Genomic DNA, 1122299 nt, shown 5'->3' with positions numbered 1-1122299 from the left:
GTTTCATTATGTATATCTGTTATATTCATTTGGTATAAAATTTACTGTTTGCAATAGCATTAATTGTTCTTAATAACTAGGATGTTCTTATCCCAAGCATACAAACTTAGCCGTATTTGACACAACCTTTTTCAACTTTTGATCTTCAGTGCTGTACAGCTTTGTACTTTTTTTCGCTTTCGATCTTTTATATCTGGGCGTCACTTGTGAGTCTTGTGTGAACGAGGCGCGTTTTTGACGCATTAAATTTTAAACCTGATGCTTTTTGTTATTCATTAATCAAGTGTTTCTTTGTCTAATACGTTTTCCTATTTATTTGTATTGTAGTCCTGTAATATTATGTTGTCATTTCTATGTTATATTTAACATTGCCATTAAAGTGCGAGGTTTGGCATGCCACAAAACCAGGTTCAACCCACCATTTTTTCCTTTAAAAATGTCCTGTACCAAGTCAGGAATATGGCCATTGTTATATTATAGTTCGTTTCTGTGTGTGTTACAATTTAACGTTGCGTCGTTTGTTTTCTCTTATTTTTGAGTGTAAATTGACATTGCGATAAGACGTGTCACGGTACTTGTCTATCCCAAATTCATGTATTTGGTTTTGATGTTATATTTGTTATTCTCGTGGGATTTTGTCTGATGCTTGGTCCGTTTCTGTGTGTGTTAGTTACATTGTAGTGTTGTGTCGTTGTTCTCCTCTTATATTTATGCGTTTCCGTCAGTTTTAGTTTGTTGCCCCGATTTTGTTTTTTGTCCATGGATTTATGAGTTTGAACAGCGGTATACTACTGTTGCCTTTATTGATGGTATATGTTTTTCTAGGCTGGCAATTAGGTGTTTCTTAAATGTCAATCATTCTTCGTTGACATTTTGGTTGTTTTGGATGTTAATCCTCATTTGTGGTGACAGTGAATCTATATCTTTATTCACTTTATCGCAGCTAAATTGGCTCTTGCCCTGGTGTAAACTTTCCGATAGCTAGATTTGGAAAGAAAGGATTGATGTCTGTATCAGTTATGATGATGGCATGGTCAGAAATACCTGGTATGTTCGTTGACGTTTTCATTAGTTAGAAAGTTTTAATTGATGTTTATACTAATGTTTCATGTTCTGTCCGACTCGGCTTCTGTAAAAATAATTATTTTAGGTGGACGATACACATTTTATTACTAAATTTATGATGCCTGTGGTAGAGACGACAATGTTTTCTTAACCGTCTCATGAACTTGGTGCACGTGTTAATTTTTCAATCTTTCAAGTTGTCAGGTTTATTGAGTCAGTTGTATTATTTGGTAGTAGCAGTATATAGCAGTGCAAAAATTCAAATCACAACTTTTCACAACTTCCTTAAAATGCCGCCAGTTCGTAAAACGCGTGTTTCCAGTAAAAAAAGTAAGAAAAGTGACACACCAGTTGTACAGAATTCCAGTAATACGGAATTGACATTTGACGAAGTTAAAGAAAAACTAAGGAAGCAATTTAAGGCATCAGGGCTCCATCCACTTTCACCAAAGAGCAGTTATTGGAACTATTAAATGAGAATTCCGGACAGGATAATACAGTTATGCCCGAATTTCCAGCATTAACTCAACTTACCACCAAGTAAAACAAAGGAAGCAGATGGATTCATGACAAAAATGTGTTTTGGTGATGGTGATGTGTTTGTACATCTTACTTTACTGAACCTTCTTGCTGCTTACAATTATCTCTATCTATAATGAACTTGGCCTAATAGTTTCAGTGGAAAATGTTAGTAAAAATTTACAAATTTTATGAAAATGGTTAAAAATTGACTATTAAGGACAATAACTCCTTAGGGGGTCGATTGACCATTTCGTTCATGTTGACTTATTTGTAAATCTTACTAAGCTGAACATTATTGCTGTTTACCATGTTTACAGTTTATCTTTATCTATAATAATATTCAAGATAACCAAAAACAGCAAAATTTCCTTAAAATTACCAATTCAGGGGCAGCAACCCAACAACGGGTTGTCCGATTCATCTGCAAATTTCAGGGCAGATAGATCTTGACCTGATAAACAATTTTATCCTGTCAGATTTGCTCTAAATGCTTTAGTTTTTGAGTTATAAGCCAAACACTGCATTTTACCCCTATGTTTCTATTTTTAGCCGTGGCGGCCATCTTTGTTAGATGGCTGGGTCTCCGGACACATTTTTTAAACTAGATACCCCAAAGATGATTGTGGCCAAGTTTGGATGAATTTGGCCCAGTAGTTTCAGAGGAGAAGATTTTTGTAAAAGATTACTAAGATTTACGAAAAATGGTTAAACATTGACTATAAAGGGCAATAACTGCTAAAGGGGTCAATTGACCATTTCGGTCATGTTGATTTATTTAATAATATAATAAGATAATAACCAAAAACAGTAAAATTTCCTTAAAATTACCAATTTAGGGTCAGCAACCCAACAACGGGTTGTCCGATTCATCTGAAAATTTCAGGGCAGATAGATCTTCACCTGATAAACAAATTTACTCATTTCAGATTTGCTCTAAATGCTTTGGTTTTTGAGTTATAAGCCATAAACTGCATTCGCCCCTATGTTCTATTTTTAGCCATGGTGGCCATCTTGGTTGGTTGGCCGGGTCACCGGACATATTTTTTAAACTAGATACCTAAATGATGATTGTGGCCAAGTTTGGTTTAATTTGGCCCAGTAGTTTTAGAGGAGAAGATTTTGTAAAAGTTAACGACGACGAACGATGGACGACAGACGACGGACGCAAAGTGATGGGAAAAGCTCACTTGGCCCTTTGGGCCAGGTGAGCTAAAAACATGAAAATAAGGTCAAGGTCAGATGTACCTCATCAGACAAACACGTTAACCTTTCAATCATTCTGTATACCAAATACAGTTAACCTATTTTTGAATATCTTTTATAACTCTTTTTTACTTCTAAGAAATAATCCTAATAAAAACAAGAGTGCACATGCTGAAATGTCTCTCCTTCTTTACCAATCATTGATAGTATGTTGATAGTCCTAAATATAAAGCTTTATTACAACTGTCATATAAACTTAACATAAACCAAAAAAAATAAACATTGACCATTGAACCATGAAAATGAGGTCAAGGTCAGATGAACCATGCCAGGCAGACATGTACAGCTAACAATTCTTTCATACAACAAATATAGTTGACCTATTGCTTATAATTTAAAGTCATAAGAAACGAGTGACCGGTGAAAAATAATGTTCTTCCAATTCTTGAACTAATGCATACAAACATCCTAAACTTAATCTTCTGTGCTCGAATTTATCATTTTTTTCGTGTAAATTTCGTATAATTGTCAATTTTTTTTCTCAATCGGTCAGTGTTGTTGTGAAAATATGGCAGGTAATTAAAGTTCGTGTTTTGAAGCCGAAGTTTAACGATTGTCACCTGTTTGTCAACAATTGACGAAAAATAAACAAAAAAGCATGGAAATTGAGCACGTGTTTAACATGTAAATTCAGATAATAGTTTATTTTAAGGACATCCATGCGTATTGTGGTCATCGGATTTTTACGAGATGGGTCACACTGAGGTCACCTTGCATACGGAAAATATGTCGGGGGAATAGCTTGCTGGAAGGAAGCTATTCAAATAAAGTAAACTTCTTCTAAATATGAATAAATTAAAGAATTTTCTTCAGAAAAAAGTATATGTACATAAGTTTTATAATGAAAACTATCCATTGAGTTATAAAAATCATATGCATTATTTTTTTTTGATTTGAGGTTTCTTATGACTTTAAGAAAAACACACCAAAACACAAAAAACTAAACACTGAGCAATGAACTGTGAAAATTAGGTCAAGGTCAAATAAAACCTATGTGACTGACATACAGATCATAAAATATTTCCAAACACCAAATATAGTTGACCTATTGCATATAGTATTAGAAAAAAAGACCAAAACACAACAAGAGTGCACACGCTGAAATGTCTCGCCTTCTATACTAATCATTGATATTATGTTGATAGTCCTAGGTGTAAAGCTAAGCTTTATTACAACTGTCACATAAACTTAACATTAACCAAGATAACTAAACAAAGACCAATGAACTTTGAAAATGAGGTCAAGGTCAGATGAAACATGCCAGGCAGACATGTTCAGCTAACAATGCTTCTATACAACATATATAGTTGACCCATTACTTATAGTTTAAGAAAAATAGACCAAAACACAAAAACTTAACACTGCAATGAACCGTGAAAATGAGGTCAGGGTCAAATAAAACCTGCGTAACTGACATAAAGATCATAAAATATTTCCATACACCAAATATAGTTGACCTATGGCATATAGTATTAGATAAAAAGACCAAAACTCAAAAACTTAACTTTGACCACTGAACCATGAAAATGAGGTCAGGGTCACATGACATCTGCCCGCTAGATATGTACACCTTACAATCATGCCATACAACAAATATAGTAGACCTATTGCATATAGTATGAGAAAAACAGACCAAAACACAAAAATTTAACTATAACCACTGAACCATGAAAATGAGGTCAAGATGACACCTGCCAGTTGGGCATGTACACCTTACAGTCCTTCCATACACCGAATATACTAGCCCTATTGCTTATAGTATCTGAGATATGGACTTGACCACCAAAACTTAACCTTGTTCACTGATCCATGAAATGAGGTCGAGGTCAAGTGAAAACTGTCTGACAGACATGAGGACCTTGCAAGGTACGCACATATTAAATATAGTTATCTTATTACTTATAATAAGAGAGAATTCAACATTACAAAAAAATTGAACTTTTTTTTCAAGTGGTCACTGAACCATGAAAATGAGGTCAAGGACATTGGAAATGTGACTGACGGAAACTTCGTAACATGAAGCATCTATATACGAAGTATGAAGTATCCTGGTCTTCTACCTTCTAAAATATAAAGCTTTTAAGAAGTGAGCTAACACCGCCGCCGCCGTCTCACTATCCCTATGTCGAGCTTTCTACAACAAAAGTTGCAGGCTCGACAAAAACTTAACTTTTGACCACTTAACCATGAAAATGAGGTCAAGGTCAGATGACACCTGTACGCTAGACATGAACACCTTACAATCATTCCATACAACAAATATAGTAGACCTTTTGCATACAATATAAGTAAAACAGACCAAAACACAAAAACTTAACTATAACCACTGAACCATGAAAATGAGGTCAAGGTCAGATGACATCTGCCAGTTGGACATGTACACCTTATAGTCCTTCCATATACCGAATATACAAGACCTATTGATTATAGTATCTAAGATATGGACTTGACCACCAAAACTTGACCTTGTTCACTGATCCATGAAATGAGGTGGAGGTCAAGTGAAAACTGTCTGACGGGCATGAGGACCTTGCAAGGTACGCACATACTAAATATAGTTATCCTATTACTAGTAATAAGAGAGAATTTAACATTACAAAAAATCTTAACTTTTTTCAAGTAGTCACTGAACCATGAAAATGAGATCAAAGACATTGGACATGTGACTGACGGTAACTTCGTAACATGAGACATCTATATACAAAGTATGAAGCATCCAGGTCTTCAACCTTCTCAAATATAAAGCTTTGAAGAAGTTAGCTAACACCGCTGCCACCACCAGATCACTATCCTTATGTCGAGCTTTTTGTGACAAAAGTCGCAGGCTCGACAAAAAAAAAATATGGACTAAAATATCCATGAAAATAAGGTCAAGGTCAGATGAACCTTGTTAGACAGACGTGTGAACCTTACAATTATTTTATTCATTGAATAAACATAATGAATTACTTAATTTCAGAGAAACAAACACCTAATCCCAAAACTGAACATTAATCACTGAACCATGACTTTGTTAGGCTAGGCGATCTCTCATGATGGTAATGATGGACAGCTGTTAAAAGTCCTGTGGCAATTAAATGCATATTCAGGACAGGTACATGAAAATTAACCCTGCTTTGTGCAATCCACAAGAAGAGCAGCAGCAAATACCAATTTTTGAGTCGTTTAGGTTTTAACATGCCAGAGTTCCAACTTGAGGCGAACACACTAATACAAGACCACTGATGTTATTGTATAAAAGACTCCTTAGTTGTAAATGTCTGTCATTTGGTCTCTTGTGAAGAGTTGTCTCATTAGGACACTTCTTTTTTATATGTATACCTAGCAATGAATCCATATACATTTGTACCAAATATAGTTGTCCATATAACACATAAAAATGGGGTAACTAGTCAAATAAAAAGACCATTTGGCATCTTCATACAAATATGAAGCTATCCAGCACCTTTAAAGTTTGGACAATAAAGTTTTAAAAAAGACAACCCTGTTTAGTATCCCTAAGTTCTGCTGATGATACACTGCCAAGCCAATGATGATGATAGACGCCAAGTGATGGAAATATAATCAAATATAAATAAATATAATTAAATATAAATAAATATAATTAAAGCATCTGCATGTGTCATACCCTCGACCACAGAAACCTCTTCCCCCTTTACTTGTCATCCAGATACAATTAAGATAAGATGATTTTCCAAATAAATTTTAATTACCAATTATTATGATCCTACATGATACAAAATAACCAAATGAAACCAAACACAATCTGCTTCTTTTAAGATGTGTGTAAATATCTCAAACAAACAGTTACTTGTGATATGCTTTTGATCACGGTTGTAAATTATCTTTAAATAAAAAGGAGGAAAAGGATCTGCATCATGGGTTTGGTATCAGTGGCAAAATATTACAAAAATGCAAAATGAATGACAGTACTGAGGATACTATCTATTTTCCTGGTTGTTTTTATTATAGGGGGAAATAATCCTAATGTAATTTCTTAGTCTATATAATTACGTATAAAAGTTTATGAATTAAAATAAAATCATGTTAAAATTTTGATACATGTGATAAATTTTGTAATCATTTAGTGACTATTTTTTGTTTAATATATAAACTTAAGGCTTTCTAGTCCTTACTTAACTTATAAATAAATAATAGAATTCCATATAAAAAAAGAATACTCAGTTTGTCTCAACTTTTAAAAATGACATCCAAAAACAATACAATTCTTATACAAAGTGAAACTGTGGTAAAAGCTATAATATAAAAATATCAAAACATGCATGTACAAATTATTTTTTGAGAATTACTCAACTTATTTACTGGGAAATTAAAACAAACTAAATATTTGATCGGTGCAAAAATGATTAGATTACCAATGAAATAGCAGAGGTGGGAAAAATTTGGTTGATTATTTAGGAAATCACTGCAGTACTACTGGAGGAGGCCCCTCTAACAATCAGTGAGCACCCCCCTTTTTTTCCCTTTATGAAAATTTCTGGATCCTCCAGTGAACAGATTACATTTCATTCATTCACATTTTTAACCTCAAACTATATAGTTTCTTTACGCCTTCCAAATTTCTAAGCTATTTGTTTTTAAAATTAAGTAGTATATTTTTATATTTATTTATAAAATCCAGGAAGGCAGATAACTAGTGTTCAGTTATTATTTTATAGTCTGATTTATGCATTAGGCCGGAATGTGGTATAGTGATTCAGTGTATGATATGTTTGCTCATCTATCTACAACTTTAACCCACAATTATCAAGATTAAATGGGATTTTTCCGATACTTTCAAATAATCTTCAGTCTCTGCCGACATTGTGTACTATTTTTTATAACTTCTAAAGGTTCTCTAATCAAAGAATGGATTTTTTTCTTTTCTTATATCTCATTACTCATATTGAGGGATAGGTTTGTTCAGCTGATATCAACATAGATTTAGTTAGAGCAGATTCTCAACTTGCATCCACAAATCTAACAGTTTGATCAATCTTCCAAGGACTGCATCAATAGTTGAAGGGCGAGATAGAATGTTTATGAATTTAATAGAGAGTTAAAAGCATAAAAATGTCAGATCTCATTATGGAAATAAATATCTGCATGTAAAAGTTTTTTTTTTAGTTTCCGAACAAACCAAATCATATTAAGGCTTGGTATAACAAGATTTTACAATAAAAACAAATAAAATCAGATAAAAACCACTAAAACCAGATAAAATCATATAAAACACAAATGTTGTTATAGCAAACCTTATATATACTTCAAAGCTACAGTGGTAATATACTATTGTCTTGAAGTAGAATATATTGAAAATTTGTATTAATGTCATGACAATTTTGTCATAATGAGATCCAACTTTTTAAGACAAGATTAAAAGCAGGATAAAAACATAATAAAAAAAAATTCAAACTAACCTATCCTTCATATGATGAACTCATTTTAGGAGATGCTTCCAAAAGTTAAAACAAAGTATTTAAAAGGTCCATTCTTTCAATTGGGAACCCCAAAATTTCATTATAATAAAACAAAATACACACTGCCATTAGTTATAGAAGATAATCTGAAAGTTTCAATGAAAATCTACCAATAGTTTATAAGCCGTGGATGAGAGACAATGATGGACAAACAGACAGAAAACACAAATCTTCCCATTGCAGAGGCGGTTTAGAGGGTTCCCCCCCCCCCCATTTGTGGGTAAAAAAATTGTTGATTATAAAGGGAATCACTTGGGCTGGCCTGGTCCCCTCTTAGGCAGTCAGTGGAGTAAAACCCAACCCAAAACCCAAACATTTTTATTTGGGGTCAAAAACTTAGTAGTTAAAATATTTAACAGGGGACTAGTTTCATATTCCCTTTTCATAGTGTTTGGCCATCAAAATCCTACTATTTTGGATTGTAACCGACAAAATTCATTTCACAAAGCACTTGTAAGGCTTACATGTACATAACTTAAAAATATATGTAAACCTATGTACGTCTTGTGGGTATTTTGAGAAACCATATGGCATACCTTTGGGACCCCTCAAATAACAATAATTTCAGTTTAATTTTTCATCAATCACAAAACAATATTTGAATGCAAGTAATATAAATAAAAAAAAATCTATAATTTGAAATTCAATACAGCAATAAAAATACAATTTGTTAAAAACTCATTCTGCTTACAAGACTACTGTCTACAGATTGTTCCAATAGAGATAGTAACAGTTCATCCGATAGTTTGCAGGATTATTGTCTGAGGATTTTACCATACAAGGCAGCAACTGTTACACTTTAAACTGAAAAGAAATAAAGTTAAGTTTCAATTATTTTATCAAAATAATCTTAAGGGTATATAATAAAATTCAATTTAAAAAAAAAACATATCAATGAATGTGAAAACTACTCTTATTTTTGCTACTTCGTTTTACTGAAATCTGTCAATACACAAAAATAAATTTCCAAACTTTACGATTTGACATCAAATACCTGAGCAATTATTGGAAATATTTAACACAGTGAATGCAGAAGCTGCTGGTAAGTTCACTTAATAAAAAGTAAAATTTAATGAATATTTTGTTATTTGTTGTTTTATTTACCATTACTGAGATCCAAACAAAATTTTCTCCATGATGAAAAAGTAGAATAAATTCTTTTGAAATTTGTAGTGAAAATATGAATGACTGAATGTAAAGCAGTTATCATACATGATCATCTTTTTTATGATAGCTAGGTTTTACTTGATATCAGATTATCTCCCCTTCACGTCTGGCCCATGGCCACAATTATGACCCCCCCTTTTCGTTGTCCACGAGTATAGTTCCCTTTAATTATAGTGTATTTTTTCTTATTTTTTTTTCTTTCCCTTTCTCATACATTTCTTTGTTTTTCTGGGGTGGAAATGAAAGAAGAGAGCTGAAATAAACTTTTGGATGTTTTATTTTAACAGATTTTGATAAGGAAAGAGTGATTCGGCCAGGTGGTCCGAGATCACAATTAATTCGTAGTGCATTTCTTTTAGAACATAAATGAAAATTAATGTTTCCAAAAAAAATCCCACCTGCGCTTTCTCAATGATTTTTTTACAGTGTGTTGAACTACTTTTGGGACAAATTATATCAAAATTATAGAAAACTTCATCGGCTCTAACTCAAATAATGGACAATTTTATGTTTAGGACGTCTTGAAATCTTTTGACATCTTCCGAAGTGCTCATTTTTAACCTTTTTCAGCTAGACCAAATCACTACTTTCCTTTAAAATTCTGGACCCAAATTTTTTTACAGTGTAATTTCACCCCCTGCTTCCAATTTGAGGTATAAAACATGGAGAAATAAATTTCGAAGGGGTATGAAAAATATTGGCAAGTAACCCACTGTCAACACTAGGGATTTATATATTTGTGAACAACGAAAATCAAGGGATGACAATTGTGGCCTTGGACCTAATAGGTGCAAAAAGGTAGTATTTACACTTTTCGGCACATCTCTTGACTTGCCTATAGGGGTATGGATGTGTATTGGCCAAATTTGTATGATGTAAACATGCAATTTTTCTGAAAATTGCATATATTTTTGGACTTGAACTGTACATTGCACACACCAAAAATTAAGACAAAAAGAATAAGCAAATTTTTTTAATGCGACAAAACGTTATAAAGAACTGATCGAGGAATTAATTGTAGTCTCGGGCCTAATCTTGTTTAGGGCAAGGGAGACAAATCAGTAAATATAGATACACTTATAAAGTAAAGGTACAGCATTTTACATTGACATATATTTAGGATAGATATATAAATATCTAGGGGCATTTAAAATTAGATACATGTATAATAAATAAATTTAAATTGTTTGTTGATTAAATAATTCTCACCTTAAAACAGCTCTAATAACTCCCCAAGCAAGTAACCCCAAGGAAACTTGTGATGCTAACCTGTAAAACAAAGTTCAAGGTCAGTTATTCTCAACTTTCAAAAAATATGTACATCATAATAATTGTTTAAAAGTTCTCAGATAACAAACAAAATTCTGCAAGAAAATAATTGGTATTCAAAATCAAACTAATGGTTATGTTTTTTGCCCTTTGTAACACATTCCCGATTTACATTTTCAATTTTATTAAGTTAGTAAAAAATAAACTTGTATGTCATCATATTGTATAGTATTTCAAACCTTCAAAAAATTTATTGATGTCAAATACTATTAAAATTATTAAAAATAAAAGCTTTAATACCTACCAACATGTTAACAATATCAGATATCCATGTCTTACTCCCAACACCAGGAAAACATTGTAATTTCAATAACCTGAAATAAAAAAAAATGTTTAAAAGATAAAATTAAGAAGAGAAACATAATTATGCCTTGTATCATTTCTTATGAATTTCTTATATAATATCTTCAAAATATTGACTTGATACATAAGGTAGAAAACATTTTCATTAAATACAAGTTATAAAAAAATGTTATGAAATGATGCAGATATCTTCAATATCACACAAAAACCCTTAATAAATAAAAAGTTTTAAAAGTCTAATAATATTTTTGTAAATTTTGTGGAACATTTCAACTCACCACAGATTTTTCCTGGTAAAGCCTCAGACTTGGTTGAAGATATAATTGACCATCTTCCTTAGAGCTGCTATCATAACTGCCAAGGAGGTCCATGTCCTCATTATCTTATTGTCCATTTACTTTCAGAAATAACATTATACATGTATAAAAAAAAATATCAGATGCACTTTACAGTTTTAACAAAATCAGTTTTGAAAATTTCCCCTCATCAATTGTAGTTACCCACTATTTCTCAAACCCTTCAAATCTATTATCTGTATATAGAGCTCTGCTTACATATTTTTTTTTTATTTACAGAGCTCTAAATAATAGTCATTTTAGCTAGTATACATCTGATATTTAAAGAAAATGTGTAAAAAAAGTGAATATTTAAATAAAAAAAGTTATATTCCCTATAAACACTTAGGAAATTTAAAGTATGAGGAGTATAACAAGGGAATTACCTCCCCTTGCCTTGAAAATATGACCCTGTCGAGACTCCACATCCTTCCTATATTTAACAATACAAAATATAGTATAATTAAATTGAAAAAATTATACGGTATGTAAAAACTACAACACATTTCTGTATTTTCAATAACTAATTTAGTACTTTAACTTTTACCTAAGGGCCTTGGTGGCAGTGGTCTAAGAAGTATTATTGTATCTCTAGCATGTCAAAATGAGGTTGAGAATTCAAACTGTGGTAGGTGTGTTTGACTCGAAGCTTAATTGACTAGAATTGACAGTTCCCTGGGGGAAAAGTTGGTGGGTATCTACTGTTACTTTTAACTTTTTCAACCCATAAAAAATGGCCATCAAGATATTACAAATTGGGCTGAAAGTGGCATTATACACCAAAATTCTATTAATCAATCAATCTTTTTTCACCAATATGTTCTACTCTGCTTCTAGTGAAATAATTTTAATTTTTTAGCTAAAAGCACTGCAAAAAAATAACAAAAAGTTGGAAAAATATATAACAATTCAGGCAACACAAAAACACAATATATTCTTTTTCAATTTTTTTTTTTTTTTTTTTTTTTTTTTAAATTCTCCATTCTTAACCGACTGAAAGCCTTTGGACTAGACAGACCATTATTAAGTTTACCAGTAAATTTTTTGTGTTTCATTTCATTTTCAAAGTAAAAATGAAACAGAGTTACAGGGGGTTGGGGGAATAACGAATAAGATCTAAATTATGAAACATATAAAGTTCAGTTTCTATAAGCACGACAAGAAAAGTAAGAGTAATTTTGAAATTTTAAATACAAGCTTCCAATCTAGTTGAAAGTGGAGAATCTTTACAATTTTTTTGTTGTTGTAAAAAATTACATTTTCTGAAACATATACAAAAGTTTTCTGACTAACTTTCTTCACTGTTATATCATATAATCATTTTATGTGGCAGCCGCAGTCAAAGTTTCCTGAAAAAGAAATAAATATTCTTAAACATATCTGTCAAAACATATGATCAAGCCTATATCAAAATTTAAACTAATACAATTATTAGCAAATAAGGATGAAAAACTAACCAATGGTTGGTGTGTGTCATGTTTATTTTTTTCGATTATTCTTTTTCATGAATCATCATGTTGGTTTTCTTGTTTGAAATTGTTTCACATTTTGTCCTATTCAGTAGCTCTTATAGCTTACTTTAAAACTGGTACTGTAAATTCAGAAATTATTGCATGCATCTATTCTTGATATTTTAATAAATGGATAAATATGATTAATAATCCCGATTTCAGAAAAATCCGCCTTCAAAGTTATGCATCAATTTAAAATATTGTGATATTCAACCAGTTGCATTATTTACATTCATATAGATATTTGCTCATTGCTGAACGTCCTACGGTGACTGTAATTTGCTTCCTTTATTGATAGTTGTGTAGTTGGCAATCTTATAACATCTCTTTATTCTTATATACATACCCCTATCCAGATTACCGGTACTGTATAAATAAACTTTTAATTTGGATTTTTTTTTTTTAAATGTTTGATCTACATGTGTACATAAAAAAGTCCATGGTGCATTTACATACTCTTAGATGAATAGTTCAATCTTTTTTTTAAATCTTACCATAAAATTCAGCTCCAATGGCCCTTTCCCAGCTTCAATCCCTACAGACAAGCTGTGGTGCTAACCTGAAATATAAAATGCTTAGTCAATCAAAATTATTTTAAAGGATCACTTCTGGAATATCGTATCTACTTTATATAAAATTGGTTATATACATGTGACAGGTTTTGAGAACATTGATAAGACATCAATTTAACAACCCAATTCAATCCTTAAAAGCGGTAGGTTTAAAAGGGCTAAAGTTGGCTACAAGATTTTAATCTTTTTTAATTCAGGTCCAAATGCTACATATAAATTGTTGTGGTATCATTTTTGATACAAAATAACCACTTCTTTTTTTTACATGTAACAATATAAACTATAAAGTTATGACCTCTTGATTATGCAATTTTGGTGTTTTTCGCAAAACTGCCAATTAAGGTCCAATTTTTCACAATTTAGAACTGTTTTCAGCATAATTCACTTTCCCTGATCCAGTTATAGTGTATGTCTTGTAATTTAAATATTACCCTTGGCACCTATAGGTTACTTAACATTTTGGATCAAAAGTATTCTTTAAGCTTTTAGGTAAGAACATTGCATTTTGATAATTTCTCCCAATTTAGCTAATTATGGAGTCTACAGTGTATTATAAAGAAGCTTTTTCTTTTATGTCGCCATAAGTCTCTTGATATATCCATTTAAGAACCAGATTGGGGCCTTTTTAGAATTCTATGATGAAAGTTGAAATTTAAAATCTATAATAAGGCCATATTTTGCCAAGTGAACATTGTCATATGGTACTGATAAAATAAAGAGTATACTGTTGACCAAACTTTTATAAACCTTTAACCTTAGTCAGTATTCATTTCCAAATAATATTATTTATAGAATTATTTTTTTTAAACAGGATTAACATACTGGTACCTACCTTCATATTAGCTGTATTTGACCACCAAGTCTTATTCCAACACCATGAAAACATGCCACAGAAAGTACCTAAAAAGAAATTAACACATTTATTAATTTTACAAACCAATTTCTATGTCAACCTAAAGATTACTTTACAAATTGTTCTGATTTCTTACTTCATGTACCAATAGTATAACATCCACATATTCTGTAAAATTTATAAAGATTGAAAAACAAAAAAAAATTGTCAAAGTTTTATGATTTGAATTTCAACTGAACTCAACTAATTTGAATAATGAAAATGAGTTGTCTCCCATTGAACGGACAAATCTTGCTGTTAATAAAACTAGTCTCCCCTTGAGATATAATTCCTATCTCAGGATTTACTCCAGTAATTGGGATAGAAATTCTTGTTTTTGTAACTGGAATCTCAAAATATTAAACTGGTAAATACATTCTTCAAAGATGTTTTTCACGCAGAAAAGAAAGATGAATATGCACTTTTTATCAAATATTTATAGAAAATGTATAAAAATTGTTTGACTTCAATAAACTTGCCTTCTTAATTTCATGGTAAAGCCTCAGACTTGGTTGAAAATTTTATTGACCATCTTCCTTAGAGCTGCTCTCCTGGCTGTCATCATTATCTGATTGTCAATCTGTCATTTTTTGGTCCATTATTTATAGAAATGAATAAAGATATCAGATGCACTTTCAATTAATCTCCTATCTTGAAAATTTCACCAAATCAATTCTACAAGAAGTAACCCATGATTTCTCCCACCCTCAAATCTATTATCTAGAGCTCTGTTTACATTTTTTTATTTACAGAACTCTGAATAATAGTCCTTATTAGCTAGTATACATCTGATATTAAACCCAAAACTTGTACAAATGTGAAATTAAAGTAAATAGTTATATATTCCCTACCATGAGGAAATTTCAAGAATAAGGAGTTAAACAGGGGAATAATAAATTACCTCCCTTTGCCAAAAATTTCACCTGTTTGGACTCCACATCATTGCTATATCGAACAACAAAAAAATGGTATAGCTATAATCAAAAATAAATAATTTGATATAAAATATTCAAACATTTAAAAAAAATATTTAGTACATCAATTTTCAAATTGGTGGTTCTCTCCCATCACATCTCAACCAATAAAAAAATGGCCACCAAGATATAATCAATATTGCTGAAAGTGATGTTTAACACTTAAAATCAATCAATTTTTTATCACCAGGTTTATTTACTATGCTTCTTTCGAAATAATTTGTTTGAGCTAAAACATTGTTAAAAACAAGTATAACAAAACATTGGAAAAATATTTATATAATACAAATCAGAAAACTAAAAAAAATACATTTCTTTTTCTTTTTTTTTTTTTTTTTTTTTTTTTTAGATTCTCCATTCTAAAACTACTAGAACTGTTTTGGATACACAAAGACCATCATTAAGATAACTTAAGTAGGTCTATAAGTAATAAAGTAAAATTATGAAGTATCAATTTAGCATACAACTTCCAGCTTTGTTGAAAATGGATAATCTTTACATTTTTTTTTTAAACATACACAAAAATAGTCTGAATTACATTCTTTTTTTGTTTCAGTTGAATTGCACAATAATTTCCTGCAGCTACAGTTGAAGTCACCTGAAAAAGAAATATACATTCTAATATCTGAACAATATTCAATGCAAAGAAACAAGTACATGTAACTGGCAATTGCACTTATGATGCATAGAACTTTGATTTTACCATTATTTTGAAGTGATGTGTAGACATGAATTTACAATCAACCAGTCTTCCTTTGCAAACAAGTTTTTTTTTATTATTTCATTGTTTCATCATAAATCACAATCTATTGGTTTTCTTGTTTGAATTGTTTCACATTTTGTCATAATACAGACTTTCATAGTTATATATAAGGTATAGGTTTTGCTCATTGTTGAAGGTCATACAGTGACTATTAGAAGAATGCATCCATGTCATTTGGTCTCTGGGAAATCTTTATTTCATTAGCAATTAAGCCACATCTCATTTACTTAATTTACAGGGACAATTTTAGATATCGTAAAACAGATTTGAAAGATTTTTTTTAAGTTACAGCATAATTTTTGATTACGTTTATTTATCTTGTTACCACCTTCCAGATTGTATATACAGATATAGTTTTAGAAAAATTAAAATATAACACTTCTCTACACAGTTTAAATATCATACTTCTATGCATAATCAAAATATAAAACTTCTTTGCATAATAATATTCTATGGTATTTACTTGCTCTTGGCTGAATAATTCATTAATTTTTGTATTGGTTCTTACCATAAAAGTCAGCTCCATTGCCCACTCCCAGCTTCAATCCTTACAGACAAGCAGTGATGCTAAGCTGAAATTTAAAAGAACATAAAATGCTTAGTTAAACAAAATATTTTGAAAGGATCACTGTTAATGTATGAAAATTATAAAGAATGGGTCATAGTCATGTAATAGATGTTGAGAACAGACGAGAGAGCAACTAAATAATCAGGTTAGAGCCTTTCATTTACACATATACATTGTATTTGTACTCATATAAAAAGTGAGAGTAGAAATTTTAAATTACAGAAATTAAATGTTTGAATATTTCAAGGCCAAGAGAGTAAAAAACATGTATCTTTATGTATTTTTATAAAACATTGATAATTTATTTCTTTTCAAAACAGTACTGGTACATACCTATATATAAGCTTTATCAGACCACCAAGTCTTATTCCCACACCAGAAAACATCTCACAGAAAGAACCTAAAATATAAAAATTGACAATTTATATACTTATACTTTACATTTCAATTTCCCTGACATTAACAAAATATTGTTCCGATTTCTTACTATAACCTAAATAACTGAAAAATCAATATAAAAGATTACAAAAAAAATAAAAAATAAGTCTTATAAGTTTATTATTTGAATTTCCAACTCCACAAAAATAATGTTTAAATATATTCCATTGTTCATAAAGGTAGTTATGAGTTATCTCCCATTTAATTGCAAAAATATCATTTTACATTAGCAACATCATTATCTCCACTGTTACTCTATCATATGCCCTAAATATACATTTTAATCAAATTACCAATAGCATGTATAGAAATTTTTGGCTTATTTAAACTTGCCTTCTATTTTAATCAAATTACCGATAGCATGTATAGAAATTTATGGCTTATTTAAACTTGCCTTCTTATTTTCTTGGTAAAGCCTCAGACTTGGTTGAAGATTTATTTAACCATCTTCCTTGGAGCTGCTATCCTGGCTACTTTTATATGCTTTTCAACATAGGTTTTTGTACTGATCAGTTCACTGAATCCATTTTATCCAATTAATGAAATGTCCTTTCTGTTGTATTTCACCAAATATACAATTGTCCCAAGAATGTGCCAAAGCATCTCAGAAATTTTCTTTTTCATGGCAGCTGAAGTAATTCTCGATATAAAACACAAATAATTGTTTGAATTCATACATAAAACAGTGAAAATATCAGATGTGCTTTTAAAAATGTAACTTGTATTTTCAAAATTGACCAAATGTTTTTTGAAGTACCAACAATTTCTCTTTCCCATTATTATTTAAAATGTTTACATTTTGTTTATTTACAGAACTAAAACAATAACTTTTATATAAATTAGCAGACATCTGATATGTAAAAACTTGAACAGAGGCAACACAAAAAGAACAAAATAGTAATTGGCTAAAACCAATAAATCACACAACATTTTTTAATATTTTGGAGCATAGTTTAATAAAATATCCCTTTTTTAAAGTTTTGCATCATCATAAGCATGAAAATTATACTCCAAAAAATGATCATAGCCTGAGGTAGCTCAGTTGTGCAATTTGGTGATGACAATCAACCTTAATCAATATGCATGCTCATTATAAGAGTTCCAAAGATATGAGTTCAAAACAAAAATTGTTACCTCCTTCAAAAGTTTTATACAAAGAGCTCCAAATTCAAGAAAAATTAGAAAAAATTATAAACATTTCAAACTGCAGATTGAAAAAATGGGGGAAAACTCCAAGCAATTTCATACTAGGAAATACACAACTGCAACATGTGTGCAATCTTTCTGCAAAGTTTCGATGGTGCAGAACACTAAAAATAGAAAATACAAATATTATGCAAAATGGTGCTATATAGTGAAATATTTACACAAAGGACCAAATTTAGTAATGTGAAAGTGAACTCAAAGATGATAAAAACACTGATTCTTTAAAATAAAAGATAATTGTCCATATTCAAATTGCATGTAATACTTCATTAATTTAGTTTAAACTTAAGTACGTTAAGAAAAATAGTTCTGAAATCAACAAACCAAAAAGTGATGTTTTTTGTTCCCAAATTTAGTTTCAAATAGCATTTAGATTGGTGATATCAATTTTTTTTTTTTTTTTATAAGATTGGCTTCCTATGACTTCTGTTGGAAAAGAAGTGAAAACACAGATATCCTGACATTAATAGAGATGGACTGACACAAGGTAACCTTTTGGAATGACTGGTTCCTTAAATGGAGGATAACAGTCAATACTGAACCAGCTCCATTTAATACACAGACTTACAGGAAACAGCTGATTTTGTCCATTTGGAGAGGAAACAAATCTCATGTAATAACTTACATAGATTTTTTTCCATCTTCAAATGATAAAAATGCAATTATTGAACACACCCTGACCCACTACAGGGATGGATTCAGCTATTTTTAAAGAGAGGGGGTTCCCAACCCAGGATAAAAGGCTAGGTTCAAACTAGTTTATGTTCTCATTCAATTGCATTGATCATCAAAAAAAAATTGTAAGGGTGCCGCAGAACCCAGTGTCTTGCCTACTTTTGCTGTCAATTGCAGGCTCAACAAAAATGAGGGGGGGAAATCAATAAAAATATTCCTCTTGGTAGTATCTTTTGAATGTAAAAAGCTTCTGTCAAAGTTTGGTAAAAATCCAGGATAGTTTATGAATCTCATAAATATTTTAAAAACTTTTACTGCAGACTGTATTTAATATTACTGGAAGGAAAACTAAGTCCATTAATAAGTAAAATACTGATAAATAGATACAACATTTTAACAAAACAAGCTTCAGTCCAAGATCCAGGATAGCATAAACCTATTAAAAATTTAAAAACTTTATCCACAGAGTGAATGTATTGTATGCTGGCGTTAATAAGTAAAATATGGAAAAATTAGTTTGTTTTATTTACAAAATTTACTTCTGAATATAATCTTATGATCATTAACAAGCTTCTGTCCAAGTTTGGTAGAAATCCAGAATAGTTTTAGAAAGATATTAAAATTTCAAAACTCTAACCAAAGAGTGAATATTTGTGATCATCAACGCCGCGGATGCCGCCACCAACGACAATATGAAGGATGACTATGTCTCATTTCAACTAAAGTCGAAGGCTGGACAAAAAAAATATAAATGGTATTTTACATTTTAAGTTACATTAAGAGAAATTCCAAGTAAAATAAGTAATCATCAAAATGCATAGTATTTTTTATTTGTTTATTTGAATGGTCTATAAAAGATTCACTTATGATAATACTTATAACAATACTTCAGGGATTGTTGGAGTAATTTAACTATATTGGCATGTTTTATTTTCTATGGCACCTTCATCAGAATAAAAACTATAAAGAGTACAAAATGAAGGAGTGATAATTTGCACTTCACAATGTCAACAGGAGGGAAAATAATAAATAAAAAATAAAAGAAGGTATGAAGGTAAACTTTAAAAAGAATGTTAAATAAAATTTGTTGAATAGTGTTTAATCAAATTTTGCAGAGGTACATGCTTCCAATTGGCTTCGCTCAGAGTTACTGCCTCTAATTGGGACCACTCTGCCGGGGGTACTGCTTCTAATTAGCTTCAGCAGACAGAGGTATATATGTACTGCTTCCAATTGGCTTCGCAACAAGACAGAGCGTATGTGCTCCCAATTAGCTTCACTAAGAGGTACGTGCTTCCAATTGGCTTCGCTCAGACAAACTTACTATTTCAGTGTTGAAATGGTACCGTAAGCAAGTCTGTACTACATCCAGCATAGTAAATGGTACATAATTGCAAGTCAAATGTCGTCCAAATTTACAAAAACATGTTTTATTTTTACATTCTTGATCCAGTTAAAGATAATTCACATCTACCTTCACACCCTATTTATAATTTATCCTGATGGTGTCATTGTGAAAAGCAAATTATTATTACAAAATTCTGTACTATCCTGTAGTTGCAATCAAAGGAACCAAAATATGTCTATCTTATTAAATCACTGTAGCAATCTCAAGTCTTTTTTTATCTTTAAATTGAAAGAAGCATTTGTCCAAGTTCTGTCCAAATTTGGTAAAAATCCAGAATAGTTTATGAATCTAATAAATGTTTTAACAGCAGACTGTATGTAATGTTAACTTGAAGAAAAACTAAGTCCATATATAAGTGTTAAACAGAAAAAATGGAATTTTATTTTTAAAAAATTTACTTCTGGATACTATCTTATGATCATAAACAAGCTTTTGTCCAAGCTTGGTATAAATCCAGGAGAGTTTAAGAAAGTTATTAAAATTTCAAACTTTAACCACAGAGTGGATATTTGTTGACGCTGCCAAGGACAACGCCAACAACGGAATGTAGGACCGCTATGTCTCACTTTTTCAACTAAAGTCAAATGCTCAAAATGACATGGAGAAGAACTGTACAGGCAGAGGCTAATAAATAACAACAGACATGGGGCACACTATAGAAAACCGCCAACAACCGACAAAAGTGGAAAATCTTCGTTACTGCCCTACACGCCAATGGCGTACAAGGGTAGTAAGTAAGTAAGTAAACACCAAAACTCCCACCCTCTGAATCTGCCACTGACCTCAAAGTATGGTACATGATCCAATTGGAACCTGCTTGGTTAATATAACTGATTGTGTGCAATTTTTAAAAGAAATTTAAGGGGAATTTCGAAAAGAAATGTCAAAATCTTATCTACAAATCATGATGAGCAATTGTTACATGTGACGAAAAGGTTTAAATTAAAAATAGTTGTCAATTATGTACTGATAATTATCAACCAAATAGTTACTAAATATTTCTATACCGAATAAAAATTACACTGATTTTAGAAAAATATGATGTTGAATGGACAAAGAAGACATAAACAAATAGCCTGTAACACCCAGAAATTGTTTTAAGAATTTTCATCAAAAATTTAAATTTGAAACAAGTTATCTCCCTTGCTTAAAAGTAATGGATTTCAATGGGTAAAGACAAAGAAAGAAACAAAAATTGTTGCCTATATACAACATTTGAGGCTTAATAATAAAACTTGATTACAAATTTTTTCAAGCAAAAAGTGAATACTGTGGATTCACTATTATTGACAGGATTTTTTTTATTATTATTCATGAGAACCACATATTTTAGTTTTTTACAAGATTATTTTTTGGGGATTTGTATGGAAAATTTGTAAAATGTCTGAATGAAAGCATTTTATTGGGGATTAGAGTTGAAAAATTAACCCAAGAATGAGATATCTGAAGCAAAATAGATCTTACTACCATTTAACGCGAGGAATGATTATTTAAATTTCTCTGGGAAATGATGATAGTTTTAGATAACTCAGAATGAAATTTTTTTTTTGGGGGGGGTGTGAAATTATTTAATTAATTGCTTTCCCATTTGGTTAAAGATTTAAGTGATTTTTATAGATAAGAGATACATCCAATTAGATTATAATTTTGAAATGTTACTTTTACTTCACCATTACCTTGTTAGCAATAAGTGCTTTAAAGAAACAGATACCCTGAAATAATTTTGTTGACGCTCAAGTAAATAACATTTTGGGTAATTTTTCACAATACTGTATTTGAATTCAATTTAAGATACAAATATACATTTAATTTTTTCGTTTCCAATACATCATAATATGTCAAAATACAATTTAGAATTTGATTTAAGACATTTGCTTTTGACATTGTTTCAAAAATTATAAAAAGTTCAAAGTAGCTTTAAGCTCCAAATTGTTTTTTTTTTTAAATATTTAAATGACCGTACAAATATCAAATACTTTCATTTCAGAATTACATATGAAGATTCCTTTGAAAGCAGAACACTTGAAAACCATAACACCAACCATCCAAAGAACAAATGAAAAAAACAGATGTAATAACCAGACCCTAGCTACTACAAGCTACACCAAAAAGAAACTATGTTATATGTTAGTAAGAGACGCAGCGCTCAAAGCTCAATGTATTTCTGAAATGATAATTTGATATTTGTTTAAACTTCAAAAACAACTTTCAAGATGAACAATAATGTTCAGCTATGAAACTTTAAATGCAGATGACTATGACCTAAATTTAATTTCAAGTACAAATGTACTATGTTATTTTCAAATTTGACAATCAAGATGTATTGAAAACAGTATAAATATTGGGGAAATTGTTTAATTACAAATCTGAAATTTCGGTTTTTATCCTTTTAAACTGGTCTACATTTGTACTATAAAAAATTGCATGAATTGCTATGAAAACCCAATTTCAACCACCCAAAAGCACTGGCAATGCAAACAAGACAATGTTTAAAAATGTTTTATTAATATCAGTTGATCATTGGACCCAACGACCTAAAATGTTTTACAACTTAATAAACCTCATCTAAAGTTATTTCAACTATCACCATTTCTACATTAATCAATTTAACAAAATATTATAAACAAAATCAAATAAGTGGGCTTTCCACTCTGGGTTAATCTCCAACCTCTTTTTTTAGCTTCGACTGTTGTTGCATATTAAAGTATGCCAAATTCATGGGCAAATCATTTTACTGCATTCCAGAAGAAAATTTTGTTCAATGGTTTAATAATTGGGGACGCTTCTTGTGTATGTTGTAATCAAATCAAATCAATCTTCTTTCTGAGGTTTTTATTTAATTTCCAGTTTTTATAGTACTTTCTAAATTGTATCTATACATCAATATTGAATGCCCAAATTTTTTTAATTTATTTTTCCGGTCAAAATTCTAACTATGTTGTTCTCATGAAATGCTTACTAAAAATACTGTCATCTATGTATTCAAACTGAATATGTTCTAAAGGAAAATACTTTTTGGTAAGTTTTAAATATTAAATGAAACTTATTCAAGAATCCACCGACAAGAATGTAATGAGTACCACTTGGGTTTATATTGGCATATTTATTTCGATATTTTTTTAATTATGAGAATAAAGAAGAAGGTGTTATGCTATTATTAATCAAATGATCATTTGGCTTCTGTAATAAATAACATGAGGAAAACTTTTATAATTAAAAATGGCTCATCATAATCCAGAAACATTGTTAAAAATTTTGATGGTGAATATTTGTGATAATCATAAATGATTTTGTTTTATATATAAATATTAACTAATTTCAGAAATTCAGAATCAAATTCAATCACATTTTCCCAATTGCTAAATGCTTCTACCATAAAATAGTGGAGGAGGCTTTTTCACCTGGGCAAACTGATTTTAATTCAGATAGCATCACATTTAAGCAGTATATATTAATAATAAAATACCCTAGATTTTAAAATGTACCCCCTCAACTTTCCCAAGAGTAAAATATACATGAATTTTGATCTTGGCATTGTGTACCTGAGTTTTACTTCACAAATTTAGAGCAAAATTGCATCACTTAATTGAAATACTATATCGTATCGAAACCCTCATTTCATACGAGTTACCTCCCCTTCTAATTTAGTGAATTTTTATTTCACTACTCAGCGGCGAATCCAGAACTTTTCATGAGGGGGCCTGCTCCAGTCATGCTACAGTGGTTCCTTATATAATCTTCCCACAAAAGGTGGGGGGGGGGGGGGGCAAGGCTCCCTGGATCCACCTTTGCTACTGTCATTCAAGATATCAGTGTTTTCATGTAAACCCGAGTCATTATTTGTTATTTTACCTTATATTTTCGGTAAAAAAAGATACATTATTAAATTTTGGAACAGTTCAAATGTAAAAATTCATAGAAGCATATCTCAATTTACTCCAAAAAATATAGAAATTTGTTATTTATAATCTTTTATTTAACACATTTAATAATTTGGTTATGCATGAAAAGGTTCGAACATTTATTTTTTCATTCGTTGATTAAAGTAAATTAACATTTCCAATTTGTTTTTCTAGTCATGAAATTATTTACTTATTATGTTAAGTAAAACATTTTGAAGAAAGAGATGAAAAAACACATAAAAAATTCATGTTGCATTTTGACAGTTTTTGATAGAAAAAATGGAGCAAAGAATGAAAAAAACCCATTTAACTTAAACAATTAGTAAATAAGTTAACATATCAAATACTTGCTACCATTCTGTGGTGCCTGAGATCACCCTTATTTTTTTTGGTTGGTGCTTGGTGTCTGAGATCATTCCTGGTCTTTGGTACCGTTGGTGTGTTGTGTCTGAAATCATCCCTGGTCTTTGGAAAGGTTGGTGCTTGGAGCCTGAGATCATTCCTGGTCTTTGGTACCGTTGGTGTGTTGTGTCTGAAATCATCCCTGGTCTTTGGAAAGGTTGGTGCTTGGTGCCTGAGATCATCCCTGGCTCTTTAGTTTGGTTGGTGCATGGTGCCTAAAAACCTCTTAGGTCTTTGGTTGGGTTGGTGCTCTTTGTCCTAGTGCATGCCTGTTCTTTGTTTTGGTTTGTGCTGGAGATCATCCCTGGTCTTTGGTACCGTTGGTGTGTTGTGTCTGAAATCATCCCTGGTCTTTGGAAAGGTTGGTGCTTGGTGCCTGAGATCATCCCTGGCTCTTTAGTTTGGTTGGTGCATGGTGCCTGAAAACCTCTTAGGTCTTTGGTTGGGTTGGTGCTCTTTGCCCTAGTTCGTGCCTGTTCTTTGCTTTGGTTGGTGCTCTGTGCTGGAGATCATCCCTGGTCTTGGTGCTTGGTGCCTGAGAACCTCTCAGGTCTTTGGTTGGGTTGTTGCTGTACAATATTTTGTTATCAGTGTAGACAATTTTCCGTCACTTCTTTTGTTTGTGTGTCTTTTTTCACCACATGGTTTAAGATTGGCCCTTTGGTATCTTCCTTTTTTTATGTATGATATTGTTAATCATTATACCTCACTGTTTGAATTTTGAGGATTATATTATGGAAATACCATTAGAGATATGCTATTCCCAGATGTTCCAGGACATGGATACCTTCTTGATTACACTGTGTGTGCTGCTTCATTGAAAAAAGGTGAAAATTAAGATGTCTGGTGTGTTAAATTTTGTGAGATAGGATATTTCTTGTGTTCCTTCTCAAATTTGTACACCAGTTAATACTTCTGATTGTTTTTTTCTGTGTGTTTTATCTCATTGACAAAAACACACAAAAAGACAGAAACAATAAATACCGTATTACTATGTTGGTGAACTCTGAAATGAAATATAAATACATATACAACATTACACATATATAAGAATAAAATCAATTAAACTTTATTTTATTTTCTTTGAGGTAAATTTCAAAAATTAAATAATTTTTTTTTAAATTAAGTTTTTTTACTTTATTTTTAGTGTAGCTCTTGTTGATCATTATACCAGACTGTTTACTATTAGAGATATTCTATTTCTAGATGTTCAAGGACATGCATACATTCTTGATTACACTGTGTGTGCTGCTTCAATGAAAAAAGGTGAAAATAAGATGTGTTGAATTTTGTGAGGTAGGATATTTTTTGTGTTCCAGGGTGTTCTGTCTCAAATTACACCAGTTTTTAAATACTTCTGATTGATTTGTTCTGTATGTTTTCTCTCATTGACAAAAACACACAAAAAGACAAAAATAATAAATATTGTATACCTATACATCTTTGTAAGAACTCTGAAATGGATATGATTAAGAGCGATTAGTAATTTGTCACTTTTATACAAAGAAATGGACATACAGAAATCTATATGCCACTTTTCTTCATCTGTTACAACCCAGCCATACTCTGGGGTCTATGACTGAGGTTGCATCTAAAACAAAAACAAATTTGTAAATTATTAGTGTTGGAGAATTGGTGTCACTTCCATCAAATGGGTTCATGACTGAAAAATCCTCTCGGCTGCATCTGTAAAAAAAATCTGTAGTGTTTTGGAGAACGTTGGTGTCACTTTCATCAAACGGGCCCTTTAACAAGCTCATGGTAGAGTGATCTTGTTACTATTGTATAGTGCTGCGGAAACTATGCGCTACCCTCCCTGGCCTAGTACAACGGAGTCTATTCAAGGTCTATGACTGTAACATCCCCCTCCTGCAGTCTGCAAAAATCAAAATTATAGAATTAAACATCTGTTGGTGAACTCTGAAATAAAACATAAATAAATATACAAAATTACATACGGGCATATAAGAATAAAATCAATTAAACTTTATTTTATTTTCTTTAAAGTAAAATTCTAAATTTAAATTCAAAATTGAAATATTTTTACTTTATTTTTCCATGAAAGTTAGCATTGTAACTGCTGTAAAAATACCAAAACTATTGCCATTTGGCTTAGTTAGTCTGTTTCTTATGTTACCTTTTCTGACGTGGGACACAGACTTCTTTTTTAAATGAGTTTTACTGTGCGAATTGCTGTGTGTTTGTTTTTTCTACATTGGCTCCTAGAGGTATAGGTGTGGGTTGAGATCTCTCAAACCTCTTTAACCCACTGTATGTATGCACCTGTCTCTAGTTAGAAGCCTCTGGCCTTTGTTAGTCTTGTATGTTTTTTAATTTTAGTTCATTTAATTATATGTTTTTGAGTTTAGTATGACATCCACTTTTACCGAACTAGTACACATTTTTGTTTAGGGCCTGCTGAAGCTTGCCTCCTGATGCTGAATTTTCTGGTTGAGTTGAAGAGCCATTAGTGGCCTTCGGTTGTTTTCTGCTCTTTGGTTGGGTTGTTGTCTCTGACATTATTTTCAATTTTGTATAAGATTCATATTTTTTGTTGGAAAAACCAGTCACCAAACCTGTTGTGTGCAGTGGCTTCCTTGTTTCATTTTTTTATTTTGTCATTCTGTTTTTATTATCTGACCAAGCTGAGCAACCTTCTACTACAATGGTACCTATTAAATGTTGCATGCATACAGACCAAAATGATGTTAAATTATAGTTTTGGAAAAAAATAATAAATATGCAAAGTTTTTAGCTCATTTTTACAAAATTTAACTAAACAGACTGCTACCCGTTGGTTTTCACGTTTGAATGGTTTTACACTAGTAATTTTGGGGCCCTTTATAGCTTGTTGTTCGGTGTGAACCAAAGCTCCGTGTGGAAGGACGTTCATTGACCAATAATGGTTTACTTTCATAAATTGTTATTTGGATGGAGAGTTGTCTCATTGGCACTCACACCACATCTTCCTATATCTACTTGCTAATTGCAGGTCATTACTTCATTATTCCACTTTAGTTTATGTTTATCAAAAATGAAGTGCTTTAATTATTGTCTTCTTTTTTTTTTTTATAGCGAATGCCTCTTTAGGTGATAAATTATCTTAATATATTTTTTTAAACTTTTAAAAAGTGAATGGAAGCTGACTTTAAGTATTCAGTAATTTTTTTTTTAACAATTTCAAGCTCCTATTATATCAAACCTTAAGCTTAGCTTTACAAATTTGATGGATTCTTTAATGTTTTTTGAGTGAAAGAGACAAGCTCCTTGTGAAAAAAGCATATTCTAGTATTGCACAAACCATAAGCCTTGCTATCAACAGTAAATTTGGTGAAAATTTTAAAATCAAATCTTATCATGTAGAAAAAGTTATGCTGCATTTTGTTCAAACTCGTTTATACTCTTCAGAAACTAAAAAAAATCAGTCAAAGTCAATCAAATGTTTAGCATTGACAATGCATTGAACATTTCAATGGAACTAACATACATAAGGTCTTTATGACTCAAGAGGTCAAAGCCCATAAAACAACCACCAATGACAAAATGCTTTCCATGTCCTCAACCAAGTCATCACTAAGGCCATTCAACTTCAATAAACATTTGTCTTAGTCAAAGTCAAAGTGCAGTGAAATAATCTCAACAGAGTAGAAATGAGTAAAAAAAAAATGTTTTTGAAGATATTTGAACATTTATAAAATTATATTTATTTCAAGATGTAGGACACACATTGGACATTTTAGTGTGCTGATTTGGGTCTCCATGCTGTGGTATTTTGTTAGAAGAATGGCATCCTACATCTTAGCCTTGGAATTTATTTTTGAAAATGAAAAAAAAAATCTTTTGTTGATGAAAGCATGGCAAAAGGCAATTTAATGTAAACAATTTCTGTATTTCTTTTATCTTAGTTATCAATTATAGATATGAGGGTAGATAGGATCTTTATCAGGACTCCAGGATTGGGTGTTTTTAATCTCGGGATTTCGGGATTTCTGGATTTCCCCTTTCAAGATCCGGGAATTCTTTTTTCGATGTTGGGATTTAAATTTATTTAAATTCGGGACCTCAGGATTTCGAGTTTTTAAGCCCAGGATTTCAGGATAAGTTTTCAGAATTATGATCCATGTGGTCACAGTTATCTCCCATTGATTAAATGTAAGCTTCATCAAAACAACTCCATTCACTTGTTAAATTTTGAAAAATGACCAGAGCAACTGAATTAATTTTTAAGATCATTGAGGTTAGTGGCCATTTTCCTCAATAATAAGAGTGACATTTTTCTCTTGCGGGGGAGTTAAGATTTCCAAATATTTTGTTGTTTGTTAATTGCATCTGGCATTTTTTTTTTTTAAAGAACAAATTAGCTAATTCAAAATTTGAAACCTTTCAATTTGAAAAGTTTTCTGAATGAAATTTTGTAGTTTGGTTAGGCATTTCACAAAAAGGGTGGGCTTTATATAAAAAAGTTTCACCCTGCAACATGCTCATGTGCTTAGGTCAGATATTGGTGTGTATGTAAGTTATTTGTTAGTCTGTTCATTTTATTCACAAATCTTTTAGAATTTGGATGATTTACAAGTTCATGTATTGTATAAACATAAGTCTATAGTTGAAGACATGTAGATGTCTTTGGTTATTTATTTTCATTGGGTAGCTGCCTTGTTGATTTATACCCTACATCCCCCTTTTTTCATAATGATGCATAATATCTAAACAACAAAAAGAATACTCACCAAGTTTGATTATAGATGAGGTTCTTACCATAATATTTGGTAACCCCAGATATACTTAACAGCTGTGTTACTGTTCACATTGTTTACTCTTCAAGGTCATCAATCTCTCTTCTGCTCTCTGCTCAGTTGTTGGCTCCTCTAAAACATCATTTTTTTTTAATAAATATGAAAGAATGGAACTTAAAACTCTATATTATCTATCATTCTTTATAATTCTTGGTTGGTTGGACGGGTCATCGGAAACATTTTTAAAACTAGATACCCCAATGATGATTGTGGTCAAGTTTGGTTTAATTTGGCCCAGTATTTTCAGAGGAGAAGATTTTTTGTAAGAGTTAAGGATGACAGACTACAGACGACAAAACGGACGCCAAGTGATGAGAAACGTATGTCTGTATAAATGACTTGTATATCAATAGCAACAAAAAGTATATTTTCATACATTTAATTTTTTTTTAAAACTTATTCAAACTTTTGAGTGAAAATGATAAATTTTGTGCAAATTGATTATGTATGAGATGAAGAACAGCAATAAAAGCACTTTTCCTTTCTTTTGTTCGTTTATTTATGCTGTTTATGTACTGATTTTATGTTCTGGATGGATATTCCTGTGTGCATATTCTTTGTTTACCTATTAAACTGTAGCACTAGGTCTATCAAAGATGAATACTGCTGTATACTTTAATGTCCAAATCATAATAGTAGTCAAATCTGAGAAAAGTTTATCAAAAAGAATTTTTGGAGAAATTCATCATCAAAAAACAAATCCAGAAGCTTTCAGTCTCAAACATTTATGAAAACAAAATTTAGGTATATTTAGTTTAGATCACCACAGAAACTTACAATCTAATTGTTAATATACATATAGTACAATATATTATCAGATAAACCTGCTAGTAATCCGGATGGTAAAAAAAACTAGAGGCTCTTAAGAGCCTGTGTTGCTCACCTGTTACTGTATTTACTGATGTCGGCCATCTTGGTTGGTAGTCGGCGTCATTTGACACTTTTTTGAATAGATACCATAGTAATGATTGTGGCCAAGTTTGGTTAAATTTGGCCCAGTTTTAGAAAAGAAGATTTTTGTACAAGTTACAAAAATGACGAAAAGTTGTTTAATATTGACTATAAAGGGCAATAACTCCTTAAGGGGTCCTCTGACAATTTTGGTCATGTTGACTTATTTGTAGATCTGACTTTGCTGAACAGTATTGCTGTTTACAGTTTATCTCTATCTATAATAGTATTCAAGATAATAACCAAAAACTGCAAAATTTCCTAAAAATTACCAATTTTAGGGCAGCAACCCAACAACGGGTTGTCAGATTCATCTGAAAATTTGAGAGGGGATAGATCTTATTCTGATGGACATTTAAATCTTAAAAGATTTGCTCTAAATGTCTTAGTTTCAAAGATATAAAGCAAAAACTGCATTTTACCACTATGTTCTAATTTTAGCCATGTCGGCCATTTTGTTTGGTATGCTGGGTCATCGGACACATTTTTTAAACTATATACCACAATGATTATTGTGGCCAAGTTTGGTTAAATTGGCCCAGTAGTTTCAGAGGAGAAGATTTTTGTAGAAGTTACAAAAAATGACGAAAAGTTGTTAAAAATTTACTATAAAGGGCAATAACTCCTTAAGGGGTTGACTGACTATTTTGGTCATGTTGACTTATTTGTAGGTCTTATTTTGTTGAACTTTATTGCCGTTTACAGTTTATCTCTATCTATAATAGTATTCAAGATAATAACCAAAAACTGCAAAATTTCCTTAAAATTACCAATTCAGGGGCAGCAACCCAACAACAGGTTGTCTGATTTGTCTGAAAATTTCAGGGCAGATAAATCTTGACCTGATCCACAATTTTACCCCATGTTAGATTTGCTCTAAATGCTTTGGTTTCAAAGATATAAGCCAAAATATACATTTTACCCCTGTGTTCTATTTTTAGCCATGGCTGCCATCTTGGTTGGATGGCCAGGTCATTGGACACAAAGTTTTAAACTAGATACCCCAAGGATGATTGTGGCCAAGTTTGGTTAAATTTGGCCCAGTAGTTTCAGGAGAAGATTTTTGTAAAAGTTTACGGATGCCAGAAGCCGGACGCCAAGTGATGAGAAAAGCTCACTTGACCTTTCAGGACAGGTGAGCTAAAAATTGATTAAGTTTTGTAATAAACTATTTGACTATACCTGTATTCACTTGGTCTACTGTATCAAGGGGAAATCAGCATGTTCGTGAAATGAAGTTGATATACTGTCTTGCTTTCCTAAATGCATCTGATTACCAATTTAGATTTTAGATGACTAAGTTTGTAGTGTCAAAGTACTGAAAAGAAACATTTAAATTAAATTATTCCAGAAAATATGTTGCAAACAAAAAGTATGAGTGTTTACTGTACCCATACCTTCCCTAAAGTTTTGTTGAGAAATTTTTTGATTTAGCGCTGAATGTTGCTCCCATAGACTCAATATTTTTGAGTCTATTGACCCTACAATACAAGGTTTTCAACATAGACCTTTTCAGTAAGTTTTGCCAACCAGTTCAAAAACTTTACCCAAATTTGATTGGTTAAACTGTTAATTGTTCCCTACACAGATACATGAATGTGAGCTCTATTCTTCTTGTTATATTTGCCACTGGACATTATGCAACCAACAATCAATCAATTCATGAATCTTAATTGGTTAAAGTAAAAGCTCTATGCTGTAACTCGAGTAAATGTAAATATATTAAATTTTCTTTGGACTTTCATGCGCAACACACAGTAGCAGAATAATCAGACAGTTGATTGCGGCCGCTTAACTGGAAGAAGAAGAGTAAAGCTTGTATATATAGACATGCCAACATTTAGAAGATGTTTTACATCTCTAGTAGTAAACCAAACAAAACAGATCACATTAAAGAAATTTATGATAAATAAATGATACCTTAAATCTTCTTTAACTTTGAACTCATTTGATGTACCCAAAAATTTTAAGGAAAAACACAGGGGTTTGTCCAAGTAAAGATCAATTTAAACTAAAATGAAGCCCAATTCAAACCTGTTGATCACATGATAATTTATACCCTCAAATCAAATCGTAACTACTCGGCCTTTCTAGTTGCACGAAGAAATTGTACTGCATAGCGAGAATGGCCGAGTAGTTACGATTGACTCAAATCTACTCACTTCACACTTGAGTAACCAGCCGTGACGGTGTAGCCAAATATTATCACCTGACAAAAGTATTGCAAAAAAATATGTAACTGAATTTTGCTCAGATAACAAAGAATTGCCCTCAAGGGAATTCTTTTTTTTTGTGGGGAATTCTTTTTAACTGGTTAAAGAACAGTAAAATCTGAAGCACGAGGCTGAAAGAACCTGCATTCAAATTTTTAAGTTTGACCACGAAAACTGATAAACTAAAAACTTGGACCAAAGACAGATATGAAGAATCAAGTTCTTCTTCCTTTTGAAATATAGCTTAATCATATATACACTTTAACCCCAGGCTGCATCTCCATGTTAACTGTAACAAAAATATAAGTCCATTTATCAGTAAAATACGAAAAAAATAAAATAAGAATTTTCAAAACTTGGCTACCGATAGTTGATTAAAACATATGCTATCTATATTAATGAATATTCCTTTTCAGTTGGTGTGACTTTTACAAACATCAATATATTTGCTATTGCAAAGTTGACAAATCATGACTGCATCAACCCAGTCTAGATTATTGTTGGTTGCTTAACGTCCAGTGGCAAATATTTCATGCATATTTAGAACGATAAATGAACACGAGCCAGCTTCTAAAATTTCTTCAGATGGTCGGTCTTCTGTTTTCATATTCAAAATTTTTGAGAAAAGATTTTAAAAGCGGTGTTCTAAATGATCCATATAATGAAAATAATCTGGAAGCATATCAAGGGGTGAATATTTACCTTGGGTTTTTGTGGCTTCACGAACAGTTTCAAAGTTTACATCGTAAATCTTTTGCTTCTGTAAATTGTGTCCATCTTGTTCGTTTGAAGACAAAGTGCTATTTGAAACACTTTGGCGGGAAGTTTTCCAATGGCCAAAAATGAAGGGTCTTTAAACTTCAAACCAATGAGAAATAACAAAACAAGACACACCCTCGGTATTAAAACTACTCATAAAAGTTGTTTGGCCATGCACAGCCTTGTTGAACAATAAGCATAAAAAGGTCTGATAATACATTTGATATGAAAAATGACATGTAAAGATCTTTGTAATATATGCTTCAGCAATGGAAAACTAACGGAGTTTCCCTTTATTCATGGATACTGGTTTTCCAGTAGATGTTTAATAAGTGAAGAGTTTACGAACGTCGGACCGACGCCTAATGTTATACATGTATAATCATGCAATATTGGTATGCAATATATTTTGTTTACCCCCTTACCAAATCATAAAGTACGTGGCTGTTATTCTATTCAATAAATTATGATATTCTTGTCATTTGATAGACTAAACGGTAAACATAGACATGAAGAGTTAAGACTGACAAGCACAAAGAGAGCATGACATCGTGCTGCATTTACATGTACAATGAAAACCCAATATACATGGGTCAATGTCTGATTTCCAATACAGTGTGAATCAATATGATTTTTGAAATACTACACACGAATGAGTAAAATGTGGCTTGTTATAAAAGTGTTGTGCAAATTTTAATTTACATGATTAGCATATTCATCTCACATACTAGTATTAATGTCCCGTTATTGTAGCGATAAATTTGCCAATCTTCATATTATCTGTTTCGAAAATCAAAATATGTGCGTCAACGACGATTTTTGTCGAGCATGCGAGTTTTGTCGCAAAAGCGAGACATAGCGATCCTACATTCTGTCGTTGGCGGTGGCGTCTACAAATATTCACTCTGTGGTTAACTGAACGGAATTTTAATAACTTTCCAAACTATCCTGGATTTCTACCAAACTTGGACAGAAGCTTGTTTATTCTCATAAAATAGTATCCAGAAGTATATTTTGTTAAACAAAGAAATCCTGATTATCCGTATTTTACTAAATTTGTAATAATAAATTATAAATAATCATAATATCCTTGAAATAAAAGTATTTGATAGCCTACTCAGAATCTAAAGATAGTATCGAGTGGAATATCCCCCCCCCCCCTCATTTTTGTTGAGCCTGCGATTAACAGCAAAAGTAGGCGAGACACTGGGTTCCGCGGACGATTTCGAGGAACGTTTCATAAGGTCAACGTCAAAAAGGCAACAGGTCCTGACGGTACACCAGTAACAATTGTCATACTAAACACGAATATGGTCGGACTAGCGCCAGATGTGCCTGAGTTTTGATATTCTTGTATGATGTTTTTAATTTTCTTTTTTAAGAAGCCCAATGTTTTGTTTCCATTAGCTATGAGTTATGCTTTGTATGGATTACTAGCTTCTGTCCAAGTTTGGTAAAAATCTTGGATAGCTTAGGAATCTAATAAATGTTTTAAAAACTTTAACTGCAGACTATGTAATGTTAACTGGAAGAAAAACTAAGTCCATTTATAAGTAAAATACTGATAAACGGGTACAACATTTAAATTTTTTGATACATCGTACTAGCTTTTGATCATAAACAAGGTTCTGTCCAAGTTTGGTACAAATCCAGACTAGTTTAAGAAAGTTATAAATTTTGTAAAAACTTTAACAATTAACAGAGCGGATGTAATGTTTCCTGGCAAAAAAACTAAGTCCATTTATAAGTAAAATACAGAAGAACAGGTGTTTTTTTTACCAAATTAACTGCTGTCTGGCCTGATACTATCTTATGATCATAAACAAGCTTCTGTCCAAGTTTGGTACAAATCGAGGCTAGTTTAAGAAAGTTATTACAATTTAAAAAAAAGCTTTAACCACAGAGTGAATGTAATAAGTCTATTCATAAGTAAAATACGGAAAAACAGGATTTTTTTGTTTACCAAATTTACTTCTGGGTACTATCTTATGACCATAAACAAGCTTTTATCCAAGATTGGTAGAAATCCAAGCTAGTTTAAGAAAGTGATTTAAATTTCAAAAACTTTAACCACAGAGTGAATATTTGTGGACGCCGCCGCCGCCGCCGACGCCGACGGAATGTAGGATCGCTATGTCTCGCTTTTTCGACAAAACTGACAGTACTCTCAGTTCTGTATTAAGTGTCTTTCTGTTATGTGGATGTAAGTAACTAAATATCATTTAAAGTCGGCATATATTTACATAGTAATTTTCAGATAAAACATGAGATCTGGTGAGCACTTGAACCGGCCACAAAAATCCTATAAAAATCATGCAGCTTCATGCAAATTACTAATAAATAAGAATAAAAGATCATGCAAATATAATGAAAGCAAATTATCTTTTATTTCTGAACCTCCGTCAATGCACATGCGGCAAACACCTCTATGTGCATTGAATGAGGAAACCATGCAGCTACTACTGAAATATCATAATGAATGGAAACGGCACGCCGAAATACAGTTGCACTTTTTACCTCCACACCAGGAATTTATATAAGTCTTAAATTGGTCAAAAGAGGCCATAGTTCTAGTCTCATTGAAAGGGAATTTTCGTATTTGTCACGCGGCTGTCTCAAATCATTTAACTTGAAATATTTTACCATAACTTGAGGTTTTTGGTCGGGGTACCTCAGCAGTGTTCATATAAAGGAAAGCATATGAATTGCTTTTATAACAACTAGATCTTGAATAAATAAAGGATATTCAATTATTTAAAGTTTCTCTAAGGCGATTGAGCACAGTCACGGCGTGTGGTTTTTAGTGATGGCCTTGAAGGTTTTAAAAGATGTATAAGTACCCGTCCACGTCCACTCTGTGTTTTTGTAATGTATTTCTATTTGTTCAGTCTGATGAGTTATGCCTTTTTCAACTGATTTTTTTAGTTTGTTCTTATGTTGTACTGTTACACCATTATCCCAGGTTGTGAGAGGGTGTCTGTGTGCCACATGTGGAGCAGGATCTGCTTACCCTTCCGGAGCACCTGAGATTACCCCCAGTTTTGGGGTGGGGTTCGTGTTGCTTAGTCTTTAGTTTTCTATGTTGTGTCTTCTGGACTTCTACTTGTCCGTTTGTCTCAGTTTATATTTTTAGTCATGGCGTTGTCAGTTTATTTTCAATCTATGAGTTGGACTGTCCCTCTGGTATCTTTCGTCCGTCTTTGGGCACCTTCAAACGATGTTGACCGTTCTGTCATATTCTGTACAGAATAATGACATACTTGATATTTTATTCTCAGTTATTATCATTATTATTATTACCGTGGCGGATACAGAAAGGGGGGTTCCGGGGGATTAGAACCCCCTTTATTTTGGACGATTACTTGCATTTAAATGGGGACATATGGTTGGAACACCCCCTTTTTATCCTGGGTTGGGAAGCCCCCTGTTGAAAAGTGACAGGATCCGCGCCTGTTCTTAGTATAAACTGTACATATCTGGGATTAACTTTATATTAGTCCGGCCATTCTTTTCATACTCCGTAGGGATCAGGGACTATATAAAGTACCGTTAGTATAGACTCAGTGTTCCAACTTAGCTGTCTCAGTAACTTTTATTATATTTTGTAGTAAAGTCCAAACCAAAATAAGAACTGGTCTTTAGTACAATATTATCATATGTTTCTCAATTTTGTTTCTTTGATAGTGAATGAAAAATTTACGAAAAATGTATACCTGGAAAACCGGATTTGTTTTTTTCTCAATCGATTTATGAATTTCACACAGCGGTATACTACTGTTGCCTTTATTTATTTCCGAATAAAAGTCGTTACCGATTCCATTTTTGTTCTTTTTCTTAGTTTAATGCGTAGCGATATGCTCCCAACTTGATTTGATTATTTCCTGCTTTATATTTTGTAATCTGCAATTGTTAATGAAAAAATACAAAAGTATCCCAAATTGATTTTACAGATTAAAAACTAACTAAAATTCAGTTTTATCATCGAAACATTTTGTGATTTTTTTTATGTCGTACGTAACCGGAAAAGGAGCTGTTAGGCACATTATCATTTGACATTTTTACGGAAAATCAACGACAACATATATCGAACCTATATTGGTTTATTCAGTGTATTTCTTCAAATGTAGAGGTGACCATAGTTTGTATTTAGTAAATCATACCTGTTAGTATTATTCTATACAGAAAATTGTGTAACTGATTTAAAATAAGAAGTATTTTAGATAATCTAACATCTGTTTCTGTGACAGGCACTTGCAAAATCACGATTTGTTTCTGTATATACAGAAAAACTTATGCCTTGTTACAACATAAACAAGTTTTACTTCTCGTTCTGCACACTACGGAAATAATGACATTTTCTCCTCCAGCACACTAAGCCTTAGACTAAGGATATTTATAAAATATATACATTTGAGAGCTTCAAGGCTGCTCTCCAACATTGCCAAGAGGTGTATCTCTCTCCCATTGGGTTCAAGCCAGATTTGGTATATTCAACATTATCCTATAGATACACAGACACAGATTTTGACCTTTTACCATATATATACATGTTTATATGACTCTAAAGTGCATGGTACTCTAAAGTGCATGGTACTCTAAAGTATGATGGTCACGCTAAAGTGTGATGGTCTACGCTAATGTACGATGGTGTATCACGCTAAAGTGCGATGGTTGTTTGTTCGCTAAAGTACGATGGACCAATATAGGCTTGGCGGCTTAAAACATTAAAATACATGGATTTAAAAAAAATAGTCTTTTTATAAAGCTACATTTAGTATAAGGTATAACATATGTGATTGGCTTTATTATTTATCAGTAAGCTTAAGTGATAGTTTCTAAATTTAGAAGACCTACCACATTGTCGGAATAAGTAATATTTATTTGTACAAGGTGTTTAGCTTTAATTTTAAACACGAGTAAATGGTGATGCTCATTGAGCTTTCTCTTTTCCGTAAAAAATATATGTTATATTTTCCTGCATTGTACAAACTATGTTTTAGCCAACAATTTATAAATTTACGCTTAGAAACACGAACCTATACAATGTACATGCTATATTTTACTGACGTTACTTTTCAATAAAATCGAGAGTATTTTAACGGGGACTGCAATGTAAATTGCAACGTGAACAATGATTTCAGTGCATCCGTTTGCTACCAATAGAAGCAGGATATACGATTCCTATGCATATATTATTTTGTATCTATAAAGTAAAATGGCCAACTGCAGGACACCAGTCCTTCCAGCATCCAAATTAAATCAGCACGGTTAGGTCTGAAATTAAGTTGTGGACATTTGGTTTAAAAGTTGTCAATCAAATATTCTTAATTTATCTGCCGGCATATTCGTTTTTGGTTTGTATAAACGACTGTTAACGTCATAATCCATGTACAATTCTTACGTCTATACTTTTGCGGACCATCAGACTTTAGCATATGGAGTCATTGCACTTTAGCGTATGCCATCACTCTTTAGCGTGACCATCATATTTTAGCATCCTCATCACACTTTAGAGTTCTACATATATATAAAAAGGGGCCTTTTATAGCTGACTATGGGGTACAGGCTTAGTTCATTGTTGAAGGCTGTACAGTGACCTATAGTTGATAATTTCTTTGTCATTTGGTCTCCTAGGCAATCATACCACATCTTCTTTTTTATAATACAGTTATACACACTACAAATCTTTCTATATCTCAAAATTATCAGATGACTCCTTATTGGAGAAGTTTCAAATAAAGAATTTTCCTTGATGCATGTTTGCCTTTTTATGTCTGGAAAACTGTGATAGGTTCAACCTGTAATTTATAATCAGTGAAAACAAGGATGTGTATAATACGTCTTACTATACAAATCCTTGGTAAAAATAAAAGATTGTTTTTGATTTACTTAATTTGAGCAAGACTTACTTCCCTTTTGTACCCATGTTGGAGGTCTACATGTATGTCCACAAGTTCCAACACATTTTGGCAGAAAAAGAACATTTAGATAATTGGTTTTATTGTGTTGTTACATCAAGCCATATATATTGGTTGCTGTTTTATCAACATTAATGCTACACTACTATGCCTCTTGCACATACATGTACATATACATGTATTCTTGATTTTTATACAGGTTTACATTTGCCTTTATCTTTTATTGCAGATAGAATTTAAAATGTCTACAGGTGGAAATCTTGTTGTGCCGATGGTATTATGGGGAGATAACTGTCCTACTCACTGTATATCAGCTGTGTTGATGACACCCGACCAGAGAACTATTATCACTGGATGTAATGATGGACAGCTTGGTATATGGGATGTCACAGAAAATTGGCAGGTAAATGCACCACTGTTTTTATTTTTTCATTTTATATAGTTGATAAAGACTAATACACATATTCAGGTAAACATATAGCATTGTTATAAAATCATTGTTATTCTTTCCAATAAGTCTTTAAATATGATATAATCAACAAAAGAGAGAAGTAATAATTTTTTTATACAAAAACAAAAATGGGACGAAATTAGTATATTGATCTGACACGAATTGATTAGGAACAAAAATTTATAAGAAAATAATTTCTGACAGCATCACATTCAAGCAATATTATAATATACTGTATGGTTAAAATGCCCGACAGAGAACACTGAGAACCAGTTTATTACATGTATAAGTGGGAAAATATTGCTAGCTAAAACACACATATTATAAGATATAAAATCTGTATCCAATGTATATGAAAAAAGTAAAATCACAAAAATACTGAACTCAGGAAAATTCAAAATGGAAAGTCCCTAATCAAATGGCAAAATCAATAATAAAACACATCAAATGAGTGGACAACTGTCATATTCCTGACTTGGTACAGGATTATTGCATTTAAGCTTTTTGAGAGAAATTGTACCAGATTACCCTTATCATGGACATTTTTATGTTTGATATTCAGAAAGAGAATTCAAAATTGTTCTTAGATCTAACCTATATGCTATCAAAATCAACAAAAAAGGAAACAAACAGCTTATAACCAATAAATAAGGTGAACAAATACTAAAGCTCCGCCCTTATAATAGTGATTAAGATTATAACAAAATGTTGACTGCTGTACCCCTTATTTTGATATTTATGTCTGTTTGTTTTTGTTCACAAATTGTTTTCATTATATTTAAATGGATTTTTTATGTGACTGTCATACAAGTGAGAAGTTTAGCTACATGAAGCTATAAAACCAGGTTAAATCCACCATTTTCTACATAGTAAATGTCTAGATACCAAGTCAGGAGTATGACAGTTGTTATCCATTCTTATGGTTGGTTTGAGCTTTTGATTTTACCATTTGAATACAGACTTTTTGTTTTGAATTTTCCTTGGAGTTCGAATTTTTTTGTTATTTAACTTTTTTCTTATACATTCAATTAATTCATTGTTATGTATTTACTTTTCTACATTGGCTAGAGGTATAGGGTTGAGATCTCATAAAAATATTTAACCCTACCACATTTGCGCCTGTCCCAAGTTAGGAGCCTCTGGCCTTTGTTAGTCTTGTATTATTTTTATTTTAGTTTCTTGTGTATAATTTGGAGTTTAGTATGGCGTTCATTTTCACTGAACTAGTATAGATATTTGTTTAGGGGCTAGCTGAAGGACGCCTTTGGGTGAAGGAATTTCTTGCTGCATTGAAGACCTATTGGTGACCTTTTGCTGTTGTTTGTTCTATTGTAGGGTTGTTGTCTCTTTGACACATTCCCCATTTCCATTCCCAATTTTGATTAATATAAAAAGAGCAAAATATCCTGTTCCTTCAATGATAAAAAGAATGAATATCAAATACCTCTAAATTCCTCAATAAAAATCCCGCCAGAATTTATGCAAGTATGTTGTTGATTTATTTTTAGATATTTCCAAGAAGTTTACTATTTGGACATACTACTGCCATCACTTGTTTAGCCTTGGGCAGTAGCAAATCAGAAACTCCATATGTTGTCAGTGCTTCAGAGAATGGGTAAGTTTATATTTATCATGTTTATGTTGTTCTACTACTGGGGATTCATTTATCTTCGTGGGTACAAATTTTCGTGGATTGAGGAAAACAAGCACTTTTGTGGATATTTAATTTCATGGTTTTGCTAATGTCTGCTTTCAAGTCTACAGAAAATTTGTAATTCATTTACAGTGACTTGACTGTTAGTGTTGCTATCCACCAATTGCAACTCATTCAAAATTTTGACCAAATTGCAATTTGTTTTATAAAATCAAATTGTTCAACTGGTCAGAATATTGAACAAATTGTTCAGTCAAAATGTGAAAGTGCAAGGTGTTAAATAAAATATACTTACAATCCTATAAGACTTTAACTCCACTTTAATGATGTTATTACTAAATTTGTCTATCAATCTGTATAGTTATATTATAGCCATTACCATACTAAAGGAAAAATGTTTTATTTTGAATTGCTATAAAAATGTCTAAACTAAGCTATTATATAGTTTTTCTTTCGAAAAGGATTTTATATTTATAAGAATCATATATCATTTAAAATAATACATCATATATTCAGTAAAATACGTGTGAAATAACAATATGCTATTGATAAGTTTCCTTGGGGAGATAACCTAAAATACTATTCTTTTGAATAAAGATTTTTTGAAACCAAAAAAGATTATCTCCCCTTCCTACAAACATATTGCAATTTCACAAATATTTTACTGAATATGAAATGTTTTTATTCACATAATGTGTGATTCTTATGAATATAGAATACTTTTCGAAAGAAAAACTATATAAAAGCTTAGTTTGGATATTTTTATAGCAATTAAAAGTAAAACAGTTCACCTTTAGTATGGTAATGGCTATAATATAACTATACAGATTGATAGACTCATTTAGTAATACCATCAATAAAGTGGAGTTAAAGTCTTATAGGATTGTAAGTATGTTTTATTTTATCACCTTCCACTTTCACGACTTGACTGTGGTTTTCTACAGCAGTTGGTTCAAATTTCTGACCAGTTGAACAATTTGGTTTGATAAAACAAATTGCAATTTGGTCAAAATTTTGAAAGAATTGCAATTGGTGGATAGCAACACTTACAGTCAAGTCACTGTAACATTTAAATTCATGGTTCACCTGTACCCACGAAATCCACGAAAATTGGTATCCAACGAATAATAATGAATCCACAGTATTACTTACAGTACATTCATATTATATTGTATTATATTGTATTATATTGTATTATATTGCTATAAATGTTAGATGGAGAAGACTTCATAAGTCTGTTTGACTTGTGTCTTATCCAATTTGTACTTGAACAAATAAGATATGTTTAAACTAAACTTACAGTACATATGTTTTCCATGACTGAAGCATTTTATATCATATATTGGGTAAAGAAGTAAGGGATTTTTATTCAATTAAAAAAACTATTTAAGGTTCATGTTTCTAAAATTCAAGATTATGAAGAAACATGAAGTTTGCTGTTTGATGCTACAACAAAGGATGTAATTTTAACCTTATTTTTGTAAAAGGGAACTGGGTGTATATATCATGACAATAGCAGATTTTCTGTAGGAGGAATATTATAAAGATGTGGTTTGAGAACATGTAGTACAATTATCCTCTAGAGAAGGCGTATATACATTTAGGATGCAGTTCTTGAAAATAAAAGGAATAAACACCATTGTAAATTTTGTATTTTTTTGTTAAACAAAGTTAGATTTAGAACCCATTTTGAAATGAAAACCTGTTGTAAATCAGTGTAATGTATAATTTCAGAGAGATGTGTCTTTGGGATATAAGTGATGGTAGATGTGTAGAATGTAGCAAGTTAACGGTCACACATACAAACATGCAGGTAACTAAGCTAATAGCAAAGTATTGACAGAACTACTGGCCTGGAAATACAAGTTTCTTCATAATATAGTATGGACAGTACTACAAGTTCCTTCATAATATTATTAGTTCCAAAAGGAAAAAAAGTATTCTCTAACATTATTTCTATTGAAATATATATAACAGTATATGTTCCCAACAGAATAAAGGGTATATTTGTTCCAACAGAAACAGATACTATGACACTAGTTATAACAAAGTTTCTTGTGGAACTTCTGTTAGGTGGAACAAATATAAATGGACCAATATTGTCAACGTCAATTACAAAAAGAATTACAATCAATAAAAGGAGATCTTTGAGATAGCAACCCAAAACCACAATAAAATGAAAATCATGTACTGGTTAACAGAAGGACTTATAAATACACAAGCCTGAAATGGGGATATAAAATAACTATGTGGCAATCAAAAACCTATTAGTCAAATAAAATCACCGCTATTAGACAGAAAAAGACAAAAAACAGTCCAAGAAACAATAAATTATTGCGTTTACAACTCTGTCGCATTTTTCGCAATAATAAAAACCTCAAATTAATTTCTGAATTTACAGTATACACTTACGGCACAGGATATGTTGCTCAAGGCAAGTAAGAATCCTGAGTGAAAGGTTGCTTTAAGTGATGATGCAATCAGGAAAATGAGCAATGAATCCTATTTTATTTGATAATGATCAAATGGGAAGCAGAAGTATGAAATTTACATTAATGTTTCCTATCATTCTAGTATTGTGTGCATGATATAGAAACATAAGACATCTATAATTTCTAAAAGAGTTTTTTCAATTTGAATAACTGTTAATACAGATATTGTTTGTTCTATTTCAGTCGTACTATTTTAAGAACTCAAAAGACCTACGTTTAGTATGTAATGGTTATTATCCAGAAATTCTTATTATTGACCCATTGACCTTTGACACCTTGTACACATTGTGTTCCAAAGTATTACCTGATTGGATAAGTGCCTGCTGTGTTCTAAGACCAGTAAAAAGAGAAGGTAATGCGTTATATTGATATTTAAAAGTACTGTAAACCAACTTATTTTTGGGGATACTTTATTTCTTGTTTATCTCTTTCTAGCCCATTTTGTGGCAATTTAATTTCGCGATTCTCAAGTTTACTTGATGTAGATGTAAAAAGATAAATATTAGTTTTACATATTCGCAATGATTTATATTCGCGTTATTTATCTACTCATGAAAGTTGCGAAAATTAAATGGCTTTCAAAAATTAGTTATTTACAATATGCAGATATTTGCTTAAAATAGAGATTTAAAAAAAATGTAACACTGAACTTCCTTCATGCAGTCAAATATGTAAATGACAAATTGTTTAAGTGGTTAAAATTGAAGAATTATCTTTCTTGTGAGCAGTAAATTAAAAACTGTTGGATTCTAGGGTTGTAAATTTAAAGAAAAGTTTTGAAATACGCAAATAAACAGATAGAAATAAGTCATTGTTATGGTTTTAAAAGATTTCTCTAGTAGCCTCCTATCGCCATGATCTTGGTTGCAAAGGTTCTAATTTTCATGTTGACTTCAGGTACTTTTACTGTTGATTAAATGATTGTTTAAAATGATTTTCATTAAAAAAAAGTCAATTTTGTAAGAAATTTGGTGACCACTGGAAAGAGTAAGATTATCTAGGGAAAAAATTTGGGCATTTCTGAAAGCAACCATTTTAGAAAGCCTTTCTAAAATAACCATTTTAGAAAGTCTTTCTAAAATGGTTGCTTTCCAAATCGCCCAAATTTTTCTGAAAGGTGTCACAGTGACTGCTGAAATGAGGTGACTGTTTAGGCAGGTTTGACTGTATATCACTTTAAAGAGAATTTTGTTTAGTAAATTCAATTGCTTAACTAACAATGTGTCAGATAGAGTTGAAACAGTGTTCAATGAAAGAAAAATATTCGAAACTGATTGAACATTTTTTTTTTTAAATGTATATACATGTATTTTCCCTTCTAGAAACTATTTCTGTGAGATGAAATTTGGCCTATCTATCAGTTTTTATACGACCGCAAAATTTGAAAAAATTTTCGTCGTATATTGCTATCACGTTGGCGTCGTCGTCGTCGTCGTCGTCCGGCGTCCGAATACTTTTAGTTTTCGCACTCTAACTTTAGTAAAAGTGAATGGAAATCTATGAAATTTTAACACAAGGTTTATGACCACAAAAGGAAGGTTGGTATTGATTTTGGGAGTTTTGGTCCTAACATTTTAGGAATTAGGGGCCAAAAAGGGCCCAAATAAGCATTTTCTTGGTTTTCGCACTATAACTTTAGTTTAAGTTAATAGAAATCTATGAAATTTTGACACAAGGTTTATGACCACAAAAGAACGGATGGGATTGATTTTGGGAGTTTAGGTTTCAACAGTTTAGGAATTAGGGGCCAAAAAAGGGCCCAAATAAGCATTATTCTTGGTTTTCGCACAATAACTTTAGTTTAAGTAAATAGAAATCAATGAAATTTAAACACAATGTTAATGACTACAAAAGGAAGGTTGGTATTAATTTTGGGAGTTTAGGTCCCAACAGTTTAGGAATTAGGGGCCAAAAAGGGACCCAAATAAGCATTTTTCTTGGTTTTCGCACCATAACGTTAGTATAAGTAAATAGAAATCTATGAAATTTAAACACAAGGTTTATGACCATAAAAGGAAGGTTGGTATTGATTTTGGGAGTTTTGGTCCCAACAGAATAAGGGGCCCAAAGGGTCCAAAATTAAACTTTGTTTGATTTCATCAAAATTGAATAATTGGGGTTCTTTGATATGCCGAATCTAACTGTCATGACTGTGTATGTAGATTTATTAACTTTTGGTCCCGTTTTCAAATTGGTCTACATTAAGGTCCAAAGGGTCCAAAATTAAACTTAGTTTGATTTTGACAAAAAATGAATCAGTTAGGTTCTTTGATATGCTGAATCTAAAAATGTACTTAGATTCTTGATTATTGGCCCAGTTTTCAAGTTGGTCCAAATCGGGGTCCAAAATTAAACTTTGTTTGATTTCATCAAAAATTGAATAAATGGGGTTCTTTGATATACCAAATCTAACTGTGTATGTAGATTCTTCATTTTTGGTCCTGTTTTCAAATTGGTCTACACTAAAGTCCAAAGGGTCCAAAATTAAACTTAGTCTGATTTCAACAAAAATTGAAATCTTGGGGTTCTTTGATATGCTGAATCCAAAAATGTACTTAGATTTTTTATTATGGGCCCAGTTTTCAAGTTGGTCCAAATCAGGATCTAAAATTATTATATTAAGTATTGTGCAATAGCAAGTCTTTTCAATTGCACAGTATTGCGCAATGGCAAGAAATATCTAATTGCACAATATTGTGAAATAGCAATTTTTTTTAATTAGAGTTATCTTTCTTTGTCCAGAATAGTAAGCAAGAAATATCTAATTGCAAAATATTGTGCAATAGCAAGATTTTTTTTTAATTGGAGTTATCTTTCTTTGTCCAGAATCAACTTTAATCTTTGTTATATACAATATACAATGTATATTCACTTTTTACTACCAACTGATAAATTATAATAAATAACATTCAGTGATAACAAGCAGTTTTTTTTACATCTTAATATTTTATGATGTATTTAAATGAGTAGTTATTGTTGCAAACTCCATTAGAAATTTTAATTGAGATTAGTTTTGGAATAAGGGAAAGGGGGATGTGATTAAAAAAATTGGGTTCAATTTTTCTCATTTAAAATTTCAGAAATAAAAAAGAAAATTTCTTCAAACATTTTTATGCCCCACCTACCATAGTAGAGGGGCATTATGTTTTCTGGTCTGTGCGTCCGTCCGTCCGTCCGTCCGTCTGTCCGTTCGTTCGTCCGTCCATTCGTCCGTCCGTCTGTCCCGCTTCAGGTTAAAGTTTTTGGTCAAGGTAGTTTTTGATGAAGTTTAAGTCCAATCGACTTCAAACTTAGTACACATGTCCCCTATGATATGATCTTTCTAATTTTAATGCCAAATTAGAGTTTTTACCCCAATTTCACGGTCCACTGAACATGGAAAATGATAGTGTGAGTGGGGCATTCCTGTACTGAGGACACATTCTTGTTTTGAGAGGATTAATATTCAACAGCATAGTGAATTGCTCTAAGAGAAAACAAAAATTTTAAGTTCATTAGAACACATTCATTCTGTGTCAGAAACCTATGCTGTGTCAACTATTTAATCACAATCCAAATTTAGAGCTGAATCCAGCTTGAATGTTGTGTCCATACTTGCCCCAACCGTTCAGGGTTCAACCTCTGCGGTCGTATAAAGCTACGCCCTGCGGAGCATCTGGTTTTTGTATGTGTTTTATTCTTCTTTCTGTATTTGTAAATATATTTGAATGAAATTATTTTCAGATGAACGGAGTAAGTACTTGAGTGGCTGAAATAAAAAAAAATTTTTTTTAAATGAATGATTTTTATGTTCATTAACCTATTTTTCTTTTAATTGGAACTTTTAGCCATGGCAAAGGATTTTACAGTGTTTACATGCTTTTGAATTATTTGATGCTGTTACACATTTTTCTGACTACTATGGATTCATTTATTTTTGTGTGGATCAATTTTTCTTTGATTGAGGAAAACTTTTATTTTGATGGATATTTGATTTCATGGTTTGGCCAATCTCTGTATACAAAGCATATTAAAAATTTGTAAACTTCATGGTTCACTCAAATCCACAAGACCCACGAAATTACTATCTGATAATGAATCCACAGTATCAACTAACAATTAAGATAGATTATTGCTTTGCTGAAATGACTTGTGATATAAAAAAATATTACAAATCTAGTCACTGCTAGGAACTGTACTCTGTAAGACCTTTCCTAAATGCAGTAATGAATATGTTATAATATTTCTAATAACCTATAAGAAATCACTGCTATTGTTGAAAAAATAATTGTAGTATCTAAAAAACCTTTATCCATTTTCTGTTGAACTTTCAGCATATAACTGCCTTTTCTTTTTAAATGATCAAATGGAATATTTTTGCCAGCTTGAAAGTCCTGTACAAATAATGATGTATTACATACTATGTAGTTTATCTTATGTGGATTATTCTGTACAAAATTTAACCAAGTTTGTGGATCTGATTTTTATTCTATGAGCATTTGTCATAAATCTAACCATGTTTGGGGATCCGATTGTTATTCCATGAACATTTGTCATAAATTTAACCATGTTTGGGGATCTGATTCTTATTCCATGAACATTTGTCATAAATTTAACTATGTTTGGGGATCTGATTGTTATTCCAGGAACATTTGTCATAAATCTAACCATGTTTGGGGATCTGTTTGTTATTCTATCAACATTTGTCATAGATTTAACCATGTTTGGGGATCAGATTGTTAATCCATGAACATTTGTCATAAATCTAACCATGTTTGGGGATCTGATAGTTATTCTATCAACATTTGTCATAAATTTAACCATGTTTGGGGATCTGATTGTTATTCCATGAACATTTGTCATAAATTTAACCATGTTTGGGGATCTGATTGTTATTCCATGAACATTTTCATAAATTTAACCATGTTTGGGGATCAGATTGTTATTCCATGAACATTTGTCATAAATTTAACCATGTTTGGGGATCTGATTGTGTTATTCCATGAACATTTGTCATAAATTTAACCATGTTTGGGGATCTGTTTGTTATTCTATCAACATTTGTCATAGATTTAACCATGTTTGGGAATCTGATTGTTATTCCATGAACATTTGTCATAAATTTAACCATGTTTGGGGATCTGATTGTTATTCCATGAACATTTGTCATAAATTTAACCATGTTTGGGGATCTGATTGTTATTCCATGAACATTTGTCATAAATTTAACCATGTTTGGGGATCTGATTACTTTGAAAACTTTACAGTGTTACTTGCTATAGCCAAATAGCTGTTTGCTTGTTGTCTCAATCCATTTGCTCTGTATTTATAGCTAGTATAAGGTTTTTTATGCAAATAGTTAATTTATAGCATTTCGTTTACTTTTTAACTGTGAACAATAAAAAAGTATTTGTATATACATGTACAAGTTTTAAAAATTAGGATTTGTAACTAGATAATACATGTATCTTTATAGGATAGACAGACACATTGAATAAGATGTAATATTCACTTACTTAATCTATATGTATTGTTAAAGCATTGTATGATTTGTTCAGTAATATTTTTATCAGACTTTTGTACATGTAGATATTTTGATTCTGTAGAGGATGTTTTGTTGGCAATAACCAACTCTGGTGCGGTGAAGATATGGATGTTGACTGGTTATGAAAATAGGGTAGATATTTATTGTAATGTTTATGTATATAATAACTAGATATAAGAATATGTGGTATGAGTCAACTCTCCATCTAAGTCACAATTTGTAAAAGTAAACCATTATAGGTCAAAGTACAGTCTACAACACAGATCTTTGGCTCACACAGAACAGCAAACTATAAAGGGCACCCCAAAAAATACTACTACCTGGTATTTGAAAAAGAAACATTATGGTAATCAAGCAATGATAAGAAATGAAATTCTTGTTTTATCTGATTAAATCAACTATATGTCATTATTTTTGTTTAGAATTGACACATCTGGAGTTGTTATGAAATTCCATACAAAAATTAAATACCTTAATTTCCATTTTATACCTCAATCAGGGGCAGGTCCAGGTGAGGGCATAATGGGCGTACTCCCTTTTAAAATAAAACAAAACAAAAAATGTGATGTACTAATATTGTATTGAATATGGCAATTTATCATATTAATTAATTAAACACACTCTGTAACTATAAAATATACATGCTCCAAGTCAGTAACTGTTACATTAGTGTATTTCACAATTATTTTATTTTTTTTGCCCCAAAAAAGGTTTGAAAGATTGTTAGCCTTGCTACTCTCTGCGAAACATTGGATTAAACACCCACTCTTTCAAATATTCTAGAAAGGCACCTGTCAATGAGTTTTCTGTCAAGATATTAGATTGACAACTAAAATTTGAATTGCAACCTTGTGATTGTGAAACAGATGCCAGTATGAATTTCATGCAATATATCATTTCTCCACTCTCAACTTGTTTAATGGGGAATTATGGTTTCACACTGAATTAAGGGATAGGAATATATAAATACAACAGATCATACAAATCAACATGAATTGTGAAAATCAAGAGTGTTATGTAAACCTTTTTAGAAATTTGTCTTTTGCTTCTATTTCTCTTGACTTTCTAAGTATCTTTTGTACTGCAAATAGTAATCAATGTACAATGTAAATCAATATACATTTTTGTACAAGGTATATTGACAAAATAAAGCATTGTATAAATTCTATTTTTGATAGGCTCAGCCAGTGTTTGAGGAAGAATCTAAGCAGATAAGATGTCTGAATGCAGAAACTTTAACATGTTGTACTTTTAACCAGAGGACTGTTCTTATAGTCTGTTCCAAGTATTGGCAGGTAAGATCTTCTGAATTCTGATTGGTTAATTTGTTTTAAGGCGAGTTATGATTGGACAAAATTGAAATAACAGTTTGTTCAAGGTAATGTGTTTGCTTGTATTTTTATATTTTATACCTTTTTATCTTTAAATTCTATTCACTGCTTGTTTAATGATATTAGATGTTTGAAATTTTTTTAACTTAGGCAGAAAATAGAGTTAACATGATTGATGAGCATGCTTTAATTTATACACATCAGGATTTTAAATAGAATCTTAATATATTTAAAATACTTCCTTTCATACATGTATTCTATATTCATTTATTTTTGTGGGTACCAATTTTTGTGGATAGAGGAAAACTTGCAACTTCATGAATATTCATTGTTTTGAAAAAGTATGCAAACATTCCTCCAGAAAAGTTGTAATTTGTTAAATATTTAAACAAAAATCCACAATAATTGGTATCCAACAATTAATAATGAATCCACAGATAAGACAACCTGTTTGAATCATTATCAGATTTTTATCTATTACATATCTTCAGTAATTATCTGCTCATTTTTTCATGTAAATTAAGTCAAACATTGCAGTTTTCTACTTATATTATGATATACTCTCAGAAAAATTTATTTTACTTTTAAATATGTTTGCTAAATCATATTTTTATTACTCTTATATTTTATGATTAAAATAGAAATTAAAAATTAAACTTCATATTTGAAAAAAAAAATTAGTTTATTTGTATGTAAGAAGTTATTTCATGTTCAATGCTGCTTATTAAAAAAAATAAACTAATATAAGCATGTATCAGATTGTATGTGTTTTGTAAAATGATTTAAAACACTTATTGTATTATGAAACACTTTTAGGTAGTGTTTGATTTATTAGAAATTTGCATATTTTGATTTAAAGGTGTATGATTTTGATGTGAAATCATGCTATGACAGAATTAAAGATAAACGTTTATTGGTAAGGCCTGCATGTTAGAACATGAAAATGAAACTTCTGTATTGTTTAGTTGAGACTGTAAAATATATTGTATGTTCAAAATATTGAACAATCAATGAAAAAATTAGTATGGATTTCTTTACTTGACATGTAATAACCTCTTGCATTGCTAATCATTTATTAGTCATGCTTTTTGAAAAAGTGATTTTTTGTCCTAAATGTTTTTTTACTGTCTGAAAGCTTTTTCCTGTTACTACTGTTGTTTAGAATGCCAGTAGCTTTAAAAGTATTTGTTGACCATTAATAAAGATTTGAAAACCCATTTCAATCCTGACTGCATTCCAAAAATTTATTAAACCACCATCTTTTATATTTTAAGAAAACAGCCATTCATAATTTGTCAAATTTGATATGTGTCATTCCCACAGACCTGAAGATAGAAAGGTGTACTCATAATAGCCAAATTTATCTCATTTTATTGGACCAATAAGTTCCTTGAACTAATGAAGATATATTTTGATATGTAGGTACCTATAGGACACAAAGTTTGTGTACAATTTTTGTGGATACCATTGAACCACAAATTTTCAACTATCCAAGAAATACAAGTTTTACTCAATTCATTTAAAATGGTATCCTCAAAAATAAATGAATTCACAGTACATGAAAATTAAGATAAACGTCATTTAGTAGAATTATAATTGATGCAGAAGTTTCAAATTAATAATGCCCTGAATATTATAATCACTGTACTCATTATCAATCGTTGTTAGCTTTTTCAGCACAATATTTCAAAGTCAGAACAAAGTAGATTTGCTATTATGGATGTCTGTCACAGGATCACTTTTGTTAAGCTGTTCTGTTTTCCAGTAGATTTTATGTTCATTTCATATTTGATTGTTTGCATATATGATTTGGTAGTAGAAATGTAGCTTTATATGCATAAATTATATATGATGGAAAAGTGTTTTAGAAATAAATGTTATTACAAATATATAATGTTAGTAGAAACACACACACAGAAAACCAGTATATTCCTTATAAAACTCTTTATCAATTAAGTATTTTAAAAATATTGCACCAAACTTCAACAAAAAAAGAGGACAAAACTTAGCATATTGGTAGAAAGAACAATGTAGTATTGTTGTTGTCTTATAACTGATATACTCAATGTACAGGCATTTAGAGTATCATGACAATTTTTGGTGGGAATTGTTCAACCACAAATAAATTTTTAACAAAGTGCAATTATCCCTAGGTTTGTATGCAGACTATGGCAAAACCATGAAATCAAATATCCATGAACAACAATTTTACCTCAATCAATGAAAATTGGTATTGACAAACATAAATTAATCATTGAAAATGAACAATACTTTATGGAAGCAAATCTCTCTGAGAAAAAAACCCAAAAAAAACACACTTAAAACACAATGAGTAATTAGTAAGGAGGATTCAATGTGACATATAGAGTTACACTAATCAATCAAAATTCCTTTAAGGTGGTACCTAACAGTACAGGGAGATAACTCTGTAAAGTCAGCTAAACAATTTAATTATGTTGTGTTGTAAAAGGAATATTAAGCTTCTCAATGATCAAAATTGGTGTTTGTCAAATTGCTATATAACCAGTGTAATTTTTCTGGCAAAACAGTTGGTTAAAAAAAATTTTGTTTCTTTCTATTTTTGTTAAAGTGTCAAATTTAATACTTTGACAAAATTTTATGAAAATCAAACGAGCCAAATTAATTTTAGTAAAAGTGTTGGGTACCACCTTAAATTCATGTTCTGATAATGTGTAGTATATATGATTGGATAAAATGGTGTGTGGGGGAATATGTCAATGAGACAGCAACCCAATGACAAAAATAGCATTGAATCATGTGATGATATCAGGCCTTCAGTTTTCTTTGTTGAAATCCTAAACATTGTCTTCACAGTGCAGGCACTAGAGCTAGCCATATAGTGTAAACATTGTCTTCACAGTGCGGTCACTAGAGCTAGCCATATAGTGTAAACTCTTTGATTGAACATTACTAATTAGTTACTTCTACTTTGTATTGTTGGATAGTTTTTCTCACTTAAAGTTTCATAAATAACTAATGCCTTTGAATAAAAGTATATTCATTGAATATACATTGAATTTAATACTTTATATGAGTCAGTTTTATCAACAACAAAAACTAATATGTACAACAAACCTGACATTTATTTATTAATGATTACATTTCCCGCCATTTTTTACCTTTACAGATATATGATGCAGGAGACTTTACATTGTTGTGTTCCGAGTCTAATCGTTGTGGTGAGCGCTGGTCTGGCGGAGATTTCATTAGCGTAGATAAAGTGTTGGTCTGGAGTAGTGACGGCAAAGGCTACCTGTATAAATTACCTACAAAGTAAGTTCAGAAACATTGATCAAGAAATTTGATCTAAGATTTTTTATTAGTTATCAGTTTGTCAGAGTTACCTCCTCTTCCACAAATTTCACATCATGCATATTCATATTTGAAGCAATCTAGATAAGTTTTCATGTTTGAATTAGCTTATTATTGTAACATTACATATTTTGTATATCTGAAAAACATAAAATTTTGTTATGTAAAGAATATCTGTTTAGCCTGATAAAAATCGTTCACAGATTACATGGTTTAATCATCTTTATAGAATGAGTTCATAATTCAATTGTCTTTATTCTTACTTATTGTATTTTACATTGCAAAGACTGGATTTAGCTGATTTTTTCCAATTTGCATATTTGAAAACTGTTTATGAGTACTTTTCAGGCTTGACAGATATTTTACTGGGGATTAATTATTATTTGTGGGATTCTAATTCTAGAAGATTTCGTGGTTAACAGCAAACTTTGAATTTAAATGACAAATTTAAAATTTCTTCAGGTTTGCATGCACACTTCCGCAAAACCAAGAAATCAAATATCAACCAATATGTTATTTTTTCCATAATCCACGAAAATTTGTTTTCCACGAAAAATAAATTAAAACCACAGTATCATGATTTCAACTTAAGAGCAATGACTGTTATTTAAGTTATTCATTTTGCTCATAAGTTTTTCATTGAACATCAAATATATTCATAGAAATTTGTACTTTAAGTCAAATTTTTCAATATTTATGTAGTATCATATTACATTCTAGTTTACTGAAAGGAAAAGTTTTCACCAGGTAATATGTCAAGTCTGAAAATATACTGTTTGTAGCAAGCTTGTTCATGGCAAATATTTCATAATAATAAAGTTTGGTTTTATTGTTTGTTTTTGCTGTGTAATGAATATTAAAAGTTATTAGTTATGTTATTGTTTGCTCTTAGAATGGTAGTTAACTAATGCAAATTTGGCTAAAACAATACTTTGACCAATAATGGTTTACTTTTACAAATTGTGACTTGGATGAAGAGTTGTCTCATTGGCACTCATACCACATCTTCTTATATCTGAGTTTATCTTTCCAAGATAAATTTCAAATTGATTTGGCCACTTCAAGAAAATACACATGTATGATTTCAGTTTGATGTTGCCAGTAAATTTTGTTTATGACCAGAAATAAATACTTGTATTTGATTGTTTGCTGTGAATGAGATTGTTAACAGAGAAAATCTCTAGTAGAGCATTGTTTTCAGGCTTGATGTTTCAACATGGCTTTTAAATGTCTGTCACATTTATTTCAGTGAACTTTTCTTTTTTACGCCACTCCTATTATAGAAGTAGGGCCTTATTATTTTGGTCTATGTATCTTTATGTTACTCAGTCTCTTTGTTCATCCTGTAACAAGGGTCAAGTTTTATTTTATGGAAGATTAAGGTTTGGTTCATTGTAGCTTAGGATGAACTTTTGATCACATTCACTGGTAACTTAGTTTAAATGTTCATTCGGATGAAAACTTTTTAAAATATTTCCAGATTTTGTTCTTCAGTCCACACAAAATTGTTATGTGTGAGGGGGCATGATGTCTGTTTGAAACTTATTCTTTTTAAGCCCCATTTATCAATGTACTATGGACACATTCTTGTTACTCCCTCTTTTGAGATTTAAATATTATAATAAAGCAATTGTAAATGAAACTGTTAGGATTGATTTTCCCATGTAGTCTATAAATGAAAGTCCCTATATGTGTTTTGATTTACTAAGATTATTTGAGAATTTCTTTGCCAAGCGCCTGAGATCTGCTCCTTTAATGATTTTGAATTCATTAAAAAAAAGAAATATTTTTGATGATGTTGCTTATATAAAAGCTAGGCAACAATTTTGATTAATAACTGCTGTGTATGTGGTGAAATAATTTTGTACACTATATTTAGTTTTGCACTGACATGACTACATAGATGTAATTCACATAGTTAACCTTTGTTTGAACTTTCTTTATTCCTTGTTTTTGGTTCATTCTCATTTTTATTAACTGTAATTTTGATTCCGATTTTGTTTTTCATATATTTTTGTAACATATATATATATGCTTGTGGTAGAATATTCCAGAATTCAGGATTTTTTCATGTCAGAGAGTATTTCAGTATGAAATAACAAGCACATCCCATCTTTTGGTTTTCCTAAAAATTGTGTATAGAAATATCACAGTATACTGATTGTTGTCATAGCTTTTTTGTCTTTGCGACAAAAATTTCAAAATTATTCATGAAGTTTTGCTGATTTTTTTTGTATGTCAAATTTTATATACATTTTTTCAAGCTCTAACGTATTATTTCTTTTCTTATAAATGCATTAGAATCGGAATAACAGTACTATAATTGAAGAGTTGCTACTGTCAATTGTCTATATGACGGTCGCAAATTAACATTTTACTGTGTCCGCGTCGCCAGTAAAACTGCATTTGCGACCGTCAAATTGACAATTGGCGGTGGCAACTCTTCAACTACAGTACTGTTATTCCTTAAGTATGACATTTATTGGGCATCACCATTCAATCACTGCAACATATTGACAAATCACAAAATTCATGATAAAAATTCTGTCCACATTTTTTTACCCTACTTGCCTTATGGTCATTTGAAGAAAAACATAACCTGATATGGAAAACATAGTCAGTTCATTTGCTGCTACTGTTTTCTTCAAAGCTCCTGGCTATTTGGAAATTTATAACTTTGAGCAGGAGATATTTTTGTAAGCCATTTATGTATTGTTATTACAACCTTTTTTCTAGGTCAGTAGAGTGAGTAGCCTTCCCTTTATTCTGAATCTTAGCTTTTGCCTCATTTTTGTCACTTGGAAATCTTACTTCATTGCAATGCATAATATATTGTTTTTCTTGTAAATTGATGAAAATAACACTTCATTAATTTGGTGCATGCAACACGCTTTCTAGAGTAACCTTCATCAGAAACTCTCAAATCCAAAAATTTGAAATACAAGAGTGTATAATTATTATAAAACTAGCATGATCTTGATGAAAGACATTTTCTGTTGAACATATACAATAGGGTAACTTGTCTTATAAGGATTTTGGTTGAGTAAGTGCAGCATGTCTCTACCTTATAATTACAGTAATGTTCATTCATAACACTATCAGCAATGCAGCATTTACCTTGTGGAAGGACTTGATGAGTAAAGTTTCAAAATTACCTTAAAAAGGCCAATACTCAAGCAATGAAATAAGATTTTTTAATATCATTTATTTCATCAATAGATCACATGACTCACAGCTTTATTACTCATCAGACATTTCAATCAGCAAATTACAGCATCTTCAATTCTTCTACATAACTTTGCTAGTTATAACGTGAACTTCCGAGATATTCTGTGTCTATATCTTATTAATGAAGCATACAAAACATCTGGTGTATTCAATCTTTAAAAATGTTTTCCATCAATATACATGTATATATATATACATTGAAAACAACATAAGGTTTACAAAACATATGCAAATCAATAAAAGTTTATTTTACTGCTTGAAATTAACAAATCATAATCCATCAACCATTTGTCATCTTTTGCCCTGTTTATTCATCAACCATGTGTCATCTTTTGCCCTGTTTATTCATAACATAATAATGTTTGTTTTTCAGATTGTTTTACTTTTTGGTTATATAAAGGGATTTTTAAATCAATTTTATTTCATTATCCAAATTGTATATTGCCCATCATGATCTATATGAAAATGATATGGACTTATTATAGGGATTTCTGAAATATACTCAATATATCATATGTTACTCAATATTCAGTTGTTCTGTTACAGTTTTCCCAGATTCTTTTTTAACAGCCACTAGTTGACATCTTCTTGTCTTTTTTTGTTGTTGTTGTTGTTTAGTTGCTGCCTAATTGAAGTATGCCTTGCATCAGCTGTTATTGATATTAATTTTGGACTTCTTAGGTATCCGAATATATATTAATCTTCTAAATGTTTTCTTTAAGCAACACGATTTTGTTAGCCGTAACAATATATATTGCTAGGTCAGCTTTGACACTGCCTCAAACATTTGTATTGTAGGCATTAGGCTTATCTTTGCTTTGTATATGCAAGATATTATTATGAATTTTAATGGTCATTTTAGCATTATATTTTTCACCTCTTTGAGCCAAAATATGACAGTAATTCAGTGAAGTCAATGCTTATAGTTCAACATTAGTATTCAGTAATGCATTTAGTAACACATTATTAAATACATTTGTGATGGCTTATTTTTGTGTGCATAAAATAAAAAGTCTTCATGTGCTAAATTTGAAGTTGTTTTAAAATAACCCATTAAACTTATTCTTATGTGTAGGTGTTATGTTGAATATGAAAACTAATACATGTGTTAATTGTAATGTTATCTTTAATTAAGAAAGGAATTTTTTGCAATTAATAATGTATAACCCCCTACAGTACACAAGTGAAGAAATTCAATTGTTTTTGCTACAAGTTAAACAATGACATTTATTTCAGTGCTGATTCTGAGAGCCAGGAATACCATAAACACAGCTACCAGCCATCATCACCACATGCTTACTACATCCTAGATATTTACTCTGATAATGTAAGTTTGAATAAGTCAAAATCTTGAAATATAACTGTTAAAAGTATAATAATCTTCAAGGTGAGTCCTGCACTTTTCCTAAAGATATGTTCAACAGCTAGAATAGACAGACAGATTTAGTTTGAGTTTTGGTGGAGTCACTTTTACCGTTCTAGAGTTATGCCCCTTTACAAATGAAAAAAAATGCTGAAATATTTGTTTCTGTTCTTTAACTTTAGTTTGATTCTTCCAAATGTTATGAAACCTATGCACAATTCTTATTACCACAAAACACAGATAACGTTTCAATTTTTCTGGCAACAGTCATTTTTACTGTTCTAGAGAAATGCCCCTTTGCAAATAAGAAAATTACTGAATTTTTAGTTTAAGTTCTCTTACTTAAGTTTGTCTCAACTAAATGTTATTAAACCTGTAAACAATGTACAATGTTTATTACCACAAAACACAGATCAAAAACAAATTTGGGTAGTGTCACTTTTACATTTCTTGAGTTATGTCCCTCTATAATGTTATATGCAAGTAGGGGCTATATATATATGTATATATATATATACAAATCTTCTAAACATCAACCCAACAATGTTAGATCTGTAAAAAGCAAATTTTTGGTTCTTCCCTCAAAGGGATTCGAACCCATGCTACTGTGATATCGTGACACCAAATCGCCTGCACTGCAGCCGTCCCGCTAGACCACACAACCACCTGCTTTCGCTGGCCATGTGTTACCTTTCCTTGTCAGTTTTAATCTAGCGGCGTACTACAGTACATGATATTAAGGCATGAAGATGTTATTGTTACAGATCAGCTAAATTATCTATAGTAAAGGATCCTACAAATTAATGTAATATACAGTCACAGAAAATAATTATATTTATAAGTATGTCTGAGTCAGTGACAACTCTACAACAGATGTATCCATCGGATCGCCATCAATGATGGTGATACATGACTGTGTACATAATGCTTATACAAATCGTCTAAACATCAACCCAACAATGTTAGATCTGTAAATTTGCTTTCGCAAATTTTTGGTTCTTCCCTCACCGGGATTCAAACCCATGCTACTGTGATATCGTGACACCAAATCGCCTGCACTGCACTGTCCCTCTAGACCACACGACCACATATACATATATATATGTGTATAAATACATATCATTTACTTTTAGTCACCTGCTTGTTCACCTGCCATGACCTTCAACAAAGGTAAAGGAGATAAGGCTTCACCTCCATTACTGATCAGAGGTGACTCTGAAGGTCAGGTTACAATGTGGACTCTTCCCACCGTATCAGAGAGGCAGATGACCCTGGTCAGACAGGAGAGTTTTGATAGATTACCAGGTAATAATCATTACTGATTAGAAAATAGATATTATTAAGTAGAATTCTTGTGTTTGAATCTGAAAGAAATAACAGTTTTTCTGCAGACATAATTGTATTGTCAAGACAGCATTTTAAAAAATAAGTCAATTTCAGTTACTTTAAAAAAAAATAGCTATACTCACTCTTGATTCAAAATATGTTTTAAGCCTTTTCTTCATCTGTATTGTTTTGCCCATGTAATGTATACCGTAATTATTTCTTCAATTTACTCTATATTTTTAGCTTTACCACCTAAGTGTAGTAAGAGTTTAAAAGATGTATGGAAAAGTTTATATGAAACACCTCCTGGAATTATTGATGGCTTTGTAAGTAGTTAATTTAAGGATACTGGATATAAGAAGATGTGATATGAGTGCCAATGAGACAACTCCCCATCCAAGTCACAATTTGCAAAAGTGAATCATTATAGGTCAAAGTAGGGTCTTCAACAGGGAGTCTTGGCTCACACCTAACAGCAAGCTATAAAGGATCCCAAAAATGACTAGTGTAAAACGATTCAAACAGGAGAGCCAATGGTCTAATCTATATAAAAACAAGACATGAGAAAAAATTATGAACTACATCATATAATATATGTATGTATAAAATGACTTAACAGTACTGCTCAATGTCTAAAAATGAATTGTTGATTGTATTAAAATAATGTGACATAAACTTGATGGAATAACTTCCACTTTCTTTGTTGTGAATTGTTAATTTCTGTGTCATTTGGTCTCTTGTGGAGAGTTGTCTCATTGGCAATCATACCACATCTTCTTTTTTATAATTACACACAATTGTTACTTCAAATAAGTGAGTGAAAATTCAAAATTTTAAATATGGAACTGGGAAAAAATGAAGAAATTTCAAAACTAATTATTGCTTAAAAGCCACAGGAAGAAAATATAATAATCTAAAACTTATTAAAAAAATCAATAGTTTATTTGTATTCAGAAAAAAAACCATTTCTAATATCAAGTTTAACTTTGTAATCAGGGATTTTATAAAATAACTAGAAATATTTTCATTGATTTTATATAACATATATCGATATGCCATCATTAGAATGAATAAATTTGATAGCTTGTATTAGTTGTTAATATAACTTGCAATACTGTTTGCAGCATGACCATAAAGACAAGCCATTAAAGATAACTGCCACAATCTATGTTCCTTCCCAAGGTAAAGTGGCATGTGGCAGAAGTAATGGTTCTATAGTGATAGCTGTAGCCACACAAAGTATTATACTACAACTGTTGGAGGATAAGACATTGGAACATAAAGGTAGATAAGTCTGTCTGAACAATTTTAAAACCGATTTCATTCTTAAGTATTTTTTATGAAAATATGACCAAGCTATATTGCTAACTTACATATGAGCATACACATTATATGACATGTTCACAAAGGTGTGAAACACACATATATAATATGAAGGCATTCAAAATCCTCTGAAAGTGCTTTTATTTGTGGCTTTATCAATGAATCTAAATGTCCAAAGAAATCAAGACATGGAAAGATGCCTATTATCATTAGTTTAATTACATTGACAAATGACCTAGAGAATACATGGAATATTAGAAAATGCACAATGAACTTCTTCAAGGGTTCTACATAAATTGGAAATGACTATATAAATAATGATTAGAAATAGATTCAGGTTTATCTGGTACAATACTTGGAAATAACCATACCAAAGAAATTTCCCTTTTGAAATAACGTGTACCGGTAATGATTAGATTATTGTGTCTGTTATAGATATTTTATACAATTTTGTTATCAATTCATGTATGACAGCAGTAAAAGTGTATTGATAATTTGTTTTTATCAGATGTTCCACTTAAAGTACTAGACGGCCATGATGGTACAGTAACAACTCTGTTATACCCTTTCAATGAAAACACTCGGTATGAACCCCAGCACCTGTTATCTGGTGGATCTGACTTCTCTGTTATACTCTGGGACATGTTTGTGGGAACCAGACTTCATACATTTACTGTTCATGGAGGGGAGATTACTCAGCTACTTGTTCCACCAATGAACTGCAATGTAAGTAATAAAGTAAACTAGAAAACAATAAAATCTTGACATTTGATAGGAGAATCATAACTACTCTAATGCTCTGTGGCTTTCGTGGCTACAGAAATCAAATATATCCTTGAAAACGCTAAATGATACCCACGAAAATAAATAATCTGCAGTAAAATAGTTGTGGCTTTGTTTTATGATTTTTATAATGTTTAAAGAATCTGCATCATAATAGAAATAGCAATATTAATCCTTAGACTGCTGCATTCATTTCTATACCCCTTATTGCTATTTGTCCGCCATTACTGGATATCACACAGGTTCCGGTAAAATTTTGACGTCATAAAACAAAATATCTGACGCCACAATGCAAAAGTGATTGTTGTATGCATCAAAAGTTCAAGCTGCCAGGTCAGCCGGGATTAGCGATTAGGTGTATTGCTGAATAAAATTTTAATCACTGATGAAATAAACATGTTCACTTACAATTTCTTTGTAAATATTGAATATTCATCAATAAAAGTTATATAAAAAAGTATTGTTAGATTCTGCATTTTTATTTATTTTATTTTTGTGTGAGTCTCTGGTCATTTTTTACCTGTACAGGTGCAAATAGAGGTAAACAAAGGTAAATTTTGTTTTCATGTTTTATTAACAAATCCATCAATGTAAAAACTAACTTTACGAAAGTAAACATGACTTCAGAATTGAACCAATATAGTTCAAAATCTCTTTTAAGAACTAGTTTCATTGTGATTATCAAAAGAAAAAAGTTTCTTCTCGGACCAACGGCCTTTTTTATGCAACTATTTTCCAATATTTTCCTCTGACTTTCACTGCGCCAACGTTTACTTCCATGTACAAATATATTTATACGACAAGTTCATTGTTATAGCTTTCATCAATAAAAAATCTTGACAATCTTAAAGTTTGGATCTATCGATGTCAGTGATCATTTGAATGGGGCAATGATAAACATCGCAGATCCTGTTTCATGTCATCCATTTCGAACAAGGTCTGGGGAATCCCTATGGTTCTCGCTTTCTTCTGTTTGCAGTTTTGCTAGAATGTTTCTATTTCCATCTATTATATCTTCTGTTCTCATCCAAATCCTTTAAATTGGCCACTGTTGTTAAATCGTTATCATTGAAATACATTTGTACTTCTGAACGTGATGGCCTTTACTCCAAATGATATCCGCCATTTTGTCACTTTTTTCATCAAAAATTTTCACTTTTGGTTTTATTGCTCAAACCTGATCAACCTGATCAAACCTGTCAAGAGACACTCGAAAGAACGCAGATTTTTAACCAATCAGAATCCATACAAGTTGAAACTGCCGCAATCTCATGAATATTGACTCCACCCATTCCATGGTAACTGTGTAAACAAACGAGTTACAAAAATAACTATAGTCGCGTGTAGCAGTAGCGGACTGCTTTATCGGAACGACAATAGTTGTGTGTAGCAGTCTAAGGGTTAAAAAGACCAGACTACTAAAACATGGCAGCAGTATAATTTGGGTTTCATAATTTTACAATCTTTTTAAAAAAGTTTAAATTAAGTATCAACAATTCTAATAACATAAACATTGGATATGAAGAGTCATTTCTATTAGTGATTTGTGAAACACTTACTCATTACAATCGGTTAAGAGCTCTATAGAGCCCACGTTTACTGTGTTAATTTGTACGTATCATTGACAGAGTACCTTGAGAAAATATACATATGAAATGGTATTCCTCTGGTGGTGTCTGTCATGTAAGTCATTGTATCATGTTATTTCAAAATTATCTTTGATGGGAATTATTTTTTTAAATGTTAAGAAGGGCTAGTTTGTAATTCTGATTTACCTTAAATATTTACCTGATTTCCTTTCAGCAAAGAATTTTAACATCAATCTGTTCAGTTGGAAGTGACCACACAGTAGCTTTGTTAAGTTTGAAAGAGAGGAAGTGCATTATGTTAGCAGGGCGCCATCTATTTCCTGTTCAGACAATAAAATGGAGACCTCTTGATGATTTCATGGTTGTCAGCTGTTCAGATGGAACTGTTTACGTTTGGCAGATGGAAACTGGTATATTTTTTTTCATTTTTACACTACGAGAAGGTTTTTTTTCAGGTTATTAAGAAAAATTGTCTCCTGTTGAACGTAATTTTCTTTTGCATTAGTATTTTCTTTATATTGAAATTACATACCTGCCAACTGAACTATTTGTCGGAGATTTCCCCCATGGAGGTTCTCTATTAGAAATTTTGAAAGAGCAATTTTGTCAACAATTTAAAACAAAACAATCAATTTTATAGGATTGTAAAAGTATGAAGAAGCAAATAAACAACATTAAACAAATAAAGAGGCCTCTTTACAGCTGATTCCATTTAGTGTGTAGCAAAAGGTAGTATCTTTGGGTTGCTTGTTAGCTGAACTGTGAAGTCATTCTTAGGTCAGGTATACTACCTTCCTTTCAAACTACCATAGTCCATTAGACATATCGATTGGTTTTCTGTTGGACTAGTCTATTCTTAAAGTAGGGTAGTTTACGTAACCTAACAATGACTCCACGGTTCAGCTAACAAGCAAGCTAACCAAAGATATTACCTGTGGGTCCACACTCAATGGAATCCGCTGTAAAGGTTTTGTAAATCTATGCTAGCCATCTTTCAAGTAAAAACAAAAAAACAAGAAGATTTTGAAATTATGATTGGTATTGAATCAAAACAAGATTGGGCTGATTCATACACTGTACCAGGTTAGGGGAGTATATTCAAAACACAAAAATCTTGAAATCAAAGTGTAATATGTTTATCATATCCTATGTAAACATAGAGCTACTGCAGATGCATTATTTTTCGTTGGATATCAATTTTCATGGAATTCAAATTTTCTTAATATCCTCGAAAATTTGTACCAACGAAAATAAATGAAAATGAAATAAAAGATCATGTCAATCAGGAAAAGATTGATACAAAATAATAACTTGAAAAACTTGTATTTTCAAGGCCATTTAGACAGAGTAGTCCATGGTATAACTGCTGAGGATATACTGAGTAACTGTGATGAGAATGCAATGCCTGTTGATGGACTTGTTAATCCTAACATAACATTATCACAAGCCTTGAAACGTAGAAATCTGGCCACGTTTAAAAATCTGGCTCAGCAAAAACTACAGACTCCTGGAAGTATTATACAGAACCAACGACCTGACCAGGTTGTCAAACCTCAGAATTATGCCATGTATATACAAGGTGTTAGAACTAACACTAGAGACCCTGATGCTCACATTATCTACTTTGATACAGAAGCATTGATTGGTAGGTAGTTAGTTTAGTTCTTATTATTGCAAAAGTACTTTCACTGTTTGAATCTGATTTTAATGGGTTGCAGGCAAACATTGATTTGTGGATTTCAAAATTGTGATTTTAGAAAGGTAGAACTGTCTATCAAGAGTTATGGGACTTGAACCATAAATTTAAAGCAATTTTTATATGACTATGGATATCTCCTTGAAGTTTTTCTCCATGTGCATTTTTTTTAATTAAATGCCTTTCACAACATTTCATTTATGATTGCAATTTTCGTATGCATACAACAGGGTGTATCTTGTGTCCCAGGCTTTATGTGCCTTAATGCTCATTCTACTTTCCTGATACAAACTAAATTAAGGTAATTACGGTATTTATAGCTATGGAGTTAAAAAAAAGACGTTACATTCATATTTTGTTTTGAATTTTAGTACAACTATTAACTGATGAGTATGCTATGATGTCACCTGGAGAGTTAGAAGCCAAGGGATTTATTTTACCTTCCTATGAAATACCTGGATCAGAATTCTCAGATGCACAAGCTAAAATATTAGGTAACAATGTTTATTATATGGCAAAATTATAAATTGATAAACAAAGTTAGTTCTGCTTCTAGCAGATTTTCATTACTTTTGCCTTGGTTTTTTATTAACTGCCTAAAGCGCTAATACAGTATTTTGATTATTTAATTTTAGTACAAGCTAAAATATTAGGTAACAATATTAATTATAATGCACAATTTAATAATCACAAGTAATGTCTTAAAAATGCTGTTCCTTTGTATTAAATAAGTTACATTAATATTTTATAAAGTCTAGGATTAATGAATGATTGTACATGGTGGACAATCTGCCAATGATAATTGTAATCTACAATATTTGGGCCAGGTTTTAATTTCCCTGATTTCAATGCGTAACGTTTTCATGAGGTGTTAAATTTGTCAATCAAGCAATTTATATGCCCAACATATCAATTAATTTCATCACAGCAGATACTTTATTGATAGCAAAATAAATGAAAATAACTCCTGTGATTTAATTTTACTCTGTTTACAGTATTAAAGACAAGTCCATCAATTATAGACTAGACTGACAAAGTAAAGCTGCATTTATATGTGTTAACTCTATTATTATGGTTTGAGTGAGGATGGAATTACAACCTAAAATACTGTCTTGAATTAAAATGCAATAAATCTGTTGCAGAACCTGATAAGTGCAGAAAAGCTGAATAAAACCTGATAAGTCTGTTACCATTCTACACTGTGAAATATCTTTAGTTATTTAGTTTGGCTTCTAGTAGCTTTTGAAAACTTAGTTGATTGTAAATTTTATAGGTATTATTCATTTGGATTATTCATATTGATTATAAAATATGATGTTTAGTTCAAAGATTGTTTGCTTATCAGATGATTGAAGTCTTTGATAATAAATGTGTTAATTTTACCCATATAGGTATGCTAACAAAGATTAAAGATAAAGCTGATTCTTTGGGTCAGAAGATCCAGTCCAAGGCTGAGGGAGCTGGTTTCTCACCTGTACATAGTGATGTCCAAGCCTCACCTGTCAAAGGTAGAAAGAAGGAGAAACGTGTGGTGGTCACTGATGTCAATAACCTAACATTAGAGATAGCTAGACTGTTTATGTCCAGTCTTCATGCTTGGGGACTAGACCCAGATCTTGATAAGCTTTGTATGAACAAATTAGGGCTGATTAAGCCAAAAGTCCCATTATCTTTTGGTCTTATATCTAGAAATGGACATATGTGTTTAATGCTTCCTGCATGGCATAGACGTCTTCTACAGGAAGTGAAATCAAGTGATTCAGAAGTTAAGTTACCGCAGGCCACCTCAGACAAACCTACATTATTGTCACAGATTGAAACTACGTCAGGAATGTATTCTGATAGTGATCAGGAAGGTGAAGGTTCACCAGGTTCAAAATCTAAAATAAAAAGATCCACAGCTGAAGCCCTTCAAGAAGAGTTACGGGCCTTTTCTACAAAGTCAAGATGGCAGATATCTAGTGGTGTTACTACACAACATTTGCTGAGTGTAATATCTACTGCTAATACATTAATGAGTATGACAAACTCTGCCTTTATCAATAGGAGATTGAAATCATCAAGACCCAGGTAGGCCATAAATGTAACGGAAACTGGTCACTGGTTGTTTGAAAATGACTATTCTTCATGTGCAATATTGGTCTTTGTTTACAACAAATTTCTCTTTTTCGAAATTTATGAATCTAAGTTGAAATAACATAAATAAAGGTGTTTTTAAATGGTTCATTTTTATTAAAAAAAATTTATAGCTTTTAAACATTTGAAGAGTTCTGGCAATTCACCTTATACAATGTATCAAGATATTGCCCATCTTTTTTATTGTTATTTATTTTTTTGGTTATCTATGATTTTTTAATAAATCAATTTGACTGCCAATATTTCAAAGAATAACATTGGTTTTAAATCATTTATGATTTCTTTGGCTGCTTGCAACTGGCTGTAATCTTATATTTCTTTTTCAGACGCAGGTCTAGTAAGAGTTTTGCTGCCCCTCAACCACCACATTTAGTAGAGGGTGGGGACAGTTCTGAAGGGGGGAGTGAGGATGAGACTGATGGACAGATGTTACACCAGGCACAGATAAAACAAGGGTGGAGTCTGCTGGCTGCTTTACATTGTGTTCTCCTACCAGAAATGGTTGGCTCTGAAAATATAAAATCACCTCAGCTGGAGATGTTGGCTCGCAGATGGCAGGACAGATGTCTTGAGGTAAGTTTAGATTGATGACAAGAAGAAATAAACTACATGTATTAAATAAATAGGTACTGTTAACCAACTTAAATTTGTAATTATTTTATTTCCACTAGTTTCACAGTCAGAAAAATTACAAGAAAATAAATCTTTGTGAACTTCGTTGATTCATCTTTATTCTTCGGACTTTAATAGGTGAACCAAGAATTTGGATGATGAACAAAGCACTATATAGCTTGACATATTATTATTTAACACAGATAAGAGAAGCAGCTCAAGCCCTGCTGTTAGCAGAGTTAAGAAGAATTGGTCCAGCAGGTCGTAAGGCAATAGTAGATGAGTGGTCACCATACCTTCCAACCTATGTAGATCCTAACCTTAGTCTGATGAATGCTGAGACTCAGAAAGGAGGGGAGGAGGATGATGAAGATGACAACATGGATCCCATGGTTTCAGGTGTGTAGAGTTATCCCCCATGGTTTAAGGTGTGTAGAGTTATCTCCCATGGTTTCAGGTGTGTAGAGTTATCTCCCATGTCTTTTTGTTTCTTAAAATATATTTCCATGATTTCAAAACATATTAGACATTAGCTCTGACATTGCTAGTTAAATCAAGAGTCAAAGGTCAGATCAAATTCATTGAAAGCGCGAACAAAATGTTTATATTTTGGTACTGATACATTGATTGATTTAACATACTACTAAATAATCAAAATTACTTTTGTTTGCGATCAGTCAAACCTAGAAACCTTTGGAGTGAGGCATATTATTGAAAAAAGGAAAGAAGACTATTCCTGTTTCAAAATTCCAATAGGGAACATATTTTACATTACTGCAGTAACAATAAACTGTTACAGATATGAAAATGGTTTTCCCATTGAAAGGTTGGTGTTTTTTCCGGGGACTCCGAATTCCTCCACCAATAAAAACTGGCCGCCACAAAATAGCCCAAAAGTGGTGCTTAAAAGTGGCGTTAAAAATACATAAAATAAATTAATAAATAAATGAAAGTAGTTTATTTACTACAATCATAAAAAAAGAATAGATGTTACTTTGATATCTCTGTTAAAGGATACAAATTTACCAAGACAGACTATCCATACCAGTGTTGTCTGTTATTGTTTGTATATATATTTCTTTGAGGAGTCGAGTCTTGATGGCTGGTGTTTTATGTTTTGTTGTTCAATGTATTTGCTGATTCCTGAAGGAAGCCAGCTACAGCTATAGTTATCTTAGGAGTTATTGGTGCCTCTTTATTCCTCACTTAACTATTCCTCTAAATCCATTACAGATATTCCTTTACATAAAGGGTCATCGTATTCCTTTGAGAGTAGAAGGAAGCAAGCTACAGCTATAATCATGTTAGGAGTTATTGGTGCCTCTTTATTCCTCACTTAACTATTCCTCTAATTCCATTACAGATTCTCCTTTACATAGAGGGTCATCTTATTCTTTTGAGAGTAGAAGGAAGCAAGCTACAGCTATAGTGATGCTAGGAGTGATCGGTGCTGAGTTTGGACATGAAATAGAACCTAACAGAAGGAAGGTCGAGGTCACCAAGAAATCCAAGAAAGAACAGGAAGGCTTCACTCTGTCTAATTACTCTCTGTCAAGACATACTAGTAAGTAATGGTTCAATGTATCAATGGCTTCACTCTGTCTAATTACTCTCTGTCAAGACATACTAGTAAGTAATGGTTCAATGTATCAATGGCTTCACTCTGTCTAATTACTCTCTGTCAAGACATACTAGTAAGTTATGGTTCAATGTATCAATGGCTTCACTCTGTCTAATTACTCTCTGTCAAGACATACTAGTAAGTAATGGTTCAATGTATCAATGGCTTCACTCTGTCTAATTACTCTCTGTCAAGACATACTAGTAAGTAATGATTCAATGTCTAATTACTCTCTGTCAAGACATACTAGTAAGTAATGATTCAATGTCTAATTACTCTCTGTCAAGACATACTAGTAAGTAATGATTCAATGTCTAATTACTCTCTGTCAAGACATACAAGTAAGTTATGGTTCAATGTCTAATTACTCTCTGTCAAGACATACTAGTAAGTAATGGTTCAATGTCTAATTACTCTCTGTCAAGACATACTAGTAAGTAATGGTTCAATGTATCAATGGCTTCACTCTGTCTAATTACTCTCTGTCAAGACATACTAGTAAGTTATGGTTCAATGTATCAATGGCTTCACTCTGTCTAATTACTCTCTGTCAAGACATACTAGTAAGTAAGTGTGCAATGTAGTGAAGCAATAATATATATTACCATCTTATTGTCTTAAAAAGTTTTTTAAAATGACAAAAATAAATACTGTAAATTCAGATATTATTGCGATGTTTTTATTATTGTGAAAAAAGTCACAGGGTTTTAAACTTGCATTTTGAAACTTTTCATATGAATTGAAACAGGATTTTTCTCAATATCTGATTTTAGTCTAAAAAGACGGAAACGCAAAAATAAATGCATGCAATAGTTTTTGAATTTATGGTAGTGTACTGATATAACATGCTGGTGTCTTTTGTTGTTTGTTTCTTGTTCAATTTCAATTTATATGTTTTGCTATGCATCCATTAATATGATAATATCCAATTTTCAGGTTTTTATCTAATGATTGATAACTTGACTGACAGTGACAATAAATATAATGCTAGTACATGTATGTAAAATAATCCCAAACCTTAGATTTTGTAGATATTATTGTTATATGCATTCCCATATAATCCAGTGGTGCAGATAGCTGAATGTTTAAAGATCTATGATATTCACATTATATGGCAGGGTACAAATACATTTGTAAATATGGAACACCTACTTTTCTCCTGATTTAATTTTAAGATCAAGCCTCTTTAGTTTTTTAGCCGAGTTGCAACAAAGCCAAACTCAGCTTATAATATGATGAATGTCATCGTGGATTTCTTGATGTCAATATTTCAGTTTTAGAACAAAAATATTTTAGCAATAAACAATATCTTTACCAGACTTGGTTTGATAATGGCCCATTGGGTGATGACGAACCCTATTAATAAAAGATTAAGGGGTTATAGATTACAGCTACAGCAGTTATCGATAAACTGGGATATATCATTTGAAACGTATGACCTATATTCACAAAGCTTAGCTTAGGAAAACACCTTTGAAAGAAGAAAACCACTGTATATTTCAGGTCAGTAGATCGAAGGTCATGGTTGCAATACTATTTGCCCTTTGTGAACATAAATTGTTAGCAAACTTTACAGTCTTTTTCACGCAACTCGGCTTATGCACCAATGGTGCTTCTGGAATTCTTATACTTTCTAAATAATTCAAATTGGTTCAAGTTTGTATCATTCTTAATCCTTGTTGAATAAAGAATATAAAAAGACACTATATAACTTTTTTTTTCAATTCAATGTAAATTGTGGTGAAAAATAATTTGATGAAATTGAACTAATAATGGATTCCATTTTTTTTCATATAACTTTGATAATATACAAATTTATCTCCCCTTATGAATGAATGCTTCTTACAATAAGTAATACTGACTAAATGTTATGTCTTATATTGAATTAATATTAGAACCAAACTTTTTTTTAATTTTTCATGGTGTGTATTTTCAGGTAAAGCATTAACATTTTTACTACAACAGCCACCAAGTCGTAAGTTACCTGCCCACACACCTATCAGAAGAGCTGCCATAGATTTGATTGGTCGAGGATTCACAGTGTGGGAGCCATATTTAGATGTGTCTGCAGTACTGTTGGGTCTACTTGAGCTTTGTGTGGATTCGGATAGGCTTGTTCCAAGGTATTTTGTATACACATTTTTAAAGACAATAATAATTTATGATTTTTTGGTTTTTATAATTTTATTTTAACTCTGTTTGAAGGTCCTTGATTTAGAGTAAATTACCTTTTATTCACTTCTATGCACATTTCAGGGCTGTATATATTTTTTAAGCAATGTAGTTACACTTTACCAAAACCTGAATGAATATATTTTTTTTTCTGAGATCATAATTTGATATGAAGAATACTTCCTATTATGTTTACCTAAATTAAAATAAATTGTAACATATATTTTAGAAAGCTTTAGAATGAAATTCTGTAAACAATATGATAAATTATACAAAGCAGTAATATGGAAGACTCATGTACTAAGAAATATTAAAATTTCTTTATTGTATGTAATATTGAAAAAATACTCTCACTCAATGATGCCAAATTTAAATGTTCATAATTCAGTCATCTGTCTCTTGAATTTATTATATCTTTATTTTATACTAATCAAACCTATCCCATACCTATAGATTGTTTTTTATACACAAAATAGTACTTCACAAACAACAAAACTTTTTAAATGTAAGACCTTTTATTTCAAAATCAAGAGCATTTTCAAAAATTTAAGTTAAACGTTCATTTTTATACGACCGCAAAATTTGAAAAAATTTTCGTCGTATATTGCTATCACGTTGGCGTCGTCGTCTGCGTCGTCGTCGTCCGAATACTTTTAGTTTTCGCACTCTAACTTTAGTAAAAGTGAATAGAAATCTATGAAATTTTAACACAAGGTTTATGACCACAAAAGGAAGGTTGGGATTGATTTTGGGAGTTTTAGTCCCAACATTTTAGGAATTAGGGGCCAAAAAGGGCCCAAATAAGCATTTTCTTGGTTTTTCGCACTATAACTTTAGTTTAAGTAAATAGAAATCTATGAAATTTTGACATAAGGTTTATGACCACAAAAGAAAGGTTGGGATTGATTTTGGGAGTTTTGGTCCCAACAGTTTAGGAATAAAGGGCCCAAAGGGTCCAGATTTAAACTTTGTTTGATTTTATCAAAAATTGAATAATTGGGGTTCTTTGATATGCCGAATCTAACTGTGTATGTAGATTCTTAATTTTTGGTCCCGTTTTCAAATTGGTCTACATTAAGGTCCAAAGGGTCCAAAATTAAACTTAGTTTGATTTTAACAAAAATTGAATCCTTGGGGTTCTTTGATATGCTGAATCTAAAAATGTACTTAGATTTTTTATTATTGGCCCAGTTTTCAAGTTGGTCCAAATCAGGGTCCAAAATTAAACTTTGTTTGCTTTCATCAAAAATTGAATAATTGGGGTTCTTTGATATGCCAAATCTAACTGTGTATGTAGATTCTTAATTTTTGGTCCCGTTTTAAAATTGGTTTACATTAACGTCCAAAGGGTCCAAAATTAAACTAAGTTTTGTGCAATAGCAAATATTTTCAATTGCACAGTATTCCACAATAGCAAGAAATATCTAATTGCACAATATTGTGCAATAGCAAGAAATTCCAATTGGATTTCAATTGGAGTTATCTTTCTTTGTCCAGAATAGTAGTTGAATCAACTTAAATCATTGTTTTATACAATATACAATGTATATTCACTTTTACTACCAACTGATAGATTAAAACAATCTTTACCATTCAGTGATAACAAGCACTTTTTTTACATTTTAATATTTTATGATGTATTTAAATGAGAAGTTATTGTTGCAAACTTCATTAGAAATTTGAATTGAGATCAGTTTTGAAATAAGGGAAAGGGGGATGTGAAAAAAAATGGAGGGTCAATTTTTTTCATTTCAGATTTCATAAATAAAAAGAAAATTTCTTCAAACATTTTTTTGAGAGGATTAATATTCAACAGCATAGTGAATTGCTCAAAGGCAAACATTTTTTTTTAAGTTCATTAGACCACATTCATTCTGTGTCAGAAACCTATGCTGTGTCAACTATTTAATCACAATCCAAATTTAGAGCTGAATCCAGCTTGAATGTTGTGTCCATACTTGCCCCAACCGTTCAGGGTTCAACCTCTGCGGTCGTATAAAGCTGCGCCCTGCGGAGCATCTGGTTCTCTCATAATTTATTATACCCATGCCAAATATTTTTTATCCATATTAAAATTGATTATAACCAAACAAGAGGGTTTTTAGTTGTAGTTTTTTTTATGACCCTGCTGTAGCGGGGCATTAAGTTTTACCCTTGTCAGTCTGTACCTACGTCCATACTTCCCAAAGTTGGTTTCCATTCTCTAACTATTTTTTGCCTCAACAAAATTTAATGAAACTTATACACAATGGTTATTACCATGGCACACAGATCAGGTTTGATATTTGGTGGCATCACTTTAACCATTCTAGAGTTATGTTGGATTATCCGACATAAGTAGTCTCTAAACACATTAGCTCCATGGAGCTTTCGTTAGTAGAAGCCATATTAACTATGTGTATCAGTGAGAAAAATGTAAAAGCATAAAAATATAGTATACACCAATACACATAATTAACAGCGCCTGGTGATGTTTGATAGCCTGACCGGTTTCGGTCCATAAAGGACCTTCATCAGAGGCAGAATGGTGGATTAATGTTTGCACCCTATTTATATAGATATGGTAACCGGCGGTTGAGTTAACCGGCGGTTGGGTTAACCGGCGGTTGCGTTAACCGGCGGTTGAGTTAACCGGCGGTTGAATTTACCGGCGGTTGAGTTAACCGGTGAAAAATCTCAGTGGGATTTTCCATGGTTACAATTATCTATAGCTAATGTTCATGTTACAGTAAACTTTTTGACATGTTACGGTAAACATTTTTACACTATACGGTAAACATGTGACCTGATGATATAACCATATTTGGGCTTTAGCATTGGATATAGGGTGTTTTAATAATTTAAGAAGTACATAGTAATCATTTAGTCTTGATCTTTGGCTAATGATCCACCTAAATATCAAGTCTTGGAATAGTATTTCATGGTAGTTATGTGATCTTAATATTTGGCTTATGATACACCTAAATATCAAGTCTTGAAATAGTACTTCCTAGTAGTCATGCAGTCTTGACCTCAGGCTTATGATACACCTGTATATCAAGTCTTGAAATAGTAATTCATGGTAGTCATGCAGTCTTGATCTTTGGCTTATGATACACCTAAATATCAAGTCTAATAATAGTATTTCATGGTAGTCATGCAGTCTTGACGTTTTAGCTTGTGATACACCAAAACATCAAGTCAAAACTATTACCCCCCCCCCTAACCAAATAAAATTTGGTTTAGGGGGGGGGGGGTTCTTATTGAGAATGCTTCATTTAAGCCTTTAGTACTCCTTTCAAGATCAAAGGTAGATGAATATTAATCCTCAGTGTTAGAAAGTTTTCAACACCTTAAGTTTGTAATGTAGGTATTACATATATACATCAATTTCAGGTAATCGCTAGGCTTACGCTTAGAGGTCCTATGCCAGTGAAAAATCAATAGGCAATATAGGAAAGGTGTACTGACATAAGTAGTCTCTAAACACATTAGCTCCATGGAGCTTTCGTTAGTAGAAGCCATATTAACTATGTGTATCAGTGAGAAAAATGTAAAAGCATAAAAATATAGTATATACCAATACACATAATTAACAGCGCCTGGTGATGTTTGATAGCCTGACCGGTTTCGGTCCATAAAGGACCTTCATCAGAGGCAGAATGGTGGATTAATGTTTGCACCCTATTTATATAGATATGGTAACCGGCGGTTGAGTTAACCGGCGGTTGGGTTAACCGGCGGTTGCGTTAACCGGCGGTTGAGTTAACCGGCGGTTGAATTTACCGGCGGTTGAGTTAACCGGTGAAAAATCTCAGTGGGATTTTCCATGGTTACAATTATCTATATTTAGCTAATGTTCATGTTACAGTAAACTTTTTGACATGTTACGGTAAACATTTTTACACTATACGGTAAACATGTGACCTGATGATATAACCATATTTGGGCTTTAGCATTGGATATAGGGTGTTTTAATAATTTAAGAAGTACATAGTAATCATTTAGTCTTGATCTTTGGCTAATGATCCACCTAAATATCAAGTCTTGGAATAGTAATGGTAAATTATTAAAACACCCTATATCCAATGCTAAAGCCCAAATATGGTTATATCATCAGGTCACATGTTTACCGTATAGTGTAAAAATGTTTACCGTAACATGTCAAAAAGTTTACTGTAACATGAACATTAGCTAAATATAGATAATTGTAACCATGGAAAATCCCACTGAGATTTTTCACCGGTTAACTCAACCGCCGGTAAATTCAACCGCCGGTTAACTCAACCGCCGGTTAACTCAACCGCCGGTTAACGCAACCGCCGGTTAACCCAACCGCCGGTTAACTCAACCGCCGGTTACCATATCTATATAAATAGGGTGCAAACATTAATCCACCATTCTGCCTCTGATGAAGGTCCTTTATGGACCGAAACCGGTCAGGCTATCAAACATCACCAGGCGCTGTTAATTATGTGTATTGGTATATACTATATTTTTATGCTTTTACATTTTTCTCACTGATACACATAGTTAATATGGCTTCTACTAACGAAAGCTCCATGGAGCTAATGTGTTTAGAGACTACTTATGTCAGTACACCTTTCCTATATTGCCTATTGATTTTTCACTGGCATAGGACCTCTAAGCGTAAGCCTAGCGATTACCTGAAATTGATGTATATATGTAATACCTACATTACAAACTTAAGGTGTTGAAAACTTTCTAACACTGAGGATTAATATTCATCTACCTTTGATCTTGAAAGGAGTACTAAAGGCTTAAATGAAGCATTCTCAATAAGACCCCCCCCCCCCTAAACCAAATTTTATTTGGTTAGGGGGGGGTAATAGTTTTGACTTGATGTTTTGGTGTATCACAAGCTAAAACGTCAAGACTGCATGACTACCATGAAATACTATTATTAGACTTGATATTTAGGTGTATCATAAGCCAAAGATCAAGACTGCATGACTACCATGAATTACTATTTCAAGACTTGATATACAGGTGTATCATAAGCCTGAGGTCAAGACTGCATGACTACTAGGAAGTACTATTTCAAGACTTGATATTTAGGTGTATCATAAGCCAAATATTAAGATCACATAACTACCATGAAATACTATTCCAAGACTTGATATTTAGGTGGATCATTAGCCAAAGATCAAGACTAAATGATTACTATGTACTTCTTAAATTATTAAAACACCCTATATCCAATGCTAAAGCCCAAATATGGTTATATCATCAGGTCACATGTTTACCGTATAGTGTAAAAATGTTTACCGTAACATGTCAAAAAGTTTACTGTAACATGAACATTAGCTAAATATAGATAATTGTAACCATGGAAAATCCCACGGAGATTTTTCACCAGTTAACTCAACCGCCGGTAAATTCAACCGCCGGTTAACTCAACCGCCGGTTAACGCAACCGCCGGTTAACGCAACCGCCGGTTAACTCAACCGCCGGTTACCATATCTATATAAATAGGGTGCAAACATTAATCCACCATTCTGCCTCTGATAAAGGTCCTTTATGGACCGAAACCGGTCAGGCTATCAAACATCACCAGGCGCTGTTAATTATGTGTATTGGTATATACTATATTTTTATGTTGGATTATCCCTTTAAGAATGGAAAAATTGCAGAATTTTTAGTTTCCGTTCTCCAACTTTAGTTTACCTCTACCCAATGTTATGAAACATATATACAATGCTTATTACCAAAAAAAACAGATCAAGTTTGAATTTTGGTGACATCACTATAACTGTTCTAGAGTCCCTTTATAAATTCAAAAATTGCTGAATTTTTAGTTTCTGTTCTCCAATTTTAGTTTGTCTCAACCAAACGTTATGAAAATTATTTACAATACACAAAACTCAGACTAAGTACAAATTTGGGTTGCGTCACTTTTACTGTCCTTTAGTTGCATCCTTTTATAACTTTATATGATATGCAAGTGGGGACATCATCTGTGTCCCATGGACACATTCCCCATTTATTGTATGTTTCTTTTGTAAATCTAAAAGTTTCATTTTTTAGATTATTATTTAGAATTCATTATTATAATATTTGTAGATTTATTAGGGATATGTAAGTCGTTTTACCTTTAATAATAGGGCATTTATTATTTTGTTTTATTACTAACTTTTAAATACTAATTTCCCCCTTATTACACTATACCCATCCATTGTTATAGTCACTTACATGTATCAACTTTTTTTCAACATGCTTTTCTTAAAGGTGGTGGTATTATATTTTTTACATTAATTTATGGAATAGAGGGCAGCGAAGCCTGAGTCTCTTTGTATCTGACAAAGATTTTTATTTATTAAATTTCATTAAACTTTAGAATTGGTGTTATATTGGTTTTCAAATACTTCCGGCAAACATTTTTAGTATATCTCTACTTGAATTAGTGAATCAGTTATTATACGATTAGGTATTGCAAATGTAGTTATAAATTATCAATCAAAGGCACTTTTACTGTTTATGTAATAATCCTCACATACTTTGAAGTATACTGTGATTGTAAATATGTATGTGGAATGGTTTTATTCCCCATTTAAATGTGCATTATGTTTTCTGGCGTGTGCGTACGTTCTTCTGTCCCTCTCTAGTTTTAAGTTTTTGGTCAAGGTAGCTTTTGAAGAAGTTGAAGTCCAGTCAACTTGAAAATTGTACACAACAAATGGAAGTTTTTAACGACCTTGACTGGCTATACAGCCCTCGCACAGGGGTACAAATGTTCCCTATGATATGATCTTTCTAATTTTAACGTCAAATTAGAGTTTTAACCCCAATTTCCACAGAACATACAAAATGATAGTGAGTGGAGTCCGTGTACTATGGACACATTCTTGTTAAACTTTTTTAATAGTTTATACAGGTGTATTTTTTCATGAAAAAAATGTGTAATTATATCTCTTAGCATTAAACCATTTCTTTTTGAAGTAGAAGTTTGCAAATGATAACATAGTTTATATCTTTAAGTTTTTAGTATACATGTATATTTTTTTAATAAAATGTTTAGTTATCTCTTAGCATCAAACGGTTTCTTTCTGAAAAGTAGTTTTCTAATGATAATCATATTATATATTTTGTAAGTATGACCTTTGGACTGCCATTGTCTCCAGCTGCTGATGCCTGTAGGACAGCTAGGCATGCTCTATCACTAATAGCAACAGCTCGTCCACCTGCATTCATCATCACCATGGCAAAGGAAGTTGCCAGATTTAATGCCATGCTACAAACAACACAGTCACAACACTCTCAGATACAAAACTCTGTACTTATCAGAGCTAAAGTAGAAATCTTGAGAATCATAGAATTATTGGTAGAGAAAATGCCAAATGATGTTGCTGACCATCTAGTAGAGGTACAAGACATACTTCTTATCTATATTTTTATCATACATTTTTGTTTCTAAATTGTTCATTCTACATGCTTCATAAGAAATTATCAGTTTATGATTCCCCCTTCCAAGGCAGTATCTCTCTGCTGTGTATCTGTCTGCCACATAGAATTTTAGTAGTAGTTTATTCTGTAACTAAGAATCAGAGCTTTTTGAATATGGTATCAACCCACAACCACATAAATAAATGTCAGTCCATTTTGATCTTTTGCCTTTTCTTATTATTTTAATTGTGACTAATTTTCTTTAGTAATCTTGTTTTATCTATTTAATAGGCCATGGATGTTACTATTCATTGTTTAGATGTACCACAATTGAAGTCAAAGGGTCTTCAAGAACTCTTTCCTGCCATATGTCGGTAAGTATTTGTGTATTATTGCATGCAATATATCTTTCTTAATTTCTGCTTTGGATTGTTTCTCATATCAGTGCCTTTTATAGCTTACTTTTCATTCTTGGTTATGCTGATAATTGAAGGTCACATTGTGACCTATTGTAACAAACATGTACATTATTTGCTCTCTCTCTGGTTGATATTTATCTCATTAGCATACAATATCCTTCAAATTTTTAATTGACTGTATATAAAAACATTTACAGTATTTTGCAGTAACCATGACAAGAACATTTTCTGTTTGTATAGTTTCAGTATGGTTAGTATGTGTCCCATCTCAAAGAGGATTTGGGTTGGAGCTAAGAACGGAGGTTTAGCATTTTATGATTTGAAACAACATTCCAAGTGTCAAGTAAGTTATATAATAGATTAAACACAAGTGAACCAGCGCCTGGTAAATCATCTGTCAGTAGATTCCATATAGTGGATACCTTGGGTATGCAGGGTTGTTATGATAAAAACATAAAATGTAGAAAGTCCTATAACAACAACAATTTAAGGAATGCTAATTTATTGAGATGGACATGTTTTGGTGACTAGGCCACCTTCATCAGGATAGAAAACAAGACTAAAATCATGCTGATGTACAAAATATATTAAATGTGTAAAATTTAAAGCTAGATTTATTTGGATCTGAATATTAAATGAAGATTGTCTCAGATGGATCTATTTATAAAATAGTGAAGAAAATAATGGAGGAGATTTCTGTTAGCATCCTTAGACATTCATTTAAGATTTAGGTCTGATTTGTGACAAGTATTTGTGACAAGAGATTATACATGTATCATGATCAATATGATTAACATGTAATGGTTTATTTTTCCAACATGTCTTAACCAGTTTGATTGGAAGGGTTATTTGGATTTGTAATTAAAATTGTATTTGTTCAAGGGATACTATGATCATTTCCCGTTTGTATGGGTCACTACAGGTACATGGGGTTAACATTGGGGATCAAGAACTTTTTATGAGAAAAGGGGGTGGGTACACTTACTACACTGACTGACACTTAAAGGGGAGCTCCAGTCATGCTTCAGTGATTCCCTATATAATCAACCAAATTTTTCCCACAAAAAGGGGGGGCCTGGATCCACCAATTGGTATGGAAGACTGCTCACATTAGATTCTTATATTTTCCAGGTGATAACTGCACATTCTGGTCACATTGTAGCTACTGCTATAGCTGCTGATGGTAAACATTTGGCAACTTATAGTCATACAGATAATAAGCTTAAATTCTGGCAGGTAGGTTTTACAATGAATTATAGTCATACAGATAATAAACTTAAATTCTGGCAGGTAGGTTTTACAATAAATTAGTCATACAGATAATAAACTTAAATTCTGGCAGGTAGGTTTTACAATAAATTATAGTCATACAGATAATAAACTTAAATTCTGGCAGGTAGGTTTTACAATAAATTATAGTCATACAGATAATAAACTTAAATTCTGGCAGGTAGGTTTTACAATAAATTATAGTCATACAGATAATAAACTTAAATTCTGGCAGGTAGGTTTTACAATAAATTATAGTCATACAGATAATAAGCTTAAATTCTGGCAGGTAGGTTTTACAATAAATTATAGTCATACAGATAATAAACTTAAATTCTGGCAGGTAGGTTTTACAATAAATTATAGTCATACAGATAATAAACTTAAATTCTGGCAGGTAGGTTTTACAATAAATTAGTCATACAGATAATAAACTTAAATTCTGGCAGGTAGGTTTTACAATAAATTAGTCATACAGATAATAAACTTAAATTCTGGCAGGTAGGTTTTACAATAAATTATAGTCATACAGATAATAAACTTAAATTCTGGCAGGTAGGTTTTACAATAAATTAGTCATACAGATAATAAACTTAAATTCTGGCAGGTAGGTTTTAAAATAAATTATAGTCATACAGATAATAAACTTAAATCCTGGCAGGTAGGTTTTACAATAAATTAGTCATACAGATAATAAACTTAAATTCTGGCAGGTAGGTTTTACAATAAATTATAGTCATACAGATAATAAACTTAAATTCTGGCAGGTAGGTTTTACAATAAATTAGTCATACAGATAATAAACTTAAATTCTGGCAGGTAGGTTTTACAATAAATTATAGTCATACAGATTATAAACTTAAATTCTGGCAGATAATAAACTTAAATTCTGGCAGGTAGGTTTTACAATAAATTAGTCATACAGATAATAAACTTAAATTCTGGCAGGTAGGTTTTACAATAAATTATAGTCATACAGATAATAAACTTAAATCCTGGCAGGTAGGTTTTACAATAAATTAGTCATACAGATAATAAACTTAAATTCTGGCAGGTAGGTTTTACAATAAATTATAGTCATACAGATAATAAACTTAAATTCTGGCAGGTAGGTTTTACAATAAATTAGTCATACAGATAATAAACTTAAATTCTGGCAGGTAGGTTTTACAATAAATTATAGTCATACAGATTATAAACTTAAATTCTGGCAGGTAGGTTTTACAATAAATTAGTCATACAGATAATAAACTTAAATTCTGGCAGGTAGGTTTTACAATAAATAATAGTCATACAGATTATAAACTTAAATTCTGGCAGGCAGGTTTTACAATAAATTATAGTCATACAGATTATAAACTTAAATTCTGGCAGGTAGGTTTTACAATAAATTAGTCGTTGGAAAACTTATTATAGCACTTAGTATGCAATACATCCAGCTGTTAAGAACCTTCTATGCATCTTTGTTCAATTTTAAAGAACTAAATCTCACTGATTTTCACAAAGCTTGCACAATAAAAACTGACCACCATAAAAATCGCTTAATAGTGTTGAAAGAGGTGTTTAACACCAATCAATCAATTCTTTACCGTTGGCAAATATGTGAAATCCTATTACTTGGTAATACAAATTCATTACTGTTAACCAACTTATTTAGCAAACGATTTATTAACCGGATTTTTGTGACAAAAATGTCGGTTATTGATTTGGGGATGTACGGTCGGGCGGCCGGGCGGTCGGGCGGCAATCAAATGTTGTCCGTGCATTAACTCATGAACCGTTCAACCAAAGCTTTTAAAATTTTAATATGTTATTACTGACAACTATACGGAGGTCAAGTTCAATTATGGCGATTTTGACTTTTACCGTTCAGGAGTTATGGTTCTTGAAAGATTGAAAAATGGAGTTTTCAGTCGTGTCCGTGCATTTACTCATGAACTGTTCTACCAAAGCTTCCCAAATTTTAATATGTTGTTACTGATGACAGAATGGAGGTCAAGTTCAATAATGACGATTTTGACTTTTACCGTTCAGGAGTTATGGTTCTTGAAAGATTGAAAAATGGAGTTTCCAGTTGTGTCCGTGCATTTATGCATGAACTGTTCTACCAAAGCTTCCCAAATTTTAATATGTTGTTACTGATGACAAAATGGAGGTCAAGTTCAATAATGACGATTTTGACTTTTACCGTTCAGGAGTTATGGTTCTTGAAAGATTGAAAAATGGTGTTTCCCGTCGTGTCCGTGCATTTTCTCATGAACCATTCAACCAAAGCTTTTGAAATTTTAATATGTTGTTACTGATGACAAAATAGAGGTCAAGTTCCATAATGATGATTTTGACTTTTACTGTTCAGGAGTTATGGTTCTTGAAAGATCGTAAAATGGCGTTTCCATTCACGTTGTTGCATTTACTCATGAACCATTCAATCTAAGCTTTTCAAATATTATTATTTCAAAATGTTGATACTGATGACAAAATGGAGGTCAAATTTGATATTGATGATTTTCACTTTCACCATTCATCAGTAATGGTTCTTGAGATATTGCCAGGACACAAATAAATGTAAATAAATCCGGTTTGCTGTCGTTGTGACAGCCTCTTGTTTAGTGTCTTTTCACCTTTACTCATTTAACTACATCAAGCAAATTTGAAAATTGGAAATTAATTTGCAGCAAAATGGGCTAGTTAAAGCTAAACGTGAAATTAAGAAATCACGAAAATAAGTTATTTTACAGTATTGTGATCCTGATGCTGTTGCATCTTTTGGCATTGCTAAAAACATTGCAATAATTTATGAGTTTAATGTAATACTCTACCATCTTGATAATTTGTATTTTTTAGACGGCCTCATCCTCACTGTTTGGTATTGGATCTCAACAGACAAAGTTACTGAAACAATTCGCTACCCAACCACTGCCTATTACAAACTTAACAAACTTGCTCAAATTAGTACGATTAGTGTGGATCGATAATAGAATGCTGATTTTACTAACACTAGACGGTAGTGAATATAAATATAGTATTTAGTGGAAGTAAGCAGTGATAAATTGTAATCAGACGTTTGTACAACTCGAAGAGGACAGACAATTATGATAAAGAATATCATGCTAGTCAGACTATTGGACCAGGGTAGAGTTATTGATAACAATCTATGATTGTAAACTTAAATGAGAAAAATGATATGAATTTGTTATATATTAAAGTTGATCAAAATGGCTGATGAGAAGTGTTACAAATCATGCGGAAATGAAGCATTATGTCCACTGAATGATCGTAATATGTCATTTAATTTTCAACAGCTCCAGTATAAAGAATAGTATTGGTCAGATAATGACGATCAAGTCACTTTGATGCAGCAGAAAAATCTTCACAGTACATCCAGTTACAAAAGTGAATACATTGTATGAAGATAATGATTTATAATTTGAATTAAGTGTTTTGTGTTTTCATATCGAGTCTATATTGTTCTAATTATTAAACGATTATTATACTTTAAACAGTTTAAATATATTAATAAACAGATGTAGCATGGTAATAAAATGTTTTACTTAAAGGGACAATGTTCCCTCATCACCCATTACAAGTGCATTTAACATATGACTGGTAAGTCTGAAACTTAAGTAAGCCACAGGGGCAGGTTTTAGAAAAGGGGGCAGAGGTCATCCAAAGTAGGCAGCATTAGGAGTTGGACAAGTAAGTGGTCTATGGATAAACCATACTTAGCCAAGGCTCTGAGTTGAAGGCGTACCTTGACCTATAATGGAATACTTTTAGAAACTGTTATTTGGATGAAGTGTTGTCTTATTGGCACTCATACCACATCTTCCTAAACCTAATTAAAGCTACATACCACCCCCACCCCTTACTTTTAAATCTGCCTCTTTGTTGATTTTTGGTACTTCTAATAACTCACTAATATCTAAAAGTTTGACAAGTAAGTGGTCTATGAATTAACCATATTTGAAACTCCATTTGATGTGTGATGTTGCAAAGTCAGTCATTAAGTTTCTTTTGTGATGTTAAATATTTTCTGGAGATTTAATAGTCTCTTTAAATTATAAAGAATGTTTAAAATTATTTATTAATATGACCTAATTGTGTAGGCAATTAATCACAGGTTACCAATAGAAAAATTGTGAGACAATAAATATTCACTGGACTTATTAAACATTGGCTTCAGAACTATTTTACTTTCTGATAAACTTGTATAAAACATATGTCAATTTAGTAGGTGATTTTGAAAGGGACATTTTAACTCTCTTATTTACAGTGCCATTGTGATAAGTATAAATATATTTTGATTTGATTTATATATTTAATGTGCAATAAGTTGGTTCGATTATAATATAAGATTTGATAAAAAAAAATGTGTCGTTAGAATTGTTTTGTTTTTGTGTATTTACTCGCATTGCTAAAAGGCATTAATAAACCTTCATTCAAATAGATACAATTAGGTATATGCATTGACTAATTCAGTTAATTGTGTTTATATATGAAATCATAATGAATACCCCATATTTCATTAAGCATGATCTCTTTAGAATATATGCATCATTTATGCTAGTTGTATCTGGGAGCAGTATATATATTCCTGGTTGTATATTAGGACAAGAAGACATGTTAATTTTAAATGATTCCCTGAGTAAATGTCTTTGACCAAGACTTTAGAAATGTTTTTTTTTTCTGGGGCCAAAAGCATGCAGTCAGATGTTGCATTTGTTTTATATTTGAAAAGTAATATTATATATAAAATGAATCTTTTGAAAAAATGTTGAAATCCTTTGTTGATTGTATGTGTGTCTCAGAAAAAGGATTTATTTTACAAAATTCCTGTAGAAATTTGAGAAATGCTATGTTTTTACTAAAATAAATACATTGCTATTGAATACAACCTATTTTGGTTAATTTCGTTTGATTTATTTTATATTAAATATTTTGTTATTTATAACTGTTATTTAAATTTGTTATTTTAAATAAATTGTCATTATTAATACAAAATTATGTTGTTATTTGTTTTTTGTGAAGTTTATTTAACTTCCAGTGGCAAATATTTCATGCATTTTACAAGCAATGTTGAAGTAGTGTAATTTATATTTTCTTCAAGGTTGATCAACCAGGATAAAACAGAAATTTGGAATGCCAAAATTATATCTGGTTCATCATATTATTATACATAGTATTGTGTTGTAGTGAAACAATACATTTATAAGTTGTGATTGGCTTTGGTGTAGCTTTCAGTAATTGTGAGGACTCTTAGATCGGTACTTTGAGTCTTGAGACTTTTTGTAACTCATTTTTTTGTCTGCTTTGTGTCAATCTGATATATCAATACAAAACATAGGACATAGGGTATCCATTCATGATTCAAAATCTGTACATGTACCACAAAAAACACACAAAAAGCAAAGGTCCAGAACTTTTTTACTGTTCTTCATCTCCAAATAAAATTGAGAATTGAAATGGGGAATTTGCCAAAGAGACAACAACCCGACCATAGAGCAGACAACAGCAGAAGGTCACCAACAGGTCTTCAAGGCATCGAGAAATTCTCGCACCTGGAGGCGTCCTTCAGCTGGCCCCTAAACAAATATATACTGGTTCAGTGATAATGAACACCATACTAAACTCCAAATTGTACACAAGACTTACAAAGGCCAGAGGCTCCTGACTTGGGACAGGCGCAAAAATGCGGCGGGGTTAAACATGTTTGTGAGATTTCAACCCTCCCCCTATACCTCTAGCCAATGCAGAAAAGTAAACGCATAGCAATACGCACATTAAAATTCAGTTCAAGAGAAGTCCGAGTCTGATTTCAGAAGATGTAACCAAAGAAAATAAACAAAATGACAATAATACATAAATAACATCAGACTGCTAGCAGTTAACTGACATGCAAGCTCCGGACTTCAATTAAACTGATTGAAAAATTATGTCTTCATCATATGAATATCAGGCACAATCCTCCCCGTGAGGGCTTTAGTATCATACCATCATAACATATATGAGAAGAACATAACCCGTGTCATGCCAACAACTGGTTTATTAATAATAAATGTGTTTAGTTCCGATGCAAAGACCCTATAAGTGAATCAATATTAACGCCAAAATATGCAAAAGCCCTTTTTCAACTGATTTTTACAGTTTGTTATTTTTGTATGCTGTTACACCACTTTCCCAATTAAGGGAAGGTAACACTGCTACATTCCATGTGCCTGTTCCAAGGCTTGTAATTCAGTAGTTATCTCTGTTTGCTTGTCTGTTTTTAGTTGTTTTTTTACACAAGTCTGGCCATTTGTTTTCTTGTTAATGCATTTTGTCAATTTGGAAATTATGGTCCAGTTCTTTCCTAAGAGGCTATTACTGGTCTCATCAAACAGGATGTAGCCAGGTTGGCTTCTAATTAAAGAGATCTATACACTTTGAAATATAGTTCCATACAAATATTATGTCTGTGCAGGGCTGTAACTACATTGAGGCAAATGAGGCAAATGCCTCATGTTAGAAATTAAAAAAAAAAAAAAAGAAACAAAAGATTGTCTTAATATCAAATTGTTTTCACGGAAAGTGTCTAACAAGAAGCAAGTTCACTTCACTCTCTGGTGTCGCCCCTGCATGTTTTTCGTGATCTATGTTTCTTTTTTACTTTTAGTTTTCAGAGTTGATGGTCTATTGTTTGTACTTCTGTGTCCCGGGTTTGTCTTTTGCTCATTTATTGTCTCTCTCTATGACAATAGTCTGAGTGTTGATTTTCATTTGTAAACGTGTGGTTTTGCAATGTTGCATGCCCACCGATGTCCAGATATTGTGCGAGAAAATATTTTAAGAATATACAAGACACAGAAAAAAATGGTCGTTTCTGCATGGAGAATTGAATTTGATACCAAAGAATTTACAACTGGCTTCTTTTGGTTGATAAAACTAGATAGCTGACATGGTTTAAACAAAAGAAAGGTCACCAATTTTCCGGTATCAAATAATTTGAAAAAAAAACAATAATGTATTGCCATATGACCATTTCCATTGATGGGTTAAACTTGCATTAAGTCATGTTCAGACCCTTTTACAGAAAATAAAGGAATATGGAGTAAATGTGCACGAAACTTAATCGCACACAAAGTCAATGCATAAAAAATACTAATGATCAATCATTTGGTCAAAGTTGCTGGAGGGTCTTCAACAATAAAAGAATCATTAATACCGTAAAACAGGGTCAAGATGGTCCCTAGTGTCGACTTAAGCAGTACTAGGATTTTAAAGCATAATACTGCACTGTCACTATATTTCAATCTAGTCATAAAATATCACCAAAGTTTAACACAATACAAGACTAAAACAGACAGACAGATGATTATGAGAATTACGAATTTTGCTTTGTCCTACATATCGGTATTTTAATGTTGTCCATAAAACCTTAAAGTCTTAAATTATAATGAATCTATGTTTTTGCTTTCAGACCAGAATATTGTCGAAAAAAATCTAAAAATTAATTGCGTTTCAATGTCGGAGAGTGTCCGGGAAACGCCCAGAATGCCCGATTTTGCGTTATTTTCCCCCAGAGCTTCTGGGAGCCTTGAGCGGCCCCCAGTCCCCTCGCCAAATTATTTTCTCCTCGCTCCGCTCGGCAATATTTTGCCTCACTATTTGAAGAGGCTAGTTACGGCCCTGCTGTGTTCAAATACTGAAATTGGGTCAACATACATCTTTAGAGCAATTCATTCAAGTATATAACATGTCTTTATTTTTATGCAACATTTAGACTTCAGAATGACGTGTTTGCTCAAGGTAGTGTTTTTTTACATTCAGCAGGAAAACTCACAATCCTTGTCGATTAAGATTGAAGTTTAGCTACGTACCTTTAACAAGTGCCTGTAGAAAATAACGCCTATTTTCATACCCGTAGTAGCAACTTTGAAGGATTTTTTTAATAACATTAAAGCCACGATGTGTATTGAAATTCGTCCATTATAAAAAGATGAATGGGGTTCGATATTTTCTAGAGTGTGTATAAATGGTCAAGGATGGATAAAGCCGGCGTCGTTAAAGTCAGAAACTTACTGATGATAAGACTAAAATAAATCTACCGCAAGTTGAATAGGAATTGTAAAGGGACATACGTGCTCAATATCTTCATGGTAATTGATTCTGATATAAAATCACCGAAAGTGTTGATGTACACAAAGTTGTAGGGTCTAACAGCAGTATGGCTTTAGATATATGTTTTGATACAAAATTAACAAAGGGTGTTCATTTTACGTTAGCACAAATGATCTATCTATGAATCATTGATCGAAGCAAATGTATATACTAGTAGATAAAATCTTTCTTGATAGTTTTGGGCATATTTTGAAAATTAAACCCACAAAAATCAAATGAAGACTCAGCTAGCCGTTTAACCGAGAACCATTGGAACATGCTCTCTCTTAAACATATAGATTGCTATTTAAGTACGCCTGTGGAAAATAACCCCTATTTTCATACCTTAGAAGCAAATTTAACGGATTTTTTAATTACATTTAAGCCAAGAGTATGCATTGAAACTCGTACATTTTGAAAAGATGAATGGGTTGGGTATTTTCTAAAGTTTGCATAAATGGTCAAAGATATATAACTATAAGTAGATGAGAGATGCACGATTTCAAAAGGTAAGTGAACTTTCTGTTAAGATAAAAGCATCTTGATTAAAAAGGAGCTATGTAACAACATGGTTGGTTACAAAAACTTGAACAAGTTCCCAAGTCTGGTAAATCTGCAGGGAAAATCACTATGTTTGCGAAGTTTCTAGGACTTGGATCCTGTAAATCTTGCTTATCACACACAAAAAAGACGGTACCAAGCTTGCCTGAAAACACACCCACTCGCACTATCAATTCAATTCTTTATTAACCAAATGTTTTACAACATATAGGTACATGTATAATCAATATATACTAAATATATATTACAAAAATATACGATCATGACAAAACAGACAGAAGTTTTAAATACACAAAAATAAATACATATAAATATAATTCCAAATAGCAAATATTTGTAACAAATGAATTACATTTTCCCAAGTTGCACAAGTCTTTTTACATTAGTAGTGCTTAATAATTGTAACAGTTTCATGATAAACAGATGGCTTACGCCAATAATATGGTTTAATCAAACATTCACGCAGATTAGAATATAATGGACATGATAAAATAAAATGCATTTCATCCTCAATATCATCAATACACAATGTACAGGTTCTAAGGTTTCTATTCACATTAATACCTTCCCTTCTCTATAGCTAGATTATGTGATGACAATCTAAATTTAACAATACACTTTTTATAAATATCGGGTATGGGTTTACACAAATATGACTGCAAAGAAAAATTGGATATCATATATCTATACAAAAAACATTTTGATGAACTTCCTAAAGTAGCATCAAACTCTTTTTTGACAATATCACAAAGTCTCTGTTTAATAACAATAATATGATCTTTACATAAAGAATTTTGTGAATACCACAAATCATTTAAACCAAGATGAAACAATTCCTTTCGTATATTACAAACCCAGTTATTTTTGTCATTTGGATTCTTTAAACACATATCATATAAATAATTGTAGCAACCATGTAATATACAATTGTTATTATTCAGTACTTTTATCCAATATTTAAATATACGTAATTTCCTGGTTACTAACAGTGGAAATCTTCCAAGTTCACAATAGACCATGACATTCGGTGTACTTGTTTTAACATTCAAAATTCTTTTACAAAAATCAATATGTATCTTTTCTACGTCTTACGCTTTATGAAAACCCCATATTTCAGAACCATAACATAGAATACTAGTCACATATGTATCAAATAATGACAATAACGTGGCATAATTAAATGAAAATTGTCTAATATTACTAAATAAACAAAACATAGCTTTTCTACCTTGTTCTGCAACTTTTTTTTGTGCAACAGCAAATTTTCCATTAAAATTAAGAACAATACCTAGATAAGTAAATTTGTTAACAATATCTATTTGTACATCATCATAAAACCATTTATCTTCATCCTTTACTACGCCACCATTTCTAAAAATTACAATTTTGGTTTTATCAATATTTACAGTTAATTTCCATTTCTTGGTATAAATATACAATGCATTTAACATCTCTTGCAAACCATCTTTGGTTTCCGAAAAAATGACCATGTCATCTGCATACATTAATAAAAATAACTTAATTCTTTCAACTCTACAGCTTTACAATTATTGTTTTTAAACTCCATCTCACAATCATTAACATACAAAGCAAACAAAATGGGCGATAATACCTCCCCTTGCATTAAACCAACATTATTTTTGAAAAAAATTGTATAAAACCCATTTATTGTAACACATGATTTGACATTTAAATACATAGACTTAATAACAGACAGTGATTTTCCTTGTATACCAATTTTAGACAATTTAAACCATAAATTCATTCGATCAATAGTGTCAAAAGATTTTGTATAGTCAACAAAACAGCAATACAGTTTCTTCTTTTCCGACATTGTTTTTGAAATAATACTTTGGAGAGCAAAAATTGCATCAACAGTGGAAAGTCCGTTTCTAAATCCAAATTGAGCATCAGTTATTGTATCATACGTGTTTGCCCATTTAATTAGTCTATTGTTTATAATGTGTGTAAAAAGTTTGGCTAAGCAACTGACTAGGCTTATGCCTCGAAAGTTATTCGGGTCACTTGGGTCACCGCGTTTAAAGACTGGTACCATAACTGCAATAGACCATGATTCTGGAAAAAGTCCTGAAACCAATATACCATTAAATAATTTACTAAACACTGGCATCAACATATCCTGGAATTCGATGAAATATTCATTTAACAATCCATCAATACCATGACTCTTACTTCTCTTTAAACTAGATATAGCACATAGTATTTCTTTATTGGTAATAACACAATCTAATTCCTCATATACCGGTATTTCATCATTATTTGAATTTCCATTTCTTGAATTTTCCTCTGAATTAATTTCGGACGCTATTCGTTTAAAATGATCAAAAAGTTCTTTCCCCGTAGCTTTAGGTTTAACTTTACGCTTAGATGAAAATTTTCTATAGAATAATTTAGGATTGTGTCTCTTTAAGCCTTTTAACATATTTCCTTGTTGCTTTTTATAATTCCGTTTCAGTTTTGCTTCAAGTAATTTATAATTTCGTTTTGCTGTTAATAAGTTCAGATGATGTGTACTACACTTGCTATGGTTAAACACATGATATCGCTGTCTAACCATCTAACCATCTAATTGACATCAGTAACCAATGATAAGCCGGTTTCCAATTTCTGCAATATAAGAACATTCTTAACCAAATAGAGAGTTGTTCCATAAATTGTCTTTTTATTCCCCATTTATGAGCATATATGTTTTCTGGTCTCTGCGTCCGTTCGTCCGTCTGTCCCGCAAGTTTTTGGTCGAGGTAGTTTTGGATGAAGTTGAAGTCCAATCAACTTGAAACTTAATACACATGTTCCCTATGATATGATCTTTCTAATTTTAATGTCAAATAAGAGATTTTCCCCCATTTTCACGGTCCATTGAACATAGAAAATGATAGTGCGGATGGTGAATCCGTGTACTATGGACACATTCTTGTTCTAATTATTTTGATGACACAGATGACCTTCGAGGGAAAACGACGAAACGGCATGAGAAATTGTAACATTGTGCTCATGTAAACTACTTATGTATCTAATGAAAATATTGAAATAAAATTGTAATATATGTCTCTGTCAATATAGGTAAATATGAATGTTATTCCCGGCGGTTACGTTAACAAGGATCAGATGATGTTACAATACCATCGAGTACATAAAATTAAATATGTTAGCTTAAATTATGAGCCAGTGAATAGGCGAAAGTTAAGGTTTATGATTTTCTTTTGTCCCATTTATTTATCTTTTTTAAATACAGCTCGATAACCTAACTGTATTTGAAAGTCGTTTGCTTTGAATTCTGTCTCATATATAAATCTGTAACTTTAATTTTGTAAAGAAAAAAATCTTAAAAAATGATTTTGAGTTTGTGAGAAAAATCGACTCTAATTTCTGTGATTCATCCTTGTTTTAACCTTATTTTGAATACATAAAGATCACGAAATATACACACGACTTGTAATCCGGTTATATGTTGTAATATTCTTTAATAAAATATATCTGTAATAAGTCAATTAATCATCAAAATATTTGATCACGATTTTGATTGTGTCTGAGACTACAATTACACTTGTGTTATACATGTGTTATTGAGTAGTCTCAGATTGGGTTCGATATATTTTTGCCCGATAATTATCACTCTAGCGAAATTTTGTTAATACAGATACATATATATTCAGTCAGTTTAGAGGATATACATACATGTTGAAGGTAAATTGAGGGGGGATATAGGACCTTTATCGGGACTCCGGGATCGGGTGTTTTTTAGCTCGGAATTTCGGGATTGACCCTTTCGGGATCCGGGAATTATTTTCTTCGGATTTCGGGACGTCGGGATTTACTTTATTTAAATTCGGGATTTCGGGATTTCGTGTTTTTAAGCCAGATATCGGGATCAAGACCACTCCTATCCCCCCTCTAAATTGTCCAAACAAATCTGTTAATATTGAAAATGATACATTTTTATTGTAAGGTTTCATGCAACAGCATTAAAAGCCTAAGGGGTCTACCAATTGACTTTGTAGGGGTGGCAGCGGCGGATTTAGAGGGGGCGCACCTTTTTTCTGGGGAAAATTTTGTTGATGTTATAGGGAATTACTGAAGCATAACTCTTATGCAGTCAGTGGGCCCCTCTTTTGATTTCTGGATCCGCCACTGGGTGTGGAGGAGGAATTTAAAAATCAATAGCGTGTCCTAGTAAGAGCTGAAAATGAATATTCTGTAACACAAAACGCAGGAAAGAATTATACACAAAAGTGAAAATAAATGAATAAGTATAGAGACATATTCTACGATTGTAAAACATGTATATATATGTCTCTGTTGTAATTTATCATCTCTGATTCATCATGATTCTCGAGACCATTTGCTCTCTATTTTTTAATGGTTTTAATGCATAAAAAGATATAAGCATATTAAAACACTATAGTTTATAAAGCTTTTCAGTCTCATGATGCAAACTAAAATATTTCGCTCAGTAGCTCTGTGTGTATGATAACTCTAGTTGTGGTGAAAGAAAATCGTATTTAAAAAAGGCAATGCTGCGACAGATTATCTTTTTTCGTCCCTTTGGAATCGGAATGTTTTAAAAAATAACACATCATTATTATTATTGCATAACTACTCAGTATATATGGTCTATAACTGTGTATTATGTACCACCAGAAGTCCATTGCTAGTCTAGTAAAGGACTTCTGGTACCGCTGATAAGTTGTAACTTGATTTGTAAAACATTAAGAAACACGACGGGTGCCACGTGTGGAGCAGGATCTGCTTGCCCTTCCGAAGCATATCACCCCTAGAATTTTGCGGGGTTCGTGCTGCTTAGTATTAGTTTTCTATATTGTGTCTTGTGAGCTATTATTTGTCTGTTTGTCTTTGTCTTTTTTAGCCATGGCGTTGTCAGTTTATGAGTTTGACGGCCCTTTGGTATCTTTCCCCCCTGCTTGAATTGTCATGTCTATTTTTGTTTTATCATGAAAAAGAATGGCCAACGTGGATACTAGAGGCAGATTTTATCAGTCTTAAGTTTTCTATGTAGTATTTTGTGTAATAATGTTTGTTTGTTAATTTGTGTTTCCTTTTTAGCCATGATGATTTTCCTTGGAGGGGGTGGGGGGGGGGGGGGTAGGACCTTTATCGGGACTCCGGGATCGCCGGGTGTTTTTAAGCTCGGGATTTCGGGATTGCCCCTTTCGGGATCCGGGAATTATTTTCTTCGGATTTCGGGACGTCGGGATTTACTTTATTTAAATTCGGGATTTCGGGATTTCGTGTTTTTAAGCTCGGGATTTCGGGATCAAGACCCCTCCTATCCCCCCTCTCCTTTGTCAACTTATATTTATTCCGTCTAATAGATGTTCCACCAGAAACTTTGTTATAAACAATTTCATTATGTTTGTTCCTGTTGGAACAAATATTCTATACCTATTCCGTTAGGAACATTTACTGTAATATTTGTTCCAGTAGAAATAATCAGTGATTCTAGAACAAATTTGTCTTTTGCAACTTATATTATGAAGGAACTTATATTTCGTGACAACTTTGGTATCTTTCGCTTCTTTTTTACTTAAAAAATCCATAGATAATCATCATCACTCACAGGCACTACTGTACATATGGATAGTCGATCTTCCCATAGAGAAACCAGAGACACATATTTTAATCATATGGCTCTGGCGAAAAAAATAACTATAATTATATATATAGATGTCATGGGTCATGTCATCACCCTTCATCTTTTTCAGTATTTTATTTCGTCATATTTTTTTCTCATTTTTATTTGTTTGTTCATTTAATATATAAAATAATTTCCTATATATAGCAATGATTATAAAAAAAAAAGAACCGACAGACAAGTTCATGTGTCTTGAATAATTTTACATTCCGGAAAATACTGTTGCTGAACCGATACGGTCCTTTTTAAACACATGGTAACCGGAAGTTGATTTTTGAAACAAAAACAAAGAAGCATCCAAAAGATATAATTTCTTTTTCTGGAGAACCATGTAAAGTCATTTGATTCTAGTAAGTTAGGTATAATCTCAATTAATCTATCTCTTTGATAAGCTAAGCTACATATCTTATTTCAAGCTTCAGAATTCCAAAAGTGATATCGATTATTGACTGTTGTCTGTTGACGTATTGTATAACTGGAGTCTAGACCAAGGATTTGTCTAGTAAATACTTGTAAATAAATATGTATATATATTAAAGATAAAAGTCATACATTTGACAAACACAATAAGTTGAATGACACACAGATATAGCACTACAAATGTAAAAGTTGAAGGTTTTTCAGGGACATAATATGTAACGTGACGGTACCCAAATTGCACCTATTTTGACAGTTTTTTCAACTAAGTTTTTTTATGATCAAGACAAAAATTTCCATTTTGTGTTTATTTTGTAGCCGTATCCTTCTTTATTATAAAGGTACACCAATTTGATTTTTAATCCATAAGGAATCATAGAAAAATTGGTCTGAACTTTAACAGGGATCTCCATGGCCTGTTTAACGATGGCGCTCCGCCATCGTTCAAATGTCTTGCGCCACCGTCAAATGACTCGCGCCATCGTTAAATTATCTTGCGCCATCGTTAAATTGTCTTCCGCCATCGTTCAAAACTTCATCGTTTTTTGTAGCCCAACGCCATTTTTTTTTATCAATTATAATCAAATGCATGTAATTGCATAACACTTAGGCTTTTTATAATCCAATACAGTTCTAACGCCTGAGGGATATCCGGATTAAGATCGCTAATCACTTGTACCTGAGCTTGTACAGGTAGATCAACAAACCAGACTATAGGGGAATACTATCTGAGGATAGACGATCCATTTGTCGAATTAATCAACTAAGTTTCAGCAAATGATTATGATAATTTAGATTAAATAAATAAATTAATAATCCAGTTACAAATTAAAGAAAACAGTTTAACAAGTCGAACACGTGCTTTATTTTGACTTACGCAATCAACATCCCTCTTTTTTAAGCAGTACAAAATAAGACGCAAAACAGTAAATATTATTTCATCGCAAATAACTCGAGTACTGTTGTAACGATAATTTAGAATTATTTAAAAAACTTAAATATTTCCTGTAAACATGGTAAAGAAATATCGTATCGTAATTCCGAATTCATTTCGTATATTACAATCAAATTGATACATCCGCGTTTCCGGTTTCTGTTCAGACTCGAAAGATGCATGTTGCACAGCATCAATTTGCCAGATAAAGTCATTAAAAACCTTTTCATTTGTCAATGTTTGCTTTACAAATCTCTTTAACCTTTTACATAACCCGTACGAATCGTTTTGTTGTTGCTGCAAATCAGCCATACCGTTAATGGGTTCTGAATTTGACAGTGTCATGGATGAAAAATAAGCCCCACATCATATGATTTTTAACCCCCATAACAATTACCAAAAATACAAGAAATCTACATGGGGACCTTCATGACAGCTTTTGGTCATTCTCGACTAAGGGGGGACAATGAAGACTTGGCATTTGAATGGTTAAAAACGGCAATCAATGAAAATATTGATACTTTTAATTTTATAATGAAAATTCAAATAAATATAATTTAAATAAGCCATGAATTAGCATGTTCACCATTCCTTGTATGGAGGGATAAAATACTTCCGATCGCGCTACACTGTACAGCGTAGACACGGTTTGTAATGGTGAAAGTTCCTCCATGGTTCAATTTTCATCCATGGAGATCCCTGTAACTTACCTCCAAACCATCCCAGATTCTGTAATGAGGAGTACCCAAATTGCATCCATGCTTAAATTCGCATCGTCAAAAGTCGAATAACAGAGCTTTTGTTTATTTTTTTCAAATATTTTGAACAATTGGATATTTGTCCATGCTTACTCTTCATTTTTTAAGAAATGGATACTTGAAACGTATTGTATTTGTTAATTTTAAAAAGATGACGTTTTGATGACGTCGCATGGCGACGTTTCAGTACATTTTGCTTTTTCAGTAAACACTTCATCTGTTGATAAATATTGTGAACGTTTTGTGTATATCTAAATATTTTTACCTTTGTTGAAAGACGTGCATAGTATCAAATCATAAAAATACCATTTGTTTAGTCTCTAGGAAATCTTGTTAGATTTTCGCTGCTATTTTTGATAAATAGGTGCAATTTGGGTACTCGGTGCAATTTGGGTACCGTTACGTTAGATACAAGTTGCCTTCTGCAATATTAAATCTCTTTTTGGTTATTTTTGCAATGCTTAGTAGTTTTGTATATGGTTCCAATTATTTTGTACTCAAATTGTTTAAACATTTGAAATGAACAAAAACAGAAGATTTTGACATTATTTAAAACAGCAAAAAATTAAATCACTATGAAGATACAGCATTGATTTAATTTGTCTAGCAATTGATACATATGTATTTAAGACAAAAAAAAATGACTGATGAAATTTACTGCAAAAACCTAACTTTATACCTCCCGCATCTGTTTGTATGTCCCAAAATTGGTTTCTGTTCTCTAACTTCTAGAGTTATGCCCATTTTACAAATGGAAAAATTTCAGAATTTTTCGTGTCCATTCTCTTAATTTATATTGCCACAACCAAATGCTATGAAACTTATACACAATGCTTATTACTACAAAGCACAGATCAAATTTAAATTTGGTGGTGTAGCTTTACCATTCTAGTGTTATGCCCCTTTTAAAATGGAAAAATTGCTGAAATTTAAGTTCCCCCCCCCCACCCTATGTTATGACATGTATGCACAATGCTTTTTACCACAGAACACATATCATGTACCAATTTTTGTTGTGTCACTTTTGCAGTACTAAAATGCTATCTAGAGTTTAATTAATATGTCCCTTAATAAATTGAAAAAATGCTGAAGTATTTTTTTTCGTTCTCTATTAAACTTAAGTTTGCCTCAACTAAATATTATGAAACTTTTAAACACTGCTTATCACCACAAAACTCAAATCAAGTTCAAATTTGGGTAGTGACACTTTTACAGTTCTTGAGTTACAAATGTATGTCTCATTATATAACACTACATTTGTAGATATGCATGTTGGGAAAAAAATCCCACTTTTGCTAAAAGTATAAAATTAATTTATTTATATAAAAGACACAAACTTGATTGGAAATGATGACCAAATTTAAGCATGAAGTGAAAAAAAAGCAAATAACATTACAGAATGAAATTAGACTCAGTTGATGACCCATATGCAAAGCTTTTAAACTTTGATAAATTATTGTGTCTACTTCTACAAGAACAAGCTATTAAGTTCTTTTTATGGAAAGCAACACAAATGAACCCCAATATAAAAATCTTAAAATTGGGCCTAAATTAATATATTGTTTGTTTCCCCAATCCGACAGGGTAAGTAAAATAATTTATTTTTTCCATAAAGCTTGAAAAATATTGGTCGATCCTGTAAACCTGAAAATCGTAAATGAATAAAATAATATTTGACTTAGTTTTGACAATAAAGTATTATGAGTCTGGTTTTTGGAGGGTCGGTCGGGATTGGGGAAACAAAAAGTATTTTATTTTAGGCCTTGAGTGAAATTAAAATAATCTTTCAATTGATTATTGATTATTAGAAACACACTTATATTTTTTTTAAGTTAATTGAGATACATACATCATTTAGATCTTCAATACCAAAGTTTATGAATGAGACATTTTTTTAAATTCTTGAACATTTTAGACAAAAAATCTTAATGTTGGCATATATACATTTAGATGTGAAGTTTTAAAAAACCTCAAATATTAGATTTATTGATACTACATGTAATATACTGTACAACTCTTGCAGTACATGTACATGTATGCAGTAGTTTAAAAAAGTATATATTTCAAGTCATTTTATAATAAACTAAATCTAGGTAATGAAGGGTCAGGATACTTCTTTTTAACACTCAAGATTATACTATGATCATTAAAAATCCTGTAAAATATTTTGATTGATTTTCAGTCATCAAATTACCTTAAATTACATATTGATGTGTGTATATTATCACAATATGATCCATCATCTATCTATCTACCTGGCAGGTGATATTGACAACCAGACCTTACAGGTATATATCACATACCTGTAAACTACCTGCTAATTTATTACAGGTCTTTATCAGTAATTGTATCTATTCAATAGCTTTTAGGCATATAAACTTCCAATGTCCATATGATTTATATAAATTTCTCATATGCTAAATTTGAATAGTGTAGCCAAAGGTAGATAGCAAAATTCTAAAAAAAAATTGAGTGGCAATTGATTTTTCCATTCTACAGCTAAATCGAGGTAAGACAATAGAAAAATGTATTTTAATGCAAGGTTGTATATCACTATAAGATTATAGGAAACACACATGTTTGAAAGTGTTTGCATATAATATTTTGTACCTACAATGTATGTTAGTGGTCAAATTTTTTATATAAGATAGAGACATATGTCTCTGAATAAGAGTAAACTTTCAAAGGAAACAATTGCCAATTACCATGACCAGTTATGGAGAATTTAAATACCAAAATACAATAAATTTTTTTAGTTTAAATTGATAATGTGACAAGTTTATTGGTTTCCTTTTAGATTTATACTTTAGATAAGATGGCTATCTAAGCAGATTATGTACATGTACCATAGATAAATTCTTATCTGAGGAAAAGGTGTCAAAAGCTACTAAAATGGATCAGCTTATTTAAAAATGTTTCATAAGATTAAGACTAAAGTAGTCTTGTCCAATTGACTTAAAAAGTTTTGAAAAAATCCATGTTATTGATGTGAATGTGTTTGATACCAAGAGTTTTCCATTTCATGATTTGTTATATGGTAACTTGTGATTTTGTTTTTTATCAATGGAACACTACTTATTTTATTAAGGTACATTTTTGTTTTGCTTTCCTGAGAAAAAGTTTTTTTTCTAGTAAAGTCTAAAGGTGTGTTTGTAAATTTTGCAACTCATTTGTGTTAACTCCTCTCCTCTAATTAATTATAATTTTCTATTGATATCTTAAAAGATATTGTACAATCATTTGATATTTTGTTCATGGAATAATAGTGAATTGCCAACAACAACATTTTCCTACTTCTAGTCAGGGATTTAGGTGATAATCTCCTGAGAAGAAAAAAATAGAATATGTTTATTTTCTATAATTCCACCTCATGTAATAATGCTGTATTTTAATTGGATGAGAGACATTGTATTTTTCACCAATTTCTATGTATTGAGACTTTCTTTTCTCTGCCAGGGTATTTGTCATTAGGGAATTCCATGTGCCGGGGTATTTGCTAGCTAATTACACCTTATTTAAGAATCCTGGGTTTTGATTGGTTGATAGCCAGTGTATTTTTCACCAATTTGCTGTTATCAAATGAATAGCATTCATTTTTTAACTCCGCCGGGGTATATGCAAAATGGATATGCCTTTTTTACCCTCTCTGCCATGGTATTTGCCAAAAATACTTTATCTGACTGGACGCTTGTAACATCACGATCATCAATGCATTTTTGAACGTTAACATTCAGTGTAATTAAACAGATATAGCATGTTCTTGAGGGGTATTTGCGATAAATACCAGTCTTGAGAATGAATTTCCCTTGCCTTACGGCTTGTGAAATTTAACATTCTCTCGACTGGTATTTTTCGCAAATACCCCTCCTTAACATGATATATCTGTGCAAAATACCATGGCAGATGGGGAATACCATGTCTAAAAATAATTCAATGAATTATTTCTAATCTAATATGACAAATTCATGGTCATTGCCAAAAATACTGGTTTCCAGGTAATCAAATTTCCCTCGCCTAACGCTCTGGAAAATTGTACCTCTCAACCGGTATTTTTGGCAAATACCACTTGTAAGCATCATATATTTGTATAATATGCTATTTTTGATAGGCAGCATTTGGACAGAAAGATTTTTGATGGTTTAAGAGGAAGAGGGAATTAGACTGCAATTTCACATTTTCATTTTTGCCTATAATTAAAGGCATTTGAGATGAATGTTTACACAATTTATTATTCAAAATTGTCATCTTTTTCAGACGACTGAAGTAGACCAGCTACAATGGTTATCCAGTCATCTTCCCAGTTACGAAGAGAGGGTGAAACTAAGGTGACTTATATTGCTACAGATCATGGGAACCAGATACTGACAGGGCTACAGTCTTTGAGGAAGAAAAGACAACTGTTTGATGTAACCTTAGTGGCTGAAGGTCAAAAGTTTAAAGCTCACAGAGTTGTATTGGCCTCTTGTTGTGATTATTTCAGGTACATTAGTCTTGATATATATTCCTCAATTTACATACCAGAGACATGCGACGAATAAAAGTTACATACAGTCGGAATCTATTCAAAATGTTTAATATGTAAAGCTTTATTTCATCTTATACATATATGAATTATATATAATCACATTAAATTGCAAAAAGGAAAATAACAAAAAATACTAAATTGGAAAATTCAAAACAGAAAGTACCTAATAAAATGGCAAAATTTGTAACAGACATTATCTTATGAGAAAATGGTGGATTAAACCTGATTTTATTGCTAGTTAAACCTCTCACTTGTATGACAGATGCATACAATTTAATTATATTAACAACAAGCAGACATAAAAAATGTTAAAATGTAAAAAAAAAAAGGATACAACAGTGAACATTGTGTTACAATCTTAGACCACTATATATACCAGCAAGTATGTCAACTAAGTAAACAATCTTAAACCACTATATATACCAACAAGTATGTCAACTAAGTAAACAATCTTAAACCACTATATAAACCAACAAGTATGTCAACTAAGTCAAACAAAGAAGCATATAGACAAAGAACATACATGACATAAGCTAAAAAGAAAGACAAGAATGCATCAATGTTATAATAACGTAAAACATAGGAGGCTTACTGATCAACATTTTGGTGAACTCTCACACTTAAATCAACACCAAAATGAATAAACTGTTATATAAGTCAATGAGCAAAGAGGTCGACCGTGTGATACCTCATGGGTAGTCAATAAAACATCCACAAAGTATTACAGCAAATTAAAGAGGAGCCATTGCTATGCATTATTTGAAATATTAATATATAAACATTGAGACTGATATTTTCAGAGCCATGTTTACTGATGGATTGAAAGAAACAACACAGGATATAATAAGTATGAATGGTGTTACAGCTAAAGGAATCAAAAGTATAATAGAATTTGCCTACTCATCAAACATGGAACTAGATAGAGGTGAGATTTTATAAAAACTGTTCTCTGATATCTTGTAAAGATACAGAATAGATGATGTGCTGTTGTCAATGGGGCAGCTACTCATCCAATGCTAAGGGTTGGGGGGTGAACAACAACTACTGAAATAGTGAAAGCCCTATTGTGATATTGCAGCATAAAGCAAAAACATCATTCTATCTAAATGGTTTGTAAAAACTGTGTGAAAAACAAATATATTTTTCATGTAATAAGAAATGAAAATGAAGTTGTGGTATGATTGCCAATAAACTAATGAAAGATCAATGGTAGATGTTAGTAACTACAGGTTCTCATAGCAGCCCTTCAACAATAAACAAATTCTATACTGTAAGTATAAAAAAGGACCAATGACAAAATGCATTTCAAGAAAAATAAATGCTTTAGCTATGAACAAAACAAGATTTAGAATAAATATGATTTAAGACAGCAACCATAAAAACCCATTGAATTTCAAACATTTTGTAAGTTTGATATAAACAAATACAATAATATTCAATTTTGCATAAATAAAAGCATTGCATTGATAAATTAAAAGAAATATACTCTTTTATTGAGTAAATATATTAAATTGACAACAAATAGTTATATTAGATAAGTAATTATATTAAGAATAGAACCAACAGGCTATATAGAAGAAGATGCTTTATTTCCATAAAATGGGCTCATAAGGAGCATAATATAATATCATTATAATAATATTATTTTACAAATATAATAAACAATACAGTATACATAGTTACAAACACAAATAAGAAACAACAGTTTTCATGTATTATTATTATATATATATATATGCGAAATATTTATTTATGACTCTTAATTCTGTTATTATAGATAATGTTGAAGACATATTGCTAGCAGCCAATCATATCCAGTTATCACCTGTTATAGCAGCCTGTACACAGTACTTGGAATCTCACCTGTCTTTTGACAACTGTTTTGAAATGTTTAACCTTGCCGACCTTTTATCTTTAAAAGAATTGAAAAATATTGTTGCCAGATTTATGTGTTCACATCTCGATCACTTCCTGTTTGACCAAATACCTCAACTTACATGTCATACACTCTGTCATATACTAGACTGTGATTTTCCTGTCAATTGTTCAGAATTAGACATTTTGTCAGGAATATTGGATTGGATATATTTCAAGTTTGACGAGAGAAAGAGTTCAGCCTGTGAACTATTTTCTCGGTTAAGATTCAGTGAACTGACTTTATTAGACATAGATGCAATTAGTCATAAAAAGCAATTACTACAACTATTTGAGAAACAACCAGAAGTCGAAAAATTGTTGAAATCCACTGTTATGACCTCTGTCTATAACCAATCTGGTCTTTTGAATAACAGAGGATTCAAAGAAGTATTAGTTTGTGTAGGTGGGTTCAGCCATGACAGAGGTATGACAAACGATCTACGTTATCTGAACACAGAATCAAACTCCTGGGACATATTGACAAAGATACCTCATGTAGAACAGTGTGACTTTGGCTTGACAGTCCTAAATAATGACCTTTACCTAGTGGGAGGATGCTACAATGACCTTATGCAGGAGATAATTCACCAGTATTGCTTTAAATATAGTCCCCATGACAATTGTTGGCAGAGTATTGCCCCCTTACCCAGTGAGCGCTGTCGCTTGTTCGTAGGTGCTGTCGAAGAGAAGCTGTATGCAATTGGCGGCAGGTTTGGCTCTGATGACTTCGCACAAGACTCTGAAACTCCATGTGAGTGCTACGATCCAGAAGAAGATCGATGGGATCCTATATCACCGATCCCAAATAACAGATCGGAGCATGCAGGGGTATCTCATAGAGGTCATCTGTACATATCAGGGGGCATTCATGATGACCATGCTCTATCAGATTTCTATGTTTACTATCCAGAATTTGATTATTGGTCAGAACATACACCAATGCAATCAAGAAGAGCTGACCATTCAATGTTTGTTTATAACAATCAGATACATGTGATTGGAGGATGGCATGAGACCAACGCTGATGATAAAGTCTTGGTCAATAGCATTGACTGTTACAACCTCAGCACCAGTCAATGGGAGACACTAGGGACTGTTCCCAATCCTCGACTTTATGCTTCCTACACATGCTTCAACAACAAAGTTTATATGATTGGTGGCTGGATAGATGGAGATTATCAGAGAAAGGCAGAAACTGTCCTAGTTCTTGACCTCAAAACCATGACATGGTCAGAAAATCTGACCCCTAATATTGAAGCATGGGAACATAATAGTTGTACTGTTTACATTCCTAAATCAACTCAAACAGAAAGAGAGTTCTGTAACTGTTTACAATCCTAAATCATATTGTTTAGAGAGAGAGTTCTAACTGAAATTATCAATCATCATTTTCACTCTGATTAAAATTATGAAAATTAAAATAACAAGACCACATTTTACTGGTTTTAGAGACATATAATGGTTTGGTGATAACAAAGAAAGTAGATATTCCAAATTTCAGTACAAGTGGTGTAGGTTTGTTTGTTTACAATACTTATTTTGCATTGATCCTTTGAGGACCGGACACACTTTGAAACATTTTTTTGTGATTTTCTATCGTAGCAATATTTGAAATTTGTGTTCTTTTCCATGGCATTTAAATACATTTCATTTCATGCATTCAAGCATTTTATTACGTGTACATCAGTCTAAAATGAAACTATTTGATTTTCAAAAATCCTTGTAAAATTTGTAAATGTTCAATGTGCACAAGGAGGCATTCCATATTTTACAGATGCATTTAGTGTTATTTGTTTGTGAGTCTGTTTAACATTTTTGGTTTTAACTAATTGTTTGTTTATTATTTATTTAATTGTTATTTATTATTTAGGTGTTTTTTTTACCTCAGTCCTGTTTGGCACAATATGCCATTTGTTTTACAGGCATTATATTTGAATTTATAGTGCACCACCATTGTATATGTTCCTAATGTTATTGTAGATTCAGTTATCTTCCTTATTAAGCACTGTAAAATGGCATGAAATATTCACAAATATATATTTAGAAATTATACATCAAGCTCTTTCAACTGTATACTTTTTCAATTGAACTGTCTCTAAAAGTTCTGTGCCATGACTGTCATCTGTTATCTGTGACTGGATATAAATTATGTTTTGATTCTTAGTTTTAAACTAGTAATGCTCATGAAATAAAATTTCAGTGTTCGTTAAAATGGAGGAAAGCTTGGATTAGTTTTTAGGGATATGCATCACTCATTCTTTCAGGTGAAAAAAACAACAACTGTAAAGGTTTGATTTTGATGTTGTTTTATTTTCACTAAATTTAGTTTTAAGAGCCATTGCCATGTTTTATAATAAGATTAAATGTAGGTTAGATTTTATGGGTACATAGCAGTAAAGGTTTATGATTTTACTTTTATTTTACATTAACCCATATTTGGTTTTCATGTGTTCAATTTTATTATTTTTATTGATTAATTTAACTAGGAAACCCACCCATCCTAAAGAAAAAAGGAGACTCCTTAAAATAAATAAATACAAAAATATGTAAAATTGACTTTATTTTATGACTCCAGGGACTTAGAGATATAACCGAACGACTGAAAACCACAACTTAACAGAAGTAACCATGACATTGACGAACGACGGATACAGCAAGTGATGACTTATTCATTGTTAAGTCTGTTATCTATTTTCTGTGGTTCATTGATAATGATTCATGTACCTTGTTTAGCTGGTTGCCTTTTGTTTAGGTGTTCCTCATGATTCAGTAAACGGTGACCTTTTGAGAACTCCTCTGTTCTGAATTTGGCCCTTGGGAGTCAAGTACTCAGCTAAGGGAAATTTAGCTCCAGGCCCTGTCGACGACACTTGGTGTAGATGGACCAAGCCCCATGGACATGGACACTCCGTCAACCAACCGGAACCAGATGAGTTCCTATAAGGGTATGAAGCGTTGCTCCATCTCATAGCAGGTGGCTACGATAAAGGGGGTTAGATTGACGGTGGAGAGAGAAATAAATGTAGATGTATTACATTTAATGACTTGGGGGAAATGAGAAATTAGACCAGTGGTCAATTTCGAAAGGGAGTTTTGAAATTGAAGAAAACCACTGGTTTGCTGAGACTGCTCCCATATACAGTGAGTAGTTGAAGTTGATTAAAGGGAGGTGGGTGGGTATTTTGTAACTTTATGACAACTTATGTTTGACTTTCCCTGTCAGCAGCAAAACTCAAAATGACCAACTACCTAGCATCCTTGTGAAAATTGAGAATGGAATGTATCACTCCTTGCCTTATAACCAAATAAGGAGTGATCATGTAGACTGTAGTCCAGGGGATTATCAGTACCAAAAGCTGTGCTACACCCATGCAGATTATGATGTCATTAAATAAACAGCGCTTATATTTACATAATATAAGCTTCTATTTATTTTATGACTCCAGGGACTTAGAGATATAACCGAACGACTGAAAACCACAACTTAACAGAAGTAACCATGACATTGACGAACGACGGATACAGCAAGTGATGACTTATTCATTGTTAAGTCTGTTATCTATTTTCTGTGGTTCATTGATAATGATTCATGTACCTTGTTTAGCTGGTTGCCTTTTGTTTAGGTGTTCCTCATGATTCAGTAAACGGTGACCTTTTGAGAACTCCTCTGTTCTGGGTGATTATTTTATACCCTGTATTTGTAGCTCTCTTGTTTAGGTGTTCTCTGGTGTTCTTTTATACCCTGTACTGTAACTTATTTCTTAACATACTCCTGAAGTGTTGACAAACTGACATTTAATGTGACCTTCAGACATAGACATCCCTATAAGATTAAAACCGAGAATCTAGTAAGACCAAACATTATATCAGTGAGTTTGCTGCTGACAACAAGATTATTTAATTTCTATTTTTTATTAATAAAACATATAAATAATTTGGCCCTTGGGAGTCAAGTACTCAGCTAAGGGAAATTTAGCTCCAGGCCCTGTCGACGACACTTGGTGTAGATGGACCAAGCCCCATGGACATGGACACTCCGTCAACCAACCGGAACCAGATGAGTTCCTATAAGGGTATGAAGCGTTGCTCCATCTCATAGCAGGTGGCTACGATAAAGGGGGTTAGATTGACGGTGGAGAGAGAAATAAATGTAGATGTATTACATTTAATGACTTGGGGGAAATGAGAAATTAGACCAGTGGTCAATTTCGAAAGGGTCCAAAAAGTCAGGTGTGAAGCAGCTGAGTGACCCCACCCATCCTAAAGAAAAAAGGAGACTCCTTAAAATAAATAAATACAAAAATATGTAAAATTGACTAGCCTATCAAAAGGCTCAGAGAACAATTATTAGGATGATGTGACACTTAAGTGTTTGCAAGATTCAACCAATATGATCGTTATATCTATTTAGAAAAATTCTGACAAGGTTATTTCCCTGTATTTGAAAATTCCTTTGACAAAATTTTGATCTTTCTAAAAACAAATAGACAATTGAACTAAAGTAAGTTGACTGAACTGAATTGATATTTATTATATAATCTTTTAGCCAAATATTCCCAAAATTTATGGTTTGAGTTAAAGGTTATCTTCAGACCCCAGAGATTTGATAACGCACATTTAATTTGGTTAATGCTTATATGTAGTATGGGTAACAGTATTAATGGTTGAAGTTTTGCTTTCAACAAATTTTGACAGTTTCTTTTATGTTGTTGCTATTTTAATTTATACTAGTGCTTTGTTGTAGTTTTATGTAACATGTTTTGTTAATTACAATTGTTTAAGTGGATATATATGGAAGTTGTGATCATACATGTAGATGGATAACTTTCCATTTTAATGTAAAACCTAAATTATTGTGCTTTTGCTCCCAGAATAAAATATGAACATTTTTAAAAACACATTTTGATCAAGAGATGAAGGTTGATAAAGTAAAAAAGATATAAAATACATTTGCAGGTTAGCATGTAGACATCTGTATCTACACCATACATGTATTTGTCAAATTACTGTGAAAATCCCAACAAATTGTAGAGGTATTAATAGACCACCAAAACGCCTATTGCTGAGGATCATATAATAACCTCCAGATGTTTTTTTGTTCCATAGGTTACCGTGGTTTCATTTATGTTCATGGGTACCAAATTTCTTGGACGACGGACACCTTGCATGTTCCTTGAATTTAATTTGGTTGTATTGCCGAAGACTTCATACAAGTTAATAGGAAATTTGTCATTCATTGAGCATAAATGTCATGGTTAAACTGTACCCACGAAATCCAAGAAAATTGGTATCCTACGATTAATAAAGAATCCACAGTATAACCTTTTTGCACTGATAATGCATAAATCAAACATCGCTCAACCAAAGTTTTAAGTCGCTATTCTGTGATGTCTATACCAAATAATTTCTGTGTACTATCAGTTATACATTTATTCTGTCATATATAAATGAACACACTTTTTAATTTAATTTTATACGTTTTTAGCTCACCTAAGTGAGCTTTTCTCATCACTTGGCGTCCGTTGTCCGTCGTCTATCGTCGTCCATAGTCGTTAACTTTTACAAAAATCTTCTCCTCTGAAACTACTGGGCCAAATTTAACAATACTAAGCCAGAATCATCATTGGGATATTAAGTTTAAAAAATGTCAAGATCTATCTGCCTTGAAATTTTCAGATGAATCGGACAACCGGTTGTTGGGTTGCTGTCCCTGAATTAGTAGTTTTAAGGAAATTTTGCTGTTTTAGGTTATTATCTTGAATATTATTATAGATAGAGATAAATTGTAAACAGCAATAATGTTCAGCAAAGTAAGATCTACAAATAAGTCGACATGACCAAAATGGTCAGTGGACCCCTTAAGGAGTTATTGTCCTTTATAGTCATTTTTTACCAATTTTTCATAAATTTTTGTTATCTTTTACAAAAAATTTTCTCCTCCAAAACTACTTGGCCAAATTTAACCAAACTTAGCCACAATCATTATAAGGGTATTTAGATTTAAAAATGTGTGCAGTGACCCAGCCAACCAACCAAGATGGCCGCCATGGCTAAAAATAGAACATAGGGGTAAAATGTAGATTTTGGCTTATAACTCTGAAACCAAAGCATTTAGAGCAAATCTTACAGGGGTTAAATTGTTTATCAAGCCAATATCTATCTGATAGAGATAAACTGTAAACAGCTATACTGTTCAGCAAAGTAAGATCTAAAAACAAGTCAAGATGACCAAAATGGTCAGTCGCCCCTTTAGGAGTTATTGCCCTTTATAGTCAATTTTTAACAATTTTCATTAATTTGGTAAATTTGGTAAAGTTTTTACAAAATATTTTCCTCTGTAACTAAAGGGCCAAGTTCATTACAGATAGAGAAAATTGTAAGTAGCAAGAATGTTCAGTAAAGATCTACAAACACATTACCATCACCAAAACACAATTTTGTCATGAATCCATCTGTGTCCTTTGTTTAATATGCACATAGACCAAGGTGAGCGACACAGGCTTTTTTAAGAGCCTCTAGTTTTAAATTGTTTCAGATTTTCTTGTCAAACAGAAAATCATTACAGTTTTGAATTTAAAAAAAAACATTTCAATTTTCAACATTATAATTTAGCTGTTATTTTAAATAACCTTTGACTGCTGCTTAAAGCAGCAATGAAGTTTTATTGCTCAAACATATTTTTTATGTATTACATTGTGTTTGTGCAATTTCCCAATCAAAAATAAAGACCTCAAAATATACTTTGTCATTTTTCTATGTTTATATAAAGAGAAGCAGAATATTCAAACTCAAAACTCAATAATTACATTAGATGTATGTTTCATTATAATATGTTATTCTGATTGGCTTACTGCAATTCCTTTATCAACTTCATTACACAATAAATATATCATTATTGATGACACGAGGTCCCACAATAAAGTGCACAGGTAAATTAAATAAAAACATGATAAAAATCGTGTTTTCATGATCCTTGCTAAAAATGTAATTATAAGTATTGAATGCTTCTTTTTGTAACTTCATAGGTTTGTAAAAGTGTTAACCGTGCACACATTTTAAGAATGAAGCACTTCCCCGCTTCATACAAAATGTACTCTGGTCAACGCTTTTACACCCCAATGAAATTACAAAAAGAAGCATTCAATTCTTATATAACAAACTGAAAACACCATGTCAAAAATCATGTCAAGTCAAAAAGACAAAACAACAGTAAACAAATAAATTGTATTGTCCTGTGGTAATTTTATTTTCAGCAGATTTTTATAAATAGTCGTGTTTCTTGTTTCATGTTTTTAAATAGATTAGACCGTTGGTTTTTCGGTTTGAATGGTTTTACATTAGTAATTTTTGGGACCCTTTATAGCATGCTGTGGGGTAGGAGCCAAGCCTCCATGTTGAAGACCATACTTGATATATAATGGTTTCTTTTATAAATTGTGACTTGGATGGAAAGTTGTCTCATTGGCACTCATACCAAATTTTCTTATACATGTATCTAAATTAAGTTCCTTAACACTGGTGTAAATATTCTGGTCTTTCATTAAGAGGAAGTATTAGATACCTGAAGATTAGGAAATGTACATTCTAGTATGATAGAGAATCAAATACTGACTGATAATTTTCCCGTGAACTTCTGAACTTAATTTTCATTGAATGAATGGAATGATCCATTCCTGGTTTCTAACCAGGTTTTTAATTTGTTTCTGGTTCTTCAACAGTAGTAACTATAAGTTTTCACTGAATTCAAATTTTTGAAGCAATATTTGAGTGGTGACTGGAGAACATTCATGTATTTTCTTTCATTACCATGTCACCATGAGGGTATCTAAAGTTGACACTGAATGAAGGTTGACCATGATTGTTGATGATCTATAGAAGTTTTTATGTCATTGAAAAGTTTGGCATTAGTGAAAATCACATGGTTCATAGTTGTATACCTTTATCTTGTTTATTGTGGTAATTTATCCAACACTATTATTTCCAATAAAATAATAAGTACACTAAATAAATCCATGTTATTTTGTGAATATTTCTTCAATTAAACTCAAGGGGTCTCCAAGTGAAAGGGTACCACTCTATCATTTATAGTTTATAGTGGTTTTGATATTTTTGAATTTAGCTTTGGCTTTTTTAAAACAACAAAAAGGGTATTGGTAGTTTTATTTAGAGAGCATACAAAGTACAAAGCATCCTGCCATGGTCCACATCCAGGTGAGGTGGTGGTTCCTGGAAATAAAAAAAAACATAAAACATTAGAACTCATTTTGTTTATCATTGAAAAGTTTTATTAACATACAAAAGGTAATCAATTGTTAAGATAAAGTGGTGGACAATCACATATACAAAATGTTTATACATATAAAAAGTGCAATGCAAAAACTGATAAATTTTATATGCAAATGAATATATTGGGGTTATGACCTGAGAACAGTTTGTTGGGTTGGAAGGACTTGGAACCAAATTTGGAAGATATCTCATGATTTTCATTAAATTTTGACAAAGTATTTACTTTGACCCTTTGACAAAAATATGAAAATTTCAAAAAATTTGAACCAACCGTTTTATCAGAAAAATTACACTGGTTATATAGCAATTTGACAAACACATATTTTGATCATTGAGAAGCTTAATATTACCTTAAAACACAATGTAATTAAAACGTTTAGCTGATTTTACAGAGTTATCTCCCTGAAGTGTTAGGTACCACCTTAAATGGATCAATGTGACAAAGGTCAAGGTCAAAGCTACTAGACAAGATTTAAATGGATCAATGTGACAAAGGTCAAGGTCAAAGCTACTAGACAAGATTTAAATGAATCAACGTGACAAAGTTCAAGGTCAAATTTACTAGACAAGATTTAAATGGATCAATGTGACAAAGTTCAAGATCAAATTTACTAGACAAGAATTAAATGGATCAATGTGACAAAGGTCAAGCTCAAAGTTACTAGACAAGACTTATATGGATCAATGTGACAAAGGTCAAGGTCAAAGCTACTAGACAAGATTTAAATGGATCAATGTGACAAAGGTCAAGGTCAAAGCTACTAGACAAGATTTAAATGGATCAACGTGACAAAGTTCAAGGTCAAATTTACTAGACAAGACTTAAATGGATCAATGTGACAAAGTTCAAGGTCAAAGTTACAAGACAAGACTTGAATGGATCAACGTGACAAAGTTCAAGGTCAAAGTTACTAGACAAGACTTAAATTGATCAATGTGACAAAGGTCAAGGTCAAAGTTACTAGAAATAAGAACAGAAAAGCAGTTTCGAAAACTCAGAGATTTCATTCAACATAACTTCATCAAATTGTCAGACATGATGAGAGAAGTGTACCTATTGATTTTGATGTGACATACATCAAAGGTCAAGGTCAACATTATTAAAAAATACCAAAATAAGTACTTGAAAGGAGTTTTGACTATAATTCAACAACCTTCTTCACTTGGGATTGGAACTAAACTTGAAATATATATGTTCACATGTATTGAGTAGATGTTAAACCATCTCAAGGATACAAAAACAGAACAAAATTAATAATAAAAATCATCAACATCAACATACCATATTCAAAATTAGATAAATGGCATACGACAAGACCTTAATCTAACAAGTGTTTCAATAAAATCGGAGGTTTGCGATCACACCAAATTAGTTAAAATACAAACACATGATAATATGACAAACGACAACCTGTATGATGAGGCATTAGACTTTAGACACATGAACATGGCAGTCACGAGGGTAAAATAGTTTATGGAGATCTCAGCCCAACCACTTTGAATCTTGATCAAGGCATTTGAAAGAATATACTTAAAAAGAAAGGAAAAGAGAGAGAGTAAAGAAAGACACTTATCTCCATAATAACAGTAACAGTATAATATATAACTCCTCCACACACACACACACACACACACAACCCTCCCCCCCCCAAAAAAAAACAAACAAAAAAACCCACACACACATAAAAGCAAAACAATATAGTAAACAATAAATCGCAATTTCCAATTAAAAAAAAACCAAACAAAAAACCTTTTAAATGTAGGTCTTCGCTTAGTTTTATCTGGTGGAGACTTGTCTCAATTCCATTCTCAATTTTATTTTATTGTTAACAAGCATACCAAATCTTCTTATCTTATATTAACCTGATGGACTGAAATTTGCCGTCCAACAAAAATCAACGAGAAACTGTTTCTTCAACACAACGTCATTAAGACATCAACAGTGGACTCTCGTTAGCTCGAACACATTTAAACCCTCAACAATATCTACTCCTTATCTATCGAATTTTTGCTTGATTCGATTTAATTTATATAGATCCAAGGGATTCGACATACGAGATTCGAGACTGTAACTTGAAAGATGTTCAGTCATTTGAAATATGCTTTAGGGAGCTACCATTTCATATTTAGGGGGGCGGGTGTGGGGGTGGGGGCTAGGGTGAAATTTGAAAAAAGCAGGTCAGGAATTTTGATTTAAAAAAAAGGAAATTTACGCAAATTAAGTCAGGATAAACAACTAAAAAACAAGAATATGTCCCCAGTACACGGATGCCTCATCCGCACTATCATTTTTTATGTTCAGTGAACCGTTAAAATAGGATAAAATCTCTAATTTGGCATCAAAATTAGAAAGATGATATCATAGGGAACATGTTTACTAATTAGTAAGTTGATTGGACTTCAAGACTTCATCAAAAACTACCTCGACCATAAACTTTAAACTGAAGCTGGACGAACGGGCGGACGGACGAACGAACGGTACCACGGACCAGAAAACATAATGCCCATAAATTGGACATAAAACGTCAGGACCAGACAAAGTGAAAAATAAAAAGGCAGGACAGAGATTACAACTTTTTTCATCCTAGCCCCCATCAAAAATAAAATGGTACCTCTCTTAAATGAAAGTATAACTTACCTAGATAATTACATTACCCAACCAGGTACGTGTTAGGTTGTGATGGGTTGAAGGTCCCGTCTCCTCTAAGTGCCCCAACTCCACTGTTTCCTGTATTAAATACTGGAGCACCACCAGAATAAATTGGTGCCGAACCTCCGGTGTTGAAGTTTGGTGATCCTAATCCACTTGGAAACAAGGGGGCGCTAGAGTAAACGGGTGCAGAGGATCCAGAGTAAACTGGTGCAGGGGGTCCAGAGTAAACGGGTGCGGCGGGTCCAGAGTAAACAGGTGCGGCGGGTCCACTACCCATCCATGATGATGGACCGACGTATGATGGATTACTGGGATAACTTGGGTTTGAATTAGCATAGATTGGAACCTGTCTCGCCACAGTTTGCGTTTGGAACTGTACTTGTGGAACATTTTGATATTCAATTGTTGGGACATTTCGAACCACATTCTGATATTCAAGCACTGGCGTTTGAACAACTGCAAAGTAAAATAAAGGTTGTTATGAATATTATTAGAAGATCTTTAATTTTTAAAGTATTACCCATAACACCATTCTGATATTCAAGCACTGGCGTTTGAACAACTGCAATGTTAAAGAAAGAAAATACAAATTTGTTATGAATATTGTTAGAATATGTTTAGAATAAGTATTTCCCATAACATCATTATGAACGATTGTGAATGTCAAAAAGTCAGGAACTAAACGAACCCTTTTGCTATTTTTTTTTTTAAAAGAATCATTCCGATAGGCTTTTTAAAAGTCTTTCAACCTTGACTAAATCAACTTTTTTCTTTATCTATTTCCTTTTTAAATTAATTATGAATATCCTTAGTAGAACGATGTTATGTTTTTAAGATGGTTATTTTTCATTTATTGGTGCATATTTTGTGGTAGCTGCAATGAAACATAAATTTAATGATGGTCAAAGTTACTAACTTTAAATTTACTTCATCAGAGTTATGAAATAAGAACAACTTCTTTAAACATTCTTATTAGAATCTGAGTAAAATTATAAAATTTTGTACATGTTATTTTTATAATCAATATATTCGCTGAACAAGTCGACAACCTTGTCGTAAACCTCCCTTTGATAATGCATATTTTGAAAGAAATGATGATTATATTACTTATACATAGGATTAATTATCGAAATTTGTTATTTTCTGCTTTGAAACGCGATGTGTGGTCTAGATGCATCTATAAGTATATATTCTATATGACTGAGCATAGCTATTTTTAAAACCCAGAATATTCCTCGTCGCTTTTTTTAATTATTACGTAAACATCGTAAAAACAGAATTCTAACTTGTTAGATACGTATGGAAATATCAGTAGGGATTTTGGCTAATGTTCTTGCATCTATATTACTGTATGTTCACGTTTATCTGATCTATATAAATAATAATAGTTAGTACATACATTGGTAGGATCTGAGACTACTGTGTTATAGTAGTCTCAGGTAGGACGAATTGTATAATAATATTTACCAGCTAGGTTTCGTCCGCGACTTCCACCTGAAAATGTAATAAAAGATCAGACCAAGAAAAAAGCCTGGTATACATTTATTAATAATATTTATAATTTTATTTTTTTTAAATAATCTTTTCAACCGACTTCACTCAAGTTTTCGACTTTAAAACCTTACTGAATATAATATTTGGTAAATGGCATTGACATGAAACATGTGAAAAAGATCTTGTATAACTTTCCTTTAAGATATTTTTTGAACACATATCCTTTGGCATTTGATTACGTACCGATTCAATCCAATACACGGATGGTTACAGTATTGATTGATCACTATCGTAATGTTAACATTTTATTTACCCTAGATTATTCGAACACCCTTCTCTCTAAGTTTGAAATGGAAATGCGAAATTTTTTTAAAATAATCAATCAATGATTCACAGCGAAACAAGGCACACCTCTGTAAAAAATCATTTATTGTCCAGATTCATATTTTCATTTCTGTGCAGTTTAGGTTTGACCATTTGATAAAAATAAATGATTATAAAGTGCAATGTACAGACGACTATTAAGTTTTCTTCTTGTAAATCAACACTTAAAATCTTCCACCCTACCTCCAAAACCGCCGCCTCTGTATCCCACTCCGCCGCCATAACCACCACCACCGCCACCGCCATAGCCACCACCTCCTCGATAGCCTCCTAATAAATCAGCCATTAAAGAGGACGATCCGTAACCGCCGTCACCATATCCTCTGTATTCCATTCCATATGAGGATCCTCCGTAGCCCCGACCCGATCCATGGCCGTAACCACTACCTTTTCCGTAACCACCAGCCTTTACATTGGATGTGAAAAGGACCAATCCAAGAAGCAGCAAGTACTTAATCATATCTGCAATCATAAAAACTATATTACACTAAAATTATATTCATTTACAACGAATTCTAATTTGGTTAAAAAATATTGCAGATTAAAGTCTAGAAATTCGCAAATTAATATTATATACTATATTTGCGAAACTAACAATTTTGGTTATACCAAATACATGTAGGTAAAACAAACATTCCCCATTTCGATTCTTAATTTTATAAGAAAAACTCGACAATAATAATATACATTGAACTATACGTTTCACTTACCATATATAGTAACACAAATTACAAAACAAAATATAAAATAAAATAAAAAATGATCTTGTACAACTTACCTCTAAACTCTTATAAATGAAAATTATTACAACTTTTTCCTTAAGACTCTGTTGTAATTCTAGTCACGTGATGTGGCTTTTGCATGAACTCGACTGAACTCTGACGAATCTTGATGGATTATTCCTCAGGTCATGACAACTTTCCGCATTTCCAAAATTACGAAGAATTAGACGTTTGCAACTGTGGTTATGCTGAGTGCGATGCATTAGGTACAGTTTAGGTACATTGATGACGTGGGACTAGTTGTACTGTTGTTATTTCTTACTGATATTTCTGATTTTCAGGCGCCAATATTACATGATTATGGTAGTAAGCCTCCAAACATTTCATCTAAATAATTTTTACAGGTGAAGTGATTAAACTCGTTGATTCGTAAAATGGATATCACTATATGCCTGAACATTTTTATTCTCGATTTTAACTTTACATTTCGTCTCAAGTAAAATTTGATTGCTCAATACAATAAACCTGCAGTATGTATACCATCTTTTCTTAGTGTTCTTTATGGTACATATTGATTTTAGATAATACATTTATATTGTTGTAAGGCAAAATTTCTGTCCCTATCCAATATACCCTCATTTTCAAGTGGCAGTCCAAATTTCCCCGACCATCATTCTAGATGGCCTCTATTACAACAACCTACCTATTGTATTTATTGTGAATTTGTTCTCGTCCTGAATATGCATGAAATATTTGCCACTGGACGTTAAGCAACCAACAATCAATCAATATATTGGTTGCAGGCGATGTAAATTAGACATCATGCTAAAATCGTCGAATGAAATAGTATACCGCTATTTTGTGTAACATTAAAATGTATTCAGGAATGGAACGATTATATTCGTAGTACATGTAATCCTATTTTTATAAAATAAAAAATCTTTTTCATATAAACCAGTTTTGTATGTTCGACTGATTATGTTACAACTTGAGTGGAAGAGTTCAAGTCCAAACTATGATAAGCCGTTTTGCTATTTATTCTAACTTCAAGATATCTCATAAACTTTATAAGATATCTTATTAACTTTATAAAATATCTTATATAGTTTATGAGATATCTTATATAGTTCATGAGATATCTTATATAGTTTATGAGATATCTTATATAGTTTATAGGATATCTTATAAATTATATAATATATCTTATATAAAAAATATTTATATGATATCTCATATTCTTTATAAGATATCTTATATATAATATATAAGATATCTTATAAAAATGAAATTATATAAGATATCTGATATATCATATGAGATATCTTATATTAGATATCTTATTTATTATATGAGATATCTTTAATTTCGAATAAATAGTAAAACGGCTTGCCAAACCAAACTAACGACAAAAGGCAAATTTAGAAATTCGTTTTAAAACGAACGAAAAATTTAAATCAGTATAACTCAGCCAATTATAACCTCATTAATTTCAGATTCAAAATAAGAACACTACAATTAACGGAAGTACAATATGAGCGACTACGAGGTTTTTTTTAATGACATTGACTATCTTCTCAACAACACAATGCACAACAAAAACCAAATTTGAAAAAGAAATCTATGAGACATACCAAAGAAGAAGGGTGTAAACAACAACAGGTAACCGAAAACATCTATGTTGAGTCATTGTGGTGAACTGTTTATATATAAACTAGAGAGTAATCCGCGACAAGCGCGGGTACGAATGACACTTTACAGATATGTTTAAAAGAATACAGCTGAGTCATCCTATTTTCCCAGAATTTCACCTCAAATGAATTTACACAGTATATATAATATAATCATGGTTTAAACATCTTTGATTGTATTTAAAGATAATAATATGAAAATTGAATTTTCCCACAAGAAAGTGTACATTTTGCCGTTAACGTGATTAGGCTAGAATTTCAAGTTTACCGTTATTCGTCATGAAGGTACCCCAGTTATGACTCTCATCAACGGGATCCGCCATCAGACCCACTCTATATTATATTGACGCAAAAGGTGATATAGCAAGCAAGCTAACCAAAGATATTACCTTTGCCTACACACTCAATACAATCGGCTGTAAAGGTTTCACGGATCTGGATATATTAAAGAAATATCAACATTGTTCGTCGTTAAAAAAATGAAGATTAGTCATCGTTTTTGTCGAGCCTTCGACTTTAGTCGAAAAAGCGAGACTAAGCAATCCTACATTCCGTCGTCGTCGGCGTCGGCGTCGTCGTCGGCGGCGTCCACAAATATTCACTCTGTGGTTAAAGTTTTTGAAATTTTAATAACTTTCTTAAACTATACTGAATTTCTACCAAATTTGGACAGAAGCTTGTTTATGATCATAAGAAAGTATCCAGAAGTAAAATTTGTTAAAATAAAATTCCATTTTTTCCGTATTTTACTTATAAATGGACTTAGTTTTTCTGCGAGGAAACATTACATTCACTCTGTGGTTAAAGTTTTTAAAATTCTAATAACTTTCATAAACTATCCTTGATTTGTACCAAACTTGGACAGAAGCTTGTTTATGATCCTAAGATAGTATCAAGAAGAACATTTTGTAAAAATAAATTTCCACTTTTCCGTATTTTACTTATAAATCGACTTAGTTTTTTTGCCAGAAACAAAACATTCACTCTGTGGTTTAAGTTTTTAATTTTTTTATAATGATGTTAAACTATCCTGGATTTCTACCAAACTTAGACAAAAGCTTGTTTCTGATCATAAGATATTATTCAGAAGTAAATTTTGTAAAAAACAATTCACTTTTTCCGTATTTTACTTATAAATGGACTTAGTTTCTTCCAGTTAACATTACATACAGTCTGCAGTTAAAGTGTATAAAACATTTATTAGATTCATAAACAAGTATGGACACAGACGCAAATTGTCAGTGGGGTTAAAGGTCGTTACATATGTATTGAAAGCTAGACTGGAAATGTGTATTAACAAATTGAGTTGATGTGTACATGTCTTCATTCAAATGCATTGACTGATAAAAAAAGGAGGCTTCAACTTCCACCCCTCTCTATGAATTAGTTGTTTGAGTGTTTGAATATGGAGTTTGTTAATAAATAGCTGCACTGTAAGCGCATGATATGTCTTGATTCCTTTTAAGCTTGCTTAAAGGTTGAACTATTTTGTTTTGTACAATTATTAGTCTATTTGTTTTCTCATTTCATTTGTTTTATATTTGTCATTTTAAGGTCTTTTATAGCTGACTGTGCTGTATGAGCTTTTGTCATTGTTGAAGGCTATTTGGGGACCTGTAGTTGTTAATCTTGTTTTAAATTTTGGAATGCAGCTGAAGTCAACAAACAGACATAGACAATTCACCCAAGTTTTATAAAATGATGTGGAAGTGTTTATGTGAATAATTGAGATGGGAAATGAGGAAAGTGTCAAAGTGACAACAACCCAACCATAGAGTAGACAACAGCTGAAGGCCTCCAATGGGTTTTCAATGTAGCCAGAAACTCCTGCAATTATAGGTGTCCAAAAACTATAAAATCCCTTCTTTTTTTTAGCATATATAAAAATTCATAACACAGAAATGTATAATCTGAAATTTATTACAATCAAAAGGGACCTTAGGTCAATAGTGTAAACAATTCACCAAAGTTTAATTAAAGGTGATGGATGCATTTTTGTGTTATTGTTCAAAATTGGAAAATTCTCTCTTTTTTAAGGATAAAATCTCTCTTCATAACATGGAAATGAAAATTCTAAAATTTATAAAATCGATGTGTAGCTAATGTCAATAGATATAAACATTTCAACAAAGTTTCTTGAAAGTAAGGGGAAGTGTTTTCTAGTTATTGTCTGAAGTGTGGATGATGGACTGATAGACAACAGTATACTATAATATGTTGTGTGTGAGACATTGGTATACTAAAATGGTTTTGAATGAATAATGATTAGAAACTGTTTAATGCAGTTATTGAGGGAACGACAGTGAAGAAATTGCTGAGATCAATGCGTTTGAATCCTAAGAATTCAATTTTTGTTGAAATGAAACAAAGTTCAATTTTTGACCCTTTGGATCTTAATGTAGACCAATTTGAAAACGGGACAATCCTGTGCAATTGAATATTTCTGGCTATTGGCAATACTGTGCAATTGAAAATTTCTTGCTATTGCGCAATATTGTGCAATTAGATATTTCTTGCTATTGTGCAATACTGTGCAATTAAATATCTTGCTATTGCACAATACTGTGCAATTGGAGATTTCTTGCTAGTGTGCAATACTGTGCAATTGAACATTTCTTGCTATTGAACAATACTGCGCAATTGAAAATTTCTTGCTATTGCACAATACTTAGTATAATAATTTTTGACCCCGATTTGGACCAACTTGAAAACTGGGCCCATAATCAAAAATCTAAGTACATGTTCAGACTCACCATATCAAAGAACCCCAAGAATTCAATTTTTATTAAAATCAAGCTTATTTTAATTTTGGACCCTTTGGACTTTAATGTAGACCAATTAGAAAACAGGACCTAAAATTAAGAATTTGGACATGGTTAGATTTGGCACATCAAAGAAGCACAATACCGTAATTCATTTTTTTGATGAAATCAAACAAAGTTTAATTTTGGCCCCTTATTCCTTGGGACCAAAACTCCAAAATTAATCCAAACCTTCCTTTTGTGGTCATAAACCTTTATAGATTTCTATTAACTTATACTAAAGTTATTGTTCAAAAACCAAGAAAAATGCTTATTTGGGGCCTGTTTTTGACCCCTAAATCCTACACTGTTGGAACTAAAATTACCAAAATCTATCCCAACCCTCCTTATGTGGCCATAGACCTTATGTTAAAATATCGTAGATTTCTGTTTACTAATACTTAAGTTATCTTGTGTCTAAATTTCATATATTTCTATTTTACTTTTACTGAAGTTAGAGTGCGAAAACCGAATGTCTTTGGATGAAGACGATGATGCCAACGTGATACCAATGTACAACCAAAAAGTTTTCAATTTTTGCGGTTGTATAAAAATGATCTCAAATCAAATTTTTAATGGAGTTTGCAACAGTAATTATTCAACTACTCATTTCAATACATCATAAAGTATTAAAGTGTAAATGTCATACAGTCATGGTGATGATGCCTCCGCTAGCATATAACATTATAAAGGTACATAAATCAAGAACTGTAAAAGTGAAGCTGCTAAAAATTGAACTTAAACCGAGTTTAGAGGTACCGGTAATACATGTAAGCATTGTATACACATTTCACTAAATTTAGTTGAGACAAACTTGAGAAATTTTTCCATTTGTGAAAGGGGACAACCCTAGAATGATAATCAAAGTGCTTGTAATCACTGAATGGCTATTAAAGACTGCTTAAATTTATCAGTTGGTAGTAAAGTGAATTTTGCATTGTATATTGTATATATAGCATTATTTTAAGTCGATTCAACTACTATTCTGGACAGAGAAAGATAACTCCAATTTTCAAAGAAGATTTCATAAAGCAATGGTTTTAGGTAATATTAATTCAACAACCATTCTGGACAAAGAAAGATAACTCCAATTTATTGTCTTGAATCTACAAAAATGTTTGTTTTTGGCCCTAAATTCCTCGACTGTTTGCCCAATAACCCACAAAATTATATAAAAATTTCAAATATGTACAATGAAATATAGTTTTAGAAATTGATAAGCCTAGATAGGCCTTATATTTTTTTCCCCACATAGTTGAAGGACCATATACACTCAGGACAGAGTCATAAGTAGGCAGTAGTCTACAGATGTATTAAAACAACCTAGCATCATATTGCTAGTACAAATATAGTGGGAGTAGCATTCTCGGGTAAATTTGTTCTTTTTTTTAATATAAATATGTTTGGTTCAAATCAAAATAGAATGCTTTTATCTCCCTAATACTTACATTGTAAATAGAGGTGGTACTACTTTGACAAATCCTTGTACATGAGAGTTTTCTGTCAAATCTTTATTTCACAAAGAATGAATTGCATAACAATGAACTGAGCTCAAAGCAAAGTACTTTAATAATACACTTAGACAAAGAGCTAAATCCAGTGATATACTTTGTACTACAGGTCCTTCATTAACATCCATTGACCAAAACCATATCTCAACAACATTCCATACTACATGGTTGGATTCGGAAGTCCTGAAAAAGACATGATTTTTTTTAACATATTTTAAGTATATATACACAGGTTAAAACTTTCTTGTTGTATAATCATTTCGTATCTAGCAACTATCAATTTACTTAATGCACATATTGATATATGTTGAGTGTACCTCTGTTGGAAATAAGAACACACAAACCTCCACCTAGTTTTAGTCAATGGACAAAACATTCAAAACTATAAAATATTATAGATCTAAGACTTGTCAGTGTCTATTTACCATTGCCACTGAATCAGTGATATATGTATTGTACACATAATTATATACATGCAAGACTAAAATTATAAAGTACATACATGTTTGTATATAAGACTAAAACTGACATTCAGTCTTTACAACATCTTCATTCCCAGAGTCATTTTCAAATCTGACTTCATGGTAAAATAAGATTCCATATCTACAACCAATTAAAAGGAAAAATCCTTCTGATAGACTAGCATTTAAATCCAATTTCTGAAATGGAAGCTAGGTCACCTTGGAACTTAGAACTAAAAAAAATCGAACAATATATCTGATATATTTCAAATGCATGTACATGAAATAATATAAATCTCTAAAATTCACCATATTGTTCCCTTTTTCATCTTCTGTTAGATACTGTATATCCAGTGGCGGATCCAGAAATTTTCTTAAGTGGGGGCCCACTGACTGACCTAAGAGGGGGCTCGTCATGATTCAGTAATTCCCTATATAAGCAACCGAATTTTTTCTCAAAAAGCAGGACCCCCCCCCCCCCCTAAATCTGCCTCTGATATCAACCTCTAGATGTCTTTCAATTACATTCAGTTTAGTGTGGGTTGATCTTTGATTGTTGTACATGTTACAACCAGATTCCCGGCAGGGGGCAACTTTGTAAGACCGCAGAGGTTCAAGCTTAGATTTTGAAATAAGGGGAAAATGTAACCTTTTCAATTTATAAAACAGGCTCAACATCATTTCTATACATATATAAACATATTCTAAATTGTGGACACACCTTCATTAAATATTCTACTTCAATTAGTGGAGGAGATCAAATTAAAAAGTTGCAATGGTTAAATACTCCAATCACAGTCTTTCCTGCTAAAATCTCATGTGTAGAATGTGATAGACGGTTTTTGGGTCTATATATAGTCCTTGATATTGAGGTTATTTTGACACAGCAAAATATAAAGAAAATGTAAACTATGATCTGGAAATTGACTTCGTTTTCACAAAATAAGCCCACTTAAACTGAACTTTAAATGCAAAAGACCTCTAAATGGCTAACAGGTATTGCTATATAAAAGAATAGTCCATGATTATACATGTACATGATATTAAAGAATTCATGAAATTTACACTGATTCTGTCAGTTGAATGGACTAGAATGAGATAAGTTATAAACATGTACATGATAGACATAAAGGTTTTTTCCAACAGTTGTGGTGTAAATCAAATTAGTTGTATTTTATGGTTGTTATATTTATGTACATGTATGTAAATCATTGGCTCTTCAACCAATGATATTTTACAATATCGATTATTTGTTTATTTTTCTATTGTTGGTATTTTTCAGCATACTAAAAATGTTTTAACACAACACGAGCGCAAGCTTGATAGGGTGTCCTCACACAGGGTTTCCGCTGGCGGTCGCCATTTTCCCAATTTGCGAAAAAATAATACTTGTGGCGGTAAAAATTCGTCATTTGCTGAAGAATTTGGCGAAAGAAATATATAGAAAGATTTATTTTCCTCCTTGTTTATTTACTTTTTTCGAGTTTCTCGGACTTTAACTTATCAGACAATACTCGGAATTCACCTTGACCTCATTAAGATTTTGACAGAAAATCAATTATCAGCTATTGAATGGGGGGGGGGGGGGGGGGAATGCTTTCTGGCGTCACAATTTCAAATGACATAGGATAACATATGATCTGTCCATATACATGTATGAGGGTAGAAATGGGGGTATCTTATTGAAGTCTTCTTGCCAAATGAAGATTAAACAGTAATTCTTAGACATGACCATAAAAGAGGGGGGATAGGACCTTTATCGGGACTCCGGGATCGGGTGTTTTTAAGCTCGGGATTATCCCCCCTCATAAAATGTACACTTTTTTCCAGACGATTAAAAAATCAGCTGAATTTGACAAATCACACTATTTGTTTTCCAAAAATAACCGTAATTGGATGGGGGTTCTGTGTATTCACATTATATATAATAGACTACTGACATATAGATACGTAGTTGACTACGTATTGACGACAAACAATATTCCTACGACTTTTGCAATTTGGGAAATCTCAACTACTTGTCTTTAGAGATTTTCGGCGATAAAATATTTCATACATTTGTTCTTTGACATCTTAGTAATGTAAATGGACTATAAGTATGACTTTTGAGCAAATTTAAAGGGAAATGACAAATTAGCGTTCAAGGGGAGCAAATGCTTTTTAAATTGGTAAGCGGGTTTTAATATATAGAGGGAAAGTGGAGTCATCTTTTTAGACTTTAGTTACATGTAAATATAACTTATGTAGACTTACCTTCTAATTCTATAGGCTATCAAAAAAAAACAAAAAAAAAAACTCGGAACTATTTCTACAATTCACTTGGACTACTGATATGCAAACCTAAAAACAAAAACAAAAATATCATAAAATAGTGATTGAAAGAGTCATAACACTTTGAAAGGATAATTCAGACACGTGTTACACGGGGAGCATGTTTGTTTACAAATAATAATGTCACGTGATCGCGCACTGACCTCGCATGCTGCATCGCCCTCACAATTCACTAATACATGTACATAACCATTTTCATGCAAACATGCAACGTGAATGTGATTGGTTATCAAATTATACAAAAATAATGCATGAACCGTTGAAGAAGAAATTATTTCATCAAACAGATTGGATTTTTCATTTCGACACGAATAGGTCGAGTTGACATTCCTGTCATCGGACATAGTATTGAGATAAATGGGATTTATAAAAAAACCTTTTTTAACCAACAAAGGTAGTTATTTTGAGAACAACATTATTTTATGTGACAATGATAACATTATAAATGATCAGTCAAAGGTTGCTAATATGTTTAATGATTTTTTTGTTAATGTAGCAAAAGATATTGGATCAGACTGTACTGTAGATCAGAACCACCCTAGTATAAAAGCTATATATAATAATTGTAGAACTGAAGGTAATTTAATTTTTGAATGTATAGAAGAGAAATTTGTAGAAAAACAAATAAACAAACTTGGTATTAATAAGGCTACAGGTAAAGACGGGTTATCCGTTAAAATACTGAAATTGGCAAAACCAGCAGTTGTGACACCAATAACAAAATTAATAAACAAATCTATTGAGCACTCTGTATTTCCAGACAAACTTAAAGAGGCTCAAGTGGTGCCACTTCACAAGAAGAATAGTCAACTGGAAGTTGGCAACTATAGGCCAGTCAGTATTTTACCTGTTGTATCAAAGTTTTTCGAGAGAGCCATCTTCAAGCAGCTAGTTGATTTTTTTCAAAATATATTTCACCCATATTTGTCTGCCTTTAGAGCAGGATACGGCTGCCAGACAGCACTTTTGAAAATCATTGAGGATTGGAAGAAGGCTATTGATGATAATCAATATATTGCTGCTGTGTTGATGGACCTCTCGAAAGCCTTTGATTGCCTTCCCCATGATTTGCTAATTTTAAAACTAAAGGCATATGGGTTATCGGAAACAGCTTTAAGCTTAATAGACAGCTATTTAAGTAAAAGAAAACAATGTGTAAAAGTTGGTATAGATATTAGTACCTGGAAAGATATATATAAAGGTGTGCCGCAAGGCTCTATATTAGGACCTGTACTTTTTAACATTTTCTTGAATGACATTTTTCATTTTGTTTCAAACAGTTCATTGTATAATTATGCAGATGACAATACTTTATCATATTCACACTCTGATATAGACACTGTGGTAAATATTTTAGAAAAAGAAAGCTTAGAGCTAATAAATTGGTTCAGTCTAAATCATATGAAGGCCAACCCTGACAAATTTCAGGCAATAGCCATAGGCAAGAAAACTGAAAATAAAAACATTTCATTTAATTTAGATGGTAATATTATACATTGTGAAAAAGAAGTAAAATTATTGGGTGTAACAATTGATTATCAACTTAAGTTTGATGCCCATATTTCCAATATTTGTAAAAAGGCATCAAGACAATTACATGTACTTAAACGTATTGGTAAAAATTTAACAAAATTAGGTAGACTTACTATATATTATTCATTTATAATGTCAAATTTTAATTATTGTCCTGTAATATGGCACTTCTGTGGTGAGTGTAACACCAGAAAAATAGAGAAAATACAGGAGCGTGCCCTTAGATTTATATATGAAGACTATTGTAGTACCTATGAACAACTATTAATTAAATCAAAATTACCAAGCTTAGAAATTAGAAGAATTAGAATGATAGCAATAGAGGTATATAAAATTATTAATAAACAATGTCCATTATATCTACATGAACTTATTGAAATTAAAAAATGTAATTACTCTTTTAGAAATAACAACGTAGCAGATGTTCCCAGGGTAAGGACAACTACCCATGGGCTACACTCATTTAGATATGCAGGAGCCAAACTCTGGAACGAACTGCCAAATAAAATGAGGGACGAAATGCCATTGGGTCAGTTCAAAGGTTTGGTTGGTAATTGGGAGGGCAGTTCGTGTCAGTGTTCCTCCTGCAGATCTCAATGAGCTGTAGATCAGTTTATTTATTTATCATGTATACTCTGGCTTTTAAATTATTTGGCATAATTTTTTTATTTTTTTTTATTTGTGTTCTTAATGCTTGGATTACTTTTAGTGCTTTATAATTGCTATTGCATGAATGTTAGTTTATCTGCATTTTATGTTTGCTTATATGCTTTAATTGTGCTAATTAATTGTTGTGCTTGATAACATTATTTATTTTGCATGTTTTATGTGTTTTATGTATTGTGCTTGTCTTATATGTATGTCGGATAAAAGCTCTACAGAGCTTATGTTTGTATTGTTATATGTATAACCGACTTTAAATAAATCTTTTATGCTTTTTATGCTTATGGATAAAACGGACCGTCAAACAGGTCTAGAGAAGCACATCAGTAGAACCTTAACATAAATAAGTAATACTTACCAAAATTTCTCTAACTGATAACCTATCGAACGGAAATTTCACAAAAATACCGGTAAATAATTTTGTTCATTGTGATGCTGGTTAAATAAATATTCTTACTCCTATTGCTTCATGTAAAAAAAATGTATAGAATTGAATTCGACTACAGTTCAGCATAAAAAAACGTGAATATGTAAAAGCCAGGTAATATGTTAATTATAAAGTGTGTATAAATTTCCGTAAACGAAGTTACCCGTATACTTCACCAAGAATTACATTTGAGCGCAAAGTTCTGTATATGTGTGATTTGGTTGGTTTATGTAACATTAATTTAGACTGGGATCCTGGCTAATCTTGACCTTACGACGCGCAGCTAGATTGGGCCGGATCCCAGGCTAATGTAACATCGTAGAACTCAGGATAACGGAATTTTTTGCGTTGCTATTAGATCATTGAGGCCATCTATTTTTATTGCGGGTTCCACATATTTAAATCGGAATTATAGAAAAAAATGGAATGTTGTGAGCAGAATCAAAACAGAAATGATGAAAACTGCAACATTTCCAGCAAAATATAAATAGGATGGAGGATCTGTGTATTCACATTATTTGTAAAACTCTCCTTATTCATGTGAAGCGTGTGCTTTACATCGAGGCTCATTCTTTACATCGAGGCTTATTATGCTAATCATCGACGCCACAGTACTTCAACCAATCAGACAATGTTTATTTGGGGCATTCGATCGATTTTAACTCAGATTTTGGAATATTTCAATCGAAATTATAGAAAAATGGAATGTTGTTAGTACATATAAAATAGAAAATGGTGAATACTTTTAGCTAAAGATAATTTGGATGGGAGTTCTGTGTATTCTCATTATTTGCACAACTCTCCTTACTGATGCCATATTTTGGAATTTCCGTGACCTAAATGGTTCGCGAAAATTAATATTTTTATATATAGTATAGTAACTATCCTGGATTTTTTTCCAAACTTGGAAGCTTCTTTCAATCAAAAGACAGTATTGAGAGGGAAATTTTTATTGATGTTTTTCCTCATTTTTGTTGAGTCTGCGATTAACAGCAAAAGTAGGCGAGACACTGGGTTCCGTGGAACCCTTACAAATTTTTAGAAGAATACCTTCTATATAAACTGTTGCTAAGTCTATAATTTATTAATTTATCTTTTTTGTTTAACAAATATACTGCGAATTGAAGTGGGTATTGAAATCAGTCAGTTTTCAAGTCTACGAAAAGCCTTTAAATCGTTTGAATTAAATATTAAAGTACTGTAGGACGTGCAAAGTTCTATAGACCTCAAAGACTTTGATTATTTCTTTGAAATCCACCACTGAATGTCCCGAATTGTAATAAAAAAAAAATTCAGATTGAATCTTTCCTTCCAAAGTATTTTTTTTTCTTTTTTGTTTTTAAGCTGATTTTTTGTTTTCCCCACACATATTTGGTCTATGCATGCAGCTGAGCGAGTCTAGGATTTACAAGAAACATTTGTAATGTTCATGTTTAGATACATATGAGAAATATGCATAGGAGTAAATTGTATATAACTCGTTTATATAATTATTTATGTCTGGTACATCTATGATTTCTATGTCGATTTTTTGGAAATAGATTACTAGGTCAAATTCGTCCTGTAAGTAAATCAGATCATTTTGCTGAAGGTGACACTTTTAAAAGAACAAATTACACACCTCAATTTGTCTTACTTTAAGATAGCTAGGTGTTGAAATCCCGCCAATCTGTCTACAAAATATTTCGGAAGTTATCGCGTTTTCTGATGACTTAATTTGCACTATTCTACTGCCTATATTTGTAGCATAATGTCAAATAAAGGTATATTGCGATGCATATCTCATGCAAGGAAAAGAAACATCTTGTATAACAGTGTTGATTTATGACCATGATCGAATGAATCACCCTTAGCAGAATATTTCGATATATTAGATTCTTGAATATATCCTTTAGAATTGATATGTTCAGTAAAACATGGAGACGATACCAAAGGCGCAATAAGTATCTTGTCGAATAAAGACAGATTAAACCACATCCAAAAGGGAAAGGACGAACGGACAAATATCGAATCAATACTCTACACAGATAAGGTATATATCTTATAAAGCAACCCCCCACCCCCCCAAAAAAAACAACTTAAAAACTCACATTAGAAAATATAGGGCCTGTTGTGATTTTTTTCATTTCTGTCCTTGTTTTTATTAGGCGGATCCAGTCCCCCTCCCCTCTTAAGAGGGAAATTTGTTGTTGATTATATCACTGAGGGTGCTATAAACAGTTTCGTACTAAAAACTAGGGGTATTTCCCCAGTGAGATTTACATACTGATGGAATTCCCTGCTATTTATATACCACTAAATGAAAAAGTTGATTGTTTTTTATGTTCAATGTGAAAAACATATATTGAAGTTCAATTAAAATGCCACTTTTGTCAAGATTTAAAAAAAAAAAATGTTTTTGTGACTTCCTACTATATGGGAGGCAACTCCATAAACAGCTGATTTTCACCTGTTGCAAAAAGCACTTTGATTTGTCAGGTAAGATAGCTCCTTTCGGAGCAGTCGAACGTAGGCTGAAACTACATTTTCTTAAATCAGCCGGATAAGCTCTTCGAAATGCATATTATAAGAAATCTCAAATATATGCACAGGTTACTGATCCGTGTGTCCAAAGGTGGTCTGTTTTTAAGGTTTTTTAGGGGGAAAATGCCTAATTTCCAGCTGATAACTTGTACCAATTTGCATGTTTAAACAAGAGTTGTTGGATTTTTTTTTATTTATTCAGAAAGTTCATAGAATTATCTTTCCATTGATGTATAGATATCTATATAACTATGAATATCTGACTTCTGCATGATGGGTCCACTATTACATGCCCTGTTACAGAATGACGTCACGTAAAAAACTGTTGATTGCACCCTGAAGCATGACTGGAGCGGCCCCTATTGAACCAATCTGTTACCCCCCCCCCCCCTTTCGTATAAAATTTCTGGATCTGCCACTGAATCTTAGCTCAATAACACATATACTTATATGTTAACACATTTATGAAGTGTTTAATTGGGTTTTATGGTTTTATAGGTCACAGATGTACTCTTTCATACAGCAATAAATAAACTTTGTTTTCAGATTAAGAGAAGAGTCCACAAACTCATAATCATACAGACAGTATCCTCAAGTGAATTTAAATGTATAGTTTTCTAACCGCTGCCACCAGGCCTCGTATTTGCCAATGTCAAAGAAATTGCAATTAGCTTAGCGAAATTACTTATAGGTAGGCCATATTTGAAATACATTGGAAAGGATAAAAATATGTTTCATCTCTTCACATTATTACCTGGTTAAATATCTTCAGATTAAACCATACAACTGCCAGAAGCATGGGTTCCGGTTTGTCTCTATTCTACACATTTGGACAAGGTATAGAGGTAGGGCCTATTCAATGTCCAAATTAAAGCCATGTTTTTCTTTTCTTCATATAATAAAAAAGGAGCGTTTGCTGTAAACAAAAAATATATATCATTTAAATAGCTAGCAATGTACTAGCAACAAAAAAGTGAAACGTACATTGCTGAACTTCAACAGCTTTAATCATCTCGTCACAGTTCCCGTAAGCATACTTAGCTGATTTACATATAATATTACAGACTGCGAAATCTACTGTTAGTTGCATAAGAGGGGCGAAAGATACCAGAGGGACATTCAAATTCATATAGATCGAAAATAAACTAACAACGTCATGGCTAAAAAATAAAAAAGACAAACAGACACATAATAGTACACACGATACAACATACAAAACTAAAGACCAAGCAACACGAACCGGCCACCAACAACTGGAGTGATCTCAGGTGCTACGGAAGGGTAATCAGATCATGCTCCACACGTGGCACCCGTTGTGTTGCTCATGTTATAGACTGCTTCCCGATCGAAATATTCAGTATGTTGCACATATATACCAATATAACATGACAGCGTATGGCTATCAGCTAATACCTGGAACGTTGTACTCGTTATTACACACCCGGTAAGTAGTCTAATTCGGTAGGTCACATTCGTGAAAAGGGAATGGGATTGTAGTTTCGACATAAGGAACATATCCAATATTATCTGTGAAACGGATATTTCATAACGGTCAACCAACTCGTGATGGCGTCCGAAAAAATTACAAAGGGATGATTTCAAGTTCACCGTTTGGAACTCTTGGGTTAATAGCTTCCTTGTGAGCAGAAACCCTCTATCAAGGAAATCGTCCACCGTATGCTGGAATGTTACTACATAGAAATGGAAAGTTCACACTTGGGAAGCTAAAATCATCTCTTTTGTCTTAAAGTTTTGTTTCAACCGACCCTCATTGTCAATTTCTAGTCAAGATATGAGGCAGACTTAAGGTGGCTCATGGGTACAAAAATTTTAGCAAAAAATTAAACCTTTATTTTTTCATTACAAATTTTATTTATTACACTATTAGTTGTAACTTTATGATATGGTACAAAAAACAACCCAAAAAATTGATTTGGTTTGGCCCCAAATGACTTTAAAAATTGAAAAAGCTTCAAATTATCTCCCTTTGGTGCAAACATGCCATTTTTTGGCCTTAAATTTGAAATATCTTTTTTAACTCATCGGTGACCTATATTTTTTATTATTATTTTCAAATAAGCTGTACATAAACTAAATAATTGTAAAATTTAAGTGATTTCTTATATTAGGTTATTTTTTTATTTCGATATTTCCTCTTTTTCTCCTATTAGTTCAACAGAAAAAAAGGACATTAACAAAAATGTATGCTTCTTCCAGAGGCAGATTTTAGCTTAAATGAACGGTGACCCCATTTTTTTATTTCATTTTTCTTTTAAGTATATCATAAAGTTCATTTATGAAAAAATATAGCGAAATCCTATATTAGAAAAAAAAATTCATTTATACCCAGGAGCCCCCTTAACTGTATCTGATGTATCCTTTATCTCAAGTTCAATGGGATAATTGCATTCAACATAGTCACCAAATTTCTAATTAAGTTAGTGAGAGAACATCATCTATATAGCAGCAAATGAATTTACGGCAATAAGATTTTTCAGAGGACCATTTCATTAAGAAAAATTCTGCCTGATGAGTTTATGTGCGATAGAGTTGAGGAGAAAGTCTATTTATTCAAAGGACCATCAAAATCACGTTATTTATTTAAAACATCCACACAAAAAATTAATTCAATTGCAAGAAGGGAACTTTTTAAAATGACAGAAACATACGTTGTATTCGATTATTCGAGATGACTAGATATTTGACTTATTTAGAGTAACTTAAGAAGCCAATATACTGCCACCAAAATCGAAAATATATCTGTTTTGTGGTAAAAAGCATTTTATACAAGATTAATAACATTTGGTCGAAGCAAACGTTTGTTTAGAGAACGGAGAAGAGAAATTCAACAACTTTTCAATTTTCAGAGGCATAACTCCGGGATTATTATACTAAAAGTACCAGCATTAAATTGGTATAAGTGACCCCACCACCATGAAAATAAAACTGGACTTGTAATAAGCAGTTTTAGTTTCATAAAATTTGGTTAGATTGGAGAAGAAATTGAATAATTCAGCAATTTTTACATTTCTGAAGGGACATAACTCTAAACGGTAAAAAAGCTGCAACTAAATTTCAACTTGATCTGTGTTATGTGGTAATAATCATTGTGTACTAGTAATATTTTTATAAAATTTGGTCGAAACACACTAAATTTAAGAGAACTGAATACCATTTTGAGAAGGACAGACAGACAAGGGTACAACTAAATGCCCCGACTGCTACAACAGGGACATAAAAAGACCAACAACAGCCTCTAAAATCATGATCTAACCCGATGTAAAATCCTGATTCTTTAAATAATTTTAAATTACCACCTAAAACGTCAGGTTATTGTCGTCATCCTCAAGAAACAGATTTGTGAAGGACTTGAGGCATTTAAAAAAAAAGCAAAACTGATTTCCTTTGGTTCTACTCTTTAGTACATGTGACCTCAACCTTCAACAAGTTGACTTCAGTATTGTAAATGAAAATACCTGGTATACACAATCCAAAGCCAAGTTCTCAAATTATGACCACGAAACCATAGAGGTAGGCATGGTAGGACCTCCTTTTGGTCCCTAAATTTATCCTTTTACAAGTAGACTTCACTGAGATCAAAATATTGTCCTTTCAATTCTTGTAAATGAGACTACCATTGTAAACAAAATCTATAACAAAGTTATGACCATGAAACCAAATTTGCTAGAGGGACTGATGGACTAACAAACAGGTTAAATTACTAGACTTCCTCTACTTTTTATCACTGGATATGAATACCAACTTGTACTATATGTTGTCCTCTAATTTCAAAGTTAAAACTAACAATTAAAAAGAATGTCCCAATTTACAAACATGTGTTGTGTGTGCAGGTTTATACTGGACAGTTCAATACAGGACTTCTGGGTCAATGCTGATGTCCTGTCAGTACCACACTCCACAATTTGAAAGAACCATACTTGGTTAATTTTCTTCAAACTAGGATTGCAACACCCCCGAGCTGTGTTTTGGTGCTTTTAAATATATGGTGTTGAATAATCGTCATTCTAAACACATGCTGTGCACACATACCTCTAAATTGCACGGTGTGTAATGTCGTTATATTGAGAAGTGTAAAGTACAGTTAGTGACAAAGCTCAAATTTTAGCAATGTTCTTTTTTAGAGAAAAAAAAATTGATTTGTTTCAAAAATAACTTTGCACTTTAAATTTTAAGAGCATTACTTGTATGCAGCATATCCTGAAATTTATTCTCACATTTTTATACGACCGCAAAAATAAAAAAATTTAATCGAATATTGGTATCACATCGTCGTCGTCTGAAGATGGATGGTTTCCCGATAATAACTTTAGTATAAGTTGATAGAAATGAATAAATTTTAACACAATGTGTATAACCACAAAAGGAAGCTTGGGATTGATTTTTGGGGTTATGGTCCCAAAGGTGCCAAAACAGCATTTATCTAGTTTCAGGACAAGAAGTTGTGCATTAGTATTTCAATTGTTCTGAAATTATACCACAATGTTTAATACCATAAGTAGAAGCTTGGGATTTATTTTAAGGGGTTATTGGGCAAACAGTTTAGGAATTAAGGGCCAAAGCATTTTTCTAGTTTCAAGACGTTAACTTGTGTTCAACTGTAGGGATCTCTCGGACATTGTACCACAATTTTCCATACGACACGGGGAAGGCTGGGATTCAGTCTGGGGTTAATTTCCCCAAATATGGAGGAATAAAGGGTGAAAAAAGGGCCAAAAGGAAGCATTTTTCTAGTTTACAGACAATAACTTGTGTTTAAGTGTATGGATCTCTATACATTTTTACAAGAAGGTTCAATACCACTAAAGGAAGGTTGGGATTGATTTTGAGGGTTATGGTCCCAATAATTTAGGAATAAGGGGCCAAAAAGGGGACCCAAAATAATATTTTTTGTAGTTTTCAAACAATAACTTGTTTAAGTGTGTGAATACTTCTGACACTATATCACAAGTGTCCATACCATGAAGGGATGGTTAGTATTGACTTTGGGGGGTTATGGCTCAAAATGTTTCAGAATTAGGGGCAAAAAAGGGGAAACAGTAGGTATTTCTGGTCAATGAACAATTAAGACAATTTAAGAGCAGTGTAAGGGAGCCAATTTTAAAACATTGTTGGGTATGTTCAGATTTACCTCCCTTATACTACTTGAATTTTATGTATAAAGAAATGTCAGGTTTTGGACCAATTCAAAAACAAGAGGCTCTCAAGAGCCTGAATCGCTCACCTGTATTTCAGAGGAGAAGATTTTAAATGTTAGCAAACTTGAAGAAAAAATTGTGTAAAATTGTCTTTCAAGGGCAATAACTCCTTAAGGGATCAATTGACAATTTTGGTCCCTGAACTTTTTTGTGTATCTTACTTTGCTGAACATTATTGCTGTACACAGTTTATATCTATCTACAACTAGAGGCTCTCAAGAGCCTGTGTCGCTCACCTGTTACTGTATTTACTGATGTCGGCCATCTTGGTTGGTAGGCGAAGTCATTAGACACTTTTTTAAAATAGATACCCTAGTAATGATTGTGGCCAAGTTTGGTTAAATTTGGCCCATAGTTTTAGAAAAGAAGATTTTTTTACAAGTTACAAAAATGACGAAAAGTTGTTCAAATTGACTATATAGGGCAATAACTCCTTAAGGGGTCCTCTAACAATTTTGAACATGTTGACTTATTTGTAGATCTTACTTTGCTGAACATAATTGCTGTTTACAGTTTATCTCTATAATAGTATTCAAGATAACCAAAAACTGCAAAATTTCCTTAAAATTACCAATTTTAGGGCAACAACCCAACAACGGGTTTTCGGATTCATCTGAAAATTTGTGAGGGGATAGATCTTATTCTGATGGACATTAAAATTTTACATGATTTGCCCTAAATGTCTTAGTTTCAAAGATGTAAAGCAAAAACTGCATTTTACCACTATGTTCTAATTTTAGCCATGTCGGCCATTTTGTTTGGTAGGCCGGGTCATCGGACACATTAAACTATATACTATTGGTTAAATTTAGCCAAGTAATTTCAGAGAAGAAGATTTTTGTACAAATTACAAAAAATGACGAAAAGTTGTTAAAAATTGACTATAAAGGGCAATAACTCCTTAAGGGGTTGACTGACAATTTTGGTCATGTTGACTTATTTGTAGGTCTTACTTTGCTGAACATTATTGCTGTTTACAGTTTATCTCTATCTATAATAGTATTCAAGATAATAACCGATAAACTGCAAAATTTCCTTAAAATAACCAATTCAGGGCAGCAACCCAACAACAGGTTGTCAGATTCGTCTGAAAATTTCAGGGCAGATAGATCTTAACCTGATCAACAATTTTACCCTGTCAGATTTGCTCTAAATGCTTTGGTTTCAAAGATATAAGTCAAAATATACGTTTTACCCCTGTGTTCTATTTTTAGCCATGGCGGCCATCTTGGTTGGATGACCAGGTCATCGGACACATTTTTTAAACTAGATACTCCAAGGATGATTGTGGACAAGTTTGGTTAAATTTGGCCCAGTAGTTTCAGAGGAGAAGATATTGTAAAAGTTTACAGACCACGAACAAGTGATGAGAAAAGCTCACTTGACCTTTCAGGTCAGGTGAGCCTAAAAAAGGGGGGTGGTAGTTTTCAATATTTTTTTCTTCAAATTTCTCAAATTCCAAATTTTTGAAAAGTTCAAAGAAGAAATCTTTAATTGCATAATAATGCGCAATAGATTTGTAAGATCTTGACATTTGTTTTGTGTCAGAAAATCATATTATGTCAAACCAGATGCTCTGCAGGGCGCAGCTTTATACGACCGCAGTGGTTGAACCCTGAACAGTTGGGGCAAGTATGGACACAACATTCAAGTTAGATTCAGCTCTAAATTTGGATTGTGATTAAATAGTTGACACAGCATAGGTTTGGGACACAGAATGAATGTGGTCTAATGAACTTAAAATATTGTTTTTTGCCTCGGAGCAATTCACTATGCTGTTGAATATTAATCCTCTCAAAAATATTCTTTTTAAACCCCCCCCCCCCCATTTTTTTTCACATCCCCCTTTCCCTTTTTCCAAAACTGATCTCAATTCAAATTTCTAATGGAGTTTGCAACAATAACTACTCATTTAAATACATCATAAAATATTAAAATGTAACAAAAGGTGCTTGTTATCCCTGAATGGTAAAGATTGTTTTAATTTATCAGTTGGTAGTAAAAGTGAATATACATTGTATATTATATAAAACAATGATTTAAGGTGATTCAACTACTATTCTGGACAAAGAAAGAGAATTCCAATCAATTGAAAATTTCTTGCTATTGCACAATATTGTGCAATTAGATATTTCTTACTATTGCGCAATACTGTGCAATTGAAAATATTTGCTATTGCACAATACTGTGCAATTGGAAGATTTCTTGCTTTTGCCCAATACTGTGCAATTGAAAATTTCTTGCTATTGCACAATACTTAATATAATAATTTCGGATCCTGATTTGAACCAACTTGAAAACTGGGCCCATAATCAAAAATCTAAGTACATGTTTAGATTCAGCATATCAAAAAAACCCAAAAATTCAATTTTTGTTAAAATCAAACTTAGTTTAATTTTGGACCCTTTGGACTTTAATGTATACCAATTTGAAAACGGGACTAATAAAGGGCTGCGCTTTAGCGCATGATACGCCCGTTGCTCTTTTAACTTGTCTTTTATGCTTTAAATGAATTTATATGATCAACTAGAAATATATATACAAATCAAAAGGGATGTTACATTAATATATTCACCAAAGTTTCATAAAATCCCCGTTTTTTTAAGTATAAAAATTCATTACTTAAGAAAACGTAAAATCTAAAATTTATAAAAATGGAAAGGGAGCTTTTGTCAATAGATATAAACAATTTATCAAAGTTGTATAAAATTTTGTGAAAGTGTTCGTTATTGTCCCAAAATTGGAAAATCCCCCCTTTTTTAAGCATAAAAATTCATAACACGGAAATGTAAAATCTGAAATTTATAAAAATTGAAAGGGAGCTTACATCAATAGATACAAACAATTCACTAAAGTTTCATGGACATTGGTGAAAGCCTTTTTGAGTTATTGTCTGAAGTGTTGAAAATCCCCCTTTTTTTATGAATAAAGCCCCACAAATCCAAAACTTAAAATCTGAAATTTATAAAAATTGAAAGGGAGCTTACATCAATAGATATAAACGTTACAATTCACCAAAGTTTCATGGACATTGGTGAAAGCCTTTTTGAGTTATTGTCCGAAGTGTTGAAAATCCCCCTTTTTTTATGAATAAAGCCCCATAAATCCAAAACTTAAAATCTGAAATTAAAAAAAAAACAAAAAGGAGCTTACGCCAATAGATATAAACAATTCACTTCAGTTTCATGGAAATTGGTGAAAGTGTTTTTGAGTTATTGTCCAAAGTGTGGACGACGGACGGACGGACGGACAGACGGATGGAGGGACAGACAACGGTATACCATAATACGTCCCGTCTAAAATTTAAGAATCTACAGTTTGATTTGGCATATCAAAGAACCCCAATTAATTAATTTTGATGAAATCAAACAAAGTCTAATTATTTTGGACTCCAATTTGGACCAACTTGAAAACTGGGCCAATAATCAAAAATCTAAGTACATTTTTAGATTCAGCATATCAAAGAACCCCAAGGATTCAATTTTTGTTAAAATCAAACTAATTTTAATTTTGGACCCTTTGGACCTTAATGTAGACCAATTTGATTACAGGACCAAAAATTAAGAATCTACATACACAGTTAGATTCGGCATATCAAAGAACCCCAATTATTCAATTTTTGATGAAATCAAACAAAGTTCAATTTTGGACCCTTTGGGCCCCTTATTCCTAAACTGTTGGGACCAAAACTCCCAAAATCAAACCCAACCTTCCTTTTATGGTCATAAACCTTGTGTTAAAATTTTATAGATTTCTATTTACTTCTACTAAAGTTATGGTGCGAAAACCAAGAATAATGCTTACTTGGGGCCCCTATTTCCTAAACTGTTCAGACCTCAACTCCCAAAATCAATCCCAACCTTCCTATTGTGGTCATAAACCTTGTGTTTAAATTTCATTGATTTCTATTTACTTAATCTAAAGTTATTGTGCAAAAACCAAGAATAATGCTTATTTGGGCTCTTTTTTGGCCCCTTATTCCTAAACTGTTTGAACTAAAACTCCCAAAATCAATCCAAACCTTCCTTATGTGGTCATAAACCTTGTGTCAAAATTTCATAGATTTCTATTTACTTAAACTAAAGTTATTGTGCGAAAACCAAGAATAATGCTTATTTGGGCCCTTTTTTTGCCCCTAATTCCTAAACTGTTTGAACTAAAACTCCCAAAATCAATCCAAACCTTCCTTATGTGGTCATAAACCTTGTGTCAAAATTTCATAGATTTCTATTTACTTAAACTAAAGTTATAGTGGGAAAACCAAGAAAATGCTTATCTGGACCCTTTTTGGCCCCTAATTCCTAAAATGTTGGGACCAAAACTCCCAAAATCAATCCCAACCTTCCTTTTGTGGTCATAAACCTTGTATTAAAATTTCATAGATTTCTTTTTACTTTTACTATAGTTAGAGTGCGAAAACAAAGTATACGGACGCCGCCGCAGACGACGCCAACTTGATACCAATATAGGACCAAAATTTTTTTCAATTTTTGCGGTCGTATAAAAATTGATTGCAATCAAAATTCAGAGCTGTATCAAGCTTGAATGTTGTGTCCATACTTGACCTAACTGTTCAGGGTCCGACTTCTGGGGTCGTATAAAGCTGCACCCTGCAGAGCACCTGATTGTCCTTTGTTCAGAAATCTCATTGATCAATGTACACATTTACAGTACTTGGCACTAATTGAGAAAATAACTAAAAATTCATACATTTTTTTTTAATCTCTAACAGCTGAAAACAGCAATATTCTATAGGAATGAATACAGCTTTTGGTAAATACATGTTTGACCATAATCAACATCATTTAAATCAAATATCAATAAAGTTTGTAGCTTGATTGACCTTCATAAAATAATGACCTTGAGCAATAAATATGAAATGTAATAATTGATATCTAACAATGCATAACATAATGGTCAAATAAATTAACAATTAGAGACAAAAGCATTTGTCTGCTGATGTAAGTTCCACCATTTTTGATGGTTGTATTATTCCTATATAAATCTCAACTGTTCATCACTATTGTCCCCATCTAATGATTGATACAACAATAAAAAATCCCATGTAAAAAAATGTCCCCCATGGTAGCTGGATTTCTCAATATCTGTAAATGTCTGGTTTGAATGGTCCATCTTTAGGTAAACCTAGATAACTGGCTTGTTCGTCTGTAAGTTTGGTCAATTTGACACCAAGATGGTCTAAATGAGCGGCAGCAACAGCCTCGTCCAACTGAAAAAAATAAATGGAGTTACTTGATGAATTGAAATAATTTAGCAGAAGATGCAATAAATAAATAAAATGGGGAATTTGAAACTGATGATGTCCCAGCTTGCATACAATGTTATGAAGGGACATAACTCAAGAATGGTAAAAGTGATGGTACCCAAATTCTTACTTGATCTGAGTAATGTGGTAATAAGCATGATGTATAATTTTGTAACATTTGGTTGAGGCAAACTAAAGTTAGAGAACTGTAACAAAAAGTCAGCAGTAACTAGCACTCTAGAAAACATGAATTAAAATTATGGAAGAGAAAATAACAAACTTGTATACCAACAATTTCCCTCAAACTTTCATGTTTTTCCATGAACAATTAGAAAAAAACAGGAGCTGAACATTGAATTTGCTCATCATATATCTTTATCCTTCAAATATTCTGCTTGAAACAATGTATATTTCATGGCTAACCATTTTGTAATCATCTAAAAACCACCAGATTTTGGATCAAACTGATAAACAAAGCAGTAATTACACCTATTTTAATTTTATTTTTGAAGCATAAACATATATAAAATACATACCTTCTTAGGTAATACTTCAACTCCAATCTTGTGTTGTCCTTTTTTGGTCCACAGTTCAATTTGTGCAAGAACTTGATTTGTAAATGAATTACTCATGACAAAACTTGGATGTCCATGAGCACACCCAAGGTTAACCAAACGACCTTCAGCTAACAGAATTACATGTCTACCATTCTTCATTGTGTATCTGTCAACCTGAAAATTAAAACATGCAATAAGTATGTGTCTACCAATTATTTAAATGTCCTATGAAATTGGATGTGAAAAAACACAAAATTTCAATGGGCTTTCAGACTTTTTAAAATGAGTTTAACAGTGCATTTTATTGTGTGTTTGATAATTCAACATTGACCAGAGGTTACTGTAGGAGGATATGTTGTTTGAGATATCACAAAACATGTTCAAACCCACAGCATTTTTGCACCTGGCCCAAGTCAGGAACCTCTAGCCTTTGTTAGATTTTTTTTTTACTCATTTTAATTTATTTGCATGTTTTTGAGTTTAGTGTGGCATCCACTTTATTGAACTAGAATACATTATTATTTAGGGACTAGTCACTTGAGCTCGGGGTCCTTTGTAGACTTTTAAGTGGCCATGAGCTGTTTATCTGTTTTTTCAACAGTTGTTGCCTTTTTGCCACATTCCTCATTTCCATTATCTATTCTAAGATTGAAAAAATACCCTTGGTGTTGTTTGCAGTTTCAAGGCAGATGTTCAAAAACTTATAAAATTCTGATTAACAATATAAACATGTTTCCTTACAGATATTTATCAATGAGTTGAATATCATGCTAGAAAAGTAACTAATCAAGATTTTATTGACACAGGTAAAAATAAAACGTACCTGTGGTTTGATTTGTTCTTTCTTTGCGCAGTTCTCATTAATCCATTTGACCTCTAATTCACAATCAAAATGTCCAATATTGCACACTATAGAATCTTCTAACATCTGTTCAAACATGTTACCATGGATAATAGATGCACATCCTGTTGCTGTTACAAATATTCTACATTTTGGAATACATTCCTCAACTGTTGTTACTTCAAAACCTGAAAGATGTGTGAATGGTTAAAAGATGTGTGAATGGTTAAAATATTATATCAACTAATAATTACTACAAGACCGTAAAGATAATAGAAACTAATTTCAATTACAAAACCTACAAGTCTAGATGTGTGGAGGTTAAAATATTGTCAACTATTTCTATTGCAATATAAAATATATTTTCTTCTGTTGAATTCTTGTGAAATTTAACGTGAAAATGTAGTGTTTGATTGATTGATTGTTGGTTAGGGACAGCAATTTTGCCTTGCAGCAGGCCACCTACTGACTGAAGGACAGCCAACTAAGGACATTGATTGTGATAATCAAAACACCTTATTTAGACTTAAAATATTAATCATATGAAGACAATTTTTTTAGCTTTTAAAAATGTCTATGATGCAGCTTTATATACATTTTTGTTGTAGAAGCAAAGTTTATAATCTTAGGCATATTTCTTCAACAGAAATGAGATTTATAGATCCCCCTCAAAATGTCCATGAATATTTGTTCAATTTATGATATATACCTTCCATAGCTGCTTGTAGAGCAGTGATTGGATCAATTTCTACGATCATGACACGACAACCAAAGGCTCGGAGAGCATGGGCACAACCTTTTCCTACATCTCCGTATCCAGCTACCATGGCAACTTTACCAGCCAACATGACATCTGTTGCTCTTTTGATTCCGTCAACTAATGACTCTCTACATCCATATAAATTATCAAATTTACTCTGGAAAAAGAATTTATTTCAAGGTTTTAATTAAAAATAAGAATTTGGTTATCTATGAATACATCTTCTTCCTCAGTCAAGTATTTTATAATTTAATTACAATTCCATTTTCTTTGTTTAACTATTGCAAAAAGATGGGATGAAGAAAGTAGCCAAACATCAGACTGTTCTCTCTATTTCACAGGATCTGGTTTTGTCTCTGCTCCAGAAGTTGATACTTAATGAAACAAAAATCTAAACAATTATCACAAGTAATTTAAAGAGGAAAAACAAAATCTGAATTTTCAACAGTAACTGATATAGACCTGGCCTTGATTTGAATATCTTTATTCAAACTCGGAAATCAACCAATTAAAGTACTGGATTTGGTGTTTCTAGCACAAATTGTCAAAGTTTAATGATTGAAAGGCCAGTACAGATTGTTGTTATCCAATTATTCATTTATGTAGTAGTTACTCCGAATACTCTGCTTTAAGTCATTGTTTAATACCTTTGTGACTGAGTCATTGACATTAATGGCTGGCATTTTCAGTTTTCCGTCTTTCAACATTTTGTGTAAGTTATGTACTCCTGTTGTAGTTTCTTCTGATAAACCAGCAATTCCTGAAAAATAAAAAAACTTCTGATAAACCAGCAATTCCTGTCAAATTAATAAACTGACCAAAAAACTGCATGATTCAAATATATAGTAAATTCAGAAAACTACAACATAAAGACAGTGGCATAATAAATATTCAGTCTTTCAGTCAAAGGGAAATAACTGGAGTAACTATAAAGGTGGAAGTAGAGAAATGACTTATTTACTTTCATAGAGGTAGATACAAGAAATTATTTTCAATCAGACCAAAAGTGCAATTTTCTTTTTAAATTAAATTACCCAATGGAAATGAATTGCCCTTTAAATAGTTAAAATACATGAATTCCACTGGTCATTTCAAATATACATTTTTTTTACACCTGTAATTCAGACAGAGAATGGTTATGTAGTCCATAGAGAATGTTTCATTCATCTACATATGTATTTACCTGGCAAGTATTGTGGGAAACGTTCATGGACCAAGTTGGTTAGATCTCCACCATCATCTAAGATCAAGTTTAATGGCTGTCCATCTGGGAAGACTAATGTCTGCAAAAAACAAATAATGAGTTATTATTGCATAAAGCATAAAAGACATACCACAATTATTATATATTTTACTATCTTAAAGGGGCACTAGCTACGAGATATATGAAAAACCTAATATATTATTTTTTGGCTCAATCAGTAACGAATTTAAATAGTGAAATAATAATTCGCTTTTAGTAGCCAATAAGGTTCAATTTTGTCAAAATAAGCAAAAAAACATTGAATAAGAATTATTCACTTGCAAGTGAATAATTCGACCTCATTGAATCCGTATTCATGTGAACTTTAGCTTGAGATGGATAACACCTGAATTGTATGTGTAAAGTTATTTCAAGAAAGTGAATGTCAACATTGAAAGTGAAACAAAGGTAAATCATTTGATTGACTGATTTAATCCACAAATAAACATTCTAATACAGGTAAAAAACGATGATAAACATTTATTTTTTATCTGTAATATGAAATTAAATAGACCTAGAATAATTCAACAGCATGTGTTTGCTTAATTTATTTATATCTATATTTATGTTTACATCGCTTATATGGACATCGGATGACTATATAGGTCAACTCGATAAATAATTAGATGGCGTCTAGAATCAAATACACACGAAACGAAGCTATGTATTTTCATTGCCTGTGCCTTGTTTGTTTTATTTTGACTTTCAATAGTTTGGATAAATGTTTTACATTGTTATAAATCAAATATGAGAGTTTGATTAGAATTGGTGAACATAAATTTGACAGTTAGTGCCTCTTCAAATACTTTCCTAATTTTACAGGACAAAAAAAACAAGCTTTCATGCTATTCAACATGTAAATAGTGCTGGGCATTGTCAGACCTACAGGTATTGTTATTTGCATGTTCATTCAAGTTTAGTATCAATATTCAGTCAAGGTTGTGAAACCTATTCTGAAACTTAGCCCATTAGAATGAGATAAAGATTGGAATAACGAACTTCTATACCAGCAGGCAGTATACTGTATCCATTCACAGACTTTCGACTTTCATCAGTATTTTCATTAACTGCTTTCTATAAACAGAATGTGATCTTACACAATTCCCATACTCTGTGCCCTTCATTTCTCGAAAAATGAAGTTTGTATGCACGAAGGAACTGCTTTACCCTTGTTTAACTGTTCTAACCATAGAAATGATTAGATTGACTATTTACATGCACTTATTTTTATTTCTCATATAGATTAGACTGTTGGTTTTTCCTTTGAATTGTTTTTTTTTGGGGGGGGAGAGCTTTATAGCTTGCTGTTCAGTGTGAACCAAGGCTCCATGTTGAAGACTGTACTTTGATCTACAATGGATTACTCTTACAAATTGTGACTTGGATGGAGGGTTGTCTCATTGGCACGCATACAACATCTTCTTAAATAAGTCTAACAAATCAAAACGACAGATACCTGTTCAATACACCAGATGTATTCTTCATCAGTTTCTCCTTTCCATGCATAAACAGGGACACCTGTCTTGGCAATGGCTGCTGCTGCAAAATCTTGGGTGGAGAAAATGTTACAACTGCTCCACTGGACCTGAGCCCCTAGTGCTGTGAGGGTCTCGATCAGAACAGCTGTTTGTGTGGTCATGTGTAAACATCCTGTAATACGTGCCCCCTTCAATGGTTTGGATTCTCCATACATTTTTCTCATCTGCATGAGACCGGGCATTTCATTTTCAGCAATTTCAATGCATTTTCTGCCCCAATCAGCCAAACCGATGTCAGCTACAAAATAATTGGTAACCATAATGTTTCAATGAATATTGAATTAAATTGTTAGTGCAAATTTCCACTGTCACTTGAATTATAGTAATTAAAATATTGATTTTTTTTTTAAATAGAGATATATACATTAGTACATATACTTTGTATATTCAATCGACTGAATTTACCAACAACCTCACAGCTTTTCAACCATTCAATTTATTCAAAACATCTTTTATTCAAGTTAAGTTGAATTACCAGGAAAAATCCAGTAAATTTTTTATCATTTGCAGTGCCAGAGGGCAGTGGCTTGAGTTGGAAGTAAATTGTTTTTACATTGGGCTTTTTTTCTGATCAATTCTAGCAAAATACAACAGCCTAAAATTAAATTGTTACTTTCAACTTTTTGCACTGATATTAATATAGTCTCATCCCTTCCATTACTTAATTGAAATATTTGCAACTGGCCATTTAGCAGGCAAGAATCAATAATTAAATGGGAATTTCTGACTTGGGAAAATTCCATATTTTTACAATTGGTATAAATATTCATTTACAATTTTACAAGTACAAGATAATACAGTATGTGCATGAAAAAAAAGTGTATCAGAAAAAATCTGCATCAGTCATCACATAAATGTAAGATTTAACAGGTGCTCTTACAACCTGCTGACATGCAATGGCCATCATGCATATAATGGACACTTGTGTAACAAACTATGTCATTATAATTCTACTTTAAGCTAGAGATAACACTTTAATTGACAGATCCCTAAGCTTGAGATAATTTTATATCTCCAGTCCCAAATAACCACCTCATTTCACTGCAGTTGTAAAATATTAACTTAATGGTTATAAGGGGAGTAATAATGTTTGCTTGTTTATCAGCCTTCTTATTCATAAAGATTCAGATGATCAGCATCATTTACAAATATTTTAAAAACTGGGGTCATAATCTAGGACCAGCCGGCATCACTTTGTTTTAATGCTTGATCTTATTATATAGTCACCATATATCAGCGGAAATTAAAAATAAAACAGCTTGCAAATATCTTTCATACAGTGTTTCTTTAAATCTATAAGCCTTAGGTTTGTACTTACCAACTTTGTATGTAGGTTTAGCTGTCATGTTGATTTTGTTTGTTAGACACACGTTCGTTTACAACGACCACGTTTTAAAAAAGAGACCGATTATCGACATCACTTTCTATTTATGTGAAATTTAAACCAATCATATAACTATTTAAAACAGAGCTTTCCATTTGTCATCAGTGCTGAAACTAAACCAATCAAATTTATAGTAACATTTTCAACTGAAAGAAAGTATGACAGCCCAATCGGATTATTAATCTGATTACCTATCCTCTCTGGTTGATTGTATAATACCACACCATTGTCAATTATCTATAAGACTCTTTTTTCTTTTTTTTATCCAGGAAGGATTAAACAGACACACATGTACTGTGAGACGACAATCAAAAATTTAAAGCTATGTTTTAATTATGAAAAAGGGGAAAAAAAGGGGGGGGGGTTACACTGATACTGCGTTGTACGAACTGAGACTACTGTAATATATACTATTGTAGTCTCGGTGTGTAGATTGAGTACACAATTCGATGACTTCGCGTCTATCCAAATTATGAAAAACAAAATTAAACTTTTATCGTAAAAGTACATTCAAAGTATTACATTATGAAAACTTTTGGAAGTCTTTAGACCACACTGCATTCAGGGGGACCCCATTCACAAAAAAGACAAGGTACATGCATAATTTGATAAACATATAACATCATATTTTACCAGCTATACACAGACGACAATTTACTGTTTGTAGAAGGTAAAATCGAATCTATAACTATATATGGTATGAAATACTAATTTTAAACTGACATGACAAGGCTCCATGATGAAGGCCATACTTTGACCTATAATGGTTAACTTTTTATACAATGTGACTTGGAAAGAGACTAAGCCGTCTCATTGGCACTCATACCACACTTTCGTATTTAGATTGCATAGATGAATTCGGGGCACATAAATCTTTCAATAGAACTGGCATGTTCTAGAGATGTGGAATAAACCGTATTTAGAAGTTTTGCATACAAATGGAAACTCATTGACATGGGTCCACTAAATCATAGTATTTTCATTTAGTTTTAATCTTGGAAATTTGTTTAACTAGACTTTCTTAAAGCTAGTCTACTCTTAATTTTATTGATTGTTATAACACGATTGGTTTTAATCATAAAGTTCATAAAGAGGTATGTATACACTACAGCATTAATCTTTGAAACATCTGATTATATTTTTGCCTTGAAATCAATAGTTATTATTCTTAGTTATAAAGATGAAAACAACCTTGAAGGTTTAAACAGCATTCCATATGACCTTCTGATACTCAGACACAATTGGAAGCAAATTTTACTCCACCTAATTAATTTCAATGCTCTCTCACGTAAGCTTTATTAGTGGAAAAATAGTATAAAACTACACACATGCAGTAAAAGGTAGTAAGATCATTATCTATTGAATTCATTTTCCTCTCACATAAAGTAGTCATCGAAACACTTTTGATACGTGTTAAACTGCTTTACTTGCGCCCCAATTTTATGAATTACGTTTAAAAATATCCGGTTACAGCAAGAGTCAAAACTTGCTGTTTGAATTTTGGGATAAAACTTTTCCTCCAAAAAGGCTAAGCAAAGTGGAATTAAACACAGTAGCAGTAACAAAATCATTGTAAGAACTATGCATATCGTTCACCTTTTATTCTTCTTCATTAAAATAAATCTGTTTCATACAGTTGACGGTTTGGATGGGGAAAACAATATATTTAATGGAGAAAAAGTGGCTGAAAACTAAGGAATACAGAAATAAATATCCCCCTCCCCCAAAAAAACTTTCACAAATAATGAGTGTGTTGTAAAGATATTTTGTATTTCAAATAATGCATCATTCTTTGTGCTGAATTGTATAGGAGAGTCTACGTATGAATAAAATATGAATGGGTATATTGACGAGAAAGCAACCAAACGACATATCACATATTATCGAGGGCAACAAACAATCATAAAACAAGACCCTTGTCAATCACACCACAAGTCTAAATATAATTGTGAATTAATCAAAATCAAAAAAGTTAAAATTGACTATTAAAACAAAATTTTACCAATATAACATGAAACGTTGTAAAGAGATGAAGTAAGATAATGATAGATATCTTAATTATTGGAAAGAAAATATATTTTGTGATAATAAATCAGTACATGGTAATAAGCTGAGAACATATAGACAGCTTAAAGAAAAAATTATAAATTGGAAAACTATTTATTGTTAAATATAGACAGAAAAGTAATAGGGCATTTTGCTAAAATTCGTATTAGTAACAGTGTTCTTAGAATTGAACAAGGGCGTCACACTTAAACCCCTGTAGAAGAAAGAATTTGTCCTTTGTGCTTCTTAGAAGTTGAAGATGAATTTCATTTCACTTTAAAATGTACAAAACTAAATATAATTAGAGACCAACTGTTTTCCAAAATTAGTGAAATAGTTCCCTCTTTTTTAAATATGACTAATGAAGCAAGATTTAAATTTTTATATACGTGTGTTGAGACTGATATAATTAGAATTATTGTTAAATTTATAAGCGACATGTACATTTCTAGAAATGCTTTATTAAGCACTAAATAACTTTGTGGTACCACCTCCTCATATAATGTTTATGAAATTGCTATGATATATATATGTTTGTATTATTGTGTATAACAAATTTGTATTGCCTTGGTATCAATCCTGTAATTTTGGATTTTAAACCAATAAAAATTACTTACTTACTTACTTACTGACGAAGTTCACGACATTGAACATGTCAGTATATTTTTAATTTTTTTTATAGATTATTATTTAGACCGTTGGTTTTCCAGTTTGAATGGTTTTAAACTAGGGCCCTTTATAGGGGGCTGTTGGGTGTGAGTTAAGGCTCCGTGTTGACAACCGTACTTTGACCTATAATGGTTTACTTTTACAAATTGTGACTTGGATGGAGAGTTGTCTCATTGGCCACATCATCTTATATCTACATACATACAATGTATGTTGCAGTGTCAATATAGTTAAAATATAAATCTATGATTTGTCATCCTCGTACGAGCACGCGAGTTTATATAGATATGAATTTTAATTCGAAATATCATTTTGGTAGGGATAAACTAGTTTTTAAAGATCAAAATCCGGCACCTTTTTAATCTCAAAATGTTTTTATCCTTAATTATTGCGGTGTGTGTGTGTGCTTGCAGGACAATAGAAATGTCAAAACAATAACATTTATCCTATTTAATATATCCTTCTAAATTCAATTTACAACCCGGTTGTTGTCTCGCATTATTCTTTTTAATCTCAAGTTTCCAAACAACTGTACAACACTGTTTTCCGGATATCGTATACTAACACTGATAATATCTGAGCCGGATTAAAAACCTCAAATAATGAAAACGTTACGACAAGGAATAACACAACCTAATGAATAATAATAAACATGAATAAATTTATCAATTAAATGTATCATGAATATCATATAAAAACATGCATTTTTACACCACTGTCCCAGTTTGGGGGGAGGAGCCCACTAACATGTTTAACCCCGCCACATTATGATTGTATGTGTCTGTCCCTAGTCAGGAGCCTATAATTCAAAGGATGTCGTTTGTTGATGTGTTACATATTTGTTTTTCGTTCATTTTTTGTACATAAATTATGCCTTCATTTTTCTCGTTTGAATTGTTTTACATTTGTCATTTCGTGGCCTTTTATAGCTGACTATGTGGTATGGGCTTTGCTCATTGTTGAAGGCCGTACGGAGACCTATGGTTGTTAATTTTTGTGTCATTTTGGTCTCTTGTGGAGAGTTGTTTCATTGGCAATCATAGGGCCCTAGTTTAAAACCATTCAAACTGGAAAACCAACGGTCTAAATAATAATCTATAAACAAAAATTAAAAAAAATATACTGACATGTTCTATGTCGTGAACTTCGTCAGTACAACACCTTCTATTTTACATATATACATATTCATATTCATATTCATAAGTATAGGTATAATGGAATTTATGAGTAATATATATCATTCAGTGTGTCTGTTTTCAGGCGGAAGTTTGGATACACATACAATATTGTATGAGGCTGATAAGGTGGGGAAGGTCGAGGTTTCACTGCTTTATCAGGCGTGAGTCACAATTGAACGTCCAGTAATAACTTGGAGACAATATATCTAATAATCGCTCCAGTCGATTCCTATTTTTTTTCTTATGAAAAGGGATACCCAGTGCATGTGCATGTTTTTCATTTCTTAATGAACAGAGCGTGCGTATGTCTATTATATAAAAGAACTTGAAAAATTGGACATCAAAATTATTATGAATATATGTAATTTAATGAAGATATTATATTCCAATGTTTTAATGGATGGAGAGTTGTCTCATTGGCACTTATACCACATCTTCTTATATCTATGAATACATATATAGAAACGAAAAAGTCGGATACAAATGATCACAAATCATGACACAAAATCATATAATATTGATATGACAATTGCACACCATATAATGACATTTGCACATCATACAATGACAATTGCTCAAATAATATCATTTCAACCTAATTTCAAGATATAATCACACCAAACAATTGAAAAATCATACCATATAAAGAAAATGAATATTATATGACAGTTTTGGCGTCCCATACTTATTGGCGTTACGTATATATATGAATATGTGGTATACAAATAGAAATTGACGATAGCAAACAATACTGAATTATTTTGAGAATAAAAAAACCCACTATCTGAAATGAAACCCCAAGGAAAATACATCAGATTCGCTGTGTATACTGAAATACATCAAATTTAAAGAAATCTAGATTATAAAAAGTTAAACGCCAATGAGTGGGTCGATTTCTGTATAAACTCCTGTGATAAATTTATAAATGAATATGATGATATCGTTTTATTGATATAATATATCAATATATCCAAGATCCAGGACCTGAGTCAAGGACACCGTCAAAATGAACTTATGTAAATCGTATTATATAATCTATTGCTCATATCTACAGTAATTAAGATACCAGGAGAAATGATTTAAAGTACTTTTGCTGGTAACTTCCTCCGTTTATGTCCTAAACATATGATTATTAATAAAAAAAATATATTAGTAATAGTTCATTTCCCATCATACCGTGCATGTATTTTGTTCATGTATTTGGTTCGTGTACTTGGTTCATGTATTTGGTTCATGTACATTTGGCTCAATCATTGACTTTTACATATTTAACCCCATCCGCGATGATGATACCAATGAGACAACTGTCAACCAAAGTCAAATGAAGTGGACTTGATGATGTATTTTTAAACCAATGAATAAAGGCAATCGTGCGGCCTTCAACAATGAAAAAACCCATTGCGCATACGGTGGTCTATAAAAAAAAACCCGACATGAAACAAGGAAAAAATTTAAATGATTACCAGGTGCTACGCAGGGCGCACCATTACACGACCGCAGAGGTCGAACCCTGAACAGTTGGGGCAAGTATGGACAAAAAACATTCAAGCTTGATACAGAGCTGAATTTGGATTGTGATCAAATTTTTGACATTATATATATTTATGGATTTCTTACAAAAAACAAATGTCAAGATCTTACAAATCTATTGAGAAATTTGAAAAAAAACAACATTGATTACTACTACCACCCCCTTTTTTTCAATTAGTCCATAACCTGACATTTCTTTATACATACTAGTAATTAACAAGTAGTATAAGGGAGGTAAATCTGAACATACCGAACATTGTATGTTTAATGTTTATGAGTTACCTCCCTAAGGCCTTACACTGCTTTTAAATTGTCTTAATTGTCCATTGACCAGAAAAAGTTAGTTTTCCTCCTTTTTTGCCCCTAGTTCCAAAATATTTTGAGCCATAACCCCCCAAAGTCAATACTAACTATCCCTTCATGGTATGGAAACTCGTTGTATAATTTCAGAGAGATTCATACACTTAAACACAAGTTATTGTTTGAAAACTACAAAAATGCTTATTTTGGGCCCCCTTTCTGGCCCCCTATTCCTAAACTATTGAGACCATAACCCCTAAAACCAATACTAACTTTCCCTCTATGATATGGAAACATAAGGTATAATTTCAGAGAGATTCCTACACTTACACACAAGTTGTTGTTTGAAAACTAAAAAAAATGCTTATTTGGGCCCCCTTTTTTGGCCCCTAATTCCAAAACTATTGGGACCATAGCCACCACAATCAATCCAAACCTTCCTTTAGTGGTATTGAAACTTCTGGTAAAAATTTGTAAAGATCCATTCACTAAAACTAAAGTTATGATATTGTCCGAAAACTAAATCCGTCTTCGGACGACGACGCAGACGACGATTATAAAAACTAACGGGCCGGCATCATTAATAAGATCTAATAACAAAACATGCAATGTACGAAAAACAAATATAGCAGACATGAACTTACGACAACCACTGATCGAAACTAAAGGCTATACTGTCTTAATTGGGGAATGAATCAATGTGGCAGGGTTAAGCAATATTTGTTAGCGCTCAACCCTCCAGTTGTAAGTCAGAGTTGTAATGGTGATGTTAAATCATTACAAGTGCCACGTACGTTCTCTGTACGCCAAATAATTACATATAGCTTGCAACAACTCTCTGGGTGGTTTGTATGTGACAAGGCAATGTACAAAACTTCCAGCATTCATCATATTCCAATAGCCGATTCCAAGTGTCAATACCTTCCGTCCTTCCGACCTACCTAATTCCTTGCGCTAACTAATTATTTGATTCGTTGTTATTTAAAAAATAATTCGCGTCATGGGTATTTATATATAAAAAAAAAACCTCATAAGGCTGCAATCAACAATCAATTAATAATCGAAAATGCATGATGTGTTTTTGCCACTGACGATAAATACCAATTAATCCACCATAGCCTATAACGTTACAGGTATCCTCCGATATAAGTCATCATCTCAGTATTTAGTTAAAACATATACAGGTGCGAGACGAGCGTATAAACTCAAACACCAACTATTACTCAGAGGTGGATTAAGGGGGCAGGGTGCCCCCCTTTTAGCCGAAAAAGTTGGTTGATTACATAGGGAATCACTGAGGTATGACTGGAACGGGCCCCCTTTTCAGTTGTCAATGGACCCCTCTAACGAAAATTTCTGGGGACGACACTGTTACTGACCTATAGTGGCAATGTTATTTTTTGATACTGTGCTACAGGCGTTTGACTTCTGTAACTAACATAAAGAATAAACAGCTGCGCCATGAGCGCATGATACGACCGACGTCTTGTGTGGAAGTTTTATGCAATAATCATAAATAGTTTCTGAGAAAGTTTTAAGCAATTACCATTTATTGCTTTTGAGACACGGTGGGACATGTGATCCCCCCCCCCCCCCCCCCACCCTGTTTTTTTTTACAAATATCACTAAAATAAAATTTTGAATCAAACCAAAAAGTATACAGATCTTTAGATTAATATAACAAAGAAGTGTGTACAGTTTCAAGCAATAATCATAAATTGTTTTTGAGATACGGCGCGACATGTAAAAAAAACCCTCCCCTTTTAAAAAAAATACTCAATAACTCAAAAATAAAATGTTGAGTCATCACCAAAAAGTACACAGATCTTTAGATTAATATAACAAAGAAGTGTGTAAAGTTTTAAGCAAATAATCATAAATCATTTTTGAGATATGGCACGACATGTAAAAACCCCCTCCCCCTTTTTTACAAAATACTCAATAACTCAAAAATGAAATTTTGAATCATCACCAAAAAGTATACAGATCTTTAGATTAATATAACAAAGAAGTGTGTAAAGTTTTTAGCAATTATCATAAATTGTTTTTGAGATACGGCGCGACATGTAAAAAACCCTCCCCCTATTTTACAAAATACTCAATAACTCAAAAATGAAATTTTGAATCATCACCAAAAAGTATACAGATATTAAGATTAATATAACTAAGAAATGTGCAAAGTTTTAAGCAATAATCAAGAATCGTTTTTGAGATACGGTGCGACATGTGAAAAAAAACACACCCCTGTTTTAGTTACAAAGTGCGGTAACTCAAAAAGTTTAAATCTTATTTTCACCAAAAAGTATACAGATCATTTGACCATCATAAAAAACAACTATATTAAGTTTCATGAAAGTTAGATAAGTCGTTCTCAAGTTACGGTGCGACATGTTTACGCCGGACAGACAGACGGACGGACGGACGGACAGACACCGGACATTTGTATACCATAATACGGCCCGTCAAAATTTTGACGGGCGTATAAAAAGGAAAAAAAATGTTGACAAAAATTTATGTTTACGCGGATATATTTAGTGAATACAAAAAAAATGTTGTTAAATTTGAAGGTTTAGCTTTCTATGCACCATCGTTGTGACTTTTACCTTTCGTACTTTTCCCGTTTAAGGTTTTGATTGAAATGAGCAAATTTGAGCAAAATTATTATTATCGGTTGTATAGTTGGTTTAATGGTGGACTTTTTTTTTAATTCGATGAATATATGCTGACTTGTGTAAAACGCTGTTGTTTGTAAATTCTACATATACACGGCCGACACTCGGCTAACCGAGAGATTGGTCGGTTAATCTATATTGAGTATGCGGCTATATGGGCGATTGGTCTGTTAATCAGGTTGGTTATACGTCTGTTAAGAGTAAAACGCTTAATTTAATGTTAAACTCTATTAGATATACAGATTTTTGGCATGTTATAAGAACCAAATAAAAAAAGAAAAGTGTCTGGCAAAACGATATCTATCATAGAACATTTTGCACTTGTAAAAACATTTCTTAGTCTGCGCAGTTTTCAGTAAAACTAAAAGGCGTCGCGCAAGTATGTAGTATTTATGCTTATACGCATAGCAATTTTTTTAATAAAAGGCGAAACAAACAAATTTAGATATCATTTAAAGGACAAAAAATAGTACTGTGGTTCTAAAAAATTAATTGACATTAGTAAATATTTCATAATTGTAAAATAACGTGAATAATACCACGTTTTAGTGAAAATTATGGGAATAAAGTCTGTTAATGGGTTGGACAATTGAAATTGTGTCAATTAAGAGTTATGTCGCCACGACAATAATTTTGCTACCTTTATATTTTCCCCTTGAAAAATTTAAGAATGAGATGTTCCAGAGTAAACAAAAATGACAATACGGTGCCACAGTATCCTAGAAAGAGCATTTTTATTTTGACTTGCTTTGCCTTTTATTGAAGGGTGTGTCACTTCAATATAGCGTGATATGGATTGGCCTCTGGAATATGCATGAATTTTTTATTGACGTTTTCAATCAGCCTTAATTTTTGTGTCTGTTCGAAGTAGCACGTTCTCAATTCCGACTGAAAGTGTCTTTCTAATACAACACAGGGTACACATAACGGGTTCTCGTTCACATATGAACATGATATTTGTCACTGGACGTTAAACCCTAATTCGTCAGCATCATCTTATTTGTTCTTTTCTTCTATTACTTAATCATATGTTGTTAACAAATCACTCTAAAGAAGTAAACTGAAAGGAGCGAATGCAGCTACATTTGGTTATTTTAAGTTTCAATTCATTTTATGCCGTTTAGTTTCTTTCTACATAAGTGCAGAGGAGAACTACAGTTGCAGAGGAGATCTACAGTTGTCTATGGTGGCCGGTGAAGTCCAGTTCGCGTTTTTTGCGATTTCGCCTTTCGTATTCTATAGGGCGAAAACGCGAAATCGCGAAAAGGCGAAATCGCGAAGTCGAAAACGAGAAATCGCGAAGTAGAAAACGCGAAAACGCGAAGTCGAAAACGAGAAATCGGTTTCGCGTTTACGCCATATATAATATTTAAGGCGAAAACGCTAAAGCGCTAAAACGCAAAATGGCATTAACTTGCCACCATAGTTGTCCGCATGTAAACTTCTAGAATTTGTCACCAAATAAGTACATCGCAATCCGTTACTGTTTCAAGAGCCATCGGTGTTTCATGTGTGTATTCTTAAACAAGTATTATTTTTCTCTCGTTTTTAGCAATGCATCACTCTCTGCTGTCCTTATCTATTATTCTATATTCTGCGTTTCCATCCAGATTCTTGTGTATACCATGAGGGTCCGGCTTGCGGGTATTGTTTATTTCTGTATTCTTTAAATTGTTATGTCATTTTTTTAAACATTTTATTTATCTTACTCATTATTCTTTCTTTATTTTTCATATTTTGTCATCCTAATATATTTTACTTACTGATGTTTAGTTACATTACGACGTTTATCTCTGATTCATATACTGGTTACCAATATAGATGACAAATTTGTGTCATTCATCACAATTAAACAGAATCAACATGATATATGCGATCATTCTTGGATGAAATTAATATTACTTTAATATTACACTTTTTGAAACCATTTTATCAATTTTCAATTAAATGTGTTGTTTCCGTATAATTTATGTTACGTTTCATTGCTCATGTGTTGTTTTCGTTTATTTTAGCCGCTCGTCTTGAGCCTACTCATTTGATCCGATAACACCCCATATAGCAATAAAATTATACTTTTATTGCCATTCATAACTCTTAACAGACCAATTAACAGACCGGGTTTTATACATCCGACCCATTAACAGACCAGGTTTTAAATAAAGATTGATTTATGTCACCAAAATACAGATTTTCGTGTAGATTTTTCACACGATGATATCAATATGGTTAACAAATATAGTGCCTTTCTTTTTTCGATGTTCAAAATTTTGAATGCAAGTAAATTTAACCAATGTGTCATTTTGTGTACATTTTATGTGTGTAAAATGTGTAAAAATTTATTGATGAGTAACCCGCCTTTTCATTTTATAGATCGTACATCGAAGCTAGAAAAATAATAATTACACCACTGAATTCAGTACATTGAATTGTTTTGTTAGACATGAATACTTTTTATGATGAAAATATATTTAGAAAGTTATACAATGAAACATGCTGAACTTTCAATGATTTTCTCGATAACACCTGATTAACAGACTTTAGCCAACCCGATTAACAGACCAACCGCCGATATAGCCGCATACTCAATATAGATTAACCGACCAATCTCTCGGTTAGCCGAGTGTCGGCTGTGATATAACCAAATCAATAAAACTCAAACATGTTTGACAAGGTTCGTTGTTTTAATAAACAGTCAAATGTTAAACCAAAAAACTTAAACCAAAAACTGAAAAAATGTATTTATTTTGATAACAGATGCTTTTAAATTTCTAGCAATCGGGAGCTACGGTGATCTAAATTGTCTCGTCTACTGTTTAGGGTGTAACGTTTGCGAATTTGAATGTTTCGATGAAAAGAAAGGAAGTCTTTCTTTGACACATTCCCCATTTCCTTTCTCAATTTTATTTCTGTATATATGTTACAGGCATTTTCTAAATTTAGGCATTTTGTAAAATTAATAAATTTTCAGGCAATTTATAAAATGCCTATCCTTGGTATTTTTAGTCATTTTGTATAATGCCTCCCAAGGATAGGCATTTTATAAATTGCTTGAAAATTTAGTCACGTTTTTGCAAAATGACTGAAATTTTGAAGCAAAATTCAACAAATTGCCTGTTCAGTTTCAGGTAATTTGTAGAAAGAAGGTTATTATTGACAAAAGTGGACAAAAGAAAATATCTATTGGTTTGGTAAAGTTAATTTATTTATAAAAAACCTGCTGGGAAGTTTTATATGTCATACGATTATGTGTACTTTTTAGTGAAACTACATAAAGTATGTACTCACTAGATGTATTTCAGATACCAGTAGTGAATTTGTGATTATTTTGTCAAAATTGCAGAAGGACCAATTGTTCTGTCAATGACACAAAATTTACAATAGAATTTTTAGAAATTCTGGATTCAAAACAGAAAATTAAAATTAGCATATGAAGCAGAGAAAGAGATTTTTTTTAATTGACTGATTGTTTTTTGTTATCTTTTAGTTGCAAATTTGTCATGCATTTTTTAGACGTGAACAATTTGTTTATAATTCATATGTGTTATTTCTGTTGGGGATTGACCAGGATAAATGACATAAATTTCAACTGCTGTTTGAAATTTAAATGAAGGTATTTTGGATAAGGACAGAAAATTCCACCTGCAGATCATCCATAAATAAAAATTTAAAAATGAAGAAGTATTGCATTTTACTAACATATTGCAATATTTAATATTCCCATTCAGAAATAATGAGAATTTTAATTTTATATACCCATATCGACACAAATTCCCCTCTACAATATAGGTTTTGCCATAAAAGGCTGTGTTTTGATATGATACAAAGATGTGGTTGGTAGTGTCATCAGATACATTTTCCCATCATGACAGCCTATTGCAAATTGTGGCTAGATTTAAATTTATTTGTGCAAAAGACTACCAAATTATAAAAAAAAATGTTCACAATTGACTATAATGGGCAATAACTCCATAAGGGGTCAATTAACAATTGCTTATTGCGAAACATAATGCTGTCGAACGTTTTTTCAATAATTGTAACGAAAGAGCTAAATGTGATGTTTCAGGTTTCTCCAAATATGGGTTAAAGTGCTAAAACCAGATTTTACGCCAAACAATTATGTATTTACAAAAGTTCAGGACAAATATTGTGTAACAGCTCTGCCATCCAAACATTGCCTGAGAAATGATAAATAATAAGTTAATTGAAATAATTTAGTAAAATTATTCTTGATTATTTAAACTCTTCTTGTTTAATTCAGTTATAATTATCATAAATAAAACTGTTCTGATGTTCAAAGCGTTCAATTGTTTTTATTTCATTATTTAAAATAATTTCAGGCATTTTGTAAAATGCCTTGAAACATTAGTTATATGTATTATGACTGAATCTTGCAGGCATTTTAGAGAATGCCTAAAATTAAAAAAAAATATACCACAGGACTAACAATCCTTATTTCGCAACATATCTCCGTAGACACTATAATTGGCAAAGGAATTTGAAACAACAACGACAAAAATGATAAAAATGGTATAGGTATTTGTTTTCTAGTTCTTCCTTTAATTCAGCGAATAAAAATAATATTTTCAAATCTGCTCTTCGACGTAGACGTAGTCATGGTGATAGTCATCATACATTACCGTATACTCCATGTTTTTTATTCATGATATTCTGTCATTTATAAAAAAGAAAGTCGTTTAGGATCGTTTAGTATTCATCACATTTGTACGAATCTTAATATCCTTACCCTTTCAAAACTTTATTGTCTGTACAACATTTGATTAAAAACAATGCCACAAACACTCATTGAAACCAATGCAAACTTGCAGCTACTGTATACATCTCGAATACTAGTTATGCAAGTCACAACTTTTCAGACCTGTTCGCATTGAAAAAGACGAAAAGGAGAAAATATTCTTTCTTAACTTAAGAATTAGCAATGACATCATTTTTGGCAATATCCTGCGTCATAAATCAGTTCACTTGAAGATACCTCCCTACTTTAAAGATTAGTCTGTACCTAGCATCTCTTATACCTATATCAAACCAATTGCAACGTAACATTTCAATTACAAACTCATTGCAGGATCTCAATGTTGACGATGTTAAGTCTCAACCTCCTATTCAAATATGTCTCAATGATGTTAAGTCTGAACCTCCTATTAAAATATGTCTCAATGATGTTAAGTCTCAACCTCCTATTCAAATATGTCTCAATGATGTTAAGTCTGAACCTCTTATTCAAATATGTCTCAATGATGTTAAGTTTCATCCTCCTATTCAAATATGACCCAGTTGTCCACGTTATATCTGATGACATGAATATAGCAAATAACACTTCTCTGTGTTATCATAAAGCCCCGAACTATAGCGTTCCTAAATCCATAAGTTGGAAACCCAATTTAAAAATACTGAGGTATCAGTTGAGGATTGTGTCAGACAATGGTTTCAAAGCCAGAAAGAAGACGTATATACTCATTCCAAATGAGTTAAGGCTGTGAAGTGGTATATTCAAATTTGATATAAAAAACAACATAATGAGTCTATGCATACACCTGCTTCGAGCTATGTTGATAGGCTCCTATCCTATACCTCCAAGACAAAAATGATATTGTCCCCAAATACGAAGTCCAAAACAACATTGTTTTTGTGTTAATCAAATTACACAAGCTGCTTGAAAATGAAATAAGTTATTGACAATTTACTTGGAAAAAAGTAAAATTGATAATTAACAAAACGGAAAGTCCCTAATCAAATGGCAAAATCATAGGCTCAAACACATCAAACGAATGGATAACAACTGTCATATTCCTGACTCGGAAACTCAGCATATGCCCCAATGACACTAACCAAGGGAGAAACAATGTATAATCATAGATTGGTATATGTTTCTTTTTAAATGTCAACCAAAGAGAAAGAACTAGATCTGCCTTTACTGTATTAGATATCTGAATTACATAAATGTCATAAAAATTTGTAAGGGTTCCGCGGAACCCAGTGTCTCGCCTATTTTTGCTGTAAATTGCAGACTCAACAACAATGAGGGAAAAAATCAATAAAAATATTCCTCTTGTTACATGTACTATTTTATGATTGCAAGAAAATCTAAGTCCATTTAAAAGTAAATTACAGAAAAAACTGAGTAATCTTTTTACAAACTTTACTTCTGGATACAATATTATGATCATAAATAAGCTTCTGTGCAAGTTTAGTACAAACCCAGGATAGTTTGAGAAAGTTATTAAAATTCTAAAAACTTTAACTACAGAGTGAATGTTTTGTTTCCTCGCAGAAAAAACTAAGTCCATTTATAGTAAAATACGGAAAAAATGGAATTTTATTTTTACAAAATTTACTTTTGGATACTACCTTATGATCATAAACAAGCTTCTGTCAAAGTTTGGTAGAAATCCAGTATAGTTTAAGAAAGTTATTAAAATTTCAAAAACTTTAACCACAGAGTGAATATTTGTTGACGCCGCCGACGACGCCGACGACGACGGAATGTAGGATCGCTTAGTCTCGCTTTTTCGACTAAAGTCGAAGGCTCGACAAAAAGCAACGTGATACTTGCTTGGTCTTTCAAATGCTCCAGAAAACTCATTCAAAATAATTGACATTCATTTTTATCAACAATCAAAGCGTACCTACAATCTGAGTCTCTCGCCACTTGCAACATTATTGAAACGTTTGATTTATTCTTACCCGTTGCCCAAATATTCCCCACTCTTAATTTCATATAAAAAATGGCCTACGTAGAAACTAATATCTTGTCTTATGGAGAGATAACTAAAAATACTCTGAAACGAACACTTTTAATTTTATATTAATTTTGAACTGGCATGGTCGGCCATCACTGTATTGGATACCGGAATTACATAAATGTTCTAGCAAATAATGTTAAATCCACCTCGCGATGGATCATGCTAGGCAATGGGCTAAACCAAATTCTGTTTCAAATTGAGGAATTATAAGACTCGCTATATTTCGAGTTTTTAATTTGTTATTAAATGCACATGCATGATTTCTTGATTGACAAAATATTTGTTATATTTTGGAGGACATGCTGTCTAACATACTGTCAATATTCCCATGGGAACAAACTGTGCCTCTCCGTTGTCGGTTTGTTCCTTTATTCATATTAGGCGGATTTAATACACGTCCTGTTATACTATATAGTTGTAAACATATAGATGATGTCATCGCACTTTATATTGCAAAGTTTGGTGACTATGCTGAACGCATCTATCCCATCGAACTTGAAATAAAGGATTCGACATATACAGTTAAGTCTGCCTCATAATTGTTTTTGTATGTAAAACTCATTACATACACTGCTTGATAAATGAATTAGGTATTGACAATTCACTTGGGAACTCAACATATACACTCAACTGCCTATTCCAGAGATGGCGTGAATCAGATGTGGATATTAAAAAATTCAAAAGATCTTTTAGAGTACATACAATCTAAGACTCATTCATCTTGTAATAGTATTAAAACATTTGACTTTTCTATACTTTACACAAGAATTCCCGATTCCAAACTAAAAGACAACTTGAAAGAGTTGGTTTTGCTTTGTTTCGTGAAAAAGAATAGCCAACGAAGATACAAGTATCTTGTCTTAGGGAGGAATAAATCCTACTTTGTAAAGGATCACACAGATTCAAACAAAAAATTCTCTGAAACTGACATTATCAAGATGCTAGATTTCTTGATTGACAACATATTTGTTATGTTTGGAGGACGTGTTTTTCAGCAGACTGTCGGCATTCCAATGGGAACCAATTGTGCCCCTCTTCTTGCCGACTTGTTTCTTTATTATTATGAGGCCGATTTCATACAGGAACTTCTTAGGATGAAATATAAGAAGTTACCTATATCCTTTAACTTTACTTTCCGCTATATAGATGATGTTCTCTCACTAAATAATTCAAAATTTGGTGACTATGTTGAACGCATATACACGTATCCCATCGAACTATAGATAAATAATACCACAGATAAAGTTAAGTCTATCTCATATCTGGTCTTACATCTAGAAATTGACAATAAGGGTCGGTTGAAAACAAAACTTTACGACAAACGAAGTGATTTCAGCTTCTCAATTGTGAACTTCCATTTCTATGTAGCAACATTCCAGCAGTGCCTGCATACGGAGTATATATCTCCCAATTGATACGATATTCCCCACGCTTGTATTTCATATCATGATTTCCTTGATAGAGGGTTGCTGCTTACAAGAACGCTATAAAACAAAGAGTTCTAAGTGGTGAAGTTGAAATCATCCCTATAACAGTAAATTTTACGGACGCCATCACGAGTTGGCTGACCGTTTCACAGATGATATCGAATGTGTTTCTTACGTCGTCACTACAACCCCCTTCCCTTTTCATGATTGTGACCTACCGAATTAGACTGTTTTCCGGGTTTGTAATAATATTAGCAACGTGACGACGGGTATCACATGTGGAGGAGGATCATCTTACCCTTCCGGAGCACCTGAGATCACCCCCAGTTTTTGGTGGGGTTCGTGTTGTTCAGTCTTTAGTTTATGTTGTTTCTTCTGTACTATTATTTGTCTGTATGTCTTTTTCATTTTTAGCTATGGCGTTGTCAGTTTGTTTTCTTTCGATTTAAGAGTTTGCCCAATATCGATATATGTAAAATCGATTTTGAATAAACAAAACTTGCAGCAATGTCTATCACAAACCCTCCCCCCAAACTATTTGAATTTTTTTTTTTATCCTTCATTGTTTTTTTGATGTCGTCCCTTAGGAGCATCTTATTGAGTTGGCTGTTTTGAATGCCCCTTTTTCCCAATTTTTTATTTGGCCCATTTTTCTCCAACCAGTAAACCCTATCCCGACCCTCTTTTATTAGTAAAGCTTTGTTATATTTATATATTTGCTGTGTCCCTGCATAAATAAACTATGGTCTACCTAAAAGTACTACTCTTCATACGACACTAGATTATGTATCCCATATAACCTTATGGATCAACCAGGCATTTTCCTATTCATAATGTATACGTGTAATGTCGATTTCTTTACGTATGATACTTGTTCGCTGCGCTACACTGCAAATGACAACGGTGCAATGAGCATTTGATGCGACAGTCTTTGACAATGTGATATCCTTGGGTGGAACAGTTGCGAAGTTATCGTCACCATCACCTGACATGAAGAATATTTATTTCGTGGTGGAAATACAATTGTTGATAACAGACAACAACCAAAATCGAATACTAGTATTTATTATCTTGTTAATTTACATGTATATCATTTGCTCATGCAGTATTTCGAGAAATCTGGTATGTGCGTAACCCTAGCATATTATACTGGAGCGAGATCCCGAAATTTGATTGGTAACATTGACAGAGGATACGAACCCATATACCCTGTGAACACCAGAATGGTAATTAATTCTAAAACCAGTGCACTCCAGTATTATACGATTGTTATTCGAGCTACACATTGCATTTATAGCTTCATATTTCCTGGTTGTGTCCTATATCCATCTAGTTTTTTACACTCATAGAGAATATGCAGAAATTTGCAATATATACGTGATAAAGTAACTTGAGGGATCTATTGATGAAGCGTGGCCTCGAAACAAAATTGAATATAAATAAACAATAATGATAAATGATAATTTTTCCAAATGCTATAGCCAGATTATATTTTTTAATGATTATGAAAAACCCTTACATGCAAACACTTCTGAGGTGATATGGGTTTCTTATTTCCGGTTTTTTTTTTTAAAACATCCCCTGAGTATATACTAAAAAGTAGCAAATTTAATGTTTTCGGATTTATTCTTAAGAAGTAACCGGCTTAGGTTGTTTATAATTTGCGACAGGGGTAAAGTTAACAGGATATCCAAAAGCCTGTGGTCCGACTACTTCCAAGGCTCTTGGCGTCTTCATTATATCTGCTACAGGCAACACCAAGATAGAGCACCTAAGCCCATAACGAACCATTTCAGTAGTAATGGGTTCGGCAGTATCGTTGTCTACAATTGTTATCAAATCAGGGGTACAAGCAACGACATCTGGTGGGCTATTTTTCTCTTCGGTACTTTTACGTGCAATCAGATTCTCATTTTGAAATTCAATGAAGAGAAATTGTCCAGAAAAACTTTCAGTTCCAGTTACATCAACAAAACCTTTGCTGAAACCTCCTGTTGTCTCGCGTCTAACGTCTGTTATTTTCCCCGATATCAACTTTTTACCGTTCTCATGGTTTATTATTGCTTCTATCGGATCTTTTTTCTCCTTCCGCGACGTCATTATTATGTTTCCAAGATTCCATGCTCTGCTGTATGATAACAAGATTGTTTTATTTAAAACTTCACTTTTTGTGAGGGTTGAAAAAATGATTCCCGCCATGCAACCCATTTCGATAGTCTCCTGTCTGAAAAAAGTTTCTAGGTCTTTAGCAGTATCCATATGTAATGCTACAGCTCTTCTACCTTTATCGTCTGCTAGTGTGGCAGGATACGGTTTGGCACCATAAATAAAAGGACAAAACATCTGTAGTTCTGGGAAAGCCCTGCCCATCCCATCGCAATCAAGAACAGGCAATCCCAACTCTGCTCCAACCAATAAAGGTTCAATGGCATTCAGTCCTCCTATTTCAGCACCCATAAGGCCGACGATGTTCTTTTTTCCTTCTAAGTTAGTGATCGTTCCACCGTCTCCTTTCGGGTTCTTCGCGTAGTCCTTAATGTATGTACAACCATTGCCTGTTTCAATATCAACGCCATCTTTGCTATGAAGATCGCCATCCTGGTATTGTCCTACTTGAAATATATCCTTCATACATTGAAGGGCAGTTAATATTTCACCACTCACTAATTTTTCTGAAACAACATAAGGAGCACCCATGAAGGCAGGCAAAGCAATCAAATCGTTATTTTCACTTCTGTACCTAAAAAAAGTATCTGGATTAACGATTTTTATTTGCTTGCCATCGATTATTGCACGTTTTGCTAAGACTTTACCAAGGTTTGGAGATCCACCACCACCACAACCTAATATCCCCGCTCCTATTCCTATACATTCAATATCGTATACTGAAAGAATCCATTCATCATTTTCATTAATGAAAGGAGCACTTTGTTCTATAATTCCATCCTGCTTTTCGGTATTTATTATGTGTTCAGTCTGTTCTTTCTCGAACTTACTAGAATTTGCAAACGTCTGTTCGGAGGGAAGGATAAAATCTTCGTCAATGATAACAGTAGTACCCTCATTAACCGATTGCATGTCACCTACTACCTTACAGTTGATTCTGGTAGCATCTCCAGGTAAGTAAGTTATCGGATTGTCGGATTTTTCTAATATGATAATGGTTTCTTTGTCGACACCACCTTGCACTGCCACGTCTGTTGCAAATTTAATTCCGTCTTCTTTTGCTTTACGTATCGCCTCCTCCATGATGGCTTTTCTAATTCTTTTCTTGACATCGTCATAATTTTCTCCAGGATTAATTTCCATTTCATTTGTAGTTTTGGCATTAATATCTTCTTCGCTAATCTCCTCACCTAAATGAACAACATATTCTACTGATCCAGACATCTGACTCAAGGCTGCTCCGACGGCATTTGCAACTTCAAAATGACTCGGGAAAAGGAGTTCTGATGCTCCTACTAATCCCTTCTGTATATCTAAAATTATTCCACCACCGCCGACTAATATAACTGGAAGTGGTTCTGCTGACAGTTTGACGCTGTCAATAGCAATTTCTACCATAGATTTTATTTTTTGGATCCCTTGCTCGACCAGGTCACGTGACAAATGAGAAACATTAGCCGAGTTACCCAAGGTGGAATGTCCAGCAGCAACCGCTAAATCTGTGGCGGTCAAACAATCCATTTTGCACGATGATGTATCGTTTTGAAATATAAATGCCTCGTTCATTATGTTATATCCAGCACTCCTAGGTCCAACTGTGACTACACATCTGTCATCTTCCTTTTGTTGTCCTACATACGAACCACCTCCTAGACCTATACTGTGCACATCAGGCATTCGGAAGTTTGTTCTTACACCGCCGATCTTTATTTCTGTAGATGCTTCTCTTGGAAACCCTTTCCTTAGAATTCCAACATCTGTTGTTGTTCCACCTATATCAACAACAACACCATCTTTGATTCCTGACAGGAATGCGGCTCCTCTCATGCTGTTTGTCGGTCCAGATGCAAAAGTACAAACCGGATGTTCCAAAGCGTATTCTTCTCCGACTACTGTACCATCATTCTGCGTAAGGTATAATGGACATGTAAGTTTTAAACTGAACAAAGCGTCTTTAAACCCTTTGATAGTTTTTTTGCACAATGGTTTCAAGCTTTCATTCAGAATAGCGGCATTTTCTCTTTCTATCAGACTTGTTTGACCTATCTCGTGCGATAATGTTATGCTTGTATCTGGAAATTTAGATAGGATTATAGTTTTTACTACCTCTTCCTGATCTTTCCGTAACGGAGAAAATATCCCACAAATCACAAAATTTGCAATGCCTTCTTTGTATGACTCTGAAACTATCTTTAAAACTTCAAGTCTATCAATGGGTGAAATTTCACTTCCATCAACCTGATAGCCTCCACCGACGAAGTGCGTCCCACCATTTAAGTATGAAGCTAAATCAGGAGGAAAATCAGAAAATGGCGGCACTTGTCGTGATGCTGTTCCGCATAATCGTATAACCGTAACTTTTGTCAGTTCTTTTCGCTGGACTACTGCGTTTACGAAATGTGTTGTTCCAATATTGACGCGTTGTATTGCCAGTTCCTGCTGCTTATTTCTCTGACTGATCGCGAGAAGGATAGCATGTGAAATACCGGTAGTGACATCTTTGGTTGTAATTGATTTAGCAGACGACAAGACTTGGGATTGTTTACAATCAATTTGTAAAATGACAGCATCGGTATTGGTACCTCCTACATCTACACCAATGACACATTGTAACATTTTATCCATTTTCAGCCTGTAATAAAATTTGTAATTATCATATACTGTTGATTAGACACCAAAGTCAGTCTTTAAATTGTCCTTTACAAGAAAGAAGTTTAATCTGACTTATGATATCACCAATTTTGTAAAAGGGTCAGAAAGTGGGCAAAAACTTGTTTTTCACTAAATTTGAGAAATATAAAAGATTAATTCTCCATAAAATCTTTGCTTTTTTGGAGGTTTTTGGAAGTGCATTTAGGTTATCTTTATAGAGAATTCCTACATAATTGTCTTGACCATGTCAACAGATTAGACATATCATGTACTTTTATCGAGATAAAAAAGTCCTAAATACGAACAACCGTTTATTCCCCTTATAAGATTTGGTCTAATTTTATTAAGAGGACTGAAAATAGTGTTTTGTCTGACAACTTTTCTATTACCAAATACTGACATAGTGTGTTTTTTTCCTGCTAGGGTAAGAATATTAAAAAGGACCAAATCTGAAAGTCTCAGTTTTCATTTATAGTCATGCTGATAATGTGTTTAATTTCTTCATAACATTCCCTCAATTTCCTTGTCCAAGTTTATAATTCATATTTGACCTGTTCATGCTGTACGAAACAGCGCCCTGTAATTATTTATATATTGAAAAATCGCAATAACGAACGTATAATATTTCTTTCATCTTAAATCTGCAATGACGTTTTTTGCAATGCTTACAATCATAGGCACTTGTCTCAGAAAAAAAAATTCCTGTATACCTTAATGTAATGTTATCTTAAGGTATATAAGAAAAAAAATCTGAGACAAGTGCCTGTGCTTACAATGTAGACTATGATGTTACCAAGGATTTGTGAAGTCCCACTATACAAATCCTAATGTTATTACACTTTGAGTGATAGCATGTGCGTCGTCAACTCAATTCACTATAACTTTATATGTAGTCTTAAACGGATTGATTGGCGATAAATGAATTCAAACTTATTGATGGAAATACATCCACATGAATTTTGTAGACTTTAGGTTTGACCTAGCAGTCTCATCTGCCTTTGAACAACATATCCATATGTCTGCCGATAGCCGGTGAAAACGCGTCAATTATTCACTGTGACTTGCCATGCATGGACGATCAAATTCCATAATGCTTTAGTATTTAATGTAGTGAAATCACAAACCTAGCTTTTCTCTAGTAACAGTGGTCGACACGCAGCTGTCGGCTAGGACGTCCACAATTTTCACAATGCAATGTTTGATTGGACCCTGAAAAGATGACGAACTTTTGAACTTTATCTTTTGTCGCTATAAATAAATAAATAAATGTCGTTCCTACATGGTCATAGCTAGAACTACATAGAGTTATCTCGCATACCTCAGTTTTGTTACCTGTTACCTGTTACCTACAGTAAATTCCTCCTCTATCAGGAGAACCTGCAGTTCATCAAGTAAAATTTTGATACTTTATATGTACATCTGTTTCCAGTCACTATACATGATCTTTAAACAATTTTTATCTATTTACAGCCTATGAGTTTGGTAAACCTTACAACTTTTAAATGTTTATTTACTTTCAAGGAGCGCACTACGCTTTTCATGGAGCGAGTAACGCAGGCTTCTGGTGATTCATTCCACCAAATTTATGTCATTTTTCTCTAACACATAGTACCAATCAAAAAGACTACAGTCCAAGATTATTTTTTTCCTTTTCGAGTTGCTAACGCATATGTCAGTCCATGCAGCAGTCCCAATATTTGGTACAACAACTGTATAAAGCTTTGAGATAAAAATGTCTCTAATACTTGTTAAGGCAGAGCAAACGACAAGAAAATGATCTAAATTTTCAGTTCCTTCCTCACACAGCGGACAAATTGAAGTTTTTTGACCATTTGAAAATTTTGAACGGTGGTACTGTAGAATATATGTATCCAAAAGCATTTTGATGTATCTATTAATGACTTGCTGCCATGTATACAAAAGCCGTTAGGTATCAGTCATCACATTCGCACGAAACTTTATTCATTACCCCTTTCAAAACTTCATTCTCTGTTCAATTTATGTTTGGAATCCACTGTTACAAAGCCTCATTCAAACCAATACAAAATTACAGCTATAATTTCGGATATTGCAAGTCACAGACTTTTCAAGCCACTCCGCATTGGCAAAGATGAAAAAGAGAAAAGATCTTTCCTTAATCTTTCCTTTGCCAACAAAGGTATCGATGGCGTCACCTTAGGCAATATCCTTCATCATAAATTAGTTCAATCGAAAATACCTCCTTATTCCAAAGACCAGTCTGTACCAATCATTTCTTATACCTATACCAAACCTATTGCAACTAAAATTTTCAATTACAAACACGTTTTGCAGGATCTCGATATTGACGACTTCAAGTCTAAACCTCCTGATTGCACTTGTGCTAGTTCCCAATTCACATATAATCCTGCTGGCCACGTTATTACCGGTGACCCCAACATTGTTAATAACACTTCTCTACGAAATGTGTTATCGAAAGGTCCGAAATATCGTGAGCCTAAATCCATCAATTGGAAATACAACTTTAAAATTTTGATTGATTCAGTTGAGGATTATGCCAGGCAATGGGCTAAGCGCGAGAAGGAAGACGTAAGACACTATTTCCGAATGGATTAAGGCAGTGAGGTCGTTGATACAAATCAGAATTAAAAAACTGAATGGGTCTATCAATGCCCATGCTACGTCAATCTTTAAAGACCCAAATGTTGCAAAACACCTATCCTACCTCCATGACAAATATGTTGTTGTCCCCGCAGATAAAGCCCCAAACAACATCATGTTTGTATGTAAAACTCATTACATTAACTGCTTGATAAACGAATTAGGTATTGAAAATTCACTTGGAAACTCAACATATACTAGTACCCTCACGACACTTACCAAAGTGGAAATCCTAGATAATCATAGGTCTGTTCTGTGTTCCTTTGGAATTTCAACCAAAGATGAAGAACTGGATCTGCCATCACTGTATTGGATACCTAAACTACATAAGTGTCCTTACAAACAACGGTATATTGCTGGGTATTCCAAGTGCTCCACGAAACCTCTTTCTAAATTATTAACATCTATTTTATCAGCAATCAAAGACGGGCTTCAAAGTTATTGTGAAACTGCCTATTCTAGAGGGGGCGTGAATCAGATGTGGATACTTAAAAATTCCAAAGATCTTTTAGAGTACATACAATCTAACTCTCTTTCATCTTGTAACAGTATTAAAACATTTGACTTTTCTACTCTGTACACTAGTATTCCACATTCCAAACTAAAAGACAAATTGAAAGAGTTGGTTTTGCTTTGCTTCGTAAAAAAGAATGGCCAACGTAGATACAAGTATCTTGTCTTAGGGGGGGATAAATCCTACTTTGTAAAGGATCACTCTGATTCGAACAAAAAATTCTCTGAAACTGATATTATCAAGATGCTTGATTTCTTGATTGACAACATATTTGTTACGTTCGGAGGACGAGTTTTTCAACAGACTGTCGCCATTCCAATGGGAACAAACTGTGTCCCTCTACTTGCCGACTTGTTTCTTTATTATTATGAGGGTGACTTCATGCAGGAACTTCTTAGGAAGAAAGATAAGAAGTTAGCAATATCCTTCAACTCTACTTTTCGCTATATAGATGATGTTCTTTCACTAAATAATTCAAAATTTGGTGACTATGTGGAACGCATCTATCCAATCGAGCTAGAGATAAAGGATACTACAGATACAGTAAAGTCGGCCTCATATCTTGACTTACATCTAGAAATTGACAATGAGGGTCGGTTGAAAACAAAACTTTACGACAAAAGAGATGATTTCAGCTTTCCAATTGTGAACTTTCCATTTCTAAGTAGCAACATTCCAGCAGCACCTGCATACGGGGTATAAATCTCCCAATTGATACGGTATTCCCGTGCTTGCATTTCCTATCATGATTTTCTTGATAGAGGATTGCTGCTCACAAGGAAGCTATTAAACCAAGAGTTCCAAATGGTGAAGTTGAAATCATCTCTTCGTAAATTTTACGGACGCCATCACGAGTTGGTTGACTGTTATGGAATAACCGTTTCACAAATGATATCGGATATGTTCCTTACGTCGTAACTACAATCCCCTTCCCTTTCATGAATGTGACGTACCGAATTAGACTATTTACCGGATTTGTTATCACATAAGCAACACGACTGGTGCCGCATGTGGAGCAGGATCTGCTTACCCTTCCGGAGCACCTGAGATCACCCCTAGTTTTTTGGTGGGGTTCGTGTTGTTTATTCTTTAGTTTTCTATGTTGTGTCGTGTGTGCTGTTGTTTGTTTGTCTTTTTCATTTTTAGCCATGGCGTTGTCAGTTTGTTTTAGATTTATGAGTTTGACTGTCCCTTTGATATCTTTCGTCCCTCGTTTTAGATCTTATAACAGGCTTTACGTATACACATTTGTTCTGAACCAGCACTCTTCCATATAGAATTAACAACACCAATTTTACAGTTTTTGATATTTAAGTACCGTAATGACGGTTTTGATTTGGCTTCAGTAAACAGTTTTTCGGACCAAAAGCCATCAACACACTTTTTTACTTTCATTTTCCACTTGTATTTTGTCTCTGGTTTAAGTAAAACCTCTAAGGCACACGGTAAGTTATATTGTAACAATGTTTCAAAATCTTGTCAACCCTAATAAACCAGCTTTTTGAGTTTTTTTCCTTTTGTAGAAGTTGACGTTTAGCAAGATCATTTTCGACAGAGTCACTTCTAGCTATGGTACCAAACGTTATCAGAATCTTTTATGTAGAAGTGCAATTATAGGTAATTGACCTAAAAGTAGATAAGCTCCAGCGTTGGAACTCTAGCGGGTAGATTTTGAATTTGTTTCAGAAAGTTATTAAAAAAGATATCTAAGTGGGAAATATCTTTAGCACTAAGATTTACAATTTCAAGTCCAAATAACAAACGTGGAACCACATACATTGTACGTTAACCAGAGTTTACATGACACCTCTGGGTTAAGTCCATTTAAACTATGCAGTTTTGAGCCCATAAGTGCGTAAGATGTTTGTCTTGCGGTTTTTAGACGATTTCCAATAATTGTTCTTGTTGCCTCTACTTCACGAGAGTCTTTGTCAATTTACAATTGTATATGTTTATAATTTTCTACAGTTTCTAATGCTTCTGGGACAATGTGGAACTTTTCCATTTGATTCCAAAGGTTGCAATTTAAAGGCGAGTTCCATATCATAACGTTAGTTTTTTCCTTACTTATATTATATTCTTCTGTCTCTGCAAAATGGGCAATATAGCTAATCATAGTCTGGAGTTCATCAGGTTTTAAAGAGATAAGTAGCAGATCGTCTGCACACATTGGAGTACCCACAAACACATTTCCAATTTTAAACAGATACAGTAGCCTAAAATATAATTCATGACTATTTCACTTTTTGGTTCATTTTGTATTGCTGACAAAATGTATTGTCTGTAGTTTCTGTCAAATATGCCAAAAATAGGTCAATAAAGGCAACAGTAGTATATTGCTGTTCATTAGTAATGAATTGAGTAAGCGATGAAAAATTCTAATTACAATTATAACCCAAGGAAACACATCAACATGATAAGATACTATAGTATTTTGAACTAATTTGTTAGCACTATTTTGAAAGACACGATCTTTAAAGGCATACACTTGAGGACAGATGAAGTGAATACAAGTCGATGATACATTCTATAAATAAACAATGGAAGAGTATAAAACATATGCAAGATGGAAGACAAAATCAAAGCAACAAAACAACAGAGAGAATAATCCTAAACCAACTTGTAGCCTTTATAGAAGGAATGCAGATTATTGGTGTAAACCAGGAAGGCTTCAGGAAAAACCATGCTGCCTCCAACTGCCTACTGAGATTTATTCAAATACATTAAGGGAGAAATAATCTGGGAAGGCTTAATCTATTTGAAAAAAACAACAACACATGAATCAATCTGGAGAGAGGGACTAATGGTTCAATTGCATAATAGTTATCAAAGGTACCAGGCTTATAATTTAATACGCCAGACGCATGTTACATCTACATAACGTTGCACAAGTTTAGGTCTCAAGATCATTTGAGATTTTCTTTTCAATATGTGTGAAAATATATCAAAGTTAGGTTGCAGTCCAATACTTTAATATAAAGTATTTGAGTTAACTTCCAGAAATGAAAGTTGACTGATAAACGGACTTCGTAGTTAGAGGTATAAATATTAGAAAAAAGCTCATATCAGAAAATAAAATTTGGGTCAGAACTCACAAGACTTGTTTGCTTGCTGCAAAACAAATATGTAAATTTACTACACATATATTTCATAGTTATCTAAGTTACCTCCCCTTGTATGGATAAGTTAAAATTTAACATTATTTGTTGGTAACACATAATTTTTCTTCATTTAGACAGAACTCTTCTTGCATATTTCGAGACTGACTGCTTACTGCTATTTCACAATCTGAGAAGGCAAAACAACCCATTGATATCAAGGCACCTGCATACAAGATATGAAATTATGAAGCTTTTTACAAAGAGCTATATTAGTATTCATGTCTCAAAGTTGCAGGCCAGACAAAAAGTCAACATATCCTCAATAAGGAAGGGACAATCCAGACAATCTGGAAATCTCATTATCATTTTAAAGTTCAAGATCAAATATCAAGTCATTCCTTAAAACCCAAGAAAAGTAATAATTGTAACAGAAATATAGGGCAGATGAATGTACAAAATAAGAGGGATGGACAGACAGACAATAGTATTGTGGTATACCAACTCTAAACAAGTGAGGTATAATAATAACAAGTTTAGTTTTATAATGTATAGCTTTTTTATATTCAGCACTTTTTCTCAAATACAACACAAGTGAAACAGATGAGAATAAGCATTATCTTTTATACTTTTCATAAACAGTTGATAAGACTGTTAAAAACAAACATACAAGACTGCAATTGACAATGAAATGTTGACAGTTTTCATGCACATTTTCACAAACATAAATCTCTTTTTATTCATATTGTAAAGGAAAAAATCATTTCATTTCATTTAATACAGCTCTGACTGATACTATTTTTTGTAATGTTAATAACTCCTACTGTGGAGAACCTTCCAAGTAGGTGCATTACTCTGACCATCAATCGTCTGTTAAATATATAAACTTTTATAACAAAAAGAGTCTTCTGAATAAGATATATTATAATAATTACTAAAAAATGCTTACGATAACAAAACACTTCAATACTTTTTCAAATATTTTTTTCAAAGTCAAAACCTGAAACCGATTTCTATGATTGGCTTAAGATGGTGGATATCTTACATATTGCTAAAGTGATCTGTAATTGAAAAATCAAAATACACAAAAATAAGTTCAGTTAGTTTTATTGAGAAAAAAAAAACCAAAAATAAAACAAAACTTTGCAGGTTTTATGGCCTATTTTGTGTTGCTATCTCATTAATGCCAAATTATTCAGAAAAGTAAAATACTTATTGAAAAAAATTATAATTAAATCCAAACCAACCTTTTTACAGCCTTGTTTTATCCATGAACAAATTGTATATATTTTTAAAACAGTTTGAAGATTGTATTTTTGATAAGCCCTTTAAATCTGAAAAATGAATTTACTTAAAATTTTGCATTAGGACATATTTTTCTTCTTGAATTGGTTGGAAGTTTATATATCCAATAAATATCTGAAGCACTAACAACTAATGTTACAGTAAAGAAAATAAATATAAGTTGTAACTTATTTCAGTGTTTTTGAAATGAGTTCCATTGAAAACCATAAACAAAATGCCAACTGAATTAATATATAACAGTTAAAATCTTGTTTAAACAACTTGTGGAGAACATTAATAAGCAGACTTACTAATTGCATTGACTATTGTAAACCAAATCTTTATCATGCTGAAAGACGGACAAAGCATGAATTAGGGAGCTACCATTTGATTTTTATGGGGGGGGGGGGCTAGGATGAAAAATTGTGTCTTGCATTCTTTTTTAGCTGTAATCTCTGTCCTGTCTTTTTATTTTTCACTCTGTTCTGTCCTGCCTTTTTTTTTTTAGTTTATCCTGACTTTTTTTTACCTGAATTGTCGTCCTGATTTTTTTTTTTTTGCAAGTGTCTCATCCTGCCTTTTTTTTTTTACTCAAAACTCCTGTCCTGCCTATTTTTTTCAAATTTCATCCTAGCCCCCCCCCCCCCCCCCCCCCCCCATAAAAATCAAATGGTAGCTCCCTTAGGGAACAAAAGTATATGTCAAATGAAATACAAGTATACAATACACACTACACCCATCAAAATATCCACACACATACTCTCTCTTGTTTACAATGCTCACATATAAATAAATAAATTTTGTTTTTGGCAAAAAAGTAGTAATAATTAATTTATTAGATTCCAACTAATAAACAAGATTAGGTTAAGTGAAAGCGCCCAAAACCCCACAAGTAAAATGACATAGTTTTAAATTATATGTGTAGGTTAATTATTTTATTTAAGGTTGAAGGTTGCTTGTTTAACCTCCAGTGGCAGATATTTGTATGCATATTCCTGATGCAGGTTACGATGAAAGCTAAATTATTACAAATTGTATTGTCACACAATTCTGATGTGTGTTAAATGTTTTTATTATATATACTATGTATATTATAAATTAATTATGCCTTATTTAAATTAATAAAAATATTTACCACTGAATCAAAATTATACTAATGTCAAGGAAAAGAGGCCAGTTGCTACTATTTTGATAGTTGCCCTGGTTGAATGACATTTGTACTAGGAGAGGTCAATATGTAGGACATACCCTCATGTACTCTGTACTCCACTATACATATAACACACGACCAGAGAGTGATGAGAGAAATCACACATAGACTATACACATAAACCAAATAACATCTATATCAGCACACCTCTACTATTTAACTGACCAATGGTCAACTTTGTTTGGAAATTAAATTAAACATTTATCAACATCTTCATTCTATCTTTGACTTAACATTACATGTAAATAAACATATATATATCTTTCATACAAACTAACATAAAAATATATTTTTCCTTTTAAAAAACACAAAAACACATAATAATAACATATAAACTACACATATGAGAATAAACATTGTCCTTGCATTGTTTGCTCTGCTAGATCTATGTGACTGCATTGTTTGATATCAGTAAAAGTAAAGTGCTGTATGGGAGGGGTAAAATTATAAATTACTTGAAGGATCTTTTACAAACATATCAGTATACCTTCCAATTGTGTACTTCAAAATTGATAAGTAGATAGTACATAAATTTTACAATTTGATATTTTAAAATGTCAAATTATTATTGAAAACTACTCATAATAACATGATCTTTTTACCTAACTATAAAATATGTAGATTTCTCACAAAAATTAGGTCACATTACATTTTTTCCTATTAAAATGAACTGGTCGTCACTCATGATATTCTGTGAAAAATAATGTAGTTAATCAATGTATCTTTATTTCACTGCAACATTGCATGTGTAGAATACTGTGCATGAAAACTACCAACAATCAAGTAAAAATATAAACCTATTCTGGTAATGTGTAACAAAAAGAAAACAAAAATGAAGATCTTTATACAAAGCACCTTAGGTACTTACAAAGGAGATACATACATATAACAGACATACTTAGAGTATGCCTGTTTCACGTTCCGCCTGATCAGTTATATCAGGCAACCATTTATAACGGACATTTATTCTCAACAAAATCTGCACTCTGGAATCACAGTTAAATGTACTGGGATAATAAAGGCAAATAGTGTCGTTACTATGGCAATATCATTTGTTTCAAAAAATGGGAAGCATTTTGAATTGAAAAATTATGGAGTAGGGTACTTATCAGGCAGTATATATTACAGGTATGAATAACAATGTTACAGTGGCTAATTATTAGTCCTGTAAAGAATTGATTTGCTCATTAGATCAACAGAGTGTAATATATATTCAAGTCATTTGCGTATTTTTCATAGAAACCAACATTAAAAAAAAAAACAAAGTTAAGGTACATGCTTTGGGAAGTTAAGTTCAGAAATGTCATTTAAAAACAATTGAAAAGGCATCCAGGCAAATTTCCTTACAAAACTTAGATATATTCAATCTTGATGAGTTCTTGGTTTAAATGGTAGCATCATAGTTGGCACAGATTTTTGTATAATTTAACCCAATATTCTTATAATAAACTGGTAGTGTCTGAATCCTTATTAAAATATGTATTTTTTTTCTCCCAATGATTTTTAGTTCAAGGCAACAATGTTTTTGTTTTTAAGGACCCTAGTTTTTTACATTAAATTTTTTTTAATCCCAAGAATTTCAAAATAAATAGAGTTACTCCTCTTTGAACAAAATACGCTGAGCATTTTAAAATCTGAACAGTTCATCCATATTGGTTTTTGAAGTTTTAGTGTCCTAAATATAATCCATCTTCATGCTACTTTGAAGCAAAAATTTATACAAAAAATATAAAAATACCAATTAGTCCTGATAAAGGCCTTTTTTTTTCTAAACTGGTTTTGTTTTTTAAATTATTACTTATCTTTAAAAAAATTTAGAATCAAATACTGATGTAGGGTTGGTCACACAGTAGGGAAAATTTTTATATTTCTCGTTTTAGTAAAAGAAGGAAAGGGCATGGAAAATGTCAGGACCAGACATAAAGTTCATTTCTATCTAATAAGATATGCTACTATTTGAATAATTCAACACAAGGGAAAGTCACAATTATCTTTTGAACATTGAATAAAAAATGCTGAAATTATGTTTATCCAGTATTTCAAAACAAGTGACAAACAAATTATGTTACAAAAAAATCACATGATATTTTGTATGCAAAGTAATTCTATCACTTAAAATTGTCACAAAAACAATGAAATTTCTACATGCACATAGGTCATTTCTCTTTAAAACAGAAAAGGTGTATATAATTGAGAAACAAGATGGAGAGAGATATAGAGAGAGAGAGAAAGAGAGTTACATATAGACAAAAATTGTTTGCTCCAATGAGATCATAGGAATCATCATAATATTGAAATATGTCTGATACATAGCAGACAATTATTGATAGAAACATACTGGTAGTCGCCTAGATATGTCAGACTCAGCAGACAGTTATTATGCAATTGACTACACACACATAGTGTGTAAAAATATGTAGTTTTTTTTTTACATGTGTATGATACAACAGACAATTAGTGTTTATTTAACTTGAAATGGTATAGTCTTGTTTATGTGTCTTACACTAGAGTTAACAGCTATGATTTTAATACAAAGGACAAAAAATAAACCACCCCCCAACCCCTCCTCCCTTACTGTAGTTACTGTTTAATCCCAAATTACAAGGAAAATTCATCTAAATAAATTAAAGAAATTCAATGAAATAAGACATAAAGTTAGCAAGGCCCTTCTTACCAATAAACATTCACATCCATGCAGGAAGATTTCCTACTGGAAAATATAACCTCTCTATTTCTTATTATCTCAAGTATCTCGAAATATTCCAGATATAAAATGTAGATTTAAGAAAAATAATTGAAGAACTTGAAACTAAAGCTGGTTCACAATAAAATCTGGTATCACAGTGCAGTGAAATAGTGATTATTTTTCCCATCCTCTGTCTTAAGCAGTTTTATTCCATATGAAAATATTTAATGCCTTATTTTATATTTTCTTTATCATCACAACTGAAACCATGTGTGTCCAGAATATTTGATAAAAATTCATTTTAAACAAGGATATGTGTCCGTAGGACAACATGCCTCATTCTTCCATTTCCATGTTCATTGAACTGTAGAATCTGGGTCAAATAGGACATCATGCCTCATTGTTCCATTTCCATGTTCATTGAACCGTAGAAGTTGGGTCAAAACCCTATTTTGTCATATTTTTTGTTAAATTGTCGTCATAATAAGAATGTTTAATCAGTTTAAAGTTGATGTGACCTTCATGGTAAATTATTTTGAACTTGAACCAGATTTAGGACAAAAGGACACAAAGATTATACTTTTGTAGGCTGAGAGATCAAAATGTGTTGAAACCTGAATTGCTTGAATGTAACTTCATCTGAACAATATTGACTTCATAATTTTTTTAAAGCTCCAGATTAAATTAAAATGAGTTGACCATATTAAAATGGAAATGGTTTCGGTTGTGAAAAAATACTAAGTGCTTACATGACATTATCCCCTATCCAAAATCCATTCACCAGGCACACAAAAATGGTCCCATTAACATTAATAAAGTCATCAAAGTAGGTAAGATTGTAATCAAATGCCTGTTGTTAGAAACAATCTTTTAGAACCAGTAATTCATAATATTTATAAAACACAGAATTTGCCACTTCAGAATCAAAACTAAAGGTAAAAGACATTCTTTACACATCCTAACAATTTTTTCTATATTTTGAAAATTTTAGCAAGAAATGGATTAGATTTTAAAATAGTGATTGGCTCCTGGCATTTTAAATATTTAATATGAATATAGGTGTATTATCATTCTCAGATACAGTTAATGCATTTTTACATAATACTGAAAAAATTATTCAATTTATTAATTTCACAAGACAAAGTCTTGCATGACCAGAAAGGACTAATAATAGTTTTAATAATATGGAATCTTTGAGAATGAATTCATCTTAAATGAACTCTGGTATCTTTAGAACAAGACAATTCAATATAACAATTCCATCTTCTTAAGAAAAATAATTTCTTTAAAAAAAAAAATGTCATTATTTTCCTTTCCTTTAAAATTATTGCATTTTTCCTTAATTGAAAACCTATAAATTATTAATGACAAAACTGAATGTTGAAGTTTTCAATTCTGCAAATGTCATTTCCCTTGGAACAGAAATTTTCTCTTTTGAGTTGAAGTTTTAATTTCCTGTCATTTTGTATATTTCTGTATAAATGTCATAATTTGGTTTAGTTCAAAGTGTCACTACAATATTAACAATTATGCCATATTGGGTTTTATTCCTTTACCAGCCTAGTTTCAAATACTTTTTAATAATAAAAACATTATTACAATCAACTTGTTTCTAAAATATTTTTTTTTTAAAATTATTAATTTGACAGCCTTTGAATGAACTCCCCTAACATACTGATCAGAAATATAATGCGATATCAACCAATGTTATCCTTTTTGGTTAAAAATAGAAAAAAATCATATTGTATAATAGATTTTTTTTATCAAATTCAAGGTTCAAATAATTTTTTAAAAATAAATATGTATAAATATATATAATAATGAAACTTAGTTTAGAGAAGGAAGGTATTTAGGAAAATTAACATGGACAAATATTTCTTTTCCTCAACACTTTTTACAGAATTAATTTTGTTTTGCATGGAACATCAGTAAAAATAAATCACAAATACCTCGTTTCCTTAATTTCTATTTAATATTCTTACTCTAAGCAACCATAATCTACATGGGGATTACATTTATTAACTGACGTTTCTCATTTTAATGTAAATTCAGAAATTATTGCAATGTTTTTATTATTGCGAAAAATGTGACAAGGTAATAATTGCATTAATGTAAATTCGCATTTTGAAGTTTTTTATATGAATTAAACAGGACTTTTCTCAATATCGCAAAAATTAAAATCATATTTTTTTTCTACATTGACAAAATCGCAATAATAAACGCATGCAATAATTTCTGAATTTCCAGTAGTAATGTATTACAGATTCCAGTTCTAAAAAACAACCTGACTTAATATTTTGGCACAACCAGATAGCTACAGATTTAGATAAAATAAATATCAACTTTCCAGGTTCAAGAAAAAAAAAGGTGTTTCCATCTGAAATGAAGTTAAGACTACCAATGTACTGGCCTACATCAACATCAATATTGAAATTAGAACAAAATAACTAAAAACTATTCAGTAAAGCCACAAAGAATAACAATGATAATAAGTGCTGCTTTGCATTTCAACATAAAATGCTTAATTAGGAGCAGGGACAATCAAGTTCTATAACTCTCTCATAAAGATATGTATCACAAAAATGGCATGCCCTTTGTCAAATGATAGACCTAACCAAAAGAATATCACAATAGCTTCATCTCCCTTTCAAATAATTTAATAAGCACATGGAAGGAGATAAAATGGCTGCCAACCGACAATCATACAGAATTTTTTGCTGGCGCTGCACTGTTATGATAAACGTTTGTTCCTAAGACTCCTCCTGGATAATCGGGAGGTCGGTCCATATTAACTCCAGTATTACGTGTAGTTTGCCTAAGTTGTCTTGAGGACACAGAAGTTCTATTAAACTGCTGCGGTTGTTGAAAGCACGAATGATTGTTATTTTCTGACATACTGTAACAACGCAACACAGGGCATCCACTATTATTGTCTGTTACTAAATTACTATTTTTGGCTTGGCCAATGCTATCTATGGAGGACGTAGACCGAGAACTATAAGGAGGGGGACTGTCCTTATCGTATACAGTTTTATTTGGTGGTGGTCGAAAGCATATTTGATAATCACTCCTTCGATGACGTTCCAATTTGTTCTGACTTTCTATATAACCCTCCTCCCCATCCTTGGATATAGGGATATGGGGCGGTAATTGAACAGAAGTTTGTGCTGATTGCATTATGATATTGCGTTCACGTAATAAAGCGGTCTGATGCTCGATATTATCCTGATTGGTTGATCCAGTTGATGATGTGGATGGCACATAGACAACCTGGAATGAACAAAACAAAGTAGCTTTTAATATATACACAATAGTATTACAAACTAAATACTCTGCAGACACAAATGTTCATTGCTATAAAAGTAGTCTAAAAAAAAATGGAAACTAAAATGATTATATTCATTGCTGGAAATCTAGTCTCTAAAAAAATGGAAAACAAAAAAAATGTATATTCATTGCTGTAAAAATACTGGCCATTGGATGCAAATAAATAGATCTACAATCTGTGATTTTTTTATAATTTTCCTCGCTTTTGGAAACAGATTTGCATTAGTTAATTTAAAATAGTTCAAAAGAATATCTTTTATTTCCCTTTTATTTCAGCATACAATCAAGTTCTGACCATCAAGATACATCAGTGTATCCCAAACTCTGTCCGACCGACAAAATGTCAGACAAAAAGTCATTCTGTCAGACAGAACCTTTAGGATTTTTTGGTTGAATATATAGAAGAAAAGTTGAAATTTCTTTTTCCGTCAGACAAACCCTAAAACAGTTTGGCACAGACTGATATATTTTGAATAAACCATTTGTTGCATGAGATATCCCATCAAAACTAATTCAGAATATCCTACCTAATACTGTAAATTCAGAAATGATAGCATGCATTTATTATTGCCATTTTGCATTTTAGACTAAATTGCAAGTTTAAATAATTGCGATTATAACCCTGTTTTTGCAATATATATATAATAAAAAGCATTTCAATATTTTTTTTTTATTTACAGTCCTCTGTTTTTTTTTTTTCATCATATCATTAGAAACAGATTCAATTGCATATTCCTATAAATTGTACAGTTATCTAAACTAGAAAATCCTAATTTTCAAATTTTATATTTATTTTCATACACCTGTGTAAAATAATAAAATTATAACTGTGTATTTTTATACACCTGTGTAAAATAATAAAATTATAACTGTGTATTTTTATACAATCTATATTCATCATGTTCATATATTTTATATATATTCTACATTTATTTATTTTAATTTAATTGTAAAATCCAAAATTCCAAATATTCTCTGATATCATATTTAACTGTAGAACAGATATCTTAAGAGAAACCAACAAGAACAGTGCAATGCATTCTGCAAATTAAAAACAAAATCATGAATTTTGAACAAACCTATAGAAGATGTCCGTTGGTCTGTAAGAAACTCAGAAAATTTTAATTTTACATTCGTTCATCAAAAATAAAAATAATTTTGTATAATTGCTAAAGGTATTTTAAACCAATGAGATAATTAGAAAATATTACCCATAAAGCCCTATTTTAGAAGAGCCAATCATATTATACAAACACTGCACCCTTGTTTTGTTTAGATACTATTTATGAGGTATTTTGTCTATTGTACTATTAACACCTATCCAGACATCTAAGTCCTGGCAGGTGAATTATTATAATTTTTACATCACTGTCTGGGGGAGGTTATAAATGCACATCAAAAGTCAAAAGTAGCCCACACAAATTGAGAACTCTTGTCTCTTATTTTCTACAAGTATGACTATGATGACGTAGGAAAACTGCTAAAAGATGCTATAATGTATTACTTTACATACTATAAATATTTCCTATTGCATTTTTGATTTTCAGCACTTATCACTTTTGGACCATAGATCACACATTCTTCCTGGACACACAATGCTTTTACAATTATTTTTGTGATCAATTTTGTTAATTGTTCTTTATGTCTACGACCCTTTACACTGATGTTCTGTATATGGAATAAGTCTCGTCATAGAAAGAAAGAAAGTACAAGGAACAATAGTATATTTATCACAGAACTTAGATATAACAGAGAGGAACTAGAGGCTCTCAAGAGCCTGTGTCGCTCACCTGTTACTGTATTTACTGATGTCGGCCATCTTGGTTGGCAGGCAGGGTCATTAGACACTTTTTTAAAATAGATACACTTGAAATGATTTTGGCCAAGTTTGGTTAAATTTGGCCCATAGTTTTAGAAAAGAAGATTTTTGTACAAGTTACAAAAATGACGAAAAGTTGTTCAATATTGACTATAAAGGACAATAACTCTTTAAGGAGTTCTCTGACAATTTTGGTCATGTTGACTTATTTGTAGACCTTACTTTGCTGAACATTATTGCTGTGTACAGTTTATCTCTATCTATAATAAAATTCAAGATAATAACCAAAAACTGCAAAATTTCCTTAAAATTACCAATTCAGGGGCAGCAACCCAACAACCAGTTGTCCGATCCATCTGAAAATTTCAGGGCAGATAGATCTTGACCTAATAAACAATTAAACTCTGTCAGATTTGCTCTAAATGGTTTTGAGTTATAAGTCAAAAACTGCATTTTACCCTTATGTTCTATTTTTAGCCGTGGCGGCCATCTTGGTTGGATGGCCAGGTCACCGGACACATTTTTTAAACTAGATACCCCAAAGATGATTGTTGACAAGTTTGGTTAAATTTAGCCCAGTAGTTTCAGAGGAGATTTTTGTAAAAGATTACTAAGATTTACGAAAAATGGTTAAAAATTTACTATAAAGGGCAATAACTCCTAAAGGGGTCAACTGACCATTTCAGTCATGTTGACTTATTTGTAAATCTTACTTTGCTGAACATTATTGCTGTTTACAGTTTATCTCTATCTATAATAATATTCAAGATAATAACCAAAAACAGCAAAATTTCCTTAAAATTACCAATTCAGGGGCAGCAACCAAACAACGGGTTGTCCGATTCATTTGAAAATTTCAGGGCAGATAGATCTTGACCTGATAATCAATTTTACACGGTCAGATTTGCTCTAATTGCTTTGGTTTTTGAGTAATAAGCCAAAAACTGCATTTTACCCCTGTGTTCTATTTTTAGCCATGGCGGCCATCTTGGTTTGATGACCAGGTCATCGGATACATGTTTTAAACTAGATACCCCAAGGATGATTGTGGCCAAGTTTGGTTAAATTTGGTCCAGTAGTTTCAGAGGAGAAGATTTTTGTAAAAGTTTACGGACGACAGACGCAGGACGACGGACGACAAGTGATGAGAAAAGCTCACTTGACCTTTCAGGTCAGGTGAGCTAAAAAGAAATTGCACATGATCTCCAGCTAGACACACTAACTTGTAATTCATAGACAAATGTAAAAGTATTGGAAAACAAGAAAAGGTGTCAGACTGGTTTACAAAATGCTAACATATTACCAGTACAACTCTTCAAATCACAAATATGCAGTCGTTCTGTTCTGCAGTACTTTAAAAAAGTGTAAAATAAAACATGTTAATTTCATTCAAAATATTTAAAAATTAAGAAGTATTTATATGCTAGTTCCAGGATACAATAGTTAGTTAAATGTGTCATGTGTGACTTTCATAACCACCTGACCAAAATGTAGGCATTGTCACTGCCAACACATGTTGAGAGAACAGATGAAAGTTTGATTTAATTCTGCATGAAATAATTTTGAAATTAAAATCTAACCAGATGCAGGGCACAGCTTTATACGACTGCAGACGATGACGACAGCATATTGAAGAACCCCGTATATTCAATTTTGGTTGAAATCAAACAAAGTTTAATTTTTGACCCTTTGGACCTAAATGTAGACCAATTTGAAAACGGGACAATACTGTGCAATTGAAAATTTCTTGCTATTGTGTAAAACTGTGCAATTGAAAATTTCTTGCTATTGCGCAATATTGTGTAATTAGATATTTCTTGCTATTGCACAATACTGTGCAATTGAAGATTTCTTGCTATTGCACAATACTGTGCAATTGAAAATTTCTTGCTATTGCACAATACTGTGTAATTGAAGATTTCTTGCTATGCGGAATACTGTGCAATTGAAAATTTCTTGCTATTTCACATTACTTAATATAATAATTTTGGACCAACTTGAAAACTGGGCCCATAATCAAAAATCTAAGTACATGTTTAGATTCAGCATATCAAAGAACCCAAAGAATTCAATTTTTGTTAAAATCAAGCTAAGTTTAATTTTGGACCCTTTTGGCCCCTAATTCGTTGGGACCAAAACTCCCAAAATCAATCCAAACTTTCCTTTTGTGGTCATAAACCTTGTGTTAAAATTTCATAGATTTCTATTAACTTAAACTAAAGTTATTGTGCAAAAACCAAGAAAAATGCTTATTTGGGACCTGTTTTTGACCCCTAATTCCTACACTGTTGGGACTAAAACTCCCAAAATCAATCTTAACATCTTAACCAGCATTTCTGTTTAAACTTAATACTATGCTTAATGTTTTATATAACTTCACACTATATTCAACATATCAATGGTAAGAATGCTCTAGGTGGACACAAGTTATTGATGAAGGGACAAACTTTGTGTAAAATTTAAAATGTCAGACTTGTCACACAACTGATATGTAGTCTAGACAACCAAGCAGTGCTCAGACAATAACAAGTCTATACAAAAATAAATGTAAATTCTTCCTAATTTTTTTTTTTTTGAAATTTCTGTCTGGTAATTATCAAAATGACCTTTGAGGTGGAACATTCTTTAGAAAATCAATCTGACCATCATTTCATAAAATAACAGAACCAAATTGTATTGAAAAAAATCTACAATGAACAATTTTTGTATGAAACCTTATGGTGTTGGGTGAAATCTGTAATGTTGATACTGCATGTTCAGCAACTAACACCTTTAATTTAATTCTGATTTAAAATTTTCAAGTATAAAAAAAAGGCGTGGTTTGAATGCCAACGAGACAACTCTTTTTAAGAGAGACCAAATGACATAAAATTAACAACTATAGGTCACCCACCATACAGTCTTATACTAAACATTAAGCAACTAACACCTTCTAGATTATTAAGTAAGTTGGCCTATTTCTCAGACAGAAGACATTAAAAAATTTAAATTAAAAAAAAAAAAAATGTTTTATATATATTTATGTAATTTGTATTTTGTTTGCCACAAGCTGTTTGTATGCTTTACAACAAGAAAGATTATTATAATTAAAATACATGTATTTTACAACATATTTTAAGATCTTGTATTGAACCAGCAAAAGTAAATCAAGTAAATAACCAAATGTGTACATATCTTTCGTTTGATATTTTTATTTTTAGTCTGTAACATACTGCATCAAACCAGCTGTCACTGTGATTATACGTCACATACAGTTTTAATGGATAAACAGAATAATATAATTCCACAAAACAGGAAACAAAACCAAAAACCAAAAATATCTTATAAAGCAGAAAATCTCAATTTTCAGAAGATCAGTTTTCAAGTACGTAATAGAACAAAGAAAAATATGGCAATACCCTGACATTGCTTTCCTACTTATTTCAACTCAAATTGTCAGAAATTTTAGAAGAAATTTTCATTTCTTACTGAGGCAATCTAACAAAATATAGTTAATTGTAAGATTTTAACCTAAACTGATTTATTTCCACAGTGTTCCACAATTACTCAATAGTCACTGTAGAAAAGGGCCTGAATGCAAGACTTTATAAGCAGGGGTATAATAAGCTAAAACAGATCTACTTAGCCAGTCAACATATAGAACACCAGTTTGGTTTTTCAGGTTCAACAAAAATACTTGTTTCCATGTACTAGCCCACAAATATATTTCATCATCTAGTATAGTGTAAGCAGGGCTGTGTTCAATATCGTAGCTGCTTAATATATCTATATAGATTTTGTCTATTGAACTTGTAGCTAGTCTTTAGTTTTTACATAGATATTGATAGCAGCTACGTAGATGCTACGATATTGAACACAACCCAGGTATTTATTTGCCAGCAGTGTAACCAGGTATTTGGATGTCTACAGTGTCACCAGGTTTTTGAATGTCTACAGTGTAACCAGGTATTTGGATGTCTAAAGTGTCACCAGTTGGATGGCTACAGTGTCACCAGGTATTTGGATGTCTAGTGTAACCAGGTATTTGGATGTCTACAGTGTCACCAGTTGGATGGCTACAGTGTCACCAGGTATTTGGATGTCTACAGTGTAACCAGGTATTTGGATGTCTACAGTGTCACCAGGTATTTCGATGGCTACAGTGTAACCAGGTATTTGGATGTCTACAGTGCCTACAGTGTAATCAGGTTTTTGCATGTCTACAGTGTCACCAGGTTTTTGGATATCTAGTGTAACCAGGTATTTGGATGTCTACAGTGTCACCAGGTATTTGGATGTCTACAGTGTCACCAGGTATTTGGATGTCTACAGTGTGCATATTTACTGATTTGGACAGACTCTTTTCAAACTTCTCTAGAAAATGGAAATACAATAACACAAAAAGGAGGTTCAAAGCCAAGTCTGGTGGGATGACCTGGTTTTTTTCTGATCTAGTTTAAATCCATTGCATCAATTATTTTTGAGACAGATGTCCATTTTTTATCTATAAATGAACCGTTGAAAGGCAATTTATTACATCATTTATTTTTTGAGACAAAATGTTGAAAAAAATTATTCAAGTGAAAAACATAAATAACAAATGAGAATAATCTATACCTGCTGATTTAAACATATTCCTTTATAAATATATTTCAGTGTAATTTGAAGGAAAAGCTGTTGCCTATTAAGACTAACAGCTATACTTAATGTAGACCAAGGAACGTTTCATTTTAAAAAAGGATTTCATTTATTTAATGTTCAAATAATGCTACTTTATTTGTAAAAATTACAATGAAAAAAAATCTTGTCATAGAAATCTTTCACCTATACACATGTGTACCATGGGGCAAGAGAAACATGGTTCATTGAAACTTGAAGAACAAAAAATAATTGTGAACCACATGTAAAAGTGTGATGAAAATGCGACATCAACTTTCATTACTGGAATTCAATGACTCTAAGGTTGAACTTCTGAAAAATTCTTTTACCTCTTCTTATAAAGTTGGGATATGTCTAAAGGTTTTTTTTCTAAGCTAAGACATTTTAAAATATTGTGGTTCAGGGTGTCATAATAAATAAATGTTCACCAGTTAATAAAAGCTTATTTAGACTTGTCCTTTATCATATGAATCACAAACTAAATTGGGTTCCTTGCATTGAGACACAGTTAAAAGGATTGTTGACCCATTTGCAAATAGATTTTTTTTTTAGCATGTTGATGATGGGGCTAATCATTTAAATTTTTGTCCAGTTCTATTTTAGAAATGGTTGTAGCCATTGTAAATGATTGCAGCTGATCAACAATAACCTGAATTCTTATCACAATATAAGAATCAATAATGTTATATAAGCTAAATGTCTGCATTTTCAATATTTCTTAAAATAAATATGTAATTTAACAGAATTTATAACTTTTAATATAAAAAAAGCCATATTGGTAGATCAGTGGTAATATAAATATAAAATTAAAACTATAATTAAACTAGGAATGTATTTATTAGTTGTTGTCTGACACTCTAGTTGATACTAGACACGTACACCTTGCAAACATTCCACACACCTAATATAGTTGACCTTTTGAATATACAGAACTTGAAAAAACAGACCAAAACACAAATGACCAATGAACCATGAAAATGAGGTCAAGGTCAGATTTCATTTAGGGTTTTGTGTTCCATCTACATGTTTAGGACTTTCCTACTATAATAGAAAAAAAAACAAGTCTCCTAAAGGGTTATTTGTGCCGAAAACTTTTAATTAACACCAAAAGTGAGCATCAAATGTGATATTCATTTAGGGAAAAACTAAATACTGCCCATAACAGCAACATAGCGGGTTCATAGTACATCTTATAATTAATAAAATATCATCTATTTAAAATATAAATCCCAATGTAGAGGTGAACTTCAAATAATATTTTTTGCTACTGTTTTTGTAGATAATTACAGAGAAAACTTACAAAGATTAAACACATACCCTAAACATTATAGGTACACATCAAAACCATCTATTCTCCTTTGAGGTTTGACAAATTGCTTTCCTCCTTTAGTGTACAAATAACATTTGATCCACTGATTTAAATTTTCAATTCTTCCATAAGGAAGTTCCGCAACTGAAGTTAACGTAATTTACATATTAAACAGACTTTTATTTAATGACCGCAGAAAAATGGGAAATTGCGTAATAATTTATCATTTGATAGTATTACAACCTACAACTCAAGTGACTATATACTTATGCATAATCTGGTCCAATTACATTAAATTAGACGAAAAAGATTGTCATATAAAAAACGCTTTGTATTTCAGATTAATTTCCCATATTTTCAAGGAGTAAGAATCTAAAACAACTGAAATTAATAGACATTTTAGATGAATGGTATATAATGGTTATAAAGATTAACACACATATTTTCATAAGTTCATGGCTAATACAGGATTAAGTGAAAGCCATATTTATGTTTTTAATCGGGTTTTAATAGTTTTGTGATAATCAAACCACACATTAACCTCTTATGCTGGAAAATATACAAGACATATAGTCTACAATGGCAAATTTTCAAAAAAAAAATCGTTAATCTTTATTATGATAAATTATAATCTAGAGTCTGAAAATTCTTTAATAAAAATTTAATTTTTCAAAACTATTTTAAACTTTTTGTTATAACATAAGATAAATAAAACTTTCTCAATGTTGAGCAAAATTTTAATCAATGTTTATCATTTTGTTCCCAAAATAAATTGAACAGAATTGATGGTTACTTTGCCCCTTCAAAATACTTATTGGCCAAAACACCTTTTTAAGTAACATAATGAAATCATTTCTTCAAACTGTGAAAAAAAGTCCTTTGCTAGAGAATTTTTTTTGTTAGTACAAACTAGTGTTATGTAACAAAAATGTTTGTACAATCCATCATCAATGACCGAATTTCCGTTTCATAAAAAGATCGGTTAAATCTAACACCTAGTTATCAAGTTCTACCGTATAAAAAGTTTGACGTGCTGCTATAGCTTTGTATACAACAGCGTGATCAAATTCTCGATAGATCTACATTTAGCACAGACTCACTGTTGTACGTATTTATTGTAGTTGCAGTTTACCTTAAAAGAAAATCTGTATGCATCGTAACCTACGTGCAAACACTATGTCGATTTGACAAAATTTCAAAATGATTCATGATTGTGTTCTATTCTAATGCATAGCAAATTCAATTAATTCATTAGAGCTTGGAAGAAGGTATAAAATTAAAAGAAAAGAAAAGATGAAACTCTATAAATGATTTTCATGTATTATAACATCATGACATACAAAAGTTTGGCATTATAACATCATGTCATAGCATGACGTCATACAAAAGTTTGGCATTTAGATCTAAGGTTATCAATATTAACTTTAAGAAGATATTTTTTTTTCCTTTTTCAGCATATTGTAAAAATAAATTATTTTGTGAAAAGCATACTATTCATTATGTAAATCTATCTAATAAATACTTTATTTAAAGAGGGTAAAATCAGTTAGTACAATACTAATCTCCCCTGATGCCCTCTGAATAATTCAAAATATACAATAATATAATATATACATTTACATATATACTTTTTATGCAAAACAAAAGGTGAAAAACATACAGAATAGGTTCATGAACATAGTTTGTAAATGTCAGATGTACAAGATAAATATATGGACTTTTATTTAATAGACCCTGTAAGTTTCATCTGATAATTACATTTTTATAGTTTAGAAACAAGAAATTATAAAAACTTTGTTTGAACTGTTCTATCGTTTCTATCTTTTTTATTTGAACAGGAATACTGTTCCAAAGAACTGTTCCGGAGTATTGAAATGTTTTTTTTCATAAAATTTGTTCTCGGACGTGGTACGAAAAGACAATTATTGTCCGATGAACGCAAAGAATATCTTGCATTCACATTTTGGTTATTATTAAACAATTGACAAAGATAATCAGGTGCAAGACTATTTACACACTTATACATTAATACTCCTTTGTGATATGTGATTCTTGTTTGAAAAGTTAACCATCCTAATTGTTTAAATAAAGTTTTTGATGGTGTGTCATATGATTTGTTAAGAATTATTCTGACTGCCCTTTTTAGCAATTTTAACATTTTTTCCATATTTAGATTACATATTTCAGTCCATATTGTACAACAATAATCAAAAAGAGGAAGTACATATCCATTATAAAATAAACATAAACCTTTTCGTGGAATATAATGCTTTAATTGATTTAGTAAACCTAGTCTAGTACTAATCACAGTACATACTTTGTTTATTTGTTGATTACACGAAAGACAATCATAGATTATGATGCCAAGTAATTTTTCACAGTTTACATTTTCTAAAAGAATTCCACTATATTCTATCTTTAAAGTATCTTGTATGAAGCTTTCTATGTGAACCAACTAACATCGATTTGTATTTTTTAATATTTAGAATCATATCATTATTTTCACACCATATTTTAAAAGTTGCTATTTCATCATTAAGTTTATCACATATATCATCAATGGAATTTGAAGAGTATTTAAAAGTTGTGTCATCTGCATACAAATCAGGCTTTGTATGATTTAGCTGAAGTGGGAGATCATCAATATATAAAAGAAATAATAAAGGGTCTAGAATACTACCCTGTGGTACACCAAATGTTACTTTTTTTTTTCTGAAGATATGTTGTTTATTTTTTACTTTTTGAGACCTGTTTGATAAATATGATTTGAACCATTCAAAAGAAAGAGAATCAAACTTATACATTTTTAATTTTGATAATAAAATTGAGTGATTTACGATATCTATATAGAAGACTATGTGGTATGGCCTTTGCTCATTGTGGAGGGCAGTACAGTGACCTATAGACAGGCTATAGTTGTTAATTACTGTGTCATTTGCTCTGTGATAAAGACCGTACTTTGACTTATAATGGTTTACTTTTAGAAATTGTTACTTGCATAAAGAGTTGTCTCATTGACACTCATACCACATCTTCTTAAAACTTTATACACAACAAAACCCACCTCTGATCCTTGAGACTGAGGTCTTAATTGTCGATGTTCCACTCCTCGATCACGACTGCGCCACCTACGTAACATACGAGCTGTAGATCGACAGGGACACACAACACAGATAAACACAGCCAGTACGGGCATCAAAACAACAATCACTATAATCACAACTATCTTTGATATAGCTGAAATAACAAAATATTATCATCTTAGACATCTGGAATAATTATAAATCCATCACATACAGACGACAAACATTATTGTCTTCAAAGCAAAACATATATATATATCCCCCCCCCCCCCTTTATGAAGTACAAATTTTCTGTAGGCTTGTATGCCGACTACAATAAAGCCACGAAAATACCAAATTTTCTCAATCCATGAAAATTGGTACCCACGAAAATGAATGAATCCACAGTAATGATAGACATGATATTGTAGATCTATTCTAAACTATTCATCAATATAAAATAGCATGGCATAAAAGGATCAGAGCAAGATGTCACAGAACAGCTGATGAAACATCTTGGATGAGTTGTGTCTAGTAAAAGAGCATACTGAATATCATGAAAAATTCATCTTGCTAACTCAATGGAATAGAGAGATACATGTAGAGTTGTAGATTCACCTGAGGATTGCCAATTGACTGCAATTGATTTTTAAAAGGAGCAGGATGCCTTGTTATCTTAGGATAGGATCAAGATGACCTACCATAGGTATGTTAGGATTTTAAAATGTACAGTTTCATGAACATTTGATACATCAAATTTTTCAGTTCAGGGGGATTAAATGCAGGAAATACTCAATAGAGTGAAAATCCTTCTGTTGCAAAGTTGACACATCATAGTTTGTAATTGTACTAGGTTTGGTTTACATTATACAAACTGAGGCAGTCAGTGGGCCCCACTTATGAAAATTTTTTGGATTCGCCACCATTGTAGATCATTGAGCAAATATGCTGCATGTTTTTTCCCTTTCCGGTTCTCAAGAACAAAATGGGTTTTGTCAGATGTACATACCATATATGTATAAACTATCAGTTGATTATCTTTTCTTAAGAGTTATTGAGATTGTTATTTTTCAAGTGGCAACATGTTATACCAGTTGGAGTGCTGGTTTTATTCCACATGCTTCTCTAATAATGTTTTTACTAGTCACTTTAATTATTACAATATGACAGATATCAATGTTTATTTATGAAAACATGAGGTCATGTGTGCACTCATAAATTATCAAATTTGAGTACATATGCACTGCCTTGAGAGTGAATAGAAGCCATTCAAATCCATTGGTTTTATGAGCCACGTGTCTAGCATTTGTGAATAAGATATTTCATCTCTCTTCTCTGTGTCAAGAAACATTTAGCACCTTAGTCTAAGTTATATCTCCTTTGGAAAGAATGTCACCCAACAATTACCACTCTCAAGTTTGAGCTATATATTTTACTTGGGAAATGATCATCACTTAGATCTCAACATTATACTACGTTTTTCAATGGATTCATTTTGAATGTAATTTCTAAAATCATATTTTTCAAAAATACAGCTTGATGTGTTCTGTTTTATACAAAATTTAAAATGATTACAAACGACGGTGTCCAATATTCCTAGGCAGGTGTCAAAAGTTATATGCTTGAAATGCCAGCTCCTTGTTTTGTTATAGAAAATTTATGGGGACTTTTGTAGTTGTATTTGTTCTTTGTTCCTGATTATTGTGATATTAAGGTTTATGACCCCTTCTGTAGCCATTTTTGTACGAAGTTTTCAAACTTTAATTGTATCAAAACTACAGATATAATGAATTTTGTACATATACCAAGGGGAAACTTGATGCAATGCATAATTATTTACTGTTTCATTGCATTTAATAGAAAAAGAGTACTTTGTGGCAAATAAACCAAGATTTTTATAGAACATCCACAGCCTTTATTACAGAGATTTTTGTTATAAAATTTGAAACATAGATTACTCACTTGCTTTTCTATGATGTGCTAGTGTTTATTTTTTACAAAAAGTTCTAACCAACCTGTAAATTCCAAAATACCTCGTGCTGAGTCACTAAAGTCGAGCGCACTCTAAAAGGTGTACTTGATTTGGTCTATATTTTAATTTGTTTTAACCAATAACTACAATAATAAACTTGTTTTAAGGAAATCAATGCTAGCACTGCATGCAATAATCTTATTTCTATCAGCCATCAAATTGCCAAATATGAGAGTACAAGGAGAAAATTTCCATATGTTTAGCATTGAATCAACACAAGGGTACATAATCCTTAAAAGAAGAAAATTTAAATTTGTTATTTTTACATGTTATCTGAGTTAAATGTTCTATAATAATCAGGTGTTAAAAGAAATCTTTAAAAAAAAAATAATTAAAAAATGTCACATTATTCATAAGTTATGGTGATCATTACAAAAATTTGCAAGCTTTCATTTTTTTTTTTTTACCTGAATCATCAAAATTCACCCAGGGACAACAGATGTTAAGGGTATTTAAATAATTAATGGTCATTTCCATATAAAAAAACAAATCTTTCATTGGACATTGCTTACAGTTCAAAGAACTGCATAAATTATTGTATGCTAAGTCAAGTTAATGAAATTAACAAGTTTTGCTTTTGTTTGACATATCTGATATGTATTAGCTTACTATGTGGCTTATCCCTAAATGACCTTGTGACACACTTTTAAAGGTCAAGATATTCTGGCTAGACAGACAATGCTATGCAAATGAGACAAATATAAATACATGTTCATAGTTTATGGAGGGTAGACATTTCTTTTTTTTTTTTGTATTAACTGTCCTTCCTTAATGACATGGAAGAAGCATTTATAGTATTTTTCCTTTAGTTGAGAACATTTAAAATCAATCAGTAAGATGAAAGGCAACCCACCTGTCCTACCTGTATCAAATTATGTGGTCTAGTCAAATTTACCTGTGTCCGAAAATCAGATCAATAAAAGATCATGGTCAAACCACAGAACCTTAATATAAATATAATCCATGAGGACGCCTACACAATGTGCAGTTACATAACCCAGGAGGAAACACAAAGTACTATTTTCCTGTTGGTGTAGAATGTGTGTCTCATTTTACTTCTATTATCCATAATATTCATCATACACACATAAATGATTAACTACTTTTAAATATATAAATATGATTTTATCATGAATGATTAATGTCTGACTGACAGATGTCTTCTCTTTACTAGATGTAATCTGTAATGGAAACCAGGTACAACTGGCAGACAGGGAGGAAAGGGAACCTGTTCCAGATGGAAATTGTTCCATGTTCAACTGAGACCAATTTTAAGGTCAATAAACTGTTTTCATCATGTGAGTTGGGGATCCTCATAATAAGCTGACAACATAGAAAACTAAAAGCTGAGCAACATGAACCCCACAACAAACTGGTGTTGATGTCAGGTGCCTTGGAAGGGTAAGCAGATCCTAATCCACATGTGGCACCCATTATGTTGCTCATATTAGTACAAACTGGGTAATAAATCTAAATCGAGAGGTAACATTTGGGGAACAGGGGACAGGATTGTAGTTAAGACATGTTGAAAATATATCCACTATCATCTGTGAACAGTCAAATTTGTAAAATTTACGAAGGGATGATTTCAACTTCACAACTTGGAAGCTACCCCTTTGCTTGTAGCTGTAAATCTCATTTATTGCTGATAAACTACTAATTTGGTCAAGCTGAAGAATCTGATTACTGGTATATAATTTCTTCTTAAAGTACAGAAACAATTCATTTTGTTACTTTGTAGATGGAAACTCTGTACAAAAGTGGTATAATCATTCCTGGACCTATCATATCTATGACTACTCTTATGTCCCCCCAACCTTAGGCCTTATCAAGTTATCATTGTAACTTTACAACTGCTATATATGATTTGAAAGCTTAGGATTCAATAAAGTAGGAACTACTTTCATCATTTCATCAAGCTACATTTTTGCTTTTGTTTTAGATTAAGGTTGGTTTTAAGTTTCATCGTCATTACGACATGTTATATTTTATTTTTATCTACCATTTAGTGTCAAAATTAGAAAATATCTATTCTTAAAGTTATTCCAACAAACAAATATGGGATAACCCATTCCCAGCCTCTTCGAATAGCTATACTAACATACTGACAAAGCATTTACACAAACAATGGGTGCAGTTATTGACCAGAAATTCTGTTTTAGACTGACATTATGTAATGAACAGCCCGAAACAACACATTATTACATAACAGCAAATTATGTATGATTTCCGTGGTAATTTGAGGTAAATTAAAGAAGACTGTCATTGGTTAACTTATCCTTAGATCTGTTCAAGTCTAAACCAGATAAAAGACATGAAAACTGGTCTAGTATAGTCCAAACCATCGAAACCTAATATTCAAAACCTCATTTTATTTTTATCAGATTCTGTTCAGATATTGTTGGGACTCCAATGTATTCTAGGAGTTTTAGATTGGAAATGTGGCTTCCCCTTGTAAAGTCAAACATAAACATTGTTTTGCTATTTATCTCTCACTCTCAAATTCCCAACTTTGTTTGTTCAGAATCAAGTAATTTAGTCAAATGGGAAAGAGGGGCAAAAGATACCCGAGGGACATTCCTCATAGATCTAAAAGAAACTGACAACGCCATGGCTAAAAATGAAAAGACAAACAGACAAATAATAGTACAGAAGACACACCATAGAAAACTAAGACTAAGCAACCCAGTTGCTGCAGCAAGGTAAGCAGATCCTGCTCCACATGGAAGTCGTCAAAGACTCGTATGTTAGTTATAATTTGATAATAAGATACCAAGTCAGACTCAAGCAAATTGAACTGTGTGTACCATCTAAATGATTTCTAGGTATTGAAATGACTTACTGTCAGTATGGATTCATTTATTTTCAAAGTCATAATTTTTGTTGATATTTGATTCCATGGACTGGTCTTAACAATTTCTGTAAACAAAACTTATGAAAAATTTGTAATGTGTTGAATGTTTGAATATGTGGTTCACTTGTATCCACAGTAATTGGTTTCAAACAAATGATAATGAAATCACAGTACATAGATAGCAAACCAAGTCCAAATACCAGTCTGTGCTGACAACACCAGTTCAAAAGCTTGTTTGAAAAATTGAACAAACGACTATTATATCTGATATTCTACATGTTTAAATTTTTTTTAAAAGCTACAATACAAATGTCCCATTATTAAACAGCTAATAAATTAAAAAGAAAATTGTGCCCTTGGGCTACACAGTTAGCACGTCATCAGATATGTTTTGATGGATTGTGTGTTATTCAAGAATTATATGTTAACAAGTCTCACCTTTATAAAAAAGCATAAGATAGGTGCATATCAGTGTATAACTATGGCATATATATATGTATATACAGTCCAACCTGCTTTAAAGTTAACTCTATTAAGTTTTTTTGCAGGTTATAATTCAAGTCCTGTTGTAGTATTTTGCACCTCAATTTCAAAGTTAGCACACTTGTCATAATCCAGACAGTTTTCATAATTTTTCTTTGGTCCCAAGGCTGATCTCTATGTAGAGAAATGACTGTACAAAAGAAGAATGATTGCAATTATCCAATAAAGGAAAACCAGTATTTACACAATAAAAGGTCACCATATGGTCATAACCAACAATCGCCAGTAATAAGAACTGCTATTCATGGTCAGCATACTCAGGACTGTGGTAAGTAGGACTGATATTCATTGTCAGCAAACTCAGGACTGTGGTAAATAGGATTGATATTCATTGTTAGCATACTCAGGACTGTGGTAGATAGGACTGATATTCATTGTCAGCATACTCAGGACTGTGGTAAATAGGATTGATATTCATTGTCAGCATACTCAGGACTGTGGTAGATAGGACTGATATTCATTGTCAGCATACTCAGGACTGTGGTAGATAGGACTGATATTCATTGTCAGCATACTCAGGACTGTGGTAAATAGGACTGATATTCATTGTCAGCATACTCAGGACTGTGGTAAATAGGATTGATATTCATTGTCAGCATACTCAGGACTGTGGTAGATAGGACTGATATTCATTGTCAGCATACTCAGGACTGTGGTAAGTAGGGCTGATATTCATTGTCAGCATACTCAGGACTGTGGTAAATAGGATTGATATTCATTGTCAGCATACTCAGGACTGTGGTAAGTAGGGCTGATATTCATTGTCAGCATACTCAGGACTGTGGTAGATAGGACTGATATTCATTGTCAGCATACTCAGGACTGTGGTAAGTAGGGCTGATATTCATTGTCAGCATACTCAGAACTGTGGTAAGTAGGACTGATATTCATTGTCAGCATACTCAGGATTGTGGTAGATAGGTCTGATATTCATTGTCAGCATACTCAGGACTGTGGTAAGTAGGGCTGATATTCATTGTCAGCATACTCAGAACTGTGGTAGATAGGACTGATATTCATTGTCAGCATACTCAGGACTGTGGTAAATAGGCAAATTCTAAAGAGACATGTTAGGGTCTAACTTTAGTCAAAACAAATATAAAGATAAATGTAAATGGCGACCATCTGACAACACAATAACCTACAGTATGTTACCAATGTCTGAAGATTCATGTAAATGGCAACCATCTGACAACACAATAACCTACAGTATGTAACTAATGTCCAATATCTGGGGTAACAGCAAAAGACAGGAACCAGTTGTATAAATCAACAGATTGGACCTTAAGAAATGGATTGATTGATTGTTGGTTGTTTCACATCATGATTAAATGGAGAAGACATATGCAATCTGTATTGTTGATAAAATAGCAAGAAATGACAGAAAACATGAAACATGCACTAACTGAAATCTAGTTCAGCTGATAAATAGATCACTTTTTTCTCAACTAGGATATACATTTGTGTAAATTAAATGTCTGAATGAAAAATCATCACTGTAACATTTAAAAAATTTAAAACATGTCCTTTTTGCACTGCTCATATATAACTTTTGGTGGGCAGATGAACCACACAAGTGGAAAATGAAATGTACTTTTCTGTTTGTTAACTTTTCAATAAGTAATCAGACTTATTCATTTATATATGTTTTATTTTCATAAAATTAAACCAAATTTACTGGTCTGATTCTTTAATCTATTACGTTCTTCCCATATTTAGATTGTATAAATGTCTCCAATGATAAGGGATGGATATAGCAGTTCAATGAACTATAATGCAAATAAATGATGCATGTCTGCTAAGGTGTTAAATTTTCAAACCTTTCCTAAATGAGATCTCCATGGGAGTTTTACCACAACCTTTTTATACTTGTTTCTGTATAAGAGTTTGTGTACGTGTAATGATATAGACTGAGAGACTTAATTCCTATTTAGACCACAAAAACCTCAAGGTCAAAGTCAAATTTCACGAACAGACATTTAATGACTAATATGTCTGAAAAATTTCTTCATTTCTCAAAACAACTGTTTCACATGAATTTAAGAAACCACAATTGAAAGGAAGTTAGCTACATCCATGATGGCCGGTACACTAGGCAGAGAAAGTAGGATTCTCTCTAGGGGGTGCCACAGAACTTTGGCAATAAGACTGGCAATCCAGTCAGTCAAGCAGGGTATGAACTAATTGATACACTAGTTAGTCACTGTGGTCTCTTATGGACTTTACTTCATAATTCCTTTTCAAATTCTGACAAGTTAGAAGGTCCTGTGATTTGGGGATAATATTTAACAAATGAGCTGTGCTGGATAGAAATTGACCTTATGCAAGTGAATAAGAATTTGAAAGTCCTTTCATTTGGGGTTAATATTCAACAAATATTGATCAATATTTCAGTGAGATTTTTTTTTTAATATAACAACCTCGAGACACACTACAAACTGAATGGGCCACTAAACGCCGTAAGAACATAGATTTAGAGAGAGTACACACACTATGAACTGAATGGGACACTAAACTCCGTAAGAACCTGTATTTAGAGAGAGTACGGTAATGACCTACATAACTGGTTCTATATTTATACTATTCTTTACAATTGGAGATTTTTATCTACAAAATCTTATAAACTACTTTGACAAGAAGACAATCTTTATTTAAATACACTGTAGACTGCTCAAGGTCATATTGGTTGAATAAATCGTCTCATGAATAAAAATTCAAAGACAATTTCCTACTGTGTAGATTGATTAAAATAAATATCTTGTCATTCAGCATCAAATTAATCTTCGATTACATCAAGAAAAGTCTTTTTTAGACAGCTTAAAACAGTAGCAAATTATACTGATAATTACTAGAAGAAGGACCCCAGCAAAGGTAATTTTGGAGTATTGCATACAATGCTAAAACAGAAGTAGCTATTATCTGGAATCTAGTTCAAACACATGTGAGCAACATTCTTGTTTAATGGAAGGTGATAAAACAATTTGCATCATTATGTTTTTTTTATGGCACATCAAAAATCCAAATGTAAAAAACAGAATTCAATAGCGAATTACATGAGGTCGGTGACCTTACACATTGATATTTTTATTCAGTATAACAATTGTGATCAACATGTAGGCCTCACACAAAGATATGCATCCATTATTGCTTCAGGTGACATTAATGTAAATGTGTAGTTTTGTTTGAAAGGTGAATTAAATAAGGTGACTGTAATACAGGAGTAAAAAAAATCTTTCTAATGGCAATGTTGATATCAGTCTTTTCCTCAACTTGTGGTTTTGTGGGAAAAAAGTATATGCTTTTGATTTAATGATGTACATCCTTCAAAGTTAAGCTGGTATTTACTTATCTCCTATTGATGTGTTTGAGCCTTGACTTTCCATTAGAATATTCCTTGTAGTTCCGTATTTTTGTTGTTTGACTTTTTCCTTATGAACAATTTTATGAAGTCCTGAATCCTTTCATCCAAGCATTAATAAAGTGACTGAAACTACAAGATGAGGCTTATAGAAGAAATGGTACCCATGTTACACTGCAGCAGATGTGTATCGCGACAAGTAATGTCTCTTTAGTGATGCTTTAAGGATCAATCATTCCAAAAAAACTAAACCTAATACAAACGTTGATAAAGCCATGAACCAACATTAAAGCCAAACTCAGACAAAGAATCCAGCCATAAATAAAGGATCTTCTTCACTCATCCTCAACTCATCAAAAAAATATTGATCAGCTCTGTAATGTATATTTGGATTATAATTAACATGTAACAGACTTGCATCTTGCAACTTCACCAGATATTTTCAATAAAAAGCATTTTTTGGATTTCTTTTGGATGCCTAAGTTAGTATGACTCACAAACAATCCGAAGTGATATTTTCCTAAAGTCTACAATAGGAGCCATTAATGGTATATACAACACATGTCTTTTTGAAGTGATACGAATCAAAAAACCAAAATTGATATAATTACAGGAAAAATTCATCAGACATGGGACATTTTTGTTAGCACTTATCTACGCTTTGGTAACAGTAGAAGAATCAATAGTTGGTATAAGCATGACTGGTTGTCTTTTTAGCGATCTCTGATACAAGCATACATAGCCAGACTGGAGGATGATTACCATCAGACAATTGCCATTATTATTTTCCACAAAAAGACATTACCAGTATGACTGATGAAGATCAAAAGAAGCACTTGGCCAAGCCTAAAAGAGGATTACTAAACCATTCCCAAGGCTTATTGTATTTGTCTGCAGTCCACAAATTAACTTCAAGTCTCTATAGCTCCATATTAAATTTGTCTGCTTTTTGTGATGACACAGATAAAAAAATTAACTATGTTGGCATCATGCAAACAAAGATTTCTGGATAGCAAATTAATTCTGTATTTGCCTACTAATGGAATTAAACATCCCCGCAAAAAATACAGGTTTTTCCAAGTAAATGCATCAACAATAAATAAAAATCTATGTTCCAAGAGAACAGTTAAAACAACTGTAAGATAATCAACTAGTCATTATAACTCAAGTACAAGTTATTGATGTTTTAATTTTATTTCTAAACACTTTCATTAAACTGAAATCAACCATGCTCAAAACATCAATTAAAGGTCTCATTTAATTGTTGCAGAGAAGTTTTGTTACATCAGCATTTATTTCTATTCATCATCATTGACAAAAGTTATTTGAAGGCGGTTAGGTTTGAAGCAGTAATGTTGTACTAAATGAACAAAAACAACTGAAAACAGTAACGCTAGGGTTCTTTCAAATTGTTGCTTGAAATTATCTTGTTTTAATAATTATGATTTGTCATAGATCCAACCTTTGTAAGAGATCAAAGAATTGGGATCTGCTTTAATTTTTTCATAGAATAAAGTATTCCCATTATACAATGAATGCATGGAAAACTAAACAGAAACAGATGCAGATCCATAATTTTGGAAATAAGGGGGGAGAGCTGATTGCCACAAACTAGGCAACATTAGATATAGGAATTGTTAAAGGTCTATGCATTGTACAAATATTTAGCTGGAAAAGGGGTCCACTCTAAATCCGCCTTTAAGAAATAATGTTTCTTGACAAATCTTATTCTTCCTCTTTTATACTTTGTGTGTGCTACTTGATGTTAGGCCAACTAACAAACAATCTATCTAGTATAGTATTGAACTAACACGAATCTGCATTGAAGATTGTAAGTCCAATTGTGCTGTCTGAAACTTTTATATCGAAAAGTTTTTCAAGTTGTAGATCAAATATGTGTCACTGGGTGTCCTGTTTCGTTAAGGATTTCATAATTCAGTCTTGTTGCTCATTGTTGAAGCACGATTTTGTCAAAACTTTTTTATCTGTTTGTTTCAATATCTATGACTTTTCATAAGAAATCTCATTAGAAGATGAAAAAGTCTCAGTTTTATACATCTCCACATTTTTTCTTAGTTCCTAGATTACACCTATTTCTAACATTTATCAATCTATATATTCCCAACACAAACATTAGGTTCAGATAGTTTTAAATCAATATATGCAGGGTGTATATCAAACAATCCACATTCCAGCAGACAGGAATTTCATCCTTTGACTTTTAATGATCACAGACATCTTTACATCAATACAACACTGAAGAAAACACAAGCTTTGATTTTTTTTAATGCAATTTAGTGAATGCAGCTGACATGATATTCATAGACCAATAATATTTCTGACTAAGCAGTTTCAAAATGATTTGTAACTTCTATACTGAAAAGATTTAAAAAAAAAATCATGTTTATGAAAATACGTGTACAAAGCAATGATATAGAGATAAATATATTAACATGGAGAAATAATACCATGCCTTTTCTATAATGATGTTAATATACTTAAACTTTATTGAACATCAGTATTGATAATGGAAATACAAAAAAATTGTTCTGTAAAGAAAGTTTTAGGTTTTCCCCACCGGATCAACTGTTACACATAAAGCACTTTTATTTTTAAGTTTTCTTTGTTTTTTACATGAAGTTCATTGTAATAGGGCCTAAAACTGCATCCTTGATGGAGCTACATATACGATAACAAGACCCTTTATTACACGTATCACTCAAAATGTTGGCTTGCAGGTGCCCCCTTTTTCTCAAAACTCCTGAATGATTAGACTGCACCTGTTAGGTATCGGAGACTTGTTTAAATGCACATCTTGTGGAAACGGTCATGATATTGGTCTTGTTTTAGCAGACATTCTCTAGACCATAGGGGATGATTTGATCAAGGTTAATTTTGTAATATTCCAGGTTAAGTAAGTGAAACAGACAGTAGTACAGCAAGTAAATCTATATTTATAAATATCTAAGCAGTGGGCATATGGCAGAGGTAATTAATTCACAGGTGCACATCTATACTGCCAGATTACACATGTTGCTATGCCAATCAACATTTTTTATAAATTTTGTAAATTTTCATTTTTTTGTTGATCAGTTTCAAATTAGTGTGTAAAACTTCCTTTTATAGAATTTCATGCATTTGATCTATCAAGTATTGAACCAATGATCTTCTGTACTTGAGGCTAAGCACCCTTCCACAAGACAACATAGTAGGTTTTATAACATGGAACATGTACTTGTACAGCTTTAGAAAGGTTAAACTACTAGTGTTCTCCCTAGGCCTTTACAGGACCACAGGCCTGCATTGTATAATTTTTAGCCTGGTGCTATCAGTCTTACAGTGATGTTTACTTTTTGCCAGTTGTGCTAAAATTTTCAGTAAAAAAACATTAATCGGTACTGTTTTATAGGACTTGATAAAATTTTCCGTGTCGAGTTACTCCCACTCTGGAGCAGATAACTATGCAATACTAAAACATTGTAATTTGGTTGATGGCAATTTATCACCCATCTAATTGTCCGTCTCTTAAATCCATAGAAGGATCAAAGACTTCTTAATATCTTCTTACAGAATATCAAAATATTGTTTAATGTGGGATGCAATAAATTAGCAAATAGGAAATTTTAAAGATACACAGGTTGTCATGATTTGGTGCCAATATTTGAAATTGAATTATTTTCAAGATCTGGGTAAAAAGGTACCATTTTTTTAAATTTGATGAAAATATCCTAAGTGTGGAAAAAATAAGAAAAATTCTCCAAATATTTCCATTAAAGAAGTTGCACATCTTCTATTGTGTGTGCAATCTTTCTGCACAGTTTCAGGTATAAGGTTTATGAAAACTACAATAGATTATCACACAAAGTAGGTACATATAAATTTCACCACCCGCCCACCATACTTTTAATTATATCCTGGTTTTGGTCTCTATTCAACCAGTGCCAAAACTATGTAACAGGATTTAGATATTGCTTTATAGTCAAGTAGCCTTTCTGTACTTGAGAGTCATTTAAGATAATACTAAATCAAATAAAATGACGTTGCAAATTTTTCTCTGATCAAACAGAATACATAAAGGTATTCATACTGCGCAAAATACTGGAGATGCTTTAATTCTATACAGTATTCTTCTTTTTTGCTGGTTCTCAATGCTCTATAATAAGACATGAATATTAAAATGCACTTAAAATTGTAAATTATAACATAGGGGATTAATCTTTTATGACCCTTTGATTTATTGATGCATCACTTACTAAAAGTTGGCTGAATGATTCTAGTTCCTTTATGATTAACTGTCTTCAATAGAGTTAAAGTACACATTCTTTCAATTAAAACATGAGAAAATAGATTTCTATCAGATGCAAATTGGGGGAAAAAAAGGGGGGGTACATTTCAATTGTTTTTTTGAAAAATCCTGCCAAATAGATCTTCGAATTTGCCATTGCATTGGTTAACCTCAAGATAATTTTTAAAATCAAAGACAGTCAATAGTTGAAACACAGAGAAAATACATTTGTTTTTATCTATGGATTTTATCATACAATTTTCACTATTTTGTGAACAATTAGCAGCATATTATGTTTGTTGAAGATAAGCTATCTCCACATAAATACTACCTGTAGATAAACAAAATTTGACATATTATGTTACAGATGACAGAAGTGTCCTTGAGAAATTATAATCCAATAACCAGATTTATATGATAATAATGTGTTCTCACATTGCCTATTAAATAATTTGACACAAGGTGGCAGCAATCAAAAAGTAAACAGTCAGATAACAACAGATTGGAACAAAATGGTTGGGGCAGGGAAGTTATTACCATAAAAAAAAAACAATCCTTCTGAATACCCTTTTTCAATGGAACTTTGCTTGGCTTGCCTTTTTTTCTACATTAGGCTCAGTGGAGTCCAGATTAAACAGGATAACAGGTAAACCACTATCTCCCCCCTCTCCCTCCCCAAGCCCCAAACACACATAACTTTTGTACATAGGGATGAGATTTATTGTAACTTGATAAAAAGATTTCAATGTAACCTACAGACCCCCCTTTTAGTACATGTAGTCCGATTTATCAAAACATGATAAGGTTTGCAGATAACCCACAGAAGATGCAGATCCAGGATTTTTGAAAAGAGGGGGTGGGTGGATAACGTCTAGTTAATTTAAATTAAGTTCACAAATGTTTAAAATTGGACAAATTATCAAATCAATGTTCTATATGACAATGATCAAAATTTAACTACAGTTTTACTTTGTTGTTTTCCTTGATTCAATTTGTCAGCAAATTGTGTTTCTTATATTTATTAGTTCTTTTGACATTCTAAATGCACATATTTCACTCAGACAAAAACTTTAACAATGCTTTTAAAAATAAACAATGATTAAATTATACAAACCAATTTATTGTAGCTAAATGATTATCTTCCCCTATTAAATATAAAACTCAATATTTTGAATCAAAGTAACTTTTTGTTCAGGTTTGTGACTAAAAAATTAATGACTTACTTATTTGTCTGTCACTAACTAGTAATAATTTCACAATACTCAGGTTATCTTTACATAGGGTTCATGCCTTTACCACCGAGAATAGAATTTCCATGTCCACTTAGAATATGCAGTCATTCTCTATAAATTTTTAATCACCCCTATTGTTTGATTGGAACCTTTTTGCACTGTCTATCAATAGTTTAAAGTCTGTAATCCAACTTGAAAAACAAGTGTAACAAAATACTATCAATTTTAAGAGTTTTTGAGTGACTCTTCACACATAGATACACACATTCAAATATCAATTTTTAATTGTTCCATGTAAAAATAAAATTCAACTATCCATTTGTTTTATAATTCTAGTACCCCAAAATAAGCTCCAACTATCCATTTGTTTTATAATTCTAGTACACCAAAATAAACTCCAACTATCCATTTGTTTTATAATTCTAGTACACCAAGACAAACTTTAACTATCCATTTGTTTTACCATTCTTGTACACCAAGACAAACTTGAACTATTCATTTGTTTTATAATTCTAATACACCAAGATGAAAATCAAATATAATTCTAGTACACCTAGATAAACTTCAACTATCCATTTGTTTTATAATTCTCGTACACCAAGATAAACTTCGACTATCCATTTGTTTTATAATTCTAGTACACCAAGACAAACTAACTATTCATTTGTTTTATAATTCTAGTACACCAAGATGAAAATCAAATATAATTCTAGTACACCTAGATAAACTTCAACTATCCATTTGTTTTATAATTCTAGTACACCAAGATAAACTTCGACTATCCATTTGTTTTATAATTCTAGTAAACCAAGATAAACTTCAACTATCCATTTGTTTTATAATTCTAGTACACCTAGATAAACTTCAACTATCCATTTGTTTTATAATTCTAGTACACCAAGATAAACTTCGACTATCCATTTGTTTTATAATTCTAGTAAACCAAGATAAACTTCAACTATCCATTTGTTTTATAATTCTAGTACACCTAGATAAACTTCAACTATTTATCAACTATCCATTTGTTTAATAATTTTAATACACCAAGACAACATTTAACTATAATTCTGGTACACAGGTTCTAAGCTACCCCATCAAAGGGAAAATTAATCACATGTTTCAACTTCCTTAAACTATATTGCTCTCCTTAAAAAAAATTGATTAAAGTATCCATATCCCTTCTTATAGATATAGTATTACAGATATTTCCACATGTAAATTTTTCCTGAAATAATTCCTCACAGTTACCCACATTTATTTTTGATTTAAAAAAATAATATTTCCAAGGCCTTGCGTATTCTTGGTTGCTTCAAGTTTAACTTCCTTTAAATTCCAAACACTGTTAATTTATTTCCCAAAATAAACCTTCCCGTCAATTCTGTAGTCTAGAGGGTGCAACTATCATTTAATACAATGTAAAGGTTGTCTGTGACACTTACAGACAGTCATATCATTTCTAATCAACAGAAAACAAACAATTTCTAGTATCTTACCTATGACCTTCTGGTGATTAAATTGTGGACTAAAAACCTTTTGTCAAAATTTATCAATTTAGAACAGACTGAATGTGTGTATAATTATGTAAGATGTCTGTGTTAGCCTTCATGTCTTTTCTGTGCTAGATCTGACAGCTGTTTCTCTTAGATAAACCAATCATATCCATACAACAATTATCAACTTTTAATTTTCATGTTATTGGTATTTTTTGACAATCATCAGGACTTGTCCACCTAAATGATACATTTAACATGTCTAGACGGAGTAATTTTATACCAGTATTTTTTTTAGACTTCCTGGCTAATTTTTTATTGGACCTATATTATTACCTCATATGGAATTAATTCAGAATTTCATACTAGTTTCCATGATAGTTTGGAATAAATCTGTTTTTCTACACTGCTGATGAAAATGACTTGACACAATTATGCTGTAGGATGCTGAATGGGTAAAACCCAGCTTTGGTACACCTAACACATCAGACATTATAAAGTGTTGTCAAACAGATGTATGTCTAGATACACACCTGTGCTATTTTACCTGACAAGTTATATTTTGTTTAAATCACCTGTAGGTAATGATATAAGTTAAACAGTCATTATTTTAACAAAAACATATCATGTCTTTACACAAACACATCATTTTTTTAAATTACAAATTTCTCAGACAACACACCTTTATGACTGACTTTTTTTATATGGCTAATTATCTAGACTGGTGAAATGGTTTTGACTACACAATCGATTATGCACTTTTAGACCAGAAAAATAAGTCTGATTAGTTAGTCAAATAAATTTTAGTATGTCTGACAATATTGTAAAGATGTGTTATTTCTAACAGTTATAATAACTGGGTGTTTACCCAACGCCAAGCTGAGCCAGATAAAGATTAAATGAAATTGAACTAATTTTTTTTAAAGAAGTAGAAGCAAAGAAAGTATGATTTATTGTAAATGTCTGTTAATGATTGTGGACTGTGTACATTTGTGTGTCAGTCAGTTTAACATTTATGATAGCATGCAGACAGGATCAATATATGGTTTTCCATTGATTAGGAAGTACAGGCTAGGTCAGACAACCTACTGATTTATAGAAAAATCAGTCTATAACAAGGCAGGCCAAACTTACAAGTAAGAAAACTTAAATTAGGCAGGTAAATCTAAAATGTAAGGAAACTAATTAGGCAGGTAAATCTGACATGTAAGGGAACTAATTAGGCAGGTAAATCAGACATGTAAGGGAACTTAATAGGCAGGTTAATCTTGCATGTAAGGGAACTAATTAGGCAGGTAAATCTAAAATGTAAGGGAACTAATTAGGCAGGTAAATCTAAAATATAAGGGAACTTATTAGGCAGGTAAATCTTGCATGTATAGGAACTAATTAGGCAGGTAAATCTTGCATGTAAGAGAACTAATTAGGCAGGCCATACTTACAAATAGGGAAACTTATATAAGGCAGGTAAATCTGACATGTAAGGAAACTAATTAGGCTAGTAAATCTGACATGTAAAGGAAACTAATTAGGTAGGTAAATCTGACATGTAAGTAACTTAAATTAGGCAGGTAAATTAAAATCATATATGTAAGTAAACTTATTAGGCAGGTAAATCTGATGTAAGGGAACTAATTAGGCAGTTAAATCTGACAGGTAAAGAGAACTAATAAGGCAGGTAAATCATTCGTGTAAGAGAACAAATTAGGCAGGCCAAACTTACATGTAAGGAAACTAATTAGGCAGGTAAAACTTACATGTAAGTCAACAAATTAACAGGTAAATCATGCATGAAAGGCAACTACTTAGGCAGGTAAAACATGCATGAAAGGAAACTACTTAGGCAGGTAAAACACAGATTGCAGATCCATTTAACATGTTTAATAGGAACTGATTTGGTAGACACGTCCTTAAACAGATTGCAGATCTATGTAATGGGAAATGATAAGTTGGCAAGTACTAAAAAACAGATCTATGTAATGGGAAATGATAAGTTGGCAAGTACTAAAAAACATAAGTATGAAACTGATTAGACAGAAAAAGCTTTAAAACTAAGCTTAACAGACAAGATTTAAATCAAATTTAAAGAATACAAAATAATGCAAAACAAAATATAATAAAACCTGTCATAAGAATTTAAAGAGGAAGCAGTATGCTTATATGAGATTTGTACGATTTTCTTGTACTTTTGTTTAGAAGCTATAGACTTCCAGACATATTACTGATTGAAAGGATTAGGAAATAAATTGTAAAACTTTTTCCATAATTGGCAAGGATTATCAACTAAACACCTCAAGTGCTGAAATATGGCACACCAGTTAATGGGAAGCTACAATCATACAACCAGAGACAAACATTTTGTTAAATAAGTATTACAGAAGCATATCAGGTCATTGATTTCGTCTGAGAATGGTCGCATTTTTGACTTGGCTGGATTAAATATAAAACATAAAGGCTTAGGAGCATTGACATGTGAAATTATAGTGGATGTATTAAAAATGACAAGAGATCTAGCTGCAGTGTCTGACTGTCCTATAATAGTTCTTATATGAATCATTGGATAATGAGAATAAAGTTATTACGGGAAGACTGATGAAACTATGTTACGTAATAATATATCTCAACAATTGTGTTAGTACTTTATCAGTTTGTCAGAAATGCTCTAACACATTAACAGCATTTTATAACAATTTTCCCTAAGGTTTCTAACACAAAAAAGGCAATGCACTTGGCTTTGAAATGACACCAACATTTATAAAAAGTAGAGAATCCCTTAAGACAGCTGTCAAAATATAGGTTAACACCATATCAGACAGTTTTGTATTGGCTTTGAAGAACACATTATCCTTATCTTCAGCATCAGATAAGGTTAATCCAGTAAATAAACTCATCATAGATACCAGGACTGAATTTAGAATATACACCAGACACACGTTTCATCATCAGTGACGCTCGAATCCAAAAATGTTTTGAAGGCAATAAAAAATGTTTACATCAATTATACCTCAACTTTTAAAAGTGGGGCTATACTGCAATCACCTGGTCTTTCAAAAATATTTTATTCAGACTTCTCACTGGAACTAGGGAGCAGATTTACTTCAAATGACAATGACAAACAGTAGAAAAATTAATAATACGAAAAATATAGAAAAACAGAAACTTCCTATATGGTATAGTGGAAGCATGCTTGATTCTTGTCTCAGTCTAACATTAGCATACATTAGGATACCATTCTGAAGCTAATCAATTTTAAACATGACAGACTCACTTTTGCAGATAAAAATTCCAAATGTGACAACAGCAATTCAATGTTGATTAAATGGTGAGGAAGGACTAGCTGACATTTCCATCCTAACCTTGTTATTTGACTACAATTCAATGTTTTATTACAAGATCTGTCGACTATCCAACATATTTGGAAAATTGATAATATCATTTCCATTTTGCCTATTCCACAGTAGTCAGACCCAGACAACAAATGAATAGTTTAATAACTTCTCCTATGTAATCAGACATCTTGAAGATGTATTACCTTTCAGACAAGACTGAATGATCCTTGAAATATTCATTCAATATTTATGTTCTACATTCTGACAATATGAAAAAAGCTATTGACCGCTAAGTGAACTCAGCCTTGCTTGTTATCCTTGTCCTTAAATATGCCAGCCATTACATGGGGATTAATCATAGATCTGTGTATACCTCTATAAGACATTGATACAATACAATGTGGTCATTTTATCTTTTTCACTAACCTATGTCTCTTGAGCTTAAAACACATTGAAGCAAAGGTTTTTTATTTGATTATTACTTAACATTGAAAACATCTTGTTATCATTTAGTTAAGTAAACAGAAAATTAGAATTTACATAAAATTTCCATTCAAATTGGATTACTGTGGGTTTTGAGAACTTGGTAATGGCATTTTACAGAAAAGTGAAGAAGCTTTCTTTCAACAAATGCTTGTGTAAAACCTATACTAAAACACCAAAATACCTTTTTCTTACACTGTTAGAAATCTGTCTGCAAAATGAGATCAATTATTATTTTATTTGAATAATTTTATTCTCTATTTCAAGGTGTAAGCTACATTATTTATGCAAAATTCCTGTTCTACACATGTACAAGTTTGTAAAAGAATTATTATTTGACTCCCTTGGTATAATACATGCAAGGTAATATTAACATGACATGTGTTCAGAACATGATGTTGATTTCAATGGGGATGCCTTCACTCAGACTTGCAATAAATTTGTCTAAATTAAATTGAATGATAAAAAGTACGAAAGTTCATCTCCACAAGTAAAATGATATAGATCAAATGAAAGATGCATTATACAACCAAGACAATGTCAGATAGAAATCTCATGTGCTGGCTGTAACCAGGTAAAGGGTTCTACTATTTAAATTCTTTATCAACCTAGTTATGTAATGTTTGAAATGTTGGCACTGTAATTTATTGGACTTATCAATAAACAAATTATGCAACTCAGGTAGATTCAGTTCAAATATGTAATGAGTATTCATCATTCTTTTATAATGTCTTTTTTTAGAAACTTAAAAGAGAATCTTCAATGGAAACGAAGTGATGCCACCTGCAAGAGGTATTCAGGAAATGCCACACTTGAATAAATGTTATCCAATATTAATGGAACTGAAAAATCCCAAGGTGAAGCTGTAGAAATTGATGATCAATTTAAATTAGTATATTCTATGCAAGTCTTATATAGTTACTGTCAAGGGAGAAACACAGTGCATACTGGGTATATATATATTATTCTGCAAATCACATGCTTCCTGAATCTATTCCCTAAGTAAAAATATTCACCAAAGTTCATACAAACTAATACAAGTTATGTCTTTTTCTATATACAGTTTCTCTCTTCTCTATTTATTAAAGTTTTTATAATACGCCAAAAAAAAGTAAAAATCATTTTTTAAGGGAAATGCTTCTATAATTCTAGTCAAGGGATACTTGACATTCTAAACATTTCTCTATCATTATTGGTTTTAACTCCTTCCTTTTTTTATCTTTAAGTTTGTGGCTACGTTGGTTGGCGTGCCTGATCATGACAGGGGGCACATTTTCAAAATATGGATACCCTAAGCATCATGGGGGCAAAAAGTTTATTTCAATTGGAGGAGTAGTTCCAGAAAAGAAGATTTTTGTAAAAGTATACAGAAAACAATGACAAACTCCGAATGATGGTTATAGCTCCCGTGGCCTGTTAAACAAAGCAAGCTGAAATGAGCCTTTCAACTATGTACATCTAACCCTTCCAATGTAGTAAAATGTACATTTTGCCTGGGAAATTTTCATTCATCTGAACATATGGCATAGACTATATCAGTTTTACCTTAATGTCTGGAAGGATCTTCAAATATCTAAGTTGCAATTGTTTACCAACAGAATTTTCTGACGCAAGTTAACAAGTGCATAAGAATTTGGCATTCCATATGTTGTCTGAAGTTATAAGCGGATCTTTGTTTTCGTTTTACCTGTTTATTCAGATAGAATTACACAAGCCTTTCCTTGCTAAATGTTCTCATTAAATGTTTTTTAAACTTAAACAGAAGGCTAATGCTAATAAATCGAATATTGTAAATTTTTGACGCTGGCATTCCTTTATAAAGTTTGGGGGTACTGCAAAAGGTACAATGGTTTCAAGAAACAATAGTTCTACAAACAGCGACTCTTTTTACTATAAACATGAACTTAAACCATTATATGATCTTTTAAGAAAGAGCATAAATTCACAAAATTAATTTTGTTTTATTTAAATTTCATTTTTTTACACTGATGTTGGACACTTAAAACAGCCCTTCAAGAATGCAGTTTTCAAACTGTCTAGTCAATATAGATGAGAAACATTTGTCAATTTCTGATACAATATCAATGACACAGCAAAATCGCAAGCACGCTGGGAAAAAGTCAAATTGAAAGTCATATATTTCCGCCAGAGTGTCGTGAACATGTATTTTGTACATTTTTTACACAAGTGCACTTGTCACTAACACAAACAGTGCAAACTATAACACGCATCTACATTAAATGCATTTGTTTCTAGCAATAAACTGTCAACTTTGTCTAAGTTTACAGGGTCATTAAGGGATGTTTGTATCAGACACTTCAGTGTTGAACAAACTATATGAAGTGCAGATAAAGTTGTGGTTAGACGATAGAACCTTTGATATGGATATTGTCCCTGTTACATGTATGTACAGTGGTATCGCTAACTTTAGATCACTTTAAGTAGGTGCATCCTATGCACATGTTAGTTGTGCCAATGATTTTGTATGTCTACAATAATAGGGAAATGGTAGTATGATATCCAGGGCGTTTATATCTTCAAAGAGATTAAAATTTCCAAGGTTCCTCAAGGACTCTAGCCTAAGAAGTATTATTCATGCTCAGATACTGAAATTCAGAAGATTCAGATCTTTTTGTAATGCAAAGAAACATTCAAACAGAAAAAGACATAACATTTAACATAGACTAGAATTTTACAACAAACTGATGTTCAAAACGAAAGAAATAATTACAAACATCACATTCTATCAAAATCATGGCTAACATGTATTTGTTCCTTTGAAATGAATAAAAGGAAAAGTAGTTTATATTTGAATGAGACAGTAACTCATGACAATGTCTTTAAACAACCCCATTTTACTTTGGACTAGTTTAGTACTCCATAAGACTAAAAGTTTTTACACAACACTGTTTCACTTATGCCTAGGTAATCATGTGACTAAGAGTCTTTTGACAACCCCACTTTACTTTTGACTTGTCTAATACAGACCTGAATTCATAGAGTATGGCTAGGTTACTACAGTATATACTTACGAGTAGAAGGAGAAGCACCTAGACTTTGTACATCATTTAATGACGGGGCACTTGTTGTTTTACAGACTAGGGAGTCTAAACACTTGGACTCATCACAGTAGATCTCACACTCATCTGAAGAAAAGAATAACAAATGAACGCATGTAGACAACAAAAGGAACATATTCTTAGAACAAATTCAGTTTACATATCATCATACCAGTATTATTCCAATATGTACAGGAACCTGTTGTTCAATGCTTGTAGTTTGTTGATATGGTTCATTGTTCAGTGGTTGTCGTTTGTTGATGTGGTTCATAAGTGTTCTTGTTTCTCGTTTTTTATATAGATTTATAATATTGATTTTCCTGTTTGAATGGTTTTACACTAGTCATTTTAGGGCCTGGGCCCCTTCATAGCTTGCTGTTGGGCATAAGCCAAGGCTCCTTGTTGAAGGCCTTACCTTGACTTTTAATGGTTTACTTTTTACAAATTGTGACTTGGATGGTTACTTGTCTCATTGGCATACCACATCTTATGTTCATTTTTTTACCTAAGATGTGGGTAGCTGTGTGAATAGACTAATACTGCATGATTTAATATGCCAAATTTGAAAGTTATATCAATAGTAAAAAAAAAATGTCAATCTGCTGAATTTTTAGGAGGGCATATAATGCATTGTATTTGTAGATTCTATTTGTCTCACTTTTAGACAAAACTTTCAGTCATTGTCAATCATTGGAAGAGAGCAATCCCAAATATGGAACCATATCATGTCATAATTCCGTCATACAATATCAGGTCAAACATTCATCATGTCTGGCAATGTAATATCAAAAGTCCATTGATGATTAGAAGCAAATATGGGGATGTCGTGTATGTCTAGAAGCTATTTAAGGAATAGTAGTATTAGTACTCAAAGTATGCTAGCTGTTTATTAATGGGAATATTTTGACTTGTTGCAGAGTACCCCAATAATTAGAACTCGCTTTACATCTGATCACATTTTTGTTGATTCTTACAAAGTCACAATAATAAATGCATGCACTAATTTCTGAATCACTTAAAAGTCAACAATGTGATCAAATCTTTATGCAGCAACTGGCTGGTGGGTAAATTGATTCCTGGCATTAACAAAATTTGCATCAAATCAGCCAGTACCTTTCCTAATACATATATAAGTTTTTTCATGGACACTATATTCTTTTAATTTTTTTTTCTAAATTAATTTAAACATATTTATTTATAGTGGATTGGGAAACAAGTTATGCAACTTATATTTATCCCTTTCCACTTTATGTCTCTAAATAATTAATGAAACATGGTAATTAAAAAAGCTTTCTTCATCTGACATTAAATTGACTCTTATAAAACAAATTCAGCCAGTATCAGAACATCCTAACCTGGTGAGTGTACCTAACTTAATATATAAATGTACTTTTAATTTTATTCTTTTAATTTGTTCTTAATTGCCCAACTTGTGATCTTGTTTGATATGTAAAATAATCTAATTAATCATGATCAACAATCAATGAATATGCATGGGTATGGGAATTAGAAAGATTATGTACCAAGTGACCCAACTTATTCTGATAAAAGTTTACACAGTGCAGCCAAAATATTCATCTTACATCATTGATGGCTACAAATGAAAAGTCTATGGATGAGTTACTGAAATTATTTTCTCTTCAAAGTAACAATCCAAAGTCTGGGTTTAAGTCTCCCCACCAACAGATCACTTTAATATAAGTTATAACACTGAGTATTTCAACTGTTATCTTATAGGGATAAACTCTTCAGTTTAAGGTCTGACAGCAAAATTTGAGCCAAAAATGTATAAAGACAGTTGTGGTCTATTTTATTTCATTGATATTTACCTCTTCTTTAATCTATTTAAGTTCTGATGGAACAAAGAAGTCAGAAAATACAAGCAAAAACCAAGAAAAGCTGTATCTGATCAGTCCATATTTCATTGGTGTTCTACCTCTTAAAATGAAAGTTGCCAAGTCTACAATTTGGTGTTTTACAGCCTCTTAGTGATGGCTCGTTCAAAGTCTAAAACTTGGTATTTACTTCTTTTTAATGAAATGCTCCAAGCTTATAGTTTGGGTTAAAACTGATCATGAAGAAAGGCTCAGAGTCCATAATTTGGTGTACTGCTGCTTAACTGCGACTTAGTGAAAGGCTCAAAGTCCATAATTTGGTGTACTACACTACTGCCTCTTAATGAAAAGCTAACAACCCCTGTCAGTGTGCAGTTTGAACCATGGTTAGAACCATGGTTAACCATGGTCAACCATGGTTGTATGACCATGGTTGACCATGGTTTGACAAAATTGTTAATTGGCCGACCATGGTTAACCATGGTTTAAATGACCATGGTTGACCATTGTTAGAACCATGGTCAACCATGGTAGGAACCATGGTCAACCGTGGTTCCAACCATGGTCAACCGTGGTCCCAACCATGGTCAACCGTGGTCCCAACCATGGTCAACCGTGGTTCCAACCATGGTCAACCATCTCCATTAAACCATGGTTGGCCATTTTACATTGTCAAATCAATCTTCAATTATCTTGAAACAGTTAGTCTACTTGTTATGGAGCCTGTATACTTCTCTTCCTTTTCGTGTCAGGACTACCAACAAATGCTAAATTGCATGAAACTCTTTAAAGCTACCCTTGCAGAAATGTTCATCCATAAAATGCAAAGCAGTTTCCACCTGCAAGAACATAAAATTTTCCACAAAGAATCAATTGTTCTTGATAATTTGTATACAATAACAGATTTTCAGGATCAAAAATGTTTTATCTTCTTTTGCAAATTTTCAATAATAAAAACACCCAACAAAATAAACATTATGAACATGTTTTTGTTTAAACAAATAATTGTACCCCCCCTTTTTTTTTGGTTTACCTTTCAAACAAAAGAATGATTGTGTAAATTATTTTACCATTGACAAAATTTTCATATTGTACAGTTTTATCAGTTACACCTGGAATTAAAAACAATTAAATATAAAATTTATGTTGATATGGATAACTGACACTGACAAAAAAAATTTAAAGACCCATTTCAGGTGGCATGTGTTCAATTAATGAAAGCCAAATCAAATACTGTAACAATTTTTACATCTTTTAAACAAAATATCAAACAGATTTCCTGTAAAAGTACTTATCTGATAACAAATCTTCTTTACGTGACAACACTGGACATCAAATCCTTCACTTGATTTTTAAAGCGCGAAATAACTTTACTGAGATCACGTGACGTTTGTTCCAAGTCATTTAAATGTTTCGCACTGAGTGAATCATTGTTAACGGTTGGTGATAATAATTGATCATGACGTCGCATGTGTTTCCGTTTGGGGAATAAACATAAACAATAAAGACTAAAGATATCACTCTGAAATGTTTTCAAGTTCTTAAAATATGCCGTATAATGATAAAGAAAGGCAGATTTATGAACTTGGAGAGAAAGTCAGAAATTACGTCTTTGGAAGAAAGAAATACATCGTTAAATGACAGCGTACAACTGTTAAAAAACAAGGAATACTGATCGAAAGTAAGTTCCAACTTCCAGTTTGTAAAAGTTTGTAAGTCCCAAATTTGACCCGACTGTAAATAGCATTCTCTGCCACTATAGCTTTACTGCTCAGTTTATGTGTGTTTTAAAATGTATAGAGAATATATTGTTATTGAAATAATCATGAAAGGTCACAATTTACCTCTTGGGAAGAAAGAAATTAAAAATTGTCAATAACATTGTACCACTGAAAAAACGAGCACGATTTTTTAATATTGAAAGTCTCAAAGTAATTAACAATTTGTTATAAATTCCCATGGGTATAATCCAGATCAATATTTATTCACCATGGTCCAGGAAATGACAAGTTGACCATGGTCAGGTGCAAGACCATGGTTGTCAAATTGACCATGGTTGATTAGACCATGGTTGTCAAATTGACCATGGTCAACCATGGTCAGATGTTAACCATGGTCACAAACGTGGAAAACCATGGTTAACCATGGTTAAATAGAGCATGGTCAACCATGGTCAGATGTTGACCATGGTCACAATCATGGTTAACCATGGTTAACCATGGTTTTCAGCACAGTCAACCATGGTTTGACCATGGTTATCAATGGTTAGCTATGGTAACCATGGTCAACCATGGTTGCATTTTGACAGGGGAAAACAGTAGATAATAGTAGGGGCAACATACATTTGCATCTTTAACATGCATAAACATAAATCCCCCCCTTTTTTCCCAAATTTAAAAAAAACCCAATTAAACAAGAGTGCACACGCTGAAATGTCTCGCCTTCTATACTAATCATTGATATTATGTTGATAGTCCTAAGTATAAAGCTAAGCTTTAATACAACTGTCACATAAACTTAACATTAACCAAGATAACTAAACAAGTACCAATGAACCTTGAAAATGAGGTCAAGGTCAGATGAACCATGCCAGGCAGACATGTACAGCTAACAATGCTTCTATACAACATATATAGTTGACCTATTACTTATAGTTTATAATTAAGAAAAATAGACCAAAACACAAAAAATTAACACTGTGCAATGAACCGTGAAAATGAGGTCACGGTCAAATAAAATCTGCGCAACTGACATAAAGATCATAAAATATTTCCATACACCAAATAAAGATGACCTATGGCATATAGTATTAGATAAAAAGACCAAAACTCAAAAACTTAACTTTGACCACTGAACCATGAAAATGAGGTCAAGGTCACATGAAATCTGCCCGCTAGATAGGTACACCTTACAATCATTCCTTACAACAAATATAGTAGACCTATTGCATATAGTATGAGAAAAACAGACCAAAACACAAAAATTTAACTATAACCACTGAACCATGAAAATGAGGTCAAGGTCAGATGACACCTGCCAGTTGGACATGTACACCTTACAGTCCTTTCATACACCGAATATACTAGCCCTATTGCTTATAGTATCTGAGATATGGACTTGACCACCAAAACTTAACCTTGTTCACTGATCCATGAAATGAGGTCGAGGTCAAGTGAAAACTGTCTGACAGACATGAGGACCTTTCAAGGTACGCACATATCAAATATAGTTATCCTATTACTTATAATAAGAGAGAATTCAACATTACAAAAAATCTCAACTTTTTTTTCAAGTGGTCACTGAACCATGAAAATGAGGTCAAGAACATTGGACATGTGACTGACGGAAACTTCGTAACATGAGGCATCTATATACAAAGTATGAAGCATCCAGGTCTTCCACCTTCTAAAATATAAAGCTTTTAAAAAGTTAGCAAACACCGCCGCCGGATCACTATCCCTATGTCGAGCTTTCTGCAACAAAAGTTGCAGGCTCGACAAAAATTACAACTCTGAAAGGTATATGGGAAAAAATATTTGGTCTTGCCCTTCCACAAAATATTCAAATAACATTTTATGTTTTTTTTTATCTTTTGAAAATTCAGACAATATTTTGAAGTTGACAAAACGTCTAAAAGTACATTAAATGATGCTTTATTTTAAACTAGTTGATAGTTTGTATTTTAAAACACAACTACAAATGTAACATGAAATGATTTCATGTGGATATACATTTCTTGGTCTTTAAGAGCTAAATTGACAGTCCATCATTCTGACAATGGCTTCCATTTTCATGACAAAACAATAGGTTGTGTAATAGGGAGATAATTTTGAGGAAATAGAATCCTGACTGTTATGTCATGTGTGTCAGATCTAACTGAAAAAAAATGGTGGTAAAATTTTTAATTTTGTAGTGAAGAAACTTTCTATACAATGCTTTGTGTCTGTTACTGGCTTAGTTTTGATAAAACCCCAACTAATTCAACATATGTAACATTGTGTGCCAGGCATAGCCAGGTGTACAGGCAATAACTCATTGGAAATTGAAACTTAAAAAAGAAAATTATTTTATCACTCATGATATTTGAACAAGATTTCCGTACCAAAGTCAAAGTTAACACAAAAAATAACCAATATCTTGTCAGAAAATTGAAAACCTTTAACAACATAAACTTATCAGTGAAAAACATATCAAATCTTTTCTGTATAATTTTCTCTGCATAGAAAGATAATCTGAAAACTCATAAATCTGTGCAGAGAATGATCTTATAAAATCTTGATTATGACAAGAAACACATATAATGATCATCTATTTCCTTTTAGGAAATATTGGGGAGAAAATAATTATGTTGTTAATGGGACTGCACTGTTATTATGGACACAGATGAAAATATAATTGCTGAAAAAATCTCCTTCTTGACAGTGATATATTATAAAAAAAAAAATGCATTCAATTATGTAATGTGATTATCGGTGCTCTTAGACTCGATCATGTGACAGAGGGTGTGTGTGAACAAATAGTCAGAGCCAATCTTACAACATGGTTATCAAGAAATAATGAGAACCCTATGATATAGTCATGACAACTTTACCCTTAAGGATTCCGGTTTCCTAGTTATTTCAATCACAACTTTTCTTGGTGAAATAAAATGAACTATGGTAGCCTTTGAATACTACAGCCAACATGACAGAAAATAGAAGATGACTTTTGTTTGATATTCATTTGGGACTCTTTTTAGTAAAAACTTTCGGAATATGCCTGTAAATTGCCCAATGCACCATGAAAATGAGGTCAAGGTCCAATGACACATGCCAGACAGACACGAACACCTTCAAATCAATCCATACATCAAATTTAGTTGACCTACTGACCTACTTACTAAGAAACTGGCCATTGACAAATGAACCATGAAAGACAGACATACAAACTTTACTTTCTCATTCCATACACCAAATATAGTTGACTTACTGAGCTACAACACAAACTTTAACCTTGATTGATTACTGATCCATTAATATACTAGTATATGAGACAAGGTCAGGTGAACCCTTTTTTATGGACATATAGACCTTGCAATGCAATGATCCCATACTAACATTAGTAACATAACATTTCTGTCATGTCTGTATACAATGTATGATGCATCAAGGTCTTCTACATCCTGAAAAAAAAGCTTTATACAAATAGTTTACACCTTCATTGGGGAATTATAATCCCTTTGTCTCCCTGTATGTGATTTTCATTGCAGGAAAGACAAAAATCATCTACATACAAACAGTCATATAAAAGGTCATCTTTTTTACAGCAAAAACATTTCTACTTTAACAAAATCTATTTTTCATGATGAAAAAAATAATGCATTAGAGGGATACCCAAATATACAGAAACAAGTACAAGTACTGAATATATACTGCATATATGTACTGTATTACGACGCTAGATTAAAACTGAAGAAGAAAGGTAACAGCCGGCCACCAAAAGCTTTATTATATGTGAAGCCACGGTGGTCGGTCGTGTGGTCTAGCGCACCAGATACAGTGCAGGCAATTTGGTGTCACGATATCTCAGTAGCATGGGTTCAAATCCCGGCTAGGGAAGAACAAAAAATTTGTGAAAGCAAATTTACAGATCTAACATTGTTGGGTTGATGTTTAGACGAGTTGTATATACTGCATATATAATATATAAAGGCAGGGGTACTCTATAACATTAGACTAATTCAGGTTTCAAAGTGACATTCCCTACTTAGGTAGATTCTAAGAAGATGTGTTATAATGAGTGCCATTATGAGATAGCTCTCCATAAGGAATATGAACCCTAAGCTGGGAATGTAACATTATATACGGAGACTGTCTAAGACCTGAAAAAACATGTCATATATCTGTTTCGGGAATTTTTGAATATAATTAACTGAGTACTTACTACTTTTTTGAAAGTCTATATCTAATTTAAATCCACTCCTTGCATTCTTCACCCAAACAAAAATAATTTTCACAAAGTTTGACTTGTAATGAAAGACTTGCGGTAGTTTGTAATCGTAATTACAAATAGTTCTACTTTTAATTTCTATTCCTTTTAACGTTCTTTCCTTAATTATTAATTCAGGGGGGAGACAGTTTTTCCCCTCCTGAACAGTGTCTGACCGAGTCAATTCCTCAGCAGGAGTAAAAGACGTGGAACTCTGAAGAGTTTTAAATCCAACGAGATCAGTGAAATTGAGTTGAATAATATAACTATTTTTTGGTGCTGTTATTACATATTCACATTTTCTTTCATATCCTTTTTGTTGATAATCTGATGATATAGCGTTGATCTTATCTTTCTTGGAGTATGTGAAACTGCACACTGCTGCAAAAGAGAGACAAAACAATGTTATTACATAGGCAATGTTTTTGTTGTAATAGACAAAACAAAATATCTGTCTACAGTTTCATGAAAATTAATGGTTGTCAAATATAAATGAACCCTGAGAAGAATCTCAGTGTGCACCTGACGTCTGCCACGTTTTGCACTAATTGACCTCTCTGTGCAATGCTGCAATCAACCCAAAATATACTTGGAAGACTTCTCTTGAAAGGAAATTCCTTCCTTTATATAACTAAGAAAACATTCAATATTTTTTTTCTTTTGATGTAATTTGATTTGTCCCCCAATCTTTAAATGAACCAATGAAAACTGTTCTATCATAATTATGGGCTTTTTGAAGCATCCCCCTATTTTTAAAGGAACTATAGAAAACTGTTCTCACACAATTGGAGGCTTGTTGGAGCATCCTTCAATCTATAAATAAACTTAAAGAAAAAATTTTCAGCGTTCCCACACATTTGTGGACATGTGAAAATTCATGTCTAGATCAGAAGGGCAGCAATCAAACCTTTATCCTTTGATAAACTAGTACTAGATATTGCATATTCTAATATGAGGTGCTAAATCTTCGTTGAATATATAGCCCTGAAAAAATATTCAATATACAACGTAATTTGATCTATGTCATTTAAACAGTGGAAGGCTATTGTAAATTGTTCCTTTTCTGGATCTAAGGGTGTTTTTTTTTATAAATAGGGCATTATCCGTTTGTGAAACTTAAAGCAAACAACCAGCTGCCATAAATAATTTCTAGCTTTTTTGCTGCTGTAATCTCTAAATTATAAAAACAGAAGTTTAATTGTAACTTCAGAGTTGGCAAATAATATCTGAAGTGTTAAATTGAATTACAAACACTTATAAAAATCCTTTAAAATAAGGACAACAGTCCTCAATACAATTACTACAAAAAGTGTCTTCTTTTTTATCAATACATTTGTGTAGTTTCTTATTTTCAGTCTACGGGTATACAAAAGACTGGAGTTCAAATGCTCATAAAGAATACCCATCAGACTTAATTACAAAGGCTTTAATATGAATAATAGAGCCACTTAAGGACATCAGGACTTTTAAAATGAAAGCATAAAAGTTGAAAAAGCATGCAAGACACATGTAATGTAATGTTTTTTTTTTTTTTTTCTAGTTGCATGTACCCACTCAGTTAATGCATTCATGCAGACCTAAAGAAGTTATACAAATTACATGAACTAAATGTTTGTTTATTTACAGGTGGGTGGCTTTCAAATCAATCAATCTATAAAACTACAAACTACAAGTGCATCTTAAAAGTGAAGGTCAGATTATTACTTTTACGTATTAGTTGTAACTGAAATCTGGCAAGTACTGCAGGTTCTTATAAGACCTTTTAAATGCCTACATCTACGACTTACAACTACGCTAAGACATAAAGGGTTGTCTTAAAACTAGTAATAACCAACACATTTTGACTTTGATTATCTAACCTTAACTGCACTGTTGGTTTTTAAACTTTAAACTAATTGAACCTCTACACATTTTGTTCCCTGCAAAGTCAGTTTTTCTTGATTTTGTGTCGTTTGTCTGTCTGTCTGGTTTGACTATGTGTTGTTTAACTGTCTGGTTTGACTGTGTTGCTTGTCCGTCTGGTTTGACTGTGTTGTTTATCTGTCTGGTTTGACTATGTGTTGCTTGTCTGTCTGGTTTGACTATGTGTTGTTTACCTGTCTGGTTTGACTGTGTTGCTTGTCTGTCTGGTTTGACTGTTGTTTATCTGTCTGGTTTGACTATGTGTTGCTTGTCTGTCTGGTTTGACTGTTGATTATCTGTCTGGTTTGACTGTTGTTTATCTGTCTGGTTTGACTTTGTGTTGCTTGTCTGTCTGGTTTGACCATGTGTATATCTGTTTATATGTTTGGTTTGACTATGTGTTGTTTATTTGTCTGGTTTTACTATGTGTTGTTCATTTGACTTGTCTGTCTATGTGCTGTGTGTCTGTCTGGTTTTACTATGTGTTGTGAGTCTGTCTGGTTTTACTATGTGTTGTGTGTCTGGGTTGACTATGTGTAGTTAGTCTGTCTGATTTGATAATTTGTTGTGTGTCTTTCTAAATTGACTATGTGTTGCTCGTCTGTCTGATTTGATTATGTGTTGTGTGTCTGTCTGAATTGACTATGTGTTGCTTGTCTGTCTGGTTTGGCTATATGTTGTTTTTCTGTCTGGTTTCGCTATGTGATGTTTATTTGTCTGGTTTGACTTAGTGTTGTTGATCTGTCTGGTTTATCTACTTTTTGTTGGTCTGTCTGGTTTGACTATGTGTTTTTATCTGTCTGGTTTGATTATGTGTTGTTCATCTGTCTGGTTTAATTAAGTGTTGTTCATCTGTCTGGCTTGACTTAATGTTGTTGTCTGTCTGGTTTTACTAACTGCTGTTCATCCCTCTTGTCTGGTTTGACTATGTATTGTTTGTCTGTCTGGTTTGATCATGTGTTGTTCATCTGTCTGGCTAGACTTAATGTTGTTGTCTGTCTGGTTTGACTTAATGTTGTTGTCTGTCTGGTTTGACTTAATGTTGTTGTCTGTCTGGTTTGACTTTGAAATGTTTTGTCTGTCTGGTTTGACTTAATGTTGTTGTCTGTCTGGTTTGACTTAATGTTGTTGTCTGTCTGGTTTGACTTTGAAATGTTTTGTCTGTCTGGTTTGACTTAATGTTGTTGTCTGTCTGGTTTGACTTTGAAATGTTTTGTCTGTCTGGTTTGACTTAATGTTGTTGTCTGTCTGGCTAGACTTAATGTTGTTGTCTGTCTGGTTTGACTTAATGTTGTTGTCTGTCTGGTTTGATCATGTGTTGTTCATCTGTCTGGCTAGACTTAATGTTGTTGTCCGTCTGGTTTGACTTAATGTTGTTGTCCGTCTGGTTTGACTTAATGTTGTTGTCTGTCTGGTTTGAATAAGTGCTGCTCATCCGTCTGTCTGGTTTGACTATGTGTTGTGTGTTTGTCTGGTTTGACTATGTGTTGTGTGTTTTGTCTGGTTTTACTATGTGTTAATTGACTATGTATTGTTGGTCTGTCTGGTTTGACTTATGTTGCTTGTTTGTCTCATTTGTCTGTGTTGTTCTTCTGTCTGGTTTGCCTATTGTTGTTTGTCTGTCTCATTTCCCCTTGAACTGACACAAACTTAAACATGTAAACAATTCAAAAGTTTCATAGTTAATAGATCATGACTTAGGGTGCATGGCTAAATAATTTCCATGGAAATAAGATGTGCCAATGCATATACAACTGCATGCATCAAGGCTGGACATATAAACCAGATAGGATTGCAGTATATTGTTACTAAAAGCGAAGAAATATATGCAAATAGATATTTGCACCATATCCTATTATAAATACTTCTTCAAAATACTGGTTGTCTAATGACACCGTTTTAATTGAAGATGAATATTTATAAACTGTACGTGTCATTATTTCGTGTCGAGAGTTATTCATATTTTGAAAATATCATAAAAACTATTTCAGTGTTGTGTCTAGATTAGAAACAAGACAAAACATAAACATGGGAAAACCCAAATCATATTCATAATACTAGACATTTAGATATCAATACATTAATTATGTAATAGCCTAATAAAGCATTGTTAATACTTGAACATTTGAATTCAGTGTCATATTCCTTCTATTCCCTGTAAATATTTTACATGAATCATGTAATTTTGTAGGCTGAACTAACAATAACAACAGGATATATTATTCAATAATAAATATTTATCATCAATATCATAAAAAAATTCTTTATCATCAATATCATAACAAAATCTTTATTATTATCAATATTATGAAACTTATTCTTTATAACTATCAGTATTATATTCTTATGTTCTGAACTGACCCAGACAACTAATAGAAATGAAAGGAGAGTGCAGTTAATGTCAAATCCAAAATAACCCATTGGCACTAAAACCTATGAGACTTTTTTTTCTTGTATTCAACCTTATATAAACATTGGGGCTTTGCATTGTTCTAAAAGGCTTTACAATTTTGTTATTTAATATAATACATGAATACACATTCAACTGAAAGCTCAGTGGCTTCTTGATGTCTTTAAATTTTGGTCCTTTTTATATGTGACATAGTTGACATTTGTACTGTTATTGAACTTCTTTACATACCCTGAATTCACCCTTAGTGAAAATAACCTTTACCCTGAATTCACCCTTAGTGAAAATAACCTTGACCCTGAATTCACCCTTAGTGAAAATAACCTTTACCATGAATTCACCCTAAGTGAAAATAACCTTTACCCTGAATTCACCCTTAGTGAAAATAACCTTTACCATGAATTCACCCTAAGTGAAAATAACCTTTACCATGAATTCACCCTAAGTGAAAATAACCTTTACCATGAATTCACCCTTAGTGAAAATAACCTTTACCCTGAATTCACCCTTAGTGAAAATAACCGTTAATCAGTACTTTCCATCAATTGCTACATTAATATTTTCAACAGTGATATTGTTTGGCGTTCTCTTTTTGAAGTGTTTTATATTATGCCGTGGAGTTTTAAGTACATAAATTATTTCCTATTATTAAAACAATGCACTAATACTGGGTCTGTGCACCTACATAAAATCAGTAGTTTTAGTTATCTACAAATGTACAATAGCTTGAGAAATGTTTATTATTCACATTTTTCATATTCATACATTTGTATGTTTAATGTACATACAAAATTGATAGGAACTGAATTCTTTAACAGGTATAAACTATAAACTGACATATAGAATTTGTAAAAAAAACCAACATTTGAATAGTTTGCAGACTTTACCTGCCATCTTAGTATTCAATATATATACAGATTACAGATTTCTGCCTGCTGTTTAGATGATTCTAAACAATAACAAACTACTACCTCCACATCATACCAGCTTATAGTCTCAGACATAATGTCTACACACAATTTCAAATCTATCAAGTATTAAAACAAAAATAGGCTATTAACACAACATTGGTATATGCAATACTTTTCATCCATGTTTTAATTTGAAATGATCAATACAAGGTACAAAAGATATGGGCTTCCTCCGCGTGTTACAAGATAACTGACTCCAAACATTTGCAACCAGACAATAACTGGTGCTTTTTAAGTCCCCTTCGAAGTTTTACTACCATATTATCAAATCTTGAAGAACTTGTCATTTTAAAGCACTTCGGAAAGAATCATTGTCAATGCCTTTTTTGAAAGATCAGTACGTTTTGATGGTCTTTAAAACTAATGATATACTTAGGACCCACTTTACTACGAATCTCTCTTTTGTAATCCCTAGTAAATCTGATTTGATAGTCTGTAAAATGAAAACATAGAAGAAATATAGATTACCACTGCAACGAGTGTGTTACAATATTTCACAACTCAAGACAGTCAAATTTTATTATTTAAAGCGTGAGGCTCTAGATTCCTCAACCAATAAGAACTAGCGTGAGGCTCTAGATTCCTCAACCAATAAGAACTGGCCGTCATAAATCAGGATGATGTAGTCAATTTAGCAAAGCTGTATTGAAAACAACAACAAACAATCATGTCTCTATTTTTACAACTATTTACTACACACAATGAAAGATTTACAAGACACATGAAACCAATACAATTTCAACAGGTTTAAAAATATAAATTTTGAAAAACCCAGTCATGAGATGTGTCTGACATGTTCAGATGAAGGAAACGAGCATATTTGTTTTAGGTGTCGGGAGGGCAATTAATTATTTGAAACAATTTTTCTGTCATGTCAATAACTTAATTACATCACTTTTTAGGCTATCTCGTCCATTCAGCGAAAACCCCAAAACTGGAAATCACGAAAAAGTAGAGAGCAATATGTCACTTGAATGTATGTCCTCTTAAAAAACACGACAAACAAGAATTTCAGCTGGAGCTGTTAAATTGAATTTAATATTTGTCTTGTCACTTGCTTCTGAACAAATGAAACAAGATTTTCAGCTGCACCAGTATAATTGATTTCATTGTACTGTTAATTGTGAATTTAATATCAACACGAATATGCATGTATTATTGTTGCTCTTTGACAATCGACATGTAAAAGGCCAGATTTATACTGTAAAAATTAAAAAAACTGATAATTGTTCATGCTATATATTATCTGCATAAGCCTTTTGAAAAGTGCAACAAAATAAAATGCATACACAACTTTTAAAAGTTTTGATGTTCAAAAACATCTAATCAATTTTAGAATTTACAATATGTCCATAAATTTTACTTCAGTTTTGACATGAAAGAATATTTCTAATTGGACAATTGGAAAAGAAACAAACCTGAAAGGCCAGTTCAGATGTATGCTTTATCTTGTGATATGTATCAGAAATGCAGTACAAAATACTTGTGTTCTCAGGCCAAATATCAGGCGACTATTAACAACCATTATTAGATAAGTACCATAAAAAAACATCTATACCAATTTGGAGTGATATGCATGTCTAGTCTAAGTCTATAAAAAAATCGGTAGACTAGTTGTATCCTGTTAGCTTACATAATACACACCTTCAATCAGATATAATTTAACACATGACTGGCATGTATTAAATGTTAATTACCTTACAATAATTTCAAATGCAGAATGTTAATATGACTTCTAATTTATTCTTTTTATTGGTATCTACCGGTAGTGACTTTCAGGTTTGTGTAAATGTCACCAGCAAACAACTCTAACCTTTAAATTCAAAAAGAAAATTGTAATTATTGAACAATTTTCCATCTTGTTCAAAATGGTGCAGGCAGATCCTCTGTATAAATAAATCCACCTAATTTTACCATAAAAATGTTTTAACATGAAAATTTTAACATTTGATTCAAAATCAGTGAAATCCGTCTAAACCGAGATCTAAACAGAACCTGGTTTAACAGAAACCTCTGTCATCTGAACTGTATCAAACCAAACAGTAAATATTCTTTGGTAATTTAATCTGTGTATAGTAAACTGAAACACCTGTCTAAAAATAAGTGCTCACCTGGAAACAATATGCCAATGCTAAAACCAAGCGCTCACCTGGAAACAATATACCATGTGATATAAATTTTGAGCTTAATTGCATCTTGTTTTCTTAGAACTTAACATGTAAACGTACTGCTGATAATTTGATATTGCAATTTTTAACTAGCTCCTTCATTCAAAACCACAATAAAAAAGTCAAAAACTTGTTTTAAACAAACAAAAAATCCATAGGGTGTCATTCAAAGTTTTCAGTCATATTCACATTATCCTGGATCATTGAACACTGAATATAGTTTTTGAGTCAAAAGGCAAAACAAATGAGCAGAGAAGATCTTTGATAAATTTTATAACCCGAATGATTGATGCCAAGTGATGACAATAGCTCATAGCTTTACAGTTCCAGGTGAGCTAAAATCAGAAGTCTTTCTGTTTTGACAGGTTTCACTGTTTCCGTAGGAACATTAGTATATCACAAACATTAGAAAACACTCTACTATTAGCAAAAATTTTGATTTCTTTTGTGTATTGAGTCTAACAATAAATTTGTAATCTATGCTAGGTAAATCATATGTTTTTCATAGCAACTACAACTTAACAAAAAATTTAAGGAACTTGCACTCTAACCACAGAATTATTTATAAACACCTGGTTAACTAAATCAACATGTATAATATTTTTTAAATTTTTATCTGTCCTTCAGTAAACAAAGTTTTTGCCTACTCATAGAACCCTATTGTCTACCTGTGTTTTTATTTTAAATTTTAAATTTGTAAGGGAAATACACCAGACTGGACTTAAGGGCAACCAAATATTTGTGGTGATGAAGCAAAACCGCAATATAATCCTTTATACCATTGAGGTTATCATTAATAATAATTATTATTTAAATCTCCAAGGATGTATTTAATGATTAGCATTAGATCCAGGTAGAAGACTTGACATTATATTGATATCTCTACAGTCAATACCAGGTTTTCCACATAGAAATGGTTTAAGTCTGTCTGGTTACATAATATCACTTCTTTACCATCAAGTATTTTAGCACAATCTGTCTGATGACCTTTAAAGGATATATTTGAAGTGCAGTAGGAAATCATCCTTAGAAAATCATGGCTAAATCAAAGTCAGAACGAGTCTGGTATTTTTGTGCAATCTTTTTCATACTGAGTTTAGAGGTTTTTATTAATTTTAATCAATAGAAGTACATGTATAAAGTATAATTAACATTTTCCTCTTTTACGGTAAAACTAATAAGGAACCCCCCGCTTTTTTTAGGACGATCAATGCATTTGAATGAAGACTTGTAGTTGGAACACCCCCCCCCCCCCCCCCTTTTGTCTTGGGTTAGGAACACCCTTTTTAAAATGGCTGGATCCGCCCCATGGGGCTAAATTTACAGATGGGGTTCCAATTTTATAATTAATGATTATGTAGGAAAAGTTCCCCTCCCCTCATGCGAACTACCAATCGATTGACACTAAGTTTGTACACCCCTGTATATCTGTCTTTATACTAAGGCTTTGTGTAATTGTGTTCCAATTTCAAAAGTGAATTCTAATAGGTATTTTTGACAGATACAATTGCACAAAAGAAAAGTATACATGTACCGGTATAAGGAAGTTGAATAAAGTGATGATATATAAATATGGATAGGCATGAAACAGCTGTTTAACAATCTTATTCAGATATGTATCTTAAGTCAAATTTAGCCATTATTAAAGACTTACAAATTTCTCAATAGATTGAAACCTCTTATGATCAATCATAATTCTATGCCAACAAAAGACACAGGGTAAATCTAACACAAATGTATCTGTCCAACTGAAACTAATCATTACAGACCAGACACACTCAAGGTCAATGTCCTTAAGTCTTCCGTATTCAAGGTCAGACAAAATATTAAAATTGTGAATTTTATCCAGAAAATAAAAGACTTCAGTAGAATTCCTGCAAGCATAATAAACTGTAGGCTAATATTGTAATTATATTATCTATTTTAGTTTGGAGAGATTTAATCAATTGTATAAACCCACGATTCATAGTAATAATAAAGACTTAGTTAAAGCATTTTTTTTGGTAATTCGGTTTTTCGAACAAAGAGTGCATAGTAAAAATTGTCTGTGGTAAGAATATTTCTGGCAATCTTCCAACAATTAATGCCAAACCCCATATAGGTAAAGACATGTCTGATATAAGTCTGGCTTGACAAGACTTTCAGCATGAAATAATGTTCTTCGATCCAATACTAAATTCAGTTATCTCTTCCTGTTCGTATTGGAAATTAGGAATGAATATAAAAGTTATATATTCCAATCCATATCATACTAAATATTATCTCATAGTGGACCAATATGTGGTATTAGATTTCATGTAAAAAGTTTGGCATCTTCAGACATGTAAGGTATCATTGACAATAACATTAAGTTAATTGCACCTTTTTTCAGTTAGTAAATGACATACTTGTGTCATGGTCTATTACCACTGTGGACTTCAGTCTCATGCCAAGGATGAACTATTAGTACCTTTATAAATTCCTTACTGTATCACATCAATAGATATCACTTCTAGAAAATGAGTACCCCACAAATACTACAGGAATCAACAGAGCAATGTTCAGTGTACTTAGGTGTGGAGACTCTTCAGAGGATTTTTCAGAAGCAATGTTAAAATATTTCTTCAAATATCATATATACTTTATGCAACCATCAACAACAGACCAAAAACAACAGCTTAGAGTAAGTCAGTTTATTGGTAAAACTTTTAAGGTGTTTATTGCTTATAGAGGTCAGATACTCTTGTTCTCATTCTGTCTGAAAAGACCTTATGCCCAATGTTACCACAATGATTTGAGTTTGAGACTTTATTCTACCACTATGATGTGAGACCCAAATATTAACACTTTAGTGGAACAAGTTTCAAACTCAATAACCATTAAATGGTACAAACTATGAGACTTGTTAATTTTTACAAATATGATACGAGTTTGAGACTTTATTTTATACTATGATACAAATTTGAGACCATTTTAAATCGAGGCCAAGATTACCCCCTAGGAGTATATTAGGTTCAATATAACCATGTGCACTATGACACTAGTTTCAAATTGTCAGAGACATTTTCATTGAATCTACAATCATTTATCCATGTTTACAGATGCTTTAAGGTTTCATTCACACTGGCAGTGACAGCAACATCTTTAACAAACCTTATTTTTTCATAATTTTTAACCAGTGCAACCTCAAAAGCGAATAAATGAAAATCCTCAGAAAAAAATATGAAATCCATACATTGCACTGCATATTATAAACAATTGTGCAACAACACCACAAATCACAATAAAAAAAAAATGTTATGCAGTGACTGTTAGTCTAGAATGTTAACAAAGGAAACATATGCAGACTAAAATTTCAGACAATATGGTATGTCTACAAAGTATGGATTATCAAACGTCAACTACCTATTGAAATATTAAACTTTATACTAATAGTTTATGCAGTCACCAGATGAGCATCCCATTATATATCTCATATTCTGCCACAGTTAACACAGGTGAGACAAAAAAGTATGTCACTTCCAGTGGGAAGACATTAAATTAAATCATACTATATATCTTTATTTTGCTTTTTTTTTTGTCATTATAAATTTTTCAAATTTCTAGTTTTTAGGAAAATAAATGTTATATATTCACAGACACAAATTGGTGATATTTTTTACTATAAAAGATTTAAATAAAAACGTTATAAATGTAATCATATATGTATTTACTGTGGATTCATGTATTTTCGTGGGTACCAATTTTCATGGATTGAGGAACATTTTCATTTTTGTGGATATATGATTTCGTGGTTTTGCCAAAGTCTGCATACATTTCTAAATAACAGTTGTAATTTGTTATACATTGAAATCAATGGTTTCCCACAATCCACCAAAATTTGTATCCAACGAATAATAATGAATCTACAGTATTAATCGGTTATGGTCCAAACAATAAACCAGACATTCATTGTTGTTAGTCTTTGTTGGTTCTGTATTTTTAAGAGGCTGGTCAGGACGTCAGGTGTCTTGTCGACAATTGTTTTGTCCTAAATAAAGATTAACTGTAATATGGACTACAAACGAGGACAATTGTTTAGAAGAAGAAACAATATCATATTTTGACTTCCTGCAATCAATGGACCAAAAAAAGTATTTAAAAGACAATCTAATGGCAAATCAATATTTCAAATGTTTACATTAGAACTAATATTGGAGTGTATGATTTTGCAATAATTTCAAATGCATTAGGCAAACAGAAAGTTACGTAACTTAGAAGGATTCAATTTTTCTTGAATAGATCAAAGCATCTCCCGTTCTTTGTTGTACTCCAATGAATACTTATCAAAAGTTCAGTCATTGCAAACATTCAAGGATTTTTCCAATAGTTTAAAACATAATATTTGTTTTTGACATGATATTTGTTTTCACAAGTTGAAAAGTTGAACAAATACTTTTCAAAATGACTTTCAAATTTCATATTGAAAAAAAAAATCCTTGGAAGATATGATCAACCTAACAATGTTCATTTGTACTACTTTAAATAGATGTCAACACTGACTTAAAAGCCAGACAAAAACATGACTGTTACATGTTTTAAATATAATACATTACCAAAATAAATCTATTGATCACCTGCTGGCCAAATTGCGTAATAGCCGCAAAGGACTGCATCAAACAAAACTGCAATTAAATCCCAACCAACTGTTTCCCTCATGCAATGTTAAAAATTTTAAAGCCATGATTTGAAATAAGGTTATTGGCCTCTACATTGTATTACTACATAAGATGTGGCACAGCTTTTACTACTGTAATTTACCCTTATATAACTACTTCAACTTTCTGACTTTCAGATATTATGGGGAGGGTCAATATCATCTCACAAGGCATGTTTCACGGTCACCCCACAACATTTTTGCACCAAGTCAGGAACTTCTGGTCTTTCCAAGTCTTGTGTGGTGTTTTTTTTTTTTTTTATATTTGTTCATTTGAATGTTGGAGTTTAGCATGGCATCCATTTCATAACAGCAAGTATATGCAAAAATTGTTTATTGGCTAGTTGAAGGCCGTCTCTGGGTGCTGCACAGGATTTCTTTTGCTCAAATTTTCATTGCTTTAAGACAATATTTCTTTTAATAAAAGTGTAATTTCATGCTTGAAAGTTTAGAAGAATAAATAAGTGTAATTTCAAACTTTTAAAGTTACTTGCAGTTTGTAAAGTATATAAACTAAAATATAACTATCTTTAATAAAGACCTTGAAATCTGAATGGAATTACCTGTTTTATACTATTAACAAAATATTTAATGCTTTTAATAGGGTCTGTCTACTTGTAAGTCAACTGATATACATGTACATGTAGTATTGTCTATTTGTAAGTCAACTGATATACATGTACATGTAGTATTGTCTATTTGTAAGTCAACTGATATACATGTACATGTAGTATTGTCTACTTGTAAGTCAACTGATATACATGTACATGTAGTATTGTATACATGTAGTATTGTATACATGTAGTATTGTCTACTTGTAAGTCAACTGATATACATGTACATGTAGTATTGTATACATGTAGTATTGTATACATGTAGTATTGTCTACTTGTAAGTCAACTGATATACATGTACATGTAGTATTGTCTACCTGTAAGTCAACTGATATGCATGTACATGTAGTATTGTCTACCTGTAAGTCAACTGATATGCATGTACATGTAGTATTGTCTACCTGTAAGTCAACTGATATGCATGTACATGTAGTATTGTCTACCTGTAAGTCAACTGATATGCATGTGCATGTAGTATTGTCTACTTGTAAGTCAACTGATATACATGTACATGTAGTATTGTCTACATGTAGTATTGTCTATTTGTAAGTCAACTGATATACATGTACATGTAGTATTGTCTACTTGTAAGTCAACTGATATACATGTACATGTAGTATTGTCTACTTGTAAGTCAACTGATATACATGTACATGTAGTATTGTATACATGTAGTATTGTCTACTTGTAAGTCAACTGATATACATGTACATGTAGTATACCATTCAGTGGCAGATCTAGGGGTGGGTTCCACAGTTGGATCTTAATCCTGGGTTAGAAACGCCCCCCCCCCTCCCCCTTATAAATGGCTGGTTCAGCCCCTGCCAATGTATTTAATTTCTATATTTACTTATTCATTAGTTTCACTATCAATCTGTCTTTGTTTCAAAATAACAAAATGATTACAAGTAAGTTAGATAATTGTGGATTAATTATTATTTGTGGGATACCAATTTTCAATTAGGCTTTGTGGGTAAAGGTAAACCACAAATTTAAATCTTCCTTGAAGAAAGAATTGTAGATAATCTTGTATGCAGACTTTAACTAACCACAAAATAAAATATCCCAGAAAATACTTTTTTAATTCAATCCAAGAAAGTTTGTACCCAAAGAATAAATGAATACACAAAACCGGTAGAATCTTCAAAAACAGTTCAGATTTTTTTATTCTGTGTGCCCCAACTACAATCAACCTATTTCTAAAGCACTGAGACTACAAAATGAGGTACAATTTTTATCTTTATCTGGAAAGATAATCAGACTGGACTTCTAAATTATGCAACGTTAAGAAAAGAATAATTGAAGGACCCTTGAAGACTATCTTAAATATTATCGCACTGTGATTGGTTAAACGCCTTCACATGGGGACCCCCTGTGGATCCGTACGGGGTTAGTAAATTTCATAGGGGGTTTCATGACATCACGTCTACTGTTAATGGTGACATAATCTATTGATATTGTTGTTTCATTGTTTATTTTTCTACTAAACGCAGCAGGAAAAGTCCTGCTTGCGACAAATTCGTTATATGGTTTCACTACTGACCCCTACTAATCCATAGAGGGTCAGTAAAATCCATAGGAGACTCGGCATGCGGCCTCATCCCCTATTGATTTTACTAACCCTCTATAGATCCGTAGGGGGTCAGTAGCGAACCATTGAACTTATAAATAGTGGGTCTGTTTTACAATTCATATTTCAAGCCCATATTCTTCTTACGAGATCCAAATAGTTCTCCAAATTGTGCTTGATTTCCCTTGAAAGGCACAGTTTTCACTGTTAGTACAAGGAATAATATGAGTTGCTTATTGTGAAACCCAGTAATAGTTTATATTCAGTTGTAAATTGTACAGAATAAAGCACTTGGAAAACTATCAAGACATTCAACTATGCTACAAAACAAACGATGTTATTTAACAGTGAAATGGCCGTAAAATGATAAACATGGCCTTACCTTAACAACTTTGCATTAAAGTACAAACATTCCATAAATCTCAAATTTCTCTTCTAATTTACCTGCCCAGGTAAAACCATTGTTCAAAACCCAATCCTTTGCAGACAGGTGGGACATTCCATTACAATAAATAGGGAGAAAAGACTGACTCACATGTCTATACTAAACTAAAATTACGTATTTTTCTCATTACCAGCTGTCAAAATTGAAGTACTGAATAACATGTATTTAAATTCAAATGATTTTGTAAGTATAAAGTGATAATAAGCTACCAGGCTTGAATCTGATAACTGTATTAATTATCAATACACACTATTGTAAGACATTGATCGCTTGTCTGTCTTGTATTTCAGACAATCGTCAATAGATCTCAATACTAGTATGTCAGTAGACAGTCACTCAACAAATCTAGACAAAACTTTCAGGCATTCAATTTCACAGTATATATTCATTTCATGATAAAACATTTAAAAAATCAACTGGTTTTACAAACAAATTTTAAACAATTGTACTATATGTGCTTGTAATTTCTAAGGGATCTGTTTAAAAAATGTCTCACAGACAAATTGTTGGTGTATAAGTGTAATACAGTTAAACTGGGGTTCACATGAAAAGGTCAACCTTGGACTCTGAAAAACTATCCTTTTAAGGGGTGACCATTGGTTAAGGCTCAAACCCAATCTATTAACACAGTTGTACATTAGAAGAGGGTGACCTTAAAAAAAAAACTCAGTTTTTTCCCTTTAGAGAAAATTATCTGATATCAAGTTTCATGCAAATCAGGTAAATAAATTATAATATGAACAATTTGGAAATCTGATTATTCAGAATAAACACTTAAAGAATTAACAAAATATCCTATGACACATCTTTTGGTGTCCATTTTTCAGTTCAGTTGCATAAGCAGTTTCAGAGGGGGGGTGATTATATAGGGAATCACTGAAGCATGACTAGAGCCCCCCCCCCCCTTAAGGTCAGTCAGCGGGCCTCCACTTAATATGAAGAGTTTTGGATCCGCCACTGAGTAGTTGGTGGGGAAACTGCCATTTGAATTGAATTGTTTTCAACTCCTACTTGATTCATTACAATTGTATACAGGATTCATGTCGTTATAATGCAGAAACAAATGGATTAAAATTTACATGGTTTTTTTTTCTTTTTCAGTTTGGCAATGGTGTCCTGTAATATTCAGAGCTGAATAAAGAACAGGAAAATTGCTAATTTATTAAAAAAAAATCAAATATTTAATTCTCTGCCAGCAATGGCACATTTTCATTTCAGGGCCTTTTATAGCTGACTATGCTCTTGTCTCTTGAAGAGAGTTGTCTCATTGGCAATCATACCACATCTTCTTTTTTATACAAAAAGATGCTAATTGCCGATTTTAAGGCATTATTCATACTTCTTCAAGAAGAGAATGAGGACTATCACTTACAAAACTCTTACTAATCAGTCATACCTCTTATGTCATCAATAACAATGCTAAGAGGATTAATCGTCAAGTTAACAAAATTTGTATAAATCATTAGCCATCAGGCGCGGATCCAGAGGGGGGGTTCCGGGGGTTGGAACCCCCCCTTTTTTTGGATGATCAATGCATTTGAATGGGGACATGTAATTAGAACCCCCTCTTTGTCCTGGTTTAGGAACCCCCCCTTTTTAAAATGGCTGGATCCGCCCCTGAACCATTACTCTTGAGCTCAGTCATTGAAAATAATTCTTAGGGTATCTTGCATTGCAGCTGATTGACCTAACTATTTTTGAATTTTACAAAAGTTAACCCCTTAAACTACAAGAACTCAGAAACATTTATACGATACATTTCGGAAAAATATTCAGCAGAGCAACAAAATATGTACCCTTTTCTTTTTGTCTCGACAATGCACAGCATTCATTGCTTAAAAAAATTCATATCATTATCAATATGACATAAGGCCAATATCTAATATATGGAGAAAACTACAATGTCCTACAAATGAACTCATCATGGATACTTCAGACTTAAAATTTCCATGCCAGACGCCTGTTTTGTCTACCGAGGACTCATCAGTGACACTTATACTAGTACTATATTAAATACTGTACTGTTTCCATTCATATACCATCTGCATATATTGAGAAATAAGTGTACCATCTAACAATGATCCATTTATTTAACAATGTTATATCACTTAAACATGTAATTAAATTTATCATCTATCTAGCATGTATAGAGAGAGGGAGCAAGCACATGCAACACATGGTTAGATCATTCATGCCATGTTATTGATATTATCAAAATTAAATACAAACTTTTATGTCAGAAAGATAAAATTTCAAACCAAAAAGAATATATGATCAAAAATTTCTGTTTGAGCAACTGTTTCAAACATAAATATTTTTCTTTCAAATTTTTCTGAGTAAACTGCAGATCAATGACCACAAGCTAGACAGACAATTATTTTCAGACCAGATGTCGAGCAGACGACAATTAATATCTTTAATTCTATTACTTCCATCACCTGTTACTTATGTACTTTATTAATATTTATGTAAAAAATAAAACATGTACTGTGAATTCATTAATTTCGTAATGACCAATTGTTGAGGATTGATGAAAAATTGCACTTTTGTGGGTATATGGTTTCATGGTTTAGCTAAAGTCTGCTTACATGTCTATAGAAAGTTTGTATTTCAACCTTTGCCCATGAAATCTCAGATAATTGGTATCAACAATTAATACTGAATCCACAGTAAATATTGTTAAAATGGAAAAAAATGCATTTAAAAAAAAAAAAATTATAATAAAAAAATACTAATATACTACTAGGTAGCGTTCACAACACGAACAGCAGAATCAAAATGTTGAAGATTTTTTTATTTTACTTATTATAATTGTGAACTAGGATTTTTTTACCTCTGTATTATGAAGAACATGTGTACTTATAAAGCTTCAGGTTGATGTGACCACAACTTTATGGTATTCAATCATAACTTTAACCTGTTCAATCAACCACAAAGTTTTGCTCAAAGCCGAATTTGGCTTATATATATTTTTAAAAGTTCAAATCATAATGTTGCAAGTTGACAGACTTGACCACAACTTAATGAATCATGGTACAAAAAATGTATTAGACAAACTAAAACCAAAACTTTCACTTGATGTTGTATGAACCTATAGGACAGCCCAAGAAACAGATGCACTGATAGACTAGTAAACATTGAAACAATAATTTCTAACCACATTGTCTTTGGTGGATCCAGGGTGGAGGTTCAGGGGGTTGGAATGCTGTCTTTGGTGGATCCACGGTGGAGGTTCAGGGGGTTGGAATGCCCCTTTTCTCTATGATCAATGCATTTGAATAGGAACATATGGTTGGAAACCCCCACTTTGGCAAAATGGCTGGATTCGCCCCTGCAATTCAATGCTGTTTAAATATAATGCCTCAACAGAAGAAAAAAAACACTGTGGCAAGACCCTCATTGGAAGTCAAGGTTGCTAAAAAAACCTTCTTGTAGTATTACCAGCAGACCTTTCCTTTTTCTTTCCCCTCCCCTAGCTGCTTTGCTGGAGACTTATAAAATATATATATGATGAAATACAACAAGAAAGCATGCTTTTTATCTGTGAAAGATTAATGTATTTTATATATTTATAGATAACTTCTGCAAGGTTCCCTTTGAAGACTGGAGCAACTCAGTGGTTGAAATGATAATATGAAAGACAATGACAATTATTCCACATCTCCTTTATATTAATGAGAATGCAAGGTTTTCAAAGCAATCGTCTGGATGAAGAACAGCAATGTTTATCCTCAGATGTACTGACTGCTTCCTAATAAATAAATTAACAGATTTCTAGCAACATAAATCCTTCTTTCCTACTATCCAATCAATAGCATTATCAACTCCATGGACAGATATGTGTTGATGCCAACATTTTCATTCCTCTTATTTCAACTTAATAAACATTATTTTTTTCAAATATAAACTAACTACCCACATGATCTTATTTCATTCCAAATCTAACGTTACGTTTCCTGCATAAAGGTATGTCTGTATATTTTACATGCAAACAAATGCATAAAATAGCATGTGGGTGTTTAGTTAAAACATTTCTCCTTGATAATTATACTCTACCTATCAAACACAGCTGATTTTCACTTTGCTTGGTCTATAAATAGAATCTATCATAATATAAAGCTTTTAGAAAAGTATTTGGTGGGACATACTACAACAGGGAATGGCATATGGAATGGACATAAGAAGGGCATGTTATGAAAACAAAAATAATCAAATTAAGCTAGTTAGAAAATTTTCTGCATTCCTGCATTTCCTTTTGTACAATTTGGAGGTTAGTATGGCGTTCATTATCACTGAACTAGTATATATATTTGTTTAGGGGCCAGCTTAAGGACGCCTCAGGGTGCCGAAATTTCTCCCTGCATTGAAGACCTGTTGGTGACCTTCGGCTGTTGTCTGTTCTATGGTCGAGTTGTTACAATGTGTCTGACACATTCCCATAATTTCCATTCTCAATTTTACTCTTTTAGAACTGAAAACAGTACACCAAAAAAGGCAGAGGACAACTTGTGCAAGCAATAATCATGGCAATTGTACATTTTAATCTTCTTCATTATAAATGCATACTCACTCACTCAGTACATATATTTTTGTGGGTGCAAATTTTTAGGCTTAAATTAAAATATTGTTTGTTTGCACTTTACCGACCGACCCTATAAATTCGTTTGGACTAATTTGTATTTACCTGCAAGATTTTATTTTATTTTATTTTTTCGTTCCTACCAAAAATCTAATATTTGTATTTCCCGCTCAAAACTTTTTTAACCAGAATCCTCGGGTTTTATCTTCTTAAGATTTAGTCCATTTGGTATCAAGTGAGCGTTTGATATGAACACTTCCATTTAGAGATTCAAAGTATTTGTTTGAAATCGATGTGGAAAGTTTTTGACGAACGTTGCCCTGTGTCTTTATACTTGAAGAGCAGGGTTCATTCTAAAAAGTTTGTCCAATACAAAATTATCAACGTGTGCACAAAATATTTTGTAAACGGACGTTGTATCCAATGTATAGTGGATGGCCTTTGGTGGTCCGTAGATCAGGATCATTATGATTATGTTAACGATGCCTTCGACCAGCTTTGACATAATATTTACATCTGACATAAACCAAAGGCCTGTAAAGTGGAAAATAATTGGCAGTAAAATCGCCAAGTTTTTCCATACAGACCATTTATAAATGCAATGAAAAATATGTAACAATTTAGTTTCAAAATCTTGTAGCATTTTTATTGGAAACATCGGCACACATGAATATTCATATGAATTAACTCCACATTCTTCAAAACTTCCTGGGACCATTATATTAATAGTCCCAGAAACTTATTAGTAAAAGCATACTTAAACAAAAGCAATACAGACAAAAATTATATCAGGCAGATTTTGTATCTATGAAATAAAATATTATACCTACCTGCCTACCCATGACACAAAATGTACCGAGCCAAGTTATTTTTTGGGAAAGAAAAATAAAATATTTTACCTACCTATCTACCCTGTTTCAAAAACTAGGGTCAGAAAAGAGCAAACAAACAATATTTTAATTAAGGCCACATCATTAGTGAAGAAAAAAAAGTATTTTCTTTTAACAACTAAATTTTTACCTTTACTAATAATAATGAATCCTTTATTATGTCATTATAATGTGTAAATTACTAACAAATACTAATATCTGCATATATATGTTATTTACTAATGTTAACGAGGCCGGGATAAGGTACCGGTATTCGATGTATTCAACTAACAAATGTACAGATTTCAATAAAATATGATAAACAACAAAAAAAAAAAGAAAAAAAAACTACGTTGTGAAATTTAAAAAAAAAAAAAAAAGAAAAAAAAAAAAATAATAATGAATCCAGAGTTTATTGTATGAAAGAAAATCAAAAAAGTGTTGCATACAATGTAAAACAAAAGGAACTGAGAATGGTGGCTCAAACTGGGAGTAACCTCTAAGGTATGTATATGCCTTCCTCTATACATGGACGTCAAATTGCCACATTTGAAATAAAGATTGTGGCTGATTATACAATGATAGCTGGAAACCCCAAAACTTTTTCAAAAATATGAAAGGGAAAAAACAAAACCAGAATCGCGACAAGGATGTTCAGAAGAGAATCAACAATACACTTAATTTTACTATTGTTTATTTTAATTTATTTGTTTTCTATCCTCCCTTCCCAATTACATTCCCAGATTTTAGTAACGGCCATTATTTTCCTGTCTGCTTGATAAGAGTAACAGGTCTTTTTGATTATCAAATCTGCATGTACTTAAAACTTGTGCATTGCACAACTGACTGAGTTTCAATAGTAATTTACATAAAAGATTTGACATTCATACATACATATATAACACAGACAATATAATACAGGTAAATCACAACCAGAGATTGTTTAATTTGAATAATAGAAAGGTTACATCCTAAAATGGGAATCATGACGGAATTTGGTCAAATCCCCGCATTGTCCACAAGTTGATTTCATGCAGAAGCAAATTGGGAAGAAATCATTATGCCACCTAGTATAGAAGTAAAATAAATAATGAAAATGGATAAAAAAAAATATCAATTTCAAGAACGTAGAGTATGAACAGTTTGATATGAAAGTCATCAAAATAATGACTTCATTAATATAGGGATTTCTTCAAAAAATCTTATGTTGTAAATCAGAAAAACCATTTAAACACTAAATGTTTGCACTGCAATATCTATCTTTTCATATTTTTCTTTTCCCAATTTCAATTTTACATTTATACCACTTAAAAATATAGTTTGCCAATTTTATTTTCTATACAGAACCTTGAACAGTTCTTTTACAAAAAAAGAATGTTCTTCATTTTAAACTACTGTAAGCATTTATATGACATCATCCCTTTCACTATTTATCCCATGTCTAGAATATTTTATTCAAAGGATTGATTTTTTTGGTAACTTATGTGCACTCTTTTACTGAGAATGAAATTTTAAATACCTTATATTTTATGATCTCATTCAATAATTAACAAATACACACCTTGGATCAGGTATATAAATTCAGATAAAAGCTAAACAGACATAACAATCTATAAATACCCAATGATCATTAAATAATAAGCTGTATACATCTGACAAAGGTAAATCATTGATAATTAGGATTAGCAAGGCAGACAGGTTGACCTTTATCTAGATCAATCTCCTGTCTGGTCAATGGTCAGACCACCAGACTGCATTAATATTTGATCTATAAAGTCTCTTCTATTTAAATATTAATACTTTCCACATTAATAAAATAAAAGTTATTTTTACACATAAATCTAACCACAAACATTCAATCTAAATAATCCTTTTAGTAAAATGTGACCTTGGCACTTTTAAATACACTTGGGTCAGGTTAATTTTTTTCCAATTAAAATAATAGGTTATTCCTGACTGAAAAGTCAAATCTAATCATAAAAGCAATTTCCTTATGTTTTTATAGTCTGCTGAAAAACCTTCTATTTCCTCATTTTGGTCTGCTACTTTCTGTCATTTATAAAAATCATCACTATAACTTTGATATCCTGCCTTCTTTAAAAAGAATCTACATTCTCCTTAAAAGTTCCTATACTTGTACTTCTTGTGTATCATCCCCCCCCCCCCCCAACACACAAACACAATAGGTAAACAAGTAGTAGACAGATTTGTTTCAAACTACCCTAAAACCACCTGCTGTCTAAGGAAAATCTGTCAAGTAGTGTGTATAAAAAATATCAACAGAACAAAAGATTCTCAAGGCGTTGATACAAAAGATTCTCAAGATATTAGATCTTACGAAAACTTAGCTCACCTTTTTACAGACAACATCATCTTAAAATATGTAACAATGAGTAAACATCTGACAGACAAGGTCTAAATCTCCTATTCCATGAATATATCGGTAAACTGCTTATCAGTCTACAGACAGGGAGTATCAGTATCCAAATCCCCGTCATCAACAACGTGGATGTGGGTTTATAAACAGAATTGGTCACACAAAGACTAATCAACCAGATTAATATGTCAGACACAAAATGCTAAGCCTCTGAGCCAAATCTCTATCCTCAGACAAGTAATAAGCGAGACAAGACTTTGTCTAATTGTAGTTCGTCTGGCGCAAAAATATGGTGAAAATTGGAAAATGAATCAATTTATTTCATCAATTTTTCTCATTTCAACATGCCTTCTTATGAAGTATTATCAAATCAATTCTAACCAGTTGTCTAGCCATACAATCAGATCTTGAAAGTAGAAATAATTTTTACAATTAAAGCTTATTGCCTCTTCTTTCACCTTCTCAAGTTGCAGTAAATGTACTGATGGCAGTTATAAAACTAAATAATAGGAATCAGAAATCATTCTATTCTAGAAGTATGAGTCAGGTTTCATTCAAATTGTAGACACCATTGATGATTAGTATTATATCAGAGCAGTTTATTACATAATGTATTCTCATCAAACTATTTATGCAAAAACAGCAATCTGGAATCTCTCTATGTTATAAAACATGTCGTACCAATCAACACTCTATTATGTTTTATAAAATGAATGCAATTTTATCTTCAAACATGCTGACAATAAACACATGCATTTTTTTCTCTCCATTGTGAAAATCAAATTTGCATACCTCAAACCAGATACCAGTGCAGTTTTTAATTTAATATTGAGTAAACTTCAAATTCAATTTTTAGCATAAACATGCAGGGTCCAATCAAAAGAATGGAGTGAAAGGGACATAACTCGAGAACAGTCTAAGTGACGCTACCCAAATTGTACTTGATCTGAGTTTGGAGTAATAAGCATTGTGTTTTTAAGTTTCATAACATTTGGTTGAGGCAAAGTCAACTTCGAGAACAGAAATGAAAAATTCAGCAATTTTTCCAATTCTAAAGGGGCATAACTGTAGAACAATAAAAGTGACACCACCAAAGTTCAAACTTGACCTGTGCGTTGTGGTAATAAGCATTTAGCACAAGTGAATAACATTTGGTTGAGGCAAACATATATCACAGAATGGCAACAAAGTATTCAGCAATTTGTCCAACTGTAAAGGAGCATAACTCTAGGAAAGTTAAAGTGACACCAACCAAATTAAAACTAGATCTGTGTTTTGGTGTAATAAGCATTGTGTATAAGTTTCATTGCATATGGTTCAGGCAAACTAAAGTTAAAAAACTGAAACTAATTTTGAACTAAGGATGAACAAGGTAAAACTTAATGCCCCTTAAAAATTTAAAACAAGATGCAAAGATGCTGCACAATTGATATTGAGTTATATATGAATCTGTGTTTTTCTGTTTAAATTCTTGAATCATCTAGGTAAGTGCTTTATCTGAACCATATTATTGTAAGGTATTCTCTGCTCTATTGCTAAAAATAAACAGGGCAAGGGTAACGCTCACTACTTTAGTTTATCTCTACCATACATGGCATATGTATATGTGGCTCATTTGCCTGCCCCAAGCCAGAGTCTAAAGTAACATCCTTTCATTATTGTATTTCATAGAATTTGGCATCCATCTCAAATGGTCTCTATTACATATTGTCACAACAGTTTTGATGCTTGACTTATGTTAAGGTCCTAAGATTTCCTTTATTTACATTTTGTTTTGTATAGTTTGTGTCTCATTCTTATTCATGCAAATATCGCATATCCTTTTACTCATAATAACTTTAAAATATAGATAGAACTGGATTACTGAAATACTCATTCCCAACAACTTAGGGCCCCATACATGTAAAGCTAAAATTGTCCTTCATAATAGGTCCTATTCAGACATATCATGATTAGAATATTAATTACAGGATAGATAATCCTTCTGTACTAAAACATCTTTAACAAATTAAAATTCCTGTCCTAAGCTTCCTTTTTAATATCTGGAAAATGTCCAAACTTTCTAAATTCCTAAGACAAGCACTATAGCAATTGCTGCAAGTCTAAAGTTAGTAAGCAGCTGTCAAATCCCAAGGCCGGAGAAATTGGAGGAAAATTTGATAGAATGGTTATATAGGCAGCGTGCTACTCCAGTGTACAACTGGATAACCATGATAACTGGAAACAAATTTCCAAGGAAGATCATAGACCAAGTTAAATAATTGAATTTACTACCACTGCCAATTCTTTGAAGAATTCAATTATACATTATTTATCAAGTAAAGATCAAGTTTAATATTGGAATGAACCCATATTAAATTATTATATGATAGATGATAGCTATCAAAAGCATCTCACAATTCAAAATTTCAAGGAAAAAAGTATTGCAATAGTTATATATTTACAACTTAAGGAGAATTTAAAAGCTTCAGTCCAACTGGAACTATGACACATTCATTTGTGTGAATGAAATCCCCAAGTCCAACTGGAACTATGACACATTCATTTGTGTGAATGAAATCCCAAGTCCAACATTTTCACTCTTTGTATTAGAAGTGCTTCAATCTTACTCTATTTAGATAAATTTTCACAAAAAAGGTAAAAGACAATACAGCCAAATTTAGGCCAAACTGGCATAGGTTTAATAATCTATCTTTACTTGCAAAATTTTCCTGTTTTTTTAAAGTTTCTGGAGCTTTTTTCACCAACAAACCTAAGAAAAGAAATGATTGCAAGTTATTGGAAATAGTCAGGACTTACATAGGTAGATATTGTTGGAAAGGTCCCCACTTAAGTCAGTCAGCTGGCCCTCCCTACAAAAAGTTGTTGATCTGCCACTGACTTAAAAGGATTTTGTCTAGTTAAGATTTATGTGTAATGATTGGCTGTTTTGTTTAGATATACCATATATACATTTATTCTAAATTAAGGAAGAATTGCAGGAAATATTACAAACTCTGTGAGTGCTTGATCTTGATACATATCATGAGGGGCTACGTAATATCTCTATTGTTGGCTTGCTGCTACATTAATCTTTTTACCTCCATCTCCTTTTATTTATATGTACTGTAGAAATTACAGGTTTGTGTGTAACTGTATAACAATATTGATTGTAGGATACAAAATATATAAATTATAAAAATAAATCTGTCTAGACACAATACACTGACTGACTTAAGGAACATGTTTAGCCAAATTTCTGGATTAAAACCTAACTTTACTCCCACGAATGCCAAGGAAAATGGTAAATTTAGCTACACCTGTGTATTTGATACTCATGTCCTGAATACTGGCAGGAAAAATAATGATTTCAACTGTGAGAAAGATGTCTAAATTTAATATAACATTTTATTGATCAAAGTACCACCATTTTACTGACAGCTTGAAACACCCATACCTTCACAGGCTTTGGGGTTCCAACTGCTTTTGGTATTAATTCCAAACAACTGTTATTCCTATCCAGTACAGCATACAAGTTATTGCAGTTTCAGTAGCCATTGTGTGAACAGCTGATTTGAATCTGTGTTATCTATTGCATCAGCAGTACAAATAGCGGGTAATAGAGGTGTGTAAAAGTACTGGTCCCTCATTCTATATCAAATTCCACACAAAAGGTGTAAACACAATAGAGGTCCAGTTTTGTGCAAGGGCTGATTGCTTAAAGACAAGTAAAGGCAGAACTTAAGTTACATAAATAAACTTATAATAGATACCAGGAGTGGTGAAATTTTATACTTGCACCAGATGCCCATTTTGTCAACTCATCAGTGACCCTCGAAACCAAAAAAAGTTAAAAAGGCCAAATAAAGTATGAAGTTGAAGAGCATTTAAGTGGTTGTAAGCAGGCCTATAATGTTAACTACTGTGAATTCAGGTTGTTTGTTCAGGTTACAATTTTCATGGGTTACAGAGGTAAACCACAATTTAAATGTTCAACTAAGTATAAATATTTTATAGGCTTGTAAGCATTGGCAAAACCATCAAATCAAATATTCACTAAGTTTTCCTGAAACCACAAAAAATGGTAAAGGAAAAGATAAATAAATTCACCAATATACGAAAGATTGAGTTGTTGGAAAGAACCATCTAAATGTCAGGCTTGTAGCCAGGAATTTTCAAGGGGGGTTATTTGGACCACGAACTCGACATTAACAGTCACAATTCGAAAACAGAATGTTGACTTTAACAGTGCTTATTTGTTTTCAAGGGGGGGGGGGGGGTGTCTGAACCCCTCAAACCCCCCCTGGCTATGGGTATGAATGTCGTTTTAAAAGAATGAGAACAGTTGAAAAAGTGTCAAATTTACATAACTCTTTTCATTTCCAAGCGTTTTTGTTTAAACCTTAAAAATATTTTCAAGATTTCATCAAATCTGAAGCTAAATACATTTTAACAAAACAAAAAAACTCAGCAATGGAGGCAGAAAGGAGAAATAAATAGTAATCTGATTACATACAGGTGTAGAAGTATAAAGTTGGAATCTAATTTACTGCATTTTCATTGAAATGTTTACTTAATGGTAAACATTAATGTTGGCACCTGTACTGTGTGGATTATGCCAAATTTCAGTAAAAGCTTCTTTTTATAAAGAATGTGTCAAAATATGATTAATGATTGCTGTTTTCAAGGTAAAAGTCAGTCGCAGCATTTACATATTTAAGCCATTAACAAATGTAGAACTGTTTTAACAAAGACAGATACATATTTTTTAAATAGTTTCATGAATCTTTCAGCAGACAGTTTAGTTTGTTCATCAGCTGATTGACAAAATCATCAATGAAAGTGAATTATAGGCTAGTGCAAAAAGGTCTAACTATATTTGAAGGTTTCACGCTACATTGAAGACCTGTTGGTGACCTTCTGCTGTTGTTTTTTTCTATGGTGGGGTTGTTGTCTCTTTGGCACATTCCCTATTTCCATTCTCAATTTTATTCAAACATATATTGTATGCCTTGGGCATTCTTGGCACCAAATCGTAAATGTAAATTTTAATCAAATTCTTCATCAAATGAAGAGGAATCTTTGACAAATTTATTATTCTTATTGTAGATACCTTTAAAGCAGTCTGAATATTTCTCTGTGAAAAGGAACCTTGCTGTATCAAAACAGGGATAGGCCAGCCCCCTATATACATGTATACCTCAACAAAAGATAATCTTTATGCAAAGTAGATTTTTACCTTTACTGCTAACATTTATAATTAAAGTCATTCATGTGTAAAATGTAGGTCATCTTGGCCTACTTTGAGAATAGAATTTCATTGCTTAATATGATTCCAAGATTAGCAAATATTATCATTCTGATTAGATCTTAAGTCACTTAACTATAACACATAAAGAAACAAACAGAATGTAAAACCTTTCAAGTGTTTACAAATTTTAAATCTAGAAGCTATTCGAATACTCTCTTTTTTTTTAATTCAGGTCAAAAGTTTGCAGTAGATGTTAAATTGTGCTAATACTTCTTGCAAGTCATCTACATGTCAAATAAAATATAAATTGTTGCATGATATATGTCTTCAATTCAAATTTGCACATCCTGAGTGATAACATACATGTATATACGGTTGCATCAAAAAAGAACATTTTTGTCATTTGGGAATTTAATTTTTAAAGAGCAAATACATTGTCTATTTTTTTTGAAATTCTAGCACAAAAATGTGTTTCTAAAAAAACAGTTTTAAACAAAAACAACCTTTCTACAACAGTTTTAATTCAAGTTCCACAAAAAAAGACAAAGGGACCTTTCTTCTATAGTACATGTATAAACATTGTACATAAATATTTTGAAGATCTGTTAAGGCAATCTTAACTTATAAACAATTGATAAATGACATGACAAAAGTGCAACATGGATAAATGAAAAAACTCAAAAAGGTCACATTTTAAGCAATTCAAATAAAACTATGGTACTTTTTACCATAATAAATGCTTCCAGTAAATCTAAAAAAAAATCCAAATTACTGGCTTCCAGAATTATATTTTTTGAATCAATGATTTTCTTTATACAAACTTGAAGCTGTAGTAGATTTGATGGCAAGAAAATTTCAATGAAAAAAGCTTAAATCTGGCAAGTGTGTAATGTTATTTATCAGTTATTGCACACAGATGAAGTCTGATGGCTGTTTTATCAGTTGATGCAAGGCAGAATGTATGATGTCAAGGTCAAAAGTTGAAAATTATAAATTCTTATTTATTCACATAAATGTTTTCAACAGTAAGATATTTTTTTCATAAAAGTCAGAATAAATCTGCTGTTTAACTGATGGGCTTAAACTTTTGTTAAGGATTCAGAAGTTACAATTTATTTGAATTATTAATCCCTGAACTGTTTATGTTAGAAAATCATTTGCTAGCTTTATAGCTATATAACCATTGAAAAAAGCATGCATTGAACAATGTTTCTATATAGTTAAATATGGTAATCATCTTTATTCAGAACACAATTAATTAGAATGGGAGTACACAAAATTATACAAACAGAATCAAAAAAACTTAAAACACAATGAACCTTAAAGCTCCAGTGATATTCAAATACAGTTCTACTTTCCTGAAGCAAATGTCACCAGGTCTGTCAGCTTTCATAAAAGTTGTTTGTTTATAATTTGTAGGTGGAACACAAATCTAGGTATCACAAAGAAAACAATGAGCTGCATTTACAATCCATATTCTAACAGTGGCGGATACAGAAGGAGGGTTCTGAGAGTTGGGAACCCCCCTTTTTTGAACAATCAATGCATTTGAATGGGGACGTATCATATGGTTGGAAACCCCCCTTTTGAAAATGACTGGATCTGCCCCTGTTCTTATATGCTTTAATTGTGTATATAACAAATATGTTGACAAATCAGATTCAGAACATCAATGAAACAAATTAACTCTCAATGGTCAAGAGGCTGCAAACTTAAACAAATTAACTATCAATGGTGAAGAGGCTGCAAACTTAAAAGTTTGGTGGCACCCACAACTTGTACATTATAAATAAGGAGACGTAGTATGATTGTCAATGACTGAGACAACTATTCACCACATGGCGTAGATGATAGCAACTATAGGTCAACACATGGCGTAGATGATAGCAACTATAGGTCACCACATGGCGTAGATGATAGCAACTATAGGTCACCACATGGCGTAGATGATAGCAACTATAGGTCACCACATGGCGTAGATGATAGCAACTATAGGTCAACACATGGCATAGATGATAGCAACTATAGGTCACCACAAATGTACAAAGTTTTGAAGTTAGCATACACATACACATTTTTTAATCAAATTGAGAATGGAAATGGGGAATGTGTCAAGGCCTCCAGTGGGTCTTCAATAAAATCCTGTTGAAGCATACTAAGCTTAGTACACAAAGCATGTAAGTTAGCTTACATGTGCGGTGGAAAAAGTATGTCAATTTAAAGTATTTAAGGTTACGAACTTTCACATTATGTATCTCATATACGACTTTTTTGTTGCATACTAATAGCCTGTAATAGGTCTGTCTGTTACTGAGGTCTGTTATAAATGATGTCAATATTTTTTCCCTACAAATTCCATAATGAACATTAAAACTTCTACATTAATCAATTGCTTCATTCTTAAAAACAGTTGGCTCTTCAGTGCTAATTAACTGTACATACAATTCATCCTACCATTCTATAGCCTTCACTCTATGCCAGCTATTCCTGGCATGCAGAAACTAAACGCACGACTTTTTCTCTTTCACCCTAGTAAGTTCACATTTACAAAGAATTTTACTTATTTATATCACCACTTCAATCAAGATTTCAAACTTATTTTTCTTCTTTTAGCAGAACTGACGTTTACATGTTACTAAGTGGTTTACAACTGTTCTATTCCTCAAAATGAAACTTTGTTGATTACATTTCTTGTTGATCATGGCCAGTTAGAAGTCCTTCAAGCAGAAATGTTAATTTTCATGCCTTACATTTTAGTCATTAAAGTTTTAAAATATGTGTTGCCTAATAAACCATCATGACAGGGATAAAACAGGAGAAATGTTTTAACCACCTGCATGTGGCACAGAAACATGTATGTATGTTTGTTTTCATCTTTTGAAGAACCCAACTGCCTGAACTGGAGACCAACTATGGGAACCTAATAGGTTATTCAAGATTTTTACCTAAAATTTTGATTCTTCACAAGATATCCTAGTCTTAGGATCCCATTTATGTCTAAAACGAATGCATATATATTTATACGAATATCTATAGCAGAAAAGTTTAGGTTAACTCTTCAGCAGTGTTTACAGACTTTTTCATAAAATGATGGAAGGGGGGGGGAGGGGGGGATGAGGAACTGACTTTTTGAGAAGGGACCCGCTCTAGTCATGCTTCATTGATTCCCTAAATAATCAACCAAAAACTTTTCACTAAAAGGGGGAGGGGGCTCAGGTCCCCTTAAATCTGCCTATGCTCTTAATTTCATTTTTGCTCTCCAATTACACAATTATATTACAGATCAAGATCAGTTTACCGTACACTATGACTTTTTGCATTACCTCTAGTCTAACTGCAAATATATGAAAATCATAACCAATTTACCAGATACAATTATCCTATTTTTAAACCGAAGGGAAAGCTGTGTGCTCACACATATTTCTGGAAAATCCAATAGAATAAATAAGATATCAGCATTAGCAACCATTATTAAATAGTTTCATTCTATGTTGAAAATGGCAAGGCAAAAACAAGAAGGCATCTTTAAACATAACATGTAACAGATCTACTGGAAAAAACAGCAATTCAAATGGTAAAATTTAAGGTCATTAGCCCTAAATAACCTTGTGACAAATATTGATTGAATTTAACATTAATAATTCATTCTTCCTGGTTTCTGGCATTTCATTCTGTCTGTGATTTCAGTAAGGTGTCTGACTTATAAATATCTGTTACATGTTCTGTGATTTCAGTAAGGTGTCTCAGACTTATAAATATCGATCACATGATCTGTAACAATAGTATACAATTCTCATTTTATACTATCATATCCTGGTTTCTTCAAAAGAAATAAATATCATTGTCTGACAATGTAGTAAAAAAATAAAAGAATCAAAGATAAATGGATATATGCTTTATAATGGCACATATTATTTTTTTTCAAATTTTTTATATAAACTCAGGGTGACTAAGAGCTTGAAATTCTGCAGACTTATTTCCTGGACAAGTCATTTTCTTCCAAAGGCACTTGTCTCTGTCTTGTTTCTTATATACCTTACTATAGTATAACATGTGTTATATAAAGGTATAAAGGGCGGAGAGTCCTCTCATTGGCAATCATACCACATCTTCTTTTTTTTTATATATAGGGGTCAAAAATTGGGAGACAAGTGCCTGTGTTTTCTTGGGACTGTACATTGCCCTCTAGATGTCTTCTGGGTATTTTTGTTGAGTTGCTGTCTCATAAATGTATATGCCACATCTTGGATAGCTCTTCAGGTCTGTATTAATGTATATGCCACATCTTGGATAGCTCTTTAGGTCTGTATTAATGTATATGCCACATCTTGTATAGCTCTTTAGGTCTGTATTAATGTATATGCCACATCTTGGATAGCTCTTTAGGTCTGTATTAATGTATATGCCACATCTTGTATAGCTCTTTAGGTCTGTATTAATGTATATGCCACATCTTGTATAGCTCTTTAGGTCTGTATTAATGTATATGCCACATCTTGGATAGCTCTTTAGGTCTGTATTAATGTATATGCCACATCTTGTATAGCTCTTTAGGTCTGTATTGATGTATATGCCACATCTTGGATAGCTCTTTAGGTCTGTATTGATGTATATGCCATATCTTGGATAGCTCTTTAGGTCTGTATTGATGTATATATGCCACATCTTGGATAGCTCTTTAGGTCTGTATTAATGTTTATGCCACATCTTGGATAGCTCTTTAGGTCTGTATTAATGTATATGCCACATCTTGTATAGCTCTTTAGGTCTGTATTGATGTATATGCCACATCTTGGATAGCTCTTTAGGTCTGTATTGATGTATATGCCATATCTTGGATAGCTCTTTAGGTCTGTATTAATGTATATGCCACATCTTGGATAGCTCTTTAGGTCTGTATTAATGTATATGCCACATCTTGTATAGCTCTTTAGGTCTGTATTGATGTATATGCCACATCTTGGATAGCTCTTTAGGTCTGTATTAATGTATATGCCACATCTTGGATAGCTCTTTAGGTCTATATTAATGTATATGCCATATCTTGGATAGCTCTTTAGGTCTGTATTAATGTATATGCCACATCTTGGATAGCTCTTCAGGTCTGTATTAATGTATATGCCATATCTTGGATAGCTCTTTAGGTCTGTATTAATGTATATGCCATATCTTGGATAGCTCTTTAGGTCTGTATTGATGTATATGCCATATCTTGGATAGGTCTTTAGGTCTGTATTAATGTCAATAGATAATATTCCTAACTTATCATGTTATAATTTAATTTGAAGGGAACATTTGTTTCAGTAATTAAATTTCCCCTTCAACTGCTTTAGAAAATAAGGTCCAGTTCAAAATCACAAACCACAACCCTTAGAATTGAATTATGGAAATTTCGAGTTGTGGCCTCCAAGTTTCAGATCTTAGAAGTGGTATGGATGCAATGCTTCTGCTTATAAGAACTGCTTTTTTCAGTTTTAATCATGCATTAAAAGTAATAAACGTATTTACACTTTTGGTATTTAGCTGAATCTTGCCTCCGAATGACCTTAGACCTACTCCGAATCACCTTTTGACGTCAAGCAACAATCACTTTTAAATTGTGACGTCAAATATTTTAAATTATGATGTCAAAGTTTACGGGAACCTGTGTGATTTTACGTAATGGCGGACAAATTTGCATACAAGTGTAAATATGTCTATACCAAACTGTACCTTAAGGTAAGAACACATGCATGTCAGAAGGATATTAGCATTAATGCATTATATAGTTAACACCTGAACCTGGATATTCATACATGGCCTTTCATCAGAAACAAATGCATTTTAACAGGGATAACCTTTGTTCAATGTAAATAGTTTACATGCAAAGGTAGGTCAAAATAACCTAACCAATCACTATGTTTGCCTGTAGGCTGTGGCCATTCACCTGTCTGGGACCGGTCAGGATTTTATTACTCCTTTACAAAATATGTTAAATACCATTAAAAGTATGTCTCAATATTATTCATTTTTAATTGTTCTACAGTTCATATCATGAATAACATTTAATGCAAAGCTAAATATAATAAATAGCTACATAATTTACAGCTATCTGAAAAAGTCAACAATAAAGCATGCCTTAATATGTAGCTATATGTATTCTCATAAATACAAATCTATCTATAATTTTTGTCTGACTGAAATCTTGATCAAATTTGATCTTATCAGACCTTTATTATGCAGTCAGAAGAAATCATTCATGTAATCCTGTAATGCTCAAATAAGGAAATGATTTTTTCTTTCACTGTAATTTGATATAAAATTTCTAACAGAATGTTCAGGATACATGATCAAATTCAAGGTTGGTAGTGCAAGAACCTAAAATATCATTTCTTTAACATTCAATATTAATACTAGTCTATAACTTTCAAATCAAAGCTAAAAAGAAACTTGTTTGTCTATCCCTAATGAATCATATGACAACATGTTATACATCTTCCCCTTCTATATACAGATATATATATATATAAATATCAAATAGGTCTGGTTAACAGAAAACACATTTTACTTGGGTCCAATTTATAGAATTGCAAGTCACAAAAACTTTTGCAACACAAGTCAAACATCTTGTATTATATAACTTTTTAAGTCTGCTGTCTGACTCCAGCACATATCAATAATGGTTATGATTTTATTTAAATCGTTAATGGTGGAATACTATGGCTCCCATGTTTCCTTTAGTCAATGGCTTTCTCTTTTCTAACCATGCCAAAAGACTGATTGAAAAAATAGAAAATTCTTCGTAAAATCAATGTTTTAGTCTGGACTATACTGATCAATCATCATAACAACTATAAAAAGTTTGAATGTGTAATATTTTACATTCTGCAGTATCCAACAAATAAAATCATCATGAATTTGTACTTTTATTTAAAACATCTACTAACTTTTTATGATGTTTCAGTCTTAAGTGATATTTTAAATCCTCACATACTGACTGGCAAACTGTTTGTCTGTTTGTATATGTGATAATATACAATTCAATATATTGTATATATTTAGTATTTAAAATCTATATATATATATATATAAATTGGGCTAAATTTGAGACAAAGTATATATAAATCATCTTTATCTGTGAATAGTTTTCTTTTTTGATTTATTTGAAGTTGAGGGTGAGGGATAGAAGAGTTTTTTTCTTGTTTAAGCAGGGGATGTTTGAATTCAGATTCAGATACAGAGAGGCAAACATAATACAAATAAAAATCATTATGAATTTTAAATCAAAAAAATCTTTAAAAAACACTATCTAGGTTATTAGCCTAGGTTATTTGCCATACAATTTGACTAAGGAAACTGAAAATGTTAATTTAGTATATCTGCTGATATGGTATCCAAAATTACAGGCTATTCACTCAGCTACTATAAGCAAATTTAGTATACAGGAAAATATCATCATTCAATAGCAGCTTGTTATATTTCAAATTCCTCCTTGATTGACCTCTAGCTAGTCCAATTACAGACTGTCAAAAGAACAGACAAATTTCAGATAATTGATATTTATTGCTACTTATTAGTCTGTGGTAAAACAACAATATTTTCAGCAGCTCAGACTCTGTATTATATCATGCTTATAAGTGAAGTTATGTATTATATCATGCTTATAAGTGAAGTTATAACATGTCCTCACTCTAATTTACTGAATAAATTTAAGAGTTCAATTTTCCACTCTAAATTCAACAGAATGAAAAAGGTAACAATTGAGTCACATATACATGTATGTGATATATGTGATATAATTTACCAGACTTCCTGAAAATCATCAAAGGATTGTCAATTATTTAATCAGACAAGATGCAATGATTCATCTGGTCAGCTAAATAAAAATAAGAAAAAAGGGGGGACCTGGCTGTTCATGAAAAGAAGCAGATTCAGATGTATACTGTAATTGCAGTTGTCAAAATCCACCACATCATCGGCACATGCTCACCTGCCCATGAAACCTTATATATATCCTTTAAAAAATACTTTAAATGGTGTAAAAAGAAAAAGATATTTGACTGATAGTTTGGCTGAAGGCCAGAACATATTTCATGATGACTGTTAATTGACAGCTGTCTGACCCATATTGCATAAATGTACTGTAAGTTTTGAAATTATTGTCAGGTTTTTATTAATGTGAATGAAGCAACTTGGTGAAAAACACAATAATAATGAAAACTCCAATTTGGATACATGTATCTGATACCAATATCTAGATGCAGATTTGTTTAAACTGCAATAATATATCTCACATATTTTTTTCTATTCTTCCAGAACTATAATTAAGGGGGTTCGCGGGTCTAAACCATTTATATAGGATTTCTCTATATTTTTCTATAAATGAACTTTATCTTATGGTTAATAGAAAAATAAAATAAAAAAATGGGGTCACCGTTCATTTGCGCTCACCATCTGCCTTCGAAAGAAGCATACATTTTTGTAAAGGTGTTTTTTTTCTGTTGAAGTAATAGGAGAAATAAAGGTAATATCGAAATAAAAAAAAGAAATTTATTACAGAAATCGCTCAAATTTTACAATATTTTAGTTTAAGTACAGCTTATATGGAAATTATATTAAAAAAGATAGGTCACCGATGAGTTGAAAAAGATATTTCAATTTTTAAGCCAAAAAATGGCATTTTTCCACCAAAGGGAGATAATTTGGAACTTTTTCAATGATGTATATATTTTAAAAGTCATCTGGGGCCAACACGAATTGATTGTTTTGAATGATTTTTGTACCATATATGACAAAGTAACAACTACAAAAGGAAATAATTAAAATTTGTAATGATAAACAAATGTTTGATTTTTTTCTGAAATTTTTATACCCTCGAGCCTCCTTAATTCTGAATTTTTGGAAGTCTGACCATTTGATCACTAAAAAGATCTTGATAAAAAAAAAAAAAATTAGCACCAGAATTTGCTTCATCAGTATTGAACTGTCTTTATAATAAATATGTATAGCTTCATATAATCACAATTTACATTTGCAATTAATTTTGACTGCAAGGATATATTATTTAGGGTACAGATCTATAAATATATTCCAAATATGCACAATATGACAGCTTTCTTCAACTTTTACATTCAAATCTTTTTTTTTATTTATTAAATTCACATTTTCAAAATTGTATATTTTAAATACAAATATTTCATCTTTTATGATATTTTGTTTCTATTGTTTACAAAGTGTAGTTATCAATATACACGACCAACACCTATAGATATAAATAACTTTTCACCTGTCACTGTCCAGACTAATTCTACATATTTTAATTCACTACTGCATATATAATTTAGCATAATTTCGATACAATGAAATAATATATGCAAAGCATTGTCGTGCAATGAATAAATATGCAGTCTACCTTGCTTAAACTTTGCCCCGTCTGCGGTTACGTAAGAGTAACTCACTAATCAAACATTCAGCTTTGTTGATTGTCAATTCGTCTACCGACTGTCTGGGGCTGATAACCCTTCCAATACACTAAATGACATCACATGTAAACAAAAGTTAAAAATGCAAAAATAAACTTACCGTTAGCAACGACCGTGTTGTACAAAAGTAATGCTGCAAAAGAAGAGAAAATTAAATAAATTTGCAGGAAGTTAATTGCACCTACAGACCGGAAGTCCACATGGAACCTAAGACACCGTGATTTCCAAAGACTAAAAAATAAATACTTACCAAAAAGACCAAAACAAAATAGCATGTCTAGGTGAACAGAGACCCTCCCACTCCGACGGGATGATGCATAGAGTCTCGGTTCCCCTTGCAGTGGTCATATATCCTATTTATTGTGCAGACTTAACTCTCAGACGATATACACAGACCCGCCATCACTTTTGATGATTTGCGCATTCGACTGTCTGCGCACTTGCACAATTCTCCAACTGACGTCAAAAAGGATGTTTTTTTTCTTATATTTTTCTAACATTTTAAAGTAACATATTGTCCTGTTAAAACTGCGTGTTGGTAGATTACGTAAAAATCGATTGAAGCGACTGAACTGACTTTTTTTTACCGTTGACCTACATTTTTTGTTGGTCTAATATTAGATTGTGAACGGCCAGTGAACATGTGTAGTTTTTTTTACTACAAAACAAGAAAACCTCACAAGGGTGTTGTACCGTTACATAACGGTATCATATAATAATATGTCTCTGCTGGTCACACAAATTCTTGGCCAACGTAAAGTTCAAAATTATATTAAATTAAATGTCATATTAATAAACAGATAATTAATTTTCTACAGCTGTTGGATGTATTATCAATTAAGCAACTTTACTCGTTCCAAAGTTTAAGTTTAATATACATGTATGATCGAGTACTAATGTCTCTTGTTGACAGGCATGCTACTACCATTTATGTCAAAGAGAATAATTTCCGAACAGAAGTTTTTATATTTTCAGAGAGAAAGAAAAGGGAAATAAAAGTGTAACAAAATATTAACTCGAAGGATCGGAAATCGCGCACCTGTTGATTTAGACATGACGTCGCAAAAATCGATTTTTCAAATTTTTTATAGATCCTCAATATTTTCCTAATCAACAGAGGCGGATTAAGAGGGCAGGGGGCCCGGGTTCCCCTTTTGGGAAAACTATTTGGTTGATTATATAGCGAATCACTGAAGCGTGACGGGAGCTGGCCCCTCTTAGGCAGCCAGTGGGCCCCCACTTATGAAAATTTCTAGATCCTCCACTGATCATAAATAATTAGCTTAGTAAAATCAAATAAATACAGACGATGCAATAAATATTATGATTAATTGGAATTTGCTTGCTTAACGCGCAGTGGAAAAACTTGTCATGCATTCAATTTCAGTACGAAAAACTGAAGGATAAAAATGTTAGAGACTCGAGATATATAAGGGGGCGAACATTTCATATGCTTATGGTGTGGGCAAGAGTATTGTAGCCGGAAAATGAATATCCTGGCCTTGAAAATATGGAAATTATTTAACAAAGTTTATACATTTAAATGTTCAGTCATAGCAATATCGAATCATTAAAAAAATAAGTTGATTTGTTTTCGAGAAATGTCTTTTAAAAAATGGAAAAAAAACTTTTTTGTCGCATTCACGTCTATTTTTTTTGTATTTTTGATCTTTTACAAACATGTCTTGAATTTTTTGGGATGAACATTTAAAGCATGGCTAATGTGTTTGCTTTATCATTTTGTCTGCATTGAAAATGTAAAAGTAAGAAGATAATGTGACAACTCTCCACCAGAGACCAAATGACATAGAATTTAATATTGAACTATAGGTCATCACACGGCCTTCATCAATAAGAAAATCCTTTACTGCATAATCAGCTTTTAAGTCCCAGAAATGCAAAAAAAAAATCAATTCAAACGAGAAAGCTAACGGCTTGATTAATGAAAAAACAACGAACGAAATACAAATATGATATACAGCAACAAACGACAACCACAAATTACTAACTTTGGACAGGCATGCAGACATTGAAAAAATGTTGCTGGGTTAAACATAGGGGTGTCCAAGTAATCACATAATCACATTTGTTTTTGCCAATATAATCACATAGTTATTAATTCTTTTTTTAAACAAGATACTTCTAATAATCAACAATACAGTCCTAAAATATCAAATAATCATAAAATATTTGGTCTGGTAATCAAATAATCACTTCAAAAATAGTTATCACATAGTCAAAAAAAACCATGAGGAGGCTCAACATGGGAAATTTTGACAAAACAGATAACAGACAGGTGGTTAAAAGTTAACAGTTTATTTTTATTTCATAAAACAGTTAAAACACACCTTGAAAAAGCCCAAAACAGGTTAATATAAAAATGAATTCCCCCAGCATCAATGATATTTCATGTGACGTAAAAGTGCTGACAATTGGGCCGGTGATAATCTAGACCCCCCGTGGACGAGAAGTACTCCTGCAGTGGCGTCGAACAGGTTGTAAAAATTATCAAAGATGCAAGGCTTTTATTTTGTAAGTTTTGCATTTTTTTTGGTTCGAAAAATACGTAATCGTAGTCATCTCTTGAAGGCTTTCGCCCGTTTCCGTGCATGCTTTTTTGTTGTTGCTTCCAGGACCAATCTTTTCACCCATTCAATAAACAAAACAAGTAATCCTTTATGAAAATTATAATTATGCTGATATCTTCCTAACATGTACGTGTGTTAACTTGTAAAATATGTCTGATTAACCGCTGAAAAAATAAATGTTCGCAAATTTGAAGATAGCACTCGCAAATGTAATTGGAAATGTGCGCAAATTTGAAGATAGCACTTGCAATTGTAATTGGAAATGTGCGCAAATTTGAAGATAGTCGTGACTCGCAAATGTAATTCGAAATGTGCGCAAATTTGAAGATAGCACTCGCAAATGTAATTGGAAATATGCGCAAATTTGAAGATAGCACTCGCAAATGTAATTGGAAATGTGCGCACATTTGAAGATAGCACTCGCAAATGTAATTGGAAATGTGCGCAAATTTGAAGATAGCACTCGCAGATGTAATATGGAAATGTGCGCAAATATAATGCTCTGTTGTATTCCTGCTGAACTGTTTATGTCATTGCCGTATACAAATTCAATTGATATTAAGCTGAACTGTTTATGTCATTGCATGCCGTATACAAATTCAATTGATATTAAGCTGAACTGTTTATGTCATTGCATGCCGTATACAAATTCAATTGATATCAAGCTGAAGGAGAAAACTCTATTTTAAGTTTGCCCCGATTTTTTAGAGCATTAAATGCGTTGGTGCCACCAGTAGACTCCACTGACGTGTTTGAAACACAAACAGCATGTATATATGTGTTTTCTTCCTCAGAGAGTAAACTATGCTTTCATTTTATTGCCATTTAACATCATTACTCACTTTAAGCACCAGTGAGGATTTTTTGCCTTAAATTTCATCACCTGTGATTTTTCAACATTAGAGAAAATATTTTAGCATTGAGGTCAGTGTCACGTTTAAGTAACGAATTAGTTTAGAAAACTTCACAGACATCTTTTTTACAACGATCACAAATTTCATCAATGTGAACCAATGCATACATGGACACCTATGATATGAAATAAGAAGATGTGGTATGATTGCCAATGAGACAACTCCCCACAATAGACTAAATGACATAGAAGTTAACAGCTACATGTCACCGTAAGGCCTTCAACAATGAGAAAAATAATATGCTTGGTGTCCGTCGCGGTGTATGATACGGTTTGTGCAGTCTCCCAGATTAGCTTTCACGGAAACCCTGTGTTTCCATTATATTATGTTTGATATAGCAAGTGTCTTTGTGTTTAAAATTATGTGCACATATTATTTTTTTGCATATTGCCACAAGAAATCATAGCCATTGTTCTCAGACAATCTTAGGAATCGTATAAAATAGTTTTCACTATACGCATTCGTTCTTCCTTTTGAAGACTCTCACTCAGATTTATCGCACTATTGACAATGTTTTTCCACTGCAATTTGGTAAAAATTGGGAAACTGCCCATAAACATATAGCTATTTAAAAATTCAAAAGTGAATATCTTGATAAATGATAATTACATCTGGGGTGAATCCATGTTGTTTTCTATAGGTATCTCCGAAAAACTAATCATTTCTATAAATGAAAATTCGTTTGGTAAGTAATTCTATAAAAACAAATTGCTAGTACCAAATCTTTGAACAGTACTATCAATATATATGTTCCTGACAAATCAACATCAAGCTAGTATATACTAGATGTCACATTTCCTTTTCATATATAGATATAAGAAGATGTGGTATGAGTGCCAGTGAAACAACTCTCCATCCAAGTCACAATTTATAAAAGTAAATCGTTATAGGTTAAAGTACAGTCTTCAAAACGGAAGCCTTGGCTCACACCGAACAGCAGGATATAAAAGAGGGACGAAAGATACCAGAGGGACAAGTGGTTCCCATTGGAATGCCGACAGTCTGTTGAAAAAAGACGTCCTCCAAACGTAACAAATATATGTTGTCAATTAAGAAATCAAGCATCTTGATAATGTCAGTTTCAGTAAAAAAAAAATTGAATCAGAGTGATTCTTTACAAAGTAGGATTTATTCCTCCCTAAAACAAGATACTTGTATCTACATTGACCATTCTTTTTTATGAAGCAAAGCAATATCAACTCTTTCAATTTGTCTTTTAGTTTGGAATGGGGAATACTTGTGTAGATTGAAGAAAAGTCAAATGTTTTAATACTATTGTAAGATGAAAGAGTCTGATTGTATGTACTCTGAAATATCTTTGGAATTTTTTAGTATCCATATCTGATTCTCGCCACCTCTAGAACAGGCAGTTTCACAATAACTTTGAAGCCTGCTTTTAATTGCTGATAAAATTATGGTAATAATTTAGAAAGAGGGTTCGTGGAGCTCTTGGAAGACCCATCAGTATACCGTTGTTTGTAAGAACACTTATGTAGTTTAGGTATCCAGTACAATGATGGAAGATCCAGTTCTTCGTCTTTGATTGAAATTCCAAAGGAACATAGAACAGACCTATGATTATCCAGGATTTCCTCTTTGGTTAGTATGGTTAAGGTATATGTTGAGTTTATGTAATGAGATTTACACACAAAAACGATGTTGTTTAGGGCTTTATCTGCGGGGACAACAACATAATTGTCATGGAGGTAGGAAGTGTTTAGCAACATATGGGTCTTTAAAGATTGATGTAGCATGGGTACTGATAGACCCGTTCAGTTTTTTAATTCTGATTTGTATCAACGACCTTTAATACAGCCTAAATATATTCGAAAAGAGTATCTACGTCTTCCTTCTCGCGTTTAGCCCCATTGCCTGGCAAAATCCTCGACTGAATCCATCAGTATTTTGAATTTTCAATTGATGGATTTAGGCTCACGATATTTCTGAGCTTTGGATAACACATTTTGCAGGAAAGTGTTATTGACAAGATTGAGGTCACCTATAATAACGTGATCAGCCAGATTATATGTGAATTTGGATAATCAGGAATCAGGTGGTTAAGACTTGAAGTCGTCAATGTTGAGATCCTATAAAAGGGCCCCAAAATTAATTTGAATATTTTTTCATCCAAAAATCAGATCTCTACCAAGTTGAATTTTAATAATTTCCTACTAATAGATGACAAACCACGTTTCCTTTTTGGACACTAGACCAAAGAGCAAGATCAAAGCAGCAATTGAAAGACAGGAATTTAAGCGGGAATTTCGTTTTTAGGTATAAATGTATATATTTTGGTACCATATGTCTGACATCATGAAAATAACTTAAGAAATTCAAAGTGCAAGACCTCTGATGATATTTGTATCACATCAAAAATCAAGGTCACAGTTCCTATCAAAAACGTTAACTTTTTTAGTTTTTTTGTATCCAGACAAAATATTTCAGATCTTTACAAGTCTTTGTTGGATTATGTGCCTAGGAGCAAAACAGATCCCCATTAGTTTTGAAGTCAGTTGGTCAAAGGATGTGGTCATAGCAGCAATTGAAAAACAGGAATTTTAGCCGAATTTTGGAACCATATAGGTCTGCACTTGAAAGTGCAGGACCTCTACTGATTTTTGTGTCACATTAGAAGCCAAGATCAGAGTGCCAATCAGTAAAGTGATTTTTTAATTTCCAAACAATATATTTCAAGCAATACATCAGATATTTAGATGTCTTTGTTGGATTATGGGCCTTGTAGCATAACAAATCCATATCAGCCTTTAGGTCAGTTGGTCAAAGGTCAAGGTAACAATTGCAATAAGAAAACTGAAATTTTTGGAATAATATTGATTCTTGAATACATTTACACCCTAACATTCAAGCATCACATCCAGAGCACAACCTATAAGAAACTCATTTCAGATAGCATCCATTCGTTTGATAATGTCTTTTGCTCTATCCTGGTTTCGAGGTCCTTTGAATAAAGGCCATGGTCACAACATTAGACTTTATGTTGTTTTTTTGTATCTGGTGAACAATACATTCAATTTTCACCAATGTTTGAGTAAATATTCGTTTTTTCTTTTGTGTTACATACATATCATACCATACATACTTTTACCATTCAATATGAAAATAACCCTTAGAGAGAGGAATTTTGTTAGTAAATAGATACAAGAAGATGTGGTATGAGTGCTAATGAGACAACTCTCAGTCCAAGTCACAATTCATAAAAGCAAACCATTATAGGTCAAAGTATGGTCTTAAACAAGGAGCCTTGGCTCACACCAAACAAGCTATAAAGGGCCCCTAAAATTACTAGTGTAAAACCATTCTACAAGGAAAACCAACCATCTAAAATTGAGAATGGAAATGGAGAATGTGTCAAAGAGACAACAACCCGACCATAGAACAGACAACAGCAGAAGGTCACCATCAGGTTTTCAATGCAGCGAGAAAATCCCTCACCAAGCGGTGTCCTTCTGCTGGCCCCTAAACAAATATATATACTGGTTCAGTGATAATGAACGCCATACTAAACTAAAATTGTAATCTTCATATAAAACAAGAAACAAGTAACACTTATGAACCACATCAACAAACGACAACTACTGAACATCAGATTCTTGACTTAGGACAGGTGAAAACAATTGCAGCGGGTTTGAACGTTTTAATGGTACCAAACCTTCAGGCTGTCTCACCGACAACAAACTGGATGTTCCTGCAGAGGTCAAACCCTGAACAGTTGAGCAAGTATGGACACAACATTTAAGCTTAAAACAGCTCTGAATTTGGATTGTGTTTGAAAATTTGATACAGCGTGGGTTTGTGACACAAAATAAATGTGGTCAAAGAACTAAAAATCTGCAATTGAACATTTACCTATTATCATGTTATGGTGCAACATCCAAAATCTAAGTACATTGCTATTTTAAAATTTTTCCCATGCTTATAAAAGACAAGAGTCCACAGACTGAAATGTCTCGCCTTCTTTACTAATCATTGATATTATGTGGAGTCCTAAATATAAAGCTTTATTACAACTGTCACATAAACTTAACATTAACCAAGAAAATTAAACATTGACCAACGAACCATGAAAATGAGGTCAAGGTCAAATAAAACCTACGCGACTGACATATAGATCATAAAATATTTCCATACAGCAAATATAATTGATCTATTGCATATATAGTATTAGGAAAAAGGACAAAAAATCAAAATCTTAATTTTGACCACTGAACCATGAAAAAAAGAGATCAAGGTCAAATGACAGCTGCCAGCTAGACATGTACACCTCACAACCATCCCATACACCAAATATAGTAGACCTATTGCATACAGTATAAGAAAAACAGACCAAAACACAAAAACTTAACTATAACCACTGAACCATGAAAATGAGGTCAAGGTGACACCTGCCAGTTGGACATGTACACCTTACAGTCCTTTCATACACCAAATATACTAGACCTATTGTTAGAGTATTTGAGAAATGGACTTGACCACCAAAACTTAACCTTGTTCACTGATCCGTGAAATGAGGTCGAGGTCAAGTGAAAACTGTCTGACGGGCATGAGGACCTTGCAAGGTACCGGTAGGTACATACCAAATATAGTTATTTTATTACTTATAATAAGAGAGAATTTAACATTACAAAAAATCTTCACTTTTTTTTCAAGTAGTCACTGAACCATGAAAATGAGGTCAAGGTGACACAACTGCTAGTTGGACATGTACACCTTACAGTCCTTCCATACACCGAATATACATGTACTAGACCTATTGTTATAGTATCTGAGATATGGACTTGTCCACCAAAACTTAACCTTATTCACTGATCCGTGAAATGAGGTCAAGGTTAAGTGAAAACTGTCTGACGGGCATGAGGACCTTGCAAGGTACGCACATACCAAATATAGCTATTTTATTACTTATAATAAGAGAGAATTTAACATTACAAAAAATCTTAACTTTTTTTTTCAAGTTGTCACTGAATCATGAAAATGAGGTCAAGGACATTGGACATGTGACTGAGGGAAACATCTTAACATAAGGCATTTACAAAGTATGAAGCATCCAGGTCTTCCACCTTCTAAAATATAAATCTTTTAAGAAGTTAGCTAACACCACCGCCGCCGCCGTAGACGCCGGATCATTATCCCTATGTCGAGCTTTCTGCGACAAAAGATGCAGGCTCAACAAAAAACTGTGTTTTTCAAACTTGTTTAAATATAAATAATATATTCTTAAAGGGGCACTAGCTACGAGATATATAAAAAATCTAAAGTTTGATTTTTTTCTGTTCAATCAATAATGAAAGTGAAATAGTGTAATAGCAATTCGCTTTTTGCAGCCAAAAAGGTTCAATTTTGTCAAATTACGCTAAGAAACATTGATAATTAGTAATTCACTTGCAAGTGAATGAGTCGACCTCTTTAAATCCGTATTCATGTGAACTGCAATTTAACCCCTAGCTACAGATTGACAACGCATGCATTGTAAGTGTACTGGTTATTTAAAGAAAAAGAATGTCAACAATGAAAGTGAAAGTACAGTAAATCATTTCATAAAATCATTCTTATACAGTTAAAAACAATGAGAAATATCTATTTTTAATCTATAAAATCAAATTAAACAGACCTATAATTAAAAGCTTTGGTTGAACGGTTCATGAGTTAATGCACTGACAACATTTGATTGCCGCCCGCCCGCCGTACATCCCCAAATCAATAACAGACATTTTTGTCACAAAAATCCGGTTAAAAATCCAATTGCACGTGTTGGTTTAATCTATTCATATCTTTATTTATGTTTACATCGCTTATATGGTCATCTGAGGTCAAATAGATATTTAATTAGATGGCGTCTGGACTAAAATACACACGAAACGAACCTATATATTATCTACCCCATGCTCTGTAAACTGTTTATTTTAGACTTTTGATAGTTTGGATAAATGTTTTTCATTGTTATAAATCAAATATGAGAATTTTAGTCAAATCGGTGACCATGAATTTGACAGCTAGTGCCCCTTTAATGTAATGGTAAAATATCATTAATAAATGAATGTTTTTTTTAAGGACCTTATCCATACTTGCTTAAATATGAAATGAAGGTCATGGTGATCGGACTTTTATCTAAATATCAATGATTTTTTTTATTATGGGAGTAATTAACAAAATGTTTCACATACAGATGGACAAATAGACATAAGAATCCCTATGTATAATCTCATATTAAATTTAATGTGGAAGCACAGATTTACAAAAGAGAGAAATCATGAAAATGGGTATTTTCTGGAATACATGTATTTGAATATATTACTGTAAACCAATATATCTCACTTTTTCATGTTACCCTGTTCTAAACAACTTTTTTTACTAATTGTGTTTTTTTCTTTATAGTGCTTTTCCAAATTCAAAACTTTTTTCTACCAGCAAAATTCCTCTTAAACAATTTCTTTCATTATAAACAAACTTGATTTAAAACTAAGCACCAATTAAGAGTTTGACATATGGTTAAAGCTCTTGTCTATTGTTGAAGACAAGATTTTGTACCTTTACAACTGTTATTCATGTTTGTTAACTTTAGTAATTTACAACAAAACAAGTCCTTTGCCGCTATTATAATCAAATTTGAGAATTCCAAATGTTCACTAAATGTAAAGAGAGATAACTCATAATTAAAAAGCAAGTTCTTTTCATCCTCACTCTTTATTCTAGTGGATAATTTTCTCATTGGCAATCATAACACATTGACCTTTTAATATTGTTTCATTTATGTTTTGGAGCTAAGTGTGATGTCCATTTTAGCTGTACTAGTACACAGTTTTGTTTTAGTGGCCATCCAAAGCCTGCATACAGAAGAGGGATTATCTTGGTGTGTTGAAGACCCATTGATGGCCTTCAGCTGTTTTCTGCTCTTTGATCAGGGTGTGGTCTCTTTGACACATTCCCTATTTCTGTTCTCAATTTTATTTTTTGTGAGTCCTGACTCCTAAAAAACTTCTATTCAGTTTATGAAGTTTTTGGCCCAGTTAACACAACCTGTAGAGAAATGTATCAAATCCCATTATACCCATTTCAACCTACAGTCAAACAAAAAAATTATGTGTGTTTACTGTGACATGCTGAAAAATCAGGGTAGGTAGGTACGGAATTATTTTTATCTTTAATTTTTATTTTACATTGAGTCTAAGAGCAACAATTTGACTTTTAACAGTGCTTAATAAAATTGGTAAAAAAACTTTAGGGTAGGTAGGGGTACAATAAACACACATACTTTTTATTTTAGCCTAACTGATACCTAGAATGTTTAATCATAAATGTGAAGTCAAAATGAATGATTTATATTTAATGATTTTTATTTCAATTTTTTTTACATATGAAAATTTACAATATATAACAGTAATTTTTGAGATCTTTCTCCTTAGTTCATCAAAACCTCGATCTGAACAAGTCTTGCATTGGTATCTCCTGGTAGTCTGTATGGAAGCATTCCTGCGAACATGATCAGGGCTTTAGCTTGCCCTCTTATGTAATTCAGATACTGAAATAAACAAACAAAAAACGTGATGATTGATTATGTTTGGCGTATTATTTAGTTTAGTAACACATTTAAAATAAAAAAATAAAAATTGATTTCTGTTCCTCATTCATTCAGCTTGTATGTACTTTTCTGAAAGAAATAATCTAGTACCGGTACTAAAACCAATGTACTAGCTAAAACTATGGTGTCTAGGCAATGAATTTCTAGTGATTTTAAAATTCATAAAAACAGAAAAATATAACTATTAAATATTGAGTTTGACTCAAAAGGATATGTAAAGAGTTAATTTTTTTTTTTAACTAGTCAAACCGGGTGGAAAGGTCAACTTAAGCAAAAACCTGTCCAATCAGAACTCTATTCCCACTGTAGTGATACCTATTATTTTAAACCTAAATCAAAAGGTCACACCTCTTATGTCACATTGTTCTTTTTTGTAATCTCATTTCAACTGAAAATTCAGTCCATATTGGATGTGGACAAATTTTGAAAAATTTTGGTTTAACATATTTACTTCTGAAAATTATTAGCATCTGAAGGAATAGAATTCAATCCTCGTGTATGAAGTATTTTTTTTCTTCACCTACCAAACTATTGCAAAAATAAATCCATGATGATGATAAAAAAAAATACTTATATGCAGCCAGCTGCTTCTGTAGTGTGTGAGAACATAAGATAACATATCCAAATTTTTTTTTATATTGCTTATTTCATGTTCAAAGTCTGCACTTAAAACAAGTTGTAAATTATAGGTGTAAATTGGTGCTAATTAAAAATGTTTTGACAGTCTCAAAGCTTGAACAATAGAATAGTATTTATGTCTTACACTTACCCCCTTAAAGCAATGTCATTTAAACAAAAACATTTGCAAAAGTCATATTTCATTCATATTCTGAACTGGCATTTCAAAAAAACTATAGCAATATAACTTTTGCATGTGGTGTTACAAACTGCTGTTGTTATAAAAAACTGTAATTCACCTTAAATATTATATCTCTAATATAACTTTATAGGACAAATCATATTATTCACTTTCAAATACATGATTCTTCTCATGTCAATCAAAGTCAATGGAATTTTTGTATTTATATCAATTTAAAATGTCTTAAATTGTCTTTTTCTATTATTTTTTTTAGTTTTAAGTGACACTTTATTTTAGATTGGCTAGGATCCTAAGTTAAGAAGCTTAAGAAAAATGTGTTTAAGTAATTGATTTTATTAGAAATTCATATAGGACAAGTGAGACCTTCGCTTGCATAGAACGTTACTTGGAACAGTACTCAAGAACGGTAAAAATGACACCTCCCAAATCAATCTTCATCTGTGTTTTGTGGAAATAAGCCGTGTGTATAAGTTTGATAATATTTGGTTGAGGTAAACTAAAATTAGAGAGAGAAAAGTAATTTTAGGAGGATGTAAATATGGATGGACGGGACAAGGGCAGTAAATATGGATGGATGGGACAAGGGCAACACTTAATGACCCTCCACCAAAATTAAGGCATAATAAGAGTTGAAAAAGTAGGTAATTAGTTAAACCTGCATTTTATTGCAGATTTTTTTTTGAGTCATAAATATATATTTTGTGTTCAAAGTTCCAGTCTTTTTTTATTTGGTGTTCCTATGAAATATTTGGAAACTTCAGGTGACTTTGTTAAAATTCATTGGTTTACTTTCAGTGATGGTTATTTATATTTATATCTGCAATGAATTGTTGTTTGACATTTTCTCTGTACTAAGTACAAAACAGGATATAACTTTATTCAAGCAAAGTATTTCTACATCAAAAACAATGATAATTTATGTACAATTTTTTTGAAAAATGCCAATTTAACAAAGTCCATTATGGGAAGAACAATGGTGGAATAGTATGTTGCTTTTTATTCCGTACATCAAATTGAGTTAAACTTTTGTATAAAATCCTTTACTCCTCTTAAATTGGTTTTAAACAACCAAGGTCATCTTTTAGAATCACGTATCACTTGATATTTGTTGTCAATGATTATAAGGTCATCATTTAGAATCACGTATCACTTGATACTTGTTGTCAATGATTATGAGGTCATCTTTTAGAATCACGTATCACTTGATACTTGTTGTCAATGATTATAAGATCATCATTTAGAATCATGTATCAATTGATACTTGTTGTCAATGATTATGAGGTCATCTTTTAGAATCACGTATCACTTGATATTTGTTGTCAATGATTATAAGGTCATCATTCAGAATCATGTATCAATTGATACTTGTTGTCGATGATTCTGAGGTAATTTTTTCTTATTTCCACATACGGAAATAGAATGTCTGCTATTCAATTAGCCTTATTATAATTACAAATGAGATTCCAGCAGACAAGTATAAAAACTTGTTAATTTGCAACTAAAATAGTGTTTCTTTTGTAACAACCTTTTACCTAGCTTTTATTAAACCATCATTTCAAGGACATATACTGTAGATTGTATAACCTTATATAGTAAACTTTTACACGTTTACCAAGGATGTTTTCCAAATATGACTGAAAAGCAAAACTTTCTTTTGACACTATGTTTGGATGGGAAAATATGAGCTTGTTTCTTAATTAAATGCGAATAAAATATTTTACATTTGTCATTTCAAGGCCTTTTATAGCTGACTATGCAGTATGGGCTCAGCTCATTGTTGATGGCCGTACAGTGACCCATAGTTGTTAATTTTTGTGTCATTTGATCTCTTTTGGAGAGTTGTCTAATTGGCAAACATACTACAGCTTGATACAACTACAGAGGACAAACCATGATCAGTTGGGAGAAATATGGACACAACATTCAAGCTTGATTACACTCTAATTTTGGATTGTAATTAAATATAATATATTAATAACACAAAATGAATGAGGTCTTAAAACCTAAAACTTTCAAGTTGGACATTTACCTATTATGGTCAGCATATCAAATTACCTAAAGAATTCATTTTTTTTATGAAGTCAAACATAGTTTAATTTCTAACCCTTTGGATCTCAATGTAAACCAATTTGATAATGGGGCCCAAAATCTTAAAGGCCTAACTACCTTGACCACAATTTTACCATATACAGATTTAACTACAAACAGAGGGGAGGGCATAAAAAAACTAATCATATGTATTTTTTTTCATCTTAAACAGGAAGGCAAAACATAGTACATGAATAAATAAAGGACTTAGTAACTTACAGTTTCCTTGCCGCCATCTTCACCTCGCCCTGTCCAGCCAGAATATGGACTTTGTGATGTTGTTGTTCTGTTAAAAAATAAATCATCAAACAATCAACTTTAAGATATACCTGTCTGTTTAGATTAAACAATTAACTTTAAGATTTACCTGTCTGTTTAGATTAAAAAATCAATATATACTGTGTATTCATTATTTTCAAGGATGCTGATATCAAAGATAATCTGATTCATGGCTTGATGAATTCTACTTTAAATGTGTTTAGAAAATTTGTACATATGTTTTTCATTTGGTGTTTTGTACATAAATTAGGGCATTTATTTTCATATTTTAATTGTTTTACATATTGCATTTTATAGTTTGCTAGGCAGTATGGATTTGCTCATTGTTGAAGGCTGTGCAGGTGACCTTTACTTGCTTGCACCGACATCATTAGGTCTGGAGTGCAGAGTTGTCTCATTGGTAATCGTTACACATCTCCGTATTTTATAAATATCAGTCAATAACAAATAATATAAAAAACAGAATTAAATCTGACATTATGTGAGATGATCACAGATGAGGATCACTTTAGTTGTTATCCATTTGCCTGATGTGTTTGAAACTTTTAATTTTGTCCTTTGATAAGTGAGTTTCAGTTTTGAATTTCATTGCAGTTCAGTATTTTTTTATTTTACTTTTTAATCTGAAATCATTTTGATATTAAGTGTCAGTTTAAAGTTCTTAACTAAACTTACTTGGCATTTTTATACTGACTGTGTAGAATGTTCATTGTGGCTAGTAAAATATCTGGTAAGCATCTCCTCACCTACAAAAATGTCAAAACAAATGATCAAATTTAAAGTCCTTAAAATAATAATCATATTTTTTCAAGGGAAAAAGTCTGTAAAGGTAAACTCTACCATTGTGAAAATCAGTCTTCCTGTCCCATTGCATTAAATTCCAAACTGTGAGGTTTCATTATTTTAAAGTTCTAATCGAGGAAAAACAAAAGTTTGCATCTCTGAATGGTCAATTTTCTATTTTCAATGTTCCATGAGACACAGATCTGAAATTATAAGCTGCCGAAAAGATAACTGATTCAACTAGTATCTTATTGGTTCAGTTCCGTCCAAATATAAATATATATACAATATAAAGATTATGATGCCAAAGCATTCAATACTAATAGTTCTTACAGTTATTGCGAACCCTATCTTAGTTTTCCATAGATTCACCTGCAAGTTACCTGTCGATTTAAACTTTTGGCAGTTTTTTTGTCCCATCTAACAAATACAACAGGTATTGTTCTCTGTGAAGTTTATTCACTGGGACCTTTAAATTTCTTCTAGGAGAAATATATCACTCATTGATTAATTTACCTGACCAAAAAATTACCTTCTTTTTTTATTGAAATACTTCTATAAACTCACATAAACTGTATACAATATTATATTTATTCAATATATCATTAATATATTTTCAATCTGTTCAATATAAAATCTGGTTTAATAATAAAAAGTTTATTTCAGACACATTTTTTAGTATTTTCCTATGAATTTACATGTTTTTTTTTGTTGTTCATTTATAGACTTATGTTTATAAAGACCTTAATTTAAAAATAATAATATTCATATTTTTAATTATCAAACACACAAAAATATTGAATATTTGATCAGAAATCAACTTTTAATTTTTGAATCACTATTAATATTGAACACATTAAAAACGAGTTATTGGTATTGAATAAATACAACACCACATGCAGTTTTGTGAGTCCTTACTTAGTATTGGTATAAGTATTTTTTCATCATTGACAGTTCAATTTTTTGTTCAGGTAAATTAATCAATGAGTGATATATTTCTCTTGGAAGAAATTTAAAGGTCCCAGTGAATAAACTACACAGAGAACAATACCTGTTGTATTTGTTAGATGGGACAATAGAACTGCCAAAAGTTTAAATTGACAGGTAACTTGCAGGTGAATCTATGGAAAACTATCATAGGGTTCGCAATAAATTTGCTTACATCCACTTAATTGACCTTGGGAGGAAGTTGTCTCCTTTACAAATATATAATAAGACTAATATTCAAAGCAAAAATATTAATTAAGGTGGTACCTAACACTACAGGGAGATAACTCTGTAAAGTCAGCTAAACGTTTTAATTATGTTGTGTTGTAAAGGGAATAATAAGCTTCACAAAGATCAAAATTGGTGTTTGTCAAACTGCTATATAACCAGTGAAATTTTTCTGACAAAATGGTTGGTTCAAAATTTTTGAAATTTTTATATTTTTGTTAAAGGGTCAAAGTAAATACTTTGTCAAATTCTATCAAAATTAAACGAGCCAAATTAATTTTAGTGAAAGTGTTAGGTACCACCTTAACTGATTTTCTAGACAACTATTAAATAGTAGTAGTCTTCATAGTTAAAATTATAATAGTAGTTCAGAGTCAAACTATTTTGCACAAAGTTAAACTTTACTCATCTGTTTTAGGCAGTTGCAAAATAAAATAATTGGACAAAGGACATGTGTCAGAGGAATAAACATTTGAAATTATCTGATTTCATTATAATAAAATTCATGAAAATATGTCCTCCTACAAGAAAATCTGGTTTCATGTGAATAAAATTGAGAATGGAAATGGAAAATGTGTCAAAGAGACAACAACCCGACCAAATAAAAAACAACAGCAGAGGGTCACCAACAGGTCTTCAATGTAGCGAGAAATTGAATATATAGATAACACATACTCAGATTAAAAATTTTACAATAATTGTGGAAGCAAAATTACACATGGGATACCATTTCTCATGCATTTTGTGGGTAAATGCAAACCACAAATTTAAATGTTCATCTAAGTATACATTATTTTTTTTAGGCTTGTATTCAGACTTTGGCAAAACCACGAAATTACGATCCATGAAAATACAATTATTCCTCAATCAACATAAATTAGAAAATAGGAAAATAGTTAGTCTACCCCTTTAGGTGTAACACCACTAATTCGGGCCTGGCCAGAAAGCACATACCAAAAAGTAGTACATATTTAACGCAAAATAGTTCCTACGCATGAGTGTAACTTTCAAAATATGTAGGATATTTAGGTATTTTTGGCATCAAATAAAAGCTGAAGGGCTTGTGATCAATGTAGAACACTTTTGGACTTTTAAATATTGAAAAAACTGCACCAAATTTTAAAAAGAGGGTACATTTTGTCTGTTTGTCAGATGTGAAGTACCTGTTTTGGTACATCCGAAGTTCTGGGAACCAGTTCTTTCTTATATGACATTAAAGGTATGTTGATTTTTTCAGTAGAAGATACTATAAAGTGTTGCTTTGACATGCAATGATTGCCACTTTATTTGAACTTAAAATGGAGGAATTTAACATAGAAAGCAATGGGACCTTGAATTAGTGATGTACTTCCTTTTAGGGGCAGTCACTCAATACCTTATCTCCTTTAAAACACATATGTGAAGTAAAATTGAAGGAAATATATAAAATATCAGGTAATAATCTAGTTAAGAACATGCCTCCATACTAATATAAAGATTTAAAATCAAGGCTTAAACAGCATGTATGTTTACCTCATCATTATAATGTCTGAAGGCCATTACTTTGGTTTCTACAGCATTTTCTGCCAAGGGAAGTAACTGCAACTGTTTAATCACCTAGAAATAAAATTGAAAATTTAAATACAAATATGATGTGTATATTCAAGACCTAAGCAAACAACAAAATATTATAATAAATTATATTCATGACCTAAGCAAACAACAAAATATTATAATAAATTATATTCATGACCTAAGAAACAACAAAATATTTTAATAAAATTCTATTTGTGTAAAATACTGTGTACAGCTAAAAGATTATGATGCCAAAGCATTCAATACTAATAGTTCTTACAGTTAAATTTGCTTACATCCACTTAATTTGAACTTTGGTAGATAGTTGTCTCATTAACAATCATACCCGCATCTCCTTTATTATTATAAGTATTAAAACTCAATCAAATTTAATATTAACTATGAATTTTAATCTCATCCAAATTACTATAAATCTGCAAAAAAAAGGAAGACTTTTAAAGATTGACATAATTGAGTTTGCTTTTGTCTTTTAAATTTGATAAAGAAATCATATTCAATGTAACCAACAAGTTGTAAGCCTTTCACTTATTAAAAGTATATGACATGTTAATGTCATATATTGGTTACATTGAATATGTTTTCTTTATCAAATTTAAAAGAAAAAAGCGAACTCAATTGTATATTAAAACATAAGACATTTCAATTTTAACCTCAATTTATCTTTAATTAAATTTGTAAAAATACCAAGATAATAACTTACGGTTAGAGCTTCATCCATGTTGCCATCATGGAAACAATCAAAGAAGGTCAAAAGGTCAAGTAACAAGAAGAATGTACTAGCATTGGATAAGTTCCCTTCAGCTCCTTGTGCTCTGTACCTAAGTAACAAAATATACATATCTTTAATGTTAGTATGTACAATCAAATATTTCACTTAGTTGTAAGATCAATTATATTACTGTGGATTCATTTATTTTCGTGGGTACCAATTTTCGTGGTTTGAGGAAAACTTGCATATTCTTGGATATTTAATTTCGTGGTTTTGACAAAGTATGCATATATTCCTTCAGAAAATTTGCAATTCGTTGAATATTTAAATTCGTGGTTTCCCGGTACCCACGAAATCCACGAAAATTGCTATCCAACGAATAATAATGAATCCACAGTATTAAGGTAGAGACATGACATCTAACTGAGCATTTAGAAGATTTTTTAACTTTGACTTGTTTCTTATTTTATAATTTGGTATCATTTAAAAGTTTGTTTGCAGTAGACATTGCTTAATATTGTCAGCTTATTCTTCAAGATAGTTATTCACTTATTCACTTAATCAACCAGAGAATATTTGATTTTTTCACAAAAGTATTCAGTTCAAATGGAAGATACTTATAAATATACTGTATCCTATTGCAAAGCAAGTGACAGATGTAATACATGTAAATATACAATTACAACATGCTGATTGTACAAAAGTCTTTACTTGCAAATTATAGAACGATATTTGGTGACAATTTTAAAGTTCTTAATTTACTAATTGAAGTGCCTGGGTATGTTTCTTGTGAAAATGTTGGAATGTATACTTATAATTTCTGCTTCACAAAATTTGAAAACAATAGACTATTTTTAAACCTCTACACTGGATAGAGTTCACATGCTGCCATTGGTCAAGAATGGTGTGTCAAAATGGGCGTGACTTTATTTTCAAGTAGATGGCACAGGATTGCAATGACAAATGTTAGCTTAATCTGCCAAGTGTGGAGAGAAGAAGACTGGATCGTAACCCTTGGCTAGCAAAGATGCCACTCCTAGAGTTGGGGTTTAAAAAGTAAATACATACCTCTCTGCAATACCAAAGGCCAGACTTCTTAATCTATCTCTAGATGACTGTGTAGAACTAGCTTGTGATACGACTTGACTTAGTAACTTGTTCAGTAATTCCAACACTTTGTCGTGTTTCTAAAACATGATCATTCTACATAGTTAACATGTTCAATATTCAAACTAAATTTTAAAACATCTGCAGCACTGCTCATGTAAAATTTTCTGTCAATGAGAAGCAGAAACATGAAAATTGACTACACAAATATGATGAGAATATTAGTATCATTATTACCTTGGTTACAATCACACTTAGCAACTTTACTGCTTAGTAAAAATCACCTTAGAAATCTTGGACATTATTACCATAACAACCTAGGTCATTATAACTTGACAACACCCAATTGTCATGATTACCTTAGCAACCTTCACCATTATTACATCAGCAAACTTTGTCATTATTACTTTAACAACCTAGGTCAGTATTACCTCAGCAACCTATCTCATTATTACCTTAGCAAGGTCATATAATCTCACTGCATCTTCAAACAATCCTTTGGCTTCTGTATCCTTGGCAACTAAATCTATGATTTTATGTGTATCTCCATGGAATTTATCTATTGCACCAGGCTGTAAATAAAAGTTAGAAATTAATAAAATGCTTCGCTGAGTGCAGCCTGATACGACCACAGAGGTTGAACCCTGAACAGTTGGGGCATATTGGACACAATATTCAAGCTGAGTACTGTCTGAATTTGGATTGTGATCAAATTTTTGACATATTATAGGTTTCTGACACAAAAGAAATGTGGTCAAAGATCTTACAAATCTATTGTACAATACTGTGCAATTGAAGATTTCTTCTTGAAACTTTTCAAACTCAATCCTAGCCTTTCCTTTGTAGTATGGAACCTTGTAGTACAATTTTAGAGAGATCCATACACTTAAACACAAGTTATTGCCTGGAAACTAGAAAAATGCTTGTTTTTGGCCCCTAATTCTTACATGTTTGGGGCAATTAACCCAAACTCAATCCCAGCCTTCCCTTTCTTGTATGGAACCTGTGGTACAGTGTCAGAGAGATCCATACACTTACACACAAGTTATTGTCTGAAACATAAAAAAATGCTTGATCATATCATAGGGAACATGTGTACTAAGTTTCAATATGACTTGACCTCAACTTCATCCAACCAGATGCTCTCAAAAAATTGACAGGAAATTTAAGGATCGTCATGGAATGGTATCAAGTTTATAATTGACTGGAAACTACAAAAATTCTTATTTGGGCTCCTTTTTTGGCCCCAAATTCCTACACGGTTGGGACCGTAAGCCCCAAAATTAACCCAAACCTTCTTCCTATGGTATAAAACATTGTGGTACAATTTCAGAGCAATTGAAATACTTATACACAAGTTGATATACTGAAAGTAGAAAAATGTTTGTTTTGGGGCCCCTAATTCCAAAACAGTTGAGACCATCATCTCCAAAATCAATCCCAACCTTGTTTTTGTGGTATTGAACCTTCTTAGTAAATTTCATAGAGATCCATTCACTTAAACAAAATTTATTGTCCGGACAATTTAATGACTGGAAACTACAAAAATGCTTATTTGGGCTCCTTTTTTAGCCCAATTCCTAAACTATTCGGAACATAACCCCAAAAATTAATCCCAACCTTCTACCTGTGGTATAAAACTTTATGGTACAGTTTCAGAGCAATTGAAATACTTATACACAAGATAATATCCTGAATGTATAAAAATGCTTGTTTTGGGCCCCTAATTCCAAAATGGTTGGGACCATCATCCCCAAAATTAATCCCAATCTTCCTTTGGTGGTATTGAACCTTCTTATTAAATTTCATAGAGATCGATTCACTTAAACTAAAGTTATTGTCCGGACACCAAATGTGTCTTCGGACGACCCAGATGACGACGACGAAGACATCATACCATTATGCAAATGCAATTTTATTTTGCAGTCGTATAAAAACTTAAACCTGAAGCGGGACAGACAGACGAACAAACAGACAGACGAACGGATGGATGCACAGACCAGAAAACATAACATGCATAATGCCCATAAATGGGGCATAAAAACTTCACAAAAGAAAAATGTAGTTATATTAATATTCAAAAGAGAGATATATATTTCCTAAATTAAGCATTCAGTCTAGAATATCTAAAGAAAACTTCACTCTAGTTATAGTATTGTTAATCAACAATTATGTACATATATGTACAATAGCTTTTCTTGGAGATATTAAAGGAATGAGACATAAATTTAAAAAGATTTTAACTTGTATTACCTATAAGAATGATAAGGATGTAATGCAAAAATAAATTTTAATCTCTTTTGGAATAGATCCTTAAAAATTTTAAAATAGTATTTTTTTAATTTTTTTTTTTATAGACAAAATAAAACTTGTGGCAACATTAATCTTCAAAGAAGAGATATATTTTTCTTAAATTGACCACTCACTCTCAATTATTTAAAGAAAACTTTACCCTAAGAAAAGTGTTAATTGGCAACAATTATATGATATATGTACAAAAGCTTCTCTAATATTCAAAGAATGAGACATAAATTAAAGCAGATTTTAACTTGTATAACCTATAAGGATGTAATGCAAAAATAAAGTTTTAATCACATTTTGCATAGATCCTTAAAGAGTTAAAAATGGTTATTACTAAGGTTTTTTTTCATGGACAATGACCTTGATAAAGAAATAGGATTCTGAACAAACTATATAATTTAACATCAATGGTAATATTCAATTGATGCAAGGCGAAAATTTATATTCTGAACATTGTCAATTACTGTAAGTAGATGGACATATAATTATATAACATGCAGCCTAATATGAAAGCCAGAAAGTATAATTAACATATTATCCACAATATTATAAATCAATCATTTATCTGTACAGTGAAAATGGGCGATATCTTTTTGCGCCAAAAAGTAACTCATTTGCGCCTCAACTTAATTGCGCCAATACTTCTTTTGCGCCACATAATTTTCAAAACTATAGGTATCATTTGCGCCAATGAAATAATCATCTAATTGCGCCAATTTTATTTATTTTTATTCATATAACAACTAAATGATTGACTTTCATCCTCCTATTTTTGGGCTTGGGTCCGGCAGTTTACCGACTGGCGGAGTTAAAGTCATTTTAATAACGAAATGTATGCTGAATTAAAACGTTCACCCGTATATATATACAGTTAAAACCATATAAAATGTCTCTGTTCATCATTGAATTAAAGGCTGGTTTTTGTAGTTGAGAAAAGACACATATTCCCATGATTCCTTTCTGCTTACTTCTCTACTCATTAGTTCTTTACAAATGCCTGACGGAATTTGTGTTCTTCAACAATGATGACCGGTTTTCCTCTATCAGACTCTAGTTTTTGAATGGTATATCAGACATCTTGACTCGTGAACAAATATTCTTTTACTAAACAATCTATTTTTTGGTGAGTTTTCTTAAATTTGATAAGTGTTCAGTGGAAAGGTTAATTATAATACATGTATGATATTGGTAAAACGTGTACATGTATGATATAGGTAAAAAATATTTACAGGTAAATCTGGCGCAATTTCATTTCATTTATTGGCGCAATTAATACCATCAAAATAAAAGACAGTGGCGCAATTAATACCTTTTCAAAACTGCAATTGGCGCAAATTGATTCTGCCCGTGAAAATAATGTTGTTGTGTTTTTTAGATTAAAAGCATAATTCCATATAAAAATGTTTTTTCTGTTACAAATCATGATATATTGTTTTATGTGTACATGTTATGCTTATGCCGCCCATCAACGGTTCTTGATTGGAATAATAAATATTCTTATTCTTATTATTCTCTCTTTAATTCACATTTGGCCTCTACAATGTTTAATTTGGTAATAGATCTTAATTCAATTTGTTTTTCAAGACTCTGTCTTGTCAGACCTAGTTTTAGTTTATACAAAATGCAAGATTTAATTTTATAAAAGGTAAAAGACATGGCCATGAGATGTAAGGCTAACTTACATAGATTTCTGACACAGTATTTTTTCAGAAATGACATCAAACTTGACCTATGGCTGCTTAATTGCACAATTTTATACCTTTGTAGAAAGTTTTCTCATTAGCAATCATGCCATGTCTCCTTATATTTTATATTCAACAATTGTTGACACAGAAATACCACATCTATGTCACATATACAGAAGCAAATGTTCAGTTGCTGATCCAGGGGGATATGTGTACTAGTTCAGTGAAAATGGACATCACACTAAACTCTTAAACACATAAACGAAATAAAATTAAACACATATATTTGGTATTTTATACTTTTCAGACAATATACAGATTAAAGCCAAAATGAACAAAGAAAAAGTTCAAGTGATAAAAAGCAAGGGGACCATGAACAATTCTTATGTAAACCAGAAAGCTAAAGCCCAGGGTAGTCTTACTACTGCTTTACTTCTCTCCAATGTTAGCCTGGTAAAAACATTACTGCAGAAGAAGGAATGTAAGCTTCAAACTGTTTGTATTGCTGGCGTGTTACTCATTTGTTTGTCGATCATGTTACAGATAATTGTAGGAGTGATGCTTGTTATCTTATCTAGACGGGAACAGTACATGGTCAAACAAATGAAAGAGGAAGATAGAGAAAAGGAGGCTTACATTTCTAAACATATAAAGGAGGAAACAATGGCAGATGCTTCTTATCAAATTGGTCCAGATGACGATAAAACTTCATTTGGAATAGATCCCGTAAAAAAAGAGGAGAGAAAAAGAAAGAAAAGATTAATGTACAGATTGAACACATGTGTACTTGTATTAACATTTCTTGTTGCCATTATCAATATTATCATCAATGGATTGAATTTTAATGAATGATCAAGTCTTGAGGACTTCTATTTAACTGCACTTATAGTGAATGCATTGGTTAAATAACCCTCACATACTGAATGTATCCTTTTGGCAACTTCAAGAACTGTAGCCCAAATTATCTGTAGGGATACCTAAATTTATACCTGAGACTGTCTCATTCTAAATAAAAATAAAATTGCTTGTAAGCACTGAAGGGTAAAGATAGCTTGTAATTTTGAAACATTTAATTGTATTTAAGTAGGGCAAATTATAAATATAAATTTGAGTTATCATTCTTTGTCCATGATTGTACATTTGTACTTGAATCGGTATCGCAAAATTAACATTACAGCAGATTTCTTGGTTCAATTGATACATAAATAGTTTAGTAAAGACTAAATTCATCTCTTATATTCTTAGTGTAAATTAATAACAAACACAATGGATGGTTTTTTTGAAAAGGTCATAGAAAATACATGTGAAGAAACAAAATCGTGAAATAAAAAAAAAAAGCCTCTGAATAACAATAATGATTCTATATCTAATAAAATTACTAGCTCAACTGACTTTGATTTTATATTATTTACATATTTTTATATTGTTTTTCCTCACATACACCTGTAAGACAATGGGCACAAAGATAAATATGTTTTGCTGATAACAATGAAAGTCACAGCTGTATATATTTGTGTTGGCGACCTACATTTGCATGGATTTTAAAATGACTCTCATTATATTTGTGTTTAATCTTATACATAAAATTAAGGATGGAAATGGGGAATGTGTCAAAGATATAACAACCCGACCAGAGGGAAAGAAAATATTTTTTATACAATTCTGATAGGGTACAATGAAAAAAAAAGTCACCACAACCTGTAAATAGGTTCCATTTTTATAGGTACCTTTAAAATAATTCCTGAGTTATTGGGTTTTTAATTGGTAAAGCAGTCTCAAAAACAATTCTTTAGAAATCTCTCAAAGGATTCAAGGTTAAATGAATGATAATATTATGGCTATTTTAAGAAATTTACCTTTGATCTTACTGACTGATAATTTCCTTTCTCAGCATTGTAGAGTGATATGAAAATTTATCCTTAGAAACTGAGGACGCACATGGCGGTTGTCAATGAAAGTAACAACTTCGTCACAGGGAAAATACCAGTAGCAATAAACAGATTATCATTGGTCATCTCCGCTCAAGTGAGAAAATCAATCTTGGTACAGATAATAAACTATAACCTGTATTTCTACCACTGCATACAGTATTTATCTTTTATAAATTATCAAATCTTCAGACATACAAAAAATATCTAATCTTAGATTTGTAGGTACATATATATTACTGATTAAAATCAAAACAAAAGCTGTACATTTTTTTTATATATGGCTATGTCCTATCCTCTTGGACAATGTCCCATACAGTGCCATTTATGTGAAAGGGATCCTAAAGTCAAATGGAAATGTGTTGACTGTGACTTATTAATGTGCAGTAACTGTAAAGCTAAAGTACATTCTAAATTCAAGGCTGACAAAGAACATAAAATCCTTGATCTAAAGGAAGTCGGCCAACAAGAAAAAGAAGAGGGACAACAAAGCAATGAGGCGGCACAAGGCAAGGAAGTGGAGACCCTATCTGGTTTCCAACAATTCAAGATTTCTCCAACTTACATGAAACTAATAAACATTAAAGAATATCCAATCAATATGTTGGACATAAAATTTTTGGCGGTATCCTTGAATTATATAGTATGGATTGGTAATGGAGATAAGGAAAGTTCCCGTTTCTTTGGATCATATAAAGCACTCCAGAGTGGTAAACTTGTAGGAGATAAATTCACAATCAGAAACAGTTTTAATTTGGTAGTAAGTGATATAGCTTTTACTCCTTGCAATGACATTCTACTGGCTACAACAGAATCCAGACTGAAGCAGATCAAGGCAGGATCTATTTATGTGACAGACTCGGTATACTGTGAAGAATTATCAAGTCTCTGTAGTGTACATGTGACAAATGAAGGAAGAGTGATAGTAGGGGGAATAACTCTCATTGTTGTTATGGATACAAATGGCAACCATCTGAAAAGGTATGAAAAGGATAAAAACAATGAATCTATATTTGATGGATTAATTTGTTCAATAACCAGTATGATTAATGGGAATATTTTTGTGATACAAACATCAATTAAAAAGAGTGTGGTTGTCTTAGGGAAAGAAGATATCATCAATAACTATGTAGGATCACCCTCTATCAACAGGTATGGCGAGTTTAGTCCTAAGTCAATAGTAGCCACACCATTAGACAATGTTATTGTTGCTGATGATATCAATCATACACTACATATACTGGACCACAACGGTCAGCTTCTGACCACCTACAATACTAAAGACATCAGGATACTATTTCCAACAACTCTAGCCATAACTATGGAAGGACCATTTGCAGTATTATACTTAGGATGTCACACAATCTTAGGAACTTCTAACTCGGGAATGCTGTACAAAATTAATTACACAGGGTTTTAAATAAGTCAAGATCCGAAAGACTGTACAATAATAACCGTATGTGGTGTAAAATCAGTTGTCACTCTGGAAAGTGTTTCTACATTAACATCGTAGGGTGTTAAATCAGTTGTTACTTTGAAACGTGTTACTATATCAACATCTGACATTTGGCTATAAATCATTTGTCACTCTAGAAAGTGTTATTACATTAACATCATGGGGAGTTGAATCACTTTTCTTAAAAAAAAAATTAAAAAAAATGAACATATGAACAATTTGTGACTGTCCATTTATTAACCGTAACAATATCATATCAATCTGATCTTGATGCAATATATTTGCTGCATATGAATGTAATAAATTACACATAAGTATACTTTATAAGCAGCTGTTGTAAAAGGTATTTCTTCTTATTCTTTTAATGATTATAGAAAATTAGTTGAAACTTCGTAGTTAACACCAAATTTAGATAAAGAAATCAAATGTATTCAATGATATCATAGAATTAATTAGGTCTAATACAGTCTGGTCAGCCAATAGAAAACTTCTACATACAATCACATGACTTAATACATCAAATAATATGGTGTGTAAGTCTTCCTGGTCAAACTTCAGTTTGTTCAATGCATTATAATTATGATAAGTCAAACTTAATTGATATGATATCTTTGTTATCTGCAATTTATTTGTATGTCCTCTTGAGATAAATGACTATAAACTAACTTTTGTCAATGTTTGGAGTACATGAAACTTTGGTCATTATATTGAGTTACAAATCAAATGTTTTCATTGGTAGATTCCAATAGGTTTCTATAGTAATCAAGAGTTCTCAAAATCCTTTTTGTTCCAGGTAGTCCTTGAAGAAAATCTGCTGGCTCTTACTATCATTTCTATCAAATAATACCAAAAATGAAAAATGTGTGGTCCAATGCAATATTTTGAGATCAAAAGATTCAAAACCTTCATACCCTAACTTTTTAAGAACCCAGATAACTAGTTTCTGACCACTATGTTTATTGACACCTAATATGATGATAAATCAAGTGTAAAATTGTGTTTGTTGATAACATTTAACATGAGATAAAGGGTTAATGAGAACATTAACAGAAAACTAAAAAAGGATCAGATTTTTTTGATATAAAGTTTGCAAAAATGTAGCTATATATAGCTGAAGAGTTGAGTACTAAAAGTTAAAACCAGTGTTACCCAGTCACATGCTAAAACAACAATGTTTCCATAATACACAGACAACACACTTGCACTATCATTTTCTATATTCTGTTGGCTGTGAAGTTGAGGTCAAAACTCTAATTTGGCGTCAAAATAAAAAAGATCATATCATAGAGAACATGTGTGCTAAGTTTCAAGTTGATTGGACTTCAACAAATGGGGCAAATTTGGACACAATATTCAAGCTTTACACTGTCTGAATTTGGATTGTTATCAAATTTTGACACAATATAGGTTTCTGACACATATCAAATGTCAAGATTTTACAAATCTGTTGCTCAATACTGTGCAATTAAAGATTAAAAATTTGAAATTTGAAAAATTTCGATCCCAGCCTTTCCTTTGTAGTATGGAACCATGTAGTAAAATTTCAGAGAGACCCATACCCTTAAACACAAGTTATTTTTTCGAAAACTAGAAAAATGCTTGTTTTTGGTCCTTTATTGGACCTTAAGGTGGTACCCAACACTTTCACTAAAATTAATTTGGCTCGTTTAATTTTCATAAAACTTTGGCAAAGTATTTACTTTGACCCTTTGACAAAAATATAAAAAATTCCAAAAATTTGAATCAAGCATTTTATCAGAAAAATTACACTGGTTATATAGCAGTTTGACAAACACTAATTTTGATCATTGAGAAGCTTAATATTCCCTTAAAAACACAATGTCATTAAAACGTTTAGGTGATTTTACAGAGTTATCTCCCTGTAGTGTTAAGTACCACCTTAATTCCTACATGAATGGGACAATAACCCCCAACCTCAATCTCAGCCTTCATTTTGTGATATGGAACTTTGTGGTACAATGTTATAGAGATCCATACACTTAACACAAGTTATTATACTGAAAGTAGAAAAATGCTTGTTTTGGGCCCCTTGTTCCCAAAATCAATACCAACCTTCCTTTCATGGTATTGAACCTTCTCATTAAATTTCATAGAGATCCATTCATGAAAACTAAAGTTATTGTCCGGAAACCAAATGTGTCTTATGAGGAGGACGCAGACAACGATGCAGACGACATCATACCTTTATACGATCCCAAAAATTAATGGCAGGTGTATACAAATTACCTTGACCAAATTTTCTTAACCTGAAGTAGGACAGATGGATGAACTGAAGGAAGGACAAACAGACGCAAAGACCAAAACACATAGTGCCCCTAAGTGGGGCATAAAAAGCTCAGATGCAATAATTGTAAACCAAGAACATCCAATGTAGTCAATGTATATATCGGTCAATTCCTACCATATCGATAGTGACCACACTGTTAAATAATATGATATTGTAGCAGACAGACTCAATGTATATATTGGTCAATTCCTACCATATTGATAGTGACCATACTGTTAAATAATGATATTGTAGCAGGCAGACTCAATGTATATATTGGTCAATTCCTACCATATTGATAGTGACCATACTGCTAAATAATATGATATTGTAGCAGACGGACTACATTTTTCCATATCAGTACACCAATGTAGACAATGCAATTAAGTCCATGCATTTTAAATTGTTTCTTTTGGATTATTTGTAATTTGGATATACTTGTAGTATGTAATTCATAAAAAATTGAGAATTTGGGTTAAATCAATAAAAATGACAGATAAAGTCCCTATTACAAAGCATTCATTCAATTCTTGTTTTTTAATAATTACCCTTTTTGTTCCATCCCGTTCTATTTTTCCTAACAGCATCTCAAACTGAAAATAAAAGTGACATCTGTTAGTACAAGTTATGTTCAAATTGTCATATAATTATTGATGGATAACAGCATTGCTTATTAATTCAATGTCACTGGACTACATAGGTGGCAGGGCCAGAATTGTTGAGAAAACTGAGATGAACTGATAGTTATGCAACTTAATAGAAAACATCATTGTCTATCATAAAAGTTCCTATCAAACATTGAAATTAGCTAGTTAATACAAAGTCACTGGGCCTTGACCTAGAGATTACCTAGAAATAGTCTTCAAACTGATATTTACTGATAGTAATGCAACTTATCATTGGTCTATCACTGAAAAGACATGAAATCTAAATTCTGAATATTGCTAACATGTCAAAGTGTGTGACAAAAGCTCATTTACAATATCCATTTCATTTTAATTGATGGCTTGTTTTTCATCAAGTCAGGCAATTCCATCCATATAAAAATGTCACAGCACAGAAACTATTAGTTTGTTTCAAAGTCTAGGTTTCAAGATGATACTGACTGACCACTTCACTTGCATATTGATGATACTGTTATGTGCAGAAATGGTTATGGGAACATGCAAGTCTGACAGAAAATTAGGTATATAATATCATAATGTTTTTTTAAAAGCTTACAAGATAACAAAACATATAGATTTATTTACCGAACTTGTACTTAAAGTAAACACTCAGATTTGTTCTGTCTTTTTCAGAGAAGAAAATATTTTAATATGTTTTCCTATTTTATCAAAAGGAACTAATACTTTTAGTGAGTTCTCTATCAGAAACAAGAGAAAATATTTAGTGTACATCATCATGAAGTTGATTTATTAAGGTACAAAAAGAATTTGAATCATAGAGCAGATTGCACTGAGGGATACGATTGCAATTGTTTTCAGTGATACATGTATAAGTATTCTTTTCAAAAATAATTCAACTGCACGTGTAAAATGCTCATAAATTGTAATTTACGTAATCTGAATAGTTATTCAACTTTAAAAATAGCCAATCCTCGATACAAGTATATGAACAATGTACTTATTGTGTTTTATTTTTGTACTATCAATTCCAAGTTTACTTTCCACAGCAGTCACTGAGAGTGAGAGAAGGTATTTCACTTCGTACCTTATCACCTATTTTACTCAGTACGTGAATTCTAGGTGGAAACCCATTCCTAACTCTTTAAATATTTAAATATCCTTTGGGTCAGTGGGCATGACTCCTTTCCCTACACATTCCTCTGTTTAAATTAAGATTGGTTTTAATATAATAAGACGTCTATCGACAGAACGAGTTAATTTGTCTCGACGTATCGTGGTTTGATGAAAGTTTCTTACGAAAGGGAGACAACTCTAAGCGATAACAGGCTGAATGGGTGTTCTAGATACACCTTTAGGGTTGTGGACTACATTTATTTTAATTTAAATGAAGCATATGATTTAAAATTATGCAACAACAATAACCCTCAATAGCAGACAGACATAGAAAGGATCTCGTGAGTTTCAAATTAATCAATGGAGTGGGGAGGGAATCCAGAGCAACCATTCAATCCAATACCCCTTCAAGTCAAGAAAACTTATACGCATGCGCATAATTACCTAAACAAAGCCTAGACTTGTGATTTGTAGTAAGGACTTATATTAAATGTTATTAAACGACCTCCATTTCTTTTTGGAAGTACAATATCAAATATCAGCTTCATAATGGTGACATATAAGAAAACTCCACTTCAGTTCTTATAATGACAGAAATAGATTTATCGATCGGAATTCAGAGAACTCTCGCATGTTATCAAAACTGGGGAATTCCCTCTGACATGTTTCTAAATTTATAAAAACACTAAATATAAATACTGCTTAATTCTGATTTTCCGTGCTGTTAAAAACATGCATACCAGTCAAGGGAAATATCGAAACATGAAGATTATGAGAAGAACATTATAGGACAGTTGTTTAAATTCAATCCTTTTGTTTTTTATACCATTTAAAGCAAGACAATCTCAAGAATCTGAGATGTTCCTTGATGTTTAAAATAAAACGGTTGACGTGAGGGCATGGCCCTGAGTCAATGGTACAAGTCTACAGATTGCTTAAAAGCAATCGTATCCCAAAAAAACAAACTTTCAAAATATATTTTTTATAATAGAACGTTTTATTTCAGAATGTTCACTTCTTGGTGATCTGCTAGAAATGGCAATGAAACATAAAAGTCCAGGTACGTTTCATATATAATTTCTTTTATACAAGTAATGAGCTATTATTTTTGCAGTCTAAAGCTTTATTACCAAAAACTAGTAAAAAATAAAATGTTATAAAACCTTCTTATCAAAACAAACCATGAATAGTAATGTATGTGGAGTTGTAGAACTTGATAATTATATTTATGGATTAAACCAGATTTATTGCAAATATTATTGAGACAGCAACCCCAATGAAAAAAAAAGTTAATTGCATTGAAAACTCTGATCTTAATTATCAATGGAATTATTAACATTTTGAGGCTGGTAGAAATATCATGCGATTGCAAAAAATCATTGCATACAATAACAGCCCATTTAATGTTTCATTACACTTTTTATCTAACATTCTATTGAGTTGTCACATTGAACCAAAAGACTAATATAACATTATTTATAATTTAAGCAATTTTGATTTGTTCTTTACTATGTGGCATACATAACAGTGATTTTCAGTTTTGCTTATATCTATTTTAGATAAAGTCTGTCAGTGTGGGAGAAGAACCAACATCCCAGCCTTTTCAGCTATGCTGACTAATTCACTAACCCCTGGAAATGGTAAAGCTATCAAGTTTGACAAAGTTGTCACAAATATACTCAATGGCTACAATCCAACTACTGGTATTTTTACTGCACTAGTTCCTGGAGTTTATCATTTTTCTTATACAGTCACAACTGATATTGGAAAATACCTGGTTGTCTACCTTACTCTTAATAATACCAAACAACACAGCACTTGGCTGCTAGGTCCTAAACATGAGACTGGAACAACCAGTATTATATTAAATATAAAGAAAGGAGACCAAGTGGCAGTTAAGTCAGCCGATAATAATTTTTCTATTTTCAGTAATAGTAACATGTACAGCACATTTTATGGCTATCTAATATCACAATAAAATATATCCAATTATTAGTTTGTTATATTAAACTTAAAATGTAGATTGAATGACAGTTAAAAGTGTCAGTTCCAGTCATTTTCAAAAAAGGGGGGTGGGGTCCCAACCCAAGAACAAAGGGGTTGGCTCATTTATCAATCAATATGTTGTTGGGTCACTTGTATAGTTTTTTCTATTTGAATTCTTTGATAAGTTATTCTAATTCATTTCTTTCTAACAATCTTCTATATTTTCTATTTGGTATATAGACTGACCTCTCTGGTATCCAGTACAAGTTCACTGACACATGACATGAAGAAATTATCTCCCTGTGCCGTCTTTAAGTCCCTACAAAAATCAGAAAGGCAATAAAGAAAACAGTACATCTGATGGAATTGTATTATTAACTTGTTTGATTAATAGTGCAAACTACTTTTAACCAGTACATTTAACAAATGTTCCAAAACCAATTGAAATATAATGGAATGACAAAAAAGTGTAGAAAATAGAGCCCTATCCATGCAGTAGTAGAACCGGGAACACAGTTAATGTTCATTTATTTTCATAGTCCAAGAAAGAGTCCCTAGTGTGGACAATTTTGTATATCCCTTCCAAATTTTTTTCTTATTGTTTTATGCCTAAAAATAGCAAGTAGGGGGATATAATTACACTGCAAAAAAATTTGGTGATAAATTTTAAAGTAAAGTAGTGATTTGGTCCAGCTGAAAAAGGTTAAAAACTAGCATTTTTGGAAGCTGTCAAATGATTTCAAAAAACCCTTAACATAAAATTGTCCTTCAAGCCGATGAAGTTTTTTTAATAATTTTGATATAAATTGTCCCAAAAGTAGTAAAACACACAGTAAAATATCATTGAGAAAGTGCAAGTGGGATTTTTTAAATTTTCATTTATTGTCTAAACGAAATGCACTTCAAAATAACTGTGTTCTCAGGCCAGTATGGATTGAACATGCCATTTTACCTGAGGAAGTAGAAATACTGTAAAGCTTCTCTAGCATCTGTTGATTCGAACTTTCTGGTATATAATGTTATTAATCTGGCAAAATTCAACCTCCTCATACAACCATCATCAGAGGAATCTGTTGTTACTGTAAAAAATAAACGTCATTATCAATTTTCAGCTGTAATATTTTGTGAGGTATCAAGATTCAAGATGGTTTTTCTAGAAAGCATGCATTATGCAACAATTGTGATACTATAATTTAAGCAAGGATAGGTTACTTCCCTTGTTAAACTTAACCAGATGCTCCGCAGGGCGTAGCTTTAAACGACCGCAGAGGTTGAACCCTGAACGGTTGGGGCAAGTATGGACACAACATTCAAGCTGGATTCAGCTCTAAATTTGGATTGTGATTAAATAGTTGACACAGCATAGGTTTCTGACACAGAATGAATGTGTTCTAATGAACTTAAAATTTTTGTTTTCTCTTAGAGCAATTCACTATGCTGTTGAATATTAATCCTCTCAAAAAAATGTTTGAAGAAATTTTCTTTTTTATTTATGAAATTTCAAATGAGAAAAATTGAACCCAATTTTTTTAATCACATCCCCCTTTCCCTTATTCCAAAACTAATCTCAATTAAAATTTCTGATGGAGTTTGCAACAATAACTACTCATTTAAATACATCATAAAATATTAAGATGTAAAAAAACTGCTTGTTATCACTGAATGGTAAAGATTATTTTAATTTATCAGTTGGTAGTAAAAAGTGAATATACATTGTATATTGTATATAACAAAGATTTAAGTTGATTCTGGACAAAGAAAGATAACTCCAATTAAAAAAAAATCTTGCTATTGCACAATATTTTGCAATTAGATATTTCTTGCTTACTATTCTGGACAAAGAAAGATAACTCTAATTAAAAAAAAATTTGCTATTTCACAATATTGTGCAATTAGATATTTCTTGCCATTGCGCAATACTGTGCAATTGAAAAGACTTGCTATTGCACAATACTTAATATAATAATTTTAGATCCTGATTTGGACCAACTTGAAAACTGGGCCCATAATAAATTAAAAAATACATTTTTGGATTCAGCATATCAAAGAACCCCAAGATTTCAATTTTTGTTAAAATCAGACTAAGTTTAATTTTGGACCCTTTGGACTTTAGTGTAGACCAATTTGAAAACAGGACCAAAAATTAAGAATCTACATACACAGTTAGATTTGGTATATCAAAGAACCCCATTTATTCAATTTTTGATGAAATCAAACAAAGTTTAATTTTGGACCCCGATTTGGACCAACTTGAAAACTGGGCCAATAATCAAGAATCTAAGTACATTTTTAGATTCAGCATATCAAAGAACCTAACTGATTCATTTTTTGTCAAAATCAAACAGTCATGACAGTTAGATTTGGCATATCAAAGAACCCCAATTATTCAATTTTGATGAAATCAAACAAAGTTTAATTTTGGACCCTTTGGGCCCCTTATTCTGTTGGGACCAAAACTCCCAAAATCCATACCAACCTTCCTTTTATGGTCATAAACCTTGTGTTTAAATTTCATAGATTTCTATTTACTTATACTAACGTTATGGTGCGAAAACCAAGAAAAATGCTTATTTGAGTCCCTTTTTGGCCCCTAATTCCTAAACTGTTGGGACCTAAACTCCCAAAATCAATACCAACCTTCCTTTTGTAGTCATTAACATTGTGTTTAAATTTCATTGATTTCTATTTACTTAAACTAAAGTTATTGTGCGAAAACCAAGAATAATGCTTATTTGGGCCCTTTTTTGGCCCCTAATTCTTAAACTGTTGAAACCAAAACTCCCAAAATCAATCCCAACCGTTCTTTTATGGTCATAAACTTTGTGTCAAAATTTCATAGATTTCTATTAACTTAAACTAAAGTTATAGTGCGAAAACCAAGAAAATGCTTATTTGGGCCCTTTTTGGCCCCTAATTCCTAAAATGTTGGGACCAAAACTCCCAAAATCAATACCAACCTTCCTTTTGTGGTCATAAACCTTGTGTTAAAATTTCATAGATTTCCATTCACTTTTACTAAAGTTAGAGTGCGAAAACTAAAAGTATTCGGACGACGACGACGACAACGTGATAGCAATATACGACGAAAATTTTTTCAAATTTTGCGGTCGTATAAAAATCTGGACTATCTCTGAAGGAAGCATGAGTTACATCCCATGTCGAAGTAGTACATATACAGCCAAGAAAGTTTTTGAACCTAATATTCAATAAGATTTTTAGCTATTATTAAAGAGGGCATTTCAAGATGTCTTCAAAAATGATAAAATTAAGCTAATTTTACTGAGATAATTTGGTAGTGTTAAAATAGTGACAAACATCAACTAAGTGATTACTAAATCTAAATATATGATATGCTTTGTATTCATTTATTTTCATGAATACTATTATTTGTGAATTAATGAAAATTTGTACTTTTGTGGTTATCTTATTTAGAGGATTTGCTAATAAAAGTTTGTATACAAGGCTTTGGTAAACATATCAATCTGTAGTAAACTTATACCATCAAAATACACAAAAGTTGGCATCTTGCAAAATTATTGAATCTACAGTATATTGCAGCATGTACAGTGGGCTGATTACAAATATCTCCCACTGTCAGTTTGTTAACCTAATACTATTTTATATTTTTTTCTGTAATTTTTCATGGGATGTATTCTTTTTGATTGTTACAGAATCATGTGACTGGGGCTGGGGCATTTCAATAAAAAACTGTTGGTTGGCCATATTTTCAACAAACATACAAACAAACTTTTCCTACTGTAGATTAATTTATTCTAGTGGATTAAGGAATATTTACATTTATTTTAGTGGATTAAGGAATATTTACATTTATTTTAGTGGATTAAGGAATATTTACATTTATTTTAGTAGATTAAGGAATATTTACATTTATTTTAGTGGATTAAGGAATATTTACATGTTCATGAATATTGAATTTCTGCATGCCTGTAGGAAATTTGTTGTTTGTTCAACATTTTATTTCGTGGTTCATGTGTACCCACAAAATCCACAAACATTGGTATCCAACAAAAAATACTGAATCCATAGTAAAAGTATTGAAATGTTTATAATGTATGGTCAGGTTTGTAACATGAGTCTTCCTTTGAGCAAACCCTCCCTCCAAAAACATGGAACAGGTAACAGAAGACTTCTAAAAACCTGTAAGTCTTCCTTTGAGCAAACCCTCCCTCCAAAAACATGGAACAGGTAACAGAAGACTTCTAAAAACCTGTAAATCTTTCTTTGAGCAAACCCTCCCTCCAAAAACATGGAACAGGTAACAGAAGACTTCTAAACACCTGTAAATCTTCCTTTGAGCAAACCCTCCCTCCAAAAACATGGAACAGGTAACAGAAGACTTCTAAAAACCTGTAAATCTTCCTTTGAACAAACCCTCCCTCTCAAAACATGGAACAGGTAACAGAAGACTTCTAAAAACCTGTAAATCTTTCTTTGAACAAACCCTCCCTCCCAAAACATGGAACAGGTAACAGAAGACTTCTAAAAACCTGTAAATCTTCCTTTGAGCAAACCCTCCCTCCAAAAACATGGAACAGGTAACAGAAGACTTCTAAAAACCTGTAAATCTTCCTTTGAGCAAACCCTCCCTCCAAAAACATGGAACAGGTAACAGAAGACTTCTAAAAACCTGTAAATCTTTCTTTGAACAAACCCTCCCTCCCAAAACATGGAACAGGTAACAGAAGACTTCTAAAAACCTGTAAATCTTCCTTTGAGCAAACCCTCCCTCCAAAAACATGGAACAGGTAACAGAAGACTTCTAAAAACCTGTAAATCTTCCTTTGAGCAAACCCTCCCTCCAAAAACATGGAACAGGTAACAGAAGACTTCTAAAAACCTGTCAATCTTTCTTTGAACAAACCCTCCCTCCCAAAACATGGAACAGGTAACAGAAGACTTCTAAAAACCTGTAAATCTTCCTTTGAGCAAATCCTCCCTACAAAAACATGGAACAGGTAACAGAAGACTTCTAAAAACCTGTAAATCTTCCTTTGAGCAAACCCTCCCTCCAAAAACATGGAACAGGTAACAGAAGACTTCTAAAAACCTGTAAATCTTTCTTTGAACAAACCCTCCCTCCCAAAACATGGAACAGGTAACAGAAGACTTCTAAAAACCTGTAAATCTTCCTTTGAGCAAACCCTCCCCCCAAAAACATGGAACAGGTAACAGAAGACTTCTAAAAACCTGTAAATCTTCCTTTGAGCAAACCCTCCCTCCAAAAACATGGAACAGGTAACAGAAGACTTCTAAAAACCTGTAAATCTTTCTTTGAACAAACACTCCCTCCCAAAACATGGAACAGGTAACAGAAGACTTCTAAAAACCTGTAAATCTTCCTTTGAGCAAACCCTCCCTCCCAAAACATGGAACAGGTAACAGAAGACTTCTAAAAACCTGTAAATCTTCCTTTGAGCAAACCCTCCCTCCCAAAACATGGAACAGGTAACAGAAGATTTCTAAAAACCTGTAAATCTTTCTTTGAACAAACCCTCCCTCCCAAAACATGGAACAGGTAACAGAAGATTTCTAAAAACTTGTTTCTATATTTACAATAGCTTATAATGGGTCTCATTGGGGTCTAAGTGTGATGTGGGATTGCCGATTTTTCGTAAGCGTGAAACGTGAAAGTCAAATTATTGTGTCATGAAAACGGGAAATGAGGTCTTGCGGGATACAGGAAATGACAAAAAAATGAGATTTGCTTACGCATATAGTGTAAGCGGGATACGAGAATCTAACAAAACAGTAAGCAGGATTTGGAATCGGACTCCCCCAATAAGACCCCCTTATACTGTGTTCATGGTGCACCTAACAAAGTTCAGTTTTATACACAAATCACACATCCAAGTTGATTATGTGTAGACCTATACTTACATAGCTGTGCTTGGTTTGTTTGCGGTAGTAATAACATGTTAGATTCATACAACACTAAAGCCACATGAACAGCATGACATAATAACTTGTCTATACGAGATATAAATTCTATGGCAGCCTCAAACTGAGCTGTCAATATTAGCACTTGAAAATACAGAAATGGCTGTTGATATCCACTAAAATAATTTTCACCTGAAAAATAAACACTCTACATTTAAAAAATGACAAGAGACATATGATCATAAAATTTTAAAAGGATATACATGTACACTTTGGTCTCCAAGAAACTAAAGTAGTTTTATTTAAGAAATTTCGTAAATAAAAAGAAAAAAAAAGAGTTAGACATAAAATGATATACAGATGAAACTAATAAGAATCGAACAACAAATGAAATCTGGCAATACTAATTCAATCCCATCTTATTTGATGTACCTGTTGAAAGCCAGAAGTCAGGAACCTTGTTTTTTGTTATTTCTTAACGCTTATTTCCTTTAGGAATTCTGATGTGGATTGTAGATCTTTGGTAGTTTTTGATAAATATATTTATAAGTGTGGGTGCTTTAGACATACTGTACTGTTTGGTCAGTTTTCTATTGGTGAAGACCAGACTGTAAAGACTAATTTTTGCAACCAATTTATTTTTAAGTTTCCCAATAAAAATAACACATATTGAAATTGATAAACTTGAATACTCTTGAATTTTAATTTTAATTTGAATTTTAACTCATATGAATTCATCAAGAAAATAGAAAATGAAGTTTTATAGAAAGGCTTAATGTGTAATACAGTATCTGCCAAAATTGAGTTACTTCCCTTGCTGAACTTAAAATTGTGACAATTTATGAAGGAAGAAAGAGTTACTTCCCATGTAGAATCAGTATATCAGTCAAGAAAGCTTTTTCTACAGTATGTAGACCTTTAGATTTTTTTGGTATTGTTTAGGTCGTTATCTCATTTACGTATACTCCAAATCTCCTTTTATTCATATTTCATGAGAATAAAATTGAGAAAGGAAATGGTGAATATGTCAAAGCGACAACCATCCGACCATAGAGCAAACAACAGCCGAAGGCAACCAATGGGTCTTCAATGTAGCGAGAATTCCCGCACCCGTAGGTGTCCTTCAGCTGGCCCCTAAAATATGCATAATAGTACAGTGATAATGGACGTCATACTAAACTCCGAATTATACACAAGAAACTAAAATTTAAAATCATACAAGACTAACAAAGGCCAGAGGCTCCTGACTTGGGACAGGCGCAAAATTGCGGCGGGGTTAAAAATGCCTATTATCATTTAATTGTGTTTAGTTTTCCACTGTATAATTTACATGATAATGGTGAAAATTGATAACATACCAAATTCTTCATACAATAAACATTGTAATTTTTTTAACGTAAAATTGTCTTGATTATGTTGATCATCATTATCTGTTTGTACTTGTCGTAGTTTTAACCATAAATAATCATCTATTTTATCAGCTATTTCTGGATGGTTCTCATCTGGATCACAGTGACCTATTACACAATAGACAGCTCTGGAAAGATAACAGTAAAGGATAAATATTCAAACTGTCTTAATGTACTTTAGACTTTAATAATAGTGATTAAGATTATAACACAATGTTGACTGCTGTACCCTATTTTGACATGTTTACCTATTATGTCTGTTTGTTTTGATCACACAATGTTGTCAATAAAATGGAATTTGATAGTACTGTCATACAGGTGAGAGGTTTGGCTAGCTATCAAACCAGGATTATTCCACCATTTTCTACATAAGAAAATGCTTGTACCATGTCAGGAATATTACAGTTGTTATCCATTTGCTTGATGTGTTTGAGCTTTTGATTTGGCTATTTGTTAAGGGACTTTCCATTTTGAATTTTCCTCAGAGTTCATTTTTTTGTGATTTTACTTTTTATTCATAATCATTCATATTCATAATAGTTGTTAATTACTGCAAACACAGTTGTTCATATAAACAGTATGTTTTCTGATATCAGCTGTTATTGGTATGCTGCTTAGAAACAGGTGAAATGAGAGCTTAGTTTCATCTTGGAGTCTATAAAGCATAATATGTTATATTTACAAAATGAATTTAGCACAATCAGCTGATCATCTGTTTACTTGACAAAATCACAATTGCTTATGTGAAATTATATTGTTTCAAGTAAACAGTAACAGAAATAGTAAAATAATGTCCAATATTGTTTGAAAATGTTAATACTTTCCATCTCTTCATAAATGTCAGCATCAAAGTTCAAGGATGAATGGTGTGGGCAGAGCTTTAAGTGATAAACTTGTTGTGTACATTGATAGCTGAGCAATATCTGTTGGGTTCTTAATGTCAAAATGTAAAATAAAACTAGAGGCTCTCAAGAGCCTGTGTCGCTCACCTTGGTCTATGTGCATATTAAAAATGGACACAGAAAAATTCATGACAAAATTGTGTTTTGGTGATGCTGATGTGTTTGTACTGAACATTCTTGTTGCTACAATTATCTCTATCTAAAATGAACTTGGCCCAGTAACTACAGTTTAAAATATTTTGTAAAAATTTACAAAAATTTATGTTTTTAGCCATGGCGGCCATCTTGGTTGGTTGGTCGGGTCACCGGACACATTTTTAAACTAGATACCCCAATGAAGATTGTGGCCAAGTTTGGTTGAATTTGGCCCAGTAGTTTCAGAGGAGAAGATTTTTGTAAAAGTTTACGGACGAGGGAAGAGGGACACCAAGTGATGAGAAAAGGTCACTTGACCTTTCAGGTCAGGTGAGCTAAAAACTAGTGTTGTCAACGGTTAACCGGTTAACCGGTTAATCGGTTGAACGACCGAATACCGAATACCAAAAACGCTAACCGGTTAACCGGACTTTTTTCAATTTCGATAGATTTGATATAAATTTGTGTTGAAAATCAAATCATTACATAGTTGTTTTATTTAAAAATTGTCGTCGTGGTAATTAGTTTGACAGATCAATTGTCCAGTATATTGATTGCTATTGTTAATCCTAAAAACATAAAATTAATTCGGGGCAGGATCTTTAAGAAACATAATTAGTAAACATGTTTTTTTAACAGTAACTTTAAATCAGTAATGAGATTCAATTTTACTAATTACTTCATTATTTCGTTTTCGATCTAATATTGTGTAAACCTACATTTAAATGTGCAACCTCCGTAGTGCAAGGGTTAGTCTTACTTTAAATTCAAAAATGGTGAAATGCAAACCAATGTGAATGTACTCAATGTATATGTGAAAGTACGAGTAACATGCTTAAAGAAAAAAGCAAACACAGTGAAGAAACAGGTCGTACAGCATGTATAGTTGTTGATTACTGTGTCATGGTGGTCTCTTGTGAAGAATTGTCTCATTGGCAATCATACCACATCTTCTTTTTTTATAATTAATCATTTCAAATTGAAACACATCCCATTATTTTCGGAGACAACAAGAGAAAGGGAAAGAATAATCGGTTTCAGACATATGACATATTCAATTCTACGAGATTAAGATTTTTTTTTATTATTTTTTAATCTGAAGTTGGTACAAACGCTATAGTTGATACGGTGTATTTGAATATTAAAAGTCAAACTTCGCCAGGAATCCTCACAGACAAGCCTTATAATGCTAAAGGGAAAACTTCAATTATAAAAGCGTATTTATGACTTGTTGTCAAATTGACACTCATACCACATCTTATATCTATGTGTAGGGTTCTATTGATAAGGCTTTTAAACACCAACTTAAATTACCGGTTAACCGGTTAATCGGTCGAACGATTATTTGAATAACCGGTTAGGCAAAAGTGTATGATTTGACAACACTACTAAAAACGCATACTCACCTTTTAAAAGGGTCTGTACCATTTTTTACAATTCTTCTATACTGTAATTGTATTTTTGTTTCACTACCTGAACTTAATCTGTAAGAACCATAAATAATATTATATATATGGGATGGAAAACCCCATTTTTTCAAAACAAAGTAACCAATTAATTTTTTGTTGGTTATATTAGAATGTTGTTTTTTTTATTTAATAATATGGTACATACTGTTAACAATTACTCCAATGACACAGCCATCTCAGTGGATGGCTATGAAGGCATCTGTTTAACAAAGATGTATTAAATTACACCATACAATGTACTAAGTTCTAGGGATTTGAAAAATAAGAAAAATATTCCCAAACAATTCTAACATTTTAGTGCGCAACTTCAACAATCCTGCAATATTTCTGTGACATTTGAGAAAAATGGGTTAAAAACTACAGGAGTCAAATACACAAATTATGAATCCCCATTTTCCCTGCCAGTTCATCTACAACCATACATCATATATACTATAAACTGGTTTTAGACTTTATTCAACCCTAGCTAAGTATCAATTTGCAGGTGACATCGTAGATAAATAATGCCCATATATAATAGTGCAGACTTACCTGTGATCTTCACTGGAAACATACTCATGCATGAAAGACTTAAAATCTCCAAGATTATGCCTGAATATAGAATCAATCATTCATGTAGTAATCTAATTTGTGATGTAATTTTGTTGATGTAAAAAATTGTGTTAACATATTTCAGAATAATGACAGCTATTTGTTCACAAGCAATGATTTGACAATAATTTTTCAATTTCCTTAAATATATACAACCAATAACAAAGAAGAGGTAAAAGAGAAATATATGTCTCATAGGGGCATTTCAATTTTACAAACTAAACACCTAACTATATTGCACCCCTTCACATTCTGTAGGTGTCTTTCCCAAGTCAGAAACCTGTAATTTAGTGGTTGTAGTTCCTTGCTTTCTTACAAATTTGTTTTTCATTCATTGTTTTGTACATAAATTAGGCCATTAGTTTCCTCGTTTGAACTGTTTATCATTTGTCATTTCAGGGGCCTTTTATAGCTGACTATGTGGTATGGGCTTTGCTAACAGTTGAAGGCCCTACTATGACCTATAGTTATTAGTTTCTGTGTCATTTGGTCTCATGTGGAGAGTTGCCTTTTTCGGAAACCATACCACATCTACTTTTTTATATTACCTACCCACATTTATCCACAACTTGCTGTGCAGCTTGTAAATCACCACAACGTAAACAGTAATAAACCATGGCCCATGTGGGATGTCCATCTACTAAACCATCCTTAAATACACAATGAAATAATGTTGTACATACATGTTGACAATGTTATGTGTATCAAATATTGTATCTTTTTGGGTATCTTTAATACCTCAAAATTGAGTATATTTGGAAATCTGACATTAAAAAAAAAGTTCAGACAATGTTGAATCTATTAAGTATTCTATTCTTTTGGTTATCATACCTCAAAATTGGATACATTTGGTAGAGTGACATTGAGAGGGCTTGAAAATGTAATATGTATCCAGTATTCTATCCTTTTAACTATCATCCTCTAACTAGGACAACTTTGTAGGGCTGATGGAAATCTTTTTACAATGTTGTTTGAACCAAGTATCTTTTGGGTAACTTACCTCTAAATTGGGTATATTTGGAGGTTTAACATTGAGAAAACTTCTGACTATGTTATATGTTCCAGGTATTCCACCCCTCTGAGCTTGTTGTAGATTGCTGCTTATTGTTATATCAATGTATTTAGCATATCTGCAAAGAAAGAAATATCAAATCAATTTATGATCTCTTTATACTAAATACATTGGATGAATACTGTTTAGTTTAAGTAGACAGAGAAAGATGATTTATTTGAGATTTGTAATTGGCTTTGAACTACCTTTTTCACTAAATCCATTGGATGTATACTGTTTGATTTTAGACAGAGAGAAATGATTTATTTGTAAGTTGTAATTGGCTTTGAACTAGCCTTTTCACTAAATCCATTTGATGTATATTCTTTTTTTATTTTAGATGATTTTAGATGTTACATTCAATTATATCTGCTTCAAAATGTCTGACCAGAATGATTTTTTTAAATGTTGCCAATCTTTATAGGAAGGTTTACAACTATTTGTGAGATGATCCTTGAGTAGAGAACATTACGTTTGTTCTAGGTTTACAACTTTTGTGAGATGATCTTTGAGTAGAGAACATTACGTTTGTTCTAGGTTTACAACTTTTGTGAGATGATCCTTGAGTAGAGAACATTACGTTTGTTCTAGGTTTACAACTTTTGTGAGATGATCCTTGAGTAGAAACCTTACGTTTGTTCTAGGTATTCCCTGGCTTTATCTACAAATGCTGATTGTGTTCTGTAGTCTTGTCGTGTGTCTTTGATACTTTTGGCAGAAATCAGTGGAACTTCTACCATACATTTAACCATCTCCCACAATTCTGTTACTTGCTAAAATAATAACAATATAAATACTGTAAATAACCAAAATGTCAAGAGAGATTATGCCAGATAGTGAGTTATCTCCCATTTAACAGAAAATAATCTCCATCAGTTATCTCCCATTTTACAGAGGAAGAAGCTCAACTAAAATAGATAAGCCTGAATTGCTTATCTGGCATAATATACAAATTGATTCAGTGCAAAAAAAAGAATATTTTAGAACTAAAATTTGGTAAAATAATAATTCAAGAGCAATAACTCCTTTAAAGTGTCATCTTATTTTATTCAGCCAGTTTGCCTTATTTTTAGAAATTAATTTATTACAGGTAATTTTAATGTTAAATTTCAACACCAAAAAAGAAACAAAATTGAAAAAAAAAATATTACATTTGTTTATCAACTGCATAAATAAATCAGTGTTTGATACATTCAAAGCTCATAAGCATAAATTGGAAATTTTTTAATGATAAAGGCTATAAATAATTGATTAAACTTTGGATCCAATCTTTTAGAAGAGAAGAGCGCCATACCTTATCATCAATTGTCTTGGCTACATCTAGGAACATATCTCCAAGATTTGGTCTGATGCTGCCTGCAATAACGTGCTCATTGTAAACATAAACCTGAAAATAATCAGTAACTTTATTCATATAGAAATTTAATAATTGATTTAACACAGTCACTAGTCAGATTGTGTAATCTTCTCTTTTTGTATAAAAATATTTGTCTTATAAAATACTTTTCAATTTGAAATGTTTCAGAAGTACTAAATCAATACACATCTGAGGCCAATCAGTCTAGGTAGATGATCACTTGTAACCTTGAAATATCACACTAGAATACAATTAGTTTGAGACTAGCCTGTTGTGGAATCTCAATAAATACATTATGATTGCAATATACGTTTAATTCTCGTGATAGCTATGAAATGTATACAATAACGTCATTCACTACAGCGTTATGGTTACGACGTTACCCTAAGTCAATATTAGTGCTTCATATATTTTCCGACATAGACTGTGGTATTTATACAAATGACAACTTTTGATTTACCAGAACATTTTTTCCCTAAAGGTCAGCGGTTTACTTGAGGTATTCTGGTTCCTCACCTGATTAATCAAGTATGTAAAAGTACAGTCAAATCATATTTTACTCCCGAAAAAAAAAGTATGTAAAAGTACAATAAAATCACAATTCACTCCCTAAAAACATACAAAATGAAATTTGATCAATTTTCTTACTTAATTTCTACTACTTTAACTTACCTGTCTGGCATATGCCATTTCTATGTTGTCAAGATTACTACGACCTTGGATGCTAACAGGTTCAGCTAAAAAGCTCTGTAAAATAATAAACATGAATTGTTTAAAAACTAATCAAAAATCCTTCCTGTTTTGAATTAATAGGATTTTTTTTAAATACAAATCTTCATTTTCAAAAATATCATCTGTGATATACCTTTCATACAAAGAAATTTTCTTTTCTAAACTAAGTGAATTACAACTTACATATATTAAACTATCAAAATAAACTTGTCTGATCTGTTCATTTTGATAAACACAAAGGTATGTTTCAGACAAACATAATTGTTGTGAATTAGTTATAGTTTCAGTTTAGTCTATTTTATACTATTTTATTGGTTGCACCATTTTACATAACAATATGGTGCCCAACGTCATCACTTGCCAAATCTCTATATATATTATTGACTCCAGAATAGCATATGAAAGATTGGACACCCCTTTGAGTTTATAGCCATTACTCACCTTTATTATCTACACATTCAAAACAATAATCATCCCCTCATCCCTATTATATAACTTATATAGCTTATACAACTAGGATATAAGAACTTTTAAGTAGGTAAATACCTCTGATTCTGGTTGGAAATCTACTGTATCTTGTCCAAGGCCTCGTAAGGAATTTAAAATCTTTTGTTTCTCTCTCTCCCACTCGTTCTCCATACACTCCCAATGTCGCCGTTCAACTTCATCAAACGTCTGTAAAAAACGAACAATTTACATGATTTAAATTTACTATAACCAAACATGATTAACTGTGTATTTCTATTTCAATCATATATATATTACTGCTAATATTTTCATTAAAATAATAAACACAATAAAAGTGAATTTATCTTAGTACTTTTCGCATAAAACAAAGATATGAAAGTTGCATCACAGAAAGTATGCCTGTAACTTCAAGAATCTTTTTTCTTGAGTTGAAAACTGACAGCATATAACCTGTTCAGCAAAGGCTATAATAATTTCAATTTTCGAAAAAAATAACTTTTGATTTAGTTTGGTAAATAAAAGATCTTTTGACAAACAAACATGCTACCAATTACTGCACATTATGCATTCATGCAAGTTCTCCATCTCTTTTTTAAAAGAGAAAATTAGATGCTTAATTTTAATTTGCATATTTAATTTCATGTAAAATCAAATGATATGTATTCAGTTTAAAATTAAATTAATCTGGCATATAATTCTGAAATACCAAAATTAGGTGAAATCAATTCTGGATCTTTGAACACATGTACTTACATTTTTTCTTGTCTGTTCTATTACAGCTAACAATGCATTCTCTCTTTCATTTTTCAGAAAACTCTGAAAAAAAGAATCCACCAGTATTAAAGTTTCTTGCATTAGAACATAAAACCTGATTTGATTATCCAAGTTAATATCAATAGAAAATACGGAACTTGTAGTGAATCCTTGTTATTTCCTTATTATTCAGTTTGTGAACATGGACAATGCATTGCATGAAATATTTGCCGTTGGACATTAAGCAACTAAAAACAATCAAAAGATAACTACAAAAGTATGTTTTTTTTGCAACTATTTTTCAATTCATTATTATTCATTGATGACCAATGTTTGTGGATGTCCTGAGTACAGGGGATCCACAAATTAAAACTTTCTATATAAAAATTAATAAACACAAACATAAATGAATCCACAGTTTTTCAATTTTTGGTTTGCCTGTCTCATTGAAATTATTGAAAATTAAAAGATCTTGTCCTTTTTAAAAATAGATGAAGTAATTTAAATTTAACCTGTATATCTGTATCTCTGACAGGTTCCAAAGGTTCAAAGGTCTTAGCAGCACTTAATCCCTCTAATTTCTGAGATATCTTTGGGACGTCAAAGCCTTTAGTTCCAAGTAATATTGACCTAAAACATAATGCACAAAAATATAAATTCATATTTTAATTATTTCAAATGGTAATTAGAGGTTGGAATTTGTTTGTTTTGAAATGTTCTGTATAAATACACAATGTATTATGGCATCATGTATATACCAACAAACAAGGCCACAATTAAAAATATTTTGTTTTGCCCAAACCCTACCCAAAGGTTGATACATTGGGTAGGTAGGTAGGCATTTTCTTTTATTTTTCCAAAAAAAGAAATTGAAATATCAGGTGTTTATTAGTCTTCATGCCTATCTGATTAAAAAAAAAAACTTCTTCAAATCAGGACAATAAAAGAATTTGAGTAGGCAGCTTTTTTCTGGGTAGGTAGGGTTTGGGCAAACAAGCCTATTCTTTTTTGTGGCCCAAACCATAATTTTTATCCATTGAACTTAAACCAATTATTTTTCCAACGTAGTCGGTATAGTTTCGGTTTGTGCCCTTTGAGCTTAAGGACGCTTAACTATGGCAACACAATACGCATGCTCGAAAATCCTTTCTGTGATTGGACAAAATGCTGTCATGATGGGTGATTTGGTTGTGTTTGAAAAAACGTCTTGTTAATTATATGGTGATGGAAAGCAAATGAAAAACTATAAATATTTGAACTAGATCTTACAAAGATTTATATTTTTATTAATAAAATAGCTCTTTGCATCAGTGACAGCTGTTTATTTATAAATTTTTTAATGTAAACTTTGTTGTACAAACGTAGATGACTTTTAGAACGCACCTACGCATGTGAGATTTCCACCGGGTTTTGGTGAATGTAAACAAAAAGATACAAGGACCGAGAATACTGAACACAAACAGAGAAAACGTTATTTAAATGGTATCTTTGTGCTTCTGAAGGTTATCGAAATGATAGTTTTAAACATATACTCAAATTTAAATACGTCGGATATCTTTTTTAAAGATAGTTCTTGTTAGACATATATTTTATAAGGCTTTTGTTACAAAATGTAGATAAACTTGATTTTAAATGTAAGCATTACTATCATAACTATTAGTTTGTCAAAAATATATATCTATAAAAATTACGCTTTCACATCAGATGAGTCTTGACTGATAGGAGCCACTTTTGACAATAATCTTTCACCAGCTTCTAAGATCTGAGCTAAGTTACGTGTGACTCTAGGTAAATCTGTGCCACTTTCCATCTCAGCTGTCAGCTGTTCTGCCTGCTGTTGCAGGTCACTGAAATTATCTGATTCCATGTCCATGTTCATCATGACCTATTAACCCTAAAATCATAAAACACAGGAAAACTACAAAACTACATGCCAAGTCGATGTAGAGTCGGCTTGGTTTATTTATCAAAGATTCAAAATTAAATTATAAGAGAACATATTCTTGATTTATTTCTGACTTCATTCATTGTCATTATAATCAATAAAAAAAAAATTAACTGCCATTTTTCTCTATTTTTTTTATAGATCCTCAGTATATGTATAATCAGACGATTTATAAGTTCTATAAATCTATAGTTTTAAAGTAAATAAACTTTCTTGTCGATAATTTTTGTCTACTTGTTGTCAGTTCTTGGATACGGGTTTCAGATGAATCTGTCATGTGACTTCCATTACCAGTGACAAAAATGTATGCATCGTTTTTTCCAACACATGTTGAGCCAACGGGTGAAAAAGTTTGATTTTATACCGCACAAAATATTTGGGAAATTAAATTTAATAACCCTCCCTCATATGTCCCTCAGCATTAGTCGAACAGGAATCAAGATTACGTACTTTCAGAACATAAATTATTTCTATACTATCCTACAGAATGACAATTATGAAAGTGTTAGAAACTAGAAAGCAGGAATACATTTGTACAGGTGCCCCTTCTATCTGGTAAATAAGATCATAAAGAAGTGTGAAAGTGACAATCTTTTCAGCCATAAGACATAATAGAACCCTTATTTAAAAAACTTGGGTTGATGACAGTTGACAATAGAATAAAATACCACAAATATTTACTTCTATATAAATGTATGCATATGGAAGCACTAATGTACCTAGTCTTTCAGCTGAACAGATTGTCACTTTCACACTTCTTTATGATCTTATTTACCAGATAGAAGGGGCACCTGTACAAATGTCTCCCTGCTTTCAAGTTTCAAGAATTTTAAAACTCCAAAAAAGGGCAGCAAGATTAATTCTAGATGCAGATCCTTTATCCCCCTCAGCCCCCTTATTTAAAAAACTTGGGTTGATGACAGTTGACAATAGAATAAAATACCACAAATATTTACTTCTATATAAATGTATGCATATGGAAGCACCAATGTACCTAGTTCAAAAGTTTAAACTGAAATCAGATAATAATCCTTACTCCTTTAGGCTTAAGAGGTGTCGCTCAAGGTAATCTGATAGTTCCAAAGCCAAAAGCTGAACTATTTAAGTAATCCTTTGCTTATTCTGGATCAGTATTATGGAATGGACTACCACACAAAATGCGTAAAGCTCAAAACACTTTTACTTTTAAGCAAAGTATCAAGAAGTACCTAACACAACCCTGATAAGAAATGTTTGCTACAATGTATTTATATATTTTTTACTTTCATTTGATTTTTTGGTTTCATGTATACATCTTAAACAGCATTATATCTTATGTTAATGACATTGAACTACATGATTGTAAATTAACTATGTGTAAATATCTGTTTTGATTGTATCATTTGTATGTGAGGGCCTCAGGGAAGATTAGTTTATTGTAACTAACTGAGTATACCCTCTTTAAATAAAGAATTTATTATTATTATTATTATAATTCCAAAAGTGACATATTAGAGAGACCGATATTTCAGAAATCCATCAACATACTAACATGTGGGGATCTTACTATATCATGTGTGTGTCAAGCAGGGCTTCCAAAAAATATTTGAGCCAGCCGGACATTTCATATCTGATCCCAATTTTAATCCCTTAAGACTTAGTCACAAAAGGCAATTATGGTAATCAGATGGCCATATTCCAATGATTGACATTACATTAAAAAAATTTAAACTTTACTTTGATATGATATGAATTTAATAAAATTGATGATGGAAATGGGGAATGTGCCAAAGAGACAACAACCAGACCATAGAGCAGACAACAGCAGAAGGTCACCAACAGGTCTTCAATGCAACAAGAAATTATCGCACCCAGAGGCGTTCTTCAGCTGGCCCCTAAACAAATATATACTGGTTCAGTGATAATGAACACCATACTAAACTCCAAATTGTACACAAGAAACTAAAAGTTAAAATAATACAAGACTAACAAAGGCCAGAGGCTCCTGACTTGGGACAGGCGCAAAAATCCGGCGGGATTAAACATGTTTGTGAGATCTCAACCCTCCCCCTATACCTCTAGCCAATGCAGAAAAGTAAACGCATAACAATACGTACATTAACATTCAGTTCAAGAGAAGTCCGAGTCTGATGTCAGAAGATGTAACCAAAGAAAATAAACAAAATGACAATAATACATAAATAACATCAGACTATTTGCAGTTAACTGACATGCCAGCTCCGGACCTCAATTAAACTGATTGAAAAATTATGTCTTCATCATATGAATATCAGGCACAATCCTCCCCGTGAGGGGTTTAGTATCATACCATCATAACATATATGAGAAGAACATAACCCGTGTCATGCCAACAACTGGTTTATCAATATTAATGTGATTAGTTCTGATGCAAAGACCCTATAAGTAAATCAATATTAACGCCAAAATATGCAATCTTTAATGACCTGACAACAGTATCGTAACTATATCCCTTCTTAATAAGTCTATTTAAAGGTTTTGTTAGCTTCTGAGGTGAATACTTACATTTTTGTCCTTTATAAAGAATATTTCCATAAAATATTGGATGGGAAATACCTGAACGTAATGTTCGGGTGTAACTGTTAAATTGGCAGTGCATAATTCAAAGTGTGCACATCAGCCTTAGACTTTTTATTTGTGCAAAATGACATTGTCAAAAACTTTACTTTCGTTTTCACATTGTTCTAACTGGATGTTGACTTGACAATGGTAAAACTTGGACCATAAAGGGATACTTAAATCTGTGTACGTTTACAAAGCACGACAGAGAGAAGAAGCTCTTTTCCCCGTTATTTCTTCAACAAAATACTTGAAATGAACGTTAGATCAATAATAATGTTAGCATTTTTGAAGAAATGAGGATGCATTATTAACTTTTCCACCTGTGCACACATGTTCTAATTCATACGACATAGTTCTGACGATTTTTCATATAAAACCTTTTTAAATTTTTCATCAAATCATGTTGATCAACTAATTTCTAATAATTTTAATCTTTTGGACTAAATCAATTAGATACAAACCGCTGAAATGTAAGAAAATAATTGTGAATAAACCGATCAATTTATACGATGTCCTTTGATTAAAATTAGAAAGTATTGAAGTAGGTGTTGTTTTGATAGTAATTAATCATCATGTCACATTTATGACCGGAATTTTTTATTGTGTTGATGTTATAGGCAAAAGATTGGTTCAAAAAGATCGTGAATTATGTAAAAATGACTGAAAAAGCCTTGAAACCTAAAAAGTATATGACCGTTTCATGCTTTGCACAGCCGGACTTTTACCAGACATTATAAACTGACCGGAATATATCACCGTTTTGGAAGCCCTGGTGCCAAGGTATATAAAAAAGACATTGTCGTATAAATTGAAACTATTTTCTTCCCATGGTCTATATGTTCTTGTTATTGATAGAAAGTCTAGTACCTGTGTTTGAAAATTGGCAATGACAGAAAAAATATATTAACGGTAAGGCATCCCAGAAAGAAAAAAAATAATAGCCTTGCCAGATGTCATTTTTATTCAGGGACTAGGTACCACATTTGCCATGAACTACAATAATTCTATTAAAAGGATAACAATAGATTTGAGGGATACATATGCTTTCCTTCAGTACATCAGGGCAAAACCAAACTATTTGTTGTCTCATCATAAATAAGTAACCTTTTCATATGGCAAAAGCCTATTCTGTCAATCCTTGTTGATGTTCTTCAACCGGTTCAAAACCGCCAAAGGAAAATAAGAATGATTTGAAATTGGATCATTAAAATGTTTTAATAAACGTAAGTTATCCACTGAATTACATTCAAGCGTCTCATTTACCTTGATTTATCCAAAATGTCTGCGCCCAGGTTTTGTCAGGTGTTTCCCAGGATTGCAATATTTTAAGTGTACTTTCAATTTAGAGAAAGCTTTTTGTTTAGATTAATCAGTTACTTGGTAAGTTTTCTAAATTGCCATGTTATCCACCAATGTAATTTTTATCATACATGTATAGTCTACAAAAAAAGTCAAAGCAATGGGAAAGTTTATCACCAAATGAATAAACGTATTTACACTTTTGGTATTTAGCTGAATCTTGCCTCCGAATGACCTTAGATCTACTCCGAATCACCTTGGCTGCGTTCAATATCGTAGCTGCTACGTAGCGCTACGTAGATTTTGACTATTGAACGTGTAGCTAAATACTAGTTATTACATAGATATTGATAGCTGCTACGTAGCGGCTACGTAGCTGCTACGTAGCTGCTACGATATTGAACTCAACCCTTTTGACGTCAAGCAACAATCACTTTTAAATTGTGACGTCAAATAATTTAAATTATGATGTCAAAGTTTACGGGAACCTGTGTGATTTTACATAATGGCGGACAAATTTGCATACAAGTGTAAATACGTCTATACATACCTAGTAACCTACTGGAATGAAAAAATTAATAAAGACTCTGAGAGATACTCCAGCTTAAAATACATATCTGGTGAATATAAGACAGAAAGAATACATCCAATACTTACAACAAATACATCAAACTGTAGAGACATAATCAAATTAACAATTAGGACCAGATTTGCAACTGGCAATTTCATCTTGCATGTCTTGAAGACAAATATATGGAGTGAAATTTTTTCAAAATGAGGTATCTGCCATCTGCAGAGTCTGTGGCAAAGAGGATGAAACCATTTCACTTTTTCTGATTTCATGTACACCTTTAGAAACTGAAAGAATGTCTCTCTTGAAATCTCTCCGAGAAATATACAGATACAGATACATGGTGACTTTTGCAGTTTTGGTCCATCTCTCTAGTTCACTTGAAAACTATATAAGATAGATAAACTCTTTAAATGACAAAAATTATTAGCAAGGGAAGGTCTACATACATTTTATAAGTGTATCGCCAAAATCGTTTGTATACTATACTCCTAAGAGTGATTGCCCTTACATGTTGATTTTGTTTTTACTCTTTTTTGTGTTTTAGGCAATAAGTAAAGAAGATTATGATAAATTGTAAATAATTTTATCAACAATACAAGTTTAATAAAAAAGAGATTTTTCCCCTAAATTCTAATCTAGTACACATTTAATAGTGAATAATGTATTCTGTATATATACATTTATTAACAAAATCTTGTTTTGTACCTGTGCTTCTTTGGACCAAAAGTGGAACAAAACCCCTTATGGTCAGTGATAAGTCATAAATGAACCCTCAAATCTACACATATAGTCATTGTAGGCATGAACAATGTATAAATGAGTGTTTTTCAGTTTGCATTCATGCACAATTACTATTGAGACTGCACTATTTGGGAAAAGAGTTGTCTTTTTGGGAATAATTTTAAGCCATTTTTTTTTCCAAATTGGGATTCTACACCAGGGGAAAAAGCCCTTATTCTCCAGTAATTTAAGGCAAACAATATCACTGATTCATTGTTATACACAATTGTATTTGTTTTGCTTTATTTTGCTTAATTTGTCAGAGGGTTTCATCTAGAAGAATATAATAATGATAAGTAACTATTGTGATAAGATATTTTTTTTTTCCATTTCAGTTTCATGTTTTATGCCTCATATAGCAAGTTGGGGGTGAAATGACACTGTAAAAATATTACATCTTCATGTAAGACACCCTTTCATTGGAAAACCTCTATTTTTAAGCACAGGCTCATATAAATTTGACTTTTGAATAATAATGCTAAGTCTGATATATCAAATGAGTACTCTATTGCTTTAAATACATGATATATTATATATTAAGGCATTTTAAAAGTATTTTTTTGCCAAATTTAAATTTTAAAAGCCCCAAATGTTGATAGTTGAAATTTCTCAATTTTAACGTCTAAATTTAACACACAAAGTTGAATATAGAATTAATCATATTGTCTATAATATATATCCTATTGCTATGAACTTTGTAAGCAGTCTTATAATATATTAAGCTTTAGTCATACCAAGTTTTATTAAAATTGGTCAACTTTTTCTATCCTATTAGGTCAGAGTACACAGTTATCGTCCTTTGATTTTCGTTGTCCACGAATATAGTCCTTAGTGTGGACAGTGTGTTACTTGCCAATTTTTGTTATACCCCTTCCAAATTTATTTCTCCATGTTTTATGCCTCATATAGCAAGTTGGGGGGTGAAATGACACTGTAAAAAAAATTGGGTAATAAATATTAATGTAAAGTAGTGATTAGGTCCAGCTGAAAAAGGTCAAAAATTAGCACTTCGGAAGCTGTCAAAAGATTTCAAGACCCCCTTAACATAAAATTGTCCATATTTTGAGTAAGAGCTGATGAAGTTTTCTATAATTTTAATATAATTTGTCCCAAAAGTAGTACAACACACTGTAAAAATATTATTGAGAAAGCGCAGGTGGGATTTTTAAAATTTTCATTTATTATCTAAAAGAAATGCACTACGAAATAACTGTGTACTCAGACCTAAGAGGTGAAATCAGGAAATATAGAATCTGTACTCTGGCAACTTCCCTGAATGATTTGATGTTGTCAATTTGTCAAATAGCTTAAAACTAAAGGATTTAAACTTTTATTTGATAGAATTTCTGCAAAAATGACCAATTTTGGCATTATATGGTCAAAATAAGCATTTCATAGCTTTTTCAATTTTGATGCATAAGTGGCATTCTGACTTTCTATCTGACATGTTTTCATGTCTCAATTTTTGTGTTTCTATGCTTTAATCCAGTTTTATTACTTATTTGTGAACTCTGAATCTACAGAAAAGAAGATTATCTTGGACAGTATGAGCAAAATGTGTTGTATAAATGACCCTCGTCTAACGCCCTGTTTGGATCAAGTTAAATGTGAGGAGCATGGCACATAAAAGTTGAAGTCAATAATAAAGACCTCACTAAATTTGTATAAAAAACACTTAACAATGTCCTTTGTACCTGTTTCATTTCTCATAATATCTTTCTTTACTTCTGTAGGATAGCATGTGGTTCAAATATAAGCCTGTTGAGACTAAAATTGCATGCAAGTTTTTCACTAAAAAGTGAAAAATCTTTGTATCAGACCATACTGTCTGCTAAAAAGTTGAATGTAAGAGCCTTTTTGTGCTCAGATTTATTGTATCATGTCACCTGAGTATAGAAATGATAGAAAAGACACAAATTTGTATTTCCTATAGCTTCAATATGCACTTTTAAATGTAAATATGTGCTGCGGCCTAAATTGACCCTAAATTATTTTTAGTCTTACTTGGCCTAAGACCCTTTTAAACTAATATGATATGTTATTTGTAAGTTTTATTTCCATTTAAAGTACATTAAATAGATATGTAAGGATTATTTATAATCAAAAAGCTTCACAAATTTAAATTTGCTGGAAAATATTACATCTTCATGTAAGACACCCTTTCATTGGAAAACCTCTATTTTTAAGCACAGGCTCATATAAATTTGACTTTTGAATAATAATGCTAAGTCTGATATATCAAATGAGTACTCTATTGCTTTAAATACATGATATATTATATATTAAGGCATTTTAAAAGTATTTTTTTGCCAAATTTAAATTTTAAAAGCCCCAAATGTTGATAGTTGAAATTTCTCAATTTTAACGTCTAAATTTAACACACAAAGTTGAATATAGAATTAATCATATTGTCTATAATATATATCCTATTGCTATGAAACTTTGTAAGCAGTCTTATAATATATTAAGCTTTAGTCATACCAAGTTTTATTAAGATTGGTCAACTTTTTCTATCCTATTAGGTCAGAGTACACAGTTATCGTCCTTTGATTTTCGTTGTCCACGAATATAGTCCTTAGTGTGGACAGTGTGTTACTTGCCAATTTTTGTTATACCCCTTCCAAATTTATTTCTCCATGTTTTATGCCTCATATAGCAAGTTGGGGGGTGAAATGACACTGTAAAAAAAATTGGGTAATAAATATTAATGTAAAGTAGTGATTAGGTCCAGCTGAAAAAGGTCAAAAATTAGCACTTCGGAAGCTGTCAAAAGATTTCAAGACCCCCTTAACATAAAATTGTCCATATTTTGAGTAAGAGCTAATGAAGTTTTCTATAATTTTGATATAATTTGTCCCAAAAGTAGTACAACACACTGTAAAAATATAATTGAGAAAGCGCAGGTGGGATTTTTTTAATTTTCATTTATTGTCTAAAAGAAATGCACTACGAAATAACTGTGTACTCGGACCCATTGGATTACCTTTGTTGATATAAAAATGACTATGAACTATTTTTCAGTGTTGATAGATAATGACGGAGAAAATAGATTTCCACCACAAAGTGATTTTGGCTCCTATGGTTAGAGTATCTACATTACCATTTAGACTTTTGTCACTTAGATATGGCGCAGATTTAGTATACTGTGAGGTAAAATTGTTGTATAATTATATATCTAGTGCAGTTTTACCCAGACACTTCTGTATGTGCCTCTCCCAAGTTGAGAGCTTGTAACTCAAATTGAGTCAGTTTTTTGCATTTTTTTTCTCTCTTCAACCATGGCTTATTTTACCTTAAATAATATAAAATTGATAAAGTTGGGAGGCAAGAAACACACAATATAAGACAACATTCAAATATGATGTTGATTTTCTGACAAACTTGTGTTGTATGAAATTTTTTTGTTACATTGAAGGATGCTATATGCTAGATAAATATATATTATTATGCAATGATGCCAAAACTACAAGACATTGTATTGAGTTCACTGCAACTGTATTTATCATGAAATATACACTCTATATTTTTAGGAAATAATTGATTTCAAAATACTCAGCTCAACTAGAGTAGAAAATGGTAAGTAACTGATTAAGATTTGGTAAACCCGGTCAAAAGATGAAAAATGAAAAAATCACATTTTTATGAATGGCATTTACCACTAAATTTTAACCCCATGAAAATGAATGTTTTTACAGAAAATCATCTTATTGTCACAGAATAATACTTTTTTTGAAAAAAACATCTACTATTTGAATCGTAGGAATCTAGTTGAAAAATATGTAAACAAACATTTGAAATTTTGGCTGTAAGTTTAAAAAAAATTTCTGAGAAAGGTAAGGATTGCTGTGCAAACAAATTTGATCCATAGCTTTTGAAAGATACAAGGGGTTTCCTAAATAAGAAAGAACAGCTGAAATTGGAATATTATTAAATAGCCCTTACTACAATTAATATAGATCTGGTTAGAGAAAAGAGACATATACTAGTCTAACCATGTTTTTTTTTATTGATGACTGTTACAGATATACTTGGAACTGTGGACTATGTTATGTCTGATGGTTTCGTGGTATTTAGAACCTGTCCACAGGAAAAAGGAAAAGTCTTCTTTCAATTGGTATGTATTTTTTATTCGATGTTGTAGAAACAAATCAGTTGTAATTTGTTAGTATGATGTGAAACTCTTGCTGTACTGGCCAGACCACTGAGTGTAACCAAGATGACTGGGTTCAAGTAAAGATAAAACAATCAGGAGCTGACTTTTATTTTACTACCAATCCAAATGGTGAAAAACTGAAAATACAAATATAAATACAGTTTTACAATGGGTTCAATGATGATCAATGGACAATGATAATTAAAGTTCATTAAAAATATGGATAAACAGTTTGTAGATATAAAGCTGTTAATGTTCTTTTTAATAATAGATGGATGAATATTTTATTTTGAACTGAGTTATCAAACAAAAACGCAAGTCACATGTGTAGAAATGTATGTGGCAACAATTCTTCTTCTTCGTATATCTTTCAAATTAGGAACACCAAGTAGAAACAGAATTGTTTTCTCTTGTATTATTTAGATTTTTAAAGTACTATATTATACATCAGATAGTTTTAAAATATAAAAATTGTTGAACACTCCAATCACCATGTACAAGATAAAAGTGCCATCCAATAATATATATACAACACTATTGTGCAATACACCAGAATGCCCTCACAGTCTTCCGCTGTAAAAATTACTTCATCTGAGTTATCTCCCCTTCTTTTTGAATTATCCCCCTTACATGGTACAGTTGAAAAAAAATGTATCAAACAAATTTATTTAATTTTTTTGTTGTTGAAAATACAGGAATGAATATGATAAAACACATAATTTTCTATATCAACATGAAAAGTCTTTAACATGAATTAGATACTACTCTGAAAAGACATCAATGAAACAGTAAGAGAATAACTCAAAAAAAGGAATAACCAAAAGATATCTTTAGGTCAATGATGGATTCATTATTTCATCATTTAAATGCATCATTTATTAGTTTCTCTGATAGTGAAAAAAATTATACATTTAAATTTTTTTAATTAAATGAAAAATAAATTGGAATAGATTTATTTTGGTTGGTCTGTTGTACTGTCCAGTATTTTCATGGAAGTCTGGTATCCTTTTGTGGAACCTCTGACATTAATGATTTTTGCCATATGCTTGGACAGGGGCATTTATCCAGTGGTTGCCTTCCACCTTGTGTGATATCAAGGATTTAATTTGTTTTAATCAAACATTTGAATTTTGAGTTTCCCCAAGTTGTTGGATTTTTAAGCCTCCACATTAGGCAATGAGGACAATAAGTGTTTCCTTTGTTTTTCTTTTCTTCTGACTTTCTGTCCTTGAATATTTCTGTCAGGCTTATTTAAGTTGCCGCACTCTAAATAAAATTTTCCTCATTTAAATTTGATAAAAACTGATTTTTAAACCTCTGTCATAGGCAATTAGGACATGTTTCTCTTGTCTATCCGTTTGTATTTTCTTCTGTCTGTCTGTCTGTATTTGAAAATTTCTGTCAGTCTAATTTTAGTTGCCGCACTCTAACTGAAGTTTATCTCATTGAGATTTAATAAAAAATCATACACAATGGTAATAGAACGGCAACATGTACATTGTAGATAGAGTTCAAATTTGGGTTGTTAGTCCACTCTGGAGCTATGCTCCTTTTTAACTTGGAAATATGCCAAGCTTGAGCAGGGGCATAAGTATTCTGAGACACATTCTAATTTTATTACTTGACATGTGATGTAAACATAAACCAAAATTTGTTCAAGTAAAGTAACTGTTTGAACATGATATGTTAAATCAATTAATTATCTTGATATCCGTTTCTAACAGGGAACCAGTGATCCTGAAAGAGCTGTAGCTGCTGCATTGAAAGTGTAAGATTTTTTTTTATAACAGTCTATATTAAGTTTTGTTTCACAATTTATAACTACCTTTATTAACTTGATTAACCCTGCTATGATCATGTCATGAACAAGTTCTGTGTTTTATTCCTAAAAACATAGTGTATTTTAAATGTAATGGATAAGAACGTCATTGATCATATTATGGAACTACCATTTGATTTTTAGGGGGAACTAGGATGAGAATACTTCTGAAACCAGTCTGGTTTATTTTTTATTGTATTCTGTAAGTTAAATTACTACATGAAAGAGAATTTGAATTTGTATTTGAAAATATGAGGATGCCAAAAAATTAAAACATACTTGTTTAAATTGACAGACAAGACGATGTTGCTGGCATTGATATTAATATGGGATGTCCTAAAGAATTCTCTATTAAGGTAATTATACCATAAGGCCACATTAGAAATAAGCTTGTTGTCTTTCATGGTCAACCTTGTATGAAGTCATTAATTGTACATAAAGTCACTACCATTTCTATATTTTAAGGGTGTATTAAGCTGACATATTTTCAAGCTTGAAATTGTGACCTATTCCAGCAGCATGTCCTGTCACCTTGTATGTTTAATATGTTGATCAAAACCATGAATTCAAATATCCACCAACAATGAAACTCTGTTCATTTATTTATTCATCAATTTGAGTTTTCTGAAGAAGAAAAAATCGTGTGAAGAATTGGAAGATTCTTGAGAAATAACCATAGGTTGTTTTATAATGTTTGTGGGACATATCCAAATAAGGTGTTAATTTTCACTGACTAATTGTTCGTCTGTCATTTCTGACAACATTCAGACATAACTTTAAATAAAATAATTGTTTTCTGAAACAAGCTGATTTATCTATACTTACAAATTATCTCTATTGTAGGAAATTTCAAATAAACATTTTAGTTGTTACACATGTGTCATTAGACAGAATCACACTAATAAACCTGAGATTGAAATATCAACATATAAACAACCATCAAATGTGTTAATTGGGTGATAACATGTCACTTAAAGAATACAGTTACAGTAAAACATGTTACAAATGTACTTTTGATTGTAGAATTAATTCTTATGAAATAAAAAAAAAACAAGCTTAAGGTAGATGGGGTGTCTAAATTATAATCCATAGACTCTTTTAATAATTTGCCAAAATGTAGTTCATATCCTGCTTGTTTAAAAACAATAATAAAAAGAATGGATCACCAGACTTATTTTCACACTACAGGTTGTGCAAAATTGTCAAGATTTTGTATAGATTATGCATGGAAAACCCATTTTTCCGCCATAAAACGCAAACCACACCATAGAATTTTGAGATAAAATATGAGAAGATAGCTCCAATATTATGCTTTCAGATAAGAAAAAGAAAAAATGGGGTCACCGGACTCGTCTTCTTGCCACATGTAAAAATGGGTAAATTCCTAACACATTCTATTGTAAAAGTAACACTATCTGAATTATCTGCCCTTGCATTTGAGTTGCCTCCCCTTATTTGAGAAAGTTGGAAAAAAATGATTCATACAAAAGAATTCTTATTTTTGTAAAATACAATCTTAAATATGATTGATCAAACATGACATTTTCTATATTATAATAAAAATTCTTACCCATGAATTACCTACTACTATAAACATTTGCACATTTCATGAAAGATCTAGACCTTATTTTAGCTCACCTGGCCTAAAAAGTGAGCTTTTCTCATCACTTGACCTCCGCCGTCGTCATCCGGCGTTGTTAACTTTTACAAAAAAAATTTTCTTTGAAACTACTGGGCCAAATCAAACGAAACTTGGCCACAATCATCATTGGGGTATCTAGTTTAGAAAATGTGTCCGGTGACCCAGCCAACTAACAAAGATGGCCGCCATGGCTAAAAATAGAACATAGGGGTAAAATGCAGTTTTTGGCTTATAACTCAAAAACCAAAGCATTTAGAGCAAATCTGACAGGGGTAAAATTGTTTATCAGGTCAAGATCTATCTGCCCTGAAATTTTCAGATGAATCAGACAACCCATTGTTGGGTTGCTGCCCATAAATTGACAATTTTAAGGAAATTTTACTGTTTTTGGTTATTATCTTGAATATTATTATAGATAGAGATAAACTGTAAACAGCAATAATGTTAAGCAAAGTAAGATTTACAAAAAGGTCAACATGACCGAAATGGTCAGTTGACCCCTTTAGGAGTTATTGCCCTTTATAGTCAATTTTTAACCATTTTTCGTAAATCTTAATGACTTTTACAAAAATCTTCTTCTCTGAAACTACAGGGCCAAATTAATCCAAACTTGGCCAAAATCATCATTGGGGTATTTAGTTTAAAAAATGTGTGGCGTGACCCTGCCAACCAACCAAAATGGCCGCCATTGCTAAAATAGAACATAGGGGTAAAATGTAGATTTTGGCTTATATCTCTGAAACCAAAGTATTTAGAGCAAATCTGAAAAGGGAGAAATTGTTTATCAGGTCAAGATCTATCTGCCCTGAAATTTTCAGACAAAACAGACACTCTGTTGTTGGGTTGCTGCCCCAGAATTAGTAATTTTAAGGAAATTTTGCAGTATTTGGTTATTATCTTGAATATTATAATAGATAGAGATAAACTGTAAACAGCAATAATGTTCAGCAAAGTAAGATCTACAAATAAGTCAACATGACCAAAATTGTCAAGTAACCCCTTAAGGAGTTATTGCCCTTTATAGTCATTTTTTAACAATTTTCATAAATTTTTGTAAATTTTTGTAAATTTGTAGAATATATTTTCCACTGTAATTACTGGGCCAAGTTCATTATAGATAGAGATAACTGTAGCAAGAAGAATGTCCAGTAAAGTAAGATCTACAAACACATCATGATCACCAAAACACAATTTTGTCATGAATTTATCTGTGTCCATTGTTTAATATGCACATAGACCAAGGTGAGCGACACAAGCTCTTGAGAGCCTCTAGTTTAGTATTTCAAAATCCAAGATGGAGGACGACACCCTATCTACCTTAATATGAAATTATTTTGAATTTTTGGTATTTAAATAATTTAAATACACTACTTGTAAATTATGTATAAAGAAATGTCAGGTTTTGGACTAATTGCAAAAAGGGGGTGGTAGTAGGAAATGTCAGGTTTTGGACTAATTGCAAAAAGGGGGTGGTAGTAGTTTTCAATTATTTTTTTTCCCAAATTTCTCAAATTCCAAATTTTTGAAAAGTTTGAAAAGGAGAAGGAATGTTTGACTGCACAATATATTTGTAAGATCTTGACATTTGTTTTGTGTCAGAAACTCATATTATGTGAAATTTGATCACAATCCAAATTCAAAGCTGTATCAGGCTTGAATGTTGTGTCCATACTTGCCCCCACTGTTCAGGGTTGGACATCTGCAGTCGTCTAAAGCTGCACCCTGTGGAGCACCTGGTTAAAAGGCTAGTATGCAGACTGGCAAATTCATAAAAAAACCAATATCCATGAATACAATTTTCCTCAATCCAAGACATCCACGGTATTTATTATTTATTAATTTCAGGGTGGAATGGGTGCAGCATTACTGAAGAAGCCAGAGAAAGTTAAACAGGTACTTGTTTATTTAATCCTTTAAAGTAAAAGTAAGATGAATTGTTTGAATTGTGATTTGTTATTTGTCTGATCAGTAATTGGAAATCTAAACAAACAAAAATAACTTCAAGGCTACAAGTTTCAAATTTTAACCTTGAGATTAGCTCAAGGTTATTACCTTGAGATTCCCTCCTGGAAAGAGATGTTGTTTTGAATAATCATATAAAACAGAAACAAATAAAGACAGAGTCATTTGCCGAAAGTGTGAGGGCTATAAAAACTTCAATCATCAGTGTCGTCAAGACAAATTGTAAATACATGTTGACAATAGAAGAACATAAACATTTGGCAGTTGTCTAGACTATTAATTACTAAATATGCAGTACACCAGTTGATACAGTTAGAAAGACATTAGAAATTAATCATATAAAAAAATTAATTCAAGGGATGTTCTCAAATTTTATCGTTAGGGGTTGTGTTGACAGGGGAATTGTAGGCACTTATTAGATGTGGATTTTGGCATTTTAATTGCAGTTGTAGGCACTTTTTCATTTTCATTTCAATTTCATAAGAATTATGAACTTGTTTGTGGTGGTCAAGGTTTTACAGAAGTTGCCACTCATGCTCCCATATGCATTTTTATTCTGGAACAAACCTTTTGTTATTTGTATGGGAGACAACTTCAACACCGCTACATGAAAATCATAGATTGAAGTAGATACCATTTCAAAAAAATGTTAAGAGAGTCTTCAGTTAACCCTTTCCTAGTTCTATAAAATTGAGAATGGAAATGGGGAATGTGTCAAAGAGACAACAACCCGACCAAATAAAAAACAACATGACCACTTAAGGAAGGTTGGGATTGATTTTGGGAGTTCTGGTCCCAACAGTTTAGGAATTAGGGGCCAAAAAAGGGCCCAAGTAAGCATTATTCTTGGTTTTGGCACAATTACTTAAGTATAAGTGAATAGAAATCTATGAAATTTAACACAAGGTTATGAACACAAAAGGAAGGTTGGGATTGAGTTTGGGAGTTGAGGTCCCAACAGTTTAGGAATTAGGGGTAAAAAAAGGGCCCAAATAAGTATTTTTCTTGGATTTCGCACCATAACTTAAGTATAAGTAAATAGAAATCTATGAAATTTAAACACAAGGTTTATGACCACAAAAAGAAGGTTGGGATTGATTTTGGGAGTTTTGGTCCCAACAGTTCAGGAATAAGGGGCCCAAAGGGTCCAAAATTAAACCTTTTTTGAATTCATCAAAAATTGAATAATTGGGGTTCTTTGATATGCCAAATCTAACTGTGTATGTAGATTCTTAATTTTTGGTCCCTTTTTCAAATTGTCTACATTAAGGTCCAAAGGGTCCATAATTAAACTAAGTTTGATTTTAACGAGAATTTAATTCTTGGGGTTTTTCGATATGCTGAATCTAAACATGTACTTAGATTTTTGATTATGGGCCCAGTTTTCAAGTTGGTTCTAATCGGGGTCCAAAATTAAACTTTGTTTGATTTCAACAAAAATTGAATTCTAGGGGTTCTTTGATATGCTGAATCTAAACAAGTACTTAGATTTTTGATTATGGGTCCAGTTTTCAAGTTGGTCCAAATCGAGGCCCACAATTAAACTTTGTTTGATTTCAACAGAAATTGAATCCTTTGGGTTCTTTGATATGCTGAATCTAAACCTGTATTTAGATTTTTGATTATTGGCCCAGTTTTCAAGTTGGTCCTAATTGCGGTCCAAAATTAAACTTTGTTTGATTTCAACAAAAATTGTATATATGGGGTTCTTTCACATATGCTTAATCTAAACATGTATTTAGATTTTTGATGATTGGGCCTGGTTATTAGATTGGTCCACATTGAGGTCTAAAGGGTCCAAAATTTAACTTTATTTGATTTCATCAAAAATTGAATTCTTGGGATTCTTTGATATGCTGAATCTAACCATGTATTTTCAGATTTTGGATATTGGACCATAATAGGTAATGTCCAATTTAAAATTTAAAGTTTTTAAGTTTAAGTTCTTAGGCCACATTCATTATGTGTCAGAATCCTGTGTTGTGTCAACTATTTAATCACAATCCAAATTCAGAGCTGTATCAAGCTTGAATGTTGTGTCCATACTTGCCCCAATGTTCAGGGTTCGAACTCTGCAGTTGTATAAAGCTGCGCCCTGTGGACCATCTGGTTTATATTTATATAAAAGAATTTCAGAGAAGTTTATGGGTGCTAAGTCAACAATTATGTTTTAGATCACAAGTCAAAATTAAGTCACACTTCATGTCAGTACTATGAACATGCTTTGAATAAGATTGATTAAAATGCTAGTCTGAAAGAGATTGTTTTTAGTTCAAATTTAGGACGAGACTTTTTCATTTACTTTTGCAGGATTCCTTCATTGCAAAAAAAATATTTTTATACTATATAACAAAATAATGAATGATTTTTGTGTCTGTCATCTTGAGCAGTTGTGCATAGACAGTATAAGATTTCCTTACCTTGTTTATAGTTAAGTCAAACATTTCACTGACTTAAAGAGAATTATTAATCCAGTCAAATATTCACAGCTGAACTTACCATTGCCTTTTCAAACAAACACACTTACCGTAATGTGTGTACAATGTGTACAGATGTAAGTTGACATCGATGTGTAAGACCAGAAAACTACAATGTAAAAAAATGTCTTTCGTTTGGAATTTAGTTCGAATGGGATTTCCTGGGGGTTGATTGAACGTTTGACTTTGAGATACTTATTATTGATGTGTTATTTAGTAAATATATTCTTTGTTTTGTGGAAAATGAAGAAACAGACAATTTCGCATAATTTATAAACGACGACCAACGGCTTTACGTTATTGTTAAAAGACGGCCAATTTAACTTGTTTATTGTAATATTTTCTTTAATAATAAAGAACCATGCTTAAAAAATCGAACGCAATATATGATATATATTTCTGACCTAAATGGCAAGTAAGAAACAGCAAAAAGAAAAAATCCAAATTGACACCAAATTATTTTTTCCACGAAATTAACTCAATTTTAGAATGGCGGGTTTTGATATCAGTCCCATTGTTGTCTTAAGAAAGTAGCAACAACGGTCGTTTCTAAGGGCTTGCTTTCTGGAACTATATAACCTCAAGATGAAGATGAACAGTATCTCTCTATGTAATTTAAAAAAAAATAAAACTTATATTTTTCAAAAAGCTAAATCTTACAATAACTTTTTTTTATATATAATATCTTAATTTTCAGATATTATCAAGTCTTGTGAAAGCAGTTTCAATTCCAGTAACATGTAAAATAAGATGTCTTCCTACCGTAAGTGTTATATGATTTAAAAATTTATTCAAAAACAAGGAAATAAATGTATTTTATGCCTTAAGAATATATATGTAACAGAAAAATTCAAATTTCTTTTTCGGTCTGACAAACCCTAAAACAGTTTGACACAGACTGAGTTGTGATAAGGTCAACTTTGTTGACACTCAGTTTTACAATCAGTGGTGGTGGAATGTCAATTAAAATGATATAAAAAGTCAATGTCATATTACATTATAATTAACAGTTAGACGAGACGATTGAGTTAGCCAAGATAATAGAGAAGACAGGTGTATCAGCCTTGACAGTTCATGGACGAACTAAGGAAGAACGACCCAGACATACTAATAGGAATGATTTTATTAGAAAGATAGCAGAAAGTTTGTCTATCCCTGTTATTGCAAAGTAAGGTTCAGTAGTAGACAAAACAAAAATCAAATACCTTTGTACAGATGGTTACAGAGAATTTTATTTATTGATCAAGGTGACTATTGAAGGACAGATTAATTATAATGCAATAATTCATAACATAATAAACAAACCAAAAAATATACAAGATAGCAGAAAGTTTGTCTATCCCTGTTATTGCAAAGTAAGGTTCAGTAGCAGACAAAACAAAAACAAAAAACAAATACCTTTGTACAGATGATTGCAGAGAATTTTATTTACCGATCAAGGTGACCATTGAAGGACAGATTAATTATAATGCAATAATTCATATCATAATTAAACAAACCAAACAATATATGTAAGGTTCAGTGTTCGCACACACAAAAACACAAAAACAAAAACACAAATACCTTTGTACAGATGGTTACAGAGAATTTTATTTACCGATCAAGGTGACTAATGAAGGACAGATTAATTATAATGCAATAATTCATAACATGACAAACAAACTAAACAATAAACAGATTTAAATAGTCATTACATTGTTAATCATACCTCATCTGCTTATTTTTATGCCCCATTTATGGGCATTATATTTTCTGGTCTGTGCTTCTGTTCATCCGTCCGTCTGTCCATTCGTCCGTCTGTCCCACTTCAGGTTAAAGTTTTTGGTCAAGGTAGTTTTTGATGAAGTTGAAGTCCAATCAACTTGAAACTTAGCAAACATGTTCCCTATGATATGATCTTTCTTATTTAAATGCCAAATTAGAGATTTAATCAAATTTTCATGGTCCACTGAACATAGAAAATAATAGTGCGGATGGGGGATCCGTGTACTTGGGACACATTCTTGTTATATTGATAAGACAATATTAATGGTTCAATAGAATAATAATTGTTATAAACATGCATGCCATTATGAAACTCGACATAACCAGCCCTTTTTTATCAAAAGTTTATACTATTGCACATTTCTCCAGTACCTATTTTATTAGAGTTTGAAATTGTTTGTGAAAATAATGTTGAAATTATTGTAATACCCCATGCTACAAATGAAATTGAGAATGGAAATGGGGAATATCTCAAATAGACAAACAGCCTAAGGCAACCAATGGGTCTTCAACGCAGCAAGAAAATCCCACACCCAGAGGTGATTTTCAGCTGAACAAAGGTTCTGACTTGGGACTGGAGCAAAAATGTCCATCAGTCATTTAAGCTTTTTTGTTGATCAATCAAACATTTTATGTTGGATTGCAACTTGGATATGTGGTCATATATAATAGAAGAAAGTGCCCTTTTCATTTTGAAAACACTTTCCAAGATCATGTCCAAAGCAAATAAAATTGACAGAAATAATTCCAGAACCTTACATGGTTTTGAAATCAGACTTGCATATATAGTCATAAATAATGAAAGGCAGATCCATAATGGTTCTAAGGTCAATATGTCAAGGTCATTTACCTTAAATGAATGCAACACGTTAGTTCCTTAATGAATTTGATACAAAAGTTGGATTATAATCCTATATGATGGGAGGGAAACCCATATTGATTTCAAAGTTCAAAATCAAAGTAACTAGAAATGGAGTGAAATTTAACATTGGGAAAACTGTCCATACAGTAGATTCTTCATCACTCTGCATGGAAATTTACAATTATATACATGATTTTCCATTCATATTCTTATAGTGGTGGTTCAAAGGAGATGAAAGATAATTCTGACATACAGAAGTTTGCAAAGAATACTGGATGTACCTCAGTGATGGTTGCTCAGGCAGCAGAAAGGAACCCATCTATTTTTAGCAAGGAGGGAATGATACCATTATTAGATATTGTTAGAGAATACATTAAAATGGTAAGTTCTTGTGACAAATTTTAAACCTAAATGTGCAAAACACAATACAGGGAACAATATGGTTGCACTGATGTCCAAAAATAAAGATTAACACAATAGAAAAAAAATTGTGATCTTGAAATTTGTAAAACTCATTTGGTGAGTGGAAAAAACAGTGAGAAATATTTTAATTTCTACTTTGTAAGGATAAGGTAAGTGCTGGTTACAGACACTACTCATTAAAATAACTTCTGGAAATTTATGTCTTTAATGAATTATCCCAAGATTTTTGCACAATTACAATGCAATTTATTAACAAAATACAAATGAAAAAAATCACAGTTCAACTGTATCATTCTGCAAAAATTTACCCCCTTTCTGAATTATTAAAGTCATAAGGAACCTTAAATTAAAAAAAAAAAATGTATATGTTTTTTTTTATAACTTAGGCCACACCAATTGGATTCCTTGTTCGACGGACCCGCCCGCACCTATTTTTTTCAAAACAGATTTTTTTTAATTTTTTTTATATTCCCGCTTCCCGCATCCGGAAATGTAATCATGTCCATTTCCAGCACCGTTGTTTTTGTAAATATTATAAAAAGATATCAACATTTGTTTTAAAATCACAGTCTAACCTGTATATAACGACTTTAAACATAAAATCACCCCACCACAAGGTGTAAATATCTGTGAGAATATTTGCTTCAGCATGAAACCTATTTATCCAAAGAGGGAGTGCTCCGATATAAATTTATAACAGCACGGAAATACCTGTAAAGAACAAACAATTGGTTTCTTTCCCCCTTAATTATATTCCCTATCAAAACATGTTCACTGTGAGAATAAAGTAAGAAGAACTTCTGAAGGATTTGCCTTCAACTGCAATTATATTGTATGCTGGCGAACAAAACTATCTATAGCCACTGCATGTTTATGCACCTGTCCTGATTGATTCAGAGGCCTGTCTTTCAGCAGTTATCATTTGTTGATGTTGTTCATAATTTGGTATTTTCCTGTTTGGATATATATATAAATTAGCTAATAATTTTTGTGTCCTTTATAGCTTGCTGTTTGGTCTGTATCAAAGCCCTGTGTAAAAGGCCGTACTTTGACCTGTGTTTGTTATTATCAGGTTGAGAACAACCCTCCCTCAGATAAAGGGTCATTTTATTGATGTAGAAAAGAAAACAGAAATACCAAGGATTTGTATAGTTCTTCTATACAAAACCTTTGAAAACTTAGAATTTTGTACTCAAAAAAGAGGGGTGCACTTATTTTGAATAATAGAATGAAATTCAAAACAGTGTGGCTGTGGTCATTGATTGACACATTAAATTCATCCATTGACTGGGACAATTTACGTGAACGTACCTACGATAGACATTTAAACTGTGGGGTCACCAAAGGTTTCTTAACGCCTTTAATTATAAAATAATTCAAAAAATTAATCAGGAATAACCTTTATGTTTTGATTTACATAATTGATATAAATCAAAACATCGTGTTATTTCTGATTAGTTTTTCGATTTACTTTATTAAGGTGTTGAGAACCTTTGGTGACCCCTTAGTTTAGGTGTCTTTAAAAAGTACATAGTGAGCAGTTGTTGTCACATACAAACGTTCACCTAAATTGTCCCAGTCAATGGATGAATTTAATGTGTCAATCAATGGCCACAGCCACACTGTTTTAAATTTCATTCTATTAAACTGTTAAAGTAAATGTGTTAACATGGTTAAAGTCCAGGAATATTACAAAATTCTTGGACATGTTTTGACCATTTAATACCAGATAGATATATAGTTCTTTGAGAAAATATGAGCTCTTTTATACAAACAAATATATTATAACTTATATTGATCCCTCATAAAACATGTAAAAGGGATATTTATAACATTAAGGGGTTGCCCTCAAACTGATTATGACTTGAATGGAGAATTGTCTCATTGTCAGTCACACACACATAGACCAGATGTAACTATTTCTTGGTGAACAGGGAAAAAATACATCAGAAATTAAAGAAATGTCAACGTACAAGTGATAAATCAAGTTTTAATATTGTGAAAATCTACTTTTTATTGTTTACAAAAAAAAATTATAATCGCTCGCCTTTACTTTTCAAGCTTCACCTCAAAAATTTGCAAATTAAATATTTTTTTATTAAAATTTTCAAATCGCTCGCTCGCCCCATATTTTGGAGTCCAAAAATCCGTAGAACAAGAAATTAAATTGGTGTGGCCTAATGGATAGTTTTCATAATAAAACTTATCTACATTTACTTTTTTCTGAAGTAAATTCTTTAATTTGTTCATATTTAGAAGAAGTTTACTTTATTTCAATCGCTTCCTTCCAGGGAGCAATTCCCCAACATATTTTCCGTATGCAAAGTGACCTCAGTGTGACCCATCTCGTAAAAATCCGGTGATCACAATACACATGAATGTCCTTAATACTAACTATTATCTGATTGTACATGTTAAACACATGCTCAATATCCATGCTTTTTGGTTGATTGTTGACAAACAGTTGACAATTGTTAAACTTCGGCTTCAAAACATGAACTTTAATTACCTGCCATATTTTTACAACAACACAGACCGATTGAAAAAAAATTGACAATTATACGAAATTTATCAGAAAAAAATTACTAAATCGTGCACAGAAGACTAAGTTTATGATGTTTGTATGCATTGGTTAAAGAATTGGAATAACATTATTTTTCACCGGTCACTCGTTTCATTTGACTTGAAGAAAAGAACAGCACCTCTCTTAAAATGAAAGACTACACATATAACTCATCAAAATTATTAAGAGTTGACTTTCTCTTTTCTAGTGAAAGACAACTGTGAAAACCTTTCTGTATCCCTCTATTACCCAACCACACGATAACCACTTCAGGTGTTGGTTCACCTTGTTCAAATTTATACATATATGTAAAGTTAATTTTTTTTTATGAAAAATGAATAAAATGCCACATCTGAATTTTGAAAATGAAGAGGCGAATGATTTTGTTTATGAAATATTGTTTGTGTTGAAGGCAATAGATTGGGACAACAATGCCATAAACAGTAAATATTGTATATTGGCAATGATGTATAAAGACATGGACTTAAAAGAAGGGGATCAAAGTCTGACTGCTGTTACTATGGAGGAGTTCAGGTAGGGGGCAAATATAAATATAAGAAGATGTGGTATGATTGCTACTGAGACATCTTTCCACAAGAGACAAAATTACACAGAAATTAACAACTACAGGCCACCATACAGCTTTAATTGGTGAGCTAAGCCCAAACTGCATAGTCAGCTATAATACAAGTAGGCCCAAAAATGACAAATGTAAAACGATTCAAATAGGAAAAATAACAGCATCATTTATGTACAAAATAATGGAGAAAAAAAGTATGTAACACAACAACAAACGACAACCACTGAATAACAGGAGCCTGACTTGGAACAGGCACATACGGAATGAAGTGTGGTTAAACTCGTTTGAAGGCATCAACCCTCCCCTGACCTGGGACAATGGTGTAACTGTACAGCATAGGAAACAAACTATTAAAAATCAGATAAAAAAGGCGGAACACAACTGATGGAGACAAGAAGCAATACATCTAACAAAAGCAAGATGTCTAAAGTAATTGAGGTTGATACATTCCGTCTAAATTACTCGATAAATCAAGTAACTAAATTATCATATCACACCACGAGGGTCGTAATGGGGATACCTTCATGACGAATAATGGTTAACGTTCTTGCCAAATGAAGTTAATGATAATTTTTTGTGCATGACAACAAAATGTACACTTTCTTTCAGACGATAAAAAAATCAACTGATTTTTCCACCATAAATATTCTGTTTAAATCTTTTCTTTAGTGAGATATGGGGCCTTCAGGAATATCATAACCAACACAGACAATCAATGAACAAGTTATTAGCCATGAAATATGATAAAGAAACAGAGATTCATGTTGTAACGACAGATGATGGACACACAACTATAGAAATGCCTTTTAAATTTAACAAGTAAGTTATTTAGAATATCATACACTAAATTCATTTATGTTCTTGTCCTGGAATGCAAGACGTAGAGATTACTCTCTGGTGGAGGTGTACAAGTCTGTCTGACAAGGTATATCTGACCTTGAACTCATTTTGATTGATCTTTAAAAACATTAAGTTTATGTGATACTTGTAATGAAACCTTTATCTATATGACTTTCAACCTAAAATCAATTGTCATTATTGCTGTTGACACATTTCAACTTGTGTACTGTTATGTTTTTTGTTTTGTAAAGATTGTTTGAAATAAAATTTGTTTTTATGCCCCACCTAAAATAGTAGAGGGGCATTATGTTTTCTGGTTTGTGCCTCTGTTCGTTCGTCCGTCTGTGCCTCTGTTCGTCCGTCCGTCTGTGCCTCTGTTCGTCCGTCCGGTTAAAGTTTTTGGTCGAGGTACTTTTTGATGAAGCTGAAGTCCAATCAACTTGAAACTTAATGCACATGTTCCCCATGATATGATCTTTCTAATTTTAATGCCAAATTATAGTTTTGACCCCAATTTCATGGTCCACTGAACATAGAAAATGATAGTGCAAAGTTCAGGTTAAAGTTTTTGGTCAAGGTAGTTTTTGATGAAGTTAAAGTTACATCAACTTGAAACTTAGTACACATGTTCCCTATGATATGATCTTTCTAATTTTAATTCCAAATTAATGTTTTGACCCCAATTTCACGGTCCACTGAACATAGAAAATGATAGTGGGAGTGGGGCATCCGTGTACTATGGACACATTCTTGTTTGGTGATCCTTTACCTAACCTAAATATCCAGGCATTGCTTACAGATGATAGATGACTAATTACACAAAAAACTTAAATGCGATTGACACAAAATAAACTTAACCTTACATTCTGCCCTAAATTCTTTTATCTATTATACACAATCAAACATTTATTATTTTAACATATAGAGATTGATTATATTTAATTACAGAAAAGAATTTCCTCCAAAGATTTCTCCAAAACAAAGGTTATATGAAGCAACAAAGAGAGCAGGGATAAATAGACTAGAATATGATGTGGTATGTTAAAAAAGTTCTGTTGAACAGTGCAAAAAGTTTAGCCCCACCTCATTCTTTATGTTACTGTATATCTGAAGAGGTTGTCAGGACTCCATTAAGAAAGCTTGCGATGTAGAAGTTTAAAGTCAGTTTTCATTTATTCGAGATGTATATCAGATCCTTATTGGCACCCATCCTCCTTATCTTTAAATATCTAGGATACACATTTAACGCATCATTTTACTTATTCTACCATTGTAATTCTGACTTTTATTATATTCCACAGACGGAGAGGACAGAAGACAGATGTTATAACTGTATTCTGAATGTTGGTGGAAATCTTTATACAACTCCATATTGGTAAGACACAAAGTAATAGATAATGGACAAAAGATTTCAATATTCAAAATTATGTTAACTTGAGAATTGGATGTCAGGGTTAAACTTAATGAGACTACCAACACTATTAACGTGACGGTACCCAAATTGCACCTAAAATCACGGTTTTTACGTTTACGCTGTTAATCTGTGCGAATAAAAATTATATATGTATACTTGATTTATTCCTTGGACCAAGCCGGTTCTTTTGGTATAATTATCAAGTTATAGTTCCTAGTCAATAACATATAGTTGGCATTCAAAGTGACTGTCAAATGACCTATAAATCTAACACGAGGAGTACCCAAATTGCACCCATCAGTGAAAATGTCAATTTTTTTAGTAATTTGATTTTTTTTGGGATTTTTCAAGATGTATAAACATTTAGTTAATACTTTTCACTCTTAAACTCATTTTTCAGACAATTTGGTAAACTTAGGAATATTCTTGGCAATCGATATCAGACCTTGACACCACCGGAAATTAACAAAAAACGAAAGTGAAAGTGAAAGTACTATTTTTTTTAGCTGCAGCATGCACAGGATCAAATTAATTAACTCAGTGTCGACTTCAAAAGGGTTAAAATATATTTCTCATCTTTAAGGAGATTATTTGTTGTGACTGATGACCAGATTAATCAGTTTAGGTGTTGGGATAAGAATTGAATGAATGCAATTCATCTACATTTTTTACCTCTGTGACCTGGATACTTGTAAAACTGCAGTGACAAGTCATGTAAGTTGTCAGTTAAAATCCAGGAATGGATTTATTGTTGTTATATAAAAAAAGATATGCTAAGGGTGTGTGGATTGGTGTGATATGAGAAATATACTGATTCATTCCAAGCATTTGATATAGAAAAGTAAACCCCTCCACATTATTTATGTATGTGCCTGTCCCAAGTCAGAAGCCTGTAATTCAGTGGTTGTCGTTTGTTCATGCGTTACATATTTGTTTTTCGTTCATTTTTTTACATAAATAAGGCTGTTAGTTTTCTCGTTTGAATTGTTTTACCATGTTTACATTGTCTTTAAAACCATGCAGGGCCTTTTATAGCTGACTATGCAGAATGTGCTGTACTCATTGTAGAAGGCCGTACGGTGACCACATCTTCTTTTCTATATGTGACCTGTATGGTTTTTGTTTTTGTATGTTAGATGGGGTCAACTATATGGTTTCTTATCAATGGGTTTTAGAATAAGAATTTCTTGCTCATTGCAAAGATATATTGCCTCACAGTCTTATTGGTGACCACACCTGACTGTTTGGGTTACTAAATTATTTTTTTTTGTTGAATGAGATTTTTTTTTGATAAATTCCCTGTTAATTCTGTATTTTAATGTTCCATGCAGTGCACAACAACACTTTCTATTACATAATAAAAATTTATTCCAAGTTGAAAAAATAACCACGATAACCTATTATATTCAAAATGAAATTACAAACTTGGAGCAATTTCCATATTCAATTTTCAGGACATCTTCCACATACCCATTGTCTTGAGATAGCTAAACATCTTTGATAGTTTGTAAATATATTTGATGGGACACATGATTGATGAAACATATGCATGCATACAGAGCAATGCATCCAAAACATTTCATCGTCAGGCATGGAAACATTTTCTTCTGTGAGCATGCAAACTTGACATATAAATGTATTGATATCATTGTTATTATTATTATTACTACATAAAAAACAATGCCAATCACTGTCAACAATGAGACTGAGATCAACATATGGCAGTTGATCACTTGGAATACATTCTCTATGGAACCATTTCATACACCTATCATTATCACACCCAACCCATAGAATACCATTATTGTCATCTTGCACACACCCTCTTACACCACACACACCACACGTATAGCACTCATCGTCCTCACAATCTTTCAAATCACTTATTGTTGACATTTCCATACCACCATCAACAGTCTGAAATAAATAAATACCAGTATAAAGATCATATGATTAACTATTTTTTTTTAATTTTTTTTTTTATATATAGTTAAATTGTTGGTTTTCAAGTTTGAATGGTTTTACACTTGTAATTTTTGGGGCCCTTTTGGCTTGCTGTTAGGTGTGAGCCAGGGCTCCGTGTTGAAGGCCATACCTTGACCTGTAATGGTTTACTTTTATAAATTGTTATTTGGATGGAGAGTTGTCTCATTGGCACTCACACCACATCTTCCTATATCTAATTAACATGATTAATATACAATCATAATGTCATAAAGTTTAGAATGGAAATGGGGAGTATGTCATAAATATGACCTATGACCATTATACCAAAGATTTAGAAATAATTGGGTATATTTTATATCTTTGAATTTCATTTTACCCAAATATTTGTAAAAGTTGAAAAGGCATGAACTGCTTATATACATGTATATATATAGATTTAATATTTTTCATTATTTTGAAATTATATAATTTTTTAAAATTCAGTGTTACAATCATGTGAATTATTCTTCAATGTGTTTTATTTTTTCAGTCTTCAAATTATTACCTTTCTTTTCCTTTTCTGTTTTGGTTTTGGGCGGGACAGCTCTGGCAAATCATCACCACATTCACTAATTTCTACTTCAGGTGTTAGTTTTTCTACTGGTTTCTTAGATTTCTTTTTCGACTTTTGTTTATTAACAGATGTTTTACTATTCTGTCTTGGTTGCCTTTTTGTTTTCTGGGTCTTTTTCTCCTCCTTGTCCTCTAGTTGTTTTCTCCATTCTAATCCTAAGATAAATGAATATGCTCAAACTTTTTATACCTGTTATATATGTTAGTATTATATACATGTACAGTATATTTGAATATATGTTATATAAAAGCCCATAACTTTATATTTAATATGTATTGTCACTCTATGTCCAATGTTTTCTATTGGTTTGTGAAATATTTTGTTTAAGATACTTTGTTGTTTTGATTAAATAATACATGTATTAATGGAGGCCAATATGTATGGGTATCAATCCATTAAACAAAATCACTACATGCAATGCAAAAATACAAAAATACAAAAAAAGCTAATTTTTATTGCTGTACTTCATCTGAACGTCACAGGGAGGCCTTTATTTTAATGTATGTTATAGCTTACCTGTAATAACCCTTGCAACTGTAACAACTCTGGTGTTAAGCTGTTTCTTTGCTTTGCCAATAATTGGGACAAAAATGTCTGCAAGATCTTGTGGAATCAACCCCTCCTTTACTAATGGGTGACCATAAACAAACTGTCCACAGGAATGACATAATGGGTCTGTATCAGTATGATCAGATGTTGACCCTTTATAACTTTTGTCCAGTGGAGCCAATTTCTTTCTGTCTATGGCTTCTCTATTAAATGGTAAAATTCCACACTTGCGGAATGCATTTTTTACAATATATGGGCTTAATGCCTTGTCCACGGCTGTACTTAGAACCTGAGCAAATCTAAAAAAAAATATGAAACAAATTTATTACAAGTTTCTAATAAAATAATTTTCTAAATAAGATTTATATTTATATATTCCAGTTGATTCAAACTAGAAGTGTATTTGTTGTGTAAACTATAAATGCATGTATGAGAGTCTGTATGAAGTAAATATCTTAAAGCATATCAAACTAAAACTACTCCAAATATGTATGTATTATATACCAGTTGAGGGTCCAAGGGGAAGGTACCAGGTTAAGGTTGGAATTTTACCCTTTATTGTGGGTTTGAAACCCTCTCTTTTGAAAATTGCTCGACTAACCAATGTATTAATATAATTTAGTGCAAAATGTATTATAAGTTGCAAACCTGTTTTTTCCAATTATTAAATCTGTACTAGCATATCCAAGCATAAGAGACAGATCATTAAACTCCTTCTTTAATGGCTTAAAACATCCAACATCAAGGGGCTGTAGTATGTGTGTTGTGTGGGGTGGAAGACAGAAAAGGTCTACATTTCTTGCAATAGCCAGATCTATCAATTCTATAGATAGATGGCTTTCATGGTTATCCATGGTTAAGAGGATGTTGTGCTGAGACAAATGAGAAGTTGAGTTCAGAAAGATTTCTTTAAACCATTGGATAAACAGTTCTGAATCTACATATCCATTTGGGCTTCTCGCAAATAACCATGCCTCTGGAATACCTGTTAAGAAACAAATTACATTACATTTTCTTTGCAAAAAACAAGTAAACAAATGCATGCAAGTAATAATCATGATTATATAAGGAAAAAAATAGAGATTTTATAAAGGATATTTAAGATGCCTTATATTACATGTCTATTGTTAAATTTGGTGTACTATTCAATCAATCAAACATTTTGTTTTTAATTGTATCCATATCTGATTTAAAGAATATGGATATATGGCTTTAAGACATATTTTAAATTTCAACATACTTTTTCTATTTATTTAAAAAAAAAATAGTTCCTGAATATCTCAGTATAAGTTGCAATCAATTTTTGTTATTAAGATATTTTGCAACTAGAATCCCATGCTTCCACCAATTCAGGTATGTAAATTATCACAAATAAACCAGTCCGTAACTATATCTATATTATATTAGTTTAATCAGAAATTAAGCGAAGAAAATTTATATATACATGATATAGGAGAAATATATATTTTTTTCATTAATATATTGGAAGTTACCTCTTCTATATGCACCACTAGGGAAAGACTTTTCATATATAACCATAGTTGGCAGAACATTCCCATCAGCTGATGTACATACAACAGCTGTTGTGTGCTGTGAAGTTGTTACCATTTTTGTATAAGAATGGGATGATTTTGGTGTACAAACTTTATCTATCACAGTGGATTTCCCAAATCCTGTTTCATCCATGTTGAAAATGAATTGTCCTTTGTCAAATATACCTGAAAATTTACAAAGTTGCAGTTGTAATAGGAACAATCTTAACTGTGTTTTAATACATGTATGTAGGTTAATGTGACCTAATTATAGTCTTTTTTTTTTAAGTAACTGTCTTTTAAAGAAATATATAAACTGTATACCATAATTGCTAATTTAATATTTATATACATGTATAAACAATGGCAGAAGATTGAAAAGGAATATATATTCCCAAAATACAAATGAAATCCTGTAAAAAAAAATATATTGCATCAGTGCATAATTTGAAAAAGGAATGAATGATTATATGATTACATTAAAAAATTCAATTGTTATAATGTGAATACTATGACCATCCAATGATGGCCTGATCAGTAATTACTTTTTTTTTAATGATACATGTAACCATTAATTATTGCTTAGGTTTATGACTTACAGAGCCTTTTTAATGTTTCTTCCAGAAGGTCAAAGTGCTGTTTCATTACTGTAAGATTTGCCATTCTCTGGCGCCCTCCATCTATTATTTGTGGCTTCTTCATTGACAGATCTTTATGTCTTTTTAAGAAGCTCCTATACCATTTATTGGATGGCCCTTTTTGATTGGGTATCTCTCTTCCCATCTTTTTCATTATTTGTCTTACAAACATCTTAATCATTTTCCTTGTTAGTGGAAAGTTTCTCTGGTAGCAGTTTTCAATATATGTAACAAGGCTCTGCTCTTCTTCATTATTTAAAACTCGTGTTGGAAAGTTGGTGTTTCCATTCCTTAAATTTCTTCTGATAACAGATGTGTGTATATTGAATTCTTTTGCAGCCTTATAGGAAGAATTTCCATTTTTTACTGCATTTATTGCCCTTTTTAATCTCTCTGGACTATACTGTTTGTAATTTTCTGAAATTAATCAATAGAATATATACTTTCTTCATAATTTAAATAAAGCATGAATATGCTATGTTTAAAGTGTTCTTTATAAGATTTATGTAGGAAGAGAAATACATGTCATTTTAGTCAAATTAAAAAAAACACCATACAAATTTCGTGGAAGCGTTTTAAAATAGACAAACAGACCATAATCCATAAATTATAAAAGAAGGTTGTCTGAATATGGCAAAATTAATAAAATAACATTCGCTTTCTATTTTATTTCTATTTTTGTATTTTTCTTGATGCTTCAGGGCTAAGTATTTATGGACTATTTTTTCATGTAATGTTTCAGCAAAGTAATCATCAGAGCTCATGTTTGATTGCTGTTTTATTCCAACTATAAGTGAAATTTATTTTCTTACTAAATTTTGGAATTTAAATTAAAGTATTATATAATTCCTATCTTGGGATTTTCTTTTCTTTAAAAGTTCACATCTCATATTTTTTTGTATGTTATTTCTGATTCTGTGATTCATGTTTTACAGTTTAATAGGAATACAAATCAAATCAAATTTTAATTTTACAAATTGATCTTTTTTTATATTCATTGTTGTAATTTTAATGGTGTTCAGTATATTAAAATGGTTCCCGGTCGAAACTGCCCTTTTTTCTTGCATCTCGTCATAGGGCACCTGTTTGTTGTTATCGATACAAAATGGCGGAACTGACGGGTTTGGGGACACATCACAGTTTTTTGTTCTATACCTTAATAGTTTATTTACTGACGTTTATTTTTTTGGACAAAACGTTTCATACTTTATAAACGCTTAGGTTTCGGGTAATATTCTGGCGATTTAAGGGGTAAAAGGTGTATTTTTTCAATCGTCGCATGAAGGGTTTATCAGTGTGGCATCATTTTCGTAAGGACTTACTCTTTGTATTTGTATTTTTTGTCCGCTTCCTTGAAGGTAGAACCATCCTGACTTTTTCCAGAGACGCAAAAATGGACGGAAATGACGAAAATTCAATCGTTGCACGTTCTTTACAAAATAACACGATTTCCAGCGCTTTTTTCTCGGATAGGTGCAATTTGGGTACTAGGTGCAATTTGGGTACCCTTACGTTACAGACGAAAAAGGCAGTTTCCACCTTAAAATTTACTAATTGAATTTATTCCTGGGACAATATTTTTTTATCTGCTCAGCTTGTCCAATGGGCCAATAGAGCTATTGCCTGTATTTGGTGCTTTCACCCCTTTCTTGTTGTATCCATTTCAGGGAAAAGTCAAAGCAGTTAGCAGAACAAGGGACAGCCATGGTTGCTAATACAGTGTTAGATATTGAAGATGAACGACAGTTTGTTGAAGGTGGTCAGAATGAAGCTTTAGTAGAAAAATGGAAGAAACGGAAAAATGACAGTGATGTGAAAGATATATATCTTAGTTTTAAACATTTACTTGACAAGGCAAATGAAGAAAAAGAAAAACTTGCAAAGAAAAGACTTAATGATGAAACTAATGACAGTTGTATAGAAGTTAAACATTTTGTATCTGATAATCATGATGATGTGGTTACTTGAAATAATTTATTGTTAGGCCTTATTTTTTAATGTAGAAAGGGGGCATTAGGCAAGAATATGTCATTATTTTCAGGGACTTATGAATACAAGACATTTCTGTGTGTCCACACTTTTTAAAGTACTGTTACTTTTATTTCATTTTAAAGAGTGACAAATTGTTTTAAAATTTTGTTTGAAATCATAAATATAACGTTATTTATTTTATCAGAAAACCATGAGCATTGTGCATAAACTACTATTTTACAAGATTGGAAGTCAAATCTCTAGTTTATATTTGTGTGTACCAATTATTAATGCAATTTTACCAGTAAGATCTGTGATATGTATTTTGTGAGAAATAAAGATATTTTCAAAGTTGAATTATTAATATTTTCAAACCGATTTTAATTCATTGGTTGTCCGGTTGAAAATAAGGGCTCCAATGATATTTGCCTTAACATAATACAGAGCATGATAATTAATTTATATTAGAACCCTTTAAACACAAAATCAGAGAACTGTTTGGGATTGTTTAACATCTTTAGTTTGAATCATTAAATTGTATTAATGATATTCTCACTGCTGTTCTTTGGTAGTTGAAAATTAAATTGTAAGTTCCAGTATTAATTCAGTGAATGTCAATATGATTTATAAATAGTCCATGTTTTACATCAATTTATAAATAGTAAAATTGAGAATGGAAATGGGGAATGTGTCAATTTCAAAGAGACAACAACACAACCAATGGCCAAAAAACATTCAAAGTCCACCAATGGGTCTTCAACACAGAGAGGACTTTTATATGGTATCTGTGAAACATGACAAAATCACAAAATTGTGGCCTGTCAACCATAAAGTAAAGGTTAAAGTTAAAACCCTTTATTTAGACATTAACAATTTTTGTCTCGCTTGACGGACTCAAAAAGCCAGACATGTTTCTGGCGTTGGCGACATCAACAATGTATTAGTTTGTAATAAGGTCTAGTTTATGGGAAACCACTAGTGGTAAGTCAAATATATTCGGTATGCAGTTGTATTAGCATTGGCACATCTCATTACTATGGAGATTATATGGCCCTGCCCCCTCAGTTATGGTCTATTGACTTTGAAACTTTTGCAGAGTTATCATGTATTTGTTTGTAATAAGGTCAGTTTAAGGGGAATCACTAGTGGTAGGTTAATGATAATTGGTATGCAGTTGAATAAGCATTGGCAAATCTCATTTCCATGGAGATTTGTTGTCCCCTCAGTCAAGGTCTATTGACTTAGAAACTTTTGCTTAGTTTGTGATTAGGTTGGTTTATGAATAACCACTAGTGGTAGTTCAATGATATTTTGGTATGCAGTTGAATAAGCATTGGTATATCTCATAACCATGGAGATTATTTGACCATGCCCCTTCAGTTATGGTCTATTGACTTAAACACTTTTGCTTAGTTTTCATTTATTAGTTTGTGATTAGGTTGGTTTATGGATAACTACTAGTGGTAGTTCAATGATATTTTGGTATGTAGTTGAATAAGCATTGGCATATCTCATAACCATGGAGATTATTTGACCATGCCCCCTCAGTTATGGTTTATTGACTTTGAAATTTTGCTTAGTTTACATGAAATTGAGAATGGGAATGTGGAATGTGTCAAAGAGACAACAACCCAACCATAAAGCAGACAACATGTTTCAGTTTGTGTTTAGGTCTGTTTAAAGGGAACTACTTATAATAAGTCAATGGTATTTGGTATACAGTTGTATTAGCATTGGCAAATCTCATTTCCATGGAGTTTGTTTAGCCATGTACTTTCAGTCATGGTTTATTGACTTTGAATATTTGCAAAACTTACATGCTAAAGTGTTGCTTTTTGAATTTCAACATTTGCATTATCAAAATAACAAAAAGGCGAGACATATATCAGTTTATATTCTTTACCAAAAGGTACGGTATTTGGCCTACTTTTAGTATCCAAGAAATTAATCTAACCACAAAAATATAACACGTACAACTCCATCAATGAATGAGATGAAGGTCAAATTGAACCTGTTTGACTGACATACAAGTTTATAAAGATAGATCAAAACCATGTACAAATAACAATCATTCTATACACGAAAAAAAGTGGACCTATTACTTTAATATAGTATCCCCAAAAATAAGCTCACATGTGACACAAATGAAGTCTGCATTTAAGGCCCTGTATTGCTCATATAAGTAATGTTTGTCTCGCCTTTAATGAATTAACTGACTATGAAAATTATGTCTTATTTGTAGATGTTCCCCTGCTGCTAACTATTGTCAGCTACAGTTATTCTTTATCTATAATACTGTTGAAGATTACAGTCCAAAGCATGATTATGATTTAATGTCCCGCCTGCTTTTTCATGATGATGATTGATTGGTGTTGAACACCACGGCATGCATTATTGTGTTATTTTTGGTGGTAAATTTTTTTAAGTGGAGGAAGCAAAAGTGATTGAGATTAAAACTGACCTTCAGTAGATAAATTACAATCCTAGATTGGATTGGAGCTCACCTGCCACATGCTAGATTTACTCACCTTTGGGCCAGGTGAGCTAAAAATAAGATGTGGTATGATTGCCAATGAGACAACTCTCCACAAGAGACCATATGAGAGACTGCTTGGGAGTTATTGTCAATAAGACAACTCTCCACAAGAGACCATATGAGAGACTGCTTGGAGTTTAAGAGACTTTATATAATTATTATTTAAAACAAACAGTAACGAGTCAAAACTGTGAAAGTGAGACCACCCTTATTCAAACATGATCTGTGTTTGGTGGTAATAAGCATTGTGTATAAGTTTCATAACATATTGGTAGAGGCAAAAGCTAGCATTCAGTTCTACAATTTGTCAATACCTGGATGTTGAAATTGCACAAGGTCATATTTTTTTGACTGTTGACTTCTTTACACTAATTCCATTTGATGTTTCATGTGTACTTACAACCGGTACTGATATTTTAGTCTTAGAAGGCGGCATGCTCTTTTTATTAGTTTCTGCTGGTATTCTGAGATATGTACTTGGCTTCTTTTTGTCATAGGGATGTATAAATACCCTGCAATGATCAGTTGTTTGTTTTTCTGCTTGTATCGATCAGCTGAATTAAGACCTTTTTTAACTGATTTTAATACATGTAGTTTGTTTTCCTGTTGCACTGTTCCAGGTAAAATAAAGGGGAGGATTTAATGTTAGCAATCTAGGTAAATCCCACCACATTCTGTATGTGCCTGTCCCAAATCAGGATTATATTTAAGATCAGGTTATAAGTTTTCTTGTTCAATTTAAAAAAAAAAATCTGTCATTTCAGGGTCTTTAATAAAAGCTGAATTTGTGGTATGGGTTTTTCTGATTGTTGAAGGCTGAATAGTCTTATAGTTGCTGTCTTCTATATTGTTGGTCTCTTGTGGAGTGGTGTCTCATTGGCAATCTCATCTAAATCTTATCTTGAAATAAGAGTGAGAAGACAACACATTAGCCAATTTTCTATTTGAAAAGGGACAAATCCCAAAACATCAGTTTGAGAACGGAAATGAACAAATACGTATCTTTTAGATTTGCAAAGGGCATACATGAAGATTCTATCATCTACATGTAGAACATGAATCCAATGCAATCATACCAAATACATTTTGAAAATTGAAAATGTATCATTTATCTCTGATAATTTTATTTTTTTACAATCTCATTGCTCATGTATGTTTACAATTACATTCCAACATGTAATTATCTACTAGTACATGTATTAACAATTTCTGTATATGAAGCCCTCAAGTTTTGTCTTTTTTTAGTTTGTATTTATGATCATATTCATAATGCTAATAATGTTAATAAAGCTTTACCAGTTTTCCAACATTTATTAAAACTTCAGATTCATACATTTAATAATTTACATTACAAAATAACAACTATATGGAAATGAGGTACATAGAGACCTAATTTTTCTGTTCAATACCATTCATCAATACCCTCATTCATACCACTATCACATTTTCACATTTCTTCAAGCTTTAGAAAAAAGTTCTAGATTATCAGTAGATTCAGTATTCCATTATGTTAATTGAGCCCTATAATAGAAACCACACAAAATAATATTCTCTTCATGTATGTTAACTTCAAAGTGTGATATGCCTTGTTAACATTTTTAACTGCACTATAATAATGAACAATATCAACTCATTCTTGTATGAAAATGTAATTAATCGTGTTATACTTGTACATGTACAGAAAAAATGTTCTTTCAAATGTTTTATTTCATTTTTTTGTAATTTCATTTCCAGATAAACTTATTTCTTTCCCTTAAGGTCAAATAAAAATGTAGTACACATTTAAATGTTTTACATTTTCTTTAAATTTATCCTTCTGGGACTTCCACACGACTGACAGTCAGATCTAAAGAAAACGTATTACTAAATTAATGATCTGAAACATCACTTTTCCTTAGTGATAAGAAAATTTTTTGACTTCCTAGTGTAAATTTGGAAAATAAAAATGTTCTAAAAGACTTTATAAATAATCAGATACCCTCCCAAATAAATAACTTGACCTAGATACGTTTAAATAAATGGGAGACCACTGTTGGAATAACAAAATAAGGAATATAACAGAACACACATATATGTATTATAACATGAACATGTACAGTACAATTGTGTAAGCAAATGTACAAGCATTTTTGTCAAAGTAAATTCATTGTAGATGCGTTTAACTTAAAATGTATACCAAAATTCTTACAAAAAAAAATACACTACAAAGAAAAAAATAACAAATGTCTCCCAAGATGTTTTCTGAAACCAGTTTGCAAAAAATGCCTAATGCTGATGGTGTACAATGCAACTGTACAAAAAAAAACATGATGCAGATGTACATTACATTTATATACATACATGTAGATCATTGTTTAAATGTACAAAAAATGATGGTGCTGTTATCAATAGCATTTTCTGTACAAGTACTTACACGTGAAGTTAGTACATACAAAAACAATTGTTAAAAAGATGCATTCATTTAGGTCAATTAAAAGAAAAGTGGAAAGTTTAAAAAAAAAAAAAAAGAATTTTGGTATGTTTATATAATATACATGTATAAATAAGAATTTCACTTTTCACACACATTCATCTGAGCCAAAATAATATACATAAATATGTACACTAAATGTTTTTAAATGTATTAAGGATACTAATAAAAAATTATAATCAGATACAATTACATGTATGAAGTACAATATACACCTGTTATTATATTTATATTGTAAAATTTTGTAACTATGATTTCTGGTTTAAAAGAGTACATGTATTAAACTGAGAAATAAAAAAATTGCATGTACATTGATTATTGTACTTCCTTATTTCAAAATAATTTTAACAGAAAATGTCAACAATTACACATGTTACACATACATGTCATGCATGTGAGGTGAACATGTAATAGATATAATTAAGAACCTACATGTATTAAACAATAAATGTGCATGTACATGTTCATAGTACATTTTGTATGTATCAGATGTATCAATCTTAAAGACTTTTTTAAATATCGAACAGCAGTGAATACACATGTCGAGTTTGACATAAATTTGTAACAAAATGTAGCACTACAGTAATTTAAAATCCTAAATATTTAGACTCATTATTAAAAACACATTTTGTTTTTTACACTATTTAGAAATGCACATGTACTTCAACAAATATATGTTTAAATATCACACATATTTATAAGTTTTGTTATAACATTTTGTAACTTTTCAACATACATACATGTATCTGGCATTCAATCAAAGTTGAAAAAAATCCCACATGTACATTACGTAGCTATCAGAGGAAAATATGGAACTACAACTGTATGCTACAATGATGTATACCATAAAGTAACATTGTATTAAATGGGTATTGCAGTATGATGTTAATTAAATAAACAACTCTTTTAAAATGAAAACATTATTACATGTAATCTCAAGTTTTGAACATCCACCCTCAAAAATTGAAAGAATTAAAAAGAAAAGGGTATTTTATAAATAAAAACACAAGTAAAATTGTTTTGAGAGATTTTCTAATTAACCACCAAAAATATTTCAACAAAATAAATTCATTACATCATAAAATTATTTCCTCCACGCTTTCATAACAAAAATGTATACATTATTAGATAGGATAATATTAACACTACACATACATTTGTTGTAAATAAATCTTTCATCTAAATATTAAAATTAATTGGGATACACACATGTAATGAAAAGATTTTATTCATCCCTACACTGATAAATTTTACAGTGTAATAAAGGAAATTTTTACTGCTTATTAGCACTAACTGCTGAAACGCACCATTCCATAAAACCTTCATCTTTCCTTCAAAATTTTATCACAGTAAAATTGACAGTTAGACTTTGAGCCATATCTTTCAACAACTCAAGATGGAACAGAAATTTCCTGTATTTTAGATTTAATAACAATACATATAATTCTCAAATTCCTACACAAGTCAAATGAACCGATCCAACACTTTCAAACACTTTCTTCAAATTTAAATTCATATACATTTTTATTTTCTGACAATAATGCAACATTAGACTTTGGCAAATTTAGCGACCAGCGGTAGCAGCAGCTGTAGCTGTGGACTGAGCTACTTGTGCTGCTTTTTGTTTCAACATTGTCCAGTCAAAAGTGTAATCGTACTGATAGTTCAGGGTACGGAATAGAATGCGGAAAAGTTGTCGTAAGTACATATAATCTGGAGCCTCTTCAAATCTCAATCCTCTACAGTAGTTCAGGTACATAGCAAATTCTGCTGGAAAACCTTTGCAAAGAACTTCTACTGGCGTTGACATCTTTTTCTCGCTAATTTTCTCATATTTCTGCTTTTTGGTATTAGCTTTCAAACCTTGCCACGGTAGACTGCCTCTGTTGAAATACATCAAAACATAGCCAAGTGACTCCATGTCATCACGACGGCTCTGCTCTATGCCAAGATGTGCATTGATGCTGGCGTATCTGGCGGTTCCAGTAAGATTCTTATCTTCCCTATATGCAATGTGGGTTCTTGTGCGACTATCTCTGTACTTTTTGGCTAGCCCAAAGTCGATCAAGAAAACTTTGTTGCAGTGACGACCTATTCCCATCAAGAAGTTATCAGGTTTAATGTCTCTGTGAATGAAATTTTTATTGTGGACATACTCGATACGTCCTATCATTTGATCTGCAAGCATTAAAACGGTTTTCATAGTGAATCTGCGTGAACAGAAGTTGAACAGATCTTCTAAACTTGGCCCTAACAAGTCCATAACAAGAATATTGTATTCCTTTTCTTGACCATACCAGCGTATATGAGGAATACCCACTCCACCTTGAAGAATTTTATAAAGTTTACTTTCATAAAGCAGTTGTGGGTGTCTAGCTTTAACAGATTCCAATTTAACTGCAACTTCTTCTCCATTTGTTATGTTGATTCCGAGATAAATATCACCAAACGACCCACTGCCTATTTTTCTCACAAGACGGTATTTAGACCCCACAAGGAACTCACTTTTTTGGGTTGAGCGATCACCGGCACTCTCCATTGTCAATATATCTTAGTGAGAGCGACTTATATAGGTGAAAATGTTTATATTTTTTTGTTTCTTTGTCAGGTTTACTTTTAGATTTTGGTTGCCATCTTGGGTGGTTGCATCGCAATGAGGATTACCCAGGGATCCATTTAATTGAAACTGCGCATGTTTAACAGGAAACAGTTGTAAATTTAGTAGTAAAGTTACTATTCTTGACATTTTAAGATAACCTCTCACTTTATCATAACTTTACTTCTTCCTTTTTGTATAAGCTTCCTGTGGTCAGGAAAACCTATGGTGATGAAAGAAATTTTGAAGGAAAACCAAATATTTGATTTATTTTTTCGGTTGTCTTGAATAGTTGTTTTTTTTCAAAATAGTTGCACACTATACCTAATACTTGTTTCAATGAATGTCACTTTAAAAGTTAGAAGATAGATAGATATTTTATTTACAAAATAATGTCCACAGGGGGCATACGCGCACACAAAATATAATCTTTACAACATACAATACAATACAATATACAATACAATACAATACAATACAATACAATACAATACAATACAATACAATACAATACAATACAATACAATACAATACAATACAATACAATACAATACAATACAATACAATACAATACAATACAATACAATACAATACAATACAATACAATACAATACAATACAATACAATACAATACAATACAATACAATACAATACAATACAATACAATACAATACAATACAATACAATACAATACAATACAATACAATACAATACAATACAATATTTGTATTGTCATTAAACTGAGGACGCATTAAGAGGGCAGTATACTTATACAAACAATTTATTACAATGAAAATTATAAATTTTTAATGATACACAATGACAAAATATAGAATAGAAAAAAAGCAAAACCACAGATATGATATGTAGGACTCGGAACCACGATGGTACTCCGAACCGCGCCGATGGTCACGCTGAAGTGCGATAGTCCACGCTAAGGTGCGTTACCAAAAAGGAAAAATACTAAATAATATCTCTATTCAGTATAAAAAATGGATAAAACAAATTTTGTCTTTAAATTCTAATGTAGCTGATTCTGCAGTTAATACCTTATCTGGTTTACTGGTTTACTCCCTATAGAAGCTGAAATCCATGTCAAAGCTATCAATCTTTTTTGGAAACATATCTAGAGCGAAATGTAATTCAATAATCAATAGACCACTTTCGAGTTCATCCGTCACCGGCAAAAACTCGTCAATTATGCACGCCTTTATGACGTCATTTACCAGATAGAAGGGGTCGCCTCTATCCCTGCACTATTTACGTTCATCAAGCGTCTTAGTGATCGTCTTTGTGCAGGATAAACTAGAAATAATGGTTGCTCTGTAGGTACTTACTGACAATTCCCTAATGACAGCAGTGTTGATTTTTAATTTTGAGAATTCAATTTGCCGAAAAATTCGTATAATATAGAATTATAGTTTTCCAACCACTCGCTCAACATTGGAAGGGAAGTGACGACGCCCCAAAACGCACAAATGACGGTGATAAAAGCGCGTATAATTGACGAGTTTTTTCCGGTGACGGATGAACTCGAAAGTGGTCTATTGAGGGGGGGCAAGGGGTTTAACTGTTATGCTGTTATGGGGCAATTTAATTCTTTGTTATCTGTTATTTTGAAAATATATTTGCTGTTAGCTGTTATTGTCTTATTCTTTGTTAGCTGTTATTGGGCTTTTAGTTTTTTTGTTATCTGTTATTGTGATAATGTATTTGCTGTTAACTGTTATTGAAAATTGGAATGTTAGCATTTTTTTTTTTGACAGTCAATATTCCGTATAAATTGAAGAACCTCGGCCATTGGGGTCTACCACTACTAATATGTTTGTCCCGTATTCAGAGAAGGATGCCATTAACACATACCCATCACAGAAGTGAGGTCCAGGACAATTCAAGTATATCTTATGATTATCCTTTGTAATAAATTCCATTTTTTTTATGAATGGTATTTAGAATTATCTTAATTTTTTGTATGGGAATAATGTTCCTTGTTTTCCGTACGAACATATTAAATTAAAACAATTCTTAATATGACAAAAAGGAAAACATATGGCCAGGAATATCTGACAAGGATCTCAATTAAGGATTAGGTCCTAACAACCACTTAACCTTTTATATAATATGGTACATAGACTCAGCTCTGTAATTCTTTTCAAAGCAGAACCAAATGCATTGTACAATGAATGTTCCAACCATGTTCTTGGGTCCGAAGCTGCACATAACTCATTACAAACAAAGATTTATTTCGTTTTAAGCCATTGTTTCCCTACTAAACTATGTATTCTACTTACTAGTACACTTGGTATAATCAAAAACCTCAGCTGATAAAAAATTGTTCAAATAAGGCCTTTGAAAATAGTGGAATAAATTGCTTTTAGAGTGTCAAAATTCGTTCAAAGTACATTGTACTTGATAAATTGCATGCTTATAATTGGTGCTTTTGATTTTTCTACCCTATATACCACTTTGCCTCATAGTTTTATTAAGAAAAATTCACACACCTCATTAAATGGTCATTTAGAAAAAGTCAGAATATTCAAACTCTTTTAGGTCACTTTTTTGATTAGCAACAAAGGGAGCTTCAGTCAATATATATAAACAATACACAAACGTTTCATGAGAACTGCTGAAAACGTAAAATCTAAAATTTATAAAAATTGAAAGTTACCTCATGTTAATAGATATAAACAATTCACCAAAATTCCTTGCTTTGTGAAAGCATTTTTGAGATATTATCAGAAAACTGAAAAAAAACACCAATTTTATTGAATAATAACCCATTACCATGATTACCCAGAAACTTAAAATCTAATATTTATATAAAAAAAAAAAGGGAGCTCACGTCAATAGATATAAACAATTTCCCAAAGTTTAAAACTTTAATGCAAATGGTTAAAGAGTTTTTGAGTTAATGTCCGACATGTTGACAACAGACGGACAACAGTATACCATAATACGTTCCGTAAACGAGCGTATAAAAAATATTATAATATATTGAGTAGTAATTTAAACACATTCTAGATACATAAATTAATACTTAAAACATAGTCATAAAAAATGGAATGCATTACAAAGGATTATATCCGTAATAAGAAATACTGATTTGTCAAAGACCGAATTATTTTAATATTTTATTTACTGTTATCTGTTTTTGTCCATTTTAATTCCTTGATATCTGTTATGAGCCAAATCAATTTGCTGTTTTGCTGTTATTGGGACCCCCCTTGCCCCCCCTCTCTATTGAATGGCGGCTAGCCGAAACTCAAAGGCAGCTACAGATAAAACCCCATAATAGTCGCAGCTGGTTTATTGATGTCAAGGAATTATGTTTGAAATATGAAATTAATGACTTGTATGCTTATTTAAACAACCCGTTATCAAAATTTCATTGGAAAAAGCTAGTTAAATCCAAAATTCACGACTATTGGACATCAAAAATTATTGATGAGTCAAAAGGTTTTTATTCAACTCTTCAATTCATGGACCATAAATTTAATGTTGGATCCGTACATCCTTTAGCAATTTCAGTTATTGCAAATCTAAAGGACATCAGAAAAATTCCTGTACGTCCAAGTTAAAATTTCAACTTGGAACTATATCCTATCCCTATTCCTTAGGGGATGACCATTTGATAGTCTGGGGGGTCGGGGGCAGGAGGATTTTGATAATAAATAACTCAGCCTTGATAATCACAAAAATAAATGGTTTGTTCTGCGGTAGTTTGAAAATAAATTACCTGACTTGCCATGTATTAAAAATAAATAACTCAGCAGGTCTAATTGAAACGGTATGAGATGGCACTAGATAATTCATTTTTTTTCCAGAAAAAAATCGGGAATAAATTCCTAAATTCCCAAATCTTTTATTAATAAAAGTATAAATATTACTAGAACACACCCGCGAAATCGCGGGCATTCAGAGCGTAGTTTAAAGTATGTAAAGTGTTGTTGGAAGAATTTTGTAAAATATTGAATGACTGGAAAATTTCAGCAAAAGTATCATAAGTCATAGGTTATTGGGGACAGGAAAATGTTTTTTTTTTATCCCTCCTCCTTTATTTCCAATATTCCCATTTTTTGGTTCTCTATCAATTTCAATATGAACATACATTTAGTATGTTATGAACATTCAAGTAAGGAGCCTGTAATTCAGTGGTTGTTGTTTGTTTATGTGTTACATATTTGTTTTTCGTTCATTTTTTTGTACATAAATAAGGCCGCTTGTTTTCTGGTTTGAATTGTTTTACATTGTCAGTTCGGGGCCTTTTAAAACTGAGTATGCGGTATGGGCTTTGCTCGTTGTTGAAAGTCGTACGGTAGCCTATAGTTGTTCATATCTGTGTCATATTGGTCTCTTGTGGAAAGTTGTCTCAACATGGCAATCATACCACATCTTCTTTTTTTTGTAATCAATGAATTTTGTAAAATTTTCAGAAAAGGTATCAAAAGTTCACATGAATAATTGTAGCGCTTATCTGTATATTATGAACATCCATTACTATATAAATATAGTGTATTTACTTTCAATTCGAAGTTTACTAATCGATCCATAGTGGTCATTGATAAAGTATGCAGACCCTCTCTATTTAATAAACTCTGTGAATGTCGTGGATAGTTAACTTGAAAATGATAGCAGATAGAATTTTGAAAATACACTTTATTCTTTGTATATGTATGTTCAAAGTATACAGAAAAGTATACAGACCCTCTCTATTTAATAAACTCTGTGACTGCCGTGGATAGTTAACTTGAAAATGATAGCAGATAGAATTTTGAAAATACACTGTATTCTTTGTATATTCGAAGTTTACAAATCGATCCATAGTGGTCATTGATAAAGTATACAGACCCTCTCTATTTAATAAACTCTGTGAATGCCGTGGATAGTTAACTTGAAAATGATAGCAGGTAGAATTTTGAAAATACACTTTATTCTGTGTATATGTATGTTCAAAGTATACAGAAAAGTATACAGACCCTCTCTATTTAATAAACTCTGTGACTGCCGTGGATAGTTAACTTAAAAGAAAATGATAGCAGATAGAATTTTGAAAATACACTTTATTCTTTGTATATGTATGTTCAAAGTATACAGAAAAACGCAAACCGGAAGTTTAATCTTACTTAAAATTTCGTCCAATGACGGAACAATATCCGGATGCCTTTTTTCTCGTTTTTCTCCAAAAATAACTCAATCTGAATAATCATATGAATGGATGACAAATGCCACTATGCACTGTACCTATAGGACACAGAGGCGTGTTGATTAATTTATTGTGGAAAGAAGAGAAGCGACACCAAAAATGAGGTCTTCTCGTTTAATAGTATAGATTCAAATATGCGTTGAAATGTCTGAAAATTGGTTTCATTTAAAGTCATAAGAAACTCGGAGTGACCGGTGAAATAGTTCTTCCAATACTTGAACCAATGCATACAAACATCATAAACTTAGTCTTCTGTGCACGAATTTTCATTTTTTTCGTGTAAATTTCGTATTAATAATCGTCAATTTTTTTTTCAATCGGTCAGTGTTGTTGTGAAAATATGGCAGGTAATTAAAGTTCGTGTTTTGAAGCCGAAGTTTAACGATTGTCACCTGTTTGTCAACAATCGACAAAAAAATCAACAAAAAGCACGGAAATTGAGCACGTGTTTAACATATAAATACAGATAATAGTTTATTTTACATGTAAGGACATCCATGCTTATTCACTGGTATTAAAGAGATAATAGTAACTGCAATTACGATTATCCCAATATGGCGACGGTAGATATAGGTAAAATCTTTACACTCATTTTTCTTAAATGTAGCATGCTTTTGTCAATAGTTACTCAGCTGCAAGGTTTATCTATACCATTACATCATATTTGAATCGTAACGGTGTACTGGAATCGTCTGAGCGCTTTGAAAATTGCCGTTGAAAAATTCGGTATGATAATCGTAACTCTATGGTATTTTTCTTCTTTGATAATCGTAATTTTCTTTATCGGATAATAGTAACTGAAACATAATAAATGTGTCTTTCAGCATTTCAATGGTATTTTGTGTGTTAAAAATGCAAATGTCAAGTTTAACGATGACATAAACGCATGAAGAAACTTACAGGTTAATATCTAGGACAAATTTACCTATATATATATATATACAGTCATGGGACTAAAGTGAGTTCCCAGTAAAAAAAAGTCCTATCATTTCAACTTGTATATCTATTTATAACTGACAACAATATGCATAACCTTTTAGTTTAAACATATTTTACTTGCAAAAGTAGCAAAAGGGATTGGACACAAGTTATAACAACATTAGAGACGTCCTCTCCCAATATAAATATAAACACAAAGTACATTAGATAATGGCGAAAAAAAACACAACATAGTAGTAATGCATGTAATACATACTTCAAACAAAAATTAGAAATAAAAAGAAAAAGGAAAAAAAATACAATATAATAAGGAATAATAATGAAACAACTAGACTGAAGTGAAAGGTTGTAAAGTAGAAATTTAGAATGTTAATTGACTGCTTTAAGGGGGTAGACCTTGGTTCAGGGAGATAACTCTTTACATCAGTTATGCGTTTGCAACAGTCAAGTTCATCAACATATTTTAAGCATTTACCTGAAACAGATTGAAAATGATCTGTGTAACCTAGAAGCTTAGAATATATTTTTTAAAATGGTTGACATAAACGTACTGATGATTTATAGAGTTGTTTCCCTTAACCAAGGTCTTCTGCCTTAAATCTTTGTGTTATTCTGATATAAGATTGTACGGACTCAAAATGTCTTTGTTTTGTTGAAAAGAAAGGTCACCGTCACCAGCTAAAAGAAGCTCAATGGATATAGCATAACTTTCTAATTTTGAAAACAGTATTTCTCTGGCTTCGTTGTGAAGAGCGCACTGTAAAAAATAGTGTATACTATCCTCAACAGGTTGGCCACAGCTGCATGCGGGACTGGGTTTAATATAAACACGATGTAAATCTGAATTTAAAGAACTGCACATATTTCTCAAACGTGTATGAATGATATTAATTTTCTATCCCCACAACTAAAATAGGAAGGTGGCTGTATCAATTTGGACTTCATCTTTCGTTTAAAAATATTTATGTTTTGGACGTACGTATGTCGGGGGGAAGGCTATTCCATTCAAAAGTAGTGGATGGGAAAAAGGATTTTCTAGTTATGTCTAGTCTATAACCGGGTACTACATAATTATTACTGTTTCGCAAATCGTAGTTAGATACTTGACCAACAAGCGGGGGCATTAAATCACAGAGATAATCAGGGGCAGTCTCATTATGTATAGAATAGAACATATTGAGCATTCTGGATTTTCTTCTGTTCACAAGCAATTGCCAGCCAGTTTCAAAATATATAGCTTCCCGACTAGCAAACACGGGCAACCCAGTTACTAACCTCCATGCTTCTAACTGAACATGTTCTAAATTGTCGGCTTCTTGTTGAGTACAACCATCCCATAACTCACATGCATATTCCATAACGGGTCTTATAAAAGTTAAATATATACGAGCAAGATAATTTCTATTCAATACATATTTCGATTTTTTAAGAACATTTAATCTCGTGCTTGCACACTTTAAAATATTTTCTATATGTGTATGGAATTTATCATTGGAATCAAAAGTGATCCCTAAGTGTTTATGACAGGAGACAAATTCTACTAATTGGTTTTGAAATTCTATTTCAATATCATCTGGGGAAGTATGGCAGGAGAATATCATAGCCTTTGTCTTATTAGGGTTAAAGTTAATAAGCCAATCTTTAGACCATACTGAAATTTGTTCTAAATCGCTGTTTAAGACATCCTCTATAGTGTAAGGGTTATTGCTGGAATAAGAAAGAGATTTATCATCAGCAAACAATCGAGTTAGACTTGTCAAATTATCAGCTATGTCATTTACATAAATAAAAAAAAGGAGGGGACCTAATACAGAGCCTTGCGGAACTCCTGCATTAGTATTATCAAAAGGCGAATAGGCATTTGAAACGAAAACGCTTTGTTTTCTATTTGAAATATAACTTTCAAACCATTTATACAGATTTCCATCAATACCATACGCTTTTAGTTTTATTAAGAGGCCACTATGCCATACCCTATCAAAAGCTTTCGAGGTATCACATAATATAAGAGATGTTATACAGCGATCATCAAGTGACATGCATATCCTATAATAAATTTCTATTAGCTGGTGAACCTTTTGATATATACATGTACCTGTTAAAGATACGGAAAATGAAGCAGCTGTCGAGACAGCTATTGTGGTAAGTAGATATTTTGATTTTTTTCAAAGTTTCAATGTTGTGTGCGCGTTTAAGTCCGTTTTTGTTTGTTTTTTTTAGGGGGGAGGGGGAGGGGGGATTAGCTATATCCCATATCCCAAAAGTGCAATCCTTTCAATTCATTGCTCAAAATGAGCAAAAATACAGTTGATACCTTTATCGGTAGATATGAGTGTTCATATTTCCCTTTTCTTTATAATTCAATAAATATAGCCGTCCATTTTTTCCCCTTTGATTCCCTTTTTTCTATTTTATACTGATATAATATATGATTTTAAAAATTTACTTCAAATGTTTTGATCAAATACCCATGTATTTTAGGACGTTTCTTTAAACAGTGTGTATGGTAAAGGATCTAAAATAGTTACAGTTTATTGTTACTATTGTTTATTGTTACTTTTGTTTATTGTTACTTTTGTTTATAGTTACTTTTGTTTTTTGTTTTTTTTAGCCTTACCTATAGTCTTAATACAAAGCACTTGACGGACTGAAAAAAACACACACAAATATGTATATTGATAAATTACATCAGAAGGCATAACATGTACATCATCACAGTTGGAACTTGTTTAATTACAAAGATTTTTATAGATTTTACAACAAATATTTTGTGCTTCAGAAAAATACATGACAATTAGGTTAGGCTAATTTTTGTTTTCATTTAATAGAAAATAACTTATTGTATGGCAAGTATGCAAATACAAAAATGTTCCTTGTTTAGTACCTTCAATATTTGTCTCTACAATATCTTCCATGCATATGTATGCATCATACTTTTCATATACCGAGTATTTATGAATTTTTGAATTAGTTTGTTTCTAATATTGCGGAATATGCGTTATTTTATTCTCCACTTTGCAGTCATTCTTTGAATAAGTATTCCTTGTAAGACAATTTAAAGCCACATCAACTTCAATTCTTCATTTTCGGGCTTTTGGCCAAACTATAAGAGAACACAAATCCATGTTTGTCAAAAAACTCCACGTTACTTAATTTCATAATACACAAAAAATCCCAACCTTTCTCTATTCTTATATAGCATTAACTGTTTAAAGGATGTCATATTGTTATAATTCAAAATTAAATTTGTGTTGTTTATAGTTATTTTCTGAGATATCGAAATTTCAGTGACAGTCATGAAGTAGCTAAAATGCCAAAAAAATATGGTATGATTAACAACGAGACAACTGTCCACAAGAGACCAACATGACTCAGATATTAACAAAAATAGGTCACCGTACGGCCTTCAACAATGAGCAAAGACAATACGGCATAGACAGCTATAAAAGGCTCCGAAATGACAATGTAAAACACTTTAGACGAGAAAACTAACGGCATTATTTATTAAAAAAACTAAATTTTATGATATACTAGTATGTAGATATAGGAAGATGTGGTGTGAGTGCCAATGAGACATGCAACTCTCTATCCAAATAACAATTTATAAAAAGGTAAACCATTATAGGTCAATGTACGGCCTTCAACACGGAGCCTTGGCTCACACCGAACAACAAGCTATAAAGGGCCCCAAAATTACTAGTGTAAAAAAACAATAGCATAACATCACAACATAGAAAAACACACGTTAAAATATCAATTGGCAGACTTAACTCAATCAAAAAACATAAATTAATACACATATGTAGCTGTTTTCCTAAGAACTGTTAATAATATATGCATAAAAAGAAATGTCATAAGATGTTGGAACGTTTCGTAAATAATTCATCGACATAACTTCATTATATGCTATTAGATATATGTTTTAAGTGTCAATATCAATAAAACACTTTCCAGTTACGATTATCTTTCCATTTTTAAATACCATAATTACGATTATCTTTTTTCCGAGTTACGATTATCATCCCGAATTTTTCGACGGCAATTTTCAAAGCGCTTAGACTAATCCAGTGCACCTTTACGATTCAAATATGATGTACTGGTATAGATAAACCTTGCAGCTGAGTAACTATTGACAAAAGCATGCTAAATTTAAGAAAAATGAGTGTAAAGATTTTACCTATATCTACCGTCGCCATATTGGGATAATCGTAATTGCAGTTACTATTATCTCTTTAATACCAGTGCTTATTGTGATCACCGGATTTTACGAGATATGGCGGGGTCACACTGAGGTCACTTTGCATACGGAAAATATGTCGGGGGAATTGCTTCTTGGAACAAACCGTTATCAAAATAACGAAGGAAGCAATTAAAATAAAGTAAACTTCTTCTAAATATGAATAAATTAAAGAATTTTCTTCAGATAAAAGTATATATACATAAGTTTTATAATGAAAACTATCCATTGAGTTTTAAAAAACATATCACAATCGTAGAAACGGAAGACAATTTTTTTTTCAGAGATCCAACTTAAAGACTGTCGTCAAGCACTTTTAGTAAAATAGCTATTCGAACACACCTACTCTGATTTTGTGATCCATTGGATAGGTATTTCACTTGACCCCTATATTTCATCTTTTAGTACCAGTGGCGGATCCAGGGGGGGGGTTCCGGGGGTGCGCTCCCCCCTTTATTTTTGCCGATCAATGCATTTGTATCGGGACATATGTTTTGCACCCCCCCCCCCCCCTTTGCCCTGTTTGCCCTGGGTTAGCACCCCCCCTTTCGAAAAATTCCTGCATCCGCCCCTGAGTACTGTGCTTTTTTTTATGTTATAAAGTCAACCTGTAGCTTTGCTATATAAAATGATAGAGTCTGAAGCGAGATGATCTATCAAATACTCTTGTTTTGTACATTTTCAAGACAAAATATTCATCTCAAACACACCCTAACATAAGAAATGGTGCACTCGATTTTCTCTTTTCAATACAATTGTTTCTCATTTTTTAGAATCTTTTCTGGAGTTGCATAATCGAAGGACAGACATGGAAATAACTGACTGAACTAATAGATTGATATGTTATAAAAACAATATTAAGTCAATTAATGTTGAAGGCCAGTTTCTCAGCCTCATACAAGAAAAAAATGTATTTGTCATGTAATGTTTTAAAATTAAGTATCCTTAACCTCAGACATAACGTCCAATAAAATCTAAGTATGATGTATACAAGCTGAAGCCCCGCCTATCTTAATTACCATGCTTGAGCAATCACTGATACAAACAAAGCAAGCAAGCCAAACAAAGATTTGTCTTGCTAGCATTAATGTAAAAGCTGTAATAGTTAGATTATAGTATAGTCTATGCCTGGTTTTTAACTTAAAGCTCAGACTACTTTATAGTAGTATCAGCTTAAAGATATCTGATATAAATTAGCGGCTTTATGAGATAACACATCTTTAATTATGAACTGGATTAAGCATCTTATTAATTTGAAAAGACATCTCATTAATTGATAAGGCATCTTATTACAGTTATTTTCCTAATGCATGTAATGCAAAACTTTGGTTGGCTTGCTTGCTTTGTTTGTATAATTGTTTATACAAGCTTTGTAAATAAGATTGACATTTTTAAACAATATATATAGGGCATAGTTTAACCTGTATATATAATACTTGAATTCAAGTGGGTGTTATCCTAATGATTGTACAATATAAAAACAAAGCAAGCAAGCTTACTAAAGTCTTGCTCTACATGCTGTAGGAAATAAGCTGTAATTGATAAGACATATGCATCTTATTAATTTGATAAGACATCTTATTAATTTGATAAGACATCTTATTAATTTGATAAGACGTTTTATTAATTTGATAAGACATCTATCTACTTTCTTGAAAAAAAAGAACACATCTTTAAACGACTTGCCATACATTTGCCATATGTTCTTTTAAAATATGTGTGCTGCTGAAACCGGTTTGATGTTGTCGCGGATATATTAAAGTCACACTATACTGTACAGAACCCAAACAATGGCCACAAGCTGAACATTTTCAAATAAAAAATCCCAATTAAGTGGTTAGAATAGACATTCGGAAAAGACAACAAAATGAAACGACAGATAGCCATTCCACGTCAAATGTCCCTTATTACACCAGAGATTGTAAACCCGTTTGTGCATAAAATTCATCTTAGTTTTATGCAAAAAATACAGGTAGGTAGACATGTAAACTTGTATAACATATACACTTGTTGTAACCGTTGATTATCTAGCTTAATACTTATAGATGTACTCACCACCAGTAAACAGCATAAAGCAGTACAATATTAGATAATATGGGATAACATGCATCTACATCATACGACGATCCATCAGCACATTGATGACTATACGTCGGCGCATCGCAAACAGACACTTAATAAAATAACTAATTTTGTGCAATAATTCAAAAATAATTTTGTGCAAAAACAAAACAAAAATTAACGCATTTACATTATTTACAAACAGGTTAGATATCTAAATATACTGACTCTGGATCAGTATTTTAAATTGATCCAGGGAGTTAACGCTGATGATGTTTTGTGGGAGTGAGTTCCACAGTACAACAGTGAATGGAAAAAAGCTGTACTTTAAATAGTCTGTTCTTGTGCTAAATGTCTGGTATTGTAATGGATTAGTGAATCTGGTGTTTTTGACTGGCTGTGGTACAAGGTAAAGGTTTGGGTCTACTGCAATGAGATGGTGAGAGATTTTGTAAAGCATAGTGACTCGATTGATGTTTCTGCGAGTTTCAAGTGACTTCCATTGAAGATGGTCAATCATGGAAGTAACACTACTGGTGTTGTGGTATCTGTTAGTGACATAGCGTGCTGCCCTTCTTTGTACTTTTTCAATGTTGTTTTTTTGTTTTTGGGTGTGAGGTGACCAAACTGAAGAGCAGTATTCTAAATTAGAACGTACCATGGATTTGTATGCCAAACTTTTAGTTTCTTCCTGGTTTATTTTCAAGTTTCTTTTTAGAAAGCCTAAGATTTTATTTGCTTTTGAAGTAATATTATTTATGTGTGTATCCCAAGACATGTTGTGAGAAAGGGTGATACCAAGATATTTTGCAGTGCTGACGGATTCTAAGATGTGGCCTTTTAATACATAATCATGTTTGAATGGTGACTGTGATCTTGTTACAGTGAGGGAGTTGCATTTTTCAGGATGGAATTGCATACCCCAAGTTTTTTCCCAATTGGCTAGGCAGTTTAGATCATTTTGTAGTATGGTACAATCTTGTTGGTTTGTTATGTTTCTGTATAAGATACAATCATCTGCAAACAAGCGTGTTTTTGATGTTACTGCTGCAGGTAGGTCATTAATGAAGATGAGAAAAAGTAGTGGACCCAAAACCGAGCCTTGGGGCACCCCACTTACCACAGGCATTTGACTAGATACCTCTCCGTCAAGGGCAACCTGTTGCGTTCTGTTACTAAGGAAGGCTGATACCCAATTCCAGGTATTTCCCCTTATGCCATAATTATCCATCTTCCTTAATAACTTTTTGTGAGGTACCTTGTCAAATGCCTTGGAGAAGTCTAAAATAATAAGATCAATTTGTACACCATTATGGAGGTTACTAAGTAGTTCATGACTTAAAGTAAGTAGCTGTGTTTCACAGCTGCGTTTTGATCTGAAGCCATGCTGATTGTCCACAAGGATGTTATGTGTGTCCAGATGTTTTAGTATGCTACTTACAACAATGTGTTCGAGCAGTTTGCAGCAAATGCATGTTAGAGAGACAGGTCTGTAATTACTGGCTAGGTATTTTTCGCCTTTTTTAAAAATAGGGATCACATTTGCCTGTCTCCAGTCTGTTGGTACATCTCCTTTCAAAAAAGATGTGTTAAAGATGAAAGCGAGATGTGGTGCAAATTCTGGTGCAAATTGTTTAAGAATTCGTGCTGGTATTTCGTCTGGACCTGTAGCTTTAGATGGATCAAGATTTTTCAAAAGTTTTTCTATGCCATTTGGTGTTACATGTATTTCTGCCATAGATGGATAGTTGTCGGAAAGAGTTGGTATTTGTTCTTTATCATTTTCAGGTGTAAAAACAGAGTGGTATTGTTTATTGAGTATTTCAGCTTTTTGTTTTGTGTCGTCTATCAGCATACCTTCAGATCTTAATGGTGCAACTCCTGAACTGTCTTTTTTGGTGGACCTAATATAATTCCAAAATTTTTTCTGTTTTTGCGAGGTTTGTAAGCTCTCGTCGTAACAGATAATGTTTTCCAGATATGTCCAGTAAGCTTTTCTTGTCTCTTTCTGAAGCAGCTTTTTTGTTTCCCTGTACTGTTTATTTATTTTACTATGTGAGTATGTTTTCATTTTTTTGAACAATTTGTTCCTTTTTCTAATCAGTGACTTTATTTCTTTATTAATCCATGGTAGTTTTTATACGACCGCAAATTTTGAAAAAATTTTCGTCGTATATTGCTATCACGTTGGCGTCGGCGTCGTCGTCGTCCGGCGTCCGAATACTTTTAGTTTTCGCACTCTAACTTTAGTAAAAGTGAATGGAAATCTATGAAATTTTAACACAAGGTTTATGACCACAAAAGGAAGGTTGGTATTGATTTTGGGAGTTTTGGTCCCAACATTTTAGGAATTAGGGGCCAAAAAGGGCCCAAATAAGCATTTTCTTGGTTTTCGCACTATAACTTTAGTTTAAGTTAATAGAAATCTATGAAATTTTGACACAAGGTTTATGACCACAAAAGAACGGTTGGGATTGATTTTGGGAGTTTTGGTCTCAACAGTTTAGGAATTAGGGGCCAAAAAAGGGCCCAAATAAGCATTATTCTTGGTTTTCGCACAATAACATTAGTTTAAGTAAATAGAAATCAATGAAATTTAAACACAATGTTAATGACTACAAAAGGAAGGTTGGTATTGATTTTGGGAGTTTAGGTCCCAACAGTTTAGGAATTAGGGGCCAAAAAGGGACCCAAATAAGCATTTTTCTTGGTTTTCGCACCATAACGTTAGTATAAGTAAATAGAAATCTATAAAATTTAAACACAAGGTTTATGACCATAAAAGAAAGGTTGGGTTTGATTTTGGGAGTTTTGGTCCCAACATAATAAGGGGCCCAAAGGGTCCAAAATTAAACTTTTGTTTGATTTCATCAAAATTGAATAATTGGGGTTCTTTGATATGCTGAATCTAACTGTCATGACTGTGTATGTAGATTCTTAACTTTTGGTCCCGTTTTCAAATTGGTCTACATTAAGGTCCAAAGGGTCCAAAATTAAACTTAGTTTGATTTTGACAAAAAATGAATCAGTTAGGTTCTTTGATATGCTGAATCTAAAAATGTACTTAGATTCTTGATTATTGGCCCAGTTTTCAAGTTGGTCCAAATCGGGGTCCAAAATTAAACTTTGTTTGATTTCATCAAAAATTGAATAAATGGGGTTCTTTGATATACCAAATCTAACTGTGTATGTAGATTCTTCATTTTTGGTCCTGTTTTCAAATTGGTCTACACTAAAGTCCAAAGGGTCCAAAATTAAACTTAGTCTGATTTTAACAAAAATTGAAATCTTGAAGTTCTTTGATATGCTGAATCCAAAAATGTACTTAGATTTTTGGGATACGATTGCTGTCAAGCAATCTGTAGACTTTTACCATTGACCCTATGATACACTCCTTCACGTCATTCGTTTTATTCTAAACATTCAGCAACATCTCAGATTCTTATGATTGTCTTGCTTTAAAAGGTAAAAACAAGCAAAACAATTGAACATAAACAACTTTCCTGTAATGTTTTACTCATAATCTTCATGTGTGATATTTTCCTTGACTTATATGCGTGTTTTTAACAATACGGAAAATCAGAATTAAACAGTATTTATATTTAGTGTTTTTATAAATTTAGAAACACGTCAGAGGGAATTCCCAAATTTTGATAACTTGCGAGAGTTCTCTGAAAGCCGATCGATAATTCTATTTCTGTCACAAGAACTGAAGTGGAGTATTTCTATATTTTACCGTTATGAAACTGATATTTGATACTGTACTCTCATAAAGAAATGGAGAACCATTCATCATATCATTTAATAAACGTTCTTGTTCCAAATCGCAAGTCGCGGTTTGTTTATGTATTAATGCCCATGCGTGGTCTCACTAATTAGAGACAAAAAGAATTGTAGAGACAAAAAGCGTCAAGAAGCGACAAGAAGAATAATATTAGCAACAAGAAACTATTTAGCGACAAGAAAACATTTTTTTATTTATATTTATACTTATTTGAAATAAATATTAAAAAGATATGCAAAAGAAAACAATTTCAACGACAGGAAAATTAATTTTGATAGGGAAAAAAATTAAACTTGTAAATCTAATTCAGTTGCTACATTTATTTACATGATATTTTATATAAGGTATCACAGGAAGTATTACCTTTACCCTGTCGTTTTATGGTATAACTTTTACTTGTGTTTTAGAACAATAATATGTTTTGATTTTTATTTGTTTTTAAAACTATTTTTGTACAATATATAATTAACTTGCAAAATGCATTATTTGTGCATAATTGTCCAGAAAATACATACACAAATTGTGAAATACAAATTAAGAACTGAAATCAAACAAGAGGAAAACATAACTAAAACGTGAATATTTTTCATCATTTTATTTAGTGTATTGTCTCATTTAACGATATTTATCATGTTTATGCATATAGATTGAAGATTAAAGGAAACTGATGACAATCTTGAGTTTTCAACAGTCAGGTGTTCACTATTCGGTACAATAATTGTATATTCTGGTGCATGTAATAGATGAAGGTGTTAATGGATGTTATTGTAGCAATTAAACAAAGGACACGCACCTAGTTAATCTCATTTGATGCTCTGAATTGTGTATTACCTTAGAGTGAAGCCACAGCTAATGTTGGTCCTATCAGGAAAAATTAATTGTACAGTTAGGAAGGAAATAATATTTCATGTTTTTTTTTTATTAAATCCTTCAAAAGGAAGGTGACAAATCTTTGTTTTTATTTTCATTTTATAGCGTTTACATTTCCTTTGCTCTTACACATGTTTAATTTCTTCATATAAAAAGTACACAATCTCTTCCTCGAATTTTTTTTATTTCTTCATCTTTCAATATAATCCTAAAAAAATATTTTGATGTATGTGATAACAAAATGTATTCTTGTCTCTAAATAGCTTCTTGTTGCTTTTTGTCACTAATTTTTTTTCTTCTTGTCGCTTCTTGACGATTTTTGTCGCTAATTAGTGAGACCCCACATGCGTGTAGTTTTCCTGATTTCAAGGGGTATCAGATTGAGTGATTCCCCGCTTCATTGATTAATTTGAAACTCATGGGATTCTTTCTATGTCTGTCTGCATATGGAGGACTATTGTTGTTGCACAATTTTAAATCATATGCATAATTTAAATTAAAATAAATGTTTCATCGTAAAAATTTCCTATAACACCCCTTCAGCAGAAATGGAATCTTCCATATTATCGTTTCGAGTTGTCTCCCTTTTCGAAGTATTGGTCAAGAAGAATTAACTCGTTAATGCCGATAAACGTCGTATTATATTAAGAACGATCTCAATGTAAACAGAGGAGTGTGTACGGAAAGAATCATGCCATCTGACCCAAAGGAACTTCAATAACTAAAGAGTAAGAAATGGGGTTCCTCCTAAACTGGTCCGCCGTTCTATATATAGCTTCGCACCGAAGGTCAGTGTAACGATAAGTGAACACAACAGGGGTCCAGTTTAGGGTTCCTCCTAGAATTACGGTGATAAGATACGGAAGCAAGTTAACTCGTACCGCGGCATTGGAACCAAAAAAGTTAACTTGTACTACTGGGATGTCGTACCATTCAGAAAAATATATTAAAAAATATGTTTTATGGGTTTCTGTTTGTAAACTTAATAGAAATAAAGTTGAATTACTTGAATTTTACACAGGAGTTAAATGAAAACTTAGACAAAAATAAAGAATGTGTTAAAGCATTAATGTTTTAACTGATCTTTCAAACTAGAACATAGGCGGATCCAGCCCCCCCCCCCTTTTTTCGTGGAAAAAAAATGGTTGATTATAAAGGGAATCATTGAAGCATGACTGGAGCGAGGCTCCCCCTTAGGAAAAGTTCTGGATCCGCCACTGTAGAACTTAATCCAGAGGAAAGTTAAAACATTGCTTTAACTGTACTTTATTAAAATTGAACATGTTGAATATATATATATCCAATTTAAGTTAATTAAAGCTGTAATCCATGATCACAAATTGAATGCTATGTTTACAATTGTTGAAAGCCATGTGCTTTTTTTGCGGGGAAAATGCGGACTTCCTTAACAGGAATCAGTTACATTTCATTGTTATTTATAGACAGTAAAAATAATTTTGGCAATCATTTTGACTAACTGCTAAGATTTAATTATTCATGAAAAATTTTCTTCGGGTGAAACTGTTAATACTTTAATTATCTACATCTGCCACAGTATTTTCTATCCAATATACAAGGAACATTAGCTACAAATTGGTCATTGTACTTTCAAATTATATACATTTTACAGACTTAAGAGGTATTGGGTGAAAGTAACGTATATTATGTATATTCATCATTTAACACCATTTGAATGCATTTTAATAAGTTGGTACGAGTTAGCAATGGTACGAGTTTGCATTGGTACAAGTTTTTTTTAGTGGTACGAGTTTACAATGGTACAGGATAACTATAATTCGATAAAACACAATAAGTACATGGCTCATACACTTGTAACGGGGATTGGCTATTCTTTAAGTTGAGTGACTATTCAGATTGTTACATTTTGCATGTGCAGTTGAATTAGTTTAGAGATTAATACTATCCAGCTGTACCAGGGTTACTGGCCAAAAATGCTTGAGACTCCCACATGTTCATATTATTTTGCGGCAGTATTCTTGGATCTATTTTTTTCCTCTTTGATCTTTTCAATTTTGGCCAAATCTCATGCATTTGTTTAATGAAAATTTGGCAGAACTGCTATACATGTGTCAATGAAAACTATGGCAATCGTATCCCTCAGAGCATTCTGCTCTTTGATTTATTATGGGCCCAGTTTTCAAGTTGGTCCAAATCAGGATCTAAAATTATTATATTAAGTATTGTGCAATAGCAAGTCTTTTCAATTGCACAGTATTGCGCAATTGCAAGAAATATCTAATTGCACAATATTGTGAAATATCAAAAAATTTTTTAATAAGAGTTATCTTTCTTTGTCCAGAATAGTAAGCAAGAAATATCTAATTGCAAAATATTGTGCAATAGCAAGATTTTTTTTTAATTGGAGTTATCTTTCTTTGTCCAGAATCAACTTAAATCTTTGTAATATACAATATACAATGTATATTCACTTTTTACTACCAACTGATAAATTAAAATAATCTTTACCATTCAGTGATAACAAGCAGTTTTTTTACATCTTAATATTTTATGATGTATTTAAATGAGTAGTTATTGTTGCAAACTCCATTAGAAATTTTAATTGAGATTAGTTTTGGAATAAGGGAAAGGGGGATGTGATTAAAAAAATTGGGTTCAATTTTTCTCATTTGAAATTTCATAAATAAAAAAGAAAATTTCTTCAAACATTTTTTTGAGAGGATTAATATTCAACAGCATAGTGAATTGCTCTAAGAGAAACAAAAATTTTAAGTTCATTAGAACACATTCATTCTGTGTCAGAAACCTATGCTGTGTCAACTATTTAATCACAATCCAAATTTAGAGCTGAATCCAGCTTGAATGTTGTGTCCATACTTGCCCTAACCGTTCAGGGTTCAACCTCTGCGGTCGTATAAAGCTACGCCCTGCGGAGCATCTGGTTGTTTGGTGTTATTAATCATTTTAGTAGGGATTGACTCTTCCATGGTTTTTAATACCTTTGTTTTGAAATTATCCCAAAGTTCGTCCATTGTGAGATTTTCTAGGTTTGTAATATTGATCAGATGTATGTCATTTAGCTTTTCTTTAATTTGTTCAGTATTTGCTTTATTGTATAGGAAAACTTTTCTAGGTGGTTTTTTTGCTCTTCTAGGTTTTAAGTTGGATTCAATATAAACAATTTCATGATCGGAAATTCCGGGAATTACTTCAGTTTTATTTACTAGAGAGCTGTTATTAGTAAAAAAGAGATCAAGTGTGGACTGTGATGTTTCTGTGTAATGTGTTGGTTTTGTTACGACTTGTTCCAAATAGTTGTCTTGGCATAAATCTATAAGTTGTTGACATTGTTTTGAATTGTATGCCTTCTGTTTAATAGAGTAGTTGTTCCAATCAATTCCGCCAAGATTAAAATCACCAACTAGCCAAAGGTGACAATTTTCACTACGTTTTATTCTGGAGATAGATTTTCCTAAGTGTGATAAATATTCCTCCTCAGTTTTATTTGGAGGTTTGCATTCTTGTGGACTGATGCCTTTTAAATAGCGCTTTAAACAGACAGTCTTTTAGTGGCTATACAAAGCACACATGTTCTCCATACTCTTTTTTTTTTTAATAAATCGGCGCAGACAAAGAATAAGAATGATTATCAATCCAGACAGTTTTCATTTTACCTCTACCCCATTTCATGGATTTCTGAAGAAGGTTAAGTTTTGGTGGTCAACTCCTAAATCCTTAGCTTCCAACTCCTTATTTCAGATATATATCTATAAACAATGTTTCTTCTATATTTGGTGTATAGAAATTAAAGATTGAAAGGTGTTTTTCTTTAACCATAAGCAATAGGTCAACTACCTTTGTTGTATGGAATGATAATAAGCTGTACTTATATATGTTTGTCTGAAAGGTATCATCTGGCCTTGACCTCATTTTAATGGTTCCTTGGTCAAGGTTTACTTTTCTTGGTCTATTTCTTAGACACTATATCAGTCAGGGACTTACTTAAATGAGTGATTTTCTAAATCACTGGTTTAAGTAACATTATTTCCATAAAAGTTGGAAGTAAGAGTTGTCTTTCTTTAATAATCACCTATTTAAGTAGTACAAATTAATCACTACAAGAAGTGATTTAATCTTATTGTAGCTTTAGATATAGAATACAAATGATCCAGGGACTAATTATGTTTCTAAACTTATCAGAACCAACATCTGTGTTGTCGAGGATGACCAGGTCATTTCAGGTGATGACCTTGTACTGAATCTAGGATAATGACATTAAAATCACTTGTTTAAGTATCATACCTCAATTTCCTTCCCAAAAATCACTTATTTAACATGTTTAAGTATCATTATTAACCCCCACTAATTTCAACACCCCCGAACAGTGAAATTTTTATCGCGAACAGTAGAATTTTATTACATAATCTGAAAGATGAAACCTTGAACTTTACAGGAAAAATACTGCCACTGCTGGGAAAAATCTGTTAAGAAAGTATCAGTTCATTATGTAAAGCCATTATTATAGCATTTTTTTCAACTAAAATAGAATTTTCAGCTAAGGGAGCTACCATTTGATTTTTATGGGGGGGCTAGGATGAAAACTTTTGTCCTGCTTATTTTTTTAGTTGTAATCTCTGTCCTGCCTTTTTATTTTTTACTCTATTCGGTCCTGCCTTTTTTTTTACTAATTTATCCTGACTTTTTTTACCCAAATTGTCATCCTGCCTTTTTTTTTGGCCAAGATGCCCATCCTGCCTTTTTGTTTTACTCAAAACTCCTGTCCTGCCTATTTTTTTCAAATTTCATCCTAGCCCCCCCATAAAAATCAAATGGTAGCTCCCTAAATGATAGCATCAAAGGCATAAACCTTGCTACTTAAAAGAAGCAAAAAGTTCATTTTTTTTCAATTTTACTAATTAAAAGTATTAACAGATATTATTTAAACCTACCGGTATGTGTTTAAAATTTTGAAAAAAACTACAAAATCCTAATTTGTGACAAAACTTTGAATTTGCTACTTAAATAAGTGATTTAAAAATCACTTATTTCAGTAAGTCCCCTGATATATGACTGATTTGATATCTAAATCTTCCAATGCTTATCACTACCTTTTTGATACACAAACTATTGTGCATTGATTATAACATTCTATACATCTTATTTATTTATGAACATTTTCAGAAATTTATCGATGTATTATATGTTTAGATATTCATGGCATAAACTGATGTTACACTTAAGCTTGTAAAGAAAATTACATAACTTGCACAAGATGCAGGAATCTTATATCTGTTCCAAAAATATAAATGATGTCATTGCTAAAGTCATCTTTACTTTTTTTTTAAACTGGAGTTATCTTTCTTTGTCTAGAATTGATGTTAAATCAACTTCAACCAAAGCAATGTTTAATTTTACTTCCTACTGATAAATTGAAGCAATCTTTACCCTTCAGTGCATTCAAGCACTTGACTTTGATTTACATTCACTTTTGACAGGAATGAGTTTAAGCAGTTTATAAGACTGAAATATTTATATTGCAGGTTGTGTTCATGTCTGTGTTTGTTGTACCAATAAGACTTTTAATGATCTTCACTTGTCTCATACTTGCTTGGATGTTAGCCAAAGCATCATTGGCATTCCGATCTAAGGAGGAGCAGGATAAACCAATCAAAGGATGGCGAAAGTATGTAAAAATAGAACAAGTTCTTAGAAATCCTTGGAAATAAAACTGTTGAACTGATTAATAGGCATAAAGACAAGCAAAGTTGATAATACCTATACATTTCTAATACTATGTAATAAAAATAAGTCTTGTTAAAGTCATGCTTTGAATGGTTGAAATTTCATAGAAATAAGGAAACAAATAACTATTTGAAGAAATGATTAATTACCAGTAGCGACAGTGAGAATTAAGAAAATAGAGTAAATTCACAAAGGGTATATTTTACACATGGTTTGTAACAAATGTAAATCTAATCAGTATTTGATTAATGAATACATGATTTTATTTGTCATTGGGTTTTTATGATTAAATGCCTTTCTTTTTTGAAATTCAGTCTTTTGCTAAACAGGATATATTATGAAGTTCAATGAAGTATGGGAAAAACTTTTTCAACAAATGTTATGAAAGGGCATTGTTTTATATTTTTAGTAAAACAAATGTGGTTATTGTAGTCGTGCACATGATTTCTATAAACACACATGGCAGTTTCACATGTAGAGCACTTATTTGACTTGTATGATATATGCCAGTACAAATATAGCTAACACATATCATACATATGTCAGGAGCAAATATTGGCAAAATATTACATTTGTGTAATGATCAGTGGCGGATCTAGAAATGTTAATTAGTGGGGGCCCACTGGCTGCCTAGTAGGGGGCCCACTCCCGTCATGCTTCAGTGATTCCCTATATAATCAACCAAACTTTTTTCTCAAAAGGGGGCATGGCCCCCTAAATCCGCCTCTGATGATTAGTACTGGCAGTATCATTAATGCTTAAAGCATCAATAACATTAATTTTGAAAGTTATGTCATTTAAAAGGTTGATTTGATTAGTTAAAATTTGACCAAACTGGAACGACGTACAAAAAGATAATTGATTTTAGTACCAGCATGTACACAAATGAGTACAATTTAAATATTTGTGACATCATAATTAATGCAATATATATGAACATGAAACCTGCTCTGTACAAGAAAGACTAGTTGTATTTGTATAGTTAGTCTTGACATAACTTTCAAAATTAATGTTATTGATGCTTTAAGCATTAATGATACTGCCAGTAATAATCATCAGAGGCGGATTTAGGGGTCCATAACAAGCTGTACTGGTTATTACAGGAAAAAAAGTTTATTAAAAACTCATTTTTCAACCATTGTTGTAAAAAGTGTGTGCAGAACAAACTGACTTATTGTCACTAATGTTATATCACAGTATATTGGAAAAATTTTGCATTTGTCTAATTTTCAAGGATTACATTTTTTCAGCAAATTTTCGCAACAAAAACATTTCACTGTTTATTAAAATGCATTGTGCAACACCCTGAAGCCCGAAATAATGAACACAAGATTGAAATGTCCATTATTAGGCCCAAACTGCAAAAAAAATCTGATATACAATAGTTTGTAAATAGAATAAACAAACAAACTGATAAACTGACTACTTGATAAGTTGTGTGATTGGATGCTTTATGAGTAATCAATTTGGATTTTTTGCACATGTATAATTTGATGGAATGTTAATTTTAAGTTGTGTTTTCAATTGTATTTGAGCATGATGTTCTGAACTTGTTTGCAGTACTGTTTCTGATTTGCTGTAATTTACTTTATAAGAAAGAAAACAAGCACTCTTGCAAATGTTCATGATTCTTTTCCTGGATAATTTTATTTAGATATGTATAAAGGAAAGCGTAGGGATTTAAACAACCCATGCAACCTGCATATGGAAATAAATCAAAGAAAAAAAAATGATTTACCAAATGACAAGGTGGCTAGATTTATTGATTTGAGTTAGAATAAGTTAGTTAAAAATGTACTTGTGGAAAGTAGATGTTCTACAATGGTGAAAAAAATAAATAACTAGGAGAAGAAAAAGAATTGATCATATTGATATTTCTAGTAAAATATACCTCAACTATATACAATGTACACCTTAAGGCTTTTCATAAATAAGAGAAAAAAAATTACACCAAAAATGTCATTGCTGCTTCTCCACTGAGCAATGGTATTAAGATTTAAGTAGTAACAGCAAAGGATGATTGTCTCAAGTCAGAACAAAGTGTCTGGGTAGGGTGACATGTCTTGCAACATATTGCTACTTTGTGGACTAGCACAACTAGTCTATCTTGTACAGAGCAGGTTTATAGTTCTTATTGCATTAATATGCTCACGGCCTGAATATTCATTTAATTTGTCGCTGGACTTTATCAGTAGTTTGACAAGCAGCAGGAATAATAATATAAAATGATTTATAAAATACCAGGTGGACAGATAATTTACATTATTCAATACTGTAAATTCAGAAATTATTGTGATGATTTGAGTAATGTGAAAAATGCGACTGGGTTATCCAAACTTATAATCGCAATATTTTAAATTAGCATTTTGAAATTTTTTATATGAATTGGAGAGGATTTTTCTCAATATCTCAAAAATTAAAATTGCATTTTAGTCTAAAATAACAAAATCGCAATAATAAATGCAGCCAATAATATCTGAATTTACAGTATTTAACATCACAACATATTTATTCGATAATGATAAATATGTTATGACGTTAAATACTGTAAAATCATCATTATATATAACCTATTTAATATCATCTAATTCTAGCATGCTACGACCAGTAATTGTCTTGTTTTGCCAAGGCGTGTTTTTGATGGGAGGATTTTGGATGACAGTGAAAGGAAAGCTAGCCAGCTGCAAGGAGGGACCAATAATTGCTTTAGCACCTCATTCATCGTATTTCGATAGTCTTGTCATCGTATATCTTAACCTGTCTACCATTGTTGTTAAATCATCCACTGAAATCATTCCTTTATTCGGAAGTAAGATAATCGTTTACAAACCATTTTCCTAGGGAGATTAAAAGACTTTATGTCTCAGTCTGCTGAACTTGGAGTTGACCTGGCATGTTTCGTGCTCTTATTGTAGTAAAATTTTCAAGATTATTCGAAAATCAAAAATAAATACCCTATTATATTTTATATTGTGTAAAAAAAGTATATTTATTAACAAGATCTTTAATCAGCAATTTTTTTTCTGGTTTGCTTTATTACATGGCTTTTTTTTCATTTAAGCCTTGTTTCTTTTATGCTAGAAATAGGACGTGCTGCTGTTCAGCTTTGCCTCAGTCTGTTGCTTTTACTAAATATGACCAATATTTGGAATTAAATAATCAGTATTCATATGCTATTAACAATCAAAATTTATTCAATGCCATGGTTTACTAATGTTACATTTTTCAATATAAACTAGAATTGATATACGTGTGATACTCTGTAGTTAACAATCCTTTATAGATACCTGCATGTAATCTTATATAGCTTTTTGTATGTCTCTCCTTGCAGAATGCTGATTGGATAACTTTAAATGTTGTCATAGTAACAGGGTATGGTCGTTCATGCTTTCATCATTTATCATTTATCACGCATGTTTCATTTTCAATATGCTTGCAAAACAGCAGTTTTCTTCACAAATGGCTAGAATGAGATTGAGTGATATCACCATTTATAGTATTTATCACGTGATTTACGATAACAGCTGTGATTTGAATCGTACTTTTTATAATGCATGTTTATTGTTATTTAAGGACGTTATTCCACAAAACTATCATGAACCTAGGAAGGGCCATATGCTTTTTCTATGGATTCCAAAATGTAAAAGTTAAAGGGGAACCAGTAGGATCTGACGTAGCACCGATGTTGGTCTGTGCGCCACATTCCACGTTTATGGATGCTTTTGTTATATTTTACTGCTCCACACTTCCTAGCAGTCTCTCTAGGAAAGAAAATTCAGCTTTACCAATTTTGGGATGTAGGTATATCGTGCATCACATCATATATGTTGGAATTCCCTTTTGTTAAAAATATTAACAGTCTTGTGTCTGATTTTAACATATTCAGATAGTTCATACCAATTGTCATATCTAATCTCTAAAATATTTGTATTAATGAACATGTTTGTTGGTACCAGTTTTAAAAGACAATATTAGTCATATGCCATCTAAAAACTGATTATTTTTTTTTATATTTTGTCTTGTTTGCCTGGTTTATTTTGAAATTGGTTTCTTCAGTGATTTGTATGGGTTGTTGTCTTTTTGACATATTTCCCTTTCCTTTCTCTATTTTAATTACCATTATTCACCTTTTGTGTTATTCTTATCAGAGGATGCATATAAAACCAGGACTGCAGCACGGTTGACTGATTTCAGTTCACATGACCTATATTTTGTATGCATGACTGATGATTGAACGGATAAGTTTGTATTCAGTTGCAAATCTGTCAACACACATGATTCTCTCTGCAAACTGAAGACAACCAGAAGCAATATTCGAATATTGGTTATGTTTTTTTTTGTTTTTTTTATCAAAACCCTATTCTATATCCGATTTTTTATTGGAAATAATGAGTTGAACTTTTTGAATAGTGTATTAAGACATCTCAGAGAATCATTCCAATTTAGGACTTGTATCATAAAGGAAGAGTAAAAATATTCGAATAAGTTCTCGCCGCGATACAGCATGTTTGTGCTAATGTGGCGTAAAGAAAATCAATCAATCATAAAGGATGTTCTGTTCAGTCATAGTTCAAATGATAGTAAGTTCATCATAATACATGTATACCTTTAGACAAATAAATGGTTATTTGTTGTTCAAAAATTCATATTTCAACATCTATGTCAATGGCTATGAGTCTGTCTCAAATTCACTCATATTTTCATATCCACTAAAAAAGCCATGTGTCAGTGACTAATTCAGATTTCAACTTCCACTTGAATTATCAAGTGTCAGTCACACATTCATATTTCCACATCCACAAAAATTTCCATGTGTCAGTCAAATTCTATGTCCATATAACTATCCGTCTGTCTGACAAAAAATCACATTTTCACATCAATGTGAATAGTCATGTGTCAGTCACTAATTCATGTTTTGATTTCCACTTGAATTATCAAATGTCAGTCACAAATTTAGATTTCCAAGTGGACATAAATAGCTATGTGTCAGTCACAAATTCAGATTTCCAAGTCGACATAAATAGCCATGTGTCAGTCAAATTTATAATTCCATACCTGTCAGTCACAAATTCAGATTTCCACATCAACGAAGAAATACATGGTTTAGTCAAAAATTCATTATTCCACATCCACGAGAAAGTTATGTGTCAGTCACAAATTCATTTTTCCTCATCCATTTTAATGGTCGTGTGTTTTGAACTAATTCATGTCATTATGTCCTGTATCCATTTTTACATTTCTACATTGTGTAATAGTTATTAGTGAAAGTCTTTGGAAAACTTCAGAATTAGCATATAAAACAGAGCTTTAATTAAGTGCTAGTTTTATTTTGAGTTTGAGCTTCTATGTGCTGTGGGTATTTTGTTGGTTTTAATAATGCATGTTTATGTTTAGTTTGGTTTACCTGTATGTGTAGTAACCCATTAAGTTTGATAATATTTGGATGAATTGATGCCTGTTTCATATTTCAGCATTTCTGACATGCACATAACTGTATTGATTTACTTGATATTAATCATGATCACAATTAAACAACTATATCATTTGTTAATGTACACAACTATCTGTATCAATCATTAATCAAGTCTCATTATTTGCTGTTTTTAAAAATTTCACAACACTACAGCTAATTTCCTAATGCATGTAGAACAAAACTTTGGTTAGCTTGCTTGCTTTGTTTGTATATTGTAAAACCATTAGAATAACACCCAATTAAATTCAAATATGATATATACAGGTAAAACCATGCCTATATAAATTGTTTAAAGATGTCAATCTTATTTACAAAGCTTGAATAAACAGTTATACAAACAAAGCAAGCAAGCCAACCAAAGTTTTGTTCTACATGCATTAGGAAATTAGCTGTAAATAATGTGATTATGTTTAAATAAATGTTTTATGACCATAAAGGAAATTAAAATTGAATTATTAAATATGTTTTGATCAGATTAATTTAGATAACAAGTGTATTGTGGATTCATTTATTTTTGTTGGTACAAATGTACCAATTTTTGTGGAATAAAGTCAAGAAAAATGATATTATCGTAGACTCTTGATTTCATGGAATTGTCCAAGTTTAATTCATACTTTGTTTACAACTACCTATGGATTTTATGAAAAGTTATATCTAACTTAAGGAATAATAATGACTCCACAGTAACTTGAGTTAGTCTCAGGATTCTATATTCAGAATGTTGTACTTTTTCAGCTCTTATAGAATATACCCAGCCATTATATGTGCAACGAGAAGATCCAAATTCTAGAAAAAATATCATGAAAGAAATGACTAGAAGAGCCAAAACTATGGGAGAATGGCCTCAAATCATTATTTTTCCTGAAGGAACATGTACTAATAGGTCATGTTTAATAGGCTTCAAACAAGGTAATATATCCCTGAAGAAACATGAACCAATAGGTCATGTTTAAAAGGTAAACTTGTGCAAAAAGAACATGTATTAATAGGTAGTTTTTGTCGAGCCTGTGACTTTTGTTGCAACAGCGAGACAAAGGGATCCTACATTCTGGCGACAGCCACTATTTTTCACTCTGGTTAAAGTTTTTGAAATTTTTATAAATTTCTTTAACTATCCTTGATTTGTACCAAACTTGGACAGAAACTTGTTTATGATAATAAGATAATTATAATATCCAGAGGTAAATCCTGTTTGTCCGTATTTTACTTATATATGGACTTCCAGTTATTCCTGTTAACATTGCATTCACTCTGGTTTTGATACGACCGCAAACAAATTTTGTGGTCGTATATTGGTATGACGTTGGCGTCGTCGTGGTCCCAAGACACATTGGTTTTCGCACTATAACTTTAGTTTAAGTAAATAGAAATCTATGAAATTTAAACACAAGGTTTATGACCACAAAAGGAAGCTTTGGATTGATTTTGGGAGTTTTGGTCCCAACAGTTTAGGAATTAGGAGCCCAAAGGGTCCAAAATTAAACTTTGTTTGATTTCATCAAAAATTGAATAATTGGGGTTCTTTAATATGCTGAATCTAACTGTGTATGTAGATTCTTAATTTTTGGTCCTGTTTTCAAATTGGTCGACATTAAGGTCCAAAGGGTCCAAAATTAAACTTAGTTTGATTTTAACAAAAATTGAATTCTTGGGGTTCTTTGATATGCTGAATCTAAACATGTACCGGGGTACTTAGATTTTAGATTATGGGCCCAGTTTTAAAGTTGGTCCAAATCAGGGTCCAAAATTAAACTTTGTGTTTGATTTCAACAAAAATTAAATCCTTGGGGTTCTTTGATATTATGAATCTAAACATGTATTAAGATTTTTGCTTATGGGCTGGTTTTCAAGTTTTTCCAAATCGTGGTCCAAAACTAAACTTTGTTTGATATCAACAAAAATTGAATCCATGGGGTTCTTTGATATGCTGAATCTAAACATGTATTTAGATTTTTGATTTTAGGCCCAGTTTTCAAGTTGGTCCAAATCTGGGTCCAAAATTAAACTTTGTTTGATTTCAACAAAAATTGAATGTATGGGGTTCTTTGATATATGCTGAATCTAACCATGTATTTAGATTTTTGATATTTGGGCCCGGTTTTAAAATTAGTCCACAATAAGGTCTTAAGGGTCCAAAATTGAACTTTATTTGATTCATCAAAAATTGAATTCTTGGGGTTCTTTGATATGCTGAATCTAACCATGTATTTAGATTTTAGATATTGGACCATAATAGGTAAATGTCCAATTTAAAATTTTAAAGTTTTTAAGTTTAAGTTCTTAGACCACATTCATTCTGTGTCTGAAACCTATGTTGTGTCAACTATTTAATCACAATCCAAATTCAGAGCTGTATCAAGCTTGAATGTTGTGTCCATACTTGCCCCAACTGTTCAGAGTTCGAACTCTGCGGTCGTATAAGGCTGTGCCCTGCAGAGCATCTGGTTTCAACTTTCTTAAGATATCATAGATTTCTACCAAACTTGGACAAATGATTGTTTATGATCATAAGATAATTTCTAGAATTAAATTTTGTGAAAATAAAATCCTGTTTATCAGTATTTTACTTATAAATGGACTTAGATTTTATGCCAGTTAATATAACATTCACTCTGTGGTTAAAGTGTTAAACATTTTAATAACTAATCTTGGATTTGTACCAAACAGAAGCTTGTTTATGATCAAAAGCTTAAGTATCTAGAAGGAAATATTGTAAAAAAAAATAATTTTTTTCGCACTCTAACTTTAGTAAAAATGAAAAGAAATCTATGAAATTTTAACACAAGGTTTATGACAACAAAAGGAAGGTTTGGATTGATTTTGGGAGTTTTGGTCCCAACATTTTAGGAATTAGGGGCCAAAAATGGGTCCAAATAAGCATTATTCTTGGTTTTTGCACCATAACTTTAGTATATGTAAATAGAAATCTATAAAATTTAAACACAAGGTTTATGACCATAAAAGGAAGGTTGGGTTTGATTTTGGGAGTTTTGGTCCCAACAGTTTAGGAATAAGGGGCCCAAAGGGTCCAAAATTTAACTCTGTTTGATTTTCATCAAAAATTGAATAATTGGGGTTCTTTAATATGCTGAATCTAACTGTGTATGTAGATTCTTAATTTTTGGTCCTGTTTTCAAATTGGTCGACACTAAAGTCCAAAGGGTCCAAAATTAAACTAAGTTTGATTTTAACAAAAAATGAATCCTTGGGGTTCTTTGATATGCCGAATTTAGATTCTTAATTTTTGGTCCTGTTTTCAAATTGGTCGACATTAAAGTCCAAAGGGTCCAAAATTAAACTTAGTTTGATTTTAACAAAAAATGAATTCTTGGGGTTCTTTGATATGCTGAATCTAAAAATGTACTTGGATTTTTTATTATTGGCCCAGTTTTCAAGTTGGTCTAAATCAGGGTTCAAAATTAAACTTTGTTTGATTTCATCAAAAATTAAATAATTGGGGTTCTTTGATATGCCAAATCTAACTGTGTATGTAGATTCTTAATTTTTGGTCCTGTTTTCAAATTGGTCTACATTAAAGTCCAAAGGGTCCAAAGTTGAACTAAGTTGGATTTTTAACAAAAATTGAATTCTTGGGCTTTTTTGATATGGTGAATCTAAACATGTACTTAGATTTTTAACCGGATTTTTGTGACAAAAATGTTGGTTATTAAATTTGGGATGTACGGCGGGCAGGCGGGCGGCAATCAAATGTTGTTCGTGCATTAACTCATGAAACGTTCAACCAAAGCTTTTAAAATTTTTATATGTTGTTACTGATGACAAAATGGAGGTCAAGTTCAATAATGGCGATTTTGACTTTTACTGTTCAGGAGTTATGGTTCTTGAAAGATTGAAAAATGGAGTTTCCAGTCGTGTCCGTGCATTTACGCATGAACTGTTCTACCAAAGCTTCACTAATTTTAATATGTTGTTACTGATGACAAAATAGAGGTCAAGTTCAATAATGACGATTTTGACTTTTACCGTTCAGGAGTTATGGTTCTTGAAAGATTGAAAAATTGTGTTTCCAGTCGTGTCCGTGCATTTTCTCATGAACTATTCAACCAAAGCTTTTAAAATTTTTATATGTTGTTACTGATGACAAAATAGAGGTCAAGTTCAATAATGACGATTTTCACTTTCACCATTCATCAGTAATGGTTCTTGTGATATTTCCAGGATACAAATAAATGTTAATAAATCCGGTTTGCTGTCGTTGTGACAGCCTCTTGTTGATTATGGGCCCAGTTTTCAAGTTGGTTCTAATCAGGATTCAAAATTATTATATTAAGTATTGTGCAATAGGAAGAAATTTTCAATTACACAGTATTCAGCAATAGCAAGAAATCTTCAATTGCACAGTATTGTGCAATAGCAAGAAATTTTCAATTGCACAGTATTGCACTATAGCAAGAAATCTTCAATTGCACAGAATTGTGCAATAGCAAATATTTTCAATTGCACAGTATTGCGCAATAGCAAGAAATATCTAATTGCACAATATTGTGCAATAGCAAGAAATTTTCAATTGGAGTTATCTTTCTTTGTCCAGAATAGTAACTTAAATCATTGTTTTATACAATATACAATATATATTCATTTTTACTACCAACTGATAAATTAAAACAATCTTTACCATTCAGTGATAACAAGCACTTTATTTTACATTTTAATATTTTATGTTGTATTTAAATGAGTAGTTATTGTTGCAAACTCCATTAGAAATTTGAATTGAGATCAGTTTTGGAAAAAGGGAAAGGGGGTTGTGAAAAAAGGGGGAGGGGAAAGGGGTAAATTTTTCTCATTTCAGATTTCATAAAAAAAGAAAATTTCTTCAAACATTTTTTTGAGAGGATTAATATTCAACAGTATAGTGAATTGCTCAAAGGCAAAAAAAATATTTTAAGTACATTAGACCAGATTCATTCTGTGTCAGAAACCTATGCTGTGTCAACTATTTAATCACAATCCAAATTTAGAGCTGAATCCAGCTTGAATGTTGTGTCCATACTTGCCCCAACCGTTCAGGGTTCAACCTCTGCGGTCGTATAAAGCTGCGCCCTGCGGAGCATCTGGTTGAATATTTTGATAGCAATATTCCGTTATTATTTCTAAAAGTTCTATTATACTTTAAACAGGTATCAATTGTATGTATTTTAAATGCTAGTGAATTCCTCAAGTATTAAGGTTTATACACATCATACACATATCTTTATATTTCTTCATTCCAAAAAAGAAATGATGGTATTCATTCTCTATAAAATAACAGTCCCGCAAATTATATCATATAGGCATGTCTGTTTACATTAAAATGTCTTTTGGTTTAAATGTTCAAACTATGTACAAGTAAACAATATTTTTAACCACTGATTAAATAATTCCATAAGTTTTGTCATTTTAAATGTAGATGTAAATCCAATTTAGGTATATTTAGAAATTAAGACTGGAATAATTCAGGAAGGTTTAAAATACAAATATAGATACTATTTTTGAAAAAGGATTATTTTTTGATATATTATAGAATTGAATGCTGCTTTTCAGTATTAATATGAAATGAAAGCAAGTGATCATCAAGTTTTATTTTAATAAAACCTACCCTGTCTCAATTTTGAAAATAATAAAAAAAAATAAACATCACAAAATGTTTTGAATTTTGAGTAATTATTGACCACTCTCATGTTTGTTTGCAGGTGCTTTTTATCCTGGAGTGCCTGTTCAACCAGTTTGTATAAGATACCAAAATAGTTTGGTAAGTAGTAAGTCAACAACTCTGGAATATTTTATATTAGTATACCCCCTGATGATGGAAGTTATTAACAACCTTGACTGGCTAATGATCGGATTATACCCCCTCTTTCTAAAGTAGTAATATTATATAGTGATGGGGAAGTCCATCCATTCTTTCGTTGGTCGGTCTCAGTTTGTCCTTCTTTTGTATCAACAAACAGCTCATGACTGTATCGTTTCTTTTTCTGAATGATTTATGTATTTACTTTGGGATAATAAATATAGAGTTAATATTAAAAATTATGAGGTTTAGTATGATTGCGAATGAGACAATTATCCGCCAAAGTTCAAATGATGTGGATGTAAGCAATTATAGGCAACCGTGCAACCTTCTGCAATGAGAAAAGCCCATACCATATAGTTGGCTATAAAATGCCTTGACATGAAAAATATAAAACAATTCAACAGCCTACTTTATAACAAAACAATGTAAGAAAAACAACTATGACAGACATGAATCAATTACAACCACTGAATCAATGACAACTTCTAAACTATAGGCTTCTGACTTCAGATAGGCATATATGTTTGAGTGCTCAATCCTCCCTTAACCTTGGACAGTGGTGTCACAACACAGCGCACGAATCAATCTAAAAATCTGCCGAAAAGGACTCTACTCATCAGATTGATATTAAGTAGAACATTGTTTACATTTAGGAACCACAACTCCTCCTTAACTCCTTAATACAGTTTATTGAAACATGAGACATACACTGATGATCTTTGGTGTACTTTGAACAGGCTAAAAGTATGTGGTGGGGTTAAACTAGAATCTCAAGCACTCAACCCTGACCTTTTTAGCTCACCTGGCCCGAAGGGCCAAGTGAGCTTTTCTCATCACTTGGCGTCCGTCGTCGTCCGGCGTCGTTAACTTTTACAAAAATCTTCTCCTCTGAAACTGCTGGGCCAAATTAAACCAAACTTGGCCATAATCATTATTAGGGTATCTAGTTTAAAAAATGTGTCCGGTGACCTGCCCAACCTTCCAAGATGGCCGCCATGGCTAAAAATAGAACATAGGGGTAAAATGCAGTTTTTGGCTTATAACTCAAAAACCAAAGCATTTAGAGCAAATCTGACATGGGTAAAATTGTTCATCAGGTCAAGATCTATCTGCCCTGAAATTTTCAGATGAATCGGACAACCCGTTGTTGGGTTGCTGCCCCTGAATTGGTAATTTTAAGGAAATTTTGCTGTTTTTGGTTATTATCTTGAATATTATTATAGATAGAGATAAACTGTAAACAGCAATAATGTTCAGCAAAGTAAGATTTACGAATAAGTCAACATGACCGAAATGGTCAGTTGACCCGTTTAAGAGTTATTGCCCTTTATAGTCAATTTTTAACCATTTTTCGTAAATCTTAGTTATCTTTTACAAAAATGTTCTCCTCTGAAACAACTGGGCCAAATTAAACCAAACTTGGCCACAACTATCATTTGGGTATCTAGTTTAAAAAATGTGTGGCGTGACCCACCCACCCAACCAAGATGGCCGCAACAGCTTAAAATAGAACATAGGGGTAAAATGCAGTTTTTGGCTTATAACTCAAAAACCAAAGCATTTAGAGCAAATCTGACATAGGTAAAATTGTTCATCAGGTCACGATCTATCTGCCCTGAAATTTTCAGATGAATCAGACAACCCGTTGTTGGGTTGCTGCCCCTGAATTGGTAATTTTAAGGAAATTTTGCTGTTTTTGGTTATTATCTTGAATATTATTATAGATAGAGATAAACTGTAAACAGCAATAATGTTCAGCAAAGTAAGATTTACAAATAAGTCAACATGACCGAAATGGTCAGTTGACCCGTTTAAGAGTTATTGCCCTTTATAGTCAATTTTTAACCATTTTTCGTAAATCTTAGTAATCTTTTACAAAAATCTTCTCCTCTGAAACAACTGGGCCAAATTAAACTAAACTTGGCCACAACTATCATTTGGGTATCTAGTTTAAAAAATGTGTGGCGTGACCCACCCACCCAACCAAGATGGCCGCAACAGCTTAAAATAGAACATAGGGGTAAAATGCAGTTTTTGGCTTATAACTCAAAAACCAAAGCATTTAGAGCAAATCTGACACTGTGTTAAATTGTTCATCAGGTAAAGATCTATCTACCCTGAAATTTTCAGATGAATCGGACAACCCATTGTTGGGTTGCTGCCCCTGAATTGGTAATTTTAAGGAAATTTTGCTGTTTTTGGTTATTATCTTGAATATTATTATAGATAGAGATAAACTGTAAACAGCAATAATGTTCAGCAAAGTAAGATTTACGAATAAGTCAACATGACCGAAATGGTCAGTTGACCCGTTTAAGAGTTATTGCCCTTTATAGTCAATTTTTAACCATTTTTCGTAAATCTTAGTTATCTTTTACAAAAATGTTCTCCTCTGAAACAACTGGGCCAAATTAAACCAAACTTGGCCACAACTATCATTTGGGTATCTAGTTTAAAAAATGTGTGGCGTGACCCACCCACCCAACCAAGATGGCCGCAACAGCTTAAAATAGAACATAGGGGTAAAATGCAGTTTTTGGCTTATAACTCAAAAACCAAAGCATTTAGAGCAAATCTGACATAGGTAAAATTGTTCATCAGGTCACGATCTATCTGCCCTGAAATTTTCAGATGAATCAGACAACCCGTTGTTGGGTTGCTGCCCCTGAATTGGTAATTTTAAGGAAATTTTGCTGTTTTTGGTTATTATCTTGAATATTATTATAGATAGAGATAAACTGTAAACAGCAATAATGTTCAGCAAAGTAAGATTTACAAATAAGTCAACATGACCGAAATGGTCAGTTGACCCGTTTAAGAGTTATTGCCCTTTATAGTCAATTTTTAACCATTTTTCGTAAATCTTAGTAATCTTTTACAAAAATCTTCTCCTCTGAAACAACTGGGCCAAATTAAACTAAACTTGGCCACAACTATCATTTGGGTATCTAGTTTAAAAAATGTGTGGCGTGACCCACCCACCCAACCAAGATGGCCGCAACAGCTTAAAATAGAACATAGGGGTAAAATGCAGTTTTTGGCTTATAACTCAAAAACCAAAGCATTTAGAGCAAATCTGACACTGTGTTAAATTGTTCATCAGGTAAAGATCTATCTACCCTGAAATTTTCAGATGAATCGGACAACCCATTGTTGGGTTGCTGCCCCTGAATTGGTAATTATAAGGAAATTTTGCTGTTTTTGGTTATTATCTTGAATATTATTATAGATAGAGATAAACTGTAAACAGCAATAATGTTCATCAAAGTAAGATTTACGAATAAGTCAACATGACTGAAATGGTCAGTTGACCCATTTAGGAGTTATTGCCCTTTATAGTCAATTTTTAACCATTTTTCATAAATCTTAGTTATGTTTTACAAAAATCTTCTCCTCTGAAACTACTGGGCCAAGTTAATTATAGATAGAGATAATTGTAAGCAGCTAGAATATTCAGTAAATTAAGATGTACAAACACATCACCATCACCAAAACACAATTTTGTCATGAATCAATCTGCGTCCTTTGTTTAATATTCACATAGACCAAGGTGAGCGACACAGGCTCTTTAGAGCCTCTAGTTAATATGATCTGTTTGTTTTTATTACAGGATACATATACATGGACCTGGGAGGGACCAGGAGCGTAAGTATTAAGATTTTCAACTTTTTTAGAATGTTTTTTATTGTCTTTTGGTTTGTATACAACACACAGTTATTGATATTTAGGACCACAGTTCTGCCTTTCTGATAATATGCCTCTCAGGTATTATATTGTTGCATCCAACATACTTGTAACAACTTGATTATTAAGTTAGAAAGAAATGTGTTTTAGATCTAAAGCAATAAGAAATTTTAGTTGTTGTCTTTATTGTGTTTAATTTATGTTTGCTATTTTTACAATAAAAATGGAACTAACATATTTCATGTTGAAGTTCTATATTACATTTGCTTTATCTTTCAGATTTACATGTTTATGGCTGTCTCTATGTCAGTTTCATAATAAATTGGAATTAGAGGTATGTTAATATACATAGTCTGTCTAAAATGAAATCATAAAAGACGATATTATTTTTAATCACCTTGTATTTTCCATCTTGTTTTACTACATCTATATTGGTATAAGAACTTAAAAAGAATCATATATTTTATAGTATGGGTCGAAGTCATACATCAATATGACCAATAAGTTAAGATTGTCTGGCTATAACTGGCATAAAAGTATATCCCCTTTAGTCGACGTGATGAGTAACTCTATTGGTAACCTATGTCCCCAAACAAACAAAATTGATTTGTTGAACAGAGTCGCATGTTTGGAAGATTTTAATCATCTTTTCAAAAAAGTTCATGACTTTCTGAATGTAGTTATTTACTGGCTACTTAAGTGTTAAATCTGATTTGTCCAAAAAGACCTAACATTGCTTTATTTACAAGATTAAGAAGAAAGTTGTATAAAGAAAATTCATTCGAACAAGTTGTTTTAGATTTAAGTTAATGTTTTTTTTGTTCCCATGTCAATTAAAGTGAAAATTATATTAGAATATGATTAAAATATTTGTAAGGAATATAAACTAGCTATTACACCTTTATTTTTTGTAATTTTTAGTTTTTACCAGTATATAATCCAAATGAAGAAGAAAAGCAAGATCCCACATTGTATGCATCTAATGTAAGAAAGAAAATGGCAGAGTAAGTTATATTCAGGCTAATATATGGAGAAAAATGTAATTTTGGATAATAGATAACGAGTTGGTTACCCAGCAGCACACATCAATCAAATAAAGATGTTCTTTATAGAATATTTTCCATCATTTAAGAAGGATTCTGTGGAATCAAGCGCTTGAGTCCTGGAACCATTTTTATACGACCGCAAAATTTAAAAAATTTTTGGTCGTATATTGGTATCACGTTGGTGTCGTCGTCTGCATTGTCATCGTCGTCGTCCGAATACTTTTAGTTTTCGCACTCTAACTTTAGTAAAAGTAAATAGAAATCTATGAAATTTTAACACAAGGTTTATGACCACAAAAGGAAGGTTAGGATTGATTTTGGGAGTTTTGGTCCCAACATTTTAGGAATGAGGGGCCAAAAAGGGCCCAAATAAGCATTATTCTTGGTTTTCGCACAATAACTTTAGTATAAGTATATAGAAATCAATGAAATTTAAACACAAGGTTTATGACCACAAAAGGAAGGTTGGGATTGATTTTGGGAGTTGAGGTTTGAACAGTTTAGGAATTAAGGGCCAAAAAAGGGCCCAAGTAAGCATTATTCTTGGTTTTCGCACCATAACTTTAGTATAGGTAAATAGAAATCTATGAAATTTAAACACAAGGTTTATGATCACTAAAGGAAGGTTGGGTTTGATTTTGGGAGTTTTTGTCCCTACAGTTTAGGAATAACGGACCCAAAGGGTCCAAAATTGAACTTTGTTTGATTTCATCAAAAAATTGAATAATTGGGGTTCTTTGATATGCCGAATTTAGATTCTTAATTTTTGGTCCTGTTTTCAAATTGGTCGACATTAAAGTCCAAAGGGTCCAAAATTAAACTTAGTTTGATTTTAACAAAAAATGAATTCTTGGGGTTCTTTGATATGCTGAATCTAAAAATGTACTTAGATTTTTGATTATGGGCCCAGTTTTCAAGTTGGTCCAAATCGGGGTCCAAAATTAAACTTTGTTTGATTTCATCAAAAATTGAATCCTTGGGGTTCTTTGATATGCCAAATCTAACTGTGTATGTAGATTCTTAATTTGTATGCCCCACCTACGATAGTAGAGGGGCATTATGTTTTCTGGTCTGTGCCTCCGTCCGTGCGTCCGTTCGTCCGTGCGTCTGTTCAGGTTAGAGTTTTTGGTCAAGGTGGTTTTTGATGAAGTTGAAGTCACATCAACTTGAAACTTAGCACACATGTTCCCTATGATATGATTTTTAACCGGATTTTTGTGACAAAAATGTCGGTTATTGATTTGGGGATGTACGGCGGGCGGGCGGTCGGTCGGGCGGGCGGGCGGGCGGGCGTCACTCAAATGTTGTCCGTGCATTAACTCATGAACCGTTCAACCAAAGCTTTTAACATTTTAATATGTTGTTACTGACAACTAAATGAAGGTCAAGTTCAATAATGGCGATTTTGACTTTTACCGTTCAGGAGTTATGGTTCTTGAAAGATTGAAAAATGGAGTTTCCAGTCGTGTCTGTGCATTTACGCATGAACTGTTCTACCTAAGCTTCCCAAATTTTAATATGTTGTTACTGATGACAAAATGGAGGTCAAGTTTAATAATGACGATTTTGACTTTTACCGTTCAGGAGTTAAGGTTCTTGAAAGATTGAAAAATGGTGTTTCCAGTCGTGTCCATGCATTTACACATGAACTGTTTTACCAAAGCTTCCCAAATTTTAATATGTTGTTACTGATGACAAAATAGAGGTCAAGTTCAATAATGACGATTTTGACTTTTACCGTTCAGGAGTTATGGTTCTTGAAAAATTGAAAAATGGTGTTTCCAGTCGTGTCCGTGCATTTTCTCATGAATCATTCAACCAAAGCTTTTGAAATTTTTATATGTTGTTACTGATGGCAAATTAGAGGTCAAGTTCAATAATGATGATTTTGACTTTTACCGTTCAGGAGTTATGGTTCTTGAAAGATTGTGAAATGGCGTTTCCATTCACGTTGTTGCATTTACTCATGAATTATTCAATCTAAGCTTTTCAAATTTTAAGATGTTGATACGGATGACAAAATGGAGGTCAAATTTGATATTGACGATTTTCACTTTCACCATTCATCAATAATGGTTCTTGTGATATTGCCAGGACACAAATAAATATTAATAAATCCGGTTTGCTGTCGTTGTGACAGCCTCTTGTTCTAATTTTAATTTCAAATTAAAGTTTTGACCCCAATTTCACGGTCCACTGAACATGGAAAATTATAGTGCGAGTGGGGCATTCGTGTACTATGGACACATTCTTGTTAGTCCTGTTTTCAAATTGGTCTACATTAAAGTCCAATGGGTCCAAAATTAAACCAAGTTTGATTTTAACAAAAATTTAATCCTTGGGGTTCTTTGATATGCTGAATCTAAAAATGTACTTAGGTTTTTGATTAATTTCCCTTTGGACCTTATAAAATTAAACTTAGTTTGATTTTAACAAAAAATGAATCCTTGAGGTTATTTGATTTGCTGAATCTAAAAATGTACTTAGATTTTTGATTATTGGCCCAGTTTTCAAGTTGGTCCAAATCGGGGTCCAAAATTAAACTTTGTTTGATTTCATCAAAAATTGAATAATTAGGGTTCTTTGATATGCCAAATCTAACTGTGTATGTAGATTCTTAATTTTTAGTCCTATTTTCAATTTGGTCTACATTAAAGTCCAAAGGGTCCAAAATTAAACTAAGTTTGATTTTAACAAAAAATGAATTCTAGGGCTTTTTTGATATGCTGAATCTAAACATGTACTTAGATTTTTGATTATGGGCCAATTTTTAAATCCGGGTCCAAAATTATTATATTAAGTATTGTGAAATAGCAAAAAATTTTCAATTGCACAGTATTCAGCAATAGCAAGAAATTTTCAATTGCACAGTATTGTGCAATAGCAAATATTTTCAATTGCACAGTATTGCGCAATAGCAAGAAATATCTAATTGCACAATATTGTGCAATAGCAAGAAATTTTCAATTGATTGGAGTTATCTTTCTTTGTCCAGAAAAGTAGTTGAATCAACTTAAATCATTGTTTTATACAATAAACAATGTAAATTCACTTTTACTACCAACTGATAAATTAAAACAATCTTTACCATTCAGTGATAACAAGCACCTTTTGCTACATTTTAATATTTTATGATGTATTTGAATGAGTAGTTATTGTTGCAAACTCCATTAGAAATTTGAATTGAGATCAGTTTTGGAAAAAGGGAAAGGGGGGTGTGAAAAAAAATTGGGGGGGGGGGGGGTTAAACTTTTCTCATTTCAGATTTCATAAATAAAAAGAAAATTTCTTCAAACATTTTTTTGAGAGGATTAATATTCAACAGCATAGTGAATTGCACAAAGGCAAACAAAATATTTTAAGTTCATTAGACCACATTCATTCTGTGTCCGAAACCTATGCTGTGTCAACTATTTAATCACAATCCAAATTTAGAGCTGAATCCAGCTTGAATGTTGTGTCCATACTTGCCCCAACCGTTCAGGGTTCAACCTCTGCGGTCGTATAAAGCTGTGCCCTGCAGAGCATCTGGTTGTAATTTTATTAGAGTGTATCAGCATTGAGCAAAGCACATTTTACATAAAGCAAATCTTACTCGGTATGCACAATCAATGCTTTTACACCCCTAAAAAATAACAAAAAGAAGCATTTAGTTCTTCTAAATACACTCCATATTTATTATCATGAAACAATGAGTAAAATAAAAGTTTTTATAATTTCCTGTACAGTTACATGTATTACATTTGTAGTGAATGTAGTCATAGATGTTACATTTTAATCAGAAATCAATTATCATATAATTTGAGACTATTGTCTGCCAATTAAAATAACCGAATCTTATGAAACATTAATATTATGTTATCATTTAAGAAATAATTCTTTCTTTTCATACTCAAGGCTCATTTTGACATGGGTACGCATTTTATTTGTCAATATCTTTACACAGAACATAAACGAGTGTGAAATGTTGACAGATATAATGCCTAACCATGTTAAAATGAGCAAAGAGCATGCCATGAAGAATTATTCAATTCTTACAGGAAAATTTAGAATTTTTAGCCTCTAAAAGACAGCCATTTTGATTTGATGAAGCCAAAACGATACAAAAATAATCAAATGTTTCACAATAGAAAATAAACAGATACATGAAAACTTACTATCAGAATGATTTTATTTAACTTCCTAGTGAGCAACACCAATACACATGTTCATTTTGATCTCAGTAATTGTTTAAAATACATCTGGGGTTGAAGTGATAAAACTTTGCTCAGTGCTCGGAGCACAAAAATCGTGCTCGAAACATGAAATCAGCATTTTGATTGGTTGTTTCTTGAGTCTGAGTACAAAAATCGTAATCGAAAGTTTTATGACTGCAAGGCCTGACGTTACAATTTCAATTGTGACTCCAATCGAGTGCAGCCCATGTTTTATTCAAATTAGAGCTAAGTTTCTAAAGCAAATGGAGATCATCATTTAGAATATAAAATAAATTTCTGAAACGTATTTGTCATCATTACCTTAATTTATGTAGAAAAAAAAGTTCTGCATTTATGTCCAAGTGGTATAACCATAACCATATTTTAATAATGTTTACAAATGTTTTGTTTTATTTTTAGAAATCTGGGAATACCCTTTACAGATCATACTTATGATGATGTTCGTCTTATGCAGAAAGCAGCCATGCTCAATTTACCACATACAGCAGGGCTTATAGAATTCCAAAAACTTCATTCAAAACTTGGGTTAGTTTTAATAAACCCCTACCCCTAAGCCCGTGGAAAGTGATTATGTGCTAAGGGCTGTCTTAAACATGTAGTAAAGTCAGAGTTTTTTGGCTACTCCTTGTTGATGGCTTCACTGTGACTTTGAGATGAAGAAAAGCAAGTTAAGGACCATGAGATACAAATGTAAAATATAAAAATGATTTGTTATGATTTCCAATGAGACAACTCTTCATAAGAGACCAAAGTATGATTTCCAATGAGAACTCTTCATAAGAGACCAAAGCTTTTACTGTCAGAGTAATTCATAATGCAGTGTTAGGACTTTTAATTTGACAATAATTTTTAAGACTGAAACAAAAAAATAGAAATTGAACAGGTGACTAATGAAGGTTAAGTTCAACAAACACTTAAATATCAAACTTAGTTTAATCTATTGGTTTTGAAACACACTGCAGTTTTGTCCAGAGACAAGAGTTCAGTTTTCAATTTCATTCTTGATTATTTCAGAATTAGTTTTGACCAAATGAATGAACTCCTAGACCAGTTTGGTGCTATTTCACAAAAAGATAAAGGCAGTATTACTTTGGGAGAATTTGCTGCATATCTAGGTGTACCTGTGTCTCCAGCTTTAGAGGAGATGTTTTCTTTATATGATAGAGTAAGATAAGAAGAACAGTTCTCTTTTATTTGTTTGGTTGACTTTTGAAGTTACCACATATCTACATGTTAACGTGTTTCCTGTGTTCAAGGAGATGTTGGAAAAGATTAGAAGAAAACATTTCACTTATATGTTAGGGTAACTTTAGGAGAATTTACACCATATCTATATGTACTTGTGTATCCTGCTTTAGAGGAAATGTTTATTTTATATAATAGGGAAAGATTAGAAGACAAATCTATTATTTGTAAGGGCTTTTTCTGAAAATACTATGCCCCCAGGGAAGGCACTTTCTTTTTAACCCACACAACCCACAGACATTTATTTTAATGAGAACATCTATATAAACCAGTTTCTCCTGCTTTAGAGGAGATGTTTTCTTTATATGAAAGGATAAGATAAGCAGAATATATTTCTCTCATTTGTTAATGTAACTTTGGAAAGAATTTACCACATATCTACATGTAACCGTGTCTCCTACTTTAGAGGAGATCTTTTCATTATATGTTAGGATAAAATAAACTGTTATGTCTTAAAATGTTTGTTCTCACATATTTTTTTTTACAAAACTGTTAACCAGGTTAACAAATTGCAAAAGAAGATCTTAATGGAAAATAATTGCACACTATCCATTTTCTTTTTATTTATAATATCCTGAAAATAAACATTTCTTGTATTTCAGAATGGTTCAGAAACTATAGATTTCCGGGAGTATATTATTGGTCTTTCATTGATATCACAGCCAGTCAACAATGATGACACTTTAAAGTTAGCTTTTCAGGTAACTTTAATCTTAAGAATATAATATGATTATGTTAAAATGAGAATATTAATTGACATGTAAATGAAATGTTATGATTTTGATTGAAATTATCTCTGTTTCTCTTCAGATTTCTAAATTTCATTTGAAAAATTCATATTTTTTTCATTATAAATGTACCTTCTTTTATTTCCCCCACAATTTGGCCCTAATGTTCATTTACTGGTTTGTCAGGCTCCTTTGCATATTGTTTTGAATTTAGCATTTTCTTGAAGAAGTAACAAACTAAATATGTCCAAATGACACAATTGGGGGGCACTTGCTAAATAAAAAAATGAAGCCATTTTAAAGGAGTGGAAATTCCAAAGCCCATTATTTTGGCAAAAATCAGTGGAGCAAAACGAAACAAACTTTTTATACACCCGTTGTCTTTTAGACGGGACATATTATGGTATACCGTTGTCCGTCCGTCCGGCTGTCCATCCGTCCGTCGTCCACACTTCAGACAATAACTCAAAAACACTTTCACCAATGTCCATGAAACTTTGTTGAATTGTTTATATCTATTGATGTAAGCTCCCTTTCAATTTTTAAAAATTTCAGATTTTAAGTTTTGGATTTATGGGGCTTTATTCATGAAAAAAAGGGGGATTTTCAACACTTTGGACAATAACTCAAAAAGGCTTTCACCAATGTCCATGAAACTTTGGTGAATTGTTTATATCTATTGATGTAAGCTCCCTTTCAATTTTTATAAATTTCAGATTTTAAGTTTTGGATTTATGGGGCTTTATTCATAAAAAAGGGGGATTTTCAACACTTCGGACAATAACTCAAAAAGGCTTTCACCAATGTCCATGAAACTTTGGTGAATTGTTTATATCTATTGATGTAAGCTCCCTTTCAATTTTTGTAAATTTCAGATTTGAAGTTTTGGATTTATGGGGCTTTATTCATACAAAAAATGGGGATTTTCAACACTTCGGACAATAACTCAAAAAGGCTTTCACCAATGTCCATGAAACTTTGGTGAATTGTTTATATCTATTGATGTAAGCTCCCTTTCAATTTTTATAAATTTCAGATTTTACATTTCCGTGTTATGAATTTTTATGCTTAAAAAAGGGAGGATTTTCCAATTTTGGGACAATAACTAACATTCACAAAATTTTATGCAACTTTGATAAATTGTTTATATCTATTGACATAAACTCCCTTTCCATTTTTATAAATTTTAGATTTTACCTTTTCTTAAGTAATGAATTTTTATACATAAAAAAGGGGGATTTTATGAAACTTTGGTGAATATATTAATGTAACATCCCTTTTGATTTGTATATATATTTCTAGTTGATCATATAAATTCATTTAAAGCATAAAAGACAAGTTAAAAGAGCAACGGGCGTATCATGCGCTAAAGCGCAGCCCTTTATTGTAAATCATCATAGCAGACTTGCATACTAAAAATCCAACACAATATGTGAAGGCATTTACCAAAAAAAGTCAACTTTCATTTTCTTCAAAGTCAAAAGCCCATAATTTCAACAAAAGTCAGGGGAATGGAACCAAAATTTATTCGAAATTTTCTAATATGATGAGATTTGTTAGTGTTTGGTTCTGATGGTCTAACGTAATGGTACCCAAATTGCACCGAGTACCCAAATTGCACCTATTTAGCAAAAATAGCAGCGGACATCTTACAAGATTTCCTAGAGACTACACAATTTGTATTTTTATGATTTGATACTATGCACATCTTTCGACATATAGGTGAAAATATTTAGATATGCACAAAACGCTCACAGTATTTATCAATAGATGAAGTGTTTACTGAAAAAGCAAAATGTACTGAAACGTCGTCATCTTTTTAAAATGATCAAATACAATATGTTACAAGTACCCATTTAAAAAAAATGAAGAGTTAGCATGGACTTATATTCAATTTGTTCAAAATATTTGAAGAAATTAAACAAAAGCTCTGTTATTCAACTTTTGACGATGCGAATTTAAGCACAGATGCAATTTGGGTACTCCTCATTTCAGAATCATTGATGGTTTGGAGGTCAGTTTAGACCAATTTTTCTATGATTCCATATGGATAAAAAATCGAATTGGTATACCTATATAATAAAGAAGAATACGGCTACAAAATAAACACAGAATGGACATTATTGTCTTTATCATAAAAAAACGTAGGTGAAAAAACTGTCAAAATAGGTGCAATTTGGGTACCGTCACGTTAAGTTAAGTATCCGAACGATCAATTAAAATGTTTTGTTTTTGATGTAATAAACTGTTCCTAAACTTGGCTAGAAAGGGCCAAAATCCCCAAAGGGGTTCTTGCTCCTTATCTTGAAAGTGATGATGTGTTCTATTCTCTGTGTATGTGAAATTGAGAATGGAAATGAGGAATGTGTCAAAGAGACAACAACCTGACCAAAGAGCAGTTGACAGACAAAGGCCGCCAATTGGTCTTCAATACAACGAGAAAATCCCCCACTCGGAGGCGTGCTAAGCTGGCCCCAAAATAAAAATGTGTACTAGTTCAGTGATAATGGACGTCATACTTAACTCAGAAATATATATAAATGAAATAAAATTAAATCTAAAACTGAAACATGTGTTTTTGTTACAGTTATTTGACAATGGGGATAAAGGTTATATTACACAAGCAGAGCTGACAGAGATATTGTCCAATGCATTCGGGATGGATGATTTGGATGTTGAAAAATTGTTCCAAGAAATTAATATTAACAAAGATGATAAAATAACGTTTGGTAAGATTTTTGAATATTTTAAAATTCAGTCTCATTGATTAGATGAGTAACAGAGAGAACACTTACATAATGAGGTCTGTAATCAGAATAATTCCAATTGAACTTTAGTTAGTTCAAGCCATGTATCTAGATGAGTAACAGAGAGAAAAGTTACATAATGAGGTCTCTAATCAGAATAATTCCAATTGAACTTTAGTTAGTTCAAGCCATGTATCAGCTGAAAAAATATAACAAATATAAAGAAGGTAATACCAAAAACACATTTTAATTAACAGGTGATGATTAGCCTGAGTGTTTTCAGATCTTCATAGACCTACTGCACAGGCAGACTGATTGATAAATATTGGTTCACTTTTAGTATAGTAGGAAATTTAACCCTGATGGAGTTTGAACTGATAACACTGTGGATTGATATTTGTAATAAAACAAAATATTTAAATTAACTACATCAGTCTTAGCAAATGTTTTCTATTACTAAAGTGTAAATGAATTGTGGAAATGACAAACTTAACATTGTTGTTATATTGGAAAGTTAATAAACCGTAGCAGGGGAGAACTGACCATGGATTATCTGCATGAAATCATTTTATCACTTTTTTTTTGAAAATCTGTGGGTGCATATTCATGACCAGGAATCTCAGTAATGTTGATTTTTTTTTCAGATGAATTCAAAAAGTATGCTGTAACCAAACCAGAATATGCTAAATTATTTATGACTTATCAAGAACTAAAGAAGGTGTTAAGTACAAATGGTAATGGAATTAGTAAACTTGAGTGATCTCCCTTTGAGTAGAAAGAAAACTAGAGTGACTTCCCTTTATCAAGGTTGAAGTGACTGGCTCAGTGACTTAATAGGAGGTTTACAAAACATCATTTGCTATATGTGTGATGATATTTAGAAGGCACACACCATGTGTTCACTGATTAAACATTTCAGCTTAATATTGATATTTTTCCATTCCAGATTTTAGATATGCTATTAATATTTATAGTAGGGAATAAATAATGCTTTATGTTCATTATTTTCTGCATTTAATGATCTTGTCTTTATAGAATTACAAAATTTAACAGATTTAAAAGTTGTTCAATTGTGTATTTATGGCACATTCTAAGACCCTTAACAAGGTTTTTATTTCATGAACAAAGAACTATTAAACAGATTATAAATAACTCGCTATGAAAATACTCTCTTACAATTAACATAACTGAATCATAAATTAAATATGAGATGTTTTTAGGCAAGAACCTGCTTCTGTATCAAAAAATAAAAGCTGGATTCTTAATACAAAGTTGATTTTTTTATTAATTTATTTTTAATGTTTAAAACATCAACACCACATAATGTAAATATATTGCAGTGTACTTATTATTTTTATAAAACTACCAACATTGTTATTTTTCATTACAGAAAGCTCAGATAGCCATTTGAGTTAGTTTAACACAGATATGGTAATAATTGCACTGCTTTTTGTCTTTCAGTTAATAACTTACACATGTTTTTTGTTTTTATTTTAAATGTTTTTGATATTGTTCTGTTTCAATTTTTATTATTGCACCAAAACATGATGACTTGCCTAATTAACATGAAATTTGAAGTTTTCATCAGAAAATCTAAGTATTTAAAAAGAGAATTACATATCCGAACATGTAGATATTTTGGCAAGTTGTTATTTTGGGGGATTTCAATGCCTAAACTAATTGGACTTTAATTGATTTTGAATCAATAATAAGTCTGGACTTCGTATCAATACTACTGCTTTTGAGGGCATTTTATGTGATCTCGAAATAAAGAAAAATACCAAGCAAGAGAAATCGTATGTCTACAGTAACTATGTCAATAATGGGGAAAAGCTTGAAGATGGTAGTGTATTACAAAATTTTATAAATATGTGCTTCCTACCTTTAATGGTGCTGAGCATAAACAATACTGGGCTAATTTCAGTAAGGTATTATTAAAATCAATATAGCAGCCTGAATAGTTCATTGTACTAGGTGATAACATATCAAGAAAAAAATACAAAATAACTTTTATTAGCCTGCAATGGGAACCATAGGGTATTTTTTGCCCAATCAAAAATACATTGATTATATTTGCATTGGTATATAATGTTTTAAATTTAATATATTTGTGTCCGATTTCTAAAATTTATTCTTTTAAAATTGTTTTCACCTTTCACTGTAACATCCTAGCCTTGTTAGACATTTGTATATGGTCAATTTGTTTTGACAGTTCTGTATTATTTGTTATTGGTTTGGAGTTGTACTGTGAATAGACTTTTATTGGTGGATTTAAATTTTTGTTTTTGGTTTAACAAATATAAATTTATAAGATTCAGAGTGTGTATATAGTTTTAATTTTCATAATAAATAATAATTGAATAGTTACAGACTACATATAAACATATCAATTGAAAGTATTTTTAAAGTTTTTATTATTTTTTTTAGTTTTGATTACAATAAAATCCACAACAATTTATATAATAACACAAATAAAAGAATATTCACAGTATAATTTTTCATTTTATATGTATTTCATTTTTGGAGTTGTACAAATATTAGTTTTAAGTTTTACTGATATTTCCCCAAAGTAAGACTACAATAACTTGTTATCTGTTTAGCCCACACTTTAATAATCAATACATTTCCTATACATGTGTAATAACAAGCATGCAATGGATACATACATATGAGAGAAAAAAAAATGAAAAAAAAAAATTTGTATGACCTTGACTTTTGACTTTGTTTAAAGTTAAATCTCAGCAGTACCAGTATTAACCATGTGCCTATCTATGTATGATCTCATTAACTATTCTGTAACACCCTGATCCATTTGTGTCATGTTCCTCAGAAAGAAAAGAAGAAGAATGACCAAAAAATCCATTCATTCACAAAATAATGTTCTGAATATACAAAACATAGCATCTGTTACCAGTTTTCATTTACCTAATGCTTCCTGTGAAGTAGTAGTTTAAAATCCTTTATTTTTATTATGAAATATTTTTTAATGTATTTCATAGCTTCCTATATTTTCCATTGCATTTGTACGAATATCAAATGATTTTATGTTGAGCAATAATTCACAATCAGACTGAATATTTATTTAAGTGTATTTCACAAAATATGTTTTTTTTTTAATTTTAACATGTTTAGAAAGTATTTGCTTATTATGATAATTATAACACATATAATTAATTATTATTATGTTCAGTTCTCATAATAGGGTCATACAAGACAATATATATTTTATGAAAGAATTGTTTGTTACAAATCTCATCATATTTTTGGTAAATTAGAAGATTGTTATCTTTGCATCCATTAATTGTGGATTTGATGTTTGCAAATGAAGTCAGATTGTCAGTCATACTTTTGATGAATGTGTGTAGATAAATATTTCTTTACCTATTGTTGCCATAAATTAATCTATAGACAACAGTAAATGCATATGGTATAGTACAGTGTAGCTTATTACTTGTCTAGTGTCATGTAAGAAACAGAATGCCATCAGAGTTGTTGTTTATCCTTTGTTTTCTTGTATTGAAAATCAAATTGTCAGTGTTTATGATACCAATGCTAACCCAATATCATCACTCTTTCTTATACTGTGGTTTCATTATTTTTCGTTGAATACCAAATTTTGTGGTTTTCATGGGTACAGGTGAACCATGAATTCAAAAATTTAATGATTTGCACATTTTCTATAGGATTTGTATGCAGAGATTTGTAAAACCACAAAATCAAATGCCCTCGAAAATTATTAAAAGTTTTCCTCAATCCACAAAAATTGATACCCACGAAAATAAGAGAATCCACAGTAGTTAAAAAATGAGTTTTCAAATTGTGATAACCATATACGTTATATAAACTGTTTTGAATCTCAGCTATCATCAGTTTTTATTTATAGCTCATAGCATGATTTATGTACCAGGATGTAAATTGAGGATCTTCGTTTTATATAACTGTTTTAATTAAAAACTAATATTGATTTTATTCATCATTTACATTATACCTATTGGCACAAAGGAAACAAATGATGGAAAGGGAATAATTTCAATTTCAAATTGCCAGAAAAGATATGTCAAAATATGCATTAAAACAAAATGATTAAAAAAAATTAATATTTTGAAAGGAAGGAATAAAATAAACTCTTTGAAGTTGATTTTTTAATTCAATTGATTTAGTAGTTTATCTTTAAAGGTCAGGTTAATTAAGCTTATAGAATTAGCTGATTGAGAAAGGTATTAATAAAAGACGGGAAACTGCTACAATTTCGTTTGACAAAAAAAAAAAAACCACACAAAATGATAGAAGCCAAAAATACAGATCTGCATAAATTTGCCAGTGAAGGTAAAAAAAGTTGCTTAATCATTACAAGAAAAGTAGTCTTTTTATTAAAATAAATAACAAATTACCCTCTTACATGAAAGGCAGCAAATCAGTAGTTCATTCATTTAAAGTCAATAAAGATCTTCGCAACAAATCACATCAAATATAAGTTTTCAGATCTTTACAAAAAATCACATCGTATATAAGTTTACATAATAAAATGATCTGAAATGATCTTTTTTATTATGACATGGTATGACTTCAGGCATATAACAAATAAATGACACACTTGTGAATTTGATTAAAAAGTAATGATTTTACAGTTACAATAGAGAGAGCTTTCTATATTTACCGTACTATATTTAAAATTTAATTGGAAAAATGATGCATGGATAATTTTTTTATTGTCTACGTTATGTCCATTAATGTTTAAATCTGCATCTGGAAGTCTACCAATGGTTTTGACATCCTCTAGAACTTTAATATATGAAGTCATATTTATTAACTTTGATTCCCTGTTTAACCTTTACAAATGATAAATATTGTTATTCTTTCTCTTCACGTTGTGCATATTGCAATCAAAGGTCAGGGGTAGTATTTTAGAGTAGGGTCAAGACATTTACAAAAGGCTTATCCATGTACAGAAATGAAATAAAATTCACATCAAAGGTTTTTGTGAATTAGAGGTTTTAGTGGTATAACTTCAGTAGAGGTAGTTATTTGTCAGTGCAATACAATTATTATACAGGTAATGGGTCAATGTATGTTTCAGATTATTTTACAATACCAAATAATATTTCAATGTGTGCTCAAACTGCTGGCAGGGTTTTTAAAGGATAATGTAAGTCTGGGTTTTAATGAATAATGTTGGTCAACTTTATTTTTGTATGAAGTGTGAGATTATAATGTATATGTTATTAATTTATTGCTGTTTTACTAATGTTGTTAATAAGAATTTTGGCATTTTTTTCACAAAGTTTTCTCCGACTTCAATAGTATTTAAATGATCTGTGATAAATTTTTGAGTAAAATTGTTGGAGCATACAGTTTGTTTCACTATATTCCTGACGTTAAGATTAAAGTCATACACAGTGATAAACTGTTTGGTAAACTGGTGTCACAATTTTTTTTACATGAATATAAGTTTAGATAATTATTTGCCTGTACACTTATTAAGTCACAAATTATTTTTATAACTATATATTTCTTTTTATAAAGTAATATATGATATTCGCAACATCCATATTGAAATTATGTCACTACACATAACTGTCAACAACTGATTGAAACTGCACAAAAAAGATCCTGAACTGATCAGTATTGTAGAGAGGAATTTATGTTAGAAATGCTTACACTGTGAAATATATTATAATATTTGCTCTTCATGTTAAATCAGCATTATTGTAAAGTAAACTTATGAGCTAATTATTGTTAATATGATAATATCTGATGGACCTATGCCCCTATGAACATTAACATGATGTTATATGATAAATGCTTGACTGGACAAAAATAAATTCGGATAGGAGAGATAATTTTTAATCATTGGCTAGCACATGTTTTATATTAAGAGTGATGATGCCCTTTATTCGAAGGCAACAAATGACCTCTTTTTTTGTGCTAGCATGAAATTATTTTTCTTACAATTTATTCATACTCAAAAACTAAGATAAGTGTTCTACATATTTTGCTATTTGAATTTTTTTCAATTTCTATAGCTGTTCGAAATCACATAAATGACTTGGATCAACCTAAAGCTATAAATGACTAGGACATGTTTTTTGCTTTAGATGTCAACAGTGGAATGTGGTAGTTGTTATTATGTTATAGATAGGGTCAGCTTGCAATATTAATTTATCTTGTTGTTGTACTTATTCTTTGAACTGAAAAAGAAGATTTTCAGTTTGAAATGATATTAGTTTTTTTTTTTAAATATTCCTCGTTGTTAAAGATGATTAATCTGTACTGTATTATTATTTTGATAATATATTTCTTTTTGTATATGACACAGCTGGAATTTTATTAATGAAAAACAAAGAACCAGTTTTCTATTTATTGAAATTTCTAAAAGAATTTCACAGAATAAAGACTTTATTTTTTGTCTTCAGAAGATGGCATTCAATAGTTGCCATTTTACATTACATTTATTTTTCAAATTATCATTATTTCAGCATTAAAATAAAATGTTTCCACTTAATTATTCTTATTCTTGTCTTCAAGTTTAAGTTCATAATATTGATGATGACTTCTTTAAACTACTTGTTGTTGTTGCTTTCTCACCTTAGTTATTTTAGGGAGGTTATAGTTTTATACCCAGTCTAATCAATTAATCTTAGTTATTTTAGGGAGGTTATAGTTTTTATACCCAGTCCAATCAATTAACCTTAGTTATTTTAGGGAGGTTATAGTTTTATACCCAGTCCAATCAATTAAAACCAAGATCTTAGCAAGGTTTTAGTCTCTTGCAAAGCCAATCTTATTAAAATTCATTACCTGTGCGAATTTCAAATGCTCAATTTTACACCAGTACTGAAAACCTTCTATCCTTTACGGGTAGACTTTACATAGATAAATTAAGTCGTACAAATGTATAAGAAAAGCAATATGAGTATGTTAAATTTGATGTATGCCTTTTTGTGCTTCTTCGTTACATTTGTTGTTTTTATAGTGATTAACACAATGTTGACTGCTGTACCCCTATTTTTGACATTTTTACTCTTTTAGTATGTTTGTTTTGTTTATGCATCGTTGACAATGTAATGGAATTTGATGCGACTAACATACAAGTGATAGGTTTAGCTAGCTATAAAACCAGGTTCAATCCACCATTTTCTACATTAGAAAATGCCTGTACCAAGTCGGGAATATGACAGTTGTTATCCATTCGTTTGATGTGTTTGGACTTTTGATTTTGCCTTTTGATTTTTGATTTTCCTTTTTTAATTTTCCTCGGAGTTCAGTTTTTTTGTGTTTTTACTTTTTCATGTTTTGCTTACAAGGACGTGAAAACCCTATGTTTGACTTATGTGCTGGTAACAATTACATAGCCAATTAAATTTCTGCCTTCCAAATTGTTTAAAGTCTGTATCATTATAAAAATACTAGAGGATCCCAAACGGTATTTAAAACAGTAAATAGAGCATGAGCACATGATCTTAATTTCAATTTCGGATTGTGACAAAGCAGGTTTCATAATTTTATTTCTTCACTATTCCAATTTGATTGGGAACTGAAACTATGACGAAAGCAGGTTTCATAGTTTAATGTCTTCACCATTCCAATTTGATTGGATACTGAAACTATGTTAAAAGCAGGTTTCATAGTTTAATCTCTTCACAATTCCAATTTTATTGGTTATTGAAACTATGACGAAAGCAGGTTTCATAGTTTTATTTCTTGACCATTCCAATTTGATTGGGTATTGAAATTGTAAGGAATTCTAACCCTAAATTAAATCAAGAGCATATCGTGCACTAGTATTTTAGTTTAAAATCAAATGGCAAATTCAATAGCTCAAACACATCAAAAGAATGGAAAACTACTGTCACTATCCTGACTTGGTACAGGCATTTGACAATGTAGAAAATGGTGAAATAAACCTGGTTTTAAAGCGAGGAAGCTAAACCTCTCACTTGTATGACAGTCACATTAAATTCCATCATATTGACAACGATGTGTGAACAAAACAGATATAATAGGTAAAAATGTCTAAAATAGGGGCACAGCAGTCAGCATTGTGTTATATTCTTAATCACTATAAAAACAAATATGTAACAAAAATGTATACTTCATTTTCACATTTTGGTTAATCCATTTGGCACAATAAATATCTACCCGTATTTTATCTCCTAGGAATATATATATACCTGATTTTCCGACTTGTTCCTTTATTATTATGTGGCTGACTTCATTTAGGAACTTCTTAGGAAGAAAGATAAGAAGTTAGCAATATCTTTTAACTTTACTTTCCGCTATATAGATGATGTTCTCTCACTAAATAATTCAAAATTTGTTGACTATGTTGAACACATCTATATGTTCCAGGTTCAACCGACCATTTTTTCATTTAAAAATGTCCTGTACCAAGTCAGGAATATGGCCATTGTTATATTATAGTTCGTTTCTGTGTGTGTTACATTTTAACGTTGCATCGTTTGTTTTCTCATATTTTTTAGTGTAAATTCATATTGCGATAAGACATGTCACAGATACTTGTCTATCCCAAATTCATGTATTTGGTTTCAACGTTATATTTGTTATTCTCGTGGGATTTTGTCTGATGCTTGGTCCGTTTCTGTGTGTGTTACATTGTAGTGTTGTGTCGTTGTTTTCTCCTCTTATATTTAATGTGTTTCCCTCAGTTTTAGTTTGATACCCCGATTTTGTTTTTTGTCCATGGATTTATGAGTTTGAACAGCGGTATACTACTGTTGCCTTTATCTATCCCATCGAACTAGTAGATAAAGGATACAACAGATACAGTTAATTCTGTCTCATATCGTTACTTACATCTAGAAATTGACAATGAAGGTCTGTTGGAAACAAAACTTTACGAAAAAAGAGATGATTTCAGCTTCTCAATTGTGAACTTTCCATTTCTATCTAGCAACTTTCCAGCACCGCCGGCATACGGGGTATATATTTACCAATTGAAACGATATTCCCGGGCTTGTTTTTCCTATAGTGAGTTCCTTGATAGAGGGTTGCTGCTCACAAGGAAGCTATTAAACTAAGAGTTCCAAATGGTGAAGTTGAAATCAACCCTTCGTTAATTTCACGGACGCCATCACGAGTTGGTTGACCGTTATATGTTCCTTATGTCGTTACTACAATCCACTTCCCTTTTCACCACGAATGTGACCTACCGAATTAGACTATTTATCGGGTTTGTAATAACACGAGCAACACGAGGGTGCCACATGTGCAGCAGGGTCTGTGTACCCTTCCAGATCACCTGAGATCACCCCCAGTTTTTGGTGGGGTTTATGTTGCTTAGTCTTTAGTTTTCTATGTTGTGTCTTGTGCACTATCATATGTCTGGTTTTTTTGTTGGTTGTTTTAGCCATAGCGTTGTCAGTTTAATTTCGATCTATGATTTTGATATCAGAATAAAAAATTAAGATCACATGACTAAAGTTATGGAAAAAATTAATAAGCATTTAAGTCCTTATGGCCTGCATCTAATCTTGGAAAAAATTGTCATAAAAGTTGAATACTGTTATACAGTTTTCTCAGTGTTTAGATCATTATGAAAATGAGCCATTTAAACATGTTTGACTGAGAGGTGAGCCTGCTCCATAGGATCGTCCTTTTGCTACACATTAATTTTATAGTATTTTGATTTCCAAAGTATCTGTAAGCGCAATAGGTGTAAACTTTTCTCTGTCAGTATGAGGTTCGATTTTAATATAAAACATGAATCTTTTTAACCTCACTTTGCCTGAAGAACCAAATGAGGTATTGCCATGACTTGACGAATGTTGTAAAAAATAAAAACAACAGGTTACTAGTTAATAAATTGCATGCGTCCTAAGCGCCTTTCTTGATTAATAAAGGCAACAGTAGTATACCGCTGTTCAAAAGACATGAATCGATTGAGAAAAAAAATCGGGTAACAAACTAAAAACGAGGGAAACACATCAATTATAAGAGGAAAACAACGAAACCTTGATCAGAATTTGAAAGCCAACGAGTTATTATAACCGAAACAATTGATAGTCCGTAAACGAATAAAATTTTATTTTTTTCAAATTTGGTAGGAATGATGTATAAAAATTCCTTTTCAAACTATTTTCATTTGGTACTGATCGAAAGAAAAAAAGCTATTCTGTTTGGTCAATTTTCAAAATCTTCTACTCTAAAAATACATTGCGTTATTTATTTTTAAACATATAGGGATTGATAATCCTCTTGATCATCATTTAATGTCGAGTGGGCCGCAAACATGGAAACATTGGAAGAACACAGTTAAAAAGAATATGAATGAGATATGTCTTAGGTCATTTTCTCAAAAACGGCATGTCCAATCTTGAGCAAAACGAAAAGAAACACAATCATGATGTTCTTATTCTGATTTTTCAAAACTATTCACTGAATATACAAGACAAAATATTTTCTTGATTATATCCTCTATAAATTTTTCTCGCTAAATAGTAATAAATAGATAAATGAATCTCCAAAAGATCTGTTGGAAGTTCTACTGAACGAGACATGTGATGACTACAGCCACATAGGCAATACGAATAACACATGGTACAGATAACCTGATGATATGACAGGCACTAAATTTGGTGAGGTTCAAACCTTCCCATTTTTCTTTTTAGACCCGATGATGGTATGTCATAAAAAGTATTAAACGAGAATTGCCTGTAGGGTTAAGTTGGACTGTTCCTTTGACCAATAAGGATACAACTGAGATAATTATATCATCCCAATAATTTCAATCCGTTTTGAATATGAAACACGTGATAAAAAGGGAATACCAACAGGCCGATTGGTCTAAGTTTTGAATTTTCCTCGGAGTTCAGTATTTTTGTTATTTTACTTTTTACTTAAATTTACCTTTTTTGAAGAACAAAACAGATATAATCAAATAACTTTTTACATTCTATTGCGTCACACCAACAGACGTAATTACAAAATTTAAGGTAAAAATTACCTATAATGTCTGTTTTGTACACGCATCGATATAAATATAATGGAATTTGATGCGACTGTCATACAAGTGAGAGGTTTAGCGCTATATAACCAGGTTCAATCCACCATTTTCTACTTTTGAGGATGCCTGTACCAAGTCAGGGATATGACAGTTGTTGTCCATTCGTTTGATGTGTTTTATCATTTGATTTTGCCATTTAATTGGGGACTTTCTTTTTTGAATTTTGCTCGCTGTTAAGGTTCATCATAAGGAATTGAAAAATGTGACCGTGTTTACACCTCCAAAATTACTATGAGTACAGACAAACTGGTACATCCAGGAAAGTTTTAATGCATGGCAGGAACTAGATATATAAAAGTTATATGAAGTCTACGTTTCAGAAAATTAAAAACTTACCTGGATTTTGATGTTCATTTTTTTCCAGTCTGCAGAAGATAGCAAAATAAACAAACACCCGAGTTTCATTTGATACGGTCCACTCAGTTACACAGTTTAAACCTGTTAAATCACCTATTGTTTACAGGTGTCTATTGTCCATCTATTGTCCATTTAAATCAATACTACTCACAACATTGATTATATGAGGGGAGCTTCTCAATCGTTTTCACTACTTAGTTAATTTTTGCACCTTCTGCAGGAACGAAAAAAAAATGGATAGCAAAATCTAGAAAAGTTTATAATTTTCTGAAACATAAAATGCATTTAAAATTTATATATCTAGTTCCTGCCATCCCTTAAAACTGTTGCAGGTGTATAGGTTAGTCTGTACTCAGAGTAAAATTTGGTGTGTAAATACGGCCATTTTAGCCAAAAGGTTATGATGAACCTTAAGTATTTTTGTGATTTTACTTTTTCATAGTTAAGGGTCATTTCCTCACAATGACGTTATGATACCTCCATTAGCCTGGAACATGTCATGTTTATATTTACCATTATGAAATACTAGCAGACAAAATCAGATTTGCTTGGTATATCACCGTATAGTGTACTCTATTAACCAAGGTTGAGCCAAGGTTACACGTCTAGACAGTTTAATTGCCACCATTGTAATTACTCTGAACAATTCATTTCACAGACCTTTTCATGAAAGGTCTTACAACATAGAAATGACGAATTAGACTATTATCATGTAAGCACCATGGCACACAAATTAAAAATAAGTAGGGGTGCACAATTAGTATCAATCTGAATACCGACTGTCTGTTGAAATATCAAACCTCCAAACTTAACAAATATTTATTGTCGATCAAAACGTCCAGCATTTTGATATCATGTTCGATATATTTTCTGATAGAATCAGTTCTTCACAAAATAAGAATTATCATAACACAAAACAATCGATCATTCAATTGAGCATAATGAATAGTAGGGTTACATGTAAGCGTAGAAAATCTAAAGTTCTAATGTTGCTGTAATATTGCAGAGATTGTGATATAATATTAAGCAGCAGATATTGGAAATTCTTTCGAATTCACATCTAACTATAATACAATACAATACAATACAATATTTTTATTTTCCAAATTAAAGGGCCCATTAAGAGCATAACATTAATTACAACATGACATAAACATTACAGAGTGATTAAAGAAACATAAAATAATAATTGAAATTCAAATGCATGAAGAAAGGATCAGCGGTCAAGGGGAGATAATTTTGATATATTTTAGAGTATTTAACTAATTTTCTGATTTTCTTAGTTGCAGGCCTTTATCCAGGTATGCACATACATATATAACTGACACCACTGATTGAATATATCCCATCACATTATTTTTTTAAGGCTATCTTCTACTGTAGAAAGAATAGTAGTCAGCACTTTAGGACAATGTTTATTCGAGCATCTTGGTGATCATTTTGTAGACAAACGCGCGTCTAGTGTAAATGCAATATTTAATCCTGGTATGTATGATGAGTTTATATCCAGCTATGTATCTTTATTTATAAAGAGTTTTATGAAGTTTTTGTATCCATTATAATGACGATAGATTTTGTTTCGTTTTCATTGATGTTAATACCAAAAGAAAGGAAGACAGATTTGTAGTTTTGTAAAATTTCATTCTTTTTAAATGATGTTAAAGATTATGTAGGATTACAAATTTTTCTGTTTATTCGAAGCTCTTTTGTGTGAGACATTCAAAGTAATGGGTTTTACATACGAAGACAATACTATTGGAGGCTTTCTGGTTCATTTCGAATGCGTTTTATCCATTTCCGAGCACAGTCTTTAACTACATCCATCGGTATCCTAACATTCTTTTCCAGCTGATTGGTTAGGGGAATTTTATATTTTTGGTCCCTTGCCTTACAACTCTCTAAGTTGTTTATGATCGTTTATTGGTTACGATGCCAAGGTCGCCAGTAATAACATACTAACTATAATTGTATTTTGACTTTTTCCTGTTCCTATTGCACTAGAGGCATAGCAAATATTGTTGCATTCATCAGCCAAATCTGGATTGTGAATGGTAGTAATTTCTAGTGGAAAACATTGTTAATACCATTAATGGTACCAATTGTCCTGCACCAGATGTGCAATTCGACAATACATGTCTCTTCAGTGATGCTCATGGCCAAAATATTTGAAATCCAAAGCTTATATAAAAGATGAAGAGCTATAATCCAAAAGTTCCAAAAAGTATACATTGATAGCATCTAAACCTTTATTGGCGATTTCTACTTTCCACATCTTAGGACAATGTAGATCAATTTGAATGGTCTATCTTAAGCAATGTCACTAATCTATACAAAACAGAATTACAATCAATAATGGAAGTATTTTGGGACTCTTGAAATACATGTAGTTAAAAAGGTTAAGATATCGAAATGTAGTATAATTTTGTTCTGACATGATAAATTCTAAAAGGTTTTTCAACAGACAATAACAGATTATCAGCTACACCTGGGACTAGACAAAACACCTTAACAATCAATTTGTTATTGCATCCATATAGAATGGTTGTTCCCAACTCTTTTATCCAAAACTCCTCAATGTGTAAAATTTCCATAACAATGCAAGAATCTAATACATGATCAGTTAGGTGTTTAAATTAATAGATGTATTTCTACGTATGGGGTGTTATAAAGATGAAAATTTCATTTGTCTGAATGTGAGGGAATTAAAATTGCGCTTTAAAAGCACAATATCTAAATATTTGAGATTTGTATAACAATCTTATTTAGTGACTTGAAGATCAACTATTTGTTCAAGTGTTTTTAAATAAATAAGCACATTGAATGAAAAAAAGTATCCACTTGTCTGGAGAAAGAGCACTATAATACAAAAGATGTTCTTTTATAAATCATTTCTTGTAATTGAACTAGAGATCTGAATATACTGTGGATTTTCATTCCCTTTGCAGTATCACCAATTCACCAACGCTTTTATGCTGAGTTTTACTCAGACGTCGATTTGAAATGATGCACAAAAAAAAAAGAAAAGTATAGCAACACTTAGATAATGTTGATAAAAAGTAGAAATCATAAAAATACTGAACTCCCAGGAAAATTCAAAACGGAAAGTTCCTTATCAAATGGCAGAACCAATTAAAAACTCAAACACATCAAATGAATGGTTAACAACAACAGGCAGTTGTTTGAGAGTAAACATGTATATATACCTTAATATAATGTTATATAAGGTATATAAAGGGGGGATTCTGAGACAAGTGTCTGTGATAACAACTGTCATATTCCTGTCATTGCACGAGAAGAAAATGGTGGATTAAACCTGGTTTTACACTCATATGCGGCTTAGCTTAGCGAAAGGTAGTGCGACGTAATCAGTCAAACAAACTTTATTAGATTAACTCTCTAAGGAACGATCGTTTCCATTGGTCAATTCAAACCTTCGACCTCACACTTTCGAAAATAGAACACACATACTATAACGTTGAAAGGACTGATTAATATTCACGTATCTGGTAGGGCCGTAACTACATTGAGGCAAATGCCTCATGTAAAAAATTTCAAAAAAAAAATTACAAAAGGTTGTTCTCATATCAAATTCGCGGAAAGTGTCTTGCAAGAAGCAAGACGTTCTCTTCAATCTCTGGTGTATCCCCTGGATGTTTTTCGTTATTCATGTTTCTAGTTTCAATTTAGTTTTCAGAGTTTATATCAAAGAATACAAAACAGTTTGTTTTATTGTAAATAAAACTAGATAGCTGACATGGTTTGAATCAAAGTAAGGTCACATATTTCCCGGTATCAAATAATTTGAAGAAAAAACAAGGTATTGCCATATATGACCTTTTACATTGAAAGGTTAAACTTGCATTAAGTCGTGTTGAGAACCTTTAACAGATAATAAAGGAGTATGGGGACATAATCGCACACAAAGTCAATGCATAGAAAAAATACAAATGATCAATGGTCAAAGTTTGTATTCTGCTCTTCATCTTGATATAGTCCGTTTGACTTCTATAAATCTTCAAAAAATAATTCTTAAAAATTCATTATTAAAGATAAATATTTTTTTTCTTCATGTATGTTAATGTATGATATATACGAACTCTGACTATGAATATCATAATTTTAAACCTATAATCAAGAAAGTTACTCATTAGGTCTCTATGTTACTTCAATTTATTTTAATATAAAATACTCAATGGAGTACGTATGAGTAGTGTAACAGCCTTCCATTCAAAACAAAAACATTAGACATGTGCTCTAAACCTGTTTCATTGTACCATGTGACTGTACTCATTTAGATAACTCTGGTCATGTGTGCATGCTTTTGTATTTCTCATTGAATACAGAAAGCTCAGTAATCACATGACCAGAGTTATTTAAATGAGTAAAGTCACATGGTACAATAAAACAGGTTTAGAGCACATGTCTAATGTTTTTGTTTTGAATGGAAGGCTGTTACACTACTCATACGTACTCCATTGAGTATTTCATATTAAAATAAATTGAAGTAACATAGAGACCTAATGAGTAACTTTCTTGATTATAGGTTTAAAATTATGATATTCATAGTCAGAGTTCGTATATATCATACATTAACATACATGAAGAAAAAAAATATTTATCTTTAAAAATGAATTTTTAAGAATTATTTTTTGAAGATTTATAGAAGTCAAACGGACTTATAGTTGCCGGATGGTCTTCAACAATACTTTTAAAGAATCATTAATACCGTAAAAGATCGTAAAACAAGGTGAAGATGGTCCCTAGTGTGGAATTAAGCAGTACTAGTACTTAAAGTATAATACTGCAATGTCACTATATTTAAATCTAGTCATAAAAAAATCTCCAAAGTCTAATTACAATACAAAACAAGAACAAACAGACAGATACGGTATTAATAATTATGAGAACTACGATTTTTGCTTTATCCTACATATCGGTCTTTTAATGTTGTCTCTAATACCTAAAAGTCTTAAATTACAATGAATCTTTGTTTTTGCTTTGGTACCTGATTGTCGAAAAAAATATCTAAAAATTAATGCAAGAAAGATTCTGGGAAACGCTCAGAATGCACGGTTTTGCGTTATTTTTCTCAGAGCTTCTGGGGGCCTTAAGCGGCCCCCAGACCCCTCGCCCAAAATTGTGCCTCACTATTAAAAGAGGCTAGTTACGGCCCTATCTGGTCAAGGTCGTTTAAAGCTTCCATCGACATATTCTCATACATGATTCCAATCACAATTCTAGCTTTTATAAATGTGCATGTGAAATTCATTGGTTTTATAGTTTTCTGCAATTGGTAGTAAAGTTTAAACTTTTAAATCTATTATCAGTTTTCACATCTAAATATTCAATTTAAATGTCTCCTCTAGATCAAGGGACGACATCAAAAGTTCAATGTAGGATAAAAAAAAAACTCAATTCACATATTTTTTCATTTATTCCTCCCCCTTGCTTATCCTGCATTTTCTTTTACTCAATGGACTCGATGAATTAACGTTGTACTTGAAAAATGAAACCGTACTTTTCTAGAAACACTTCATATTCTTTTCCAAGTTTTATGTATTCGACATAGGAAAGCGATTTTTTTTCTGATTCCGTTTACTTCAAAAAAAAAAAACTCCCGAAATTGTAAGTAAATTCATAACATGTAACCAACCATGCTTTGTTAAGAAAAAAAGGAGATGGCCAATCATGGTACAGGGGATGATTAAATGTAGTTTATAAACTCCAACGATATACTTCATTAGGTTTTGCTACTCTCGGTTGAAAAACGAACGTAAATTATATATTGTAAATATTTATAGACCGTTGGTTTTCCCGTTTAGATGGTTTTACACTAGTAATTTTGGGGACCTTTATAGCTTGTTGTTCAGGGGCTCCGTATTGAAGGCCGTACATTGACCTATCATGGTTTACTTTTATAAATTGTTATTTGGATGGGGAGTTGTCTCATTAGCACTCACACCGCATCCTCCTATATCTATGTAAATAGACACAAACAGTTTTTAAAAAAGTGTTTATTCATTAAATCATTCAAATGTATCGATAGAAAGGTGAGTTTCTTCTTGTGCATGCATTTAGTCATCCTTAATTTCTTGATATTTTGTTTATCAGTTTATCATACACGTTACGTTTTGTATTTAATTTTAAATACGAATACATACTATATATCAAGGGGGGAATCTACGTCATCACGCAGGGTGTCGGCGATTGAAATTGGACCACCATCTTGTCGCTTCAAGGTAAGAATTTTACTTAGTAATGCCAGTTATATGAGGGTTATGATTATACAAAATAGTCCATCAAAGACTATATAAAGTAGGAAAATAAATGAGCCATGGCTCAATATAATTGGTTATCTCAATTTTGCAAACACTTCGATACTAGTTTTAGGAATTAGGTCAAACATGCAGGATATCGGCAAAAATTTCATAACAACATCTTGATTATCAAGAACCGCCTACTTTATTTAAAATAAAATAAAATAAGGCATAAGGAAAATATCACTGACAAGGTATATTGCATTTACATATCATGTTGTGGATACTCTCGTCACTCGTTCCCATTGTAATATATCAGAGAGATTTTTTGATTTTTCGTATCGATTGTTCCATTGATCCAGATTCCATCCAGAACATCAGACATCTCAATTAATGAGGATCCCTACAATGGTAAAACCAAAAGCCCAAATACATCAATGGAATGGAACACAACTGTCATATTCCTGGTTGTGAGCAGAAATTTCCTGATATAGAAGATAGTGGATTAAACCTCTAATAAAACATCAGATCAAATGACATTTAACCAGGTTTTTTTACAATTGTTTTCAACAGCACCGCAGATGTCCAGTCTTTAGCTGAGCCGATTACAATGAAATATTTCCACATAATGATATAATGACAGAATGATTTTTTTACAATTAAGGATGTGACTTTCTAATTGATACTGATACAGAACAGGTATGTCTGAACCAGTGACAACTCTACGAAAGATTTATATCTAGTTAATACATAATAATGTGCGACATGTGATTTGTCCAACAAGTCATTCTCAATTTTATATAGAAAGACATAAAATACATTTTATTGGCATTTTTTTCCATATTGTTAATTGTTATTAGCATAATAATTCTTGGCCTCCATCCAAGATCCATCAAAGTTTTTATAATAATGAATTCTAAATCAAAATTTGGACACTTTTGGTTACAAAATATTTTGGATCGTAGGTGGCGGCTTAATTTTTCCTAAAGCTTGAAGGTATGAAAATTGCACAAAATCATCATATTTTGACATAATGTCAAAAATGGGCCTTCTTTGGAGAATATTATGTACTTTTATGAAAAGAACTGATTTATTTAGAATTAAGGCTTTTGAAATAGACCCATTTATGAACCAAATTGTGACCTTTATGGTGGTTTTGTTTTTTGGGTCATTTTCAAAAAATGTGGATATTTCAGTTGTGAAATAACAAAAAAAATAATATTCAATTTTCAACTTTAATATATGAAATTGAATAGTTTAACAACAATACAACCTGAAATAAAAATATGCAATCTTAAATGCTACTACAAAAATATTTAAAAAAATAACATAGAAACAAGTATGGGACATATGTCAACTACATAACGGATTTAGTTTCGGTCCCTAATTTTTTTTTAATAATATTTACATTTTGCTTGATATATATTTCCATAAAAATCATCACACTCTTTTCAAAACAGTTAACATGGTTAAAATAACACTTTTTAGAAACATATTTTAAAGTGAATTTAATTCATCATTGTCAACTACATAACGCTTTTTGTCAACTACATAACGATTCACTGCGTTATGTAGTTGACCGTTATGTAGTTGACCTATTTGTGGTTTTTGGATGTTTTTCTTGACCCTAATACTACCAGATAAATGGGTTTTATTGAATTAGAGTCAGTATTATAGACTTTGAATGATTTATGTAAAAAAAAATATTTATGCCAAAATTTATCAATGTTTTTGCCGTTACAAAGTTGACATAGAATAAAATTACGGAGTAATTTGTACTCACCAAAACTAATCTATAATGAAATGAATAAATGATGTCATCCTGTAACTTTAAGCACGTCATCAGAGGATGAAGAGTAAGTAGAGAACATTTCCTTAGTTACAAGGGATATAATCAGTTGTTTATTGGCAACATTATTTCATTTGTGTTATGTAGATGACATTTTTTTAAGTACGAAATGAAAAGTAAAAAAAAATGCTAATAAAATCTAATAATTCCCTGTATTTGTGTATACATACCTGCAGTGATACCTATATATTTATAATAACAAAAGAAAAATAATAATTTCCGCTGGGTATTAAAACCAGGATTTAAAAAAGACTAGTTTTTCAATTTCGTACAAGCAATTTTGGGTTTTTTGGACCCTTTGAAACCCACTGGAAGCAATTTCTGTAGCTAAATTTCATATTGAATTTGCTGGAACTTGTTACACACACCAAAAACTAAATGGTGTATCTAAAAATTGGATAAAAATATTTACACTTTTTTAGAAATATTGATTGTACAAGAAAATCCACATTTTTTGAAAAAGGCCCTTTTATTAAGTTGATATTTTAGGCCATTTTGTACAATAAGTGAACCTTGTCTTTTATAATGAAGTTACATATCATGTTGTGGTTACTCTCGTTTCTCGTTCCCATTGTAATATATCAGAGAGATTTTTTGATTTTTCGTATCGATTGTTCCATTGATCCAGATTCCATCCAGAACATCAGACATCTCAATTAAGGTTGATTCCTACAATACGGTGCCTACAGATATAGACCGAGCAGAATAAGTAGTTCATCTACTGAATAGCCTGCCAACAATGAGGTCGTGAGTACTTCCCCGGTATGACACACTCGTTTTAAATACTCATCTACTGTATAGCCTGCCAACAATGAGGTCGTGAGTACTTCCGGGGACGTGACACACTCGTTTTACTCATCTACTGTATAGCCTGCCAACAATGAGGTCGTGAGTACTTCCGGGGACGTGACACACTCGTTTTACTCATCTACTGTATAGCCTATGAGGTCGTGAGTACTTCCCCGGATGTGACATACTCGTTTTACTCCAATATTAATTGACCAGGATTACAAGGTATGTGTGCATGCATTAATTTTAATGTTTGAGATGAGCTGTATATATGTTTTTCTCATATGGTTTCATTGTGTTTTACTCAAATGGTCATTTTTTATTTAGTGTCCGATGCCCTTTTCCTGATTTACCTTCGTCAGGAACAACCAAAGCCTAATATTTTAAAGCCAATGATGTATAAGGAACAACTCCTTAGAAACTTCCATAAAGAAAGACTTGGTGTCAACGAAAGAACTACAAAAATCTAGCTGTGATAGCTGAGTTGGGCCAGATATAACACTTGTAACATCAACAATGAAGATTCCTGCTAACTTTGGTTCCAGCTGCTGAAGCAGGAAAGTGGTTTTTTTTCAGAAGATTTGAATGTCTAGACTATATTTCACATAACCTTTTCGGTTAGGTGAGCTTGAAGATGCACAAAGTAGTATTTGTGTAAAGTATTATATTAAAGAATGCAGAACACCTAGATACTTATACGGACAGTTTTCTCCTACTAAAATGCGCCCGGGAGCCCCCGGGTGAAGAAAAAGCGCCCGGAGAAGAAAATATAGCGCCCGGGGAACAGAAAAAGCGACCGTGGAAAATATATTTATATTTCATTGGCATGCGACACCTTTGTTAAGTTATGAAAATTGATTTTATTTTTTTATTTTAAACAAGTAATTTGCCAATTCAGATAATATATACGTTTGTAATAAAGCACAAAAACAAGTATCAATATTTCAATTTTAACAATAATATATGAATACTATTTCGAAAGACTGATAATAATGGATCACATTTAATGCGGAAGATTTATAACATGTAAGACATCAAAAGACATGTTTTTCAAAAACGATATGTACCGTAGTTAAAACAAGGGGGTAAAAAGCAGACGTTTGGTTTAAATTTAAGTCTAAGCATTAAAACCCTGATAACCATAGCCATTGAAACAGTTTTAGTTTTATAAAAAGATATAATAAATCTATCTCAGCATCTGTATAAAAAAAAGTGTTCACCATGCCGTTGCGAAAATATTAGACCTCAGGCACCGATTATTTTTAGTAACAAAATATACATTTTGATCGAGGACAATGTCTTCCATGATTCTTCTATATACTCTTAGTTATGTTTATTTACATACTTTAGTATACAATTTTGAAATCTAAAATGTAAAAGTACAACAACACTTTAGATGTAGCATCGTACATATCCCCATTTATATTAAGGACAAAACAAGCAATGATTAGTTATTTTTTAAGGGAAAAAAATATTGTTATAAAATATTATTATTTTCTTCTCCCGGGCGCTAATTTTCTTCTCCGGGCGCTAATTTTCCTTCTTCGGGCGCTTTTTCTTTTCCCGGGCGCTCCCGGGCGCTTTTTAGTAGGACCGGTTTTCTCTTTACTATTTATATAATAATGTACATGCGGTGTTCAGTATTGACTATTTGAAAATAGTAATAAAGGTTGATAATATAGAACACAACGCAATGCTGTCTTGTCTAAACACAACAGTATTTATTTCATGTATAATTATTAATTTGCAAATTTAAACAAAACCCAATAGAAAAAAATCGCTCTCAACTAATCTCCTTTGATTCATATCTGTCATACAGCTATGGCAACATTTGAAAAATGAGAAGACGACAATCATTCCATTCATAAAGGAGTTTGATGATGTTCACATGATAGCTTTAACTCTAAGTATTAGAACTATAGACTATATTCTGTTCATACTTTGAACGACAAAATATTTTATATCTACCTGTGTGACGTTTTTATGCCGATCAACTGATTTACGTCAAACGCGCGATTCTATTTCAGAGTAAATGTTAGCCTAATTCCATGTACCTGTCAGGGTAAGGACTTGGTCCCGGTACTTGAAATCTTTCAATTCTTTATGGGTTGATTTAATATAGATAAATAAAATCGTATAATAAAAAGGCAATGAATTAGGTTGTTAAATTTGATATATACCTTTTTGGGCTTCTTTGTTACATATTTGTTTGTTTTTATCGTGATTTGGATGATAACATAATGCTGTATCCCTATTTTCGGCATTTTTGCCTTTTATGTCTGTTTGTTTTGTTCACGCATCGTTTTCAATATAGTACTGGAATTTGATGCGACTGTCATACAAGTGAGAGGCTTAGCTAGCTATAAAACCAGATTCAATCCACCATTTTCTACATAAGAAAAAGCCTGTACCAATCAGGAATATGACAGTTCAAGTATTTGTTGAGTTTTGATTTTGCCATTTGATAAGGAATTTTCGTTTTTGAATTTTCCTCGAGGTTTTGTATTTTTGTGATTTTACTTTTTAGTAAATAAAATTATCAAAGAAACAGTGACCAATAGACCTATTGGTGGCCTTCGGCTGTTATCTGTTCTTTGGTTGGGTTGTTGTCTCTTTGACATATTCCCCATTTCCATTCTCAATTTTATTTAATACATGTGCAGTTAGTATTGCAATTTCAAAAACAGTTTGCAATGTATAATTCTTTGCTTTACGACAAATTGAGTATATATATAGCAAAGGTACCAATACAATAAGATTTTAAAAGTCAATTTGAAGCTGTTTTGATTCTGTTGTAAGTTTTATGATTTTGAAAAACGTCATCAATTCAAATATACCAAGCTTATAATTCAATCATTCCAAAGAACCGTTATACACGTGGCAATGTCCAGTAATAAATGGTTTGGCCCAGTAAAATGTCATTAGTATCTGGACCAAATGACCAGTGTAGATGTAAGAATTTTGAAATAATCATGATGTAAAAGACTTATTAAACACAGACTTGTCCTGTAATGCTTGAACAATTACAATGCCAAAAGACCACTGACTGCACTGAGGTAAAAAAAAATATTCGGAACTATTATTGTTATTTATTTTGTGCGTCGGATGCGCGTTTTTTCCACAAAAGGGTGATTTTCAATAATTTCAAAGGAAAACTTAAAAATGTTCGAAATATTAAAGATTTTCGATCCAAAGGAAAAGTGAGAAATTTTTTAACATTGAGGACCCAAAATTCCGAACGTTTTGCCAAATACAGCTTAGATAACACACTTTTCCTTAGGATCACTGATGAGTCTTTTGTAGAAAGAAAAGCGCGTCTTGCGTACAAATTATAAGCTTTGAATCTTTGATGCTTTGTTTACAACCAGAGTCGATGCTACTGCTCCTTGAGGTTGTATCCCCAAAGGCATCACCACCTCTGTAGTTAGTACTTGTTTTGACATGATGAATTGTCATTGGCATTGCATAGTTGATAGACGACGGATAAACCATGACAATCTCGGTGACATCTTTTTGCAGATTCTGAAAGTAAGTTATGTGATCCGCCGTATTTAAAGATACTATCACAGTTATCAATACTGCATTTAAAGGTTCAAAACATTAATCATTTGTTAATACAGTTATGATAGTTTCATTGTTATCGTTATTTGTTCCGCCCAGTCATATTCACATTTTTGATGTCAGCAATACTGGCAAATGGAGACGTGAATATACCGGCCGGTGTTATTTTCGAAAATTAAACAGAAAAACATAAGTACTGTTCAAATGATAACATTGAAGAGCAGTCCGACACCAAACCTCAAAATGTGGATCTTACCAAAAACATGGCAATGCATAGATTTTCATTCCTTAATCGGTTTTATAGGACACAGACACAACTAACCGCTTCCTAAACATCATAAGAGTTTTCAACATATCCATACTGCGATATGTTTTCAGGATGAATTATCATAGAGAACATGTGTATGAATGTTAACTGCAATGATCACTACTTACATTTAAAAAGAAAAACAAATTTATGAACTATTTTGCAAGCCAAACCGTTTGCCGCGGCAAACCATCATTTTCTTTGAGTTTTTTTTAAATTATGAAAGAAGGAAAAAAAATCGTCAATCTGGACTCTGCTGTTTAATCCCGTGTCAAGAAAAGATTGGTTTTAAACTGCACTCGACATCAGAAATCAATGATGACATAATCGCAAAAAATAAAAGTGCAGTCATGATAATGTATGTATGTTCCGTATCTCCCTCCTTTAGTAGGAGCACCACCATGGGTTATGGTGTAAAAAGGAAGACATTTAACACACTGTATCGGTACAGATTTAATGTGAGCATTTGCCCATCCAGTCTCCCAGCCTGGCCATGACGGGTCTTACTACCAGAAAGTTAACCTTCCCCAAAACAATAAGTACAATGTAATAAAGCATAAGAACACACCCACTCGCTCATCCTCAAAAATATAAAAAAATGCATAATATAAAAAAAACATTATATACAAAATAAAGGATAAGGTCACCCCGGATGCCGCACAAATGCCTAGACAACGAACGGGAAACCGGAGAGAACATACTTGGAATCCAAACCGATACCGCTAAATGCCCAACTGTATTCCTGGTAGAGGAAAACCGAAAATCCTATGATAAAGGATCTCGGAAAGAAACTACCGATCCATTAGGGGAACAGCTAAAACCCTCAGACATCAAATAGATTGGTCTGATAGTTTCCCACATGGAAACTACTAATTGATCCCATCTAACTACAGGTCTCAAACAAACCTGAAAATATCTGCAGAAACCTTTCTCAACTAAAAAATATAATCCAAATCATAAAATATACGATGTAAGGATAATAATATTTATCCATGAAATCAATTTGAAAAAACAATTTAAATGATGTTGATGGATTGTCTCTGCAAAAATTTTCACGTCCGCTCTCATCGGCATGCTCGATTAAAAATAATTTAGATAATTTAGATATCGCAATCAACATGATCAATGTGTTATCACATGGAATTACAGGTAAGACATGCACACAGTAAATTTCCAGCAATGCATGCGCAAAAATCACTACGTGATATGGGTTTTGCCCATTGTTGAAGGACTGTCGTATACGATGGCCTTTCAAATATTGAAAAGTTGTTTTTTTTAGCCATGGCGTTGTCAGTTTATTTACGATCTATGAATTTGACTTCCCTTTGGTATCTTTCGTCTCTCCTTTACAAATAATGCCATTAAAAACTTCATCCATATAGAAATTATAAATACTATCATCAAATTCCGTATAAGTAAAAAATCATTTTAATAGAAATGAGACCCAACAAAAAATGAAGACACTACATATATATATATAGATAACAACAAAGTTAAGACAGACGGACGAACCGGCTATACAATATTATATTATAATATGCAGCGATGGGCATAAACAAGCGAAGTCAGAATAGACTCTACTTCATGTTATTTGTCAACAATACTATATACCATGATATCAGAAGTATGAAAAAAATGAAAAAATGACGTGAGCATATTTGAGTTCAAAAGAAATGTGCATTCCAATTTTATGAACTAGCTAAATAAATATTGTGATTTTTTTTAAGTTTCAAAAGATAAGCCATGAGCAAACTTTATCCATAGATACATATTTTTAGATTTTTCTTTTATGTTGTTCACCATTAATTAATTAGAAAATGTTTACATCTATCCAGAAACAAAAATAAATATTTTTTCCTTCCATTTATTTCATTTTACAGAAAATCGTATACTTTCATCATATCATCCCTCTTCTGACATCCATTATTATATAATCTGACAAATAAAGCAAAATGAACTTTTCTAACAGAAGCGTTCTACAATGGAAAGAATAGAGGCTTCAGAGCGAATTAGTTGTACTTAAAAATAACTCATTACGACATTACAGTTCAATATGTCAGTTAAATATTAACTATACAGATTTACATGTACATGTATATATATATATATTAAAAATAGAAATAGAGAAATATCACAGACTTTTGGTTAAGAAAGACATGTTTGTTTTATGAACAGTTAGTTTTCCTTAGAGCATAGCAAACATCATCAATTGGTTTGTCTAACGGAGAAGACACGATAACGACCAAGAGGTTGTGAAGTGTACTTGACGAATGTTTGTGGCAGTGTTGCCCGACGTATAAGACTGTGTGGTGATGCCATTTGAATCGCTGGTCTAACCTGTGGAACTTGTAGTCTATATCTCGGAGTCCCAACCATTTGTATAGCTTGGCCGGTTGGGCGAGTATGTATTACTGTTTGTTTTTGAAAATTTAAACGATCGATTTTAGCCTGGTACCGTTCGCGTTCTGCTTTTGGTTTTGAGGAGTTAGGTGAGATACTTTGTGGCTTATTAATGCCCATGTAACACTTTGCCCTCTCTCTTGCATGAAGGAATGGTAACAATTGCTTTCTGTCTATAAGAGAGTACATAGAATTGTAATTCGAGCCTCTAGCCAGCGACCTAAATTGATCAGCCAAAACCCAGTTGTTGAGAACGCTTGCAGGGTTACGTATCTCAGTTTTCTCGTCGTTTATTATCAATTCCTTTCTAGCGTGTTGTTCAAATATTGTAGACAACTGTTCGAATATTTCATCTGAAAACATCTCCTCGTCATCTGGCTCCGTCGGACTTGGTTCTAAAACATCCTGTAGAGAATCTACTTCCAAAAGGGGCAAATCTTTATCTGCAATCTGGAAATAAAGAACTCGTTTTGATATTTGAAGTTGCAAAATAAAATGAATAAATATACACATGTGTAGCTTTATTTAACCACATGTGTAGCTTTATTTAACCACATATGTAGCTTTATTTAACCACATGTGTAGCTTTATTTAACCACATATGTAGCTTTATTTAACCACTGACATAATTTCAAAATATTATCAATTCATTTAAAATCAACGCAATAAAGATTATATGCAGATATATAGTACATATTTGGGTTTAGGGGCCAGCTGAAGTACGCCTCTGGGTGTGGGATTTTCTCGGTGTTAAAGACCTATTGGTGGTCCTAGGCTGTTTTCTTCTCTTTTGGTCGAAATGTTGTCTCTTTGGCACATTATCAATTTTACAATGTCTTTCTTATATAAGAAAATTTTCAAGATAAAAGCAACCTTTTTAAAATAAGAAAAATAAAAATATTGAAGTCCAAGATTTTTTTTTAGGGGAGGATCGAGGGCTTAGAAACACGATAAATTTTACTCTGTCTTATTTATGTGTCTGTCCCAAGGGCTGTCGCTGGTAACGTCTGTCATAATTGTTTTCGCTATATTTTATTAATTTTTATTTAAATTGTTTCACTTTTGTAGTATCAGCCTAAGGCCTTTCAAATTTTAGTATACGGTACGCACTGTCGGTACGGGTCTTTTCTCCATGTCGAAAGCCATACGGTGACCTGTAGTTGTTCATTTCCTTGTAATCTGATATTGGTCTCCTTGGCAATCATATATCCTTACCTTTTTATCTGTATTTATGAACAGAATTACGGGATTTGCTCATGTACAGTTCATTTATAATAATATATTAATACTATTCACCTTATCAAGTAGTTCCTGTGAAAAATCGTTTTCATTGTCATTCACCTCATCTAGATTAGTAACATCACATTTCTCGTTTTCATATCCCTTTTCTGCGTCCATTGCCGGTTCACATATTGAACTGTTGTCTGTTCTATCGTCTGCTTTCAAATTGTTTACCAAGTTTTCAAAGCTTTCTGATTGAACTGGAGCACCAGAGACACCAACTCGACGTTCTTTCTCAAGATATTGCAAATCAAAAAGAACTTCTGCCAATTTTTTGGAAACTACATCTCGTGAAAATTTCACGTCGTCTGCTGAATTCCCTGTAATGAGTCGCTTTACAATAGCACCAAAAGATTCTTTCAGAATTTCTTGTTGTCTTTGCCTTTTGCGTTCATATATCTCTTTAATTTTGTCTTTTGAGTCTAAAATGCTTTGGTACAGAATCCTTCTGTAATACTGAAGCGGGTCTTTATTTTGATTAGACTTAAGCTCCTCTTTCCTCTGCTTTGGCTTTTCTAAGGTTTTTAATTTTGCATACTCATTTGGCGAAACTTCGTAAAAGAATTTTAGCCAACGTTTTAGTTCATCGTCTTGTTCTAATGAAGAAAGGGACAGAAACCTGACCATAGCTGGACAAGGAAGTCTATCTTCTTCTCCGATGTCTGTTTGAGGAAAAAATAAAATTATTTAAGATTGATTTCAGACTTGTATTTAATTAGATTAGATCAGTTATCATAACCACAATGAAAGCACTATACACTGATACGTTCTGGATTGAAGACTTTTCATAATAAAATGTGTTCAACACAAGAATTAGAGACTTTTCATACTAAAATGTGTTCAACACAAGAATTAGATACTTTTCATACTAAAATGTGTTCAACATAAGAATAAGAGACTTTTCATAATAAAATGTGTTCAACACAAGAATTAGAGACTTTTCATACTAAAATGTACACAATTCTTTAACCAAAGTTCAAAATAAGTGGATGAATTATAGGCAATCGTGTGGCCTTCAAAAAAGAAAAAAAACAACACGGTATAGTCGACTTCAAACAGCCCCCAAAATGAAAAATATAACGGCCGGTTTTTCTCTGAATTGAAAATGTCCATCTTGATACAACAAATTTATAGGAACGCAATATAGTTTTAAACCTGAGTGATGACTGAGTTTTATATTATAGATGAGTATGAACTTTCTATGTTGTCCAGAGGAAAACTCTAAAAAAAAATTAATTAATTCACGAGTATAGCAATGAATGTTTTAACATTTTCGATTATATGATAATGTAACATGTAAAATGCGCTAATGTAGTTTATTTTTTGGCGCAAATGAAAGATTGGATTTTGTAGAAGTAGGCGCAAATGCAAAAATTTCTTTTGAAACATTGTCAATATTAATTTATGACTCTTTTTTTTCTTAAAAAAAACCTAACATTTTATACGATTTTTCAAAATGGCCTTTTAAACTGTATGCAATAAATTATGAAATGAAAAGAAAGCAATTAGCGGGCATATTTTACTGACACAACACCGATAAATTTAGAGGATTTCAAATGTCTTACAAGTTCAGCGAATCCAAAAATAAATGCATTCAAAATAATATTGCGAAATAAACGTATTTTTATGTGAAACAGTTGTAGGTGACGCCGGAATACTTTATATGGCCATGCACTGTGTTTAAATTATAATATGCAATATACCTGTTGCAAACTGATTTGAATGCTTATTTTCATCTTTCATTGCGTTTTTGGCCCTTTTAAAGTATCTTAATTTATCTCTGTCTTCAAGATCTTCCCAAGCTTTACGCATCAGATTGTCAACATCTTCTGTAGACGAACCAGTATGAAGCTGCTGAAAATGGCGTCTGTGTTCACTGAAAATGAACCGCATTATAATATATGGTGTAAATAAAAACCATGTGTCAATATTTTGTTTACAGGCACTATAAACTATAAGCACATGATCACGCACTTTGGCTGTTTGAATTGTTTTACATAGTCATTTCGGGGCTTTTTGTAGCTTACTATGCGGTATGGGCTTTGCTCATTGTTGAAAGCCCTTTGGTGACCTATACTATAGTTGTTAACTTCTGTGTTATTCGGTTTCTGGTGGAGAGTTGTCTCATTTGCACTCCTACCACATGGCACATCTTATTTTTTTTATAAGAATAAAATCGACGAATATCAGAACACATTTCCATGTTAGGATCTGTCTCAACTTGTACAATTCGCTCGTGTATGCAACAATGTTTTAGATTTGAACGAGAGAAATTTATGTATTACTAAAAAATTATTACACCAGAGTTTTCGATATCACAAACTAGTCAAAACATTTACTAAATTTTATCATCGGTTACGTATAAGGACATCATTCGTAAATATAGCTCAACATGCAGACTTCTTATACGTTCAGGTATTTCACATCCAATTTTTTATGGAAATATTCTTTATAAAGCACAAAAATGTCAGTATTCCCCTCAGAAGCTAACAAAACCTTTAAAAGGACTTATTAAGAAGGAATATAGAGACTTTACGATACTGTTGTCAGGTCATTAAAGATTGCATATTTTGGCTTTAATATTGATTCACCTATAGGATCTTTGCATCGGAGCTAAACACAGTTTATTTAAAAACCAGTTGTTAGCATGACACGGGTTATATAAAAAAAGAAGATGTGGTATGATTGCCAATGAGACAACTATCCACAAAAGACCAAAATGACACAGACATTAACAACTATAGGTCACCGTACGGCCTTCAACAATGAGCAAAGCCCATACCGCATAGTCAGCTATAATAGGCCCCATAAAGACAATATAAAACAATTCAAACGAGAAAACTAACGGCCTTATCTATGTAAAAAAATGAACGAAAAATAAATATGTAACACTGTAACATAAACAAAGGACAACCACTGAATTACAGGCTCCTGATGTTCTTCTCATATATGTTATGATGGTATGATACTAAAGCCCTAACGGGAGGGATTGTGCCTGATATTCATATGATGAAGACAAAATCTTTCAATCAGTTTAATTGAAGTCTGGAGCTGGCATGTCAGTTAACTGCTAGTAAAAAGTCTGTTGTAATTTATGTATTATTGTCATTTTGTTTATTTTCTTTGGTTACATCTTCTGACATCAGACTCGGACTTCTCTTGAACTGAAATTTAATGTGCGTATTGTTATGCGTTTACTTTTCTACATTGGCTAGAGGTATAGGGGGAAGGATTGAGATCTCATAAATGATAAACATGTATAACCCCGCCGCATTTTTGCGCCTGTCCAAAATCAGGAGCCTCTGGCCTTTGTTAGTCTTGTATTATTTTAAATTTTAGTTTCTTGAGTACAATTTGGAGTTTGTTATGGCGTTCATTATCACTGAACTAGTATATATATTTGTTTAGGGGCCGGCTGAAGGACGCCTCCGTGTGCGGGAATTCCTCGCTGCATTGAAGACCTGTTCGTGACCTTCTGCTGTTGTCTGTTCTACGGTCGGGTTCTTGGCTCTTTGACACATTCCCCATTTCAATTCTCAATTATATTACTTATATTTTTGTGTCTTATGAATTTAATATACAAACCTCGACTCCAGTATACATGCGTATTTTCTTACTCGATTATTTAATATACAAACCTCGACCACAGTATACATGCGTATTTTCCTACTCGATTTTTTAATATATACAAACCTCGACCACAGTATACATGCGTATTTTCCTACTCGATTTTTTAATATATACAAACCTCGACTACAGTATACATGCGTATGTTCCTACTCGAATATTTAATATACAAACCTCGACCACAGTATATATGCGTATGTTCCTACTCGAATATTTAATATACAAACCTCGACCACAGTATACATGCGTATTTTCCAACTCGATTATTTAATATACAAACCTCGACCACAGTATACATGCGTATTTTCCTACTCGATTATTTTTTAATAACTGTTCATCTTCTGGAACGTTCTTTTTCTTCGTTGTCTCTGGTTTTGTTAACGGACTGCACTGTTCAGTCTTTATTCTGAAAAACCGCATTGATTTTCATTTGCAAAAAGAACGAATGGATCAAGTAAATCTTGTCCCAAGTCAGGAATCCCATTAGTAGTTGTCCTATCAACAGGCTATGTCATGTTTTAGTTGTTTATTGAGGAATTTGTGTAAATGAAAGATCTTTCACATGCTCTGAAATTTATTTATTTATTACTTTCTTTTTATTCGGTGATGTTTGTTATATAAAGTGTTATTGTAACAGTATTGGCACCTGTCTTTGGTTGGATATCATATCTATAATAAGTGCCCACGAGTTGGGTTTTCGGTGTTTTAGGAGGTTGCTGTTCATTGGCGCTCTCATACTCAACATCTTCATTCATTTATAAAAATATAAATGAATCAAGACTAAACGAAATATTCATGTGGAAAAATTCTTCAATGAATCGAAATTATGCAATAATTTAAAGAGTCACCCGCTTCCTTGTGTTGAGCAAGCGGTAATATGAATATTTCTTTTTTGGTAACACTCTTCGAGGTCCGCGTTTTAAATTTGTCGATTAATAAAAACCAATCTTGGACAATGATTTAGAATTAAACAACTTAGGCTCAAGGTGCCACTGAGGTGTTGGTTGCAGGATAAAAACAAAATATACATGTACATTTTCGGAAAAATAAAATTAATTTGTACTCGCTAGGAAAAAGGAGAAAACTCGACGAACCTCCCTTTTCGTTCTACTTCTAAAGCTCCTACAAATACATTTCATATTTTCCGACAATGTCTTACTAAAATGGCAATGTAAAACATATTAGTAGTCCATGTTTATTGCCAAAGCAGTGGGACGCGAAGTGAAGGTTTTTTTTTTAATTTCAAGGTTCTAAAATGTACTTCTGCTTAGAAAGTCAGGTATTTTCACAGATGAATTGAACTGTAGAGTAGATTCAATGGTAATGTCAAACAGACAACAGACCGATATAGCATTGGACACTAATTTAAGAGATGGCACTAGCTAACACCAATTTTTTTTAGTTACAAAAATAGATCTATTATCTTAAAGCACTGTTTTTCTGATAATACCTTTCCAACTCCTCTGGGGTTTCCATTTCTGCCATACCGGGACCTTTACCAACTGTAGAAGCATTGGCTACTCTATGACTTCTTCTCTTCACAGATGACTCTCCCGTGTCGCTATATAGGAACCTCTTCCGTTTTGACCTTGCTTCATTCTTATGTGATGTGTGCCTGCCTTTGTTGCTCCTTGTCGTACTCAGTACATATGCATGATCGTCTTTGTTACCAGAATATACAACCTCAGCACCGTCATTCAGTTTCCGGATTCTTAATTTTAATGCAGCTCTTTCATTTGATGTTTTTGGATTGTCTGTTCTTAAAGATTCACAAGAAGACTGTACTGAGATTTGTGGTTTTTCTTTCCTGTCTGGATGTTTTTCTTGTAAATTATGTGAAGAAGCAATTATATCTGATTGGGGGTTTATAAAAGAGTTCATATTATGGTCAGCTTTTGTGTTTGTATTTTTATTATTGTCATTTGAAAAACTAAAACCAGTCTCTGTTCCAGTGTATATCTCATTGTTTAATTCCTCAATACTATCATTACTGCTTACAGATGAATCCAAGTTATTTCCAAAGTTTTCCTTCTCCGTATTCCAGTACTCTTTAGACTTCTGCAATAATTCAGGTAATGAAATGCTCTCTGTCTCACTTTCAACAACTTTGTTTTTCATGGTAGCGGTTTTACAATTATTTTCTTGGTGTTCCTTTGAAATTACATCTCTATAAAGTATTTTCATTGCTTCGTTATCGTTTGTACTTTGTGTGTCGGGGGTTAGAATCACATAGCCCTTATGAGCTTCTTGAACCTCCTTTTTGGGATAAATTTGGTTTTTCTGTTTTGTTTGATTATTACCAGTGTACAAGTCTTTGTCTTTCTTCAATGATGGACTCTCCCGACGTTCTTGTAACCTAGCGCTTCTTTTAGTTGGTGTAGTAAGTGGGACGTGTCGTTTTGGGCTCGAATTGAGGTCAAGATTCATTAAAGAACTCGTGTTATTTTCATGAACAACTTTAGGAAAATCAGCAAATATATTAATAATTGCTCTAGGTTTCACTGGCGTTGATGTTTCTAGGCTCGATTTTATCCCAATTTCATCGAGTGTTCCTGATTTATTTATACAATCGAATTCATTATTGGTTGTTGCGTTTCCGTTTTGTTCAGCTGTGATTTTACCAAGGGCAAATTTTTGTGGTGTAAGTCTTTTAAACCGAATATTTTGTGGGAACCCCTCCCATAATTCATCATCTGTCATTTCGCTGCGTAACTTTTTTCGTCTTGGTATTTCTGCTTCTTTCACTTCATCTGAAATCAATTCATCATCTCGAACTGTTTCTAGATTTTCTGAACCATCGAAAGATATTTTACGTCGTACTGTTTGTCTTGGCGATGGTGTTTTTTCCGCCTTGACATGGCGATGTATTTTGTTGTCATGATTGACATTTGCTAAACATTTATCAATAATTTCTTCTGTTGCATATGTGTTGTTATCGGACGAGTTGTCATGTACAAAACTGTTATTTACTCCATTTGACGAGGTATTGTAGCTGCTAACTTTTTCATCGTTTTTCGGATTTTCAGAATTTCCTCTTACATTCTCAAATTCTGAAAGACGTGGAGATTTGCGTATACCAAATCTTCTTGTTTTGGGTGAAATAAGTGTATCATGTGACTTACTTGTCATGTTTGAAAAAAATATCAATACAGCAACATCATTTAAAACTTTCTGTCTTGTCTCCACAACATTAAAAGCTTCATTTTGCGAAATGGAGGATCCGTTGTGTACACGTCAGATGTGTGTTGACGTCATTGTACTGAACGTTAACCTCACAATGAAGACACCTTGTTGTTCTTTTTGAGGGGCTCAAGGGGTCTTCTTGCGGTATCAAGACTAAAAAATTAACCCCAACAAATCATCATTTCGACTCACTTATAAAATTTCAGTATATACACATCTTCCATCGGAATAGAAAAGATCCAACTTTGTTTATTATTATAACTATTCCAATACCAATATTGAGGCCCCCCCCCCTCAATATTGTTTCCTGATCTTTCCTTTACGGAGTCGAAAAGATTTATATTAATTTTAGGAATGATCGTAATATTTTTTCTGTATATGAAGATCTATGAAGAAATAACATAAAAATGTGGTGCACACCGAATAACCCGCGTAGCGGATTATTTAAATGTGTGCACTACATTTAGTATGTTATTTCGAATAGACAATAAAAAAAAGGTTGTAGCCTAATGTTATTCCAAATTCAATGTTTCAGTAAGCAGTAAAAAAAAACAAACGTTGGTGACGTCACAGACACATGATATGTCTAATGAGCTGATAGACAAAACACTGTCAGCCAATCAGAAGACGTGATACATCCAAAACTAAATTATTGGGTACATTTTTTTTTAATTCAAGTGCAAATAACAACCATAAACTGAGTCAAGCAAAAACACAATATATGTTATAATCAGTGGTTAATAAAGTCACCAACTGCTGTTAAAAATCCAAAGCCAAGATTTAAAAGTTTTTTTAGCTTATGTTTTATGTTATCAATTTCAAGTAATGACCGATCTCATAAAGCTTAGTTCAGCCGTTTACAATCTAGATGAATAGAATCTGTCATCAAGTTTATTCATGACAAAATTTACATAATCTTTGGTCTAGAGCTGTGTAAATTTCAATTTCTTCCCATTTCAACTTCTATGTTATGGTCACTTATCGGCCGAAATTTGAGAAAAACTGTGATTGTCTAGAAATTTACATTTAAACTGTCTGTGAATTTACAACTAACCTGTCTGCATGGTTTTAAAATTTGATTCTTTTAATAAGTAATTTTTATTTTCTTCTCAGGTTTTATTTGGCTAGTAAGAACTAATTTTAAACTCAGTCAGTATATAATGGAAGAGATTTTATTCAAAACTTTTTTTCTGTGTAAAAACATGTGTGAAATCTGTTTAAAATTTCATCTTTACAGCTATTTTCCTAACGTATGTAGTTTAAAAGTTTGGTTGGCTTGTTTGCTTTGTTTGTATAAATGTTTGCTCAAGCATTCAATAACATCATACACGCTGAAACGCAACCTATCTGTTGATTAGAATTATAAAACTTAATTAAAATGCATGAGCAAACAGTTATAAAAACAAAGCAAGCAAGCCAATCAAACCTTTAAACTACATGCTTTAGGAAAATAGTTGTAAGTAATTTTTAATAGTTTACAATATAGTTTGTAATGAGTATCAAAATCTGCAGCAGACAGGTTACTTTTTCTTTACGTTTTTTTTTTGTTGTTGTTGTTTTTTTTGTTTCTGGTGTTTCAATAGCAAATATTTGCCACTGAACATTTAGCCAAACAATCAATCTATTTTAAGTAGGTTAAATAGAATAAGTGTTTTTTTGGGGTTATTGATTTCAGCCGCTCGCTCCATTATTGCAAATTTAATTTATAAAAAGGAATCTCATTTGCATAGTCAAAACATCAGATGTGCGTCATAATCAGAACACTATGTTACCAAGTCAAATGCATGCTTGTCAATAAAAAAGAATATGGTGATAGTTTTGAGCCGGTGAATATATTAAAGCGAACGTTTTGGTAAGAATAATTCATCGATTAATGAAATTTAAAATTAATAAAGAAACAATACACATGTGACAGATAATACATTAATCATACTCTTGAGGGAAAAACAGATGATTATTTTTTGATTATTTTTTTTGTTATTCGATAAATTTTTAATGAACTTAGTTCGATAACAAATAAATATGATATCAGAGTAGTTTTCATTCTTAATAAAATGTAATTTTACCGAGTATGTTTGCTCCAGGGATTTGTTTCCTTTTTTAGATTTTATTGACGACGACTCAGTGCCGTGAGGAATAAGTTGAAAATAATCATTGAATTTTAACAGACATCATAAAAATTTGAATGCTTCGACTCGTAATCAGTGATTTCAAAGAACGTAATGAAAAAATAATTTTAAATATTTTATAAATTCCTGTATTGTAATTTATCACAACTCATCTAATATAAATGTTAAAATGAATTTAAATTGTTAAATTTCAACACCTTGATAATATTTTTGGTGTAATTATTCAAGTATTTTCTATAATTTTTCTTGTTAAAAATTTCACAAGGGAACTTACTTTAACTAAATCAACAAAGACATACACTTGGTGGGAACAGTTTTCAGTCAAGATTTGGATATTTCAGACTGACAGTTTCACACGGTAAACCGTTATGATAGAGTATCCGACAAAAGAGACGATTTTTCGTTTCCTATTTTTAATTTTCCCTTTTTAGGGCGATGATTTCTTTCTTTCCCCTTTTCACGGTATATATATTTCACATCTTGTTCGCTATGCCAGTGTTTGAAGTTGCGTTTTAGATTCCAATGAACTTAGTTTATGTACGATTAAGTCGGAGAATTCGTTACTAAGTTGATTAAAAATTTTGCAAAATGTTTCTTCTATGCATATGAATTGTAAGAAAGTTTGGCAGCATCTGTATAAATCTTATTCATTTACGGTGATGTTATTTATAAAGACCGTAAACCTAGATATGATCCATGTAAACTCATTGATCACTTGATTAAACTTATTTTTATAGGTTATTAATTTAAGACCGAAGTGAAAACTTCCAATTTTGTTTTTATCGATACTAACATTGATTTTAATTTGATAAATCAGAACATAACTCAATATATATTGCTATATATATATATATATATATATGCGTTTCTCAGAGTGCTGATGACGTCTTCACGTTAAAGTATTCATTAAAGAAATGAATTTCTCACGCTCATCGCGATGTTAAAATCATATTGATATATCCAACAATCAGTTGATCCCCTATTGTTCAGTTTTTAAATATTTTTTTTTTATGTCAAACAGAGTTAAAAGCAAGTATAGTACACGTGTTATATATCATAAAATAAAACATAATCAAAACCACAGAGTTGTTGTTATTGAACATTTTTACTTAAAAGTTTCCGTTAATCATTCGTTACTAATTTTAAAAGTAATATAGTGTTTTTTCTTTTCTTTTTCTTTTAAGTGTTTAAATTATAAGGGAATTGTCTTGAACTATAGTTTATCACGTGACACTCTTAAAATATCGTTTATAACGTTTGATTTTTTTTGTTTTATGTATAAATTTCTCATATTAGTTCTAAAACAACATTAAATCGTTGGAAAATCAAACACGAAAATTCCATAGAAATTACTCACAGTTGTATGAAATTTCTATCAAAATGATTGTGTCGATATATATTTACATACAATGTGTAGATTCGATATTAAAAGCAATGTACTCTATGGAAGGTCGGCACTGAAGTAGTATCTCCTCCATGACAGTCTTGCACATTAAAAATCAATTTTAAATAAAAGACATTGTTATTTTCAATGTTTGGTACAGATTGGCTATCACTGTACACATCAGTTCAACATAGAAGTTGTCTGAACCCTAATCTAGGGGGGGGGGGAGGAAACAGAGAACTCTTTTTGTCAGAAAACACTGTCAAACATCCAAACATACTACCCACACTGATTTGTGTCCACACTTGTATATAAGTGTATATTTCAAAGGAATTTCAAGCACAAAATTAAAAACAAATCAAAACACACCTAAAGGCAACGTATACAGTATTTTTTTCAAAAGTGCTTGATGTATACTTCTACGCAATAATATAATATGACTTAAACCTGTGCGCCGTAGAATTCATGTGAGTGCGTGTTATTGTCTGTTTTACAAGCATTACCATGGTATGATCATTTTTGTTTCTTAGTTTGGATTCTAAATCTAAAACACTAGACGTTAAACACATAACAATCAATCAATCAATCAATCAACCAATCAAATGTTTTAAGCCTCTGTCACACCTTAACGGATAACTTTTTTTTCAATCCGTTAGACGTCCGTCCATATTCGTTTCATGTCCGTTTATCGTATGCTCTATCCGTCGACGACCGTTCTGTCGGGTGCAAAATTTTGAGCATGTTCAAAACTTTGAATGGACGTCCAACGGATGAAGTGTCAGTTGAACGTCCGGTAGGCGTCCGTTTTGTACGGTAGTCGTCCGTTTCGTTTCCGTTTTGTATCCGTTATATATCCGTTGGAGGTCAGGTAAACAAATTCACCAACGGACATCTACCGGACGCTTAACGGATAAAATGGATGTTAAACAAATGTGAAACAGACTTCTACCGTACGTATAACGGATTTCTATCGGACGTATAACGGATAAAACGGATGATGAACGGATCTGAAACGAATAAATACCAAATGAAAATTTCGCGTCAGAAATGCCAATTATTGTTATGCCAGATTTCTTGAGTGTCATGAATTCTTATTATTCATAATCTATCTAAGAGTGAGGGCACGTCTTCACTTTCAAGCAGCTCTTATTTAGCCAAGACACTACCCTTTGGCGGCATTTTAAAGAACAAACCAAAACCAGTTACATAAACACTTTTTGAATATTTATGCGATTTACATGCATAATTATTGTAGCCTTTAATTTTTCCGTATATCTTGTTCATCCGTTTTATCCGATACGCCTTCGTTATGTGTCCGTTTTATGCAGTACTCGTCCGTTGGATGTACGTTCGACATCCGTTCTGTCCGTTACGTTCCCGTTTCTCGTACGTTGAATATCCGGTGTGTTATTTATGCATTCGTTAAGCGTCCGTTTTATTTGGTTCATAATCAACGAACTCCCAACGGATAACAATTTTGTCAACGGACAACTTTTATCTTTTATCCGTTAGTCGTCCGTTCGTGCTATCCGGTAAGGTGTGACCACAGCTTACATACAAAAACAACAATATGGGAGTAACAAATTATATTTACTTTTTCAGAACCGACAAATGAATAATCAAGTAAATGAATGTTAGTTTCGAACGATGAAGTATTTAAAGGACAGAAGCACGGAATTAAGTACACGCAGACATAATTATCATCATTAAAATCACTTCCTAGATTAAATGCGATACAATTTTCATTTAGAACTCTCTAATGATATAATTTTCATGATCACTGTCGATTTGTTTTAGATGTGATGTATATTTAATATAAGCTGAGTCATGACAAACCCGTTTATAGATTCCTCATAGGAATCTTGTGCAAACCATATATAGAACTGCATATATAGTCCTCATAAAACATGTTGTGAAGATCATGCAGATGGCGCCACTTCAAAGAATATCACAACGGATTTGGAAAATTCTGCTCTGTTGCCATGGAAACAAACATAATATAGTTCGGCAACATTATATTCCTTTTAAGTGTTTACAAAGTAGAAACACGCCCTTTATGTTCAATGATATTTTATAAACTCTTTTGTTTAACGGTTTCTTTTTAAACTTTAATTGTTTTTTTTAAACTATATTTACATAAAAGACTTATATAATTAGTACCTTTGCAACAACATTACCAGACTTGAAACCGCTGCATTTGTTTGCACCTGTCCTAAGTCAGAACCTGATGTTAAGGGGTTGTCGTTTGTACTGAGATATGGTTCATAATTGAGTGTTTCTCGATTTTTATGCCCCATCTATGGGCATTATGTTTTCTGGTCTGTGCGTCCGTTCGTTCGTCCGTTCGTCCGTCTGTCTCTCCCGCAAGTTTAAAGTTTTTGGTCGAGGTAGTTGTTGATGAAGTTGAAGTCCAATCAACTTGAAACTTAGTACACATGTTCCCTGTGATATTATCTTTCTTATTTAATGCAAAATTAGAGATTTTATCCCATTTTCACGGTCCACTGGACATAGAAAATGATGGTGCGGATGGGGCATCCGTGTACTATGGACACATTCTTGTTTTTTAACTACACTAGACCGTTGTTTTCCTGTTTGAATGGTTTTACACTAGTAATTTTTGGGGCCCTTTATAGCTTGCTGTTCCGGCTCCTGGTTGAAGACCGTACTTTGACCTATACTTGTTTCCTTTTACAAATTGTGACTCGGATGGAGAGTTGTCTCTTTGGCAGACATCTTCTTATATATATTAACCTGTTTGAATGATATATTACAATGCAAAAAACTTTCAGCACAAGCACTGTTTAATTATAAATTTATTTTTTAACATGCCATTCCTTATTTAACTAATTTATTAAATCTGTTAATTTTACATTCTCTTCGTGTGGAAATTACCGTTTATATTATAACATATTTTTAAAGCCAAGAGTTTTCGGTTTGAAAAATATACATTTGACTATTCCGTAAATAACCCACCTGTTTATTTGTTTATTGGGGGAAACATTATCAATCTTAATCATTTGTTCTCAAATTGCTATTGTTAATACTTGAAATATTTGGTGACTGTCATACGAAGCCCTACTGACTGATTTACTAATTTGTTTTATTTAATAGATCCATTGATTCCCAGACGTCAAGTAAACATACACCATTCAATCTATCTCTATAAAAAAATATTAAAATCAAATTGGTATTTAAAGTTAGTAAGGCCTTTAAGGTAATTACAGTAACAAAATATTGCAAGTTTTAACAAACAGTAAAAATAAATTATTTATTTAAAAATAAGATTAGATTTTAGATTGATTACTACCCGGGAATACAACCACTACACCGGAGACCAAATGACAAGAGTAATAATACAAGGGCACAGCACGACCTTAAACAATGAGAATAAAAACAAAAACTTAACCATATTACAAACAATAAAAAAAAATCAAAAAAAATACGTCAGACGTCACAACCTCAGACTACAGACTCATAAAGCATATGACAGGGTTAATAAACAAAATTGTAGGCCTCCGAAAGTTTACTTAAAACATAGAAAACATACATTGCACAAGGTGCGCAATAGATTCCACGATAGGTAGAGGTGCGTTTAGGATCCATTTGGAGCTAAACATTGCGGAAGATTGACAACTTGTACCGTTATTAGATAATAAACCCACATTTATCGATTAGACTGTTGATTTCCCTGTTTGAAAGGTTTTAAACTAGTCATTTTGGGGTCCTTTATAGCTTGCTGTTCGGTGTGAGCCAAGGCTCCGTGTTGAAGATCGTACTTTGACCTAAAATGGTTTACTTTTATAAATTGTGGTGACTTAGATGTAGAGTTGTCTCATTGGCACTCATATCACACCTTTTTTTCTATCTATCTACAATGTTAAAGACTTTTACAATGCCTTCCCAGGACAGTCATGAAGAGGGGAACTAAGTGTTGTATATCAGTTAATTTAACAGCTATGTGGGAAAAGTTACAACAATGACACACCCGTTTAAAGCAAGAATGGAGAGGTATTTTAAAAATCGGAGTTACATAAACTGGACAGAGCACCGCGATGTTTTAAAGAGAGAACCAACAAGCAAACCAGCACAATTTGATAATATAATCATTGAAGAGAAAATGGAAATTGATATACCAGTGAAAAAAAATTAACTTGGTGAAAAAAGGAAGCAAGCTCAAAATGGTAAATCAGCTGGTAAAAGGTAACTCTTTCCGAATTATTCAGGGCTATTTCAATGAAATGTATGAAGGAGGGTTACGGAAGGAAAGTTTAATAATGGAATGTGGGTCATTTTTCCGTATGTGTCTATTACCATTATGTAAAACTATCTAAAATGGTTATTAGTTGTAGGGATATTTTGAAAGTCCCTTCCTACCCTCCACATATATTTTAATGGAATAGCCCTCAGGAAAACTTACAACTTCTGCTAGTAAAACTTTAATTTTGTCTTCAAACTGACGTTTAATTTCAGCAACTTTCTTGTCATGCTCTTCTGACGAGGAGGCAATTCGGACAGTCTATACAAAGAGAAAACTTGTGTCGCGTCCGTCTATAGAGACATGTATAATCATCTATCAGAAAACACTTGTTAGACGTCCGTTTATAGAGACATATATATAGAGATTAATACATGGCCTTTTCCATATCAGCCTGGGTATCATCCCGAGACCCCCATATCAGCCCGAGACGGAAGTTATTCGTTAGAAAACTGTCGGCATATTCGGATGATCAGGTAATGTCAGACGTAATCCTATCACGGTCCGCTCTAGATGAAGATATCGCATTGCAAACGGCTTTGTCTGATCTCAGTCGTATTGTATTCTGTAATTGTCGGGACTCTGACTTGGGTTTCATTGACGAATTTTGTATTAATAACGGGACTGTTCCGAAACGGTTTCGGCAAAGACGGTTCACAATCGATAAGAACTGGATGCGATCTGGACTTAATCGGCAGAAAGAACTGCAATGAAAAAATTCTCCAGATCATTTCCGTTCCCCAGGACACCGTCCAGAAAACACAGAACATTGTTAGGATTTTGATCCGATACAGCAGAATCTGTCACGACATAGTCACGTTTGTAATCCGTCTAGACAAAATCGGCTGAGTTTCCCCGAATGTAACGGGACGCACCTAATGCGGGGTTCACACATTGCCGATTATTGCTCCCGTTTGAGATCAGACAGCGATACGACACGAAAAGTGAAAAAGTCGGATTAGTATCCTCAATTATCTGGAATGTCCTATTATTGTCTAAACGCAGTCGTTTTAGTTCGTAACAGATTCCTACTGGTCGGGAAGGGTCTGAATAGTTCGGCAAAGCACCCCGACAGTTAGGTGCGTCCCGTAACATTCGGGGAAACTCAGCCGATTTTGTCTAGTCGGATTACAATCGTGCCTATGTCGTGGCAGATTCTGCTGTATCGGATCGAATTCCTAACAATGTTCTGTGTATTCGGGACGGTGTCCTGTGGAACGGGAATGATCTGGAGAAGTCCCGACAATAACAGAATACAATACGACTGAGACCAGACAAAGCCGTTTGCAATGCGATAGAGCAGACCGTGATAGGATTACGTTCCGACAGTACCTGATCATCCCGATTATGCCGACAGTTTTCGAACGGATAACTTCCGTCAGCGTCGGTTCACTGTCTTGTCACTATCTGATCTCTGTCGGATTACATTCGGTAGAATCGGGACGCAGTCGTGACAGACTCGGTCGAATTTTACCTGGCGAAAGATACAAATCGAATTTCAATCCACGATTCACAGGATCTTGATCAGACTTTTGACAAATTTTAATCGGGAATTGTCCTGTCAAGGACGGCAGTAAAAATCCTGAACGTGTGACCCCAGCTTAACTGGCGGGGTACTCCGCCGAACTATCCGGACCATTCCCGACCCGTAGGAATCTGTTACGAACTTAAACGACTGCATACAGACAATGATAGGACATTCCAGATATCCGATATTTTCACTTTTCGTGTCTTATCGCTGTCTCACCTCAAACGGGAGCAATAATCGACAATGTGTGAACGCCGTATTAACAAGCTAAATCTGAAAAAAAGTTCTTTTGAAAGCAAGGATCTTATCATTTGAGAAGCTTACTATTACCGAAGAAAAAAAGAATAAACAAAATTACAATCGTGCCTATGTCGTGGCAGATTCTGCTGTATCGGATCGAATTCCTAACAATGTTCTGTGTATTCGGGACGGTGTCCTGTGGAACGGGAATGATCTGGAGAAGTCCCGACAATAACAGAATACAATACGACTGAGACCAGACAAAGCCGTTTGCAATGCGATAGAGCAGACCGTGATAGGATTACGTTCCGACAGTACCTGATCATCCCGATTATGCCGACAGTTTTCGAACGGATAACTTCCGTCAGCGTCGGTTCACTGTCTTGTCACTATCTGATCTCTGTCGGATTACATTCGGTAGAATCGGGACGCAGTCGTGACAGACTCGGTCGAATTTTACCTGGCGAAAGATACAAATCGAATTTCAATCCACGATTCACAGGATCTTGATCAGACTTTTGACAAATTTTAATCGGGAATTGTCCTGTCAAGGACGGCAGTAAAAATCCTGAACGTGTGACCCCAGCTTAACTGGCGGGGTACTCCGCCGAACTATCCGGACCATTCCCGACCCGTAGGAATCTGTTACGAACTTAAACGACTGCATACAGACAATGATAGGACATTCCAGATATCCGATATTTTCACTTTTCGTGTCTTATCGCTGTCTCACCTCAAACGGGAGCAATAATCGACAATGTGTGAACGCCGTATTAACAAGCTAAATCTGAAAAAAAGTTCTTTTGAAAGCAAGGATCTTATCATTTGAGAAGCTTACTATTACCGAAGAAAAAAAGAATAAACAAAGTGGAATCAATACATTATTTTCTTGAAAATAAAAAAATATTCTATATTCTTCGTTTTAACCAATTGTCTCTATCTATGTATCCGTAGGCGTCAAAAACCGGAAGACAAAAAAAGACCATATAAGTTATCTGTTTATCGTTCTCTTCCTATGAAGGAAATTACACAATTTGCATTCATTTTATGTTTACGTTGATCGAGATAAGCGTAGATTAGTTTTTGCAGACAATCACTGAAATTTTTGAATCGCAAAATATATACGTTTACAACAAATTTATTAATGCATTTTTATATTTCATATTTTATGTGGATAGTTTCTGCCTACCCTTCCTGAGCATATGAGATCATCCCCTTTGTTTGGTAGTGTTCGTGTTGTTCTGTATTTAGTTTTCTTTCTTGTGTTTGGTATACTGTTCTTTGGTCGTTATTCGATTTTTGCAATGACATTATGAGATCGTTAACGACTTACGAAATTCATTATTCCTATAGTATCTTTCGTTTCTCTAATGAGATATCATATTCATTCGTTCATTATTTATTCTCAAAAACTTTAAGAATTTTATTGAAACTTTGTAGTTGATGACATAATATGTAGATGTAAACATTTACAAGAATTTTTTACAAGTTGACTTTTGTAGAAGAGATGGGTCTTTGAACTTGGGAGTCTACTGATATTATGTTTGCTCAGTAACAATGTAGGGGCGTGGGTATATGACCTTGCCCACAAGGATATCTTTTCTTCATTACTTTACATTTTCTAAATATTGTTTTTGAAGAAATTTTGGGAGATTTTCGTTTTCTATATGAGGTTGTCTGTTTAATACAAAACTCAGAATTCATGGAATGCTAATTGATTGCCATTGATACAACTTTCCATCAGAGACCAAATGGTTTAGAGGATTATACTTTTAACATCATCATACTTTACTATTATTGTTTCATGAAATTTATGAAATGCGCATTTTGAACTCGTTTAACTGCACCTCAACATCTAAAAAAGGCATATAATGAAATAAAAATCAAGTGCATTGAAGAAATGCATTTTTCTCTAAAAAATCGTCCTTGTATTTTCCAATCTTTATAGATTTGAGCTGTTCTGTTGAATGTCAGGCCAAAGAAAAAAATGAATGCTTCTTTTTGTTATTTCTCTTGGGTTTAAAAGCGTCAGTGGTCGTGCGCGCATTTAAATATGAAGCGCTACCGCTTCGTTTACGCTTTTAAACACCCCAAAATATTACAAAAGAAGCATTCGATTCTTAGATGTTGTTTAAAGTTGTAAGTTCCAATAAGGCAAACAAAAATAAGTATGCGTGGTTCCAGTTACATCTTAAACAAAATTAGGATAGGTAGGTAGGGAATTTTATTTTTCATTGAGTCTATGGGAGCAACATTCTGACTTTAACAGTGCTTAATGGAAAAAAATTAATAGTAATAAGTTAGGCTATTATTAAGACTAAAAAGTAGGATATGTAGGGTAACTGGAAACACAAATATATTTTTATTTTGGCCTTAGGTGAAGAAGATCAATATTGTACTAATTAACAACCGACATTTTATAATGACTAGAACACACCCGCGAAATCGCGGGCATTCAGAGCGTAGTTTAAAGTATCAGTATGTAAAGTGTTGTTGGAAGAATTTTGTTAAATACAGAATGACTGGAGAATTTCAGTAAAAGTATCATAAGTCATAGGTTATTGGGGACAGGAAAATGTTTTTTTTTACCCTCCACCTTTATTTCCAAAGTTCCCAATTTTTGGTTTTCTATCAATTTCAATATGAACATACATTTAGTATGTTATGAACATTTATTTAAGTAAGGAGCCTGTAATTCAGTGGTTGTCGTTTGTTTATGTGTTACATATTTGTTTTTCGTTCATTTTTTGTACATAAATTTGGCCGCTAGTTTTCTTGTTTGCATTGTTTTACATTGTCATTTCGGGGCCTTTGCTCTTTGTTGAAGGCCGTACGGTAACCTATAATTGTTAATTTCTGTGTCATTTTAGTCTCTTGTGGAGAGTTGTCTCAACATGGCAACCATACCACATCTTCTTTTTATTTTGTAATCAATGAATTTTGTAAAAGATTTAATGACTGGAGAATTTCAGAAAAAGTATCAAAAGTTCACATGAATAATTTTAGCGCTTATCTGTATATTATTAACATTCATTACTATATAAATAAAGCGTATTTACTATCAATTCTAAGTTTACTAATCGATCCATGGTGATCATTGATGTAGTATACAGACCCTCTCTATTTAATAAACTCTGTGACTGCCGTGGATAATAAACTTGAAAATGATAGCAGATAAAATTCTGAAAATACACTTTATTCGTAGTATATGTATGTTCAAAGTATACAGAAAAACGCAAACCGGAAGTCTAATTTGACTTAAAATTTCGTACAATGACGGGACAATACCCGGATGCCTTTTTTCTCGTTTTTCTCCTAAAATAACTCAATCTGAATAATCATATGAATGGATGACAAATGCGACTATGCACTGTACCTATAGGACACAGAGGCGTGTTGATTAATTTATTGTGGAAAGAAGAGAAGCGACACCAAAAATGAGGTCTTCTCGTTTAATAATATAGATGACACCGGAAGTAATATATTCTTCAATATATCATTATACCATGATCTTATATACTCAGCGTTTTAAAATATATAATCATCATCAGTTCATGAACTCTATATTCCCAATTAACTGGGTGTATCCCCTGATACCAGCTTTATCATACCTTACAATAATTGTTTGTTACAGCCAATACCGACATTTAAGACCTTGTTTACGTGTGTTGTCTATAAACATAAAGAGTTAATTATCATTTCAAAGGAAGGTGTACTTATCTTGTTTTGTTAAAAAAATTATTATATATAAATATATATATATAGGTATGGCAAGGCACAACAAATACCTTATTGTAATGTTAGAGGAAAAAATAAATACTTAAAACCTTATATATAAGCCAATTGCAAAATAAAATATTAATATTTATGCCAGTGACAAACAAATATTTTATAGTTATGCCAGTGCAATAAATATCTTATAGTTATATCAGTGGCAACATAACTAAGAGGTACTATGGCACATACACTTTCAGGCTGCAAGGTTGCTCTGACACAGGGAAGGTATCGATGGCGGCACGACAAGGTCCTAAAACATCTAGCAGAGATCCTTGATATTGAGAGAAAAAAGAAGAGACCATCAAAACAGAGGCAAAGCAGATCAGATTCGTTAGAGAGGGAGATACGGGACATGCAACAAAGTCAAAACAGCACTTCATCTTTGACAAGGACAGTGAATGGAACATGAGAGCTGACATTGAAAAGAAGCTTTTGTTTCAAGAATGCGTACAGACAACCCTACGCCCAGACATTGTAGTTTGGTCACAGTCGTCAAAGATGATAGTTGCAATAGAACTGACAGTTCCTTGGGAAGAGAGATGTGAAGAGGCATACCAGCGGAAAAAGCAAAAGTACACAGAGCTGATGACAACATGTAGAGAGAGAGGTTGGAAAGCGTGGCTGTTCCCAGTAGAAGTAGGCTGCAGAGGTTTTCCTGCACAGTCAGTATGGAGGATGCTACAGGCAATGGGAATAGTTGGAAAGGCACGAAAGACAGCAGTAAGACAGCTAGGGGAAGCAGCAGAGCGTTCATCTTGCTGGTTATGGTATCGCCGAGATGATCTGAGCTGGAAGCCGAGTGCTGATGAGTAGAGGTTTGGCCACCTCTACTGACCCGCCAACCGGAGGATGTTATGGTACAGGGTCGAAACATCTGGTGAGGGTTGGAACCATCTGAAGACACCAAAGCATCGGCAGAGAGCGACAGGGATTCAGAGATGAAGGAAGATGAGCAGTCAAGAGAATATGACAGCAGAAAAGCAGAATACCACCATTTGTAAGTAATAATCATACCAGTAAAAAAACATCTATGATTTTATATACTCAGCGTTTTAAAATATATAATCATCATTAGTACATGAACTCTATATTCCCAATTAACTGGGTGTATCCCCTGATACCAGCTTTATCATACCTTACAATAATTGTTTGTTACAGCCAATACCGACATTTAAGACCTTGTTTACGTGTGTTGTCTATAAACATAAAGAGTTAATTATCATTTCAAAGGATGGTACTTATCTTGTTTTGTTAAAAAAAAAACCTCAAATATATGTAGGTATGGCAATGGCACAACAAATACCTTATAGTAATGTTAGAGGAAAAAATAAATAATTTATACCTTATATTTAAGGTGGTACCTAACACTACAGGGAGATAACTCTGTAAAGTCAGTTAAACGTTTTAATTACGTTGTGTTGTAAAAGGAATATTAAGCTTCTCAATGATCAAAAATTGGTGTTTGTCAAATTGCTATATAACCAGTGTAATTTTTCTGACAGAACGGTTGGTTCAAATTTTTTAAAATATAAATATTTTATGAAAATTAAACGAGCCAAATTAATTTTAGTGAAAGTGTTGGGTACCACCTTAAGCCAATTGCAAAATAAAATATTAATATTTATGCCAGTGACAAACAAATATTTTATAGTTATGCCAGTGCAATAAATATCTTATAGTTATACAAGAGTGCACACACTGAAATGTCTCTCCTGCTTTACTGACAATTGATTTTATATTGAAAGCCTCAAAATTAAAGGTTTTACAAACATTGCATGTAATTAAAAGTGGGCAAACCAGGATGACACCAGGTTGAATATATTTTTATCAAATGTTGGCATAGGTTGAAGACACCATTAATTTGGTGTCATCCTGGTTTGCCCACTTTTAATTACATGCATATGTAAACATAAGGGGAATTGTTGTTTTAACAATTATAGTTTATTTCTGAATAATAGTCATAATTTTTACCTTTTATTTACCTGTAAATTTTTATAAATGATACAATATTTCGCTATTAAATCAATGAAAATGTGCGAAAATATTTTTCGCTCAACAACTTCAGTAACAACTTCATTCACTTTAGGAATTAGGGGCCAAAAAAAGGGCCCAAATAAGCAAATTTCGTGATTTTCGCACAATAACTTTAGAATAAATAAACTGAAATCTATGAAATTTTAATATAAGGTTTATGGCCACAAAAGGAAGATTGGGATTGATTTTGGAAGTTTTGGTCCCAACAGTTTAGGAATAAGTGGCCAAAAAAGTCCCAAATAAGCATTTGTCTTGGTTTTTGCACAATAACTTTAGTATAAGTAAATAGAAATCTACGAAATTTTAACACAAGGTTTATGACCACAAAAGGAAGGTTGGGATGGATTTAAGGAGTTTTTGTCCCAACAGTTTAGGAATTAGGGTCCAAAAGGGTCCAAAATTAAACTTTGTTTTATTTCATCAAAAAATGAATTATTGTGGTTCTTTGGTATGCCAAATCTAAAAGTGTACATAGATTCTAAATTTTTGGTCCTGTTTTCAAATTGGTCTACATTAAGGTCTAAAGGGTCCAAAATTAAACTTAGTTTGATTTTAACCAAAATTGAATTCCGGGGGTTCTTTGATATGCTGAATCTCAACATGTACTTAGATTTTTTTTATTATGGGCCCAGTTTTCAAGTTGGTCCAAATCCGGGTATAAAATTAAAGTTTGTTTGATTTCAACAAAAATTGAATATATAGGGTTCTTCAATATGCTGAATTAAACCATGTATTCAGATTTTTAATATTTTGGCCCAGTTATCAAATTGGTTCACTTTGAGGTCTAAAATTGAACATTATTTAATTTAATCAAAAATTAAATTCTTTGGGTTCTATGATATGCTAAATCTAACCATGTATTTAGATTTTGGATATTGGACCATAATAGGTAAATGTCAAATTTAAAAGTTTTAAGTTTTTAAGTTTAAGTTCTTAGACCACATTCATTCTGTGTCAGAAACCTATGTTGTGTCAACTATTTATTCCCTATGTAATGCACTTATAAACTTTGATTCATATATTATATTAATTATGTTTTCAATAAAACATAACTTTTATTGCAGTATTTATATCATGAAAATCATTCAGAAAATGATAAATTGTGAAGACACTTTTATTACTGAATGTCATTGTTTTGTCTTTAGTTGTATGTTAAATGAAAATATTGAATTGATATCAAATTATTGAGAGAAAACCTATTTGATTTATTTATAATTTTTCTTTAAAAATCATAATAAAAAAGACGTAAATATAGTAAGAAAACACTGATAAACAATATACCTAAGTTGGAACAGACTATACAATTGTATGCTCATTAAACCTTTTGTCTTTTTTGTTTTCTTTGCTACTAGATAATTGGTAGAATTAAAAGTGGGCAAACCAGGAGTAAACCATTTCATTTGTGCAAAAATGTTCATTATTTTTTGTATCTATTATGAAGCATTCCTCAACAAGCAACAAAATATACAAATATACCATGATACTTCAACACAAACTTTTTTTAATCAAATGATTTTTTGAAAATAAAATGTAAAATGAATATTAAATAAAATGATTTTTGATTCATTTGAAAGCCACAGTGAACACCCCGATTATTATTATTTTTCCTTTAAAAATACATGGATACAAGTAAATCTTCGGCTTTTATAATCCCGCCGATTATTATAAATACTAAAATCTTCGACTTTTCAAAAGCCGAAGATTTTGAAAAGCCGAAAATTTCGAAAAGCCGAAGATTTTGAAAAGCCGAAGATTTTGAAAAGCCGTAGATTTTGAAAAGCCGAAGATTTTGAAAAGCCGAAGATTTTAGAATTTATAATAATCTGCGGGATTATAAAAGCCGAAGATTTATTTGTATCCATGTATTTTTAAAGGAAAAAAAATAATAATCGGGGGGTTCACTGTGGCTTTCCATACTTTAGACATACACAACAACATATATTATTACATAAACAAGTGTGGACACAGATGAGTGTGGATAGTATGTTTTGATGTTTGACAGTTACTTATGACAAAAGGGAGTTCTATGTTTTCCTATATGGTGTTATTAACGGCGTTGCACGATGACAACCAACTTGAGCATTAGGAGTATTGTTTATTCAATATTTAGTTTTTATGTTCAAGATGGGCATGGAAGAGACAGTAATTACATTAGTTACCAAAAGATTATGATCGAATATGTTCCACATCTTTGATTTTTGATTCACTTTGTAGATAGGAGAGCAACACATAATAGGTTCATTTTTTAGTTATATCAGTGGCAACATAACTAAATCATAGTTTTGATAGCGGCAAGAGAAATAACTTATGGCAAAAACTAATTTATTATAGTTATTTCAGTGACACAACAAAACCTCATCTTTAAACAAACATATTAGTAAAGGTTACCTTATTAAGAATCACTCTGATTCAAACAAAAAATTCTCTGAAACTGATATTATCAAGATGCTTGATTTCTTGATTGACAACATATTTGTTACGTTCGGAGGACGTGTTTTTCAACAGACTGTCGGCATTCCAATGGGAACAAACTGTGCCCCTCTACTCGCCGACTTGTTTCTTTATTATTATGAGGCTGACTTCATGCAGGAACTTCTTAGGAAGAAAGATAAGAAGTTAGCAATATCCTTTAACTCTACTTTCCGCTATATAGATGATGTTCTTTCACTAAACAATTCAAAATTTGGTGACTATGTGGAACGCATCTATCCAATCGAACTAGAGATAAAGGATACTACAGATACAGTTAAGTCGGCTTCATATCTTGACTTACATCTAGAAATTGACAATGAGGGTCGGTTGAAAACAAAACTTTACGACAAAAGAGATGATTTCAGCTTTCCAATTGTGAACTTTCCATTTCTAAGTAGCAACATTCCAGCAGCACCTGCATACGGGGTATATATCTCCCAATTGATACGATATTCCCGTGCTTGCATTTCCTATCATGATTTTCTTGATAGAGGTTTGCTGCTCACAAGGAAGCTATTAAACCAAGAGTTCCAAATGGTGAAGTTGAAATCATCCCTTCGTAAATTTTACGGACGCCATCACGAGTTGGTTGACCGTTATGGAATAACCGTTTCACAAATGATATCGGATATGTTCCTTACGTCGTAACTACAATCCCCTTCCCTTTCATGAATATGACCTACCGAATTAGACTGTTTGCCGGATTTGTAGTCACTTAAGCAACACGACGGGTGCCACATGTGGAGCAGGATCTGCTTACCCTTCCGGAGAACCTGAGATCACCCCTAGTTTTTGGTGGGGTTCGTGTTGTTTTTTCTTTAGTTTTCTATATTGTGTCCTGTGTACTATTGTTTTTCTGTTTGTCTTTTTTATTTTTAGCCATGGCGTTGTCAGTTTGTTTTAGATTTATGAGTTTGACTGTCCCTTTGGTATCTTTCGTCCCTCTTTTATTAAAGTTGTAATGAAATCTTACAATATTGTTTACATTGGCGCATATATCGAATTTTTCATCAACAAATTCAAACAGAACTAAAGGAGTCGGGACATCAAGGCTCGGTTTTTTCCCAAGAAAATAAGATATTTGACAACTATTCGCACATATATAAATGAAAATCGTATCAATTATGTAATGCTATGTACCGTTTTCATGCAAACGATGAAAAATACAAAATTTCCTGTGAGACTTCTGTTTATAGAGCAGATATTATGGCACTGTTTATAACAAAGTTTCCTGTGAGACTTATGTTAGAGCAGATATTATGGCATTGTTTATAACAAAGTTTCCTGTGGGACTTCTGTTAGGGCAGATATTATGGCACTGTTTATAACAAAGTAGATGTTTTTTATGTAACATGACGTCATACAGATTAGGGATTTGAAAGCCTTTGCATGTGCAAAAGTGACTGCAATCGATGACGTGACGTCATACAGATTAAAGGTGTGATAAAGCTTTTGCAACCGTGCTGATATCGATATCATCACGGGTGGCTGATACAGCACGCTTGCCAAATTATGATTGTATTACACATACAATTTATCTGTATTTACTACTAAGTATATAATAAAAGGTTATATCCTAGGTATACTTCTATGCCTGTCGGTTTTTTTTTTGGTGTATATCTCGTCTTATTTTTTTTTTATATGACCACCTTTAATAAGTTTTTAGTGTTAGCTTACATTTTTACTTCTGTTCTCGTAATATGAACAACAAAATTATTTTGTAAAAAATATTTCCGTACTCCTAACAATCAACTTATTTAATAAAAAGTTACATGTATGTGCACATGTACGCTATTTTATCGCTTAACGGCATTTCGTTCCAGGTTATGTTTGTCTTTTTAACTTTGTCTTGCAAATTGTATTTATACTGTGTCATATTACAAATTTATTCGTTCATTGTATGTTTACTTGTTTTGTAAATATTTCAGTATTTTGATCGAGTAAAGCCATTTCAATTGATATTTTATAGTGTGTCTTTCTGTGTTGTAATGCTGAGCTGCTGTTTCAGGTTAGGGTAAAGTTTGGTGCCTATTAAAACGATTAAACTTGCTGCATTTGCTTGCACCTATCCTAAGTCAGGAACCTGTTGTTCAATGGTTGTCGTTTTTGTATGTGGTTCATAAGTATTTCTCGTTTTTTATATAGATTAGACCGTAAATTTTCCTGTTTGAATTGTTTTGCACTAGTGGTTTTGGGGCTTTTTTTTAGCTAGTTGTTAGGTGTGGGCCAAGGGAATTGTTAAAGGCCGTATTTTGATCTTTCATGGTTCACCTTTTACAAATTGTGACTTGGATGGAGAGTTGTCTCATTGCCACTCATACCACATCTTCTTATATCTATCTGATTGCTTCCATTACTTATCTATTTGATACCCATAACTCAGTTAAAAAGATTCAGTTTTGTATTTGATAGATATTTTGAGAATGGAAATGGAGAATGTGTCAAAGAGACAACAACCCGACCAAAGAGCAGAAAACCTGATAATTCTTATATTTTGTTCGATAAATTCTGGATGTCTTTTGTTTTCATCCTTTCCGATTTTAAGATTCGCAAATTTATGCTAATATTAAATTCACCAATAATCATAAAGACAATACGTAAAGTATAAACTTCTCTAGTCATTCTTCTATAGTGATAATCTCTCTGAAAGTAGACAATCTACATGGAACAAATGTATGTAGATATTGATTTTAAGAATATCATGGGAGTTCTGTACATTTGTTAATCCTTATCCATTCTATCGAAATGTTTCTACTTTTCTATAAAATGACGTATCTACATGAACATTATTATCTTCCATGAAAAAAAGTGAACAAAAGCATAGTTACAATTAACACTTTACAGAATTGACGCTGGTTATTTTTTGACTGATTATACGGCAATTAAGTTGCTACACCTGTCTGATGATCACTTTACCGAGCTGATCAGCATCACACAGATTATCATCATTAAAAGGATGTACTTCTTTGAACAGGTAAGCTACATTTCATATTCTTATTTAGCTTGAATCGAACTGTCAATTTAATATATCTAGTTTTTCAATACTTCTAAATTTTAATAATCATAAATTAATATTAAAATATGTCTTAATTTCCCCTTTATTATTTGTTTAATTCTAAGTTTATGCATTCTATCGATAGATTGTCATCAGTTATTTTCATAGGTTTTTTTTCATTCATACTTTTTTATATAATGTAATATATTTCTCTGTTTATAACAGCTTTTTCAATAAAGTAGACTAAATAAATCCAAGTTCTATACAGCCGGAGTGCCAGAAGGTGATCTCGTACAAATTAACCGTTTTGAGGGAATTGAATTTATATTTTTGACTGTTCATTGGCGTTCATCATAAAGCAGTTACTGATTCTGTATTAGTATATAAATTATTATACATAACTTTTGTTATGTCAGATAATGTAAATTAATTAATCTTTTAATTTAAGTCTAAATTATTATTTTTGAGAGACCTCCTTTTGGCACAAAGGTTTACCCCTCTGGTAAATTTGAATAAAAAAATCAGTCTTTTGCTTGGAATAAATATGTCATTACACCATGTAAACAGAATGGATGATACGATTCATATAATTTTGTTTCACACTACATTTGCGCGCATTACCATAACAGTTGTGCGTAATTTTGAAATCATGAAAGCTGTGCACAGCTTTTTGTAATGCGCGCATGTGTACGAACGAGGTAGTGGACTTTGGATACAGATCAGGATAAATCTGTTTTATTGTGCATATATAAATAAGCATAACGTTAAAACGTGACAAATCTTCTCCATTTTGGTATATTCCGGAATATTTTCATCAGATACCCTGTTTTCTTTTTCTCACATCTCTGTGCAACAGCTGATGTATCAAGCTCCACGTTTGGGAACAGAATAATATTCCCTCTGTCATATTCACAATTAAGGAACATGTATGCTTTAAGCGATAACGAAATTTCTAATGAATACTTATAAAAAGTAAAATATATAATTTAAAATGATGAATATATTAAGAATTAATAATTATCGACAAATTTATTATGGATTATCTTTATATTTACCAGCTTTACTTGTACTTCTGTTAGGGCAGATATTATGGCATTGTTTATATCAAAGTTTCCTGTGAGAATTCTATTACAGCAGATATTATGGCACTATTTATAACAAAGTTTCCTGTGAGACTTATGTTAGAGCAGATATTATGGCGTTGTTTATAACAAAGTTTCCTGTGAGACTTATGTTAGAGCAGATATTATGGCATTGTTTATAATAAAGTTTCCTGTGAGACTTATGTTAGGGCAGATATTATGGCATTGTTTATAACAAAGTTTCCTGTGAGACTTCTGTTAGAGCAGATATTATGGCATTGTTTATAACAAAGTTTCCTGTGAGAATTCTGTTAGAGCAGATATTATGGCATTGTTTATAACAAAATTTCCTCTGAGACTTCTGTTAGAGCAGATATTATGGCATTGTTAATAACAAAGTTTCTTGTGAGACTTCTATTAGAGCAGATATTATGGCATTGTTTATAATAAAGTCTCCTGTGAGACTTCTTTTAGGGCAGATATTATGGCGCTGTTTATAACAAAGTTTCCTGTGAGACTTATGTTAGAGCAGATATTATGGCAATGTTTATAATAAAGTTTCCTGTGAGACTTCTGTTAGGGCAGATTTTATGGCATTGGTTATATCAAAGTTTCCTGTGAGACTTCTGTTAGAGCAGATATTATGGCATTGTTTATAACAAAGTTTCCTGTGAGACTTCTGTTAGAGCAGATATTATGGCATTGTTTATATCAAAGTTTCCTGTGAGACTTCTATTACAGCAGATATTATGGCACTGTTTATAACAAAGTTTCCTGTGAGACTTATGTTAGAGCAGATATTATGGCATTGTTTATAACAAAGTTTCCTGTGAGAATTCTGTTAGAGCAGATATTATGGCATTGTTTATAACAAAGTTTCCTGTGAGACTTATGTTAGAGCAGATATTATGGCATTGTTTATAACAAAAATTCCTGTGAGACTTCTGTTAGGGCAGATATTATGGCACTGTTTATAACCAAGTTTCCTGTGAGAATTCTGTCAGAGCAGATATTATGGCATTGTTTATAACAAAGTTTCCTGTGAAACTTCTGTTAGAGCAGATATTATAGCATTGTTTATACAAAGCTTCCTGTGAGATATCTGTTAGAGCAGATATTATGGCATTGTTTATAACAAAGCTTCCTGTGAGACTTCTGTTAGAGCAGATATTATGGCATTGTAAATAACAAAGTTTCCTGTGAGACTTCTGTTAGAGCAGATATTATGGCATTGTTTATAACAAAGTTTCCTGTGAGACTTCTGTTAAAGCAGATATTATGGCATTGTTAATAACAAAGTTTCTTGTGAGACTTCTGTTAGAGCAGATATTATGGCTTGTTTATAATACAGTTTCCTGTGATACTTCTGTTAGGGCAGATATTATGGCGCTGTTTATAACAAAGTTTCCTATGAGACTTCTGTTAGAGCAGATATTATGGCATTGTTTATAACAAAGTTTCTTGTGAGACTTCTGTTAGAGCAGATATTATGGCATTGTTTATAATAAAGTTTCCTGTGAGACTTCTTTTAGGGCAGATATTATGGCGCTGTTTATAACAAAGTTTCCTGTGAGACTTATGTTAGAGCAGATATTATGGCATTGTTTATAATAAAGTTTCCTGTGAGACTTCTGTTAGGGTAGATATTATGGCATTGTTTATAACAAAGTTTCCTTTGAGAATTCTGTTAGAGCAGATATTATGGCACTGTTTATAACAAAGTTTCCTGTGAGAATTATGTCAGAGCAGATATTATGGCACTGTTTATAAAAAAAAATCCTGTGAGACTTCTGTTAGAGCAGATATCATGGCACTGTTTATAACTAAGTTTCCTGTGAGACTTCTGTTAGAGCAGATATTATGGCATTGTTAATAACAAAACTTCCTGTGATACTTCTGTCAGAGCAGATATTATGGCATTGTTAATAACAAAGTTTCCTGTGAGAATTATGTCAGAGCAGATATTATGGCATTGTTTATAACAAAGTTTCCTGTGAGACTTCTGTTAGAGCAGATATTATGGCGCTGTTTATAACAAAGTTTCCTGTGAGACTTCTGTTAAAGCAGATTTTATGGCACTGTTTATAACAAAGTTTCCGCGGGGAATTATGTTAGGCGGAATACATATACGATGACAGAAAGTTTTTTTAGTAATACTATTTTTATTATAAAGAATTTTGAATAGTGATTTATAACGTCATACAGAATATACCTGTGAACGTTTTACATACACATGATATATTTATTAGTTCTTATAAAGCGAATTTCACGTGCGTAAATCTTGTATAAATCGCGTGACATAGCTTTGATAGATGCTTCAAAAAATATCAAAGATACCAGACGGACGTTTCGTCTACAAAAGACTCACCAATGCCGCTCGTTTAAAAAATGAAAAAGGCAAAGATAAAGTACGAAGAAAATTTAGTACTAAACAATCAGAAAGGGTTTACCAAATACAGCTGATATCATCTCTTCCTGGGTATCAGGGTATATCAGGGTATATCATCTCAGAGTTTCGAGTAGTTCAAAGATTTGTAAACAGTTTAATTTCAATAAGGTTTAAAGAAAGTTTGTTATATCGAAAAAAAAAAAACAATAAAGGAACAACAAGGTACCTAAAAACAGAATCCAGCTATCTGTTTACAACAACTTCGTATGAAAAAAAAATCGTGTATGTTGTTTCACACCAGATTTTAATTGCGTAAATGTATCCACCATTATTTTCATATATATAGCCTTAATCTGATGATTTATATATGTGTGTGGATCATGCCTAGTTCAGGTGAAGTTACAGTCTGTCGATCATTAAAGGGAAACAAATGTACTAACAACATATAATTTGGAAGATTGATCCATGGATTTGAAATTGGTTATTCGATGATTTTATTTGTAATAAGATTTAATATAAAAAAAGGAAGATGTGGTATGATTGCCAACGAGACAACTCTCCACATGAGATCAAATGACACAGACATTAACAGCTATGTATCACCATACGGCCTTCAACAATGAGTCCATACAGCGTAGTCAGCTATAAAAAAAAATGTTTTCAACAATTTTTTAGTGCTTTCTATACAACTGTTTATATATATTTAACAAACACAATCAGATATATTCCATAAAGTTAAAGAGATAAATGCAATATTTTCTTTCGATTATTAGTTCAAGTTGAACAATCCAAGGTTATATGCAAAATTTATCCTAAAGTTTTGATCTTTAAAAATATGATTGCCAATGAGAAAACTACCCACATGAGTCTGAAGATGACACAGAATTAACAACTATAATAGGTCGCCATGTGACTTTCAACAATGAGTAAAACACATACCGCACAGTCAGCTATAAAACGCCACAAAAGCTATTCAACCGAGAAAACTAACAGCCTGATTTATGTACTAATAATGATGTACGAATAAGAATAATAATTTTAGATTAAACTTAAATAAATGCCCGAAACAGGGCGTGGTTGTCACGTCACGTTATTCTTGCGAGAAAAAACCCTCATTTATTTTTTTCTCGTTAGATTTATGTGTGTTGCACGTTTGTTAGTGTGTCCGTTGCACTATTTAAATCCCCTGAATACATGCAATTGTACAGTGTGTCTATGCCTTGAGATGTTTCTTACATTCAACATAGTGTTCTTGTAGCCCGTCGGTCAGGCTTTTAAAAAAAAATTGTTTTCCTTTGATCAAGCTTTTAATTTATTTCGCAAATGGATTCCTTGATAAATACCTTTTGCTATTATTTTTGTTGTTTTAGTTTGGTCGTTATGGATTTGATACTAGTAGAAGTTTGAGATTGTTCGGTTATTGATATGATATTAGATAAAACTATGTTAGTTATAGATATAGATTTAGTTTCATAGTATTATAAAAATGAACTTGGTTTTATATTTTATGGATGTTATCTTATAGTTTCATTCTTTTTCCATTGTTTCATTCAATCTTTAATGTCTATATCATGTTTCAATTCGCCGTTTCAGAATCTAATGCATCCTGGGTAATATTTTTAAAAGCGTACCAAAGCGTTTTGATTGGTTAAAAATGCCATAAACAATGGAAATTTAACCAATGACGTGACGTTATTTTCACTTTGGGGTACGAACAATGAAATTACCCATGATGCATTAGATTCTGAAACGGCCAATTAACAAACTGTTCTAGCTTTCTCGTATCAGGTTAAAGCTTTATGAAGGCTTTTGTAAACAAAGATCTTAATCCGACATAAACTCCGATAAGCTTATATGGATCATATTCACTTGAGAAACTTTAACATACAATTCTGCGTTTCAAAAACTATATTTGATTTGATATAGGTAGCAGATATGTCTCAATAAGTAATAAAAAAGCATACGAGTTCTCTGACGCAGGGCTCAATTAATGATTGTCAACTTTGTATATTTTTGATGATGATATGTCAAAAAGGCACTTTAGAGATAAGTTATATAAATCTCCATTGTTTGGTATTCCTTCCTTGTCTACGAATATAGTTCCTTTTAATTAGAGTGTATTTTTCCTTTATTTTTTTTTCTTTCCCTTTCTCACTCATTTTTTAAATTTGTTTGGGTGGAAATGAAAGAAGAGAGGTGAAATAAATTTTTGCATGTTGTATTTTAACTGATTTTGATATGGAATGAGTGATTAGGCCAAGTGCAAAAAGGTAATATTTACAGTTTTCGTAACATCTCTTGACTTGTCAATAGGGGTATGGATGTGTATTGGCTAAATTTGTAAAAGTGATTGCTTCAATCTTTCTGAATTTTGGATATATATTTGGACTAGGACTATACATTACACACACACAAAATTTGACAAAAGTGCATGGTGCAATTTTTTTAATGATGCAAAAGGTTATAAAGAACTGATAGATGATTTAATTGTGGTCTGTGGACAACTGAATATGCCATTGGAAGGTTGTTTGATATATGCATAGCAATAGTAATTTCTTACAGTCTCAGAAAGACTTTGACTTGTCATTTCAACTAAAAAATTGCATACATTTCATGGCTTCTCCCTACTTTTATGTCAGTATAGACAAGAACAAGATGCAAAATAACTTTATGTATTACGCCTATATTTAACTTTTAGAAACAAATGTGATAAAATGAACGTTACCAATTTTAGTGACCCAGAAAAGCATTTCGAAAATTGTCAGTTTATTTTCGCTTTGTGAGTTTGAATGTCCCTTTGATTGATTTGGCGTCTATTATAATGTCTCTTCAGTGATGCTCGAGGCTAAAAGTTTTTAAAATTGAAAATATCTTCAAACGTTAAAATCAGGTAAAACCAAAAACGTTTAAGCCATACCCAGACAAGGGACCAGAGCTATGCAAGATTGAAATGAAGATTTTAATTTTATTTAAACAACCCAATTAATACCAACTGTAAAACGGATTTACATTTTTATAGTTTTATCTTAATTAGATATCCGCTTGACTCCACAAATTCATAACTAAACTAAAAAATTCATCACAAATAGGTCTCTAGATTCTGATTAATTTTCTTTTATGTTCGGAAAGAAGCAATTTCAATAATTTAATCATCCACACTGTTGATTCGAAGAGAACGTTTAATTAGTCATATAATACTTTAAAAGTAACACTAAATATGAATGTTTATATATTGGAAAGGCACTTTTTATAAAGAAAATCACAATTTTTATCCAAATCTTCTGAAATATACTTCTATTGAACTATTGCCTTCCTGTACTCTAAAGTCGCCGACAGTACTTTTGTATGTAATAACCTTAACTATAACACCTCTCCTTAGAAATTCGACCACCACACAGTTTGAAAAGAAAAATCCTGATTGAATAGAATGAAAATAAACGTGAAAGATAGTATTAAGCGATTTTGAACGAAAAATCTAAATACGCCAAACCGTATGACAACTGGTGAGACAAACTTCATTAAACAAATGGGAACGCATGGAAATGTATTGTACCGCTATTTTAGGAAATTTTCCTTTCATCTTTCTGACCGGTAATTTCCTTTTCTCAGCACACCAGAGTGGTCTGAAAAATGATCACTAGAAAGTGAGGGCGCACGTGCCCGTTGTCAATGAAATAAACAATGTCGTCATAGGTAAAATAGCAATAAATAGATTATCATTGGTCATTTCAACTCGATTGCTTTACCCACTCGCCGAACCGGCTCAAGTGATAAAATCAATCTCGTTGGGAAAAAACAACGACAATCTATAATTTTCTCATGGTTGTCGCCTCGTGTGTATTTCTTGCATGGATAGATATTTCTCGTAACACAATAAAATGCCATAAAAATACACCCAACCTAAAAATTGAAGTTTAGCATTAAAATATTCAAGCACTGGTTTTCAAAAAGCAGTTACCAAAAATCATTCAGAATTGTAAAGCAAAATACCAGAAAAAGAAGAAATTTCAGCTGTGAGGTAACACTGAATAGAAGCGACACGTAGTTGTAATTATATGTGTTGCCCTCATACGAGGAATGAAAATAGCTCTTAAATTGATCAACAGGGGGCCAATTCTCTTCTATGAAACAAGGAATTAATATAGCTCTTAACTTCTATCATACCAGGAATTAAAACAGCTCCTAAATTGACCAACCGAGGTTCTAATCTGGTCTAAATAGGTAGGGAATTCCATACTTGTCCAACCTTAAACCGGAAAGTTAGTTTACAAAAAGTTGTCCAGAAAACTGGAATTATTTGCATTGTTTTTTTTATAACAAAGTCTCGAATGAAGAGAGTGAATATAATTCATCCAGGGATATTTTTGAAAAGTTATCTATATGTTTTTTTTTTTTTGCAATTCAAAGAGATATGATATATATAGTATTAAGAAATGTTGAGAAACTGATAATGTAATAGGAGATCAGCCATGACTAATCAGAAGTAAAGGGAAATGAAAATTATATTGTATAAAAAATATATACATTTTCTATTTATACAATGCAAAACTGAGAACCAATTATGTTTGCTATACTTCTATCATATTTCGATATGAACATGAATTGCCTGATCAGCTGTGTCACTAGCAGGTATAACATTTAATAATACATTATTTCATTTCAAGTGAAACAATAAAAATGCCTGATAAGTTTCTTATTTTAATAATTATGATGATCGTTGTAACATAATATGAGAAATGTTTTTCTTACACAACAATATGAGCACGTGTCTTGCCTTAATTGGACATCGAAAAAAACAAAAACGACTAAGCTAATCCTAATCGTTTGTACTATAGAGAGATGTAATTGGTAGTTCACCTATATAAATGCAATAATGGAATAACATTTTACGACAACACGAACCTATATGTTAACTATAAATACACCAAGTATATTCTAAGGGGGATTTGGATAGGCCTGAGGACAAACAATAATAAATTAAAGAAAGACGGACAATTCATTGACCAAAAGAAAAAAATACTAACAAAAAAGAGACGAAAGATATACCAAAGGGACATTAAGACACATGTCGAAAAAAACTGACAATGCCATGGCATTAAACTAAAAATGACAAAAAGACAACCTTACATAAAACAAAACACAGAAAACTATAGACTGAACAATATATAAAAAAGTAGATGTGGTATGATTGCCAATGAGACAACTATCCACAAAAGACCAAAATGACACAGACATTAACAACTATAGGTCACCGTACGGCCTTCAACAATGAGCAAAGCCCATACCGCATAGTCAGCTATAAAAGGCCCCAATAAGACAACGTAAAACAATTCAAACGAGAAAACTAACGGCCTTATATATGTAAAAAAAATGAACAAAAAACAAATATGTAACACATAAACAAACGACAACCATTGAATTACAGGCTCCTGACTTGGGACAGACACATACATAAATAATGTGGCGGGGTAAAACATGTTAGCGGGATCCCAACCCTCCCCTTACCTGGGACAGTGGTATAACAGTACAACATAAAGTCGCACAAAAAACGAGGGAATTTCGGGTGTTCCGAAACGGTAAGCAGATCCAGCTCCACGTGGCACCCGTCGTGCTCCTGATCAGACTGAGAGAAGCATATATGTGCTACAGAATGATCTACAGACCCAACTTCGCCAGTAAAACAGGATGATAAAGATTAAAACCAGATCGATTGATAATAAAAGGTGACAGACTACCAATTCATCAAGTTCAAAATAGAACGTGAAAGTATTCCTTTTGCTGTATTCTCATGGTGATAAGGTCTCAGGTTGTCAATTATCTAAAGACAGACTATATTATGAGGAATCGGACGTCCCAATGCACAAGGCAGTCAAGTTATCGGAGAACAGATAGATAAATTGAAGACTATTCTATCGGTTTTTTTTTTACAAGGAAGTTTTTAAAACCTCGAAAGTAATTTCAAAGTTTGTAGGTCGTAAATCACAGACAAAAATAGTGAAAAGATTATCATATCAACGGACGGTATACTGGATTGATTGATTGATTGGTTGTTGTTTTCTTAACGTCCAGTGGAATATATTTCATGCATGGTAAGGACGAACGGTACAATGGATAAAAGTCTGTTACAGCCCTTCAAAGTCCCTTCAGATGATGGAATAAAACGAACCTTCATAAAAGAGGGACGAAAGATACCAATGGGACAGTCAAACTCATAAATCAAAAATAAACTGACAACGCCATGGCTAAAAATGAAAAGGACAAACAGACAAACAATAGTACACATGACAAAACATAGAAAACTAAAGAATAAACAACACGAACCCCACCAAAAACTAGGGGTGATCTCAGGTGCTCCGGAAGGGTAAGCATATCCTGCTCCACATGTGGCACCCGTCGTGTAACTTATGAGATAACAAATCCGGTAAATAGTCTAATTCGGTAGGTCACATTTATGAAAGGGATGGGGATTGTAGTTACGACGTAAGGTTCATATCCGATATCATTTGTGAAATGGTTAATCCATAACGGTCAACCAACTCGTGATGGCGTCCGTAAAATTTACGAAGAGATGATTTCAACTTCACCATTTGGAACTCTTGATTTAATAGTTTCCTTGTGAGCAACAACCCTCTATCAAGAAAATCATGATGATAGGAAATGCAAGCACGGGAATATAGTATCAATTGGGAGATATATACACCGTATGCAGGTGCTGCTGGAATGTTGCTACTTAGAAATGGAAAGTTCACAATTGGAAAGCTGAAATCATCTCTTTTGTCGTAAAGTTTTGTTTTCAATCCACCCTCATTGTCAATTTCTAGATGTAAGTCAAGATATGAGACCGACTTAACTGTATCTGTTGTATCCTTTATCTCTAGTTCAATGGGATAGATGCGTTCAACATAGTCACCAAATTTTGAATTATTTAGTGAAAGAACATCATCTATATAGCGGAAAGTAGAGTTAAAGGATATTGCTTACTTCTTATCTTTCTTCCTAAGAAGTTCCTGTATGAAGTCAGCCTCATAATAATAAAGAAACAAGTCGGCAAGAAGAGGGGCACAATTCGTTCCCCTTGCAATGCCGATAGTCTGTTGAAAAACACGTCCTCCGAACGTAACAAATATGTTGTCAATCAAGAAATCAAGCATCTTGATAATGTCAGTTTCAGAGATTTTTTTGTTTGAATCAGAGTGATCCTTTACAAAGTAGGATTTATGAAATACGTGCAGTTTATCATACTCGACTATATGTCAAGTATTGACATAACATTTCCAGTATAGCTTCTACTACATGTGCATCTACTGGAAAACAAATTTATATAAATAATAACATTTAAACATATATGATAGCTGAAAGGAAAAGAGCATCATAGTATTTCTGTAAATATTTTTTGTTCGTCTAACGACTATAGATTGTATTGTCTGATTACACGCATAGCACCGCGCATAACACCTTATATGGTATGTTTCCGATGAGAAGACATACACCTGAAAATTTTTATGTAAATAAAACTACTTTGTAGACTTAATATGTAACATACAAAGTGTATCAAATCGATACAAGAATCAGATTAAAATGGATTATAAATTCTTTGCAATGGACTAGGTAAGAATTTTTCTTTTATATTTTTTAGGTTCTTTTTATTTGGATGGAATATGTTGGTCTACATATTTGCTAGTCAAGGGTTACGATCCACTTCCCGGCCTCCTCTTCACTGGAAAAGAGGGGAGTGGATCGTAACCCTTGGCTACTTAGCGAAAATTTGTGGTCGCAAAACTTTTATATGACATAACTTTAGATTGGCTTGATAGGTATTGTATTATCCCTCTCAGGGAAATATCCATAGAAGACCCTGGCTAAGCTAGAAACCTACCATTAATTGAAAAATGTCAAATTTTTGCAACATACCATGCCATATAAGATATTTATAAATTATAAAACTAATTATGATTCACTTTTTGAAGGCTCAATGCTATCTATGATCTATTGCATATGAATAAAAAAAACTACTATATCAATTGAATACGAAATATTGCATTTGAATGACAAATTATACCATTTGAATAAAAGATATTGCATTTAAATGAAAAAAATATACCATTCAAATAAAAAATATTGCATTTGAATGACAAATTATACCATTTGAATAAAAACAAAATATTGCATTTAAATGAAAATATATACCAATTAAATTAAAAATATTGCATTTTAGGAATATGGCATTTTTGCAACCAATACCATGACATAATCAGACTCAAAACCAGTTGATTATTACCCTTTTGTAACTAATTTATGTTAAAAAGTTGTTTACTGTAAATTGTAGCGCCAGCAAATATAGCTCTCACATTTGAAAATGATTATGATTATTCAAAGAAATTCGGATAAAAAAATATAAAACAATAAGTTGAAGAAAATATTGTCTTTACACACGTCTGGTTTCATTTGATCTGCCTTGTTTCTGTGTTTGTGTAATAAGCTGATTGGTACCAGGAGTAATACATTTAAAAAAAATCTGTAATTTGCAGTGCAGATTTTGTAATTCTAATGAAGCGAACGGTTCCTTGTAGATTATTAATCTTGCACTATGCACAATGTTCTATAAATGTCATGCATTTTTGATCTCATAAAATTTATGATTAGGGTTATTGATATTTGAAATACTACACGTGGAAATTAAAAGAAATTTCTCATGATCAAGAAAAAATGATAAAAGATAATTTCTAATGATCAAAGAATTTCATTAGACAGTATATACTTGTATGTGGATATTTTCGTAGTATCTGATGTTTTGCTCTTGAAATACAAAAGCAGATGTTTACACCCATATCCTGTTTGTTGATACTATGAGTTATTCAATATTCTGAATGAACAATGACTGCACATGTGATAGACACGAAGTATATAAACTCATCGTTCATTTCTATAGAACCAACGCATTTGAGTCGACTAGGATAAAATTTGAAGAAGAATGCAAGACAGGAGTTTTGAATAAAAATAAGACAGTATGAGCAGCTTTGCCATAAAAAAAAAAATTTATGTAAAAAAAAAAAGGCAGGATAAACTAATAAAAAAGCAGGGCCGAATAAAGTTCCTAATAAAAAGGCAGGAGGGAGATTGCAACTAAAAAAATATCCAGGACAAATACCACTTTTTCTTTTCTTTTAAGACGTTAATGGCTCATAAAAGGTATTTAACCAAATTTTAAGCAGATTCTAGACTTTCGATTTGAGACCAAATAAAAATATAAATGCAAATATAAGGTAAATGTATGACGCAGCCTTTTCCCGCCATTTATATTTTAAAGATATTTTTAAAGGAGCTCCATAACCCATCAATATTTTTTTTTTTTTAGCTTAGACTGATCCTTAATTTATGTTCATCTGACTTATAGTATCAATTTTAAACTCTGAATTTTTAATTTCATCTAACTACATCCTTAAATTTTTCTCATGTCAATTTGTTTTAAATTCTTCAACGTTTCATTTCATTGCATTTTCTTTTAATTCCAAGTAACATCTCAGTCCCAATAGCCTTGAAACCATTATTTGCATTGTGTGCACGTAGCTCAATGTTTATCGGAAATGAAAAAATCTGCATATCAATGTCAAAAATAGATACGGGCCGTCCTTTAAGATCCTTTAAGATCTTTAACATTGTTTAAGTATGTCATCCATAAATCTGACACATCAAACATCAATTTAATAATGATTGAAAATGAAAGTTAGGAATAAGACTACCAAGCTGATGGATTGACTTAAGCTGTCTGAAATCAAGAGATATCATTTGCATCATTTGTGCACTTACATTTAAAGATAATCAGTTTATAAAGTAAAAATGAATGGGATTAAAAACAGCATATACTCATGATATAAAGGCAATAGTTTTTTCACAATTTCCTACACTAAGCATAGTATATCTGAAAGGGATCGTACATGTCTCAGCAACAATGATATTTTCAGAAATTAACAAGCTTGAAGAATGATGGTCTAATGGGGATTACTATTCTACATCCTTGTTGTTCAAGGGCAAACCATGATAAAAGAAAGTCTTAATTCATTCAATTTCCATTCGTTTGATCAATCGTTATATCTCTTATAATACTTATCAAATGCTTCAGTGTCAACCCCAAGGGATGCTTTTAATATGAACAATTAACCATTCGTTGGTTTAAATTTCTTGGTTCTATAGTTAGAAAGCTAATGCAGGACGATAAAAACACAAGGTTGATAGTTGTTTTAAAGTCATTGAGAATTCTAAAGGGATTATTTTTTTAATGTAAATAGCATCTTAACATGATTTTTTGTAGTTAGTAATTGTTAATAGTTGTTTCATGCAAATCGTTAATAAACAAATAACACTAATCTTGATGAACTAAGAGGGGGCACGATCCGAGATAGATAAAACTGTTTCTTGCAGAGCAGTATAAGAAAGGGTAAAATCACAAAAATACTGAACTCCGTGGAAAATTCAATGGCAAAATCAAAAGCTCAAACACATCAAACGAATGGATAACAACTGTCATATTCCTGACTTTGTATAGGCATTTTCTTATGTAGAAAACGGTGGATTAAACCTGGTTTTATAGCTAGCTAAACCTCTCGCTTGCATGACAGTCGCATCGCAGCATTAGGTGGTGTTTTTTTAAATGTTGGGGACATAGCATAAAATGATAAATATTTATTATGTTTATATGTTCTGTAACTTTTTTTAAAATATAATTTAAAGGAAATATGGGAGTATATATGTAAATGAGACAGAGACTCATGCAGTTATGCAGACAACACAGAAGATTTCCTCCTCCAAAGTTCATCTCATATATGCTTTATAAATATTTTTAAATGAGCGTCACTGATGAGTCTTATGTAGACGAAACGCGCGTCTGGCGTACTTAATTATAATCCTGGTATCTTTGATAACTATAAAATGTATCAACTCAGTTTTTAAACATTTTGATTCCTCCACTGTCCGTTTATTCAATTACTTATTCTTTTTGGGATTTTTTCTTTTCTTTTAAATTACAGGAATTCATTCATCTCATTGGTATTTATTTGTGAACATTTACAATTCAATTGACAGATAGAAACCGGAAAGTGACTCTGTGTAGTCGTTTTTTATCTTTGAAACTGATAATTAAATTCAATTACAGACTTATTTAATTGTGATAACAAATTTCGTATCTTTACATCGAGAGAATTCAGTTGATACTTTATATTGTAAAGCGATATATTATTTACAAGAATGTCATATTATAAAGGCTATTGACACAATTTTATAGTACTGTATATGATAGTATTCGCCAATTTCGGGTCCCCTGATGTTACCATTTTTAGTAAATTTGATATAAAAATACTATTTATAAGGTTTATTGTTTTACTCAGAGCTATAAATAATGAATGTCACGAAATAATGTGCATCTATATTGTACACTGAAAATTTCGAACAAAAATATTACGTCTGGTTAATTAATATCTATTAAATAATAACATTGCCTATAATACGTTATTTAGATTAGCCAACAACAATCTTGCGTCATTCTGAAACCAACCTTCATTACCAAATGTAAGTTGCCATTCATGATGAAACCAGCCTCCACAATAAACACTGGTATTAAAGAGATAATCGTAACTGCAATTACGATTATCCCAATATGGCGACGGCAGATATAGGTAAAATCTTTACGGTCATTTTTCTCAAATGCAGCATGTTTTTGTCAATAGTTACTCAGCTGCAAGGTTTTTCTATACCATTACATCATATTTGAATCGTAACGGTGCACTGGAATTGTCTAAGCGCTTTGAAAATTGCCGTTGAAAAATTCGGGATGATAATCGTAACTCGGAAAAAAGATAATCGTAATTATGGTATTGAAAAATGAGAAGATAATCGTAACTGGATAGTGTTTTATTGTTAGTGACACTAAAAACGTATATATGATAGCACATGATTAAAGTATGATGATGAATTAATCACGTTTCAACATCTTGTGATATTTCTTTTTGTGCATATATTAATGCCTCGTTCACACGTACAATATTAACTTTATTTCCTTCTTTAAACTTTGTGTTACTGCTGGTAGATAAACAGATATGAGATAAATGTTTGGTGTGTATGGAATATTTAATTCGATCCCCGATATTCTATTACTCGGAATGTCCAGTACTTCAACAAAAGGCTGTAGACTTTTCGATACCAGAAAGGTAACGCCGCCTCTAATATTAAAGTTGAATAATTGGTGACAATTGTCGTCAGCGCCTTTCCCGTAACCAATATAATTAGTCGGATCAATTGTATCTAAAAACATCAATTGACAAGACCGAAGCCAGTGTTCTGCAATAGCAATTACATCATTTCTATTTGTATTTAAGAAGTCAATAAGATATTGAACGCCAGACATTATTCCACGACAGTTCCAACAAGCAAGGTTTAGTTCCATAATTAAGCGTGTCCTTTGTCGTGAATAAATGAAGCCCAAGGCTATGTAAAAAAAGGCAGGATAAACTAATAAAAAAGCAGGACCGAATAAAAGAGGGACGAAAGATACCAAAGGGACAGTCAAACTCATAAATCTAAAACAAACTGACAACGCCATGGCTAAAAATGAAAAAGACAAACAGAAAAACAATAGTACACATGACACAACATAGAAAACTAAAGAATAAACAACACGAACCCCACCAAAAACTAGGGGTGATCTCAGGTGCTCCGGAAGGGTAAGCAGATCCTGCTCCACATGTGGCACCCGTCGTGTTGCTTATGTGATTACAAATCCGGTAAATAGTCTAATTCGGTAGGTCACATTCATGAAAGGGAAGGGGATTGTAGTTACGACGTAAGGAACATATCCGATATCATTTGTGAAACGGTTATTCCATAACGGTCAACCAACTCGTGATGGCGTCCGTAAAATTTACGAAGGGATGATTTCAACTTCACCATTTGGAACTCTTGGTTTAATAGCTTCCTTGTGAGCAGTAACCCTCTATCAAGAAAATCATGATAGGAAACGCAAGCACGGGAATATCGTATCAATTGGGAGATATATACCCCGTATGCAGGTGCTGCTGGAATGTTGCTACTTAGAAATGGAAAGTTCACAATTGGAAAGCTGAAATCATCTCTTTTGTCGTAAAGTTTTGTTTTCAACTGACCCTCATCGTCAATTTCTAGATGTAAGTCAAGATATGAAGCCGACTTAACTGTATCTGTAGTATCCTTTATCTCCAATTCGATGGGATAGATGCGTTCCACATAGTCACCAAATTTTGAATTGTTTAGTGAAAGAACGTCATCTATATAGCGGAAAGTAGAGTTAAAGGATATTGCTAACTTCTTATCTTTCTTCCTAAGAAGTTTCTGCATGAAGTCAGCCTCATAATAATAAAGAAACAAGTCGGCAAGTAGAGGGGCACAGTTTGTTCCCATTGGGATGCCGACAGTCTGTTGAAAAACACGTCCTCCGAACGTTACAAATATGTTGTCAATCAAGAAATCAAGCATCTTGATAATATCGGTTTCAGAGAATTTTTTGTTTGAATCAGAGTGATTCTTTACAAAGTATGATTTATCCCTCCCTAAGACAAGATACTTGTATCTACGTTGGCCATTCTTTTTTATGAAGCAAAGTAATACCAACTCTTTCAATTTGTCTTTTAGTTTGGAATGTGGAATACTTGTATAAAGAGTAGAAAAGTCAAATGTTTTAATACTGTTACAAGATGAAAGAGAGTTAGATTGTATGTACTCTAAAAGATTTTTGGAATTTTTAAGTATCCACATCTGATTCACGCCACCTCTAGAATAGGCAGTTTCACAATAACTTTGAAGCCCGTCTTTGATTGCTGATAAAATAGATGTTAATAATTTAGAAAGAGGTTTCGTGGAGCACTTGGAAGACCCAGCAATATACCGTTGTTTGTAAGGACACTTATGTAGTTTAGGTATCCAATACAGTGATGGAAGATCCAGTTCTTCATCTTTGGTTGAAATACCAAAGGAACAAAGAACAGACCTATGATTATCCAGGATTTCCTCTTTGGTAAGTGTCGTGAGGGTATATGTTGAGTTTCCAAGTGAATTGTCTATACCTAATTCGTTTATCAAGCAATTAATGTAGTGACTTTTACAGACAAAAACGATGTTATTTGGGGCTTTGTCAGCGGGGACAACAACATATTTTTCATGGAGGTCGGATAAGTGTTTAGCAACATTTGGGTCTTTAAAGATTGACGTAGCATGGGCATTGATGGACCCATTCAGTTTCTTGATTCTGATTTGTATTAACGACCTCACTGCCTTAATCCATTCGGATAGAGTGTCTACGTCTTCCTTTTCACGTTTAGCCCATTGCCTGGCATAATCCTCGACTGAGTCTATCAAAATTTTAAAGTTGAATTTCCAATTGATGGATTTAGGCTCACGATATTTCGGACCTTTCGATAACACATTTCGTAGAGAAGTGTTATTAACAATGTTAAGGTCACCGGTAATAACGTGGCCAGCAGGATTATATATGAATTGGGAACTAGCACAAGTGCAATCAGGAGGTTTAGACTTGAAGTCGTCAATATCGAGATTCTGCAAAACGCGTTTGTAATTGAAAATTTTAGTTGCAATAGGTTTGGTATAGGTATAAGAAATTATTGGTACAGACTGGTCTTTGAAATAAGGAGGTATTTTCGATTGAACTAATTTATGATGAAGGATATTGCCTAGGTTCCCAATAAAAAGGCAGGAGGGAGATTACATCTAAAAAATATCCAGGACAAATACAACTTTTCTTTTCTTTTAAGACGTTAATGGCTCATAAAAGGTATTTAACCAAATTTTACGCAGATTCTAGACTTTCGATTTGAGACCAAATAAAAATATAAATGCAAACATAAGGTAAATGTATGACGCAGCCTTTTCCCGCCATTTATATTTTAAAGATATTTTTAAAGGAGCTCCATAACCCATCAATATTTTTTAAACTTATATTAATCTTCATTTATGTTCATCTGACTTATAGTATCAATTTTAAATTCTGGATTTTTAATTTCATCTAACTACATCCAAACATTTTTCTCATGTCAATTTTTTTTTAATTTCTTCAACGTTTCATTTCATTGCATTTTCTTTTAATTCCAAGTAACATCTCAGTCCCAATAGCCTCGAAACCATTATTTGCATTGTGTACACGTAGCTCAATGTTTATCGGAAATGAAAAAAATCTTCATATCAATGTCAAAAATAGATACGGGCCGTCCTTTAAGATACTTTAAGATGTTTAACATTGTTTAAGTATGTCATCCATAAATCTGACACATCAAACATCAATTTAATAATGATTGAAAATGAAAGTTAGGAATAAGACTACCAAGCTGATGGATTGACTTAAGCTGTCTGAAATCAAGAGATATCATTTGCATCATTTGTGCACTTACATTTAAAGATAATCAGTTTATAAAGTAAAAATGAATGGGATTAAAAACAGCATATACTCATGATATAAAGGCAATAGTTTTTTTTCCACAATTTCCTGCACTAAGCATAGTTTATCTGAAAGGGATCGTACATTTCTCAGCAACAATGATATTTTCGGAAATTAACAAGCTTAAAGAATTATGGTCTAATGAGGATTACCATTCTACATCCTAGTTGTTCAAGGGCAAACCATGATAAAAGAAAGTCTTAATTCATTCAATTTCCATTCGTTTGATCAATCGTTATATCTCTTATATTACTTATCAAATACTGCAGTGTCAACCCCAAGGGATGCTTTTAATATGAACAATTAAACCGTTCGTTGGTTTAAATTTTCTTGGTTCTATAGTTAGAAAGCTAATGCAAGACGATAAAAACACAAGGTTGATAGTTGTTTTAAAGTCATTGAGAATTCTAAAGGGATTATTTTTTTTAATGTAAATAGCATCTTAACATGATTTTTTGTAGTTAGTAATTGTTAATAGTTGTTTCATGCAAATCGTTACAAAACAAATAACACTAATCTTTATGAACTAAGAGGGGGCACGATCCGAGATAGATAAAATTGTTTCTTGCAGAGCAGTATAAGAAAAAGTAAAATCACAAAAATACTGAACTCCGTGGAAAATTCAATGGCAAAATAAAAAGCTCAAACACATCAAACGAATGGATAACAACTGTCATATTCCTGACTTTGTATAGGCATTTTCTTATGTAGAAAACGGTAGATTAAACCTGGTTTTATAGCTAGCTAAACCTCTCACTTGCATGACAGTCGCTTCGCAGTATTAGGTGGTGTTTTTTTTAAATGTTGGGGACATAGCATAAAATGATAAATATATATTATGTTTATATGTTCTGTAACTTTTTTAAAAATATAATTTAAAGGAAATATGGAGTATATATGTAAATGAGACAGAGACTCATGCAGTTATGCAGACAACACAGCAGATTTCCTCCTCCAAAAGTTCATCTCGTATATGCTTTATAAATATTTTTAAATGAGCGTCACTGATGAGTCTTATGTAGACGAAACGCGCGTCTGGCGTACTTAATTATAATCCTGGTACCTTTGATATATAATGTATCAACTCAGTTTTTAAACATTTTGATTCCTCCACTGTCCGTTTATTCAATTACTTATTCTTTATGGGATTTTTGTTTTTAAATTACTGGAATTCATTCATCGCATTTGTATTTATATGTGAAAATTTACAATTCAATTGACAAATATAAACCGGAAAGTGACTCTGTGAAGTCGTTTTTTTTTCATCTTTGAAACTGATAATTAAATTCAATTACAGACTTATTCAATTTTGATAACAAATTTCGTATCTTTACATCGAGAGAATTCAGTTGATACTTTATATTGTAAAGCGATATATTATTTACAAGAATGTCATATTATAAAGGCTATTGACACAATTTTATAGTACTGTATTTGATAGTATTCGCCAATTTCGGGTCCCTGATGTTACCATTTCTAGTAAAATTGATATAATCATACTATTTATAAGGTTTATTGTTTTACTCAGAGCTATAAATAATGAATGTCACGAAATAGTGTGAATCTATATTGTACACTGAAAATTTCGAACAAAATATTACGTCTGGTTAATTTATATCTATTAAATAATAACATTACATATAATACGTTCTTAGCCAACAACAATCTTGCGTCATTCTGAAATCAACCTTCATTACCAAATGTAAGTTGCCATTCATGATGAAACCAGCCTCCACAATAAAGTGCGCAGGAAAATAAAAGAAAACTTGATGCAATTTTTTTTTCATGATCCTATAAAACTAAATGTAATTATAAGGATTGACCCCTCCTTTTGATCATTTTATAGGGTCGTAAACGTGTTCACCGTGCGTATATTTTTAATGACTTCTAAGCGCTTCCGCGCTTCATACAGAATGTACTTCGGTCAACGCTTTAACACCCCAATACATTTACAAAAAGAAGCGTTCAATTCATAAACATATGCTGACAAATTGATAGATAAACATTTATTTGAACACAAGGAGATGCGATATGATTGCCAAGACTACTCTCCACCATCTATATTTACATAATACGTCTTAAATTCAATATGTTGAAGATTACAAGAAGGCACATACTAAGGAAAAAAATTAAAAATCTAAACATATTTACAATAATTTCAAAAACCTTTTTTTTTTGGATTATTTGGTATATATATAAAAACTTGATTTAATTTAGCAATTCATATGTGGTTTTGCACCAGAATTAAATGCTTCTAAGTCTGGGCTACATGGTACTTGGAATGGTAAGGAATTCCACAACCTTATTGTTGTGGGAAAAATGAATATAAATATGGTAATTTGTGGGAGAGAATGGCTGTATAAATTTATGTTCTTTGATGGTATTAGGGATTTATTGACTGGGATGGAGACTAATTGATGTTGAATTTTATATAGCATGGTGGCTGATGCAAGATTTCTTGTTGAGAGGGTTAGCGCTATAAAACCAGGTTTAATCCACCATTTTCTACATTTGAAAATCACTGTACCAAGTCAGGAATATGACAGTTCTTGTCCATTCGTTTTTGATGCGTTTTGTTATTTGATTTTGCCATGTGATTATGGACTTTCCGAATTGATTTTCCTCTAAGTTCAGTATTTTTGTGATTTTACTTGTTGTATTGTATTCGTTTTTATTCTATAGCTAGTCACCACTTCAGTTTAATTATGTATATCTATTATATAGTCATTTTATAAAATTTACTGTTTGCAAAACTATGCTTATTCTTGATAATAATGATGTTTTTGTCCCAGGCGATTAATCCTGGCCTCACAACTTTTTGGAACTTTTGGTCATCGGCGATCTTCAACTTTGTAGTTATGGCTTTCAAACTTTTTACATCTGAGCATAGTTTTTTGTGGGCGTAACGCGCATCTGGCGTATAAAAATATTTTTAACCTGTTACCTTTTGATGGCTATTATTCGTTTGTTTCTCTATCCTATAATTTCTCCCATTTATCTGTTCATTTATTGTAACCCTGTCGTGTAATGTTGTTATTTTAATGTTATAATTAACACTGTCATTAAAGCGGGAGGTTTGGCATGCCACAAAACCAGGTTCAACCCACCATGTTTTTCTTTAAAAATGTCCTGTACCAAGTCAGGAAAATGGCCATTGTTATATCATAGTTGGTTTCTGTGTGTGTAACATTTTTACGTTGTGTTTCCGTTGTGTCGTTTGTTTTCTCCTATTTTTGACTGTGAATTCACATTACTATAAGACGTGTCACGGTACTTTTCTATCCCAAATCCCAAATTCATGTATTTGGTTTTGATGTTATATTGGTTATTCTCATCGGATTTTGTTTAATGCTTAGTCCGTTGCTGTGTGTTACATTTTAATGTTATGTCGTTGTTCTCCTCTAATATTTAATGCGTTTCCCTCAGTTTTAGTTTGTTACCCCGATTTAGTTTTTTGTCCATAGATTTATGACTTTTGAACAGCGGTATACTACTTTTACCTGTATTTATATGGTCATTTTAATAAATTTCCTGTTGACAACACTTTTGATTTGTCGGAAAACTAAGGATTTTTTTATTCCAGGAATAGATTACTTTAGCCGTATTTGGCACTTTCAGGAATTTGATTCCTCAATGCTCTTCAACTTTGTACTTGTTTGGCTTTCTAACTATTTTGATCTAAGCGTCACTGATGAGTCTGATGTAGACGAAACTTTCGTCTGGCGTATTTAATTATAATCCTGGTACCTTTGATAACTATTTAGGTAAAACAGATCTAGTGTGTTTTCCTGTATTCTTGGTATATGTACAACCTGTTCAAGATTATGGTCTACAGGTTACTCTTCGGTGTCACTCACTGTTCAACAATGAGCAATACCAATACCGCATATATATAGCATGTTAAAAAATTCTCTGAAAGGACAAATGTAAATAATTCGTACGAGAAAATTAACAGCATGACTTTTGAAAAAAACAATAAACGAAAAAACAAATATGATAAAGAGCAACATACGAATTACAGGTTCCTGGCTTTGGACAGGAACGTACAGAATGTGACAGAGTTAAACAAGTTGGTCACATGACAAACAACAGTTTATAAAACAACATAGAAAACTTAAGATCAACATGTTCCCTACAAACTCTGGCGGTTATATCATGAGCTCAGTAAAGGATAGATAATCCTGATCCATATTTGGCATCCGTCGTGTTACTCATGTAAAAAACAATTCGGGGACCGGTCTTATTCGGTGACTTCACAATTTAGGGCAAGTGAACAATATCTTTTGTGTAAAGCTTTTTGGTAATCGGTCGGTTGTTTTAATATTTCAGCATTTCAATTTAATTAGTGTACTTATGAAATGTTTATTTTATGAAAAATCAAAACTATAGACAGAATATTATAGTTAGCACTGGTGTTGTTATGGTCTAGTCTTTAAATTATATTGATTACATCCCCTAGTTTGTGTTGCCTCCCCCTTTTAAAATAGTTACAACAAAGACAACAACAAAAAATCGTTACGATCCGATGTAGCAACGACTGTCACGACTGTCACGATTGAAATCCAACTAGACAATATTGGCTGATTTTCTCGAATATTACAGGACATACCTTATTACCGGAAGTGCTTGGGAGATCTCTCCGTGAAATTCCCTATCTATTGGAGTCTATTACGAACACATACGATTGCGTGCAGACTATGATAGGATATTCAAGATCATTGACAATAGTAATCCCACTTTTTCTCTTTTCGTGTCTTAGCCTGGTTTGATTTCAAACGGGAATCATGATCGTCTATGTGTGACCGCTGCTGTAAGATAAAACGGATTCACTGCTACAATTTTTCTGAGTTAGAACCATTACAACGCTTTTTACAATACCTACATAGATTGTTTTCTAAAGATAAACTCTAAATTCTAAATACTAGTATCAAAATCAACTCAATCTGAGGAATATTTTTGTACTCTTTTACAAGTTTTGTTTAATGTATAAATACGAGGGGAGTTATTTATCTAAACATTAGCAAGACTAGCCAGATTGGGGGTAAAGCCATTAACCAGAAGTTTTTATGTCCCATTTATGGGCATTATGTTTTCTTGTCTGTGCGTCCGTCCGTTCGTTCGTCCGTCTGTCCGTCCGTCCATCGGTCCGTCCGTCCGTCGGTCCGTCCGTCCATCCGTCTGTTCGTCCGTCTGTCCCGCTTCAGATTAACATTTTTGGTTGAGGTAGTTTTTTGATGAAGTTGAAGTCCAATTAACTTGAAACTTAGTACACATGTTCCCTATGATATGATCTTTCGAATTTAAATGCCAGATTAGATATTTTCTCCCATTTTCACGGTCCATCAAACATAGAAATTGATAGTGCGGATGGGGCATCTGTGAACTGGGGACACATTCTTGTTTTGAAGATGTTTGATGTGGATATTGGCACTATATAGGAGAACTAAAGTTTAGTTTTATTTTCAGGAATAACATCATTATAGTGCAATACACCAACATAAACAAATTCATTTTCTCGAAGGTTAGGGGCAGATAGTCTGCTAGTAACACTCAATACTATGCATACAAGTTGGATAACTTATTTTTAAGACTTAATTCATTCTATTCCGTTATTCTTTATTATGTAGCATACGAAATATTGGATAAAGGCATCATGTTTCACGGTTTTCAAGTTGGTTACATGTTTCTTCATGTTAACATATTCAGGTAAATGTATTATGGCTGTAGCGAAGGCAGTTTTTTTTTATTGAAAGGAAAAATATTACATTTATCTAGAAACAAACGATGAGCTATAATTTCAAATGGATTAGTAAAACAGTTCTTAGAAGTTTGTAGGATTTTAGTTTGACTTTATATTTGTTTGTAGTTTGTTTTGTCTGTCAATATATCGAATTCTTGCTTTAAGGAAACTTTTACTGGAAACAACTTTATGCTAATACTATTAAGATTAAAGAACATAGTTTTGTAGTGAAAGAGATGAAATTAAACATTCGATTCATGTATTTAATTTATAGTTTCTCCATGACTACTATAACACGTGTTTTCGTAGTCTCGGTGTATGAAGGCACACCCATTATAATGCAATAAATGTCTGCAAAAATGAAAGCATAAATGTTTTTGGAATTATTTGTATCATTTATTGGTGTGATCCCAAGGAGAAAGGCATCATTTTTCTGCATAATGTAACAATCCACGGAATGAAACAACAGTACCAATATGTAGTTCAGAGATTTCTGAACGTAGTTATCTTGTCCATCTGATGAGTTAAGACTTTTTCAACTGATTTTTATAGTTCGTTCTTAGGTTGTACTGTTATACCACTGTCCCAGGTTAGAGGGAGGGTTGGGATCCCGCTAACATGTTTAACCCCGCCACATCATTTAATGTATGTGCCTGTCCCAAGTCAGGAGCCTGTAATTCAGTGGTTGTCGTTTGTTTATGTGTTACATATTTGTTTTTCTTTCATTTTTTAATTTTTTTTTATCTATACATATGTAGGACTCTAAAGTGCGATGGTACTCTAAAGTGCGATGGTCACGCTAAAGTGCGATGGTCAACGCTAAAGTACGATGGTGTCTCACGCTTAAGTGCGATGGTTGTTTGTTTTCTAAAGTACGATGGTGTATCGCGATGGTCCAAAGGGTAAGATTCGAGGGATTAAAACATCGAGGTTAAAAAAAGATTTTGCAAAAGCTATTATGCTAAGGTATAACATATGTGATAGGCTTTACCACTTACCGGTAGGCTGAAGTGATTGTTTCTAAATTAACAAGTCCGACCAAGTAATAATTGCTAAAAAGGTAATTTATGTTTTGATATTAAATATTTCCTGTAAAATGAATTTTTAACAATTCGGAGAGTGGCAATATTCGCCGAGCTTTCTCCTTTTTCGTAGCGAGTACAAATACATGTTTTATTTTCCTACAATGTACAGAACAAACTAATGTTTTAGCAGACAATTTATAATTCACGCATGAAAACATGTATCTCTATTTTACCGACGTTACTTTTTATTAAAATCGACGGCATTTTTTAACAGGAATCTCAAAGTAAATTGCCACATAAACAATGATTCAATTGTATCCGTTTGCTTCAAATAGAAGCAGGATAAGTATGCGTATACTGTTTTGTATTTATATAGTAAAATGGTCGACTGTGGGATACATGTCCTTCTTCAAACACTCGAAAAAAAATTAAACAATGTGCTTCAGCCAACAAAGAACGGTAACAAACCGAGGCACAACAGCCAATGTTTTTGAATGGGCCGAGGGAGGATAACATGGTCGGTATGCAAAAGGCCATATATTCTGCAGTTGTGCCTTTTGCACAGTCAAATTGCGAGTACGTTCGAACAGTACTTGAAAACGTTTTTTTACACTATTATATTTTACGATATCTTTACGAAAAAAATTATCTGTTTATCGTTCAATAACTGGTCTTTTACTCTACTCTAATAAGACAGTTTTACGCTTGACGAGATCAAGCTTGATAACGTCTCCTCACACATTGCGACGTCGCTGATAACTTCGCCTCATACACAGCCAAATTTTGCTCACGTGAATTTCACGTGAATCTCATTTCACATGAATTTCACATGAATTTCATGTTAATTTCACGTGAATTTCACATGAATTTCACGTGAATTGATTTCACGTGAAATTCACGTTAACTTTTCACGTTAATTTCACGTGAAGAGATTTCACGTGAAATTCACATTAAATTTTCACGTGAATTTCATGTGAAATTATTTCACATGAATTTCACGTAAAAATTTCACGTGAAGTTCACGTGAAATAATATAAATGGTGTCTAAGTTATAAAAAATTAACTGAAAATCAATAATTTTGTCAACATCTCATACCTTGTATTATATGTTTCATATATTCCCTGGGAATCTCAATTTAATTTAAAAGTTTATATTTTCACGTGAAATTCACGTGAAAAAATTCATGTTAAATTCACGTGAAAAATTTCACATTAAATTCACATGAAATAAACATGAATCAAAACTCCTGTGAAATTTAGGTTTCATTTTATCTGAATTAAACCATGAGTTCATAAGAGAAATTTAAATTTATTGAGTTAAAGTTTTGCAATATGAAAACAAATTCACATGAATTTTACACATACTATTGTTCATTTCAGTTTTGCAAAATTGAATCATTTCAAAGCTGTTATTCTTTGTGTCTAAAGATGTACAGAAAAGAAGGACATAGAACCAATGTTAATGGTTAATAGTTATCCTTTTTTAAGCACGAATTATCTCCCTTGATAGTGGAATAAATGCAACTACAAAAATATGTTGGTCTTTAAATATATTTTTTTATCACTGTTTATATTTATCTCTAGTAGAATCACAAAAATGGAATTTTGTATACATGTGTAACTTATTTGAATTTCAAATTCATAGATGCATATATTATAGTGCTGGACTAATTGATTTACTGGTAATGTTTCTATAATTATTAATTTGTAAGCTTAATTACTTTCACACATCTTATGTTTTCTTTACTTTAATACTTTTAAAAAATGAAGATAACTCCAACTTATGAAATAGATTACTGTTACTGTAATAGATTCTTTACTTCCCATTTCTTCAAAGAAAAAAAGGATAATAGATCATTTACTTCCAAATATGACTTATCTCCCTTTTTTACTGTGCATGAAACTTTTCCTCAAACTATTAAATTAAAGTCCAAAAAAATTGTGAGCAATTTGAATTTGCACATAAGTTTAACATTAACTAGTACATGTGAATAAAAACAGTAAGCATACAGAAAAGAGTTTTATATGTACTCTATACTTTGTCAATAAATGTAAATTAATTTGAATGTATATTAATTTTTGAAGTTTCTATTTAAAGTGCAGTATAAAACTGCTATGCTTTCACAAATGTCAAAAATGTCTGATTCAACATGCATTATAAAAGTGGTGAATGTTTAAATAACTTGATCCCTCACCCAAATTAAAAAAGAAAAAATATCATATCAGGGATTATATGTGTATTGACTAGATAGCAATTTATTTGTTTAAATTGTACACTTTAAAAATATTCCATACTGTTTTTTATAATGTAAAAGATTTCTCGATTTTCCTAAAGAGTTGATGAGTTGTCCGTGTTTGTCAAACAATGGGGAAAATTTAAACTAAAACTTGTAAAAAGCTTTATCTTTATTTAGTTATTCTAACTTTTGGTATTAAATATTAGGTATATTTTAAGTAGTTTATTTAGGATTGTCCTTATTAACTCTGGAAAAAAGGTTAATGTAAAATTTTGAGTGTCCCCATTCTTATGGGAATTTTATTCCAATCAATGTAGGAAAACAGTTACAGAAAAAAAGGCAAAGTAAATAAAGTTGCAATAATTGACAGATATGGGTCCAGGATATTAATAAAAGTGTGAGAAGACTTGTAAAAAGAAAAGGTACCGTGGGAATGTGGTAAATCCCCCCCCCCCCCCATTTACCCATAAAATTTGCTTCAGAACTGATTTCAAATATTAAAGTTATCTTTTTAACTTTATTTATAATGAATAAATTTATGGTCTTTAATATACATAGTGTCTTAGATGGATTTAGTAGGCTGTTTTTTGTCTGTTATTTGGACAGGTTGTTGTCTCTTTGACAATTGTTTCCCACTTCCATTCTAAATTTGATGTATGTTATGAAAACTTATTGACTGACAGTAAAATATTATTTCAGAGGCAGATTTACACCTCCCCCCCCTCCCTTTTTGGGGAGAACATTTGGTTGCTTATATAGGGAATCACTGAAGTGTGACTGGGGCAGCCCCCTCTTAGGCAGTCAGTGGTCCCCCACTTATGAAAATTTCTGGATCTGCCCCGTATTTGAAAGCTAAATGTGTGGTAAATGATTGCTAATTAGACAAGGCTGGTTTATTTCTCATTGAATTAAAGTTAAACATTTATCTTTATATATATATTATTTTACAAAATGAAATCAGTCATAATCTGTGATTATGGTAACTAATATAACAGTCCCTTGGTCATTAAAATAATTGAAATTATAGTTAAATAAGTTATTATATTAATTTTATAGATTAAAGGGTCGTAAGGGTTGTCCATGTGGAGGTGCTCCTTTGTAAAGGATGCTTATAAACAAAATAATTTGTTATATGTTCCAAGAATTTGTATAGTATATAGGATATTAAAAGAATGGGGATACCTTTTTTTTACATAGAGAAATGCTTTGAACATCAGCAAATATCCGCCAATCTCTATTCCGGATTCGGATTTTTTAAAACGCTTGAAAGATACAGATTATGACGCGTTTTGAAGAGAAGGACGCCGCCGATTGTCAACAACAATAGTACTTGTTTTAGCCAATTTAACAAGACAACCAATACCAAGGAGCTATGAATATTAATAAATACTCGAGGATATACTACAGGTAACTCAAACAAATGATTTAATAGTGCAGGAATAAACAGAAATCTGCAATGACTGAATGTTTTCATCTTCGAGTTTGGTATAGTGATGTAGTGTCCGTTCGACATGTTTCACGTTCGCCCAAGTACCTGTGGCTGTTCGCCCATGATCGATTTACCCTGATTTTTATACCCCCGCTTTGAAAAAAGGGGGTATACTGTTTTACCTCTGTCTGTCCTTCCGTCTGTCCTTCCGTCTGTCTGTCAGTCAGTCCGTCCGTCCCATGAATATTTTTCGTCACATTTTTCTCAGGAACTACACTACCAGGATTTCCGAAATTTGGTTTCAGGCTTGATATAAGTCAGCTGTACTGTGTGATGCGTTTTCAGATTCATCACTTAACAACTTCCTGTTTACCGAACACTTGTTTGATTTTACACATGAATCATGATAGCCAAGTTGAAAATTTTTCGTCACATTTTTCTCGGGAACTACAATACAAGGATTTCTGAAATTTGGTTTAAGGGTTAATATAAGTCAGCTATACCGTGTGATGTGTTTTCAGATTCATCACTCGACAACTTCCTGTTTACTGAACACTTGCATATTTTTACACAATTAATATGATCCACTTGCGGCGGGGGTATCGTCAGTGAGCAGTAGCTTGCAGTTTCACTTGTTTTTTATATGTTGTCTACTTGCATAATGTTTATTATTTGAACAGAGTATGGTAAAGAATGTTGAAAAATTTGGCGAATACATGTATGTGTATTGCTGCAAACGAAAAATTATTATCCCTTTAATTTTGTTTAAGTACTTATCGTTATTGATATTTGTTTACTGTTACAATTCATGCAGTATTATAACAGAGACATATATAATAATTAAACTGTCTTTTTGTTGTCTCTTTGACATCATTCCACATTTCTATTCTCAATTTTATCAAAATACTTTTCATGTTTTACAATTCGTATATATATGTTACAGTAAATACATGTAGGTGAAATTAGGAATTATGTGTAATTACTAAAATTTAGGAATTACATGTAATCCCCGATGTACTTAGTAAATACAAGTAATTCCTGAAACGGCCCAGTTATTACCAGTAATTACTAATTTTAAAATGAATTTTGACACCTATTTAATAACTGTTAAAACAATGTAAGCTGATCAAAAGTTATGGTAATTCTAGCTATAGAATATCAGTGAGTACTCTTAAAAAGTGATTAGCCTAAAATGTACCTTTTTTGCTATAAGAGCATTAGCTACGAGATGTTAAATAAATTAAATATGATTTTTTTGTTTGTTAAATTATTAATGAAAATTATATAGTGAAATTATAATTCACTTTTAGCAGTCAATCTGGTTCTATTTTACTTAAATAAGCAGAGAAACATGGTTGATGATTTTTGCACTTGCAAGTAACTAATTGGACCTCATTGAATATGTATTCATGTGAACTTCAATTCAACACCTAGCTGGAGATAGGTTACTGATGTATTCATATTTAAAATTGTAAGGGTTTCACAGAATCCAGTATCTCGCCTACTTTAGCTGTTAGTCGCAGGCTCAACAAAAATGGGGGGGATATCAAATCTTTTGACTAGTGCTGTAAGAAGCTTCTGTCCAAATTTGGTTAAAATCCAGGATGGTTTATGAAATCTAATAAATGTCTAAAAAAATGTGAATGTAATGTTAACTGGCATATAAGTCCATTTATAAGTAAAATACGGAAAAACTTGATTTTATTTTCACAAAATTTACTTCTTGAAAAATTATCTCATAATTATAGTCAAGCTTCTGTTCACGTTTGGTAGAAATCCAGGATAATTTAAGAAAGTTATCAAAATTTAAAGAACTTTAACCACATAGTGAATACTTGTGGATGATGCTGACGACAGAATAGCTTGCTGTGTCTCGCTTTTGCGACAAAGGTCGCAGGCTCGACAAAAAGAAACATAATCATAATGACAACATTGAAAGAAAATCAAAAGGAATGGCTTATTTAATCCACAAAAGATCATTCTTATACAGATAAAAACAATAATAAAATTTTGTTGCAGGTATATAAGCTGGAGTTTGGAGGTCTTGAAAAACTCATAAAAAAAGAGAAACACAAAAATATGAAATGTGACTCTTAACACCATCAAATTGTATAAATTTGATTGTGAAGAATGTCAGCTTTATCACAACAGTTTGACAAAAGAAGTTGTAAATAAAACTATTTTGTAAAAGGAATTTGACTTATGTCATTGGGCAACTTTATATGCAACAACAACAACAAACAACAAATATTTTATTTGCCAACCACGGCGCCCAAAATGAGCAGAACAATTACAATGTAATTTTCAAACATAATGTAAAGTAAATTAAAAATAGGTTAAAAAGGACATAATATGAGTGATTTTGATTTTATTGATTAATATAAAATATTAAAGCAAATGAAGTCAGCAGAGTATGCCTGATGAAGATTGCAATATAAAGAAATTATGAGATTTTAAGAATTATTCAACCAAATTTGGCATTATCAAATGTTTATCATCAAAAAGAGCTGGCAAATTTGCCTATAAACTTCTCACAAATGTATATCTTAATTTTGGATTGATATCATTGTCTTGCCTGCTGCAAATGATATTAAGGGAGTTTCAATACTTTTAAAACAACCATTTTTCAGTTTCAATTCACAACCACTAAAGGTGTGCCTTATATTCATTAAATAAATCCTTAATTAAGTCAGCCCTAAAATACCTACCTTTTTACTTTCTTATTTTGTGTCTTGAATTATATCTTTAATTTTAAATTAAAAATATCAAGTCAGTAAATAGCTGTAAAAATGACAAAGAAAATCAGTGAATACCAGTAATCACTGAAACAACTAGTAAATACATGTAATTACTAAATTGGCTAGTAATTACAGGTATTTACTGAAATGTTTAGTATTTACTGTAATTCCTAATTTCACCTATTTACTGTAACATATACATTGTATGTACATCATTGTTTTTACTCATTTTTGACTAGTTTATCAAAACAAAACATAATTTACAGTCTCACTAATTAGCGACAAGACGAATATTTGTTTATGATTCAAACCGATACTACATAGTACATTGTACATGTTGTACTACATGTATCTTATCTATGATTAACTCAAAGTCATACATGTATATATAGCTAGATAACAAAACACTTGCAGTTTAATATCACATACATTTCTGATTTGTACATGACACAGGACAACCACTGACAAGTTTCAAGACTTGCTAGCAGTAACTGAAAGCCAGCACAAATGCCTAATCTGTCGTACACTCTTATTCTGCAGGTGGCTGTACCTCACTTTTTACATTAGATACCATTTAACGTCATACAATGTATCAGAAAACACTTGTGTTGATTTTTGTTATCAAACATAATTGGATAACAATTTATAGAAAACTACCACAAATATCATGCAAATAACAGTTTATTTCTTTTTTAGCTCACGTGGCCCGAAGGGCCAAAGTGAGCTTATGCCATCACTTGGCGTCTGTCGTCGTAAACTATTTCAAGAATCTAATTTAGAGCAAATCTGACAGGGGATAAAAATGTTCATTAGGTCAAAATCTATCAGCCATAAAATTTTTAGATGAATCAAACAACCCATTGTTGGGTTGCTGCCACTTAATTGGTAATTTTAAGGAAATTTGCAGTTTTTGGTCATTACCTTGAATATTATTATAGATAAAGATAAACTGTAAACAGCAAAAATGATCAGCAAAGTAAGATCTACAAATAAGTTAATATGACCAAAATTGTCGATTGACCCCTTAAGGGGTTATTGTCCTTTAATTAATGACAATTTTTCACATTTTGTACTTCATATTTGCTAACTTTAAAAAATCTAAAACTACTCAACCAAATTCAACCAAACTTCAACTGAATGATCAGTAGGGTGTATAAAATAAAGTTTGTGTTTTATTTTCTATTTCGTCAAAAAACATGGCCGTCATGGCTAAAAATAGAACACAGGGTAAAATGCAGTTTTTGGCTTATATCTCAAAAACTCCAGCATTTAGAGCAAATAAGACAAGAAGTTAAAGTATTTATTAGGTCAAGGTCTACCTGTCCTGAAATTTTCAGCCGAATTGGGTAACTGGTTTTTCAGGTATAATGCCCCTGAATTGATGATTTTAAAGAAATTTTGCAGTGTTTGGTTATTATCTTGAATATTATTATAGATACAGATAAACTGTTAATAGCAATTGTATTGTGAATCATCAGATTGACCTAGACTGTGTCTTAATCAAGTGTAGGGCAAACTCATGCCCATTTCTTTCCAGAGGTTCATAAGAGGCTTTAAAAGTTATTTCCAGGATAGTACATGGCCTTTGTTACTCTGTTTAATTTACAACAAACATTAATTTATTAATTTAGTTAATAAGGCATTGTTTACCAGGTGAGCGATTCAGGCTCTTGAGAGCCTCTTGTTTGGGGTTACATGTATACATGTATATGCTTGAAGATATTGATCTGATTATTATGATTTATCATGATTATAATTTATTGTATAGTTTTTCCATGACAAGTTGCATATCAAGTGTAAAATTTGTTTCAGTTCAGACTATTTTATTTTAGCAGAAACTGATCTGGAATTATGGTCCAAAACAAACATTTTTCATGTTTCATGGCAATAAATTGTGTACATGGTGTATGTGTAGGATCTCTATAAAATTGTACCACTTTGTACATGTAGCATTGTAGGTTCCATACCTCAAAAGGAAGGTTTGGATTACTTTTTGGGGTAATGGACTAAACCTTTTTATAATTATGGGTAAAAAACAAGTATCTGGTATCCGAACATTAAACCCTTGAATAATATACATGTACATTGTGCATCATTTGTGTATGTTCATACATCTGAACGAATATATACATGTAGATATAAGAAGATATGGTATTATTTCCCTTCACCCAACTTGACCCAAGATCAATAGACATATTATAAAACTACAGGTCACAGTAAATCCTTCAACAATGAGCAAATCCCATACAGTGTACCTTTCTATGGATCTCTGTGAAATTGAGCCTCAATTGCAAGGTTCGATACCAAAGTGGTAAAAATATAAGATCAAAGGGGTTTATTATAGAAGTTTAAGGGAAAATTGTATAAAAATCAATTTCAAATGGTAACAACTTGAAAACTAATTTAATAATGACAGTTACTATTGTAAGACAACAATCATGACAATGAATGGAATGACCTGCTTTTAGTTATTGTGCCAAATTTAATAAAACTTTGCCTCAATCATTTAAAGGGTATCTAATGCTATTAATTGTGATTTTCAAAACAACAGTGAAGACAGGTGAGCGACACAGGCTCGACACAGGCTTATGATATTTGATACTTGTAGATAATTACATGTACCCGGTAGTACAATTCCAAGTCTAATACGAATAGAAAGAAATTCATGGATATTACAAGCTAATTGTTTGCAAAACTCTTTGAATAGTATTGTGTCCACATGCTAAATACTGTTTTCACCCTTTCAGCAATATAACAAGGAATGGACAGAGGAGTTGACTATTGATTATGACTGATACTGGTAATACTGGAATGAAGTAACCTACATGCAGTGTCCAATGACTCCATGCCTGACAGTCCATTTTTACATGTACATAAAATGTATGTTGACAGCCAATGGTAAGTATTAATCTTCATAATACATGTATATACAATGATTGTATGTGCATCTCTGAGACTTACATTTCACTGTTGTGTGGCTTCATTACTGACCAGAGACTGATAAGAATTATATTATCCTTTATTTTATCTTCAAATATTATGTACTAGTAACTACATATATGTCATGTATGTACTCAATGACTTGCATTCATTTAACTTGTAATAATTATGATGCAGCATCCAACAAAAAGTATGTATTTTTTAGCTCACCTGGCCCAAAGAGCCAAATGAGCTTTTCTCATCACTTGGCGTCCGTCGTCTGTAAACTTTTACAGAAATCTTCTCCTCTGAAACTACTGGGCCAAATTTCACCAAACTTGGCCACAATTATCATTCGGGTATCTAGTTTAAAAAATGTGTCCAATGACCCAGCCAACCAACTAAGATGGCCGCCATGGCTAAAAATAGAACATAGGGGTAAAATGTAGATTTTGGCTTATATCTCTGAATCCGAAGCCTTTAGAGCAAATCTGACATGAGGTAAATGTGTTTATAAGGTCAAGATCTATCTGCCCTGAAATTTTCAGATGAATCGGACAACTGGTTGTTTGATTGCTTCCCCTAATTGGTAATTTTGAGGAAATTTTGCCGTTTTTATACGACAGCAAAAATTGAAAATTTTTTGGGTGTAATGTACATGTATATTAGTATCACAATGGTGTCGTCTTCTTTGTCATCGTCCGAAGACATTTGGTTTTTGCACTCTAACTTTAGTAAAAGTTATTAGAAATCTATGAAATTTAAACACAAGGTTTATGACCATAAAAGGAAGTTTTGGATTGATTTGGGTGTTTTGGTCCCAACAGTTTACGAATAAGGGGCCAAAAAGGGCCAAAATAAGCATTTTTCTTAGATTTCGCTCAATAACTTTAGTATAAGATAACAGAAATCTATGAAATTTTAACATAAGGACTATATAACCACAAAAGAAAGGTTGGAATTGATTTTGGGAGTTTTGGTCCCAACAAATTAGGATTTCCAGTAATACATATTTTTGGTACAGTCTCAGAAATAGTACCTATCAGTCTATGCAAAAGTAGAGGTGTACATTTTTTTGTATATGAATAGAATTTAATTGTTGCAGATTAAACATTTTTAGAAATTTAATTTTAAAAATAAGGAGATGTGGTAGGATTACCAATAAGAAAACCATCATGGTCATCCACATTCAAAATGAAGGGGAAATAACCACTTTTAGGCCACTTTTATTCTGACCTTCAACAATGAACATAAAAATACTGCTTAGTCAGCTGTTTATGATCCTGACAACAGTTCAATCTATAAAACTAGTAATAGTCATTTTGCTAGTGATGTTCAAAGTGACACTTATTGGTTATAAAAAAAATCAATTGTTTTCTCTGTTGCCACTAGCTGTTGCAGTCTGTGCCAACCTGTTTTAGTGTCTGTCTGACTGAAAGAGAAATTTGATTCTTTTTCTCTTGTTATTACAAATGTATGTCAACCGAAAAATCAAAAAATTTCTATCTGACCGAATTATCTGATTCACTGCTTTTGGCGAATATTTTTTACAATAGTTGCCTGTGTGAATTTGATTTACATTGTACATGTTGTATATCTAAATGAATTTTCATTTGTATTGCCTTTTTTTTTATTTGGAAAACATTAATCAGGTTCAGGGCTTATATTTATAATAATTAATGGAATTTAAATTTTCAGAATTGCACATTTGTTGCTCCCAAGATGTACATGTAAGAGGATTTGAAGTTATACAATGAAATGAATGAATTGATTAGAAATACATGTAGATGAGACCCTATAGCTACAGAACATGTAACTGGTATGTATTGGTTATGTGGTATTTGTAGTCAAAATGGTAATTTTTTGGTATGACAAAAATGCTGAAATCTGAAAATTTAAAAAGGAGTCTTGAAACACAAACTGACAAAATAAAAAAAAAACATTTTCAATCAACAGATCTGATCAAGGGAAAAAATAATCTGCTATATATACATATATGGAATAGGCATGTAGTTACATTTATCATATATATATGTTTAGTAGTAAATACAGTAGTTTTTGCATATTTGATAAATAGTCTGCTGTTAAATCAATATTGCATACCCTTTATCACACCCCTACTTTTTTTTTTTTTTTTTACATAAAGTCAGTTTTTATTTATGTATGCTCAAGAAAAATTTTCCTTAAAATAGGTCCAAAAGAACGGTCATTCGGGCTTGACGCAATTTATTGAATGACGTCATTGTGTGGGATGATTGCCAATGAGACAACTATCCACAAAAGACCAAAATGACACAGACATTAACAACTATAGGTCACCGTACGGCCTTCAACAATGAGCAAAGCCTACCGCATAGTCAGCTATAAAAGGCCCCAATAAGACAATGTAAAACAATTCAAACGAGAAAACTAACAGCCTTATTTATGTAAAAAAAAAATGAACGAAAATATATATGCAACACATAAACAAACGACTTTTATTCAGTTTGTGAGTTAATCGACCTGGTTTACACATCAATAACCTCTAGAAAAAAATGTGTTTAATCCTATAATATACCCATGTGTTATGCTTGTAGTTTTAGGAAAGTAGAATATCAAAATAGCTTGACTAAGATTAAAAAAATTACTGATATCATAAATTAGGTATTTTTTTGTCTTGTCTGCAACTGATTGAATGGTCATAATGGTGTAGTACATGTCTGTCTGGGCATGGTTCATCTTACCATGACCTGATATTCATTATGATGGTTCATTGGTCAATATTAAGTTTCATATTTTAGTCTGTTTGTTGTATACTGTATATAATCAATTAAGATATTGATCAGCTATATTTGGTGTAAGCAATGATTGTAAGAGGCTAAGACATGTAAGAAGGGGGCTTGAAAATAATGAGTTGTGTTATTATAGGCACTAAGTATACTTACATATACAGGTTATGTGTAGTACACCTACATGAATAGAGTTTGTTTTCATTTAAGAAGTTTATTATAAAAATTTAACATGGTATGATTGCCAATGAGACAACTATTCACTAGAGTCCAAATGACTGAATACTGCTAACTATAAATGATCATATGTACAGCTTTCACCAATAAGAAAACTGATACAGAATAGCGAACTATAAAATGTCCTGAAACAGGGATTGTAAAAACCTGTGTTTTATGAGTATTGCCCACCCCGGTGGGAAATACTGGGAAAACCCAGGTTTTACTGTCAAGGTTTTATCCTACTAAATGTACTATTGAAATATAAAACCATGCTAAAATATGATATAGTAAGACTTTAAGAGTTAACTCGGGCGAAAACAAAAACAGAAAAAATGGGTAAATCACCATAAAATCACCAATTGATCATGTCAGAGCTTAAAATACAATACAGTTTTCTTCTAATTATAAGTTTGGTAAATTATTGGAGATTAAATTGATGTTATCTTTTTTGCTGGACTACAATACAGAAATAAACATTACATGCTGATTTTATTGTATTACAGGAACTGTAGGAAGTATTCCAAGAGTATGATTGCTAAGTATGCATTACAGGATTTTATCATTGGAGCAACATCCAAGGATAATAAGTGGAAATGTATGAAGGAATCCTTGGGTACAAATATCAATTATATGCAGAAGTGGACTCTTAAACATTATAAACAGTCATGGTAGTCAAGAAATTTATACCATTACCAACTGGAATTAACTATTGTGTATATTTTTTCAACCATAAGTACTTTCAGAATACAATACAATTCAAATTCAGATTATTGTGTCAACATACAAAAATGTACAAGTTACATTTAAAAAAAATGAAAATGCATATATATCATGTACCGTATATGTTTTTAAAATAAATTTTATATAAAAAAATGAAATAACAAGAATCTTTAGCTTTATATTGTGCAGCCAAACTTGGAAATCTTTTAATGGTATATGCCTATATGAAAAAAGAAGTAAATGGTTGTTAATTACAGAGAGACTTTCAATATGGTACATTTGTATATCAGCTAGCCTTTGTTTCATAGAACTTTCTTTTTTAGTTTATTAATACAATGAGATATGAGGTATACATCAATCAGACAGCAATAAAACAACAAAAACACCCGAAAGGCATTTAGCTATAGGTGCTAACATGCAGTCTTCAACAAAAGCCAAAGATTTGCCATGATCTATTGAATTGACCAGAGACTATAAACAATTACAATATGAGTCAAGAGCTGCCATCAACACCAAATTCTCTGAATAATTTTCTTTTAATTAAGATGAGATTATAGACAACCACTGAAAAGGTTTCTGACTTAAAATGGGTACATGAATATGTGGTGAGGTGAACTAGTTATTTCTTCAAAACCATCTAAACAATTGGCATCTTTTGCAAATAGTTCTTATCCAGAATATGATTGGTTTTTGTCATAACTGATGACCACACAATATGACTTATACATCTATGTATACATTTGTACATGATAAAAATCATTTCAAATGTTATAATACATCAGTGCAAACATCTTCTTTAAATGACCACAATCCATAAATCTTTCGACTATTTCCTTAAATAATATTGCACTATTGTTAGGGTTGTTAAATGATATATTACAAATATTTATGTACAGGTCTAATATAATAAAATGTTTAGAACCAGGAAAGTAATCCGAGTCTGTGCACTTAATGTTTGGTTTTTACACACATGTACTGTATACATTAGGAATAACCATCAAATAAACTAGTTTATTTGGAAGAAGTATCATATATTATAGATCTACAGATGAATCATTGCAGTGAATATAAGAGAGAACATGATGTTTGCCTAATATATAATGCTGAACTGTCAAATGATATGGATATTTTAAAGTTTAATAATAATATAGAAAAATTCACATGAAAGCTCAATTCACATGAATTTTACGTAAATTTCATGTGAATGCTCAATTCACGTGAATTTCACATGAAAGCTCAATTAACGTGAATTTCACGTGAAAGATTTCACGTAAATTTCACGTGAAAGCTCAATTTACGTGAATTTCACGTGAAATATTTCACGTTAATTTCACGTGAATCAGATATTTCACGTGAAATTCACGTGAATTAAGCTTTCACGTGAAATTCACGTAAATTTTTCACGTGAAATTCACGTTAAATATTTCACGTGAATTACGCGTATAAGCTCGATTAACGTGAAATTCACGTGAATTTTTTCACGTGAAATTTACGTTAATTTAACGTTAATTTCACGTGAACAAAATTTGCCTGTGTATATTGTGACGTCGCTGATCAATAACTTCGCCTCTGACATTGTGACGTCGCTATCATGAAAATAATGATAAAATAATGCCTGTCGTGATACGATAATTACGGAGTGACTGAGCAGAGTAATAAAGTCGTAGGTAGGGAATGACGATGATATGTAATATCAGCCTGGCCAAGGAACGTCATGCAAGGCTGATATTTATAGATTATCGTTGGTCATCTCAACGAGATTGATTTTCTCGCTTGAGCTGGTACAGCGAAAGTGAGAAAAGCAACCGAGTTGAGATGACCAATGATAATCTGTTTATCGCTATTTTGCCTATGACGACGTTGTTAATTTCATGTCAATTTCGTTAGCAACACCACGTGGCCTCCTTAGTTTCTAGCGATATTTTTTCCATCTCAAGCGAGAAGCATGATATGAAAATTATCACAAAAAAAGATCAAAAGAAAAATGCACAAAATAGCGTTAAATGATGTTATCAGACCAAGTACATTCGAACAGTACTTGAAAACGTTTATTTTACACTACCATTTTGATAAATTATTTTTTTTCCCCACTGATCTCTGCAAATGACCTGTCACTTTTTGTTAAGTTTTAACAGAGGTGGTGAAGGAAATAATTGCAAATTTAATCTTCGGATTTAATGTTGGATTTAAACTTTAATTAAACATTTACCCGACGTCACAAATATCAAAAGACATGTAGCGTCCTAAGGCAACATCTAAGATCATAGACTTCAACAATAAGAGATGCCAAGCATCGTCTAGAGTTTCAAACAGTCTTTTACGTATGTAGTAAACAACAATACTCGTATGGATCTTAAAAAGTACGTGTTTTACGTGAAATCATCAGACTAGCAGACTAATTTTATCTTATGGCATTTCTGATCAATTATATTTGTACATTGTGCTGGAGTTATAGCTCTATGGTTTTTTTTCTGAAAGCTCATTATATGTTTAACACCTTCCCCTAGAAATGTTTCCGTCAAGATCTCATCAACCTTATTTATGAACATTTATTATAATTTCAGCATTTCCACGGATTTTATGTAGCGAAGTTATATAAAAGTTAAATCTGGAACATTCGTGTCTTTTCTTGAAATCGATCGGAGATTAAAACTAAATGGATTTAAAATTGCATGATAGTTCTGGTAAGATCTTATGATAATTCATATAATTTTAATTCATTAAGGTTAATTATTGTGGAACGAAATATTACATGGTGTATGAAGTTTAATATTTTTACTGTGAACCAATTTTTGCATACAGAAAATATTCATGGTAAATGTTAAAGCTCTTTACATAAACTGTTAATAATCATAGACTGGAATTGTACCTAGGTGATTACATCATCAAAACTCAAATACATGTAGCTCTGTACAAAACAATTGATAAACAATAAATGCTTTTATAAAACAATAGAAAATACTTTGATAAAAACGCGTGCCATATCTTGGATTTTGGGAGAAGCATGTTCCATTCTACGAGCAATGAACGTCAATTTGTCCTTGAGTCAAAGTGTGTAGTTTGTTAAAGTGGGTGATAACGGTACAAATAACTGGTATTGCTCCAAACAACTTCTTTCTAAAAACGAAATGCCAGTGGAGCATCAAATTCAAATGCATATTCCATGCTGAACATATGGTAAAAGGATATAGCTGTCGTTAGTCGAGTTATGTTTTTCCTCGTCGGCTTTATTTAGGTTTTCAACACAGTATAGGATACATGTATGTAGATGGGATACTTTCCAGATCAGCTATTGTCTGCCATAAATGATGATAGCCTAGGAAATACTTTTCGTGGAGTGACATTAATGTTATCATATAACATACGTCCATATCTATCAACAAGTTAACTTTATGTCAGACAATGAATGTTATTTTAAGAATCGAATGCATAGTTTTTTAAAGTTATTGGTGTTTTAAAGCGTTGACCGAAGTACATTTTTGTATGAAGCGCGGACACCCCTTTAAAATTGCTAAAAGAAGCAGACTGGCTGCAGTCAGTACTTATAATTTCATTTTTTTATAGGGTCATGAACACATGATTTCAATAGAGTTTTTCTCTTATTTACACGTGTTCAATGTGGAAGCTCGTTTCATCATGAATGTTATTGTTACAATTAATTATAAAATGAATGTTTTGATTAAGAATGACTCGATATTGATGTTAGCAAATAAAAATAACGTATTATAATAAAACGTAGATGTAGTGTAATTATATATGAATATTATAATTTAAACAAGTCAAAATTGAAAACAAAGTTCAAACAAATGTTTGCGTTGGATGAAAAACGGAATATGTAACTCAAATTTCGTAGTAGAGGGGTCTAAATACAGCATAAACAAAATTTTCCAAAAGACCAAAAAATTGAAAAAAGTTTATTTTAACAAAACCTAGTTGACTAACAGGTCGAACAACTGATGTTCTTAAACCCAGCTGACTGCCATTGACAGTTGCCAAATAAATTAATATATTAAAATGTATATCTATATATAACGATCAACGAAAATACAATTAAGCAACACAACATGGCAAATAGAAGTTCAATAACTTAAACTCACAATAGAAAAAATGAGACACCTTACGGAAAAATAGGGCGTCTGATGTGAGTAAACAGTCGTTAACTGGAAAATCCGGTCCTTGACTTCATACTTAATAATGGCAATTATCAAAACACCAAGGACAATAACACATATATCTATAATGGCAATACTTTAATTTCTTGGTTATCCTCGATTCTTAAAAGAAATTATCATGAACAAAAAAATCATAATAAGTATTTATAAAGCATTAATTTGAGATACCTAAGCACTAATGTTAAAAGATACAAAAGATCGTCAACATCAAGTTACGATAATAATAAACATAACGTCTTAAAACTAGTCCAAGTTTAACAATAAACATTGACACACTAATCTTCTCGATTTATTGTTATGAAAGATGAAAATCAAATATGTTGAGATGTAGTCTTCTTGTATCTGAGTAACATGAACCTGGAAGATGTGAGACGACTACATATCTAATTTATTCAAATAACTATTTTATTTTTTGTTTTATTTTATTTTAAAAAGATCAATCTGTTATGATAAAGCAGGAATAGTGTTATTATCTCAAATTTACCAGATGCAGTAACCAAGTTCGGATGATATTTTGTAGCTATGAGTTAGAAATTAAATTTTGATTGTAATTATTTTTCTGTCATAAAAAAATTGAAACCTTATCACTGCTTTTGTTTGGACATAGAATTTGTGTTCTATCTTGTTATTTCTAGTTATATAGTCAAAATCTGAACTGTTTGCTGATTAATGGTCCCTCTTTTATATAAATACGTATAAATCAGTTTGAAAACAGAGCGGATCCATCCAGTATTAAAGGGGGGATCCAGCCATACATGTATGTCCCCATTCCAAAACATTGATAATTAAAAACGGAGGGAGTAGTTCCAACTCCCTGAACCCCCTCCCCAGTGGATACACCACTTGAAAGATTGTATTACATATTTCGAACATCTATGAGAAAACAACTCATTGTCACAAATAACCAAAATGCAGCTATTGTATATGTTTCGTCATCTGTACACATTTTATGTATGTGATCATCACATTTATTGCTTCAGCATAAAAAAATGATTCTCCATACCTTGAGCTAGTTTTCCGTAACTTTGGTTCTTTTTTTGGCATGATGTACTAATAAACATGTATACCAGTCTAGAGAGGATATCATTTTCCAAACCAACAGGTGAATATATCTGTTCAATATTATTATCTCTCCTAAACACGATATATCTGTTTAATTATACTGAATATCAATAGAGAGGGTAACGTTACATATTCGTAATTCAATTCCATTAGTCTTTCGCTTCTAGATGTAAACATAACCACTGGACTGCATTTGATATTATTATAAATAGCATAAAGAATAAATGACGGTTCAACGCCTTTCTCATCACTAGAAGCAGTATAGTGTTACAACAAAGAACAAACTGTCAAAATAGTGATGTCGTTACAAAGGGGAAAAAAGATTAACAGAAAAGCAAGTGAAACGATGTACTGATCTTATAGAGCACTAGCAGTAAATGAAAGCTAGTTCACAGTCTAATTTCAAATAACAAATAAATCATGTTTGCACAACAATTTAACATACTAGCGAGAGAAATTTATGTATTACTGAAAAATTATTACACCAGGGTTTTCGATATCACAAACTGGTCAAAACATTTACTAAATTTTATCACCGGTATAAGGAAATAATTCGTAAATATAACTCAACATGCAGACATCTTATACGTTCAGGTATTTCACATCCAAAATTTTATGGAAATATTCTTTATAAAGCACAAAAATGTCAGTATTCTCCTCAGAAACTAACAAAACCTTTAAATAGACTTATTAAAAGGGGATATAGTTACGATACTGTTGTCAGGTCATTAAAGATTGCATATTTTGGATTTAACATTGATTCACTGATAGGGTCTTTGCATCGGAACTAAACACATTTATTTCTAAAAAAAACAGTTGTGGGCATGACACGGGTTATGTTCTTCTCATATATTTTATGATAGTATGATACTAAACCCCTAACGGGAGGGATTGTACCTGATATTCATATGATGAAGACATAATCTTTCAATCAGTTTAATTGAGGTCTGGAGCTGGCATGTCAGTTAACTGCTAGTAGTCTGTTGTTATTTATGTATTATTGTCATTTTATTTATTTTCTTTTGTTACATCTTTTGACATCAGACTCGGACTTCTCTTGAACTGAATTTTAATGTGCGTATTGTTATTCTTTTACTTTTCTACATTGGCTAGAGGTATAGGGGGAGGGTTGAGATCTTATAAACATGTTTAACCTCGCCGCAATTTTGCGCCTGTCCCAAGTCAGGAGCCTCTGGCCTTTGTTAGTCTTGTATGATTTTAAATTTTAGTTTCTTGTGTATAATTCGGAGTTTAGTATGACGTCCATTATCACTGTACTATTATGCATATTCACCATTTCCTTTCTCAATTTTATAAGATACATACTGTTGTTTTTTTTTTTTTACAATAGATGAATAGGTAAATATCGATCATAATGTATTGTAAGCATGTTATTAAGATAGTATCGTTCTTCCTTTGCACGATTTCATGGTTGTAAAGGGTCGAATCTCCAATCGGTAACTCTCAAGGGAAATTCTCATTTTATTTTTATTTCACATGACAGCTAGATAACATCCTTAAACTGTGATACTTTTTGCTTTTTATTCTTAAAAGTAGTAGAACTACACAACTTATATACATCGGAGGTTTTTGAAAAACAATATATTATTTAGTCATGAAACTCAAAACGATTATTGTTATTTCGAACACCATACATATACAACGCTTCAGGGGTTATTCAAGGTTGAGGTCGAATATATTCAACATTGGATCCAGACTCGCCCTTCAGGGGTCATACAAGGTTGAGGTCGAATGTATTTAACATTAGAACCGGACACGCCTTCCAGGAGTTATACAAGGTTAAGGCCAAATGCATTGAATATTAGAACCGGACACGCCTTCCTGGGGTTATACAAGGTTGTGGCCGAATGTATTGAATATTAGAACCGGAAACGCCTTCAAGGGGCTAAACAAGGTTGAGGCCGAATGTATTAAACAATGGATCCAGACACGCCCTTCAGTTGTTATGCAAGGTTGGGGTCGAATGTATTTAACAATTGACATAGAATCGCCTCCAGTGGTTATTCAAGGTTGAGGTAGAATGTATTTACCAATGGACCCAGATGCTTTCTTCAAATTTTATAGAAGGTTGAGGCCGAATGTAAAAAAACAATGGACCCAGACACGCTCTTCAGAGGTTATACAATATATGTGTGTCAACATCCACGAGTTTTGTTTAAATACACTATTATATTTGTTCTAATAATTAAACATTTTATGAACATTTGTCATGCTAATGCCGTTATGAAAATTGATCCCACACTAGTTATTTACGTACGGCTTAACATTGCTTTTTTCACAATTTAGCTTTAAGTCAGCTTTAAAATGTTTATAACATAAGAATCAATACAAATGAACAAAAACGTAAAAAGGTCATTAAAGTATTTTAATTCTGATGTATATTGTTCAAGTAACTAAAGAAGATTATGATGATTGATATTATCAAAAAAGAAATAAGATAGCTTATAGTTATAATTGACAGGTAGCTGAATATCATTGTAATGTATTGGCTTTTGATTTGTCGTATACTGAACCTTGAAACAACGGAGTATCTTTGAATGATAAACATAAATATGTATTTTTTTATTTACAGATATTGATCAGATGTGTGCATGCTATCTTATAAAGACTTTTTTTTACACATACATAATAATTCTTTTCATATCTGATGAATATTTGTTGTAATATTATAGTATCTTAAGGTTCCACTAGGTCAAAATATAGGACACTTTATAAACATCTAAACGTAGCCTGTATTTTTCAACCTATAACGAATAAAGTTATAAACTATGAGAACATATTGATATAAGATGTAGTATGAGTGCCAATGAGACAACTCTCCATCCAAGAAATAATTTATAAAAGTAAACCATTTGTTCATTTAAACATACCTAACGTAATATTTAAATAATCTTGAAATTGTTTTGTTGTGGCCAAACCGGTTCTTGGGGGTGATCACTAAAAGTTTGGTAAAAAGTTTTAGAAATAATATACCTGAGCTACGTTTAGTATAAACACTTTTTATTTTACTAGTACATTTGGTTTGAGTAAAATTTATTTCATTTCACAAGAGAAACTTTGTGTGTATGTAAAACTGGTTTAACATCATCACATGTCACTTGTGGTGCATTTACCTAGTAAACAATCACAGAACATATATTTTCTGCACATGCATTATATTGTTGTAGAATGTTCCCGAATTAATTATTTTTGGTCATTTTGTTTATGATTGAACATTCTTTTTATTTTGTAGAAATGGTTATAAAGCATTAATGGACTATTTGTTACTAATAGGATGAAATGCTCCTTAAAGTTTTTGTACTTTTTGTATCATGGATATTTCTGGTAAATTTCGTATTCATGACGCCTTTGTATTCAGTAACAACGAATTGTGGATTTGCCGTCACCAACATATCATCAATTCAGCCTCGTGATGGAAGTCAGATTTTTGAATTAATTCTAGAACATTCCGTACTAGATCCATACATTGATATTCTTCCAAACATAACTTACAAGGGTAAGTATTTATAAACGACTATCGAAGTCTGCACAGTGACGGGTAGTTTTTCACATCCTTGTCCATGGGTTGGAGAGGAAAGTAGTCTCATTGGCACCATATCAAAACTCATTAACCTTTATTTACAAACTGAAAAGTTATAAATGCTCAGTAGCTTTTACGTCTTAGAACAGTGACAACAACTTCTAAATGATTGTCATCGACTTGAAACCCTGATTATTAGCTTATATATATACTGAATGCTGAATACACAAAAGATGTATTGTGCTCATTTAGTATTAAGACGAAGACAATCAACTGATAATTGTAATGTTTGCAGACTGAAAAACACATAATATTTCGTTGATAATATTAAAAATATAATCGCTTGTTATTTTATATCATCTTTCTGGATGTGGTTTAAGTGTTTAGACTTTGATTTCAGTTGTTTAATCGATTGTTCTTCCATATAATGTATTAATGCCTTTATAGAACGACAGTGCTGACGCAAATGGTCCTTCGAGTAAACTTTTAATTGTTTGCAATTCCCGATGAAAAGTTTGATATCTAAATATTTAATGAAAATATGATTTACATTGAAGCAAAGAATGAAATTATGTATCAGTGTTTTTCCAATTAATGAATTTAAGAGGTAACCAGAGCATTGTTACAAAATAAAACCAACCAATGAAAAGAGAGCAAGGTTTGTGTGTCTCCGCTTCAGCTACTTTTTTTCTCAAAAATTCTAACAATTTAAATTGATTGTAAGTAATACTAAAATGTGGATGACTTGCATGTAATTTTACTCTTGAGATTTTTTTATGCCCCACCTACGATAGTAGAGGGGCATTATGTTTTCTGGTCTGTGCGTCCGTTCGTCCGTTCGTCCGTCTGTCTGTCTGTTCGTCCGTCTGTCCCGCTTCAGGTTAAAGTTTTTGGTCAAGGTAGTTTTTGATGAAGTTGAAGTCCAATTGACTTCAAACTTGGTACACGTGTTCCCTATGATATGATCTTTTTAATTTTAATGCCAAATTAGAGATTTTACCCGAATTTCACGGTCCACTGAACATAGAAAATGATAGTGCGAGTGGGGCATTCGTGTACTGAGGACACATTCTTGTTTGTGAAAAGAGTCACATATTTCTTTTTTTCAAGTTTTTTTCCCTAGAATTAATACTCATTTTTAAACACTCATCATTTTTTAGTGAGGTTCATGTAACACGAGTGTTTTCAACAGGAATTGAAAAACGTAATGCAATGTTGTAGACCTAGTAGATTTGTCATTATAAAAACATATATTGGTTGACTGTCGTTTGACAATATGATAAGTGTTGTCCATTCGTTTGATGTGTTTTATCATTTGATTTTGCCCTTTGACAAGGGACTTATCGTTTTGAGTTCCTCGAAGTTCAGTATTTTTATGATTTTACTTTTTTGACTAATGTCTCATGAAGGAGAACAGACAAGTGTTAATTTGTTTTTTTACGCGAGAAACGTTCATTTTGGCAAAATAAAATTGAACGAACTAAAAATTAACTTATAATCCATTTTGTATGTAATACGTCCATTTTTAAGAAAAATATCCAAAAAAATATGAATGATTTAATAACAAATGCAGAAAATTCTCAAATATGGCAGACATCAAGACAAAAATGAAATGATAAACTAGTAAAACCATTTTCTGAATATTCTAATAGATATGGGGCAAAACAACGACGAAATGACTGACAGTACAAGTAGAAACAACCAACAAGAAAAGTTAAACTGTCGTTAATAAAATTAACGGTACCAATTTTCTTGAACCAGATGCGCGTCTCTTCAGTGATGCTCGTGGCCAAAATATTTGAAATCCAAAGCTTATATAAAAGATGAAGAGCTATAATCCAAAAGGTCAAAAAAGTATAGCCAAATCCGTGAAAGGAATCAGAGCTTTGCATGAGGGAGATACATTCCTTAATTTATAATAATTTCTATTATTTTGTAACAGCAAATTTTAATAACACAAAAACATCCGTATTTTCATGCCAGTACCGAAGTACTGGCTACTGGGCTGGTGATACCCTCTGGGACTAATAGTCCACCAGCAGAGGCATCGACCCAGTGGTAGTTATAAAATTAACGGTACCAATTTTCTTGAACCAGATGCGCATTTCGACAATACATGTCTCTTCAGTGATGCTCGTTGCCAAAATATTTGAAATCCAAAGCTTATATAAAAGATAATGAGCTATACTCCAAAAGGTCCAAAAAGTATAGCCAAATCCGTGAAAGGAATCAGAGCTTTGCACGAGGGAGATACATTCCTTAATTTATTATAATTTCTATCATTTTGTAACAGCAAATTTTAATAACACAAAAAATCCGCATTTCGACAAAGCATGTCTCCTCAGTGATGCTCGTGGCCAGTAAAATTAAATGTCGTTAATTGTAAAATTAAATGTTAGATCCTCAATGCTCTTCAACTTTGAACTTGTTTGGCTTTATAAATATTTTGATATGAGCGTCACTGATGAGTCTTATGTAGACGAAACGCGCGTCTGGCGTACTAAATTAGAATCCTGGTACTTTTGATAGCTATATAGCGTTTTGCCGAAGTCTTGACATTTATCTGACAATTAATAGTAGAAAAAAAAACACAAATGTTTACCGCAATTTCAAATATATTTAAGGACATTTTTATTGTAGTTAACTTGCACATGGGTTATACAGTTTTGCAGATGTTATATATTTATCTGACAAATAATAGTACAAAAATTCAAATGCGTACACTAATTTTCAAATATATTTATAGACATTGTATTTTATTCAACATTGCACATGGATCCTACCGTTATATAAACATGTTTTACGTTGTAATTTAACATTTATTTTAGTGCTACTTAGAACAACTATACCTGGAATTAAAGTTTCTGGATTTCTACTGGAGATTAAAGAGAATGAAACGTCGCCAACCTCATTATCAGATTCAGGAAGTTTAATGACAGACCGTGATATGACAGTAGTAGATGATCAAACGGCGAAGTTTTTATCGAAAAATTCAAGTAGACTAGAAACAGTTTGTAATCTATATAACTCAGTCATGTGGACGCCTCGAAATTTGAAAAGATGTTATAGCTTAAGGTATACCCAAATCAATATATGATATATATTATACCTAACAAGTTTTCGAACATAAAAAGAATCATTAATATACGAATGAAAAAAAAAAATCATAAATCTCGTAGCAAAAATGTAATAAAGTGAATCGGAAAGAAGAAAAATCAGCAGTCAAGATAACGAAAACATATAATTTAAGAAATGAATCAACAGAGAATTGGGAAATCACACAGTTTTATTCAATCTTTTTCTATATAACGTGTCAAAATATTATATTAAACAAATTTGTTCTAGCAATTTTATTTGATATTTATTTTGAGAAATGCTTCAATTTTATGTACTTCCGAACGAAACAGTTCAACTTTTTTTGAAAGCACAAAAATGTTAAATTGTTATGAACATTTTTATCATTTGGATTGTTTTCCTTTCTTTCGTATTGCAACTTTTAAATATTTTTTATGCATTATACAAAATGATGTTTTGTGACACTATTTATGTTGACCGTTTACGTAAAATGCATCGTGTGTATTTCAATATTGTCATCTTTGCTAATGGCAAGTTATTACTAATTTTATTTCGAAGTATTTGCTAACGTAGATGCCTTACAAACCCCCCTTTTTTTAAATGCAAGCATTATCTTTTAATGCAACCTCACACATCAGTTATAGTGATATTACACCATTAATGAGATGACACCATTTTCTACTTCTGAAAATACATGTAGAAAATAGAAATAGCAAAAAAATCATACCGCATCTTCTCTTTTATATATACCAAGTCAGGAATATAAACGTCGTTTTCCATTCGTTTGTTGTGTTTGGGCTATGATTTTGCCATTTGACTAGGGACTTTCCTTTTTAAAATTTGCTCGGAATTCAGTATTTTTTTTATTTTTTTTCCATATTCAAGTCTTTCATATATTTTCAGTGCCATTTTAATGACAAACGAATCTGTTTTCTACACTGATTCGAGAAATTTGTGCAGAGCCTCAGGTAAGCTGTTTTGGATTTTTGGGTTTCACTAGCCAAGTAGTCACCATTTTTGTTCTTATAAGAAAAAAAATTGTAACGGTGATTCCATTGAAAATTAATGTTCTGAAAATGTAATCAATCTAAAACACAAAGGTTAAATCGACGTCCTTGGCAGCATTTTAGTTATTTTTTTGTAATTTGATGTTTTTTTATTGCTCTTTAACTCATCATAATTGATTCTGTTTTGGTTGAGGCAACACTTGCGTGTCTGATGTATAAGATTCACGCATCAAGAACTAGCGAGCTTATTTTCAAGTCTTGTATCTTTGAAAAGTTTTTTTCTTTACAACAGTTGGGTCGGTGAAATTTCTGGTAAACATTTCGGCTATAGTCCAATTATTAGCACTCTTGTATCGACAAGAAATATCATTGTTGCGTTCTTTGTTTGTACTGAATTGTTTTAAAAAAACTTAAATCCATCACAAAGACTTTTTTTTAGAACAAATGCTTTGCAACCTCGCAAATTCGTAGTTGAACTGTTTAATTATAGGATCATGAAAAGGCATTATGTAAACGGAACGCTCATCTGGCGTACGAAATTATATGCATGGTATCTTTGGTGAGTTTTGAATCTTTTAATCCTGGTACCTTTGTTTACTATTTACACCACTGGGTCGATGCCACTGCTGGTGGACGTTTCGTCCCCGAGGGTATCACCAGCTCAGTAGTCAACACTTCGGTGTTGACATGAATATCAATAATGTGGTCATATTTATAAATTTCCTGTTTACAAAACTTTGAATTTTTCGAAAACTAAGGATTTTCTTATCCCAGTCATAGATTACCTTAGCCGTATTTGGCACAACTTTTTGGAATTTTGGATCCTCAATGCTCTTCAACTTTGTACTTATTTGGTTTTATAAATATTTTGATATGAGCGTCACTGATGAGTCTTATGTAGATGAAACGCGCGTCTGGCATACTAAATTATAATCCTGGTACCTTAGATAACTATTGACACCACTGGGTCGATGCCACTGCTGGTGGACGCTTCGTCCCCGAGGGTATCACCAGCTCAGTAGTCAACACTTCAGTGTTGACATGTGAAGTGTTGACATGAATATCAATAATGTGGTCATATTTATAAATTTCCTGTTTACAAAACTTTGAATTTTTCGAAAACTAAGGATTTTCTTATCCTAGTCATAGATTACCTTAGCCGTATTTGGCACAACTTTTTGGAATTTTGGATCCTCAATGCTCTTCAACTTTGTACTTATTTGGTTTTATTAATATTTTGATATGAGCGTCACTGATGAGTCTTATGTAGACGAAACGCGCGTCTGGCGTACTATATTATAATCCTGGTACCTTTGATAACTATTGATAGTGTAGAAATGGATAAATACAAAAAAATTACCCTGCACATCACCGGCTGCAAACAGAAGGGCGACAGGATTTCAATCCGGATCAAAGATGACACTAAGGAAATAAAACCCAAAACTAAGACAGTGATATAAAGCTGTAACATGTTGAAATTATGGTTTTAATCAATATAAGCTTAATCGTCTTTTCAAACTCTGTTATAAATGTTGTATTTGTGCATAAATTGTTAACATTAGAAAAACATTGCATGCCAAAAGATTCGACTTAAAGACATCTTTAATATGATAACGGTGTCAAAAAAGCAAATGAACACCAGTCTATGACACGTTTTGTTGTGTTTGTGGTGGTGTTCTTTTTAGGAAATTTCAAGGTTCAGTTAAAATTGTATAAAATGCACTTAAAGAATTGTGTTACCTACAATGATGAAAACCTGCAAAAGAGTTTGAGTCAAACAAGAAAAACAAAATTAAGAGAATACATCGACGATATGAGGAAAACGAAAAAATAATAAATTTGTCTAGTATTGCATGACACTTAGAGAACTAAACATTCATTTTATATGCCCGCAGTGAAAACCATGTTTTTAAAAGAAAACGGAATAAAAATTTCAATATTGATTCGAATAATAATGATATATAACGAACATTAAGCAGAATCATGTTGCATATTTATCAGGTATATGAAATAGTATGATGTAGTAGAAATATCTCATTAACTTAAACTTGGTAGACTAGGGAAATATAATTAAAGGGATTCGAAGATGAATAAGCTACGTTTTCAAAGATATGTGGTTATGTATTATTTTTAATTAAAAGTTGTTTGTTCATTGAAGTGACTTTGAAATTGTTATTTTCTTTTTGATAACGATATCGTAAATAAACAGTTCCATATACCAATGACATGTCCTTGTTTAATGGGATAAATTTATGTTTTTATTACATGTCGCTGAGTTAAAAGAAAATCTTTTTATCATTTCACGCTACATTTAAAAAAGCAAAATAGTAGGACTGAAAATTGAAAAGTAATTCCTGCTTATGAAAACAGGACCAGATGGTTGGTAAAAAGAAAGAAAAAAAGAAAGACAAACGCTAGTTAATATGATTATGGACTTTCCTAATTGATTTTCCTCTAAGTTCAGTATTTTTGTGATTTTACTTTTTACAAAGGATGCTATTACAACTGCTGCGGAATATAATCAGTTTCTTCCTCACTTTTGACAGCTGTATCTATCAAAAACAATACAGTATACAGTCTTAAGTAAACGGATGCATAACCTTTAGTGTTCTTGCCTCAATTCTGGTTTACTCTTTGTGCCTTAAATTTATCATAATATATTCTAACGACTGAAATTTTCGTTGGCTATTTCATTGTAGTTTAAAACGAGAAAAGTTAAGATACATTAGAATATTTATTGTTCGTGTCATATAACCTCATAGTAGATACCAGGCTTATAATTTCGTACGCCAGATGCGCGATTCGTCTACTTAAGATTCACTAGTGTCGTTCGATTCCAAACAGTAAAAAACAAATACATTTTCTACAAATATACATGTAAACAAAATTGAATTTGTACTTATACATCCCGTCACTATGTTATTGTGCTATTGTACATTTTTCTATTCTTGTCTTGTTTTTACAGTGATTATTATTATTAATGTGTGTGGTTTTTTTTTGTTTCAACACTGTTTTCAATATAATTTAGTTTGATGCGATTGTCATACAAGTGAGCGGTTTAGCTAGCTATGAAAACCAAGTTTTATCAACCATTTTCACATAAGAAAATACATATTCCGAGTCAGGAACACACAGTTGTTATCCATTCGGTTGATGTGTTTGAACCTTTTAATTTTCCATTTCATTAGGGACTTTCCGTTTTGAATTTTCCTCGGAGTGCAGTATTTTTGAGATTTTACTTTTTGGTATACTGATTGTACGTTATACGATCAGCCATGATAAGACTGAAACATGAGTTAAACATATTATATTAAGCTACAGGGACATTATTTTTGACTCCTGTATTTAAAACTCATTGGTTTAAACGAAAAAACTCTTAGAACTGGTTGTTGTAAAGGATATATATATATATATATTATATTCAACATGACTCACCAAGATATTCTATCTCAGGCGAAAGTTGGGGTCTAATGCAAGTAAATACAGACGTTTTTTTTTCTAAATTATTTTCATGTAAGCAAATATTTATAGCCATTAATTGTTTTGAACTTAATTGTTCTATGTCTATGAATGATGGATATCGTAAGATTTCTAGTCACGCTTTCTATTGGTTCTCAAAATACTCCCTCCAGCTGGCAAATATTGGTATATTTCATCAAGAGATCAATACACACAACCATAACTCTTCTATTTTCATGCCCTATTTATTGGCATTATGTTTTCTGGTCTGTGCGTCCGTTCGTTCGTTCGTCCATCCGTCTGTCCCGCTTCAGGTTAAAGTTTTTGGTCGAGGTAGTCTTTGATGAAGTTGAAGTGCAATCAACTTGAAACTTAGTACACATGTTCCCTATGATATGATCTTTCTAATGTTAATGCCAAATTAGAGATTTTTCCCCATTTCCATAGTCCATTGAACATAGCAAATGATAGTGCGGATAGCGCATCCGTGTACTGGGTACAGATTCTTGATTTTTCTATTAGTTCTTCCTCTTTTGTTGTGAAATTTAAAGGAGCTTATTTAAAAAGTTGAAATTAGCTAATAGCATCTAATTTTATACATCCAGGATCTAAATCTTATATTTGATCTCATAACTATTTTTTTTAACTTGGTAAGTTTTGTAAAATTTAATTGTGTTTCTATTTCCTATTGTTAATTGACATCTGTTTGAAATAGTGTTTTTTATCAAGTAAAAGGACATACGGGACTTTTGTCAATAAGAAGACGTATGATCTAGATAAATGATTGAATTATAAAAAAAAGCACAGTGATAACCTTTAGCAAGTTGAGCTAGTTAATCTGTATGATGTTCATTCGTATTTGTTATACAACTTCTTTGGTATAAACATCCTTCACTTGTTAATTGTGGGAGGTCGTTCTACCCCTCGTTTGGGTCATTCAAAGACAAGATCCGAATTATAATTAAGTGTCTTGGTTATCAGACAGGTATTTCTACAAACTGAGGCATTGTGAAATAAACAATCAAACCAACTCCATGGGTTTTGTAAAATCTGATGAATCGTTATTTGTGTTTCTTTTATTTACCTATATCTATCGTTTCCGATTAGGGTTTGGCTCAGTAAATATAAGCAATAATTGATGAAGTTATTACTCATTCATCTAGTAAGGCGTTGTAATACAATTTGTGACATTATAATACCTAACAATTATGAACCTTTTGGGATGACAATCTAGAAATTATTATTTAATTTTTAATCGAGTGACTTATAATATATGTTTTCCTTTACAAAAGAATATGTCATTATTACAAATATTTTTACAAATATTTTTTAACTTCAGGGAGACGAATTTATGGCTTGGCTGATATACGAGGAGACATTGAGAGTCCGGGATTTCCCAACCTATATCCTGATAATTACAACGCTACCTACATTTTATTTTCTATTCATAAATTGATTCACTTGCAGGTGCGTGAACCATGGTTGTTAAACACCTTAAATTATAACTGTATTTCTGTCTCTTTAAAACCAAAGGTGATTGCATAGCATTTTATGAAATCAATTTCTTCATGTTAGTTCATTAGTAAGTTTCTGATCTCTTGATAATCAATGCAATCTGATAGTGCTAGATCAAAGAAAGTACTCTTTTATATAATGATTTTTCCCAGAATGTAATCAAAGGTAAAAAAAACTTAAATTTAATCCGAAGAAAATGTTCTGGTATACACATCTGATTATATATAAAGAGTTAATTTAAAAATGATTGCATGTAAACTGTTTCGTAAACAAATAGTTAACATTATCGGAAATGTAATGGTTGTCATAGATGACCATATCCGCTTTTTTATCGTGTATAAAATACATTTGCAATATATTGCCATTATCGACGGATTTCAAACTGTCAAGTGCAACGGATATCAAGGGACACAACTTGTACCCTTCCGAAGCAGCTTATTTTTATAATTGTTTCCAGCTTATTTCACCATATTCTTTTGGGATGTTCGTTTTCTACTATCTTTTGATTTCACTTAAGGATTTTTTTTCGAATAAAGATTATGTTTGGATTACACAAATGTTTTGGTTATACTGGTAACCTTTCTTTAAGAAACATTTTGTTTATATTTTAAATTATGTATGGATCATGAAAATCAAAAACTATTAAGGTCTGAATTATTAACTAAATTTAATGCTTATCAGCAACAAAAGTACCTTATTCTTATTCTTGTCAAACATTCTTGTTCAAGTTTTTTATCTCAATCTTCTCGATGGATGTAAATTTTTGCACATTCAAGTAGAAAAGGACCTACGTCATTGGCGTAACATAAGAAAATAGTGATAAATAAAGGCCACAGTAATATACCGGTGTTTAAAAGTCATAAACTGATTGCGAAAAAAGAAAACTGGGTAATGATTAAAACCGAGTGAAGCACATCAACTATAAGAGGAAAACAAACTTAACAATTGGAACACTGAAGTGCAACAAAAACAAACGCCAGTATACATAGAAAGGAATTGGTAAACTAGTTACAATAGTTAAACAAAAATGAGGATGATTCTCGGCTACATCTCCCTGTCGATTAACCCCTATTGTATAAAGCACCATTGATAAAATATATAATTGTGCATTTTTTTTTTAATTTCCAGTTTCAGTCTTTCTATTTAGAATCATCGTATAGAGGCATGTGTTTTGATTCTGTATCTGTGATATCGGATAAAACCGACATTTTATGTGGTGCTTTGCAGACTGAAGATTTACAAACAATGTATTTCGTATCCACTACGGGTAAACTTACTGTGACATTTTCTACTGACAATAAAATTGGACACAGTGGATTCAGATTTATTTACTTCACTGAAGATAAACATGGTAGGGAATATTAATTACTCAATGCTAAGCTTAAGCATAAACATAAGATTTTTTACATGTCTGTCATGAAAAAAAAAGAGTTTTCATATCCAAAGTCTTTATAAGGGATAATAAAACATTATTATATTACCTTTGTTCATTAAAGGTTTTTTTTTAATAGGAGAATGATAAAACGAAAGGAGAAATATACCAAAGTAATATAATTTCATCAGTCGAAAACGATCGGCAATGCCATGGCAAAACAACCCTGATTAGATGAAAAGCAAATGGTACAAGATATGAACATAAACGCTTTACGAACACTAAAGATTACGTAAATCTGATTGATATATTTAGTAAAAAGTAAATCACAAAAAACTGAACTCCGAGGAAAATTAAGAAAAGAAAGTCCTAATCAAATGGCAAAATCAAAAGCTCAAAAACATCAAACAAATGGATAACAACTGTCATATTTTGAACTTGGTACAGGCATTTTCTTATATATATGTTAATACTAGATTCATATGCCTGATATGACTTTTTTTCTCTGTCTATTCTAACAGAATGCAACAGAACGTTGACACTTACCAACGATAACATTACCAGTATTGCCTACCCACAGCTTTATTTTCCATGGATGTATTGTGTAATTAGTATACGTTTACCATCGGAGTTTCGCATTCAATTGACTATAAAAGATATGGATATTCCAAGGAAAACAAACGGAGAGTGCTTAAATGACAATTTAGAAATTATTTCCGGAAATATAATTGATACATTATGTGGAAATTTATCCGAATATTCTCCAAAACAGTTGTTTTTTCAGTCTTCACTATCAGAAGTGGATATCGTTTTCACTTCAGACTATTTACACGAAGGTAGAGGATTTTGGATTGAATATTCTAGTCATGTTCCTTGCTCAAATAAAACTTTTGTAAACACTTCAGGTAATGTTTCTAGTGATAACTATCCGAACAAGTACTCTAGCAACCAGGATTGTTTTTACATTATTGAATTATCCGAAATTAATGGTCTTATAGAACTTGTTTTTGAATCATTTTACACAGAAACCGTCAATGATGCCTTTCTCAGAGGAGATCTATGCAATTTAGACTACTTAGAAATATACATAGATGATAAAGTAGAACGAATATGTGGCCAGTGGAAAGGACAAGAACATACTCTATCCTTTGGAACAGAAACAAAGATTATTATCCTACGGTTCGTCACGAATGATCGTGTTACTCGATCTGGATTTTTTGCCACATGGGAAAACATCTTAAAAAATGTTACCGTACCTCAATGTAGTTCAACATGGATTGAGCGTGAAGAATTTTCGTTCGAAATTGTTCGAAATCCTTTGACGTGGGAAGAAGGTCGAAATGACTGTCAAAATAAAGGAGGTTATCTAGCAGCTATCACTGATATGGACACTCAATTATTGTTAGAAACATATTTAATTCAAAGGTATTTTCATTTTTATGGTACCTTCATTAATTCCGATTGTGCAGTTATGAACGAAAAAGGGGGACACGTATTTTTTTATACATACGATCCACATGTAAAGCGATACATCGATTGCAGAGATCTGATTTTGACCGGGTTCTTGTTTGAGGTTATGTTGCTCTCTCTTTAGTTGTTATCTGTAGTGTTTTTGTGAAGTTTTTATGACACTGCTGGTGGAGATTTATTTCCCCGAGGGTATCACCAGCCTAGTAGTCAGCACTTTTTGTGCTGACATGAATTATCATTGATATGGTTATATTTATAGATTAACTGTTTACAAAATTTAGAATTTTTGAAATACATGTACTAAGGCTTTTCTATCTCAGGCATAGATTACCTTAGCTGGATTTGGCAAAACTTTTAAGAATTTTGGTCCTGAATGCTCTTCAATTTCGTACTTTTTTGGCCTTTTTAAAAAAAAAATTATTCGAGCGTCACTGATGAGTCTTTTGTAGACGAAACGCGCGTCTGGCGTATATACAAAATTTAGTCCTGTTATCTATGATGAATTATTTACAACCACTAGGTCGATGCCACTGCTGGTGGAGATTTATTTCCCCGAGGGTATCACCAGCCCTGTAGTCAGCACTTTTTGTGCTGATATGAATTATCATTGATATGGTTATATTTATGAATTAACTGTTTACAAAATTTGGAATTTTTGAAATACTAAGGCTTTTCTACCTCAGGCTTAGATTACCTTAGCTGGATTTGGCCAAACTTTTAGGAATTTTGGTCCTCAATGCTTTTCAACTTCGTACCTTATTTGGTCTTTTTAATTCTTTTTTATTCGAGAGTCACTGATTAGTCCTTTGTAGACGAAACACGCGTCTGTCGTATATACAAAATTTAGTCCTGGTATCTATGATGAGTTTAATTACCAGTAGGCGTCCTTCGTCTATTACTTTTCATCAACATCTTCTCCAATAAAACTACAGGGCCATGATAAAAATGAAACCATGACTCTGTAAATTATCTGCTGATAATATAACAATGTCCATTTACATAGTGTACAAGGAAAACATGCTTAACTAAAATATAGCTTATCATATACTATTAAAGGAAAATATGATATGGCTTAAGACCTAATGTAAAAATAGAATAACATGTAACGCTGTAACCAACAATAAAAGATAATTAAAAAAGCAGCGGACGCCCAGACAACGTCACCACTGGCTTGTTGAGAAAAAAAAATTGAATGAAACTGACGGACATGAAGTGTTAAATATTTTGAAAAGATAAGTTTCAATATGGGAACAAGTTGCATGAAATGTATCGGTCAGTAACAGAAGCTTGAGAGAGTATTCTTGAAACACAAGTATAACAAATAAGTTTAATTTTTAGTCTGTCGTGATTTTGAAATCGAATCGTCATTATAGAATTCGAATGTAAACAATCTTGAGTTATATTTAAAAACTTTTTTTTGGTTAACCGAATACTTAACAATGTAAATTCAATAAAATAAATGATGAACTAATTATTGCTTTAGATCGAAAGATGAAATGACTAAGAGTCCTTCAGATAATGAATTTCTTTTAATTAACCTCCATGAATAAAAACAAGGTAACCTGATATATAACTCCATAGAAAATGATAGATATAGTTATATACAAAATAACAACCTTCAATAAGATGCTGACTTCGTATTATTTATTTTAATAATCTTGGCTTTTGCATGATATCCTTTGTTGGAGTAGTTAATTAGCTGTATCAAGATGTTCACTGTAATATATATAAGCATGAAAAGGTGTATACTTTGTGAGATGACCATTAATGATATAAAAATGACATTTAGAACCCATGACTTTTTCAAATTGCATATTTACAGAGAAGGAACACTGCCATTGATACTCATTTTGTCTAATGCTTAGTTCGTTTCTTTGTGTGTTACATTTTTATGTCGTGTCGTCGTTCTCCTCTTATATTTATGCGTTTCCCTCGGTTTTGGTTTGTGACCCGGATTTGGTTTTTTCTATCGATTTATGAGTTTTGAACATCGGTATACTACTGTTGCCTTTATCCTCTTTCGAGTTATAAGCATGATTTAAACGACAGATGTATCATCAATCCGCATTTAAAATAGAATAACTCAGCATTAAAACAATATTGTTTCGCCTTGTTTTTAATTAGACTAAGAACTTTTAATCAGCATACGATCGAAGAAAAAATTGTTATCAGATTATTACATGGTATGTTTTATATCAGATGTATTATCAGTCCAAGGTTCAATATCAGCCCAAGAGCATAATACATTTTGTTGTATCATAATAATTATTTTCTATCCTATTTTGTAATGGTTTTTTTTAACTGAAAACTTACCATTGAGTTGAATTTCTCGGAATTTGCAGAGTGTCGCCGTAATGCCATGTGATAACGTTACGAAAAGGCTTGTGATAACGTTACGGAAATACATGTGATAACGTTACGGAAAGGCATGTGATAACGTTACGGAAAGGCATGTGATAACGTTACGGAAAGGCATGTGATGAAAGTTGAAGATCGGGATAATTTTTTCATATCAGCCCGCTAATCATCATTTCGGAAAATATGGAATTCACGTAAATGTAATACTATTACCATTCTGTACAAATAATAGTATATGCTAAAATGTGTTATTATACTGTTTTGTGCATGCCATATATCAATATTCGAAACAAACAATAAAATTAACAATTTACATCATAATCAAATCCCACTCTCAATACCTACATTGCAACTGCTACAATATATCTGTTGTAACAGGATTAAAAAAATCATGCCATTCATATAATGGATAGCGTTATTCTTTTATTACAAAATAAAAGACAGAAAGCAATATTTCATCTCGTGTGGAACTATCGCTACAATTACTAACAACATATAGACACTGATGATGTATGAGTGTTTCTACGAAACGCGAATATTTACAATAACTGTTTATTGTACTTTGTAGTAAAAGCAAAGGTATAATAAGTTCAAGTTCATAAAAAGAGTATCATAGACATAGATATAGGGAGATGTGGTATGAGTGCCAATGAGACAACTCTCCATCTAAATAACAATTTATAAAAGTTAACCATTATAGGTTAATGTACGGCCTTATATACAAATTGTATTCATTTGATTTGAAGAGAAGAGAAACAAAGGTATTTTTGTCATCAACCGATTGTTGCCGAGTAACGTATATAAAATAAGGGAACACTGTAAATAATAAGATTCAAAAATTATAAAAATATAATTTATTCTTTCAGTCAAAATTGTACTTTAGAATTGGATGCATTTTGGATTGGTGCCAATGATATCATTACTGAAAATCATTTTCAGTGGGTAAATGGACACCCTGTTGAGTTTGAATGTAAGTTTTATTATAGTGCATGATATGGTATGGATTTCAATAAATAAAGGCGATTGTAGTTTCTCTATGAAGTTCTAGTAAATCGACCAGGACGCATCAAGATGACAAGCAAAAACAGAGGGAAAAGCATACACTTCGAAGCCAAACATATTGAGACGACAGAGGCGTGTTTCGCTTACATAAGACTCATCAATGGCGATCGAATTAAAGAGCGCCCGAATCTTGATAGGAATTTGAAAAAAATTGAACCATAAATTTAAAAAAAAATGAGCCAAATACATATAAGGATATCAATGCTTAAGTGTTTGGAAGATTGTAAAAAATGATAATTGAGTATTAAGTTTATTCTACACATGATTGTGAAATAGCGAATGTATGCTAGATGTTTGTCTCACTAAAATAATAATACAGGAGTGTAATTGTGGATTAGATAGATAAATGTCGTAACCTTAGCTATTTTTTTTTATTATTAGCTCTGCTCGTGATATGTTTTCCGTTTCAGTTAGTTTTATATATGATCTATCATTGTTAAAACTTTACCTAATTGCCATTATGTTTCATAGCCAAATCATGCCTATATGAATTGTCTATTCAGATTGGTTTCCCGGTTGGCAGGGAAACGAACACTCATATAAACAGCCAAGTGATGATGGATTTTCAGACGAGGACTGCGTTGAAGTTCGTCGTACATTTCATAACCTTTATAAAGGTACATCTGAAGCTGAACATTTCTTTTGGAATGACAGAAAATGTTCCACCAGGAATCCGTATATTTGTCAAATAAGCAAATTCGACGGTATGTTTTTGTATGACTTTTTATCAGATATGGACTACTTTTATTGATCAACTATGATCCGAAACCTCTTTTCCTTAAGTTAAGAAATAGAAAGAAAAGCTAAAAAAGTGAAAAATATTCGAGTAACATAAAAATGCAGGCAGAACTAAAAATTTTAATGTCATATATTTTTAAGTGAATTGAAACCAAAGTAAAAACAATATATAGAAAATGTTTGAAATAGATAATGCTTGTGTCGGACATATTATACCTCAGATAATAACCCATGGCCTAGCTAATGCATAATATCATAATTAGTTGTCTTTCTGTTTTGACATTTTATTTGTCATTGCTTTTAGACTTCCAATTGTGTTCTTCAGTACCGACTTATCCTTGTTTGACCCAAAGCTTTAATAATTTATACACGAGAAAATTTTGATTCAATATATTGCTTGCTATGTAACTATCTTTTAGTTCGCGAACTTATGTTGAACTTCATAAAAAAATCATATATGTATGAAGCATCAACACCCTTGATATACAGAGAACAGTAATTCGATAAAGCAACTATGAAAGCTTTGGTAAATCAATTTACAAGCGAGTTCCTAATCCTTTGAGTAATGCTTGATTTTATTTGAAGAATTTATATACTGGTTACTTGCTTTGATAGAACATTGTATCATATTATATTGAAACGGGCATTATTTTCAGATGACCTTCAACCTCTATGCACATACTTGTATGTTTATCATTTAGCCTAAACAATATTGACGTTAGCCTTAAATGAATAAAACTTCTGATGGTACATTAATTTTGTATTGTGGGAGATTTAGCTAGATATAAAACCGGGTAGAACCTACCATTTTCTACGAAAAATGACTACCAAGTCAGGAATATGGCAGTTGTTTATCACATGTTCTGTTAATTACGTCTATTTTAATGGACCTCTCCTTTTTGAAAATGCATTGGAGTTATGTAATTTTCTTATATTTTCAAAAAAAGAAAAAAGAAAAAAAGGTTGATACTTTTTCATTTACAGTGTGTTTAATTGTAGATGACAAATCCACTGTTCCACCACCTACAGCACAGAGTTACATGTATTATCTGAATTCAAGTCAACCAGATGTCAATATTACAAGCCCTGGGTTTCCTCAACAATATCCTAAGCTATCTAATATCAATTATACTATAACAGTATCTTCTGGTTACAATATTGCTATTAAGTTTCATCACTTCAATATAGAATCGTCAGAGTCGTAAGTAGCCATACGTATTTAAGAAAAGTCACATTTGTACGATTCTAATCTTAATGACCAATAGTAAAATTACAGACACTTCAACTTGGTTTTCCAGGTAAATGGAAACATATGATCTTAACACTCATTTCTCTGGATTTTTTGTTCGTTGTTGATTTATTCAAACTACAATCAAGGATCTAAGATTTACATAAATTGTATAATTGGTTTTGCAATTGTTCACATCATGGACTACATGATATTCAAAGACAAACTTTCCAAATCAACGAAATCTTATTTAGATCTATTTACATTGTCTACCAGTGGACGAACTTTTGTTTTATATTTAATTAAAAATTTCATTAAAAGTGCACACCATAATCTCTATTCTGAAATATGCGGAAGTAGTTATATGCAAACGATCAAAATATTTAATTATGCAAACCGCGGGAAGCATGGATTTTTTCTTATGATTAACTTCAAAAGTTAGAACTATTATATACAAAAACATATTTTAACTTTGTCGATTTGCGTATTATGCAGATTTCTGTTTGACATTTCTGTCATTCTTATTACCTTTGCAGCTTTCAACTCAGTTGAGCTCTATTCGATTTCATATAATCCTTTTCCAGTTCATATATTTGATACATTATAAAATATTATTTATGGAAAATAAACACAATTCAGGTGTAGTTAATGCAAATAAACTAATATAATACATGATTACAGATTAAAAATAAATCCTTTTTGCAGATGCATCTACGATAATTTGACATTCGCCTCTGTTGTCAGGACTGAAGAACATAAAACAACATGTGGTGACTGGAATACGAAATTAAAGAAAATGACTTGGGTATCTGACACAAACATAGCGGTCCTACGCTACAGATCCGATAAATCTATATATAGATCCGGATTCTCTCTGACAGCTTCAATTTACAGGTGTAAGTATTATTAGTTCGTTCAGTATTAAAAAGGTACAAAACATAAGGTCAGGGTTATCGATGATACAAATAACCAATTATTTACGTAAGTTAATATTTATATGCGTTTCACGTTTCATTAATAACATCAAAACATGCCATCAAGTTTGTACTTTACCAACATCAATAAAAATGTAAAAACGTTAAATGTCGAGAATTTGTATATTATATTTCTGTACTTTTTTATTTTAAAACTGGCAACCAATCGTAATAAACATCAAGAATTTTTTAAGCAAAGTTTCCTTATACAATCATAAAAGATGGAACAACGATATTTTATGGTATTTTCATGCTGTTTTAAAGATTATACAATGCACAGTGAAACTTATATTTATCATTCTTACGTAAATAGGAAACTTATTGACCTGATTTTTTTAATCATTACGTGATTTGCCATTTCAATATTCCATGAGATACACCTACTAGTAACCGGTCTATAAATCAAAACAACATATTTTATAATGCACAGTTGCATTTAATTCAGGATCGCTGTTATCTTCCTGGTATGATGCTTTAAATGAGAAATAGATTTCAATAAAACAATTTTTTACAAATACTAAGCTAATACATGTCGTCTACAGACACTCATCATTACCTTGCATATTCTTCTTCATGAGAAAATGATATGTGGATTTGTTCCAAACGTTTAAACGGGGTTCGTAATGCCCAGTCTTTTTATTTCCCGGTGAAGAGTTTTTTAACGTGTTGGTCTGTTTGTCGTCAATACTTTTTTTCTGCCATGGCGATGTTATGTTTTCAGATGATATACTCTTAGAAAAACATCTAATAAGTTATCAATAGTATGCGACGAAATATTTAACTATTGTATAATAAGTATCATAAGTTTCTACTGTTTTCATTGACTTCTTTAGAACTATAGCGATTCGATTGAAGATGCGTTAGCATTAAAAGTTATAAAAGGATTTTACAGTGATTATATTTTCCAAAGATGTGTTTACACTTTTTCAGTGTGGTTTGATAAAATAATAGATAAGAAATCTTAATGGTCTAATCACTATTGACTGTATTAAAAAAAAGTATTATTTAAAAACATACGACTTTGTCTAAATAATGATCATACTTTTATGTAAGTAGATGATACATTGGTTCTCGTTAACATATGAGAGAACATATATGAACAATTAACGTAGTAGTTAAATATACAGTCATTATTTGGATGCAGAGTTGTCTCATTGGCCCTCATACCTCATCTTCCTATATCTATTAATACATTTATATCTTCCCTGGTGAAATAAAAAGTATTATATTCATATTTTAACATTAACTATTTCAAACATAACAGGCTTTTGCTAACACAGATCAAGTACTTTATTAAAAAAATAACGAAGGGGAAAATTTGACCCTGTTATTTCACTTCTTTATTAACAATTAATGAGATTATGTTTAGTATATATTACAGACTATGCACTTTAATTCACCGAGATTTTATCAAATTCAACTGAATATCATGCATTTATTGAGCCTTAAAAAAATTATATTAAATCCACCCTTTACCTTTAAATCATAAAGGTATTGTTTTGCATTAAGTATAATTTCATAATGTATATTAAGTTTATATTTACAACCGGGTTTACATCCTCATGAGTATATCAGGTATTATTAATTTATTATTGTAGATTTCATGTTTTATAAACAAATGCAAACGTATCTTATATTGTTTAACGTAATAATTATCCCAACGTGCTGATTAAATAAATAACATATTAAACTACATCTTGTTTGCCTGTTTTATAATACTGACAAAATTATAAACATTTGCGACATTTCTCATGTGTAAACTGATTTCATTATAAATTCCCCACATAGGAAAATGAAATTTAGTGGATTTGTTTCTACAAAAATGTTGATGGTAAGTCGTTATACCGCATACATTTTTCTAACTTTTCCCGCCAAAAATGTCGCAGAAAAACTGCAGAACAGAAACATTCAAGGTAGTGTGATCTGGGTGGGGTAATCCGAATCAGTTCAACCCTGTTAGAAGTTGGGATATAATTATAGATATTATTCTAAAATTTACATTTTGTTATACATATAATGATAACAGGGTTGACCGAAAGTATAAAACAGGATTATATCTTAGATTATCTGAATTATGATTTGCCAATATTCTTGATATGAAAACTCATCATTACCAACCAGTATTTCCCTGGCGTTGTAACTCTTTCCGTTGTTGATTATCATAGAGAAATATTTGTTGGACAAACATTTCTTCAATGTGCCACGAATCTGTCACATTAGTTTAATTTTTCACAGTTTTGTATTGTATAACATATTGTTTTCTTATATTTCATACAGATAACAATTGTGATAGTTTAAATGGTACATCATTTTATCTGAGACCATCAACTTGTATACAACCGTTCCTGAGAGATGTTACTTATCAGAAAGCCATTGACTGGTGTGGAGGATTACAAGCAAATCTTTGGTCAAATTCGTCTGTAACGGCTGCGTATCTTATTAGCAACTATGCGGATTTATCTAATAGTCAGTGAAACAACATGTTAATAAAATGTTCTTATTCAGGTTTACCAAAGTTGAAATTTAGGCCTCGATATATATATATATTCTTGTTTTTAATCCCCCTCAACTACCTTTGCTTATCACTGTTAACAAGCTTATCAATTTTAACAAGTTTATCATGGTTAACATGCTTATCACTGTTAAAAGGCGTATTACTGTTAACAAAAGAAGACACTAAAACTATAAGACAATAAGAAAAAAAAATCACTTTGCAAGAAAAAATATGAAGACAAAAAACAGTCCCAAATATTCCATACAAAACAAAAGACGAACTCGGATAAATAGAGGTTAAATGTCGTGTTCCTTATTGCAAGTAAATTATATATATGTCATAAACTCATGAACGGGAAACGGGACGTGGTCGTCTATGAGGGTAATAGAAAATAAACATTTTGATGGAAAATAGGGGCGATTGATACCAGAGGGACATTTAAACTCATAGATCGAAAGGAAACTGACAACGCCATGGATAAACAAAAACACCAAACAGAAAACTAAAGACTAAGCAACACAGAAAACTAAAGACTAAGCAACACAAGATGCAACATAAAAATCTAAAGACTTAGCAACACAATCACCACAAAAACTAGCGGTGATCCTATGTGCTTCGGAAAGGTAGGCAGATCCTGCTCTAAATGTGTCGTCGTCATTATAAGGCTAAATAGTATATATACTTTTTAACATGGCAATCACTTTTGTATATGAATTGTATTATAAATCAATGGTTTATTAACTTATTTATTTTTCATTTCAGACCAAGCTATGTATGCCAATGAATCTATTTTCATATGGTTAAATACTAATACCAAAAACAAAGGTATATCAATAATATTTGTTCTTTTATATGTTCGATATATTTTGTTGCAAGAACTTTTGACAATAATAAGGCATTACAAATAGTATTCAGTTTCTTATTGTTTTATAATTACATTAGATGTATGTTTCATTATAATACGTTATTCTGATTAGCCAACTGCACATCTCGTGCTATTCCTGAAACAATTGTATTAGACAATAACATTTATCATTCATGATGACACGAGGTCCCACAATAAAGTGCACAGGTAAATTAAATGAAAACTTGATAAAAATCGTGTTTTCATTATTCTAGCATAAAAAATGTAATTATAAGTATTGAATGCTTCTTTTTGTAACTTTATAGGGTTGTAAAAGCGTTGACCGTGCGCACATTTTTAGTATGAAGCGCTTCCGCGCTTCATACAAAATGTACTTCGGTCAACGCTTTTACACCCCAATAAATTTACAAAAAGCAGCATTCAATTCTTAAGCAAAGACAAATGTTCTTTTTCTCTTTTTGAAAACTAACAACATTTTCAATTCTCATATAATGAATTTAAACTATTCATTTTTTTTCACACCGCTGCGTTGACATGATACGTTATAAGATTTTTGAATTTTCAATATTGGAAACAATTTTTCAAATTTACATAGTTTTGTAATCAATTTATTTTAAGGCCATCATTAGCCAAATTGTATAAATGTACGTAATTTACCTTAAATCCCTCATATAACTTTCTTTCAATACAATATAGTTTTTATTTTGATAATAGAACATTCTTAATTGTCGAAATCCGTTCAGAATATCAGATTTCAACTCTCTTTGAATTTTTAAATTATTTTGATCCTTTATAAATTATGCATTTAGAAACTAATCATTATATATTAAATCATCAAGTATACACATGAAGCTGTAATAATGTAAAATTTACCTCCGTTGGAAAGAATTGTAATCAGTGCTCTCCATTTGACGTTTTCCCTTTTGGTGATTTATTATCACATGTTGTCACTTAATGTCCACCTTTTAAGATAATTCAATTAACGAATGAAGACTATTTGTGGATGAAGGTTGAAATCATTTGATTCAAAAGACACGAGTATTTGATTATTTACAGAGATTTTGATTATTCCTTGAGGCAATATTTTATAAATGAAAATTGACAACTTTTAAAAGAAGAATTATTTTAACACCAAATAATGTTCTTCCCAAATAACTGCTTTAGAGTTTCATACGTGACGTATGAATTAAACATTTACTCGTCTTGTTTTTGCATTAAATATTAAAATCTATATATGATGAAAAACATATTGAAGTAAACAATTTTTTCTGTTTTTCATTGATAGGTGACACATGTGAAGTGATGCAAATAATCCGAGCAAGAGGAACAGTTCAACCAATTTTATCTGTTCAAAGTGTTCAATGTGATATAAATGCATCATTTGTCTGTACTTGGTCCCTTCCTGAAAAAAGTAAGTACTGTAAGATATTTTATTTTCGTAGGTATCAATTTTCGGGGATTGAGGAAAACTTGCATTTTAGTGAATATTTGATTACATGGTTTTGTCAAAATCTACAATACAATCTTATAGAAAATTTGTAAATCGTAGAACATTAAAATTCGTGGTTCTCGGGTTACCACGAAATCAACGAAAATTGGTATATAAAGTATAATAATGCATCCCCAGTATGTGAGAACTAATTACAATCCGATCATTAAAGGGGAACTAGCTACGACATATATAAAAATGATTTTTTTTTTCATTCAATCAGTAATGAAAGTAAAATAGTGAAATGATAGTTCACTTGAAGAACCCAGTTTGGTACAATTTTGTTATAATAAAGTAAGAAACATTGATGACGAACTATATATTTGCAAGTGAATAATTCGACCTCATTGAATCCGTATTCATGTGAACTTTATCTGAACCCCTACAGTTGGATAACGCATGAATTGTGTACGTGTTTGATTATTTAAAGGAAAAGAATGTCAACATTGAAAGTTAAACAAAGGTAAATCATTTGATTGATTGATTCGATCCTTTAAAAAATCATTCTTATCCAGGTAAAAATGATGATTAACATATATTTTTAATCTATAAATGAAATCAAATAGACCTAGAAGAATCCAATTGCACGAGTAACACTATCTGTTTATATCTATATGTTTGTTTATTTTAGACTTTTTATAATATGAATAAATGTTTTACATTGTTATAAAACAAATATGAGAATTTGAGTCAAATCGGTGAACATGAATTTGACAGCTAGTGCCCCTTTTAACAGTTGTTTTAACCACTCATATTTTCCAAACAAAGCCGAGTTTGCAAAAATCTGGTCTTTTCAATTCGATATATATCTTACGGCATGCAACTGTTTCATCATGGGTGAATTTGCTAGCACAAACAGTTTATGTGAGTTATCGATTGAGTTTTAGTCAAAGTATTCATTTAGTCTCTTCTAGTCGATTTGCGAAATTTGAACATCGATAAACTACTGTCGCCTTCATTTTAGTGTAAAGATACTATAAATATAAAACCAGTGAATGTACTAAAATAACCAATGGGACAACTACCTAAAAGATGTGGATCAAAACAGTACTGCGGTCATACACATTTTGTCGATATATGTTTGAGACATTGATGTGTATTTATAATTCAGTAATCCTCCGCTTTCATTAAAAACAACTTTTAGAAGATCATGGTTTTCAAGTAAACAACTATATATTCCACTTGATTTGGATTACCTGTATCACTGTACTATTGTGATATTATTTATCTGAATAAATATAAAATAAATATCTTTTTCATTTCAGAAATTCAGACCTCTACTGTCAATTGCACGTCATATACTGGTGAAATATCAATGATTAAAAATGATAGTGTACATTATGACAACAATCGTATTAAAATATACAGATTTCGAGCGCCAAAATATCACCGTATTGTATTAGAAATAACATTCTTAGATTTAGAATATCAATCAAATTGTTTATATGATGCTCTGATATTTAAAGGTTTCAAAAACGTGACTTCTTTGTGTGGGAACATGACATCTAATATGCCGAAATATTTCATTACTTTAACAAACAATGCATCCATTACATTCCGAAGTGACGAAAGTGTTTTAGGAGATGGATTCCATTTCAAATGGACGTTTGTTAATACAATTAATTGCTTTGACGTACAGTCGTACGGAAACTATGGAATAATTAAATCATTCAATTTTCGCAAACCTTTTATGGATGAACGCTTTTGTTGTTCTGACATGAATACACCTACTGGGTCTAGAGTGATTCTTCATGTTGCTTATTCAAAATTTGCTGCTGACGAATCTTGTGTCAGCATAATTTATACACCTGAGGGAAAATCAAAACAGTTCTGCGGTTATAACCAATTTCGCTCTGTATCTGAGACAATAATTTCTTCCAATAATTCAATAAATTTGTGCCTTATTTCGAAGCAGCTTTATCAAGATGATGGTTTCCTAGGAAACTACTATATAGGTATGTATCAAATGAAAAAGGATATAAAACTTAAAGTTTTATTAATAGATTTATGTATGCAAATTAAGATTTTTTTCAATAACTTTTGCACTGGATGTTTCAAATGCACGAATCATAAACCAATGTTCACCTTATATACCTTTCTTATTTTGTTCAATTTAGTTTGAATTATCTTACAAAACTATTACAATGTACTTAATATTGTATTCCGTTTTCGAACCGACATTTCTTTATTTCTGTAATTTATATTTATTTTTGACATTATGATTTTTTTCTGCAGATTATTCTCCTATTCCAAAAGTTGTTACAGCAAAAAAGCTTCAACCAAATTCCAGTGGAGAGATTGATAGCCCGCATTATCCGGATTTTCCACCCTTAAATATCGTTCAGATTACAAGTTTAGTTGCCCCTATTGGATACCGAATAGATCTAAATATATCTTCATATGTTCCGAAAGTGAATGGAAACTGTAGCTTATCTAATGTAGAAGTTATTGATGATACACTTGGAAAATTCAACACCATTAAAATGATGAACTCATCGTGTACGTCAGGTAGAGAGGAGCAAGTTGTTATACAATCAAATCTAAACAAACTGAAAATAATTTTCAAAGTTGGTGCAGAGACTGCCGACAGAAGTTTGAGCAAATATAGTGCCACATTTTCTGTAAAATCAGGTTAGTTCCTTTAATGTCTTAAGTGTACATCAATCAGTGATCTGTAAATTCGCATTAACCACTGTTTAGATAATGAGGGTTTTGTGTGTTGCAAATATCAAAAAATTTTGTAGTCAAAATGAGTCAAATCGCAGTCTTTCAATCGAAAAAAAATAAAATATAGAATGCATTGCATGCTTTTGTAATTGCAATATTGTTTAGTTTTTACGGCTAAGTACCAGATGATTTTTTAAACACGGAAATTCGGCACCATTTCTTTTGCATAGATATTGGTATAATAAATATACGGTACAAATAATATTGGATGTCTAGTGGTAAACTAAATATATAATAAACTTTACCACTTTTTTGGTTAAAAATCATCATTAACCAGAAAATTGTAAATACAGTTAATATGGACTATTTAAGATCAGTCGCCAATATTTAATTTCAGCTAAAAATAAATAGATAAAAAGACAACCACTGATGCAGTGCTTTCAATACTGATCGACTGAATAACGAAAAATGTAAAACAAATCTGTACATGAAAATGGTTTCATGTAACGCCGGTATAATTGATAAAAACAAAAATGCAATAAAAACAGAAATAAACAAAATTTTGTTTAAAATATTGCACCAGTAATACATCAACGATTTATTCCTACAGTATAGCTGGAAACTCATTCTGTTCAAATCATATACTATAGAGCTACATAAGATCTAAATACAAAATTTGTGGCAAATAGGAGTATGTTCCTGGAAAAGCTAATCCCTAGCCTCCTTCTTTTTGAGTGCATTTTTCTGCCTGTTCCATATTTGCGTGTTATTTATCAGATTTTTATTACTCAAACCTTTTAAAACAGGAATACAGATATCAAATTTTGGTCTCATAACTGAATATAACTAAGTTCGATCATAAATATTAGGTTTTAAAGTAGAAATAGGATTCCACTTGCAGGAATTTATAATAATGTAAAGTTTTAACGTAATAATATTATGTAGAAAGAATTGAAAAAATTATATGATCGTCCTTAGCAAAAAAGACTAACTTGCACGAATAAAAGTAGATGTTGGCTATATATCAAAGAGATATCAACCAAACGTCAAAAACAGAGAAATAACGTTAAGAGGACAACAATTATTCTGATATGACGTGCTTCTTTCGCTTTATGAATAAACCGATGCTCTAAATCCAATAAAATTTGTTTGCACATGCGTATATTGACTACTGTTGAAAAATAAATTTTATAAATTGGCATGCATTCAATATATTTCATTAACGTAAAACACTTCAAAACTCTTAATTGATGCACATGTTGTTACTTATTCATTTATCATTACTGTAATGTGTTGCAATTCGAAATTGACATATTTGACCTAGATAAGACAACCGTTCATACTGGCTGTTCAAAACTCCTCCCCCTGAAAAATAGCGTTGCCAGTCGTTTGTTAGTTTACAAATAAAAAAGGGAGGTATATGGAAGAGCCTACACAAACACTATACATTTATTCACATCGGACATAGAAATTACCAAAATTGTCAATCTGGATAGAAATAATTTATGCAAGCTATACTTTATTGTAGTTTTAATATGGGTAGGCATTATATTCGTGTTATTTTAGCCCTCACTGTCGCTCGGGCAAAAATAATGACGAATATAATGCCTACCCATGTTAAAACTACAATAAAGTATAGCTTGCATCAATTATTTCTATCCAGATTGACAACAGGGTTAGTATATATACAATATACTAAGCCAAAAAATAACGTGAGACAGTGTCAAAGTATTGCAGAAAATTAACAATCAATGTTACTTCAGTGATAATGGTGGAATTAATGCAGATCTAGTATTTTAGTTATATTCAGATATTTGATAGTGTTACTGAAAGTTGTTAGTTACTTATGGACATTATGGACGTTTGTTTGATTGTTCTCCTTTATTTTAGATTGGTTAGGGTAGTTCTTACCTTTCCAAATGTTCTGTATGTCTTCATATTGAATTTTGGTTTTATTAAATTGTGTAGTTGATGTCTCAGTTTTTAAAAACTCACACAACATTTTAATCATAACATTATAAATGAATGTAGGAAATTCTGTATTAGAGAATGCTTAAAAATGACAAGGAGTCATACAAAACAATCAAACATGATTTCTTTTTCTTTTTCATTAATATGACATATTCTGCATGTATTGTAAAATATTTCCATGGTATCAACACGTATTTCCCTTCTACAAAATATTTCAGACAATGATAGGAGAAAACTATTAATTAATTTAATTTGCAATATCATTGTTTAAATCACAAAAGAGAAAATCGCTTCCGCCCTCGACATGTTGTTAATGATCCAAATACCCGGAGTTGGTCCTTGAATGACTTTCAAATGGAATGATAGCTTAGTCAGTTGAATTGATATTATTTTGGACAATATCTTTTTTTTCTTTTCTGATTTCATTTCTGGAAGAGGAATATCAATTAAACATTTCTTATCATTACAGGAGAGAATATATTAAAACTTTTGGTTGTTCATGTGTAGTGTTCGTTAATATACAATCTAGAGGGTTTAAAACATTTTGTGAAAGTTCTTGTCAGTGAATTAAAATATGGAATGTTATATAACTTTTTAGCTGCCCCATTTAGGTTTAGCATACATAAAATGTAAAAAAAAGTTCGGTTTTATTTTCAGTAAAAAAATGTTCAATATTTACTTTTCGCAAAGGTTTTATTCATAATGAAAAATTTAATCATGCCTATTAAATAAAGGCAACAGTAGTATACCGCTGTTGGAAATTCATAAATCGACTTACCCTTCCGGAGCACCTGAGATCACCCCTAGTTTTTGTTGCGGTTCGTGTTGTTTATTCTTTAGTTTTCTATGTTGTGTCGTGTGTACTATTGTTTTTCTGTTTGTCTTTTTCATTTTTAGCCATGGCGTTGTCAGTTTGTTTTGGATTTATGAGTTTGACTGTCCCTTTGGTATCTTTCGTCCCTCTTTTGAGATAAAACAAATTGGGTTAAACACTAAAACCGAGAGAAACACAACTATTAGAGGAAAACAATGAAAAAACAGAAACACTGAAGTGCAACATAAAACAAACAGCAATGCAACACACACAGAAACGAACTATAAGATAACAACTATCATTCAACTAAATAAAATGTGAATATTCTATGAAATTGGCTACACTTAATATGCGCAGATTTAGCTTTTGAAAAATGCACCAAGATTTGATTAATTGCGCCAGATTCACGATTCTTGAGCAAAGACAAATCGTCAGAATGAAAGATTTCATTTTATTTTTATTTTTTAGATATTGACTACCTTTTGAAAACAGAAGCATATCCAAACACTCCCTTTGCTGACTGCTCAAATAAAAGTTGTTTAAATGGAGGATATTGTCTAAATGTATCAACCGAAGAATATATCTGCCATTGCCCTGTACATTTCACAGGTAGGTTTATTTATATCTATTTGAAAAGACAATATGGCTTCTCAGATTCAGATGCAAGTCGTCAGGTGTTGTACATATTCTTGAATATTCGGGTAAAATGGAATGTTAATTATACACCTACATTCTATATTTATTGACAACTTGTGTATTGTCTAACATCAATATTACATAATTTAAACCTATTTTAATGAACAATTTCTTTCATTTGTTGACTATTTTTTTCCTGTGATTTTACGATAAAAGAATGCTGAAGATTACCGATCAATCTTAATTTGTCTTTGTACATAAAATGTCGAAAAAACTGGAAAATATATTGAAATAATGTAAGACAAAATACAATTTATAAATAATTTAGCATTTTATTTTCCTTAAAATATTCTAGAGATCAATGTTTCATGATTTCATAGACAAACATTTACAGCTACATCTGTCTATCTGATTTCAGATGGTTTTGTCAGACAATTTTTATAGCTTTACGATGGTTTTTTTTCAGATTAGCATTTAATTGTATCAGATTATTATTTGACAATCGTGTCTTGTATAATCTTAAGACAATGTGTTCTATTTTCGAGAGACTGTTAATGTGTTATGTTTTATGGTGTGCTTCAAATCATGTCTGGGAGCTGGAACCTTTGTGAAATATTTGATTTAATCATCAGTAAAAAAACACATTAATTTTGTCGATACTACTGCTGGTTGACTGCTGTTCGTAAGAGAGTTTCGGTTCTGACATGATTTATTTGGTCTGATATTTTTGATAAAGGGCATTCTTTTTTTTATATATATACATATTAAGTTGATATATTAAGAAATAATTAAGAAACTAATGTTCAATAGGGGCGTTTTTTAAAAGGCGTTCCAACACAGGATTAGTATTATCAAAAGAATGCATTGATTGTGTCGAATAAAACAAAACTTTATCTTTTGAAATTGATTAAAGAGGTAGGGTCAATTTCATCTGACTTGATTTCCCCTTTTTGAAAGACTGAATATTTACTAAAATGAACTGTAGTATAGATTCGTATTAACTGCACTTCAAGTTTTAACTAAACTTTTCAAAATTATGATTAACTGGACATCTTAAAAAACAAACAAAAATAGGATGGTAATTAAAATAATATATATGAAAGTCATTTCTAACCAAAACCAAAACTATTTATAATAACGTTCAGAGTCAGATTGATTCCCTTTTTTTTTACTATGTCCTTCAATGCTATATTTCATGGAATGATGTTAAATATGTTGTCTTTAACAGGAAAAGATAGCACTGAAAAATAAAAAAAAAAGTAGAGAAACATAAAATTAACGAATCTTTTACAAAGGTTATACGATATAGGCTCCTTTTTTGTAAATCTTTTCAGATTTTTCCCAATTGAGTGATATTAAAAACAGGGCAAATTGTCTGTACTTCTTTTTTATATTAATTATAAATAATTACAAAGATAGATTAGGTTATCTCCACCTGAGTTGAAAAATTTGTTCCGTTGAAATATCATGGTACAACTATAGAGTATTTCTTTCATAATAAAGTAAGTCATGGTATTATTCCACTGTTTATTTTTGTTTTTTGTCCATGGATTTATGAGTTTGAACAGCGGTATACTTCTGTTGCCTTTATTTATACATATTGAGAGTTTAATCAATATTTGATTGGTTGAGACTCTCTTCTGAAATGTCGAGACTTCATCGTGCGACGTTACGCGCGGTTAACTTACGTAACGTTTTGAACTTTTTTTTTTAAATAGCGATAGCAAAAAACATTATCGTGTACACATTATTTAAACGTTTAAACAAAAAGACAAAGCCATTTCAATTGATATTTTATAGTGTGTCTTTCTATGTTGTGATGTTACACTATCATTTCAGATAAGGGCGAAGGTTGGTACATATTAAAACGATCAAACCCATTACAATTGTTTGCACCTGTACTTAGTCAGGAATATGATTTCAGTAATTGCCGTTTGTTGATGTGGTTTATAAGTGAGTTTCTCGTTTCTCGCTTTTTATATAGATTTCTCATTTAAATAGATTTACACTTGTCATTTTTGGTGTCCTTTATAGCTTGTTGTACGGTTGTTGCTTGGTGTGAGCAAAAACTCCGTGTTGAAGACCATACTTTGACCGATAATGGTTTACTTTTATAAATTGTGACTTGGATGGAGATTTGTCTCATTGGCACTCATACCACATCTTCTTATATCTAATAATTAACTTTTGATCCGTACTGTTTATCACTGGGAATGTCATGTGTTAAGTAATAAAAACATGCGGATCTGCCTAAAAATGTATGCAAACTAATATTTTATGTTCAGGTAGTGATCAAAGCATAGGCAGTGGAATAAAACATTCAATTCACTTTGCTTCGGGAGATAAAATGTGCTCACCCTCGAAAAATCACATTTCCCTCAGGCACAGCCCTCGTGAAATATGAATATTCTTGGAACGGGAAATAAATGTATAGTTTTCATCATAATATCACGTCGAACAACAATATGAACTATTTTAGGTAAGTTTAATTCCATTAAAAGGATATTAAATTATTAATTTTGTCATAATGCTTAAATATTTCAAATAATTCTATACTGACATAAAATAATTAACGTTTCAGTTAGACACTCAATCTCATAGTCTTATAATTCTAATTGTATTTTATAAGGGATGTTCTGTCAAGTTTCCTGGTGCGATTTACCTGTATGCCAACACGGGACATGTGTTCTTGATAATGGCGGTTATAGTTGTGACTGTGATAAAGACTACTGGGGAGTGAATTGTGAAATAACGTCGATTGAATGTGCTGCAATGGTATGTTCGGGCAATGGTGTTTGTATAGTGGATGCCATTTCAGGAAAACCATGTAGCTGTAACAAAGGGTGGACAGGTAATAAGAAAACGTTTACAAATTTGAACAGAAATGACCCCAAAAAAATAAGCCATCTTTATACTAAGTATAGCCCTAAACAAGGCATATTGCAGCAATCTATCTGTTTTGTACCTCGATTAACTACTTAAAACTAGTATTAGAATTATTGCATTTGTAGTTTTTTTGAGTTTCCAATACTTGAAAGAAAAACAATTATGTGAGACAAAGTTCAAAAACTCACATATATAGATTGATACCTAACTGACGTATTTGTGAACAAGTTACTAATGTAATTTGAAAGAGTTATAATACGGTACGATTTTCGAAACAAAAGAGCCGACAATGTGAAATGTGGCATAAGCATACCTTCATCTTCACAGCAACATAATTAATATTGTATTTATAAAATGTTTGCTCAAATTATTTCAATTGAGATGTAAAATTTTCAAGATCTAGACGCTGTATATGTTCTTGTAAAACGTTTGCTGTTTTATTTATTTTTTTAAAGATAAAACTCCATAGAACATTTTCTTTGTTAAAACTGGTGATCGGTCGGCAGTAATTTCCTATTCCACTAGTTATTAATTATTCACATAATTTTACTCCTCAAATTTAAACCAATCTTTAAATCATTCAAATACTCTAAACATTGTTTAAATTTTAAGTTTATCTCAATTTTTTTTTTATTTATAGGTCAAAACTGCAGTTTTTATGAGAATCCCCATATTACTACGCAGTCAAAACGAACACTTATGGACGAGCCTATTTGGATAGGAATGATAACAGTTCTTCTTTTATTAATTCTCTTCGGATTGCTTCTTTTAACTAGACGTAGATGTAGTAGATATTTCAAATGTTGCGAAGATACAGATGAAATTCTTAAAAAACAAGCAGGTTAGTCGTTACAATGTTTTTTCTAATGTTTCACGGTAAAATCACAACAGTCATTTATTGCCTGAAATTTTATCAAATGAATACAATGGTCTATGTTGAATGATCGCCTAATACTTAATAGTTGTTCCAGAAACAAGTTTAAAAACTATAGCATTTACTTTCAATTGACAATGGTGCAAATTGAAATTTTCTTGGGTAAGAAATAATAGCAACAATGGTTCAAATCTAACTGCACTATATCTTATAAGAAAAGAGTTCTGATTATATGTATATATCAAAACAAGCAAAAATAAATAAAGTTTTATAAAAAGTAAATATTTTTTTAGTTCCCAATGTTCTGGAACATAGTGATTAATGCCCCGTCTACGATAGAAGAGGGGCGTTATGTTTTCTGGTCTGCGCGTCCGTTTGGTCGTTCGTTCGCTCGTCTAATTTAAATGCCAAATTAGAGTTTTTCTCCCATTTGACCATCCACTGAACATAGAAAATGATTGTGCGAGTGGGGCATCCGTGTTTTATGGACACATTCTTGTTTTTTTCTATCAACTTTGCATTTATTCATTTTTGATTATATACATATGACGCTGACCGGTTTTTATACATCCCGACATTGTGTTATTGTGCTATTGTGCTATGGTCAAATTTGAGTTTTTGTCTTTCATATGTACTTTGTCTACATTCCATTTTGTGTTTCTTTGTTGAAACAGTTATTTGTTTTTATAGTGATTAATATTATCACAATTTGACAGCTGTTTCCCGATTTTCACGTTTTTACCTATTATGTCTGACTGTTTTGCTCACAAATTGTTGGCAAATAATATATTTTTTTGCAACTGCTATTTAAGTGAGAGCTAGCTATAAAACCAGGTTTAATTCACCATTTTCTACACAAGGAAATGCCTGAACTAAGTCAGATATACTACAATTATTTTCTTTCGTTAGATGTGTTCAAGCTTTTGAATTTGACGTTTTATAAAGGATTTCTGTTTTAATGTGCCATTGGAGTTCAGTATTTTGTTATTTTACTTTTTGTTTATTGGATCTTCACTGATGACTTTTTATAGCCTGGTATCTTCGAGAATTTTTTTGTACAGATTCAAAGTTACATGTATAACACCCCAAAAATCCTTAATCCTTAACAACACTACGCTATTAAAAAAAACCATATTGATTCAAATAAAGCATTTTAAAAGCAATGTTAAAAAAAGCAACCACACCATATATAAAACAAAAAGATAATTTTTAACGTTCAACAAACAGTCCATTCTTTTGTAGCATGACCACTAGGGATAATCAAATGAAGGATGATATGAAGCTAATTAATAACATAATTAGTGCTTTTCGTTATAAACACTCTTGCTTATTTATCTGAAAAATGACACAGTGTTACTAAAAACGTAAATATGATTGATCAAATGACATCTGATTATCAGGATATTAGCTATCCAATCCCTTAATTACGTTATAATCATGATTGATATAGACAAAAGAAATGATTTGGTAATAAATAATCAGTCGATTTTGTAAGCAAATATGAATATACTATGATGATACTCAATTTTCACTTGATTTACGTAATCGAAATAAAAGTATTATTTCATTTTGGTATTATGTTTGACAAAACAAAGTCTTCAATAGGAATCTTGTAGATCAATTACAATACTTATATAAACGTTATGAATTTATCTAATATATGGTTTTGATTTCTTTTTTGTGACGTTCCTTTCGCTGAATTTTTTGATTTTCGGTTTGGTGTTGACATTTTCTGTTTGATTTTTCCTTTGTTTTATTGTCCATGGTGTTGACATATGGTGTTTTAATATTCCATTTTTGTTGTCATATTCGGGATGCATCCAATATAGCTGCATCCTTTTGAAGTCTACAGTTAGAAGGGTAGATAAAACCTTCTCTTAAACAAAACATAATACTAATGTCAAAAAGCAAAAACAAATTTGTTTGAAAAATAATTTGACAAAACATACCAAAAATTGGAACAACGTGTGTTTTCTTCCCGACTGCACCACATGTATAAGGTTATTTGTAATAGACAGAACAATAATTACAGTTTTTCCTGATAATTTAATTCTTAATGTCATTCTTTAGAGTAAATCATATTTGACGAGACTGTTGTAAAAAGGAAAAGGTTAAGCGCTATAAAACCAGGTTCAATCCACCATTTTCTACATTTGAAAATGCCTGTACCAAGTCAGGAATATTACAGTTGTTTTCCATTCGTTTGCTGTGTTTTTATGACCCACCTACGATAGTAGAGGGGCATTATGTTTTCTGGTCTGTGCGTCCGTTCGTCCGTCCGTCTGTCCGTCCGTCTGTCCGTCCGTTCGTTCGTCCGTCGGTCTGTCCCGCTTCAGGTTAAAGTTTTTGGTCAAGGTAGTTTTTGATGAAGTTGAGGTCCAATCAACTTGAAACTTAGTATACATGTGCCCTATGATATGATCTTTCTAATTTTAATGCCAAATTAGAGTTTTTACCCCAGTTTTACGGTTCAATGAACATAGAAAATGATAGTGCAAATTTCAGGTTAAAGTTTTTGGTCAAGGTAGTTTTTGATAAAGTAGAAGTCCAATCAACTTAAAACTTAGTATACATGTTCCCTTTGATAAGATTATTCTAATTTTAATGCCAAATTAGAGAATTGATTCCAATTTCACGGTCCACTAAACATAGAAAATGATAGTGCGAGTGAGGCATCCGTGTACTGTGGACACATTCTTGTTTAATTTGATTTTGCCATGTGATTAGGGACTTTCCGATTGAATTTTCCTCGGAGTTCAGTATTTTTGTGATTTTACTTTTTGTCATAAAAAACATGATGGCTTCACATTCACATGCCAAAATTATGTCTGTAAATAATAAACTTTTTGCCAAAAAAGGACATGTTTCATTCAAAGTTAAATTATTTTTGTATATTTTGACAGAAAATGCTATACCTGCCCACAAAAATTATACTCCGTCCACACAGGGATCACCAACAGGGACCAGTACATCAGCAACGAAATTTAAATTTGAAGAAGATTCGTCTAATTTTTTAAAAGTAGAGGTGAGTAAAAGTAGATGTGAATACATCATAATTAGGTTTTATAATACCTAGATTCAAAGACATGAAGAATATTGTTTCAACAAACTTTATTTTAAATTCGGTTTTTTTATGTATGCATACTGCGTAGGAAATAGTTAAGTTGGAACTTATTACTGACCACGAAATAGCAGAGTTGCTGAGGAATAATGTGGCTGTACCTAAGCAAAGCAGTATTTCTGCATTTAAGAATGCATTTAAACGGAAAAAACAAATATCTGAACCTAAAGAAGTCCAATTAACCGTTCATATCAGATAACACACAATAGTTTCTTTAAGTATACGGTCAATGCGTCCAATTAATCGTTCATATCAGATAACACACAAAAGTTTCTTTAAGTATACGGTTAATGCGTCCAATTAACCGTTCATATCAGATAACAGACAATAGTTTCTTTAAGTATACGGTTAATTAACCGTTTATATCAGATAACACACAATAGTTTCTTTAAGTATACGGTTAATTAACCGTTCATATCAGATAACACACAATAGTTTCTTTAAGTATACGGTTAATTAACCGTTTATATCAGATAACACACAATAGTTTCTTTAAGTATACGGTTAATTAACCGTTTATATCAGATAACACACAATAGTTTCTTTAAGTATACGGTTAATTAACCGTTCATATCAGATAACACACAATAGTTTCTTTAAGTATACGGTTAATGCGTCCAATTAACCGATAACACACAATAGTTTCCTTAAGAATACGGTTAATGCGTCCAATTAACCGTTCATATCAGATAACACACAATAGTTTCTTTAAGTATACGGTTAATGCGAGGTAATCAAAACCTGATTACATAAATTTGGAAAAAGATCGTGTTTCCTCCGAAAAAGAACCCAAACAAACAAGAGAATATGAAACAAGAACACAAAATAATGCAAATTGGTCACAGTTTTGAAAAAATGTCCAAAAAATCCATTCCAGCCAAGTATCATTAAATAAGAAAAAATGCAGAATTCCCTGACAGTCTATTTTTACAGATATAAAAAACCCAATATTGATTACAAATAAAATATTTATTACCATCCGGAAACATATTTTTTTAATTTAAAAGGCTGCATTAAGTCGGAATATATAGTTTGTGTTACAATTGGTTAAACGATAAAACAAGTAGTCACAATCTTTTCTGATTGTGTTTATTAAAGAATGAGATGATGTGTTATGATTGTTTTATGCAATTACACAAATATCCACAAGAGACCAAATGACGTAGATGTTACCTACTACAATTACCGTCCGGCCTCACCGCATTGCAATGTATACAGCAAAGCAAACGAGAACGCTGTTTTATGTAATCTCATGGGTAATATAAATCATATAACTGTTAGATAATCCAGTATTTTTTTGTCCTAGTATGTGATATTTGTCTGACTAATTATATGATGTTTGTATTACAATTGGGAAAAAACAAGATTCCAATTATTTTTAAGAAGGAAAACTTCATATAAATTATTTTTAGAAAAGGAAGAAAAATTTAGTATAACAAGTGCAAGAAATGTTGTCAAAATATGTGAATCATCCTTTTCTCATGTATAATAATGAGTTTTTGTGGATCAAGTTCAAACAAACGATGTAACCTTGCTTCTCGTTCAATGTTGAAATGTTCCCCTTTTAATTATAAAAACACTTAATGCATACGGTAACAATTACTAGCCATAGGGTTAAATTGAAAGACATTTTGATACGGATATAATGAGGTCAAACTATTAACTTGCAAGTACATAATTTATCAATATACATCAAGTTGTGGTATGTTTGTAAATGAAACAACTCTCCACAAGAGACAACTGACAGACATTAACATATATAGGTTAGAAACTGGTCGTTTTGTAGGTGAAGACGAATGTGACCGTTTGTGTAAAATGTGTAGCGAATGAGTTTTTGTGGATCAAGTTCAAACAAACGATGTAACCTTGCTTCTCGTTCAATGTTGAAATTTTCCCCTTTTAATTATAAAAACACTTAATGCATACGGTAACAATTACTAGCCATAGGGTTAAATTGAAAGACATTTTGATACGGATATAATGAGGTCAAACTATTAACTTGCAAGTACATAATTTATCAATATACATCCAGTTGTGGTATGTTTGTAAATGAAACAACTCTCCACAAGAGACAAATCACAGACATTAACATATATAGGTTAGAAACTGGTCGTTTTGTAGGTGAAGACGAATGTGACCGTTTGTGTAAAATGTGTAGCGATAACTGTGTGGAACGAATTTCATTTCCTTATCAACTGTAACTTTTATACCAATCTGCGACTGCAACATTTCTCACACATAGACAACATTTTATTTTTTTTGTTCGTCGTACCATTGAAATTTATGTTTAAAGTGACTTATAGACCCAAAGGGTCGGGTGTTCTAATTATTGTTTTTATATCTCACTGTATTATATAATATTTTGTGAAAAACACATGTCACTATAATAAATAATTTACTTACTTACTATATAAGTCATCGAACAGCCTTCAACAATGAGCAATGTCAAACAATTTAAACGAGAATATTAACGACACAATGAATATATAAAAAAAATAACGAAAAAAAATATGAACACAGCAACAAACTATGTTTCGTACCTTATTTCAACAAAAAGGACCCATCTTGGCTACAATTATAGAAAAAGTTTTTTTCTATTTTACTTTTAATGATAGAATTTTTTATTCAAAACAATGTTAAAATACCTTTTTTCTTAGGAAATATACAACGCATGCCAAGACGACATCATGTAAAGAATTTGAAATGAAAACTATTCATAAAAAAAACTGTATAGTCATTCATGTTTTTCTATACTAAATTTTTAAAGTTAAAGGTGTTTTTCTTTGCGTTTTTCAATTTTCAATGTATTGCCAACTAGGGATCTAAGTAACCTGCTCTATTATCAAAACATATTACAAATGTCTAAATAAGTCTTTTTGTATTTGTAAAACCTTTTTACCAATTTATTAGCAGTCACAGAATGACATGGAGCCATTTCATACCCCTCCAATTGATGTTGAAAATTATGGAGCTGCAGTCCGACTTTTTGATGCCTATAAAAGTAAATCTGAGAAAAGATCCGCAGAAAAACAGCTATCAATATTAGGATATGAAAATCAACAATCCTCTGGAATTGTGGACGGTACCTTGCAATTTCTACAGCTTGATAATGACATTTTGTCTTCGGATAATGAAACATATTCTAAGTTTATGCCGTTTTCCAATCCAGAATTACGAAAATCACTTTCATCATTACCAAGTTTACAAAAAGAACGGAACTCAACATTTGTGAAATCAAATTCCGTGCAAGCAGATTTTAGTGGCGTGGCTCACTGTTATCCTCATATAGTTATTGTCAATGATACTAGTTATGAAAATTTAGATGATACCGAGAATGAAATTCCTAAATTTACTAGAGAACGAAAAAAATCTATACAGAGACAAAAGACCTTAGACGATCTTGATGCTCAGAGAAAAAGAGAAGTATTTGCCTCAAAACCCAAAACCTCAAGTACAATGCTTGATATTCCACCGTTTGAGTCACATTTGGCACAGAGAAGAACTAAGTGCAACCAGGAGTTAGCGAGAAGATCTCCAAGCATTACACCTACGTCATTTGAATCAGACCCTACCTACCATTATCACAGACATGAGAGAAGACGAAGAATAAAATCGGGAGCAGATTCCTCAGAAGATGAAATAGATCGATATATGAATAGGTCATTTTGCTCGCAACCGGAACGATTACAAGAAGTGGTAAATGAATGTAAATGCTGTGGAATTGAAAGGCTACGACCAAGAAGGCCGAAATATTTAAGGATGTCCCGTAAAACATCTCAACAACGTGACCACAGTTTTACATCAGAAAGGTCAAGTAGTAGTGAGATTAGACGACACCGACGTCACTCAAGAGTTTCTAGTTTGAATGATTTTGGATATTACAAACGAGATCATGTGACAAGACATGTTTTATCAATTCCTAATGAAAGTGCAGAGCCTGCTAAAAGGGTGTCTTTACATATCATGGAAGAAAATCAAATAGATAACAATGAATATCGTAAGATGCCTGTTAGAAAATCAAGAAGCAACGATCTTAATTTAAACAAAATTCCTAGTGTTAACCAGGTTTCAGATGATGGATCACCTTTCAGAAAACGTAGTCAGTCATTCCATTCAGAAATATCAGATACCAGAAAAACTGGTAATCCCGATGATCTTTTAAATATTGACCAGAAAGCTGGTCCGTCATTTTATGTAGGAAATGAAAATCAAGGACAAGAAAAATCTAAAACGTTAGAACTTTCGACAGTAGACCTGGCAGCGGTGTCTACTTCCTCAGCATTAAGTGTTACCGACACAGATACTGGTTTCTCGTCATCGTCTCCATGGCGGGAAACAACAGACGAGAATGTCGCGGAAAAACTTAGAATTCATAGTTTAAAAGATTCAGCATACCAAACAAAGCAGTCATCTGTCGAACGACATCCCTACGAAGGTCCTACAAATTCTTACGAAAAACCAGAAGATATTAAACTAAACGAGTAAGTAGACTTCAAATCTATTAGAACTGCTTGTTGTTTTCCTACGATACAGGGTCAAATATTTTGCCCAATAACAGCCATTTTCTTTTCATATAAGATTTCAATAGCTCATGTCCAGTACAGTGAGTAACATTTATATCCTTTTGCGCAGAATACCAACAAAACAAACATTTCGGCATATGGTGTTTACTTATTCTAAGACAAGTTTATGTAGAACAAATAGTATAATATCATATAAAAAATATGCGTTTGAGACTTGTTAGTGTATTTCATTTTAAACACGTTTTTCCCTAAAGTAAGTGCATATCAACATAAGAACATAGGCCGATTTTTTTTTAATCAGCAGAATAGACATGACCAACAAGCTTCACCAAGCAGCCAAAAGATTAATTATGTATGAGAAGAATTCTCAGTTTTCTAAAGACAGTGCTTTCACAAATACCTTCTCAGAAAATGAAGATACAGATTCGGAGAAGTCACCAAGGTAAACATATCATATTTATTTAAAACGAGCTTCATGAATAATTCCATAATCTTATAAATAGTATTAGCATAAAGTTGAACGTATATGTATACGTTCAGTATTTTATAAAGTAACACCTATGAACTATAACACAAACCTGAACTGTTCAATCGGTGTGTGGTTTCGTAACGATGGCTTATCAAATGGATATTTTTTGGGGGGATTTAAAAAATTTGAAAATTTAAGAACTGAAATGAAATCAATAATATTGACAATGGTTCAATCCTCAAGCAGTAATACGTTAGAATGATACTCTGGTTTGGTGTCGGAACAAAAATTTCTATCAATTCATTTTTTAAATATTTTTTTTTGAAATCAATATCTTTCAACCACTGAACTATACTGAAAATACATTTTAACCTCAGTTCCATCTTAGTGTACACTCATCGTCTTGTCAAATTGTCTGTGTTTCCTCTTTTTATCATTAACATCTAACCGTTTAAAAAACAAAATACTATGGATTGTCTACCCCAGGAATAGATCATTTTGGCTACTTGGCAAAACCTTTTGGAACCTGTTTTTCACTTTCATACCTTATTTGGCCTTCTTGAATGTTTATAATTCGAGCGTCGCGCGTATGGTATCGATGATGATTTTATTCATAGAGCAATGCTAAAGAGACAAAACAGAAACATATGAATCAAACCTCAATTGTGGTTTAGCACATCTATGAACAATACTTGATAGAAAAGTAAATTATCTACTCTGAGAATCCCTAGATAAATTTAAATATCGTAAATCACATTTTCACACGATTTATGTTTTTTTTTATGGAAGCTACAATAAGAAAGATTGCTGAATTAGATTCAATCCCTTTGGACTTACATTGAATATAACAGTTTTTTTATGATTTTTTACAGAGAATTACATCCGCCACTTCGAGCAAGAACCAGTAATTTTTCACTACATCCCAAACTGTTCCCATTAGAACAGGTGTCGGAAGAAGGTGATAGCCACACACCCGAATCTGCAACTATTAATGGCGAGACTAACACACAGTCACAGTCAGTGTTTACTGAAGACATTGAAATGAAGGAATTTGTTGTTTAAAAGTCATCAGAGTACTATAAATTGATGAGTGAAATTTACAATATACAGTTGGGATCAGTTATAACCTCAAAACCGAACTATTAGAATTATATGTAATATAACTGCTCTTAACTATTAAGGAACAGATAACTTTCTATAAAACTACCTTCAGAATTTGTTCTAGGGTAGGACTACCATAATATGTTCTAGGGAGGCTCTTTCAGAAGTTGTTCTGTAATAAAACTCTCCAATTTTTGTTCTCAACTCGAACTATCCAATTCAGCTCTAGGCCAGAAATATCAGAATTTAAACTAGGTCAAATTAATTAATGCATCAGTAATAACCATTGCTAAAATACACATGAATACAACGTAAATACCCAAAAGCTGAAGGAAACTAAAATTCGGGTATGCTGACAAGATAGTAAATCATTTGCTAAGCAAATTCATAATCATTCATTCATTTCCTTTTACGTTTCGATATTACAAGGCGAATATATTTATATATGATTTATTGTTGAAGTAATCACGCAGGACTAGAACTTTAGACCGTAGTGGTCATCCTCATATTGTTTTTAATTACTTACATTTTAATTCGTGTTTTTGGTGTTTTTGAGTGATTTTGACAGTTTGCTCCACGTTTAAATGTAAACATGAAATTTGAAACATGGATTGAGAACAGTTTTTTTCTGACAGTTCCTAACTGATTTGATCACCAGCAGTGTATTCCATGCGTATATTAGAACCACAAACGGAAAATTGCAATTAGAGTCGAACAACTTTCTGGATTGATGTGTATTTCAATCTTTAAAAAACCCCAGCATTGATGGTACACATTGCTATCACATCGGTTTGAAATCAAATTGCATTTATCTTTAATATTAAAGTTATTATGACCAATCAACAATCCCAGTAGCATCATCCGTTAGACGTATATTGTAGATAGTTCATATAATGATTTATTCAGTTGCCAAACTTCATGATAACATTTCATTTATTTCAAACACATCTGCTTTCAACCAAATACTTAACGTTAAATTTTGTGTCAATTTGTCTCGAGATATTTTAAGCACATCTTATCTTTGTGTATTATGTTGGGAAGTTACTTCAGGGTAAAACAGTTGTTCCAACTAAACTATCTTGGATTTGAAAATTCATTTAAATTAAAACATTATTACAGAATGATTGAATGGATGTCACATCATTGTCTAGTCCTTTGTTTAATTTGCAATGTGATATCATATTTAGAGGGTTGATCAGACGTCCATCGTTACGCAAGTTATTCTTTTTTTGGCATTATTTATATAATTTATATAATTCTTCAAAAGAATATGTTTAAGGTATTAATGGTTGGGTTCTAGTAAACTATATGTTAAAAGCCATAGAATTGTCTGAAGTATATTTTTTATTAATTTTGCCATAATTTTGTCTTTAGATTTTATGTTCTCCTGTAAAATATTCTTGTAATTTAATTTTGTTGAGCATCAGAAAATACTACTCGACATAAATTGTTGATATGCATGCGCATCTATTGGTTGTATAAACTTGTTTACTTATTGCAAATCACTGTACAGGAGCAAATATGTTTAAAATATATGCAGGGCATAACAAAGATTTCCCTGTAAAATTCGTTATTATTACAAACATATCGCCTTTTCTTTTGAATTACTATATTTATATAAATATATTTTGATATATATGAAAAACATAAAAGATTGTATATTTTGTCGAGTTTTATACATATTTTTATCTATTTTGTGACTAATTAAAATCCCTTTGCCAAAGACGTTAACAAAATTATTCAATTATTTTATTTGGTAACTGAGAATCAAGCCTTGTATATATTCGTGTTCTTCAGCCTAAAGGGTGGTGCTATAAACAGGTGTTCAACCAATGATAAAAGCACTAAAATACGTTCTGTTCCGTTTCAAATTTACTTATATTATAACTCATTTATCAATTAGATTACAAAAAAAGCTCGACAATTTGTGCAATTTATGCACGTCACTGTGTCGACCTTCCAGAAAAAATCATCATTTTGTATTATCGAATGGTTGGTATTCTTTCGTACAATTTGTAAACAGGGGCCTTTTTGTGTTTTAAAGATACATTATTATTTGTTTTTTTAATTTGGTCAATCCTTGAATGTTAAAAATTTGAATTGGTTATCACTTGTGTAGATACATCGTAATTGAGTGTTGCGAAAATATGTAAATGATTTATGATGCATATCAATCTTGTTTATGTTTCTTTACAATGATATGTTTATTAAACTTTTTTTTTTTTTTTCTATATTATCAGTTTTTTTCTTAAATTCTAATGCTTAAAACGGTTATTATTAACCCAACATCAAAATAATATCAAGATAAAAAAAACATCGGAATAACAATAACAAAAAACCTATCAAATAAAGGCAACAGTAGTATACCGCTGTTCAAAACTCATAAATCAATGGACAAAAAACAAAATCGGGATAACAAACTAAAACCGAGGGAAACGCATTAAATATAAGAGGAGAACAACGACATAACACTAAAATGTTACACACATAGACAAAATCCCACGAGAATAATATATATAACATCAAAACCAAATACATGAGTTTGGGATAGACAAGTACCGTGACACGTCTTATCGCAATGTGAATTTACACTCAAAAATAAGAGAAAACAAACGACACAACGTTATAATGTAACACACACAGAAACGAACTATAATATAACAATGACCATATTCCTGACTTGGTACAGGGCATTTTTAAAGGAAAAAATGGTGGGTTGAACCTGGTTTTGTGGCATGCCAAACCTCGCACTTTTATGGCCATGTGAAATATAACATCAAAATGACAACACAGGACTACAATATAAATAAATTGGAGAACACAATAAACAAAGAATCACACGAACAACAGCCAACAAAAGGCAACAAGTTCAAAATTTTAATACGCCAGAAGTGTATTTTGTTCACACAAGACCTATGTGTGATGCACAGATACAAAAGTTTGAAAGCCGAAACGAGTACAAAGTTGAACAGCATCGAGGACCAAAAGATCAAAAAGGTTGTGCCAAAAACGGCAAGGGTTTTCTGTTAAGTTACCAGAAAATCCCTATAATTTAGAGTAATTTATACTTTTGCAAACAGTAAATTTAATAAAATGAATATTCAAAAGATGTACATGATAAAGCTGAAGTATTAACTAATTACAGGAAACAACTGAAATACATTTACATAACCAGACATTTGAAACACAAAAGTAGACACATCCGAATACGTTTAAACCTCTACGCCAAGTGACGTCCTATTTGAAACTGAAAAATGACGAAAAAATGACGTCATTTGAATTAGTAAAACAGAGCATCAAAAAATGAAAAATGACGTCACATAAGAATGAATAAGATAGAATTAGGATTAATTTAAGATTATATATTTGAACTAAATACTGATATTGCATTTAATAACAAAGCACATTTTAATTCTTATTTATATAAAACTGAGGTAGCAATTAACTATATTATAAAACTATGTCCGGTTTGCTATGAATCTAACTTCAAACGTAAAATATCGTACTGATTACTTTGAACGAAATCAAATCTGATAAATGAAGGCGGTGATTAATTTTCTTTACCATAACACATAAATATAATAGAAAAGACGTCAACACATTTGACAAAATCCGATGAGAATTACAAATATAACATTAAACATTTAAACTAAATACATGAATTTGGGATGGATAAGTACCGTACCACGTCTTATAGTAATGCGAGTTCACACTCGGCAAAACAGTCACAATCGGGAATAAGTCACGTTTGGTAATTAAAAGATTAGACGACATTATGACAAAACACAATCTACCATGTGGTAAAAATGTCCTTAGCTAGTTTGGTCAACGAAACATCGTATGGATCCACCAAATCGTGATGGTGTCCATAAAATTTACGGAGTGTCAATTTTAATCTGTCCTCCTCATAACTTTGTTGGAGCAGTTTCTGCGTAAGGAGCACACTCCTGTATATGAAGTCCGTATAGTGTGAACAAGCACGAGAATAACGTATCAATTGTGATATGTAAACACCATACGAAGGGGCAGAGGGTATGTTACTGCTGAGAAATGGGAAATTGATAATTGGGAAGTTGAAATCGTCCCGTTTATCATAGATTTTCGTGTGAAGTCGTCCATCTACGTCAATATTGAGGAAAAGATCAAGGTATGAAGCAGTCCTTCTAGTATCAGTGGTATCCTTAATTTCAAGTTCACTTGGATATATGAGATGTAAGTATTGGCTGAAATATGGGTTATTCAATGATAGAACATCATCAATATATCTGAAAGTAAAATTAAAGAATTTCGCAAGATGCTTTTTCTTTTTGTCTTTTAGAAGGTTCTGAATGAATTCTGCTTCATACGAGTACAAAAACAAATCAGCCAGCAGGGGTGCACAATTAGTACCCATTGGAATACCGACTGTCTGTTGAAATATAAATCCTCCAAACTCAACAAATATATTGTCAATCAAAAAGTCCAGCATTTTGATAATATCATCTTCTGTATATTTTCTGGGAGATTCAGTGTGATTTTTCACAAAATATGAATTATTGTAACCCAAAACAAGAAATTTGTATCTACGATTTCCATTTTTATAGAAAAAGCTCTGTTTTATGAGATGGTGTAGTCGATCTTTCAACTGAGCATGGGGAATAGTAGTATATAGCGTAGAAAAATCAAAAGTTTTAATGTTGCTGCAAAATTGCAAAGATTGTGATTGAAGGTTAAGCAGTAGATCTTTCGAATTTTTGAGAATCCACATCTGGTTAACACCACTGGTAGAATATATCTCCTCACAATATTTTTGAAGCCCATCTTTAACTGTCGAAAGAATAGTAGTCAGTACTTTAGAAAGATGTTTGGTTGAACATTTTGAAGACCCAGCTATGTATCGTTCTTTATATGGAGTTTTGTGTAATTTGGGTATCCAGTATAATGAAGGCAAGTTTTCTTCGTTTTGTTTGATGTTGATACCAAAAGAAAGAAGGACAGATTTATGATTTTGTAAAATTTCGTCCTTGGTAAATGATGTTAAAGAATATGTAGGATTACCAGTAGTTTTATCAATTCCAAGCTCTGTAGTGAGACATTGCAAATAATGTTTTTTACATATGAAGACAATATTATTGGAAGCTTTATCTGCTGGAACAACGACATATTTGTCATGCAAAGAGGATAAAGCATCCACATCCTCCGGATTCTTGAAAGGGTTAGAAACTTTAGTACTCATATTACATCGTAGTTTTTGTATGCGCCTCTGAATGCATGATCGAATAGCTTTGATCCATTCAGACAAAGTGTCCAGTTCTGGTTCGTCTGGTTCGCGCTTTACCCATTTTCTTGCATAGTCCTCAACTGCATCCATCAGTAACTTGAAATTCTTTTTCCAGTTGATGGGCTGGGGGATTCTATATTTTGGTCCCTTGGCTAACAACTCTCTTAGTTGTTCATTGGTAACGATGCCAAGGTCTCCAGTAATAATATGACCAGCTGGACTGTAATTGTATTGTGACGATGCACATGAGCAATCCGGAGGCTTGGATTTTGTATCTTTGAGGTTAAAAGCCTCTAAAACTCTCTTGTGGTTGAAAATCTTGGATGCAATAGACTTGGTGTAAGTATAAGAAATAACAGGTGTAGCTTTATTTTTGAAGTAATCAGGTATAGTTTTTTTGTACAGATTTTTGATGGAAAATATTGCTAATATTTATAGCATCTAAACCTTTATTGGCGAATTCTACCTTAAAAAAATAACGTTTTTCCTCACTATTGGATGTAGTCGATACGGGTTTGAATAGTCTATGGTTAGCAATGTCCATGATAAAAAACACATTACACAGTAATCAAACAAACCCGAATAAACCCAAATCTTAACAATGTTTGCTCTGAAAAGTCTTCTGAACTCGACCATTCTACTTCGAATATTAATTAATATACCAACCAATTAATTGGAATGGATCATATTGACTCTAAACGGAAAGTGACCAATTTATTAAAAGGGTAAGCTTATAAGTGATTGCCACGAAAAATTCCGTGCAAATTCGCTGATTTTTTTCCATGTAAATTAAATCTTATTAAATTGTTCCTATAAATAAACGGATGATGCTAAAGTTACAATTAACGCTTAAGTTAAAGCGAGAACTGACACATTTATTGCCAAAAACAAGTTACGACAAACAACAGTTGGACGGCTTATAAATTCGGTCTGCCTTCTTGTTGGTGACATCACAATAGATGAAATGAAGGCAACAAAACAGCTACGACAATGGGAACGTATCCGTGGTCATCTATGACACAGAAGTTCTATAACGATAATAAACTCATAATGGCACACGTAAAATTTTTGAAATATGATCAAATAATTTTGGACAGATTCTGCATAGACGGATATCAAAGTCAAACATGAGTCTTTTTCATTTAGAATAAACATTTGTTGCAGCTCTGTTGGACTATTTACTTCAGTGTTTCTGTTGTTACGTTATTTTCCTCTTATAGTTAATGTGTTTCCCTCGGTTTTAGTTTGTAATAGTTATCAAAGGTACCAGGATTGTAATTTAGTACGCCAGACGCGCGTTTCGTCTACATAAGACTCATCAGTGACGCTCAAATCAAAATATTTATAAAGACAAACAAGTACAAAGTTGAAGAGCATTGAGGATCCAAAATTCCAAAAAGTTGTGCCAAATACGGCTAAAGTAATCTATGCCTTGGATAAGAAAATCCTTAGTTTTTCGAAAAATTCAAAGTTTTGTAAACAGGAAATTTATAAAAATGACCACATTATTGATATTCTTGTCAACACCGAAGTGTTGACTACTGGGCTGGTGAAAACCCGGATTTGTTTTCTCTCAATCAGTTTAAGACTTACAAACAGCGGTATACTACTGTTGCCTTTATTTAGTTTCACTAGTACAATGGTGCCTACATGCAGAAAATTAAATTGTAGACGTCCTGTAAATTTAAAGGTTCAGGCTGTAAAATCATTTTTGATGTGTGAAACGTCATTAATGACCGCTAAGCACAGACTGGTCATGTCGTTCTGTCGTTTCTTAGAAAGAATTGTCAAATTTGCTAAATCTGCCAATTAGGAATAAAATTAAAAGACAAGTTCTATGACAACTTCTGTACCTAATAAAATAACTCGTTTTGCAAGGAATATTCAAATAACACTTTTCGTGCGTATATTATTGATTAGTATGACTAATTGTAATGGTTTTCTGTTGATTTGGTTTATAATTTGGCAATATAATGCAAATCAAACAAAATTTATTGTTGAAGTACTTTCACAAGTTAAAAAAGGTTGCAATGTAAACAGATCAAAGTGTATTCATGATGACGTCATAGTCAACAATTTGTATTTAGACGTGTGGTGTCATCTGAGTTCATAGTCAACAATTTGCATTTAGACGTGTTGTGTTGGTGAATTGTAAAAGCAAAGACAACTTGAAGTACTAAACATGGATTTTCATTTTGAAAATATACACTACATAAGAAAATGTCTGTACCAAGACAGCAATATAACAGTTGTTATTTGTACGTTTGAATCTGTTTGAGATTTCGATTTTGCCATTTAATTAGGGACTTTCCTTTTTGGAATTTTCCTCGGAGTTCAGTATATTTGTGATTTTAATTTCTACATAGTAAAAATCTATATAACGAATCATAATGTGCTTTGCTTGTTGTTATTTGGTAAGTATACAGTTTTTACTAGGTGTCATCATGCATCTGACTGTTTCCCTCCGTGTGAATTGAGCCTCAGGAGATATTTTAGATGTTTAAGGGCCATTAAACAGCTGGAATATATTAAACAAACAAACTCTTCATCTGTAAATTGAAATCAAGAATGATGGATGTGAAGGTTGATGATATTTCATAGAGGGAGACGCCCACTCTGTCGGCGCACCTGGTTCTGATTTTTTGTGGAGTTCAGAAGGTCAATAAATTCTTAATTGATTTGTCTACCTAATCAATTTATACCATTTGAAATTTGTAAACTACTTTTGCCTTTATCCAAAAACTATTTCCATAAAGAGTAGATATATCAAAATTGTTGCTTAAGCATAATGATTTCCTGTATTACTAACCATTTTGAATATTTTGGAAAATGCTTCACCGGAGACCACAGTTAATGAATTTATATTTTTAAAATCATGCATAGCTTTAAGTCTGATAAAGATTTAAGTTTTGGATTGGAATGCGCTTTTAAATTCGGTGGTAATTTGAATTAGTTTGTCTGATCTTAGTCTCATCTTAAAGACTTTGCTTTTGAAATAAGACTATTCAAAGAAAAGTATAGTAATCAATACTTCTATATACTAACTGTATTACGTCAAAGGAGTTGGTTAAAGCCCTCTCTTATTTGTCAGTATATAGGTTCTTTCTTTGAATAAGTAATTAAGATCTTTTTTAAATGCATTTTCATAACAAAGTCTAATGAACTAATTATCCGGGAAAACGACAAATTGACACGATAAGTTTGTTATAGAAATCTATTTTATAACATAACAAGTCATCAGATCTATCACATACGTGTATAATTTGTAAAAAGTATTGTTCAACTTCTTTAGATCTTTGTATTGATAGATGAGAACGAAAAGTGTGATATTGATGGGTATTTTACTGATAATTAGATATGACAAATGCTGTCTTTCCATTGAAGAAAATGAATAAAACTAATGAGGAAGCTAAATATAGTTAGTTTTTGGCCTTCGTGATGTTTTCATTTTTTTTTATTATTACAGCTTAAAATTTGGTATTATTTTGTCTGACAATGAAATGATAATAATACTCAACACAATGTTGGAGGGCTTTGGTTAACTTTGTAGTATCTATTGACTGTAATAAATCAGGAATTCAATAAAAAAAAAATACGTACATTAAATTACTTACTAAAAATAAAATATCATGTCATTTACAGAATTAAAGAATACTTTTGCTAGCTGTTTTGGAAGTCCTTATTAATGATTTCTTTTGGAAACCTCAGTTTTGTATACTTATTAAACCAGCAAAATAGTTAGAACTTTTATTTTGTGCAGAATATACATTAAACAGTAATTTTCTGTTTATTTAATGTTTACAAATTAAAAAAAAAATCGCAATACTACAGTTTTTTTCATTCTATTTCCATGCATTGATAGCCAACGCTAGATTTGGCACATCTTTCCAATTTTTTTGATTTTGATTCTTTTCAACGATGTAGTTGATTTGATTCTAGCACCTCTGATGAGTTTGTTAAAAACAAAGAAAATCGAATAACCTCTAATGACGCATATTGAAAACAAACATTGTCCGTTTTTGTTATCATGACACTGCATATAAACTATAATCCATATATGTTCTCAGTGAAATCGTAACACGACGAATTATAGACGCTTTACTTGTACAGAAAACTGAATGCTGATTTCGTTTTCAGTCTTCAAAGAATCGACAGCAACTTTATTGATATATCTCTTCTTTGTTTATTCTAAGCACTAATTTGTGTTTGCTTTGGTCTACAAGCACTCAGCTCTACATATAAGAGAAAAACAGAAATACATAATATCATATGGTCATTAATAATGAGAATACTAACATTTACAATAATTGAAGGCATACTCTTTCGATCGATTTAATCATTGTCATTTTGTTCAGGTTCTCCCGTTACCCATTCTGACCTTTATTTCAACTATGAGTATTTCCGTGTGTTTGTTTATTCTAGATTGGCTAGAGTATAGAGGGAGGGTTGAGATCTCAGAAAACATGTTTAACCACGCCGCATTTTTGCACCTGTCCCAAGTCTGGAGACTCTGGCCTTGGTTTTTTTATGTTTTGTTTTGTTTTTTTAATTTCAGTTTAATTTTATGTTTTGGAGTTTAGTGTGACGTCTTCACTGTATAGGGGCTAAGCCGGGTGAACTCCGGGTGCTGTATTCAATCGCTGTGTTGAAGACTCATCTTTGACATATTGTCCATTTCCATCCTCAATTGTAACATTCAATGTTAATGACATCGAAGAACATTAAAGATGGTTCATTAGAACATAATATTTTTGCTTGTTTTTCGATAATCACGTTAATATGCATGTATATAAACCCATACATCTATGATTGCGCTAAAATTATTCTCGACGCAGTTTTTGCAAAACAATACAACAATATAATTACCATCAATTATCCGCACTTGCTTCTCAGTTTTCACTCGCCGTCGGTTGTTAATATATACGTTCCACGTGAAATCGTGTCATAAAGAAAAAAAATACAATAATGTGCATTCAAAATTAACAGGGAAATTAAACAATTTTTAGTGGAAGCTTATTCTGTGGATGCTCAAAATAATTGCACGAAATCATCTGTTACATAAATCAGGCCGTTAGTTTTCTCGTTTGGATTGTTTAACATTGTCATTTCGGGGCCTTTTATAGCTGACTATGCGGTATATATGAGCTTTGTTCATTGTTGAAGGCCGTACGGAGACCTATAGTTGTTTATTTTTGTGTCATGTTGGTCTCTTGTGGAGAGTTGTCTCATTGACAGTCATACCACATCTTCGTTTTTTATATTTAGGAATAAAATAATGATTTACCTTCATTACTTCATTTTCATTGATGTCCACAGATATTCTTGTATAAAGATGATGTATCTGGATTCGGACCACATTATATGTCAAACTGTTTAAACCGTCTGTCTTAAATCTCTTGTAGCCATCTTCCAGAAGTTTGTATCTATAGAAGTAACAACAAATGTATAAACAACGTATATCCTAGGATTAACCAATGTATGAGTCTGATATTATATGAACTTTTCTATTTTAAAGTGGCTGAATTCTATTTTCACTTTTATTAAAATGAAAATGTGTACAAATACAAAATACTAAATCTATCACAAACAAGATACAATATCTATTGCATAAATTTGAGAATGAAAATGGGGAATGTGTCAAAGAGACAACAACCCGACAAAAGAGCAGATAACAGCCCATCGCAGCGAAAAAATCCCGCACCTATAGGTGGGTGGATAGGTGGTCTTCAGCTGGCCCCTATGCATACTAGTAATAATGCCATTGACATTTTCAGTTAAACTTTACCTCTTTGTATTGTGTTTGTTACCCTTCTCTTTGCCATGTCTCAACATTGTGTATCTCGCTACTTTATTTGAATGTCTTGTCACTGTGAAGTTAGCGTGCATAAGCCTGAAAAGTAAAATATCAATTGATTATTCCAGGACGTCACAAAACAACATGCAAGTCTTATTTAAGATATTTTAATGCATGCCTTTACAAATTTTGTAGATTAAAATTATTGGCTGTTTATATAATTGTGATTTTTGAAAAATGGACAAGAGCACGAGATTATTCATTGGAATTTCAAGTAATATAAAAAAGAAGATGTGGTATGATTGCCAATGAGACAACTATCCACAAAAGACCAAAATGACACAGACATTATAACAACTATAGGTCACCGTACGGCCTTCAACAACAACTCTGCCTACAGATATATTTATAAGATATCCGAATGCAAGTTCTTGTTTTTGTAATATCTATTTTATTCGCATTAATTATTTATTTTACCTTGCAATAATTTCTTAATTTACAGTATTCAAGTATTGAAACATGTATGGTTGATATTCAGGTTTTAGCATCTTTGCCCTTTCTTATAATAGCAATACAAGTTTTGTGAAATTCATTGAATGACTACGTGATAACGGATAATCATTTCGTGATTTGTTTTGTGTGTTACTTTTGTTCTCCCTTTCCTTCTTTTTATGCTCTAACCTGTTCCACATATCATCATCTTCTCCTCCCCAACCGAAGAATTTGTTGGAAAATCCATTGACACTCTGTAGTTGACTTTTAGATAAAGCTGATGCGCCACCAAATATAGCTTTATATGGTAATCTGTAAAAACAATGATTTCAAATGAGACAACTGTCAAATTTAAAGACCATAATGACAATTGTGTGAGCAACTATAGAAACTACCGTCAAAGAGCAAAAACCGAACTATAAAGTGGACTATTCAAGGTCTTGTAAAACAAATAAAAAGTCAAAGGCCAACGACATCTTTCGTTAGCTGCGCCGTGCTCGACCCAAAAATAATTTCAACCTTCATCAAAGCGAAAAATTGGAATAATATTTCACTATTGGCATTCAGTTTGGTTCAACTTTGTAAAAAAAAAGAAAAAAAGCTAAACACATCGCTGATGTCTTTGAAATAAATAATACAACCTTATTTGAACTCTTATACATGCAACCTTTATTTTGACTTTCTGATAGAGATGAATAACTCATGTGATGAGCGTGTTCAGTTATAAAAAAGAGAAACCAGGAAGAACCATGACGTTGACAGATTCGGTCTTCAGAGAAAGATATTAAACAGGCAAAACGACGATTTGCATATTCTTTTAATTTACGTAGTTGCACGTGCTTATATGTCTATTTACATTTATGTTTAGATTACTTTGATCTTTGCCAATCTTCAGATGTCATCTCAATGGTTAATTATATGCTGATACATTATAATTAGGAACTTTTCAACCTTAAAATCTTTACTTATAGACGAATATTAGAATACAGAAAACATAAGCTCTATTGAGCTTTTTAATCTTCTTATTACAAATTAAACAAAACACGTTTAAAACAAAGTAACAATACAAAACACACCATAACTTCATTTATAAAACTAAAGCAAATCATTAACATGATGAATCTTGCAACCAGTTTGACCTTCACCCTTCAAATTTTTGAATTAAGATTTATTTAATTGATTTATCCTATATCGATCTTTTGAAGTTGTTTCTATTAATTTATCGTCTTCATTCAACGTCTGTGATTTTACCTGTATCTGAATTTATCAATAGCTGCTGACAAATGTCTTGGTTGTGTTGTGCACGTGTAGGAATTTCTGTCATCCTCGGGTAAAAGGTCAACATCGTGAAATACAAAACAGGTATACTTGTGATTTTTTATCGATTCTGCATAACCTATGTTCATCAACATGGCACGATTAAATTTAGAAGTACCTATCTGAAGATAAAAAAAAAATAGAATATCAGTGTAGTAGAAGGGTTATGTAGTGTAGTAGAAGGGTTATGTTTTGTGTAGAATATCAGTGTAGTAGAAGGGTTATGTTTTGTGTAGAATATCAGTGTAGTAGAAGGGTTATGTTTTGTGTAGAATATCAGTGTAGTAGAAGGGTTATGTTTTGTGTAGAATATCAGTGTAGTAGAAGGGTTGTGTTTTGTGTAGAATATCAGTGTAGTAGAAGGGTTACGTTTTGTGTAGAATATCAGTGTAGTAGAAGGGTTATGTTTTGTGTAGAATATCAGTGTAGTAGAAGGGTTATGTTTTGTGTAGAATATCAGTGTAGTAGAAGGGTTATGTTTTGTGTAGAATATCAGTGTAGTAGAAGGGTTATGTTTTGTGTAGAATATCAGTGTAGTAGAAGGGTTATGTTTTGTGTAGAATATCAGTGTAGTAGAAGGGTTACGTTTTGTGTAGAATATCAGTGTAGTAGAAGGGTTATGTTTTGTGGTTTTCACAGTGAATGCCATCATATGAACAAAACAAGATTTGGGAAAATTAAACTTGGCGATATTTGAATTATTAAATCAGTATTGAGGTCATTAATATAAAAATTAAAGCAAGCATTTTTTTAGAAAATATTTGTTAGGAAACTGAAAAAACTATCTACTTATAAAAAAATTATGCCAAAATATCATTCGTACCTGGTCTATGATATATATCCCGTAGTCCAGTTGTTGTCGCCTTAAGAAGGGGTGTATATTATACAGAAATGTTTTTAGGTGTTGGTCTCTGTCTCTAAATGGTACAATAACGGCAACATGGTGACGGGGAATGCAATCGTCAGGGCTATAACGGCCACCTTTCTTTACCCATGACAGAGCTGTCTTTAATTGGGTAGTAGATGGTATAAATAAATGAAGAGTGTTTCTTCCAACTGAAAATATAAATAAAGTCAATTTCAGTTCGTATATTTGGTATTTTTCTGTTGATATTAGATCAAATTATGTCGCTAATTTTCTCACTTGATTTTTTTTCCTTTCAGATTTGGTTATCAATCCCGGAACTTTTATATCGCCTTGCACTGTGCCCGGCTCGCTAGACCACTCGACCACCTATAATCGACAAATATCATGCTTTCGGTGGCCGGATATTCATAAGGATCTGCAGAGATCGATCAAAGTCATTGTATTTCCTAGACGTGATTACAGAATGAAATGTCCCGAGTACATGTACCATATGTTTTTCAGCCGAATAACTGCCAGCATTGTTTCACATTCATCTTGGTTAAGGTTGACTTTTCTTATAAAAATAAGATGAAATACAATTGCCAATGAGACAACTATCTTACAATATTGCAAGGTTCAAATGAAGTTGATAAACACATTTATAGTCAATCGTACGGTCTTCAGCGATAACAAAAACTCATATCACATAGTCGACTATAAAAGGCCCCGACATGAAAAATATGAATAATTCAATTGAGAAACCCAACGGCCTAATCTATAACAATACAATTTAGGAAAGAAAAAAATATGACAAACACGAACCAACGTCCACCACTGAACTACAGTCTCCTAACTTGGGACAAGCACATTAAGAATGAGGCCAGATTAAACATGTTTGAGAGTGCTGAATCCTCTCTTAACCTGGGACACTAGAGTTACAGCACAACATAAAAACAAACTATTAAAATCAAATAAAACATGCTTAACTCTACAGATAGTTACAAAGCAGAAAACAGATATAAAAAAAAACACAAACCGGACGAGGCAGAGTATTTTTACATTCCTTACAACACAAAAAACACAAAGTACAGATCTGAGGGTACTCGCAGTTACTGACAGCTAGTTCAAAGTCAATGGCAACTATTGAAAATTAAAAAAAATATCAGTCAGTACACATAAAACATCCAATAGACAGAAAAAGAACCGATTTTACACCCCCCCCCCCCCCCCCTTTGAGCTTATTTAGAAAAATAACCTCTACTATCAGAATATAGATACTCATTGAAAGACTCATCGTGGAAACAGACCGTAAATCGATATAAAAATTTCTGATGCCATACTAGAACCTTTAATTACTTAAGGCGTTTTTGGGGCGATTATGCAGTAGTTAATATGGTACAATTCATTAAACATTGTTCAACATGTGCATCAGTCAATTTATTCTGAACGAAAATGTCAAACACTCCATGACGTTTAGTCTTAGTATAACTCTTGTTATATACGACTTGGTCTCTTTTCTTGAATCTTTTAAAGTAAATGAGGATTACATACCAGAAAAAAATGCTGTGTTTAAAGTCGTTCGTCAGTCTTTTGAAATTTAGGAGGAAAATCTAATAATGCAATGGCATTTTTAATTAACCGCATGAAATCTTCTTTTTAAATTGATGATGATGTACTAGTAATTCAAATGTCCGTTGATATTTTTACTAGTATAATGTAATCTAGACGACGATGACCTTCTAGAGCTGTGAACGAATTCGATTCCACAGCCTGGTCTAGAATGTTACACATAACTGAACATGTATTGTCATTTTTATCCAATGTATAAAAAAACATGTATTATTTGAAAACGGAATAGATGTCGTATTACGATTATACATTGGTTGATAAACGTGTATTCCTATTTTTATTTATGTATTACCAGTAACGTGTTTTGTGTGCATATATATCAAAATGTATTCAGTTTGTTTATTTTGTAGATCAGCTTTGTTTCTAACTGTTTTGTTCATATACATGTTATTGTTATAAGATTTAATATAATAGTTATATAAAACACATGTTGTGTTAGGCTCTGATCCTGTTCATAACGTTAAAGTATGTATTAGTTTTCTGTTTTGCTTTTTCCAATCATATTGTGTTGTTAAATGATGCCCTTTATGGGTTCTTGATTAGATATACATGGAGTTAATTGTTCTTAATTCAAATATGTGGCAAAAAAACAAAATTGATTGATTTTTACCTAGATTAGGAGATGTTTCCGGACATGAAGAGAAACAGCTAGTGGTGTCTCTAATATCTGTGCAATTTTTATTGTTGCCATAATAACCCACATGCCCTAGTGGTGAAGGCATCACACTGTTTAGTTTATTCCGATATTTGTCCTTATATCCAGTTTCATTTGTTGATGAAATTTTTCTTAAGAAATGTCTTTCTTTTACTTGCTGCCGAGATATTCTGCTGACGACTGTTTTCTTGACGGAAACGTTAATGGTTAACTGAACTACAATTTGAAATGAAAGACAAATTAGTTATTTCATTGTACATCAGGATATATATGTTTTGATATTTTCTTAATCCGTAATTGGAGGTCTATTCAATTGACACAAATATGAAATATGAATGAACGGAGATTTCGGGTATATACATACGCCAATGAGACACCAATCAAACATTAACAAAAACATGAAAATCGCAAACAAAAGCATAAAAATCGCGATAACATACTTTTCCTACTCAAAACATACAACAGCTTCAGTGCCTGGTCAAAAGAATAAAAAAAAATGCATCTATTTGCTATATATTTCATACAAAAACGTATGTTTAAAAAAAATTGAAGATATTTATGGTAGTACTTCCTCTAGAAGTTTAATGTACAACATGTAAGACACTCTACAATTTGTTTTATTTCTTGTGAGCTGAAATAATTATGTGACTTCTTTTAATTTAATCTAACAAGTGAGGATGGTGTTTAGCAGTTATTCATATACTGATTCTTTCGTGAGATTAATGGATTATATTTTGATTGCTCAAATCCATCAGCAAATATTTCATCCATATACAGGCTGATAACAAATGAACCTACATATGGAAACTAATTACTGCAAAGTGAATCGATTGTTCTATCAATATATAACATTTTGTGAGAGTTTGCTGTACCACTGTTCATGTCAACGCACTCTATATGACAATACCACAATTGTTAAGTCAATAATTGTGTAGAATTTTAAGCCCAAACTTTCTATTGCTTTAACGTGTATAAATCAAATTTTTTTTTAATAAAGGATTTCACTATATTTTTTTATAAACGAACTTTATCATATACTTAAAAGAAAAATGAAATAAAAAAATGAGGTCACCGTTCATTTGAGCTCACATTCTGACTCCGGAAGAAGCGTACATTTTTGTTAATATCCTTTTTTTCTGTTGAACTAATAGGAGAAATAGAGGTAATATCGAAATAAAAAAATAACCTAATTACAGAAATCGCTTAAATTTTACAATTATTTAGTTTATGTATAGCTTATTTGAAGACAATAATAAAAATTATATTTCACCGATGAGTTAAAAAAAGATATTTAAAATCTAATGCCAAAAAATGACATTTTTGCACCAAAGGGAGATCATTTGGAGCTTTTTCAATGATAAAAACATTTAAAAAGTCATCTGGGGCCAAACCGAATCGAGTTTTTTGGTTAATTTTTTTTACCATATCATAAAGTAATAACTAATAGTGCAATAAATAAAATGTGTAATGAAAAAATAAAGGTTCAATTTTTTGCTGAAATCTTTGTACCCACGAGCCACCTTATTAAATACGCAAATGCAAGACCCAAAAACTATACCTATGCAGAACAACATGTTTATGAAATCATAGCAAAACCTTTTGGGGACTCCATATAACTTCGGTCATAGAATACGTTTTTGGAAATGACCGAAGGGTCTATAAATTGGTAAACGGCCCTCGGTACCATGAATTATTATTTTAATTAATACTTGATAAAAGGGTCGTGTCAAAACAGAAGACTGGTTAAGAACTGTCCGTAGTTTAGCCCTGTGGTAGGGACTGGGTTCATGCCTAAAAATAGCTTTATGCATATGCCTCTATTATCCTTATTTTATTAAAGAAAATGAAGAAAGAATTTAAATCTATAGTGCCTTCAGTTTATATGTATACAATTTTTCCTCTTGAGTGTCAATCGAATACACAGGCAAAATGTACTCACATGAATTTCACATCAATCTCACGTGAAATTCACATGAAAAATTTCACGTGAGATTCACCTCAATCGAGCTTATACATGAAATTCACGTGAAAATTTCCATGTGAATTTCACGTGAATTGAGATTCACATGATTCTGATGTGAAATTTTTCACATGAATTTCACGTGAAATTTACAACAACAAAATTTGATATTTTTCATGGTTTTAATTAAATTTGAAAATTTATATGTTATTTGAATTACTCTATTTTAAAAATTCATGTGAATTTCACATGAAAAATTTCACGTGATTTTCATGTGAAACTCAAAAAAATTGTTTTCACGTGAGTTTCACGTATAAGCTCGTTTGAGGTGAAATTGATGTGAATTTCACGTGAAATTCACATGAATTTAAATTCACGTGAAATTGATGTGAGTGAAATTTGCCTGTGTACTATGAAGTATGTTATGAATATCAATGCAGTTCATGGCGGATGTTAAGAAAAACTCACTGTAAATTGTCAGAAAAAACGAAGACAGCACAAGGCTGATTATGAATATGTCCAGATATTTCTTCATCTTTTCCATTTATTTCAATATCAGATAAATATTTCAATCATTCTGTTGAAGATTTCAAAAACGCCATCTTCATTCACATCTGTCAAAGAAAAAAATCAATAATGTTCATGAATTATCTGTTTGGTATATCAAGGAGGTTATATTAACCTCCTTGGGTATATTTAAGCATTTTGTTAGTTTTTAGACTTCGGTTTTATCTCAAACTATATTGACAGTGCCAAAAACAGAAACAAAAATAACTAACAAAAAAAAACCAAAAAAAAAAAAAATAACAAAAATAACAAAAATTGCTCAAATATCACCAAGCCAGTTCCCACAGTTAAACACTATAGATATAGTTCCCGACGTTGAGTACGCAATTTGTATTTTTTTTTTTTTTGTGAATAGTGGACAGATTATGACTAACTCTTCCAACCTCCTAGACAGAATGCCACGAGAACTCATTTCTTCTCTAATGATGTATAGACAGATATTCGAACGACTAGGTAGATATGTGGTTAAAATACAACAGTTTTAGGCGACTATTTACGTAAATAAAACTTTGTTGTCGCGCATAATATTTGAACAGCTCCATGAAACACAAATACAAAAATATATCCAATAATCGAATAAAATACTAAAATTAGGTTCCGTCCGTGAACATTTCGAAAAATCGTGTGATTTTCAATAAAAAAACTATTTAAAAAAACATTTTGAGATTATTTGTGGATATATTTTTATGAAATTTTCAGTTTGATTTGAATTTTCCGTTGATTATTCCTGGAATATTTCGTGAAATTATTGTTTAATTTTGTTATTTAGATCAGGTAAAGATAATTACGTTACAGCTGTTGCACGTTTATGTCCGACCAAAAATATATGAAAAGTTTGTTAATGTTAGGATATTTATCTTTAAACGAAATAACTTTTTACAGTATTTCAGTTAAGAACAGACGTAGTCAACGTTTTTTTTAAATAGATAATTTCCATTATTTTTTTTTTAATTTAAAACTACAAATATCATTTATAGTAACCTCATCAAATTTTATTGTTTTTATTTTTTATTTACTTTACTGTAAAATTAAATCTAAACCCATACCATACCTTAGTATGTCCATCGAGATAATGACCGTTCATAAGGAAGTAAAAGTGCAATGCAAGAGTTGTTTTCGTTTTTTAACATGGCCTCCTCAGGCCAAACCTGTCCATTCTTATAGCATTTGACTAAAAAATATAGTTATAATATACTTGACAGTAAAAACGTCATGTATATTTATTTGATTTGTTTTGATTTCATGTATTTGGCATTTGTGTAAACCATTTTTTATACATTCAAATGTCTACCCATTGTTAAGAGTGCATGGGAATTCGCACATCTTCGAGGGTTCAAGACTCGGGGTCAGGATTTCTGTTTTCTTTATATTTAGGTCAGTTTTCTATTCCTTGTATTTTTGTCCATTATTATTTATTTTGCGAATCCCAACCAAACTCTCCTAAAAATAATAAACGTCATTAATTCAAAACTTAATTGTGGTGTTGTCTCTTTGGCACATTCCCCATTTCCATTCTCAATTTTTATTAATAACATTAATAACTAATTTATAATTAGAAGCCATTATTATGAAACCAGAAGCTTTCCTCGCACAAAATTTTACAACTAAATCTTATACTGAGGAGTTTTTTTTTGTATTTAACTTGTTGTATTTGTGATATTGATAGGCTATATATAAGATAAGATAAGATATTTTTATATATATTCCAGACCATATGAGGATTTGGACCGTATGTGTATACTCGTGACGGTCTGACCATACGCGTCTAGTATGTACGAGCTTGACCATATATGTATATGAACCACATGGGTTAATCTTAGTCAAACATTTATTAAAATCTTTTACTGGGTTCAAAAAAATAATGAAAAGGTGAATTTTCCGAATCAATTCCATTCCAAACTCAGGACATACCATAATCAATTAATGCACACTTCGCTTCCTTGACAAATTGTTGAAAACTCGCTGCATCACTTTTGCCGTTTATCAAAACATTTTAAACTCAACCAGTCTCAGTCTGACAAGTAAAAAGCTGGTTTGACAGTTTTTGTAGTAAAGTTCCGAACTTATGATTTCTAAAAACTGTTATTATGTTTAATTCCAATACCTGCAATTTTAATTAGTCTAATTAAACTTGTCAATGAATTACTTACATGCTGTTAATTCCAATCGAACTTTTTATATCAATTTGAGATATCAGCTATGTTGATTTGTAATATACATTTTATCAATAAACTTTTTAAAGTTATGCAGACCGTTCTCCGACGTACCGTCCATACCATCCGTATATTGAAAAAGCTGCACGTTTTCAAAAACTAAAATCAATTCATAACTGTTATTTTGAACTAATTAAAAAATATAGATCTCTGATTTCGTTATATTTCATGTGTAGTAGATCTATCAGATATCTATATTAAAACTAGATTGAAAACAACAGTCGAAGGCAGATATATAGAAAAACTCTTGAAAAGAACAAAATATATTTCCACAGACTTGGACGGTGACAAATATGTCACGTGTATACTCTTAGTCTAAAAACGTTCACAAGAAGGTGGATATAAAGTTTTTGAAAAAATCTAAATATTTGTCCGTTAATACCCTCCCCTAGATCCGCCACTGGATCGATTTTAAAGTTCCTAAAATCACACAATCTCGCAAGTCCCTTATCTCACACACTATCTCTAGTTCCTCATATATATACAATAAAATAGATAAGATACATTTTATTTCCAATAGTGGACCCATTATAGGCATAATCAGTACATTAATTTTTTTATCACACAATTGCAGTAGACAATAAACAAAAATAAAAATAGAAACACATTATATCTTGCACTCTCGTAAATCGTTATATATATCTTGCACTCTCGTAAATCCTTATATATATCTTGCACTCTCGTAAATCGTTATATATATCTTGCACTCTCGTAAATCCTTATATATATCTTGCACTCTCGTAAATCCTTATATATATCTTGCACTCTCGTAAGTCCCTCGAGTCACATCACACTCTCTCAAGTTTGTCATAGCATGCACTCTCGTGATCCCTTATATCACACATTCTCTAACGTTAGTAACCACACTTTCCCCAAGTTTCATTAAATTTCTAATCCATGTAATTTCATTAAAAAGCGAAAATATTATAATATAATACCTTATAAATTCGAGTGAAATGAAACACATATAATTCCATACATTTACTAATGATGATCAACTTGTTTTTACAAATGTAAGTGATATAAAACCAGGTTTAATCCACCATTTTTCTACATTTGAAAATGCCTATAGGAATTATTGCATAAAATTGATGGATGCGGACGCATATCCCTTGGAGATATATTTTTGGCCTATTTACACCGTGTCTTTCTGTACTTCCGTGAAATGTTAGAGGAATTTCCCTCTAGATGAAATATACCAGTTGGATTATCTAACAAAAATGATCACGATTTACCGTATATATATATGTACAAGATCATTTATGTTTGAATTTTATTATTTTTTATTGATTGTTGTTTGCTTAACCACCAGTTGCAAATATTTCAAAATATATAGAAAGGATCCCAGGAATTACAAAAATAAAATGTCAGGCAGTACAAGAGACCACATCCAACACGTCCGTTTAATCCGAAAAAATGACTAAAGCACTAACAAAAATCTTTCAATGACCTATATTGAGAGTAATTATGAATAAAATATGTGGTTTCAGCCGTGTATAACCTTCATTGGTAGTTCAATCGTCAGCATAGTCTGTATTCACAATTAAGCGTGGGTACATCGCGTCCATCTCTGTCGGAGTCTGACTCAAGTATTACTTTCTACCAGGGATCGTTCGCATTACAATCAATGGCAATTATAAAAAAAACAATCCTGACATAACACATCACTGTCTTACTCCTGTTTTTTCATGGAAACTAGTGTCAGCTTCAGAATTGATGGTACACGGGAACTTTGTATAGCACTGCTTAAAGAGTTGCTTATTCTTAGTTTTTAGTTTTCAAAATTTCCATAGACTTACCATGTGTAAGCTGTTCGAGACTTTTCGGAATACAAAATTCCTTGTGGCACTGTTCTAAGATGTTTCTAGGAAAAATATGTGGACTATGCAACCTCTACCTTTGGCTTAGTAACATAAACAAGCTTGTTTTTGTGGTAGTTTCTTACCAACAACTTTTTTAATTCTTGCTATATATCCTTACTTTATAAGTGAGAAGATGAAGTACCAATAAGACAACCCTACATCCAAGTCACACTGTGTTAAAGGTAAACAATTATATAGGTAAAAGTACGACTTTAACACTGAGAATTGGTGCACGGCCAAACAGAAAGCTATGAAGGCCCAACATGGAGAATTGGTGCACACCGAACAGAAAGATATGAAGGACCAACACGGAAAAGTGGTGCACATCGAACAGAAAGCTATGAAAGACCAACACGGAGAAGTGGTGCACATCGAACAGAAAGCTATGAAGGCCCAACACGGAGAATTGGTGCACATCGAACAGAAAGCTATGAAGGACCAACACGGAGAATTGGTGCACATCGAACAGAAAGCTATGAAGGACCAACACGGAGAATTGGTGCACATCGAACAGAAAGCTATGAAGGACCAACACGGAGAATTGGTGCACATCGAACAGAAAGCTATGAAGGCCCAAACTGACAAGTGTATATCAATTCAACTTGACAGGAAAATCAACGGTCTAAAATCTATCTATAATACTAAAATAACGAGGTCCAATTTGTCAGCCGTCATGGGGTAAAAACGACAAATCAAAGAATTCAACTTTATATGTAGCTTATATAGGAATGGTGTAGATTAAAAAGTACACCACTCCTTCCCCTTTTGTTTTTCACATAATTAATATTGCCAATTATTAACAAGTTCCGGGTCGAATCCGATACCGATACCAATAGTATATTCACCGGTTATCTATTACCTTATCTGAACGTTCCGCATCTGACAGGCGCCCCAACAAACGGTATATTTAGGATTTTGCTATATACACGGGTCATTTTTATAGGATTGACACTACTAAATTCAATCATTGTCAAATTGTTCCCTATTGTAGTATTTAGATCAGTACTGTAAGACTTTCAAAGATAACAATACGAATACTAAAAATCTGGACTTATAATAAGGCGTATAGGTACTGTTTTCAATTTGTTAGCGGGCATGACGTAAAACAGCGAATCAAATAATTCAACTTTATTTATAACTAATATAGGACAATGCTGTTGATTAAAAAAATACTCCATTCCATGACCTTTTAATTGTTTTCCACAAAATCAATAATACCAATAATTGATAACTGAGTTCCAGGTTGAAACAGAGTGATTTGAAAGCAGAGAAAACTTTGTATCTTATAATCGGCATGACTTTATCAGATGACAATACAAATGCTTAAATAAGGCTTACGCATATTATGCCATAGTTGTATACTAGTATTATATACTTTAATTCAGTCACGGACCCGCGATATCACGGGTTCTAGTATGATGAAAACGTGAAACCTATGAACTTCACTAACAAACGACAACCACAGAGCTGAACAACATATAGGCCTGACGTAGGACAGGTACATAAGAAATGCAGCAGGCACCAATCTTCATCCTAACCAGAGACAGCAGTGTACTTACAACTTAAAAAAGACACACTATAAAATTGCAATTGCAATTTCTTAACTCGATCAAAAAGACATTCAGATAGAAACAAGTACTATGGTAAACTACACTGAACGACTAAGTTTGATCTATGACACCATGTAAATACAAAATTGAAACTTAAGTGCCTATATAACACAAACGTTACAGGTATATACTAGTATATATGTTACAGGGAATTTGTGAAATCAGGGATTTTGTAAAATCACTGAAATTTGAGGGAATTTGTAAAATCACTGAACTGATTAGTGGTTTTATAAAATCCATGATTTTGACAAGTGATTTTAAAATCCCTGTAATAATTAAAGATTTTTTTTAAAGATTCACTGATTAAATTCAGGGTATTTGTTAAAAAAAGTCATTCATATTTATTAAAAATTTCTGTGAAAAAAACCTATAACAGTATAACACTCAACAAGCTTGAGGTTAATTTAGCCTTTATTTTAATACTAAGTCAGCAGTTTTCATGCACTATACAACTGACATACTGTAGAACAATGGTCGAATTTGCAGTAAGAAAATAGCTGTTAAAACAGAAACCTGAATAACTATGGTTACAATGAAACCTTGAAGCTTCAATCTTGTCTGTGTCTGATCCAACTTCTCAACGACTTGTAACTGTTTTTTGTATTCGCGCACCACTACTGTAGCGAATTGTGTAGACGAAACGCACAACTTGAATCTAAAACTGCCAACAACAGCAGATGTTTGAATACTTAATACTCATCTTCGAAATTAAGTGCCGACTTTTGTCATCATTTGCTGTAAAATAACTTTGACCCCTGATTTCAATAACACGTTATTTTCTCACATCTCAATTTGGTCAGAGTTCTTTTAAACTTTCAATCATATGCATTTGCTGTGCAAATGAATGCATTTCATTGGTATAATTTAACAACTTTTTTCTTTTTGTTATATTCTATGATAAATTTGATTTCAAACTTGTGTATCGTTACTTTTGATGTCTTGAACAGTTTTGAAATATTACGAAGAAAATGTATCATATTATTCGCACTTTTATATATCATTAATACTTTGATATGGGCGCAACCTTATCCAACAACACATTCTGCTTCTAAATTTCTTATACAAATATGTTAGTTGGGTAAAATATTTGTGTGTACAACCTTCGCTATAATACATAGGTTGCGATTATCTGTTCTTTTTTGTGTTCGATTTGACATCATGCTATTTGTTCCTAAACTTGGAATCTCTTTGGAAACTGTTATCCTTTTTCAACAAAATACACTGGATGATTGGTTATCACAACCCTTACCCTAGCGACCTTCGAAGTACATACTTGCTTACGTACTTCGACTGGTGCTTTCATGAGCACGTAATAACACTGTGCGAGAAATGAGATAGAAACGAGTTGATTTGATATACATAACTTAATTGCATGAAATAAACAGCAGTACAAAACACATGACAAAAACATGTACCATTTTTATAGATAAGTATATATATATAATTGACCAATTAGCACAATAGTCTATTATGTAAATGCAACTGTGATGTACTATGCATATTTGTCATATGTTAGAATATCCAAAAAAGGGAAAATTAGGTACTAAAAGATAGAAAAAATCAATGACCTATTCAAATCACAGTTTATACTCATACATTTGTATGTCAAATATCGAAATCTAATAACGAAAGAATGGCTGCATCAATTTAACATGTTTAACATAAATTCTCAGTATAATCTTTAGTTCAATTTTTCCAAATACAGTCAGTTAATGGTGATTTTAGCAAATATATCTCGTGGTTTAAGGTTTTAAAAGGTATTTATCTAGACGATTTTCTGACGGCCAGGGTCCCATACTCCGGTTTTAGATGGTTTGTTATGTTCACCAACCCCATTGAAAATATGTATATATAGTGTCATAGATATAATATATATGACCAGTACAAGCAAACTTAAGTTTTGGTATAATATGTGAGCAATTTACCGTTGTCACGAAAAGTTCCTTAAATCTGGAACGACAAACCGTAAAATTACAAAAATGAAAAGGGAGCTTCGTTCTAGCAAATCAAACAATAATTGATTTTGTTGGAAATCAATCCCAAGTGATATAATATGTCTCTGCAGGGACGTTAGTATAGAAAGTTCCTGGTCTCTGGTACGCATTATGTGAAGAATTGTCTTTATTAAAGTCCGGTTACTCAGAAACGGCAAAGCTTAGGTTTTCCTGTCAATCCTAATGTTTTTGTTGTTTTTGTAATTATATGAAAATTGGTTAAAGCAAATTAATCATGCACACTGTTGGTGATAGATTGACTGGGATGGGCGGACAACTAGGCGGACGACTGGAAATTTGTATACACATTTGAATAATACGTCATTGCAGGCGTATATAACTGAATCTTCCTGTAGCATCAATGATACGAGAAATGTAATAGCTTGCCTTCATACAATTTGGATACTTCCCAATAAATTATTCAAATCTTTCAAAAATAAGAGGGGCACATGTCTTACCGATGTGCCATCCCTGTGCAAAGTTTGATTAATATTTAAACAAAATTAAATGGAAATATTTTGAAACACAATCACACAGTATCCTCTTTAAGCTTAAATTCCTGTGGCAAAACTTAGTTTCCAAGCATCACATAGTGGAGCTAGGTAAATGGCCACAGTTATCTCACTGAAACAATTCTATAAACATGAGAAATATATCAAAGAAGGGTTGTTCACTCAAACAAATTGTATGTGTTAAAGCACACATTAAAAGACAGATGTTTATATGTCTCTGTACACAGTATGTCAAGTTAGTATACAGAGGTGGCAATTCAAACTAAAATGGTTCTTTGCATATAAACTTTTAAGTATTAAATATGCTTACATAAACCAAAAAAATATTTATAGCATGAACATAAATAAGAGAAATTCCCATCTATCCGTCATCCATACGGAAAAAAAAACTGTTTCAAAAGTACTTTTAATTGGAAGCCGACATTCAGTAATTGTTGTTGGTTCGTGGGTGTCATATTTGTTTTTCATAAATTTGTACAATTACAAATTAGGACATTAGTTTTCTGTTTTGAATCGTTTCACAATTTTTAATGTCGGATCCTTTTATAACTTACTATATATATAATAGATTTTTTCTTATTGTTGTAGGCCATACATTGACAGTCACTGAACTAGCTGCTATTAATCATTTCTAATATCCTGATAATTTTTGAGCTCTGATGGATAGTTGCCTCATTGGTAATAGTACCACATGACATCTCATATTTATTTATATATATTTGTCTATTATTAATTTTGAATTTCAGTCATGTTTAATCCACTTTTAGGATTATCTCCCATTTGGGGTGATTTTCTTATACATTTTAAAAAAAAGTGTATGTTCAAAACACTATTATGATAATATATCCAATTTTGATATAAATACAATAACAAAATTTTAAAATAATATTTCAATTTCTAATAACTGTGTCTTTGAACTCCCAGACTGGTGTTTAGTTGTCTCATTGGCAATCATACCACATCTCCTTATTTATATATAATTGTCTACTATTAGTTTCAAGATTCTGTCATGTTTAATCCACTTTTAGGATTGTCTCCCATTGGAACGATTTTCTTATACAGATTGTACCACTGTGACAGTTTAAAAAAAAATTTCAAATCACTTTTTTATTCAACTTTAAAATATAAATAAAATAACAAAATAATATAAATAATATAAATAAAATAACAAAATTTCAAAATTATATTTCAATGCCTTTGAATGTGACACTACATGTATAATTAACTAATTATGCAATTACTCATTTCCCTTTATCTTCATATAAATAAACTTAAAAGCAAAACCTTCTTAGAGCATGGGTCCTAGGAATTGCAGTTATCATTGAACAATTATACAGAAAACTCATAGGCACCAGTTATGCACCAACGTTTTTACTTGCTAATTATTTTAAACAGAAAATAATTTATAATCATGATCAATATAACAGTCATTTGAGTTCTGGAAAACATAAATATTGCTTTATTTGTTGTGGTAATGGAAGCTGTTGTACCTTGTGTGTCACACCAAATGTTAACTCAGATCTCACAGCTGTTCGACACTGTTGTTTCAGTGAAGGTGGAGATCTTCGGATGGAATACATAACTGACCAAAACTGTTGTTGATTTTTAAGCTGGTTCACAATATCTACAAGTCTTGTGTTTTCACATTCGCATTGCCAAATATCTTTATTTATTGGGAAAACAAGACCAAGGCCACTCAAAGTTTTAAGTATTGACAAAAATTTGTTAAAGACCTTATTTACACATCTATCAACACTAATTTGTAATGTGGGTTCAATTTCAAATAAACGTAAAATTGGACTACAGTTAAGAAATTCTTGTAGCATTTTGTTTTTTGTGTAAGATGCAGTAGACAGTCCATACTCAGTAAAAATTTCCTTATAGATCGGTTCAACTTTTGAAGAAAATTCATGAGAAGATACAATCTCCAAATCAAGCATCGCAGGAAAGAAAGCTTTCTGTCTGCTATTAGATTGGCATCTTTCAAAAGGATTAGCTCCCATTTGAAGAAGGTATTTTGTAATATATAAAAAGTCTTCATCAATACGACAACGGAAAGACAATGATAGATCTATTCCCTTCTGTTTGACAAGTAAATCTGCAATATCTTCTCTTTTCATTAGCAATGCTATCTGAAGTGGAGTGTTTCTTATATTGTCAAAAACATTCACCTCTGACCCCAATGTCAAAAGTTTTTCTACAATCTGGTAACTACCTGTAATTATGGCTTGCATAAGAGGTGTCCTCCCGATTTCAGTTTTTACTTTTATATTAGCTCCACTTTCCATTAATAATTCAACCTGTAGCAAACTTTTCTGTATACATGCAACATGCAAGGGAGATAATCCATTTGTTGTGCCAAGATTAATGTTGCAGCCTAGTTTTATTAACAATTTTGTCCTTGCAATGTTGTGATCAAATAAGCTGTGTATTAACAAGGATTTCCCTTCAGAATCAACAATATCCATATAACCACCATTCCTTTTATACTCGGTCAGTAGCTGACCACTTCCATTTCTCAACGAAGTAAATAGATCTTCCATACTGTTTCTTGAGTGGTAACGACTTGTCATTATCTTAACATTTTTTCTCACAAACGTCTTAACCCGGACGTGCTGGAAGATAAAACAAAAAACCATTATTAAACATGTACAAGTATATCTTACAAACATGAAAAATTTATACTCAAGATATAAAGATGGCTTGAATTTTGTTTCTTGTTTCTCATTTCTCATTTTTTATATAGATTAGACCGATGATTTTCCTGTTTGAATTATTTTACATTAGTCATTATGGGGCCATGTTTAGATTGTGTCATTGGCAAGCATACTACATCTTCTTATCTATATTGATTTATAACAGAAGATTTCTAATTATCACTCAACTTAAAGTCATTAGAAACCTCAAATTAAAAAAAATAATGCATATGTTTTTTTATAAAATTATAAAATGTATGTACATATACTTTTTTCTGAAGAAAATTCTTTAGTTTGTTCGTAATTAGAAGAAGTTTACTTTATTTTTATTGCTTCCTGGAAGCTTCCTTCCAGGAAGCAATTCCCCGACATATTTTCAGTATGCAAAGTGACCTCAGCGTGACCTATCTTGTAAAAATCTGGTGATTACAATACACATGTATGTCCTTAAAATAAACTACTATCTGATTGTACATGTTAAACACGTGCTCAACATCAATGTTTTTTTGTTGGTTGTTGACAATCGTCAAACTTCGGCTCCAAAACACGAACTTTAATTACCTGCCATATTTTCACAACAACACTGACTGATTGAAAAAAAAAAAATGACGATTAATCGTAATTTAAGCAAAAAAAAATGATAAAATCGTGCACAAAAGACTTAGTTTATGATGTTTGTATGCATTGGTTCATTAATTGGAAGAACATTATTTTTCAACGGTCACTCGTTTATTATGACTTTAAAGTTACACAACATGAAACTAGTTCTGTAAGTAACAATCTTAAAACAACAGTCAGCCAGTCCAAACTAATCCACAGCTTATCTGTTATTGGTGGTGGATAAACCATACATACCAGATCCACAACACATCTGTTATTGGTGGTGGATAAACCATACAAACCTGATCCACAACACATCTGTTATTGGTGGTGGATAAACCATACATACCTGATCCACAGCTCATCTTTTATTGGATGTGGATAAACCATACAAACCTGATCCACAACACATCTGTTATTGATGGTGGATAAACCATACAAACCTGATCCACAGCTCATCTGTTATTGGTTGTGGATAAACCATACAAACCTGATCCACAACACATCTGTTATTGGTGGTGGATAAACCATACAAACCTGATCCACAACACATCTGTTATTGGTGATGGATAAACCATACAAACCTGATCCACAGCTCATCTGTTATTGGTGGTGGATAAACCATACAACCCTAATCCACAGCTCATCTAGATCTGTTATGGGTGGTGGATAAACCATACAAACCTGATCCACAGCTCATCTGTTATTGATGGTGGATAAACCATACAAACCTGATCCACAGTACATCTGTTTTTGGTGGTGGATAAACATAAAACCATACAAACCTGATCCACAGCTCATTTAAGATGGTGATTGATAAACCATACAAACCTGATCCATAGTCCCAGCTACTAGTAGACAAATTCTTGCTATAGAACATTACAGGTAGTTGACTTTGATAATATTATCGTCTGAAATGTGTTAGTAAAAGTATTACCTATATTTGTGTGTATTTTTGTAAAATAAGAGACCATGTATTATATATATATGCCCATATATATATGTCTCTTACAAAATAAGGTGACAAGCTTGGTGTTTTAAATTACGGATTCCGTTCTTCTCCCGCCCGATTCGACAATTAATATGGAAAATAAACTTCCGGTAACATTTCTATTTTGTTTTTTTAGGTTGTTTTATTTCAACAATTTGAACATACAAACGCATGGTAAAAAAACAGTTTTAAACTATAGCTTTTAAAAGTAATTCTCCACATAACCTGTTCAAATGCTTTCTTCTGTTTCTTCTTACAAAAAGTGTACCTGTATCACAAGAGTTTGTTACGGATTTACCTGAATGCCTGATAACCATCCGAATACGGGTCCGTTCGGCCTGATTCACGTTCGTCCTAGTACCCGTTCGCCCTAATTTATGTTCGTCCTAGTACCTGTTGGCCTTGATTCACGTTCGTCATAGTACCTGTTCGCCCTGATTTATGTTCGCCCCGATTCACATTCGTCCTAGCGAGGCTCATGCAGTTATGTATGTCGATCCTAAAAGTCAAATTGGAACTTAATGTTTTCTGCTTTTGAATCTCATTGTAGTTTTATAAAAATATTGGGCATACTTATATGAAATTGGAGTTAATATCAGAAGTGTTTAATCAATGAACAATTTTTTTTCAAAACATACTCTTATATCATAAAAGCTCAATCTCACAAACACTGGAAAGTAAATTCCTTCAGTAAACATCATGGTAAACTGTTAACAAAATAAAACACTAGGTTATACAGAACTTGTTATATACATGTAGATGATACTATTTATCACATTAAACAAAGTCCCATCATCAGGTCAAAGTGAATACAAGTTTCCTGATTTTTTTTATTCATGCTCTACATTTTCATATTGTCTATCAAAAACTATTTTACTATATACCAGTATACAAGATTTTTAATCAGCAAGTAATCATATATGAATGTAATCTTAAAGTAATCATGATTACACCTGTTTTTGTCAATGTAATCGATTACATTATGATTACTTGTAATCAAAAATGGCATGATTACTGATTACATTGGATTACACTGCAAAATGTAATCGATTACAGCTGATTATGATTACTGATTACAATTACCCAATGCCTGGTGGCTATTTAAAGAGGTTTATGTTTCGGTATACATGTGTGAATATAAGATTTGAAATAATCATTAATGTTTGTTTATTTGCACTTTAAATTAAAAAAAATCAGTTATAAACATAAATTTACTGACTAAACCGGGATGTTAAATCTCGATTTTTTACCAGTCCGTGGTACCGGGTCAATAAGCAACTCGGCTAAAACTTTCATTTCAGATTAAATATTTTGGCTTCTCAGTATTTTAACATGGAAACTGTCAGCAGATTGGGTTAACAAAAGACAAAAATGAAAGAGGGTCCATATTTCTGGTGCTGAAAAAAATGTTGTAGTTTACACTCATGTAAACATACCAGTAGAGATAATTTGTTATATATTTTGATTGTTTAGTCATGCAACTTGGAAGCTTTCTTCATTCAGAATATCTTATGTCATTTAACCTGGAACCGCACTATATATTTCATTGCATTTAACTAGATTTGGTACACCAAGAAATACACTTCACCAAAAATATGAACTTCAGTTTAAGCGTTGTTATATATGGAAATTATCAACTAAAAACAAAATGTGATATTACAAATTAAATTGAGTCTTAGATACTTAGAACAGCTTCAATCGCTAGGGTACATTGAATAGTGTACGTCATAAAGATACTGTAAAACCGCAATGAACCCCATCATGTTCAAGAACTATTTGCCACTGACGCTCTAATGTAGCTTAGAAATTGAAAATTTGACAATTCTTCACCATACTTTTCGTTGATCAAATTGAACAATGTTGAAAAAGGATATTAATTTTTAATTCAAAATTGTTGCTTTTGTCCCAGACAATAACTCCTGTTAAAGCATTTCGTTGTAACTGTTGCCAACACAAGATTTGGAAACAACAATTAATATACTATATTTATCTTGTTTATATAGCTCACTATGTGGTATGGGTTTTGGTCATTGTTCAAGGCCGTACGATTTCCTTAAGTGAACTTCTGTGTCTTTAGGTCTCTGAGGAGAGTCTTATTACTTACGTAGCTTTTATCTTGAATAGGCTGTGCTTTGTTTTTAAATGGCCAAGGAAACCAGAAATGGAAGAATATGTATTGTCACACTTGGGACACTGATAATATATACCTTGACATTTTGATTGACAAGCACTTGCGGTTGCTGCTTGTTTTGTAGATTTTGCGGTCTCTGCAGTAGAGTCATAGTCATGGTTTGAAAAATGAAATATACGTTGGATGAGGTTCTGGGTGGGGGTTCTTTATTTACTAGAATTTCTATGCCATTTTTCTCTAATAATTTCTTTAAATTTTTAACACCTAATTATATTCTCTTCTCTATTCTTTATTTGTTGGTCCTTTTTTTCCATTCTCTACATTTTTGTTAAACCCGAGCTATACCCTCCTGAATCCTACCTGAAGTGCACCGACGATAATTGACAAGGTTTAATTTACTACAATAAACATGTATCTTGGGTACTCAGCTGTGAAAATACCTTAAAAGTTTATTGCAATAAACAGATCTAGAGCCTTGTGTATCTTGGGCACCCAGCTGTGAAACAAATTCATCTCCCATGCTATTGAGACTACCTGTCTTTACAGGTAAAATATTTGTATATTAGATACAATTAACGGACCTGTAGCAAAACACTGTACCTAACTGTAAGATGGATAAGATTATTCACATATGCATTTTTAAGAGTCGACGCATAATTACAATCTATTAACAAACTATAAACTGATTAAAAATAAAATTTAGATATGAATAGTGATAACAAAATTTGAAAGATAAAAAAATATTTTCCTTTTTCCACTAATTCAATTTTGTTTTTAATATATTTTTAAAGAAAATTAATTACATTCGACACTGTTATAGTACTCTCAGTGATTAGGTGGTGATATATGTCGTCTGCTACGGTTAAATACGAAATTACGGTTGAATACGAAACTACGTTAAAGATTATCCGATAAATCAGTAGTGACCAATCTCTGTGTTATAGTAGTCTCAGATTATAAGTACAAACTAATAAAAAAAACTTAAGCCCAAATTACACAGCTGAAACAGACAATATACATTTTGAAACACCACAAAGTTGAACATAATAAAACACATTTTTTTCTTAGTTATTATAGTTATATATGACAAATGTATGAGGTGCATCGAATAGAAATCGACCTTATCGGAGCTAATCTGAACACATGTACAATACTTTGATTTATTTTGGTGCATTCATTTAAGAAATACTTAAGGTATGACTGTAATATTTTTTCTGTCTATAAAGAATTAACATGAAATAAGGTGCGTAGCAGGTTATTTAACAGTGTGCACCACATTTTTTATGTTATTTCGAAAAGGCAGAAAAAATATTACAGTCATTTCTTATGATTTAATTCTAAATTCCATTTTATACCGTAGAAAACCATGAAAAAACATTGATGACGTCAGGGTCACATGACTAAATTATGTCTATGGGCTAATAACAAAATAATGTCAGCCAATCAGAAGACGCGTTACATCCAAAATTATATTATACATGTAATGAAATAAAAGATGAACTTTTTTCTCATATAATGATATTTTAACTTTTTGCTTTCTCTTATTTACAGAAAATGCAGTTAATAAATAAGCAGACATAGGAAGTCCAGAGAATTCAACAAATTAAAATGCCTACTGAACCTGAAGCCAGACAAGAGTATGCTGTTTGGGGGAGATCAATTGTAAAGAATTACGGAGGTGGAAAGAGGAAATTTCAAGTACTCCAGAACTTGGATATTACAGTTCAGCGTGGATGCATGTATGACCACTATCAATATTTTATTAGAAAAGATCAGAAATCCTCAGCTTCCTATATGTAGGGAGGTCATCATTTTTTAGTGTTGGGAGGTCAGTTGTAGTGAGGTCAGGTCACCTTACTGATGTATGTAGAGGTCAATTGAGGAGTAAGGCCATCTTATTGATGTATATAGAGGTTGATTGTCTTGTAGGGAGGTCATCTCATGGTAGTGGTATGAGGTCATCTCATTATAGTGAATGTAGGTCAGACATTATCACAATAAAATTATAATCGTTTTTTATTAAATTGGTTATAACTTAATTTCATAATTTTAGCCATCTCTTTCTTTTTTCGTCCATTGTGACTTCACTGAATGAGACTTTTCAACAAACTTGTTACATTGTGTCCTCACTGAATGAGACCTATCAAACTTGTTACATTATGACATCACTGTATGAGATTTCTCACCAAACTTGTTTCATAACATGAGGAACAGAAAAGATGCAACATGTGAAGCAGGATCTGCTTACCTTCAGGGGCCATGGAATCATCTTTGGTTTTCACAGTCTTTTTCTGATTTTTAATTTTCTATGTTTTAAAGATTTTTGTTTTTTCTCTTGTTAGTTTTTTTGGTTTGTTTTTTATTCATATCAATTGTCTTTGACTTTAAAAGATTTAACGAAACAAAAAATAAAAGGTTTTGTAATGAGCAAGAAGTAAGAGGCATGTCTGTAAAGAAGAAACAATTAATATTCCGATTTTGACTTTGAAGTCCTTCAGTTAATCATTGTAGAAAGTTTAAAGTGTTTATAATTCTGTGAAAGTCCAACTTCCATTAGTTATAACACATATATACAGTAAATAGATAAGATATTATACCTTATAATTACAGGTAACCGTAAATAAGAAGATAATGATTTCTGCATACTAGTACCTTTATTTTTTTAGATATGGCTTGCTAGGTCCAAGTGGCTGCGGTAAAACTACATTACTACGATGCATTCTGGGTAAATTACATTTAGATGGAGGTCATATGGTTGTCCTTGGTAACAGACCTGGTGCACCAGGACATGGTGTTCCAGGAAGTCTTGTTGGCTACATGCCACAGGTAAATCTTTTTATACGCAACCAGTTTTATTTTTCTTTATTATTTACAGGAATGTGCATATAAACACAAAGCACTCATAGAACATTAGCCATTATGTACAAAATGTAGATTTTTTATTGAAAGCAATGACTTTTTTTTTTAATGTAGCTAAATAAGATCTATGCGGAATCAGCCCTGGTTTAAAGTAATGTCTCCTCCATGACAGTCTTGAACATTAAAACTCGATATTAATTAAAAGACACTGCTATTTTTTTCAGTGTTTTGTACAGGTTGGCTGTCACTGTGCACAACAGTTCAACATTGAACTCTATGGGGAAAAACTGCAGGTTTCTTTTTTTGTCAGAAATCACTGTCAGACATCCAAACATACTATCCACACTTATTTTTATTTACAAGTTTGAGTAGTTATGTTTTCATTTAACTAAAACTTCACCAGAAGATCAACTATTACTAGTAAGGCTCTGTTTATTTTATAAATGGAAAGCAAATTTATACTATTGACTTGTCAGTAAAGAGTATGATCACATTTTCATTTTCCCATTGATTGTTCAATCAAAGATTGGATTATTTTTCAGGAAACCGCATTATTTAATGACTTGACTATTGGTGAAACATTGAAGTACTTTGGGTATATTCATGGTATGTGTAAAGTACATATACAGAAAAGAACAGAATTTCTACTGAATTTCTTATCACTGCCAGAACAGAACAGACTTATCAATACTCTAAGGTATAAATAATGTATTGTGGCACGTACATGTATGCTTACTCATGAATTTTCATTTACTTTTTTGCTATTTTGCAAGATTTTATATTAAATCATTTTACTCTTACAATCATGATCATAGATTATCATTGGTTATCTCAACGAGATTGATTTTCTCGCTTGAGCCTGAATGGCAAAAGTGAGAAAAGCAATCTAGTTTAGATGACCAATGATAATCTGTTTATTGATATTTTGCCTATGATTTATTAATTTCATTGAAAACCAGCACATGCGCCCTTAGTTTCCAGCAATAATTTTTCATATCACTCAACTCCGCTGAGCAAGGAAATTATCAGCGAGCAAGATCAAAGGAAAATTTGGAAAAATAATGATAAAGATTATTATATCTGTGTATGACTCTTCTTATTAAAACATAGTCCCCTTTTTGGAAGATTTGGAGTCAGCTTCACCAAATAAATTAAGTTTAAGATCGGTCGTAAGTACATTGAATTGTTCATGAGTTGAAATCAATCTTACTCTTAGTAATAAGTTTATTTGTGAAACCAACTCCAGGGTCTTACTTCCTAGTAGTACATCAAATTTGGGGAGTTTTTGATGCAGTCAAATGCCTGGTATCAAAATATAGTATGTATAAGTTGAAATTTGGGCATAGACATTATACAAAATGATTGTTTTTCAATGCTTAATATATTGTTTTTGCATTGTCTATTGTGAAAAAAATCTTGTTAATTTAATGAAAGTTTATCACAGGTAAATGGTTTTTTTTAGAATATCCTATGTGGATGTGCACATTCCTATTGACTGTACTTATCTTAATCAAGGTATGAATGTTCAAATGCCTGTATGACTAGAATCTGGTTTGGTAGTGGCAATTGACACAACTATTTAAAAAGATAGAATACCTATTCACAGGAATATTAGATTTGGTATGGAATATATCATGATAAATTTTAAAGCATGATGAGAAAAAATGTGGAAGGCAAGAGCAAAAACTCCCCTTTTATAATTTTCACCACAATAAAAACAACTAAAACATTTATGAATTGACTGTATTGATGCTATGTTATTTACAGTGGTGGCCAGATGAGAAGAGTATCATTTGCAGTTGCTCTCCTTCAGGAACCAGAACTCCTTATTTTAGATGAACCCACTGTGGGTGTTGACCCACTGCTAAGAGAAAGGTTTGAACTTTATATACTTTTTGGAGACCAATTTTATTTTTCCTTATGAACTTTTTTGGTCGTTGCTTTTAGAATGAAATTCAAAACAGTGTGGCTGTGGCCATTGATTGACACATTAAATTCATTCATTGACTGGGACAATTTACGTGAACGTTTGTCTGTAACGACCACTGTTCACGACATACCTACGATAGACATTTAAACTGTGGGGTCACCAAAGGTTTCTTAACGCCATTAATTATAAAATAATTCAAAAAATTAATCAGGAATAACCTTTATGTTTTGATTTATATAATTGATATAAATCAAAACATCGTGTTATTTCTAAGGCCGTACGGTGACCTATAGTTGTTAATGTCTGTGTCATTTTGGTCTCTTGTGGACAGTTGTCTCATTGGCAATCATACCACATCTTCTTTTTTTTTATATTTAGTGCTCAGCACTTGTTTTTAGTATAGCCATCAAGTATGATCTAGAACAAAAGTTCAGGAAGTAATATTTGGAACATCCATGCCAAACTATTTTCATCGTTACTACAAATAAGAAATGAATTTTTTTTTAAATATATGGAGACATTTTTCAATCATTGATGAAATTAATGTAGACAAAAATAGATTAGTTCAATAAATGTTTGTTTTGTTTTAGAATATGGGAACATTTGATCAATATTTCCAAAGACAGTGAACATGAAACTACAATAATCATAACAACACATTACATCGAGGAAGCACGACAAGCAAATATGGTATGTTTGTATAGATGCTGTTACTAAAATCTTATTCCTCCATAGTGATAATTTTCTGTTTTAGATATAAATATATAGATTCCATAACTGCAACAAGTGTGTAACCATATTCTCCACATGAGACAGTTGAATTTTAATATTTGAAAAGCACAAGGCTAGCTAAACTTTTTAAATAATTAAAATTTAACTGTTGAGAATGGAGAAATAAAGTAATACACGAGTTATAGTGGTGGAATCTATTTCTCTAATGGTTTTTATCCTTCCTCTTCAAACATTTGCATTTAAGCAATACACAAAAATGTAATTCTGTCTCTTTTTTTTGTGGCAACATAAAGATAAGATCTTTTATAAATCTGGAATAAAAATAATATGAAGTCAATTTAGAAAAGCTTTGGTTTATCAATATTATTTGCCATGCTAAAGCAATTCTATAATATCTAAATATGTGCCTTGTTTTGTGTATTCCTGATTACCTAGTTTTATTTCTGTTTCTAGGTAGGGTTAATGAGAAATGGTAAATTATTGGCAGAGGATAATCCACAGAAACTGGTTGATGCTTTTAAAATCAATGTAAGAATAACCTGCTACCTATAACATAATGTTACATGAAAGATACTGCTACATATACATTGAAGAAAATCAGTATAAGTTTAATCATTGAAGGTGCAAAAGATTACGTTTTTTTTATAAATGTGTTGTCTGTATTAAGAAATAAACATGATATTAGTCAGTTAATTCTTTTCTCTACTTTTAAACAGAGAAATGAAATACATTGATTTTCTATGTAATTTCACAGAAAATTGCATATTTAGAATAACAATGAATAAGAACAAAAATTGTACACTTAAAAAACTTATTGATAAGTTGTAATGTGTGTGTGCTGAATCAGACAACTACTCCCTCTTTCCAGACACTTTGAAAAATGAGTGGGGTTATACTAATTATGATATATAATTCTGTTTTTATTTTGCAGAGTCTAGAGACAGTATTTTTAAAGTTATGTCATGATGATCAACCTGATGAAGAAATATTAAACTGTAATTTTTCAAGGAATGTGAGTACTATTTTAATAAAGCAATCTTGTTTTGAAATGTGGGATTGCCAGAGATGAGAGGAGGACTAGTGATGTTCCCTCTTTGTCTGTTAATCATTCCTCCTGTTTGTCTGTTTAAACACAAAAGGGGTAAATAGTCTGTATGAAGCACAGCTCCAACAGTTTTCAGACAACCTCATTCCAACTTTTGCTAATGATTGCATACAGGTTGAAGATGGTCGACCTTCTATTTGGGACAGAGTTTATATAATTTCTAATGCAATTATTTTGTATCAATGGTTCTGATTGGATGACAGTAAGCATAAAATTTGCTCTCCTTGTCTGTAACTAAGGAAGGCCACATTTTGAATTGCAGAATGTATTGACATGTAATTTCTACAATAATAAGCAAAAGAACCCACATGTTGCACCTATAAATCTTCTAAATATCAAATTTTATTACATTCTGAAGCGGTCAAGAAGCTAGAAAACGCCTGCTGTTTATGTTTGACGCCAGAAGCATTCTTATGATGTCACCTAGTTAAGGGACCAAAGAAGATAACATCTTTGCGCAGAATTTTCTTTAATTAAAATTTTATACTGAAATAATGATTGAAATTTAATTATGAATTTGTTTTGCATTTGAAAAGAAATAACTGTATTGAAGTTGAAGCTTTGTGGACGTCCATTGGTAGTGTTACTGGTGCAAATACCCTTTTATCTGTCTCTGCTACGCAATGCCAGGTGAACTAAATTTGCGACAGTAAAACTACGTCCGCAAAGCTTCAAATACAATACAGTTATCTCTTATTTTTACTGAGGTTTGTCATGCATGGAGGTAAGTTATTATGTCATAAAATGCTATAAAAAGAAACTAGTACTTAACATGCTCAAACATAATAGCTACCATATTCTTTTATTTTGATTAGTAAAATTTATTAATTTCATATCCAAGTCTTTCAATCATTATGACCCTGAACATGATGATGGCTGTTCTGCAAAGCAGTTCAGTGTGACAGAGTGAAAGAATTGGTCTATTTTTGTAGTTAAATTGAAAAAATACAAATACAGTCGACTCTCGTTATGTCGAAGTCAGCCGGACCAGAGAAATATTTCGAGATACATGTAGTTCGACTCAAACGAACACCGGAAGTTCGACAATCTAAGGGACACAACTCTTGCTTAGCTTGGTAAAGCTAAAATAAATCCGGGTGAATATGACAAGGGGATCGATATCCTAGTATCGGATCGATGTATTTGTATGTCAGTCTTTTATTATTATAATGACTGTTATTTTTACTTATTCAATTGTTTCAATTAAAAAAAAATCCTATGGCTTTTCCAAGAGAGTAATTTCCAATCGACAGTTTCGTAATTCAGGTCGCTAATTTCTGACAAAATTGTTTATTCTCGGATACAAGAGATTTAAGAAAATTTTGATTTTTATTCATTTTGTTTTATCTCACTCTTTGTTTTCAAAAGAACATATAATAAGATTAAAGACGCCGTTTGAGTAGTTTTTAGGTGATCATCAATGGAAGCCATAATCCTCACTTTATACACACCCAAGCTCATTAGTGTAAATCACAAATTAATTGTTTTGTAAACAATTTAAATACTTTTTCATGAACATTAACAATTTATCACTAATTATTTATAAAAATTCTATAAAAGATAATCTTAGGTAAACACTCATGGAAATAGCATGTCATAAATCAATACAGTGGTCAGTGACAGGAAATTTAATTACACGTGTATTGTCAGATTAACTCTTCAATCCATTTAAATCCCGGAGGTCATGTTTTGACATATGTGTATTAGTTCGAGATAAAAAATGAATTTGAATGCTTTTGTTAACCTTGGGACCGTAAATTTAGTTCGACTCAACCGAAATTTCGACTCATCCAATTTCGACTCATCAGGAGTCGAATTACATACTTTTGTATGGAATAAAGTTTGGGACCACGTGAAAACTTCGACTCATCCGAAATTTCGAGTCAACCGAGTTCGAGACAACGAGAGTTAACTGTATATGTATAGACAGTTTTTTTTAGCTCCTTCTATATCAGATAGGACAGATAAATGAAAAAAAATCCAGAGTTTCAGACATAAGTAAATATCTAAAAGACAATAACAATCAAAACCAAGGAGTAAACAAAGACTCATTAAACTAAAGGACATTTACATCAACAGTTATAAATTAAAAAGCAGAAACAACAATAACTCCACTAAAAACAGGGAGTGAAATCAGGTGCCCGGAAGGGTAAGCATTTCCTGCACCGTAAAAATGGAATGTCATTTTCTATTTCAAATTGCATTTGTTACCAATAATTACTATTTAGTTTGAATAATAAATGTTTTAATTTCAGGCAATATTAGAAAGCCAGAAGAGAAGAATATCAACTGATAAGCGTTCTGTTGTGAACGAGACAACTCCATTAATTGGTGTCAGCGGAAATACAGATGACTGTAAGTTGTTTTGAAATCAGATATATATGACAGAATCAGTCAACCAATAAGACAACTTTCCTTTCAAAAAATCCTTTGGGAACCATGTAGACAAAATATGATAGGCTAATTTCAACCAAATTTAATAAAGGAACCTAAATTTTGTGGGTTTGTTCGCTGCTGCATGTTGGTACTAGTAATTATTGTTTTGATTTAAAATTGTTATGATATATACTACTATATTTAAAATTCCATTTGAAGTAATACTTTAAAAGTAAAGGTTTTCGTTATGCACTGAAAGTATAATTATATCATGTATATTGCAATAGATTTTCTCTCAAGCAATGACTCCCAAATGAGGAAGATAAACAGACTTAGTTTTGGTAAAAAATGTTAGTAGTTTGTTCTATTCCCAATGTCCAGACAAGTTTTCTTGAAGCAAGATCTGACAAAGATAATATCTACAAGATTTTATAAATTGTGAATTTAATCAATGGTGCATTTGTATTAAAGAATTAGGCATTAATGTACAATTATTGAACTATGGACAATTACTTAGTACCAGTTACTGTACATGAACTTAATTAGAGAGGAACATGTTTTCTGACATATAATCCAAATAAAACTTTTGTTTCAGATGATATGATGCCTCCCAATACTCAAAAGTTTGACTGTCGTTGTGGTTGTCCATCATTAAAAAATATATTTGCTCAAACTGTAAAAAATCTGACATTAATGAAGAGAAATATAGGGTAAGCATGCTGCTTTTGTGAAGAAGCTTAAAGTTAATTTATAATTTTAGAGTGGATCAACTTCACTTGTAGAATAAACTTAAGTATTACAAATTCAATCTTTTTAAAATTGTTAGAAGTTTTTGAATTTTTACTCAATCTAGGAAACAGTATATATTTTTATTTCTGTGCCATAGACTTTTTTTTTATAAAGATGGTGAATAAATTTGTGGGTTTTCATTTGTTTATATAATGCCACAATATGACTGGTGTATTTTTTAATGCCACAATATGACTGGTGTATTTATATAATGCCACAATATGACTGGTGTATTTTTTAATGCCACAATATGACTGGTGTATTTTTTAATGCCACAATATGACTGGTGTATTTATATAATGCCACAATATGACTGGTGTATTTTTATAATGCCACAATATGACTGGTGTATTTTTATTATTTATATGAATATTTTCATTAGTATATGTTTCACTGTGGCATATTTTGTAAAATCCAGAATCTTGTTAATATTTCGATCTCTAACCAAGAAACCTACTTGCATTTTATAACTTTCTACATTATAGATTTCTGTTGTTCCAGTTTATCTTGCCATCCATACAGATTATCCTGTTTTGTATATGTATTGGAAGAAAGCCTTATGACCTTTCTATGTCGGTTGTCAATGCTGAATCGGGAGTCATAAGATTCAGTGATATGTTTTTAGACTGTTTAGATTCCTCTGCAATACACAATGTGAGTAAAACCTTGTCGAATAAAAATTATGAAATGTTCTATAAAATTATGATTTATGAAATCCTATCTTATTTAATGGCAAGGCATTACTTTGAACTCAGCATAAAAATTCATTGGTTTTTCTGTCACATGGAATCATGGAGAATGTTTTCCTTAGTTAATCACTCATATTCAATCTATTAAGAAAACTTGTGTGATATTGGTTACTGAAAAGTGATGTTATTTGATCTTTTTTATCAGAAACACAGCAAAGTAGTCGTCTCTAAATATCCATTTTATTTGTACTTACTTCAAAAAGAAACTTAAATATAAAATATAGTATTTTGTACACACATAACTGCATAAGAGATATTTAGAGCATATGCAGTAAATTCTGAGCATTAAATTGCAGGTATCCTATAAAGATCTGCCGTCAGCATTAGAGTCAGTGAGAGAAGGAAAGAGTTGGGGAGTAATCAGTATTGGTCAAAATTTCTCACAGGACTTACTTCAAAGGTAGGTTGACAACAAATTTACCGATTGATTGATTTACATGTGGAAATAAGAGATATATATTAAGAAAGAGAAGGTCCATTAATGCTTACATAAGACTAAAAACTAAAATAATTGTTGACATAAGAAATTATTGCTTATTTATGAATTTTTTGTTGTTATCAAGAGTGCAACTCATACTGTCAGACAAATTTGCCACTTTAACTGGATAAAATTCATGATTTTATGGAAAAAGAATTAAGGGGTCCTGTATTTTCTGAAAATATTTTGCTTATCAATTATTTCCACAGGTTTAAATAAGATAGGGCAATATACACAGCAATTATATAATATATAAAATTTTACTTATAAAAAAAATAAAAAAATTGGTGGACCTGCCAGAATTATGTTGGTCAGGACCCACAAGCCCACCAAGAAGCTTTACCAAAGTATGGCTGTGTTTACATTCTTTTCTTTTTTTTAGCTCTCATGTTCCAGAGGCCTAGGCCAAGTGAGCATTTCTCATCATTAATTTAACTACTGGACCAAATTAATCTAAACTCAGTCTCAATCATTAATGGGGTATCTTATTATGATTATTATAAATTTTACATGATTTCCCAAACCACAGTAGAGACAAGTGAGTTACACAGGCTCATGAGAGTTTCTAGTATTTAATAAGTTATAACGAAAAAAATCAGAGTTATAGAACATTATTATAAGGTGTCACAAACTATTTATCTTGACATACTTATCATTTATTGGAAAACCGTATGATGACCTCTTGATAATCTTTTCTGTTGATGGTTTGTAATCTTATTGGTGATTTTTATCCTTTTGATTCATGTATTGATATGTATTAGTTTTTGTAAACTGATGGAATTAATAAAAAATTAAACCAGACTTTTTATCTTTGTAGATTTACAAATACTAAAAATATATCAAACACAACTATAGAAGGAAGTGAAATCAAGTTACATTTAGATATGACAAGTGAGTAAAGTCGTTTGCTTCTCTGTGTTGTTTGCTTGCTGTCTCATTTATATATTTCCAAATCTCTTTATTCAGAATTTGTATTTAAGAAATCTGAAAAATTCAATTTACTCTCACAAACTGGCATACAAATATCAAGCAATCAGTATATATATATTTAAAACTCAAGCTGGCTTAGTCAGGATTAAAACTTCTTTGTATAATTTTCTTTTTTTTCTTTGTGTCTTTAAGTTCAAACAAATAATGACTATAATGTAGAGAAACTGAAATTAGGTAACCAAGATATTCCTTTCTTCTTCCGAGACACATTTAAAAAAGGAATGCATAAATTTTTCTGGTCTTGGTCTGTCCAACTATCAGTGTATATAAAAAAGATCGAGATGTGGTATTATTGACAATGATACCACTCTCCACAAGAGACCAAATGACACAGAAATTAAGTTTATACTTAAAGTACATTTTACAAGCTTCTAATGATTGGATTTTTTATCTAACTTTTGCCTTTACTAGGGTTTTGACCACGTTTTCATGATTCACTGAACATGGAAATGTGATAGTGCATGTGGCATGTTGTCATATCCATGCATAACTGTGTTATATGAATTTAGAGATGGTTTTTTTTTCTTCTTAGATCAACAGATAGCATTAACAATACAGCAGTCAGTCATGTTAAGCTATGAGAAGTTTACTACTATACTACTGAAAATGTTTAACATGAACCCATCACTTGGACAGTTACCTATAGTTGTAAGTATAGGATACATACACATTGTTTATATGATCAAAGAATAAATCACTATAACAAGATTCTGATTTATTGATTTTATCAGATATTAGATAAATTGTATGAATGCCAATGAGCCAGCTATCCACTGGAGAACAAATGGTATAAATGTAAGGAACTTTACATCACAATACAGTCAACAATGAGCAAAACCTATACTGCATAATAAGCTATAAAGACCTTTACATATAAAAATGTAAATAATTCCAATGAAAAAGCCAAAGTATAGATTTGTATTTTGAAATTGTTACAAGTTACTACTGCGAAAATTATGCCTGATATGTATTCAAAGTAAAACAAAGATGACTAATCATCTTGATAGATAGAGAAATCCTAATATACATTTAAGTTTTGCTTGTAGCTTGCAGAACCAGTGTTTGGTACAAATGACCCAAGCTTCACTAATTTCATGGCTCCTGGAATTATACTCAGGTAATAAGATATAGGTTTACAAGAAATAATTTTAGAAAATATGTTGTTGTTTTGCAGTGAAATGTATAAATTTGGTTGCATGTGTGAATAACAGGAGATGGTGAGAATGAATTAATGAAATAAGACAGCAACCCAACAACAAAATTGAACATAAGACAGCTAGAGGGCAACATTCAGTCTTAAACAATAGAAAATGTCAATAAAAATGTCAAGCTCTTAACTATCCTGCATCTATAAAATTGTGAATTAATTAGTGTTGTCAAATCGTACACTTTTGCCTAACCAGTTACTCAGATAATCGTTTGACCGATTAACCGGTTAACCGGTAGTTTGAGTTGGTGCTTGCAAGCCTTATCAATAGTACCCTACACAGATATAAGATGTGGTATGAGTGTCAATTTGGCAACATTTCATCCAAGTCATAAATTTACGCTTTTAGAATTGAAGTTTGTCCTCTGGCATTATCAGGCTTGTCTGTGAGGATTCCTGGCGAAGTTTGACTTTTAATAATCAACTACACCGTATCAACTATAGCGTTTGTACCAACTTCAGATTGAAAATTAAATTAAAAAGACTTCTTGATCTCGTAGAATTGAATATGTCTGAAACTGATTATTCTCTCCTTTTCACTTGTTGTCTCCAAAAATGATGTGGAGTGTTTCATTTTGAGTGATTAATTATAAAAAAGAAGATGTGGTATGATTGCCAATGAGACTATTCTCCACAAGAGATCAAAATGACACAGAAGTTAACAACGATAGGTCACCGTACGGCCTTTTTCTTTACTTTGCATGTTACTCGTATTATCACGTATACATTGAGTACATTCACATTAGTTTGAATTTCAAAAAGTTTGAGTTTGCATTTCGTATAAAGTAAGACTAAGCCTTGCACGACGGAGGTTGCACATTCAGATGTAGGTTTACACAATATTAGATCAGAAACGAAATGATGAAGAAAATCGTAAAATTTAATCGCATCACTGATTTAGAGTTACTACTAAAAAACATGTATACTAATTATGTTTATTTAAGATTCTGCCCCGAGCTGAGAGACAAGTTCTAATTAATTTTATGTTTATAGGATTAACAATAGCAATCAATTTACTGGACAACTGATCTGTCAAATAAATTAACACGACGACATTTTTAAAATAAAACCTAACTTTTTAATGATATCAATTCAAATTTATATAAAATCTATCAAAATTGAAAAAAAAGTCCGGTTAACCGGTTAGCGTTTTTGGTATTCGGTATTCAGTCCTTTGACCGGTTAACCAGTTAACCGGTTAACCGGTTAACCGTTGACAACACTAGAATTAATTGAACATAAACAAAATAGCACAACAGTGTTGAAAGTGCTGTTAAAAACCAACCAATCAATCAATCTATATTTTTTTTTAATAGAATAGTATGGTATTACATTGTGTTTCAAAAGTATTTACTACATATAACATATTTATTGCAGCATTACATTTTTTATGGCGACGGGTCTGACTACATTAGTATTTGTAACAGAGAAAAAGGAAGGATTACTTGACAGATGTATGGTGGCAGGTAAGTTACAATGTCATTCTTTATTAAGTGTGTATGTGTGCTTAATAAGTGTGGTCATGTTCCAAAGGTCAAGGTAATTAGTATATATTTCCTTGTAAAGAAAACCAAGGAATGACATTCAAATTTGTTTCCCTTTTTAGGCAGTGGCATTAGTTTGCCATACTGCTTTATTTCAGTTTAGTTTGTTTGATAATGTTAAATTTATTTCTGTACTATTAAACGTTTCTATTGTAGTTTGATATGTGATGGAAATTGTAATGCCTTAGTATATTAAATGTCAAACTTTTAATGTATAAAGGACAGATTTTATCACACACCAGAGATCTAATGAATGTCACTTATGTATATGACTTGGATAACTTAGCCATAATCAGTATTTGAGGAAGTATTTAAAATAAGTAGAAATTAGTGCAATAAAGATGATTTAATTGTTTCAAAAAAAATAAATGAAATAAGTAGATGTCTTATAATTTTAGGTGTATCAGCATTTGAGATTATGTTAGCCCATGTATTTACACAGCTTATTGTTATGGTAGTACAAGTTGGTTTGTTACTGGTATTTGCCCTTGTTGTTTTTAAGGTAGGTAAAGTGAAGTTTTCTCTTTCCCTACAGACAAACAATATTTTATCTCCGTAGTTCAATAACTCAATTTCAAAATTTAAAAGTTTTAAAAGAGTATAGGAACTATGGAGATAGCTGAATATCTAAAAACAATTACCACTTCAATATTTTATAAAGTCTAGTGATTATTTTATACCGGGTGAAAATTTTATACTTGGAAGAAAATTTGTAGGTTATTCATGCTACTGTTGAAAATTGAATTCAATAGTTCATCTATGAAGCCGACACAATTTAGGTGATTTTGATATATGCTTATTCTCAATGTTTTGAAAAGACATTTATTCTTGCGCTATGAGCAAAACAACAGTGCATATGACAAAAACAGGTTAGTTTAAAAAAAATGAGTAGTTCCAAGGGTGTTTTTTGCACTAAAGGGAGGTGATTGTTTCACCATTTTTTCAAATATTGTGTATATCAATTAAAAAGAGTATACATTGGACTAGAAACCAATTGAGACACATTTCAAGTGTTTAAACGATAGCATCTCATTGGACAGACATTGATAAAATGAACATTTTTTTTACAGGTACCATACGAAGGACCATTGATATGGGTGATACTACTTGTGTTAGGTACAGGGTTTTGTGGAATGACGTTAGGTTAGTTTATGTTATGCCTAACATATTTGTACATAAAAGAGGGATGAAAAATACCAGAGAGACAGTCAAACTCATAAATCGAAAATAAAGTGTTCACAATTTGGAAAGTACTATGTTTATTGTCTACTAAATTGTTCTGGTGAAATCTCATTTATTCCATTTTGATACATAAACTTGTTTTAGAAACATATGTAAATCCTTTCTAATATTTTTAGATGATCGATAGATAGATGTGTTTTGGTGGATGTTTTCAAATCTTATTCAGTAAGAGAACACTGCTTGGTTTGAGACTGGAATCTTAATACTAGCAATATGATAGATGCTTAATATAACCTCACACATCATTTTAAAACTAGGATCGATCAGGCCTTGCTTTAACTATTTAATGATATGGTATTTAGCAAATTTCAATTATTCAAGCCTTGTTTTACCTAGCTTTTTTAGGCATATTTGTATTTGCATAAATTTTGGTCAAAACGAAAAAGTGAATATATACTTTCATAGAATGAGATCAAGATGTACACTTATTGTATTTGATTCTTAACTAATTAATTTCATGATTGTATAGAAAAAATCCTTATAAAAAAAACTAAAATATTTTTTGAAAGCTGCAATTTTTTTCTTGATGTTTTATCTGATTGTATAAGACTGAAATATGTAATTTCATTTTATTCTGTATAGCTATAATCATCATTTAAGATTAGATTTATAGATCTGTTTATTGTTTCCATTGGTGCTTGAGAATTTCCAGGCATATATTTATAAGATTAAATAGTTATTAAATTATATATTTCTATATTATTCATGAAAATGACACTCATAGATATTCAATATGGCTAGATGATTGTTCCTTAAATAAAAATTCATAAAATCCTTTTCCCCCCCATTATTTCATTATACTAATTTAAAACTTATTCCTTTATGAAATAGAGATCCTCAACACACACAGTTACCTACATTTTCACTAGTACTTGTAAAAGAAATTGTATATTAAGTAAACATCAACGCTAGGTTTAAACTGGTTGTAGATTGATTAGCCCCTAATTAATTTATGTTTTTATAACACTTAATCTGTAACAAATTATTCACTTTTTCACACAATTTTATACCTAAATTTCAAAATGTTGGCATAGGTTGAATTGAACCGTTGGAAATAACTAATTGGTGGCTTCAAAACATTTTACACCTTTTGTAAATTTTCATCCACTTATAATTCTGTGCCCATAAGAGATCATAAGATTATTTATGGTCGACTGGTTTTTGTGAGATTTTTTTCCTAATTTGATCTCTCTAGTAAACCTAAGTTCTACTTGTAATATATATATTTATCTTATTTATTGTTATTTTTTTTAGGTGCCATATTTTCAGCAGTATGTGACAATGAAACATCAGCTATACAGTTAGCTTTAGGTTCTGTTTATCCAATGTTGTTACTAAGTGGTGAGTTTATTGAAACATCAGCCATACATATAAAAAAGAAGATGTGGAATGATTGCCAATGAGACAACTCTTCACAAGACACAAATGACACATACATTAGCAACTTTAGGTCACTGTATAGCCTTCAACATTGAGTTGGCTTAAGGTTCTGTTTATCCAATGTTGTAACTATTAAGTGGTGAGTGCATTTTGAAGACTTTCTATTAATTTAAGACATATATAATGTTATTTGTATTGAAAATGTTGGGTTTTTTTTTTGCACATTTGAAAAATCTTCCTGTTATGTGTAATCAGCAATAGACCATTTTCATAATACCGACTTTTGACACTGGAATATATATTTTTTCAACAGGTTACCCTTTTTGTGGTAGGACATCCTGGTTAAGAGCAACATAAAGAAGTAAAATCAAGCTTCAATGGGTACAATATGGGGGGAAAATTAGCTATTTTATGTTTTCTTTACAAGATAAATTCTAAAACAGTTATCTTTCCAACCAAATATATTTGATTTTACTTCTTTTGGTTGCACTTTCTTGACTGAGTACTAGGATGTCCTTTCACTTGTAAAATTGGCACTTGACGTTTAATATCAATCCACACATGAATTTCTTGTATTCTTTGTAAATTTTATATTTTAATGTATTGCTATTTGTAGGTATAATATGGCCATTAGAAGCTATACCAGAATGGATGAGATACATATCTATGTGTTTACCTATGACCTATGGATCTCAGGCAATGAGGTCCATTCTCAGTAGAGGTATGTTGTTTCTAAGCTATTAAGGGCTAAGGGTCATACATGTCAATAGTGCAAATTATTAAGCTTAGTTTGGATTCTATTTTAGATGAAAACTTTCAATATTTAAATTACTGGTGCAGCTTTTGCTTCTGGTTTTTGCTTTGGCGAGCAAAATAGTGATAAATATTGTATTACAAGAGATCTGGTGGTAGAGTCTGTTTCTCTTATAATTTTTAAATATGTATGCAGGCAAAATATTCCTTCTTTAAAATGATCTGCAAAAAGATGTTCTTTCTATGTGACATCATGAGGCATGGTCGCTTTTTGCATGTTGTCACAATAGGAAATTCAGAGGAAAGCAAGAAAATTCAACATCATAATTGAATTTTGACCAATGAAGAACTGAGATCAAACAAACCACATGTTGTTGATTAAATAAAAATAATCAACATGTCGAGAAAAGGATAAATCATGTAAGAATTAGAGAAAATCTTTTTCACATATGATGAAAACAGAATCAGGAAAAAACTGAATAGTACGTCAACACTAAACTCCTCCAGATAAAAAAAACTATATAACAACAAAGAAAATTTGATCAATAAAGCCTGCCTTGGTAAAGGCACAACATGTTGTGGGGTTAAATAAGTATTTCACAAACACTATCTATCTAGACCATCAGTCATAAAACTAAAACATGCAATAATAAACCATTAGTCCATTACGGTGCAGTTACCAATGGATGACCACTACCTGCAATTATTTTCCTAGTGGGACACATAGAAGTTATCTTTTTCTATGGGAATTCTTATGTTTCTAACTATAAACAGGAATGAATCAAGTATTTGCTCTCAGTAAAGAGAAACCTGTTGTTACATAAATGCTTTGTTATTACAGGCTGGGATATAACATTCATGGAAGTATGGAGAGGTTATCTAGTAACTTTTGGATGGAGTTGTGGACTATTGGCCATTGCTGGATTCATCCTCCGTATACGACAGTGATAACATAGGAACATGTAGTAGTTTACAGAGTCTGTGATCTCTTGGAACAATATTGATATTTGTTACCTTTATGTCTTTCAATAATATATTGTAATGAAGATTTTTAATTTGTAAATTGAGTCCAGTGTTAACTCTATACATTAAGCTCACCTGGCTAAATTGTCTAGTATCAGCTGTTAATGCCAGCAATGGGGATATGTTTCCTCTGATATCTTTAAAAATGTTCTCTTAACTATTGTGCTATTTATAAAGTGAATTCCAGTAATCCACAGGATGATTAGATTGAACTATTATTCTTTTTCTAGCTTCTATATTTCTTTAATGACAAAACAAACCAACTAAGGAAATCTATTTCGAATTTTTAACCGGATTTTTGTGACAAAAATGTCGGTTATTGATTTGGGGATGTACGGCGGGCGGGCGGTCGGGCGGGCGGGCGGGCGGTCGGGCGGGCGGGCGGGCGGGCGGGCGGGCGGGCGGCAATCAAATGTTGTCCGTGCATTAACTCATGAACCGTTCAACCAAAGCTTTTAAAATTTTAATATGTTATTACTGACAACTATACGAAGGTCAAGTTCAATAATGGCGATTTTGACTTTTACTGTTCAGGAGTTATGGTTCTTGAAAGATTGGAAAATGGAGTTGTCCGTGCATTTACGCATGAACTGTTCTACCAAAGCTTACCAAATTTTAATATGTTGTTACTAATGAAAGAATGGAGGTCAAGTTCAATAATGACGAATTTGACTTTTACCGTTCAGGAGTTATGGTTCTTGAAAGATTGAAAAATGGATTTTCCAGTCGTGTCCGTGCATTTATGCATGAACTGTTCTACCAAAGCTTCCGAAATTTTAATATGCTGTTACTGATGACAAAATGAAGGTCAAGTTCAAAAATGACGATTTTGACTTTTACCGTTCAGGAGTTATGGTTCTTGAACGATTGAAAAATGGTTTTTCCCGTCGTGTCCGTGCATTTTCTCATGAACCATTCAACCAAAGCTTTTGAAATTTTAATATGTTGTTACTGATGACAAAATAGAGGTCAAGTTCAATAATGACGATTTTGACTTTTACCGTTCAGGAGTTATGGTTCTTGAAAGATCGTAAAATGGCGTTTCCATTCAGGTTGTTGCATTTACTCATGAACCATTCAATCTAAGCTTTTCAAATTTTAATATGTTGATACTGATGACAAAATGGAGGTCAAATTTGATATTGACGATTTTCACTTTCACCATTCATCAGTAATGGTTCTTGTGATATAGCCAGGACACAAATAAATGTTAATAAATCCGGTTTGCTGTCGTTGTGACAGCCTCTTGTTAAACTTTGTTATTTGGAAAAATTTGTATGTATAATCACTGTACAATTAACACTGCTAGTATGTTTTGTTTATGTTGATAACTTGTATAAACATTTTTATAAAGAGAATCATTGTAGAGATCTGTAATTACCAATCATGATTTTTTTATCAGTATTAATTATGTTGATTTTTTTACATATAACATTGTAATGTGTGTAACTGTTTCTTTTGTGTTTTAATTTTTAGCTCACCTGGCCGAAAGGGGAGCTAACATCCTTTTTCCACCAAATATATTTCAAGATAACAGTACTAACATATGGGTTGAGTGGCAACTGATCATATTTTCCATTTGGGCAAATAAATTACTAAGTTTAAGAGCATTATGAAAGAGCATTGTGAATAAGTTCTTTCAAAACCATTTCTTGACTAAATGGACATATCTGATTTTAAAAATTTTAACAATTACTTTAGAAAAAATTGAATCATAATTCAAACAAGCTTAAAGCAAGTCCAGCTGCTACAGATATATTACAAATCACATGTTATTTTTAGATGTGGTATTTTCCTAGTCATTTGCTTCCTATATCATGTCTCACACAGTGTATTCCATCCTAGCAATTGCTACAATTAAATCTTATCCAATGAAAATATATTAAAACTGAAATATTGAAATGAATTTATTTGCTTTAGATTATGTAACTAGTTTAATAGGAATATGAGGGTTGATTTCCATTTGTTTGATTTGTTTGAGCTTTTGATTTTTGTTATTCTTCCATTTTCTTAATAATTTATTTTACAAATCGACAAAATGTGCCCCCCCCCCCCACCCCCCCCCCCCCCCCACCTCTTTTTTCGGGCTTAAAATTAAATAATTATAATTATTAAAAATTGTTTTGTCTTGCTATTAAAGCTCATGTATTTTTGCTATTACAGATAATTACACCTGCCCCTTAATTTGAACACTTTATTTTTAAACACTGTACACATGCATACTAAAAAAAATATTTTTATAAATCTCCAGCATATTGAAATTTATGATGCCATTTAAGATAACCATAATAACTAAGTTCAGGTGTAGGATTAATTTAAAAAAAAAGAATGATAAAAATATACAGCAAAATTGTGATATTATTTACATTATAAAACCCCTCTTGGTCTTTAAAGAATCAAATTACAGGTTTTGGCAAAAAATCAAATAATGTCTTGAATAATGAATTAAAATATCATTTTCTTATTTGATATTTCATAAAATTTTAGAGAGAAAAAAAATTTGACTAAGATTATTAAAAACAGGACAATGTAAAATAATATGTTGTTATCCTCTTTTTTTTTTACCAAAGTAACCTGAAAAATGTGATGCATTCTTTTATATATACAGGTTATTCAGTGTGAATAACATTTTTTATGTTATTTTTTCATAGACAGATCAAAATATTACAGTCATTCCTTAAATATCAGCTAATTATTTTATCAATCATTGTTATACTGCCTGAAAGTAAAGCTGTATTTTTAATGATTGGATGGAGGAAAATTTCTTGTTTTGTAATTACTGCACATAAAACATTGTGGTTAAAAAGGTAGGAAATCTCAGGAGCTAGGAAATACAATTTTTTCCGTTTGTTTAAAAAAAAAACGCAACTAAATGTAATGTATGATCTTGACTTTTGACAAACAGGACAAATATATACCAATAGAATAGAAAGAGAATTTAGATCTTTTGTTTTTGTTTATTTATTCCAAATATTAATATTGGGCTATAAACAAATACTTGATTTTGTATTTATATTCTGTTACAGATAGCTAAGATTTATAATTTGTTAACAAAATGTATATAAATTAAAAAAAAACTAACAAGATTTAAGTTTCTACCTCATTAAAAAAAGGTTCTTGTACAAGAATATAACTTCAGAATGGTAGCAGGTTAAATGGAAAGATAGCCAGTTAGCTCTGACTCTGTTTTAAGAATGCTATAACTTATTAGCAGTATTCATGATGATTCACATATGCATTTAAAAATATTCTGTATTTGTCTTAATTAAGTAAGAAATATTCACTTTACAGAATATAGCAACCAAAATCTTAATTTAAATTTATTTCAGTTTTTCTGTTATTCTGTTGTTTCCCTCTTATAGTTGATAGATATAGGAAGATGTGGTATGAGTGCCAATGAGGCAGACAACTCTCCATCCAAGTAACAATTTATAAAAGTAAACCATTATAGGTCAAGGTACTGCCTTCAACGCGGAGCCTTGGCTCAAACTGAACAGCCAGCTATAGGTTTTAGTTTGTATCCTGGATTTGTTTTCTCTCAATCGATTAATTGGCTTTTAAACAGCCATATACTACTGTTGCCTTTATTTTGCATACAAGAGATGTGGAAGATATCAAACTCATATAAAAAAAAAGTTCAAAAGGAAAGTACTGAGAACTTGTTGATAAATATTCTGTATCAACTTTACAAATGATACACGTTGGTCTTGAAGTATAGATTCTGGGTACTGACATTGTTTATCATCTTAATAAGGTGTAATAGTGTTCCTTTAAATGTCTTTATGAATATGACTTTTACTGTTTAGACTGCTTTTGGTGATATCCATTTGACGTCACTCTCTACTTAAACATGCCGTCATTGTCCTATGATAACTTTTGTATTCTTGTCTTTCATTAATGCTAATGTGCTTTGTCTATATGCCTTTTTTGTGTTTCTTTGTTACATATGACATGGCTCTTTACTTGTACATCCTGTCATTGGGTTATTGTGCCTTGGGGAATTTTTGTATTGATGTGTTTTAGCTTTTGATGTTGCCATTTGATTAGGGAATTTCAGTTTTGAATTTCCCTTGGATGTTCAGTTTTTCTGTGGTTTTAATTTTCTTCATATAAGACAGAATGAAAATGCCATGGAAAGGAAAGGAAAAAAAGACCACCAACAGTTGACAGAACACAAAATAGAAAACTAAAAACTAAGCAAAATGTACCACAGCTAGATCCGGGGGGTGATCTCATGTGCTCCTGCAGGGTAAGGAAAACATGCTCCACTTGTTGCCCCCATGGTGTTGCTCATGTAATTAAAAATTAAGTGATGCCGTGAGGAATAGAAGATGGATTGTGGTAACAAAAGTTAAAACATACCCTTCGTTACTTATGAAACAGATATTTCATAAATGTAAACCAACTTGTGAAGATGTCTGTAAAAACATTTGAAAGGATGACCTGATCAACTTCACGTTTTGGAATCCTTGTTTTAAATAGCTTCATTGTAAGCAAGCATTCAATTATCATAGAAATCTTGATGGATAATGCAAGCTCTATGAAATATCGTTTCAACTGGGGGTGTATAGTCCATATGCAGGCACTGTCGGAATGTTTCTGCAAGAACATGGAAAGTTCACAATTTGGAAGCTGAAATCAATTATGGTAAAGTTTTATACACAACAAATCCTTGTGGTCAATTTCCGGCTGTATGTCAACTTGGACTTGTTCAACTCATGATTGAAAATAGAAAATTGATGATTCAATTAAAACTTATCTTTCTGAAATAATGTTGAAAGGAGTACTTTAAAAAAGGAATCATTTGAACAGATTAAGAATGCAAATATCATCTGGAAAACTTTCTGAAAATCAATATGATATCTTTGTGTTGTTGTCAGATAAATTTCTGTTTAATCAAGTTAAATTGTCCTATGGACTATGTATAGTTGTTAATTTCCGTGTCATTTAGTCTCTTGTGAAAAGTTATCTTAATGGCAATCATACCACATCTTCTTTTTTATATACACCAATAATATGTGTTCCTGGTGAATATATATGCATCGACAGATCAAAACATGCGAAATATTGTCTTTTTCTACTGTTTGTCACTACCGACAAGGCAAAATATTAGTTATTATGAGTTTGACTGTTCATCTGGTATCTTTCGCCCCTCTTTTGATACATAACATTTAATCAATGGTACTTTGATGTCAATCAAATTTAAAGTGTGAAGCTACATAAACGTTAAAGGATGTGGCTTGACTGCCAATAAGACAACTATCGTCTAGAGACCAATTTATATATAGGTGTTAACACCTATAGATCACCACAATCGTTAGTATAATGCAGACAAAACTGCAGGCAGTTTGTATCCGGGTAAATGTGAGCTGTTTTGTGTCATTGTCATCCTTCTTTAACATTATATTCAGTTTTATTTAGATAACTTGGAAAAATTTCAATTAAGAATTCGGAATTTCGAAATACTTTGCCAAATACCTCAAAGGGGTATAGTATGCGAAAAACAAATCAAGATTAATGTTTGAACAGCAATCTACATATACTAACTTGCAGTCATACACAAAGCGTTTTTGAAAGGAAAGAATCTCTGACATAACTAGAGTTAGATCTCATATTTGGTTTCTTTATTAAGACAGACTGGCATAATTATCTTTGAAAAATTACATCGACAAAATCTAGTTCTTTGTGAATACCAATATTTTCTAAAAAGCACGGTGTTCAATTCTCAACAGGTTTTGGATGTTTTTGCAGTATGCAGTCTTTCTATTTCAACAGTTGCACGAGACATGCTCCTTAGCAACAGTTCCGAACCTTCAATTAATTTTCTCAATGTTCTATTGTAGTCGGTCTCTAGCTGGTTTAACTCGCCTATATGGACAGATTTTGAAAACAAGCTTTCATTCAACTTTGATAGTTTAGATGTAACTCCAGCTAAATCCACGTGCAAATTTTTCTTTTCCTCGTTTAATTCAATTATTTCCTTGTTTATATCATCTCGTCTGTATTTAAGTTCCTGTAATTCTTTAAATACGTCCTCCTGATATTTTTGAATGTTTAATCGTGGTTTGTTCTGGTCTGTATTTTGTTGTACATGATCCGACTTTTGAATTGTCATTCGTGATCTATTCTGATCTGTTCTGTGTTGTCCAGTTTCAGACCTTGATGACATGGCAAATTGCATTTTAATTACACTCAACACAAGAATTAAGATTATTCCCTATTTTCATACTTTATCCAACTTGAAAGTAAATTATTTCTCACTGAAATCATTCATGCAAACAACTCAAAAGTTTAAGTTACAGTATCATATTCGGTTTTGTTTTTTACACACTGTAATTAATAACCCAAGATAGATTTTTTCAAACAAAACACGGTTTTATTTTTTTCAAACTTGAATACAGAACAATAAAAAAAACATAATACTTTTTCAATTAAATCACAAAAGACCAGTTGATATGAAGCTAAATACTATATAATATTACAGTTTATTTACCACTATTTATAGCCGTAAATAAAAAAAAGAAGAGAATGTTTGCATTTTGAAGAACATAATATAAAGTTTTGCTTCAAAATTGATATACTTAATCTATAAAAAATTTTGATAAATATATGAAATTTTTTACGAAATCTCTTGTGATTTGAATAAAATGGAAATTGCATTTAAATGGAAATTTTGAAGAAGAACTATGTACTAAACAAAGAATATATGATGATCCCTTAATTAATATAGTTTATCAGAACAACTTGAAACCTCGACGTTGATAGTTTAAACATATTTATTTATAGTGGATTGGGAAACAAGTTATTGCAACTTATATTGATCCCTTTCCACTTTGCGAGTGTGAGTGATGCCTTGTAGTGGCATAAGCCTGCCCTTTTTCGAAATCTACAAGGGTGTCTCTCTCTTAACACGGGTCAGCCATTTATCGTCTCTGCCTGACGGACTATCATCGTTTCCTGAAGACCAGTAGTTGATCAGTACTTCCCAATGTCTGTGTTACATGTTTTGAAATAAGTACTTTTAAAAGAAAGTGTAAAAGAACAGTTTAATTTTCCCTGGGGATTGGCATAATTGGCATTGTTTATAAATTATCCAATCTAATTAAAGTATTGATCTCTGATTACGTTATACTACATGTATTAAACGTAATCAGAGATCAATATTTTAATTAGATTGTAAATTATCATGATACTTAAATAGGTGGCACATTGTAGAAGAAACGCGCATTCGGCGTATTAATTTTTAAGCATGGTACCTTTCATAACTATTTACACAATTTTAGATAGTTGCTTTCAAGATTGGTTATATTAATGAGTTCCAATTTAGCGGTATATTTAACATTGCTTTTAAAGAGGAGGAAAGATATCCGAGGAACAGTCAAACTCATAGATCAAAAATAAACTGACAACGCCATGTCTAAAAATGAAAAAAGACGAACAGACAAATAATACTAGTAGTACACAAGACACAACATAAAATAACTAAAGACTAAGCAACACGGACCCCATCAAAAACTGGGGGAGATATCAGGTGCTCCGGAAGGGTCAGCAGATCCTGCTCTATATGTGGTACCCGTCGTGATGCTCTCGTATTATTACAAACCCGGTAAATAGTCTGATTCGGTCGGTCACATTTGTGAAAAGGGAAGGAGATTGTAGTTACAACAAAAGGAACATATACGATATCATCTGTGAAACATTTACTCCATAACAGTGAACCAACTCGCAATGGCGTCCGTAAAATTTACGAAGGGATGATTTCAACTTCACCATTTGGAACTCTTGGTCTAAAAGCTTCCTTGTTATCAGCAATCCTTTATCAAGGAAATCATGATAGGAAATACAATCCCGGGTATATCGTATCAATTAGGAGATATATATTCCGTATGCAGACGCTGCTGGCATGTTGCTACATAGAAGTGGAAAGTTAACAGTTGGGAAGCTAATATCATCTCTGTTGTCATAAAGTTTTGTTTTCCATTGACCCTTATTGTCAATTTCGATGTAAGTCAAGATATGACTTATCTGTTGTATCCTTTATCTCTAGTTCGATGGGATAGATGCGTTCAACATAATCACCAAATTTTGAATTGTTAAGTAAGAGAACATCATCTATATAGCGGAAAGTAAAGTTAAAGGATATTACTTACTTCTTATCTTTCTTCCTTCGAAGTTACTGTATGAGGTCAGTCTCATAATAATGAAAGAACAAGTCGGAAAGAAGACACAATTGATTCCCATTGGAATGCCGACAGTTTGTCGAAAAACACGTCCTCTAAACGTAACAAATATGGTTTTTTTGTTCGAATCAGAGTGATTCTTTACAAAGTAGGATTTATCCTTCCCTAAGACAAGATACTTGTATCTACGTTGGTCATTGTTTTTTATGAAACAAAGCAATACCAACCTTTTCAATCCGTCTTTTGTTTGGAATGAGGAATACCTGTGTAAAGTGTAGAAAAGTCAAACGTTTTAATACTTCTGCAAGATGAAAGTCTTAGATTATATGTACTCTAAAAAAAATCTTTGGAATTTTAAGCGCGATGTTTGGCTGACCCGAAAATCAGGTTCAACCTACCATTTGTTTTGCTAAAAATGTCCTGTACCAAGTCAGGAATATGCTCCAGTTATTATCTAATAGTTCGTTTCTATGTATGTTGAATTGTCGTTTGTTTTTATTGCACTTTAGTATTTCTATTGTTTCGTTGATGTGTTTCCCTCGGTTTTAGTTTGTAACCTGGATTTGTTTTTTTCTCTCTCAATCCATTTATATTTTTGAACAGCGGTATACTACTGTTGCCTTTATCTATCTTTCTTATCCAGACACTCGAAAGATTGTTATACAAATGAGAGGTTTTGCTAGATATAAAACCAGGTTTAATAATGGTCAGTTTGATCTTTAAAGAACTAAAAGAGGGACGAAAGATACCAGAGGGACAGTCAATTTCCCATTTGTATATAATGTTATAACCACGGCGGGGTGAAAAAAAAATACCGATACTTTAAACAATCGCCGGTATAATGTTTGCATTTATAACTGTTTTGACAAAATCGTGTTCTTCCACGAAATCTGCACAGCAGATGTTGAAAGGAACATCTGCAAGAGATTTAATCCAGTCCACAATAACCTCTGTTGTTGGTGTGACAAATTCATGGAGATCTTTAAAACGTTCTATTCTATCTGAAAAGTTGTCATCACTGTGTGGCGTTAATATTCCATGCCATACGACCATAATATCCTTTTTGTAAAGACCTTTGTACTGATCCAGAAGATTTTTCACAACTAATTCATTATTAGGTGTATACGGCCATAATATATCTATTTCGTTCCGAGACCAGATATACTCGTTGTTTGGACATTTCCTAACATACATCACTACAACTCGTCCATTTAATTCCCACAATTTTGATAGTGTCATTTTACTCAGGAGCATATCATTATCTAAACATTTCTTCCTATTTAGCATCATGCCATTGAAAGTGCTTTCCATTTCCGTACAAAGAGATATATGATCGTGTTTACCCATATTGTAAACATGGTTAAAGTCCAACAGAACTACTTCTTTCTTATTTTCATCGAGAAATTTCCGAATATCTTTCAGGTACTCTATGACGGTTTTACGACTGAACAGTCCATGGACAAAACGAATATCACCCGTCTCAGGGTGTTTGATAATCCGCAGGTCAAAGTATCGAACGCCAATCTTCAATTGTTCCGTAAAATCAAGGTTTTGTGTTTTAAACCATCTTTCAATCTTTTCATCCGCCATTTTTATGTAGGATGAAAAGTCCTCTGCTTTTCCACCTGCAGGGTCAAGGTCAAAAGTTGCAGAATCATGAGAACCTACCAATGAAATGTAAAAAAAAAATGTAGAAAAAAAATCAAATCAACATAAAAAATATTTGACTTTTCTGGACAACTGGTATCCTTTGTTTGTTTCAATAAGAGTAAAATACAAATTAGGTCATGTTTATGAGGGGACCCTTTTTAAAAACGGTATTAAATTGTATGCATTGGTGGTTTTTGGGGTTGGTTTTTTTTGCGTCTGTCTTATTCTTACCAGCTGGTTGGTAGAGATTGAATATTTGACTTTACAAAAAACAAAATTTAAAAATAGAACTGGTTTCTGATGTAGGGATGATGTGATATATTTCTGGGGTTGTCACTCGGGGTTGTTATAGATTCATTGACAGCTGTAAGTGCGCTCACATCAATGATGCAATTCTAAACTTCAAAAACTTACAGTTTTTTCTGACGAAAACTGAACTTACAGGATTTAAATAATCAGTGCCTTCAATAATGATTTATTATTTGGTATACTAGTAGATGTTATCCTGGGGGATCCAAGAAGTCTGCACGAAGTGGTTTCCACATAGTGTTTAAGACCCATTGATGGCCCTTAGCTGTTTTCTGCTCTTTGATTGGGTTTTTGTCTCTTTAACACAGTCCCAATTCACATTCGCACTTTATTGTTTATATATATATATATATATATATATATATATATATATATATATATATATATGGGTTCGAATCCCGGCGAGGGAAGAACCAAAAATTTGCGAAAGCAAATTTACAGATCTAACATTGTTGGGTTGATGTTTAGACGAGTTGTATATACATTATGTACACAGCCATGTATCACCATCATTGATGGCGATCCGATGGATACATCTGTTGTAGGGTTGTCACTGACTCAGACGTACTTATGAATATAATTATTTTCTGTGACTGTATCTTACATTAATTTGTAGGATCCTTTACTATAGATAATTTAGCTGATCTGTAACAATAACATCTTCATGCCTTATATATCATGTACTGTAGTACGCCGCTAGATTAAAACTGACGTGGAAAGGTAACACATGCCCACCGAAAGCTCTTTTTTTGAGAGCCCAGGTGGTCGTGTGGTCTAGCGGGACGGCTGCAGTGCAGGCGATTTGGTGTCACGATATCACAGTAGTATGGGTTCGAATCCCGGCGAGGGAAGAACCAAAAATTTGCGAAAGCAAATTTACAGATCTAACATTGTTGGGTTGATGTTTAGACGAGTTGTGTATACATTATGTACACAGCCATGTATCACCATCATTGATGGCGATCCGATGGATACATCTGTTGTAGGGTTGTCACTGACTCAGACGTACTTATGAATATAATTATTTTCTGTGACTGTATCTTACATTAATTTGTAGGATCCTTTACTATAGATAATTTAGCTGATCTGTAACAATAACATCTTCATGCCTTATATATCATGTACTGTAGTACGCCGCTAGATTAAAACTGACGTGGAAAGGTAACACATGCCCACCAAAAGCTCTTTTTTTGAGAGCCCAGGTGGTCGTGTGGTCTAGCGGGACGGCTGCAGTGCAGGCGATTTGGTGTCACGATATCACAGTAGCATGGGTTCGAATCCCGGCGAGGGAAGAACCAAAAATTTGCGAAAGCAAATTTACAGATCTAACATTGTTGGGTTGATGTTTAGACGAGTTGTATATACATTATGTACACAGCCATGTATCACCATCATTGATGGCGATCCGATGGATACATCTGTTGTAGGGTTGTCACTGACTCAGACGTACTTATGAATATAATTATTTTCTGTGACTGTATCTTACATTAATTTGTAGGATCCTTTACTATAGATAATTTAGCTGATCTGTAACAATAACATCTTCATGCCTTATATATCATGTACTGTAGTACGCCGCTAGATTAAAACTGACGTGGAAAGGTAACACATGCCCACCGAAAGCTCTTTTTTTGAGAGCCCAGGTGGTCGTGTGGTCTAGCGGGACGGCTGCAGTGCAGGCGATTTGGTGTCACGATATCACAGTAGCATGGGTTCGAATCCCGGCGAGGGAAGAACCAAAAATTTGCGAAAGCAAATTTACAGATCTAACATTGTTGGGTTGATGTTTAGACGAGTTATATATAACTCGTCTAAACATCAACCCAACAATGTTAGATCTGTAAATTTGCTTTCGCAAATTTTTGGTTCTCATATATATATATACATATATAGTATCTTCGACAACATATAGTTTGACTAAGCTATGCTTAACAAAATGAAGGTACAGAAATTATCAATGCATAAAAATAGCATACGCTTACGGAAGAATAGACAGATATGAGAAAACTTAATAATGTAAAATATGCCTAACATATACATGCAGTGTATTTGAAACATGTTTCTGCATTGATATAACTTAAACGGGAATGTTAAAAAAAAAATTGAATATGTAAATGATAAGTGAAACTGCGAGCTACTGCTCACTGATGATAGATATGTTAGAGATAAAACAGGAAACCCCATAATTTTTTTTTAAAGCGGGGGAATAATTACGGAGTTGTGTAACCAACCGGGTCCTGAATGTTTTAAGCTGAGATTCCACATTTATCAACATTATCACTCACAAGCATTTATCGACATCATGATAACATAAAATACTGTTTTTTCGTTTTATTTACACACTATTCTTATGTATTTACCAGGAATTAGAAGATCTTTAAGTTGAGTTTGATTTGTAACAACAGATGGTAGGTGTTCCATCCATCTTTCAAGCTGTTCCTCTGAAGACTGCTCTTTAATGTCACTGGTCATATCGTTATTGCTGGATACCTGTAAATGGAATAAGAATACTACAAACAAACTACTTTTTTTTTTATTTCTAAATACGCAACAAATATTGGTTATAAGCGTTTTAGGAGAGAGCGGTATTATCTATTATTCGCCTTTGCATGAAAATGTGCATTTACTCTTCATAAAAGATCAATACAAGGTATGTTGTCAAATACTTTTTTGTTTTTGTTGTAAATATTTCAGTCAGACAAAATGGATATTCGTGTGATACTGGCTGCTATTAAAAAAAAAAACCCACAAACCTTGCAATAAGTCAATCAGTATTTCTTATACAGTCATTTTATTGTTTAAATCTCTAATTGTTACCGACTTCGAAGGTCATTAGGCATTGAGATATTTTGGTAACAATTAATACTTTAAAAGTTTAAATTATATTAAACAAATATATGTTGGCTGCCTCCCAATTTTAAGTTGTCATATATATTAAGGGTAGTTTATTGTCTCTTTGAAATAGTGAGAGGTAAAATTTCTCTCCGCAATGCATCCCTTCGACTCCCTTTTCAGAACCCATCTTATTGATTTGACAATATGTAATTGAGCTTGCTAAAAAAACTGAAAATATAATGTTGTCCTGCTTAATACGTCACCGACATTTAATTAAAAAAACTGTGACAAAAATGTTAGGTAAATAATAGCAAATACATATATATATAATTATATCTGGTAGCAGCTGTACCATTGAAATATGTTGTCAATACATCAAGTATAGTACACGCACACTCGCTGAACCATTGATTTATATGTTGTGTTTTTAAAAAAAATGTAAGTTGTCGTTTACTTACCTTGCTCAGACCAAAATAGGACCAGGAAGTAAGATTACCAATAATGGCTACCAAAACAAAAACGAATATTGTAGATAGAAAATATGGGCATCTGAAGTCGCAACAGCATTGTTTAGTTCGCATATGGCACATATCACTGGAAACCCTTATATAAACATGCCCAGTTATGCACTTCCGTCATTACAATAAACGTCATTCAAGGGACCTGAATAAAAACAAGCCTCAAGGCTATTAGACCATGTAGACGGATATAGCAAATACATGTAGTGCAAATGTGCCAAATGTGCCAAAAGAATAACCTTTATTTGATAAAGATGGTAACGATGAATTTTTGCTTGGTTAAACTTATCACTTGATCTTTTTATAAATATTTCAGGATTGGTTTTTACATAATAATTTCCTTTATACGAATGTATATAAAGAAAACATACCTGTAAATTATTTGGAGTTAGTTCCCTTAGCATGCAGGCAAAAATAACGAAAACAATCGAATAGTCAATTTGAGCTTTCTAAAAAACTGTAGACTGCTTCGCTCAATACAACTTAAAAGTAATATATAGATATAAGTAGATGGGGTATGAGTACCAATGAGACAACTCTCCATATAAATCACAATTGTTAAGGAAACAATTATAGGTCAAAGTACAGTCTTTAACACAGAGCCATACTGAGACTACTATAGTCTCAGGGGCACACCAAATAGAAGATTATAGGTAGATGGCCCCACAAATTGCTAGTGTTAAACCTTTTAAACGGGAAAACCAACAGTCTAATCTATATAAAAGAAGAGAAACGAGTAACATTTATGAACCACATCAACAAACGACACTGAACATCAGGGTCCTTACTTAAAAGAGGGACGAAAGATACCAGAGGGACAGTCAAACAGGTGCAAACAAATGCAGCGGGTTTAAAATTGAGAATGGAAATGTGGAATGTGCCAAAGAGACAACAACCCGACCATAGAGCAGACAACAACAGAAGGTCACCAACAGGTCTTCAATGCTGCGAGAAATTCCCGCACACGGAGGCGTCCTTCAGCTGGCCCCTACACATATATATATATACAAGTTCAGTGATAATGAACGCCATACTAAACTCCATACAAAGGAAACTAAAATTAAAAATAATACAAGACTAACAAAGGCCAGAGGCTCCTGACTTGGGATAGGCGCAAAAATGCGGCAGAGTTAAACATGTTTATGAGATCTCAACCCTCCCCTATACCTCTAGCCAATGTAGAAAAGTAAACGCATAACAATACGCTCATTAGAATTCAGTTCAAGAGAAGTTCGAGTCTGATGTCAGGAGATGTGACCAAAGAAAATAAACAAAATAACAATAATACATAAATAACAACAGACTACTAGCAGTTTCCTGACATGCCAACTCCAGACCTCAATTAAACCGATTGAAAGATTATGTCTTCATCATGTGAATATCAGGCACAATCCTTCCCGTTAAGGGTTTAGTATCATACGATCATAACATATACATGTATGTAAAGAACATAACCCGTGTCATGCCAACAACTGTTTTTTAAACAAATGTGTTTAGTTCCGATGCAAAGACCCTATAAGTGAATCAACATTAACGCCAAAATATGAAATCTTTTATGACATGAACAGTATCGTAACTATATCCCTTCTTAATACGTCTATTTAAAGGTTGTGTTAGCTTCTGAGGTGAATACTGACATTTTTGTGCTTTATAAAGAACCTTTCCATAAAAAAAATTGTATGTGAAATACCGGAACGTAAAAGAAGTCTGCATGTTGAGCTATATTTACGAATGATGTCCTTATACCGGTGATAAAATTTAGTAAATGTTTTAGTAAATTTTTTTACTAGTTTGTGATATCGAAAACCCTGGTGTAATATTTTGTCAGTAATACATAAATATCTCTTGTTAAATGTTTTGATAGGTATCAACCTTCACCCTTATCTGAAACAATCGATTGAGAAAAAAACAATTCCGGGTAACAAAAAAACTGTACCTTCGGAACCGAAACTAAAGTATACTTGATTACTTGCTGATACAAGAGAAAATCTTGGTTCACTTCCTCGAGGAAATGTAACCATACAGTTGAACCTATACATACAGGTAAATTCAATATCAGATATTTCAATCTATCAAATTTTACTAAACTATCTCATCCTCATAAATACTCCTGAATACATGTGTTTTTTTGTTTTCTACATCAAGCTATCAATTACTTAAGCATACTTGCATGAAGCATTATTTGTAGTTGTTGGGATTTTTCAGTGTTTAGTGTAAACAGTTTCATTTATTTAGACCTTCTATTTATTAAGATTCGAGACTCACTGGAGAAATTTTTGTAGACTTATAAACCTGGTATTTTTGATAAATTATTGTTTCTTGAACGAACAAAACAAGGTTATCACTGTTGCAAGGTGAAAATTGGAAAAAGTACATGTAAGAAGAAGATAACCCGAGTATGAAAAGCTATAGGATATTTAAAATTTTAAACATAGACATGATAGACACGCTCTGTTGGATGGATAATTTTTCAGCATTATGAGAGGTGTCTTTTGTCCGGAAGGTGTAAAATGAGGAGACAAACTACCTGATATTTACATAACCACAATAGTTTTGTGTGTAGATGTATTTGATCAATATTACGTTACTTGAAACTTATCAATTATAGATTAGTTGATTGATGTATTTTTACGTTAAAACTGATAACCAGATAATATATAAAAAAAAACAATCGTTGGGTCACGAAATGTTCACATATCTATCAACGTACCAGGGGAAGATAAGAAGGCAATTAAGGAAGTAATTAGTGCCAGAGAGGAAAATCTGCAAGTAAATTATATATCGTACTGTAGATTTGTTATAATTTGTGGGATTCCAATTTTCGCGGAAGTCTTGGGTAAAGTTTATCTACGAGAGATCATAGATATAAAGGCCATCATATCTTTGAGTCACAACAAAATCAGTAAACGAAGTCTGTGTCGTCAAATGTTAGCACTTCGGTTTTGAGGTTAGTAAAACTATGTTTTCTTATGATCATTTATTACAAAATAATATGAGGTTAGTAGACAGAAGCCAACATTTCCTGAGATTTTATTTAGTTTTAGTTTCTTTTATCAAGCTATGGTTACTCAGTCTAAATTTTTGCTATAAACATGATAAAGTTCTTCGTTTTTTTAATATTTTCATATTCAAGATATTTTTGGCCTATATGATGTAATTAGTGATATTCTTTTATGGAAATATCGTTTTTGTCCTTTTATATTGTTTTTGGTTGATTCTTTGGAAAAATTGTTACTGACTTTGTTGTTCCCTCTAATTCATCTACTAAGTCATTTCGATTCGTAATGTAGAAAAACTATCAGTTTCTTAAAACAGCAAAAAGTAAAATTACTGAACACAAAAATACTGAAAAATTCAAAACGGAAAGTCCCTAATCAAATGCAAAGTCAAAAGCTAAAACACATCCAACGAATGGACACCAACTGTCATATTGACTTTGTGCAGAAATCATCTCAGTAAGAAAATTGTGGATTAAACCTGGTTTTATAGGTAGATAAACCTCTCACTTGTTTTGCAGTCGTATTAAATTCTATTATATTGACAACAATGTGTGAACAGAACAAAAAGACATAATAGGTTAAAAAGACGACATTGTGTTATTATCTTAATCACTAAATTATGTAACAATGAAACACAAAAAGTCATATAGACAAAGCCTTTTAGCAAACGATAGAGATGATATTAATAAAGATCAAATTTAATCGCAATTATGCTGCGTCGGATATAAATCAACATTCTGCAAATAATATTTATAAATCTGTTACCTTTTCCTCTATATCTTTAGCTGTTTGTAAATTGACATTCAAAACAGATAAAAATTTAACTTTTATTCCACATTTCAATGTTCCAAAATCAATTAAAGTCTTATGCTTGTATATATTTCTTTTCTATTTGCATGTATACATTACATGCAGTAATTTGTTATTTATTGATAAAAGAAATCGATTACAAAGAACAAATATCAATCGGACTTCGTTTTAGTAATATATGATGCTATTAGAGAATCCATATATTTGACGTCGATATGAGAATATGACGTCAAATTTGGACGTCGATTTGAGGAACGGACGTCGACTAAATATTGAGTATCTCACAAGTTCTACAAGTATTGCTATGTTTGTATAAAGTTTATCAACACCTAGAGTGTGTTTGCAGGATTTAAGTTAAGTTTTTCCATTTCCTTTCCTTTGAAAATATCTGAAAGAGGAAGTTGGAATTTCCCAGTTCTCACAACCATACAGCTATATGCGTTTAATGAAATGCCATGTAATGATAAACAAATCTTTCAAAAGTTTTAATAGATGGATCTGCATTATCATATCTCTATCAAAACTTGAAGCTATTTTCCGGTCCTTTGGAACAATTATATTTAGTTGTTTTTTAAAACAAGGTTAGAGTCTTTCAATTGTAAGACATACATAATAACATTGTTTGACAAATTCTAAATCGTCTCTTCTCTTATTGGATGTCATAAACCTTTTTTGTGATATTAAAAATGAATATCTTTATGACAATAATGTGGTCATTTTTATAAATTTACCATTTACAAAAGTTTGAATTTTTCGAAAAACTAAGGATTTTCTTATCCCAGGCATAGATTACCTTAGCCGTATTTGGCACAACTTTTTGGAATTTTGGATTCTCAATGCTCTTCAACTTTGTACTTGTTTGGCTTTATAAATATTTTGATATGAGCGTCACTGATGAGTCTTATGTAGACGAAACGCGCGTCTGGCGTACTAAATTATAATCCTGGTACCTTTGATAACTATTTGTCTTTTTCAAATAAAATTTAATACTTCATATAGAATAATTGAGAGTTGTACATGTTCAATACAATTTTTTCAATGAAAAGACGTACGCAGTTTTTTTTTTCTATCTTGTTTTAAGAATGGTGCATTGATCAACATGTAATTTACTAAACTCATTGTCAAAAGTTGCATATATATATTAATGTAAACGAAGGACGAAAGATACCAGAGGGACAGTCAAACTGATAAATCGAAAATAAACTGACAACGCCAAAAAGACAAACAGACAAATAATAGTACAGAAGACACAACATAGAAAACTAATGACCAAGCAACCCGTCGTGTTGCTTATGTTATTACAAATCCGGTAAATAGTCTTATTCGGTAGGTCACATTCGTGAAAAGAGAAGGGTATTGTAGTTACGAATTAAGGGACATATTCGATATCATCTGTGAAACGGTTCTTCCATAACGATCAACTTGTGATGGTGTTTGTAAAACTTACGAAGGGATTATTTCAACTTCACCATTTGGAACTCTTGGTTTAATAGCTTCCTTGTGAGCAGTAATCCTCTATCAAGGAAATCATGATAGGGAAATACAAGGAATATCGTATCAATTGGGAGATATATTTTCCGTATGCAGGCGCTGGAATATTGCTACATAAAAATGGAAAGTTCACAATTGGGAAGCTGAAATCATCCCTTTTGTCGTAAAGTTTTGTTTTCAAACGACCCTCATTATCTATATCTAGATGTAAGTTAAGATATGAGACAGACTTAAGTGTATCTGTAGTACCTTTATCTCTAGTTTAATGGGATAGAATCATTCAAAATAGTCACCAAATTTCTATTATTTAGTGAGAGAACATTATCTTTATATATAACTGAACGATATGTTAAAAAAAATACATACTTCTTACCTTTCCCCCTGAGAAGTTCCCGTATGAAGACAGCCTCATAATAATAAAGAAACAAGTCGACAAGAAGAGGGGCACAATTGGTTTCCAATGGAATTCCGACAGTCTGTTGAAAAACGCGTCCTCCGAACGTAACAAATATGTTGTCAATAATGTCAGTTTCAGAGAATGTTTTGTTTGAATCAGAGTGATTCTTTACAAAGTAGGATTTATCCCTCCCTAAGACAAGATACTTGTATCGCCGTTCGCCATTCTTGTTAATGAAACAAAGTTATACCAACTCTTTCAGTCTTTTAGTTTGGAATGGGGAATACTTGTGTAAAGTGTAGAAATGTCAAATGTTTTGTCCACTTTCCTTGTCTCTCTCTTTGTGATTTCTTTTTAAGCCTCTTCAGTCTAAAAATATCAAAGCTTAAATAATAAAACTTTATTAACTAAACAATTCAAGTAATTAAAAGTACAATATCTTCGTGCCACTATCACATTTCAATCAACTACTTAAAAGAGGGACGAAAGATACCAAAGGGACAGTCAAACTAATAAATCTAAAATAAACTGACAATGCCATGGCTAAAAATGAAAAAGACAAACAGACAAACAAAAGCACACATGACACAACACTAGGGGGGATCTCAGGTACTTCGGAAGGGTAAGCAGATCCTGCTCCACACGTGGCACCCGTCGTGTTGCTTAGGTAGCAATAAACAGTTAGGAAAAAATATTAAAATTTGCCCTTATAAATTTTACCATCCCCTTTTCATTATATCAAGCTTACTGTTTGTGTCATATATGGGCATATGTAATCAGAATCTTCCATAGATTTTATATCCAGTATATAAAATGGTAAAATATAATTTCTTTTGGGTGTATCAATGGCAACAATCTGAATTTATTTGTTATAAAATATTTCAAAAAGGGGGGAAAAGATGTCACATATTTCCCCAAAATTTGGCTAAAAGTAGAATTTCAATCGCTTGAAGTAATACCTTTTCTGAAACTGTGTACATATATCATTCAGCAAATCCAATGAAAATCATATGTCTTTCATCTCATTTTTTTGTAAAATTACGTCAAAAAATTCGTGTAGAAAAACATTGTTTGTAAACATTACATTAATTTCTGGACCGATGACCGGTCTAGCTATGAAAATACGGATTGTCAAACAGAAAACAGCCCATAGAACATGTAAAAAATAATCTTGATTCTCTTATAAACCATATTTGAAGGCTAAATTAGCACTCAGCTGTCAAAAAATGAATTTTATTACACAATAACTTTCTTATTTGAAAAATCCACAGGGGCCAAAATGACAAAACTAATCTCCTAACTGTGTATTGCTACCTTATGTGATAACAAATCAGGTAAATAGTCTAATTCGGTAGGTCACATTAATGAAAGGGAAGGGGAGTGTAGTTACGACGTAAGGAACATATCCGATATCATTTGTGAAACGGTTATTCCATAACGGTCAACCAACTTGTGATGGCGTCCGTAAAATTTACGAAGGGATGATTTCAACTTCACCATTCGGAACTCTTGGTTTAATAGCTTCCTTGTGAGCAGCAACCCTTTACTAAGAAAATCATGATAGGAAATACAAGCACGGGAATGTCGTATCAATTGGGAGATATATACCCCGTACGCAGCTGCTGCTGGAATGTTGCTACTTAGAAATGGTTGTTCAACTTTTGGAAAGAAACTGAGAATTTCAAAGAAACAGTAAAATTAAAGAATCAGGAGTGAATATTCTAATATTTTTTGTAGTGAAATCTTGAATTCAGCGCAAATCTGATTTCTGCATAGGTCAAATGATATTTTTTTTTAACATATTTTATAAGTACAAATAGTAGTAGCATTCATTAATTTAAATTTATTTACTGAAACATTTATTGACACTTTTACTTATTCATTGATAATTCTTTTAATCTTTATAGTTGATTTTGATGTTGTATGTGTTTAAACGTGTTTTTAATTTTGTAGTTTCCTGTATGCACGTATTTGTGTATATCTTTTAACATGTGAAGCGCTTAGAGTAATTGTCATGTTAAATAATGCGCTATAAAAATGCCTGGATATGATAATAATAATAAAATTTTGAAACTCTCTTTGACAGTTTTCCATCGACTCATGATGTTTCTTGTGACTAAAGAATGCAGAGCAGCCGGGATGAGTAACTTGCAGAGAGAAAGACAGAAAAAACGTCATAGAATAACGAATAAACAAGAACCTAGATTATATAAAGTAAGAAAAATGAATGAGCGTATTGATAGCGAAGACAGTGATGACGAAATAAAATCTACACAAACTATGAGACGTAAGCGTAATAGGGTGTTAGTAGTTAGTGATAGTGAAAGTGAAAATGATATTTCAAATAACAAAAGAAACACAAGAAACAAAAATCAAAATACTGAATATTGTAGAGGTAAATATAATACTTCGGGTAGTGAAAAATCAGAAAATTCTATACCTGTCAATCATGATATGAATATATCTTCTTCATCAGAATCATCATCATCAGAATCAGAATCAGAAGCAGAATCAGAAGAATCAGAAGCAGAATCAGAAGAATCAAAAGCAGAATCAGAAGAATCAGAAGCAGAATCAGAAGCAGAATCAGAAGAATCAGAAACAGAATCAGAAGAATCAGAAGCAGAATCAGAAGAACAAGAACAAGGAGAAGAAGAACAGGAAGAACAAGAAGAAGTAGAAGAAGAAGGAGAAACTCCTTTACAAACTGATAGTGAATTTAATGATGATGAAGATGAAAATGAAAAAGAGCTCAAAGGGGAGATGTCAATTTATAGATTGAATGTGGAAAAGGTTAACGGACTATCAAGTATAAAGTCAGAGGAACAGTTACTGAAGAAACTAGTCAAAGCAGTAACTAAAACGGGATGCGTCACCCACAAACCAATGATTAAAAATAAGTGTAAACCTTTTTTAATGACTTATTTCTACTACAAAACAGAGAGTGCTAAAAATTATACAGCATTTTCCATCAATAGAGATCGGAAGTTGAAAGATCGTCGAGCGCTTATGCCTGGTTCTCGAAAACCCGGAAATATTCTTACTTATTATAGATTAAAGATGGAAAACATAGCACTTCCAGAAGTGTATTTTCTATGTAATTGCGATGGATATCATGCAATTCTTCATTTATGTGACACTACATTTAGGGCAAAGATAGCAAAACAATTTATAGATGGCAACAGAATCAAAGAAATCGAAACAATAAACATCGCTGGACCTGATGTAACTACAAAAATAACATATAAAAGTAATTTTAACATCGAATGCCATTCTGAGTCATTTCTAGAAAAAGTTGTAAATTCCCTGGCAGGTTATATAAAAACAGACACAGATCTATATAAAGTAATTCAGTCAAAAAATGGGCAAGATGTATTGATGAAAATAGGGTTGAATTTTGTCAGAGTGTGTAAACAAATGACATACGGTACATATGCAAAAATCCTTGAATTGTTTTCTAGGCAAACACCATTTGACCGTTGTGAGAATCATGCATATTTCTTAGAAGCTTTAGACTATGTGCAACGTGTATCCAATCGAGCAGAAACTGGGGAATTGAACGAACGTTTCGAAAGAGAAATTGTCAATATGATAGCCGATAAATCGCTTTCAGATAAATATTACTTAAGTCATCGATTTGCAAGAGACTGGGAAATAGCCTCGGAGGTTACTTTAAATGAACAATTTTTTGATAGATCTGTTAAGGATGACCCAGAAGCTTGTGAACAAATGTATGAAATAGAGTCATGGAACAGTGCACCAACTCTTCAGATGGTAACCCAGGCTCTTTATCGACGCTTTCCAAATTCCAATGAATTAAAAAAGGTTTTGCGTCTTCAAAGAATAAAGCTGGAATTCTTTAGTCAAAATTGGCTGAAACAGAAACATAATCTGCAGGATTTTGTACATGGTTATATTGATGATAAAAATGAAAAATACTATAAAATTGCTCAAAAATGGTTTTTCCTATCAGGAAAATTTAGTCAAATTATAGACAAGAACTTTCAAAGATTCTTAAAATTACATCCCCTTATGGAATTTAATTTCAACAATCAGTACAAAGGATCAGAAATTTTGATGTTTCCATGGTGTTTGTCAAATGAAATTGCCCACTTTGAACTAACTGATATGACAACTGTATTGGCCATAGATGAAGAAAGCGCCGAACGAATTACAGACATTCTTTGTTGTTCTTTGACAGCTGTTGACAAGAATGGTTTTCAATTGACTCGAAGTAGTTGTCTCTTGTCCTATTTATCACCTTTTCATGAAAAACTAAGCAGAGAGTTGTTAAAAACACGTTCAGGAAAAAGAAAAAGAAAAACATTGCCTACACCGGACGATAACGAGTCTAACACAGTTTCCAGTATTCTTTTTCAGCTGTATAACAAAGACGAGATACCTGGAAATTTAAAAAGCATTCTTACCGAAAAGATCATTTGTTGTGAACGTGTGGATGGACAGGAAGAAACTTTCAATATCATAAATCCAGTCCTCACAAAGAAAATGTGGAGTATGATTAAAAAATTAGAATTGAACTTATCAGAAAGAAAATTATTGAATTTCTTAATAAGTAGGTGTCCATTGAGAGAGGAGGAATACAGTGACCTTTATCTTCAAGGCGAACAGTTTTCTAAACTTGGCTTGACATATGTACCTGGAGATAGAATACTCTGTAACAATACAAAATTATTTGACGTTTTAGCTTTTGATGGAAAGAATTCACAGACTTATCTGTTTCATATTAAAAAAGATCTTGATTACCAAACTAGGGAGGCATGTTCACAGATACGAAATGCAGCTGAACTATTATGGAATGATTTTATTAGAGGTCAAGATAATAACGTGCAGTTGTTTTGGGAAAAAGCATCTACTTCATCAACTAGCACCAACCCATCTTTGATATTTTTAAAGGAAGAAATGGACAAACTTGCCAAAGATAAATATATGCGAATGTTTTCTGAAGATATGAAAATCATTTTTGTATTTGCATTTATGACACTGAGAGGAAAGACTAAGAAAGAAATGATTGTCAGAAAAGTGATGACTAAGAAAGATTGCAAAGATAATGACTTTCCTGTTCGCGTTTTTCGATATTTAAAGAAAAAAGATATATTGGAAGATAATGGTTGTATTTCTGAACATTTTATTAGAATGACATCAAAAGAATTTCAAAATTTAGCCATGCACATACCAAATGTTAACGAAGAAAAAGCCCGACAGCTTTACAGTTTTTTGTTAGAATATGAATACAACTTATCAACAAATACAAAACTAGAGCTACTAACCCTCGATTCCCACTTTTCACGATATCAGATTGGAGGAAAAAGGCATTTTGATCTTAGGATAATGCAACTACCTTCAAAGTAGAAAAACAGCCAGGGACTGCATGTTATATTAGTTTTATATCGACTAATACAAGTTACCTATCCTTAAATTATTTTCTATGTGTGAAATTTGTAATATATTTGTAAAAATCATTTTGTATTTCTTTTGTCAGTCTGTTTTGCTATTCTTTTGTTTTAGATAAAAGGAAAACTCAACTGATTTGTATATGATTAACATGCAAACAGGCAGATGTTTACTTCCATCAAAATTGTCTCTAAAAATAATTATGTTCAATTTATCATTTTGGGTCTGGAATCATTGAAATTGACTCATGGGAACTGAATAGTGCGTGACACGGTGGCATTGATTGTTTTATTTATTTGCTCCAAACGGTTTAAAAATCACTCAAGATGGTTCAACATCGAATATGTAAACACAATTTCAAATTTTAGTTTCTACACACGTTAAACGTTGTCTACCAATTAATTTTGTTTCAATAAAAACCCAATGTTATATCAAATGTAGAGAATGTGAAAAGAATTCAACGCACGCAGGCACATAACAACCATAACTGATTTTGTTTTCTATTATAATTTCAGTAACTAGAAGCCTGTACCAAAAATAAAGTTTGCAGTCATCATGTGAAAGTTTGAAATTAAAATATTATGTTGTGGACATACGTGTTTGAATTTAATAAAAATGATTACAAACACTTGCAATATCTGTAGATTTGTATAACATAGTTTCGCACTCAATTCTAATATCAATTCCACTAAGTATTCTTTAGTGTCTACCGAAACACTTTAAGCCTAGTGAACATCTTAACTATGATATATAGAATTGTGAATGAAAACGGGTAATATGTCAAAGAGACAACAACCCGACTTAAGTGCAGACTACAGCCGAAGGCCATTAAAGGGTCTTCAATGCAGCGAGAAAATCTCGAACCCGGAGTTGGTCCTCAAATAAAAAAAACATACAAAACTAACAAAGGCCAGAGAATCCTGACTTTGGACAGGCGCCAAAATCTGGCGGTGTTAAATATTCTTTTTGAGATCACAACCCTTCCCCTATACCTCTAGCCAATGTAGAATAAAGAAACACATAGCAATACGCAAAGTAAAACTCAGTTCAAAATAAGTCCGAGTCCTATGTCAGAATAGGTAACAAAAGAAAACAAACAAAATGACAATGATACAATAAATTAACAAAGGACTACTAGCAGATACTGACATGATAGCTCAAGACCTCAGTTAAATTGATTGAAAAATTATTTCTAAGTCAAATGAAAAACAAGTACAATATCTCCAGTTAGGGGTTTAGTATTATACATTCATAAAATATATGAGAAGAACATAATCGTTATCGAACCAACCTCTGGTCTTAGAATAAATGTGTTTATTTTCGATGCAAAGTCATTATATAAAGGCATCAATAGTATACCGCTGTTTAAAAGTCATAAATCGATTGAGAGAAAACAAATCCGGGTTACAAACTCAAACCGAGGGAAATACATCAACTATAAATGGATCAATATTCATACCGAAATATGCAATCCTTAATGACCTGACGACAGTATCTTAACTATATCCCTTCTGAATACGATGGTAGCTTTTGAGGTGAATGTCGACACGTTTTGTACTTTGTAAAGAATATTCAATTTAATGTTTTTCTGAAAATTTAACTTAGAGATTACTACGTTATATTTCTAGCTTTGCCTACGTAAATCTTATGGTTTACTTGATGCAAATTGAGCTAATTGAGCAAATGATTGTAGCGGTTGCCATACTATTTTTTGAATTAATGTTTTATTATAAATAAGACAGGTTTTTTTTTAAAACGTTTCACAATTTGTATTCATTCGTGTTGGTTAGTCTTAATTTGTCTAAAAGAGGGACGAAAGATACCAAAGGGACAGTCAAACTCAGAAATCTAAAAATAAACTGACAACGCCATGGCTAAAAATGAAAAAGACAAACAGACAAACAATAGTACACATGACACAACATAGAAAACTAAAGAATAAACAACACGAACCCCACCAAAAACTAGGGGTGATAACAGGTGCTCCGGAAGGGTAAGCAGATCCTGCTCCATATGTGGCACCCGTCGTGTTGCTTATGTGATAACAAATCCGGTAAATAGTTTATTTCGGTAGGTCACATTCATGAAAGGGAAGGGGATTGTAGTTACGACGTAAGGAACATATCCGATATCATTTGTGAAACGGTTATTCCATAACGGTCAACCTACTCGTGAAGGCTTCCGTAAAATTTACGAAGGGATGATTTCAACTTCACCATTTGGAACTCTTGGTTTAATAGCTTACTTGTGAGCAGCAACCCTCTATCAAGAAAATCACGATAGGAAATGCAAGCAAGGGAATATCGTATCAATTGGGAGATATGTACCCCGTATGCAGGTGCTGCTGGAATATTGCTACTTAGAAATGAAAAGCTGAAATCGTCTCTTTTGTCGAAGAGATTTGTTTTCAACCGACTCTCATTGTCAATTTCTAGATGTAAGTCAAGATATGAGGATGACTTAACTGTATCTGTAGTATCCTTTATCTCTAGTTCGATGGGATAGATGCGTTCCGCATAGTCACCAAATTTTGAATTATTTAGTGAAAGAACATCATCTATATAGCGGAAAGTAGAGTTAAAGGATATTGCTAACTTCTTGTCTCTCTTCCTAAGAAGTTCATGCATGAAGTCAGCCTCATAATAATAAAGAAACAAGTCGACAAGTAGAGGGGCACAGTTTGTTCCCATTGGAATGCCGACAGTCTGTTGAAAAACACGTCATCCGATTTTAACAAATATGTTGTCAATCAAGAAGTCAAGCATCTTGATAATATCAGTTTCAGAGAATATTTTGTTTGAATCAGAGTGATTCTTTACAAAGTAGGATTTATCCCTCCCTCAGACAAGATACTTGTATCTACGTTGGCCATTCTTTTCATGAAGAAAAGCAATACCAACTCTTTCAATTTGTCTATGAGTTTGGAATGTGGAATACTTGTGTAAAGAGAAGAAAAATCAAATGTTTTAATACTGTTACAAGATGAAAGAGAGTTAAAGAGAGTTAGATTGTATGTACTCTAAAAGATCTTTGGAATTTTCAAGTATCCACATCTGATTCACGCCACCTCTAGAATAGGCAGTTTCACAATAACTTTGAAGCCCGTCTTTGATTGCTGATGAAATAGATATTAATGATTTAAAAAGAGGTTTCGTGGAGCACTTGGAAGACCCAGCAATATACCGTTGTTTGTAACGACACTTATGTAGTTTAGGTATCCAATACAGTGATGGAAGATCCAGTTCTTCATCTTTGGTTGAAATTCAAAAGGAACATAGAACATGTTGTTTGGGGCTTTATCTGCGGGGACAACAGAAACTACGTCCTGACTATACCTGACTTCTGTGCAATCTAGGTAGTCTGACTTTGGATAAAGGCACAGATGAACAAGAGTGATGTGGTAATTCCAGGTTAACGTGCTTACAATCTTTCCCCACTTTTGTAACTAGATGTACTATCTATAAAGTAAAAAAAAAACACAATAAAAAAACCTGCACATTTCAGATACCACCAGACTATTAATTATTCGACGAAAGAAAGAAAAAACGACAAAAAGTCGGAATGTATGTTCACAATGTAAGGGCAGAAAAAGGTCAGAAGTTCATGGGTTCGAATCCCTGCTATATTAAAGTTTATCAAGCGTCTTTGTGATTGTCGTTATGCACGATAAAGTAAAAATCATATTTTTTCCGAAAGTGCTTAATCACTATTCCCTTACGGAAGCAGTAATAATAATAATAATAATAATAATTCATTATTTAAAGAGGGTTACACAGTTAGCTATAAAGCTAATCTTCCCTGAGGCCCTCATGAAATACAATGACATATAACAAACAATAACAAAATATCAAACAAACACACATACATGAATAATGCAATAAAAAATTGTTATGAAATATGCAATTTTCAAAACAGGTAAAAGTTACAAATTCATATATGACATATATAGTATTGCCATCAACAATATCATAAGTTTGAGTAAGTGTGGGAAAATTATTATGCATATAAAATAGCACAGCTTCTTAATGTTCCAACAAGTAATTTTTAAATCTTTTTTGAATGAGCTTGTACTTGAGGTTGATTTTTTCAGGGATATTGGTTAGTTATTCCATAAAATAGATCCTGAATATATAAAAGATTACTTATACAGCTCTGTTTTGGCTTTTGGAACTTTTTTGCAAGAGGCATTTCTCAAACAATATTGGTTTATTTCTGGCATATCTTTAAATTTTTCAATGAGATATACAGGGGCTTCATTCTTAAGGCATTTCTGCATCAAAACAGATTTGTGGTATGAGATTCTCTTCTATACTGTCATCCATCCAAGCTGTTTAGAATATCAATTATAGAATTCAAATTTGTCGAATGGTTCGTGCAATTTAGCCTTATATTTTTTACTCGACCCTAAACGCACGAATGATGTTTACTAAAACCTAAGTTTTTTTTACGGAAATGCAACGAACTCGAGAGTTATCTATTGATGAACAAGGAAGTCTTTTCATATGAATAAACAAAAATGTCGATATGGGGAGCACAGTTGGTTTCGATAGGAATGCCATCTTTATGTTCAAAACACGCCCAGAAAATTTACAAATGTGTTATAAATCAAAATAAATCAAACATCTGCTAGTGTCTTGTCTATATTAGTTATTTTTTGCAAAGCATAATTTTCTCGTTCATAAAACAAACAAGAATTGTATGAAACAAAGTTGAAAAAACTCGTTAAATTTGTCTTAACGGAAACGTGTGTCAGTAATGGTTATCAAAGTCAAGTGTTTGGAAGTATATTCACAAACAGTGCAGGGATACAGACGATCCCCTTTATCTGGTAAATGACGTCATAAAGGCGCGCATAATTAACGATTTTTTTCTGGTGACTCGAATGTGGTCTATTGTCTTTTTATATGGTAACATTACAATACTGTCTCAGTTAAGGATGGTTCTAGTTACAATGAGTAAACCTGTTGGTTTATTATGGACCTGTCCAAAGGCAGGAATTTTTGTTTAGTGGTTGTTGTCTGTTGGTGTGGTTCAAAGTCGTTCTCGTTTTTCTATATAGATTAGACCGTTGGTTTACCGATTTGAGTTAGTTTACATAAGTCATTTTGATACCCGTTATAGCTTGCTGATCGGTGTGAGCCATAGCTCCGTGTCCTGAAGGACGGACTTTGACCTACTATTGTTCACGTTTTATACATTATTAATTGGATGGAGAGTTGTCTCATTGACACTGATACCACATCTAATATATGAAAAGTTATTTATATATGACTTTATTTATATAAAAGGGCAACAAATGCTGTCTTGCAATATGTCCACTATGGATGGAATTGTTTTTTGTTATTTAAAACGAGCAAGAGGCTGATGATTGCAATCTCCCTCCATCAGATTTAATGCTGTGTATTCATTATACAACAAAACGGAAGCCAATTTAAACCAACAATTTCAACAAATTTGAGAGAAATGTAAAATTACAAAAATACTGAACTCCGAGGAAAATCAAAACAGAAAGTCCCTTATCAAATGGTAAAATCAAAATTCAAACACATCAAACGAACGGATAACATCTGTGATATTCATGACTTGGTACAGGTATTATCTTTTAGTAGAAAATGGTGGATTAAACCTGGTTTCATAGCTAGCTAAACCTTTCACTTTTATGACAGTCGCATCAAATTCCATGATATTGACAACGATGTGTGAATAAAACAAACAGACATACATGTAATAGGTTATAATGTCAGCATTAGGGGTCAGCAGTCTACATTGTGTTATTATCTTAATCATTATAAACAAGCAAATATATAAACAAACATTGGCACCATTACACAATGACAGGATGTAAAAGTACAGAGCCACGTCATATGTATCAAAGAAACACATATGCTGTCTTGTGGCACAAAATGGCACATAGACAAAGCATATTAGCAAAAAAGATAACAATACAAAATGATCATAGAACAATAACACAATGACAGGATGTATAGGAACAGAGCCACGTCATATGTGTCAAAGAAACACAAAAAGGCATATAAACAAAGTATAATTAGCAAAAATGAACTATAACAATACAAAAATTATGATAGAACTATAACACATTGACGGGATATGTACAGAGCCAAGTTATATGCGAAAAAGAAACACATAAAGGAGGTATAGCAAAAATAGTATTTATGTAGATAATGAATACATTTTACAGTCTAGACGATATTTAGTCAAAACATATATTCTCGTTTTGATCGAATATGTTGATTTAATCTATAGTAATGTAGTTATTTCCCTTCTATAACTTACACATAGTATATGCAAATATTGTATACCATTTCAAAGATTAAATTCACGTTTATCTACCTTTATATAGATTTGAAACGTGTAACATGATATGCCTGGTCCGGAAGAGTTGGGTTATCCAATATTGAATATTACTATATCTACTTCCAGCTCAAAATTTGACCAAGCCCATTTATTTTTTAATACTAGTATTACTTATTGTGCACCATGGATCGGTTTGCTTTTCGGAGGCTTTTTTTAATATCTTAGTTGGAATAAGATCGTTAAAAGTCGAAACGACTGCACCATGATATCAACAATACAGGTAGTTAATGTGCTTGGCCTTGTTGCGAAACGTTCATATTGAATGCATGCACTTAGGGGCAGTGTCCAACCCTTATTATTTTTCTGGTTACGGATTGTTTCAACCAATTTCTTTCCAGGATTCTGTCAGTAATTTTTTTCTCTTTTTAATTCTTCATAAAATAAGAAAGCCATATCCGTAAAATTCGCCTCGTCTGTGAACTATAAATGACGTATTTTGTGGTAGCATGAAGACATGTGTTGACGTTATGCAGGGTGAATCAAATCATTTATTTAGAAATTATTGAACTATAAAGATTTGCATAAAATGGTGTCTGATGATATTTCCAATAGTTATTTTGATTTTCTAAAAATCATTTAATTCTAGCAGATACCAATTTCTTGATAGAAAGCGAATGTAGGGGGAAATCACAGACAAAAGTTCCGCAAAAAAGGATCGGGAAAAAACTTAAAGTCACAGAAAAAAAGTCACTGGAATAAAAATCATTAGTTACATTTTGTATGAACATTTTCAAATGGTCTGCACACATATATAGGATGAAAGTAACAAAATATTTTGAAAGAAAATGGTCATAAAGTCACAAATATAGGGAAAAATCCTGATTTTTTTTATGAAAATATAAAAGGTCACATAAATGTATTCAAAACAAATTCCAATGTTGGATGTATGATTTTACTCAATCATATATTGTGACTTTTATCATTTGACTTTTTTTCTTTGTGTTTTTTTTTTCTGTTAACTTATAGCGCAGATACCCACAAGAGGCAAGTATTAATCTAATTTCTATTTTAACGTACCCATGCTGTGTGGGATGTAAAAATAATATAAAATCGGTTCCACGTCCGGGAAATGGTGACGTTAAGATCCAGTTATATCTAGAAGTTGATTGCCACTCTCTATGTGACGGTGCGCGTAATACAGTGCATTAACTTTTTAATGTCCTGTAGTGTGTCTGTTACAAGGTTAAATGTATGTTCATTTTCAACATTCCCTCTATTTCCAGGAGCAACTGAATTCCCCACCCTTCAATGCAACGCTTGTTTTGTATACATATCATTGTCAATATAATTTAAATATATGTGACTGTCATACGAGTGAGATGTTTAGCTAGCTTTTAACCACCATTTACCACATAATGAAATGCCTTAACCATGCCAATAATATGACAGTTGTTTACTTTATGTTTGATAAAGGACTGTCCGTTTTAAATTTGTTTCCTAGAATTTTGGTTTTGTTAATAGTTTACTTTTTGATGCACCATTTGTCCATGACTGTACAATCGGCAATTCTCGGGTGAATCCGTTAATTTTCTTCGTTAGATAAAGGTAAGGAATCGGCCGAGTTGTGACGAATACATCACTGTACTATTCATGAATGCCAATAATAAAAACACAACGTTATATGGAGCATTAATTTGAGTTGGGTTTATGAAAAAGAGTAGAAAAAAAAGACGCAAAGAGGAAGGTGCAACCATTGTTCCAGCAGCATGAAAATTTTAAGAAACCTGATACAAATAAATTTATCTAACGATAGACATTACTTCTTTATATAAAAAAAAAATAAGTATATATATCTACTCCTTTGCGTCGTATAAAAAATTGAATGTTTACCTGTATAAAATGTTATATAGTTTATTTCCCTTTAATATGCAAATATCGTATACCGTTTTTTAGATTAAATTCGTATTTATCAACCTTTATATAGATTTAAAACGTGTAACATCATATACCTGGTCCGGAAGAGTTGGGTTATCCAATATTGAATATTACTATATCTACTTCCAGCTCAATATTTGATCTAGCCCTTTTATTTTTTATTTTACTTATTGTGCACAATGGATTGGTTGATTTTTCGAAAGATTTTTGTTTTCTTAGTTGTAATAAGACTGCATAAAACACGGAGTAATGATAAAAAGGACTCAGACTTGGTGTGAAGCCCTCATGTTGGTGCAGGCACTTAGGAGTAGTGTTTTATCTTAATCATTTGCTTTTTTACGGATATTTTCAACAAAATTCTTTCCGGGATACTATTAGTCCTTTTTTATTCTAATTTATCATATGTTTAATACTAGCATGTAAAAGTCGCCTCGTCTGTGATCTATAAATAACGTTTTTTGTGGTAGCATAAAGACATTTGTGGACGTTATGTAGAGTGAATCAAATTATTTGTTTAGAAATAATTAATAAAGATTTGCAAAAAATGGCGTCTGATGATATATGCGGCGGTAGTTATTTTGGTTTTTAAAGAATCATTGTATTCTAGCAGATACCAATGTCTCGAGAGAAGGCGAATGTTGGGGGAAAAAATCACACAAAAAAGTACTGCAAAAAAGTGAAGGGGGAAAAAGTCACCGAACAAAAAAAGATCACTGGAACAAAACCATTATATACATTTTGTATGAACATTGTCATATGGTCTGCATACCTAAATCGGGGAAATGTCTCAATAGATTTTGTATTAAAATGGTCATAAAGTCACAAATATAGGGGGAAAGCCTTTTATAGCTGACTATGCGGTTTGTTGAAGGCTGTACGGTGACCTATAGTTGTTAATGTCTGTGTCATTTTGTTCTTTTGTGGATAGATGTCTCATTGGCAATCATACCACATCTTCTTTTTTTACATATTGTGTTTTTCTATGAAAATAGTAAAAAGATAACATTTATATATTGGAAACAAATCCCGATGCTTTGTGGGATGTATAATTTTACTTAATCATATATTTTGCATTTAATCTGTGATTTCTTTTCTTGTATTTATTTTCATCTGTTGACCAATAGGATAGAAATTTCAAAAAAGAAAGTCTTAATCTATGTTCTATTGCTGTTCGAACGTACATATGCAGTGTGGGATGTAAAAGTAGTATACAATCGGTTCCACTTCCCGGGAAATGGGGACGTTAAAATCCAGTAAATCTATAAGATGACTGGCACTCTCTAAGTGCGCGTAATACAGTGCATTAACTTTCTAACGCTTCAATAAACTGTCTGCAACAAAGTTAAATGTATATTCATTTTCAACGTTCCCTCTTTTTCCAGTGGCAACCGAATTCCACACGCTCACTGCCAGGCTTGTTTGTTTACATATCGTTGTCAATATAATTTAAATGTATGCGATTGTCATACAAATGAGAGGTTTAGCTAGCTTTAAAACCGGGTTTATAGTTTGCTGTTCGATGTGAGCGAAGGCTACGTGTTCAAGACCGAACTTTGACCTATAATGGTTTACTTTTACAAATTGTGACGGAGAGTTGTCTCATTGGCACTCATACCACATTTTCTTATATTTAATTAATCCACTATTTACCACATAAAGACATCTCTTTTTTTCCAAGTCTGGAATATGACAGTTGGTTTCTTTTTGTTTGATGGGATTCACTTTTGATTTTGCCGTTTGATGAAGAACTTTCCGTTTTGAATTTTCCTAGAAGGTCGGTATTGGTGTTATTTGACTTTTGGATATGCACCATTTGTCCATGACTGTACAATCGGCAATTCTCGGGTGAATTTGTTACTCTTATTTTATCCGTTAGATAAGGGTACGGAATTGGCCGAGTTCCGTTAGATAAAGGTACGGAATCGGCCGAGTTCCGTTAGAAAAGGGTACGGAATCGGCCGAGTTCCGTTAGATAAGGGTACGGAATCGGCCGAGTTCCGTTAGATAAGGGTACGGAATCGGCCGAGTTCCGTTAGATAAGGGTACGGAATCGGCCTAGTTGTGACGAATACAATACTCAACTAGTCAAGCCAATAATAAAAACACAACTTTATATCGAGCATTCAATTTAAAAATTATTAATTTGAGTTGGGTTTCCAAGATAAAGGTCAATAAAAAAGAGTCGAAAAATGAAAAGACGCAAAGAGGAAGGTGCATGGTTCTAGCAGCATGAAAAATTAAAAAAACAAAACTGATACAAATAAATTTATCTAACGATAGACATTACTTATTTATATATGTAAGACTCAGATCGACGTCCGGTCTCTAATCGACGTCCTTTCCCCAAAATCGACGTCCAAATCTGTCGTCACAATAAAATAACATTCCAAATCGACGGCCCAAATGTTATGCCTCTCTAATGGACGTCCAATTTTTAGCTTCTCTAATCAACGTCCGTTTTGGAAACAGAATACAAAACTGAACAGAAGCGATAGCAGCTGAAACCTTTTAAGACCTTAAAATATAATAATATATATTTAAAAAAATATATATTACAAAGAAGGCTAAGTATGTAAACAGGTTGTGATATCAATTTTTAAATTTCAGAAATTACATCATCATGAAAAATAAGGAGATGTGGTATGATTTTCAAAAGGACAAATATCCATATAGTTCAAATAAAGTAATTTGAGCAATTATAGGCAACTGTACGACTTCCAACAATGATAAAAAAAAGGGCTACAAAAGGCCACGACATGATTAATGTAAACAATTCAAATCAGAAAATTAACGGTCTTAATTATGAAAAAAAAACAATTCCGAAAAGCAAATAGGACCGACATAAATCATCGACAACCACTGCATTGCATGCCCATAAATAATATATTGGGGATAAAAATGTGTGTCAGCACTTATCGCGTTTAGTAATATGAAAATGAATGACACACGATTATGTAAATCGATTGGATTAACTTTTGAAGATACACATTAATTGCATGTCATCTATTTGGAGTTGAAAAAATCTATATGGACAGTATGACTTTTTTTGTGTAAATGTTTGAAAGTTTAGTTGTCAATAGAGCCCTACAAAACATGTACATGTATAATTATCGCACCGCGGGTAAATTATCACGTTATGATTGGTTTAATGACGTCACGTGGTGACCCCCTATGGTCTCATAGGTGGTTAGTAAATTTCATAGGGGGTTCATGACGCGTTAATGGTGACGTCATCTATTACGGTTGATGTATTTCATTGTTTATTTTTCATCAAAACGCAGCAGAAAAAGTCCAGGGTGCGATAAATTTGTTATACGGTTAACCACTGACCCACCTACGGACCATAGAGGGTGAATACAATCCTCTATTGATCCGTAGGGGGTCAGTAGCGACGTTACATTGGACGTCCATAAGAGTGTTTCAAAATATTGGACGTCGATTAGGGACCGGGCGTCGATTAGAGACCGGACGTCGACCTGAGTCTAACATATATAAATTATGTATATATATATCTACTCGTTTTCGTCGTATAAAAGATTGAATGTTTACCTGCACAAAATGATATGTAGTGATTTCCCTTTAATATGCAAATATCGTATACCGTTTTATAGATTAACTTCGCATTTATCTACCTTTATATAGATTTAAAACGTGTAACATGATATGCCTGGTCCGGAAGAGTTGGGTTATCCAATATTGAATATTACTATATCTACTTCCAGCTCAATATTTGACCAAGCCCATTCTTTTTGTTCTTTGAATATACAATCATCTTCTCTTGAAAGGCAATCTTGTTTCAATAGCTCTATATTGGTGTTATCTTTGATTAAGACTTACGATTTTCAATATAATACACATAAAATACTTTTTTAATATATTCAATAGTTTTGTAAAATATTATCTTAACATATTTCCTCTTATATTTGCTGTATCTTCCAATTCCTTAGAAAACATTGACATTTTAATAGACCACATGGATTAATTATGTTTAGTTTTAAAAAATTTGACATAGTAATTTTGATTTGTGACTTAATCAACAAAATATAGTATAGCAAACATATAGGAATAACAATACAAAAGCTTACGATTTTATATAACAAATTGAATATAGTTTTTAATTATCTGATAACAAATCCTTTATCCTAGTACTAAATTGATATGAGAAGATGTGGTATGATAACCAATGAGACGACGCTCCATTCAAGTCATAATGTTTACAAGTAAACCATCAGAGGTGAAATTATGGTCTTCAACACGGAGCCTTGTCTCACACCGAACAGCAAGCTATAAAGGTCCAAATGATGACTAGTATAAAACCATTCAAACGGGAAAACCAACGGTCGAATCAATGTAAAAAAAGAGAAACAAGAAAACACGTATGAACAACATCAACAAACGACAACTACTGAACCTCATACTGCTGACTTAGGATGGGTACAAACAATTGCAGCGAGTTTAAACGTTTCAAAAGGTACCAACCTGCACCCTTATCAGAAACAATAGTGTAACATCACTACATAGAAAGACACACTATAAAATAGCATTTGAAATGGCTCAACTGAATCAAAAGATATATTAAAACAAGTGAACATACACTGAACGAATAAACTTAATCTATGATATAATGTAAATACAAATTCAATAAAATAATGGGTGAATAAATACAGGCAACAGTAGTATACTGCTGTGAGATGTTAAACAATTTTTAAAAAAATTCAACAATAACCTTGAACAAAAAGCCTTCAAATACAATAATATACACAGGTAAATGAAAATAATTGTGTCCGTTTTTGTTGATATCCATTTGACGTGACTCTGTAGTTATACATCCTGTCACTGTTTTATTGCTCTATGATAATGTTTGTATTCTTGTTTTTCATTTTTGCTAATGTACTTTGTCTCTATGCTCTTTTGTGTTTTTATGATATCAGTGATGCGGCTCTGTACTTTAACATCCCGTCATTGTGGTATTGTGCTATGGTAAATTTTTCATATGCAGTCTTTTGATTGGTCATACTTAATTCTGAATGAATCCTGCAATTATTCATTTTATTAAGTTTTGTTACCCCGAGTTTGTTTTTTGTCCATGGACTTATGAGTTTGAACAGCGGTATACTACTGTTGCCTTTATTGAATAATATTGCTTATACATTGTGTGAGAGGTTTCTTTGCATATTACTTACATACACACATAAGTCCTTAAAATGAATAATTACGAGTTGAGTGCAGTTGTTAATTTCAATTTTAATTAATGAGAAGTTAATATATCTCAGTTTTCTATCTTATGATCCCCTATTGATGGTCTGTACAGGGAAATAGAATTCACGTTTCTGGAAGGAACATGTTAAACATTTAGCAGTTAGGTTCTGCTCTGGTTTGAAATTTGAAACAAAAACTCTACAGTTTTCTACATAAGAAAATGCCTGTACCAATAGTTTATATAACATAATAAAATATTTACAAATCCAAACAAGTACAAATTTGAAGAGTATTGAGGATCCAAAATTCCAAAACGTTGTGCCAAATACGGCTTAGGTATATTCCAAGTCAGGAATATGACAGTTGATATCCATTTGTTTGATGTGTTTGAGCTTTTAATTTTGCCATTTCCGTTTGGAATTTTCCTCGGAGTTCAGTATTTTTGTGATTTTACTTTTTACTGAAGGAAGACCATGTTTTTGTTTAGCTAAATTGTTAATATCTGGCACTCTCACATTTAATTGTCCCTGCTGATAAATTATCATTTGAATTGCTATGTTGTTTTCTCCCGTCTCGGATGATTTAAAAGTGGGCCAATTAAACAACATTAAAATACGTACTTTATATACATGGCTATCTTGTAAATAAACTGCAAAAACACCAAACATATGTTTATGTATATTTAGTATAAGTTTATTATTATTACTAATATATGTATAGCTAACAGCTACAAGCTGATGAATAATTATTGTTAACATGCTATTATTATGTTTGCTATTCGCGTAAGTCATTATTCCCCTATCGTACCTCATGATTATTTTTTTTGTTGTACAAATTACGAAGATTTGTATCATACCATGTTTAACAAGTAGTCTTATATAAACCATATTTTTTTTTACTACTGTTTGTTTTCGTCTCGTTTTTCATTGGTGTCGCCTGGGATTTTTTCCCAACTTCTTGTTAAGATAGGTCTCTTGGTAGCTACGACTTCTTCTACAGCGATTTTATTTTATCATAAATTATATGTAAATTGCATAATTGAAGAAATGTAAAGTGTGTTTTGCATCTCATTAAATGTTTTGACAAAAAGCAACATGTACTCAATCTTATGTTACTGTGTGTTAAGAATGCCACAATCTGCATGATAAAATTACATATGATTATAAACGAAATGTAACGAAAGAATATTTAAAAAAAATAGTTTACGTTCCAACCGTATAAATAGATAAATTGTTTGCAATGCTTTCGTTAGTTTTGGAGTATTTATTTTATCAAAATATATTAATTCAATGAGGTAGTTCAATAAAATGCTCATATTTGAAAACTTTTCAATGAAAGCCCAATTGATCGTTTAAATATTTTGAAATTCGAAAAGAGTAAGATACTTTCATCTTTACATGTAAACTAAATTGATTACAAGTCCAAATATCTTTTTTTTTCACTCCACCATAAAGCTAGAATTGAGGATGGAAACGGGGAATGTGTCAAAGAGAAGAAAACAGTCCAAGGCCATCAATGGGTGTTCAATACAACAAGAAAATCCAGCAACCGGAGGCGGGTTTTGGCTGGCTTCTATACAATAATTTATTGTAGTTCAGCGAAATGGACTCCACACTTAACTCCAAACTGTATGTTTTTTACGATTTTAATTCCTTTTTTTCGACAACGAGACAAAGCTCACATAAAATGAGAACTTCATATTATTCGAGATAAAATTTATATCAATACATTACAGCAGATGGGCGAAAAATGCCAGAGGGACAGTCAAACTCATAGATAGAAAATAAACTGACAACTCCATGGCTAAAAAATAAAAAATAAAAACCAAACAAATAATAGTACACAAGGCACAACATAGAAAATTAAGACTTAGCAACACGAAAAAACTGTTCAATTTTTGTGACAATATATAATTTACAAAAATATATACATCAGATTGCATTAGCAACAACATTACTTAGAAAAATAAGAAGGTATATAAAGATTATACATAATCCCTGAAATTTCAAATAAATTCATTATCTCTCATACTGTGGATTCATTTATTTTCTTGGGTAACAATTTTCGTGGATGATGGACAATTCGTGGACTTTTAATTCCGTCTTGCATACAAGCCTTCAGAAAAAGGTTCATTCGTTGAACATTTAATATCATGGTTCACCTGTACACACGGTATCCACGAAAATTGGTATCCAATGCATAATAATGAATCCACGTTACTACAAATTCTCTATGACATATACGAGAAAATTACAATTTAATAAAAATAAGAAAAAATAAATTATGCAGAGATCATGTTTTATGACGCATACTTTTGTACAACATATAAACTGATACATAATTTATGATCTTTAATTTCTATGCCGCCTTTAAATAATTATACATGGTTTTTGGATAAGTTTTTTGATCCAGCTCAATGAAAAAGAAAAAGATAGCTTTCGTGTATTTTGCCATGAACAATAATCTTTTGGCAATTCTATCTAATTGTATATAATTGTACAAATAAACACAAACATACAAATATCTTAAATATTGTTCATTTTACAAAATTAACAAACACGATGTTTCAAAATATATTGTCATAGCGACCGGTTTCTATATTAATTTTAAGCTTCCAGTACATAATATGGTAACTATATATATCTGTATGTATTAAAATCATATTATATTATATATATATATGAATTGGCGATTTCAGGTTCTTAACTTTCGAAATAAAAATAACCAATTACGGGCACCAAACTGTTTCGAAAGATAACAACATTTGTTTTGTCTGCATTTGCAGATAAGTTTATCTGATAATATTTACAAAGCATCGGGAGACTTATCTTACAGAACGGTTTCGTCAACAAAATATTTCAAATATATGATATAACGAATATTACACCGATAGTATCAACTTGCAGATCACCAATTACATCGTTAATGAATGATAAGAATAAGAGCGGAGAGAATTGTTGTCCTGTTTTACACCAACAAAATTATCACCGAAACACATCAGATAAGACTATCGTATTGAATGATTATCATTAAACTATGCTAATGTATATCCATTACTTTTAGATTCATTACGTCCCACCACGAGATCAGGTACGATCTGACTCAACGTTATCACCGAGTCGTCATGCCGAGGTCTGGATGTCTCTAATCGAAGCGTTACATCCTTCTCAGATGAGGAAAATACAGGGTTGTCAATGCAGTTCGAAGATGTATTTGTGGAAATGGATTTCGTTTCTTTCCTCCCTTTATGTGACATTGCAAATATCAATCGATCTTTGAAAATAGAATCATCTCTTTTAATATATGTAAATGTTTTGAGACATCGTTTTAAATCGGTTGGAAGTTCTCCTTCGGGAATATTTTCCATTAAAACGACCACCATGTGACGTTTTCGTTCTAAAATACTTTGCTGAAATGCTTCATGAAATTCATACATGCAATAGTGGCTTTGTAAGAAATGTTTTGATAAAATAATCACTGTATGTCTGCTTGATTCAACACTGTCTATAACATTGTCAAATATTGTCTTCCCAGGAATAAAGTCTCTATGGTGAAGACAAAACCGGAACTGATGGTAACCTTCGGACTGTGATGATGCTTCTAGTTCTTTAAACGTCTTAGACACCCATTCTTCGTCTTGACTACTGTAGGATACAAATGCATCATATGTTTTGTTCTCCGAAATTTCTGCCGGTTGACAAGGAAGTATGATATGAAATCTTGTATAAGTCAAAATAAATATTTCTTTTCTGAATTTTGTCAAAAGTATAATGATAACAATAAGAATTACAATGCAGATACTAAGAACTATTATAGGAGCTGGTGATGATGCACTAAACATTGGGCATGATATATCAGACTTGGTTATCTCTGAAAGTTTTCTTCCTTTCAATATATCCGGTAAATTGCAGGTCATATTTTTAAGATAATCATATCGATGCAGGCCCATGGCTTCCCATTTTGTATCATCATTTATTATTTCCAACATTTCAATCATGTGATCAGAACATTCACAATGTATCGGATTATGTCTGATATCGACATTTACATTCGGTAAGCTACCGAGGAGTTCTAAATCTTCTTGTGATAATTCGGTTATGTTATTATATCTTAAATCTATTTTTATTTTGAAAGAACTCCACGTGTAGGCTGATGGATCCAAGTCTATGGTTGATATGAAATTGTAAGAGAGATCTAATAATTTCATCTCTGGAAAGAATCTCCACCAAATTTTAAATTCTTTGGCGATTTCACTTTGTCCAGTGTTTGACAAATTATAAAATGTCAGCATCGGAAATGTTGACAATTCAGTTTGAATGGAGAGAAGATATCTTGACTTAGTGCTGCTTGTACTCAGATCAATTTGTTCAAGCTCACTGAACGAACATCTGTGGTCAAGCTCGCGAGTCTTTGCAATCATGTTACTTCCGGCTCCTATGACGTCTTCATTTGAATTTTCCGATTGATCGTTTTTTAGTAATTTTATTTCTTCAAGATTGTATTCCAAAGTAACATTTGTATATATAAGAGTTTGTAAAGTTTTATCATTGCCGCAGTTGTAATCTTCAGTAACCTCTCTGAAATTGAATAATAATGACATCAAATCTTTAAGTCCACAGAGAATTATAGAGTCGGATATATCCATGACTCGTAGATGATCCGGAATGGTTTCGATATAGGGATTTCCATAGTCCGTAAAAAATCCAGTTATAGTACAACTTTTCACTCTGACAAAATCGATATTCTTGGCTTTGATTGGCCAAGGCAATACAATCTTTGAGAAGTTAACACATTTCAAATCAAATTGGAATTCATAATTCGAGTTTACGATCCATTTCCTGATGGCGGCGAAGTCCCATAATCCAGAATGGTCCTTGTCAATTAAACAATAACAAAAATAAGTCCCATTCGTCTCTGTTATTGTACAAGTATCATTTAAACTTTCGGGTAGAATACTAGTTCCACTATTTCCAACCGTTTCATTTTCATTCATAACATCTAGGTTTAGGAGATCAATCAGCGAATCTTGTCCAAGTAAAGTATATGTACTATTTTCTTGAGAGTGTCCATGGTGAATTAGATAGACAGTAAATACAAAACAAACAACCACTACCGTCCCCATTTTGAACACTTATGTTAATGTGTACGATAAATGTTAATTGTGATTTATTATTTTCCATCATAACAATATACTCTAGTCATAATGGGACCGCAAAAAAAAATATGAATCATACTTGTTTCGTCTAGATCGGAATTTATATTGATGATTGCATTATTTAATCACATCACATGTAATGAATTAGTTAACTCGGTTTCGATGAAATAAATTAAATTTTAAACTCCGTTTTGATTATAACTGTGCATTTAGATTCCCAAATGTTTCTATATAACAAATATAAAAAAATGATAGTGTATGATTGTCAACGAGACAGCTCTCCACAAGAGACCAAATAACACAGAAATTAACAGTTATAGGTCACTGTACGTCACAAAAACATCGTGTATATCATGACATTGTAATTCGACCACCTACACAAAAACGACAAACACAAATACTAGAATAAATAAAGGCAACAGTAGTATACCGCTGTTCGAAAGTCATTAATCGATTGAGAGAAAACTTATAACACAGTATTTTAGAAATACATTGCACTTTTGACTGCGATTGGAAAGAAAAAGTAAGGATAAATATACATCCTTTGAAACATTTATCAACATTTTCGTCACTTATATTAATAATATGAAATAATCGGTCTAACATTCTGGAAAAAAAGAAACCTTCGTTAAGCGTTTCTCATAACCCTGTGTCTCGTCTGTGCTTGTCTCTGTCAATGTAAACGTGCGATTTGGACTTGAAAAAATGGTTCATTCATCAATTAAATACAGAATGGGGAAAACTGTTTTAAAAGGCTTCACTTGTATCTTGAAAATTAGCGTCCGTCCCAGTTTCAAAACAATCCATGATGATTCTTTAATTCATAATGTAATTTTTTTTCTACCCCAAACTATATGTAAATGTTAAGATAAAACAGTGAGTACATTTATAAAAAAAAGTACTGAAAACGAAGAATGTTTTTTTTCCTTTCAAAAGTTTGTTTCAACATTATCTCTCAATCATACAAAAGCCAAGGATTATAAAATTCATTGAAGGGTTGACAAAGTAATTGATGTGTAACAAAACTTCAACCCCGGACTGTATATTCTTGTTTACTATGAAAAAGGTAAGTGAATTTATCCGTAAATAACTAAAGAAGAAAATATGTCTTTTTAAACTCTTGCTCTGGATACTGTCTTCCGGTTACAAATAAGCTACTGTCTTAAGTATCATAAAACAAAATGAAATTTTAGACAACTTTACTGATGACTTTGACCTCAAACGGAAACTTAATATTAGCTGTAAAAAAATAAGTCGATTTATCAGTGAAGTACAGAAAAATTAAAATACATAACTTAAAATTTTTGCTTTGGATATTGTCTTTTGTTCATAAACAGGCTTCGGTCAAAATTTCATAAAATTCCATGAAAGTTTGACAGAGTTATTCATGATTTAAAAACTTTAACATTGGAATGAATTTAAATGTAGACTGTTAAAAAAATGAAAATAACTTTTACCTCAGACTGAAGCAGAATTTTATCAGTAATTGATCATGAACAAGCTTATGTCCGAATTTCAAAACATTCCATGAAAGTTTGACAAATTTATTGGTGTCTAAAAAACTTTAACCACAGCATGTACCTAAATGTTGACAACGCCGACAGCGGAATCTACGATCGTTGAATACATCATATCCAAAAACATCACTCTGACAGATTATATAGTTAAGTGTGTCAGAGATCCGTATACCTGGTTTAAGTTGTCTTTAAACATTAAAGACATTAAGTAAAAAGGCAAAATAATTTCATACTTTTTTTCTTTCCTTTTGATTTCATTTTAGTTTTTGCATTAGTGTTACTCACACATAGTGGGAGACTCAGATACAGCCAAAAGTGAATGTCCCTTTAAAGAAGCTATGAACAAAGGGAAACAAATGGTAAATGTGCAGTCATTTACTGACGCCATCACGTGACAGTCTTGGTATATGTGTCACATATGACCACACATATGTTCCAACACGATCCCGTACTCTTTTCATTGACTGTGACATCACATAATTTTTACTTATCACGAGCTACATCACAGATGCCATTAATAAAACAACTTACCCTTCCTGATTACATGATATCACCTCCAGTTTTGGGGAATAATTTGTTGAGTCTTTCGACATTTGAGTTTTGAATGTCACATTGGTATCTTCTGTCTATTCTTATTTAAATAAGCATGATTGATAAGGGAATTACCATTTATCTTTAAAATAAATAAAGGGGGGGGGCGGGGGTGTTAATATTTTTTTCTGGCGTACTAAATTATAATTCTGGTACCTTTGATAATTATTGGATGAGGTGAAATTCAACAGACACTCTATACTCTATAAATAGGTTCGCCATTAACATTTTTTATAACCTCTGAATTGCTATGTTGTTTTTCCGTCCCGTATGATTTGAAAGTTGGTGTTTGGTTCTCAGTCAATTAAACAATTTAAAATATGTTCATTTTATGCATGGCTATATATCATGTGAATAAAACTGTGAAACAACAAACAAATATTTAAATGATATGGTTTTAGTAAAAGTATTATTATAATTATCAAAATACAAATAGCTAACAGCTAAACACATTTGAACAATAATTCTAAACAGATTGTGTTTGCTGTTTTATATACAAGTCTATAATCTTTTATTGTATCTCATGAATGTTGTGTTGTACTAATTATGAATATTTGGAGAATAACATGTTTCCGTGCAGTTCAGTGAATAATAAATTGTTATTTGGATGGAGAGTTGTCTCATTGGCACTCATACTACATTTTCCTATATTAATCTGGAGGTTTTTTGTAACTGTTTTTTTTTTTGTCGTTTGGTTTGTTCTTGGGTTTTTTTCGACTTACGTTTTATGTACAACGATTTCCTTCACCAAAAAGTATATGCAAAATAAATATTCAGAGACAGTGTACTTTGCATCTCATTAAAAATATCGCAGTCTGCATCATACAGTTGTATTTGTACTGTATTTTCTGTCACGTAATATTGTCATTTGAGCTGTATCTTAAACATTGACATAAAAGCGGGAGGTTGAGCTAGCCATTAAATCAAGTTCAACACACCTTTTTTCCTTAAAATGTCCTGTATCAAGTCAAGAATATGGCTGTTGTTATCTCTTTTCTCGTTTTTGTTTACTCTTTGGTTTTGATTGTTATGTATGTTGCATTGTCGTCTGTTTAGTTGCAGTTCAGTGTTTCTGTTGTTCCATTGTTTTCCTCTTATAGTTGATGAGTGTACCTCGGTTTTAGTTTGTAACACGGATTTATGTTTTTCTCGATCGATTAATAACTTTTTAACAGCGGTATACTACTGTTGTCTTTATTTATTTATCATATGAGATCAGAGAAGGTGTCAAGGTAACGAGAGAATAATTTTTAAAGAATTTTACTTTCCAACCATTCGAAAATTTGTTTTCAATCTTTTCATTACTTTTGAAGTTTGATTTTCTTATATCAGCATACATGTATCTTGGTACTATTGGTCAATGAAAATTGAGCCAGTTCCAGGGAGCTGCGGATCCAAATGTTTTAGGTAAGTGGCGTAATTCCATTAAAACGAAACATTTAACGATGATTTGATGTTAAACAGAACAGTCATCACTCATGGCGTTAAAACATGACACGATAAAAAAAAAAGGTAAAAACTCTCGGTTATTTTCCATATTTAAACTAAGTTTATAACAATATAAACAATATAAATAGTTTCAGGTATATTATTTTATTTATAAAAAAAATCGTATACATCAACAAACTATACAACTTTGTGTTCTAATGATTTGGATTCGACAACGAGATCAATATCAGAAAAGAATAAGATTTGATCGAATTCGAGATTTATAACAATACTGTACAAGTTCTGTCGGACATAATATCATTTACAAAATATGTATATGTTGTGTACAAGATGTAAGTTTGTTTAAACTATAATTTTTACAGGGTTTTTGTACAAGTTATAAGTTTTATGACACACACCTTCTTGCGCCAGGTGATACAGGTTTATATATATATATCAACTAAAATGTACCAGTTTAGTATTTTAACTTCAAATGTATATACCTCAAACTAACATTAAGTGCTAGTCTCCTTGTTCTCAAACTGGAAATGAGGATTCCTGAATGGTTTAAATTCTAATTTTATTTTTCTCCTTATACCATATTCATATCCATAAAAAAAAGTCTTTTTGTGGTCTTATAATGTTTTAGTATTAATGCTCAGTATTAGACTGTATCATGTAGTTGTGAAATATGACAGAAAGTGCGAAACAATAGACAGTGCGCTTGCATCATTCATTTGTGTTTAGCAGTTCATAAAACACTGATAACTTGTACAAAAAAATATGTGCAAATTATAATTTGTACAATATTACAACTTGTACTGCTACACAACATATACACCATTAAACTATGCTATTGTATATCCATTACTTTTAGATTCATTATGTCCAACAACGAGATCAGGAACTATCTGACTCAACGTTATCACCGAGTCGTCATGCCGAGGTCTGGATGTCTCTAATCGAAGCGTTACATCCTTTTCAGATGAAGAAAATACAGGGTTGTCAAGGCCGTCGGTAACTGTATTTTTATTTTGGGATTTCGCGTCTTTTCTCCCTTTATGTGACATTGCAAATATTAATCGATCTTTGAAAATTGAATCATCTCTTCTAATATATGTAAATGTTTTGAGACATCTTTTTAGATCGGTTGGAAGTTCTCCCTCGGGAATATTTTCCATTAAAACGACCACCATGTGACGTTTTCGTTCTATAATACTTTGCTGAAAAGCTTCATGAAATTCATACATGCAATAGTGGCTTTGTAAGAAATGTTTTGATAGAATAATCACTGTATGCCTGCTTGATTCAACACTGTCTATAACATTGTCAAATATTGTCTTCCCAGGAATAAAGTCTCTATGATGAAGACAAAACCGGAACTGATGGTAACCGTCGGATTGGGATGATGCCTCTAGTTCTTTAAACGTCTTAGATACCCATTCTTCGTCTTGACTACTGTACGACACAAATGCATCATATGTTTTGTTCTCCGAAACTTCTGCTGGTTGACAAGGAAGTATGATATGAAATCTTGTATACGTCAAAATAAATATTTCTTTTCTGAATTTTGTCAAAAGTATAATGATGACAATAAGAATTACTATACAGATGCTCAGAACTATTATAGGAGCTGGTGATGTTGCACTGAACATTGGGCATGATATATCAGACTTGGTTATCTCTGAAAGTTTTCTTCCTTTCAGTTTATCCGGTAAGTTGCAGGTCATATTTTTAAGATAATCATATCGATGCAGGCCCATTGCTTCCCATTTTGTATCATCATGTATTATTTCCAACAATTCAATCATATGATCTGAACATTCACAATGTATCGGATTATATCTAATATCGACGTCTACATTCGGTAAGCTACCGAGGAGTTCCAAATCTTCTTGTGATAATTCGGTTATGTTATTGTATCTTAAATCTATTTTTATTTTGAAAGTACTCCACGTGTAGGCTGATGGATCCAAATCTATGGTTGATATGATATTATACGAAAGATCTAATAATTCCATTTTGGGAAAGAATCTCCACCAAGTTTGAAATTCTTTCGTGATTTCAATTTGTCCCGTATTAGAAAAATTATAAAATGTCAGCTTCGGAAATGTTGATAGTTCAGTTTGAATGGAGAGGAAATATCTTGACTTAGTAGTGCTTGTACTCTGGTCAATTTCTTTAAGCTCGTTGAACGAACATCTGTGGTCAAGCTCGCGGGTATTCGCAATCATGTTACTTCCGGCTCCTATGATTTCGTCTTCTGAATTTTCCGATTTACCTTCTTCAAGAGAATTTATTTCGTCCATATCATATATATAAGTAACATTTGCGTATATGAGAGTTTGTAAAGTTTTGTCATTGCCGCAGTTGTAATCTTCGGTAACTTCTTTGAAATTGGTTACCATTGTAACCAAGTCTTGTAGTCCAATGAGAACGACGGAGTTGGATATGTCCATGACCCGTAGATGATCCGGAATTGTTTCGATATAGGGATTTCCATAGTCCATAAAAAATCCAGTTATAGTACATCTTTTTACTCTGACAAAATCGATATTTTTGGCTTTGATTGGCCAAGGCAAAGCAATCTTTGAGAAGTTAACACATTTTAAATCGAATTGGAATTCATAACTCGAGTTTAAGATCCATTGCCTAATGGCAGTGAAGTCCCATAATCCAGAATGGTTTTTGTCAATTAAACAGTAACAAAAATAAGTCCCATTCGTCTCTGTTATTGTACAAGTATCATTCAAACTTTCGGGTAGAATACTATTTCTATTATTTCCAATCGTTTCATTTTCATTCATGAAATCTTGTTTTAAGAATTCCATCATCGAATCTTGTAAAGTTTCTGTACTATTTTCCTGAGAGTGTCCATGGTAAATTAAATAGACGGTAAACAAAAAACAAACACACATTACAGTCCTCCTCATTTTGAATTGTTATGTTAATGCGCACGATAGATGATATATTATTTACTATTTTAACAATTTACTCCAGTCATGATAGGACCACAAAACAAAATGAATCATTATTTTTTGTTTAGATCGGAATCCATATTCATGTTTGCATGATTTAATCACATCACATGTTATGAATTTGTTAACTCGGTTTCGACGAGTTAAATAAAAAAAATAATTCAGTTCGCATTACAACTGTTTATGTAAATTCCAAATATTCCCATTAAACAAATACTCCTCAAAGAGCATGGTTTATGTTATGACATTTTAAATCGACCGCATACCACAAAACGGCAAAACAATCGTACATTTTTACTAGAATAACACAATGTTTTAGAGATTAAATGCATTTTTCCACTGCGATTTGAAAGAAAAAGTAAGGATAAATGTACATCCTTGGAAACAATTATCCATATTGTCGTCACGTAGTTTGTGTTCTGCCTTAGTGTGACATTATTTTGTAGCCCGAGGTTAATGTACGAGGGCCTTGACGGGATTACAGAAAAAGTGAATACTGGACCATCAAAGAAAAATAGACAAGAATGGGCAGAACAAATTAAAGAATGGAGAACAATAATGAGATAATGTGTAAAGAAGAAGTAATGTACCATTATATTTGAGAAAGACAAAAATAGCGTGAAGATTTAAGTTTACTGACATAAAGAACCCCGAGTCCACACCCTCATGTAATACATCATGTCCAAAACATAACTGTGACAGATTTTATAGATAAGTATGTCAGAGATCCGTCTACCTTTTCCTTGTTTACCTGGTCGGTCAAAAATTAAAATAATAAAAACCAAAAGGCAAAATAATTCTAAAAGTCTTTACCCATTACTTTTACTTAGAATAGAAGTACAGAGTAACATCCAAGCGTATATATTTCCTTTCTTAAAATGAAATAACAAATGTTATTGATAATAAAAATGACCAAAAAAAATCAAATGGTGTCTTTGAAATTGATTGGTTTGCCGATAAGGACCGACAAAAAGTTGTCGAAGTTGATAATGATACAGGAATCTTAGCGTTGTCGAAGTTTATAATGATTTATTAACCAACTAAGTGCATTATTGCCAAAAGTGACTGTTTATTAAAAATTACATATTTTCTGTAATGGCCCTGTTTTTTCTGTAATGGTCCTGTTTTTCTGTAATGGCCCTGTTTTTTCTGTAATGGCCCTGTTTTTCTGTAATGGCCCTGTTTTTTTCTGTAATGGCCCTGTTTTTCTGTAATGGCCCTGTTTTTTCTGTAATGGCCCTGTTTTTCTGTAATGGCCCTGTATTAATGCCCAGTTTGTCTGTATTAAGCCTTGTTAGGGTTTTTAATAAAGTTAATAAAACTAAGTTGTAAAGAGTATAATACCTTTTTGTATTTTATTTAATTTAGTAACCAGCAACCAACATTAAAGAACCATATAAAGGGATCGCTGTTCATCCTGTTTTTTTAACACATATCTCTTTCAACTTAATATCTTGGATATTTGGTATATTTAAAGCTTTATCATGTTTATAATGGTGAAGTACAAATTATTTTGTTCAAACTAAACTGTCATTAAAAGAGTAAGACCGTACATCAAGTTAGCAGCAACACATACACTTTTGGTCAGTTGGTTAATAAATGTATTAAGAAATGGGTGTTTTTATAATGGCCCTGTTATATGTCCTCGGTCAGTAATAATGGCTTCGGATGTCTGTAATAGCCCTCGGCGTTGCCTCGGGCCATTACAGACTTCCTCGACCATTATTACAGACCTTGGACATATAACAGGGCCATTATAAAAACATCCATTCATTAATACTATAATATAGGAATCTTAGCGTTGTCGAAGTTTATAATGATATAGGAATCTTAGCGTTGTCGAAGTTTATAATGATATAGGAATCTTAGCGTTGTCGAAGTTTATAATGATATAGGAATCTTAGCGTTGTCGTATTTAAAACTATATATGACTTTGTCATGTATGTTTGCAAGTCTAAATTGAAAACAACGTTCAAACCCTATATGATTGCTTTGGATAAAAACAACAATTTTTATATTTGTGCATGCAAAACAAATTTCTTTAAATAGTAGAGGGGTCTAAGTACAGCACAAACAATATTTTTCAAAAGACCAAAAAAGTTTTAAAAAAAAGTATATTTAAAAAAAACCCATTAATATTGACAAATGCAAGCAGGTCGAACAACAGTTTCTAATGTTCATAAACCCCGCTGACTAGCATTGACAATTGCCAAATAAACTATACATTAATACCACACGACTTGCACCATCCTACAGTTGAAGAACTTTTAGAGGAGACATCAACTCTCACAAATAAGTCTTTCAGACTTTGACATATCTTTATTATCATACAGCCAATGCATTACATCATTACAGAGATAAACACATGCTTACACAAAAAGCATGATATAAATATAGTGGCGATCTATTCTAATATCGGACTTGGACTTCTTTTAAATTGAGTTTTACTGTGCATATCACTGTGTGTTTGTATATATATTCTATATGAGCGAGAGGTATAGGAAGTGGATTGTTATCTCACAAAACATGTTAAACCCCACAGCATGTATGTGTCCATCTCAAGTCAGAAACAAACATGTTAAACCCCGCAGCATGTATGTGTCCATCTCAAGTCAGAAACAAACATGTTAAATCCCGCAGCATGTATGTGTCCATCTCAAGTCAGAAACAAACATGTTAAATCCCGCAGCATGTATGTGTCCATCTCAAGTCAGAAACAAACATGTTAAATCCCGCAGCATGTATGTGTCCATCTCAAGTCAGAAACAAACATGTTAAACCCCGCAGCATGTATGTGTCCATCTCAAGTCAGAAACCTCTATAGCCTTTGATAGTCTTGTGTGTCTTTATTTTCATGTTTAGTTCATTGATATGTACATTGGCTTAATTCTTTTTTTCTGACTTAGAACACATTGTTGTTCAGCGGTAAGCTAAAGCTGTTGTCCAATGATTCTCCAATTGGTGGCTTTGTGCTGTTTTCTGTCCTTTGTTCAGGTCATGGTCTCTTTGGTACATTCCCCATTTCCATTCTTAATTATATGCGGTAGACACATGATGGAACAAACTTATAACATCAGATTTAACGAATCTTAGGCAAGAGGACAAACATAATTATTTACACAATGACATTAGATATACATACAAAGTCAGAAGTTCTTAAGAATATCTTTACGATTACAGGACATAGATGTGTTTGCGTAACTTTTTATATATTTCCTTCGTTCTTGTGGAAAACCCTGCATTCCGGCAAAAATGCATGCAGTGGTACTCACCACTAACTTGTCTATTTGTACAAAAGCTACATAAACAGGTTTTCCTTTTAATATTTGCCATCTACATGCATGTTCTATCGGTTGTTGTGTACTTGTTGTTCTAAATTTCCAAAGTCTAACATAATTTAGCAATCACGGATGTTATAAGTATTCTTAAAATTCTAATTTCATTTCAAAGACATAAGTAGTATATTGCCTTTCTAGATGTTTGAATATCGGTATGATGATTTCTGAGAAAAGGGCGATGTAGATTTACTCATATGTTTTTATTTTTCAAAATATATACTAATACTTTATGAGTATGCGTTTTCCATTTTTGAATGTGGATGCGATAACATTGAATAAAAATGAAAATTGAAATAAGAAGGCATTATAGTGAGGAGGCAATAAAAAACCTGTCGAAGAAAAAAGTTGTGCCATTACATTGTCAAAAGAAAAAACAAACGTAAACAGTCCACAAAAACACATGAGAGAATTCCAAAGTCGAAGATTCGATAAATGTCGACGCTGATGTTGATGGTGATAATGCCCTTATCACATTTATTACTTTGGAACTGATGGATACATTCAGGATGCATAACTCATATCGCATATCTATCTTAGAATGCGATATTGAAAAATAGTTGTCAACATCATGCTAATTGCGACGACTCATTCGATCACTACATATATCATAAAATTGATGTTTATAACGTAACAAGGAAATGTTATAAACAACGTTATGTCTGTAATAGAACAAACAAATGATGTGCCTTTCAATATGATTTTATCCGTCATACATAGTGAATATCATTGAAATAATTGATTAGTTATACATTGATTACGTTCATAGAAATCAAAAACGTAGGCATGACGTGTGGGAAACATATACATGATAAACACACTGGTAAAAAGTATGAGTCACGCACGGATCTTTTTTTAAGCTACAGGTTTCGCAAAGTTGTTTGATTTTGTATAGTTTTACATATACTTATTAAACCCAAATTTTTGTATAGTTTTTAACTATACAAATAGCTCATAATATTGTTAAAAAAACGAGTGAGCTTTCCGAAAGAAATCAGTAAATTTGAGTTATGAAAATTTACTATATATCCGCAAATCTTTTATAATTTGAATAATTGGATTTATCTCCCCTTCCTTTTATGACTTATTTGAAACAAATTGCACCAAACAAAACATTGCGTGTTTTCACAGGTTTGTATAATATAAAAATCCTTGGTGTTTTTTTTATATATAAATATTATATAAAACAAAAATCCAAAATAAGACAAGACCCTCTGACAACTTTGTGTATTTAAAATAAAAATGAAAAGACCTACAAATTAATTGGCGGCAGTCTTTCAGATTTGTATATTTCAATAAAAATCAGACCGATCATATTGTAGTTTTAATTTCCTAACCAGGCGGAAGACAATTTAACGAGTTTCTTCATTGTACGTACGAGACCATCATGAGTATTGAGTCAATGTCGACTAGTAAATTTAGGCAGTGGCTATGTTCCAGGCTCTGAAATATCCTAATTCTAGCCGGCAAAATGGATTTTCCTATAGAAATTAATGGCTATTTTGCCGGCACCAGCAATATAGTGAATATTTATTTTTCCGTTTCTTTGTAAAGAGTGAAATGTAATATTTACCGTTTTGAAAGGAACTAGGATATGTGCACTGTAAATATACAAGAATCAAATAATTACTGATATACCAGTAGTTAAATAAGAAAACAGCTAACAATATTTGAGGCACATTGATTGATTGATTGATTCCCTTTTTTCCCCTTATTATACTGAAGATTTACGTTTAGTTGAAATTATTTATAAAATCAGCCAGTTTAATACTACCATAAGATGTATCATCATAAAAATAAAATCTCAGATTTTTTTTTACTGTATGCAGTAAGCATTATATCTTACACTATCAATGCTATTTTGCCGGTTTGAACTGAGATATATTATTCAGATCCGGCTAAATATAAAATTTTCTATTTTGCCGGTGCAATAGCCACTGCTTTAAATTTAACACCCCTTAAAGATGTAACCTTAAAATTTCTTTCCGAAGGAAGATATGTCAAAAAACAACATCCGGCCCAAACGTTGAATTATTTCTTGTATTGGTTTGATGAAGCTTAAAAAGCACATTCAACCAATTTGATATGATGATAAGTTGTATCAATATGTAAATTAAACATTATCAGACATCGATCGTTTCCTCTTTTAACATGGCCGTTGCTATAGATGGTCGTTCTAATTTATTTTCGGTTATAAGATGGATTTGACAAGAAAATTACCTTCAACAAAAAGAGCGACGTAATGCGGAAGGAAATTTTAATCAAAACAAAAAGTTGATTTCCTCCTAGAATAAGCTGTTCCAATCCAAATCTAAGGGATAAATTGGATGTATTTACAAAAGCCTAACATGGACGATTCAGAACAAACCAAAAACCTTCCAACCGTGTTAGCAGATGAACTTTCAAGTCATCTTACCTGTCCGATTTGTGGGCGATTATACTCAGAACCTGTAATAAGCATTAAATGTGGTCATACGTTTTGTAAAAAATGCGCCTTCTGTACTTCAATTTGTCCTGTTGATGGTAACCAATGTGACACCACACAGCTTGTAGTAAACAGGTTTGTATTTTTCAGCGCTCTAAACAATTTGGGGACCACAGGCACTAGTCTCAGAAAAAAAATCCTATGTACCTTTATATAACACTAGGTACTTAACTTGTGATTTAGAAAAATGTAAACAGGTGGCGAAATTTCTTTATATGCCGATTTCTTGGCTGTCAACACAACTTAAACTTTTAGAGGAAATAATTACGATTGACATACTTGGGTAGGATTGCTACGGATGATTCAGACAACAAAGGTAGGCGTGTCATACACCATTGTGAATTGCTAAGAAAAATCAATTTAGATTTACGACATAACAAGTTAGAACTTGTTCTAAATCTTTTACTAAGGCACTAACCTCCCTAACAACATGACAGGTTAGCTACTGTTACTAAATGTATTCTCACTGAAATATAGTTCCCTATGGTTCTTATGTATGTGCACATAATACACATATAAACTGAAAAAAATGGGTACATTGTTGGAGCAGTTCATTCAAGAATGTATGTCATTAAGGTGTGTTGATGTGCAGGCTTTTTTTAAAAACATTTTGATAAGGTAATTGGGTACTGATACAATACTAGTATGATTGACAACTGTCATTATCACTAAACAATCAGAGACAAGGTAGACCTTTGATTACAATGCCCCACCTCCTAAACTGTATATCTTTATTTCTCACAAACCAAATTACAAAGGTATAGAGATAATTACATATTTCAATACAATTATTACAATTACATAAATAAATAATGTACGAAAGTAGATAGAGGCATTCACAATTGTTCACCCAGAAAAGTTTAATTTGTTATTTATCTCCTTAATAAGTTTACATAGTTTGTTTAGTTCTGTACATTTTTTAGAATTCATTAATTCATAAAACTTCAATGAGTTTGGTCTATTTCTATAGTAAAATGCAATACATTGTTTTCTACAATTATCAAAAGCTGAACAATTAAAAATGTAATGGTATTCATCACCAAATGGCATCTGAATTACACAATAAACATTTTCTGTTTTCTCTTTCTATGTTTTGCCATCTTCCAGTTTCTATTGGAAATTTCATGTTTAAATTTCGAAATTTAAAAAATAAGGATATCTGCCTGTCATCCAAAATATTTAAATATTTCTCAAACTCCAAAGTATCTTTAAATAAACGATAATTTAATGCTTTTGGTGATTCTTGTAGGCTTGCTAGCCATTTTTGTTTAAATTGATCTATCAAATTCTGTTTGATGGTTACATGTAGCCATGTTTTATCTACAAAAAAGATATTATCCCATACATATGACAAGCCACACATGTCTTAAATTGATTTGACTTGTTTTAACCATAAAATATTTGTACCATATTTGGCAGTTGCTAAGTTATACAAAATAAAAGGCAATTTGTCAGGTTTTCCAGTTACCAACTTGAACCAATAATTAATCATTCGTAACTTGATTGAAATATCTAATGGATATCTTCCCAATTCACCATAAATCATAAAATCAGGAGTAGACTTTTTTACTCCAAGTAATATTTTACAAAATTTAATATGAACCCTCTCGATTATTCTTCTGAAGACTTAAGGGGCCGACCCTTGGCATTGAGTCTCCGTATGCCGCATTCATTTCGTGTATTACAATTTCAAAACAACTTAAGATTCCTGACATCGATTTTTACACATGATTAGGCATCTGAATCATTTAATTTGTAAATTATGATTGTAAAACAATCACTATCGTAAATATGACCCTTTTATTTATGTAAATTATTAGATTTCATCTCATCCACATGAACGTTATTTGTTTACTTGTAACAGGATGTTTTAACTGTAGATATTTGTATTACGCATGCGTGAATTTGGTATCGGGACAACTCGCCCTGTTTACAAGTTCGCCCTTGAAGTTACGAATTTGCAATCCTGCAGACAAGAAGATTTTGTTTTTATATAAATAAAAAGGATATATAAAGTGTTGTCTTTATTCATGGTTTTCCTTTGTCATGTGAATTAGATGCCCTTCGTATTACATACATGTGAACCTCCCGACGGGAGTACAAAACTCCCGTTTTCAGGGGTCTCCTCCCGTTCTCCCGTTTAGGAGAAAAAACTCCCGTGTATGAAATATTTCATGAATGAATATTTGATCATTTCTTACTACTGTACGGGTGTAATTGACACCTGTGTTAAATTTTACCTGAACATCAAAGAAGATGTATAATTATATGGCTTCACTTGACAGCTTGGGTGTCAAACATACTGGTAATCAACGATGTTTACCTCCGGCTAACTGCCGTTGTGTTATCAAAACGATGTGTATTGGGAATATTGAAATACTTTTTTGTTACTTCCCTTTGTTTTAACCTGTTTTCAGTTATTTTGCTTTCAAAAATGTAAATTGTAAAAAGACTATAAATGATTAATATTTTAATCAAATAATCATAAAATGATGTTGATTAAATGAATTTAAATGATTTTGGACAAAGAAAGAAATTAAAATTTATAAATTATTTTAGCAATCTAGACCTCCTTTCAAGGATTACATTGAAGTTTATATGATAAATTTGTTTCTGACTGACTAGATGTGAACATACAATATGTGCAACTAGACTAATAAAAGGTCTAGTAGTTAGATTAATTAATTCCTAGTAAAATCTTGAAATTTAAATTTTTAAATGTTAGTATATATTAGATTTTATTGTGTAAGCTAAGAAATAGCAAGACATTTTACACTGTTTTTAAGTCTTTTTAAGCTTTCTACAAATATGACTTTCATAATGCTTAAAATCCATGCAGTACTAGTGCTAGTGTATGTTATTTTTTTTAATTAATTTACGATGTTGCAAATATACATGTGGAGCTTATTTCTTTCTTATTTGTCTAAACCTTTACAAATGATAAGGAGATGGAGACATGAACAAAAATATATACAGATAAGATATATAAATATAATGATTCATTTGCAAGCAGTGAACAATCATTTGTCAAAAACAAAACAAAACAAGAAACAGATTCTTCTTATTATTTTATTTTATTCAAATAGAGAGGCAATAAAGGAACTATAAACATTACAATTTGATGGAAATTTGAAGAAAACACACAATTTCTACATCATTTGGTTACATTTACGACAAAATTTATGTCGATAAAAAAACATGATGTTTTGACCATTCAGTACTTAATAGATGCATAGTTCTTGGGGAAAAGTTTCATCAAATAATATGAATATAAATGACTTTTTTTGTGCTCATTTTTTACAGTGGGTTGTGATGATCTTCCAGTTAGTTACCCTCATTTGGAGTGTTGTTCCCAACCTGTTAAAGGTCCATCTTTGTGCATTATTCAAAATTGGAAATTTCAACAAGCATCTAATATTCTTAATCTGGAAAATAAACCCTGGTCTGCTAGCTTCATGTATATTTTTTCTACCGATTTAATATATAACTAGAATCATGCAAACAGACTTAAGGAAAAGGCATGCAAGTTCATCATACAAATATGACACTTTTTCTAGACAATCCAGATCTTGCAAAATACGTCGCTAAAAATTGTAACCTTTAAAATTGTTGTTGTGCAGTAAAAACCCATATGGGAACTTTCAAAAGTTGGCGGGTATGTAACAAGTCTTACTATTTTTATGCTCCATTTATGGGCAATATGTTTCCTAGTCTGTCCGTCCGTCCTGCTTCTGGTTATAAAGTTTAAGGTCGAGGTAGTTTTTGATGAAGTTGAAATCCAATCAACTTGAAACTTAGTACACATGTGTTCCTCTTGATATGATCTTCTTAATTTTACTGCCAAATTAAAGATTTTACCTAATTTTCACAGTCAACTGAACATAGAAAATGATTGTACGGATGGGAAATCCATGTACTTATGACCTTTTCTTGTTTGAAGAAAAAAATACATTTTAACAATAATGGAACAAAGCAGCCTGGGTAAGTGGGGCTGCTTTTATGGTAATTCAAGTTACTTTTTATTCACCTTCTTCCACTTCAGAGCTATCAGCTCTTTGATTAGATTATTTTTGTTGACACTTTAAAGTTCTTAGCTGTTGGTCTAGATTTTATGTCTTACAAGGATAGTTGGTAACATTTACTAGAAGAATTTTTCGATAAGTTCTTTCAAGTGTATTTTCCCATTCTGCAAAAATTATACACATCAAAATTTAACCTGTCTATAGCTATATATTTTGTCATCAAATCATGAAAAAAGCTGACACGAAAAAAACAAGGTCATTTGAAGTATTTTTTTGTTACAAAAGGTTGATAAGAAGCTTATTTGCCCTTTCATTGTATCATTCTCCTTTATACAATGGTCTATTTTACCAGCATATCATGTTGACAGTACTATTCTGTAAACCAGGACAGTCTCACATGGCTTTTCTAACAAAGTAATATGGATTTACAAGTATGAATATTTGCGGTTAAAAGTACATCAGGAATTTAAATGTTAGAATAAGTATGACTTTTCTATGAAATACATGTATTATGCAGAATTTGGCCAATTCACACCAATTCACTAAACCAAATGCATGAAATATCCATGAAAATACAATTCTTCCTCAATCAAAGAAAAATTGTGGTACCCTTGAAAATTAGTTAATAAATCCACCAAATCAATAAAAAAGTATTACCCAGGTAGTCTTCCTTATGTTTTTGACTAATTTTATCATTTTGCAATAGCCGTCATATAGAATTAATATATTTGTGAAAATAGTTAAAGCTTTCTATTTCTGGGAAAAAAGTACATGTTAATGATATTGTACAAACTTGAAATTGCCAGGACTGACAAATTACACTTGTTTATCCTGTTTATCTAACTAAAGTACATGTACATGTAACATTATTTTTGCAACAGTAAACACTGCATGCCACAATTAAATTAAAAAAAAAATGTTTTGACAGGTAATTTGACAGCGAACTAATAAGATTATTTTTGTAATAAATCTTTGACATAAAATTGAAATATTCTGTAGTCATTCTTCTGTGTGCTATTGTCATTAATAGTTTTTATGTTACATCTGAGTTTGACATATATGTATTTTATTAATGTAAATTATATATAAGAAAACTGTCGACTAAGTTCATTTAATCATTAGTCTGCTTTATATCAAATTTTAAAACATAAAATATTTTTGTTTTCCTTGGTATATTAAATCATATTATAGAATAAATCACTAACATTAATTGATAAGGAGAAATAGTTTTGACCTTTTTCTATGTTGACAGATCGATAAAGATACCAATTAAATACCATCAGTCTTACTTATTAAAGAAAGACAGACTGCACCATGGTACTAAGAAAGACAGACTGCACCATGGTACTAAGAAAGACAGACTGCACCATGGTACTAAGATAAAGATACCAATAGATTAATTAAATACCATCAGTCTAACTTATTAAAGAAAGACAGACTGCACCATGGTACTAAGAAAGAGTCAAGCAGGACAATTAAATACCATCAGTCTGACTTATTAAAGAAAGACAGACTGCACCATGGTACTAAGAAAGAGTCAAGCAGGACAATTAAATACCATCAGTCTAACTTATTAAAGAAAGACAGACTGCACCATGGTACTAAGAAAGAGTCAAGCAGGACAATTAAATACCATCAGTCTGACTTATTAAAGAAAGACAGACTGCACCATGGTACTAAGAAAGACAGACTGCACCATGGTACTAAGAAAGACAGACTGCACCATGGTACTAAGAAAGACAGACTGCACCATGGTACTAAGAAAAAGTCATGCAGACAGACAACAATCAACAAAAAGCTACAGGGAAAACTAAAGATTGTTCAACACCCAAAGTCTAAACCCACATTCAATGAGGGGAATGTAGGTGCTATGAAAGCATAAACAATTACTGCTCCACTAGTCATGCTAGTGACACCAGTCTTGTTTTTCTTTTATTCCAGTTTCAGGGTGAAGAATTTAAAATTAATATTCTTGTATTTACAGTATACATGTTACTGTCCAGTTTCAGGGTGAAGAATTTAAAATTAATATTCTTGTATTTACAGTATACATGTTACTGTCCAGTTTCAGGGTGAAGAATTTAAAATTAATATTCTTGTATTTACAGTATACATGTTACTGTCCAGTTTCAGGGTGAAGAATTTAAGATTAATATTCTTGTATTTACAGTATACATGTTACTGTCCAGTTTCAGGGTGAAGAATTTAAGATTAATATTCTTGTATTTACAGTATACATGTTACTGTCCAGTTTCAGGGTGAAGAATTTAAAATTTATATTCTTGTATTTACAGTATACATGTTACTGTCCAGTTTCAGGGTGAAGAATTTAAGATTAATATTCTTGTATTTACAGTATACATGTTACTGTCCAGTTTCAGGGTGAAGAATTTAAGATTAATATTCTTGTATTTACAGTATACATGTTACTGTCCAGTTTCAGGGTGAAGAATTTAAGATTAATATTCTTGTATTTACAGTATACATGTTACTGTCCAGTTTCAGGGTGAAGAATTTAAAATTAATATTCTTGTATTTACAGTATACATGTTACTGTCCAGTTTCAGGGTGAAGAATTTAAAATTAATATTCTTGTATTTACAGTATACATGTTACTGTCCAGTTTCAGGGTGAAGAATTTAAAATTAATATTCTTGTATTTACAGTATACATGTTACTGTCCAGTTTCAGGGTGAAGAATTTAAGATTAATATTCTTGTATTTACAGTATACATGTTACTGTCCAGTTTCAGGGTGAAGAATTTAAAATTTATATTCTTGTATTTACAGTATACATGTTACTGTCCAGTTTCAGGGTGAAGAATTTAAGATTAATATTCTTGTATTTACAGTATACATGTTACTGTCCAGTTTCAGGGTGAAGAATTTAAAATTAATATTCTTGTATTTACAGTATACATGTTACTGTCCAGTTTCAGGGTGAAGAATTTAAGATTAATATTCTTGTATTTACAGTATACATGTTACTGTCCAGTTTCAGGGTGAAGAATTTAAGATTAATATTCTTGTATTTACAGTATACATGTTACTGTCCAGTTTCAGGGTGAAGAATTTAAGATTAATATTCTTGTATTTACAGTATACATGTTACTGTCCAGTTTCAGGGTGAAGAATTTAAGATTAATATTCTTGTATTTACAGTATACATGTTACTGTCCAGTTTCAGGGTGAAGAATTTAAATTAATATTCTTGTATTTACAGTATACATGTTACTGTCCAGTTTCAGGGTGAAGAATTTAAAATTAATATTCTTGTATTTACAGTATACATGTTACTGTCCAGTTTCAGGGTGAAGAATTTAAGATTAATATTCTTGTATTTACAGTATACATGTTACTGTCCAGTTTCAGGGTGAAGAATTTAAAATTAATATTCTTGTATTTACAGTATACATGTTACTGTCCAGTTTCAGGGTGAAGAATTTAAAATTAATATTCTTGTATTTACAGTATACATGTTACTGTCCAGTTTCAGGGTGAAGAATTTAAAATTAATATTCTTGTATTTACAGTATACATGTTACTGTCCAGTTTCAGGGTGAAGAATTTAAGATTAATATTCTTGTATTTACAGTATACATGTTACTGTCCAGTTTCAGGGTGAAGAATTTAAAATTTATATTCTTGTATTTACAGTATACATGTTACTGTCCAGTTTCAGGGTGAAGAATTTAAGATTAATATTCTTGTATTTACAGTATACATGTTACTGTCCAGTTTCAGGGTGAAGAATTTAAGATTAATATTCTTGTATTTACAGTATACATGTTACTGTCCAGTTTCAGGGTGAAGAATTTAAGATTAATATTCTTGTATTTACAGTATACATGTTACTGTCCAGTTTCAGGGTGAAGAATTTAAAATTTATATTCTTGTATTTACAGTATACATGTTACTGTCCAGTTTCAGGGTGAAGAATTTAAGATTAATATTCTTGTATTTACAGTATACATGTTACTGTCCAGTTTCAGGGTGAAGAATTTAAGATTTATATTGTTGTATTTACAGTATACATGTCACTGTCCAGTTTCAGGGTGAAGAATTTAAGATTTATATTGTTGTATTTACAGTATACATGTTACTGTCAGCAATGACATAGTGTGATTATTCTTTAAGATAAAACATTATAATAAGGAAATAAAGTTAATAATTGTTTTCACATTTTAGATTAGTTGTTGGCCAGATAGAAGACCTACTGATTTATTGTCAATATGGTGTAATGAAACAAAATGGAGACTTTGTTTCTGATCCCAGTGGATGCCAAGAAAAAATACAAATTGGTAATGTATAATTTTTATGAAACGTTTACGACAGTCAAATTTAATTTATATTAATAAAATGATAATTGTATCACTATGCCTTTGATATTTACATATATGTACAAGTGTGCTTATATTGTATACATTTTTTGTACATGTGTATCAATCATTCAATGTACATGTATAATGTATACAGTAAAAACAGAAGTGTAAGAAGATTTTTTGCATTTTATAGTTCTGAATGGGAGAGGGTTTTTTAGGAGGAGTGCACATTAATGAAAGACATAAAATTCAGTTAACCTTTCATTGAAGTAATGTTACTGAACTTATATTAATTTTCAAAGATAGAGTTTTGATTATGAATCTCAATATTACAACATAACATGTACTGGGAAATTTTTCAAAAGTATATAATCAGAATGATAATAGAGGGTAATGAGGGGGATCATCATTCATTTCTATATTTTATGCCATTTTTCTCTCTATTCTTCTTAATTTGTCACCCATTGTTCACTATTTATTTGCTCTTTATTCTGTACTTCTTATCCATTAGTCTCAGTTTTTTGTTCTTTATTTTCTATTTTTGCCTTTTATTCTGTTCTTTTTTTCCTTTATTCTGTAATCTGTGCCCATTGTTCTCTATTCTGTTAACCCCATACAGACCCTCATAGAACATGTATTTTAGTCTCTATTCTGTTAACCCCATACAGACCCTCATAGAACATGTATTTTAGTCTCTATTCTGTTAACCCCATACAGACCCTCATAGAACATGTATTTTAGTCTCTATTCTGTTAACCCCATACAGACCCTCATAGAACATGTATTTTAGTCTCTATTCTGTTAACCCCATACAGACCCTCATAGAACATGTATTTTAGTCTCTATTCTGTTAACCCCATACAGACCCTCATAGAACATGTATTTTAGTCTCTATTCTGTTAACCCCATACAGACCCTCATAGAACATGTATTTTAGTCTCTATTCTGTTAACCCCATACAGACCCTCATAGAACATGTATTTTAGTCTCTATTCTGTTAACCCCATACAGACCCTCATAGAACATGTATTTTATTGAAGGTAATGTAGTTATATTGACCATGAATTTACTTACTATTCATTTACAGGTAAGAGAAGTGAACATGAATCTCAATGTTCATTTGCACCTTTACCCTGCCCTAATAGTGAGGTTCACTGTGGGAGATTTCGTAAATCAGAGCTGGAATCTCATACAGAAGTTTGTCCTTATTTACCTTGTAGTCATGGAAACAAAGGTAAGAATTTATCATTTAATTTTGAATGAAAAAGAAAACTCAGTTCAGAATCTTAAGTTGCAGTTTCTTTTTTGTAATTTCTATCCAATTACAATCTTTTGATTGCTAGTTTTTGATGTACATAATATTTGGTGATAGATGTGGCACTTTTAGAAAAAGGGGTAAGTGAATCTGTGGAGGAAACCAAAGTTTTCAGGGGGTTAAACCAACAACCTAAGACTAGTAAATAACCATGTCATGAAACTGAAGTGGAAAATAATTTTGTTTGTTTTTAGCCTTTAAATTTCAGTTGACTGACCGCCTCTTATCTTTACAATTTTATAATTTTCTTGATGTAATTTGATAAAAGACTTAAACCAATTTGAAAAATAAGTTGGTAGCAATAGTTATGAATATGAACAGAAAATACAAATATTTTCCAAATAAATGATCATTGCTTGTCTATTGCGTTAATTTTATCATTACAGGGCTGATTTTATATCAACAATAATAGGTCCAAAATCATTTAATAATTTTAAACTCTGTGTTTTATTTCAGGATGTGAGTTTACAGGGACAAAAGACCAAATATCAGAACACTTGAATCATTGTGGTTATAGAGGATTACAGAATAGTGTTAGCATTAAAGATTTTAATCTACAGGTATATATTTGGGAAATATACAAGTCAATTCCTGTTGAAACCACAAACTCAATTATTAGTAACATAAAAATATACAGGTAAAACTTTGTATGTACAATGTAACCTGTGTTATCTGACGCACTGGGGGACTAGAAAAAATGTCGGATTAAACAGATTGTCAGAATACTCAGGTTTTTTCTTCAAGGATAGACATATTTTGAGACCATGAAAATGTGTGGGTTAAAGCAGGATGTTGGAATACTCAGGTGTCAGATTAGGCAGGTTGCACTGTATATACATTTTAAAGTGAGCAAGGTATATTGGATTGTACATGCTGTTTGAGTTTATCAGCTTATTAAATTGATTTAATTGGCTTGTGTATTGCTCCTAAATACTGCTACATAGAGTAACCAAAATGTAGTACAAAATCTGTGTTTCCAGTGTTGGGGGATATTTTTTTTTATTGTAGACAGAAAATCTAGCCATGTACACATTTTGAACATAAAAAGCCAATATGGGATGTATTCTGCAGATTGACATCAATAAAAATCCTATAAGTCCAACCCCCCAATTAATATCCCTTATTTTTAATTTTCAGCAGTCAAATTGTGCTTGCTGATATCTGTCTAGAACCAATAACCATAGATGTAATTTTGGTAGGATTAATAGACATTTTTTTCTTCTTACATCATTCTTAATTTTTTATCTAAACTATATAAAATGCTGTCTTTGATGAACATGTTTAACCTAGGTCAGGAGCCTGTAGTTCAGTTGTTGTTCAGTTGTTGTTGGTTCATGTCTGTCTTAGTTGTCTTTCCTAAATTATTTGTTATGATTAAGATAGTTTGTTTTCTGATTTGGATTGTTTCACATTTTTCATGTCAGGGTCTTTTACAGCCAACTGTATGGTATGAGTATTTTTCATTGTTGAAGGCTGTAGAGATGTCTCTAACTGCTTACATCCATCTCATTTGAACTCTAGTGGATAGTTGTCTCATTGCATTGGCTGTCATATCACATCTACAGCATTTCAAATAATAGTTGCATAATTTTATTTTCAGACCAGACTTTTAGAAGAAAATAATAAGGAATTAAGAGATCATGTTAATGTATTAGAGAACAAAGTGGTATTATTGGAGGGTAGCAAAACATCTATACAAACACAACTAGAAACGTGTGTCAGGTAAATTCTATTATATGACACCTTTAATATAAATCAACACGATAAAACATCTACAACAACACAACTGGAAAAGTGTGTCATGTAGTTTCTACAAAATGACATCTTTAAGATGCCGGTATGTTGATTAATATTGAATTTTTTTTATCACACATTTCTTCAGTATTTTGAACAGAATTATTTCATTTTTAATCAAAAGCTCTGATTCTTAAATTATGACTAGATGTTATCTTAATATGACACAACATGCATTCTTGTTGTATCATATAAAGTAGATTAAACAAAATTGAGTACCCTTAAAAAACCTTTTTGAAATTAAGATTGCATAGTTTTGATATTTTACTTTTGATTTTAATGTCTATACCATGTATACAGACCAAAATGCTTTTTTTTAAGATTAACATCTTTGTTTCAGTGAACAACAAATATCAATATCTAGCTCTGGTAAGGCAGAGTTTTGAAATGCTTTTGATTTTATGACCAATTTGTCTTAAATCATACATTTTTTTATATTCATGTAAAGGGAAACAACTTTTATACATGTGCTCATTTCAGTTTAAGAGCTGATTTCTTATTTTTTTTGTAGATTAAGACTTTGGTTGGCTAAATATAATGTATACAGGTTTAACCATGCCTGTTTATGTTATTTGCAGAAGTCAATCATAAATACAATGCTTGAGAAAATGTTTATGCAAACCAACCAAAGTTTTAATCTACAAGCATTAGGAAGTTTGCTCTTATATCAGTATTTATTATGTTATTATAAATTTATGTTGTTTATTTTACAGAATAGAATAGAATAGAATAGAATAGAATAGAATAGAATATCTTTTATTTCCATAAGAGGTACCCACAAGGGGCATAGTGCATATACATTCATGACAATATATAGTTACAAACAATTACAAATACAATAAAGCAAAACAACAAAACAGTATGCTTTAAAAAGTTAGACATTTTAAATATTACTTACAGTATCCCAGTGTTATATTATAAATGTTTACTCACGGCAGGTGTTTTGATAAGAAATAGCCAAGTTGTTTTAAAATATTAATAGACTCACAGTTTAAAAGCCAAATAAATTTATTGACCATATTCAAGGAGTAAAAATTTTTACATTCTTTAAATATCAGATCAAATAACATATCTCTATCCTTAGAGTATACAGGGCATTCTATAAGAAAATGAAGTTCATCTTCCACTTTATTTAAATCGCATTTATCACAAATTCTTTGATGAACTTCTAATTTGGAATATCTCCCAGTTTCAATTTTAAGTCTATGAGATGAAATCCTGAATTTTGTGATAGCTTTTCTCAAATCAAAATTTTTCAAGATATGTAAATAATTTTCTTTACAAAATGATGTTTTAAACTGACAATATGTTCTTAGTTTTCCTTGGCTATTTTGGCTATAAGCATTTTCCCAAGATTTAACATAGGATACTTTTAAACAATTAAGTAAACATTTTCTGAATTTGTATTTACTAAAATTAATAAAGTTACTAGGCAGGTCAATAATTTTACATAAGTGTCTGACACTGCTATACCAACTATTGTGATTTTTATCATCTAAATCTTTAGAGGTTTGTAAGACTTTATATAATAAAGAGTCCTCAGGCATATTTTCAATTCTAAAATAATAATTCAGTAAATTTTTCACAATACTAATATAAATAGGAAATCTACCTAGTTCAGAGAGTACAGCAAAATTGCTGCTCTTTCTGTTTACACCCAAAATAAATTTTGTTATTTTCATGTGTAATTTATCTGGTTCAAGATCTGAATAAATTTTATCTAAGACTATATCATTTCTAAATTTACTACTCTTTGGGTTAAATGTACCCCAAATTTCAGAGGAATATAAAGAAATAGGTTTGATCATGTGATCAAATAGATGTAGACTGGTAGTAATTTTTGGATGTGAACGAATAACATCTTTGCATAATTTATAATAGCCTTTTAGACTCTTTTTGTACAATTCCTGTCTTGCATGAGAGAAGACTCCTGAAGCCGAAAATATAAGGCCTAAATACTTGTAGTGCTGTACACATTCCAGTTCAACTTGCTGAAGAGTAAATTTTTCATTGATAAGTCTACCTTGCTTATTAAATACTAAAATTTTTGTTTTATTGGTGTTTATGTTTAAGCACCAGTCAGAGCAAAACTTGTCAACATTTTTTAACTTAGATTGAAGACCATATGATGTGGTAGAGAGCAAAACAATATCATCAGCATACATTAAACAATTAATATTAGTATCACCCAAAATCAGATCATCATCAACATTATCAATATATGATGGAAAGTCATTTATAAAAATTTTGAAAAGATTAGGGCTTAGGTTATCACCTTGTCGAACCCCTAATTTAACTCTAAAAGAGTCAGTTAAAATTTTCCCAGCTTTGACACAAGTTGAGCTAACATTGTACATGTTCTTTATAATGTTGTAAAAATTTCCTCCTAATCCCATCTGTAATAGTTTATATTTAATACCACTATGTATGACTGAATCAAACGCCTTTTTAAAATCTATAAAACAGGCATACAATTTTTTACCTGTGGAAAGTACCGAGTCAATTAGATTTTTAAGCAAAAACATATGATCAGATGTTCTGGACTTTTTAACAAAGCCAATTTGAAACTCAGTAATTAGACTGTTTTGTAATAAATATTTGTCAAGTCTATCATTTAAGATTGTATTAAAAAGTTTACCAATTGCACATGTAATTGAGATGCCTCTGTAGTTTGAGGGATCAGTTGGGTCCACTGACTTAAAAAGGGGTAGAGTGTATCCTTCAGCCCAGCATTCAGGATATTTTCCTGTCTTAAGACATAAATTAAATAATTTTCTATAACATGGAACTAAACTATTGGCACTTGCCTTTAGCATTTCATTAGTTATAAAATCTAAGCCACAAGCTTTATTGTTTTTCAGCTGTGATATAGCTTTAAGTATTTCGGTATCAGTTATTGCAATGTATATAAGATACACTTATTGGGTAAACTCTTAAAAATTCTTATGGTTTTTTTTGTTTTTCAGAGAAATTACTTCATTACAATCAAAATATGACAATCTACAGTCCACTCTTGACCAGCTGATGTCTGGAAGAAATAGAAGATCAATAACTTCCCCCGGAAATACAGGAGATTACAGTATTAGGTCAAGGTCAAACAGTTCTAGTAATTTAAGTAAGTTATTTACAATGATTAGTAAAGTAAATAAGTGTTGTAATACAATGTATATTAAATTCTACATGGGAAAAAATGTTCTGATAATCACATCCTTTCAAATTATAATAAAAGGTTTGAAAATGTAAAAAATATAGAATCAAAACAGTTCATTGAAGAAGAGGTTATTTTTAAATGTATTGTACTTTTTGATCATTCTAGGATATGAAAGGCCTAGTTCATTTGGTAATTTACTGATTTTGTTATATACTTCTCTTTATAAAATGAGTATAAAATATTTCATTTCTCAGAAATATATGTTTGTATCTTCCAAAAAATGTTATCAAGCGCCAAATTAGCATGAACTATTTACTACTCAAATTATCTTCATTTTCTACTATATTAATGTATTTCATTCAGAATTTCTATTTATTTCTATTTTCAATTCTCCATTCCATAAAATACTAAATATAAACCATACTGATGTGACTTGCATGAGGTTAAAGTGTAAATAATACAAAGCAAAAAGATCTTAATAATCAGCGTTATTGAAAATGTACTGGTATTTATTGATTACCCATCAATTTTTTTTATAAAAAATAATCAAATATTGAAAGAAGGAAAACATCTTCCAGGTCGCAATTCTGTAAATATAGACAATACAATTTCCCAAAGGAACTCCTTTTATGACTAAAACTACCACTTTTTCTATTTCGGAAAAAAAAAAAACCCACATCCTAGGATGAAAAGCTGATATGCACTACTAAATTTTTTTCAAAGGTAAAAATATATATTTGCCCTTTTTGATAATCTTCCCTTTATTTCCAGATTTCACTCAAAAATGGGTAAACCAGAATGGTCACTGTTACTTCAAATAAATTTTAGAAATAAAATTACAAAAATCAAATTGATAGGTTCATAATTACATGTTCTACCTTTACATTCTTGGTGCTTAAATTAGAGTAACTGGTAGATTCAAATGTCTTTCTAGTGAGATATAGAGTTTTCAATTTACATTCAATAGATATAAGATCTTTGGAAACTTTGCCATCTAACTTCCCAAATTTTATTTGCAGCATTTTATGAATGACGATGTTATTTCTTTTTTCAGGTGGCACTAAAAGAAGTCCTTCAAGTTCTATCAAAGAGGAACACTGGCAGATGCCATTTGTATTTAAATGCATAGGTACTCTAAAGTAAGTCAAAAGATAATTGAATAATTTTGAAACTGACATATGTAGTAATGTTACAAGTTATGAATATGAAAATACTTCCACAGTTTTAAAGATATAATCAAATAAATGTGGTATTCTTGCAAATGAAACAATGCAACTATCTACTATAATCCAATAGAATATTTTCATATTACCGACTTTGGACTCCTAGTTCACAATTATTCAACAGGTTACCTACTCTGTGGTAGGACATCCTGGTACTCTGTCAATTAAGAGCAACCATAAGAAGGATAATCAAATATATGATCGGTGTAATTTAGGGGGAAATTTACTATTTTACGATGATTTAGTCATGTATAGAAAGCATTTAAACAGTTAACTTTTCATGAAAATTGTAACAAATAAAATCTTGAATTTACTTATTTACATTGCTCTTGCTTGACCAAGTACCAGGATGTACCACAGGGAAGGTAACCTGTCAAAAAAATATATATTCAGAAGTCAAAAGTCATTAATATGAAAATGGACTATTGACATGGATGTAAGCAACTATTGACCACCAAAAGGCCTTCGGAAATGAGCAAAACCCATACTGTATAGTCAGATATTATAACATGGTGAGCTAGAATTGGTATGACTTGCCTGACCTTAGATTTGCTAGTGAGAAATATAAAAATAAGAAGATGTGGTATGATTACCAATGAGACAACTCTCCACAAGAGACCAAGAGACACAAAAACTATAGGTCACCATACATCTTTCAACAATGAGTAAAATCCATACCCCAACTTTTGTTTTCATTTTTGACAGAGGTCACAAAGATATAGTTTGGTGCCTTGCTACTAAACGATATAAAGTATTTAGCTCTGGATCTGATAGTACAATTAAAGTTTGGGATATGGAAAATTTAGCTAAAGGATGTATCAAAACTATGGAAGGCCATACAGGAACAGTGAGTATTTCTAAGAGATGATTTTAATGACTGACTGCTGCAGATTTAATATTATTTATTGGATTACCGTATAAGTTTTTTTTTAATTTCAAAGGTAAACCTGAAACATGAATACTCAACAAAGTATGAATTTACTGCAGGCTTATGTGCAATTTGTTAAAACCATAAAATCAATTATACACTGAATTAAAAAATAATCCTTTTAATAGCGAAAATTTAATACTCGTAATAAATCAAAGACTTTAAATGATGTTATCATGATACATCCTTCCTTCTAATGTTTAAAAGTTAAACTAAGTCGTTCTACAGTATATATTTATTCTTCTATGCCATTGTTTATTGGAGTAAGACCTTGAAATATCATGTGTTGTGTTTGTTATATAAGGTACATTCAATGGCAGTACATGAAGACAGTTTATATTCAGCTGGAGATGATAGATCTATCAGGGTGTGGAATGCTAAGACATTTGAGGAAGAGAAATGTGTTGAGGTATGTAATATACATAGATTACCAAACTTTACAAAATAAGCAAAAAACAAAGATGATATTTTCCAATATTTTTAATGTTTTATAATACAAATGAATATGATATAATTTGATTGGTCATCAAAATATGAATAAGTGATCATCATTGGTAAGATCACTGTAGAAGAGTTATGAATAAACTCATCATAGATACCAGGATTACAATTTTGTATTTGTGCCAGACATGCGTTTCATCTGCAAAAGACTCATCAGTTACGCTCGAAAATTGTTGTTTCAATGTGGAGGTTGAGTAATGTGCTTCCACCTTTATCTTCTGAGTGGCAAAATTTAGTCAAAAGAATGATTTGAATAGATTTTCAATTCTAAAAATTCTACCACAATTTATTATTTTGACTCAACCTGCTGATGAAACCCTACAGTAAGGGGACATAACCCATTAGTTGGTGTTCTCACTATTAGGACTTTTTCACAAGATAATTGTGTGTTGAATTAATGATATAGAAACTTAAAACAGACTATCTCAGAACAAAATTATTTTTATTTCAAAGGTTATGAAAAAATGATGAAAATTATTGAAATGACAAATTTTTGAATTTGAAAATGCATTGTTGAATTTCAATTTATTTTAAAAATTGTGCATGCTAGGAGTTCTTATTCAGTTATTCATTTTGCAAATATGTCATGAAATATGTACCATTAAATTCATCCTTTATTATAACAGCGGTTTCTACAGAAAGACAAAACATGATCTCTATTGTTCTTATTAGGATATCTATTTAATGAATGCTGTAATATTAAAAGGTCCATGATAATGATTGTTAGTAATTACCGTATTTGTTTATTTTAGAATGCTCATGATAATATTATAAGTGCCATGATAGTAGCCGGAGAGTATTTGTTCACCTCAACATTTTCATTAATAAAGGTAATTATTATAAACCTAAGTTCTACTCTTAACCTCATGCTGAAAATGATGTGTTAGTTGATGTAATAGTATTTGTCAAAGTTGGCGAAATCTTTTTTTCCCTGTTGGTCCTTGAAGAAAATCTGCTGGTCCTCACTATTAATTCTATTGACATGATTGAAAAATACTAAAATTGTGTCAGTCCTAAGCAAAATTTTGATGGTAAAATCCTGAGGACCACCACTTTTCGCGAACTCTGATTTGTGACTATGTCTGAATATATGAAGTCATCAGGTAGGTATTAAAATGAAAATAATACTTTATAAATTTGGTGTGTCTGAAGCTCTTTACTGGACAAATCTTCCATTAGAAATGTCTGACCAAAAATATGAATGCATGGGATGTGTAAAAACATGAATAAGATTTTATCTAGATCATTTAATTGACAAAGACAGACATGTAAAAAATAGCCAAATTCCTCATTCATTATGTGTTTAATTAAAAAAATTCTCTTCTATTTTATGAATACTTTTTAGAGAGATATATTTAACCTCTGCTGTTATACATTTATGTTGCTTTCAAATGTATTGTTATACCAGGGATCTCCATGGATGAAAATTGAACCATGGAGGAACTTTCACCATTACAAACCTTGTCTACGCTGTACAGTGTAGCGCGATCGGAAGTATTTTATCCCTCCATACAAGGAATGGTGAACATGCTAATTCATTGCTTATTTAAATTATATTTATTTGAATTTTCATTATAAAATTAGAAGTATCAATATTTTCATTTATTGCCGTTTTTAACCATTCAAATGCCAAGTCTTCATGGTCCCCCCTTAGTCGAGAATGACCAAAAGCTGTCATGAAGGTCCCCATGCAGATTTCTTTTATTTTTGGTAATTGTTATGGGGGTTAAAAATCATCTGATGTGGAGCTTATTTTTCGTGGACACTGTCAAATTCAGAGCCCATTACCGGTATGGCTGATGTGCAGCAACAAAACAATTCGTACGGGTTATGTAAAAGGTTAAAGAGATTTGTAAAGCAAACGTTGACAAATGAAAAGGTTTTTAATGACTTTATCTGAAAAAATTGATGCTGTGCAACATGCATCTTTCGAGTCTGAATAGAAACCGGAAACGCGGATGTATCAATTTGATTGTAATATACGAAATGAATTCGGAATTTAGATACGATATTTCTTTACAGGAAATATTTAAGTTTTTACTTTTAAACATTTAAAGTAATTCTAAATTATCGTTACAGCAGTACTCGAGTTATTTGCGATGAAATAATATTTACTGTTTTGCGTCTTATTTTGTACTTCTTAAAAAAGGGGGATGCTGATTGCGTAAGTCAAAATAAAGCACGTGTTCGACTTGTTAAACTGTTTTCTTTGTAACTGGATTAATTTATTAATTTATTTATTTAATCTAAATGATCATAATCATTTGCTGAAAGTTAGTTGATTACATGTACTTCGACAAATGGATCGTCTATCCTCAGATAGTATTCTCCTGTCTGGTTTGTTGATCTACCTGTACAAGCTCAGGTACAAGTAATTAGAGATCTTAATCCGGATATCCCTCAGGCGTTAGAACTGTATTGGATTATAACATAAAAAGCCTAAGGGTTATGCAATTACATGCATTTGATTATAATTGATAAAAGAATGGCGTCGGGCTACAAAAAACGATGAAGTTTGAACGATGGCGGAAGACAATTTAACGATGGCGCAAGACAATTTAACGATGGCGCGAGTCATTTGACGATGGCGCAAGACATTCGAACGATGGCGGGGCTCCATCGTTAAACAGGCCATGGAGATCCCTGGTTATACATGAAAGATTTAAAGAATTTACAGTATAATATGCTTATTTAAATAAACTTTTATTTTATCTAATTTATACATATTTAAGGTAGCACAATACAAAGATTTTTCATCCCCAATCAGACATCTTTAAACTGATGTAATTCCACTCATCTTTCTTTAAATTTTATAAATGAGGTACCAAAAGAAAGAAGAAGGACCAATCTTTCAAATTGTGATAATTTCATTATGACATAATTATTACATCATTAATTGTTATGTAATTAGTTGCCATATTGTAATGTCTATACTTGAATGAATTTAGCTTCTTTGTTATTCATAGCATCCAAAAATATTTTATAGATTTGTGCACAACACAGTTTGACCTCCAAAACTCTGTCTCAGATTTTTCCTATTGTATTTCATTCTCTCATAAATCTTCAATGAAGTTTGCAACATCAATTCATAAGAAACCACTAAATTCAATTGGGTATAAAATTTATTCTATTGATGTTTTTGGAAATCAGAGACACAGTTTTGGAGGTCAAGCTGTGTTGTACAAGAATATATAAAATATTTTGGGATGCTATGAAGAACAAAGAAGCTAAATTCATTCAAGTGTGGACATCACAATATAGCAACTAATTACATAATAATTAATTATGTAATAATTATGTCATAATGAAATTATCACAATTTGAAAGATTAATCTTTCTTCTTTCTTTTGGTACCTTATTTATAAAATATAAAGAAGGATGAAATGAATTACATCAGTTTAAAGTTGTCTGATTGGGAGTAACAAAATCTTTGTATTGTGCTACCTTAATGCATTATGCAGTAACAATTGAATGCATGGTAGTGATAGTATAAACTGTATGTAGAAAAAAGAAGGCAAATCTGCAGATTAAGATTGCTGAAAAATCTTATATTTGTCTTTCAATAGGTCTGGGAAATCCGAAGTCTAACATTTAAGACAGTTATATCAGGATTACACCATTGGGTTCGAGCTCTAGCTTTATCTATGTCTAAGGTAAGAAAACATCATAGATATAAAAAAGAAGATGTGGGTTGATGGCCAATGAGACAATTCTCCACAAAGAGACCAAATGACACAGAAATTAACAACAGTAGGTCACCATGCAGCCTTCAACAATGGATTTTTCAGCTGTATCTGATGTCAGATTTAAAAAGATAGAAAAGCAACAGAATTTTGAAGGTCTTACTTTCTAAAATTATTGAATCAAGATTACAACGATAATATAGAAATCAAAATAAAGTCTATTTTCTAGGCTATATATTGAAAAAGAGCTAATGGGGAAATGTTAGGTATATGCCAATGAGCAGCAAAAAACATCAAAAATGATCACAGATATATAAAGGGCAACATACAGCCTTCAAAAATAGACCTGTGTCTATATAATATGTCATGATCTAAATCGTCTCTAGTCTATAAAATTTGTGAATAATTTTAAACTGAAGTCAAAGATTTGTCAACAACAAAGACCATTAATTTTACTTTCTTATTAGATATATGCAATGTATTGTTTTAGGACAGTTTATTTAGCGGATCTCATAACACTATAGATATATGGAATACAGTAGAACCATTTAATCTGAAGGGGAAGATTGACCATACATTTGGATCTGTCTATTCTATTACTGTAACACCAAAATATGTTGTGGCTGGTAAGATTAAAGTTTAAAAATTATATTTATATCACTTTTGTGTTTGTTTCAGAGAATTATTTGATGTACTATAAAAACTTTTAAGGAATTTTATATCTGAAAGACCATACATAAACTGTACAAGTCAAACTTGATGTCTGTACCTATCTTTGTGTCAAAAATAAACACATAACAACAAAAACAGATTGCAGTTTAAAATTCACATGAATGTATGCTGTTATTAAATTTAATCCTCTTTTAGTTATTTTACAAAGTTGTATAATAAACTGAAACATAAATGTCTTCAAATAGTTATAATTTATTATGGTATTGATGGTGTATGTTTGAAATTTTATCATATTTTGTTACAGTGAGTTGCTTATAGGTGTTACTGTAAAAGTTTACCTATAGCTCAACCGGTTTTTAAAATTGACAACACAATAGGGACATTTAAATTGACCAGTTGGTATTGTTAGATTTAAATCTACCTTGATGCTACCTGTAAAAAAATTTATTCACCTAACCCAAAGTTTCAGCATGCTTTTTTCCTGAACTTTTTCTTACCTAGGATTATTCTATTAAAAAATTGATAGGGAAGAAAATAGTTTTGGTTTTCATTGTTTTAAATCCCTGATATATATAATTTATCTATTTTTTACCTAAAATTCTAAATCAGTAAAAGATTAAATTAAATATGTATTACTATGTTTGAAAATTAAACTGTTTTTACACACTAAATGCTTCTTTAAAATTCTAACCCTATATATAGTATTGTCCAGCTGCCAGTGAAACAAGAAATAGCTGTTCAGGTGTTTACAGTTTAAATTTTCAGATGGATATGTTGTTCATTTCTTCACATGTCCCTTCAAGATTCTCATTTTGGATTATTATTTGCAATGTTTGAAATCTTTTGGTGTCATTGTGCATACAATATTGGATTTATTTTATTTGAATTCACTTCTTAGATTTTTTATAGCAATTTTGCTTCTTAAAATGTGATGTGTTTTTTTCAAGATTTTATTGTCATGAAGGACATCAAGGAGGAAATAATTCATTAAAACTGTTTTGTGGGGCTTACATATGATGTTGTACATGTAAAATTCGAAAATAAGTTTGGAGTATACCTTGCTGTGTTTTTTCTTTGAAATCTATTATAATATTAGTGGGACTTTTGTGCATAAAATGCTGTGTTTGCTCAAGGAAATTCAAATTTTCATACGATGGGATTTAGTTATGTTAAAGATTAAAAAATTTCAAAACTGGAATTCAAGTAGGAGATATAGTGTGAGTTCATCCAACATGTTTCTGTGGCTTTAAATGTGATTTTAAAAACATTCATTATTAATTTGGGATCTATTACAAACTTAAGATGATTTACCATTTAAATGGGATCTTGGAAATGAAATAAAATGTTGAATTAATGCAGTGGATATAGTCTAATCTAGTGATAAAGTGAAAAATGAAAGTAAAATATTCTAAAATATTCCTAACGTGGGGAAATGTTTTAAGTGAATGTGAAATTGGAAATAGTCATTATAAAATTCTGGATCAAATATTGTTTGATTTGGAAATTTATAATAGGAAATGAAATAAAATGTTTACTGTGGATATAGAAAAATCAAGTGATATATAGTAAAAATATAAATAAAATATTACAAAATATTTGTAAAGTGAGGATAACTATTTGGAATATAGTAATGGAAATGATAATTTTTTTTTACAAGATTCTGAATTATGTATAGATTCTGCACCTGTTAAATTATCATGGGAAGTTAATCAGAATTTATACTATGGATTTAGAAAAAAATCTAGTGAAGTCGTGAAAAATGAATAAAATTGGGAATTATTTAAAAACTTTGGAATTCTGGATGAGATGTCAAATATCAGTGTAAAAAAATAAATGAAATTGTTTATTCAAATATGATTTTGATGTTTCATAAAGTGAGTGAAATATTATGACTGGATTATTTAGGGTATTAAACACTGCTAGTAGTGGCTATGCAAACATTAAGATGAAATGTAGTGCATTTTAGGCCATGCAATTTTAAATAAACTGCAAGAAAATAACATATATGATATAGTCATTCTTGTTTGGCTTGATAACTCCTAATATTTTGAATGACAGTAAAATAAAAATCTCTCAATAGAATAATCCTAGGTAAGAAAAAGTTCAGGAAAAAAGCATGCTGAAACTTTGGGTTAGGTGAATAAATTTTTTTACAGGTAGCATCAAGGTAGATTTAAATCTAACAATACCAACTGGTCAATTTAAATGTCCTTATTGTATTGTCAATTTTAAAAACAGGTTGAGCTATTGGTAAAGTTTTACAGTAACACCTATAAGCAACTCACTGTAGGTAAAATTAAAACTATGATTGAGTTGATAACCAAAGATAATGTTTAAGAAAAATAATATTAATTGTAATGAGATCACTTGCAAAGTTGTTTCCCTTTGTATCATAGCAACCTTCTTATCTTGAGTGCTAAAGGTCAAGGTCAAACCAGATACTTGTAAATTGGCATTTTCTGCGTCTCCACAATGCTAGGGATTGGTGTAATTGTATTTGATTATACCTTCAGACATTTATAAGGGGAGATAATTGAAATAGTTAAATTTTAAAATGTTATGTGGATGAAGTGGAGCTGGGATAATTATGTGAAACTTTATAATTTGCATTAAAATCTTATAAAAATTTATCATTGAGTAATTAATGCTTTTTGAATTTTTTTATCTTTTGAATATATAAATTGTTTGATTAAAACTAGAATGTTTAACTGGAGAGGGTTATTCTTCAGTTGTAATAAATAAAGGATGAAAGAAGATTATAACTTTATTACAATATTATTTCTATACAGGGACATACAATCGATTAATTCAAGTTTTTGATGTACCCACATACAAACATGTATCCACATTAAAGGGCCATATATCTACCGTAACCAGTCTAGCCATTTCCTACTCGGGAAGATTTCTTATCTCTGGTTCTGCTGATTTGAAAGTTATGGTGAGAGTTCAAAAATAAATGTTGTTAAAGAAGTTTGAAAGAATTGCTACAACTTTAGGATGCATGACTGAAATTTTTGGATATTTTTGCATATTGTGTATGGATGTTGAAAAAAACCTTCAGTTACAGGCTATTATTTCAATTTGCATAATTTCTTGTGCTTGAATTTTTTTTATAAATTCCATGTTTATTCTGTATTTTTATGTTCTATTACAAAGAAGAATGCATATTTTCAATAGAATGTACTGTGGTGCGCACAACACTATCTATACAAAATACATTGTATGGAAAGTGTTATGCAATGCTTAAAAAATTATAATGTAGAATAAACATGGAATTTATTAAAAATTTCAAGCACAATAAATTATGTAAATTATGTAAATTCCATTATTAAAAATAATTCCAAGTTGAAATAATAGCCTGTTATCTGTAATCTATTAATTTCACCATTGTTCTGCATTACTGGATCAATATAATAAAGATTTATTTTGTCAGTTATTTTTTATAAAATTTTTTTTCAAGTCATATCTGTTGGACTACGTGTACTGCAAAAAAAATTCTATTTCCTTGTGTGATTGTTAGCTGTAGCAATTCTTTCATGCTTAAGATGGCAACTGGTCAGATTTCTAGTTCTATATCACCTACAAAAAATGAAGCAATCATGTGAATATGAAAGTTATTAGATTACTTTTTTAAACAAACGCAAAAACTATTTCAACAACCTTTCTGTAGGTGTTAGAACTAGTTGTCAGATTGTTGTTGTCTGAATTTATAAATAGCTATATGATTTTTATTGTATTTTTGTATTTTTGGTTTTTCCCAAGGCACATATAACCAGAGTATACAGCTGTTTTGTTGCGATAGTTATCAGCATGTGCAGACTTTGTCAGGACACATAGGAACTATTCACAGTCTAATTACCTCCCTTTCTGGTCGCTTCCTTTTCTCAGCATCTGTTGATAAAAGCATACAGGTGAATGTTTATTCTATATAGATATACCATTAGGTTATTTATGTTATATGCTTTTTCACAACAGAATATTTTTAGAATTTCTAGTCAATCCAAGTGAATGAAAAACCTATCCTTAATCAAAGCTGCATGTGCTAATAATTTAACAGCTTATTCAATCAGCTTTATCTAGAATTAAAAAAATTGTCAACTTCTTTTATAAAGTGTTTTTTCTTTGCTTTGATATCAAGCAATAACAAAAAAATAACAAATGATCACTTATTGACATTCAAAAGAAAAGATGATTATTTGAGTGTTTTATAAATCCTATAAAATTAGGAAAAACTGATTCATATAATGTTGATTCTATATTAATTATGGGATGCCATTTTTTGTGGATGAGCCGAACTATGAAAATAAAATTTTTAACGAAGTACAAATTTTCTATAAGCTTGTATGTAGACATTTGCAAGACCATGAAATCAAATCTACACAATAATTAATATCCACATAAAGGATGAAATCAACAGTAATCATATAATTAAATTTTAAATTATTAATGAAATAACCCCTACTAATAAGGGCTATTCCAAAAATAAATGTAGGGAGGGGGGGAAAAGGCACTTTTTATTTGACCCAAATAAGCATACATTTTGAATTGGATATTTTATTCAATTGTTCAAGCAATCTTTCTTAAATAACCACCACCTATCCAAATTTTGATAAAAGTGACTTCCTCCCCCCCCCCCCCCCCCCCCCCCCTTAAAAAGCCCTAAGCTTGTTAATCTTTCAAAGCCTTAATTTCAATGAAACTGTTCTCGTTAAAAAAGAGTACTGGTAAATTTAATTTTTTCATTTTTTTTTAGGAATTAAAAGGGGTGCGTATTATACAATACTGTGTACTATACACTACCAAGTACAGTAAATGTGTTTTGCAATGTGCATTTGTTTTTGCTTCATGTTGTTTATTATGTTATTCAGTATTGCAATATACATTGTAATATTATGATACTAAGAAAAAATAAAGAGTTTGGATAAGGAGTGAGATTTAAGTGTTATTTTATTATGATATATTTTGTAGACATTACTTATTTAATCAGATATTTATTGTATCAATTCTATATAATGAAAACTTATGTTTCTTGTAATGGAATGAAATGTCTTTGAATATTATATTATTTAAAAGAGATTTATCCTGTTGTATAATGTTGTCATTGTAACACATTAATTCACAAATGCGCGTAGCATTGATGCTTTGATGGGACGTCATCGATAATGACTTCAACACCTATTGTTGTATGACGTCAGAGGAGTGAAATAGCTTCTTTATAACACCTCTGAAAGTATTCATTCTTAAAAAAAATTTAGAACATGCGATAATGATAAATCCCTTTTTTATAAGCACATTTAATATTTAAAGTTTTTTTATTTTAGGTTTGGGATTTAGAGAACATGTTACCTATACAGACATTACAGAGACATGATGGTAGTGTTAATACAGTGATAGTAGTAGGAGATTTTATGTTATCAGGGTCGGAGGATAAAGAAATAAAGGTAACCAGTCAAGTTACTATTTTGTAATTATTGACTTTTGTATCTTGAGTATATATTTCAACAGGTAAAGTGAGAGCAATCGAAAGCAGTAAGATTAAGCTTACTATGGGTGCAATTTTTGTTGAAAATTTATTGTTATCTGATAATTTTGTCATTTGTATGAAACATTTAATAACAGTTAATGCTAATCTGTTAAAAAATTATATACTGTGAAAGTACTTTTATTTGTTGGGTACCAATTTTCGTGGTTTTCGTGGATGGCTTTATCCACGAATTTAAGCGTCCAACAAAATGTAACAACTTTGTCCAAGTCAAGACATGGAAAGATCCCCATGTAGGTTCAACAACATGGATACGGGCATACAATCTAGAGAATACATCGAATATGGTATGCACTATGAACTATATGTACAACTTCAGACAGGCTTGCTTATCTAATCTTTAAAAACCTAAACTGCACAACTTTTAACATTTCAATTCTCATGAAAAATTAGTTTTGATCAATGAAAGTCAGACTTCCAGTAATGATATGCAATATTTAAGTGTTCATTTTATCTTCTCATAATTCTCATACGAAACCAAAAAAAATAAATTCATAAGAATTAATTCTACAATTTAATACATTTGTAGCATTTTTTTTATGTTTTCTTAAAGTGAAATGTTTATGGTCCCATTAACACCTTTGATGATCGTTAATCTGTTGATCATTTGAGCTCGGGTTTATTAGTGTCATCACTTCTGATTACGTGTGTGCAACAATTAAAATGTTTACTTTGCAATTTTCTTCAATTGAGACAATTTGTAAGTTTGTAGCTGAATCAGCTTATTTTTGAACTCAATTATTTTATCAAAAGTTTGATGAATGTTGTCAGTAATGAAAGACGAACAAGTAAGTGAAAATGAACACCTTATTTTGCAATGTCCCACAAATCATTCTAAACATTTTTTTTCTCAGAAAACAAAAAATCCACGAATTTAAGAACCCACAAACATATAAATTTTGCTTAAACCACGAAAATTGATACCCACAAATAAAAGTACTTTCACAGTACTCTAGAGTTAAAAGTCCTTAGTGTGAAAATTGTTTATTAGATAGTTATCCACATAAAAAAATAAATTATAGGTCAAGAGCTTGTTTTTCGAGATATAAGCCATTGAATTTTGGCGGGAAAATGTTCTCTCTTGACTTTTCATAGCTTTACCAGTGAAAAGTTTAGGTGCTCAAAAACTATTAGAAAATAACAAATTTTTATAAGACTTTTACAGATGGTTTATAATGATACATGTAAAAGATTTATAAAAGAAAAATAGGGGTCAATGGGCAAAATTTTCTAAGGCATTCAAATGGATAAAACCAGAGGATTCTGAAAATCTGACAAAAATTCCAAAACATGACAAGCAAACTTCGTTAGGACCAATACAAGGAACCCAGATGTTCCACATGCCATCTTTAGTTTTTTTTATGCCCCACTCACTTACCAGCTGTGCCTACTTATTGAATTCACAGCCCTTAGAATTTGGCAGCAAGCATTGGGCCATATGTGTCTTGGTTTATAAGTTTCAGTCCAGACAACATACTTTCATCTATGGACTTTCCGTTATGAATTTTCCTCTGAGATCGGTATTTTGGTTATGTTACTTTTCACAGAATTGCAAAGTCTTTCCTTTGTTTCCCAGATTGATGCATGTGTTCCATCTACACACCTTTAGTTATGCCAGTTTAAAAAATACCCCAGAGTGGCATATTTGTTCTCTTACAGTATTTCTATATTGTATTTTAATATAAAATATTTGTATTACAGGTTTACAGATACTTCCAGATGCAGATGGGATTTGCATTACAGGGTGTGACATAATGGACCCTTGAAATTTCACCTAGTGTTTGGTGCTGTTATATCATTCTTTGATAGTATATTGAGTATCACATGACAGATTGAATCTTAACAAAACTACTAGTCATTACGATTATGCAATAAAAAGTGATAGTCACATGACTTTGACTACTAAAGAACAAAAAATTAATTCGTTGATGCAAGGGCTGTATAGTCATTCATGGTCATTAAAAACTTCCATCGTCATCATAGCTGAATTTATTGTAATATCACTGAAAAAGAAATGTATCAATTTGCAAATATACAATTTGAATGGTGTGTGTTTTAAATTGAATATCCTTTATAAAATTTTAAAAGTCATCATTATAAATTAGAAAATTTTCCTAAATTTATTGTTGGAAAAATAACCAATGAAGACTAAAAAGTTATTTTCATTTTTGCCTTGGAATTGTCAGTTTGTTTTCCGCTTTTGAATTTTATATATCTTTTGTATTTTTTTATGCCTTTATGCCTTTTAAAAATCTCTTTTCAAAACAGAAGTATAGATGAGGTTTGATTACAATGTATTGATTGAATCATAGTTGAACATTTTTTATACATAGATTAACAATAGTCACACTATTGATTTTTTAACAATCATTCAATCTCTCAAAACTTATATCGGATACTTGTATATGGAGGCAAGTTAACAATTTTTACGTCCTTGCCAATGTTGAGGGGCATTATTTTTTCTGGTCTGTGCATCTGTCCCTTCCGCCATTTGTTTTCCATTTGTCCATTGCGTATTGTTTAAAGTTTCATCAATGCACTTTACTATGAAGATGTGGTCAAGTCAACTTAAACTTAGTTCACATGTTCATTATGATATGAAATTATAAAATGAAATGCCAAATACAGTATTGACTCTAATTTTCATGTTAAATGAACAAAGAAATGTGATAGTAAAAAACCAGTACATTCTCAAGTTAAAGATTGGTTTCCACTTGAAACTCAGTACACATATGCTCTATAATTGACTGTCTCTCTGGTATCTTTCGTCCCTCTTTTATAATGTGAACCTTTTTAATTTTATGCTAAATTATGGGTTTTGCCCTGATTTTACAGTTCACTGAACAAGAAAAATGATAGTGAAAGTGGGGCATAGTACAGGCCTATGGATACAAGTTCTTATTGTTTGATGGAATTACTTTTATAATTTAAATGACAATAAGAAGCATAATAATGTTGGGCATTCTATATACCTGTTTCATATAAATGAATACAAAAGTCTGTATTTAATCATACAGCAAATTATCCATTTGTGGTTTCCTAGTACCAATGAAATCCACACAATTGGTATCCACTGAATAATAATGAATCCACACAATTGGTATCCACTGAATAATAATGAATCCACACAATTGGTATCCACTGAATAATAATGAATCCACACAATTGGTATCCACTGAATAATAATGAATCCACAGTACATTTTCCTTCTGATGCAACTTAAAAGAACATTTATTTTGAGGCATTATATATTTATTGAGTTGTGTGCCCTTGGATTAATTTTAAATACAGTATTAGAAATATAACTTTAAATGTAGTCAACAGGGGCAGATCCACCCATTTTAAAAGGGGGGTTCCAACGACCCCCCCCCCCCTCCAGATCCACCAATGAGTCAATGGAAGAAAAAAAAAAAGAATTAAATCAAATATTTTTGATAATGAAATACAAGGATGTTCCACAATTGTCTTATAGAAATGTTTTTAGAATAGGAACATGTTGACATGAACCCTGTGAATTATTCTATATATCTGTTGTTTAAAATGGTCTAGATAATATTTTAAGTGATTTATTAATTGCTATGTGTGAATTATATTCCTTTGATTACCCATGTCCAGTATTAAGTGTGTTTGTAAATACAAATGTATAAAACAAAGTTGTCTCATTTACATTGACATAGATCAGTGGTGGATCAAGAATTTTTTGTAAAGGGGGGGGGGGATGTCTGACTGCTGACTGACCTAGGGAGGCCCGCTTCAGTAATTCCCTATGTAGTCAACCAGGGATGCCCCCCTGGATCTGCATATGGAGATACAACAAAGGAGATAAAAAGATCATCCATTTAGTCCCAACTAAAGATACCCCTAATCTGAGGTAGTATTAACTAAAAAGAAAGTCGTTAAGACTCTAAATCAATATTCAAACACATTTAATGTTCGAAAATGTTCTCATTATAATACATAAGATATTCTTTATCAAAACTGAATGGTATTTCATTGTTAATATTGAACTCTTTATTCAAATGAATAGAAATATAGCATTATATCTATAATAAAATCATTCAGACAATAAATTAATATCAGAGATACATTTGATATGTGAAATTTTGTTTCCAATATTTACATTTTGTTGCTGTTTGACATGACTGGAACCATGGTATTCAAATCTTACGAGTTGATGATGCAAATTATTGTAAAATAAAACATTTGATGATTCAAAGAAAATTTTTTTTTAAGAATACACATGAAATGTTGCTGTACGTATTTATTGTTAATTTATTCATATCAAAAAGGCGTGCATTATTCTCCACTATATTTCTCCACTGAAAAAAAAATATCATTGAACAAAGAGTAATTTTCTTCCATTAAAGGGATTTTTTTCAAAGTGATATTTCCTTTCCAAGAAATTTTTTTTATATATTTATTTAAAATGACTTAAGTTGTCATCATTTCATAGGTAGCGATTTTATTTTCAATATTTTCTATTTAAATTTCTACCTTTGAAGTAATGCTTTTGTTGTTTCATAGGGCAATTTTTCTGCATTTTATGAATTAAACAATTATTTTTCATGAGCTGCTCAATAATGTTTAGAACGTGATTTTTTGTTATGCAGTTTTGTATTTACACCTTTAGTATTCATAATTATTTGTACTTATTGATGTACTTTAAGGTTCCTATATGGTGCATAATTAAAATTTTATATTTAATTGTAGAATCATTCTACGACATTATATTTTATTGTTTGACCAAATATTTGTAATTGCAAGCCAATTCATTTTATCATGTATTATTAAGCCTTTATATATGAAGTTTAACATTGTTATCAATAAAACTTTTTATTTGATTTATGATATTTTCAATTCTGCCATCTGAAAATGCTGACACAATAGAATTTTAGGCCTGGGGCGCAAGATTTCTGAAATGAGTGAAAATCATACATAACTATTAGTACATTCATGAAGCTTTTATTTTCTCTTACTCATTAAGTTTCCAATTAGATTCAAAGTATCCATTTAGGAAGAGAAAAAAGTATCACAGAATGCCAAACATTGGGATAACAATCCAACTAAGGCAGCAGTATAATTTTTTTTTATAAAGCTTTATATTGTAGGAGAAAGAAGACTAGGATGCTTCATGATTTCTTTGGTACTAAGTTTCGGTCTGTCATATATCAATTGACCTCATTGCTCAATTATCCTGATTAATAAGATAATTATATTTGGTAAATGGGATCCTTTCAAGGTCTACAGGATTCACCTGACCCCTACCTCATTTCATGTGGTTAAAAAGTCCATATCTCATATATAATATCAATATGTCAAATTTATTTGGTTTGTCCTTGACCTCATTTTCATGGTTCATTGGTTGATGTTAAGATTTTGGTGGTTCATATCATTTCTCATATACAACAATTGAAAGTGACCTACTGCTCACTGATGATGCCCCTGCCCGAATATTTTTGTAAACAGGAAGTTGTTGAGTGATGATTCTAAAATGCATCACACAGTATAGCTAACTTATATAAATTATGAAACCAAACTTCAGAAATCCTTGTATTGTAGTTCCTGAAAAAAATGCAATGAAAAATATTCAAGGGACGGACAGATGGACAAACAGATAAAACAGTTCACCCCTACTTTTTTTTTAAAGCAAGGGTATTATAAGCAGTAGGTCATCTATATTTGGTAGAAGGGAAAGGGTTTTGATATGTACATTTCAAACCAGCAGGTGGCATCTGACTGTGGACTTATTGTCAGAGATCATTGGTCAATGTTAAGTTTTGCTGACAAAATAGAATTTTAGGTCTTGGGCACAAGATTTCTGAAATTAGTGAAAATCAAGAAGATAGAAGACTGGGATGCTTCATAACTTATATGGTAGGAAGTTTCTGTCTCTTCATTTATCAATTGTTTTGGACCTAATTTTCATGGTTAAAGATAGTGTTGTCTTGTTAAATACTCAATTATCACGAGTAGTAGGACAACTTTGTTTGGTATATAGGAAATACTCAATTATCATGAGTAGTAGGACAACTTTATTTGGTATATAGGATCCTTGCAAGGTCTACATGTTAATTAGACAGGACTCACCTGACCTCTACCTCATTTCTTGTGGTCAAGTCCATATCTCATATACTATAGCAATAGGTCAATCATATTTTGTGTGTGCAATGAATAGAATATAAGTTTTTATTGCTAATTACAGTGCCAAAAGCTGAGCTGAATAATAACATTAAATTTATATGCAATGATTATTTAAAACAATTGCAAATATATATATAAAAAAAGGCATAAGTAAAGCAATACATATAGTATATCAGGTACAGTGACCTGGTTATATAATACTTGAAAATGATTGTCCTTGACCTCATTTTCATAGTTTATTGGTTGATGTTAAAAGTTTTTGTGTTTTTGACTGTTTCTCATATACAATAAGCAATAGGTCACCTATATTTGGTATGTGAAAAGATTTTGAGTTGTATACTTAAAACTAGCAGGTTGCATCTGACTGTGACCTCATTTTCATAGTTCATTGGTAAATGTTAAGTTTTTGTGGTTTGGTTTGTTTTTCACATACTATAAGCAATAGATCAACTATATTTGGTGTGTGAAAAGGTTGAGAGTTGTAAATGTCCAAGTTGCAGGTGGCATCTGACCTTGGCCTAATTGTCAGGGATCATTGGTCAATGTAAAGTTTTTGTTGTTTAGATATTACTTCTAGTATATGAACTTGCCAGACAGGAAGGGGTCATCTCACCTTGTCCTTATTTTCACATTTCAATGGTCAAGCTAAGTTTTTGTGGTTCCTTGATATTAGAAGATGTGGTACGAGTGCCAATAAGACAATTTGTTTCTCTGTTACCATATGCACTAGATCAGCTGTATTTGTTGTGAGGAATGATTGCTGTTTTAATCTGATCATGACAGCAAAAGTAGGCGAGACACTAGTTTTTACTGGTAGAGGAAGCTGGAAACCAACCTAGATCTAATTACCTTCTGCAAATAAAGAGGCTCCCAGGAGCTGAATTCATAAATCTAAATTAGATGTATCTTTGTAGATCTTTGATTGATAATTTTTAGTTTTAGTACGTATTGAGAACTTAGCAAAATTATAATTAAGAGGCTTTCAAAATGACAGCAAACTAGATTTTATTTGTGTCCTAGCATTTTTCAATATCACAAGGACCAGAACTCCTACAAGGTGAAAGTGAAAATCGTCAACAATAAATTTGACCTCTACTTTGTCAATAACAACATATCAAATTAAAAAATATGTGATTGAATGGTTCATGAGTTAAAAGCATGGACACCACTGGAAACACCATTTTTCAATCTTTCAAGAACACAACTCCCGAATGGTAAAAGTGAAAATTGTCAATCTAGAACTTGACTTCCATTTTGTCACAATAAGTAACAGCATATCAAAATTTGAAAAGATTTAATTAAACAGTTCTTGAGAAAATGCAGACACTGTTTGGCAGCCTCCAACCCGCCATACAACCAAAAATCAATAACAGATTTTTTTTCCTTCATTTAAAAATTACATTAGCATTTACCTCAAAAACCCAAATTTCTTGTTTTTAGAACAAGCATGACACTGTATTTAGTTGCTGTCTCACTGAAATTACTCCAATCTTTATTAATATATATTATACGCTTAAAGAATAAAATAAAAAAAAACATGTCTGTGCATTTCCTTTTTTAATTGTCCATATAATTTATACATCTTTGGTATAAAATCGAAACAATTATAAACATCTGAGGTCAGTTTTTCCTCAATTAAAAACATCTTACTTTTAAAAGATAAAATAAAACTAATCTCTTATCTTCTATTTCACATGATCAAAATAACAAAAACTAGAGGCTCTCAAGAGCCTGTGTCGCTCACCTGTTAATGTGTTTACTGATGTCGGCCATCTTCGTTGGTAGGCGGGGTCATTAGACACTTTTTTTTAAAATAGATACCCTAGTATTATGATTGTGGCCAAGTTTGGTTAAATTTGGCCAAGTCGTTTTAGAAAAGATTTTTATACAAGTTACAAAAATGACGAAAAGTTGTTCAATATTGACTATAAAGGGCAATAACTCCTTAAGGGGTCCTCTAACAATTTTGATCATGCTGACTTATTTGTAGATCTTACTTTGCTATACATTATTGCTGTTTACAGTTTATCTCTATCTATAATAGTATTCAAGATAATAACCAAAAACTGCAAAATTTCCTTAAAATCACCAATTTTAGGGCAGCAACCCAACAACAGGTTGTCCGATTCAACTCAAAATTTGTGAGGGGATATATCTTATTCTGATGGACATTTAAATCTTGAAAGATTTTCCCTAAATGTCTTAGTTTCAAAGATATAAAGCAAAAACTGCATTTTACCACTATGTTCTAATTTTAGCCATGTCGGCCATTTTGTTTGGCAGGCTGGGTCATCGGACATATTTTTTAAACTATAAACCACAATGATAATTGTGGCCAAGTTTGGTTAAATTTGGCAAAGTAGTTTTGGAGAAGAAGATTTTTAGAAAAGTTACAAAAAATGACGAAAAGTTGTTAAAAATTGACTATAAAGGGCAATAACTCCTTAAGGGGTCAACTGACAATTTTGGTCATGTTGACTTATTTGTAGGTCTTACTTTGCTGAACATTATTGCTGCTTACAGTTTATCTCTATCTATAATAGTATTCAAGATAATAACCAAAAACTGCAAAATTTCCTTAAAATAACCATTTCACAGGCAGCAACCCAACAACAGGTTGTCCTATTCGTCTGAAAATTTCAAGGCAGATAGATCTTGACCTGATCAACCATTTTACCCTTGTCAGATTTGCTCTAAATGCTTTGGTTTTTGAGTTATTAGCCAAAAACTGCATTTTACCCCTATGTTCTATTTTTAGCCATGGCGGCCATCTTGGTTGGTTTGACGGGTCACGCCACACATTTTTTAAACTAGATACCCCAAGGATGATTGTGGCCAAGTTTGGTAGAATTTGGCCCAGTAGTTTCAGAGGAGAAGATTTTTGTAAAAGTTTACGGACGACGGACGACGGACGCCAAGTGATGAGAAAAGCTCACTTGACCTTTCAGGTCAGGTGAGCTAAAAATGGAACAGATATATCAAACTTAACATGGAAAAACCTCATCCTAGTTCATATTTCCTTGATGCTGGTCACTTAACATTTAATTCTGAGAAAAAATAAAAGGATTATGATGAAAGCAAACTTTTAGACGCTGAAATAAAGTCGTCACAGAATTAAGCTCTTACATTTGAAATCGGTGTTATTTTCATTTTAACATTTCTCAAATAGGTCTTGATAAAATGATGTTATTTATTTCATGAACAAGGAAATATGGATAAGGCTCAAGCTTCTCTTTTTAAACATATGATATATAAAATCACAATTTTGATTAAGGTATCAAATATACATGTATTTTTGATTTCTTCAACAGACACAACACATTTCATTTGGAAGAAAAAATACACAAAAAAAGGTAACAAAGCACACATGTTTATGTAATAAAAAAATGCATGAAGTTTGGTTTAATGGCATCAAAAAGAACCAATGTGAAAGATGTATTTAAACTATTTTCTAAATCTATCTGCATGCTAAAACGATGTATCTAAACTATTTTCTAAACCTATCTGCATGCTAAAAAATTTATAAAAAATATCCTAAAAGTTTGTTAACATTTAAACAACTTTGTAAAGCTATAAGATTTTGTTTGAACTTTAAAATGAAATTGTGCCAAAATTCTATGACCAAAATCATAAAATCATCTTATTTGTACAGTATAATATAACAACATGCAGAATGAGACAATAAAATAAATCAATCTACAATATACTGAAAGTTTAAAAGTCAGCTACGAATTAAGACTAAATCTACATTATACTAACACTACACAACAGAGGTTTTCCTCAATACTGCAATATAACCTAGCACCTCATAATTTTTTCTATTAAGTATCTTTTATACAATAGTAGCTTCGACTAGTCTTGAATCACATTGAATTATAAATAAACAAGAATGTGTCCAAAGTACATGGATGCCCCACTCGCACTATTCTTTTCCATGTTCCATGGACTGTGAAATTGGGTAATAATCTAATTTGGCATTAAAATTAGAAAGATTATACTATAGAGAACATATGTACTAAGTTTCAAGTTGATTGGACTTCAGCTTCATCAAAAACTACCTTGACCAAAAACTTTAACCTGAACGGACACACACAGACGAACAAACGAACGAACGAACCAACTGAGCCACAGACCAGAAAACACAATGCCCCTCTACTATCGTAGGTGGGGCATAAAAAATATTTCTTTCAACAAAACACAACCTAAGTAATCTTCCCACCTCTCTTATTTACATGATCATATCATTCTATTTATAGAACTTGAATTATTGTGACTTAACAAACACTGGAATAACTTTTATCAATAATACTGAAATGTATCTTAGCACCACATAATTTTTGCATCTATTAAGTACCCTTTAAACATTCATAAAACATACAATATTAATTTCTACTCTAAAAAGATCTAATAGTATTGAATCACAAAGAAGAACGGATGAGCAGTTTTCACGATTAACTTTTATTGCTAACAAAAGTATAAACCATCTTATTGAGAATGCTCCAAATAGACTTATAAGTGAGATCTAAATACCCCCTTTCCTCAACATGTTCTAAATAGAAGTTAATGATCAATGACAATACAGAAACTTGACAAAAAAAAACATTGCAAACAAAATTTGTAGTAAATATCACATAACAGAAGCTATGGTTAAGACTAGATGCTACGAGTTAAAACACATTTTTGGAACATAATAATTCTTCAAAGCACTAATGGTTATTACAAAATGATTTGAACACAATCTGTGGACTAGAAAACATTGTATATATAAAAAGCACCGGTTACATAATATTGTTTTAGAAAAAAGATCTTATTCTTTCAAACATCAAATGTATATATCCTTCTGTAATGGATGACATCAAAGTACTTACAGTATTACCCATTACATGCATAAAATATAGATTTATACATTAAAAAAAAATCCAAAATAATGAAAATGGTAAAATCTTCATTCTTAGATTTTCAGCACTGAATTATAAGCACAAGATACATATCCTTTAACTGCATATTGTTTTTTTCAATAAAAAAAAAAAAAACAACCAAAAAACAATCCTACAAAAAACTAGAGGCTCTCAAGAGCCTGTGTCGCTCACCTTAGTCTATGTACATATTAAACAATGGACAGAGATAAACTCATGACAAAATTGTGTTTTGGTGATCATGATGTGTTTGTAGACCTTACTTTACTGGACATTCTTCTTGCTACAATTATCTCTATCTATAATGAACTTGGCCCAGGAATTACAGTGGAAAACATATTCTAAAAATTTACAAAAATTGTTAAAAAATGACTATAAAGGGCAATAACTTCTTAAGGGGTAAACTGACAATTTTGGTCATGTTGACTTATTTGTAGATCTTACTTTGCTGAACACTATTGCTGTTAACAGTTTATCTCTATTAAAATATTCAAGATAATAACCAAAAACTGCAAAATTTCCTTAAAATTACTAATTCTGGGGCAGCAACCCAACAGGTTGTCTGTTTTGTCTGAAAATCTCAGGGCAGATAGATCTTGACCCGATAAACAATTTATCCCCTGTCAGATTTGCTCTAAATGCTTTGGTTTCAAAGGTTAAGCCAAAATCTACATTTCGCCCACATGTACTATTTTTAGCCATGGCGGCCATCTTGGTTGGTTGGCAGGGCCACACCACACATTTTTAAAACTAGATACCCCAATGATGATTGTGGCCAAGTTTGGATTAATTTGGCCCAGTAGTTTCAGAGGAGAAGATTTTTGTAAAAGATTACTAAGATTTACGAAAAATGGTTAACAAGAGGCTGTCACAACGACAGCAAACCGGATTTATTAACATTTATTTGTGTCCTGGCAATATCACAAGAACCATTACTGATGAATGGTGAAAGTGAAAATCGTCAATATCAAATTTGACCTCCATTTTGTCATCAGTATCAACATATTAAAATTTGAAAAGCTTAGATTGAATGGTTCATGAGTAAATGCAACAACCTGAATGGAAACGCCATTTTACGATCTTTCAAGAACCATAACTCCTGCACGGTAAAAGTCAAAATCGTCATTATTGAACTTGACCTCTATTTTGTCATCAGTAACAACATATCAAAATTTCAAAAGCTTTGGTTGAATGGTTCATGAGAAAATGCACGGACACGACAGGAAAAACCATTTTTCAATCTTTCAAGAACCATAACTCCTGAACGGTAAAAGTCAAAATCGTCATTATTGAACTTGACCTCCATTTTGTCATCAGTAACAGCATATTAAAATTTCGGAAGCTTTGGTAGAACAGTTCATGCATAAATGCACGGACACGACTGGAAACTCCATTTTTCAATCTTTCAAGAACCATAACTCCTGAACGGTAAAAGTCAAATTCGTCATTATTGAACTTGACCTCCATTCTTTCATTAGTAACAACATATTAAAATTTGGTAAGCTTTGGTAGAACAGTTCATGCGTAAATGCACGGACAACTCCATTTTTCAATCTTTCAAGAACCATAACTCCTGAACGGTAAAAGTCAAGATCGCCATTATTGAACTTGACCTTCGTATAGTTGTCAGGAATAACATATTAAAATTTTAAAAGCTTTGGTTGAACGGTTCATGAGTTAATGCACGGACAACATTTGATTGCCGCCCGGCCGCCCGCCCGCCGTACATCCCCAAATCAATAACCGACATTTTTGTCACAAAAATCCGGTTAAAAATTGACTATAAAGGGCAACAACTCCTTAAGGAGTCCACTGACCATATTGGTCATGTTGACTTATTTGTAAATCTTACTTTGCTGAACATTATTGTTGTTTACAGTTTATCTCTATCTATAATAATATTCAAGATAATAACCAAAAACATTAAAATTTCCATAAAATTACCAATTTAGGGGCAGCAACCCAACAACTGATCGTCCGATTCATCTGAAAATTTCAGGGCAGATAGATCTTCACCTGATAAACAAATTTACCCCTGTCAGATTTGCTCTAAATGCTTTGGTTTTTGAGTTATAAGCCAAAAACTGCATTTTACCCCTATGTTCTATTTTTAGCCATGGCGGCCATCTTGGTTGGTTGGCCGGGTCACCGGACACATATTTCAAACTAGATACCCCAATGATGATTGTGGCCAAGTTTGGTTTAATTTTGTCCAGTAGTTTCAGAGGAGAAGATTTTTGTAAAAGTTAACGACAACGGACGCAAAGTGATGGGAAAAGCTCACTTGGCCCTTTGGGCCAGGTGAGCTAAAAAGGTACACAACTAGCATGACTTGTTTAATTGTTTCTGTACAAAACCATGACTTGTTTAATCGTTATCATACAAAACCACGACTTGTTTATTTGTTTCCATACAAAACCATGACTTGTTTAAGTGTTTCCATACAAAACCATGTCTTGTTTAAGTGTTTCCATACAAAACCATATCATGTTTAATTGTTGCCATACAAACAACCATATGTTCAGTTTTAAGCATTTTTGTGCCAACCTTCTGTATACATTTTTCTGACAACAAAACTTTCAATCTGTAAAATCAGAGTCTGAATCACTTATTGTTATCACGACAGGTTTGTCTGAAATAAAAATTAACAAAATAAATATACAGCCAAGTATGTCAGAGTCAGAATTTACATGTAATAAATAGTTCTACACAACAATCATCATGTATCAAATTCATGCACAAAGACAATTAGCTAAAATAAACAATTTGACTCTCTTGCTAAAACTACTTTAAAATATTGTGGCCCGGATTAAAATTCTAGACTTTGCTGATGTCTTTAATTACATTGTTCAAATAAGTGGTCATTGGATTCAATAGTAACTGCACTGTCACTGTACAGATTTTTTCTAGAGTTTTATTATTTTTATTTTTTTAACATATGGTCCACATAAGCAGATGAACATGGTTTAACAACACACAATGTGTGCCTATACCAAGCTAGGCTATTCAGACCATTTGTTGTTATGTTTATACCGTTTTCAATTTTTAAGGGGTGAGGTGTAGGTTGTTGGTTTGGCATTTTGTGTCATCCAACATTTTTGATAATTTATGTAAAACATGTCCAACCTAAGAAATGCCTTATATCTCTGATCAACTTTTTTCAATATACAAATTGAGTCAATAGATTTGAATAAGCTTATGCCAACAACTTGCAACGCTGTTCAGATTGCTCAATCAGAGAAAAGAGATAATCTGTAAGCATTTAAAATATAAAGAAAACAATTTATTTTCTTTAACTTTCATACCTTTTTGAGGTCGTCTTCTCTTTGACGGTCCAGATTCCTCACTTGCTTCTGTCTTTATCCGTACAGGGGTATTAAAGACAACAGATGTTGAGATATTAGGATTTAAAGATGACCTTGAACCTTGACTCTGCTTTCTTTTCCCCAGTCTCCAAACGTTTCCTCTTATGTCTTCAATTGCTTTTTCATGTGAGGAAATGTATTCTTGGGATTTTGTTTCATGTAATCTGGAGTTCTGTGAAGCAGCAGATGTGGCTGGATTTACATTCCTAGAACTCTTTGAATTTGTGACATTGGTTGTAGATAGTAATTTATCAATACCAGCAGAACTCACTTGAGAAGATTTTTGAGAGCTATATGATTTTGTCACAGCAGACGACTGTGTCACACTTTTTTTTGTTTGGCATGTTCTTGTTGTCTGCACAATTGGAGAGAGTGGTCTTTGAACATTCACACTGACAGGAATTTCTGAAGTATTTCCACCAGTTGAATGATCAGGATATTTTACAAACTTGTGAGTTGTTGACCTTGACCTGTGTTGACCGGTATGTTGACCAGCATGTTGACCAGTATGTAAAGACTGTGTACTAGTTTTATGTACAGAAGTAATCTGTGCTGGATTCACAAGTCTTGGTACATTAGTACTCAGATAAGGACGACCTTGAACAGGAGGCAAGGACACACTAGTAGTCACAGGCACATACTTTCCTGGAATTAATGGATGACCAGATGAAATACATGAAGGTGTTTTCATTACATATGAGTTGTTTGTTTTTTGCTCCAGTACAAAATCAGATGGTTGAGAGACACTGTGAAAAGGGAAAGTGGGTGAATTCATGCATGATGTTGGTACGACAGGCTGTTCAATAGATGGTTGTGACACAAGACTAGTACCAACATTCTGTCGTCCACTCACAGGTGATGGCAAAGAGTTTGTATGTCTTGTTCCATGTGTTTGTGAGACTGTCGATACAGGTATAGATGTCAGTGTACTGTGTCCAGTAACAGGATTTCCTCCAAAATTTCTTAATCTCACAATTGTAGAAGACAATACTGGTAGTGTTGATTCTGTACAAAAGAGATATCATTTTTAGTAGTTGTAAGCATTTAATTCAGTCATACTGAAGCAATTTCCATTTTTTTTTTAATCATATCTGTAAAATGTTTATGTTCTTCACATTGTTGTTATGTACTTATCTGATTTGTATTTGCTTGTATAATTATATTTTTAAAAAGTATATATGTATAACTTGTGTACAACTTGTGTATTGTGTAGAAATTCATACACATGTATGAAGAAATTGTTTAATATGTATCTCTAATTATTTTCTTGATGGTTATCTGACACTCCTCACTAATAAACTAAAAGTTTACCTTGGAAGTATAGAATAGGAAAATTTATCTCTGACTGACATTTATAAACAGTTTATTATCCTATTAAATCTTTGTATTCTGTTGAAAATGGAGGAAATTTTTCTTGGCGTCCTCAGAAATTTGGGATATATTATATATAATTAGGCAGGTTTTAATACACCTTATTGCTATTTTGCCACCATTACTGGACATCACACAGGTTGCCTTAAAAGTATGACCTCATTATACAAAATATCTGACTCCACAATGGAAAAGTGATTGTTGTTTGATGTCAATTGACTCAATAGTTCAAGCGGGACAGATGGGAATAGAGATAGGGTGTATACAGCATGACATGTTAATACAGAAATTATTTTATTCTTTGAGGTATTAAAACATTTTACCTACAGTTTGGGGTCTTAAAAATGTGCCTCTAGACCCCTTACTCCAAATATACCTGCAATAACAATAGCCAATGAAATCAGTAGCAATTACTACCTGAAATTTGGGGAACCAATGAAATTGGTCCGTGTCCTCCATCAACAGACCGTCTGCCATGAGTAGGGATCAATGGCACTTCATTCACTCTGTTGTTTCCTGGTTTACCTTTTCTCCCTTGTGTGCAAGTATTGGTTGGGTCCTGGCTACCTGTTTGTTTCCTGTAGGTCACATGACCATGCTTCCCAGGCAAAACAGAAACATACTTAGGAGTAGTATTTCCTGACTTCTGACCTTGATTCTGTACAATGGACTGATGATTCTGTACAACTGAAGTCTTGGGCTGTTCAACAGTTACTTGTGCTGGTCTTGAATTTGATGTATTCATCATGAAATTAAAAGATTCTTTCCCATGAGTAAGATTTTCCTTGCTATTATGCTGAACTTGATTATTTTGAGAAATATTTGCCGGAGAAAAAGTGCTTGTTATTGGCATTCTATTCATTGCCCTTCTACCACAATCTGGTATTTCTACTGCAGAATTACGTCTCACTGGTTTCCCCGGTATACCAGTACTCATAGCTGGACTGGCAATATTCATTAACTGATTTTGTTGTTGCCCTGGATCAGATCTATTAGATGCTATACTTGTAACAGAACAACCAGGTAATTCTACAACTCTGTTGGCATAAAGTGATTGTTGACTTGCTGAAGGTACCATCCTATTAACATCTGTCATTATTGAAGTTCCATGTAGAGGTGTCCCGGGTAAATGAATTGTCTCCCTTGTGCTAGCTGCTGACCTGACAGGCAACTGTACACCAGCAGTCCGACATAAACTTGACATTACTAAAGAGGCCTCAGTGATTTCTACAAAAATTTTTTTAATAAAATCCTGGTTAATCATCTACATAAACATCTATAACAACTTTTTAAAAGATTTAAAAAATAATAAAAGTTGTGCCTTTATTAATTGAATTCAAAACTAGAGGCTCTAAAGAGCCTGGTTCCCTCACCTTGGTCTATGTGAATATTAAACAAAGGACACAGATGGATTCATGACGAAAATGGGTTTTGGTGATGGTGATGTGTTTGTAGATCTTACTTAACTGAACATTCTTGCTGCTTACAATTATCTCTATATATGTATAATAAACTTGGCTCAGTAGTTACAGTGTCAGTGGAAAAAGTTAGTAAAAATTTACAAAATTTAATGAAAATTGTTAAAAATTTACTATAAAGGGCAATAACTCCTTAGGGGGTCAATTGACCATTTTGGTCATGTTGACTTATTTTTCGGTCTTGCTTTGCTGTACATAATTGCTGTTTACAATTTATCTCTATCTATAATAATATTCAAGATAATAACCAAAACAGCAAAATTTCCTTAAAATTACCAATTCAGGGGCAGCAACCTAACAACAGGTTGTAAGATTCATCTGAAACTTCCAGGGCAGATAGATCTTGACCTGTTAAACAATTTTACCCCATGTCAGATTTGCTCTAAATGCTTTGGTTTTTGAGATATAAGCCAAAAACTGCATTTTACCCCTATGTTCTTTTTTTAGCCCTGGTGGCCATCTTGGTTGGTTGGCCAGGTCACCAAACACATTTTTTTATAAATTAGATACCCCAATGATGATTGTGGCCAAGTTTGCTTTAATTTGGCCCAGTAGTTTCAGAGAAGAAGATTTTTGTAAAAGTTAACAATGACGGACGCCAAGTGATGAGAAAAGCTCACTTGGCCCTTTGAGCCAGGTGAGCTAAAAATGACACATGCAAAATATGGAGTAATCTGTGAAATCATTATCTATAATACATCTTAATATATATAATGGTACCGTCAGCAATGAACTTGCAAGTGCTGATTTATATTTGGCTAAAGATTGCATATATTTATATTTTCCAAACGTTGGTTACCCAGTGATGTTGGGTTGCTGCCTCACCACCTCCTATTTTTCTTAACATTTCTTCTCATTTATTTGTACCAGATTTTAGTAGCATTTATGACATATTTACAATTGCAAAAAACAGTGAAAAACATAGCTATAAATGTGAACATCAATGACTAACCTTTAAATAGAGTACTTTTGAGCTGTTTGGAGGCCTCACAAGAATTCCACAGGGGTTCAAACACTGCTTGTAAGTTCAAACACAATGTAGAACATACATCTTTCACCTTATGAATTACTTCATTCTAATAATAGATAAGAAAAAAGAACTAATTATTGACTTTTGATCTTCCAATGTTCTTCTTGTTTACTTACCACATTATCATTAGTTTTTATCAACTATAAAAAGGATGAACTTAGGTGATGTTTAGCAATTTGTGTCAGGTGTTTGGACTGGTTTATTTTACTTCAATACAGGGTAAAATATTTTGCCCCAGTAGACTCATTTTTCTTTTCACATCAGACTTCATTCACTTACTAAGTTTCAAGTTTACTAGACTTCAACTTCATCAAAAACTACCTCCACCAAAAACTTTAAACGGAAGCCGGACAGACCAAAGGACAAATGGACAGACAAACCAACAGCCGCACAGACCAGAAAACATAATGCCCGTAAATGGGGCATAATGAAAATTGATTTTAGTATTAAAGAATTGAAAAACAAGAGGCTGTCACAACGACAGCAAACCGGATTTATTAACATTTATTTGTGTCCTGGCAATATCACAAGAACCATTACAGATGAATGGTGAAAGTGAAAATCGTCAATATCAAATTTGACCTCCATTTTGTCATCAGTATCAACATATTAAAATTTGAAAAGCTTAGATTGAATGGTTCATGAGTAAATGCAATAAAGTGAATAGAAAGCCATTTTACGATCTTTCAAGAACCATAACTCCTGAACGGTAAAAGCCAAAATCATCATTATTGAACTTGACCTCTATTTTGTCATCAGTAACAACATATAAACATTTCAAAAGCTTTGGTTGAATGGTTCATGAGAAAATGCACGGACACGACTGGAAACACCATTTTTCAATCTTCCAAGAACCATAACTCCTGAACGGTAAAATTCAAAATCGTCATTATTGAACTTGACCTCCATTTTGTCATCAGTAACAACATATAAAAATTTCAAAAGCTTTGGTTGAATGGTTCATGAGAAAATGCACGGACACGACTGGAAACACCATTTTTCAATCTTTCAAGAACCATAACTCCTGAACGGTAAAATTCAAAATCGTCATTATTGAACTTGACCTCCATTTTGTCATCAGTAACAACATATTAAAATTTGGGAAGCTTTGGTAGAACAGTTCATGTGTAAATACACGGACACGACTGGAAACTCCATTTTTCAATCTTTCAAGAACCATAACTCCTAAACGGTAAAAGTCAAAGTCGCCATTATTGAACTTGACCTTTATTTAGTTGTCAGTAACAACATATTAAAATTTTAAAAGCTTTGGTTGAACGGTTCATGAGTTAATGCACGGACAACATTTGATTGCCGCCCGCCCGCCGTACATCCCCAAATCAATAACCGACATTTTTGTCACAAAAATCCGGTTAAAAATCTTCTTGATTTCAACCACATCAGTATAAGAAAGAAATTTGGTGCACACGGTTCAAATGGGTTATTTGTTATAACATACCAAATAAAAGTGGATTTCCTTCCCTATCGAGTCCGTTTTAAAACTATATTTCATTGGCGTAATGATGATTTAAGCTAGAAATAGAGTGTCATATTGAACCTACTCCTTTTGATACTTACCATCAACTGTTCCAATTGAGCCAGTAATGTACTTGAAGCACTCTGGAACATGTTAGGTCGTTCATTATCAACTCCTCCTTCCATTTTGTTCTTCATGCGTTGGAAAAGTCCTTTCCCACTGTCATTCTTACAATCTTCATATGTTGTTTTAAGATGATCCTATAAATATAACATGTTCCAAATGCTACCATTATCCATATTCATATTTTAAAATTTTTACTCTATGGTGTCCAGTTATTTTGCAAAATCCTTTACAGTGGTAATTTTTATTCTTACAAATGGAGCCCCCAAAAAAGTACTCCACCTTTAACATTCATACTGTCATATATTGTGCTATCAACTTAGTTATATTGTGCAATTAATTTTTATTAAGTATGTTAATGTTCCTTTTTCGTGTGCATAATTCATAAATATAAAGATTCATGGTAAAAAATGGTGAAGTTGCAACACTAATTCTTTTTTAAATGAATGTAGAACATCCAGTAAAGAACATAAAACTTTAAAGTATTGCAATTCAAACCATGGTGTCAAAAACACGTCTTTATGTGTGTTGAAAATCAATATCAAATGTAACAACTATCCTTGTTTAATTGATTGGTAGTGTCCTATAATAAAGGGGAAAATGTTCTAGATATATTATAAGTAAATGGTTTGGGAGCATCAAATAAAAATTCAACACTTTCAACTGTAGCTTCTATTTCCCACATCTTTACTGAATCTAAATGAACAGTAATGATAAAGCTGATTATTTATATAACACTTTAACCATGATAGGGAGGTCATCACCAAAGTTTTTTACTGTGCAACTTTAGAAGGCTTTTAGACAATGGAAATTTTAAGTATCACTACCATCCAGGCCTCTTTCTTTTTGGTCAACAAACATTTGAAGGTCATTCTTGTTGTGATCTCTTATATTTATAAGGTAACAATATTTTACCTGAATAGTTGGAGGAAACATCCTATTCATATCTCTCTGTCTTTCTATTACAAACTCTTGTAAATTCCTAATCATTTCTGTCAACTAAAATGAAAGATTATTATTATGAAACAAGAATGTGTCAATAGTACACGGATGCCCCATCCCATTATAATTTTCTATTTAACATGTTTACTAAGTTTCAAGTTGATTGGACTTCAACTTCATCAAAAACTGCCTTGACCAAAAACTTTAACCTGAAGTGGGACAAACAAACAGACACACAGACAAGAAAACATAATGCCCATAAATGGGGCATAACAATATTCCTATGCAATTCTATTAACTAAGATAAAAACTTGCTAAGAATTTTCCTAGATGTGATACCTGCTAATGTTGATAAAATTACACACAAAATATTATAGACTTACCATGACTGATCCTCTCAAACCCAAACCTTATCAGAAACCACCATTTTAACTAAGCAAAAAGGGGGTGAGGATAAACCCATTAAAAGCATCCTTGTTTACAATTTAAACAATCATTTCTGCCTCACTGAAATAAATTGTGTGCACCGACACTTATATTCTATGACTATATTGGTACTATTCATGGTACGTTCAGCTGTTGATATGGTTAAAAGTACAGTTCTTAGTTATGCTTAAGAAAACAGATAGTATTACTCTTATACTAATCTTTATACAACTGAAATGCTACTGTGGATTCATAATTATTCATTGGATACCAACTTTCATAAAACAAATGGTCTACAAATGACATATTTCATATAGGCTTGTACACAGACTTCAACAAAACCACAAAATTAAGTACCTAAACCCCTGCAAGTTTTCCTTAATCTGTGAAAATTGGTACCAAAGTAAATAAATGAATCCACAGTAATAAAAGCAGTATTTCAAAATATTACCTTTGTTTCAGAAATCAAATGAAACTGTCTTTGTGCTGTATCCAATTGATTTCTTGATACATTACAAGACAACAGTTCTCCACAAAGTTTGCCAGTGAAAGACCGTAATGTACTCAGGATTCTCAGCTTATATCTCTCAAGGAGGTTCCACAAATCAACACTAAAATTGGATAAAATTTAACATAAAAACGCCTTAGGCCAATATAGCCTTGAATTTCAACTTTACTTAAATTAGACTGTTAGTTTTCTTGTTTGAATTGTTTTACATTGTCATTTCAGGGCCTTTTATAGCGGACTATGCAGTATGGGCTTTGCTCATTGTTGAAGGCTGTACAGTGACCTATAGTTGTTAATTTCTGTGTTATTTTGGTCCCTTGTGAAGAGTTGTCTGATTGGCAATCATACCACATCTTCTTTTTTTATATTTATCATAAATTTTCAAATTGGCCATAATTTGGTTTTTTAATCATGCTAATGAATCAATTCCTAACTTCTTTTCCAAAATAAATCTCTTCATAAGAGAACATTTTTTGCTTCAAAATTAGCATATTTTGGATAAATTGTAAAAATACAATTATTTTGTACATCTATGACTCCCTGTTTTAGATAATTTAAAATACCAACATAATGTTTTGTTGTAAATAAACAATAATAGCAGCATCTGCCTTCAAACATAATAATTACATCTATTTGATATGGTTCTCACCTAAAGAATTTGGTCCATACTATAATAATTACAACTATTTGATATGGTTCTCACCTAAAGAATTTGGTCCATACTATACTAATTACATCTATTTGATATGGTTCTCACCTAGAGAATTTGGTCCATACTATAATAATTACAACTATTTGATATGGTTCTCACCTAAAGAATTTGGTCCATACTATACTAATTACAACTATTCGATATGGTTCTCACCTAAAGAATTTGGTCCATACTATACTAATTACATCTATTTGATATGGTTCTCACCTAAAGAATTTGGTCCATACTTTAATAATTACAACTATTCGATATGGTTCTCACCTAAAGAATTTGGTCCATACTATACTAATTACAACTATTTGATATGGTTCTCACCTAGAGAATTTGGTCCATACTATACTAATTACATCTATTTGATATGGTTCTCACCTAGAGAATTTGGTCCATACTATACTAATTACATTTATTTGATATGGTTCTCACCTAAAGAATTTGGTCCATACTATAATAATTACAACTATTTGATATGGTTCTCACCTAAAGAATTTGGTCCATACTATAATAATTACAACTATTTGATATGGTTCTCACCTAAAGAATTTGGTCCATACTATACTAATTACAACTATTCGATATGGTTCTCACCTAAAGAATTTGGTCCATACTATACTAATTACATCTATTTGATATGGTTCTCACCTAGAGAATTTGGTCCATACTATAATAATTACAACTATTTGATATGGTTCTCACCTAAAGAATTTGGTCCATACTATACTAATTACAACTATTCGATATGGTTCTCACCTAAAGAATTTGGTCCATACTATACTAATTACAACTATTCGATATGGTTCTCACCTAAAGAATTTGGTCCATACTATAATAATTACAACTATTTGATATGGTTCTCACCTAAATAATTTGGTCCATACTATACTAATTACAACTATTTGATATGGTTCTCACCTAAAGAATTTGGTCCATACTATAATAATTACAACTATTTGATATGGTTCTCACCTAAAGAATTTGGTCCATACTATAATAATTACAACTATTTGATATGGTTCTCACCTAGAGAATTTGGTCCATACTATAATAATTACAACTATTCGATATGGTTCTCACCTAAAGAATTTGGTCCATACTATAATAATTACAACTATTTGATATGGTTCTCACCTAAAGAATTTGGTCCATACTATAATAATTACAACTATTTGATATGGTTCTCACCTAGAGAATTTGGTCCATACTATAATAATTACAACTATTTGATATAGTTCTCACCTAAAGAATTTGGTCCATACTATAATAATTACAACTATTTGATATGGTTCTCACCTAGAGAATTTGGTCCATACTATAATAATTACAACTATTTGATATGGTTCTCACCTAAAGAATTTGGTCCATACAATACTAATGCTGGTAGTTAGTGGTTCTGCCAAGTTTTCGTTGAAGTCAATCAAACCTGCAGTTGGCGACTGAAAATTACCATATCTACGTACTGTTGCTTTGTATGTAGAGAAACATAATCCTCCTTGGTTTTTATCTTCTTTTTTTACCTGAAATAATTAATTAAAACTAGAAAAAAACACAGGTTAGTCTTATTACCATTGAATCTGATGTTCAGTAGTTGTCTTATTACCATTGAATTTTATGTTCAGTAGTTGTCGTTTGTTGATGTGGTTCTTGTTTTTGTTTGTTTATATAGATGTAAGTCAATAATACATCAACAATATTTTCTACTGACTGCACATAATTATAGATTATCGTTGATCATTTCAACGATATTGATTTTCTCGCTTGAGCTAATACGGCAAAAACGAGAAAGGCAATCGAATTGAGAAGACCAATGATAATCTGTTTATCGCTATTTTACCTATGACAACGATGTCAATTTCATGTCAATTTCCTTAGCAACGCCACATGCCTCCTTAGTTCCTAGCGATAATTTTCAATCTCAAGCGAGTAGGCATGATATGAAAAATTATCACAAAAAAAGTTCAAAGGAAAAATGCACAAAATAGTGATAACTAACAATTATTTTAATATTCCATTGTTATTATTAATAATTGAAACACAAAGAATTGTTTTTATTTCATTATCAAAATCGTAGCTCAAATCCCTTTTTAAAAGTTCATGCATTTAAAATTTCATACAAATGAAATGAATTTTCTGTCTATATATTAAGGTAAACTTACAGCTGATCCCCAACCTTTACATGTATCTACTGCACTGTTGACAGCAACCTCTACACCTCTGTTTAATTGTGCTGCTATACTACTGTCTAGTTCATGGCCAACATCTTGTTGTAGATTGTCAAGTATGGGAGATAACTCTTCATGTAATCGTGAGGAAAAATCTGCTACTGCTGATTGTACTGTAAATCTGTCATTTTTGTTCTATAAAACACATTAAATAAAATTATAGTTCTAATGGAAAATTACTGGAATAGAAAAAAATTCAAAGGCCTATCAAAAACTTTAATGAGAAGTGGTATTAGAAATGTTTTTAGTACACTGAAATTTGAAGATAAGTCGTTTTATGACATTCATGGTTACAACACACCTTATCACTATTTGTCCCCCATTAATGGACATCACAAAGTTTCTGTAAAAATTTTACGTCATAATAAAAAATATCTGACACCACAATAGAAAAGTGATTGTTGTATGACGTCAATAGTTTAGGGGGACAGAATCTCGGGACAACCAGAACAGATGTCCAAATAGCAATAAGGTGTATTGACCCATTATACATAGATTACATACACTCAAATCACTCACAGTTTAATAATGGACAAAAAGAGTACATACTGTGAGACCATTTTCTGTTAAGTAGTTTTGTATGTCATAGATAAAAACTGCCAGATTCTGTATCAGTCTTTTTGTGGCTTCTTCTCTCTTTTGATTAGAGATCTGTTTGATGAACTGTCTGACTGCTGGAATCTCCGTGTCCTTAGCATCATCAAATACCTGAAATCATATTTATTGTTAACGATGATATTAATAAAATCAAATAATATTAACTTTAAAATAATAGTCCACTTTCGAGTTCATACATCACCCGAAAAAACTTGTCAATTAGGCACGCCTTTGTGTCGTCATTTACCAGATAGAGGGGATCGCCTGTATCCCTGCACTATCAACATTCATCAAGCATCTTAGTGATCGTCATTGTGCAGGATAAACTAGAAATATTTTTTGTTTTGTAAGTACTTAATAAAATTTCCCTAATAACAGCAGTGCTGATTGTCAATTATTAGAATTTAGTTTTCTGAATAAATCGTGCAATATAGTATTATAATTTTCCAACCACTAGCTCAACATTGGAATGGAAGTGACGATTCCCCTAAACGCACGAATGATGTTCACTAAAACCAGAGTTTTTTGACGGAAATGCATCGAACTTGAAAGTTGTTTATTATTCTTAATTTTGAAAAAAGAATTTCAAAGATACAGATTTCCATAATTTATCAAATTTCTAAATAATACATACCATAGGTGGTCCATCATCAGTTAGTCTGTTGTTTAATTTTTGGTATTCAGATGAGCTGACACAAAAGACCTGTAGATTGTCACATGACCTTGTTATGTCATTGTCATCTTCATCACTGACATAGTCATCCTCCTCATCTTCTTCTATTTCTTCTTGGGTCATCTTCGCTTTTCTCTTCATTTCCTAAATTAACAAAGAAATAATACACTTGTACAACTTGATATGAACAAGGGATGAGCCACGGGGGGGTCACTTCCTATTATTGGGTATACGGGGATGTGCCAAAAATATGGGTCATAATTTTGCGAGATTTTATATAAAAATGACCCTCCTTTTTAGTGACATCCTATATTAAAATGCATTTACGTTTGATAACTATATATTGATTTGGGGTATGATCTGCATATCATATATAAATATGCAATTGAGAATCTTACATTATTAATGGTCAATTATTATATTAAATTAAATCAATTCATATGAAAGTTCACCTTTCAAACAAAGTGTTTTCAAAAAAGTTCCCATATGAACCCCGGTGAGTTAGTGCTTATATAAGCATGGGTCATATTTTAAATATTGTATATAAGTATAGGTCATTCTTTCTCAAATATTTATATAACTATAGGTACTGAATTTCAGTGAATGTTATATTAAAATGGGTACTTTTTTTGAGGCAAAAATGGCACACCCCTACCAAAAAAATATCGAAGTTACCCCCCCGTGGGATGAGCAAACAATCTTTAAAATACTGTGAATTCATTTCCTTGGAACAGGTAAACCACAAATACAGATAATCAACAAATTACAAATTTTCTGTAGACTTTGTATGCAGAGAATGGAAAAATCACTTTTAAAATCAAATATTCTCTAAAATTGATACACATGAAAATAACTGAATCCACAGAAGAGACACAAGTGTGGTTTCTTTTTTTTTCGAGGGTATCAATTTTCCTGGATCAAGGAAAACATGCATTTTCATGGATATTTGATTTCATGGTTTTGTCAACCTGTGCATACACAGTCTGTTCGTTGCATATTTGAATTCTTGGTTCACCTGTACCAAGAAACTAATGAAAATTGGTATCTGACAAAAAAATATGTGTGTAATTTCATTCCCCTATTTTCTATTTGAGGCAGAAAACATTAAGAAATAAATTTAGAAGGGTTGTAAAAAAATATTGGCAAATAGCACACTGTCCACACTAGGAACTATATTCGTGGACAACGAAAATCAAAGGACGATAACTGTGTTCCCGGTCCACATACAATTAAACAAGTGATACACATACCCTAACTCCAGCTTTATAATCCTTCTTAATGGCATTCCTTGAAAAGATAGTTCTAGCTTTAGCACAGATCATATTGATCATTTTTCTTTTGTGGTTCATCTCAATTATCAATTGATTAATTTGGGACTGGATTTTGTCCACTTTCAATCGCTTTGCATCGGCGGCCTGCTGTTTCAATGATAACTTTACACTTTTTCTCTGTAAATCTGACCTCAATTCTTCTAACTGCTCATTTTCTTCCTGTAAAAAGATGCACTTCTATTTACTTAAAAAGAAAGCATTTATCTTAAATTGTTACATTTATATTACATTGTAACATTTATCTTTCTTTGTAACATATATCTTTCATTGTAATATTTATCTCACATAGTACCATTTATCTTACATTGTAACATTTATCTTATATTGTAATATTTATCTTATATTGTAACATTTATCTTTCTTTGTAACATATATCTTTCATTGTAATATTTATCTCACATAGTACCATTTATCTTACATTGTAACATTTATCTTATATTGTAATATTTATCTTACATTGTAACATTTATCTTTCTTTGTAACATATATCTTTCATTGTAATATTTATCTCACATTGTACCATTTATCTTACATTGTAACATTTATCTTACATTGTAACATTCATCTTATATTGTAATATTTATCTTACATTGTAACATTTATCTTACATTGTAATATTTATCTTAAATTGTAACATTTATCTTTCTTTGTAACATTTATCTCACATTGTACCATTTATCTCACATTGTAATATTTATCTTACATTGTAACATTTATCTTTCTTTGTAACATTTATCTCACATTGTACCATTTATCTTACATTGTAACATTTATCTTACATTGTAATATTTATCTTACATTGTAACATTTATCTTACATTTGTAATATTTATCTTGCAGTGCAACTAAAATCACTACTTACTAATCAGATATTTGTTTCTAAACATTATCATGATCTATAATCATAAAAAAATTCTGGGGTTTGCAGTATTTTTTATTTACAATGACATTTTGTTTAGCTAGTTAAAACTATTTTGCTACATTTGTCCTTGTTAACAGGAAAATAGCTTCTTAAAGCTTGGGAATGTTATCCAATTAACAGTTGTCAATAAACTTTCCCATTCAATTTAAAGAAAACTAACAATACCTATGTTCTATGTAAAATGGAATTTTCCATTCCTTAACCCTTTCACCGATTGCTGCCCAGACAGAAGCTACTCTGAGACGATGGCTTCCCTGGCTACTATTACTCAAGTGGGAGATCTTCATAATAAATGTCAATAAAAACTTGTTTGTAGTTATTTGTGTATTTATTTCATTCACTAACACCATGTTCACAGTTTTGTTCATGTTTTAATAATTTTTTCTTCTTAAAATATTCAAATTTTCAAATTTTCCGCATTTTCTAGGTGAAATTCTCAAAATTCTGCTCTCTGACCCCAAATCGTAATTTTTTTAACCCAAAACGGCAAAATTTTGAAAAAATTTAAGAGGCTGTACAAATTCCTCACACTGAACGATGTCCATTCCAAGTGTTTTGTACTTAAAACGACATTTTATGTCAAAAAAGTATACTAGTTTGGCTTCAATTCTTCCATATTCTTTCAAAAAAAATGTTCCCTCATTTCAAATTCTCGTAAATTCCGTAAATTTCCTCTGATTTTGACACGGTTTTCAACAAACGGAAGCGCCATGCTTACACTTTCATCCGGGTATTCATCAAAGAAAGATAACTCATGTGTGCACTGTTTGAGCGGGAAACATAAAAGAGGTATTCCGATCCCTGTAAAACGGGACTCATCGTCAGCCGTCTGAAGCGTGAATCCCGGTAAACCGGGACTTATCCGCGAAAGGGTTAAGCTAAGAGCCATTCAGAGCTGCCACAAATCTGAATTGAAAAAAAAAAAAATCTTCAAAATTGACAGATTTACAACACTTAATCTTCTCAATTTTTTTGTTGATACACTAAATCATGATATCATGCTTACTTGTGTATCTACAAGTGAGACTAGTTCTGTAATCTCAGTGATATCTTTCTGTAGTTCATCAACACCATTGGTCAGTGTATTAATGTCCACCAATAACCATTGTATCTCTTCCTTTAAAGTTCTCTCAGTATGTTTTAACTCATCCATCTTGATCATCATCAAATTCAAATTCTCCTCAATAGAGTCAGTTTGTTCATCCAATGACAACTCTCTAAAAGAGAGAGGATGCATCATCATAATATCATGTATTGTAATGATTCATTAAAGATTTTATGAAGCATTTTGAAATCTCCTCTTCAAGTTCTCTTGTTTTTGTGTGTTGTTTTATGGTTGTTTAATTTGTTTGGGGAGGAGGGCATTGTTTAATTTGTTTGGGAAGGAGGGCATTGTTTAATTTGTTTGGGGAGGTCAGCATTGTTTAATTTGTTTGGGGAGGAGGGTATTGTTTTCTTAAATTTCATGTTATATATACTGTGGATTCATTATTATTCGTAGGATGCCAATTCTGTTGATTTCTTGGGTACAGGTGAACCGAGAAATTAGCTTTTAGATGAATGACAATTTTTCTGTAGGCTTGTAAAGAGGTTTCAGCATTAACAACGAAATTAGATATCCACAAACATGCAAGTTTCCCTTCATCCAGAAAAATTGGTACCTAGGAAAATAAATGAATCACAGAAATTCAGCACTTCATTTGATTATTTTACATTAGCCCCATTCATATCAGTTATTTTTAATACAATACACATTTCATGTTTTACTTACACATCCCACTGGCAACCAAAAATTCTGATAACTTTTCCTTGTTGACACATTTGTCTAAATATAATTAGTTACGACAATATCAAAACTTGATTTACCCCTGATTGAACTGGCACTTGGAATATAATTGTCTACGATATAAATGGTTTGGGTATAATTTTTACCTTATAAGTTCTGAAGGCTGTAGTACATCATTCTTGGTACATATAAATGCTACGTTTCCATACTGTCCATCCATCAGTAGCTGTCGACGGAAGTTATCCCCTAGTAACTCTTTGGCTGTTTTACTTGTGGATGCTCTATGGACCTCAGCCACCACCAGAATAACTGAACAGTTTTTCAAATACTACAAAAAAAAATGGCAATTTTTACAATTAATGACAGTTTGTGAATCTTATCCATATCATTCTGCTAATTTAGAACAAGTGTCAATTTCTAACCGTACAAACTGATATAGTTGAGTGTGTGGCTGTAAGGAAACTAAACATGTAGTACTACAGGGAAGCACATTTAAAGAATAATTTCAGATAGATAGATTCTGAAAACGAATGATTTGTGTCCATGGGACTCATACGCTACAGGGAGGGCATAGTTAAAATCCCAATTTCAATGATTTTTTTTTAATGTTAGCTCTTGTCAATTTTTTAAGATGGGAAGTCATCAGTAATTACTCACAAAATAAACTACAGTTAAACTGGATTATAACAAATTTTTGGGACAAGTGGTACAACTTCACTATAAACCAAATTCCTCATATTGATTTTTAACAAATTTCATTATACAATTATAACAAATTCAATAATCTTTGCAAAACTTTTTACAAACAGCAAAAATTGTATAAAATGGTAGTCAAATATTTATAAAATTGAGATTGAAAATGGGTAATGTGTCAAAGAGACAACAATCCAACCAAAGAGCAGAAAACAGCCGAAGGCTACCAATGAGTATATATAACTTTCATCTTGGATACCTGATAACTTACTGTTTAAGAGAGGTATCATTTGAGTAGTGGGATACGAAGAAGGTGAACTGACCACAGTTTTTGCCTTTTAAATAGAGGATACTGGTATAGAAGGTTGGACTATAATGACAACTTACATCTTTAGCTATTCTATCTCGTGCAGCATTAGAATCTCTCACACCTGGTAAGTCTACCAATGTACAACCATTACTACAGACTGAACAATGTGGTATACGTATTGTTACTGATTTAATAATCGGCCAATACTGTCCGCCTGTCTTAGATGATGTATTCTCTATATATTTGTCAATCTTATTTCTGAACGTTGATGACTGAAAAAGAAAAATGGCAAATAAAGTAATCTTCAGCAAATATGGCTTTTATAACACTTTTGCTTTTTTTTTATGTATATGCAAAAATACTTTTTACTTTTAAGTGAAAAAAATTGTGACAACTTTTATCCAAAGAAATGCTGCTCATCTTGTGCTCATATTTAATATATTGTGGATTGTGAATTTTGTGTGTAAAGATAAACCACAAATCAAAATATTCAACTAAGTATATAATTCTACACCCTTCTATGCAGTTGTTGGCAAAACCAAGATATCAAATATCCACGGAAATACTATTGTTCCTAAATCTACAAAAAACAATATCCATGAAAATAAATAAATCCCCAGTAAGTTTATTCAACATAATGAAAACTTCCAAGTATTGGTTACATAATGAAAACTTCCAAGTATCGGTTACATAATGTAAACTTCCAAGTATCGGTTACATAATGAAAACTTCCAAGTATCGGTTACATAATGTAAACTTCCAAGTATCGGTTACATAATGAAAACTTCCAAGTATCGGTTACATAATGTAAACTTCCAAGTATCGGTTACATAATGAAAACTTCCAAGTATCGGTTACATAATGAAAACTTCCAAGTATCGGTTACATAATGTAAACTTCCAAGTATCGGTTACATAATGAAAATTTCCAAGTATCGGTTACATAATGAAAACTTCCAAGTATCGGTTACATAATGTAAACTTCCAAGTATCGGTTACATAATGAAAACTTCTAAGTATCGTTTACATAATGAAAACTTCCAAGTATTGTTTACATAAAGTAAGTTTCAGATTGACCTGAAATATGCTTACTACAACTTACACCTGAAAAGTGCTACCACTTAACAAAACATCACTGTCAAGTAGTTTACCAAATATTAAGTCAATCTCTTTAGTGGCACTTGAGAAAAGTGGGAAAGAAATATTAGTTGGATGAACCGATGGAACCATGCCCAAGATGAATGCAATATAGTCACTCACCATGACCTCAAGTGGGGTATAATATATCAAATATATAATATTTTCGTTGGATACCAATTTTCATGGGTTTTGTGGGTTCAAGCAAACCACAACATGCACAAATTCAAATGTTCAACAAATTACAAAATTTTCATAGGCTTTGTATGGAAAAAACACGAAATAAAATATCCACGAAAATTCATGTTTTCCTCAATCCACGCAAATTGATACCCACGAAAAATAAATGAATCCACAGTAGTATAACTTACACATCTTGACTTGACAGTTTCAATCTTTCCTAGACATCTCGTAACAGGAGTTGGTCTGGACAACTGTTCAAAAGTTTCAAATTTTCCATACACAGCTCTCATCTTCAGAAAAGCTACACCTGCCTCTGTTTCTGGGTCAGGTTTGACTTTCTTTATTTTTCCATTTTTATCTGTTAGGTCTTTTTTCAATAGTTGGAGTTCATTCTCCCATTCCTGAAATTAAATATCAATATTTTCAAAAATCTCAAGTATCAGAAGTCCTCTCACTTATTATGTAATAAACTGCAAATTACTTCACATCTTTAGTTCCTTAACCTATCACCTAATATTATCAATTCTCCAATTTAAAACAAAATTCAAAATGATCTATTTCATTTTTTCAGTTAATCTAAGCTTATTGTTGTGTTTTGGGGTTAAAAGCCACTTTTGCCACCTTGGCATTAACATGACAGCCAGTATTTATAGGTCAAGAAAGCCAGAGGACTGAGAAAACCATAACCTTCTGCAAGGAAAATCCAACAAATTTTTACTTTTAACAAGTCTTCTTTTCAAATAATTGAATTTCAGTTGTGTAATCATTTGACATAGGTTATCAATCTGTATCTAGAAGGGACCGCGCTGTGCGTCGGCAATGTCGCAATTTGTGTTTTTTTAATTTCATCTGGTGACAAAATGTGGCTGCTGGCGATATTTTTGGCGCCAACATTTTCCTATGTAAAAATTTTCATTTCTTAACAATATCGATCTTCATGTTGATTGGTAAAAGTTAAAAAAATAAATAGTACAAAATTTTACCTGGAGGCAAGTTTATGACTTTGTTTACAACCCCAAGCTAATCAACGGTTACAACAGGTGTCATCTGTTGTTACTGGTAATCCATTTATCGGATGGTTCATTAATGATCATCAACATTAATTAATTCAAATAGAATTGGTCAGTCTGCATTTGTCTTCTTCATTTGAAGAAATGTTCATACAACAACACAATTTCAATGTTTACTGTAGTTAAATGAAGAAAACATAAGTTGTTAATCAAATTGTTAAAAAACATTGTTTTACTTGTTTTCCATGAAAAAATAGCAAATTCAAACGAAAGGAGTAGGTCCGGTAAGACCCCTTTTTGGCCCCAAAATATAGCAGTTTTACAAAATTGTTAAAATGTAAACTTTTAAATATATATTGGACAGTAGAATGCTTCTGCTACATAAATATTGGTTGTTTTTGGCAATACAATGCACATATATCGAGTACTAGCACCATTAAGTCACGCTAAATTACTGAAATCTTCACAATTCTATCATTTTAGCTAAATTTTAGACGGTTTTCGTGTAAAACGAAAGTGGCCACATTCGTGTTCATCCTTAATATTGAAATGTAAGTTGTATTTTATGATAATACATAACATATATAAAGATTTTGGATGAACACGGATGCGGCCACTTTCATTTTTGACAAAAACTATCTAAAAAGTGACATTTTTTGACATATTTGGTAGATTTTTCATATTTGAGCTTGAATCGGATCGTTTTCAATGACTAAACCAGTTAAAATCTTTCACATAAACTAATTGATTCAAATGAAATAGACACTTAAGTGTTAAAAAAGAGGTCAAATTCATTCGTCAGATGAACTTGAAATTTGAGGCTAAAATTGATCCTTACCGGACCTACTCCTTTGTCTTTCACTGCCCTCAGTTGTGATACAAAAATAACAAAAACGACCCCCATTGTTGGTCATGTTTACTTCTTCTACGTACTGTGTATAATCCTCCAAAGAGGGAGCACACACGAATAAAGAAAGATAACTTTTACTTTTTCCTAGCATTGAGATACCTACTTTTAAAAGACATGTCTTAGATATGGCTACATACTTCTGGCTATAGAACTTATATATGTTTGGGTCTTTCGAGTTATTGGAAGAGTTAAAGAGGGGTTTAGTAGCAGGATGGGTAGGGTTGGTAGGGTGCCTTGGTCATCTTTTTCTGTATTCTTTATTTCTAATACAATTTTTCACTGTTCTGTAAATCTAAACACCTCTTATTCTGTTTTCTTCATACAATTACCAATTTTTTTTCTATTTTTTTTATTTTTTAGTTTAATAAAATTCTCTATTCTGTAGCAGACCATAAGCTAATGTATATTATTCTACATATGAAATACTGACAAAGAAAATGAAGAACACATGTCAGTTTTGTTGTATGTATAAACACCCTATGACTTACTTAGTATTACATGTTAAATGATGTAAAGTGCAGGCTGAGTGCGTAAGAAATTTAAATTGAACATAGTTTATATTTTGATAGAAGAATTAAAGACTCTAGCTGGTTCTAAAGTTTGCTCCAAGTTTTCAAAACTGGCGACAAAATATAGGAGCTGGCTATTTTCCTGGCTCCAACTTTTTTGGAGCCAGAGCAGCCCCTGGTACCTAGTAACTTCTAACTGGTTGGATTAATCAGACAAAATGGTTTGTGTTTTTAGTAAATCTTTAATAAATCAACCATGCAAGAATATATTATATTTTCTTATCATTTTTTACCTAGTTAAAGAATACAATATTTTTTTTTAAAGAAAAAAGGATTTACCGTTTCAAATTTCAAGACCATTTGTATAACAAGAGGCTCTCAAGAGCCTGAATCGCTGACCTGTATTTCAGAGATGTATTTAAATGTTAGCAAACTTGATTGATGTTTGTCAATGGATCAAAACTTGGGATACAATCTATAAACAAGATACCCTTAGGAACATTTAGTTAAAGTTTGAAGGTAATTGGCCCAGTAGTTTCAGAGAAAAAGATTTTTAAATGTTAGCAAACTTGATGAACAAATTGTGTAAAATTGTCTTTAAAGGGCAATAACTCCTTAAGGGGTAATTTTTGTAGATCTTACTTTGCTGAACATTATTGCTGTTTACAGTTTCGATCTGTCTATAATATTCAAGATAATAACAAAAAACTGCAAAATTTCCTTAAAAATACCAATTTAGTGGCAGCAACCCAACAATGGATTGTTTGGTTTGTCTGAAAATTCAGGGCTGATAGATCTTGACCAATTGAACAATTTGACCCCATGTCAGTTTTGCTCTAAAAGCTTTAATTTTTGAGATATAATGTTTGTCGATGGATCAAAACTTCCGATACAATTTATAAACTAGATATCCGAAGGAACATTTATTTAAATTTGAAGGTGTTTGGCCCAGTAGTTTCAGAGTAGAAGATATTTGAAATAGTTTACGATGAAGGACTCTGCATCGGCGAGCTAAAAAGACCTTATTAAATGCAAAAGAAGAAACAAAAACTACTTTCAATGGTTGTACTTCCTGCTCATTAATAAAGCATTTGTTTTGATTACATGTAATGGTAAATGTTTACCTCTTTAGAGAGAAATTCAATATCAGCTTCGAACAGATCACTTGTACTGTTACTTTCTATCTTGACAACCACAGCAGTACAGGCCTGTGTACCTGACGTAGGTAATACATTGTAGTGGTCTATGATGGCATTCATCAGACTGGACTTCCCAGCACCCGTTGTTCCTACCACAGCCACTGTAACCTTGGGTGAACATAGTTTACTCTCAAGCTCGGTTAATTCTTGCCTAAAATAAATATGCATTTGAAGTTCCACTATTCTAATTAGCCATTTTTATTTTAGGTGAACAAAGTTTACTCTCAAGCTCTGTCAATTCTTGCCTAAAATAAAGAAGCATTTTAAAATCCTCTATTCTAATTCAAACTTTACAGCAGACACTTTTATCAAAGGCAAACAAAGTTGTCTCTCAAGATCCTTCAATTCTTGTCTAAAATAAATAAGCATTTAAAATTCAAATATTCTAATAAGCACTTTACAGAAGACACTTTTATCTCAGGCAAAGAAAATTTACTCTCAAGCTCTTTCAATTCTTGCTTAAAATAAAAAAGCATTTGAAATTCCAATACTCTAACTAGCACTTTACAGTAGTCAGATGTGTTGTTCAACTGGTCAAGTATCGTTGGTAAAGGTAAACAAAATCAAGAAATTAATGACTGTTAACATAGAGATATGTCTTGCCTACTGCATGTAATTTTGATTGTACATGTTTTAATTTAATGTCAAGACTTAACATGAAAACTATGCAAAACTTTCAAAGTAAATGAACCAGGATTGAATAATAATGTGGAAAGAAGGAATGCTAATGCTAAGGCAACTATATACCAAATATTATTGATTTAATATAATTTGGCGGTTCATCTTACATTGATATAATCCCAAACCTAAACATGCAAGCTTTGCAAAAATTTCAAAGTAGACATCAAACCAAAACCATGTAATTCTAGTAAATCGGTGTATGTTTCATAAAAATACAAGTACGTTCAAGGTGACCTTCAAAGTATACTTACTTCCAAACTTCAACTCTTTGTTGGTTTTTCATTTTCTTTTCCTTTGACAAAGATTTCCTCAATTTCAATACTACTTCCTTGCACCTGTATAGAAAAACATCAATAGCATAATGATATACATGTTATTGAAAATCTCTACAACAAAAATCTGTAATCTATAAAATACTGTTAAGGTGGTACCCAACACCTTGACTAAAATTAATTTGACTCGTTTAATTTTCATAAACTTTTGACAAAACATTTGCTTTGACCCTTTGAAAAAAATATATAAAATTTCAGAAAACTTGAACCAATCACTTTCTCGGAAAAAATTGGTTGGATAGATAGCAGTTTGACAAACACCAATTTTGATCATTAGGAAGCTTAATATTTCCTTAACAATACAATGTGATTAAAACGTTTAGCTGATTTTACAGAGTTATCTCCCTGTAGTGTTAGGTACCACCTTAAGTACACCATATGCTTATTTTGTTCTTATATCTTAATTTTTTTTTCAGAACGGACACAGATTTGTGTGTTCCAATTTACCTAGATTTTTGACAAGTTCAAATTTCTGTAGATGTTTATTTTGGTGGTTTAAACAGTTTTACATTCATGCATTTAGAAAACTTGTACATTGTAGAACACTTTTAACATGTGGTTATCTTTTACCTACAAACATTAAAACCTGATTGGAAAAAATAATGCATCTTGCACTAAACACAAGAACTTTTATATTGACCATACAATTATAAAAGCACATATAAGGCCACTCTAATCCCAAAACAATATCAGAATGTTGCCATTTACCCCATTTGATTTCTTAAATTATTTTATTTATATTTTTAAGGTAATTATCAAATTATATATATAATATCAGTGATAACCTATAGAGCAAATATCAAGATCATGTCATACCTATCTAAATCCCCAGACATGGCAGGTGTATGAGGTCTAATTTGACTAGGACCAGCTACTTGTCCATCATTTTCTTTCACTTCTAATGGAATTGTGGCTTTTGGTAGTGATAACCTCATCTTCTTGGCCCTAAGCTTTTCCAGTAAATTTTTAGCTTTTCTTTTAGGCATAATCTCTTCTGGTGATTTTATTTCCTCTTTAATATTTTGTGGGTATGAAGAAGTCAACGAGTTTCTATTCCTTTCATATAAAACATCAATACTTTTGTCATTATAACCCTCATTTTGGCGTTGATCAAAATTTCCATCATCTTCTTGGTATTCTATAGAGCTACCTTCCAAACTTTGAGAGTAATTTATCCGGTTGGAGATGTCTGGGCTTGTCCTATGGTGTCCAAGTACATTTTCTTTATTTGCAGCACTAGAATTGGTAGAGTCTTCCATTCTCTCTTCTACGTGGTGTGGATCCCTTACTTCATCATTAAGAGCAGGCATGTTCAAACTACTACTACCAAACTGTAATGACAAAGGAGTTCCACTGTCGATATCATTGTACTCGTCATCTGAACATGGATTGAAATCACCAGCAAAATTCCCCCCAACCTTTTCTATATGAACTGTTGGACCACTTTCATCATCATAATACAATACAGTTTCATCACTTCTAGAAATGTTGGGAGTACCAGTCTCCATACTTGTCACATGTTGACGATTCAATGATTTCTCATGTAATTTCTTTTCCAAGTTTTGCAGTCTCCTCAATGTCACCTTTTCAAACTCATTTGGTGATGACGTTTCCATTCCATTTTTAAAATAATCACATTCAGAATTATTGCGTAGATTGTCATAGTCTGTGCTCTTTTCTTCTGATTCTGACAGGAAACCATACTTTACACCTAACACTGGTTCTCTTTCCATTTCATAAGTAGGAGATAGTTGTCTATCAACAGAGGGATAATCATCCCCAGTGTGAGACTGTCCACTTAATGACCTCTGATCTTCATGAAGGTCACTATAACATACAGTTTCATTTTCAAGGAAATTTACAATGTTACCAATGTCCTCATTGTCATCATCATCAGTAGCCACATCTTCAAATGTACATTGTATATCACGGTGATCAATTTCCTTCACAGAAGACATTTCTCCGTCAGTATGGTCATTGTCTAAGTCAGCCTCATTTTCATCATAAGAAGTTGCAGTGGTTGGTGTCTGATCTGATGGAACCAGACCTGGTAATCTTTCCAAACAGATGCTCTCATCTTCCGTCACTGAATCGGTGACAACAGTATTTGAAAATGAGAGTTCTGATATTTGGTCGTCTGGTATTAACGTTTGTTGACAGGGTGGTGTATTACAGTCTGTACTTTCCTCACTATGAATATTATCGATATCACTGATACTGGACTGTGTACCTTGTACTGCATCCTGTTTTCAAAATAAATGATAAACTGCTATCAGAGATATGTCTTGCATTTTTGTAATTTAAATAATGCATATGTTGAAATTAAAATAGTAACACTTTAAAAAGTAAAGTTTTGTAAATATTCAAAGTCAATGAACCATGACTGAAAGTAGTTCATGGCTAAGCAATCTCCATGGAAATGAGATGTGCCAACACTCAAATTGTTACTTTAATATTTCTGCATTTCTATCCTCTTTTGGGACAGGGGGCTGCCTCAAAAAGGATTATCTGTATCTTTTTCAATTAAATCTTTTTGTAAATTAAAATTTTTGCAATAGAAAAAAACAAGTATGATATATTTTGTTTAAAGGAGATATGGTTGGAGTGGCAATGAAACAGCTATCCAATATAGAAGAAAATTAGGCATACTATTTCATTATATATCATGATTTTTTTTTAATATCAAGAGCCAGCCAGACAAACATACTGCACACAAGTCAAGAACCTGATGTTCAGTATTTGTCGTTTGTTGATGTGGTGTTTTATATAGATTAGACCGTTGGTTTCCCCGTTCCAATGGTTTTACAGTTGTCATTTTTGGGGGCCCTTATAGCTTGCTGTTTGATGTGAACCAAGGCTCCCTGTTGACGGCCTTATGTTGACCTATAATGGTTTTTCTTTTACCAATCATGACATGGATGGAGAATTGTCTCATTAGCACTTATACCACATCTTCTTATAAATCTTGAATTCAAAACAGTAATCTATAGTTAGCATTCTAACTAAATAGAATTAAAATAACTGTATTACCTTTTCTGTAGTACGGGTTTCTTGACTGCACCATTCATATCCATCAGAACAATCTGTAAATAGATTGAAATCACCGTATAAATACAGGTTTGGTTGCATGATTTTCAACCTTCAATTTCAGGAGTAATATCACCATTGTTTTCCATTATGTCTTTGTTAATTTGGGACTTTTCAAAAAATTGTGCAGAATTTTTCTTTTAAGTAAAAGTAAGTTTTATGCTGTCAAGTACAACAGTAAAAATTTCACATTACATTTCATTGCATATAAGATAATAACCATTCCCAAAAGTTAACCAATCAAATCTTTACCCATTTTTCCCCTGTTTACAAGCTTTAGTAACCACATCACCTCAAGTTTTCCAAAATATAAAATAGACACACCAAATCAAAAAGAATGGTGTTTAGAGACACCCAAGATTATGTTTATAGTTCACATTTTTTTTTGCAAAGAAATGCAAGGATGGTTTCCTACAGCTGCCAAATTCATGGAATTTTTTTTTCTGACTCTTTTTCATATGAAACAGGATGTGACATGCTTTGATTTAGTGGTTTTACACCTTCATAATAAATCAATTTAAGATGGCACCTGTCAGCCAGACATGTTCACCTTACAATCATTCCATATGCCATATATAGTAGACCTATTGCATACAGTATAAGAAAATCATACCAAAACACAAAAACTTAATTCTAACCATTGAACCATGAACATGAGGTCAAGGTCAGATGACACCTGCCAGTTAGACATGTACACCTTACAGTGCTTCAATACACAGAATATACTAGACCTATTGCATACAGTATCTGAGATATGGATTTGACCACCAAAACTTAACCTTGTTCACTGATCCATGAAATGAGGTTGAGATCAAGTGAAAATTGTCTGACGGGCATGAAGACCTTGTAAGGTACACACATACCAAATATAGTTATCCTATAGTGAGAGAGAATTCAACATTACAAAGAATGGGAACATTTTTTTCAAGTAGTCACTGAACCATGAAAATGAGGTCAAAGACATTGAACATGTGACTGACTGAAAATTCATAACATAAGGCATCTATATACAAAGTATGAAGCATCCAGGTCTTCCATCTTCTAAATTATAAAGCTTTAAAGAAGTTAGCTATACAAAACTTTTTGTTTCTTTAACAATTAAAATATTATGTTCTGCCAGCTGTCAGTCTGTTTTTGTCAGATTTTCTTAACAAAATATACCTTTTCAACTCAACCCTTAGGAATAGAAGATCGTATTTTAATAAAAAAATATTTGATTAAATCAAAATAAATTACTGGAAAACCTTCACAATGTCAAATGGTATATAAACAACCCCTTTCAATTTACAAGGTTATTTTAATGTCAGCAATTTGCCCTCTATATTTTGAATCCTTTCTTAAAAAAAATGATAGTTATATTTGCAACTAAAAAATTTAAGAATGCTAAAAGGGGTCATAGGGGCCAAAATACAATACAACTCTTGTTACCCAGGGTTCAGTTTATACTTGTACAGGTATACCTTTTTGACTGGTGTCATCTGTAGGACTACTACTCTCTGCAGTTGCCACTTCATAACTTGGTTCATCATCATGCCCTTCATTCTGTTCAGTTTTGACTATAGATGATCTTGACACCATCTCAGATTCAGAGTCATCATCAGTCCAAATTTCAATCAAATCACTTAACCGTCGTTTTTCTTGAGTCATTTTTTTCTTTTTGCTAGGATTATCTTTTTTCTTTTCAGGTGTCTGGCAAGTTTTAGGACTTTGATATAGTTTCCTTTTTCTCCCTTCTCCCTTCCCTGGAATCTCTCCATCATGAACAGGTGTTTTCTCCTTTTCAGAACTGGTATCAGTCTTTTTCTTCCTGGATGGTCTTTTATTGGGGCTCTCATCTGGTTCTATAGGAATTTTTATTGGGGATTTTTGCTTTTTAGGGCTAGGATCCTTCTTTTTCTTTCTTAAACTCTTTTTTCTTGGACTTTCTTCAACTGCATCAAGTTTTTTCAACTTAAGTTTGAATTTTGACGGGGTCGACTCTCTGAATTTGACAGGTGTAATACACCGTTGAATAGGTGGTGTATTATTTTCCAGACTAGAACTGTCTGAGACATGAAATACAGCCTTTATTTGCTCATTTTTAACTGGAGTGGATGGCAACCCGACTATCAATTTCTTACAATTCTGATCAATGACGTCATCAACCTTATCTGTAACATCTATGCCACTTTCTAATCCAGAATCATCACCTGACTTTTCCTCTTTAACGATTGGATGTTTTGCTGGACTGGCTCTTAGAAATTCAACTTCTGGCAGGGAATCAGAATCCTCATTACATAAATCAGCACTTGGTGTTACAGGACCTGTACAAACAAACTCTACAGAGCTCTCTCTACTTCTACTCTCTGATTTTAGTAAGCTACCATCAGAGGAAATATCAAAGTCTGGCAGTGTATATGTACTATAATTTGTCTTGTCATCTCCATAGTTACCAGATGTATTGCGTACCCTTTCGATTTCATCTGTACCCGATTCAGACTTCAAACGATTCATAAAACTTGTGAAGATTTTCGTCACTTTTCCTGCAAGATGATCTCCTGTACCAGTGTCATTCTCAGTTAAATTGACAGACCTTTTATTATCAACTTCAAGCTCAGACTTATTGGTGGTATCCCTAATAATTTCTTCAAAGTCAGATTTACCATTTTCAGTGCTGTCTGAAATAATTATATTACTTTCATTGGAAACATCAACGTCTTCGGCCACTTTTTCATCAGAATCATATTGACTTGTATCATCCTTGCCTGTGTTAAGATCTATCATCAATTTTTCACTATCCTCACAATCAGAGGTGTTACTAAAGTCAAAGACAAATGAGTCTTCACCAACAATTGGTAATTCTTGCCCATTATCATCAATTTTGCTTTCATCTTTGTTCCCTGGTAAACCACTTTCTTGATTGTATTCCACAGTATCTTGACTATGTTTTGTTGGAGAGCCATCTTCAGAATTTTCTTTGCTAGAGTCATCTATTTGTTCTAATACTGCAGATATTTTTTTCTCTCCAAAGTCTTCTTGGTGGTTGTCAAATAAGCTAGCAGAATCCTCACTATTGAGGGCATCCGATAGAATCGTCTCTTGAATACTTGTTGCATCCATATTGGGTTGACAGTTTTTAGGCGACTCATTTTTATTCAGATTGCCCTCTTGATGAGATTTACTTTGTGTTCTGGTTGTAAATTTATAAGTATTTTTTGAGCAAGTACTAGATGTTTCCTTGAAGAGTTGTTCGACAGTAACTCCATTCAAAGTGGTACTATTACTGGGTTGTTTGACATAATTGTCACGAATGGTGTCATCACTTTTTATTTCATCAATGTTTAATAGTGTGTCTTCAAACACATTACCATGACTAATATTACTTGCTACAACCGATTCATCAAATTCACCATCATTTACAATCGATATGATCGTTTCTTCATTGTTTCTATTATACATATCTGGCAGACAATCTTTTGGCGACTGTGTTCTGCATGTAGTATTTTCTGTAAAAGTGGTGTCATCACTATTTATTTCATCAATGTTTACAAGTGTGTCCTCAAACACATTACCATGACTAATATTACTTGCTACAACCGATTCATCAAGTTCACCATGATTGACAATCATTACCGATTCCTCTGGTTCTTCAACAACCGATTCATTAAGTTTACAATGATTGACAATCTTTATCGACTCCTCTGGTTCTTCAACAACCGATTCATTAAGTTCACAATGATTGACAATTGTTACCAATTCCTCTGGTTCTTCAACAACCGATTCATCAAGTTCACAATGATTGACAATCTTCACCAATTCCTCTGGTTCTTCAACAACCGATTCATTAAGTTCACAATGATTGACAATCGTTACCGATTCCTCTGGTTCTTCAACAACCGATTCATTAAGTTCACAATGATTGACAATCTTTACCGATTCCTCTGGTTCTTCAACAACCGATTCATTAAGTTCACAATGATTGACAATCGTTACCAATTCCTCTGGTTCTTCAACAACCGATTCATCAAGTTCACAATGATTGACATTCGTTACTGATTTTTCCAGTTCTTTAACATTAGATTTATCAAGTTTACCATCATTGACAATTGTTACTGGTTCCAACTGCTCTGTGGTCTCAGATGCATCAGAATATGGTTGTGTATCTATAAGATCTGGATTGTCTGTTGCCATACTATCTTGAGTCTCTCCAAACTTCTTTATTTCATTAAACTTAGATAGGGTTGCTGCCAAGTTTGGTTCAACATTCATGCCTTCTAATATTTCCTCTTCATCTTTTTTCTCCAAATCCATTAATTCAGCCTGTGTTGCTATGAGATCTTGTTGAAGATCAGTGACCTGTATATTGCTGTTTTCACTCTCCTCAACATTAGTTTGTGTTTGTATTGGGTCTTCATCCCTTGTTCCATTGCCATCAATGTCCACAATGTTATTTTGTTCTATCCGTGTTAATATCTGGTCTTGTTTGTCATCTATAAGGGCATCCATTTGTTCCTCAGGCTTTACCGAATCATGATCTTCTAATTCTTGTACAATAATCATTTCATTATCAGCTATCTTGACACAATCAACATCATCAGTAATAATAGCTGTATTGCGTCCTACTTCATCATTTATCTTCAGGATATAACATTCTCTCCTGGGTATTTCATCTGCCAGATTTTGACATATATGTTCCTCTTCTCTTATGGTCTTATTGTTACTGTCCTTTTCTGATTCACTGGTTTGTGCCACAGGTTGAGTTTGCTCTTTTGTTCTGTTGCTAAGATCTGCTATGTTTTTAATGATGCATTCCTGGTCATCATGATTCTGTGACTCTTCCCTACAGATGTTAGTTTCCTGTTGTACTAGATCAGTGACAGTTGTGACTACTGAATCAACAATTGTGTCTATTTTTCTGGAGACATTAACATTTTCTGTTGGGTGATCTCTGCCTAGCCCAGCATCGTTACTTTCATCCAGGTTATGTTGACCAAAGATGACAATTTCATAACCAGGATGGCTCTCAGATTCCTCATCACTTTCATAAACAGCAACCTCAGCTTGTTCAAATTCAATGGAATTTATGTTTCCATCTGTTAACTTTTTCATATTTTGTCCATTTTGTAAATCTTTAGAAGTAGAACCTGAAATATCTTCGTCTAATTGTTCGGACCTAGCCTTCCATGTAGCATTAACAAGGTCTTTGATTTCATCATTCTTAGTTTCATGCACAAAATACTTGACTTGCTGTTTTTTCAGAAGTTTTACAGCTTCAAAGTTTCCCATATTATCGATGATGATATCCTTTTGTTGAAGATTTGAAGTGGTTTCATTATTTCTACGAAAAAAATTCCTAACATATCCTTGAATCAAGTTTTTCTTCAATGTCACTGGATCAATGGACCTTTTATTTACATAATCTCTAACCTTGAAAAATCCTCTAACCGTATCATTAATATCCATTAATAGCTTCTTGTTATTTACTGGACATGTACTTTCAAACTCTGATGGTAGTTTTCTTTTCCTGGTAATTATATAATCTGTATCGGTTTGTCTAACAGTTTCTGCTAGAGACTTGTTAGATACTGTAGAAATATTATCTGAACATTCTGGAATACTGTTGATAGAATTAATTTCCACAGATGTCCCAGTCTGTCTACTTGCAGATTCTTTCATGAAGTATCTTTCAGATTGAATTTTTGTTTTGCTCTGTATGTCTTCTTTGCGATTATAACCATTTTCAATCCCATCAATCTGTGCATCTTCATTGTTCTCCCGTCTTAACTCTATTGATGCTGCATCCTGACTGGGTATTCTTTGTTCTGAAACAGATCTAGATCCTTCACCTTCATTATTTGACTTATCAACAATGTCAAGATCTATTTTGTTTTCTGAACTTATTATTTTTGGATCTTCATTATCTGATTCAATCTGACTTTGTAGACTTTCTTCTATTTCTGTTCCATTATTAAAGTCAAATTTCCCTTCTAAATTTTCTTTGTTGATTTCATCATTCCTATTAATAGTTGCCATGTGAGTCGACATGAGAGAAACACCATCTTCTTCGTCCTCACAATTTGAATTCTTCAAGGTTTCAATATGTTGATCTTTAATTTGTTCAGCAATTTGATATCCCTTTTTATATACTTCATTAAACCAATAGTCCAACTTTTTATCTTTATCGAAACTTTCTGGTTTTTTATCAATTTTCTCACTCAGTGGCTTTTCATGAACTTCAACACAGTCTAGTGTTGCTTTATTAACTTTACTTTCTTGCTTTTCATGAACTTCAATACTGCCTTGTGTTCCATCAATTTCTCCACTTTCTTGGTTTTCTTCAACTTCAAGGTCTTGTGGTCCATCAATTTCTTCACTATCTTGTGTTCCATCCATTTCCACACATTCTTGAGCTTCAATACTTCTTGGTGTTCCATCAATGTCTTCATTTTCTTGTTTTTTGTGTACTTCAAGGTCTTGTGTTCCATCAACTTCTTCACTATCTCGTTTTTCGTGAACTTCAAGGTCTTGTGTTCCATCAATTTCTTCACTATCTTGTTTTTTGTGAACTTCAAGGTCTTGTGTTCCATCAACTTCTTCACTATCTTGTTTTTCGTGAACTTCAAGGTCTTGTGTTCCATCAATTTCTTCACTATCTTGTTTTTTGTGAACTTCAAGGTCTTGTGTTCCATCAATGTCTTCACTTTCTTGTGTTCCATTAATTAGTTCATGATCTTTAATTTCTTCACTTTCTTGCTTTTTATTATCTACACTGTCTAGTGGTCCATCAATGTCTTCACCTTCTTGTGTTCCATCCATGTCCCCACTTTCTTGAGCTTCAATAATGTCTGGTGTTTCATCAAATTCTTCACTTTCTTGCTTTTTATGATCAATACTTTCTTGTGTTCCATCAATGTCTTCACTTTCTTGTGTTCCATTAATTAGTTCATGATCTTTAATTTCTTCACTTTCTTGCTTTTTATTATCTACACTGTCTAGTGGTCCATCAATGTCTTCACTTTCTTGTGTTCCATCCATGTCCCCACTTTCTTGAGCTTCAATAATGTCTGGTGTTTCATCAAATTCTTCACTTTCTTGTTTTTCATGAGCTTCAATACTTTCTTGTGTTCCATAAATTTCTTCATGATCTTTTAAATTTTCACTTTCTTGCTTTTTATTTTCAAAACTGCCTAGTGTTATATCAATTTCTCTACTTTCTTGATTTTCATTAATACCAATACTGTTTTGCGTTTCATCAATGTCTTCACTTTCTTGTTTTTCATGAACTTCAATGTCTTGTGTTCCATCATATTCACCACTTTCTTGTGTTCCATTAATTTCTTCTTTATCTTTAATTTCTTCACTTTCTTGCTTTTTAAGATCAAAACTGCCTAGTGTTCCATCAATTTCTTCACTTTCTAGAGCTTCATGAACTTCAATAATGTCTTGTGTTCTATCAATTTCTCCTCTTTCTTGATTTTCATTAACTTCAATAATGTCTGGTGTTCCATCAATTACTTCTTGATCTTCAATATCCCCATTTTTTTGCTTTTCATGAGCTTCAATACTTTCATGTGTTCCATTAATTTCTTCACTTTCTTGTTTTTCATTAACTTCAATAATTTCTAGTGTTCCATCAACTTCTCCCCATTTTTGCTTTTCATAAGCTCCAAGACTTTCTTGTGTTCCATCAAATTCTTCACTTTGTTTTTCTTTGTGATATTCATGTTCTTGTTTTTCATGAACTACAATTCTGTCTTGTGTTCTATCAATTTCTTCATGATCTTTAGCTTCATTACTTTCTTGTGTTCCATCTATTTCTTCATGATTTTCAATTTCTTGTTTTTCTTGAACTTCAAAGTCTTGTGTTCCATTCATTTCTTCATTTTCTAGTGTTCCATCAACTTCTCCTCTTTTTTGCTTTTCATAAGCTCCAAGACTTTCTTGTGTTCCATCAAATTCTTCACTTTGTTTTTCTTTGTGATCTTCATGTTCCTGTTTTTCATGAACTACAATTCTGTCTTGTGTTCCATCAATTTCTCCACTTTCTTTAGTTTCATTACTTTCTTGTGTTCCATCTATTTCTTCATGATTTTCAATTTCTTGTTTTTCTTGAACTTCAAGGTCTTGTGTTCCATTTATTTCTTCACTTTCTTGTATTCCATCCATTTCCCCTATTTTTTGCATTTCATAAGCTCCAAGACTTTCTGGTGTCCCATCAAATTCTTCACTTTGTTTTTCTTTGTGATCTTCAATATCTTCATGTTCTTGTTTTTCATGAACTACAATTCTGTCTTGTGTTCCATCAATTTCTCCACTTTCTTTAGTTTCATTACTTTCTTGTGTTCCATCTATTTCTTCATGATTTACAATTTCTTGTTTTTCTTGAACTTCAAGGTCTTGTGTTCCATTTATTTCTTCACTTTCTAGTGTTCCATCAACTTCTCCTCTTTTTTGCTTTTCATAAGCTCCAAGACTTTCTGGTGTCCCATCAACTTCTTCACTTTGTTTTTCTTCGTGATCTTCAATATCTTCATGTTCTTGTTTTTCATGAACTACAATTCTGTCCTGTGTTCCATTAATTTCTCCACTTTCTTTAGCTTCATTACTTTCTTGTGTTCCATCTATTTTTTCATGATTTTCAATTTCTTGTTTTTCTTGAACTTCAAGGTCTTGTGTTCCAAAAATTTCTTCACTTTCTTGTATTCCATTAATTTTTTCATTTTCTTGTGTTTCATTCATTTCCCCACTTTCCTGAGCTTCAATACTTTCTTGTGTTCCATCAACTTCTCCACTTTCTTGTTTTTTAAGAACTTCAAGGTCTTGTGTTCCATCAATTTCTTCACTTTCTTGTGTTCCATTCATTTCCCCACTTTCCTGAGCGTCAATACTTTCTTGTGTTCCATCAACTTCTTCACTTTCTAGTTTTTTAAGAACTTTAAGGTCTTGTGTTCCATCAATTTCTCCACTTTCTTGTGTTCCATCCATTTCCCCACTCTCTTGAGCCTTGATACTATCTTGTGTTCCATCAATTTCCCCACTTTCTTGAGCTTTAATACTTTCTTGTGTTCCATCAACTTCTTCACTTTCTTGATTTGCAAGAACTTCAAGGTCTTGTGCTCCATCAATTTCTCCAATTTCTTGTGTTCCATCCATTTCCCTACTTTCTTGAGCTTCAACACTTTCTTCATTTTCAAGGTCTTGTGTTCCATCAATTTCTTCATTTTCTTGTGTTTCATTCATTTCCCCACTTTCCTGAGCTTCAATACTTTCTTGTGTTCCATCAACTTCTCCACTTTCTTGTTTTTTAAGAACTTCAAGGTCTTGTGTTCCATCAATTTCTTCACTTTCTTGTGTTCCATTCATTTCCCCACTTTCCTGAGCGTCAATACTTTCTTGTGTTCCATCAACTTCTTCACTTTCTAGTTTTTTAAGAACTTTAAGGTCTTGTGTTCCATCAATTTCTCCACTTTCTTGTGTTCCATCCATTTCCCCACTCTCTTGAGCCTTGATACTATCTTGTGTTCCATCAATTTCCCCACTTTCTTGAGCTTTAATACTTTCTTGTGTTCCATCAACTTCTTCACTTTCTTGATTTGCAAGAACTTCAAGGTCTTGTGCTCCATCAATTTCTCCAATTTCTTGTGTTCCATCCATTTCCCTACTTTCTTGAGCTTCAACACTTTCTTCATTTTCAAGGTCTTGTGTTCCATCAATTTCACTAATTTCTTGTGTTCCATCCATTTCCCCACTTTTTTTAGCTTCAATGATGTCTTGTGTTCCATCAACTTCTTCACTTTCTTGATTTTCATGAACATCAAGGTCTTGTTTTCCATCCATTTCACCACTTTCTTGAGCTACAATACTTTGTTGTGTTCTATCAATATCTTGTTTTTCAGGTACTTTAAGGCTTTGTGTTCCATCTATTTCTTCTTGTTTATCATAAACTTCAAGGTCTTGTATTTCATCAATTTGTTCACTTTCTTGTTTATCATGAACACCAATGCTTTGTGTTCCATCAATTTTTTCACTTTCTTGATTATCATGAACTTCAATGCTTTGTGTTCCATCAACTTCTTCACTTTCTTGTTTATCATGAACATCAAGGCTTTGTGTTCCATCTATTTCTTCACTTTCTTGTTTATCATGAACTTCAAGGCTTTGTGTTCCATCAATTTCTTCAGTTTTTTCTTCTTCATGAACTTCAAGACTTTGTTTTTCGTCAATTTCTTTACTTTCTTGATTATCATGAACTTCAAGGCTTTGTGTTCCATCCATTTCCCCACGTTCTTGAGCTTCAATACTTTCTGGTGTTCCATCAATGTCTTCACGTTCTTGTTTTTTGTGAACTTCAAGGTCTTGTGTTCCATCAATGTCTTCACTTTCTTTAGATTCAATACTTTTTTGTGTTCCATCAAAGTCTTTACTTTGTTGTGTTCCATTAATTTCTTCATGATCTTTAATTTCTTCACTTTCTTGCTTTTTATTATCTACACTGTCTTCACTTTCTTGTGTTCCATCCATGTCCCCACTTTCTTGAGCTTCAATAATGTCCGGCGTTTCATCAAATTCTTCACTTTCTTGTTTTTCATGAGCTTCAATACTTTCTTGTGTTCCATAACTTTCTTTATGATCTTTTATTTTTTCACTTTCTTGCTTTTTATTATCAAAACTGCCTAGTGTTATATCAATTTCTCCACTTTCTTGATTTTCATTAATATCAATACTGTCTTGTGTTTCATCAATGTCTTCACTTTCTTGTTTTTTGTGAACTTCAAGGTCTTGTGTTCCATCATATTCACCACTTTCTTGAGCTTCAATACTTCCTTGTGTTCCATTCATTTCTTCTTTATCTTTAATTTCGTCACTTTCCTGCTTTTTAAGATCAAAACTGCCTATTAGTGTTCCATCAATTTTTTCACTTTCTAAAGCTTCATGAACTTCAATATTGTCTTGTGTTCTATCAATTTCTCTTCTTTCTTGATTTTCATGATCTTCAATAATGTCAGGTGTTCCATCAATTTCTTCTTGATCTTCAATTTCCCCATTTTCTTGCTTTTCATGAGTTTCAATACTTTCATGTGTTCCATTAATTTCTTCACTTTCTTGTTTTTCATTAACTTCAATACTTTCTAGTGTTCCATCAACTTCTCCCCTTTTTTGTTTTTCATAAGCTCCAAGACTTTCTTGTGTTCCATCAAATTCTTCACTTTGTTTTTCTTTGTGATCTCCATGTTCTTGTTTTTCGTGAACTACAATTCTGTCTTGTGTTCCATCAATTTCTCCACTTTCTTTAGTTTCATTACTTTCTTGTGTTCCATATATTTCTTCATGATTTTTAATTTCTTGTTTATCATGAACTTCAAGGTCTTGTGTTTTATCCATTTGTTCATTTTCTTGTTTATCATGAACTTCAAGGTCTTGTGTTTTATCCATTTGTTCATTTTCTTGTTTATCATGAACTTCAAGGTCTTGTGTTTCATCAACATCAATGCTTTGTGTTCCATCAATTTGTTCACTTTCTTGTTTATCATGAACATCAAGGCTTTGTGTTCCATCTATTTCTTCACTTTCTTGTTTATCATGAACTTCAAGGCTTTGTGTTCCATCAATTTCTTCAGTTTCTTCTTCTTCGTGAACTTCAAGACTTTGTTTTTCGTCAATTTCTTTACTTTCTTGATTATCATGAACTTCAAGGCTTTGTGTTCCATCAATTTCTTCAGTTTCTTCTTCATGAACTTCAAGACTTTGTTTTTCGTCAATTTCTTTACTTTCTTGATTATCATGAACTTCAAGGCTTTGTGTTCCATCAATTTCTTCAGTTTCTTCTTCGTGAACTTCAAGACTTTGTTTTTCTTCAATTTCTTTACTTTCTTGATTATCATGAACTTCAAGGCTTTGTGTTCCATCAATTTCTTCATGATCTTCAATTTCTTCACTTTCTTGCTTTTTATGATCTTCAATTTCTTCACTTTCTTGCTTTTTATGATCTTCACTTTGCTTTTCTTCATGAACTTCGATACTGTTTTGTGTTCCATCCATCTTTTCACGTTCTTTTTCTTTGTGATCATCAATTTTTTCAGTTTTTAAATTTTTATGATCTTCATCATGAACTTCAATACTTTTTTGTTTTCCATCAAATTCTATACATTTTTGATTTTTATGATCTTTACTCTCTTGTGTTTCACCAATTTCTTCACTTTCTTTTTCTCCATGAACTTCAATAATGTCTTGTGTTTTATCAACTTCTTGACTTTCTGGATTTTCATGGACTTTAAAATTTTCTTTTGTTACACATTCTTGCTTCTCCTGATCTACACTCTTTTGTTTTTCATCTTCAACACAGTCTTCTTTACTTTTTGGTGTTTCAATACAAGCCACAACATTTTGTTCAACTTCATAATATTCAACGATTTCTTGGTCATGTTCAATACTTTGTGAACTACTATCATGATCTTTTCTGTTTGGTGTTTCAATAACTTTCGGAAAATCTTCCACAACATAATCTTCATTTCCAGAGGATTCGACACATTCTTCAATGACATCATCCATAGAACATTCTAAACCATCATCACACTCCTCCTCAACATTTCCATCATCATAATCATCATCGTCATGGAAGTTTTCTTTTCTTCCATTGTCTCCAATATCTTTTTGATTCTGATCATTTGCAAAACTATCTAGACTTTCATCCTTGGCATTACTTTCTTGGTTGTAAACTTGATTTTCATCCTCCATGAAACCTTCCTGATTTTCATGATCTTCTGAAATATTCTTATTTTCCTGATCTTCCTGAATTTCTGGATTTTCATTATCTTCAAAACTTTCAATGTTCCTATCATCTTCAACATTTTCTAAATTTTCATTATCCTCAATGTTCTCTTCAAATTTGTTATCTTTTTCATCACAAATAACATGATCTCCATCATCTTCTATTTTATCACAACTTTCATCTGAAAATAAAATATCCCCAGAGCTTTCATCTTCAGAAGATGCACTGTTCTCTTCTTCTTTTCTTCTATTCATTTTTAAAACTGTAATTTCATCCTCTTCACCCTCCTCAGATTCCTCATGTTCTTCATCATTGCTTTCCTCCTGTTCTTCATGACCACTTTCTTCTGAAAATGAAAGATCTTCAGGGTTTTCATTTACTGAGGATTCTCTCTTTTCTTCTTCTTCTCTGATTTTCATTTTTAGAACTGTAATTTCATCCTGTTCACCCTCCTCGGATTCATCTACACTTTCCTCATGGTCTTTATCTACACTTTCCTCTTGGTTTTCATCTACACTTTTCTCTTGGTTTTCATCTACACTTTTCTCTTGGTTTTCACCTACACTTATCTCTTGGTTTTCATCTACACTTTCCTCTTGGTTTTCATCTACACTTTCCTCGTGGTCTTCATCTTCACTTTCCAACTCTGAAACATCTAAATCTATAAACGATGGTTCATCATAATTGTCAGAATTGCTGTCCACAGAACTAGACCTGTCTAAATCATTATACTCAATGCTGCAACTCTCAACACTTTCTGTATCTCTAAGGATAGTATTTTCATCAACATCATCATCATCTTCACAATTTTCTCCAACATCATCTACATTTTCTTCTTCATTATCTTGGTCAGAGTTTTCATCAGATCTGACAACTTCATTTTCTACTTGGTCATTATTTTGGCTGTTGTCATCCTCCTGACAGATGTCTACTAGACTGTAGTCTATACTACTGCTGTAGACTATTGAGGATTCCCCATTGTCCTCTGTGTTGACAGCTACGTTATTCTGATTCAAATCATCTATTGGAATGTCACTCTCACTATTGTCCTTTCTGTTGACGCTTCCGTCTAATTGGTCATCTCCATCCTCCTCACCTTTGTTATCATTCTCTGAAATGGTGAGATCATCATTCATCTCATCAAAACTTTCATCGAACATTTCTGAAACGTTCAAGTCATTAAATCCATTTTCTTCTTCCTCTGCAGTACTTTCAGACTTTCTGTTTTCTTCCCCAAATTCTTCTATATTCTGATCATTGCCATTTTCACCTTGAACTTCTTCACCCAAATTAGCAGAGTGACCTTGATCTTCCTCACCAGAATAATCAGAATGACCTTGATTTTCTTCCTTTCCAAGTTTAGCAGAATGACCTGGATCTCCTTCACCAAAATCAGCAGAAAGACCTTGATCTTCTTCAACAGAATGACCTTGAGCTTCTTCACCAGAACGTCCTTGATCTTCTTTACCAGAATTAGCAGAATAACCTTGTTCTTTTTCATCAAAATTGGCTGGATGACTTTGATGTTCCGCTTCAGAATTAACCGAATCACAAACTTCTTGCAGACTAGCATCATCTCGATTTCTCTTCTCATTAAAGCTTTCCACACTTTCCACAACTTGTCCATCGTTACTTTCTTGTATAGATTCCAAAGAAATACTGAGTTCTCTTGTATCATCATCTATATCATTTCCAATCATGTTTTGAATTCCCTCCCCTGAGGACATATCAGTAGAGACAATTCTTTCCCTCATCATGCAAGGCACATCACTGGTGTTCCCATTCAATGAAACAGTTTCCAAACCCTGATCATTTGTCAAACTTGTATCTGTCTCATGGCTATTGCCATTTTTCAGTGTACTGGTTCCCATTTTATCCTCATCTCTAACATAAACAACTTTAGTTACATTATTACTATTGTTGTTTAGTGAATTTTCATCCATAGCAATGGTGGGTAGGTCATAGTTACTGGTGAAATTGTCATTAATTAATGAGTTATGGACATGCATGCCTTCAGTAGACATCTCTGTGTGACATGGTCTATTACATATAATTCCTGGTGTTTCGTTTGTTGAGTTGTTGACTGTTTGTCTTTGAACAGAGGTTGTCATTGGTACTTCAGTATTGTAGCCTCTTGGCATACATGCATTATTGTTTATACTGTCTATGATTGTCAAAGTTCTCTGAAAAAAAGAAATATTGAAATTAGTTCCATATAAGCTTGGGTTCTTAAGTTTTTAAAATATCCTCTTTTTTAAGATAAAGTGATTAAACCTACAAAGGATTCATTTTTTTTTCAAGGGATATTAATTTTTGTGGATTGTGTGTATAGGTAAACCACATATGTAATCGTTCAAGGTACAAATTTACTATAGGTTTGTATGCAGATTTTGGCAAAAACATAAAATCAACAAGAATGTGTCCCCAGTACACGAATGCCCCACTCGCACTATCATTTTCTATGTTCAGTGGACCATGAAATTGGGGTAAACCCTCTAAATTAAAAAGATCATATCATAGGGAACATGCATACTAAGTTTGAAGTCGATTGGACTTCAACTTCATCAAAAACTACCTTGACCAAAAACTTTAACCTGAAGCGGGACAGACGGACGAAGGAACGGACGGACGAGCGAACGGTACGACGGACGGACGGACGAATGGACGCACTGACCAGAAAACCTAATGCCCCTCTACTATCCTAGGTGGGACATAAAAATCCATGTAACTACAATTTGTTTTTAATCTATGAAAATTGGGTATCAATGAAAATAGGTGAATCCACAGTACCTTACATAACAGGGTATCAAAAGTGCAGAGATTTTACATGTTTAAGCAGTTAGAAATTCCCTATATAACAAGAAAGCAGATTTACAATAATACTTAATACTTTTAGATATTTGGATGATATTTTGGCTCTCAATAATGACGACTTCAGTATGTATATTAATGAAATTTATCCTGTTGAACTTACTTTAAATAAAGCTAATACTAACAATGACCACTGCCCTTTTCTCGATCTTGATATCTATATCACTATTAATGGAAAGCTGAATACTAAAATTTATGATAAAAGGGATGATTTTTCATTTCCTATCATTAATTATCCGTTTTTAGATGGTGACGTTCCCTTGTCACCATCTTACGGTGTTTATATATCTCAACTTGTACGATTCGCTCGTGTATGTAACAATGTTTTAGATTTTAACGAGAGAAATTTATGTATTACTGAAAAATTATTACACCAGGGTTTTCGATATCACAAACTAGTCAAAACATTTACTAAATTTTATCATCGGTATAAAGACATTATTCGTAAATATAGCTCAACATGCAGACTTTTAATACGTTCAGGTATTTCACATCCAATTTTTTATGGTAATATTCTTTATAAAGCACAAAGGTGTCAGTATTCACCTCAGAAACTTACAAAACCTTTGAATAGACTTATTAAGAAGGGATATAATTACGATACTGTTGTCAAGTCATTAAAGATTGCATATTTTGGCGTTAATATTGAGTCATTGATAAGGTCTTTGCATCGGAACTAAACACATTTATTCTAAAAACAGTTGTTAGCATGACACGGGTTATGTTCTTCTCATATATGTTATGATGGTATGATACTAAGCCCCTAACGGGAAGGATTGTGCCTGATGTTCATATGATGAAATCATAATCTTTCAGTCAGTTTAGTTGAAGTCTGGAGCTGGCATGTCAGTTAACTGCTAGTAGTCTGTTGTTATTTATGTATTATTGTCATTTTGTTTATTTTCTTTGGTTACATCTTCTGACATCAGACTCGGATTTCTCTTGAACTGAATTTTAATGTGCGTATTGTTATGCGTTTACTTTACTACATTGGTTAGAGGTATAGGGGGAGGGTTGAGATCTCACAAACATGTTTAACCCCGCCGCATTTTTGCGCCTGTCCCAAGTCAGGAGCCTCTGGCCTTTGTTAGTCTTGTATTATTTTAATTTTAGTTTCTTGTGTACAATTTGGAAATTAGTATGGCGTTCATTATCACTGGACTAGTATATATTTGTTTAGGGGCCAGCTGAAGGACGCCTCCGGGTGCGGGAATTTCTCGCTACATTGAAGACCTGTTGGTGACCCTCTGCTGTTGTTTTTTATTTGGGCGGGTTGTTGTCTCTTTGACACATTCCCCATTTCCATTCTCAATTTTATTACAAAGCTGTGTTAAGTCTTCATCCCTGGTCTCATTTTTATTTCGAATATGAATTACTGTAAATTCAATGAATTGGGAAAGTACAAATTCTGAATATGCATGAAATCTTGACATTTAGTATGCAATAATCATTTAATTATCAGCACATATGTTCCCTGTTAAGTAAATTCTTTTTTAAATCTGATTATACACATGTATTCTTAGATCTGCAGAAAATAAGTATTTCTGAATGTATTCTGTCTTTTGTTGTTTCACACTATTTTTGTTATGTGAACCCATAATTCATTGGTTGTTTTTCTCTCCATAGAGGCAAACAGAAAGTATGTTCTTCTTTTAATGAGGATACTTTCATACTTCTGTATTTATAGCATATAAACAGGCCATTTGTTTTCCTTCAAATTGCTTCTCATTTAATCATGCTCGAGACTAATATTTTACTTTAGGGTATATGTTTTGCTCATTGTTGAATCCCTATTTTGGTGACCAATAGGTCTTCATACCAAATCTTCACATTTTCATATAAACTTTTTGATATCCTAATTAACTTACTGATCCCATGGCTGTCTGTCGCCCTTGGTTTTGCAGTCCACAATTGCATTTCTCGAACTAAAAATTTCAAAAGAATAATTTGTTAAAATTATTTTCAAACTAAAAACAGTCATTTGTCCTTTTCAAGGTACTGAGGTCATAAAAAATACCATCTGTATAAAACAAGTTTTTTTTATGTAGAGTGGCAGAAACTGTAGAAAATTATGAATTCTTATACATGTATGTTCAAAGATTCAGTGCACTTAACCATTTTGATTCTTCTAGAATGAAACTTGTTATAGACTATTTACATGCATCTTACAAACTTTTGACTCCTGGATTTACATTTTTACAGAAGGTTACCTTTTCTGTGGTATGATATCATGGACTCAGTCAGGTAGGAGCAACATAAAGAAGTACAATCAACATTTAAATTGGTATAGTTTTTTAGGGAAATTAACGGATAATCCCAAAAGAGTGACCTTCCACCTAAATTGCACCAATTCTATATTTGATTTAATTCTTTTGGTTGCTCTATTAGACAAGTAAAATAGAAAATGGAAATGGAAATGGGGAATGTGTCAAAGAGACAACAACCCGACCATAGAGCAGACAACAACCAAAAGCCACCAAGTTCCATGCAATAGAAATAGGTCACCTGTCGTAAAATTATAAACCGGAAAATTGGGAGTAAAAACTCGGTTATTTGAAAATAGTCATTTGCTTTCTTTGAAAATCTGCATTCATAGCTATTTCCTTGTAAGTTATATAAAGTGACAGTCATTTCATACATTGTTCATTAAAAGTTGAGGTCATGTCAGTCCCGACCACCAAACTTTAGGTAGGTCCTCCAGTGTTGTTTTGGTCCTAATGTCCAACTTAAAGTTTGTGTTAATTCCTCCTTTTTTTAAAAGGCTGTCTGGTATGGCTGGTGATAACAGTGTTTATCAATTTTTAATATGGAACTATAAAGATGCATGCAAATTGTCCTAATCTTATTTATTCCTATATAAATATTCTGCAAATACAGATTTTAAGTCTTAATAGTTCATTTAATCACCCTTCTAAAAAAAGATAGCACTGGTTCCCTTAAGTTTGGTAAAAAAGCAACAGGTGTTTTAATCTGAATAACAAGCAGATGTTTAACCCTACCACATTCTGTATGTATGTGTCTGTCCCAAGTCAGGAGCCTGTAATTTAGTGGTTGGCCTTGTTGCTGTGTTACTTTGTTTTTTGTTCATTTTTTGTACATCAGTTAAGCCGTTAGCTTTCATTTAGGGGCTCTTCATAGTAGAATATGGTGAATCAGCTCTGCTCATTGTTGAAGGCTGTAAGGTGACCTATAGTTGTTAATTTCTGTGTCATTTGGTCTCTTGTGGAGAGTTGTTTCATTGGCAATCACACCACATCTTCTTTTTAATATAAAACATACCCTCGTATATTTTTTTATTATTGAAAAGAAACTTCAAGCAGGGTTCTTCAGTGATTTTTAGTCTTTAAGCTTTCATTTGATGCAAAAATAACAATGTCAAATATACTTTTGACCCTTTTCTATTAATCAGGGAAAATTCAAGTTATTATCTGGATATCATTTAGTTGTAGCATCAATTATTAGTAACAATGACCTAAAACTTTTCTCTTTAACAATGACCTAAAACTTTTCTCTTTAACAATGACCTAAAACTTTTCTCTTTATCTATATAATGTTCTTGTCGATCAAGCAAGCAGAACCATCCAGAAAGCATTCATTGGATAAACACATGGAAGGACAGACAAAAGGATGGACAAAGCAAAGATGATGTTACTTCCTATTTTTGTCAAAGTTTGTATTGTGAGAATATATGCTTAAAGGCTACAACAAATTTATAAATAGTTGTTTAAAATATTTGTTTAACATCATGATGGTTTTTACTCACTATAAATTGGTATTCTGAATCAGGTTGACGAAGTCTTGTACCAATGGCCCGACTCTCACCATTATGGTGACCAAAGGTTACTCTGTCACCTTCATTTAACTGGGTACTTTCTGAAAAGAAATATCATTTATTTAAGAGTTTATACGCATAAATCACTCCTGTGGCATAATTATATACAACAAGTGATACTGTGAGGTACTGCTGCCCAAATGCTTGACATTAACAGGAAGATGTCGAGTGATGAACTTTAAAAAACACATCACATGATAAAACTGACTCGTATAAACCCTGAAACCAAATTTCAGAAATCTTTGTAATGTAGTTTTTGAGAAAAAGCAAGGAAAAATATTCATGTGACGGACCAACTGACAGATGGATGGACAGATGAATGGAAGGATGGAGGGATGGATAGACAGAGGTAAAACAGTATACCTCCACTTCTTTTAAGGTAGCACTGCAGTCAGAAAATTTCTGACTCAAACCAACAGTCTTTGAAGATAAATTTCTCCAAAACTACTCAATGGATTTTTTAAATCTTTAACTCATTTTACAGCTGAAATATTACTCCTTCTCTAAATCAATTTTTGGTATGATTAATCTCAAAATATAGCTCCCTTTATATGAAACTTGAAACCACTTCTCTGCCATATTGTTATTCTATAACAACTCTGCCCTTGACCCATATAATTGATATTCATTCTTTAACAATATATCTTAGTCTGAGTCAGTTAGTTTTTGATTTTGCACTCCAACACCACCTTTCAGGTCAAATGTCTGTCTCCATTTAAGTTAATGACATTGTACCATCATGGTATTAAACACAATTTCAATAGTGATAGTGCTGTTATCGTGGGTCACCATATATTCAACCTTGGTGGCATTTTAGTTATTGAAATATGTGTCAGATTAGAACAATGGTCTAGACCTTTAGGAATGGATCTTATAATTTAATATTGAGCCATAGTATGAGACCCCTTCACAGTAACAAAAATAATCATGCTTGAAAGGATACAACGTCGGGCAGCAAAATTTATCACCAGAGATCACTAATTAAGAGAGGACGGATATGTCTCCAAAATGATTTCCAAACTGGAACTACAACAAGATCTCCAGACAGGACGAACAAGGGGTTGAAGCCAGAAATTAATATTTATGTAAAAAGTAGTTGAGGGGCAGATTCCTGCTAAACACCTTATCACTATTTGTCTGCCATTACTGGATATCACACAGGTTCTTGTAAAATGTGACGTCATAAAACAAAATATCTGGGGCCACATGGAAAAGTGATTGTTCTATGCGTCAAAAGTTCAAGCGGCTGGGTCAGCTGAGATTAGCAATAAGGTGTATTGAACCAGACGATGTCCTTAAAAAAGAATGTCCGAAGAGAACCATAACTGCCGAGAAATTGAAAGAATACCACCCAACAAGTATTGTGGAAAAGCAAGTGAGGAATAACTCTAACTGTAAGTGTTTTGACATTCCACCAAGTAAAACACCATGCACTATTCAAACTCATTCTTTTTAAGACAGTCATCACGTGGATTCAACTGTTGACGACACTGTAGTGCACGCATCAATCATAGAGAGCTTCAAATCTGTTTCTCGCACCTGGTCAATAAATGAGGGGCGCTCTCTCAAATCTTTGTATTAAAGCCAGTATTGGTATCGACAATTTATTCACATATGTCATACAGATACAGTTACAGACTCTGCTGTTATAACTTTTGTAAACAAAGATTCATGCGCACCACGTGGGTATAACCGTATTACTAATTTCTGATTATTATAAACTTGGTAAATCTGAATAAAGACCAGTATCTATCCAATGGATATCAAGATGATTCCGATTATTACTTCTTTAATGATTGTAACGTTCAAATGGCAAGAAAGGCTGACATTATTTAGGAGAACTATTTTGTCTAGCGATTGCTGATCATTGGAGTGTAAAAAGTCCAACACCATAACAAATGGATCTATTTATGCATACTGATTGTTTACGATTGTAAGACATGTGCATAAAAGTGAAAGCTCGAATAAATATGAAAATTGAAAAATACTAGATATCATTGAGATGGGAGCCATCTCTGTGGGCCCCGCTGTGAATAATGTGCATTAAAAAATTGTATCTTTACCATAGGACATGGGTTTGTCAACTGAAATCAAAGTTTTTGACCTTGACCTTTGACCTAGGAAGTTGTAAATAAATTATGACACACCCTTTGGTGTTGGTTTATATACATGTCAAGTATAAACTTTGAAATGCTAACGGTTCTCAAGATATAGAGCGGACACGATCTTTACCATAGGACATGGGGTTGACAAATGAAACCAAAGTTTTTGACCTTTAACTTTGCCCTAGGCAGTTGTTCATAAATTAGGACACACCCTCTGGTGTTGGTTCATATACATGTCAAGTATAAACTTTGAAATCATAACGGTTCTCAAGATATAGAGCGGACACGATCTTCACCACAGGACACAGGGTTGTCAACTGAAACCAAAGTTTTTTTACCTTGACCTTTGACCTAGGAAGTTGTACATACATCATGACACGCCCTCTGGTGGTGGTTAATAAACATGTAAAGTATAAAGTATGAAATCATAATGGTTCTCTAGATATGGAGTGGACACAAAGTTAAAGTGTTACGGACAGACGGACGGACAGACTGATCACTATAGGGCGACCCGCCTTTGACCTAGGAAGTTGTACATACATCATGAAACGCCCTCTGGTGGTGGTTAATAAACATGTAAAGTATAAAGTATGAAATCATAATGGTTCTCTAGATTCGGACAGACGGACGGATGGACAGACTGATCACTATAGGGCGACCCGCCTAAAGGCGGGGCCCTAATAACAAAGGGATAGCTCCAAATACCATTTAATAACCAAAAAAACCATATGGACAGGTCAAGAATTTTTTTGGTAAATAAAATAAAGTATGTAAACTGGTTCCCGTCTGACTACAACACTTTGTTCAAGTGTAGCGTAATACAAGTAGATTCCAGTTAGTATGTAAAACAGTAAATATGAAACCGATTGCGGAAGGCAGAGAAAATAATCAACTTCCATAACTTCTGGTCAATGGTATCGGAAACATGCCGCTGATAGCATCATTTTCCAAAAAAAATAACTTAAAAAAAATCACTGTTAGACTGTAGTGCTACCTTAAGTGGGAGTATAAAAATGTGTTATGATTACAAATGAGACAACTGTCCACAAGAGAGGAAATGAAACAGAAACTAACAACTATAGGTTACTGTATAGCCTTCAACAATGAGTAAAACCTGTACCATAATATTTATGAACAGATCTATTGAGTTCAATTCAAACAGAGGATGCATATATGGTCTCTTTAAATCCATTATGGTATTCCCACGAAAAAAATTTAATACAATTTGAAATGTTAGTTACTGCTCACAAATGATATACTTGAACAAGTTTTCAATGATCAGGAATTAAAAAGAAAAAAATATTTTGAAAATTTTGCTACATATGTGATCTATAAATAAAACATCTTCTGCTTTCCCATTTGTATTGTTTTAAATTTTTATTTATAGCTTTTAATGCAGCATGGGTTTTTCTCATTGTTTCAGGACATTCTGTCACTTCTAGTTCATACCTGCCAACTTTTGAAAGTGCCCATGGGGTTTTTAGTGCGCGACAACAATTTCAAAGGTTAAATTCTTTGCGACGTATTTTGCACGTGCTGTTTTGGGGTCTAGAAAAAGTGTCCTATTTGTATGATGAGCTTACAAGCCTTTTTCTTAAGTTTATTTGCATGATTCTAGTTATTATATCAGTAGAAAAGATGAACATGTAGCTATAAGACCAGGATTTATTTTCATGTGTAAGGATATTAAATGATTGTTGGCTTTTCCAATATAAAAATATGCACAAAGAAGGACCTTTTTCAAGTTGGGAACAACACCTAGGGGTAACCCCTCAATGTAAGGTCATTAAAACCCACTTTTTAACAAATGAGCACATATTCATACTATCTGAAGAAATTATCCCAAAGAACTACAAATGTATACATCTTATGATCTATCTGGTATTATATGGTCAACACATGTACAATAATTTTGAAATGTTCCTAGACTTATATTTTCCAAATATAATGAATTTTCCCATTTTTAAGTTAAAAAATCTAAATTTTTCTAATTTTTTTTTCAATAGTAAAATGATCCCTTGTCTTAGGGACAGTCCCTCATTTAACCCTTTCAACGCTACACAAAAAAATAGAAAAATGGCTGCTGCTGCTGCATTTTTTTTGTGTTCATTTATTAGAACAGTATATTCTTTTTCAGACTGCTGTATCTTTTTTATTATAAGAGATACAGAGAAAGTTATTGCATGAAAAATGTTCAGGAGAGTATGAACTGTAATGTAAGGCAGTTATTTCAGTAAAATTTTTATCAGGTTACCTGCATTTTCAGGTAATTAACAGGTAAAAGGTGTAATTTATTACATTTGTGTTGAATTTGGAATAAAAACTACTTTTAGTCTTCATCTATTTTGTTGTTTTATCTGCCATATAATAAAGAAGACACCAATTGCATGATTCCGTAGCGTATTGCACCATACACAACGTATTATGTAATCGTGGCACAAATCAGTGGCTCCGTTCTCAAAATTTCAGTCAACCTCCGTTTTCCCCCCTTTTTCTACGTCTCGTAATGATCGATCAAATCATATTTCCCACACGAATTGAATGTAATAAACACATTGAGATAACAAGAAACCTTTTAACTAATCCTCGTCGTCAGTTTCGCCATAGAAATGCTGAAATATTTCCATATTTACAGCTTCGTTTCCGATTTCCGCCATTTGCATTTGTCAAAATATTTGTTTTTATTTTCCTTCAATTTTCCTTCTACTGCATGATTTTACAATAAAAATTGCCGGGATTTCTAGCGAAAATGAGACCTTGCATATCCTCGATTCATACAAGGAAAAATTAGAGAGGACCCGAATGAAAACCGAATGGTTTAAGAGTCCTAATGAAAAATCCGTTGTTATCGCGGCATATTATCGCGGCATATGCCGCGAATAGCAGTGGCGGACGGCGTATGTCATCGCAGCATATGCCGTGTATAGCGTTGAAAGGGTTAAGGGATACCCCTCAATTGGGGATTGTTCCAAACCTGTTTGTTTGGTCCTTGTGAAAATTAAAGAATAGTACATTGTACTTTAAATATTTGGTAATGTAATTGCATACATAAATAACATATAACATGTTACAGAAAGTGTAATGTCAATAAATTAGTGAATAAACTACTATTTATTATCTTTATGGTAGTGCTGCATCATTGAATTTTGTCAATCAACCATGCTTTTATTCTTAATCTGTATAAGAACCTCATTGAAGGTGAAAAATCACCTCCCATGTTCACGATTTTACAATTCTAACTAACACACAGAGGAATACAACACAAGTTCAAAATCTAGCATGTTAGAATAATCTTGATAGAAAACGTTTTTGATTGGCTCATTAATTTGATCGTGAGAAACAGTGAATTTGATTGGCTGAACACGATTGTCTTCCCTTGGACACAGTTCAAAATCGGGAACAATGAAATTTCCGTGTAGATTTTCACAAAATCGTGTTTTAGAGGTTTTTTCAAATTCACGATTGTGCAATCGTGACAAAGGGTCGAAATCGTGTAGTACACACCTAAATCGTGAAAGTTGGCAGGTATGTAGTTGATTTCTTTTAAGTCAATTGATCTCTGAAAGGATAATTATGTCTTCGAAAATCTTACATCTTCATATTTTTAAAAGTACCTATTAACAATAATAAATAAATCCAAAAAGTTTTGAGAAATAAATATTTTTAAACATACCTCCAATTTTCAAGTTGTTGACAAAAACACCATTACGACTGTCATCATGCAGAATATGTCTGTTATCTAGTTTAACAACCCTTGCATGTATCCTGGATATATACAACTTTCTGTTTCTATTTGCAGAATCTATGATAAAATCCACTCCTGAGTCTCTACCTCGTCCAATTATGCTGACTGAGTTGGTAAAGCTAAAAATACATATATTTTACATGTATCATATTACTAAAAATACAGAACTTTTTGCCAAGTTTGTATTAACGAAAGATAGGTTTTGCAAAAGATAATTTTCCCATTTCAAATTTTGAAAATATTATTCAGCATTTCCTGAAATCAAAAACTTTAACCTTGCATTTTGTGTTAACTTTTTAATACGCCTACCTTTTTTTAGTAAACGTTAAATGTACTCCAATCCCATAGTACATGGATGCCCCACTCGCACTATAATTTTCCATGTTCAGTGGACCGTGAAATTGGGGTCAAAACTTTAATTTGGAATTAAAATTAGAAAGATCATATCATAGGGAACATGTGTACTAAGTTTCAAGTAGTTGTGACTCTAACTTCATCAAAAACTACCTTGACCAAAAACTTTAACCTGAACTTCGCACTTTCATTTTCTATGTTCAGTTGACCATGAAATTGGGGTCAAAACTATAATTTGGCATTAAAATTAGAAAGATCATATCATGGGGAACATGTGTACTAAGTTTCAAGTGGATTGGACTTCAACTTCATCAAAAACTACCTTGACCAAAAACTTTAACCTGAAGTCGGACGAACGAACGAACGGACGAACGAACAACGGACGAACGAACGGAGACACAGACCAGAAAACATAATGCCCCTCTACTATCGTAGGTGGGACATAAAAACATGTACCCTGTTTGCCTATACTAATATTTATAACCCAAACATAAAGTTTAACCATCTGTCCTTTGTGGGAAGTTTTGAAAAAAAATCTCATGTATACATTATAATATGACAATTTAACAGCAGCAAGGCCCGACATTTAGAAATATTTTGATTTGCCAAAAGTAGAGACAGAGCCTGAGTAGGTAGGTAGGTATTTTCTTTTCTTTTTCAGCAAAAAGACATTGAGGTATCAGATGTGTTTAACAGTTTTAGTTTTCATGTTTATCTGATTAAAGAAAAAAACTTTTCTCACCAGGACAATAAAAGATTTGAGTAGGCAGCTTTTTCTGGGTACATTTGTGTAGGTAGGGTTAGGGCAAACAAACATATATTTTTTAATTGCCCCGGTCAACACCAATTTCTATAAAATGGATACATTAGGTGGTCAGGTTATAACTTTAAACATACTTATCATTGCATTTGGCATTGTGAGGAGTGTTTTTAATCTACTGAATATTTTATACATACTCCATGTGATCCACAGCTATGGGCAGGGTTTTAGGCGGACCAATTCTACGAAGGTGGAAAATTCTGTTGTCTCCCATATTCTTGCAGCTTTGATATATCTTTACTCACTACATCTTTTTGAACTGAAATGAAAGCATGGGATATCTTGAGACAAAAATCTATGAACAGTTATAAGGAAAACTTGAAATATTTCCGACAATTGTGAAAGCAGTTATTCTAACAGTTAACGGATTGCTACAGTAATTTGATGAGGTCAACATGATGCCTAGGTCACCGTCATCAGGATAAAAACAATACAGAAAATCGTCATTGTAATTTTCAACAATTGTTTAATCTATAAACTGTTAATACAGAGATATGTCTCACCTTTTTGTAATTTTGATAATGAAAATGTTGAAATTAAAATAGCAACAATTTAACATGCTAGTTTTACAAATATCTAAAGTCAATGAGACATGACTGAAGGTATGTTGCTAAACAATCCCCATGGAAATGAGATGTACCAATGTACAACTGCATACCAAATACCATTGAGGCCAAAAAAAAATATATGTCTGTTTCAGGGCTTCCAAATTTTTTTAGAGCCAGCCAGACATTTTGTTTCTAATGTCGATTTTTATCCCTAAGACTAAGTCACAAAAGGTAATTATGGTAATCCGGTGGCCATCCCAATGATTGACATTAGATTAACCCTTTCGCCGATGAGTCCCGGTTTACCGGGATTCACGCTTCAGACAGCTGACTACGAGTCCCGTTTTACCGGGATCAGTATACATCTTTTAGATTTCCCGCTCAAAACAGTGCAAACATGAGTTATCTTTCTTTGATGAATACCCGGATGAAAGTGTAAACATGGCGCTTCCGTTTGTTGAAAACCGTGTCAAAATCTGAGGAAATTTACGGAATTTACCAGAATTTGAAATGAGGGAACATTTTTTTTGAAAGAATATGGAAGAATTGAAGCCAAACTAGTATACTTTTTTGACATAAAATGTCGTTTTATGTACAAAACACTTGGAATGGACATCGTTCAGTGTGAGGAATTTGTACAGCCTCATAAATTTTTTCAAAATTTTGCCGTTTTGGGTTAAAAAATTACGATTTGGGGTCAAAGAGCAGAATTTTGAGAATTTCACCTATATAATGCCGAAAATTTGAAAATTTGAATATTTTATGAAGAAAAAATTATCAAAACATAAACAAAACTGTGAACATGGTGTTAGTGAATGAAATAAATACACAAATAACTACAAACAAGTTTTTATTGACATTTATTATGAAGATCTCCCACTTGAGTAAAAGTAGCCAGGGAAGCCATCGTCTCAGAGTAGCTTTTGTCTGGGCGGCAATCGGTGAAAGGGTTAAAAAAAAGATATATTTAACTTTACTTTGATATGAATTTGATATGAACTGTTAAAATTGGCAGTGCATCATTCAAAGTGTGCACAGCAGCGTGCTCATATCTGCCTTAGACTCTTTATTTGTGAAAAATGTCGTTGTCTAAAACTTTACTATTGTTTTTAAAGTCACATTTTCCCAAACCGGATGTTGACTTGACAATGGTAAAACATGGACCATAAACGGATACGTAAAATCTGTGTATGTTTTCAAAGCACAACTGAACGAAGAAGCTCTTTCCACGTTATTTCTTCAACAAAATACTTGAAATGAATGTTAGATACAGGTATCAATGATAATTTTAGCATTTTTGAAGAAATGTAGGATGCATAAATAAATTTCTTACCTGTGCACATGCGCACACGTGTTCTTGTTCATACAACGCAGTTCTGAGGATTTTTCATTAAAAACCTTTTTGAATGTTTCATCAAATCCTGTTTATAAATGTTTTTATTATAATTTAATCTTTTGTACTAAATCAATTAGATACAAACCGCTGAAATGTACGAAAATATTTGTGAATAGGCCGATTAATTTATACACTGTCCAGTACTGAAAATAGTTTACCTGTCACCTGAACAGGTAGATTTCAGCTATCCAACAACTAATTAGAAAGTATTTAAGTAGGGGTTGTTTTGATAGCAATTAATCATCATGTCACTTTTATGACTGGAAATGTGTGGCTGTTTAAAGGCAAAAGGTTGGGTCAAAAAGATCGACAATTTTGTTAAAATGACAGAAAAAGACTTATAAACTAAAAAGTAAATGTCCGGTTCATGGTTTGCCCAGCCGGACTTTTACCGGACATTATACAATTTTCCGGAATATATGACCGTTTTGGAAGCACTGGTCTGTTTAAGGTTACATACTTTAAAAAAATAGGGTAGGTAGGTCGGTATTTCCATTTTATTATTTTTTTTCATTTTATTTTTTGTGACATGATTTTGAGTCATGTGGTTTCGTTTCACTGTGGTCTGAGTTGATCATGGGCAGATTTTACCTGTATACTAAATAATTGGATTATTTCCCTTTGTTATTTGTTGGAAAAAAATGGCGGCAAATGTTTATCACATCATGTGAGTCATGAATTTCCTTAAAACAGCTATCATATTCACGATTGTGAACCTTGGGAAGAATCAGGCAATTGATTTATATTATTGGCAACACTATCTTCACTTTTGACACGAGTTCAGTTTATTTTTCACTTTACGATGGAAATAAAATGACTTAGGGTCGGTGCTCAAAAGTAGGGTAGGTCGGGTAACTGTAAACAGACATATATTTTTTTTTAACCTGACTTATTATAAAAGGTTCCCTTTAAACAAAACTAAACACAAACTAAGAAATATAAACTAATCAAAATTATAGAGGTCAATAGACCATAACTGAGGGGGCTGGGTCAAATAATCTCTATGGTAATGAGATGTGCCAATGCTAACACAACTGCATACCAAATATCATTGACCTACCACTAGTGGTTCCCCATAAACTGACCTAATCACTAACTTATACATGTAAACAAAGTTGGGTAATACAAGTACTCAGCCACATCCACTGTGTTTTTGTTATATATGTATTTCTTTTGTATCAATCTGATGAGTAAAGCCTTTTTCAAGTGATTTTTATAGTTAGTTCTAGATCTTATGTTGTACTATTACACCACTGTCCAGGTTAGGGTGAGGGTTGAGATCCCACTAACATGTTTAATCCTGCCACATTCTGCATGTATGTGCTTGTCCCAAGTCAGGAGCCTGCAATTCAATGGCAGGGCTCACACTACTTCAGAATTATAGGAAGAAGTGACTTCTCTTTTTGAAACTGATAGGGAGAAGTGGTGAGATTTGAAGGAAAAGTGCTCATTCGCGCAGTGCGCTACAATGTTTGGATTTTACTATAGTATAAAGGTTCATATGTAAATAATGTTCTTTTTATATTATTCAATTCATATCTGAGTATACAATTAAAGTAACATTTCAAATTAAAAAGTTGTTTAAGTTTTACTACCAACTAAATATTTAACATCTAGCACTAAAAAAAAATTTTTTTTAGAAATTATAATATATCAATTACAATTTAATTCAAATCTATCTTGTGTATGAAATTCAGTGTTTCTCATAAAAAAATATAAAAGTTATTAAGCTGGGCCATAATATAATTAAAGAATAGTCTCAGAGTTAAGCAACTTTGATACAATCCATAAACAAGAATGTGTCCACAGTACACGGATGCCCCACTCACACTATCATTTTCTATGTTTAAAGGACTGTGAAATTGGAATAAATTCTCTAATTTGGCATTAAAATTAGAATGATCTTATCAAAGGGAACATGCATACTAAGTTTCAAGTTGATTGGACTTCTACTTTATCAAAAACTACCTTGACCAAAAACTTTAACCTGAAATTTGCACTATCATTTTCTATGTTCAGTGAACCGTAAAATTGGGGTCAAAACTCTAATTTGGCATTTAAATTAGAAAGATCATATCATAGGGCACATGTATACTAAGTTTCAAGTTGATTGGACTTCAACTTCATCAAAAACTACCTTGACCAAAAACTTTAACCTGAAGCCAAAAACTTTAACCTGAAATTTGCACTATCATTTTCTATGTTCAGTGAACCGTAAAATTGGGGTCAAAACTCTAATTTGGCATTTAAATTAGAAAGATCATATCATAGGGCACATGTATACTAAGTTTCAAGTTGATTGGACTTCAACTTCATCAAAAACTACCTTGACCAAAAACTTTAACCTGAAGCCAAAAACTTTAACCTGAAATTTGCACTATCATTTTCTATGTTCAGTGAACCGTAAAATTGGGGTCAAAACTCTAATTTGGCATTTAAATTAGAAAGATCATATCATAGGGCACATGTATACTAAGTTTCAAGTTGATTGGACTTCAACTTCATCAAAAACTACCTTGACCAAAAACTTTAACCTGAAGCCAAAAACTTTAACCTGAAATTTGCACTATCATTTTCTATGTTCAGTGAACCGTAAAATTGGGGTCAAAACTCTAATTTGGCATTTAAATTAGAAAGATCATATCATAGGGCACATGTTTACTAAGTTTCAAGTTGATTGGACTTCAACTTCATCAAAAACTACCTCGACCAAAAACTTTAACCTGAAGCGGGACAGACGGACGAACGGACGAACGAACGGACGAACGAACAGACGGACGAACGGACGCACAGACCAGAAAACATAATGCCCATAAATGGGGCATAAAAATATAGTGAATTATATACACCAATCAATTAGATGTAACCAAAAGTCTCTTAATGCGTGTGGAATACGTAATTTTTCCCTTTGGGATCAATATTCTTCCGTCAGCTGTTCAATCCGTGCGTCCGTAGTAATTATTGTAAAAGTACGGATTTCGGTCATAGCTGGTCCGGTTCAGATCCGTAGTTTAGAAATCGGTCAATGGCGGACGAATGCAAGAAAATTTACAAAAATAAACGATGTTTGACAAGTTATTTGGAAAGGAACATGACGTTTTTAATGCAATAAATGGATTAAGCATTTACTGGAGGCAACTTTTATCACGTTTAAATGAAGTAACAAACTTATTTTGCCGCTGAAATTTAGGTTGATGTATGTTTTCGAGGAACAAGCACCGGAACTTGCGGAAACACACAAAGTGATAAAAAGTTGTATTTTTATCAAATAACCTGCTACACACTGCAACGACAATGCTTCAACCTCTTTTCTTAAGATAATGAATCGTTTATGTCTAAATTTCTTTAATTATCAATAAACAAGAATGTGTCCAAAGTACACGGATGCCCCACTCCCACTATCATTTTCCATGTTCAACGGACCGTGAAATTGGATAACAAGAGGCTGTCACAACGACAGCAAACCGGATTTATTAATACATTTTTGTATTTATTTGTGTCCTGGCAATATCACAAGAACCATTACTGATGAATGGTGAAAGTGAAAATCGTCAAAATCAAATTTGACCTCCATTTTGTCATCAGTATCAACATATTAAAATTTTAAAAGCTTAGATTGAATGGTTCATGAGTAAATGCAACAACGTGAATGGAAACACCATTTTACAATCTTTCAAGAACCATAACGCCTGAACGGTAAAAGTCAAAATCGTCATTATTGAACTTGACCTCTATTTTGTCATCAGTAACAACATATAAAAGTTTCAAAAGCTTTGGTTGAATGGTTCATGAGAAAATGCACGGACACGACTGGAAACACCATTTTTCAATCTTTCAAGAACCATAACTCCTGAACGGTATAAGTCAAAATCGTCATTATTTAACTTGACCTCTATATTTTGTCATCAGTTACAACATATTAAAATTTGGGAAGCTTTGGTAGAACAGTTCATGCGTAAATGCATGGACACAACTGGAAACTCCATTTTTCAATCTTTCAAGAACCATAACTCCTGAACGGTAAAAGTCAAAATCGTCATTATTAATCTTGACCTCCATTTTGTCATCAGTAACAACATATTAAAATTTGGGAAGCTTTGGCAGAACAGTTCATGTGTAAATGCACGGACACGACTGGAAACTCCATTTTTCAATCTTTCAAGAACCATAACTCCTCAACGGTAAAAGTCAAAATCGCCATTATTGAACTTGACCTTCATTTAGTTGTCACTAACAACATATTAAAATTTTAAAAGCTTTGGCTCAACGGTTCATGAGTTAATGCACGGACAACATTTGATTGCCGCCCGCCCAACCACCCGACTGCCCGACTGCCTAGCCGCCCGACTGCCTGGCAGGCCGCCGTACATTCCCAAATCAATAACCGATATTTTTGTCACAAAAATCCGGTTAAAAATTATAATTAGGCATTAAAATTATAAAGATAATATCATAGGGAACATGTGTACTAAGTTTCAAGTTGATTGGACTTCAACTTCATCAAAAACTACATTGACCAAAAACTTTAACCTGAAACATGCACTTTCATTTTCTATGTTCAGTGGACCGTGAAATTGGGGTCAAAAGTTTAATTTGGCTTTAAAATTAGAAAGATCATATCATAAGGAACATGTGTACTAAGTTTCAAGTTGATTGGACTTCAACTTCATCAAAAACTACCTTGACCAAAAACTTTAACCTGAAGCGGGACAGACGGACGAACGAACGGACGGACAGACGAACGGATGGACAGACGAACGAACGGACGGACAGACGAACGGATGGACAGACGAACGGACGGACGCACAGACCAGAAAACATAATGCCCCTCTACTATCGTAGGTGGGGCATAAAAAAAATAATTAAAAATTGTGACATAGATACCAACTTTGTACATTCCAAGTGTAACGGTATATTAACATGTATTTTTTATTAAATTATCTTTATTCACCTAAAATATCCAGTAATATTTACTGCTGAAGCAAAATCAATCCAACGAGCATCTGTACAATGATAAGAGACGTAATTTCGATTGAATTTTCCAAGGACCCTTAACATCGTTATCCGGAAACGAAGTGTGTTATAACGTCTGTCAAATCTGAAATCGATTTTGTCAAGTCTTTGGGCATTTATTTTCACACAAGATCGTATGTAACATTATGCACATAGGAAAAATAATAGACCCCCGGCTCAATCTCTTTGAAAATTGTATTTTCCTTTTTTAAACAAGACGAAACAAGTCTACAGATTATGTTTGCTAACATCCCGTTGGAAACAAAAACAGTGTTTAGACCTAGTATTTCGTATATCCGGCCGTAAGGGCGTGATCACATGTTAGTCACATATTTCACGTATGACCAGAAATGATTAGAACTTAACGCCAAAACAATTTTAATAAAAACTAGAGGCTCTAAAGAGCCTGTGTCGCTCACCTTGGTATATGTGAATATTAAACAAAGGAAGCAGATGGATTCATGACAAAATTGTGTTTTGGTGATGGTGATGTGTTTGTACATCTTACTTTACTGAACATTCTTGCTGCTTACAATTATCTCTATCTATAATGATCTTGGTTTCAGTGGAAAATGTTAGTAAAAATTTACAAATTTTATGAAAATTGTTAAAAATTGACTATAAAGGACAATAACTCCTTAGGGGGTCAATTGACCATTTTGGTCATGTTTACTTATTTTTAGGTCTTACTTTGCTGTACATTATTGCTGTTTACAGTTTATCTCTATCTATAATAATATTCAAGATAATAACAAAAAACGGCAAAATTTCCTTAAAATTACAAATTTAGGGGCAGCGACCCAACAACTAGTTGTCGGGTCAATCTGAAAATTTCAGGGCAGATAGATCTTGACCTGATAAACAATTTAACTCAGTAGATTTGCTCTAAATGCTTTGATTTTTGAGTTATAAGCCAAAAACTGCATTTTACCCCTATGTTCTATATTTAGCCGTGGCGGCCATCTTGGTTGGATGGCCGGGTCACCGGACACATTTTTTAAACTACATACCCCAAAGATGATTGTGGCCAAGTTTGGATTAATTTAGCCCAGTAGTTTCAGAGGAGAAGATTTTTGTAAAAGATTACTAAGATTTACGAAAAAGGGTTAAAAATTGACTATAAAGGGCAATAACTCCTTAAGGGGTCAACTGACCATTTCGGTCATGTTGACTTATTTGTAGATCTTACTTTGCTGAACATTATTGCTGTTTACAGTTTATCTCTATCTATAATAATATTCAAGATAATAACCAAAAACAGCAAAATTTCCATAAAAATTACCAATTCAGGGGCAGCAACCCAACAACGGGTTGTCCGATTCATCTGAAAATTTCAGGGCAGATAGATCTTAACCTGATAAACAATTTTACCCCATGTCAGATTTGCTCTAAATGCTTTAGTTTTTGAGTTACAAAATGTATAAGCCAAAAACTGCATTTTACCCCTATGTTCTATTTTTAGCAATGGCGGCCATCTTGGTTGGTTGGCCGGGTCATTGAACACATTTTTTAAACAAGATACCCCAATGATGATTGTGACCAAGTTTGATTAAATTTGGCCCAGTAGTTATAGAGGAGAAGATTTTTGTAAAAGTTAACGACGACGACGGACGCAGGACAACGCCGGACGCAAAGTGATGGGAAAAGCTCACTTGGCCCTTCGGGCCAGGTGAGCTAAAAAGGAAATAACTGGACTTCTGTTTCGTGTGAAATGTAACGCATAACGATAACGTAATTTTCTAACTTAATTATTACGAAGAACAAAACTAGAATGTAAATCCTCTCTGATTTACCTGTTTGAACATCTCGCGAGAGTTCATATTTGCATATTGTTATAAAGAATTCTATTACAACAAAGTAGATTACATCATCTAAATTTGCGTTACGAAATCGGAAACCAAAGTAACGCTAGTGTTCTTACACCTGCTACAGAAATACTTATAGTTCTTGGCATTTTCTTCTGACTATTCTTATTGGTCGATGTTCTTTATTATTTGAAAGCAAAAGTTACAAATTTGCCGATGACGATTATCTATAAATCAGTCAGCGTTATGCACTTCAGAAGCGAAAAGTAATGTGAGAAACAACTAAAAAATACGGTCGTATAATCTTTGAAATTTGTTAATTTCAATTTTTTTTCTATGGAAGAGTAACATACACTTGTATGTTGATAAAAATAAAGGCATCTTTAGATGTTGTTACAACTTTACTTGCAGTAATACACATTTTTATCACTTTTCTATCGTTATAGGAAACGAGCCCAATAGCAAATTATGGTCCATATACGTTAACTAAGCAAAATTTTCAAAGTCAATAGACCATGACTAAGGGCAGGGTTTGAAATGAGCAGGGGCCCACTTGCCAATGGCCCCTGAAATTTGGTGTGGGCTTCTTAAACTTCTGCTTTTATTGTATAGGACTATATATGTGGGCTACAAAATTTAAGCTGTGGGCTACCATGTCATAATTTTTACTTCGGTTCCTTAAGGGGGCGTAGCCAAATAATCTCCATGGAAATGAGATATGCCAATGCTTATACAACTGTATACCAACTATCGTTGAACTACCACTAGACTTGTAGAGCTATGCATATAACTGCCGGGACAATTTAACATAAGATGAATGGAAAATGGTTTTGTGCAGGAGAAATTATGCAATTAACCAAATTATGCTATTAAGCAGTATGCAATTAAGTGGAGTCGACTGCATTTACTTTTAAACTTGTGAAGTGATTCAATAAAATGATTTAAATTGCTGGTGTTATTTGGCATGAAATTATTTACTGCTTTACGTCTTATTTAGTAATCGTTTAAATAAGGGGATGCTGATAGTGGAAGTCAATATAATACCATGTGTTTGACTTTTAAAACTATTGTCTTTGTAACTGGATTAAAATTATTTTTTTAATCTAAATTTTCATAAGAATTTACTGAAATATATTAAAATAATGCAATCAATCGCTTATCTTGATCAAGTTCCTGTCAGTTGTGTCGATCTACATGTACCTGTACAAGTGATTAGACATCTTTAGCCCGATATCCCCATGGGTTTTAAAACTGTAACAATTAGGACCCTTTGGATCATAATATAAACAACCCAAGGGTTATGCAATTACATGCAATTGATTATAATTGCTAAGAAAATGGAGACAGCTAGAGAAACAAACAAAAATTTTGACAAGTCAATGGAGGGGACAATTTAACAATGGCACAGGTCATTTAACAGTGGCGGAAGATATTTAAACAATGGTGGTGCCACTCCCGTCATCATGAAACAGGTCATGGAAATAGCTGATACTGATTGGGATGATGGCCAATGTATTTCAAAGCTAACAACGATTTAAAGGATTTAGACGTGAACAGACAATATAATAAATGGAAACATTAACATTCTGGCAAATCTACAAACAGAAAACTTTTTTATGAGGGACCACTGAGATTCCCTAGATGATGTAACAGGATTTGTACTGTACATGTACATCTTTGCGCCTTTCGATTATAAAACAATATTGATCACTGACAAATATCAAAATCCGTGAAATTTTATGGACCTGAATTCGATTTATAATATCAAGGTCTGTCAAATTTTACAGTTTGATATGTTATTCTCTCTGGAAGTGACTTTTTTTGGAAATTCTGGGAAACCATTTTCAAGTTAAAAGTAAATATTTGTTCACCTCAAATGGAATCTTATCTAATTAATTATTTCTTTTGGATATTTCTGGAAATATTTTGCATCAATAAGCACAAAAAAGGTAGGACTTTAAAACTATGTAAGAAGGTCAAGCTGGCAATGAAAATTTCAAGTCAAAATTGGCCAATGGGTGTCAAAATTTGCTATAAAAGTCCAGACGGAAAAAAACAGCATCAGTGTTATTACGTCGTAGGAAGGGGTCACAGAAAAAATTTAAAATAGCCTTTCAAGGCGTCATTATTATTTGGCCCTGTTATAGATTCTCAATCAGCTGTACTAGACCTCGACTGTCAAGTATTGGGTCCAATATAATACAGCTAACCTCAAATCTATCACAGGGAAAATACAGAAACAGCCAATTAAAAGCGCTATATGTCTCAACCAACCCCAATTATTGTCGTGTCATATGTTTTGGTATGTCATATGTTTTCGTATCATCCACATTTCATCAGTTGCCATTTGAAACTCATATATTGTGGCATTTTTTTGGGTTTCTATATTTGCAACCACCAAAACACTACAACTTGACAAATTTAAAACATATTCAAGTCCCTTCAAAAGATGTTAGAACAAATTTCATAAAACTGACATGATAAGGCCAAATAAAAATATATGTGTGGTTCAAGTAACCCGACCGACCCTAGTTAAAACCCCCCCGACCCTAGAACTTTTTTTTTCATTTCCGAAAAATTAATTTTCAAACGATAAAATTTTGAGGATTGTGAATTAAAATAATTAAATTCATAGATTTCTGTCATCTGAATTTCCTTCACAAGTATCTGTTATGGCTAAAATGCAACAATTCATAACAGAATGCAACAATATTAACTAAAAACGTATCATGACTGTTTATTTTACAACCAAACACATGTAATTTTGCCGACCTACCGACCCTATTTTTAAAAAGTATGTAACTGGAACCACACATATATTTTTATTGGGCCTAAGCCATTTTTATTTAATGTCAAAATATGCATTACTAGAATAGTTGTTGAGAAATTTTCTAAAGAGTGACATGAAGTACAGCTATGTCGTATGCCTGTCTGACACTGGATCTTCAAGACATGTGAGTGTCATGTGTTTTTTTTGTCGTTTTTATTACAAACCAGCTAGTTAAAATTAACAGGGTTCTTATATAAAATTGTTGTTCAAACTCCATTAATTCAATATTCTACAGACAATTCTTTTTAAACATCTAAATACATAAAGATGAAAAACAGTCTTAGCTTTTACATTTTGAAAACTGCATTTAAAATTCATAAAAATAATGTTTTTTGTAGAAACCCAGTGTCTGAAATATTTTTACAATGTTATAATTTCAGAACATGAAACATCAACCTAAAACTATTTACCACTTAGTTTTAGTACTCTAAAACTATTTAGTACTAAAACTATTTACCACTTAGTTTTAGTACTCTAAAACTATTTATCACTTAGTTTTAGTACTCTAAAACTATTTATCACTTAGTTTTAGTACTGAAAAAGAATTAAACAACTGTTTTTATGATTTAAACAATAACCAGAACCAACACTTTGGAAAATACTTATTTCCGATGTATTTGAAATACATTTCGATCTTTAATTAATTTTTTTATTTGAATTTATTGGATCGATGACACCTTTGTTGACAAAAACAAGCGTCTAGTGTTTTCAACCTATTTAAAAAACGGGTCTGAAGTCGGAAATGACATGTCGTACAAATCAGGAATTGGTTATAAATTTGATATCAAAGTTTATAACAAAGTAAAAGAGGCGATCAAACTTATGACTTAATGAATTAAATGGTTACATATACAACATTAAGATATAAAATATTATTTTGATATCTTTTTTGGACAAGTTGTACACATTTCAAAATGAGGCACATTGGAAGCCTTGTATGGTCTTGTATATATTCATGTTTTTGTTAAATACTTTAGTTAATGCATTGTGAAGTGAGGTTGGTGAGTATTGTCTGTAATTTTCACTGACAGACTGTTTTTTCTGTAAATAAAAATTAACTGATATTTCATTTTTCGGTAAAAACCTGTAAGGAGCATGCACATTTCCATATGCAAATTACCAGTAAGTATTACAACTGACAATATGACAGTCATGTGACTTAATGACCTTGAAGTTAACTTTGCATGATAAAAGACCTCTGCCATATTTTTAGAAAATTTGTTTATTTTAGATGTTATACTAGTATTAGTGGGAGAGTACAAAAATGTGATATCAAATAAAAATCATATATACTTGATTATTATAAATTAATTTGGAAAATCTTCACCACACGTGGTAGTCCAAATAATTATGACGTCTTGAAAGGCTATTATAATTTTTTTCTTTGACGCCTTACATCAACGTCATAACGCCAAACTCATATATTCAGTTGGACTTTGATAGGGAATTTACTGCTTTATAAAAACGTTTAGCTCATTTCTCCTCAAGATGCTTCATTTAAGGTGTATAAAATATATTTTTACACCAAACTCGGTACATTTTGACCAACCTGAATTTCCGGATAATGTAAAACAATGGTTCCAGAAATTCGGGTTTTACCGAGTTTGGTGTAAAAATTATTTTATAATCTCCTAAAAAGAAATCCGACAAACGTTTTAAAAAATGCAGTCGACATGTTCCCGCCTCGGATGGAATTGTTACTTATATTATTATTTCTGTAGGGATTAATTGGAAATATTTTCGTAAAACAAACACATAAAAGGTAAGAATTTTTATATATGCATTTTGTTTTAGCCTTCTTTGAAAATTTGATGGCTAAATTGGGTCTCAAAGTTGAGAGCAAAATATGCGCTCAAAGTCCAACCGAAAATGGCGGCTTCAGCATTATGACGTCGAAGTAAGGCGTCAAAGAAAAAAATTATAATAGCCTTTCAAGACGTCATAATTATTTGGACTACACACGTGGTATCATTTGCTATTGTTACTTAATATAGCAGCCCAATATGACGTCACACGGGCATGCGCATCATACGGGAAGGGGAAGTGAAAGTAGAATTAGGTCGAAAGCGTAAGACAATCGAAAACACAATACGAGATGATTCAAAAACACACATCACACGAGGATTAAGTTAACCCACTTTTGCACAAGTGGGACCAAATATTTCAATTATGACTTTAACAGTTCAATACCTAGCCTATTAAACGGTCACTTTGGTCAATTTAACAAGTATTGCCAAGTACAATGTAGACCAGAGCTTATACATTGATACACTGAAAAAAATATGAAACATTTGCAAAAACGATCATAATAATGGCGGGAAAAAAATAACAAATTTACCAATATCTGATGATGCATAAAAGAAACCACAGGAATCGGAAGTTCTATCAATAAATTCTGTAAATAATAAGGTCGACTATCAATAGAGCTTCTCGTAGAGAATAGAGAAGCTCTATTGATAGTCGACCTTATTATTTACAGAATTTATTGATAGAACTTCCGATTCCTGTGAAGAAACATTCAGCCTCACGAAGTCACACTAAATGAATTTGAAATTTGACTATTCACATATTTATCATACCTTCATTATTAAACTATGATCTTCAAATCATAAATTTTGCTTAAATCTCGATTTCATGTGTCTGTTAGTTATCTGTTATCATGTTTTTTTCTGCCGCCAAGATTAAATTCTTTCGGAACTTCTCTGCTTCTGAAACTGAAACCGAAAGTAATGTATTACGTAATCCGACACGCACATGACTTTCCGAAAATAGAAAAATATTTCGGTCAATTCTCTACTCGGCCTAAACTATTGCATATTAAATAAAATAGTCAAGTATTAAAACTTTTACATTACAGGATACATCAATGGATATTTCAGGGATTCCGAAAAAATTTCATGATTTTAATGTAACAAGTGTGGACACAGATCAGTATGGATGGTCGCGGAGAAAACTAGTTTCGTTTTCAATGTTTATAGGTGTCAGACCACCAATTAAAAATCCCTATCTCTTCAACCAAATTTTGCAATTTTCACAGCTTTCTAAATATTTTACCTTAAGTTTAACTTCATAGAAACCAGGTATATCCTTAATTGTACATGTATCAGCTTTCTACATGCCAATTTTCACCATACCTTTAAAGCCTTCTAACAAAATAACTAACCTTCAAACAGAGGTACTCCAAAAAAAAACACATGGTTTTCTGGAAATCTAAAATTAGTATACTATGGAGCGCATTAATCCTCAATTTTTAATGCAAACTCATAGACAAGTAAATTTTGGCTCAAAATGATTTATTTCTCTTTCACCAAAAGTTTCATTTCTGCAAATTTGTTGGTTAGTTTAAGTAAACAAGGACATCAAAAGCACTATTTTGTGTCAGAGTAGGGCTACTTTTTCATACGTTCTAAATTGGAGGGAGTAATTGGTGGTCTGACACCTATAATAAAAAGAAATACATCATGTGTTAACGAAAGGCGTTATGTTGAAGGCCGTGTGATAATTTGTTGTATATAAACAACATTTGGGATTGGATTAATAGTTCATGCTTCCTCTTCGATTTTTTTTTTATTTAAAGTACTTGAACTGAGTTTCTCCAAGGATTCGTATAGTAAGATCTTACTATACAAATCCTTGGTTTCTCACGGCCACAAATTCTATTAGATATAATAGTATGATAAAGTTCATTTGTAAAACAAATATAGCGAAATCCTATCTTTAAAAAAAAGATTTATACCCGCAAGCCCCCTTAACACGATCAAGTGTTTTATCTAGTCATACTCGGTTGAAAATTTGGGTCAAAACCATTTTTTGAAAATTTGCTCTGAACCTTTTAAAAAAAGAGAATTAAATACAAATTTCCGACACATTTATGGTGACCATGAATGTTACAGGATAGTGCAGAAAGTGTCTCGATGTTAAAAAGACTTTGTTGAGACATGCTGAAACCATGGATTCTTAGAAGAATCCAAACATAGAGCTTCAGAATAGTTTAGTTATTTTGGTCAATTTGCAAAAGAAAGGCACTTTTAATCCATGCAGACCAAAGTTGTAATTGTAAGTTCATCCCTAATTCTGATTTAGTCAGTAAAACCATAAAATGAAGAAACTAAATCTGTGTCATATATTTAAAATTGTTATGTAAACATATACTAGTAACATATAATTAAAAATAGAGGAGCCATAGCAATGGAATTTATCACGGGAAATCTAAAGTGGATGGAAAAATATAACAACGAGGAATATCTAATAAAAAAAATATCAATGAAAAAAATTGAGAATGGAAACATGTCAGAAACAATAGCCTGACCAATGAGTAGATTAAGATTATCCCTTTTTTTTCTATATTTTTAATATCTATGCCCCCCTTTTTCTCTACTCTTATTTCTATTTCTTTAATGTCTCTATGTGTGTGACTGTCTCTGTATATAAGTAATTCAGCATGATTCCCGACTAGCATATTTAAAAGTTGAAAAAAATATGAGTTATGAACAACTAACACCAAACAACTCCTTCATTTATCGCCACTTTCAGCATATTTGTGCTATTTCAGTTTGTCACGATTGGTGTGAAAAGCCGAAGTGACAGGAGAGCAATTTACCGTCAGAGATAGAGCCAAATTTACCTGTTTTTTTTAACATATGGATCGTTTTGGCAACAAAAATACCTGCACGAATTCAGGAATATGGCCGTTATTATCCATTCGTTTGTTTTGATGTGTTAGTGGTTTTGAATTATCATTTGAGTACGGACTTTCCGTTTTGAGTTTCTCTCGGAATTCGGTATTTACATAATTTTTGACATTTCTTTTCAATCTTCCTTCTTAAAAACACAGTATCATGAATCCATGTGTGTTCTTAGGGGTTCTAACAATATTAGCAATAAAGTAAAACAGATGACCAAGATGTATAAACGCCTTATATTCATCCAATAATTTCCTCAGACGGGTATTCTTAGCCAAAAACCAAAATTCTGATGAAGGGGATGCAATATACGAATGTCTTTTGGATAAAAATTGATTCACTTTGATTGGAAACATATTTTGATACCATTTCTTTTTAAATAGACGTAAGCAGATATGGTATGAGTGCCAATGAAAAAACTCTCCATCCAAGTCATAATTTGTAAAAGTATTTGAACCCGAATAAAAGTTTATAGATTCTTGGATATTACAAGTAGATATTTAATAATGATGAATGATGTTTAAGGTTTCAACTGAAGTCCTGATGTTTTTTCAGTCACTTTTGATTTCTGTAAACAAAATTTCGTGGTGCATTTCTTCTTTTTTACTGGATCCGACATGTTGCTACACAACGAACACAGCATATTTGTTAATTCACTCAAAATACCAGGAATTTTATCATCAGAATATCTTTTGTTTCCGAACAGCTCATTTTGGAGCTTTGTTTTGACAGCTGATGCAGCAGCCGACATTGGGGCGTTCTTGTTTCCGGTCGATTGACAAAATTTCTTAGTGCACTGTTTTCGTTTATTTGTGTCGGAAATTTTGCTACATGCTTTACATGCCATGTCTGATAAAATTGGAATGACTGATTCTGGACCAATTATTCTTTTCCAATTCGTAAAATCTTCCCGGAGTTTGACATAATTCAATTGGCTGCTTACTTCTACAATAAAAACGTATGTTTATTAATTTTTAGTGTGTACATCAGTCACCAATTGACATATGCATGGTCTTACTTCAAAAAAATATTTCAACTATACAGGTTTTTTTTTAGTGGGGTCCTATTGGTACTTTTAGCGAAAGGTATGAAGCTTTACTATATTTCAAGGAGATTACAAGCGAGACATTTGTATCTTTAAATAGACTATCGTGCTACATTCATCTAGACTAACATGTTGTTTACCGAGACCAGAAATTAAGATACGAACCTGACAAACTAATCAATCCTTTTAAAAAAAACTTATTCTAAAAGGTTACTAATTTAAAACTGTAGTTAGAGTATTGTTTTTATTGGTACACATATTGATTTTGTTATCAGTAAATTAAAACTATATTAAATATTATTTTTTCACACTTTCACGGTTCAACAATCTGTCAATACTTTTTGAAATTGCACAAGGTCATGTTTTTCTCTAACTGTTTATGACGTCTAATCCATTGGATGCTGAATGTAAACTAATTGATCTTTTAGCCTTGTATGTATATATATATGATTTTTCCTTTTTGTTGTTATTGGCTTTGAACTAGCTGTCAGTAGCTGTGAGAACTCTCAGATATGTTCTTTTTGACTATTTTGTTGTTCGGGATGTTAGTCCGTTAGTTTTTTCAATTGACCTGTTTCATACTTTTCATGTCGGATGCATTTTATAGCCGACCATGCATGCAGTATAAGTTTTTCTCATTTCATTGTTGAAGGCTGTATGGTTGCCTATAATTGCTTACATCCTCTTCATTTGAACTTTGATGGATAGTTGTGTCATTGGCAACATCTCTTTTTTTTTATATAGCTTCAGAGCTCGTGATATTCAGGGTGTGCATTTTGTAAAGTTATAACTCGTATATATGGCTGAAATAAATATTTTGAGTTGGTGGTTGGTGTTAGGTTTTTTCATCAACCAATCCTCATTGTCAGATCTAGATGTCTACACCAAGAAGTGAGGCAGACTTAACTACTATCTATTAATTCTTTATAAAACAAGGGAGTTAAAGAGTATTGCTAGCTTCTTTTATTTTCTCTGCACCTTACTGTTGTTTCACGTAGTTTAGTACACAATAAAAAACAAATATAAGACTACAATTCTTCACTGTGTCTAAACCACACCGGCAAAATTTGCTCGGACTCGATGGTATCTAACATCCGGCACAATGACGGAACACCAATAGACAAAAGAAAGGTAGGTTTCTCCTTTTTTTTTTATGATATCGAAGAATATATATACATATACAACTATTTTCTATTGTGAGATGCAATATTTTCTACAACCGTTCTATATTAACGGAGAAATAAGTCAAAATGCATGTCAAAATGACGAATTGAGTGAACCTTGCCTCGAAATTGTTTAATTTCTCGTTAAATTGTTCACATTGTACGGAAAGAAAGATATGGAAAGATAGATATTGACACGGAGATTTCAAATTTAGTTATTATGAGCATCTCAATAATTGTATCTCTGTGTATGGAACGAAAGAAATGGGTCATGTCAAAATGGAACTGGCCGGTTTCGTCAATGTATACAACCCGGTTTCGTCATAGATTTCAAAATGCATAACCCGGTTTGGTCAAATAAAAAAAATCATAATCGCATTACATTATAATTGATTACTAGAACACACCCGTGATATCGCGGGTCCATGACTGAATTAAAGTATATAACTATGCGCAAGCCTTAATTATTTTAGTATTAGTATTGTCATCTGATAAAGTCATGCCAATTATAAGATACACAGTTTTTTTTTTCTTTCAAATCTTTCTGTTTAAACCCGTCGACCTGGAAATTATCAATTATTGGTAATATTAATTATTTGGAAAACAAAAGGTCCTGGAATGGAGTATTTTTTAATCAACAGCATTGTCCTATATTAGTTATAAACTAAGTTGAATTCTTTAATTCGCTGTTTTACGTCATGCCCGTTAACAAATTGAAAACTGTACCTATACGCCTTATTTTTAGTCACAGATTTTTAGTATTCGTATTGTTATCTTAGAAATTCTTACTGATTAAAATACTACAATAGAATAGGTAACAATTTGACAATTTAGTAGTGTCAACCCTGTGATTAAGACCCGTGTATATAGCATATTAATCCTGAATACACCGTTTGGGGGTGCGCCTGTCAGATGCGGAACGTACAGATAAGGTAATAGGTAACAGGTGAATATACTATTGGTATCGGTATCGGACTCGATCCGGAACTTCTTAATTATTGGCAATATTAATTACGTGGAAAACAAAAGGGTCTGGAGTGGTGTAATTTTTAATCTACACCTTTGTACTACATTAGTTATATATAAAGTTGAATTCTTTGATTCGTCGTTTTTACGTGATGACGGCTGACAAATTGGACCTCGTAATTTTAGTATTATAGATTTAACTTCAGCGTTCAAAAGGAGTTTTGTGGGTCGTTGGAAAACAAGTTCGTTCACCGGACAATGGCTTATTATTTATATGAGTCTCAGATTCAAATAAATAATAAGCAAAAACTTGAATTCCTACTCTTATAGAACACAAATATTTTAATTTACTTTGCATTTCGAAATTTTTTAACAGCAGATTGAGATTAAAGCTCTCTAAATATGCGTTTTCTATATGAGTTATGGGAAAATATGTTGAACATGTTTAAACTTGAAATTAAAGTTTACGGTCTTAAAAATCGAAACACACAATTGATATGTGATTTTCTCGCACAAAAGGATGGACACCTTTATAAGTAATCCAATCATTCTATGTATGTTATCTTTTCTACAATCGTTAAAAATAAATCTTTTTAAGGATAAACGTTGATAATAAGACAACTGTATATGCATGCATAATCGACATAGAAAATGAATGTAGGATTACAACTACCATGCATTAAAATAATTTTTTTTATCCCTTATTGTAACTATACTGCTATGTACAAATTAGTATAATAGTCTCAGGTCATCAACAAAATTCAATAATAATTATTTTGTTAACATTACTAAAAAAAAACGAGTCTGTACTGTCGCCGTTGTGTTATGATGATCGTACACTGTCGTTGGTCAATATATTTTGACAATATATACGGACAGACGGATTCAGTTTATTTCAAAGTGGACGTAATTCGAACAACTTTTACATACCGCCGAGCGTAGCGAGTCGAACAATATTTTGATTATTTTTTGCTTTACAAAATCGTTAAATACAGGAATCAATATAGTTTTGGCAACCAAAGGTGGGGTCGGGGCATGCAACCTATACGTCATCTAGATTCGCCACTTATCTTATAAAGTGTATACCGAATTAAAATATTGTAAGAAATGAGAAAACAGGGACACCCGGGAAATCGGATTATGTGAGTTGGATTATGTTTATTATAATAAATGCCGAATACCAAGTTCTTTTTATCGATTTCTATACATTTTTTTCAAATATATTTAAAAGTTATATAGCAAAAATGATAAGGCAGACAAGTATACAAATAAATCGACTTGGCCGATATCCTAATAAAACTTATTGACCTTTAATTACGAGTTTTTTTTCATTTCTTTACGTTTTTACACGCCCGCCCTAATTTTGACAGGACGCATTATTGTATACACCCGTCTGTCCGTCCGTCCTTCCATCAGTCCCTTCCTCCATCTATCAGTCATTCGGTCCGTCCGTCTGTCCGTCTATCTATCCGTCTGTCCAGCATAAACATGTCGCACCGTAACTTCAGGACAGCTTATCTTATTTTCTTAAAATTTAACATAGTTATTTCTTATAATGGTCAAACGATCTGCAAACCTTTTAGTGAAAATCAAATTAAATCTTTTTGAGTTACAGAAAATGTAAGTGAAACAGGAATGTGGGGTTTTTTAACATGTCGCGCCATATCTCAAAAACTATTTATATTCCATTTAAAATTAGTTTGAAGTTAAGTGAAATAAGGGATACGCCTTTCATTAGGAAAATGTGTATTATCATAATTAACTATGTCCAAAAGTGCCCGTTTAAAATAGATTTTAACACGCCAAGTTTACTTTACAATAAATATTTATTTAAATTCTCGAAAGACAATGTTCAGATCCGTGCCAAAGTTTCTTTTCATAAATTGTTTGTTCAAAAAAACAAACAAAGCCGGGTGATATATATAGACGAAACCGGGTGATTGTGTAGTAACAACATTGACGAGGGGGGGGCAAGGGGTTTAACTGTTATGCTGTTATGGGGCAATTTAATTCTTTGTTATCTGTTATTCTGAAAATATATTTGCTGTTAGCTGTTATTGTCTTATTCATTGTTAGCTGTTATTGGGCTTTTAGTTTTTTTGTTATCTGTTATTGTGATAATGGATTTGCTGTTAACTGTTATTGAAAATTGGAATGTTAGCATTTTTTTGACAGCCAATATTCGGTAGAAATTGAAGATCATTGGACATTGGGGTCTACCACTAGTAATATGTTGGTCCCGTATTCGGAGAAGGATTCCATTAACATATACCCATTACAGAAGTGAGGTCCAGGACAATTCCAGTATATCTTATGATTATCCTTTGTAATAAATTCCATTTTATTTGGAACATGTATTTAGAATTATCCTATTTTTTTGTATGAGGACAATGTTCCTTGTTTCCCGTACCAACATATTAAAGCAGAACAATTATTAATATGACAAAAAGGAAAACATATGGCCAGGAATATCTGACAAGCATCTCAATTAAGGACTAGGTCCTTACTGCCAGTTAACCTTTTACATAATATGGTACATTGACTCAGCTCTGTGATTCTTTTCAAAGCAGAACCAAACACATTGTACAATGAAAGTTCCAACCATGTACTGAGTACCGAAGCAGCACATAGCTCATTACAAACAAAGATTTATTTCGTCTTTAAGCCATTGCTCCCCTACTAAACTATGTATTCTACTTACTAGTACACTTGGTCCGATCAATAGCCTGATAAAAAATTGAGCCTTTGAAAATAATAAGTTACTTTTGGAGTGTCAAAATTGGTTCGAGGTACTTGATAAATTGCATGCTTTTTTAATTGGTGCTTTTGATTTTTCTGCCCTATATACTGACCACTTTGCCTCATAGTCTTATTTATTAAGAAAAATTCACACACCTCATTTAATGGGCATTTAGAAAAAGTCAGAATGCGAATATATATATTCAAACTCTCTTAGGTCATTTTTTAGTAGCAACAAACACGAGAACTATGTGAATTGAATACCATAACAGCCCTTGAATTTTTACTAGATATCATTTTCGTCTCTTTGACATATTCCTCATTTCCATTCTATTTTATTACACACTATTTAAATTACAAGCATGTGTGAGTTTCTATAACTGTATAAAAATACATGCTGAAAAAAGTATTCTATAACAAATAAACAGCTACGCCATGAGCGCATGATACGTCCGTCGCCCTTTTTGAAATATTCGATAACGTCTTTATCTCATATCAGATATTTATAAAAATTAAAAGGGAGCTTCAGTCAATATATATAAACAATACACCAAAGTTTCATGCGAACTGCTGAAAACATTTTTGAGTTATAGACCGAAAACTGGAAAATACCACCTTTTTTAATTAATAAAACCCCTTAACTCAATAACATAAAATCAAAAATGAATGAAAATAGAAAGGGCGCTTACAACAATAGCTATAAACAATTCAGCAAAGTTTCATGAGAACTGCTGAAAACGTTTTTGTGTTAATGTCCGAAAACTGGAAAATCCCCCCTTTTTAATTAACAAAACCCCTCAACTCGGAAACGTAAAATCTAAAATTTATAAAAATTGAAAGGGAGCTCATGTCAATAGTTAGTAACAATTCATCAAAATTCCTTGCAAATTTGTGAAAGGATTTTTGAGATATTATCAGAAAACTGAAAAAAACACCATTTTTATTGAATAAAACCCCATTACTCAGAAACTTAAAATCTGAAATTTACTAAATACGTAGGGGAGCTCACGTCAATAGATATAAACAATTTCCAAAAGTTTTATGCAAATTGGTTAAAGTGTGTTGGAGTTAATATTCGACATGTTGACGACAGACGGACAACAGTATTCCATGATACTTCCTGTAAACGAGCGTATAAAAATATATTGAGTAGTAAACACATTCTAGATACATAATTTTAAAAACATGTTCATAGAAAATGGAATTCATTACAAAGGATTATACCCGTAATAAGAAATACTGGATTTGTCAAGGTCCCGACTTATTTCAATATTTCATTTACTGTTATCTGTTTTTGTCCATTTTAATTCCTTGTTATCTGTTATAAGCCAAATCAATTTGCTGTTATGCTGTTATTGGGACCCCCCTTGCCCCCCTCATTGACGAAACCGGTTTATTTTAATTTGACATGACCCTTTTCTTTCGTTTCATACACAGAAATACAATTATTGAGATGCTCATAATAAATAAATTTGCAATCTTCATGTCAATATCTTTCTTCCCGTACCTTTCATTCCGTACAATGTGAACAATTTAACGAGAAATTAAACAATTTCGAGGCAAGGTTCACTCAATTCGTCATTTTGACATGCATTTTGACTTATTTCTCCGTTAATATAGAACGGTTGTAGAAAATATTGCATCTCACAATAGAAAATAGTTGTATATGTATATATATTCTTCGATATCATAAAAAAAATAAAAAAAAAATAAGGAGAAACCTACCTTTCTTTTGTCTATTGGTGTTCCGTCATTGTGCCGGATGTTAGATACCATCGAGTCCGAGCAAATTTATCCGGTGTGGTTTAGACACAGTGTTCTTACCTGTATTAATTCTTACCTGTATTTTTTGATTTACCAGTACTGCAATATACTATGGACAAAGATATAGATACAAGTATACAACTAGATAATATTATCATTGTGATTCCCCCTGGTAAACAGATACTCCAAGATAAATCCAACTATATGATTGAAATGAAATTATTATTATGAAAACTGTGTATAGTTTAACATGGATAAATAGCTTGAAGCAATTAAAGTTTTAGTGACAGAAACATGCGAATCAGATGAAAAAATTAAACCTAGATGTTCCCATGTATAATTTATCATCCTAGCAAAGGTTGTCAGTTTACATGATGTAAACAGCACAAAAAACACAAGGTTTTCCAAGAATAATCGCTTAGCGTAATTTGGGAGCGGTTTCACATTGAGCTCTTGAACTGCACTTTAGCACTCATTGTCCGAGTAGGAATAAAGAAGATTCAGTGGTTGATTAATTAGTTAAATTCTCCGTAACTTCAAATCTCATATGCAATGGATATTCCGAACGAGAACACATAAAAAATAGAACCAATTTGTATGTTCTTCTTTTAAGTGGATCGGCATGGATGTAGGGCGTTACATTTCAACTGAGGAAATATGGTATGAAAGGGATAGACAGACATTTCGCATAAAGAACATAAAAGTGTGCTTGTGTTATATAATTAGCAGAAGGCGTGCTACTCTCTCTAGATTTGACATTACTATAGTCTTAAAGTCATAAGAAACCTCAAATTAAACAAAAATTATGCATGTGTTTTTTATAACTAAATGGATAGTTTTCATTATACAACTTATGTACATATACTTTTTTTTTGAGGAACATCTTTAATTTGTCCACATTTAGAAGAAGTTTGCTTATTTTTAATTGCTTGCTTCCAGGAATCAATTCGCCGACATATTTTCCGTATGCATAGTGACCTGAGCGTAACCCTTCTCGTAAAAATCCGGTGATCGCAATACGCATGGATCCGTCATTAAAATAAACAATTATGATCTAATTGTACATGTTAAACACGTGCTCAATACCCATGCTTTTTGTTATTTGTTTACTATAAGGTGACAATCGGTAAACTTCGGCTTCAAAACACGGCATTTAATGAGCAGCCATAGTTGTTAAATCATAACAGACAGAGAGAAAAAAAATGACTATTATACGATATATTTGCTTAAAAAATGACAAAATCGTGCACAGAGGACTAAGTTTATGATATATACATGCATTGGTTCAAGAATTGGATAAATATTATTTTTCACCACTCACTCGTTTCATATGACTTTAAATGACGTGACTCAGCTATAATGCGACCCTCCAAGCATTGATTTGATTTTATTTGCCGCCAGGGAGAATTTCAGGTGACCTAGTAAAATTACAAGTAGACTCTCCAATTAAACCTGAAATATACGGAAGCCTCCGGTAGGGTCGGTGGAAAGAGGGGGGGGGGGGTATTTTTAAGTCATCATTATAACGACTTAGCCGACTCGTCGAAACGAAAACAAATTACTCATTTAAACAACTTTGATAAGCTGATATGTCTTTTATATATTCAACTATACGGTATGGTTTTTTTCTGAAGGCCGCTCGGTAACCTAGAATTATTAGTTAAAACATATTTATTAAGGTAGCACAATACAAAGATTTTTTTACTTCCAATCACTAACCTTTGAAATGCTGTAACTTTCTTATGAATGCATAGAAAATAATAAAAGAGGTATGTATAGATAGATAAAAGATTAATCTTTTAAATGAATGCAATATTTTTATTATGCAATCATTATGTAATCAATTATTATGTAATTAGTGGCAAAATCTGGGTAAGTTCACTTGAATGAATTTAGCTCTATCATCTCTTTAACTATACAGAAAATTTTAACGGAATCTTAATCAACACATTATAGGCTTCAAAAGGGTGTCTCAGATTGTCTCTATGGTGTTCCATTCTCTCATAAATCTCTAATTCGTGTAAACATCCTAACCACATAAAAGAAGATAATGTTCAATTAGGTGTAAAATTTGTTCTATACATACTATCTGAAATCTGAGACACCCTTTTGTAGATAATGGCCATAGGAACAACATATAATGAAATCAACCCTCTAGGGATACCTATGCAGAAGCTTATTTCATTTGAAAGAGGAAATTTGGTGAAAAATATTTTAGACACAGTTAACATTTTAATTGGTTACATAATTGTTGCATAATACTAACATTGCATTTATTTCAAAGAGTAATCTGTTAGCTATCCAAAACTACCAATTTTATAAATTTCCAAGCATTATTAAGAAAGTTACAGCATTTTAAAACTTGGGAGTTGGAGTTATAAAATCTTTGTATTGTGCTACCTTAACAGTGGGTTGGGAAACAAGTTATTGCAACTTTTATTAATCCAACTCCACTTTGCGTGTGCTAGTGCTGTCTTGTCTGCTCTTTTTCGAAATCTACAAGGGTGTCTTTAACGTGCAAGATATATGACTCTCTAAAAATGTTCTCCCCGAAACGGGGATCGAACCAGGAACCTTTGTGTTAGTAGTCCGATGTACTTTTTTCTCTTGATAACATTTTATTTCACATATATAGATATCAGCTTCTACATCAATTTACAGCACTAACCACTAGACCACGGCTCTCTTATAATTCTTGGTTACATCCACTTCATTTGAACTTTAGTTGATACTTGTCTCATTGGTAATCATACCAAATAGCGTTATTTTTATACAAAGTTAACTTTAATGTTAATGCTAGGCGCAAAATTATAATATTGCTAAAAAAAATCTTTCTGCTTGTACTAAAGTAATTAACAATAGGATATGTTATATCAACATTGATCTTTAATGAAGACGTTTTAAGCTGTCAATTCCAGTTCTGCATGGTGCTTGTTCGGTCCACTTTACATTACGTAAACAGAATTTCCCGATGCATTTCTTGAACATCTGTTTTGTTGTGTCCTGTATTTTGCAACACATTGAACACAACATGTTTGTTAATTTATCTATAACAATAACTGGATCTTTATTTTCGAGTTTGACAGGTTGAACGCTTCTTCCTACAATACAAAATTTGTATGTATTAGTGCTGATCAATCATTATAATAGATGTAATAATATGGTAGGTATGGCAAGCCGTTTTACTATTTATTCGAATTTCAAGATATCTCCTATAAAATACATTGTGTATAAGATATCTTATATAATATATAAGACATCTCCTTTAATATATAAGATATCTTATATAATTTCATTTTTATATAAGATATCTTATATAATATATAAGATATTTCCTTTAATATATAAGATATCTTATATAATTTCATTTTTATAAGATATCTCATATATTATATAAGATATCTTTAATGTTATATAAGATATCTCATAAAGTTTATATGATATCTCATATAGTTTATAAAATATCTTATATAGTTTATGAGATATCTTATAAAGACAATTATATAAGATATCTGATAAATTATATGACATATCTTATTAAATATACAAAAACCCTATCATGTCGTCCTCTTCAGCATCGTCTGAAGACGAATGGTTTCCGGATAATAACTTTAGATAAGTAAATAGAAATCAATTAAATTTTAACACAATGCTTATAACCACTAAAGAAAGCTTGGGATTGATTTTGGTGGTTATGGTCCCTAAGGTTTAGGAATAAGATGTCCAAAGGTGCCCAAAACAAGCATTTATCTAGTGTCAGTACAAAAAATTGTGTATAAGTATTTCAATTGTTCTGAAGTTGTACCACAATGTTTAATACCATAAGTAGAAGGTTGGGATATAATTTGTGGTTAATGGGGAAAATAGTCTAGGAATAAAGGGCCAAAAAGGGGTAAAAAACGAGCATTTTTGTAGATTCAAGACAATAAATTGAAGTTATCTTTCTGTGTCCAGAATGGTTGTTAAATTACCTAAAACAAATGCTTTATGCAATCTTCTTTGAAAATTGGAGTGATCTTTCTTTGTCCAGAATAGTAGTTGAATCAACTTAAATCAATGCTATATACAATATACAATGCAATATTCACTTTACTACCAACTGATAAATTAAAGCAGTCTTTAATAACCATTCAGTGATTACAAGCACTTTGATTATCATTCTAGGGTTATGCCCTTTTACAAATGGAAAAATTGAAGATTTTTTTAGTTTCTGTTCCCTTATAATTAAGTTAAGTTTGTCTCAACTAAATTTGATGAAATGTGTATATAATGCTTATTACCTCTAAACTCAGTTTAAGTTCAATTTTTGGCAGCTTCACTTTTACAGTTCTTGACTTATGTCCCTTTATAACGTTATATGCTAGCGGGGGCATTATCTTTGTCCCTTTGGATACATTCCCCATTAACTTTTTTAGAAGTTACTATTAATTAATATTAATTTTAACCACGACTGTATGACATTTTATATTTCAATATTCTATGATGTATTTAAATGAGTAGTTATTGTTGCAAACTCCATTTGAAATTTTAATTGAGATCATTTTTGGAATAAGGGAAAGGGGGTCAATTTTTCTCATTTCAGATTTCAGAAATTAAAAAGAAAATTTCTTCAAATTTTTTTTTTTTTGAAAGGATTGATATTCAACAGCATAGTGAATTGCTAAAGAGCAAAACAAATATTTTAAGTTCATAAGACCACATTCATTCTGTGTCAGAAACCTAAGCTGTGTCAACTATTTAATCACAATTCAAATTCAGAGCTGTATCCAGCTTGAATGTTGTGTCCATACTAGCCCCAACTGTTCAGGGTTCGACCTCTGCGGCCATATAAAGCTGCGCCCTGTAGAGCATCTGGTTCATTCATTTGTTTACTTCTTAATTTGTGTGAATTAACTTTGTTACAGTAAATGTTTTAAAATTACTACACTTTCATACCACAACAAATATTGTATTGGTGGTACATGTATCACTTATATTTGTATCTATATAACCAAAACAAATGAATAGGAATAATGTTGCAATACCTTTTGAATACTATAACTTTTTAGATATTTAGACATATTAAGACTTATTAAGTAGATGTTAATAATATATGCTTGACATGCTTGAAATTCTATCAGATTTCTTTGGAGCAGTTATGAGTCTTTGAAACATGCTCACAAAGGTTTTTTTGGTGAAATAATTTTCATATTGGTCAAAATATTTCTTTGCCTCGACCAGCTTTGGAGGAGATATAATCAAAGAATTGATATAAATCAGCACAGAAGTTTACTTCCTAGCTCATCTAGCCCCAAGCATCATGTCAGGCATTGTCATTACTAAAGACCAATAAATGTATTCTAATCTGAGGAACAATTCGACATTTTAACAAAAATGTTTACTAATGATACTGACGATCCACCACAAATACATATAAAAAAGATGTGGTATGATTGCCAATGAGACAATTCTCCACAAGAGACCAAATCTACACAGAAATTAACAACTACAGGTCATAAACAATGAGCAAAGCCAATACCGCATATCAGCTATAAAAGGCCCCGAAATGACAATGAAAATCAATTCAAACGAGAAGACTAATGGCCTTATTTATGTTTAAAAAAATAAAGAAAAAACTAATATGTAACACATAAACAAACGACAACCACTGAATTACAGGCTCCTCATATCATATATCATCGCCCATTTAGTAAAAAAACACGTGAAAAAATTAACCTATTATGTGTTGCTCTGCTAGCCACAAAATGTATCCAAAAATCAAAGATGTAAAACATATTCTATCATAATCATGTGGTAACTAACGTAACGGTACCCAAATTGCACCTATTTATCAAAAATAACAGCGGAAATCTTACAAGATCTCGTAGAGACTGAACAATTTGTATTTTTATGATTTGATACAATGCATGTCTTTCAACATAGGTAAATATATTTAGTATATATACACAAAACGTTCACAGTATTTATCAACAGAAGTGGAAGTGTTTACTGAAAAAGCAAAATGTACCAAAACGTGGACATGCGACCTCATCAAAACGTCATCTTTTTAAAATTAGCAAATACAATATGTTTTAAGTATCCATTTCTTACAAAAAGAAAAGTAAGCATGGACAAATATCCAATTGTTCAAAATATTTGAAAAAAAATTAAACAAAAGCACTGTTATTCGACTTTTGACGATGCGAATTTAAGCATGGATGCAATTTGGGTACTCCTCATTACAGAATCATTGATGGTTTGGAGGTTAGTTCAGACCAATTTTTCTATGATTCCATATGAATTGAAAATCAAATTGGTGTACCTATATAATAAAGAAGGATGCAGCTACAAAATAAACACAAAATGGAAATGTTTGTCTTGATCATAAAAAAACGTAGTTGAAAAAACTGTCAAAATAGGTGCAATCTGGGTACCGTCACGTTAATACAATTACTGTCTCCTCCATGTCCGTCTTGAACATGAAAAAAAAAATTGAATAAATAACACTCCTCATGCTCAGATTGGTTGTCATCGTGCAACACAGTTAATAACACCATATAGGAAAAACATAGAACTCCATTTGTCTTTAGACACTGTCAAACCGGCATCCAAACATACTATCCACACTCATCTGTGTCCACACTTGTAAGCTATATAAGATATCTTAAAAACTATATGAGATATCTTATAAACTTTATAAGATATCTTATAAACTATATAAGATATCTTATAAACTATATAAGATATCTTATAAACTATATAAGATATCTTATAAAGTTTATGAGATATCTTGAAGTAAAAATAAATAGCAAAACGACTTGCCATAGGTAGGCAATGCAGTAAGTGTCTCTTCCATGACAGTCTTGAACATACAAAACCTTAATATTAAATAAACAATACTCCTTATGCTCAAGTTGGCTATCATTGCGCATCCCAGTTAATAATATGGAACCCTATTGGAAAAACACCAGAGAACTCCATTTGTTAGAAAACTAAATGTCAAACATCCAAACCTACCATCGACACTGATATGTGTCCACACTTGTAGATGTAATAATATGCTTTTAAAAAACGAATGACACTGACTCTTACTCTGTTAAAACGTTCTCAATCTCGCTGCTTTTGAATTTCATAAAATTCCCTCAGTTGCTTATAATCAAAATGGAGTTTTTCATTTATTTTTGTTATATTAAAATGAAACAAATAAATCCTCATGACTTTTCACTTTTTAGCTGTTTTCTATCTTTCAAAAAATGAGTTGGAGCTTCGGTCATTGAATAACACGAAAGGAACATTTTGTACAACAGTTATACTCCGCTTTCTTTCCTAGTATAGATTCCAGTTATGTTATATATATATTTAGATATCAAAGTATGATACAACATCAAATTGCAGATATATCATTTCATGGTTTTCCATGAACACACTTTTAAAGCAAATTATTTCGTTAAAACTTCAAAAGAAAATAAAAGGCAATAAATGTGGTTATGGCATGGACATCAAATAGTACTCGTGGTTTATTGTAAGTTTGAAAAGATAGAACAATCCAATATTTTGTTAAATATTTATGATTTCCTTTTAAAAAGGTGTTTTATAGTAAAACTTATAGAAGCTCAGGTATAAAAAAAAACATATTTCAACTTCTTTTTTTTTGAACTTTTCTTTAAAAACAAATATTTTGCAATAGATCTTACCTGTGTATTTTTGCGAATAGCATACTGGGACTAATAACAAAGATACAAATATCAGACTACAACATGACAGTATTCTCATTCTGATAGTTCCTGTCTTCACAACATCATCGAATGTAAATCCAGATATTTCATTAAATAGGCATTTGTTATGAGAATAACGTATAGTTTAACCGCACTTATAATACTAGCTTAAGGCAATTAAAAGTTCAATGTCAAAAAATATTTACGTGTTTCATTTATTATCCTATCTTCTCAGGAAAAATGACTAGTGTCAAACCATTGGCAAAAAGGAAAACAACGGTCTAATCTACATAAAAAAACGAGAAACGAGAAACACTTATGAACAACCTCAACAAACGGCAACCACTGAACATCAGGGACTCAGACTTAGGAAAGGTGTAAACAAATGCAGCGGGGTTCAAATAATGCTTATAATATCTACCGGCATCTACGCACTATCTTCTCAGGAAAAGTGTTGTATAATATACCAATTATTTTCATAACAACCAGTGCTTGAATTATACCATCGCGTGAAATGTTCATAAAAAAAACCCTGAAATTAAAAAAGACATTATGTATTATTTATAAAACACTCCTTTCTATCACCCCTGTCTAATTTCAAACTTATGGCAAATTTCTGTCAAATGATACATCATACTTTCTTGTCACATGAGTATCATTTTTGTGTTTTTTCTTTAGCTGTGGTAATATTTATGTACTGTGTGACGTGCATTTTTATGAATAATTAATTTTTCTCGGAATTTAAACAGGATTTTAAAAGATCTGGAAACGCCTTTGGATACGAATGCAAATCTTTGTACGCCAGACAAGCGCTTCATCTAAAAAAAATGCTCATCAGATGATCAGCGACGCCTTCTCGAATCAACCATTTAAATTAAAGAGCTCTGAGAACGCAAAATACTAAAAACTGTGCCAAATATAGATTGCCCAAGGCTGCCTCGGACTGTTATAGTTTGTATATGATAGTCCCAGGCTTAGGTAATACATTCCTATACACTGAATTTTTTCAAGGGTCTACATTGCAAAGAAAAAAATGCCAAACCAAGTTTTGATATTATCCAAATTGTTAAATTGTATAAGAATATATGTTTCTTTTCACTTAAATTATATGATAAATGTTAACCTCCCAATGGTGCTAACTTGATCATAATTCAATAGAGATTTGTTTTATCAAAAAAAAGTAAATAATTAATTTGTATTAATCGTTCGGCTGGGTATTTATTTATTTATGAGGCATTATTTATCGAAATAACGAACTAATCCTGGTTATATTGACATTAATCTAAACAGTATTTAATAGTTTCGACCTTAGCGTCACAAGATTTATTTGAAATTTTTGGTTACAAAACTTCCATTTGCAGCATGTATGGTTTATGGCAAACAAGAGTCATATGTCAGACCACGGTGGTCAGACTGAACATTTATCATATAGTTATACAGTAGTTCCTGGTTTATGGCAAACAAGAGTCTCATGTCAGACTGAACATTTATCATATAGTTATACAGTAGTTCCTGGTTTATGGCAAACAAGAGTCACATGTCAGACTGAACATGTATCCTAATTATACAGTAGTTTCTGTTTTATGAAATACTAAACATAACAGATTTTGTGCTTTACATTTATCATGAGTGCCGTTCTATCACTGGAAATGGCCAATGATTTGAACTAGTTTTTAATAACTACGCCGAGTACTCTAAGATCGGCCAGTGCTTTTTTTGGTTCAGTTTTGTTTATTTTGCTTGGTTCCAATCTTCAACCGCTTTTTTTTTTAAAATGAAATGTATAGATCATAAATATTTGCCTATTGTAGGTATTGGGTGTATTTTTATTTTTGTTGTTGTTGAGTTGCTGTCGCACTGTCGTAAACCCGGCATCTTTTTTTCCCCCAATATCACATTTTGAAATACATCAAGGCATCCAACAGTCAGTTTTACCACTGACTTTCGTAAATTGGAAAATTGTGACTTTATAGTGGGCATCGAAAAAAACCGGAAGTCACGGTATCGCTGTAACAATGATGACAACGTCATAGTTCGATCGTTAACTACAGATCGTCGTTGAGGAAAGAATCTCATCGATATACTCATAGACCGATATATAAAAATTGTTTCATTCTTGTTTATAAAACAGAATTAAAGAGAGAAATTATCCGAGGAAGGTAAGAAAACAAATAAAAAATACTGAGTCTGATGTTCTCTCTCGATTTTACAGTATGAAATTTGTGTATCAAGTTAAATATTATATATTTTTTATTCTTGAAAAAAATATTTTCATTACATATCGCAATCTCATGGCTTTGTACAAATGCGAAGGAAAGGAGAATTTACGAAACACTTTTTAATTTTAATATGATATGTTACTTTAAAAATGAATTGTAAACTGCATAAAAGGATTTAGTTTGTAGTTGTTGGATTTTTTTTTTGTTCTGTCAATATTTTAGTGATCTTTAATGTTGTCCATACAATACTTTTTTAACGCTAAATCAGTCAATATTTAATTGCATTACATCAGAAGACAGTAAAAAAGTAAAGCAAAAGTTTAAACAGGGAAACCACACGAATTAATCTCAACGTTGTTCATTGCTTTATATACGTGATCCAGCGTGCACATTCGTTGTATAAAGCCTACACGTTTACCAACCGAAACGGATCTTATAAACATTAAAGTGTAAAAGGAAGGAATCTTGTTCCATTTGTCTTTTTTATACCCATTTCCTTTAATTCAATTCACACGTGTTAAACCGTTATTGTAGCTATGGATGACGTGGACAATCCGTTCCAGCAGTTAGAGGCTGCAAAAAAGCAGCTTATTATGGAGTTCAAAGAAAATGCTAAGTCGGCCCAAGAATGGGAATTTTGGAATAGAATGGAAATTGTAAGAGATAATTATCCAAATTCACAAGAGGACAGTTCATCAGGAGATACGACAGGTGAGATAAGTTAATACACAGATGCCATGGAGTAGGAGTCTTTGTTAATAAGATAATTTGAGCATATATATATATTTATAAGTTTAAGTCATTGGTGACTTTATGTTAAATGTACCACTTTTTGAGTTTTTAATATTAGTTTCATAAATGAAATACTAAAAGGGCAATTTACAATTGTTACACACAAAATTAATGTGTACTTGGCTGTTCAGACATGCTTCTACCAAAATTATTTGTATTTCCTTCTTTATTTTATCTATATTTGAGATTTTTTTTTACAGCCAATTGCATTGAGTGTGTAGGCAAAGGTATTATCTTTGGATAGCTTGCTTGCTATCTGAAATGTGAAGTTAGGTAAACTACTTTAAGAATAGACTAGTCCGACAGATAACCAATCTATTTGTCTGTAGGACTAGGCTACTTCGAAAGGAGGGTAGTATACTTTACCTGATAATGACTTCACAGTTCAGCTAGCAAGCAAAGAAAATACTTTTGCCTACACACTCAATGCAATTGGCTGTAAATGAAACTAATATTAATTTTAGAAGCATAAAAAAGTAAGTTTTACTTAACCTTTTTTATTGTTATTTCAAAAAACTTTACAGACGAAGAGCAAGTAGACGGAGAGAATCTGAATAAAGGCAAGAAAACAGATGAAAAGGTACCAGATACTTCAGATGGTATGTACACAATAATTCATTGTGGTAAAGTTTATAGAGCGGTAATAATGGCGATAATACTTTGCTTTTTATGTTTATGTGGTAATTTTGTGTCACGAATTTACATCCCATATCCATTTAGCACTACTTCTGTTTTGGATAACAGGACATGTATTGAGAGGCATGAATGACCAGTTGAAAGTGTATTATGAAATTTACTTTTCCTGTTCAAGTGTTTAATAGAATGTTTGTTCTGTTTCTTTTACTTTTAGGTTTATAAAACTTCTCCCCCCTACATTCATCTCAACTCGGCCGATTCCGTACCCTCATCTAGGAGAGTAGTTGGTTCTACCGAGGATTGCCGAATAGATAGAAGGAGGGTAGCGGATCCTACCGAGGATTCTCAAATGCTTTTCCCCCATTACTAGAAAGTCTTTTTTTTCTAAAATAGGAGTCGGAAGATACAACAAAAATTGATTTAATTTAGAGACATCCCAATAGAACTATGTAAAAAAAAAAAGACGGTAAGGCAGTCCTCACAAATAACTATTAAAACCTAACCACTAATGAACCGGGTTTTTACTGCTTGTGTTGTTTTCTGTGTATATATAATGCCATATACATTATTTTTTAATTTAGAAAAGAACAAACAAAATAAGTCAGCAGCCGGCGAAAGAGCAGACGAAGAAAAGGGGTTAACAGAACCTACAGTAAAATTCCAAATACCTGAGATGGAACATGGAGCAGGGGATGATACATCTTTGCCTCAAAAGGATTTTATATTCCAGAATGATGGCATGGAGCATGACTTCAGTCAAAACGCTACCAGTAAGTTATAGAAAAAATCCAATTATGTGATAGAGTTAATAACAGCCAGGAATAACAAACATCATCTAAATAATTTGTAGAACACGTAAACACCATTCTTTTTCAATGTAGAAGGGTATACCGCTATAATTTCAAGTGATAGTTTTAATTTTAAATTACCATGGACCCAATATTTGATCTTAAATTTTTTTTCTCCGACTGCCATTTTTTTTTGTTTTCCGTTTATCTTTAGCATATCGTTTGTTCACTCTTCTGTATTATTCACATCTTATCATGGATTTACCTTTTATTTCTTACAATGCTGTATTGGGTTGTTTTGCCTGGGGCTCTAGTAGCTTATGTCATCGACTTTTGGTCGCTGGTGGAAACTAGTAGATATCTGCTTGGCAATCTTACCTATTTCCAATGTGATATCTTAATTGATACTCGACTATCTGAAAGATCGAACTAAAATTTAAAAAAAACTTTAAAGAATTATATTTACTCATACATGTATTTTTTAAATTTTTTTAAGAAGGTGAATCCCTGATCAATTTATTTGAAAATAAAGATGACAATGGACTGGGAGCTTTACAGGTATGTAATATGGTCATAAAAGATGTGTGCCTAAGTTTAATAAGACATTAACCCCACAACACAATAAAAAAACTAATAGGTTGCTCATTATTGAAGACAATGCAGTAGTGCCTTATAATTGTTTACATCTTTGCTCTTTTGTCTCGGATGGATAGTTGCCACATGTGCAATTATGCTACATCTTATTCAGAAGAAACATGGTTCATAGCTATCTTCAATACGGTATTGAAAATAGCTATGAACCATGCTTCTTATGAAATTACGGAATGATATATAATTGTTAAAAATGTGTCTAAACAGGCCTTGATCTCGATAATTTCATGGACGTGCTTAAGATTATGATGCTAATACTGGAAACGTTTTTATGTATCTTAAACTTACACATATTTTGTACATCTCATTCGAACATTTTGATATTATTCTTATTTCTAGATTATTTCTCTTCATTAATTGAATAAACTCAAATGTTAAGACAACCGTTCATGATTTGCATTAACATTTAATATAAAAAAAAAGAAGATGTGGTATGATTGCCAATGAGACAACTCTCCACAAGAAACTAAAATGACAAACAAATTAGCAACTATAGGTCCCCGTACGACCTACAACAATGAACAAAGCCCATACCGCATAGTCAGCTATAAAAGGCCCCAAAATGACAATGTAAAACAATTCAAACAAGAAAACTAACGGCCTTATTTATATAAAAAAATAAACGAAAAACAAATATGTAACACATAAACAAACGACAGCCACCGAATTACAGGCTCCTGATTTGGGACAGACACATGCATACAGAATGTGGCGGGGTTAAACATGTTAGCGAGAGCCAACCCTCCCCTAACCTGGGACAGTTGTATAGCAGTACAACATAAGAACAAACTACAGGGCGCAAGTTCCATACCAGGAAAGTCGCCTCCCATAACATCAATATAATAATAAGACTTATAAAAATCAGTTTAAAAAGGCTTAACTAATCAGATGGACAAAAAAACAAGTGGACGTGGTCGGGTACGTGTACACCCCAACAACTAAAATACACTATGTACAGATATGTACTCGCAGTTAACTGACTGCTATAGTTTAAAGAACAACTAATAAAAAAATAATTAATCTATGAAGACTAAATTATCAATCCGTACACATCCAACATCCAATGGATTTAGTATAAAGACAGTCAGAGAAAAACATGACCTTGTTTCTATAACGAAAACGTTTTCAGTATGTAAGTTGCATTATTCTTGATACTGCATGAAGTTAGTAACAAATCAGTGATGGAACCTTTATTGATTTCAGTTGACAGAAGACAAACTTGAAATAAATGAAACGGATAACAAAAACGTATCTGCTGAAAATGATTACAAAGTTGGATTCAAAGATCTCTTCAAAGCAGCAAAGAAAACAGCAAAAAGGGAAGCAAAGGAATCTGAGAAGAAAAGAAAACTGAAAGAAAAAGAAGAAAAGAAGAGAAGAAAAATGGAAGCCCGGGAGACTGAAAGGAAAAGAAAACTAGAAGAAATTGAATCAAAAAAGAAAATGAAAATGGAGGCTCAGGAATCTAAGGAGAAAAAAGCACGAGAAGAAAAGGAAATAAAGAAGAAAAGAAAAATTGATAAAAAGAAAGCTAAGAACCAGAAGAAATATGAGAGATGTGTATCTAAGGGAGAAGAATACGACTCAAAGCAAAGATGGAAAGAAGAAACAAAATCATCACAGGAAAAAAATATATCGGAGGCTAAGCAATCTAAGCAGAAAAAGAAAATTGATCAAAATGAATCTAAAAAAAAAGGAGAACATAAATCTATTCGCGAAAAACTTATAATTGAAATAAAGGAACGTAATGGCAAGGTAGTAAAGGAGAAAAAGGAACTGAAAGCTAAAAAAACCACTGAGCAAGAAAAGTTGAAAACAAACAAATTACACGAGACAAGATTAACTGAAACCAGTGAATTTGATGGGAAGGGCAAACCTGGAGCAAAAGAAACTAAGATCAAAGAAAAACTTAAATCAAAGGAATTTAAAGAGAAAATTGTTACAGGTAATATATAAAACTGTGAAATGCAGTATTTTACAGCCGATTGCATGGCGTGTGCATGTAAAGGTTTTGTCTTTTGGTTAGGTTACTTGCTAGCTGAAACGTGAAGTTAGGTAATTTACCCTCCTTTAAGACTGAGACTAGTCCAACAGATACATCTTTCTGTCTGTAGGACTAGGCTACTTCGAAAGGAGGGAAGTCTACTGTACATATTAAAGTCTTTACAGTTCATCTAGCAAGCAAGCTAACAAAAGAAAATACTTTTGCCCACACTCTCAAAACTATCGGTTGAAAATTGTATTTTTGAAATAGTTGTGACTTTGAACATTTATTGACACCATTGCTGCCAATTATCGCTATTGTCGACTTTAAACGGACCATAGTAATATGAATAGCTCGTTTCAAATAATAAGGATTTTTTTTGGGACATTTTAGAAAACATATGACTACATTGCTGTTAATAATTATTTACTATATTTATTTTGTAGGTGAGGCAAAACCAGTGAATAAACCAAAGCTGGTGGATTTTGTCAGAAGCCTTCTTGGATTCGTTTGGATCAGACATTAAAACCTTTAGTCAAAACCTGCTCCAATCATATTTGTTGAACAGTTTCATTTATTTGTTTGTTTATTGTGAATATTTATTTCTCACCTTTGTTTATTTATCATTTTGTATTTCCTATGAGATCAAGTTTTTTTTAATAAAAAAATATTTATAAAGATTCAGGCTCAATAGTTTATTCTTAAAGGTTACAAACTCAATACGGTAATCAGCTCATTGAATATTGTTTTTATTGGTAAAAATATTGATTTTGTTATCAGTAAACTAAAAGCAAACTATATGGTATTGTTACATACATATACACATTCATGGATCTACAGTCGATTCATGTATCTTGGCATTGCACGAGGTCATGTTTTCTCTGACTGTTTATGACGTCTTTACACTAAATCCATTGGATGTTGGATGTGTACTGTTTGATAATTTAGTCTTAGATGCATGATTTATTTTATTAGTTGTTAGTGGCTTTGCACCAGCTGTCAGTAACTGCGAGTACTCTCGGATCTGTACTAAGTGTCTTTTTGGTTGTTGGGATGTACAAGTACCCTACCACGTCCACTTGTATTTGTAGTATTTGTATTTCATCCAGCTTATGAGTTGAGCTTTTTCAACTGATTTTTATAGTTCGTTCTTATGTTGTACTGTTACACCACTGTCCCAGGTTAGGGGAGGGTTGGGATCCCGCTAACATGTTTAACCCCGCCACATTCTGTATGTATGTGCCTGTCCAAAGTCAGGAGCCTGTAATTCATTGGTTGCCGTTTGTTGATGTGTTACATTTCTACATTGGATAGAGGTATAGGGGGAGGGTTAAGATCTCACAAACATGTTTAACCCCGCCGCATTTTTGCGCCTGTCCCAAGTCAGGAGCCTCTCGCCTTTGTTAGTCTTGTATTATTTTAACTTTAGTTTCTTGTGTACAATTTGGAAATTAGTATGGCGTTCATTATCACTGAACTAGTATATTTGTTTAGGGGCCAGCTGAAGGACGCCTCCGGGTGCGGGAATTTCTCGCTACATCGACGACCTGTTGGTGACCTTCTGCTGTTGTTTTTTTTTTCTATGGTCGGGTTGTTGTCTCTTTCGCACATTCCCCATTTCCGTTCTCAATTTTACATACTAGTATTTGTTTTTCGTTCATGTTTTGTACATAAATTAGGCCGTTAGTTTTCTCGTTTGAGTTGTTATACATTTGTCATTTCGGGGCCTTTTATTGCTGACTATGCGGTATGGGCTTTGCTCATTGTTGAAGACGATGACCTATATTTGTTAATTTCTGTGTCATTTTAGTCTCTTGTGGAGAGTTGTCTCATTGGCAATCATACCACATCTTCTTTTTTATAAAAAATAAAGTACACAAGGCGCAACATAGGAAATTAAAGACTTTAGCAACACGAATCCCACCAAATCATGGGGGTGATCTCAGGTGCTCCGGGAAAGTAAGTAGATCCTGTTCCACATGTGGCACCCGTCATTACAAACCCGGTAAACAGTCCGTAAAATTTACGACTGGATGATTTCAACTTCACCTTTTGGAACTCTTGGTTTAATAGCTTCCTTGTGAGCAGCAACCATCTATCAATGTAATCATGGTAAGAAATACAAGCCTATGAATATCGTATCAATTGGGAGATATGTACTCCGTATGCAGGCGCTTTTGGAACTTTGCTACATAGAAATAAAAAGTTTACAATTGGGAAGCTGAAATCATCTCTTTTGTCTAAAAGTTTAGTTTTCAACCGACCCTCAATCATTGTCAATTTCTAGATGTAAGTCTAGATATGAGGCAGACTTAACTGTATCTGTTGTACGTTGTACCTTTATCTCTAGTTTGATGGGATAGATGCGTTCAACAAAGTCATCAAATTTTGAATAATTTAATCAGAGAACATCATCATCAGCTGAAAGTAAAGTTACGTGATATAGCTAACATCTGTCTTTTTAAGAAGTTCCTGTAAGAAGTCAGCCTCGTAATAATAAATGAACAAGTCGGCAAGATGAGGGGCAAATTTGTTCCCATTGGAATGCCGACAATCTTTTGAAAAACACGTCCTTCAAACGTAACACATATGTTGTCAATCAAGAAATCAAGCATCTTGATAATGTCAATTTCAGATTTTTTTGTTTCAATCACAGTGATTCTTTACAAAGTAGGATTTATCCCTCCCTAAGAAAAGATACTTGTATCTACGTAGGCTATTCTTTTTTATGAAACAAAGCAATACCAACTCTTTTCAAAGACGATTATTGGTGACTCCAAGATGTACTCAACTCTCCAATATATGAATTGTCAATAAAGCATTGGGAAAATCCATTCATTTGATTACCGCAGACAGTAAGTAAAAGAGACATTGTAAGGATTCCTACCAAATTACAACAGGAACATATGCCTGTCAATCTTATCCAGCTGCATTCAATAAAAATATAGTCCAACATTTAAGCTTTAAAAACATTTTCTGCTGATTGAAGTCACTTGAAACAGACAGAAAATATTGTTAGAGATAATAGTCCATAGAGGTAGTGAACTTCAGTCTTAGATGCATGATTTTTATTAGTTGTTCGTGGCTTTGAACAACTTGTCAGTACCCTCAGATCTGTACTTAGTGTCTTTTTGTTGCTTTGATATACATACAGAGTACCACGTCCACTCTGTGTAGTATTTTTAAATATATTCTTCTGATGAGATTTTTATAGTTAGTTCTTATGTTGTAATGTTGCACCACTGTTCCAGGTTAGGGGAGGGTTGGGATCCCGCTAACATTTTGTATGAATGTGCCCGTCCCAAGTCAAGAGCCTGTAATTCAATGTTTGTCGTTTGTTGATGTGTAACCTATATTTTTTAATTCTTTTTTTGTACATAAATTAGGCCATTAGTTTTTTTGTTTGAATTGTTTTACATTTGTCATTTGGGGGGCCTTTATAGCTGACTTTGTGGTGTTGTGGGCTTTGATCATTTTTGAAGTCTTAATTTCTGTGTCATTTATACTCTTGTGGAGAGATGTCGAATTGGCAATTATATCACATCTTTTTTATATTCAAGCAAAATCATGCTTTGGAGAAGATTTAGAACCACCTTTATAGCTATGGAGCGGTCACAGCCTCAGGAATGACAGAGAGTAAACTATGCCACTGTTAATACAACCTTTATAGCTATGGAGCGGTCACAGCCTCAGGAATGACAGAGAGTAAACTATGCCAGTGTTAGAACAATCTTTATAGCTATGGTGCAGTCACAGCCTCAGGAATGACAGAGAGTAAACTATGCCACTGTTAGAACAACCTTTATAGCTATGGTGCAGTCACAGCCTCAGGAATGACAGAGAGTAAACTATGCCACTGTTAGAACAACCTTTATAGCTATGGAGCGGTCACAGCCTCGGGAATGACAGAGAGTAAACTATGCCAGTGTTAGAACAACCTTTATAGCTATGGTGCAGTCACAGCCTCAGGAATGACAGAGAGTAAACTATGCCACTGTTAGAACAACCTTTATAGCTATGGAGCAGTCAGAGCCTCAGGAATGACAGAGAGTAAACTTTGCCACTGTTAGAACAACCTTTATAGCTATGGAGCAGTCACAGCCTCAGGAATGACAGAGAGTAAACTATGCCACTGTTAGAACAACCTTTATAGCTATGGAGCAGTCACAGCCTCAGGAATGACAGAGAGTAAACTATGCCACTGTTAGAACAACCTTTATAGCTATGGAGCAGTCACAGCCTCAGGAATGACAGAGAGTAAACTTTGCCACTGTTAGAACAACCTTTATAGCTATGGAGCAGTCACAGCCTCAGGAATGACAGAGAGTAAACTATGCCGCTGTTAGAACAACCTTTATAGCTATGGAGCAGTCACAGCCTCAGGAATGACAGAGAGTAAACTATGCCACTGTTTATATTTGTATTCAATATTTCAGTGGATTGTTGTTTTGTTTGGTGCCAACCAACACTTCCTTGAATAGCTTGAGCCAACCAACACTAGCTTGAATAGCTTGAATAGCTTGACATAATCTACATTGGTTTAAAATTCCTGACCTTTCATATTATTTTTGGGGTTGCTGTTTCATTGAAATAACCCAACATCCTTTTTTATTCAGAAAATGGTATAAAAAAAACCAAGGCTTAATATCTGACAAAATATGTTTATTAATTTCCCTCAGAATGGAAAATATCTCTTGCATGAAATAAATATATAGCATGTAACAATATATTTTTTCATTAATAAACACATGCACGATACATAAGTAAATGCTATGAGTTGTAAAATAGTCAAAGAAAATAACTGAACATGCATAAATTCTTACTCAAATAAATATCTAAAAATATCTTGCATAATTTAATAGACAATGAAATATAGTCAGTGTTTGCACAAAAATTAGATAATTAAAAAAAAATCATACAACACGATTGACCAACACTATTGTGATGTGGCAGTGGTTTTAACTACAGTTAATCAGTAGTCTATTTAACTCTGAATGAAAAGGTCAACATTTTGTACCTGATCTCTATTTTTGGTTTCCAGGGCATATCTACAATCACAGGAAAGAAGACACAAACAAATTTCACTTATATGACGTTCTAAATGAAATTAATTGATTTATTTTGAAACAATATACACCATTTCCTAAATTACAAAAACATGGATTTCATAATTTTATAGTTGAAGCCTGAGTAAATGAGAGTTTAAAAAAAATATAAATATTCTGAGTTGATGTCCTAGTTTCATTAATCCCTGTCTGGTTCTCAACTAGACTTATTCTTTAAAACATAAACTATGCAGATGTTCACCAATTTTCTTACATTTAAGAGCTATTTAAAAAAAATGTTAAGTGTTGGAACCAAAACTGCTTAAGTAGAATTTTGGAATATCTGAGGTTAGGTTAGATGAAATGATTTAAACTATGTAACATGTGCATACCTGATATCATTTAAAAAAATCCATGATTCAATCTTTTGGTAAATCGTACTGACTATAAACAATTGATTAACTTATCACATATAAGAAGATTTGGTATGAGTGCCAATGAGACAGCTCTTACTATAAGTCATGCATGTTGTGATAGCTGTAAGCATAGCTGAATTGTTTTAATATAGGTGACTTAAGGAGGTGAAGGAATTAAAATAATCATAAATTGTTTATGATACTTATCATAAATAATGCCTTTTAGAGAGGTAATGTATAATGAATGTCAATTATTGAATAAAGTAAAAGATTAAAGTATTTAAAGCATTATAAGTAGGGATCTTTTAAATGCTGAAAATGTGTTATGCCAGCATCTAGTTAAACCTTGCTTTGAACATGTTAGTTTGGATAGAAAAGATATGTTTTAAATCTTAATGTGACCTTGTATTTCTAATGTGTTAAGTGATTCTCTCGTTATTTTGCCAACCTTCTGATTTTTTTTTATTACAATGCACAACAAAAATATTATTGAAATCATCAATACTATGGTTAGGCCATAGTAAATCATTAATTTCTCATTGAAATTATCAACATCATTTTATTATGTGTCATTAATTTCTGCTTAATTTGAATACATTATTTGAATGTTATATTTATCTTATTATATCTGATTGGGCATACAAATAAAAATATGTATCAAATAGTGATTTTATAATTGTATTTCTGAATCTTTTGTTGAATTTGTGAAAAATAGTAGAAATCATCAATGCTATGGTTTGGCCATAGTATATCATTAATTTCTCATTCAAATTATCAACATCATTATCTGTGTCATTATTTTTGTCTTCTTTTAAAGTATCATTAGCAAGCATAATTTATCAAATAATAACTGGACAAAAATAAAACAGATGGAAATAATTACATTAAAAATTACAACAAATACTACAACTTGAGTGACATTATTGAAATCATCTGTGCCACTGGCTTTTGATGCCACTGGTACGTCATTGATTTCTGTTAACAGCATCAGAAGACAAATGCAGACCTGCCAAAAGTGCCAACTTTCAGAATTTTTGAGGGATTTACTCAATAAGAGGTGTTGACTTATTACTAAATCTTCATGCAAAAAAGGAACTCTAAGTAGTTTAAAGTGGTACCTAACACTACAGGGAGACAACTCTGTAAAATCAGCTAAACGTTTTAATTACGTTGTGCTGTTAAGGGAATATTAAACTTCTCAATGATCAAAATTAGTGTTTGTCAAACTGCTATATAACCAGTTTAATTTTTCTGACAAAATGGTTGGTTCAAATTTTTTGAAATTTTTATATTTTTGTCAAAGGGTCAAAAGAAATACTTTGTCAAAATTTTAAGAAAATTAAACGAGCCAAATTAGTTTAAGTGAAGGTGTTGGGTACCACCTTAAAGAGCATTAAAGCACCAACTTATTCACTCAAAAGTATATTGAATATATACTAGAACACTTATGATATGTCATTAGAGGTTTTATGTCCTCTTTGGCTTAAAAGCACCCATATTAAAAAGTTGGCAGGTTTGCAGAAGGTCTGACCTTCAGAAGTATACTTCAATGCTGATTAAATGATGCCAGAGTTGTTAAAAAATTATTAAAAAATCATAAGAATAACGCCAGTTATCTAAATCTTGTTTAAAAACAAATATCTAAAGTGACACTCAACTGCAAACAAATGTCAAAACTAAAACAAAACAAAGTTACTTTTGGCAGCTATCATTTTAGACTGTGCAAAGCTGGCCATTTAAACTGCAGTTACAATGAAAATCACATGCTATAAACTAATGAGTGCAATTATGAATGAACACATCCTTTAAATACATTATGTAAGTGCTATGCACCAGTACCATAGCAAATGCTGATGAAATTTCAATTTAGATAAAGTCAAAAATACTGTTTAATCAGAAATAGTTATGGTTTTCATTATTGTTAAATAAAGGCAACAGTAGTATACCGCTGTTCAAAACTCATAAATCCATGGACAAAAAACAAAATCGGGGTAACAAACCAAAACCGAGCGAAACGCATTAAATATAAGAGGAGAACAACGACACAACACCGAAACGCAACACACACAGAAACAGACCAATCATCAGACAAAACACCACGAGAATAACAAATGTAACATGAAAACCAAATACATGAATTTGGGATAGACAAGTACCGTGCCACGTCTTATCTCAATATCTCAAAAATAAGAGAAAACACAAACGACTCAACGTTAAAATGCAACACAAAGAGAAACGAACAATATTATAACAATGACCATCTTCCTGACTTGGTACAGGACACTTTTAAAGGGGAATAAAAGTGGTGGGTTGAACCTGGTTTTAAGGCATGCCAAACCTCGCACTTTAATGGCAAAGTTAAATACAACACCGAAACGACAACACAACACCACAGGACCACAACACAAACAAACAGGAGAACATATAAAATTCTAACTGGATAGTTCAAGCAAAAATATGAACAGACATGGGTAAATTTGAAAGCATCATTTGAATACAGTAAACTGCAATAAGAATTCAATTATTGTCATTTGTTCAACAATTACAATAAAAATAACACACAAAAAATGCTGAATTAACGGAATTGAGATAAGTTCAAAAACATGCAATACTTAGGATAATGTGAAGGTCATTATTTTGAGTCAAAATGTAAGATTAAAGGGCCTAAACATACTATATAAATAAAGGCAATGAAAAAGGGAGGAAAAATGGAGTATCATTGAATTTACTGGTTAACATATTCTAATCAGTGAAAAGTTTCAAAGAATTTATTGAGGCGTCGTGAAAAACAAAAGAATTGCTCCAATAGGCTATTTGCCAATTCCCGTAATTGACCCTGTAATTAGAGATCGCTCTTTCAGTTGTCTCCCTTACAGGGCATTTATTTTCATTCATAATGGAGAGCTAAAAAAATGTAGCTGAACGAGCAAATTTACCTGTGGGTAATGTGAGTAATCTTTAAGGTTTTCAAAACTTTTAATTACATTAATTTGTTGTTAATCTAAATACTTTTGACATCAGAAATTATTTTTTATGAACAATTAGTTATACCGCCGGTACATTCACTTTCAATTCATCATACTTTGCATTAGCAAAAGCCAATTTTGTCCGTATAGAACCAGTCTAGGATTGACAAAGGGAAGTAATTTGTTAAAAAAGTGTGTAATAACAGAATCAAAGCGGTAAGTGGCAAATAGCCTATTGCTCTATAAATACAGTTAAGCTGGGGAGATCAAAACTTATATATATACAATGGATAATGATTAAGGAAAATAAATTAAGGATATAGATATACAAGTATATACATTCAATCAAGCATGACAAATAAACAGTCAAGGATCTGGTTGACATAATCACTACAAAATATAAATAGTTACATTGTAATTGAATTCAATATAGCACTTATGACAAGTATCTGAACAACTGAAAGGCCAATTAAATGTACATGTAATATTCTAATTAATATTTCACTTGAAAATATCCAAAAAAATACTCGGATCAATAGTAGCATAGTTAAAATGATTTTTGGAGGACTGCTATTAAATTTTTTTTTCAGGAGGAGAAATATTCTTTGGACTTAAATTAATGGCTGTATACAGAAACTGTTTTAAGATAAACAGAGATTTGAAAGTACTTGTTTTTGACCTTTACAGTAACAACAATTTGAATAATTAGGAATAAATACAAAGGGTTTCTTGAACATTCATAATGACATTGATAATAAAAACACTTCAAACAAAAAACAGAAATTGCATCAGAAAACTTAAAAGCGGTAAAGAAACAAGCATGAGTATTGCATAGAAAAAATATAATTTTGTAAATCTACTACAAATCAAAATAACTTTTACAATATTTATAAGATAATCAATCACACAACCTTAATCACATGATCTAAGATTTCATGACAATGTTTATACCTTATGAGCCAATGGATATCAGACAAACCCTTGTTTGAATGTTATGTAAACACTGCACTTTGTAAAGCCTATGAAAGATGACAACATTAAGAGGGTGACCATCATAAAAATAAGGATATTTGAAAAAAGGTAAAATTGCCATTGAGAAGACAATCAAACCCCAGACCAAATGATGCAAATGTAAGTGATAGGTTTCATTTCTTTAAACCTGATCTTTCAAACTTGTCTTTTATCATAAAACTTATAGCTATAGATATATTTTAAATTGTTATATGCATCTAAATGTTTCTATTTTAGCCTTGCTCAATATATATATATATATCATAATCTCTTCAAACTTCAATACTGTCTGGATATCATAAATATATACATTATACATGTATTCATGTACAACAAATTTACATAGTGTGTCTTAGCTATATAGACTATTATTATTTTGCTAAAATATTGATTGTCAAAAATGGAATGTTTCAATTTGAGCATTTAAGTCATGCATACAAATTGCACATATGCACATTAATATATAGGTTCCTGAGGGTATCGATAACTCAAATAAAAATTTGAATGTATCTTTTTTTTTTAACAATTAAAGCCTAAAATGACCAGATATTGAAAGTGGTATTAACATTTCAAATTTTTCTAGTACTTGGTAAGATAAGATAAGGTAATATATATACATGTAGTTAATAAGATCTGGATTTCATTTAAACAGAAGCACTAAGTTTTGACATACAACAAGGACTCATAATAGGATATTTTTAAAAGTGATATTTGAGAGTAAATGGTGATGATTATGGTGATTTGATACATATATATGACCAAGATTTAGAGTATTATCACTTGCCGTCAATAGTAATAAGGATTTAAAATAAAATCACCATTTTATAGACTTTTAAACCTCAGCCATGTTATCACCAGATCACATGTGGTAACCATTTAATCTACGATATAATGCTGATGCTATATTTTTTTTTAAAGAAAAGTACCATACACCAAAAAGTTAAGTACAAGTTTTTCCACAATAAGATGAAATCCTGTATGAGAATAACCTTTCATATTTCACATTCCATTGGATACAACAAAATCTAAAATCAAACATTATATAGAAATAAATGAAAATGCCCATTTTTCCATACAACTCATAATTTGTACAAAAAAACCTCAAAATTTAACAATATTTACAAGTATAAAATTGCATTGTGTTAATGTAAATCAAACAAAGTTAATTAAAAGAAAACATAGATAAATTTTTGATATTGCAAAAAAAAAGGATAAGATTTATGAAGAATCCCCCCAAAAAATAATCTATCATTGAATATATTGCTTTTGATTTAAAATCCTAAATTTTGAAACTATTCTAATAAATTGTAAATATCCTAATTTTTTTCTAAAAATAAAACTTAATAAAGGCTTATTATATTTGAATGTTAACTGAAGTAGATGTGTGACCAAAATTTTCAGCTTGACAGATCATGAAAAAAAAATCATTGTTCTTGCATCTTATCTTATTTAATATTCAAATGGAAAATAGACTGTTGGTAAGACCTGATAGAAAGGAATGGTTTGCAGGAGGTAGAAATGTATAACAATATTCCTACACTACAGAAGAAAGACTTAAGCATGCATATAAATCAATAGACTTGTCAATCAATCTCTAATTCTTGTAGCTCTCTTTTCATAAAGGCACTACAAATTGTCTCCCTTTCCATTTCTACAGAATTATCTCCCCTACATTCAACTTCCTTGTGACTTTAATATTTCTGGTGTTACCAAGACAACAGTCTCATCATCTATTGTTAAAGGCACTATCTGTGCTTTAGATTTATCTCCTTCAACTGCTTTCTTTAACTCTGCACGTGCTTTACGTACTACAAAGGTCAGCAAGATCACTGTTATAATGATCTGAAAATAGATAAATATAAGTTATAAGCTTAAAATATAAAGTTTTGCATAATATACATGGGAAGTTTTTTGCTTAGGTAAATAAGAAATTCTTCAACCTTTCCCTTCTTTTTTGTCATTTTGTTCAAACTTTGTGGTTTTGTAAGGTTTAACATGACCATCAATGACCTTCCAATCCATTGTCAATAATGTCAACATTTGACCTAAATTCACAGCTTTAGCTTTGTGTTGTTGAGAGATTCAACTTGACCATTGATCTTCTGTTATCAATAAGGTTACAGTTAGATTTGACATATATATAGCATTTTAACCCTAAGTTGTTGACTTGCACAGGAACCATTGATCTTCTGTTATCAATAAGGTTACAGTTAGATTTGACATATATATAACATTTGAACCCGAAGTTGTTGACTTGCACAGGAAAAAGTATAATCAATTCAGACAATTCTAAGAAACATATGGCCTTCAACAACGAACAAAGCCCATACCACATAGTCAGTATAAAAAGCCCAGAAATGACAATTGCAAATGTAAAAGAGCATCTCAATTTGTTTAATCCAGTTTTTACTTTGATGCTGGATAAAAAGGAGCCTGTTAAAATAATAGTGGAATTTAGAATCGAATTATTTTTTTTATAATTTAAATATCAAAATTTAAGCATTCCATGGCCAGGTATTGAAATTTCCTTATAATCTTTATTCTCATAAACCCTAATATTGGTTACAACACTACAAAAATATACATACATATAAAAAAAAAAGTAATCTAATGTACCGGTAATCGCTTACATTTGAAATAAGGTGTAATTCTTTGGGGGGGGGGGGGGGGGGGGGGGGGGGGGGGGGGGGGGGGGGGGGAAGAGAAGCATTTTGATAAATCAAATTCTATATTTATATCATTATACATGTACTACAATATATGTATGATCAAGTATTGATATAACTATTATATGTCTGGCTTTTTGTTTGTACTATTATGTAATTAGATAATGATAGCCTATTTCTAATGATACAATGATAACATTTGAATGTAAATATCACTCAAATGTCATTCATTTCATAATTTTTCGTTCTATTTATCAACATTTGTCAAAAGTACATGTATTAATGTACAAAATGTATATGAAGATTCATTTCAGAATAGTGGAATTTTGAGGTAATTCATGATTATTTACAAACAATCTGATGCCTTGCCTTGACTTTGGGAATAAATGAAATGCTGAAAAAATTCTCCAAGTGAAAACCTTTTAAAATAGTTAAAGAAAAATCAAACTATTAGCAGTAAGGAACTACCAAAATTATTATAACATGTTATTGTATTTTTATAGGATATTTTTATTACCACCAAAACTAAACATTTCATATACATTAAATAACAACGATAATTATAAGGACTTACAAAGGCTTATTTACATCATATGTACATGTTATGGTGTACAATGTCTTATACTCATCAATTTATAGGAGGAATCTTACAAGACATGCAAAGTAAAATCTTATTAAAAAAGTTCTTAAGAAAAGGTTATGATAAATCATTCCACTTTTTGCCCCATTGAATTAATAACTCATCCCATTTTTTGCCCATTGAATTGAGAAATCATTCCATTTTTTGCTCCATTGAATTAATGAATCATCCAAGTACAAAATGCATCATAAACCTAACTCTAAACTATGATAAACATGATAAAAGCATTCAGATATTCAAAAGACATGTACAGTACACTAGTCTGTTTAACATGAGAGATAACAAATCTCAAATTTTGTCATACATGTTTTTTTTTAAACTTTCAAAATGACATTCTGCAACAAAATGAATAAAGAAGTTGAACTACATTTTTAGTGCCACTGTGTAATTTTAATGAAGATACATGTACACTGTAGGTTGCTGCTGATTTTTGATTTTACCCCAAAAACCTATATTTATAAATTAAAATCTACCATTGTGTAAACTTCAATCATAGCACTTATAATGTCACAGCTGTGGTATCCAAAAATTACATTTCTGCATTTACAATGTGCATTATGTAAGTAGAAAGACTTTAGTAACTAACATGTTAATATATTAACCTGTATTGCAAAAATGATGTAACCTGTGGTTGCACTGGATCCATCAGACAAGACATCCTCCATGGACCTTAAAGTTGATCCCATGTAACAATTCAATACAGCTGTTGGACCTAATCCTATGGCTGATGCTGCGGAGTATTTTAACATTGGAATATTTGTTAACTGTAAAAGAAATATTTTAATAAAAGCTGATATGAAGTACATTTGAACATTTTTAAAAAGTAGATTGTTAAAGTGGAAACTATTCGTCAAATAAAAATGAATGTAATAGTTCCACTATCATGTCTTGTGTCTTTTTTCAATGCACCCAACCTACATTCAAGTCATTTTCCCAATGGACTGCTCTCCTTTGAATGCTAATTCTGACAATGCCAATTTTGTCTCAATGTACATGTCCTTAAACCTTGATGTCAGACTCCGATATTGGTTCAGTGATAACCAAAAAGCATGATAACAAAAAGAACATTCATTTTCAAATTTGAATAGAAGTATTCATGTACTGGCCATGGTAGTATAACTTCATACAACTTTTTGCATTTAACTGTTTCTTCACAAATGTTTTTTTTCAAAGCAACTGTTGGAAGATTTCACTTTAAGCAGTGCAAATTTGTTGTCAAGTCTTTTATGTACACTAACAGTATGTACAATTTATATTGTTTGAACTTTTATTAATATGTAGTTATAAATATCTTATTTACATTTGTTCTTTCAAATAATCAATTACACTTTACATTTAGTTTTTCAATTATATTGAGGTAACATCTGGACTTGTTTGTAAACATTACATACATGATATATACATTGTGTACTAATACAATGTACAAAAAAATGTAATGGATTTTAATTCATTGAATCTTTTATTTATTGATATCAATTACATGTAATTGACTAAATCAAAATGATTACTCTTACAATGTAGTAAACAACATCCAATTGTATTTTGAAATGCTTTACAAATTTACTGCTGTGACATTAATTGTGAATTGGCAAATAAAGAGCATGTACAGTTTTTATTCTACAGATCAAGATAAAAGGGGGGTCCTGAATATGAGAAGTTGGGGTTGATACTCATGATATCATTGATAATTTATTTACTAATTTACAAAATTGTTTTTGCATTTAAACCTTAAGCACCATATGTTTACACTTACTGAGAATATACCATTCTGTAGACCAAATGGAATTGGTGTCAGCCTGGAAAGTGCAACTATTTTAAATCCTTGTTTACTCTCCACTACAGTAATAAAGGCTTCTATTTGTCTGTTGTAAAACTTTGTCAAAATCCAATCTCTACAACAATGTTTCATTGTCAAATGTGCAATTAAAATTCCTACAGCACCAAAAAATGTCACAACCAATGGTCCATAAATATAACCATATAGATATCCACATGCTAGCATCAGTAACATGTAGCCCCAAGCCACAGGAAAGGAAACTAGAGTAAACAGTAAAATAAATATCAGGAAACCTACAACGAGATCTACATCTTCCAACCAGATCAAAAGTTTCTTGATGTACTGGTGACAAAATACAACAGCTAAACATGTTAATGATATCACAATAAAAGATGTGACGGATACTTGATAGCAACTGACTTCCGTGTTAAATAAATCTCCCACTTCACTTGAACTTTCAGAGTCTGTACTTCTGCATTCAATGTCCTCACCATGGTTCAATTTATACTCTTTGACCGAGAGGTGCTGCTTTGACTTCGATAAGAAAATATCATCAAATTCTGAAGATTCACCAAGAATAAGTTGTGGTTTTACATGAATATCATTCAAATGTAGTCTTTGTGAGAGTCTATGTGCAAAATCCGGTGTATTTTCCTCGGCCATGTTCATGTCAGAGAAGATATTTACAGATACAAAGTCCAATTAATATCAACGTTTCGTCCTATTTAACTGATTGATGTCATTTTCAAATCGTCCTTAATTTTTGGGATAACTTGACATTATGTTTACATTCGTCAGGGAAAGTGCTGATTCTCTAAAATAAGAAAATGTAATTTTGTTTGTTGCTAAGTAAAATGTTATGACTCCGGACACGGGAAGGTGTCAAAAAGTGGACCGCAAATGTTGGTTTACAAATTTTCCTCGTTGCAATAATGACATATTTTAATTAGCATTACAGATTAGCTTGCTCTCATCGTCATAGAAACCTGTAATGCCCAGCCAGGTGTTGTCTCTCGTGTGTTGACTGCTACGCCCAAGCCTGTCCGTGTCCGTTTCGGTCCGATCACCAAATGTCGCTGATGATATTAACAACCGCTTACAACGTTAGAAAAAAATGCAAAGAGTTATCTTTCGTTGCCTTGTACATGTCAGTTCAGAAAAATATCCTGAAAAACAAGAAAGAATCAAACAAACAAATTACAAATATATTAACTAATCAAAAAAAAGTTTTTTGTTTGTTTTTAATGTTATTTTATTGAGTTGTACTTTACACGAGCAACACGACAGGTTCCACAAAAAAAAAAAAATGTTTTAAGACAATACAGTATTGAGGGGGGATAGGACCTTTATCGGGACTCCGGGATCGGGTGTTTTTAAGCTCGGGATTTCGGGATTGACCCTTTCGGGATCCGGGAATCATTTTTTTCGGATTTCGGGATGTCGGGATTTGCTTTATTTAAATTCGGGACCTCGGGATTTCGTTTTTTCAAGTCCGGGATTTCGGGATCAAGACCCCTCCTATCCCCCCTCAGTATTCATTCACATGCGAGTCAGTAAGAAAGTGGCTTTAAATACGTAACGTTAATCAAGGATTTATATAGTCCCTACATTCTGACATAATTTGTGAAACTTACGATGTTAGATTGCATGCGTTGTTTGATATTGTATGAACTTTTTGATTTGTGTTGATTTATAAGCTCTTTTATATGGGCCCTTTGATTAGGAATAAAGATAGGCCTACCTACGTCAAAGTTTGAATTTGAATTCCCTTTTTTTTTAAATCAAGTTATACAAATACAAATCTTTGCGTAATGTAATATAATAATTACATGTAATGCGAGGAAAGCGCTACCTTAGATGCAGATGCCAACTAACCAAACCAATAATTCACTATGTCTCTATTATAGTTTTTGTCTACTGAAAAATGAAAAAAAGTCAGACAAAAATAAATCTTTATTTAAGATTAAACAGAAAGATATTCTTTTGAGTGGTTTGAAATAGTTTTCGTCACAACTACCTGTGGAAAATAAATAAATTTGTAATTGTATTAGTCACAGTCCGAAGTTCTTTAGCCCGCTGCGCCCAGTATAGTAAAGTGCCACCGTAATGATGCCCCAAAGTATACTTATTTTTTGGCTAGTGAATTTTCACCTTTTTTTTTCAGATATAGATATATGATTCTTCTATCTTTACGTGTACAGCAATGTTGCTATTTTCAATAGCTTTCTTCTTCGCAATCATGAAGTTATGAACAACAATCTTTCAAAAAAAAAAAATGATTGGCAAACCTTCCATCATACCAGAGCAAATGTTCAGCACAGTCACACATGGAAGAACTTTTTGAACAGTTCTAGGTCTATTCATATCAATATATATTTAACATATATCACACAACAGATTAATTTTATTCTACATTTTCATGCCTCCCTTTATTGTTACTAAAGTTTTCAGTAATCATTCTTAGTAGGATAGTTCAAATTTGTGACAGATAAAATAAAATGTAAAAGCAAATGTTGCGGTCCAAAATGTCACTTTGTTTAATAGCTGTAATAAAACCTTCAGCTTCCCGGAATCGCTAAAAATAATTAATTCCCACCGAGTTACTCGTATCTCCCCATCATGTTACTGAGTCGAAATATAACGTTTTAGTCATTATTTTTTTTACATTGATGCATATATATGTCTTAGTTTGCTTTTGACATTTTCTACGTTATAATATAACTGTAGAGGATATATTATGATAATTTCCTCTCAAAGTATTAAATCAAACTTTATACGATTTGTGCTTCCTTCATCAAATTGTGTAAACCTTTGGATCTTCAATCGTTACAATGGTGTATAAAGCTAAATTGTGTTATTCATTTTTTATGTTAATAGCGTTGTATAAGGCGTTTTGTTTCATCATTTGTTGAAAAGGTTCATTTGTGCATGTGCCGTCTATGAAAATAAATATGGGATGAATGCGTTAGTTTACACAATGAGCTGCACAAAAAATGGCCCGCGTATTTGAAGGCATCAAATACTTTCGATCATTAATGTAGACTTAGACTATATTCATACGGTCTAGTACGAGGTGGACCATACATGTATTTGGACCACATGGGATAATATTAGACAAACATTTATCAAAATCTTTTACTGAGTTTTACATATTAATATTTAATGAATAGGTGAATATTCCGAATCAATTCCATTCCAAACTCAGGACAATTAACCAATGTACACTTCTTTTCCTGGGCATATTGTCGGAAACTCGCTGGATCACTTTTCCTGTTTATCAAAACATTTTAAACCCAGACAGTAAACAGCTGGTTTGACAGTTTTTTTTATAATAAAAATCCTAAATATTCTTGAAACTGTTAATATGTTTAATTCCAATAACTGCAAATTCAATTAGCTTAACTCAACTTGTCTATGAATTGACTGCCGTGCTGAATACAGGAGATTAACGTGAATTTTTAATAGTTAAACTATGAAGTTTTTATTTCATAAATAACTGAACTTTTTATATTAATTCGGGATTTCAGTTATGTTATACATTTGTATCTTCACGTAATACACTTTTTTTTCCAAAATTATGCAGACCGTACCGTACGCATACAGTCCGGCTTTATGCGTATTTTAAAAAAGCCATCGTTTTATAAATGATTATAAAATCATTTATTTATTAAGAATTGAATGCTTCTTTTGTATATTCATTGGGGTGTAAAAGCGTTGACCGAAGTCCATTTTGTATGAAGCGCTCGTTCATTCAGTAAAAATGTGCGCACGGTCAACGCTTTTACAACCCTATGAAATTAGTATTCAACTTGATACTTATAATTACATTTTTTCATTAAAATAATGAAACATCGATTTTTATCATTTATTTCTTTACAAAACCTATGCAATTTTTTGTGATAGCACGTCACGGTCATCATGAATATCAGTTAGTCTTCATTGGGATATGACGGTGAATTTTAGTATGACGCACAAGTCTTGTTATCCGGCAATCAAAATAGCGGATTCTTCCGAAACATACATGAAATGTAATTATTTTAACATGAACAATAAAGTTTTCATTCCAAAAAAAGAGCATTTTTCACAGTCCATTTATGTATGTAAAACAATATTTAAGTTCGGATAAATGGGTCGCTCATTTTTTTAAGGATGTTCGCTCTTCTTGTTTTCAACTTTTCAACCAGATATTCGAAATCCTCTGGTTTTAACCACGAAGTACCAACATTACCACAATCCTGTCCTCTTATCATCTACTGTGACACTATTGAATGAGACTCATCATCATTGAATACTTACCATAATTAACACGACTGGAGCCCTTAGTGGAGCATGATTCGGCTTTTCTTCTGTTTTTTTTTTCGATGTGCTTTCCCTTCCGGAACACATGCGATCACCCCAAATTGTGATGGAATTCGTGTTGCTTAGTCTTTATCTTTCTAAAGAGCAGATTTTTCTAAACAATGGACACTTAGTGCTTAATCTGTAGTTACGTTTAAGTATATCTCTATTGTCATAGCTTTATATACTTCCTTTATGAACAAAAATGTTGATGTTCAGTTTAAAGGAAGGACGAAAACAAAGGTAACATCTCATTTATTTAGTTTATTAAAATATTAAATCTTTGTCCCGAACCGTGTTTTCATCTAATAAACAACCAATAATCCGCTCTTTGGTCGGATTGTTGTCTCTTCGACATATTCCTTATTCCCATTCTCAATTTTATTTAATAGCACCCAGGCACATGCCAGAGTCAACATATTTGATCATAGCGTAAAAAAAAAAAAAATGAGAATTACGTACATGAAAGTTTAGGTTTCAAGAGAAATTGAATGTTTTAACGTCTGTATATGGGAGATGTGATGAGTTCCTAATATCACACACTCTCTCAAGTTCCTCATATATATCTTGCACTCTCGTAAGTCCCTCGAGTCATATCACACTCTCTGAAGTTTGTCATAGCATGCACTCTCGTGATCCCTTATACCACATGTGTACTCTTTAACGTTAGTTACCACACTTTCGGCCCAAGTTTCAATATAATTTAAAAAGCTAAAAAGATTATTATACCTTATAAATTCGAGTGAAATGAAACACATATAATTCCATACATTTACTAATGATGTTTAACTTGTTTTTACAAATGTAAGTGTATTTATAGGAATTATTGCATAAAATTGATGGATGCGGAACGCTTATCCCTTGGAGAAATATTTTTGGCCTATTTACACCGTGTCCTTCTGTACTTCCGTGAAATGTTAGCAGAATTTCCCCCTGGATGCAATATACCAGTTGGATTATCTAACAATAATAATCATTTAGACCGTGGTCGTTTTGTACTAGATAGATGAAATATACCAGTTGGATTATCTAACAATAATGATCACGATTTACCGTATATATATGTACAAGAACATTTATGTTTGAATTTTATTAATTATTTTTTATTGATAGTTGTTTGCTTAACCACCAGTTGCAAATATTTCAAAACATATAGAAAGGATCCCAGGAATTACAAAAACAATGTCGGACAGTACAACAGACTGTTGTGTCAGACAACATCCAGCACGTCCGTTTCCTCCGAAAAACACAATAGCACTAACAAGACATTTCAATGACCTATATTGAGAGTAATCAGTATGAATTAAATATGTGTTTTCAGCCGTGTAACCTTCATTGGTTATTCAATCGTCAGCATAGTCTGTATTCACAATTTAGCGTGGTACATTGCATTCATCTCTGTCGGAGTCCAGCATTACTTTCTGTACAAGGGGTCGTTCGCATTACACAATCAATGGGAATTATATAAAAACAAGAATGTGTCGGCAAAGAACACGGATGCCCCACTCGCACTATCATTTTCCATGTTCAATGGACCGTGAAATTGGATAAAAAATATAATTAAGCATTAAAATTAGAAAGATAATATCATAGGGAACATGTGTACTAAGTTTCAAGTTGATTGGAGTTCAACTTCATCAAAAACTACCTTGACCAAAAACTTTAACCTGAAACAGAATGGGTTTGATATAATTTGTTGTTCTCTCCTTTTCTTTCGTCTTTCAATTTTTATTTTTAAGTTTCTATGTGTACCTGTCTTCTAAATACTTGTACCTTTTTACCGACTTCAACGTAAATTGTAAGTACGTGTACCTGTCTTCTAAATACCTGTACCTTTTTACCGACTTCAACGTAAATTGTACGTATGTGTACCTGTCTTCTAAATACCTGTACCTTTTTACCGACTTCAACGTAAATTGTACGTATGTGTACCTGTCTTCTAAATACTTGTACCTTTCTACCGACTTCAACGTAAATTGTATGTATGTGTACCTGTCTTCTAAATACTTGTACCTTTTTACCGACCTCAACGTAAATTGTATGCATGTGTACCTGTCTTCTAAATACCTGTACCTTTTTACCGACTTCAACGTAAGTTGTAGGTATGTGTACCTGTCTTCTAAATACTTGTACCTTTTTACCGACTTCAGCGTAAATTGTAGGTATGTGTACCTGTCTTCTAAATACTTGTACCTTTTTACCGACTTCAACGTAAATTGTAAGTACGTGTACCTGTCTTCTAAATACCTGTACCTTTTTACCGACTTCAGCGTAAATTGTAGGTATGTGTACCTGTCTTCTAAATACTTGTACCTTTTTACCGACTTCAGCGTAAATTGTAGGTATGTGTACCTGTCTTCTAAATACTTGTACCTTTTTACCGACTTCAACGTAAATTGTATGTATGTGTACCTGTCTTCTAAATACTTGTACCTTTTTACCGACTTCAACGTAAATTGTAAGTACGTGTACCTGTCTTCTAAATACCTGTACTTTTTTACCGACTTCAACGTAAATTGTAGGTACCGACTTCAACGTAAATTGTAGGTATGTGTACCTGTCTTCTAAATACTTGTACCTTTTTACCGACCTCAACGTAAATTGTATGTATGTGTACCTGTCTTCTAAATACTTGTACCTTTTTACCGACTTCAACGTAAATTGTAGGTATGTGTACCTGTCTTCTAAATACTTGTACCTTTTTACCGACCTCAACGTAAATTGTATGTATGTGTACCTGTCTTCTAAATACCTGTACCTTTTTACCGACTTCAACGTAAATTGTAGGTATGTGTACCTGTCTTCTAAATACTTGTACCTTTTTGCCGACTTCAACGTTAATTGTATGTATGTGTACCTGTCTTCTAAATACTTGTACCTTTTTACCGACTTCAACGTAAATTGTAGGTATGTGTACCTGTCTTCTAAATACTTATACCTTTTTACCGACCTCAACGTTAATTGTATGTATGTGTACCTGTCTTCTAAATACTTGTACCTTTTTACCGACTTCAACGTAAACTGTATGTATGTGTACCTGTCTTCTAAATACTTGTACCTTTTTACCGACTTCAACGTAAATTGTAGGTATGTGAACCTGTCTTCTAAATACTTGTATCTTATTACCGACTTTAACGTAAATTGTAGGTATGTGTACCTGTCTTCTAAATACTTGTACATTTTTACCGACTTCAACGTAAATTGTATGTATGTGTACCTGTCTTCTAAATACCTGTACCTTTTCACCGACTTCAACGTAAATTGTAGGTATGTGTACCTGTCTTCTAAATACTTGTACCTTTTTACCGACTTCAACGTAAACTGTATGTATGTGTACCTGTCTTCTAAATACTTGTACCTTTTTACCGACTTCAACGTAAACTGTATGTATGTGTACCTGTCTTCTAAATACTTGTACCTTTTTACCGACTTCAACGTAAATTGTAAGTACGTGTACCTGTCTTCTAAATACCTGTACCTTTTTACCGACTTCAGCGTAAATTGTAGGTATGTGTACCTGTCTTCTAAATACTTGTACCTTTTTACCGACTTCAACGTAAACTGTATGTATGTGTACCTGTCTTCTAAATACTTGTACCTTATTACCGACTTCAACGTAAACTGCATGTATGTGTACCTGTCTTCTAAATACTTGTACCTTATTACCGACTGCAACGTAAACTGTATGTATGTGTACCTGTCTTCTAAATACTTGTACCTTTTTACCGACTTCAACGTAAACTGTATGTATGTGTACCTGTCTTCTAAATACTTGTACCTTTTTACCGACTTCAACGTAAACTGTATGTATGTGTACCTGTCTTCTAAATACTTGTACCTTTTTACCGACTTCAGCGTAAATTGTATGTATGTTTACCAGTCTTCTAAATACTTGTACATTTTACCGACTTCAACGTAAACTGTATGTATGTGTACCTGTCTTCTAAATACTTGTACCTTTTTACCGACTTCAACGTAAACTGTATGTATGTGTACCTGTCTTCTAAATACTTGTACCTTTTTACCGACTTCAACGTAAATTGTATGTATGTGTACCTGTCTTCTAAATACTTGTACCTTTTTACCGACTTTAACGTAAACTGTATGTATGTGTACCTGTCTTCTAAATACTTGTACCTTTTTACCGACTTCAACGTAAACTGTATGTATGTGTACCTGTCTTCTAAATACTTGTACCTTTTTACCGACTTCAACGTCAACTGTATGTATGTGTACCTGTCTTCTAAATACCTGTACCTTTTTACCGACTTCAACGTAAATTGTAGGTATGTGTACCTGTCTTCTAAATACCTGTACCTTTTTACCGACTTCAACGTAAACTGTATGTATGTGTACCTGTCTTCTAAATACCTGTACCTTTTTACCGACTTCAACGTAAATTGTAGGTATGTGTACCTGTCTTCTAAATACTTGTACCTTTTTACCGACTTCAACGTTAATTGTAGGAGGGGGCAAGGGGGGTCCCCATAACAGCAAAACAGTGAATTGATTTGGTGAAAAATAGATAACAAGGAATTGAAAAGGGATAATAACAGATAACAGTAATGAAATATGAAAATGAATCTGTCCAGGACCAATCCAGTAGATGACTCGTAGATCTTAGTATATAACTTGTGGTATGGACCTAGAAAATTTGTGTAAACAAGAGGTTTCGGCCGTTGAGGCAGTTCTGCCTTGGTTGATTTTTTTCCCTAACTTGTACAATAAGTTATAGTATGGATGTTGAATTTTTCTGAACGAAATTACTAGTTTCTGTTTTTGATATAGGGATTTTTTTAATCTAGGACATTTGAGGGATCAATTTTTAATGATTCAGGTTTTTTTATTTAATTTTTGAAAGTAGTGCAGCCAGTGACACTTTATTATCAATTTGATTTTTAGATAAAAAAAAATCAGAAAAGCAATATATATAATTTACAAGTAATAAAAAAAACATTGATGCACAATATATTTTTTTAATTTAATGACCTCATGATAAAACTTACTTATAAAATACAAAAATACCCAGATCATTGGAGACAGGACTTGTAACTGAAACACGCATGCCAGTTGTGGTTATTCTGATAATAGAAATTGACTCAAGTGAGAATTCGGATAGTATAATAGAAATTGGACCTAGTGAAAATTTGGATGACACCAATTGAAACACCAATCATGTATCTTATGTGAAATTATAGAATATGGAAAATTTGGGTACAGCATTGGAGAAGCTGTAGGATTTTAAAAAGGGTATTTGTCGAAAAATTAAACTGAAGACACATCTGTATTTGCATCAATGGTTTCTGAGCTTCACTTTTCGCCATGTGAAGCAGCTAAAAAGCTTTTAAAAATATGGTGATCAGGGTTCTCTTTCATGTAAATGAAAAGAGAGGGAGTAGCACTTATAATATATATGCTAAAAGAAAAAGATGTTGTATAATTCCCAAAGCCATAATTCAAACCCACACCAATTAGTAATATAAAACAATTCAAAGGAGAAAGCTAACTGCCTAATTTATCCACAAAATAGTGAACGAGAAACTTAGTAACAACAGTAACAAACTACAACCACTGAATCCAGGCTCCTGACTTGGAAATAGGCACATACAGAATGTGACTGTGTCAACTTTAGCATGCCAGTTGGTGTCCAATCCTCCCCTAATCAGGTACAGTGATGTAATAGTACAACATAAAGATTATTATGTGGTCATTGAATAAAAAAGTCCGTATAGGGTGTACCAATCTTTTTTATAACAAAATCCATACTATAAGTTATTGCACAAGTAATATAAGTGAATTATAATTTGTACAAACTGCTACATGTTCACAGACAATGTAATTTATTACAAAGGATAATAATAATATATACTGGAATGGTCCTGGGTCCAATTGATTTTATATGTTTATGTGATGTAAATACTGAAATTCTTCTGCAAATACAGGGCCACCCGATATTACCGGTAGAAAGACCCCAATAGATATACATTGTAAGAAGATGCTGTAAGCGTGCCAACGAGACTATTATCCGTTCAAATCACAATTTTCAATTATCTTCAATTTTGACGGAAGATTGGCTGTCAAAATGCTAACATTCCAATTTTCAATAACAGTTAAGTTAACAGCAAATAGATTCTCACAATAACAATACAAAATAGATAATAGTCCTATAACAGCTAACAAAGAATAAGACAATAACAGCTAACAGTAAATATATAGAACCTCGCATTTTTCCGTTTCAAAGCCTCATACAAACAAATTTAATATTTCAAGACACTATACGTATATTGTCTAAGTACCTTTTTACCGACTTCAGCGTAAATTGTAGGTATGTGTACCTGTCTTCTAAATACTTGTACCTTTTTACCGACTTCAACGTTAATTGTATGTATGTGTACCTGTCTTCTAAATACCTGTACCTTTTTACCGACTTCAACGTAAATTGTAGGTATGTGTACCTGTCTTCTAAATACTTGTACCTTTTTACCGACTTCAACGTAAATTGTATGTATGTGTACCTGTCTTCTAAATACTTGTACCTGTTTACCGACTTCAGCGTAAATTGTATGTATGTGTACCTGTTTTCTAAATACTTGTACCTTATTACCGACGTCAACGTAAATTGTGTGCATGTGTTTTTTACCGATTTCAACGTAAATTGTATGCATTTGTACATGTCTTCTAAATACTTGTACCTTTTTACCGACTTCAACGTAAATTGTATGTATGTGTACCTGTCTTCTAAATACTTGTACCTTTTTACCGACTTCAACGTAAATTGTATGTATACATGTGCTGACATTTATCATCGACGGCATGATATTACATTTTTATCTGTGAGGTTTTTGTGTGAACGGAGATCCATGTGTATAAAATTCTTTCGTGTCAGTATACAGCCTCTAGTCTACATTACCAAGACTCCAGCAGTAGCCTCCGAGCTGGAAACCCTGTATAAACTGACATCTCTCAAGGTCAGGCTGAACTTCTTGGGGATTTTGAAGCAAAAAGGGCCCTAGTGATGCAGTGTGAAGGCCCATCGATGTGTGGACAATATATTATAATTCCCTGAAAAATATGATGTTTACATTGAATCAAGTGCACCAGGTTAGTGTATTTTCACTATAAAAAAACCAAGAGGCATTTATATATAATATAGTAGTTTGAGCGGAGAAATCTTGAAAAAAAAAAAAATATTACGTAAATTATATTGAAACCCTGGCCTTTACAAGGAGGAACCCCCTAAGAATCCTAAAAAAAATCACGTTATTTGCACCGCAGCACCCTCCTGTGAAACATAACATGATATGATTCTAGCACGGTACTGCTTTTCGAAGTTACTCCAATTATTATTGTTGGTTATTGGTGAGGGTCCTGGGAGCAAAACACAAGAAAAGGGGCAAAACAACTGAGTTCTAAATAGGCAACCAAAAAAACCCCAAAAAACTGGAGAATGAAGAGATGCTATAAAGATGAGACTACTATAACACAAGCGAAACAATGATAAAGAAAAAACGAGGAAATTTCATAAAATTTAATTGAACAATATAGAATACTGATCAATACTCTTATTATCATGTTTAACTTTTTAAAAAGCAATTATAAATTTTTCGATTCTAGTTAACCTTTGACATCAAAATAAAAATTCAGTTTAAGAGATAGAAAAAAAAAATGCATTGCATTTCATCTTTAAAAAAACCCTACATTTGACCAGAGACATATATGTAGAGACATATATGTCTCTGATTTGACTAACATTTTTATTAAAATAAAACTTCAAGAATTAATTTATTTAGTTTTGTTTAATTTTTTTCTTTTAAGAGAGCCCCATCCTCGTGCTAGTGCTATCTCAGCGATATATTCCATCAATCAATACGATCATGCAAGGATTTGTATAGTTAGAAAAAAATTATAAGCCTACAATCCCAAAATCATTACAAATATTGCAGAAAATGTTAATGAAGAAATTGTATTAAATATAGAACACCCAATCGCCCAATAATGCGTAATTGATAAGTCATGTGACGACAGGTACGAATATAACCCTATGATAGGCCTCACAGGTTGACTGTCGCACCTGTTGCATGTCCATTGTTTACAGATGGCGCTGTGCCCGGAAGTGGTTTGTTTCAGTGGTAACTCAACATGGCGTTAGGGCCAGACTGGATAAGTCAGTCATGGTTTTTAGTTTGGATTTTTACTTTACTTCTGAGTGAATCTCAAACGAAAAAAACTTCTGTCTGTAAGTACTAAACTGTATCTTTATGACTGGCTAATAATTACCATTTTTTACGTTCACTGAAGCTATAATGAATTCGTTTAAATTATGCCTTATCTGACTCGAGTTTGACAATGGATGGCACATCTTTTATATCGATTAGAATTAATTAACAATGCACTGCATGTGTCATAGTGGTACCAAGCGTGTAATATGTATTATCACAAAATAGTCACAATTTTTAAAATTAAATATTTGTCATTTTAAAAAATGTGTTGATATTTATCATGTTATTTCTGTATTTTATTTTCTAAACTATAAAAAAAAAAAATGTTTTTAAAATTTTCTTTTTTATATTTTAGAAATGACAATCATTTTACAGATTAATTTTTTTAGATGTAGGGATCGGTGTTAGAAATTAGAAATTTGTATTTAAAAGAATACTCTTTTTATCATGTTTAACTTTTTCCATGAAGATGCAATTTCAAATTTGATTCTAGCTACATGTACATGTAGTTGACCTTTGACATCCAAATAAAATTTTGAATAGATAGAAAAAAATGCATTGCATTTATCTATTAAAATTACATTTGACTGACATTTTTTATAAATAGAATTAATTTGTTTATTTTTGTTTTAACTTTTTTATTCTTTGAAAATGTTGTTATGAAAAAGATATACAAAATGCATTTCTCTACATGCACATATATAAAGTAGGCCAAACTTATGACACAAATTTTATTTATCTTGTATGATTAAGGGGGAAAAAATTGAAATTAATTTAACTTTTGTAACAATGTATTATTACATGACATGTATGTTTTTTTCAAGTAAAATCTGTAATTTTGATATGCTGACAACAATTACAAGTAAATCCAATGTCAATTTCCCCCCCTTAAAACACTAAGTATGGCTATGACAGCAGTTCTGTCAATGACAATGCTAAAACAGTATCAAAGTAAAACCAATGTCAATTCCCCCCCCCCCCCCCCCCCCCCTAAAAACATTAAGTATGGCTATGACAGCAGTTCTATCAATGACAATGCTAAAACAGTATCAAAGTAAAACCAATGTCAATTCCCCCCCTAAAAACACTAAGTATGGCTTTAACAGCAGTTCTATCAATGACAATGCTAAAACAGTATCAAAGTAAAACCAATGTCAATCCCCCCCCCCCTAAAACACTAAGTATGGCTTTGACAGCAGTTCTATCGTTCTATCAATGACAATGCTAAAACAGTATCAAAGTAAAACCAATGTCAATTCCCCCCCCCCCCCCCCCCCCCTAAAAACACTAAGTATGGCTATGACAGCAGTTCCCCTAAAAACACTAAGTACGGCTATGACAGCAGTCCCCCTAAAAACACTAAGTATGGCTATGACAGCAGTTTTATCAATGACAATGCCAAAACAGTATCAAAATAAAACCAATGATAAGCTTTACATACATAAAACTCTCAATGAAAATTAAAGAATTTCATGGTTGTAGCATCATTACAATTGTATGCTTTATTTTCAATTTTATAGGGTTGTATAAGCGTTTACTGTGCACACGGAAGCTCTTGATACCAAATGCACTTTTTTCCATGCTTTAACATGTACACCACAATTTAATTACAATATAGCAGCCTTTAATTCTTTAAAATATTCTTATCAAATAAAGTCCGTGCACATGCATCTGGAAAACCAGAGATATATAAAACCATGTACATTGTATGTTTCTAAAAAACATAGATAATTCAAATTAAATTTAACATTGTATTATTTTGTCTACTTTTATTATCTAGAGTACTTTATGGTTCATATGATACAGTGAAAATTGAGTAATTGCATGTATAGAGATCATTATTTCACAATAAACAAGTTCCATTCAAATTCTTTGCATGTAACAATGTATATTGTAAATTAAATTAGCATATTTTAAAATTCATTCACTATTCTCTTCAGGTTAATTAACAATGCTTTTATACCAACTGAAAACATCAAGCCCTTTAATAATAGATATATAACCTGAAAGTTTGCAGTGAGTGCTATAAAGCACAGCATCTTATAACCTGTAACTTGTTAATGAGCTTCAAATTAATACATCTGACATGGATAGAAAGTCTATTGGTGCTTAATGTGTAATTTATGTGGCATGCTTCTTTAATGTGATGTGCAAAAATAAAATGGAACACAGATGTTTTGTTGCTGACCACTGTAGCAAGCAGTTTTGTCCAATTAAATGTGTAAAACCCCAGGAAATTTGAGAAATTGTGTGACCATCATTCATTGAATAAAGGTTGGATTATGTTGTAAAGAGAACAAATTATCACATTTAACTCCCATCTTTTATGGGTATTTGGGAGGAGAAACTATTATGGAACAATCTTTTCATAAAGGAAAAATGAAGTGTCAGAATTTAAATGCTTGTAATCTGTATAAACCTTTATTTTTTTCCCCTGTAAGGTTGATTTCACAGATAATAAATAACACAAGCCTTTAAATTTTACATTCATAACTACTATGTGTGTATTAATACAAAAATGTATATAAACACATGCCAAAATAAGAAATGTTGAAGGGTGTTATAGATTGTATAAATGTTAGATATCCATTGTACACATGCATAAAATGTAGTTTCACAATAAATGAACATTGCACAAACATAGTTTGGCACAGTACTATAATATTGAAAAGGGTCATTACCAATGGTATACAAATGAACATGCATATATATATACAAATGTTTGGGAGAAAACACATTTCCAGGCATTTGTAGGAAAAATAAATGAAATAATTAAGTAGAATAAACAAAATATGCAATCATTAATGATTTAATTATAATAATTAGAATTAAGGGGGCTCGTGGGTCTAAATCAATTTTTTTTCCCTAATATAGGATTTCTCTATATTTTTTCATAAATGAACTTTATCATATTCAAATGAAATAGAAAAATGGGGTCACCGTTCATTTACATTCGTAAGCTCACAATCTGCCTCCGAAAGAAGCATATATTTTTGTTAGTGTCCTATTTCTCTGTTGAACTAATAGGTGAAATAAAGGTAAATTCGAAATAAAAAAAAACTAAATTACAGAAATCGCTAAAATTTTACAATTATTTAGTTTTTGTAAAGCTTATTTGAAAACAATAATAAAAAATATAGGTCACCGATGAGTTAAAAAAGATATTTCAATTTTAATGCCAAAAAATGGCATTTTTGCAACAAAGGGAGATAAATTGGAGCTTTTTCAATGATATAAACATTTTAAAAGTCAATTCTGGGGCCAAACCAAATCGATTTTTGTTGTTAATTTTTGTACCATATCATAAAGTAATAACTAATAGTGTTATAAATAAAATATGTAATGAAAAAACAAATGTTTAATTTTTTGCTGAAATTTTTGTACCCGTGAGCCTCCTTAATATAGTTTTAAATTGTTTGTCACTTGTATTAGGCAAAATTTAATATAATTTATATATTTTCATATATTTTCGAAAGAACACAATAAGTTAATTCTTATGTAAATTTTGGGTCTCCATGACATGTTTTTGACTTTAAGGTTATTCATGACTTTGACAAGTCCAAGGTCTTTACCTTTAGGAAGAAAATGAAATTCTTTAAATGTACATGTATGGTGGGAACAAAAAACAAAACTGTGGACTGGTCTAGATGTTTTCTGGTTTAAAGGTGTCCTTGATGATGACTTATCATCTTATTGTTGTCTATTCCACATCTCCTTTCTTCCACATATGTAAATTTGGTCTGTACACATGTTCCTATCACAAACAGAAATGATTGATGATTGTTGGTTGCTTAACATCCAGTGGCAAATATTTCATGCATGTTCAGGACAAGCTAACAGAAATGAGGAATGAATAAAAGTTCATGTACATTTCTTCTTATATACAATGTATAATCAAATGTAGCAGTATTTTTGCAGTATTTTCTTGGGAACATTATTTTTCATGTACTGTGAATTCAGTCTACATATTCTTGGGATACAAATTTTAATGAAGTTGAATCTCTTATTTGGAAAAACCAGCTGGAAATTGAATATCTACTAAAATGCAAATATTGCTGAATCAATGAAAAATGGTACCTACAAAAATAAATGAATTCACAGTATATTCACCCCATATTCCTATTTTGTACATGCAGTTCCATAAATTGTTCTGGGGGGCCCATTATTTCACAAGACATTTTACACCAGTGTGTTATAAAGTTAATGAATGTTATTAGGCATTGACACAGGTCTGAACAAATGTATGGGTGTACAGGGACAAAGATACTTCACCATTTTGAGGTCATTAGTGTTGTTTATAAATGTTCCTTATTACATGTATAAAGATATCCAAAATTCATAGTTTGTTGAGGATATCACCATTAAAAATATACATGTACATACACCTATATTTTTATAAGATCCAAACAAGTCTACATAATTATATATACAATCACAGTAGGTGACAATTGTATAATAAAGGAAAAAGATATATAGACCCTTTACAGCTGGCTATGCTCATTGTTAAGGCCATATAATGACATACAGCATCATGAGTACATATTATGTCAATATACAGTTACTAATTATAAAACTGCAATATCATGCTACATCTTATTTTTATAAGAGCATTATACATGTAATGTGTCCTGTATCCATTCTTGTAAGTTTATGGTCAGAACTTATAAAAAAGAAGATGTGGTATGATTGCCAATGAGACAACTATCCACAAAAGACCAAAATGACACAGACATTAACAACTATAGGTCACTGTACGGCCTTTAACAATGAGCAAAGCCCATACCGCATAGTCAGCTATAAAAGGCCCCGATAAGACAATGTAAAACAATTCAAACGAGAAAACTAACTGTATGCTGTAAGCTGGATTAATCATGTAAAAGTGGTTATAAATCTATAAGTTCATGTCCATATGCATATAAATATGTATCTGACACCAATGCTTATCACATACAGCATAATCATACATGTATACATGTCAATGATGTGGGTCTTAAAAAAATAAAATAAATAAAATTGAGAATGGAAATATGTCAAGAGACAACAACCCGACCAAAGAGCAGATAACAGTCGAAGGCTACTACTAATGGGTCTTCAATGCAGAAAGAAAATCCTGCACTCTGAGGTCACAACAGGTCCTTAGTTGGCCCCTAAATAAAATTGTGTAAATGACTAAAGATTTATGATAAAGTGATGATCAGCTGTTATAATTGTCAACCTCCACAGGTATATACAACATCTACAGTTTAATCTCATCACCAACTTTCATCAGCATCGATTTTAAGCTCTATTGCCAATAACATGCCATGAAAGCTAATTACATGTAATACTATATCCACTGATTTGTCTTAAGAAGGTGAAATAAAGGTTGACAGAAATAAGTTTACAGGAATATTATATTATATATAAATCAAGGACAGAACAGTTGTTTACAAGAATACTGAACATTATTGTTTTTGAATAGAGATTGCTGGGGTGTCAAACATGCTGAATTTGCTAAATGCATATTGTTTTTAACTAAAAGTCCATGTGTTAATTGAATAAATGTAAAATGATAATATTGGTTAATAAATCTTCTTGCATTAAGGTCAATTCAGAAACAGTTGCATTCAAACTTTTAGTGGGCACAATATTTGACTACATGTACAAGGAATTTAAATATTGCTATATAGTATTAGTCCTAGACAGGTGTTTGTTCAGGTCAACTTATTTATGAATAATACAGAAAATAATTATTGAATATTAGACCTAATCAGATAAAGTAAAGAGTAGTGTCACATATGTCAACAAGAACATTAGATAAGGCCACCCTGGCTTAATGTAAACTGTCACTTATATTTGTATAGAAGTACAATTTAAACAATTATTATACATACAAAATGACATGTTAGACCTTTAAAATTCACTTAAAGATTACAGCTTGTATATATATAACAGTGGTTCAGGTCCTGATTTAAAAAAAAATGCTGTAAGACTTATTTGAATGTATGTGTCTTTTATAAATGATTTATAAAAGGGACATGCATACATGTGCATAACGATTATTAAGTGTAAGGAACATATTGTTTTTTATCTTCAAGAAATTGGTTGCTTTTTTTTGCATTAGATCATTTGAATCAGAGCAGACAAATATACATTTATTTTTAAGGATGTTTGCTCCTCCATTTTTTGATTTTTTGCCAGATTTTCGGAATCCTCTGGTTTTATCCATGTATTGTCATTAAAAAATTTTGCCCACTAACCCCTACTTTTCTTTTCATAATTTTATTACATAAAGTTTAAAAAGCTATATTTCAAAATTTTATAAAATTCTTGTTATTTTTTCGTAGTTTTTGAAACGAATAAGGTGCCAATGTTAAATATATGAAAAATCTAGAGAGAATTATTTCCCGCAAAATTTTCAATGGCTTATATCTCGAAAATTAGCACACGGACCCTCCATTTTTTTCTACTTTTTGAGTTTCTTTATTAATATACTATCAATTCATAATAGTCTTTTAAAAAGCTTGTTATTTTTTAACAGAGTAGCACTCTGTGAAATAAAGATATTGAAAAATCAGACCTCAGTTGTTTACAAATATCATCTGACAGGGAAATTTATAAACAACTTGAAAGTACCATTAGTATTGATATCAAACCAAAATCCATCAAATTCAATGTTACTCTTTGCTTCAGTACATTAACACTTTACATTGAGTTTTACATCAAGGTCAACACTTTGCATTCATTCATTCCTGAAGTAATGTAACCAATTAAACTGATGTATTTATAATGAGTTAAACACAGTTAGGCAGAAGATGCACTATACAGATAGATACCCACGCTTACATTAGATCAAAGTTGATCGCAGCAATTCAACTTTTTATCAATTAAAGACCAAATTAAAACTCATTAACAAATTATTCATCTCAGCATGTGGTGTTTGAAAAAAAGATGTCTTGCAAGACATGCAAAAATAATTTTAGTACGGAATCAGGAAGCATATGGTTTATATGAAAGGAACAATTTATGATATACAAAGCTGCTTATAACAGTAGGAAAACATATTTGTAAGTTGAATTGAGAATGGAAATGGGGAATATGTCAAAGACAGCAACCCCTACCAAAGAGCAGATAACAACAGAAGTCCATCAATTGGTCTTTGATGCAGCAGGAAGTGCACATTTGGCTTTTTAACTTCTCTCTCCAACTGAATATATCAATGATGTCATATTATTATGTGATTATGGTTTCGCTTTTGTATGAATGCTTATGGGTTTTACTCATTGTTGAAGGTTATGTGTTGACCCATTGTTGTTAATTACGTTATACTGTGTCATTTGGTATCTTGTGGAGAATTGTCTCATTTGTAATCATACCACATCTTCTTAGTTTCATATTTAAGCCCTGTGCTGAAGATATAATCCCTTTACAAAATGTTATGTAAATTTAAAGCAACAAACATACTGAACTGCCTTTTATCTCTGCAGGTGTCAGTATAATGGCTCACACTAAGGTATACATGTACATGTATATTTTATAGAGGTCAATTTTACTTAATTATTATGTAAGAAAACTTGCATTCTCTTAAATTCGCTTTACCACAAACACAACTAATGTATATTGTGTTAATCATTCTATTTTTATATGACCGCAAAGGTCTTATATTTGTATGATGTTGGTGTAGTCGTCATCGTTGTCGTCATCGTTGTTGTCTGAAGACACATTGGTTTTCGCACTATAACTAGTTATTAGGGGCCAAAAAAGGGCCCAAATAAACATTTTTCTTGGTTTGCGCACAATAACTTTAGTATCAGTAAATAGAAATCTATGAAATTTAAACACAAGGTTTATGAACACAATAGGAAGGTTGGGATTGATTTCGGGAGTTTTGGTCCCTACAGTTTAGGAATTAAGGGCCAAAAAGAGGCCCAAATGAGCCTTTTTCTTGGGTTTCGCACCATACCTTTAGTATAAAATAAGTAAATAGAAATCTATGAAATTAAAACACAAGGTTCATGACCATAAAAGGAAGTTTTGGATTGATTTTGGGAGTTTTGGTCCCGACAGGTTAGGAATTAGGGGCCCAAAGGGTCCAAAATTAAACTTTGTTTGATTTCATCAAAAATTGAATAATTGGGGTTCTTTGATATGCTGAATCTAACTGTGTATGTAGATTCTTAATTTTTGGTCCCGTTTTCAAATTGGTCTACATTAAGGTCCAAAAGGTCCAAAATTAAATTTAGTTTGATTTTAACAAAAATTGAATTCTTTGGGTTCTTTGATATGCTGAATCTAAACATGTACCTAGATTTTTGATTATTGGCCCAGTTTTCAAGTTAGTCAAAATTGGGGTCCAAAATTAAACTTCGTTTGATTTCAACTAAAATGAAATTCTTTGGGTTCTTTGATATGCTAAATCTTAACATGTACTTAGATTTTTGATTATGGGCCCAGTTTTCAAGTTGGTCCAAATCGGGGTCCAAAATTAAACTTTGTTTGGTTTCAACAAAAATTGAATCCTTGGGGTTCTTTGATATGCTGAATCTAAACATGTATTAAGATTTTTTCTTATAGGGCCCAGTCTGCACCGTTAGCCACTAGTCCGATGCCCCAGACTAGTAAATATTGATTTGGACAAGTGAAAATTTTCCAATTTTCCAAATTTTATATAATCATATAGGGACAAGTTTCGATATTTAGTGTTCAGACTAGTCGATGAAAAAGTTTTTGGCGCAGACTGAGGGCCAGTTTTCAAGTTGGTCCAAATCGGTGTCCAAAATTAAACTTTGTTTGATATCAACAAAAATTGAATCCTTGGGGTTCTTTGATATGCTAAAGTTAAACATGTATTTAGATTTTGATATTTTGGCCCGGTTATCAAATTGGTCCACATTGAGGTCTAAGGGTTCAAAGTTGAACTTTATTTGATTTCATCAAAAATCAAATTCTTGGGGTTCTTTGATATGCTGAATCTAACCATGTATTTAGATTTTGGATATCATGGATATTGGACCATAATACGTAAATGTCCAATTTAAAATTTTTAAGTTTTAAAGTTTAAGTTCTTAGACCACATTCATTCTGTGTCAGAAACCTATGTTGTGTCAACTATTTAATCACAATCCAAATTCAGAGCTGTATCAAGCTTGAATGTTGTGTCTATACTTGCCCCAACTGTTCAGGGTTCGAACTCTGCGGTCTTATAAAGCTGTGTTCTACGGAGCATTCTGGTTTCATAAAGTTAGCTCTATAGACATCTATATGAATTTCAAAGGATAAGGTGCAAGAAAACTTTAACATTTATATGGTTTTGCTTGTTCAGTTTGTGTATTGTTTTTATATAATTTGAAACTTCATTCCTTTACATATCATGCATTTAGTTTGTACATATATGGATGGAACAACACATTAAGAAAAAGTATCAAATTTAGTTCCCTAAACCCCGAGTTTGTATATACGTACATATATAGATATAAGAAGATGAGGTATATATATATATATATGAGTGCCAATGAAACAACTCTCCATCAAAGTCACAATTTAAAAAGTTAAACCATTATAGGTCAAAGTACGGTCTTCAAGAGGGAGCACTGGCTCACACAGAACAGCAAACTATAAAGGGCTATATATACATATGTATATGGAAGGTGATGCTCCTTTACCATATAAAAATATATACATACTATAAGTTATATGGTTCGCTACTGATCCCTATGGATCCATAGAGGGTAAGTAAAATCTGTAAGGGGTAAGGCCCAAGGCCTTATCCCCTATAGATTTTATTCACCCTCTATAGATCTGTAGGGGGTCAGAAGCTAACATGGTTAATGGTATAATAAATTTATCGCAGGCTGGACTTTTGCTGCTGCGTATTTTTGAAAAATAAACAATGAAACACAACAACATTTATGACGTCACCATTAACGTGTAATGAACCCCATATGAAATTACTAACTCCTATGGTCTCAAAGGGGTCACGATGTGATAGCATTAAACCAATCACACCATGCTAATTTACCCACGGTGCCATCAACATGTTTATACTTGGAGTATGACTCGTTAGACTGCATGTTGCTGAACTTTATGCATCGAACAATAAAATTGTAAAAATTTGAAATACAGAATATAATTTTCTATTTTCAGATTATATGAAGAACCCAGAATGTGCAGAATTTAAATATTTAGGTGGTGCTACTGTATATTCTCACGATAAACAATACACAGAATATTATGAACATATGATCTCATGTCGAATGACTTTTAAAGCAGAAAATGAAGACTGGAAACTTGTGTTACGTTTCATCAGTCTAGATATTCCTGACAGGACAGATAGAATATGTAATGATGCTGTTTATGTTTTTGATAGTGATCAGATTTTACGTCCATTTGTAAGTATTCAAGCTACAAGTAGTCATACTGTATGGGTATTAATTGAAGAAGAAAAAAGCACAAAACAGACCTTTCAAACAAATTAGACAATATATTATTATTATCTTAAAGCTAAATTCTTGTTAAAATTTTGGGTGATAATGTAAGATTTATCTCCCCTAACAATAAAAAATATAACAGTGCTATAGGAGGCACATCATCCTATACATGTAATAGGCCTTCCATTTATTTAAATGCTAAATATGCCAATTTTGAAAAATCTCAAAAATAAGGATTTTCCAAGTATTCTCATAATGATCCTTAAATTACTTACTAAAAAAAGATATTGCCTTATTTATTTGTAAGTGTTAAAGCCTTAAGATAAAGCACAAAAAAATATCTGCTATGGTTTAAAGTAGAAGAAATTAGATACAATGTTTTTAGAGACTTAATTGAGAGAATAAAAAGAATGTATTGTGTCCATATTACATGAATTCCCGACAGGCACAATCATTTTCTATGCTCAGAGGAGCATGCAATTGGGATAAAAACTATTATTTGGCATTTAATAAATAAGAAAGATTACATCATAGGGAACATGCGGTCTAAGTTTCAAATTGATTGGACTTCTACTTCATCAAAATCTACCTTGTCCAAAAACTTTAATCTGAAGAGGGACTGAGGGAAAAAGAATTAATTGTCACTTATATTCAGGGTTCTCGTTAAGGATTTTTGAAGGCGAGTCCAGGGACTTGTCATTTTTGGCCATGGTGAGTCCAACAGCAAAGAGAAGATATTTTATTGCAATATAATGTAATATTTAAGTCTCCATGGCCTAATTATAACAGAGCAATGAAATGACATTAAATTCAGATTACTTTTAAACTTTTGCTATAAAATGATATTTGTGTTTAACTGTGTTTAGTTTATACAAAATATTTCTGTCTTAATGCATCTGTGGACTCACTAGTTTTGAAAATGGTGAGTCCAGACAGATTTTGACTCATGGACTCGCCTTAGTGAGAACCCTGTTAAATATTCACACATATTTAGATGATCATGGTGATACATGTAAGGGTAGAATGTATAAGTGTATCAAAGGAAGAAAGGTGTTTGCTGTAATTTAGTTGAAAGCCTGAATCTTGTTGTGTGATTCATAAGTTTTTAGAATAAAATAAAGATGTAAGAGTAGAATAAAGAGCAGAAAGTTTAGACTGCATTTTGAGAAGACACAAGAGAGCTGTTTTAAAAGTTCTCTTCTGTGCTGCAGCACTCTCCCTATATATGCTATATAGAGCATTAGATTTAACATCTCTTTCCCACTGGACATGGCTGAATATTTATACATCATGCAGTCAGTACTACAGAAGACCCACTGATGTAAGTTTACTACTGGATGGGAAAAGTCCAGGGATGACCATATTTCTATACCCCAAGTCAATTGCAACCTAAAATAAGAGTTTAAAAAAAGAAATACATGTATTAAAGAGGAATAAATAAAAAATTACATCTGTAACATATAATTTTTGTATGTAGAAATGTAGTATAAGATATTCTTTAAAACATACATTGTATTTTTTTCTTCAAACTTGTCTCTGTTAACTGAAATTGACCATTAATGACCCTACATGTACATGAACATTTCACATTTTAATTATGCATACATTAATTGTCTATGGAAGGACACATTTGAAATTCTTTAACTTTGTTAAAGTATTATACTTTTTTCAGAAGAAATAAACTTGTTTAAGAAAATAAATATGGATTCATTGGCTAAATGGCAATTTAAATAAATTTTTCTTTTGCCTATTTATTATATAAAATGTCTTTTAGAAAGATGACAATTATCTTTTGATTATTAATCTCGTATTTTTATTCATCTCACCAAGCCTATTACAAATGAAATATGAACTTTTGTATGCTATTTGAGTTGTAAATTATACAGTGCAGTATGTGACAGGCGCTTGAGTAAACAGCTTATAAGTGTTGGTTTTATTTTTTATCTTTTATTCCAGACGTTCACTTGTCAAGCGGTGACAGCAAACTCTTGATATCGCCAATTATTGACACCATTATTGACTTTTATGTAAACTTATACAAGGTGACCTAGCACACAAAGCTTCTTTCTAGTTATAAATTATAAGTTTTACATTATAAAAAGAAAAGGGAATCTTTGTCATGGAAAGTAGATAGTTTCTATTGGATGTTTTCTTCAACTTAAAACTAAATTTTATGTTATATATATGCTGACTCCATATTAGTAAATTATTTTTGTTAGAAATATTTAGTTTAAATATATTAATTTAGAGGGGATTGGGAAACAAGTTATTACAACGTACATTTGTATATTAATCCCTTTCCACTTTGCGGGTGCGAGTGCTGCCTTGTAGCGGCATTAGCCTGCTCTTTTTCGAAATCTACAAGGGTGTCTTTTATGTGCAAGAGATATTGCTCTCTCTTTACACGCTATTCATCATCATCCCCTGAAATGTTCTCCCTGGAATGGGGATCTAATCAGGAACCTTTGTGTCTGTAGGTCTATGAGCTAAACCACTGCACTTTGGCTCTGCTCAAGGCTGTTAGGAGTATTTGGCCAAGAAAATGTAGTATTTTGCGTATTGTACAACATGCAGCAAGGCAGCATACATTTAATGTCTCACTATAATCATTTTTTTTAGACTGGGCATCATGTCTTGCAGACAAATAAGTGACCTTTACAATGAAGTTTTCAGAAATCTGGCATGTTTAGAAGAACGTATACCATCATTTTTCACTTTGTTTAATAGTCCTGTTAGCTAAGACAGGCAGTATATATGCAGATTAGATAAACTTGAGAAATATGCACTAGCTTCACACGATAAAACATAATTTTTTAAATGATTAGACTCATTTGTTGTAAAATCTGACATTTTTTGTTTAAAAAAACTTATTAAACTTCTAAATGATAAGGTAAAGCATGTGGATTTAGCTTGTAACCTGCTAAAAAGGTGCATGCCAAAGTAAGAAAACATGATTTCATGTTGTGTAGCTAACTGTGAGGTTATTAGGTATCAATATAAAGCACACCAGATGCCAGGAGTTTTACATATTTTATTGCCAGCTGAAGGATATATGTTAAAGAGGAAGTAGTGGAATTGTTTAAGAAGGACAATAAACTTTCTGCATGCACACTTTTAAAGTATATACATAAAATGTACACTCTCACTGTGTTAAAGATACTGTGTTAAGGGGGTTCGCGGGTCTAAATCATTTATATAGGATTTCTCTATATTTTTCTATAAATGAACTTTATCTTATAGTTAATAGAAAAATTAAATAAAAAAGTGGGGTCACCATTCATTTTCGCTCACAATCTGCCTTCAAAAGAAGCATACATTTTTGTAAAGGTGTTTTTTTTCTGTTGAAGTAATAGGAGAAATAAAGTTAATATTGAAATAAAAAAAGGAAATTTATTACAGAACTCGCTCAAATTTTACAATAATTTAGTTTAAGTACAGCTTATATGGAAATTATATTAAAAAATATAGGTCACCGATGAGTTAAAAAAGATATTTCAATTTTAAAGCCAAAAAATGGCATTTTTCCACCAAAGGGAGATAATTTGGAACTTTTTCAATGATGTATACATTTTAAAAGTCATCTTGGGCCAACACGAATTGATTGTTTTGAATGATTTTTGTACCATATGATAAAATAACAACTACAAAAGTAATAAATTAAATTCGTAATGAAAAACAAATGTTTAATTTTTTTGTGAAATTTTTATACCCTTGAGCCTCCTTAAAGACCCATCAGTGACCCAGAGATGCAACTAATCGTCGGACCCGTCGGACCTAAGGGGCAGAATTTATGCAGGTCCGGCAAAACTCGTAGCTGTGCAGGACCTGATGGCCGGCAATATTTAAGTCCGCTTGGGTCCGCCAAAACTGAAATCCCTGTTGGCCCCGGCAGAGTATTTTGTTTATAAAATTGCGATCATCTTTAATAAAAGTAAATGTCCTGTTCCCCCACATTTTCTAACTCCGGGAACCAGTATTTCCGCCCAGTAATAGTCTTTCGTACCTTGTCCATCTCGCCCCGAACAATTCTTCGTATTTCCGTCATGTTTTTTGTTTTAGAAATTCGCTCTCTAGGAAGGAGGTCTATTAAGCATAGTTGATAAGTTCAGGAATTTATTAATAGTCGTGTCCATTACCAATCCCAGCAAAATATATTAATACCTTTGTCAATAAATGATTTATATATTGCTTCAACAAAATCAAAATTAACGTTTGTTCAATAGCATAATTTCATTTGATTTTTGAGTGAAAATATGGGTCTGGCAGAAATTTGATGGGTCTGGCAAAACTTGGTACCCTGTAGGCCCCATTGTCTGACAGGAAAAAAAAATAACTGTTTGCATCTCTGGTGACCTTTGGCTGTTTTCTGCTCTTTGGTCAGGTTGTTGTCTCTTTGACACATTCTGAACTAGCTAAGAAAGATGTTGCTTTTTCCACTTGCATATCAGTATCTATTAAAAAGATAAAGTTAATCTTCAATGGCCATGTAGGTTGTATTTGCATTAAATAACCAATTTGATTTCCCATGATAGGAACTGCTTTTATGCCTCTTTTACTATGAATTTTCATAAAACAATTCATACAATGCTCTGTCCCTATGCCCAGGAATGCTCTAACCCCAACATTTGAAAAGCAGTGATGAATAGATATGTTAAAATGTTAGGAGCTATATGTATAACCAAACGGTACATAAAATTAATAGATTAATACAGTGAAAGTCAACCAGTAGTTTGCGACCTGTTGTGACCACTCATTTTTTTTGTCAACTTTTTTTTTAAAGAATCTGGGATCCTCTTACTCTTTGAATAAAGGGTTGCATTTTGTTTTGTTGTTCAAAATTTAAATGTTTCATGTATATTGTTGTACTGAAAGCTCGACTGAAAGATGATTACAAAATCTTTTAGCAGAGTCTCGTCCAAACAAAATATTCACAGTTCATTACCTTATTAATTTCATATCATTACAATATGCAGGTTATTAATGATTGGGAACCTGTAAGTGTATTGTTTCAAGATACCTGAAATTAGATTTGATAAATATATTGTCCAGCAACCTAAAGTGGCCTGATACTATAATTTCTTTCATGCTATTTACATGTATAGGAATCTCTAGGCTGAAGGTACATAAACACTTTTGTACATATATACATGTTTGCTTCAAGTATTTGTATGATAACATGTAGAGTTTATTGTTTTTTTTCTGATATTTGTATGATAACATGTAGAGTTTATTGGTTTTTTTCTGATATTTGTATGATAACATGTAGAGTTTATTGTTTTTTTCTGAATGTTGATACATACATCATCAGGAATCACATATTCACAACAAATAAAGGTACACTCATTAGCAATAGTAGTCAAAACATTAATGTTTGTGTATACAATTTATATGTATATGCAAACTCAGGAATTATTGCAAAAGAAAGAAAAGAAAAAAATGTAAAATATTAGAAATATCATTTCTACTAGCAAGCTTTATGAAAATTAAAAATTTTAAGATAATATTGTGTAAGTGCAAACTAATGCATATTTCATTGGGTCATCTTTTTTGTATGTTTTCTAATTTCTTTATTTTTCTTTCTAATTCTATTATAACCATGTCCATGATCATTAAATAAGATTTTACTGTGATCAGTTCTCTGACTGTTTTTTCCAGGATGAAGCAGGAGGAAACTTTGGTTTATGTGGAAATGAGGTACCAACAGAACCAATGCAGTCCAGTGGGCCTTTTATAACAGTTCATTTCAGGTTAGTACCATATAGTACTCAAAGTAAACATAGAAATAGTATACAAAGTAAATATAGAAATACATGTAGTATACAAGGTAAATATAGAAATAACACTCGCATGAATTCCACCTCAAACAAGGTTGTAAATGAAACTCCAAATCTTTTTCACCGTTTTCACGTGAGTTTCATGTGAAAATCAGGATTTTTTTCCACCTGACTTTTGAAATAAAGTTATTCAAGTAACATCTATTTCAAATCATGAATATAAAATTTTTTTGTGTGATATTCATGTAAATCTCAATGACCAGAGATTCAATTATAAGCTTGTTTGAGGTTGATTTTTCATTATTTTCTTGGTGAGTTTCATGTGAGCTAATTCACCATATAGCATAACTTGCAAAATGACTGTGTGTACTATGTAGGTAACATTATTGTTGAAAGTCAGTACCAGACTGTTGGTGCCAGACATGCTGCTTAAAGTATTCTTTAATTGAAATAACATGAAAATATGCATTATTTAATGTGTTCTAATCCAACAAAATAATGCATTGTAAAAAATGTACAAATTGGCCTAGAATCTTACGTGCTGCTTTGAATCGTTATTAATAATTTGTTTAAATTTGAAAGAAATTGAAAAACATTTTACACATCAATATACAGAAACTGATTGTTTTTATTTTCATTTTGCCAAATGGCTTATTTTAGCTTTGAAAATTTAATTGAAAATTTAATTGCAAAACCTAAGACAAAAAGTTGATAGGAAGACACATTTTAAAGAACATGAGGATTAAATTTCCTTTGTTTTTAAAGATAGTAGAATAAAATGTTCAATAACTGTCACTTGTAGTTAGTCTTATCAACAAAATGTTATCTGGAGTGCATATTATTTGACATATAAAAATATGTGAAGATTAAGATGGGAATCTATTTTTTCTTGCTATCACCAGAAAACCAGAAAAAGATGATTTATGATATTTTTAATGCTATCATCCTGGTATTGGCAGACAAGATTTTTGAGAATGGAATTAAGTGAATCCTCTTACAGATTGTTTTGATCTTGTCAGTTGATATTTTACGGGAAACTTATGTTCTTCATGCTGCGCCCCATACAGATTACATAAACCTTAATGCATACTAATTATAAGAATGCCTTTATCTTATTCTGCAATCTCTCCCTGCAGATTTCAGTTGGGTATAGTATGTCATCACCTGTATTTTTGTCATCACTTAGTTATGATCTTTCATCATGCCCACCCATTGATAAGTAAGCAAAGTGCCAATCTTTCTAAAATAAAAAAAATCGGCAGATTATTAATAATAAGTTTGATACTGTTTAATGTAAAGTGATAGAGAAATCTCTCATCCTGAGTTAAAGTATTTGTATATTAACTTTTAAGTGGTTAAAATCATAAACATAGTATTATAGGCAACGGACCAAAAATCCTTTTAGTTCTTCTAGAATAGGATTATCTGCCCCTGTTTTCTGATTCTTCTTGAAATTTTAAAAAGATTTCATGATGTCAAATCATATCATATGTAACCCCAAAGATATAAATTATATTCAGATAGATATTTCAAATCAAATCAAATAGCGGTATTCATTGGATAAGGCACATATTATAAATATGACAATGTGTAATCCAAGAATATTTAAAAAAAGTTTTAATGTAATTATAACAAAGGAAAATATGGAAAATCTTATTGCTACAAATGGTTTTCCATATAGAGTTTGAGTTTGAAACTTTAAGGCTTAACTTTGAAATGAGTATATTAAACTGGTCAATAGCATTAACTGACCAGCTGAAGATCAGACAAGAGAATCGAAATTGATATTCCTAATATTCTTATATTTTTTATCCTAGCTCTGAAAGTACTTTACATATGGCACAAGTTTTGTTGATGATATAAAGTAAGCAGTACATAATAACAAGTAAATTACTTCTGACTTGTGACTAATTCTCCATGTGACATTAAGCTTGTTATAGGGCTTGCTGTCATAAATTCTACAGTAATTTGTGGTGACTTATAGCTGTCAGACTGCGGTAATGATAATGATTTTGATGGCAGATAAATTAGCAGTATAACAAGAAATCTCAATTCTTACTACTAATACTGTCAGGGTGGTATGTCAGTCTTAGTATACTTATATACTGAGTCGGTATATATTTTTTTTTCTGTGTAAGTTGACACTGACAGGTATGTTAAGTCTGGCAAATGATGAATTATTAGCTAAATTTAAGTTTAGCCTTGGCTACTGTTTATACATGTGATTGCAAAAGTTATTTATATACCTGGACTGAATTTTGAAGTGAAATAGCATTTCAGAATTTAAAGTTTTTCCCCTTATTTCTTACAAATTTTGCTTAGGGAGCTACCATTTGATTTTTATGGGGGGGCCTTTTTATTTTTCAGTCTATTCGGACCTGCCTTTTTTTTCTTCGCTTATCCTGACTTTTTACAACAATTGTCATCCTGACTTTCTTTTTTGCCAAGTTACTCATCCTGCCTTTTTTTTTTTACTCAAAATCCTGTTTCATCCTAGCCCCCCCATAAAAATCAAATGGTAGCTCCCTTATGTTGAAGATATCTGTTGTATACACAGGCACTGGTCTCAGAAAAAAATAATTTCTTATATACCTTAATGTTATATAAAGGTATATAGGAGAAAAAATCTGAGACAAGTGTCTGTGGTTGTATAGTACACTTTTATCTCAATTAAAAGGTTATATTAATTATAAAATTTCATTAATTTTCTTGGGTAGCTAGGTATACATGTACTTATGTATGAATGGCATTTTAAAGAATGGAAAAAGCAAGAATTCAGACAAGCTAAATAATTTAATGACCAGGATATAAGTTAAATCATATATTTTCTTGTAGCCGATTGTAAATTAGAAAAATAATAAGATGTCAGGTATGATTGCCAATGAGACAACTATTCACCATGGATTAAATGACGTAGATGTTGTATACTTTTCCTTCCAATGTCCCAGACTATGGAAAGCCAACGGGGTCAAAATTCTTAATTCGTAACCTGTCAATTCGTAACTTGTAACTGTGTAATTTCTAAATTGTTAATTCGTAAATTGTTAATTTGTAACTTGTTACTGTGAAATTCATAATGCTTAATTCGTAAATTGTCAATTTGTAACTTGCACCTTTGTAGTTTCAACATTCTTAATCGGTAAATTGTCAGTTTGTAACTTGTAACTGTGCAATTTCATATAATGCTTCATTCGTAAATTGTCAATTTGTAACTTGTATCTTTGTATCAAAATTCAACATTCTTCATTTGTTAATTGTCAATTTGTAACTTGTAGATTTCAAAATTCTTCATTGGTAAATTGTCTTTTTGTATATTGATGTTTTGTGACTTGTAACATGTGACTTGTCGATTCGTGATTTGTCGATGTGTGAAATGTCGAAGTGTTAAATGTCATCGTTGTATTATGCTAACGATCATTATGACGACAGATGGCGCTCGGGTTCTTCTTCTGTGTATAATCCTCCTGTAAATCGGAGAACCTCCATGTGGAAAATATACCTAAATAATTTTAATCCATTTATTACAGCAAATGCGTCTAAAAAAGCAAAACAAAAATTGTAGGTTTACAGGATTACAGTTTTATTTTGTTTACTGACGTGGACTTTCGTTCGAGAACGGAAACTATATAAAAAAAACATCCCGACTAGTTCAGTCCCTCAACCGGCGTAATTGATCTCTCCTAATTACGGGGTAAATAAAATAGTCGTTGGTCAGTGGAATATTGCGACTGGATTATTCATGTATATACAGTAAGGAGATGTGGTAATAAACCATATGATTGCCAATGAGACAACTATCCACCAACGCGAAGTACAAATAAAGTCGACGTAAGCACTGTGAACTATAGGCAACCTACGGCTTCATCAATGACAAAACCTAATACCATATAGTCCGCTTTAAAAGGCTACATCATTACTGAAAACCCCATGCAGGTACTAGTAATAAACGATTTCTATTAATCATAAAATGCTATTATCGGACCATTTTATTCTGACAGGAAAGGGCTGACATATATATTCTATTCTGCTGTTGTCGGTTATATGGTCGGGTTGTTGTCTCTTTGACACATTCCCCATTTCCATTCTCAATTTTATGTATTAATATATATGCCTACTGAATTTTTCTGGTCAAGAAGCTTAAAAATTGCCGCTACCAGATTTCCTACAATAAAAATGTACAACCAAAGAGACCAAAATATTCACGAGTCCCTCGATCTCAACAGCTGGCTGCTTAATGCCCCGTACTTCCGATATAAACCCCACCTGGTGCCACACCTCTTTATAACCCGGCAACCTTACTAAATCTAACATGTTGTCAATCGTTAATTAACTGAAATGATTCACGCTGTTCACCTATATATTTTTTTTTTTAAATTGCATGTCAAATATAAACAAAAATCATTTGCAATGAACTCGTAACAATATAATTCTAATATCCTATTGACAAACCAGGTTGTATTCCGCCTGGCTCTTCTGTCGAGCAGTCAGCCAGGATCCCAGGCTATCATTTTACTCTAAAAATGACCAAATACATACTCCTTTCGCCAAACCCCAAATAATGTGCAAATATTTTCGTGGAGTAATAAAATTAAACAACCTTAGTGAGCGCGCTCACATTCCCCACGTCCCCACATTGTCACTGGAGAAATAAAATAACTGTAAGAAAAAAAAATTGTTTCATAATTTCCTCTCGATATGTACATCTACATAGTATGTCTTTATTATCTACAAGGTTTCATGAAATTCTGTGGTGTGGTTTCAGAGGAGTTGCGACGATAAACTGTTGCAGAGGTATATCGAAGCACATAAGTTCAAAGGGGCGTAACTTCTAGAAAAAAAATTGAATTGTAATTTCTTGTCGATATGCAAATCTACTTACTTTTTTTAGTAGTATGTCCTTATTATCATGAAATTCTGTTGTGTGGTTTGAGAGGAGTTGCGATGACAAGAAACAGGACCGACGGACTGACGTACGGACGGACGGGTCAAAACATTACACCCTCCGCAACTTCGTTGCGTGGGGTATAATTAGTGTAAGCATATAAGAGATAATTGATTTTTCATGCAAAAGGCGATATGGCCAGATATTTTTTTCTGACAAGTCAGAGGGAGAGGGCGTCAATTTGTTTAAAAGTGGGAGCATTAGGAAGGGGGTTTGAGATTTCAAAAAAACACTGGCCTTTGTTAATCTTGTATGATTTTATTTTTTTGTTTCTTGTGTATAATTTGGAGTTCAGTGATGACGTCCGGTATCACTGAACTAGTATACATATTTGTTTAGGGGCCAACTGGAGGACTCCTCCGGGTGCGGCCCGGGAGTTTCTCGTTGCATTGAAGACCCATTGGTGGCCTTCGGTTGTGGTCTGCTCTATGGTCGGGTTGTTGTCTCTTTGACACATTCCCCATCTCCATTCTCAAATTTATGTAGGTGACGCGTGTAGTAAAAAATAAACAGTTTCATAGTTAAACGATTATGGTCATTAAAAAATATATAGAGGGGACACCTCCTAGTATATTTCTATCTTGTACCATGATCATTTTAGATCTGTATTTGTTGGAGAACGTAGTGGATACAATACCGGCTTTAATACAACGGTAGAGAGAGCGCCGTCGATGTATTGACGGTGCACGAGTGTAGTTTCTGAACGGCTGTCAACGCTCGGTGTACGCACTACGCTTCTTCAATTTGGTTCTATTCGAATACTGTTTTTACGAAAAATGAGTTAGAATATTGTTGTATTTTACTCGTTGAGATCTCAAAACACTTCGTGTAGTTTTTTATCTGCATGTTTGTTCACAACATTTCTTGACTGATAATTGTTAAATCGGGTCCTTGACAGCAATTACGTGTTCTTTTTTTGACGAGCTTTTGTTTTTAAACTGTCTGGTTCTATAGCACTGCGACCACCTCGTACAGAAATATTAGCTTCTGACTTGAGCGTCTTGTCTGTATGTCTTGTAGTTTCAGTTTGGTGAGCGTGTTGGAGACGCAACCAACTTCTCTGGATTTGTACTCTCCTGTTATAAATCTCGCAGGTTGTTGCTGTATTCTTTCAAGCTTATTGATGATTGTAGATGTGAACTGGTCCCATACTATTGACGATATGATATCCCATAATTGACCTGACCATTTAAATATATGCGGTTTTCTCGCATTCCGGTTGACAATATCTCAAATTTTAGGGCCTCGATTAGTTTTCTGGTTCCTTTAGATTTTATTACAAAATAGTGCATATTCAACACAGTTTTGATATATAGTATACATTAACTGAGTGACTTATTTAAAAAAAAATCATTCAGTTTGTTTTGCAAAGTACTTATATGATATCATTTTTTATAGATATAGGAAGATGTGGTATGAGCGCCAATGAGACAACTCTCAATCCAAATAACAATTTATAAAAGTAACCCATTATAGGTCAAGATACGGTCTTCAACACGGAGACTTGGCTCACACCGAGCAACAAGCTATAAAGGACCCCAAAATTACTAGACTAAGTGTAAAATCATTCAAACGGGAAAACCAACCGTGAGTCTAATCTATATAAAAAAACAAGAATCAAGAAACACGTATAAATTACATAAACAAACGACAACAACTGTACATCAGATTCCTGATTTATGTTCATAACTCAGGAGCTAAATAAATAAAGACTGTTCGTCCATTTGTTTCTTGTATTAAAACATATCATTAGATAACATTCTTTTCTAAAATTTTAATAGTGAGATTATAATATTAATGAATGATGGTTGTCAAACAATTTCTGCCATTATACATTGAGTCCAAAATTTGCGGGCCCAGGACAATATTAGTATTTTTCCAGCACCGTCTTATATTTCATGCTTTTAGTCTTGTTTTGACCCGGTTGAATATTAAGTAGAAATTTCTTGCCAAGTGACAGTAATATATTTGCGAAGTTGATAAGGAAGTCCGTTCCAGCGACACATCTATATACCTTAATAAAGGAAGTGACACACCTCATTGCAGGTTTGGTGACCAGTACAGTAAATGTTTATACGAGTTTACCTCAATATAAAACCGAGTCCTTGTTATACATGCCATATAAAACAAACAATAAAATTGAGAATGGAAATGGGGAATGTGTCAAAGAGACAACAACCCGACCATAGAAAAAACAACAGCAGAAGGTCACCAACAGGTCTTCAATATAGCGAGAAATTCCCGCACTCGGAGGCGTCCTTCAACTGGTCCCTTAACAAATTTATACTAGTTCAGTGATAATGAACGCCATACTAATTTCCAAATTGTACACAAGAAACTAAAATTAAAATAATACAAGACTAACCAAGGCCAGAGGCTCCTTACTTGGGACAGGCGCAAAAATGTTTATGATATCTCAACCCCCCCCCCCCCCCCCCCCCCCCCCTTTTATACCTCTAGCCAATGTAGAAAAGTAAACGCATAACAATACGCACATTTAAAATTCAGTTCAAGAGAAGTCCGAGTCTGATGTCAGAAGATGTAACTAAATTTATTGATCTATTTGTTATCTTTTATAAGTATGCGCTGTACATAATTGATTTAAACTCCTTTGGTATATATTCCATATGGCGGTGCTCCTACTTACAGGAGGATTATACACAGAAGAAGAACCCGAGCGCCATCTGTCGTCATAATGATCGTTAGCATAATACAACGATGACATTTAACACTTCGACATTTCACACATCGACAAATCACGAATCGACAAGTCACAAAACATCAATATACAAAAAGACAATTTACCAATGAAGAATTTTGAAATCTACAAGTTACAAATTGACAATTAACAAATGAAGAATGTTGAATTTTGATACAAAGATACAAGTTACAAATTGACAATTTACGAATGAAGCATTATATGAAATTGCACAGTTACAAGTTACAAACTGACAATTTACCGATTAAGAATGTTGAAACTACAAAGGTGCAAGTTACAAATTGACAATTTACGAATTAAGCATTATGAATTTCACAGTAACAAGTTACAAATTAACAATTTACGAATTAACAATTTAGAAATTACACAGTTACAAATTACGAATTGACAAGTTACGAATTAAGAATTTTGACCCCGTTGGCTTTCCATACCAGACAACTCTCTAAATGTATTTCTATTTCCATATTCGTAGATGATTTTGAAATGCATTTTGCAAAAATGGAAACTTATGAATGGGAATACTATTAGAAAATGCAGGAAAACAAGGAACTGAAATGTTGAACTGTTTACCTGATGCCTAGATTTATAAACTTTGACTCAGTTCTGTGCTCGAATTAAGTTCTTATTCTATAAAGGGATATCATATTGATAAATGTATGACCCATCGATCAGTAACAAATGACCCAGAATGAAAAACTTAATGTGTTAAAGTCATGCAACATTTAATATAAATAGCAATACATGATATTAAGATCATCATTAATTAGATAGAATCACACCTCTTGTGGCTTAGTGTATGAAAACGGATGGCTCGTATTTGTTTTTTTGTCATTTGTATAAAAAATTAATTTAGTAGACCTTGATTTCGCCCATTAATTGTGATCTGATAATGAGAATAAGGTGAAATTGTTTGTTTTTGTCATTAGGGTATTGGGATAAATGTTCTTGTATAAATGAATTAGTGATTCTTGAAGATAAGCTAGAAAAACAAGTCATGTATGTGTTCTTCACATGAAAGCCATTACAATAATAATAGGAAAAAAGCAAGGATAACTAAAACAGTTAAAGTAAAAGTGAGATAAACATGAAAGAGACAGCAATTAAACAACACAAAAAAAAACCCAACATTTTAAGTGTCCATAGACAATTGACAAGTGTCTACTCTACTATGTCAAGCTCTTAATTGTCCTGAATATAGAAATCTGGCAATAAACTTAACAGCTCTTTAAAAAAAGCATATAAAAGATAAAAAATCAGGCTTTAACAACATTTTCTCAATGACAATATGGGCTCTCTGCACCCTCTTAGACCACACCTTATATCAATCTTAAAGTATATAACTAAAGAATTATTCTCAGTATTAGGGGGTCAGGTACTTTTATAAAAAAAAATGAACTGAAGGGAAAAAAATGTTTTTTTTTAAACAAAAATTACTGTTTCCAAATCTGCCATTGAAATACACCTGGTTTATAACTCTGTAATGTGTTCATCTTTTCACAAAAAGTAAATATAGATGTTGATTATATCAGTAGATTGATTTATGTGGAATCTGTACAGAATACCACCTATCCCTTCTAATAAAAGTGGATTTCAAAATAGAAATATCATGTAACAATTAACACCTTTATGTACAGGTGCTACAAATCAAAACGTTGATCAAACATCTGATATCTATTACCAGCTATAGTATAACATCAAATATAACTTAGCTGTTTATGACTGACAGACCTTTTAACCCATCATCAGACTATACAAGATCATCATCACCTTATAATACTGATGAAAGTTTAGACAATTATATTACTAGATGTGATAATGGCCAACATTAAAGTCAATCTCTGGTGATACAATAAATAAATAATTTTATTACTGTTGTTTAATGGCGCATTTTATAGATATATGTAGCTCCTGAGTAGTGCTTAATAAAATTGAAGCATAAACAAGGGTCTGAACTCACCCTGAAGCATGAATCATAGCAGCTTCGGTGGCTGGTCACATCTACCTATAATAAGATTGTAAGTGTTTCCTTGTTGAATAATTTTATTACATGACATTGGTGCTTACCAATTGAATATTTTGAAATCATGACAATTCATCTTCTGAGTTTTGTCCAAGTGTTAAATGTCAATAGGGGTAAAACTTTGCATCACATTTCCCTTTGACAATAACATGAAAAGACATTAGACATGTAGAATTATACAAATCAGTACATAGTATTGGTACCACTTGTAACCCCCTAAAACTGAAAATATTCCTAGCATGTACTACTAGAAAAAAATAGCGTCCTCAAAATAGTTATAGGGTCACAAGAACAAATTATAGTGTCTCTAATCCGTGATGGTGAGATCACCGTGTAGGTAACATTTTGTGCCCCCACCAGTTTGTGACAGGTTATCCATGCTGTTCCATCAATCTTTCTGAAATCAAACATTTGTCCCGAATCTTTTCCTTTTGCCTGAAGTGACTTACATCAAATATTTGTTCCAAATCTTTCCTTTTGCCTGAAGATAATATAGTTGACCTGAATTTTGATACAATAGTGTCAAATGATGACATAATTATAGGTCAAATGACCAAATAGGTCAAACAACTAATTGATTTTTTTTTTGTAGAATTGTGGTTTTACAACTTTATTGAAACACATCCAACATGTAATAATAATATGTTTTAGATAATTATTTATTTAAATAGAAAAAGGTCACATTTTTGTTTTACAATAAACTGATTTGAACATTGTTTTTCCATAAACTGTATACTCTATGGTTAGCAAAAGCTTGTATGTACAAATTGATACGTTTGTAGATGTATGATGCGGTATAAATGTAGTGCAAACATCAGGCAAATAGGAGAATATTCTGTTCTTTACTTCTTTTATAGTTAACACATAGGCTGGTCCTCTCCCTTGCAACATACGGGTATCAAAGCCAAACAGATAAAGGACAGAGAACCAGTCTAAGTTAACACACTATTTGAAGTATAAGGGAAATGAAGATCTTTTTTTTTCCTGATTTTTGTAAAAAAAAAAGTACAAAAAATACGAAGAAAAAAAGACAAATCTAGACAAGGAAGTAATTTGAAAGTAGATATAAAAATTGATCAGGCTAAATTAAGAAAAAAATGTTTGAAATAAATGTGAAGAAAAAAGGAAAGAAATGGCAGGAAAGCTTTGCCTTCTACAAAAAATAATTAATGGTCTTCTTAGAAATAGTATCTACTACCAGTAAATACCTCTTACCGATCTCCATCTTGATGCCATTAATTTATTATGACTAAATACTAATTATAGTAATGGGAAAAATAGTGATGCATTTTTTGTACATGAAAAATTGAAGAGATTAATACAGTGATCCATCTTTGATGAAGCTGTTTAAGTTTGCTTTGAACAGTGTTATATTAGTATGTAGCATGTTTGTAGGATCTTTTGTACTGGAAAGGAGGTTGAAGTGACCTATTTTTGTTGAGTTTGTTACAGAATCACTCAAAATTTTTACAGTTTTCCAGTCTGTATGAAATCCTACCTTTATTTTATGTTCTTCCATGAGTGTTTCCCTACAGTGTTTAAGCATGGTGGTGCTCCATTACATTTATTTAGACCTGGTCACCAATCATTTCAAATTTAAAATTTCATGTTACTCTATATAAACCTTAGAGTCATTCTTCAAATTCATGATCAGCTCCCTCTAAGTCATCCCCATCTCAAAAAGAATTCTATTCCTTGTACACCTCATCTTACACTCTCTTTAGAACTTCAATCTGTATAAAAGACTATCTGTGAATGAATGCAGTATAATTATATAATAATGCAAGAACATTTATACTCTCATTGTTTTTTGAAAATTCAGTTTATGCAACAAGTTTTCATATGTTTAATGTGTTGCCTAGTTCTTATCAAGTGATCTCCTCAAGATGACAAATTCAAGGTTCAGTAGAGATCAATGCTTCATTAACCTGGAATCTTTATCAAGTCATTACGATCTTCAACTTGAGAAATAAATGGAAGAGATAAGACATGGAAAAGAGTTTTTTTTTACCATTTATAGCATAAACTTTTCATATTTGAACCGATTTTCTTGTACCCGTCAGATTTATCAGTCAAAGCTGTTTCAATTTTTTTTTTTTTAAATGTTTATTGACAATTCAGTGGTTGTCGTTTGTTTTAGTGTTACATATATATGTTTTTCTTTCATTTTTTTTTTTAAATAAGGCCGTTTGTTTTCTCGTTTGAATTGTTTTACATTGTCATATCGTGACCTTTTATAGCTGACTATGCGGTATGGGCCTTGCTCATTGTTGAAGGCTTTACAGTGACCTATAGTTGTTAATGTCTGTGTCATTTCGGTCTCTTGTGGACAGTTGTCTCATTGGCAGTCATACCACATCTTCTTTTTTAGAAAACAGCTTGATTCAGATAACTTAACATAAGATTTTCATATTCTCAGTTGATCAATTTGAGCATCTGGCATTTTTTAAAAAGCTCTTCTTTAGAATTGACCAATTGCATGGAAATTTGCCTAACAGAAACGTGTAAAATTTCTAGAATTGTTTCAAAAGTTTGATTTATAGACTACACAGCGACACAATCATATTTCATGATACATAGGTTTATATTAAGTCTTTTTTATCAGCAAGATTATGTTTTATGACAAGGTGCCCTGAAAAGCTATATCTCATTTCCTGTGAAATATCTTTTAAAATCGGCAACTTTACAGAACAACATCAGATTTTTTTCTCTTAAAACTTTTTGATGGAGATAAATGAAACTACAGAATGTTTGATGTTTTTCTTAATTAACTTTGTCTTTGAAATCAGTTTTTATTGATTGTGTGAATTGTGCTAAGTAAACAGTATTTAAAATATGTGTAAAAACATTCCTTGCATTATAAATGGATGCAGGGTTAAATGGCAAAATATGAATTTGAATATATCTCAAATTATTTTAACGATTTCATCTCAATTGCAAAATAAGCAAAACCCTGATGAAAGTATACAACTTTACAGAAAGTACAGCAACCATACATTTATATAAGACTTTCCTTCCAAATAACATTTTCTTTGATTATATTGTAGTATATATAAGTATTAAATTCAGTCAGAATATATATTCTTTAACTCTGATATGCAAGCTTCCTGAAAACCTATATATTTATTGACTTAAAGGTAGCTTTACTGGGGAAAATGTGTTCAAAGACGAAAATTATTTTTTATCACTTGATTGAAAATGCCTGAAGGCATTGTTCTGACTGGCTAAGTCGATGCCTTGAAGCATCATTCACCTTGAAAAGGATAAAATCTTTATTATTTAAATCCTGTAGAAGGACTTATAATATAAAAATAGCAGCCAAAGGAATATTTTTTCTTAAAACAGTCAACAAGATTAGTTTTATTTGAGGTATTTTATATTTCAGAACTGATGCTAAAGGACCAAGAGGGACAGGGTTTAAATTTATTGTTACAGCATTTAGTGAAGGTAGGTGTAGTAATTAACAGAACAAGGATCACATATACATGTATTTAATGTCCATTGATGCTTTGATATGCTTATTTATGGGACGTATAATGGTATACCATAATATTGGTCTGTCCATCATCAACACTTAGGACAACAATTAAAAACGCTTTCACCAATTTTCATGGAACTTTGATGAATGTTTATATCTATTGATGTTTGCTCCTTTTGAAATTTTATGAATTTTGAATTTACATGGGAATTTGCATTTTTATGCCCTCACAGCTGTTTAGGGGGCATTAATTTATAACCATGTCTGTCCATACATCAGTACCACAGATCAAGTACAAGTTTGTGTAGGGTATATACTTTATTCATAAAAAAGGGGGATTTCACAATAGCAGTTTGGGTATATAATTTAAACAGCTATAAAAAAAATAATGCCAACTACACATGTTTACAGATGAGCATAATTTACTGTTAAATAAATCAGTTATTAACAGATTAGCAATTGCTTTTGTTTGTTTTGGAAACACTTGTACATCGCTTACAATATGTATGACTGACAAATTTATAACAAGTAAAAAGAAGCTGGTTATCATTGATTTATATATATGTCTCTGAGGCTTATCATAAATAATAAGTTTGACACGGTTTACCGCTTTACCTGAATTTATTGGTTCACCTGAATTTATGGTGTGGTGAAAATCTCTTGTTAGATACTGGTGTCCTGTTTGTGTGTGCTGGTTTCCTATAGATCTGGCTAGTTTGGAGTGCATGGAAAACATATTCAAATTTTTAAGTCTGAACACTGTAATTTGTCTTCTATCTAATGTTTACAATTTTAGTGCCATTGCTAGGAAAATCTCAAAATGAATCAATCCAAACTCATGTATAAGACTTTTCTAATTTTGAAGAGATGAGTGTAGAAATTATTTTGTTGATTTAATCAGAAGAGAAGTGTACATTGCCATTGGTATTAAATGAGGCGGTACCAGGGCTCAAGCTAGCAGGCGACTGGGACAACAAAGTCATTTTCCCTTCTGTCACTTTGCTTTGCCTGACCGTCAAAAACAAAATCTAGTAGCCCTGTTGTTCACAATACTTACTTTCTGTCGCTTTCATCATCAGCAATATTCAATATTTACCAAGTCGTTGAAACAAAAATTTTTCATTAAAGAGATCTGGTGGTATAATATACTTTTCTGCTTCTGCTTAATACAGTTCGACAAATAAAACTATCAACATTGTTTTTAAGCTTCATTTTACTATATGGCTTAGGTCTTGAAATCTTCATTGTTTGATCTTCAAAGCAAAGAAAGGAAATCCTGAAATATATACTGATAGTAATGAACATAATAAAAGTTAAAGAACGTTACTCATCCAATAATGAAATTTATGTTCTATTTTCATGATGGCAATGTTTTATTATTAGAAAAGCCCACTTTACTGATATCTTGTGAATTTTAATAGACTGTTTATAAGGTAGATGGTTGACTTCCTAATGCATTACAGGTGACTATAAACAAATTCATTACCAGAATACAATAAAATCTGTTAATTATGGAACATAGAACATAACATGCTAATTAAGCACTTTCACATTTAACCCTCATTTCAAATAATGTATACTACTAAAAAGAACATTTGCTGGGGGTAAAATGTTTTCAGATGTATATCATTCTTATGATGATAGAGAAGCTTTGCTGCAGTGCTTTAGTTCTCTATTCATTCATTGAAACTTTGAGGTTTGCACTACATTATAACAGTTCAATAGAGTACACAGAAAAGTTCAAAGTGTTGAAGTTATTAAGAGGTGATATGGAAATGGGGAAAGACTGAAAAGAACTGAAAGATTGGGAAAAAACGAACAGCTTAAAGAGAAAAAAAATTGAATTAGAACCCTGCAAGTCATGATTGTTTCACAGTTTTAGCTGTTCATGTCACTCAAGTGTTATAAGTTAGGTGTATATTCATAAGCATTTTGCGTATGTAAAAATGGAATGTCTTATTAAAAAGTGAAAACTAAATGTCAATTCTTATATCATTTCAACATTAACTTCTTCTACAATTACTACGCCCATAGACTACCCAACTCTAAGCACATCAGTGATATTGTTGTCTTTTTTCAAAACTACCTCTACCGTTTTTTATTGGGAAAAATGCATATTTTTTATTGAAATTGGGAAATTTGTATATTTTATTCTAAACACATCTCCAATTTTTTGCTGACCTTTGCTGTCTTTTTTGCACTGTTTTTTTCTGGTATATTTTGGTTGTCAGACATTTTCAATCTGAAAGGTACTTTTCGGAGAATGGAAAGAAACAGAAGCAATGATGGTACTTTATGCATTGAAAACTACATGTGTTACAAACACCACGATGATTCTGAACAGAAAACCGGATCTCAAAAGTGCTTTCTAATATCAAAATAATAACATGAATACGATATTTACAAACATTACTACCAATGCCATCACTGTTTGGGGAAAATGTGAAACTTTATGGGAGGAATTTTAAGCCATTTTTTTTAGTAATTGGGAATTTTCTCTAGGGGAAAAGGCCGAATTTCGGCTGTAATTTGAGGCAAACAATATCACTGCACATAAGAATAATAAAAACCAAACTAAAGTTCAAATTGATACCCACACGACAGTGCCAATGTGCTGAATGTAACTGGTTCGTTTTTCTCAATTCATGTAGCTAATCGCCGTTTTGCACCTTCTAAAACATTTTTCACAACTAAATTTTCAGTAGGAGACATTTGACCAATCATATGATGTGCCCATTGTATACTATAAAATGCTGAAATAACTGGACTAGCAGTGTGACTGTTCTGAACTATTGATGATAAATATAGTGCAACGTGCAAAGATTTTGCCGGTAAAATATCACAACGATTTATACCGTTATGAACGGCCCACTTTTTCCAACGGATAAATCCTGCATGAAAAGTTTTAACGGTACTGTTAGCTTTAGATTCGCAAAGTAAATCCATAAGAACATCAACATTGGTATGCAGAGCTGGTGGCAAAAAATTAATCTCAGATTCATAGGCCTTCAAAAACACATGTATTACAAGGCCAGTTTCTTTTGTGTGATGCTGCTGTCTTGTTGTTTTGGAAGGGGCAGTAAACTCTCCAGTGTTTGTACGACCCACAGTTGAAGCATGGTCCCCATTGAGATTTTCCAGCGTACTGGTCCTGGTCATACGGGAAACCTCCATACCAAGACAGCTGGCCCCCTCGAAAGGGCTGTTGAGAGTTGAAGCTAGAGCTAGCGTTGGCAGGAATCTGCTGCTGTTAAGCTGCTGGTTTGCAATTAGTCTTTTTCTTCATAATGGTCCTGTTTTCAGCCCTGATAATCTTGGACTCATCTTCAGAATAGCTAGCAATTGGGTTTGCCTCGTACTGGCGAGCGGTATCCCACCCTCCATCAGAAGTATCCTCGATCTTTATGAGCTTATTTCTATGTTTAAGCCTATCTGTACAAGATGCAACAATGTCTCTAGCATAATCAACTTTGCCATTGTCAATAGCCCAAATAACTTGGGTTATATCTTCAAGGTTTTCTGTATTTTAATTGAACTGAATTTTGTTACCTTCTGAACGCCAATTGTACTGGGAGTCTGACTTCAACTTCTTAACTTGAGACTTCATACTCTGGTTTGTGCCATGAAATTTGTCGTGCAAACTATTTATCTTTTCACTTATCTTTGTGTCAACAAGAACTTCGATATCCTGCTTTTGATGATTAACTGCGTCTAAAACTGTCCTCAAAGATATTTCTTCATGGGGTGTATCTATTCTGAATCCATATTTACTATAGCTGAGAAACATGTCTAGTGGAGTCGGCCCTGTCGTGCTGAATTTAATTTCAATCTAATTCAGTTCCTTCAAACGGTTGAAATTACATTTATTGTAATTTCATAGATATTTGCAAACATTCCAACCCCCCTCCCCCTCGAAAAAACTTTGGAAACTTTTAAGAAGGAGTGATATTAATTAATGTGGTTACATTTGTTTTATTATGAGAGGATAATGTGAGAAGCATTATACAGAGTAATTGGAAATGAAATATTGATGATACGTTTGTTATAAATAAATCGTCAGGTCTAATTGTAGATTGAGCTTTCCTATACCAGTATATAGAAGGTACTTATTTCACACCTGCTGATACAAGCATCTCCTGAATCATAAAGTAATGAAAAACTAATTGGTCTCTAGACTTCACATTGATTAAATGCAATCTTTTTCATATCCATTCTCCATCATCATAATTATCTAATCTTTCTTTTATCCTTTTGTACCATCAAGTAATGACCATTCCATTAATTATTAATGGTCAGTTTTATTGTTTTTCCATGATATAACAGTATCTAGATATAAATTGGATCAGGAGGCTATCCATGAAAGGTGTCTCCATTGTTTTCTGTCAGTCAATTTTAAGCCCACAGTCCTCAGAAATATATGCAGCTGAATGTTTTTAAATTGTAAAAATTAGATTTCTGTCTGACATTAAATTTTTCAGATTTGTCCAAATCTGATTATTCTTGAATCCTAAAGTCATAATTTTCATTTAAGATTCGTATACAATTTTCAAAATTGTTTTTTTAGATTGACATGTACTAGACAAATTGAATTGTTTCAAGTTTCTTTAAAGTAAAGTTGTAAATTTCAAATATACTATTGAAAAAAAAAATCTATATTTGACAGCAATTTAAGTTTGTTGTATAAAAACAAAACAGTGTTGGTTTTATTGGCTAAATCCAAATTGTTAAAATATTGTTTTTGTTCTTCAATATATACATGGAATGGGAAAATAACTCTGGTTTTATGAGAAATTAAAGAATCTGAAATCTACACAGAACCATTACAATTTCAACAATATATATATATCCATAAACAGAGTCCAATCCCTAGATATATTGTATCTCTATAGCCTCTGTCTTTCAGGGAAGCCAGGCATGCTGCAGATTTAATGTCATTAATTTAGTAGATAATTAGGAGAAAATTGCTAGGTTTTATATTGTCTTTTGTTTTCATGTAAAGAATTTGCTTGGTCGGTAATAAATGTCCCCTAGAGGCTGTAAATCTATCGTTAATCAGGCCTTGTCTTATACGGTCAGGCCTTGTCTAATATGGTCAGACACTGTTTGATAGAGTTTTAATCCTAGATGTAGATGTTTTCCTTTAAAAGGTCTGTCTCAATGTAATGAGAAACATTCACAGACACAAAAAAAAGTTAAATGAACATCTCTATATGTAAGAATGGATTTTCTCAGACTAATAAATCATCACATTTCAACTTAGACAAAAAGATTTCACTTTGTAGGCTTATTTTTATTTAAAAGTACAAATGAAACAATCCTCTGATTTTATCATAGTGTTCTCACAACAGTAAAGTCAGGTGAAATGATTTATTTTTTCTCTCAGATATTCTAGGTGCTTTTTATTTCATTTCATATGAAGACTATGCAGATAACCTTTATTGCTAGATTATTAAAATTTTATAATTTATCATTACACCATTTCTGCCTTTTTATCAGATCTTATGGATTATTGGTACCATTTGAAAAAAAAAGAGCAAGGTAAAAATAGTAATTTTTGAAAATAAGAAGAAATCATTTTTTACATTGGAAAAAGTTTTATCATAATTTTCTGTTTACAAAACTTTGAATTTTTCGAAAAACTAAGGATTTTCTTACCCCAGGAGTAGATTACCTTAGCCGTATTTGGCACAACTTTTTGGAATTTTGGATCCTCAATGCTCTTCAACTTTGTATTTATTTGGCTTTTTAACTATTTCGATCTGAGCGTCACTGATGAGTCTTATGTAGACGAAACGCGCGTCTGGCGTATAAAATTATAATCCTGGTACTTTTGATAACTATTTACACCACTGGGTCGATGCCACTGCTGGTGGACGTTACGTCCCCGAGGGTATCACCAGCCCAGTAGTCAGCACTTCGGTGTTGACATGAATATCAATTATATGGTCATTTTTATAAATTTTCTGTTTACAAAACTTTGAATTTTTCGAAAAACTAAGGATTTTCTTACCCCAGGAGTAGATTACCTTAGCCGTATTTGGCACAACTTTTTGGAATTTTGGATCCTCAATGCTCTTCAACTTTGTATTTATTTGGCTTTTTAACTATTTCGATCTGAGCGTCACTGATGAGTCTTATGTAGACGAAACGCGCGTCTGGCGTATAAAATTATAATCCTGGTACTTTTGATAACTATTATCCATTGTAACCCCTTTGATATACTACTCTTGCATATGAAATCTGTTCCTATCTAATTAAAAATGTCATTACAGAAAGTTTGATTAAATATCATAATCTTCATGACCCATTGCATGTTTTCAAGGATTTGAAATATTGACTATAATCTGCCATTCAGACATCATAGAGATATACATATATATATTGAAGTATTGTCAAGATATACCAAGAAACATGTCCTAATCTGTATAATGTCATGGTCTGATCTTGATGGGAATAATTATAATAATTATACCAATAATGAATATTCTTTGATCACATGATTCCCAATCATGTCTGTCAGTAGACTCAGTACTGTGAGAAAAAGTAAAAGACTTCAAACAATCAGAAAAATAGGTGGTAATCTTCTACCAGAGATTTTAGAGTTCAAACAGTCAGAAAAAAAACAGAGTAATCTTCTAGCATAGATTTTAGAGTGCAATGAAAGGACAGACAGAAGAGCTACACAGTTATGAATTCTTGGTTTTGGAGTACAATTTCCATAATTGAAAAAGGGGATATATAGATTTGAATATTGACATTTTCTTGTTGGTTTTGTCTTTTTAATTGTTATAAATTTGTTTTCATGTCTGGGCCTTTTGTTATATAGTATGGGTTTGAATGCTATCCTGTACTATATAGCTGTGAAACCCTTGTCCTTTGAACTCTTGTTGATAGTAGTCTTATATCAAACAGACTCATGATTCTGATCAAAGTCAGTGGTTGTCTTGGAACTTAGCTATATATTTATACATGTGTCCTTTAGTATTTCTGATGAAAGATCTTTGATGACATTGTTTTGATTTCTTGTTTTTTTGGTGCTTGGAGACTAACTTAGTTTGTCCACTTGACTCTTGATAAAAAGGTTATGTCATGTTGTCTAGTTTCTTTTCAATCTGTAGTGATTTAAATGGTAATTTGATGTATTTTATATGGGGGAGAAGATCTAAGGGAAAGGGATATGTAAACCTTTGTAGGGTTTGTTGTTTTAATTTTGTAGCATCTGTCATTCTTCACTTAGTATACCTTTGATTCTGTATTTGATCTTCCTACCTTAGAGTGATTGTTTGTTTGTGTTCAAGTTTTTTTGCACAGAAAACTTAACATGTTTATAGAAGTTATTATACAAGTTTATGATTCATTTGCAATTCTTTGATAAATTGACAGTTGATAGTTTTATTCTTTGAGGGTTTTAGTAATACAATATAGGTTAAAAGATTCTCACTAAAACCATCAATTTATCATGAGAATTGCCTACAGCTTCCGACCAAAAAGAAAATCAGTTATTGAAAGCCATGTTATAAGAGCTGATTCATTTCTCTACTAATACCTAATTGAGATATACTTCAAATGACTTTCTTCACTCTAGATTTAAGAATCTGAGGTTTTTTTCCTAATTAAGCCATACAAAAGAAAAGATCTATTTTATGAACTAATTGTATAGAAAAACATCTCTGATTCCATTCCTTGTCAATGGAGTGGTTGAATTTTGATCATTAGTAAAGTGCGACTTTGCTGTAGTGAGAAAAACAACCTTAAATGTTAATGGTTTAATTTTGGTCATTTGTAAAGTGTGACTTTGCTGTTGTGAGAAATCAACCTTAGCTGTTAATGGTTAAATTGTGATGATTACTGAAGTGTTAATTTGTTCTTGCTAGAAATCTACATTAGCATACCTGTCAACCTCTGAAAATGAAAAGTCAGGTCATGACCTGCATTGAGAAAAAAAATCTCAGGTCATAACGCGTACGACATTTTGCGGGCTCAATTGAAGAACAAAAATATGTTTACATATAATTTATATAGTCAATATGTATATGAAACAGTTAGAACATGTTTACAAGTTTATTTCAGACTATTGTTATATTCCATAGTAGCAGACTTGGCATTCTTAAAAAGAACTGCACTTGGTTTCAGTTCATAGCAATGCAAATGTGTATTCATTTTACAAGAAAGAAGAGCACACAGTGTATCCTTATTAAGATCAGCCCTAAACTCTGTAGCTATTTTCTTTACTAAAGAAAATGCCCTCTCACTGTCTGCATTGCTGTTTGGCAAAACCAGTAATGTTTTAGCAAGTTTTGACAAAACAAAAAATCTTGGCTTGTTAAGAAAAATGTCATGCAACTTGGACATTTCTCCCCAAAATGTACCAATGTCAGTTTCAGGGGAAGTGCAAAGTGGAAGTTCATCTAATAAAATATCGTTACGTAGCTCAGGTAAACAGTCCTACATTTTGACTTTTGGTTACATTGAAAAAGACCGATAAAACCGAAGGTCGTATTACTTCTAAATACCGGAAACAATTCTGGTCAGAAATCCGGGTGAAACGGGTAATGTAAGAAATTCCCGGGACCCGCCGGGTAAAGAAAAACTCCCGGGTGAGAGGTGAAAATAACGGGTGTCACCCGCAAAAAACGGGTGAGTTGACAGGTATGCATTAGAGATTAATTGATATTAAATTTTTATTGACACTTCCAACAGATTATAAATTGTGGTTGACAAGTAGGGGGAAATAACTGTGAATCTATTCAATAATTGGGTGTTTGTTTTGAGTTATAAGTCAAAACCTATTTAATTTAGGGTTTGCTTATTTGTGCTCCAAACTGAATTTTAGTGATGATTTTTTCAAGAAAATAATGTTCACCAAATATCAGTTGTAACCCCTGACTTATTTATGACAATATCCTACAGCATATATCAAAACCATGCAGATAATTGTCACTAAACATTGTACCAGCCATATAATTTGTTGGAACAAAACCATAAAAACAAATTTTTCCCACAGGTCTAAAAAAAATATTACATGTTGAAGATTTATCAGCTTTTAATTCATCTTGTATCAGAGGATTTGTTTCTTCCCTGTAAATATATCTGATATATAGAGTAATATCAAAAATAGATTTGGCTTCTTAACAGGATCTCACAATGTTATTTCTGTATAGCTTACTTCTAATGACTGAAATATTTTCTCTTGACACTTATCCCCTCAAATAGAGTATGTGGGAAGCAAGTGGAAATAATCCCCTCAAATAAGATATATTGGCAGCACTAAGTCCTCCCAGGGGGGGTAGGGGGTAACTTCGTACTTTTTTGGTAGGGGTGTGCCATTTTTGCCTCAAAAAACATACCCATTTTAATATAACATTCACTGAAATTCAGTACCTATAGTTATATAAATATTTAAGAAAGAATGACCTATACTTATATACAATATTTAAAATATGACCCATGCTTATATAAGCACTAACTCATCATCACTCATAATTCATAAATATACCAGCTACCCTTAAGTTTTTATATTTGAATTGACATCGTTTGGTGACTTACCTTAGTAGAATTGCTTAGTTCATCACCTCTGCAGTGATGATCTAAAGTTGCCACAACTTTTATTTTTTCACTGTCACTGACAGACGTGACCTTTAAGCATTTTTCTTGCTTCTTGAAATAATTCTTCCTTGCTTTGACACAAAATAAAAAACCGGCACTTTTAATCCATCTTCAAAAATGATTTGTCTTAATTCATATAAACAGCAATCCTCATCAATGAATACTACTTGGATGGGTTCACCAAACTGAATTCTGAACTCCATATTTATCTTTGTTAGTGTACTTGAACATTGATGTCATAGATTAAATGACGTCAAAACGTTATTGAAGATCAAATCAGGAGACAAATTTCCGGGGTTCATTTGGGAACTTATTTGAAAGGTGAACTTTTAAATGAATTGATTTAATTTAATATAATAATTGACAATTAATGTAAGATTCTTAATAGCATATTTATATATGATATATAGATCATACCCCAAATCAATATACAGTTATCAAACGTAAATGCATTTTAATATAGGGTGTCATTAAAAAGGAGGGTCATTTTTATATAAAATCTCGCAAAATTATGACCCATATTTTTGGCACATCCCTGTATACCCAATAATAGAGAGTTACCCGCTCCAGTCAAGCTTTAGTGATCCCATAAATAATCAACCAAATTTTCCCCACAAATGGGGGGTTTGGGCTCACCCCCTTAATCAGCCTATGATAAATACTAAAATCTTAATGTAAATGGGAATCCACTTCAGTATTTGCAGTCAAAGTGCTGGACAAGTGTTGAAAAAAGACCTGAAAATAAAACTAAAAGTTCAAATGATAAAGAGAAATGTGGAATTTCAAATGTGAACACACAAGAGATAGAATTTGGTCCACTTATCTCTTTGTATTAAAACAGGCAAACTTTCTTTACTGAAATTTGAGCAATAAGATAATATCTGCCGTTGCTATTAATACAGCCATCAGGTCAATTCTCATTCCAAAAAATTCTTTGATGACGAAATTATATGACACAGGATGACTAAACTGTTCATTTAAGACACTTTAAAATTTCCGCATTATCTGAATCCAATAAAATATTGGAATTCCTCTGTACTTTTTTTCAGAAAAACATGGAATGACAAACCCAGTGCATAATTGATTGTCAAATTCATCTAATCATCAATTATAATTAAAGAAATCTGAATATTTCCCAGTGGCAATATCACACTTAATAAGATAATTGCAGACTAATTGTTTAAGCTTAAACTCCAATTTATCTAAATGCTAAAGACAGATCTGTGATGAAGAATATTGTATTGCCTTTAATTTTGTTTAAACTTGCATGCTCTTCATCAGTACAAATCTTTTTATTTGTTGAAATATTCAGAAAAAAGCACCAGTATGGTAAAATTGATCTGTAGTCATTTTATTCGGCCTGTGTCTTATAATTTTCATCAGTCATACTTATAATGTAGTTGCAAGAAAGAATTCAAATCAATTGGTAGTTTATCACACTAGTGTGTGTATGGATATGTGTTTGAAATATTTTTTACACTACCCCAGTAGCTGTGATTCCATGTGTCACATTTCAACCTAACCCAACTAGAATTCAACTTCAATTGTGGAACTCATGTTGACATGCTATAGCTTAGCTTCAGTTTTGAAGCCTGCTCTGCTACTCATGTTTTATACAACTTACTTTTACAGTAAACACAAAACATTTTGGAACTTATTTATTTTTAAAGTCTTTTCCCAAATTGATTAAATGCTGATGAGAAAAAATACTTTAAATCTTTGATTGTGCTTTGATACAAATTTTCCTGGGGAAAAACTTTTATTTACTGTAATTGCAGACTATAGTATGAAAGTAATTTATTGGCTTCTACGCGAATAAAACTGGTATTGAAAGTATTTTCTTAGTAAAGTCATCAGACAGACTCATTTAGTAACAAAATAGATGAAGCCTTAAACATTTAAGTTCTCAATTGTTGAAAAAGCTATCAGTAATTTCTTTTTTGTCTTGTTTGGTGAGAATGGATGTAATGAAGGTCTAATATAAGCATGGACTTATTCACCTATGTAGAATATCATTTAGTTCTTTGGTATTTTTGTCTTTTTGTTTGGTCTAATACTGTCTTCCATCTGGTCATAATTTAAACTGAGATTATAAAGTGCCTAGAAAATTAACTATGTTAGAGTAGATCTGATTCTTTACTTCCTCCCCAGGCATTTGCTGGAACCTGTACTTTTTATTTCTCACTGATACGAAAACACCCTCTAACATTGCAGTAACGCCTTATCCCCTTGTCTAACTTATATAATAGCTAATATTATGTATATATATATTATATATATATATACATATTTTTATATGTATATATACGAGTCTAAATTGAAAACTACGTTCAAACCTATGATTGCGTTGGATAAAGACCGCAATTTTTATATATATTTTTTAGCTTACGCTATTTTAGTGAAGTGATTTGTTTTGTAAGGATTTTGTCTGCTTATTTGAATGTTTGTTTTTTTGCAATTTGTTTACATAACTATTCCAGAGATAAAAGATTTTTTTAGAATTTTAAATATTATATTGTTTCTAGCACCTGCGTTTAAATGACTTACTATGTTTTCTAACAGCAAAACATTGACTTTGTATGATTTAGAGTTTTTCTATTGTAAAGATGTCTGTCTGTTGTTTGAGGGTGTAGAATGACTTCTGTTGTCTTTTGATTAATTGTGTCTGAGAGTAACTGTATGATGATTGGCTACTTAATCCACATATCTTTTTATTTATGTGGACTTAGCTGTATCCACTTCCTTGAAGCAGTAAAACTTATATAAGTTCTGACAACTTTCTGAATAATCACTTGTCCAGGTTAAACATGCATTTTTAATTTTAGTTCATTTATATGTTTTGAAGTTTAGTATGAAGTCCATTATCCCTGTACTAGTACACATTTTTGTGAACCAGCTGAAACATGTCTCAGGGTGCAGGATTGTCTTAACTGTATTGAAGACCCCTTAGTGGCTTTTGGTTGGTTTCCCCTCTTTGGCGGGGTGGTTGTGTCTTTGACACATTCTCAATTTTACCTTAATAGTGCATGCAAAATTTATTACATGCTTATGGAATGTACATTTACACTTAAACTGCTGTCTTTGGTAACTACAACTTCTGCCTTTTGTCATTTTGTGCTTTAGATCTTTATAAACTATCCCAAAAAAAATTAAAATCACAAAAATACTGAACTCTGAGGAAAATTCAAAACTGAAAGTCTCCAATCAAATGGCAAAATCAAAATCACAAACACATCAGAAATCTAATTGACAAAGGAAGTAATTTCTAGTTCCTCAATAGTTTTAATGAATATACTTTTTCTATAACTTTTTATGAGGCTTGTCGGGTAAAGTTATAGGTTATTTGCAAGTTTTATTGTGAATTGAGAGAATCCAGAAATTGTTTTTGATTTTTACAAAGATTTTAATGTACACATGGTCTTTTGGAACTTTCTATGAGCCTAAAATACACATGAAGGGAAGTTTCAGGCATTTTCATCAACAAATTGTTATTATGAATGAAGAGATAAGTTGGCAACATATGTTATTATTATTATTATGTTTATTCTGATGATTGCTTCTTAAAGATCCATCAGAATCTGTTCTTACCGATCAGTAAAAAGAATCTTTTATGTTGAATGCTATGTAAGAGTCTTTTCTATCTTCTTTAGAGCATAAATGTTCAGAGTATCCTACTATTTGTCACATTAAACAAAGAATTATATCTATTACATCTTAATGATTGTGAAAGGAAAAACAAAGAATTATATCTATTACATCTTAATGATTGTGAAAGGAAAAATGTCTACCAAGAAAAAGAAAGAAACTGAAGAAGGCCAATGGCCGAAAATTGTCTTAAATAATGATTTATTACTACAATAATGTAATATATGTTCCCTATTTGAATTTTTAAAACAAGAGTAAGAGGTACTAGTTAGTACAAATAAGTCTTTTATAAGTTGCTAAAAAGATTTGACTTTAAAATTGGAAATTATGTCTATAAATATATATATGTATGATATAAATTGTACTTTTCATAGTATCTATCCCTTTAGAAGAGCAGTGAAAGATACCAGATGGACATTCAAACTCACAGATTAAAAACAAACAGACAATACCATGGCTTAAAAAAAAGGCGTACAGACAAATAAAAGTACACAAGACACAACATAGAAAACTAAAGACTAAAATGGTCTTTAACTGAATCACCCTGTGTGTACTGGATAACAGTTTCTGATCAACAAAGATTCACCATACTACATTACATTTGAATAATGTTTCTATAGATCAAGAAAAAAAACCAGTCGTCTGACATTTATTAGAAATAAACAATTGACATCACATCTTGTCTGTCTATGATAACTGCTTTAAGAATGCTCACATGTCAAATCGGCATTAATATTCATTTCTGGGTTTCAAATAAAAAGTTTCATCAAGACGAATGGATAGAAAGATTTTAGAAGACAGACATTACATAGAAAGTAAGACAAATGATACAAGAAACATGATCAATATATGTTTTTCCTGTCTTTTCACATTTTTTCATTGTTATAACTGACGCTTGTAATATGTAATTTCCTGTTAGAAAAATGATAGGTTTGCTCAATACAAAACATCCCATCTTCACTATATCACGATTTCTTAGTTCAAATAAGAACATCATGTTATTTGAAGGAAAAAAAATAGACTTTTTGTTTGATTTAGTAGGTGTTGAGCTGAGAGCAGATTGTTTCGAATAATTGAACTCAGGTAAAATGAATATAAAGGTGTCGATTTTATGTCAAAAAGTGCAAAATATGAAATGTACATAAAAGGTGTCATACAATAGTGCAAAGAAAATAGTTCTTTAATTTTTTTTCATTCATTAATTAAAATCAGGCAAATGTTGATAAAAGTGCAAAAATGAACCCCAATATATTTCATGATTAACGGTACATTGCGTTGGTTAAATTGAATTTACTTAAATTTGAGATTCTAGAAAGTGTTTCAGATGGATATTTAGTATTGATGTTTCCACATCTATATATAAACTAAATACAAATGTGGAGTGAAATTTCTAGCAGATTTACTCATTTTGACTCAAACCAAGAAAAAGGCATGAATAAAAAAAGAACTTTTTAGAATAAAATTTATGGTTGATAGGTCTTCTCCCACTTACATTTTGAATGCATTTCAATTAAGCATTTTTCTAAGTCAAGTGCTGTATTTTCCTGTCAACATCAAAGAGTCTTTTGAAGTGTTATTTTTATAAAAAACAAATTTTTGCTCATAATTTGCTTTTCATTAAAAAACGTTGCACAAATGATTCACATTAAAGATAACCCTCCTTTAAAATCTTCATTTACAGTATTCATCTATGACTTACATCAACAAATCGATTGAAAAGTTGAACAATTTATTAAAAACTGCCACAAGTAAGAATTGTGGTGTATTCAAATATGTACAATGTGAATGCATTTCAAATCCCAATAGCTGCATCATGACATGTCTTAAAGATAAATTTGTGTAATTAGGAGAAAAGAGTTGATGTGATATCCTTGATGATGGTGCATGCTAACATCTATACTTCAGTCTGCCTCTGCAGCAGTTATCGTCTTTTCATTTAATTGAAATTGAAAAAATCGTGACCGCCAGCACAATACTGATTGAAAGTCTTAATTACACTTTTGATGCTTACAAAACTTTACAATCCATAAAGGTAATTAGAACAAAGTGTTCATAATCAGCTACTGACGTTAACATTGAGAATCAGCCATTAGAATTTCATAGCTGTGTTGCTATGAAAGAGTTCACAAGAAGTTACTTTGTCACTCTCTGCTTTTATTTGTACATATTAATTTAAGCATTTGCATCATTTGGCAACAGCCATTGCTTTCATTTGAAGATAAATTCTCAGATGTATGATAATTGTCCAATATCTGTTTTATATATTTACATTATCTTTTCCATTATTTAATGGCTTTATTGTTTAAGGTTACTGAGCCATTTGGTACCATGACATATAGTTTCTTTTACTGAAAGACCAAACTTTTTTTTAACTTACAAGCCATGCAAGCCTAGGTTAATGATTAATTGGTTAATTTATTATAAGATTTTTCCCGTAATTCCTTAGGACCGTATATACTTCTCAAAATTGGTTTCCATTCTCTAATGTAGTTTGCCTCAACCAGATGTTATGAAACTTGTATGCAATGCTTATATTTCCAGAAAACCCTGATCAAGTTTGAATTTTGGTCATCACTTTACTGGCATAGAGTTATGAATTTTTTGTTTCCATTCTCTTTCTTTAGCTTTCCTCAGCCAAATGTTATGAAACTTGTACACAATGCTTATTAAAACAAAAGTGAAAATTAAATGTTGGTGGCATCATTTTTACTGTTCAAGAGTTAATGCCCCTTTACAATTTTAAAAGTGCTCCACCTATCTTAAAAGTTTGATAGTAATATTTTCTCAGCAAGGTTGACTGGAAATATCCCTTTTGTCAACAAAATTGAAGCTACCTTGAGATGTTCTTTGATAATTATTCTCCTTTCTCACAATCAATTCTAATATTTCAATGGTAATCAGTTGCAAACAGTACTGCAAGCATATTGTTTACCTTTTGTCCTAATCAAAGGATTTTTTTATTATAACCTTTTTATATTGAATATTAAAGGAAGATATAATCAAAGTGAATTATGATTGAAGTATAAAAGCATGTCAACAACAAGCAGAGATTTTAATAGACAATCTTGAGGTTGTCATGAAGGTTTCCTAACCACAGTAATGTCTGATCATTGAAGCAATATCACTTGTAATGAAAAGAACAGGCATGCTGAAGGCAAACAAATCTTGTTCCACAAACATTAATGAGCTTGCATGGTAAATTAAGAACATGCAACCTGCATGGAAGTCATGCCATGTTTTCATAGTGATGAAAATATATGTAACAGTTAGTTGTTAAAATGATGTAACTGTATGTGAAATGGGAAATTAAGCATGGAGAAGGCTGTCTGCATGTCAATTATATTTCATCATTAATTTGTCATTCTCTGTGGAAAAAAAGAATCAGGTGTGAAAATAGAATTAAAACAGATCATATTTTTACAATTATATCATGTTTTTACACAGTAAAGTTTATGACCATAGAATTGTTTTTCTCCTGCATTTTTTGTCATTCTTTCGTTTATTTTAGAATTAGAATGTTTTTGCCATGTTTTTAGTTGTAAAATCGGTGTCTGATAACTCCAAGCTGTTAGCTTTATTCATATATGCAGCATTTCCTGAAATTGCATTAATCAAGCTCAAATTTTTGTTTTAATTGATCCATTTTTGCATAGATAAATAAATGCAATAGTGTTAAATGAGTTGAAATGCATTACTTGGAGTATGTATAGAAAACAAGTTATGCATGTTTTGGGAAAAAAGAGAAATGTAAATGAATTAAAAACATCAATACAAGCAAAATTTAGAGGAAACTAGATTTTAGGCGGAAAATTGCTTTTTTTGCTATTTAGGGGTGCTGTTGTATTGATGTATATCAATAATTTTCTTCAATTTTAGTGTTGTGTATACATAAATTAAAGGCTTCTATGCCAAAAAACTTTAACTTGTAGGACTGTCTTTCAAGTATTTTGTTGAGGTAACAAAGCAAGAAAGCCACTGTATGAGCCAGTACAATCTAGAACAGTGAATTAAAGCAAATTAAAATTTGTTGTGCAATCAAAGATATTAAGCCAAGAGTGTCTGAGAAATTTGATTCATTGCTGTGAGCAAGCATGTTAAACTACTTGGGTGAAGCATACTGTAAATTTTGAGAGTTGGTCCATTCATACTTTGGTCTTCCTCTAGATTGTACCCTGTGAGGACCAGAATCAATCTGTCAGTTCACCAGTACTCAGCATGGTCTATCCATACTTTATCTTTACACGTTGTCATCCTGAATATAAAAGTTATATTTCCTGCTTCATGTGAAGCTGTCATCATTAAGAGTATAATATGACATAAAGCACCAACAAACTGTAGAAAGTTTGATTTTTTACTGGTACAAAGAACTATGGTGTTCTAATGTGAGATTGCTAATGATCTAATTCTGTAACTATTTAGTGAAAGCACAAGACATTAGAAGTCTTCACTATCGAAGCCATACTTTTCATTTTTCTTTTCCTTTAGCTCTAATTTGATAAAAGCTTTACTCAACATGTTTCCTGCTTCAAGGGAAACATTTAACACGTTATAGTGCTCTCATAGGTTTAACTTCTGTAGTTATAGCATGTTTAATAATCATAGGATTTAATATGATATTTTTAATATAGATTTTTGCAGTTCCGATTCTTAGGTAGAATTTTAATAAGAAGGAAGGGTAATTTAAACTGCATGAGATGCTATGTACATTATAACATAAAAAATTTGATTATAATATTTAGAACCAAAATAAACAAAACATCCTTTGACATGATATAATCAAAGAAATTGATGAATAAATACTGCACATCTTTTATCTTTATAAACTTTAACTGATTATCAGAGCGAAATTGAAAGATTTATCTTTAAAAAAATGATTGATTGATGGGTGGTGAAGAGATTTTTATAACAACAGAAAAGTCAGGGTGATTGAGTAAGGCTTAAGACAAAAATATACCTTGCTGTTGAGGCTACAAAAAGTTATTTCTAGCATTTTTATTTAATAAAAAGTACAGAATGTGGAAAAATGAAAAATCACAAAAAAAACTATTTTCTGAGGAAAATTCAAAACGGAAAGTCCCTAATCAAATGGCAAAATTAAAAGCTCAAACAGATCAAACGAATGGACAACAACTGTCATATTCCTGACTTTGTACAGACTTTGGGTGTTGGTGGCAGATCTTGTCTTGTTTCAGTTGGGTTTGTTCACAGCTTGGTCGGATTCACCTGTTGTAATGATGTCTGATACAGCAAACCAACAAATACAAAAAACGGATACTTCCTCATATGGATTCATTTTTAGCTCACCTGGCCCGAAGGGCCAAGTGAGCTTTTCCCATCACTTGGCGTCCGGCGTCCGGCGTCGTTAACTTTTACAAAAATCTTCTCCTCTGAAACTACTGGGCCAAATTAATCCAAACTTGGCCACAATCATCTTTGGGATATCTAGTTTAAAAAATGTGTGGCCTGACCCGGCCAACCAACCGAGATGGCCGCCATGGCTAAAAATAGAACATAGAGGTAAAATGCAGTTTTTGGCTTATAACTCAAAAACCAAAGCATTTAGAGCAAATCTGACAAGCGGTAAAAGTGTTTATCAGGTCAAGGCCAGAATGGTCAGTTGACCCCTTTAGGAGTTGTTGACCTTTATAGTCAATTTTTAACCATTTTTCGTAAATCTTAGTAATCTTTTACAAAAATCTTCTTCTCTGAAACTACTGGGCCAAATTAAACTAAACTTTGCTACAATCATCATTGGGGTAGTTTGTTTAAAAAATGTGTGGCGTGACCTGGCCAATCAACCAAAATGGCTGCCACGGCTAATAATAGAACATAGGGGTAAAATGCAGTTTTTGGCTTATAACTCAAAAACCAAAGCATTAAGAGAAAATCTGACAGGGTTTAATTGTTTATCAGGTCAAGATCTATCTGCCCTGATGTTTTCACATGGATCGGACAACCTGTTGTTAGGTTACTGTCCTGAATTGGTAATTTTAAGGAAATTTTGCCGTTTTTTGTTATCTTGAATATTATTATAGATAGAGATAAACTGTATACAGCAATAACGTTCAGCAAAATAAGATCTACAAATAAGTTTACATGACCAAAATAGTCAATTGACCCCTTAAGGAGTTATTGCCCTTTATAGTTAATTTTTAACATTTTTCATAAATTTTTGTAAATTTGTAGAAAATATTTTCCACTGTAATTACTGGGCCAAGTTCATTATAGACAGAGATAATTGTAGCAACAAGAATGTTCAGTAAAGTAAGATCTACAAACACATCACTATCACCAAAACACAATTATGTCATGAATTTATCCGTGTCCATTATTTAATATGCACAAGACCAAGGTGAGCGACACAGACTCTTTAGAGCCTCTAGTTCAAGTTGATTGTCCCAATGGTATTCTTCTGCCTCTTCTTTTAAAAAAAATATTACTGACTTACTGTTAAGTGTCACTCCAAAATATAGTGATAGTTATAATTTTAAGCCAATATAAACAATATATCAAAGTAGCTTTAATTTGTATCATGCAATTGTTTCTTTGATATTAGTTTGCATTTAGATTCCATTGAAAGTTTTGTGGGAAAAACAATGAGAGATGTTTTTAAAAACTGTATGACTTCTGACGCCAGTGTATTTCTGTTGTAATTAAAGTTCTTAACCAAATAATTACTGTTACTAATTAGATTAAGCCGTCACATAATTATTCTGGATCATGTAGGGATCGCACTGAGATGTAGGATTTGTTAATTTTTTAAAAGCAAAAAACTCCAAAGAAATAAGGTACAATTCCTAGATTATCATTTGATAGTTGTAAGCATGATATCCAATTCCTATAATTATTTTAGCATGACGGCTGTATTAGATTCCCCCTAACTCAGTACCCCATTTTAACACACCAATAGGTTTTGGTTTATTTGCTACTTAGAGGTCTTGAGTACAATACATTTGTAGAATAATTAACACTGATCTCTCAGCTGAGAAAACAACATGTATATATACAACATTATTTTCCAGGTTGTTGAAACAGATGTAGCTTATTTTTATGTAGAAAGTTAGTCAAAACAGTAATGAAGTTATAAGAAATAGGAGATTCACAAAATTTTGTTGATGAATCGGTCAAAATTGTTTGACAGGAGTAATTTGCAACAATGGGAGCTAATGAGTTTATACAGTTGCTGGTTTTTCTCTTGTTTCAACTTTCAGTTTTCTATACAATGAGAGGCCATCTGTACTCTTCTACTTTATAGTTACTGAAGAAGAAGGTTTGAAACTTGGAGAAACAGAACTTTTGGTTATTTGAAAAGATTGCCAAATTCTGCAAGAAGCCTTATTTAAGAATTTTCTGTAACTAAATATATTGCCATTGGTGGCCTTTTAAAAATGCCCAGGCTATTGCCTGCTCTTTGGTCGGGGTTGTTGTCTCTTTGACATATTCCCCATTTCTATTCTCAATTTTATATGGTTAGATGGTTAGAAAATCTCAAATATGCCATTGACGTCCTAGCATTAGAATATAACCTTTTTCCATTCTTAATATCAATTTGTTAATTTGTATATATCTATTAGTCTGGTTTGAGTCATGTAAAATTTTCAATGCAATTCTATGAAAGTTTTAAGAAATTTGTATTTCACTGTATGTATCATGTTTCTTGTTAAGGAACTAATCCTGTTATTTGCGTTATCAATAAATTGGCTGGATAGAAAGTTTCCAGACATACATTGGGTTTATATCTATAGACATATCAATGTTTCTTCCAGTCTTTTATTGTACACTATTGAGTAATACAAGCTCCAGACTCTTTAAAAGTATCAGAGGGATGCAAAAACATGAAGTTTACAGGGAAAATCATTGTAATGAAATTTATCTAAGGCCATCAGAGCATCAAAAGTTATAGAGATGTAGGATAAAACTAGGTTCTTTAAGCATATATTGACTTACTAATTCAATTGGCAGATATACTAGTTTTTCCTGTCTTGTTCTGCAAGATCAACTACATGAAAATCAATTAAATAGATCAACAATTAAATTGTTTATTCAATCATTGGAACGACAGCAGTTGACAAATAAGAGAATTGTGTAAAAATGCCATTGAGACTACGATTACAGGATACAATTTTATATATACCTTTTTCAAGTGTGATTGTACTTTTTAAATTTTCATGCCCTGCCTATGAGTATGATACTAAAGGGCTTTATATTTTCTGGTCCCAATCAAGTTACATTTTTGGTTTAAGGTAGTTTGTTACTTTACGTCTCACAAAACATGAAACTTAGTACACATTATTAATTATCAGATCATTCAGATGTCAAATGTTTTAAATATATATATGTGAAAATAAGGTTTCAACCTGAATTTTTAAGTTCACTGAGAATGGACATGTGATAATTTGAGTAGGAAGTGATGTTCTGTTTGAATGTTAAATCAAATTTCATAGTATGAATAAAGGAAGATATGTATACATCAATGGAACAGCATTACCAAAACACAATAGATACACTTCCATACCATTGGTCAAGACAATAGATACACTTCTATACCATTGGTCAAGACAATAGATACACTTATATACCATTGGTCAAGCTCAATAGATACACTTCTATACCATTGGTCAAGCTCAATAGATACACTTCTATACCATTGGTCAAGACAATAGATACACTTCTATACCATTGGTCAGGACAATAGATACACTTCTATACCATTGGTCAAGACAATAGATATACTTCTATACCATTGGTCAAGACAATATATACACTTCTATACCATTGGTCCAGCTCTTAGATACACTTCTATACCATTGGTCAAGACAACAGATACACTTCTATACCATTGGTCAAGACAATAGATACACTTCTATACCATTGGTCAAGACAAAAGATACACTTATGTACCATTGGTCAAGCTCTTAATTGTCAAAACACAATAGATACACTTCTATACCATTGGTCAAGACAATAGATACACTTCTATACCATTGGTCAAGACAATAGATACACTTCTATACCATTGGTCAAGACAATAGATACACTTCTATACCATTGGTCAACACAATAGATACACTTCTATACCATTGGTCAACACAATAGATACACTTATATACCATTGGTCAACACAATAGATACACTTCTATACCATTGGTCAAGCTCTTAATTGTCCATATTATTAAGCAGTCTCAAGTTTTGAATACATTTTAATAAGAAAAGATCTTAACATGAAACTGGTACAATAAAAATCAGTCCAGTAAAAGAACTATAAACAATTGTCATATGTTGTGGACCATATTGTTATTTTGACCTTGAGATTTTGTGATACTTGGAACCATTGACATCAATAATAATACAACTGTCATCTTTGCTTGAAGTGTCATCAGAGATTATCTCTTATAACATCTAAATATTGTATAGAAAACAAAGACATAGATTCAAGTTGACCATAAATGGATTTTGCTATTCTTTATTCATCACAACCATCCAATATTTGTACATCGCTGGCTGTCAAGTTCTCATGGCATGAGTTTTTCTGATAAAACCAAATCCAGATAAGCATTTCAAACATGACAAATTCATAATTTTGTCAGTCTTTCATTCAAGTTCAAAAGTTTAAAAAAAATGTTTCAAATGATACTTCAGCAAAACCAAATATTTTAGCAATTTGTCATAACACATTCTAAGAAAAAAATGGATTAACTAGCCACTCAATGAATAAGAGATCTTTAATACTTAATGTAAAGCATTGTAATTCAAATTTTGTTTTACTGGTGCCATAACAGATAAACTTTAAGATAAAATCTGTGTTTGGATGAGTGGGAAATATTTACACAAGGTTGCACTCCACGACTACCAATATCTAGACTGTTTTATAATCAATTGTAAATATTGCCAATTTATTTTCAAATCCAATTTCATAACATTGCATTAAATTTGCAACAAGTAAATAAACAGAAAGGATAGCCAAGTATTTTATCAATTTGTAATAATGTTTTGTTGGAATAAGTCATCTAATTGTGATTTAGAAGTTGTCATTTCATATTTGTATAGGATAAACAATTGTTTTAACGGTTGATGAATGGATTGCATTGTAAACAACATATGACCATTAAATTGAAGACTATGTCATGCATATTTCATAGTCCCTAATTGTTTAGTGAAAACTAGAGCAAATTTATTGGTAATAATATGGCATATGATATTGAAACAATCTGTTTTATTTGCCTTTCCATACGACAGATCAATATTTGTCTTGTAATGGTTAATGGTAATTATATTCTTTGCACTAGAAGTCATGTGCAAATGAACCGAGCAGGTTTGTACATCTTAATAGAAACAGAATTATTAAAGGATTTTGAGTTATTATCAGATATGAGTCACCATTTCTGTAATATTAGAAAAGTTAAGGTCCCAAAGATGTGGTATTACTCCTTCCTTAGGGAGTAGTGTTCACAGTTAGAGAATTATAAAGGTACAAATTTGTATTAAACTGGATTTGCTTGCATGTTGTTCAGGTTAGAATAATGTACTGCAGTATTACATCAGTCTTCTGTGAAATAGATTAAACAGATTAAATATTGCATCATATAATGATAGGTCCCAGAAGATTCATTCACAAAATACACATCCATTGCCATAATCTTGTTTGTAAAGCTTAAATAACTTTGTTAATGGTATATGTCCAGTTTGAATTGTTTTCATACACCGATGTACCCAGAGCGGAAAACCATTGTTGAGTGGATTCCGTTGTGTATTGCACATGAATTTATAATACTTTAGAATATTATACAATAAAGTGATGTATTGTAAATTCAGATATTTTGCTTGCGTTTATTTTCTGTGATTGACAAACATAATACAACAATGTGACATTTAAGTTATTGTAATTCCAGGAAATACCAGTGGCGGATGCAGAAATTTTCATAAGTGGGGACCCACTGACTGCCTAAGAGGGGGCCCTTTCCAGTCATGCTTCAGTGATTCCCTATATAACCAACCAAATTTTTCTCAGAAAAGGGGGGGGGGGGGCGAGCCCCCTGAAAAACCCTCTAAATCCGCCTCTGAATACTACAGACATATAATGCTATCATAATTTCAAAAAGTTTTATTTTTTATGATACCTGTCGGGCAGTTAATTCTGTTGTAATTTCTGCATTCATTAATAAAACAGCACAATATTTATTTACTGTACTAAATGTAATGTCTCTGTTGTCTGAACTTGTCTCTCTGTTTGTATGAATTTAAAAATACAAATAGTTATATTTTTTTTGGTGGTTATAAAAGTCTACATACAAACCTATTAAAAGTCTACATACAAACCTATTAAAAGTCTACATACAAACCTATTAAAAGTCTACATACAAACCTATAAAAAATATGCATTTTGTTTTATATTTAAATTTGTGGTTTACTTGTATCCATAAAATCAATGATAATTGGTATCCCATAAATAATAATAAATTAATAGTAGTAAAAGTGTTTATTTTGAAAGTTGATTGCAGAATGTTCAGTGGCAAATATTACTCATATATTCAGTATGATTATGTATCTTTTATTAAGAAAATTTATGTTTATCAAAATATAATGATCCTGTAATCAAATACTACAAACACGTATATTACAATTTTTTAATTTTTCTTTTTCAGATTATCAAAAGTTTAACTCATGTGCGAGTAGATTTACATGTAACAATAAATGGTGTATTGATGAAGATTTAGTGTGTGATGATATAGATCACTGTACAGATTCTAGTGACGAGTTAGATACTGGGCCGTCTAACTGTGGAGAAAAGGGTAAGAGTTTATAAAAAGGATAGGGGCAATCATTTATTAGTATTACACTTTTTAAAAATGAATTTTGAACATAGGCATTAAATGAATAAAGTAATGTACAGCTATAATACTTTGTATACTCTTCATTCTTTTAAAAGAGGGGCTAAAGATACCAGAGGGGGAATAAAACTCATAGAGTGAAAATAAACTGACAGTGCCATGGCTTAAAAAGAAAAAGACAGACAAATAATAGATGACCAAGACACAACATAGAAAACTAAAGACTAAGCAACACGAACCCCACAAAAAACTGGGGTGATCTCAGGGGCTCTGGAAGGGTAAGCAGATAAGGAAGATAGTAACAATTAAGGGACGTGTATAATGGGATTTCAATATCTGATGGTAAAGTAACAAAATGAAAATTACAACAAAACATATATTGATAATAAATATAACACTTGTTGTGTACAATGTGCAATGATTTCACCGAAGGCTTTACTCACAATACAATTGTTTCATAGGAAATGATAAAAATGTATGATAAAAATTCTATTGAAATTATTTGATGAGAAATCTTTTGAGAATTGTGAATCTAAGATCAGATTTATATAGCATGAAGATCATTATATTTGCTGTTCACATGAAAACTTCAGCTTTGAAGCTTGGCTCCTGACAGCGGATATCAGCGCTATCATCCTTCTATCGATACAATGTTATAGACGACGTCAATACAGCGATCGACTCCAGAGAAATCATACAATTTGTTTTGTTAGAGTATTAGAATGGACAAGGGATTTATAAATACACATCATATAATATCATATAGACATATTATTTTCTCTTTTTATAAGAATATTGGGAAGTGAGGCCCAGGATAGTTAAAATTAATATCGGGTGCTCAAAATTTTAAAATTAAAACTAATTAAATGTCGAGTCAGCATTTGTGTACAAGCTTTTTTAGTATGAAAAGCACACTAAATAAATATAAAAGGACCTTGGACCATTCAATCTTAATTTGCCTAGGAAGTCCTTTATTGTTTTGTAAAACTAATGTTATATAGTTATAGTTAGATATAATATTGTTGTTACATTGATATAGCTTTAGTTTTTATATGTATTTTGATTATTGTAAGATAATGAGATTACAAGCAGTCTAGGGATTTCATTGCCAACATTAGATTCAGATTTTATAGATAAATTGTAATATGTTGTAATTCCGTTTCATTAGAATGAAATCTTGCATGTAAGCTCTGATTAGTACTCACTAAAACATTTAGATGACTTTGAAGTTATACAAGGTTTCTTGATACAGATTTCAGATTTGTCAAGAATAGCACTAATCTCTGTTGATTTTATTTCTTTACCTCTGAAATCTACACCTTTAATAAGGCAGATATTATGTAATTTCTTTTCAAGAAGGAAATAAATGTAAAAAAATAATGTCAAAGTTTTTCAAGTTATGGCATTTTAATTCAAATAAAAATCAAAAGTTTGGACTTGAAAACAATTACTTGTAATCATATTACACAATTTCACCAAATGCTTCCTGAATCATGCACGCTTTATCTTTAGACTTTAGAATAATTCACATTTTCCTTTAAATTATTACAGTTTTAAAGCATTAAAAGTAAATAAACACATCAATAAAATTGTAATCTTGATAAATGTTGAACTACAGAGTAGAACTCATTAGAGAAACCGTTTGTAAAAAATCTGAACTTAACCCTTTGATATTATTGATATATTATACTTCAAAACTTAAATAAGAATTTGAAAAAAAAAATGCTGCCATTGACCTCACACTCTTTAACAGCTTACTGAAAAAATGATGATGTTTATACCAGTAAATGCACTAGCTAATGAGGGGCCCCCTTTCTTTTTTAGACAGGTAACAGTAAAACATGAAGAAAATATGAAATTTAAACGTTATTTCACATTAAAGTGTTTGTAGGATGCTGATGAAAATATGAAGATGTGGTAATTACTATTTTGTGGCAAAGTAATTTTGGAAAAAAAATGTTTTTTTGTTTAAAAGTTACAAACATTTCAATTTGATTCCTTTAGTGACAAAAAGAAACTTTATATTTATGTACAGCATATCCCAATTTAGTTCCATGTTTAAAAATTTAAGAAAAATTATACCCTGTGAAGATGAATTACTTTATATAAAAGAAGATTTGGTATGATTGCCAATGAGACAACTCGACACAAGAGAACAAAATGACACAAAAATTAACAACTAAAGGTCACTGTACGGCCTTCAACAATGAGCAAAGCCCATACCTCATAGTCAGCTATAGAAGGCCCCGATATGACAAATATAAAACAATTCAAAACTAACAGTCTTATTTATGTAAAAAGTTGTATGCATCAGTATGTTTGCCTCAAACAAAAATGTGTAGGCCAGGCCATTCCTAATATATCAAATTTCTGGTTCATTGAACTTGGATTGAGGACACACACAGGCAAAAATTATGAATACTGTAACCTTTTTATACAACATCTTTTACAATTTGAAATCTTCATTCTTTAAATTCTTATCACCAATTGACATTTGCTTGAGGACAAAGACCTATAACAGTGGGGGATACTGTAACCATGTCTTATCCCCACAATCTTTAGAGTGTGTCCTCTTTATTACACTTCCTCTTCATTCATTGAATTTTTATTGAGGACAAAGGAATAAAACACCAACTTCCAGGAGAGCAACTAGTCTTAATATCTGATTGAACTGACGTAATCTTTTATCAATATTAGAACCAGGTCTTAGAATCTTGAAAAGTTATCAAAAGTTATGGTTTTTATGAAGACTCTCAAGCAGAGAAAACAGTATTAATAAATCCTATCTGAAAATGATCTTTCACTGATATTTTTAAAAAGATAAAAATATGTCATTTACCCAGCTTCAGTTTAAAACATATGTTTACAAAATCAATGTTTTTATCTGTTTATTGTGAAATATTGGGTAAATATTTATCTTAACTCACAACATTGCTCTTTATAAAGATTAAATTTAGCATCAATAAAAGAACTGTTTATTGTCAGTCTTCATAGCTCTTTTGTTGTTTTTGTTAGACATAAAAATGCAATTTTGTGCATTTAAAATAGATTTCTTTGACAGCATTGTTTGGGGATGTTCTTTCTCAAATCTAGACGTTCATTGTGTTTTTTACTGTGCACATGATCTGAGGATGTATTAAGGTTAAAGCTACTGCTTTTGCAGAATACTACTGAACAATTTTATATAATGTAGACAATAGTTGGGTGTTCTAAACAATATTTATAATCATGATATTATTGTAGAAGTAGGATGATCTTACTATTGACCAGATAATGAATAGCATGCTTTATTGACAAACTTCATGACCTTCAAACATGCTTTATTGACAAACTTCATGACCTTCAAACATGCTTTATTGACAAACATCATGACCTTCAAACATGCTTTATTGACAAACTTCATGACCTTCAAACATGCTTTATTGACAAACTTCATGACCTTCAAACATGCTTTATTGACAAACTTCATGACCTTCAAACATGCTTTATTGACAAACTTCATGACCTTCAAACATGCTTTATTGACAAACTTCATGACCTTCAAACATGCTTTATTGACAAACTTCATGACCTTCAAACATGCTATATTGACAAACTTCATGACCTTCAAACATGCTATATTGACAAACTTCATGACCTTCAAACATGCTATATTGACAAACTTCATGACCTTCAAACATGCTATATTGACAAACTTCATGACCTTCAAACATGCTTTATTGACAAACTTCATGACCTTCAAACATGCTATATTGACAAACATCATGACCTTCAAATTGAAAAAAAACCAACATCAATTTATTGAGCTTCTGGTTCAGGTAAAACAGTGCATCATCACATAAGGATTTTGTTCTTGTAACTGACCTGAGAATTTGCAGATATTTAGAAAACATAATGGGGAGTTGATCCTTTTAACACAATATAGATTCATATGAGCAACTGTAATCTTTAAGCAACAAAAGCTTAAATCTCACTGAAACAAGAAGAATAAAAAAGCAAGAAATAATAATAGACCACATATTTATGTTTCTTTTATGATTAGAGAAGTCATTTTAAATTAATAGTACCCATATAAATACACTGGCAACTACATTTTGACCTTTGAAATATTCATTCTGTTATTAACCATGAGTTTATATAGAACAATGTTTTGATGACTTTTCTTTACATGTTGGTTTATATTCTGCAATCACAAGACAACTTTGAAATATTTTGTTAGCGTAATTAAAATGTTGTTCCTATTTGTATCTGTTTTTTTTTTTCAATTAAATTATCTGTCTACTATTATTTCAGAATGAAAAGGAAAGAACTAAAATTACTTTTAATTTGTATTTTACTTCCAAATCACATACATTACGTTAGTTATAAACAGACCTATTACGGAAACATGATTTTACCTCGTAAATTGTACGGGGAACCAATTGAAATGTTAACATCTAGAAATGATTTGTCCTGCCGCTATAGATGTCTATTATATCCTCGTAGATATTCTTTAATCACATTTTCGTGCTATTGTATATTAACTTAGTTATCCTTTTATGTCGTTAATTATCTCGCCATAATTGACATGTTGAAATCGATGAAAAACAAAAACTATCTACCAGTAATCTGATAAAAGAGATGGTTTGGTAATGTTTCGGAATTTACGTAAATTCTTTTGATGATATATTTTTTCGTCAGATAAATGATTTGTGATAAATTAAGTAATTTCTTGTGCTTTGATTTTGAGTCTGGAATAGTCTGGATCAATAGAAACATATGATATAATGAAAAATAGTCATGCAATTACAGGGCGAAAATTTGTTACTTTATCAGCTTCAAGACCTTAAAGTAATACCAAAGTTAATGCTGTTTTTCTCTAGTTTAGATAATTTAGTTAATTGACTAAAGTTCAGATATTTACAACAGTTAAGGCATACCGTTTCATGTCTGTTCAATGGTGAACTTTGCTTTCCTAGTTGTTCGTTTTTATAATTTTCACATGTGAAATGTCATGATCTTATGAAACTAGTATATTTTTTAACAAATTTGCAAGAGCTTTTTACCCCTGTTTGTTAAGTTTCTCTTGATTAGAACTGTGGTCAAGCCACTTTTGCAACATATTTTGTTTGATTTTTATATCTACATAATGACATATATGTGGGCTAAAAAAGTCCAAAATTTGACATTTTATACATGATACATAGAAACAAATCACTGAATATCTTACATATAGATATAAGAAGACTTGGTATGAGTGCAGATGAGACAACTCTCCATCCAAGTTACAATTTGTAAAAGTAAACCATTGAATTCATTTGTTACAAGTCTATAGAAAATTTGTAATGCGCCAAACATTGAAATTTGTTGGTCACCAACCGTTTTACCAGCAAAATTGACAAAAACTGTTATCACATGAATAATAATGGATCCACAGTATTACTGTGACAATCACAATTCCATGCACACAGTCACTTTTGATATACACTTGTTGCAGTCAAACCTAAAATACATTTAGAGTTTCATTCAATCTATTTAAAACTTATGGTATTTTTCTATCTGTTTCAGAGAGTCATTTCCTAGAAAAGTTTTTCTCCCTTGGAATAACAGCATCAGTGACAATAACTGTTGGAAGTTTAATTGTAATTATTGTGTTTACTGTGGTAATAGCGTGTTGTTGTCGAAGAACTTTTTGTAAACCACATCAAGAAACAAGTGGCACAACTTCAACTGCCACTTCTATTGTGGCTAATGGTACACCCATACCAAATCAAGGTAATGTTAACTATTGGTACACCTATACTAAACATAGATAAGGTTACCTATTGGTACACCTAAATTAAACATAAATAAGGTTAACTTTTGGTACACCTATATTAAACATAAATAAGGTTAACTATTGGTACACCTTTTTCTAAACATAAATAAGATTAACTATTGGTACACCTTTACTAAACATAAATACGGTTAATTATATATTGGTACTCCTATACTAAACATAAATAAGGTTAACTATTGGTACACCTATACTAAACATAAATAAGGTTAACTATTGGTACACCTATACTAAACATAAATAAGGTTAACTATTGGTACACCTATACTAAACATAAATAAGGTTAACTATTGGTACACCTATACTAAACATAAATAAGGTTAACTATTGGTACACCTATACTAAACATAAATAAGGTTAACTATTGGTACACCTATACTAAACATAAATAAGGTTAACTATTTGTACACCTATACTAAACATAAATAAGGTTAATTATTGGTACACCTATACTAAACATAAATAGGGTTAACTATATTGGTACACCTATACAAAACCAAGATAATGTTGATTATTGATACACCTATACCAAATCAAGGTAAGGTTGATTATTGATACACCTTTACCAAATCAAGGTAAGGTTAATTATTTGTATGCTTATACGAAACCAAGGTCAAGTTGATTATTGATACACATATACCAAACAAACATTAGGTTAACTATTGGTTCACCTATACCAAATCAAGGTAAGGTTATTTATTGGAACACTTACACCAAATCAAGGTTAGGTTAAGTATTGTTATCCCTATACCAAACAAACATAAGGTTAACTATTGGTACACCTATACCAAACAAATATGGGGTTAACTATTTGTGCACTTGAAATGGGTATTGCTAGGTATCTCACAATTAAGTTGCTATACTTGGTCTTAGATAGGTACAAATGTATTTCAAAATTAAGTTTTTATAACAAATCCAGGTAAATTCAACAAATATTACATTGACATGAATTTGTCTTGCAGTAATCCTTACACTGTAACACTGAGTCATAGGCTTAACACAGGGTTCTGCAGCTTTAAAACAATAAATAAATTGTGCAACCCAACATGCACCAGCAGAGTATTGATTTAGAGATAAGAAGATTTGGTATGAGTGCCAATACCACAACTCTCAATTTATAAAAAAAACCCATTATAAGTCAAAGTATGGTCTTCAACATTGAGCTTTCGGTCACACCAAACAGCAAGTAAAACCATTCAAAGGAGAAAAACAACAGTCTATTGTGAGTGCCATGTAACTATCTCCCAATCTATCTCGTGAGATTTGCATTGAAAAATACATCTCCTTTTATTCATATTTTATGAAGAAAAATAGCATAATCATAAATTTTGAATTGAATAAGCTAATGAATTTGTATAAATGCATCTTGTGAGTGAAGTAGACCGATGTACAGTAGACTATTTGTATTTAAATGCACTTGAGTATTGCTTGTGTATTCGTTATATAATATCGAGAATACGTAATAAGGTACCTTTTTTTTTTAACATTTATTAAGAATTGAATGGACTTTTTGTGTTTTATTGGCATGTAAAACCATAATCCAAGTACATTTTGTATGAAGGGTTCAAGCCAGAATTATTTGATTTTTTTTTGTTTATCTTTAATCATTATTAAAGATTAGAAAGAAAAGTAACCATTTCAAAATTCTCAAGGCAATAATTTTTTTTAACAAAAAATATACAAAAAATAAGAATTTCTGAACTCATTAAAAAGGTTAAGAATATAGTAAATTGGAGAATATTGAATTAATTGGAAACTTCAAAATAATTAAAAATGTACAATTTTTATTAAGTTTTATTAAGAACAGATTTCAAGATATCAATAGAGTAATTACATCTACAAGGGCAGATAAATAAAAAATACTTTTTTAACAGTCTTTCTGACTTTTTAATTGATTATAAATCTGTAGTTTTACATTAAGTTGAAAATGAATATTCAAAAATCTAATGAGAATTGGGCAAAATATGATCGCTATTACATATTTATGCTCATTTTACTCTATGTATTATAAGTACCTGTAGTAAAATAAAAGTTTCAAGTTTTTGATTGCTTTGATGAATTCATAGTTGATTTTATGACTTTGAAACATTAACCTAAATTAAAGTTTGTGATTAGGACACTAAAGGTAACCACTAATGATATGTAGTATGCAGTTGTATCACAGTGACTTGACTGTTAGTGTTGCTATCCACCAATTGCAACTCATTCAAAATTTTGACCAAATTGCAATTTGTTTTATTAAACCAAATTGTTCAACTGGTCAAAATATTGAACAAATTGTTCAGCCAAATTGTGAAAGTGCAAGGTGATGAAATAAAACATACTTACAATCCTTACTGAATATATGATGTTTTATTTAAAATGATATCTGATTCTTATGAATATAGAATACTTTTAGAAAGAAAAACTATATGAAAACTTAGTTTGTACATTTTTATAGCAATTCAAAATAATAACAGTTCCTTCAGCATGGAAATGACTATAATATATCTATACAAACTGATAAACTGATTTTGTCACAACATCATTAAAGTGGAGTTAAAGTCTTATAGATTGTAAGTATGTTGACTGTGGTTTTCTGCAGCAGTTAGTTCAAATTTCTGACCAGTGGAACAATTTGATTTTATAAAACAAATTGCAATTTGGTCAGAATTTTGAATAAGTTGCTATTGGTGGATAGCAACACCTACAGTCAAGTCACTGTAGCTTTAGCACATCTCGTTACATTAAGTTCTCCTCCCCTCCCATCAGCCATGGTTCTATGACTTCCGAATCTTTACACTCTTTAATGACATGTTTAAGTTTGTGATAAGGTTAGGTCAGTTTAAAGGGAACCACTGATGATTCATAAGTCAATGAGATTCAATATGCAGTATTGTATCTATCAAAATTTCATACTGACAAGGCATATCTCTGTGTCAACAATTTATTTAGTCAGTTTTTTAATGAAATTGAGAATGGAACTGGGGAAAGTGTCAAAGAGACAACAACCCAACGAAAGAGCAGAAAACAGTGGAAGGCCACCAATGGGTCTTCAATACAGCGAGAAAATCCAGCACTCTGAAGCGTGTTTGAGCTGGACTTAAAACAAAAATGTGTACTAGTTCAGTGGTAACGGACGGCAAATCAAACTCCACAATAAAACTAATAGTCTGTTGTTTTATATTTCAGGTCACCAATATCCAATACAACACCCTTATCCCCAGCAGTACCAACATACTCATCAAGGATATTTCCCTATGCAGCCGGTATATCCTACAAACAATCACACATCAATGTACACACCTTATATGAGGGAAGGAGGAGGATATATAAATGCTCCTAGTGTTTACTCATCTAATTCTCAAACTCATTCACAACCAACATCGTATCATCGGTCATACACACCGACAAGTTCCCGATCGGGGAAATCCAATAAATCTAATAATAGTACATCAGTGACGTACAGTCAAGGAACAGACAAAGTGACGTTACCTGTTAATCTGTAGCCGCCATTTCTTACATTGTTTGTTCATTCATCTGTCTCTCTCACATGTTTTAAAGTTTTTCATTAAGAAAAAAGGATAGAAAAAGAAAGGTACAAAATGTATGCTATGAGTGGGATTGACAATTTCTTGTAAAAATTTGTAACAATCCCAGGACACTTTAAATCATAATTAGATATAAACTGAAACTTTCTGTCTGCTCAAAAGGTGGATTGGGAGTTATTTGTTTTTATCTTTTTGATATGGTGCTATTGATAATGTTTAGAAAAAAATGACTGAATTTCAAAATTTACAACCTAATAAAACACTTTTATTTTGCTTCTTATTTGTTTTTATCTCTTACTTTTCTACAAATGTATGGAAAAAAGAAAAGAAGGCATAAAATATATCTAAAATTTATCAGAATATTTTAATTTTATTACAAAAAACTGTGAGAGATTTTAATTTGAGGAGACATGCTTTTATATATATCATACTGGTTGTGAATATTTTGAAAACTGTTATTTATTACATTTTTATAATAATATGTTTTATGGACTAAAGTACTTTAAATAATCACTTAATTATACCTTTATCAAACGTTAACTGGTTCGAGAAAAAAGTTATATCAGAACTAAACAGCCAAAGAGAGATAATTCAGAATAATTGATGATAGATTTTGGCCTAAAAATACTGTTTACAATTTTTTGTAGTGTTCAACAACAAGAATTTAAAATTTTGGTAAAACTCTTTGATCAATTTCACAAAAATTCTTAAAAAAGAACAAAAATACTCTCATGATCATTTCAGTATAACTTATGGTCAAATTTTGTCTTAAGATTTTTTTGTGAAAATAATCCCCTCTCCTTATCAAGTTTTGTATACACATGGAGTAAATTTTTCGCTATCGTTTGATTTTAACATGTATCCGTAGAATTGTATTGATTGGGTTGTATTACACACAAGTTGACGATTCCCTTGGTGGCATTTTATTATAACTTTTACCTTGAGTATCTTAGTTATTGTTATATTTTGTTGAAGGTGCAGACAATCATGTTTTATTTTATTGTTTTACAATATTTTATGTGTTATTATTATTAGCCTCACTGGGACTAGTTTTGTTGTTATTATTATACGTCTCATAAATACTGATGAAAAAAAAATAATGTTGTAACCAAATACTGTTTATTCAAAAATTAATCATATGCATTTATTATTCTGAATCCCTGATCAATAACATGATTAAGATCTTGAATTAATGCAATTCAAGTGCTCGTTGTAATTAACATGCTCGAGAACGTCAAAGTGTGATTGTTTATTAATGAAATTCTCTTTTTGTTGCATGTTTCACATTGACAAAAATTTCATGACAATTTATAAGTTTAATAGCAGTATCTATTTCAAAGTCAAATTTATTTTTATTTTTAAATTCTTATGAAGTATACCTTTGAAGAAGCACTTAAATATAATTAAACAAATAATTATTAAACATATATTCTACTGTGATACAGGTATGAGAAATTCAAATAGCAAAATTAATTATTAATATAGTTTGCATTTATCAGGGTACAATTATTTTGTGAAAATATTAGTACAATATAGTTATTTATTTTATAAAGCATTCTTTTTCGATTTTTATACTTCGACAATTGATCATAATATTTTTTTTACAAATTGTTAGAATTAATGATTTCAATGTATATTTTACAATTGGTTAGAATTTAATCTTATATCTATGCCATTAGAGATTGGTTAGAATTTAATATTATATCTATGCCATTAGATATCCATAGTATGGAAAGACTAGCATAACTGAAATAATTAAAGATCTCATCATCTCCAATTCTCTCCAGCTAATGACAAACTTCTTGTAGTGAAGTAATTATAAGAGGGTGGTAATGGGGGGTACCTTCATCACAAATAACGGTAAGAATTCTGGCCAGATCGCATCAATGGTTATTTCGGTGCTTACCACAAAATTTGCACTTTCTTTTAGACGATGAAAAATTTATAATTTTGACGAATCATGTTAAAATTTTCCAAAAATAACAGTAATGATAATTATTTGAGACCTCTGACAACTCAGGATAAGGATATTTTGACGAATCACAGTAAAATTTTAATCAATTTGACGTTAATGTTAGCTTTAAATTACCGTTTGACGCCGAATAGTAAAGGGCATTACTACCCTCATATAATAACTTCATTATTTTGATAAGGAGTACTAGTATAGTTCTTTGAATGAATAAAAATGGCTTTGAAATTGCTTATCTTGCCTAAGACATCGTATATATAGCTTGACGATTATGTAATCCCACCGACATCAAACAATCTACCTCAACTTTGTAAATTAACATGATATTGTCATTTTGTCCTCTCTATATGGATTTGTCCTGTGTAAATTCAGCTGAAACTTTGTTTATTTAATCATTTAGGTTTGTATTTTTCAAAAATGAGTTTTTGTACTGACATCAGAATTCCAAATTCATCAAGCAAATACTGTTATTTTATATTTATAAGTCTGTCTGTCGCAATCTGTCAATTTTCATTCTTCACATTTTCCTCAGGAACTACAAATTCCTAAAAAAAAAAAACACATCGCAATTCCAAAATCATAAAGCAAATACTGTATTTTTTAATGGCATTATGCATCATATAAAACAAAGGGATATACTGGTGTGCAATCTGTCTGTCTGTCACAACCTGTCAGTTTCGTGAATTTTTTTCACACTTTCATCAGGAACAACAAATCAGAGATTCCTTAAATCAGATATATCTAGCTTCATATGAGTATGCATTACATCTTCCTGTTTACAGAATAATTCTATATTATTACACATAAATGGTTATGTATTAAATTATCTTTGCATCCTTCCTAGGCACCTCAAATCAGGAATTTTTGAATTTGAGAATAGTGCTTAATGTGAACATGCTTTATGAGTGATATACATTTTTAACACTTCCATTATGGAACAATTTATATTTTCTACATTGAAAGAATAGAAGTTAAAAAGGATACAATGCCTAAAATAAACAATGTAATATATTCATCTATGTGCATCTGTCTGTCCACTTTGATTGTTAATTCAGGAGAATTTCTTTTTGAGGATTCAATTCTAGCTTTTATCAATTGCATTGGCTTGAGTTGTGATTTATTAGATCTATATATGATTATTTTTCTAAAATGGCTTATAAACTATTTTAAAAACATCCTTGGCATTCTAGTGTTTTGTTTTCAACATTTTTGACAAAGCTAGAAAATATAAAATAGGGGGTTTAGGCAGATTCAATTTATGAAATTTTATGGTCATTTTATAGGACACATCACGTTTTATTTATTATAGTGTAACTTTTATGCTTTGTTGTAATTCCACATGTTCATATTCTTAAAGCAAAACCTCTGCTTTCAAAAATATTTAGCATGGTAATATTTACATAAATTCTGCAAGTCATGATTAAAAATGGTGGTAATCATTTCTTAGAATTATTGTCTGACACATAATAAGTCCATCCATTTATATTAGCCAGGTGCTACAGTATCCATAGAAACCATACAAGAATTTTATCATTTACTTTTTTTTTACCAACATATAAGATGCCAGCAGCTATCTATACAACCAAATATGTATGAATAGACCAATTTCAATTTATGTCCTTCACCGAAAAAAATCATCAATTATGTGTGCCTTTATGAGGTCATTTACTAGATAGAGGGGATCGCCTGTATCCCTGCACTATTAACATTTATCTAGTGTCTGAGTGATTGACATCATGGAGAATAAACCAGAAAGAATTTTTCTTCTGTAATGATGTTCACTAAAACCAAAGTTTTTGACAGAAATGCATGGAACTAGAAAATTGTCTATTGCAACAAATTTTTGTTCAAACCACCAAGTGTCAAAGTACTTATTTTGTATGTATTTGAGGGTTAGTCAAAGGCTGGACCAATCAAAATTAAGACTTTGCTGTATAAAAGTCTTAAACCAATGTAGTCATAACCATTGCTTATTATAAGCTATAAATAAAGTACTTATTTTAGTGAAAGGCTTGACTATTTGAAAAAAATAAGACTTTGCTGTTAACTCTTAAACCATGTATTCAAAACCATTGCTTTTTTACAAGCTGTAACTTATGTACTTACACAGTAATATACAAATGCTTTGTAGATCTGGTTAACTAATTAATATGCCGTATGTCTTAATCATAGCTTTAAACATGCATTTTAATTATTTTAATGACGATATTTTTATATTTGTATAAGTGAACATTGCATGTTATGAGTGTATGTATGTATATGTTATCATTTTCATTATAAAGTTAAGTTAAATGTGCAATATAACATCCTCTCTTCCCTTTTTCCCTATAATCGTGATAGCATAATTAAGATAGTGTATTAATTGTTCAGTTTCAATTGTTTTCAATGGGTTGTAAAATAGACCATTTGTACACCACTGACTCAGATACTGTATTATTATAAGATCTGTCATGGAGTCTGGCTATGAGCATATTTAAAATAAAAGGCACTGTGGATTCATTTATTTTTGTGGGTTCAAATTCGCATGAATTAAGGAAAACTTGTATGTTCATGGATATTTAATTTCATGGTTTTGCGGAAGTCTACATACAAGCCTATATAAAATTTTGTTTTCGTTTTGTTTTCATTGAACATTTAATTTCGTGGTTCACCTGTTCCCACAAAATCCACAAAAATGAGTATCCAACGAATAATAATGAATCCACAGTATGTTGTGTGAATGGTCTGTTGCAACTTAATAATAATTGAATATGTCTAAAAAGAATAAATATGATCATCTCAGTGGCTAATTTCATTATGTTGGAGCTGTTTACAGATGACAAATCATGTTCACATATACTCAACTAGAAGTTTTGTATAGATAATATTGAATATTTCCATTCTCGTCAGATTGAATGTGCGTTGTTAAATATTTATGTAACATCAGCAATTTATTGTTTTGACTGGTAAAATAAAATTATAAAACACATGTATTGTATTGTATTTGTAAAAATGACATAAGATACATCTGATTGAAAAATCTTACAGGGATCAGGGATTAGGTTTGACCTCGATGACTTATCATCTTATAAATTGCAAATTAAGAAATATCTGTTTCTCATTTACAAATAACAGTTATTTAAAAATGGATATTGAATTTTCTGTTAACACTTTTGTATTAAGATTTACAATTTTACCTCCTGCTATTACTAGATTTATTTCACTTGACTGGGCAGTGTCCAGATCTTCGTTCCATATCATACACTCAGTTCTTTTGTATATGCGTTTGGTGACACTGATAGGTGATTAGAATTCAATATTAATTATAACAGAAATCATTCTTATCACACACATCTTCAAATAGATTGTCCTTATGCAAATTAAAACATAAGCTCCACTTGATCAGTTGAAATAACATTGGTAATAACTTTTCAAAACTTGTTTAATTGCTTTGCAAGAAATAACTTTTAAATTGTCCTAAATATGATAAACATGTATATTTTAAAAATTTCAATGCTAAGGTAATTCCACATCATTCCATAATTACTGCCTTTACACCAATATTGTTGCTTTCTACAATCCAATTACACGGGAGATATTCTGGAACATTATATCTGTTTGCCAAACTACAAAGCTGTTGTTTATTTTATCAGAGTTATATTATAAAATATCTTCCCCACATTTATGGTGCCGTAACTAATGGAGCTACCAAAGCTGAAATCAATAAGAACGGACAATCATAGTGCTGTTACCAGACTTTTAAGAAAATTTGCAGACGCAAAAGAAAGTTCGACAGAGAGGAGCTGTTTGCCACATACGAAAATTTACAACAGAAGAACAAGTTACTGGACACACTGAATGAACAAATTGTGAAGGCATCGGAAACAGAGGATATAGAGACGAAAATCGTAGACACAGATGAGTATACTACAAATTTTGTTGCTAAACTGAGACATTTTAGAATATTCATAGATAAACATCACAACCTATTTCCAATCAAACATCACATTCATCTTATCAAGTTTTAAATGTAGACAGTCCACCATTCATCCCTTCTAGTTCACCTGAAATTGTACAAACAAGTTATGCCGCCCCGTTATTGCCACAGTCAAATGATGCCGCTCGAATTTTAACAGAGACAAGCCAAATTGCCACAGACCAGAGAAGTGAAAATCGTTTCACTGACACGAAAGATTCCGCTCACAGTTGTACAAACGAGAGTACGACATCTACACCGACTGTAGTTAATCTTGTGAAGGATACCGAGATACAAGAAGACTCAACTTTATTACACTCGTCAGCACAATTTCACTCAAATCTATTGTTGAAAACTACTGTGGCCCCCGTTTGGGTAGATCATCATTGCACAGATACTTATATTTTGTTTGATGAAGGCGCTTAAAGGTCTTGAGTAATGGAGAGTCTTGCGCAAAAATTAAACCTGCAGAGAGGAGCTGAAAAGATTCAACTCTCATCATTTGGAGAACCAACACTAATGCTAGGCGACTCGATAAAGCCACAGTTTATGTTGAAACTAAAACTGGACATAAAATCCCAAAACATGCATTAATTGTTCCTATGATAGCTTCGCCGTTACAGAACCACATTCGTTTCATTGACAGGAACAGTAACTTTTTACAAGATCTAAAGCTCGCACATCCAGTTACGCAACAGGAAACCTTCGAAATTTCACTATTAATTGGAGCCGATTTCTATTGCGAAACAGTTGCAGATAAAGTTGTAGGCGGGAATGGACCCACCGCAGTCAAATCAAAACTAGGGTACGTACTTTCAGGACCGTAACATTCAGAAAAATCACACTTATCAACAGCGTCAAGTATTTTCAATATACTTATTTCACATAAAACAGAGGAACACAACTTAGAAGCGTTTAGGAAGATTGAAGCTAGAGAAATAGAATCTCCAGGAGTACACGAAAAAGATTATGCAAAGTTACCATGGAAACACGACAACGATTTAAAAAAAGAACATTAAACTTTTTTTATGGACTTTGGAAATAAAGTGATCAAGTATATTTATTTTAAAATGTGTAACGCAATGAATATGGACTGTAATGTGAATTTGTTTTATGAGCTACGTTAGTTCAACTGTGAATGAACTGTGATTTGTTTTTAATTTGAGAGACTTTAATCTTAATTTAATGTAATTTATATGTTGTATTTCAATTTTCTTTTCTACTTAAAGTAAAAAAAATTTGAGGCCCCGAGAATGTCGAGAAGACTGCGGGACCGGCAACATCTCGGAAGAAACATTGTAACCAAGGTCGACGTCACAACGACGATGTCACCTTATCTGTTTCTTAGTAACTAGTAAACGTCAAACCACAAAGCTGTTGTGTATTTTATCAGAGTTATATTATAAGATATTGTCCCCACACAAGGTCAAGTTTTGGTGGTCAAGTACATCTAATTTCATGGTTCAGAGGTTTTAGTTAAGTTTTTGTGTTTTGGTCAGTTTAATCTTATACTGTATGCAATATGTCAACTATACTTGGTATATGGAATGATTGTAAGGTGTACAACTGTTTGGTGTCATCAGACCTTGACCTCATTTTCATGGTTCAGTGGTTAAAGTTAAGTTTTTGTCTTTTTTTTCGAATACTATATGCAATACGTCAACTATATTTGGTCTACAGAAATATTTTATGATGTACATTTAAGTCTGGCAGGTTTTATTTGACTTTGCCTTAATTTTCACTGTTCATTGAACTTAAGTTTTTGTGTTTTGTTTGGGTTTTCTTAAACTATAAACAATAGCTAAAGGTCAACTATATTTGTTGAATGGAAGGATTGTAAGCTGTATATGTCTGTCTGGCAGGTATCACCTGATCTTGACTTCATTTTGGTCAATGTTAAGTTTGTTTCTTAGATACTATAAGCAATATGTCAACTATATATAATGCATAGATTTATTGTAAGGTGTACAAGTCTGTCTGGCATGGTTCATCTGACCTTGACCTCATTTTCATGGTTATTTGGTCAATGTTTAGTTTTCTTGGTTTTGTCCGTTTCTTAGAAACTATAAGCTGTATTTAGTGTATTGAATGATTGTTAGTTTATATGTATTTCTTGTTTTGTTTATCGGACCTTCACCTCATTTCTTAATTCATGTTGAGCTTATATAATAGTTGTAGTAAAGCTTCATATTTAGGAATTTCAGTGTGTGGCGTCTTGTTCATATCATTCTACAATGTGCATTACTTCCCCACTTTCATCCAAAAATATACGAGTTATAATCCGGACATTTTACGTCAACTTATATTTCTGATTAACCTCGATCCAATCATTTAAATTTAGTTTTGTTATGAATATAGTTTGGAGAAACTGTCTACATACTTTGTTTTGTTCAGGGATGACTCATTGATCATAAACATAGAGCCCCATGGTGTGATTGTAATCAACACAAGTATCCGTAAACACCAAAGATGTGAGATATCATACAATACAAAGAAGTTGTCAGATTTCTATGGAAGATGTGTTGTTTCCGTTACATTTTACAATCAAAATATTTCATATTACCTCCATAAATGGGTAAATCATTGCCATGCTTTCATAGTGAAAAAGCAAAAAGCATTCTGCTTATTAGTGGCATTTGGTTTCTGGTAGAGTGTTGTCTCAAAGGCAATCATACTATATCTTTTCTTATTCCTATATATAGAATGGTGAATTGTACGCTACTACTATTGCTAGTTTGACAAAGTTTTTTTTGCTTTCTTCCTCTTTTTTTCTTGTCAGGTGGCATAAATACATTCACCAAAATATACCAAACATTCATTTATTTTTAAATACTCAAAATCAGCAGTATCAAGGATTGCACATTTTTCCAATAAAGGTAGTCCTATTTGTATAGCCAAAAGTTCAAGGGTTTAAATTGTGAATTAAAAAAAATGTAAAAAGAAACTAAATAAATTTTGATATTTTCTTCAAATTAATTTGAAAAATGCAAAAACATCAAACTGAAATGGACTGAAAGACCTTTATTGCTTCTTTTGATAGGTTTTTGAAACATGTACATGACCTGTTTGTACAAAGTATCAATAATCACAATTCTTGTATTCAATACTGATTTCATTCATATCACATAAGTACAAATGTATATAATAAAAAATAACAATCTTGCTTGGAACTCACTGTTCAGTACTTTAAGCCAATAATATGTTTTATTTTCATTGAAATAATGATGTACTGTGGGATTTCTGACATGGCAGGAGATTTGTCCCTATATTTGATTAATTGTTGAAAATTTCAATTTGTGAATCATTCTTTGATTCAAGAGTTATCTTTCTTTGCAGTTCTGTTAATTTAAGACAGTTAAAAATAATGACAGTTCTCTAACATACGGCATCAGCATTGATTTGTTTTTAGATGTTCTATTGAAATGGATTGACACTCACAAAATAATCATGAAAAAAAGGAAATGTTATCGCCTTGTAATGAGAAAGTGTGAAAAAATCAGAAAGACAAGAATATTCTGATAGGTCAGTTTAAATAAAATGAGTCTTCTGTAGATGACACCCGCATCTGGATTATCAAATCATAAGCCTGGTACCTTTGATAACTAGTAAATACTCTTGATATTGATAAAGAGAAAAGAAAGACTAACAAGTAATAGTTTCAAAATGCGGGAATTTTCTTCTTTATCTCAAAACTAACATGAATTAAAAAAAATCAAATTCCATTGCTGACATTCAAAAAAGAAAGAAAAATAATAAATTTAGGATCATTGGGGCTCATTTTCCTAAAAAAAATAACCTATCTATGTCTAATAGAACATATTCAACAAAAATAAAACCGATACAAGAGTATGCCAAAAATAAAATCTAGGAGTAGAATAAACATGTACAAAAAATAAATTCCACCAATCTTAATCTAATCTATATCCATCTAAGATCTACCTGTAACTCCTTATGTTGACTAGACCCATTTTCTCCGACTAGGGTTTTATGGCAAATATTTTCATCAAGAAACATAGCTATACACTAAGTATCTTAGAAACCTTATAAAAAATATCTACAACTAAAGTATTACATTACTTTGAAATGATAAATTTAAAAAAAAAAATTTAAACTCAAGATCAGCAAGGTAAAAAAGAATTTGTTAATCTTGTTCCTTAATTTTTGGAACTTGGCAAGTAAAGATGTGTGAACTAAATATAATGAAAGGTTCACTCCACCAAAAACAAAAACTTTAATTTTTTTTAACTCTATCATATCACAAGATTCATAACATTGTTAAAGACATCACATCACTCATAACAAAGTAACTTCGTTAATAAAGCTTTATACATTGGTCATATCACTATTTGTTTTAATACAAGGCACATATTCATAAAGCACTAAGCACATCATTACTAATCTATCTATTTCAAGATATACATATCTTTTGGCTATATTTTGATCAACATACTTTTGTTAACGTGAAAAATAATGAAAACAAGGCAATTACAATATTCTTCAGAAAAATTGTGATAGTCTATGAAATATGAAATGACATTAAATTCTAGAAAAAAAGCAAATTTTCCGGTTAAAATCAGGATTTCTTTATCTAAATCATTGTCAACTTGATAAATATACTTTTTTTCACAGAAATTTACAAACTATACACTATATGTTTAAAATTAGGGGAATGGATTAACTGTCATAAAATTTGAAGAACTAACTTAGCTCATGAGAAAAAAAATAACAGTATAAAAAAATGAAAACAAAACGAATGTATACATCCAAATTGAACACAATAGTAGCTTAATTTCCACATGGAAATTTAACTGAGATTATCTTTTCTTGCAGATTAAGTGTTTATAAATCGATCACTTTCTTCTAGGATATTTAGAGGCAACTGGCGTCCCCCCTTTATTTGGTGTTGACTGGTTAGGCGTGGTACTTCCTATAGGGGTACCAGTATAATTTCGAAGTGTTGGTGTACTGCTGCTATTTTTGATTGGTGTATAGGATGAACCACCAATGTTCTGCTTCAATGGAGTAGATGATTTACTTGGTGTACTGCTTCCCATATCCATCTATAAAAAAAATTTAGATTAAATTAAATAATAGCATAAGATTGAATTTGACAGTTCTTAAATATCTTTGATTGATTGAATGCTACTTTAATAATATCCTGTGACAAATTTTACATGAATATTGGAGACATACTAATGAGATATTAATATCAATCCAACTATGTACTAGATTAGTATACTAAGTTGAATATGTTAGCTCTCAAGTTGTTTGTCTGAAGACATATCTTACTTCTCTGACACATTATTCTGACTCAGAGCTCACCAATGTAAGATGAAACATTGCCCACGGAAAATTGTGTGTGTTTTCTTCATAGCGTAAACAAAGTAACCTTGATGGAAAAACTTCTCTTTGGATCATCCATTCTAGCTTCATGGTACTGAAATCACAACTTTCTTTGTTATGAGAAAGAATTCATTTCAAGGGAATGACAAAAATACAAATCTTCTCCATAATTGTAACTGTAAGCATAACATGGAACATGTCTACTTGGTAGGACTCACAAGAACTATTCACCTTTAATGCTGATGTCTTGATAACTGAATATAGATCATAACTCACAAGAATTGGCACTATCATAAAGTTTGGAATCATGAAAAGTATGATTTTGTTTTTGGTATACATGAATATTATGAAATATAAGTGAACACCCATGGAAAAAAAATTGATGTCTTTAATTCAGCATGCAAACTAAACCCTATTTTTATGTAATTAAACAAATGCATGATATAATCCAAAGCAAGCATCCCACTATATATGGTTCTCTATGTTAACCAATCACATATGTACTCTCTTGAGAACTATTATAATCAGTAACTTTCTAAACAAATATTGTAGTCTTAGAAATTTTGCACTTTGTTTCAACATATTTAAAAACTACATGAGATTTTGATGTACACAGAAACTAAACCACTCAAAGATGTACAGGATATGTAACAGCAGAAAACACTATAGAAGTTGAAAGAAAACCATAAAATACAAATGAATATATAAAAGAATGAGAAAATTTAACTGAAGGTTCCTTGCAAAACAATGATGCAGTTGTAGTTATAATAGATTGTTTGGCAAAACCATGAGGGCAAATCAACACCAGTTCTGAACAAATTTATATACATCTGCAAAGGTAAAATCTTCCACTAAAAAAGCACAACATAAAAAAGGAAATGAAACACACTAAAGTCTTTCATTTTAAAGATGGAAGCCATCTCCTCAGGCTTATATACTTCTGATTTGTACGTTTTCAAGTTCTTTCTTCAGATACAGTGGATTCATTTATTTTTTACGGGATTAAGAAAAAATTGTGTTACGTGGATATTTAAATTACTGGTTTTACAAGTCTACAAACTAGACTATAGAAATTTGTACTTCTTTGATCTTCAAATTAATGTTTCTTCTGCAACTATAAAATCAATGAAATTAGTATCCCAGAATAATAATCAATCCACTATCCTAAATTTTGTTACTTAGGTAATAAGAACTGATACAAATAAAAACATTCAAAATAATTTACCATTCCATGTAAATAAAATGAAGCAAGCTAAATCATGACAAATATGTTTGGATAATCTATAAAAAGTTATCAAAATAGGAAAAAAGGTTAGATCTAAGCTACATATAAACTACAATTGGCTAAAACTAAAGCATGCAGACAAAATTACAATGTTGTCATTCACCTGTCTATGGACTGGGGCGATATGTCCGAGATTTTACTGTCTGAAATTAAATTACAGCACAACTTGTTAAATAATGTTAGTAACAAAAACCTGTGAAAATACTGAAATTATGGGCTGTGGAGGTCTGGATTTATTTGAGCAAAACCAAAGAAAATCAAAAATCTATAATATTTTGTCTGGCATTTTAGTTCAGGATTTTGGTAAAATATAAAAATAGGTGTTTCATAATTTGCTGGACTTTCACAGTTGTACCTAATTAAGGATTTCATACATCAGAAGCATGTATATTAATTTTTTTTCTGAACAATGTCTCACGGTTTTAATGCCCTCGATATCTTTTGAAAGAAATGGCAACTTTTAAGAAAAGACATCTAGATTTCAATGTGTTAGCTTTAGAAAAATAATTGCCAGCCCTCAAATCCTCATTTTATAAACACATACACATGCAACTAGCAGTAATTCATTTATATGAGAGCAAATGCAAGCTTTATGTTCAGCCTTTAAGCTTAAAATATGAATATGACTTTGCTTGAAATCAATCATTAACAAAGCTTTTGATTTTAAAATATTCAGGCATATTCCAGAAAAGATGATTTTTTCCTTATTCATGTTTCATGGACATTTTTTTAACCAACAATTATGAAACAAGATCTGGAACAAACCTGTTATACCTTTAGTTGATTCATCAGAAAAACAGGTCTATAAAATGGTTACGAAAAAAATAAATATAGCATACTAATTTGTAAAAAAAAACACTATTTTGTAATCCAAATAAATATTTCTGTATCAGAAATCCTATCATTTAACTAAGAAATAAATAGCAATTAGTAAAATATTAACAGTGATTATTGGTGAATTGAAATGAAAATGATAAAAAATGCATCTGTTTACTGCAGAAATATGAAATGGTATGATGAAAGAGGTTACATGAATGATATGATGAAAATAAATACAGAAAAAATGCAGTGTCAGTGATATATAGAATGTTTCTATTGGTACTTGAATACTGTACACATATGAATCCACAATACTACAACAATGTGAAATATGTCCTCTTGTGTGAGGAATTTCTACACTTGTAAGTAACTTTATTTACAAATATTTATCAAATTCTAACATTAAAAGTAATGTACACTTGTAATTTTTTTTTAAAGATCAAAGCATAAATTGCAATAGAATGAGTCATATACTGAAATAGCAGAACTTTTTGTGGAGGATTTTATTTCGTTTATTTCGTGGAAAAAATATATCCATGAAATTAAAACCATTGAAAATTTAACATACAAATAATATTTCATTCATTTTCTGGAAACTACGAAATTAAATCGCAATGTAATCTTCTGTACAGATAAAACCACGAAATATTAATCCAAAGAAAATGAATGTTTCTACAGTATATCTTAAACTACTGCAAATTTTAAGAAATAGTCTATCATTGTGTAAGCATTCAAGTACATTACAGTTATGAGAAGTTTGTGTAATGACTTATATACCTCAACGTCTCCTGATTCCATTTTCTTACTAGCTTGACCTAATTCCACAGTTCTGACCCGTTGAGCAAAGTTCAAACTACATATAGTTTCTGCCACATTTTTTTCCACAGGAGCGACCTGTACTATCATTAAAGTCTTGCTATCACCACCTGTATCATAAAACAATGAGGTCATTTGTAAATCAGAAAAAAGTTGCAAAAAAATACATGAGTTTGCTTTTCAATGAATAATATTCAATACTGCATTTTTCGCAATAATATAAACATCACATTAATTTCTAAACCTTCTGTATTCAGAAATTATTTCATTTCATAATAAAATGTGAAAAATGCAACAGAATCTGATTTGCCAAAATAAAAACTTGTAGTCATAATTACAGCAGTGATTTCCTTCCGAAATGTTTTTGCAATCGCATTATTTTGATCTTGCAATTTACCAAATTGGCAATCATAAATGTGCACATTACTTTCTGAATTTATGCAGTATGTCATGTGCAAATTCTGGAAACTTTGCCACAATGTATGTGCAATGTAAGTATACAATTTTTTTTTATTTATTTTGTTGAGTAAAATGTTGTATATTGATTTCGTCTATTGTACTGTGTAATGTTTTTGATAATTCCTGTTATTTTTACATGTATTAGGTACATTTCTTGGAAGCCCTGGATTTCTTTAATATGATTCCTTCAAAATAATGTTTCCAGTGAAACCAACACACTGTTTACATAGGTATCAAAAGAAGTTAAACCAGGTCTATCAAAGTGTAAACAAAGGTAAGCAATTCTACCAGACTAGTCACATCAAAATACTTGTATATATGTATATAATAAAAGAATTAAACACTGCCTACCTAAACTATCTTGTAACAAATATGTGAGCTTTGAGTTTCTGTAGGGTACAAAATTCTGTTTAGATCTCAAGGCATGTATAACATCTCCCAGAGAAGACAGAGATTTATTGATATTCTGAGCCTCCTTCAGTCGGGTACCATCAGCTCCTGATTTACTCACTCTCTCTGAGCCAGCTAAATCTACCAGGTTCAGTTTACCTATAATATGACAAAACATTGATATTTTTGTGGTCAAATCTGAGCATAGGCTTAGCATTGTGTATGAGCATAGGCTTAGCATTGTGTATGAGCATAGGCTTAGCATTGTATATGAGTTTCATAAACTCTAAATGAGACAAACTTAAGTTAGTGTACTGAAACAAACAAATAAATAGCAATTTTCAATAGAACAGTTCAAATTCATAGTCTGAGAGTTTTGGTTCTTACCACTGTGTTTCAGTTTCGTGAAATTTGCATGAGGAAAACTTAAGTGAATAGTAAAATCACAAAAATACTGAACTCCGAGGAAAATTCAAAACGGAAAATCCCTAATCAAATGGCAAAATTAAAAGCTTTTAACACATCAAACAAATGGATAACAACTGTCATATTCCTGACTTAGTACAGGCATTTTCTTATATAAGATTGCACCTAATGTGTCCTTCACCAAGAGTGTGTGTGTGAATTGGAAAGGGGGGGGGGAGGAGACAAAAGTGTCCAAATAAGTATAAATGAAATTCAAACTGATAGAATAGAAGTTAATAACCATGTAGTTAAAGTTCAAGCATATTCCGATTTAGAAATGAGCAGGTTTACCTCATTCTGTATTTAAATAGTGAGGGTGAATTAAAATGTTGAAATTAGATTTGGGCTTTTGGAGTTGTGTTTCTCAAAAGTCCTAAAGTACATCTATAACTAGAATTGTTATCTTTTCACACATATTGTCATTCAGCATCATTTAACTAAAAGTTTACCAATAGTTTTAGTGTTTGTTGTCCTATTGACCCCTGTCACAGTAACACATAGTAATGCATGTGATCTGGACGAATGTTCATTCATGTTTGTTGTTGCTGTGGCTCTGTTCTTCTGACCAATAGAAAATACCTGTCAAATGTAAAGTATTGCATGAATTCTGGGTAATATTTCAATGTAGAGAAACACAGTTATAAATAATATCTGAATGCATTCATCAGTCTAATATGAAAATAAATGAGGAATGTGTCCATGGGACACAGAAAATGCCCTTGCTTTCATATAACATTATAAAGGGACTTAACTCAAGAACTGTTAAAGTGACACTACCCAAATTTGAACTTGGATCTGAGTTTTATGGTTATAAGCATTGTTTATAAGTTTCATAAAATTTGGTTGAGGCAAACTCAAGTTAGAAAAAGGAAACAAAAAATCACCATTTTTTTCATTTGTAAAGGGGCATAACTCTAAAACAGTAAAAAGTGACGCCACCAAAATTAAAACTTGGAACTTTAGTGGTGATAAGCATGGTGGATAAGTTTCATAACATTTGGTAGAGGCAAACTTAAGTTAGAGTTCAGAAACCATTTTTGGGGTGTATGGATGTACATACGTATGTACAGAGGGACAAGAGTAAAACTTATTGCCCCCTCCATTACGGCAGGAGCATAAAAACAAAGGACTACCTTAAAATTTCAAACATTGTGACATTTTATTCTAATTTTACAATTTGGCCATTACTTTTCTCATTTGAGTTGTTTCATATTTTTCATGTTGGGGCATTTAATAGCCAACCATATGGTATGGGTTATTTCTTATTGTTGAAGGTCATACATGTAAGTTGCCTATAATTTGTTACTTCCACTTCATTTGACATATGGTAGATAGTTGTCTCATTTGCAATCCTTTCACATCCCTTTTATGTTTATATTAACTTTAACCTACTTTTATAAGCAATGTCAATTGCGCAGGTTATGAGAAAATTGACTCACTTAGACATAGTATGCCAATAAATACATTTCTTTTTTAATTACAAAACATAGCATATGTTATATAAAAGTGGTAACTGAAGTCTTTATATGGAGTTGTATGAAAATGTACAGGATACTTTTTGGACAATATTCATTCTGTTTTATAATTATATTACCTCATTGACATGTGCTACAGTACTGACTTCAACAAAGGACAGACCAGGAACATATAGCCCACCTCCATCGGGATTCATCTTCACTTCCATCTTATAGGACGGATCATCACTTAACAGATCTCTAAAAAAAAAAATCAAAAATATTTGTTTCACATTATTTTTCTGAGTGATCAAAATAAACTAAATTGATGCAAATTTTTTTTTGCTTTAAACCTGTAGAGAATTTTGCTATAAGTCTTCTCATAATTCATCTTGAGCTGTTCCATAAAAAACATTTGACAAATATAAGGCTATTTAAATTTTCAACTATAGGTGAATGTCATCTACAGTGGAATTCTAAATTGGCCTGTATGGTTATCGAGTTTTAAAGTACCTTCTCTACGTACCATGTACCTTGTTTAAAATGACACAGCCTTTACTACTTTACCAGAAGAAATGCAATAAAGCAAAACCTACTTACAAGATGGGTGCCACTTGTGGAGCACAAATTGCTTTCCTTTTTGGGACTCAACCCTTTTTAGTAGCATTTAAAGCAGTTGATATAAAGTTTTCAGTCAAATGTTTTGTTGTCAGCTACAAGTCTTCTTTTTTTTTAAACTTTTGATTGTGGTGTCTTTTGGTGTTCTGGAATTATACTTTTCATAAGTTCAAAACTTAATTCACTACCAAATTTCAAATCTTTTCAAAATGCAATAAATTCAGGAGTTTATTGGCAAGTCATAAGACTTATTTAGTCAAAATGTGACACATAATGGTAAACAATCGCAGCATTTATTCAGAACTCGTGTAAGGTACATTTCAATCACAGATAAAGGTGTTTTGTGGCTAAAATAAGAAAGACAACAACTTGTTTTGTTATCTGTTTTACCTGATCATTTCATTATAGATTTCTATAGCACTGACAGTAATTGTAAACTGCCAGTCGCCTCCCCTGGTTGACGTTTCACTGAATAATTCCTTCAATGCTCGTTGATTTATACCTGGATCACTTTGTGGTCCCTACAGTGGGAAAAAATGAATTACAAAAAATTGTAACACTGTGCAAAAAAAAACACAAACAAGTTTAGGAATTGTCCTTTAAATTTAAATCTTTCTTTTTTACCCCAAATAAAGTTTATAATTATTTCCTTGTTATTTATCATTGGTTCTGGTATTTTGGGGGATTAACATCAATTCCCAAATATATATATAGCTTCAAACTAAAACTTACTCTCTTTTGATTTCAATACATAGATTTTTGTAGAGATTTACTCTGAGAATTGCACAAGATCTTCACTTCTTGTGATTTTAATATTTCTGTATGAAATCTACTCTTTGATAGTCCAGTATCGGATGTCATGGTACTATCGAGCCTATTTTTTTAAATCTATAATACCAGTTTTATATATGGAATGTTAATGACCTTTGGGGGCCATATTTGGGCCCATAATTGGAAACACAATCTCCTTCTATAGAGTAAAGTGCTTTTTCTGTCCTTTTTTTTTGCATTAGTTAATGTATTCTTTTAGATTTTAAAGATTGAAACAAAACATCTAAATGCATCTAGTTTTAACCTTGCCACAATTGTTTGTGATTATCTTATGTCAGGAGCTTTGAGGTTGTCCTTAGTTACATCTTGACAGTTTTTTTTTTATTCTACATCACAAGTATGCACATCTTATTCTTTAAGTCTTCAGAGAATTTACTTGACACATTGTATATATATATTTGTATGCATGTTGAACACTGTATGTTGACCTCTAGATAACTTTTCTTTTTTGTTTTTCAAGTCACATGTCTTACCTCCATAGTAAATGTTTTCCCTGAGCCTGTCTGACCATAGGCAAAGATACACACATTGTAACCATCAATGCAGGATGTTACTAAAGCCTTCACTTCATCAAACACCTGAAAAGAGAACAATTCATGCTCAATTAAAAAACCTTGGTGACCCTACACTCTCACAAGCACACAACGGAACAATACATGCTCAATTAAAAAACCTTGGTGACTCTACACTCTCACCAGATTCTTAATTTTAAAGACTCATTACTACTACAACAGTCAACTGTTAAAAATTTCTTTACGATATGCACATCTACATATCATGTCTTTCTTTATTATCTACAAAGTTTCATAAAATTCTGTTGTGTGGTTTTAGAGGAGTTGTGATAACAATCTCTTGCAGTAGTATATATGGATCAAAGTTATAAGTTCAACAGGGTATAACTTCTAGACTTTCCCATCGGTATGAACATCTACATACTATATCCATATTACCAACAAAGTTTCATGAAATTCTGACATGTGGTTTCAGAGGCATTGCTGTTACAACAACAGGACTGACGGACTGAAACACGGACGAACTGAAACACGGACGGACTAAACCACTGACTGACAAATAGACAGGTTAATTCATTATACCTTACACAACTTGGTTTTGGTTGTGGATAGAAATTTTTCAAACCAAAAAAAGAACATTTTTACTTGATTGATTGCCCTATTTAATTTTGTGACTTTTAAGTAATAAAATCATTAATTGTCAAGTGAAAAGTTTTTAAAATGGACTAATATTTCTATAATCTTTATATGAAACAATACCCATAAGATAATAATACAATCCCATTTCTACATAGGTCCATTAAAAGACATTTTCACTAGCCTGGAAGGGAGGGGACTGGATCATTGCTAGCCAAGATGCTTTTAACAATGGGGCCCATTTAAATAATGGACTTTTATCTAGAAAACTGTCGTAGACGCATTCCAATTTCATTTTGATAAAGAGAAAAGACCAAAAGAAACAGGAATTTTTGGGGGGATGTGGTGATGGTAGGGATGATAAAGGAGCTATCTCATTTCTCATTTTTTATATAGATTAGACCTTTGGTTGTCCGTTTGAATGGTTTCACACTACACTGGGGTAAAGCTGATGACCGTAACTGCATTCACGGTCATCCCAAGATGTCGGATGAAAAATTAGGTCAGTTTCTGTATTGTCTGTTTAAGTGTTTCTATATCATTTTCTTTACAAATCATACATTGAAACGATGTAAATTTATAAAAGAATCACTCGAAAATCACTAATTACTTCCGAGAAATGTGCATGAAACGGGAAATTCGATTTGAAAAAATCGTTAAGATGACCGTAAATCATAATCAAAATATTTTCAAGATGACCGTAACATAAAACAAGGATGACCGTGATTGGTAAAAAGATGACCGTAACTTGTAAAGGATGACCGTAATTTGTAAAGACTGACTGTAATTTATATAGGACGACCGTAACTTTTATAGGATGACCATCAATTCTAAGAAATATCCGTATTGTATTCAAAGCTTTTTTGTTGAGTTTGTCGATCTCAATAGGGGCACGGTTAGCGGATATAAATATGTTTCATAAATTTCTTTTTTTAAACTATAATATAATTGGCCATATTTAGGATTTATAACAATGATAGTAAATTGCATGTTTCTCGTAAACAATGAAATATTTATTGATATCGATCGGACGCAACGTCAGATATTGCTACCATTTAGTGTAACAGAAAAATGACGTTAAATTGAAAACGCACACTATCTAATTCTTCCTGCTTTCCTTTTTTGGTAAATGCAAAGTATAACACACAAATGTAAATGCCGTGAGAAATTAATCCAATATGATTTTATAATTAACATAGGAAATGCAATTTTACTGCTAGTAATTATGTGTTTTTTTAGGAATATTGATGCATTATATATTAATCAACCCGAGTATGATTTTATTCAAGCAGCAACATACAATAGCTTATACATGTAGTTATGATACTGAAGTTTTCTTACTTTTTGATCGTCTTATAGATGTGTATTTTTGTAATGTGCGCATCATTTCGTTTTGTTGAAAGCAGGACATATATATTTAGTGGAGGAAGCAACAAGCGAATGCAGTTGATGCCGTCCCTTTAGCTAGCATAACGCTTCTGGCGACGTAAAATTATGATAACGGACAAACTTGCAAGACATTTTCATTAATCCGTATTTTTTATAAATAACTCTGTAATGTTAATGCTATTTGGTGTACTAACTTCAACTTTAAAAGTACTTTTTATTGGTATGGTTATCAAAGCCGAAAAATAATCTTCACGAAATCAAATCTCTGTTTTTTGGCCGTAAAAGTTTTGTGAAGGCATGAAAGTTTAACTCGGACATTTCCGCAAGACATTGTAAATCTATTGTTTTGAATTGAATATGTAGCTCAATTTATTTTTCAATTCGAATTTTGGAAGATTACACTTAGTACAAAACGATCGTGCTTACAATTTAATGAATTTTCTGTCAAAATTTTATTTTTGAACTGAAATGTTTGAAGTTTCCAAATTAAATTTCCGATGGGACATTTCCGTACATCATATTCTTTTGAAAATATGTATGCAAATTTTAAATGGAGACAGCCATGTTAACCAATACTGAAATATATCACGTCATAGAATGTTCATGCAAAATTTCGAAGAGTTGCGTGAACATTTCGCGAATTGTGCGAGTTTTATGTTCCGAGTTTGCATGTTACTTGTTACATGGGACAACGTTAAGTAAACGTTTTTTTGGATAATCTGTGTCTTCCTAAGCCTATGAATATTATATTTTTATTCTTTCTCTATCATTATGTGAAAATGTAAGAATCAATCTTTATTTTCATGTATAATTTGAAATATTTATTTCAGCATTTCTATAAAAAATTTCCGGTCAAATATTTACTTAACGCTATTTTTCGTGGTAGTAGCAATATCTAACGTTGCGTCATCGACGTTAAAATTTTAACACAAATTGACAGCGATACGACGAAAATTTGAAGAAACATGAATGTGTCCCTAGTACACGGATGCCTCATCTACACTATTATTTTCTATGTTTAGTGGACTATGAAAATGGGATAAAACTGTAATTTGGCATTAGAATTAAAAAGATCATACTATAGGGAAAATGTGTACTAAGTTTCAATTTTATTTAACTTGAAGCTGGACAAACAAACAGACGAACGGACGAACGTACGCACAGACCAGAAAAACATAATGCCAATAAATGGAGCATTAAAAACATTAATAATACATACGAATATTTGGTAATCGAGCCCATGTGTATGGTTCCAGAGGAAGCAGATTAAAATCTTAATTTGTCTTGGTATATGCAGGCGGAAACACTTTTGAAATAGAACAAAAGAATCGAAGCTCTGTGTGTATCGAAAAAGCGATAAATGTTAACTGTAATGTTTGATATAGTAACAAAATTCTAAAAAGTTAATAGAAACAAATAAAACGACTATTTTCTTATTTTAAAAACACCATTTGCATAAGTTTTCAATGTATCTATTACATAGTAATGCAAAACAATAAGATATCAAGTCGACGACATGGTTCTTATCGGGGCCTTTTATAGCTGACTATGCGGTATGGGCTTTGCTCATTGTTGAAGGCCTTACGGTTACCTATAATTGTTAATGTTTGTGTCATTTTGGTCTTTTCTGGATAGTTGTCTCATTGGCAATAATACCACATCTTCTTTTTTATATATAGTATCTATAAGTTGGATGTAGAAAATGCATAACCTCCGATTTTTTTTATCACGGACGGAGAACATATCAATCTTATAGTTCAGAAATTTTCGTGTCTGCCCTTCCATTATGTGAATCAAGAAAAAATTCCCCAAAACAGGTATACGATTGTATCGAAAAGAGAAAAATCGAGTGCACCTTTTTATGTTAGGGCATGTTTGAGTGTATATTTTGTCTTTAAAACGTACAAAGCAAGAGTATTTTATATAGCATCTCGCTTCAGATTCTATCATTATTATATATCAAAGCTACAGGTTGACTTTATAACGTAAACAAATGACAGTACGAAAAGATGAAATATATGGGTCAAGTGAGATGAATCACAAAAACAGAGTAGGTGTGTTCGAATAGCTATTTTTTTCTAAAAGTACTTGACGACAGTCTTTTAATTTGGATGATGAAAATGGATATCTTCGAAAAAATATGATGTTCTTGTGTGTGATAACTAGGGTTTATAATCTTCAACCACTAACATTGTTTAGTCTGCCCTTCCACGAAATATTTAATTAGATTTTTTTTAAATGCTTAAGAATTTTCAAAAATTCCATCTGACATCCGAACAGACAATATTTTTAAGTTGAATCAATGCAGACAAGATCATTAACTAATGCTCATTAGCTAGTAGATACATTTGTCTTTTAAAATATAACTGACATATAACGATCGATCGTAATGGTGCTATGTGGATAAATTTATCAGTTTTCAAGAGCAAAATTGGCAGAGCGTCATCCCTACAATGGCTTCCATTTCTACGATTGTGAGCATGAACTGGCGTAATGGGGACATAATTTTGAAGAAGAAGAATCCTGACTGTATGAATAACATTTCTGTATACATTGTATATACAAATTGACAACGTTCCGCCTTGTGATACGCTTTTCGTACAATACTATTTTAAGGATCTACTTTGCTGGAGCTCACCTTCACTAGTTTATTCGAATGATATTTTCAAAATATTTCTGTTATTTTATTTGCACGACAAAATGAAAGACGATATAATATCAATGGGTGCACATGCATTTTGTTTGGCATTTTTAAAAATGTGTATTTATTATATGTCATTAAAAGGAATCCCAGAAACAAACAAAAATCTTATGTCGAGCAGTTAAACTGTGCACCGCATTTTTTTCATTATGCTTGTAAGTTGTCATTTTATCGCGCTTTTGTAGCATGTTTTCCCTTCCTGTTCATTTGCATGTCTTTTGGCAAATTCATTTTAAAAATTAAACACTCTACTGTAAAAAAAGATACATATGGTAATCTTTGCATTTGAAGCACGTCTTATTTTCTTCTACCTATAGGATAAAACTCTCATATTAATATGTGTATACCAACACGATTAATCATTTGATACAAAAAGATAGTTATATAAATACGGATATTTCTTAGAATTGAGGGTCATCCTTTAAAAGTTACGGTCATCATTTACAAATTGCGGTCATCTTAAAAGCAGTTACGGTCAGCCTTGTTATGAATCGCTGATTCTGTTACGGTCATCTCGATTGTGATTTACGGTCATCTTTGCGATTTTTTCAAATCGAATTTCCCGTTTCATGCACATTTCTCAGAAGTAATTAGTGATTTCCGAGTGATTCTTTTATAAATTTACATCGTTTCAATGTATGATTTGTAAAGAAAATGATATAGAAACACTTGAACAGACAATACAGAAACTGACCTAATTTTTCATCCGACATCTTGGGATGACCGTGAATGCAGTTACGGTCATCAGCTTTACCCCAGTGACACTAGTCATTTTTAAGGCCTTTTATAGCTTGCTGTTTGATGTGAACCAAGGCTCTGTGTTGAAGATGGTACTTTGACCTATAATGGTTTCTTTAACAAATTGTGACTTGGATCTATAGAGTTGTCTCATAGACACTCATACCACATATATCTATTTTCTATGTTACAGTAAATAACAAAGAGTTTGGATGATTTACAATTGCACTTTATCAATCAAAACAAATAATATAGCTTGATAACAGTGTTTAAGTACACTTCATTATTGTGTGCTATATGTGGGATCTAAAATGCACATATTTAGCAAAAATAGCAGCAAAATCTTACATGGTTTCTTATGAACTAAACCATTTGCATTTTTTTAATATTTGACATTTATATAGATATAAGAAGAAGTGGTATGAGTGCCAATGACACAACTCTCCATCAAGTCACAATTTGTAAAAGTGAACCGTTAAAGGTCACATCAATAGTTATAAACAATTTTGACACCAAAGTATCATGCAAATTGGTTAGACAGATGGATGGACAGACAGACAGACAGACAGAGGTATACCATGATACGTCCCGTAAACAGGCGTATAAAAACTCTTCTACATACTTAATAATTGCCATATTGGCATGGAAATAAAAAAAAGCCTATAGTTCAAAATATCTTTGGTGGTCTACAAAGTCAAACATGGACATTTAAAAGTGTCAGTTTTAAATAAAATTTAGTTCTCTTAATAATAGTATTCATAAAATATCATCATAAAAGAGAAGGCTGGTACAGGTAAGGGGTAATTTTGCAAGTAGAAAATATTGGGGAAAAAAATTGTCGCAAAAATCCAAAACTTGGATCGATCTTTCCTTATCTAACTACATCAAGTGAATTTGAAAATCCCGAATTAAATTGCTGCAAATCGGGATAGAAAAGGCTAAAAGCCAAATAAAGTTTCCACGAAAATAAGTTGGTTTACAGTAAGCTGAAGGATGATTAGACTATTGTGGATTCATTATTATTTGTGAGATACCAATGTTTGTAGATTTCATTGATAGCAGTGATTCAAAATTTAAATGTTTAACAAATTATATATTTCCTATTTGGTTGTTTACAGATTTTGACAAAACCTCAATATCAGATATCCACCAATATGTAAAATTTTCTCAATCCACGAAATTTGGTACCCACAAAAAATAGATGAATCCACACTAATGACCTTTTGAACTGTACATACCTCTGGTTGAGTGCTGGTTTGTGTGAAGACTTTATCCACTTCAAATGTCTGAGTCCTGGCTTTATTGGCCACATATAACAATCCGTCATCATCTCTATCGTAATCTATGACATCATTTGCCATAGCGCCACTACCATCCTCCCTGATTTTTGGCCTTACTCTACAGAACACTCTTATATTACCTATGATGAAGAAAAAAAATCCATCAGCCCTTTCCCCATATATAAGTTCAAACATTAATACACCATAATCTAAAAACAATTTTTTTTGTTTGCTCACCTTATTACAATAATTAGTCCAGGGGTTGAAGTCATAAAACTTTGCTCAGACCTCGGAGCACAAAAATCATGCTCGAGACATGAAATCAAGCAATTTGATTGGTTAATTTGGAGTAGGAGTACAAAAAACTGACTCGAATAATACATATACATCTACACATTGTATAACCTATGTTTTTTACTAACCTTTTAGTTCTACAAGTTCATTATGGTATTTCTTCCTTAAAAACATCTCCCTGTGGTATTTCTTCACCAATTCCTTATTGTATTCATTTATTTCACTTATTGCTTTTGTTGTCTGTAATATAAACAGTACATGTATATAGTTTTAATTCATTGTATAATTTTTTAAGCATTATTTTCAAGTTTTTAAGTTTAGTAAAATATGTCAAAGTTTCAAAAAAAATGTCATCTTGACTTAAAAACAAGTAATGTAGCCAAAACACCAGATAAAATTATTTTTCAGTTGGCACAATTTTTTTGACATTCTTCGAATGTTCTGAATTGTTCTTTTGTTTATGTTTTGATTAATATTAGTGCCTCAATATTCAATTTTCAAACTATATTGTATGGATTTCTAACTATAACAATCTATCTTTCATCATTTTTCAAATTTCTTATATGTTTATGTTTTTGTCTTACAAAGAAACGGATCAAGAAAAGGTCTATGATAAGTGGTTTGTTTCTAAAAACAATGATAATTAAGCATAAACAAAAGAAATTATCAATTTATGAAAATTTCTTTGGACTTCCTTCCCTTCCCTTCTCCACCTCATCTATATTCATTTCTGGAGAAGCCCTGAAAAGGACTATTTCACATTCCGTACATTCTTAATTTATACTTGGAAACATACCTGTTTTGTTACGTCTGTGACAGTTTTCTTTATAATTTTAGGAAACTGTTTAGCTTGTTTTTCTATCAGTATATATGACTCTGTCAGATCAGAATACAATGACCCTAAAACACCAATTTTTTGACACATGACATTATACTGCTTCTGTAGGTTATGCATGGATGATTTCATGGCTTCTCTGACGTCTGCTACTGTCCTCTCCTTGTCTTCTGCTGCTGCCTGAAGGGCTACTTCTGATTCTGACTCTAGACTGGAATACTGATTCTGCCAATGTTGTACCTAAGGAGTTTAAAAAAACTATTAAGATAGTACAGTCAGAAACAAATTGCATATTTACATAGATATATCAACAACAACAAAAAAATCCAAATGTTGATGAACAGCCATTACTCCTGAATGGCAATATTAAAAAGCATCAATATAGTAAAAACATATTAAATTTCAAAAGAATAGATTGAACAGTTATCAATTCAATACATGGAAGCAACTTCAAAGGATGTTTTCCAATGAATCAAGAAGGATTTTCTTGTCTTCCACTGAAATTTTCAACAGTTTGTATTACTAATGAATAAAAATAAACTATCATAAATTTGGATTGTCCACAGCAATTCTCTTCATTAACCATAACCATTAATGTTCACACCTAATACTTTTGTTCCAATACAAAATTATCATTAGCAATTTTCAAGATGTACTTACTGAACATTATATTTTTTTAAGATTCACTAAGTATGTTTGTTTATATTTAATCCTTGGATATTGGTCAGATTTTTTAATTATACCTGTTCAAGTAATTGAGTATTATTGCTGTGAGACAATGTCAATTTTTGTTTACACTCTTCAATCTCTAACTGGACACTGGTCAGTTTGGACTGTAAGACATCTTTGTCTTGTTGACAGGAGATGTAAGAACTTTTTAACTGCTCTGATTCTATCTGGATTTCTACCTTCTTTATTTTTGTCACTACCTAAAAATAGATGATAAAAAATAAGAAGCAGTTGTATGATTGGTAATGAGACAAATCTACACCAGAGACCAAATGACATTGACACCATTTGAGAGTATAGTCTTGAGAAAACGATTATACTTCGGAGGGAACCATAAATGGCTGACCCGTGTTAGGAGAGAACCATATCTCTTCCACGTTAAAGACACCCTTGAAGATTTTGAAAAAGAGCAGGCTAATGCCGCTACAAGGCAGCACTGGCACCCGCAAAGTGGAAAGAGGTTATTATAAGTTACAAAACTTGTTTCCCAATCCACTATAAATAAATATGTTTAAACTAAGACATTGAAGATAGCAACTATAGATCACTGTTAACCCTTCAACAATAAGCAAAACTTTTACCACATATAAAGCATTTGGTCCAAGTACAAAAATATACAAAAGGCAAAGAAATGACATTATGAATAGTTTACTAAGCAACTTAATTCTGAAGAAGATTTGTATAAACTTACTTCTGGACTTTTTGCCTGCAGTGACATAATCTCTGCCTGAAGGTTCCTGACTTTCTGTGAAAGTTCCTGATTTTGATTTTTTAAATCACTGACTTCCTCCCTGTGTCTTGCCTGTAATTTATGTAATTCACTATTCTTTTTCGTTATTTTTTCATCAAATATTTTGATTTCTGAACTAAGTTTGACTAGATCGTCCTGTAATTGTTGTTGTTCCTGGGTACTCAACTTAAACAGATCTGATGTCCGACTGTTTGTCCTTTTTAAATCCTCTATTTCTTCGTGTAACTTATCATTATCGGTCTGTAATTTGTCCACTTGTTTTTCCGTGTCAGTATGACACGGCCCTGTATTATCATTTTCATGACTTTTATATAATTGCAATTCCTGTTCTAATTTACGATTTTTATCTTCCAGTCTTTCTATAACTTGTTGCAAGTCACTGATGTCGCTAGAGTTATCCCCCTTAGAAGAACAAGAATGATTTTCCATTTCTGATGTAATTGTTTCCAGTTTTGTTGTGAGTGATGTTTTTTCTATCTGAAGTCTCTTGATGTCTTCTATAAGTTTGACAGATGGAGGTTGTTTATAACTACCTGGAGGTATGGTATTCATATTACCTACAAAATCATAACACTGTATTACTATACATAAAGACCTCTTTTGAAAATTGCATACTGTGCATTCATTAATATTCGTTGGATACCGATTTTCATTAATTTAAATGTTCAAAGAATTACAATTTTTTTCATAAAATGAGTGCAGACTTTGTCAAAACCATGAAATTATATCTTCATGAATATACAGGGGTTTCACAAAAATTGGTACCCATGACAATAAAAGAATCCAAAGTATAGGTTTTTGAATGTATTGCATATTTTGTAATTCATTTCAAATATACCCTGTATCACAAACATAAAAGTATGTAAATCCATATCGCTTTTCATTCATACTTCTATGGAAGTTTAACCACCTTGACAACAAATTCATTATCACCAATCAGGTTTTTTATTATATCCATCCTTTTATATGTGATTTCTTATCTCTGAATAGTGTTTTTGACTAGCTCCTTCTAAAGCAAATATAGTTATCACATATATCAATCATTATTTTTTTTTACCTGTACATGTATAAGAATGGGATTTTGTTGATAGAATTAATCAAGCAAATGGTTTACCCTTGTCTCACTTTCAATGCTGACATTCTTTGCCTTTTAATAGCTGGATGTGCCTAATTTACGCAGATCCCATCTAGATAAGGAGTTAATTGAAGGTCACATAAATACTGATTCAATGAGGTTGAATTATTCACTTGTAAGTGAATAATTAATCAGAGATGTTTCTTAGCTTCTTTTGTTTTACAAAATTGAACCAAGCTGGTTGCTAAGAAGAAAATATTATTTCACTATTCAATTTTAATGATTGAACCAAAACAAATCATATTTTTACTATTTTTCGTATGTTATATCTAATGCAACTTTAAGACTATTTTGTAAAAATAGCTAATTATAAAGAATCTTTCATTAAAAGTACTATGAGACCTAAAACTAGGCCCCCATAATAGGCTCATGTGTTCAGGTAAAAATACATATTTGACAAAAGTTGGTTATAATTTTGAAACAAATTATAATAACCTGTTTTTAACTCATAGTCTGAATCTGATATAACTGTTATACATACATTTTGAATTTGAAGTTCTATCTATGACAATATTAAATGAAAAAAGAAGTTTTTATGAACATAAAGAAATTTTCTTACCAGTTTAACCAATCTTTAGTGTGTTTTACATGATATATATTCATATTTTAAAACTAACTTACCCCCAACTCTACAAACCAGTAATCATACAATAACATTTATATAACAAGAGATTAATACCCTTATATCTCATTTCAAATACTAAAGCATCATTTAAATCTATATTTTATTTAACAAATAGTTCAAGTGTTTATAAAGGCTGTATACTATATTGTTCGTGAAGAATATTGTAAATACTTGGGGCACTGTTTTCATAAACTTATCATAAATAAGTATAATTGAAGGCTAAGAAATAAATTTTCTCACAATCAATTGGTTAAAACAGCAATATTATACATAACTGTGTATAAATATTTTTTTAGTGATCTTCTGCCATTTGCAGTGCTAGCCCCTTATAGACTTCCTAAGGGAAGTAATTGATAACCTCCTACATAGTTTAAACTACTTAGACCAACTTGCCACCTAGGCCCAATGTACACTTACTACTCAATACTATTCCATTTAATTTTGACCTCTGGTTTTTTATTTGACCTACCATTTATTTTGTGTTCCATGTCTACGAGTTGTTCCTCGTGTTCCTCGATAATACTCTGTAGATTATCAATGAGGTTATCCTTCTCTTGGAGTTGTGTCTCCTGACTTTTACACAGAATCTTCATTTGTTGTCGTTTTGTCAGCTCCTCCTTCTCCAGACGTGATTTATAATGCTTGTTCTTATCTGTCAGAGTCTAGAACAATAGAAGAAACACTTTGCTATATATACAATATTTATCTACAGTACCTCAAATTGAGAAATTATTGCAATGTTTTTTATTATTGTGAAAAATGCAACAGGGTTATAACCTTTATTATTGCAATAAATTAAACTCGCATTTTGAAATTTTTTACATGAATTAAACAGGATTTTTATCAATACATGTATCGAATTATTAGTCTAAAATGATAAAATCACAATAATTTCTTTACAGTAATATAGAAGTAGCTTGCTAACATATGTTCATCAAAGTTATTAGATAATGACAATAATGGCAGTGTGAAAGGGAAAATTTCAAGCCATTCAGTAATAAGATTTCATATCTATGATAAGACTTGTCATCCAAGCCTGAGCTGAATGAAAATTCCTGAGAGGATCCAAACTTCCTTTTCTTTCCTTAACTTTCACTGATGCAAATTTTTAATTATGGGTAAGACTATTTCTCATATCAACATATTAACCCCTTCGTCCCCAATCCCACCTGTAGTTGTGATGGCGGCCACCATTCTTTTATGGCCTGTATAACCCTCTATACTTTTTTAGAACTACCCCAGCTAAACGTTTTGACACCAAGGACTTCAACCATGCAATTCATGGTCAATAAAAGCAATGTGTGTATATTACCTTTATTTTAAACAACAGTTCATCCCTCTGTGTATTCCTTTCGTCCAATTCTTTCTGCAGTGCATGATATTCCACTACAGAGAAGTTTTCATTCTCTGCAATAAAAGAACAATTTTTATTAAACATATACATGTATATAAATAAAAACATTGTATCAAATAAAGGCAAACATTTGTCATATTAGTCAAGTAATCTTTTCAAGATGAAAATCTTTAGAGGTAGGTACATTATAGTAAGACACATACCAATACTCTGCATTTAGAGGAGATAAATGCACTATCTTCAACATCAGTAATTGGGTGATGGATGTATTTTCATGTAAACCTCCCAAAAAAGAATTATAGCGAACCCTATGATAGTTTTCCATAGATTCACCTGCAAGTTACCTGTCGATTTAAACTTTTGGCAGTTCTATTGTCCCATCTAACAAATACAACAGGTATTGTTCTCTGTATAGTTTATTCACCAGGACCTTTAAATTTCTTCTAGGAGAAATATATCACTCATTGATTAATATACCTGAACAAAAAATTGAACTGTCAATGATGAAAAAATACTTATACCAATACTAAGAAAGGACTCACAAAACTGCATGTGGTGTTGTATTTATTCAATACCAAAAACTCGTTTTTAATGTGTTCAATATTAATAATGATTTAAAAATTAAACGTTGATTTCTGATCAAATATTCAATAAATATTTTTGTGTGTTTGATAAATAAAAATTTGAATATTATTATTTTTAAATTAAGGTCTTCATAAACATAGTCTATAAATTAACACCAACAAAAAACATGCAAATTCATTGGAAAATACTAAAAAATGTGTCTAAAATAAACTTTTTATTATTAAATCAGATTTTATATTGAACAGATTGAAAATATATTAATGAAATATTGAATAAATACAATATTACATACAGTTTATGTGAGTTTATAGAAGTATTTCAATAAAAAAACAGATAATTTTTTGGTCAGGTAAATTAATCAATGAGTGATATATTTCTCCTAGAAGAAATTTAAAGGTCCTGGTGAATGAACTATACAGAAAACAATACCTGTTGTATTTGTTAGATGGGACAATAGAACTTACAAAAGTTTAAATCGACAGGTAACTTGCAGGTGAATCTATGGAAAACTATCATAGGGTTCGCTATAAATGGTTCAACATTTCTACTTTTTCAGAGACTGTAAATTCAGAAATCCTTGCCAGGTTTTTATTATTACGAAAAATGTGACAGAGTTGTAAACGCAATAATTTAAACCCACATTTTGAAATATTTTATATGAATCAAACAGGATTTTTCTCAAAATCGTAAAAATTAAAATCACATTTAAGTCTGAAATGACAAAATCGCAATAATTTCTGAATTTACAGTAGTAGAACTTTCTGTTTTTGTTTTAAAGTTAAAAGAGGATATGAAAAGAAAGAAACTGGTTTCTAGGCATCAACAGCCATGACAGATGAATAGATCATAATTTATCCTATTAACTTAATAAACAATTAACCAAATTGCCTGCATTTTTTTTATCACTGTTCCCAAATAATTTCTGCTCCAAGACAGAGGAGACAGTTCTCCTTGAGATAGTTAATTTGATGCTTGAAGGTTGTTATCAATTTTTTTTAAATACATGTCAAGCGACCAAGTTCAGGCATATGGTAGGGATGCATTTTAAATACTGGTCAAGTGACAGTCATCTTAAGGAATATGGTCTGTCTCCATGATGGTCATTTTGCTATACAGCAAAGTGACCATCATCTCATGAGAAAGTCATTATTTGAAAATTGTATTTCTAAAAATGAGTCAAGTGACCATCATCTTGTGGCATAAGGTCAGTATATAAAAGACATCTTTAGGCATAACATGGTATGGTTGTAAGTTAACAAAGAAAGTGCACACAAATATGAATGCTTGGGAAGCTCCTATAGCCCCTCAATTGCTTTGAAACAAATTAAAATATTTAATTTTACAACTGGAGAAACTAAATCCTCATTAATCATTGGTTTTGTACATAATATGATATACATGTAATTATAAATATTTCAGTGGGAAAGTAATATATCATATTTCTTTTATTATCAATTTTTAAAATTGTTCAAATAGACTACACATTTATCAACTTTTCTAAACTAAAACATGAAAAAATATCCCAAAGGCACTTTAATTTTATCATGAAATTACATGTTTTGGTCCAACTTAAAAACCCAACAATAAGCAAGTTGTAGACAAGAGCAAGGATTCAGTCATAATGAAGGTTTTAGGAACCACATTAATGGTTGTCTTATGTTATATCTTTATGTTGTTGTTATTTACAGAATATGTGGTTAGATGGCAGATATTTGTTTGTTTCTGTTTGACTAGTTTACAACTTTTCAAAACATCTATTTGTATCGAAGACTAAGTTGCTATCAAGATGTCTTTTGGCGGTTTTTGCCATTGAGTTTCTGTCTTTTGAAGTCTACTATGCCTGTCTTTTTATTCATATAGGCCTGTACATCAACGTTACTCAACTACATATAACAAGAGTGCACACGCTGAAATGTCTCGCCTTCTTAACTTTTCATTGATATTATGTTGAAAGTCCTAAAAAGAAAGCTTTACTATGACTATCACATAAACATAACATGTACATGATCCAAAAAATGAGGTCATGGTCATATAAACCAAACAAGAAATACATGTACATGTACTTTACAATCATTCAATACCCTTAATATGGTTGATGTTTTGCTTAAAGTTTCTAAGAAAGACTTAACCAAGAAAACTAAACATTGACCACTGAACCATGAAAATTAGGTCAAGGTCAGATGAACCATGCCAGGCAGACATATACCGCTTATAATTCTTCCATACACTAAATATAGTTGAAGCATTTCTTGTAGTTTAAGACAAAAACACAAAAATTTAACGCTGAGCAATGAATAGTGAAAATGAGGTCAAGGTCAAATACAACCTGCTAGACTGACATGTACATCATAATAAAATATTTCCATACACCAAATATGGTTGACCTATATTGCATATAGTATAAGAAAAAAAGACCAAAACTCAAAAACTGAACTTTGATCACTGAACCATGAAAATGAGGTCAAGGTCAGATGACACCTGCCAGTTGGACATATACACCTTACAGTACTTCCATACACTGAATATACTAGACCTATTGCTTATAGTGTCTGAGATATGGACTTAACCACCAAAACTTAACCTTGTTCACTGATCCATGAAATGAGGTCGAGGTCAAGTGAAAACTGTCTGACGAGTATGAGAACCTTGCAAGCTACACGTACCAAATATAGTTATTCTTATACTCATAATATGATAGAAATTAACATGACAAAAAATCTGAACTTTTTTCATGTAGTCACTGACCCATGAAAATGAGGTAAAAAACATTGGACATGTGACTGACAGAAACATCTAAACATGTGGCATCTATATACAGTGTATGAAGCATCCAGGTCTTCTACCTTCTAAAATATAAAGCTTTTAAGAAGTTAGCTAATGCAGCAGCCGTTGGATCACTATCTCTTTGTAGAGCTTTCTGCAACAAAAATCGCAGACTTGACAAATATTGGACCCGTGAAAAAGGTCTATTGTTTCTGTCTTAAATATGTCAAACATCGCTACTATGAGGTACAAACATGGTTTGTAAATCATTCTTTCACAAAAACATACCAAATAGATCAAGTCAACTTCGCAGTCAAAACAAATAAACAGGTTTAGTAAACGTACAAGTGCTATTTTCATGAGAGTCCAATTTATTTGAAAGTCTTGTTATGAAGCAGATTCAGAAAATTGAAACAAATTTTAAATGTTACTCATCATTTTATGAAAAATCAACTAAATATCTGTATTCATAACACAATATATAATGATGTTATGGTAGAATGGTGGAATGACCCAAGACATTTTATGACAATTGTGAAACCACTATTGCATAATAATTGATCATTTTCTTGTTATTTTAGAATATTCAAATGTATACTGCAGCTGGTCATTAATTTAATTATTTATATACAGACATCCAACTTCACCCTTCCTTTACTTATTTATAAGACATAATTAGAATTAGTCCCTGTTATTTATTAGAAACAATTCTGCTAGTAACAGAAATGAAAGTTTGCTAATAAAACCTTCAATTTGTAGCTTATAGACAAATCAATACAGAATTATGTAATGGAAGGCTGATAGATTAAGAAAACTTTGCTGTTGAACTTACAGAATTAAAACAATATCAATATCACATGATTATTGGCAAAACATTTCCATTATGAAATGATATTCTGGGATGAACACCCAGATATTATACTGTGTGTCACAAAAAGAGCTTTTAATGCCTTCTAATAGAATCCATTGTGTAATAAGAATTTGTGTTTGCAAGTGGTCTCTTCCATTTCATATCATTCAAAAGATATTATTTTTTTTTCTCTGGAATTTAAGTTTAAAGTTGCTAAAGTGCTATCACATGTAGCAGTGGCTGATCCATTAGAGGGGTCAAGGGGTTTGAACCCCCCCTTTTTTTGGACAATTAATGCATTTGAATGGTGACATATGGTTGGAACCCCCCCCCCCCCCTTTTCCTTTATCCTTGGTTGGGACCCCCCTTTTGAAAATGGCTGGATTCACCCCTAGGTAGCCTAATGAAAAGTCACCTGAATCAAGCATTTTAAGTGTTGGCCATTCAATTTTCAATACCTTACAATTTTTTTTAAATGGCACATTTTAAGCAGTAGCAAGAAAACTGGTTCACACAATTGTTGAATAGATCTGATATCTCTCACCTTTTTTACACGAACATTTTGAAGGGGAAATGTAAACTTTTCGTAATGTTGTTACATCTTGATGACAACAACTATATCTGGCTGTGACAAACATTGTGTGTTTACGTTCGGTGTGACTTTATTACTTAAATTTTCCATACATATAGTTTGCTTTGACTTTGTACATTATTGTCCACAATCAAATACTGTGTCAAATGTTTAAAGCCACTGTTTGTAAAAACCACAAGGTCAATGAATAGATATCCTGAGGCTATTTAATTTGATTTTCTCTCTTTTCAATAAAATTCACAAATGAATGTTAACTGTAAATGGACTTAAAATATTTTAACCCTATAAAAATCCATCACTCCACTGAATATTGTATATCTCAATTAGAAACTCAACAGATGTAATCCTTATTTTCTTCTCTAGATACAACATTTACACTTTAATTCCTTTTTTACTTGTATGAATATTAATCATTTCTTTACATTTTTACACACCACAGTAATAATCCATCATTTAATAACCACAATTAACGCTATATATTGTAGACTTGTAGACATATTAGTCGCAATGGACAGCTATTACGTAACTGAACTTTATTCACAATCATAAAAGATGCACAAATTCCAATATGCAATTATCTGGTTTTTTTTTTTGAAAATCAGAGTGCAGCACTCAACCTTCATTGATTACTTTTCAATAAGGATATGTTCTCAAATGTGAAATTTACATTATTTTCCATTTCCTTATTTTACAGCAAATATTTTTGTTCCAAGGCATCTGTGTAACAATCCTATTATCTAATAGCTACTAAAATATTTATTCCTTTTCAGATATATGTTGAACATAAATAAAACTGGTGTAAGTTTCCTTTCAAACTGATGATTTCAAAAATGCCACTATGAAAATTGTTGAATGAATTATTCACTTGTTATATTCCAGTTAGTAAAACATTTTAACATCATGAATGTAAAAGTTCTCAACACCTCAGCAATTTTTAAAAGACTGTCATTGATAAATGTAACAAAGTTTACAACACATAATTACAAATTACATGCTTCAGGTATTTAACACAGATTATCTCCCATGAAAATCCTTTAATGTCTTTTATAGTAGTTTTTTTTTTTTTTTTTTTTTTATCTCTTCTTCATTTATGATCAGATCCTTTGATGATTCAGATCACTCACATTTACACTAATATTGGTCAAAATCTTCTGAAACTTTATATAAAGCCCAAAAATTTACAATTTGTATTTGTGACGTACTGTAAGGAGGCACAGACAGAATTAATGTATTTAAGTCCAACTCTAAAATGCAGTTTAATCCCCTAGTCTATGGCAGACTTAATTCAGATTAGCTTTTCTGCACTTTTTCTAACGCCAACTGATCACAATACCGTATTCTTGATGTTTTCGACCAATTCAAAGCAAACCTATATTGTGAGATAAAAACCTATTACTTCTGTTCTTAAAATGATCTTTTTTAAATTAAATATTAAATTGTGTGGGTTGTTAGTTGTGGGTGGCTACCTAGCATATCTTGATTGCATTTCTAAACTGTTAAAACTATCTTTTTGTTTGAAAGGAAATATTTTGATCTCAGTAAAGGGTAGCCAATTTTTATTGATATATTGTCACTTTTTAGATAAAATAAATCTCCATGTACACTCATTATACCCCAATATAAACAAGGGTGTGACTGTACTCCTGACAGGTGATATATTGTTGCCAAAGTCAGCATAAAGACAGGAATAAATCTGCTGATCTCTATTAAATACAGGACATATTATTTCATGTTATCAGTATTTATTGCCGCATCATTTTAGATTGAAGATTGTCCAATATGCAATCAGAACAATAAAAAGCAGTTTCTAAAAACAAACTAAAAAAAATTAAAAAATTCTGTAGACTTTTTCAAATGAACTATTTTTTTTTAAATTCTATAAAAAAGAATCTAGACAACCTGTACAAGAAAGACAATGCACATTTATAATAATGCAGCTTTTGTTACAAAATCAATCTTTGAACATGAAAGTGTGTTGGATTGATTCCAAGAACTGTCTAGACCAATCATTTATTAACATTTTATTGAACGTCCAAAGAAAATGTTGCTAGCGTTTATAAGTGCATCAATCTCTTGTTGATATCACTCTATAAAGAAATACAAGTTAAACTTCATCCCCATTAAAATAGTGAGGAAAGAATAAGCTTTGCTGCATCACTAAGAATTATTTGTCATGTCAAATTTGGTCTATTAGAACAATCTCCAATAGGTTTATACAGCCTGCATGCATCTTTCAGCAGAGACTTAAACGATTTTGATGCGTGGGCCCTGCATTTATACCCTACATTTACCATTATTTTTGTGAAAGGTGTAAAGTTATTATTAACCATTTTAAACCTTACTTCATAAATTTGCCTAATTCAACATTTTAAGTTACATACAAAAGCCATCATTCAAAATCTTTAGACAACATCAGTATGGTAAATAAAATTCATAATAACTGTGTAAGTGACAAAATATGTAAAGTGAAGATCTTACACTGAAAACATTTTTTCTGTACAAATTTGCACTGATTGTTTCCACTATACATTTAGTAAAGCAAGGTGGTCAACTAGATGATTTTGTTGACAAACATAGATTCCCTTTCTATTTGTGTCTCATTCACACTTTTAAGAAGTTACGATCACAATACTCACTAAGGGAAATGGGAAGAAGAACTGGATCCACAACAGGGGTTCAAATTAACATTTGGTACTGGAAAGTCCAGGGACCTTTCACACTCCAAACTGAAAGGTCCACAACCTAAATTCCAGGTGACACTTTTACTTGGAATATTTCCTAACTCAGTAAGATACAAAATTAATGTGCTTTTGGTGTAAGATTAATTTTACTGTTAATAATAAATGTAAATTCGTAACTTCCGGGTCCATTTCCTGTCAGAAAAACATTGAAAATATCCGATTGTACATGGTTTTTAACGAAATTACCCGAATATTCTTATCCGATTTGCCGATATATTCTTATATCCGATATTCGATTACATGATGCAATTAACATTAAACATATAGGGAATGGTTTGGTGTTTTGAAATAATATTTCAATAGCCGATATATTCGTTTAGCCGATATCTGATTAGGTGGAGTCTACTGTATATTATAAATTCAAATAATCTTTTTTGTTTGGTATTGAGGATAGTGTAAGTGTGGGTGGATGTGTTGTCTCAACTATTAGTAATCAATAACTAATTATACCATTATAACAGTTCTTAAGTGTATCATACAGTTCTTAAGTGTATCATATCTAGTTACACTGACTTTTATAATATATAAATTGTTACTCTATAAAAATAAAGTAAGAAAGTTTCAGATTTTCACTGGCCCTTCAAAATTGAGAAAAAATGAATTGTAATATATGTTTACACTACCGGTATTGTAATTGTCTTCATTTCCAGTTTATGGCAATGTTGTTTTGTCAGTCAGATACGATTTTACTTGGATTTACACATTATTTATTGGCGATTTTAGGTATAAAGCTAGTGGTTGAAAATATGAACATCGCTGTCATGAATAATAAAGATGAAAATAAATTTTGAGATCGTTTGGAAATTTTTAAAAGGTTGGCAAAGTTAATTTTTATTTTCTTTCAAATCGAAGGTCTGTCGTGCGTAGCTAGTAACCTAAACCAAAGTCTGATTGCAAAAGTGGAAGGTTGCTGACCTTGGACCAGTGCTATTTAAACCCCTGCCTCATGGGAAAATTTTAATTAGTATGGATCTGCTAATTATTTGGAAGAAATCACTTATTTTACTTATTGAAAAAAATAAACAAAATTTGTTTAATACTGCACTAGTGTTTGCTGGAATCTTGAACTTTCTGTAAAAATGTCTGGTAGTTCAGAAATTTCACCCCCCTTTTTTAATAAAATAAAAAATATTTTTTCAATTTATACAAAAATGTTTTTATTCTAATTAAAATTCATTGCAAATATCACAACTGTATTTTATGAAAAAAATGATTTTTACAATTCATATCTGATTAAAAAGAAATTCTTATCTACTGTGGAATCATTATTATTCGTTGGATACTAATTTTCGTGGATAATGGGGGTATAGGTGAACCAAAAATATTCAACAAATAGCAAACTTTTGCAAAATCACAAAATCAAATGTCCATGAAAATGCATGTTTTTCTCAATCCACGAAAAATTGGTACCCACGAAAATAAATGAATCCACAGTAATTAATTTCATCAAAAAAAATTCAAAGTATAAGAATTAATTTGTTACCTTTGTTTCGTGTTTCATCTTCTGATTCTGAATCAGTTGTCTCCCCTTCTTCTGGATCAACTAAAACAAAAAAGTGTAAAGTCATTAAAAAACTTTGGTAAAGCAGACTATTCAATTTTTCAAAATATTTTTTTCTGACACCAATAATTTATGGTATAAACAAGAATGTGTCCCCAGTACATGGATGCCCCATCTGCACTATCATTTTCTATGTTCAGTGGACCGTGAAAATGGGGTCAAATCTCTAATTTGGAATTAAAATTAGAAAGATCATATCATACAGAACATATGTACTAAGCTTCAAGTTGATTGGACTTCAACTTCATCAAAAACTACCTCGACCAAAAACTTTAACCTGAAGCGGGACAGACGGACGAACGAACAGACGGACACTCTGGCTTCCTCCACCAATAAAAACTGGCCGCTACGAAATAGCCCAAAAGCGGTTCTTAAAAGTGGCGTTAAAACACCAAAAATCAATCAAATCAATATTTCTATAGTTGAGTGTGTTGTAAATATGCTCCCATATGACTTGAAGGAATTTCTTGAAACTTTGTATCTCGTGCTAGATTACTGATTTATTTTAAGTTGTTCAGGATATTTTTCTTGATTATAATAGTACACCCTTTTTATATTGTAAGTGATTCATAATAGATTCCTAGAGTGTTTGTTATGTAATCGGCATTCTTTTTACCCTAATATATGGATTTTCTTTAAACTTTCTAGAGTTGTGGATGATATTTTTATACTTTCATAAAGTTGAATTAATTGCTTAACAGAACATTTCCTTTAGTTCATATTAACTGATAAGATATTTTAAAAGATATGGAATAACATTAATCTGTTATGTCTAAATCATCGACTCCCTATTAAAAGGGGTCGCTTTTGGGGTATAGAATGTGACGACAGAATTTGTGACATATGTAACAAAAACCAACTAAGTGATGAATATCATTATTTATTTAATTGCACTTTTTTCAATAATGAAGGGAAATCTTTATTACCAACCATAATGCTGACAAATTTTATGAATTATTTAAATCTGACTCTTACAATGTTGTTCTTAAAATTGCAAAATTTTGTAAAATTGTACTAGCTGCTGTTATTTAAACTAGTATTGTTTCAACCATTAATATGTTCATTTGAAGTTTACTGTCTTCCTTTAAATGCATTACTTTTTCAAATGTATATATGTTAATGAATGTTTATAATGTTCACTGTTTTACTTTGTTATTTTGTTATATTATGAATACTGTTGGGGTCTTTGAGAAATAAAAAACTTGAAACTTGTTATATCTTTTTTTTTGTAGTTTGAAATATTTGTATTTAACTAAAATTTCTTTAATATTTATAATATGTCTTTTCAGTTTATAAACATTTCCATTCCCAAATATTTTTTTTTTAAATAGAAATGTTTGAATTTTCTTTTTTTCTTTACAATTCATAATAATTTTTCATCCAAAATCTACTAGTCAAAAAGTGATAATCTGTTGCAATTTTATCAAGCTAGCTATTTATCTTTAACAGTTAAATATTTTTAAAAACATTTATATAGTTCTAAAAACACCTATTGTTATTTATATAATCATCTATTAAAGTATAAAATGTTGGCATTCAAGGAAGAAACCAAAAAAAGGCATGATTATTTTGTGAGCTAAGCACTCTTTTGGTAATTTCACATTCTGAAGGCAGGATGACAAAGGGCAAGGCCTAAACAATAACAACTTGCCTGATTGGCCAAATACAAACCAAAACTTACTTGTCAGAATGGTTGTTGTCCCAAAAATATTTTTTTCTATATTAACCCTTAAAACCTTTTAAGCATTTAAGGAGGCTCGCGGGTATAAGATTTTCAGAAAAAAATGAAACATTTATTTTTCATTACAAATTTTATTAATTACCTTAAGTAGTAGTTACTTTATCATATGGCACAAAAATCATTCCAAAAAATCAATTCGTGTTGGCCCCAGCTGACTTTTAAAATGTAGATATCATTGAAAAAGCTCCAAATTATCTCCCTTTGGTGCAAAAATGTCATTTTTTGGCATTAAAATTGAAATATCTTTTTTAACTCATCGGTGACCTATATTTTTTATTGTTGTTTTCGAATAAGCTGTACATAAACTAAATAATTGTAAAATTTAAGCGATTTCTGTAATTTAGTTCTTTTTTTATTTCGATATTACCGCTATTTCTCCTATTAGTTCAACAGAAAAAAAGGACATTTACAAAAATGTATGCTTCTTTCGAAGGGAGATTGTGAGCGTAAATGAACAGTGACCCCATTTTTTTATTTGATTTTTCTATTAAGTATAAGACAAAGTTCATTTATAGAAAAATATATCGAAATCCTATATTAGATAAAAAAAAATCGATTTAGACCCGCGAGCCCCCTTAAGGTTGATTCACTGAAAAAATTAACAAACAAGAATGTGTCCTCAGTACACGAATGCCCCACTCGCACTATCATTTTCCATGTTCAGTGGACTGTGAAATTGGGGTAAAAACTCTAATTTGGCATTAAAATTAGAAAGATCATATCATAGGGAACATGTGTACTAAGTTTGAAGTCGATTGGACTTCAACTTCATCAAAAACTACCTTGACCAAAAACTTTAACCTGAAGCGGGACAGACGGACAAACGGACGGACGGACGCACAGACCAGAAAACATATTGCCCCTCTACTATTGTAGGTGGGGCATAAAAACAATACAACAGTGCCAAACTGTCTATTCAACATGGAGCCGAATTTGGTTCTGTGTCGTTACCGAACTTTCTTGTTACTTTATATACAAAGACACTGCTGATTGGTAAGACTGGTTCCCCAGATTAGCATGCCTTTTATCTGTTAAAAAGTATCTGACACAGAACCAGTTTTACATTACCGATCCCAAGTAAACAATGATATTTGTTTTTATCTTCTTTTCTTGCTTTTTTGTTTATTACTTTGATCATCAAATAAACTCATCATAGATACCAGGACTAAACTTAGTATATACGCCAGACGCGCATTTTGTCTACAAAAGACTCATCAGTGAAGCTCAAATCAAAAAAAGTTAAAAAGGCCAAATAAATTACAAAGTTGAAGAGCATTGAGAACCAAGTTAGAACCAAGTTGGATTTAATCTAGTTTCTACAGAATGATTTTACTTGTCTTATCGGACATGCTTGACATGGCGTTTACCTGTCCAAATTATTTTTCTGGTATGGAACAATCTAACAAGCATAAGTGTCAGTAACTGTTCAGAAATTTTAAGATAACTTCAACTGTTATTGCAAGTACAGATGTATTACTAATGTATACTTTAGCTTTGGGTGATGAATGTCACCAAACTTTTATTAATAATGTAAAGTATTTACCATCAAATCCTAATTGTTGCTTCCATATCTCTGCCCTTGATGGTGAAGGAACTGGCTTGTTCCCAACAATCCTAGGGCTGTAAGTCATGGGAGTCTTAAACACAGGCTCTGCTCTCTATCAAAGTATTTAATGAAATTATAAGCAACAATTCTTTTACATTACCAAAATACTAGTTATCATTTAGAAAATTATTAAAAAGCAATAAACAAAAACATTTTTTTTCAATAACAAATCACTTATTATATATTTTACTTTAAACATAATTAAAAATTTAATCTGTAAATGCGTAACAAATCTTTCAAATCATGTAAGGGAAGACATAAAAAGTTCAATGTAGAATAAAAAACTTAATTCATATAGTTTTTCAAAAGTTTATTAACCGATAAGGATATATATAAAATTTGTGTCAATTAAACAAAACTATCAGCAATTTTGACCTCCAAACTATTTGAATTAAGTTTTTTATCCTTCATGGATTTTTTGATGTCGTCCCTAAATTCAGAAATTTTATAAAATCAGTACAAGGGAAATAACTCTATTTTTACAATTGGCAATTTAAGGAATCAAACATGTAACTCTTTCTTTACAAGTTTTATTATGTAATTATGGAAATTTCTTTCACAAAATTATTATACCAAAACTTATTCATATATATATATATATATCTAGGGTAAATTTCACTGCCATTGCATATGTCTGCATGCATGGAAGTTTTAAAAAGAAATAGTAATTCTCTTGTGTAAACATTAAAAATATTTTTAAACTGTTTGTAACAACCAGGATAGTACATAATTATATACATAACAAAATTATTACCATTAATTTTTTGGTAATCTAAGAAATTTTCATTTTCAAAATTACGTTACAAATTCCAAAGATCTGTAAACAAAAAAATATCAATATTGCTTTACAAGTCAACACAGGTCTAAAATATCTAACATTTGATTTCCAAGAAACATTACAGCAAAATGCATTGAGTGTGTAGGTAAAGGTAATATCTTTGACTAGCTTGCTTGCTAGATGAACTGTGAAGTCATTATTAGGTAAGTATACTACCCTCCTTTAGAAGAATTCTAGTCCTACAGACAGATAGATGAAGAATGGTTATCTGTCGAACTAGTCTTCTCTTTGAGGAGGGTAGTACACCTAACCTAATGATGACTTCATGGTTCAGTTAGTAAGCAAGCTAGTCAAAGATATAACCTTTACCTATACACACAATGCATTTTGATGTAAATGTGAATAAAGTTTCTTACCTTAATCTTTGGTGTTTTATTCATCTTTAAAACTGCTTCTTTTTCAAACTGTAAGAAAAATTATGTAGATGTAAAAATTTCATATGGGTGTGTTTATCACTCTATTTACTATTCTCTGAACAATTATGATATATGCTTCAGTTGATGAAAGAACACCTTGGAAAATAGATCTGGAAAGAAGAGTTGATTTAGTTCTTTATATAATTTTCTAACAGTTCAATAACCACTTGTTCCAAAAGACCTTATTGCTATTTGAGAATCTGGTCAGCAAAATTTGACCCAAGGTAAGATGTATTAATTTCAAATAAACTAGAGGCTCTAAAGAGCCTGTGTCGCTCACCTTGGTCTATGTAAATATTAAACAAAGGAAGCAGATGGATTCATGACAAAATTGTGTTTTTGGTGATGTGATGTGTTTGTACATCTTACTTTACTGAACATTCTTGCTGCTTACAATTATCTCTATCTATAATGAACTTGGCCCAGTAGTTTCAGTGGAAAATATTAGTAAAAATTTACAAATTTTATGAAAATTGTTAAAAATTTACTCTAAAGGACAATAACTCCTTAGGGGGTCAATTGGCCATTTTGGTCATGTTGACCTATTTTTAGGTCTTACTTTGCTGTACATTATTGCTGTTTACAGTTTATCTCTATCTATAATAACATTCAAGATAATAACCAAAAACAACAAAATTTCCTTAAAATTACCAATTCAGGGGCAGCAACCCAACAATGGTTTGTCCAATCCATCTGAAAATTTCAGGGCAGATAGATCATGACCTGATTAACAATTTAACCCCATCAATTTGGTTGGTTGACTGGGTCACTGGACACATTTTTGAAACTAGATACCCCAATGATGATTGTGGCCAAGTTTGGTTTAATTTGGCCCAGTAGTTTCAGAGGAGAAGATTTTTGTAAAAGTTAACGACGGATGCCAAGTAATGAAAAAACTCACTTTGCCCTTCGGGCCAGGTGAGCTAAAAAAGCAAGAGGTTTATTACTTGTTTTAAAAATGTCATATAAATTCTTGCGTTTCGTAAACAAGGGCATAAACATGGAAATATGTTTTTCTGATATTTGGATGAGTTGAATAATATATATCCACTGAAACAATAAGATTTTATCTGGAAATGTTATTATTTTAAATGTCAGAAGTGTTCATCCTTAAGTACCTCAACAATAGTTTATATTCTAGTACCTGAAATATGCCATTTGTTTGTTTGTAAGAGAAGTTTTGGATTATTTCATTGATTTCCAATAATATAATACAATGTAACTCAGGATCAACTTAAGAACTAAACTTGTTTAGAAAATTTCTACTGACAATAAAATGAAGAAAGAATTTGTTTTAACAAAGTTTTTATACAAGTTTTGTTTTCGAAAAAACAAAAGAAAATTTTTCATCTATAAAATTTTGGGAACAAATATCAATTTGAAATATTTCATAAATGATGAGATTTAACTGACATAAAATAAAAATTCATTTACCACAAACTAACCTGATTTATTATTCATGTAACTGTATCCTTTTCATTATAAACTTGACAGAATATTTTAGATCAGAGAAAATTATAAGGAAGTTTTATGTCAATTGGACATGTTGACAAGAAAAGGTTACAATAATACATGTGACAAGAAAAACATATTAACATACAAAAGAATGAACAATTATATTATTAACAGAAAACCCCAGGAGAACTTAGTCTTTGTAATTTTCAGAAACAGGCTAAACAAATTATGGACTTGACAATGGTATAATAACTGTGTATAGCAAGACTTAGTACGACGTAGTTGTAATAAAGTAAAACCTATTGTATATACCCATCAAATCAATATAACAAATAAAGCTAGTTAAATACACTTCTCCAGTTGTTTAAATAAACATAATTTATATTGTTTGACATAGAATTGAGATTTTAAATATATGTACCCTATGATGTTACTTAGTAATTCACAAATCTTAAATTTCCTTTGATGTTTTTTTGACATTTTGATACTAATGTGTTAATCTTAATTACTAGACACTCTAGATTTGGCAATATTTATTATACTGTAAACAATCTTGATTTCACCATTTTTTACTTATAGAAAAATCATGCAAAAATAAATCATCGTGAATATCATAAATATGAAAAACTCGGATCTTTTCACAAAGTTGATTAGAAAAACACGAAATTAAATAGCGGTGAAGGGGATTGAAAGAGTGACTTTGGAAATAAAGTATCTGTGAAAATCAGTTGGTTTACAGTATACTGAGCTAGTACACATTTTTGTTAAGGGCCAGCTGGAGCCTACCTACAAGTGCAGAATTTTCTTGCTGTATTGAAGACTCATTGGTGACCTTGGGCTTTTTTCAGCTCTTTTTCTTTGGGTAGTTATCTCTTTAAAACATTCCTTGTTTCCATTAATAATTTAATGTAACATCTTAATTAATTTATAAATAATCATAATTCCAGAATATTTAGACACATTTTTTTAACAGAAAGCTGTGCTTACTCCTCAGCAATCTTCTATATTAACATGTGCGGATAGATGGACATCATACCAGGAATCAATGAATGGGACAGCAAAACAACAACTCAATGGTCAACAAAGTACTCACAAAAAAAATGAATCCAAGGTAAAAAAATTACATTGAATGTAACAATAAACATGTAGGGTTACAGTGTGTGTCCCCCAAGGCCTTTTAGAACAATGGTTACGACCATGTTTACCAATCACCACAACCACAACCACCTTAAACCAAAACTATAACTTAATTAAGGTCAGAGAAACAAATGGTCTGATGCATAGTCAGGAAAACATAAACACAATAAAACTATTGTAATGCATTAAATCATTTGTTTTGCAAAAAAAAACCATACCCAGGTCATAATACTTAGCATATAAACTAATTTATAAATAGAAATATATATACCTTTTACTTACTGGAAAACAATAATCCAAAAAGACCTCACAGTTAATCTAGAAAGCCACAAGTTAATCTGGATATTAATCTCTTTCTACCTTAATCTTCTAGTGATCGATCTTAATGCATATCCCTGTTGTTTCTACAATCTGTGGACATAAAAACTATACATTTAAAGTGAACATAAAATTACAAACAAAATACAACGCTTAAAATAATTCAGTGCTTTTATTTTTAACTGTGAAAATTGGCAGAGAGATTGAAATAAATACATATTGTACATATACAGTGTAACCTGCCTAATCTGACACCTGAGTATTCCAACATCCTGATTTAACCGACATATTTTCATGGTCCCAAAATAAGCCTATCCTTACAGAAAATAAACTTGGGTATTTCGACACCCTGCTTAATCTGGCATTTTTTTTCTGGTCCCCCAGTGTGTCCGATAGCACAGGTTACACTATAATATCAAGGTGACACACATACTAGAGATCTGTGTTTGATAGCACTGGTTACACTGTAGTGTCAAGGTCAATAAGACAATAGAATGCTTACTTGCATAAAATACTGATGTATAAGCTTTACAAGATACATAATATCTCTATCATAATTGTGCAAATTGATTTCAAGGCATCTATTGTTTTGAGGTAAATGCTTAAAAAGTGACATGCATTTATTTATTGACACCTATAATTTTATAATAGTAAAGTTAACTCTAATGTCCTCAATTTTATATTCACATATGTATTAATGCTAGAACTCTGATATTCAGAAATTATGTGGTTCTTGATTGGTGTGTAACGCCACTTCCAATACTATAGTGCTGTTTGGTTGAAGGCAGTTTTTATTGGTGGAGGAAGTCAGAGTGTCCAGAGAGAACCACAGAACTTTGGTAGGAACTCTGATAATACTAGTCCATAAATAAAGGAGTTGAGTGCACCTGTCATGTGTGGGGATGCAGATATTAATGAAATATTTGCGACTGAACATTAAGAAAATGAAGATAAATTAACTCATCAATCAATCAAATCTTACAAAATATACATGGTACACTATCATTCATTAAAGTGCATATACATGTCTAATATATAAACAGAAATAGTTCTGACATTTGCACAAAACTATAAACACAAACTTTGGAAGAAAAAACTAAGGAAACACACAATAATAAGCAAAAAATCTAAAAAAAAAATACATTATAAGCTTCTTTAAACTCAACCAGTCCCTATCCTTAGATTTTTTTTATTTTGTAATTCTCAACAATTAAATTCCTAAGTTGTTCGAGTCAGTATGTGTCCCAATATGTATGTTTTGTAAAACTAGCTCAATCTTTTAACAACTTCAAATTTTTATTGTTGGAACAATCTTTATTTTAGCTTACCTTTAAAAGAATAAGTTATGTTTCAAGTCAAATAAATCAATTTTCTGCTAGCACTTACCAGATTTAAACAAATTAGGATTTTTTCCATAGATTGTCCTCACTTATATATATCACCTAGACAAGTATAATAAAGCAGAATTACCTCTATTCTAATGGAGACATAATCCATATACCACCTAATTTTCCATTTATCACTTAATATTCCATTTACCACCTAATAAATTTCACCTTCTTCCTAAAAATTGGCTTCAACCATAAATATACCCTATTTTATTAAGATATATATACAATTAAAATATGATAAAACCTACCCCATTTAACATGTTAATTCAATCTACTGGGTTAAAATCTACACCTCATTTTAGATTGATTAAATAAATAAATTGACATATTAAACAGTAATTTAATAACTTTATTTTAGATCTTTATCATTTTACACTCATGAATGTAAATAAACCACAATGAAGACCACATTACTTCAGAAATTCTTAGTTAAAAAAGGTAATTTAATAGATGAGTGTTGAAAAAATCAAACTTTAAAAATCTTTAGTTCTTAAATAGACGAGTTTAAGTAAAGGTCCTTGAAAGCTTTTGAGTCAAAAATCACTAGAAAGGTTGCATTCATTATTTAAATATAATTGATGATAAAAAAATAATCCCCCAAAGTACTCTCATTCAATTTATGTGGGATGGTACTTTGAAATTCCTAAGAAAAATATTTTAAATCTATCATCAAGACAATACAAAGAATGTAGTATATTTTTTTAAAGATGGTCCAAGGACACAGTTATCGTCCTTTGGTTTTCGTTGTCTACAAATATAGTCCCTGGTGTAAACAGTGTATAACTTGCATGTTTTATTTGATACACTTTCCCCAATTTATTTCTTGATATTAAATGCATAAAATATTAAGTAGGGGGATGTTATTACATGTTAAAAAAATTTGGGTGCTGAATCTTTATGTTGAGTAGTCATTTAGTCCAGTTCAAAAAGGTCAAATTTTATCACGTCTGAAGCTGTCAAACTGAATTTTACACCCCTTAACACAGAATTTTCAATATTTTGAGTTAGAGCTGGTAGAAGTTTCTACAATTTTGATATTATTTGTCTCACTGGTAGTACACTATGCTGTAAAAATCTTTTTGAGAAAGAGCAGAAGCGATTTTTTTAATTTGAATTTATTGTCTAAAAGAAATGTTCTACGAAATAACTGTGTTCTCGGGCCAGATTGCACTACCAATTTCTACTATAAAACAAGATGTCTGACAAATCATTTCAGATGGCATAATGCTGAAGACAATACATCTAGGCTTATTTTGCTAATTTGAGTTGTAGTGTTGCTGTCCCATTCATTGATGGTGATACCCCATTTTTATACAAAAAGGACCTGGCCTGTATTTATATGATACACTAAACATCTGTCAATGGTTCAAGATGCCAATCCTTTTTTGCTAATATTTTAGTCATTTTACACTGAAGCCAAAATAGACAAATCAATGAGAGAAGTAAAGCAACCACAGCAATAGGGTGCCTTTTACAGATGTGTATCCTAATTTATTGTTTTACACACAAACATGTGATAATCTGATCTATAATGATGGTTACGCTGTCCATGAAGTTCTTTTTTTTTTCTTCCGCATTCATTTCACCTGCATTGATTTGTTAATTATCAAGATGTATTCAACTTGATAAAGTAGATTATTATTATACTGTACTTTTTGTTTAATATGTTTTTTTGTTATTATTTTGCTTTCTGTTTTCATTCATATTATGTCGCTTACTATACTATATATGTTGTTGATGCTATAGCATTATTTTATATGCTGGTTTGCAATAAACTTATTACGATTACAACTCACGCTAAGCTTTACCATATATGTAAGAAAAGTCATGACATTAGTAATAATAGTTCAATAGATTTTTGACTGATAGATATAAGAAGATGTGGTATGAGTGCCAATGAGACAACTCGCCATCCAAGTCACAATTTATAAAAGTAAACCGTTTTAGGTCAAGGTACAGTCTTCCACACCAAACAGCAAGCTATAAAGGGCCCCAAAATGAGCTTGTTTGCCACTGTTTATCACCAAAAAGATCTGGATTTAAAATCATATTAAAGGAAAGAGCATATAAAGCCAAATCCTGTGCCACCAAATTCTTTGTCCAACAAATAGTTTCTATGTTGAAATATTTGTATGGTTTACAAATAATGTTTGAGTGTATCAAAATATTTTGTTCAGACATCATTTTCCTTAAGCATAATACAATGTTTGAGTGTATCAAAATATTTTGTTCAGACACCATTTTCCTTAAGAATAATACAATGTTTAAGTGTATCAAAATATTTTGTTCAGACATCATTTTCCTTAAGCATAATACTGGCTTGAGAATTTTGCTTAAAACATTCATCTTGTAAAATGAAATTGCAGTTGATACCGAATATTTACTATGTGGACATAAATACAATTAAAAAAAAACAGTCCTTCATATTATGCAAAATACATATACATCTATTTGAACAAACAAAATGTATCTACAAACATGTATAATGTATTTAAGTTTAAGGTTTTAGAGGAGAAAAGTATGTACAAATGGAATTTTACTTAACAAAACAAAGACCATTTTACAATAATTATATTCAAACAACGAATACCTTACTTGAATAGTATCTCCCAAACAACCACTCAAGAATCCTGTTTCCCTTTTATCTATACAAATCACAATTTGACAGATTTAAACTTTTCTGATATTGATCTGCAGATTAGCCCTGATCAAATAGATAAAATTATACCTACGTTTTCTTGTGAATTTGTTAGTCCTTGTCATATGCACTCAAACAATTATGTCAACTCATTCCATGTTATTCCTCATGGGATCTCTGTTGATATTTCAAAACCTACAATGAAACAATAGATTGTATATGAACCATGAAATATTTAAATATCTTATCATTTTAACATTGATTATACATTTTTTAAAACACAATGCATGCATATTGTCAACATTAAACCATGAGTCAGGCTTTTGCAACAAATTCTAACATGTGCAAATATATAATATATAATATCTATATATATTGTAATATAAACATTCAAATATCTTTTCTGATTTAATCTAAAATGTATACATGTTGATCTATTAAAAAATTCAAACATCAAATAAAATTACACCTATTTAATATATAAATATAAAGCATATATGATTAAAATGCAATTATATTTTTATATAAAATATTTTAAGCATAATGATAATCATAAATGTACTTTAACATGAGCTAAAGCAAAAAATACCTGGTGAGAACTTTAAGACAGGCTATAGTATACATTGTATAAATGCAAAATCTGAGTAGAAAATCCGCTTTAAAACTTGACAATCCATGTTCAATGAATATAAAGACAATTAAACCAAATGAAAACAAAAACACAGATGGTAACCTAATCTAAAAGTTTAATTACTTCCAACAACTTACGATCAATAAAAAATCGACAATATTGACATTTACATAAGACTTTCTTACCTATATGTCCAGCAAAAGTTCATCTAAATACCAATAAAATCCTACATTTTTGTGCCATATCAAAAATATTGAATTATCCAAGCATAGAGATTTTAAATGATATTAAGTAATACAATACAAAGTATTTAAACAAGATTTACAACACCACATGCTTTTAATGGTTACATTAAATCTTATTTATTTTAGAACTTTAATTCAACAAAGACAGGAAATGTTCTGATTTAATAGACATAAGAATTGTCGATCTGCTCTGTAAAAAATAAGAGTAAACAAAGGTAAATTTCAAACAATCAGGACCAGTACCAATCCTAATAACTACTTTGTAGATGACTGTAGTCCTAAGAATGATCTTTGTACATATTAATTTCAAAATTAGTTTTTCGAATACTGAGTCAAGACACTGAATCTCAAAGATCCATATACAATGTTACTATATATATAATTTAGTCAAGTTTGTCAATTTACAAGTAATAAAATAGGCCATATATTTTAATGTTCAACCCCTTAATAAAGTGATCAGTTTATAAGAAAAAAAAGTTATACATTTTTTCTACAGGGGGTTTAATATAAATTCATTGGGTCGACATACACCAAAGAGTGTGATGGGAGATACATTGTTCATAGATATACAATTTGGCTTATAGAAAGCCACTTATAAATATTTACGAGAGAGAAAAAAACTCAGTTCAAAGTACATGTACAGAAAGCTTAAAAATTACTTACCTTGAAAGAAATATATGTAGCCTATATTTTTAATGTTAACTGTATCTGACAATCATGTTAACCAGAATCAATATCTTCTCCTTAGAGACAGTTTACAAATTCAGGTAAAACACATTAAAGTAAACGGGAGAAATCAGATAGTGTTTCCCTAACATCAATACATTAATTAAAGTAGCATAATTGACTTGTATTCTTTGGCTATAAAATTTTCAATTATAAAACTTTCAAACAAAATTATGCAATAAAAACTGAATGTGTATTGAAACTGGATTGTATTATTGTTGCATAATCTTGATTTTGAATAGCATTTGATTACAAATCACAAAACGTTTTATGCATTGCTGAATTCTATAATGTGGGATTATATCTAAATCTACGATGATCATGAATAAAACAAAATGACTCCTCCTAGAAACATTTTAGATGAAATTTATTCACACTGCCAGACTAGATTGCGGTGTAAACATATTTAAATTCCTATCAAGTTTTATATAGAATTTACCAATGTCCCTCACAATTTCGGTGTTTGTATAAATATTTAGCAAAAATTGAATTTATTAGAAACTTTATTCAACATATGCTATTATGATTGAAAATGAGGTGTTTTTCAGATGTAAGGTATAATGTATACAACTAAAGGACTTTAGAACTTTGATAAATTAAAGACTTTAGAACTTTGATAACATTTTTAAGTGTGATAGCAACATGTATACCAGAAAGGTACAGCAATTACTATTTATTCTAACAGAAAGACATTTATGTGTCACTATAATTATCTGAGAACAAATGACATAAAGTTAAAGGGAGAGAATTCAGGCTATTTTTAGGAAACCTGACAGTAGAGAAATTAAAAAAATATATAAACAAATGATAAAACAGCTAAAAATAACCAATTTGCATTCCTGTTTTAAAAAAAATACCCACTGTTTCTAACGAAAATTCAATAGGGTTTTACAACAACAAAAACAGGGGACTTGAATGTGCTATAGCCACTTTACACATTGTACATTATCAGATTTGATTGTCAACATTGAAATGATCTATAAAACTCTACATTATAAAACAAAAACATAAAAAAAACAGCCCCACTTGCTCAATAGATAAGCTAACAATTAAGATTTTAAATACATGCTTGTTTATGTAATAATTTGGTGATTTAGTATTCATAAGCAATTCAATGCTCAAATTCAAATTAAATATTTATGAGTTCAGATCTCAAATAATCATGATAATCTGACTATATTTAATGGCAGGATACAACATGTATTTCTTTGTATTGAGCTGATAACAAAAAATAGAAACAATAAATCTTCTTCAGAATATAAATACATAATCAGTATCCATTAGAAAATGTTATCACACTGGCTAGACATAATGATATATGATACTCATACAGTACTATCTCCAATCTGATTGTATTAAGTATCCTATGTCCCTGATTCAAGAAAAAAGGATCTGTCTAGGCTTCACTATATAAAGCTAGTTCTACACTTTCAATTTTGTACTAATAATTATCATGTCAATCAATGAAATTTAATTACATCAGGGGGATTCAGGCCTGTTAATAAAAAAATTCTGCAAGTTTTGTATATCGTCGCTGTTATACAAAAACCTCGTATCTAAGGTTTTGATTATTTTACACCAGGCAGTAAAAACTGAAATCTTTTTATCGATTATTTAGTATTAAATGCGTATGTTCCACTGTATGCGAAAATATCTGATCTTCTAACCAATCAATTACCAATACGAGCAAAAATGTCTGCACCTATATTGTATTTTGAAAGCTTTTCACATTATTTCTAAGCTTTATTAACTTTGAGAACCTAAAATTGATTCAGTAAACTGTAGCTGTTATGATGTCAGCTGCCGTACCGTGGGTTTTTCTTTTGAGATACGATATTTTCGAACAACAAAATGTCTCACCAATCCGACTACACTTTTTCGTCACATGTCAGAATTCAGGTTAATGATTGGTTAGAAGATCAGATATTTTCGCATACAGTGGAACATACATATTTAATTCTAAATAATCAATAAAAAGATTTCCACAAAAAATTGAGATACGAGGTTTTTGCATAACAGCGACGATATATATCTAAAATCGATTTTTACATATATCCCTATTGATAAATCAACTTTTCCCAATTTAAGTTAAGAGGGGGGGTGGGGGAAAGGGGGGGGGGGGGTGTCAGTGAAAAAACTATGTGAATTAAGTTTTTTTATCCTACATTGAACTTTTGATGTCGTCTCTAACTCTCACATAAACTTAACATAAAAAGAGGTAGCTAGTCCACACTCCAAAGGTTTTCAACTTTTGTCCATCAAAATTTTGCAAGGACCAACACAATATTGGTATTTTGCAATCAAAACTATGGTATTTAGGACATGCAGGTTTTGGTTTTCTTCAAAGACCTGTAATAAGATTTCAATAAATCTACTTGTAGAAGTAAAGGAGTATGTCCGGTAAGGGCCGATTTTGGCCTCAATTTTCAAGTTCATCTAACGAAAGATTTTAGACACTTTATAAACATACTACTAATAATAAATCATTGAAATTTTGCAAGTAGACAGATCATACATATTACAATATTTTAGGCGAAAAAAAAATTGGGGTCACCGATGTTATTTTCGAGATATGACGTCTATATGAGTGGAATATTCTTTCACAAGACGGGCCATTAATGTGTTTGTTACAGTTTAGTAGTACTCTGTGAGACAAGTATATAACTCTATATAAAAACATGTGTGTTTGTTAAATATTTCTCTTGCTGGAACCAAATGTATAGTACGTGTTGAATTTTTATACGCCCGGTTACGGAACGTATTATGGTATACCTCTATCCGTCCGTCCGTCGTCAACATGTCGGACATTAACTCAAAATCGCTTTAACCAATTGGCATAAAACTTTGGTGAATAGTTTATATCTATTGACGTGAGCTTCCTTTCATTTTTTTATGAATTTTAATTAACGTGTCCGAGTTATAGGGATTTATTCATTAAAAAAAGGGGGATTTTCCAGTTTTCGGACAATTTTAATTTAGTAACGCTTTCACCAATTCTCATACAACTTTGATAAATTGTTTATATCTGTTGATGTTAATTCCCTTCTGATTTTCATAAATTTCCAATATGACATTGAAAAGTAATTAATCTCTCTGAAATTGTACCACAAGGTTCCATATCACAAATGGGGGTACATGTAATTGCTCCTAACTATCAGGAATTAGGGGCCAAAAACAAGCATTAATTTCACTAAATTTACTATTTTACAATAACTTGTGTTTAAGTGTATGGATGTATCTAAAATTGTACTAAAAGGTTCCATACCACATAGGGAAGGCTGGGATTGAGTTTTGGGGTAATTACTCTAAGAGGGGTGGGTGTGGCGTTTCATATTTATCTTTATTTTGAAAAAATTTCAAAATATCTCAAGAAGAAATCTCCAATTGCACAGTATTGCACAATAGATTTTTAATACCTTGAACCATATTTACTTTGTGTCAGAAACCTATATTATGTCAAAAATTTGATCACAATCCAAATTTAGACCATATCAAGCTTGAATATTGTATTCAAACTTGCCCCAACTGTTCAGGGTTCAGAGGCGTTAAATATCAAAGGAACATTTGGGAAAGATAGACGACATGTGGATCATTTCTGTCGTCACTTGTGAAATAAATAACGATTTCAAATAGCACTTCACACATTTACGTCCAGTTGCAAGTTTAACGCATATTCAGAACTAGAACATATGAATTTTGACTCTGCTTTGTAAAAACCCGACAGGCTGAGCCGGATAAATACTAATATGAAATGAGATGTTTGATGAATTATTTATACATGTAGTATAGAAGACTATAGTTATGACGTTTCATGCATGTGATATGAGAAATATATGCTGAACCTTACATACCGCATCGTGGTGATACGCTGCCAAAGTTGTGCCATATCATGACCACTTTCGGCTATTATTTTGCCATACATTTTGTCCCGGGGGGGGGGGTTACTGACTAACCTTTCGTATATAACTGTGCCGACAGCACTTGCCAAATCATACCCTGTTCTAACAAGAAAACATTGAAAAACATACCCTGTTCTAAACAAAAATATTGAAAATCATACCCTGTTCTATACACGCTCAGAAAATGTATACCCTGTTCTAGACCGTGTAAAATAGATGCAGTTCTAGACCCGGGTTCTAGACTATATCTTAAACAGTTAAATAAGCGATCCTGTTCTAGACAAATACTTTATTTAAAAAAAGACCCTGTTCTCACCAGCAGGGCATGAAAAAGCAACCCTGTTCTAACCAGCAGGACATGAAAAAGGGACCCTGTTCTAACCTGCAGGGCATGAAAAAGTTACCCTGTTTTGCGGCACACTCATACCACTAAAAATATAGGAAGTAACCCCCCCGGGATTTTGTCCGTTTCGAGTAGCATTTTCATTTTTACACTTGAGGTCAAGATCAGTAAATGACCCGTCCATAGAATTTTTCGAAATTTAGAATTCAATTAGATATTGAACATATACATCAGAAAATCAAAAAATAAAATATATGTCACCGACTTCGTTATCAAGAAAATGGTCGGAGAGGGTACTATGTTACATTGAATATGCTATGAAACGTCACAGGATACTGGTGCTATTTTGGTGAAATCTCTGACAAGACACATTCTTGTCATTAATTTATAATTATTAAAATTGATATTCTAAAGTGTTATATATCATTTCAAAGCTTTTAAATGCTATTTACAGAGTATTGCAGTTTTGAACATGTAACGGACTATTTTCATTGAGTAAAAATCAATAAATGTAAAAAAAGAAGATGTGGCATGATTGCCAATGAGACAGCTGTCCACAAGAGACCGAAATGACACAGACATTAACAACTATTGGTCACCGTACGGCCTTAAACAATGAGCAAAGCCCATACCGCAAAGTCAGCTATAAAAGGCCCCGATAAGAAGAACCTTCATTTTTGAATATTTTTTCCTTGTCCCGCGTTTCACTTTAAGTTTCAGTAAATTCTGAATATCGTAAAAAGCATATAAGAAATTCCACCAAACGATATAAAAGTTTGTCTAGAACAAGCACGTCATAACTGGCCATGGGTGATAACGTAATGTCGGTGTTTTCTTTGAAAAGACAGAATTTCGAAAAAAAAAAGGGATCAAGATGATACAAATTATGTGTCCCATGCACGAAAAATTGCTGTCATTTTTCTAAATTTTCCGAAACAAAGGGATTTCCAGAGCAATCCCTATGTCGTCACCAAATAATTATTTTACTAGTATTTTGTACAAAGCTCACACATACGTCTCATGCAATAATCAAGGATTTTAAAAGCAAATTCTTTTTATTCGAAATGAATAGCAATGTCCGACATTTTGTCCCCTTCATACCCAATTGTCGTAGGGTTACGTTTTTCAGTTTTTTTCAAGATATTTTTTTAATACAGTGATTTATGCTGCACAAAAAAAGATAAAAGTACAAAAAATTATCTCTATTTTGATATTAAATACTCAAAAATTTAATCTAAAATACGAAATATCGGATAAACTATAATGTCCGATACAATGTCCCCACATACGATTTTGACGTTGTAATGTAACAAAATATACAAAACGTTACGTCTAATTATCATTAATGCGGTTTTCACAGTCTATTCAGAATACGACTATTTTTTTTGTTGCTGCTTGTTAAGAAACTTTAAATGTTTTAAGTAAAAGCTCTACCGATTCATGGGGCCAAGATTTTATCACTGAACTGGAGTGTTTTTCGGACCTTATTGATATGATCGACTACACTACAAACAAATGGAAAGAAATACAGCTATTGTCCAGCTGATTCCCTTGTATATATTTGTGCAGAACTCAATGAAACTGCCATGCTAAACATACCGTAGTCCATTTGCCTCAACATTCTGGGGGTGTATAAATGAGTGCATTTGCAGTGTGTATTGTATTAAAAAGGAATCGATTGCTTTTGTAATTAAAGTGTATATTAAACCAACTTTTATTTGCATTTTTAATGTGCTAATAAAAGCGTACGTCGGTAGTATCTATCATCTAAGAAAAACATCTAGATATTTAAAAGTTCTTAAGGTATTTTGCTCATAAAATCCGTTAGAACTTATTTTAGAAACCTATCTGAAAAAGGACGTTTTTATTTTGGCTAACGTCTTCAAGTGTGTAACGTTAGGTGACACCAGTATCGTGCGACGTTTTTTTTTTTTATATTTCAGCACCTCATCATTCTCTAATTTATTTTTTTTGCCTTTTATTTCTGCGGTATTTGCCCATTATTTTGTATTCCGTAAACCCCAATGCAATCTAGAAACAGATATCAGTTGTAAATAGATATAGGAAGAGCATTTAATATGACCATTATCATTTCTCCTGCTTTAGTGGAACGTCCCTTCGAAGCGGCGGCTCGCTATTTCATAAATTAGCAACCTTTACGACGGACTCGAAAACGAGGACGTCACAATACAGTCACGACACTATAGCGGCGCCGAGAGCTATGCGTATAAACAATAGTGTGATTTCCCTTTAAGTGTCTATTTCAATTGATTCGATTAGTTTAGTGAAAGATTTTAACTGATTTAGTCATTAAAAAGCTGGGATTCAAGTTTAAATATGAAAAATCTAACAAATATATGCCAAAAAACGTCACTTTTCAAATGTTTTTTTGTGTTCATCCTCAACTTTATATATATTATGTAGTATCATCAAATACAACTTGCATTTCAATATTATGAATGAACACGAATGCGGCCACTTTCATTTCAGACGGACACCATCTAAAATTAGCTAAAATGCTAAAATTGTGAAGATTTCAGTAATTAAGCACGACTTATTGATGCTACTAACCGATATATGTGCATTGTATTGTCAAAAACAGCCCATATTTATCTAGCTGAAGCATTCTACTTTCCATTAAATAGCTTAAAGATTACATTTTCACAATTTTGTAAAACTGCTATATTTTGGGGCCAATAAGGGGTCTTACTGAACCTACTCCTTTGTATGATTTTCATGTTCATCTCAAGATTTGATTTATCTCCCTTTTACCTTCTCCAAAAGTATACATTGTACTTTACAAGTAATTTATATTCACAGCACCTTAAATTCTCAACCTTATTTTATGTCAATACATATACCTATATGTCCTATATATTTTTTCTGGTTTATTTTTGTATCACTAAAACTTTTTTAATGAGAGTTCAACTTTAACTCATGATCAAGGAAAAATAAAGATATACATGTACATTTATGGATGTAAAGTTGCTGTGCAAGGCCTTCAAAACTTGCTCCTTGGGTGTTTGGAAATGATATCATTTATATAAGTGGACCTGTAAAAGACAATTAAGTTCTTTGTCCATGAAATTATACATTTATGAATAGTATATTGACATCTACATGTGTATTACGGTAATTACAGAAAATCACTCTGACATTTACAGCAATGCAGTCAAAAGAAATTGAAACAAGAAGAAAATATGATTTTTTTTAACTTATATGACAAAATAGCCCTTTTTCCAAACTAATTATAGAGTATTTAAAAAGAACAAGGTGATTTTTAGATCTAGCAAGCCTGAATCCCAATCCCGGATGCTAAAAATATATACCAAAGGACTGTGAGAAATACATAAGCACCAGATTAAGATGAAATCAATACATTTTATCGGACCACAGATGAATTATCACGTTGTGATTGGTTAAACGTATGGGGTTAGTAAGTTTCATATGGGGTTCATGACGTGTTAATGGCGACGTCATCTATTAATGTTGTTGTGTTTCATTGTTTATTTTTCAACAAAACGCCGTAGAAAAAGTCAAGCGTCCAATAAATTCGTTATACGGTTAACTACTGACGCCCTACGGATCCATAGAGGGTGAATAAAATTCATAGGGGACTCGGCCTCCGGCCTCACCCCCTATGGATTTTACTAACCCTCTATGGATCCGTAGGGGGTCAGTAGCGAACCATATAACTTATAGTAGTACTATATGACAAGTTTTAACTGAAGGATTTCACCTGTAAAGGTAAATATTTACCACTTGCATAAGTATTAGGCCTGACTTTGTCTGAGATACATGTATATCAGAGACATATAAACTTGTGCATGATGTGATCATATGTCTCTGGGTAAGAGAGGATTGCTGGATTTCCAGACGCAATAGTCACATTTAAATGACATTCATAGGATGTGTAGGCAATACAGCCACAAATGGAAGTTTTTAACGACCTTGACTGGCTATACAGCCCTTGCATGGTCTGCCCTGGCTTGCGCCTTTTTGGGCATTAAATAATTTAATTTTTACCATGTGGTAATTGAAATAATTTAGAATGATAAGTTTAATAAAAATGTTAAATAAACAAAAATTTAAATAAATAAATAAATAATTTTTTTTATAAATAAGTAAATAAATAAAGAAAAGAATATAAAAATAAATATAATAAAATAATATAAGATAATTTTGTTTAATAAAAAATAAAAAAAAATAAAAAAAAAAAAATTAATAAATATTTAATAAACATGGTGCCACCAGAAGTAGGAACAGGAGGAAAGCTAGGCTAAGCAAACAGCAGTGAACGGCAGCAACGTTTTCCTGGTAGTCCTGGTACACCAGCAGCCAAGTAAAGAGCGGATAATTTTGATATGCCAAATTGTGTATGTGAATTTATATGCCAAATATTTTGTATAAACCGAAATAAGCCTAAATTTGTGTATGTGAGTTTTGCAAAAATAATTAGTGAGTTGTTTTGTATGTACTAAAAAAAAATGATAGGTAAAATAAAATAAAATAAAATAAATATAAAACCAAAGGGTGTATGTAAATTTTTACTGCTTTGTGCTAGCCTACCGTAGTTGCAGGACTTTATAGTGCTAGTACACTGGAACGCTATCCTCAGGAAGACAGCGCCCCACAACATGTGACTTCATTCTAAATATCACATAAAATGCATACCAATGCAAGGATACAGTGTCTATTACATCATACCTATTTTTAGATATTTTGCTATTTTGTTACCAAACAGAATATGATATTATGGATATTGTGTAAGTTTTGTATTTCTTTATCAGCCACAAGAATGTGTCTCTGTAAAAAAATACATTTGGATAGTCGACCTGTCCTTCTCGTGGATATCAGTGGATATCATAGAAACAAGTACCTCTAGTTATAAATAATTTGTAGTAGTGTTTACAGTCAAATAAATTATTTATAGACATTTACATGACAAGAAACAAGTGCCTGTTGACCCATCTGAAGTACAGTATACTTCTTTCGACAGCACCCAATAGGTGTTCTCATCTTATCGAAACATTATTTAGTATTATCGTAAACTGAAAGTCTTACCAAGATATTATTCAAAATTGCTTGCAAACCAGATATCAAATTTCCCGGAAATTTTTAAACTTTTACGTCACCAAATATTGTGTACAAAGAAATCTTCCGCTCGTATCGGTAAAGATTAGAATAAAATGCGGGAATTGGATTTTGGTTTTTTTTAGAGTTATTCTTCGTAGTCCACACTTTTGTTCAGTTTAACCAGAGACATATATAGTTTAACCAGGGACTTTCTATATCATATAGAGGATATATTAGTATAATTTAATTTTGGATGTAACGCGTCTTCTGATTGGCTGACGTTCTTCTTCTCTTCTTCTTTATATACAGAAAAACATCAACTGGTTGATGATTACTGATCATTACTTTCCGGCGCATGCCTGGTTTAACAATATTGTTAATGATTAAAAATATATATTTTTGGTTTCTTAATAATTTTTCAATTTTTATGATACAAATGTATATGTAAGTAATATTTTTCAATTTTTATTTTTAATTTTTTTTTATGAGCCCATAGACATAATTTAGTCATGTGACTGTGACGTCATCAACGTTTTTTCATTGTTTTCTACGGTTTAAGATGGAATTTAGAATTAAATTATAAGAAATGACTGTAATATTTTTTCTGTCTATGAAGAAATAACATAAAAAAATTGGTGCACACTGAATAACGCGCGTAGCGGGTTATTTAACAGTGTGCACCACATTTTTTATGTTATTTCGACATTTCGATGTAGGATGCAAATTTCAGTATAAAGACAATATGCGCAAGTGGGTGATAAATTTTGTCCTGCATTTTTTTTATAGTTGTAATCTCTTTCAAGCCCGTTTTCATTTTTCATTCTCATGATTTTGTCCTGCCTTCTTTTTTATTAGTTTATCCAAGGATATAGAAACATAACTTCTAAACCCCCTACCAAATTTTTCAACCAATTGTAACCAGATACAGATATGTATTTATTTTCTAAAATCATTTTAAATGTTTTATAAATTATATAGACTTTTTTGTAATACAGTACAACATATTTTTTTACTTACATGTAATATTGTAAAAATAGTGCATAACAAAAAATCAGAATATGAAGCCACATTTGGCAAAAAATTAGGCAACCTATGGGTCTTCAGGTTCAAATATATAGAGAGAGTTAAACCAAATGCTATTGAGTTTCATGTTTCTCCTGTAGCTTGTTTTTATAATTAATATTTAAAGGTATTGATAAAATTCTATATAAGATACATGCAGCTTCATTAATTTTTCATTTTAGCAAACACCTATTTGTGGTTTTATTGCATTATTCAATGTCTTTGTTTTTTTCAATGCTTATATATTCATAGTATAATTTATGATAATGCCATGCATGTAATTGTATGTGAATCAACAAAATAAAACATGAAACTGTTGCTTTTGATCATATTATAAAGACAACATATGTTAAATGCCTCTATTAAGTATATTTTTATTTACAATACATTGGAAAAGTAGGATAGGACACCAACCTTTTTATTACTAAGTTGGCATAGGACATCATTTTTTTTTCAGTCAGAAAGCCATAGGGTTGTAACTTTTATTAAATGTTTTTATTTTTTGCACCGGTCCTATGTGACGATAAATTTTGACCGGTTCCTAACTTCGTACTTTATTTGTCGTTTCCAGATCTTTAAAAATCCTGTTAAAATTCCGAGAAAAAAATTACTTATTCATAAAAATGCACGTCACACAGTACATAAATTTAACAGTACATATTACCACAGGTAAAGACATAACCGTTGAAACACAAACAGGGATCTGCATGTCACAAACAAGTATGATATATCATTTGACAGAAGCCTTTGGATAAGTTTGAAATAAAACAGGAGAGAGAAAAAAATAGTATTTTATGTGCAATACATAATGTGTATTTTGAGTTCATTTTTTTTTTATGAAACTTTCATGCGACAGTACTATTTAAGCACTATGAATATTACTGACATAGAATACAACTTTTTCCCTGATGAAACAGGGGCATATAGATACCGTAATGCACTATAGGCCTTATTTCAACCCCTCAAAAATATAAAAAAATAAAAAATAAAAATAAAAAACGTTAATAAGAAATAACGACAACGTATGAGATTATCATGATTTTCCCAAACTTGATAATCATTGCACCTTTCAACTATCAAATGTTTTGCATTTCCCTGAGATTATCAAGCATGTTACAAAATAGTAATAAGATCTGGAAATTAAAAAAAATATATTTCGTAATTTCTTTTATCTAAAATAACACATTGATTTAGTGTTATAAGATTTTATAATAAAATTAACGGTTCCAATTTTCTTGCGCATTTCGACAATACATGTCTCTTCAGTGATACTCGTGGCCAAAATATTATAATTGACGTATGACAAGACAAATATACATCATTATGCAAATAGTTTTTACTTGCTTTATTTGTTATGTTTTTTTTCTAGTCAATATGAATAAACAGAACCTTGTTCTAGTTTTTATAATGAGGATAAACAGTGTACTTTAAACATGTCTGTTTTTTGTTAGCTTGAGCTTGCGGATTTCTATATAGATTAGTAGCATATACTGTATAATCCTTACTAGTGTTGAGGGTGTTTTTTTTAGCTTGTCCTTGCAGGTTTCTATATAGGTTAGTAGTATATACTGTATAATCCTTACTAGTGTTGAGGGTGTTTTTTTTAGCTTGTCCTTGCAGGTTTCTATATAGGTTAGTAGTATATACTGTATAATCCTTACTAGTGTTGAGGGTGTTTTTTTTTAGCTTGTCCTGCCAGATTTCTATATAGATTAGTAGTATATACTGTATAATCCTTACTAGTGTTGAGGGTGTTTTTTTTAGCTTGTCCTGCCAGATTTCTATATAGATTAGTAGCATATACTGTATAATCCTTACTAGTGTTGAGGGTGTTTTTTTTAGCTTGTCCTTGCAGATTTCTATATAGGTTAGTAGTATATACTGTATAATCCTTACTAGTGTTGAGGGTGTTTTTTTTAGCTTGTCCTGCCAGATTTCTATATAGATTAGTAGTATATACTGTATAATCCTTACTAGTGTTGAGGGTGGTTTTTTTAGCTTGTCCTGCCAGATTTCTATATAGATTAGTAGTATATACTGTATAATCCTTACTAGTGTTGAGGGTGTTTTTTTTAGCTTGTCCTGCCAGATTTCTATATAGATTAGTAGTATATACTGTATAATCCTTACTAGTGTTGAGGGTGTTTTTTTTAGCTTGTCCTGCCAGATTTCTATATAGATTAGAAGTATATACTGTATAATCCTTACTAGTGTTGAGGGTGTTTTTTTTAGCTTGTCCTGCCAGATTTCTATATAGATTAGTAGTATATACTGTATAATCCTTACTAGTGTTGAGGGTGTTTTTTTTAGCTTGTCCTGCCAGATTTCTATATAGATTAGTAGTATATACTGTATAATCCTTACTAGTGTTGAGGGTGTTTTTTTTTAGCTTGTCCTTGCAGATTTCTATATAGATTAGTAGTATATACTGTATAATCCTTACTAGTGTTGAGGGTGTTTTTTTTTAGCTTGTCCTGCCAGATTTCTATATAGATTAGTAGTATATACTGTATAATCCTTACTAGTGTTGAGGGTGTTTTTTTTAGCTTGTCCTGCCAGATTTCTATATAGATTAGTAGTATATACTGTATAATCCTTACTAGTGTTGAGGGTGTTTTTTTTAGCTTGTCCTTGCAGATTTCTATATAGATTAATAGATTAAAATAATTGTTAAGATATATTATTTATTCAAATGTTCTCTTATATCCTTGAGGCATCGTCCCCTGGTATCAACTGCATTCAAGTTACCTATGATGCTTCCTTGTTTGCTTTTGATACAGGTAGGAAAGAGACATTTACACACATTTTACATGCCTATGGCCCATAAGGTATCGCCCCCTGGTGTCAGCTGCCTTTAGGAAACCATAATGCTTTCCTATTTGCTGCTGACACAGGATGAGTCATGGACATGTTTAATTTCTACTTTCTTTTTGGCTAATTATTATATATTTAATTGATCCAACTTTTTGTGTACTATACATATGTGGATATCTATTTTTCTTTTTTTCTTTTTGGGCTGCTTGTTTGTTATCTATATCAACCACACTTGCAATAAAATGCATTAGTATTAAAAAAAAAAAAAAAAAACATACTATAGATTTCTTTATCTACGTATTCTTTAAGAACTTAAATAGTTCTCGTTTACCTTTTTTTTTTTTATTATTATCTCATTGTTTGTATTGTATTATGAAAAAAAATTATTGATGTTGTAATGTTTATGCCCTTTGGGGCCCATAATTGGAAAAATAAAATATCTTAGTAGTATATACAGTATAATCCTTACTAGTGTTGAGGGTGTTTTTTTTAGCTTGTCCTGCCAGATTTCTATATAGATTAGTAGTATATACTGTATAATCCTTACTAGTGTTGAGGGTGTTTTTTTTAGCTTGTCCTGCCAGATTTCTATATAGATTAGTAGTATATACTGTATAAACCTGACTAGTGTTGAGTGTGGTTTTGTCAGTTTCTTTTTTTACCAAAAAGCAAAGTGTGTTTGTCTTTGTCTATAGATTTTAATCGCGTCTTCTTTTTTTATAAAATATAATTAAACTGTAGAATCCACGTGAATTTGTGGAGAATGAAAATGAGATAGAGTTAGAGATAATCATAAATTAAGAGACACGAAAGCTAAGAGAAGGACTATTCAGTATAACAATGGAAAGTTTCAGTTTATCATATCGTCTTCTAAGGAGGATTATGGTTCTTTGCTGTCGAAGAAGTCACCTACAAGCAAATAAAAAAATGTTTTACTGTAACTGTGGAAGGGAGCAACAATGTTTTAGTTCTTTATAAAAAAAAAATAACACTATAAGGTACAGGGGAAAGTCCGGATTCATAATAATTTTTTTTGTCATCTGCTTAACCATAATAATTTTGTGCCGTCAAATTTTGGATCAGTAAATTATTTTCAGGGGGAAAAACATTACCCTCCACCCCCACCCATCCCCTTTAAAAAAAGATAAATGGTAATCCCTTATCAATCATGCAATTGTATTATCTAGATATGCTACGACATTATTGTGCTTATTTCAATTTGAGTAGACAGAAGATACCAATGTGACACAAGGTGATACAAGAGTGTTATAATTTTCATTAAATACTGTTTATCTGACAATCAGTATATGATTCATGTAAAATGATTTTGTTTACAATTGTCATACAAATGAGAGGTTTATCTAACTATAAAACGAGGTTTAGTCCACAATTTTCAGCATAAAAAAATGCTTGTACCAAGTCTGGAATATGACAGTTGTTATCCATTCGTTTGTTGATTTTGAGCGTTTGATTTGGAAATTTCCGTTTTGGGTTGTCCTCGGAGGTCGGTATGTTTGTTATTTTTACTTTTTACCATTACATTGAGTGTGCATCGCTGTATTGCATTCATGTAATATATTTCCGAGCCTGGTTAAACTTTTTATATAACAAATAGACTACCACAACATGTATTAACAAAGATATACATACAGAATGGCATATTCACAGCACAGAACTTAAACCCCCCCCCCCCCCCAATAATTGAATATACTAGTAAGGTTCAAAAATACAATACAATAATAATACAATAATAATTTATTAACGTCTCACCATCAATAACATAGGCGTAGCATGCCGAAAAATAATGGTACGGTTTCGGCAAATAAGACATATGGGACACGAAGTGGCCCATCCAGCCTCGCATAGCGAGGCTGCATTACGGCAGGGGGTATGGGGGCCGCTCAAGGCCCCCAGAAGCTCTGGGGTTTATAGCGTTAAAATCCTGCATTCTGAGTGTTTCCTGGCACTAAAAAATGTTTTTGAACCGCAGCATTTTTTACAAGACAATTTGAAAAAAAAATGAATGTCTGTGTCTTTTGTAGTCATTTACATAGCTAGATTTGTAAATGAGAACAACACTTTCATACTATACCTCGCGACAAATCATTGTGCAAAATTAATGATTTACAAGTGATTTCTGTCAGTTTATTTATTATAAGATCTTACTATTATTATTTTTAACATAAAACAATCAAAGTGCGGCTAGCAACTTTTGAGCTATAGTGAATAAAAAAATGAATGAGGATCGGAAATGGGTAAAAAAAACTACGACAATCCTCAGACACTGCATGCATGGGATAAACTGCAGCCGGTCTTGGTAGTCCTATAATATAAGACTTCCGAGGTTCATATCATTTACATTCAAAGTTTTTTAGCGGATATTTTTTTATCTATCAATGTTGAACCCGAATTCGGATAGTATCTGATTTTTTTTACTATCAAACCCCAACTCGGGTTAAACATTGATAGTAAAAAAAAATACATGATAAAAAACGTTGAGTATAAATGATATGAACCTCAGAAGTCTTTTATTATAGGACTGCCGGCCCAGAAACAACGTGTTTTGGGGGGTGCACACTTTTTTAGACCCCATAACACACAAAAGAACTAAAATTAAAAACAAACAAGAAAAACAAAGGTTCCTGACTTGGGACAGGCGCAAAATTGCGACAGGGTTAACATGTTAAATGTTTTAATGTGAACGTTCAGGACAATCACTTAAGTCGACACTAGGGGGTCATCTTTACCTGGTAGGATATAATTATTTTAAATGCTCATGCAGCGTGTCAAGATGAAGAACTGAAATAAATCACTGTGTTCTTGATAATTTGTATCTTGTTTATAAGTATTGTGTACGATTTTGTCATATGCACATTTACTAGAGAGCCTGTCGCAATTACCGTGATTTTTACCGTCTTGCAAGAAGGACCTCCTTACGCTTCTGGAGCACCTTTAGTTGCACCAGTTTTTTTAGGGGTCCGTGTTTCTAATTTGATTTGATAGTTTTCAATGTTGAATGGTGCTGGTTGTCCTTGTGTGTCTTATTTGTTCTCTGGTTTGTCTTTTGTCCCTTGATCGCGATTCTTTTTTAAAAATACAATGTACTTTCTACATAAATTCTACACCATTCCTACAGTTTTTCAAAATTATTGTAATAAACAATGGAAAGAATAAATCGGCGGTCTCACGAAAACCGCCTCCTGCTGAAGTATAGATATGTGAAATAATGGTGATTTATGCTCGGGTTTTATGTTACGGAAGTGCACTCAAAGAAAGGCACAGTGCAGAAAGGGGTACGAAGCCTTAGAGGTCTTACGAAGTCCCGAACATAACCAATCCCGACTTTTAATGAACAATTCCGGAGTCCCGATAAAGGTTATATTCCCTTTTGCAATACGGTATCTTACATTATAAAAAAAAAACCCTCACCTCTGATTTCAATTGACATTATGCTCGAAATATTTGCAACTGTACGTTAAGAAAATAAACAATCAATCAACTGATTTTGAACTTGACTTGTGGTGGTTTTATTAAAAAAAACCGAGTGAAATCATTACATATATCGTTTACCTGCAAACCTAAGGATATGGCATTGTGCAAACAATAATATTACTTTTTCCAATTGTTTTGAGGTTTATACCTACATCATCTGGAATCAAAACTTGCAACAATTAATAAAAAAAAATGCTAGCTTCTTCGACCTTGAAAATATTTCCAAACTGATGCGTTAAACTTAAAGAGCTAGTAACATCATGTGGAGATTTTCCGAATTAGCTGGCGATTGTTGCTAGCTATAGCATTCTTCAGATTATCCATCCGTTTCAGTTTATTCAGTCTGTGTCAGATTGGCGCATGAACCAATAACAACACCCAACATTATCCGCAACAGCATCTTTAACAATTTTGATTAATTAATCATTAATTGGTAATCAATAAACTGATTACGGTACTGCGGTTTTCTTTCTTTAAGAAAACAGGCAGAGGTAAATGTAAAACATTTATTGTATGGAAGTTTGCATACTATGCTAGCATATTTTTTATTTAATATTTTGATTTTTTTGGTACGGTTTTCTGTACCTGCAGCAAAAATTGGTACGGTCGATCGGAATCGTACCAACCGTACCGTGTGCTACGCCAGTGAATAATACAGTATACACATTTCACATTATAAAAGTAAACCTTTATAAAATTATAAATGCCATTCTTAAAGAATTATGAGAGATGGATCACCAGCCCAGTAGTCATCACTTTGCTGACATGAATTATCATTGATATGGTCATATTTATAAATTAAATGTTTACAAAACTTTTGAATTTTTGAAATCTTAAGGTTTTTCTACCTCAGGAATAAATTAACTTAGCTGTATTTGGGAAAACTTTTAAGAATTTTGATCCTCAATACTCTTCAACTTCGTATTTTATTTGGCCTTTTTTAACCTTTTTTGGATTCGAACGTCACTGATGAGTCTTTTGAAGACAAAAAGCGCGTCTGGCATAAATACAAAATTTAACCCTGTGTAGCGGGGTTACTTCCCCTTAGTACATGTAGAACATATATAGCCAGTCTTAATCAACCGAGCTGGGGAATCGATTCTTTGGCTCAGTGGGTTAACGCACTGACTATCACGCAAACAACCGGGGTTCTAATCCCGGTGGTGATGATACAAATTAGTAGAGTAGATACGTGCTCTCCGGTAACATTTGGCGCCCGACTAAAAATAACACGATGGTTATCTGGAGTATTAGAGCCAGGGTTTGTGTTGATAAGAGTCATATATTAAAATATGAAGATACGTGCTCTCCGGTTACACCTGGTATCTATATGATGAGTTTATTTGATATGGAAAGGCAGTTTAATGTTATTCATTTCAAAAATGCAGTTGTTTTGTGCATGCCAGAGACTGGAGATCATATGATTGCTCCAAAATAAATGTTCTATGGTATCATGTTCTTTGTTTTGTAGAATTTACATATATTGCTACTATTTATTTGTATCTTGTAAAGAATTGTATTATTTCACCCAATTCTATGGATAGTTCTATATTGGAACTAGCCAAGCTTAATGCTTCTAGTATATTTTGTACGCGTAGCATCTATTTTTTTCCAGTTAATCCAGTCAGATTAAGATGGTTTTATCATTTTTCCTTTGCAGCAAAATTAAATAGATTTCTCATTCAATACTTTGTACATTTCCTCTCAACCATTATTTGATTCATTGAATATACTTATATTGAAAGGTGGCATTGCCTAGTCAAACTTGGTTTGGCAACATTTTTGACAATATGGGACTTTCAAGTTAATCTGAATGGAATCAAAATAATACAAAATGCTTGCCCTCAGTTTATGCGTGACTGTCAGTGTGTGACCCCTTCGGTTTTAAGGGAATATAAGAAAAACGGATGCATCTTCTTTTGACATAAGATACATCACTTATTCTGCCATATACTAGTCCTTTGGTTGACAAAATATATAAATAGTACAAGAAACAATTGAATTAAATCGACTTCATAGTTCGCGTTTATTTTTCAATCTTAATGAAAATGATATTAAAAAGTCGTTTCCAGATCTTTTAAAATTGTGTAAAATTTTTGGTTGTTATATATCTGATGGTATAAATTCTTAGAAACAATTACTTTATCATAAGAATACACGTCACGCGGTACATATTACCACATGTTAAGAAATAAAGAGCACAAAAAGGATGTACATATGACAATAAATAACGGTAAATAATTTGACAGCTACTGATTGCATTCACGGGTGTCATTCGGTTTATCGAGAGAAATGATCGTGAAAGAATATCTAACGGCGGTCAAGTATTGAGAGACGATCGTGAAAGTTCTGGTAACGGATCGTGAAAGACATTTAATGTACATTCTAGTTCAGAATCTTTGAAAAAATCGCTTAATTTTCAAAACGCGGAAAAAATCCGAACAAAAAAATATGTCTGTCAAAATGGTTTAACTTCCTCAACATAACTGTGAAAGAAGATAAAAAAAAATATGAAGCACTTTTTGAAAAAACACAAAGGGCGCAATGCGTGTCTATGAAATTAATTACAAATAACACGCTTTTTGTACCTATAATGGTCATATTTCAGAATATCATGATATATTTAAAATTTGTTCTTTTGGTGTATCTGATAGTACAGTAAAATTAAAGTATGTTTCTTCCCTTAAAAGCGTTAATTTGTTTATGAAAACCTTGAATTTGTTGAATTTCCATCAAACTTGATCGTGAAAGATCAGGCAACGTATTATTTTGATCGTGAAAGAAAATGCGTGACCAGACTTAATACTAGTAATTAGAAATCAGTTTTCTTTTACCATTTGATAAACCTGCAACTGGTTGAAGCCTGTAACTATTTTGATTAAGAAGAACATTAAAGCTATTATTTTTGTTTCTATTCAACACTTTACCTCGAAATTTAAAAATAAACAACAACTAAAAACTTGTCTAAATAAGTGTGAAAGATTCAGCTCTGTGAATCGGTCTAGTGCAATTCAGGCAGACCGACACTACTTAGCCAATAATAAGGATATGCAACGTTTAACCAAAATGTTATCCATCAAACAAAAAATTACAGCAAAAACGGCATCTTTCATGACTGTGTAATTTGTTTAACGTCTATAATATCAAGGGTTTTACAAGAAGTGTCAAATGCACTTAAGATTGTCATTGGTTCATAAAAATAGGTCAAGGTCAGATGAACCATGCCATACAGATCTCTACAAATATCCCGTACACCAAATAAATGTGTTCCGATCCTTACAGTGCCTTAGAACTGACAAATGTAAAAGTTATGCTTGGCCAATTAATTCGGAACATAAGGTCAAAAGTATATGAACCCTGACCGACAGCCAGACATAAACATCTTACTTATCATTCAATATATCAAATACAATTGACATCACCATTGTCATATATGAAACATGCAGATAGACATGTATACCATACACGAAATACCTTGGCGCTATAGCATTCAGGTATATATCCAAAAGGACAAACACCATAAAACAAACATTGCCGAATGATGCATGATAATGAGTTCGATGTTAGTTGAAACCTTGCAGAAGTCGAAAATGTACACCTTACAATCATAACAACAACACTGGATTGTTTTTTCGGCGTTTTGTCACCTATTGTCTTTTATTATTGCCGTATTGTTATTTCTTTTTCTTTTCATTTTCTGTAAATATTAATACTTTGAAATGCTTAAACCTATTGAGGATGTTGACCTGTCTAGCTTTTCACAAATATTAATTATCATATAATTGAAGAATAATTTGAAGGTGTCAGACCACCAATTAAAAATCCCTATCTGTTCAACCAAATTTTGCAATTTTCACAGCTTTCTAAATATTTTACCTTAAGTTTAACTTCAAGTAAACCAGGTATATCCTGAATTGTACATGTATCACCTTCCTACATGCCAATTTTCAACCAATGTTTAAAGTCTTGTAACAAATTTCTGATTTTGAAAAGACAGGTACTACCAAAATAACTCCCGGTTTTCTGGAAATCTTAAATTAGTGTACTATGTAGCGCATTAATCCTGAATTTTTAATGCAAACTCATAGACAAGTGAATTTTGGCTCAAAATGGTCTAAATATATTTCCCTTTCACCATAAGTTTCATTTCTGCAAATTTGTTGGTTAGTTTAAGTAAACAATGACATCAAAAGCACTATTTTGTGTCAAAGTAGGACTACTTTTACATACGTTCTAAATTGGAGGGAGTAATTGGTGGTCTGACACCTGAACGTATTCGTAGCATCAGATCTTTCACGATCCTTTTCACGATCTTCAAAAATGCGGTACGTCATCTTTCACGATCCGAAAAATCAATTTTGTGTAAATAGTTCTTTATTTACCAAGTTTCAGATTATATTTATACAAAATAACTATGAGCACCATTTGATTAATTTAAATAGAATGCCCTTACTCGGATAAAAGTAGTTTATCTAGTCGAATTTGTGAAAAAATCGTGTTTGTTTACATTTTTTATGTCATTCAAATGTCGAGAAGCAATCTGCCTTTTGTTGTTTTGTAAAAACTATGTACTTTTGAAATTGGATATTCTCACATTCTGATCATAATGTTAAACCATTTTGACAGACAGTTTCATTTTGTCGTAAATTTGTCTGCGTAATTAATTAAATTAGAATATTTACTGATCTTTCATATGTCCTCTCGATTAAATGTCTTTCACGATCCGTTACCAGAACTTTCTGTTTCACGATCGTCTCTCAATACTTGACCGCCGTTAGATATTCTTTCACGATCATTTCTCTCGATAAACCGAATGACACCCGTGGCATTGAAGAGTTTGAAATAGCCACGAATGAAAATAAAATGGGAAGATGTACAGCCAATTTTCAAGATGCATGACACGTAAAGTTTCGTGTTTAATATTTCTAACTAATTGGCATTTTTCTGACATTAATTGAACATTTTTAATTGCCTCAAGCTATATAAAAATGTAAAATTATACATAATTTCCATAATGTTCAAGTTTCAATGAAATAACTGGGTTTATCTTCTGTAATGTTGTGAGACGAGAACTATATCAGAATGAGAATACTGTCAGTTTATCGACTTACACTTGCATCGTTGTTATTAGTCCTATGCTATTCACAAATATTCACAGGTAAGAACTATTGCGAAATATTTGTTTTTAAAGAGAAGTTTATCAAAAAAATGTTGAAAATATGATTTTTTACTTAAATGGCTAAGTTTTACCATATAACACAGGTACACATACTAAAATCTTTATCTGAAATAAAAATCATAGATATTTCATCCAAAGCTTTAGCGATCGGCTTCCTGTACTCTAGTTCACCGACTGCTTTGTATTGCCGCGCTAGACGTTTGACGCTTTTTGAAAGGATATTTGCACTGTTCATAATTGAGCATCAAATAAAAAGGACATACATTTTGCTCTTATTATCTAGTTTGTTGTTCCTTAATCGTTGTTTGGACTTGAGACCAGCAGTTAATAAGGTAAAATATTACATGCGATATGTCCTACATATATGCAATCATTAGATGTATATTTGTAATATTAAGTTAATCGAATATTCTTAAGGATTTGTGATTCGTTAAAACTTGATCACATGTACATTTGTATTTACTCAGATTGCACGCCAATACTGTTGTGTTAAGCTTTTCGTAGGTCAAAAACAGCATATTGCACAGGGCATACAGCATGTTACTAAAAATACATTCTAGAAAGCCCCAATTTTACATTGTTCATGCAATAGTTGTTGATTAATAAGATAACAATTGCAGCCTTTGGTAGAGGTCAATACGATGTTATATCGACTTAGAGAAGCATATCGACCTCGGACTTTGTCCTCAGTCAATATACTTCTCTTATGTCGATATAACCTCGTATCGACCTCATACAGAGACCAGCAGTTAATAAGGTAAACTATCGTACGACATGTCCTACATATATGCAATCATTAGATGTATATTTGGTAATATCTATCATGGTTTTAATTGACCTGCAAAATTATTGAATTAATAAATGAATTGGATGAAGACGTTGCAACAGTTTTAAAATAGAAAATAGAGCATAATTTTAGTGGTTCTAGTTTGCGGATATGCAATCATTTTTTTACGAATAAGTGAAACTGCGATATAACAAAATATGCAGAAATGAAATACGCCCGAATGTATATCTGCATGATAGATATATAGGATTGGAAGATGTGGCGTGAGTGCCAATGAGACCGTGAACTCTAAACGTAAATTAATACACTATTAATGAATAGATTTGATCTGCGATATATCTGAATGCAAATGCACAGTTAATAAAATATTAGAGACAAACAAACAAGTCCAAACAAAGCCATTGCAAGACACCACTGCGAAATACTTAACCCTTCGAAAATAATCACTTTTGAAAAAAAAACAGTTTTAATAATACAGGTAAATCTTGAAGTTTGTACAAATGTAGTAAGAAGAAGTGAAAATTAGAAGATATACCAGTATTAAAGACAAAAATATGGATATTTTATTTTATGTTGAAATCTTTCCAGTTAAAGAAAGTAATCAAACTTTAAATTGTTAACTTTTTACATACTACCATTTTATATTTAGAACTATAAATGAACGTTCCCGATACGAGTTTAAAACTATAAAGATCCTAAAAGCAAAGATACTTAAAAAAATATTTCATTGGTGATCATTGGTTAACATATCAAAATGGAAAGGTTAAGGGCATACGATACAGTTTTGATCCCGTATTTACAGTTTGACAGAGACATATAATACATATTATATATTATATGTCTCTGAGTTTGATGAAAATTTCCATATAGGCTATTTTTTCCTGATTAAATCAAATATGTAATAAAAATTCTCTTAAATGGTTGGGGCCTGATATCTAACTCCCACGTGAATAGATATTTTTCGTATCACACCGTACGGAGTGTGATATGAAAAAGTGATTTCAAAATTAGTTAATTTGATTGGCTTATCTCGTAAATTTCCAATATTTTCATTGGCCGTAGATCAGGTCATTATTCACTGGAAAAGGTCATGCCGGGACTACTTTTTTTCTTGACAACTGATTGTTTACTTCCGGTTTTGCACAGATGACACCCGTAGCAACAACTCTCGCCACGAAAATAGTCATAAAAACATTAGTTTTTACCATACGTTTTACAGCTTGTGATAATTCAATATCGTTTGAATTAAACTGAGTCATCTCATTTTTAAATATATAAAATCAGCGTTGAGCGAATAAAATAAAACCATATTAGTTCAAAAAGTATACAGATCAGTACGCGTTGCAAAGAAAAACGGCCGTAGCAACACAACTCGCAACAAATAGGCCACGCACATACAACTTTTTGCCATAAGAGAAATAGATTTAACAGGCTCGTTTATTATTATTGAAATTAAATAACTCGTGTTGATATCAATAGATATCTAATTCTCACTCGTTATGAAACCTATAAATATAGTTTTACCTTCATGTGCTACTTTTTGAGTTAAATGAGGTAGAAATTTTTTATATTTGCTAAAAATTCGGATTTGTGGTCGTATTGTCCATTTCGAAAGAAAGCCATAACTTTTATGTTTTAAAAGATAAACACAAATTGTTAAATAATTTGTAATTTCTGTATTTTATAAGTATTCTAAATTAATTCAGAAATAGCTCATTTTTATCAAATGATCATGAATTGAGAAAAAAACGTAATTTTTGGCTGTATATTTATCAACATTAAAAAAAATGCATTATTTACAGTTTTGTAAAATTTGATTCATATAATCTCCCAGCAAAATGAAACAAAATGTCGTTTTAAAAAAATAGGGGTCCATGCACTCGTTTTTAAATTACATATTTACATTATTAACATTTTACGTTAGCAATGTCAGTACCTCCCCTGTAACTGTATTGTATGCCCTTAAGTAATCACGACATAACTCATGACCCAAAACAGTAGAACAAAATAAATCTGGACTAATATTCAATGTCCATACCATACATAAGTCCGGCTCTAAAATCGACTCTACACAAGAATATTCAACATAAACTACGAGATAAACACTAACGATATATGGACATTTTTTTTTACATAAATAAGGCCGTTAGTTTTCTCGTTTGAATTGCTTTACATTGTCTTATCGGGGCCTTTTATAGCTCACTATGCGGTATGAGCTTTGCTCATTGTTGAAGGCCGTACGGTGACCTATAGTTGTTAATGTCTGTGTCATTTTGGTCTTTTGTGGATAGTTGTCTCATTGGCAATCATACCACATCGTCTTTTTTATACGGTATATATATATAGTATAGTTAGGTATTATAGGTCCCCTTTATGGCCCTTGAATTTAAAAGTAAAATCACAACAATACTGACCTCCACAGAAAATTAAAAACCATATTAAAGTCCCTAATGAAATGGCAAAAACAGAAGCTCAAACACATCAAACGAATGGATAACAACTTTCATATTCCTGACTAGGTACAGGCATTTTCTGATGTAGAAAATTGTGGATTTAACCTGGTTTTATAGCTAGCTAAACCTTTCACTTGTATGGCAGTCACCTTTCAAATTCCATTATATTGACAACAGTATGTGAACAAAACAAAAATGCACAATAGGTAAAAATGTCACAATCAGGGGTAAAGCAGTCAACATTGTGTTATAATCTTATTCACTATAAAAACAAACAAATATAGAAGAAGCACAAAAAATATCACGAAGATCTTCAAGTTGACAATATGATTTACTAGTATGTTCAAATCTGATAAATCCATTTAGTATACAATCAACTTATAGAATGGCATGAACTCCGATAGGAACGACACCGAATATGTTTACTGGGTAAATAGTTAAGTTAAGGAGCTACCATTTGATTTTTATGGGGGGGGGGGGGGGGTAAACTAATTTAAAAAGGCAGGACTGAATAGAGTAAAAAATAAGAAAGCAGGACAGAGATTTAAAAAAAAATGCAGGACAACATTTTTCATCATAATTTAAACAATATAACAGAATTCGATGTTTTTCTTTTAAAATACTTTTCAAAAATATGAGTCAAGTACAACTGCGAAACTAGTCATGTCACAGGAATTAGGTTCTAGTTTTCATCAATGCTAGTCTCACCAGACTCTAAACATGAGGCACCATCTGATAGGCCTGAAAACTCATTGGATTTGTATTGTGGTTTTTTTTTTAAGTTGAAAAAAGTTTATTCAAATGTTCAAATGCAATCAATAAGAAGAAGATAAACCATCATAAGGTCTGATTGTCAATGAGACAACTCTCTGCAAGAGACCAAATGACACAGAAATTAACAACTATAGGTCACCATATTGCAAGTATTGGTTTTTTTCTACTTGTGATCAAATATGATTTCGTGAATTTTATGGTAAATAAAAAAAATATTTTTGTGAAAAAAGTACGGTATGGTATTTATATTATAAGGATCAAAATAACCTAGCAAAATGAGGAACTGATTTGTCTTGGTCCCGAAATGTCTCCTGCCTTGTCAAACTGTCTAAAATCATGTCTACTAAATATGTCGCCTATGGTGCCAAACTGTCTATTAAACTTGGAGCTGAATCTTTTGAGGTGACGAACTGTCCTGTAAAGTTACCTTATCTACAAAGCGCATTATTGATTCGGATCAGTAAGACTGGTTTCCGAGAATAGTATATCTTTTACCTGTTAAAAAGTACCTGACAAAGAACCAGTTAAAAATTATCGATTGCCAGTAAACATGTTGAAGGAATGAATAAACAGAATACAGAAACATGTCAACTTAATATTTGTTTTCTGTTTTTATTTGTTTATAATAAATTACTTTGTTCATCAAAGTTGGATTAAATTTATTTTCTGCAGAATAATTGTACTTGTCCCGACGGACAAGCTTGATACAGGTTTTACTTGTCCGACCTTTTCCCCCTCTGGTACCGGACAATCGGACAAGCGGTATTGTCGAGTCCTGATTATTAACGTACAATATTAATGAATACAAGATTATTGTTTCAGAAAGAATCAAACTACTCAGTAAACCTGCCAAGCCAGAAAATCACAGAAAAATGTCTGCTGAATTGACAAACATGTTGTGTGCTATGTGCCGCATTAAGACATTAAGAAGGACACGGAAAAGGAGAAATGCATCCCGAAATTCTGTTCATAGAATGCATTGGCTTTTTTAACGGCATTCAAAAGGGATTGAAAAAAACAACAGGACTGCAGTTACAAAATGTAACAGCTTAAAGTCTGCATTTGAGACTATTTTTGATATAACTTATTCATGATGTTTTAATAAAAAAGTGGAGTTTTTGTTCATTAGCAAAATTGAAATAATATCAAAACCTAGCAATAACATTACATTAACTTCATATATTATATAAGTACAAATTATGGCTTCTGTTGTTTTATAATCGCCATTGAGACAACTCTTCCTGACTTGGGACAGGCACATACAGAATGTAGTGGGATACATGTTTACGGGCACCCAACCATTCCCCTAACCTTGGACAGTGGTGTAGCAGTATATCAGAAGGATAAACTATAAAAACGGGCGTTGTTTGTCAATTTTATCACGTGTTATAGTGTTCAGCAATTCACCAACATTCCAACTGACTCCATTTTTAAAAAACGACATCTGTAACAAACATAAACTTTTAGCTACCGCTTTACAAGCAGAACCAAAAACAATATAAGTCCCAACTATATATTGGCTTCCGAAACTACACAAAACACCTTACAAATATAGATTTATTTCGTCTTCAAGCCATTGTTCCACTACTAAATTATCTATTCTGATAATAAATTGTTCAAATAAGGCCTTCGAAAATAGTGGAATTAATTTCTTTTGGAGTGTCAAAAACTCGTTGGAAGTACTTGATAAATTGCATGCTTATATTGGTGATTTTAAATCTGTTCAAAGTTTTGATTTTTCTACCCTATATACCACATTGCCTCACATTCTAATGGAGAAAAAAAATCACACACCTAATTAAATGGGCATTTAAAAGGTCAGAATGTGAATATATATGTTCAAACACTTTTAGGTCATTTTTTTTAGTAGCAATAAACAAAAAAACTATGTCAATTGCTTTGATACTATATCTGCCCTTGAATTTTTACTAGATAACATTTTTGATCGCTTTGGAGATTCCGTATATCGTCAGGTTATCGGAATTCCAATGGGGAATGACTGTGCACCACTTATTGCGGACAAAAATCAGCAAAGACCCATCGAAACAACATCTGATACACAATGATTTAATAATACTTTTAGATATTTGGATGATAGTTTGGCTCTCAATAATGACGACTTCAGTATGTATAGACGTTAAGCACGATATTGCGTCTCAAATGGTAACGTCAATTTTTTACGTTTTACGGCGATTACCGATTATTTGGGATAAGTTTTGTATTTGGCTTGCACTTTTTGTTTTGCACATCAATATGGATACTTCTTATAATGTTTTGTTGCACTGAATATACATGGAATATTTCCCAAAGAAAGAAACGTAAGCAACGAACAACAAAATATATCGTATTTAGGTAATGTATAAGCTATATGAAATGAAAAGATATATACGGTATGATGAGTGCCAATGAGACAACACTCTACCAGAGATCAATTGACATAAAACGTAATAAAGTGCAATGGTTTCCCATTTAGATCCGAAAAGGAGGAGGATATATATTTTGCTTTAATATAAAAAGTTTGTCGAGAATTACAAGTTAAACGGGTCTTGCTTATAAAATTCACTATACTTTCTTTGATAGCGGTACAATTAGATTATGAAATGAAACGATTGTCAGAAAAAAAAGGTTAACTATAATTCATCTTATACTGTTTACAAGCTTGGTATGATGTGGAGAGGTATATAGCCACGCTTTAGGCCCAATTTTATTTTCACTTTCAATTCTATACACATAAATCTTATTGCAGAGAAATAAAAAAACAAAACGCAGTAAGTTTACGCTTCCCAAATTTGAAAATTTGATAAAGATTATTTGTTATCCTCTTGTGATACAAAACTTTATCACAACTTAAGAACCTCATCTAAACGAACAAACCCAGTCATCGGATTTTGTTTAATACTTTGTGGTCTTGTTGATACTATCTGACTATCAAGAAAATTCTATCTGAGGAACTATATACAGATGATCCACCATAAATAGCGTACCCCGAATCGACAACGTTGAAAACGTACGAAAATCGTCCAGTGGACAAACTTGCAAGACATTTCATTTCTTTGAAAACGAAGTCGTTTTGACTACGCAAGTTATCAAAAAGTATGTAGCTGTTTTTTTAAAGTTAAAGCACAATTACGGAAAAGCCCTAATTAGCATGCAACTAATCTAAATTTTCAATAAATAACGTCGCAAATGACAATTTATTTGTAAAAAACGGCGAAATCCGACATTGGACATCTTGCAAGACATTTGCCAGAAGCCGTTGCATTTTTATATGTAGTGTGAGTGCTGCAAAAATTCGATTTTGATATGATCTATGTATGTACTTATGTGAGCCGAATTTACACAAACGAAATATCATATAATCTTATATTTTAAAAGCTATAAATTTTGATAACTTAACATCTTTCAAAATCTGACCATAATGAACACTATTTGTTTTTGCCAAAAAATAGCGTTGGTCGTATTAGAAACACATATCCAGTAATAATGTTATACTTTATATATAAAGCGTATCATTCATTCGAATTTTCGTGGATATAACACTATTTTGAAGAACACAAACACCCCTGCTAAAGTGATTATGCGTATAGTCTGTTACGTCTGACACGCATATTTTTGACGTTTTGTCAATATGTTGTCCTTATTTTAGACTAAAGTAAAATATGATAAAACAATTTTTACTTTTTTTCGGAATAGTATTTACCTTTCTAGTCTATGGATATAAGTTTTATATAACTTAACTGTTATGATTTTATAGAAAAGCTGTTTATTAGTGTGGACTGGTTTATTACACGGTATTGACGCAATAACGTGCGTAACGTCATACTAAAGAAATGTATCCTGTTGAACTTACTTTAAATAAAGCTTATACTAACAATGACCACTGCCCTTTCCTCGATCTTGATATCTATATCATTAACGGAAAGCTTAATACTAAAATTTATGATAAAAGAGATGATTTCTCATTTCCTATCGTTAATTATCCATTTTTAGATGGTGACGTTCCCTTGTCACCATCTTACGGTGTTTATATATCAACTTGTACGATTCGCTCGTGTATGTAACAATGTTTTAGATTTTAACTAGAGAAATTTATGTATTACTGAAAAATTATTACACCAAGGTTTTCGATATCATAAACTAGTCAAAACATTTACTAAATTTTATCATCGGTATAAGGACATCATTCGTAAATATAGCTCAACATGCAGACTTCTTATACGTTCAGGTATTTCCCATCCAATATTTTATGGAAATATTATTTTTAAAGCACAAAAATGTCAGTATTCACCTCAGAAGCTAACAAAACCTTTAAATAGACTTATTAAGACTTATTACAGTTACGATACTGTTGTCAGGTCATCAAAGATTGCATATTTTGCCGTTAATATTGATTCACTTATAGGGTCTTTGCATCGGAACTAAACACATTTATTTAAAAACCAGTTGTTGGCATGACACGGGTTATGTTCTTCTCATATATTTTATGATGGTATGATACTTAATCCCTCACGGGGAGGCCATGATTGTGCCCCATTTAATTGAAGTCTGGAGCTCATGCATGTCAGTTAACTGCTAGTAGTCTGATGTTATTTATGTATTATTGTCATTTTGTTTATTTTCTTTGGTTACATCTTCTGACATCAGACTCGGACTTCTCTTGAACTGAATTTTACATGCGTATTGTTATGCGTTTACTTTTCTGCATTGGCTAGAGGTATAGGGGGAGGGAAGAGATCTCACAAACATGTTTAACCCCACCGCATGTTTGCGCCTGTCCCAAGTCGGAAGCCTCTGGCCTTTGTTAGTCTTGTATTATTTTAACTTTTAGTTTCTTGTGTACAATTTGGACTTTAGTATGGCGTTCATTATCACTGAATTAGTATATATTTGTTTAGGGACCAGCTGATAGACGCCTCCGGGTGCGGGAATTTCTCGTTGCATTGAAGACCTGTTCGTGACCTTCTGCTGTTGTCTGCTATATGGTCGGATTGTTGTCTCTTTGGCACATTCCCCATTTCCATTTTCAATTTTATTCTTTTTATTCGTCTTAGAATATTTTTAACCTTTACTCTTTAGTCCATATTTGTTAATATAATTTTAACTTGGTTCTGTAGTTATACATCCTACCATTGTGTTATTGTTTTATGGTCAATTTTTGGCCTATATGTCTATTTGCGCCCAAAATGAATTCTTTTGGGCCAAAGCTAATTTTGCGCCCGTAACTTCAGATTTTGAGAACAGTGTGGTGACGAAATTCATATCATTTAAGAAGGTCGCACATATAACATATCATTTGCATTTTGTCTGCACGTTGTTCTTAAAATCTGTCTTTCCAGTGTCTTGAGTATTGTTTTCAGTATATGGTATAATTTCTCATTCAAAATAACTGTACAATATTCATCTGTTAATCTATATTAATCTGTTGATATACAATTATAATACAACAGGACTTCAAAAGGGGGGGTGGGGGTGTCTTCAATGCACAATAAATACACCTTTTTCATTTCAGTGTCAGTACATATATACAAATAAATTTTAGTAATATCTTTAAATGCAATCAATGCCCAGCAAAACAGTACACTTATGGTACACTTTTACTACACATGCATAGATATAAGAAGATGTGGTATGAGTGCCAATGAGACAACCCTCTCATCCAGGTCACAATTTGTAAAAGTAACCCATTATAAGTCATATTTACATATATACATCTATAAAATAGTTATCACACTCGGACTTGGTGTGTCAGTGCATTACTAAAATCACCCCCCCCCCCCCCTCACTCCCCGACCGCATCTTATAGACTAAATGAAAGAAAAAACATGTTCGCTTCACAACATTTAGTTCAAAATACAATACAATAAATATGATATACTTTATACATTAGTACATAGTATATACCCTTTATGAGCCCCCATTACGCTGTTTTAAATATTTTAAATTTACAGTAAATTTGTATCCAGTCGTCGTGGTGTAGGAGTTTGAATCGTGGCTTCTTGAGTTCGATTCTGGCAAACACTGGAAATTTAGTGGATTTTTTTCTACATACATTTTATAAGTTAAGTCTTTTTTCCTGTGACTTCTGTCCTATATCAAAATATATAAATGTTGCGCAATTTGATTTCCATGGATTGGCGCAATTGAATCTATGTAATTGGCGTAAATTGATTCCGACGTCTACTTGCGCCAAAAATCAATCCATTGGCGCCACAAACATATTTTTTGTCTTTTTGTCTTTCATCTTAGCTTACATGCTATTTTGTTTTTTCTTTGTTGTCATATGTGTTTGTTTTATAATGATTAAGATTATAATTCAATGTTGACTGCTGTACCCCAATTTTTGACACTTTTATCTGTTATATCTCAGGGACGGATCCAGGATTTTGGAAACCGGGGGGGGGGGGGGGGGGGGTAAGTTTGGGACCTTTTAGGGGATAAAAACATAAAATAAGTGTAATATGCACTTTTCAAACGGTTCCTGGCGTTAGGCATGTATATATTTTTCTGATGCTGTAAAGTGTATGGGTTGGACATTGTCAATGCTGTATTCTCTCTATTAATTGTCTATCATAGTCTGGTTAAAATGATAGTATGGATCCAAAGCTATGTACTGTTTTATTTCATGTGGGACTTGATAGTAAAACATAGACATGGAAAATTCTCGCCGTTTTGTTGTAAGTTGAGTTATCATAACCGTACAGATTTCTTGTTGTAAACAATATAAACGCCGGGGTATTTAATGAAATTTCCAATACGACCGACACTATATAGTTAAAAAAGATAAACAAGCAATTTTTATCCAAATGTTTAATTGATATGTTTCACCCAACAAAATAAAGGGACGGGAGTGTTCCAAATCAACAAAAGGCTACGAATGAGTCTGAAATGACGACGAATTTATGAGTGACGGTCGACAAATGAAGACATAAAGGCCACACCCAGCAGGCAGGTTTCAGTCTGGTCTTGAAAAAAAGGAGGATTTGTTTTGGATCGGTTATTTATTTTTGTAAACTAAGAGGACAGATTATCTATTTTCTGCACTATTGAAGCAAGATTTTTCATTTTCATTAAAGCAGGGGACTGATAATTTATTTTCACAACTTTATTTATAACATTCGAAAACATACAATTTTTAAATTATTTGTTTATTATAAATAATACATGTATAGTCAAGTGATATCAGTGTACCATTTAATCTGCATTAAGCATCATCCTCTGCAGAATTGAATATTTTTAAGTTCCCAACTGCATATACATTTATTGCATACATAAACAGTATTAAAGTTTGGTTGTAAATAGCCTCTTTAAAATGTATTGGCAATCATGTTTCGCCGAGCGGAGCGGAGCAACATTTTTTTGGAGAGTTTTGGAACTGCTAAAGGCCCAAGAAGCTATGGATTAAATGATGCAAAATCATGCTTTCTGTGTGTTCCCCAGACCCTTTCTTAATCTGAAAATGCAATTTCTGTTTTATTAAGATTTTGACAATATTTTGGTCTCAAAGCAAAATGTATAGATTCAGTGTAAGACTTAAGTTTCTAGGGACAACATCAGAAGACCAATAAGCATGATAAAGGAAAAATGTTATCCACATATACATTTTTACATGTAGTTAAGTCTGTGGCTGCTAGTTTGTTTTTTTACTCATGATTAAGTTAATAACAAAATCACTAAATTACAAAATGAATGCAACACTAACAGAATACAGAAGGGTAATCAATGAATAAAAGACAAATAAATAAAGAAACATTGATCCCGACAAATCAGGGCTACATCTGAGGGAGGACAGAACTGGCTTCTAGCAAAGCCCTCGCCGTGAACTCAATTTGATATGGAGACAAGCGTTTGGTTTTGAAATTTCCTACATGAGGCATTTGCCTCAATGTAGTTACAACCCTGTAATAAAAGTGTGGTAAATATTCCTGAAACAAAATACCTCAAATTAAATGAAACCAATTTTCAGACATTTCAAGTATATCTAAATATTACGTCAGACGCGCGTTTTGTCTTCAAAAGATTCACCAGTGACGCTCGAATCATAAAATGTTGAAAATGCCAAATAAAGTACGAAGTTGAAGAGCATTGAGGACCAAACATTCCTTAAAGTTTAGTCAAATACAGCTAAGGTGACACCTATAGTACGAGAATTTATAATAACAGATTTAGTTGTTGTAATACAGAAAAACATAATAGTAAAAACAAAATAATTTATCCGTGAATCAAAAACAAACTACGGTGGCAGAATGCGGCCATGAAAGAAAAAAAATATGTTGTTCCCTCAAGATGCTATGTCGTTCCCACAAGATAGTTATATCGTTCCCTCAAGATACTATGTCGTTCCAACAAGATAGTTATCTCGTTCCCTCAAGATACTATGTCGTTCCCACAAGATAGTTATCTCGTTCCCTCAAGATGCTATGTCGTTCCTACAAGATACTATGTCGTTCCCACAAGATAGTTATCGCGCACCCTCAAGATGCTATGTCGTTCCCTCAAGATACTTTGTCGTTCCCACAAGATAGTTATCTCGTTCCCTTAAGATGCTATGTCGTTCCTACAAGATACTATGTCGTTCCCACAAGATAGTTATCGCGCTCCCTCAAGATGCTATGTCGTTCCCTCAAGATACTATGTTGTTCCCTGAAGATGATATGTCGTTCCCTCAAGATATTATGTCGTTCACTCAAGATACTATGTCGTTCCCTCAAGATGTTATGTTGTTCCCTCAAGATGCTCTGTCGTTCCCTCAAGATACTATGTTGTTCCCTCATATTAATATAATTTTATTGCTTTGTTGAGGGAACGAGATAACTATCTTGAGGGAACAACAAAGCATCTTGAGGGAACGACATATCATCTTGAGGGAAAAACATAGTATCTTGAGGGAACGACATAATATCTTGAGGGAACGACATGCTATCTTTCGGGAACGACATATCATCTTGAGGGAACGCGATAACTATCTTGTGGGAACGACATAGTATCTTGAGGGAACGAGATAACTATCTTGAGGGAACAACATAACATCTTGAGGGAACGACATAGTATCTTGAGGGAACGAGATAACTATCTTTAAGGAACAACATAACATCTTGAGGGAACGACATAGCATCTTGAGGGAACGAGATAACTATCTTGTTGGAACGAGATAACTATCTTGTTGGAACGACATAGTATCTTGAGGGAACGAGATAACTATCTTGTGGGAACGACATAGCATCTTGAGGGAACGACATAGTATCTTTAGGGAACAACATATTTTTGTCTTTCTTTCATGGCCGCATTTTGCCACCGTAACAAACGCACCAATCACCAACTCCTAATATGTATGTCTGCTATATAGACAAGCTATAACAAAATACAAACACCTGAATAGCTCCGAAGCTTCAAAGCTTGATATAAAAAAGAAAGAGCTGTGACCTATGATTACCAATGAAACAACTATTAATAAAAGTTCAAATGCAGAGGATGTAATCAATTATAGGCAGCCGTACAGCCCTCAACAATAAGAATTGAAAACCCACACTGCATGTATGGTCGGCTATAAAATGCCCCGATATGAAAAATATGAAACAATTTAATTGAGAAAACTAACGGTCTAACATCCCGAACAACAAAATAGTTAAAAAGTGACACTAATGTCAGTTTATAGATACAAATGTCTCGCTTTTGATTTCCTAGAAACATAATTAAGCTTCACCCCTTCCCCTGAAAGCACCAACAGGACCCCACCCAAACAAACCTCTATAGTTGAAATATTTTATATGAAATTAAGACCATATGTCAATCGAATGTACACATTCAAAATTAATACACACACGTTTTTGTTGTAGAAATAAGCAAACAGTTGAATTATGTCAAACTCCAGAAAGATGTTACGAATAGGAAAAAGATTATTGGTTCAGAATTAGTCATTCCAATTTTATCAGACATGGCATGTCAAGCATGTAGAAAAATTTCTGACACAAAATAAACGAAAACAGTGCACGAAGAAATTTTGTCAGTCGATCGGAAACCAGAAAGCACCAATGTCGGCTGCTGCATCAGCTAACAAAGCTTCAAAACGAGCTGTTCGGAGACAAAAAAGATATTCTAATAATCCAAATCTTGGTATTTTAGAAGAAATAACAAACATGATGTGTTCGTTGTGTAGCAACATGTCGGATCCAGTAAAAAAGAAGAAATGCATCACGAAATTTTGTTACAGAACAAAAATGACTGAAAAAACATCAGGACTAGGGTTGACACCTAAACGTCATTATTGAATATCTATTTTTAATATCCAAGAATCTATAAACTGTAATTCGGGTTCAAATACTTTTTACAAATTATGACTTGGATGGAGAGTTTTCTCACTGGCACTCGTACCATATAGTCAATTTATGACGATTGGATCTCAGTTGGTCACAAGAGGTTAATCTTTTTTTTTTCTAAAGCGCTCACCGGGTGATATACATTAAGTAGCTGCGGAACCGTAGCTCTTAGGTCCTTATGTTTTTTTATTTTTTTTGCGGTCCGCAAATAGTCAAAAAATAACATAAGGACCTAAGAGCTACGGTTCCGCAGCTATACATTAAGGTGCTAATCCTGTCAATATAACACTTCCACGGCTCTCTTGACCACGATATCTGTTCTCTAATAGACCAACAAACTTTAATCATAGTAATAAATGACTATTTTATCATATAATATATTTTATAGATCATTTGCCTAATTATATCATCGTTACTGCAATACTGCTATGTTATAAACAGACTTCCAGGGACACCCAATAACAAATAGCATTTACCAAAGACAAAAATGTGCATATGGAAGCCGTGAAAGATTATTGAATATTGTTTTTATTAGTATTAATATTGGTTTTGTTATCAGTAAATTAAAAGCAGGCTAAATATTATTGTTATATATATACACATACATTCATGGATCTACAATCTCCGTCTCTATACTAAACCTATTAAATGGTGGATTTTTACTGATTGATAATTTAGTCTTAGATGCATGATTTGTTTTATTAGTTGTTAGTGGCTTTGAACTAGATGTCAGTAACTGTGAGTACTCTCGGATCTGTACTTAATGTCTTTTTTGTTGTTGTGATTTACAAGTATCCGACCACGTCCACTCTGTGTTTTTGTTAGATGTATTTCTATTTGTACTTATCTGATGAGCAATTTCAACTGATTTTTATAGTTCGTTCTAATGTAGTACTGTTACACCACTGTCCCAGTTTAGGGGAGGGTTGTGATCCTGCTTACATGTTTAACCCCGCCACATTCCGTATGTATGTGTCCCAAGTCAAGAGCCTGTAGTTCAGTGGTTGTCGTTTGTTGTTGTATTTTTTTTTTTCGTTCATTTTTTTTAACATACATAAGGCCGTTAGTTTTCTCGTTTGAATTGTTTTACATTCATTTTGGGGCCTTTTATAGCTGACTATGCGGTATGGCCTTTGTTTATTGTTGAATGCCGTAAGGGCCCATAGGAATACATACAATCTGCATATAAAATTAATACTGTAATCATATCATCACAGTCCTGGTAAGTATATCTAGCATATTTGCCTTTTATCAAGGGGTCAGCTGAGGTCCACCGCCGAGTGCTGGATCTACTCGCTGCGTTGTGGCCCTCGGCTGTTATCTGCTACTCGGCCGGGTTGTTGTTATATTCCCTATTTTATTTATATGAGTTGCAGGAAATAAATCTGCAATCTGATTTTCCAAACGACCGTTTCAATAAATAAGAGAATTTTTGTTTGATAAGATTGTGAGGAAATGTAGCCGAATTAAACAGGCCACCAACAGCATGTAGCTTATCTAAAACAACCAAAGAGTTTTGACACTCCTAAAAAAATAACTCTATTACTTTCCAATACACTTTATTTTCACATCCTTTATTACAAAATTAAACCCTTTTCTTTAATAGAATGAACTAGTTACAAAGTAAAATTAGTAGTTATTAGTCGTAGATAGATTAAGAACATGTGGTATGAGTGCCAATTAGACAACACTTACTGGAAGACGGAACGAAACTTCATTTGAAGTGTTTTAATCGCAAAAACCGTTAAAATTTTAATGTAAAATGTAATAGAGCAGTAATATAAAGTAAAGCGCGTGTTTTCTAATTACATAATTTGTTTAGTTGTATACATGTACAAAGATCCATAAAGTAACAAAGGTTAAATGTATCTGTCATGATTGTTTACCACAAGTATTAACGCATTGTTTATAACAAGACTTAAGTTTTAACATATTAAAGAACCAACATTGTATGAATCTGCTGGATACTAGAGTTGTTAATGCGTTTGATGGGCATTATTGTCTAACTTGACATGACATTAAATAACACTCCCTTATATTATAGACACTATCCCTATTACCATGGAAGTGGAATGAAAATAACCGCATAAAGATCCATAAACAATAACTTTAAATCGCTTCTACATGTCCTAGCTTAATGTATAAATTGATTGTATACAAACGCTAGCAATTAGAAAGACCACAGAAGAAAAAGTAAAAGATAGCTAAAGAAAATAGCGAAAGGACCAAACTTGAAAGCCGATCTAATGAAACTTCCAGAAATAAATGAGGAAAATAAGCATTTAGAAAGGAGGAAATTTTAAACTTGTAAATGAAAAAAGTGTTTAGGCGGCAATCGCCCAGTGTTGTTACCCGTGAAAGAAAGAATTTGTTACAGATGGAAAACGTAAGAGACCAGGAAAAAAGTAAATTTTCTGTGTCAAAGGTAGCATCACCGAGTAGAACAAGTATAACACGAAGATATTCGGTTGCATCCACTCTAGATCAAAGAAAGAGTTCTTTAGTTGCGCCTGCTTCAGTTATTCGGCGTGCAAGATCTAAATCAACTTCGATAATTACTACACGGAATAATGCTGACAACCAACAGTCTGTTCTAAAAAGCACTTTATTGGCTCCATTGGCAGCTGTGAAATTGCAAAAGAATTCAAAATCTTCATCCCATTCACATTTTAGTGTTAAAGAAAATGGGAATAGACGGAGAGCTAGCGAGCCTACACTTGAATGTTATAGTAGACCTTCTGGTTCAATGGAATCAGCCCAGAATAACTTTCTGTTTGTGCCGGTAAATATCGGCAAGTGGCGATCTAAATCAAAATCACCGATCAGAAGGCAGACAGCAGCTCATAGAAACACCGATGAAGCATCATCTACAGTGTTCGGTAAAAGAAATTCATGTGCAGATGTATTTTCCACTTGGGAAATTTCTATGGCGACTTTGGCAACAATAAAACGTAAAGGCAAATCGAAACAGCTACACTTACGAAAGAATGGACTAAATGAACAAAGTGAAAAGATACCTGAAATCCCAGAGACGCCATATGAAGATATTAGTTCTGTTTTAAACAATGGATTTTCAAGTGATTTCGAAAACACTTTGAAGTCACTAAGGAATGATATTAAGTTTCATTACTGACATATGTGATGTTCAAACCAAAAATGAATATATGTCAAAACTGTAGAAAAAGCTAAGATTGTTTATCCGGGAGTGATATTCCTCAACCAATGTATTTACCTTCACTCCCGTGAATAGATATTCCTCAATCAAATTGTTTACCTTCACTCCCGTGAATAGATCTTCCTCAATCAAATTATTTACCTTCACTCCCGTAATAGATGTTCCTCAATCAACTTATTTACCTTCACTCCCGTAATAGATATTCCACAATCAAATTATTTACCTTCACTCCCGTAATCAGGTAATAGATATCCCGCAATCAACTTATTTACCCTCACTCCCGTAATAAATTAAAATAATTGCGAGAAAACTATGATTACCATTTCTTTATTTAATATTGTATTTTTGATGGACTTGCGATATAATATTTCATTTATCAACATGTGGTTTAAGCTTATTTATTACCCTGTTAATGATCTTATTTTATTACTGTTCGTCAAATTGTATGGATATGTGAATGAGTGTGTATTTGTCGTACGGTGACCCATAGTTGTTAATTTTGGTCTCTTTTGGAGAGTTATCACCCGGCTCACCAACCAAGATGACCGCCATGGCTAAAAATAGAACATAGGGATAAAATGTATATTTTGGCTTATATCTCTGAAACCAAAACATTTATAGCAAATCTGACATGGGGTAAATGTTAATCAGGTCAAATCTATCTGCCCTGAAATGTTCAGACCAATCAAGCAACCTTTTGTTGGGTTGCTGCCCCTGAATTGGTGATTTTAAGAAAATTATGCAGCTTTGGTGGCTGTAATATTTGTGACTGTTTTGATTTAAACGAGATCAGGTATGAACACTGACACTAAGTCAAGTAAATAATTTGAGAATAAATACATATATAATGTAATTTTATTATTCTTTGATTCACAATATATACCCGGTATGTGGTTTTTAGCTTTGATTCTGACCAATTGCTTATATTCCAAATATATACGTGTATGCCGCTATTATTGTTGTTATTACCAATTATGTAAATCAATTGTCTCTGATTTTATGCCCTTTATTGGCCCTGTAATTTGGGAAATAATAATATTCTATTCTATTCTATTTATCTTGAATATTATTATAGATAGAGATAACTGTAAACAGCAATAATATACAGCAAAGTAAATCCTACAAATAAGTCAACATGACCAAAATGGTCAATTGACCCCTTAAGGAGTTGATGCCCTTTATAGTCAATTTTTTTACAATTTTTATAAATTTTGTAATTTTTTGTAAATTTTTACAAAATATTTTCCACTGTAACTACTAGGCCAAGTTCATTATAGATAGAGATAATTGTAAGCAGCAAGAATGTTCAGTGAAGAAAGATCAACAAACACATCACCATCACCAAAACACAATTTTGTCATGAATCCATCTGTGTCCTTTGTTTAATATGCACATAGACCAAGGTGAGCGACATATATATACCTTTCATATGATTTTTCTTTGTTGATTTTGCTGCGCTTTATTGTCTGATAGATGATTACCCACATCTTTTAGAATACGAGTGAAAGAAGATGCGGTCTGATTGCCAATGAGACAACTATCCAACAAAATCTTAACAGCGTAGGTGTAAGAAACAAAAGTAAAGCCTTCAACGATGATCAAATTCAATACCAAATTGATAGTCATAAAAGGCCCGACAAGACATTATGTAAAACAATTTAAACAAGAAAACCAACTGTCTGGTACCAGTGTAACAAAACAATAAACTACACACACACACAAATACAAAGAAAAACATGCTTGATAGACAGTGATTAACTACTGAATTAAGTCAAAAGATTTAGGACAGGCACACAGAGAACATGGCGGATTGAACGTATTTGTGTGGACTAACCTTCTCGTAACATGGGAAAGTGATGTAATGGTAATAGCACAACATCAGAACAAATAAACAACATTGGGTCTACCAAGGCTTTACTTGAAGGATCGACACAGAACACTGAATCACAAAACCACAACTACTAAACCAAAGTACCGTTTATTGCATTCTCTGTAGCTGAAAGCTAGTTCAAATTCAATTACAATGATATGTATATAAATCCTATCTTCTTTTCAGACAGGTGTGCACATGCTAAAATGTCTCATCTGTTTTGCTCGTAATAGAATTCATATTGAAAGTTTGTAATATAAAGTTTTTACTACAAGCAGCACATTTACTAAACATTATCAATGTTCTGAAATTGTGGTCATCGTCAGATGAACCATGGCAAATAGAAATTTATGCCTTACAAAATATGGTGGTCTGATTGCTTATAGTACTTGAGAAACAAATCAACCCACAAAATTTTAACATGACCAATGAACCATGAAAATGAGATCCGTGAAGGTCATATGAACCCTGCCAGACAGAAATGTACACCTCACAATTATTGCTTATAATATCTGAGAAATACCAAACAACAAGACAAAAACATAAAATTTTTTAAGGTCATATGAAAGTGTCTGTTAGAACTTTACCTTTGACAATCATTCCATAAACAATGAACCCTATCTCCCAGACATGTAGACGGCTGCAAGGAACACATATACCAAATATAGTTATCATATCACTCTTCATATAAAGTGAAGAGTGTTTCACCTTACAAAAAAACACCCTGAAATTTGTTTTCAAGCAGTCACTAGTAAATGAGAATGAGATAAGGACAATGGACATATGAGATGGAAACTTTGTAACATAAGGAAGCAACCATTTAACATAAACAGGGGGTTATGGTTTTTTGTCCAAGTCAGAAATTTATTTTCGCAATAAGCATTTCGCTAACATTTTTTTTTTTTACACGCTATCAATCAAGTTCTTTTTTAAATTTTACGCTGTAAGGTATGGTGAAAATCTGGATTCAGAATATTTGTTTTGTCATCTGATTGACAATATTTTTTACATCAAATTGGGGATCAAAATATTTTTAAAGAAATAACAATAACCCCTCCTTTTAGAAGTTGAATGGTCGTTTCATAAGAGTCTGCATAGAAAGTATCAAGCATCCAGCTCTTCTACCTTTTGAAATAAAAAATAAATTTTGACAAAAAGTTCATACTGTCACTACAGGATTGTCATACTTATGTCTCACATACTGCCACTTTCATCACATTCTTAAAACTAGTTTTTGAGGTAAATGCTGTTGAAATTAATAGCATTATGTGTGCCAAAAGTAAAGAGTATACAGTTAAAGTCATAAAAATCTACAGGTACTTTGACATCATTATTGTTACGTTATTTCTTTTCATTTCACCTCTGTTATTCAGATTGGATCCACAATGGTTCAAAAATAGACATGAAAATTGGTATTTGTTGCTTTCTGCATTTAGACACACAGGTTTGCCTCAAGTCAAAATAAATTTGCCCTTGTTGGGTGTCTTCCACTGTACTGTTACCTTGTGAAATGGCAAATTATATATCTAGCTTAGATTCAATGCTTGTCAGTTTAGTACACAGCAAGGTTCATATTTATAAAACATCATAAAATGTAGGTACTGGTTATCAAAACTGCATATATTTTATCATATCTTTATGCAGAAAACCTAAAAAATAATGTGTCAGAATGTCATTTTTAGCCTTATAAAATAAGAAGATTTGGTATGATTGCCAATGTGACAACACTCCACAAGAGACAAAATGACACAAAAATTAACAACTATAGGTCAAGCTACTACAATGTACTTTCAACATGGAGCAAATTCCATATTTAAGGTTTTTCAGCTAGGTTTTCCTTCCAAATTAGATATGGGCCCTTGGTCACAAAACTTTTCTCAGTACTTGGGAGTACAAATTTTGAGCTTGAAACATCAAATCCATTATTTTGTTTGACTGATTTCTGAGTCGGAGTATAATAATCATGTTTGAAATTTTGCAACATTTAAGAGAAGTTCTTGTCTCTTTTGTTTGAGTCATACTTTGCCCTAGTATCACAGTCATGTGTGATAGGAAAATTACGGAATCACTTAGCACTGGAATAAAAGAAACTATTCAAAAGAATAAAATTTCACATGTTTTTTTTTAGGATGTTAACAATGTTTTATATAAGATGCACATACTTAAGGTTAACAGGTTGTATACATTTTATCAGCTTACATAACCACACTTATGCAAAATCATTACATTAAATATTTACATATACCAAGAGGTTACCGAAAAAATCAGTTTATATAATACTGTGAAATTATCGAACTGACATAATGTACCAAAGTTATATGTGCACATGGATATTATAGTAGTAACCATAGAAAATAAACACAAAACAATCAATTCTTATTTAAAGTTCACCTTAGAAGTTTGAAATACTGTAAATTCAAAAATTATTACAGAGCATTTTTTTGGTGATTTTATCATGACCAACCAAAAGTCAACATTCCTTAAGGATATTTTAGGAAAACTACATACAGATATATATGTATGTATCAGATTCCAGAATGCATTCACCCAAATGCATCTTTTGCAATATTAAAAAAAAAAATAGAATAAAATCTGAGTTAATAGTATTAATAAGTTCAACATTTCGTACCTATGAATTATGCTGTCCAGCATTTTCTTTCACCTAAAATGTGATTCTGAAATGAATAAGATTTGTTACACTAGCATCACTCATTATATGTATTTGAATTTTCTAATTCACCTTTTTTCATCTAGACTTGAAGAAAAAAAGTTTGCAAATCATTCTGAAGAAATAATAACATTTAGATTTATATTTCATCATAAAATAGAGAAAAAAACAACAGCTATGGTTTACTCAAAACAGAAAATTAAAAAAATTATGAATTTAATTTACACAAACAAAATAAAAAAATGCCATAGATATGAAATAGTTTACAAGACATATATACAGAGTTTTAGTTATTAAAAACTTTGAACTAAAATCACCATTTACAAGATAAAATCTTTGACCAAGAAATAAATTGGGTAAGACTGGCCTCAATGTTTTAGAATTTTCAACACATAGCAGTTCTATTTTTTTCCCATTAGTTATGTTTAAAGAAATTAAAAAAAGATAATTTTCATATTTCAACACAACATTATCTAAGAATAAAAATAAACTTTAAAGTATCGTTGCTTAATATCTTCCTTAGGCCAGTTTATGGGTACATTTTTTTAGTTTATCACAAATGGAAATATTTGAGTAAAAATATTTTTTGCCTAATCAATATGGATATGTTTTCGTATATGCAATACAATTTTCTTGTATTTTCACAATTTGAAATATATATTCTTTTTGTTCAATGCCCTATTTTTAGTTCACATGCATGAAAGACATTTATCAACAAATATATAAAAAATAATTCAAAGCATTCTTCTGTATCAGATGGTGAATTGCTAATATTAATAGCTTTGGCATTTATACACTTGTATGCTTCAGACTAAACCAGTTTTAAGGACAAGACTTTATGCAACAAGAGTTCAAAATCAAAACTACCTTATCAATACAAACAGCAAATGTATATTCAAAATTGTTGAGCACTGCAATGTATTACAACTGTCTACATATTTCATTGTTGATCACATTAAATTACCGTGGCAATTCCTAAAGTGCTTTTTGAACAGTCTTCACATTGAGGCAAATAAAGAGCCCCCCCTATTTGTGAAATTTTTTGTTGATTATGTAGGGGATCACTGAAGCATGACTGTAACGGGCCGGGCCCCCTCTTAGGCAGTCAGTTGCCCATCCCATTTTATGAAAAAGTTCTGGATCTCCCACTATCATATATATCACATTTTATGTATTTTAACACTGCATTCCAAAGGTATCCAATTCTATTGAAGATTTAACAGGCACGGATTAACTGCTGTTTGTGATTTAAAAAAATATTCATACAGCAACAAGTACAAACATATTTTCAAATATGCTTATCACTAATAAGTTATAATCAACACAATACAAGTACATGTGTATAAGTCAATACAAAGTTGTTTTCTTGTTATTGAAACCTCCTCTACTGCTTGTCTCCCCATTAAGAGAGGCTACATTATCATGTAACATATGAACATCCTTTCTAATAGGTTACTGTATTTACCTAAGGCAGCTAGCTTAAAGAAAAGAAAAATCAGTCCGATATTTCCCAATTTTTCAATATAATCATAAACATGTAAGTTGGATAATATATGTTTTATTTTTTTTACAGAAAAAAAGACAAATCTAAAATGAAATTAAACAAATTCAATTTGTTTTCAAATCTGTCAGTAAATAATCAATAAATAAGCAACCATACAAAAATTGGTATAAAAACCTGATAACAATGAACTTATAACAGTAAATATTACACTACTACAGTACAGATAGATTGTCAGATGTCTTTAACTTGCCCAGGCTTCTAATTCCTTTAATTCATCATCGTCATGTTGAGGTTTGCCTACAAAGAGTAATTTATTACATGTACATTTTGTACAAATAAACAATAATGCACATATAACTATTTGTACATGTATGAAAAGCAGAAAGATTTTTTTCAAAACGGAATTCATTTAGTATATAATATAATATGCATGTACATGTAGACTTCAGTAAAGACCATAGACCCAAATAAGATTGTACCTTTGACCACTCTTCACATGTTTCTATTTCATGTATAAGATTTACAGATGTTCTATCAAGTCACATGATTTACAGATGTTCTATATTGCTGATCTCATAGATGGTTTGTGTTTTTTATGTTATTTTTACTTGATGTCTCATTGATCAGTAGCCCATATCTCCTTTAACCCATTTTGCATACAGCATCTGTTGACTGTAAACTGACAATACATATAGTATACATTTGTATGGGAGCAAGTGGTAAAATCACACATGGATCTATAATTAGTATTTAGTGAACCTCCAATGGTTCTTCTAATCATGGTGTAGAACCTAGATAAGATGAATGTATTTCTGTACTTGACATGAGTCTGTCCAATGAAACATCAAGATAAAGAATTGATGTACTTAAACTATAACTTTAATATGAGTTTAAAAGAAACTATTTTATTTTAATCCGTATAAAATTCTTCCGTTTTGTATCTTACTTTTGGATGCAGCTACAGGCACCGGTTCACTGGGTACTGCTGGGAGGTTATCTACCATTGGACCAACATCCAGTAATTTCTGATCAAGTTCCTCTTGTTCAAGTTCTTCTAATTCTGCCATCAAGTCGTCCTGTAAAATAAATATGAGAAACTTTTGTAAATCTTCATACATATTTCAGTACTCAAAATGTTTTATCTATGACAATTATAAATTAAACCACAATTCCTTTGCAAAAAAAAATAATTATATACTCAAGACAGTTTACGGGTAAAATTGAGAATGGAAATGAGGAATATTTCAAAGAGACATAACTTCATCAAAGAGCAGACAACAGCCGAAGGCCAATAATGGGTACTCAACGCAGCTCAGCTAGCCCCTAAACAAAATTTTGTACTAGTTCAGTGAAAATGGACCTCACACTAAACTCCTAAACATATAAAAGAACTGAAATTTAAAAAAAAACATAAAGACTAACAAAGGCCAGAGGCTCCTGACTTGGGACAGGCTAAAAAATGTGGCATGCATGTAATAAGCTATCCTGAGTTCTAGATTTACAGGAAACCAAGAAATTCACAAAATTACATGTACATGAGGTTTCCCAAGCCTAAAACTACTTTTACTATAATACATTATAATATATCTTACCTCGTCAGCATCTTGTCCAAAACCAACCGGATTAGAGATGGCTTCTGATATTTCATTGGCTATTTCTTGTTGTTCTGCTACATCATCCATTAAATCATGGACTTTATCAACATCCCTAGAAAATTTTATAAGAATTTATCATAAAGGAATCGTACCAGTAATTGAACAAAAGAGACATCTATTCGCTTCAGTATTTTCACCTCTTGTTTTCTTAAATGCATTGATTATGTATATCCATATTTCATAATATTCCTAGATGTATTTTTACAAACTACATAAAAGATGTGTATGTTTTGACTTTTGATTGAATATACATGTTACTAAATTGAACAAAGCAATCTGGAATAATGTGTCAGAATGTCATATTTAAATTTCTAAACCTCAATTTGAAAAAGAATGCATGCATATTGTTATATTGTTGTGCTAAGCATATATATGATGATATCTATATTCTAACCCGCAATTCGAACTTCAAAGTATCCTAAATCTGGAAGTACAAATGTAGATTTTTTATAACTTACATGTTTTGATGAGCAGCTTTAAGAGCTTTGGCTGCATTGCCCATTACATTGAGTACTTCTGTATTTGTACTAGCATTTTCTAGAGCTTCTCTTTGGAATTCTATTGTAGATAATGTTCCATCTATTTGTTGCAGTTGTTTTTCATATCTCTTCTTTCTTTTTAATGCTTGTAAGGCAGCTGCAATACACCAAAATATGAATAAATGTAATCAATGTAAGTGCTTTTTGCAATTATTCTTATAATTCTGAAATAACTATTAACTGGACCTACATTGTATTCCACAAAATATGGTACCAATTGCATTATTGGCTATGAAAATTCTACTCCAAGCAGGGGTGGATCCAGAACCTTGATATTTGGGGGGCACTTATTATGTTAAAAATAAAATTTGTGACCTGGATTGGGGTGGGGGGCACGTGCCCCTGGTAAATCTGCCACTGCTAAGTGGCATAGATTGTGGCATATATAATTATCAATTTTGATGGTGACTGGCCGTATCATGTACATTTAAGTACAATCTATTTTTGAAGAGAGACGCATGGAAATGAAAGGCAGTGACAGTGGGTGAACAGGTTGGGAACAAACCCTCTATATGGTGATTATACCTGTATAGAGGGATAATCCTTCTTTAGAGGGGTATTTTTGTTTAGACTTGATTTAAATCAAAATAGGGCAGAATGGCATTTTCTACTTATTATGGCAGTAACCTGCAACAGTTGATGCACCAATTGATGTACTTAGTTTAATATACACATGCCCAGTTTGCTGCTTATCCGACTGAATATACAACCTATTGTTCACCATGATTGAAAGCTGTGATGATCATTAATAGTTATCCCATGAGGACGCAGTGTATCAGTGTAAGATCACACTGATGGCAGGAGCCAGAGGGTGATCTCACACTGACACACCAAGTCCGAATTGGATAACTATTTTACATCCCAGCTGTTTTAGATTAGACCAAAAACCATTTACAATTCATAAAATCTAGTTTAGAATGCCACACAACCATTATAATATACTTTATATATTACTTTATGATGTATACCCTTAATGACCCCGGAACACGATGAGTAGATATCAAATAAGGTCAACTCACTGGCCAATCGGCCCACACTATATCGCCACTTTATAAAAAAAATGCCCCACTCTTATTTAACGACTCAATTTGAAAAAGTGTAAAATCAAATTGAACAATCAGTCTGACAACTCACTTATTAACGAAAAATGTTTAAACCCCACTGAATACAGGTCTGCCAACTCGCCCCACTTATAAAAATATTTTGCTTCCTTCAAGTATGTTAAATTACTGATAGTTCATATCCAGTCATCCTGGTGCCATTCTGCCCTATTTTGCTTTAAATCCAGTGTAAACAAAAATACCCCTCTATAGAAGGATAATTTTATCCCTCTAAAGAAGGATTATCCCTCTATACAGGTATAATCACCATACCGGGGGTTTGTTCCCAACCTGGTGAATGGTCTCTGGGAGAAAGAACAAGATTCTCCAGTAATGATGCATTAATGAAAATAGCAATAAGGTGAATTATATGTACATGTAGTTGTATGTAGGTGATGGACCAGCTGTAATCCTTTAGCTGTAAATAACTTCTGACAAAGGATCTCAGAGAACAGCTAAGATGTTAAATGTGTACCTAAGGATGTCTTCTATATAATGTATATCTCCAGACCTAGTCCAAATAATTATGACGTCTTGAAAATCTATTATATTTAAAATAATTATGATGTCTTGAAAGGCTATTATATGGGGACGAAGTCTCCAATAACAGTAGAAAATTCAATTAAAAAAAAAAAAAAAAATCGGGAAAATTTTCCCGATATTTTCATTGTACTAATGAATTCAAAATCGTTCAATTTTTTTTGTCGCGTTTTGGAATTTCTGGATCTGCGCAGAAATCTACAATGTACTTCCTTTTTCTGGTCTCGTTTGTATGAAACTTTGAGTAAAATATATATTTATCAGTCTAGTATAGAATAGGAAGGGACGCAATACCAATTTCATTTTTAATAATTCCTTGATATGAAAAAACGTTACCTGATGATAGCGTTTCTTTGTTTACATTACATATGACGTCATAACTTAAATAACGTCACAACTAAAATCCCTAACAACAGAACCAAAATCGGAAACGTTACGGTATTTCCGTTTCTATTTTTTTTAACAAATATTTAAGTTACAAAAAAATAATTCATACAGACTTCGTCCCCATTTACAGGAAATGCCTGCCTCATATTATTTTAGATTATCATGATTATAGTTCATGTAGATATTGCAGTCACAAAATCATTCTAAAAAATTATAAAGATGATCCTGGTCAGTTGGACTAGACTTTACCTCTTTTATTTTTAGCCGCATTCTTTTTAGCTGTTCCTACTTCTTGGTCTATTTTCTTTTCTAGAAAAGCTTGTTTTTTCTCTAACATCTCTTCAGTCTCTCTAAGTTTTTGTATCGCTTCTTGGGGCGTTGGGGCTTTATTTTTTCCTTTACCGCCGCCAAACATTTTTGATATTAAACCACTCATAATGTGCTGTGTATGGTGTTGTTCGTTCGATATAAATAAAGATTTTACAATGTTTATGATATCAAAACAGTCTGATCTTGAGTCACAAAAAATCTACTTCCGGAAAGGTTGAATATTACGAAATAGTGAAAACAAAACGAACAAAACTAAGTATATCTAAATACCAAAATTGTGAATTAAAATAAAGTGATACCAGAAGTCCCGTAATGGACTTCTGATGATACAAATAACCGGTACAACAATTTCCACAGAACTTCAATCAACTCAATATAAAACAGAGAACCGATAAATGAGACCACGAACCAGCAATGGCATCCAAGTCAAAACCAGACCATAAGCCAACAGTTACCACTGCAATATAATGGCATCAATGCCAGTCAGTACCCGGCAGACCATAAACTAGTCCAAATAATTATGACGTCTGGCAAGGCTATTTTTTTTTTCTGGGACGCCTTCCTAGCGTAATTATTTGGACTAACCATAAACCAGCAATGGCATCCAAGTCAGTAGGTCCGAGTACACAGTAATCGTCCTTTGATATATAGTCCTTAGTGTGGACAGTGTGTTACTTGCCAATTTTTGTTATACCCCTTCCAGATTTATTTCTCCATGTTTTATGCCTCATATAACAAGTTGGGGGGTGAAATGACACTGTAAAAAAAATTGGGTCATAAATATTAATGTAAAGTAGTGGTTAGGTCCAGCTGAAAAAGGTCAAAAATTAGCACTTCGGAAGCTGTCAAAAGATTTCAAGACCCCCTTAACACAAAATTGTCCATATTTTGAGTTAGAGCTGATGAAGTTTTCTATAATTTTGATATAATTTGTCCCAAAAGTAGGACAACACACTGTAAAAATATTATTGAGAAAGCGCAGGTGGGATTTTTTTAATTTTCTTTTATTGTCTAAAGGAAATAACTGTGTACTCGGACCAGTACCTGACCATAAACCAACAATTACCGTTGCAATGGCATCCACGTCCGTACCAGACCATGAACAAGCAATGGCATCCAAGTCAGTACCAGACCATAAACCAGCAATGCAATACAAATCAGTATCAGATCATAAACCAACAATTTAATACCACTGCAATGGCATCCACGTCAGTACCGGAATAATAAACCTTATTAAAGAGAAAACATCTGTTTTCAGACACAGAGTTAACTAAGACTAGGTCACACTATACACTCTGTTGCCGGATGGCTTTCTACACAAAGACAAGCATTAAAACAACGACAAATTGACCATCACACGTATTCAGTGACACTTTAAATGACTCACAATATAGAAAACCTGGGAATCAGTATCCAGAAGGCAATTTGAGATACCATTAAGGTCCTCTACTAAAAACATGTACTACACGACAACTCAACACCAGATTTGATTGGACCTAGCATTGAATTACCAGTAAATGTCGACCTTGGGTTTACAGACTCAAGTCAAGAAAAATACACGTTGAATTGAATATCTTATGTACACAAGTTACAACTCCACACGTGATATTTACCACATACTAGTCCCCAGCAGTCAAGTAAAAATACTAGCTTTACAACAGACCCCGCTTCTTCAATGTAGTTACGAGGTTACAGACAACAGAACAATCTACACATGAATATACCCACCCGTTCCATCAACAACTTTGTTTAATTGTCACACATAACTCAGCAGCATCACTGCAAACCCAATCAGCCAAACAATCAACTCAGAACTCAATGATCACCAACTCAACATCAAATATGTAAGGGTTTAGATCTGAGGGAGCAGCAGTTTTTATTGTCAGCAAAACAGGGGTGTGCTAGTGCTACTGTACATAACTGAATGCACAGTATCCAAACCTACTGACTGCCCATTTCAAGAAGAGGCCAATAACTTCCATTTGCCTGTAAGGGTCATTTAACAATATCACACACAAGAAGTAAGTCGATCAAGTATTGGAAACCTTGTTAAAGTATTACAAAAACAGTTGCAAAAACAACGAAAGCCTCAATTGGGTGTTCGGAAAAGAAGTGGATAAAAATGTGGTGTTGTGTGTAATTGCCTTGTACACACGTGCTCATATCCCTGAGCAATGCTGAGTTGATACCTTTGCTGGTTGACTACTTGCTTCCGAGTGTATCATCAGCTCAATAGTGACTGCTTCAATACTGACATGAATTGAAACACAACTTTTTTTTAAAATGTCCGTTTATATATAAATTCAAATATTAATAGGAAACATACTTTGATGATTTTTTTTTTTGGGGGGGGGATCCCTCAAAGTTAACCGGGGATGAATTGAACAATTATTTCTAGGTCATCTAGCTCTCCATGTGTTGCCGATTCATATACTTATAAAAAAAGATATTTATCTCTGAGCGTTCCTGATGAAGGAAGAAAAAATCGCTTCAGACGTTTACAATATACTAAGGTGTATTTTTTTCGTTTTTCTATGACACTGGGTCGATGTCTCTTCTGGTGGATAATTAGTTCCTGAGAGTGTCATCAACTTTGACGTGCATGCATGGATTTAGACCTGGTTTAAAACATACCTTTCTTTAAATGTTCGTTTAGAAATAGGATTAAGATACTGAAGTTTTAACTTTCTCAGAAAAAGCTGAGGTGAGATGGATTTGGCTATCATTTTAAAGTTCCTTTTTTCACAGAACTCTTCTCGTACTTCGGTATTTATAAATCAGTGGCTTTCAGATGAAAACAAATCCAGACAAGCTGTTACTAGTTATAAATAATTATTTTTCGCTTTAGTATGTAGGAAACCATGAAAATGATTCTGATAAATTAGCAACACAAAGCTCACAAAAAGCTGTGGTTGCTCGCAAGTGCTCTGGAAGGGTGAAAAGATCCTGCTCCACATGTGGCACCCGTCGTGTTGCTCATGGCAGTACAAACGCGGAAACAAGTCTAATTCAATAGGTCACGTTCGTGAAAAAGGGACGAGATTGTAGTTACGACAATAGGAACATATTCGCTATTATCTATGAAACGGATATTCCACAATTGTCAAACAAGCGTCCGTAAAATTTACGAAGTAACGATTTCAACTTCACCACTTGGAACTCTTGGTTTATTAATATCTTCCTTGTAAGTAGCAACCTTCTTTCAAGGCAATCATGATAGGAAATACAAGCTCTGTAATATCGTATCCAATTGATGATATATTCTCCGTATGCAGGCTCTGCTGTGATGATTCTAAATAGAAATGGAAAGTTCACAATTGGGAAGCTCAAATCATCTCTTTTGTCGTAAAATTTTGTTTTCAACCGAACCTCATTGTCAATTTATAGATGTTTGTCAATATATGATGGAGACTTAACGACATCTGTTGTATCCTACATCTCAAGTTCGATTGGATAGATGCGTTCACCATAGTCAGCAAATTTTGAATTATCAAGTGAGAGAACAACATCTTATATCTAAAAGAAAAATCATAGGATACTGCTTACTCCTTTTCTTGTATGAAGTCAACCTCATAAGAATAAAAAAAAAAATCGATAAGAAGAGTTTGTTCCCATGAGAAAGCCGATAGAAGATGTACAATAACTTTATGATTGTTTAAAGTGTCTGCGCAGAAAATTGTTTAAACCAAGATTATGTCAAAAGATCCTCTCTTTCCAAAATAAATCAGCGGAAGGTACCAAGACCTTGTTGATAAAATTCCGTATCAACTTCACAAATATTACACGAAGTTCTTGAAGTTTAGATTCAAGGTACTGACGTTGTTTATCATCTTTATTTCGTGTTATACTGTAGTGTTCTTTTATTTGTCTTTGTAAAGTACTGCTTTTACTGTTTAGCCTATTTTTCAAATCCGTTCTTTGTTTGACCTTTTTAACTTTTTTTTTATTCGAACGTCACTGAAGCGTCTTTTGTAGACGAAATGCGCGTCTTGCGCAAATACAAAATTTCAATCCTGGTACCGGTATTTATGTATGATGAGTTAATTGGTAATTTTCATTTGACGTGGCTCGGTACTTATACATCCCGACATTGTGTTATACCGTAATGCAATGCTAAATTTTTGTATTAATTTCTTGTCTTTCGTTTTTACTAATGTGCTTTGTTTATATGCCTTTTTATTTTTTATTGTTGACATATTTTTTTGTTCTTATAGTGATTAAGATTAAAACACAAGGTATACTGCTGTGCCCCTATTTTTGACATTTATACCTATTATGTCTGTTTGTCAATGTAATGGAATTGTATGCGATTGTCATACAAGTGAGAGGTTTAAGTAGATATACAACCAAGTTCAATCAGCCATTCTCTACATAGGAAAATGCCTATACAAAATCAGGAATATGACAGTTGTCAACAAAACAAAACTTTACGACAAAAGAGATGATTTAAGCTTCCCAATTGTGAACTTTCCATTTCTATGTAGCAACATCCCAGCAGCGCCTGCATACGGAGTATATATCTCCCAATAGATACGATATTCCTTGGCTTGTATACGATATTCCTTGGCTTGTATTTCCTATCATGATTTCCTTGATAGAGGGTTGCTGCCAACTAGGAAGCTATTAAACCAAGCGTTTCAAATTGTGAAGTTGAAATCATCCCTTCGTTAATTTTACGGACGCCAACACCGTTATGGAATAACCGTTTCACAGACGCCTTATGTCGTAACAATAATCCCGTTCCCTTTTCACAAATGTGACACACCGAATTAGACTATTTACCGGATTTGTAATAACACGACTGTTGCAACATGTGGTGCAGGATCTGCTTACCCTTCTGGAGCACCTCATATCACCCCAGTGTTTGGTGGGGTTCGTGCTGCTTAGTCTTAGTTTTCTATGTTGTGTTGTGTACTATTAATTTGTCTGTTTGTCTTTTTTTTTTTATCAATGGCGTTGTCAGTTTATTTATCTATGAGTTTGACTGTCGCTCTGGTATCTTTCGCCCCTCTTTTTGTTATCCATTCGTTTGATGTGTTTAAGCTTTTGAATTTGTCATTTGATTAGGGACTTTCTTTTTTTGAGTTTTCCTTGGAGTTTGTTAGTTTTTGACATTTTACTTTTGTGAGAAAGTTTGAATCAGTTGTAATTACAGGTTTAAGGAACGTTGTTGATACAAGATGTGTACCCTCTAATAAACCAATGGCAACGTCCATGTTTTGGCAAGAGAAATCCTAAGAGTGAATCTTTCAAAGCAAAATAAGAGATGTACAATAGCATTGTATTTTTAAGATTGTGAGAACGTTTCATTAAATTGTAAATATGGGGTTTAGGAGAAGTTGTAGATACCAAATTGACTAGTAAAACAGATCCAAAATAAAGCAATGGCAGTGTCCCGCATTGGTAAGGACAGCACGAAAATAATCCTTACCAACTGCGCAATGATTTGTATGTTAAAAATCTGAGAAAGCTCATTGATTTAGTATAATTGGTTTTGGAGTAGACTCGGACACAAACGTGAACTATAGTGTTAAGATATTACGAAGTTCATGCCATTCCAAAGATAACTAAACAAATTTATTCAGATGAATAAAATGATATTGGGAGTGATTAAGTTCCTTCAAAAGGAGGGACGAATGATACCAAAGGGGCAGTAAAACTAATAGATCGAAAATAAACTGACAACGCCATGGTGTTCTCAAAGATTTACACAATTCTGTCAGGCTAATCAGGATCAGTTGGCAAGTACAAATAAAATGCTTCGCTGGCGCACCTTACGACCATGAAGAGTTGGGGCAAGTATAAACACTACATTCAAGCTTGATACAACTCTGAATTAGAATTGGGATAAAAAAATGGACACATCATATGTTCTTTTACAGAGTTAATGTGTTCAGAAACCTGAAAATATTTAGTTTGAATTTATCTTTTATGGTTCACTAGTATCCAAATTCTAAATACAAGATTAGATTCAACATATCCAAGTACACCAAGAAATTAATTTATTGATTTGTTGATGGACAAAGGCGTTCGATTCGTAAAATAAAATAAACATAGAAAACGGAACCCAAAATCTAAAATCTAAATACACGATTGGATTCGGCATATCAAAGAACGTCAAGAATTAATTTTTTGCACACACATAGTTTAGTTTTGAATACTTTGGACCTTAATTTGAATGAGTTTGAAAACAAAGCCCCAAATCCAAAACTATTAATACCGTTACATTGGGCACATAAAAGAACAAAGGAATTAAATTTGTTGATGAAATAAAACAAAGTTTAATTTTTGACCCCAACTTTGACATACTGTGCCCAAAAATTAAAAAAAATAACAACAACTCATAAACACGCTTATATCTTGCATATCAAAGAACCCAAAGATTGATTTTTAAATCAAACAAAGTTCACCAATTTGAAAACAAGTCTCAAAATAAAAAAAATAAAATAAATGCTTTGTTTGATTTAGCACTTCAAACTTCAAACTTATGAAATTATAACCTCAAACTCCTGGTACCTTGGATAACTGTTTACACCACTGGGTCGAAGCCACTACTGGTGGACTTTTCGTCCCCGAGGGTATCACCAGCCCAGTAGTCAGCACTTCGGTGTTGACATGAATCATGATCAATTATATGGTCTTTCTAATAAATTTCCGACTTTAATATGGAATATTTGTTATTAAAAAACAGGGCCGAAAATCCAAATCCAGTACACCCATTTAGACTCGGTATAATGCAAATATCAAGACTTTGAATTAAACCTCATCGCAAGAAAATGTTCAAGAAATCAAGAAATAAGCAATGTATACAAAGTTTTACAAAAGTATTGTTATTGGCCCTTTTTCCAAAATCTTTAGGGTCATTACACCTAAAATCAACCCAAACTTTGCTTTTATGATATAAAACCTTGCGGCACAATTAAAAATCAATCCAAAAACTTATGTTCAAGTAATTGTCCAGAAACTAGAAAGTCTCATTTTTTTGGCTCTTAAAACTATATTAAACGTTTTCAGCCATGACCCATAAATAAATCCAAACTTTCCTTTTGAAGTATGGAACCATGTGGTAAATTTCACAGGGATCTTTACTCTTTTGCGAAAGTTTTTGTCCTGCAACATTAGAATTCATATTGATGGCTCATTTCTGGCCCTTAATACTAAACAGCTACGACAATAACCTCCCTAATAAATCCCGACCTTTTAATTGTGGTATGGAACCTTGTGCTGAAATCTAATAGAGATCCATACACTTATCCTCAAGTTATTGTCTGTTAACCAGAAAATAATTGTGAATGGCCCCTTTTTTTACCTTAATTACAAAACTGCTACTACAATAACCATACACTAAACCTTTCATACAGATCCACACACTTATACTCAAGTTATTATCTACGAACTAATTTTGACCCCCAATAAACAAAACGTCTACAATACAAAAAAAGAAAGGAGTAGGTCCGGTAAGGGCCGATTTTGGCCTAAATTTTCAAGTTCATCTGAGGAAATATTTTAGACACTCTTTATACACTTAAGTGTTTATTTCAATTGATTCAATTAGTTTATGTGAAAGATTTTAACTGATTAAGTAATTAAAAACGCTCCGATTCAAGCTTAAATATGAAAAATCTATCAAATATGCCAAAAATCGTCACTTTTCAGATGGTTTTTGTCAAAAATGAAAGTGGCCGCATCCGTGTTCATCCTCAACCTTTATATATTATGTTTTATCATCAAATACAACTTACATTTCAATATTATGAATGAAAACGAATGCGTCCACTTTCATTTAAGACGGAAACCGTCTAAAATTTAACTAAAATGCTAAAATTGTGAAGATTTCAGTAATTTAGCATGACTTTATGATGCTAGTACCCGATATATGTGCATTGTATTGTCGAAAACAGCTCATATTTATGTAGCAGAATCATCCTACTTTCCAATAAATAGCTTATCGATTACATTATCACAATTTTGTAAAACTGCTATATTTTGGGGCCAAAAAGGGATCTTACTGAACCTACTCCTTTGCGGTCTTAGTGTTATCAAACTATAGAGTTGTTTCATTAGCACTCACACCACATCTTCTTATATTTATATACATGTATGAATATTTTCCAAATATTTTCCTTTCATTTGTCACAAACTAATATCTACAACTAATCTATTGTTGTCAACAACTTTATCTATTGTGATGAAAAATATCATTTGATAAAAATGAATTATTATCTTAAAAAACCTCTTATAATTGTAAACTAACATAATGTAAGGCACAACAGTAAACATTTCACTTACCTAAATATTCACTTCAACAGACAAAGGATTATCTTATTTTTATGGAATTTTCAACCATAAAAAGCATTTCGTACTTGCTAATATTAACAATCTTTAAATAGAACACAATGTATACACAATTATGACTAAAATTAATATATCGGAATCAGCATAATCTATTTAAATCAATTACTCAACTTAGAATTTCTAATAGTTATGCAATACATCTATTACATATTTAATATAGCAAAGTTTCTGACACAGAATGAAAGTATTCAAATTCTGAAGAAATCCAACAAAACCTACTTTTGGACACTTTGAACCTCAATGTGAACAAAAAAGATAACAAGACAAAAATCTAGAATCTACATGCACCCGAAATGGAATTTTGAACTTCAAAACTGAGCCCTACACAAACCAACTAATTATATTTAAAAAAGAAGATGAAATTAATTGAACTTTGAACCTTAATATGGATCAATGCAAAAACAGACCTCAATCCAAACAATAAATACCCAATGATTAGATTTAGTATATGAAGGAACCCCAAGAATTCAAGACTTTGAATTAAACCCCATTTGAAATTGCTAAAGAAGTAAGAATTGCAAACAAAGTATTACAAAAGAATTATTTTTGGCCCCTTTTAACTAAACCGTTACGGTCATAACCCATTAAATCAACCCTAGAATTTTCTAATACACACATAATTGTCCTGAAACATGAAAAATGCTTCTTTTTATCTCCCTTTTGGCTGATAATTCCTAAATATTTACGTAAATTACGCTAAAAAAAATGATTAACTTCATATTGTGCTATGGAACCTTATGCTAAATTCTTATGAACCAGACAAATAATTGGTTTTAATAGGCCATTTTTGTCCCTTAATTCCAAAGCAGCTGTGACAATAACCCCCCATAAATTAATTCAAACCTTTGTATTGTAGTGTGGAACCTTGAGCGAAATTTTAAGACATAATATAACTTATAATCAAGATATTTTTTAAAACCAGACACACAATTATTTTGTATCCTCTCTGGCTCCTAAATGCAAAACAACTACGACACTTATCCTACATTTATTGAATGCGAACAAATCAATTTTCTACGAACCAGGAAAACTGACCTTTTTTGGCCCCTCATTGCAAAAGTCCTGGGACAAACCATCCAAAAACACTCCCAGTCATCATTTAGTGATAAGGAACCGTGTGCTAATATACTCAAGTTATTGTCTGGGAACAAAGATGTTTTCGATGCCGACACTGACATCGCCATAACATATTACAAGCGCAAATTTTGTTTGCAGTCGTATACAAAAGTGGTACTAAAGCACGAAATAACGAATGAACAGACTGGCGGACTCCCTGAATCACTATATACCACTGCTTAAAGAATCAGCGTATACTAAATTAACTCTACCAGAATTTATAACATATTTTGGCAAACAAATTTAATCAGAAACGGTGCAAGCAGACGAAGAAATTCTTATAACATACTGTATCTTTTGATTCATTTTATAAGATGAAGAAAAACGCTTAGTCGTATATCAAACTTGATCTTTGAATATCCTTCACAAAGTCGGCATGTGTTACGTGAACTTCGTCCCAGAAATGATGTTGTTTAACTCTTGTTAACCATGCTTCCACTTTCGGCCACATTTTGTAATTAAAGTTTGTCCATTCCAAGAGCACTAAAACAGTTGCTACAGATGTATCTGCAATAGTTGTCCTTGGGCCTGTTAGATATTTGTTATTCATGAGATACCGATTTTCAATAACTTCCAGAAGCTTTGTCACTTGACGCAGTCCATGTTCAATCAAACATTCATTTGACTCTGTCGTTTTGAGACTGTAGTAGTCCAAAAATTGTGGGTAAATGTAAGAATAACCAATCACCCTTAAAAAAAAACAAATTTTAGATATTTACAGAAATATGTTTTGTACTTTTAGATGCAGCTATTGTTAAAATACCATATAAACATATTAAGCAAAAAAAACCAACCCCAAATTAACAATAATGCGTTAAAGGTGTATGCTTTGTTATTTTTTTAATCCTTGATGCAAATAAACTCATCATGGATATCAGGAATAAACTTTTGAGAGCCCGATGCGCGTTTCTTAGATACAAAAGACTCATCCGTGACGCTCGAATAAAAAAGTTAAAAAGACAATATAACAGAGAGGCAATGCAAATTCGTTAGTTCAAAAAAGACAGACAATCCCGAGGCCGAATGAAAACAAGAAGTTGCACGTGTTGTCATTCTAAGAATACTGTTACTGGAGAAAAGTGTGACCAAAATATCAAGTTCGTTCAACCTATTGAAAAAATATAAGATATCGGTATATATGAAGAAGCCGTTCCTTTGGTTCATGCTCAGTTAGCTGGGTATTCACAACATTCTCTAGAAATTAATTGCTACGTCTTTAAATTTTGTTTTAATGACTTGAAGAGTCGTGGTGTAGTGGTTAGTGCATCGGACACTAACACAGAGTATGGTCTTGAGGAAACGATGATAGTCCGTTGGAAGGGGACGATAAATGGCTGACCCGTGTTAAGAGAGAGCCACATCTCTTGCACGTTAAATACACCCTTGTAGCTTTCGAAAAAGATTAGGCTAATGCCGCTACAAGGCAGCACTCGCACCCGCAATGTGGAAAGGGATTAAAATTAGTTGCAAAACTTGTTTCCCAATCCACTATAAATAAATATGTTTAAACTAAAAGGAAAATGAAAAAAAAATAGTATACAAATATACCTGTGTACTTCACTAAAGCACCAACTAATGACTGATTCAGATAACATTTGCTGCTGAAGACTTAATCCATATCCGGCATAATTTGTATACTTCATCGCTAGGTATCGCAAAATAGCTTGTCTGTAAAATACAATTCAGAAATGTACAAAAGGAAAAACATCAAAGTTTCTTTATTAATATGTACTGTGAACTTTTCTCCACTAATTTTACCAAGGCTCAAGGTTGATAGGTACTGTGGATTAATTTATTTTCGTGGGCTATGTTTTGGACGTTTTTGTTGGTTACTCTAAAACGTGTCACAGTATACCTTTGTTCTCGAGCATACCAAATGAAAGAGTTTATGTAGTAGGGCTAATTTCTTGAGATTTATTTCACGTCTAGACCTTTCAATCAATAGTCAAATGCATAGTATTGTATAGTGTGTATAGTCTTTCCGATACAAATTATTTCGTTTTTTTTAACGTCATTCGATGCAAATCTGACAAAACTTATAAGACTCCCGTATAGCAGTTATGTAAAATATGCCGTGTCACCATGACTTATTCATACATACTAGGTTTTGAAAAAAAGATGCTCTAGACTACTGCAAATTATAAGTGCTAATCTAGAGAACGTAATGATCAGGATTATAAATCAGAACTTAAAAAGACATGACCTTTTCCATTGTTATAATAAATGGAAAAGACCTGTTATTGCTGTTTTAACTAATGCTGGTGCAAAAAAAGTCAAAGAGTGGAGGCATATTTCTTTACTTATGTATATATATAAATATATATAAAAATAACATTTAACGGTATGTGTATGTCGAAAACTTGGGTCTCTTCAGTGATGCACAAGCACAAAAGATATTTCAATGAAAAACTTTATAAAATGTGTTCTAAATAGTTGAGAAGTACATCATATGATAAGATTGAATGTTAGAAAATATATTTCTGAGAAATGAAAGTAAGTTTATTGAGTTTTTTGTTGTTGATAAAATAGATACCCTTCAAAAGATAAAATAGATACCCTTCAAAAGATAAAATAGATACCCTTCAAAAACAACGATGTCTCCATCTACTAGTAAAGGAACTTCCTGATGAGAATGACTTTTGAACACTTCGGGTATCTTCGTAGAATGCTTTGAGAAGTCTACATCATGTAAAATGTGTGGAATTTCGTGCTGAAAACAACAGAACAAAAAGATAACAACGGTATGTAATTATGAAAAGCAGTAAATATCACATGTTGTGAATTAGTTATAGTTTCAGTTTAGTATTTTATACTCCTTTATTTGCTTAACGTTTTACCGCCATTTTACGTAACAATAGGCCCGCAACGTCGTCACTTGCCAACGTCTCTCTTGTATATATTATACTATAGTAAAGCATACGAAACATTGAAGACGCTTTTGTGTTTACTCGCCTTTATTATTGATACGTCCAAAACATTGGTGCCGTGACAAAAACAGAAGAATACGAATTTAAAAGATGAGTACCGCGAAGATGAAGACCAGACGAGCTGGACATCGGGGAGTTCTTACAAAGTTACTGAAGAAAGTGGAACCGAGTTCCGAGGAACTTTTGCAGGAATATGACGTTAGTGAACTTTCAACCATTCGAGGACTTATTGTGAAGAAGCAGGAAACGATCGATCAACTGAACGAGAAGATTGTGGAGGAACTATCGGAAGAGGAAGTGAGCGAAGAAATAGAGGAAGCCGACAGATATACATATGACATAGAAATGAGTGTAACTAAACTTTCAAAAATCATTAAGGAATCGGAAATCACAGTCAAACAGTCAAGTAAGTCATTGCTAAACCCAAATGCACACGAGTTTATTAATTACACAAATCATCAAGAAAGTCAGCCACAACCCAGTTTCATGCACGCAAATACATCAGCGTCAGTTTTTTCAAACTCCAGCATGTACCACAAACTTCCCAAATTAAATTTACCAACGTTCGGTGGGAATATGTTAGAATGGCAACCCTTTTGGGATTCGTTTAGTGCTGCCGTACACGATAACCTGTCTTTAAACGATGTACAGAAATTTAATTATTTGAAATCTCAACTGTTCGGAGAAGCCACCCAATGCATAGCAGGTCTACAAATAACTAACACAAATTACGGACAAGCATTACATGTACTGAAACAAAGATTCGGTCAACCACACAAGATAGTACAAACATACATGCAGAGTTTAATCAGCCTTCCTAGTCCAACGTCAAATATTACACATTTGAAAAAATTCTACGACAGCATGGAAAACTACATCCGTGGCCTTGAAAGTATAGGGGAGTCTCACGAGTCGTTCGGAAGCCTTTTAGTGCCCATAATATTAAATAAATTACCTGGGAATATACGAGAAAACATGGTACGTGCCCACGGAGGCGACCACTGGAACTTGCCGTCGTTACGGCAAGCTATTCAACATGAGATAACGATTAAGGAAGCGGGTCAGTCGGTAAACGGTGATGATATAGAGCCAAATTACACACCCACATCAGCATTCTTTACGGGTACAAATCGCAACTACGCAAATCATAAATGGAAAAGAGACATAACCAAGAAGCCGTGCATCTTTTGCCAAGGAGTTCACGCCCCATTAGCTTGTAAAACTGTTACGGAAATTGAAGCTCGAAAACGCATTGTTAAGGAGAAACAGGCATGTTACAATTGCTTAGGAAATCACAGAGTTGCAGATTGCAAATCCGATAAAACTTGTAAAAATTGTAATAAACGACACCATACCAGTATTTGTTCAAAGAATGAATCACACCTGTATACCAAGTCTAAAGATAGCAGTACATCAAAACCAGATACCGATGCCGAAGTCGCAAGCATGCATTCATCAACATCATCAGTTAGATCGCACGTATGACAAGACACATTTTAACACCGCCAATATACTATTCGACGAAGGAGCCCAGCGAAGCTTTATCACTCAAGAGATGGCCGATTTATTGAACCTGAGACCACATAGGAAAGAAGCGATAACGATATCCGGTTTCGCTGAATCCAACAAGAAGGTTAGAAATTTACAAGTTGCTTCTATTTATATAAAAGGTCTAACGAATACGCTTATCCCTATTGAAGTTCTTTTAGTACCACAGATTGCTTATCCAATACATACTTACGCAAGGAACCAGTCGAGCTTTCAGCATTTAAATGGATTGAAGTTAGCCCACCCAGCTTTACAGGACGAGGATTTTGAGATATCAGTCTTAGTTGGCGCCGATTATTATTGGGATATAGTTGGAGACAGAGTAATTAGAGGTTCCGGACCAACCGCTGTACAGTCCAAAGTTGGATACTTGCTATCAGGACCTATACAATTGAACACTAACAGTAATAATCAATCAACGTCATCGATTATGAACATTTTGATCCCACACAGACTAGAAGAATGTGAAATACATAAATTTTGGGAAATCGAATCCATAGGAACAGAAACAGACAGCGAAGTGAAAGCGAAAACGGACTTACAAGAAATGACCACTTACCAAGAGAATAACATTCATTTGAAAGACAATAGGTACATCGCCAAGTTTCCATGGAAACCAGAACATCCGGAGTTGCCTAGCAACGAGATGATCGCCAGAAAGAGAGCATACAACGTGATAAACCGACTTGCTAAAGAACCAGAGATGCTTAAGATATACGGTAACATTATCAACGACCAAGAAAATCGAGGTTTTATAGAGAAGGTTGAGACCCCGGATGAGACTACTAATCGAGTACACTATATTCCGCACCACCCAGTGAAAAAAGATTCATCGACTACACCGATACGTATAGTATATGATTGCAGTTGTCGTCAAGATTCAGAATCACCCAGCTTAAATGATTGCCTTTCTTCTACACCGCCGCAGCTTAATAAACTAACAGATATACTTACAAGATTCCGCTACGGGAAATACGCCTTAACAACTGATATTGAGAAAGCATTCCTCCAGATTGGACTAGACGAAGAAGACCGCGATTCCACCCGATTTTTCTGGCTTAGAGACCCAAGCAACCCCAAGAGTGAACTTGAGACTTACAGATTCAAGGTAATTTTATTCGGAGCGACATGTTCGCCATTTATTCTAAACGCTACATTATTGAAACATTTGTCAACGGTTACAAGTGCTACAGCTGAGATACTCAAGCGAGATTTGTATGTAGACAACGTACTTACAAGTGTTAATACGGAAGAAGCAGCCTTAAATTTCTTTGAAGAATCTAGAGAACTCATGACAAATGCAGGATTTAATTTGAGAACATGGAAGTCAAATAGCAAGCAACTTAGCAACGAAGCTACAAAGGCAAACGTACTTGATACGGATAGCGAGACGAAAATTCTTGGGATGCGTTGGGATGCGAAGTCAGACATATTGACATTTGCGAAATTAAATGAAGATCGTATAGATATTGATAATTCACAAGCGACAAAGAGAGAAATATTGAGTAAATCATCGTCAATTTACGACCCACTCGGAATTCTTGGACCAGTGACCGTAAGAGCTAAGCTACTGGTACAAACATTATGGAAAGAAGGATACGATTGGGACCAGGTGTTGCCTAGCAACATAGTTAAATCATGGTATGAAATTTTAGATGACATCCGAGATGTAACAGTTAATACGAAAATCGCACGACATTATTTCAACGATCAAAATGAGAACGAAAGTAACGAGAAAATCACATTACATGTCTTTGTTGATGCCAGCCAACGCGCTTATGGAGCCAGTGCCTACTTGTGTAAAGGAAACACTTCTTCTCTCGTAATTGCAAAAAACCGGATCGCTCCGCTCGCCAAAATGACATTACCAAAGCTAGAATTGATGGCTGCAGTAATAGGAGCTCGAATGGCTAAAAACCTCACGAAAACCCTAAAACCACAACGCACAGTACTATGGAGTGACAGTCAGATCGTTCTGCACTGGATTTCGTCTTTAAAATCATTTGGAAGATTTGTTCAGAATCGTGTGATAGAAATTAAAGAAACGACACAAAACTACGACTGGAAATACGTATCAACAGACTCAAATCCAGCCGACCTTCAAACTAGAGGAATATCATCAACGCAATTCAAAGAATCGACTTTGTGGATGCAAGGACCGTCGTGGATATCAGATGAGAACAGTTGGCCTACATGGACCCCACAAATTAAACAAGAGACTCTTTTGTTAACGACAACAGATGACAGCGAAAAGACAAAACCGTGTGCTTTAAATGGAATTTCGAAAATAATCGATCTATCAAGATTCTCGTTATTGAAGAAGTTACTACGAGTTACATGCTACGTGTTTAAATTCGTTAATATATGTAAAAGTAAGCGACCGTATAACTTGAGGAAATACGCTAGACACGGAAAAGATATTACGAAAGATGAAATTGACCGCGCAACTCGTACATGGATTACAGATATTCAAAATGAAAAATTCAGTAATGAAAAGCAGCAACTCGCAAACCCGTCACATGACAAGAATCTACCGTTAGTAAGACAACTGCGCTTGTTCATAGATACAGAAGGTGTCATTCGATGCGCCGGGCGCATACACAATTCACAGTTAGACGACTCCGCGAAGTTCCCAGTGTTACTACCGAAGAAAAATCAATTTACGGACTTAGTTATATTGAACGCGCACCTGCAGATGTTACATTCTGGTGCTGGACAGACAATTACGCAAATCCGCCAATCATATTGGATACCTTCCATTAGACAATGCGTTAACCACATCGTACAGAAATGTGTGAAGTGCCGAAAAGTGACCGGAAAAGCATTTCCACAGCAAATTTCGCCTCCGCTACCAAAGGATAGAGTCACCGATATGATTCCGTTTACGACAACTGGTGTTGATTTCGCTGGACCACTATTCGTTAAAGATAATGTACTTGTTGCAAAATCGTATATTTGCCTATTCACATGTGCTTGTATTCGTGCCGTACACCTAGAACTAGTTACTGATATGACAATCGAATCATTCAAATTAGCGTTTAGACGATTCGTTAGTAGGAGAGGAATTCCGAGTACTGTGTATTCCGATAATGCACCAACCTTTGTTTCCGCCTCACATGACATTCCGAAAGAAATGAACATTCAAATTAATTGGAAATTTATCCCGAGACTAGTTGGAATTACGAAAACAACATTGAAAAAAGTGCTCGGAAAATCACAAGTAAATTCTGACATATTACGAACAACTCTGATAGAAATCGAACGTGTAATCAACGATCGTCCGATTACGTATGTGTCGTCCGACATCCGAGATCCAGAGCCGCTTACACCGTCACATCTGCTACAGGGAAGAAGATTATCACAAGAGAACAATTCTGATTCCGAGGACAATAATTTAAATTTAGATTTCACAGAAGCAAACAAACGTTTTAATCATAAAGTAACTTTGATTGAACACTTTGCAAAACGATGGAGAATGGAATACCTCACCGGATTAAGAGAATTTCATCGCGTCGCCGGAGACCAAAGCGCACATGTGAAAATCGGTTCCGTCGTACAAATCATGGACAATTCACCGAGAATGATGTGGAAACTAGCAGTAATAGAAGATTTGATCACCGGGAAAGATGGAGTAGTGAGAGCAGTCAAACTTCGTACATCAAATGGACTGATTACAACAAGACCAATTGTGAAACTGGTGCCATTGGAAATATGAACTTTAATTGTTAAAAGTGTTTTTTTCAATACCCTTTTTATGAACAATACATGAACAATAATTGCATTTTGCGGCCCCCAGAATGTTGTGAATTAGTTATAGTTTCAGTTTAGTATTTTATACTCCTTTATTTGCTTAACGTTTTACCGCCATTTTACGTAACAATAGGCCCGCAACGTCGTCACTTGCCAACGTCTCTCTTGTATATATTATACTATAGTAAAGCATACGAAACATTGAAGACGCTTTTGTGTTTACTCGCCTTTATTATTGATACGTCCAAAACATCACACATTGATTGGAGAATATTGTGAAGAAAATAACAAAAGATAATAAAAATATATAACTAGACCACGAATATATTTCTCCAACTACGCATACTTTTTTGCATTAGCTTGTGACAATTAATAAAAATACAGATTGTCACAGACATTGAAAAGTCCCTTCTTTTTTTGCTCGGACTCGTACTGCTTAATCTTAAGATTTCTTTGAAGTGTTTTATGAACTATTGTGATTTTCGTTTCCCCCTTTTATTAAGAAAAGACTTAAATATTCTTTTCTACTTTAGACTTTTCTTCACCCCTTAAGTATAGTCTTTCTTTTTCTAAATATAATACACCAATGAGCTACACCAGTCGATAAATGTTATGGAATGGGCTGAAAAATCTTGGTTAATTTTATTACTAAAAAAAAGTTAATCGGGAGATACCAAAAACTTGTTGGTAAATATTCAGTAATAACTTCACAATAACAATTGGTGGTCTTCAAGTATAGATTCTAGGTTCTAACGTTGTTTCTCGTCTGAATTACGTGTCAATTGTGGTTTTTTGCCTTTGTAAATTATTAACCTTTACAGTTAAGTAAGTTTTGGTAATATTCGTTTGGCGTGCCTGGGTACATAAGTCAGCCGCTAATGTGTTGTTGTGCGGTGGTCATTTTTGTTTTGTATTCTGGTCTTTATAACTTCTTTTTTATATATATATATATATTTTTTAGGGAAAACGGTAGTATTTAATATTCCTAGCATTAGGTTGGCCTTTTGTGTACCCAAGGCAGGTGAAGGAAGTCAAATTAAGAGCGCTGTGATTGGATGTAAGGGTACAATATATTTTTTATTTATCTATGAATAACTGCAGTGTGTATATTTACAATATAAATTTTAAAACCTATTGAAATATTTTCTAGAGAATTATTCGAAAAGACTTGCAAAATTTCATAAATTTGGTGCAAAATGACGGTGGGCATGGATAACATAAACAAGCTCCGCTGGAAATTGGTCATGATACTATTTGGCTTTAATTTTTAAAATAGAGTAATAAAGTACTAACACAACATATAACTGTTTTATCCAGGTTTTTATCTTAAAAAGTGGTAAATTTAGAAAATGTTAACATTGTCGCCTATGGCAGAATAAATAGTACCGTTTTCCCTATAAGTGATTAGAATTATAACACAATGTTGACTGCTGTACCTGTTTTTTTTATGTGTTTTTCATCTATTATGTATGTTAGTTTACACATTGTTGCCAATATAATGAAATTGTATGCCTCTTTCAAACAATTGGAAGTTTAGTTAGCTCAAACAATTGGAAGTTTAGTTAGCTATAAAACCTGGTCTAATTCATCCGTTTGTACCTCAGGGAATGCTTTGACCAAATCAGGACAAGTGGCGGACAAATTAAAACAATTCAATGCAAACCAGATAAAACACAAATCTACAGAGCCGAAAATCCATAAAAGTTGTGCCAAATACGAGTAAAGAAATTTATATGGGGGTGGAAAATTTACAGAAAATGAACATCAAAATAGTTCATGTCAGTATAAAAGTGATGACTGCCGGGCTGGTGATACCCTCGGGTACGAGAGGTTTATAAGCAGTGGTATGTGACCAAAAATATATATTCAAACGTCATTAAAAAATTCATCATATAGAATCTCTTTATTTCTTATTGAATGACTTTTCCAGTATTACTTTAGATATTTAATAAGTTACTACAGGATATTTACAAAACCAACATAAAGTTACCTACGACGTTTATGATTGAATTATTTTCATGAATTGAAATACCATCTATGAAGAAATATCTTATCATACAATTAATCCGTTTGTAATTCTATAACTAGTTAATTTTTCTGCAGTCTATTTATGATAGAATTATAAAACCTGTAAAATTTTGGATGAACTCTTTTTAACCTATGAATTTCTTGTGAAGATATCAGTACAATAGGGATTTTAATTTCAAGTGTTCCAAAAAATGCCACCATACTGTTCCCTGGATGAAAATACTAATCTCAAATAGATCCATAATAAAAGAAGATATTTATACACTTTAACTGGCTTTTTTTTTCTATTTTAATTCAAATCGCTGCACTTTAAATAAAACTGCATACAAAAGGAAAATATGATTTGAGTATAAACGATGTTTGATCTATAAATTTTGAATTTAACAAAATGGATGACTATTTTCTCTTGCGAAATGCACAACAGCGTATGGCGGCCCTTTAGTTACAAGTGACTACAGAAATTAACAAGAATACATTTTTTTTCGTTGTGGTCTAAGTGAATATCTGATGTAACCCTTTTAAAGATATGATTTTTTTTAAAAAGGAAGATATTGCTATTCCTTATTTGGTTGATCCAGAACTTTTTAAAAGGGGACACTGACTGCCATAAGACGGGGCCTGCTATAGTCATGCTTCTGTGATTCCTTATATAATCAACTAAATGTTCCCATGAAACGCCCCCCCCCCCCTTTCCCCCCGCTGGATCTGCCGGTGGCCTTGTTCATTGCAAACGTATTGATCATCAGTTTCATTTTGACATTTGTTTTCTGTCTTATAATTATGTAACTTAATAGTATATAATTAGGAAGTGTTTTTTTTCCTTCTTACATTTACCCTTGATTTCAATTGAGTATTTCCCCCTCCTATTCCCAAATTGATCTGTAGATAAAGAACAGATTTGGTTTTAAATCAAAAGTTATTAATCTAGAATTTTGTTTACTTATATTTTTTCTGTTATGTGTGTAGCATAATAGTGTATTTTTAAATTAAACAAGAGATTAAAATAACAAACAGAGAGTATCTTAAGTAGTTATTTTAAAAGATTATTTCTGTACTAGTTCTTTATTTATAAATATAATGATATGTTGATGAATATTCTCGTCTTATGTAAATTGGACTTGAAAATAACTGCTAATTACTATTTTCGGAATACTGGAAATACGATATATTTTAAGTGATTTTCAAGGATGAAATTCATGCGGATATCGGGTATCGACCAAAACAAGGCCTAAACTTGTTTAGAATACCTTTAATATCTATCAACTTATTAAAGAGAATTTTATTTTCAGCACATAAAACTTCTCTGTTAACGTACACTTGTACTTTGAATTTTAAACATTTGTAACATGGCTTACATTGAAACATAAATATTTTCATATAACATAACAACCAGTGGAAAAAAGAAAGACACACTGGTAAACATTTAAACATTTAGTGAATACCTATGAAAATTAAGGTAATTAAAATCAATTTGATTATTTTCCTGAATAAATTATTCAAACAAAATGCGTACACATAAAGAATGTTTTGGGTGTTAAACACCCGTTTTGTTCATAAATTTAATAGTATGGGAAAATTATTTTCAATTAACAACTCAAATATAAGAGTTTAAGAGTTATCTTTTGTTACATGTGGAAAATTTTATAATATATTTCCAAAATAATAAAAGTTTAAGAAACAATCGGACTCTCTGTTAGTGTAATGTACTGTGGATTCATTATTTTTCGTTGGATACCAATTTTCGTGGATTTCGAGGTTACAGCTGAACCACGAAATTAAATGTTCAACGATTGATGAATTTTCTATAGGCTTATATGTAGACTTCATCAAAACCATGAAATTAAATATCCATGCTAGTTTTCAGTAATCCACGAAAATTGGTGCCCATGAAAATAAATGAATCTATAGTATATGAATACCCATCTTCGCTAACCAAGGGTTACTATCCACAGAGAGATAAAAAAAAATACTGGATCGTAAGCCTGTGCTAGCGAAAATGATCAAACCCTACAATGTTATGTAACTTGTGATGAAAATGAAATCACTGGTCAATACAGTTCATATAACATGATGCCTTCATTACGATGTTATAACTACTATTTTTCATGCAATTAATTTTTATTAGTAACCTTATATGTATTGACAAAGCGATATTTTTTTGGTATAATAGCCACGTAAATGCAAAGATGAAAGTGTGATTATAACCAGATGACTTTTGTGTCATTACAAATGTTTTAAACTTTACATAAGCATGTTCCTTATTAGTTATAAAGTAATACATTTTTGTTAAACTGTAATTTGTCACAAAATTTGTAATCAAAATGTCTGGAAAATGAATAGCAAGGCTTAAATAAAGTCAAATTTTATTACACAAGTATCTTATCCGCTAAAGACTTCCCACAGTAAAATCGAGCAATTTTACTGATTTTAAACAGAAACTTCATAGTCAGAAAGAAAAAAGTCTTTCTTCACTTTTCACTATATAGATGATGTTTCTTTCACTAAATGATTCAAAATTTTGGTGACTATGTTGAACGCATCTATTCCATCGAACTTGAGATAATGTATAAACAGAAGCAGTGAAGTTGGCATCATATCTTGACTTACCACAAGACGTTGCCAATGAAGGGCGATTGAATACAAAAATTTACGACAAAAGAGATGATTTCAATGTGTATGTAGAAACGTTGAGGCAGCGGCGTATGCATACGGAGTTTATATTTTGAAGTTGATACGATATTCAAAGGTTTGTATTTCGCATCATGATGTGGATTGATCGGTTGCTAATCACAAAGAATTTTTAAAGCAAGAGTTCCAAGTAGTGAGGTTGGAATCGTCTCTGAAGATTTACGCCATACCCAGTTGGTTGACCGTTATGAAATATTTGTTTCACATAATGACGGATATGTTCCAATTGTCAATTGTCGTAATTACAATCCCTTCCACTTTAGAAATAGACTTTATTTTCGTTAAGTCTGAAACGTGTAAGTAGAAGAGAAAAAAACGTGCGAAACCAGGTGTGAACTCTTAAAAGTGCAAGTTAATTATTTATTGATTTTAATCCTTTTTATCAATCATTATTCTACATTATAGTTAAGTATATTTGATTTTGAAATATTTTGCCTCTGAGCCTTCCTGTTGATCGTTAACCCAGAAAATCTATTTGAAAGCAATATAATTTGTTTGTATGACTAATTCGCTAATTCGTTTAGAAAAGAAATGTATACTATTAAACATTTTGTTGGACCTTTTTTAATTTAATTAAAGTTAAAATTTAAATAATATGGTATATTCATTTAAGCACCTAACAAAAAGTAAATAATTCTGTTTCTTTGGTTGATTCTAGTTTACATAGAAACATGTTTAATGATATGTGATAAGTAGATTGGTAAATATCAAAATTTATATTCTTTTGATGTTCACTGCGTCACGAAATGCCAAAGTTCCCCCAAGGAATAATATTAAATGTTGAATTTAAACCGATGTTGTGTATTTATGTCTTTCAAAACAAAAAGTTTAAGGAAGACAAATAAGTTATATGGGTATAGCTACGATATATTTTGATTTACGGTCTTTAAATTCTGAAATTAATAAACAGAATTAGATTTTTTTTTCCGTTCGGGAATATGGATGTTTTTCAACTTTGCGTTTGTCCTTTATATTTTGTGAACTTCCATTTTATAAGATATACTTATATGCTAAGGCCGAATTATGCATATTTTTAGTTAACAATAACTAAGGAGATATTTGCTTTCTTTTTTTGTTTTGTTTTAGCGAACACATTACCTGGTGACAGTCATACTATACATCCTTAAATATATATCTTATTTACATTATTTTGTCTACTTCTTTTGAGGCACGTTTGCACTGATCAACTCGTACTTTAAATCATCTATTTATCATTTCGGTTATTTGATCAAGACTGTTATATGAAAAGGCCATATTGCATAATATAAATTACTTAATACGAATAGAAGTTTTTTTTCTGAACGAATAAATCATATTGAATTACAGGATTTAATTTGTTTGAACTTTACATCAACCTTTTTTTCGCTTTTATTTTATTCATTCCATCATCCGAAAATAGACAGCGATGTGAAATAGTTTTACAAATAATGTGCATTCTTTTATTTTTGTGGGTACTAATTTCGTAGATTAATGAAAATTTTAATGTTCGTGGATATTTAAATTCATGGTTTTTTCAATGAAAGCCCCCCTTTCCAGACCCGCTGGATCTGCCTATATCCTTGTTCTTCGCAAACGTATTGATCATCAGTCTCAGACTTGAGTTGATATGCTCATATTTATAAATTGACTGTTTACAAAACTTTGAATTTTTGAAAAACTAAGCCTTTTCTACCTCAGGAATAGATTACCTTAGCTGTATTTGGCAAAACTTTTAGTAATTGTTTGGTCCTCAATGCTCTTCAACGTCGTACTTTATTTGGCCTTTAAAACATTTTTTGATTAGAGCGTCACAGATGAGTCTTTTGTAGACGAAACGAGCGTTTGTCGTAAACATAAAATTTTAATGCTGGTATCAATGATGAGTTTATTTTCATCAACAAACGTTTAGACATTTGTTTTCTGTCTTATAATTATGTAATTTAATATATAATTATGAAGTGGTTTTTTTTCTTCTTCTTACATTTACCCTTGATTTCCATTGAGTAATTCCCCCTCCTATTCCCAAATTGATCTGTAGATAAAGAACAGATTTGGTTTTAAATCAAAAATTATTAATCTAGAATTTTGTTTACTTATATTTTTTCAGTTATGTGTGTAGCATAATAGTGTATTTTTAAATTCAATAAGAAATTAAAATATCAAACAAAGAGTAAAAGAGTATCTTAAGTGGTTATTTTAAAAGATTATTTTTGCACTAGTTCTTTATTTATAAACATAATGATATGTTGTTTAATATTCTCGTCTTATGTAAAAGGGATTTGATAATAACTGTTAATTACTATTTTCGGAATACTGGAAATACGATAAATTTTAAGTGATTTTCAAGGATGAAATTCATGCGGATATCGGGTATCGACCAAAACAAGGCCTTAACTTGTTTAGAATACCTTTAATATCTATCAACGTATTAAAGAGGATTTTATTTTCAGCACATAAAACTTCTCTGTTAACGTACACTTGTACTTTGAATTTTAACCATTTGTAACATGGCTTACATTGAAACATAAATATTTTCATATAAAATAACAACCAGTGGAAACAAGAAAGACACACTGGTAAACATTTAAACATTTAGTGAATACCTATGAAAATTAAGGTAATTAAAATCAAATAGTGAATGAAAAGCCCCAGTATTCTTTGAATTTCAATTTGGTTACTTCCTGAATAAATTATTCAAACAAAATGCGTACACATAAAGAATGTTTTGGGTATTAAACACCCGTATGTTCATAAATTTAATAGTATGGGAAAATTATTTTCAATTAACAACTCAAATATACAAGTTTAAGAGTTATCTTTTGTTACATGTGGAAAATTTTATAATATATTTTCAAAATAATAAAAGTTTAAGAAACAATCGGACTCTCTGTTAGTGTAATGTACTGTGGATTCATTATTTTTTGTTGGGTACCAATTTTCGTGGATTTCGAGGATACAGCTGAACCACGAAATTAAATGTTCAACGATTAATGAATTTTCTATAGGCTTATATGTAGACTTCATCAAAACCATGAAATTAAATATCCATGCTAGTTTTCAGTAATCCACGAAAATTGGTGCCCATGAAAATAAATGAATCTACAGTATATGAATACCCATCTTCGCTAACCAAGGGTTACTATCCACAGAAAGATAAAAAACAAAATACTGGATCGTAACCCTGTGCTAGCAAAAATGATCAAACCCTACAATGTTATGTAACTTGTGATGACAATGAAATCACTGGTCAATACAGTTCATATAACATGATGCCTTCATTACGATGTTATAACTACTATTTTTCATGCAATTAATTTTTTATTAGTAACCTTATATGTATTGACAAAGCGATCTTTTTTTTGGTATAATAGCCACGTAAATGCAAAGATGAAAGTGCAATTATAACCAGATGACTTTTGTGTCATTACAAATGTTTTAAACTTTACATAAGCATGTTCCTTATTAGTTCTAAAGTAAGACATTTTTGTTAAACTGTAATTTGTCACAAAGTTTGTAATCAAAATGTCTGGAAAATGAATAGCAAGGCTTAACTAGATTTGCCATTGCAAGCAATAGCGGATGGCACCCTTCCCCAATTGCCAGGTGAGCGGCAGCCATTTTGAAAATTCCAAAGTCAAAGAGCTCATCTACATATATCTATAAACATTCTTGTAAAGTTTCATCAATTTTGGAGCATTTTGAAATTTTTGAAATTTTTGCTATTTCCATGGTAACGGCTACCATTTCAAAAATTCCAAAGACAGGTGCCACTTTGTGACATGCCATGTTACATATCCATGAAGTTGTAGAAGGTTTGATCTTATATTTTTGCAGGAAATGCAGCTTCAATGTGTTTTCCCATAAGGCCAATGTTAAACTTTCGCCCTGTTTCCATGACAATGGCGGCCATTTTGGAATTTCCTAATATTGTCACAACATCTAGACATACCAAGGAACATTACCATAAAGTTTCATCCAGCTAGGTCTTATAATGAAAGATTTAGAATTTGCATTTTTTTTCACATTTTATCAGTTTCCATGGCAACAGCAGCCATCTTGATGATGCCATACCCTGTTTGCAAAACTTCATATGCTGGGTAACATTATAGTATAGTTTCATGACCATTCCATCATACAGTGCCAAGATATGGCCTGGACAAAAAGCGTGGAAGAAAAATAAAAATAATAATAAGAAAAAAAGAAACGTAGAATAACAATACGTCACCCCAACTCCGTTGAGGGTGCCATAATTAAAGTCATTTATTACACAAGTATATTATCCGCTAAAGACTTCACACATTAAAATCGAGCAATTTTACTGATTTTAAACAGAACTTCATAGGCAGAAAGAAAAGAAGTTAGAAGTATCCTCGTACTTCACTTTACACTATATAGATGATGTTTCTTTCACAAAATGATTCAAAATTTTGGTGACTATGTTGAACGCATCTATTCCATCGGACTTGAGATAATGTATAAACAGAAGCAGTGAAGTTGGCATCATATCTTGACTTACCACAAGACAATGCCAATCAGGGTCGATTGAGAACAAAACTTTACGACAAAAGAGATGATTTCAATGTGTATGTAGAAACGTTGAGGCAGCGGCGTATGCATACGGAGTTTATATCTTGAAGTTGATACGATATTCAAAGGTTTGTATTTCGCATCATGATTTCCTTGATTGATCGGTTGCTGCTCACAAAGAATTTTTAAAGCAAGAGTTCCAAGTGATGAGGTTAGCATCGTCTCTGAAGATTTACGCCATACCCAGTTGGTTGACCGTTATGAAATATTTGTTTCACATAATGACGGATATGTTCCAATTGTCAATTATCGTAAGTACAATCCCTTCCACTTTCGAAATAGATTTTAATTTCGTTAAGTCTGAAACATGTAAGTAGAAGAGCAAAGAAGTGTATTTTTCACATATCTTCTTTTTCACTATATCTATGTGATTAAGCAAATCATTCGACATTAATTTGTATCGCTTATTAGTCAGTCTTACCAAATTAAGGCAACAGTAGTTACCGTTATTCAAATCGGAATAGTCGATTAAGAAGACCGATCAAGGTAACACGCATAAACTGAAGCAAAACTGCAAAATGTGTGAAACCAGGTTTGCACTCTTCAAAGTGCAAGTTAATTATTTATTGATTTTAATCCTTTTTATCAATAATTATTCTACATTATAGTTAAGCATATTTGATTTTGAAATATTTTGCCTTCCTGTTGATCGTTAACCCAGAAAATCTATTTGAAAGCAATATAATTTCTTCGACTAATTCGCTAATTCGTTTAGAAAAGAAATGTATACTATTAAACATTTCGTTGGACCTTTTTAATTTAATTAAAGTTAAAATTTAAAAAATATGGTATATTCATTTAAGCACCTAACAAGAAGTAAGTAAATAATTCTATTTCTTTGGTTGATTCCAATTTACATAGAAACATGTTTAATGATATGTGATAAGTAGATAGGTAAATATCAAAATTTATATCCTTTTGATGTGCACTGCGTCACGAAATGCCAAAGTTCCGCCTGAGAATAATATTAAATGTTGAATTTAAACCGATGTTGTGTATTTATGTCTTTCAAAACAAAAAGTTAAAGGAAGACAAATAAGTTATATGGGTATAGCTACGATATATTTTGATTTACGGTCTTTAAATTCTGAAATTTATAGACAAAATTAGATTTTTTTTTGTCCGTTCGGGAATATGGATGTTTTTCAACTTTGCGTTTGTCCTTTATATTTCATGCACAGATAAACTTATATGCTAAGGTCGAATTATGCATATTTTTAATTAACAATGACTAAGAGGATATTTGCCCCTTTCTTGTTTTGTTTTAGCGAACACATTACCTGGTGACAGACATACTATACATCCTTAAATATATATCTTATTTACATTATATTGTCTACTTCTTGTGAGACACGTTTGCACTGAGCAACTCGTACTTTAAATCATCTATTTATCATTACAGTTATTTGATTAAGACTGTTATATAAGAAGGTCATATTGCATAATATCTATTACCTATTACGAACATTAGTTTTATTTTTCTGTATATAAAAAATCATATTGAATTACAGAATTTAATTTGTTTAAACTTTACAACAACCTTTTTTCGCTTTTATTTTATTCACTCCATCATCATAAACAGAAGATAGACAGGGATATACAATAATTGTACAAATAATTGGGATTCTTTTATTTTTGTGGGTACTAATTTCGTAGATTAATGATTAATGAAAATGTTCATGTTCGTGGTTTGGACGAAGTCTGCATACAAGGCTAATAGAAAATGTATTATTCGTTAGACATTTAATTTCGTGGTTCACCCGTACTTAGTTATCAAAGGTACCAGGATTATAATTTAGTACGCCAGACGCGCGTTTCGTCTACATAAGACTCATCAGTGACGCTCATATCAAAATAGTTATAAACCAAACAAATACAAAGTTGAAGAGCATTGAGGATTCAAAATTCCAAAACGTTGTGCCAAATACGGCTAAGGTAATCTATGCCTGGGATAAGAAAATCCTTAGTTTTTCGAAAAATTCAAAGTTTTGTTAACAGGAAATTTATAAAAATGACTACATAATTGATATTCATGTCAACACCGAAGTGCTGACTACTGGGCTGGTGATACCCTCGGGGATGAAACGTCCACCAGCAGAGTACCCACGATATTCACGATAATTGGTATCCAACGAATAATAATGAAATTAGTAGTGGATGAATTATTAGTTTATCGAATACAGTATTTGATATGCTGACTAACCTGTAATAGATACAGCCATACTGCTCTACATGGTGGTGATATTCTAATGAGATACAATTCCATAGGACCTTTATCATGTTTATGGAATCCATTTATCTTTTTCTCGTCAATTCCGTTTTCCATAGTTTTTTATAGAGTAATTTCACATGCTTCTATCTTATCTGAAATTTAAACTTTAGTATGATACAACCTATATCAATACTACTTGATTTTAGAAAAAATAAATGAACGGTTGATTTGAGATCTTTAAAACCACAAGTATTGACTGAAATGCTTATCTTTTTTTCAACCAATAGGTACATACTTATATGTAGTTTTTTTGTGTTCATAAAAGATAGGACCTTGAATTTCGTAACAAATCTTGGTTTCATTAATTAAGTCATTAATTCGTAATTTTCAAATCTGGGGTAAATAATGTACATAATTATTTAGCCGATTTTGTAGATAACCATCATTAAATGTTGTAAACATTTTTGACATCACGCAATATAAGTCGTAAACAATTTGTTTAAACTTCTAAAAGGCGGTTTATAGTACAAACCAACAGTAATATAAACCCTTACAAGAAACATATTATAGAAACATTACAGGTACTGTATATAACGATAGATGCTGGTGTTATGTAACTACAAGAGAATGGTACGTTTACTATCATTAAACGCAATTGACCCTAGTGTAGATGCCACAATGGCCAATGACATTTCTGATTCTTCTCATAACTTCAGTTTTATAAGAAGTCGTTTCACTGGTTGATATAATGAGTCTTTTCTTTGTCACAAGAATAATTAATTTTGAGGAATTCTCGAACAAAAAGATAACTGACATCGTCAATATATCTGTAATAGGAAATTAATGTTGCTGCATAAAAAACGTATAAAAAAAGTACCGAACTCCAAAGTAAATTCAAAAAGTGTAAGTTCACAAAAACTGACAATCCAAACATTTTCAACCAACGGAGCGAAACAAAATGCATATTTTCCAAGAAAATGGTAGATTAAACTTGGTTTTACAACTAGATAAACCTCCAAATTGTATGACAGTTAATTATTGGTCCGTTATATTGGCAAAATTGGGTCAGGTACCCAAACATACATTAAAGTTAATATAGCAATAATTGAGATACAGCAACCAAAAACTGTGTAAACATATATCATAGATATTTTAGTCTTTCTGGGTTTTTAGATAAACTCAGCTTCGTATGAGAATAAGAACAGATATACCAGCAGGGATGTGCAATTGAAACCTTATGAAAAATACCGATTTTCACCAGGGATATCAAATCTCTATGAATACAGTCGAACAAAGATTTTTCTACCGACATCAGGACTGGTTCTTCTTATTATGTTTTTGTTTAAATTGTTTTGTTATGCCCTGAAATTCCCATATTTGTATCAACGTAAATATCAAAATAAAGAGAGTATACAATATCACAAAAGATGTACTATTTTAGGTACCTTTCCACTATCTAGACACGACTAACATCTAATACCGTTACATATTCTCACCTCTTTATGTTATAATATGTCTTATTTTGGTAATGAGCGGAGAATTATGCAACAACGATGAAAATAAAATACTAATCATATGCCTGTACTTGATCAATTATACGAAACGACTTCTCCAGTTCTTAGTTGTTACTCTCGATTTGATTTCTGAATCCGACATCGGTTTCAGACTTTGTGTATTGTTGTGTTTATTTATTCTATATTGGCGCAATGTATAGAGGTAGGGTTGATATCTCAATAAACATTATAAACATTAAGAAAAAAAAATTTCTGACGAAGACCCATTGATGGCATTGGGCTGTTTTCTTCTCTTTGTCCGGTGGTTGTCTGCTTGACACTTTCTTCATTTCCATTCTCAGTTTCATAAACAGATTTGAACATCGGCAAACGACTGTTTTCCTCATCTATCTTAATTAGTATATACAATATTGCAATTGTGTAGTAAATAAATGTTTTTGTTTATCCTTTTTAATATACTAAATTGGGAAAAAAACGTCTACCTGGTCTAATTGACCTGAAATAGTTATTTTCCACACAAATGTTAATGTCAGTAACAGACTACCTGTTTTATGTACAGACCTTACTTTTTAAATAACTACAATGATTCCAAAAGAAATTAGACCGCTAATGATTTCATCATAATGATGGGCTGTTTGATTGATAACACATTTGCTGAGTTTGAATGATTGATATTTCAAAATACAACCGGTTTTCAAATTGTACGTACTAGTTGTTCCCGCCTACTGGCAGACTTGTTTTTATACTCATTTGAAGCATCATTTAAAAAGTCCTGTCGTCTCATATACCCCAGTGCAAGAACTGTAAGGTATGCTTCATATCTTGATGTTTTTCTTTCTATGGACACAATTGAACGAGAGTACTTAATTTTTAAATGATAAAACACATAATCCTTCATTCACTTTAATTGAGGTCGGGAGCTGGCATTTCAGTAACTGCTAGTCCTTTATTAATTTATGTATCATTGTAATTTTGCTTAATTTCTTTTGTTACCTATTCTGACATCGGACTCACTTCTTCTCAATTGAGTTTTACTGATCGTATTGCTATGTGTTTATTTATTCTACATTGAAAAGAGGTATAGGTTGAGGGTTGAGATCTCACAAAACCGTGCTTAACCCCACTGCATTTTTGCGCCTGTCCCAAGTCAGGAGCCTCTTTTCTTTGTTAGTCTTGTATTTTTTTTACAATTTTTTTACAATTTTTTAGTTCATTTATATGTTTTGGAGTTTAGTGTGACGTCCATTTTCACTGAACTAGTACATAATTTTTTTAGGGGGCAGCTGAGGCCACCTCCAGGTGCGGGATTTCTCACTGCATTGAAATCCCATTGGTGGCCTTTGGTTGTTGTTTCCTCTTTGGTCGGGTTATTGTCTCTTTGGCATATTCCCCATTTCCATTCTCAATTTTATTGACTTTTAACTAGAATCTTAAATCAATATAATGATTTCAACATTCCTTTTGTAGGTGCTCCGTAAATGCTTCACGAATTCGTGTGGAAGATAATGTAGGCAAAGGAGGATATTTCTGCACTATCAACTGTACTATTTAGTCTAAGAGTGTAGGTACATACGATTCCATTGTAGGTACCCTCTGCTGTTGTTTTTTATGTGGTCGGGTTGTTGTCTCTTTGACACATTCCCCATTTCCATTCTCAATTTTACTTGAGTTAAATTGTACTACAATTTGCCATTACCTTTTCATTTCATATATAAATCGATTTATGTTCAGTTATTCTATCTGTGTTTTGGCATTCTGATTAACCAATTGCACTTAAAACGTTTTTTAAAGGGAAATTCCGCGATTTTTTACTTATCATCTAATTATGTTCATCTTAACATAAAAAACACATTTGCAAAGTTTTAAATTTATATTCCTTCTAATAACGGAGAAAATCAAGTATTTGTAACTTTTTTGGTTGAATTCTCGAGTGGGTCGTGACGTATTAGCCCGATTTATTGAATTCTGGGAAAAAATAAAATCTGTTTAACTCTTATAGCTTATCGACAATATACGTAATTAAAAGCGCACAGCTGACGAATGGTCGAAGTTATAAACCACAATATAAGAATGAACGAAAGTGAATATGCATATATATACCGTTTTGTATTGATTGAATTAAACTCCTATAAAATTATCTCTAGTAAATGTTTTTGAATAAATTTAATTAATTATTGTTGAGATTTTTTTCATAAAATATTTATTGAACATTTTTACTGATATTGAACTGAAAATATTTCAGTTCTATTTACCGTTATTGTTTTGATAATCATTTCAATGCAACTAATGTGTGAGCAGAGTGTGTATATTATTTTGTAAAGGTCACTGTATATTTCTCGGCTTGAGGTCAATTCGTTTACCTTGTAGCTATTTAGCCGCAGGTGTGAGTTCAAGCGTACACAGGTATAAATGTTGTTATTTGGAAAGGATAAATAGAAAGGATTAGAGTATATGCTGTCATGATGTTAATACACTATTTAAAGATTAAATACACGATGAGAATAAAGATACAATAATTAAATTGTGTAAATTAATTGAAAATAAAATTCAGATTCGTAATTCCGAAAGTGTATAAAAAATAAAAGGAAACAATTTTTGATTACTTTCTTAGCGGCAATTGGCGTAAAGATTCAAATATGAAGCAAAAAATAGTAGTTTTAATCTTTAATAAAAACTAAATGCAATATTACCCAATTTGATATACCATTGTACATCTGTTTGATATCATTGACTTTAATACCGGAATTTCTTAACTTGTATTCAAATCTGGCTGTGTTTAAATGCTAATAAAACTATTGCAATTTTAAAGTTTTTAATTGACAAAAAAATACAACATACAACATGCATAATTTTTTTTTAGTTTCTTTTTAACATTTTATTCTTACATAATTAAATTCATTTGACAATCATTTACACGAACTTTTTGTGAAAAGAATACTAATTATCTAAGCTAAGGCATTATATCTTTTGAGGATTTTTGAGGATTTTTTTTAAAATTCTATGATAATAGTTGTGCAATGTTGAACATGATAGCCGTCATTAATCCAAATAAGTAATACAGTAGTTGTAATAAAAGTTATACTTTAGTCATGCATTACAGATATTGACGAATTTATAATAGTTCGTTCATACATCGTTGTTCATGAAACAATCATTATTAGTATACATGTAAGTTTCCTGACGTATAAGAGCCATTGAGGATGAGCTCCAGAGAAATCAGACTAGTTGCGTTTCGTTCGTTTGTTTGTTGGGAAAGGAGAGGAAATGCAACCGCTTGTACAGATAAACGACAGAATTACCATACAAGCATTTATAGTCAACACAATCAGAAAGAGTTCCCATCGTTAGACGGGGAATATGAAGGCTTCCAAGAATGAACAAGTGACATGTCTAACTCTGAACAGTTAGAGAACAGACTATCGACATCGAACGCTTGTTCTTGATATTTGAAACTGTATGCATATATATACGTATACGTTTATGATATAGTGATGAGTTCTGACAAAAACTAAATTCCTTCATGGTTATATCTTGCCATACGTTTATATTGGTTTGTAAGGTGATTACTCAAAATCGTTATTTGAAAATCCTGTTTGTGAGATGTAGATTCATTTCAATACAGAAATTTCGTCTATATATTTCACAAGTGTATAACACGGAGAAGCTCTGAAGGTTCATTACTCCCATTTTGTTTGGGTGTGAACCATCGATGTTTACAGCAATATCAAGGAATAAGGTGATGATGGTAGAAAGAACTATGGGCGTCATGTGGCAAATATTACATGCATATCGGACAATGAGTTGTCAATCTGTATGAAAAGTTTTCCAATACAACCATATTATTGAGAAGGAATGTTTACATGCTATACTCTCGTACTAGTATTACAGGGTTCTTGTGGCGTTCACCTTAGACACACATCGTTTTAACGATGTTTAAAAAAAGACAGAACCAATTTAATGTCATATTTCCCTATTTTTTAAATATAACTAAAATTCTTTTATCTGACAAGAATATCCCTATTTAGCGAACAAGTAATTTATTCTTTTTTCGGTTATTGAATACCAAGAAAGAAAATAAATCCCGAAATTAATTTGAAACTTTGATACTCAAAAGTTTCCCAGCAAAATATTCACATCCCCTGGGGATAATTAGTGTTCGTCCAGTGGCATATATAACAATTGTGATGACGAATTCCTTCCTTTGTTTGAGAACAATCTTATTGAAATATAAATCTGTGATTTTCCTAGGTCCACAGCTTCAATGAACCAAAGCAAAAGTTATACATCGACCTGTATTTAAATCAAATTGGTTCTCTTCTTCTTTTGGTATACAACTGTAGTCTATCGACATTCGATGATTACATACTGTTGGCATACGTTGGCTAGTCTATTTACAACACTTTTACCCCTATTTATTCAAAATATATGTTTTTTTCTTATGTTCAATGTATACACGTATATATTTTAAATTGCGCTATAGTTCCGTAACTTTATATCCAGTCGTATAAACGAATCGTCGGCAAGTGCGTACATTTTTTTAAATCAATATTTCTGGTCTGTTCCAATCTGTCCTTCACTATTGACAATGACTATATATTACATTTTCCCAAATTCACCCTTGGAAAAAATATTTAAATAGATTTTAATTTCATCAAATCTTATTTTTTGGGTATTATTTATATATTAATAATAGCAATTATATTCTTTACACCAGAAATGTTATTTATAAACAAGCGTATGAGTTTAGTAATGACAAGTAAGACAGAGTTGTATATTATACATTTGATAGTTCAAAATGGAAAGTTATAAGTTATAAGTTATCAGCCGTGTACACTGATCAATACCTGCAGAAGTGAAACGATGCATGAACTTGCAAGCCCGACAGGAAATCGCTTGAATACCTGGACGTGTCACCTCACACCCCTCACAATACCTTTGGAAGTAATACCTTTAGCCATGCTGGTGATCAGATAAGGGAAGATCAAAATATATTTGAAAAAAGTTTATTACTTTAAAGAATTATGAACAAATTAGATTTTCGAAAACAATTTTCACGGAACACTTATTTATGATTTCAACTTTGACTTTTCACCTAATTCCAATATCAACAGTTTAAAAACAACAGACCATGGTAATTTAAAAAAAGTAAGAATATTTTCCGTATCAAGTTAGTTAGTCGTATTAAACAACCGTACGATTGACAAGATATCGACACGCAATTACGACTACATCGGTTACTGTAGTTTTGTTTCTTTGTGGTTTATAGACATATCGTTTTTATTCATCGGGAAAGAAGACAAGATGGCGGATCTCGGAGAATTGATACTCTAAATTTAAAGTCGATGGTGATCGCTTATCTAGCGGAATAAAACTTTAATATCTATGAATTTGAACATTTTTATACAGAATGAACATAATATCAATTTTTGATTTTTTTGCGAAGTTTCCCTTTAAAGCATTTATAAGTGTTTCACTTGCCTGTTTGCTGATTTAAAAAAAAGACAACGGTTAGTAAACTCATCATAGATATCAGGAATTTTTATTTGAGCTAGATGTGAGTTTCGACTACAATACTAGTATCTTCACCAAATTTTGAAACAGAATTTTGTGTCTGACTTTATACATTTGCTCTGCGATTATGAACTCAGCATTGATTTAATTGAGATTAAGAATGTAAGAGGTAACTTCTCAAAAAAACTAGCTTAACCCAAATAGTCTTGTGTCTGTCCAAAGTCAGAAATCTCAGCAGAAATTGTCTTATTTTGTTTATTTTCTTTGGTTACATCTTGTCTTATTTTGTTTATTTTCTTTGGTTACATCTTGTCTTATTTTGTTTATTTTCTTTGGTTACATCTACTAACATCAGACTCGGATTTCTCTTGAACTGAATTTTAATGTGCGTATTGTTATGCGTTTACTTTACTACATTGGTTAGAGGTATAGGGGGAGGGTTGAGATCTCACAAACATGTTTAACCCCGCCGCATTTTTGCGCCTGTCCCAAGTCAGGAGCCTCTGGCCTTTGTTAGTCTTGTATTATTTTAATTTTAGTTTCTTGTGTACAATTTGGAAATTAGTATGGCGTTCATTATCACTGGACTAGTATATATTTGTTTAGGGGCCAGCTGAAGGACGCCTCCGGGTGCGGGAATTTCTCGCTACATTGAAGACCTGTTGGTGACCCTCTGCTGTTGTTTTTTATTTGGGCGGGTTGTTGTCTCTTTGACACATTCCCCATTTCCATTCTCAATTTTATTAAATTGCTTGTTGTCATTTGGATAGTTTGATATCAATGACATTCTTTGGAGGTTTCAGCTTTAACAGTTCATATTTAAAATGATTTGTCCTTTTATAATATAAATAGGCTACAATAATTTACCAAGCAGCCTTTTTAATTCATCTCTTCTGACTCATATTTGTTTTCTTAAAGCTCTTGAAATGGTGTTAGTCTAAAGCAAGTGCAGTGATATAAGCAATGCTTCTTGTCATCTTTTTAAATATGTTTTTCATATTTACCATCAAGTTGCTGATATCAAAGGGAGATCATTTGAGAGCAAAAATTACTTTGTAAGACACATTCAAAATTATTTCCCTTTAATATCACATATTTGATATTAAAAAATTATCTCCTCTTGCAAATAAATTTCAGGGTTCTTTTCAGAACGGGAGGGTCTAAAACGTGGAAGTGGAAAACGTGGAAGTAAACAATTGGTATATTACAATTAATATTTCTGGAACTGCTTAAGATTGATTAATAAATAAAACTGATTTTGCAAGCTTATATAATAGTTTAGCCTAACTTAGGGTTAAATTGAATTTCTGGACACAATATTTTTCATGATCAAGGGTTGCATCCAAACTTGCTTTTTCTAAAAAAAAACTGTCATTAAATATGACAAAAAAAGCATAACCTTAATTGTATGCGCCTGAAGCACTTGAGTGGATTTATCATTACCAGGAAACCTAATAGCTCATAAATCAATAAATAAATGTATTGTTCTTTTCTTAATTATGTACTTAAAGGCAAAAGGAAAGCAGTTTTAAAGGTTGTATGTCAGGGGATGGCCTTTGATGCTTTAACAAATTACATCAATATTGTCTAGGTATTTTTATTCAACTGACTTCATTTAAATGTGTGTTAATGTTTTCCCAGTTGTGTTGATTTGCTTTGTGTAGAAAATCTATCCACTGTTGATCATTTTCTGTCACGAAATCACATTTTCTGAAAAAGAGAGAGGTATTTAGCTCACTAATTATTTCTTCTAATAGTTGTATACAATATGAAATAATATGAAAAAAAATCTGAATTCTTCTGGTTAAGGTAAAACCAATATTTCTTTTGCAATTGTACTTATACTGGGGATTCATTTATTTTCTTGGGTATCTATTTTCATGGATTGAGCATTGATAACTTGCATGTTCATAGATATTTGATTTCAAGGTTTTGGCAATCTTTACACGCATAGCTATTGAAAATTTGTAAATTATTGTTCATCAATTGAATTCATCACATATACCAAAAATGACCTCATATGTCTAGTTCAAGCATTACATTTTAACATCAGACGTTTTAAAACTTTTTGTACACTTCAAAATGCAACATAATTTGACAAAAGGATTTTCAGGCAATAAGGGGGAGTGTAATGCATTTTATTGAAGAAATCACATCTGTCTATTGCCATTGACAAAATTCATTGTATGAACCTTTGAAAGTAATCAATGACCTAAAAATAGCCAATGGAATTATTGTGATATCTTCTCATGATGCTCTATAAATAAAGGCAACAGTAGTATACTGCTGTTCGAAATTCATAAATCGATTGAGAAAAAACAAATCCGGGTTACAAACTAAAACTGAGGGAAACACATCAAATATTAGAGGAGAACTAGGATATAACAGAAACACAACACTAAAATGTAACACACAGAGAAACAAACTATAATATAACAATGGCCATTTTCCTGACTTGGTACAGGACATTTCAAGAAAAAATGGTGGGTTGAACCTGATTTTGTGGCTAGCCAAACCTAGCACATTGATGGCAAAGTTGAATATAACATTACAATGACAACATCACATGACAGGACTACAATACAAATAAATGGGAGAACATAAACCAATCCAATTTTGTTTTGTTTTGCATTTTTCATACCAAAAAATATTTCTTCATCATGTTCATGCAAGATGTAGATGACAGTGACATGCCACAACCATTAGAGAAAACAGTTTATAAACGGTTTCATATTACACTGAAATGTATAAATAAATCATCTTTTCTGGATTACATGAACTTATTCATTTAACTGATTATGACCTTAAGCTCTTTGAATATTTTTTGTTACTGCTCTTGTGATATTCAGGTTTTTGTTTTGTTATAACAAATTTCAATCAAGTTCACCTACTCCAAATCTTTTTATGTTATTACAGTCATATCACTAAATATAAATTACCTGATAAATTCTAACATAGTTCCATGGATTTGGTAAACACACTTTCCCTAAAATAATTAGATAGCACATTGTACAGTTTTCTAACTAAAACAACATATTTTTACATGTATAAGCACATACAAAACTTTCTAATACTGTGAATAAAATCTTCTTTTTTTTCACTTACATTTTCTATGTATGTGTACCTCTTTCTTATTCTAAAATTTTGCTATTTTTATTAGAATTAATTATATTGAAATTATATATGCATGTGTGAACTGAAATCTGATAAATAATTTGTTTAAGCATATAAGTTGAGTGTTTCCCTTCTTAAAATAAACTTTAGAAAATTTAAACTAGAGGCTCACCTTGGTCAACAAAGGACACAGATGGATTCATGACAAAATTGTGTTTTGGTAATGGTGATGTGTTTTTAGATTTTACTTTACTGAACATTCTTGCTGCTTACAATTATCTTTATCTATAATGAACTTGGCTCAGTAGTTTCTGTGGAAAATGTTAGTGAAAATCTACAAATTTTATGAAAATTGACTATGAAGGGCAACAACTCCTTAGGGGGTCAATTGACCATTTTGGTCGTATTGACTTATTTTTAGGTCTTACTCTGCTGAACATTATTGCTGTTTACAGTTTATCTCAATCTATTATAGTATTCAAGGTAATAACCAAAAACAGCAAAATTTCCTTAAAATTACCAATTCAGGGGCAGCAACCTAACAACAGGCTGTCCGATTCATCTGAAAATTTCACGGCTGATAGATCTTGACCTGATAAACAATTTTACCCCTTTCAGATTTGCTCTAAATGCTTTGGTTTTTGAGTTATAAGCCAAAAACTGCATTTTACCCCTATTTTTAGCCATGGTGGCCATCTTTGTTGGTTGGCCGAGTTACCGGACACATTTTTAAAACTAGATAACCCAATGATTATTATGGCCAAGTTTGGTTTAATTTGGCCCAGTAGATTCAGAAGAGAAGATTTTTCTAAAAGATTATTAAGATTTACGAAAAATGGTTAAAAATTTACTATAAAGGGCAATAACTCCTAAAGGGGTCAACTGACCATTTTGGTCATGATGACTTATTTGTAAATCTTACTTTGCTGAACATTATTGCTGTTTAGAGTTTATCTCTATCTATAATAATATTCAAGATAATAACCAAAAACAGCAAAATTTCCATAAAATTACCAATTCAGGGGCAGCAACCTAACAATGGGTTGTCCGATGCATCTGAAAATTGCAGGGCTGATAGATATTGATGTGATAAACAATTTAACCTATGTCAGATTTGCTCTAAATGCTTTGGTTTCTGAGTTATAAGCCAAAAACTGCATTTTACCCCTATGTTCTATTTTTAGCCATGGTGGCCATCTTGGTTGGTTGGCCGGGTCACCGGACACATTTTTTTAAACTAGATACCCCAATGATGATTGTGGTCAAGTTTGGTTAAATTTGGCCCAGTAGTTTCAGAGAGGAAGATTTTTGTAAAAGTTAACGATGCAGGATAACGCCGGACGCCGGACGCCAAGTGATGAGAAAAGCTCACTTGGCCCTTCGGGTCAGGTGAGCTAAAAATAGAAATGACATGACATGAATATTTCCAGTAAACCAATAATTTTAATTATCATATTTACATTTTCATTCAATGTCTGGTAATGTATTGGTGGATACAAACTAGAAGCCAATTCATCAACAGCAGGACTTAATCTGTCTACAAGATCTGCTAAATCATCAAGCTGCATTACAGTCTGTTCACTATTACAAAAGGCATTCTTCTTTACTGTGTCCTTTGTCTTTTTAAGTAATGATTTAGAAGCTTTCAGCAAACCAAGACATGGACCAAGTAACGTTTTATCTCGTTCTGACCATGTGTTTTCATTATCTGATCCGACATCTTCATCAAGGAGTTCATCAAGGTCATCTCCTATACCTCCACTGTCTACAGCCTAGAAATTAATCATTAAAAATTACCAAAAAAAATGACCAGTTTCCAATTAAATGTATATATTTTTTGGAAGATAATGACACTTTCAGCATTATTGGCTTTTGAGGTTGCCAGTTTTTATTATTTGAGTGCCCAGAGAGAACCAAAGACAATCACCAGGAGAACTGGCAATCCAAGTCAATTAAGATTGATGTTAAATGTAACTACCAAGAGCAGGGTTAAAACTAACAAACTCTAGTGTTAAAAGTCAGAATCTCAGTGTTCACAAGCTAATGAAACAGTAGCTGAACTACTAAGATCCAATTTGAAATAAAAATATGAACAATGGGATGAGGAGATGAGACAGCAACCCAATTTTGTACTTTAACTTGACTTGCAACTGGTAGTAATTTCTTGGCGTATTGTGATAATAAATATGATAAGTAGTAAAATGCCTTCAGGTTTACACTATTTGTCAAAGATTCAGGCCTCATAACTTTGTGTTTCAGACCTCGAAGGTGAGCCCACCCCTCCAAAAAAATATTTTTGTCCAATTTCAATTTTTGAAATTCGTATTTGAGCTCAAAATAAACATTTACAGTAAAACATAACAATCAATAGTATAAGATTGAGGAAACATGCATACACTTCGAATTAATTGGCATTACAATGACCTCCAATTGATGCCAAATAACATTGGTCTGGGTACGGCCGTAATATTACAGCCCCCGCATGGTAAGGGTTAAAACTTAAAACTTATATCTTACAAGATAACCTTTGATTCATCATTTTTTTTGGGGTATTCTGAAGTAAGAGTCGGATCCTGTGGATTCATTATCATTCTTACCAATTTTCGTGGATTTCATTGCTCATGGTAAATCACCAATTTTAATGTTTGATGAAGTACAACTTTTCTACAGGTTTGCTTTCAGATTTTTGCAAAACCATGACACATAATTTTGAATACAATTTTTCCTTAATCAACATAAATTGGTATCCATGTTAGTTTTAAGTTTGCATCATAATTTTAAAATTCATAAAAAGATGTAAGAGACATGCATGACAATGGTAAATCTTTTGCAATGAAATGACTTATTGCTTATTCTTGTACCTCTTGTATTTCTTGTAAAGCATCAGTAGCCATCCCCTGTGCCTCACATATAACCTTTAATACAGCTTCTCTATTATCTGAAAGTACAATACAAAGTAAAGATTAGAATTATTGTCATAGCTCAAGATCAAAGATATTACTAAAAAAAAAACAAAAAAACTCTCTACTAAGAGTTACACTATAAGAAAGCTTTATATCTAACAATCGAAATTTAAAGCTTGCTAAATTACATTTAATAAATTAAAATCATATCTTCAATAAATTTATATATAACTCAGCTGATCAGTAAACTTCTTTCTAATTTTTTAGGAAAGCAATCCCTCATAATCTTTCTTGAGATGAAATTTCTGATGGTAATACAAAAGCCATCTTGATTAACAGTATTTCATAATTCCTTGAAAGGGCAGATCCTGCCATTATTTTAAAGGGGGAGGGGGTTCCAACTACTAGTATATGTCCCAATTTAAATGCATTGATTGTCTAAAATAATAGGGGTTCTAACCCCTGGAACCCTCCCCCTAAATCTGACACTGCCTTGTACATTAAAACACTTCAGAAATTCTTTTTTTCTAAATTTTTTAACAGTTCAGCAATACAAATATTATTAACTTTTTTAACTTTTTTACCTTTTGGAATCTGAGGAAATATATCAGCACCATTCCATACATTGCCTGTGGACTGTAACTGTTCAGATGATCTGGTATATAACAATAGATACTGATTATAAAACATAGGTCTTCACAATTATTATTATCAATAGTTATAGGTCAAACTGTCTTTTTTATAAAATTATCTTTATGTATATAATTGTCACATACAGTCATATTATGCTAGCTTGAAATATATGTGTCAAAAAATAATAATTATAATAATGGTGATAAAATCTGCTAACTTTAATTAAGAAATGCAATATATTAATAAAAAGACAAAGTCTAAAAAAACACAGCATTACCGGGACTTTTTTTAAATATGAAAATTTCCCACTTTACAGTAAAGAATTTTGTAAAGATATTGAACATCACAGTTCAATTTGTTGACATGAAACTTTCAAACTATATGTATCAACAGGAAGCTCTAAAATAATCAAATGATTAATTTAATTAAATAAGTTTTAAGTATGTGTTTTACTTACCCACATCCATACTGCTCGACAGCTTTAGCTAAATCTGTAATACCCTGTATCACATCAACCACAGCATTCTGTGTAGACTTCCTTAATCTAAAACCTATCAAAAGCAAAACATTGAACTTATTTTAGTAACAAGAATGTGTACACAGATGCCCCAATCGCACTATCATTTTCTATGTTCATTGGACAATGAAATTGGGGTCAGAACTCAAATTTGGCATTAAAATAAACAAGAGGCTCTCAAGAGCCTGAATCGCTCACCTGAATTTTTTTGGTTTAATCTCTCATCAATGATTATTTTGGCTTTTCAATTTATTTAAATGTTCTTTGAATCGTCCTATTTTCTTCAAAAGCAAAAAAAAATCATTTTCTCCTATGTTCTATTTTAGCCATAGGAGCTATGTTTCTTGACATACAAGGAAATGAAATATAAAATTTATACTAGATACTCTGAAACTCTGAAACTCATTTAGCCTAAGTTTGGCTGAAATTGATACAGCAGTTTCATGAGAGAAGATTTTTTAAAGTAAGTCAACATGATGAACAAATTGTGAAAAAAGTCTTTAAAGGGCAATAACTCCTAAAGAGGTCAATTGACAATTTTGGTCAAATTGACTTATTTGTAGATCTTACTTTGCTGATCATATTTGCTGTTTACAGATTTATATATCAATTAAATTGTTCTCGAATAAAGGACGAAATTCGTCATCATCACAATTGTTCCAACATTCATGTAAAATATATGCAACTGGACGTACACTAATAATCCCCAAGGAATGTGAATATTTTCTAGGAAAACTATTGAGTATCAATTTCGGGATTTATTTTCTTTCTTGATATACAATGACAGCAATTTAAAGAATAAACTGCTTGTCGGATATTTGTCCGCTTTAGGGGTATTCTTGCAAGTTGAACAGACTTATAATAACATTCAAAAATAGGGAAAGATAACATTAAATTCGTTGTCTTTTAATTTTAAACATCGTTGATCAAATAGTTATTTAAGTATATATATACGTTGGGAGACGACGATTATTATAGTTGTCTCAGATTTTAATAAGGACGTTCCCCATTATGAATAAATTTGGTTGACGTTTATCACACTTGAAAAGAATATCTATTCGTAATTTTTCGATTCCATTACAAAAATATTTTTTTCTTTATTTGTACATATTATATTCCGCTTCGGTAGAGTTATCTTCAGATAGTTTCATATATTAATTAATATATGGCTTTCAAAAGTCTAAATGTAAGTGTTCTCGTACATTTTTTCGCCTAATAAAGACAAATAAAAATGATTTAGTAAAGCTATTTCTAATTTCTAAGTCCCCCTTTTTTATGAGACATAAATCAAGGACAAGACTTGTATATCATTTCATTCTGACATATGAATTAAGTTTCCCGTCTTTAACCGAAAATTGTGTATTTCTTAGTAAATTAACTTATTTGAATTCAAATAAATAATAGCACCAAATATAATTAAATAATTCCACGGCGACCAATTTTTATTTGTCACCAACTTGAATATGTATTTTTAATGTGTGTATTAAATGCTACCACTGATCCGAATAGACAGTCACACCTGGCAAGGTGTGCCCTAGAGGCGTGGTTAAATACCGAAGTGCAAATAACAATTTACCTTTCAACAAGCCATCTACGAGTATTGCCACAGAACCGTGAATACACACATCGTATAAACCTAGCCATAGCAGAGATAGTAAAAGGTCAATAATAGTACACCAACATATTGTCTTTACAGATTATTGTACTTTAATTTGTTCACCTTATCAGTCCGAAAATGCATTTATTAAAAATAAATTTATAACTTTTTGTGTTGTCTACAAAAATAATTCGAATATATACGTTTAACATAGATAATTTATCTCACGAATGAGTACAATTGAACGTCTGTGCGTTTTATCTTCTTATTATCGGATGGTTATTAGATAAAGCATAAGTCATCGGCGCGCTTACGATTACGTTAAAATATGATTAAAAACCAAGACTTTTAATGATTGTATTTTAAATCCCGGCATGCAAAAATCAGGAGAAAACGTCACGACCTACAGGAAGTAGTTGATATTTTTTCATTAATTATTGAATTTCTTCTTTATTACTGCACATATAGCGATAAAACTTTGTGAATATATATATTATGTCATAATGAACATATTTAAACCATAAGTAAAAAATCGTGAATTTTCCCTTTAATGCTTTCGTTTTTGAGATATAAGCCAAAAACTGCATTTGACCCCTATGTTCTATTTTAAGTAACAGCGGCCATGTTTTTTGACGGATCAAAAATCAAAGCACACACTTTGTGCAGGATAATCTAAGGAACAACCATGCTAAGTTTTAACCAAATCCATTCTGTAGTTTTAGAGGAGAAGATTTTTTAAAGTTAGCAAATATGATGAACAAATTGTGAAAAATTGTCATTAAAGGACAATAACCCCTTAAGGGGTCAATTGACAATTTTGGTCATATTAACTTATTTGTAGATCTTACTTTGCTGATCTTTTTTGCTGTTTACAGTTTATCTTTATCTATAATAATATTCAAGATAATGACCAAAAACTGCAAAATTTCCTTAAAATTACCAATTTAGTGGCAGCAACCCAACAATGGTGTGTTTGATTCATCTGAAAATTTCAGGGCTGATAGATCTTGACCTAATGAACATTTTTACCCCATGTCAGATTTGCTCTAAATGCTTTCGTTTTTGAGATATAAGCCAAAAACTGCATTTGACCCCTATGTTCTATTTTAAGTAACGGCGGCCATGTTTTTAGACGGATCAAAAATCGAAGCGCACATTTTGTGCAGGATATACTAAGGAACAATCATGTTAAGTTTCATTCAAATCCATTCAGTAGTTTCAGAGGAGAAGATGTTTGAAAAATTGTTAACGACGACGACGACGACGACGACGGACGCCAAGTGATGAGAAAAGCTCACATGGCCTTTTAGGCCAGGTGAGCTAAAAAAGGTCATATCATGAGGAACATATAAACTAAGTTTCAAGTTGATTGGACTTCAACTTCATCAAAAACTACCTTGACCAAAAACTTTAACCTGAAGCAGGAGACACCAAATGAACGCACAGACAAACGGACAGACAAACAAACGGAGGCACAGACCAGAAAACATAATGCCCCTCTATTATCGTAGGTGGGGCATAAAAATCACTTCCGTCATTATATTAAGTCAAATAGGTTTAGTTATAAAGCTTATGCACGTGTTGGAAGAGTGTCATTCTTAATAAATTTTATGTGCATGGATATGCTTTAAGTGTAAATGAACTTCTATGTGAGCCAAGGCTCTGTGTTGAAGACCATACTTTGACCTATAATGGTTTTTATTTTACACATTGTTACTTCGATGGAGAGTTGTCTCATTGGCACTCATATAAATTCTTCTTATATCTAATTATTTTCCTACTGTCAGGGGAAGGGAGCAGCACCCTTTATTTACTTCCCCCAAAGATACTGAAATAGAAAGCTCCATTTGTTATTGTTTTTTTCTTCAAAATGATTTCTGGTGTCTGTAGAGAACATAGTTTAGTTTTCAATCTTAATTAATTACTAAATTTTCATCAGCTCCAATTTCATCTTACCTTGAGATTTAGGTAAACAGTAATATAATGATACTAAAGCTAAAGTTGTTTTCTCCACTCCTGTTATCAATGATTCACACTCCTGCAAACAAAACTTTCAATTTTCAAATTTGTTAAATATCTTTTTTAATTAATGTGTATCATACAGTTGTGCCATATGAAACACATCTCATTCAACAAAACAATCATTTCTAGTGTTAAGAAAAAAATAAACAATCTGAATCATCCAGCCTATTACAGCAAAGCAACCACAGGGCAAACTTTGGAAGCCTATCTTTGAGTGTATAAGTACAATTATCATATACTTAGACTAAATAACATATGATTTTTACCGTATGATAATAGCATTAAATTAAAGTAGTTTCCATATTTTTCGAATTGGTGCTTAGCAGGCTGATATGAAAAGTTTATCACATGCTTTGATTTATCACATGCTTCGATTGTTATCACATGCCTTTCCGTAACGTTATCACATGGCATTCCGGTGATACTCGGCAAATTCCGGTAAATAAACCTCAATGCTACGTTTTCAGTGAAAAACATTACAAAGTAGTGTACAAAACAATTATTTGAATACTGGAAGTATATTGTGTAAAATAATTATAAATTAAATTAAAAAAAAAAAAAAGATATTAAAAAATGCATTTTTTTAAAGTTTTTCTGAAACATAATTTAGAAAGTTACTTTAAAAAAGTTGACTTTTCCAAACAATGTCCGTGAACTTTTTACTCTTTCAACTTCTTTTCGGGAACCACGTAGAAGGATCAATATATGAATCTGATATTTTTCTCTACTGTTGAAGCATATGATAACCAGGTGCTCCACAGGGCGCAGCTTTATACGACCGCAGAGGTCGAACCATGAACAGTTGGGGCAAGTATGGACAAAACATTCAAGAGTGATACAGCTCTGAATTTGGATTGTGATCAAATTTTTGACATTACATGGTTTTTTTTTACACAAAACAAATGTCAAGATTTTACAAATCAATTAAAGATTTCTTCTTCAAACTTTTTAAATCTAAAATTAAATAGTTGACACAGCATAGGTTTCTGACACAGAATGAATGTGGTCTAATGAACTTAAAAGTTTTTTTTGCCTTTGAGCAATTCACTATGCTGTTGAATATTAATCCTCTCAAAAAAATGTTTGAAGAAATTGTCTTTTTATTTATGAAATCTGAAATGAGAAAAATTTAAACCCCCCCCCCCCCTTTTTTTCACATCCCCGTTTCCCTTTTTCCAAAACTGATATCAATTCAAATTTCTAATGGAGTTTGCAACAATAACTACTCTTTTAAATACATCATAAAATATTAAAATGTAAAATAAAGTGCTTGTTATCACTGAATGGTAAAGATTGGTTGGTAGTAAAAGTGAATATACATTGTTTATTGTATAAAACAATAAAAAAAACTTCATCAGTAACATTTTATATTGGCAAATTTCCAATGAAGTTATTTACATAAAGTTATTGGCAAATAAAAATAGAAAATGACATCATAGTCATGTCTGGCAAATGTCCAACATACATTATCTAAAAACATTTTAGATAAGATAAGGAAAAAAAGCTTCATCAGCAACATTTTATATTGGCAAATTTCCAATGAAGTTATTTACATAAAGTTATTGGCAAATAAAAATAGAAAATGACATCATAGTCATGTCTGGCAAATTTCCAACATATATTATCAACTACTATTCTATACAAAGAAAGATAACTCCAATTGAAATTTAATTGCTATTGCACAATATTGTGCAATTAGATATTTCTTGCTATTGTGCAATACTGTGCAATTGAAAATTTCTTGCTATTGCACAATACTTGATATGGAATCCTGATTTGGACCAACTTGAAAACTGGGCCCATAATCAAAAATCAAAGTACATATTTAGATAAAGCATATCAAAAAAGAATTTAATTTTTGTTAAAATCAAACTTAGTTTAATTTTGGACCCTTTGGACCTTAATGTAGACCAATTTGAAAACTGGACCAAAAATTAAGAATCTACATACACAGTTAGATTTGGCATATCAAAGAACCCATTTATTCAATTTTTGATGAAATCAAACAAAGTTTAATTTTGGACCCCCATTTGGACCAACTTGAAAACTAGGCCAATAATTAAAAATCTAAGTACATTTTTAAATTCAGCATATCAAAGAACCCCAAGGATTCAATTTAAACTAAGTTTAATTTTGGACCCTTTGGACCTTAATGTAGACCAATTTGAAAACGGGACCAAAAATTAAGAATCTATACATACATAGTTAGATTCGGCATATCAAAGAACCCCAATTATTCAATTTTTGATGAAATCACACAAAGTTCAATTTTGGACCCTTTGGGCCCCTTATTCCTAAACTGTTAGGACCAAAACTCCCAAAATCGAACCCAACCTTCCTTTTATGGTCATAAACCTTGCGTTTAAATTTCATAGATTTCTATTTACTTATACTAACGTTATGGTGCGAAAACCAAGAAAAATGCTTATTTGGGTCCCTTTTTGGCCCCTAATTCCTAAACTGTTGGGACCTAAACTCCCAAAATCAATACCAACCTTCCTTTTGTAGTCATTAACATTGTGTTTAAATTTCATTGATTTCTACTTACTTAAACTAAAGTTATTGTGCGAAAACCAAGAATAATGCTTATTTGGGCCCTTTTTTGGCCCCTAATTCCTAAACTGTTGAAACCAAAACTCCCAAAATCAATCCCAACCGTTCTTTTGTGGTCATAAACCTTGTGTCAAAATTTCATAGATTTCTATTAACTTAAACTAAAGTTATAGTGCGAAAACCAAGAAAATGCCTATTTGGGCCCTTTTTGGCCCCTAATTCCTAAAATGTTGGGACCAAAACTCCCAAAATCAATACCAACCTTCCTTTTGTGGTCATAAACCTTGTGTTAAAATTTCATAGATTTCCATTCACTTTTACTAAAGTTAGAGTGCGAAAACTAAAAGTATTCGGACGACGCCGACGACGACGATGGCGACGACGGCGACGACGCCAACGTGATAGCAATATACGACGAAAAATTTTTCAAATTTTGCGGTCGTATAAAAAGATCATAACATGTCATTTTTCATATCGCATGTATTATCAGACCTCGGTCAATATCAGCCCTCGAGCCATGCGGCTCTTGGGCTGATATCTACCTAGGGCTGATAATGTATGCGATATGAAAAATACCATGTAATAATCTGATAATATATACTGTTTTGACAAGACAATAAATATCTGTTACTACTGTTCCTTGTCATGATCATGTGTGTTACTTAAAATGACTTTTAAAATTGAATGTAAAAATCGAATTATCTCCCTTGAAAGATGATAAATCATGCTTAATTAAAAATGTTAAATTATTCTTTCTATAATGTATATGTTACAGTGAATTTGTATAATCAGTGATTATGTAGAATCCCTGAAATTTTCAGGGATTATGTAGAATCACTGGCCAGTTTAGGGATTATATATAATCACTAAAATTTTCAGGGATTATGTATAATCACTAGAAATAACGACAGGGATTATGCATAATAACTGAAATGAAGAAATAGTTTTATTTATAAAGAAAATGAATAAAAGTCAAATTATTTATACTATGAAATCATATTGAAACAGCAATACACTATATAAACATAAATTGTAGAATGCTAAGAACAAAATACCAATGTTTTTTTTTATTTCCTTTCCTTTTTTGCTATGAGAATATACCACCAAATGCTCTAAAACTTTGTTCTAATTGTCAATCCTTACCTTTTCTATACATTTAGATGTGTAAGATTTCTCTGTTTGGATTTCTTGTTCATTTGAACCAGAAACATGTCTCTGTTTGATCAAAAACGAAAAAAACATGTTCCATAATCTTCTTCGTCATTTGTTTTACATGTACCACATATAACATGCTCTGTGGATTTAAGAATAGAATATGGATATCCATTTAAAGCTTGCTTTTAATAAAAAAAAAAAAAAAAAAAAAAAAAAAAAAAAAAAAAAAAAACCACTACATGTTAATTTATCGCTATAAAGGGAATCTTGATATTGGCAATTTTGAAGACTTAAACTTTATCTCGAAACCCTGTGCTGGTTATATCTTTAAAACCATCCTCTGTGTTTAAAAGCAAAATTATTTCATCTGGCAAGGAATATAAAAGTAAAAAATGAGAATTTGTTTATATATTTTCATTTTTTTTTATCAAACAAAGGATCCTTAAATTATTCATAATCCCTAAAATTATATTAGGGAATTTGTAGAATAATTATTAAAATGTTCAGTGATTATGTAAAATCACTGGTCATTTTCAGGGATTATATATAATTACTAATGATTTTAGTGATTCTACATATTCCCTGAAAAATCAGGGATTCTACATAATCCCTGATTATACAAATTCACTGTAACATATATATCATTTATCCACTTAAAACTTAATTTAGAAAAAGGTTTAAATAACATTGGTGTTAAATTTGTTCTATTTGTCAATTTGTGATCAGAATAAAATTGACAATATTCAAAATTTACCTTGTGCAATGTATATTGTAAACAAGCATATATATATATACCAGTCGTGCCATTATGATCTCTAACTGTAGTTTAGGCTAACAAAATTAGAATGCAATGAAATAAAAAAAGGAATAACAACAATGAATTGAAGTTTTCTTTTAATGATGATAGCTTTATACCTTGGTTATGATATAACTGATTGAAGGCAAGCGATGATAGCTTTATACCTTGGTTATGATATAACTGATTGAAGGCAAGCGATGATAGCTTTATACCTCGGTTATGATATAACTGATTGAAGGCAAGCGATGATAGCTTTATACCTCGGTTATGATATAACTGATTGAAGGCAAGCGATGATAGCTTTATAACTTGGTTATGATATAACTGATTGAAGGCAAGCGATGATAGCTTTATACCTTGGTTATGATATAACTGATTGAAGGCAAGCTATGATAGCTTTATACCTTGGTTATGATATAACTGATTGAAGGCAAGCGATGATAGCTTTATACCTTGGTTATGATATAACTGATTGAAGGCAAGCGATGATAGCTTTATACCTTGGTTATGATATAACTGATTGAAGGCAAGAGAAAACAATCAATAAAACTTCATATGATATATACACTTACCTGAGAAGAAGGTAATGGAGGGGAAGAAAATGTCAGGGATAATTTTGTAGCTTCATGTGCTATAGCTTTAAATACCAATCCTAAAAACAACCAAGATATTATCAAATAAATTTATCATGCAACAGCCACATAGTTTACATCCCACAAGACATAGGTATAATTCATTCAAAACATAAGAATAGATATATGTCATAATTTTAAAACCTTTGACTATATTCTCCTGTTAATTTAGAAATTATTACAAAAATCTAAGGCTCCTTCCCAAGGACCTAAATCGTGGGGATTTGGCTACTTTTTGTTGGTCTCTTTTAGTGACCACTCCACAAGTGTTTACACCTTCTTTGTATTCAAATTTTTTGGTTTGAAAATTTATCGAAAATGGCCTTGTTAGCGCTACACAAAAAAGATGTTTTATTTAGTTATTGCCTTTGTACCTTGGGTAGATAAAATATACATGTGCAAAGTGAGGAACATTGGAACTCTGTTCTTTTATTGAATAGAACTCGTGGTATTTAAGCATGAGACTAGTGTATTATGGACTCAAGACAGACAAAAGAGAAACAGCAAAGAGGCGTAAATTTGGCCACAAAAAATTAACTCACAACTAATATTTTCCATCAAAACTGTACAGATTTATATAGACAAAAAAAAAATTCTGAATGTTATTGTTCTTGTCTTGACTCCACAATGAGTTTATAATTTAAGCCATACCTTCTCAAAGTGAGGTGATTTTATAACCTTCATCTTATTAAATGTATTACATAAAATAAGACATGGTATGATTGCCAATCAGACATCTATTAAACAAAGTCAAAATGACATGAATAAAAGCAACTAAAGGTATCTGTACTATAAATATGGCCATCAACAATTACTTCAATAGAACTTGCTTTAAGTATTTGATTTTTCTTCGAGTTTAAACTAGTCATTTTCATAAAATTAAGTAGCAATTTTTTGATTTCTCTGTTTAATATATCAAGATTTTAAATATGTCCTGTATACCAGACCTCTCCCAGGACATGTTCTCAACTGTGCAATAACTCACCTAATCTGTTCCAGAAATCTTCTGCATTAAACTCAATACCATCAGTTTCTTTAGTTTCTCCTCCTGTAAAATATAAATGACATGTACAGTAAGTTTTGGTTCACGATGATAATATGTACTCTTTTTTTATGATGATTAAAAGTCTTTTAAGATTTAATGATTTGGCGAATCACGTTAAATTTTGTCCAAAAATAATGATAATGACAATTATTTGAGACCTCTGACTAATCATGATAAGGATATTTAGACAAATCACATTTAAATTTTAAAGGGGCACTAGCTGTCAAATTCATGTTAACTGTTTTGACACAAATTCTCATATTTTATTCATAACAATGTAAAACATTTATTCCAAACTATCAAAAGTCTAAAATAAACAATTTACAGGGCACAGGCTAAATGATATGTAGCTTCATTTCATGTGTATTTTAATCTAGAGGCCATCTAATTAACTATTGAGTTGACCTCCGATGACCATAAAAGCAATATAAATGTTCCAGACCATGTGAGTATTTGTACTCTACGCATACAGTCCGGACCATATGGGTATACTCGTACTGTCAGACCATACGTGTACAGTCGAACCATATGGGTATACTTATACGGTATATATAGGATGAACTAGACAATATATGTATTTGAACAATATGGGTTAATTTAAGATAAACATTTATCAAAATCTTTTATCGAAATTACAAATTTGTTTTCTTGCAATTAGATGAATAACATGAAATATGTCATCAACCCTACACACTAATCTGGAAAAATACTATTAACAACTGGTATTATTAGAGTAACAAAGCTACTGTATTCATTCTTTGCATTAATTTTCGACAGGTTTTAATTATATTTTCAAACAGATTTTTTTTTATAGATTTTGTCTAGTATCTTTGACAGTTTTTTGAAGTAAAGTTCCTAAATATTGTTAAATCTTTTCTTTCAACACTCATATATATATATAACTTCAATTTCAGTGAGCAAAATTAAATATCATGTGTTACTGACATGATAAATACAAGAGCTAAACAGATGAACAGATTGAATTAACGTGACCTTTTTAAATAGTTAAATTATTAAGTTTTGAATTCATTAACATTTAAACTTTTAAGATTAATTACAGATTTCTTTTTGTTGATTAGTAATATACAATTCTATCTAATAAACATGACATCTTAAATAAATACACGTACGGTCCGACTGTATGAGTATTTTGAAAAAGTATGTGTACGGTCCAAATACTCATATGGTCTGGAACATAAACATAATTATAGATATAAATAGAAAAGGGAACTTGTGCAATTGAATATTTATAGGTCTGTTTGATTTTATATTTTAGGTTAAAATTATATACTTGCAAGTGAATGATTCATTATCAATGTTTCTTTAATAGCTTAATTTGATAAAATTGAACCATTTTGGCTGCTAAAAGTGAAATTATTATTTCACAATTTCACTTTCATTAATGATTGAACAAATAAAATTAAATTTTAGATCTTTTTATATCTCTTAGCTAGTGCCTAACCAATTTGATGCTGACCATTTGACGCCTGACGGTAAACATGGTAAAGGGCATTTCTACCCTAATTGAAGAGTTGTATACAGTGACAGTGTAGTCTTCATACAAAGTTAAAAAAAATTGTCTTCTTTACAGATTAAAGCCTTTAAGATGATGAGATTTCATTATGGCAGAGGGTGGAGAATTCATCTTCGCTAGCCAAGGGTTACGATCCACTTCCCTCCTCTCTGATAAGTGGATCTTAACCCTTGGCCCGGGAAGATGGGAGAGATAGACTAAGCATTAAATTATTGAATGTTAATGCATCATAATCATATTTAAACGGTGCCTTTTTTAAACAAGTCTATGTTTGTGTGTGCTTTCTTGTTGTGCATTTTCCCAGTCATAAATATACATATATCACAATATACAGAGCTACATATAAAATTTTCACAACAGACACCAGCATGTATGTTAGTCCGAGATTACTCTGACGTCCAACGGCTGTTTTGCCAGACAAGCTGGGGCCGTGGGACCCCGGCCCCAGCTTGTCTGGCAGTTGGAGTTATCTCGGACTACATGTATGTATGTATGTACTTCAAGATTCCGCCTGTTTAGACACACCCCTTGATTGACTGCAAGGGTACAGGGGATATATGTACACTCCCTAAAGATTAATGGAAATGTGTCCTTTTCCAATATTATCCCACCACCAGAACAATCCCCAACCAACACCGCCCAAGGGAGCGAGTAGGACACCGGGAAGTCTGTTATTATGATGGAGGAAGCCGAAGTACTCGGAGAGAACCACCGGGCTTCTTGTCGTGAACAGACAACCCAAAGAGATTTCAGAAGATTGATCTACGAGATAAGCTCTACTGTGATAGTCGACTTTGGTATATTTTTACCCCCTTATTGATAGGATTTCAAACTCCTGTGAACACACATGGTCATCATAAAAATTAAAAACTGAAAAAGTGTCAAGTGTGCTTGACAATTGTCCTTATTTTGTTTTTCCTTTTATCTGGTATCTATCTACTGGTGAGTGGTCATGTTACCTTTCACTTGATCTATTGCTATTGCTAAATTTGCTGTTAAATTGTGGAGTAGTTCAACATAAAAATTTTCTGCCATTTCCGTGTTTGGTTTAGAAATTATTTACACAATATTTTCGGATTTTCGGGGTGAATCTGTGTTCTTCACGAACAATCTAGGGGTTACACTAATGACTGGACCGAATGACAGGACCGAATGACAGGACCAAATGAAAAATGCTAATAACTTTTTCATTTCTCAAAGGATTGATCTCAAATTTGAAATATAATAAGATTTCATCATTTGATAAATAGATTTAAGAAAAAAATTAAAAAGTTTTGTAAGAAACTTTAGAAAATGTGACATGACCAACTTTGATAATGACAGGACCAACATCGAGAATGACAGGACCAAATAAAAATGCTAATAACTTTTTTGTTTTTCAAAGGAATTATTTCAGATTTGAAATATAAAATGGTATGTCATATTTTGAAACCAAAATGTTGTAAAAAATATAGATTTATTTTCAAAAACTTTCGAAAACGTGACATGACCATCGCTGATTGACAGGACCAACATCGACAATGACCGGACCAGATGAAATTGCTAATTTCTCTTTTATTTCTCAAAATATTTTTCTAAAATTTTAAATATAATAAGATTTCATCATTTATCAAATAAATTTAAAAAAAAATACACAAAAAATATATAAGAAACTTTAGAAAACGTGACATGACCAACTCTGATAATGACAGGACCAACTTCGACAATAACAGGACCAAATAAAAATGCTAATAACTTTTTTATTTTTCAAAGGAATTATCTCAGATTTGAAACATAAAATGATATGTCACATTTTGAAACATTTATGTTATAAAAAATAATAATTTATTTTCAAAAACTTTCAAAATCGTGACATGATCCCATCGCTGACTGACATGACCAACCTCGACAAAGACCTGAACAAATGAAATTGCTAATTATTCTTTTATTTCGCAGAGTATTTCTCTGAAAATTAAAATATGTGAAGATTATACCATTTTATACATAAATATAAGAAAAAGTATAAAAAGCTTGCTGAAATGTGACCTGGTTAACGTTGTCAATAACAGGACAATCCTCGACAATTAATGACAGGACCAAATAAAAATGCTAATTATGCATAACATTTGTCAGAATATTCCTCTCAAATTTGAAATAATGACAATTAAGACCATTTTGCACATCATATAAGAAAAATATAGAAAAAAAAAACGTATTGAAAGCTTGCGGTTGTGTGACCTGACCAACATCGGCTATGATCTGGCCAATGATTTTACTGAAATTGTTCAATTCTGATCCATAATTAGTATGATATATCTTATAAATTCAGGAAAATATATTCTATGGTGGTTAAAATTCTTGACCTAGCTACTAAACATGCTAAACGTATGTTGGCAGAGAGTCACAGGACATGCAGAGTCACAGGACAAAAAGACACGAATGATCACTATATTTAAGAAAGAGATCTTGAAATATTTATATATAATTACATATAATCATTTTATAGTTTAAGAGATTGTTCATTAGATAAATTCAGATTTATTGAATTGTCATCATAATATTTCTTGACATCATGAAGCCCAATTTAAGCCACTTTGAAAAGGTATCAAACCTTTTAAAGTAGTCCGTGAAAATGTTTGATTCAGTATATTTTATGAAAATATTTGAAACTACCAAGAAATCATGCATGCAAGGGTCGGGCATACTTCAAGAAATGTTTATTTGTTTATTTATTATGAGGGGGAAACTATCAAGATATACCCTGCATATACTCAAGCATACATGGAAATAATTATTTAATGTTCTGAAAATATTGATTAAAACAACGACTTGAACTATTATGTGATTTTAATTACTGTCATCACAATCTTTATTGGATTTATCAACTTATTTATGGCTTATGTCACACCTTTTGTTTGTTACCTTATAATTGTTTTCAGACGTGTCAGATTATGTCCGGTAATTAATATACAAAATAATCTGAATGAATGAATGAATGAATGATCTTTATTCTCAACCCAAATACATAGTTAAAGAGTTAAGATATAGCATGTGTGAAATATCAATTAATATGATAAATATTTACACCAAAGATAAATAAAGTTAGCCTTTTCCCTTATTTTCTAAAAGCTTATAAATCATTCAATCTTAATGTGTGTGTTTTAATTATTATTATTAATTTCAACCAGGATTTCTATAGTAGGGACTATGGTCATTTCACGTTTTCGCAATAAAATAAAAAAAAATCTAGATTTTTTTTTCTTTAATTGATATTTTAAAAGATGAGATCACATTTTATTTTAAATCTGACATAATTCCTTTTCAAAATTAAAAAGTGAATAGCATTTTTATTTGGTCCTGTCCTTGTCAAGGTTTGTCCTGTCATTGTTAGTGTTGGTCAGGTCACATTACAGCAAGCTTTTAGTATTTTTTTTTCCTATATCATTCCTATTTTTATGTCTAAAATGGTTAAATCTGACTATATCTCAAATTTCAGAAAAATATTTTTTAGAAATAAAAAGTAATTAGCAATTTCATCTGGTCCTGTCATTGTCGAGGTTGGTCCTGTCAGTCAGCGATGGTTATGTCACGTTTAAACTTTCTATATTTTTTATAACATTTATTTTTCAAAATATGACATATTATTTTATATTTCAAATCTGTGAGAATTCCTTTGAAAAATAAAAAAAGTTATTAGCATTTTACTTTGGTCCTGTCATTGTCGATGTTGGTCATGTCATTATCAGAGTTGGTCATGTCACGTTTTCTAAAGTTTCTTACAATTTTTTTAATTTTTTTTTTCTTAAATCTATTTATCAAATGATGAAATCTTATTATATATCAAATTTCAGAAAAATATTTTGAGAAATAAAAGAGAAATTAGCAATTTTATCTGGTCCAGTCATTGCCGAGGTTGGTCCTGTCAATCAGCGATGGTCATGTCACGTTTTCGAAAGTTTTTGAAAATAAATCTATATTTTTTACAACATTTTGGTTTCAAAATATGACATACCATTTTATATTTCAAATCTGAAATAATTCCTTTGAAAAACAAAAAAGTTATTAGCATTTTTATTTGGTCCTGTCATTCTCGATGTTGGTCCTGTCATTATCAAAGTTGGTCATGTCACATTTTCTAAAGTTTCTTACAAAACTTTTTAATTTTTTTCTTAAATCTATTTATCAAATGATGAAATCTTATTATATTTCAAATTTGAGATCAATCCTTTGAGAAATGAAAAAGTTATTAGCATTTTTCATTTGGTCCTGTCATTCGGTCCTGTCATTCGGTCCAGTCATTAGTGTAACCCACAATCTAGAGAATAAAAATTCCGTTGTCATCTCAGATTCTGAATCAAACACATTTTTCTCACCTTATAAGATCTTATAAATTAGTTTAAAGAACATTACGAAATGGCTGATGATGAATTGGATGCCATAAGGGCCAGAAGAATGGCAGAACTTCAAGGGGTAATTGAAGGCACAATGAATGAACTATGAATTTATGATTCTGACAAACATGTGTTATGGCTTATGTCGTATGATATGTAATTTAATTTTTCTAGTCACTTCGGCACCTGGTTAAATCGGACTCTGATCAAATCGTACCCGGTATAGTCGATTCGGCTGCTTGTCAAATCGGACATAGTTAATTCAGCACCCTAGACACAGGCACTTGTTTCTATCCATTGGAAGACCCACTATCAACGTATATTTAAATATACGTTGATAGTGGGTCTTCCAATGGATAGAAACAAGTGCCTGTGACCCTAGACAGTTATTTCTCTACACTACTTCACGAGCAAGTTAAAAATTTCTGCACCCTTCATTATGTAGATAGTTATTTCGGTACACTACTTCACTAGCTGCAGGACCGTAGCTCTTACATGTAGGTCCTTTTATTATTGTTTGCAAATAGTAAAAAAAAAAGCACAAGATATACAACTTATCGCTATTTGTCCGTTATTACTGGACATTACACAGGTTTCCGTAAGCTTTTGATGTCATGGTAATACAAGATGTCTGACGCCACAATGAAAAAGTGATTGTTGTATGACGCCAATTGTTCAAGCAGGACAGCTTCTCATTAAATTTTACCTTTGTATTGGCCATTTGTTTGTCTTTCAGCAGTGATTTTGCTAGCGCTCGTCACTTTCGTATTTTACGAAAGGGTTTTCTCATTGACGAAAGTATTTCAAATCAATTTCGTCACTTTAATTTTGAAAGTGTAAAATAAAATTCGCAATAAAAACTATAAATCTACCTGTCTTCATGTTTTTGACAAGTTTATGACCTCCAGGTAATTAACATTTTTAACAGGTGTTACAAGTTGTGATTACAACTAATCCGCTTATCGCCATCGGATGGGTCACTAATCCGTTAATTATTATTAAACCCCATAATTGAATGACCATCATAATTATTTCCCCAGGAAAATCAGCCAGTCGGCAAGTCATTTCAACAATCAGGAGTTTAGTTTCGTCAATTAATCAAAAATGTAACAACCCGGTCAGTTCGCATTTGAATTTTAATATTTTTCCAACGATCTGAAGTTCATTTGTCGTAGATTCGTCATTCGAAGGCATTTTCGTCATAATGGATTTAAATTTTCATCAAAAAACTTTCGACAATTTCCATTTAAAATAAAGAACTTTAATGTGTTTATTCAAAACTTTCACGAGTTAAACAGGTGCTTCCTGTATTGTATTCTTACGCATGCGTGAAAGTATTCCTTTGACTATTTATAGACTTTAAAAAAACGTAAAATACGAAATCATTTAATTTAGAATCAATTAAACGAGAGAGACAAATATCTCTTACTAAAGGAATTTAAATAAAAAAATGATAATTTCCTGATGAATCCGGACTCGTTTTGAATTTATTATCCACGTGTCACTTCCCGTTTTTGTTTCATTTTAAAACCGAAAGTAGTAAACGTGATCTATTGTTGATTTGTTTACAACCTACTTTCAGTCATTATTATAGTTCCAAAAAGGATTTTACACATTTCCAACTTGAAAGAAATGATTCCAAATATCGATTTAGACCTTTTATATGGATAATGATTATGCAGTGAAATAATCATTGCAAGTTTATTTCTGCTGTGATTCCTTGTTTAAAAAAAATAGAATCCAACTTTTGTTGATCAGGAATGACCCCTGGAACAAACTGAAGAGAAATTGTGAACTAAATTTCTGGATTCCATGTCAGAATCTTTCATAATAATGGCCAATACAGTCAAATCATACAATAACTGCCAATCATGCTGGTGCCTCAATCCCTTAAAATCTGACAAAGTCAAAAGATGAGCTAGTAATATGCATCATTGGCCCCTTGCTTTTACACAAAATAAGGTTGATTTTAATAGCGCGCAAAAGTGACTAAAGCCCTCAAAATCCTAGCTTAAACCCTGCTTTCAGTACATTCATATGTCCCCAAATGGGTTTCAATTCTTAAACATTGTCAAACTCAAGTTTGCCAAAAGTGACTCAACCAAATGTTATGAAAATAACCATATTGTATGCAAGTTGACTTGTATGCATTCTTTATTTTGTTTAAAGCTTGAAGCTTATATAAAACATGTCAGTCAACTGGCATATATATATTTTAGCTCCATAAAAATCTCTGATGATTTACATTGTGTAGGTGTTAGATATTCTCAAAAGGATAGGGTACAATGTACATCAAATCCAAGAAATGACCTACAAAAATAACAATACCCCAAAACACTATGCAATGGACCTAAAAGCATGTGTTCATTATTAATGTAAAAAAGTGGTGTAATTGAAAATAAAAGCTATTATTTCGAATGTTTGTATTTCCTGTATGCAAGTTCCTTGCATTTTTTGTGTAACAAAATTTTGGGTGGCAAATCATTACAATGCATTTTAAATTAGACAGGAAAAAGTCACTAGACAACAAAATAAGTGTTAACATGGCTCCATTCTCAATTTTATTAAAAGTAGAAAGTTCTGTTTGTTATTCAGATTTAAAAAAAAAGTTTATATTGAATGTATAATCCTTTTGATTTAGTTTAACTTTTTTATGTCTATTAAAAGTACTGTATAATATTCAAAACATTTTTTAGGGAGGAGGAGGACAGAATATGCCGAGTCCAGAGGAGCAAGCTGAAAGACAAAGACAGATGAGTGATATGAAAAATGGCATCCTCAGCCAAGTACTGGATCAGTCTGCTAGAGCTAGATGTAAACTTTGTTTTATCATTTGAGCTTACATGTTCCAATAAGGCCCACTTGTGAAGGCTCCTGTTGTTGTACCTTAACTTTAGATAATATTTTCTCCTCTGAAGCTTCTGCCATTTAGAACAAAAGTCATAGGATACATGTGGAAAATGTAGATATGGTATGATTGCCAATGAGACAACTCTCCACAAGAGACCAAAATGGCACAGCATTAAACAACAATGTATGGACTAATAAAACATTAGATTACATACAACCTATAAAAATTAAAGTCTTTCAAGATTTGTTTAAATAAAGTGACAGTTACAGGTCAAAGTATATGTTTTAGTTATTGCTTCAATGTCCTAATTTGTTCAGGTGGAAACTTTATAATTTATTGAAGTGTTTGATTTTAAAAATTAGAAGATGTTGTACACAAAATGTATGACTGATTTTAAGAAATAAACACAATGTAGAAAACATGTCATTCAACTGGCATATATATATTTTAGCTCCATAAAATCTCTTGATGATTTACATTGTGTAGGTGTTAGATATTCTCAAAAGGATAGGGTACAATGTACATCAAATCCCAGAAATGACCTGCAAAAATAACAAAACCCCAAAACACTATGCAATGGACCTAAAAGCATGTGTTCATTATTAATGTAAAAAAGTGGTGTAATTGATTAGAAAAGCTATTATTTCGAATGTTTATATTTCCTGTATGCAAGTTCCTTGTGTAACAAAATTTTGGGTGGCAAATCATTACAATGCATTTTAAATTCGACAGGAAAACATTTATTGAAGTGTTTGATTTTAAAAATTAGAAGATTTTGTACACAAAATGTATGACTGGTTTTAAAAATTAGAAGATGTTGTACACAAAATGTATGATTGCTAATGAGACAATTATCCACCAGAGATCAAGTGATAATCAGATATATAAGTTAATAAACTATAGGTGACTTTTAACTTTGGATATTTATAATGTATTCATCTTTCATTAAATCTGTCATTTATTGTCTAATATTTCATTTTCATGTGATTATACTCTTTACTTGCAGTAAACACAATTTCTTTAGCAAAACCTGAAAAAGCCAAGATGATAGAAGGCATGTTAATGCAGATGGCTCAAAGTGGTCAGATACAAAATAAGGTATGTGTTAAATAGGTATTGAAACAAACAAAAGAACACATACAATGTAAATAAGGTACATGTATGTGTTATAAAGGTATTGAAACAAACAAAAGAACACATGATGTAAATAAGGTATGTGTTAAATAGGTATTGAAACAAACAAAAGAACACATACAATGTAAATAAGGTACATGTATGTGTTATAAAGGTATTGAAACAAACAAAAGAACACATATGATGTAAATAAGGTATGTGTTAAAAAGAAATTGAAACAAACAAAAGAACACATACGATATAAATGGTAAATAGAATTGGAGAATGTGTCAAAGAGAAAACAACCTGACCAAAGAGCAGAAAACAGCCGAAGGCAACCAATGGATCTTCAAATACAAGTCTGCTTCTGGAATATGTTTACTTTATAAGAAATCATATTTTATAGGATATACATCATATCCATGATATCCAGCAAAATGTTGATATAGTTTGTTTAAAAACTATTCAAAAGTTCCCATATCAATGTTGTTATTTTTTTGGCGTGAGAACTACACTGCATTATTTCTAAGATGAATAAGTTCATACTTTCTTGCAATTTCTACTGAAGTAAATATCCTAGATTAACTTGTTTTATCTACAACAACTTTATAACCTAAAGCTCTAACTCAACACCACAATGGTCCAACTATGTATCAAATGGCTTCCAAAATTACATATATATATTGATATATAAAGTCAGCTTACATACTTTAATACACATATTTCGTTTTTTCTGACTACAATTGATAAGGAATTTTTAAAATATTGTGTCAAAGCTTATGTTGATGGCTACAATTCATATTCTTCTTTGAAGGATAAGTTGTCTCCCTTGACAGTTAATATATACAATATTTTTTCATATTTTTAGCTCACCTGGCCTTCAGGCGAAGTGAACTTTTCTCATCACTTGTCCGGCGTCGTTAACTTTTACAAAAATCTCCTCCTCTGAAACTACTGGGCTAAATTTAACTAAACTTGGCCACAATCATCATTGGGGTATCTAGTTTGAAAAGTGTGTCTGATGACCCAGGCAACCAACCAAGATGGCTGCCATGGCTAAAATAGAATGTAGGGGTAAAATGTAGATTTTGGCTTATATCTCTAAAAACCAAAGCATTTAGAGCAAATCTGACATGGGGTGTTGTTTATCAGGTCAAATTTTATCTGCCCTGAAATTTCCAGGTTAATCGGACAATCTGTTGTTTGGTTGCTGCCCCTAAATTAGTAATTTTAAGGAAATTTTGCAGTTTTTGGTTATTATCTTGAATATATTTATAGATAAAGATAAACTGTTCACAGCAATAATGTTCAGCAAAGTAAGATCTACAAATAAGTCAACATGACCAAATTTGTCAGTTGACCCCTTAAGGAGTTATTGCCCTTTTAGTTAATTTTTAACCATTTTTTCTAAAATTTAAGTAACCTTTAAAAAAATATCTTCTCCACTGAAAGTATGTAGACAAATTTAACCATACTTGGCCACCATTATAATAATAGTGTCTAGTTAAAAGTATGTGTCCCTTAATCCGGCCCACCAACCAAGATGGCCGACATGGCTAAAAATTAGATATATTAAGCATGTTAAGTCAGCTTACATATATTTTGCTACACATATTTCGGTTCTTCTGACTTCAATTGATAAGGAATTTGTCAAATGTTGTAACAAAGCTTATGTTAACGGCTACATTTCATACACTTCTTTGAAGGTTATATTGTCTCCCTTGGCAGTTACTATATATACAATATTTTTTTTTTATAGTATTGATTGATTGATTGATTGATTGTTGGTTGCTTTACGCCGCATTAGCACAAAAAGGCTATATCGCGGCGAGAGCTTATTCGAATATTTTTTCAATTTAAAGCATATTTTTAAAATAAGACAAAAAGTCCTTCAATATACTAAAATTCTAGACTAAAGCAAATTGATTATTTACAAATAAAAATCAATATGAATAAAATAACGTGATAAAAATTAAAAACGACTTAAATATAATAACATTTTTATATTCTATAATAAATTCCAATTTCTTTTATAGTATTAGATATATAGATAAAGTAGGGGGACCTTACAATATACTAAACTATGAATATAAAACCAGTTCATTCCTAAATAATAATAAATTTTAAAAAATATAGACTAAATATGGGTTTTTTTAATAAGGTAATCTGGCACAATACCAGCAAGGGCAGTCACCATTAAACTCTATCTAGCAGTAGTAATAAAAAAAAATCGTCATCATGGACTGACAGGCATTCACATATATTCATTTTTAGTGGCATGAAATAAAGCAAGCCATAAATAAGCAGAATAAGCAAAATTATACTAAATATGTTTTTATCATGTTTATTTAATATAGAATATATGTATGAAGTATCACATTTTCATTAACATAATGATAATTTTGATTACAGTTGTAGCATATTTATACATTAATAATTCATATCTAGTCAGTGACTTTAAACCATTGGTTGCAGTACATGTTGTATTCTATATACAATATTATTGCATAGCTATGTATTATTTCCTACAGAAAGTAACCAAAAGTTAGCGTGCAATAAATTTTAATATTGCACTAGTGCACTAAATCTTCAAAATTCATGACGTCATCAACGACAAAATCTTAGTTATAACCAATTTCTACTTTCAAATATTATATTGCTATACAATAAAAGGGTTATTGCATGAATATTGGGGAATATTGTCCCTCGTAGTACATATATTGCACTCGCAAGCTCGTGCAATATAGCATTCTACTCTGGACAATATTCCCCAATATTCATGCAATAACCCTATATTACCAGATGATAATATCAAACAGAAATTTTCATACTGTAAATTCAGAAATTATTGCATGCATTTATTATTGCGATTTTGTCATTTTAGACTTAAATGCGATTTTTTTTTTTTTATAATATTATAGAAAACCAAAAAATACAACAATCTATATAATTTGTTTTTGTACTAACACATTGCACATTTTTATGCATCAACAACATATGAAAGAACAGATATAATGTTTCTCAAATCTATTAATATTTCAGCTTGGTGAAGATCAGTTAAAAGGATTGTTAGAAAAAGTCAGTGAGAGAACAAACAAAAAAACTACAGTAAACGTATGTCAAATTAATTCTATCTTAAACTAAATCATAAGGAAATTTAGTGAATATTCATGAGACACCCATCCTAACTGTTAGACTTGAACTAATCATATACATGTATCCTAGAATCCGCACTTTCATTATGCCCCTGATAAGATATTTTCAGGAAGTTATAACAATCGAAATTTAAGTTAAAAAGGCAAAGTTAATAACTGTAAACTAAGGTGATCCTGAGCTTGCTGGTTACACATCTTCTGCATAATCTTTTCTGTTCATAAAAAAACAACATTTTCTTTTTTCTTCTGAAAAATAATGATTACATATATATTCTTTTTTGCTCAGTAAATGTGAAATCTTAAAAAACTGAAATCAACTTGAATTTTTACAGTCCAAAACATTTTGTCAGACATATAGATGTAGCTTTGTCATTTAACAAAATTCCGCAAAATCAGCATTTGTAGAAAGGAAAATGAAAATCATCCCAATCTTGTTATTTTGATAGGCTCATCCACTCTATAAATAAACCCTTGGTTAAAGGCATCATTTAGCAATTCTTATAAATTTTTTCCTTTCTCTTTATTTTAGTTTAAGAGAAGAGGATTAGATGACTCGGATGATGAGTTTTAGAAAGATTGTGTAATACCTGCTATAATGAATGTTTCTGGAGGATGATGTTTGACATTCTGGGATGAAGCCAGAAGATTACATTGTATGAACTGTGAATGGCTTACAAATGACTTGTTAATATTTAATGAGACGCATGTATTTATTATCTTTCCAAAGCAAATGTATTGAAAATATAGAACTGAGAAATTTCATAAGTAAAAAAATATATAGTCTAAAAGTTTATGGGTAAAATAATGGTTTTATAGATTGATCTCAATGTATTTGGATAGGAATGTTTTATTGTAAAGTGCTAAATGTAGTTCAAAAATGAAAAGATTTCTTCAGTGTAGCATATCGCCAATTTTAGAAATATTTAATGCACATTGCGATCATTGAAGTAAAGTTAGAAATTATCAAACATATACATATTTATATAACATTCATTTCATTTCATTTGATTTTGTTTGATATGATAAAAAAATTAAGATTTCATAGAATATTAAATTGCTTGCCAACTAAATTTCTAAATATGAATCCAACATAAGGTAGGATATGACATATATATTTAATGAACCAATTTCTGTTAATCTCAAAGAAATCCAAGAGTTACCAAGCATAAGAATTTCATGAATTGCCTAAGGTTATACAATAAGAGTAAACACATCATAAACAATGTGAACAGAACGAGGCATGAAAACAACCCTATAGCTAAACCATTCTAATTTTGTTGGTGCATTGAAATAAAAATGTTTTGAAAAGAAGATATCAACACATATTTTTCATGATTTTAAAGCATAATATCACCCTAGCCTCTAGTACTTTTTATGTATTCTGCTTCATACAAGTTCAAATTGTGCATTAACAGTGGTGTGTAGAAAGTATTCCATTTCCTATCTATAATTACTGACTACCTCATTGTTTTGATCAAGGATTACTATTAAAGACCGACAGTAATGTACCATTATTAGAATGAGATGTTTGCTTCCAGTGTTGCAATGTATTTATTGCTTGCTCTTTGAAAAGTATTTATATGACATTTTTACCAAATAAAATTGAACTAAATGACAAACATAGTAATTTTATTGTTTTTACTCCATGGATTTCAGAATCTGTTGTTTTGGCCATTAGTTTGTAGAAATGTAGTATATTTTAAGAATATCTGTGAAATTAATAAGAGTTTGAAGAGAAATGTTCATATAGTGGTTGTAATGGAGATAACGAGCACAAAAGTAAAAATGTCAAAAGTCTGAAATTGTACCACAAGGGCCAAATAGAGCATTTTTGTAGTTTCCGGACAATAACTTGTGTGTAAGTGTGTGGATCTCTCTGACATCGTACCACAAGGTTCAATAGCACAATGGGAAGGCTGGGATTGAGTTTGGCTGTAATTGCCACATACATGCAGGAATTAGATGCAAAAAAGGGCAAAAAAAAGCATTTTTCTAGTTTCCAGACAATAACTTGAGATTATGTGTATGAATCTCTCTTAAATTGTACTTCAAGGTTCCATACTACAAAGGAAAAGCTGGGATTGAGTTTGGGGGTAACTGCGCCAAGGGTAGGTTTAAAAAAGATTGGGGGGAGGGTTCCATTTTTTTAAGGGGTTCATATTTTCTTTTCAAAAGTTTTAACAAGAATTTCAATTGCAGTATTGTGCAATAGATTTGTAAGATCTTTGACCAGATTTATTTTGTGTCAGAAACCTATATTATGTAAAAAATAATCACAATCAAAATTCATACCGTATCAAGCTTGAATATTTTGTCAAAATTTGCCCCTACTGTTCAGGGTTCAATCTCTGCAGGCAAATCAGGCTGATCTCATTGTATCTGTCTATAGGACAAGCAAGCTTTACCTGCACATTCAATGCATTCTGCTTTAAGTTTATAGCTTACCTGGTCATATGTCTGTCTGTCTGTCTGTCAGTGTTTAAAAAAATGTCTTCTCTAAAACTACCTGGCAAATGTATTTTAACTTTACCTGCATTATCATGATCAATTATTAAAAAAAAATTCTAAATATCACCAAACATGGGCACTGTTGCTAAACATAGAACATAAATGGGTGAAATTCAGTTTTTAGCTTTTATTGTATCTCACAAACTTGAGCAGTAAAAAATTGGAAAAAAAAAGTTTTTAGGTCTTTAATAAGGATTATTTCATTTGTTTCCAGATTTTGTTATTCTGGAAACAGATGGTTAGAAGCTATCAACACCAACAATTTGACATGTGATCAAATGTTTGAATTAGTAGGTAAATCAAAGTGTGGCTGATAAGTATATAATACCAGTATGACAATCTCCAATAAGTTCATCTGTAAATACATTTAAAAAATACAGTATACAAATGTAGGCTTATATGATTAAACATGTTATTTGGGCATATTCTGGTTGTTATGCCCCTATTTGTATAAAGATATTAAAAGGTAGGAGACATGGATGCTACATATCGTGTATGCAGGTACCTTATGTTACAAAGTTTCTGTCAATCATTTTTCCATTGTCCTTGACCTCATTTTCATGGTACAGCAACTGCTTGGGAAAAAATGTTTCGTTTTTGTTTTGTCATGTTAATTTCTCAATCATTATAGTAATAGGAATTTGAACAACAGAAATGTATGCATTTGTGGGCAGGTGGAAAAGTTTGCAAGAACCAACGTAGTCTGAAGATGCATATGGGAAAGATGAAATGCAAGCCAAATCAGAGCATAACACAATGCACAGGGCAGCCTGGTGAGACGGAGGAGTAGGTGGTTCAGGATACAAACCACAGTGACCACAGCTTCCATGTGTTATACAATGAGGAGGACAACATAGTAGAGAGGAGTCAACAGGTACAAGAGGGTTAATTAAACAACAACCGGCAGCCACAAGAGCCAAAAAGATCATCAGACACAAGCAAGTACAACAAAAGGGAGGAAAAGAGTGAAATGGACCAACAATAAAAGTAAAAAGGAATGGCAACAGTTTGGTGAGGATGTAGATGCAATTTTGAAAACAAAATTAGCAGGTAACATAGACACTTAGATAGAATCGATGACATCATATATTTACAACATTGGTATGGACAGATTTGGTGCAGATGAGAAAGAGGCGGTGAGGCGTGAGGGTCAAAAGAACAGACGAGAATCCAAGATAGCAAAGACCTTAGACAACATAAGAAAAGATATATTTAGGCTGCAGAGGATGAAAACCAGTTTTATCTGAACCACCAGGAAGAAACCTCAAGATCACAATGAGAGCAGAGAGAACTAGGAAAAGGAGAAAAAAGAGAGAAAGAAAGAGCTTAATTTACATTTTCAAGATTGTTGGGGAAGAAAGGGTACTGAAAGCTAGTACATAGGAAGTAGAAGAATATCTAAGAGAAATGCACAGTGATACAAAAAGGGAAGAAGACGTACCGGAGATAGAACAACTAAAACGTCCGGAAGACCCAGAGCAGACTTTTGATGAATCACCACCAAAGTTGATAGGGGTAGTAGATGTTATCAAGAAAAGAAGAGCAGTATCAGTACCAGGTCCAAATGAAGTACCAATGCCATTCATGGATGATATGACAAAAAGCACAAAGGCACAGAGAAGCCAGTTAAATGCCTGAGAAAATGGTCAACAACACTTTGTCAGTTAAGTTGAATGTGGAAGATACATATTAGCAGTTGCACGACTGGTTAAAGGAGGTAGATAAAAGCGGATTACCAGAGAAATACAAGGCATGGATTTACCAGCATGGGATATTGCCTCGGCTGCTGTGGCCACTTCTTGTGTAGATTGTACCAATGACAACGGTAGAGGGAATGAAGAGAATTTCAAACGGTACTTTAATAAGAGATGGCTTGGAGTACCACGCAGGTTTAGCAGCGTCGGCCTATACAGTTTAGGAAGCAAGTTACAGCTACCACTCAAGTCAATCGCTGAGGAATTAAAGGTGACCAAGGTAAGACAACATCTGATGTTAAAAACCAACAGGGATGAGAAAGTACGGTCAGCAAAAATAGAAATAAGAACAGGAAGGAAGTGGTCGACAAAGAAGACAATAGAAGATACTGAGTCACGATTAAGTCACAGTGAGATAGTTAGCAGGGTTGCAGTTGGAAAACAGGGGGTGGATGTAACTTCTACAGCAAAATGGAAGAAAAAAAACACCTTGTACAGAAAGAGGTACGATCAATGTAAAAAGAAAGTAGAGTGGTAAAGGCAGTGAGTATGAAGAAACAATGAAGCTAGTTAAACAGGGAAGGAGCAAGGCAGCTGTAGTTAGGATGGAATGAGATCTAGAAGATGGAGCCATACAGGATGCAATTCAAGCTGAAGTCAGTATATGATGTATTGTCAAGCTCAACAAATCTAGCAACACGGGGATTGATAGATGACCCATAGTGTGTTCTTTGCAGTAAGGCAGCAAACTTGGAGCATATACTATCTTCATGCTCGGGTGCTTTGAAAGACGGGAGGTACACATGGAAACACGACAAAGTATTAGGGATATTAGCAGACACCCTAGAGATAAACATCAGGAAGTTAGGAAAGAAACAGGAAGGCCTTAACTTTGTCAATTTTGTTAAGGAAGGAGAGAAAGGACAGAAGAAGAGTGTGGAAGGAAGTGGTTTACTGGGAACAGCAACTGATTGGCAAATGTGGGTGGATCTGATGCAGAAATTCCAATTTTCGCCACAAATTTCCGTAGTAAACCGGAATCCTGTCATCGTCATTTGATCAGCCTCAACAACACAGGAAATTCTGCTGGAACTTTTGGAAGAACGCATAGAAGATGCCAGCGAAAGAAAGAGATTGAAGTATCAAGACCTACTTGCATAATGTAGAGACAATGGGTGGAGGGTTTGGTTATTTCAAGTGGAGGTGGGAAGCAGAGGGTTTGTTGGGCAGTCTATGTGGAGGACATTAAGAGCACTTGGTATTATTAGAGGGGAAAGAAGTAATCTGATTGGCAACTTATACAAAGAGGCAGAGACATCATCAATGTGGTTGTGGAGGAAAGGTCTGAGCTGTGGAAGCAGTAAAGTGTAGAGGCAGGGATGGATAGACATGTGGTTGCGGGCTGGGACTTGATCGCACCAAACGGTGCACCACTGGAGGCTGCAGTTGACAACGCCGAAACTGCCGAGGAAGGAGGATTCACCTGAAGACGGAACGACGCATCTTTCCAACAGGATGTATTAAGGTACTAAAAAATAATAGGATAACAACATTTAACCTGACCTTGACAACATTTCATGGATCAGTGATAAAAATTTAGGTGATAAGGTCTGTTTCTCAAATACTGTTAGTAGTATGTCAACTATATTTGGTGTATGAAGTGATTTTTATGGGTATAATTCGAGTCTTGCAGGTTTCATCTTACCGTGACCTAATTTAGATGGTTCATTGGTCAATTTTAATTATTTGTGTTTTGATCAGACACTGTCAGTTGTATAAGTCCTTTGAGCACTACGTCAACTATACTTTGTATATGGAATGAGCGTAAGGTGTACAATTCTGTCTGGTAGGTATAATCTCTTACCTTTACCTCAATTTCATGGTTCATTGGTCCATGTTAAGTTTTGGTCTTTTTTCAATTTAGCATATGCAATAGGTCCACTATATTTGGCCAGGAACAGTCTATAAATTGTATAGACTACCTGATTTACTGTATGAATAAATTGAAAGGTGTATAATATATATGTATGACAAAATTTATCTGAATTTGACTTCCATGACATAAATTTCTAAAAATGTTATAAATTTTTGTAATGCTTTTAGTTAAACCTTCATTCTTAAGACTTTCAACATAAAAGCAATTGTCAGTAAAGCAGGCGATGCATGTCACTCTTGTTCAAAATATAATTTCCGACAAACTGGTAGAGCAGATTTGCGACTTATAGTTACCACCCCAAATGCAGTTTTTTACTTCTTTGTCTTGCATAACTTTGTTGTTGAAAAAATCAAGAAAAAGCAGGAAATTCGGGTTATTTAATTTTGAATTTTATCTTGTACTGACACACGTATATTAGATCATATTAGTGTAGTTTATATCTTAGATTTGTCCGCAAATAATTGCAAGTCATGCAGATTTTTTTCTATCAAAAAGATAAAATGGTATCGTTCTCTACGCTTACCCCGTTATTCACCCAAAGATAATAAGTCTGTCAATATGTACACATGCACACAGATTCAATGCACGTTTGGTATTTTACCTATCCTGCGGTTATCTGTTAATGTATATATTTGGTGTCAATATGTATGTCAAATTATCTTAAACAAACTTTATATCATGTTAATGAGTCGTTGTAATTACACATTCCGTTTCAACAAATAAAATGTCAAAACTACAAATATATATATATTGTTCTTGCAATAGAATACACAAGTATGCACCTGTCCTAAGACAAAAGGCTGTTCAGTGAATTGTCGTTTAATAGTCGAATTGTGTGAATAAATAACAATCTGTATAGCAAACAACAAAGATCCAAAGAGGCAAATTAATCGGAAAATGTCAAAATAATTAATTAAAACCTCAGTTGGTGCACGCGTTTTAGGACTAGAAAAGGGAAATCAACAATAAGAAAATTATGAAATCGATAACAGCTAATGCATATTATTCACCTTGAGGGCTTTCCAATGTAAAACGTTTATACGAAAATTAGATATTTATACCTATAGCGTGCAATACATAATTATAAATTCCACTGAAAATAACCTGGATGATCTATCTTTTGTGATAATAATGGAGTTCTCATACTGTCTTTGTTAAAGGATGGGAAAAATAAATTGTATATTTTGACATCCCTATTAATTGCCTTAAATTTATATTAAAATGTACTTAAATTACTCATCACAACCCATCCAAACATTTGTACATTTCATGAACAGAAATTTATTCCTTTTAACCAATAAAACATAGTCAAAATGTAACAATTTAGTTTACCTATACACGAAAGATCTAGACATACATTATAGGTGTTTTTGACCTGCGGTTAAAATCCTGACGTAATCTAATAGATTATTTCATTAAAGATTATTTCATATATGTCAAATAGGTCACCAAAATCAATAGATATTTCCATATCTATGTTTAGTATAGGTAAGTTATAAGTTTTATAAATTTATGAACCGTATAAACAGCGAATATATGCTTTGAAGATTAAGTTCAAAGGTTGATCGCTTCTAACATACATAAGTTTTTATAACCAAAGGGAAGGTAGATGTATGTGTTAGTGGTCTACACCGTGAAAGTTACACGTTTATAACTTGAATGGTTTACAGTATTTTACGTTGGTGGTATGTATTTAAACTTTATTTGAATACTTTCTCTATTTTTATTTCTAATATTTTAAATGACCAATTGATATTTAATATGTTATAGTGTTTAATTTTAGAATTAATCTTTACAGAAAGATTTTATTTGTTAATCGTTTAATGTTTTGTTAAGATTTAAACCACCACACCTCTCTGTATGTAAACATATTTTTTATAAAAAGAAATTTCCCCATTTTCGATTCAAATTTAAAATGAATTAAATCTGATAGCTTTGTTTGAAATGTATATTGTTATTTTCTTTCCAATTTGTAAGAAACGTTAACCAGTAATCAACAAACTGTGTAAAAGGCTGTGAAATATATACGGTTTGTACAGGGACTGTTAATGTGTATATAAGTCTTAAAAAAAGAAGAAGAAAGAATGGTCAATATTTGGACAAGTTTGGATTTATGGTAGTATGTGATTTTCTGAACAGATAATTTAAAATTTCAAGAAAATGCAAGAATTAGAGACTGTTGTAAAACAGTCACTGTGACAAATATTTCATACACACCAAGTACGGCATGTTATAAGACCAATAAAGTTTGTGTGTATCTTTTATGGTCTTCAAATAAATAATACATATCAGAAATAATGTAATAACCGTCACATGTGCCTTCGCAGGCTAGTTTATCTGTTGACCTGTGTCAAATCCGGTGATAATGCTATTCAGAATCTAAATGGATATATTAATTAAATGGCATCTTTCAAACATAGACAATCAAAATGTATTAAACTTTAATAACCCTTTAAATATTGACGTTCGTGTTTGTTAGGCTCGTCAATTTGCATTATTTGTTGTTAAAACAGGTTTTATGCCAATACAAAACAAAATTGAGTGTATGGCCCCCCCTACTTTGACAAAATTGCAATGCCTATCCTAGAACACTTAATGGACATTTTGTTTAGCACAATTAAAGTCAACATTTCCCTTTTTCGTTTATAACATATTTGAACTAAAAAGAATTATCTACCTACCTTCACAATGGTTTCTGTCAGGAACGGATAGGAAACAAGTATATATATTTCTTGGCCTTTCTTTAAAAATTCAATTGTTGGCCTTAATTTGCTTTGTATAGAAAGCTACTTACACTTTTGTTTCAAACGCATGTCTTTGTTTCGGACTATTTTCAGTCGATCAACTTTTTTAAAACACTGCGGTGTCTACTTCAATCTTTTTAATTTTCCTTTGTTAGTTCATATTTCAGATTTGAATTTTATTTCACTTTTAAGAAAACAATACAAGAGCAATCTAGTCACAAGTATTTTTGTTTTTTTTATTGTGATTTATTTTGTTATGTATAGATGTTCCTTTTTTTCACAGTTTTGGTATGATTTGCTCTGTTTCCTGTTTGTTGTGGGTTTTTTTATTTATTTTTAGGGGTGCAGGTGTTTTATCGTTGTGTTGAAGACACCGTGATTGGTAGTATTGGACTGTTTTCTGCTCTTTTGTCGAGTTTTTGTCTCATTGACACATTTTCCATTTCCATTCCAAGTTTTTTTTCACATTCTAACAACTGCTACAATATTTATAATAGGTTCTTTAAACAATCATTATGCATAAATGCCAATTACAGTGTTTTATTCTCGAGGTTTTATTGATGACTTTGACATCATAAACTGCACAATATGATTATTCATAAAATTTGATTCTGACAGGTTTAGGATGTCCGGTTTTTTCAAGTTGCAGTTTTTATACAATTAATGGAAATATATTACATAATATTGAAAGGGAATGTCTACCTAAACGTGTACATACATTAAAACAATCAGGACATCATGGAAATGACCAAACTTTGAAAGAAATATTACTCTTCGAAGTCAAAGCTGGACAGTGGCGGATCCAGAACTAATTGTAAGGGAGGGAGGGGGCACTGACTGACCTAAAGAGGAGGGACGGCCCCAGTCATTCTCCAGTGATAACCTTTATAAGCAACCATTTTTTCCACAAGAAAAGGGGGGGGGGGGGGGGGTCCATGCCCCCGGTTAGATCCGCATGAAGCAATAAATCTAGAGTATTTTCTTAAAATAAATATTTTAAAAAAACATCAGTTTGAAAATACATATTTTTAACTTTAGAGATCACATTGCTATTACAATTTATACAGTAGAACAAATGACATATGTTATAATTGTCATAGGTACAAATCGGTACCACTCAGATGTCTATATAAAGTAATAACTATGTAAAAATAGAGACATATTATTTCTGGTCAAAACAATAAAAGGGGAATATTCCATTATTTTAGCCTGAAGCTATTGTTATTATTTTCACTGACACAGTTTAGGACCATCAGTACTATGTAGATCTATGTACTTTATACATAATATCACAATGTTCGAAAAGCAAACGTCGTAGTCCTATATCTTTAATGATTTAAACCTGTCATATATTACATTTATATATTGGTATAAGCAACAGTTAATATGTCAGCAAGAACAAGTTAAAAATTAAAACAATCGCCCTATTTCCCTGACTTAAGCCCAAGTATTTATGCTTGTTCGAGTTCTTCATTTTTAGTTATAGGTTTTCTAATCCAAAATATTACGAACTCGATCGTAATCGAGAGTCACACGTGTCTGCCCACTTATGTATGCATCAAACGAACTATTTTGAAAAATAAACAAATATTCATAAAACTAAATAATTCACAGAATGAAAATACAGATTACTAGAAACTGGGCGAAAAAAAGCCACGCGCTACGAACATTCATAAACAAAGAATTGTAGTCTCTGTTTATGCATATATTTTAGTGTACAGTTTGGACTGAATCGATAAAGTATATCAATAAACATCTTGAAGGTGAAATTCATGAAGAAAATGCTTATACATACACTTTTATAATATGTCACGTTTTTAATGAAGAATTGTAATGGGGCTTGTCCGTCGACCGAGACTAAGTTCGGGGCCTATATACCTAGTTAACAGACTCGTTCACCATTCACTAGAGTATACATGTGTACGGTGTGTATACACTATTAATATTAAGGTTCCATTTTGAAGAGAAAAAAATGAAACCTACAACTTTCATACATGTGAAGCTAAAACTGTTCTTGTCTTTCCCCTCGCTATCCCACTTTCATTTTTTTAATTTTCAAGTTTGATAAAAACTTTAAGATTCTGTTTATCGCTTTAATGAAAACAGCAACTCTTTTTGGTATGCTTGTACAGTTGTTATTTGTTTTAGTTTTGATGTCAACTAAAACATTTCAATGTTCGACAAGTCACATAACACATTTCTTCTTTTCTAGACATGTTCCCCGGATACAAACAAAAGCATTTAAATTATCCGTGATTATAACATATGTGACGGTAAAATGTGACGTCTACAAACTATTAAACAAAGACTATATCGTTTCGCCGAAAGCAAAATGAAATTTCTCATCACATTTAACACAATTTTCATTTTTATATTCCTTTAAGATCTTATATCATCTCTTATATCCATCAGCCAGAGGCGTTGTAATAATATATGATTTAAACAAGGTCACTTTGAATAATAACCTTCCGAAATGTATCCAAGAACATTGCAGGTTTAGAAAAAAAACAGACCCAAATGAAAAACAAATTGTGTACGTGTAAGTAAATGGTAACAAGCCCTGCATTTGTGAAGTACAATGTATACAAAAGCTCTGTTTAACTGTTATAAATTTGATAATAAACTATGCAAATGTTTTCATTTCAATAAACTGGTTGACATTTGTTATACTATTTCTGTAATAAATATTATTGAAGTGTAAGTCATTTTAAATCTGTTTTTATCCATATGCATCTTGGTATTAGTATGTATATTGAATCTTAAAGTATTAAATTTGCTTGCTCGACATTTGCCTTCACATTATTTGAAGAGAAAACTTAAGCTTTATTATAAAAATATTTTTAACTTTTAAAGTTTAGTGAAAGGTTAAACAGGCTTACTTTCAAGTGAAAAAGTACTGAATGACGCTTCAACAAAATTAAGCAACATGTGCTCGAATTCTGATTCAGATCAACACCAGCCGATATTTATTTGAAATATTTTAATTCGATCGATCTATGCATGGTTTAAACAAATTCTTTGTTCCTTTGAAATATTCGAGGAGCTGTTTCTATACAAAGTTCAATAAGGAAACAAATTAATAGACCTGTTTAATTCAAAAGCAGAGCAAAGGTAAACAGAGTAACAAAATAATCACCTTAAAAAGGATATACAAGTACCTGGCCACGTCCACTCTGTGTTTTGGTATTTCTATTTGTATCCATTTAATGAGTTAAACCTTTTTCAACTTATTTGTTTATATTACACCTCTGTCTCAGATTAAGGGGAGGGTTTGGCGCCCGCTGACATGTTTGGCCCGCCACATTCTATATTTGTCTGTCCGAAGCCAGAAGCCTATACATGAGTGACTGTTGTTTGTTGCTGTTGATCATATGCGTTGTTTGTTTATTGTTTTATACAGTTCTTGTATTGTTCTGTAGCACCACTGCCACATGATTAGGGGGGGGGGGAGTTCGGTGCCTACTTATATATTTAACCCCGTCACATTTTGTAAGTTTGTGCCTGTCCAACTTAAGTCAGGAGCCTTAAATTAAATGATTGTCGTTTGTTGCTGTGTTACATATTTGTTTTTCGTTCGTTTTTTTTGTAAATAAATTAGCTGTTAGTTTTCTCGTTTGAATTGTTTTATATTTATCATTTCGGGGTCTTCTATAGCTAACTATGCAGTACGGGCTTTGATTATTGTTTAAATTCGTACTGTGACCCATAGTTCATTTTATTTTTTTGTCATTTGATCTCTTGTTAAGATTTGTCTCATTGGCAATCATATCACATCTTCTTTTTTATATATTATAGAGTGCTTTAATACTATACCGTCCGTTATAAGGTTTTTTGCAGTCGACTTTACAGTATAGATTTCACTTATTGGTGAAGGCCAATCATACAGTGACATGTGTTTATAACCGTTCTTTAGTGGATAGTTGTCTCATTGGCAATCATTCCGTTCTTTAGTGGATAGTTGTCTCATTGGCAATCATTCCGCATCTTCTTATAAACAAATGTATAAAGTGCGAATACAACAGTATCTTATATATATGGGGACGATCACTATTTTTGATTGGGACAGGTGACCCGTGAAAAGTCCAAGCATTTGACCAGAAGAGTACAAAATGACCACTGCATTAATTGATTTTTCTTACATGTTCTTCGTATTAGTTTATTAACTGGTTTACCGAAGGCTGATATTTTGTTATCAGATTAGGGTGTTTCAAGAAGAACACAAACGAAATATATCAAATAATAAATAACTTCAATATCAATAGAAACCAAACATTGCTATTGATCCTGGTAAAACAGTTCTTAGTAGTGTGATAAAATAATCATACACCACTGTGCAATGTCTATATCTTAGTAACTTAAAATGTACTATCACCAACGTTTAGAGTTAATTTCAAATTTCTATTATTGAGTACTGTCATCGAAATAGTCAGTTTTGTTTTGACACAAAGTCAATTTATACTGATGGTTTGGCGACTTAGTACGACCTCAGTCTGTCACAAATAAAACACGAACATGTCTGTATAACAAGCGAGTGAGGACAGACACTATTGTACTTTATATAGTTTGCTATTGGTAACTTTTCTTCTTAAATTATTTCTGAAGAGATGTAATGAATATTAGTAGTAATATATAAAAAAAGACTACAACAAATATATTTTTTTTCAGATTTAGGCAGCAGCAGTTAACAAATTAAGTCAGCAACAAACAAATACTCGACAAATTGCATGAATTTCAAAGGGAGAGAGACCGGGTAGGTATAAAGGGTAAACGTCTCCTTATTTGCACCAAAGGTCATGAGCGGGTTATATGCCTGAATATATGAACTTATATATTCATGGCCGGACGGGTGACCATATTCTCTTCAAACAAGTTTATTTACTACATGCTGTCTTATTGTCCAAGATCTTATTCTAGAATATATCAAGTTTTTATTCTATCAAATTTCATTTTTGTACTTCCTTTCCACTTTTATTAACTGACTGTTTATATCAGTTAATATAAACCCAAATGTACAATGGTCTACCTAATAATGACAAATAGTTAACAAGAGCACGAATTGTGGTAACTATATATGAGGACAAAAACAAATAATATATTTTACACATCTTACATGTGCACTTTGACATGCATAGTCTTATCGCCCTGTTATTAGACTTATATTTTGAACAACCTGTATGAGTCATTAACATGTAGGTAAATATCAAAAGTACACTTTCTATATATACTAACCCCTGATTATATCACCTATCTTTTTAGGTGTTCTTATGTTATAATATTTCGCTTTACTTAACAAATCAGCCGTATTTCGATTCAGAAAAGTTAATTCATTTATTCGTTATTCAATAAATGAATCGCCCTAATTTTATCAAATTTACATGCATTGTCAACATCTTTCTATGCTGTGTTTCCTAAAAATTGAGACTGGACAGGAACTGAATGTTCAGAAAATAAGTGCAAGCTTGGACAAATTGATTCAAATTATTTAATTCTTTTATTTCAGAAAATGGGTAAATGGGATGTGATACAGTGGACAAGGAAATCAACGAACAGTGTACGTGATAAACAACCAGTAAATTCCTGCTTTGGATTGTATCCACAAGTATATACCCCTACAAAATTGGTATACAAGGCTGCAATAATCTGTAATGAATTTGAAAAACCGGAAGTAGGTGTCGTCAAAGCTAGGCGATATAGACCAGGGACAGAAAGATACTGGCAGGGAGAACTGGATCAAAATCGCTATGCACATCAAGTAGCAACCGCATTTACAGACCAAACGCTTGCTGCTCGAATAGAAATCGTGGACCAATATCTAGCACCACTCCATAGACACACCAGTTGGGACAAAGTCTGTCTAAAACTAAAGCCAAGATATTTCAGACAGTTGTTGAAGTTTGAAATTGTTTTACTGGAAGAAGTTGTGCGAGATCTAAAGCCTTTCAAAAACGATAGAGTTTTAGATGCGTTTTCTCATTTTTCATATTCAGAAAGCAATGGTGAAAACATGTTGAATGCATTTCAAGGCAACAAAACAGATGATGGAATATATCTATTGTTAACCCCAGACATGTTAACTCATAAGTACGATATTCACAAATGGTTTGAAAGACACACTTGTAATGACATTTGTGGCAAATTTAAAAAGCCACCAAGTATTACTGAAACCATTCAACCCATGAATATTCCACCAACCGACAATATGTTCTTTAATTTTCAAAACGATTCTCGACCGCCGAGCTACGAAGACGATATGTCGAGAGATGCACCGAACGAAAAGAGTAATGATAATGCTAACTTAGAAACTACTTTTGGAGCTAAATCTTGTGATGGGTCGTTTTCTGTCGTCACTGCATTAGTACATTCCGATAGTTTTGGGAAGAATAAACCATTATTACAGGAACAAACTTGCAACCAAGTTAGAGAAAAGTCGGCACTTACAACAGAGCAGCTACCAGTCGACAATGTGGATGTTACCGACCAAGATTGCCTTGACGGGAGAGATAGTCACATACAAGATACTGAACCGACGAATATCAACCTTTATAGATTTAAAAGTTTAGACGAAGATAAACAAATGAATAAGACTATTTCTTTAAGAAGTGAAAACTTGCCTGGAAATGACATTGAAGAAATAGAGGTCGGCAACTACGACATGGCAAGTTCAAAGTTCGAGGCAACAACCCTTGTCATGAGACCTAACTTTTATTCTTTAAATGTCAGTGAAATAGGAAATGAAGACAATGTGAATAGTACTGAGCACTATGTGGACTTAGAGAAAAAAGAACAACATGCAACAGTTTCCATGGAAAATTGTTTCGGTGACGAAGAAATACCAAGATATGTGAACAGCTTTGGAACAAATATAGTAACGTCATCAACACTGCCTAATCAAAATGGGGCAAATGAAAATGATCCATCACAACAATATACATCCGAACAGAATTCCTCATCTCAAGAAAGTAGTCCGTTGATACAGCAACAAATTCTATCTGAAGAACATTGCACGAGTGAAAATTCTGACATGACACAGAATCATTCAGAAAACAGTGAATTATCATTTTCATCCACATTATCATGTGAACCTGAACAACCAACAGCATTTCAATCAAGTATGTCTTCTGTACTACAACCGCAATGTCAAAATACATATAACATTTCACAATCAGAAAACATATCTCCATTTATTCATACTGAACAAAATACTAACCAACCGCAACAACGAGATGAACAATATAAGCCTCTTGTCACTGAAGAATGGAACTCTGAATCAAATACATATTGTGAAATACAAAATGTTGGAACTATTTCTTTGCCAGTGACAGAGGTCTCATCTTCGACTACGATGGAACCAAACACTTATGAGCATGACATTTCGAATGAAAGTACACTAAGCTCCTTAGAGATATTTGCAAGAAATTATATCATACCTGAATATGATGCAAACGAGCAAAATAATTCAAATCCTTTTATGTCTAAGGATTTAAAGGAAACAACCGAAGAACTGATGCCAGATATCACGGAAAATGTGGAAAATAGCAATAAACATGAATCAGGAGTAGAACTTATTTGTGAAGAACACGACAAAGCAACTCCAAACGCAGGAACAAATATAACAACCAGTACACTTCTTGTGAAAGAAGAACCGGAAATATCATCTAAAGCAATAGAATTAAAAAATAACTGTATTAATACAAATCCTACAAATCCTACTGATTGTGAAAATGTGTCGGAAAGGGAGGTAATAGAACCAATGTCTGTCCTTGACGAAAACAAAATGAAAGAAAAACCCGTGGAAACAATGGAGCGTGCAGATTTAATGGCAAATGATAAGACCGAGCAAAATTCTTTTCTAGACAATGATGATAACGATGTCCAGAAATTGCTTGATGTACAGAAGTTACTTATATCAACCTCAGATAACACCGATTCTATAGAAAAAGAAAAGAACGAACGCAACTCTCGTCTCAACAGCGATCCTCATAAACCATCCAACCCAGAATTTTTGATAAAATACAATTTACACGAGTTTGTTGATCCAAACGAGAACGGAAGTTATTGTCATTCTCCAAACTCTACTCCTGCGTCAATACCAACCACTTCAGAACTATCGGAACAACCAAGTTCACCACATAAAACAACTACCGAAGCAAAAGTAGTTCCATTTCAACGACAAAAGCCGCTTACATCATCACTGCGTTCAAGTAAGCAAAAACACAAGACTAAAAGCGTGAAATTTGCAGATGATATAAATGTTGGGACGAGAAACAATATTAATGGACAGCAGATTGAAAATGATCTGGGACAAAAACCACAAACAATATCACCAGTGATTAAAATTTCAACGTCAGATTCTACAGAAACAACAAGTTTAGAGCCTATAAACTCGGTGGATGCAAACTGGTATACACATATTCCTTGTGAGTGTTGCGACAACCAAAACATAACCGGTCGAGACTGAAGATAACTTTGCGTTTAAACCAATTCTGTAGAACTTTTACTGGAAATTATTCAATGCACACATTGGTTCGTTTCCGTGTAAAAGAAGAATTTATCTCGATGTTAAACACATCTGGACAACATTTTAAGATTACTTATTTCTTTGTCGAGCCAAAAATGTGAAGGTTAGACAAACTTTTTCCTTGACTGGATTAATAAACTCCTTAGATATATAAACGAGTGATACCAATTTCAGCAAAAACCTTTACCAGGTTTGCCAAAGTCAGGCACTCACTTATATTTAGCAAACGGAACTTGGACTTTTCATAATGGTTCACCTAACGTACAAGTAAACTTGTACACCCGAAAATGAAAAAAGTCGTGGACCAAAACGAGTCGTCGGCTTCACACGTAGTTCAACGGTAAACAAATTTCGGATATCGTATTTCTATCAACTCTAAAACTCAGTCAGAATTATGTGATAGTTTGGCATGGAATCCTAATTTCAAACGATGAAAATAGTTGTTTGTGTTTCTATTCATACATTGGATTACGTAAACAACGTCAAGTTAAGACATATATTATGCAATTGTAAACAATGCTGTATATCAAAATGTTATTACATAAATATAACTGAAATTAACTAGTTTATGTGCATGTAGTGCGATTAATTATGTAACAATAAATCAAATTGGTAGTTTTCAAAACAAGTGCAAATTTCATAGAGGATAGTTTGATTCAACAGTTGGTCATATGAAACAGAAAATGCAAACTTGTTGGAAAAGGGGGGGTCGAGATCTTTTTGCCAATTTTGTATTTGAAAACAATTTATGTATTACTTTTTAATATATACAGTAAATCAATATTTACATAAATTGTTCAATTTAAACGAAATCCGGGTCAAACGTTTGCAAAGTGGCTATTACGTTAGAGCAGCAAAGGGGTGGGGGTTGGGGCGAAATTTTTTTTTACGTTACTATTTTTAGAAATATATTTCGTATGGATATGAAATGTATGATTACTGTGATATTTAGAACCAACTTTGTACAACACATTTTTGGGGAAATAAACTAATATATAATATAGTCCTGGTGTGAAATAAAATTATTGGAAACTGTTTATGTTTTGCTAATAAGTTGTAAAATTTCAACGAAATAGTAACAAAAATTTAAAAGTCACACAATTGATGCAATCATGGGCAATTACTGTTTTATAAATGCGATATAATTATTTTTTTCTTAATTTACTGCTTAGAATTAAAAGTACGCCTATGGTTTGCAATTATTCATGTTTTTTAGCAATTCATTACAAAAGAGCAGAAGACTCTTCTCTATCAGAGAATTTCTTTATATCTATTAGTATTCTGAATATTTCAGACAATTCTTTCCAAATGAACACAAGTGTTTTCGGACAAAAAAAAACTTCACGCTTACGCGACTGGCACCAAGGGATGTCAATTTCTCATATGATTGAACTGATGACATGATCGTGTTTTGCTGTTTTGTACGGGTTTCTGATGAGTTATTATAGCAGCAATACATGGTCTTTCAGTCGAGACCAAAATGGTAAGCGATAATCTACGTCAATGAGACAAACGCAGTCAATTTTTTTTAGCCTGATAATTACGGAAAATTAAGCCAAACTAATTACTTCAGAGACGATGGTCATCATAAGCGACATATGTCACGGTAGGAAGGGGATGACTTAAAATGTTGGAGAGCAAAACATGACTTGACTTAGTTTGTTGAACACTGGTGGTAAGGTTTCCAGATTTGTAGCTTCAAGTATGACCCTTGTACTGTTGCACGACATACGTATGTACGTAAGTGTTTGCTGTCACAGGAATTGGCAATTAAAATGGGATTGTTTGAAGGTGTCCATTAATTGAAGTGAATAATATGCAATACCTGACTATACGTATACGGTATGGGTGTTGTGTATTGTTGTAGACTGAACGTTGGTCTAATGTCCCCTACATCTACGTTATTTTTGTTTCTGGCGGATATATAGTTAGCTCTTTGGCAGTCATACCACATTTTCTAATGATATATAAGGTTTATTCAAACATAGAATGGTTTCATGAAAATATGTGTTTGATGGAAACAAGTAACAAATAAAATATGCAGGTCTCAAAACCCTGGTTTAATAAGAATTTCGCAGTAAATATTAACGCAACACTTAAATCGCCTCTCTGGACAAATACGTTACAAGTTTCAAATCAAAAACATGTTTTTAAAATAGGCAGACGGATAGCGGTGTAGTAATGAACAATTGCATATTGTATCTAAATAATACTGGTATGTAATATATATAATTGTATCCTGTTTCCGAAGAGATCCATTAAGAGGCTAATGTAGCCTGTTTCCGAAGAGATTTTTTAGACTTTACTTTGATTTCACTGACACTGTCATTGCATTTCGGAGATTCTGCTGCTGCAATGCCGGATGGATTTACATGTATACTAGGTTCCCGCAATGAAGTGTTAGGAAGGTCTTGTTTGTCTGATTCAGTTTTATCTAAATGAGGTACTAAGATAACTTTTTCCGGTTGACTTTCCGGTATATCATTTGTTTGTTCAGATGGCCTATCACTCAGATTTGTTTTTTTGAACATTTGTTCTTTGTTCACAACTTTAGGTAATCTATCGGGGAGATTTTGTACACTTTTAGTTTCCTGAGTTTGCTTTTCATGTAATTTTAACATCGGGTCTTGTTTCTCTTTATTAGCTATTCTGGAGAAACGCAACCTGAGTTCATCTTGTACGGCCATTTTATGAGCACCGTATTTATCGTCAGTACCTGTATCATTTTCATTGTCTATCCTTTCTTGTTTCTTTAATTTTGGTTTCGGTTTGATTTCAGGCTTTGGTTTTACTTCAGGTTTTTGTTTGATTTCGGGTTTCGGCTTGATTTCCGGTTTTTCTGTCGATTGAGCGTTCATCTTTTTTGGCATCCTAACATTTTGAACGTCCATAGTATGAACTCTTACCGGTTTATTTTTTGTACTTGGTGAACTATGTTCAGTATTAGTCCGTTTTAGAACATGAACATGTGAATCGGATCGGTCCTTTCGGATGGCATTGTCAACATATGGCGCACTAGTTCTTTTAATTGACTCACGCCTCTCTTTCTCGTCTTGATTTTTAAGCGAACCTCGTCTCACTTTTTCATCGTTTTTAAGTACTGATCCCCTTCTTCCTCTTTCGTCCTGTTTTGGATCTTCATGAACATAAACGGCATGCATAATAGTGGTCACTTTTTTCTTCGATGATGCCAATGATTGCTCCTGTGGTGGGGCAGATGGATTTCTCAAAATTCCAGGTGAGCGGTGTGGAATTTTAATCTGTGAGGCATGTTCACCGGGTTCGTGGACTCGTACAGATGTTTGTCGTTGTAGTTTCAAATGTTCTCTGGAAGCAGGTATATGAAATAATGGTGTATCTGTTGTAATCTTAACATCAGGCTTGCTCCAGCCAACGCACAAATCGTTACAAGCATGGTCGTCGAAAAATTCATTAATTTCCTTTTGTTTCTGTAATATTTTTGGAGTTAGTAGATGATATTCATTGCCACTTTTTACTCCTTTGAATATGGCGATAACAGACTGATGATTTCCTTCTATAAATGAAAAATGAGAAAAGGCATCTAAGATGATATCTCCCTCAAAGAAAACCATTGTATCCGAAAGTAAAGGTTCAATTAGCACTATTTCATCTTTTTTAAAATCTCGAAAATCGTACTGTTTCATACTCCGACAAATTTTATCCCAACGAGAATATCCTTTCAAGGGGGCAAGATACTGCTGAACAAAACTGATTTTCCCCGCCCCAGTTTTCTCTGTAAAGGCACTAGCTACACCAGCAGCATGGGTATTTGAATCTAAACGAGGCTCCCAAAACTGCTCCGTTCCTGCTCTGAATCTTCGGAATTTAACAATGGCTTTCTTTGGTTTGGGAAGATGCTCGCCATACATAACAGCATCATAAACAAGTTGTGTGTACGTTACATCTTTGGGATAAAATCCAAAGCATGCCCACACCGATGGTTCGTCGTCTTTATTCTCCAACGAGGCCTCCGTAAAGTGAACTATATCAAATAGGCCCATCACCTGTAAAAATATATATGTAAAGTAGTAAAAGATGCTAAATAGACGCCCCCCTTCCTATATACTTAGTACATCATTTTCCTTTCAGTCAATTATTACCTTGCTGTGTCAAATAGTAACTCATTTAACACTGTTTTTTCTTTTTAAATGTTAAAGTTGTGAATCGTCTATCGAAACATTTTTGATATTGTAGTGTTTTGAGCCATCTTTGTCACATTGTTTCATGTTCATAAACATTACATAATGCTATCAAAACACAAAACAAAAATATGTAATCAGGAGTATAATTGCAAATGTGACAACTATCCCGAGTTCATGTTTGTAGCTATCATATCTGTATAGGATAAAATCTTATAAAGGTCGTTCGTCCTGAATATATATGCATGAAATAATGCATGAAATATTGGCCGCTGGACGTTAAGCAACTAACAATCAATCATTATAAAGGTCGTAGAAGTATTTTGAAAGTAGCCAAAGTGTGAAATAATTTCAGGGACATTTGTTCTTCCTCCTACAAATATACTACATAGGGTTTCCTTCAAAACAAGTGGTAAATTGACCACTTCCAAAGTAGATAAAAGAGTTTGCTTTTGTCCATGATTTAGAAGTATTTACATTTTAAAGGGTTAAGTCCCCACATAATTTCACAATGGAAATAGTCGAAGCTTATTTATAAAAAACATCAACCAAACGAAATACCCAGACATTGAAGCTTGCACTGGTAATATTATATGAAACTATTCGTAACCCTAATGGAATAGCCCGTTTGGGATGTATTATTCAATAAGAGGTATACATTAACTGTGTAAAAATACTTTGATTTCGGAGAAACGATTTCAAATTAGTAAAATCGAAAGGCAAAAACTTTCTGGTTACATGACGACCAATCATTCAAATTCCTCATGTAGAGTTGGTATCGTCATGGTAACTATCAAAACAAAAATTTCTACATTTTTAAAATATTGGGCGCCGGGCGTATGCGTCTTATTTTTACTTGTAACACGGAGGATATTTGCACTACAAGCACTATATGGCAAGTACACTACACATATTTTGAATAAAAAAATTAACACAACCATCCTTTTATATGACAGAAAATTGAGCGCCATTAGTGCATGCTAAACAAATCGAAAACCTTTACAGAGACAATCAAAGATAATCCGTTCAGAATTGGACCACAATATTGCTGCTTCCTATGAATTTAAAGGCAGCGTCGAATGCCACGTACAGAGTAAGAAGAAAGGGTATCATTGACCAGCAATCTATTAATAACATCAAAATTAGGTATGGTACACTTCAGTCCAGAACTGAAAGAAGGAAATAATTAGAGATGTGGGATAAAAACCAGTCAAGATGGATTACGCGAGCCACACCAGTTTCATCTCTGGGTTACATGTATCAAGCTTAATCGGGCTTGTGATGACTACACATGTCCTACACTCATGTTTTTAGAATTTCAACTGCTATAGGTGAATATAAATATATGATGAATGTGTTGTTTTGTTTTGGATATGAACTCCTATGAATGTAACCCTATGAAGGTCAAACTTGTGGGTATTTTCCGTATGAAGGGTGAGGAAAGTCACAAAACATTAAATCTCAGAATGCTATTTAGATTAAGCGCAAATGTCAAATGTCCTGTAGAAAATCGCAAATGTCATAGCAAAAAGAGAAAACGTCCCAAGCCTTATACATTCGTCGGATGAAATTCATTCTAAGATCGTTTGAAATTTGTAAATCTATATTCTAAAAGGATTAGTCCAATCATAAGAGATATGATCTATAAAGCATCTTGGTATAGTTGGGTTAACTGGAATTCGTTTTTGTTTTGTTTCTTTTTTTTTTAATCTACTTTGCAAACATTCTTGGGTTGGTATTTGAAGCATTAAATAAAATGGTAGGTACGGAACTTCTGCCTTATTTATAACTCATTTGATGATTGGTCCTAGCCTGTTGTATAGAAAGATATTTAAGAGATCCGGATTACTAAAAACTTAAACAAACGAGTTTCATGTAACTTACAAACGGGGGTTCAATAAAGGTGCATATATAGACTATTTGATAATAAGCCCAAATATAACGTGACTTTGAAGTGTAAAATTAAAATTAAGTGTACAATGGTGTATTTAAATCTAGTTTCAGTGTGTTGAATTTCTTTTTATTTAATGTCCCCACAAAAGAAGTAATTTTGATTGTTGATTATGGCTTGCTGAAAGCCCAGTTGCAATTATTTCATGCATTTTCAGGACCAGACTTTTATTATACATTAAACAGGTTAAATGTTCACATTTAGTCTGACAACACTGGTATTCAGACAGAATGTCCTGATAAAATCAATGAATTGATAGCGGTTTAGGTGTTTGTTTACTTTGAGCCGAAAACATTATCTGTCAACACAATATATATATCTATCAGAAATATATACCATGTGTATCATAGGTCACAGGTTCATTTGTAAACAACAGTAGACATACTATTTCTGTGATTTAACGATACTGTGATTTAAAAGGCCAATATAAAATAATGATTGTATATAAGAAACCTTCAATTTTGACAAACTTACCTTTTTCACTTATACATGTTATACACATATCTGTACTACATAACGGTCAATTTAGTCGTGGTAGATGCGTGAAACAAAGGTAGAATCAGCTCATTTGCAAAGTAAAAGTAGATATTTCTGTCCCATCTATGGATACCACGTGTTTCATAGAAAATAATAGAAACAATATACTTTGTTTACACATAATCCTGGCCACATGTGTCACATTCCTTCGTCACAGGTGAATTTTCATAGGTAAACTTACGCGGGTGGAGGTATTGGTGAATTTTACAAGTTCATGGTCTAGTTGTTCAAATGTGAAACGTCAATTGTACTCTATTTATAGAACGTTACTTTTTCAATGCTTATATCTTGAGTGCGATAAATAATTTATGGACTGTGCGCAATTGAAGAGACTGTACTAATTAACTCATAAATCATAAATGAGATTATTAGGGCCCCGCCTTTAGGCGGGTCGCCCTATAGTGATCAGTCTGTCCGTCCGTCCGTCCGTCCGTCCGTCCGTCCGAATCTAGAGAACCATTATGATTTCATACTTTATACTTTACATGTTTATTAACCACCACCAGAGGGCGTGTCATGATGTATGTACAACTTCCTAGGTCAAAGGAGGGTCGCCCTATAGTGATCAGTCTGTCCGTCCGTCCGTCCATCCGTAACACTTTAACTTTGTGTCCGCTCCATATCTAGAGAACCATTATGATTTCATACTTTATACTTTACATGTTTATTAACCACCACCAGAGGGCGTGTCATGATGTATGTACAACTTCCTAGGTCAAAGGTCAAGGTAAAAAAACTTTGGTTTCAGTTGACAACCCTGTGTCCTGTGGTGAAGATCGTGTCCGCTCTATATCTTGAGAACCGTTATGATTTCAAAGTTTATACTTGACATGTATATGAACCAACACCAGAGGGTGTGTCATAATTTATGAACGACTGCCTAGGGCAAAGTTAAAGGTCAAAAACTTTGGTTTCAGTTGACAACCCCATGTCCTATGGTAAAGATCGTGTCCGCTCTATATCTTGAGAACCGTTATCATTTCAAAGTTTATACTTGACATGTATATAAACCAACACCAAAGGGTGTGTCATAATTTATTTACAACTTCCTAGGTCAAAGGTCAAGGTCAAAAACTTTGATTTCAGTTGACAAACCCATGTCCTATGGTAAAGATACAATTTTTTAATGCACATTATTCACAACGGGGCCCACAGAGATGGCTCCCATCTCAATGATATCTAGTTAGACCAGGTACTAGCCAAATAAAGGTAAATTGCAATATGGTCAAAGGAAAAATAGGAAAGGAAGGATGAAAAACGGTCAAAGTAATCTTTCTGTCCGTTTCTACAACAGACTTTTATAAACGCAACTGTAGATTTTCCTTTTTAGTTTAGATCATTGTCTAGCTTTTATGCAATTTTGTAAAATTAATGTATAAACATGAATTGCATTCGCATTCATTTTTTTATTTTTATTTTTTTATTGCTTCATTAGAATGAAAAAAAATGCAGTTCGAGATTTTAATTGATTACGTCATGATTGATCGTCAAACCATGTGATATACACTGAAACACTAGTCTACTGAGTTTCCCCTTCATGTTGATACCTTGGTATTTCAGTATATGGGAAACCTCTATGACACGAACCTGTCTGTCGTTGCTTTCGAAGCTATGATTGCTAACGAGTGAGCTATCGATCAGGCAATTAACTCTGACCCCCCCCCCCCCCGAAAAAAACCAACCCCAAAACACCTTAACAACAGTCATTTCATGTACTTTTCAGTTATCAAGTTTATCAACAGGATTTATGTATATTCCTATGGGAGCGAACTGTGCTTCTTTAATATCAGACTTGTGTTACCGTGATGATATTTTCCCTTTAAATCAAACGTATCCTTATTATACTGCGGAAGTTTCCCCCATGCAGGAAACTGACTTTAAAAAGTAAATTTCTTATGATCAGCAATAAATTTCCTGAGTTATTGAGTATAATGATAATGATAAAGTAGTTTTTAACGTCCAGTGGCAAATTTAAGATGCGTATAAGGACAAAAAAATCCTTTGATATAATTCTTTTTCAATTTTGTTGTTAAATATGACTTTAACATGTTTAACGAATTATTTAACAAAATGACGTAACGAATTATTTAACAAAAATAACGTAACGAATTATTTAACAAAAATAACGTATCAAATTGTTTTTATGGCAAAGGGATGACAACTCTAAGACTCATGAATAAAAAGCATATTCTGCCATCACGAATGTACAGTACGAATGTATTTATGTATCTTAGAATGATTTTACCAACGATTTTACCATCAAATTTTGTTATAGATCCTGTATAACGAAAAAACTACAAATTGTGTCGGGCAAAAATTGATTAGAAATGATATATTGAAATCCTAGTATATTTCATTTAAATTTTGTTTGCCAAACGCGATGTGGCAAATATTTCTAAAGGCCTTGTGTCAGCTATTTCAAGCATATTAATGACGAGACTTTATTGCATTACATTTGTCATAACATATATAGGCAGTACAACTTTTTAATTTCAGATGTTCAAACTCTGTTTTCCTATAAAGAAAAACTAAAGTTCTGTACACGACAGTTTAAAAAGAACCGGCAAGAACATGCTTGCAGATACATAAGTATGCAACAATATTAAAACCGACTTCCGACTATAAGAGGTAAATGGCTAAAGGAACTATCATGTACCAGTCGTTTTGATGCAGACGAGCTTAATGGAAAGAGGCATATTTATAAACAGAGAACCCTTGTCCAGCTCACTATGGTTAAAAGATAATTTCTCAAAAATACTGAACTTCGAGAAAAATTTAAAACGAAAAGTCCGTTATCAAATGGCAAAATCAAAAGCTTAAACACATCAATTAGATAAACGAATTGTAATATTCCGGACTTGGTGCATTAAGGATTTGTAGGTACATCTAACAATCTGAAATTAATTATTAATGAATGATTTAATGTGACACCACCTGCCATAGGAAGCGAAAGGATCTGGAATGGATGAACACGAGACAAAAAGTTTAAGAGCATGAATTTGTTGCTTTCCTTCATTTTGAAGTTTGTTTAAAGATGTGGGGAAAAACAAAGAACTAAGTACCTTATTTTTGAAAGGGGACAGACACTTGAAAATTTGGAAAAATAAATTATGTGAAAAATTGGATTGTAAGCGCTCTCAAACCTTCATTTCTTGAGAATTGTTGCTGTAAAATTTCAATTGAAGAGGTATATAATCAATGTCAGGGTAATTTCGAAATTCAGCGCTGATAAAGTTTATAAGAGTTACGTCTTTAAAAATGTAAATTCTGTAGAAATTGCATGGTAAGTAATCTGAAGTGTACAATTCTTGCCAGATATTTAAGAAATTGATATCAAAGGTAGGAACTCAGCGCCGATCAAATATTTTTGAATAGATGCTCCTTTGATATGCATTATAGAGACAATTGCATAGTATATCAAATGTTTAAATATCATTCATTAATGTCTCGGGTCTCGCACTTCTACATTGAATTCTGTTAATCATTATAAAGTTTATATATATATCAGTAATGTCTTGGAAGAGTGTCGACCAACTAACTGTACAGGAGTTATGCCCCTTGGAAAAAGAATTATATGAAAAATAGTATTGTTAGCGATATCATGCCTGAATTTCTCTTAGATATTTGTAAAATAAAATAAAAAATCAAAGACCAAAATATTGTGTTTAGTTGTTAAGTTAGTTGTGTTAGAATATGCGCAACTCGGGGGACACTTGAACTGAATTCTTTTATTGCATATTATATGAAAGTTTATTTAAATGCATACACTTTCTTTAAGCTGTCTGTGGGGTATGTAGGTAGTTTTTTGCAATTCAAAATTCCTGTCTCTATCCAACAAAGCTTTATTTCTCAGTGACAGTGCAATTCATCCAGGTTTACATAACTTTCTTAACCTTCACGTACATCAATTTTTAATTTATTTTTTAACCCGAATAGGCATGAAATATTCGATACTGGACGTAAAGCAGGCAACACTCAACCTATCTAGTTACATTCGAGGTATTAGCTGATTGTCATACAAGGCGGAAACCCGGTTGAAATAGAACAAAAGAATCGAAGCTCTTTGTTAGAGAAGGCGATAAATGCTTACTGTAATGTTTACTGTAGTAACAAAAAATTTAAAAGTTAATAGAAACAAATAAAATGACAATTTTCTTCTCTATTACGAAGTGTTCTATTATAAAAACACCATTTGCATTAGGTTTCAATTTATCTATTACATAGTTAAGCAGAACAATTAGATATCAAGTTAGAGACATGGGTATCTATCAAGTTGGATGTAGAAAATGCATAATTTTACCTCCGAGTTTTTTGAAAAAAATACCACGGACGGAGAACATTAATCTATTAGTTCAGTAATTTTCGTGTCTGCCCTACCATTATGTGACCCAAGAAAAAAATCTAAAAAATGGGTCCAATTGTACCGAAAAGAGAAAATCGAGTTCACCTTTTTATGTTAGGGCGTGTTAGAGTTGAATATTTTGTCTTGAAAACCAAAGCAAGAATATTTGATACATCATCTCGCTTCAGATTCTATCATTTCTATATATCAAACCTACAGGTTGACTTTATAACATAAAAAAAAATCACAGTACTAAAACATGAAATATATGGGTCAAGTGAAATACCTATCTAATGAATCATAAAAACAGAGTAGGTGTGTTCAAATAGCTAGTACTTGACGAAAGTCTTTCAAGTTGGATGATGAAAATGCATATCTTCGAGAATTTTTTTTGTATGTGACAACTAAAGGTTGATAGTCTTCAACCACTCAAAAAATCTAGTCAACCCTTCGACGAAATATTTAATTAGATTTTTTTTTAATGTTCATGAATTTTTCAAAAATTCCACCTGACAACCGATTAGACAATAGTTTTAAGTTGAATCAATGCAGACAATATCATTAACTGATGCTCATTAGCTAGTAGATACATTTGTCTTTTAAAATACAACTGACATATAAGGATCATAATGGTGCTATGCGGATAAATTTATCGGTTTTCATGAGCAAAATTGGCAGCGCGTCATCCCTACAATGGCTTCCATTTTTACGATTGTGAAAATTAACTGGCGTAATGGGGAGATAATTTTGACGAAGTGGAATCCTGACTGATACGCTGTCTCGCGGTATTGGTATATTTGTAGCGTACTGAATATTACGATTGGGAACCAGTCTACACTCAACCAACCATAACATACTTCTTAAGGTGGTATGGGTGTCTTCCTCCATCTTGGATTGTAAAAAACAGAGAATCAAAGGTCCAGATTTTCCATCAAGTTAGCAAAATTTGATGCAGGAATGTAGATGTTTAATGTACATTTTCATTTAAAAGTACCAATTTATAAGAATATAACTTCTAAATATTGATATTTTTGCAAATAGTAATTATTTTTGATTGTTTTTATTTTTTTTTAAAATTGGCATTTTAAGGGGAGGTAACTCTAAAAAAGTTCATTTTCTGAAGGATTCTGTATTGAATTTTCCTATTTTGTATTTTAGCCGGAAAAAACGTACGGTGACCCTATCTTTTCTTTTGATATTCTCAAAGCAGTGTCTGAAAGCTATCTTTTCCTGAAGTATTTAACAATTCTATCATTTTGTTTAGTTTCTAATCACAAAATGGTGTTTTTTCCTGTTAATCCATACAAAATGTGTCATTTTCTCCCGTCCTGTAGCTTGAGAAAATGCGCGGTGACCTATCATTTTTATTATATTTTTCAACATGTATCAATAGATACAACGTTTTGGCAAAGTATGAACAAATTCTATCATTTTTATTTTAGACACCCATACCACCTTAACGTTTTTGAAAGTTCTGATGATTCTGATGATACAAGTTTACGTCAAAGTTTCTTGTATTGATATTGTGGCTTTAGTTTATTCTTTAAGCACTGAATAGTAATTAATATATTATAATGAAAAATATTTTTATGCCCCACCTACGATAGTAGAGGGGCATTATGTTTTCTGGTCTGTGGGTCCGTTCGTCCGTCCGTTCGTTCGTCTATTCGTTCGTCCCCTTTCAGGTTAAAGTTTTTGGTCGAGGTTGTTTAAGGCTTTTATACCTCAGGCATAGATTACCTTAGCTTGATTTGGCAAAACTTTTAGGAATTTTGGTCCTCAATGCTCTTCAACTTCGTATGTTATTTGGCCTTTTTAACTTTTTTGGATTCGAGCGTCACTGATGAGTCTTTTGTAGACGAAAGTCAACGCGCGTCTGGCGTATATACAAAATTTAGTCCTGGTATCTATGATGAGTTTATTTAATGACGTTGAAGTCTAATCCACTTGAAACTCAGTACACATGTTCCCTATGATATGATCTTTCTAATTTTAATGCCAAATTAGAGTTTTTTTTAGAAAATGATAGTGCGAGTGGGGCATCCGTGTACTTGGGACACATTCTTGTTTTTTTATATAATCTTTGTTCTCTTGTGATATTCATGTGTCTACCCATTCCAATACCTAGGGAATGTGCACTTAATCTAAGTTTTGATAACTTATTGTCTAAACGTGAAATAATTTTAATATTCCTCAGTCTGACAATCAGTTTCAAACTTTCAATAAATGCAAAGTTTAGATAAGGACTGTACTCTACAGGTTCATTACAAGCCATTGTACCATAGCATAATTGCCTCTTGAGATATCAATAAATAATAAGTGTAATTTCTTCATGAAAAAAGAAATATTTAGATCATTATGTCGCTATTCTGTAGCTCTGACGTTTCTTCTGATTCGTATACGTTTATGGATCATATCTATATAACAATCTGCAATCATATTCTAATAAAGACAATAATGCGTAAATAAAAGCAACAGTAACTGAGAAAAGTACACACACATGTAACCACATTTAAAGACGATAAAAAGTAAAATCACAAAAATACTAAACTACTATAGGAAAATTCAAAACGGTTAGTTCCTAATCAGATGGTGAAATCAAAAGCTCAAACTCATCAAAATAATGAACAACTTTCATATTCCTGACTTGGTACAGTCATTTTCTTGTGTAGAAAATAGTGGACTTAACCTGGTTTTATAGCTAGCTTTCAGTTGTGTGACAATTCCATAAAATTGACAACGATGTGTGAACAAAACAAACAGACATAATAGGTAAAACATAAAGCGTAAATACGTGTACAAGCAAATGTAACTGAAAAAAATACAAACACCTGTGACCACAATGAGACATATTTGGATATATAATTTTATATAAATTTGCGCAAATTTGAAAATTGTTATGCCGACACACTCACAAAAACATATCCCATACAGTTTAGGGGATACCTGAAAATAATAGTGTATTCATAAAAGAGGGACGAAAGATATCAAAGGGACAGTCAAACTCATAGATCGAAAATAAACTGACAACGTCATGGCTGGAAAAGAAAAAGACAAACAGAAAAATAATAGTACACAAGACACAGCATAGAACATTAAAGACTAAGCAACACGAACACCACCAAAATCGGGAGGTATAACACGCACAACTTAAGACGCTTTCCCTTTGATTCTATTATAGAAGTATAACACGCACAACTTAAGACGCTTTCCCTCTGATTCTATTATAGAAGTATGTATTTTTACATATTGGACAAGATTTGCTTAAATAGCAAATATGGTATAAATGTTAAAATGGTACGCCAAAGGTAATTCAGATATCATCACAAAGGTTACAATGTCTGCATAACGGTTGTAGTAAGAGTGATATACATTTTTTAAACAGACAATTTTTATAGAAAATTTGTTCTGTGATGAGACAACATGAAAGACAAGAAGAAGCCTTCTGATGGCGACATTTCATTCATTTTGAAAAAGTATCACTTTGTTTACATTTAGCATCGACTAAATATGCATTCGCCTATTACTCAGGATAATGATTTAAATGACAGCTAGCTGTTTTACATGATAAATTTGACAGTTTTCTGAATGATAGAATAAATCTTTAATGTTTACATGTAAAAGAGGCTAGACATTGAGGAAGTAAAAATTTCAAAACGGAAGGAACATGCTTATCTGTAATCAATGTATTAAAACCATGAAACCAAGACTTCAATGCAATTAAGTAGTGAATGTTGACTTGCTTTGATGCCCTTTTTTTCTGTGTTTGTTATTGTTGCTAGTAATTTTTTTTAAATATCGACCGTCTAGAATTGGGTTTCTATTGACAAAGAAGGGCATGCAAGGTATGACCATTTCTAAGTTTATTAACAGTTGCTTTAATGCACTCTTTGCGTTGTACTGTAGAGAATGGGTTATCAGATTAAACGCCCCATATTCCAACTGTTTATTCGATGTTTACTCAAAAATTAATGTGCTAAATGAGTTTTACTTTTCTTGTGACTAAATCGAACTTACTGTTTTTCCGGCAAAACATACAAAATTCAAGTTTCGTTCAGTTCATCATTCCACCATGGTTTCTTCAAAACGACCCCTCTTACCACTATTAAGAGCACTAATTGTTTTTCTTACATTGTGTGCATTTAACTCTGTAATATATCAAGAGATTCACAATAAATATCATGTATCTCAATTTGATTACCCCAAAAAATAAAAAAAATAACAAAATTACCGAACTCCGAGTAAAATTCAAAACGGAAATTCCCTAATCAAATAGCAAAAACTCAAACACATCATACGAATGGATAACAACTGTCATATTTCTGACTTGGTACAGATATGTTCTTATGTAGAAAATACCTGATTTTATAGCTAGCTAAACATCTCACTTGAATGGCAATCACATACAATTCCATTTAATTGACAACGTATGAACAATACAAACAGACATAATAGACATAATAGGTAAAAATGCCAAAAAGGGAAAGGGGGGGGTGGGGGTTGTAAATCGGTCAATATTGTGTTATAATTTAATTTTGGATGTAACGCGTCTTCTGATTGGCTGAAGTTTTTTTTTATTAGCCCAAAGACATAATTTAGTCATAAGACCGTTACGTCATCAACGGTTTTTTCATGGTTTTCTACGGTTTAAAATGTAATTAAGAATTAAATTATAAGAAATGACTGTAATATTTTTTCTGTCTATTCGAAATAACATAAAAAATGTGGTGCACACTGTTAAATAACCCGCTACGCGCGTTATTCAGTGTGCACCAATTTTTTATATGTTATTTCTTCATAGACAGAAAAAATATTACAGTCATTCCTTAAATAATGGTATTCACTATAAAACAAACAAACATGTCAACAACAAAAAACATGAAAAGGCATGCAGACACATCACACCAGCAAAAAACGAAAGACAAGATAACAAAGCACAACAAACCCATGACGAGAAGTACAATTACCGAGTCACACCAAATGGACAAAACCAAAACATTACTAAACAGTAAAAGTAATATTCACACATACAAAAGAATACTGATAAACGTTATTTAGGAGATAAACAATGTCAATACAGTTGCACTTCGAGACCATTCTGTATACACATTCAATTAGCTCTACCAATCTGGAAGCTTATGCTTATAAAGACAAACAATTGGATTGTTTGCGCTAATTTGGAAATTATTTTTTACATTTTTGGGGGATAGCTCAAAATCGTAATGTACATATAACTTTTAAAAGTTCTACTCTAGAAGATTTGCAAATAACTCATCATTGATACCAGAATTGAATTTTGTTTTTACACAAGACGCACGTTTCGTCTTCAAAAGACTCATCAGTGACCCTCTAATCCAAAACAATTTAAAAGGACAAATAAATATGGTAAATTGTTAAAGAGTATGCTAAAGGAAATCCAGATAATTACCACAAAGGTTGGAATGTCTTAATAACGGTTGTGGTAAGAGTGATATACATCTAACATACAATTACATATAGTAATATTGCAGATGTGATTGAGACAACATGCAAGACAGGAAGAATCATTCTCAGGTGACATTTCATTCTTTTTTAAACTAGTATTACTTTGTTTACAACAATTACACTTTGTTTACATTTAGAATCGATTAAATATGTATTGGCCTATTACTCAAGATAATAATTGAAAAGACAGCTAGCTGTTCTTCTTGATCAGTCTGATAGGTTTACGAATGATTGAACACATCTTTATCGTTTAAGGAAGACAAGAAATTGAGGAAGTACAAATTTCTAAATGGAAGGAACATACTCATCTATAGTCAATATATTGACCCAATAAATCAAGACTTTAATGAAATTGAGTAGTGCATATTGACCTGTTTTTATGCATTGTTTCTGTTTTCATTTTCTCTGCATACTTTTGTTTATATTGCTGTTTTATGTAGTTTCTTAAACGTAGGTCGATCTTCTAAGATTGGACTACTACTAACGAAATAGGGCATGTTCGATATGGCCATCTCAAAGTTTTTTGAAAGTATGAATGCAAACTTTGCGTGGCACTCTAAAGAACGGGTTGTCGGATTCAACGCCCCTACGACAACTGTGTGTCGGGTTACTATGTTTTTATTAACCCCTCATATGGGTATACTTGTACAACGTGGAAAGTGCAAGTAATCAAATTTATATACTTAAGTAAACCCTTTAGTATAGCAGAAATAAGAATTCACAAGGTGCATGTTCAGTAAATTTCTGTACAGTTGTGAATTATATATGTATTCCACTACACCACAATGTGTTGATGAGTTTAAGGTTTTCGGAAATGTTACCGACAGTTTTCAGTAACCCCACAAAACAGTTAAACTATTTTTTGAAATCCATAAATTTCATTAAATGGCGTTTACGTCGATTAAACACATTATATTGAACTTGACTAGAGTTTCGATTTCCGTTTATATTTAGAAAATTTGTTTCACATAAAGTAATAAATCATTTCTGCATGTATAACAGCAAAAACCTGCCATCAATTTTCCTGTTTAAACGACAATTTACCTTTTAGATTTGAAGCAGATTGCTTAAAGTGCAAAAGAGTAATTTCCTGTTTCAGTATAAATAAATATTAGTTAAACGGAAATAAATCTAAGCTTGCGTAACCAGGCAAAACGTGTTAGCTCATTTTCTTTCAGTTCCAAATGAATGTTTTTTCTCTTCTGAAACAACAATTTGTCAATTATCTTTCCGCTTCTCTCACTTATATAGTTGGACTTGATTTATGAATGTCTTCATTTCGTGAGTGATATGAATGGCATTAACTCAAATTTAAATATAAATGCAAAATAGTCACGGGTAGATTAGCTAACACGTTTGTAAAAAACTGAACAAAGCAGGGCAGTGAAAAGTAAAAACATTGAACTTCAGCGAAACTTACATTAGGAAATTAAAATCCCTTATCAAATGGCAAAACCATGAGGACAAACACATCAAACGAATGGATAACAACTGTCATATTCCTGACTTGTAACAGACATTTCCTTACGTATAAAATGGTGGATAAAACCTAGTTTTATAGCTAGCTAAACGTCCCACCTGGTTGACAGTCGACCACAATTCCATTTTATTGACAATAATGTGTGCACATAACAAACACACTTAATACTAGCAGATGAAATTGTCAAAATAAGGGTACAGCCGTCCAAATTTTGATAAAATCTTTATCACTATAAAAATAATTTAATGATTTTTTAATAGTGGTATGGAGATAAATAGTGCAAACTCCTGCACTCTGACTATTCCGAGCTCTTAAACTTATGCAAGGAAAATATATTTTCATGAGCAATGCATGAACTCTGAACAACGATTTTTGTTAGATCAATGTAGAGCTCATAACTATCATGACAAAAGTCATAAAACATACCAATGCTACGAATGTTATGGCAGAAGTGATCAAATAGTTCGTTTATATGTGTGTTGGCGTTTGTTTTGGTAACACTTCAGTGTTCCTGGTGTTCCTTTGTGTCTCTTATAGTTGATGTTTTTCCTTGGGGTTAAGTAACCCGGATTTGTATTTTCTCAATCGATTTATAACTTTTAAACACCGGTATACTACTGTTGCCTTTATTTAGCATTGCAAGGGTGAAGCACCATTTGACTATTCTGTCTGAAGTATCGCCAGAGGCATTCGAGCCTCAATAAGACTGGGCAATAATGACTGATATCCTTTGGATTGATACAAAGTGATGTAAGTTTCGTACACTGTATAAGACTATAAGCATTACAAATGGTATTCAAACTATTTCCTTCTGTCACATATTGTAACGCCCCGGAGATTTGAAAGCTGATATATTTTACTGTGGTCTCCGTTCCACACTTGATACACGCAGAATTACGTTGTTGTATTGTAATTCGTATTTTACAGAAGAAATAGCTTACTTAGACCTTATATTGTATACTGACTTCTTTAAATCTATATATCGACTCTATTTATGTGTGTAATTGTTCATTTTGTATTTGTTAATACTTAGTTTCAGTATAACGCGCCAAATGTAACGTTACGTGACACGTTGTATAAAATACGGAACGCATGTTCTTATGTTGAGCTTATCTCCAAAAACCTCCATGCAGTTAGCAGTATCTCTTAAACTATAATGTGCTGCACCAAGTAAAATCGCTTGGTGAAAATATTTATGCTGTTGAACTGTTTGCTCGGGTAAATGACTTACCATGCACCGAGTATGCAGATTATTTAAATGAAGTGCACCAAGTAGATTTGCTGCACCGAGTAGTAGTTGAATGCCGTGCACCAAGTAGATCTTCCAAGTAGATTGCACTGAGCAATTGTTTTATTAAAATTGGTGCAAGTAATACACCTTGCCGTATTGCTTATTATATAATTAACGTATTTTGTTTCATGAACCACTGTAGTTGATGTATTGTTTAAATAGAAATAATACAATTTAATGAACTTCCATAATGATTTTTATTATTACTTCCTTCACCGGAGACCCACAAAAGTAACTACGGGTGTATATCCTGACAAGAAAACCCCGGAACGTTACAATATATAGTCTGTAGACTTAATATTGATTGTTGTTTAAGAGTTACATTATGTATGGAATTTTACTTTTTTCAAATTTCGCGATAAATTAGATTTCTTTCAGTTCTCGATAAAAAGAAATCATGGTATAAGTGCTGCACTCGAATGGAATAGGAATAACAAACACGAACGACATTTCTCCCAATTTTGCGTTGCCCGATCTACTAAAACATTGAACCCCAAATTATAAAAGAGTGTAAAAAACATGGTCAGATCGACTATTTCATCCAGTTATAAAACCCACTCTAGAGAGTTGCATTGTGTTCTTTTTCTCCATATCGGTGCTTTTGTTGTTTTGTTGTCGAAATTGTACTATTTGTTTGTGTAATTCTCTGTCCTGAATGTTCTTGCATTTATTTGTATACTGTATTCCTGTCATGTAATGGTGTTTACTTTAGTGTTATATTTTACTTTGTCATAAAAGTGTGAGATTTGGCTAGCCGCAAAACCAGGTTCAACCCACCATTTTTTTCTTAAATGTCCTGTACCGAGTCAGGAAATTGGCCATTGTTATATTATAGTTCGTTTCTGTGTGTGTTACATTTTAGTGCTGTGTTTCTGTTGTGTCGTATTTGTCCTCTTACATTTGATGTGTTTCCCCCAGTTTGTTTGAAACCCAGATTTGGTTTTTCTCAATCGATTTTGAATTTCGTTCAGCGGTATACTACTGACGCCTTTATTTCTAAAATAATTTCAGATAGCTTTCGATAACTCCATGAGCCCAATAAGGCGCAAGCCAGAACAGACTGTGCGAGGGCTGTATAGCCAGTCAAGGTCGGTAAAAACTTTCATCATCATCATTAACTGGTAGCACAGTATACGATTTGTGGCATATGGACAACCACTCATCTATCCATCCATTCATATGAACATAATTGATTCTGTGCTCCTGAATAAATATAAATCTTATAGAAGTGACCGTTTTCACTTGTTTTGATGACATCTAAAGATCAGGTAAAACTAACAGACCGGACATTTGCCAGTGAAGTAAATAAACAACCCAAGGTGAAAAATAACATTAATTTAATTTCAGAAACTTTATACTTATCGAAATAAATTTCATTCTGTTAACGAACTTCCTCTCATTGAAAGGTTAACTTCCTTAATTACACTGATGATCTGTTTTTGTCACCAAACACGATTTGCTATTTTGATTACCTACATTATGAAATGGATCTTATTGGAGTATAAAACTATTGGTATTTTCCGGTTCTACAATTAAATCCTATTACTGTCTGTGTTTACCATTAGTTAATGCGAGTCAAAGTGGCGAACCTTTTTATTGCCAGCAGTATTGATCACCATCAGATACATGTGTGACACAGGTACGATCAGAGTCATTTGCTGCTTTCACAAATTTTACAAGGAAATAGATTTTAAGGATCTGATTATGAATCAACAACTAGAATGATCAGTACAGGATAAACAATTAGATTTGTAAAACGTATTTTATTTTAAACATTGTGGACTTAAAATGATTGATACCAATGTTGAAATTAAAATCTGATTGAAAATATATTTGTGCAATTGAACTTCTTTTCCGAGAAATATATGTCTTGATATTCCAAAACTGTTGACTTTTTGACAATATAATAATGTCGGCGGAGCCAGAGTCGTCCGTGGAACCGGAGTCAGAATACACTTTGTCAGAATCAGAACCAGAGACAACTGTAGAACCTGAAGTGGAACCCGAATCTTTACTGCCAGAAAGTTTCATATTAATCAACAGCGAACCTCAAGCTGAAGCATGGCCAGAACCAGAACCGGAATGGAGTTCTGCATTTAAAGAATGGGGTGTTGCATGGCCGTTACATGTTTATATTTTTGGACTATGTTACGTTTTAGCGGTAGTGTTTTCAGCCATCTGTATAGCTGCACTACTGAAGTCTGTGAAAGCTGGAAAAGGAAAACTGACTTTATCTTTACTTCTCATGGTGATATTTTTCAGCACCACCCGGACAGTATCACTTTTTACCGAACCTTATTATGCCTATAATAACATTCCCTTTCTCACAGCCAGAATAATGTGGTCAGTTGGTTTACCTTTCTTAACTTCATCATTCAGCTTGGTATTTTTAGTTTTACTGGACACCACTAAGATGGACATAGGACCACCGAAATTTCAGAAATTTTCAGCTATTTTGATTATTACTGCAGTCCATTTGGTAATAGTTGTAACTTCTGATTTTGTTGTATTTTATGAAGCCTCTGCAAAAGTTATGCTTGTTCTATGCCAGATCGTGTTCTTAGCCTATGGATTTTCACTCGCTATTGGATATTTTTATGTGGGGTTCAAAATGAGGCAAAACTGTTCAGCTGGCAGTATGCATGGTAAGTAAAATAAATTTAGAAAATAATTATGTCACAGTTTAAATTATGGAACAATAGTTATCAAAGATACCAGGATTATAATTTTTTAAAACGCCAGACGTGCGTTTCGACTCATCAGTGACGCTCAGATCAAAACAGTTATGAAGCCAAACAAGTACAAAGTTGAAGAGCATTGAGGACCCAAAATTCCAAAAAGTTGTGCCAAATACAGCTAAGCTAATCTATTCATGGGATAAGAAAATCCTTAGTTATTCGAAAAATTCAATGTTTTGAAACAGGAAATTTATAAAAATAACCATATAATTGATATTCATGTCAACACCGAAGTGCTGACTACTGGGCTGGTGATACCCTAGGGAACGAAACGTCAACCAACAGTGGCATCGAACCAGTAGTGTAAATAGTTATCAAAGGTACCAGGATTATAATTTTTTAATACGCTAGACGCGCGTTTCTGAAATATCAACAGTGAAAAAGTAAACAACTAGTATTGCCGTCATCAAATTTGAAGTCATTACTAAGATAAACACGTTTGCCATTTTGTCTGATAATCCTCAAAAACGTAATTTCTCTCTTTTGAGGTGAAATAGTTGCAAAAGCTGTTATATTTGAGTATGAACTGTTCTCCTATTCATTTGCATATGAAAACTGTGTAATTAGTCCATTTGACCATATTCTTGATCTGACTTCTTTGCGTATAAAATCTTGGCCCAATTTTCCAGTGAATCATTTTCCGAATGGTTTTCGTTCGAGCGCCTCCAATGACTCTTATGTAGACGAATAATGCGTCTGGCGTACCAATTTATAAGTCAAGTATCTTTGATGAATTATCATTCATAAATTTCTTTATTAATTCTATATATTTTATCAAAACATTGAAGTAGTTGAAGGATTTCAAGTATCGGATATAAGAACAATACACACTAATAGCTTCCTGGTATTTGTCGAAATAGTTTTAATGTCAACATTTTGTTGCGGGTTTATTGAAAACTTTTATTTACAAAAATTAGTCCTCTTCATCCAGCAATTAACCGAGTTATAATAAAAGTTTATATCAATATTTCAAATGTAAGACACATATTACATTTTCAGGTCATTAAAGTTATTATTTTGGTACGAAGTAAAATATCGCTGCTATTTTTTGTTTGTAACTCTTTGATACGAAGTTACATATTGTTGCTATTTTTTGTTGTAACTTATGATACGAAGTTACATATTGCTGCTATTTTTTTATGTAACTTATGATACGTAGTTACATATTGTTGCTATTTTTTGTTGTAACTTATGATACGAAGTTACATATTGCTGCTATTTTTTGTTGTAACTTAAGATACGAAGTTACATATTGCTGCTATTTTTGTTGTTGTAACTTATGATACGAAGTTACATATTGCTGCTATTTTTTGTTGTAACTTATGATACGAAGTTACATATTGCTGCTATTTTTTGTTGTAACTTATGATACGAAGTTACATATTGCTGCTATTTTTTTGTTGTAACTTGTGATACGAAGTTACATATTGCTGCTATTTTTTATGTAACTTATGATACGAAGTTACATATTGCTGCTATTTTTTGTTGTAACTTATGATACGAAGTTACAAATTGCTGCTTTTTTTTGTTGTAACTTATGATACGAAGTTACATATTGCTGCTTTTTTGTTGTTGTAACTTATGATACGAAGATACATATTGCTGCTATTTTTTTATGTAACTTATGATACGAAGGTACATATTGCTGCTATTTTTTTATGTAACTTATGATACGAAGTTACATATTGCTGCTATTTTTGTTGTTGTAACTTATGATACGAAGTTACATATTGCTGCTATTTTTGTTGTTGTAACTTATGATACGAAGTTACATATTGCTGCTATTTTTTTGTTGTAACTTATGATACGAAGTTACATATTGCTGCTATTTTTTATTGTAACTTATGATACGAAGTTACATATTGCAGCTATTTTTTTTATGTAACTTATGATACGAAGTTACATATTGCTGCTATTTTTTTATGTAACTTATGATACGAAGTTACATATTGTTGCTATTTTTGTTGTTGTAACTTATGATACGAAGTTACATATTGCTGCTATTTTTTGTTGTAACTTATGATACGAAGTTACATATTGCTGCTTTTTTGTTGTTGTAACTTATGATACGAAGATACATATTGCTGCTATTTTTTTATGTAACTTATGATACGAAGTTACATATTGCTGCTAATTTTTGTTGTAACTTATGATACGAAGTTACATATTGCTGCTATTTTTTGTTGTAAATTATGATACGAAGTTACATATTGCTGCTTTTTTGTTGTTGTAACTTATGATACGAAGATACATATTGCTGCTATTTTTTTATGTAACTTATGATACGAAGGTACACATTGCTGCTATTTTTTTATGTAACTTATGATACGAAGTTACATATTGCTGCTATTTTTGTTGTTGTAACTTATGATACGAAGTTACATATTGCTGCTATTTTTGTTGTTGTAACTTATGATACGAAGTTACATATTGCTGCTATTTTTTTGTTGTAACTTATGATACGAAGTTACATATTGCTGCTATTTTTTATTGTAACTTATGATACGAAGTTACATATTGCTGCTATTTTTTTATGTAACTTATGAAACGAAGTTACATATTGCTGCTATTTTTTTATGTAACTTATGATACGAAGTTACATATTGTTGCTATTTTTTTTGTTGTAACTTATGATACGAAGTTACATATTGCTGCTATTTTTGTTGTTGTAACTTATGATACGAAGTTACATATTGCTGCTATTTTTTGTTGTAACTTATGATACGAAGTTACATATTGCTGCTATTTTTTGTTGTAACTTATGATACGAAGTTACATATTGCTGCTATTTTTTTTGGTTGTAACTTATGATACGAAGTTACATATTGCTGGTTTTTTGTTGTTGTAACTTATGATACGAAGTTACATATTGCTGCTATTTTTTGTTGTAACTTATGATACGAAGTTACATATTGCTGCTATTTTTTTTGTTGTAACTTATGATACGAAGTTACATATTGCTGCTATTTTTGTTGTTGTAACTTATGATACGAAGTTACATATTGCTGCTATTTTTTTGTTGTAACTTATGATACGAAGTTACATATTGCTGCTATTTTTGTTGTTGTAACTTATGATACGAAGTTACATATTGCTGCTATTTTTTTGTTGTAACTTATGATACGAAGTTACATATTGATGCTATTTTTTATTGTAACTCTTTGATACGAAGTAATTTATTGCTGCTTGGTCTATTTGAATTTTTGTTGACATATTTGCTTGTTTTTGTAGTGATTAAGATTATAACACAATGTTGAGTGCTGTACCCTTTTTTGGGACATTTTTTACCTATTATTTGTCTGTTTGTTTTGTTCATACATCGTTGTCAATATAATGAAATTTTATGCGATTGTCATAAGTGAGCGATTTGGGTAGCTATAAAACCAGGTTTTATCCGCAATTTTCTTCAAAAGAAAATGCCCTTCCAAGTTTGAGATTTTGATTTTGCCATTTGCTTAAAAATGGACTTTCGTTTTAGAATTTTTCTGATAACATTAAACAGCCCATCGAACTCAATGTTTATTTTACAAGTAACATTTACAGAATTTTCAAATAGTTACCATAGATTTAAATACAAATATTTTCATAGAAATTACGAATATTGTCAAGCTCTAAGAGCAACATTAATTAAATATCTTTTTGACCTGAAACCGTAAATTTTTAAATTGAATATCCGTGTTTTATCAATAAATTTATTTACCACATAATGCGGTCTTGCGAAAAAAATCAGTTGTATTTGTTCTTTCCTTCTTGCAATCAATCAACTGTATAGTCGTTTGGTTTTAGGCCATAGGACAAACAGTTTGTGGAACTTTATGAATTCTTGTATATTCTGTGAAAGGTTATATAGGTAACTGACCGGAAAAAAAGTTTGGAATCCTGTATACGTGACCTAAAGTGAACACGCAAATGCTAAAAAGTTTTCAATGAATCTTCATCAACTTATTGACCTAGAACATGGTACATGTTAATACTTTTTTACAATTTCTATTAACAAAAAAAGTCGGCTTACTATCTGTTTTCATCATATACCTGTAAATACTTACTTAAATGTGTTTTGTTGGAAACAGTATTTTGATAAATTGGAATATTTGTCGACAGGAAATGTTGTCCTTAGTGATAAATGAAATCAGTTATAATAAGTATACGAACTAATTCATCCATAGGAAACTTATTTCCCGGATTAGATTTATGCATTGCATACCTTTTTTTATTATCTGTTTTAATTTACCGTAAGAAAGTATTTAGTCCATTAAAAAAGCTGTACTAAGACACTCTCGGATGAGTACCTTTTGGTCATATCCAGTCGATCGATTGAAATCGAAGAAAAGTTGGAGGGAAACTGACCGTCAGTTTTAAAATGATAATATTTGACTGAGATATTCATTTTAAACTTGCAAAATTGATTTGTCAGATAGGAAAATAGGAAAGGAGACATTTATATCCGACCATTAATGGATATACGTACCTTCTTATACAACGGTATCACTAGTCCGAACATTTGATATATTGATAACTGTTCGCATGAGATAAAATAGTGAAGATAATTGCAGATATCACGTTTCCAATACTTTTTGATTTGGCCTTAATTAGTACATATTCACTAATAAAACGAAAAATGTTTACTTCATTAAATAATTTGCGCCAGTTTATGAATTCATTAGCCTAAATATTGACAGCATACTAATAGCAATAGATTATAATTGATACAAAATTTAAAACAGTTGATAATTATGTCATTAAGGTATTGTCATCAATTCCAATGCTCATTGCAGCAATAGATAGAAAGAACCCTATTTTTTCTTGAAATTTGACCTCTTTAAAAGTACAAGATACTGAAAAGGTATAACTGTTAATTTACATCATATATCATGTTTGTCTATTGAAGCAAATGGAGCTTAAAATTGTTCTTTAAACATAGCACATGTTGGTGTTTATGGTGGGGTCAATAAAGATTGGTGATGTCAGATACTTTATTGTTTTACGGCTTCTCTGAAACTGAGCTTTTACTCGTTTATATACATCTTGATCTTTTATTTTTGACCGGATATATCTATTCCTTTTTCCCATTTACTGTGGTTTGTAATCCTTATATTTTTCTCATATTTTAGACACAGGATATCTTTTAAATCTTTCCTTGCCATCTTATTTTTAAACATCAAAATGGTTCTCCTTTACGTAAAACAAAAATTGCCACACACATTGTTGTAATTTTGTGTATGATAGCAGTATATCAAAATTATCACAATATTTGTTCGTGTTTGTCTACATTTCTCAAACTTTTGTTTTATGATAAATGTTGATTGTTTGTTAGTACTTGTAAAATTTACTTTGCTGATTGTTTTGGACCTGCTTTATTCACAGTTGGTTGAGCAGAGAAAGATAGCAATTGCGGTCTCGTTTGTTGATTAATTCGTTCGTTTGACCTTCTGCTCTTAGTATACCGCTGTTCGAAATTCATAAATCGAGAAAAAATAAATCCGCGTTACAAACTAAAACTGAGGGAAACGTATCAAATATAAGAGAACTACGACTCAACAGAAACACAACATTAAAATGTAACACACACAGAAACGAACTAAAATATAACAATGGCCATTTGTCTGTGTTTGTACAGGGCATTTTAAGAAACAAATGGTGGGTTGAACCTGGTTTTGTGGCATGCCAAACCTCCCGCCGTTATGGTAATGTTAATTATAAATGACAACGTTACATGACAGGACTACAATACAAATGAATAGGAGAAAATATAGAACAGAGAAACAAACGAATACTAGCCAACAAAATGTACCAGGTTAAAAAAATTGATACGCCAGACGCGCGCCACGTCCACACAAGACTAACCAGCGACGCTGAGATGAAAAAGTTTGAAAGCCAAAACAAGTACAAAGTTGAAAATAACCGAGGACCAAAATTTCCCAAAAAAAAGTTTTGACCAATACGGCCCTGCCTGGGACAAGAACATCCTTAAATCTAGAATAATTCATACTTTTGCAAACAGTAAATTTTATAAAATAAATATATAATAGATATACATGATTAAACTGAAGTGATAACCAGAGACAGAATGAAAACGGATACACTATTAACCAGTTTCTATCTTTAAACTATTTCATATACCCGAAGATCCAAGCGATTCTGTGGGTATATTGTGCGGATGATCTGTTTTCCAAGGATTTATAAGTAATACAAAAACTTATGAATACTACTCTTTCCATCCATGCTTGTTTATTCGCGCATTTCCTTTAAATGTAAAATGTTTGGTAGTACTTTAGTCTCAATGCTCTCCTACTTCACAAGAAAGAGTATGCTGCATAAATTTCAAGCTACATCAATTAAGATTTAGATTTACGACATGTAGTATAAAATAACCCCACTTTTATGCACTTAGTAATTATATGCACCTAAAATCCATTTGTAATTTCCTGAAACTAAAATTATTTAAACCTTGCTATCTAGTTACTTTGTTGGAACCGTATAGTAGATCAGCTTGACTGATTACTAAATACTATCGCTTGGTAGATGAATGAGTGCTTGGCAATGATAGAAGGTGTTTGAAGAAAGAAAATAAATCGTCATTTGAATTTCATTTACTTTTTGTTGCATGCAACAAACGTTATATTAAAGAGCTGAGTATAATAGGGAAACTAAATACAACAGTAAATAACCGATATATAAATGTCCAAAATCAATTAACAAGATACAAATGATAACAAACCGAAATCATGCAAAACATTTATTTGTAAGTTGGCATGACACATATTTCTTGCGTAATAAAATAAATGGCAACAGGATAGCCCCATCATGAATATGTCATACATAATCTTACAAAAATTTAAGAGCTGTTAATAAAATTGATTGTTTATTGAATGCAATTATTACGTATTATTCAACATTTATATATCATCTTTTATGTTTATTTCCTCCATAGAAAAATATAAGAAGACACACTCATGAGACATTTTAACGTTTTATGTCTGTTTGTTTTGTCCACATTTTATTGTCAATGTAATAGAATTTAAAGCAACTGTCATACATATAAGAGGTTTTGCTAGCTATAAAACAAGGTTTAATCTACCATTTTCTACACTTGAAAATGCCTGTAACAAATCCGAAATATAACAGTTGTTATTCATTCGTTTGATTTGTTTGAGCTTTTGATTTCGCAATTTGATTAAGAACTTTCCGTTTTGAATTTTCCTCGGAGTTAGGTATTTTTGTGATTTTAGTTTTTACTTCAATCATGATGCGTTTGGAGTTGTAATTATTCTGCAAATGAACTTGGATGACATTTAATGTTAAAAGGAAGTATTATCGTATTCAAATAACATTTTCTGCAATCATATCCTTTGGGACCTGCATGTATCATTCCATGGACTGGTTCATCTAAATAAATCCGAATATCAGATTCTTTTATTGTTTGGATAAAAAAAAATAAAAATATTCTAACACGATCGTATTGGCATAGTTAAGCGAGTGCTAAAAGATAATTTAACCTCGGTATACAATTTCGTGTATATGTTGATAGTCTTAAAGCTCGTTAGTTTATTAATATCACCTCTTATCACATGTCCACTAGGCTAAGCATTAGCTACGATTCAGATAAAATTAATATACGATTTTTTTGTTTCAAGTATCATTAGAAGCGGAATGTTTCATTGACTTACAAGTCAAGAATTTAATTTAATCGAACACGTATTTATGTGACCTACAACCTAACCTCTTCGCTGAAAATGGATACGAATGTACTATGCGTGTCTAATTTTTAAAGAAAAATAACGTCAACATTAAAAGTGAAACAAGAATTTCTTATACAAGTAAAACGATGAGTAACATTTTGTTTTTAGCGTAGACCAGCTAAAAATATCCATTTGCACGTGCTCGCTATCTATTTCCATTTGTTTTTTCTTTCGGGTAATAGAACTTAGACAGTAATTGGAGGTCATCTCGATGGTTGGTGTGATGGCGTATAGACGAAAAAACTTGAAATAATGATTCATATTATCGACTTTATTTATTGTTTATTAATTTCAATTTGGGAATACGTTTCAGCAAAACATAAATGAAATTTGATAATTTGTATCAAATCGGTGAACATGAATTTGACAGCTAATTATTAAAAAAAGATTAAAGATAAAGGGCATTTTAAACTAGACGTATTGTATAAAAAAAACTATTGTGGTAACGACTGTATGTTGATATGTAGATGTGTTTTTAGTTCATTTGGGTTGCTGTTTTATATCTGCTATTATAAATATTAGTTTCAGGTTATTCTCCCAATAAACTCTTTTTGTGTTATAAACTGTTGCCGAGACGTAATATCTCGACGTAAAATATGAGTGACAAATGCGATTTGAAGAATGAAAATAAAAAAAGATAACTGAAGCTTAAAGCTATAAAAATAAAAAAAACCATATATATATGTCTACCACTAGATTAATATTTCCCATTCCTCTTTTTCTATTTTTTTACGGTTTGATCTTGCATTTCTAAGTATCCTTTATGCTCAAATTTGTTGAATTTTCAAATAACATTTAAAGTCCCTCATCGGTTACATGCCTACACTAATTACTTGTAAGTTTATAAGATTCGTTTTGATGTTTATATTTTTCATTTATTTATGGTTGTATTGTTTCTCTCACTTTAAGGTTTGTCAATAAATCAGAAACATATACATATATGCGTGTATATTGACAAAAAGTGTGGAAAGTACAACTCAGGAAAATGTTTGGCTGCTGCTTAATCACATTAGAGTTCATGCATCGCTCCATTAGACAGTCCATACAAACAGTCAATCACTATTTATAACTACTGGGCTTACATAAAACTCGTGTCACAATAATGCATATCACTATGACAGGATACATTAATCATCCGATTGCAACTTCCAAACAGTGAATAATAATTGATATTTCAAGTTAAATCATGATATAAGATGATAGAAAAGTTGGATATAGGAATATCGTCACTCAGTCAGACTTGGATCTTTTTTAAAGAAATATCTTGAAAACAACCCACACCTTCCAAAAGGTCCTTTGTTTTATTCAATGAATCATGTATCAAATATATTTATATATTGACATCTGCAAATATTGCCATAACACTTATAACCAAGAATTGAGACTAAATTCATGAGAAATAATGTGTAATGGAATGTTTATTTGTCTTGATTAATAATGTTTATAATTTTAAACAACGTTATCCGTTTTTTTTTACCCACTCCGAGGACTTGTTGGTATATTTGTATTTGTTAATAAAAACAATTTCTTAGCATGTCTCTTCATCGCTTGTTGTGAAACAAACTGCTTTAATATGTTATATGCTGTATACAATATTTGTATTATTTGAGTGGCTGTCAAATCTTATTATAAAAGAACACATCTGTCCTTTCATTACATTGGAAATAGAACTGTTTGTCATAAAATTGTTTAATGGGCTGAACTTTCATGAAATGAAGCAATATTACATAATGGCAGATCAAAGCATGACGATTTAATCGCACATTGGGGAAAATATCTACCTGAAAACATCGACGAAAACGTTTTGAAAATGTATTTGACGTTTCTACTAAAACTTCCTTATTAAAAATCCACCAAAGATAACCAAATGTATTTCCCAACTGACAGTGTTTCGTTTACGGCATAATATAAATAGTTCGCTGATGATAATCATTTTCAGTTTTCATAATATGAATCACGGGTTTGTACTAAAAGTTATTCTGAGACTTTTTACAACTTCTACTATTGAATGTTTCATTTGTTCCTTGTTTTAATGCTCCAAAATTTTATGTGATTGTGGTTGTATAATATGTGCCTGATTGGGCGTGTGCTTGCGATATATAGTGGTGCTATTTCATCAGAAAGGCATGCGAGACTATTTAGTGTGTTTAGAATATAACAGTTATTAATGAAAGTATCGTTTCTGTAAAAGAAGATAAAAACAATTACCAGGTACCATCTTAAGGTGGTATGGTGTCTAAATTAAAAATTATAGAATTTGTTCATACTTTGCCAAAACGAAGTATCTATTGTATTAAGTACAAAACAATTAAAAAAAATGATATGGCACCGTGCATTTTCTCAAGCTACAGGTTGTGACAAAATGACACATTTTGTATGGATTATACAAGAAAACCTATCATTATGCGATTAGAAGCAAAACTAAATGATAGAATTGTAAAAATAGAATACGAAAAGATAGCTTTTAGAAAATTTTATTTATAAAAAAAAGATGTGGTATGACTGTCCACAAGAGACCAAAATGACACAGACATTAACAAGTATATGTCACCGTACGGCCTTCAACAATGAGCAAAGCCCATACCGCATAGTCAACTATAAAAGGCCCCGATATGAAAATGTAAAACAATTCAAACGAGAAAACTAACGGCCTTATTTATATATATAAAAAAAATTCACGAAAAACAAATATGTAACACATAAACAAACGAAAACCACTGGATAACAGGCTCCTGACTTGGGACAGGCACATACATAAATAAAGTGGCGGGGTTAAACATGTTAACGGGATCCCAACCCTACCCTAACCTGGGACAGTACAACATAAGAACGAACTATAGAAATCAGTTGAAAACTCATCAGATGGACAAAGTGTGACCGAGTACTTGTACATCCTGACAACACAAAAAGACACTAGGAACAGATCTGAGAGTACTCGCAGTTATCTGACAGCTAGTTCAAAGCCACTAACCACTAATAAAACATCGTGCATCTAAGACTAAACAATCAATCCGTACACATCCAACATACAATAGATTAAATGTAAAGACGTCATAAACAGTCAGAGAAAAACATGACCTTGTGCAATGCCAAGTTACAGGTATCGACAGATTGTAGATCCATGAATGTGTGTATGTATATAACATACTAGTAATATTTATTTTGATTTTAATTTACTGATAACAAAATCAATATTAATACCAATAAAAAACAATATTTAATGATCTTATTACAGTGATGAATTGGTAACTTTTTAGAATAAGTTTATTCAACGGAGCGATAAGTTTACAAGGATCATTTCTTAATTTCCGGGCACGGTTAACGACATTTCCGTAAAAATGAGGATGTGCTATCCCGTTTGAAATAAGTTTTCTACAGGTACAACCAAACTTTAAAACCAAATCTTTATATCTATGGAAAAATTTAGTAAAGGTTTTAAGGTAACGATATCCCTGGTTTAATAATTTACCAGTAATTCATAGATTGCGTTCGTTAAAATAAAAAACGTCACAACAGACATGGGCATAGCGAACGAGCTGTGAAATATAAACACCGTAAGATGGTGCCTTAGGAACATCACCATCTAAAAAAGGAAAATCAATAATAGGGAATGAAAAATTGTCACTTTTGTCGTAAATTTTAGTGTGGAGTTTCCCGTTTAAAACCGAAATTTCTAAATCCGAGAAAGGACAGTTATTACCGTATAAATTTTATTTATTTAAAGTAAGTTCCTTGGGGTAAATTTCAGCAGTATATTGAGAAAATCTTTGATTATTTAACAAAAAAAATATCATCAAAATAACGGTAGGTGTTGTTGAATTTATCAATTAAATGTACAAAAACAAGTCTGCTATTAAAGCGGCACAATTAGTGCCCATGTGGATACCTTCAACCTGTCGATGAAATTTGTTGCCAAAACGTACATAAATATTATCAAGGAGAAAAATAACAGCTTCAATCATCTCATCACACCTCCAGTAAGTATATCTAGCATATTTACCTTTATCATTAGAGAAGAAGGCTTTAAATGAGTTGCAGCAAATATATGTGCATTCAGCTTTACCAAACGACAATTTATTTAAATAGGAAAACTTTTGTTTAATAAGATAGTGTGGAAGTGTAGTGTAAAGAGTAGAAAAATCAAAATTTTCAACAGAATCAAAAGGACCATTAAAAGCACGTAATTTATCTAAAACATCCAAAGAATTCTTTACACTCAAAAAATGGTTTATACCACTATGTTCATATATTTTATTTCAATAGTTTATGATAAGCTCTTTAATAGTAGTCAATGAACTTGTTAAAAGTACTGAAAGATTAGTTGTAGAACACTTACTAGAGGCCGAGATGAAACGATATTTAAATGGTTTTTTAGTGTAGTTTAGGTAGCCAATACATCACAGGGACCTTCAAATGTTCAGAAGAAGCCTTAAGCTTTGATGTGGTTGTGATATGTTTGTTTACTATATGACTCTCTGTGGAATGGATGGACTTGAATGTAGATGAATTTAAAATTTCATTCTCAAGAACGTCCGTGTAGTATTTACGGCATATCACCACCACATTGTTGGCTGCTTTGTCGGTCGGTACAAACACAAACCGCTTTGAAAGTTCTTGAAGTTTATTTCTTATTCTGGAAATAGGTGTATTATGTACTCTATTATTTACTTCTAAATTATTTTTAAAATGTGATATTCTCTTATCTTCCACATTCATACATTTACTTAAATAAGAATCAAGAGATTTTTTATCAGATTTTTCCCGTTTACGCCACTTTTTACAAAACATCTTTGGTGACTTGACGACACTCTTTCCAATCTATTTAAGATGGAGGACGATATTTTGGTCCTTTTTTCAAAAAGTTTTTAACCTCTCTGTCCTGGACGATATTGAGGTCCCCTGTAATAATATGGCCATAGGGAACATTTCTAAACTTCGACGATTCACAGTTTCAAGTTAAGGGAGTATTATTATCTATATTAACGTCTGATGTAACCGAAGTATAATTAAAAATTAAACTTCTGCTAGGTTTTTTGTATGTGTATGAAATTATGGGTGGTTCTATGTTATCAAAATAGGGAGGTATAAAGTTTTGAACGGTAGAGTCATTTGTCTGTTTGTCTTTGTCATTTTTAGCCTTGGCGTTTCAGTTTATGTTCGATCTATGAGCTTGACTATCCCTCTGGTATCTTTCGCCCCTCTTTTGAAGGACACGAAAGAAAAGATAAAAAAAATGTTATGTGGTATCATAGATTCAATACAAAATAAAATACAAACATAAATTCAATCAAAGTTTTTTTTTTCATATTTCATAAATGATTGATTGATTGTAGATTGCTTCATGCATATTCAAGATAAATGTTTCACATAATAAAAAAAGTACAAATAAAGGCAACAGTAGTACACCACTGTTCAAAAGTCATAAATTGATTGAGTGAACACAAATCCGGATAACAAACTTAAACCGAGGGAAACACATTTTTACCTTCTATGTCTGTTTATTTTGTTCCCACATCGTTGTCAATATTATTGAATTGCATGAGACTGTCGTACAAGTGATGGGTTTCCTAGCTATAAAACTATGTTAAATCCAGTATTGTCAAAATTAAAAAATGCCAGCACCAAGTAAGGCATATGACAGTTATTTGATATGTTTGAGCTGTTGATTTTGCAATTTGCTTACGGACTTTCTGTTATTATTTTCCTCGGAGTTTGGTATCTTTATTTTTTTACTTTTTTCTGTTGGTAATGTTTAACTCATGTTTTACTATAACTTCTGCTTGTTATGTAACTATCTTATGATTCCCATTTCTTCCATCTCTAATACATAGATAATCCTCTTTATGTTATTAAAATAACAAATGAACAAACAAAAAATTTGTTGAATTTCCGATAGTTGTTGCAGAATCAAAATTGATGTTACAACTAAGGATTATGTTCCTTTGTTATATACCAAGTAAACTTACTTTGTGTTTTCTAATCTCCGGATTTGATATGAATCAAAATATTGTATTCTTCCACTATCCATTTGCAAATGTCTGCATCATAATATTTTTCCAATAAATTTGGTACGAGTTATTCATCATCAGCAAAATGAAATAGAATGAATTGAATAACACTTAATAGATGAATATATGTTGACAAGAAAGATCGTAGCAGCTACTTTTCTTTTTAGATCTTTTAAGAGTACAGTTAACTAAGATAAGTAATGAAAGAGACTATGATGAAAAACTAAACAAATGGAAAATATTAGTCGTTTACTAAAAATTGCTGTTAGGAATTTTACCTAATACCCAGGTTATTTCAAAGGTGAAAGGTCTGATTGACTCGCAAAATTGAGCAACATATACAGGTGAACATGAATGTGACAGGAATAGGATAGTTATTTCCCACTTGTTCCATTGGTTGATTGATTTTTGTTAGTTTTTATGGAATCCATTTATGAATTTGCCTTTGAGGTCGATATTTTTATAATCGTTCAACATAACGTGGTTTTGCAAATTGGAAATAACCAGATTTTTTAGGCTTAAAATAAAAGAATAACTTCCCTTCTATGTATATATTCATTCAACCATAGTTATTAAATTTCACTTATCTGTTATGTGTGCGTCATTTGACATGAAAGCGTAAATAAACTTGTTAATTTCATGTTCAAAATTTTCCCCCTTAAATTTTTTTTTTTACATTTAATTTTATTTTATTTCCTTAGTCCATGTATTATTCATGATCCTTTTATGTTTAAACTGTAATATAAAGTCATAAAAACAAGTTGTAATAATACAAATGAAGATCTAAATTTTAATTATATATTTTATGGGTACATGTTATCATTGGGAAATCATTATATTTGGGAAGACTTCCTCAGTCCTCAGTGTTGAACACCAATTTTACTTTTATACATTTAGGTTCCTTTGAACTGTAAGCCGACTATACGATATTGGTTCTGCTCTCTTTGATGGCCGTACGGTGCCATATAGTTGATAAATCCGATATAATTGGAATCCGTTGTTTCTGTTGCCATCATATTACACCTTCTTATTTTATATTGTTTACCTTTAACCAAATGTTTTGATGTCTGCAATTTGGCAATTGTTATATTTTTATCTAAGGTTCATCAAAGATTTCGGATGATTACAGCGAGTGCTTTCGTGCTAGTATACCCTTTGGTGTAAAAACAAATTCCTATGGGATCTGAATGTTTCATTTTGATTGCTAATTTGATTCAATAAAAATATCATACTCTTTAATTGTTTGTACTCATGAAATCAGATATATTAAATATAGTTGATTTATGGTTACCATCACGAATTGGTTGGTCGATACGATGTGTCTGTGTTTAAGCACATAGGAGACATATTTTGTTAGCAGTCTGAGATATTTAAAAAGTAAAATCACAAAAATACTGAATTCCGAGGAAAATTCAAAACGGCAAGTCTCTAATCCGATGGCAAAATTAAAAGATCATTCGTATAGACAACAACTGTCATATTCCTAACTTGGTACAGGCATTTTCTTAAGTATAAATTGGTGGATTAAACTTGGTTTTATACTAGAATAAAATAGAATAAATAGAAGCTAGAATACTTAACAAAATATGCGTCTGTTCTGTAAATTTACCTGTTGTGTCCTACTCCCTATTGTCAAATTTGGATAGTGTTTGTAGATTAGCATGGCATCTAGGTTTGTTTTTGATGAATTACTTACACGGTCGACGTACCAGGTCTCGCTACATGTTTTTTTTACTTACTTGGTTTGTATATTCCGAAAGAATTTATGAGATATGATAATTGGTATAATAATTTGTTAAATTAAACAAACTTCATTCAGGTCATTAAAGATTGCATATTTTGGCGTTAATATTGATTTACTTATAGGGTATTTGCATCGGAACTAAACACATTTATTAAAAAACCAGTTGTTGGCATGACGCGGGTTATGTTCTTCTCATATATGTTATGATGGTATGATACTAAACCCCTCACGGGAAGGATTGTGCCTGATATTCATATGATGAAGACATAATCTTTCAATCAGTTTAATTGAAGTCTGGAGCTGGCATGTCAGTTAACTTCTAGTAGTCTGATGTTATTTATGTATTATTATCATTTTGTTTATTTTCTTTGGTTACATCTTCTGACATCAGACTCGGACTTCTCTTGAACTGAATTTTAATGTGCGTATTGTTATGCGTTTACTTTTTTGCATTGGCTAGAGGTATAGGGAGAGGGTTGAGATCTCACAAACATATTTAACCCCGCCGCATTTTTGCGCCTGTCCCAAGTCAGGAGCCTCTGGCCTTTGTTAGTCTTGTATTATTTTCAATTTTATTCAATATATCGCCAAAAGCTAAATGATAATTTTTGTAACCAACTTTTTGTTTCTTATTCAACATTTTTAATAAACAATCCAACACAAACATATGTTAGATAATTTTGCTTTTTCTCATAAATAATTAATGTATGATAATCGGTAAACTATTGTTGCTTCTGAACTCAATATGTTTAACGCTTGCTTATCCTCTATGAGATTTGAAGGTTAAATTTTGTCTTGCCTTTTTTCTCTTTTGATATACGTATCAAATCAAAAATTCGATGTTTAAGGTGGTACCTAACACTACATGGAGATAACTCTGTAAAATCAGCAGAACGTTTTAATGACGTTGTGTTCATATGGGAATATTAAGCTTCTCAATGATCAAAATAAGTGTTTGTCAAACTGCTATATAACCAGTGTAATTTTTCTGATTAAACGGTTGGTTCAAATTTTTTGAAATTTTTATATTTTTGTCAAAGGGTCAAAGTAAATACTTTGTCAAAATTTTAAGAAAATTAAACGAGCCAAATTAATTTTAGTTAAAGTGTTAGGTACCACCTTAATAACATTTGGATTTCATAATTTATGTATCTTGTCTTGTAATATACCAGCAAAAGTATGGTCTGGTGACATTTTTTATCTAAACGATATCTTCATCTTTTCCCCTGTTAATACACGAAAGTAAAAAAAATATATACTAATTAATTGGCATAGTATATATTATATAGTTTTTTAGTCAACGGAGGTAATTCCTTTGTATATCTTATGTTAATAATAGGATGTTTAACGTTCTTATTACCCATTAGAGTATCGCACGATTGGTTTCTTTTACTGTAAATTATTCAGTAAAAAGTACATATACTAAAACTAAATGTATTACACCAGTACTCAGAACATCGTGTTAATTTGTCGATATGAATTTGATATTGTTTAACTGTTTTCTGTCTTCTTGACTTTTGTCCACTGTTGCTCCTATATATATGTAAACATAGTAATAATCGTCCGTACTAAATTCACGTGCACTTACTTTTTCCAAGCTAGCACTCGAGCACTTACTTTAAATGAAAATAGTATTCCTAGTAAAATCGTTTAAACTTATAAGCTCAAGTTTTTACTTACAGTGGATTCACTTGACTTATTCTCATTACGTCTTTGAACATTGAAACCGCATTATACGTCTTCCGGACAAGTCCTTGAAAACAATAGATCGCAAAGTTCTTTTGTTATTTCTTTTTTGCTGATGATTATTTATTATAAGCATGTAACTTGTTCCATTAAACATAATCGTTTTTATATGTCTGGAGAAAATACATATTTTTAATTTTAAAGAGTTCATGCTACTTTTTTCCTACGAAAATTGTTTTATTAGGTGAACTATCATGCAACATAGTAATTAAATGTTGTCTTTTTATAACAATATAACTGGGAAAGGGAATGTCAAACAAAAGCAGCTACGAAAAAAACAGCATAAGAAAATCAAAAGAATATTTACAAACATTGTCAGGAATGCGAATAATTACTTCATTTTAACCTAAAGGTAGATCTCCAATTTCGGAAGTAAAGTTTATTAAATTGAAAATTAAAGAGGCAATGTTTTTTAGCGAATAAAAAAACATATTTAACGTAAACGATAAATTACGCTCACATGGTTTTACTCGATCTTTTGTTGGGTCAATTATAAATGCATTTTTGATGTCAGAACCATATTGTATTTCAGATGAAGTCTTCCTTCATTTTGTCAACGTCGGGATGATTTTCTTCACTTTATTTCATAAAGTACCTTTCGACATGGACGTATTCTTTCGGCTATATCAGTTTGTAAACTTATTTTCGTAGGGAAATATTTTTACAACATCGTGTTAAATAATTTCTATATCTAAGTTTTAAATTGTTTGTGAGAAGAACATAATGTCATAATGTCTTAGCTAGAATCAGTCAATTTTGTTTTTGCTTTCATATCACTTATTCTTACAATGTTTTATTTTCTGTACATTCATTTTATAAACTATGCACTGAGTTAATATGAACTTATAAACGGTTTGTGTCCATCCTTTATAATATTACAAAAATTTATGAACTGAAGATTATTTTAGAGGCAATGTTTTTTAGCGAATAAAAAAAACATGTTTAACGTAAGCGATAAATTACGCTCATATGGTTTTACTCGATCTTTTGTTGGGTCAATTAGAAATGCATTTTTAATGTCAGAACCATATTGTATTTCAGATGAAGTCTTCCTTCATTTTGTCAACGTCGGGATGATTTTCTTCACTTTATTTCATAAAGTACCTTTCGACATGGACGTATTCTTTCGGCTATATCAGTTTGTAAACTTATTTCGTAGGGAAATATTTTTACAACATCGTGTTAAATAATTTCTATATCGAAGTTTTAAATTGTATGTGAGAAGAACATAATGTCATAATGTCTTAGCTAGAATCAGTCAATTTTGTTTTTGTTTTCATATCACTTATTCTTACAATGTTTTATTTTCTGTACATTCATTTTATAAACTATGCACTGAGTTAATATGAACTTATAAACGGTTTGTGTCCATCCTTTATAATATTACAAAAGATTTATGAACTGAAGATTATTTTGTAAACAGGAAATCTAAAATTTGAAATGAACTAGGCAAAATTAAAACAAAAGCATTTGATTATAAAATCTATAACTCGTCAAAGTTTTATATGTAATAGGCTGCATGGTACCTGCTTAATGTCCTGTTAACTTCATTGCACTTAGTCATTAAAGGATAGGCATTTCAAAAACATATACTGATTTAAAATATTCATTTAAAGCATCGATTTTTTTTTTGATTTTTTTTTCTTGTTTTATGTTTGCAAATTATTTCTTAACATACTATAAGGTGTCAGACCACCAATTACTCCCTCCAATTTAGAACGTATGTAAAAGTAGTCCTACTTTGACACAAAATAGTGCTTTTGATGTCATTGTTTACTTAAACTAACCAACAAATTTGCAGAAATGAAACTTTTGGTGAAAGGGAAATATATTTAGACCATTTTGAGCCAAAATTCACTTGTCTATGAGTTTGCATTAAAAATTCAGGATTAATGCGCTACATAGTACACTAATTTAAGATTTCCAGAAAACCGGGAGTTATTTTGGTAGTACCTGTCTTTTCAAAATCAGAAATTTGTTACAAGACTTTAAACATTGGTTGAAAATTGGCATGTAGGAAGGTGATACATGTACAATTCAGGATATACCTGGTTTCCTTGAAGTTAAACTTAGGGTAAAATAGTTAGAAAGCTGTGAAAATTGCAAAATTTGGTTGAACAGATAGGGATTTTTAATTGGTGGTCTGACACCTTTAAGGGAAATGCGGTGAAACCCCAAATTCAGAAAACAATTGATTTTTTTTACTTAACTGATCATGTGAAGTGATAGTAGTCACATTTCAATCTTTTTGGGGGCAAAAAGTCACATATTGCAAATTTAGAGCCTTAGACCTGAATTTGTGCTATTTTTAGCTTTTCCCACCCTGACAATATGCTTTCACATAAAAAAAATGTCCCAAATTGTTATAAATGCACAGGAAGATGTTTCTGTGGTATTAACATTATAAAACATGGTTATTTTACCACCAAAAAAAGTTCTTGTCATCAAGATTTAATGAAATTATTTGATTTTTATCCCTTATATCATTGCGTCATAGTATGTATTTGGCAGATAACATAGCCTGATGTAAACATTGCAAAAACTCACAAAAATCCCATTTATTATCTCAAATGAAAGTTTTATGCCATAAGTTGTATCAACTGATAGAAAATAAAAACAGTTAAATGACCATGACTGCACTTTTGATCATTTAATAGTCCCATTACTTAAACCAGGTGTAAAAAAGGGGGTCAATATTCCTTGACTCTTCAATACCTTGAATTTTTTTACTTAACCCATTGTAAAAATTGTGGAAAGTCTTTTAAGAAGTAGAACAAACAAGAAAAAAATCAACAAAACTGATCTTGATATTGAAAGTTTATGTTCCTGTCGTCCAAAATGAAATTTTCAAGTATTTTCTATCAAAGTCATACATTACAGTCAGTTTAAATTGAGCTGTGAAATTTGTAATATAAGTCACATTATGCTCAGATAGGATGTTTCTGACTTCAAATTAACTAAGGATTAAGAATAAAGCAAAGCAAAGATTTCTGAGCAACTTTTTTGGCTCTTTAGGTGTCAGACCACCAATTACTCCCTCCAATTTAGAACGTATGTAAAAGTAGTCCTACTTTGACACAAAATAGTGCTTTTGATGTCATTGTTTACTTAAACTAACCAACAAATTTGCAGAAATGAAACTTTTGGTGAAAGGGAAATATATTTAGACCATTTTGAGCCAAAATTCACTTGTCTATGAGTTTGCATTAAAAATTCAGGATTAATGCGCTACATAGTACACTAATTTAAGATTTCCAGAAAACCGGGAGTTATTTTGGTAGTACCTGTCTTTTCAAAATCAGAAATTTGTTACAAGAATTTAAACATTGGTTGAAAATTGGCATGTAGGAAGATGATACATGTACAATTCAGGATATACCTGGTTTCCTTGAAGTTAAACTTAGGGTAAAATAGTTAGAAAGCTGTGAAAATTGCAAAATTTGGTTGAACAGATAGGGATTTTTAATTGGTGGTCTGACACCTATAAGCAAATAATTTACTTTCGTTTTGGGAAATAAGTGATTGTTAGGTGTATATGTTTGACTGGCAGTGTTATCTGAACTTAACTGCATTGTGTTCTATTGTTTCTTAGGTACAATAAGCAATAGGATCTATATTTGGTTATTGTATTTATTGTTAGCTTGACATTTCTGTCTGATAGGGTTTAACTGACCTGGAACTCTTTCTCATTGTTAGTTTAAACATATTTATTGATAATGGATTGGGAAACAAGTTTATTTCAATTTATATTTATTCCTTTTCACTTTGTTGATTGTTCAATGTTCAGTTTAATTGGTTAAGTCTTTTTCTCAGATATTTTAAGCAATAGATCAACTATCTTTGTTGCATAGAAAGATTGTAAGATGTGCATGACTAATCGATAGGGTTCGTCTCATTTTAACCTCTATTCGGGGCTCTGCTATATTTACCTTACCCCAAACACAACCATATGAAAGCAAGTTATGTATAAATACGTTAAAATTTTATTTACAAGATTAAAAAAATAGCCAAATTTATCTACGATAAACAATGCCTGAGGGAGTTGAGCCTTAGTTTCTTATGTATTTTAGAAAGAAAAATGCAAAAATGCATGTCATTATCGAAGCAATGACTATCTAGCTAGTGATATCACTAGGGACAAGAAGCTGAGTGGTCGCCAAGTGGTAGCAAATAGAAATGACACTTCTTTTTTTGCTTCAAAACCACTTTTAGTTCACCAGGAACGTCCAATACTGAACATTTAAAATCACAGGACGTACAAATTCATAAAAAGGAACTATATGACGAAACAGAACCAGAAAATGATTAGAACTGCTAAAGTCAACTTTGCCCGAGGGAGTTGATTTATCAATGGTAATATGCATACTATAGTCTCCGAATGGCTTGTGTCGCTAACCTGGATCTATGTGCTATTCAACTATGGCCCTCTCCAACATTCTTCACTTAATATAGTTTTAAAAACTGAAATCTTCATGTATTATTGATGTCTAATTTTTTTTTTACTGTTTACATTTGCTCCTTGTCTTTTTAAGTGCATATCCAACAGTTTATTACTGGCGGTGAGAATATTCCATTTCAAATATATAGGCTTTGTGCTACTTTTTGAGTAAAATGAGGTTGAAATTTCAGATATTTGCTCAAAATTAGGATTTGTGGACGTATTTTTCCTAACGACAGAAATGCATAAAAGAGGAACGAAAGATACCAGAGGGACAGTAAACTTCAAAACGTTTTTGTTTTAAAAGATAAAAACAAGCTGTTTTTTGTGAAATTATTAATAAGTTCTCTTTTATTTAAGTACTATATTTATGAAATATTTTGTTTAGAAATAACTTAAATTTATCAAATGTTCATGAATGTAGAAAAAAAACCGTATTTTTTTGCTGTATATTTATCAAATTTTAAAAAATTGCATTATTGACTTTTTCATGAAATTTGGTACAAATAATCTTCATACGTAATCAAACCAAATGACATTTTAAAAAAGATGAGTCGATGAACTCGTTTTCAAGTTAAATCAGTTTTAATGATAAAAATCAGTCGAAAAAATATCTTTTCCCGGTATGTTACAGTTTGACGTCGCTAAAATAACATTTTACGTCAGCAACATCATTTTCTCCCCTGTAACTGTATCATATGCCCTTAAGTTGTTGCCCATTTACGGAAACATGCGTAAAATTAGGAACTCGGTAAAGATTAATTAATCTATGGTTTTGCAAAGCAATGCCCGGGAACTCACTCGGGAAAGTATCTACAAAATAAGGACGAAATGGTTTTTGTAAATTTGACGTTTTTGTGTCGTTGTGGAAACTCAACCCTCATCATTATTATCTTGGACTGTATAAAAAAATGTAAAATGTAATAATTAAGCATAAAACATTATTGTAATCAATAATGAAATAAACATCTATTGAAAACAAACGATTACATAGTCAAATCAGTTATACTTTGTAATCGTAAAGCAAACACATTTATAAAGGCGTTATGATTAGAAAACACTGATGCGGTTAATCATTCAGCGAGAGTAACCACAGTGTGTGTATATTTGGTTACTAATGACGGTGATAATTCGAAAAAAGTATAAAATACAAAGCTCATTTGAAGTAGGATTGTGTAACATGATTCACATTATCGAACCATCACATTTGGGAAACTCGGGACGATATTGTGGTAACTACAACTGGAACATATCGGTCGTTATGTGTAAAACAAATTTTCCATCATAACGGTCAACCAACTCGTGATGACGTTCGTAAAATTATTAAATAAAGCAAATATAAACTGTCACACAATGGGCATTTATTTCCGTTTGATATTGTAAATCTATTTTCATTTTTTGACTTTGACTTTTTATGAAGGGTTACGTTCAAATTTTAAAAGATTTCAATATACAAAAATAATTATAAAGTACAGACAATTTTTTGTTTGGCTTCCCGTGGAACAATGTGTTTACGTATAATATTGATTTGCTTATTGTTGCTCTGATATCAAACAATAGCACTTTAATACATAGATAATGTATAATAAATTATTTAAAACTTGTAAGCAACGGTTTAAATGAATCGACATGAATATGCAGATTGTTCGATATTGTGAATAGTAATATAAAAATTTACTACATTAAGCCATATACATTTAATTGAGGTTGACTTTTTAAATGTTACACGTTATTTAATATTTCTATAACATTGGGTCTTTTGATAGTTGTTTCATTGACAGTCATACAAAATCTTTTTGTTTAAAATCTATTTAATGTAATAAGAGTATAATGCGGTGGATGTCAGAACTTAGACGTATACATGCTGGGTGGACATGATATTTATGTTTCCGTTCTTACACTGTTGACAAAACATTTTGGAAACTTTTTATGATTGTTTTAACAGTAACTGTACAGCATTAAGTCTCAGAGTTAATATAAACATGTCATTCTGTGTCTTTCCTTTCATCTGACAAATTTATCACCTTAAAATCGTATCAGCTTTTCTGAAGCTTACCAGTAACCATACGGGGTAAATCTGAAACTGATAGCAAAGAAAAAGAAACCGCAATGTGATAACAAAAAAGAAAGAACAAAATGCAAAACAATACTCAGAAAGATAGACCCACACGAACCCCATCAAAAGCAAGTGCATGAGATGGTCGCTTTTTTTTCAAAACAAGTGTGTCACTTTTTAGTCTACTTTTAAATTCTTCTTTGGGTAAAACTGCTCGACAGGGATGTTTAACGACCAATACTAATAGTCTAGTCGATTTAAACTGAACTTGTTAATATGGCCATCAGGGAACTACTTTCCCTTACACTATATTCGGTTTATTTTTCAAATATACGTTTTGTATTTGAATGTATTATTTGCTTTGCAAATATCCATGCAAATTCATAACGAGGAGAACGTTTTGGGAGCATGCGTAACAAAATACTAGACCCTTAGTGATGAAAAAAAAACATTGATTTACAATTATTCAAACTTTTCTTGAATTGAATAAATAAATATTATATAACATATGGCTTGTAAGTGCAGTCTGTATATCTTTGCAAAGAATGTATATATAATCTTCTTTTTTTTATTCATTAGCTGTCATAAGGAAACTTATCTTAATAATCAAATGTTCTTTCTTTTTTGTAGAATCAAGCACAATAAAACGGTTGATAGTTCTATGTTTCGTATCGTCAGCGACATCAGTGGCCATTGTTGGGACCCATATCTACAGTGCAGTTGGTGTATTTGGTGTTTACAGCAATAATAACATAGTTGATGCGTGGCCATGGTGGATTTTACAGACTTGTCTAAGGATAGAAGAACTTGTATCAGTGTGTGTTGTTTTAACAATTGCTTCAAATTCAGGACATTTAAAACAACTTTTAAGTCGTTGTGGTTCGGTTGTTGGGCATTGTTTTCGAGGTCGAAATCAGGTTCAAGAAATTTCTATTCAACAGGAATTTAATAAGAACTGTAATTTGACCAAAGACGAAACAATAACAAAGTCCGAGTTTTATTCGGAAAGTTGTAAGTAAAGATGATGTGGACGCCTTGATACTTATATGTATATATATCTAAATCATATTAGATCAAATCGAATGCACCAAATATAAATTATGACAAAATTTACATTCAAAGCTATATAAAACTATTTACTATCCAAAAAAGTAAAATCACAAAAATAATGAACTCCGAGGAAAATTCAAAACGGAAAGTCCCTAATCAAATGGCAAAATCAAATGATAAGTAAATAGTAAGTATAATGAACCATAATTAATTTAATTTATACATAACAAAAACTAGACAGAAACAGAGTAAGCAGCGTTTAAGAAATGAAAATAGTGTTAATTGCAACATATAAGTTAGCATCCACATTTTATTCAAAAATCCATTTTCATTGCATCTGGTCTGTTTTATTCAATGCTTCCAATGAATAAATCAAAAGAAACTATTTGATTTTACGTAACATTATTCTCTGTCAAAAACATGATTTGAACACACAAATGTATGCCGAACGTTGATACAATTATGAACATTAAATGTTTTCGGAAACTATGATATATTCTTAAATATAGATATCAGTAGTACAAGGTACCACTAGGTCTCATAGTTCACAAAAATAAATACATCTCTACTGATGATATTTTGGATCCATCTGTCTTATTTTATCATTGAGGTAATAGTGCTGTAATGATTCGTTTCCTTTAGAGTTCGATATTTTTTATATTTAACTTTGTAATATAGATTGCAGCAAGGTTTCGTATGATTTGATAAAAGTTTGGACACTTAACAAATGGCATTAGTGGAGATTCCTTATATCATTATGTATTATACTCATTGCTATTTACATATATATCTATAGCTTAAAATAAAGAATCGTTGACGTAGACTTTATTTATCATTATATAGTGAACTTCATTTTTTTTACATGAATAAGGCCGTTAGTTTTCTCGTTTGAATTGTTTTACATTGTCTTATCGGGGCCTTTTATAGCTAACTATGCGGTATGGGCTTTGCTCATTGTTGAAGGCCGTACGGTGACCTATAGTTGTAAATGTCTGTGTCATTTTGATCTTTTGTGGATAGCTGTCTCCTTGGCAATCATACCACATCTTCTTTTTTATATTGAAGTTGTATAAAAACTCGGATAAACTTTTATGAAAATATAGAAATTAAAAACATGGATGTATGCAAATCAGATGCTAATCTAAAAACACACCACTACATAACTGACACTCCTAACTTGTTTTCAAATAAGTCAATAAAGGCAACAGAAGTATACCTCTGTTCGTAAGTCATTAATCGATTGAGAGAAAACAAAACCGGGTTAAACCGAGGAAAACACATCAACTATAAGAGGGAAACAACGAAACAAAAGAAACACTAAAGTGCAACAAAAAAAAATGCAACAGAGTCATTCAATATGGGTCCTTTAAAAAACAGCATCATAAATCAAATATATTGAGAAGAAACAGCTTTTATAAAATGCCGATACTATTAAGCTGTTTATAGCTCAAAACATTATATCAGTACTGTTAAACTGTTTTGGAATGCCTCAGTCGGAAGCTCAGACTTTTTTTTATTTTGTCGAATAGTTACCAAAATTACTATTGTCATCGGTGATCTGATTCCACGAATGAATACATCAACGGAAAAAGTTTTGCTTCAAATCAGAGTGTTGTGAGTGAAGAGAAAATACATTGTCTTTGACTTACACTGAAATAAACCGCTTAATATGATGCGTAACCTTAAAATTATCATTTATATAATATTTTAAGCATGATTGTTTTGTTCAGACATTGTTGCCAATATCATATAATGATTTTTGCGACTGTCATACAAGTCATACAAACGAATGAAAAGCAACTGTCATATTCCTGACTTGGTACAGGAATTTCCTTATGTAGAAAATGGTGGATTAACCCTGGTTTAAAGCTATCAAAACCACTCACTTGTATGACAGTCGCATACAAATCCATTATATTGACAACAATGTGTGAATAAAATAAGCACACATAAAAGTGAAAATGTCATAAATATAAATATATATGATATGTAGTCAACATTGAGTTATTAATCTTTATTACTATAAAACAAACAAATAAGTCAACAAATATAAACAAAATGGCATATGGGACAACATCCCAAATGCGCCTCGAAATGAGGAACTCAAAAGTCACGTGTAAAGAAAAATCTCTGTGTAGTGATATTGGACATGTTTCTATTTTTAACAAATGACTGAACTTAATTATTTGTGGTGATTAGGAAAGTAGATGAACATAGAATAAATGTGTAAAAACTATGGAGCTATTGAATGTGTTCAAAGTATTAAATTTTCAAAGAACTTATTGTGTTAAAAAGGGGATATTTTACCACAAGGAGCCGCATCACAAAAGGATGTTCGGGGTTTGCTAATTTACGGAAAAAGTAATCTCACTTCGTACCCCGAAAATTTAACCACATATGTGAAAATGTCACAGCTTCGAAACGAGCTATCATACATATCCAAGTTTACGATATGGACTGAGCTACAGGAAAAAACGTTACCATTACCGCCTATGTAAAAACAATTAAAGATATTGAGCCATATAGTCAAAGCACAAAGGTAAAAATGAAGACAAGAATACAAAGCATGACCACAGAACAACAGATTGGTGGGATGCATAAGTACCGAACCACGCCAAAAGAATATTACAGTAATGGTGAATAATTTACAAAGACATGTAAAAGAACAATATAACTCGTAATGAGATGATAAAAACAACGTCAGTGCCTAGAATCTATACCTCAAGACCATCATGTACTATTTGGGAAGTTGATACGGAATATCTGTCATCAAAGTATTGGTATCTTCCGATCAACTTTTATTTTTTAGAAAAGGATGAATCAATTGATGGAACCCAATCGGAAAAGTTTGGATTGTAAAAACGGAAAGAACATCATTAATAAGTCTGAATGTGAAATTAATTGATCTTATTGTTTTTAAAACGTGTCTGAAGGAACTACTCAACTGAAAATGGGAAGATGCATTTCAACAGACATTAGATATTGATAGGTCATAAAATAATTCAGAGTCAGAAGGTGAGCTTTAAAGTTTTTGATATATTTGGTATAATTTTAAAGAATTTTCGGATTTCAATAGTCATCCACTTTGTTTTTGACTTGGCCTGGTAAAAGTTCTGATTCGAACGCCACTGATTAGTCTTTTGTAGACAAAATTCGCGTCTGGGGTACCAAACTATAACCTTGGTCTTTGACAAGAGTTTGCTTTAACAGATAAAATCTATAGGAAATCCTACCTTTTCATGCATCTCTATGAAAATACAAGAAGTATTTTATTTTTATTCAATTGAGTGTTATCATGAAAAATATTCTTTTTTATATAAATATTGTCGTCATGCAAATATAAAAGAGGAGCGGAGGAGCGACCAAATGATGGATATCAAATGATAATCGTCTTGAAATTATACCAAACAATAATCAACCAAATTTTTAGATTGTAAAAAACCCCATATATTTGTATAGGTATATATTTTCTTTAGCGTGTTGAATCCAATTCAAAGTTAGGGCTTCACAACAAAATAATAACTTTTCACAGCTAATTCATTAAATACACATAAGGCATGGTAAAATCATTTATCGAAATATTGCAAACTAAGGTAGAAATCAAGTGCGTTAATGTGAACTGTGGTATAGCAACCATCAAATTCCTCTCCCTCAGCTGAATTTGATCTTACATTGTAGTAAAATGAGACATAAAAGATGATAAAATCCTGTTTTCACCAGTTTGCGGTTATAAGAATGTCTGTTTCGCAATTTTTATTTTCTTGCAATCAGACTATTTGAATTGAGTTAATTCAAGTAATGTATGAAATTACTTTTGTTAAAATGAGTGCATTGTTTTAAGCTGTCTGATTCAGATGATTTAATCTAAAAATTTATAAAGGGCAATTCTGTTTTCAACAACAATCAATATTTTCATTAAGCTTTTTTTCAAAAAGGCATAAGGTTAGATTTATTTTCGTGATAGTCTGCTTGAATTTCCATATAATTTCAATAAAGCTAATTAAGGTTAGGACAGAGATTAAAGGTATTTTGATGGAACTGATTATTACAAATCCTGTGAAATATATAAAAAGATATTCGTTTAGTAACTTCTTTAGATTTATTTCCATACCGTACTGAAACTTAATTTACATTATGTTTAGCTTATAATAACGAAAACTACTGGTGTATAGTGGATCATTATTGATGGGTAGGAAGTCTCTGTGTTTTACCGATACGATGTTCTGATCTCTTTAATCCATTTACAATGTACAAACGAAATGAAAAATATCTTGAGGGAATTGCATTTGCTTATGATTTGACTAGATAGTTAAGTAACATTAACTTTTAAAATAACAAAGATATACCATTAACTATCGTCAAATCTTATTTTTCTCTTTTTTAACAATCTAATAAACTTTCGTGTACAACTACTGAATAACATTTTGCCCAGATCACAGCACTATTCTGGGTTACCCTGTAATGAGTGCCACATGTGGAGCAGGATATGCTTCACTTCAGGAGCACCTGAGATCACCCCCAGTTTTTGGTGGAGTTCGTGTTACTTAGTCTTTAGTTTTCTATGTTTTGTCTTGTGTACTATTATTTGTCTGTTTGTTCTTTTCTTTGTTAGCCATGGCGTTGTCAGCTTATTTTCGGTCTATGAGTTTGACTGTTCCTCTTGTATCTTTCGTCCCTCTTTTGTTTAGAAATATTACCAATAGGAAACCTACGCACCTTCATTCTGACAAAATGGTATCAAGTTTGCGCCTTATTTGGTAACCGAAGGTTACTGGCATAGATCTGCTGTAATCAGTTATAATAAATAGATAGCTAGTTTGAGTATTTTAGTTTTCACACTTAATTTCAATATCAAATGAATACGATACAATATGTTGTCTTTCACAGAAAGTAGATAGTTTATATCTTCATATCTATCTTTTTCATTTTAATAAGACAGATAATTAGACAGAAGGAAACTTTATGCCGTTCCTAACCCTGTTCAATGTACTTGTTTATATAAATGTTTTCTGTGTCATGTTATTGGTTTTTCATTTGGTGCATTTACAACTTGTAATCCATTTAATAGTAAATCGATGTCATTTACTGCGCGTGTTAAAAGAAATCATAGAAATACCTTCACTTAAATCGTATAATTTGCTTGATGAAGATGAAACATTGTTGATTAGAAAATAAAATAAAAAACCATTAGAGTAATTGCATATATATGTTCTTTATGTGCTAATTTTCAACACTCCAATTCCAACCAATCCTTTTTTGAACTGTGATATATCGGAGTTTTCAGAATGTTTTTATGTTTTCAAGTAACCTATAAAAAATGGAAATCCAAAAAAAAAGGCTTTGCTTAAACCAAACTTTGTTACAATCAGTATATGAAAGGAAAATTATGAACATAAGTGAGATTCAACTTTTGTAGAAGTATAATATTTAAAAAAAGGAAAGTAAAACTGGTATGCTGTTTCATAAATCTGTCCCATGTACTCAAGCCAGTTCAACGTACTTCCAATACCTGAACACATAAGTCAAAGGATTGTCAATATATACATAAAAGAGGGACGAAAGATACCAAAGGGACAGTCAAACTCATAAATCTAAAACAAACTGACAACGCCATGGCTAAAAATGAAAAAGACAAACAGAAAAACAATAGTACACATGACACAACATAGAAAACATAAAACTTCCGCAAACTATAAAACTAAAGTATTTCCATTTACTTTAATAAAAGCAGTAATCAATCGATTTCAAAATTTTATTATACATGTATATCGTGAAGTCAAATTAAGATATCAAAATGCTATACATACAACATGAATGCGCACACGCCTACAAAACATACAAACAAATACGTATACACTAAACAGAAGTAAAATTTTATCAAGGAAATGCTCTTTGTTGATCATTCCTCTAGAACTAGACAACTTACCCTTCCGGAGCACCTGAGATCACCCCTAGTTTTTGGTGGGGTTCTTGTTGTTTATTCTTTAGTTTTCTATGTTGTGTCGTGTGTACTATTGCTTTTCTGTTTGTCTTTTTCATTTTTAGCCATGGCGTTGTCAGTTTGTTTTAGATTTATGAGTTTGACTGTCCCTTTGGTATCTTTCGTCCCTCTTTTATGGTTATGTTTAATTGGGATGATATTAACTTATTGACGCACACCCTAATATCTTTTTTATTTGTGATGACAAAGTTATGCGCCCTTTAAACAATAGGAATCAAAATAAAACTAAGAGTTTTGAAACAATTTTATAGGTTTAACGAAAGGGGTTTAATTCATGCTATCAAGGTGTGCTTATGACAAAAGGGAGTTGTTTGAATTTTTCACGAATAGATAATATCGATTGTTGTTTTTGAACAAAAGAATTTAATCGAGCTTTTCAACATTTAAAGAAAAAAAAAGGAAAACAGTTTTATGAATAATAAAATATGAATTGAAAACAATGACAATTTACGTTGCAAAGAGTATGCTTCTGAAAAGGATGTAATGAAATTTTAATTTGTTATGTTCCCTGATGTCCAATTCATGTATTTGATAAAGTCTGAAGATTTATTTTCATGAATGATTTATAATATATGATACAATAATTACATTTTTTAAATGATTTTGGTTCCATCAAATGGGATTTGTTTTACTAAAACCAATCATTATTGCACATCCAAAGTATTACTCAATTCATTTGATCTCATCTGACCCAAATGGACATCATAGATAGCCTCAGGCAAAGTTGGCTTTAGATGATTTTAGCTATTTATTTTAGGTATTTTTGACATATAGCTCTTCAACGATTTCGGTACTTATACATCTTCGGATTTTGATTGTTTGGCTTTGAGCGTTCCTGATGAAAGTTAATCCAGAAAAGTGCTTCGGACGCAAAAAATTTTCAAACGTGTTGTTTTCAATTTTTTTTCTTTACATTCTACACGTGAAGCTCCCGTATCAATGGTAATTTATAATTATGTTGATGCCTCGACAGCAAAAGGTAAAGGGTCTAACCACAGACTTTAAAATGTTTAGGATATATAGATTTTTTCGTACATTAGTTTTGTTCATCATTTTATTTTCAGTATTATGACTTTCTTGAACATACGACTTTAATTGAAAATGTATACGTCTTATAACGACATAGTGTAAAGGCTATTTTTTTTTATATTTACCATCAACTATAGAAATACTTTCTTTTCGTGCTTCAAAAGACACATTATACTTTCGTATGATATACTTTCACATCTAGACGCAAAGGAATACTTCAAACAGTATACTTCAAAAGACGCCCTCACTTTTTTTAGTCTTTATCATTATAATATTGATTTTTATTTTCCATATTCCCTTCTTAATCTCTTTTTTCCTATAATATTCCCTAAAGTGTTTCAATCGATGTAAAATCGAGGAGCAAGTTACCAACGGTACATTAAAAATGCAAAAGAAAAGAAAAATAATGAAGAACGAAAAAAGCAACTTCATCATTCAATCGTACTTATGAATTTCGGTATTAATAGAAGCAAAGATGTATTCCAAAGGACACAGTTTGATGCAACAGTTCGTTCTCGTTTCTGATTTGCATGTTTGTGAGTTAAGCAGTGTTTTGAGCAATAAAGTCCAGATGTGGTATATATATAATGTATGTTAACGCCATTTTAGCTGTTGGGTCCAAGTTAATGTCACGTCAACCAATTACGTATGTTTTGGCTATAACAAGTTCAGAAAAACTTATGATACGCTGGTTGTATGTCATAATGTCAAAGCGAAGAGTTAAGTAAACACCACTTCACTGATTTTTAAGTCAAAACTGATTAAAGCATTTCCTCAACATTATTCAAAAGAAGCAAGATAAAATTAAAATAACAGAAAAATACAATATTCATGCAGACTTATAACAGATCTTAGGTAAGTGGAATTACTAACGATATATCTGTAATTACTTTCAAACGAATTTGTCTCTTACTGGTGTATTATTTCTTTTACATGAAAGTCCACTTAGACTGTTAGTCTGCTCTCTGTATTATCATTTGACACATTCAAGTGAATGCTACGATCATAAAAATAGAGTCAGATATTACAATAAAGGAGAAAATCTAAACAAATAAGAATTTGAAATAAAACCCAACTTACAAACCAATGTATACGAGATTAAACCTAGGATGTTGATACGTTACTCAATCAAATCAACACAGTGTAATGCTGAATATCTTTTTACTCTACTTTCCGCTATATAGATGATGTTCTTTCACTAAATAATTAAAAATTTTGTGACTTTGTTGAATGCATCTATCCCATCAAACTAGAGATAAAGGATACTACAGATACCGATAAGTCGGCCTCATATCTTGACTTACATCTAGAAATTGACAATGATGGTCGGTTGAAAACAAAGCTTTACGACAAAAGAGATGATTTCAGCTTTTCAATTGTGAGCTTTCCGTTTCTAAATAGCAACATTCCAGCAGCACCTGCTTACGGGGTATATATCTCCCAATTGATACGATATTCCCGTGCTTGCATTTCCAAGAGTTCCAAATGGTGAAGTTGAAATCATCCCTTCGTAAATTTTACGGACGCCATCACGAGTTGGTTGACCGTTATGAAATAACCGTTTCACAAATGATATCGGATATGTTCCTTACATCGTAACTACAATCCCATCCCGTTCATGAATGACCTACCGAATTAGACTATTTACCGGATTTTTTATCACATAAGCAACACGACGGGTGCCACATGTGTAGCAGGATCTGCTTACCCTTCCGGAGCACCTGAGATCACCCCTAGTTTTTGGTGAGGTTCGTGTTTCTCATTCTTTAGTTTTTTTATGTTGTGTCATGTGTACTATTGTTTGTCTTTTGTCTTTTTAATTTTTAGCCATGGCGTTGTCAGTTTAATTTTGATTTATGAGTTTGACTGTCCATTTGGTATCTTTCGTCCCTCTTTTAAACAGTTTTTATGACAAATGCCTTATTTCAACTTGTTTGAGAAAATAGAATAATGATAGATAAAGCCAACAGTAGTATACCGCTGTTCGAAATTCATAAATCGATTGAGAAAAAAACAAATCCGGGTTAGAAACTTAAACTGAGAGAAACGCATCACATATAAGAGAACTACGACACAACAGAAAAACAACATTAAAAATGTAACACACACAGAAAAGAATGATAGGAGTGTTTCACGCCGTTGACTAGCTGCACATTTCTCGCACAGTGAGGTCATGGAACCACAGAAAGGTCATGTTAGTATTTAAAGTATTAAAACAAATGTATGATTAACCACTATTGTTCAAAGCAACTAAAATATGTTTTAAACAAATTATAGATAAAACACTTAAAACAACTATTTGTTAAAACAGATTTAAGTTTCAGTTTACTACTTGTTTGAAAAACACATCATCGTGTCATCTACATTATAATACCCAGCAGTGACGCCCGAATTGAAATAGTCAAAATAGTTCCATGCGAATTTGAAAAACATTAAAATGCTGTGTCGAATAATCTATACCTGGAGGTAAACGTGTTTCGTATTATTCAATATCTAATAATAATTGCACCGATCGAGTGGTTAGGAAAATTTCATCAAAGACACCAGACTCCGTCTACTTATATATAATTAAGACTCATCACAGACTCTCCAGCTTCCATAACACATGTTTGAGAAAGATAATGAAAAAAGTAAAATCACAAAAATTCTCCGAAAAAAAAATTCAAAACGGAAAGTTCCTAATCAAATGGCATAATCAAATGTTAAAACAGATCAAACGATTCGACAACAACTGTCAGAATCCTGACTTGGTATAGGCATTTTCAAATGTAGCAAAATGGTGGATTGAACCGGCTAAATATTCTGGCCAAACGAAATCTCCAACAAAGACCTACATTAGATTACCCACACCAAGGACATGGAGACGTTGCTGAAACAAAAGAGTTGGAAGTGGCTTGATCATGTTATACGCAAACCGTCTGAAGAGATAACCAAGGTAGTCCTTATATGGGCAACAGAAAGAAACAGAAAAAGAGGAAGACCAAAAACAACATGGAGACGCACTATAGAAAAGGAATTATTATTATAAACTATTGTTGTCTTTATCTAATAAATTGTTTATAACATCCAGTTTAATTGAATATTTTGAATAAAAACACTCAAAGCAAAAGCAACATGTAAAGTAATATTATTTTTTCAAAGTTGAAATCACCGAGTATCTGTCTATTCGTGTGCCAATTTGTTTTGTTTTTTCTTTTTTTTACACGAAAGTAATAATTATTTTACACATTCTGTACGGCTTTCTTTAATTTTAAAGACTGAAAAGACGAATCTCGTAAACATAATCAACCGTATTTATGATCTGATGAATCGTTGAACTACAAATGAACTTGACGGTATATTGTTTTACATGATATTCCAATAAATTGTCCAGTCATTTTCAAGTGATGATGTCTTACCGTTCAAAAGAAATCAACATCATAGAAAGGGATTTCATTGAATCGTGTAATTTGTTAAATGGGCTATAATGAAGAGGAAACGAACATATCAGAAATTGAATTGGAAAATGTTATCAATTGAAGACATGTGTTTTTATACGGGTATTACCCACAAAGACTTCATCAGTGATTTCTTTTTATACAAGAACGGCCATATTGACTATACAGTATGTTGTGCGGGAAAAACAAATGCGACATACGATTCAATACAATAGCATTGTTTAGTTTAGACTCACCTTGAGTAAATTGAAGGCACAAACGTTATCATACAATACAAACTATCATTCCTCGACTAACATTTCTAGAGATTCAAGAGATTCACCTGTATCCTTCGTTCTTTCATGGTAAACACTTTTATCAGATATACTTTTTTGTACGTGGGAGCGTTCATTATCACTGAACTAGTATATATATTTCTTTAGGTGCCAGCTGAAGGACGCCTCCGGGTGCGGGAATTTCTCGTTGCATTGAAGACCTGTTGGTGAACTTCTGCTGTTGTGTTCTCTATTGTCGGGTTGTTGTCTTTTTGACAC

The 1122299-nt window shown here is 31.9% G+C and overlaps 35 protein-coding genes, 7 long non-coding RNA genes and 1 pseudogene across 77 annotated transcripts; 17 read left to right on the top strand and 26 right to left on the bottom strand.

Annotated features, from left to right (window-relative positions):
* Nucleotides 1-8927: 8927 nt before the first annotated feature.
* On the bottom strand, nt 8928-11533 carry LOC139525590 (uncharacterized). Its single transcript, XR_011664930.1, has 4 exons — nt 11408-11533; nt 11071-11140; nt 10707-10766; nt 8928-9134 (listed from the first exon to the last, which is right to left on the bottom strand). It is a non-coding gene; the product is annotated as an uncharacterized lncRNA (long non-coding RNA).
* A 1189-nt stretch (nt 11534-12722) lies between these two features.
* LOC139525591 (uncharacterized) lies at nt 12723-14516 on the bottom strand. The gene is made up of 3 exons (XR_011664931.1): nt 14380-14516; nt 13470-13534; nt 12723-12813 (listed from the first exon to the last, which is right to left on the bottom strand). It is a non-coding gene; the product is annotated as an uncharacterized lncRNA (long non-coding RNA).
* A 534-nt stretch (nt 14517-15050) lies between these two features.
* LOC139525592 (uncharacterized) lies at nt 15051-19314 on the bottom strand. The gene is made up of 4 exons (XR_011664932.1): nt 17577-19314; nt 17078-17144; nt 16685-16748; nt 15051-16011 (listed from the first exon to the last, which is right to left on the bottom strand). It is a non-coding gene; the product is annotated as an uncharacterized lncRNA (long non-coding RNA).
* An 18194-nt stretch (nt 19315-37508) lies between these two features.
* LOC139525570 (WD repeat-containing protein 7-like) lies at nt 37509-86119 on the top strand. Of its 6 annotated transcripts, none has more exons than XM_071321023.1 (28): nt 37509-37656; nt 39642-39815; nt 41372-41478; nt 43252-43330; nt 44193-44361; nt 49595-49665; nt 50712-50828; nt 54013-54158; nt 54918-54944; nt 58662-58752; nt 59922-60093; nt 60358-60440; nt 61239-61398; nt 61946-62163; nt 64024-64219; nt 65143-65454; nt 65877-65999; nt 66897-67575; nt 67968-68214; nt 68457-68652; nt 69617-69817; nt 71811-71997; nt 78111-78125; nt 79140-79410; nt 79722-79804; nt 80090-80192; nt 80981-81085; nt 83963-86119. In XM_071321023.1, the coding sequence occupies exons 2-28, from the start codon at nt 39654-39656 to the stop codon at nt 84146-84148; spliced, it is 4506 nt and encodes a 1501-aa protein (XP_071177124.1). In that variant the 5' UTR covers nt 37509-37656; nt 39642-39653; the 3' UTR covers nt 84149-86119. The 6 variants fall into 6 exon arrangements, 5 of the variants coding, with proteins under 5 accessions (XP_071177124.1, XP_071177127.1, XP_071177126.1 ...); XM_071321024.1 differs by having other exon boundaries at nt 37576-37623; XR_011664929.1 differs by lacking the exons at nt 54918-54944; nt 78111-78125 and having other exon boundaries at nt 83963-84849; nt 84964-86119.
* Nucleotides 86120-95721: 9602 nt separating this feature from the next.
* On the top strand, nt 95722-106452 carry LOC139524838 (kelch-like protein 26). Of its 2 annotated transcripts, none has more exons than XM_071319945.1 (4): nt 95722-95839; nt 101853-102078; nt 102924-103048; nt 103901-106452. In XM_071319945.1, the coding sequence occupies exons 2-4, from the start codon at nt 101876-101878 to the stop codon at nt 105379-105381; spliced, it is 1809 nt and encodes a 602-aa protein (XP_071176046.1). In that variant the 5' UTR covers nt 95722-95839; nt 101853-101875; the 3' UTR covers nt 105382-106452. The 2 variants fall into 2 exon arrangements, with proteins under 2 accessions (XP_071176046.1, XP_071176047.1); XM_071319946.1 differs by having other exon boundaries at nt 95743-95848.
* A 5731-nt stretch (nt 106453-112183) lies between these two features.
* LOC139525586 (uncharacterized) lies at nt 112184-117599 on the bottom strand. Its single transcript, XM_071321077.1, has 5 exons — nt 117568-117599; nt 117041-117319; nt 116447-116473; nt 114965-115435; nt 112184-112266 (listed from the first exon to the last, which is right to left on the bottom strand). The coding sequence occupies exons 2-4, from the start codon at nt 117315-117317 to the stop codon at nt 114978-114980; spliced, it is 762 nt and encodes a 253-aa protein (XP_071177178.1). The 5' UTR covers nt 117318-117319; nt 117568-117599; the 3' UTR covers nt 112184-112266; nt 114965-114977.
* A 23837-nt stretch (nt 117600-141436) lies between these two features.
* Nucleotides 141437-148381, bottom strand: LOC139524837 (adenosylhomocysteinase B-like). Its single transcript, XM_071319943.1, has 8 exons — nt 148257-148381; nt 146857-147176; nt 145341-145440; nt 144805-144917; nt 144107-144314; nt 143380-143585; nt 142536-142730; nt 141437-141963 (listed from the first exon to the last, which is right to left on the bottom strand). The coding sequence occupies exons 1-8, from the start codon at nt 148282-148284 to the stop codon at nt 141832-141834; spliced, it is 1302 nt and encodes a 433-aa protein (XP_071176044.1). The 5' UTR covers nt 148285-148381; the 3' UTR covers nt 141437-141831.
* A 17573-nt stretch (nt 148382-165954) lies between these two features.
* LOC139524836 (uncharacterized) lies at nt 165955-170987 on the bottom strand. Its single transcript, XM_071319942.1, has 2 exons — nt 170848-170987; nt 165955-169703 (listed from the first exon to the last, which is right to left on the bottom strand). The coding sequence occupies exon 2, from the start codon at nt 169694-169696 to the stop codon at nt 166535-166537; it is 3162 nt and encodes a 1053-aa protein (XP_071176043.1). The 5' UTR covers nt 169697-169703; nt 170848-170987; the 3' UTR covers nt 165955-166534.
* A 9259-nt stretch (nt 170988-180246) lies between these two features.
* Nucleotides 180247-263622, bottom strand: LOC139525568 (uncharacterized). The gene is made up of 6 exons (XM_071321022.1): nt 263299-263622; nt 263149-263181; nt 225733-226158; nt 217949-218062; nt 195313-195485; nt 180247-184425 (listed from the first exon to the last, which is right to left on the bottom strand). The coding sequence occupies exons 1-6, from the start codon at nt 263321-263323 to the stop codon at nt 183856-183858; spliced, it is 1341 nt and encodes a 446-aa protein (XP_071177123.1). The 5' UTR covers nt 263324-263622; the 3' UTR covers nt 180247-183855.
* On the top strand, nt 240623-244304 carry LOC139525569 (uncharacterized). Its single transcript, XR_011664928.1, has 2 exons — nt 240623-240715; nt 244108-244304. It is a non-coding gene; the product is annotated as an uncharacterized lncRNA (long non-coding RNA).
* Nucleotides 263623-273884: 10262 nt separating the features above from the next.
* LOC139525557 (nuclear pore complex protein Nup93-like) lies at nt 273885-316613 on the bottom strand. Its single transcript, XM_071321005.1, has 24 exons — nt 316500-316613; nt 312562-312764; nt 311383-311500; nt 310871-310933; nt 310196-310324; nt 309590-309664; nt 308855-308947; nt 308194-308333; nt 307510-307639; nt 307062-307159; nt 306450-306509; nt 305856-305933; nt 303362-303540; nt 302004-302195; nt 297058-297184; nt 296352-296424; nt 292929-292973; nt 283179-283295; nt 282685-282803; nt 281608-281725; nt 280845-280928; nt 278010-278080; nt 277275-277341; nt 273885-274087 (listed from the first exon to the last, which is right to left on the bottom strand). The coding sequence occupies exons 2-24, from the start codon at nt 312750-312752 to the stop codon at nt 273968-273970; spliced, it is 2487 nt and encodes an 828-aa protein (XP_071177106.1). The 5' UTR covers nt 312753-312764; nt 316500-316613; the 3' UTR covers nt 273885-273967.
* On the top strand, nt 293475-296112 carry LOC139522565 (complement C1q-like protein 3). The gene is made up of 3 exons (XM_071316033.1): nt 293475-293566; nt 295126-295179; nt 295679-296112. Exons 1-3 carry the CDS (start codon nt 293476-293478, stop codon nt 296095-296097), a joined length of 564 nt encoding a protein of 187 aa, XP_071172134.1. The 5' UTR covers nt 293475; the 3' UTR covers nt 296098-296112.
* A 26-nt stretch (nt 316614-316639) lies between the features above and the next one.
* Nucleotides 316640-944605, top strand: LOC139525559 (tRNA-dihydrouridine(20) synthase [NAD(P)+]-like). 2 transcript variants are annotated; one of them, XR_011664925.1, is made up of 18 exons: nt 316653-316775; nt 321070-321198; nt 321579-321624; nt 322071-322162; nt 323926-323969; nt 324316-324376; nt 327508-327555; nt 330799-330864; nt 331112-331269; nt 332943-333108; nt 336126-336247; nt 336963-337112; nt 338082-338169; nt 338435-338508; nt 345494-346070; nt 922034-922091; nt 929578-929923; nt 943985-944605. XR_011664925.1 is itself a non-coding variant. In XM_071321008.1 (15 exons), exons 2-15 carry the CDS (start codon nt 321082-321084, stop codon nt 345792-345794), a joined length of 1533 nt encoding a protein of 510 aa, XP_071177109.1. In that variant the 5' UTR covers nt 316640-316775; nt 321070-321081; the 3' UTR covers nt 345795-346154. The 2 variants fall into 2 exon arrangements, 1 of the variants encoding a protein (XP_071177109.1); XM_071321008.1 differs by lacking the exons at nt 922034-922091; nt 929578-929923; nt 943985-944605 and having other exon boundaries at nt 316640-316775; nt 345494-346154.
* Nucleotides 339869-345194, bottom strand: LOC139522621 (tigger transposable element-derived protein 6-like). The gene is made up of 7 exons (XM_071316086.1): nt 345149-345194; nt 343788-344243; nt 343150-343374; nt 342305-342641; nt 341624-341955; nt 341039-341262; nt 339869-340464 (listed from the first exon to the last, which is right to left on the bottom strand). Exons 1-7 carry the CDS (start codon nt 345192-345194, stop codon nt 339991-339993), a joined length of 2094 nt encoding a protein of 697 aa, XP_071172187.1. The 3' UTR covers nt 339869-339990.
* On the bottom strand, nt 349625-353520 carry LOC139524835 (casein kinase I pseudogene; annotated as a pseudogene).
* Nucleotides 365543-403983, top strand: LOC139524834 (lysophosphatidylcholine acyltransferase 2-like). Of its 4 annotated transcripts, none has more exons than XM_071319938.1 (14): nt 365543-365750; nt 376013-376155; nt 379788-380011; nt 382423-382596; nt 387378-387436; nt 391089-391123; nt 391442-391496; nt 392084-392166; nt 396825-396950; nt 397440-397590; nt 398273-398371; nt 400986-401127; nt 401790-401879; nt 402536-403983. In XM_071319938.1, exons 1-14 carry the CDS (start codon nt 365646-365648, stop codon nt 402559-402561), a joined length of 1512 nt encoding a protein of 503 aa, XP_071176039.1. In that variant the 5' UTR covers nt 365543-365645; the 3' UTR covers nt 402562-403983. The 4 variants fall into 4 exon arrangements, with proteins under 4 accessions (XP_071176039.1, XP_071176041.1, XP_071176040.1 ...); XM_071319940.1 differs by lacking the exon at nt 379788-380011 and adding an exon at nt 378809-379023; XM_071319939.1 differs by lacking the exons at nt 379788-380011; nt 402536-403983 and adding an exon at nt 378809-379023 and having other exon boundaries at nt 401790-402416.
* LOC139524832 (titin homolog) lies at nt 426701-435839 on the bottom strand. The gene is made up of 5 exons (XM_071319937.1): nt 434047-435839; nt 432877-433002; nt 430673-430845; nt 428985-429631; nt 426701-428138 (listed from the first exon to the last, which is right to left on the bottom strand). The coding sequence occupies exons 1-5, from the start codon at nt 435723-435725 to the stop codon at nt 427494-427496; spliced, it is 3270 nt and encodes a 1089-aa protein (XP_071176038.1). The 5' UTR covers nt 435726-435839; the 3' UTR covers nt 426701-427493.
* Nucleotides 449501-449908, top strand: LOC139525321 (uncharacterized). Its single transcript, XM_071320525.1, has one exon. The coding sequence runs from the start codon at nt 449501-449503 to the stop codon at nt 449906-449908; it is 408 nt and encodes a 135-aa protein (XP_071176626.1).
* On the top strand, nt 485803-495414 carry LOC139524831 (uncharacterized). Its single transcript, XR_011664870.1, has 4 exons — nt 485803-485948; nt 491456-491606; nt 493326-493446; nt 495118-495414. It is a non-coding gene; the product is annotated as an uncharacterized lncRNA (long non-coding RNA).
* Nucleotides 503929-548433, top strand: LOC139525320 (cubilin-like). Its single transcript, XM_071320524.1, has 21 exons — nt 503929-504085; nt 506938-507123; nt 512990-513117; nt 514294-514516; nt 515059-515962; nt 519232-519335; nt 519931-520131; nt 521165-521366; nt 522099-522289; nt 524645-524833; nt 525624-525686; nt 527012-527137; nt 528481-529170; nt 529451-529846; nt 533136-533276; nt 535933-536154; nt 536830-537030; nt 539967-540088; nt 543095-544665; nt 545009-545149; nt 546049-548433. Exons 1-21 carry the CDS (start codon nt 503929-503931, stop codon nt 546236-546238), a joined length of 6348 nt encoding a protein of 2115 aa, XP_071176625.1. The 3' UTR covers nt 546239-548433.
* LOC139525565 (beta-1,4-galactosyltransferase 1-like) lies at nt 555624-562481 on the bottom strand. Its single transcript, XM_071321019.1, has 7 exons — nt 562227-562481; nt 559964-560196; nt 559075-559262; nt 558013-558135; nt 557323-557427; nt 556822-556960; nt 555624-555769 (listed from the first exon to the last, which is right to left on the bottom strand). Exons 1-7 carry the CDS (start codon nt 562336-562338, stop codon nt 555764-555766), a joined length of 906 nt encoding a protein of 301 aa, XP_071177120.1. The 5' UTR covers nt 562339-562481; the 3' UTR covers nt 555624-555763.
* Nucleotides 574082-577561, bottom strand: LOC139525562 (alpha-latrocrustotoxin-Lt1a-like). Of its 4 annotated transcripts, none has more exons than XM_071321016.1 (2): nt 577502-577561; nt 574082-575604 (listed from the first exon to the last, which is right to left on the bottom strand). In XM_071321016.1, exon 2 carries the CDS (start codon nt 575560-575562, stop codon nt 574417-574419), a length of 1146 nt encoding a protein of 381 aa, XP_071177117.1. In that variant the 5' UTR covers nt 575563-575604; nt 577502-577561; the 3' UTR covers nt 574082-574416. The 4 variants fall into 4 exon arrangements, with proteins under 4 accessions (XP_071177117.1, XP_071177114.1, XP_071177116.1 ...); XM_071321013.1 differs by lacking the exon at nt 577502-577561 and adding an exon at nt 577223-577365; XM_071321015.1 differs by lacking the exon at nt 577502-577561 and adding an exon at nt 577298-577351.
* Nucleotides 577366-598888, top strand: LOC139525558 (ABC transporter G family member 20-like). Of its 2 annotated transcripts, XM_071321006.1 has the most exons (21): nt 577367-577450; nt 580959-581146; nt 582074-582233; nt 582809-582963; nt 584034-584141; nt 584787-584886; nt 585382-585456; nt 585860-585940; nt 588289-588388; nt 589005-589119; nt 589684-589852; nt 590244-590347; nt 591243-591316; nt 591948-592063; nt 592462-592532; nt 594000-594088; nt 594565-594668; nt 595237-595309; nt 596663-596749; nt 597405-597509; nt 598383-598888. In XM_071321006.1, exons 2-21 carry the CDS (start codon nt 581016-581018, stop codon nt 598487-598489), a joined length of 2124 nt encoding a protein of 707 aa, XP_071177107.1. In that variant the 5' UTR covers nt 577367-577450; nt 580959-581015; the 3' UTR covers nt 598490-598888. The 2 variants fall into 2 exon arrangements, with proteins under 2 accessions (XP_071177108.1, XP_071177107.1); XM_071321007.1 differs by lacking the exons at nt 597405-597509; nt 598383-598888 and adding an exon at nt 595525-595573 and having other exon boundaries at nt 577366-577450; nt 596663-596745.
* Nucleotides 604290-604745, bottom strand: LOC139525319 (uncharacterized). The gene has a single exon (XM_071320522.1). It carries the CDS (start codon nt 604743-604745, stop codon nt 604290-604292), a length of 456 nt encoding a protein of 151 aa, XP_071176623.1.
* LOC139525563 (PI-PLC X domain-containing protein 3-like) lies at nt 607441-612235 on the bottom strand. Its single transcript, XM_071321017.1, has 3 exons — nt 611997-612235; nt 611064-611193; nt 607441-608408 (listed from the first exon to the last, which is right to left on the bottom strand). Exons 1-3 carry the CDS (start codon nt 612126-612128, stop codon nt 607567-607569), a joined length of 1104 nt encoding a protein of 367 aa, XP_071177118.1. The 5' UTR covers nt 612129-612235; the 3' UTR covers nt 607441-607566.
* Nucleotides 614455-623233, top strand: LOC139524830 (uncharacterized). Its single transcript, XM_071319935.1, has 2 exons — nt 614455-615003; nt 619840-623233. Exon 2 carries the CDS (start codon nt 619854-619856, stop codon nt 623121-623123), a length of 3270 nt encoding a protein of 1089 aa, XP_071176036.1. The 5' UTR covers nt 614455-615003; nt 619840-619853; the 3' UTR covers nt 623124-623233.
* On the bottom strand, nt 637282-641946 carry LOC139524829 (toll-like receptor 4). The gene has a single exon (XM_071319934.1). It carries the CDS (start codon nt 641734-641736, stop codon nt 639649-639651), a length of 2088 nt encoding a protein of 695 aa, XP_071176035.1. The 5' UTR covers nt 641737-641946; the 3' UTR covers nt 637282-639648.
* On the bottom strand, nt 645455-648689 carry LOC139524827 (toll-like receptor 2 type-2). The gene has a single exon (XM_071319933.1). The coding sequence runs from the start codon at nt 648236-648238 to the stop codon at nt 646154-646156; it is 2085 nt and encodes a 694-aa protein (XP_071176034.1). The 5' UTR covers nt 648239-648689; the 3' UTR covers nt 645455-646153.
* LOC139524826 (E3 ubiquitin-protein ligase TRAF7-like) lies at nt 653828-686097 on the top strand. Of its 3 annotated transcripts, none has more exons than XM_071319931.1 (16): nt 653828-654178; nt 662314-662426; nt 663535-663681; nt 664219-664322; nt 665363-665484; nt 668523-668671; nt 669762-669846; nt 670636-670777; nt 671163-671267; nt 672112-672189; nt 674926-675012; nt 675533-675668; nt 678504-678652; nt 681036-681155; nt 682958-684356; nt 684454-686097. In XM_071319931.1, the coding sequence occupies exons 1-15, from the start codon at nt 653946-653948 to the stop codon at nt 683009-683011; spliced, it is 1824 nt and encodes a 607-aa protein (XP_071176032.1). In that variant the 5' UTR covers nt 653828-653945; the 3' UTR covers nt 683012-684356; nt 684454-686097. The 3 variants fall into 3 exon arrangements, with proteins under 3 accessions (XP_071176032.1, XP_071176031.1, XP_071176033.1); XM_071319930.1 differs by lacking the exon at nt 678504-678652 and adding an exon at nt 679477-679625 and having other exon boundaries at nt 653829-654178; XM_071319932.1 differs by lacking the exon at nt 684454-686097 and having other exon boundaries at nt 653837-654178; nt 678504-679625; nt 682958-683149.
* LOC139525555 (titin homolog) lies at nt 688938-762107 on the bottom strand. Of its 6 annotated transcripts, none has more exons than XM_071320988.1 (27): nt 761966-762107; nt 747932-748053; nt 746549-746739; nt 740702-740811; nt 738807-738863; nt 731276-736250; nt 722780-731224; nt 721263-721315; nt 719049-720475; nt 718152-718235; nt 717145-717370; nt 713780-713992; nt 712350-712544; nt 711416-711597; nt 710490-710700; nt 708482-708721; nt 707193-707375; nt 706511-706669; nt 705896-706096; nt 705087-705256; nt 702977-703136; nt 702073-702156; nt 701136-701294; nt 699480-699603; nt 697467-698276; nt 695619-696683; nt 688938-694945 (listed from the first exon to the last, which is right to left on the bottom strand). In XM_071320988.1, the coding sequence occupies exons 2-27, from the start codon at nt 748006-748008 to the stop codon at nt 694893-694895; spliced, it is 19854 nt and encodes a 6617-aa protein (XP_071177089.1). In that variant the 5' UTR covers nt 748009-748053; nt 761966-762107; the 3' UTR covers nt 688938-694892. The 6 variants fall into 6 exon arrangements, with proteins under 6 accessions (XP_071177089.1, XP_071177091.1, XP_071177090.1 ...); XM_071320990.1 differs by having other exon boundaries at nt 722780-731979; nt 732034-736250; XM_071320989.1 differs by having other exon boundaries at nt 722780-732713; nt 732765-736250.
* On the bottom strand, nt 764291-773365 carry LOC139525567 (uncharacterized). Its single transcript, XR_011664927.1, has 2 exons — nt 771822-773365; nt 764291-765013 (listed from the first exon to the last, which is right to left on the bottom strand). It is a non-coding gene; the product is annotated as an uncharacterized lncRNA (long non-coding RNA).
* LOC139525566 (uncharacterized) lies at nt 774610-779634 on the bottom strand. The gene is made up of 2 exons (XR_011664926.1): nt 779419-779634; nt 774610-774846 (listed from the first exon to the last, which is right to left on the bottom strand). It is a non-coding gene; the product is annotated as an uncharacterized lncRNA (long non-coding RNA).
* On the top strand, nt 781455-787180 carry LOC139525560 (glutamic acid-rich protein-like). 2 transcript variants are annotated; one of them, XM_071321010.1, is made up of 7 exons: nt 781455-781598; nt 782193-782369; nt 782975-783049; nt 783668-783856; nt 784374-784432; nt 785729-786470; nt 786956-787180. In XM_071321010.1, exons 2-7 carry the CDS (start codon nt 782195-782197, stop codon nt 787033-787035), a joined length of 1320 nt encoding a protein of 439 aa, XP_071177111.1. In that variant the 5' UTR covers nt 781455-781598; nt 782193-782194; the 3' UTR covers nt 787036-787180. The 2 variants fall into 2 exon arrangements, with proteins under 2 accessions (XP_071177111.1, XP_071177110.1); XM_071321009.1 differs by having other exon boundaries at nt 784371-784432; nt 786956-787179.
* Nucleotides 794396-802127, bottom strand: LOC139525564 (transmembrane protein 64-like). Its single transcript, XM_071321018.1, has 3 exons — nt 801007-802127; nt 799856-800017; nt 794396-797789 (listed from the first exon to the last, which is right to left on the bottom strand). Exons 1-3 carry the CDS (start codon nt 801697-801699, stop codon nt 797622-797624), a joined length of 1023 nt encoding a protein of 340 aa, XP_071177119.1. The 5' UTR covers nt 801700-802127; the 3' UTR covers nt 794396-797621.
* Nucleotides 813418-882287, top strand: LOC139525561 (uncharacterized). Its single transcript, XM_071321011.1, has 7 exons — nt 813418-813604; nt 823710-823954; nt 829649-829740; nt 842834-842895; nt 867820-867966; nt 873553-873759; nt 876992-882287. The coding sequence occupies exons 1-7, from the start codon at nt 813508-813510 to the stop codon at nt 877306-877308; spliced, it is 1167 nt and encodes a 388-aa protein (XP_071177112.1). The 5' UTR covers nt 813418-813507; the 3' UTR covers nt 877309-882287.
* Nucleotides 886078-940392, bottom strand: LOC139525556 (kinesin-like protein KIFC3). 11 transcript variants are annotated; one of them, XM_071321002.1, is made up of 21 exons: nt 940274-940392; nt 929460-929560; nt 925290-925429; nt 922367-922414; nt 921110-921224; nt 917748-917807; nt 908692-908786; nt 907849-908041; nt 905560-906176; nt 904883-905068; nt 904101-904379; nt 903433-903544; nt 902969-903150; nt 896228-896332; nt 895314-895444; nt 894446-894566; nt 893301-893430; nt 892348-892545; nt 891499-891647; nt 890006-890045; nt 886078-888334 (listed from the first exon to the last, which is right to left on the bottom strand). In XM_071321002.1, the coding sequence occupies exons 4-20, from the start codon at nt 922388-922390 to the stop codon at nt 890010-890012; spliced, it is 2733 nt and encodes a 910-aa protein (XP_071177103.1). In that variant the 5' UTR covers nt 922391-922414; nt 925290-925429; nt 929460-929560; nt 940274-940392; the 3' UTR covers nt 886078-888334; nt 890006-890009. The 11 variants fall into 11 exon arrangements, with proteins under 11 accessions (XP_071177103.1, XP_071177104.1, XP_071177096.1 ...); XM_071321003.1 differs by having other exon boundaries at nt 925301-925429; XM_071320995.1 differs by lacking the exon at nt 890006-890045 and having other exon boundaries at nt 929456-929560.
* A 29702-nt stretch (nt 944606-974307) lies between the features above and the next one.
* On the bottom strand, nt 974308-981161 carry LOC139524825 (charged multivesicular body protein 4b-like). 2 transcript variants are annotated; one of them, XR_011664869.1, is made up of 6 exons: nt 980847-981161; nt 978490-978667; nt 977969-978083; nt 977323-977452; nt 976329-976673; nt 974308-975898 (listed from the first exon to the last, which is right to left on the bottom strand). XR_011664869.1 is itself a non-coding variant. In XM_071319929.1 (5 exons), the coding sequence occupies exons 1-5, from the start codon at nt 981031-981033 to the stop codon at nt 976618-976620; spliced, it is 666 nt and encodes a 221-aa protein (XP_071176030.1). In that variant the 5' UTR covers nt 981034-981160; the 3' UTR covers nt 974308-976617. The 2 variants fall into 2 exon arrangements, 1 of the variants encoding a protein (XP_071176030.1); XM_071319929.1 differs by having other exon boundaries at nt 974308-976673; nt 980847-981160.
* Nucleotides 981162-989637: 8476 nt separating this feature from the next.
* Nucleotides 989638-1010333, bottom strand: LOC139524824 (glutathione S-transferase theta-1-like). The gene is made up of 4 exons (XM_071319928.1): nt 1010109-1010333; nt 992978-993108; nt 991947-992066; nt 989638-991087 (listed from the first exon to the last, which is right to left on the bottom strand). Exons 1-4 carry the CDS (start codon nt 1010229-1010231, stop codon nt 990727-990729), a joined length of 735 nt encoding a protein of 244 aa, XP_071176029.1. The 5' UTR covers nt 1010232-1010333; the 3' UTR covers nt 989638-990726.
* Nucleotides 1010334-1018723: 8390 nt separating this feature from the next.
* On the bottom strand, nt 1018724-1036733 carry LOC139525554 (cyclin-D1-binding protein 1 homolog). Its single transcript, XM_071320985.1, has 10 exons — nt 1036606-1036733; nt 1034053-1034115; nt 1033008-1033087; nt 1027863-1027944; nt 1024250-1024343; nt 1023744-1023814; nt 1023118-1023194; nt 1021717-1022028; nt 1020082-1020128; nt 1018724-1018852 (listed from the first exon to the last, which is right to left on the bottom strand). Exons 1-10 carry the CDS (start codon nt 1036679-1036681, stop codon nt 1018744-1018746), a joined length of 1011 nt encoding a protein of 336 aa, XP_071177086.1. The 5' UTR covers nt 1036682-1036733; the 3' UTR covers nt 1018724-1018743.
* Nucleotides 1036734-1039935: 3202 nt separating this feature from the next.
* On the top strand, nt 1039936-1048754 carry LOC139525553 (programmed cell death protein 5-like). Its single transcript, XM_071320983.1, has 5 exons — nt 1039936-1040095; nt 1042713-1042830; nt 1043874-1043965; nt 1047023-1047094; nt 1047665-1048754. Exons 1-5 carry the CDS (start codon nt 1040039-1040041, stop codon nt 1047704-1047706), a joined length of 381 nt encoding a protein of 126 aa, XP_071177084.1. The 5' UTR covers nt 1039936-1040038; the 3' UTR covers nt 1047707-1048754.
* Nucleotides 1048755-1054687: 5933 nt separating this feature from the next.
* LOC139525551 (uro-adherence factor A-like) lies at nt 1054688-1065737 on the top strand. Of its 3 annotated transcripts, XM_071320980.1 has the most exons (3): nt 1054825-1054958; nt 1060683-1060767; nt 1061518-1065737. In XM_071320980.1, exon 3 carries the CDS (start codon nt 1061521-1061523, stop codon nt 1064473-1064475), a length of 2955 nt encoding a protein of 984 aa, XP_071177081.1. In that variant the 5' UTR covers nt 1054825-1054958; nt 1060683-1060767; nt 1061518-1061520; the 3' UTR covers nt 1064476-1065737. The 3 variants fall into 3 exon arrangements, with proteins under 3 accessions (XP_071177082.1, XP_071177080.1, XP_071177081.1); XM_071320981.1 differs by lacking the exons at nt 1054825-1054958; nt 1060683-1060767 and adding an exon at nt 1054688-1054761; XM_071320979.1 differs by lacking the exon at nt 1060683-1060767 and having other exon boundaries at nt 1054745-1054958.
* Nucleotides 1065738-1066567: 830 nt separating this feature from the next.
* LOC139525552 (triadin-like) lies at nt 1066568-1071428 on the bottom strand. The gene is made up of 2 exons (XM_071320982.1): nt 1071121-1071428; nt 1066568-1068560 (listed from the first exon to the last, which is right to left on the bottom strand). Exon 2 carries the CDS (start codon nt 1068555-1068557, stop codon nt 1066794-1066796), a length of 1764 nt encoding a protein of 587 aa, XP_071177083.1. The 5' UTR covers nt 1068558-1068560; nt 1071121-1071428; the 3' UTR covers nt 1066568-1066793.
* Nucleotides 1071429-1085205: 13777 nt separating this feature from the next.
* LOC139524823 (uncharacterized) lies at nt 1085206-1112120 on the top strand. Its single transcript, XM_071319927.1, has 2 exons — nt 1085206-1086425; nt 1110880-1112120. Exons 1-2 carry the CDS (start codon nt 1085690-1085692, stop codon nt 1111266-1111268), a joined length of 1125 nt encoding a protein of 374 aa, XP_071176028.1. The 5' UTR covers nt 1085206-1085689; the 3' UTR covers nt 1111269-1112120.
* The last annotated feature ends 10179 nt before the right edge of the window (nt 1112121-1122299 follow it).

Source organism: Mytilus edulis, chromosome 5, assembly GCF_963676685.1.
Source record: "Mytilus edulis chromosome 5, xbMytEdul2.2, whole genome shotgun sequence".
NCBI lineage: Eukaryota > Metazoa > Mollusca > Bivalvia > Mytilida > Mytilidae > Mytilus > Mytilus edulis.
This window is presented reverse-complemented; position numbering and strand designations above follow the sequence as displayed.

What these genes read in the sequence shown, in the direction of transcription:
- LOC139522621 (XM_071316086.1), bottom strand. Translation starts at nt 345,194, where the DNA reads ATGGTTCTACCTTCAAGGAAGCGGACAAAAAATACAAATACAAAGA. An exon ending in AAAAAATACAAATACAAAGA is followed by an intron (nt 344,244 to 345,148) that starts GTAAGTCCTTAC and finishes GATTAATTTCAG; the next exon opens with AAAATTACAAACAGTATAGT. An exon ending in AGTTGCAAGGGTTATTACAG is followed by an intron (nt 341,263 to 341,623) that starts GTAAGCTATAAC and finishes CATTTATCTTAG; the next exon opens with GATTAGAATGGAGAAAACAA.
- LOC139525556 (XM_071320995.1), bottom strand. Translation starts at nt 922,390, where the DNA reads ATGAATAAAACACCAAAGATTAAG. An exon ending in ATAAAACACCAAAGATTAAG is followed by an intron (nt 921,225 to 922,366) that starts GTAAGAAACTTT and finishes ATACTTTGATAG; the next exon opens with AGAGCAGAGCCTGTGTTTAA. An exon ending in ATCTATAATGAAATGATCAG is followed by an intron (nt 894,567 to 895,313) that starts GTAAAACAGATA and finishes TTTTTTTTTTAG; the next exon opens with AGATCTGTTAAGTGATGATC.
- LOC139524827 (XM_071319933.1), bottom strand. Translation starts at nt 648,238, where the DNA reads ATGAGGAGGACTGTAATGTGTGTTTGTTTTTTGTTTACCGTCTATTTA.
- LOC139525562 (XM_071321016.1), bottom strand. Translation starts at nt 575,562, where the DNA reads ATGACAAGTCGTTACCACTCAAGAAACAGTATGGAAGATCTATTTACT.
- LOC139524826 (XM_071319931.1), top strand. Translation starts at nt 653,946, where the DNA reads ATGTATTTACAAAAGCCTAACATGGACGATTCAGAACAAACCAAAAAC. An exon ending in ACACAGCTTGTAGTAAACAG is followed by an intron (nt 654,179 to 662,313) that starts GTTTGTATTTTT and finishes TTCACATTTTAG; the next exon opens with ATTAGTTGTTGGCCAGATAG. An exon ending in TAGCTTTATCTATGTCTAAG is followed by an intron (nt 675,013 to 675,532) that starts GTAAGAAAACAT and finishes GTATTGTTTTAG; the next exon opens with GACAGTTTATTTAGCGGATC.
- LOC139525570 (XM_071321023.1), top strand. Translation starts at nt 39,654, where the DNA reads ATGTCTACAGGTGGAAATCTTGTTGTGCCGATGGTATTATGGGGAGAT. An exon ending in TCACACATACAAACATGCAG is followed by an intron (nt 43,331 to 44,192) that starts GTAACTAAGCTA and finishes GTTCTATTTCAG; the next exon opens with TCGTACTATTTTAAGAACTC. An exon ending in TAAGACATTGGAACATAAAG is followed by an intron (nt 61,399 to 61,945) that starts GTAGATAAGTCT and finishes TGTTTTTATCAG; the next exon opens with ATGTTCCACTTAAAGTACTA.
- LOC139525552 (XM_071320982.1), bottom strand. Translation starts at nt 1,068,557, where the DNA reads ATGGGCCTATTTGATATAGTTCACTTTACGGAGGCCTCGTTGGAGAAT.
- LOC139525560 (XM_071321009.1), top strand. Translation starts at nt 782,195, where the DNA reads ATGGATGACGTGGACAATCCGTTCCAGCAGTTAGAGGCTGCAAAAAAG. An exon ending in GGTACCAGATACTTCAGATG is followed by an intron (nt 783,050 to 783,667) that starts GTATGTACACAA and finishes TTTTTAATTTAG; the next exon opens with AAAAGAACAAACAAAATAAG. An exon ending in CTTCAGTCAAAACGCTACCA is followed by an intron (nt 783,857 to 784,370) that starts GTAAGTTATAGA and finishes AATTTTTTTAAG; the next exon opens with AAGGTGAATCCCTGATCAAT.
- LOC139524830 (XM_071319935.1), top strand. Translation starts at nt 619,854, where the DNA reads ATGATGTTTCTTGTGACTAAAGAATGCAGAGCAGCCGGGATGAGTAAC.
- LOC139524829 (XM_071319934.1), bottom strand. Translation starts at nt 641,736, where the DNA reads ATGGGGACGGTAGTGGTTGTTTGTTTTGTATTTACTGTCTATCTAATT.
- LOC139525558 (XM_071321006.1), top strand. Translation starts at nt 581,016, where the DNA reads ATGCCTACTGAACCTGAAGCCAGACAAGAGTATGCTGTTTGGGGGAGA. An exon ending in TTGGACAGTTACCTATAGTT is followed by an intron (nt 592,064 to 592,461) that starts GTAAGTATAGGA and finishes TTTTGCTTGTAG; the next exon opens with CTTGCAGAACCAGTGTTTGG. An exon ending in TGACAGATGTATGGTGGCAG is followed by an intron (nt 594,089 to 594,564) that starts GTAAGTTACAAT and finishes TTATAATTTTAG; the next exon opens with GTGTATCAGCATTTGAGATT.
- LOC139525568 (XM_071321022.1), bottom strand. Translation starts at nt 263,323, where the DNA reads ATGCTATTTTGTTTTGGTCTTTTTG. An exon ending in ATTTTGTTTTGGTCTTTTTG is followed by an intron (nt 263,182 to 263,298) that starts GTAAGTATTTAT and finishes CTTCTTTTGCAG; the next exon opens with CATTACTTTTGTACAACACG. An exon ending in TATAGACTTTCAAAAAAGTA is followed by an intron (nt 218,063 to 225,732) that starts GTAAGTACTCAG and finishes TCTTTTCTTCAG; the next exon opens with ATGAGTGTGAGATCTACTGT.
- LOC139525551 (XM_071320981.1), top strand. Translation starts at nt 1,061,521, where the DNA reads ATGGGTAAATGGGATGTGATACAGTGGACAAGGAAATCAACGAACAGT.
- LOC139524823 (XM_071319927.1), top strand. Translation starts at nt 1,085,690, where the DNA reads ATGTCGGCGGAGCCAGAGTCGTCCGTGGAACCGGAGTCAGAATACACT. An exon ending in TTCAGCTGGCAGTATGCATG is followed by an intron (nt 1,086,426 to 1,110,879) that starts GTAAGTAAAATA and finishes TCTTTTTTGTAG; the next exon opens with AATCAAGCACAATAAAACGG.
- LOC139525563 (XM_071321017.1), bottom strand. Translation starts at nt 612,128, where the DNA reads ATGTGCCATATGCGAACTAAACAATGCTGTTGCGACTTCAGATGCCCA. An exon ending in CCTATTTTGGTCTGAGCAAG is followed by an intron (nt 611,194 to 611,996) that starts GTAAGTAAACGA and finishes TTCCATTTACAG; the next exon opens with GTATCCAGCAATAACGATAT. An exon ending in TAAAGATCTTCTAATTCCTG is followed by an intron (nt 608,409 to 611,063) that starts GTAAATACATAA and finishes TTTCATTGGTAG; the next exon opens with GTTCTCATGATTCTGCAACT.
- LOC139525554 (XM_071320985.1), bottom strand. Translation starts at nt 1,036,681, where the DNA reads ATGGCAGAAAATTTTTATGTTGAACTACTCCACAATTTAACAGCAAAT. An exon ending in AGCAATAGATCAAGTGAAAG is followed by an intron (nt 1,034,116 to 1,036,605) that starts GTAACATGACCA and finishes TATATTTTACAG; the next exon opens with GAGGAGAAACTAAAGAAACT. An exon ending in ATTTCCTCAGATTCCAAAAG is followed by an intron (nt 1,023,195 to 1,023,743) that starts GTAAAAAAGTTA and finishes TTGTACTTTCAG; the next exon opens with ATAATAGAGAAGCTGTATTA.
- LOC139524834 (XM_071319938.1), top strand. Translation starts at nt 365,646, where the DNA reads ATGAAACGACAGATAGCCATTCCACGTCAAATGTCCCTTATTACACCA. An exon ending in TTTAATAGGCTTCAAACAAG is followed by an intron (nt 382,597 to 387,377) that starts GTAATATATCCC and finishes GTTTGTTTGCAG; the next exon opens with GTGCTTTTTATCCTGGAGTG. An exon ending in GTAAGAAAGAAAATGGCAGA is followed by an intron (nt 392,167 to 396,824) that starts GTAAGTTATATT and finishes TTTTATTTTTAG; the next exon opens with AAATCTGGGAATACCCTTTA.
- LOC139522565 (XM_071316033.1), top strand. Translation starts at nt 293,476, where the DNA reads ATGATACTGACTGACCACTTCACTTGCATATTGATGATACTGTTATGT. An exon ending in CAAGTCTGACAGAAAATTAG is followed by an intron (nt 293,567 to 295,125) that starts GTATATAATATC and finishes GTTTTATTTCAG; the next exon opens with AATGTTCACTTCTTGGTGAT. An exon ending in AATGAAACATAAAAGTCCAG is followed by an intron (nt 295,180 to 295,678) that starts GTACGTTTCATA and finishes TATCTATTTTAG; the next exon opens with ATAAAGTCTGTCAGTGTGGG.
- LOC139524838 (XM_071319945.1), top strand. Translation starts at nt 101,876, where the DNA reads ATGGTTATCCAGTCATCTTCCCAGTTACGAAGAGAGGGTGAAACTAAG. An exon ending in TCTTGTTGTGATTATTTCAG is followed by an intron (nt 102,079 to 102,923) that starts GTACATTAGTCT and finishes TGATATTTTCAG; the next exon opens with AGCCATGTTTACTGATGGAT. An exon ending in AAACATGGAACTAGATAGAG is followed by an intron (nt 103,049 to 103,900) that starts GTGAGATTTTAT and finishes CTGTTATTATAG; the next exon opens with ATAATGTTGAAGACATATTG.
- LOC139525553 (XM_071320983.1), top strand. Translation starts at nt 1,040,039, where the DNA reads ATGGCTGATGATGAATTGGATGCCATAAGGGCCAGAAGAATGGCAGAA. An exon ending in GAATGGCAGAACTTCAAGGG is followed by an intron (nt 1,040,096 to 1,042,712) that starts GTAATTGAAGGC and finishes AACATTTTTTAG; the next exon opens with GGAGGAGGAGGACAGAATAT. An exon ending in GTGGTCAGATACAAAATAAG is followed by an intron (nt 1,043,966 to 1,047,022) that starts GTATGTGTTAAA and finishes TTAATATTTCAG; the next exon opens with CTTGGTGAAGATCAGTTAAA.
- LOC139525559 (XM_071321008.1), top strand. Translation starts at nt 321,082, where the DNA reads ATGACGGAGAAAATAGATTTCCACCACAAAGTGATTTTGGCTCCTATG. An exon ending in CTCAACTAGAGTAGAAAATG is followed by an intron (nt 321,625 to 322,070) that starts GTAAGTAACTGA and finishes TGACTGTTACAG; the next exon opens with ATATACTTGGAACTGTGGAC. An exon ending in GTAGCTGCTGCATTGAAAGT is followed by an intron (nt 323,970 to 324,315) that starts GTAAGATTTTTT and finishes TTAAATTGACAG; the next exon opens with ACAAGACGATGTTGCTGGCA.
- LOC139524837 (XM_071319943.1), bottom strand. Translation starts at nt 148,284, where the DNA reads ATGACAGCTAAACCTACATACAAAGTTG. An exon ending in TTTCCCACAATACTTGCCAG is followed by an intron (nt 144,918 to 145,340) that starts GTAAATACATAT and finishes TTTATTTTTCAG; the next exon opens with GAATTGCTGGTTTATCAGAA. An exon ending in TCAATGACTCAGTCACAAAG is followed by an intron (nt 144,315 to 144,804) that starts GTATTAAACAAT and finishes TTCTTTTTCCAG; the next exon opens with AGTAAATTTGATAATTTATA.
- LOC139525557 (XM_071321005.1), bottom strand. Translation starts at nt 312,752, where the DNA reads ATGATGAACATGGACATGGAATCAGATAATTTCAGTGACCTGCAACAG. An exon ending in ATTTCCAACCAGAATCAGAG is followed by an intron (nt 309,665 to 310,195) that starts GTATTTACCTAC and finishes ATTATTTTACAG; the next exon opens with AGCTTTTTAGCTGAACCTGT. An exon ending in TTTATTGTATGAAGAATTTG is followed by an intron (nt 302,196 to 303,361) that starts GTATGTTATCAA and finishes TTTATTTTTCAG; the next exon opens with GTGAAAATTATTTTAGTGGA.
- LOC139525586 (XM_071321077.1), bottom strand. Translation starts at nt 117,317, where the DNA reads ATGATTAAGTACTTGCTGCTTCTTGGATTGGTCCTTTTCACATCCAAT. An exon ending in CAGAGGCGGCGGTTTTGGAG is followed by an intron (nt 116,474 to 117,040) that starts GTAGGGTGGAAG and finishes TTACATTTTCAG; the next exon opens with GTGGAAGTCGCGGACGAAAC. An exon ending in TCGCGGACGAAACCTAGCTG is followed by an intron (nt 115,436 to 116,446) that starts GTAAATATTATT and finishes TTTACTTTGCAG; the next exon opens with TTGTTCAAACGCCAGTGCTT.
- LOC139525564 (XM_071321018.1), bottom strand. Translation starts at nt 801,699, where the DNA reads ATGAACATGGCCGAGGAAAATACACCGGATTTTGCACATAGACTCTCA. An exon ending in TACAGAATGGTATATTCTCA is followed by an intron (nt 800,018 to 801,006) that starts GTAAGTGTAAAC and finishes TTTCTTTTACAG; the next exon opens with TTAACAAATATTCCAATGTT. An exon ending in ACATCATTTTTGCAATACAG is followed by an intron (nt 797,790 to 799,855) that starts GTTAATATATTA and finishes ATCTATTTTCAG; the next exon opens with ATCATTATAACAGTGATCTT.
- LOC139525321 (XM_071320525.1), top strand. Translation starts at nt 449,501, where the DNA reads ATGAGAGCTGACATTGAAAAGAAGCTTTTGTTTCAAGAATGCGTACAG.
- LOC139524825 (XM_071319929.1), bottom strand. Translation starts at nt 981,033, where the DNA reads ATGAGTGGTTTAATATCAAAAATGTTTGGCGGCGGTAAAGGAAAAAAT. An exon ending in TGCGGCTAAAAATAAAAGAG is followed by an intron (nt 978,668 to 980,846) that starts GTAAAGTCTAGT and finishes GGTGTATTGCAG; the next exon opens with CTGCCTTACAAGCATTAAAA. An exon ending in TTGGACAAGATGCTGACGAG is followed by an intron (nt 977,453 to 977,968) that starts GTAAGATATATT and finishes TTTATTTTACAG; the next exon opens with GACGACTTGATGGCAGAATT.
- LOC139524824 (XM_071319928.1), bottom strand. Translation starts at nt 1,010,231, where the DNA reads ATGGAAAACGGAATTGACGAGAAAAAGATAAATGGATTCCATAAACAT. An exon ending in GACATCGTTGTTTTTGAAGG is followed by an intron (nt 992,067 to 992,977) that starts GTATCTATTTTA and finishes TGTATTTTACAG; the next exon opens with ACAAGCTATTTTGCGATACC. An exon ending in TGCTTTAGTGAAGTACACAG is followed by an intron (nt 991,088 to 991,946) that starts GTATATTTGTAT and finishes TTTTTTTTTAAG; the next exon opens with GGTGATTGGTTATTCTTACA.
- LOC139525565 (XM_071321019.1), bottom strand. Translation starts at nt 562,338, where the DNA reads ATGCCTTCACCACTAGGGCATGTGGGTTATTATGGCAACAATAAAAAT. An exon ending in GATGATGATATGTGGAACAG is followed by an intron (nt 557,428 to 558,012) that starts GTTAGAGCATAA and finishes TTTACTTTTCAG; the next exon opens with GCTTATGCACGCTAACTTCA. An exon ending in AACAAACACAATACAAAGAG is followed by an intron (nt 556,961 to 557,322) that starts GTAAAGTTTAAC and finishes TTACTTCTATAG; the next exon opens with ATACAAACTTCTGGAAGATG.
- LOC139525320 (XM_071320524.1), top strand. Translation starts at nt 503,929, where the DNA reads ATGACGCCTTTGTATTCAGTAACAACGAATTGTGGATTTGCCGTCACC. An exon ending in GAAACATATTTAATTCAAAG is followed by an intron (nt 515,963 to 519,231) that starts GTATTTTCATTT and finishes TTATTCTTTCAG; the next exon opens with TCAAAATTGTACTTTAGAAT. An exon ending in TTGGTCCCTTCCTGAAAAAA is followed by an intron (nt 527,138 to 528,480) that starts GTAAGTACTGTA and finishes TTTTCATTTCAG; the next exon opens with AAATTCAGACCTCTACTGTC.
- LOC139525561 (XM_071321011.1), top strand. Translation starts at nt 813,508, where the DNA reads ATGGCGTTAGGGCCAGACTGGATAAGTCAGTCATGGTTTTTAGTTTGG. An exon ending in ATCAGATTTTACGTCCATTT is followed by an intron (nt 823,955 to 829,648) that starts GTAAGTATTCAA and finishes TGTTTTTTCCAG; the next exon opens with GATGAAGCAGGAGGAAACTT. An exon ending in TACACCCATACCAAATCAAG is followed by an intron (nt 873,760 to 876,991) that starts GTAATGTTAACT and finishes TTTATATTTCAG; the next exon opens with GTCACCAATATCCAATACAA.
- LOC139524836 (XM_071319942.1), bottom strand. Translation starts at nt 169,696, where the DNA reads ATGGATAAAATGTTACAATGTGTCATTGGTGTAGATGTAGGAGGTACC.
- LOC139524832 (XM_071319937.1), bottom strand. Translation starts at nt 435,725, where the DNA reads ATGACAAGTAAGTCACATGATACACTTATTTCACCCAAAACAAGAAGA. An exon ending in ACCCCAGAGGAGTTGGAAAG is followed by an intron (nt 433,003 to 434,046) that starts GTATTATCAGAA and finishes GCGGTTTTTCAG; the next exon opens with AATAAAGACTGAACAGTGCA. An exon ending in GCATGTATACTGTGGTCGAG is followed by an intron (nt 430,846 to 432,876) that starts GTTTGTATATTA and finishes GTTCATTTTCAG; the next exon opens with TGAACACAGACGCCATTTTC.
- LOC139525319 (XM_071320522.1), bottom strand. Translation starts at nt 604,745, where the DNA reads ATGCAATTTGCCATGTCATCAAGGTCTGAAACTGGACAACACAGAACA.
- LOC139525555 (XM_071320986.1), bottom strand. Translation starts at nt 748,008, where the DNA reads ATGGGAGACAACAGAATTTTCCACCTTCGTAGAATTGGTCCGCCTAAA. An exon ending in ATAGCTGTGGATCACATGGA is followed by an intron (nt 746,740 to 747,931) that starts GTATGTATAAAA and finishes ATGTATTTTTAG; the next exon opens with CTTTACCAACTCAGTCAGCA. An exon ending in CAAAGAGTTGAAGTTTGGAA is followed by an intron (nt 717,371 to 718,151) that starts GTAAGTATACTT and finishes TATTTATTTTAG; the next exon opens with GCAAGAATTAACCGAGCTTG.